The sequence below is a fragment of the Cygnus olor genome, chromosome 2 (assembly GCF_009769625.2).
Source record: "Cygnus olor isolate bCygOlo1 chromosome 2, bCygOlo1.pri.v2, whole genome shotgun sequence".
Lineage (NCBI taxonomy): Eukaryota > Metazoa > Chordata > Aves > Anseriformes > Anatidae > Cygnus > Cygnus olor.
In genome coordinates, this window is record NC_049170.1 from 51,200,677 (window position 1) to 52,354,109 (window position 1,153,433).

At 39.9% G+C, this 1,153,433-nt stretch overlaps 4 protein-coding genes and 5 long non-coding RNA genes across 17 annotated transcripts; 5 read left to right on the forward strand and 4 right to left on the reverse strand.

Moving 5' to 3' along the window:
* Positions 1 to 52,979: 52,979 nt before the first annotated feature.
* On the reverse strand, positions 52,980 to 487,235 carry CDKAL1 (CDK5 regulatory subunit associated protein 1 like 1). Of its 2 annotated transcripts, XM_040546176.1 has the most exons (16): positions 487,173 to 487,235; positions 485,259 to 485,296; positions 482,531 to 482,697; positions 480,176 to 480,288; positions 414,103 to 414,187; positions 354,036 to 354,132; positions 343,433 to 343,481; positions 328,584 to 328,704; positions 294,261 to 294,364; positions 219,547 to 219,713; positions 196,671 to 196,816; positions 162,484 to 162,664; positions 145,422 to 145,484; positions 82,506 to 82,589; positions 78,241 to 78,405; positions 52,980 to 53,691 (listed from the first exon to the last, which is right to left on the reverse strand). In XM_040546176.1, the coding sequence occupies exons 3-16, from the start codon at positions 482,695 to 482,697 to the stop codon at positions 53,485 to 53,487; spliced, it is 1,749 nt and encodes a 582-aa protein (XP_040402110.1). In that variant the 5' UTR covers positions 485,259 to 485,296; positions 487,173 to 487,235; the 3' UTR covers positions 52,980 to 53,484. The 2 variants fall into 2 exon arrangements, with proteins under 2 accessions (XP_040402110.1, XP_040402111.1); XM_040546177.1 differs by lacking the exons at positions 485,259 to 485,296; positions 487,173 to 487,235 and adding an exon at positions 484,927 to 485,027.
* A 4,237-nt stretch (positions 487,236 to 491,472) lies between these two features.
* On the reverse strand, positions 491,473 to 535,695 carry E2F3 (E2F transcription factor 3). Of its 3 annotated transcripts, none has more exons than XM_040548894.1 (7): positions 535,090 to 535,695; positions 503,073 to 503,184; positions 500,869 to 501,088; positions 500,142 to 500,300; positions 497,366 to 497,480; positions 494,439 to 494,574; positions 491,473 to 493,741 (listed from the first exon to the last, which is right to left on the reverse strand). In XM_040548894.1, the coding sequence occupies exons 1-7, from the start codon at positions 535,411 to 535,413 to the stop codon at positions 493,476 to 493,478; spliced, it is 1,332 nt and encodes a 443-aa protein (XP_040404828.1). In that variant the 5' UTR covers positions 535,414 to 535,695; the 3' UTR covers positions 491,473 to 493,475. The 3 variants fall into 3 exon arrangements, with proteins under 3 accessions (XP_040404828.1, XP_040404827.1, XP_040404829.1); XM_040548893.1 differs by having other exon boundaries at positions 494,439 to 494,577; positions 535,090 to 535,694; XM_040548895.1 differs by lacking the exon at positions 535,090 to 535,695 and adding an exon at positions 534,407 to 534,493 and having other exon boundaries at positions 494,439 to 494,577.
* A 370-nt stretch (positions 535,696 to 536,065) lies between these two features.
* On the forward strand, positions 536,066 to 546,538 carry LOC121066297. 3 transcript variants are annotated; one of them, XR_005817645.1, is made up of 4 exons: positions 536,066 to 536,385; positions 537,021 to 537,118; positions 537,209 to 537,299; positions 545,588 to 546,538. It is a non-coding gene; the product is annotated as an uncharacterized LOC121066297 (long non-coding RNA). The 3 variants fall into 3 exon arrangements; XR_005817646.1 differs by having other exon boundaries at positions 545,630 to 546,538; XR_005817644.1 differs by lacking the exon at positions 545,588 to 546,538 and adding an exon at positions 539,195 to 539,416.
* A 14,789-nt stretch (positions 546,539 to 561,327) lies between these two features.
* Positions 561,328 to 618,236, forward strand: MBOAT1 (membrane bound O-acyltransferase domain containing 1). 3 transcript variants are annotated; one of them, XM_040548104.1, is made up of 14 exons: positions 561,331 to 561,555; positions 576,806 to 576,919; positions 582,763 to 582,908; positions 583,447 to 583,524; positions 587,241 to 587,336; positions 597,089 to 597,144; positions 600,389 to 600,443; positions 603,177 to 603,360; positions 605,038 to 605,230; positions 608,208 to 608,311; positions 611,264 to 611,328; positions 612,704 to 612,836; positions 614,046 to 614,197; positions 616,259 to 618,236. In XM_040548104.1, the coding sequence occupies exons 4-14, from the start codon at positions 583,475 to 583,477 to the stop codon at positions 616,389 to 616,391; spliced, it is 1,221 nt and encodes a 406-aa protein (XP_040404038.1). In that variant the 5' UTR covers positions 561,331 to 561,555; positions 576,806 to 576,919; positions 582,763 to 582,908; positions 583,447 to 583,474; the 3' UTR covers positions 616,392 to 618,236. The 3 variants fall into 3 exon arrangements, with proteins under 3 accessions (XP_040404037.1, XP_040404036.1, XP_040404038.1); XM_040548102.1 differs by lacking the exon at positions 576,806 to 576,919 and having other exon boundaries at positions 561,329 to 561,555; XM_040548103.1 differs by lacking the exons at positions 576,806 to 576,919; positions 587,241 to 587,336 and having other exon boundaries at positions 561,328 to 561,555.
* LOC121065333 lies at positions 563,638 to 574,039 on the forward strand. 2 transcript variants are annotated; one of them, XR_005816996.1, is made up of 2 exons: positions 563,638 to 564,277; positions 573,229 to 574,039. It is a non-coding gene; the product is annotated as an uncharacterized LOC121065333 (long non-coding RNA). The 2 variants fall into 2 exon arrangements; XR_005816997.1 differs by lacking the exon at positions 563,638 to 564,277 and adding an exon at positions 571,669 to 572,371.
* Positions 618,237 to 723,851: 105,615 nt separating the features above from the next.
* ID4 (inhibitor of DNA binding 4, HLH protein) lies at positions 723,852 to 726,723 on the reverse strand. The gene is made up of 3 exons (XM_040548920.1): positions 726,182 to 726,723; positions 725,651 to 725,709; positions 723,852 to 725,263 (listed from the first exon to the last, which is right to left on the reverse strand). The coding sequence occupies exons 1-2, from the start codon at positions 726,560 to 726,562 to the stop codon at positions 725,665 to 725,667; spliced, it is 426 nt and encodes a 141-aa protein (XP_040404854.1). The 5' UTR covers positions 726,563 to 726,723; the 3' UTR covers positions 723,852 to 725,263; positions 725,651 to 725,664.
* A 14,464-nt stretch (positions 726,724 to 741,187) lies between these two features.
* LOC121065870 lies at positions 741,188 to 745,631 on the forward strand. Its single transcript, XR_005817366.1, has 3 exons — positions 741,188 to 741,220; positions 741,339 to 741,481; positions 745,350 to 745,631. It is a non-coding gene; the product is annotated as an uncharacterized LOC121065870 (long non-coding RNA).
* A 283,454-nt stretch (positions 745,632 to 1,029,085) lies between these two features.
* Positions 1,029,086 to 1,032,385, forward strand: LOC121066234. Its single transcript, XR_005817607.1, has 4 exons — positions 1,029,086 to 1,029,212; positions 1,029,295 to 1,029,345; positions 1,031,070 to 1,031,128; positions 1,032,248 to 1,032,385. It is a non-coding gene; the product is annotated as an uncharacterized LOC121066234 (long non-coding RNA).
* A 68,342-nt stretch (positions 1,032,386 to 1,100,727) lies between these two features.
* On the reverse strand, positions 1,100,728 to 1,148,845 carry LOC121066175. The gene is made up of 3 exons (XR_005817558.1): positions 1,148,637 to 1,148,845; positions 1,132,429 to 1,132,568; positions 1,100,728 to 1,101,903 (listed from the first exon to the last, which is right to left on the reverse strand). It is a non-coding gene; the product is annotated as an uncharacterized LOC121066175 (long non-coding RNA).
* Positions 1,148,846 to 1,153,433: the final 4,588 nt, after the last annotated feature.

A 1,153,433-nucleotide genomic window follows, 5' to 3' on the forward strand; every position in this document is an offset into this window, starting at 1 on the left:
AAACAAATCAGTCCAACCTGCACTGCTGCATAGGCTCATTGTACTTTATATGACCTTCAGGTGACTGATTGCCTGTTCCTTTCCCCATAGGGTATTACCAGCTTTTTACTTTCTTGTTCAGCCTTTTCATAACCATGGACTGCAGAGAGTCAGCTGGAACAGTAACACCCAAAAAGAAAAAAAAATAGCACACAGATGGCTTTTAGCTCATGCATCAGGGTCCAGCCTTCACACATTCACTAAAATAAATAAATAAAAATAAAAATCTTCCTGAAGGAAAAGTTCTGAATGTCAAAGAAGAAAATAATATATCCTCCACTATAAGATGCATAGTGGGAGGCAACACAGCAGTGACAACACGTTTGTCCTCCTGAAGCCTTCAAACTCTCTGATTATCTTCTCTGATCATATTTCTGCTTTAGCTAGGGGAGTCTGTGCTTCACGTCTGTTAAATTCATCAACATTTTCCTCACAGAGTTTATACTGCACAAATAGGCCTTGCTGCTAAAGTGCCTGTAGCTATAGTCTGAGGTAGCTGGCTGCATCCTGGCAACATTTGCAGCATTACCCTACTGAGTAGGAAGGAGAACAGCTATAGTTTCGCAGAGGCTACCAGGAGACTATAGCACTATGCTACAGATATTGTATGTATATTAGATATATGCACATCAGATGTAAAAGAGATGTTTTTACTGGGGACATTAGTATTTTTCATATCAAGTTCTCATTGATGCAATGTCAAACAGAGGTAGAAGAGGTTTTTAATTTCATTTCTTTAATAAAGACAAAGAGAAAAAATAATAATAATAAAAAGTCTAAAAGCCTTGAAAGACAGATTAGCTTCTTCCACCAAATATTCATATCTAATTTGGAGAAATTAAGGTTACCTGTATGACAACGTTTACTCAGCACTAAATTTTTAAGCAAGCCAAGTGCCATACCACCCATCTGCTAATCACAGGGTATGACTTGTTATATGAGACATGGGGCTGATAGGATTACCAGGCACTTTTCAAAGTGTACATGTAACCTTACTGAACATTTTCATGTTTCATATAACTGAATATATTTGCATGGTCCAGCCAAAACAGCTTCACAGAAAAGTGCAAAGGAAAAATACCCCCAGCCTTGCTACTTTCCTGTTTGTCTTCAAGAAGCGGGAAGAACACTCGTGCTGGTACTACACGGCCATTGCACTGCCTGACAAATTTGATTCAGCAATACAAATGTAATTCAGTTCAGCAATGGGCCCAAATTCACATTTTCACTTGATTGGCCAGAGTACATGGAGTTTATGCTTGCAGCAGGACAAATAACAACTTGATCTGACAGTAAGGCAAACAGTTGAAATAGCAACTGCTCAACGTTTTGGAACAGATTTGAAGTGCTAGTGTGAGCTCATACTGTGTCAGCACTCTGCAGTATGTGGCTAAGGCATTTTTGATGGGAGACCATGAAATCAGACTTAGTGCCAAACAAAGTAACTCATACCGCACCCCTGCTACTATTGCTTTTACCCATCTCCTATCAATTTCTGTCTTGGAGAGCTGGGAAAGAAAGCCTTAGAGATTGCTCCAGACTTTATTGTCCATCAGCACATTCATATTATGGGTGGCCATACATCCAAGCAATTGAGCCAGAGAACTGGGCCGTGCAGTTCCTCTCAACCTCAAGAGCTCCTTGTTCAACTGAAAATATGTTTAATAGTGCCTTAGGGACTTCATTTAGAGGGAAAAACAAATATGCACAATCACAATTCAAGTTGTGAACACAAACTGCCTCTGTTTCCCTCCACAAAATCCCAGACCAAAACAATTTCTAGAGCACACAGAGATCCAAATTCACCTACAAAAAAATCTGGGTGAGTGACACCACAGACAAACATGGTTCGGTCTTTGCTTTTCTATCCTTCCCTCTTCATACTCCAATACAATGCCAGCTGGTCTCAAAATGCAACAGTGATATTTTCTTGGCAAGGTTTCGTATAACATGTTCAAGAAAATCAGTTATTAGAAACACAGCCCACCTGGTGCATATGCTCTTCCTCACTCCAAAATTAGTTGTGGTATCAGACAGAAGGGAAATAACAGAAGGATCAACTTGTGACTTGCAGGTAATAGCAGCCTCATCAAAAACAAGGCATATAACACCAGCATGGGTAATTATATGAACCTAGGATACCCCAGTAAAAATCACAAGAACACAGGAGCTGTAATCTTCCTAAATATTTGCCTCTCATTGAAATAAAAGCATTAGACTTCTAAATGGTAGTTTAAAATAAAGGCAATAATTTGTTTCCAGCTGGTACAATCATTTAATAAAATGCCTGCTGTGTCTCCAGGAATAATGTTCTTCTTTCCCTGGCAACAAACATAATTACCCTGGTTTTGGACCACCAGTTAAGTCCATCCCCAAAGTGTTCTCACTCTAAGTACAAGATATACAAAAAGAATAATTTGCCATATGGAAGATAAGAAATTTTAAAAAGCATCCTGAAATATGCAAGTGAACTGGGAAAAGAAGAAAAATCTAGCAGAAGGCTGAAGCCACTTCACTGTTATAATTACTCATCTAACGTTTTAATAATAAGGAAAACAACAACAACGACAAAAACCCAGCCACTCTCTTCTCAATGAAATTAAAACTCCACACTTTGTAGGTGTTAAACTTAGCACCTTCAAGCTATAAGGAGGTAAGGAGAAGAGAGAGCCTCCAACTGGCAGTAGACTGGATGAAAATACTACCTGGAGCTGTAGTTAACTGTCTGACTGACATTAAATGGCATTGTTTGTCAACAGCCAAAGAAGAATGAGGTGCTAGGTGTTGCTGAAGGGTTAATGTAGCACTGTTTGTAAGGCTGCTTTTTAAAAAGATGTCATTTACATAATGTATAATAGCTATTTCTCTTCTCCAGGCTCCAGAACAAATATTTGAGTAATAAAAATAAAAATGATTATATTGTTTTTCTTTCCTAAAGCACAAATAAGACAAGAGAGAGGAATAAAACTGTCTGTGGCAGAACTGTCCCAGTAGTACAATACATTTTTCAACATTTTGATGAAGCAGCTTGCTTGGACAAAATAGCTGTGTGTTTATGAAACAATGTTATTTAGCACTTTAAGCCTGGAGCTGACATGCATTGTTCCCAAGCAGTGTGATGAAGTTTGAATAGTAAAAAGGACGTACCTTGTTTTCCTTCTCCCCACACAGTTTTAAAAATGAAACACAAGATTAGGAGATATACATTTAATGGCAATTCTTGGAGAATCAGTCAAAAGCAGCTTCATAATAGCTGGAATGCAGCAAGGTGATCATAACTCAAGCACACGTGCCTTACAAAGGGAGCACACAAGGATGAGGAGGACAGGAATAACTATAGGTACTACAACTCAATGAGACGAGAAATTCATAGTCCTCACCAAACAGATTCGTCACTCCTCTAGGAGGAATGTAGCAGCAATGTAAAAGGGGTGGTAAATAAATACTTCAGGAAATTTTGTTGAGCAACAAAGAACTGTATTATAAAGTGTATATTACTACATATATATAACAATGCAAAAGGATATTCAAAACCCAGATATTTATTACAGACTACAGCTTTACTGGAAAAAAAAAATAAAATAATAATTCCGTCTTGCTCACTGTCAACATCCAAACTTTTGATTAAATAACTGGTCTGACTTTTCATGCTTCTAGCAGTCTGAGAACAGCAACAATTAAAAAATTTGCATACATTTCCCAAACTGAGCAACACCCAGGTTTTTTGCTAGCTGCTTTACAGACATATGCTTTTTCCAAAGCAGTGCTAATTCTCAACAGCATGTTGCTGCTGCAGAAAGCAAAGGTCCTCAGGCTGTTCTAGTCCAGACTCCCTGGGGAAAGCTAATGGCACTCCACCCCTTGCAGTGCAGTTGCAGCAGGGCTGTCCTTGCCACCTTCTTAAAGGCTAATTGCAGAAACACAGAAGGGACCTACCTGAGGTGGTCTGCCCTTCCTCTAGCTGGTCTCATGAGCTGCAGTTGGGCACAGTGGTACCTAGGCTGGCTGGGGGCTGTGGCACCCTCGAGTTCCAGGTACGTCTATCCAGGCAAGATGCTGTTCCTTTAGCTACCCCCACTACTTAAGCTTTGGCACTGAAAGCAACTTGGAATGTAGCAATTACCTTGAAACCCTGGACAACGTCGCTGCAATCTCAGCTGAAGAGATATTTCCTATAGTACAAACTTTCCCCTGTAATCTCTCCCTCCCCTTTTTAAAATGAACTTGTTACAGGCCTGTGCTGTTTACTTTCTTGCCTTCAGACAAGGATCCATACACGTACCACCTTTTCCTGTATTACTCAAATTCACTTCTCCTTGAAGGGAATAACATGTACAAACTCCAGCTGATGTAGCATAGAGTAACCTTTAGTTTAAGTTTAAAAGTCAGTAGGAAACATCAGATCCATGGTTCTGCTTATTCCAGTGACTTCTGTTCACCAAGTCTCTTTAGAGTGGAGCTGGCCAAATGTGAAATACTAATTGGGCTTAATTAAAGTATTTCATAAGAATGTATGCACTTTGTCTAAATTCAGTGGAAATTATATAAAAAAGGAATACTCTTATAAAGGTCAAAATGTTTCATTTTGACATTTAAATTCTTTAGTATAAGTGACACGATTGTGGGGGAATCACAGCCTATTGTACTTCATGCATATAAAGAGGATATTCTATTCTAGGGAACTCCAAGTCTAAATGGACTAGAAAATAAACAGGGATATATCATCCAAACATAGGACTAGACTGTAATACCTCCATTCACATTAAAGAATAATTTTTATATAAATAATCCCACTGACATTAGGAATACTGATGAAATAAAGGACTTTATTTGCCCAAAAAAGATGATGGTCTGGCTTAACCCAATCAGGTTTAGGAAATGCAGATATCCCGTGCAACCTGTGAGTTGAATATATTTGGTAGCTTTGCTTCTTTGTTACTTTTAGTTTCATCATAACCCCTAAAGATTCCTCTTTGTATTTACTTTGGCCAACTTCAGCCAAAAGCCTGAGGCTTCATCCCTTCCTAACCTTTCACAAGTGATGAGGTGCAGCTGTTCAGATCTGCTTTCCAGAGATTTGCTAGTCCTCCCTTTACAGTCTATTCTGAATGTGATTGAGGAGGGATAATTGGTATTAAATAACTTTAGGGAAACAAACTATTCTGGATGGCTACAACTCATGATCTTCTTACAGAAGGCATAATAATAATAAAAAAAAAAATTAAAAAATTACTGAGTGAGGGAGAGGGATACTGAAATTTAGTGCTCGCAAGTAACTTTGCAGAGACTCTGGCATCTACCAAATCTCTAATTCATCATAGCTCAGAGCTGCTCTATAGCTTTTCACATCTACAGATTTATATGTTCTGCTTTTGGTAGGGCTTTTCAGTCCAAGCCAGTGGCCCTTCTGGAGAATGACTGATCTCTTCCAGCAGCCTTTTTCTCTCTCACTAGCTAGATCCAGCCTCCTCATCTTCCTGCCCTGGAAGTGAGTGAAGTATGTAACAGCAATAATCTAGCTCCTTAAAGCATTCTTTACACTTTCATATAGTAGGAAGAAATATGAACAAGTGGTGAAGCCAGCATGTCGCAACGACAACTCAAATCCTTGGCTCTGTTGGTCAGTTATCAACCTATTTCTAAATGAGTGATGTTTTGTTAAGGACTTCTCTTTGGTGGGAAGCAGGTATATACATCACCTGCCACTTTCACAGAGGTCAAGCAGCTCTAACACAGAAAACAAACTATTGTAGATGACATCCATCAAATTTTAACCTGTAACATACAGAGACCTTTAAATCTGTTGTCTTTCCTCTCTTTGCCATGACTTTCTGAAATAAGTAACCTTTCAGGGTAAGATTCCAGCTTCAATGACAACAGTGGTGAACTTTCTCATTGGTGTGTATGCAGCAGAGACTTCACTCTCAGTGCTTAAGATTACAGAATTACCAAGCAGTCAGGTTTGGGGTGATCTCCCAAAGTCAGCTGGCTCAGCCCTCTGCTTGAAGAAGGGCCAGCTTTGAAGCCAGAGCTTGCTCAGCATAAAATCTCTGCTGTACAATAAGAAGAAGAATAATGGATTGCTTTGTCTTCCTGGAAGAGGCTTCCAAATGAAAGCAACATTTTAAAGGAAATTCTGGGGAAAAGCCTGAAGTAGCAATCCCTTCCTTTCTCCTTCTAATTTATTTATTAATACAGTCTCTGTTATATACTCTTAAGTATAAAGATTCTACCACTCCAAAACCACTTATTCTTTCACTGCAGCACAGACACCTCCTGCATCAGAAGTTCCGCAATCTGCTTTTTGCACATCCTCCTGCCCTCAGAAGCTGCTTTTTGTCTCCAGTCCTCAGCAACCAAAATCCTGTCTCTCTGCCTGCCCACAGCTGATTTCCTTCTCTCTCCCTCAGGCCCAACACTCAGCTTCTCCCCTTCCTCCCCCAGGGTACAGCAACATCACTGCAGTGCCTGAACTAACAGCAGATTTATTAGGTTGGCCTCTGTTCCACTTCAAATTCCACCTTCAATATTAGCGTGTCTCATTAGCGTGCACACGTGGCCAGCTGAGAAGCAAAGGAAACACAGAAATCATTCAGCACTCCCATTAACATCATGACATTTTAAAATTTTGCCTTAAATGCAGACGTGAGGGGGAGACTAAGGCATTTTATCTGTACCTAAAGAAATCAGTGTCAAAATTTGCCTAGTCTAATCTATGCAGCACACAGGTCTGTTATCTACCGCAAAAAAAAAGCAAGAAAAAACAAATAGCCCCCAGCAGAAATGCTGTGAAGAAACCCTCCGGTCAAATGTGTCATGAGAAATGCAGCATGAAAAAAACAGGTTTTCCCCAGATGAGGGGAAGGACAGAAGTGTAGAAAACAGAGGTTACACTTCCATTTTTGGGAATGGTTTGCTGTGGTTTTAAAGAACAAAAAATGTGGTGTGTCAGCCACTGGCAGAGGAAAATGGTAAGTTATACTATTTTCAGCTATAGATCTAAACGTTTGTTTAGTTTGGCTTCTTCCCCAGTCAGGTTTCTTCTTAACCTCCTGTCCTCAGCAACACTACTCCCTCCTCCTTTACTATTACACAGCAAGGCACTTAAAGCTGAAGACATCCTTGGGAGGGTGGGCCACATGTTATGGCTCAGAAAAAACCAGCTAATTTAAAAGACACCCTACGCTCAGGATGAGTCCCACCTACTGTGTGCACTTGAGGAGTCTCTTCTGATAGTGTCTGTACATGTAATGCGAAATACTGGGGGTTTCTCATAAGGGCCGCAGGGCGATACTACATTTACTCTGACTGAATTTTGAACACTGATTCCACTTACCTATCACTGCACATCCCAGAATTTAGCACCTCTGACTTTTTCTGTGTTCACAAGCAGATTTTTTGGGAAAATATTACTAATTACACTGCACATGTACTGCTTCTCGTGGAAATTACAGGCAATTTCAGCCTCAAGACCAAACAAACAAACCTCTTTGTAGGAAAATAAAAGGGGAAAAATGCAACATAGGAAATATTACAGAAAATCACCATTCTCTTTACATTTACAGAAAATCGCCATTCTTTTGTGTTCTTTTGTCACAAATGTTCTCCTCTGGCTTTAACCATGTGCTTCAATTTTGATGACACAAAAGGGAAGAATTCCTGCTGCTTCTTCTTGCATGTCAATAGCATTAGTAAGCATCACTGTCTCATCACTGTCTATAATCTTGTCTTGATGATGACACCAGATGTCAGCTTCATACAAGCATTCAATTAACTTTTCAAATACCACAAGGGTTTCTTTTTATTTATTTTTTTTAATGTAATGTATATATACATTCTCTATAAATTAATTTATCTGCTTTTACAACTGTTTTGGAGCTATCTATATCTCACAAGTAAAAAACAGCACTATGAGTCAGTCATATGTAAACACAGTGAAACCTACCAAAGGATTTTGACACTAAAAATGTTCCTAATGCCACATTTCACTTCTGGTGTTCAGCCTTCCCATGGAGCCCTTCTCTTTCCAAAGTTACGTGCCCTGCTTCAGCACTTGGCTTTGAAACCAAGCCTCCGACCTTCTGGCAGTAACCCTCCAACTCTCAGAGTAATGGGTACCTACCTTGGTGCACATGTTCCTATGGGACACTGTTTTGAGAGTTTTAGCAATATCAAAGAGATGGTTCAGTTCTACATGACATGTTTAGCTCTTCCTATAATGGACCAACACGTAAAGCAAGAGTCCCACTTTCATGGCCTAATACTCCAACCACCTGTTCCTGGCACTGAGCAAACCTCTGAAGAGATGTAGACCATCAAAGGGTGAGTGCTTTCCTGCTAGTGTAACTCCTTGCACTGCCTCACTGCAGAAGCAAAGGAAGTGGTAACAAGGTAATTGCCTCATTTGGAGGCACTAAGCCTTCATACTGGTTTAACATTATCCATAAAGTGCATCTGTGGCACTTTGTGGATTTATTCCTTTGCTTTTAGGTCTCTGGCAAAAGGACTTCCAACCCAATCCAGCCCTGCAATGGGAAGTTAGATACTTAGAGGTGGTCAGTGCTAGCACAGGAGGGCATTTATGCTTATTTAGACAAACGTTTACCACTTGCAGCACCTGTGACCCTTCCCTCTTTGCTCATTCACTTCATCCACTCATCTCAGTATCTAGACCTCAGTTTGGAGGCTTTGCATATTGACTCCTTGCTCCCACCTCTTAATCCGTTGACTGCTTCTTTTCTTTAGCCTAAACATCTCTCATACCATTCTACTTGCTAGGACTGGTTCCCTCATGCTCTAGACACAGGAGACAAAATACCATTCACCACAGTGACAATAGAGGAGCCTCCACTGCTCTATCAACAGATTAAACCTCAGGAGCATCCTGTCCCCCATGGGACCTCCATGAAGGCTCCACATAACTGGCATTCCAGACAACTTGCAGTTGAGACTGCCTCCCACAGAGAGTGCTGTGAGTCAGCTTTGTGTGGCGAACACTGGAAATAGAGGAACGCCTGTATGAACACAGCCATGCAGTATGCGTGGGACTGCAGTTTCAGGCAGGTCGCTTGCAATGGCCACATCTAGGTATCTGTCTGAAAAATTCCCCACCTTTTCTAGTTTGGCAGTATTTTTCAGACAGAAATAGGTTCTCTTTGTGAGGGAAAAGCTGTCAAAAGAAAACATACAGACTGAAGTGCAATGCTGGATAAAAAAAACAACACTGTGTTCACAAGACCAGGAATGGCAATTCTTCAAACTGGAGGTGACCCTGCCTTCAGTACAACATATCTCATGCTCTCTTTGGGAAGGAAACCATCACACTGATGTATGTGCACCATGCTATCATTAGAAAGCGGGGGAGGGAACCTCACTGCCCCTGGGATGAGGAGAAAGATGTCTTGAATGCCAGAAAGGATGTGGTGAAAAACACCATTAATACTACTCCTGAAAGGGCTTCTACCACCATGGGCCACAAACTTGAGCCACCCAAACTGAGCCTGGCACATCCTTCACCTTTTTTACCTATCCTTTTCCCCTAGCATTCCTTGAATAAACTAAGGACATGGTTGAACTTTCTGATGTCACTAGACTAAGGCTGCAGCCACAATGGGAGGAGCAGGGAATGCATCTGCTGATCAGACAGATCACTACACTTGCCTTGTAAGAGTGAGTATTGCATGGGAAAAAGGATGCCAGATAGAAAATTAGATGTGGAAGGTCTGATGATACAGACCTGGTACAACCAGCACTAGGGTATATAAATAATCCATGACAATCAGCGAGACTTTAGAGTCTGACAGAAAAAATATATATATAATAATGGTTATTAATAATCGAGGCCCTTCTCAAAGTGCCCTGGAGCACTATGTGGAATACTCCCTCAAGGACTGTGGCAAAGTGTGGCAGTGATCCTGTCCTGCACATCTAAGGCAGCGACTAGCCGGTAATCTGCAAGAGACCAGCGTTGGCGCCGGGGTTATCAAATCAAGTCCCAAAGATAAGGTGGCTGACTGGCCCTGCAGTAACTGCTGAGAGGCTGCTTCTTGCTGCAGTGTGTTTGCTTTTCTGCCTCCTGCTTCTTCCCTTCACCTGGAGCTGCCTCAGCATGCTGGGACGGCTGAAGGGTGGCAGGTGGGATGCGGTGCCGGCAAGGTACCAGGGAGCATCGGTTTTGCCGCCGAGTACCAAGGCAACCCGTGCAGTGTACAGCGTGGATGGCCCGGGGGCTGCTTTGGCAGCTCCTCAGACAGACAGACATAGGGCAACAAGCAGGGGGAGCTGAGATTGACCTAATGGGGCAGTGTGAACATGTCCATATGCCTCCCACAGCTATGCCTCTTTGCTCCTCTCGGTATAGGAACAGACCCCCATCTCTTCATTCGCTTAGTTGGTCTCCCCTGTCAGCCAAGCTCTCTAAATACACTTATTCCATAATAGTCACTGGGGTACTGCAGCAGGAAGGGCACAGTACAGCACAGTCTGTCACAGCTAGTAGGAAATATGTTACACAAAATAAGTTCTGAAGTCCACTCTGTTGAAATCTGCAGGGTAAATTTATATTCCACTCAAACTAAGTTTTCCTCTTCTCTGCCGCCCGTTTCTCATTCCCTGATTTTCCCGTTGTACAGTACATTTTAAAGTACATTCTTTCAGAACAGAGACAGTTTTTTTTTTTTTTCACTGCAAAGGGCAATTGTTATTTCAATAATCAGTTTTTCCCCACGTGCCCTAACACCCTCTCACAGCACTGTCATTATCACAACTGCAGCAACATCTCAGAACCTATGTACAGACAATGTATACTAACAGATTTAATGGTCTTAACTACCAAGACGGCAAAGGTTTCCCCACCCACCCACCCTTTTTCTACTGTTTGCTCCATTTGCTGTCCAAATGTCACTGTTCATTGCCTGCAAAATGACTGTTGAACCAATGATTATGGTGTGGCGTATTTCCTTTGAGTGACAGTGCCTGCACAATGACTTTTCTCCAACACACTCAGCAGTCAGCATTAAGTATTCTTGGCATGTAGCCTGATTAACAACACACACACTGAGACCTGCCAGCATTGGAAAGTCCCTAAGTCCCAGGAGCTAAGATTAATTGCCAGCTATTCTTAATATTTTCTCACCACTCCACCCAGTTTCTTGGGTCTTCCCACCCACTACAATCCTACAAGTGCCTTTGTGGAGTTTCAGAAAACTTCCTGAGACAGTTTCGGATGAGTGGAGAGCACTTAAACTCCCCCTTGAATTGACTGACTTCACATGCCAACAGTGCTTTCCTTGACTGTTACAGATGGGGGCTCAACCGGGTACAGTTCTGCCTCTATTACCAATTAAGACTCCACCCAGATAAGTTTGTCTCTGAGGCAGGGGGTGGAGAATACAAGATTTAAAAAAATAGGCAACAGAAAGCACTCCTGTAATCTACCTAACCCCCTCTTTTAAACCAGGGTATGAAGGCAAGTCCTGTGAGATGGTGAACATCACTAACTTTCATGAAGTACAGATGAGATGAGGGCAGTTATACTAAATGCTACAGGCTATGGACATCTCACTAATAAGCCCAAGTTTATACTTCTGGTGGAAAAGCACAGAAGGAATAATAATATCACCTACTTCTTAGCATGGATCGGCCTTTTCCTCATGCAACATTGCTCTCTGAACAAGAAAGAGGTTTCACAATTGTGAACCACAATCCCCTTTTTCACCAAGGACTCTAACTGATGAGAAACGGGGAAAAAACACACGGGAAACAAGAAAGTCTCTTCTGGCATTTCCAGCTCAAAGAAAAGCAGGAGATATGAAAAATCTTCACATACTTTTCACTCTGGCTTTCCACCCACAGTGGTTAGGATCAGCTTTGAAGAACCACCAGAGTTTTTGATCAAAGTTTTCTGGATAAGACAGCTTGGCCCATTAATGTAGAATGGCTTTTTTTTTTTTTTTTTTTTTTTTTTTAATGAAAGGTGTGGGTTTTCCTTAAACAGATGCCTGTGAAGGCATCTAACTCCTCAAGGCTTGAGCATCCTGGTTTAACCAGTTTTAGGCAGTGAGTCAGTTCTGTGATAGAGCTTACTAAGAAAAGAGCAGCTCATTTGCTCTTTCTCTAGCAAGTTTTTCTCCAGTGTTTCCTAGCTCACTTGCTATTATATTTAGGACTGATCTGAGTCAGGAACTTTGACAGAGGCTTTATATTAGTCACCATAAAAGACTGTTATGTTGCCCATTTCTATTTTAGACCTTTGGCTCCAACCCCAGCCTTTCAGCTCTTCCAGTGAGCAATGCCAGACTTTTGTTTTTGTATTAGGCACCTATAGAAAAATAAAACAAAACAAAAAGCTAAGAAGTACTTGCAAAGCATTTCAAGTAGCTGCCCATGCAAAACATATTCCCTAGCTATTCTGGTTGTATCATTTCAACTGCCTAATTACAATACTTATAACTGCAACTGTATCTGTTCAAGTTGAGCACCTATACCTGAAAAAAAAACTCTCAAAATCAAACAAGCAACAAGACATCATCAGGCTAACCTCCAGACAACTTTCCAGTACAGTTTCCATAATAGCTTATGTGCGCATGCAGATGCAGATCTTTATTGTTCAATTATCTGATTAAAATACAATGCTTTTCAAAAATGATTGCTCACAGGTAAAGAGACATAGCCACTTAAACTCTCATTCAGTCTTGGTTTATATTAAGTGGTGTTTTGAGTACACTGTCAAAAGCACCAGATCTACTTTAATCCTCTAACACTTTAAGCTAATGGATTATTAATCATACTTATCTAAAAGGAGTTCCACTCACAAGGTATTATTTCAACATAAATATTGAAGTAACTATCGTGTTAATTAACATACTTTTTGAGATTCAGTTATTAAGGTTAAGTTAAGGAAGCAAATGAGTTCTTGTGATCTTCATAAACATGATGGAAAACTAGTAATTAAAAAAAATAATTTACAAAACAGTGAGGATGTGGAAAGTTATCAGGCTGAATTATAGCTGTAAAAAAAAAATATAAAAATAATTAAAAGCCAACTGTGTAAAATTTGGAAACAAACCACCACAAATATTTGTGAACTGATAAAGAAATTATGGTGCCAGAGTGATTCAAACTGCTGGAAACACTTTGGAAGTGGGACTCGTTTTTGCAGCAACCTGATCAAAATGCTGTTGTATTACCAGGATTGAAAACTAACATTTTGCAGAGAGCAGTCCCTTTAGTTACATGATGGTCAGCATGATGTGTGTTTCAACAGCTGCTGATATTTTGGAAGTGCCACCTTTGCTCACTGCAGCAATTTCAATTGTTAGAGGCCTATTCTCTCTTCCCTGATACCCGCTTTAAGATTTCAAGGAAGAAGTAGCACCTTTTCCAATCACAGGCACCCTCTGGCAGAGGTTAAAAACAGGACACAAGAAGGTTCCCGCACACCCCATCCACATCCTCAAATACACGCTCTACACCAGTAGCCAGTTACAGGCACCATGCACTTAAGTGGGTATTTTGCCCTTCCATAAGCCCAAATTCCCTCTTTGTTGCTGGCAGAAAGAGCAGCCAAGCTCAGCAGCTCACCTGCTGTAGATATGGGTGCTGACTCACAGGCCTCTTGCAAGCAGTGCTCTGAGGGCCAGCAGGTATATCAAGGATCACCCCAATGTACCTGCACACTACTGACACTGCAGCACTGTGCTTACAGGATATCCACAGCTCTCCGTTATCCTGCCAAATGATGGAAGATCATCCAAAGCTATTAATAATGGAAAAAAAACACCTAAAATTTCTCCCAAATATATTTCCATATCTACACAAGCAGTCAATTGTTAAATGTAATATTTTTAAACTAAGACAATTAATAAATCAACACTTCTGTCTTCTACGGTAGCATTTGTCTGGGAGACCTCTCTCTCTGGGGAAGAGCAAGCAGATTTGAGAGAGTGGACTCGTTCTCTATGATCCTTGTGGGTCCCTTCCAACTCGGGATATTCTATCATTTTAAGAAAACTTCCCCATGGACCTCACGGCAGTTCACCCTAGAGACATGGCTATTGACATGGTATTGATGCATTTCAGTTTAGTCTTTGAAAAATCAAATGATGTGCTCTCTCTCTTTTTTAAAATTTTCAGTTTAGTGGCCATTACTGTCCATTTAATAATCACATCACATATGTTTTCAGATCCACAGAGTAAATAAATAATGTCATTTGATGCACATAACACTAACTTCCCTTGAAATAACATTATTATTGCAGCAAGACTTGTGTTCAAGAAAGTTGACCTTTTCTGCAGTGGAAGATGGATACAGTCTTCATAGAATCACAGAATGTCTCAGGTTGGAAGGGACCTTAAAGATCATCTAACTCCAACCCCCCCCTGCCATGGGCAGGGATGCCACCCACTAGATCAGGTTGGACAAGGACCAAAAGTTCTTCAGCCTGGCCTTGAACACCTCCAGGGATGGGGCATCCACAGCTTCTCTGGGCAACCTGTTCCAGTGCCTCACCACTCTCTTAATGTCTAATCTAAATCTATCTTGTTTTAGTTTAAGTTCATTCCCCCTTGTCCTATCATTACCTATGTGAGTAAAGAGTCCTTCTCCATCCTTTGCATAGGACCCCTTTAAATATTGAAAGGCTGCAATGAGATGTCCCTGGAGCCTTCTTTTCTCCAGGCTGAACAGCCCCAGCTCTCTCAGCCTTTCTTCACAGGAGAGGTGCTCTAGCCCTCTGATCATCTTTGTAGCCCTCCTCTGGACTTGTTCTAACACGTCCACATCTTTCTTGTGCTGAGGGTCCCAGACCTGGATACAGCACTCCAGGTGGGGCCTCACAAAGGCAGAGTAGAGGGGGACAATCACCTCCCTCGGCCTGCTGGCCACCCCTCTGTTGATGCAGCCCAGGATGCAGTTGGCCTTCTGGGCTGAAAGCGTGCACTGCTGGCTCATGTCGACCTTCTCATCCACCAGAACCTCCAAGTGTCTCTCCACAGGGTTGCTCTCAATCAGTTCTTCTCCCAGTCTCTACTCATGTCTGGGATTGCCCCAACCCAGGTGCAGCACCTTGCACTTGGGCTGGTTGAACCTCATGCGGTTCGCATGGGCCCAGTTCTCCAGCCTGTCCAGGTCCCTTTGAATGGCATCTCTTGCTTCTTTGGTATCAACTGCACCACTAAGCTTGGTGTCATCTGCAAACTCAAGCCCATTGTCTATGTCATTGTTGAAGATATTGAAAAGCACCAGTCCCAAGACAGACCCCTGAGAGACACTGCTCATCACTGGCCTATACCTGGACATAGAACCATTGACTACTACTCTCAGGGTGCGGCAATCAAACCAATCCCTCATCCACCAGATCGTCCACCCTTCAAATCCATATCTTTCCAATTTAGAGATTAGAATGTCATGTGGGACCATGTCAAAAGCCTTACAGAAGTCCAAGTAGATGACATTAGTCAGTCTTCCCTTGTCGACTGATGCAGTCATTCCATCACAGAAGCTGATGTTCTTCCTTACAGAAGAATACAAACCTAAAGAAACTCACTTAAAAAAAAAAAAACAAAAACACAACCTACACAAAGTATATCAAAGAAAAGGACAGAAGATTTTTGTTCATATTAAATCAAAAATAAGACGTTACAATTACTAGCAAGGTCACCTTCTCCCTGCTCAAGTCCTTTGTCACTAATACAATGTGAAAAGAAAGTATAAGACCTTAGAGTCATTTATCCTCTAGCTCTGTTTTTCACTAATTAATTAAATGAGTGAAAAACAGGAGTTCAGGGCCCATAGATCAACATCAGCACAACGTATTTCATAACTGTACTGTGAGGACAATTCCAAAAGCCAGTTGCCACATACTTATTAAAGAGGCCTTCTGATGTAGCTCCTTATAGTAAAAACCTGCTGGATGCCCAGATTACTCAGTTACACCTCATTAAATTATATCAGTTGTTTATTTCCAGCATATTCTCCATGTAGCCCAATGCCTTTCTAACCAAAGCTGCTGGAAACCTGTTTAATTGCTCAATTGTTTTTTTAAACATCTTAGGCAATGGGTGGAATACTGTAATTTGTTAGCAAAGGCAGAGAGGATATATTAAAACAGTAGAAGAGGGGAAAAAAAATAACAGAAAAACACAAATCAGAAAATCAATGCTGTTGCATTAAGGTTTTTACTAGTTTCCTTTCAGCTACGTTTTCTTTCATGTTCTTGACCAAAGAGCTCTTCGGTAAGGAAATGTTCATAAGTTGCTTCCTGAACAAGTCTCCTCAATTACTTTGCTGCCTCTGCAATACAAACACTTGCAGAATTCTTTCTAAGGGCAGCAGCAGCATTAGTGGAGCAACGGGGGTGGTCTTGTTACTTTAAACCTCTTTGAAAATTCACAGCCTGCAATCATCTCTCATGCCAGTGTCCACTCTGGCTTGGAGGCAGAGAAAAAACAACTTTGGAGAGGCCTATTAAACAAACTCTGCTTTCACAACAGTAAAATCCCTAATAGTTTTGATTCACTGAAGCAGTGTTCCCAAACAACTCCCTTTGTTTTCAATCACTTTTATAATAGTCTGCAACTAATAAGCCAGACCAGAATACCTGTCTGTATGTGCACACATATAAATTACCTTCACAGACTGAACTTTTTTAGGGCTTCTTGTCAGGATGGAGTCATTTTTTATTTTTGTTTCTAGAAAATCTATTTAACTCCAAAAACAGATTTGAAGCTATTTGCTCCTGCACTTTTAACAGCACTCTTTTGTTAGCACTTCCATATTACTGTAAGGACGTACATCACTCAATGAAAAATATAGACAATAAGTGCATTGTAGTACTGTTGCTGCAGATCCATTATCATCCAGAAAACTCTTTCCCTATTTATTCCAGTTGAAAGGGGGAAAATAATCTCCAGTTCTTCTTCACTGGAAAATCCAAAGATATCTTTCATAAGTTTAGGAAGCTTAGGGCCAAAAGGAAAATGATTTAAAATGGATAGGCCCTGAACACAATGCGTTCCATTCAGCTCCTGTTCTTATGCTTACCTATCTCCAGCTGAAACATTAAACACTTAACCCACAAGACGCAAAGGGATTTTGAAGCGTCCCTCTTCAGGGATGGAAATAATTATCTCCCAAGCTGTAGGTTCCAAGGGCTTAGAAGAGGTACTGTATAAAGAACTAATTACATTAGAAATGGCACCAGAGCATGGTGTCCTGAAAAGGTGAACTTGTGGGCAGTAATGCTTTGCTAGGAAAGAACATACATTGCTTGTGCGAAAGTAAGGGAGGTCACTGAAAACTGACAGATTTGTGTTCTCAGCCCTCAAAACCACTACTTTCAGAAACATGCTTGCTGCATACATAAAGGAAAAATGCTGGTATGAGAAAGCTTAATTCTATGGGGTCAGGTAATCCTCAAGGAATATATAGGAAACTCAGGGAGACAGCCCTCCCCAAAGCAGCTGGTCGACAGGGAATCTAGAAAGCCTTGCTGGTTTACATCTCTCTCTTCTGAATTTCTCTTTCCCACTCTCCATTGTCATACTTTGTAGATTAGTGCTCATGAGACATTCAGATTACTGAATACGTTGGGAATACATTGTTAAAAATTTAAAAAGTACTTTTTAAATGAGGGAAAAAACAAACAAACAAAACTGAAGGCACAGACTTTCAATGGAATGCTTTTTACACCCTCTTTCAACATCAGATAGTATTCAGCAGAAATTTCAATGTAAACAAAAAAAAAAAAAAAACAACAGCAACAGCTGCATCTATGCATGCATGTAACGTGTACACTGTAACACCTATGTAATGAAGTCAGAAGTGAATAAATTTAATTCTCTTTCACAAAATGGGACAGATCCTTTGTTGTGACAGCATGGGATCATTCCAAAAGGCTTCAGTATCAATTTTTCTTTGTCACCTTCTTTGGATTTGCTGCTTTTGTTAAGCTTGACAGGCAGGAGGAAAGAAGCTTCCACTTCTCTCATCAGCACAATTAATCACCATGCTGCTACAGTCAATGAAAACTAAAAATGGGTCAGGAACTTTTGGCCATAAACTCACTAAAGTTCAGTCAGCTACCCTTAGTAAATATCTAATAGCAGGAAGCAGGGGAGGAAATGGAAATTGAAAAGTGACTTGAGACTCCTGATATCCTGGACATCCATGATAAATTACAGAGCTTCATTGTGTAACCGACATAAAAAGTGTTCCAACATTTGTATACACTTAGATGCTTAGCTCTAAGCCACATCAAAATTCACAGCATTTAAGTAGAAAGCAACTTCAGAATGTGCTTCAAAACTCTAGGGGAAAAAACACAGGAGATAGCTACACAGGTATGTAGCTAACTATGTGTTCAAGTGATATTTATGTAAGTTTTCTAGTTAAAAATTAAGACAGAATAAGAGAAAGAGCATGTTTGTACTGGAGACTGAAGCATTTCAAGTATAAATCTGCATGGAGCTAGAGGTTAGAAGAAAAGGAGTGTCAGCATCAATAAATTTACTTTCCAGTTAGGTGAAGTCCCAAAGTCAAATTTAACTGGAAGTAAATAAATTTCACTGCCACTGAAACAGTACGGGCCACAGCAGTTGTGTAAAATCACACACTGGGCATACAACTGTAACAGATGCAAATAGCAATTTGCTATCAGCTGGAGAGTAGCCATGACTTACAGCAAAAAACATACAAAACAATTTTATCTTCAAGGTTTCACAGAAAGGCATAGTGTAGCAGGAAAAGCAACTAACAAGAAAAAGGGAGCTAAAGTTAGTCTTGTATATCCTTTTGCATCGTAGTTCCATTTTTTTCCTCTTCACTGAAGCTTTGCTATGGATTGAACAGGAACAACTGTTGAAATAAATGGTGCTCATCACAATAACTTGATTTATCCTCTGTACTGTACCAAAAAAAGCTCACCATCTGAAGAGTAACTGGTGTCTGTCATTCGTCTGTACACACCTGCTTTCTGGCCAATTTACAGTGAATGACATTTATACAGTTATTTACCACACTATTAAAACAGACTTCCAGAACCTCAAGGGTCATCAAAAGTTTGCAGGAAGTGAGTAAGTAAAATTGTTTGACTGAACCAGATTGCCAGCTCTCCACCCAGTCAAGGTCAAACAGCTGTAGGGTTGTGTGTGGTGTGGTGGTTTTGTCTTCTTTTCATCTGCACTTTGGTGAAAACTTTTTGCATTTTTTCTTTGCTGGGGGGGAAGGGGGAAAGAAAAAGTATTCTGAAATCGAAAAAAAAATGAGTAAATAAAAGTATGGTCAAGTGTCCAAGAGATGGGTGCAAGATCCTGGACATGAATGTAACAAGCTTTTGACAAGGTACCGCTAATAGTTCGTGATGACATAAAATTGTAAGTCCAACCTTTTAGCTGAAACAAAAGGTGAAAGAATCTTTAGGGCAGTGCAACCACTGATTCCTCTGAAAATGAGAAGCACTGATTATTATCCTACCCTAGGGGGAAAACTACAATTCAAAAACTGCTTGTTTTTTGTCACAGTAAATCTTGAATGCTTTCCATGAAAGTTTCTTTCCTTAATGAAGTATTTCTTCCTAAAAAACAGGACAGCATGTTAATACAGCACTTTAGATTATAGCACTTTGGATATCCTTAAAGTCAGGTTTAACTGGGGCAATTCCCTCCAGTGAATCAAAAGATGACATTCGTCTCCACTGTCTGGTTGGAATGCAAAACTGAAAGCAAGGCTGAAATGTCAAGGTAAAATAATGCTAATAATTATTCTGAATGCTACATTCCCCTTGACCTTGGAATTTAAGAGGCTGAGATGAAGGCCTTTTGTCAAAAGTCAGGAAGTCACCTGGAGACTTCATTGACATTTATGATTAACACAATCTGGCAGCATTAGAGCAGGAGATACAGAATATGCTATTATTTTCTGGCATGATGGTAATTTCATCTTATATTGTTGTGGGATCTACAGAGAGTACAGAACAACACACCACCTGTAATATTACTGCTAATGTTTTTAGGTAAGAATATGAACAAGCCTAAAGTGATAACGACAATCTCAATAAAATAAATTTCATATTACTGCCATGAAAGAGAAGAAAACCTTCTGCATTTCATGTAAGTAATGATTTCTCGTAAGACACAAAACATAGGGCACAACAAATCCCCCAATCCAATTGCTTCACTGTTATGTCTTGTCATCACAGCAGATTTTCCACTTCATTAGCAACTTAATACTAGAATGATAAGTCTGTGTGGTGAAGATTTTATGTATCAGTGTCCTGAAGCGACTCTTACAGTCTTTATTTGCACCTCACACGTAACACAAGACACCTCCCCCACTGATGGCAAGCACAAAGCAGGGAAAACATTTAAAGTCCTTTATGGTCAGTGTCAGAGGAGACTCAGTACACACAACTCCCATAAAAAACACTGGAAGGAGACAGCTCTCCTTTGCACTCCTCCTTCGATTGGATCATACTCCAGGCAAATCAAACACTGCAACTATCAACAAAAGGAAGAATGAATGCAAATATTTGTTAACATCTTTTCTGGCACTTACAGAGTTAACCTTGGCTACAGAGTTAACCTTGGCCACACGTCCACTTTCCGAAGATTCAGGGAGGTAATTTATTGACACCTCATTGAATTTACAGGCTTGACAAATTTTAAAATCTCTCAAAAATTTGGCCATTTTAATTTCATATACACAGGTACATTTAAAGATAGAAGCACATTGAAGATGCTGGCAAAAAAGGTTCTCAGAAGAATATACACTAAAAATGACATGCAGCAATAAAAGCATGCCTCATTCTCTGTCCTGATTCAATGCTGGGCCTTATCTGTTTGAACTAGAAATAAAATAGCAGAGGAAAAGAAATGTAACATGGGTATTTACAGTAAAGACGCAATTTTCTTAATTTAGTTTGGTACTAAAATAATTAGAAGCAATGAAAATGACACTTCACTTTGGGGCCTGTCTACTGGGCATGTATAAACCAACACATTTTCTCTAGCTATGTTCTTAGCTGTAGTCCGTGCAAATCTTATACAGGTATTTGCATAATGAACTCCTACTGCTCATAGCGCCCATATAGACTAATAAATGGCAGAATTTTTAAAGATGGTCCAATTAATGATTCCAGTCCCTAGATGGATTGTTTATAGACTTTAGCTTATTAAATGCTCTGTGTAAGTATCCTAAGCCACATCTGAAATATCCCATTAATAAATTTTATTAAATTGAGCCTGGAATTATTCCAGAATATTGAAGACTTTTCCATCCAATGTATTCTCTGTGTTAGTCATATGTATGAACTTCTTTCACTGAATGCATTTCTCTCTCAAAATTTAAGATTAAACTTGTGAATTTTCTATTAAATGTAAGTAAGTTGAAACCACAGAAATGTAACTGTGCTTTAATTGGTGAAAACCGAATTCATATTTTGACTTATGAATTCCATAAATCCTATATAGGCATTCCAAAAAGAACAGTAACACATTGCCTAAATAAAACAGGCCAAATTTTTTAAAATGAGGGAAAATATACAGAGCGCTACATGGCTGTTTGGTTTTAATGTTCAGTTACTGTTACACATATGCACATGAAGTGGCTGTCTATATATGCTAATACAGCAGCAGACACTAGAAACAGCCATCTGTATATTCTATATTCTAATTACATAAGTTAATGCAGTAATTGCCCATTTATTTTCCAGGAATATTTGCATAGTTTTCCACATTCTTTTCTGAATAAATTCAGCACATAACTGGATGAGCTTTTTCATATACACAGGCCAGGGTTTATATTTTTAACATTTGCATTGAAATACCAATGCTATCGGGATTTCTCCAGCGGAGAACTGGGCTCACTTCTCCAGCCATGGAGCCTCTCATAATTTAGGTGAAAGCTGTAGCACTACAATGTGCTCACCTTCCCAGCATTGGCAGCCTGAGGGTTTGGAGTACAGAAGAGGGCAACTGCACCTTCACACTTCGTTCTCCAGTAAACCGAGCAAGATCACAGGAGGATGAAAGGATGAAATTAACTTGAGCCCAGAATGTGCTGCAAAAGTCATTAAGCATAGAAAGTTGGCTGGCAAAACACAGGAACTTCTGAGAGAAATGGTCCACCTGGCCCAGTCTGTTGGACATGAAAGAATCCTGAAAGCTGCTGCCAGGATGTTTTCTAACCTTTCCCAGCTGGAAAATGGCCAAAGCAAGGCTTTACAAGAGATTGCTCTGCCCACAAGAGACCATTGACTAAAGGCACAGACCTGCACATTTTTCCCTGTGACAATTCCTGCATTCAAGCAGTAGCAGCAGCCAGGACCACGACTGAGTAGGGGACATCAATCTCTTCTCCAGCCAGGTAGCATTTTGAACACACTTGTTTGCTGTGAGCAGCCAGCATACCATAGCTTGGAAACACTTAAGTTTCAACCTAAGACTACAAAGCAGATATTTGACTCAATAACTGGTGTACTAATTCAGTCATTGCTCAGACCAGAACTGCTCTCAGCAGCTGAGCAGGAAGCTGGCTAAGGAAGCACAGGCTTAGTGACAAGTGCTTAGCCAGGACTCCCAAGCCTGCTTTCCTCAGTTACTGCCAGAAGCAGTTCCTAACAATCCCCATGATCTCCAATTCAAATGTTTTGAAACATTCACACACAGGCATCTAACATGTAAATAGTTATAATACATAGAATCACAGAATATCCTGAGCTGGAAGGGACCCACGAGGATCCTTGAATCCGACTCCTGGTTCCACACAGGACCACACAAAAATCAGACCATGTGTCGGAGAGCATTGTTCAAGCACTTCTTGAACTCCGGCAGGCTTGGTGCTGTCATCACTGCCCTGGGGAGCCTGTCCCAGGGCCTGACCACCCTCTGGGTGCAGAACCTTTCCCTAACACCCAGCCCGACCCTCCCCTGTCCCAGCTCCATGCCGTTCCCTCGGGTCCTGTCGCTGTCCCCAGAGAGCAGAGCTCAGCACCTGCCTCTCTGCTCCCCTCATGAGGGAGCTGCAGGCCTCTATGAGGCTTCCCCTCAGCCTCCTCTGCTCTGGGCTGAGCAAACCAAGGGACCTCAGCCGGTACTCATATATCTTGCCCTCTCAACCCTTCACCATCTTCATAGCCCTCCTTTAGAGGCTCTAACAGTAATACAGAAAGAACAATTATGGCTACAGACTTTTATCAAGCATCTGCAAATATATTTTGATACAAACTGAATGTGGGCTTAATCTGTGTTTTTGCACACACACACACAAGACGTTAGTGAAGGGATGTGAGTGTAACAGTTTGCAGGGATGGGATGGGTAGAGGGGAGTATGAGGTTAAGATCCCCTCATTTATATGGGGCAAACACATTGGCTGGGATCTAATTTTGAGAGGGCGAGGTAATGGGACAGAAAAGGATGAGGGACACGTAACTGTGAAGATGCAATAAAAGCAGGAGTCCCTTGGCTGGTCACCTCAAATTGCACCTATGATTGCTGCAATCTATGGTTGCTGTGGGTATATTTGGCTACTGCTGGTGGCACTATTCGAGATTGGGGACCGTGGCTTGAATTTCCAAAGGCAGATGTTTCAACAACTCCCTGAGTAATTCCTTTGTAGGGCTCAAATGGGAGACAGTGGGGATGGGGGGAAAAAAGCATTGGTACAGCACTTCAGAGCACAGCAAAAACTGGGCAAAACCTGCTCCACAGGTGATGATGACAATGATGACTACTCCACAGCAGTAATCTTTTGCTGTGTGTGAAGAAGTAGTTCTTGGCTTTAGCTGAGTTCCTTTGGTTGGGAGATGGAAAAAAATGAGAACTGTAACAACAATTGGTGTAGTAACTCTATTGAGAAATATCCATACACCGATTTTAGCACTGAAGGTGTCATTTAGATTTTTTTTTTTATTTATTCAACTTACTGAGTTTCCAAACAGCACCAGGGCCATGCTGCTGTGAGAAACTAATATGCTTGTTTTGTAGAGGATAAAAATACCTCATATCCTCAGTACAAGAACACTAAGCAAGTTAATGAGGCACCCTGGTAGAGGAGCTGGAATTTTCTGCTCACAATCCTGTGATAGATACAGGACATTTCTACGGCCAGTAACACAGCCTTTGGGACCAATGTGCAAACATGATACTGACACCAGTCTGAAGATTAGTTAGGAGACACTAGTGTTGAAAAGTGCCTGCAGATAGTCAACCACATTTTGCCTCAACATTTCTGGATAAAACAGAAAACAGCATTTATACACACACACACAAAAAGGCAGGATTATGGAAACAGAACTTTACACAGCGCAACCAGTTCTGGAGCATGTAGACAAGTTTTAAAAAAAAAAAAAAGAAAAGAAGAAAAAAAGAGCAAAATCTTATTTAATAAAAAATAAAGTAAAAAGTAAAGTAAAGTAAAGTAAAGTAAAGTAAAGAAATAAAGAAAACATGCCAACAAAGTTGGCATTAAAGTCTGAAGAATTATAGGCTAGGTTTTCTGAAATATGTTACATGCTTCTACGAGTTCCCTAAACCCTATCTATCCTAGAGGCAAAAACCTGGAACCATTAAAAATATACAAAAATGAAAACAATGCCTGGAGGGCTTCCCAAACACCCATGCCCTCTGTAGTGTCCTCATTGCATCTTCTCAACTGACAAAACCTGAATCTTCACCAGTTCTCCTGGGAACTTCCAAGTTCTTCTCTGCTTAGGCTCTGGTATCAGTTACAGTGTCCTAGATGTCAACAGAGTTTGCCCATGTATGTCTGACAGGGTTCAGTATTTCTGTTTCTTCCCTCTATTCTTCTAATAAAGAGGGAGTACCACAGTATTCAGACAGATAGTCTGAATTGTAACAAGACAAAACTTCAAAGAAGAGGGGTTTTAGACTGTTAAATGGTCTCTATGCACAACTCTGCTACCTATGCCCTATGAAACAAGTTTAGAAGGCCAAAGATCCTCGGACCTTTCAATGAGGTTTCTCCATGAGGAAATAGCTTCTTAGCAACTCCTTTGCCCTGATATAATAGACGTTTTAAATTCTTTATAGTCCTTCTGCTTTCCAGTAAAAACAAAACAAGCTGTTTAACTTCATTGCAGCCTGACAGTTAATAGCTCCTGCATTGTCTCTTAACCACACTGAAAGGTCTGTTGAAGGATGTATCATTGTTTTAACTTCCTGATAGCTTTTTTCTTACACAGCCTTCCATCAAACTAAATTAACAGTATTCACATTGGAACCATAATTTACAGCTTTTTAAAGAGACATGATACAAATCTTTAAAATCATGAGGGGACCACAAAGAAAGTGAATGAAAGCAGGGTTATCCAATATCTTTCAAATCAAGGACTAGGAGACTGTCAATGGAAAAGGCAGATGGGAATTTCAAAGCAAAGAAAAGGAGGTGCTTCTTCACACATTTTGCTGAGGAGGTTGCTGTACCTTCCTAGCTGCAGAATATTAAAATTTACCTGCCTCAGAAAAACAAAAACAGGAGAATTCACAGAAAAAAAAAATATGTTTCACTGAACCACACGTCAGTGGAGCCTGGGAAAATATTGTGGTGAAATACTGCTACATACTTGCCTTGCTTACACTTTTCTGATAATGCCCAATCCTCCTGTCCCCCAGCCCCTTCCGTGGGGATGCTGCATTGCCAGATCAAGGCACAGAGCAAGCTCCAAGTCCATCCCCCACTCCTCACATCTAACATAAAATCGTGAAATTGAATATATGCCTGCTATTAAATTGTTAGGAATTAATACTACACTTGATTTTAGCTAAGTGGCTGAGAAGAGATTCGGAGACAAGACGGTAAGGTAGTCTGACCCAGCATGGCAGTTCCTACAGTCTCATTATGGAGCTATTCCATGCCCTTTGCAACAGTGCCTGCGTGTCTGTGGAGTAAAGGAAGGACAAGACAAACAAGCCACTGTTCTATACTAACATCATTACTGGTGTGAGATATGAATGAGTGGAAGAAATATGTGCCGTCATTTTAAAGAGTATAAATCTATCTATCTATCTATGTAGATAATTCCTTTCTTGACTGGCTGAATTTATTTCTGTCCCAACTACTATTTTGCTTCTTTTCTTTGTTTCTCCTTTGCTCTATGACATGCCAGCACACCTTCCAATTCCTCCAGAATCTCTCAGTTTTTTTAAACGCAACTCCTCTATAGTTACTTCAATCTTGGCATCCCTTCAGGTTAAAATATGAATACATTTGGCCCTTTGACATCCCCATGTGATTTATGTTGTATCAATCCAGTTTTTTAAGTTTTCATCAGAGAAAAATAAGTGCCTTATTCAAAGGCACATCACATTCTGTGATATTTGCAGAGAAAACAAAAAGTGGGCTCCAAACTTCTTGTCCATGTTCCATCTATAACATACTGCTGCATCTTTCAAACTGGAAACTAGAAAAATCCTTTTGTTGCTTTTAATCTGAAGGCAGTTTCCCTCATCCCTCTTCCTTTCTGAATGATGGTAAATCCAGCAATTCTAGTCCCCTGAATAAAGTGAAGAGGCATTTGCTCAACCAGCACATCACATCCTGTTTGGAAAAAAAGGACTAAACCCCGCTATAACTGTGAACAACTACTTAGTGAAATATTATACATATTCTAACACTGTGCGTCAAAGCAATAAAATCCAGAAACTCTTTCATTCAGATACTCACAAACTCTCCTGTATTCTAGTCTGTCTTTGCTAGTCTTGCTGTCTTTGCATCACCAATGGTGATGTGAGCCACAGTTAACTGTCCCTGTGTCCTCCAGACACTGCAACCCACCTTTTGGAAATTATATTATTTACCTCCATGGCCCAGTGAAATTTATGATGCAAAAAATGTTCCAATATTCATCTTTTTTGTACCAGACAGTACACATGACACCAATCAAATTTGCCAATCATCATCTTGACATTCCCTTTTTCAGATTCTTCACTACCAGACTAAGTTGGAACTATGTGCAAATGGTGGTTACCTTTAGATAAATCCTGCTAGGTACTAGCTATCTCCAGTCACTGTGCCATTTTAATTAAATGAGTAAAGACAAACATCCCATTTGAAAGAAAACTAATAACTTTTGAGAAAAAGGGAAGGGCTTGATGAGATGATACCATATTATAAAGCTTTTGTTGTGGGCAAACAGAATCCTATAGTTCAAAGTAATTATCTCATCAAGTTCCACCTCATTAGTATTGAAACGAGACATCATAATGAACAGTGGACTAATAATTCATCGATGAGAATTTGGTTTTAGTCCAGCTTTCTACGTTTTCAGTAATATATTTGCTGGTTTCAGCTCATCAGCCCCAACTTCACTGGACAAGATGACACACCTCTTCATTCTCTACTCATCAAAAGCCTATGGGGGAATTAGTAAATTAGATTAAATTTCCTTTCCCATTGCCAGAGGGGCACTGGGAAATTTGCATGAACTCCCTTCCCAGGACACGGCGCGTGGAGAAAAGGGAGAAGCAGGAATTGTCAGAGCAAGTTCAGTTTTGCCCCCTGGACCTTCTGCATTTTTGTGGAGGAGTGCAGAATGTATCAAAACACCCTCTCTTCCACTCCAAAAAGATAGCACTATGATGATAAGTGGGAGATCACTTCACAAATTAAAGTTGGCTACAAAATATTTTGGGACTATCTGCAGCGAGACAACCCTCTTGTAGATGGAAAATGGCACAGTAGAGACTGTAGAGTCACTGGTCATGCTGTCACTCAGACAGAAGATTAAACTTTAATACTTTTCTTTCCTTTCTATCCTTCCCACTGTGATCCCAGCCCCCCATCCCACCTGCCCTCTAGATATTAGATAACCCAAACAAGAAAGAGAAGAACCTTTTTCACAGTAATGCTGAAATCCTCCTGTTTTGTAATGCATTCAAATGGGAATCAGACCAACTGGATCCTGACCTATTTATCAGGCTGAAACTCCTGCTGGGAAGTATCAATAAGAAGGCCCACTGGGATGTAATTCAAACTGGTCCTGGTTATTAAGGGTATTGTGATGTTGAGGATAGTTATCTAAAGAAAAACAAAAAACCAAACCAAAACAAAACAAAAAGAACACATTTTGATATAGTCTTATTTCTTGAGTATTTATCTATCCAAGGTGTGATAAATTTTTACTGCAGTTTTCCTTTAAAATAAGCTAGCAGGTCAACTTCCAGTGACAAGAAAGAAGCCTGCTTCATTAATCTAACCAGAACACTTAATGGACCACTTAACAGAAGTTGCTTCTCGGAGGTGGCCAAGGGTCTTCACTGGCAGTATGGTTCACAATGGTTGAAGGTCTGCACAGAACCCTGTCATGTTTCCCAGATTCCCTAGAGTAAGCAAAGTAACCTGTGCGGTGCCAGGAGTTGGACTTGATGACCCTTATGGGTCCCTTCCAACTTGGGATATTCTATGATTCTATGATTGCAGACTTTTTTTTTTTTTTTTTAATAACAAAATTCAGGAAAGGTAAAGTAAAATAATCTCAATGGAGCTTTAAAAACTTTCCAAAGCAAAACATTTTCAAACCTGACAGCTTCAATCCAGCACAGATGCAATGTGTGGCAAATTAGGCAGCCCCACACTTGTTCCTTAGCATGCGTGTTTCTACCCAGCCTTTTCCCACAGTAGGAAAAGTAAGGAAGCTTTCAACCTCCCTGCAAAATGCTGGGTGCTTGGCTTGTTTCCGCCTTTTTAAAATGAGCCCCGACTGAGAAGTCTCTGTCCTATGTTACATTTTTGGCAATTTCTTTAGGGTGAGGCACGTTGTTTCTCTCTGCAGGCCTCTAATCCCTCCCTATGCTGACTTAATATGAAGTATAAACACTTTACCAGAGAAGGCCACAATATGAAGGTCATGTTACCTTCTGCCATCCTTTCCATCTCCCAATTTTTCCTACACGTCTATATATCCTTTTAAATCTTAGGTCATCTTTATGGTGGTGCCAACTATTATTACAAATGCAAACTATTTTAAATGTGTCTGCACACACCTATATACTTATATATATATGCATATTCTCAAAACAAAACAAATTAAAATTACAGTTTCTTCACTGCAACAGATTGAACACACTCAGGGAGATGAACACATTATGGGATCAAAACATAAACAACAACAACAACAAATGAATAAACTTATTTTCACTTTGAAATCCAGCCCAGTGAGCAGGAATCATTGAGTTAAATTCTCTGCTCTGTGTTACATCGAAGGTCAAACTACACTACACTGTCCCTCTTGGCCTTAAATGCCTATGAAAAAATGTCACAACTCCCTTTGCAGTGGAAAGTAGGACATTTGCTTTACCCCTCATGTTGGGAACCTGTTCATGAAATCTGCCAGAGCAACAGATATTTTTATTAGTAACTTCAGATTAAAAATATTAAGCACAGCAGGCAAGAAATTCACAGAACCGTTCAATGTTATTCTTAAAGCCCATGTCTATGATCTCATCGTTGCTGCTAAAGCTGGTGTTGTTTCCATGGCATTCCTGATGAACCAGTGACCTAGCTTCTAAACCATTTAATTTTTTTATTAATATATTGTTAATTTACACATTTTTCACCCATTTATGCTAACTAGAGCTCATTTAGAAGAAAGATCCTTCAGTTTATTAGCTGAGAGCACTGAACATGCTTCAGGCTCGAAAGCATGAAGTCAGTTCATACAACACAGGCAACCTATACCTTTTAACTTCTCTCAGGAAAGATATGTCTCAAGTATCTTATGTGCCTGCAACACAGACTTAGCTGAAAATGTCTCAATGACATCCAGTAATATTTATTTTACCTTACAATTAAAATGGTTATTTTAGGTTGTGTTCACAGGGCCGTGGGATCTAGAACATGTAAGGTTTTGATAGAAAATCCAAATCATATGTATTTTCTTCCCACAGGGCTCTGATGGTTTGTGACTTGTGAATGTTTCTTGATTTTGAGTGATCTTAAATACACATTACTTAAAGATTTATCACGATTTTATTAAAGATTCATAATTTCGCACCTAATTTTAAACATCCTCCTCCTCTGTGCTCTGCCCCTGAGGCATGAGCTTACCACATAAAGGTAGAACTAGTCAAATAGACAGAGAAAATACCACAAGACCATACATAAACCACAAATATAAAAGGTTTTTGTGCTTGGGGGAGGGGATAGAAGGGGAAGTGATAAGACCTGCACAGGGGGCAATGTTTATTTTAAAATGTTTCTGCCTTTCCTTTGGATTTTTAGAAGTGGGAAACAATATCCAAAGCAGGTGGGCATGGGCTGTGTTATTTGAGCAACAAAATTTAAATACTATCACTCTTTTAAGTAATATTCCACAGTACAGAGTAAAGGAAGACATTTCACTAGTATATCATCATCCTGAAAGAGATGCTCTATCATATTTTTGCCTGGATCTTGGAAGGTGACCTATGAGTGGCTATTATCATATTTACTCTCAGGTCAAAATAGTTTCAGGGAGAGGATACATTGCTTTGAGCATCTAGTAATAACACCTGTGCACGAGCTTTACTTCATAGTTATGTATATTGTCCGCTCACTGTTTTTTGCAAGATAAAGCTGATGACCAGGGGAGATCCTTATACCATTTACAGTTCATCTAAAAGTACTGCCAACTTCTGGGATTCAAATATCATGAGTGAGTCTCTCTAAAATCATAAGATTTCATTAAATGTTAAAGGTAATTACATTTGTTGCTGTTGTTAATTCAATTTAAAAGAAAGGATTAGGTAGAGTTTCCAAGTATTTATTGGCAACCACAAGGCAAAGAAATCTGCTTCATGAAAATGCAAGCTAAGATCCTCATACGTTTAGGTGATAGGTAATGTGACTGTGAAAACAGACTGAAGTCACACAAGCTTGCAAGAAAATATGATGCAGTTACAGACATGAATAACCACACCACTCAGCTCCTCTAACACTCTTTGCTGAGCGAGGAATTAAGACTTCCTCTTTTCTTATCCAGGCTAGGAAAACCCCCAGACTTATCCCACATGTTGTGGCACTTCTATGCTCCTACAAACATCCCCAGTGAAGAGATTCGAGCAAATGCAGAAATCACTGATCTGCTGTTCAAAAAGCTCATTCACCATTTAAAACTAATTTTTGTAATGACTTCTGGGAACTAGGAAGAAAAACATGAGTGTACAAACCCACAACCCACTAGAACTGCAATGGCACTGCCAGCCCACACTTCTCCAATCACCATGAAACAGTACCTTTTTATTGAGCAAAATCACTTCAACTGCAAACGTAGATAGACTTGCAGCTGATGGGACCACCTCAAAACTGCTTATTCAGGATGCCGTAGCAGGCTTCCCATATGTAAAGTGCAACACAGAGAGAATCTCCTTAAGCTTTTATTTTGCTTTTTGTTTTCAAAAATACTTACTGCATTTTCTAAAGAGCCCTTCCTTGCTAAAATACTTTTGGATTTTTCTACTTCTACTTATTTTAAACAAGTTTCAATATTTGATAAGACAGGTTAGAAAGAAAAGTTAACTCCTAATAGATTGGAGCAATTACAGACTACAGGTTGGGATTGATTGATTGATTGATTTATTGATTGATTTTTGTAGGTTACTTTAACTGTGAGCCTGACTTATTTAGAGGTCAGCAAACAGCCTGTTCTTAGGTTGATGGTGCTTTTTATTTTATATTAGAAAACCTCACAGTGCAGGTGGAATTTCCCCCTTCATGGATTTGTTCCACGGCGTACCAACAGTACTTGGTTATTTGTGTAGAATTTGAGTATGTATCTGGCAAACACCATGCCTACAAGAAGGACTTACTTGCTAGTCCTCCTGGGCATGAGGAGGCAGGGTGTGCAAATTCATTTTGAAGAGTTAATTGCATTCTAATAGGTTCAGTCTGTTAAGAATCATTTTTTATTTCTCTCTGATTTATTAGCTAAGGAAGTAGGGGAGGAAGTAACGCTACTCATTTTTCCCTAGCTAATGGAAGGGTTTGGATAACACCATGCTGGGATTTGGAGGAACAACTTATCATCTATTCTGTTGTCTTAAGAACAGGATTGCAACACTGAGTCACTCTTCTTAAAAGATGAAGTCATACCTTTTGGATGACAGAAACAAAGAGAAACTCTGGAGGATCAAATATGCTTTAACCAAGTCTACTGTATGTGGACTTCTCCTGGGGAAACATGAGCAGGGCTTCAGCCATAACTGCTTCTTCAGTGACCTAACACTGAAGTAAATTGGTGAAAAAAGTGCTTTGTAGGAAATCACAGCATCACCAGCACAAGGCCTCTATTTCAGAACGGAGCTGAGTGAAATGAAGAGATGGTGATCAGAAAGTCTATTATACTGTGGGGAAGTCACTATCATAATGTTATTCATTGTTTTAGTGACTACAGTATAAGAATTTTTATAAAAAAAATATGAAAGTAAATCTTAAGGGAAAAAAAAAAAAGAAAGCAGCTTTTTTAAACCATTATTTTCAGAAATATGGTTTACAGTATTGAACCACAAACCGCTGTTTCAGGCCAGCTAATGGACTGGAGAGATGGATGGGGAAAGCAGGAAATACTTACCCCGTTTTCACAGTTGGAGAAAGCCTCAGCTTTCACTAAAAAGAAAAGAAACATATATCAAACATACTGCCAGAAATGAGGAGAAAGAAATTGGAAGCACAAATCTTAAATACTTCAAACCAAAATAATGGGAAATCAACAGGAAAAATGTTTATTTTTGATGTTATTTTCTTGCGATTAGATTAAGAAAGATACTATCATATCCAAGCAACATTTTTTTTTTGAGGGGGGGAATAACTTAGAGCATTGGCTGCAGTGTTGATTCAAAAAATAAAGAGAAAGGAACAAAAGCAATGTTTTCATAAAACATCAAGTTGTGTTTCCCACATATTTAAGACTGCATCTGTTTTGTAGATCAAAATGACCATTTGATCCTTACACTAGGTGAATCCCTGATCTGTAAAGCACAAAGGAGACCTTGGTGAGGGCACCTTCTGGCACCTATCTGAACAACATCCAAAACCCTCCACTGCCGAATCCTCATGTCCTCAATGCGGTGGTGCCCAGCGTAAGAGAACCATGTGTACCTCTCACTTGCCAGGGACAGGATCTGTGGTCATATAAGCTCTATGGCATATGAGCTCTTACATATCAGTCCATGAAGTGTTCCTGTTAGACACTAGTGTTTAATGCCCTTCTATTTGTTGCTTTGATTTGACCCTGCTTTCAGAGTGTTAATGAAGGGCTTTTGCTTTAGAAAGCCGAGTTTTTTTGCCAAGCCTGCTTCTGTACCCCTCCCCCCTTTTTTGATATTTATAACTGCAACACTCATTTACAGTTGCATAAGTGTAAAGCAGGGTGTCTTTCTGGATTTTCACACATCTGCCCACATAAAATTACCACATTAGTAATTGCCTCATTGTCTAAGTCAAACTGTAGTGAACAGAGATTGCTTTTGCAATCTTGTTACTTCAGAATGCCTTAAGATAGTATAAAAGGATGCATACCAGTAAAACGTTTTCCAGATAAAGAAACAGTTTTCCTTGCATATTCCTTGCAAGAGCTTTATCTTCTCCTCCTCTGTTTAGCAAAACTTAATACAGGGTAAACATTTTTTGTCACTTACAGTTCTAACTTAGATTGAAATATTGCACGGCTCTCACTGAGAAAAAAAATAATTTTGTCAGGTTAAACAACAACAACAAAAAAGTTTATGCTCATCTGTTCTCTTTTTCAGAGGCTTTTTAGGATACTAAGAAGCCTAACCTTTTACTATCACATTTCTGCCCAGTATGACTGCAGAGGATATGAAAGCTCTGATTTTTAACTTGTTTACACATATTTCACAGAGAAGAAAATGGAGGAGACAGAAGTAAAAAAAATTATTTTCCATGGTCACAAAAGCTGGTCCTAGAAGCACAGCTGGGTGTCAGATCAGGATCTCTTGGCAGCCAGCCACAAAAGATGTGCAACAGAGAAAAAGCATTTCCTGTAAGGAAGCATTTGATTTTCAAAGTTGCGTGAAATGTTCTCAAGAAAACCATGTAAATGCATGCTGGACTTGGAGGGGAAGAGGGGTGGTGTTCATTAGAAACTGGAAACCCTCATGTTTCACCAAAAGATTTGCTCGTCACAAGCATTGCCAGCTAGCCTGAGGTGATTTTTATGTTTTGTATCAAAACTAAGTGAAAATTAAGTCTTTAGCAGTTTCAATATAAATGTGCTTTGAAGTTCATTTCAATGTGACACCAGTCAAACTCCATGGATGATGAAGGATTTCAGTTCACACAGAAAGGCAGTATTTTCCTGAATCTCTGCAAAAGGACTAGCGTGTACAGTGGTGCTGTGGATGCTCACTCCTGCTACCAGCATGTGTGAAAGCTGCAGACATCACAGCTGCCCCTCCTCTTCCAGCCCACAAGCTGTTTGCCATCACTCCGTTGCCAGGACTTGCTGCCCCAAAGGCACCCCACAGGGTGCAGAGCCCTCTGCTCTGCATCAGTGCAAACCCTGCACAGACATTTGAAGTCAACAGTAAAGTAGCTTGAGGTAATCTGATGAATCTGTGCTGAAATAGATGAAGGAGAGCTCGCACCACCTTTTCCATCAGCATTAGTGTGGGCCCAGCTGCTGAGTCCTTAACTGTGCTAGTTACATCTGGAAATGCTGTGTGCTCACTGACATCTCTCCCAAATACAGCCTGATTAGAGGTGTCCCTCCGGTGATCTTACTAAAACTATTAAAGCTATGTTACGTAGGGACAGAAAAAGGTGTGATTTCTTTTGAGTGTGGATGAACTGAGTGTGGGTATAAAGATACCAGCCACTCTGCTTTTCTTCTGTGTTGATTATTTCACCATGGGTAGGGTGACATTTTTACTTTTATTTAGTGCCTCCACAGATACACTCATGCTTTGTAAGCATTTATTACTGATATGTGTGGAAGCCCTTTTCATGGACCTCATTTGCCTTGTGCTATGTGCAGAACATTATGGGAGACTCATTCTCAAAGCAATCATGACCTGAGTGGGTTGGATCGGTAGCAGGTACCACGGCCAGGGAAGGGAATAAAATGAGATGATGCCAGCCAGCACATCAGCCCTACGCAAGTCTTTTAATAGGCAACGTGGAAAACAAGAGTCTTATGAAGGGATGCTAGGTGCCAAAAGAAGCTGCTTTACAGACATTTGCAAAACGATCCTTCCAATTACAAAAACATCTAAAAATGGAACAAATGTTCAATGCACTGTGCATTATTGGAGGTGCAAAACAATGCTTTAACACTGAGGCAGTGGTGACAGGTAAGGAGAAGACAGGGTTATAAATGGAAAGGGATGTCAAAAAGAGACTAAAAGAGGAAGAGAGAATTCAGATTCACATCTTTCCTAATGATGAAGGTGCACGGTACTCTTCATGTAAGAATTGTAATGTGTTTTGGTAGTGAAGGGGTTGGTGTTGCTGGCCACTGGAATACAGAAGAGCCAGTGCCAAAGCAGCACTGGCTTCTGTGTGCTTGAGGATAAAACTATCCTCTGAGATGGGACTAGGAACAACAGATTAAATGAAAATGATGTACTGAACTTTGTCTAGAATGAGAGCAGAGAGGAGGAAATCCATGTAGAAATTGCAAGAGACATATTCAATTAGTTTACATTTGAATTTAAAACTAAAATATAAGTGAAGAGAAAGGAAACTAGATAATAAGCTTGGAACAGAAATTTATCCAGAAATACTTATTTTTAAAGGGTGAGAGACTTCTGTTTTTTCTTGTGACTACAAAGAACTAAATGGAAGTGAGTGCTAAGAAGGATAAAAGCAGCAAATATTGTGAAATACAAGAGTAGAGGCACAGTGACACATGGAGGGGCCATGAAGGACAGCAGGTCAATAACCTTGCTATGGACAGTACGAGCTGTGGAAGAGACCTGTGGAAGATAAGCAAACAGAGGGAGGAAGACAGCTCCGCATCTGCTCACTTCCCTTCATTAGAAATTTGTATAATCACATAAAAAAAAGAAAAAGGAGCTGGCCAAGGCGGAAAGAGTCTGAAAGACTGTCAATGGTGGTGCAAAAGTTTCGTTTGTGCAATGCAATTGTAGTCCTACACCTGTAGAGCACAATGTAAGATTACCTTAAATTCTCTGTTTAAGGCTGTCATGTCAATATTAAGCTGAGTTCTGGGGTTTTCTGATTTAAGAAACAGGGCTTCCAGCAATTTCTCCTCCTCTGCTCCAAAGTTCTTCACCCTATGCTTATTTCAGTGTGATCCCAGCTAGAGAAAACATAAAAGGGAAAACAACAACAACTTCAGTGATTAAATAGCTTGGATGCAAAATAAAGAGGCTGCACAATATTTTACTTACCTCTTGGTTCAAAACAACAACAACAAAAAGAACAGGAGAAAGAAAGTCTGAAAATGTTAAGTTTTTACCTCTTAACAGTGTTCTCTCTCAATTAACCTGAATCCACACTAATCTTGGACAGAATACAGGAATAGCTGGCTTATCTGTACCTTGGCTCATGTTTTTTCAGCAGCCAGGACCCCATTCCCCCAAATTCTCCTGGTGCCTCCTCCAGCATCATGGCACCAGATGACACCTGGTTATGCCCAAACTGCAACTTCTGCCATGAGGCTGAGGAACAGAGTGCAGTGCCAAAGGCATCGTGCTTATGTAGGACAAGAGATCTTTCTTTTGATTGCCTTGTGTTTTTGCTGGGGTGTGAAACAGAAATCTGCCCATGCCTGTTCTGCTTCCTGCTGTTAGGAGGCTGCTCAATAATTCGGTTCTCTCTCCCTCAAGGAAGCTCTGCTGGCCTGCTGCTTGCTCCAGCCAGTTACTGCTGCTCAGCAATGAAGTCTGAAGTGCCACAGACTTCCAGGGGCCCCTTGGCACTGGCTCTTTTGTGTTCCAGTGGCCAGCAGCAGCTCCTTAACTCTTCAGCAGCCAACACTCATTATCATTTTTCTATAATTAAACAGTGCTGCTTGTTCTCCTCATTAGATTATCACAGCAAATTGATGGTTATTTGAAGGAACTGCCACGATAGGAGACAAAACACTGGCAACAGATAAAACAAAAGGATGCACACAAAGCTCTTTAATTAAACTCCATGAAGGGATATGAATTCTAGCAGAGATTTTAGTTACCCTGCTGAGCCTCTGTCTGATTAGCTACAATGCATCTGCTAGCTTTCCTAGTATCCATCTGTACTGCTAAAGAGAAATTTATTCTGGCTACACAAGATGACCTCAAAGATGTCAGTTATGGATAGCGTAATAGTTTATGTATGTTGACAAAGTGCTTCGGAGCTCTTCTTGCTGTGTTGACATGAAGAACCATCCTTTTCACATATAACAATGTGCTTAGTATGCACACACATATATGTATGTACACACACAAATAATAATGAGGAGTTAACATGAAAGCCAAAAAGTGGTTGGAAATTTGTGAAGGAAAATTCTTTCTCCAGGTTTCTGAAAATCCTTATCACCACAACTATTTATTCTTTTGGCATTCATTGGTCTGCCCAGCCTCCCTTCCCTTCAGCATCCAGGTGCAGAAGTTAAAGTGAAGGCCAATGGATGGGACAAAAAAAAAAGTCATGGAGTATATACTGTAAGGTATATCCATTGTAAGTCAGGTTGTTACTTTGAAGTTTGATTAGTCTTTTTATTTAAGAAAAAAGAGAAAGAGAATAAGACTCAAAATCAAATCTGTCATGTAGCATTTGCAAGAGGCACTGACACAAAACCCTTTGGGGCTTTCCATTCAGGTCACAAGGGATCTGGTTAAAATCATATCAGTCCTTAATCCACAGGTAACTGACAGCACAGCTCTCAATGACTCAGTGTGGTACAGTGCAGCAGTGCTTATTACTATGGGAGGCCTTCTTTAATCAGTATATTTTTAGTCACATGCACCCTGTTGGATCTACACAGCCTATTGGGACAATACAAAATTTACATGTTTGTCATAATTAATTACTTGCTGACATATTGAAAGCTGTTACCATCGAGTGTCCAGTTTTGAGGAATGTATTTGATGGAATGATGGAATGAGGCCAGACTATATGATGCACACATACAGCCTCAAAACACTTATGAGAAACAGTTGTTCCCTCTGCTAAATGCTATGCAGTGCTTTTTTTTTTTCCTTTTTCTTTTTTTTTTTTTCCAGAGCCCCAGGAACTTGGGTGGATGAAAGATCTCTTCCTCATCCCTCACAGAGTCCTGAAAATGTCCCAAGTTCTGCCTAATTTATACAACCCAATCCTCAGGGTCCTCCTTGGTTGCCAATGTCCTACTGTGAAGGCTCCATTATAACTTTTATTTATTTGTCCATAGAGGCCACTGAAGAATGTCACAAGGTATTTCCTTTTCCAAAGTAGATTTTGCTAAGCATGAATGAGGCCCTAACATTATTCTGGGTAAGGGCGTGCTCTCATATTTTGCCAGACTATTGGCAGTCTGCAGGGAGTAAGTATTCCAGGGTCTAATCCCCGACCACCTTACTGGCAAGTAACTGCAGTTTTGTTAAACTCATGGCTTGGCAGTATTTTACATTTGTGCTTTGTAATGTCAGGTGCAAATGAACATGAAGTTCAAAACATTGTGGAAAAAATATCATACTGATTTTCCCTGTATATATCTCAGCCTCTGCTATCCCACTGAGCAAACTGAGCAAGCAGGCCAGATTTAATAAATAAATAAATAAAGCAATTAAATTGTAACTAAAAATGGAGAATTCCAGCACAGTGCTGGCAGTATGATTTCTTTTTAACATCAAACAGTTGTTTTACTGGTAACTCAGAAAACTGTCCACCTAGAAAAACTCTCTTCAGCTTGGTCATCTCCAAGGATGTCTGTCCTGAACTGTGTACAAAACAAAGCAAAACAAAACAAAGAACAACAACAACAAAACCAAACAGCTGAACAAGAGATTCTGACCAATAAAAACTACCACAAGACCAGACCAATATTTTCCCCTTATGAAAATACAACTGAACAGGATCTTCATTTTTTAATAATCACATACAATTCTTATTACAAAACTAAAATTGTTTTTGCAGTTGACTAAGTCTGGGTAGAAAATGCAGTCCTCAGCTGTAAACCTGGTAATACTCTGGCAACTCAAAAACTGGCAATTCAGTTTGGGTGTTCTACACAGCCAGCAACTATACCTCATTCCCAAATGCCTGAAGTGCACTCAAAGTATTTTAATGGCATGATTTTAAACCTTATCTCCCTTGCAGTTTCTGCCTCCAGTTTCTCATCCTCTAAGTTGCTCAATTATTGCACCTGCTGTCTTATTTGGTATAAGAGTTCAGTGTTTGAAGGAGGGACTTAGGCACAAACACTGTAAATACCTAGCAGCCAGTTGGATGACTTGCTACTTGTACTTGCTGAAATGTGCTGCTGTGCAGCATCTCATCTGTTGACAGGGATCAGCACAGCACTCTGCAAAATGCTATGAAGGCAAGCAGAAGAAAAGTTTGTGCTGCTGATAGCTAATTCTTTTAATCTCAGAATGTTATAAGCTAAGTGGTACTTCTCCAGGTCACAGCAACCTTCTCTTCAGCATGAACTATGAGCATAATTTTCTCACATCAGGCAGTTTGAGGAAAATGAATCTGCCTCTTTATCTATTTTCAGTGTTCCAAAACCATCACATAGAAATAAACCACTACATGTACATAGCCCACAAACATGCTTGTAAACTGGAACAGCTGAAGCACTTGATAAAAGCATCTGATGACTTATGCATAAGTAATGTAAGTAACACACTTTCCATTATAAGCTTTAAAATCGAGCCATATGGTTGAAACAGATAATGGTGCAGACGACGTATAGAACCAGGTCAGACTGGTGGCCCAGGCCTTCCTCTCAGACAAATCTCTTAGTGCTGCTGAATTTTATGAAATCCCGTGAGCTGTGAAGGACATGAATTGTCCCTGGGACCTGAGATTCTGTGGGATGCTGTGAACAAGCTAAATACATTAGATTTTGCAAATTCTGAAAAGTGGCATTGCAGTGTATTAGCCCGAGAGGATTTTCCAAAAGGAGGTTTGAGTGTTGCAGTGCAATGGGGTCAGAAGGAAGGGGTGACCCCGTTGTCCTGTTACATTACATATCTTTGCAAGAAGGCAAAATCAGTTCTGAAATTATATGATACGGTTAGTTTCTTCCAGTTAAAGCACTTCAGGTCTGAGTACTTTAGCTAGGTGAAAGACTGTCTGAAAAAGCACTTTTGGGACGCTTGTTCAGTAAAGTGTTTTTCCATGTCTTTCTGAAGAAGAGTTCCTAGTATTTCTCAAAAGTTGGCATGGAAGTCCCCAGGTACATTGATACATTCAGTATGTACAGCTACAAGAGCTATGGAAGGTTTTTGCTATAGAAATTTGAGTACCTGAGGCAACAACAGCTCTCTAGTTTGGAAACTAAGCAGACACTTTTGTCTGTGTTTACTCCTAAGGGAAAGTAATGGGACCATCATAAGCCTGGGAGTTACATCAATTTTAAAAGATATTGCTTTGAATTAACAGAAAACTAGGTAGGAAAATTCTTCCTTCTGGAAATCTAGTTCTCAGCTGCTTATTTATGTGTTGATATTCATTCTTTCCAAGTAAACAAGGCAATAAGCTCTTCTTATGAGCCAAGTGAATCAACATTAGTGGAATGAAAATCATTTTCTTACATAATTGTTTTTTCCCTACCTCCAAACCCTTATAACAGGCCAAAAAACCCACCTTTGAAAAAAAAAAGAACAAAAAAAAGAAAAAAAACTGGCTGCAGTGACCTTATGTATTAAAACAAAAGGATTGTTTAAATAATAGGGAGAGAACGATTTCTTCTTAAAAAAAAAAAAAGTATGGTTGTGTATGTCTTAGAAATAATCCTTTATTGCATTGGATACAAGCAAAGAAAAAAATATGAAAGCATGCTCTGATTGTCTGGTGGGCAAAATAAATATGAAATTAGCAGATGTATCAAAAATACATATTCATAAATTAACCTTTCCAAAAAATTTACATTGCTTGTAGTCCTGGTTCTGCCTCAGCACTACAGGACAGCAGTCAATGTAGGATCCCTTGTGTCAAATAAATCCAACTTCAGAATAAGAGGGAAGCAGGTCCTTAAGTCACTTTGCTACATCAGAATTAAATAAGTCCACTCTACCTTGCCTTCAGGAGAGTGTCATTCCTATGCTGACCTCCAGCAGCAACTGCTGTCTATAGAATCTCACGTTAAATGCAGACACTGACAATTTACAAAAACTTATCCAACTGTATTTTAAGTAGATGCCAAGCAACCGACACAAGGAAGTCAGTAAGTGGTTTTTCATTGTCTGCAATATAAAAGTCAATAATGACCCTAGGTATTTGTAAAGTGCTATTCATAGTGGACACAGCTGAAGGGGGACCTCACACTACACAAGATGAAGGAAAATAAAGAGAGGTCCTCCTCCTTCTAAGGAGGGTGAAACAGTCCTTCCAAAACTTCATGAGATTAGTTGGTATCTTAAGATGCCAAATGTTTAGCACCTTTCTGCTCCAATTCCATGACAGCTAACTATGAAGAATACCACACAGTGGAAGCTGTGTGTATAATTCAAGAACAGCACAAGGCACTTTATTTTCTATGTGTGGTCAGAACAGCAGGCAGTGGTATAACATATATCAGGAAGAGTTTTTCTTTTTCTTTGTTTTATTAGGAACATGACTAATTTGGGAGTTTGCCAGAACTCCATAGTCACTGATCCTCTACGAAGCACAGTTTGAGTCTAATGCATTACCAATGCCAGTGACAGTCAAAGCAAAGATCACAAGCTTGCTGGCCCTGTTGTGCTTATATCTAAGGCAACTCTTGTTTTTAAAAGGGAAATAAAAATCACCACCTTTATAGCACTGAGAGTTAAAGATTTATACGCCACTCCACGTGCTACCTTCAGCCCCACGTTAGGCCCAAAACCTCCCAGACTCTTGAAGAGCTGTGAAGTCTGCTGTGAAGCCTCCATGGCCCAGCTTCACATGGTCCCACCCAGTCTCACTTGCAACACACATGCGTGGTGTCAGGCACGAGTACACAACCACGTTTCTGTACAAATTGCTGAAGTAAATGATAGAAAGCTTATGGCAGCATTAGGCTTTTAGGCCGGCCATGGAGGGAAAAATGATACCTTGTCTGGCACGAAGCCTACTGGTAGAAAGTTAACTCCTCGACATATTTTAAACTAGCAGAGTGAGTAAGTTTACACAAACTCAGTGCTTTGTGTTTTTACTGCACCACCAAAACATGGCCAGAGAGTAGGCAAATCTTACCATTACTGACTCCTTATCTTCAAAATCTTCTACATGTATTTGATCCAAGATCTTTAAGCACCTACCTCACCACGTGCAACCCTGGCTTCCCAGGACGGGTGGTATTTACACACCACAGAAACAATGGAGCCATTTGTCTTTCGAGCAGGCCTGGGCACAGGGCAGATGGCACTCTTGCTCACTGGCCCCAGCGGTGCCATTTATTTCAAGACGACTGGATTTCAGAGCTTTAGAACAAGATACAGTATCAGTTCTTAAACCTCATTTTCCTTTCCCTAAACTCATGCAAGCCTTCTCAAGCCACCGACTACAGAATGAAAAGGAGAAAGACAAAAATATACCAGAACACACACACAGGCATTGTATATACTCACACAGACAAACTCTTAAATAATTGCAAGATAATCCATGGGAAAGACTTACAAAAATGTGGAATTAGAAAGAGCAAGATGCCCAGAATGCTTCGTCAAGAACACTTAATGATAAACTTATTTTTTTTCAGGTCTTTCACATTTTAGATATATAGTCACTTGCTTTCTACATACTCTGGGAACAGTGAACAGAAGGCCAAGCTAAGGCCATTTCTATTCTCACACATTTCCATTAGCTCTCACTAAATGTCATTGTTTTCCTAAATTGCTCCCAGAAACCTAATTTGCATTTAATATCAATCCAACGCAAGTACAGTGCTTCCTCCTTTATAGTAATTGCTTTTTTAAAGATGTTTTCATCAAATGCGTGATAGAAACTTTTGGAATGTACCCCTTGAAATGTCCTGCTGAGTTTTTGCTAACATTTGGTAACAAATCTCACGAGAGCCTTTAATGGAAGTTAACATTTTTTGCATGTGTCATCCTGCAAGTCTTCAAAGCAGAAGTTTATAACAAAGTCTTACTGTGACTTTAAAGCTCCAAGTCCTTTTCTAGATATCTGCTTTATGTTTGCTGACATTGCTGAGTGCCCAGAATTTGGCTGGCTCTGACCAGATCTAAGCACAAAGGCAAACTGAAATGACGCAGAACTTACTTTTTCCTCCTTTGTACTTCCTTAACAAATAGAAATTTAGCAGCATGTGCATAAGGAAAGTAATGAACAAAAGAAAAGAATCCCCAAAACCACAACCAACCAGAACCACCCACTCACATGTCAGTTGTTTTCTAAAGTGATTTCTACAGCTAACAAAAGAGACAAACTGGGAGTCCTGAAACATGAAGTCTGTTCTACCCACATAAACAACGCTTCCTGGGAGGCAGCAGCACATTGTACTTCAAGCCTGTTTCTAGAAAAAAAAAAAAAAAAAGTCATTATGTATGTACCCCTAGGGATCAAACAGGAGTTTCTAGCCTAGGAGAGAGGACAGGGTGACAGTAACTTTACATGGCCCTTTATGATACGCCAATCCCGAGCTGATCAGAGCAGATCACTGAAGTACTGTGAAACCCAAAACCCAGTATTTCAGCAACACGTTGACTGCACTGTAGGCTGTGACCTTAGCCCTGCAGTTCCTGAGCATACCTTATCTCTGAAGTTGTGTCGAGGTCTCTGAACAACTTTAAGGCTCTACCCCGGAGTGCTTGCACAACAGTACTCTGTTTCCAGTCACATATTTGTGTGGCCACAGCATGCTACTACAACTCTGTAATTGAAGTCAAGTGGTAGAGCAAGGACCTTTCCAAAGTCATACCAGCAAGAGGCAGTTCATGCAATCTTAGTCTTTGGCCCCAAATGCGGTTCTCCTGCAGCTCAAGCCAATGCAAGTCAGCCCTTTCCTTGCAACAGCACACACGCAACAGCACAGCAAGCCAGTTCAGCAACCTGAACCAGCTCAAAATGAATCCCATCAAAACACTGTTTCACTCAGATGAGCTACCTGAACTTCTCTCCAGGCAGTTGCCCAGCATTACATCGCTGGTGCAAGCAAGAACTGTAGATAAAAGGAGGCAGAACAGAAAGGCAGCAGCCTCAGTTTAAAGCAGTTTGATTCTAGTTTCTGGCAAATTAGCTTCAGCCTATAGAAACTATTGTGACTGAAAACTTTTTTTCCTAAGAGGACTAGGTGAGCTGCAGCTATGGTATTTTGAAATGAAAATGTCTAGTCTGCCAAGAACTGAGGGGAAAAAATAAGAATTAAAAATAATAAAAGAAAGAAAAGTGAGCAAAAGGCTAATTGGCATTTATATGCATATAGCTCTTATTTTAAGATCATACTGCATGATAGGATGAGGTTGTTTATTTAAAACTTAACTTTTGCTCAGGTCTTTGTCTTATTTAAAGCTTAACCCATATTGACAACTACCAGATAAGGAAAGAACCACCTATAGCATTCCTTTTCCATAAGGACAAAACTTTTGCTTTACAACTAACTCTGAAATGCCTAAGAAAAGAGGAGAAAAGTTTTACGCTCATCTGTTGCCATCACACCAGCTTGCTTTTACTGCCTGAAACATGAATAGCATGTCTAGATAACTGAACTCTGACAATTAGAAAATCAATTTAGTTAGTACACTGTCATTTTTTATTTTTTTTTCTTTAAGCAAGGAGACCTTGTCAATTCTACCTGTCAATTGAGTTTGGACCAGATTGCTGAACATATCAAGGAAACAAAGTAAAATATGTTCCCTCTGTGGATATTTTCTCCCAAAGGAGCAGACTTTCATCTCCTCCTCTCCTTGCTCACAAGCACACCATGCAGGACCACAGTGCAAGCCTGTCCACAGGACCAGACTTTACTACTGAAACTATTCCAGGGCTTTTGCTCAAGTTACTGCTGTGAACGGAAATCACTAGAATTGCAGTTTCATGGATTTCCTGGCAGATAAGATAGTATTTATGAGTATCCTCAGCTTTCCTACATTTGTACCAATATGAAGTATAACTGGCAGTTACCCAATTTCATTATTCTTAGTTAGATGAGTCAGTAAGTGTGGAAAAAGGAATGAAATGGGCAGCTACTCAACACACAAAAAAAATCAGATATTCAGAGGCCAAGAAAGTATTTATATGCTGATGACTTAATTTTTACAGCAGTGCATGCAACAAGAACAGGAAATATACTATTGAACACTTATGACAACAACTTTGATGTGAAAGGCTGAAATACTGTTCTCACTGCTGCACCTTAGAAAGCTGTAACTTTAGTCCTGGATTTCTGCAGAATACAATCACAAGAGGTTCTAAATTTATTAAAGCATACAAGGAGCATGCAAGGCTTCTGTAGGATACAGAGCAAGTAAATGTCTTTCAAAGACCGTGATAAGAAATGTAGCTGACAGAAGGCTGACATTGGAAGCTCTGTTGCTCTTTGACATACTATGCATCTAAGGTTCATTCAGCTCTACAATGGTGGACTGCTCCTAGAGAGGGCAAGATAGGAGCTCCTCCATCCTCCTATAATGGCATGAAAACTTAAGTTTGATAGTGATTTTAATTCTCATTTTAAACCTGATAATCCAAATGAACATTTTTGTTGTTGTTGTTGGAATAGCTATCCTGGAATAAACTTTCTGAACTCAAAAATACAATTTATTACATCCTTTCCTTTCTGAACTGAAAAATACAATCCATTACATCCTTTCACAAATATTTGTACAAGGGCACAAGATACCCACTTCTTCACAAAGATTAGGAACTTCCTCTTACCTGCTGCTTGATGTTTTTCTTCTTGCCTAGCAGACGTTCCATGGAGGAGGCTCCTTGATGGGGAGAGCAATGTATAATTCTATTGTCCCACAGTGGCAATTCTTACATCGATTCTGGTTTTACCACAGAAGTATGCTGTGGCAAGGCTATATGAAATTATTTATGTCTGATTTTAACATGTCACAATAAATCAGTAGAAACTGAAAATTTATCAGTGAATTTAGATTATTTCATTTCCACAATTTTCCATATGCAATCCTGGTAAATCTGTAGAGACAGTAAATACTGCAAATGGACTGCCAGTTAGGCTTCATTTTCTTGTAGGATGACACTTAACAGTGGTCCACTAAACGCTTCTGGTTTAGGTTCAAATCAATATAAAAATGAATCCCTTCTGCCTACAAGTAAGGTATCAGTTGATTCAGGATCACAGGGCATGCAATAAAACAGACACAAGCTTGATCTTAAAAACAAAAGCATAAGTGAATGATTTAGTTCAGTACTATTTCAGAATCAGTTAAAGTTGAAAGGTTGTGGGAACGCAAACATGCTTAGAGGGAAAAAAGCAACAACAAATGAACCAGACAAGGAGGTGTCTCTTTTTAGAGCTGGATGGGGAGGAGATAGGGAAGTGCAGGGGGCTCAAATCTGTACCAAGTAATTTATTTCTCACAGACCCAAAGCTGCTAACTGCTGTTAGGCTCTGTTTTATTCTTCTGCATCATTCAGATCACCCTTTCTGCTTACTAGACAATCCAAGTAAGACAGAAACAAACTAAGGCTGCTGCAGCATAACCAAACTGCTATCTGCTTTTTTATTTCCTTAATACTACTGTAATACTTGGAGATTAAGATGTCCTTTGAGTTGGAACATCCTTCTCTATGTTATTGATTATCTGTGTGGTTGATTCAGTAACTTGCTCACTTGTTTCATTCTGCTGTTTCCTACTTAAACTCTGCAGACCATGTCACACATAGCCCTTTATAATCTCTTGTATAGAGATCTTGTAGTTAATGATTATTAGATGTTGACTTTTATGGCTCATAAAGCCACTAGTGGATATCAAATTTAATACATTCAACTGACATCAATGATGTATTTTATCTCTTGCTTTGAATTACTAAATTTCTGGAGTTTGCTACATGAAAAATAACATAGCACAACAGAAGAGGCCTTTTAATTCTGCTTATTAGCAAATGGGAGTTTCTAACATTGCCCAAAGGCTATGGGAACCTGGCACTATGTAGCTAAAGGAGAGACACTGCAGCACAATAACTTCTAAGCACTGAGCAAATCCGCTCTACAGGAGAAGCAGCATTTTTGTTTTCAGGGAAGCAGACACCTTGCTTAGACTAGTACTTTCTTTCTGAAGACTCATCTTCTTCCATAAAACAAAATGAGGTGCTGGTAGCTTGGGTGAGGCAGCTTCTGCTGGAAGAAAGGATAAGAAAGAATGCAAGCTCACAGGGAAGGAATGGAATGGAGGTACTCGAAGAAACAAATCGTCTAAGTTTGCGTCATTAAATAGTATGTATTATTTACTGAATGCCATCGGATTGAGCAAGTTTCTTTGCAGGTCACAGTTTACTCATTTTCCCTAACCTGGAATAAGAAATGCTATAAGAATAGCAGATGTTTGACAAAACAGGGCAATATGTGGCAACCAAAGTACCCTCCTCTAAAATTGTGCACACCTGATCACTCCTAGAGTCCAGATGAAGTGGACTACTTTTCTCCAACTGTGATATTGGTGTGAAGTAGCTAGTGTGGTGAAATGAACTGCTCTAATGCACCCCAGTAACTCCAGGAGTTATGAGCAGTTGGGAAGGGTGTCTGTGCAGCAAAGCATTCCAAGCACCATAAAACAGTTTTCCCGTTTACAGTATACTGTAATGAGATCTTAACTATGCAAAGTTAAATTTCCCATGATGTCAGGATTTCATCACATTAATTTCTTTCAGACCCCCAACTCACACTACGTGCCAAACAATTATGGTCCCTTTTGTTGTGTGTTTTATCGTCCCCAAGCTTCTCCTGTAATCTGTAACCCATTGCCAACTAACCATTTGTACACTCGTCCCCACAAACACCACCCAGGAAGGGAGTAGACACAGCATTTTATGCTCAGTTGAGCACAACTAGCCTGTTCTCACACTCAACAACAGATGGGACATTTAAAGCACACGAGTTGTAGGCATCAGTCTGAATCACACACTGGTCACCAGCATGGAATTTCATTCCATTACCTACAACCAGCATTGAGCAAACCATCCAAAGCAGATTGTACTCCATAAAATGTCACATTAACACTGCTTTTCAAGAATGCTATCTGCTATCATTACTAAATAGTTCACACACAAAAAAAGTTTGCCAAGAAGATGCTAAAATATTAGCCTTTCTCAATTTGTGGGAACTAATTCACATACCCCGCCTCTCCCTACTCAGTGAAATAAATGCTAAATCACTACCAACAGAAAGCAGATTTTTCCCCTTGATCTGGTTAGGTCTTGCCAGAGGAATCTTCATCTCAGAACCTTGGAATGGAGAGTAAGTATTCAGAAAACAGAAGAAAAAGGTGCAAAGAAGAGCATTAGCAAGACTGTATGCAATATTTAGTTCCATTCTGCACTGCTAATGCATTTTTCTGGTGATGCTACTACTAAATAATACCCTCTTGATCTTAAACATAACAAGTCCAGAGCCTTTTTTTTTTTTAATATTTAATTCTCCCTCTCTCTCTCTTCGCCCTCCCCCCCCCCCCGTCTCCTTTCCTATTCAATGTTAGCTCTCTGCACATGGGGGGATTCTGATACCCCTAATTAGCATGTTAATAATGAAGACTCCATGAAAAAGTTCAGCTGCAAATACAAGATGAAGCCATATGACAAAAAGAGGTGTATGATGCTGCACTGGCTCCTTGTTTTGGGGGACTGCATGTACCTGCACATCTCTGTCTACATTCCTGCTGTACTTCAGTCTGCCCTCAATCATGTATTTTAGTCACTCTGGATTTTTCTAGCGTTACATACAAAATGCAGTTTACTCTGAGGTAATGCAAGAGAGACCAGCTAATCATTACAGGTACAGAAGGAGAAGGATGCACAAGACAGATACTATGATCAGTTTTAGGTGATGATGATTGTCTTACACAAGAATACCTCATGCTCTTTGATCATCACAACACCTTCACCACTGGACCACGTATCCTCACCTTCCTACTTCTTACCTTCCTTTCCTAACAGGACCACATGGAAAGTTAAGCACATTATCTAATTGTTCTTTTAGCATCTGACATTGATAAAGGAAATTTGAATGAGCAGAGTGTTTAAGGGAACGGAGAGAAGTCTGTGCACAGATGGTAAAAAGGCCTACAAGAGGGTGTGGAACAGAGGAACAAAGAGATCTGAGGAGCTTTTCTGCCATCAGCTTGATTAGCTTTTTGACTGGAACACAGGCATGTTCATGACTTTTCAAACACCCAGCTTGTCACAACACGGCACAATGAAATAGACCTACAACATAAATGATCCAAACCCAAAACAGCTTCCTAAGTGGGAGTTAACAGATAGTATACCAGCAGGTGCAGGGACATGATTATTTGTTATGACTTTTTTCTGGTATTATTCTTCTTTAAATAGGACTATTCATAGTTCTTCTCCCCTCCAACAGCTACTGAAGCATATTTATTTATTTTAAACAACAAAAAAAAAGATTCACTTTAATACTAAGTATAAGCCTGCATGAATGAAATATGCAACTAAAAGACATTTAATGATACTTGCACAAGTGTTTTCCAGCAATCATTTTAACATTAATTATCTAGTTATTATCTAGTGGATGAACCCTGCCTCTGAGCAAGTCAAATGGTGTTTTGCAGCCAGTCCTCAACTCTGTGGGCTGTCTCCTGGTTCAAACCTGCTTTGCAGCTTTCGCACTAATATTCTTCATTTTGCATCCTAGCTTTACAAAGGCGTTACAGCTTTTCATTTTTTCCCCTCTGTTTGTGATTTCTAAATGCTCTTTGTTTCTATCTTTACAATAAAACAAAGTTCATTCAAAATAAAACATGGAATATAAGTAATATGTGAAAATAAAACTCAGAAATGTTGCAAGCCATTTTTCCAGCAAAAGTACTGCACGTTCAATATATAAATAAAGAATTTAATAAACCTCACACAGACAGGCACACGCCTATTTGCTCCATCAGATTTTCAGATCTCTTCTTTTATATTTGTCTTAGTCCCTGAAGTTACTCACATCTTGCAGTTATAAAAGATAGACTTGTTATTAACACACAAATGTTCATAGACATAACATCTTTACAGATATCCTCTGCAAGCAGATCAAGCCACTCTCCATATGTATTTAAACATAGAGGGAGGCTGGAGTTTTTAAGTTGTCAGATCTGTGCCTGGGTAAGAGGGGCCCTATTTTCACTCTTTGAGCAGTAAGAGATTAGCAGCTTGAAATCACTTTGACAGTTTCAGTTACTCTCTTGCATACCGCAGGGAGTTTTAATTCCAACCTGTGAAATTGTAATTGCTTCTCAAGAAGAGCGGGTGGATTCTGGGTAATGGCCGCAGCCAAGCTCCATGTCAGAGTTGCCAGTTGCTGCCACCTCAAATATTACTTGCTGTTATTCAAAAATCACTCCAGCTTTCCATATGGGAAGTTGAACTGGGGAGCGAAACTAAATTAACAGAAGCTGTCAGATGTTCAGAGATGTGCAGGCAATGATGTGACAGGGGTGGATGAACTCTCCTCAAAAGGTACCTTCTCTTTTCTCTTTCTTGCTTTATAGAACAAGCTTTACGTAAAACACATTTTATTTCACACTCATTTACTAAGCAAGTATACTATCAACTGAAAACTACAATGCAAAGATTAAATGACAAATCTTAATGCACTTAATGTTGTTCAGAAGAGATTCAAGATGTCTTTGCTGCCCAAGTCTTGTGGTTTGCAAGATTCCTCACTGAAAACAGCCAAAGGGAACTCAGTGCTATGAGACAGAAAGAGAAACAGTCGAGGCTTCCTTAGTACCAAAAGGAAACCTTTTCTGCTAAAAAACAACAAACAAAAAAAACAAACGACAACAAAAAAGGGCATTGAATGTAGATTGCTTACTAGCCAGACACACTCTCTAGTGACAAACATGTTTATGCATCTGGTAGAGCGACATCAATCGACTGTCAGGAAAACTCTCCTGCAATGTCCTCACTAATTTGGAGTGCAGTAGGTTTCTCACCCACCCTTATGGCTTGTAAGGAGAGAATACATGGTAGAAGTAGGTCTCAAACATAACGCTGATGTAAAAATTAAAAATGCCACCTGGCATGGCACTTAGAAGCATTCAGGGAGCCAAATGGGAGCAAAAATCACAGATCAAATGGGTTCAGGTCAACGTGTTCCATAAAGGAGATACAGCCACTTCGTTTTACGCTCACTAAGGTTTCCCGGTGCCCTTCAATGGTAGCTTCAACCAGAGCACAATTTGGGTTTTGCCTGAAGGTTCAGATGAGCTGTCTGATCAGAACCAACTTGTTCAGCTCAGTGGCTTTGAAAGTTTCAGTTGTAAACAAATACAAACAAATGAAAAACACTCTATTGCTCTACAATACAGTGTGTCAACAGGCCCTCTCAAAATTAAAAGGAAGGTAATAAAACACTTGATAAACAACACTTCCTACTTATCACAGGAAAGCTCAGTTTAAGAATATATTGCATCTGTGGACAATGTCATTTACAAAGTCTTCTGCACCCTCTTCCACATGTTGCATTATTTCTAAGAAAATACACCACTTCCATTAAAGCCAGTTATGCACAGAATCTAAATCACAAGCTTTGTAAATCTCTGTAACAGCTGATGCAATGAATCTGTAATTGCTACAATTAGATAAGCTAGAGTGGCTGACAGCAAGAGTGCTAGAGGCATAGCACATATCTGCATACTTTATTCCCATCAAATGCAAAAAATTGGCTCAGTTATAATGATTTTGTCAACTCATTATTTTCCTGAGAATCTTGTGATACTTGGCACTTTCCTGCAAATTTCAGCACCTGGAGTCAAGTGGTTTTTTGCTTTGCTTTTTTTTTTGTTTTTTTGATAGAATTTCAGATTTGTTAAAAATGTAAATTATTGATCGTTACATATTCGTGGTTGTAGAGAAAAATCTGGAAAGACAAAAGCAAAACAAGAGCACAGTTTTTGTTATTGCTGTTGTTGTTTGCTTTTTCTTAAATCTCAAAATTTTTGAGTTTTGGCTCATGACCTTCAGTGGTTGCAATAAGAAATATAATATTCAAGTCAATACACACCTAATTTCCTGAAGACGATCATTATTTGTTGATATAATTTACAGACTGTACTGGGAGCATCATGGTGGAACTTCTTGATTAATTTGCCTGTAACTGTGATAAATCCTCAACTTAAAAAGTACAAAGCATTCTTCCTAGGGGATTATTCATCTGCACTGTAGAGCCATGTTTGGAGCGCAGCTCAGTCTGTGCTGGATACTACATAAACATACTAAAAAAAAAAAAAAGACAGTTCCCATTTTTAAGATTTAAAACAGACTTTGCAAATGGAAGTTTGGAGGAAGATCCACAAAGGTGACAAGACATGAACAAACGAACGATGTCATGGATTAATGTCATTAATTAGAAATTTGGAGTGTGCAAAGCGTAGCCTCCCCACCATCAGAGCTGTATTGTCTTACAGTATGATCCAATATACAGCTAATATGAGATTCACATTTGGTGAATCTGAGCATTATACTAAATCTGTGGAGACTACTAAATCCATCCTTTAGAACTCTACTACTAGAATCCCATCTTCCCATTCAATGATAATAAAAATAACTTTAAAACTATTTGTATGTAAAAAAATAATTCTTGTTGTATTAACAAAGCTTAGTAACTCATTCTGAAGTTGACAGAGGCAAGATGGCAGGCCAAAAATTCTTTCAGACATGACAGCAAAATCAATAGCAACAAATGACAAACTTTAATGGCCCGGCAGTGTTTGATTCTAATGTAAAAAGACACACATCAAACCATCACACTGCATTAAGCAAAATCTTTAAGAAAGTTATAAATGTTCTGCCCATAAAAGATTACCAACAATATTCAATGAAAAGATTTCTTATAAGCTTCAGGAGTTTCCTGTATAAAATTTTACCTGCCAGAGCAGTAATAAATAGAGTAAGCAATGCAAACATTGCATTGTTTTAGAAAAAAAATAGAAAAGGAGGACAGATGCAACAAACTGTTTCACCAAACAAAGTTCTCAAACTTCGGCAGGTACATCTTCCTAGAGCTTACTAGCATTCTCTCCTATGAATAACAGGAAAGGCATAGCATGAGTACAAGTTATTGCCCAATTTATATCTTTTTTTTTTTTTTAAGAGAGAGAGATATGTTGGTAAAAGTGTTTCTTTTGAAGATTTTAAACAGCAATTTCATGTTTTCCTAAAAGCTTCATTCAGTTCACAGTTCTGTTTTCATCCCTCCGTAGTACACCATGACAAGAACTGCCAGTAAAGCCAGGCTGACAGACAGTATCTTCAGTCCACTTCCTTCTTGTTGCCATGGGAGCTGCGAAGGCATCCAGGGGCTGAAAGACGTTTTCACTGGGATCTCAGCAGAAGGATGTGCTTTCCAGTTTGTGCCATTCCGTGGTGTATGCCTGAACTCCTGTGAAGAAATGCATGTATTAAGATGAAACCGTGCTGTGTATTTCTGATTGTACATATCAGATACAAATAAAATCTCCCCTTTGCACTGAGGTTCAAAATGCCACCCCCTTTCAAGGCAAACAATTCAACTTGCACTGCGTCAGCATCAGGTCATCTGTTTTTTATACAGACTTCTTACCAATGCCATACAAAGTCAATCTTTCTAACAAAATTAACTGCCAAATCAATGAAGCCATTAGCAACAGAAACAAATATCCAGTACTCAATGTCATCAAAGAGAGCTGTTCAAGGATTATTTTTTTTGTTTGTTTTGCTGCTAACTCACTACTCTCCTACGTTTGGTCTCTTCAAAAGAAATTTCTAACTAGTGATAAAGGGGACCACAACACAACAATCCTTTGCACAGCAGGGCTCTTCTGAAGTCAATCATCATCTCCTGGTGTGCCAGCTCAGTGGTGCTTGAAAATCCTCCCACAGGGCTTTTCCTTTCCCCTGACCCTCAGGAGGCAGCTGTGCTAAAACACTCACCTTCTCATTCAGCACATTGCATCCGAGTTCCCTGCTGTGCCTGCCATTACCATTCTCAACCTGACTGCAAGTACTAAGATCCTCCAGAACAGGAGGACTTTTAACTGCAGCACAAGTTAGAGCCACTCTTTCAGTTTAAAATCCAAATGGAAAGAATAAACTCTTCTCTCTTGCAACCTTGTTCAGTTCAGCACACTAGCCATGTAGATACTCAAAAATGAAAGCATTTCTTAAAAATGTAATCTGATGACATTTACAAGAAATGTAAGTAGAAAAGAAAGTAAAAGATGTAATTAAAGAAAGGTTGGATGATCTTGCAACATTTCTTTCTTCCTCCCTCTATTTCAATAATCTCCTAGGAATTCAACTGAACTCAGCCTGTTTTTTAATTGTTTTTTTTTTTTTTTTTTCCAGGTAGAAAAGGATTTTGAAGAATTCATTTATTTTTCCTTCACATTTGGTAGAAAATAAGCCAGGCACACAAAAAGTACCTATCTGGATAATCTTGTATTTCCAAGCAGCTGAAAAAGAGTCACATGAAAGCATACAACAGATGCTTGACTCCCTTTTTGACCGAACATATTTCTGGACAAACTCAAAGAAATATCACAGCTCCACGACATGTGGTTGCCCATGAAAGTGGGAGAGCACCAGTCAAGCTGTATGTAACTGTCTCCCATTCTCCATTTCAGGAATTATAATAGTAATTACAGAAGAAAACGAATTATTACTATTGGTTAGGTAAGCAAGCATCAAAGGGGCAAATGACAGGCTGATGTAAGTGCTGTTCTAACATCTGAGGTACTGTTGGTTTAGATCACAACTCATACAGGTGGAAGGTTCCTGAATAAATGACCTGTGGAAGGAGGATGGCTTCTTATATGTACTGCACCCAGAAGATTATCAAATATGACGAAGAATGGCTTAGCAATTACATCCTCTAATTCCCTCAGGACCCACAGATGCATTTCACCAGGTCCCATGGACTTGTGCACCTTCAGGTTCCTCAGATGGTCTCAAACCTGATCTTCTCCTACAGTGGGTGGCTCTTCATTCTCCCAGTCCCTGCCTTTGCCTTCTGGGGTTTGGGTCAATTTGGCTGATTACAGTCAGACTCCAAACTCCCGATTGAATATTTCTAAACAGTTTGATAATTAGTAAGGTCTTGAACATTTATTTGTACAAAACTAGATACTGTCTGTCACAAAACAGATAAAATGGCCAGTATCTCGGTACTTTGAAACTTTCTCCTCCATGCTCCCCTTCATGCTCAGCCTGATTTCCTACATACCCATCTCTGTAAGACCGGGGATAGGCAGGAAAACATCCCAAACACAAGCTACAACTTGTAACAAGTTTTGAAGGACTTGACTTTTCTTCTTCTTATATTTATTTGTTTTACTAACAGTTAAAAATATTTGTGTTTCATGCATATGTTCATATCCTTGTGCAGTAGTGATTTCATGGGCACTTCATTTTTGTTTTGCAGTTTTTCTGGTTTCCAATATAAAATGAAATAATTTCATCTTGTTAGAATTATTTTGATGAGGAATAGCTCATACTGCTCTTGTTTTCTGTTATATTGTTCTTATAAACCTCTATTGCATTATGCAATGTATATGTATTACATAGTACTGCATTGTGGTACTAGGACAGAATGATAAAAGAGATTTTAGCAAAGTTTACAAAGTTCCAGTGGTGGTGAACCCTACTATCCTCACTGCCCATTGTCCCCAGTGCTACTTCATGAGAGTAACGCAGTGTGTAAATTTGTGAGCACTGTTTTCTTCCTTACTTTACCATATTTGTCATAAATTGGATGATCATACTGGCACACTAAACCTATTTCTTTTTTAAAAAAAGTTTTCTTTCTGTATATGAGAGTTTCTCTTACAGTATTTTACCTATATTGAAACTTAACTGGGCTGGAAGTACGATTCTCACAGTTTTACTGTGCCTTTGTTTTCCTTCCTTCTACCTTGCATTTTGAACTCTGGTGCACTTATTTCTACTGGCAGTCACATTTTCTAAAATGTTTGCACAAAATTCTTGGATTTGCACAGTATCTCGGATCCTGTAAGAGACTGACACACAGTTTAAACCAGAAGTTCTTATTTCAATAGATGCATATTAAGGTTTTTACATGAAATGTTACTCCTATTACATCACTAACCTGAATTCTTTACTAATTTTATAATGGATTAAGATATTTTACATGGACAAAAAGATCACAATTTGCAAACTAAAGTGACCCTTTTCTTTAAGATGTACTTCACAGTTTATCACTTAAAACACTACTGCATTTCTATTTGATATTGTGCATCTCTTTAGACGATCCTATCAAATATGTTTGTTTTGTTTTGTTTTTCAATGGAAGTAACAAATATTTTCATCTAATCCTTATGTCCCAAGAACTAATTTCTAGTTTGCCCCAATACTCTGTCTTGCAAAACTGACAATACCACTCCCTTCCTTGAAAATTTCTGTCATTATCATCACAGAAGATGCACTGTGAAAAGGTTACATCTGGTTCCCTATAGCTGAAAGGCTCCTTTAGAAAATGTCAGTCTTTTGTCCACCCTGCAATTTGTACAACAGCTTTTAAAACCGTGATAATCTCTCAGAGATGCCTGCAGGTAGATTCCTTTTCCCAAGAGTCTGCTCTGCAGCTCCATAAGACACGGCACAGAACTCTCAACGGGAAGAAAAAGAGCTGGGCTAAACTGAACTGAGAGTGCAATTCTTGTACTCTCTCAAGCCTGAGCAAAGGGCTGGAGTGGCCCTCACTGCAGTCTGTAAAACACTGAACTGCCTGTCTAGAATACAATCTGTTCTTACTAGCATATAACTATCACATTATCAGGTGTGCTAGTGGAAAACATTGCATATACATTTTTATTTGGGCAAAAAGTCCTGTTATAGGCTCCATTTGAGGAAGTGGTTTTCAGGTAGAGAATACAGTACATGTTGTAGTATATGTTGCGTGCATAGAGAAGGAGGTGAGAGTATGGTGTTATGTAAACCAAAACTAAAACCCTGCATTCTAGGATAGACAAGACAAATTACAGTAGCTTCTCTGGACTGTTATATCACCTTCAGTGTTTGCACTACTGAAGCACTATATTCTGAGATCGTCCCATAATTTTTTTTCCCCTAAAATTCTCCATCTACTGTGCCTTGAAGAATTATTCAAGACACCTGCAGAACATCTTTCATAAAACCAACTTCATGAGAGCTCTTTTATGCATCGTTGATGTAAAAAAGTTTGGGTGGAGGCACAGATCTCATTTGTTGAACTGGCGGTTACTCTGGTCCACTCCCTCTGTGCTCTGACTTTATCAAAGCATTAATTCTGTAAGGCCCTTATTTGTATCTCTAGATGAAATGTTTGTATTGTATTTGCTTTTCAAAGAATCTTCAAGATATTTCTGCAATATTCTGAACTGATAATGCTGGTAATATTTATCATACAGAAGCAGTAGTAAGAGTGCAACAGTTTCATTACCTGAGCTCACAAACACTTTTGTAGCTGCAAGACGGGAAGATTAGCATAATGATTCAGTTCAGTGGAATTTAGAACTAAATCCAAAGACTCTTTTTTATCTGAAAAATACTTGGAGGAAATATTAAAGAAGCTTTCAGAAATATTTATTCATACTAATTTAATCCTTGCTCAGCCATAAACTATTGGGTAGACTTGTTATTAATAAAGAACACTTCTCTCACTAGAAAGGACCACAATGAAGGAAAAGGTACTCTAAGATTTAAACCTCCATACTGTTAATCAAAATGGGGGGAAGAGAAGTAATTATCAAACTGAAATGCAAAGGTGACACTTTGAGCTAAGCATCTTGTATTTCCATGGAGGGAGCCTTTCATCTTGTTTTGGCAGCCACTAAGTAAACACAAGACTTTGCTAATAAAGTATAATATAAATTATTAAACCATCTAGTGTATGATCAAATGCATTTCAGATTATTTTTTGAATAATTCTGCCTTGACAACTGCCAGGAGTTATATATTTTGTGTAGTCTTGCAGAGACCCATTGATTGCTGTCTTTCTGAAGCTCCTGTCCCAGACTTAAACTGCTATGCATGAAAGAAATATATAATCACATCAAAACCTAAGATTTGGCATCTGTCGATCACAGCCTAGCTTTTTGTAGGATCTCTCTTCATGTTAGTCAACAAAGACATGATAGCAACTCTTTAGCTCTGAGCTGTTTTAATAGATTCAAAACATTTCTTACATGCAAATTTGTTTTATGGCTCAGGGGCACTGTTAGAGCTTGAAGTGTTAGCTAACTGCTATGAAGAACTACTTGACTAAGCATATCTCCAGATAAATTAGACTTTTGAATCTTTTAGCCCAACCAAATACATCTTACACACTTACACCACTGGGTTTAAAAATATGGACTTTTATATAATCATGCACAACAAGCATGTGCGACAAATTAGAAGAAAACATTAAAATATGCATTACATATCCCACTGTGCCATTTGAAACTCTGGGCTATTACACTTGGGAGACATTTTTCATATTGAAAAAACAAACAGATACTGCAGGTCACACAGATTACACATTGGAAAAATATCTAAGTTAAATTTTATTGAATAGGTCCGGAAGACACAGTTAGTTCATTAGGTACTAAGAGTTCCTTTGATTTATTACTTACTAAATTCTAGCAGCCTCTTTTTGCAAATGTGGAGCGTTGATCTCAAAGCAGAAAATAAATGGCAGACAAAATATTTTTTTCTAATGGAATTACACAGTAATTCCGATAAGAAACATCCCTGCCACCATGTATCCCAATAAATGCACAGCACTAAGTTGTTAAGAGAAAATGCCATCTAAAAGCACACTTGCATTTGATGTTATCATCTGTTATACCATTCCTAGGAACTCACTGATTCCAAAGTACACATGGAATTTACTTATTCATTCTAAGAAATAGGAAATCTTGAAAAAATAATTAAAGAAACCAGTCACTTTTGCAAATGTAATATTGTTTCTTATTTTTGTGTGCATATATATGTGTGTGTGAGTGCGTGCATGGCAAATGATCATGTACTTTAATATATTATGGAGAGAATAGACCTGAACTAAAGGATAAATACACATTTAATATCAATTTCTCAGTAAACAGTTGGAGTTTTAGTGATAATTAGGATTCTTCATCTGATATCCCCAAATCATTATCACCAAAGTCACAGCAGGATAATAAATTGATCACAGCATTAAATAGATGTTACTAGTCACTAAAACTGTTTTACAGTCTGTCATAGGATGCTAGAATAATTCTGACTGCATCTAGTCCAGCCTCCTGCTCAAAGAAGGGTCAGGCATGGCCCAGTCAGCTCAGGGCTTTAACCAGTTGGGCCTTGAAAACCTTCAAGGACAGAGACTAAATTACATCTCTGGGCTGTTGTTTTTCCCATTAAGACAGTCTAGCAGTTGAACATTTCTCCTTATATCCAGTCTGAAACTCTTATTTCAACTTATGCCCAGTATCTCTCATCCTCCCACATTCACCACTGTGAAGCACGCGGTTCTGTCCTCTCAGTAATCTTCCCATAGGCACTGGGAGGCTTCTGCTAAGTTCTCCTGAAGACACCCCTTCTCCAGTCTTGAACAAGTCTTGTCCATCAGCCTCTACTCACAAGCCAAGTACTCCAGCCCCTGACCATCCTGATGACCTCATGCTGAACTCATTCCAGTTATCAATACAATATTTACATCAAGATCATTACACATGGCCCTATCAAGTCAGGTCAACAATGCTCCTTAGCAGATGAACCATGGTCAAATACAAACTTAAAATACCCACCTGGACGCGTTCCTGTACGATGTGATCTAGGTATTCCTGCTCTGGCAAGGGGACTGGACTAGATGATCTTTCAAGGTCCCTTCCAATCCCTAACATTCTGTGATTCTGTGTAATACATTTAATAATGGGAGGATATGCAGAGACTGACTTGAAGCTCATCTTCATTACATCTGACAGTTTGTTCCAGGTTTGTCATTCCCTATGGTGACCAACTTTAACTATGGCCCTTCCCTGGCCTGCATAGCAAGTCATCAAAATCTTGTTTCTTTCCCAGTAACACTTCCACGATCTGTCTGGTTCCTTTGGTCAGCACAGCAGAAATACCTTTCCCATTTCTCAGCTTGATTACCACTACAATCTCCTATCTGCCCTGTTTTCTTTTTACTTTTCCCCACTTCCTTCCTGCATCATCTGACCATATAGGCCCTCCTAATAATAAAAACAAAACAAAACAAACAAACAAACAGAAACATCAATAGGAATACAAATTTGGAATGATATCTTGTATCATGATTTTCTGTCCAAGTCACACAGACACACCTCTAGAACATCTTCCTCCTACATTAACAATTAATTCAAACTTTAACATTCCCACATTCCCATGTAAGAGTCTAAAAGGAATCAACTCTTCCTCTATAAGTTACTGCACTTGAACTCACCGTTACTGTAAGGCTGCGCTGGTACTTTCCCATGGCAGACATCTCTTTGCTCTTTTCCATGTTCTTACCTAAGGGTAAGGTTCTTACCCTTAGAATCACGGAATCATAGAATATCCTGAGTGGGAAGGGACCCACAAGGATCACTGAGTCCAATTCCTACTTCTTTTTCATCAGCAGTCTTTAAGAATTAGTATTCCCTCAATGAACCCTCAAAACTCAAAATGTAGTTAAAAGCTAGAGAGAAGGCTATGTAGCTGGGGTTTATTAAATGATTTCCTTTGTGATGTGCACTCTGAGGAAGAAGGAAACAACCAAAAAATCAACTAACAAAAGAAACAAAAAGAGTAATAACAAACAACTAAGGAGAGACAAGCCAAAAACACCTCTAAAACATTTAAAACACACTCTTGTGCTGCTTTGCATTATACTCACTTGTTTTAGCTTGTTTCTTTATAGGTATCTATAAATCCTCCAAGCCAGGAGTTGACTCTTTTTTACTTATTAATATTTTGTGCTACTATTAAACTTAGCGACACAGTATCCTCCTACTATACAAAGCATGCATTTTCAAAATAACCTGTCATTCGCAATCAGAAGCAACATTTTGAAGAATAGTCAGTGTGACGTCTGGATTCTGAGCTTTTTTCTTAACAAGGTGTGTGGAGTGTCAATCACTACACCAAGGACCTCACATCACAGGAAAAAAGTGACATGCAAGCTGGCATTCCAGTTAGGATTTGCAACCAGAAGAGAACTGAGGGAGCTTTTAAGCGTAAGACTTCTGTGATTCAAAAATCACAGTCATCCAACTAATGAAATGAAGAATGAATCTAGGAGCACAATGTGGACAAATTTAGGAAGGGGATCTGTCACTATTTATTTCCCTGTGCATAGCACAGTTTTATAAAGGAGATGGCAGGTGCTTGCTCTGGGCACTTACCTGGTAATTAGTTGGCTAACAGACAAATCTGCTTCCTAGAGATCACCAGCAAAGGATTCATGGCTTTGACAATACATTACAGTGAATTACAGAATGTACGTTTTCTTGTAATAACAGTGGATACCATTTTTCCAAAGTCAGTGAGCGTACCATGGCCTGTCTTGGTGCATGTTGTTCTTTAAAGGATCATACAGATATAAATATATATATATTTTAATATTTTAAGGTTATGTCTACAATGCAACGATTTTGTTGGTATATTTTGTTTGACGACAATAGAATGACAACAAATTAGCAGTATGTGAATGTTATATATAGATTCCACTACAAATGAGATTATTAAATGAAGTATGATATACTTCTTATAGCATACGCCTTTAGAGACCATCACCTTTTTGCTTTCCTTTTAAGCCTTGAAATAACAATGACAATTATATGGAGGTCAACAATAGCTACAGGCAAAGAAAAAAGGTTTCCATCAGAAAGAATATCCTGGTAAAATGAACAGCTGGATCTGAAAATATATATTAATGCCACAACAACAACCAATATAACTGAATGATATTCACATATCAACAGCAAAATGAGTAATACTGCTTTTTCTTGGAAGTGAACTCTATGATCATATATTAAAACACCAATTTTAAGAGGAATTCTATACTCCTAAATAGTAGAAGGTGTAAAATACTGGAAGTCATTCCAACAACTGTTATTTGCAAAGAGCACTGTGATAAATATTCAAGAAATATCTCAAGGGACATGCTCTCAAAATCAGGAAGAGTTTACAAAAGATCTTTCATATGGCACAGAGTAGAATAAACTGATATATGTACATGTTCTTGACTAAAGCCTTCCTCTTAATCCTAGAGTATGTCAGAATCCTGAATTTATGGTGTTTTTACCTATTCCTGTAGGACCAAGTATTACAAACAGAGCATTCCAAGGAGGCTTCAACATTGTATTAAAAGACAATCCTTCTTACACATCCCTTCTTACATTCCAGCCTCATGGATAATAAACATGGTAGGAGATGAGCAATAATAATATTTAGGAATTATATTAGTTTCCAGAGTTTCAAATTCTATACCAGGATGTAGCTGTGGGTTCTATATGCCTCCCTCATTTTACAAGTAGAGAAACAAAGATTAAAATGTGTCTAGAGCTGTAATGGAAGTCAGCTATATGGGTCTCTACAACTCCTGTCTTAGATTCCAGTTGTCAACAGAAGCCAGTGTAGCCTCTAAATCCTTTTATCTCTGTGAAGCCTAAGATTTAAATCCATTTTCTTATATGCCCTAATATTTAGTCTCCTGACAAATTCTCCTGCATTAATTTTCATGGACTTTTCTGCCCAGTATTAAATACTTCCAGTTGCTGAGACTGTAGATGTACAGCAAGCACAGCTGGAATCAGTCCTCTGTGAAAAGGAGCATTTCATGCAAGTCTGACATCTAACAGCTAGTAAAGCACGGCTGATCTTGACCAACTTTGTGGGTTCAGTGACAATATAAGGGTTTGCTTTTCATATTATCATGGCCTCTTTCCTTTAAATATCCTTAGTTGTGTTAGGAGGTCTCCCACAGTGCCAGTTAGCATACTTTTGAGCACCTGAGGGAGCGTCTTGAAATTTGAGTCTCCTTTTTTCATTTTCCACTCAGCCAAGTTCAGCTGCAGTTAATGGAGGACTCTCTCATGGAAACATGAAACACCGGTTACTGTGATTAGGCAAACCTAACTGCTCTAACACAATCTCTGTATCCCAAGTCTCTACAAATGATTCATCAGCCATTCTCCGCAATGAAGATTACATGAGAAAAAACTTCCTTGGCTTGCTGTGTATTTTATGCTAGATAATCATGATAGCACCTTGGCACTCTGTCTAAGACATCAAAGAACAGTAAGCATCCAGTCTACAGGCCGTAACGAATATCTACCCTCAGGAGAGCATTTCTGTCTTTCAGAGGGTGGTCTGACTAGAAAACCAACTTTTCTATCTGTAAAGGATTGAAGAGCATAAGCATGAACTTGCACCTTACCATGCTTAAATACCAGCAATTTGTACCTCAGCTGAGAGCCTCCAATGAGTCCACGGGACCTCAATCTTCTTCCACACGGGTTTTGCACAGTGTGCTCTATTGGTTTTTATCTTATAACTCCTAGAGTTAGTTCATGAGGAGAAAAATCAGTTCCTCTGGCTTTAACTATGAGGAAACAAGTAATAATTTCCTTTTTTTTCCTCAAGACTTAATACTTTGGAGTTAATTTCTCTTAAATGCTGAAGAGTCATTGCTGCAATATGCTTGAACACATGCTACAGAATGTTTAATAATTCGTAAATATCTGGTTCCAAGCACTTTAAACTGACTACCATCGCATTTCTTCACTATACTCACCTTTTAGTGGACACTTTGAACATCTTTCTCTGCCTCATCTCCATGTGTGAAATGGGAAGATGAAAGCTGCATTTCAGGAGGATAATGTAAATGCAAGCTTAATATTGTTTCTGAAGTACTCAAAAGTAAGTAATGGGAGTCATAGGAAAGGTTAGAAAGAAATTAGTAACTCCCTTGAGAGTGAGGTTTGAACTGTACATAGTAAATAACAGTACTATTACACAATGGACAATGAAGAGGAAAAAATATCTAACAATTGCTTATTAAATGAATAGTCTCAGCTCTTTGCAAAGAAGGAAACAAATCTCTGTGTGTAAAAATAGTGCATAAACACATAATTAGAGGCTGAAACATAATATGGTTGGCATCTACATGGAAAAGAAGAACTAAAATTCTAGAATTTCCTTACTTCAGAGTACTTCACTTTACACTCCAAATAATTTGTGCACATACGTACATGAGAAATGTCATTCTTAATTTCTTCTTGTTATCACGTATCATAGGTCTTCAGTGTCCTTGCAGTGTTATACTTTTCTCTATACCTAAAAGGATACTGGTCTGTAGAACACAACCCATGATATTTTAGTACTGTTTTCTTTTCCCTTTTGGTGTTTGGTTGTTGGTCTCTAGGTGAATATAAGCAGTAACTGGAATTGAGTCCCAAGGAAGTCAACTTAGTTAGTTGTATACTATTAACTTTTGATCCTACTCGCCTATTTCATCAATGGAAGAGTAATCCATTGAGTTTCATAAATGTCAAAGGCTCATAGAAGAAAGAGATCTAAATCAGTGCTCCCATTGAGGAAAAGGTCAAAGCATAGTCTCAACAATCTTTTTTTGCTGTCATCCTCCTGACCAGTCTGCACTCTATCTCTAAATCACCTATGATAGTTACACAAACCAGCTACAATACATTTTTATCCACAGATCAGTCAGAGAAGATAGGAAGGATGTGAAGAGGAAGCTGTGTTTTTTGTTGCAGAAACATGGAAAGAACCATAGGACTCAAACCATGGGAAACCAGGCTTCATTTCAACTACTCAGTTGTTCATTCTCTAGCTCTGTGAACACAGCTTTCTTGCACAAAGACTGTCTTTTTGTCATAGCGCTTCAAAGCTAAATGCAAGACCAGATGAAAACTGGATAAAGAATAAATACGAAAGGGAAGAAAGGAGGGAGGGAGGGAGGGAAGTAGTACTGCTCAACACAGGGAACGGTGTTTTGACAAACTAGTTTGCTCATAAATATCAACAGTCTGCACTTCACATTTCTCCTCAGCTTTCCACAGCTGAAGGATCTATCTGACTAGATACTACCATTATACAGAAATGTATGATAGGAGAATGATTTTACATAAGAAATTGTTGCAAATGTATTTCTTCTACTTTCGAGATTTGCCATGTTAGGCTTAAATTAAAATGGTCACGAGTTTCTATCAAACACGGTATCAATAGCTGCAGGCTATTTCCTTATAAATGAGGAAAAGATAAGGTTCTTATGACAGATTGATGAGTTTTGAAAGGAATTTCACTCACTTATAAATCCTTTATCCTGCTTCTCTGAAACCCGTACAATCTTTCCTGAAGTTAGGCAATAGTAAGATGCACACTGCTTTCAGGGAAATAAATAAAGAAAATCTAGGATGAACACAAATAGAAGATGACCTGAAAATGACAAATAAGTACAAGATGCCTACAGAGGTGGTGACCACAAGCCCACAGAATGGTAATTGTACGACTTAATTTAGTCTTTAACAAACTGACGGTTTTGAATTTTAAAATGCTTTATGTCTCTCTCCATACTAAAGCTTAACAGCACTACAACAGGATTTTTATGATACAAGATACTCTCACAAGCATAAATCTATAATTCATTCCTTTCCAGCTATTAAGGGCTACACATCTGGCTTTTCCCTCTGGTCCTGTGGCAGAATCTGATTATGCTGCAGAATGTTAAGCACCCCTCACTGAAAAAAACTAATGAACTAATGTTTCTTTGAACAGAAATACTTGTTGAATAGTTCAAAGAGGAATAGAATTTCTGTCATTCTAAGCACTATTTCGATTACTTTACTAACTCTATGTCAGAAACATCTTTTTTTTTTTTTTTGTATGATAATGATGCTATCTGCACTTATCAGAGATTTTGTATGTGAGAATTGCAAAATAGTTTCCATACGGATATGATAAAGCACAGACAGACGGACTGCAATGACTTACAATCACATAAGAACTTATGTCAAAATAAGGATAAGATTTAAAAGAAAAAAAAAAGGAAAAAAAAAGCCTCTAATCCTCATAAGAAGACCCCTTCTTGAGGACCAGAAATCCATCTGGTCAGTATTATGCATATAGGTACTTCTCAGTTATTTAATTATGATTTTTTTTGACAAAAGGAAGTGATGAAATGTACTACCTACACACCTTTGTTCCATCAAAAGTGTATTCACAAAAATTTTCAAGCAACCCCAATTCAAAATGGAGCACTTGTTCAAGCTCTTCCTGAGCATACACACATACATATATACATATATACATATATGTGTATATATATATATATATATATATATATATATATAAAGAAGAACCTATCAATTTAAAAGCTATGGAATTTAGTTATTTTTTATATATAGTATTATTGCAAGAAACACACTGAATCTAAAGAAAAGAATAATAATTTCCATGGGGCCTTTTGCTTTTTATTTTGCCTTTAAGATCTGGATATCCAGACAGTCATGTTTCATTTCTTTCACTATTTATCAAACCCATATTCATCTCATTTTGTAATACAGGGTAGTCAATCTTTTTTGATAGGCCATGAATCTACTTACGAGTCTTCCACTGCTACGCCTTGCCAATTACAAAACCTGGCATAAATTCATCATGTGATTAATAGCTACTAGTTCTTCTTCTTCACACATTACATATGCTCCAACATGTATGACTCTGTCCTGGTGTCCATTGGAAAGGAGGGTGTATGTAGTACCACGCTGGAGGCTGGCCATTTCTGCACTAGAATAGTGACATGCATTTGTAGAGATGGCTTTTTTACAGGCCAAGTCCCACAGAAAAGTTTTTCTACTGGTAAGGCCAGGTAAAAAAGGCAAAATGAAAAGTGTTATAGAGAAGAAGTTGACAGTACAAGAATATCAGCATTCATTATAGCACTTGGTGACTTATGCTGAACTGGAAGATGGAAAATAACTATTTTCTTACAGAATGATGAGTTATGTAGGTCAAATATGGTCTGCCTTCAGGCCCTTAATCATTCTGTGTGATTATCATCACCCAGAACAGCTACAAATGTGAATTTATTTTTAAGGAATGTTTATCACTGAAATCTTCTCAACTTTATGTTTTTTATTTTACAAACAATTTGTCAGCCCTTCTCTCCAACAAACTACTTAAGAAAAATATGTAATATTTCTTGCTCACATTGTTCGCTCAGATAGCCATATAGTTCAACTTTGTTTTTTGGCTTTACATAAATGTATCTTAATTAAAACTGACTTCATGCCAGTGCTTGTGACTTCAACAATTAAATGGTGAAGCACCACTGAGTACATACATCTCCCTCACCATAATTCCAAAGTTTCAGTTTTTGATAGTAGCTGGGATGAAAGAAATATGTCCTAGTTTTTCAAAGATCATAATTTTATTATTGCTCCAAACCTGGGTTATCAACCTGACTCAGGTAAACAAAATGAATGCAAATACTCTGAAATTTTAACATGCTGTGGGCTTAACTTTCAAACACATGAGAACTGTGATTGAAGCTCTCCGACTCTTTTGGAACCTCAAAATATGAAGTGTTTCTGATGCACACCCGCAAAACTGCTTAGAGCAAACTCCCAGTGAAAACATATAATAACTGATGAACAAGCTTGGGAGTCCATTTTAATGTAAAAGAAAGGCATAACACCTAAAGGGCCATGCAAACAGATGGAGCACTAATTTTACTTCAGTGGAAATGTTTATGAGATTTGGGTTACATACACAAACCATCACATCACACCACCACCACAACCTCTCATGCTATACTGAGTAGAGTTTTCAGTGCAAGCTTCTGCCCTCCCAAAGTTGGATTAGGAAATTATATCAAACCTCATTGTACTTTCTGGATTTTAACTAGTATAAGTTACTCTGCCTGGCATTGGAGTAAGTCAGTAAAAAAAATCTTTCTACAACTTTAATCAGAGTTCTAACATCTGAGATAATAAATTAGAGGTACTGGGGAATCCTTCAAGACATTTAAATACACAATAAGAAGTAGTCAGAGGATGGTTATCAAGATTAGTGTACTGTACAATAACCACAAGTAAAGCTGTTCTCTCTAATAGATGCTTAAATAATTAGTTACTTTTCTAAATGTTTCTTTTACTTAATGGTCTTCAATAAAACCCACGGGAGCAGCTTGCTTTGGAACTTGCTACAAATAAGAACTGAACCTGAAATCAAATAAATATAAGTGTCAGGTCTCATGAAAACCTTCAATGTAATAGGCAAGGAGCCAAATTTCTTAGAGGTAGAACACAAACTTTTAAAGCAATTATCCCTCTTGTAGTTTGGGAGAACTCCTTAAAAAAAAAATAAAAATCTTAGACTGTCAGAGAGATTGTGGCAGGAGGGCAAGGGTTTATTTCTGTTGTTGTTTGGTCCAGTAAATTTGCAACAATGTGCTTTATTGCATAATGGCATGATCGAGTCTTTGCTCTCATTACATGACAAAGAATCTAGTGTGAATGTTTTGATATGGAATACAGCATCAATAAACACAAAGTTACTGGATGCTACCTCTGAAGAAGATCTGGTTTAGTAAATTTGCTTAGATACTACAACTATCTGTTGCCTGTCTTTAAGGATGCAGTCAGTGATTGTAGTATATTCATCTGAGTCACATTAAATTATAAGATGCTAGCATAACTAGGACTATATTCTTGATAGACTAAATTTAAAACTCTGGAACTTCACATCTATGCCACTAAGGTATGGCATTTTGATGACCTGATATTTTAAGATAATGTTTTCTCCAGTGTACTGACCAAATAAAATCTCATCTTTACAACTCAACTGTAATGTAATCTCAATTAAAGATGTAGGCACCGTAAATTTACCTTTGAATTTTTATATGCAGATATTCCAATACACAAAGTGTCAAGGATTAATGCATTCAAATGTTTATAAAATTTAATCAAATACTAATAAAAAAATGTTTGTCCTATTGAAAAGGCTTTCTTACCTTTTCCTTTATCTTCTTCTTGCCCTTGACGCCACAAAAAAATCTCTTAGTGTTACTGGGAACAATACTCAAAACACAACCATAAATCACTATACCCAAGTACTATCAAAGTTTGAGTGGGAATCTATGATTATGAATGGATGGAAGTATTCTATTATAACTTAAAATATTGCTGGATCAGATCAATAATACTTTAAAAGATTTGTCACAGTAAAAAAGTTATTTGAATAACACATTCATATGTATCTTGATAAATGCTCATTATCATTAAAAAAGTCAACAGGAGCAGAAGGGATGATTTTTAAAGGCTAAAATACCAGTCATCTACCGAGAATGTAATAAAACCTTTTGAAGGTGTAATATTAAAGAACAGAGAACACCCTAATTTCCTTCTAACATGCTTTGCTGACTTCTTTGAAATTAGATACACTTTTTCAACATTTTGAAGTTAAAAACAAGCTTAATCTCATGACAGTAATTTTCCAAACAATCTCAAAGTTAATGTTCCCTTTCACTCCAATGATTTTGGCAATATATTTCTAAGATGCAGAAGTTCAACATTTCAATACCTTGCATGAGTAAAATCAAATCTACTGATCTTTCATTTGGTAATGGGGAAAGCTATATAATGCTTCTAAACCTCTATTTCCTCTCAAGGGCTCCCTGTGCCTTTTTCATGTTGTCCTAGTTTTTCATGCTGTATTCTTGTAGAAAGACTGTGAAGATTACAGCATTGATAGATAAGAAAGGTAGAAAAATCATCCATCTCATAGTTCCCATTCATAAGTCAACAGAGGAGTAATAAGAAGAAAAGGGAAGACTAAAGAATACAAGAAAAACAACAATATGCACACAGGCTGAATATCATTCATTTACCTTTGTCTACACTGGTATTAAACTCCACTGCAGAGGAATTATAGTCAAACCTATAATGACTTTCGTTGGCACAACCAGTTGGAATTAGATAACCTCCAAAGCAATTATTAACACTTAGAGAATTTATGAACTGGTATATTAAGTAATAAAGCATTACTAAAAACAAAGAGCTTTTGATTCTTTCCAAAGAGTCTGTTGGTTAAAACTCAAATTGAAAAGAAAAAAAGATTCTAAAAAGAACTCCTTTCTAAAGGAGGAGTGTCAAGTAGTTAAAATTACCATGGCTACACATTTGCAATTTGTCTCTAAGTCAAGGGAGTGCAGATCCCACTCTCTCATCTTACAGTGCAGCGTGAGGTCAAGTACTAGAAATAATACACAAAAATGACAAAACTATTTTAGCACTTGATGGTTCTACTTCTAGAAGCAGGAGGGCCAGAACATTGCTGTTTAATCTTCTCTCATTCTCCAGAAAATGACTTACAGTTGAATCATCCCAGTCATTACTATTTCCATTTATTGCATGCACTGCAGAGGATTAACATAATTATGTAATTTAAAGTGATTAGACAGTGACATTCAGCCAAATAACACTGTCCGTTGAGGAAATGGAAAGTAAATAAAGTTCTTATCTTTTCACCTGAAAAGGTCTTGAGAAAGCATTTGTTTGAAAAAGAGCTATGCAAAATGTGTTTTTTCAGCTGAGCTTTGATCACTGTAGTTGAAATTCAGCCCTGCCAGCGAGATGGGCAGAAAGAAAACATGCCCATTAAATTAAAGACTTGAGTATAAAACTACCTGGTGAAGGAGTCTTATGCTGGCTCTTGGATTTGCTTTCTTTAATCATCTGAAAGTTTTTTAACCCTCTATGCAGCACAGGGAAGTATTCTGGACCAATGAGTTGCCTTCTATTCCAGCTTGCTAGCCATCATGTAAATGCTGGCTAAATTAAAATATTCATAGAATTACAGAAAATAAGGCTGGAAACAAACTTAAGAGGTCACCTAGCCCATACCCATGACTCAAGACAGGTGACCTGTATCTCTAATGTTTCTCAGATATTTGTGAAACGTATTCTTAAAGAATAACATTGAAAAAAAATCCCCAACCCAATGCAGGCAATCCAATCTAGCACTTATCTAAACTCAGGAAGAAAAATCTGTTCCGATCGTAAGAAAGATTCCATCTTGAATTTACGAGTGTAAGCTCAGAAATGTTGGGCTTTGAAGTACAAGAAAAAATCCAATCAACTCAAATCCCCAAATGAATGAACCCAACGTGGAACATGGATAATGTGTAAATCACAAAAATCAGCATGTAAGCAATGGAATGCTAGAATTTTTGTCTTTTTTTTCCCCCAGAAAAATAAGACTTCTGAAGCTTCTTTCCAAAACCATCCATAGATGTCTTCGAGCTCCACTCTTAGAAAGGAAATTTCTCTTTTCTTACACTAACTTTATAGAGACACTAACTTTTTTAGCAACCTCAGTGAAATAACTGAATAAAACATGCGAAAAAGAGAGAAATTAAGAAGGATTTAACAACATCTTATAGGACTTCTATTTACAACCAGAAGAAAGCAAGAGTAACACATAAAACTGATTAATATATATAAAAGCACTAACCAGTTGCATGCCTCTTACTAAAATCAGTTGTTTTAGAGAAAGTGTGAGATAACAAAAGGTATGTTCCTTTTGAGTATGAGATAACAAAAGGCACCTGAGATAATAAAAGGTATGTTCCTACAACCAATAATGCAAGAGCACAAAACATTGCTTTTTTGAAATGCAGAACTACCTGAGAACCATTTCACACAAAGTTCTGTTTCATCTTTTGTCAGTATACTTATGTTAAATAGAAAATTCCCCATATATTTCTCAAACTGACCCTTCACAGAATCACAGAATCGAATGGGTTGGAAGGGACCTCGAAAGATCATCGGGTCCAACCCCCCTGCCAAAGCAGGTTCCTTAGAGCAGGCTGCCCAGGTAGGCATCCAGACGGGCCTTGAATATCTCCAGAGAAGGAGACTCCACAGCCTCCCTGGGCAGCCTGTTCCAGTGCTCCGTCACCCTCAATGCGAAGAAGGTCTTTTGCATGTTGGTGCGGAACTACCTGGGTTCTATCTTGTGGCCATTACCCCTTGTCTTATCCCCACAAACCACTGAAAAGAGGTTGGCCAAATCCCTCTGTCTGCCACACCTCAGGTATTTATATACATTGATGAGATCCTCTCTCAGTCTTCTTTTCTCCAGGCTGAAAGGGTCTCCAGGCCCTTCTTGGACTTGATGATGTAAAAGCTTTGCAAAGTAGCTTTTTAACAGAGGTAAAAGGTGTATTCTATTTTATTTTTTCTTATTTGGAAATTCTGATCTTTCATTAGCATTTCTCATACTTCCTCTAATTTGTTTCTGGAATTCTATGACTGATCCTTCTCTTTGCACTTGCATGACGTTTTTTCATCCAAAATTTGCTTTTTTTATTGGCTTTTTCACTGACTATTTTTCCTAAATCACTAATCTCTAGTCCCTGTGCAGGATCCAAGTCTTTACCCACTTTGAAACTCCAATGTACATAAAAACTGTATAAATATAAATATATATATATAAATATATAAATATATATATATATATATATAAAAATATAACTGTATAAAATTAATAATTACTGCACTTTTATGTACATCTTCCACATTTCTTTCCAAGTCCTATAAGGAAGTGTCCAATACTGAGATCTCAATTCTGCCATGATTTCTTTCATTTGGGTTCCAGAAGAAGATACATACTTCTTCCTTCTCCATTTTGTTTTGCTTGCAAGTGAAGCACCCTTTCTTCCTAAGATCAGAGAGCTTCCTTTAAGCTACGCTTTGTTGATTCTTCTTTGTGGCAGCTTATACAGAAATGTTTGATATATATATGCATCTTTCTTGTTTCATAACATCAAAAAAAAAAAGGCATTTAGAAGCATTTAGATAGCATTTAGAAGTCATCTTTTGCTAATATAACTAGAATATACTTGTGGCTATGAGTCTGTGAACATAAAGCTTCTTCAGTATCATCCAGAAGTACAATGCTATCTCCTGCAAAAAAAATGAAGGGAGGACAGAGAGAAAAAGAAAAAGCAAACTGACCAAACAACTGCTTGCTACCTGTATATCAGTGGCTTATTCCTCGTTTCCTCTGAAGTTCCCAAAGACTTGAATAACTGTTAGCCTAACTGTGGATATTACTATGGCCTGGAGAGCCACAGAGATGTGGGCCAACATCCCAGAATCACAAAAGACAAATGGGGACTGCCAGAAGGATTTGTTCACATGGGAAATGTTAGACATGGAGTGTGTTATCACATAAAACAATTGAAAACAGATAATTGAGAGAAAGATGTGCCTATATTTGTTTCACAAGAAAGTCAGTCACAGATGCATTATAGAAACAGAAGTTACAAACATAAAATAAGCACGACTATATAATTAAACACCCAGTTAAAATATATTTTTTTTTCCTTAATTTTCCATCTGATTAAAATTTCCCACCTAGGGTTTCCAGACTTACAGGACCTTGATTTTGGCAATACATTACAATTCTGTCAGGCAGCCAGACTTTTATTTTTATCCTTTAGTTCTTTGGTCTCTTCTTTATGTATCTCCCATTTTGCAATATTTTTTTCCTTCAGTCACAGAACAAATGTAAACAGCTAAAATTATTTCTGGAGTACAGAAGCATAAAATACTCTATTTCAGTTTCTAACAACAAATTAGAATTCTTGCAGATTCTTACTTTCTTCAAATGATTAGATTTGGGTAAACATTTGTCTGTAAGCAGGATATACTTATGTATTGTATTTTGTCCTACTGTGAAACTACTGAGATCCCTAAACACATCCAAACAAAATTAATAAAAATAAACATATAAAAATGTCATTTTAAAGTTAAATGACATTTAGACCATTGACACGTACTGCTGACATTTTCTAAAATATTTACTAACCAGTGATAATGAACTCAGTACTCTGTGCATTCCAAACCCATCTCCAAAACCTCAAAGACTGTATTAACAGAGCAGTTAAGGACATAGCAGACATGCTAAAATACTTTACTGAATCTTTAAATGGTGAGATATATCCTTAAAGCTTTGTCAGCTCCTAGCCTACCTTAATAAAAGGTTATCACATCTGCAGCATTTATATCTTTTTCTTTTCCTGAGAAACTTAGTAGAACTAATAATTGATCAATTTGAAATTGAAATACTTATTACATAATACTTATTACTATACTTATCTACTGTTACTTATAATTACAAGTAGTAACTCACGACATGCTTCTTGTCTGAACAATCTTTTTAATGTCTACTGTCAATACTCAGTCTTATATCTCACATAGATTCACCTTATCTTACATTACATATCTTGCATTAGATTCACCAGAACCAAATTCAGAAGTGCCTTCTCCATGTCCTCACACTTTGATTGATTTCATCTTTCCCTATATAACCGCTAAACATTGTTTTACTCCTGAATTGGCAGCTGCACATTTTAAACCCAAAGAAATCTATAATAGATTTAAATTTCAGTGTTAACTGAAATTCCTAAATGTATTTGCCCCCCCACAAATAACCCTCCTGTAAAACTGTGCAACTTAGAGACGTGATTCACTTTTGAGCAACTTCTATCAAAAATTCATGTTGAAGTAAAAAATTAATCCTGGTAAACAGATGTGCATTTTAATATATAATATGTCCACTACAGTCAGTAAGTCTAATCATTTTTGACAGATTTTTAACCTGAGCCACTACTTTCAACATTCCTCCACCCTTCCTGTCCCGACTTCTGCCACAAAGCCTATCACTACTGAATGCCAAGGCCTTATTCTAAGCCATCTACTTACACTTTTTTTCTCAGAGAATACAACTGCTAAGAAATTCTACATCATTAATAAATATACAGCAATGGATGTACATATTAGGTGTGTTTTTCATATATTGAAAAAAGCATCATAAAAATATATGCTAGAAATAGTCTGGAAATAATTTTATCAGCGTTTGCCTGCTTCTGATTTGGCACAGATATACAATGTGTGAATGTTTTATAGAGACTTTAAACAGTTCAGTGTGTGACATTCTCCATTCCCTCTTTTTCAATCAAATCTGTTGATTCCTTTTGGTGACCTAGTTATTATACTTCTTTGGACCAATATGTTACCACAGTCAAGCAGTCAAAAGGTGAAAAAAAAAAGGACAAAAAAAAAACATAAACACATGCAAAACAAACAAACAAACAACAGCAAACACACAAAAGCTACAACTGTCTCTTCAGACTCATGTTGTGCTTTAGGTGCTTACTTCAAACTAATCAGAAAAAATTATTGAGAGTAATGTAGCAGGTCAGAAAGAGACCACATAACTACAGAAAGTCAGATAAGCTCTGATCCTGTGTAGGTATTCCTCATCACAGCATTTATATAAGTTTTTTCCTGCTAAAGATGGTTTTGCAGCTTGTTTTGACATCTACATGTCACGGTGCTTTCAATTTTTCTAACTAATTTTTTAGTCGTCTGATTAGTTTCCTTAAAAGTTGTACAGTTTTGAAAGCTTTCCCTCTTTCAGTGAACATTTCTCATTAGACAGTAGTATTGCTGTGATGTATTTTGAAACACCTTTCATAGTGTCCTATGCAAGCTAATTAAAATATTGATAATAATAGCAAGTGATGCCTAAAATACACTACAAACACAGCATCGTTTGAGCTGCTGCAGACTGTCTACATCCATGCTAGATTCCTGACTCAGCACTAACCCTCTTTTGCGTAATACTTACACGACATGCTGAACTGTAAGCTGTGCACTACAGCCCCAGTAATTTCATGGTCATTAGGAAAGAGTGCTAAGTGCTTTGCTGAATGGGAATGGACTGAAGCAGATAGATGTTTTAGTGCAATACAGCCCATTTTCACATTATTTTGCTTTAGATTACCTTGATCCACATGTAAATTCACATGCCTCTCTGTATTAGCTGTCATCATGGACCAGCAAACACAAAGTAGATGAGAGGAAGCTGTACCACTGCTCGGGTGACACCAGAGGTCCACTTGAAACTTCCTAGGAACTTCAGATAGCATGCCAGCTACAGGATGCTGGTTGGTGCTTAAAGAGTTTCTGCCCAGAGGGACAGCCATGCTGAGTGATAGAAACATGCCTGGTCTCAAGAGCCATGTGGCAGCTGGCTACCCATCCTTCCAATCCCCTAAGTAAAAAGCAGGCCCTAATTCTTCCTCATTTGTGTGTAAAGTGAGAAGAACTGTAAAGTGAGAAGAAGAAAGTGAAAGGGCCACGTTTTCTTTCTTTTTTTTTTTTTTCTTTTTAAATATAACTCTTACTTCTCTCTGCCATATACTTTGATAAATTGACTGAACAGAAAAGTTATCCAAGGTTTTAGTTCTGCATGCTGCCCCTTTGAAAACTTGGTGGAAAGCCTTGGCTTCTTATTAAAGATCCAGGACCTTTGGCTACTTTTCATGGAGTATCTGAATACATGTATTCCAAGTTGTCTTGTTCTTTCCCCAATCTGCCATATAGTGTCAGATGACATATGTTGCCCCTGTTATCGTTACATTAAATGGAGTCATCCATCATGGTTAGGACATGAGACTTCCTCACAAGCACTTTTAAGTTAAAATTAGATTTCACAAGCATGTCTAAGAAGGAAATTTGCTGTACCCTTTCACTTGGGCATTCCAGGTACTTGTTCATATCTACTCAAAGGACAAGAGCACATTTGTACCTCTTGAATGCATCTCTGTGATATCTTATGGAAATTATCAGTCCCCTTGACTTTAATCATTTTGTTTCCCATTCTCAACATAAAATTTCAGTAAACATTCTGCTTGCTTACTCCCATGCCAATATCTTCTGGCAGCATGTACTCAGTTTAACGACAGGCTTGGTTCTGTTCCATTGGATTATTTTAAAAAATGTCCTGATGAAAAAAGCAGCTGTGTTTAAATAGCTATGACGTCCAATCAGACAATTTAAGGGTTTTGGCTGTTTTTTTCCTCTTACAATCCCTTATCAGGCAAATATACACATACACATGGACAGTATTCAAAGGGAAGTTAGCAATGCGTTGGTGCTTAAAGTTCCATGCTCTGCCAAACACATTACTGTACGTGCATTATTGTTGCTATATATTTCCAACCAGCCTTATTCAAGGTACCAAATAGTTCAACTTAACACTAGTCACATAAGATATGCATTGATTATTTCTTTTAAATATGACCACTTAGAACCTTTACAAAGATATATATATATAATAGTAGTTGTCAACAATTTACTGTAAAAGCAGCCAGGTGGCTGATAAACTGCCAGCTATCTTTCTTCCATGTGCTAAATTATTGCTACATATTTTTGGAGATCCTAACAACAGTGCTGGAGAAAGGACATCAAATGATGCTTAGAAATGTGATACACATTTTCATTTCACACTCCATCAGCTTTTACAACTTGAGCTCCATGAAATGTATGAGAATACTTGGCTAACAGCCACATCTACTGAGGTGTAAAATAAGGATCAGATATCTTTTAAAACGAGTTTCATTTTCTTTACATGACTAGATCAAATGTTGACCTTTTTCCAAAATATACTGTAAATATTCAGTACCTATCAAAGAATTTTGAATCTCTGGACACAGTTTTGAACTATTTTAACAGACACGTAATCAATACAAATTTTTTAGAAACAGCTTTGTAACAGAAAACAAACAGATTCATCCTTCCACTGAACTAGAACTGAAACACATTGAATTATATAATCACTGGTGTTAAATCTTTTCTATTCTAATAGTTCTTTCTCATCTTGCACTGTGGAACAAGAAACAAGCATATTATTGCCTTTGCAGTCAGCAAAGTAAAGCTACGGGCATCAGCAAAAGCATCTTTTAAATTCAGATTTCAATCTGTCAGAAAAGATTAAAGCTTCATACATACACAAAAGAGGGACTATAAAACAATAACAGATACATAGCCTGAAATCATTATGCTTGAACAGCTGCTGTTTTACCAGTGTAGTAAAGCAGAAAATGTCTTTTACTCACCTCTGTTAAACCAGAAACTTCTCCTTTTGCTAATGGTCTTGTGATGGATGCAGTGTAAACTCTGGCATCTGACACTGGTTGCCCCTTCATAAAATGTTTCCCAGCTTCATAAATATTCACTTCTACCATCTTACCCATTAACACAGGATCCTTTGGCACGAGAACCTTTCAAATAAAGATGAAGATATAGTTACTAAATATCATAAAGGACATCAGCGTCTCCAGCTTCCACTCGGAAAACAGATTTTTTGGTAGGTATCTCTATCTGGCCTTCTTCAAGAGCTTTGCAGTGTTACCTCAGATTTTTTCAACTCCAATTCACTTTTGTTGCTGTTTTTGTTTGATTGAGAAGAAAGTTGAGCCTGATTCGCAACATCTGAACCCAGACCCAGCCATGGTTTGGAACCCAGACATGGTTTCCAAGGGCACTTGTACTACAGAACTCTAGTAGACTGCTATAAAGGTTTTTACTTTTTCTTTTACTACCCCACAGTATTTTTTTTTTGTTTTAATTTTCCAGTCTGTAAGTGCCTCAGGACAGAAATTATGCCCTTGCTTCTGTTTGCTCAAGTCCTTGTTTTGATTGTGCAGGTCCTTTGCAGCTGAGATGCATGACTGGCAATGAACGTCTCTAAAAATGGAAGGGTATGTTTGTTGTGTCAGCAACTAATGGCACTCTACCCTGAATTTGCACAACCATGGTATCAGACAGTTCCATGAGAATTTCACAAAAAAGACACTACATTACAGATTTCCATTGGTCACACATGCTATAAATGAAAGAGCCCCAAGTACAGAAGCAATATTCCTTGCTGGAAGAACAAATCACATAAAAAGACTCTAAAAATAGAAAAGCAATTGAAAAGGAAAAGTTGTGTTTCCCATTTAAACATCAATAAAAGATTGAATTACAGACTTATTTAATCACGTTTATTTAAAGCTCATCTACAAACAAATCTACAAGCTTTTCAGAGGTAATAAGCATATACATATTCCTTGATTTTTGTAGATCAAAATTGAAAATGAATCAGCATAGCCTGATGTTAAAGGACATGGAGAGAAAAACTCTGTGCCAACCACATTTGGAGAGCAGTTTGTTGCCAAACAGTGCCTCTCCAGTTTCAGCTATCGCAAGTGCTAGTTGTCCTACCCAGCGGTAATCATTACCAGTAATTCCCCTTATTCCCCAAAGGCTCAAGGTGTTCATGACTGCTGGAGTTTCCAGATTCTATTAATTCTGCTGAAATTCCAAAGCACCTTCCAAGAAAAGCAGACAGCTTTGCCTTTCAGAGATGAGAAAGCTGGGGCTAACTAGATAACAGTGGCAAACATAAAGCCAGGATCCTAGTGCTGAGACAGCATTACAACACAACTAGATCACAGTTCTTCCCATATATATTTTTTGGGGGCAGATTTAAATCAAAGCAAAACTAGGTAAATAAGTATCACTGAGTCTGGAACCTCTGTAAATTTTGGTATTCCCATACATGAAACACCAAAAACTAAACATAAATCCTCAGGGACAGATGTGGATAAGTGACTAGTACTTCAGAAAAAGAATGACTTAAATGAAAATATCTGGGAGGTATTGCAAACAACCAAGAAGCCAGGCTTGGCATACATTCATACAAAAAAAAAACAACATAGTTCTAAGAAACAAAGTTATACCAACAGAAACTGTCATCTTGACTGTTGTTTTGGCAAAGTATATTTTGGTCAGCTTTGACTACTCTGTTTAATGAACTAATTTAAACTATGTCACCAAAGCTACAGACAAAGTTACCAGGAGGTCTGTTAGTGTACCTCTATCAATGTGGCTTTAATAGCAAACTCTTTTAATACAGACAAGTTTAGTGAAGAGATAATAATAGGTTTAATAACTATTTGAATTATCAGAACATTACACCACAACTACAGACTTCAGCTTCCAAACGTGATATTAAACCCCAGGGGTCAGTGTTGAGGCCCATCCTCTTTAATATCTTTATTGACGATTTGGATGAGGGAATTGAGTGTGCCCTCGGTACATTTGCACACAACACCAAGTTGGGGGGAAGTGTCAATCTTCCGTAGGAAGGCCCTGCAGAGGGACCTGGACAGGATGGGTCAATGGGTAGAGGCCAATGGTATGAGGTTCAACATGGCTAAGTGCCAGGTCCTGCACTTTAACCAAAATAACCCTACAGGCCTGGGGGAGAGTGGCTGGAAAGCTGTGCAGAGGAAAAGGATCTGGTGGTGTTGGTTGATGCTTGCCTGAACATGAGTTGGCAGTGTGCCCAGGTGGCCAAGAAGGCCAATGGCATCCTGGCTTGTATCAAGAACAGTGTAGCCAGCAGGACCAGGGAGGTGATCGTCACCATGTATTCTGCTCTGGTGAGGCCACACCTTGAGTACTGTATTCAGTTTTGGGCCCCTCACTACAAGAAGGACGTCGAGGCCCTGGAGCATGTCCAGAGAAGGGCTACGAAGCTGGTGAAGGGTCTGGAACAGAAGTCCTGTGAGGAGCGGCTGAGGGAACTGGGGTTTTTTAGTCTGGGGAAGAGGAGGCTCAGGGGAGACCTTATTGCTCTCTGCAAGTACCTGAAAGGAAGTTGTGGGGAGCTGGGGGTCGGTCTCTTCTCGCAGATAACTAGCGATAAGACTAGAGGGAACGGCCTCAAGTTGCACCAGGGGAGGTTTAGGTTGGAAATTAGGAGAAACTCCTTCTCAGAAAGAGTGGTTAGTCATTGGAACGCTTTACTCAGGGAGGTGGTGGAGTCACCATCCCTGGGGTGTTCAAGGAAAGATTGGAGCTGGTGCTTAGGGTCATGGTTTAGTGGGTGATAGTGGTGGTAGGGGAACGGATGGACCAGATGATCTTGGAGGTCTTTTCCAACCTTAATAATTCTATGATTCTATAATTCTATGATACTATATTTTGTGACTCAAGAGTGGCTGGTTTCGTATCTACTGTCATTCAGTTTAGTACTATTAGAGTCAGCCACTACCACCAAGTCTTGTGCTTACCTTGGTGAACAATGTATTGCCCTTGTCAAATATATAAGATTTTAGGGAAAAGATACACAAATAAATAATGGAAAGTATTTTTTTTTCATAATCAAATTTACAATTACTAAGCATGGTATTATTTGTATTTACTTTATTCTTTACCAGTCCCAATCAGGACCTGTATTAGGTAGGGGCTGTACAAACACACCATAAAACATCAACAATTTTTCACATACTGCTTTCCCTTTAATTAATGGAATTTCCACGAAACAAACATTAAATTCTGAAAAGCCCCAAGCAATTTATTTTCAATCTCTCTGTATAGAACCATGTTCCTCAAATCTGACTGATAAGGTATAAAAGCAAAGAACAGTGGTGTACAAGACTTAGATAGAGGTTAGAGGTGCAAGAAAAGAAAAATAATTTCAAAAGCTGTAATATTACTTAACACTAACCAAAACCAAATAACTAAATGCTCTAATGCAATATGGAACCAGAACAAAGCACTAATGCTGACTATATAACCACAAACATCATTGATAGCCTCTCCAGACAGGACAACTGAATAACTAAAAGTAGCAAAAACAAACTCAGTGCAAGAAAATCGAGAAGAAGCCAACTGTAAAAACAGAATGAAATACAGATGATTCAGAAAAGCCAATTTTACTGTTTTTCATCTGCTTTTGAGTAAAAATAATAAATTTGTGAAACAGATACCATACTTCCTTCCTAACTCATAAAGATTACATTTCTGGGTGGAAAGAATTCATTTACAGAAAGTACACAGAAAAAAATAAAACATATCAGGCTGAAGTGTTAATTTAAACATGAGTTTCTCATCTTTCCTATTGTTTGAAATTATTTTTTTAAATTGCATTGCATGAAATAATTTTCTGAAAGATGTATGGAAATTATAAAGATTAAACTATTGAGAAAACAATGCTTCTGAGACTCAGAAATTAAAATTACTGTAATAATTAACAGCTTCTTCAACCATTTAGATAATGTTCTTTGGATATATAGCATATATCCTCCTCATTCTGTATAGCCAAAGACCTACTGTGCACTGCTAACATAAATTTCAAGTAAATTGTATTTAGAACACACAAAGAAACAAAATATCTCATAAACATGTCTTGATGGTCACACCTTTCTTAGAAAAGGTTTATTTCTTTTATTTCTTTTTTTTTTCCACTGTGTTGTGCCGTGTTGCTGAGATTATCAGAAAGCAAAGATACTGCAAAAAGATGTTATTTTGTTTATTTTTGTTTATTTACCTGTTCATAGAATGGATTGTGAGCAACATAGTAATTGGAATCAAAGGATTCTTCTGTTACCAGAACCCTCTGCCTCTCACCAACCTGGAAAATAAAAGACAAGAGTGATGACTCAGAAAACAAAAACAGTGAATTGCATTCAGAAGAGAGCTTTAACCATAAACAAACACACTTAGCAGAAATAATCAAATTATCTCAGGAAATTTTGTGTCAGCAAGAAACCACGGCAGAGAAAGCCCTTGCTCACACTATCCACAGGGGTAAAGGTCAGAACTGAGAGCTAGAACTGCAGTACTGTAATGGCTTAAACATGAATATCCAGTTCAGAAATGTAAATTTATTTTTACATGTTAACGCAATAACAAATCAAAATGTCAGATCTGCACAGGGTCCAATTACTGCTTCATCCAACTAATGAGAAAACTTCTCAGAATAAAATTTTGCTATCAACTGCAAAAAGTTAACACCCCCTAGCTCCCCAATAACATTACGACAAATAAACCATTTAGAAGGATCTGAGAGAAACAGGGAACTGTAACACGTAGCTTGATGTTATCTAGAAGCTCAGCAAAGCTATTTGCTTTTTTTTAAAGCCACCCTTGTTATTTACGATGATTGAGCATCTCTCTAGCCCTTCTTGGTGATATCACTATGCTACACTCAAGACATAACACTGTAGACAACACTGCATGTTACAAAGACTCAATGAAGGAAAAAGTTCTTAACTACTCACAGAGTAATATTAAAGGCAAAATAATCTCTGGGCCAAAAAACTACAGTATTTCAATTATATGTCCAGCTTCCAAATACATTAGCACAGTTTAAAGAAAGCACCAATTCCATTTTACAATTAGTTAAATGGAAGACCACATGACAAGTCAGTTGTATTTAGTTGCCACCTAAGTATTAATCAAAACCTGGCCTTGCCCAAACTTCAAAATCATCTGCACAACTCCTTTTGATTTTGTCCCTTATTAAGTTATATAATGATGTTTGTATCTGAATTTCTGCAAACCCTGGAGGGACATTCAGCTCACATTGTTAGTCTGAGACAATCTCTAGTTTTCTTCATCTAAATATACCCTGGATTCTTTCCAACCTACTTGACAAATGTATTCTACAAATTACAACTGTCTAGCAAGCTAAATTTACTTACTGCTTTTACTACTGTTGCTATTGTGAGAACCAAAAATGATTTCACATTTTACTCCCAACTTTTTACTCCAATCTGTGAGCAAAGCCGCATTCAAATTTTTTATAACTTTCTCTAACAATCAATCACAGAAAAAAGAACAGGTGAAAACAAGAACAGCAAGGACACATATGCATTGCAGTGTTTATAGTATTTATACTATACATAGTCCGGATTCCTCATTAGCCAAGCAGGACATCATGTTCCCCCTTCCCTATGCAGGTACCTGGGATATTCCCAAGATAAACCCTGGAAAGCAGGGGAGACTGCACCCAGGTCACTTCCCAGATGTAAATTCCCTGGGGACCACAAGTGTGGGGTACACAGCAAAAGGGGCACAAGTCCCAAGTTACACACCCAGCATAAAAATCCGAATAGTAGAAAAGATGCATATTTCTGAGTACTTTTAAAAGTTGTTTAAGAGTTGTTTATAGCACACTTAAAATTTCTATCTACATTCCTCTGAGAAGTCTGTAGTTACAAGTAACAACAGATACCACATATTCAAATTTTAGTAACCTAAATCATCTGTAACCATTTACCATTCCCCTGAACACTAAGGTGTTCTTTTCTTCCAAGAAAACAGTTATTTAATTCAGATCCTCAAAGGAGTTTTTCAAATACATGTCAAGAAGGCACTGGAGATAACCGTGTCAGTAAGATTACAGGGAACATTTTCCCTGAATGGAGAGGTTTTGTTGTTTCTACAGCATTTCAGACCATAGCCTTTAAAATCACAATGCAGTATGGCATTGTAGTGCTACAGCAGGAAGTCTCAGATGTCATGCAATGTTATGAAAAAGAGGAGGAGGAAACGTTAGATAAGTGATACTAACCCTTGAGGAAACACGTTACCACTGGAAAACACCAAAACCAATCAAGTAGTCATGTCCTTGAGTTGCATTTAGTATTTACCGGTATCATAACTTAACAAAACCAGCTCAAAGCAATACTGGGTCTGTAACTCATTTCACAATTGTCTTGTGGTTCCCTGGCTTTCTCTGGACATAATGTTCTACCTTTATCGTCCCTATGAATCCTGCCTGTGAGGAACTCTAAGCTACATGTGTTATCTTCATACTCTCAGATGACAGTGTCAAGTATAATATTAAAAAAAAAAAAATCAAAGGGAAGAAGAAAAGAACACCTGTGTTTGATCATTTGCTATAGGCAGTGATTTCTTCAAAGACACATTGCCAGTTTTTCTTTGCTTCCATGAGCAAATGGAGCACAGGTCCCTGTGTCTCAGCAGGCTAAACAGAGAACTTCTGTGCTCAGAATTTCTTGGGAATGGAAAGAAAACAGGAAGACTGAATTCATCACATAGCATCAAAATTGTGGCACTAAAATTGAGTACAAGAGGTGCAGAGGAGCAGAACAGCCTACACCAAATTATAGTACATACACTCACACATATAGTCACACATACAAGACAAAGAGGCTGTATTGTGAGGAGTACAAGGCAAACCCAATATTGTTCACTTTCTCATGTTACTGGATTTGTAGCCCTGGCCAAGGCTGATCTCAGAAAGAAAGACAATATTCAGATATTTGTGCAGACTCTCTTGCCGTAACAACAGAAAAGAACAATTTTATTTAATGAGTTAGGCTATTGGGCATTTATGATCTACAACACTAATTGGCTACACACTCTGTAAGACAGAAAATGACTATCTCTCCTGCATCCAAATATACTTAAGAAAGAAATATAAGTAGGCAGAATGCAGCTTTGGTATTGAAATTTGTTCAAGAAGTGAAATATATGTCATCATTTCTGCAATTATTCCCCTGGGATCTCTAAATGCTTAAGTTTCACCTCTCTCAGAAAGAATTTACATATGCAGAAACCAGACATGATATCTAATAACAGTCATAATTATAATAACCTTTGATGATTTTTTTCAGGCATGTACCAGCAAAAGTAGTTCAGTATCTTGTTTTTATTCCTATTCTTTCATCTGCTTCCACAGGTATGCATGAGTTCCAGCTCTCAGGGATCTACAATTCTGACAAAGCATTTGCAACAGAGTGAAGTTATCGCTGGCATCTCAGTTGGGAAAGATTCCTACAGAACTGGGATTTTTTTTTCTTTGTGGAGGATAGCATGAAAAAATAATGAGTGTCAGCAAAAAACTTACCTGTCAGTTTCCCCCATCCCAACACAAACTGGTCATATTATTTATACAAGGTAAATTTGTTTTCACTGAAAACAACACAGTGAGCATTACTAATCCTATCGCTTCCTACACTGCAACAGCTGCCAGGTAGTTTGCAAATCTTGTAATTAGTAATAAAATCATTTATGAACTTAAATTCTGTTTTTATTTATCCTACAGGAAATTCTGACATGATAGTTCTGTAACTCAGTTTTTCTTTACTGAATATCATAAAAAGCAACTTTTTCCAGCTCGCTGATTTTCTAAAGTGAATGAATGCTAAAAAATGTCAAGCATCTTTCTCAGCTGCAGTCAAATTGGATTTGTTTTTCAGCTCCCCCTTTCCTCCTCCACCCTTTTTTTTTAAACCAAAACTGACTCAATCACATAAAACCCAAGACTAATTTCTAAATTCTGCAGCAGTACAGGTGCAAAAGACTGGCACTGTTTACATGCTTTGATAGAATCCTGCTAAGCAATGTCAACAATAGCCTACTGTAATTATACTCAGATAACGTATGTTCCTGATCTTTTTTTAGTTAATGAAAATTGTAACTGTTCCAGCTGTAGTCATTATTTATCACAGCCAGAGCATGTTCTTTCTCACTGTTTACTTATTCTTTTCTTTGCATTTTGCTGATTATGTTTTTAAAAGTTTCTATTCAGCTAAAATAAACAATAAAAAAATTAATAACCACTGTGTTTTTATACTTCTCCCATAGACGAAGGCATACAGTGTACACAGCCAACTCCATTGATTCAGAGAACAGACAAAAGTCTTCTTTCAGGTTGAGCTCAATTCATGGAGGAATTGATGAGCATCTCTCCATTAATGTTGACTATGGCTGGCTTGGATTCTGACCCCAAACATTATGGAGTATAGCTAGTACAAGCCTTGGAAGCCACACAAAAAGCTACTTTATTTATTATAGGCAATAAAGAATTCACAGCGTCACAATTTCTGTGTATGTTTCAGCAGATTATTCTGAGGTACAGAGTATTTCTCATAAACATGCATATTTTAGCCTTTACTATGTATAAGGAAGTTTAAACACAAATAATTTGGAAAGCATTAATTCTACAGAAATTAGTACACCTTTATCCTGATTTTTTCATTTGTAATTATTTAACATAAATGTAATTAATTATGCAGATGATGTGTCCTTCCCTACAAAACTGAAGAAGAATTGAGAATTGTTCGACCTACTTTTTATGAATCACATCAATCCTTTTGTAATTAGAGACCAAATTTCTCAAACATCATAATTAATAAGCATCCTATAAGCCCTCTATTTACACGTCCTAGGTGTTTTCTCCTTCTGACAGAGAAGCCTAGGTGTGCCACAACCTCCCTGTAAAAATGTAAGGTTTGTGGAAGCTTAAGACATGGCCTCATTTTGATGACGCCAAAACATGTTAATTACCATCTCTTTCCAAGTTCCCTTTGTGTTGTTTTTTTCTGATATTAAAAACTGTTCCTCCTACTTTTAGGGTGTATAACATTAATATTTAGAGTCCTGTATCTTTTATATCATATAGGCCTCAATCAGATTAATATTTACAATGTGTCTGACCCACTTCATGCCTGTGGAAAGCAAGCAGAGAACCTGAGAACCTGATCAGTGCAGGGTAAGTGGCAGAACTCACCACGCAGACTTCTAATACTCCTGCTCCAACTCCCAAACCGAGACAAAGCTGCCTCAGTGCTACAGTGCCATTAGTTAGCTAAAAGACAGCGGAAGATACTGGTCTCACCACCAATATCAGATTGTTTTGTGTTTATGTCCGGCATGGCTAAATTTTACCATTTCACACTTGCTATGAGTCAGTGGTTTTCCCTTACTTAGATTGCTCAGTTTTTTTGCAGCCTTGGAAACAGCACTGGACAGTCTTCATTGCAAGCAGGAGTACTTAGCTCTTACTGGAGAACTCCAGAAACCCAAGCAAAAGGCAGCCAACATTCATCCAGGTGTCTCATTTCACTGTCAGCCGACACAGCTGTCCTTGTCAAACCACCATTAGTAAAATGCCCACCTTTAAACAAAGCTGAAGGAATTTTATTTTGAAAAGATTACATAAAACATATGATATACTAAAAAAAAACTAAACTTTTTTTTTTTTTTTTTAACACACATGCTTCACATGTGTGCATCATTCAAAAATTCAGAATGGACACAACAGAGGTCCACAGGACAAATTCTTTCGATGATTTTCCAGGCTCACTTGAGGCTGTGCAAGCAGCAAGGATGGACTAGGTATGTTTAAGACAGTAAGCTCTGATAGTACACAACCAGTGTAACAAAAAAGTCCTTCAGCATCAGGCAATGCAGCTCATTAAAACCATCTGAACGCCTCTTCTTCAGTCCCCTTATGAATCAGTTGGCACAGCTACAGGGGAGGGAAAAGGTAGGGGGAGAAGCAGGCAAGGGGTAGAAGAAGTAGACTGCTTCTGCTTTCTTGGCCCACTGCTCATGCTTCAGGGTAAATAGCTCCTTTCTATTACTGTGCACCTGCATCTGACTGCTTCATTTTAATTTGTTCTCCTGCTGTGAAAATGTAGCTTCTTCCAGCACACACAAGCTATGTCATGCAGCCCAGATGAAAATTATATTCAGAGATGTGAGCAGTGACCTAAAAATGACAACTGGTCCTCAAAATATGATTCCTTTTAAATTCTGTAAGTTTGCATTTTGCTTGTTTCTTCTTCTCCTCTTGTCTAGGTAAGTGGTAATAAAAGTAGCACGTTGACAACTCTGTCATATTACCTTTCTGAATTTTATTAACCACGTACAATATTATAAGAGGAAAATAAGTTCTCAGAAACGGAAGATATATATTGCCTCTGAAAAGCAGTTCCTCTCATTTGCATCTTTGTTGTAAATTGGTACTTAAGTAGTGAAAGCCCATCATGAGGTTGTAGAATGGAGATTTATTCTGGATCTGGCACAGCACTGCTAAGGGACTCTGGCTGTTACTCAAACTGTTTCCACATGTGCAAAATGTAATTCTAATAGTTGCACAACTCACAGAGTAGTGACCATAAAACTGTGGAAGTTGCTATAGCAATAAAAAAATACTATATGCAGAACTGGTATTTGGAACTGTCAGGCTGGATGAGCACTCAGGCAATGGCCTTAATGTAATACTGGCAAAAGCCTCTTCCCCTTTTTTTTCCATGTGATCGAACAAACCCCATAAAACCACGCAAATACCTACAGAAAAAGTCTAAATGAAACATACAGGTCAAAATAGGAACAAGAGTAAATAAAATGTTTGAGTTTTTCCTTAAATACCCATAATAATTCACAAACAAAATAAAAAAACTAAACAAGCAGTCTGCCCTTAAGGAAACTTGACATTCAAAACATAAGTACAGGAAATTATTATTGCTGATCTTTTAGAAAGAATGATGGAGTTTAAAGGAACGTTTTAAAATATTTGCAACTTCCAGTCAATTTGCCAATCACATGCATTCTGGTGGCATGACGTAAACCAATTCTTGGGCTTAATTTTTTTTTGTTTGTTGTTTTAAATAAGCTAAGCCTGTGGCTAAATGAGGGCATTAAGCTTAAAAATGATGTGGTCTTTTTTAGTAAATGCTATCCTTTTCAATTTCTGCGAAATTATTTGAAATTACTTAAGATTGGCTGCTGTTGTTGGAAGCAGTTCCTTAAGATACACTGCATATTTCAAAGTGATTTAAGCACAATATTAAGTGGCAGTTGCTAAGGCAACAATATGCAATTCCTGTTTCAGTGATCTCTTTTAACAGCTGCATAATCCCAGACAAGTATCAGCTATATGAGAATTTACAATCGATCTTGTTAAATACCCTATCAAATAACTTCTCCAGAAATTACTTCAGCAAGTCGCAATACAAATCTGTTTTCTCAGACAGAAGTCTTGTCTACACTCCATAACGAAAAGTGTTCACCAGTGGCTCTTTCAGAATGGTGCTGATACAGCACAGACCAACATAATGCTGTTTTCAGCACAGATTCAGCATCGCCAGCCATTGGAAAGAATTGCCAGTAATAATAAAAGGTCTTAACATAGGTCTAACTTCAGTAAATCACAGGCAGAAATGCATGTTTCTTCACAGACAGGAGAAAGCAGGAAAATGTTGGAAGTAGGTGAAAATACTGGCTACAAGAAAACAGAGGTCAAAGTGAAGATAGCGTTGATTTACATCAACTGTCAGTACTGCCTTCCCTGACACAATACCAGAATCCCCATGGAAGGGTGGATGCTCTTAGAAGAAGTCATCTTTACCCTGATATTTTAAAATTAAAGAGCCTCAAAACACTGCTCAGAAAAGTTGGGCTTCTCTCCAAAATATCAGTATAATTTTTCTGCTCATCCCACAGCTGAAGCCAATATTCCCTGTTCATCTCATCTAAGAACAAAGGAAGAGCAGATGGGATAAAACAGAACAAATAAAAGTCCAAAATGACCCCATACACAAACACAAACCATCCAAAACCAAGTCTTGCCAAAGATCCACTATAAACTGTATCAACGTGTGTAACAACACACAAAACATGTAACATGGCATTGATGGACAGTAATTAGGTAACTTAGAATACAAAGTGGTTGCACTACCTGAAAAAGTTAACAATAATAAAAAAAAGGTAAATATGTATCAGTTATCTTTTCAAAATAATAAGAAAACTTCTTTTCCATACATGACTCATGGTTTACTAACACTGAACATCGTCAGAAGCTGATAGTGTTAATGAGGACAGGATAATGATATTATTTCTTTTATTCTGAAGACAGTCAATAGATGATCAAAAATTAAATACTTCAAGGCTTCTCTTCAATCTAAGGCAAGGTAAGACCCTAGAACTGCTGACATTTCTAGATGCATAGTGGTGAATGACAAATGTCATCAAGAGTTTATAGAGGGACCAAAGTAAATGATTCATTAAAGACTGATACATGTAGTATGACTTCATGATGTTCAGAATTTAATAGTCACTACTTTTAAACTGGTTGTAATGCATTTTAATATTTTTAAACAGTATGCCATTTATTTCCATATAAAATAGGTAATGCAGAGAAGAAATACTTTAATAACATAGTAAAATAATAATTATGACCTTTTTTTATTATCATTAAAGGAGGTTAATTGATATCAGTTCAAGAAAATCATACCTATGTATATCAGTATCAAGAAAATCATATCAGTTCAAAAAATCACTTCTTTTCTAGAAGAAAAAAAATTTGAACTAAATTTTTCTAACATCTTTATACTTTATTCAACTCTCAAGGATACACATACAGTTATCTAAAATTTCAGTTATGCCTTTTTGCCTCAGCACACTACCTTTTGCAACTGTCAAAAAAAGAAAAATCAGGAATGTTTGTGACATTAGAAACAAGTCAAATTCAAGGCCTCTCTACTTCATAAATAAGTTCTCTTCCAAAACTATTTGACTGCATGCAAGTTTTTCCTCTTTAATTAAGAAGTGTCCTTAGTTAGCACAGATTTACTTAAAAATTAGAAGATACTTGGGGTTTATATAATCTTTCAAACTAGAGAAGCAATACCCTATGTTTTAGTCTGAATTTCAACAAGACCAAAAGTGAAACAAGCTGCACATTTTTAACTGCAAGTGCAATTTATTATTGAGATGATCACCAAGAAACATGCTGTAATCTAGGTATTAAAAAGTGGTTTAAAAAAAAACTTAGATGGATGTCAATATTTTGGCTGGGGTTCTATGACTATTCATGTCACCAATTGGAGTGTTACATTTTCACCTCACAGGTTTCCAGTTCCAAACCAAGCATACTGGCTACACTACCAATAAAACCAATACAATGGTTTGAACATATACAACAGACAACACATTAGATAAACAGACTTGCAACTTCTTATGTGCAAAGTCTTTACTAACAGAGAACTAACTGAAAAAAATGAGTCTTCGGCAATTTTGTGACAGATTTTTTTAGCCTTCTGTGTGGGTATGATAAGAGGAACCAAGAGATATTAGATTTAAGTGTTTTCAGCGTACGTGAAAACTGGGGGTCAGAGGGAGTTCCTCACATTGCTCAGCAGTGTTGAATAGTCAAGTAAGGAGTGTCTTTTGCCTGTCTTTGAGGTCTTTTCCCACCATCCTCAAGGAGGTTGCTGACTGTGATTGGGCCTCAAGAATAAAAGATTTTCTTATGTCTCTGTGACAAAAGCATACACATATAAACATAATGTGCCATATAAGCAAAACTTTCCAAAGGAAAAAAATATTTCAAATTTCTACATATGGTCATTCCCCTTTGTAAGTAATCTCCAAATAATCAGAGTTAAAGTGCAATATAAAATCAGAGGCATTGGAAACAAATCCATCCATTAAAAGAAATTTATTAATGGCTGGGGCATGCTAGGCAGAAATCACTTTTGTATTTCCATAACTGCTGTCATTGTTGTATTCTGATGTTCTCAAAACTAGATGCACATATGTACCAAAATTATGTAGAGATACACACATGCATTTGTTTCTGCTGCTCATTCTTGGATCATATCAGAAGGCCAGCAGTATGCAATATTTTGTTTTCCAATTCTTCCCCTTTTTTCTCTTCTGCATTTCTTCCTTTCAGAGTAATACTTTCCCCATAGCTGACTGGAATAAAAAAAAATGAGCAATACTAAACAAGACATCCTTCACTTCTGAGAAAAAGCTCTTTAGCAAGTTTAGACTAAAAGCTCAACAGGTGAACTTTTCTCCTCCTTTCTTTTCTCCTGCCTACATCTTAATGAATTGCCCAACTCCTAATCTCACTCTTCTACCACACCTGGCTTGAGAAAATTGTTCTCTTTATTTTCCCTGAACTCTGCTCCTGAAGGGTCTCTGTGAATATGCCTCATATGTGCAAGAAGCAAACCACTGCTTTAGTTAGACATAGTGATGTTCTCATGAAAAACATACAGCTTACCATTCATTTTCCATTCTAACTTTCAAAACACCTATGCCCCTTTTTCCTATGGCACCTCTCTACTGTATGCCAGTTAAGGTGGCAAAATAAGCATCCTGTTTTCAAAGGCAAATGCTAGTAATTAACCCTATATTGCCTCCTTGAAAAGTAGAGATGGGGCCCAGAACAAGTCACTCCTAGGTCTTCTTAGTAACCTGTTAGCAACCAACACTGAATTCTTCAAAGTGAGTTCTGGATCGGATACAGATTCTCATTTGCATTTTATCCCTTGCTGTGAGAAGCATCAAAAAGTACATAAACTAATTTCTGTAAGGTGATCACACAAAACAGGCATGTAAGACTGAAGAAAAGCATGATGCTTTGATTTTACACAGTTTCATGCAATTATAAAGACAAAGCTGCTTGGTGTAATAGCTATAGCTGCTTTCATCAGCAGTACTGATAAACAGGTTCGGGCTGATGTATTGGTTCATATAGCGTAATCAAAAAAAGATTGCCAAGGAATCCAGCATAGGGTCTGGAGATATATTAGAGGTCACTGAAAAAGAGGAATGTAGCCTACTGTCTGAAAATAAGAAGTCTCCTGGTTTAACAATTTCAGAACTGTTTCTTTCTCCTAAACAATTTGGTAGATATGGTACTACAATTTACCACGTTAAAAGATGTTGTATCTTCACATAAACTAATTATTTGGATCAGTTTTAGCTAATTTAGCTGCATGTAAAAGACTCTCTATGTATTAGTACTGTATTCCTTTTGTCTTTCCTAGCTATCATGGTAAAAATGATACAAACACCTCTGGGTCACTCAAGCTTCTCAAGCTCTAGCAACATGACAGGGATTAAAGAAAGGCATCGGCAATGGAAAACTGCACAGAATTCACATCAAGAATTACTGGGAACCTTGTTTAAATATTCACAGCTGAAGAACTTTGAAACAAAAAGCAACAGGCCAATATAATTGCTTCTCACTACTTTTTTATTTTAAAGAGACTCCATTTCTATTAAAACTTACAAAAGCTTGATATAAATAATTTCTTTTTATTCGTGCTTGGGCAAAGTTGATATTGTCAGAGCTGAATTTCAAGATTTTAGGACATGACTCAATTATAACTATCATGCACTAGGGACCTGATTAGTAGTTGGAACCAGAAAATGACAGTAACAGGATTCAGCAGTACAAAGGCTCCGCATCAGCTTCGTGTAATGAAAGGGCAAACGTCACCACCCTCATCAGCTGGTTCTAGATCAGCAAATCATGTAAGACTCCTAGCTTCCATGTTGCTAGGCTTATAGCTTCAGATATCAAAGATCAGTTCTTAAATTTCAGTATTTGAAGCAGTGCAGTCGACCTCAGTGACATCTCCCATCAGATGGGAGGGGAAAGGGGACACTGCTGATTCCAGATCGTTTTCAGTCAGCCAGGCTGGGATCTGTCATAGCAGGAGACAGGTTTTCTGAGGAAAGGTAGTGTGAAGAAACCAACCATGCCATGCTTCAGAAGCCATTGTAACAACCCCTTGAACTCAGCAGATGTTGGTTACTACCATAAGCTACAGGAAAAGCTTTTGCAACTTGGATCCATTTTATGCAATTAGGACAGAGTTACCTTTCTCCCTAAGTTTCCTGTTTGTTGCACTGTTATTTAAATTACATAGGCACATTACACAAATATTTACTACTCATGTATTTTATCATCAATATGTGTACCTACCATAAGCATTAGAGGCAGTATCTGTATGAAAATAGATGATAGCTTGGAAAGCGTATGCTTCTAGCACAGCTATAGAATTCTAGCTGAGTAGAAATAATACAACAGATACCTTCCAACTCCTAATATTCTTGGCTGAAATCCTGTTACTAAATTAAGTTTGTCCAAACAAACAGAAACTCCACACAACCTTCAAACCAATAATTTAACTGTGACTACTAGCAGCTTCACCATTAATTCAACATGAAGTTATGCATATCCTTATAGTCATTTTTTTTCTTGAAGGTCATGGATTAAAACCAATTACAGACAAGTTTGCCAAAAACCCCTGTTAGCATTTCAGTGGCTTTTGCTATATTCCATTATGATTGAATGTCACCAGAGGAAGAACATTTAGCTTTTGCCATATTTTTCAAGCAACGTTGTTAAACTTAATCTCTGAAGAATGCTTCTAATAAAGGAACTATCTGCCCTTTCACTTTTTATATAAAACCAAGGGCAGAATTTCTTTAGGTATTATGAGACACCTGGTGCATGAAAAAAGGACAGATTTGTATTTGAAGCACTTCAAAAATATATTTTTAAACTCTTCTCATAAAAATTCTGATCATTTCATAAATTTGTCAAACATTTTTCAAAATTTTTTTAAGCTACAATGCAGTGAAGTAAGCCAGGATGTAGGTCACGGGCAACATGAAGCTCCTTCTAAAGGCAGAGAAATAGCTCCCCAACAAAGAACTTCATCTAGGTTTGTCCAAGGACCATTTCCCTTTATAAAGTGCAGATGGCATGGCAAGAGATACAAAGGGTCATGACTGCTAGTACATAGCAATGGTCACACAACAGCAGCATGTCACTGGTTGGTGAAGTCCGGTATTTAGAAATGGCACTAACAAATGGGACTGATTAAAAGAAAATAAGGACTTAGTACAGAGGCAAGGAAGGTGAGGGCACTGCTAAGTCATGTACCAATTTCTCTGTCATATCAACAGAAGCAGAAGCTGCATGGCCCATTGCTAAGAAGGGGCCTTTAGGTCTCATAGGTTTACCTTTTTGGATGGTTAGGAGTGGTAATAACTGCTCACAGTTGATAATCCCTCTGCTGTAGGGCTGAAGAAGAGGTAATGCCTCCATTTCTAGGAAATTATTCATGACCCAGCTTAATTGAAGAAGAGGTTAGCCTCACAGAGAGGTTGAGATGAGTTATGTGATCCAAAGTTGAGAGAGCATGAAATAAATGCAGAACGTGGGTGAGAGAGTATGCCATTTAATTTACACCAAGAGAAACAAGATTGAACAAGGAAAGAAGGTGGCAACACAAAATCTGTTTATAAAAGAAGTGGATCGAGTAGAACAGAATATCTGGAAGGGTTTTGTTGCGAAATACAGATGAAATAGCATTATCTACTCGTACTTCAGGCTTCTCACTGCATCAGCTATAAATTATTGCATGGAAAAGAACACGCTTTCAGAATCTGTTTATTGAAGAGACTCAGGCAAACGGTTAGCTGCACAGCTCTCAGAGAGAATCAGCTCTAGGCCTTGTCACATCAATGATTTATACAGTGGCACTAGGGAAATCAATTAAGTTCTCCACGCACCCCAGTTTTCCCATCTGTAATATAGGGGCAATCTGTTATTCAAGCAGAGTGCTTTTCCATTTTACAACCTTTCTCGTGTTTAGGTGTTTATTATTTTCTAGTGTCTACACTAGCAAAACTAATGTACTCTTATAGGGATATATTTTTTGCTTTAGCATTAGAATACATCTTTTCTTGACTCATTTTAATTCTTTTGTTTTTACCTAACTCGAAAAGTACTGCTCATTTTTTAGCAGACAATATCAAAAATATGACATACAATGTTAAGGGAACATACATTTTTCCTAAAACACAGATCCTTGAAAAAGCTATAAAGGAAATTTCATGGTAGGTGAAGACAAAAAATCCAAAGACGATGGAGTTAGGAAACCATGGAAAACTGCTATTTATTTTCAGTTTAAATTTTTTAACAGTTTCACTGTATTCTAGCACTTCAACTTCTAATGACACTTTGAAAAAATTGCATAGAAAAAAAAAAAGCCAGAATACAGTCTAATCCTCCAAGGCTTCAGAGAAAAAACACATAGTTGTCCGTGGACTATGTTTCATGGATTTTCTTTATTTTCTGGTGTCCACTGAGTAAGAAAGCTATTTGTCAGCAGGAACATGTAAATTAACACCTTACTTAAGTTTTGGCATGAAAAGGAGAATAATTCTGGGGCAGTGGTACTCTTCCTCTTAATACAGACAGGCTCAAAATGCACAGCCCATTTGGAAATATGCACCCCGTAGTTGCCATTGCCTTCCTCTTTATATTATAACATACTGCTTCAAATAGGGTAGAAAATGAAAATCTGTGAAGTAGTTTGGAAGCATAAAGATTTAATAGCTTAGGAGTGTCTGTCAGGAGGGCTTATATTCATACAATGCCTGTAAGTACAAAATTTACCCTCTGCCTGTAGAGGTAATCATACATTCAACTTGTAAAGTGGGAAGAAAACAACTAAGGCAATGTTTTAAAATACAGTTTCTGTTTCAGTATCAAATGCTGTACTGTCTTCTTAAGAAAAGGCCAGTAAGACTGAGCCGGGCAAATACAGTAATAAGGATTTTTTCTGTCCCCGCCACCTGAGCCCTGTCTTACACCGTGACTAGTGTGAAGGACAATGATATAACTGCTAGGCCATCTAAAGACTAACTCCCGTCCTTCCATGTTTTTGAAATTCCCCAGCAGGTAGCAAAATTTCAACAACCAGATTCTTCAGTTGTGGGAGGACTGGGAGATGAATTTAATGTGTTTAGATACTTGTCTTGCCATTGCAAGAGTAATCTTCTTACTCAAGACACATCAGCTGCCTTGGGCATTAGAAAGAAAATGATTATTGTGCTATGCATGGAATGGTGCACAGGATATTGGCTGAAAATAAAGAGAAATGATGGTAAGGCAAACATCAGTTTCTGGTTGTGATGACTCCTCAGCAAATGGCAGATGACTCTGAACTAGCAAATCCTTTCATCGTTGTGGGTTTTATAGTAATCTCAAATCTCTCCTTTATCTGCTTGTTTTTGGCTTGTTTAACACAGAGACTGATGATCAGTGAAGCAAAAGATTTAGTTTGTAGGTGTCAGCTAACATCTACAACAGAGCTGCCATTGCTCTTCAAACTGGCTTTACAGATAAGAGTTGGCTGCTCACCAGGTGGCCACAACAATATTATTTGGGTAAATATCTTTAAGTGCTCATAAGGATAATTGGGCTAAAATACACCATACACGTATCCAGAAATGTTATCTAAAGTCACTGAGAGGTTAACAGTAAGCATGCACATTCTGTATACAAGATATAATTGCAGAAGGACACTGCAGTTGGGTGGTCTGATTTAAGAAAACCAAATCCAGTCATGTATCATGAAGCCTTCTTTCTTTTTTGTCCTTACACAGATAATCCTTTTAGCTTTGTTGAATATAAGGCACTTTCTGTTTTTAATCCCATAGCATGATATTTTAGAAGAGAAGTAGAGGCTTCTAAATTCTGCAGACTTCAATTTAGTTGATTTAGTCTCCTAGACTCTAGCCCTTCTTCCTCGAGTTGCTCTTTTCATGAACTGCTGTCTCTCCACCTTGGGCAAAGGGCTCTGAAATGTTGCTGCAGCTCATCTCTCCAGAGCAGTTTTATATATAGAAGCAGCAGTGTAAGTTACGGACAAACAAAGCCAGCCTCGAATGCAATCTGGAGGTTGCAGGAATGTAGCTGGCCAGGTGATGCTAAGCGGCCCTCAACAGCTCCTGGTTCCAGTGAGACCATTTCGTATTTCTGGCTGCTCCATCTGAGCACTCTCTGCTCTATGGCCCACATTAGAAGTCACTAATTATCTATGAGTTTACTGCTAAATGAAATCCTTAAGGTACTGTAGTATTGTTCATGTGTGTATTAATGAAATAACAGAAGAGTAAAACTGAGTTCACATTAGCCATTTAAGTTTCAATAACAGTTTTGTCTTTTAGGATAAGATGGGAGAAGGTATCTCAAGTAACAACAGCCAATGTTTTCACAAAAGCAGTCTGAATCAAGATCAAAGCAGCACCTACTTGTTTTCACTTCACTCACTGAAACTGATTTCAATTTCTCATGCATTTGCTTGAGGCACTTAAAAATAAATGATCAGTTTAAATAAACAGTTTGAAAAGAAAAATAGATAGAAAGATGGACTCCATATTCAGAACTTTAAGAAAATTTCAGTATAGATTAAAAAATAATTTTAATTTTATGAAAAAAAATCACCAATCTTCTTCAGAATTATTTTCATATTTGTTGCTAAGAAGGTATATGATACACAAAGGAAAGTGGATAGCATGTATATATTTCTCACTAGGAAATACTAATCACGGAGTACAAAGACTATTGTGTCTTTCAATATTTTACATTGCAACACCTGCCATTCCAATTTTATGACAAATATTCATGATCTACCTTCAGCTTTTACGAATTTACTCAAAAGGAACCTATTTAAAGGCAGAAGGACATTCTAGACAATTACTTGATTTTAGGAATGTAGGGTTTCTCTATACAAATGTCCCAAAATTACACATAAGCTGTACATATGGATGTAGTGGCAATAAATCAGACAAAAAAATGTGACACACTGAAGCAGACAGACTGCTTTTTTACAATATGTAATGCCACATATTTCCCTGCTTTCCTAGAATTCCACTGACAACTTAAAGCTTTTAAAATAATGGGTTTCACACCTTGAACACATGCCACACAAGGCTGAGGAAGGCACTGCATACAATTTATTATATAGACTGGAAACCTAAACATTTTGTTGCATCATATGAAAGAAACACGTGTTCAGCAGATCCATCTGACATTTTCACACATATTTCAAAAGATCTCTTCAACTTGCTCATGATTTCAGTCTATATCTAGTTCATTACAAAGTCCTGCAATTGCAGAACTAAAATTATTCAGAATCCCATTTACTTTCTGAAGAGCACTCAAAAGTCTAGGGTTTTAAATTAATTTATGCAAAGAGAAAAGCTCTTGCCTTTATAAGTATAATTCCAAGCCATATAAATCGAAAGTAAAGCTTTAAACCCGTAATGACCCCCCTTTCCCATCCAGTCTTAAATGGAATAATTAAGCAATAACTTCCATTCCATCTACGTACATGCAGCAGTGATGGGTGTCTGCTTGCTGACTAAACCTTGAAGCATTTAATTGACCTGTGGGAGCTGATTATTGCAAGTACAGTCATATGGCATAGAAGCTATCTGTGTTTTGTTCGAAGAAATCTTCCAAAGTAATTAATAATTTTGGTAATTGAAAAAGATTATGCATAACTATCACAATGAAGAGACTTAAGCTGTAGTCAGCAAGCCTGTTACAGATTTTTAAAGATTATAAAATCTGTAGGTGTACTCATTTGGGATGTAAATTTGACTCTTCATAGTAATAGAACAAAAATAAGTCAATGGCCAAGGGCCCGGTTTAGAACTCCTGAATTATGCCTGGATTTTCTTGGAGAGAGCAGGCAGCCCTGGAGAGTAAGGCATCTCTTACTGACTTTGCTATAATCTAGTATTTGCTATTTATATCCAAGTAGTAGTGTTAAGACACTTACCAAGTAAATTTGGAATGTAAACAGATACATGCTGTTTTGGATGCCCTTCACAACTGCATACGATTAACATTACTTTACCTGATACATCACAGGGGGTGTTAAAAATGTACTGGGATATTAGAAAAAGTGGTCTTTTTGAAGCATGTGCATGCAAGTAATGAGACAGCTGAAGCTACAGAGAGATTACACTCTCTATAGATAATGTAATATAAACATAATTGCCTTGACCAATGTCTGCTTCAAATTCTATGTGAAATTGCTGAAAAAAAAAAAGAAGAAACCTTTTCTACTAAGGCATGGCATGTGACAAGAATGGATTTAGGAGACAATTGCTTGGAAGTTCTCTTCCAAGGACAGCAAAGTAAATTCATCAGTACTGTATTCATCATTTCATGTGACTAGATACTGCCTGTGGAGTACAGGGATCAGAAGCAGCCAAAGATTTTGTTAGCATCTCAATGCTCAGGTGATACAAAAATCCTCCTCAGTTAGATATTTAGAATTAACTATGAAAAATATAAAAAAGTTTGGTCTGCTAGAAACAATAGGTACTTTATATTGATAATTGTCCTGTAAGAATTACTTGAAAAATGACAACATGTAAAAAAATCCACAATTAAATATCCACTCATAACCACAGAGTGCTTAGCATATTAGAAAATTAATTCAATTTGGTTTTCTACCTAACAAGCCCCTAAAAAAAATACTAGATCCTAAAACATCTTGGAAGAGAGGAGAAAACTTGGTAGTCATTTTCAAAAGAAAAGAAAGCTTCTCCTTCCAACCATCTTCCTCTAAACCAAACTCTTGTCTTAAAACAGCCGAAAAAAATCCAGAAGTCATTGAAACCTCATTTTAAATGTCCTCAAGGGATTATCTATCCTTTGTCACTAATGCAGACCTTCAGATGGAAGTAGGTCATCACACTTGGCTACTTAAGAGTTAACACTAACCATATGGACTTGGTGGAATTTAAGATTATCAGAACTCATGCCTAACAATAATTAGCATGTTCAATCAGAAAATGAAAGCTTATCAGCCTTTTTTTTTTTTTGACTAGGGAGAGGGATGTGGGAGGGGAGGGTATGATGTCTTCTTGTATTTTTTTTAACGAATTTCAAAAATGAGGAGGTAAGAGAAAAGTCATGAAGACAATAAAAATACAATACTGCATGAATTATCCTTGAATAAGATTTTGTACATGTCTTTTTGAGACAAGAATATTGGCATGTACTGATAATGGAAGGAGAATTGTTTATAAGAGACAAGCTGCAGTATCTCAGGTTTGTTGGAAGTGTCAGATGGAAAACTTCAGCTATCAGTTACTAGTCCATCTTTATTTAATATATTCATACATGATCTGGAAAAGGGAATGATATAGTATTGAAATTCATGGAGGAAATTAAAATGGGAGGACATGCAAACACTGGTAAAAGAAAACAAACTGAACTATGTGAAGAAAATAATAAAAACAAGAACACCATTCTCAAAACGTCAACTAATCTATTTGGAAAAATGTAATCTGAAACACAGATGCTCTCTGGGAAACTTGGAAAGCAACAATGCTGAAAAAGATTGTTGGGAGAACAGAATACTGGACTTGAATTTGTAACATGATACAGTAGTGGAAAAAAACCACAGGCCTACATTCTGAAATGAATAAATATGCATAGCATTTATATCACGAGTATGGCATTGAGCCCTTGAGCCTAAACATTCCTTCTGGGCCATGGAAAAAATAGGTGTAGTTTCTTATTCTCAAAACCAAAATTACTGACACTATCTCAGCCTCCCTTTTGAAAGTTTTATTAAATTAGGCCTACACTGGACTAGACAGGTCTGCAATTTTCAAAGGCTTATTTTGCCTATATGGAAAAAAACAAAATGCACAGAAAAATGAACAATGGGATGTGTGCAACGTTCTGTTTTGTTGTCTCTATGCTTTCACAGAATCACAGAATCGTCTAGGTTGGAAGAGACCTACAAGATCACCGAGTCCAACCTCGGACCTAACACTAACAAGTCCTCCACTAAACCATATCACTTCCCTTCTAGACACAAAATTAAAGAACAATTTTGGAATTCTGAGACTAACAACTAACACTGGAAACCTGGAGATGACATCTAAAGAGAAAAGACCACAACGCTGGCAAAGACGAGGAGGGAAAAAGCATAACAAAAAGTAATTAGGCTGCACAGTATCTTAGAGAGATATAGTAGGGCGAAACCACCTGTCGAGGAATCTCAGTGTATGGGGTCGGTTAAAAACATAACAATCAAAGTATTAGAAGAAAAGTCTGTGCCACGTGAGCTTTCATTATTGCAAGATGCACCACATAAAAAAAAATAATAATAATTTCCATCTGCAGTTTCATTTTAGGATTGTTTAGTTTGAATTAGACGTTGCTTAGTACCTGAAGCCTGCCTACCATTCTTTCCACTTGTATTAGTACTCTGCTTGTCTTTTTTTTTTTTTAATCAAAGTAACTTTTCTTTCTTGCACTTAAAAATGCTAGGTTCAATAGCTTTCATCCACATCTGAGTTTGTGTAATAACAAACTGAATTTGCAGAAAGTATCAGTATGTTATCTAATCTGTATGGTGTCTGACACCCCTGAAGTACCAGCGATCGTTTGGAATTCTATCCAAAAGAAAATTGGCCCAAACCTACATTACATAGCACTTATTTTTATTAGGCTGACTTTGACTTCAAGAGTCTACGTTAAAAAAAGAATAAAATGCACTTAGCACATTTCTTAGAAGTTCATTTACGTGAGAAAGCACCCCCAGCACACTTTGACACATATTGCTTAGCTTCACAATTTGTGTGGAGTGGAAAATAGCAAAAAATATGCTATTATGTAAAAATAATAAGCAATATCTTTTCCAGCTCAAATAGATGAGGAAGTTCAGCAAACGTAAAATACTAGTGAGACAGAAAGTCAAAGTGGCATGCACTCTTCCTTAATGACTAATCCTTTCATATCAACACTTCTCTTTTATGCAGATCTTTCAAAGAAACAATCATAAACGAGGCTTGTTCTGAGTCTGCATTACACACAGTTTTTCCAGCAGTACTGGTTCATATTCTCTGATGTGCTATGAATATACTGTTGGATGACTGGAGCTTTTTAAGATGTCAATCAGTCAAACTGTTCCAACTTTTAGATCATATATTCATTCAGTTGCTTAGATTATACTAAGAGAATAAAAGCTTAGTACTGGAATAGATATTCAGGCATTTCTAATTCTAATTTGCTCATTTGCAGCTGCAAAACTTTATGAATTTTTGAGGTAAAGGAAAGATCCAGCCTAATATTTTCCTCTCTGACATTAGCCAGCACTCAGACAACCAAATACTCAAGTTCTCTAGCAGCTAGAATTGCACTTTGAATCCATTAAAATTGTTGGAAAAAATTGCAAGAGTCACCTTTAGCACAAAGTATTCTGTCCCAGTTGACAACCTTGCTATATCCCCAAGCCCCAACTCTACATTCACAAATTGTCCACTAGTCCAGATTACAAACAAACAAATTAGTATTTTGGAACTTCTACCTGCTTGCAATTCAAATATCTAAACCCAGGTGTTAGCACTAGCAAACACCAATACTATGTTGCCGTTTTTCTTGTTTTACAGATGGAAAACCTGAGACAGACAGGTTGGCAACAAATCTCTAAGATTTGAGAAAGAAAGCCCAGATATGGACTCCCAAGTTTGTGGCTCCATGGATGTTAAAAGCACAGGCAATTTTTGCATCCAAGCACATTTACTCTGTGGTAAATATACCTCTAACAGAATCATATAGCTGTTTGCCACCCTGAAATACTGAACTATTTCTGAGCCTACCTACATAAAACCTGTGTCTCAACAAACATTTTAAACAAGGAAGTCATTTGCAATCTTTTTATATTAGTCATTTTAGCCTATTTAATCCCAAACTACAAAAAAAAAAAAAACAAAGTCTGTGAAGAACATATCTCCTCTAAAGGAAACACAAAAACAGGATTTGTTAATTAGAAAACCAGGCCAAGCATATTCAGAATGCTAGAGAAGGTACTTTTAATTAAAACAAAGATAGTTCCAGTGAAGACACACAGTCATCCTCACAACACTTTAACTGGTCAGGGTCTGCAAGGCTTCTGGGTTTTTCACACAATATTGACAGAAACTGCTTATTACGAATAGTTTACATACACAGCATCTGGCTTTGCTGAGTAACTTGATATTCTGGATTAGATTCAGATTGTATGTATATATGTGAATTGTTCTTTCCCTGTCTAAATTATCACTCAGCGTGTGGAAAACTGACATACTGGCATAAACCACATGCAATAATTTGAGGTTTCTCTTGTCAGCCAGATGCGATTTATCATGCTACCTTTCAGCAGTGCTCAATATACCGCATGGTTTTCTTAATAATCACCAGGTTGCCCTCCATCATTCAATAGAAAAGACCTACCACCTATTTTGACTGTAACAAAACTAGCCAAAAGGCATGACTGCCGGGACCTGAAACACTCTTAAAACAGAGTGAAGCAACTCCCCAACAAGAGTACTTCAACAACAAAAAAAACCAAACCAACACTCCATAAATTACTCTGTGCAAACAATTCCTGTCTCACTTATTGGAAGCTTTGCGGGCAGGATGGACATTTGTGTGTTCAACCAACCAAAAAGGGGTTTCACAACTGCTTTTGTTTTTAAATGAAAATATTCTTTCCTTTAACCCTAAAAATAGGTATTTTTGTCCTTCTGAATGCACCTTTTGCTAAATGATGACAGTGAAGGCAGTCCTCTGAGCTTTATTAAAGCCCAATACATTTTTCTAGGTGATATATTACACGATCTAACTGAGAAACATAAAAGACAATTTCAGATTTTTTTTTTAAATGCTAGATTTATACATCAGTGTTTTTACCTATGTAAAATCTTTTTGTTTTCCGTTACCTTTTTCTCTGAGTTAAAACACATGTATGTGTGTACATAACCAATCAGTCATAATTCGAATTTGCTCTGCCTTGTATATAGGAAGAAACATGCCGCCCCCCACATGCACTCTAAATCCCACCCTGATAATTCTTTGTCTCTACTTCTTTACGATATGTCCTGGATGACCAATCTCTCTTTCATAGGATCCACGCACCATATACAATCTCTAGAAAGCAGCAAGGAACTTAATAACAGAAAAAAAAAAAAGCCACAAAAACCACATTATCCTTTAAGGATCACCTTGTAGTAGAATACTGCAAAAGAGAAAAACAGGTGCATTAGGCTTTTGTGTGCTGAAAATTACCTGCGGCCCTGCACCCTCTCCTGCACCCTGTGATGATTCTGTCGTCACCATAACACAAGGCTGTAGTTGATTCATCAAGACTGAACTGGTTATGCAAAAACACCAGATCCCTCTTCCAACAGAGTGGATTTCTACAGAAGAAACCTACATACATAGGTTAGTGGACTTCTCCTCTCTAAATATTTCTCCTCCGTGCAACAATTCTAAGAGAACTAATGAGTTAGACATAGCAAATTGAGCATTTACAAGAACGTGAGTCATTCGTAAACACAGCGCACGATGTGTTGGCTGCACTTTACACACATCAGGCAGCAATCACTGATGGCGTCGATTTTAGGTGGAATTTCTACTCTTTGTATGAATTTCTTCAGTCCAAGGAGGAGAGCATGTGCTATGGGACACCTAAGCTCCTGGTGTACTTTGCATGATATGTAACGAATCTCATTGTTTATTCTTACTTGCTTATATGCTTGAATGTGATTTTCTGGCTTCCTTGCTAAGGATGCTTAGTAGATAAAAAGCAGCAAGAGCAAATTGTAACATATAAACCTTGGCAAGAAATAATTTATATCTCAGCATTCTCTACTCAGGGAGATGCAAACAGTGTAATCTTTATTCAAAATATCAAATATTTCAAAATATCAAAAGTGAACATCCTAATCAGTTACACTTTTTTTGCCTGGTGTTATTTGATACTCCCAAAAATTTCATGTTATAGGAAGATAAAGTTTAATTTTAATGAATGTAGAAATAAAAAGGAGTTAGTATTATATGCCAAATTTACTTTGCTATTTTTTAGAGTGTCAAATCATACTTAGCTGTGAAATCTAATCTTCCTCTGTGTTTTCACACCCAGTTATTTAATTTTATGGAGCCCCAGAATTAATAAACAAAACATTGCATTTCTTGAATTATTTTCTATAATGCATTTCCCATATTGATGATGTCTAAAAAGTTGTACAAACTAAGAACACAGAAAGAAAGGTATCTGTCATCTCTGTAGCTACTATACTAATGGAATAAATTCTTACAATTTCCTAAGAAAGCCTCTACTCTCAAACTCTGAGCTTGGATCTCCAAAACAACTTGCAGTTATGCAGCAAATCAAGACCCAGAATGAAACAGAAACTTTAAGTGCTGAGCATATAAAAGCTCAGTATCTTTAAAATCAGGCCCTGCAGTCATACTGTATACTGTCAAAGCAATTTTAAGGTAATCCTTTAGATTCTTGTTTCCACATATAATTTTACTTTACTATTCTGAATAGATAACTACAGTACAGTAGGGTGTCTTTTAGACTCTTAGAAAGAATCCTTTTAACAATATTAATAAGAACCACATGACACTTTTCTAAGTCAAAGCTGAAGAATAAGCTAGTATTATTATCACTTATTTTTCTGCAAAGGAATTTTCTGGAATACTTGCTAACAAGCGCAGCATCCATTCAAATTATTTTTGTACTTATCTGCATACACTGTGGTCCATATTATTCTAAGTAATATACGGAAACTTCAAATTCAGCCATGTTGTCCCTTTGGACAGGGATGCAAAGCAGTTTAACACTTAATTTAGGTGCAAGATAAGAGCACTGCTTTGGAGTGCCAATATTCAGGATGTAAGCTCCCTATATGGCCAGTGGAGGGAGGCTGAGTCAGGGGATCCAAGCTGACTGTCTAAAGTAGATGATTTAGTGACAAATCCATGACTTTAGAAAACGTTCGAAGGCATTTATGTGTTTATATTTCAGAACATTTTTATAACAGAAGAGCTATACATGGAGAGGGATGTACTGGTAAAACTGGACAAGTGCTTTTATATAAATACTGTACATATGTAAACTAAAGCATTTTTTTAAAAATACATACACCCATAATACTTTCCATTAGGTGAAAAGCTACAACAATAGAGAAACTGCAGCACTATGGATTCCCACAGCTGAGGCTCAGCCTGAAGTAGAAGACTGGATATACATTACAATTAATGTCACTGAAAAAAATGAAAAAAAGCAGAACAGGGCAACAGAGCAGAAGTAACTAAACACTTCAGAACTGTGGCAGGATTTTTTCCCCTTTGTACCCAGAGCTTCTGTACAGCTTTGTTAACACCTACAAAAAAAAAAGTTCATGTTATCTAGGTGAAACCACTTACTTTCAGGTAAACTGTAAGTAAAGAGAGGAAGTGATATTGGTGCATACCTAGCAAAACCAGAAAAGTTTCATGCCATCACGTTTTGGAACATTGTAGTAAAAGAGAAAAGAGGGGCAAAAAGAGTCCATCACATGGCAAGTCAGAAGGTTTAGGAAACCCACCAAAATGGCTGAGAATGGTGAAATCTGATCTTTCACGGGAGGCATGACTGCAATGCAGCACCATAAGTTACCAATGCCTGCAGTCGGCTGGCTTGCTGCCTTAATCATGACCGCTTGACGGTTTTCCCCTGTGTAATGCAGAGGTAGCATATCAGATCCCTGCAGATGCTGGAAGCTGAAGGCAACAGAAAGAACAGCTTTGACATTCTGTCACAGAGATGACAGGACAAAATGGCCTGCAATAAACAACAGTTTGAGCTGGATAATTTGATGCATTGCGTTCTTAAGCTTCTCCAGATGCTGAACTCAGCTTGGGATGTGAGATAAGGGGATGGCAATTACTTCATGGAATAGAGTCTGGTTCTGTGAAACCAGGAAAAAGGAACCTCTCTGTGAATGCAGAAGAAATAATCCACCTGCTCTTTTTTTTTTTTTTCCCCCTTAAACCTTTTCCCAGTCGTCAGCTTTTAAGGTGATTCATGTTCAGGTCATATACTCTGCAGACTGAAAAAAAATCAATGTTTCTAATCAATTTTTAATCATTTTGTGTTACTTTGTTGCAGTGACAATGCAAAACAAAAAAAAAACTTCGAACCAAATCAAAACCAACAAACTTACATGAAAACATGTCTTCTCCTTTTACTGTCTACCAGTAACCAGATTTACAAAAGTAGCTTCTTAGCTGCTGTGTGCATGTTTAAATCTGCACAAAGCTCCATCTGCATACATCATTGTGGCTGTTTAGCATCTCTGCACTCACAAATATATGAGCAGAGTTAGGTTGGTCTGAAAATTGGCCTTTTTTATTGGCACACTGTCAGATTCGCAAGACGACTGTTCTACTGGATTACTTGCCATAAATAACGATTTGCTAACCAATGCCTGTTGGGTCCAGTCCATCCTTTCTAAGTAGTTAGTTAATGATATTCCACATGCAGGGAAGCTGACCCTTTGTGATCCCAATGACAGAAAAACCGTGAGCCCTAGGTTTTACAGCACGCATAAAAATAATGAGCATCGTGGTAAATTTTAGAGGTGATAAAGCTATTTTTGTAAGTCTAAGAGGATTGTCTATGCTCCTGCAAATAAATACCCAAATGGCAAGGACTTGTCTTATTGAATACCTGGAGTATGTTTTTTTGTATACAGCAAAAGGTATCTAAAATATTTGCTGATCTTAGTTTGAATTTTCTCTTGTGATACATAATTTTTAAAATGGTTTCCTTCTGGTGTAACATGCTCATTTTAATAACAATATTTATTTCATGTTGTGTTTCATCCCAAACACTCTTCAAATATTTTAAGAGACAATGAAAAACATGCAGTGCAAAACAGCTATACCCCTCCCTAAAAATACAGCTATCCTTTTAAGATGAATATCAAACATTTAACCCTATATTGTCATACTGCATAAGAATTTTAGAACAAGAAGCAAACCAGACCACATTCACTTTAATGAATTCAAGGAAATACAAATGATGTCAAATTGTTGCCTAAATGGTGAAACCTGGAACACATCAAATCCTCGTAGAAAATACCAGAGGGCTAGGTAAATATATTGACTAAAATTTCTCTTCCACATTACAAACACCTAGCAGCACAACCACAAGAAACAGCTCTGCCTGTAGAACATCATCATTAATGTGTTGGCTTCCATTAGAGATCACACCAGATAAATACCCGACTATATCTAGAGAGCTAGGAATCAGTAAAATCAAAACACAAGATTTCCATCTTGAATTGGGTCAAAAGGGGCAGACTGCTGTTTTTCTGACTGAGAAGTATGTTAGCAATAAACATTAAACTACTTAACTGGCACTAGAACAATATTATAAATTAACAAAATGTTTTCCAAAATTTATTAATGACATTCTCCACAACTGCTAGTCCCAGTTCTCCCCCAAAAACCTGGTTATCCACACTAGGCTGAAGAAGCTTGCCAGATTTTTCAAATTTCAGCACTCGATTTAAGGTCAAAGACAATAACACCAGAGAGATAAAAAATTTCAGAGCATTCTGTGCTCTGTAAAATAGTATTTGAATATAATTTTTATACTTGAGTTGTCAGGAAAATCTTGAGATTTTGTCAACACAAGAGGAATAATTTTCTAGAGGTCTTCATTTCATCACTTCAGTTCAAATTTTCCATGGATGAAGAAATTACTCATAAAATTAATATTCTAGCTAAGGCTATCTCCTTGTATACAAATTACTGAAGAAGACGAACAGGGTCACCTTTCTATATGGGACATACACATTCCCACTTCTCCCTCCCAGTAAGTGATCTCCCTCTCATTAGCTGATAGCAAATGCAAAGTTGTAGTGTTCTTTTGCAGAATGGTCAACCATTTTTAATGTTTCTCTTGTACATTTTTAAATAGTAAAACAACACAAACAAGCAAAGTAGAATCTCAAAAAACACTTCAGGCAGTATAAATATACTGTATCATGATAAAAGCAGAATGGCTACATTAATCCCTCAGAGATCAATGGTCCAATGCCAACCTGCAAGATTTATATAGTGTATTCAAACTTAAGATGTGAGAAACATTATAGAGATTTCTTAAGTTGCAAAGATTCTTAATAAATGCCTAAAGTTTCTTTGATATATATATATATTTTTATATACAAAGAGTGGCTGGATATAAACAAGCTCAAGGAAATGACATTCCTATCACCCTACTTCTCAAAACACACGACGATCACCTCATACAACTCCCTCCCACCCTCCCTCAAAAAATATAAAAAATTGAAAGAGCCTGCTTAGTTACCTAACATCTTTTAATTACACTAGGGAGACAAAATCAAATATTCAGAAGTTACCTAGTCCACACCATGAACAATACTTTGGGATTATATCAAAATGACAGAGTGATTTAGGATTTTCTGCTGAACTTTCCCTTCCATAGGTAAAGATAGTACCAAAAGAATGAAAGCAAGCAGCAGAGGGAAATGATGCTGAGTGCTATTCTCAGCACAAGTTCTCAGGCAACCATGAACTTGGTCTTGCTGATTCAGGGAATCCGATTTTGTACAACATCTACAATCCAACAGAAGAGATGATCTTGCAGCATCACTGAACAACTGAGTCAGGCACGTGCCCTCAGGACTGTTTTAGAGATCTCACATAACACGGAGACTCACTAAACCCTGAAGGCTACCATTCAAGTGGAAGCTTGGTGAAATGGTGGGAAATTGGAAAAGTTAGCCAGCTAAGCTTGCCTGAAGAGGAGGAAGTCTGTGGTATTGGACTACACTTAAAAACAAAAAAAGCCTACGTGTTACAGCTGGACCATATACCTCAAGGGGCCCAAGAGACTTAGAGAAAACGCATGAGAACTAAAAGAAAGAAATGAAGCTTGGGCAGGGCAGAGGAAGAGAGGGTCATACTTTCTTGGCAAAGGTGTTTAATCTAACTGCAAGATCAAATAAAGAAGAAAGCAACTGGCTAAAATTGGGGGAGATAATGATATACTTCATGAAAGGAAGAAAAATGAGTATACAGGAGAAGAAACACTGAGTTCAATAATGATTTTCCACCCTAGTGTGATGAAGAAAAAAAAAGCTGCGAAATGCATGCAGCCATTCATTACTTTGTCTAGGCTTGCATACTACTTACATAAAGTGCCTGGCATTTGGAGCCTTGGTAATGTCCATGTGCTTGCTAGATTCAAATGTTGTTCAGCCCTGAAGAAATAAATTTTAATAAAAAGCAGGCACAGAGTTTTGCAACCTGAGAATTTCTGAGCAATTAATTTATGGCATGACAAAAGATTGCTGACATATTTTTAGTAACACATGTATGTTTGTATTATATATCATGTTTATATAGATGTATTAAGGGACAGGAAGAGAAAAGGCATGTTTCTCTTGGCCAAATTCACTGTACATATGAGAAGATCCTTTATTTGGTATTTTTCCTACAAGCTGTCTTGGTACCATTCCCAGGCCTCCATGTTAGGAGCTTATTTCTATTACTCCCGTTTACCAGACATCACATGTAATCTGCTTGTACAGATTGTCTCTTTTCTGTAATGTACCTGCTTGTACATGCTGATCTCTTTCCTGCCAAAAACTCTGTCGTTCTAGGAGCTTTTTGTACACTCCTATCCACATTGCTTTGTTTTCTTCTTCCTTTCAAAGTCAGTCCTCTGCTTCTTCTATTCCAGGTAACCAACATTACAAAAACATTGAAATAAGAGCAGAACTGAGCTGTGGGAGTTACTCTACTAGAAGATGTAAACAAGGCATAGTCTGGGTGAAAGCAGACCAAATGACACACTGGGAAAAAGACAAGCTTTCTAAACACACATCTTCAAGTCATGAAGGTGTTAATAGCTGCTATCAATCAGGTTTTTCCTCTGTAGACAACTACAGAGGTGAGATGTTTATCTGCTAATTAGGTATCAGCACTTCAGTATGTTCTACCTTTTCCCTTCCAATTTTAATTGAAATAAAAAGGTTCTGTCTTCCAAAGCCTAAGAAATACCTTTAAATCTAGGACACGATCAGATACCTTATTCAAATTAGTTTGTTATATCCAAGGGTCTGAACAGAGAAATGTCATCACATTACACGTACAGGATACGAATGCTTGGCCAGTTATGACCTCTATCAAATACCACATGCATGCTGGCATGACCTTTACTTCAGCCATTTCTCTTCCACTAGATTTCGAACTACTTCTATTGTAATTACTTGTTGCCCTCCTTTGATTATCCTGCCAGCTTCACACAAACCATTTTTCCTGGGATCATTATGCATTTTTTTCACATCCAGTGAGACATTAGCTATGCTGGCACCTAAAGTGTCCTGCAATAGCCTTAGATGGGAATGGAAGATATATCTTGCTAAGAGGTTTACGCTGCTCTTTGATCACTCTGAATAAATCTAGAATGTCCGTAATTTCATGATAAATACAGTTTCTGAGCAATTAGGATTTCACTTTAATTAATTTCATTTTCACTCAGAGGGAACATTCGCCTAATTTTGTAATATAAGCACCTGGTACAGCTGCATGATAAGAAAGAAGAGCTAACAATAGCAAAGCAAACAAAAATACTCTCCCACAGTTACCCGCTAGATCTAACATTAGCCACTGTAACAGAAATAACTTTTGTCTACTTATCCTGCTTGATGCTTCTGGTATCTTTTGCTTGAATATTGTGTTCAGGAATGCTATCAAGAGAAGAGCACAAATCTGCTAGGGAGTAAGTAAGCTTTGAGGAGACTGGGTGATATATTAGCTGGTGAATAGACAGAAGTGATTATACTGTGAGCTATCTAAGAGTTACACATAGAGAATGACTTCTCATGGGATTTTCACATTATCTGCTCTCTTTATTGCTAGCAAACTTCTGCAAAACTGCAACTGCCAAGAGAAGCTTTAGCTGCCTTTGTCTCACCAGCCCACACACTTTTTGGAAAGGGAACAGGTTTCACATGAGCCTGCCCACAACAGTTTTTGGGATCTTAATACTACTGTAAAATTTGGAGGAAGAAACTACTGCTCAATTACTTCAATATCAATACTTGGATCAAGGAGAATGAAAAAAAAATATCTTCACAAGATGTCTATCTCCATGTGTTACAAACAGTTAAGGTTAAATTCCACCATACTTTAACTGATTCTTTGTATCAGATTTCTGTTTCAAATCTTTATTTTTTTAATATAAACTTGTAAGTACAGAAAACTGTATTTTTTATGTACAAAACTGTGCTTTCTTTTTTTTTTTTTTTTTTTTTTTAAGTATACTCTACTGTATTTTGCTAGAACATCTGCTTATGCTTCCTTTCCCCAAAAATGTCATCATAGTTTTGAAAGCACCAGCAGAGATTTTTATATCATCTCTGTTAGCACGGACGTCACATCCAGCCTGCTACCAGGTTAAAAGTCACTGATTAGTGCTGTTGCAATTGATGTATCATTGTTGCAAATGATAATATTTATTTTAATTTTAGTTCTTGCTACTCAGAAAATATTTGCCACTGAAAAAGCATTGCAATTTGTACCAATTTTATAATTTCAATTTAGCAAATAAACAAACAACAACAAAACCCAACACAAACGGTCTCTTAAACACTTTATTTCTTTAAAAGGATAGCTTTTCTTGCCCACACTCTTTAATGTTATCTGAATGCAGTTGCACATTTTTCCCCACTTACAGTAAGGTGATTCACCATGAACTGCTTATGATTTAATTGCTTATGTATGTCTTAAATTTAAATTATCACCATTTACTTCCTTGCTGAAAGCATGCAAGTCTTTCAAAGCTGTAGGTACCTAATGACAATCTCATTTTTGCCTTGCTGTCAGAAAACTGCTCTAAAACCTAGAGTGCTTCAGAGGTGCAATTACATAGCATCTACAGTAAAGAACTGACATACACCTCTGAACTGAGGCCTTTGGCTGGCGTAACCAAAAGTGCCAAGGCCTGCTCATATCTGCCCTCACTCAACAGAAACAAGGGAGTTTTTACCATCTGCAGCAATGCCAAGCCTTCATACACAGCTTTCTTTACACGCTGGGAGGAAATCTACTTATCTGGTCATAATGCATTACAGTAAGAAGTCATGAATTTTATGATCATTCCTAGTTTAATTAACAGATTCTGAAAACCGTTCAATGAGTGAGTGGCACACAACAGCCAAGTTGTCGGTTCGCCAGAGGAACCAACACTGCAAACTTCTGGCAGCTGGGCCTTTGAACTTTTCACACAAAGGGTCCCTTACAGAAGTAGGGAAGGGAATCAGAGTCAGGAACCACTGAAAGGCACACCAGTGCTTTGGTTCTTAGACATGCAAGAATGAGAACTACTGCATGGCCACGACAAACAAAGCTATTAAGAGTGAAGCAACAGAGTATTCAAGCACAATGGACTGCCTCCAATTATTTACATTAAAACCTTGATATTCCATTAAATTGCTGCCAAGGTTAAAAAAACAGACAAAAAAACTGAGAACTCCTATCTATCTCCTATTGTCATTATTAATAAGATAGCTCTAGTTATGAAATAACAACAATGGCCAGAATGGGCAATTTGGTATCAAGATTCTTAAAATTTTGCTTCAGGTCTTTCTGAGTATTTCAGATGAATGTATTACAAGCCCTACAAAATCACTTTGCTTGAAACAATGATCCAAGCTGCTCTATCAGATTTTGTATTTAAAGAGTTTAAAGATAACAGCCATAGTGTCTTAATAGATACAATGGCATAATTTCAAGGCTGTCCTATCAACTTCATCCTGACAGCTTTTCTATTTCCCACAGCTGCCTTGCTCACTTATTCTTCAGCACACAGAAATAAAAGTATAAATCCAAGTAATGAAAACAGTCAAGCTGCTCATAAAATGTCATATTAATCTGAGACTGCACATCACTCTCCAAATAGTATCCTGTCACTCACATGCTTATTCTTTAAGCAACAGAAGCACTGGCCTGAAACATGATCGGAAAAAAAAATCCACTCCAAAACAAACAAACAAAAAGCCATCAGCAGTAAAATTTGTGATTTTCCCCTTAATCCTGTACCACTCAAGACATTAAATATTGCATAAAAATTACTTTTAAAACCATATGCAAAATGGAAGGGAGAAAAGGTGAGAAGACATCACTGTGCTTACTGTGTCACTGACAAATTAATAACTGAGACATGAGGATATGGAGATGCATAATTTTTTATAGGACTATGGAGGATGGAGAACATGACACCTCTAACAAATGTAACTGCATTCCTTCAACACACATTTTTGGTGTCAACTGCAGAGTTTTAAAGTTTCTTTTTCAAAAAATCTTCAGGAAAGCAGAGTTAACACGTATGGAACTGCTGTGACTGATTGGTAAGCTTGTGATTAACATCCCAATTAGTATCTATGGAATTCCTGAAAAGACAACTTCCTTGTACATATTCAAAACCTGCAAACCTGACTTCGAAATTTGGCCTGTAAAAACATATTTGAAAAGATTAACCTATATTTCTCAAAATGACATAAATCTGGTGGCACAGAAATGCACTCTGAAATCTTTAAAGATTTATCAACTGCCTCTAAATGTACTACCTGGCCAGGATAACCCACTTCATTTTTTTCATTACAAAAGCACACTTTTAAGTAGGTTCGCCTTGCTGGTTTACTTTATGAGCTAAACATGTTAATAAAAGTAAATGCACGTCAAAATGAGGGCTAGTTTTCAAGCCAACTTCACACAAATGAAATTCAGTTTTGCAATTTGCACAACATCTGAAAGGAAAAAAAATATAAATAAATTGAAAGACTAACGAGAATCCAAATCATTATCTGTTAACACTGGGAAGCTTCAGAGAGAAAGCTGGAATGATAGGCCCTTATTTGTATGGCTTGGAAGTCTGGCAACTATATTTCTTTGGTCACTGTTCTCACTGACATTCTGATGCTCACAGGGTACATACACAGATCTATCACAGGAAAAATTACTATTGTCCTTCTTAACATCAAATCTTTCTTAATGTGATTTATGTAACACGTACCAGAAGATACACAATATAGTCTCAATATGACAACAAAATAAATACCTCTGGAATTTCTTCTTTTGCAGAGTTGATTTCTCACCATTAACACTGCATTAATTAATGTATTTTATATTTATTAAATGCAAATGAATGCTGTTGAGTCACCAGACTCTTGCAATGCAATAGCCATGCTGGCCATTCTGAAATTCATCAACAAATACTCTGGAGTCCACCCTCAGTGCTCTGACATTACACCATTTCACTACAGGACAGTAAGAAATGGTCCATAAAAGCATGCTTATAAGCAGAAGAAATGAAACGTAATTGCTATTATGGAGTAAGAAAAAAAAAAAAAGCCAAAAATCACTTAATGGAAATGTATTAATTGTGATTTTAATAGAAACAAGAAAATCAAGGCTGCAGATGTAGTCACAGCAGAGATGCTGCACTCTTGGAACCAACTGTTTTTTCAGGACAGAGCTAGGGAGCTCGACCATGAGTTGAAAAAAGTATCGAGCTGAAAAAAGCATCTATACGACTGCTTAGAACCTTAAAAAAAACACCTTATCAGTTCTGCTCCAAATAGTGCAGTTTGTCTTCGAAGCAAGAGTAAAACATATACAAATGCATATTACGAATGTAATAGGTATCTCTGATAATGTTAAAAATTATATATATTTTAAGATAACTACTGTCACATTAAAGAGTCCTTTGACCAGCAATGTTCAAACAAACAAACAAACAAAAAACCACAGTTAAAATTCACCATAAACACAACTTCTTGCGATTTTTGTTTCCTCTCTTATCTTTTTAAGGTCTACAGACCTTATCTATACTACTAAATTCCACTTGGAGATGCTGCAAAATGATTTTTACTTTGCTTCATTCTCATTTGCTATTTTAACATTACCAGATTCACTGCTTTCTCAGATGTCAGTAAAGGTCCAGCAAGGTATTGGGGTAATTGCTGTTATTCCCTAGCTAACTTGCTTGTATATTGTGAACATTGTTGTTCAAGTTGGACAAGACAAGTTGGACAGAACTAAAAAAAAAATAAAAATAATTCTCGTGGAAGTGTGGTGGAAGTGTGAACCTCTTACTGAACAAAGAAACCTCACTGTCTCCACTGCAAGATATTTCAGACATCACAGGAAAAATCTCAGTTCTTCATAAAACACTAGGACTCCACTGAAGCACAATACTTCCCACTAAATTGTGGAGAAAATAGAAATGTTAAACTCATATAAGCAAATAAAATGAGATGTATAAGCATAAAATAGTGACTATATAATGAAAACTGAAGTTTATTAACAACATTCTATGAATGAGTAAATTAGGATAGCAAAATATTAATATGCTTAAATGATCTTTAATACTACCTATCTGTTGGGAATCCACATTCCCCATTTCTGTCACAGAAACTAAATCAAACTCCCCTGAAGAACTCTTGGCCATAATGCACATGCTACTTATAGTACTGGTTATACATATGCATATAACATTTAAACACTGTACATACTTGGCAATGGACTGTACTTGTGTTTTGCTCTAGCCCATTCATTTGTACAGGAAAAGAATTCCTCACTGAAAGCAGTATCTGAATAGTGGGTTTTGCAGTTACCAGTTAGCTGTAACACAATTTACTGTATTTTTTTCGGTCCCTACCCCACTGATGTAGAAAACTACGAGACAGTAGTCAACACTAATCTCTTAGCACATCAGTGCATAATGTGGCTGCGCAAGTCTTTGATCCTTCTTGAATCTAAGCTCTAATAGATGGTACAAATTGCTAAATATCTAGTAAATAGAGTGACAGAGCAAGGATGCACTGCCAGTGGTTTCAGTGCTGGAAGAAAGAAGATAGCGATAGGAGTGAACCATTCTCACCTGCACTCTCCCTCTAACTACTGTAAATTAACCCAATTAGTTTAAGAATATTTTCCCTCTCAATTCCTACACCTCCCTAGATCAAAACAGACAACATTTATTAACTGCTGCTTCAACAGTGACAGAAATTACAGTCATTTTTGTAGTGCAGATGGTGTAAAAATGCAATCTAAAAATATGATTAAGAGCTCAAAAAGCTGAGTAACCCAGTTCATCTTAGAAATGGCTGTTGGAGGCTGCTAAAGAAGCATTTGGAGTTAATTAGCTTGCTTTTATCTGTTCCTCAATTAGAACTTCTTACTCCGCCTTAATCCATGAAACAGCCATTAAATTCAACAGATCTGTCTGGGATGACCTTACATATGAACAATAAATTAGCTGAACATTTTTTCTGAGAAGTTTGAGAATGATTTTAATGAAAATAATAGTACTAGTAATGTCCTGGTCTGTGTAGACTTGGATCATAGCAAACCTATTCCATATATGACATTTTCAAATTCTTCATATAAAATGGTTTTACTCTCAGAAAATGGGTGTTTGGAAGATAATGTTCATTCCCACACCTCCGGAGAGTATATTAATTCTTTTCACCCTTTATAAAAAGTATGAACACAGGTTCCAGTTCTAGTGAGAGAGCACATGGGGGTTAAAAGACATAAATAAATAAATAGCATTTCAGTTATTAATATCAAATCACAAACACTTATCATAACAGGAAAAAAATGTGGAAGATGCCCTTAGAACATTCCCATATACAATATTAGGACTCATCCCATTAGTGTAGTTTCTTTGAATCCTGCTGTGTTGGAATGTCAGCTGTCAGTTAGCGACATCTACTCTAATTAGCATTTTAAGATTTGCTCAGAATAAAGCTCTGTTCTGTCACACAGCAGTAGAAAGGCTAGGTAAACTGGTTTAATTCAGCAACAAAATTAACCTTCATGCACACAGCTTAATAAAGCGATACTTAGCACTGAAAAGAAATAGCTCTCTCCGGAGCATTTGCCTTGCACTGATCTGATCATAAAACCAAATGATTGTGTCTCTACGGTAAGATTATTTTTACATTCTCCCCAAAAGAAATAAGGTACACTCGAAATACAGATGACAAATGAAGGCCCTTTTATGACATGGGTGAAATGAAAAAGGAATGTGTCAAGAGAAGGTTGGACTAGATGATCTTAGAGGTCTTTTCCAACCTGAACGATTCTAGTATTCTCTGAAGATTTTCATTTCGTATACTTGGCCTCAAGGCTGATTTAGAGTACCTTCCTCCTGTATTGTCAGCCTCAAATTAACAATGAAAAGACAACAACAAAAGGCAGGTTATGCAAACTTATGAACTTTAATATTAAACAAAAATCCCTGCCGACGGTGCAAATTTAAAATAGCCTTAATCTCAGAAAAAAATAGCATTAATCTCAGAAAACCAAAAATATAATGTAGCTCGTAAATGCAACTGTGCTAGGCATTATATCTATTACCGCACCTGAAGAAGGTTAACAGTTTCAACAGTTCTTGACTACTTTACAGCAGTCCAGCAATACTGACTCTTAAATAATTCCTGAAAGTAAATGATAAAAATGAAGTGAGATCTGATTGCTTTACTAAAATCACTTTCTTTTTATGAATATAAGCACAGGGTTGGAAGCCTGACTGGCAGCCATCTCTCTATTATTTAGAAAAGAAAAAAAATTGATTGTTCCAGTCTCTTGCATTGACACATCTAACCAGGATAATGTTCTGCATGTTGACTAGTATTCACAAAGAACATGGCTGAACTGAGTTAGATCCTTAGGATGATAACTTCCTGTAGTCCGGGCAAGATCTTAGGATATAAAATGTGGAAATCTGGCTCAGCTCTTACAGTTCACGTCATCTTGGGTGGCAGAACCGTAATGGGTAACCAATGGTAATCTGTGCTGTAAATCAATATACATAATTTCTAAGAAACATGATTTTAAGAAGGTTAATAATCTTCTATATCATCCCACCACTACACCATTAATACCACTTTGTTCCAAGTTGAACCATTAGGGGTGTTACAGATGTTATTTTAAACAAATAACACCCATAAACGTCTGAATAACTGGTACTTGTAAATCCCACCATTTTTGTGGAATTTACTTCGTTTTTACTGTTAGTAGAAATAACTGACCAAGTTAATAGTGATCAGTGGCTGAGGTCACATTTGCTTCCCTCTCGTGCACTGCAAGAACTGGCTGGATAGAAAGTAAAGCCTCCTTTTTAGACAGAGAAAAACAAAGATAGACTATTAATATGGGAAGTTACGGAACAAGAATGCCAAGAGATTCACTCAAGTCTCTCAAGAGACAGTGCTGGGGACACAAGTATTGATTGCCATCTCTTGAGTTTCATTCCAAAGAGGATTTGCTAACATGATGCTCTGAAGTTTTATACTTGAAGTTGAATACCTAAAATAAAGTATTTTAAGCAAACTTCTGATTGATGAGGATTTTGCTTAGGATTCTGACTTTTTCTTTTCACTTTCCAAATGTGTCCATCCTACTTCTTTTTTCCTCCTCTTCACTCTGAGAGGATAAGAAGTTTTTGAGGAGAAATAGATGAAAGAGATGGGAATCTTAAGGGAAGGATCTCAGCCACCAGCAGGCAGAATCACGGGACTCTCGTTCACGTTGCTCTCCTGCCAGGAGCGCAGGACACAAAAAAGTGAGCTACATTAGTAGGACGCACAGAAGAAATGAGATAATTTGTGGAAACAAGGAGGAAAGGAGATATATCTATTTATTACACACATTCAAGGAAAAGTCCCTCCTCCACCCCTTTTTAACATTTTTAATCTGTTCTGCTTAAAGACTTTTTGAATACAAACTAAAGTGATGAATGTTCTACATATTCAAACTATATGTTCACCTTCACAGCTTCAGAAGTTGGCAAGTATGAGAGAACACACTGAAGATAAAATGTATGGTTTCTACTCCAAGAAAAAGAAAAGGTAAATCAAGCCAAGTCTTTTTCATATTTTTTAATATGATTTAAATAACAGTCCTATTTCCTAGCTCTGGACATATCCTCAAACATACATGGCAGTAGCAGTTCCAAACTATGAGGGGGGGAAGAGAAGACTGTTTAAAAACTGCATTCCCTACCACCCACCCCCCTTCTCAGAGTTTCTATCTTCTTTGACCTAAAGCCAACATGATAATTTCACATAAAACAGGAGTGTAGGAGGGTATTACTGGCACTAAAGCATGGGAATAACCTGGGGGAGGAAAAGCATTTTTCTTATTCCTTCCTTATGTGCAACTTCTGAAAATAAAATAGGGGGCTCTGGACAGAAGATATGTCTTTTTTTAGCAAAAAGGGCAGAAGATAGAGGTCAGATGAGAAATAATAAAGTACAGAAGGAGTAAAAAGTTTACAAACAAACACTTTGAAAGTGAATTAAAGGTGGGAATTTTATGCTAAATTTAAATAAATGAGACTAATTTTTCATTTCCTACCTGTAACACACGAATTACATGGCCTGCAGAGATTTACAAAATGTGTGCCTTACATGCATGGTGAAGGGGAGAGAGGTGGATGGCTGTAGTAAGCCTATGGGTGTCACAAAAACAAAGCATGAACAGAAGTGGCTAGAGCAAAGACCAGTCCTGCAGGGTGCTAACTCTGCCTGGAAAATACATGTCTTTCCAGACCCTCCGGTCACCAACATGTGAGCCTGATGACAAGAGCTCAGTGAGGAGGCAATTCTCCAGCTTCCTTTGGCTGGTAAAAGATGGTGAGATACAAGAGGTTTTAATTTCGCTTCCTTGCTCTTACATACTTCCTTCCAATAATGCCCCCAAATGAAACAAGCAGGACAGGATACAGTGATAAAAAGAACAAGGAAGCATGGAAGCAGACTGCTGACTTGGTCCCCACGTAGCCCTCTCTGAGTCCTGTGCTTCACAACCTGTGTATCTCCCATCACCTCACATTCCAGCTACCTGCACATATTTCTTCAACAGACACTAACAAGAGGCCACTGCCAGCACAGCAGTCAGGATTTTTCCTTGGCACAGTAAAACTCTCTCCACAGGGGAAGCGGACATTTTTACAGAAGTCTGGAAGGAGGTTGCTAAAGCCAAAGCAAGCTTTTTTAGGTACCTCTTAGCTTTTAGAATACCACCTGTGTACTTATACCACCCCTTTCATTTCATGTATTTTCCTGGGAGGAAAATTCCCTACACAGAAACATGGGGAGGCTTCTTTGCCCATATTATGAGCTTTTCCATTTAAAGGAGCATCTGGCCTAATGTGGGTTTTAATTAAATGCAATCATTTGTAGTTCTGAAAAACATATACAAAAGGCCATACTGAATCAACATAACTGCAGTCAGTGACATCTATATTCCACAATAAAACAGTAAATATTCCACAACAGTATAGTTCTAAGATTAAAAAGAGGGGGAAGTCTTTCAATGAGTTATGATCTGTAGTTCCTGCTGCTATTTTAAAAAAAAAAATTATGTATCCTTTGATCTTTGCTATAAAGAACAAACAATACTTGTGCTGCAGTGCAAAGAAAACCTGGATTTCTACTGAGTTAAGGCTGTAATCATTTATTAAAGAAGGAAAAGGTGACTGCATGGAAACCAGTGCCATGAATCATTCCAATAATTTAGAACTATGCCACCAGCTGCACATATCTCTTCGAACCATATGCAAAACATTAATGTACTCACGAGGCATATTAGCTGAAATAACACTCTAGTCTAGCAAGAGAGACCTCTTGTTGGCTTGAATAAGCTAACACAACTTCATCATATGCAAATCTGAGGCCAGTTTAATTGTACTTGATTGTAAGAGATGCTAGTATGATGAGACTGAAGGTTGCCTCTATTCAGGAAAAAAACAGTTACATCTATACACATAATACTAATTGAATAAACACAATCCAAATATTAATCTGATAAAATACCGAATCAACAACTTTCGTTTTGTTAGTGTTGTGTTTCCTGTGATTGTCACCTTTTTCTGAACTATCTGATCCTCTGTCTACCTCAGCCCTCCACAGTTCACACTATTCTCTTCCTCCTTGTCAGCCACAAACTAAGCAGTTCACCCTTTTGCTGTTGAAAGAAAAAGAAAGAGAGAAAGAGAGAGAGAGAGAGAGAGAAAGAAGAAAGAAAGAGAGAAAGGAAGAAAGAAGAGAGAAAAAGAAAGGGAGGGAAGGAAGAAGAAGGAAAGAGAGAGAGAGAAGAAAGAAAGGAAGGAAGAAAAGAAAGAAAGAAAAAGGAAAAGAAAGAAGAAAAGAAAGAAAAGAAGAAGAGAGAAAGAAGAAAAGAAGAAGAAAGAAAAGAAAAGAAAAAGAAAGAAAGAAAGAAAGAGAAAGAAAAGAGAAAGAAAGAAAGAAAGAAAGCTACAAAATCATTCTGAAGTTGACTGTATGAGCAGTACTTTCATACTTCACATGAAAAAAGTGAGGTACAAATCCAAGAATTCTCCTCTTTGTTCCTCTAAAATTCAGTTTTGCCTTCTTCAGATATAGCATAGCTCAGGAAATCCAAGAGGTTCAGAAAATTAAAGCAAATGAAGAGACTAGTAATATCCTATCCTGTTGATTTCAATATAGTGGCAGTGGTGTAGTGGTATAGCTACAGAAGTCTAAGGAAATAAGAAAAGCAAAATTAGTAGGGTAAACATCCTTTGTTGTTTTTAGTAAGATTACACAGAATATTTTGAAAAAACAGATGAGTTCAACAGCCTGAGTTTGCCTGTTTTTCCTAAGAGTAGCAATTTTTCTAATAAACAATGTAACCTCTGCATACAGACAGACTCTGTGGACATGTCTATGTCCAGAACAGTACAAAGCACGTGTTCTGACCAGAATGGGGATAATTTAACACCAGTTCTACAGGCATGGACTTCACTGGCTCTAATGGACTTTCACACATTCTTGCAGTGGGTTTACATGGTAAGGTTTTGGTAGCAGGGGGCCTGCAGGGTTGGCCTTTGTGAGCAGAGCCCAGCAGCTGTCCCTTGTAAGATAAGAGCCAGCTCCAGACAGCTCCAGAAGGGACCTGTCGCTGGCCAGAGCTGATCCAGTGAGCAACGCTGGGTGGGCCACTGGGAGAACAAACTGAAGGAAGGGAAAGAACAGCAGCTGGGAAAGCGAGAACCAGTCCTGCAGCCCCCAAGGTCAGTGCAGGAGGAGGGCAGGAGGTGCTCCAGGCACGGAGCAGAAGTTCCCCTGCGGCTTGTGGAGAGGCCCCTGGTGGAGCAGGCTGTCCCCCTGCAGCCCATGGGTCCCACATGGAGCAGATCTCCACGCTGCAGCCCGTGGGTGGAGGAGCCCCCGGTGGAGCAGGTGGATGTGGCCTGGAGGAGGCTGCGGCCCATGGAGAGCCCCGCAGGAGCAGGCCCCGGGCCGGAGCTGCAGCCCGTGGAGAGAAGCCCACGCAGGAGCAGGGGGTCTCGGGGGAGCTGCCGCCCGTAGGGGACCCGTGCTGGAGCAGTTTGCTCCTGGGGGATGGATGGACCCCGTGGTACGGAGCCATGTGGGAACAGCTCTTGGAGAGCTGCTGCCTGTGGGCAGCCCCGCAGGCTCAGTTTGGGAAGGACGGCATCCTGTGGAGGGACCCCACGTGGAGCAGGGGCAGAGAGGGACTGTGAAGGAGTGTCAGAGACAATGCGTTACAGACTGACTGCAGCCCCATTCCCCATTCCCTTGTGCCACTCAAGGGGGAGGACATAGAATAGGGTGGTTGGGGGGGGGGGGGGGGAGATGGTTTTAGTTGTCTTTAATTTCTTACTGTTCTAGTCTGCTAGTGATAGCCAATAAATTACATCAATCTCCCTACATTGAGTCAGTTTTGCCCATGATGATAATTGGTAGATGATCTCCCTATCCTCATCTCAACCCTTGAGCCCTTTCCATCGTATTTTCTCCCCCTTTTCCTTTGAGGAGGGGGAGTGAGAGCAGTTGTAGTGGTGTTCAGCTGTGTAGCAGGGTAAAACCACCACAACTCTCCATCTAAAATTTTCTTCCTACGATGTGTGCCTCAAGCCTACTGTGCCCAGGAAATTTTGCGACTACTGCATGTGCCCTTTACAGTTATCTGCAACTCAACAGGGACATTTAGCTGAGGTTTTCAGGCAACTGAGACATAACTCAGAAGGATTGCTTTGACCCACATATTTGACATTTGATACATGGCTTCAGCAAACCTACTCTTCCATGACACTGCATTTGTGAAAACAATCACAATCATACTGTGTTGTTTTCATACGTTCCTGTATGAGCTTCATGGAAGGCCAGTGAACTACGCTGGCCATTTCTGATGCTTTAGAGGTCTGACTACTCATTCAAATAAAGAACAGTTAAAGTGGGACAAGATAATGCAGATGAGGTGAAATTTTCATATAGAAGACAAAAAATATCAAGTAATGTCTTTAAAGTTTTTCTCATTGAAGAGTCTTTCAGTTTTAATAAGGTTTTGTCCTAATGTAATCTTTCTCTCACTGACACACCAAAATAAAATCAATAATTTACTGTGGAGCCTCAAAAAAAGTTCACCTTGCAAATATAAAAATAAAACAAATTTACCTTGTGCACTGGAGTTAGCTGGAAGTGAATTTTACTTCAGAAGATAAAAATTACAATGGATTAACTGTCTGATCAAGCAGAAATAAAATACAAAATAAATCATGGAAATTCATCTGTAAAACCATATATACAAAGACAAAGTCTGTTGTCATACTTTTGGCTAGGATCAAGTTAATTGTCTTCACAGAGGCTTGCACAATGCTGTGTTATGGATTTTGATGAAAATAGTGGTGATAACACACTGAGATTTTTAGTTGTAGAGAAGTGTTTACACAGAGCCAAAGACTATTTTTTTTTTTTTTTTGCTTCTTATGGGCTGCCCTGCCAGTGAGGAGGCTGGGGGTGCCCAAGAAGCAGGGAGGGGACACAGCCAGGACAGCTGACCCAGACTGGCCAAGGGGATATTCCATGCTACATGGCATCATGCTCAGCTATAACAGCTGGGGTGAAGAAGGAGGAAGGGGGGGACGTTCAGAGTGATGGCGTTTGTCTTCCAAAGGAACTATCACGCATGATGAGCCCTGCTTTCCTGGAAGTGGCTGAACACCTGCCTGCCGATGGGAAGCAGTGAATGAATTCCTTGCTTTGCTTTGCTTGCACCCAGTAAATTATCTTTGTCTCAACCCATGAGTTCTCGCATTTTTACCTTACTGATTCTCTTCCCCCATCCCACCTGAGCGTGGCTGTGTGGTGCTGAGCTGCCTGCTGGGCTAAACCACAACAGCTTTGAGAAAAATATAAAACATCTGGAAAGATGGTATGGCTTTTGGTCAATGAAATACAATCACAGAAGGAAGTTCCCTAAAACTATGTAAATGTAGCATGCCAGCCAGAGTTAACTGTTTTCCATTCTTTTGCAGAAGTTTGGTGCATACCAATATGGGAGGATACAATTTGGATGAACTGGAACATGCTTGTGTGAGTATGTGAACCGAAAAACAGGTAGAGAGGCAACAATTCAATGGGTATGTAATCTTTTTTGGATTTAAGGTCACGCAGAAGCAGCCAACTAATTCCACATTCTGTTTACTTCAAATGAAGTAACAATGAATGCTTTACAGTTGCTACATTCTTCACAAATTTTTCAGTGTTATGCGGCAAGCAATATTTATGTCTTTCCTCCAAATGAAGCAAACATTGTGTCTGGTAGAACTGCTTTGTCCTTTTTTTGTCTTTAAGCATTTTTTTCTTCACTTGCTGCTTTTTCATATAAGTAAGTTTCTTGAGCTATCTCTGAAGGCATATCACCTTGGTATTCATAAAAATGTTTATGTAAGTCATATCACTTACTTACGAGGGCATTAAACCTCCTATCTTTCCTCATTCACACTTTTTGAGGAGAGGAGCCAGATATCAAAAATAATCATGGAGCCATAGAAATGCTTATTAAAATCACAACTTTTGTCTGTTCATTTTTGTCTGATTGGTTGTGTAAACCTGACTGCATTTGCAACACTCCCTCCTTCATCACTAGCACTTTTTCTACCTGAAAATGCACAGAGTAGAGACAGCATTTAACTGTATAGCACAAGCTGTGCGCGACTTTGCAGAATGCTTTGATCAGGCCTTTTTATGGAGATCAAGAAGGAACCCTGCACCATCTCTCCTTCTCCATCACCCCCATGCCTGCTCTGGAGGAAAACCTGTCTCTTGCTCTGCACTAAGAGTGCAAACCACAATGAGGACGTATTTTCTGTCCTCTGAAAGCCTGCTTCCCCAGCAATACCTGTATGAATTCTTAAAAATTATTTCAAATTTTTCAGAAATAATAAAGGTCTTGTTCCATTAAGAAAATACTTAATGATAGTAAACAGACACTTCAATGTGAAAATGTATTCACAAAAATTTTGCAGCAACAATTCTAAGCAACTTGGAAAAGGTAACGAAGATAATAATCTTGTATAAATGTTGTGAATCATGTAAATCTTCTATATTTGGGCATTAAAAAGCTTTCTTTGCTTAATATAAGGGACCTAATCTAATGTAATAGCTTGTGTTCACAATTCTTAGTTACAGCTTGCAGTCAATTTGGTATATAGAACCAAGCACCACATAATTGGGATTCACGGCTTCACACACTGTACTTTCATTATGCATGCCCACTGCAAACAGTTTCAGTGTGGATATCACTTTCTTAAAATAAGTGTTAAAAATAAAGAAGACTTTCATGTGAGGTCACCTTCTCTCAAGATACAATGTGATCTTTAATTAATGCAGGAGATCCTGCAGCTCTGACACAAAGACTATGAATGGGTAGATTTTATAAAACTGCTAAAATAAAAATGAAGCAGGTGCTTCAAGGTTCTGCAGAGACACGTGCTTTTGGTTACATCTTTTAAGTGCCTATTTATTAGACTCTTCATAAGACAAAACACTGAACAGAGCCAGCTGGCTTTCAGGTACTTCTGCTGCTGTCCAATGTATTAAAATGTGAAAGTGGTGCATATAATTTCAGGGGTTGAGATCATGAGTACAGCTGAACGGCTAACAAACTGAAGATGAGGAAAAGGTTTGAAAGTGAAAAAGGAGTACTAAGACAGCCAGAAAGAAACTACTCACTGTGCACTCTGGAGAAAAGAAATCCACCCTAATGAATTTTGTTTACATGGAAGAAAACAGGAAGGCTGCATTTGAAAAATTAGCTACTAATTTCAAATACGGTCAAACTGAAATTAAATAAACAAACCTGAAATCCACAATATACCACCACCAAAGAGGAGTTCAAATACTGAAGTAAATAAAGTACACGTTGATCCCCCCTCAGCCCCAAGCATTAGAATACCTCTAAAGTCTTCAACTCAAGATATGTAAGATAAAAATAATTACTTTATTTTGGATACAAATTACTGTGACTGTTAATAAGATTTGTTATATAGCATATTTGTATACAGACTTTGTATTTGTGGCACATCACAACATACATAGATCTGTGATATCTGTATACACGTGCTTAGGTGTAAGCCCCAATTTACACCCCCAGAGACAAGGGATATCACTACCAACAGAGCCTCACTTGGAATGTATCCAGTTTTTGGACTGTAGCTTAAATACTATTTTTATTTTCTTAGAGAAATAAGGTAAAATTTATCATGTTCAGGCTAGAACAGAATGGCAGGGTTCACAAGACAGATGGTGCCTGAGTACCACAGTAGTTGTCACTTTGTTGTTCACTGCTGAGAAAATACGGCAACACAATGACTTCTGACTGATACTTGACTTACACAGAAACATGCATCAGCCAAATCTTACCCATACCTTCCTACATATACACATGCCTCATATGCTTCCTATGCTGTGCGAAATTCATTTTTTCCCATAATAGGCTGCTAGTGATCTTCCTTTCTGGATAATTTGGAGGCTTCAGCTTAGAAGTCAAAAGCTATCCTACGTTCAAGAAAAAAAAAAGGGTGATATCTTATTTGAAATATTTCAGTGGAACTGGGATTTAGGCAAGACTCTGAAAGGGGAGACTGCTCCTCAAGAAACACCAACACACACACACACAGACATAATTAACTATCTCTTCTCATTGGCTCTAGGTTTTTCTTCCAGTGGACGTATGTTCTCAGAACTACCATAAGCTGTAGTGAAGGAAAAACTATGCCAAAGCAGAGCAAATCTCTTCTATAAGATAATTTTGAGAGTATTCTTATGAGAAATGACATATAAGTATGTGCTACAACAGCATATTATCTGCCATTATAGAGAACATAGTTTTCTTGGCAATACCATATTCTATTTCAAATCTGAATAATTATATTGTTTTAATTAGATATGAAGAATACAAAGGTTTCACCATAAGGACTTTCTCTACTTCCACAAAACATTTTGATATACAGGCCTAATTTCTCACCAATCCTGCAGATCTTGCATGTGTACAAATTTGCCAACCAGTAAGAGAAATGTTCCATATCCACACAATGACAAAAGTTCCACATACAATAAATCATAGCATTGTTTAGTGCTCCTCCTTCTACCCTTAAAACTACACCCATTGCAAGACAAGAAATTACTAAAAGACAGTATTTATAATGGAATTTAAAAGCACCAAAACCTTGTATATACTCTCACTGAAGTAAAAATTCTTCTGAAAAATTTTTTTATACATAGCTTCGCACATATACTCTTCTAGATTATTGGGGCATATCAAATTCTGTGTATTTTAAAATACAAATGAGTGGAGTTTTTGAAAAATAACTACCAATAGTATCTGTTTTCAAACCCCCCAAATCCTGCAAGAAATCAACGTTATCCTTTGACACAATGTTACTACTAATCAGCATAACAGTAAGAACAGATACCAGTATATTAAATTGTACTGGAATGAGTCTATTAAAAGTTTTATTCAGCCCATTAGAAGGTTTTGCTTTGTATTGGAAAGCTTCATAAGAATGGAATACACATATAGGAACAGGAAAACTGTAAGAAATTTAAAAGTATTTACTACCTATGTTTATTTCAACATAAAGAGTGAGAGTAAGGTCAAAAAAAGAAAGTAACAAAAATACAACCCCAAATTCAACACCCTTTCTTCTCCAAATCAAGTCTGTATCACGAAGTGGTGGTTGATAAGACACCATGCAGCATCACTACTACAATGCAAGGTGTATTTCTACAGAAGTAATTGATTGACATTGATTTCAAGAAGCTAAGTCATTAAACCTGCATGGACTAAGATACGATTGACTGGAGTCCTCACTTGAAAAGCATAGGCAGGCCTTGCATTTCAGAAAATACAGTAATAAGTTTTTTCATATGGAATCACTTATTGAAAGTCATCAGATGAAAACACCAACAGTCAGTATCTGTGGATGACAAGTTGTTGTTAGTAATTTTCTAAGCTGACACATATAACCTTTTGCTCCATGTTTTTAAGTGTAACACAGAAGTGAATATGTCCTGATCACATCTTACAAAGTTCAGATTCAACTTTCATTTTCACTGCAGAGCTCTACTAACAACAAGGCATTGGACTGCTCCAGCTTCTACAAGTCTGTATGGTGATGCTGATACTCAAAGTTGGAAGCTTGCTAATGAGAACAGGGAGCAGTATGCTTACTGACGGCTTCTTCCGAGCTTGATGAACCAGGCTTTTATGAAGAGCCAACGGGGAGCTTAGTGGATGCTACTGATATGCCTGTTGACAAGAGTTTAACTTTTAAACTTCCCTAACATCTCTGAGGTAAAATGTTATTACAATGATCCAGGCACAACAGAGTGGGAGTTCTGTATCTGGAAGGTGCAAAGCATAATTACTCAAGATCAGTTGTTAATTTTTCAGAGAAATGACTTCAACACTGAGGACAGACTGATTGGTAGTGTGGCTATGACTATTTTCTTTTAAAACCTCCATGGCACACAAATTAAGATGGTAATAATGTAATAATGATTAAGCAGGTTTTGTTTACCCTAATTGTTAGCATCTATACTAAATTTAATTCAAATTATTGGTGAATTATGATTCTCTCAACCACAGATGTCTATTTTAGAAAGCTGTGAAACTGTAAACAAACAAACAAGCCTTCTCTTTAAAATGTACGTACAAGAAACATGAATGTGTCAACAGGAAAACAATAGAAAAAGGACAGTTTTGCAGAAGAAAACGTGGAAACAAACAAATGCGAGATAAAGAAAGGCACTGAAGCACCAGCACAGTGCTAGACCTTAAGGAGCTTTATATCTTTGTTAAATATAGTGATTGAATTTTCTAAATTTTTCCTCCAAAATTGTTTCTGTAGTATGTCAAACAACTTTCTAACATGCCATTAGTTTTTAACCATAAATACAGTTTTAACTTTTAAAGAACTCACGCTAGATGTCTCAAAATAAACCTCACCTGCTCTAAAATGACACCATCAAGCTTGTCAGAAATAAAATCAGTACAGGAAGTTTTGTTTTAGTCGGTGGGGTTATAGGTAAATATGGTCATCCTTCTGCCCATCTTCCTGCTAAGTCTTAGAAAGCGCTGTTCTGCACCTCAATCTTCAGGTATTTGCACAGGCAAAGCAGAGGGAATAATAACACTTAAAAAAAGATTTCAAAATCACTGTAAGCTCTACTCATGAGAGCACTGACGAAAATGGGGCAAAAAAAGTAAAAACAACAACAAAAAACAACAACAAAGAAACAACAAGAAAACCTCAACAATAGCCGTTTCTAGCTGTCAATGAAAATCAGTGGCTGTGATGCTTTCACACCGTTTGATTGGTGAGGGAAATCTAAAAAAAAAGTGGACCCAGTGTGACCAGTAAGTGTGGAACTTGGGGGTATAGAAAATGAGCTTAATTGATTTTTCATTAAGAGTATAAAGCATCACTGTCCACTGAGCATTTCACGGAGCACTACGTCCATAGCAGGGGAAGGGGAAGGGAATCCAGGGCACCGCTGTAATTCCTAACAGAAAAGATTCCCTTGGTCTTTGAAAATCTAAAAGGTGAAGATTAAATAGTTTCTTAAACCTAACATGTAACATATGGTTTCCATGTGACAGGGTATCCTACAGGACAAATTTTCCCCTCAAGTCATATTGTAAAAGACCACAGAAAGAAAGCAACCTAATATGGAGGAGGATAGCTGCTTACCTGTAAATTTGAAATCCAAATAAAAATTTGAACACTTAACAATTGCATATTGCCTGATTAATTGCTGCGTATGTATTGGGAGACTATATTGTATTAATATTGCTAGTCCAACAAGTAGTATACCTTAAGTACACTGCTGTCAGATTCAGTCAGAAGTCTTCCATATAGCAGATCACTGACTTTTGTATATTGTACATAAAATTAAGATTCTTTTGTTTTCCCAAGATGTAAATTTAAATACAACAATTTAAAAAATGTTCTACACCTACAAAATTTTAAACCTGATGACATTCTGTTTCAGAAACTATTATGTCAATCTATGTTTACACAAGAAGTGAGGAACTATAGTTTAGCACCAAAGCAGTGGAAAGAGAAATTTTAAGATTAACTTAAAAAAAATGAGATGCAAGCATACTTTAGCCAAGTCCATTGTTCCTAACAGAAAGCAATGTCAATATAAGGAAGCAACTATAAACAGCTGATAGAAAGCAAAATAGTTAAAAGTGTAGGAGTAAAACTGAAATATGTATATTCAAAATAGAGATCTAATTATCTGAGCACAAACTGTATGGCAGCACTGTTGCTCCTGTTTGTATGACTGGAACCTATAGGAATTAAATACATAAATACACACTTTTCCATGTACATGTACTTACTAAAGAAATCCTGTCTAAATTTTCTTAGCACAGGATATGATTAATGCAGCCTATCAGAAGCCAGATGGTGCAAAACCAGAGGCATCAATCAAAATGAAAAGACCACTGAGTGCCATCCACAACGATGTGCTAGCAAATGGAATTTCTGGTCACAGACCCTAACACGCAGCGTGCAGAGGAAGCCATAAACATGGTGGCACTGCCCCCAAGGAATGGACAGACACAGATCGGGTTTGGTAGGCAGAAAACTGGAGAAGTAGTACTCACTGCTGTAGGCTCTGAAAAAGACTCTGCCAAGTAAATGCATGAACTTTAAATAAAAAAATAAAAGCAAGCTCTTTAATGAGTTTAATAATGTTTGCACTGATGACAGTATCTGTCAAACTGTCCACTTGCCATTTGATTTAATATGGGATTGTGCCATACATTAACAAAGCAGCTGCCACCGTCTGTCTGACACGTGAATTGGTATTTAATGGCTGTAGCAGCACAGGGCTTATAAATGGTTCATATGTTTAGCTTTATACTAGACATTTTCTGCAAATGTTCTATGGAAAACAAGGTTTACACTGCAATGTAAAACAGTGATGGCTTCTGTCTTGTAAGGTTTGTAGCAAGCAGTTCTTTTATATAAAAAAATAAGCTTGTAAAAATAAAAGGCATGAGAGAGCATAATTTGCCATGCACACGCCTCATAAATGATTATTAAAGGATATATGAAAATGAACAGCAGTAAGAACACATGTATTTTTTCCTGGAAAAAATGACAATATGAAATAAAGACTTAAAGAATTTGTCAGCATGACTGCTTGTATTTGCAACCTACAGGGTTTTATCACAACAACCCTCCTATGTGTGCTACATGTATCAAATTTCATAGAAATACAGTTTAGAAAAAAAAATCTGTTTTTTAAAGACCTTTGGCAACTACTTGCACATCCTTTTTTTTTATCTTTTTTAAAATAACCAGATGACAAGGTATGACTATCATGATTGAATGAAGAAAGGGTGAAAGAAAAATTAAGCCTAATGCATTTAAACACTTCAAAAGCCAACCTAAAGCAGCATTTCTATGAATTGAAACACCATCTTTAAAAATCAACATTTTAGTTTCTTCAATTGATATTAGCAAATGTCACATTTAATATGAAGAAACTGTAAAAGTCCTGTTCCTTTTTTAATCCTGATGGATCATAAGATACCAAACCTTAAACTTGACATTGGCCCCACATCTTTTAGACTTCAGACACCTTAGAGGCAATCTCTTCAGAATTACAGGAAGAAGCTACAACTTCTTGGAAAGATAATTTTTGAAGTTGGAACCTCTCCAAAATTAGAAATAAATTATAAAGAAGGTGGTAGCCATATACACCTCTCAAGCTGGAGCCTTTCTTTCAAAATGAATGGAAAGTTGGATAGTTTATTTTATCCATATTTGGATGGATACAATTTTTGGATGAAGAGTATCTTATGTTCATAAAATAACAAAATACAGAGGAAAAATAATATGAAGAGCATGTCAAATTTAAGAAACAATATATGCTTTGTTAATTTGCATTTATAGTAAAATACAGGTTTGTACCTCTCTTCTTTACTTAATACTTAAATATTAATTATTAATACTAAATACTTATTCAATACATAACAAGGTCTTATAAAAAGGATGGAGAAGGACTCTTTATTCAGGTCGATAATGATAAGACAAGGGGAATAGTCTTAAACTAAAAGAGGATAGATTTAGAGTAGACATTAAGAGGAAATTCTTCACTCAGAGGGTGGTGAGGCACTGGAACAGGTTGCCAAGAGAAGTTGTGGATGCCCCATCCCTGGAGGTGTTCAAGGCCAGGCTGGATGAGGCTCTGAGCAACCTGATCTAGTGGGTGGCATCCCTGCCCATAGCAGGGGGGTTGGAGTTAGACAATCTTTAAGGTCCCTTCCAACCCAAGCCATTCTATGATTCCTCCTGACACCTATCACTCCTGATACACAAAAGCTCAGTACAGCTAGAATTGAACCATGTGTTTTAGATGTTTCTGCCCTTAACTGGGACCTAAACCTCCATGGCATATTAACACTAAAGATTTAACTCAAAGTCTACCGACTGAGTATCAACCCTTGCACTAGGTTTAGAGGTCTTATAACTCTGCCCTAATTTACACAGCTAGAGTATATGTTAGCATCTGGGTAATTTAACTGAAACTTACCAGTTTTACTCACAGTATGCGTACTAAATCACTAGAGGACTGACATCCTTCAACACTCATCCTCCAATTCTCAAAAAAGATTAGCAACTGGTTAAAAAAATGTAGGATGTTTTTCTAGTTACACCTGAACACAAAACGCCATCTCTCTCCTAAGACCATGAGCCCTACCCTGAGACACAGGTAGACTTGAGTGCAAGACTACTGAAAGCATGTTTGTAAGTAGCCTAAATTTCACTGCAGCTAATACAGATGCTTTGATTCAAGTGTCAGTCACCTGGATTTACTACACAAAATCCACATGGTTTGTTAGCATATTCTGCAAACTCCTCCTTCATCTGTCTTTGAATGGAAAGCACTTGAGCTCATGTTGAAAGTGTGCTAGCTGGGCTGTGCTGACGGACAGCAGTAGTACAAGTTTCCTGTGTAGAAAAAGTCCAAATTCAATCTATAGTTTAACATGGACACTTTACCTGAATTTTGCTTTTACATTGTATGGTAAGTAACCTTTCTTTACTCCCTTTTTTTTTTTTTTTTAAGTGGAATATAATACAGACGGTATTTCTGGTTCCAAGAATTTAAACAACAGCAATAGAGGATGGACTCATAGGCAGTGATGACTGTATGAATTAGGAAAAGTGTGATCCCATCCTTCCCTGACTTACTTGAAGTAACAGCAAATTGTTTCTGGATGATACTTGAAATGAATCTCAATTCAAAGTTCTTGGTCTGTGTGTGTATGTGTGCAACACAGAAGAACACTGTGTTGTGTCTATTCTCTCCACACAAGAGAGGATAAGGAGTTCAACATTTCCATATTTTTTAGTCATACACAAAGACAGAAAATATACACCTGCCTTACAGCTTTATATCAGTGATTAAAACAAGCTTTTAAACAGGAACAAGGAAGAAGAAAAGTAAATGGAATACGTTCACTCCATGTAAGAAAGTCCAATTATCCCAAATCTTCTGGTAATAAAAGCATTGATGCCAACCTGGGTAACATTTAGAACTTTATATAACACGTCAAGTACACAGGAAGTCTACAATAATTTTAAAAACAAAACCAAACGTTGGCCTCTAGTAAGAAGATGGTGTGCAGAAGGTACGTCTGTGGACATATGGGGCTCCATAACATATTTAGGAAAAGAAAAACAAACAACAATGGAAGGGCAGATGAAATCAAGTAAATGGAGAGAGAATAAAACATTAAAATCTCAAGAAGATAATAAACCAAAATAGGTAGGAAAAAAGAGAATAAAGAATGTAGACAACATGGAGGAAAAATAGTGAGCAGAGAAGTGGCAATAGAACAAAGAAAGAAGGAGGGGAAAAAGTGCGAACAGTGCCATGGTTTTGGCTAGGATCCAGTTAATTTTCTTCACAGAGGCTTGCACAATGCTGTGTTATGGATTTTTGATGAAAATAGTGGTGATAATACACTGAGATTTTTAGTTGTAGAGAAGTGTTTACATAGAGCCAAGGACTTTTTTTTTGCTTCTTATGGGCTGCCCTGCCAGTGAGGAGGCTGGGGGTGCCCAAGAAGCAGGGAGGGGACACAGCCAGGACAGCTGACCCAGACTGGCCAAGGGGATATTCCATGCTACATGGCATCATGCTCAGCTATAACAGCTGGGGTGAAGAAGGAGGAAGGGGGGGACGTTCAGAGTGATGGCGTTTGTCTTCCAAAGGAACTATCACGCATGATGAGCCCTGCTTTCCTGGAAGTGGCTGAACACCTGCCTGCCAATGGGAAGCAGTGAATGAATTCCTTGCTTTGCTTTGCTCGCACCTGTGGCTTTTGCCTTACTCAGTAAATTCTCCTTGTCTCAACCCATGAGTTCTCGCTCTTTTATCTTTCTAATTCTCTCCCCCATCCCACCTGAGGAGAGTGAGCAAGTGGCTGTGTGGTGCTGCCTGCTGGGCTGAAGCACCACAAAAAGGTAAAAGATAATTGGGAAATACAATCTGCTACACACAGCACAGCCAAAAAGAAATACATCAAATAAGATGTTAGGAAGTGGGGGAAGACACTCGAACTTGACCTAAACTTGAACCGGCCGTAGAACATTAGTTATATACTCCATTATGCTGCCAAAGGAAGATTAAAGGGAGCTTAAACAAAATTTTAAGATGGTCAACATTTACTTCTTATGATTTCAAGGTTTTCCAGCAACTAATTTTAGAAAATCTGAAATACCTTTCTTTGTCATACTTCTGTGCATCACTTTTATAATGCACAAGGAACAGAGGTGAAACAAGACATGCAGAGAAAGGTAACGCCTTCCTTTGCAAAGCAACAAGAGGATTAATCTGCCCCAAATCATTTGTTTTGTGTGAGTTGATAGGATGGATATTTACTGTCCCCATAAATCTTGTCTCTCATTTTATATTTCAGTATTTTTAGAGGAAGAAAATGCTTATTTGATGCAATCTGCTATACCAGCATTTGCATGTTTTACCACAAAGAAAATTTGTGAAGTAAATTACCAATGTTTTCATGATTATTGAATTGAAAAAATGTATAGGTGTTGTGTATCTCATGCAACTGCCACAGATGAAAGCTGTATTTTTTTTCCTCGCAGGATAACAAACTGCCGTAATTATTTCTACTTCTATTCACACTCTCTCATACTTGTCAATGTCGTTTTGATCTAGCCAATTGTCCAAAAAGAAAGACTGTATTTTGGAAGTAACCACAGCCATATGGAGAAAAACTGTTATTTCTATGCTGTGCAAAGTGATGTGTGCAGAACTTGTTTTCACCTATTTAGCTGCCCTAATGAAACTGCAGTTCACATCTAATAATCAGCTTTTCATTATCATCACAGAAACTTCTCAAACATTATTTTACTTTTGCCACATTTTTCATCACATTTTTTTTTCTTTCTGTGATCATTTTTACCTTTATATCTTGCTCTTTTCCTAATTTTCCAGAACAGTTGTACATTGGGGGTATATGGGAGAGTATGTGTGGATTTCATCAGTGTATTTCTTAAACTTTTCTGACGGTCACTAATGAAGACATTTCAATAATACCTGATACCTTGTTAAACAGCTAAGTCTATGCTTCATTATAAAGCATTACCTTTGCTTACAGATGAAAATGTGCTTTTACAGGCTACTGTTAATCAGCTTTTAGAAAGATTTCTTTAGAAAGACATAGAAGCACCTGTTTAACCTAAAAAAGTAAATCTTCCCTTCTGAGTGATAACTGAGGTAACAATCCCAAACAATTCAGTTTGCATCAGATAGGTTTGATGCTTTAAACATTGAATTACAGCAAAAGTTACTGGTACTGAATACAGTTTTAACCACAGCATTAAGCATACACTACCTGATTTTTATATATTTTTGTTTTTGTTCAAATATATTCTTTGTTCAAATATGTTCAAATATATATTTTGTTCAAATATAAATTTTGTTCTATATATTAGTTTCCTTTGTGTTACAGATGGCATAAACTTCATCGTAGCTAAGAGTTAAGTCAAGAAAAAGCAGCAGCTTTTCAGGCCATTAGATTTTCTTCACTGTCATCAAGTAATGTTCAAGTATGCCATTAGCACAAGGCCACTGCACTGCTTTTCCAAATAGAAATTGCTTTTCTCTTTCAGTAGTTTTCTTTGAAGCCTTACATCATATCAAGAGCACAAAACAGCTTTATGCAGCCTCCTCCAAAAAGCAGTTCTGAGCACAAGGGAAAGGAAGAGAGAAGAATGGATGTAGGTTACAATAAGAATATTTCCATAAAACGTGGTCGTACCTGACATCTGAGCTATTAAATTAAAACTGAAATCTATCTTGAAGCAGGAGACAGCAAAAGGCTCAGTCTCTTCAGCAATAACCTAGAAATCTTTTTCATCTTACAGAAGAACAATTCAAAGCACCTGCTTTAGGAAATTCAGACTATGGCTTATGTCACAGGCGTTGCAACCTCACAGTTGCCTTATGATTTAGTACAATGCAGTTCCTTGAATAAATGGAAAGTGGGTTAAAAGGATTTTTGTTGTTTTTCAGAATCATATGCCCAAGTCATTACCTGAAAAATCTCAAAATGACTTTTCTTTTTCTCTTGCTCAAAGGTAAAACCTACATGTTCGTGGTACTTCCACCATTCCTCCTCCCCCATCTTTCAAAACACCCAGTTGGTATCTGAGAAACATCACCGTCTTTATGAAAAATCACAAAAATTTCTTGTTTTCTAGCAGTTCTGAAATAGCTTGTCCCCAGACTCAGAAAAACACCCAAACGTGGTTTCCTTAAACATGCTAGCCTGTATGCCTGATACATGAAAAAACCCGTTCTAATACCCCTGGCTGTGAAATGTCATCTATGGCCAGCAACAAAGAAAGAAGCAGAATACAGCAAAGTCTGGGAAATTAAGAACTACTAAAGAGATATGAGCAAAGATTACTGAAAGATGTAAGTCTCATCTGCCAGATACATTTAATACTGCAACTGTTTTAATCTTTCGCTAGCTTCTTTCAAGAAACCATTCTTATAGCAACACTTCCAACTCTATAAGCTGTCCAACATTTCAATTTACATGTTCTCTCATGTAATCAAGTCATACCACACTGCAGACATCTTCAGTTTTCAGGATCTAGTTGACAAAGCAGCTTGAGCAGACAGTGATGCCTGCCATTAGAAAGTTAGCCAACAATCAGGAATTTTAGATTTGTTTATTTCATTAGATATCAGAAATTCTTTTGTTAATTTTACTTCATTGTGAAGAATGCACATGGGGTCCAGCTTCCCTGAACACAGGATAAAAACAAAAGGAAGCAATTCACTGGTAGGGAAACTGGTCCCAGCTGAAGCTCTTAATTTTCCACCTCCCTCTGTTTCTGCACCCCATGGTGCAGCCAGTTTCACCGGTTCCCACTGCCATCACCCCATCACCGTGCCACAACTCACTGTCCCCAGAGGCCACCAGCCATGGATCAGTGGCCAGAAGGAGTGAAGAACTTCACAGGTTTTGCTACCAGAAGCCAAGTGCCTTAATTCCCTCACCCTCCATCTGGGACTTTCCTCTTGCTGTTGCACATTTCACGTTTCACGTGGGTGTCTATGACGATTTCTAGACAATACCACAGCTTTGGGCATCGTATCATTAATGTGTTTTGTTACTGTCTATGGATACCACTAAGACCACACTAGCCTTCATATGCAGCGCCAGATGAGATCCTGGCTGTTTGGTACTGGCTTATGTTTCATTATGAAAATACAGTTTCATCCTCATGCTTCCTTACACGCTCTTGCATCATTTTTGAATTTTCCTGACTTCCAAATGCCTCAAGTTCTTCAGAGGAGTCACAGAATCCTGCAGAAGAAAAGAATGCCCTGCAACCACAGATTTATGGCTGCTGACATTAGATTACTTATTTTCTGTTAGAAACTGGAGCTAGAGTCTGTGCACTATTGAAACAATTGGTTGAAAACAATTCTTATGGTAAGTCTGTAAGCAACAGCAGACATTAGCACCTTAACTTTAAGGATAGCCATGCATAATCTTGCTATTTTCCTTGAGCCAGTTACATACATCTCTACCTTTGTCAAAGACAAAGGAATACAGGATTCAACTTTTTGCCCATCCCAAATGACTTAACAGGCTTAGAGGTAGAAAAAAAAAAAGAAAGAAGCTTTGTGCCAATTAATTGTGTGCCACAATACCAGTCCTTATAACTTGCCAATCACACAGGTATTGTCTGTGAAGTTTAAGCTGAGGTTTTTTAACATTTCTATAACACATTAATATGGAACACTTTAAAGCATGAGGCTTAAAGCTTTTACAATTATTTGATTAGTATTGCATCAATTAGAGCACATTTCCTGATTTTTTTTTTAAATCCTGAGCAATTTCAGCTATGAAAAAAATCTCTCAAAAAACTCTTTTCAAAAACCATGAACATTGACTGTTTCTTGGTTGGATACAGCATATGCTAAAATAAACCACTGAAAGGACATATAATATGCGACCTTATTTTTTTCATAGCTCATGCCCTATTCTTGAGCAACAGATTCAGGTTGCAAAAGGAAGAATCAAATCCAGAGCTGAGTTTTTAGCACAGAGGATTTCTCTCTGTAACAGCACAACTCAATGTATGGACGTGCCCTAAGTCTCTCTTCCTGGCTATCCTCTGAAGAGGCAGAGCACCAAAATAAATAGCACTTCTGCTATATTCTCTTCTGTAAGTAAAAACAGGTTTTTGCACTGCAGAAATAAAGATTATCATTCTAAACAACTGCTCCAGGGATAGACAGAATCCTTACTCATCCAACAGATAGAAGAAAAAAAGAACTAGGCCTCTGTGCTGGTGGATCTGAACGTTTTCCACATATGGGATCCCGATGCTCCCCAAATCCGTTGTTTTTGACCAAGGAACCTGCTATTACAACTGGTCAAGTTTTAAAGGGCAAACATCATTTGGTAGAAAGACACTATGGAAGTTAAACATCCATTGCAAACAGAATAAAATTCTTGAGGCGTGCAGCGTGAAAGCTCTCAGTATACATACAGAAAAGGTTCAGCAGAAATGGCTTGTGTGCAAACAAGTTTTCATTGAATGAGCTATTAGAAAATTGGTCAGATAATAGCTAAAGGTAAACAACAACAACAACAATAAATAAAAGCATTCCTCAAGTATATCCTTTTTAATTTTAATACACTAAAATCATGGTTGGTAGAGCTTCGTGAGGATCTCATTTCAACTTATTTTTCTGATGGTGCTAGGAAAAGATAAACATGTAAGCAGAAGAGCTGTTCTACTACTAACTAGGAAACATTAGACAGCAGTCAGAACTTGACTCTTTAAGACAGTCAGGCTACAGATATTCCTACTCTACATAAACACAGGAAAAAGCAAGTATTTCAGAATAAGGAACAGCTTCATCTACAAAGAGAATTCTGTGTGTTCTTACACATACTCACTGAAATAAGATTGAACAAACGGCAAGCAAACAGCCGCTTGGAATAGCTTTTAATAATCAAGATGCATACCAACATTTTCAAAATAATTACAAGCTTAGAAAGTATGCATTTTAGAATATATTTATTTATTTTGACAATAACAAAAATCTGGGAAAAGCGAGCTTTTCCTATATGTCTGAAGTCAATACATTTCCCAGGCATTCGGGACTGATGCTACAATGAGCCCTGTTGGTGGCACAGTATTTGAAAGACCCCCAGGTTCTGTAGCTGGAGGCTCTGTAACACCATGGTGACACCAGGTGGAACAAAACAGGATCAAATCCCCCTGGACACATATACAATGGAAAGGCAGTATTCAAGTTTTGCTGTTATATGGTTTCATCTGATCAATGACACGGGCAGCTACATGGTAAACTACATATATTTTGGTAATAAATAATGCAGGAGCTTAACTACCCTTCATCTGCTATTAGCAGAGGCAGATTTTCTCCCTCTTTTGCATGCCTTTGTCATGGAAGAACTTAAAGGCTATTTCCCCTCTGCTGCTTAATTAAGGCCTCAACTAGATACAAGACTCCACACCTGGAAGTGGAAGGAAAAAGAAATCCTGCTTTCCCTCTCAATAAAAGACCTGGCTTTTCACTTGGGAATGCACAACCACAGACATTTAAAATGTCTTTTATGATGCAGTAATTTGCACCAGATAGGCAATAAACTGCGGGAGAACTTCAAGGAACAGCTATCTATCAGTCTCCTCACTGAGCATAAACTACGATAAAGTTAGTAAGGCTAGTGCAGTCACTCCCTCAGAACATCATTTTCTATTTTAGTAAGTGAAGCACAAATCTGGAAGAATGAACTTTTTCTGATCAGTTTTTCTCTTTTCTATGTGGTACTCCACAAAAAGGTGAAACACTATCAATGCTAGGTGGATAGTCCTATTCCAGCCACTGTAGTTTATCTGTTTTAACTACTACCAAGCTCTAACTTATCCTTTATAGTTATGTCTTCTCCACTTCTGAAAGGTTCTCAGAGAAAAACCTTTTAACTGACCAAGAATCCTGGAAGCCAGTAATTTAAGTTATTCGCACCATGATCCTGTATCACCAACACTTGAACAAAGCATAAAATCTCTTTTTATATTTACTGAAATTAATCTACGAAATAACAAACAATCCCCCCAAACCAGAACCTTTCTGACATTTAATCAGACAAAACAGAACTACAGTACAACTAGCATAGACCTCCACTTGAAATAACTGTATTTTCAATTAATGTTGATCACTGTTAGATTTAATATAAAAATTAAAAGCCCTTTTCTGGACTGTAACAATTGTGAAATTGGGAGCTAAGATAGAAATAAACAGCATAAAGCAAGAAGCCTGATTCATTCTGACCACCACAAATAGGAAGTAGTTAGCAGAAAGAAAACCCTCACCGTCAAATGGAAAATTAGGGAAGATCGTCCTTTTTTTGCATACTTTCATTTGCCCTTTTTTTCCTTTTGCTCTCAGATATATATGTGGAATGTGCTTGGAAACAGCAGAAGAGCAAAGCATCAAAAACCACTCATCAAACAATTGTGCTACTTTTAATATCTTATTATAGGTCCTAAAACAAAGATCAAAAGGGAATATATCTAAGCATTTATATTCAATTTCACGTCACCTGATGACTAATTTGTAAAGAGTGCACAAGTCTTCACAACTGAAGCCAAAATCAATTGAGGATACTTTGATATAATGCCACAAAGGATATGAGCAGGAAGGCAGCAGGAGTTACAAATGGCCAAGGTCCACTAAAAGTGCTAATAAAAGAATAATGGAATTTCCTTGTACTATGAATAAAAAGTGTTTGGCAAAGAAGAATTTAGACATGGAGAAGAATATCAAAGCTTCTGGTTCATCAGTTGCTTCTACTTATTAGAAATGAATTAACTTACTATTACATTTCACTTAAAAAGCTTCAACTCAGAAGAACAATGATCTAATTCAAAATCTTGTTACACTGATTTCCTTTATTCTTCGTGTTTGTCAATTTTCACAGGCCCTTAACATCTGCTTTACCAGGTCTTGCCGACAATGAAAGCCTATCTATAAAAAAATAGTTCAAACTGATGGATTTAACTTGAAATGATATATAATTATTAAAATTATAGAAAACCTACTGTTTGACATTTTTTTTAATGTAAATGTTTAAGTAGATCGTAACTGTAGAAACAACTTGCCTGATATATTTAATCCATTAATATTTACAGAATGTATTTCTTTCTCACAGATGTACATATAGTTACACACACGCACACTTTTCATGTGTTCATACATATAGATAGGTGCACATACATATGCACTTCTGCCACCTTCTTTCCCCAATTATAAAACTCAGCTCTTTTTACAAATGTGTATCTATGTATGCATACTTGCAAAATCACACACATTTTGCAAAACAGAAGCAGAAAGAGTGATCTCATACTTCTTATAAATTGTTGAAGGATCTAGTGTACTTGCTTAAAAAAACCAAGCCCACAGATTGATCCAAGATTGGAGAAACTCCCTGAAAATATTTACAAGCTTTCTTAACTCTCTCTTCAAAATCTGCTTAAGGCATTCTTTTGCATAATGTCTGCAAAAAAAAAGCATGACGAATAGTTACAGCACAGAATGCTGTAATCGCTGCCTTTTGACCCAATTTTATTGTCTCTGTCTCCTGGTACTCCAAAATCTTCTTGTAACTGCTTTAACTCTTTATTTTACAATCGCAAGGTTCTTTGGGAATTGATCTTGTTTTCTCTCCCCTATGGTATGGGGTATAGTAACAATGTTTCCCTGATTTTACAAATCAGGATCAAGTAATAATGGCAATGTGTATTTTTTCCTCTTCCCCAAAACAACCAACAGGCTGTTAGCAAAGCAGCACCTTCCAGTGACAGCTTCCAAATCAATAGATAATTCATTAGTTTCATGTATCTCAGGGCCTAATTGACACAACAAGCTAACCAACATACTCAAGGGTAACAGTTTCTGAATAGAGAGAAAAAAGAGGGGCATCAGATACCACATACGATCACTTTACACAATTTAGTGATAATCTATAAATTATGCTTCTAGGAGGTTAATGAAAGTCATTGATTTCAAAAAACAGAAAATGCAACTTTTCAAGCTTGGCTTCAAGAAACAAAAAAATTTTATATGATAGAAGAATTTAAATAACATGAATGCCTTAACGCTTTCAATTTTATAATTTCCTCTAACTTTTGAATAAAAATAATATCAAATATAGCTATCATGAATGTTTGGAATTATTCTTAACAAGAAATGTAGGTAGCATATTTTTTCTTACCTTATGATCATATGGATTGTATGAATGAAACAGCTGAGACAGATCCTTTGTTCTTTGTTTTTTCTGAAAAGTAATATTAATAAACTGTATTAGAAAAGTTAAAGGAAAAAGAAAGAGACTAGAGATTTAAAAAGCTGTGTGCAGGTACAAACACATTCTATCCGCACTTTGTTAATGGAATTGAAGAGCAGTGTATGCAGATTAAATATATTAAATATCACAGGAAATAATTAACATATATATTAACAATGCTAAGAACATATCCTTCATAAAAAAATAAATACTAATCTATGGAACATCAGTGGAATGTGTAAACAATTCAGATTTGTTTTAATTTCTGAACAATAAATCATAAATAATGTTTTAGAATATAGATAACAAAGCTTGAAGATTAGGCTCGAATCATGCAAAGACTTGTCTGCTATTCTAGTGTTTACTTCCAGTCTTGCTTTATAGCAGATTAGGTTTAAAAGGAAGGCGGTTTAAAGAAGAAGCATATATTATTTTTCTATTTCTTTTGATGCTAATACTCTCTTTGCCTTGATTGTGGAAAATTAATAGGTGGTATGCCATTTAATGCTAAGGCAAAGGGTAGAAGCTCTTTCTCTTAGGAACAAAGTTCAAAGACAAACCCTGCTTAATCCAGCTTCTACTGAAATCAATGAAAGACCTTTCAGTGATTTCAGCAGATGTTAAATAGAACTCTCTCAGCTGCATCCTATGGAGTGGCGGCAAAGGAAAAAACATTCATCATCTTTAATACAGGGATGAGTCACAAATAAGTTCAGAGTTTTGTTATGTCAAAAACTATGTTGACTTAATTCATAGTTCAGAAAGGCAGAGCGCTCTACGTCGGAAACCGTAAAGAGGAGACAACAACAAGAACTCCTTGTTTGCAGTCTGTACTGTTGTCTTGCTTTAGCCATCACTTCCACAAAAGCAGTTTTCCAACTAACTGGTAGGATCTAGTCATGTTTCTAGCATTCCGTGAACTAAATATACAGCTGCATGATTACACTTCTGGAAACCATAGGACAATTTAGTAATTGTTCATCATGTATTTCCTTTCCTTACACTGTTTTTACTTTAAGTGAAATGTTCAGATACATACATTTAGTCACAGAGGCAATAACTTTAGTTACTTGTACAAATTTATGACAGCTGGATATTTCTGAGTCATTAAAGGCATCAGGCTAGTGACCTACTTCTGTGAGGTCACTAACTCAGTTATGGCTGTTAAGTAGTCAGACAATCTCTTGCCCCTGTTCAAAGAATGGTGAATTTTCTTTTCAGTATGAGAGGGTTATTTCTCTTGTACACAATTCTATTAAATTACAGTAAGTAATACCTAACAGGCCTTGTTTCTGTGAGTTTACTAAGCAACAAAACTTTAAAACCAACAAAACTGATATTAATAAACATGTTTTTGTTAGTATAGAATTTCTCAGCAATCCAACATGCCTTTGCCAAAGAAAAGATCTCCCTTAGTAGAGGAATCTTGGCTATCTAGCCCCCATTAATACCTGTTTTATTTCCAAAGGAAAAACAAAAAACAAAAAACATTCAAATGAACGCTTCATGTAGCACAACCCAAACTCCATCTCCACCCTACAACTTCATTCCTTGTACAGTTATGCACAGCAAAAATGCTTAAAATCCAATAAAAGCCCTGTAAAAGAGATTTGGAGAAATGCCATAATAAATTGAATAGAGATACCACAATGATTATTTTAAAGTTTCTTAAAATTAATTTAATGTATAATCATGCAAGAAGTAGACAAAAGCATTTTAGTTTGGAATCTAGAGACCTCCACTAAACTTTCTAGGAAAAACAAACAAAATCAAGAAAAAAAAAAGTATAATTCTTGCTTTTTCTTACTGAAGACTATTTCCCTCATTTTGAGTGCAAACAAAGTGATTTTGAGTATTTTTATTGAAATAGCTTCAGTAAAAATCAGTGAAATTTTATGGCCCCATCCTTCACCCTCACACTATGTCCAAACTGCCAGTTACACACTCACATAGACAAGATGAAGAATGAAGGTGCCATCCCTTATACATCTTCCACTTTTTTTTTTACAGGAAATCACAGTTTCTTTCCTCACTCACAAAAGGTAGAAGTTTTGCTTTATTTTGTTTGTTCCTTTACAAAAGGAAAATGCTCCTGACTGAGAAAATGCTGGAAATTCATGAAACAGAGAACATGGAATGGAGCTTCCAGAGACACACATGAATAAATGTTCCCAGAAAACTCCCACGATGTCCTGCCTGCTTAGTTAATCTAAATCTAAACAGTATTTGACTGTTTTTTAGGAACTTTGAATATGATGAGACAAAAATGTTTTAAACACAGAGTTAAGGTTGACTAGCGGTAATTTATGCCTTTCTAGAACACCAAATTCACATCTATAAAAAACAGATATAAACCGTTTTAAAACAGAGAGATTAAGAAACAGGCATGGAATTCACACTGCTATAATGGCAAACCCTTCAACTCCTACCATAGGCATTAAACATAAAGTATTAACAGTAAGTTTTTTGAAGGGAGAAAAGGCATGGTTCCCATCTCACCTGCAAGCAGAGCAAAGCACAAGAGTTGCAGCAAAGCAGGCCTCTCCACAGCTAGACATGACAGGAGAATAAGGAGACCAGAAGCCTCTTCTCCTTTCACTGCCTCCAGTGGACTGTTGGAAGCACTAAACGTTTGTCTTCCTTGTAGCTCGAGCCCTGTGTTACTGCCTAGTTAAGTGCATCTCCCCAAAATTTCTTTCCCTGATGCAGCTTGACTCCTGCGCATCCTTCCTGAGCTACTTGGCCAACAAACCGTTCATGTTTCCTTTTGGCCAATATCAAAATGTTTTTTTTCCCTCTGTCTTCTTGCTCTTTCCCTTTGGTGTTCTGATTGCCCATTCCTTTGTTCTGTACCAGTACTGCTGTCACAGTCTCCTGGTTAAAAACAAACAAACAAACCAACAACACTCCAAAAAACCTTCAGAATTTAGGCAAATGTACTTTCCCACCATTATGCTCTGTGTACAGCAGCACTACTGTTTTCAAACACCCTCTTGGAACTGCACAAGATATCTCTAAATTTATTATATTTCTGAAAAAAAAAATATATATATTTTGAAATTCAGCATACAGATAGGCACGTGGTATTTCCAAAAATGAAAAGACCAGAGCCTGATAGCAGCAATAGGTTGTAGTTCACTTCTGTATTTCTGCCAGGTTTGCCATATGTTGATAGTGTGTATTCAGTGTATCAGACCACAGAACATTTCCTTAAACCAAGGTCCTCTTGGCACTGAGTAACTAGCAATACGCTTAGCCAGTCTGGCTGTGCATAATTTTGGTGCAGGAGCATTTGACATGTAGCACTCCAGAAAGAGACACTATTCCTCCGAAAACTTTTCCAGTAGTGGTTTCCCAGGGGGACAGTAAGTCACGTATCACTTGAGCGAAATATCACTGGTCTGATGAAGCCAGTAAGGGCTCAGCCTGAGAGCTGGGCACAATTTACTACTTGTAAACTGATGCACACAGAGGTGCATGACGGTGGGATTTTTTGAAGCAGAGCAGTACCTTACTAACACACGAAGAAGTGCTTTCCCCCAGTGGACAAGGCTGCCTGTATCTCTGCTCTGTAAAGCAGCTCACATGCCGGAGTCAGTGGCAGCCCAGCAACATCCTCCTAAATACACAGCAAACAAAAGCCTGGACAGAAGGTTCCTTGATGCATGGATGTGATACAGGGGTAGGGGTTTTGATGGGCTGCAAAATTCTGATGATTCAATCCTGTGCTGACTTAAATTTTAAATGTATAGTCCTTACTTTGTAGCATTTAAATTTAGGGAGATGAGGCAAATTAAGCTTCTTTTTTTTTCAACATGAGATACAGACAGGCATTCAGATACTATGTTAATACGGGTCATTTAAAAAAAATATGCATGTGAGCATGCAAACAACTTTTCACTTTCTGTTTCAATACATTTTTAAAATGTTATACTGTACAGGAGATACTTTTTACTGCTGCCTTTAAGTTGAAGTATGGAAAAGCTTGATGAAGAATAGATGAAAGTGCAGTTGCAGGACTGAGTTTAATACTGTAAAATCATATATTTTACACATAAGTATCCCCAGACAGAAGGGCTTCCCCAAGTGAAACAAAGCTGTTGCATATGAATTACTTCAATCTTTCTACTAAAATACAAGTAAGTAATCAAGCACTTCTCAAAAGATAGTGTCCAATATGCAGTTATAATATAAAAAGCCAACGTCAACTAATGATTTTTCTTACAACATACATAGATAATGTCAGTATCAAGAAAACAACGCATCATAATTTCATGATTATTTTTTTCTTGTAAGCATACAAGCATATAACACATTTTATTCTAAATATTTTATTTCTTTGACTGATTTTCTGAGCCTGAGATAGTTTCTGAGATCTTATTCATAACATTTGAGGTTTTAAAGGGGCATTGGCCATCTGAGATGCACATTATATGTTTAAAATATAGCATCGGTAAAGGATCCTTTTAGTCCCATTTGGAATTATAAACCAATAAAAGCCAAGAATAATGAGATTCTTGTGGTTTTACTTTTTTCCCTGTGCACTGATTTATGATAATAATGAAACATTTTCTAATGCTTGAAGACTACAATGTAGATCTTATCACTTAAAGAACAAACAGAATGAAATAAATAAAGAAATAAAATATAGGTTTAGTCTCTAAAACCACAAAACATTTTCGACACAATAGCTAACCAGCATGGAATTTTGTATTGTCTACTTTAGAAAAATAAAGCTAAACTTAATTTTTTTTTCTATATAATTGTGTGAAAATAGGGTAAAGGTAGGAGTAACCTAACAACACATTTTTGTGAAGAGAAAATACTTCATAAAAATAAGCTTAGAAATGAAATAACTATATTGAATACTAAACACCATGGACTCACACAGGTATATTACACTTTTCTGGTAATCCTCTTTTCTTGCACAGGTGATAACTATGTGTCTTTCTGATGATATCATTGTAGCCTGTAACTTGTTTGCTTTCCTGTAGGCATGGTCTATGATGTTCAGTATGAATGAGAATTCCAATATCGCTGAGATGTTTTTATTATAGATTACTTAGAAGCAGCTAACTTATATGGAATATTCTTAGTTTTTCACCTAGTAATAAAGGATTTTAAGATTACTCTCTGATATGAAACCAGTGATGTACTGTTTTCCTTTACATTCAACGTTCTGTTTTAATATGTCTGTTTTCACCTTCAAGGTCCTTAATAATTCCAGTCAAATACCACTGCAGATCTGCAGATTCTACCAATTTCTTTGAAGGTGGCAGCCTTGATATAACATCAGCAAAATTCTCCTTTTGTTTTTCTGCTTCCAACTTACAGTCCCTTACAGTCCTTACAGTCCCTCCACTATGTGGGGCATTACTTGTATCTTGTTCCATTCAAACATCCTTCTTTTCCCTAATGGTGACAGCGAACAGCAATGTGTCAAGGCAACCAGATAAATGTTTCAGATCTCATCTCTCACCTATCTTCTCCCCCATTTCTCTCTTTTGCATACTACTGGATCAAAATTAAAACAAAATTCAGTTTTGCCTCAGGAATCTTATTTGATTTAGAGCTTATGAAGCATCTCACGCACTTGAACACGCTAACAAGCAATAGTAACATTTCTTTTCTCTCAAACAAGACTGAAAACCACACTGTTTGCTTGTGTAGTAGGTATGTATAGTAGGTGTATATTTAGTTGTACAATGGATCAGCTAATTTAGAGATGAAACCCCATTAAACTTTGTGGGCCATGGCAGAATTTAACTATAACATGAAATAAATACCTATGAAAAATTATGTATAAATATTTCTTTTAATTTATTATTTGTAGAGTACTAATTTATGGTCCAAGACTCAACAGTCAGCAACAGACTAATAACAAAAAAAGTGGGAGCCAGGTTACAGAACACTATTGGAAAAAATATAATAAAATACGTAATATTACAGTATAAAATATCGTATGTACACTAGCAGTGTTCTTGTATACGCATAATCCACATAGTCCTATATCTTATGTGTACCAAGGAAAAAAGACCTTTGACAGATTTCGGGAGAAGTAGGAAGTTGCTTTGCAAGTATTTTCCGTTTTCTTCACTAGTATCACAGGACATTCAAAGGTTCCAGCATAACTTGCCCTCTTGCAAGAGCAAGCAAGGTGATAGAAACTTTCTTTTCTTAGACAGTATGTCCAATGCACTTTGTGTTATGGCATTCTCTAACTTCACTAACATGCTTTTTCAGAGCAGTAGAAAAGCTGCATATCCATGCCCACCCCCTAGTAATTCAGTGATCTCAAAATAACAAAGGCCTTGGGTAGCTCCAAACCCCAAACTTTTATAAGAGAATGGAGTTAAGAAGCACCCTACCAAAATACACAGACTGGCCTAATTTGTATCTCCAAAGAGTTAATTGACAAAATAACATAGGAAGATGTAGCATCTACTGTAACCAAGGAACATTTAAAACCCTTGCTTGGAGATTCGCTCCATAAAGTCTTAAATTTCTATACCTGTAACCACAACACAGATATAAGCCAAGTCACCGAAACTGCCAAGTTATCAAAGGTTACAGATTACCTTTTGTTCTGCAAAACAGTTTCTAAGAGGAGATCAGAAAGCAGTGAACCGTTCTCTTTGACCTTGAGTTATTCAGTGCATCACCTTCAGGTAAACCTGAAAAAAATGTTGTACCCCAGCCAGATTTCGTGATAAAACTGGTGTTCATTATGGTCTTGTGTCTGTACCCTGGAAGGTCTGAACAGGCAGAAGTGACAATACAGGCTTGACAAGTTCCCTGCTTCTTATTGTTAATTCACTTCTACTGATACCATTCCTGTCTTTCTGATCACATCTAAAATGAAGCAGACAAAAAAAAAAACAAAAAAAGGCAAACAAAACACTTTGGGATTAGCTAGTCCTGACCTAACCTACCTACATTACCGTGTTAAAATCAACACACTGTTCTGCTTTAACTATTGATACATATAAATTTCATTATTTAGCTTCGTTTAAGAAATTACTCCAATAAATTTTGGTGTATCCACGCAATCGGTCACTTAGCACACAGTATGTCATACTCAGCAGTTTATCTTGATGTCCCAGTATGGTAGACATATTTTCCAGATCCAATTAACAACAGAATTATACATCGATATTTTAGATTTTGTATACTCTTTAGTCTTTGTATACTTTACATAGTCAGTGAATCTTTATTAAAATAATTTTAAAACAGTTTTATATGAGCCCATGCAATGTGTTTTTTTTTCCCCTGAAGAGGAAAATATATAAAACTTTGCATATCTTTACTAAAAATATTAATATAGAAAATGATCACAAACATTGAAGTGTATTCAGGATTATGGCAACACAAATAATCATGGTTTAGTCTGTTTCATATTTTAAGCAGAGATTCTTATTTATGAAAAATACAAATGTATTCAAAAAACAGCATAGAATCGTCACAGAAGTATCTGTCAACCTATTTGAAACAATTTCTTGAAGAATATAGCTTCAATTAAACTATGGGCATTGCAATTTTCTCTTTCTTACCTCTCATAATTTCAGCTATGTAATACAGACTGTGAACTCACATATTTCGCAAATCTTAATGAATCCGTATTGCTTCTGGTACATTTGAGTTCTTTAATTTAGTTTAGGATTAACATTTGTTATTTATACTTCTACTTCCTATACCTTCTTCATAACAAAATCTCCCCCTTACCAGAGCATAAACTACATAAAAGTTACTATGAAAACTTTCACAAAGAAATATTTTATTTAGAAAAGGACCTTCAATGCTTGTTCTTCCTGAGGGACCTTACATTTTAGTTGTCTTCATTGGATGTCATTTCTAAATGCCCTTTTTCATTTATGGCAGATTTTTATGTCTGGAATTCATACTCAAATTTTGATTATCTACCTTTATCAATATGAAGTGGATATTTTCTAAGGATGCCACTGTAATTGATTTAGGAATTCTTCTTAGCCTAAGAAGATATCATAGAACAAAGGTGTCTGACAGAAACTTGGCTTGATGCATCCGACAGATTTTGAATTAGATTGACATTGAATCAGAAATAAAGTGACTGGTCACAAGGGATAGGCTGATTTGGAATTACACCCACTTCTGCAATAAAATAAAACAAAGAATTGCAAGCTATATTTTAGTAACAAAACACGTAAGTCCAGGACAGAGCTGTTTACAGTGCATTCTTTTCCTTTTTATAATGTGGTGAGAAATCCATGGCCTCTATTGCACAACAGCTGCCTCAAAAGCATCCAGCTTTCCAGCATCCCAGAAACAACAAAAAGAGCAGAAAGGAAGTGCTCCAGAAGGTACGGTGGGGTATGAAAGAGAAAGCAGTATGCAGTGCTCAAATGCTTGCTGTGTGGGAGAGACCACTTGTGTGCCCACGAAGACACAAATTCATCAGACACGCAAGAATTGCCCTGTGTCTGCTCTGTTTCATCTCAGTTTATAATGAAGTCCTCCAATCTACTTCCACTTGTTCGGCAGTTCCAAATCCCACGCAGATTTTCAGCACAGTGACCGGGGTGCAGGCACAGCAACCACAGCAGCAGAAGATACGAGTTCTAAAGCACACCGTGACCTGATTGACTGTGATGGTTTTGAAGGAATGTGTATGGGTTATCAAAGACAGATGAAGTTCAGGAAAGGATCAACAAGGACCCACCTCGGGATATTTCAGTGTCGTCAAAAGCAGAATTTATGGAACATCATAAAGGTCACATGATTTGCAAATGATGGACAAGCTTATTCAACTCCATTATATAAAAAAATATCAAATTTATATTGAAAAACAGTAAAGGGAAACTGCAGGTTTAAAAAGTTAGAATTATATTTATGTCTGCAACATTTAAAAAATATATATATTTTAAACTGGGTTTATGGCACTGGCAAATTCTGTTCCTGGAGTCTAAAATAACAGCTACAGGTAGACACAAAAATAGTACACTCAACCAGAACCCATTTATGCTAGACAACAAAGGTAATAAAGTAGTAAAGCTTAGACCATTTAAGTGACATAATTAATACCAGACCTAGATAGATTATACATTTGCTATCTGTGTTAAGTCACAAACTATTAAATCTAAATTATGCTCTCATTTGAGGAAGTCCAGAACTGCCAAAGCCAAGAGCTTATTATTATTATTATTATTATTACTATATTTTGGATAGATATTGCTGTCCTGAAGCATACATCTAATTTTATGGATTAAGTTATGAGCAGTCCTCCCTTATGTCTACAGCCACTTGCACTGTTTCCAGCTCTGGGAAGCCTGGTTCCTGAAGGGTATTAAAATTCTGAATTAAAAAAGAGAAAAGATTTCTCATATCTCCTAACTATAATTCACGTACAAGTGACAGAAAGACACAGTTAAAACTTCCATGTTTTTTCCACTTAATTAGGAGCCATTGGAGAGGAAAGGATACAGAATACACAAACACAACATCCACTTGTCATAAAGGCCCCCCTGCGTGCATGAGTTCTACAGATATCTATGGGTATGTATGGAGATGGAACGAAAACAGCAGGCCAAAGACAGGAATATTACATGCTGAAAGGATAGTATATGAAAGTTTTCCAAGGACTGATAATCTCTGGAGCCTAGTAGTCATGCTGAATCTGCAGTAGGTAACAAACTCAGGACACCGAGAGACTGCTCAGTCTGCCCAAGGCCATTAAGATAAACAGCAGATTAAGAGACATCCAGGAAGGCAGAAGAATGATATATACTTCTCTCTTTTTTTATAAGCAAATGCAATATGTGCTAAACCATAAAAATCAATAAGAAAAAACCTTCACGACACTGAAAAACTTGTTTCACTGAATTACGTTCCTATTTTTGACTTTTGAATTCTTGTTGGAAAATTTTATACTGAAATAAGAAATTTACCTGCAATGCTAATCATATATATATTTGTATGGGAGGTAAAAAAATGTTCTCTCTCAATATCAAACACTATTGACGTAGAGACTACTGTCTCTATACAGACATTGTCTGTATAGAGTACCTTCTCTCCCTTCTATTCAGTGCAGAAGTATGTGGTATACAAAACTTCTATACTATTTTAGCTTCCTTACAACTAATATCCTAGAATCTGTCAGAGTTTCAGGATGCACTCAAAGAGGAAGGAGGATGGTAAATCAAATGTCCATGGGCACTGCAAATCTTACAGGACTACAACTTCATAGAAGTAGTTCTTTATATTGGACATTCAACATGTGAGCTGTACATGACTTCAATATGTTATATACTATGTTAGTGGTGATTTCAGCCTCTTTACAGAATCTGTTTCTACTTCTGTCTTGAAAGCGAAGTTTAGAAAGAACTCTGTCCTCTCCTCCCTGTACATATTCTTCACATTTTATTTTCCAATGTCCTTTAATTCTTTTTCTTAATAACATGGTCTAGTTTGAACCTATAGCTGTATATTTACTTTGAAATGCTCAAATTTTGAAACTATTAGTAAAAAGCTTATAAGGAAGCTGTTGGTAATCTTTGTTCCCATCACTTCTGCTGTAAATAACAGCATAATTCAAAAAAGCAGAACACCAACTGGGTTTCCCAAGTGTATTTCCAGACTAGCTGTGAATTTTGACTTGCTTTTTCAAGCAACACAGTTGTGCTCGTTGAAGGCGTACGACATTCTAACAGGTGCCTGAACCACACCAGTGCAAGACTTAAGAGACATGGCTCCAGGCTAGAGTCAAAATATTCTTGTCCTTTCCCAGGGGTCTGACTCTGCAAGGTCCAGCTGTGACTGTGGAATTTCACTCATTCCCCAGATTCAGTTATGAACTGATTTTTCAGCAGCTCCAGAGGCAGATCGCTTACAGCTTCACAAAAGGGTACAACCTGTTTTAAAACATACCAGCTCAACTGTCTCACACAACAACAAAAACAGATTTTCATTTCAGCACCTGGCCAAATAAATTAAAGTGGTTTGAACTTAAGCTGAATCTAGCTTGGAAAAAAAAGATTGTCTTTAAATATCTGTAAAATTCTATTTAGTAGCATTTTTGACCACAAAAGATATTTACAAGTAATTACCTTCCTTTGACTTCATCACGCAAACCCGCAGTTCTGGCTGCATAGTGAATTTTGAGCACTGGGGTAGATCAGAAGATACAGTATTCTAAAAGAAGCTAGATACTTCAACCATGTTTAAATCAGGGAAAAAGGAAAGAACCAGGCTATCATAGGTCAGTCAGCTTATATAACTCTTGGAGAAACAGAGAAAAATATGCAAAACTATCTATAAGCATCCAGAAAGGAATACAAAGAGCAAACATTGATTTGCCCTCAGTAACCAGCAGCTATATCAATTAAAACAAGTTGCATCAGAGCACAACTGCCTTTGCATGTATAAGAAAGCATAGCTATCTTGATGAGTAAGGCTTTCCGCAGTACTCATATCAAACTTATAAAAACATAAGGAAACATGGTGTAAATAAAACTACTAGAGGAAGTGCAAAACTTGCAGGAAAATGTTAACTTGCAATACTTCAATAGTTCACTGACAAATATGAAGGATTATATATTGATTTTTCCTTCATGGTCCGCTTCCCCCTCCAGCCTTCACATTTTTAACTCTGTTCCTGAACTTGCTGTAAAAGTCTTTGCTCAGGCAAAGTAGCAAACCATAAATAAAACTGTACTGCTGAGGAAACAAAGTGTAGTACAGAGGTTCAGCAGTCAAGCACAGACGTTGATCAGTGTTGATTTCTCCTACACAAAGTACATTCTGCATGCTACATAATGCATTATTGCATGTGTTGGAGAGGGGTGTCAGGGGGCAAGCATCTTTGATACTCCAGAAGAAATTATCACAGCTGCATATAGCTCCTGGGGCACATGATGCCATTTAGCCACAGAACTTACTGAGGGAGCTCAAAAGAACAAAAAGAGTCCCTTGCACAAGCAACGCTATTCCAGTTGGTGTCCTGCTGCTTAGAATAAAAAGGTGCTGAGGGAGAGGACAACTGATACCGCCTGATTGAGGGATGTGGTTATTTCTTAATCAGACAGGTGCACTGTGGGGACACATGGGCAATCATTTATTCTGAATAATGAGCACATGAGCTGTCACAGGAGATCGAGCTGTTTGTCCATGGATATTCAGAACTACAAAACCTGTATCTATCCAGCAAAGGTAAAATTAAACATCATGCCGTACCTGCTGGTACTCAAGAATGCCTATTTCCAGTGTCTTGCACTATGGGGAATCTGTAGCCATTCACTCATAAAAGGGTGCTAGGGAACTTATTGCAGAACCCTTAGAAGGAAGTAAAAGCAAGGCAGTCTTAGAAAAAAAAAAAAGTGGCTATCATAGAATTAAGGCATAAATTACCAACTTGTTGGGTTGCTCACACAGGAATCATAGAATGGGTTGGGTTGGAAGGGTCCTTGAAAAATCATCTAATCCAACCCTGAATGGCCAAAAACAACTTGTGTGGAACGCAACATTGAGAAGGTGCATGTGGCATTATACTACCCAGATAGAAAATAATGGCTCAGTGCATTAAGCACTGCTTCTAGAATTGGTAAAATAAATAAAATAAAATAAAATAAAATAATAAAATAAAATTAATAGTAACAGAACTAAGAGAAGGAGTGATTACACGGAGGAAGATGCAATATCTCATCATAGATTTTTCCTAGTAACGACAGGCATATTTAACAGAAAAAAATGTCCAGTATCTAGATGGATGAGGATTTAGACTCAGGAGGCATTTTTTCTGGACACAGCATTTGGGGGTGGATGGATGTCGGGGGGCAAACCACCTACAGCATGGTTGGATGAACATAGAAATATCCTGTACCTACCTCTCTTTCTGAAGTAAATGATTTTTGAGATCATATGGCAGTTCAGGTATGAATTTTGTAACTTAACTATTCCTCACAATACAGTAAGCAGCATGCTTAACATAACTAAATACAGAGATAAAAGTCAAGTAGACACTCTTCAGACGAATTAAAGGAAAGGTCCAGCAGTTGATTGACATTAAATTTTCTAGCTGGGAACGAGGTAATTATTTTATGATATATATATATATATATGAAGAGAGAGAGATTGTGAGAGAAATTGAATACAGTCTTTTATCTAGATCTCATAAAGCTTTTTTGGAAAAAAATATCTAATATTTACACTAATAACTCAAAGCTTTAGCATATTGCGAATACATATAGAAAGGTTGGAATCCAGCCACGCTGCAGCTGAGGGCAGTGTAATCATGAAGCTAGAGTCACACTACTGCTCTCAAAACAGCTGCCATCTCCAGTTCTCAATAAGGATGAACCTAGCTGTACCTTACTACGACACTTATTTGCAAAATGGCTCTCTCTTCAGTTTGTTTCCACGTGACAGAAACCAAGGTGAATGTAAGACAACATCCCCTAATGCTTTCAGAAATTGTGACAGACCAAATCTCAGGGACAGAGATAACTCTTCCCTCACCAAATCTCCAGACAATTAACAGCTGCCTTGAAAAATAAAGTACAGTGAATTTAAAAGTATCAAGAGCATAAAAAAGTTACAGATGCTTGATTTTAGAAACAGAAATTTTTACATTTAGAACTAACATAGTTGGATCCTTTGCAATGCAGCTAAATAAAAAGCACCCTACCATACACCACTAAATCTTGTTCTCTTACATTGCTCACTAAAATATATACCTGATTAGAACCTGTATGTTGAAGTATGCAACCATCAGCAATATCACTTTTACGATTACATGCAATAGGGAAATGGAGGAATCCAGATCCAAAATAATAATAATTACAACCTATAAAATAGCACATTACAGTTGACACATTTCAGAGTAAGAATTTTGTACAGAGATCCCGCTGGAGATTATGAGCATCCAGACTCATACCTGAGATAATGTACTCATAATAATGTAAGTGTATGAGATGGGGGTAAAAGTCAGAAAAACAAATGAACAAACAGAATTTTGGGGTATCATAACATTACAAACAACATCTTGACTCATTTTTCATATACATCACTCAGCAAATCACTGTAATTGCTTACAAATAGAAATCATGCCTAGCTTTGCTTAATTGTGCTCTAACTTTTCTCTACACTGGAGACAGAATTTATAGTAAGCATAACCTAACTGATTGTTATGAAATGATGAGACCATTTAGACAGATGTCTGATTCTCCACAGACATTTTTTCTCCAGGAGAAACAAGAAGGGCCTGCAGCCTTAACTATCTTTTCTGAATTTATGGTGGCAGATCTGTCCATCTGGATTAGTGTCATCTGCCCTTTTCGAAAAAGATCGGTGCCTGTAAGGCTTTCAAAGATAAATCATCTATGCAAAGGAAAGATTCCATGTGGACCTACTGATTTTTTTTTCTATTACGGTAAGCTCAAATGAGATTTTTCTCCAGAAAAGCAATTGTATTTAAGACTTTTATAAAAACTATCCACTAAAAATTTAAAAGCACTGAATTATTCTATGCTTAGTACTCCACCAACTGTCCCTGAAAGTCATAGGGTCTTCCTAGAAAGAGCAAACTTAAAAGGAACTGACAAGGCAAATAAATTATTATTACAGCTGTGATACTTTGGCAGGATCACTGAAGCCATCTTGAATCAGAGTTGGAGTACTGGAACACACTGAAGTGGAGCAGTTTGCAAAGAGCAGTAGATTCCCCACTGCCTAAGTATTGCAAAGCTGAAATAACAGCAAATACAGCCAGCATTCAGGAAAAAATACAGGATTAACAATGGTAAAATAATTTTTTCACTGGTTCAGCATTGGTAGTTAAATAATACCAGCAAAATTGTTTTCATAGAAAGAGATCCTACCAGCAGATTTACTACGGAGAATACTGTTAAGAACTTTCTGTGGTACAGTCTACCCACATGTATGCCTAGACACTCATGCAAAACATTTTGGTGTCACTTTATGTGCTATTTCTTTCCCTATGCAAATACAATAAAATAAATTAATTCACAGTAAGATGACATGAATAATATTTTGTTAAAGGATGAAGTGTGCATAGAATGCATGGTAACTTCCTTATCCTAGCAGAGAAAGGCAGGTGGTAAACTACTCTGATGAGGAATGATGAATGAAATCCCAGTACATTCTTGGTAATGCAGGAGAGACCATTAGCTTCTATCTGAAGGTAATGTGAATACAAAAGTAAAACATTAGCACAATCTCTTCCTGCTTTGTTTGACTGGTTACCCTCCATTTGTAGAAGATAAAGAACAAAGGACATAGAAGATAAAGAACAAAGGGTCTCAGGATTTTTTTTAAAGGACTACAAAAAAAATGAGAAAGAAACAAAAAATCTATTCATTACATATTTCTATCAACCCTAGATTAGGGGCTGCATCTTCTTTGAAAGTTCTTCAATTCTAACCCTAAACAATAAGTGCTAGCGCTAGAAATAAGAAGAAACAATGTAAAATTGTGTTAAAATGACATTACCATTTTCCAAGTAACCACCCCAACCACAGAACAGCTAAAGCTCTTTAAATAATTTAGCTCCTCATATAACATCTTCCCATGGCACACAGTTAAAGAGAAGACAAATCGACCTAAGATCTTTGCAGCTCCTGTGAAAATAGTGTGCTTACAAAATAGTGGATAGAAAAAACACAAAACAAACATAAATCAATGTTTTGATTTTTAAGCTTCCCAACTTCCCAAAATTACACATCTGCATATTTTTCATTTACAAAAGTTTGTAAAAAGCATTCTAAACCAATAAAAATAATTCAGTAGCGTCAGTTGGTTACACTAAGTATACTATTTCAACAGCGGCTATTTATATTTGAAAACTCCATCTTTTCTACAATGAGGTGAATCACTACTCAAGACGTAATTCTCTGAACAATAAACCGAAGAAGCCAAATATAGTCTCATTTTATGTCTTCTGCAGCTGATACATCCTATAGAGTTCATGGCATATACTACGAGTAAGCAGAAACTCTTTACTTAGCTTCCAGACATACAAGTGAAGGGATACAAGTACCGAATGTAGTTTTGACGTTGTATTAGTGTATCAGAATATGCAAATTGAAAGAAAGTCTTTTATTCTAACTGACTTATATTGCTGGCCAACTTTCATTCTTATAGCATTAGGAAATACAAATGTTATTTATGCCCATAACAATGAGATAATAGTGAATTAAATTATTGTGCTGGCAGCCTTGTATACTTTTTGTTTTGAGATTCAGATTAGAAAAACTTGTGCAGTTACAAATTCAACTTAAAAATAAAATAAAATCAAACCATACCTTCATAAGTGATTGCTAATAGTACTACTTACAAAAAAAATATTTAAATCAATGAAATAGCCACCTGCTTTCTATATTAAAACTTTTTTTCCCCCCTCATGTGAATCTGAGATGAGATTGTTGGTAATCAGGTATGGTTATGCTTCCCAGCCAAAAACAGAAAGAAGGAAAACACCTGAAAACTGAAAGATCAAATGTAAATTTCATCAATGGCCTTTAATGAAGGCTGAGGGAAGACTAAATTTATAAGAAGAGTGTGAAGAGGTCTTGTGGAAGTATGTGCAAATTTGATGTTTAACAAATAAATCAAAGATTACCATTTCTCTGTTATTAATAATTTGCACAATTATTCACAATAGGCTTAAGATTGCTGGAGTCACGGAAGTCTTAAAATGGAGAAAAAAATGTGTAATCAATCAGCTACCATTCTTGGTTCTCATTCAGCCAAAAATTGATAGAAAAGACATGACTTCAGTATAACCATTATTTTACCCTTCCTAGCAATCTAAACAACAATTAATATATGACAAGGCACCTAGTGATCTAGTAAACCTCTAAAGACATTTCAACAGGAGTTACATAAAACTGTAAATGAATTGTAGCATAGTTCTGCAGAAAATCTACTTTTTCATGCACATGCTTTATGTATTTAAAAACATCTCAGTGCACTGTGTACAGTGGCAGAAGAAAATGTATCTTACCACTGCAGCTGGAACTTGATGCATTTTTGCAGCAGGGGTTCCTGGGCGTGGGTAAAATTGATTAATAAATAAGCTCGGAAACCTGTACTGTTCCACAAGTTTCATTGTTTCTTGAAAATCTTCATCTGTCTCTCCTGGAAAACCACAGATGATGTCTGTAGCGATTGTTATTCCAGGCACTCTGTAAAGAAAGTATAAAGAAACATTGAACTTAGGACATGTAACTCTTATTCCCTTATGTAGACTTGTAACTCTTCAACTTTATCTACAGAAATTTAGACCTAAAATTATATTTGGGAAAAAAAAAAAAGAGATTTTAATATTATTGCTTGGTAATCAAAAATGCATTTGGTACTCAGCCGAGAGCACAAGCAATAGAAGACATTGCACCAAATATTGGATCAGTATTATGACACGAGTGAAAACATCTGGAGTACTTCCTCCTTCATCAGAAATTATAGGTGATCAGCAGAGCTTGCAATTTTCTTTAATTCTGATTACTTAATGCACAACATTTATAACTTCTCAGACTTCGCCACTAGAACTTAAAACACTGCTCTCAAAGGAAAAGAGTCTCCCCCTAAAGAAGGGATTGGCATCCCCAATCATGGAGCCTAGTAATTTTGAACAAAAATGGCTTTGGAGCCAATAAGGCAACTTTTAGTCATGATTTAATTTTTAACTCAGTACTCCATAAAAGCAGGCGATTCCTTACTTTAAAAGGAAAACAAAATACTTAAGTTTACAAATGCACAGGCACTGAACTGTCCCTATTTAGCAAGGTCAACATTTTCTAACTGTTCCCCTTGGTCTGAATATACAGAACCCTTAAGCACATGGCCCAGAAAAATGACTCCTTCAACCAAGAGATTACTGCATGGTATTTACAGAGCACTGTATGGGACCCAGGAGATATCAACTCAGTTTTCCAAGTCTGACACTAGCCAGCTGGATGACCACTGCCTTACGAGAAGCTGGGAAACCACAGCATCACTCTGTATCTCAGCCTGCTTGTTTGCAAAGTGGGAATAAGGACTAACCTCTTCTGCTGAGAGGCAGAAGTGTATAGTGCTTGAAAGTGCTCACAGTGCTCCCTACTGACATACACATGGCCTTGTCTACAACAGAGTTGATTTCTGGACAGTAACAATGATAAACTGGAGAAAATATGATTTATTAGGAAAGGCAAGAACCCTATAAAGATACTGGTGGTATCTGACTAAAAGTTGGTCCTGTTTCAAGTGGCAGGAATAGATGAGATGACTTCTAGAGGTCCCTTTAAATGTGAATAGCTCTACAGTTTTAAGTAGGCTATAGCAAGGGAACATCTGAGATTAATTTTCTTAGGGGTGAAGGGCATAAAGACTGCTGCCACAGGAAGCAAAGCTCATGCCTGAGCTTAAGAAGGGGTTTCAAAGCCTTTTTCCAACCTAAAGAAAGGGATGGAAGGCTTCTCTTTCCTTCATCAGGGCAAGTGACAGCAGAATTGTAAATACAAAAGTATCTAGTCTAAATGACATTTATAAAGCACCTGAATGGCCAAAGAGAACTACCTTTTCTTATTAGACAGTATATCAACATAGAAAAGATCATGCAGTGGTTACAGTGGGCTGATTGGCAATAGCCAAAAAAAACACCTTCCTGCAACAATGAAGTCTACTGGAACAGGAGAATTTATTGACAAAAGACACAAGAAAGGGGAAGAGGAGAATATTTTTCTTAGTAATTTGATTATGTGAAATCTTAGAGTGTGCACAGCTTAGATTCACTACAGTGGCCTTAGTACAAACAGTGTATGGGGGTAAATATCGTCTGAGACTACTTTTTAACTTAAAAGAACACAATTTTTTATGTAAGTACTGGCAATAAGCTTATATTGAAACAAAAGTCTCCTTTTTACGTGTCTGTATATATAGTTAGCCACACAGGAATTTATTAGGCACTGTATTGTTAAAATCTTCTTTTACCTTTTCCTAATGAAAAATCCTCACAAAAGAAACCAACCAAATTATTTCAATTCTATTTGAGTTCATAAATTCAGACTCAAGCATTTGAGATTTAAGTTGAAATATGCAATTTGCATGCCAAATCAAAAATGTATAATAGTGGACATTTTCAAGGAGTAAGTCCAATAATTGTAAGTGGGAAACAAGATAAATATTACACAGAACAGCAAAAATCCCCAAACTGTTGGTTAAACCACCTCAATTGCCATTGGATTCTTAAGACTGAAACACTGCAAGATATAAGGTTCTGCTTGATATCAAGTGACAACAAAATTCATTGGATTTATGGACTGAAGGAACAGAGGTTGCATTCTGCAACATGATTTTCTTCACATCATGAATGTTTTGTGCAGTAATGGTAAGCTTGTAGAAGAAAAAATACATTACTTCATAAATCAGTATCATGTAACATCAGCTGCCATTTCTCAGAATATGAACAGAACATTCATTACATTTGACAAAACCATTATAATGAAGTTATTTTAACCATTTTAATGACACTATCGGCAACAGTCAAAGCATTTATTACCAATGGTAGTAGTAATACCATCCTTTATAAAGGTTTGGTTGTTTCTATAGCAACATGAATTATAAGGTCCAATCAAGCTAGATACAATAAAATATGCTCTTTTTCTCCATAACACCAGTTGTCACTCAGTTAAAAGGAAATTACATATTTTAAAAATTCATAAACTGTACAAATGTCTGAACTCCATTTGGTGATAAGGTGTTAATTATCTTAGTAATTAGATTTCTCTCTGGATGGAATTATTACACACAAAGAAAAGCTAGGGTATGAAAAGAGAGTAAGGACCATGGTGTATTCAGCAACAGCAATTAATTACAGTTCAATCCTGTATGCCTGCCCAAAATATGACATTGCATTGTACATTTTAATACCACTGTTGATTATACCATTGAAAAAGTTTTCAAAGGGGGAAAAAAAGCATATGAGATTTCACTCAGAATAAAAAAACAGTTACTGACAAAAATCAAGCTCTTACCCATTCTCTAAGCACTCATGAACAAAAAATAAGTGGAATTAGTTCCACACACACAAAGCATCATTCCTTAATGAAAGGAATGATTAAGACAGACAGACATAATTGTGGAAAAATATAAAACATATCCATTTGAAAATTAAGTCTACCTTTGCTCTGACAGTCTGAAACAAAGCAGAACTAAGTTCTTTACTGAGTAGACTCAGATGATCTTCAAAGAATTGTCCCAGCTATGAACTATGACGCAAAATTACACAAGAACCAATCTGTTGTGCAACAGTCAATATTAAATTGTGTTTTTTTTTTTCAAATTAAATGCAGTTTATCTATTCTGAAGTAAACAAAAAAAAATGCTGAACACCCTCTGTAAGCATTTTGTAACATTTACTACATAAATGCGTTTAGAGTAAGTCTCAAAAAATTCACTTGCAGCAAATTTTTTCCAGGGTCAGTAAAGAACAGTACCACATTGTTTAGTGAATCAAGAATACAGTGATCCTTATGAAACATAAACTGTTTTTTTTTAAAAGCAGAAAGTTGCTTCAAGCATACAGAAGGCTGGATGCTCCTTACAGCCTAGCTAATGGAGTTGGTCAGTCTGTTTCAATGCTTCTGAGCATAGAACAACTTAAACTTTGCCTTTAAAACTCTCATAATCCTGACAAATGCCTAGAAAGATTACATGTAATCATTTTATCTGGCAATCACAAGCCTTGCAAGATTTTTTAGTTGACTCTCAATTGGAACATTTTACAATAAAATAGTGGAATTTCAGAAAAATGTGAATTTGAGGAATAATCAATGCCACCTATAAGAAAACGCCGTCCTAATAGTCAGGGTTCTTCATCATGTTCTGTTCTTTCTGTCCCTCCACATAGATAAGTCCTTTCCACCTACTCAAGCAAATTTATGATCTATCATAAATCACCATCACTTTTGGCAGTTCTGACTATCCAAAAGGGAGCAAGTACTTCATCTTACTGGAGAATACATTTTAGTGTGGTGTTGTAAAGGACCATCAGAATGATCTGTCTGAAATAGAAGTGATCATAAACAAGTGCTGAGATGTCATATACCCAAAACCTCACAGAAAGTAGGAGCAAACGTGTCAGAAAGGACAAAGAAATACAATGTCTTAACCTCTATCTGAAGCCAATCCCTCATGGGTCAGAAAAAAATACCTGTTCTACCTCCCAGAGGAGTGGCTGATGCCTGGGAGTAAAGTCTATGGACATGATAGAGGTTGCTGCTGCCATGAGCATTGCCTCCTCACAGCTCACAGGTATCTTAGTTAGCTCCAACCAACTCCAGAAGAATAAATGAGACTCAGACAACCTGTGTGCTACTACAGCTACGTAGTTCCTGAAGCTCTGCTATCTCAGGTACCTCTCTCTGTTGCATATTGCTAAGAAGCAGGCAGCGTAGACATACCCTCATAGTGACAAGTTTCCTGCTCTTTTCTGCCTGGGGGACTTGTTTGCTGATGTTAGAGAAAACAGAAACCAGACTAGAAGTAACAGAAAAGTATAGCAGCTATAACAGTGACAGTTACCACAGAGCAGTTCACCAAAAGAGGAAAGTTAGAGAATTCTTGATGGAATTTAAGTTGGGAATAAAATGTGAAACAAAATCCCTGATGGATTGATATAGGAAAGAGAAAAGTGTCAAGCTGACTAAAATCAAACAGTAAAAAAAAAAGCTGTTTTCACAGAGCAAGATGTCTAAGAAAGCAAGCAGCAAAAGTGTGAAACTTGCTTGACTCAGGTATTACATGAATCATTTTATGTCATGCTAGCTACAGAAAACGTTTCCTTTAGTAATAACCATTGCAAACCAAATGCATGCTCAGGTAAGAAATTATGTAAGGAAAAAGGAGCTAAAAGGCAATTCATCACCTTCACCTTCTCAAGTGACCACCTGAAATTCTATAGCGTGATTACAGTTTCTTCTCTCTTCCCTTTCAGCAATTAACATTGAAATCCAGCAATGACCTAAAGGCACCAACTGGTTCTTAACCAAGATCCCTCACTCCTTCCAGTATAACAAAATACTGGATTAGAATAAATAGCTGTATGAATTAATTTAAAACACTGTATGTTCTTAGAGAAAGATAAAGAACTATCTAGGAAACCTAGAGTAACTGATGTCAAAAAAAAAAAAAAAGTGATGGCCTAGCAACTTCTCAATTCATAAATTAGAAATTCAAACTGAAAAAAATGTTGGAAGGAAAAAGATGAATCCTTTTGACATCAACCCAGTCTTCTCTGAAGAAGAACCTTTATGCAATATGTGCCCCTTTAGGGAACCTGCAAATGAAATTTAGGTAATGTATTAAATAATTCGAAGGTGTCTGGGAGTTAGTCTTTGAAACATATTTTCAGAATTCAACATACATCTAAATGTGCCATTTTGTGTCGGAGCTGAAGGAGATGGTTGCGTCTTCTCCATGACCCCACAATCCTCTGGAAGCCCTTTTCTTCCTTTCTTTTTTCTCTAAAGGACTAGTCTTGCAGAATCTCTGACAAACTTGTACTGCTCCCTGAGCAGTCCTACAAGCTTGAAATAGCAGAAGGGAAACAGACTGTTCAGCTGGAACTGCTGCTTCTCTCAAATACTTGTAATAACAAGACACCTCACCCTGCATCACTCTAGACTCTACGGAGATTAACCTGCGAATTAAGCCATGGAAAGCTCCCCACACCTTCAGAAAGGTATTCAGCCTACCTCTGATCTGAAACCTTCCTGCACCTCTCTCTCTCTTTCTCTTTCTCTCTCTCCAGAGACTGTGAGTTCTGCACAGCACAGTGTACTCCTAATTTAAGCATCTGGAGCTCACAGAGTAAACCTGAACACAATTTCTGATGGAGGGGGCTTTCCATCTTTTTATGATTTACCCCAAATTATGCAGTGGATATACAGACTTCTAATGGATATCCAACAGCAATGTTTTTCTTAGTAATCTTTTCCATGTGCTTTTCAAACTAGTCTAGGATGTACAAGTCCAAAGCCTTCAAGGGAGAAAAAAAAGAGACCTTTAAAATCCTCGTATCAGTTGCTCAACTGATTACACATGCAGTGAAAATGGAAAGCCCCTCAGTTCAATGGCAATAGACATTTCATTAATGTTTCTGTGTGAAGCCTTTTGAATGATAAGAGACTGTGCCTTATGGCTAGATATAAACCATAATCTGGTAATTTTTGTAATTATCCAAATTCAGCTATATATATATAGCATGAACATTAAGACTTGAAAAACTGATGTAAGAAAACAAGCAATACTATCAAGTTCATCATACAACTCAGATTATTCATTCCCTTATAAATTCTATTTAATGCTGCCATTTCTTTTTCCAGTGTTACTCTAGACACTTAATGACATCACAGAAAACATCAAGACAAAGTAAGGGAGATCAGAACACCACTTCTCAATAAAGATTTTTAAAGTAATTCTATAAAGCTTAGCAATAGAAGTAAAAATGGCAAGATGGGACAGATGTTTCAGACAGCAAATACAATTGTAGTACAGTATAAAAGAATACAGAGGTAGCAAGATAGTGCACTGAACATGGCCAAGGAGTAAGATCTCAATAAAATAAACATGAATAGTATAAAAGTAGCATCCACCTCTGCTCTTCAGTGTTTAGTATTAGTATCTTTGACTTCAAGCGTTGTTTAATTTTGAGGGACCTTATGTTTGCTTCTATAAAACTGTTCTAGACCTAGCAAATTGAAAAGATAGATTTACCACATTTTGATTGAATTTTTACAAAATGTGCAATAACCTGTACTTAAAAAAAGGTATACTACATCCAGTAGTGTCAAATACAATCACATACCAAAAGAAATGGGTGAAAGCTTTGGACTCATTCTCTAAAAAAGAAAGCTGCTAATATTCAGTGCAAGAAAAATTAGAAATCTATTTAATAAACTAGCATGCTTAAACTTCATTATTTTAAAACTGTGTTGCTTACTAGTTATTCAGACCTTCTATTTTGATTCCTTTTAGCAAATTTAGACCTGTTTATGGTGTGCATATTTCTATTAAATACAAGAGCATGAGATTCCACCCAGGTGGGACACCTGCTAGCATCTTTCATTCATGATAGTGTTCCTGCTGCAAAGCAATTATAGCAATTCAAATAGTTTAAAATGTTGTCTGTTATAGCCTAACACAACTCCAGGTTGCCTCACAAATCAGTTTTCCTTCATCTCACAGTTTGCCTGCACCAAAGTGAAGATATCATGCCCCTACCCTTCAACAATTAAAACAAAGAATTGAACAAAGAGCACTACTCTTCAACAATTAAAACAATTAGAAGACATTTCTTCTCAGAAAGAGCAGTCAGGCATTGGAATGGGTTGCTCACTGAAGTGGTGAAGTCACCGTCCCCAGCGGTGTTCAAGGAAAGGTTGGATCTGGTGCACAGGGACATGGTTTAGTGGGTGACATTGGTAGTAGGGGGATGGTTGGACCAGATGATCTTGAAGGTCTTTTCCAACCTTAATTTTTCTATGATTCTATGATTCTGTATCTTTCTGTTACTGTTTTTAAGTCTACAGTGGGTTAATTTACAAGTAGACTCACTAGTTTACTTTCACTCAACTATTAAAACACTGCATATTAGCCAACATTTCAGTAAGTTATATTTTGTATATGTGTGTAAAATGCATAATCTTAATACTTTTTTAAAAAACTGTTTTCACAGCTTGGATCCTATCTCTATGAAACTGATTCCTCAGACACAACAAATCAAAGAAACTGTAATGCCATGTTGTATTTACGTTATTTTTCTATTAAAACAAACAAGCAAACAAAACAAAAAAAAACACTAAACAGCAAACAAACAAACAAAAAACAAACAAAAAAAAAACAGACAAAACCCAGTCATGACCATAGAGCAATGCATTTCTTAGGAGCATGCTTGCAGATTTCCCTGAAGAAGGGTATATATGCATATACACACATGGGAGAATAATTGGCAGGACTGTAAATACTACCACTTAATTCAGAGGTGATTCATAGTGAAACACTTCAGATTTCAAGGGTAGCAGACACTGCATATTAAGGCCAGCCTTACAGCTAGAGAATCACTGTATAAATTCCAGTTTTTGCATTCTACGTTTCACAGAGCACTGAAGGCAGCTCTCAGTGGCAATTCCCCCAGGGAGCACATTGCACCTGAGCTTTGTGATCTGCAGCAACTCCAAAGTGATTTGCAAATGCAGCTTAAGGGGTTGTTTTTAAACTTCGGAGTCATTAATAGTTTTGACGCAACTCACATTGGAAAGGCTGCAGAACAGGACATGTGATCAAGACATACTGAGAGCAATAATATGTATTTTCTATGACTGTTCTTCACCAAGCCCACCTCCTGCCCCGAGAAGAGCTCATTCAGAAGCTGGGCTGAAGGACACCATGAGACCAGAACTGAACCTGAGAAGGTACAGGCAGGGAGGACCCATGCAAGCAGGGCCTTGGTTTCTCCTTGTTGCTGGTGAATAGTGACCTAGATAAAAAGTGTATTTCATAACCACCATGGTTCACTGCCTGAAAAAGTGTACACAATTTTACTCTCTTTAAACAATTATAGTGAGCATTGCTAGAATTCCTATCAGATGCAGTCAAAATGTTTCATAAGAAACTTCCCATTATCAATTTTGTACAAAAGCAAACCAAACGAAACCCTCCAAGTTAAGGCTTGGACTAACTTTATTCAGCTATAAGGTGTTCTACTCTTCCCATACAAATGAAACATTTTACAGAACTTCATTACAGATTTATAACTTCAGATCATTATTGTTTTATGATTAAAAAACGAGCGACTTAAGACAAAAAGCTCAACATCCTTAAACTTCATTTCCATTCAATCTCTAATAAATACCATCTGCTGTGTACTTTAGGGATATAATACCCGTCAAAAACTCAGCCGTATTATGAGAACCGGCACCAAGTTGATCTGAAATGCATATTTGAACAGATGTGTTTAAATTACATCTCTCCATCTATCCACATGCATAAATTCAGAACAAGCATGTGTTGATTCAAAATGCATAAAAAAGGGATTTGGGGATGCATCAAAAGTGAACAGCATCTCAATGGATCAAGGCTCACATTACTAAAGGTCATTACTAAAAATAAAGTTTGAATTTATTAAGGGTTGCACCAGGGAACTGTTCTTGGGAACTGACTTAATGTTTTCTGCACTAAAGCAGCCATTGAAATTACACTAACTTTCTATGACCCTTCACTGTTTAACGTTAGAGCTGTCAGGCATGGTCAGAAATAATAGGATCTCGGTCACGAGTAGCTGAGAACTTTTTCTCAGCCTGACACAATGCTTATCACCAACACCAAATGTCTTGGGCTCTGAGGACAATCCATGTCTGCTTCAGTGACAGACATTTAGCTTTTCACTCTGACACAGAAATCAGGCATACAAAACAAAATGATTAACATGCCTTTTTGGCATGATGAAATCAAATGAAAAAACTGCAAGCTGTGCTCCATTAACAAATGCTAATAAAAGAAGAAAAATCTTTCTGAACTTTTCCCCCTCCCTCTATCCTATAAATGGTTCGGGGACTTTGAAGATAAGCCAGATCAGATCAAAGGTCCATCTAAGCCCAATACTCTGCTACTAGCAATGGCCAGCAGCAGAAGCCTGGGGGAAGCGTGCAGGATGTATGGATCCCCAGAATCCCTTCCTCCTCCCAGCAACTGCATTTTGTCAATGAGGTGGTCTTATAACCTGTAGCCGGTGATGGACTTCTTTTCCATTAACTTGTCCAGCCTGTCCTTGAATCCCAAACCTTCCATACCGTAAATGCTTGCTGCAAGAAAAACCAACTGTTTGTTCTGAGCCTGCCACTTGCTAAATCTATTTGATGCCCCCTAATTCTTACACTGGAAGAAACAAGTAACAACTCTATTCACTTTCTCAGCACTTATTCACAATTTTATTGACCTCTGTTCTAGTCCCTGTCAGTTACTGCTTTCCCAGACTGAAGAGTCCTTAATTTCCTTTGTGTGATAGACCTTATACCTCTGATAACCTCCATTAGTCTTCACAGTAACATTTCCTATTGTAACATGCCCTTTTTGAGAGCGGTGTTGACAACGTTCAGCAATACAGGAACAACAACATAAAAATCTCTGAAAGTATTTCTAGAATTAAGATAAATTATCTACTTTTTTCATTTTTTCTTTCAGGTGTTTCATTCAGGTGTTTCATTTGTTTTCTAGTAAGCAGGTGGCAGAAGGTAAAAACCTTACACAAGGCAAGGGACAAGAGAGAAAGGCCAATGAGAGTGGTTTATTTGCAAGTAAAATGCAAGTATGGAATTGATAAACATTCCATACCTAGAGAAAAATTACACCTCAAACTTCATTGAAATACAATACCTTTAAGACAGACAGGTTCCAAAACATGCTTTGAGAGCAGAGTCTACAACAGAGAGAGCACACTAAAAATTCCTTGCCAGTATGATCCGTGTTAAAATTCAGGAAAAGAGGACTCACTCTACAGCTAGGTACCATGGAAAAACTGCCAAAAAGAATATGAAGAAAATAAACTATTTCCTCCACTGTGATACAAACACCATGCTGAGTCCCATTCTGGTTGCTTCATGGGAGAAGCCCAGGATTACCAGCCTATCTAAATCTTCTTCAAATCAATATCAGCCTTTGCCTCTTTCTGAGCTATTACTGAAGAGAAATTCAAAAAACTGTAACTGTCATTAAAAGAGACTGACTGATGAACATACCACAAAAATAAAGCTGAGCACAGTCTCTGAAAAAGGGCTGTGCAGCTGACTTCAGCTGGATATTAAACAACTGGGGAGCAACAGCCCTCTCCTTAATTAAATTACTTCCCCCTAAGGCATGAATCCGATGGAAGTGAGTAGCTTTTTGCAGAAGTGCATTGGCTAGGTGTAGTTTTACAAAATAATTAACTGAGAATTGGCAACAGAAAGGTCAAGCAGGTTTCAAAGACAGGCCAAAGTCAGCAACATGGGGTGGGGAGAACAGAATTCAGCAATGGAGTAGTAGTATAACAACTTGGAAGACTTTAACAGGGAATTTAAGATCTTCATTTGAATCAGAATCACCAATGGCCAAAGGAAGAAAATTAAGAATTAAAATTGCCATTGGGCCAGATGTTTTATTTCAAGATTTTGGTTCAAGCTCATTTATATTAAGAACTACTGCAGCACAGGGAAAGACAGAAGAATGGCTTCTGGCAAGACAAACATTGAAGCAAAGCAGATTTTGAGGAAAACATACTCAGCTCAAAAGAGTTACCCAAAACAGCTGACAGATTTAGTGAGACAATTCTCTCACATCACAAGCTACAAAAACAATTTGGCTGTATTTTTTTCCCCTATTACTTTGTGAGAAATCATCACATGAAATGTTTTCCACTTGCAAACATCTACATGGGAAGGATCAAGGTTGTGAAGGGAAGAGCAGTTAACAACACACACGCAATATTTGCTAAATTTAATACAATCTTCACTCCATTTTTAAAGTACCCAATGAATATAACTTATACCACACCAGGCCATCACTGAAAACACAGCTGCTTATATGCTACATACTTACTAAGAAAGTACTTAGAAAATGTGTTGTTAAAATTAAATATCAGAACCACAGATTTAAGAGAGATAGACAGACCGGATGGCTGGCCTGGGCAAGGTTTTAACAGCTGTTAGCAGTTTTCCTGAATGCTAGCCAGAGAAATTTAAAACACAATTTATGCACTCTTACTGTAACTAAAAAACACAGCAGTTTTACACCAGGCAGTTGCTGCTGTGCATTGTTATCTATTAAATTTTCAGAGTCAGCATCACAGAATCATAGAATCGCCTGGGTTGAAAAGGACCTTAAAGATCATCTAGTTTCAACCCCCCTGCTCTGGGCAGGGTTGCCAACCACAGGAGCAGGCTGCCCAGAGCCACATCCAGCCTGGCCTTGAATGCCTCCAGGGATGGGGCATCCACAAATGCTAGTGGTCTGATTTTCAGAGCTGCTATCATCCACTTACAAGTGTAGGACATTACTACCTCTGAAGACGACAGGCTTCAAGTGTCTAAATGTGGGAACAAATGCTAGTGGTGTATAAAGTTTATATGATATTTGAGAGGAAAGCTTTTGAAATTAAGGAAAGAATATAAAAGTATCAGAACAGAACTTTGGATAAACTATTTTGAATAGCAATGTTTGTAGCTGCAAAGTTAATACCAGTGCCCCAGTTAGCTTTCAGGACTAACATCTACATAGAGAATGTAGGGGGGCAATGTTTCTGGATAGACTTGAGATTTATGGCTATATAAAAACGAAGATCTGGTAGCTCGACTTTTTTTTTTTTTTTTTTAAACTATCACTGCTCTAACACTTTTTCTTCCTTAAAAAGCAGTATTTGCATATGACCATATGGAAAACGGTTGTATAGGGAATTACTACTTCTGTGAGCAGCATAAAATACTAATTTGTATAATAAAAAATACATTTCTCAGTACTATGTGTCAGTGTAGCATTTGGTTCAAAATCCCACATATATACCCCCTCCACCCTTCTTCTGTAACGTAAACTCAACATTTTCCAGTTTTTCTCCATGCTACTTTGGCAAAGGCAACAATTTGGTCTTAAAATTTCAGAACCAAGTGTGACATGAGTATCACAATGTGCTCGAAACAGAACTGCACATAGCTTTGGAATTAAATTTTCTGAGATAACATTTCAGACTCAGATACAATGCTATTTCCTCATTAAGTCAAAACCCATGAGTTTAACTTCAAAGAAATCCAGTGTGCTTTACTAATGAAAGTGTGATAAGATAATGTAAATTATGTTTCCAATCAACAAAATACAATATAACTTGAATCAGAGAATTTACCTTGTAACAAGTAGTTTAAAGAAGCTATGAAGCAAATTGTCCAAAGTAAGCCTGTGCAAAGAATTATTCATTCATGCAAAAAATAACTGGAATGATATACTGAAAAATTAAGTTAATGGGTATCACTGGAGTGATAGTACACAATAAACACTGTCCACAGACCACTATCTTATCTCATTCATGGTATGCTCTGATAGCATGCTGTGATTTTTTTGAAATTCGATAATATCAAACTTTATTAGCAAGCACAGTTCAATAAACCAGTTGGAAGAATAAGAAAAGAACATGTAAGAAATAAAAAGAATTTTCACTAACATAAGATATAGCGGAAATTGTTTTAAATTTTCACTTATGGCTGTTAAGAGGGAGAAAGGTAAAACTGTAGCAATTTCTTAAAATTGCACTTAAGGTGGATGAACATAACAGCAATTAAGTAAAAATATTTTCTTTTTGTTAGAGCTTGTTTGCTGGGTCACACTCTAAATCAGCAAGATAATCTAAGATAATAACAATAAAAATGTTTTTATATGCAAGTTCTAGAGAGTTCAACACATTGATATACCTTAGAATTAGATCTTTTTTCAAAAAAATTATTTTACAATAGAAGTAGAAATAGAAAATTTCCTCAAAACAGTTGTTGTAATTTAGTAAAAGATCAAAACAGATCTTGAAGCTAGGTGATATTACAGTTTTCCTGATGCACCTGCGTGCTTGAAACAAGGCCATCTGATCAGTTTCAGAAACACTGGTGCAGTATCTGCAGGAAACAGCATAAAACTTCTCCAAGACGGCAGGGAGGCATGAGAGGAAGCAGTAAAGTAATCCTTCCCTTCCTGAGAACTGTCTTCCGCAACGTAGATGAGAGACCTTTATTTCCATGCTATGTATGCTATGGTGGCTACAATGAAGAAAGACAGCGTGTCCTACATCAAGACTGGCTAATGCAAATGAACTTGGATTTTACCTCAAACTAGCAGCTTGAGTTTCAAGCTTCTGAGTAGCCTGGAGGGTTAGACTCTAGCTGCTAGACAAAGAAGAAAAAAACCTCCTCTTCACCATCCGTCAAGGCAGTTGACTAACCTGGGTTTGCCAACTGCATGAATAAGATTATTAGTCTTGATCAATATGTCATTAAGCTCAGAAGACCTTTGTTTAATTCTTTCCTAAGAAGAAAGGTGCTTTCACCTTCCAAAAGGTCTCCTGCTACTTGTTCCTGTTTTTGTTGCTGGCATACAGCATCAATCAATGGGATATAACATATCTTGATGTCAGCTGTCTTCAAACACGTGAGCTGAATAGTTTGGTATCACCACATCTTCTACAACCTCCAAACTAGAAATACAAAATGTTATTAAACTTTCCAAGCTGAGCAAATGTCACCAAAGGTTGTTCCTCACTTAGATAGTTTAACAGAAACCAGGGTATTCTATTTGTTGACACCTTGGGTGAAAACAATTGATATCAAGATGAAACTAGTGTTAAATCGGTTTTATTTTTGTAAGCAGTTTCTAAATAACATATTTGTTTCAACACAAGAACAGATTACGTTTACAAGCATTTGAGATCCATTTACTTTATATTTTTGTGCAGTATTTAGGAGCCCTGCAAACAGAATATTTAGGTAAAATGATGTTGCCAGTCATCCAAAGTAGCTGCTCATTTGAACAAAAGAGAAAACGGAGAAAGGGATACAAAGGAAGGTGCGAAGAAATGGAAAAGAATAACGGAGATAAACTACAAAAGTGGTAGTTAGAATTCTAAGTCCAGACCAGAGACAATATTTTTGGTATTGCTTTATGTATCTGTTCACAATAAAATACCATGAAATCACATTAATGGTTATAAATTAATGAATTTTTGAAAGCAGCAAGTACAAAGATAAGTATAGGAAATGAAGCATGCATAATTGAAGACTCCAATTAAGTTTTTTCAAATGTAAAAAAAAAAAAGGTAAAAATTAATTAATTAATTAATTAAAATAGATACCACAGCATGTGGTATTTTCCAGTGTTTGCTGTTGAAGCTAGAGTATATAGCTTCAAACCAAATAAAATAGGAAGTTCTTACAATTGATGGCTCTCAACAGGTCTGCAGTAAAAGGGGTCAACTGGGTGGCTGAACACTCATCCAAGTTCTTTTGAAATGGATGGAGTCTTTTTTTGTGTGAATAGAACACGGAAAACACACTTGAAAAACTGAAAAATAGGCTACTGGGATCTAGGAAATAAAGTCTACTGAGAATAGAAAAGGTAGCAGAATGACTATGAGAAGTATCTTTTTTTGTTATCAGGTACACTCAAACAGCAGGGAAGTTCAGACTCTAGAAGACTTCCTTAATTACATACGGATGGCACATGTCAATAAACTATTAACATTCTCCTCAAGAAACTGGCTGCTCTTGGCTTGGACTGGTGTACGCTTCGTTGGGTTAAAAACTGGCTGGATGGCCGGGACCAAAGAGTTGTGGTGAATGGAGCCAAATCCAGTTGGAGGCCAGTTACTAGTGGAGTCCCCCAGGGCTCAGTGCTGGGGCCGGTCCTCTTTAATATCTTTATCGATGACCTGGACGAGGGGATCGAGTGCACCCTCAGTAAGTTTCCAGATGACACCAAGTTAGGTGTGTGTGTCGATCTGCCCGAGGGAAGGAAGGCTCTGCAGGAGGATCTGGATAGGCTGGACCGATGGGCTGAGGTCAACTGTATGAAGTTCAACAAGGCCAAGTGCCGGGTCCTGCACCTGGGGCACAACAACCCCAAGCAGCGCTACAGGCTGTGAGATGAGTGGTTGGAAAGCTGCCTGGCCGAGAAGGATCTGGTTGTACCAGGAGTACTGGTTGATAGGCAGCTGAATATGAGCCAGCAGTGTGCTCAGGTGGCCAAGAAGGCCAACAGCATCCTGGCTTGTATAAGAAGCAGTGTGGCCAGCAGGTCTAGGGAGGTGATTGTCCCCCTGTACTTGGCTCTGGTGAGGCCGCACCTCAAGTACTGTGTTCAGTTTTGGGCCCCTCGCTACAAGAAGGACGTCGAGGTGCTCGAGAGAGTCCAGAGAAGGGCAACGAAGCTGGTGTGGGGTCTGGAGAACAAGTCTTACGAGGAGCGGCTGAGGGAGCTGGGGTTGTTTAGCCTGGAGAAGAGGAGGCTCAGGGGAGACCTCATCGCTCTCTATAGGTACCTTAAAGGAGGCTGTAGAGAGGTGGGGGTTGGTCTATTCTCCCACGTGCCTGGTGACAGGATGAGGGGGAATGGGCTCAAGTTGCGCCAGGGGAGGTTTAGGTTGGATATTAGGAAGAACTTCTTTACTGAAAGGGTTGTTAGGCATTGGAATGGGCTGCCCAGGGAAGTGGTTGAGTCGCCATCCCTGGAGGTCTTTAAAAGACGTTTAGATGTAGTCCTTAGTGATATGGTTTAGTGGAGGTTTTGTTAGTGTTAGGACAGAGGTTGGACTAGATGATCTTGGAGGTCTCTTCCAACCTAGACAATTCTGTGATTCTGTGATTCTGTGATTAACTTATTTATCAGTTAATAAAACATAATTTTGAGCAAAATATTGTGGCTTCATTGTCCAAATGGTGTGATGGGCTTAATATGCTATGAAGGTGAGGACAATTGGGTAGAAAAAGCAAAATCACCAGGAAAACAGATTCAAAATATCCTGGTTCGCATTTTAGAAAGATGGCCTCAGATAACCAAGTTCTCAAGCACTTTTTCTTCTTAATGCTTTCCAAACAGTTTCTTTGTCTAGAATTGTAAGTCTTCGGTGTAAGTTATTGATACATTCATTCCCTGAATGGTTTTGAAGAACACTTCTAAGTAAACACTCAAAAATGCACATACAGGACATCATAAGGAGTGATTACTAAAGACTTCTTAGCAAATTCAGGAAGAGAAAAAGATGGTACTGGAAATGTAGATGGTTAATTTGTCAGTGATATGTACTAAATGAATTAAAGTTAAAACAATACAAATTTAATAGACACTGTTGCCGCAGGGATGCTTTGACCAATTTCTCTCTGTTCAGTTGAGTGAACTACCTCACTTTCAATGCTTCAGTGAGTTGAAGATGCCTTAGAATTACAGATAGCATGGTTTACATTGTAGTTACCAGGACAACAATATATTTTGTTATGTTTAAATCTTTAAATAAAATAAACGACTTGTAACTTTTTATAGGTTCAGGGGTCTTTTTTTGAGACACTCTTACTCAGATAGGTTGTTCATAGCCAAACTCTCAAAGTTATTTAAGCAGTAATCTTGCTGCCTAAAAGCAGGCTCAGAAATTGGACAACCCAAAACATTTCAGACAAATTTAAGAGGAATAGTGCATGTCAACATCAGGGCAGATAAGAGTTTACTAGCTTTTGTCCCATGAAAAGCAAAGTTATTCATAAACTCAAATAAATAAATAAAAATCAGAAGCATGGAAAAGACAAATCAAGCCATCTCAGCTATTCAAACAGAAAACTGGAAGGTGAGCAAGTGAAATATTTTGGGCTTATGTGTGCTAGATGTCTACTATTCTGCAGAGAAACAGACACAATTTAAACACATTACCACATTTTAAAGAAATAGGATAGCTGGAAAATAAATCGTTTAAAGTTAGCAAACTCACACTGTGGAGAAATGATTATTACGGAAATCTGATGTTAGCAGTTACCTGCTTTGACCTACCAATGGACAAATCTACAATCAAATGTAAAAAGAATTGCTACAGAATCAACAATATATTGTTAACACTGAAGAAAAATCAAAGACAAAAATATGATTTATAAAGTACTCAAAGATATGACAACACTCCAATTACGACACTAAAGCTCTTTGGTATGACTAAAACATTAAAATTAGAAGAGATGATGTGTGGAAATTGTATTTAGGGAATAAGTTTCAAGGTAAATTTAATAGCAGTGGAAAGAGATGAATTTCATCACATCTAAGGACATATGTATTTTCTGATATATGAGTATGTTGCAATCCGTTAAGAGAGAGGGTAACTATCTGTGGGGTATAGCACCTTGATTCAAAGCACAACAGTAATATCTGAAGATTAAGAGAAAGAGATTTTCTTGTGTCTTGAAAAGTGATGGTAAGAAAGGAAGTCCTGATTCATGAAATCATAAAACCCAAACAGAGTCTTTGGAACTCCCACAGTTAGAACATTAGGCAGGATGAATACTGTTGAAAAGGAAATGAGAATCATCATGGAGCAATGCATCTGCTCAAGAACTGGCTTCAGTCTTATACTGAGGAAAATAATATAATAAATATAATAAAAATAATATTAGGAAATCCCCAAAGAGTTGATAAGAGTCAAGAAAAAAGCAATTAAAAAAAATAATGAAATTTTGTACAATAGATAGAACAGAATAGAAAACCTTGAGAAACAATTATAAGAGGATGTAAGTGATGTTCTCAGACAAGAATATAGTCTAATAGTTCCGATAAAGAAAAAAATGGGAAATTCTATTACTAAAAAGACAATGATAGACACAGGGAGAAAGTGCGTAGTTAGTGAGACTGATGGAGATGAAGCAAATCCCATTTTTGAGGTTCCCAACATTTTAATCTGAGAATCATATTAGGAGTGACCAAATCCTCCCCAGAAGAGGTGCCGACAACACTTTCACTTACTTGTTACTTTTGGAGCAGGCTTAAGCTGCAAAATTAAACTAAACCAACACCAAAAGACCCCCAAAATATTTCAAAAGAATGGAATGAGGTTGTTACATACACTTAATTTTATGAGCCAGACCAGTTGGAATGTAATTGTTACTATGATGTCTACTCATTACAGTCTGCTAAAATGTAACAAATAATTTCATAAAATATGCATACTATGATGAAAAGAGAGCAGAATACAAACATGGAATTGAGCCAATTCAGTGGAAACAGGAGTGTATGCATTCGGACCACATCACTGAAATCAATTTTATCAAATCACGCAAATAAGATGGCCTTTGGGAATCAGTTAAAGAACCTGGAAAGTCTGTCGTGTGCCTGTCAAGCACAACTGCATCTTTTTGGCTATGCATGAGACATGAAGAATCCCTAGGCAGGAAGATGGACTACTCACAACATTGGTGCAAACACTTAAATTCTCAAGCTGAAATCAAGTGCCTGAATTTAACCTGGCAGGACTAGCATGGACACAGCCTTCCTACTTTAAGAAAAACAGAAAATATGGTGTAAAAGGGGATCTAAGGGAAGCAGAAAATTAGGATCATTGAGGAGGAAGCAAGTTGTATCTTGGAGAAATTTTCTCTCACCATATAATCATAGACATCAATCCCTGGGCAGTGATCAGAAAAAAATAATTACTGATTAAAAATCTGGCAAAAGAGAAAATTAAGGATTAAGTGAAAAGCAGAAATGAGCATTCATCTGTTATCCAGAGAATATCCATCAACTAATGTAAAGCCACAGCTATGTAACAGCATTATAAGAACACATTTTATGTGGGTGAGAGGTACAGACACTTTTTAAGTAGAAAAAAAAAAAAGCTGAATATCTTCAGAAATTATTTACTGATGTAACCGGAATCATGACTAATAATTGCAGAACAAACTTCCTTAGGTGAAAGACTCACTTTTGCATTACCCATGGCAGCCTATAGTGTCTAATAACGGGATCTCAGTATCATGGGCCATGAGTATCTATCAAACTTGCAAAGATATCATTTCCCATAGATAAAACAGTTTTTTGTTATTTGGGCCTTTTTCAAGTCTCAGTAACTTGGTAGAGACTGCATAAGGAGAAGAGAAACTCCTACAACTGGGGGTTGTTCCTTACCAAAGACCTCAAATTTGGCTTTCTGCGGAGCAAATGTCACTGGAGTACTTGAGAGCGTGGACTGTAAGTGATTTCTTTGACAAAAACCACCATCACCACCAACAAAAATCACACTAAATTCAGGATGTAAATACTCCTGAAGATGTCATTGTGAGTTTCTGACCTAGTGTTCAATCATCAGAAAGATAGGATACTTATATACAGTGTGTTATTCTCTCAGAAAATAAAGGCAGTTTCTTTAGTTACAAAGGAATGTCCACCAGAAAATGGAAATCTATGCTGCATCAGAAATTACATTCTTGTTTAGAAGAAAAAAAAACTCCAGCATGTTAGAGGACAAACCTCATACAAGATCTTGAAAAATAAAGAGTTTATCAAAGTATTAGAAGAGGGTTTGAAGTGAATGTGAAACAAGCTTTTGTGAGAGAGTTAACAAGCAGGTTGCACTAACTTAACTACAAGCCAAGAGAAAGTGATAGAACATTAATTTCTGTGCAAACTTTATGCAAAAGATGGGAGGTTTGTAGCAGCCCCTACAGATGCCACAATAAAAAAACTATAACAAAAAATCTCCAGCCAGTATTTTTGCATAAACATAGTCAGAGCTCGGATGTATATTTAGTTAAATCAATGAACCAATGTTTTGTTCTACCGAATTAGCTGAACATTTTCCAGGGGAAAAAAATGTTTATTTGCATTATTAATGAAAACATGAAAAGATTATCTCACTTAATGTGATAATTACTGTACTTCACTTTAATACTGTCACGTAAAGGCTGTATTTTGGGAAAATGTGTTAAAAGGCAGACTTCAGCTTCTGCTATTCTCAAAATGATGAAAGCCTTCAAAAAAAAAAATCAAATAATCTTGCATTCTGTAAAAATGTATGACTAAGTAATCTTAGGAAGCCAATAGGACAAAATCATTTTATGATTTATTAAACCATGTAAATCCATTGAATATTTGAGACATGAACCAGTCAGGAATGCAAGTCTTAACACAACCATCAGTCCAACCTTATATCAGATTTGATAACATAAAAACCAGACACTCATACATTCTCTTTGTACAGCACTCTGAAATACTCTGGAAAGTCACTAGCTGTCCTGTTCACCAAAGTGCAAAGCAGGTTGTGATAAATGGCAATAAGGACTTTTTTTTTTTTTTTTTTTTTCTGCAGAAAGGACATGTGCTATGTCATAAATCTATAGTGATCTGGAAAGACAAATGCACGAAAATCCAGTTACAATAAAATTACATGATCCGTGAAAGCTTTTGTTTACGGTGTCCACTGGATTTTGAATTAAGCCACATGTGTAAAGTTCTCTCAACATTTTCCATACATCTGTATTTCTTATTTTTATTATGAACATGTAGTGTTGGAACTGCTTCAACTTTTATGAATTGTTTTTATGCCCATAACCCCATTTTTTTCTGTCATTATTGATACATAGTCACCCTGCAGAAAGTTACAAACTAAACCTAATATACAGAAATTTGTTAGAACACTAATTAGCTGGTAAGTACAACCTCTTCCCATTTTTAGAGCAGATTCAGATAGATAATGAATGGAACAACAATTTTGTTTCTAAATCTGCTTGTATTCAGATTTAGGATTGTCCTGCTTATTAGGACAGAGAAAACATGGAAAATTAAACAGTAAAGTTTAATCTATATTCTGTTTGGATAGCGTGTGCTGAGAGTGGCTAACAATTATTTATAAAAGATTCAAAACCAGTTAAATTTCTCAAAATGCTTGAAAGTTAACATTCAAAAAATACCACCAAATCTCATACTAGTTTTGTTCAGGAGTTTAACAAGGATTTGTTGATCATTTACTATCATAAGGAGATAAAAGACATAATCCAAACAAGTGGCAGTAACACAGCTTGTCATTTGCTTTCATCTTTTGTGCTAAAAATGATTCTCCAGGGGAAGCACAATTGCTACCTCTTAATTGCTAAATTAATGTTAACCGTCCAGAGGTCATAGGCATACACCTGTGGCATACAAGGTTAACATTATCTTCTGCAGCACTGAGACAAAAGCCTTGGCTCTCAACACTCTCCCAGGTATATGCACATACTTACGTAGGCCCTCACATAAAAGCTAAAGGAAAATGCTATCCCAGCATGCATGGGGGCACTTTAAAATGTATAAAGAAAACAAACAAGTAAAATTATAATAAAATAAAATAATTAAATTAAAATTCGATATTTTAAGCTTTATTTCCCTGTTCCATGGCATGTGTGACCAATACTGATTAGGAAAGGCAATTACTCACAGACACTTGCCTTTGCTTACACTAGATGTATGCTGAAATAGTTTTCTGCACTATGAAACACTGCTCTGCAAATTAGGGCTAGAAAACGATTGAATTATATAGGTAATAGCTAAAAAAAAAAAAAAAAAAAAAAGTTTAGTTCACTACCCTACAGGGCTTCTTCTACAAATGATTTTAAATGTATTTCTGCCGGTATGTATACCGGTTACAGAGAACTTCTCTCCCACAGCACTTAAGTTAGAGCTCACTGCTGCACCCACTCTGTCCATGTGATAGGCTGACATAAAATTAAGCCAAATCTATTGTACTTGCTAAACTCAGCCACAAAAAAAATAAAAATTAAAAAAATCTGTGTTTTACACTTTGATTTGGTGTATTTAAATTCCAATCTTCCTTCAGATTTAAATTCTACTTATCACGTATATACATAATAATAAACTGCTGTGAAACTAAGCTTCAAACTCAAATTCGTATGCAGAATCCAGTGGCTAATACTGTGTTACTAACATGGTAGTGATGCCAAGCCATCATTCTTAGCTGACTGTAAAATACAACACACTGCAGTGGGTACAGCCTAGTAGTACACGAAACATTTAAATGAAGACATCAAATAGGTAAGGAAACAGCAAGGAAGCAAAGATTAAAAGGATATTTAGCAGAAACTCTATCTGCTTGCTCTGGTTTTGAAATAACAAATATTTTAAAGCATCATACCATTAAAAAAACAGGAATCTCCACCGCTATATTTTCTTCAGCTGTTAAAATGTTATGATCAATGCCAACAATCACTCAAATAACTAACCTAAGCAAAGTAAACATTTTATTTCCCTTGGAAGTTTTATGCATTCCCTCTACCAGAAAGTACGTGGGTACCTAATAAGTGACTGACACAAGTGAAATGAAACAGAAGCCTGGTTCTATAAGCACTCCATGTCATAATCCAGTGTTTCCAGGTACATGGAGGTGGGGGAGGTCCAAGAGGATATGCTACATGGAAAAACAGTTTGCTGGCCACAATTCAGAGTTCAACTGGCTGCCATAGCAACTTTCAGGATTGCGTATGTGAGTCAAATGCTCCCAAAAACTTAAGTCAACAGTGTGGGAGCAGCCATCCCAGCCCTGCAGAGAAACCCGGCCAGTCCGTTGTTCAAACCTGAGCTGATGGGCTCGCTTGCCCTCTGCAGACTCTCAGGAACCGGCAGTCACCAACACACAGTCATTCTCTACCTTCTCACCGAGCAGTAGGGCTAAAGACCAACAGTGACTAGCTGCTGTGGGACACACATGTGTACACAGTCAGCTGTAGAGCTACAAATGACCGCATAACACATTTCTTAGATGTGGTGTTTACTCCTTTCTTTCTGTAAAGGAGTTGAAGGTTGTCAAATGCTTTTGCTGAAATTTTACTCAGCGAAATTCCTGCAGTGGAGATTAAATATTTCAGAGAAATCAGTATTTTCTGCTACATGAAGCTTTTCACAGGACACTGATTCAAATCTGCTGGGGTTAGTAATGTCCAACAGTTCTCACCCCAGAGCTGGCTGCAAGTCTGAACGGACAGGCTGTCTCACCTCAGGAGCACAGTCTCTCCTGCTAAGCCTCATGGCTCTTTTGAAGGCCAAGCAGCGAGGTATCTGGCACAGCAAGCCAGAAGACAATTAATTTCTATGACCCCTGGGTTTTGCCAATAAATATTTTCTCCAGATTTAAGAAGAAATGTAGATGCTCTGTTTTTGTATTCTCTTATGCATAAAGTATTTGGAAACAAAACCTATTTTCCAGCTTAAACTTGCATCTGAATCACTATTTTCTAGTAAGTGGATTAAGATGAACTTACACTGTTCCTTGTACATTTACATACTGCCACATTTGTAGCATTGTCTTCCTGCTGTATAGTCATTTAATAGCTGTATTGTGGCTATCTCTCCTACTAAACAAAATGAGAGCTCTACATTACAATGAAAAGCAAAATATAGGGATGAAAAAAAATTAAAGTGCAAGAGATAAGCAATTCAGTTGCGGAAAATAAATCTTCATCTGCTCCAGCCACTACTCTAATGCACCAACCTCTTAAAATGTAGGGTTTGTGATTACTTTGCCATGCAATAAGAAGTTTATAACTACAAATTTATCATCTTCATAAAGAGGTGAATCATAAACTCACGAATGGTAGATACAATTTATAGACCAATAAGATACATGTGAATACAAAATTGAGCTTCCCCTAGGTAGTCTGTATCACAGTCCACAGTCTCCATAAAGAGAATTTCCCTGTAGCAGAATTGTGTCTCTTGCACACAACGTTTCAGTTGTAGAACTATACTTCTAAAGAGGTTTAATGGCTTTTACGTGTTTACACTTAATAATTTTCTTCATTTAAGCATTTTAGAGGCAAAGAAAATAACCATCAAAGGTGCTGACCAAATACAGAAGTATTGTATTCTTTATTTCTTCCATCATTCTTTCAAATGCTGAAAGAAGCTTGCCATGTGTAACTTCAGTCAGTATTTATCAGCTTGCCAACTACCACCTTCATCAAAAATCCTTTTGTGTGGTATCGCTCTATATGATCAAAATAACATGGCTTACAAAATTCATTTATTACTTAGTACTACATGAAAATCAAAAAGGTACACATGCAAATTAATAAACACATATTTTTAATGTATCAAATGTATTTTATATCATCATCAGAATTTGCACATCTGAACAGTCCAAGCTGTAAACATGATGCATCCTGGACTTGTATATGTACAAACAGGGTAACAAAACAAACACTAAAGTATCTTAACAAACATTTGGATATGCTTAAAAACTCAAGAGCAAATTAAAACTAAGAATTATATGTTAATCTGTTATTAACCAAAAATGAATTAAAATCATTGTTTTAAAAAACGAGTAGACCACCCCAATTCCATTCTAACTTCTGACCCTGAGGTTGAAACACAATGACAATATTTATACAGAAAAAACAAGAAATGGTTTCAGTTTGTTTTTGTTTGTTTGTTTGTTTGTTTTTCAATACTAGAGTAATACAGTACCACAATAACCATTAAAAAAAAAACACACAATTATTAAATAGATGTTTTAAGAATACTCATTTCTAATATTGAGTGATGATTGCAATTCCTTCCTTTTAACCTTGCTACTGATGTTATACCATTGCTTTCAAAAACCCACATTCATGTGCTCTCAAGGGAAGGAAGAAAAAGAAAAGATACCATCTTGCTACACTTAAGAAACTGGGAATTTGATGCACATTACTTATTCCTACTGTATCATCTATGCAGATAAGACAGCTCAGAAAAAGGAAAGCTTAGCCATTAGAACATAAAGAAAGTAGCATTCCCAACAACTTTGTTGATTATGCTTAGTAAAAATGTAAGCCAGCTTCTATGACAAGTCTTATCATAGTAAGACTAAGTATTTTTTTACATTTAAAAAGAGGGCATATCTTCTTTCTTCAGAAACCATTCCAAAAATTATTCTTCCAAACTTCGGCCAAAGCAGAACATTACAGTGTCGTGACATAAAAGCATGTGGAGTGTGAATGCACTGTGTGCCCATTATGCCTGCACTTTTATTTCCCAGGCTTCACACCACAGTTTCTGTGTGTATGTATCAGAGCGGAATGGTAACAAGAGAGGCAGAAAAAAAACACTCTCATTGTGTTTCTCTACCTCCAGAAAAAAACAGAAATTGTATTACTAAGATGAAAATTCTGTAAAACACAAGTGTTATGCACATTCTGCTTAAATAGGAGAGCATGAAGAACTGAATTGCTACAGATGCTGAATAGACTTCATATCAAAAGTTATGGAGCATATAGAAATCTTGAAATCAGTTTTCTAGACTGTGCCCTTTGAAAAAATAAATAGGTTCAAGTTATGTTTAGTGCCATCTGATCATCAAAGTAGTCTGTAACTTAGAATTATTTTATGTTAACCTCACATTGCACGACTCAATTCGAACTTCAGTATTTGCGTGAGGATGTCTGCAGGCTAAGCACAATCAGGACATGAACAACAGTCTGGCAGATGTAACAGTAACAAAGCAAGACACAGGAAAATGGGGATTGCAGCCAACACTCTTACTGTGAATTTGGGTACTATACTGTAGCTGTAGCATATGCGTACACAGAAAACAAATAATGTTTTATTACAAAGAGGACAGTTATCATGACATGCATAAGAACTCCAAGTCTCCATCTCAAAAAAGCTATATAATCCGCTTTAAGAAAGACAGCTTCTGAAAAACGAGCATTGCGAGCTGTCAAAGAGATACCCTTACAGGCTTTTATCATTATTTTACCATACATCTCAAAGAGATTTTTAACCCCAGTTCCGTATTTCTCACTTTTGTACTACCCCTAGCTAGTTATGCCCATACTATATGTATGGCCTAAACTGCTCCACGTTGACTGTTAATCCGATTCTTTATAGAACAGTCCTAGTTCCATGCATTTTTACAATCTCATTTAAAATAGAATTCATTTAGTTCTGAGAAACAATTGGAAGGAAGAAATAAGCACAAGGATGAGCATAACAGTGTATCATCAATTATTTATGAGAAAAAGAATAATTTATGGCAATGAAAAACTTGTCTTTTACATTAATTAAAATCTAGTGTAAAAACACTAAACAGACTTTTCTCCCAATTACTCTTCTCATGGGTACATAACTAAGAAAAAAGTAAGTAACGGTTTTATGAGAACACCCTTTAGACTTCAGAGAAACATTACACCATTATTTCTATATCCTTTAGAGTATTATTTCTATACTCTTTAGAGTAAATAGCATCTTGTGTAATAAGACAGAAAATAGTGCCTGCAGAAGGGAGTCACTTTATAGTCACACTATTTCAAGGTAAATAGCTTTTGTTATTGTTCACGATTCTCAGAAAAGAAAAACTTATTTTCTAGTGATCACTGTCATAAAAACTTTTGCTATGCCTTGTATGTTTTCAGGGCTTCTCTCAAGCTAGAATTAATGTAGATGAGGTTATATTTTTTTCCAGTCATACAGCCAGGGAATTTAATAATTTTCTTATTTATACACCCATGTAAGAAAGTGAAGGCTGTAAAGTGAATTCAACAAACATTTGTATTGTTCAATAAAGATGAGCTACAACTAACTTGTTTTCAGCATTTTTTTTCTGATGTGCCTATAATAAAGTTCTACACATAATAAACAGAATAAGTCTAAAGCAATTTCCACTTTACCACAGCTTCAGCGGAAACTTATAGTTCACATTCTAGCAAACGATGCTTTCCCTCAGTAGTATTACAGAAAGGGTTCAATAGTCACAAGTTACAAGGCGTAAGAACGCCAAAAGTAGAACAAAACCCATGCACTTCTGGCCATTGCCATCCTGGCATACGGACAGCAGAATAATTAAAAGCCTACAGCCCAAACTCCATTATCCTCCAATATCCAATATTTGGCATGAAAGATGATGCTATAAAATGGTAACTAGCAATTTCTAGAGAGGCAACAGATCTAAGCAAACTGTGGCAGCAAGAGCTCTTGCTTACCTATTTTCATTCTCTCTTCATGAGCTAGCTGAAATCTCATTAAACAATCTGAAGAACAGTGAAGATAAGAGATTCAGAAGATACTGATATCTGTAAGCAATCTTTCTTCCCTCCTCCCATTCCCCCTTCAGAAAACATCCTCAGTATATTTCCTTGCTAGAAAATAAAGATGCAGTAGCATTAGATAAGAAAAAAAGCAAAGAAGTGCTGTGCAAACCCAGATTGAAAGACTGCCCTCCTGAAATGACATTCAGTTTAGCTGGAGTAATGTTATAATACAAGAATATCCTAGAATGCCTTATGTTTGTCTCTCCCCCAGTCACTATCTATGAGATACATAGTTTTTCAGTCTAGGTAGTTAAGCACTAAATATTCAAAATATCTTCATGAAATTAATGGATCTGCAGGTGTTCAACATCTTTGAAATCTTTCATCAACTTATATCTCTTTATGTGACCTTCGGAATCAAATGCAAGGAAAGAAGGCTTACAAATTTAGCAACTTGCTTTGTAGAAGCACAAACAACTTTCAAGAGACCTAAAGATTCTGTGGTGAAAGGAACTTGTAGTCCCTCAAACTTGTAGTCCCTTGTAGACCCACTGATCACTAGGTTCCAGTCTAGACACAAAGATAAATCTACTTCTGTGTGCATCTGGTAGAAAAAAAAAAAAAAGGTTCTACTTTTTAGTGCTAACTTAATAGTTTTATAAACACAATTCATTTGAAATAAGAAGAGAGACATTGGATGAAATCGTGAGTTCAGACTTCAACTGTAGACAAAAGAGAGTGAAGAGTCTAGAAAATGAGGTGTAAATATACAGATAAGTACAAAATACATTCAGCATTTTCTTAGCAGAAAATGTTATAAGGATTTTAAACAGATAACATCTGCATTTGCAGTAGGTAGACTGACAGAACAAATGTACTAAAACTCATTAAAAAGGCCTATATCTGAAAGACTTCTCATGGTTTGTTAGGTCCACGATTAGCACATCTGCAAAATGAGCTCTACGAATTCTCTCTCTGAGCATCAAGAGTTAATTTTCAAGAAGAAAACAAAATACATTCATGCTGCTAAAGTAAGGGATGTTGTAGTATGTTTTATAATTGTCTGCATTTTTTAAGTGAGTGGAAAAATGTACCTAAGAATGGTATTTGGTTATTTATGTATTTTTAAATGACCCTAGTGGTCGTTTTCAAATTATTTCAAGTTATTTCAATAACTGTCAGGATAATGTGCTAAAGACACTACTACCACTGCCACAAGGCCTGGGATAGCTTCTAAGCAGCAGGATGTCTGGAATAGTTGCAAATTTGATGACAGCTCATTTAGCTGTTTATCTTTCAATATGGACTTAATAATATTTAGGAGCTTACTGTAAGGCCATCTTTCAGAAGAAAATTATGTTCAGTTACAAATTATTCACGGTGTTCAGAATTTTCTTGATCATTGAAGTAATAGTATTTAGAAACAAGCTTTTGGGAAGATTTTTCTTCCTCTTTTGTTGTATCAGTCAAAAATGAGCTATTGGAAAATACAAAAGTTTTCATGCAGAAGACTTCCAGACAGTAAGATACGCATTTACATAAAAAATACACAGTTACATAAGAAATACAAAAAGAGACCATGATAAATGTCCAGATTGCCCACATAAACTTTTCTGGCATCTGTCGCTATGACCAGAATGAGAACAAGGTCACATCAGAATATTATTGCATTTGAAATTGCTTGGAAAGAAAAAAAAATTGAAAGAAAAAAAAAAAAAAAAGGAAGCCATACCTAAACATACTGGATTTAAATTATATTCGAGAAAATTAGATTTAAAAGTTTATCATATTAGTCAAGAAAGCCGACTGAAAAGTTTGATGCAGACATACAGATACTGCTGGAAAACCTACAACGAGCAGACATTCAGCACGACTGGGAAGAGACGGTAGCTGAGACCTCTCCTAGCCACACTATTCTCCCCTTGAGCAGACTGTCGTGTCTGTGCAATAGGAAGTGCCACCTCACCTGGCTGCCACTGCAACAAAACAGACGAAGCTCAGGGCAGACCAAGAGAGACATGAGACAGTCACTGCTGAATCCCTTAAAATCCTTTAAAAAAAGGATTAAGAGGTGGCCTAGAAAGCTGCTGAAGCTGCCTTTAGTTGGCTTAACTCCTTGTAAAGGAACAGGGAAGCAGGGAGCATCCCTGAAGCCAGTTGTCTCTAAGGTCTAGGTAACATCTTCTCTCATTTTGGATATTAAGTTTCTTCAGACACCTCCAGCAATAATCCATTATTTGCCGGGCAACTAAGATTCTAGTTTACATTGAAGTGATTAATCACCTTCCAAAATTTCAATTTATTTTCCACTGCACTCATTTACTATTGGTCCTTTACTTTCTTTCTCCAACTGCATGTAATTGTTCGCCTGCATATGCTGAAAAAATCAATTCTTCATTACCATTGAAAGTTACTGAGGCTAGAACAGGTTTGCTAGTAGTCCTCTGATTTTAACAGAGTAGAAGGTGCAAAAAAGAAGAGAACTTTTAGCCTGACAGGGCCTTGATTCTCCCTTCTGGCAGCCCAAGTTTGCTGATTATATTGGAAAGCGCACATATTTCCAGCATGAATTATGAGACAATCCCAAGTGAACAGCAGCAGCCACCCACAATTCATGTTATGCTTCCATCTCATAAGACGCGCACAGACAACACTAAAAACTTGTGAGGCAAAAAGCTTTTCCTCAGCTTCACGCTACTTACAAAAATACAGACAGAGCATTTCAGCCTGACTCTAAATTTCCCTATCCCATTCTCCACTCTCCCCCTCTCATTTGTCTAGATGTTGGGTTTACTATCCTATTGTCTTACGAAAGGGTAGTAATAGGGAAAGATTAATAAAGGCTTTGATCAACATCACAATTGCTTTACAAACCAGAAAGGTAAAAGAATGCAGTATGGTCAACTGCAAACAAGAAATTTGAATACACGTTACCAGTCTAAGGATTTTTTAATGTGTATATATTCACATTGTCTCTGAATATTTGAGTAATTACAGAATATGACACACAGGTTCTTTAACTGAAATATACTCCAATTGTTTGCCTTTATGAGCAAAAGTAAATTTCAGGGGATTAAGTTTCAAAATTTTGAGATAATTAAATCAGTCTTGCTCTTTTTGTAACTAAAACCACCATCTTTCTGAAATATAATTTATGCAGAATCTCGAAAGTTCAGACCACTTGAAAAAGAAAGACAACTCACGTTTTGAAAAAATGAACCTGCAATTAAAAGAATTTCTGATATAAGACTAAATTGGGCTCTGGATTAAATTTATTAAGCAGCAGCTTCTAATGTTCCTTTTTATGCAAACATATTGAAATTAATATCTCATCCAAATGAATATCTCCTCCTCCGTATCAGTCAGTTTTGAGAGTAGTCCCTCCACATCCACAGGTAGTGACCAAAAAATATATAAGAATAACTGCAAGGACCCTCATCAAAGTACAAGTTGTACAGGACTACCTTCTAAATTTATCAGCAAATCCTCATTTCTTTAATGCTGTTCCTCTCTAGAACAGTTTACAAATGACTCTTTCATTAATAAAATGTATATATGGATATTAAATCTTTAGGTCAGCTACCGACCTATCAACTAGACAACAGCATTTTCCTGAACGTTAGAATTTGCAGAAATTTAAGTGCAAAAAGGAAAGCAAAATATCAAAGAACTCATTTCTGAGTACAAAACAAGGCTTCTCTAGTACAGCTTTTCAGTCTGATGGGTTTGAATTTCAAGCTAGAATTTGTTATCCATCTGGATACTAAACCAAAAATGTTGTCACCTGGCTGGGCAGAGGGTCTCTAAATACAAAGTACTGCATATCAAATGACTGCAATGGAGTATCAGTTTTTGTTTTTAAAGTACACTTCTAGAGTTTCTGCCTGAGGAAAGAGTTCTCAAAGGGAGGAAAAAAAGTGATGCCTAGTATCACAATTTCAGAGGGTCTAGAATGCTCCATTCTTTTAAAAAGTGAGTTTTAATGCAAAAAAAATAGTTTTTGAGAACTCTAGCTTCTCTATAAAGCATTCTGTACTCAGTGGGATATGAACAAATCCCCATCTTCAGAAGGAGATACCTCTGCAATCAATTCTTGGCTCTCCAGAGGAAGGAAAACATTTTACTATTTTTCTGGGAGAAAAAAACCTCCCAGAGTATTTCATTGGTCTGATGGGGAAAAGAAAGATTCAGGAGTCCCTAATATCTTTGGTATTCAAAAACCAAAGAGATCATATGGTTCATTTTTTTCTTTCTTCCCCTCATTTTTACTTTGTGTATTTCATGCTTATTTGCTCAGACGTCTGAAATCGTTATTAAGCATTTAACTGATAACCATATTATTCTTTGGTGTGCGACTTTACTTCTTCAGCAGGTCAGCCTGTGGGATTATTGGTTTAATATAAATTTAAGTGAAGATACTATCACGGTAGATGTCACATTTTAGAGATGAAGGTGCCATTTGGAATATACTGATAAGACCCTGCATATTTCCTGTAGGAAATTTCTAAGATGACTTTATGACCCTAGGAATATGAAAAGGAGATATAGGGTGTTCTACTTTTGTTTTATTTTTCCTATTTGATAAATGGAAGATGGAAATAATCCCTTTTGGCTATTAAAGTAGTTCAAACACATATTTAATTTTAGCTATTTTGGCTCTAGGCTCTGGAGTTGTCTGCAGCAGTGTTAAGTCCTGGCAATCTTTGCTCTCAGACCTTTATGGGAATATCTACATGGAATGCAATAGCTGGCTGCTGCCATAGGAGGAGAGACTACTAATGAAGACACTAAGCTCTTAAGTGCAAAAGAAAAAAAAAATTAGTTTTACAGATGCACACATGTCCAAATATCCAAAACGTTTTCTCTGTCCTGCATAGCTTCTTCATCCTGCTGCCATATGGTATAAAGAATTTTCCATTTTAGCATTCAGAGACTGTTTTCTGACAGGAACTACTAGATAATATGGTAGTTTCTTAGTAAGCAGGATAAAAAAAGTTTATTATTATTCAAAAACAAGACATCAAGACAATTATCTTTTCCTTGCAAAATTTACTATGAAAAGCCTGTGGAAAAGATGTATGTCGTAGATTACTTTATATTCAGTTACCAGCTGTTTTAAATTTGGATATTAACTAATTCATGCTTTTCTCTGTGCAAGAGCTGAATGATATAATAAATTCCCATATGCCCCAACATGTGCCAGCTATAATAGGTTATCGAAAATCCAGCTGCTGTTATGATAATAGCTGCCAATGTTAGAACTACTGAAGAGAATAATGAATCAGCTTCAAGTCAACTAAGACATAAACTGACCGAGTTCTAAGATACGTGGGAATACAATATAGCTGTTAATTAAAAAGTAAAATTGACCCAAAGCCACATGAAAATATCAAGAATTCACGTGCATTGTTTAGGGTGGAAAATTAATGTCAGATCAACATATAATGACAACAAAGACAATAAATAGTGAACCTGTATTTTCATAATCAGCTCCATTTCAACCCACTGCTGTAAATGAACATACTATACACGACATGAACATGAACATACTATAAACGACAAAAAAAATTGCAAATAGACTCTATTCTGTTGTAGTTTGCTTTTCTTTCTTACATTTCACAATTCTCATGCAACTCTTGCATGACATTTTACATGCCTAGACTGCTGGATTTTTGAATAATCATGAAAAATCGACTATAAAAATGATTATGAGAAACTGTTTGCTTTTGTTTTAATATCCAATATTTTAATGTAATTTCAGAGTCAAAGGTATCCCTTTGAATTAAATTCCCCCTCTTAATTCATTAAAAGAAACATAAAAAAAATAAGATTGAGAGAAAGTAGCCAAACAAGATAACTGAATTCATTCTTCAGACAGATGTTTTTATGACAATTGGCACAGTAATACACACAGAAATATGTCAATATTTAATTTTAAAAGCTAAGAAGACTTCATTGGATATTAAACTAGTACTTGTGGCTACACCTTTGCATGTAAATGCAACTGTTGTGTTCAGGTCAGCATAAGTACAACATTATGATATATACTTTTACTTCTCACAGTTAACTGTTCTTAAGGAAAACAATTTTTAAATTATCCTATAAATCATCCATTCCATAAGCAGGATGACAGTATTGCTTTATCAGTGTAAATGTACACCAGCCAAAGGACGTAAAATATCGTTTATTTAAAAAAAAAATACCCATTTACATTAGCTAGAGCTGGATCATCTCCGTAACACAAAGCATACAATGTTCAAAAGCCACATTAAAGAAGACTTCAATTTTAAGTTCAAGCAGTCTATATATAGTGTTTAAGTACAAAAAATAATCTAGGAATGTATTATTTGAAAAAGATTAAGAATATATCGACAAATTAAAGGCATGTCATGCAGAGATTTAAGACGCTTATAAAATCTCAAGCAAAGGGTCAAACCACATCAAGGATCATACAAAAAAGTCAGACTTTGAAAGCTTAAAGAAGTTCATTCTTTTTTAATACCTTAATGAAGAAGTTGCAAGTTTTTGTGTTTTCAGCCACATGTTCTTGACATTGAAAAAAAAACACATAAACGAACAAAAAACAACCAACAAAGCCCAAACCACTATTATTTTCCTCAAATATTAATAGACTTACTTTTCTTTAAGGAAATCCACTACTCGTTTGAAGTCTGCCACACAGTATTCTCTTTTCATGTCCATGAGCACACTGTCAGAGGCTGACTGGACCGGTATGTGCAGAAAAGCATACACTCTTGGATGATTGAGAATCTTTGCCATTTCCTATGAGTTATTCAAAAAGGGAAAAAAAAAAGGATTATGAAACCAATACACAAATCTCCTTTAAATTCGTATGTGATACATATCATTAGTAAGACTTCTGAAACCCAAATAACACTGAGTTACAGCAGCCCAGTTGAGAGAGTAGGGACATATGAAAATATATGGAAACAATTTTGTTTTTAAAGAAAGAAGAAAGCTATGGGATTTCATTTCCTTTGAGATAGGCCTGACATTCCCTAAGTAGTACTAGTTATCCGTTTAAAAGAAAACTTTAGAAGTTTAGAAATTATTGTGAAAATCAGTGCTTTCAGACAGTGGCTGTTTTCAATTTCATCAGATGGCAAGGGTTAGCTGCTTTCCTGTCAGAGTCAAAAGAGTTCTCAGATGCCAATATATGAATGTCTCTAATTGGAATATCCTTAGAGTCGGCAATTTGCTAATTAGAGTACATCTGATCATTTGCAAAACTGCTCCAATACTAGTCTGAAATCTCTTAACTGTGTTATTACAGACTCCAGGGATTAAAGGCATTTGGTTATAAAATGGATAGAACTAAGCAGTGGACTGCTAAAAGCACAGTAATGGCTTGAAAAGAGGCAGGGGATGTTATACATTATGTACAGGTACAAAAGGACAGAAAGAAAACAAAGTAAGGGTAACAGAGAATGCCAAAAAAGCTCATAATCAAAGCCAGACCAAACCCCAGACTGCCACTTGGCATGGTGATGGAACATAAGATGGGGAACAGAATGCGGTGCTAATGTTTCTTTCATTTTTACTATCTCCATAACTAAAGACATAAAGACTAGTAAGAAGGCTTAAGTATTTTAAAAATGGAGACAAAACAGCATCTAGACAGTAAGCAATATGGTAAAATATAGCCTGTTAATCTTTCCCCTGGAAAAACAAAACAAAACAAAACAAACAAAAAAGTAAACTTGGACAAAAAACATATTACACACACAACAAGCAGGTTTTCACCGAAGGCTTTCACTTTTTTCCTGCACGGTTAAATATATAGGACATGGCCTGGGGTTGAGCGCTGCACTGCCCACTCTTCTGCCATATGCATTGTGCATGCTCCAGCCAGGCTCACTCAGACCACTTCACCTTTCTTTGACAGCATACATATTCTGTTTGACAACAAATACTGCTGTCAGGTTTAGTTGTTAAATTGCAACTATTTACAAATTCTTTCCAGGCCATTAATCAGCCATAGTAGTCATGCGTCTAGATTTTCTCTCAGTATTTATACATGGTTGGCCTAGCTCGTTCGAAGAAGTTAGCACTCTCGTGCCTTTTCACTTTCAGTTATCTGCCTCTTAAAAGCACCGATTTGCTAACAGGAAGGCCAACCTGCTAAAGAGGGCTTTAAACTAGGAAAGACAGGGGAAATGGAGAGTTACAGGGATGGGGTAGGCAGAAAAAAGGGTCTCAAGTCAGGATGCCTCCAGCAGGTGCATGCAGCCAGGGAAGTGACTGCAGGACACAGCTATGGAGGATCCCCTTGCACCCCTTCTGGGAAACCTGTAGGCTCAGTGACCTCCCTGAAATGCTTGTATAACAATGCATGTAGCATGGGAAATCAACAGGAAGAATTGGAGATCTGTATGCGGTCGCAAGGTTATGATCTCATTGCAATTACAGAAACATGGTGGGATAGCTTGTGTGACGGCAATGCTGTCATGGAGGGCTACACACTTTTTAGGTAAGACAGGCCTGGAAGGCGAGGTGGAGTTGCTCTTTATGTGAAAGAGCAACTGGAATGAATGGAGCTCTGCCTTGGGGTGGATGAAGTTGAATGCTTATGGGTAAGGATTAAAGGGCAGGCTGATACCGTTGTGGGTAACTGCTACAGATCACATGAAGAGTAAGTAGATGAAGCCTTCTATAGACCACTGGAAGTAGCCTCACAATCAGAAGCCCAGGTTCTCACGGGGGACTTCAACCCCCCCGATATATGCTGGGAGGACCACGCAGCTAGGCACAAACAGCCCAGGAGGTTCCTGCAGAGCACTAACGATAATTTTTTGACACAGGTAGTGGAGGATCCAATGAGGAGAGGTGTGCTGCTGGACCCTGTGTTAACAAACCAAGAAGGGCTGGTTGGAGATGTGAAGGTTGTGGGCAGCCTTGGCTGCAGTGACCATGAGATGGGGGGCGTTCAGGACTTTGTGAGGAAGAAGCAAGGCAAAATGTAGAATTGCAACCCTGGACTTTAGGAGAGCAAACTTTGGCCTCTTCAGGGACCTACTTGGAAGAATCCCATGGGTTAGAACCCTAGAAGTAAGGGGGATCCAGCAGAGCTGGTCAATATTCAAGCATCACTTTGCCCAAACTCAGGATCAATGTATCCGTATGAGCAAGAAGGCAAGCAAAGGGGGCAGGAGATCTGCACGGATGAGCAAGGAGCTCCTGGCAAAACTCAAATAGGAGAAGGAAGTATACAACATGTGGAAAAAGGGACAGGCCAATTGGGAGGAATATACGAACACTGTCAGAATATGCAGGGATGTGATGAGGAATGCCAAGGTCCATTTGGAATTAAATCTGGCAAGGTATGTCAAGGTGTACGGAGTCTGGCTGGGATGGAGTTAACTTCCCCTGCAGCAGCCCATACAGTGCTGTGCTCTGCACGTGTAGCTAGAACAGCACTGGTATCACACCAGTGTTGTGTCTGCTGCTGAGCAGTGCTGGCACAGCATCAGGACCCTCTCCAACACCCCCCCGGCAAAGAGCCAGCAGGCTGGGGGTTGGCAAGAGGTGGGGAGGGGACATCACCAGGGCAGCTGACCTACAACCAATGGGATATTCTCCACCACATGGTGTCACACAGCAGTAAAAGGTGGGGAAGGGAATGAAAGGGAGACTCTTGTTATGAAGATGTCTGTTCTCCCAAACAACTCCATCACTTGCTGATGGGAAGCAGAGAATACATTTTTTATCTCTCCATGCTTCCGCACAGCCTTTGCTTTTTTGTTTGTTTGTGTTTTGTTTTGTTTTGTTTGTGTGTGTGTGTGTTTTTCCCTCTTCCTTTTCCCTTTAGTTAAATTATCTTTATCTCGACCCATGAAACTTTTTTTTTCTTTCCATCATACTTTCTTCTCCCCTATTCTTCTGAGGAGGGGAAGTGAGAGAGCAGTTTTGGTGGAGTTCAGCTGCCCAGCAGGGTAAAACACCACACGAGGACAACAAGAAGGGCTTCTTCAAATTTATCAATAGCAAAAAGATGATTAGGGAAAACATGTGCCTGCTATTGAATGTGGTAGATGTCCTCATAAAAAAGGATACGGAGAAGGCAGTGATACTAAATGCCTTCTTTGCCTCAGTCTTCGCTGCTAAGACAAGCCCTCAGGAATCTTGAACCCTAGAGACAAGACAGGAAGTCTGGAGAAAAGATGACTTTCCCTTGGTGAAGGAGTATCAAGTTAGAGATCATTTAGGCAAACTTCATACCCACAAGTCCCTGGCCCCCAGTGGAATGCACCCACAAGTGCTGAGGGAGCCAGTGGATGTTATTGCTAGGCCACCCTCCATCATCTTTGAAAGGTTGTGGAGAACAGGGGAGGTGCCTGAGGACTGGAAGAAAGCCTATGTCACTCCAGTCTTTAAAAAGTGCAAGGAGGAAGACCCAGGAAACTGCAGGCCAGTCAGCCTCACCCTCCATCCCTAGACATGGAGCTACTGGAGCGAGTCCAGAGGAGGGCTACGAAGATGATTAGGGGACTGGAGCATCTCTCTTATGAGGAGAGGGTGAGGCCTGTTTAGCTTGGAGAAGAGAAGACTGAGAGGGGATCTTATCAATGTATATAACTACGTGAAAGGAGGGTGTAAAGAGGATGGAGCCAGACTCTTCAGTTGTGCCCAGCACACTGGGCCATGGGCACAAACTGAAATACAGAAAGTTCCAGCTGCATATTAGAAAACACTTCTTTACTGTGAGGGTGACAGAGCACTGGAACAGGTTGCCCAGAGAGACTGTGGAGTCTCCTTCGCCAGAAATATTCAAATTCTGCCTGGATGTGATCCTGTGCAATGTGCTCTAGGTGATCCTGCTTGCCAGGGGGGTTCGGCAAGATTTGATCTGCAGAGGTCCCTTCTAACCCCAACCGTTCTGTGACTGTGTGATTTTAGAACAACTACTCTTGTATACTCTTGTGCATACCTTTCATGTATGTATGTACAAAACCTGAAAACTCTCAAATCACTTTAGAAAGCAGCTTTGAAGGTTTATGTCTAAACTTCTATTACATGTTTATGATAAGCAATTACATTACTCCGTGGAATACCTACCCTATCCCAGATATGTAAACTAAATAATACAGTAATAATTATGTTGATAATTGAGGGTGTACAATTTGATGCACAGCAAGGGTGTGTGCAGCTGGCTCTCAGTGGAAGCCAGGGTTAATTAGCTTTGAGACTTAAAGAGTAAAGAACATGCCACCACACATCCATACAAAGCCATTTTAAATGGAACCACTTCCCTACGTCCTTAATTTTAGACATTCAGCTAGAATACATTGTTCAAATGAAACAGAACAAAACAAGTTCTGTAAAATAATGTCACAAAATGGGGAAAACTTTAATTTTTCCTCATTTAAGCTTTAGAAAATACTATAAATTAAGTTTATACAAAGCATCCTAGTAGTCATGTAATTTATTTTTTTTTGCATCAGTAGCATGTTTCTAAAATATCACAAATGGCAGAAGGGCTGGAACCAAGCTGTATACCACAACCCTACTGCTTAACTTTTAGTTCAAAATACTCCACTCAATCTTCAAAAACAGACTTATGATACAAGAAACCAATGAAAGCCAAGTTTCATAATATGCTTCTGAATCTGCCAAGTTCATAAAAATAACTCTACAACATAGAAAGAATTAATTCTCTCTCACTCCTCTCAAAGTTGGCAACTTCTGAAAAACAGCCTCTTCACTAAGTGATCACTTTGTGAATTCTTTTTGAAGATAATCAACTACTACTTAGAATTTCTAGCTACAAAAGCCTATTTTTATCCCATCTTTTGCAAGGCTAAGGACCATTTGATAGAAAGCCATAGATTCCTATTGCAACCAAGATCTGGGAATATTATGTTTAAAAAGTTATGATTTTGTTCCTTTCCCTCTGCACTCATACTAAACAACACTTATATTTTGAAGTTTTCTCTTTTTTAACCTTAAAACACAGATTGATTCCATTATAGTAGCGGCTTTTGAATTTTGTACAAAACTAGCCACGTATTGCTGGACAGCATGAAATAAAAACATAAATAACTTGTATTTACCTGTGTTAAAGACACCATATATAGTAAAGAATGAGAAACTTACTTTGTCTTACCACAGTTTCATATCGTTTTTTTAAAGCCACAACTGAGGAACTTCTCTAAGCATTTTTTAAAAATTTGGTTTCATTTCTCTTCCTCTTTTCTTTGCTGTTAGAAAATTAACACGTTGCTGCAAAATATTAAACATAGAAAACAAATGCTAAAAACTAAAATGTGCTCTCCTATCCAGAGAATAGCTGGGTGAAAAAAAACACACCTCCCAGACCCAGTAGTTTTTTTAATCTTACAATAACTTGCACAAACCTGATGGTCTCACATTTGATCTACTTCAGGGGCATGTGCCAATAGTGAACTTTCAACAACACTTCCTGTAAGAACTAAACTGATATGTATTCAATGGTCATACTTAAATAAGACTCTAGTCAAAACTGCTTCTTCTAGCTATCTCCCATTAAAAAATAATCATGACTTCTGCAAGTCTTGCAGTTACTATTGTGGATATCTTGCAGGATTAAGAATATAACCATTTTCATTTGAAGTCATTTCGCTTGGCTCTGTACTAAACGAGCACAAAAAGCTTTTCAGCTGTCACTACAAGTCTCTATATGCATCAAAAACGTAAAAATCCTAAATGGAATAAATCCAGAATGTTCAGTTAAGAATGTTCAGTTATGCACTAAGTAATATTACTGACAATTCCACTGCATTGTACTGTTTTAGAAAGATGCACATCAGTCTCTCAGAATCAAAGAAAATGAATTCTTCAAAAAGTAAATTGCTTGTCTTATGTATCAGAAATGCATGCACAATACACATTACATATCCAGGAACCCTCATACAGTCTAGTTATTGAGGTCACAGGCTTCAAGCATGCTCTGGACCCTCAAAGCTCCTATGGAATAGAATATTGCAAATGAATTTCTACTGTGAATTTCTTTCTTTGTGTACTTTCTATATCTCAAGATACACAAAAGATGCTACAAGTACTTCAAGCACTGAATTTCTATTGAGTATATTCATGTGTTTTCAGGCATAAACCTGAATCAAATGCAGCACTGATGATCTGGTTTCCCACCACGTATTTCAGGACCACAACTATTAACTTGGTGGATTTAACAGAACAGAAATTATTAACACCAAATAATCAGTCACAAGACAGAAATGAAGAGGCACTGTGTCCTTGTCATTTGTTCTCTAAGTACCACTAGTGCTTTGCTTTTTTTTTTTAACTTACATGTCACAACCAGAAACTCAGAATGAACAGCTCAAAATGAAACAGAATAACGAATTAAAGGAAATTTTTCCATCATTGTTTCAGATATCTGCATAAACCAATCTTCCAAACTTTCTAAGTGCTCAATTATAAATAAAACATTCTACCCCAAAACCATAATGTAAGATCATTCCAGTCTTACCATTTATCCTCCCTACACCTAACACTACACTGAAGTACTTTACCACATAGGTGTGATTTAATACAGCCATGTGCTGGATTGTCATACTTAGTTAATCCTGACAGATTTTCCCACACCACAGACTACACATAGAATACTAGTTTTTATCACTTAATAAAACTATTAGTTAATATCCCAGAGAGAGCTTGAAGGACATCAGAGGCTCATGTATAATTGCATTTTAAAGTGTCTCAACATTCTAAGCTTAACATCTGTTTCCTGTTGTTATATATGTGAATTTTTCCAACAAAGTGTTTTGCATTAGTACATATAATTGCATATTTCAGCCAGTGGGAAAAAATGCAATATATATTTTATGTATTTTATGTATTTTTTCCATCTGGAAATAATAAAGGAACAACTTCTTCAAATCTTAAGATGGCGAAAGAAAACTTCTGTCTTTAATCATGACTGAAACAGCTGATTGCCTTTTCCCCCTGTCCTGTGGAATCTACTAATACCTACATGAATCAGGAGAAGACATTTTATGTAGGAACAAAAAGTCGAAGAGTAGCACAATATGTTTCAAGCTGACTTCACAAAAAGCAAAAGTCGTTTGTGTCAGAATCTAACAGTTTATGTGAGAGACCCTTTAGGAAAATGATCACATAGGAACTAATTTTTTCCAGTTCTTAGCAGCTGGAGTACATCAGAACGCAAGGCACATTGCCTAGTCAGTATATTTTATCCCAACAATTACAATATACAAATTTAACCACCTAACCAGAAAATCAATCCTTCTGTTTGTAATGACACGATGCACAACCATGGAGAATCACAAAGACAATAAACCTCAATATCCACACATCTCTGTCAGTATCAGCAAGCTTTTCAGACAGTGATTCTTTCTCCTAAAGTAGGCAGAGGTCCAGTATTTGAATTCTCCCTCATGTTTGAGTCACAGTGATCTGAATAACTTGTTTCCTAGCGAAAGAATTTTGTCCTCTGCCAAAAGCGAAGCCCAAATAAATGCTCATGCATATGGAAACATGACAAAATGGCACTCCCTCAAAACTTCTTTCCCTTGTGGCAGATATTAGTTTGAGATACGTAACGAGGGGTCTCCACTTATAGTTGCCATCTAGAAGCCCAGTGGTGCCACCACCAGCACAGCCTGGATAAAAATCAAGTGGCTGTGGTCCATTTTTAAATTCCTCTGCTACAGTGAAATTCAAAAACAGATGTGATCTAGTGATGGATGCATGGCAATGATGACAGCGTGATTGTGGCTGGAAAGCCCGTAACAGTTTTGTTAAAATTTGAACAGGGAACCCCTCGTGCCTCCCCTGAGTAATGGGGTTGTAAAAACCCAAGAACATGTACGATGCATAATCACAAAGCTCCCTAAGCATACTGCTTGGAAGGCAATGCCTCTCCCTCATCTTGACCAGAATTAGGGGAGCTGTAATAAAGCCACATGCTGGACAAGGTGAGTGGCAACCCCTGTCCTAGGTAATGATACAACACACACACACAGGACTAAGCAGCCCATTAGGATAGAGAATTCACTTGGGAGCAGCTAGATGCACACGCAACTCTGATCAATGTAACCTGAACCTTAAGATCAAATCTTTGGGTTGCCAGATGGAGAGCAAAAGTTTGTTTTGCCACATAGGAAAAATGCCTCCTACATTATCAAACAAAGAACTGGTATTAGCCCAGGCAGTCGTTAGAAATGGCTACAAACCAGGCTGAAAGCCATGATTTGCCAACAGGAAAGTTAGCCATAAGAGCCATAGGCTCGGCCCTACCTGTTCCGAGCTGTTCTCCTCTGTGTTGGATCTCTCTACTGCTTCCAACCTCATAAAATAGCCTACCCTAGCTAGTTAAGCAATTATCTCCCCCACATGATTACGGATTAAGCTGAATCTCTGAAAAAAAAAAAAAATCAAGCCAATCCAAAACCATCTATATGCCTTCAAAATTTTCTCACAACTTCTTTTATTAAAAATGAGGACAGGCTAAGAGGAGTTCTTGTTAAAAAAAAAAAGTGACATATAATATTCATAATATTCCAGATAATACTGCAATACAATACTTTCATAGCCCAACTGAGGTTTATTCCATCTCTTACCATGAATCAGTATACAAAGAAACACAGAGCACCAAATACTAGCCATCTGATTTATTTTTTTTAAACTGTTAAACACAGAAATATCAAGAACTTTCCTACTAAGTTAACAACTGTGCTTCTCTCCAAGATATTACTCTTAACCTGGATATAACTGGTATACCTAAGAAGAGAAAGAACCTCTTTGCAGAGTACTATTTTTGCATTTATCTGATAAAAACAGTAATTCTTAGTACAGATACCTGAACCTGGGTTCCTGAAATACTTCATGATTAGAAAATTGGTATCCCTATCCCAACCTGCCTACCTGTATTAACATAGGCCTGACTTTACATTTCGTAAAATGTAAAGCATTTTTTTGCTTTCCACAAGGCTGCTTATTACTCACCTTGTTTGGAATTGTGAACGCAAGTAAGACAGTGGAGTCTCCACAAGTGTGTCACCAAAATTTAGCAGATTCAGTGAGACATTTGGCATTAATAGCATAACATTGATTTCCTGAAGGCATTGAGGACCTTCAGTTCCCATGTGAACCTATGCAAGTTGTATGGTTGGAAACACGCAGTAAATAAATGTCTCAGTCCTTCAAAAGATGGCAACTGTTAATGTTGCTATTGCAGCCATCACTGACAATCATAAAGAGACTCTGCACAGTTGACTTGTCCGGTTTCAATAAATGGATTCACTTTAAGGGAAAATGTACATTTAATTAACTGCTGGAGTGATGGCTTAATGACTTATAGCCAGCCAACCAAACAGTTAATGTTAATTCCTTGTGAAATGACTAATTCTGATCAACAAGAAAACACACACCTTTTTCATTTTCTCCAAGGTGCTCTCTAATTTTTCATCATTAAGCACTACTCTACTGAAATATTTTCTTCCAGAGGTAAACTGATACTCCTCTTTGCAATATGCATTAGAAACACACAGAGAAGTCCACTAAAAAAGGTGATTTCAACAGCACAGAGCTGCTTTAAATAATTTGCTGTCTCAGTTATATGTTATGCTATCCAATAAACCCTTGAAAAACAGGCAAAATGTAAGAGAGGTACACATTTACGATAGGCAAATACAACTGTTTCACTAATTTTTTATCTTCAGAAACCTGGATTGGTGACCTGGAGCGCTAGTTTTATCCACATCATGCATAAACTTATGCCAAAGCCTAATGAAGCAAGCAGAGCAGTTTTACTGAAGATTATGCAGATGATGCTGCAAAGCACAGTGAATGTGACAGTTCATCCCTCGAAGAAAACAAAGGGTTTTATGCATCTAAACTAAACAGAAGTTTTGGAACAGCACAGAAAGAAGTTGGTAGAACCTCGCTATAACCTACTTATAAATAACTAGGAAAGTGAGATCTTATTTGGTTTTCAACATAAGCACAAATATTAAAAGAAGATGGTAAAATTTGCTACCAAAGCTCTATTTTTGACATTAACTTCCAGCCCAATGCCCTGAAGTGCATAGTAACAGCCAAAATTCCCATTTTACCTAGCAAAAATGCAATTTTCCATACAGGTAATACCTGGTCTTTGAATAAACAGCTCCATTAATGGTGATTTTTATTTTCTGCTAGTAATCCATCTGAAATAAAATTCAGCTCCAAAGGTCTGCTGTGAAGTGACATTACATGTAATTGACAGACAACCTGACACTCAACATAAAACCTAGTGGATCTATCTGCATTTGAACACTCTTTGTCCCTATGATATCTAACAAGCAAGAGAAACATTCATATGAGCAAATCATAATTAAGGTACGGGTAACATCAACAGCTTTAACCGGTCAAGCAAAGTGCTACTTAATGTTAACTCCTTTCTCCCACATGAATTTTTATGCACAGATTATTAAATCCAGCAGAGCACTAGGAGCACGCATAAAATATCCTGTTCTGATGGAGAAATCAATCTTGCATAAATAAAGCAGTTCTTTCTCTGCTGTGTTTCGCCAAGCATTTTTTCTAGTAGAGTTGTGAAGAAGAACAAGAGCTTCATTCCCACCACCACAAATACTCCTTTTTCCATTATCTGGAAGCAAACCATTACTGTTTATCAAAGTTCCCAATACAACAACATTTCATGAGTTTTTTTTAAAGAATATTCAAGATTTACAAATACATTAAAACTTCATTAACACTAAAATGGGTTTTATTTTACATTTAATAAGTCAAATCATTCCACCAGCTTACAGAAAACATGTCACCAATCATTTATGGACATTAAGACCTGTGAGTCTGAGATCTAAAACTTTAATTAGACAAAACAGTGTGACCTATCTCTAAGTACAGCAGAGATTTATTCATCCCTTTTCTAATCACATAACATCCAAATATACATTAATTCTGTGGTGAATTCACCACTGAAAAAGTTCTGCTATACTCTGTTTTAAGAAGTAATTTCAAGGAGATTATACTTGGAAACCCCAAAGATAAAGAATGCTTTAAGATGAAGGGTAGGAGAAACAAAGTATTTTAGTATCAAAGACAAAATGAACAAAAAAAGCTGGAATACACAGACTACACAAAGATGTACACATGGCCTCCGTAGGACAAACGAGCGTTTAACAATATAGCAAAGGAAACTATAATCAAGCTTTTTTCCTCCTCCTATTCTACAAGCCCAGATGCAACCACTCTGCTCCCCCTCCTCTTAATAGCTGAGATTTCTTTCAATTTTACTGAGAGCAAGACAAACACAGTTTGCATATAGACAACTATGTAATTGCAGCAAGGGACAGTTGCATGGTCCACCAACTATAAAACACTAGAAAACTCATGGCAGTAAGAGGTCACAGACTTAACTATTCATTTATTTAAATATATACCACAGTTTTCATTTCTTCTGGTCAAATCAATATATTTTAATTGGTGCTTTCAAATGCAGTGGTCTATGAAAATGACAAAAATAATACTAGAAACGAGGCAAATACATGCCCTAGAGGCCTTTTAATTCCTGAAATCATGCTGCCCTTTTACTTGCTGTTGAAGAATGTTTGTATATTGTTTCCTTTCAAAATGCATTTCAAATCAGCTTACACTCCAGCTTATTGAAAACTTCAGTTTACGCACAAAGCTCAAAAGTGTTTAGTGCGTTCTTGGAGGAAAAAAGCACAATACAGAAAAAAGAAAAGGGAACAGTAATTTTAGTGTAATACGTATCTGTGTGCTGTGTCAGGCATATTTGAGGAAGCCATCTGTATGGCATTAGCTTCAATGAGGTTAAGGAACATAAACACTGAGCTGACATGAAAAATCAAAGCAAAAGAGCAAAGCAATACTGTTGCAACTCATGGCACACTTGGCATTCCTTACACATTTGAAGACACTGCCACCATGCAGATTCCATCTCAATGGTTGGTGTATCACTAAAATGTCATGAATTAATAACAGAGATATAGCCCACAGATGGCATATGATATGGTTTGAGATAGACTCATTTTGACAGGTGACAAAGACAACTACTCATCTCGTTATGTGAAATTAAGCACTTACGGGAATGGCAGGTGTGAACTGCCTCCTTTATACAGATTTGGAAGCATCCCATCACTCACAGAAAGTGCTGTACTAAAATCCTAGACAAATCTGGAAGCAGAGCTACTGTTAAATCTGGAAGGGAAGTAAGCGAAGGCTGAGATGCAAGCACAGTCCTCTCACAGTCTGGATGATCCACATTCCCTCCTGATTTGGCCAGAACCCCAGACACTGAATCAGAAAATGGAGTTAAAAAAATAAAGAAAAATGGAAGTATATTCAGGACAAAAATCAGTCTCTAACACTGCTCCATTAACATTAATTCATTTCAACCGGCTATACAGATGGACCCATTTTTGACTTTTTGGACTCCTATTTACCTTTTACCTACTACTACTGCTTTCATGGATTTTTTTCCAATCTTCCTTGTCCATCAGTCACTTCAAGTGGGCATAGAACTGTCTCGCTAGAGCATTAGCCAGTAACCCCATAATACAATTGTGGAGTAAGTGCCTGGAGGTTACTTTTAAAGCAGGATATACAACTTACCCACAGTTTTGTATGCATTGATTGTACTAGAGGATGATGACATTATTCGATCTAGCAGTGTGTGTACTTTTAACAGTAACTCCGTGCAAATACATATGGTTAACAGTATACAAGGTGTCTCTACTGGTGTGCACTCATTACAGGCTTTGCTAGGACTATAAAATGTTTCCTAATATTACCCTTTACTTCATCCTTAAAGTTTTCTACTATCAAAACACCTCTGAGATAAAACATTTTTCCCTGACCAACATTCATGTCCATTTACTAAAATTTTCAGCTACAAAGGTAAGATCCCAAGTTTTCCTCAATGTCAAGCATCATCAACACGTTAAGGGAGAGCAGAAACTGGAACAGGGGACAAATCTCAAAACCTTGGATTGAGACCAAAATTAACATAAGAATGCTATATATTTCATGCAGCACACAAGCAAACAGACTGCTAAGGTTGTGAAAGAGCACTCTGAAAAATACAGTACTGTCTCCTTTGGCTGGCCAGATTTTTCTTTGAAAGGAAAACTGAGTAAACCTTCTGCAACTAGACTGCAAACTCCACTAACTTCTTTCAATGTCTTAGAACCACAGACAAGAGAAACAATGTTGGGATCTCAGCTCCTTCCAGTAGTTTTAAACACAACAAATAATCCTCTATGATATCAACAGACCTCACACAGGAGACGTCCTGGTGTTGTTGCTTGTGTTCACATTGTTCTGATTCAAAGCAGCAGTGAAATACTGAAGTGAAATATCCAATAGTTCCTTCCCAGTCATGGATTTGTTCAGTCTGCAGAAGCGATTCTGGGGTGTACAAACTAGAGTAGAGTAGAGTAGAGTAGAGTAGAGTAGAGTAGAACAGAACAGAATCGAATACAATATCCCGAGTTGAAAGGAACCCACAAGAATCATCGAGTCCAACCCCTGGCACCATACAGGTCTACCCAAAAATTCAGACCATATGACTGAGAGCACAGTCCAAATACTTCTTAAACTCTGACAGGCTTGGTGCTGTGACTACGTCCCTGGGGAGCCTGTTCAGTGCGCGAAAACCCTCTCAGTGAAGAACCTCTTCCTGATATCCAGCCTGAACCTCCCCTGTCGCAGCTTGACACCATTCCCTCGGGTCCTATCGCTGGTCACTAAAGAGAACAGGTCAGCGCCTGCCGCTCCACTCCCCCTCAAGAGGAAGCTGTAGACCATGGCGAGGTCTCCCCTCAGTCTCCTCTTTTCCAGGCTGAACAGGCCAAGTGACCTCAGCCTCTCATCATACGTCTTCCCCTCGAGGCCCTTCATCATCTTAGTAGCCCTTCTTTGAACACTCTCCAATAGTTTCACATCCTTTTTGTATGGTGGTGCCCAAAACTGCACACAGTACTCGAGGTAAGACCATGCCAGCACAGAGTAGAGCAGGATAATCCCTTCCCTTGACGGACTAGCAGTGTCGTGCTTGACTCACCCTAGGAAACAGTTGGCCCTCCTGGCTGCCAGGGCACACTGCTGGCTCATATTCAGCTTGCTATCAACCAGAAACCCCAGGTCTCTCTCTGTGGGGCTTCTCTCCAGCGTCTGGTCCTCCAAATGTATATAAATATCTGAGGGGAGAGTGTAGAGAGGATGGAGCTGTCTCTTTTCAGTTGTGCCCAGTGACAGGACAAGAGGCAACAGACACAAACTGAAGCAGAAGAGATACCAGCTGAATATAAGGGGGCACTTCTTTACTGTGATGGTAAGAGACCACTGGCACAGATTGCTCAGAGAGGTTGTGGAGTCTCCTTCTCTGGAGATATTCAAAACCCACCTGGATGCCATCCTGAGCAATGTGCTCTAGGTGATCCTGCTCGGCAAGAGGTTAGAATGTATATCTTCAGATATCCCTTCCAACCTGGGCCATTCTGTGATTCTGTAATTCTGTGTTTTTAAGATGATTCTATGATGACACCACCACTTCAGGTAACCAAGAGATTCTGTTCATTTCTACCATCCTCCGCGGATAGCCAATAGTACTTGAGACGTCGATGTCCTTCTGGTGGCATGGGAGATGTTGAGATCCCTCTGCTTGCAGGGAAGGCGTTGAGGTCTTCCTGGTGGAGCGCAAGGCATCAAGGCGCTGCTGGTGGGCCGCAAGTCTTTGAGATTCTGCCAGTGACCCCCGAGAGAGGTGCTGAGGACCAGAGGCACTTGATACCCACTTGACATCAGAGCAGCATCCCACAGAAGACAAGCATCTCCACACCAGGACAGAGGTGGGCACCATGAGCCAGCCATGCCAGGAGCTGCCAGTGGAGGCCCCCAGACAAGAGACCTGCACCATTTGCCTGGGCCTGCTGGCTGACGCAGCTCGTGTGGACCCCTGCGGGCACTCCTTCTGCAGGGAGTGCATCCAGCCCTGGGCAGCCCACAGAGCCACCTGCCCGCTCTGCCGGCGGCCCATCATAGCCATCGTGAGGCTGGTGTCGCGCCCCATGTGGGATGCCTCAGCCTGCTGGCCCCGGGGAAGGTCCCAATGCAACGTGGGGTCGGGGCAGCAGCGGCAGCAGCAGCGGCTGAGCCCCTCCAGCTACAGGTCCCGCAGCGTCTCGCCCAGGCGCAGGCAGCGCAGCCCCTCCACACCACGACAGCTCGTCCACAGTTTCTCGTGGCACTGGGAGCAGGACGGGCGCAGACAGCCATGGTCTCCACTGAATGCCAAAGCTGGGGACATGTCGTGGCTGCGCAAGACCATGCAGGAGGAGCACACAACCATGCAGGACACCAGGCCAGGCCCCACAACTGAGCGGGCAGCTGGGCCTCGTCTGGGGCTGGGCTAGTGGCAGCAGCCACAATTACCGTTTCATTAAATTATTATATTATTTTTCAAAGACTCTGCCTGCAGTCACTAGTGCGGCATTACGTGGAGGGAGCTGAACACAGCCTGCCCCCACCCCACAGATTGTTTGGGGATGTTGGCTGCAGGTGGGAGAGGACAGATGGACGGAGAATGGCTGCAGGTGGTGTGCACCTGTGGGAGACTTGGGGATGGGAAGTCATTTGGGGGATGGGAAATCATCATGGGAATGGGAAAGTGTGGGTGACGGGAGCAGCCATAAAGGTGACCATGCCCTAATGGGATAAAGGCTGACAGAAAAAGTCTCCTGAACCTGAGGCACAAGAAAATGCCTGCCGGGCTGAGAACTGCTAGCCCGGGAGCCATACCACAGGGTTCAGTCCTTCAGGAACGGACTGCTCCAGCATGGGCTGCTCTCCACAGAGCAGTACAGGAAGCTTCTCAGACGAAAGAACCTTCCTTTGGGGTAAAAATCAGGCCCATTTTATACCATTTATAACTCTTACACCTAAGAAGGCATAGGACACCACCACTTCAGGTAACCAGCAGATTCTGTTCATTTCTGCCATCCTCCGTGGACAGCCAATAGCTGACGATGTTCCTGATATTCTTTAAACAACTCTTGATTTCTCATGCACGTTCCCACTTGCTTGGGCCATTTTCCTCATGCCCAGACTTTTTCACTTTCCCAGGTGATAAGTTGTTCCTCAGTTTCTTGTTGTGTCCTCCTCAATGGTCTCTTCAGGATGTCTCCAGTGCTCAGGTGTCCAGCTGCATGTCAAGGACGTCCCTGGCTCCCGGGCACAGTTCTCAGGCCAAAGGCCGAGCTCCCAGCCTGGACCCCAGCCTGGCAGACATTGCTCCTGTCAGTGTGGAGCAGTCATTTCACGTCAGCATCTTCTCACAACAGTCAGGTTATTTCTGTAAGTGCTGTCATCAGGGGCACCCCAAGAGCCTTGTGATGTCACCCCAGAGTCACTGTCACCCTATGGCCTCACAAAAGGCAGCTGGCCATAAGTGCCCCGAGCATCCAGCCTGCATCGAGTCTGGCTGGTGGCACTCGACAGGTCGAGACCCCACTGCTAGAGCGGGAGATTTGGATGTGTTTCTAGTGGAAGGCGTGACGTCGAGGTCATTCAGGTGGCACGTGAGACGTCACGGTCCTTCCTGTGGCACGAGAGACGCGAGGTCCTTCTGGGTGGCAGGTGAGGCACCCCGGTCCTTCTGGTGGGACTTGAGATGTCAAGGTCCTTCTGGTGGAACGCGAGACTTCGATGTCCTTCTGGGGGCATGTGAGATGCTGAGGTCCCTCTCGTTGTAGGGAAGGCATCCAGGTCCTTCTGGTGGGGCGCAAGACGTTGAGGTGCTCCTGGTGGGATGTGAGTCCTTGAGGTTCTGCTATTGACCTGCTAGGGAGGTGCTGAAGACCAGAGGCGCTTGATACCCACTTGACATCAGAGCAGCGTCCCACAGAAGACAAGCATCTCCACACCAGGACAGAGGTGGGCACCATGAGCCAGCCATGCCAGGAGCTGCCAGCGGAGGCCCCCAGACAAGAGACCTGCACCATTTGCCTGGGCCCGCTGGCTGACGCAGCTCGTGTGGACCCCTGCGGGCACTCCTTCTGCAGGGAGTGCATCCAGCCCTGGGCAGCCCACAGAGCCACCTGCCCGCTCTGCTGGCGGCCCATCGTAGCCATCGTGAGGCTGGTGCCACCCGCCCGATGCGACGCCTCGGCCCGCCGGCCCCGGGGAAGGGCCCAACACAATGCGGGGCCAGGGCGGCGGCAGCAGCAGTGGCGGCGGAGCCCTTCCAGCTACAGGTCCCGCAGCGTCTCGCCCAGGCGCAGGCAGCGCAGCCCCTCCACACCACGACAGCTCGTCCACAGCTTCTCGTGGCACTGGGAGCAGGACGGGCGCAGACGGTCCTGGTCCCCACTGAACACCAACGCCGGGGACACATCGTGGCTGGGCAGGGTCACGCAGGAGGAGCCAGGGAGTGGCGACTACGCTGGCCGCCAGGCTGGGCCCCGAAACTGAGCGGGCGGCTGGGCCTCGCCTGGGGCCGGGCTGGTGGCAACAGCCACAATTACTGTTTCATTAAATTATTATTTTTCAAAGACTCTGCCTGAAGTCACTGGTGCAGTGTCATATGGAGGGGGCTGAACGCAGCCTTCCCCCACCCCACAGATTGGTTTGGGGATGTCAGCTGCAGCTGGGGGAGGACGGATGGACGGGGAATGGCTGTGGGTTGTGTGCACCTGTGGGAGACTTGAGGATGGGTAACTAAAATCACTTTGGAGGAAATCAGAGAAGTACAATGACCATGTTCCGTACCCCTATTAGGAGCAGAGGGATTCAAACGACACATCCTTTAAGGATGTCTGTCCCATGTGTAGTGGGAAAGTTTAGTTGAGGGGATTAGATTTTGAAGTACAAATTTCAAAATGTATATAATGTAGATATAACAGCTTCTCTACCAAATTCTTCAATTTCCTGTTTTGTTCCTATTGCCCCATATGAATTCTTAATGTAAACCCATACATCACTTACAGCTGAACAAAACAGCAGAGAAAAACGTTTAGTGTAGTTTAAAGGCTCTTCTCCTAATGACTTAGCGCAGGATGCAGTCTGTCAAATATTTTGGAACATTTTAAAACATTGCATGGTTCTCAGTAATTCTTTCTTTACAAACAACTTCCAAGTGAATGCTGAATTTATCATTTGGAAACATGTGGTTACTTCTCATCCCAAAACAGTTCATGCTACATACATGCCTAAATACACATGGCACTGTTACAACCGTACTTACTGAATCAAAACCTCAAAGTGCTAAGTTACATCAGAACATACCATACAAGTATATTAATGATCTTCATGGAATAACAGCCTCTCTTGAAACAACTAACCTCTTTAAGGACAGATGTGCATTTACCTGACAGCAATATCTGAAGCCACTGGGTATGCTCAGTATTTTAGATCACGTATAAACTGAAACTGACTCCCTATCTTTAACAAACCTGAGTTTGAATGACCACAGGCTCAGGCCCCCAGATCTACCAAGCCTTGCAGCATAAAAGCCTGAAGGCCAGTTACAGATACACACCAATTTCCTTTGTCCCTCCTCTGCTCCAGTCCCACCACTCGTGGCCCAGGAGAAGCTGTCCTCCTCCTCCTTTTCCTCCTCCCCAGCCTCTCATGCTGGCCTCCAGCATCAGCTGGAACATCAGCAAAGCTGTTGGCTGGCAGTTCTTGGCAGATAGTAAGAGACTGTCTCCCAGATTCAGAGGCAGATGAAACACTCCCAGGATGAGTGGCATTTCTGCTCCTCTGGTTTTATTTCCAGGGAACTCCTGAGTGAGTGTGGGCACTACACTAATGAGTCAAAAGACTCACAGGGCCAAAGTCTAGCTGCAGACCTGGTCTTATAGTCAGTACAGTAGAAATATTGTTCAGCTTACACAGATCCCTGATCACAGCCCCATCAACCGTACAGTTTCAAAGCAGACAGTATCTCAGAATATACTTATGAAATAATTTTATTTTTTTAGTGCAGTGGTGGGAAATCAAGAACCTGTAAGCACTTTTTGGAACTTACAAATAAATTTCTATCTATAAGAAGCTTAATAACCAGCTTATCAAAAAGTGGGTTAAATATCTTTCAGTGAAAGAATTTGCTATTCCAACTATCCACATAAAATATATATAGAATGAAAAAGTCATATTATTTTAGTCAGAGGATACAATCTATTTTCCTGACAGCCAGGAAAGATACTCCTTAACGTGTAGCTGAAGTCCCCCATGCCTCGCTTCACAACACAAAGAATATAAGCCAGGCATTTTTCAAAGGAACAAGGTGTGTGGCAAGGGCAGCAAAAAAACCCCTCATGATATCTCCCCACCCCTCTATTTTTAAGGTGCTAGAACAGTATGTGCAACTTACACTTCAATTGTGTATGATGTGATACATTTTTAATTTTTAGTCTTTTACTCAGTCATCAGTCTTTTTAATCACAGGCACAACTTCACGCTCATTCACTGAAGAGATTAGCGTTGTCAGTGTGGCCTAAGGAATTCTTTGCTTCTAATGCAGCTGCACCATCTACAACTCACAGTATTAATCTACACATCCCTGTTCTTTTTATTTCCCATCTCCTCCCATCCAGAGAAGTGACAGGCACAGAAACTCCAGCAAAGAGGAGAAGAAACCTATAAATTCCACACACACAATTAAGCCAGTGACCAGAGACTGAAATCCATGTTTACTTAAAGGAAAATAGATATTTGTGAAATGTTTTTTGATACTAATGGAGTTCATGCAATACTACAAATCAGTATTTAAAAAATATACATAAAGTCTTTGGAAACTGGTAGTTTTAAAACACTTAAAACTCGGAGTGTTGTTGGACAAAACAAATGTATTCATACCAACTTTGTTATTAGTTTTGGCGTTTATAAGAGTAATACAGTCACAAAGCTAGCAAAACATTTTATCTGCAGGTAAGCTCGAATGAATCTGGCAAAAACTGCAAATGAAGCAAAACTGTTGCTGTTAGGATATGTCACTAGGGAAGAAAGTCCAGTTCTTAGAATCAATTTATGCTTTTAATGACTGCTGCTTCTTTATGCCATTTATCAGATGTGTTCATTAGTAAAGTGATATAAATCCTTGACTAGCAGCTGCATACATACAGTTGCATGTAATTGCTACAAAGTTCTGATTTCTCAAGAAGATACACAAGACTGGAACAATTTTTTCCTCCTCATTGGACACCAGAAAAATGACACACAATGCATACATTTTTCCCACACTTTTTTTTTTTCTCAGAAAGCCAAACATTGTTCCAGTTAGCAACACGCCATCTAACAAAATAAATTAATCAAATGCAGCTCGCTTTTATAACCATTATTGAAAGATATTTACAACCCATAAAATAGCTTCATAGCTTTCTTAGGAGATAACAGAACTACATCTGGATTTTATCCTAATCAACTGACATGAAGGTTAATCAACTTCTCATTTAATTTCTTTTGTTTTTGTTTTTTTAATTTTTAAACAAATTGCAGTTTTACCTTTTCTTCAACCGGAAAGTTAAAAGCACATTCCCCATAAAAAGTTTTTTTTATTCTGGTAAAAATGAATACAGGAGATTGCCAACGTTCCCTAGTGATCTTTCATAGATACAAACTTGGAAGAAGGGGGGTAGACAGAAAAACAGAAGGTAAAAAAAGCTGTACTTATTTAGTTTGACAGATGATCAGAATTATTTCACCAAATTACAAGGCTCAAGAATTCTTGGACATACATGAAACATATAAATGTGATTAAATCATCCTTCAAAATCTATGAAACTGAAGAGGACAAGCAACAGCAGATGTTGCTATTGTACAAAAAAAGCTGGTGTACACATAATGCATGTTTTGCATGGCAATATTCAAGACGTACATTTTCAATAGGCCTTCATGAATTCCTTTTGCTCTGCCATCACACTTAAAGATTCATTTTTAAAGAAATTAGAGTCCTTTCCATAATATGAGTCAGGTCAGGGAGAGTCCTAACTACTTTGTAGAAAAGTGAGAAACAGGAAGATTAGAGATCACAAATCATTCACAGTTTGTGACATCCTCAGTGTAAGATTACAACTGATTGAAGGAATGCAATCTACCTTTTGTCTTGCTCAAATTATATGAAATTAAAACAACTACAGTACCCCTTAGCTGGGCAGAGCATTTTTTTTTAAGCAGCTGCTGGAAATAAGAAAATCACTCTGAAACTACTCATTAGGTAAGCAGCAGTGATAAAAGAAGCAGTCTATACCAAAACATATTTTATACTAGGTGTTAAAATGAAAGCAAAGACAATGACAGTGAAAACTGCTAGAAGCCTTACTTGCATTTGTATAAGATGCTGAAAATGTTAAAATTAAAAAAAGAGCAAAAACTTATGATGAATATGAGAGCACAAGACAGAATGCAACGGTCTAAGAAACACAACGAATCCACTTCTAATCAGCATGTTTTTAAAGGTTCTGTCTTAGTGAAGTGTATGACAAAGCAAAGAATGAAAGAAGAGCCTGAGAAGTTTCTTGAGACTTTTCTCCAGCTTGCATTCTTTAGCTGGTGAAGTGAAAAACTGCTTATTCCTATCAAGATAAGATTCCTTGCTTTAACGGGGAAAGGTGCAGCATCATTATCATTGTGGAAGAGGAAGCAGTGGTGGTGTTCAGGTGAAAAAATACCATCCTTTGCATCTTAAGAAAATCTAAGTGCAACTTTTAATTCTATAATATCTTAGGAAAAGCAGCATGGAACCAACTATTTATTGGGATATTGCTGAAAAAGATGGCTACAAAACTTACCTTAATCTATAACCTTCCCTGATTTTTCCCTGTCTTCAAAGTTAGATTCTCTCTTTGAATGTTTCTTATGCATTTCAATAAATTTATTTAGTGACAGAATCCAACTAAACCAACCCAAGTTTGAGACAAAGCTCTTGTTTCATGCTTCACATACATACAACATTCTTTCAAATTCACATTGTTGTGCACGTTGTTGTTTATAATCTCATTGAACTACGTCGTTACAAAATTTTCTTATGCAGGTATACATTTAATTTTCCATGTCTTCTTATGGACGCTCTGCACACACTCAGAATAGCATTGACATAGGATTATGAATACGTTGTTGAGCAAGGCCAGCATATGGCTTTTCTGGAAGTGTTCATCTGAGAAGTAGCAGGAAGACAACTTTAATCCCATAGTCCATTGCCTCCTAATGACATTTCTTTTAGTTCTTGAAAACACTAAACATGTACATAAGCCCAAAATCACTATAATGAAGGTCCACAGGTCAGAGACCTCAGTAATATTATCATTCCAAAAAGATTTGAATATCTTATTATCTGGATAACTTGCTGTGTCAGGCAAATGGCTTAACACCATTAGTGTAATTCTATAAATTTACCTGCAGTAATTTTTTAAGCTACCACTTAAAATGAAAATGTACTTTGTGCAGGGTTCCACACTGACTTGATCAACGAATGTCTAATGTATAAATAATTTTCTGTTCTTTCTTACCTCCAGATGCTCTAAAATATAGGGAGGATTTGTCATGCCAAGCCTTAGCATAGCTCCCTCAGGAATAGCTTCAACCAGCTTCCACAGAAGCGTCGGGAGGTCTGTGCCAATGTCTCTGCCATAAGCCCCTGTGTCTTCACTGGTCAGCCATATCTCGCAAACACCCTCTGTGAATAAAAGAAAGAGATAATTAACAAATCTGTTTTAGAGCTGTTTATTTTATCATACAGCTGCTCACTCTGCTTAATGCAGTATTTCACAAGGCTATTATGCAGCCAGACTGGGTATTCAATTGCAAGGGGGAGGGAAGGAGGAGGAAGGCTTATCCCATGGGTACCAGTGGGTTATTAAGTTCATTTTATGAGCACAAGAGTGCTACAACAATGCTGTAAATTATCATTGCTGTGGAGTGATTAACATTCACAGCCAATGACTAATTCTGTGCTGCTTCTACAGCAAGTCAGTCAAGTCTAGTACTCTGCTCTATTTTTTGAGCCTAATTCATTCAACACCACAAGCGACTTTACCCAGGCAAAGAGTCTGCATTAATGGTTGTTACTAGCAGTCAACTTATTAAGTGGTAAACTTCCAATAAGCAAAAATAGCTCTAAAGCACAGTAACTAACAGTACACTCCTGGCATAACTACTAAAATCTTGTATTCTTTAAATGATACAATTATCAATATAATATTAAGATTGTATTAAAAAGGGTTAGTTGCCACCTCATGACTAAGTGATAGTGTTGGAAAAGTGTTAACAGCCAGGAAACAGGTTTATTTTCCACCAGTCAGGGCCTTAGGAAGCAGTATATTTGATTTGTATTGTAAAGAGTATTGACCTTGAACACTGAAATTTGGTAATATCCTCTTGCTCAAAGAGGGGAAAGATTGCACCACCCTTTAATAATAGCTGAAAGCAACAAGGTTTCATGCAGCCACTTCTATCAGTCTGCCCAGCTTTCATCCTTTTTGTAATGCAACCCAACTCCACCCCCTCACTACCCCAAAGCAAAAAAATAAGCAAATGAAAATAGGGTGGCTGAGAGGAAGACTCCTGTGATTCCCAGTGAGATAAGATACCACTAACTTGATGAAGGGCTAGATTTCTAATACAGATGATGAGCCAGTAAAAAAACAAACAACAACAACAAAAAAACACATCCAAACACAAGAAGGTGCATAATTTGTCAAAGCAGTCTTCATGAAACTTCATCAAAGCACCCTCTGGACTAGTAGAGAACATATCACAAAATATGAATGTTTATAATATAAAATATATATTTAAGGTGAGGAAAATGCAAACAACTACGTGGAATTAAATCACGTAAGTGATAAAACCAGAAAAACAATTTTTACAAAACTGTAAACTCAAGACTGCCATTCAAACTCACCCTGTAACAATAAAGGTGGACAGAAGGCTATGTTGAGCAAAGATAATTCTGTTTGTTTCAAAAGGTTTTCAGGGTCATTTATTTAGAGCAACAACAACAGCAACAAAAAAGTAAAGGTAAACCAAGAAACTCATTGCTTAAGATTTGCTTTAACAATAATTTAGTGAGACAGATGTGCAGCTCTGTTGTTTTAAGAGGCCTAGAGGAACATATTTTTGAAGCGGTGTTCTTGATTATCCAACTTCCCATCACAACCTTGCAGTTACATTCAGGCAGAGCTCCCCAGTGCCCAATCAGCTAAGCAGAACTTGCCAGCGTATACAATCACACCTTGGATTCCACTGCTGTTGCTGATGTTTTTCAGAACTGCTTTTCACAACAGCCAGTGCTATGCTATGAAATGTATTCTGAGGTTCACCACCTGGTCTACGTTTTCCCGAGTTACGGAAAAAGCCAATGAATTATGTATCGACTACATTTTAAAAACAAGAGAAACATAAATGATATAAATGATGGCTAATGTCCTGCTGTGCTTTTTATATCAGTTTCCAACAGCCATCATAACACTGAAAAACAATAATTCAGTTGCTGTTTTTCTACTGTAACAGAGTAACTCTCATTTTTAAACTTTCAATCTAAATGGTTGCATGGGGCATTTTTTGCATGAGCATGGCTGATGGAATACTGCCTCTCGGTCACCAGCTGAACGTTGAGGAAAAAGAATAAATCACTGGCTAGGAATGGAAATAACATTCACAGGGAAAACAACAGCAAGCTTTTAAAGCTGCATAGGTGGGGACCATTAGCCCCCTGGTGGGCTGAAACTTCAAATTAAATCACATGAAGAGGAAGCAGCTGTAAGAGTAAATCAGCAACAACACGAATAACTGTCTCATCTGCTCTCCGATCAGGGTGTTGAACAACAAGCAATGGGAATAATTCATGCTGAGAAAGCCAAGGATGTAGTCTTACTATGTGGAGGAGGGGGGAGAAAACCCGTATTTTAGAAGAACGTTCACTTCCCAATTTCAGGCTGACAAAATGGACCTTCACATCCTGAAAGCTGCTATCGGTGCTAAGTATTCACAAACAGGGGAAATGAACTAAGTGCATAACTGTGGTGATACAGGCTTCGTGTCAGCTGTTGGTAGGCTGGTTATTCAAGCCCTCTGCATCCTGAGTTTAGGAGACTCTACTTAAACTGAGCAAGAAAACAGCAGATCTCCCAAACACTCTTCTTAATAAAGTGAACCAACGCTTAATTTTTTCACTCAACCTTTGCCCCTCCGCACTCCAGACCTATGTAGGAAGCTATTCAAATCCACTGTCTAACCATGTGTTTGTTGTTGTTGTTTTTTCCTTTCTTTTGCACTGAACCTCACTAGCTCATTCACTATTCTGTTATTTGATAATTTTGGTGCTAATAAAAGCAAGCTGATTTTGTAAACAAGAAAATTGATCCAAACTACAGAGTTCAGATGTGCAAATTTGGAGCATTCGCTGCAGTATTAAGGTCAACTATCGTTATATTCAAGTAATTACAAGTCTGTCTTTGGTCACAGAGCATAGTTTATTCCTCACTCTGCCATTACCACCCAGCACAAGAGTAGCTTCAACAGCTGGATTCCAATCTGTGCTCTCTTATAATTGGAGATGACTGAGAATGAAAAATGTTGGAAAACAAAAAGTTTCCAAGTAAATGAAGGAGATTCTGAGACTATTCCTTCTCCAACATCTCATAAAGAATACTCATTCCTGATTATCCGAATTGCATTTTCTTTTCTGGGGGTAGTCTAAACAATTCTTGTGGTAAAGAGAAGGAGAAATCCTGAAATTGTCACTTTTATGAGATATGTCATTTCTGTTTTAAAGACCACTTGAAATGATTCATTTCTTTAATAGCAATAAAAAAAAATCTAGAGCTTTATATTTCACTTTATTTTCATGCCACTGTAGTAAACACTTTTCAGCAGGAGCACATAGCTTTGAAATTGAAGCAAAATCTACTCCATCTGAAAAATAAATTTACTTCAATCTACAGAACCATCTGAAGATGTTAAAATATCAGATACTAATCCTTCTGAAATTCTATTTGTTAGCCTGCTGTACTTTTGTACAAATCAAACTCAATTGCAAAAACCCCTTCTTTTTTCTTCTCCTTCCCTTCTTCTCATTTTTCTCTGTCCTGACAGATTTTGTAATGTGAACAGGAGTGCCTTCTCCAGCAGCACAATTCTCTGCAGGCTGCCACGGCAGGAGACCCCCAGCTCTGACCTCCTCACTATTCCACATATGTTTATCAATAACTGCCTGACCTCCTTGCTATTCCTTCTCCAACAGCGAATTCTTACGGCAGCCTGCCGTGCTGTACAGACCACAGAAATACCTCTCCCACTGTACCACAGAAATCTGTAAGACCATCTGCCAAGGGGAGGTCTGTCTGAAATGTTTGTCAGAAACTGCCTGCAGACTTGAGGACAATCCATTCAAAGCTGCCATTCCTGATCACACCCTTAGAATTAAAAAAATCATAGCCAAAGAAAGAGAAAGGCTTGGAAAAATCAAATTCATTTTACATGTGCTTGTTTTTCAGAATGAGCTTACCCTACATAAATTCATTTTCTTTTCCATTATTTGAATTTCCCCTCAGTTACTTCTCTCCATTTATATATATTTTTTTAATTTACTTTTTTTCAGCATGGATTTTACAAGGACTATTTACACACGACACCAGGACATGTGCCCAACTACTTTGCTGCATCAGTGCCCTAACTGAACAACTATGAAGACATTTATGTACATACCATATAACTGTATCAACCTGAATATAATGCATGTTTAAACAGAAACTGAGCTCTGTAGGAATCAAATTCCTTCTATACTTCTGAAATACTCTGCAAGCATTGATTCAGCTTCAAGAGTTCAAGTCCTCTTAGACAGGCAGCCCAATCTCATGGATCACACCACTGAAAGATCCCACATCAGAGACTTCCAGGAAGATTAGATCAACCTCAGAGCAACTCACTGGTACCAACGGACATTTGGAAGGGCTAATAACTTCCATTTCACCAAGAAAGTGATATTTGACCTGTATATGAAGAAATTCCATAGCAGAGAGAGAATGCAGTTCCACACAAAAAATCCTGTACAAACATACCCTATCCCAGACCCCAAAAGCTATTTGCAGCTAATTGCTGCAATTAGAAATTGCAGGATATCTGCCATCAGATGATGAAAAAAGTAGACCAATAAAAAATACAGGTGTAGGTACAGAGCTGGTGAAAGAAGCAAGATGTCAGGCTACGACGTAAAGCAGCAATATTTTTTTCCATCCTTTGGAAAACGTAGGTTGGCACTGCAGCTCTGCTCCTGACACACACACACGTCCCATCACAATCTCACTTTCACCTGGACGGACAAAGCTCTAGGTAAGTGTATCACAGCCTAACTTTCTACGGGATCCTTATTAGGCCCAAGCATATTTCCTCTTCTCAAAGATCTGTTCTTTACACTCTTCTGGGCAGTCCTAAGGAAGTGAAAGATGATTTTCCACTTTTGTTTTCTTAATGCCAGCCACATTCACTGGGGAACATGATTAGTAACTGCCAGCGAGACCTTGTACCATGGATGATTGCCCTGTGAGCCCGGCAGTCCAGCAAATTCTATCAGCCACCTTATCATCGCCTTATCCAGTCCATATCTCACCCATATGTAGGAATATTACAGGAAACTACGCTGAAGTCTTTGCTAAATTCACAGTAAAACAACAAAACAAAACAAACAAAAGACCTCCACAGCTTTCCCCTCCTCCGCACAGCCAGACATCTTATCAGAGAAGGCAGTCACGCATCGTTTGCCGCTGGTAAATCTACGCGAGGTGATCCCAGTCACCTCCTTGTCCTTCACGTGCCTAGAAGTGGCTTCCAGAAGGGTTTGCCCTGTGTGCTTCCCAGAGACTGAGGATCAGCTGCCCCATAGTTCTTTACGTTCTCCTTCCTGCCCTTCTTGAAGTGCAGCGTGACATTTCCTTTTTTCCAGTCATCTTTTCCCCTGATTGTTGTGACCTTTGGATGATGAGAGAGAACAGCCTCGTAATGACACCAGCCAGCACTCTCAGCACACTCGGATGCCTCTCATTGCAGGATTATTTCTATTACTTCTGGATGTCGGTCTGCAGTTGCAGAAACTGCTGTTATGTTTCATAAGTGCTTAGTTCAGTACAAGCCTTAAAGCAGTTGTGGTTTCTGCTGCCCACAGGATGATATATATATTAGAAATGAAAACGCTAACTTTTATGGCCTACATATTTTTGAGAATGAATGTGTTCGAGAACTAAGATGAAGTGAAACTCACTAAAATACTACAAAAGGAAATACAGAAGGAAGGGTATCATTCATTCTACTACATCTAGACTAAGTGACACTGACTCAGATTATTCCACCTACGCAGGATAACGCATTACTTTAAAAGTACAATATTCAACAACATCACTTGAGAAGATTCTGTTTGGCAGTGTTGTCTGATAACCTGGAAGAACGCGGCCTACTACATTTAGTACAAAATTCAAGATGATTTTTTTTTTCCTCCTTTTCACAATGCTTACTTTAAGTAAAGGTTTGGACACACATACAATTTAGGATGTTATGAATTTATGGCTACACATTAGTACATATTCATGGCATGAAATTGTCGGACTATATAAACATGAACTTGATTTTAAAGTTTGTCTACCATAGACTTGACTTCAGTAATTAGAACAAATTCCTGATGCTACAAATTTCTGGAATGAAGATTGGGCTATATTTGCAAATTCCATAGCAGATGAATTAATCACACCTTGGACCTGCTTAACTCTTCTGGCAACTGTTTTTTCAAAAGTATGAAATGTGTCTTGACTTTCAGTTACATTTTATTTTTACAAAAAGTAAAATGTGCTATCTCGTTTACTTATGTAGTAAATTGAAATTGGAGCTTAAATGCAGTTCAATGCAAAGCAGTTCAAGATATAATACAAAGCTATTTCAATGAAAATGTGTTAATCTTTTTTAAAAACTACAATTCATATATTTTTCTGCCTCAAAGTGCACTTAGATTTGTTGTGTGATTTTACGTAACATATGAAGTCTAGTCAGGGCTAGACCAAAGTAAAAAACAAAACAAAACAAAACAAAAAACCAACCAACCAAAAACCAAATGACAAAAAACCCAACCACCACCACTACCAACCACCACCAAGAATGAGGACTGCAAAACATTTTGGCTTTGTACACAATTGAAAAAAAAAAAAAAAAAAAAAAAGAAACAAAACCAAAACTACCCCCCTGCCCTCACACAAAACAAGCATATGCACAGGCTTCTACTACCACCTTTTGCATTAATTTTTAGGATTACTTTGGGGATTTTAGTGAAACAACCACACAGTGAAAGAAAGAGTTCTGGCCCAGCTACCTATTTATTCTTTAATATTCAGCAGTCTAACTTTAAAGTAAGGACACTCTACCATCCACTTTATATTTAAATAGATGTGAAGTGTAGTAGAAGAATCGAATGACCATTTGCTTAATGGTGGCTTTCTATTTTATCTCGTGTGGTTATGGAAGTGGAAGCTACAAAGAGATTTATTTAAAGATTTCCTTTTCAAAAGCCATGCATCTGAAAGATGAAACTGTTTAGAACATTAATTCAGTGAATTTGCCTATTTATCTAAAAACATTAAATGAAAGTTTCATTTGCAACAGCTAAAATTTTCTTTTCAAACAAGTGTTAGAGCTGGGAGAGGGTAGCAAGAATTTGAGGACTAATAGCAAAACCACAACCGTTTCTTTTGCTAATGTTTCGCCATCAAGGCATTTACAATGGAAGTTTACTACCTGTGGTTGTTGTAGGGTTTAGCAGTTTGACAATTCATATCAAATACTGTTTGTTTTGCTCATCTCTTTAGTAACGAGCAAAATAAAGTATTTTGATAAAACAAGCCTAGTATCTGAAATTGTTGCCCTTTAATAAAACGATAATTCAAGTTCAACTGAAGAAGAAATAAGAATGCCTCTGAAAGTAACAAAGCATGGTTAAAATCATTTCTTCTTCCTATGCTATTAATAGCAAAAAAATATTTAGTAATAGAGTGTTCCCAATCAAAAGCATGCAGCAGATAGGGCCAACTGATCATTAAATACCAAAGAAACCATAATAGGTTTCTCTGTTCCACAAAGCAAACCCTTGTCCTTGCTAATAAAAGAGGTCATTCAACCCCTATAGGGCCCTCTGTTCCTAATAGCCTAATGCTTGAGCATAAACCAGCAGCCCTGTCTTGCCCGATTTGGAGCTATAGTACTTTTAGCAAAGGGGAGAGGAAGGCGGGGAGGAAAAGAAACAGTATAATAGGTCACTTGCTGCTGCAAACAGCATGATAGCTAAATTATGAGTCCAGTTTCATTCTGCTAGAACAAGAGAGACTCCAAAGGGCATCAAGACAGACAGTCCGCAGAAGTTAGCTCAGCGCCAGCACTGCAGCATTATGCATCTTGCTTTCAAGGAGGATTAATGATACCATACATCATGATCATAAATTGGGTTTTGTAGTCAATTTGAAGAGAAAGGGGAAGAAAACATTTAAAGAAAATTGGAGGGGAAAAAAACGTAGTTGAATTTCATGAGTTGATCCTAGTTCTCAGGCTGAGGGAAGAGGAAGCTGTTCCTTAAGAGAAGTCTGTGCTGCTTCTGTGGGACACCTGCCTATGATTTTCCTATTTCCAGGCACATGGGTTGCATACACAATGGATTTTGTAGGTTAACTCTTGCACACGTGGAAAAAAAAAAAAAAATCCATTCTATCTTTAAATTTGCCAGTTGAAAAAAAGCTCAAACTTGCAATTTCATATATAGTTATCCTACAACAACTTGGTTTTTGGAGACAGAGGACATCTACTGCCTAAGTCAACAGAATGAAAGTCTTGTGTGTATTAATGATGAGAGAATTAGCTGACAGTAATTAGTTCTTCACTGAATCAAGAACATTATTCAAGAAGTAAATTCAATGATACACAATGGTACACACATCAAGAAAATAAAAGCATAAAGGGATCTGGGGATGCTGGCTGATCAGGCTCCACGTGAGTCAGCAGTGTGCCCTGGCAGTTGAGACAGCAAACCACATTTTGGGGTGCATTAAACAGCACAGCCAGCCAGCCAGCCAAAAGAGGTGATTCTCCCTCTGTATTTAGCATTGGTGAGACCTCACCTTGAATATTGTGTGAAGTTCTGGGCTCCACAATATAAAAAGGGTGTTAAAGTCCTTGAAAGCCATTCAGAAGAAGGTAACAAAGCTGGTAAAATGGCTGGAAGGCATGTCCTATGAGGAGAGGCTGAAGACACTTGGGTTGTCTGGTCCGGAGAAATGAAGGTTGAGAGGTGACCTCATTGCTCTCTACTCCTTCCTGAGAAGGGGAATTGGAGAGGAAGGTGCTGGACTCTTCTCAGTAGTAACTGATGACAGGACACATGGGAACAGCAGAAAGCTGCACTAGGGGAGGTTCAGACTGGATGTTAGGAAAACCACAGGGGAGTCAAACACTGGAACAGGCTTCCAAGAGAGGTGGTTGGTGCCCCATGCCAGTCAGTGTTCAGGAGACATTTGGACAATGCCCTATGAATATGCTTTAAGTTTTGGTTAGCCCTGAAGGAAGTGGTCAGACAGTTGGTCTAGGTGATCTTTGAAGGTCCCTTCCAACCAAACTATTCTATGCTTCTGACTGGGTGACCACAGATAATGAATTTTGCAAAAAGGGACTTAAACACAACAGAAAGCTATTTCAGAAAATACAGACAGACACCAGTTTAGAGCTGTTGTTCTGTAGTTTTGTATAAAGCATACAGATATACAGGTCCTTGAAGCATGAAATTACTGTTCTCAGCTCTATGCTTCACATAAGCACTTTGTAAACTATTGATATGCTCATGTTGGTCTTGTACTATAAGCAAAGAGAGAGGAGACTCAACCCTCAACCAGAAAGGCCAGTCTTGCACCCTGCAGAAATACTCTTTAGCTCTTGAAAAGAGAAAAATCAATATTTCTGCAAACTTAAAAATTAAAGAACTAAAAGGTATAATTTCTATGCCTATTTTCAAAACTCAGATGAGATATCTACTTCAAAGGCTGTATTGAAAATGACAGATATGAGAAATCTTGTTTATGACTTAGAAATTCACTGGGAAAAAAAGGGTAAGGTGTCGCTCATTATAACATACGCTCTCTGTTTTAAAACCAAAACATGGGCTATCGGTCTGTTGTAGATGAAGAATTAGATGCAAAGGGTCACACGCTGCACAAATTCAAGGAAATGGTCATGAGCTGTAGGCATGTTCTGTGATATTACAGGATGCAGTGCTAATTAATGGAGGCTTTTACTGAATATCCATTGCTGTACTGCTAATGAGTCTGGATTAATTTAAACAATGTTTTTATGGAAACTGATTAATTCTTTGGAAGTAACATGGCATAGTTTAAATCATTTAAAGTATTTGTAGCCAAGCTAAATAACAATTGGATTGAGTTTAGAAAGAGAATAGCTTACATATTCTAAAACAGCAGCTTGCACACAAGCTACCAGGGCATGGTAGAGATATCAGACATGGAAATTCATACACCAGAAAGCTCAAATTCCTTGTATTTTAGAGAGCTGGAGACTATACTACTATTTCATTCAAAGTTTCTGACATTTTTCTTTAAATAGATGAATAGCAACAGTAGAAAGAAACTACACTTTGGACATTTACACATGACATATTTAAAGTCACCTGAAAATTAGTTTGAAATAATTTGCATTAAAGTAAAATCTTGAAATTTGAAAATATGATCAAAGAAAGAAGATAGCTTATGTCTAACTTTGACTGAAAAGGTAACAAGAATGAATAATCTCAGACCCAAAATACATCCCAGGATTAGGGCAGAAGTCTTAAAATCTCTCACGTGTTCTAATCACACAAAAACATAATTAAGAAGAAAGTACTATCATAAGTGGCAAATATAAGTGCCAAATGCTGGTTATCACACTGAATTATGATCAAAGATATAATAGTGTAAACCTCAAGCAATAATACAAAAATACTTTGGTAAAAAGAGAGTTGTACGTTTTAAGCAATCCTATATATTAGTCTTCTTATTTTCCTTAGAGTACTGAATTCCAGTGTAATTTTTAATTAGGATTATTTTTGTATAAAGTGAGAAGAGTTCAAAAAATCCGGCAAACTGCTATATAATAGAATAAAAGCAAGCAGGAAAAACAGTCAGCATGTGCAAGGCAGTTGGCTAGACACAGAACGCACTTAGAGGACCACAATCCCATAAGCCAACGATACAGAGGGGCAACGTGTAAATACAGTTTCTGAGGATGATAATCCTTATCTAAATTTACCTCCTCGCAGTACAGTAGATAACACCATTAAACTCATTAAGAATAACCTGGCTTGTATTTGCAAGTATGCCAACTTGATGATAAGCTCAAATGGCTTAGTAGCAAGACAGTAAGGAAAATATTCATTAGACAGTCTACAGACAGAAATCACACATCACAAATAATTCCCTTGATTTCTGTCAGATGTCTCCTCTAATATTCAGTATTACTTAAAATATTTTCTAAAATGGCCAATAGAACCTTGGAAACTCTAAATGGGTCAACTTGACGAAAAAGGAAAACACTTGCATGATATCAGTAATGGAGTTTCTCTAATTCTAAATGATGAAATTGTTTAAGTATAGCTACTGATTTCTCACTGAGTACACAGTGGGTCTTTGGTGTGTATCCACCTTAAGCTAAATTTATATAGTATCCAGTGATACACCACCAAAATACATCATAATCAAAATGCAATTAAAATCTGTTGGAGATATCCACAGGGAGGTCAAAATGAAATCATTTAAGGGTTCTGAAGGATATTAATGTTTCTTTTTTCTCATACAGATTAATGCCCATTAAGGTCTCATTCTAAATAGTAATTTACCTTTTGATGAACTGATTATATGTCAATACAGGACCATGAATTAAATCGAAACTAAGAGAGATGAGCTTCTGTTTAGGATTCTTTATGAAAAAAAAAAAATATATATATATATCCAAAGAGCAATTACTTGATTCTTTCAAGACTAGAATCCAAACAACAGTCTAGTTGCTCAGAAGAAAAAGGGTTCATCATTTCATCTATAAAGAATCATGCAGAAGATGACACATGGAAAATAATAATAAAAAACACTTTTAAACATTTGTTGAAATAATCTAGATATATCCCTATTTTTTTAAACACTCAGCAAAAGTCTGCAAGCGTTGTACAAGCTTGCCTGCCTTCATATACAAAAAAGAAATCTGTAATGTGTTCCTTGTACTCATGCCAACACCTTTACATGCTGTATTTAGCTCTGTAAAATACAACTCAGCAATGTAATTTGAGGAAAAAAATTACAAAGGTATTGAATTGTAAAAATCTTGTAACAGCTGCTCATTTGCATTAACTGCTAGAAAGCCATCATTAGGGAAGACATTATAAAAAAAAAAACACAATAGACTTGCACTAAAGACTTCTTTAACGAGTTATCCTTAACTCTGAGAGATCACAATTCCCTTCAAAACAGGTAACTGCATTCTCAAACACTAATTCTCTGCACAGAAGTTTTAACGTTTGAAGAATAGTGTTGTTATTGCTTGCTCTTTTGTTTCCTGAGATGGCTTTCCAATTAGGAGTACCTTTCATCATTTCACAAAACGTTCAGTTTTAGGACACTCATCCAATCTGCCATGGGCATGTCTAAGTACTGGTTTATATAGGTGCCTAAGGAGAGAATGTTTATTTCATTTTAGAAAGCAGAGGAACACGGAGGAAAGGCTGGATTCCAGATTCTGACAGTGGTATACACATGTGCTACAGGAACACAGAACTGAGATGGGAACACACAAAATACCACAGCCGTTAGGGTGAATGATGCAATTTGTCTGGTACGGTGCTCTTGCCAAATGACTGTTGTTTACCAGATGTTTCAAGGGACACAGGAAAATCAGCTTGGGGAAAGATCCTTCCAGGCAGCAGCAGTTCAGTCTTACAGAAAATCCTCACAAGTCAAGAGTAAAAAGAAAGTTCTTTGAATAACACACCAACCAGATATGTCTGCTCTGAATGAGCACAAAAATCTTGTGAATTCTCTTCCTGGTAATTGTTACTCATATTAATTGATTTTATTCAACATGACTATAGAAGCTGCAACCACAGGTGGTACTAGAAAAACAATTAGCTGTAAATAAAATTCAGGGTGAAGAGTCAGAAGTACTAGGTGAGGTTTTTCTTCTGTTGTCACTACTATGCCTAAGAAGCTGTATTAAAATTTAAAATGTTCAGTTTTTCAAAACTTAAGAAAACACTAGCACAGCATTTCAATAACTAATCCACCCAATAGCAGCAATGCAATTAAGTTATAAAACTCTACAACTGCTATGTGGCTGCAGAATTGCACACATAAATTATCTTCAGAGGAACTTAAACAATTATTTTCTTTCAGGACACTATGAACTCTGAAAATAAATTATAACCTAAACTTTATAGAGCAATCACAAATCAAATACAAATGCCATTCAAGAATGTTCCTCATTTTTCTGAGGGAAACGTGATCCAATAGTAAAGGAGTATTATTTTGCATATGTTTATATTTTCTGATAATGATAGATGGAAAATTTTGTAGAACAGTTTTAATAAAAATGCCAAAAGTGGTTCACTAATTTGGATGAAGAAAGCAAATGCATACAATGTACTGTGAAGTCAGTAAATACGCACTCCAAAGCACAACTAACGAAAAAATATATATATACTATCACATACTCTGGACTGTTGCAGAGGAAATATGCTCCGTATACATATGCCACTTGTAACTAGATATGAAAACAAGCTTTAACAATGTTAGAAATGATAAAAAACCTAATGGAAGGTCTCTTCCTCCCTTCTTTTAGAGGTGGGAGAAGCGTCATTTCTTACACAGCATGTTTTGACTGACAATATGAACTTTAGACCAGGGGCATGTATTTGAATTTCCAAATAATTTAATAAAGATTTGCAGTGAAAGTCATAGTATAACACATCTTTTTGTCCCTACACAACAAGTTCATAGAGATGGGAATAAAGTGGCTTTAGGAGGTTACCATAATTTTCAGGAAGCTCCTATCTCTGCTCTCTAGTAAAATGCAAAAAACAATTACCTATTTTAGCGTTTTGCCTCAAAGCAATATTAAAAGCATGTAGCACTTTCTAAATAAAGATCACAGCACTGAAAAATGTAAGCATAAAAACAAAAACAAGAGAGGTTGAGAACACTTCGCTGAAACCTGCAGTGAACCTCTAGACTTACTTGAAATATCTCAGTTTATATACTGGATGATTGAGGCCCAGCCATGGGAAAGAAGCATTTTAAGAAAGAACTTGAACACGTGAATACAAACAAAAATCATAAAAATGAGCAGAACTGACTGTGTTAAGTAACACCACACAGTATTAACTATGGATTGGCATAGAAAAATAAACTGAAACCTCTTAGAAGAAATCTTTCAAGAGAAACTCCTTTCTTCCTGTTGAACAAAATATCAGAAGTTATCTTGGGATTACAATAACATTTCCCCTCATTTATTTAGACTCAGAGGTATTACTCCAATAAGGGTTTTGATGCCACTATTACTTACAGGGCATTAGTTTCAATCATTGTTTTGTAGGCATACAGAAGAACAGACAAATTGTGAGCTGATATTTTTAAAACAACTTTTGCTTTTCATTTAGTAAGAATTGAGTTACCAGACCCCAATACCGTAACTGAATCCTCCTATTCAAACCTCCAACGTGGACTCAGATCCCTTAAGCTTGTATTTATTTAAGAAATAAATCTTTAATCAGGATACCTAAGAAAATAAGTCTTGCATGATCATGCTGTGCACGTATCCTTCTATCCCATCAACTTTTAAACTCATTTTCAATACAATTTGACAGAAAACTAGAATCTCAAGAGCAGTAAGTTCCCACACTTTTCATGCACATGAGTTGGAGAAGCGTGGCCTAAGTTGCACCCCTCTTCAAGCCCCAAGAGCAAGGAAATGGGGGCCATTTGGGTGGAGGAGAATATCAGCCTCACATGGTACCGAGTGTTAAGAAAGCAAGCTTCTATCACATCATGGAAGAGCAGCTCTTAAAATAAGTATTGCAAACACTGCCTAGGTAAAAGGACAGACTGACAAGGAGTTGCAATTTGTAATTACAGTTGCTTGTCTAACTATTTTAGTCTACTTCTTCTAATAGTTAAAGAATAGTATGTGACAGTAATCGATAGTACGGGGCAGTTAGATAATTTTCTTTCTTCAGGTTGTTAATATGCCTTATCACTAGGCTTCCAAGCAATTCATCACACCACATGCTTGAATGCATGCCACTGGAGCAATGTTTTTTTCTGCATATTCTCTCTGTGTACGTTACTATGCATGAGAGAACAAATATTGAGACTATCTGACAGTCTCCATTTTATTTTGCAGGTCTGTTCCAACACATTTAACCACAATGCATATCTCCTCTCTTTCCTCCCCTTCAACCTGCCCTGTCAATGACCTTAAACCCAATTTAAATGAACCACCCTCTGCTAGTAATGAGAAATAATTCAGCCTCAGTGATGGTTTGTTAAAGCCTCTCTTATGAAACAAATCACACACATCTTTTCAATCATCTTGAATCATATGAGGCTTCAAAAATCCTTCACTAGTGATGTTAGGGAGGCTGGACGTAAGTCGAAGTTCAAAGCAAAATCATTTATTTGCCCCAGCCCTTAATTATAAAGTTAACATAAGGGATCCATAGCCTGAGCAATTTCTGTGCTGCAGTTTGAGAATGACTAAATTCTGTGGCTTCGCCAGACTGAGAGAAAGGATTTAATAATTCTCCTCACTGCATATTAATGCCTTTTTTCCTCTCATGCTCTACAGAAAAGCGTGCCAAATATATGAAATCAACAGCACAAATTGCACAAAAGACAGCTTTAAATTCACCTGTAAATAACTCCAATAAGGATATTTAGGATCAAGCTTTTCTCAAGTACTCTGAAATGATTAGGGTTGGATCTCCAGATGGATTCAGGCTCCCAGCTCCCATTGATTTCCTACAGCACTAATCCTCACAAAGGTATTTAAACACCTCATAGCTTATTTTCAGGATGTATGAGAACAGGGAACCTGGTTAGTACATTTTGCATGGACTCTGTAATTCTTCTTTAACTTCACATGAGAGTTCCTGGCACCTTTTGTGTTTATTCTAATCACTGAAACAGAATGATACTATAGACTGAAATTCTGGATGAGAAGCAAAAACATGCAAAAATGGACTCCACTTCAGCCTGGATAAACAATTTAACATATAACTATCACAATGTAAAAGTGTTATCAATTTAGAGGAGAATTCATATGAAATAGTCTGCCTCATTAAAAACAGGATCATAAAACAAAAAGCTCTGTGCTGCTAGACACAAACTGTATTGTGTCTTGCAGGAGTGTCAAGTCTTGGCAATCATCCAGTTGCTGAATCATTGCCAGGCGCATCAGATATATATTAATGCAGGATAATCTGTAAGAAAAGCATTCTTTCATAAACATTTTTTTCTTTGTAAAACCATCAATCAACTTCTTAGCAGAGCACCATGTGGCTCAGCTTAAGAGATCCTCAGAAATGCTTCAGTGTCTATAAACCACCGACTTATTTCAGAGACTTGGTGCCTTTCAGTGTCCATTGTCCTAAGTATTTGCTGAAGTTATTTGGCTGGCTGTCAGCAGCTAATTCTGATTTGTAACTTGGGAAACCATCAGTGGGAGGTTGCTCAGACCTAACTACTGCCATCCTCAGCACCAATTAGCCAAGGTGCACTCTGCCAGGAAAGGATTTTTTGCACTTCAAATTATTTTATAGGAACAATGGGAACATATAGGATCACCTAAACATCTGCCAGAAAAAGACCTAATTGCAGGCATCTTGTTATTTAGCCCACATTAAACTGCATAGAAAAGCAAAACGATACATGTTTTGTTCAAAAGTTTGATTTCCTAATCCAGGTAAATTTCTAACAAATACAAGTTGATTGGCATTACAAAGGTATTGCAGAAATAAAATGAATTACAAAGTTTACAGAAGAAACTTACTACAAAACAGTAATTTTACATGAGTTATAAGGACTGGACTTGACTCTCTAGTAAAAAACACATTTAAAGAATGTGTAAAGCTATTTCTAGACATAAAAGAAGCTCTGCTGATGTTCTGGGGAGCTTGAGGAGTCCACCTTAAAGTGTAAATCCACCAGGGATTCCTTTGTATGCAATAGGAAAATGGTGTTTTACTTAAGCATCTGATCTTCTGATATGCCAAGGCTAATGGTTTCTAATCCAAAGCATTTCAATGTCATTACTTAAAACGCATGTTATAATTTTATAACACATATTAAAGCACTGTTACTTCTACATAATTTCACAAGAGTCAGGATGAAGAAATTAGCATAAAGTCGATGGGATAAAATATAAACCATTTCACTACAATCTAACTGCTGGATGAATTTCTTGCATTCAAATTGATAAAGGATGAGAGATTGGATGACTCCATGTGATGGCAATAACACATTTCATTTCAGACGCAATAATCTGAATTCAATCCGATTTAGAGGTGACTAAAAACATGAAAGATTTTCGATGGCTTACATTTAATTAGTTTACTGTCTTTATCAAGTTCTTTAAGAAGTGCTCCATTAAAGAAACGATACAAACTCAGTGCACATGTAATGCATTACAGCTTTAGCTGGGACACATCCACATAAGCTGGCTTGAAGCAGGTATCCCAGGCATTTATTGGAGGATAATATTAACAGCACAGAACTCAGCGGAAGCCTGGTTAGAGAACCTTGACAAATATTTTGGTGACCTGAAGTTACAGTATTGTTAATTAAAAAAAAGGCTTATTTCAAGCTAGATAGTGTGTACGTCCATAAGCCACAAGCATAGCTGCGGTTGTAGTGTGGTCATACTTCAAAAATGCTTCTTAAAGAATTGCATCACACTGTGTAATATTAACATTATTAGTTGATGCCTGAATGATCTCAGTAAATAAATAATATTTATCTGTGCTACCAAGAGCACTTAACTCTCTTCTAAATTGCAAACACTCCATGGCTATGCCATCCATTGGAAATACACCTTTTATTTAATATAATGAATACATTTTAGAAACAAGAAAATAAAGTGTTTTTTGAAAGAGTGCACTTCACTACTTGTTTCTGTTTCTACAACTAAAAAGTCAGTAGATAGGTTTTTTTCTCACCAATGAGATAAATCATTTTGGGCGTACACACAGTGTCAGGTACCTTATAAACATCCATCTCATTTCTAAAAATCTCACTCTTAAGCCAACATTTTGGCTATTGAAAATGAAAAGCTTATAGATGATAGCTGTGAATGGACGTATTCCTCATGAGACATTTCTCCCCTTCACCCTTTCCCTCAAAGCCATCTTTATAGATCAAGATGTTGAAACACTCTCAGTACTGCTTCACCCTCAAGGCAGGACTCAGCAGACAACTCTTTGTCAACCAACGCTCCTTCACACTCAAAGCCTGAAAACTCAGCCTACGTTCATTGCTGAGTCTGTTCTGCTTCTTTCAAACCCTTGTTTTTTTGCTTTAAAGGGGCCTGCCTCGCAGCAGCTTAAGAGGGCATCATTTGGATCTGCATGGTCCTCCTCTCCTGTCTGCTGCATGGTTCTGCTCCCCATCTCCATTTGCACAGCAAGCCGAGGCAGTCAAACAGTGCTCAGAGGTGGCCTTCTGGCTGGCTGCTCAACGAGCACGTCATCGGGATGGCAGCTGGAAGGAAGGGGGCTTGGTGGTGGGCAGCACTGACCCTGATCTACCTGAAGGGCTGTAGATATGCACCCGTAGAAAGAACTAACAGGAGTATTCAGGGGAAAAAATACGTGGCAAAAAACAAAACAAACAAAAAGCAAACAAAAAACAACAACAACAAAAAGTTTTGTATCTTGAACAGTCATAAGGTTTCTCCAGCCAACTATTTCCCCTCCACACTACAGTGAAAAGGATAAAGAAATTCAGTGATTATCCCCAGCTAAGCCTAACCTCTCCCCAACCTCCTAACAAAGGCTGCTCTTACCCTGTGCTGGCTCCCCAGATGCTCAGTGCAGCTGCGCAGTGCGCTGTCCCAGGGGAGAGGGCACCAGAGGAGACAGCACAGCCAACCAGGGGTGGGAGAAGATGGAAGGTGCCTCTTTGAGCACGCTGCTAGCTTCTGTCAGCTTTGAAAGTAAAGCTTAACATTTTGCCTGTTCATTTTAAGGTTTCTTTTCCCTGTAACCTCAACCGCAAATTGTCCTAGACCAGGTCAGTAGCTGTTCCACAACGAAAGCAGCTGCAGCGTCCCATTTACAGCCTCAAACATTTCAGCTGTCATGCTTTCAAAGTGTTTTGTTTTTTTTGTTATACGTACGAAGTTGAAAAAGAGGATCTGAGCTGGAAAAAGTTCCGTAATAGGTACAGTTCCAAGTTCAAACCTAGGATGGTGCAAATCAAATCATATCTGTGCTGTATATGAGGATGTGAATGATACTTCTCCACTTCTGATGTAAGAGCACAAGACCTGCCAAGTTTCAGTAAGGTTTAATAATTGATGTGCTGCAAAAACATTCTGTATAAAGAATGTGTCTATTAATTTTAAATTCTTAGCGTAAGCACTTATGTATTAAAAATACTCTGAAGAACTTTAAACATAAGAGATTAAATACCTTTGAGCCTAAACTGCATGCGATACGTGGGCGAGTCTTAGATCTTATTCTGGAACCATAATATCTACATTCTTAATGAAACTCCTTTGCACATTTAGGGAAACTTGTATTTATGCCAATGTTAATTACATCTCCGTATGTCTATGTGAATTCACACATTAGTTACACTTTTTTTTTGAAAAAACTCAGCATACTGATAATGGCAATTTAGGCAAAAAAAAAAAAAAAAAAAGCACACATGGATTTCCAAGCACTTTTCAAATGTCCATCACCAATAACATTTACAGAAAGTAGTATCTCATAGAATAGGTGGACTGACACCTATTCTGAAGTGTCTTGCTACAGATAGAAGGCAAATGTTAGGAATAATTTGTCAGTGAAAAACAGTATAGAGAAATTACCAGGTTTATATATACTAAGACTGGTGCATTCAACAGACAAATGATCCAAAAAAAAGCATGGAATAGGAGCACAATGAATTTTTTTGATGATACAGAATTATCCACAGTAAGTAAAAGCTAAATTCACTGTAAAAACTTGTAGAAACTATACTGAGCTGAGAGGTGATAATACAGCCAATGAAATGCTATGCAAATAAACCCAAAATAACACACCAAGAAAAACAGCCCTGAAAAGGATGGGCTCCAAATGATGTACTACAGCTTGGATTAGGGAGATACATTTTTCTCTAGATATTTTTGTTCCCAAAGCACCTAGTGCTGACCATCACTGAAGAAAGGTACAAGAGGCTTGCTGCAGTTTTTGGCAGTTGCCTGACCTGACAGAGCTATAGTTACTCGTGTTACCTAATTCAGTCGTTTGTCAAGATGTAAACGAGGCAGGAGAAAATGCCAAGCTAACTGTTTTCAGACGAATCCATGATCTTGTAATAAAAGACAGTGTACTGAATAGCATTTCCAAACATAGCTACAATATTCATATCCTAATTCTTCCATGCTTTTGTCTTGATTCAAGAAATTCTGGGCTTAAATTAAGACATGCCAGGGAATCCTGTATTCTAATGTAAACTGAACTATAGGTATAGAGTTAGATTTATTTCAAACACTTGTCAACCTGAAAACATAAAGCAACTTATAGTCAAACTGAAGTGTCACATTAAGAAAAAAACTAAGTTGAGTAGATGAACTTTATCCAAGCACAAATTGACTAAACCTTATTTAAACTATACCACTTTTCCTAAAAAAAATAAAAAATAAAAAAATAATCAGGTATTAAAATATTTGCACTTGAAAAGCTGAGGCATACAATGACATGCAATTAGGATGCTCAAATGTTGGTGTTTGATTCAGTCTAGTAACACGTATCAGAATGCAGCTTGGCATCTAAGTGGAGTACAAACATGCAGGACCAATGAGGATAACATGCCATGGAGCATGACGTGAGGAAAGCTTTTAAGAGAGCATCAACAGTAAGTGCAGACAGCTGTGCCACCTGCATTCATACAAGATGACCACTGCTTTATTTTTATTCTAAGGAAAAAGAATTGCCAAAAACTAAGAAAAAAATGCTTGCTTAAAAAATACTCATCCAACTGAGATGATTTTAGATGAAAGAAAATAGGAACTGTGTAATTATATACATTTACCTTGACAAATAGAAAGCAATCTGTGATTAGAACATAGTAATTAGTTACAAAATGCTTCCCATGGATTTAATTACCCATCAGTCTACACGTTTCTTAATTACTTTTATCTCATTGCATCAGTAAAAATTTCTGCCTGAGGCAACTGCCACTCACTTATTTACACAGCTTCTAGTTTTTACAGTGAATATATTATAGCCACATGGCCAAACAATTCTAGAATACAGTTGAAATTTCATGTATAAGGAACACCTCTCAATTTTCTATGGAAATTATTTTCTTAGGTTTGAACTCAGCCCAAACTTTATCATCTGTGTGTTCAGGGAGTTTCAAAACACCCAATATGTCATTTTAAAGAAATTCAAAGCAAAACCACAAGTTCTTAAGTAATAAAATAAAAAATAAAGTAAAATGAAATAAATCTATATTCAGATAACTGAACAATGTTTGACAGGCCATACTGTAAATCTAATGCATACATAACTTCTTCAGAGAAATGTATGAGATTTCTAAATCTGAATCAAATCTTAAGAAATAACCTCTGAGTAAAATAGACTCCAAAATACTTTTATCTTCATCATTTACATACAAACCAAGTTTCAAGCCATCTTCCTACTATAAATAAATAAATAAATAAAGCTGAGTAAATGGAATTAGGGTGACTAAGTTATTGGTAATAATTTTCTGCCCCTGTTACCAATAACATCCTCCATCATAAGCATGTCATTTTTGGTACCAGCATTAGTTAAGGTCAAAAGACATGATTAAACCACTCAACCAGCACAGAGTACACTGCTGTTATGACAATTCACACAGAGAATGACAGAATAACTTCTAAAAAAAAATGAAACCAAATATGTCGTTGCAGAAGTAGTAAGTATATTTCATTTGTTTATCTGAAGTCTAGAAGTGTTGATCCACTTGCTTTCGTTTTGAGGTTTTTTTTTGGGGTATAGATATTTTTGCTGAGGTTGCTTGCTTTTTGTTCTGACAACAGACTGTGCAAAAAGAAATTTATCTTTTAATCTACATGAAATGGTGGGTACAATACTCCCAATAGATAATAAATAACTATTACACCGTGCATAAATTTTAAAAAGAAATGCTTAGGGACAAAACTCAGCTTTTCAGACTTGAACCTTTCAGAATTTATGAACAGCAAAAGCATAAATATGGTTTAAGTGGAAAATGTCAAGAAGTCCAAATGACAAAAATAAATTTACTTTGCAATGGGAAAACACTAGGGTTATTCTAGCACGGAAAAGCAAAACACAGGTTCCTCTAGATGGTAACACATTAGTTGCCGTATTTCTCCCAAAGAAACTTTTCTAAATGGCATGCCACAGTCATGAAAACCGACTAAAACAGTAACATCTTCTCTAATGAAATTTTTGTGTGCACGATGATTACCATACTCAAGTGGACTTTGTCTGTCCCTCAGTATATCAGTACTTCTGTTATTTCTCTTCCACCTTATTATTTCAGGTACTAAAAATTTCATATTATCTTTAGATATGTTTATGAATAAATGAACAGAACAGAAATATTAAATATTGGTCTACAGATACTATCTTACTGTATAATTTCCTACATGTTTCTTTACCATTTTAACAGTTCAAGTGTTTTTTGAAAATGTTTAAAATTGTTGTCAAAAAAAGGAGAATGCCAAATATGCCTTTAGTCATATGAATTCAAGTTTGTGTAAAAGACTATCATTTCATTCCTAAACAGACAGATCAGCTTAGATTCAATTTCTTGTGAATATAGGTAATGAAAATGTTTCCATGAGAGCAGTGGAAAAGGAGTTACAGTACAAGCTTCTAGCAAGAAAAAAAACTAGGTTCTGGTTTTGCAGTCATCACTGAAAGCAGCTCATGATCAAAGACAATACAAAACAAGGAAAAAAGTATATGAACTTTATTTTGATACTGAGTCACATGAATTGAAATCACAAGCTACTGTACTTGATAAACTAGAGAAATTCATGACAAGTATTAAAAATAAAATGTGTTTGCCGATCAGTCTTGGCACATTGGCAGAGATGCTCATGACATGTCTTGACAAAGCAGCATTGGGAAGCACAAAGGTCAGGTAGCAGAGGCAAGGCTGTAGCCATCGTCTGCCCTCTCCTTTGAGGACCTGGGCCCCCTTCCCTGTCTGACATAGCAATGTCCTTCTGCCTGGCTCCTTTTACACCTCACTATCAAAAATCTCAGGTTACTGATGCGAGTCTGAACGTACCCATCTCAACTGGACTGTCATCAAAAGCCAGATTTTCCACTTAGTGTTAGTAGTTAAAAATCAATCAGTAAAGTAATCATAATGCGCAAAAGTTGCAGGTCTGTTGAATTATTAATAAGCAATACAACTGTAAATGTTTTTGTTCACCATTCTTCAGTGCACTTGCAAATGATTTCAAAATGAAAGGTGCTGAAGCATGAAGATTGCAGGCAGCCATTGCTTTTTGAAATCACAGTGCAGGGAATTGGTGGAATTCTTGCCTGCCTGGGTTATAATCAGACATTGTGAACTTTCCTTGAAAGCAGACTTCAAATTCACAGGGGTCCCCAGCCTTCAATCACGAAAATGCTTGAAATGACCTCCATCTGCCATTTTAATGTATTCTTCCCAAAGACTTCCATAAATATTTAATATAAGAAACGCACTGTTTAAACACAATGAATGGCTTGTGAAATTAAAGTTGGCTGACGGATTACACAATATAATACACAGTACACAATGGTAGAGAAACCATAGGCAGAGCCACACACTTTTCTTCTGCTCTTCAGATAAACGAATCAGAAAGGAATGTGAAGGCAAATTTCATGATCCTCTTATTAAAGATAGAGCAAGCTTGTACAACAACCTTAATACAGAGCATGTTCCTAATCCTCTATGTGCAAGGACACACAACAGACACTTGTCTGTCAGCAGTGGAGAGGACATATACAGAATCTTTTCTTTTTTTTTTCTGAATTGCTTTCTTACAAGACAGTACAGCCTTCCTCCCACATTCTTCAAAGAGCTACGATGAGAAAGCTGAGAAGACAAAGCTCTGCCCAAGATTTTAAGTTGAGGCTTAAAGGGTACGTGATTAGACGTCAATTTTGAAAAACACTAGACCATCATATAACAATAAAGCCACAGCAAATGCTTTGTAGGCTGCCCAGCATACAACCTGAACCAATACACACTGACTCAACAGTATTAACAAATCTGTCAGTGTAGCACATCCTAGAGTTGTTTTTTGTTGTTGTTTTTTTCCACACTATATACAGCTATGGCTTTCCATAAAAGCAGTTGGATGTATCATACGAAATTCCAAAATTTCAGCGCTCACAATGAACTTAGTAATATATTCTGCCTGCTCTGTGTCCCTGTGTTCAATACTAAAACACAGATACATATATACACACACATACAGGCAAATATGTATGTCTATATTTACACTACCACATTCACTACTTCAACCACTTACATATCTAAAACACCTACGTATAAAAGCACAAATATTACAAATACTCTATTTTTTCCCCAAAAGCACACCTCAAAGTCTTTTGAAATACATCTGTGGTACATAATATCATAATGTACTTTCCCGCTTCTATATGAAATAGTGTTGGTTTATCAGTACAAACCAAGTGAATATTCACTTCCATAAAAATGGTCCATTTGCAGAAAACACTCATGCCCTTAGTAGAAGACAAAAAAAGGGCCAACAATATCTAAGAAAATAATTCTTAATCCTAAATGGAAATTTAAATCTAGATAAGGCATAACTACAATGACAAAAATACTGGAATCCACAGAAGAAAACAACACTAACATTACTTTTATGCATCTTCATTTGTCACATATCTACATAAAATGTTTTGAATTGCTCAAATACAGCACCTCACAGTTCTGTGAAGACATCGTTAAAACACATATACAGTAGCAAAGCAGTTTTAAATTGCAGTCTGAATGCTTACAGCAACCATATATACTTGCTTCTGGAATGGTCCAAAAATTAATTTTAAAGCATCTGAAATTTAGGATAATATTATTTTTTTCAGATGCCAAATTGTTCTTATTACTATTTTTATTACTATTTTAATTCCTACTTGACTACAATATGCTATACAAATAGGTAAACAAATTTTATAACAAAGTTACAGATCAAAGCTGATACCAAAGGACTGACAAACTGGTATTTCAAACACAGATGTCAAAATCTAAAACCTTTAAAATATGATTTATTATGAAATTTTGATACATGTCTAAATTGCAGTACATTTCATTTTCTCAAAAATTCAGACATTTACTTCACTCTTCTCCAGTCTTCCTGTGGACACACTATGCACACCTGTTTCTAAACAAGATCAGTTACTGATATTATTACTCCCAATTTCTGTACAGTATGCAAAATCAGTCTTGGAAACTAGGTGGATCTTGTATACAAGGTTTATAATCCCTCTTGGTTCAAGGACCAAAGAGCAATAAAAAATCATAATAATCAGACTTCGAGTATGATTCCCGGTTGTCTTAATGCATACGTCTGTATACACAACATGTATATACGTACACAGATGTATGACAACATGTATCTCCAATAGACAGCAGTAGGTGAGCCAGAGATGAATGTGTTATGGGACCCAAGGTGGCAGCCAAGATGGCACTTCAGATACTCTTCCAGATCGCAGTCCAACCAGAAGCAGCAGGAGCTTCTAACACAATACAGATCAATATGGAATAATTGGAAAAGCCTGTTCTTCACAATTTTAACAAGAGCATATTGACAATTATTGGTCAAAAAAAGGGAGCAGGGAGCAAGGAAGGAAATCAGATTCATCTTTGGAAGAAGGAGAATAAAAAAGAACAGGCAAAAAATCTGAGAGGAAACAGAGCAGCAGGAATGCAAAAGTCACAGAATAGTAAGGGTTATGATTCTGGTGTTTCAGAGTGACTCAGAGCACTAAATCTGAATTTAGTGTTGACCCTGGACAGTAAAAAGGTTTTCCAGTTGTTCAGACCCATCAAGCAGATCATAAAAATAAAGATCTATAGAGATGCTCCTACTTATAGGGGGCAACTGCTCTTTATCATCTTTTACTGCAATTAATTCGAAATATTTAAAGAAGTCCATGACCTAGGAAATTACTGCTTTCAAGAACAGATTACAATATTAGATAGCAGTGGCTTAATTTGCATGGCTGACAAGAAAATCCAGAAAACTCATTAATTTTACAACAGATACAACTCCTTATTTCATTACCTTGTTAACATTTTTTCTGCTTAATGTCTTCTTTTTGGAAAAAGAGCCTTGCTTTTCTTTTATCTAAACCAAATGATCTGGTCCTACAAAACTATCTAGCTACTTTCGTTTGGCATGAGTTTCTTGCAAGCTGACAATAAGTGAGTATGAAGCTACAATTGCCGATATAATGGTACTCAAAAAAAGTTTTTACTTTTTATTAAAAACATAAGTTTTTAGTATCAAAGAATATCACTTTTACGTTATTTCCTTTTCAAGATATTTGTAAAACAGCTAATGGTTAAGTGCCAGAAAGATCAAATTATGTTTTTCAAAAGAAGTTACATTGCCTAAATATTTATTTTTCCTTCCTTGCAAGTGACATATTTAAACATCATCTTGGAGAATTAAACGATTTAATTATTTGCAAAAATTAACAGACAACCCAAACAAAGCTCCCAAGTGACTGACTTGTTTTAAACTGGAAAATAAATTTGTTCTCTTGCTGGTAGAAGTCTTCCACTTTCAAAGAAATTAAGATTGACAGTGGAACCACAAAGTTTAGCATCCTCACAGCTGACAGCATAGGCCCAATAAAGAAGTGGTGCTCACTAATCACTGCTTTAAGAAAGTGGTGCTTGTAGACAACGACTTACAGAAAAAGTAATGCTTTAAACTCTAAGCCACAGCTTTTTGTTTTTCCTGAATTATAGGAAAATAACTGGACACTATTTCTGGACACTATAGGACATAGCCATCGTAACTGAGTATATCATGACTGCGCACTTACACAGACTGGCCAGTCCAGACAAATTACAAAGATTGTGTTCTAGATCAGAAAATGTGAATTCTTCCTTTTACCACAAGTTGGAAAAAAACAGATTCAGTAGTGAATCTGGGGACAGAAAGCATCCAAATATTTTGTGCTATGTTGAAGATGGTACTTTTGTGACTTCCAAAAAGTCAAAAACCATGTTAACAAATCTCAAATAAATGCTAATTTATGAAAATCATTAATATTGGTAAAATTAAAAATGGTACTGAAGAACAAAACAATCACACTTGACAAATATCACACCTAAAGACATCTGTTGGTATTCTCAACATTCTAAACGTGTTATATGCACCTCAGAAAAACTAGAAAAAACACATATATTCTGAAACAATTTCTGGCCTGAATAATATAAGATGTCTATTAATTTTTACTGACTTATGAATCAAAGTCTATCTTTTCCCCTTAGAGCAATATCCAGTATAGAAATCTTTTATCTGATTTGTTGGAGTAGTGGAGCTCCTCAGCAGACCTATAAATTCACAGTACTTAGTAGTATAAAATGATATATTCTGTACATGAAAGGGATGCTAATAAAATAAATTTCCCAAGACACTTTGGAATAATCATCAATAAATGCAACTGAAACACACTAACTTCAGAAAAATAAGAAAATACTTTATTAATAAAGTTGCCACTGAATAACTTGTTGGCTTCTCCCTGGTAAATTTTAAACTAGTCTGAGCAAAGAATCTCCCCCTCCCCTTTCCTTTTTAATTAATGTTTTCAATTCATCACCCCTGGAAAAGTGACCTTACTTTTACCCTGCATCTCCCTCTGGTGGCTTCCTTCTCTGTTTATTTAGAAGCAATTCTGGTAAGCAAATTCTTCTTCCCTCGTTTTAAAGCAAAACAGTCTCAAGTTTCAACTATTTTTATCTCCTCCTCCTCTCACTTGGCTTCTCATAACTAAAGCTGCCTACCACCTCCCCACACCTCCCCAACCCACTTTTGTTGTTTCTCTGCCTCTTTTGTCTGGACATCTCACCCTTTGCCATATCCATCAAAATCCATCAGCTTACTGAGATAGGGAATTAGCAGAACCAAACCACAGAAACCTTCTTCAGATTTATATATTGCAAGCATTAGTGCTCTCACACACTGTAGGTTAAATATGAATGTTACTATAGTTGCCTTCTCAGGAATCACACGATCATTGAACCATTTAGGTTGGAAAAGACCTCCAAGATCATCAATTCCAAACGTTAACCTAGCACTGCCAACTCTACCACTAAACCATGTCCCTAAGCACCACATCTACACATCTTTTGAATACTTTCAGGGATGGTGACTCAACCACTTCCCTGGGCAGCTTGTTCCAATGCTTCACAACCCTTTCAGTGAAGAAATTTCTCCTAACATCCATCCTAAACCTCCCCTGGTGCAACTTGAGGCAATTCCCTCCTGTCCTATTGCTTATTGCTTGGGAGAAGAGACCAGCCCCCAGCCCACTACAACCTCCTTTGAGGCAGTTGTAGCAAGCAATAAGGTCTCCCCTGAGCTTCCTTTCTCTATCCTAAACAACCCCAGCTCCCTCAGCCTCTCCTCATGAGACTTGTTCTCTCGACCCTTCACCAGCTTTACTGCCCTTCTTTGGGCACACTCCAGCACCTCAATGTCCTTCTTGTAGTGAGGGGCCCAAAACTGAGCACAGTATGTGCACAGAATGTGCATCAATGAGAAGTGAAGCCTGATCTGCTGGTACTCCCATAGCTGGGGAAGATGGGCGCTTATATAAAAGAGAAAAATGCAAAGATCTACAACAAAACACAAAGTTTTTCCCACTGCTGGTAGGAAGGAAAGATGTTGGAAGAAACAGCTCACAGAAGACTGATGAGCCACTATCAACTCCCATTTCCAAAAGATGTCAACAAGCTTGCTGAACTAATATACTTGCTATACACATTCCTGTAACATTGAAACCTAAACTAGTAGTGAAAGCCGGTTCCTACAACAAATAAAATCTCTGAATCATGCATATGACTATCACATTTACCACGTTACATTGTCTATCTTAACTGTTTATATGTTTTGCCCTTCAGGTGATCATTTTTCTGACACTGTTTTTAATACATAATACATAGAGAGTTCCAACAACTTCTAATGCTTTTCGCACTTTAGAGGAATAATGTCAAAGTTTCAAAGGGCACAGGACAACGTTCTGAGAGTCCCTCTATTACTTATGTACTCCTTAATAATTAATAGTGTAAGTTAGTAAGCCATATGAGATGGTTTGGAAAATTTTAGCCTGTAATTCACTTCCCTTAACTTTATTACAGTAAAATTACTTGCTATTCTTAACACACACAAATAGCTTCTAGCACTGAAGATTCACTTTATGTATGTGGAATGATCCCACAAGAGACAGTAGGGAGCAGAAACTGCTGCTGTAGAAAAAAAAAATATTAAAAAATTTAGAACAATAGATAAGGAACTATCAAGTTATTTGAACTCAACCAGAAACACACAGGTAAAATAAAACTCATTGAAATGACTACACAGTGTCCTTTCAAATGATACATAATATCCCCTCACTTTTTTGCTCCCCAGACACATGCCTGTGTGCCAGAGAAGCATCAATCATCAAGCAGCAGAAAAACATACAACCTATCAAATTGTAGGGTGGTCTTTTCTCAGGAAAAATGTCAGGGCATTTTACTTTGATCTTTTTTTGTTGTTGTTGTTTTCTCAGAAATGGTCCAGGAAAACTTCTCCACCCTATAAAAATAATAAAGCACAAAGCCATACAACTTTCCAGTTCAATAAATAATCTCTAATGAAAAATGTTCCTTTCCAGTAGCACTGAGTGACAAATTAACATGAAAAATGCTGGATCACAAAAGTTACAATCATAATTACATTTGAAAGCAGAAATTTCTGCATTTAGCATTGATCAGTAAGGAAAAGGAAATATTCTTTTAATAATGACACTAACAGCATAATTATTTGCCTCATTTTCAGTGTCTAAAAAACCTACAGACTTCATTTTGTCATGTCCAGAAGCCTGTAAATTGAATTTAGCCAACACTATAATTAAGATTTCAAAATAGCTTCTATTGTAATAGATTGTCTTTGGTAATTAATTAGTTTCCAGGCAATAATCATCATCTGGGACTAAATATTCATTTCACTCCCAAAAAGACACATATATGTATACATACACGTGTGTGTGTGTATGTGTGTGTATATACAAAATCACCCATATATTCTACAGAGAAAACAGATTTCAGTTATTTTTCTAAGCTGAAAAGCAGAAGTAATTTCTTAAGAGCATGTGAATACAAGTTTTTGATAAGACACTGGTCGCAGTTTTCTAAAAAGACAACAATACGCTGAGCAGAAACCTGGAATTTTCTAAGTCATTCCGGAAAGCACGACTAAAAGTAAAATATAAATGATCAGAAATATAAATCAGAATGCACCATATTTTTGTATTCAACAAAGCGCATAGACTTGGCTGTGATATGCAGAGTTTCCGTCCTTTAACAAAAGTCAAGAGCTTCCCTGAAAGATTTTACTCAAATTTGGTGATCATCTTAAAACAAAGGTCCTGAATCCTTATGATGCCTCCAGTGAAAAGAGAGTAAAGGTCAGATTGTAAAAGTCTATGTAACAACTACATCCTAAGAAATAACTAGAAATACATTTCCTGTTTCTATATTTTTATTTTAATGAAGGTATCAAAGTAAATGGGTAATAGATTAGGAGAATAAAAATGACAGAAGCCCTTCTCAAAAATTTGTATGTTAGCTCTACTGTTGAATGTAAAGTATTTCAGCACCTCACAAAATGCCTTTCCCTTCAGAAAAAAAAAAATAGAGAAATTAACACTTAAATTTACAAAAATTTGTTTTTCTAACACTACAATTCAGCTAGAAATGCAAAGGTACACATTTCATGTTATAAATAAAGGCAAATGAAAATTATCACAACTTTTTTTTTCCCTGTTCTAAGCTTACACAAGTAAACCTGGGCACCATTAATCACTTGATATCGAATGAAATTTCACTATTCGAAAGATACAGTCAATAGAAGTCCCAATGCTATGCTAGTATTAAATGTATTTGGAAACTGTATTTTTACAATGATTAATCTTACAATGATATTTTCTTCTACATGGCAAAGATTTTGATTGTGTCAATCCTGCAGAACAACTGACCTATGAAGGTATTCGATCACCTGATCCGCAATGAAAATAAAAAAACATTTGCACATAAGCAGCCTCAGGACATACGCTTATGTTCAGCAGGGAGATGGGAACCCCCTATATAACCAATATGTTGGCCTCTTCAGCATTTCTTACACTGTCCTTTGAAACTGCTGAACTAACACGGCAAGAGCAGATCAGGTTTAATAGCTAAACTTTGCAGGAATTCTTACATTCCTGTGCAACAAAAGCAATAGAAACAATATGAAAAGCTGTATGTCAACATCCACAGTCCTCTTACTGAATGAAATTGAATTATGACATACTCTATGTAGGAAACAGTTCCAGAATTAAGGAAATACTTATTTCAGAAAATCTAACAGCTCGGAATATCTGTTTTTTTCTCATTCCTCAAACATTTTTAATTCTAGCAAGGTGAATAAGTATCAGTTAAATTCCTAAGAAGATTCAGATAAGACATTTTAAATCAGTGTAAACAGACAAATCAAGAAAAGGCATGACCTCTCAGGAAGGCCTTTACATTTGAAGGAAAAGCCCACATAAGTGCTCAGAGAGCTGCGCAGCTGGCAGAGCATTCATGAGAGCTCTTGATTCTTCTCTTGAAACTATCAAAAAAAATCTAGAATTGAGAAGGGGCAGGAAATACACTCCTAAACCTGGAAATCCTCAGCAGACTCACAGCGCTCCAGTAGAAACTCTCCTTCTGCTACTCAGAGAAGAAAATTTGCCTGAAAAGGGAAATCTGTAATGGAAAATGAAAATTCCCATTTGAAGTGCAAAAACAGTGAACTGGAGAGCAGTACAACTACCATACCTCGTGCACAGCTGCACAAAGTCTTGGAAGACTACACATAAAGGAGGAAACAAAGAGGTGGGCTTCTGAAATTGCTGCCTACCAAGCAGAATCTGGGACACATGGAAATAAAGACTCCTGCAAAAAGCAGTCATAGACCCCTGTTTGAGCAGTTTTTGCCATAAAAGATATAACGCTTCAGTCACCAGTTTTGTATATTCTCATCATAACTGTAGTTAATTCCAGAGATCAAGATATAACTACTTTGAACCAGTAGGGAAAGCTATACCATATAAAATTTTTTGGAAAATTCTTGCTGTTAATTAGAAAAAATACTAAATATCACCAACACTGGTACCTGAGACTTTAAGACCTTACAGGTTATCAATACATGTTTTCTACAGAAATGATACTAACAGAAATGCACAAGGAGCAAAACAAGCAAAGATACTCGTATATTCATGCAGTTCGTATGTAAATACAATTGAAAGTATATGGGCTCTGTCAGGACTCAGACAAACATCAGAGTTACCACATCAGCTGTAATTTTCATTAGTGAGAAGTCATTCCAAGGCAAATGCAAGATAATTCAATTTACCTTCATCTGCAACAGGACAGTCTGAATCCTGTATCTGCCTATGCCCCAGTGAAGTTCCCATCTATTCACCGCTGTAAAGTTAAAATACTTATGAAGAACCATCAAGAAAACTGCTACTTTTATATGTATATATACATGTATACACATGTATATTAACAGCTTAGTTTTACCTGTAAAAAATCGTCCTTATGGAAAGAGAAATGTTAAACCAATATTTTTAATATTAAGCCTAACACATGAATTATAATAAGTTTTTAATATGGGAAAATGGAAACAGCTACATATTAAATACACTGTGCTTTTCTTATGCTTATGGGGTATTACATTAACTGCAATTAAACATTTGAAGGTCACGATCAAATTAGGATTTACTAATAACTACAGTGGTGTCAGACATACACCTAAGAAGGTCATCCAGCACCGAGGTCTTCAACAATAATTAGTGGTTTATACTGAAATTTCTTACCGCTACCCACCAAAATTAGATTTGTATGTTTTACAACAAACATTTAATAATTAAACACCAAAACCATCAGAATTTAATAAGTCCATTAACGTCTCCTAAAATTCTAAATGTCTGTCTATAAACATACCATTTTTCTTTTACATTTGGTGCACCCAAAGATGTGGGGTAACTTTTTAAAATTTTATTTTAAAACAGGATAATCACAGGACTAACAAGAACTATATCATCAATCCAAAGGAAACACACAAAAGACCTTTAAAAAGGCAGTAACAAAATACCATCTCTGGAGATTCAAAATAGTACACTGAAAAACTATTAGCCATTACAAGGTCTACTCTGTGATGGAAAACAGATGATGAACGTAAGCCCTATACATTATTTTCTACTACAGTTTCTATATTCTCTTTTCCAAAAGCATCAGATGCAAGTAAACAGTTTTAATAACTACCTTCTAATATGAAAACTGGGGAAAAGAAGTAGTTGGATAGCAATTATTTTAGACCTAAATGTTTCTAAAACTTCTAAGATGAAGCTCACCATATGAGATACAAATACCTTAATTTAGTTGCTAAGACTTTTTAAGCAAGGTAAGCAGTGTCATCTTTTGGTAAAGAAGCGCTAACAAAAATGTTTATGCAAATTACAACTGCTTTCACTACATTCATCAGTCTCTATGAAATAATACAGCAAAGAAGCTTCCCATTGGGATATATACGCCACTAAAATAAAAAGGTCTTTATTGTACTTTCTGCAATGATAGCAAGCAATATATAGTCAAAGAGAGCCCACCAACACTTGGTAAAAAACAAACAACAACAAAAAAAGCACCCACAGAGCTTCAACAAAAACATTCTTAAGCCCAACATTCAAGTATAACAAAAGAAACCAGTGACTGGATAAAAAATAAAAATAAACCAGCCAAATAACTGGTTAGTAACTTTGCAGCCCCCTGAAGCACAGCAATTTAACTATTATCACAGTAGAAACCAAGCTAGTACATTTTTTGCCACCTGACCTACACCAATACTTTATTCACAACTTACCTATCAGCCCTAAAACCTATTTACATGGCTGCTAAGATGAAAAGGAAAAGAGTTCATTTCACATATATTTTTCAGTAGTTGCAGAATTCAACTATAGATAATTTCACTTTCTTCCTGCTGGGGGCTTGCTTATTTCTTCAGTTTTAGGGCATATTTGCTCTTCAATACAATGGCAAATTCAACAGTCCCCTGTGTTCATGTTAGATAGTGTGCATGATCCTTGGGTAGCTCAGTACATTTCAAAGTTTGGATAAAATAATTTGCACCTACAAATGGATTGTTTTAGATGCTAAGCCCTGCAGCTACCCCCAACAAACACCTCACAATGAGTTTTAGCATTTGCACACGCAGATTATCGCAGTATGCTCCTTGACACAGAAGAGCTCACAGCAATAAAAAAAAACAAAACGTGCCTTCCCCTTCTCCCTAGGGGTGTGCTGGATCCTGAAACATTAGCAAATACAACTCCATTATACGGGAAGGAAGTGGGAAATGGTTGTGCTCTGCAGGTGTTCAAAAATACATTTTCAGTAAGGGAGCAGATGCTTGAAAAGAAACAATTCAAGTAAGCACATGGCACCATAATCAGTCTTACTACTGTATTTGAAAGACACTGTCTTCCTCTCAAATATACAAGTTACTTGGTTTTGGCATCACATGTATTTATTGCACCTGCAAGTGCTTGAATATATTACATTTTCACAGCATTTCAATGTACTGTTTTTTAAAGCAACAGGACACAACAGATCACAAACAATGATGAACAAATTACTCTCCTGGTCAAAATAAACCTCGACTCTTCACTTGGCACAGGGAGGTGCCTAAAATTTATTTTAATCCTTCAGGCTATTGTACATATAAAATGCAATAAAATGTGATTAGCTTCATTTTAGATGGTTATAGACCTTAAATTGGCAATATAGACCTTATATTGCCAAACAATGGTTTCTTGTGAACATAGTCTGAGTATGTGAAATATCCAGCATTACAGAACACGTTTCATCTTGAGAAAGCAACAAACCTAGACAGAGCCAAAGTGCACTCCTTCATAAACAACTCTAAGAAAAATGAGGTCTTTCACTGAAAATGGAAACTCAGCAAAAACAGTATCACTCAAAAGGTGCTCAATAAAACATCCATCTCAAGCAGAAAATCTGAAACAAAATTGTAAATTAAGTGGCTTCATTTTCTCACCAGCTAAACATATCAGTGTGTTTTTCTTTTACACATCGGCAGGACTGAAGGTTTTATAAGAGAGCACTATGCATGACCACTACCTTTAATAGAGTTTCATCTTCTACTGAGTACCAGAATTCAAGGACTTCTCAGTAAGGCACTAACTGCAAAGCCATGACCAAATCCCCAGTTAGTGTTAAAGGCTTTTAAAATCTGTCAATTAAAAACTAAGGATCTAATACTGGGTCAGCAGTTCCAGCAGGTGCACCAAGAACTGAACAGGTCAGGAGACTGAGCTATCCCCTCTCTATTCCAAGGTGGCCTTTGCAGTACAAGAAAGAAAGGTACAACCAGACCAGAAGTCTGCCCCTTGTCACTGCATCTGAATCCATGTTGAAGGAGAGATTACAGTCTCCAACTGCCGATACCTCTCATCAATATTGGATCTTTGTTTTTTTTGGTTCTGTTGTTGTGTTTGTTTGTTGTTTTTGTGTTGTTTTTTTTTTTAATCTGCTTAATGAATTGCATAAGAAGCAATTATTAAAATCTGCTTAATATTTTACTCTTTGTAAACAAAACATTTCGTGTGCCTGTATATACAGCTTCTTTACATTAAAAAAAAAAAAAAAAAAAACTTTTTCTCTTTTTCCCTCAGACAATACATACTATCTGGGCATGTACTATACACACTTGCCTTTACGCTCATAAAAATAAATTTTAACCTTCATCAGTTCCTCCTTCCTTTTTCACTTGGACTAAATAACCCCAAATAGAAAAACGGAAAGTTCAACTTCCTTATTCTTCCCTTTTTCTTTTCTTCTTTCAAGAATCCTCTGGGGACTCTGACACTCTCTCCATCACGGCTGTTTCCTAGAGTAAAAATCAATTGAAGAGCAGCTGCTTCTTTCATCTGTTTGAATCTCCCAAACATCCTAAACCATTTTTACTATACACTGATTGTTCGGCTCTATTTCCAATAAGCTTACAGACAAGACTATCAACTTTGAGAGCAACTACCGCACTCTTTTCCAATGTGTTAGGCTATTAAAGGGATGTTGTGAGACCTAATCCAATTTTCAGCAAGTTCCAACCACACTTCAGCAATGGCAACATTTTGCTAGATCCATACTCCATTTCAAGAACTTCTGTTTCAAAAGTCAGGACAGCAGTTTGATTTTCCAGATGACTGTTCTGATCTGTCTAGGTTCTTACTTGCATCTGCCACTCGCACTTACTCTACCCAGGCTTACAACCTCCCTCAGATTTTATTTGCATCCTGAAGAAGATCCTAACAAAGACACTATGCAGGTTTAATAATCCAAGCTGCTTGCTGCTGGATGCTTTAAAATTATCCATTTACAGTGCTCGTAGAAGTTCAAGGAAGCTCAAGAAAGAGAAAGTTTATTTTCACTTTCATTTATTCTTGTTAATTACAGTTATAGCTCTTTTACCACATTAATTATGTGCAAAAAATACAGAGTCACAACGATAATGAAAATTAGAAGGCTGAAGCACAATGAGTTCTCCTGTGGTTTATCTGCTCTCTTCTCTTGACTCTTCCCTAAACAGTACCATTTATATATAAACACTTTGTACACAACTATGCCTTCAAAAAAAAGTTGTAGAAGGAGGGTGCCCTTTAAAAGTAAACATTTACTATGCCATGGTACTGACCTACAGTGGTATTTCCTATGCTTAGTACACATACTGCAGCAATATATTTGTATCTTAAATTTTCCACTGTAAATGTTTATCATTAATGTACTTCTGTTTCATAAAGGGAGGTAACAGCAAGGAAGTCTCTTTCCATAATCCAGTATCGATAACACAGCGATCACCGTCCTTTATTAAAACAATAAAGCACTATTACTTTCTATTCTATTCTCTTTACCCTTCAACTTATTGCTACACTGCCGCACGCTACACAAAGAAGTTAATGTTTTCTAAGTTAAACAACGGGCTGTCTGCTTATCTCAAAACTTAAATGTGGTGCAACTTCCAGCTACCTTAGAGCAGGCACAGTGCCTAGCAACCCTTCGAAATGCGAGGGCTCTGGGTCCAAGTAGTGTTGCATGCATTAGTTTGAACGTTTCCAGTCTGAGTAGGCGCCGCCAGCACCCTTCCCCCTGCTGCCTGCTCGCACTGTGAACTGTGGCTCAAAACAGCGATTAGAGCCAAGCTGCAGAAGGAGAAGAGAAAAAAAAAAAGAAAACAACAACAAAAAAAGCACATATTTGGGCCCAGTCCAGGAGGCCCACCTACCAGATAATCCCAGTTTACGTCCGACAGCTGTTTATACTTACCTGAGGTGCAGCAGGTGCAGGACAAAAGGCTCGTGCAGCCCTGCACCTGCCGCCTCCACCCCTGCCCGGGCAGCACCCGGCTCGGCGGCAGATGCTCGGCGGCAGATGCTCGGCGGCAGGCCCCAGGGAGCAGAGGGGCCGCGTGGGGAGCACCCACTGCCCTGGGCTCCTCCGGGGCGGCTGGGGAAGCAGCTGGTGCTCAGCAGGCTTTGCTGGCTCCTGCCGCCGCGTTTGGGATGGGGCACGAGTCGCCTGCACCTGCGGCTTCTGCCCCTGGCCCTCACAGCCAGGGGTCACACTACTGGCCCTGCCGCCCCCGACACACGCTCACCTTTGCTCCCTTTCGGGAGGAAAAGCAGAAAAAGCCAAGCACTGGTTGGTGTTCGCGCACCTCCTATGACTCTGTTTTAAAAAGAACATAAGGCTTTGGGCCTTACTGTGCCCAAGAAGCGCAGGGAGCACAACTTTGTGAACAAGTCCTCTAGGAAAAAAACAGTGCAACACTCAGAGGCCTGGAGATCCTGCCATTCCTCATTCCGAGCCAGCCATTTCATCATCGCCATCACGATGGCATTCTGCTTGCTTTGGTGGCCTCTTACTGCACCGTCTGCCCAAACATTTATTTTTACATCAAGTATTACCGGTAGTACTACTTTAGAGCCAATAATACTTTCAAACATTTTCTGGAGAGCCATGATAGAGCCCTTGATGCACACAGCTCTCAGTCTTTGTCCTTTTACAGGTAAAACAAATGGACAGGAAGGAAGGAGCTAGGAGGAAGAAAGAAAACAGTGAAGTGAATGACCAGGCCTAAACACAACACGGTGCAGAACTGTCTAAGGCAAATACACAGGTCTAGGAAGCAAAAAATTAAAAAATAATAGTGACATTATGGCCACTTCTATGTAGCTCCATTGGATGATGTTTTCATCTACATTACTTAATGAACTAAACTGATTTCACACATGGATCTAAATGCTGTTTAGGCTTTCTTTTTTACTTTTTTTCCTGAAAGTACACACGCTTATATCTTGTGCAGGTCACCGAACAAAGCCCTCTGGTTTTCTACAGCAGAACCATGTAGCAAGCTTCTCCAAATTAAGAAACAGAACCCAAGATCCTTTGATCCAGCATCACACACTTCTATCTGCTGAGCTTTAAAAAAACAGGAGATATATATATATATATATACACACACACACACACACACATACCTATTGGCTTTAAAGTTTAAAAAAAAAAAAAAAAGACACACAACCAGTAAAAAATGAAGCTCATAAAAATCCCTTCCACCCTCTGAACCATGTATAAGTTTTACGATGGGGAGCAGTAATTGTTTACATCCGCAGTTCATGCAGTACAGCAGTACATGTCTGAAAGGCAGTCAGGCAAAGTGGTAAAGGCAGAGATCCTTAACCCTAGCCCAGCCTGAAGTGCATTTGGTCAACTTGGAAGGTATGTTACTTATAAACTGTTATAAATCATTTTGGTTAGTCTTCTGACCCAAAATACGCAAGAGTATCATTACATAATTGATACACTGGGGGAAAAAATACACCTACAAAAAGAAATAAGACAAAAGAATATGAAAGAATAAGATCACTGTGGAAAAAAATGAAAAAGAAAAGCCTCTCAAAAGCACCCAGAAAGACTTCTGCTGTTATAAGAATCCTCTTAATCAAACCCTATACAAACACACTGAACACAAGGAGAGAGAGCTTTTATAATGTGGTGTTAGAAATATGACAACTACCTAGTTCAAGAAGACACCTTAGTCCAAAGCAGGGTAATCAGTAATAATGCAAAATTAGCAACCCAACTCTTTTAATATCGCATATAAGACTCAGCATTCGTGTAATATATTAGATGCAGCATGGCAATAACAATTACATTAACCATTGTTAATGACTAAGTAACCAAAATCAGCTGATAGGATGCATTCTAATCAAACTAAAACCAAATTACATTTGACACAGAGCACTTCAAATAATAAACCGACATTTATCCATGACTGCAGTGAGAACAGGAAAAGATGGTAAAAATGTCCAGCAATATTTGATATAGGAACTACAAAATGCAAAAGAGCACAAGACATAATATTTGAAAAGAAATCCAGAAGTCATTTTCCAATTAAACCTGAATATTACATTCAGTTATTCATTACATTTGGTTTACATTTATGCATTTCACATATTAGTAATGTATACTCTTTGCTTAACACTATCATAATGCAATACAGAGAAACATAATCCCTCCTCCCTCTTAATAATATTAAATTAACTGTAATTTATACACTTCTAGAAATAAGTTGGCCAGGGTTGGGTGGCTGTATCCTACCAGGTGCCTCTTAATGACTGAAAAATTTGGCATGCTCTGCAGTCTGAACTGAAGGTAAAAAAAAAAAAAAAAAAAAAAAAAAAAACAGGACACCTGTTAGATTAGACCAACAAACAATAAAAAAATCTCTTCACAGAAAGACCTTCACAAATCTTGCCCTGCTTGAGCAGCAGGGTTGGACAAGGTGACCTCGAGAGGTCCCTTCCAACTTCACTCAGTCTGTGAAATAAAATTCTTCCAGTTTCCAGATAAGAAAACATCAACTCAGGTGTTATTTGCAATTTGGCAGGATGCTACAAAGGGAGCATTATATACTTTAAACTATGCTAGAGAATTTTCCGACTACTTTGGGGAAAACAGATGTATTGATTTTAAGTATCTCATTTAGGTATCCAAACAACGAGATTATATCCCCGTATAGTCAACAGAGACCAGACTTTTAACTCTTAATTCCTGTACATCTTGGGTAGGTGACCCAAGCGCATAGCATGCAAAGTGAAGCTAGGAAGTAATTCCTTTCTTGGAACAAACCATCTCTTTAAAAATAAAAATAAATAATAATAATAAAAAAAAACAAAACTAAAGAAAACATCTTGCAATGTGTTTGAAATCCTGTTTTCATGTGCCATTTTGTGTCAGTTTGCCTAAAAGCTTTAAAAACTCTGCAATATACAGACGTGCATATCAAGACAAAGCTGCTGACTTACACATAAATGTATCTTTAAAACAGAAGTCCACAGAATTAGATGCTGCCTACTTATGTTATCTTGCATTCCCAGATTCTTTTAATGGCAAGAATTCTAACTAAGAAACATTTATTTGAGTCTTGCTGGGATTTAATTAAAAACTGTAAGATACATATGGATACGTCTTCTAAAAAGAATTCATGCCTTTGGCATGTAGTAATATATGAGATTTCAGCCACTCAACAGTTCCTTGTATTAGTGCCCAGTTTGTCTTACTGTGCATACATTATGGTTAATACTAAATGATTTCATCTTTAATATTGTGTTGGGTCAGAGGCGGCAGGAGGCTTGCCCACTGGAAGGAGCTTTTGTGCCATCCTAGTGCACATTTCTGCCTTGTTCACACTGGAAATCCAGAATGAGAAATTCCCTTTAAGTTACCACAAGAATGGCTGTAATGTAAGTAGCACAGCTCATGCACTCTTAAACAATGTCGTCATCTTGATATCTTCAAAGATTTCTAAACTTCCCCTTAGTCATGTCTTAGTCAAGGTTGACACATGGCTTTAGGACACATCTAACCAGGAACAAGCACTGATATTTATACATACCCAGACAATACTAGGCTGAGTTTTCACTTGTTTCTAGTGGGCATACCCAACAGCAACCTGGATGTATGGTGATACTTAACAATGACATGTTAATATGCATTGTATACCACAATCAGGAAACTATCAAGCATGCTAATCAGTACACAGACTAGTTTAAAATTAACATCTTAGGAGAAGCCCTCCAGTGTGTTCAGACAGTGAGTCAGCTTCCAAAACCAGAACAGAAGCAGCTAATACAAATGAAATGCTAATTCTTTCCCAGATGGTGAAGCAACACCCTCTGTGTACTCCAATTCTTTTGTAGCATGTGAACATTTGGGTTTATTCTCTCAGACTACTGAACAGTGAGGACCCTTGAACAGTTTTTGGCCATTTCTTTCCTGTCTAAGTCAGCACTGTGAAAAAAGAAGGTTCAAACCTTACATTTCCACAAGACGTAATGGTACACAAGATGTACGTTTCCACAACTCTTATTATCCACACATTGCCGATGCCATAAAAATAGCTCCAGTTATTCTTCAGATATTGTCTCAGTACCAAAATAAGCAATGCAGACTTGTTTGTCTATCTCCTCTTCCCCCTCACTTACAGAATATATCAGCACTTTTGAGTGCCAAGGAACAGCTCTGTTCTATAATAAGAATATGTGGGACATCACCTTCCTTAGCAGACCTACTTTCCTATACTTATGGAGAATACAAGAGAAACCTTTCTCCTCTTGTGCTGCCTGTTAGAACATACACCAAAGAGAAGACACCACTTGTTTCCTACAACTGGTGTGTCCTAAAGAACCAACTAAATGTCAGTCCTTCCTATTTAGGGACTAAATATGGTCCCCACTACAGTTTACATGCAAGTATTTAATACTGCATTTAATATGCTCTGGTGTATTTGTGCAACGTGCTAGTGTTTCTGAAGTCACATACCAATGACAGTACAATTGTTAAAATACAACACAATATACTTGGCCAGCACAATTGACTGCTTACAACATGCAAATCAAGAAGTACCCAGCTCGATATTCAATTCCCTAATATAAATATGGTAGTGACAGCTAGGAAACAAGAGACTTTCTCAAGAATTGTACATGGACAGACACAGTAAAAAACTGAAATCACCATAACATCATAAAATTAATTTTCATACTGGAAATATACCTTAAAGAAAAAATAATAATAACAATAAATCTGCAGACGCACTATATGTGATGTTTCAAGTTAATACCTTTTGGCAGGAAGAAGCCATTCAAAGAAATACTACTGAAATAATAATGAGTGCAATGGACAGAGTGAGTCTGTAACAACAGACTTCTTTTTATGCTACTTATCTTAAAGTCTGTCCAAGAAATTAGCAGAGCACACACATGTGACTTACTGGCAAAACAAAAAAAAAGGAAGATAATCAAGCCAAAACTATTTTTTATAGCATTGCTGCCCTCTTCTGGTTTAAAGTTTCTCATCCTCCATACTTCATATATTAACTATTTCATCTCAAGTAATTATATTACATTCACATAGAACATGCTCAGAATTAATAAATTTAGTCTAATCCACAAGCAATTCTTGTATGCTAAAAGTCTAATATATAATTGTTTTAATTTGAGAGCTGTGGATTAAAATATATTATTGAAATTGATTGCTAGTAACATTTAAAAAAACAACTGATTATCTAAAGTACAGGAGGCAGCTTTGATGTCATGACAATTGCCAAGTTAAGGATACTAAGAAAACTGAAAAAGAACAGAAAAATTTGAAAGTGATTATTCAGAAAACGTACGGGGAGAAGATGAAACCACATCCTCTAATTATTCTGCCATACTGTTTTCAGTTCTGTTTCAAAAACATATTCAACAAAAGCAGTCAACATGCACACTGCAATCCACAATTAAAAGACCACTATTTTATTGTGACCTCAGTGCTTTTCATATTGCCAAGATCCAGGCAGACATAAATAAGATCTATCCCTTTTCCCTGCCAAAATACTAAACATCTCAGTACAAAATTGCAAAATAAAAACAGTGAGTAGAAGTTCATGTACCGTTCAAGGGCTCAAGCAATTCAGCATGTCTTCTCTTCATGATGCACTTAGTATCGACCATTCCTTCCGCTGCTCGCACATCCATCTTGCTTCCCCCTAACTTGGCAAACACTCTGTAATCTCTCAGCCTGCACTGATGAAGACTATGCTCCAACAGCTGGCTTCAGGATGGTCATATCACAACAGTTCATCTTAATTTCATGTCTTGGTCCAAACTCAAGAGATCCTTACGTGCCATCTTTGTAAGTACTTCTCTTTCTCCTCTAAAATGGATGACAAAGGTTTCACTTGGTATTATCAGATCATTTCATGACCTTTGTCTGTACTGTTCATGTAACTGAAGACCACAAAATGTAAATATATTATCAGACTACTGTAAATCGTAACTTTTGTTGCTAACACCACCAAGTATTTATAGCAATCAGCTGCTACCACTCACACAGGGAAACTGCACAGTAACGTCTGTTTCACCTGTGATGACCTACAGGTTTGAGGCAAAAATAAATCTCCTTTCCATGGCTGTATGCAAGTTAGATTTCTCATGTTGAAAGCTTTCAACTTAACAGCTGTTTTTGTGCTAAGAATAAAAAATGATACAAGTGGAACCCACTACAGTTTAAACTAAAATTTTGCCTATGATCGACTGTCTTTTGAAGCTATGCTATTGTTTCTGTTTGTTTTTGTTGGCTCTTTCATCAGCTGTTGTAGAATTAAAGGATTCATCTTGATCTTGGAGAACGTAGTGTGAATATTTTGGAGGATGGAGAAGGGGAAGACAGTTCCCTGGAGTTTGAGAGCTGCTGCTTGTGTTTAACTTGGAAACACCATTGCTACTGACAGTTGCCACCTCGTATCACAAGCAAAGAAAAGGCCAACAGAAACAGTACCAAAGGTTTATGCCTGCAAGGACAAAACAAGCTCTTTTTGCAAGAGTGAGACGTATCTATCTAGGCAAGTATGTCAGAGAGGACTTAGAGGCACAAACTGTGTTTAACAGATAAACAAAGCAAATACTAAGATCTTGCAAACTAACTTTTTGCCCAAGATGAATTAACGTGCTTTTATTTATTTTCCTGTCCAATCAAAATTGATTGAATAAAAGTGAATTCCCCATAATTTGGGTCAGAAACACTTAGGATATTTCCTGCCTACTTGCAAGTGTTTCACTAGTAAAGCTTTCTTAAAAAAAAAAAAAAAAAAAGTGAATCATTTTACATTTTAATTTCTGGTTAAAACTATGCCAAGCATACTAACACCCTTCCCCAGTCTAACTCTCAAATTATACTTGATGGACAGGTTAGGCCTCCATCATAGGAACGTGGGCTGGAGGACCACAGAAGGCTCTCAGAAATGCAAACTGCACATATGACAGCTTCATTTTAGCTACAGGATTTGGGGCATTTGTTAACAGGATTGACCTAGATGATGTAGCATACTTACCTCAGATCAGGACGAGCACAGAGATGTTGATACGTGCTCTGTAAATGTCATACTATGGAATAATTTTGGAACATATGTGATCAGAGGAATGTCTGACAGAAGGTACATGACCTCTGTAAGTGTTAATATCTGCCATCTTTTAGTCTTTCCTGATAACAAAATATATCAAAGGCAATAAATACACAGGAGGAAGACCCTTTTATTGTGTTCCGCAACACACAAGAAGAGGACAAGACCTACTGCTCCTGGGTGCATTCCTAAACACAATGTACTTGGCCTTTCTCACTGTGTATAAAAAGTCAGAAAGGAGAAAGAAAAGCTAACTGAACACTAAGTCCACATTGGGCATTAAAATTTATTACTTCAGGGGTAGCTTATGGGAACAGCTAAAATGTCACCGTCGTTCTAAGTCACTGAAGTCATGATCATTAACACTATAACAACGCAGGTAAGCTAAGTTGGTAAATGGACTCCAGTTTTCCTAAAAACATGGGGTACACACTTGTACATTAAGTAACATCAGCTCTAGTGCCTATGTAAAAGATAAATTCATAGAAGCAGGGTATCCATCTTTTAGTTGCTGTCTGAGAAAGAAACATGAACATGAGAATCATCTTGGACCCCACATGCTGAACACTGAGAAAAGGGAATATATGTGATAGAAAGACAAAACAACATTGAAAGTTCAACGCTTTCCTTGAGAGTTAAGAAATGTTCCACCTTAGTAAGATCAAGGGGATAATCACCATACACCAGTATTCTAATCAGAAGAACTATTTCAAGCATATCAAGAGCAGTATGTTCAAGAGCTGTACAGCTTCCCAGGCCACAGGCTGCCGAGTTAATTTATCCACCAGGCCAGGAGGTGTTGATGCATTCCTCTGATAAAGGACTGTCACCAATTTCATTCTGAAAAAATGGATCATTCATGCTTTCATTCTGCAGGGTTTCCCAGAAGTGACATAAAGGTCTTAATAATGTCCTGAATTGACTGTCTTTTGTCAAGGTGACAAAATTGAATGGCTTTGCCATCCATAAATAATTTTTTCATTCAAAGTTTACAGCGATTAAGCTTTAATGCTCTCAGTACACGCAGCACAGGTTATCATCTCAGTTGCGTGCACATCCATTTTTAAAGTTTCCATTATTTCTCTTACTAAAGTAATCCTTTTAAAATTAAATCTTTTTGTTTGTTTGTTTTGTTTATCTCTGTAAATCAGTATTAACTTTCAAAATCTGAGTTTCTGTGGTAACTGATGCTAAATAGCTAACAGGATCCACAGACATATATAATTGTTTTTATACCAACACTGATCTTGCTTTTTTTTTCTCATTTTTTTTTTAAATTCTGTAGCATGACAGGTTTCAGACAAAACTTGGCTGCCTTAATAAAACTTGGGTGAAATTTATCCTGCATATTATTTCACTGACTTCCCTGCAGTTACATCAAGTATGAGCCTGACCCTGACACACACTATTAAAAAAAAAAAAAAAGGAAAAAAGTCAGTTTCAGCAATGTTCTTTTTTTTATTAGGGAACAAACAGTGCAAATTATGTAATGAATTACATTCAGTGGGGAAAAGCTGAGATTAATAAAAATGTCAAAGATATACAAAAGATGCACTATAACAGAAAAAATATATAAATTACAAAATATTTCACAGCAATATAATCTGTGGCCATTGTTCTAGAAACTGCTTTGAAAATACTATTTTTTGTAGCAAATTCCCAGACAAGAAGTAAATGCACATGCACAGATTAGCTATCACCAAGTGCAGATGAATACAAGACATCAGAGATTGATGATGATTGAGCCTACTCTACATGAGATGTCGGCCAAGCTGCACGTGTACAGTACCTACCACATTTGGGGCATTTAGTGTGCTAGCATGAATAGTGTGCCTGGAGGCACCATGTTCCTTTTCCTTTTTTAAAATTGAAAATATACATTCTGATTTCCCATAATAATTACCACGAATGATGCAACATGCAGGTTTTTTGTTTGTTTTTTTGTTTGTTTTCGTTTCTTCATTTGTTTTTAACTTTCACAGTAATTTCTAGGAGCAATGGGTATCTGTAGTGTTTTCAACTACCAACCGTTTATTCCTACTACTTACATAGGATAAATGCAAGATTTACAGATTTCCGCTGAAGTAAACAGGAGATGCAGATGCTCCAGATTGGGCCTGTCTGGAGGGACTACTTATTATTTTTCATTACACATTTAAGACATATACATATAAGTACACACAACCAATACATGCAGAAAACTTTAAAATACTGGTTCGTGCCTTCAGATATCACTGGAGCAGATTTTACTACAAGCCACTTTGAGAGAAGATTAAACAGGAGAAATATGCAACATATGTCCCAGAGAGCTCCAAAAGAAGGGGGTACTGGTACGTTCACCTTCCAAGAGCTGCTGTATTGTGTTACATCCACTCCACTGTCTGGGGTTGTACCCAACAGGAAGGAGAGGAGTTCCCGAACAAAGTGCTGTTCAAAACCAGCGCAGTCCAGGCTCGGGGCACAGAAGAATTAATGAGAAAATGAGAAAGTAGCAGATGGTGCTGCAGTACTTCTTCCTGCATTATCCGCCACCTCAAGCGGTTTCTATACATGCAAAGCCCCAGGGCCCCACCTGGTAGCAATATAATTACCCTAAATGCGCACTTATGTTTCATTACACCTTAACCATTACTATGCGCACTGATTACAAGTATCAATCCCTTTCATTTTCATACACCTCCGCAGTCGTACAGCATTCAACTGTGAAAATTCAGCACTCTCGTCACTTCTAAAACAAGGCCCATGCTGATAAACAGCAGTGGGCAAATTATTTGTCACCCTGCAGGGTGCCAGGAGGGTTTGATAAGGATGACATCACTCCCATTTTACCAATAACAATGACACTAACAAGAACATGTAATCAGCAAGCCTCAGTGCTTGGTCTAGCTGTGGCAGGTGCAACTCTTTTTATGCTAGAAGTAAGCCAGCATTAGCTTCCAGCACAAGTACAAAACTATTTCTTTTATCACACTGTTAAGCAGAAGTTGGCTTCCATAAGGCACTGCAGCTGCTGTTGCTACTTCTACAGATGCTTTCATTAATTTTATCAAGGACATACTGAAGTAAGTGCTTGATCAGCACAATGGCTATTTAGGAACAGCTGGAGAAATGAAACAATTAACCTAAGAAGACTATACAGACCCAACATGCAAATTAAAATAATTAAAAAAAATAGATTAAAATACATTTAAGAATTGAGAAAAAAATCCTTATAAAGCAAGAGTTGCTGATCTCTGTAAGGGGGGGGGGGGGCTGAGAAATAAATGATAGCTTCATAGCTCTAATTTTGTCTAATAAATACTTGTAACCTGTAAAATTACTTATGTCACAGATATTTTAACACCGAAATACATATTCTACGCTCAGATACTTTCAAAATCAAGTTACAATGAAGGACATTGCCATTTATAATAACTAAGCATGAAAGAGACTTTAAAAGCCTACAGAACTTGCATTTTATTATTTGTTGTGGAGATGGTTTTTGCCACAGAATACTAGAAATGTAAAAACATTTTCTTATATGACAGCATTACTGCTTGGAATATTTAAAGGATTGAGCACTGTACTTTCTATACATAAGATATAAATTAAGTTTCATCCATCTTCAAAAAAGAACTTAGTATTGTGCTCTAACAAAGCATTAAAAAAATCCATTTGCTTGCTCCTCCTTATTCAAACTCTCATGGATAAGCAAACACTGATACCTGGTTGACTAAACCTCGAAGGAAATTTCTATCCCCACGTTTGCAAAGAACTTTCTACCTAACTGGAAGTTGAGTAGCTGAGGAAGTTTCATCTCCCTCTGTCTTTGGGTTCATCCACCTCTCTCTCCTCACAGAGTTTTGAAAGAGTGGCAATGGATAAATTAATGCTAGTTTTATTAGTTTCTCTGCTTCTTTTCAGAATCCTAAGGGTTTTCTGCAACATTATTCACTCTCATTGCTGCAGCCTGGAAGAAATATGAGCAGATGCAGGTACTAGCATATGTACGAAGCAGGAAAAAGAAACAGCCCTGGGGAGCAGCAAAACAATGGAGGGTATCCGTCCCCTTTTCACAGTTAGTAGAAGATCTGGGGCAGAACAGCATAATTGCCTTTACAGAAATGCCCTGGGTAATTTTACAGAGGCAATTTAGAAGGAGATGCAGCCTGCCCACTGCAGATGTGGTAGAGTAGCCTATATACTGTGTGCTGCCTTCAGTCTGGGGTACGTGGTGGGATGCTGCAGTAGATGTGTTGAAAGAAATCACTCCTGTAATGTTTTGAGTATTTTTTTTCTAGATATACCATCTGAGTCTCTCTGCTTACTACACCAAAGAATGGTAAAAAGTTTTCCCTAGTACAAAAGGCAGAAAAATCTATTCTACTTGCAGAAAATAGAAAGCAGTGAAGGAAGAATAAAAGGTAAGTCTGCCATACCTTTCTGGTAGTTGAGTGCCCTTGACATTTACAGAGTTTAGCAGAAAATGTATTTCTTTCCAGTAATTAACTAAAGAAGTCCAGAAGTACATGTGTTTCCTTCATAGCTTAACCAGAAGCTTTACTGAACACCCAGAGGTTCTGAGCAAATTTTGTTTTCCAGGTACAATGAGAGCCCGAACTGCTCTGCTGATACTGCACAGTGAACTTTCCTGAACTCTCCACTAGCCCTTTCTCTTTCATATCCTGCAGCTAGAAGCTCTACTTATTAAGGTTGGCTATAATCAAATGTGTTATATACAGAATTCCCCCCCTGTCACCAGTGTTTAAATAGTGGTGCTCAGAACAGCTAATGAAGAATCGCATCATTACCTAACATTAACTTGTATGAATAATCCCTCCCACGCAAATTTTGGTCTGAATACATGCAGAAAGGCTTTATTTATAAGAAGCACTGTTTGAAGAGTATTACATTATACTTGCATTATATAGATCCCTGATAAATCAATGCTACAAGCATCATATTTCTTCCAGGGAGACTCTGCAGGTTAAAAGCCACAGTTTTACCTAAGTGTTATTACTAACTTCAATTCTTGGTTGGAAAGTATGTCATCTTATTGCTCGCCCCCCCCAAAATGAAAAGGCCTGCACTGCAACAAGTAGGATTCCTACTGTGCAACCAAAAGAGTTTTTTTAAAAAAATGAAGGCTGGAAAAACTGGATTTTCCTGCTCTGCAGAGATTAAAAATCATGTCTGCTTTGCCCACATACAGCACATTTTATTTTGAAGCTACTGAACTAACTGAAATTTAAGCCCTCAAAAAAGACCACTACCTAGGAATGTACAAATCAAACTCCACATAAGCCTGTAAAATAACTGAAAGAAAAGTCCCCCAAACAAACACCACCACCCCCAATGTAAAAATTAAAAAAAAAAAAAAATAGTAGCAGCGATAGCATTAGTATCGATCTACCTATCCTCTTCTTCCCCATGGAAAAAAAAAAAAAAAAAAAACATTTGGAAAGCTTGAGTGCTGGAACTACAAGATATTCCTGCCTTGATACAAGAACCATGCATGGTTATGTGATCTGAGAAACTTGCTTTCTACCCACAGCTGTTGATGAATCTCTTTGACTGATAGTTACCCTCAAAAACACAAATGCGGGCACACACTCAGAGAAGTGACACTATAGGAAAAGATGACCTCATGGTGCAATAAAAAATCTGCAGGGCTTAGCGCATCCTCACTCAGCTGCTTTCCACATTAGCCCCAAACTGGACATAGACATCATCTTGTCACTGTGCAGAAAAGCTAAAGCCAAATAAAATGGCTTACACCAACAAGACTTAAGACAACCTGATACTTTGGTGTCCTGAGTGATTCGCTAAGGCTTACTGAAACAGCTGAAGAAGCACCAAGAAACATGTTAAACTTCATGATGCTAACAGAAGTCAACTGAACTAATCTGACCCATGTAAAACTCTACAAATATACATGAATTAAAATATGTAAGTTGTAATATCAAGTCCTACTGACAGTGTAGTTTTACCAAAAAAAGTCAGTAAGCACATAAAGAGAACATAACGTAGTTGGATTTTCAAAAAGTTTTGGACAAGATTCCATATAAAAGATTAATAAACAAACTAATCTGCCACAGCGTTGGAAGAAAGGGTTGAAAGCTAGCTAAAGGATGGGAGACTTAATGGTTGCTTTCAAAAATAACATCAGGCACCAGTGTTAGAGCAGTTTTATTCACTATTTTCATCAGTGATATAGCAGTGGGAGTGTGCACCGCAATCACCAAGTTTGGTGATGATACCAGTTTCTCAGACAGCCACCAAATGCCACACTGACAACAAGAAAGATCTCCCCAAACTTGGTGAATGTGGGGAAAAAAAAACACAAGATAATGTAGATAAAGGCAAAATACTGTACTTAGTCATGCCAACATGATGCTCAATTACAAAACGACCTCAAAGACTTGTCACTGACAATTCTCTGAATTCCCAGATAATATGTCACAGCAAGCAAAAAAGCCAACAAAATGGTGGGCATCATCGGGAAGGCTACCAAGAAAATGACAGAAGCTATCATTTTGCCACCACAAAGTTCTGTTGAACTCGCATCTTGACTCCTGTGTGCATTTATAAACTAATGTCTGAAGAAGAACATTCAATTTAAGAATGTGCAGAGAAGGATAACTAAAATGATCAAGGGGATGGCGCAGCTACCCTACAAGGGGAAATGAAAAAAGCCATGGCTATTTAGTTTGGAAAGGTGAAGTCCAAGGGGAAAGTGCACCTGAGTTTTATAAACTTGAGTTGTTAGTTAAGCTGAATGTGAAACAATTGCTCATCACATCTGACAACAAAGAACCAAAGGCACCAGGTGCAGCTGGCAGAACAGTTTTTGAAAAAGACTTAAAAAAAGCCAACACAGTTTGTATGGAGGTAATTAACTGCTTGAACTTACTGTTGGAGAAGTCATGGAAACAGCAGGTTCAAAAGGCCTTAATTTGCAGGCAACTGGTCTATAAATGGATATTAAAATGATCTGGCAGGGATGTAGTCTCTTGCTTTTCTACCTAGTACAAGGGGTTTCAGGTTGTAGAAGGAAAAAGAGGTAAATAATCCCTGAAATAAGCCAAGACTGTGTGACCTCCATGTAAAGTGTCCATCCTTTACTACAGTCAAGAGATAGTACCACTAGCTGTACTGGTCAGACTCAGCAGAGAATTTTATTTTTTCTTAAACAAAAGTTTATATAGATACACCTATCGAGCTTTCCAAGCAGCTTCTTTTCTTTCTTCATTACTTATTCCTTTCCTTAAATAATTCAGCAATTTTTTTTTTAATTATTTTTGTTTGTTTGTTTGTTTTATTGATTGATTGATTACCACATAAGTAAAGTTAAGCAGTCTGGATTCTGGTGAGCTAGCTAAATGCAGACCAAGCCTTCAAAAAATTCTAGTTTTCCAGTTAAGAAGAACATCTTGTTCCACCATTGGATGTAGGAAAATCCAGACCAAAAAAATTATTCCTTTGCTCCTAGCTGAGCAGTATTAGTTAAGCAGAGAAGAAGAAATGAAGAAAGGCTGAGAGAGCAGGGGACATTCAGCCTGGAGAAGAGAAGTTTCCAGGGTGACCTCGTTGCAGCTTCTCAGTACTTAAAGGGCGCTTATAAAAAAGATGGAGAGTGACTCTTTGCTCGGTTAAAGACAGGACAATGGGGAATGGTTTTAAACTAAGAGAAGGTAGATTTAGATTAGGTATAAGGAAGAAATTCTTTACTCAGGGGGTGGTGAGGCACTGGCACAGGCTGCCCAGCGAAGCTGTGGATGCCCCATCCCTGGAGGCGTTCAAGGCCAGGCTTGATGGGGCTTTGGGCAGCCTGGTTTGGAGGGAGGTGTCCCTGCCCATGGCAGGGGGGATGGAACTGGGTGGGCTTTAAGACCCCTTCCAACCTGAGCCATTCCATAAGTGCTTACTCCGAAGTCTAGGTCCCCAATCACACAGACCTTTTTCAAGGGTGACACAGACACCACAGACATCACCTTTAAAATTTACAAAAATGCCCTGCAGATCTCTGAGTTCTGGTTTACATAGCACAACTATAAAACTCCATTTACAAAAGATACAAAAGTGCACATTAGTTTCCTAAAGTAATTCAAGTGGCACCTTTTGCAGCACAGTATTACAGTCGTGAAACGATAAAAGTGGTCTATCAATAGATCCATTACGAAATCAGACAAGCATGCTTAACTAAAAATGAAAGAAAACATGCTGGGCAATGGCAGCTACAATCATTTCACTATCTAACATCTTGTTAACTTTCAAATCAACGTCCAGTGACGTACAAAGACTCCATAAAAAAAAAAAATAAAAAAATAGAACTTGCTGACTCTTTTGATCATTTTGGGAAACCATACTCTTATACAATGGTATATTGAAAGGTAACATCTGTCATTACATGAAAAGATGTAATGGAAAAAAAAAGAACCAAATTTTCAGGCTTGGACTGTCTTTTGGCTGGAGGAGGTCCCATCTTTTCCCTTTTATCCATCATCTTACTTCACCACAATTTGATAGGAAGTAGACCTGGCAGATTTTACTGAAACTTACTTTCTGAGGAAATCACTAAACCATTTCCTTAAAATATGTGTACAGGTTAAGCAAAGACATGCTTTCAAATTTCTTCCTCTTCACTGCGACATCAGCATATACTTCATTTAAGAATTGCTTTAAAGGCTCAAGACAACAGATATAAAACTGACATATTATTTAGGCTGTTCTTCAAGACAGATTCAGACAGATGAGCGAATATCCATTTCACAGTGAATTCCATCGCTAAAGCACATGAGTTTCTGCACAAGCAAGACAGCAACCCGTATAATTGTAACACATTGGATTCCTGGGATGTTTCAGTGAAAATGTGCTTGTTACACACATTATACATTTCCTTACCCCTTGAACACAAGAATTGAATTGATTTTTAAGCCTAGCTAGATTAGTATTTTTAGCATAATTCTTTCTAATTATGTTTCGAAAGAGAAAAGCAATACTGGGAGACAGAAGAACGCAATGTCCATGCACCAAAACACGATTTCAGCTATAACATCCTAGAATTAAGGGCATTTTCCTTGTCCTTTGCACTTGTGTACACCTCATTATTAAGGCATCAATTTTTTTTTATTATTTTTTACGAGACTCACCAGCATGACAACTTCAGAGAAACCAGACTCACAGTGAAGTACAAAAATAAAATGTCTCTGCCAAAAAGTCTGCAGTCAACTGACATACATTGAACTCAGAACTGAAAGTGAATATGAAAAATACTTTCCAGACAATACGAAAAATCTATGTGTACAGAAGCACAGGAAGTTGATAGCTTACTATGTTGTACACAATTTTTCAAAATTCCTACAAAATCAAAGCAACAATCCACCTGCACCTTCATCACCATCATACATCAATACAGAAGACTGAAAGAGCCATAACAAAATCCATTACTTATTTTTATGACATAAAGTGCCATGTAGTTTTATTAAGAGTCAAGACTAAAAAAACAGTTCAGTGTGGAAATAATTGAATGAAATGAGTTTCACCTACAAGAGGTTTTTTTTTTTTTTTTTTTTTTTTTTTAATGCAGCATAAAGTCCAAAAAAGTTCAAGGTTCTTGAATGTCCTACATTCATTAGATCCTCTCTCCCCTTTTGATTTGCCAAATCTTAGGTTTCTGAAAAAACAGAAAAAAATATTCCTATCCAGAATGCCTAGCTGCATGGCCGTAGAGTGTAAACACTTTCCACTTTTGAGTACCTCTGATATTTGACAGTTATACGAGCACTTGAACATCATTTATCATGTTTATTTTTAATAGATCTCCCTGGGCACAGCTGCCTTGGATGCCAATCTTCTTTTCTTTTGCCTCCTGTAAATATTTGAAATAGCTATTCATTAACAGTTGCACATTTATCCAGCACTGTTGTACTGCTTCTGAACTGGAAATAGCTTTTATTTTTCTCTCCCTATCTCTTGGCTGATCTGAAAAAAAAAAAAAAAAAAAACACACTCCTGTTTAGGTTCAGTCTGTCAAGATTTAAATTATGCTTCAGCTGAGACCTAATCAAGGGTATCTGACCTGGTTTACAAATAAGCTAGGTACAAGAGTGTTAACACACACACCCCCCCCTCCTTTTTTTTTCCTCCTTTGGGGCACCGGGCCCACAAATGAAAGCAAACCATGAACAGGGTCTCGGGCAACATGCTCAAGGTGTCCCTGCCTGAGCAGGGGTGTTGGACCACAGGACCTCCAGCAGTCCCTTCCAACCTCAACCCTTCTGAGATTCTGTGAACTGCTCACAAATACAATTACCCTAAATTAAAGCAGACACAACTGGTCTTCACAGGTAAACCAAGCATCTTCCTTAAAGGTTCTGAACCCTCACTGACACCTCTCAGACCTACCTTACGTGCAATGTTTCAATTTCAAATTGCAGTACCTTTAACACAATGTCCATGACAATAAAAAGGCGTAAATGTAATAAGCTATCAAGACACCCTGGCATGCACATCATGAGTCCCATGTATCTGTGCAGGTCATAGCTCTTATTTTCATGAGCCAATAAAGCAGACCAACTTGATCTGTGAGATTCGACATGATTACTACTAATCTGTTTCCAGACACAACCAAACTGAGTATAAAAACCATCTCTATTTAAAGTCAGAACTAAGCAAGTTGTACAAAACACTTAGAACATTTGTTTTAAAGACTATTTATTTGGGATTTAGAACAAAGAGGCCACAGAGCTCTGTAATGTGCACGTGCAAATTATGCCTACATTAGCACTTCTCTAACACTCATAGCAAGATGAAATTTATGAGTGGGTTCCAAGACAAGGAAAAATACAGCCATGCCTTGTCCAATGTAAAGAGCCAGTAATGGGTTCATACAATATTACTAGTTTCCCTCGGAAGACTGTTAAAAGCTACCTAGTGCCTTTTTTTTTTCTTAAAAAACATGCTGACTGACCAGTTAGCTTTGCATTAAATGCTATCAATAATGCCAGAGCAGCACGAAAGCAATGTTTTCTTTTACCCAGCCTCAAACTGTTATTTCATGAGCAATTGCTACCACTATAGTTATTATGTCTAAAATTGACTACAGAAAACTCTAACTCATGTTGACTTTTGTCTTACCATAGCAGCAAATGCCTGAGCAAAGGTAAAATAAGAAGGGACAACAGCTAAGCTTGAGAGGGATCAATCAGGTCTGTGGGACCACACATGCAGACTTAGTTTTTCGTAAGATACATTCAGTATTCTTTCAGCATCTTCTCACTGTCACAACTGGGCTTGTCACCGCACAGAGTTTAGCTCTCACTATGACTTCAGTGAATATGGCATGAAAGATTAGACAATTTCTTTTTATAACTTACAGATTGTTTACACTTGACATTTGCTGTGAGTTGTTTGATGTTGAAGTGCCTGCTTCTGTAAATTGCAGCTTTTTCACTTAATCACCGAGCACTTTAAAGCACTTTGGGAGAAAGTTAACTCAGACCTGATCAGATGAGCTCTTAGTTTCCTATTAAAAGAACTTTTAAAATTTCCATCTTATGGTAGCATTAGATATGGAGATGGCATGTACTTGACTCACAAGGATATTGCACAACATAACAGGAGTACCTGCACTGCAAAAAACAGTCTATGCACAGCAGGTAAGCCTTCATTATAAAAACTGGCAAAGAACAACATTAATAAGCTAATGCACACTTTATCTAAAGTAAAACAGGGGCAAATCAGATATTTGCTGAAATACAACTTCAGAATAGTCATAATGACAAAGACCACAAGTTATTTCAACCTAGTGTCCTCTCTCCAAAGGCTGTCTGCAGTGGATGCTTAATGAAATATAAATATAGGCAGCATAAAGTATTTGCTGAGTATTCAGCAAATTCCAACACTCCCCAAGGAGCCTTGATTGTATTTAAAGAAAATGGATTCTTCTTCCATGAATCTGTCCTATCTCTTCCAAACATGTGTAAACTTTCACCATGTCCCATGCTAGGGAGTTTCTCAGGTTTAACCATATTATAAGATTAAGTTTTATTTTGTTCTGAACCTCATATATATATCATTTAATGCTTTGAATCTCTGTATGGGATGAGGTATCTAACATTACTCTTCATTTTAAGAAGTAGTTGGCACACCGGTCACCTTGCAATGGAAGGGGTAGTGGGACATGAATCGTTTTGTCCCCAAAGAGAAATGCAGGTCACGTGCAAATTTGACGATGAGAGATTCTAGTTCTGCTAAAACTCATTCTCCAAGAAATTAGTGCTCCCCTTCACATTTCTGCAGCAAAGAAAGAAAAGTTAGCAGAAGTTACCATCTAGAGTCGTCTTTTGAACAGAATGTTTCACTGGCATAGAATGACTGATACTTGTTTCTCCAGAAGGCTAAACCATCCAAGAGAAGACCACTTAGCAGGAGATAAAATCAACCACTGTTGTATTCTGATAAATTACCTTTGGACATAATAATGATGACCTATACTGTGCTTGCAATGTGACTGGTGCAACACAGTGCATCTCCTTTGTTAACAATACGGATTCTGGTCGCCATATCTGTTTCACAGAAGGAATTGCTTGTCTCATTTTCACAGGAGCAATGGAAAGTGCTAAGTAGTTGCATGCTGCATAATAGGCAAGGTTGGCTGTGATAACAGTATTATAAAGTTTTGAAAGTATTTATGGCCAAGATTTTACAAAATCAGCAGTAAATACAGGAGCAAAACAAATATTGCCAATAAATAAGTACAAGTTCCAATACCTGAACAAATATTTACAAGTAGCTAGTAGAAAAACTCCAATACCCCTGTGGCTAAGAAACAACATAAAATCAAACAGTAATTTTCAAACAAAATTAAAGATTTTTTTTTCCTGAAAGTAAGATTAATTAGAAGGTACACTATGCCTTAATTTGAATTGCTTTTAAATTCAACACTAAATACACACAAGACCAGTTTAATCTGTCCCGTAAAAACTTCAACTGCTGGCTGTGGCATTACTAAATCTTATGTTTTACACTCCGTTTCAAATAATGCAAACTTAGCAAAAAGATATTTATAAATAAAATTAACAAAAAAGGAATGTTATCCAGCTTTCCTTTCCTACTGTTCCACTGAATAAGCATAGAAAAAATATAACATACACTGCTTTGGTATAAAATAAACAAAAAAAATTAAAGCAAACATCAGATGGGATAGCTTTTACTGAGGAAGCTCTAAGCCAGCCAAACATTCTACCAAAAAGCATGAAGAATCTTCATCTCCTTCATTGCCAAATTTACATAGCATCAAGCTTTTTCTTCCTTTTCTCAGCAGGTCGACTGAACAGCGAGTATTTACAAGGCATTGCAATTCATAGCAAAATTCAAAGTGACACAAAACTGGCTGCCAACACTTTAAAGAAATAAAACTCTTCCATGTATAAGCTAAGTGCAAGCTCAAAGTGAAAAACTTCAAGGGAAATACTCACACTGACAATAGGGAGAGTTCAAATAAAACCACGGTTACTACCTACCAATTTGCCTTTATGAGATTTTTAACAACACCAACCTTAGTGGGTGTCTTTTGTTCTGAAAAGACACGGCTATGGACAGTAGTATATGCCTTTCCTCTAAGAATTTACATTCAAAAAACAGTATTTATTAATGTGGTTCAGAAGTAACTTCAAAAGTACTATTTATAATTGTAAAATTACTAACAGAATTAAACAGCAAGAAGACAACCACAGCTACCATGCATGTTTCTACCTCTGCCAGAGTAAGATGGTGACTACTTTCTTGTTACTGTATACATGGAGTACAAGAGTTTTCCTTTGCAGAGAATTTGGAGAAGATGCCTTTCTCTTTCAAGTAAGTTTTTTCAGAAAGACACAAGTAAACTTGCATTTGAACTTCAATTTTGATTTCAGTATTCTGCTACAACAGCTTCTCAAGAGAAACGTGGCCAGCAGGGTGAGGGGGGTGATTCTTCTCCTCTACCTGTTTTTTAAGAACTGTAGATTAGTTTTTTTTAAAACTTGATGATTATATGGCAGAATGAACATTGGTCTTACCAATGTTTACAAATATCTTAAGTGTGGGAGACAGGGGGATTTGGCCAACCTCTTTTCGGTGGTTTGTGTGGACAAGACAAGGGGCAATGGCCACAAAATGAAGCACAGGAAGTTCTGCACCAACATGCAAAAGAACTTCACGGTGAGGGTGACGGAGCACTGGGACAGGCTGCCCAGGGAGGTTGTGGAGTCTCCTTCTCTGGAGATATTCAGGGCCCGTCTGGATGCCTACCTGGGCAGCCTGCTCTAACGAACCTGCTTTGGCAGGGGGGTTGGACCTGATGATCTCCTGAGGTCCCTTCCAACCCCTACAATTCTGTGATTCTGTGATTCTGCTCTTGTGAGACCCCACCTGGAGCTCTGTGTTCAGCTCTGGGGCCCCCACCATAAGAAGGACATGGACCCATTAGAGCAAGCCCAGAGGACGGCCCTGAGGATGATCAACGGCTGGAGCACCATGCCTAAGAAGACAGGCTAAGGGAGTTGGGGTTATTCAGCCTGGAGAAGAGAAGGCTCTGGGGAGACCTTATCGCAGCCTTCCAGTACCTAAAGGGGGCCTACAGGAAAGCTGGGGAGGGACTCTTTATCACAGAATGGAGTGATAGGACAAGGGGAAATGGTTTTAAACTACGAGAAGGCAGATTTAGTTTAGGTATAAGGAAGAAATTCTTTACTCAGGGGGTGGTGAGGCACTGGCACAGGCTGCCCAGAGAAGCTGTGGATGCCCCATCCCTGGAGGTGCTCAAGGCCAGGCTGGATGGGGCTTTGGGCAGCCTGGTCTGGAGGGAGGTGTCCCTGCCCATGGCAGGGGGTTGGAACTGGGTGGTCTTTAAGGTCCCTTCCAACCCAAGCCATTCTGTGATTCTATGACTAACAGGCACCAGCCAAGAACTAGCAGTTCATTTTATGAAACTTTTTTTTTTTTTAAATGAGAGATCAGAAGTCCTTTCCCTTATAAATTTAGCAGCAATTTTAATAATTTCTTGTTGGAAGAAAATGCTAAAACAGTGTGATTTTAGAAAGCCTTCCTCAACTTAGTGAAAATACGGGCTAGAAGAAGAAACCTTACATTTCTGAAGAAGTCTGTTTCAATAAGGACAAACAAAATGCGTACACATGCAAAGTATTTTGCTATTTGAAAAGCATTTAATAAAATTTTCTAAGGCTGCAAGGTCATGTTGCCTTAGTATACTGACATCTAATTCAATACCTGATGAAGACAACATCAAATTGTTTCCTATAAATTCCTTTGGCTTTTAAGAGATACATATTTTTATATGTATTTTATATGTATTTATATCTATATACATATTTATCTTTTTTAAAGAGATATGTTAAGCAAGCACAGTGAAAATGTGGTAGTTTTAGATCCATGATTATTACAGCTCAAGTAGAATACAGAGCTCAAAGCCACCAGGAAATTAGTTTCCTATGACGGAGGTGCTTTCAGAACAGCAGCTTCGCAAAGTCCCACTGCCAGAGCCCGCTGTGCGGAGCTGCAGTCAGGCTGTACACGCAGCTCAGCTCTTTCTACAAGCTCTCTGAAACACCAAGTCTTCTGTGCTATGCAGTTCTTCAGGTTATCCGACTTCTGCTACCGTGCGAAGGCACCTTCCTCAAGAACATCTCACGTTTAAGACCAGCTTAGGGAACTTTGAAACAGTACCACTCGGCAACCTGGAGGCTCCTAAACTCACAGTCTGGGACCATCCCAGCACTCCATCTTTAGCAGACATTTCAAGATTGCAGTAAGAATCATGTTGATTTTCAACAGAGCCACCCACCCAGCGGTTACCAATAATGAATTGCTCTCATGGTATCACTAACTCTAATATTTGCAATATCAAATAACACCCAAATTATTAAATCAGAGGTGAGCTCTGCTTCTCCCTCCTTGGTGAGCATCCCTTCTCCTTTTGCTGAAGTGCCAGAGGACACTAGCATTGCAGTGTACATGGGCTCCCTGAAATCGGTGGATTCTCAAGGTAAGTAAGTGTTGTGCTGGGACAGGTATCTCATGCCTTTGGAAAATACGAGAAGGCAGCCCAGCTTCTTCAATATTAGGTGAAGCCTTGCAGGGACGGTTCACCTCAGCTAGGTAAGTCTGCATAGAAAACAGCAGCTCAGTGATGGGAGAGGAGAGTTTGGGCAGATCGCCACATCTAGATTTCCTGATATCCTTCCAAATCCCTTCGTTTAATAGAACTAGGACATTGCAGAATTGCAGTATTTCTATAACATCAGTATCTTAAAAGATTCAAATTGTATCACTTATTGCTGTCACACTTTGAAATTTCTGAATATATGACTAAAAAAAACAAGCCTAAGTCTCCTTCCAGCTTTCTATTCTCTTACAATACAACAAAATTATATTCTGAAAAACTGAAATTTCACTGAAACTCAAATGAGATGCTACCATCCCTAATCACAAAGGTATGTGCAAGATTATAAAACTTCCAAGGGGATACACAGACAAATCTGTACCCCATTCCAGAAAGCAAGATCTGATCACTCTTATCCAGTTTCACTTACACTTTTGAAGCAGCATAAACCAGCTCTGCTGAGCCTGTCTTCCTGTCTCCTCAGCTGCTTATAGTAGCTTATTTCCTACCTTACATATACACTAGTCTGTTTATTTTTTCCATTGGGATAATCCAAGTGTTTACATGGTCCTTAAGTAAGCCAGACTGGAGAACTAAGCCAAGTTAAAATGGAGGCATGGACTGGTTTGTTATTGGTTTGTTTACATTACATCTGAAACTATTGTGTAAGGCTAAAAATGAGGCAGTATTTTTAATTGTATTCATTTCTGCTTTGGCTCTTTTATACTAAACCTTTATTTAAAAAAACAAAAGCATCTTTTTCCACATAAAAAAATTGAAACTGAAATGATTTCTTGTCATTAAAAGAGTTAAACAGCATAAATGCAAACATTTGCATAAGGTTTAAAAAAATAAAAAAGAATGAGAAGTCTGAGTTATAGAGCAAATATGACCAAAACTTGTGCTTTTTCCACTAAAAAAAAATAAAAATAAAATTACAACCTTTGCTAAACAGCCTTCTCTGTTTCTTTAAACTGCCAAAGCTAAGAGATTAGAGGAGTCCTCTTGTCTGTACAAGTCTTAGTTGGGCATGCGAAATAAGCATTTGCATACATTTTATATTTTTCTTCCCAACACTGTAAGCTACCACAGCCCGTGCACACTTGGAGAGACTATTGAAAAAGCAGCATTACTAGGCAGGTTTGACAGAGACAAAAAAGGTAATCTGGTCATGCTACAAGAAATGCTGGCAACACTGTCAATACATCTGGCAAGCTCTCCTCTGAACAATGTCTATTTGCCTTTGACAACAACTTACAGATAAGAGAGCATCCTAAACCAACAAATAGTCCAGATTTTCAGAAAATATGCATTTTATTTCATATTACATTATTAAGGGGATTTATATTTTGGAACAGACAACCATGACATGAACAACATTCCGAAGCATCTAAGGAATCCATTTAAAGCTATTCAGACTTCTATAATAATCCCCATAGAGAAGAAATTACTACTTTAAGAAACACAGCCTAGCACACACAGACTGACTCCTGCTGAAAATCTTTAAGGTAACATGAATTTTGCGACTTTTAGGGGCATAGCTCCTCCCAAAATGAACGACCACTCTTTGTTCTACATTATCTTTCCTAATCTTTCCTAAATAACAACCTTTCCTCTATCATCCCACACAAGACCTTAGTCTCAGCAGTAAATACTGTGAACAACTGATTATTATCTTGAATGTAATTACATAATATTATTCTACTGTATTTCTCCTCTGTTGTTTATATTATAACATTATAAGCTCTTTGGGGCCACCTCCAGCTGTTTTTTTTTCTTTCTTTTTTTTTTTTTTTAAAGGTACACAGCACTTAGGCATTCTAATTATACAAACAGTAAACAGTGCCTAAGTGTTTTTCCTTGCAAGGGAAGGGCCTCTAGTTACAGTTTTGCACGTTACACTGCATACTTGCAAAATCTAGTCTGATTCATGTTCTAAATGTGGTGTGGACAAGATTTTTTGGCAAATTAACTAACTGTTACAGCACATGTGTTATATGAGGCTGCTACATGGATGATTAAACAGATTGTCTGGACTAAAACCTTTATCAAGGCCAGAGGAAGACATTAACACATGGAGCAAAAGTGAAAAGAGGTTCCCCTTCCTCATTTCTGATGCCTGGTATCACAGCAGACCTGGCAATAAGGAACAAAAAATGCATGAAATCAGCCTAAATTGTGGAGCATGCCTACAAAATCTAACAGCCAAAATCTCCTGAATCTCAATAAAAAACATCTGAACTAAGTGCTATATATATATAGTATATTTTATGTAGTATAGTATATAGAGTATATATACACACTACATACTATACTATAGAATAAATATATTTTATATATTTATTTATAAGTGACCCAAAAGCAAAAGAACGATCATACTAAGGCATGAAGGCTTCCTGAACTTGTCAATAAAAAAGTTTTCTCATTTCTAAACCTGCATAAAATAACATCTTCTACCTAATTCTTCCAAATAGTTAAATGATTATAAATGGGAGTATCAATTAAAGTTTGACACAGTTATAAGCAAATGGAAGCAATATTATATTAGTGAAAGTTCTTGGTAACGATAAAATTAGAAGATGATATGATCTACACGATCTATACCCATAATGAAATATTAACATTTTTAACAAACTAAATTTGAGTCTTGTGCTGATTCTTGGCTGATTCTCAAAAACAGTGGCAAGTTGTGAATCCCAGAGAAGTCCTTGGTGGCTACAGAGCACACAATCAGCATGTTTAGTATTGTGATGGCAGCATCAGACATACCACGAGTGCACTGCAGAGTCGTCAGTCTTTGGAAAGCATCAAATTTATTCTGCATGAGTCGATCACCTATACAGCACGTGCAATATGTTTGAGGCTTTCTAAAAGGAGGGGACTGACTACATATGTATTATACTACAAATGCATCAGATCTGGGACACCATGGACAGAAACATTATAGTACTATTTAACAGACCTGAAATATATTCTGAAAGACATTAATTGTAGAGGTACTTAATTTTTTCCTGGAAGTGATTCATAAACAGTTCTGTAAAAACATGACAAACAAAAAGCAGTATGAGTGTATCCCAAGATAATTATCAGCTTGAACGGCACAAAGTGAAGAACTAGCAAAGAGCTAGAAAAGTATATTTTACAAAGTGCTAAAAAAAATCAAAAATGAAAAAGAAAACATGAATTAATTTTACATACAACTCAAAATCAGCAAGAGTGAATAAAAATAGAACAAAGCTAATATCTAGTTTGGGTTTTTCCAGATTTAAATCAATATAGTTTCAAGTCTTCCCCTGAAGCATTAAAAGCAAGTACCATAACTCTAATTTAAACAAAGGTCACATTATCTCCAAAGTACCAAGAATAATTTCAAAGAGAATGTTTTTATGTTAGTACCATTGCCATCAATTTCAGATCATCTTCCCCCAGGAAAAATAAAATTGCAGTTTAGCCAGCAGCTAAATAAATGTTCAGTGCTTTCAGCGCATTTCTCCTTGCATGACATTTGCCTGTTAAGCAGAACATGCACCGTTACATCAATGCCTGGACGTTTGAAGGGCAACATGGAATATATGAAGTAACTGGAAGCTTCTCCTGACAGCTCAGCCAGTGGACTGCAGGTCCATCTCAGGCAGTAAATTTCATAATGGACTGATCTGGGAAATTTCCGTAATGGGTTTGAACTTCTGTCTCAGCTCTGCTGATGCAAACATTCGCTTGGTTGCACCATAAAGCATATCACTAGACTGATCTGTGCAACCCTGAAAAGCATTCCATTGTCAAAATCAAAAAGCATAAAATCTTAGGCATGAAGAGGGCTGGAGTCATTTCATGAAAGCTCCTGGCACACTACTGAAGGTTTGTTTCTACAAATCCTTACCTGTAATTCCCTATATACATAACATCAGAAAACACTTTGGCTTGTGAGAATGACAAACTAATACATATATTTTTCTTTAGCTTAATATTTCATTCTTGCTGGTATGCTGTTATGTACCAAAGAGCATACAGCTTTCATTCCAATCTAATCTCCATCTTTAGGGTATGATCATTTTTACCTATACCTCAAGACAGTGGCAGTTCTCTTCTCCCAGGACTTAGTTACCAAACATAACCCCATTCTAAAGCCACGTTAAATGATGTTTGACAGCACTGTGCATGAGCTGATATGATAGTCCGAAGGAAAGCTGAATTCAGTCAAAGAACAGCAGTACAATGGAATGGCTACATGGTTTATACATTGAAGTCAGCTCACACCTGGGCATCTCAGAGCGAGACTTCAACTCTAACTGCAAAATAGTAATATTTTCTTATATGTAATTATTTTTAATAAAATATATATGTTATATATACTATCATATAGACCATTACATAGATTATTATATACATATATGACATATAAATTATTATATACGTCAGATATATTTAAACAATAATCAAAGGACATTAATGAAATTAATGGAAGAAATCACCCCTTTACTAAAGCTAGGTGCTCCTGCATATATCTCAATGGAAACTCAGTCCTTGTATAGCAAACACAAATGTAAATAGTGTCATCTTTCAGGACTAATGAGCAAATACAAAAGAAAGATTTACACGTTTTTAAAACGTGTAAATGAAAAGCGTTACTGTGAAAATAATGTCTTAAACTGGAGGAAGCTCACTGCTGTAATGCAGTTTTGAGGAGGGGACAGGAGGAGAAAGACCTTCGGTCAGACCAGAAAAAAACCATTCAGCTCAATTATCCAATACAACAGATATGAGTTTCTGTCTTGAATCAGTCACCTAAGATTCCTATAAATAGGCAGCAAGATGATTGTTTTCCCACATGTAAAATGAACTGCCTCACATATTCCAATGCATAATTTCAGAATGCAGCAAATTAAACAACCTCGAAACCAATAATCTAATGCAATGGACACTGCGTTTATTGAATACGATTGAAAATAACTCAGAGGAACCTTTTATGCAGACACAGTGAAGATGACAGAAACAACCATAGCATTTCAGCAAAGCCGACCATATAAAAGAAACACATACCAAAAACTTAAGTGGGAATTTCTTTTTGAGTCAAGAGGAAAGCTCATTAACCTTGTAATTTTGTTTCTCAAATGAAGCTTGAAAATAACTGCAATATTTTAATATGCTACTGAAAAGACATCTTTTTATTCTCTTAAAAATCTTTATGTTACAAGATGTTGCCAATGTTGTGTGATGTTGTGTGTGTTTAAATTTCTGTAACATAGCAGTTTGTACTTACCTGAAGTCACTGCTTCTAATCATTACTGATGGAATGTAAATACACCTATTTCTTTCAGGATCATTAGAAAAGATTACATGCAGCCATGAAAAACTAATTCATTATGTTATCCCATGCAACTCTAAGAAATGATACGCTGGTACCAAAATATTTACCTTGGCCTACGTATTCTGTGCATTAGCAAAGTCAGCAGGCAAAACTTAAACATTCACAAAACACAAAAGACAATACAGAAAGAATTTTAATAAACTTAACAACAACAAAAAAGCCTAGCTCTTTAGCCAGAGCCAAGAAGCACAGAAGAACAAAGAAAAGCTGTTTATCAAAGTGTCTCAAATACAGCAACCCAAGATCCCTGGAATGCAACTTCAAATTATACTTCAGGAACAATATTAGAAGGCCTTCCCTGCCCAGAAGTCAGTAAAAAGGCTGACAGAAGAGGTTTATCTTAGAAAAACACTGCAACCAACTCCCTTCCCCGTCCCTTAACACCCCCCACAATCTCCCCCCCCAAAAAAAATAAAAACTAAAATCAACCAACAAGCAAAAAAAAATTAAAATTACACTATGCCTAACAAAGCTGTGTATGTACCAGATTATTTGTGATAGGAAAACTGTCCTCTCAAAAAATATGATTGGAAAGGAAATGAGAAATTAGATGGGGTTTGGGTTTGTTCGTATGCTTTTACGGGGAAAGAGCATTTTTAAGAAAAGATTTTCATATGTAATTTTGCTTTCTTATACATCTTATATTCTATGTATCAGAACATTCTGATTCAATAAATTGGAGAGCACAGAGGCAAAACAAAATCATTTTGTAAAAGACGATTCAAGCATTTCATTATACAACGCTACATGGAACTTACTCAGCTCCTTCTACAATATCTCTAATGGTAGAATTCAATATATTCCAGTCAAAAATTCAGCATTTTGAGAATTTGTCTACTCTGATAGAAAAGTATTCCATAAGACAGTTAACAACCAATTATAATGGACACAGACTTCATACTCTCATAACATCACTCTTGCTGCTAAAAGAGAGCAAGTAGAAGTCAATATACGCTATGCCTTCAACATATTATTTTGTATCAAATGTTACATTGTCGGTTGTGCTGTTTGTTTGTTTGTTTTTGTTTGTTTTTGTTTTTTTCCTGCTTAAGTTTTTAATGGGGTAAATGCATAACGTGACTTAAGTATGGGAGAACTGCAGGAACAGCCAACCAGCAATGAATATTCATGTTTCCTCCTTAGAGTTACCTTACAAGAAAACGTTGTTTGGCTTTTGCAGACACTTTTGGAGGTGTTTAAAGGGTACTAATGTTTGCTTTTTCACTCTAATGCTTCCTTCAGTATGGATAAAGAAGCAAAGAAAGAATAAAATATGGTCTGCATGTACAGGTAAAGCCTGCCTTTAGCTTTGCTTCCTTTTTGCTGTAAAGGACACAGCATGAAGAAGTGCTCTGAGCTTAACTTTCTTAATTTTATATTCAGCTTTTTGCTGTGCTACCCTAGGCAATTACTGGTAAACAGTACTAAAAAATTTCCTTTTCTAATGCTGTTTTTGCTAAACAGAAACAGACACTTGCCTAAGTACAGCTTATAGCTTTTGGGGAACAAGCATAATTTCCGTATTGAAATCAGCAAGCTTCCAACAGGAAAGAAAATTTAAAATTTAATGAAATTTCAAAATGGTGAATTATTTTACATGGAGGGAAACTGTAATGTTTTAGTGTAAACACCTTCCATGGTAAACCATTCCCATTTTTCAAAATACATAAATAAAAACACACCCTACTCACAAATTTTGTTTTGTTTCTGAGTTGACCTGTATTTTTAAAGTCTGTGGGTATTCATAGAACCAAACAAAACATTCATTTCAAGTTGACCTAAACACCTAATCCAATCCAAAATTAAACAAAACTCTAAACGTAATTAATTTCTGTACAAAGTACATTTCCCAATCTTTCCAAATGACAACCGAATTTAAAAAAATTCCCCAAACTATGTCCATCTAATTCAACCAATAGATTAGCTATATGTCATTAACATGATATTGTTTAGTTGTTTTGGGTATATAACAATCATAGAACCATTAAGGTTGGGAAAGACCTCCAATATCATCTGGTCCAACCATCACCCTACCAACACTATCACCCACTAAAACCATGTCCCTAAGCACTACGTCCAACCTTTCCTTGAACACCCCCAGAGACAGTGACTCCACCACCTGCCTGGGAAACCCATTCCAATGCCTGACTGCTCTTTCTGAGAAGAAATTTCTAATTTCTAACCTGAACTTCCTCTGGTAGAACTTGAGGCCATTCCCTCTTGTTCTATCACTACCTATCTGCTGGAAGAGGCTGATCCCCAGCTCCTCACAACTTCCTTTCAGGTAGTTGTAGAGAGCAAAATATACATATGATCAAGAGTTTTTCCTTTCCACAAAACGCACACCCCATTCTATCCAAACAATAGAGTCAAAGCCTTTGACCGATTGAACTATACAGCACAGGCTCAGTAACAGGGAATTTCCAAATGTTTTCAACTCTGTCAGAAATTATTTGACAGCCACAAAATCAACGTTAAGTATCATTGTACACTTCATCAACATCTGAGTTTATATGAACAATGGAAACTCAGTTTTTGAATATAGATGGATAACACCAGTGCCTTTTTTCATATTCAATTTGATATCGAACAGATTCTCAACCAAGTCTCTTCATCACATGGTTAACATGGAGGAGGAGTTATCTTTCTTTTGAGAGCGTTGCAGAAATGGTTGGAAAAAAAAATTAGTACAAAGAAGTGCAAGAAAATGCTTGACTTCAGCTAATCCTGTTAAGCCACGGAAGACAAGCACCAGTATGAGTACCTATATCACCTATTTGACGGAACATTGACACTAGAAGGGCAAAAATATTAGTGAGGAAGGAATTCAGACTAGCTCCTTAAGAAAGTTTTGTTGGGGCATGTTTAGAATAAATAGCAAAGGACGTGTTTAAACTGCTAAGACCACTTCCTCATTCGTGGGTCTGTGTCCAGCCTCTGATGAAGCCTTCATCGCACATCAAGGTGAGACCTCAATACGCAACACCTACCCTCTCTGCAGCCTTGGTTTATTCCCCCACCCTGAAGAAACCAGAGTCCACAGCCCAGGTCTCCATCTGTGTGACCAAGCACCCAGTCCTTCAAAGCACATTCAAAGACCAAATCTACCACTCAGAAAGCATAGCCTAAAACATCAAAATTTGGTACCACTTTGACTAATTAACAAGAAATCAAAACCACTGTCGATATTAAATATTTCTCCTTTCAAGAATGTCAGCTGCTCTGAAAACATACACAGAGAGAGCTCAGTGGTAGTGCTGCAGGAAGAAAACCAGTCTCCAACTAAGAAAGCAGAATGTCCTGACAGCACCTCATCAGAACTACTAAAACCAGAGATCCTTAGCTAGGCTCACATCGATCTGAAAAGCTTTGGAAACTAATCACTTTATATAAAAAGAATCCTTATCGCTATGTGCAAACATCTGTTTATAATGATACTTGTAGAGAGAGAAATATTTAACATTAATCTCCTTCAAACTCTCAACACTTGAAAACCTACAAGATAAGGGATAATTATGAAAGACTACCAATGAAAGAAAGTTGAGACTCAGCATCATCCTTTAGGTAGCTCCTTTGCTTTGCAATACTACATTTTGTCCAAATTTTCCTGAACAGAAGTATTATTCAGCATTCAACACCATGCATGCCAGACAACCATCATGTAAATAATGGAATAAAAATAAATTATATTTTGCCACTGCAATTATTCATCTAGAAGCTATTGTTCAATGTAGCTTGAGGATATGAGTATGCTATTTCCCAACATAACTTGACCTTCCTTTGAGCTCACTGGTTGCTACCATAAAATAAGTTAATATTGTAGTAATTATACAGTGTATATTTTAATAGCAGCATATTCCCTGTCATTTTTGACAGACATGCAATGCTAAAGAAAAGTAATTTCCTACTGGTACATGCAAGAGATTTTCATTCTAAAGTAGAACGAAGTAACAACTAATTCATAAAACTATTTATATTTTTAAGTCAGTTTGCTGAGCCAGCTAAAATTGTTGGCAATATAAAGTGCTTGCTCTGCCCAGAAATTCTCTCTTATAATTGGTTGCATTTACAAACCACCAGGTAGCAATATCAGTTAAGCACCTTTTTATGGTCACTAAAATCCATTAAAGAAAATTCTGAAATCAATTAAAAGTCTTGCAATTTAGCCAAAGGTATCCCAGGACATCACTCCACACAACATTGTTTTAACTTTTGTGTCTCCTTGAGGCACTCTTCACCAATGGCAGCAACTCCTGTCTTCCATTTAATGAACTAAGCAAAAGCACATTGTCATACATAGAGTCATTTTTGGAAGGAAGAAAGAGCTCTCTCATGACTGCAAATACAATCTCCTAAAATACAGCATTGAACGTGATATAGTAAATTTTGAAAAAACATACCACTGAACTGATGACACAAAGAAAGTGCTGTACTATCAGCTGTGGAAAAACTCTTCGCATAAACATCCCTACAGAACACATTTGTTCCCAACTTAAAGACCACTTTACTACATTTAGCAATATTTTTGCTTTAACTAACTGTCTTATAGAAATCTGTTATATAATGTGATTTGACATGGCTGTCCATGTTTAAAAAAAATAATAAAAAAAAATAGAACTGCCTACTGAAAGTTGAAATTCAGAGACAAAACATCCAAGTTAAAATAGCTAAAACCTCAATAATCTACTTTTACCTTCTGATGGATCAGTTGATTAAAAAAGAATTTTTGTAATTATCAAGTCAATGTCAATTATAACTTCTAAAGCGCTATGGAGGTCAGACAGGAGATGTAAATCCATACACAGTATGCAAACAAACTCAACTTTGGGATACCTTATATAAAAGAATTGTCAGAAATTTAATTCAGTGCATTATGAAACTACGCAGAATATACCAGGAACTTGCAACACACAGTTTTTGACTTTACTGAATTTAAGATATATAAATAAAATATAGAAATAAAGAAGTATAAAGAACAGTTTATTTCAAAGGTTGGAAAAGTACAATATAAAGGTTGATATCTGTTCGACTGTGATGATTTCAGTCATCTCTTTTTAATTAGTTGATTTAAATCAAGTTCACATTTGTAAAAATAATTTGAACACATGTAAATTTTAACAATTTTGTCATCTGTTGTCATCTAGTTACTAATCTCCACAGTGTTAAATTCTGTTTTTACAAAACTGTAATATAGACAAAAAATAAAGGTCTGGACTCTAAATTGAAACAAAAACACCTACACAAAGTAGGGAAAACTTTCAAAAATGAAATAAACTCACAGGGCTGAATTTTGACTAAAAAGCTTGAGAAAATCAAAATTAAAAATCTTTAGAAGTCACATTGGAGACAAGTATCAAAAATAATTACCACTGTAAGGTACCTTACATCTGCTGTCACACAGATTAAGTTACAGGTAACAGTACACTGACAAAGTATTATTAGTAGTCCCAGACTAGATCACTGACTACTTGAAATGACTGGCAGACAAGTAGTAATGCATATACTATGGCTCAGAAACACTTCCAACCCAGAGGCTGCAGTATGGAAATGACTGAAGAAAAATTGGGAGCATCTGATCACAACACTAAAGCTCCATTTGACAACTGCTGTTAGAAATAGTGACAAGATGGCAATTAGCATCTAGAAACAAAGAATGATTACCTGAAAAAAAGCATTTTAGAGAGCTGTTTTAGTTCTGAGATTTAAGGACCTGTATCAAAATATCCTTAAATACAGCTCTTCTAAGCATTTTTGGTGTTAACTACAACTTCCCACCTTTGGGCCTTATCAAGTTGCATACTGTAAGGCTACCTACAAAGCATTGCAACTAACATCAGTCTCCCTTTTCTTACATGACTTGATCATGTAGTTGCACAAAATCATCAGATACTGTTTTTTGCTGCTGTTCTTCTAGGACACTTCAATTCTCCCATGAATAATTCCAAAGTGGAAAAACTTTCCATCACATAGTTGTACCTCTCCATATTTTTCACTAGAGCTTCACCAACACATCTTCTGAGAAAACAGAAAATTGTTGAAGAGAGTGCAGTTCAATAACCGAGCAATGACTTTAATGAATATGAATTGCTCAAGTCTTTCACTGGATTGATGAAGAGTTTCTGCAGCCCAGCTGCAGCAAGCTGGCAGTAATAAATTCTCCATACACTGCAAACTAAGTATCTAACTATTTCATGACTGTTTCTAAACATATGGAAGCTAGAGGTAAAGAATCACAGAATTGTAGGGGTTGGAAGGGACCTCAAGAGATCGTTGGGTCCAACCCCCAAGAAGCCTCTCATTTTACAACTTGGTACTTGCTTCTTTTCTTATTTCCTCTAACAAAGGTACTAGTGTAAGGCCAAATAAGAATAGAACTCCCTGGAGATGCCTGCTGTGAGAAGTGTCATAGCATTTCTCCATCAAATTTCAAAACAACAGCTTAAGGGCAACTTTTTCCATTAGAAATCAAGTTATTTTGAGGGAGTCAATAGTTATAATAAAGGCCGCAGTACAACAGATGAATTGAATTACTTAATTTTCAATCTGAATGTACAATCCTCGAAGTTCAAAATACTTTCCAAAATTTCACATTTATTGTCTGCAAAGACAAACTAACGTGGACTTTAGTGCATGTATATACAACTATAACAAGACAGACAAGTCTGAAGTTTTTTTCTTTCCACACAATAATTCTGAATAAAATTAAATGCTAGCCTATTTAAGGCCATAATCCTGACTATATTGCCCATATTTTCTCTTTGCTTTCTTTGTCATATTTCCTTGCTGAAATGTTCAGTTTCTTTAGAACATTTAAATGGGTATTTAGTGCTTACAAAATAACGCTATTCTTACACTACTACTAATAAAAATGTACTGCAGAGATATACCTGGATGAAAGGAAAAGAATGTAGTGTTTCTTTTCTACCTACATATCATGCTATTACCAGGAATGATTACTGCTCAATAACCGTAACCATCAAATGGCAGCTTTTAACCTGCACAGTGACTACTTAACAATTTAAAAAATCACCTGTCTTATACTACTGAAAACTTGTAACCTTCTGAAATGGATTGCCCGAACTGCTTCTCCAACAAAGTAGGAAGTGCATTTATACATCTTGTATTTCAATTACTGAAGATATCATCAAATTCATACAGGTTTAAGAAACTTCTTTTAAAACAAGAATTCTGACACATGGCAGGATTCCTGTCTATCATAACAGACAATCTAATTCACAGCAACAACTGCATTAATCATACAAACCTAGGCAGTAGGAGAAAATGTATGGCAATTATAGATAAACTTCATGAAAGAAAAAGAGGAGTTTGGCTTGCAGGACAACAAGGTTTTAACAAAAGCAAAAGATATTTACATTGCTAAGTGGGTAAAGTAGAATTCAGAATTTGTAAACGTGGACTTTGATTAGGAAAAGGACTTTTCTTTTACATACTGCTGATAGGAATAGCCAAAAGTCCATCACAAACTTGAATAAAGTTCATTGTGGGTCCCTAAATAAGGATGGATTTTTAAATGTGCTGAAGCATTGCAGACCGACTTTTTACTAGAACAGTTATAACAGTGAGCTGTAAGTGAAACCCAATGATTGCAACGTGTGCACGTGCCACAAAGTATGACATCACATACTGTATTTATTGTTATAATTTTGATTCAAAGAATTTGATTCAAAGATGGAAGGAGAAGCTGTACAGGAATTACCTCAGTGTTTTTTTAGTAAATGTATAAAGTATTTTTTTTAGTAAGTGTATAAACCTTCAACATGGCACACAAACACAGAAAACAATACCTATGCCTTCACAGAGATCGCATCAGAAATGAACACAGAAAATATTTGAAAATGTTTATTTTTGAAAGAAAGGCAAAATTCAGATACAAATAACAAATACCAGTTCAGTAAAACTAACATAACTATGAAACACAAGAGTTTTAGGCAAATATTATCACAAAGTCCTGTACTGTATGAAAAACTGATGTGTGGTTGAATCCATGTAAGATCAGTACAAATATTCTATTGAAGTTGAAAGTAGAAGTCCGTCAGTACCTGTTCTATTGGAAGCTGTTAATCTCATTTGTTTCAAATTAATCCTCAAAACTTTGTATTGCTCACAGAAACATCCTAGACATCCTCAAGGAAACCCATTATGATAAAAACCAATATATCTTAAAAGTGTTTTCAGAATCCTATGAAAGTTTATGAAATTTACTGTTATTGCTGAGTGAAAAACATTACTGTCTTCCCTTGTAAGAAAGTAGCAACAAAGCAAAATGAATAAATCTTATAGAAATCATCTTCATCATGACAAAATGCTTGCATGGAACTTTATCTGTGCAAGCCTAAATTCAAAATGCAATAATCCTTCTGGTGGGACTACATTTTGTAAACAATGGCACACCAACATAATGACAGCATGGCTTTCTACCACAACGGCAACACTAGACACAGCCACAACATATTAAGAACACCAATTCTGTAACAGAGCCATATTGTATCGTGATCATTACATGTGAAAATAAGACCTGGTACGATTCAAAGGCTGACTTTTATTGTAGGGATAAAGCCTCTTACCTTGAAAAGACTGTTTGGCTCTGTCCACTAGTTCTTCAATGGGATAGCTTGCTAGGTCTCCTCTGGCATGCTTAGTTTTGCAGTAAGTACATGCATTAAGACACCTGTTTGGAAGATGAAAATAATCAGTTTCTTCCCAAGAAAGCCTTTACATGCACAACTATCTTAAGAACACCTGAAAGAAAGAGCTTTTATATGTACAACCAAACAAATAATAGTATTCTGTTTTAAAATCAACAAACTAAACTGATTTGAAGAGTGTTTTGGTCTCATACTTCCTTAAAATATCATTCACATCTACAGAGAGGATGAGAAAAATGATCAGTGGAAAACACATATTCCAATTCAAAGAGTGGGAATTTACATCTTTTTAGAAAGCTATAACAGAATTAACAGTTGTTCACTACTAAATCATTACTAAAGACAAATATCCAGACTTTCAGTCCCACTATTACACAAAAATTCTAACCTAAACAAGGAGAGGAAAATAAAAATTAATAAATTATGAAAACTATGCATAGATTTTAAGTAGTCTGTATCCTTGAAAACACATTTGAGTTGGATTTTCCTTATTTCGTTTAGCTTTTATAAGCAAAATAAATAATATAATGAAGACCGAATCATCAACAGGCAAGACAGGTTGGTACAAAAGATCTCGGAGCTTATACAAGTCCCCCATAAGAAACTAGAGGAACAAAGTAAATGCTTTTAGTTTACTTGAAATGGCAGTAAAGGCAGATTCATTCAAAGTAAGAGCAGGAAAGGATAAAAAACAAAACAAACACACAAAAAAACCAACATATCACTCACTGCAGGTTTTACTTGGATTAGCCTTTGGATCCTGGTCGTACCATGAATGTAATAAACACAACGTTAAGAGGAGTTCATTGTACTTCTTTCCCCCTTCTCCCTTTTTAAAGCTGACATGGGCCTACACTTTTAATAGGTTAAATTGTTTCAAACTTAAAAAAAAACAAACAACTCTTATTCACGGCTATTGGACCTTAAATTCTTACAGCTTCAACATAGTAAAGGACTTGGGTGCTGAAAAAAGCTAATGCTGGAAATACAGGAGTATTATTATATAACTTTTGAAAGAGTAATGAAGAGGCATATATAGAACCAGGTGGTTTCTGAAGGAAAAGGCACCAGCTATAAGGCTGGTTACCACTTGGATATACTATCTTGTCTTCTATTAGTGTCTAATAATTCCATGACTAGGTAATTGCTGCTTTGCAAACTGTGAAGGTTTTCCTTACCAAAGATTCCACCTCAAACATTGGTTATACCTTGTTTGCACAATCAGTGGATTGGGAAGTGGAGAAAATTGCTCAGGTATTCTCAGGTGCCCTTCTGCCCCTCAGCTTGACCCTGAGACCTTCCTCCACTGATCCAATCCTACGTTCTGCCATAGGACATTTAGAGAATTCTGGATTCTCTCTGCTAGACTGGATGTTGAAAATTATGTATTAACTTATTTACATATAATATTTATTCTTTCTTATCAGATCACGACGTCAGATTTTAGTGTCCATTTTACAGAAGAAATCTTTAAAGAGACTTGACCATAGTGATGAGCATGTGCTACTAAGAACTAAAACTGTATATGAAGTAACCTGCCATTCAGTAAAATATACAATGGTTGATTAAAAATTGGGGGAAAAAAAAAGAATTCTAAATCTGAACCTTTACAACCTGCTCCAGGTGCTTCATTCCCACCCAACGACAATTTATCACCTGTCAGACCTTTTTTTGTTTCTTGCTTTTCTTTTGCAAATCAAGAGCCTTTCACTGTGCAGGATTTAAAGCTTGTTTAATAGAGTAGCATTTGAAATCAAGCGTATGAGCAGATAATTATTTTATGCTTGACCTGTGTCCCCTATTTAGCAAATGAAAACATCTTCTACTATGTACTAAAAGAGGGGAGATTTAGATTAGAGGTTAGGAGGAAATTCTTCACTCAGAGGGTGGTGAGGCACTGGCACAGGCTGCCCAGCAAAGCTGTGGATGCCCCATCCCTGGAGGTGTTCAAGGCCAGGTTGGATGGGGCTTTGGGCAACCTGGTCTGGTGGGAGGTGTCCCTGCCCATGGCAGGGGGATGGAACTGGGTGGTCTTCAAGGTCCCTTCCAACCTGAGCCACTCTATGATTCTATTCTATGTCACTGGCCATCTGCAATATGTCACACAGGGCTTTCTTTCCCTTATAGCCCCAGAGGGCACTCATTTCTCCATTTCCCATCCATGATTCATGTTCTTTCAAACACCTTCAAATTCTTCCGGGCTTGCAAAGAACGTCTCCTCCCTCTTCTTCCCCCTCTTCCTCCCTTCACTTTTTTTGATGACAACTCTCCATTCAACCCAACACTTCATTTCTAAGATGGCTGCCCTCCAGTCATCCCACTGCCACACTCCTTCCTCTCCACATCATTCACTTTCTTTCTAAGCCAGCTTTCTTCCACAAAGCTTTCTTAGCCAGCTTTCTTCCCCAAAAGCAGCATTATAGATTGGCGACGCACGTGGCCACATCCTCACCATACTGTTACCCTTGCCTTCAGCAGCCTGGTGCGGTGGTTGGCACTGGCTAACAGACAGCTTCCACCCACCACTTGCTCACTCCTTCCCTCAGGGGGGTAAAACAAGGAAGAATGGCAACCAGAAAGCTCGTGGGTCGAGAAAAAGGTGGAGAGATCACCCATCAATTGCTGTCATGGGAAAACCATGGGGAAAATTAATTTATTGCCAAGTAAATATAAACTTAATCCCAAACCTTTCCTCTATCTCTCCCAAGCCTTGCTTCACTCCTTCACTCCAGTCTTCAAGACACATCCTGCCCTGAGCAGCAAGGACTAGCACGGGGCAGCCCTGCTACCACCTGGGCACCCAAACGCAGTATGCTGGGCTGAAAAGAGTACTGAAAGAAAATGCTGACATGGGAGAATACTGCAGGCGAAGCGCTATCTATATCTTTACAAGGACACCTTATAAGCAGTCCCATCAAACACCGTGTTGTATTTGTTAGCCCACTGATGGAAGATGTTTGTTACTGCATCATTACAGGTGAAGCATGCAGCAGGAGCTTGAAAGCCTGTATTCATTACAGCTCCAGCAGGGTAGAAAGACCTCTTCTGCCATTTAAAGAAAAATAATACTGAGTGAATAAACAAATAAATAAAAACAAAACATTTACCTGTTACTTATAGGCTGACCTACAGGTGTTTTGTTTGGTTGGTTGTTTTGGTTTTGCTTGTTTGTTTGTTTCTTTTAGTTCTCAGTTTATTTTTTTCAGATCTACTTTCATTTCAAGGAAATTCAAAATCTGTTTCATAGTGGAAGCATCTGCTCTTTTGCAACAATACACAATGGTTTGGCTTACACTGGTGATATTTGCACTAATCTTTGTTTTTTCCAAAGCAAGTCAAATTGCCAGTTATTTTGACAATTTTCTCAGGTCATCAAGAACAGATTTAATTTGAAACAATCCTGCCCCATGAGCCAGCTGTGCTCTCCACTTTTGATTTCTGATCAGTGTCCTAGGAATGTCTGAAAAATCCTAGGTCAGACATCACAACATGGGTACGTACACTAACCAGACTTTCCTTCACCTTTCTCTAGTGTCTAGAAGAAATTTTATGTTCCCCAAAGCTCACCATTTCCCCCACAGGTACCATAAAACAAAAGATTACTTAAACACTGTCCCTTCTGTCCACAAAGGAGAATTTTTTTCACCCATCAGTAAAGGGATGTACGAATATTTTATTTCTTGGGGTGAAGTAAATTATTAAACTCAAATTTAATTTTAAACTTTTCTTCCTTAAGCTAGGATTTGGAAAGAAAAAAATAATACCAATAACTTTTACTATTTACTTCGATTTACAAACTCTAAATACAAATTTCTTGGAAAAGTTTGTGTTTCAATGGAAAGATTACTACCAATTCTTTGTCACCTTTAACTGTAACCCTGCATGAAAAGGAAACTTTTATGGACCTTCTTCAAGATGGGTTACTTCATCATAAGCTTGATAACAATCTATAATTTCTGCAGCACTGACATTTAAAATAAACTTCTAACTTTATTCCTTGGTGATAGATAAAAATAGCACAGCAAGTGAAATCCTAATATTCTAAAATGTTCCAAAGTCTTTGTCATAATATCTGGTCCACAGCCTGATTTCGGAAAGGACAAATCAAATACTGGACATACGGAATTCAAGTTGATAAGTCACACCATCACAAATGACACTGCAACATAATTTAGTGATAGGTTTTAATAGTATATCATTAAATGCAAGAAGTCTCCATGAATAGTATTTTTAAGTAATAAAATTATCATTTTATTATTCATTATATTCATTATTTTCGTTATTAGGTCCCCCTACTTAAGAACATTTTGTGTCTTTTGTTTTTTTAAACTTCTTTACAAATTGTGTTTGTCTATGTACATTTTTTTCTCTAAATAAAGTATTAAAAAGGATATGATCACCTTTATCCTGAAAAAAGATATGAGCAAGGCACCAGACAGAAAAGAAACAAGTCATCAAGGTTATTTAATTTGATTGCAAAGGCCAGAAAATGAATAGCATTATCCACTAATCTAATATGAATGGATGAGCCAAAATCTAAACTAGCATCAACATACAGTAAAAATGATTGTTTATGCTATTTACATAGAATTTGTTTTGTTGTCATATCGTTCCATTTAGAACTTAAAGAAAGTAGTATATTACCTCTTGCTCTTTTTCTTATGATTTATGCATAAATCATATATGTATTATTCATTGTATGTATTTTGCTCGGCATTTGGATAATAGTATTTATTACACAGCAAGAGTACTAAGTACCAAGAGAACTAAGTACTAAGCAACAGTACTAAATAGTGAAGTTATAAATCTCTGAACCTTGAGGATAAGTTTCATATCTTCGATATTCCTTTTCTAAAAGACCTAACAATTTTTGACTCATGTCTCACTGCCTCTTCTCTTTACAACTTGGTATCTAGAAACGTATGAAAAAACACACCTAGTATCCAACCATATTTATAGTAAAGAACATACACTAGTTTCTCATGCATCCTTATAGTTGCTTTATAGGCAAATATTTTTTTAATATAAGTCCTGGGCTTGGTCACAGAGAGAGATTGGAAAAGTGTAGCAATAAGTGGGGAAGAAGAAGGGGAAGTTATTCTCCAAATGTTTACGATTGTTTCTAAAAGCTTTATTATTATAGTCTTTAAGTACACTTCAGGGGGGTCGCTGATTTAATTTTGGGTAGGGACTGAAAGTTGGGATTTGGAAGCAGACTTTCTACCAAGTCTACACCAATTAATTAAATCCTGTTATAAAAATATTGTCTAATGTGTAACTAATTTGGTCCATCTTTTTTTGTTAATCAAAGAGGATAATGAAAACAAAATGAAATAATGAAAACAAAATGAGAGACTGCTGTAATATAGAAGAGGATGAATTTTAGAAAACAAACAGAAAAGAATACTTCTAAATCCTATTTGTATCATACTTGTTAATTCCAATTTGGAAAATAATTAATCTTTTGGACTGCAGCTGACCAAAAATGCAGATTTTAAACACTATTTGTAGGAATGCTGAACTAACCACTTTTCATAGGTCTTAGAATTATCTTCTCCTAAAAGTATAAATTTATAACTCAACCACAAGTATAAGTATACGTAGGGTGTTTGTTTTTTCTCCCAGTAAGCCAACCTCTATTCCAAGTTTCTAGCATAACAAGTTATTCATAAATCCATGCTCCCACATCTTCAGACCACAGTCTACCAGCTGGAAAAGGGTTTTTGGGAACTCTGGACAACCTGTTTCAGTGCCTCACCGCCCTCTAAGTAAAGAATTTCTTCCTTAATCTGAGTGTTGCGTCACACTAAGCATCATTCACCAGCAAGTGGATCTTATAAAACAAGCCCAGTAAGTAAAATTTCCTTAAAAATCAGACTTTATCACAGCTGAAAATCAAATATACAGGACTAAAAAACCAGCAGGCTAGTAGTTGCAAATATATATTTGTGTATGTGTTAAAATGGAAACCTTCTTCAAACATTTATAGTTGGTTTATAAATATTGCTTTCTATTAATACAGATCAAAACTTATTGCATAGAGATACCATAGACATTTATGGAGAAAAAATCTTAATGGTCATCATGTTTGCAATCACCAACTTGTTTTGGATAAAGATTTTAGGGTTTTGTTTTCTGGAATCACTAAATCCTGTTTTTCCAACACCTTAAGTTTAATAAAGTAGTTTTGCATTATTAAACTTTTGCTTTGAATTATTAATATTTATTCATCCATGTGCCCAATACACAGAAATATTTCACAACATAAATATTATCCACAGATAGATTAATACCATGGGGATAGTTAAAAAGTTTTTGCACGTTACGGAACTGAACATCATTGACATTTTGGTCAAGTGCCTGAAATTTTGTTGTAGAGACAGGAAACAGTGGTCTTCACATTGTTCAGTTAGTATGTGCTCAAGCAGTGCATTAGATTAAGCAGGCTCTTCATTTTCAAAACAGTAATATTCCTCATAAAACACACACTTCACATTAAAGGCTAGCCCTTACAGATGGAACTAATTAGAAGTAAGAATACTCATGACATGGCAGACAAATAAGGACTTCCCTTCAGTGAAACTAATCAGTGGATTTCAGCAGCAGATGAGAACAAGCGCATAGACAAGGAGCAAAATCTTGGTTCCTCTTAAATTACTAAGAGCTGTGCCACTATGTTTAGTGAAGACAGGATTCCACCCTCAGATACTGGAAGTATAAAACATCTTTCATTGAAGGATGAGAAAACAGCTCAATTACAGACAGTGGTGTGCAATTAGTGTGCTATTCACTCACATTTAACGTGATTGACCAAGACCAAACATCTGTGAGCAAGATGGGAGAGCTGCATAGCCGTGACAGTGTCATATGACAGAAGATCCCTGCTGCTCTGTGGGTGGTTAATATGGGGCAAGGAGAGCAGTACGGCCCTCTTCATTTCCTGAATAATCCAGTAAATTCTTGCTTGGTATGAACCTAATGAGCTTGTTAAAAAAAAAAAAAGGCAAAAAAAAAAAAAAAACAACAAAAAACCACCAGTCCTCAGCTGATGATCTCCCAAATTAGAAATTCAAGGAAGTAAAATATCATTAGCCACAACTGACTCAAAACATTTACTAATATCTGCTTTTATGAGATATGACTAGTTGTATAAATCCAGGGTTTTATGAAGCTTGCTCTAAAAATAAATAAATCTGCCAGTAGCACACCACCCCTAACAGTATGCTGGAACACACATCAGTACAAATACAGAAAGACTGCTCGTAACAGTCACCCTCACCAGCTCTCTGCACCTACCACCAGACTTCCTTAGGCAGCCTCAATAATTCCAGCACAAGAGTATTTTGCATTAACATACAGCAGCTGTCCTGAAAGGGAAGCATGACTTGCTTGTTTCAAAGTACAGTTCACAGAGAAGGTTTAGGCTTTTGTAAAATACTTTTAGTTTGTATTAAATGTAGTTTTGATAAAAATGCTCTGTAATGTGAGCAAAGGGAAAACTCCCTTTGCAGGCTTGATTGAGCAAAAGAAACAATGGAATATATACTCTCAAGAGATGAAAGGGAGATGGATACTACCCAAAACTTACTTAGCAAGAGCTAGTAGAATTCTACAAATGGTTTTCTTATTAGGTTACAAAGATTTGTAAAATCGTAACAACAGCCTTAACTCTATTTATAGAGTTAAATATTGTGAATATTTGTTATTATTTTATCTCCATAAATGCTACTTTACACTTCCAAATTTTTTAAATCTTATCAAGCCTAACTGCAATTGATCAGGACCACAAAAAAAAAAAAAAGTTTATGAAAGAGAAAATATGCCTACTACACCTGACTTGTTTTCAGGAAACTGTTATTGCACTTGAAGTTCAGACATTTTACAATAAAGCTTTTCAATCCACTATGGCATGGAAGATATTTGCCTTTAAAAATCTGGGGCATGGGAAGTTGTTTTCACTTTAAAAAAGATTTGGGATTTAAAGTGTTTGGAAACAGTGGCAAGCTATTTCTCATCAAGGCTAATCTGTCAAAGCAGCAAACCACATTATTACAGAAATACTGTTTCCACTGGTTTGTTCAAAGTGAGCTTGGACATGAGCCATAATGGCTACGCCACATAGATACACTCAACATTACAACAAAAGTTCTGTGATAAAAACAGGACTTCTCTGAATCTATGTTTGTAGCCAACCATTTTAGAAACTGCAATGCCTACTTAGAAAGAAAATGCCTCTCAACAAAACTTTAGCAGAAAATAGGATGGCCCTTCAAGACATTGTGCAGTGTGTGGGACTGTACCTTATTTTCTCAAGCTGTGATGCAACTATCAGATGCTATTTTTTAATTCTACAATCTATTGCAAGCACAGAAAGATCCTAAGAAGAAAACATTTGTAGAATTCTACTAGCTTTTGTTTACTAAGTTTTGAGTAGTAGGATCAAGGTGCATTACAATTTTATTCTTCCAAAGACCTTTGAAGCCAGTGTTTTATTTCGTAACGTCTCACCAGTTCCTAATCAAAAGGAATTTGGAAACAAGGCAGCCCAGTTAGTTTGATAAGCTATAATATGATTTAATTCTGTACTTTAAATATTTGCATTTTGTGAAACTGAATTCCATCAGTCAAGTGCAGGTAATTCAAAGGGCACAGCTAAGTAGTTATACCATCACACATTGAATTTGTTCACTTTTAAGGCCAACAATTTAACATTAGCAAAATCGAGTGCATCGATGTCACAGTGTTTATCTAAAGAACTGTTTGATCAATTATTCTGCCTCCAAAGTTCTGCAATTATTTGAATTAATTCAGCATTCTAGATTGACATTAAAGGGTAAAGCAATCTACCACAAAGCTGCATACATTGGTGTTCCCCCTCCCTGATCTACAATCGTGCATTGCTAGGTGTTTACTGGAAACTGCAATGACTCTCTGCAATTCAAACTACAGCTCTGTGATTCACAGAGTCATAAGTTATTTTAGAAGCATTTCCAAATAGCTGCTGGGCTACACAGACCACAACTTTGAGGGCAGATCGTGACAGTCACTGATGTAAGAAAGCAACGCAGCTGAAATAGCACAGGTAGATAAATGAGATTCTGTGATTGCACAGAGCAGAATATGCCACAGAACTGTAACTGCCAGTAATTGATTCTTTCAACACTTCATACAGAGCAACAACATTTGGAAGTCCATGACTCCTGATCTCAGTCAAATAGAAGTAATTAAGGCAGTAGAAATAAAGAGTTAGGACAGAAACACTCTAGACAGAAAAGATAGTTTCTTAGAAATCTGGTCACAGCTAATCCTCAAGATGCAGTGGCGGAATACCCCAACAATTCAGCATGCATAAGCAACTGCTATTCTCAGCTCCCTCCTAATAAACAGCAGTAATTGGAAAATAACCTCTGAGGAAAGGATTTTTGGAGGCTTGCTTTAATTTATAAAGTTTGAGAGCTGTGAATTCACAGTTGCCTTAGTATTTAAAGCATCAAACAGTACAATTTCATTAAAGAAAAACTCTACTGGGGACAGATAACTTAGTGTAACACATACGGAATGCGCTGAAAAACCTAATTGGCTTAGTAATGAACAATTTCATAAGCTTTCAAAAATTCAGCTTTCAAAGTTTTCTAGCAGAATAGCAACTATGAAAAGAACAACTTTGACCAAGTAGCAGGGGGAGATGATAAGCAAATTTAGAGTTCTGTTTCAGGAATAAAGCATCTCAGCTGATCTCCACAAGGGGAAGGAGAAAAATGAGAGGGGGAGATTAGGGGAGTCAAGTGTCTTTCTACAAGCAATCTACTTTATTTACCATGCATCTTCACAATGTTAGCAGCTCCTGAATCACCCTTGCAGAAAGCAAGGTTGAAAAGTAGACCACTGCCTGTGATAAGACCTATTGTTTTTACTTCCTGAATGGCTTTTGGGACAGACCCTTTTAGAGTGGTGAAATCTCAGAGGAAACATTAGGCTGCAGTTAATTCTGCACCATGCAGCAGGTATCACATGGATTCTTGGGAAAAAAAGGTATTGTTTTTGTACTGGTCAAAACATCCTGGAGGGAAAAAGTTGTATTTCAACAGCGTTGAGACTACCAGGCTTAATTTAGAATTTATCTGAGATTGCCATCGGACCATTTTCCAAAAAAGTACTTGTACAATGTCTGTGGGAAAGTGGATCTGAATTGTCTGCGTAAAATAATGGCAGAAATAAGTACTTAATAAAAACAAACTCACCATTTATAACCTAGAAAGAATTGCTCCCAATGACTGCGTCTACACAAACCTTTCTGCCCCCAAATGGCCTACCAGTTGTAGCAGTAGAAATGCTGTAAACTCTGATGTGGACAAGAATCTAAGTATTATCTAAAATTAATACTATGCTGCTGCTCTTAAATGTCATCTCTGTGCCCTGTGATAAACCAGTTAGTATTAGTGGGAAAAAAAAAAGGTACGTGCAGCAGTAAAAAGAGATACATGCTTCAAGTATATAGTCTTTGCTATGTATCACTTTGTCTACTTAAAATGAGAGAAGACCACACATACCAACATAATTGCCCAATCTGAAATCTGTTTGAGATTTTCTAAGCAGTTTAATGGACTGATTTACACAGTTATATAAATCCAATGACTGATTTATTCTAAAACTAGAAATTTAAACCGGGGTCTTATATCTGCATTTAACAGTCTCCAAGGAGATTTTCAAAAGCAAATGAATCCCTGATACAGCTATCCCTGATATAGCTAAGTCAGTCTGATTATCTTCATGGACATACTGCCCTAGCACCTTTTAAGGATCTCAAAGAAAATACTAGTTAAGGTACTGACTATTGAAAAATTAGACAGTCTCACTTGAATTACTAGGCAACCTAACATTTAAGTGATTTTCTCATTATTTTATAGTGTTACAGTTTGAAGTATATTAAAATGTATTTTACTGTAAAAATACAAGTAAAAGCATACTGACAGTGCAGAAAAACAGGAAGCAGTAACCTTTAGTTACCAAATAACTAATCATCCTCAACTGCTCCATCTGCTTTAACTTCTCTAAATTTCTTCCCTTCCAAGGATTCCTCAGTTTTTGTTTGTTTGTTTTTAACTTTTCTTCTTCCATTTTCTTCCTAACTTTTTCCTGTTGTCTTGTGTTCAGTGACCATGGTGCCGGCAACTCTCCTGTGGTGTCCTCATGTCCCAGTGACTGGAACAGTCTGACTTTCTTCCAAACTAGTTGGCTAGTGTTTGTGTGCTTTGATTTCCTCTTTAACCACTCAAGTCTGTGGTGAGTCTGAAACTTTTCCAGTTCAACTGCTGCCAGCTTTGACAGAAACCATAACTTGCAAGCCTGCTTTTATTTTTTATGTTTTTTAAAAGCACAAAGACATCTAGTTTTTATCTGTTTAGACTTAACTTGAAGAAAATTCTCTTGATTTTTTTTTTCTTTTCCTTTTTGTAACCTCCATTGCAACTCAGATAGTTATGGTCAGTCATTTAAAAGAAAATCAGAAGTGTCATGAATTAAGCCTCTAATGCATAAATCAGAGCATTCAAAAAAGGCCACAGAGCCCCTTGGGGAGTCAGGATCTAAACAGCCTCTAGACATTACAGACTGAAAAATACACAAGAGGCAGCCCTAGCCATCAAAAGCAAAACTAAAAAAAAAAAAATGGAGTGGACAGACAAAACACAAATTAGCTAAGCAATTCAGTTGTTTACAGACCCTAGTCAACACTTAAATAAATGGAAGTTTCTTCATATACCCACAGAAGCATTTGGCTACAAGAACATTATCCTTGCAATGGCTGACTTGAAACGATTTTGCAATCTTAACAGCACTCTTAAAAAAGACCCAGTCTTTAGGATGACAGGAGTTTTGCGCTGGCTGCCTTTGAAACAGAATTTCACAGGCTGATTAACAGACCCTATAAGCCAACGTTGCTACAAACAGTACTGTTTTGTTCAGTGAGCACTGCAGACCAACTTCCCAGAGCTGCAGCAATCCTTTCACAAATAAATAGGGTTGATGATGTCATACTGTAAGACATTTGTTTGCCTGTATTAGCCTGGGTCAAAATGACATTTTCCTTGTGAGGCAGAATAGGCTGAAGCAGAAGAGGTGACGTGACCTTGCCTTGTACAAGGTGACTGAGCCTAGGGGAGGGCGGGAGACGTCACGTACCTTGATTTCAGGCAGGCATCCACCACAGGCTGCCCATAGATCCCTTAAAACCTAATTTATTTCATAGGAAGTGAAGAAGTAGTCAACAAAGTGGATGAAAAACTGGCCATGCTGCTGGGCTCAAATGGTTGTGGTCAGCAGTACAAAGTCTAACTGGTGGCTGGTTAGGATGGGTGCTCCTCAGGGACTGATGCTGAGGCCAGCGTTATTTCATGTCTCACTAACAAGGTGGCTGAAGGGATGGTAACGCATCCATAGCAAATCCCATGCTGGAGGTGGGGGAAACAGTTCATGTAGTGGAGGCCAAGCCTGCTCTTCCGCGGGATCACAGCACCCCGCAGAGATGTGCCAACAGGAACTTTATAAAATTCAACAACTGCAGGTAAAAAGCTCCATGTCTGGGACCGAATAATCCCACACAGACTTGCAGGAGGGGAAGGAGGCTGACTGTCTAGAAAGCACCTTTACAGATAAGGACTTAGGCAAAGGATCCAGGCAGGCGATAAACTGAACATGAGTCAGCAGCATGCCCTTACATAGAAGAAGGTCATTGCTCTGTGCAACTGGACTACACACACAAGAATGAAACCAACAGGCTGAAATGATTAGTGCCTTCTGCTCCGCACTTGTGAGACTGCATCTGTAATGCAGCATCCAGCTCCAATTGCCCTGGACCAAGACAGACAGAGATATGAGAGCAAGCAAGTAGATAGGAGGGCCGCCAGGACAATTTGGGGAATTTTCGTGCATGACACATGAGGAGAAGCTGAGAAAACTGTGTTTGTTCAGTGTTAAGAAGATGAGATCTTACTGCAGTCTACAAAGAGCTAATGGGAGGGTAAAAAAAAGATAGAGCCAGGCTGGTTTTGGAGTTCAAGGTCTGAGGATGAAAAGCGAGTGACAGATGTACAGAGTGAACTGCAATCAGAAGAAGTACTTTACTACGACAGTGGCCAAGTACTGGAACAGGCTGTGCCACAGCTGATCTCACCTCTTTGAGAGACTGGAACCCAACACCAGCACTATCCGTTTTTTAGAGCCCAACAACTTGCTCTGCTCCAGCACCAAGTCTGCATGGACAAGTGCATGCCCACATGTGTGTGTGTGTGAGGCAAACATCTATGAGAAGCACATGCTCCAAACACCGTGTGAAGCCTTGCTTCAGCTAGCGGGGTAAGAAAAGCAAGATGAGAAACCCATTCAGAGAAGGACCAAGTCTGGCCTACACGAGGAGAAATAAAGAAGAGCATTAAATGAAAGATACTATGAATGGTAACAACAATCAATAACTCTGGTTCCATTTGTTATCACATTCTTCTAGAATGTGAGACTAACTCAATACTCACAAGATATTCATGATACTTATGCAAGCATGCTATAGCACTTTCAGGTCTAACATTATAGAGAAACAGGAATGGACTTCCTCTGACAGGTCTGTTGGAGCAGATAGCCAATAGCCACTCATGAACTAAACATTCCCAAGCATGCTATTGAAGCTATGGTCAGCCAAGAGTTCACAGAAAAAAATACGAGAACTCACTGAATGCAGAGATAACAACAAAGATACCAATTCTGCACAAATTAGTTTCCAGCTTTCATCCACAAGAGCAAAGGATATGTGGAAGGTGTACTTTATCCATACACTGAACATTAAGAAGGTGCATATGTGGGCATTCCTTAATGCCTATTCAGTTATGGAGTGCTATATTAATTGCTTTTTTGTTGTTGTTTTTTTTGGCTATCCATCATCTTTGAGCAACATTAGTCAGTATGCCTCTAAATTTAATATGGAGTCATACGAATAGTAACTGTGCAAAGCCCATAACTTACTGTCCTGAGGGAATTGTATTTGCACTTATCCATATTCCTCTGAAATGTTCTAATCAAACCAAATTGTAAACATGACCTACCAAAAAACAAAAAGGGCAAAAATCTGACAGTTTTGTTATATCTGGCCACATTTAAACATGTGAATTCACTTAACTGAAATTCACTTAAGAATCCTAAACTCTCTTCTGCTAACACACCTGCATCATAAGTGTAAAAGAAATTGATGTGGCGGGAAGGAAAACCTGAATGTATCGTATGAACAGCAACACACACAACAGCATATTGAGCATCTGTTCACGTCTAAGGCAGCTTATACAAACTACAGATTCTGAGTTTCTTGTCTCAGTAGACTTAATAGAGATCGTTCTCTTTCTTTACACTTTGCTTTCCAGAAGAGCATTATTCCTTTTGGAAAACAAAGCCATTTCAGCTGATCTAGACTAACACAAAAAAGCCACTGTTTCTATCAAATACTTATGGTATTACTTTCACAATTACACTTCAAATGGGGCCATTACTTTTATCCACACATTAATTGCATAAGAATACAATTCAACATATAATATTAAACAATATTCATAAAATATTCAAGATATAACTAAGATAAACCCTAGATACTCCTAAAGAAAGTATGGATGACAGCAGATACCAGAGTTCTAACAGGAGATAGGTATAGCAATATTACTTTCATGAGGCATCGATTAACTATAAGTGCTATCTAAAAGAATATACATAAATCAGGTACCCATCACTTTGCCAAAAGTATTTTCCCAAATTCTTGCACCTTTATGTATTGAAATCACATTATTAAAATCATAAAAGAATACCATGTGGTTTTTTCTGCTTTTGCAGAAAGAATCATAAACTAGACCAACATATGCAGCTGAATAGCCTACAAGGAAAATGGCACTGTAACACAAATACCAGGAAGTCTCAAGTACAGCTAAAGAAACAAAATCGATTCACACTGAAAATCTCCTTCACAGTATTTTAACAGTTGTCAGACAGAGCAAGTCTTATTCTTTCAAAAAGATGTATTTCTCCCCACACACAAGAATAGGGCAAACACGCAGATCTACTTTGGTTGTCGTGTTTCATCACTGTTTTCATACAATGTACCAGAGAGCTGCAGCCTACACACCATTTCTCAGCAACAATATCCTTATTTTTGTACAATTTGAAATTCAGTTGGCAGATTGAGGGCATTTTTCCAACCACAAACATTTTTGGAACATTTTTTTGAACAATGTATGTTCAAACAAATGTTTGCAGCTACAGATCCTAAAAAATCCTAGTTAAAATGTGCTTATTTTAACCTGCATTAATTGTATACTCACATGCTCATCTCATCCAGCCATCCTGCCGCCCTCCCCTCCACCCTCAAATAGACGGAATTTTTGATATTAAAGACAGTTTAGATACAAAAAAACGAGGTTAAACTGTATTTAGAGAACAAGGGAAAAGAAGATGAACTCTAATACACAGCTGTCATGTTCACAAGAGGTGATACTGTGAAAGAAGAATGAGGAAGCCATAATAAAACAATCCTTCAGACTGCTCCCATTGCTGTTAAAGTAACATGGCATCTAAAAAACATACAGCAAGTACCATCACTTCACACCTACATCTGTTTTTCAAGATCATTTTACAGTACATGTTTTCTGTTCTTTTACTTTAGTTAACTGTTACCATTTTATTGAAAGGTATGGCTTCGTTCCCATGTTTGACTACAGACTACACTTTCTCACTGTCTCTCTTCTCAGAGAAACAACGGTTGTTAAGTACATAAGGGTAGAAGGAATCGGTAATCTAGATGGAGGGCCTAGCTTAAGTTTAATGATCGAAATTCCCATTACAGTCCCTGAAATAAGTTCTGCAGCCGTCTGAATTGCAAAAGAATGCTTATGTTAGATGTTAGTTGGTTATAAAGTGTCTGGAGAATGGAATTTGCACTAGCTTGGCTTTCAGTATGGACGCAAGAGATGTATGATTAGCACGTGAGGGGCTACAACATCTTTAGGAAAAGGGAACCTCTATAAACAAGAAAGAACTAAACAGCACTGCAATAAATGGTACATGTTCTTTGTTACTTTGGTTCTTTTACATACAGATATTTCTAACTGACTTGGAGTATATGGTCTGTTTCCTCAAAAAAAATAAAAAAAAAAATAAAAATAAGCTAGATTATGATTTTAACAAGTCCAAGAAACACTTCTGAAGATCAGCTACAGTTACAGTAAGATTCCCTTGTAAATCTAGCATTTCCCTACAAACTGCAGATACAAACCACTAAGTGAAACGCTAGTTTATGCCTTCAATTCAAGCAAAATGTCTAAGCCTAGAGGAGACATAACTACTGACCCTTTAGTCTGAATTCAAATGTTATTAAAATGTTTACAGCATGCATGGTGAATAGATGTCACTATATTATCTTGAATTACAGCACTGTAAGTTAATTCATTAAAAAGTGCTGAACTATATAGCTGAACTTTCGTAAAGATGCTGATGCTTACATAGTTTAAGCTGTAATAGTGTTTTCCCTCTATTACTTAAATGAGGAATAGTTTAAGTGAGGAAGAAAGTTTTAAGTGGTAAAATTAAAAACAAAAGTTAATGCATTTTACTTTACTAAAGAATTATTCCTAAAGCAAAAAAGTTCTAGTATGTGTGAGTAATTCTATTAAAGCACTATACTATTTTACTTTTTTAAGTAGGAGGTATGGGTGCATGGCCTACACTTTTGGAAAGGAAAAGCTTACCAAGAAAATGTAATTTGCAGAAAAACACTCTACACCACTAGTAAAGGGAGTTCTTTAAACTCTTTACCAAATGATGTAAAACAAACTGATGGAAACCAGGAATGTGGATGACTAAAGAAACCCTTCAGTAAACATGCCCCCAGCTGTAGTGTGCAGTGTAATACCAACTTAAACTGTGGAGACTCAATCTACCTTCTGCAAAATGATTAAACTTCAGAAGCTAAGCAACATTATACGATGTACATGACTAACAGCATACTCACTAAAAACAAAAACCACTAGACATTTATCTCTTAAAAACAGAAAAGATACCAAGTCTGGCACCAGTCTGCGATGCAAGAAAGACCATGTGATACTTAGACACTTGTGTATTAGTTTAAAAATAAGTTAGATAAGCATGTGATGAGTGACAATTTTGTACTTGACCTTTGCTTAAATAGCTGCTTTTCACGAAGTCCACACAAATATCAACAAAATTCCTTTTTAAAAAAAGCTAAAAACTCTACTTCTCTTCTACAGTCTTGAAAATAAACTCTAAAAACAAAATTCTGCATGATTACTTTAGGAAAAATAGAAAACATGTTTTGCAGCAGGAATTCAGAAAAAGAGAAGAAAAAAAAGCATTGAAGTCTTCTTGTAAATCAGACTGATGAAATTCAACATCTTAAGCTACAGAGACAGAAGCTTGGGGTGGATATTTCCAGTGGGAATATTTCACTCTGCCTAGCAGGCAAGGAATTTGGAAATAGAGTTCCTCTTTCCGGAGACTGAACAGGCATACAGTATTGCAGAGGAAATGCTTGGAAATGGGGATGCATTCTGCATGGAACGAGGAACCCAAAGTTAAAAAGAAATACCATAAACTATAAGTGCCAAAACACAACAACTACCTCTGAGTGGAGGTCTCTACTAGTATTAAACTACTGTATTAACATCCACCATGTTTGTCTTTGAATCCTTCTGGGCTTTTCCATTACTATGGGCTTTTATTTACGTATCACAGAATGGGTGATGTGGGAAGGGACCTCTGGAGCTCATCTGGTCCAGCTCAGAGCAGGGACAACTCAAGCAGATTACTCAGGGCTGTGTCAAGTTGGGTTCTGAAGGTCTCCAAGGAGGGAGACTCCACCACCTCTCCGAGAAACCTGTGCCGGTGCTCTGTCGCCCGCACAATACAGAAGTGCTTCCTGATGTTCAGAGGAATCCTCCTCTTTCCAGTTTGTGCCCATCGCCTCTTGTCCTGGCACTGGGCCCCACTGGAAAGAGCCTGGCTCCGTTGTCCTTACACACACGCACAAAATACACACATGAATTCTAGTGTGCCAATGTCTCTCGCACTGGCGAGCCCAAAACTGGACACAGCACTCCAGGTGTGCATCACCAAGGCTGAGCAGAGGGGAAGGATCACCTCCGTGACCTGCTGGAGATGCTCTACCTAATGCAGCCCGGGAGGCTGTTGGTGTTTGTCACAAGTGCATGGTGCTGGCTTACACTTACAATGTATGTTTATTTGCGAAAACAAGCCTAGAAAAATGTGTTTTGCACACTTTAAACAGAAGGTAATGGGACTTATATAATAGGTTCATATTTTCAGGCTAATCCCACAGTAAATTTTGTGCTTTACCAACACAAGTATTATCATGGAAGTATGTGGGTGATACTATTAGGTTTCAGAGGCCTAATAATAACCAGTTAATGATATTTCTTGTAGCACAAAGCATTCATTTAGGCATCTTCCTCCATTCAGTGTACTCAATATAGAGAGTAAAGACCTAAATCTGCCAATATTTTACCAGGAATTAGAAGTCTGACTTAAAGTCCCCAATCACTCCTAAAAGAAAAAGAAAAAAAAAATCTCCACAAAAAGGGGCAACCAACAATAATTCTGAAAACAACAACAACCATAACTACAGGAATAATGTAGCTAGTCATGAATAAAAAAAATAAAATGTTAAAATGAAAAATTAAATTGTCACTTCTTAACAAAGAAGTGGCACCTCTCCCCTCATGAGTAACCTTTCTTTTTCCTGAAATCAAAGCCAAATATAGCTATGGCAGAAACGTTTACCTAAAAAAATCAGACAAGTAGATTCCATCTATAAGAATAGATCCTGTTTTAAGCAATACTGCCACAATCCCACCAACAGGATAACCTGATTTCTAGACTCCCTGGCAACAATATGCAATGCAAACAGGAAAGCTTTCGGACTTGCAGTTGTGTCTGCAAGAAGGGAAATTAACAGGAATCATCCCCCGTCCACACACAGTGAGTTCCAATTTTCATAAAAGAAGCACATGCTTCTGGGGGCATTTCATCTGGATTCATATTCTTCTTAAGCAATGCAACAGGAGTCCATGAAGAAGGAAATAAAAGGAAACAGATTCAGAGGTCTAAGGACCTACCTCCTTGGCATGATGTTATACAGGAGCTAATACTACCCTGTCAAACATATTTAGGCAAAATACATAAAGACCTTTCATGGTTGTAAGGATGTTTTGTGTAATGATGAGTCAGGAGCCCTTTATCAGACTTATGAAAAAAGCTTCGGGGACTGTACTTGAGATACTGACATAGGCAGCTCTTACTTTCACAAGTTTTATAGACTATAGTCAAACTACATAGGCATACCTAGAAATACTTAATTTTCTAGACCCAGTAGTCAGTGCATTTGACTGAAGCCTCCTGTACATCTTACACTATTACTGTGTAAGATGTAACTCTTCCTTAGCAGAAGAGAATACAGAATATTTGTACAAGTCTCGCTGTTCAAAGGAACATAACAGGTCCTAGCACTCTAAAGAAACATTTTTTTTTATTATAGGCTATATATGGATATGTGGTCTTGTTTTACCATGATTTCCTCTCTATTGAGAATAGATTTAAGAAAAAAAAGAATAGCAATTTGAATAATAGAATAATAGAATTAACAAGTAATCTCTGCAAAGAGAGTGGAAATTCATTAAAGATTTTCACTGGGTGCAGTGCATTAATTTGGGTCACTTAGGGATCCCAAATACAACTATGAATCAGTCAGAGGGGAACTGTCTCTAGACACTTCTCAAATCTTCACTTTTTTGAAAATAAATCATCCCCTAGATAAAACCACACAGATAGACATGGCTCTCCATGTCATCCCACAATCGGTATACAGTTGTGGAAGGAAGAAATTACCTCTTCTTTCAGCCTGTCCAGACCTTTTTTTCCCCCCTCCATTTGGTGAAGATCTATTGCAAGGTGCTCTACAGTATAAGAGTATAGACACACCTCAGCATTTTGGGGGATCTTCTGAGTCCTCATGTCCTAAAGCAGCAACTTTCAGGTAAATATCTTAACCCTGAAGGGACCAGAAACTTATTTCTGCTAGCAGATAATTTAGTAAAGCATATATTTGGTTTATTGAATAAGATTAGTCTTGGTGCAAGAAAAAAAAAAAAGTTAAAGCAGCTACTCAAGAAGTTAAAGCAAGTATTTCAACAGCTTTTTATTAAGCCCCCCTGCTGGAGAAAAAGTTATGTTCCCACAAAAATTTAAAATTTTATTGCCTAAATTCCATGACTGGGGGCAGGGAGCCCCTAAAGTGCCTCTTTCAATCTTATTTATTCTTGGTTTAAATACTATCTCTTCTCAAATGCATCTTGGAGTAAAAACAAAAGGAGCACAGAAATCTGCTGTTTTACATTTTATTAAACTATGTGAAGCACAAATTCAGCATAACCTGTTTTTACAATTAGGAATCTGATTTTTTTTTAAATAGATTGCATTTCAAGAGTGACAGTCAAGAATAGTAATGCAGAAAATATGCAAATCATGAGACCTCATTAACACTAGCAGTAAGAATTTTCAGAATTAAAATACAAAGAGTAGTTTTACATTTCTTGTTTTGAGTCATGTCCATCCCCCCACCATCCGTCTGTGTACCCCCCCTACACACAATTAGGAAACCATATGGAAATGATACAAAACACTTGAACTAATGTTAGAATTAATAATTGACAACATGTTACATTGGATTTTGTGCCACCTATTCTACCTGCCAATCACAATTTTAATATTCAATGTTTCAGTTTCTTTTTTTTGTTTGTTCTGTTTAAAAATCCATTTAATTCAGCAATTTTTCACTTTTATCACATAATGATGTTTACAGATAAATCACCTTTTTCCTGCCTGTTTTTCGAATCTTAAGAATTCAAACAAGTCAATGAGATTACAACAAGAAACTGCCTTCATGTACTTTGGCATTTAGCAAATAATGTAACATCATCCTTGGAGCCCACCCGCCTTATTCAGGGAAAACTTTTCTAATTAAAATTATCTCTAACCCAAGCCTAAGAACAAATCTAAGCACAAGGTGTGTCCACTACCAAATCACCCAATTCTGATTCCTCTTTTTACACATCCCTTAAGGCATTTCCCTGACAGCTCTCAAAAAAAAAAAAAAATCCACCTTGACCTATAAGGACACACGAGATACTTCAATCATACTTCAGTCAGACCCTTTGACATGTTTTCATTTTTGTTCACATTTAAGAGTCATACCAACACAAGCAAAAGAGCTTATTAATATTAGGCAACTCAAAGTTATCCAATTCTGCTGTTGAGCAGTAAAGACACAGACACTTAAGTTCAAACACTTAAGTTGTGTAACACTTTAAAACAGGCCATTAAAAACCCAGAATTATGAGTATGTAAAAGCATAGGCATTTCTTAAACTAACATTCTGAAAGATGGTATTTTTTCAAAACAATTTCTTCTCTTGTGCTTGCCTTGTTTTTCCAATTTTGATTTTTCTATGTGAAAAGCTGGGACTGAAGGCAACACAATATCAATTACAAGTATGACATACGAGGTTATTTTTCAATATTTATTGTAATCTGAGAAACGAATAAAATGTTTCTCAGGATTCTGGCCAGATTTCCCCTAGGAAATACATGTGAGCGTTAAGAGAAGGGATGCAAATGAATGCCTTTCTCAACAAGGAGAAATTTATTTCCAACCTCAGAAAGAATACTGATATCAGAAATAAGGCTGTATGAAATTGCATGCAACTTCAAAACCATCTTTTCTCATCCAAGCAGACTAGGATATGTAGCTCACTGTTTTATCCAAAAATACTTCTTTGCTTCTGTTTGTAAGCACCCACCAAAATGGCAGGCAGGAAGCCCCCTTACAATATTCTGTGCTAACCTGTTATCAGGTTCCTGTACATTAAAGCTGTCTCATTTTCTGGATCATTGTTCAAGATAATCAGGAATGTAGTATTGAAAAGAATCGTCTGAAACTGCAGGAAACTATACATCATGTCTACACAAAAGGAGATCAAGCTTGTTTCCCTGCACACACATCTCTTCCCCTCACGGTTTTACTCAAAATTTGGGGATTGAGTTAAATTCTGGTGACCTTCCTTTTGGGTTAAGAGAAATACAGCTGCGCAGTGTGGGAAGCCACCTAGTGACGAAGGAACACAAATATGCCTGAAGCTGCCCAAAGCTTTAATAAGATGACGCAGTTGGAGCATGTGATTACTGCTGTTTTTCTCACTGACTTGCAAGTTGTGTGGTGTACTGTAGTTCAGAGAATTCCTTAGCAATTTCTGGCAACTTTTATGAGTCTTCCTGAATCTTCTAAATGAACTGTGAAATAGCATATTTACTAAAGATGAGATGCACAAGAGCAAAAGGAAATCTACCAAAATGTGTAAGGAAAAGGTTTGATGCCAATTTTAAACTCATTATGGTACTACATGCAGAAAAAGTTAAGATCTGTGAGGCTGAAAGGAAATAACATAAGGGAGGTGAATATGCAAAAATGGAAACAATCAAAACTGCCTTCTTCTAACTCAAGTCAGAAAACACTCAGTAGACTTAGAAGAGGAAGTTATCATGAAGCAGAAAATCTAGTTTTGGAATTCAAGAAATCTTGTTCACATGCACACATTTCTCAAAAACTGAGTGCTCAAGAAGTAGTACGAGCACAAAACATTGCACAGCAAGAAATCAAGGCCAGAAATTCTTGCTGTGTACGAACAGTGTGTCATAATGGTTTTTGCCTACGGCAAAGAACTTCACTTTACCAACATGTACGTCCTGCCTTCACTGAAAAACCTCACTGCATGAGAACAGCATATGACTGGACTACGTAAGGAGCCAAACAGATAACGCAGGGTAGAGGCCAATGCACTTTGACATATCATCAAATAGCACCATCGAAGAAACAGGAAAAAAATTAATCATCATCAAGACAGGGAAATGGTAGTATTAGCAAATAGGATGAAATTGGTAGTACATATCATCTTGAGTACTACAATAATGCCACACAAACAACAATTTACTGGAATAAGTCTTAGGTGTCACATATCAATAAACTTAATGAAGGGTTGGCTGAATGAGTGAACATTTCTTAGAATAGGAAACAATGTATGCTGTTCATTAAAATAAAAATAATTAAAAAAAACAACTTGTCTTAGATCCATTCAAACAGTATTTAATCCCATCATTGAAAAACACAATCAGAGAAAGGACTACTAGTCTTGAAGTGCTATACCATGAATGATGGCACAGCTTCAGGCATTTGATGTGCTGGCAAAAAAAAAATAAAAAATCTTTGAAGACCTTTGAATTATTAAAAAACAAAACAAGGCAAACAACAACAACAACAAAAACACAATCTCAAAATGGCTCTTGGCAGGGATCATGTTCTAGCCCTAAAGGGAAAGTAAAGAAACCCTATTCAGGATTACTTTGCCATTGAGTTAAGACAGCATGTGATCAAACTTAGGCGATGTAGCTAAACAGTTTCACAAGTCCTGTACTTAAAACCCCATGGACAGAACTGAAGTTCAAAGAGTTGTTTTCATACAGTGAAGACGCTAAAAATGAGAATGAAGAGGTGTGCAAAGCAGACAGATAAATCACATGAAAAAAAAAATATGTTAATTCAGTCAAATAGTAAGAAATATATACCCTTATTACGTACTGAACACAGGTATATAATAAACTTATTGTGTATAAACATTTTTCTTGTTGTGAGGGATCATCTGCAAAACATCTACATTGTATTCACTGTTCAAAGCAATCTTGTATAATACAGACCAGTACAAATGGCAAAACTACCACATAACAACTGTAAGAGAAATTAAAGGCATCAATAGCTTCCACGTTCCCAGCAGCAGAAGGGGAGTTAGCATACTGACTGCAGGTAGTCCAACAAAGTTGACCAGGATTGATACTAAAGAGAAACACAGAGGACTGCAGCTGCCTCCACCAATACAACCAAAGGGGCAACTCCTCAGCTGTTGATTTCAACATATGAGCAACGCCCCTAAACAAACACTAGAGACCGTTTTTGTTATTTTTTCTTTCATACTAAAGGAAGTACAAGCCTGCCCTACAGAACCAGCTGTGACTGCCTTCGATGTCTGGGGCAACACAGAAGGCAAGCTACAAACCAGGACAGAGGGAACAATTATTTCCTGGCCCCAGTCTGACTGATTTCATATCTGTTTTCTTAAATTGCTCCTTTACAAAATCAGCTCAAGGAAACTAATGATAAAAATGGTATTTTTCACTTATTCTGAATCAGGAAGCACAGGTGAGCAGGCATATCCTCAGCAATGGGGATACACAGACACACAGAGAACTGAAAGTTAACCTGGTCTGAGATGCTGAAATGACTACAGGCATGACAGTTGGTAAAATGAGAATGTAATCCACACCAATCATCCTCCTGATAAACAATACAGAGTTTCCATGCCCTCAGTGAAATTGTTACCACATAGCATCTACAGATATTGTAGCTGACTCGTATTTTATATCCCATTCTTTAAACATGAAATATTGTAATTACAAAATATTAGTAATAATTTTAAAAGAACAATCTTTTAAAGGCTGTAATCAATACTCTATTTAAATACCTAATTAGGAAATAATAAGCTTGGATGCAAGTTACAGTAAGTTGCAGTGGAAAGAGACCTTAGGCAATAAAGTAGACTGTTAAAATTTTCTGTTGTAAACAACTCTTTTTCCTTTTCTCTCTGTTACAGCAGTGTGGTTTCTGCAAGGTTTGAAATACTTGCTTTTTCAGATGTTACGACTAAAATTAAAATGCCTTCCCATATAGATACACACAATCATGCCACCTATCATTCTCATTATGAAAGTTATTTTGTGAATTGTTCCAGAGTAAAACAGATTGATACATCATACATGCACAGTTGAAATACATGGCTAGTGTACAGCACATCTGGTATCTAAATATATGTACATGCAAATATCAACTAAAATAAAACCAGAAAAGCTCTAGTGGAGAGGTTACCTTTCAAAAGTATATACACCATCTTTTCAAGATTTCTACTTCCTATGTTTTCTGAGGGTAACTGACATGATAGACTCTGTCATGTCACTGATGGTAAGCTAAACAGTTATGAAAAGTGTCCATTCAAATATTCTAGACTAAGATAGGGCCAAAGTAATCACATCACTATATTCTCTTGGGAGTTTGCTCCTAGCATTTATCCTGAAGTAAATATGTGGTATTATGTGACACATAAGTATCTTGAAGGGTTAAACATTAAAATACATAAAATCTATATGTTATTCATGAACAAACTAAATCAATTACATTGAAGACATGGAATTCATCCTGTAAGCAAGTATCCAGTCAATGATTTTAAAAAATATGTAGTTCAGGCTCTCTATTTATTCACGATGGATGCAGCAGTATTTTAGGAGAATATGGAAATGTTGAAAACATTGTGGGACTCTTGAGTAGACAAAAGTACTTCAGCAGTTGACAAAAAACAAGTATCATGGTCAAATATTAGGTAATTCAAATTTTCACATACCAGAAAGATGTCTGTTTTCCATGTCTCTTTGTATTTTTATCTAGGGAAAATACTGTACTGAGGAAAAGATCTGAGTTCACATCAGTAAACACAGAAAGCCAAAGAAATAGTAGTAGTTCTGCCGAACTGAATTTCAGATTATTACTCAAATATCCCACTAACTTCAGCACAAGAGGGCAAAGGCTTCACAAGCTCTAAGACTTAAGCAACAATATCCTTTCCTGAGCAATCAAAGATATTTTGGTATGGCTTCCAGATAGTGCCTTTAGGAAACTCATCCCAACTATAGAGAAGCCAAAATGCATTCACATCACGTCTAAGAGGTGGACCCACGGATATCAATAATGTTTGATGAATGCAATAAAAAGGTAAAAATTTAGCTCCACTGTTCAATTAGCCAAAAATCTGGACAGGCAGAACAGGCCACTGCAAGAAGTCAGGAATCTAACAGTCACAACTAGGGCCCCTCTTTAAGGCCATTACCAAATAGTAATTTGCTACCCTAATCAGAAAAATTCTTCTGCGTACTAGTTGATCTGTAAACTACTTTGTCAAACAGCCTTTTTAAATATGAGATGATTGGTCTTCAGCCAGACTGGACCATGGCAATACGTAGTTAATCAGCACAGAGTGACTTTTTTTTTTTTTTTTAATAACTCACTTCCACCTGGTGGTTTATGACCGCATTCCATTTCTTATAGGGGGCTGTACAGCGCCAAATAACCGTGTAGATCTGCAGTCACTGTGATCATAGAATCATCAAGGTTGGGAAAGACCTCCAAGATCATCAAGTACAACCATCCCCCTACCACCAGCATCACCCACTAAACCATGTGCCTGGGTAAGACTGGTCTCATAAAAGTAATGTTGTAACAGGAGGGGAAAAGCACACAACTTCTGGAGAAGACAGACACACTTGAGCAGAAGAGCAGAATATTGTGGGGTCATTACTCCAAGCCCAAGCCACTGTAAGGCAGCTGCTCAGCATCCCAGTCATAAAACTGGACAAGAACAACTCGTATGGAACAAACATGAAGGAAAAAAACATCTCAACAAAGCCAGTCACTTACTCTAGCTGCCAAAAAAATGAAAGAGTCTAAACTTTGAAGAAAGGTAGATTCATCTGAGCAGTCTCCCAGCTCTGTGCTCACTACAGTTCAGTCCTGTGTCACTTGTCCCTGAGGCTCTGATCCTGCATCTGAGCCTGGTTAACACTTAACTCGTTTCAGCACTCTCAGATTAATAACTAGATGCATTTTTCACTGATTAATTTCTTTTTCTTCAAGCATGCCCAAGAACCTCAGTTTCCGTCAGTGGGGAACCTTAGGCTGACGAATGAATAAATACTGTTCTAACCGGGATCTACACATCTGCCAGTGTTACTGGCATCAAATGACTCCAAAGCAGTAATTACTCCTCCATCAGAGGAGGCAAACAGAGACACACAATTCATTCCCTATCTTTTTGTTTGTAAGCCCCTTATTTCTGAGATGATGCCACTGCCTCCCTACCTACTGCCTTATGTGGAAAGTTGCTGATATTTCTTGTCTGTGAGATATCAACCACCAACAGTAATTAAAGAGAAGGAATCTGATCCGCTTTTAATAATGAGAACAGTCTGAAATGTGCTGATTCAACGACGACCTACAACAAAATCAATCTACACATACCACCAAAGACTTTCATCTCTTACCAGATTTTTTTTATTTTTTTTTTTTTTTTACATTTTTTGTTATCTAATGGCATCACAGATACCTAGATAATAACCATCAATAGCAAGGAGAAAAACATGCAGCACTATGAATTTTTAGAATGTGGGAAAAGTTAACTAAATCAAATATATTTCTTTCAGATATCCACATTAAAAATATAAAGTGAAATACTTTCAGCTCTAAGTTTGTCATTTTGGGGCAGAATTAAAAAAAAAAAAAAAAAAAAAAAAAAAAAAAGGCAGGATTACCTGATCCTAAACAAATGCTGAAATGCAATATTATAGAGAGAATATTATGTGACCTCATGCAAAATTAAAATGCAACTCTTGAAGAAAATTCAATCCTCATATTCCCTAACTCATCATACAACTGAAAAACTGCTTATGACAGAAAATGATGAAAGCACGGAATTTTAACCTTTCATAATTCATAACCAGTGAAATATTCTTGCCTGTGAATGTCAGGATTGATGACAGTAACTCTACAGCTTATCTGTTTAATGATGAATTTTAGATCACCTGAGTCACAAAATTAACCGTACTGTAAGCAGAACTACGTATAGATATGTATATAAATTCTTCTGCTATATTTGGATCCATCATCAGCTTACAAACATTCTGAATGACCCCCAACACAGAACTTCAAAGCACAGCATAGAAAAATACTAGAAAACTAACAAGAAGCATCAGGGACTTCTAAAGAAGCTTCTAAGAACGTTACTACACATGTTCACTCTCAAATTTGCAAAAAAGGACAGTCTTGAAAAGAAAGTCTGCATTTCTTCAACATTCAGAGTATCCAGTGAATAACACAGTACTGTTGGCATCAATGTGGATCTTCTCCTTTTGAGTTACATCAGCCCAGCAATCTACATTTGGAATGTTAAACAGCTCCCTGCCCTATGAGTAGCTTAGTAATTCAGCACAAAAAAAAAAAAAAAAGTGACAAGACCATGAGACTACAAGGGATTCACAGTCTTTTCAGGTGACTGAGAAAATTGGGAAACTTGGACAGAGACCTGACTTTTTGGTTATGTCCCCAGTGCAACTTATCATGGACTGTAAAATTTCTTAGCTCTCAAGTTAGACTAAAACACACTTTGCTATATTCTTTTTGTTTCTGAACATCCTGTATATGTGCTCGGACTTCTTTTCTAGACAGCTACATCAGCAGCACAATAGTTTACCTGCTCTAAAAGAAAAAAAAAAAAAAGGCAGAAAATTCAGAGTACAGAAAGCACTTCAGTGGATGCATGTGCAACCCACCCAACAGTAGCTTCTAGTGTGGGCTCATGTTCAGCTCACACAACTCATACTGGACTCCCTTCATGCTTCCCAAGGCATAGAATCATAGAACCACTGAATGATTTGGGTTGGAAAAGGACCTTAAAGACCACCCAGTTCCATCCCCCCTGCCATGGGCAGGGACACCTCCCACCAGACCAGGCTGCCCAAAGCCCCATCCAGCCTGGCCTTGAACACCTCCAGGGATGGGGCATCCACAGCTTCTCTGGGAAACCTGTTTCAGGGCCACACCATCCTCTGAGTAAAGAATTTCTTCCAAATATCTAATCTAAGTCTACTTTCTCTTAGTTTAAAGCCATTACCCCTTGTCCTATCACTCCACTCCATGATAAAGAGTCCCTCCCCAGCTTTCCTGTAGGCCCCCTTTAGGTACTGGAAGGCCGCAATAAGGTCTCACCGGAGCCTTCTCTTCTCCAGGCTGAACAGCCCCAACTCCCTCAGCGTGTCTTCCTAGGACAGGTGCTCCAGTCTTTTGATCATCTTTATGGCCATCCTCATGGCTTGCTCTATTATGCCCATGTCCTTCTTATGGTGGGGGCCCCAGAGCTGAACACACCAGGTCTCCAGGTGGGGTCTCACCTCCTTCAACCTGCTAAGTATACTTCTTTTCAGTGTAGCCCAGGATATGGTTGGCTTTGGGGGCTGCAAGTGCACATTGCCAGCTCACGTTGAGCTTCTCATCAACACCCCAAGGTTCTTCTCCTCAGGGCTGCTCTCAATCCATTCTCCACCCAGCTTGTATTTGTGCTTGGGATTGCCCAGGCCCAGGCACAGGACGTGCACCTGGCTTTCTTGAACTTCATGAGATTCACACAGGTCCACCTCTCAAGCCTGTCCAGGTTCCTCTGGATGGCATCCCTGCAGTCAACATGCTTCCCTCCAGCATGTTGACCGCACCACACAGCTTGGTGTCATCAGCAAACTTGCTGAGGGTGCACTCAATCCCACTGTCCATGTCACCGACAAAGTTGTTAAGCATGCGAAGCACAAATAAAATCATACTTGAAGTGTACATGGGTGGCAGCAGCAGGATAAAGGGGAGCTAAGGCCATGGTACATCAACACAGGTACATCAATAACTAACAGTCCAGGCTATGAAATAGAGAATTCAGGATACAGAACTACTCTATTAAAAGGTGGAAGACCAGGTTTTCATCCCACTGAAGAGTTGCCTGAGTGGGTAGATAGGTTATGAGACTGGCACTAATTAAGGTTAGATCATGAAGAGAAAGATATTTCCATAGACCAAAATGAAGCTGTAAGGCAAAATGGATTTCAGAACATTTATATTTCTTATTTCAAACTGGCAGAGGGAATAAGAACATTAGGAAATTAGTAAATAGCTTTATGCCTTATCTCTAAATAGCATTTAACATGCTGTTCTACTATTACCTTGCTTGTTTCAGCAATATGACCTGCAAAATACATGCTTAGGACATGAACAAAAAAGCGATGGAGATGGAACCAGGTTTCCTTAATTCAAAGCAGAAAATGATTTGGGGAGATGGGGACAAATCACTGTTTCTAGGCTCCAATCTATTAATATCATTGTAGAACTGGCTAGATATCAATACAACTATCCAAGCTCCGCCAGAATTGTGGATTTTTATTAACTGCCCTTTACATAGAAAAAAATTAAATGATTGATTGATATGGAAAATATTGAAGTAATTTTTCTAAGCGATAATGGGTAAAAGCAAACAATATAGGAAGAAATGGACACTTTTCATTAGGGGAAGACTATGGAGGTCAACCTAAAGCATATACAGGATACTGGGATAGTAGAGCGTCCTTATGGTATTTGACACATTGAAAAATTAAGATTCATTAATGTATATTAGTGTGTCAGAGAAGTCTGGCAAGTCCTTTGTGCCCCTACTGTGGTACTCACCACAGAGTCTTTGGGAACGTACTCAAGAACTCGGAAACATTGCTCCTGGGATGCAAGGTTTTCTCTGGAGTCACAGTTTATTGACAGAATCACAAACTGCCATGGTAAATTAAACAGATAATGATAGCTTGGATTTCTAAATGAGAAAACAGAGCAACCACACTTAAAAGAAAAATTTTAGAAAAAAAAATCAAATATTGGACCAGATCCTTTTAAAGATGTAGCAACACCATTTTAAGGATAAATATGCTACTGTGTGAAAACCCTGAGCTGCCTCACAATGGGTGGTTCAGCACTTACCTCCACAGACATTCCATATCTAGTTTGTGTGCGTTTTCTGTGTTGTTTTTTTATTATTATTATTTATTATTATTATTATTACTGACTGCATACTCTAGAGGAGACAATGTCTTTATCCCTTGGCAGGACAGACGATTCATTAGACATAACAGCTGAGCAGGCTCATGTACAACAGCAGTCCAGGGAAAACTAACATTGAAAGGGATGCATGCATGTGTGTGTGCATGCATTCATGTATGGGCAAGAAAAAAGTTTATGGTTATACAAGGACAGAATCTTTCGGGACAGGAATTTTTTTCTCCTGCATGCTTGAGGGAAGAAACAATCAACAAGCAGAAGCCCCAAGTCAGAATTACAGGGGAGAATTTGACACCATCTTGAGTTAAGAATCAAATCTTATTTGATTTTTTTTTTGCATTTCAACTGTGCCCATGTTCTCAGACACAGCTTTATTATGATATATCTGATTCTTGTAGCCAGCAAGCTTACAGACTCCCAGAAATAAACTGGCCCTCCTGCACTCTCAGAAGAACAGTTCCAGCTGGCAGGTGTCCACATACATAAAGTTATTTGTATTACTGAAGAGGGAAAGGGGTTAGCATGAGCCATCAATGACTCCAGTGTTTTGGGGCTGAGGGATACACATGTCCCAACAAGCTTCCCAGAAAAGGCCGAGAGCCAGTTAAGACCCAGACTAAATGGTAACACACCGCCATCTGTCACAGCCCTGAGGGCACCAACAGGCCTTAACTGCCCCGACCAGCCCCAGCTGCCATCTCTACCAGACCCCTCTGGGTGAGGAGCCCCAGTTAGGTGCATGCCTGTGTCCCCAGCCCTTCCCTGCATTTAGTGCGCCTGTTTCCAGCCCTGTGCCTGTCTCCTGTACCCTGTCTCTGGTTAATTGTTTGCCATGTCTGGGACTGCTGATGGCTTCTGCCACCGGTGCCAGCACTGCCCGCAGGGCTGAGGTCACCTGGCGCGGTGTCCTGGTGGTGAGGGCACTGCCTGGGCTGGTGGCACCCTCCAGCTCCTTCTCATCCTCCTTCACCGAGCAGCCCTGCTCATGCTGATCCTGGACACTATCAATCAATGGCCCCAGACAAATATATTTCCCAAATGGAAATCACCATTTTTTAACTAGGTATCTCTTATTATTTTAAGACCTTCCAGTCTGATCCAAATTCATTTCTCAGAAAAGAGCACTGTACTAAAAATCATCAAAGGCAGACTATTAAGGCAAAGCTGATAGAATGAACAGAGTCAGATCACAACAAATAACATATACTGTGCCTTGTTCTTCACTGGTTGTATTTTTCCAATTTGAGAAAAGTGAATGCTGTTGCCTTTGTACAGCTACAGTTTAATTTTCAAACCCCGTGCTAGTAACCAAAAAAGTCACCGGCAATACACAGGAGAAGAGAGTGGGGAAATAAGGAAGTGATAACATGCATTTCAACAGAGAAAGGATTCCCTGAGCATACTTTGTAATAAAGAATAGGATGCAAGGTAATTCAGCTGCCTCATACAACTGACCTGTGTGTTCACCGTTTTCAAAACTCTGGTCCATATTTGACTTCATTCTCCATGAAATAAATCTATTTTGTGGCTTCTACTATTTTTTAGGTTATTCTACAGTATGAAATACATATCGTATTGACCTAAGAACAGCAATAACAGCAATAATGAAAGTAATAAGGGTTTGTAAACTGTCATGTCCTAAATAAAAGGTCTTCCCAAGGTAACATCTTTGGGAGATGTTAATGGCCTGCAGTTTGATCATTTTTAAAATAGCTTTTTTGTTTGTTTGTAGGGTTTTTGTTTGTTTATTTTAACCAATATGAAAACATGTTCAAGATAAGAACAAATTTTAAAAAATCTGTAAAAAAAAAAAAAAAGGGTTGGTATTCATCAGCTGCCTAGTGGTAAGTATATACACCCTACGGTAGCCTGTTTCTGTTAACTTCTATAATTTGGCTAGCAATAACCCTGTAAAACCTATTATTTCCAGTACCATCTTCAATGTACTATTTGAAATCAAAAGACATGTAAGCAAGACCATGGATAAATTAGTTTACAACCTTGACATTTACAACTAGAAATTTATTACTACATTAGATTGTTATAAATATCAATAGAAAAGTGGATACCATCTGAAACTTAGACATAACCAAATATAAAAGAATAATTTGCTTATTTTTAATCATGAAAAGGATTTTGATCACACAGGCACAGAAAAGTCATTTACAGGAAAGACCACAGGGAAAGAAAAATTTAGAACACTACAAATAACTGTACTAGAAGAGCTCATACGTAGACTTCAAAAACAATCAATGCATGACTCTGCAGTTTAAAAAAGTATTACAATACAAAAATATGAAAAAGTCACCCATACATTTACGGTCAGAGGAAGAAAAAAAAAACACATTACGTCTTGAACTGATATTCTGTTCTAAATAGAGCACTAGATTTTACATCAAATTATGAAGGAAGAATTATGTAAAGAAAAGGAAGAGAAAAGGGATAGTAGCTAAACTGGTTTATGAGACATTTATGAAAGTGCTAGACTAAATTCAAAACAAGAGCTAAGGTCTACCACTGTGTTGGTTTTTTTTGTCCTCCAGACAATAAGTTCTCACCTACCTGAGATGCCTAGAGTAGCACACTTTATATTTGCCAGCTGGGAAATTACTGGGTAAATTGAAAAAGATGGGAAAAATAGGAAGAGGACTGGTGTGGGGGACTTTTGTTTGTGTTTTTAGAAAACTGACCAACTGGTAGATAACTGAGTGGAGTGGAGAAAAGGAAAGCATCAAGGGAAAGGAGATTACAGATGGAATTCCTAAAAGCAGAAATAAAGAGCAGAAAAATTCTCATAATCTTATAGATAAATAAGCATCTACAGTTGCTTGATAGGCAAAGACTAGTTTATTCAAACAAAGCAAAGGCTTAAAGATGAGCATGAAAACTCTTAGAAACATATTAGAGGGGCAAAAAACAAATACATCTAATTTAGCCATTTATACATTTGGGTTGACAATTAAGTGTTTACGTATCTTAGTAAATTACAAGTGATATTCCAGAAGAATAAGACAAAAGAGGTAAGGGAAGATAAAGAAAGAGGAAAAAAAAGGAAAAAAAAAAAGAAAAAAATAAATAAATGCTTTTTCGATTTTTTCTTTTGAGACACAGTTAGATGAACAAAGAGGACTGCGTGACTAAATGCAGCCCTGAACAGCAGAAGTCTTGCACCGAAATAAGCAGAGATTTATTTTCCAGAAAGAATGCCATTTGAAATCATTTACTATTTACAAGTGGTCATCCTACCTCTTCCTGTGTAACTCAGAAGTTATACACCAGTTCTACAGAAAGAGATAAACAGAATTCCTCAGCAGTCCTGAATATTTTATAAATTTAGAAGATTCTTACCCTGTATTGATGGAAATGATTTCTATCAGTGGATTCTTCCTGATCTTTGGCAAATCCAATCGTGCTCCACCCAAACGTTTTCCATTATCCTTTTTCTGACCCAGCAGTCTCACAGAATGACCTTCAGAAGAAGCACAAAAATGCAGTGAGTACAAAGAACAATATTTGTTTTGATTTGCTCTTCTTCACAAGCAGTGTTTATACTTCAAAAGTTGAAAATGAGAATAAGATGTAATAATTTATTTCCACCAGCTAGAGCATTCAAGAAGAGTTAATGACAGGTAAAATAAATCATATTAAAATGAACAAATTATTTCATCCAATTATCTTTTCACACTTGCATTTTCTTGTTTATTCAATTAAAATGATCCAAGCAGTTTTGTTTTAAGATTCTCAATCAAATATCAACATCTTAATATTTAAATAAATAGTATGGCAGGATTAAAATAATTTTTCCACAAAAACTAAATTAGTAGGAAACAAATGACTCCTAAACATTTTTTTAAACTTATTTTATGGAGAATGAACATATTTGAGTCTAAGTTGCCTGACTACACAAGTCTGACAGGAAGTACTCTGAAGTATATCCTGATAACATGTTCATGGCTAAACCGACAAGCAAGATTTACAGTCAGCATTGGCTTCCCCAGTTAAATTCTAGCAAGTCAGATGGGCTAGAGCCAAAAAGGGGTTTTAAGCAGTAGAGAGCTTTGGGAGGAGGCACATACTGTTTATTTTACCTCTGTTCTATAATTATCAGGGATTTTAGTTTGCAAATTCTTTGCTAACCAGAGACAACTTTCCCCTCAACCTCTGTTCTCTTCCTGTGGCATATTACCCTGACAGCTTTGCTCTTTTCCTACAAATCTTGTTTCCTGAAGGACATTGAGAGAGTTGTGTTACCAGCTGAGTACGCAGACACATGCAGAGCAGCTGCACTAAGACCCTGCTAAATAACAAATCTACTGCATTAGTGACCCTAAGTGAAAGAGGCTAAAACCAAGGAACTGAAGCAGGGAGGAAGGGATCATCCCACTCTTACTGCCCTAGACTTACAGAGGTAATCATATGCACAGCCCCATAGCACAGTCCTCCCACCCCAAGGAGACTGCAGGTCCAAAAACCATCCCACAACTCCTCTCCTGAAAACAGTAATATCCAGAGAGCAAAATATACATACTATCACCAGCTGCCTGCACATCAACGATACCACTTACTTTAAGATACATTCTAAGAGCACAGATGACGGTCTTCACTAAAAAATCTGAAGCAAAATCTAACAATGAAGAAGAATAGTAATTGAGTGTATATTATTGCAAGACTTAGGGTAAAATATCCTCAACCGAAAAAAAACAGAAAGCTTGCATCAGTTACTTCAAGAAGCCCAAACAGAAAAGACCATAACAGACAGCAAGGGAAATCAATGCTTGATAACTAACAAGACATGGAAAATGACCACTACTTGGAGTGAAGGAAAGGGAAAAAGCATATATCCCTTGAAGCTGAAAAACTCTTTAATAATATATGTAACTACAGCTAGAATACGTGGGATATTCCTGACACAGAATTTAAGAAAAAAACTATCTTAAAAAGGTCAGGCGGTGAGGATGGATGGAACAGAAAGCATGTATGAAGTACTAGCTGAACTACATTTAGCACTGCAATCTAGATATCAAACTCAGACCAACTGAAAACCATGCTCAACCAAATCTGCTAGCTGGCATTACCAACAGCTATTTACAAAACTAACTCATCCATCAGTCATAGTCTTTCTACATTACCTATTTCAAAGAGATTTTAGTTAATTTATTAATAATATGGCATTCATACTCTGAATTTATTTCTGTGCTATCGCAACAGCAGTAACAACAGATAAGCAACTGCTTTTGGTATACTGTCTTTCTCAGACTTTTTAAGATGCATACAAAATTTTCGATCAAAAGTTTGATCTACTGAAGAAGCTAGCAGAACTGGCTTGAGATCATAATGGTTAATACTAAAAGGAGATGTCAGTAACAGTAAATGGAAGTTTATTTTTTTGCAGTTGCATTTGGGAAAAAATTCATTACATCCTGCTGTGAACTTAGGAATACGCTACTTGTGTTATTAACATTTGCTAAATTATTCATTTCTATCTTTTCATGACAATACCAGCAATATCATTGTCTCACAATACAATCATTTTCAAATCTAATGCTTCATTAAGGAGTCACAAGCATGACACCATTTTATTTACTTGTATAACAAAAAGTGATTGCATTATCATAGGCATACAAATTGAACTAGAAGCAGAGAACATTCCTTTTTGTATTTCTTAACAATGCAGTTTATTTGGAATAAGGCAGTTTATCCAGTTTTTAAATATTCAATTGTCTTACCATATTAAAACTGTACTTATTGTCTTACCATATTAAAAATGTATTTAGATTTATGGTTGAAAATATCGTTGAACAATTTACAGTATTCTTAAATAATCAGGCTTAAAAATAACAACCACACAAAATTCAAGTTTCTTACATTTAGAACTACAGTCAGACCACCATGATGAAGTATAAAAAAAAAAAAAAAAAAAACCTGCCCTCCCCAACAATTAGTATCTTAGCAGAATCAATGGAGCTTGATCTCCTCTGAATTTGTTCCCTCACAAAACCCAGTGAATTATTGTTGTCTAGTTAGAATTTAGCTCATGCTCTGCCTTTCCCATGCTGGGAAAATTAAACAAGGAAACTTTTTCACAGAACGTCTGGAAAAAGAATATCCTTTAGGCTATGCAACTTGTCTTAAAACTGTTTGAAATTTATTGAAGGACTAAAAACTGGCAAGGAGAGAGGGAAATGGATATAATGACAAACCTGTTTGGGAAGCACAACTTTATAATCCCCATTTTCTTAGGAAAACAGGCCAAAAAAACACTAAAGTAGTCTAGAAAATCTTGTTAAATCTTTCTTTTAGATGTTCAGAAGGTTACCAGAAATGTTAGAAAAAAAATCCTCTGACATTTTCAAGTAAAATGCAATGCACTAGGATCCGTAAGACTCAGACTCTCTTTCCTTCAGAGGCTTTCTTAATTGATGAAAGAAATTCCACCTCAGCTACCACCTGCCATTTGATCCACTCAATGCTTCACAGCTCCGGACTGCACGATGCACTCAGGGACTTGGCGATGGGACTCAGTAGGTCAAGTGGATGGTTGGACTTCATGACCTTGAAGGTCTTTTCCAACCTTGATTATTCTGTGCTTCTACGAACATCACTTGATGCCCCCTAGCTGCATTAAAACTGGCAAAATCCCAACCCAGCGCAGTGCACCAGCTCAGGGTGTCTCCAGCCTGGGAACAAAACACAGCAGCTTATTTTCACAGCATGTATGGCTACAGTTTTTCTCATATTCCTTCTGAATGACACTACATTTCAAGTTAATATGAGGCTGCAAAACCTGTGTGTCACTCAAGTATGGTACTATCCCAGTACTTTTCACTCCAGACACCATAGGATTAAAAACAAAACAAAACAAACAAACAAAAAGTAACAGCAGTACTAGGAGATGAGCTTTAGCAGAAAGTTTAGTGCTTCCAGAAAGCAAACAGCACATCCATAACCAACTACAGTAATTTGTATTGCAGACACACTTAACAATAATAATAAAAAAAAAAAAAACAAAGAGAGAGAAATCCTGTTACAGTATGTGACCTTAAATCCTTTTTCTTTATTCCATACAAGGACTATTTTGTTTCATTCTAAGTAATCACTAAAGCATCTGTTTACAGCATTGTTGCTATTAATAAAGCATAACTTGATAAACATTGAATCATACTTTTTCACATGCTGTAAATCTTTTTTTCCTCCATACTTATTTCAAGAAAACTTAAAAATAATATTTTGTCATCTTCAATATGGAAAAGGCTAAATAACTTTTTTTTTTAATTGCGTGACCAGCCTTAATCTCACATCAACATCAAGCATCACAGCAAGAGCAGTAATTTCAAATCTCATTTAGGCTCTCCTTTCAAAACTAAGAATGGGGCAAAACATCGCAATCAAGGTTTCCTTCTAAAGCACTGTATCTGATTAAGCTTCCTTCTCTCTGACCTAACAGGTTGGATAACAACAAAGCAGGTGTCCCAAACCTGAGTAATCTTTTTTTTTTTTTCCTTTTTAACGTTTGGTAGAAAACCATTTCTGATTAATCATAGTTCAACTCCAATAACAATGAATGCTCTATCTCAGATATCAAACAAACCATCCTTTTTTGATGTCTCCCTGAAAGCTTTGAAATACAGCTTAATGACAAACAGTTCTCGTCAGGTCATCTAGTCTGCATCTGTTTATAGACCAGAGTCTAAACATTTGAGTACCATAAACCTCTTCTGACATAAAGATAACTTCTCTATTTCCACATAGCGTACCAGCAAATAAAATTATATTAGAAATGGATAAAGGTTAATTAAAGGTTTAGGTCATGCTAGAGAGCAGGTATTCACTAACTAATGGATAATTAATGCAGATTACAATTTAAGAATAGTACTAACTACGCCCAGTGAAGAAGCTTATAGAGCAAAATCACTCACAGGCAGTGTAAATGAAATCAAGCTAGAAAGAATTTAAAATGAATCAGAGCTCTCTAATTTTCAGAGCTCACTTAAAAATGAAACATCTTTACGTAAAAGCCAGTGGACACAATTCACATTGCTTGGCAATGCCACAGAAGATGAGGTTGGAATGAATTAAGTCAGGATATTAAATCCTATTGTTAGACTAAATAAAGGCTTTTGAATGTGTCAAGATTGATAAACCACTGTGCAGAATGCAAGTATTTTCAAGGCATTCATTTTCACTTGTTAAAAAGGATACAAAGAAAGTACCATAATATTAACGTTGTGTACACATACCTTCCTCTGTGGGTGGCGTGTGCTTCAGGAGCACGATAAAAGAATGCCTGAACTTGAAATATGAGCATGTGAAGGGAACTGGTAATGAAATTTCTTTGCCTTAAGTCTATAACATTAAATGTGCTCTGAACCTTAGACTACTGTCAGACCCCCATGACCTAGACCTGCAGAAGCTACTGCAATTCCAACAGACAGATTCAAACTGAACTGGTATTTTGCCAGCTTTGCCAGTCAGATGGAAGTGGCCTGGCTCAGTCACCTTTAGTTAACTTTAAGAACTGTCTATCAGTGCTGCAAGTATCTGTCAGATATTAATAGACCCGCTGTATTTCAAAAATAGCCAGCTTCATTCAATGCACAGGCTGGCCCCCCTCAGTAGCTGCTGAGAAATATCTGCCTGAAAGATGGAACAAGGCATCCAGAGGCAGTCCCTCCTCCTTCCCTGCTCACCCTGCTGGAAACACAGTGTGCCATTTAAACAGCTCCTGGCCCAATGCAGAGCACTATTTCTTAGCTGTTACCTTCAAAGTTCAGTGCAGATATCTGAAGGAATTCAAAAACATAAGTTTAAAGAAAATCCTCAAAGATGCAGGAAACCCCAGCCTTGGCAGCGACAATTTCTATTGTTTTCAGCTTCTTCTGTTACTCGTTCTTTCCCTTTCCCAGTTACATCATTATATTTAGAGGTTGTTCACCATTTCCTGAAAGACACTTTTTTCCCTCACAACAAGGCTGCCAACGTACAATTCTATACCTCCCAGCTGTCTCTCCCCTGCCTGTTTGATCTTCTCCAGAATCTTGAGGGAAAAGGACTAAGTACTATATCATGTACTCTTGCACACATTTCCTTCCACCTTTATTCACTTCTTGATGAATAAAGAGCTTCCTTTCCTTAATACCAGCACTGGAAAAATGGCACACAGGAGCAGTGTAGCTAAGGAAGGCAAAGCAATTTGAAGGGAAAACAAAGGTGTAAATTTGCCCAAATAAAAACTAAAGGAAGAAGTGTAAAGAAGAACCAAAAGCAGTGATAAAAACTGAAAGATCAAGTAAATATGAGAGTTAAAAAGAAACAGAAAATTTTAGTGAAAGTAACAGAAACATGCAAAAGTATGTTAAAGAGAAGGGAGCCTAAGAAAATCAAATAAAAAAAATAAAGGAAGAAGAGGCAAATTAGGAGCTGTTACAAAACTTTTAATACCAGATTCAATTAAGTTTTTATTTAGATTGATGTTGTTCTAACCCCGCAGCTACTGGATAGAAACGACCTTCTAAATGAGTTATTTTGGATCTCTGGGCAGGACTAGCAAAAATAGCACCTGAGATGCAAGGATGCACCACAAATTGCCTAAAACACTGTACAGCTAGCTTAGACCCCAAGCCCTGGTATACCTTTGTGGAATCAGCCCCCTTGTGCCCATCTTTTCTGCCTGCCTTGAAGCACAAATAAGCTGTCCCACAGCAGACATGACTGGCTGCAAAGGAATCCTCGAGCTCCCCAGAACAATCACATGCTGCCAGACAAGTGCAGAAACAACAACCACACTAACCTACTTCAGGGCTTTGTTGTGTGAATGTTCCCCCCAAACGCGTCCAAGCTAGCCAACAGCACATCAGCTACGTAGTGGTGACACTGCTGAACGTCATTCATGGGATTTCCTGCCTCTTGTAAACGCAGGGAACAGACTCAAAGGAAAAACAAACCCAACTGGAAGACATATGCTCTGCTCCTGGCCACCAATTAATATATTTTTTCCTCCCCTAGATCAGCAGAAGTGGGAATGTTGTGCAAGTCAAACTCCTCCTTCAACTGGTGTAGGCAGGAACTGGGTAGCTTTACAAGTCAGAGAATAATTCAGACTAATGATGTCAGGATTGCTGATATTTTCCCCCATCTGCATGTCCCAGCACCATAGGAAAAAGAATGCTCTTGGCAAAATGACTGGTCCCATCAGGTTGCTGGTAGCAGGTGGTATGTTTGGCCCTGTCTCCACAATTCAGAGCTCTTTCATAAAAGGATTACTTTCCACACTATGTGGACTTGAAAAGGCTTCAGAGAAAGCTGCAGATATTATTAAGCATGTGGCACACATGATATTAGACTGAAGTATGTGTATTTACTAAGCGTTGCACTTGAAATTAGCATCCAAGAACAATTCTGTTTCAGAAAACTCCAGGATACGAGCACTATGCAGGTGACGATGGGCTTTTCAAAATTCATTTAATTTCAAAAACAAGATATTAAATAGAGTAAGACAGTTCACAAACTTCTGAAAAAGCTGTGCAGGTAGCCCACATTATTGGAATCCACAGATAATTTTCTCTCCATGAAATAGAACAGAACTATTCTTTCTTGGCATTTCAACAATGTATCATTATATCAGCAATATTTGTAAGCACTAAAACAGTAGAGTGTAACAAGTGAAACTGCAAAGGAGGTCACTATTAACAAGGAATTAATGCTTGTCTAAAACTTTCACAGAATGAAATTAAGAAAATATAATCTTGTATGTATAATTATTCAAGAAAACCATTTTCATCATATCCACTTTACTTTCCGTTCTCACAGCAAAAGAGCTTGAAAAACACTATTAAGGCACTATATTTTTCAGGATTCAATAGCTTCACTCTATTCTGACATCATGTGATATTTTTGTCTTTCTAAAAAAGTGGCTAAATGTTAAATCTGCTGTAAACTCAAAACACTGGCTCCAGGCTTCAATAGCTCAGAGAGACAATGCCAAGAATCAACTGTAGGAAGAGTTTCCCTGACCTTCTGTCCTCACCCCTCTGAAGAAATGCATTTGGTTAGGATCAAGGATGCTGTTCAAAACCTCAGGAGACTGTGGACAGAAGCTCAAAAAGAAAAAAATAATCAGATGAAACAGGCTGTGTTCTAAGGAAAGACAATATTGAAGGGCAGATTGTCAGAGCCACTTGCAGCAGTACAAGTAACTTACCTAATGTTTTTTGGGTGTGCAGGTTGAACAGAACAAAATAAGCCTTAGAGTGAAATGCTGAGATGAACCTATCACTGTATGCAAGAGCAAGCTTTTAGTTTCGTCTCTACTCTTCTGCTATCTATTTATATCCTTCTTATGGCTAATTAAATTGCACTGTTTTGAACATGCTATGCCTTACATTTACCAGCCAAAGGATTCTCTAATGGAGCTATACAGAGCTAACCACAAGCTGAGCTGAGTCAGCTAACAGAGCTCAATCTATCCAATGTAAATAGCATAGAAAAATAGGGATGTTGTAAGAAGATCATTCATTAGAATTGCAGAAAAGAGCACATATGAGTCTGGAAGAAAAGGTATCTTTTCCATGCATATCACAGACTCATTTAACAACAAACAATCAAAATTTTGCTATTAGGGTTTTCAGTTTGTTCCCTGCCATTGCTTGTTTTCCTGCCCCACTATTCGTCTCCCATTCAGTTTCTGTGAAAAATTCACAAAACAAAGTCATATTCATAACAAGGATAGTCAGTTGCTCTAGCTTTCTATACCAAGTAATTGAAAATAATTACAAAATCCACCTAAAATTCTGGATCCTCTCACATAGCTAATAGTTACTGTATGCCCAAAAGCATTTGAGCAGGCACAGCAAAAAGGGCAATAAACTTTAGTTTAAGAATAAAAACCAATTGCTGGGAATGGAAACCTCTTGCCCCTGCAAATAAAATTTTACGTTGAGCTCCACAATTATTGATGTTTTACAAAAGCAATTCAAGTGTGCTTGCAGAAGTTTCTCCATAATTTCTGTATATTCCACACTGTGCTCTACTGTTTCTTTAAATCATGCTCTGCAAAACTAAACTCTCTAAATTGATACTGGTGCAAATAATCATATTATTCCAAACTCGCCTCCTGAAAGGTAGAACCTATCATCACTCAATATGCCATACTTCTCCTAAGCTGTCAGAAACATGAAATCAAAATTCAAGCCAGTGCTCCTGTTGAAGTGTTCAGGTGAATGAAAAGACCTTAATTTAAAAATTGTATGGCAAGATGCATTCAAGTCAGGTCCTTCCTAAGTCAATGTTCATTGTCAAAGTAGTTCTCAAATTAACAGAAGACAAAAATGCTACTGCTTTAGGTAATGACATTCTACCTGCACATAAAGCTGATTTCTTAGATAACAACAAAAAAAATCTCTGATTAATTTTCTTTATACAGGAAAAGCCCCAAAATTACTAATTCATGGACAACGAGAAGGGGAGGATGACATTTACGTTATTATGCTGCTAACCTCCACTATTAATACATATAAAAATTGGTGATTCTGAATCTTTTAACCAGTCTTTTCAACAATGTATCTTCAAGCTATGATTCTGTGTATTGCCTACTGAAAACCTGATTTAAATCCCCACCCACCTTTTTTTTTTAGTCTATCAAACATCGATAACCCCTCGCAAAATTTCTGCAGCTAGTACCATGACTTTTCAATAATCTCAGTTTAAAAGGCAATTCTACTATCTAGAGTGTTAGAGACGTAACAGTGTGTACTGGGTGCAGATGCCCACACATTGGCAGGGGGGCCATCTTCTCTGTGAGAAGAGACCACAGGGTGACCCTGGTTGGCCACAGGCAGCTCCTCTCAGCCCCAGCAGACCCACCTCAGGGCACTGCTGAGCCTGTCAGCCAAGACTGAGGCACCTCTGGGAAAACATTGTTCAGAATGGGCAAAAGCCACCGCGTAGCAGTTGAGACTGAGCAATGAGGGAAAAAGTGAGAGAAACAGGCCTGCAGACACCATGGCTGGTGAGGAAGGAGGTGCTCCAGGCAGCCCATGGAGAGGACCATGGTGAAGCAGGCTGTCCCCATGCAGCCTGTGGAGGACACTGGGGCCTTGAAGAAAGCTGCAGCCCATGGAGCAGAGCCCATGCAGGAGCAGGTTTGCTGGCAAGAGCTCTTGGTCCACAGGGGACCCACGCTGGAGCAGTCTGTTCCCAAAGGCCTGTCCCCCGTGGAGGAGACCCACACGGGAGCAGTTCTTGAAGATAAGCAGCCCGTGGGAGGGCCACCACTAGGGAGGAGTGTGAGGAGCCAGTGGCAGAGAGGAACTGTTTGGTTACAGACCGACTGCAGCCCCCATTCCCCTTCCCTTGTGCCACCGTGAGGGAGGAAGTAAAGGAGCTGGGAACGAAGGAGTGCAGTTGAGCCTGGATGGGGGTCTGTCAGCCTGCCAAGGTCAGGCCACCTCACAGTGAAATAAATAAAACAACCCCGCCAAAACCACCACCCCTTTCTATGTCCTTTCAAAGGATACAGAACCAGAAACTGGGGCTCAGTGAGGCCACTACCCTCCCTCTGACCCCTCTCAAGCTGCAACTAGGCACAAACAGCCAGTTTCCTGACTGGGAGCCAAATTATACTTTTCCTCAGAAAGGAACTCCTGATGCCTATAGTTTTTATTCCTCTTTTGGCTCATCACCAGCTTCTTAAGTCAAGGCCACCCTTCCTACAATCATTGAAATTCAGTAGACAGTATTTCATCTACTGTTATTTTATCTGTTATCAGCAGATTATAATGGAAACAAACAGGACATACATATACTATTTAATATGCTAGCATTCATATACATACCTACCTACACGTACCCAAACATACATATAAATACAATCTCTCTAAATTATGCAATCTGGTATAAATTCTGTACTCTGTATAAAACAGCTACTATTCATCTGCTTGTTTTCATAGACTGACACAACTATCAGCAATCCATAATTAACAATTCAACGGTTAGTAAATGCTAGTTAATGTTTAAACTGGGAATGGATGGGCAACTTCACCAGACAGGTCAACGTGACTGAAATCAAGAAAGGTTATGTGAAGTATAAAAGGCTCAACCCTGAAGTAATTTCCTTTGGCTGTTTTTAACAATCAAGTCTAATGACCCATTGTAAAACTATGTTTTGTGAAAACGTTTGACAGACACAATACAGACTAAACTCAATTCAACCTGTGCCCCTCATCTCCCTAAGGCCTAACCTAAAAGCAAATTGTATACAAATGCTCCACTTCCATGTTCCCCACCCCCAAAAAGCTTCAACATGAGACAGCTAGCGTGTCTGGAAGGGGAGGTGGAAAAAGCCCCAACTCCACATAGACCTGAATTCAAAACCAAGCAGAATTTCCACATTAAGCCATTAAAATCTGTCCTTTAAATTACAGACTAAATATATTTTCTTGACCATTTTTACACAAACCATTTCTATCCCAGCTTGTGCATACACACACACTGTGCTATTTTTAAAAACAGCTTTTAGAATGGTTCAAAAATGCTGACTTGAGCAATCACCAGTGACATCCTGTGGTTCCCATCAGGAAAAAAAAAAGCTTCATCTTACCGGAACAGGCTATAGAGACTGATTAACCTAAACAGCTTTGAAATTTTGTACAGAAATCTTACTTAGTGAAGGAGCATATGTCAAGTATAACCAAGTTTTCTTCTAGTTCAAACAATTCAATTGCTAACTTACTATGTCATTACCAGGAAACTAAGCACATGAGTGGAAATAGGGTGCCCCAATGATGTAAAAATAGCTGTGAATCAGTTGTAAGATTTGGGTAATGTGCAGAAGGAGAAAGTTTCGCTAAACTGTTCAATCAGAGACTTGCATGATGAAACTGTTCTGTAAGTCTGTAAGACTGAAACACTCCAGCTACATTTTTGTGGCTGTCACTTTAAGAAATGTAATTCTAAAGCTGAGATCAAATTCATTTGTCCAGCTCCTTGAAATCCATGATTTTCCTTAGTTGGAAGTATAGAGGTTTCAGATTTTAGCAATATAAGCTATAGAAAGAGTACTTGAAGATGCCTCTAGCTAAAATACCTCTTTGGACACAGTTTAAACGAGACATGACCTGCATACAAATATTGCACACTTTTAAAGATCCCTTTTGGAAATTACAGTTTCAGAATTTACCTGATAATCACAGGGAATCTGAAAGTTCCATGAGACTTGTGATAAAGCTCAGGGTGATCTCAAAATGAGGCATCATGGGGTCTCTTAAAAATTCCGTCCCTTATCACACTAGCAGCCAAAAGAAACATGAGCATCCTTCTTTTCCATTTTCTGATGAAGAAGGATAAAAAGGTAAAGTCACATAAAAAGTGTTTATGAGTAAGCGGAGAGTTGGGAACTGCAATTACGCTGTTTTCAGAAAGGTGAAGTAAAGACCACCATAAACATCTACTTCTTGAAACCATCAGTTGAATCAGTACAATGACACTGCTCTGAATAGGGTATCCTAAACTTGACTGTAAGATTGAGAAATAAAACTAGAAAAAAACACAGTCATATTTCATAGAAAGAGCTTTGAATAATTCCAAAAGAGTGGTTTTTGAGGAGGAGTACAGTAAGCTTTCAAACAAATCTAACAGGGTAGACATTTTCTTCGTAAATGAGAGAGAAAACCATTAGGGAAAAAAAAAGGGGGGGATATTATTTTTTTTTTTTAAACAATGTTTCCCTTTTGGTAAATTGTGCGCAGCAAAATTCAAGTATCCACCAAAAAATATTTGGTAGTCCTCAAGAAATGGGAACCTAAGGAAAACCAGTCTCTGAACTTAAAACTGGCAACTATGGTAATAACCATGTAATCTCGACAGAATACCCTGACAACTCAGGCAGACTGATCTACAGAGACAGCTGCCCTGCAGGGTACAGATGCTATGCAGTTTAAACTTCGTTTAAATATTTAGTCAGAACATTTTTTTAAACTTTCAGTATAGACATAGCCACACTACAAGAGTAAACCACCCATATAACCTATTGATTTTAAAAGACAGGTGAAGGACATTGCATTGTATAACAATGACAAAAAAACAACAAAAAACTGAATGTAAACTGGCTCTCAATTCAAAATCTGTATTTAATCCCCTGTCCCACACCATCTTTGCCTCCTCAAGATATTTGGGGCTTCAGAAATTGTTACTAATGTCACAGACTTATGAAGACAGTGCAAACACATTTAATTTGGTTTTAAATACAAGAATTTAAGCTTCTACCATGGATCTGTCTTACGGCATAAAGCATTCTTAACCAATGGTCCTGTTACCTAAAGTATTTTTTCTTTACTTAGATAATGAAAGTTAGAATCACTTAAAAAGCACAGGAACAAAGAGTTTCATATTATTCTCTATTCGTGGAAGGTGATTACCAAATCCATAAATCAACGCATTATTTTCAAAGAAATTTAAATGGAAAAACAAATTATAAGTAAAAGCTAATTTTAATGGTTGTCCTTTGCAAAAGCAAGGCTTTATCATACCCTGTGACCCCTGTCAATTTGCCAATTCTCTCCCAAAGAGAAATTCTGGTTCTGTTCATTTTTTCCAATAGAACTTATGAAATACTGTGTTCCATTACCTTCTGAGAAATCCCTGAAGGAATTGTCACCATATACAGAATTCAACAGACCACTTATTTCTTTTTATTCAGATCACTTATAGTAAGCTAGAAAGGAAGCTAAATTTTTCCCCAAATTGATGCTTTTCAAAGCGTAAGTGTACATTGTATTTTTGTACTACATTTTCCAGAGTTACATCCATATGTAAAATGCAATCTTAAAATTAATTCAATGAAAAACATGATTTTAACAATTGCTTCTAGATTGTTTGCCTTCTTTCTAAGCATATAATATTCAGTCACAATAACCTGAGTAACTATGTTATCAAAAAAGCAGTAATGTTCTGAGTCAGTATAAATATTACAAAGCACAATTTTGTAAAGGGAGGGCATGCTGACCCAGGTTATCATTTTACTCCATTAAGAATAAATACACTTCAGGAAAATTAGATAGGGATCTGAAATACTGTGCTGTTGTGAAAATCATGAAGTATCCCCATCTTCAACATGTTGTGATAAACACCATGATGTTTCTGGGAAAATAGTTATGCACATTCAGTAACAAATATGAATACACTGAATATGTTTCTTCTCTGTTAGCTTAATACAATAGGTTGTACCAAAAGAGTAGAAACCATAAAATAAGGACAAACTGCAGTAAGTTTGGTTTAGGAGTACAGAAGAGTACAGGTTTCATTTCTGAAAGTACTCAAAGCAATACACGCCTTAAGGCCTTCAAACTGCAAACTCTAAAAGCTTTACAACACTACATGGTTTCTTAACAGAAACTTTTTTCCCCTCTTCTTTTAAGCTTTATTGCGCCATTTCTATATTTTCATGTTCTATTTCAAAACGATCAAACTCCAGCATTAAAAGTACAGGCAACATCTTGTGGACCAGACACTTGTTTATATTGAAAGTACAGCCAATTGAGCTAAAGCTTGTAATTTAAAGCTTCACGGAACAGTAATTTTTATTGCCTGATAAGTAATGGAGACAAACTTAGGTAACCCAGAAAGATCCAGACAAATATATTTATTTAATAGCAAATGTTTACTAGTGAGACTGGAGAAACAATACTGTCTTTGCCCCCCTTCACTGCAAAGTACTGCGTGTACACACACATGAACGCAGCCAGAGAGAACAAGGAACACAATTACAAAAGAACATTAAACCAGTAGATAATTCATCTGTCCTGCTGAGAAAAGCTCAGGGAAGTGAGCCAAAATAGCTGAAAAGAAGAAAACATGAGAGTACTAAACATAAGAAGGTGGAGATAGAGCAGTGAAGTAAGATAGAGCAGAAACTTTAAACAGCACTCTACATCTACCTACATTGATGCAACTTAAATGGGTTCTTGAAGTCTCCTCAGGATCATTTACCTATGAATCCAACAGGCCACGGAGCTCCTGCCAGAAAAGATCTCTGAAATTACTACTTACACTAAACACACATGGCAAAGTATATCACTGCCCAAACATTTAGCTAGAGGGGAAAGCAAGAATTAGGTTGGTAAAGAACGTAACAGCATTTCTGCTAGCTAATGCTTACATCTCAGAAACCAGCTGCATAACAGCATAATTTCAAGTGTATTGCTTACCTTTAATAGTTTCCTCTACAACTTCTACTACACGATCTATCTGCTGAACCTAAAAAAAATGTCAGAAGGTCAGTATTTAAGCAGTAAACGCCTGGACATACTTTATATAACTCTTCTTTCAAAAGTCTGTTCTTCTGGATTAAGGGGAAGCAAACAGCTTGGAGGTACATTTTTATAGCCATTTTTTTTCTGTGCATCTTCATTCTTCCATCATAGTCCCAAAAGTAACTCTAAATTGATTTAAAACAATTTTTGTCCTCAAAAATAGCAGGTTCCCATAAGTTCAGGAAAAGTCACCAAAGAGATAGGAGAGAGGGATCCTATGGGCTCTTGGTTATAGAAAGACTGACAGACTTCAGGCCTTAATTGCTGTCTGTGGTCCATTTGGTCACTGAAAGGCAGTGGTCACCCAGGCAGTCAGCACCTGGGTAGCTCTACCAGCCGCTGGGGTGCTCCCCTCTTCCCAGCCTAGAGACAAAAATAGCAGATGAGAGAGAACGTAACAAGAAGCTGAGGATATTGTGAGGAAGACTACAGGAGAGAAAAATTATGAGAAGTAAGTATAGCAGGGGAAAGACACTGGAACATGGGAAGAAACTAAAAATACCATGGTCAAGGTTAAGAGAACAAGACATTGTTCTGGACTTAATGCAGGGAGTGTTTGGAAATGGAAGGAAAAGCTCTAATATTTAATGATCATGACATAACACCTCTAGCAAAGATGACAAGTTTATGTTCTGGTGTTACACTCGCCTAAATTCACATAATGTTATAAATAGTTCAGACGTTTCTTTAAATATTCTTTATATAAAGTTAATGACAAATAATATACCAAAGGGTATATAGTGTAAGTAGAAAGAATCAGCATTAACACTGCAAAATTAAACACTCAAATTCTAAAAGTTGACATTCTTCCTACAACTTTCATGCAAAGTGCATATTCTATGTAATGTTTAGTAGGAATGCACATATAAATTTATATATAATGCATAAAACCAACACTCAGAAAGCCCTACTTTGTACATTTAAATTAGTTCAGAATCTTTTCCACAATACTGATTTTTAAACACTGCTTCGGTCAGATGTACATGATAGGCACTAGATTTAGTATGATTTTTGCATTCATCTGCTTGGAGGTTTTTGTTTGTTTGTTTTGTTTGATTTGTTTTTTGTTGTTTGTTTGTTTGTTTCAGAAACAAGCACAAAAGCACATGACGCACAGGCATCAAGAGCTGAACCTGGTCTGCAACAAAGGAGCTTGGAACTTGGATCACTTGCATCAAAGCTACTGAATCTATGTGCCCTTAAGCCACTGGTTTTGTCATTTCCTGTAAACAAATGTCTGCACAATCATCTCTATTTCATTTTTCAATTGGTCTAATAACAGCTAAAAAAAAGATCATCTGTAGTTTGGTGTTTGACCTAGAGTTCCCCGCCGAAGTCAGTGGGAATCTGTTCTTTTCCCGGCCTGGATTTTGGATCAAGTCCATGTTAAACTTTAAAAAAAAAAAAAAAAAAAAAAAACTTTTGAAATAGAGCCTCTTCCAAACACAAATCTCTGCCACTTCTGATTTCTTAATAAAGCATATTAGTTACGAACTCTAGAAATTCAGTTATTCAAAGTATCACTAATATTGACGTTTTATTAGTCTTATAAAAGACATATTTAAGTCCTTTTCTGGATTCCAAGCATCTATATTATGGACATATACCTATATTTATAGCAATCTACTCATAAATAAAGCACACATAAGCACTTATGTGGAATACATGCATATTTTCATGCTTGTAAACATATCCATTTCATATAGAGATAAGTTTAAAAAAATATGACCTAAGACACTTACACATGGATTTTCTATTTAGATTTTAAAAAGCAACTTCGAATGTGTATGAATTCAAAATTATAAGCACAGACACAGAACAGTCTCTGCCAAATACATTGCCCAAAATATTATTGCTACATATCTCAATACTAAACTGTTTAAGTTCGTAATAATTATAAAAAAAAAAACAATGGTTCACAACCTGAACCACCTCTATAATTACTTTCTGTATACCTGGGGAATTTTTGCATAGCCCTGAACCCCCTGTTAAATAAAAACAGGGGGGGAAAAAGTGTATTTTCATTTTATCGGATAAATTAAATTAATCTGGATATGTCTGTCAAGAAGAAGGTTCGTGAAAGTAATTAAAATTATTCATCTTGGAAGTAATGAGAACTGCAACCAGGAATGGATGTGTACTCGGCTTTATATGTTAGTTCCCACACTAAGCATTTTTCATTTGCAATTATTGGAAATTGTTTGGCTAAAGCCCCAAGCCCTGAAAAAGAAAATACTGAATGCTTCCAATCTTCATTTCAAATATCTCAGTAAAACTGAGCTGAATCTGGTGTAAGAGAAGAGAAGTGTTTTGGGGATTTGTATTTAAAAAAAAAAAAAGAATAAAAATAAGAAAAAGAAAAAAATCACAAACTCATGGCAATGAAGTTGCCTTGGCCGTATGGAGGCCTGCAGGATTCCTTTCAGCATATCTCACTGACCTTTTGGACAATTCTGTTCAAGAGTGGTATCAAGAGCATCCATAAACCTTCTTGACCCAATGATGTCTCCAACAGGCATTGAGAAGCCCCTAAAGCAAGAAGACTTAAAGTTCTTATTGGTACATGAAGGGCAAAAACACCACTCCTCAACATTTCTTTGCAGCAAGCCTGAAAAATCAGAACCTTCAGGACTGACAACAGGTACACTGCTGCTGGATATAGCACTATACTTAGCTCCACAGATTGTGTGATCTTGTTTCTAGTGTAAGCGTCCACACAGTGGACTTTTTATCCATTATAGACGGTTCTCCATTAGGATTTGGGTGGAACAAAAACTAAGGACAGACTGGAGCAGACAGCTGAGCAGGAATACAAGGGAAAAAAGGAAGGCTGATGCACAAATCTGGGCTGAGATGGCTATAGAACAGGAGCAGAGGCAGGGCCCAAGGGATGAAGGGGTAGCTAAAGCAGAAAACCAGCTGAAGAAAAAGCAAAGAAAAAGACAGTTACATCAAAGCATGAAGACCAAGTTGAAATGAAAACCAGGAAAAATCTTTGAGCTTTCCTGGTGTGATCAAAGCTAGGCATTTAGTACAGCTAAGAAATGACATGCATCCAGCACCTAGATGAGGAAGACATCAGATATCCATGCTGAGGCTGAAGCTACACTACAGATCGCACCTGAACACACGTCAGTCACTTTTCAAACCACTCCCTCCCAGGACAGCCTGGCACTCCCTGGGAGAAAAGCCCTGAGCTCTCTATCAGAGCCCTAGTAATTAGCTAGAAGACTATACAAATGCACACATGGTCCATTTGTCATCAGAGAAAGTCCCCCAGCTCCCTTTGTACTGTCATTATCACATTCAACAGATGACTGCTGGATGTAAACAGCCCAAAGACATGCTTGCAATGTGCTATGTCTGCAATCTCGCACTAGGTGATTTGTGACTACAGACAGACATGCACGTTTGAGGATGGTCACGCAAATGCTTCCAAGTGCTCAGCCATGATCTGAGTTGTCTCAGAAGCAGTATTAAAATCCTGAAACTGTTTTGCAAGGCAAACTGGAAAAAATATAACCTCTAAGAGAGCCCCAATAATCTCCGAGTACACTTAAGGGGTAGTTAAAAGTGAGAGGTTGCACATTTACCTGGAAATTTTCTACCAGGCAGAACTCAGTAATCTCAGGACAAAGAACACCATCTAGAAAAGTGCACCCATAAATCTCAGAACAAATAACGCTATCTAGAAAAGTGCACCCATGTACCTAACACGCACGAGAAACTCTTTCCAACTTTCTCTTCAGGCCAAGACCAAGGAAAGCGCCAAGACCCTGCAAAGATCCCGCACTGCCATGAATGAAGATGAAACAGTAGGACGTCATCCAAAATTTAGTGAAATAAAGACTTTTTTTTTTTTTCAGTTTAATGTGCCGATTCAGTTAAGGACGGAAGTATTTTGTGGGTCAAGAGATTTGAACCAAACTCCCTTTGAAGTGATGGGACCAGCACAAAACAGGAGAGATGGTCTTCAGATGTCCCTTATCAACCGAAGCTAGATAATAAGGGCTAAACTTCAGAAACGCAAAGATAGCCGATGTATTAAGGGTCTTTTCTGAGTGCCTCAGCGTGCTTTCTCAGTGGCTGTAGCTACAGTATGAAAACAGAGGCTGATTGTGAAAACAAGCAATTCACAAATGTCGAGTATTTTCTGAAGGACTGTCTTTTAATGGAGTCTGTGACAAGGGCATCTAAGGCACCGCAGAAACACTGTTTGGTTCAAGCTGCAGCGCAAAAGAAGCTGAGGAACGATCTGGCCAAACGATGTATTGCAGAAGAGCTGGGAATGCTTAGGGCCTCCTGGCAGGCTACAGAATGAAAGAAAAAGTATTCATTTTCTCTCCTCTTAATACAGCCCAGAGATAATTTTAGACAGAGTCAGCTACAGCAGGCATGTTTACACCAGAGGCACATTGCCCCTTGCCAACTGTTGCGGTGCTCGTGATTTCTGGATAACTCACGCCACTGCCCGTTACATGGCGACTGTTCTGGTCCCATTTGAAGAGGATTAAATCCTACGAGATGAGCATTTAAATTCCTTCAGAAAATATCAACGAGCCAGAGACAAAGCGTGAGACCTCTGACACTTTTGGCTGAGAAGCTGGTGGTTTCCCCCTCGGATGAGTCCCAGCTCTCACAGTGACTGCCAAAGTTACCACCATTTAAAAATGGTGGGGAGACTCCCTTTAAAAATAACCTTCTCAAGGATCTTCCTCTGAAGTAAATGAAGGTTCTCCCCTGAATCTCCCCGGTTCCTTTCAGGGCAATTTTCCTTCTATCACAGGAGGTCTGAAGGCAGAACTCTGGCATCGACAGGGCAGTGACAACCCCCTTGAGAAAATACTCCTGGAGTTTCTCTTGACTGTCCTTCCTCTGCCACAGCTGGTGTTTCCCAGAGAGAGAAATTTATCTGAGGTAACAAGCAATGAGAAAGTACATCAAATATCAGAAAGAGACTATCAAAAAAAAAAAAAAAAGTTCCTGAAGCCAGTAAAGGAGGGACAAAAGACCAGAAATGCTGTAGACTACAAATTTTTGTTGAATGAAAAAAAGAAAGCCATCTCAGCAAACCAAAAAAATAAACCCCAAAATTGTTAAAGCTGAGGACAGGGCACCAGGGACATGGGGAGGGGGCAGTATCTTGCCTGCACAGTATGAGGCTACTGCTGATGCAGCCGCCATCTGGACTTAGCTGCTTGTGCACGCCCCAAGACAGAACATACACAACACAATGGCCTGAAGTAAAACAAGCTTTTATCTTCATCTAAGAAAAACCCTACTCATCTTTGATTTTCACTCCCGTATATAAGAAACAAATCAGTTACTAAATAGATATAATAATCTTAGGTTAATATAGGTTGGTCTTCATTTAAAATAATCTTAAACCCACTCTTCATATTCCTTCAGACTTCTACTCCAGTTCCACCAACTCTGTTTCACCTCACCTTCTTTAGGCAGCTCAGTCAGATGTTGCAGGCTAAAAGCCTGCTCAGCCTATGCCCTCTCTAAAGCCGGTAAAAGGGAAATACCCAGCTTCAAAAGTAACTTCAGATCTTCTAAAATCTATATTATCTTAGAGATAATTATCTTCACTGACCATAAAGGCAGCTGAGCAAAACAGACTCTCAAATTACAGGACCTCAGTTAGGCAGCATAAATCCAGGCCTTAATACGTAACTTCAAAAGGCATGTGACTGGACACTTTGACTTCAGAGGGATAACATCTGTGTTTAAAACCTTTGCTGAATCAGAAAAACTCTGGCCACACTCATGGGCAAAATTCTGATTTAAGAAGGTATCCTGAGAACAGACTCTAGACCGACTTTAAAGGGAAGCAGACTACCTCGGAAAAGCATGTCAACAATTGATGATCATTGCTAAACCCTGACACAGCTTAGGTGTCATTTTCATCTAAACTAATTCTTATGCCTTTTAATTCATAGAGCAGTACGTAACTGCTGTGGAAAGGAAAAGTACCTATTTCCACGTCAATTTTCAGTTTAAAATCATGTGCTTCAATGCAATTCCTTCCTGACTCTCCAGGCTCATACCTGAATGTCAGCACGGTGAGCCAGAGCCAACCAGCTGAGTGCTTCTGACTGAGCTTGAACTTTGGCCACAAGTTAGAGCAGAACAGCACGCACCTGTTCCTTGGGCTTGCAGCATACTTTCCAAGAAGTTCTCCTAATGCAAATCACTCAAAATAAAATTCCATCTAATTTACCTTTCATGAAGTACACACTGGATCTTTGAATTTATACATATTTACATATTTATAATAGGCCTGCAGCTAAAGGGCAGCAAACAGAGAGGCTTGCAATCTTTAATGCAGTCAGGTCTTACAAACTCTGCAAGGTATGGAGAGGCATTGTGGCTGCTTGGCAGATGTCACAAACTGAACTGTACATCAGAAATATAGTACAATTATATATATGGTCCTCATTTAGGACGCCAAAGCAGTAGTGCTATACAGACATTTGGCATCTTATTGAGATTATGCTGATCTTTTTTCACAATGGCACTTAAAACTGCTCACTGAAGGTTTTTTGTTTGGTTGGTTTGGTTTGGTTTCGGTTTTGGTTTTTACAAACAGAGAACTAAGGCACATTAAATTTAAAAGTGTACACCAATTACAGATGCACAGCTTAAGAAGTCAAGTGCCTTTTTAAAAAATGTATTTCTCAATTTTTACACCAAACTATTTCATAACAGTGCCACTTTTATATGTGCTGCTATTAGAATTGCCCAGCATTTGAGTTTTAAACTCTAGTTTTAAAATTACCTAAAGCTTGTCTTATAGAGTAGAACAACAACAGAAAAAGGTAATTAGGAGGCCACAGGAATTAAGAGAATCCCTACACAGAGATTTGATGGCTTCTGTGCTTCAGGCTCAACTCTGACCAAAAACCCTGTAGTAAATCTACTGTGCACAGGACCTGCACATTCTGCCTGAAAAGTGTAGCAGCAGAGACGGGATTACCATGTTGGTGACATTGATTTTATCTTGCAGAGATAAGAGAATGGGCTGAAATTCTTCTTCCCCTGGAAAATGGGTATACAGCAGCAGAAGAAAGACAGTTTGTCTGTGATGCTAGGTCTTACATTGGGAAAGATAGGGAAGGAAGCAGAATTTGGTATTGACATTCTTATTCAGCAATCAAGGAGATTCATACATCTGCAGAGCTATGGTGCGCCTTTAATGGGATACATATGTGCATTAGGCTCCATGCTTGCAGTATGCATGCTGATACAGTACACTCATATCCAGTAGGTCTGATGATTTAAAAGTACAGGTGGCACAGTGATTTTGAAGCATCTCAGATATGCGGTGGGCCCTTAGCAAACTAATCAGAGCTCCAGCATGATAGCATTATTTCAACATCAAACACCTTAACTCTAGAAAATTGTCAAAGAAACAAAACATCTCACTCCATTCCAATAGTTCAAATTATCACTGGAAACAAGGGGTTTGTATGCCTTCTGCATTCAACTCAGGAAAGCAGGAAACACTACCGCTACTTAGATCCATCATAAATACCAGAACATAGCCGACCTGCTAAACCTTTCAGTCTCCTCTGTCCCTCCCTTCCCTTCCTCTATAATCCCCACAAAATAGTCAGTATAGACTAAGTCACATATCCTTTTTTCGGGAACTTACAATGAAAAGTGAGGGACAACTTTGTCTATGAAAGTTACTGTTTCTCTTTGCAATACTTACGTGTGCACTTGAGTTTGAAGTGGGTACAGTACTCAAAACATAAGCGAGTAGTTTCTGGAAACCACCAGGGTGTAAATGCTTGTGAACCTATTATGTATTTTGTGTACACTGCACATTTGGTGTGTTAATTACTACCTAGAGCTTCCTCCTTCCTGAAAACAGCTCCTTTATCTTAGTCACATTATGTTATGGCTTACCTTATATACAGCCTATGACAATGCCACAACCCACATTATTTTTAAAAAGTGATAATGGTTTTAAAGAAACACAAAAGTACAGGAACATCAGAAATTATAACGCAGATATGAAGTTGCCCTTCCTTCCCTCTTGCCCAACTTGAACAATAAATAAAAAATAGTAGAAGTTATGTACTGTATTTCTAAGGCACAGCTCAAAACAAGCCTTCAGTTACCAGAATTTCACTGGTAATTACATCACAACTCCTTCATCATACCAAGATGAGCAAAAAAGACCTCTGACACACATTGCCTTTCAAAGCCACCCCGAAGGAGTTATAATTGCTGGTAAATAACCACTTCCTCAGACAACACAAAAAAATAAAAATAAAAAAATAGCAGATCTTACATAAGCAACAATTAATCAACTGTATCTCTCAGCCAAGATGAAGATGAGACCAACCTGGTGGCAAAGACTGCCACAACTACACTCGTAAGCTTACAATTTTAAACTCAGATAAGTGTCCAGCTGCCAACAGAACATTGTCTATTTTTCAATTCTGCCAAAACTGCCTTTCAAGAAATATTTTGCAGTAGTAACATAATTCTTATCCTTTAAATATAGCTATCCCACACACTCTTTGTAAAATGAGAAGAAAGCCTTAAATATACAAACTGAAAACAAAGATAATATCTGTTGTTGGCTCTGCTTCTGTTAATAGCTATGCCTAAATTTTAAGACCTTTGAGCTTAAGCATCTAAGTAAATTTTATCACATCAATGACAGTTAGAAGACAGTGTCCTTATTGCATAGATCACATTTCAGTATTTTCAGGTCTAACTCAGTATTTTGGAAAGCTACAGTAACAGCATAATACAACTCCTAACAGAAGTCTGTCTGTAATAAATACTAAATTGCAAATATTTTCATTAACCACTGGCTCTAGGCATCAAGATTAAAATGAAGAGGCTAATTTTCAGAAATCGCATACTACTTCAAAAGGAAAGTGAAAAAATAAAGGAAAAAATATAAAATAAAATCAAACTTTGGGTCCCCCAAACTTCCCAACGCATCAGAACTGAAATATCAGATAACAGCCTTGGCCAAAGGATTGTGACACATTCATTTTATAGCCATGTAATATACTTTTTATCTGTCTTCATACGTGTAGATATCTTCATATTCATTATATGAACAATCACAGGTCATACAAATCCATGAAATCCATTCACCTTTTTTTCCCTATCCTGCTGCACAGAGTGATCTACACTTAATTAGTTGGAGTCATAGAGATGACAGAGCACCACAGTTCCCTTGCATGTAATTTTGTAAAATAAGACTGCACAGTGCACTGGAAAATTTGTTTATTCATTTGAACTGTAACTATCAGTGCATTGTCATCTATACAGATAAGTGTGGCGTTTTACAGCCCCTGAGTATCATTTCTGAGCAATGAGTTAATTTATAGGCATTAGCATGTCACTGAGAATGCATCTGGAAAAAAAAAAAGGAAGATAAAACATTTTGAGTGACAGTAGTAATTAAAAAAGTCAATCAAACAGCACAAAGTCTATCTTTACAAAGAATTCCAATAAATCATTTAATGAATTCATCTTTTTCCTAATCGCAAACTACGATTTTACTTCTAAATTACTTTGAACAATTGCATCTTATATGCTCTTCTAATGAAATCTTTGCAATATTTTGTTGTTCTTCCTTTATCTTAGTTTCAATCTGAATTCATCAAACTGAAGTGGAAACACATTGACCTCTCTACATTTTTAATGCAGGAAAGATGCTGTGCAATCATCTGCTCTGACTTAACATAATAAAGGACAACTTCACTCTGTAATTCACACACTGAATCCAATGACGGTGTTTCAATTCATACATGCCGTTTCATCCAGTTTTAACCTAAAGCCTTAAACAATGACAAATCTTTTCTAGCTTGTGCTTTGACTCCCAGATTTTCAGGAGGATTTTACAAAGGTGAATCAATTAGACAGTATTGCTTCATCCCAAAGGATAGTGAAAGCACTTCACTAGCTGAATTATGCCAAAAGCTCTCAGGTAAAGCTTTTCAAGGTAAAGCTTGGTAACTGTTTAACAACTCAGTCACTGGTGGATTAACTCTTCAGACTGCCTCAGGTTTAACCAAAATGATCATTGCCTTTTGTCTTAATAGTACAGGGGGGAAAAAACAATACCTAACATCAAACCCTCAGCTGTGTCTGTGTAACATTTTTGCTCTAGTCTTCTATACATCTTTCACTGATTTTAATAAAGGGTGTATTTGTTCATCTTAATGCAAATAAACTGTCGTATTTTAAACAATATGGTAATGGCTATCTTCATCCCATTAAGGCTACAAATGGCACTTAAAATCATTTCTGCCAACAGTATCCATGTATCCTTGTCCCCTCGACCCACAACCAAAGCAGATCACTGTGGATGCAAGAAAGCTTAAGTACTGTATAATGCAAGCAGACTAACAGAAGTACCAAGTTTCTCCACTGCTTTTCCCAGGAGGAAGTCAATTATGCCTATATAATGACATTGGCCTATTGAAAACTTTGGTTTCTGATTGATAAAGATACATACCCCTATAATACTTAAGCCTTTCAGGTAGTCCTGACGAGGTTGGGCTTGAGGAACACAGCCTGCTAAAACCACTTTCTTGTTCCCTTCTTGGGCTTTCCTAAAGAAGACAGACAGACAGCATTAACATTTTCTAATCTGATCATTTTCAATTTTAAAGTAGTCATACTATGCATGCAACGCGAGAGCAACCACAGTGAAGACATTCCCAAGTCAGAATCAACTTGTACATGTTTGAAACAAAACCAACCCCAATACAACAGAAGAACCCTGTACCAGAGTTCAGGCTACAGCACATGTGGCTCAGTTTGTGAAACATCTACAGAGAGCATTACCATTGTACATCTTGGATGTAAATACAACTTTGAAAGCCCTAATCAAATGTAGTTAATCTTTATTGTCCACAATGACAGCAATTCACAAAGAATCTCATCAAGAAAGATGGGACAGGGAAATTAAGTGTGAGTCAAGAAAAATTATACAGAATGCAAGGGACATCCTATGCAGATAGGACCCACTAGTTCAGAATGTAAGCAGCTACTTAATACCAGTCAGAAATGACCAATTAAATCACTTTTCTAAATTTCTATTGGGAAAAAAAAATCAGACAGAGCATTTTCAAGCTTTAATTGCTTGTCTTTGGCAGATAAATGTTTGTGTGAATATTGACTTACATAATTCCTCAACTTTGGTACTACCTTAGCACCAAGTGGGAAACCAAAACATTAAGTTCAAATGGATAACACCATTAATTTCTTCAGTAATATTTTGACTCGCTTTAAATTCAATACTGTGTATTAAGCCATCACTGAATCGTGGAACTATAGGAAGCCCTGAACACAAAACAGTGGGATATAAAACCTTCGTATGTTCATTAAACTTTGAAAATCATTCATTAACCTATGAACCCTTTTAACAATTACTGCATCTTTGCCAACAACCTGGCGAGAATTATATGGAGGGTTTTAAATTAGGTTCAATGTGAGTAGGGGATGGAGATCTGAGCAGCAGCAAGACCCAGATATTGTTGATGCATTAGAAACCAGAGAAACACCTGAGAAACACCACATAGGAATTAGAACTTCTTCCCTCAAAAAGGTGGCAGGATCAACATCCTGGCTGAAGTACTTCTATACCAATGCACACAGCATGGGCAACAAACAGTGGGAGCTGGAAGCCATCATGTACCTAGAAAACTCTAATATAATTGCTATCCCAAAAACATGGTGGGATGACTTACACAACTGGAGTGCTGTGATGGATGGCTAAAAGGGACTAGGTATATAGCTATATATATATGGCTACATATATACATATATATGGATATATATGGCTATAATGGCTGGGGAGGGACTCTTTGTCAGGGAGTGGAGTGATAGGACAAGGGAAAATGGCTTTAAACCAAAAGAGTTCAGATTTAGATTAGATATAAGGAAGAAATTCTTCACTCTGAGGGTGGTGAGGCACTGGAGCAGGTTGCCCAGAGCAGCTGTGGATGCCCCATCCCTGGAGGTGCTCAAGGCCAGGTTGGATGGGGCCTTGGGCAGCCTGGTCTGGTGGGAGGTATCCCTGACTATGGCAGGGGGGTTGGCACTGGGTGGTCTTTAAGGTCTATGATTCCATGATAATCTGCAAAACAGTAGAGAAGAGAATCACTGAATAATTTTAGCAGACTTGCTAGGTCTTTCATACGAGTTGCTCTAAAAACTGTCATTCACAACCTCCTGTTTTATCACAACCTCCTGCCAGACTTCTGTCAAACTGTAACCTTCTAAATGCACATTTTTCTCCAGTAATATATAAATTAATGAAGTGTTTACTGTTATGTTGAAATAGACTAAGTCATATCATAACATTTTTGGTAGAAATTCTCTTATCCAAAATACTCAATTGTTTGTATGACTTTACACTCTTTGGCTTGCTTGAGCTACCTCCCAAACTGAATGCACTAGAGAAAGTAATGTTTGACAAGCACAACAAGGATGCTAAACTACCTGGAAATCTAGATAAAAAACTCCAGATACAAATTTAATGAAGAAAAACTTACAAAACCAGACTGATACTACAACCAGCTCTGCTACTGAGTCACAATTTTCACTTTGTAATTATAATGTGGACAAATGTATTTGCAAATTATACCTCAAATGAAACTATAATCTCATAAGAACACAGGAATTGTAAAATTACAGAACACAGCCTATCTTGCCAAATATCTTGTGTAGGCAGCTGCATTAGAAATGAGGTATTTTGAAGGAACAAATTAAATATCCTATATACAGACAAGTGTGAATTAACATAAAAATGTATTACACCTATTATCTCATGTCTAATATAAATGCAGTAAATATATCCATAAAGTTTTCCATTTTCTCTTAGTGGAAATTTCAGGAAATCTTCAGAGATTCATCATACAGATGGTCCTCTATTGGTCCTCTACTTGCATGCTACAATATTCAATATAAATGTAAATCCTTTCATCTATCCACAGAAATTTTATCAAGGAAGAAAGAACTATGATGAAATGCTAATTTAGTACATTTCTTAGGCTGGGAACCTAGCAACTTGTCTCTAAAATTGGCAATCCTTTTCTTTCAGTGGTAAATATTTAAGGTTTCTGCAAAACTTCTGTAGAGGTCACCTACTCCTACTTATCCAAGTTTAAAAAAAGAAAAAAAGAAAAAAAGAAAAAAGAAATATATATCTACTTCATGCATTACCTAAAAATGTCACATACCGCCATGTGACACTCCACTAGCTCAAAGGATAAAAATCACTACTTACATGGTCTAACAGACTCAACCTAACGCCTCAAGGCAAGACAATAAGACCTGTCTCCAGCAAACAAAGCACCCATCCCTAGGCAACTGTGCATCTGGTATAATCTGCTGCTAGCAACAGCCTTCTCCATCTACTTGAAAACCTGCAAGCACTACAGAGGAAAAAGCTTTTATTCAGGTCTTTTTATCTGAAGAGAAAAATAAACAAAGTTTCCCTTGACACATTAAATGGCATTTTAATGTTATTTCATAGCTTTAACGTTTTGCCATATCTTCTGGGACTACAACTGGAGCTAGGGGGAAGAAAGTTAAACTGAATATTCCTCCTAATAAGCACTGCCTTCATTTAAATGTTTTTTAAAGTTGTGCAGGTCTCTAAAGAATAAAGAATTTTGTACAATGAAATTTTTTGCTTTAAAATGCAATTAAACAGAAATGTTGGAACTAAATTTTCAATCATAGTCGATTTTCATTGCATCCATGTTACACTGTACAGTCCATGAAATCCAGCATAAAGGAAAAACTGTAGTAAGGAAATCATGAAAATTTTTGCCTCATTTATCAAGAAAGCACTTCTGAAAATATGCACTCCAGCACTATATTGTTATCTCCTTTTAATATTGTTTAATGAGCCCTGCTCATACTAACAAAAGCCTACAAAAATTATTCTTTAGAAGTCTAGTTAGCACGGCAACTATATTAGAAAAGCCTTTATCCTTCAGAAAACATGAATAGTAATGAGAATAATACTTCATGGAATCTAGTAGTGGCATGAACAAATACATCTTCCCTTTCAGACATCTTTTGTATTTTTCAATTACATGATCCTTACCTTGAACTTTCAATTTATTCGTATCAGGATACATTTTCTAGAAATGCACTGTTTTCTAAAAATTGCAAGATATATAATCTGAAAAGAAATTTAATTACACTAATTCTGTTTCAAAGAAAAGAATTATTCTAGCTACTTTCTAAGTAATGGAAACGTGTGTGGAACGAGAACAAGTGAGAAAAACAGGGGTACAAAAAAGATCACTATGTAGTAGAGGACTTTTAAAAGATTAGTAGTGAGTTCACCGATTGTCCTCTGTATCCTCTGCAGATATAGCCATTGCAACTGTACTTGTACTATTACATTTAATGAAATGTTTTCAGTGTTTTCTGCCTTTTTTTTTCCTTTTTTTTTTTTTTTTTTTGTAATACAAGCTCCAAGATGTAACTAGGATGTGAAGAAATTTCTTCCCTGTTTATGTGGATGTCAATTTGCATTGTCAGGAACCTGCCTAACTGGAATATTCTGCTCACAGTTTTATGCAACTGAAGGAACAAGGGTTCCTTTTCCATCACTTTTTTTTGAGCTCCAAGAAAATTTGTTCGATATGACATGGATAAAGAAATGACTCCCACTCTTCAAAAAGGGTTACGTCACCCATAACAGCTTGCTTCATCAGCACTGTGTGTATGGCAACACTGCTGGATACCACGGTAGCTGCTGCTGTAAGCTGTATGACTTTTTCCTAACTTATACAGCTATTCAGGTAGAATCACCACAGGAAAAATAGTTAGGACCCTTTCCTCGATGATCAAATGTAGGGAAAGCAATTTTAAAAATAAAAAAATAATAATAAAAAAAAAAACAACCACAAAGATGTGGCATCAGAAGTAATTGCTACCTTGCTCTTTGTGAGACAAGAGAAGCCAAATCCTTACAGCCTACCTGCTCTCTTTCCCTTCCATAAGAACGTCAAACCAGGATTATGCTGTCTTAATGTGTTTCTGCAGCACTGAAGTAACAGCACTTACCAACCACTACAGAGAATCACAGAATCATTTAGGTTGGAAAAGACCTCTAAGATCAAGTCCAACCATCACCTAACAGTACAATTCCACTGCTAAACCACGTCCCTGAGCCTTACATCCACACGGCTCTTAAATACCTCCAGAGATGCCGATTCCACCACTTCCCTGGGCAGCCTGTTCCAATGCCCGAGCACTCTTTCCATGAATAAATTCTTCCCAATGTCCAACCTAAATTTCCCCTGCACAACTTGAGGCCATTCCCTCTAGTCCTATCACTAGTTATCTGCGAGAAAAGGCCAACCTCCAGCCCCCCACAGCTTCCTTTCAGGTACCTGTAGAGAGCAATAAGGTCTCCCCTAAGCCTCCTCTTCACCAGACTAAACAATCCCAGTGCCCTCAGCTGCTCCTCATAGGACTTGTGTTCCAGGCCCTTCATCATCTCTTCTCTGAATGCATTCTAGCATTTCGATGTCCTTCTTGTACTGAGGGGACCAAAACTGAACACAGTACTCGAGGACAATCACCTCCCTGGCCCTGCTGGCCACACTATTTCTGACATGAGCCAGGATGCCGTTGGCCTTCTTGGCCACTGAGCACATTGTTGGCTGTTGACACCCCAAGGTCCTTTTCTGCTGGCCTACTTTCCAGCCACTCTTCTCCAAGCCTGTGTCGCTGCTTGGGGTAGCTCTGACCCAAGTGCAGGACTTGGCACTTGGCCTTGTTGAACCTCATGCAGATGGCCTCAGCCCATCAGTCCAGCCTATCCAGATCCCTCTGTAGGGCCTTCCTACTCTGAGTCAGGTGAACACTCCCACCCAACTTGGTGTCATCTGCAAACTTACTGAGAGTGCACTCAATCCCCTCAACAATATCACCGACAACACCACAAACTACATGAATGCAAAAATCAAATAAATACTAACAAACTCCAGTTCTTCTCCTCCAAAATCCATTGTTGGTGACATTAAATAGTGAAGAACTGTTTTAACAATGAATAGAAGGCTGCTTGCAGCCTTACTTGTACTAAGTAACACCCAAATAAATACAAGTCAGAGAAGAAGAGAGCAATTTTTCAGCAAAAGCAATAAATTAGGGGAAAAATGTGCTTTACAGTGAGCTTATTAAGCTTTGCACTTCATGAACAACTAATTCGTAAAATAATAATACAAACTATTTCTATGATAAAATACAATGGAAAGTATCATTGTTCTCTGAAATGAAACTGAAAAGGAAGTAATTCAACCTGAATCCTACTATGCAGATGACAACTGTCTACCATCAAGTAAGTTTTTATGTCAATGAGTTGTTACTACCAACCAAAGTAGCCCCCTCTCTCTCCCCCCCACCCCCAACCCACCATAGTTATTGTACCAGCACAAACCTTGTGACTTTCTGTTTAGGATGCGTATAGGTAAATCAAATTGCGCAGTACACTTATGTAGTCTCCTCAGGTCATTTCCATGACTTTCTACTACACAAAATCCACAGCACCTCTTATCAGGTATTTCAGAAAGGTGCGAGACTACAAATCAGCAGGAGGTTTGTGTCTACAAACACCCGAAGAAATGCATAAAAAAAAACCATGAAAGTTTTGCTAACACAGCTCCGTCTACAGTATGATCAGGGTATATTGTGAGATAAATCTGCCAAAGGTTATAGAAAGTAAAACTGGGCGATACTACTTCCCAGGTTGCAGAAATGATGATGTGGGTCTATGGGGAAAGAGAAATGCTATTTTGCTAAAGATTCATTTATGTGAAAGATATTCCAACTGTCTTATCTGCTTAATTTATCAGTAGGAAGCCATAAGTTTTTAAGAGAGTGCAACATCACTGGAATGAAAATATGGTGCCTGTATAGTATCTGGGATGAATTCCTGAAAATCCTTAAAATCACACTGCTATTCTCTGTTTGAAAAATTATATACTGTATCTGTGATGCTTCAGGCTTTGAACCAATCTAATGTCTCATTACTAAAGGCTTGATTCCTATCCTTCCTGCCTGCTACCACTGCTCCTACCTTTCTCCAGCTCCAGTCCCTCCTCTTTCTCATTTCTGACCATTTGGTATCACTCCTGCTTTGCTCCAAGTTCTGCAGTTCACTGGATTCTTCCATGGACCCATTTAACTCACTAATATAGGAGAAAATTATAGAGCTGTTGTGTTGTTATTTTATTCACTTACATCAGCTCACACAAGAGGGGCAGCATTACAGCTAAAACAATCATGAAGTGAAAGATGTTCAAAAGGAAGCAGAAAGAGAACATAGGAACTCCTCATTTCATCTACAGCGAGCTTAACGTGTTTGATGAAATGTTCAAGTTGGGTTCCAATATCCTGAATGGCATAGGTGAATAAAAAACAAGAAGGATGTAATAAACTCTCATACGCGTGGTTCTTTCTACATTAAGGGCAACCCCATAATGAAAGACATTTGGAAAATATGATGAAAACTTGTCAACATTATGAATTAGACATTAGAATTATCTTCTCAGAACTGCTCAAGTCTACTTAGGTCTGTCAGCTTCCTTGTACACCTCCACAGCCCCAAAAGAATTACCATTCTTTGTGAAGCATGTGAAGATGTCAAGTTCACTTGAGCTCATTGATGCTAATTATTGAAGTTTCCTAAATTGGTTTTGAGGACCCGTCTCTAGCAAAGCAACCACCTAATTACTGTGCTGCATCCCCTGAACTTGTCTCCTTTGGCAAAAACTATCAGGTAACATGCAAATACTCCAGAGAAAAGGTAAGCTGCATGTTATCCTCCTGACAAATGGGAGCACATCTTTTCTCAAACTATTTCAAAGACAAATGTTTGCTCCATCAGACTCAAAACTGAGGTTCTTTAAAATATCCATCTACAATGGACATAAAATATCAGCTCTGAGAAGAATGCCAAGTATGACTCACATGCTACATACCACATTATTCCCTAAGTTTCTGAGAGGACATACTTGTGAAAGAAAAAGTGTATTCTGTCTCCATTTGGATAATCACAGTACCTGCATGAATAGGCTTTACACTTCTCGCATCTTTCCCATTCTCAGGAAAATAAAAAATAAAAAACTGTCTGAATGCACTAGTCAGACTACTTCTTTTCACAAGAACAACAGATCCATCCAGCCTTTTATGGCAGACACTTGCTTCCACCACACTCCAAAATTACAAGCTAGCAGCTGCTTCCAACCTACAGTGCGTTTTCTCAACTCAGCTTATTGTATTAGCTCTAATACCTTGGTTTGAATAGAAACTTGTTTTCATCCATCTACTTAGCATGCAGGGGAAGTGACTGCAGGTTTGTCTGCAGAAGGCTGGGAAGCAATCTCATTTTAAACTCCAGACCAAGTCAGACTCATGCCCGAGTTTTACTCAAATTTTCTATAAATGTAACTTTATGGGCAGCAATCAAAGGTGCAACAATTATTCTTGTGCAAGCCTTATTCATGCAAATACTGCGTTTTAGTGGCAATAATGGCCTTTTCTGGGTGTTTTCTTCTTGCATGGGCTTAAAAGGTAACAGTATGCAAATTTTATCAAATTGAAAAGTCAGACCACCATGTATAAAGGAGCACAGTGGGATCAAGGAAAAAATCCTACATCCCATCTTGCCCCTGTTGGTAGTTTTTGTAGCCCCACGCAAGACTGAACTAACCAAAATCACAGTGGAAGTTTATTTCCCCAAAACAGAGAGCTATCAGAATGCCTTTCTGACAGTCAAGAACAGGTGCAAGCCAACTGCTGCCCCTTCACATGATTGACTAAGAAAAGCAATTTAACATTATGACTTTAAAGCAACTTTGCAAAACCACAACTGAAATTTTTCTGACAACAACAAAATTCATTGTTTTTAGAAGGAAAGCATAATTATTGATAATCTATTCAAAAAACTTGCCTTGGCTGGTGGTGAACAGGTATTTACTTGCTTGCTAGAAAGCATATTACTTTTTTTCCTTATTTTCCTTATTGCTAGGTAGTCAAGATTTTTTTCCCTATTTAAGAGACTGACAGACCCTTCTACACAACACAAAATACTAAAAAAGCCATAAAAAATGCCATAAAAAATTTCAAACCAGGAGTAAGCTTTGCTCCACATTGTATTCTTAACCAGAACATAAAATCCTGATCAGATGTCGCAGCTTTTGGGCTACCATTATTCAAATTAAAACCCTTCTATCCAAACTATAAGCACTCTTGGGCAAGCTTTTCTCACAGCTCGGCTCTAAACCTGCTTGCTGACCTGTGGAAAAGTAGCTTTTAATGTTTTAAGCAAGAATGTGTTGGAGCGTTTGGGCTTTGTATTTTGACCATAATCTCACTTGAATCAAACTTTCTTATTTTGTTTGGGGTAAGCAGGCCAGTGCTTTAAGACAACATCAAGTTCAGGAAATTTCATCTGGAAAGCTCTGTGTTTTAGGTGCTGGCTCCAAAACTTCTTCCTTCTTTCATCATTTCTCCCTTCATCCCCACTATAAATCTGTAGTGGAAGTAGTGCGCTAACCATATAGGAAGTTATCTCTAAGAATAGTAGTTAAATTAAAGATATACAGAGAAAGAAAAGTAATTACCTCTCTAGACAAAAGAAACATTGCTCTGAAGAATAGTTCTGAGTGGAAGGATAACTAAGGCGCTTCAGGTCACACTGCAGGTTTCCCTCTTCCAAGTCTGGATTCAAACACACCCACTTGCTGGTTAAAACAAACCTCCACCTCTACTCAAGTGAACAACATAGTCTGCCAAGACTTGCTTTACACAATCAGACCTTCGCAAGTTAAAACATTTTATTCACAGGTGATATGCACAGTCTGTACAAGCTATTTGCTAAAAATATAAGAAATAATGTATTTCAACTGTATTTCACAACCATTTGGGCTTTTAACGTTCTTCTTCAGATAAATCAGTAATGTATTTGCCTCTGTTGTTCTGCAAATCTGAGCTTTTATGAGCTTTGTCTTTAAGCATATTTGCTTAAGATGCTCTATTATGTTTCTAAGCCTTTTCACTATTTTCTTACAACGAAATAAAAAATGGCACTGCTAACTGAAATTTTTCTAGGATATCTTGATCTATGCACGTAGACAACTATTAAAAGTTAACATATTCCATTCTTCAAATAAAGTACTCATAACTTTTTAGATCCCTACCTACTCCATGAAGTAAAATTACTTAAGACCATAATTAGGCATTTGCCTAACAACTTGGCAACTAATAACTAGGCAAATGTCTAATTATGGTCTTAAAGTTGTCTTCCTGTAGCAGGCCATTCTTTACCAATTCTCCGTTCAAAATTCATGTATTTCAGTAAAATCTAAAAACAACAGCAACAAAAATAAGCAGATATAATTGAGTTTAGCGTGTTGACTGGTCTTCTGGTAGTACCTGCAAATTTAAATGTGTCACAAAAATAGTATCTGGGAAGGTAATGCTTTCCATAATTTATATTTTATCTATTTTGGGATTGGAGAAGGAGAAAGTATTAACTATGTTTCTATTATTATTACCTTACAGTATAGAGATCAGGCTCTAAAAGTCTGTAACGACAAATCTTGCAAATCTTCAGACATCCTCAGCACTGCATGCCTTTTCTTCCTCCCTACCTTTCACTTCCGATTATTAGTTCTCTGCTAACAGCACAAGCAACTAACTTTGAATTTCTTGCTTTGAATTTCTAAGCATGGAGTACTAGATATATTGAAGTTCTGCTGATTCAGCCTGACCAAAAAAGAGGCACACCACCAGAGAAGTGCTGCAGGTGGCAAAAGCTGGAAGTACCTCAAAAGAAAAATTACCAGCTTCTGCATAGCCTTGAAGCTTTATGTCCTTCAGTACATCTATGACGGGCATTAAGGTTCTAAAAATGTTTCACCATCTCTCTACATCTCCAGTTTCATTTTATCCTTTCTTCAGCAAGGATTGATAGAAATCAGTATTGAGATCGTTTTCAAAAGCAGCAGAAATATTCCCAAACCTACAGCAACAAGTTTGTCATTTCTTTCTAGGACTACTTTCCTCTTTTGAGTATAATATTCTTTCTACTACTTTGAAATAGCAAGACTTCATTCTCCCCACTTTGAATTTATTTGTGCATATATAGATTGTCTGTTTAATCAGATATACTTGTCTCAAAACTGGTGAAAGAAAGTCTCCTGTGAAGTTGCTTGGAAAGGGACAGTAAAACTTTTGACTCACAGATTAAAGAAGTGGAAATCAAAATCATTACAGTGTACTCTTACATAACCCATTTGAATCTTGCTCAACTTCTCTGTTCTTTCTACAGATATTCCTGTAATACCTATAATGCTCTATTTTGGTATTGGTGCTGTATCTCTCCTTTATGTTTTGTTAAGTGTCTGTTTATTCTGCTTTATCTTCCAATCCTCCCACTCTTAGTTTTATTCATCTCTTTCCACATAAGAGAAATGCAGTTTAGGGCCTATCATTATTTTAGCCAATGTAGTTATGAAACACTACGTTGCCCATCAGGTTCAAAGTCTATGCAGGCTTCAAGTTACGTGCATGCATGCCCAAGGGTTGTAATATAAAACCTCATTGATGTAATGGCTAAAAAATGAAATTAGTGATAAATGAAAATTAAATAATGTGTCTTTTTTTTCCCCCTCAGAGGTACAATATGCTTCTCAGAAACAGACTACCTACAAAATAAATAAAAGAAAGATTAAAGAGAAAAGTTTGAGTATATTTACTTTAGTTGCAACTAAACAATTTGCTGTTCAATAACCTGAGTAATTTTATTCCCCTCTCCTCCCTAAGTAGAACACAGCAAGGAATTTTTCCCAACAGGTACGAAAGGTAAAGATCCAAAACAATAAAATATAATAAAATATAATAAAATAACACTGAAGGTTTCTATGCTGTCTGACATCGGATGTTCTGACATCAGAAATGCTGGGTGTAACAGATGACCTTAAGAATCCTTTCCTTCTCTCCTGGATACTGCCTTGGCTTCAGCTGCAACAGAGTTAATTTTCTGTCTAGTAGCTACTATGGTACTGTGGTTTGGATTTAGGATGAGAAAATGCTGATGACACTCTGATGTTTTAGTTGTTGCAGGGTAGTGCTTACACAGAGCCAAGGACTTTTCTGCTTCTCATGCTGCCCTGCCAACGAGGAGGCTGGGGGTGCACGAGGACCTGGGAGAGGGGACACGGCCCAAACGGCTGACCCAGACTGACCGAAGGGATATTCCTTAATACCTGATGTCATGCAGAGCAATAAAACTGGGGGAGTTGGCTGGGGCAAGGTGCCGCTGCCTGGGGACTGGCTGGGCATCGGGCGGTGAGCAAGTGCGCTGTGCATCACTTGTTTTGTGTACATATTATTAATATTTTCCCTTCCTTTTTTGTTCTATTAAACTGTCTTTATATCAACTCATAGTTCTACTTTTTTTTGTCCTGATTCTTTCCCCCGTTCCAGTGCAGGGAGAGGGGGGAGTGAGTGAAGGGCTGTGTGGTGCTCAGCTGCCTGCCAGGCTAAACCACACTAGACACCTTAAGGGCAGATGAGGAAGGAAATCAACAGACCCGAAAGGTAGCCAAAATTCCAGCCATCAAGGCTTTCTATTACTCAACAACTGGTAACTATGACCACTATACAGAAGAAAAAAGAAAAAAGGAAAAAAAAGTTCTTGAGACCAACGTTTTCATAATATGTGCATAGAAGAACTGTCAGAAGCAATCCATAAAATAGAAAGTAACAAAATTCAGTGAGGTAATTTTTCAAAACCAAATGTTGAACATACTTTTCACTTTATGGAAACTCTACTTGAACAGCAACACTGTGCCTAGTTTTTGTCAGGAGTTCTGCAAAACACGAGGAATATATATGCACTATGAAACATGAACATATGACAGAGAATAGAGCAGAAATGACAAAATAGTTTTAGTTCCTAGGTGTTGGAACCTTCGCTCAGTCTCATAACAATGCAATACAGTGCAATTTAGACTTATTTTTTTTTAATTATAATTCATTAAACTCTTTCTAGTAAAGCCAGTAAAGTCTATAAAGCTCCTTCTGATCTGAAGAGATGAGTACTGTTTTATTAATTCCTATTCATGATCATAGTACCTGAACAGCAATAGAAATGACAAACTAAGTATACCATCTCTTACCATCGGTGTTTAATCTTGTTTTTATAGAATCAGGGATATGTAGTTTGGAATGAACTTCTAGAGGTCATCTAGAACCTCTACTCAAAAATGTTGACTACTGACAACATCAGGTGATATCAGCCATAGCTTTACCCAGCCAAAGCTATGAAACTTGCTGTCATTTGTTACGTTTTCTGGTCCCATAGGGAAAAGCTTGGTTTCATATTCTTTGCAGTTGCTGTTCAAGTACTAACAGAGTATAATTACATTATCCACTAACCTCTTATTTGCCAGACTGACCATCTTAGTTGCCCTCCCATGGACCTGTTCCAGTCTCCTTGTGTTTCTTTCAACTTCGGCCAAACCACGGTAACCCAGGTGAAGAGGAATAAATGCCTTCCCTCAATCTCCTGGTCACATTCCTCCTAATACACAGATGAATAGATGGTTTGCCTTACTCACAGAGAATGGCTCATGAGAGTTGGCTTATATTTCATGGTCCCCCCCATATGTCTCATGTTCTTTGCAACAGGAGCCCTCTTTGTGAACAGGCTTATTTGCAGTAGATTATGAAGCACAACTCTTCATTCATATCTTTACTTTCTAGTTTTTGTGTGTGTGTGTGTGTGTGTTTTTTAAACCACACCCAAAGTAATGGCAAAGATCCTAACAATTCTTCACAGGCTACATTTTGAAATATACATATGTGGGATAGAAAATGTAGGTGTTCTACCAATACAGAAACTAAGGGCTTTTAAACTCCCACAAACTCATCATATTTCCTGAAAGCAACATATTTCTACACCACTTTAACTTGCTACTTTAGTAAGGCCTTGCATCATCACATCAATATGCACAAATACAAACTGAAGAGATACTACCATATGTTTTCTCTAGGAGACTGAAGATTTGAGCCTATGGTTAGATGTACAGATTTGAAAGAAAAAGAAAAGCAATATATTATGTCTTTTTCTACTCAAGCATTTTTAATTGTATTAAAAAAAAGGGGGGGGGGGGATAGAATTCTCAGTGAGTTGCATGAAGACTGCACTTTGCTTCTGCCTGTACACTGCTTGACAAATTCTCAACCCAGTTGCTGTCATTGATGCTTAGGCATGGAATGGGAGAAGATGCCATTAGAAAGCAGGATGCTCAAAAGTGCGTAAAGTAGTGCAAGATGGCTTTAGTGCACTCCCACTGTGAAATGGGACTGATCAGATTAGCTACATCTCCTAAAGTCACTAAAGATTTATGCAGCACTCTTACAACCAACCTATTTTAGGCTTTTTGATGTATATGATTGGGGAAAACATTGGGAGGAGTGAGGGGGTGGGAAGAGGGGGAGGGAGAGAAGCCCTCACCATTCTGAGAAATTAATACCAGTTTAGTCATCTAAATCTAGTTCAAAATGTATTATTTAAAGAACTAAAAATTGGAACTTTTAGTAGAGCTGAAGGAGTCATTTCTATGAATGCATTAGCTTTCCCAAGAATATCTCCTATATTAACCAAGATATCATTTTAGTAGTTTTGGCAACAGATAATGTTCTACAAGTTTAATGCATTCCCAGGCATTTCACAGAGATGATAATAATGCATAGGCTCATGAAAGTTTTAGGTCATGTGCACATCCGAAATGCCAGAACAATTTGAAGGACTCATACTATAAACAGTTGCTCCTAAATATTCTTAATGAACAGCAATCCAATGAGGCTTTAATATAAATAAATGAATATGGTAGTTTCCTGTTTAATCCAAATGCGTTTGTTTTCTTTCAGATTTCCCATAAACTTTAATTCTCACAGAATAATACCAGCATCTTTCTAGAACCTCTTTACCTGTACACATACAGATGTGACCTAAGGACCATTCTGTTTTTGAAGAATAAGCAGACTCTAGTACTAAACAGGACGAAGTACAAAAGTTTGCAGCACAATTAGCAGCAGTAACTATGTGAGCACAGTAAACCACACAAGACTCCATTGGGATTTCACAATTTCATGTCCCATCCCATCATGAGGAACACCAGGAGAAAGGCCTCATTGCTGAGGGCCATTGAGCAGCAACTTGTTTAATAATATAGCATAACATGAGAGTAATGAATATTTTTTAAAGGTTATTTTGTGAGTACTATGCAAAATCAGCTAGGTGCTTTACAGATGAAGTTTCTGTGACAAATAATCTCTAATCTTAAGGAAGAAAAAAAATGATTTTCTGCAGTTCTGCTTCTGCCTTCATTTCTAAAAGCTCACAGGTAAATGTCTACCTTTCCAGACAAGTCTTGCACCAGAAATCCTCTACATTTTAGGACTGATTTCTCAAATGGTCCCTAAACTACCATCAGTCCAGCAGTAGTGTGTGCTTACTCTACACTCATCCTATTGGATCAACAGAAGACATCCAGAGAACAGAGGTGCTATTGCTCCAAATTTGACTTCCCTAAAGATCCTGACAGTCATTTCTGTCTGTAGCTAGTCCTTGGTTACATGTATAATGCACATTCAGTCTCAATCCAGTTTCTGATGAATGATTACACGCAGGTCTGTGTAGGAAATGAAGACAGACTCTGGCTGTAAATTCCAAGGGATCCCAAATATTCCTTGTAAGACAGATTGGTGCCCTTATTCATTCTCTAGTGAAAAAGGTTTTTGGTGTTGAAGCTCCCTCTCTGAATTTCAGACATATTAAATTTATGCAAAAGTTACAACATTCAAGCTTCTCTGTGACATAGAGAGTCCAAATAATAATGGAAATAGTAATAATGATAAATAATAAGTAAATATCGACCTTTAAATACCCCTAAGCAATATTAATTGCTGAAGCAACATTTCCTATGCAGCTACTTTGTGTTTTTAATTATTTTCTGGTTTTAATACAACACACATCTCTGCAGACACCTTAGAGCAGTACATTAAATAATACAATACTCTCAACCAAGTCCACTTAGTGCACCTCAGAATTCTACTGAATATCATTGGAAATTATCATCCTGTTTTGAAACTTCAGAAAAGAAATCCATTTGCTCCTATTGGAGTTTTCAAAGAAACTATGTTTTACAGTTCATACCTTGTGGCCCTAAAATTTGCTTTAAAATATTCTGTTTCATATTCTCAAAATACACTACAGAAGTACCGAAGAATAACTTTGAGAAGTTCTGCATTGTTACTACCAGACCCTCAATCCAAGGTGTCTTAGATTTAACAGTATAAAACACTTTAATGTTATAAAACACTTTGGAGAAACTTTAGTTCGTTTATCTGGTGTTAATAATCCGTCTCCATAGAACTTAGTGGTGCTGCACTGTTCAAAGGCTTTTTTTTTTTTTTTAATAAATTAAAGTGCTTACCCCATTCTGTGCCCTGATCATGGGTCAACTGAAGGCCAGTTGCACTCTGATGATCTTCTGAATACTCAAGAGCCTTCACTCCCAATGCACTCACCTTAAAATGCTGTTAGTTATATTGTCCCTTCCTACTCCCATGATTGTACCAAAAATTACTTTCCACCTCTGTTCACACTATATATCAATTTACTGAATACTTGGTTACTGTACAATTCCTGCCACTATTTACCACTTTCTGAAAAAGCTATCAGATGCTGTATGTAAGTGACTTTCCTCTGACAGGCATTAGGCGGGCTCAGACAAGATCTTGCATGTAAAGCAAGGTTAGCTTAAAGAGATTTTGTGCCATTATACTTATTTTCTAAATGATTTCCCTCTCTATGAAAATAGATGCATCTAAAATAACACCGAGACAGATAAATTGTGTTTCCACCCTGCCTGAAATGTCTTCAGCATCAGAAAATTACTATGTCAATAATACAGATAACAAATTAGGAAATACAAAAGTAAAATAGAACTGTGTTACTTGTTACAGCAAACTTATCTCAAACTTTGCCTCAAATAACTTTTCCTTTAAAAAGTAACTCAGAAAAAAGTAGGAAGATGCATTTTTACTAGTCATATATTAGCTTTATGAGTTTTAAAGTACAAAAACAGAGCAGGTGGAGCATGTGTCGTATTCTCCATGAATTATAATATTCAGTAAGACTACTCAGCTTAATAAAAGTATATTGCCCAGAGAGGCTGTGGATGCCCCATCCCTGGAGGTGTCCAAGGCCAGACTGGACGAGCCCCTGGGCAACCTGATCTAGTGGGTGGCATCCCTGCCCATGGCAGGAGGATTGGAACTAGATGATCTTTAAGGTCCCTTCCAACCCAAGCCATTCTATGATTTGATCATAAGAATAATTTCAGAGTTTGCAGGTAACTCAGAAGTTATAGATTTAAAAAAGCCAACTCCTTCAATTTCATTTTCTGCATTCTAGACAGTGTGAACTTGACTCTCCATGCTTTCAACTTTAAAAAAACATTACCTTAATATACTATTCCAACTAATCCATGACAAACTCTATTCACATTCTTTTTTGTATTCCACATACACATTCCCTGTATTATGAGTTTGCAACTCATTAATTATATTTAATATTGGACAATACAACCCAAAACATCATAATTTTATTATGAATTTTCCTTTTGCAAAGCTGGACAAAATACAAAGTATGCATAACATGGGAAGAAAGTGTACAAAATGCCAACAAGTTTTCCAGACCAGTATTTGAAATATGTTACTACAACAAAAAGTCAGATCATGGTAATTTAGAGAGACCTAACACTGAGGGTTTGAACTACAGCCAGTATCTAACCAGCCACCATCTTCCAGAATGTATCCAATCCATACAACACAAACTTCAATTTCCTAATCATACCACAGGATGTATTTTGGAGTTGTCTGAATGTATATATGCTCTTTCACTGTGCTTTCAGATTCCACAGCTATACATAAACTTCTTGTATAAATGCAGAACTTCATCTGCCACATGACCACTGGCCAAAAATTCAGAAAGAGCCTAAATACTGGACTGGTAATTATACATAAGCCCAACATTTATACAAAAACACTGGATGTTTTTGCCATGACTGTCAACTTTCTGCCGTAGACCATAAATCGTGATCTCATATCTCTTGTCTTGCATAAGTTCTCTCTAGGACAAAGAAAGCCTCTTATTAGATCAACAGACTGAAACAACAGCTCAATATCAGCATTCTCCTAATCTGATGGAATTTTCTCAGTATTTCAAAATTTGTTAAATTTAACATCAGTCTGTTATCACAAACTATGCAGCTTTAAAAAGGCAGCACATTTATACACTATCTTCTGTGCAACTGAAAAATTTGTAGAATCTACCTTTTTAATTCTAACGTTCATAATGTTCCTTTTATTCTTAGAGCTGCACACCACAGATATCCCCTTAGGAACATTAGTTTCTCTTTGCCAAATATTTGAATTATATAATACTCATTTTGCATCCTTTTTTTACTTTTTTTTTCCTCCATTTGTCACACAGATCTAACAAAAACCTGCCTTAACATCATCTGATTAGACCTTTATTCCTATATTTCCCACCCTTCCCAATTGCAGAATTGCAGACTAACCAAAGAAGTTCTCACGCAAGTCCCAACCCCACGTCTACTTTTTTCTTCCCAGATAATTAACTTTTTCTTTAGTTCTTTTGAAATGTTAAACACATTACTCGCTGAGATAATCCACACTGCAGAAGATCAGCTTCATGTAGTCACTAATCCTTATCAAATGATCAGTCTGAAATCCAGGTATGAATTACCCAACACAGTCAGTTCAAAAATAAGTATCTCATTTTGGGTGGAACATTTGTGGTAGAAATATAGAGGCATTTAAATGTGATGTTTAAAGTTTTCTGAAAGCACTGTTCAGTTAGGAAAGCAGCCAAACAGTCCAAGTGGGTCGCAGGGACACCTAGTTGTGTAGGAAGGCACCTTGTTACACTGAACTTCAATTTGTCAAGCCAGACTCCCTACAGCAGAAGTTGCCCATCTGTTATGTATAAAAATAGCGAAACCAGTTTGTTTGCATTCCCAGTAAAAGCTAATCAGTCTGGGGGGGAGATGGGACATGACAATAGATCTCTGTTTCCAAGCATATTTCCTTGAAGAGAGAAGGAGAAGTTAGCATCAACAAGGATTCCTCACCACTGAGGGTGGGAGCAAAGCAGGAATAAGAGTTTCCCAACTTTACTGACAATCACCAGTTTGTTACAAGAGCAGCAGGAAAATACAGGGTCTTTCAAAATTCAGTGAAAATTTTCAGTATCATAACAAGATCGTACAGTCATATGGTACAAATGTAACAAATTCTCATAAAATCATCAGAGATCATGGTTTCACTTGAAGGCAGAAGAAAACCTCTCTCTTTCCCAGATGTATCATTAACACAGAGCAATTTAGAAAGCTAAGGAAACTACTGTTTGTCCACAGGGGAGAAAAAGTATTCTTGCTAAACAAAACTAATGGAATTACAGACTGATAGTTCGGTTACTGCTTTCCAGCTATTTAACAACAGATTTGTTTTGCAGGAAATTAAAAAAAAAAAAAAAAAAAAAAAAAGGGAAAAAAAATGTTTTAACTTACAAATTACTTATCTGAAGCTAAATATTCCCAGCTCCTGCACGTCTGACAAACAGCATCACTGTTTAGAAAGTATTGCAAATACACTACACCATTTAAACACAAATGCAAACAGCACTTTATGGTAACACAGATTCCTACACACCACCTGAAGCAACTAAGAAAAACAAAGCAAAGTTGTTGATTATATACTTACAAAAATAATAATTAAAAACTAAAAACAAAACCAAGCAAAAAATCCCACAGAACTTCACATTGTCACAGGTAGAAAGCCTCAACTGAAGAAGTTCACCTTTTTGTCGCTTCTGTTATCCCAAAGTACAGCATAGATCAATCATTTGACATACTCAAATAGCCAACAAAACAGTTTTTACTCAGTATCCTGAAGAATCAACAACCTCTTCAAGATGAGGGCAGTTACAATGCAGAACCTATCCAGCTAAACATTAGTTTACTCTGCTCCTGATTACACCTGTGGGATTTTGGGCATCATTACTTCCACAAAAAGTTCTATTAGAAGGAACTTATCTCAAGTCTGAGTAGTAAAAGCCTGACAGCCATTCCACATAACACACAGAACTGTGGCTCTGTACATATGAGCCTCTGGAAACTTTGGACTCATTTCTGCTAAAGCAGTATTTACCACAAATTGAATATGCTGAATTGGCTGGAGACTAATGACAGACATAAGATGATTTTGAACTGTTTATAAAATATAAACTCTGCTATTAGAAGACATCGCTATCAAAACAAAAGCTCTTAAGTACCAAAACAGAGATTCACTAATGGCTATTGCTCGCTAAGTAAGAACTCACTCTTAGGAATCTGGGGTGCTGTGCTTAACTGCCAGGTTAAACACCGATTCATAGCATATGTCAAGTTTTAGTTCTAAATGCTATCAGATACTGCAATACCTTCCTTTTGCAGTATCTGATATGTGCACAGGTATGTTTGCTAGCGTAAACAGTGAAAACGTGAGGGGAAATAAAGTGACTTCTTTATACAAAGACATGATCTAGTTTTGAAAAAAACACAGTATGCTGTGTACCTGGTTAGTACTGCAGGAAATGCAGCAGAAACTGAAATAGTGACTTCTAGTTTGCCAGAAAAATATCTTAGACAGCCAATCAATTATCCTGTTACGCACACCTTCAGCATTTGCGTTCCTTGTCCCCCAGACTTACAATACATGAACATTGCACTGCTGTAGAAGCTACCAGATGTCAATTTGCTTGAGAATCAAGACCTCAAAGATGAAACTTTATGTGGGGTCTGGCTGATGGGGTCTCAGCTGAATAATTCACATACACCAGTTCAGAAATCCTTACTTCATAGCTAGAACGGTCTGTGTTAAGCAGTTTTCCAGTTAACAGTAGTACTATAGGGGTGGGACACAACACCGTACCTTAGCCGCAGGGTGGGCAGCTGAGGAAAGCTGCTCACGAGCTCAGTCCTGGAAGTGCTCACATGAAAAACACGTTGTGAACTGGGAATCCTTTTATCAGACTGCAGATAAACCAAGAATAAACTTACTACTTGGAGTAGAAGAGTACTTTGTAAAATATCACATGAAAACGGAACTAACAGCGTAACACTCGTTAGCCTCAGGAAAAAATTCTGAGATCAACTTCAACTGGTAAAACCAAAGTAGGAGGCCATGGCAGCATACATTTGCGCCTTCAGCATGTTATGTTGAACACAGCACAATCTGATCTATTACCTTAAATTCATTAGACAAATTGAAGAGACCTTGAACACTTCTTGTACTAAATGGTCAGGCAGTTGGACTTGAACTTTGCAGGTCCCTTCCAGCTGAACTATCTATTTTTTCCTAATTAAGGGCATCTACTTTACTTGAATTGTGTTTCTTCTCGTGTGTTCTCCTTCCCCTTAAAGTAGGGTCTTCAGTGCTCAGTTGCAGCTTCAGAAGGGACTGACAAATCAAGAACTGGCACTCTGGGAACAAAATGTATCTATAGGAATATAGCTAGTGTACCTACTAAATCCCTTGTGTAACAGTGTATTCATTTATTTGTACCACCAACATCCTAAAACTTGGAGGTGGATAAAAACCATGCAAACACCATTAAAATATTCTTTTTCCAGCAGCAATGGTGTATGTTTAAGTAATATAAAACATCTTTCACTTAAAGTTTCAAGTACTTTTTTAAATGTAAAATCTGTTCATACATCTGGTTAGTTATTATCCACACTTTACAACGGCATATATCTAGACAGAGACTGAAGTGAAAGTACAGTAAATGAAAAATTATAGCATTGAAGTCTTTAATATGGATCTTTTTATCATTATCATCACAGAATGGCTTGGGTTGGAAGGGACCTTAAAGACCATCCAGTTCCACCCCCCTGCCATGGGCAGGGACACCTCCCTCCAGACCAGGCTGCCCAAAGCCCCATCCAGCCTGGCCTTGAGCACCTCCAGGGATGGGGCATCCACAGCTTCTCTGGGAAACCCTCTGAGTGAAGAATTTCTTCCTTATACCTAACCTAAATCTACCCTCATTTAGTTTAAAACTGTTCCCTCTTGTCCCATCACTTTCTGTCCATGCAAAAAGTCACTCTCCATCTCTTTTTTAAGCCCCTTGAAGTATTGAAAGGCTACAATGAGGTCTCCCTCACTGACAGCTAGATGAAAGATCATCTCAAGCACATCTCATTTATACCAATAAAAATATTTGTTACACTGAATTCAATAAAGATGATGCATCTATTAAGCAAAAAGTAGAAGTCTATTTAATTTATTAAATGAAAGCTTAAACTCGGAGGGTACCTCTCATTCAACCATTCTTCATGAAAAATCCATTTTTTAAAAGACTTCTACATAGTCTTTCTTCTTTGTTCCCCATTTCCAGTGGCAGAAATTGTTAAGAACATTTTCCAACAACACTAAATAATAGTTCATGCACTTTCGCTGCAAGTTCAGCATTCTAGTGTTTTACTTCTAACAGTTCACTAGGTGTTAGCATACCCGGCACAAGCAGGAAGATGCTTAACAAGGAAATCTCCATGTTACAAGAGCTGTCCACTTAGAACAAGCTTGTCGTGCCATGTAATTTCCTGAGTGGATTTTTTTTTTTTTTTGAGAAAGATGACTGCAGGGAGGAGGGGAACATCATCAAAAAACATAAAGAACAAAGAATATGTAAGACAGGAGGTTGGCCTGCCAGCCACTACCAGCACTGAGGTATACCAAGCCAAGAAAGGGGAAACAGAGGGCACTAGGCTGAACCCATGTAAGAAGGAAACAGTGGGTGATTTGGGAACAAGTAGAGCATAAAGGATTCATGGAAGGATAGGCAAGAAGGCAAGGGATGGTGGGTTAAATGGATTACAGGAAATGTTTAGTGATTTGTCAGTGTATATGAGGTCTGCCATCCTGCCCTGAAGTTTCACAACTGCTCCTGGAACCCATTCTCCCCTGGTTGACAAATATGAGCTGACTCAAGATGAATGTGAATTACTATGCTGTATACGCAGACTGCCTAAATGCCTTCCCAAAAGAACCTGGGGCTGTTTTTCCCCCTTACATATTACCACAAGCTTTCAGCTTAGTGCCAAAAGGCAGAAGACTAAGCAGTCGCTGACTGTTTTAAAAATACACAGGCAGAAAGATCACAAGCCTTTTCTACCTGAAGTAAAATATTTGATGAAACAACATATTTCAATAGGTTGTACATAAAATCATTTACAGACATATATTAAGAATACTACAGAAGTCAGCAGAGGTATGTGTTGCATTACTATTGATTATCACTGTGGCATTTAGTAATGTAAAATACGTTAAAAATGAAAGTAGTTCTTCACACTATTTCCTGGACAGCTGCGGGGTCATCCTCAGTACAAAGCAACAATATCAGGCAGCATCGCATGCATTCATTTAGACTGCTGTCTGACTGATAATTGTATGTAAATAAGCCCCCAAACTTGACAGTTCTCAGAACACACAGGTGCAACTCATAGAATAACAAGTGCTCCAAATTTCACAGTTGAACAGATATAAAGAACTTGACCTTTATTAATATTACAGTATGCAGAATTAAAATCACCAAATATTTTTAAGACCACAAAAATATTAATTCAGAATTGTATGTTATATGTTCTCAGATTAATTTAAAACATTTTCATTTAGGATGTTTGAGCTGTGACTAAGTGATTATCTGGTCTGGATCTGTCTGCTGTAACTTATCACGGTTTTAATACTGCAATTAACTTCAATCACTAGACAGTGTTCTTCCAAGTTACATATCAAATTAAGAAAAAGAATGAAACAAACCAATTCTCAAGAATTAAGTTAAAAAAGAGGACTTCTCCTGTATGCACTAAGGCACTGATACTTCATAGGAACTGTTTACTACATAATAGTGCTGTTAGACAATGAACGTTGATCTCTAAGAATTGCAAAACTGTCTTAAAAGGATATTAAATTACTATACATAGATTTATCTCTAAGTATAAGGATGCTGTGCAAGTCATCCATTTCTCAAAATGCATTTTTCCTGTTACTGTTGAATAAAGGGATTGCCCAATGGCATTCCTATTCCAATGTTGGACATAAAGCAAGACAACCAAAAGCAGTGCACGCTCCATTCCTGTAATTCGTTACTGTTTCCTGGGGAACACATTGCCTAAATGTGCAGTTGTTTCTGCCTTATTATTTCCATTCCTTCACTCCAGCTTTTTGACTTTCCCTACCTGTGCTTTATTTTGCCAGCTAGAAGAACAGTGCAGTCTAAGTGCTTTCTGCTGTTGAACAGAAACATATTTACTCCTTTGATCACTGATAGACAAAATCTGTGAATGCATTCTGTGATGGAGGTTGCCTTTCTGTACACGAGCCTGCTCAGCCCAGCCCCGGAGCTATAGCTGTCGTCGCACTCCACTCCATCAAGAAAATGATTCAGCTCAGAGCAAAACACAAACAAGCAGAGACTGCTATCAGATGCCTAATGAGGAATTCTACTGAAGGGGGAACAGTGAGCTGTTAAAACTCAGAGAAAAAGTGACCAGAGTTATTTCCTTCCAATCCAATGGGCAGACAGATTTTTTGTTCGATTTTAACATACTTACAGAGAATACACACACATAATCTTGACGCAAAAATCACTTAGTCTTGCCTTTCTCTATCCAGTTTGACAGGTCAACATTAGAGAATACAAGCATGCTAGTGGAAGTTACAGACTTATTTTGGAGGAGTTAAATTCAAATTGAAGTGGTCTGTCAGACAGGCAAACTGCTATGCTAACACAAAATTGCATTGTTCAAAGGTTGCTTTCTGGCATGATAATAAGAAGATAAATCCGCTGGAAACCATGCTAGAGGCAAGTGGAAATATAATCAAGTCAGTGCCTGAAAAGCCCACCTTCTGAAGGTTGTTTTCTCTGTCCCCAAACAGACTATAATTATCTCAACTACCTACAGCATGCAGTTACATCTAATGAATTTCAACGCCTGTAAGAGTTAACTGCTGTACAATAAGTAAAAGTTAATATGCTCCTTGTTAAAAATAAAATAAAGACAAATCAAGTGTCTTGAAACATCCCTTGGTATGTCACAATATCTGAGAATAACCCAACACCCTTCTGGCTCATTAGGACCCCCACTGGAAGGCTCTACTTCAGTATCAATATGCATGCATGGAATTTAGTTTTGTAAGCATGCACAACAGACAGATGTTTTAGCATGTCACGATATGCTACAGATGACTATCCCATTGTCTAATAGAATAATCTAATAGATTAGATTATTGTCTAATAGAATAATTGTCTCATAGAATAATAGAATAATCTTGTTATTTAAAAAAAAAACTCAGAATAATGTTGCTTTGCATTTTACGTATCACTTTTCATTCACAATTTTTTTCTATTATCCAAGGAAAATTTTTCTAACCTCATACCCACAAGGTGCATAGCCCTCCCTATCTCAATTTTACAACCCAAAAAGTGAAGATTGACTTGTTTGAAGTTACTCAAGTTGAAAACCAAAACCATGTTCCAAAATCCAGACCATCATCCTGTTGTCAAAATTCAGCCAGCCTTGCATGGTGGGAGACAAGAGACAGACTGGCTACAGCTTTTTTCCAGTTCAGTGGATAAAGCTTTCCCTTTAACTATGTTACAACACTGGAGCCACTGGAGCCAAATGACTGCCTAACGTAAAATGAACCACATTCAGACTTTCACTGTTTGAGTGTTGCACAAACCCTCAATCTCAGAAAGACTGGCAAACATTCAAAGTGATGAGTAAACCAAGCAGCCTTAATGTGTAGTTTCTGATACAGCGTGAAGAGCAAACGAAACTCCCCATGTTTCGGGGGGAGGGTATCGGCTTTCAGTTTACCTGCCTGACGTGACTGATTTAACTTTACAAGGCCAAATCAAAGAGATCTTTTAGGAAATGACAGTGTAAGAGACACTTTCTTTTCCAGAGAAAATACCAGAAATCCAGAAAGGAGGGGCTGCTAACTGTTTGGGCCCAGTCAGAGGGCCAACCCCTATGCCTGAGGCCAGGCCTCAGCGTAAATACTCCTGAAAGGTGCTGAGCATGTATCATATATGCTGTCTTCATATATACACTGCTCCCATGGAAGTGTGGATTTAAGTACAGTGTAGATTTAGGATGAATCATAGAATCACAGAATGGTTTGGGTTAGAAGGGACCTTCAAGACCACCTAATTCTGACCCCCCTGCCATGGGCAGGGACATCTCCCACTACACCAGGCTGCCCAAAGCCCAAATGCTTGAGTGACTTTAAAAGGTGACAGTATTCAAAAGTAAGAATTTTCATCATTAATTCTTCCTCAAAATAATCAGGTAGACTTTTTAAACTACAGTCACAGTTTTTCATTAGAGAACAGATGCATCTCTGGCCTGTCACCACATTTTTTAAGAATTTGTGTTATCACTTATTTCTAGTGAAAGTGAAGTACATTTCTCTGTCACTACCTCAGTACACTTCAAATGCCTTTGATAGATTTCTCTAACTTATATAACCCTCAGCATACAACTAATTTAAGAAAATTATCAAATTTTCTAACAGAAGTGTTAGCTGCCTAGATCTTAAAATTTCATTCATTTTCCCACACTGTGTTCTACTGCACCTAACTAAACCCATGGTGTAGGAAACAAAACAACTAGCACATTTTTTTATTTTTATTTTTTTTTCTTGCTTGAATATATTCTCAGTTCTCATTTTAAGGAAAACTGATGAGTTCAAGCTGTGAGAAACAGAGTCCAGTTTGGATTTATTTTCACCACAACATTTAGCTGCATTTAGTACACTCGAGTTCCTAGCATGAAACTCATCGCTCTTCAAAACACTGGAGCTGCAGAGGCCATGCTCTCATGACAGTTCTATAAAGAGAAGCAAGCTAGCTTTAAGGAAGCTACAGCAGGCACTGAAAGCAGTCCAACCATACCATCAATAAGCTCCACATATGCTAAATTATCTTGAGAAGCAGTGCAGGCTTTTGTTGCAGCTGACTGCTTGTAGTTCATCAGTCAACTCCTTCTGAAACAAGCTGAGGTCGTACCTTTGCTGCCTTGTCTAACACAAGACAGCCCTACGAAGTTATTTAGTTAGTAGCTGATGAGATGCTATAATTCAAGGTACAGCATTTCTACTGCAAAAACAGCTGTAACACCACAAGCACGGATATGTTAAAAGCTTAGTTTCACAGGCACTTATTTTACCCACTGCTTTCACAAAAACATTAGGCTGGTTAACCCCCAGGAAAACAGGCAAGGGACAAAATCTGATCTGTAATTTCAACAGACTTGGTACTTCAAACTTTTAATTGTCAGTTTATAAAATGCCTTGACATCATATGCAAACCTAAAACATTATCTGTTTCTAGAATCCCTATCCACACCAGAGCTGAAAGCTACTGAAATGTCTACCAGCCCAGTGCAGACAGAACCAACTCAAATTAAGCAGATTGCAGTATGTGTCAAATAACATTGGAAACAAGAACACAACAGGCCAACATTTGTCATTTAACAAGCTGACACAGGAATGCATTTTTGATAGTTGCTCAACACATGATTTTTCTTAAGTATCTAATTTTGGTCCCTGTAAGCAACAACTCCTACAAAAAAGTAACACTAGTTTTGCTGATGATTTTAAAATTAGAGTCAGTCAATAGCATGCATTTTAAAGTCACAAGAAACAAGTGCAAATAAATTTCCAAATTGCAATAGGAGTTGCAATTATACTATCTTCCTCATTGTTTCTGACTGCAATTCCTAGGAAAAGAACATGAGCCTCTGTAGTCAAAAATCATTTTGTTTCCATATCCTAAAAGATGTCTAAATGAAGTAGATGCATTTCAAGTTATCACGATCTGAATACAGGCTACAAAATACAGCTAGCATATTTCAAAACTAAAAAGATGGCTTAAAACCAGTTGTTGTTTATTGAAATGGAATGATTTCAGGTGTGTATACTTTTCCTTCAGTGCCTATTTTGCAATAAATATTTTCCATATATGAATTGAAACAAAACACGCTACAAAATACTATTCTACACCTAGTGGTTCATGATAAAGTTTGCAGCAAATCACCCAATCAATTTCTTCTTCCCACCCATCCTTTGGCTTTCTAACAAGTCCTTATCCCAAAACATTCCAGACTAATTACTTAAAAAAAAAAAAAAGAAACAACAACAACAACAACAACAGAATGTAGTGGTAAGTGAAATACAAGCCTATCATCTTTGAATTAATCCCCACGTTTATTTCCCACATTCCTGGGGGCACCAAAACTGTGAAAGAACAAAGTGAGAGGAACCTGAGGGATATACCAGCAGAGTGCAGCTGCCGTCTGACAGAACACAAAAACCAGACCTAGGCAGATTTTTCTAGTACACATTTTGCAAGGAAAAAAAGAAAAAAGAAAGAAAAAAAAGAAAAAAAAAACTTCATGGAGAACACAACATTCCTTGCTTTCTCTGAAGAACGTATCATGAATACTCTGAGAAAAAGAACAGAAACCAAACTCTTGTGTCAAGGAGCCATGTCTTGTCCTCAGCTCAGCCCACTCCTAACATCCAGCAACAGAAGCCAACTACTTCTGTACCTCCCTATGACTCAGACAACACAGTTACAGAAGGACTAGGAGACAGGTGCTGGCACAGCATGAGGAATTACATTACCTAAGAGTAGTGTGGCCCTTTTTATTTTAAAGCTTGGCAAAAGGAAATAAGTTAGTGATGAAGTTATAATTCAGCTATATGTGGTGGCAGCACAGTTAAGCACATTGTGATTTAAATAAAGATCCAAACACCTCCAACTTTAAGTAGTTTGGGGTTTTTGCATTCAAGCAGCTAGCAGCCAAGCACTCCACCAGCCTGTGTGAGATGAGACAGTCTGCAGCTTTCTCTAACTGCTCCAAATAGAGCAGACAAACACAGGCACCAGAACAGCACAGCCACTTGCCAGATTGCCACAAGAACAAGAGTACAGCAGGTGGCCATCCACAGCTCCAAATTAAAGCATACACTGCTCCGAACTTTATACCAATCCCTGTATAATGGTGTATTTGTTTAATGTTACTCTTCGTTTTCAATTTTCAAAATGAAAAGAAAATTGTTTTTAATGACACACAAACCACAGAAAGTGACAATGATCCAAATGGTATTATTCACCACTGAATAAAACTGAGGAAAACCCTTGCTTCTCCCCTCCCCACCTTCTTCTTTTCAATATTTATTAAGCAAACCAGTGCTTATCTGGAATAAATCCCTAGGCTCAATGAAACACCAGGTGGTAGACTGGGGCAGCTCTCAAGCAGCAGATGGCTCAGCCATTTCATGACTAAGAGCCACAGGACTGCAGCTAGCACCACCACCATCCCCTTGCTTCTGTACACGGCCACCAAGCTGCTCCCAAGGCCCCGAGGTGGCCGTCGGGAGGTGAGTGGCCGCAGGAGGCCAGGCCAAGCCTCATGGCCCCTTCTCCTGCAGGCCTCAGAGCGGAGCCGATAACAGGGCCTGGGAGAAAATCCAGCGCCTGCTGTCTCAGGCAGGCTCCAGCAACCAGCAAGTTGCTTGGGGTCACGCTTAAGCTACAAAGGGCATCCCTATGCCTCATATGCTAAAATCTGGTTTTTCTTTTTTAACTCCTTTTACCTGCGGATTGCCTTATTTTTCTGAATTGAAAGCAACCGTGATCAGCTACTTTTAATGTTAAAGAGGAAAATAGGTTTTTGGCTTACACATTTTACTATGAACCACAGAGGAAGATTATTTGCTTTAACCTCAAGTGATGAAAAAACACTCCGTTGTTACAATTCTGCTAGTCTTAACAAACAGTAAGAGGGAAATAAATGAAGAAAAAAAAAGTCCTAATGCACCATTATTTTAATGCATTTCTCATTGGTAAACTATTTCCAATAGCCTTGCACCTGAAATGCATGCAGTAATACTCACACCTGCTTGATAAAGGAGGTAGCAGCAGCACTGAACTAACACCAGCTCACACTTCCACACACCCCACCTCTCCTGGGGTTCTCAAACAGTGACTCAGGAAAAAGTCTCATCCTGATATCATTATTTTCATATCTGAAAAAGCATTTTGAATCATCTTTGCAAAGGTTAACGCTACGTTTGTAATATTTTTAGGGATATCACATTGCTGAACTGATGTGAAAAAAATCAGATACACAAACACTAATGTCTAAAATAATCTTAATCCATAGTTACAAGGTACTGTCTGATCTGTGGTTTTGTTTACTTGGTGGGCTTTTTTGCTTCTGTTTTTATCTTTGTTACTTAAATAAAAGGCAGCACCACCTACAGAAGCAAAAAGGCCATGAACTAAAAAGCTTACTACCTAGTAGAAAGTGATAAAGAATGGAAAAAACAACCTGACATTTGGGGTTTTTTACATGCTTAAAAAGACTTCTAAAAGAAACTTTAGTAATCTCAGAGCAGAGAAGACCAGCTTCACATGCAGTGATGCAAACAATACATAAAATTACATGGTATCAGAAAAAAAACATTGTTACCATTATTTTGTGTTGGTTTTGATGTCTTCAATCCATTTATTTATTGTTGCAATACTTTGAATTTCCATACCACTTACTGTAGTAGCTACTTATCTCACTAGAAGAGGCCTCAGCTCAGAAAGATAATTAAAAACAGTTACGTAATCTACTTTATATTTACTAAATAGAAATGCATAATACATGAGTACTATTGAAATAACGAATCACTGTACTGTGCCAGATTATATTCTTCAATTCTTCACCTGCTCGAGATAAAATATTTATATGCATTTCCATTGTTATTTTACTCAGTAAGAAATGTGTATCCCAGCTTTGGTATCCACACAACAGCACTTTTAGCAGTGCAGTGTAATAAAAGTCAACTTTATAAGTTGTTTGTCACATTAAGACACTACCATGATCCTCTGATTGGATACACAAGTCAAGTCCAAATGAGATCCTACTTATTTCAACTCAAATCAAACTTGAGAAAAAAACAGAAACCTACTGGATGTCCATCTGTTTTTTCTCATCAAGAAATTAGGTATTAATGCCTCCATATCATACAGTGCATCTGTGATTGTTACTTATGCAATAGCTTCTGGCAGTTGGCAGAAATTGTATAGGAGTTTATAAAACAAGGACTGCACGTGGGAGAAAAAAGGCTGTGTTTCTGCAGTCCTAACTAGCGTTTCCTCCACACCATTCAGGCTGGGAGTCAGATGAGGAGGACCTATGATGTAGGAAAGGAAGAACCTTTGAAGGCCGACATTGTGAACTTTTAGGGCTCGCTCTTGTAATAATGGGGAAGGAGTAGGAGGGGACAGCCTCACGCCTTCCTGCAGGAACTAGCATTTGTGTGCCCAAGGTGTTCTTACACTCATCCCAGTTTCACTGTTTTAACAACGGAAAAGTGAATGATTCAACCCCTGTGAAGCTGACAGGAACACTTAACAGCAACGCACTTACACATTGACCGTGACCAGCCATAGCAGTTAACAAGCATTAGCTGCAGGGATGAACGACACAATTTTTGTTTTTCTTAACCCACAGCAAGGTTACCCTTATTTCTTCTCCAAGACCACTAACCGACATTACAATCGCAAGACAAAATTCCTGGCAGGATGACATATGTATTAGTGCTTATTCAACGCAGGTTTTGTCAATGCTTGTACTGAGGAGAGTGGTCTTGCAGGTTGTTAGCTACAGTTAGGTCTTCCTGGCAAGAGGAAACAAAAAAATCATTCCCCTTTTTCTCACAGTGACCAGACAGCCTACCGGCTACATAATATTTAATGTGGTGTCACACATGCTACACTGAAATGCAGTTTTCCAGTGAAAACGAATACCTCAGGGAGTGAGGGATTCAGATTGCAGCAAACAGAGTAAGCAAACATTGTGTTTGCACACCTGGGCAGATGCAGCCAACTGGTACCTTTTATCATTTGCAGCTGTAAGGACAGACATACACTAGTTTCACAAAAGCAGGGGGACTCTTGCTTGCAAGATAGAGGGTTTTAAACTGCTTGCCTGAACTGTGGCTTGAGATACATATAAATATCATCTTTATTTGATTCTGAAGTTTTTGTTGTTTTTTTTTTAACTGTATTCTGTAGATATGCTGCAAGAAGTTGTACAAATGCTCAGAAATATTATAGCAAGGCATATCCATGCCAAGACACAGGTGAGAAATTTGATAGTATCCTTAACAATATTTAGCCCAGACATAAGAAAAGCAAGGGCCTGGATAGCGAGTTGTCTACCGTTGTCACCCTTTCCCCTGACTCACTGACTTGTACGGCTGCTTCTCTTTGAGGGGAGCATGCACAGCTAATTCCATACGTGCTCACTGCACAGTGCAGTATGGGGCACAGCTGCAGGCTGACGGTGTTTACAAGGAAGCTGAGGTAGGAGGCCAGCTTTCATTTCTCAGCCTTAGGTCAAGCTTGTCAGTCACTCACCACATTTAAATCATTAAGTGCATGCCAGATCAGATCAGCCACCTGTCCTTGGGGGTTGAACATACAAACACACGCCAATGTTTTTCCTTTCAAGCCTTATTATTAATACCAAAAATTGAGGAGGAACAGACAAGAAAATCTAAGTTGTTCTCAGGTAATCCCTTCTTTAACATCACTCTATAGCAGTGGATTCAATACCAGTAGTTGATTTTATTCCAGACCCCTGGGAGCTTAATTTGAGACAACACTGAAATACAAAACATCACAAACCTTGACTCAGAAAAGAGAAGGGAAGGGGGATCATAAAACCCCCTGACTTCACGGACTAAGGGCTTTCTTAGCTGTTACAATTTCAGGAAACAAACTTGCTGCATTATAGAGAGAAATAAGCTTAAAAAAAAGTTAGATGTGTTGAGTATCTTATCTAGTCATCGTCCCCTATTCCCCCCTTACAGCTTGTACTGCCTCTTCATGAAATTGGGATGGAAGGCACATAAACATTCAAGATACAAAAATCTCAAAGCAGTAAATTGACAAACTAATGCTTTAAATATTAATTCCATAAATTAAGGATTAAATAGTGCTATTTTAGAAATTGTACTTTAGGAAGAAAGTGTCTGTAAACAGTTAATAATTACCCTGTTTACTTATCCTGCTCTTGGTTTTGCTTAACTTTTTTCAATTTTACTATACTGCCTCCTGGCCAGCATTATAAACACTGGCCTTACTCTACAATTACACCATTTGTAATTGTATATACTTCTACCCTGCTGCCCTCTCTTCCTAAAAGAGGAAAGAATGATTACGAATATCTGGACCTTTGAACAAAAATAAACAAGAGAACAGCAGTATTTTGGACTAGATGTGTGAGCAAACCAGTTTGCCATTGAGAGCATTTCTGTTTGTAAGTGCATTGTTTTCCAAACCAGTTCTTGTTGGCTCAGCTTTTTGACATCAGAAAAGCCAAAAGAAAACAAAAACAATGTTCTCCTATTCAGGCAATTATGCTCTCCCAAAAAATAGCTTGAAATGACATACACAACACTCCACGGCTACATGGGCACAATCTCTCCTGGCCTCAAAAAAACAAGTTTCTCTTTTAAGTTCTTTGGCATAAGACAGGTTCATATAGTCATATAAAAAGATGTCTCCAAAAATCCTTTATTCACAAGTAAATTCTACAGAACCACAGAACTCCAGTTGGAAGGCACCTGTACGGTCCCCCTTAACTTCGTTCAAATACCTACTTAAAGCCATGCTAACTTCTAAGTTCAATAATCAAACCCGAAATTGCCCGGTTAAGTTTTGTTCACATCCAAGGACGGAGACCCTCCACAGCTAGACACCAGCATCGCTGGGCCGGTGCTCTGTTTCTGATACTTTTCTACTCTCACCATGAACATTTTTTCTTTATAACCAGCTAGAATTTCCCTCATTGCAATGAAATCATTGTTCCCATTCCTGCAACAAGATCTTTCTGCGAGATTACTATCTCCTTTCCTATCACTGGACTCCTCTGAGAAAACGTGGGTTCCATTTTCTCTATAGCTACTAAGTAGACAGTTGCAGACAGCAAGATGATCTCCCCTTAGTAAAGGAGAGATCAAACAGAACAGAACAAAACAAGCATTCTCCTTCTCTCACTGTGTATCATCATCTCCAGCCTTCCCGCCACCCTGGTGGCTCTTTGATAGACACCCTCCCGCTCACTGATCATCCATTTTGTCTTTGGGAATCCAAAACTGCATACGGTTTTCCAGCACCAGTCTTCCAAATGGTAATAAGTAAATGGTAATAATGGTAATTCCCAATGGGAATAAGTGCCTCCATCAGTTTTCTGGCTACACTTTGCTCACGCACCCTAGCATGCCAGTGGCCTTTCTTGATTTTGTTTTTTTGTTTGTTTTGTTGCTGTTGTGTTGCTGTTGTTTAAACCAAAGCTGCTGCCTAGATAATCAGTTCCCACCCCATGCTGTTATCTGGGGCTGTTCCGCCCCAGGTCCTTGCTAAACCTTGATGCACTTTACTACTGCCTTGTTTAGTATGAGCAATTACAACAGATCTAATCAGACAAGTTGACTTTTATTTTTCTGTTTGTTTAAATAATCAACACTATAGGCATCCTAAAATTGCCTGTATTTATCAGTGAAATATAAAATGAGATACACAAGAAGCTTAATACCAAAATGAATTATCAGAATAAAGCTCAAGTTGCTGCAACCACATGCCTTAAACTCAGCTTTCAGCCCCACCACACGAATTACTATTAGTCCTGTCATTTTAAGCTTCAGATTTTCCTTCAGAACTAACATGGAGAACCAAAAATTGTAGTAACAACTGAGGCAGAAACTTCCGGAAATCGCTAAAAATTTCTATCTTTAAAATATGCATTAATTAGGACTGAATTAAATTATGAGAAGCATTCAAATTCCCTTTTCCAAAAGTGCCCACAATTTTCTGCTTCATTTTATACCACTCAACAACAGATTTGTTATATGTAGTAATACGATGTGCCACACGGCTAATTAATTTCAGCAAAAACGAGGGTGCCAATTGAAGTCTACAAAAATGTTAGCAAGTCGTTCACTCATTCCTGTTATATGAAAGTCTAGAAAACGTATGATCTTCATAACTCGGCTCATGCCTTTGTCCGGAGGCTACACCTTTGACCTGAAGACATAAGCAAGGGAGGGGTCTGTGAGGAGACAAGTGCCTTTTATAAGCCCAGCTGAGACTGATGGAAAAACGCTTAGAGCGATATTCAACTCAAATTACGGCGAGGGCTGAATCTCTTTCACTGCCACACATTTGAGTGCAAATCCCTAGCATAACTTGTTTGGCTGTTCCCCGAAGTGCAAACAACACGCCTGTAGCCCACAGTTTTCATAGTACAGGAGGAATCTAAACTTTGCATACAAAAAGCTCCGTGCACCTCACACTGCTCAGCCCAGGTACCTCCGTAGTACACCCAATGCACCAAGGTGGGCAGCTGCTGTACAGCTCAGGGCTTGGTAGTTGGGGTGGGGTTTTTTGTTTTTCTTTGGGCTTTAGAAAATCAACTATTTGCAGCTTTGACAGGTGCAAAGCTATGAAAATCCCCTTTGCTTCTCCCAGTCTGTAAATAGTTAACCCTCTCTGATTAAACTTTAACTTCTGAAAGATGAGATAGGTTTTCTTTCATTGTTCAGGCTCGGTGAGCCTTCTACGCGGACATGCAAATGAAGTAGAAAAAGACCAAAACACATAAAGTGTTGTACTTAGTAGTAAGGAGGTAAGTGTATAAAGTAGCAGATAATTTTTCTGATTGAAACTGAGCTGTAAGTGGAACAGACGATTAAGAAGTGGCAGAAATGTCAATGTGGAGTATTTCTCAGCTTCATTCTTAAAACAATCATATAAACATAAAACTGTTTTGGTTGGAATGGACCTTAAAGATCATCTGGTTCCAACCCCCCTGCCATGATGTGATGGTTTAAAAAGTTCAGGGTAAAACCAGAATCCATCAAGGTTTCTTGACCCATTTCATAAACCACGAGGACCACAACAATTTGCTTTGCATGCCTACTTCAAGCTGTAGTTTCTCCTGAGCACTGTGAATTAGCCAGTTGGTCATAACTGAGACTTCAACAATGCAATTTGTTGAACTTTACCTATTCCACAGAATTACCAAACTCCATTCCAAAAGGCACAGGACTATTTCTTTAGGAAACCATTAACATTCGGTAAATAAAGTGTATCTGGTAACCGTATCTCCATCTGCAGGAAAACATATAACCCTCATTATCTTCCTGCACCACCTGTCAAGCGGTTTGGTTCAAAATTCACTTGGGGTGGAGGTAGGAGGCAAGAAAGGAGCCTGGAGGGAAAGCATTACGTCTCTGCACTGCTCGGTGTTACAGCTGCTGAGCACAGGTACCGGGCAGAATGACACCCTTCTCAGATCCAGCCGCTTCTCGCTCGCGGGCACGCCTTCTGCAATTTGCCTGAATACACTTGGAGCTCGCAACATTAGATAAGCATAAGCCAACCGTTAGCAGACGGGTCACAAGATTTATTCATTTCTGTAATTCACCCTTTGAATCACTTTACTGAACCCGAATCATTTAAGAGCAGTTTTGTTCAGTTTTCCTTTGTCAAAATCACCGAACATGCAGTACTACGTACCCCAATATTTTCCTTGTACAAATATAATTGTTTCATTAGTTGTCACTTAAAAATAACTTTAGGATTGCCAAACTAAAGTCAGGCACTATAAAACAGCTGAATTTCTTAGACTGCTTGCAAAAAGTTTATTCTAACATTTGGCCAGTACCTTATTTTTCTGCCCCCACCATGGGCCGAAGCTTCCAAGTGACTAATTAAATCTGAAAATTTCAACCTGAAATAACAGCTCTCTAGAAACCGTAACTCTCCTCCAAGAGTTAGAATGAAGACCTAGTACAATGATACACAGTGTTTGGCAAAGATTTTTAAAAAGTCATTAAGACCTCGTTTCAGTAGCCAAATTTCAAGACCAGCAACAGAACAGATTTCCATGAGAGAAATGCATTCTTCCCAATGCAGTGAAAAAAGGCTCAAGTTCAGCCAATGTAAAAATGGTTTCTTAAAAACTGCAGGTGCTTTAGCTCAGCAGAAGGCACTGACTTAATTGCGTTCTTCGGGTATCCTGACTGCTCTGGGCACATCTAGAGAGGAGAGGTTTTGCCGCAAACACAGCTGGGGATGTGCAACAGGCTGCACCTGAGGTACCCAGAGAACCTCTGCCTCTTCTGTATTCAGTGGATCAGCATTGTTCAAGCAACAGATTTCAAGCAATAGATGAATTAGGACATGAATGCAGCACAGAGGTGAACCAGAGAAGAGGGGAAAAGTAACAACCGGCTTCTCAACAGCCTGGAAAAGGGTTCCAGGGATGCACAGCACTGCTAGGGCAGCATCATGTAACAAATTGCTGTTGGGTAATTTTCTAACCTAGAAAATGATGCACACAAAACTGTGGTCAAAACATCACGTAGGCTGCAAAGTCAAACACCTAAAATGCAAAAATGCCAAAGGTGAGCTTAATACTTTCTCCTTAAAGTCTACTCACAATGCATTTCTAACACAACTATATAGGGTCACACATTTTCCCTAGGACTCCAGTCTCACTCAGGGCTTGGGATGGATTTCCCATATTTCTAAAATAAAATATAAAAACCACTGAAACCCACAACTCACACTGAAGGATGTTTTTATTCCAGAATGCATTTATACATCTAAATTTTCTTACTTTGGGAAAAGCCTACCCTCACGGTGTCTGAGTTGTAGAAGCAGTTGTCACCAAAAAGCACTGGATATGGAAGCTCAGAGCTACAGCAGTTCAGACACATCAAACCTTTGAGAATTGCACACTGAATGCATAAATTCACGGATCCCACTCTCCAAGTCTTAAGCACACTAAGAAAAAAAGGAATACCATGAAGTTCTGACCACAAAGAAAACTGTGAAAATAAATCAATCCCTATGTGTGAAGCACTTCTGGATTATAGTGACAGGAAGCACAGAAACACCATAAAGTAATTAAAAATCCAACACTGAGAGAAGGGCTTGCATGTTTTTAAAGCCATCAATTAGCAGTAAATAGCACCTCAAAACATGCATTGAAAATGGCATCACAGCACTCAATACGGCAGTAACCTTCTTTGAAAAACAGCAAGTAATCATTTAATAAGAACTGTCCTAAGGTTAAAAAAAAGATAATGCATTCTTCATTTTGATATTTCATTTTGGAGTATTGATTTTCCAAATTCAGTAATGCGCTTTATAGCTATACACACAAACACACATAAGGGAAAGTAACTGTTCCTGATTGTAAGCCAAGGCTGTGCAGAGATGGTTGCTGACCAAAGCTTTAGGTTTGAAATTTTAAGACAAGAACTTGAGATACAAAAACTAGCAAATTAACTTAGTCGTTCACTCCTCAAACATAAATTCCCCTTAATTTATTTTGCTGTTTTGTATGAGAGACTAAATAACTAATCGAAAGAATAGAAGAAAACTAAGAAACTTTAATATGGACCTCGGTTCTACAAATTCTGCTTTAGGTAAAATGACATCCAGTACAGAAGCAGTGACTTCTTAAACCAGAGATGTTTTTGACACCCTAGGAGCTAACGTAATTCGACTGAAGCCATTAGTTTAACAGACTCCAGGCTAAAATGGCTGTTACAACAGAACACTTCAAGAATTAGCAAAATCACTTTGGTTTGTTTCTTCTTTCCCCTCAGTCATTCTGTATGTAACAAAGCAGACATTAACACGCCTATTTCAAATTCACTATCCCATTTTTACATAATGTTTTTAAATGCTGGCTTTCATATTGCTTAAGTAACTCTCCTATGACATAATAGTAGGCATGGAATACAAGTACAAAAGAAACATTAAAATGTTTGTCCACTTTCTTTTTTTTTTTAATAAATCTGTTATATATTTAGCTAGGAAGCATTTACTGGTAAACCTTGCCTCTGAACATATTTTATGGGAACAGTTACAAGAAAAATCACCTGCTTCCAATTAGAAGCATTTTTGATCCTCAGCACACTTACATAATATCTTTTATCAACACACCAAGGATCAGAATGGGTTCCCATTCTAATATCCAACATCTGTTTAAATAAAGAAACGGATCCTCAAAGAATGGTATAGAAGTTCACTAATTTACCGTATTTTATATGCAGCAGAAGCCTATCTTTCTTTAAGACTATCACATATGAAAAAAAATATTAGAAATTGCACCTTTTTTTTTTTTTTTTTTTGGGGGGGGGGGGGAAGTAATGGATATGGGCTTTGAAATACAATTTGATACTTTCCAAAATAAATAGTGCCATGGAAGATACTATCAGAAGTTGCTTAGTATTTATTTTAGAATACCTAACAATATAAAAATAAAAAGCTTTGCTAGCAATACAGATTTGATATTTTTCACGTAGAAAAAAACACAGACTTGTTCCCTGTGATCACCTGACATTAATAGGTTGGCACAAGCTAAACACTGATAAACTAGGATGCTTATGTCAACTTCTGCAAACCAGAAATAATTTCTGCTTCTAATCTGATGAGATGGTTTAGACTATTTTGCCAATGTTTCTGAATTAGTAACAGTCACAGGAACTTAAGAACTCAGGAACTACGGAACAGTTTGCTATGTTTGCTACGTTGTGGAAATTTTACCTTGAGATCAGAGGTAAGTTCAAAACTCTGGAGATAAGGTTGTTGAATACTTCAGAGTTTTATGCCTTGAGATCACATTACATCAGCAAGTAAGCTTATATCAGACTTAACAGACCTCTTTATAAATGACTGAATTAGAATTTTGAAAATATTTCTTCACGACCTTTTATGAAAAATCTGTATATTATTTGGGAATTCCTTCTCATAAGTAAGCAAGCAGGATGGAGGCAGTTAAATGCTAAAAAATGTCATTAGTGGTTTTCAAACATTAATAATATCAAATACTAGATCAACACACAGTAACAACTTTGATTTAACAGTAGGACACAGTTGCAGTACTTTCCAGCAGATTTAATGTACACCTTATCAGTATTCCCTCCTCTTTCAATTTTGAACATATTTTCAATTTTGAGAGCCAAGCCAGGATATAAATTTTACAATGTCTCCCAGTGTGGTAACTCCTAACATGAGAAATTGTGCATGTGTTTCTGGGAAAATATTTTGAGAATTAAATTAACCTGTAATTTATGACTTATGCATGACTTCCCCTGGAAATTGCCATAACAAAATGATAATCATAACCACTGACACAGCTGCCTATGCTTTTTACTGCAATGATTCCTATCACCCTAATATATAGTTTTGTACAGAAGTTGGCTAAGTCCAGAAGGTACAATGGGAAGTTACTTTAATTCTCTATCCTCAATGATTTGCTACTGAAGACCACATTCAAGATAATATGTGACATTTCATACTGGCTACAGCCAGAGTTACATTGCTATAATTCCCGCTGAATAAAGCATGTGGAATACAGCAGGGGGTGGGCACTTGATACAACAACATTGTATAAAAATTCCTTAATTCTTTACAATTATAACACTTCCGATAGTCACATTTTGTTCTCAAAGAGACACCTCACAACATCCTCTGGTCTCATAAAGCTAGCATGTGTATATACTGAGGTTCCTACTATATGTATTGATATATCTATGTATGTATAATCTATGTATGTATATGTCTATGTATGTATGTGTATATATAGATATGTACATATCTATGTTCTCTAAACCAAAAAAGTTTGTTATAACACACAAAGCTGCAGCACTTCACCTACCGGTAGTTGTTTTGATTGCCATATAACAGGTCCAGAAGAAGGGTTATATTTTTTCCCAACTGCTAAATATCATACATCTCTGTAGAGAATTACTGACATCTCAAATGCACAGATCACCAAGACCAATCTGTGTACATGCAGAGTAAAGCAATGAATAAACAAGGCTACTCAGCCATCTTCATGAAGAATTAGTATTTTTTGCACGTGCAAACTGTTGATTGTTATTGAATGTAGACACAGGCATTGTGGACTATCCAAAACTGGGATAATATCCAAGTATTAATCTTATAAAACCTTGGGAATGCTAGGAAACAATATATTAAAAATGATGTTGCAATATTTAACAATGCCTATCACCTACACATGGTTGTCTTTGAAATTCATATCTTCTCAGCTCTCCTTTGAACCTTAAGCACAGGTTATATCAGGCTGAAAGAGAGCATGTCCTTGAAAAATATCTCAGCAACAGGTCCAGAAGCAGAAGTGGAACTGTTCATCTGCTGACATAGAGAGCTGTTTTAAATGAAAATAGCTGCTTAATTTCAAAAGCTGTACCCTACAATGCTTGAATGGTTATTGCAATGTAGACACACAAACATGATGTTCTTCACTGACACTGTACTCAAGTCCACCAACCCCAATTAATACCTTTTCTTCCCCACCTGCAGAGACATCCTGGAATATAGCCACACTGATGTTGATTTGAACAAGAGTCGAGGAAAATAAATAGAAGCTTAAAACTATGCCTAAGCAGGAGAGGAGATAGCACCTAATGACCCCAGATCAGGATGGTGTATCATGAAAATCCCAGAGGATCCGTAGGCACACCTTTAATGTTGAAACTATGACAGTCTTCAGCAGATGCAATATTTCAAGTAAAAATGGGAACCCAAAGTCCATAATTGTGACAAAAAGTACAGCTAAAATTTACTTTTCTTTGGTTTTTTAATTGTTAAAAGGAGAAAATGGAAAGTGAAGTTTAATAACACATGCCTCAGAGGCAAACCCGATGGGATTTGATTGAAGGCATTACTCATTATTCCAAAACAGAAATAACAAGTTTTGCTTGTTGACATTTTTGAAAAGAATGAAAAAATACCAGACTGTTATTCTGAAATTCATCTCATGGCAGTAGCAGTAGTCTGTCATTAAATATAAGCAGGATGACAGGGAAGACAGAATGTAAGCTTCCACTGACTTACTGATGCTTCAAAAGTTACAAGGGATGTACAGAGCTTTGATGTGAAGTCTGACTTGCAAGATATATGTCTTCAGTCAGTCAATACCAACTCAGCTGAAAGAATATACATTACAAAGGAGGTCTACTACAAACCACCTGACCAGGATGAGCTAGCAGATGCTATACAGATAGAAGCAGCCTCACATTCGCAAGCCCTGGTTCTCATGGGGAACTTCAACCACCCTGTTACCTGTTGGAGGGACAGCACAGCAGGACATAGGCAATCCAGGAGGTTCCTGGAATGCATGGATGACAAATTCCTCCTCCAAATGACAGAGGAGCCAGTGAGGAGAGGTGCTATGCTGGACCTCATTCTCACCAACAATTCTCAGGGGTCAGTATTGGGATAGGCACTATTTAACATCTTGCTATTAACATGGAATCAACATGGGATGAAGTGCACCCTCAGCAAGTTTGCCAATGACACCAAGCTGTGTGGTGCATCCCTTCACTGGAGGAAGGGGTGCCATCCAGAGGAACCTTGAGAGGTGGGCCCATGTGAACCACATGAAGTTCAACAAGGCCAAGTGCAAGGTCCTGCACCTGGGCCGGGGCAATCCCAAGCACAAATACAGGCTGGGAGGAGAAGGGATTGAGAGTAGCCCTGAAGAGAAGGACCTGGGGGTGTTGCCTGGTGAGAAGCTCAACACAAGCCAGTAATGTGGTGCCTGCAGCCCAGAAAGCCAACCATATCCTGGGCTGCATCAAAAGAAGCGTGGTCGGCAGGTCAAGGGAGGTGACTCTTCCCCTCTACTCTGCTCTCTTAAGAACCCACCTGGAGCCCTGTGTTCAGCTCTGGGGCCCCCAGGACATGCACACAGAACCATTAGAACAAGTTCAGAGGAGAGCCATGAGGATAATCAGAGGGCTGGAGCACCTCTCCTAGGAAGAGAGGCTGAGGTTGTTCAGCCTGGAGAAGAGAAGTCTCTGGTGAGACATTATAGCGGCCTGCCAGTACCTAAAGGGGGCCTACAGGAAAGCTGGGGACTGACCCTTTGTCAGGGGGTGCAGTGATAGGACAAGGGGAAATGGCTTTAAACTAAAAGAGGGGAGATTTAGATTAGGTATAAGGAAGAAATTCTTTACTCGGAGGGTGGTGAGGCACAGGAACAGGTTTCCCAGAGAAGCTGTGGATGCCCCATCCCTGGAGGTGTTCAAGGCCAGGCTGGATGGGGCTTTGGTCAGCCTGGTCTGGTGGGAGGTGTCCCTGCCCATGGCAGGGGGTTGGAACTATATTATGCTTAAAGGTCCCTTCCAACCCAAACCATTCTATAACTCTTTGAAAGCTTCCTTATTTCACCTCAATTCTAGGAGCTTGTTGTATCCATCACAGTAAATTTCAAAATAAATAAATAAATATATAAAAAGTTATACTGAACAAATAACAAGGTTCCTGACTAGATAACTGCAGCGAATTAATTGATTTCCATGCAGTGACTTTTTTTTTTCTACTTCAGAAGTAGTTCTGTATTACAGGAAATGTCTATTTTACTCACAGAACATGTATTTAAAATAATTAAACCCACAGGTTTCCAATGTGATAATGTAAAACTCAAAGTATTATTAAAAATACATCCATTCTTAGCCAAATATCTTTTTATTCCGGTCTATTGTTGAAATTTGTAATAAAAGTGTTAAGACAGTACATTTACTGAATCAAGGGTTGTACAGGTGTGGAACCTTCAGACAGGACAGTAGAAGGGCCATAGAAGGCATGTGTTGACAGCACACAAATCAGCAGGTGATCCGGATCACAGCACACCTATATGCGGCTTCTCAGGACACTGTGGCAGGAAAACAAGTGGCAGCCTAGAATATGGTGCAGTTTACTCGACACTCAAAACAAAAACTCTAGCCACTAACAGATGAGAGCAGGAAGACAAAGAGAATCTGCAGCTTTAAGACACCCCAGGTAAGCAAACAAAAGTAGATTGAGTAAACCCTAACTCATGGTCCAGGAAAGAAAATACGAAAGATCTGATCTGTGAGGTACTCTGCAAAACACAACACAAAACACAGGCACAACAAAAGCCAGCCTAGGAATGAAGGAGATGTTCCTCATCATCCCATAAATACTTTCGCTGCAAAACATACACTGTTGTTGAATGCTGGACACAACACTTGGACGCATCTTATTGCATGAGAGTATATAGGTATGGGGCTTTGAGTGAGGTTTTTGGTGGTTTTTGTTTTGTTTTGTTTTGTTTCCCAAATATAATCACTTTTCCCAACAAGGTCTTTCATTAATTTTTGATGAACATTTACAGCAGTACTGCAGACTTAGAGTGTCCAGTGTATTACTGAAAGATAAAGTGGAGATGCTTACCTAATGAGAGGTTCTGCAAATAACTTCAACTTCAATCTCAGGTTCATTCAATTCAGAAACAAGCCCTTCCTATCTTTTCAAAGCAAGCACTGAGAAAAATGTACTATAAATCTAAATGATCAGCTTGTAATATTGACTTGTCATGCCTCTATTCCACAGGCATTTATGTATCAATATACATTTTTCCTTCTATAAACATAAATCTCATGTTTATAGATCAATAGTGATTTGATCAGCTGTGATCAATAGATCAAATCACAAGCCTTATACTTACAAGCTCTAGTCCACAGATAAATGAAGAGTTTCAAGATCTAAAGACACTAAACTTGTTCCAAGCTCTGCAGTTTCAAGTACATGAGGTGAATTACAGAAGATACATACAAATCTACTGCAAACCCATTTACCTATTCATTGGTATCAACCTGGGTGAACAGAGTACTGGACATTTCAATTTCAAAAGAGTTTCAAAAAACAGTCAAAGGCAGTACTAATCACAAAACTACTATTTCTTTGTGTCTGATAATGTACCTTCCAGCTCTTACTTGTTTATACCTGGATGTGCTCACTGAAAGGAGTATTGAAACTTCAGTATTAGATTAAGGGAACAGGATACAAATTCAGTTTCCAGATACACTCATCACTAATACACCTAATTCCTTTCACCTTTCAGTTCGCCCACTCCTGGCCTCATGGCTATTATTTAAAAAATAATAATAATAAAAAGAAGAAAGAAAAAAATCGAGCTACACTAGTAAAACAAGCCTGGCCTGTCCAAAGTAGGATACCACGGGACAGTGGCCTAAGGAAAAATGAAACTACTTGTCTACATAGCACCTTGGGCTTGGGGAAATATATTGTTCATACACAGATTGTCTTGTACGTGTAGGCAAAGAGTCAGCAGAGTCAAAGTGGAGAATCTTGGATATCTCCTGGGAAGAAGAGGTCCAGTGCTCACAGGCATGAAACAAAGGGGCATGCAACTGCTCTTCACTCCCATTCACATCCTTCCTCCTTGTGTAGAAATAACAATGACTTCCAAATGCTGGAAACAGTAAGAAAGTTCAGCATAATTATACCACATTAAGTACACAATTGTCACTGAAAATGGAAAATGAAAAATGTAAACATTTTGGTAACATTATGGTAAGCATGATGACACAGAACAAATTGCCTGTCCTAAAAGGAGTACTCTTAAAAGCACTCAATGTCAGGGCAGGCAGCACATAATACTACTTAAGTCAATGTCTCCATGTGTCCACATGATTGCTAGAGGTAGGATTCCTTACAAACAGCAAAAGCAAGCAACACCACCACCAGACTTACTGTGGGTCATTAAGAGAAGATCCTATTGTGCAACTTCAAACCTCAATACTGAGAAAAAAGGTAACCTTATTAAAGCATACTATTAAGTTCTTGTTATCATTCAAGTTAGGCAAAGCAGGAAACAAATTGTCACATTGAGAAGGTTTTGTCTCTCCCTGTTGTAAACATATCAAAATTAGAAACCAGGGCAAAATAGAGAAAAAAGCATTTCAAATCAGTGCTGAAGAAGTAAACAAAAGCCACACATACTGCCATCATGATTTCCTAACTCTCTTTCAAACATCTGGCCCAGATACCCCAGATCCTCATGACAGTCAGCAAAGGTTAACAAAAGAGCACAAATGCTGTGTTACTTCAACAGCTTGTCCCTACTGGGGAGGATGAGGGCAGGAAAGGAGTATGTTACATCACCCACAACTACAGCTACTCAAAACGTATTTTGAGAAGATAAAATAAAGCTGCACTCTATCCTGCCACCTGCCATTTGCTCCCGAAGTCACAAAGCAGTGCAATATCTTTGGCAGATGGTGAAGCTGGTAACAGCTGCACAATCAGGACATTTCCAGTAGAGCTGGGGAAAGAGAAGAGAAATGGGGCAACTTGATCTGTTTTCCTCTCCTCACATGGAAATATTGCACCAAGCAATGGACTCCAGCTGGAAACCTCATTATGTAAGCAACACAAGTCAGGATATTATAGGAAGTTGGTGACAGCCCATCTACTCAATAAAAACTTATTTTAAGAAAATTGTCAGTGAATATTGACCATGTCATCTTAGCACGTGGTTTCTTAGCAATAGTCACAAGAAATTCAGTCAATGCACACTGCATCATAACCACAGCATCAAAAAAGGATGGACAAGAGCAGAGTGTGCAATACCTGTCTTATTCTAATTAAATGTTCTTCCTCCAATAATTGTAAAATGTTGAGTAACATTTCAGAACAGCCTAACTTAAAAATTTTGCAACAAACATACTTAACTGGTATCTTCTGTGAGACAGAAATGGAAACCACAAGCTGAAGAACATGCACTGATTGCTGTAAAACTATAAACTGTTGACTTAAAAAACATGTTGCTCAAGAGGTATTTTAACACAGTATTTAATTCGTATTATGCCATAAACACTAAAAACCAATATATTTCAAGTATGAAGCAAATAATTCCCTTCCTCATGAGTACATCAGTTAATGGAGCAAAGAAATATAACCAGTAAGAATTTAGCTGCTATTTCAATTTCTACATTATAAAGAAAATGAGACGTTAACAACATTAGATGAGACTGACAAATTGGTGGTTTTCTTTCTTAAATGTCTAACAAAGCCCAGTGCCACTAACTGCATCATCTCGTCCCCTGGATCCTTACAGATCAGTATCTACGTTACATCACTGAGCTGCTATCTTTATGACTCCACAGCATTCCCATAGCAAATGCTAGGAATCTTTTCCCATTCCCACAGCAATAACATTCCAAAACGATGTTGGTTTTTCCCCTCAGTCTCTCATCCAAGCTCTGATGCAAGCAACTGATGTTTGTGAATTATCAGAACACGACAAAAAGACCAAACACTTCACACAGCCACCTGCAATGGGAATTGGGCTTTTCCTGAGTAGCTGACTGTATTTGTGCATGAGCAACAAGAACCCCAGTCCCACACTGCCCAAACTGAGACTGCTTTTATCCATATTTAAAACGATCGATTTCAGCATGTCAGTAAATGGTGAATCCTACAGAGTTACAGCATTTTTAAGCTCCAGGTTTGCCACATGTTGGATTTACATTAGTTTAGGACTAAATCTGAAGCAATTCTCCTGAAACATAGAAGGAAGTTCAAAATATTGCCCATGGAAAAGTACTTATTTAACTTGTTTTCTACAATGTTTCAGTACAGGTATATTAGATTCATGCACGCTTATACAACCAAATTCACAGGCCACAAAAGCAATTACATGCAAGCAGCCATATGACCACCACTTGTAAGGAAATAAAATATCCATAGCTTCTATTTCCCAGGCAGCAATTATCATTTGCATTTCACTAATCCTTACATTTTATGGTCTTTGTCTTGAAAGACCTTCCTGGTTAAGTCATACTGTTCATGAAAATATGTCCAATACCAGCTATATAAGAGACCTTCCACTAACAGCAAGAAATAAAATACAAAAAAAGGAAATCTCAGTAAGAATAATTTAAAGCTCAGATATTACAGCTCAAAATGGCAGCATCTGAAATGAATGACAACCTAAAGTAAAGAATTCAATTTTCTGCTGCCTTCCTTGTATAAAAAAGTTACACATAGAAACATGGATTCAGGTTTCAAGTTAAACATAGTATTTGTATTCTGAAATGACCTAAAAGAAAAGTATTAATTGTAGATAGGATATAAACATGGATGCATCTTTTCTGACTCTGAATAACATTTCTGACTCTCAGCCTTTTTGAGTTACTTTTTGTTTGTTTGTTTGAGTTAAAGGTATCCTAGTCAATAGCTCCACAGACATATTTCTCATTTGAGGCCTGGTAAATGCATATAAACTAGAAGTCTGTTACAGAAAGGGGCTATTTTAATGCTATTGTTTTCATGTGAAAGACATAAAAAAAAATGGACTGGAAACCCATTCAGTTTTTATGAGAAAAGCCATGCTACCCATTATGAGAAGATGTATTCACGGATTGCTTCTACAATTCATTTTGCTATATTTTAGACTATTTAATTGAGCACTGATAGTAAAAAAAAAAAAAAAAAAAAAAAAAAAAAAAGAGCCTCTGCATCTTCACTACTAAATTTCCCTTGACATCACACTAATAGACTACAATACACCCAAGAAAAACAATATGATTTTCTATATTGAGAAAATGTTTGTTGTTCGGTATTTGTACTATGTTAGTAGCTCGTGGCACTAACAAGGGTCAGTTTCCACTGTTCTGTGGGCTGTAAAAACAATATATGAAAAAAGTTTATTATTCATTCTGCTAAAAGTACTTATCAGACAATATCTCTTAAGAAATTTTCAAATTCAAATATATACTACATATACTTTGAGTGAAACAGTGCCATGGTCAATTATTTCTTACTGCTGGACTGTGCTTATTTTGTTTCTTTAGGAAAGTTAATGAAACTCTACAAGTGAAATGCTGGGTGAGAAGTTAAATGTGAAAGAAATAGCTGAATAGAATATCTGAAATAAATAGCTGAAATAGCTGACCATCAGAACCCCTATCACCATTAGAGGATGTTAATGTACCTTACAGATGGGTGTGCACCAAGGGCCAAGGTAGCAGCTGAGGGACTCAATGACAAACGTGAACTTCTGCTTTTCATTGGCAATATCAGAACTTGCTCTTCAAAAAAGCAAGAGTTTTGTTGAACAAAGACAAAAAAATCCCCAACATTATTCCTGCCCTTTCTAAGTTAGCTTCTACCATAATCATGTGACATAGTTTCGGAAGTATGAGAAAGAATGCTTTTTCCACTTAAGCACACCCAGACAAGCAAGCATTTTCTGTTTTAGGACAAACACTCAGTAGGTATAAGTAGATGGTCTTCTGAACCAAAAACAAACAAAAAAACACACTTGTCAGTGAGGACAAGTTCAGATCATGTTGACTTTTGCATTAATCCTGCTACAGCAAGTTTCTGCATGCTTTTCTGTGTTCCCTCCCTAACAAAAGTCAGGCCTGCTAGGACAACAGCCAACATGCATTTAATTGGATAAATATTCAAAGCTATCAACCACCTGTTTCCAGCACTCCAGACATTAACCTTTTCTGCTTAGTGCAGCTGGCATGAAATGATAAAAACAAAACACCTATTAACATAGTGTCATATAATATGTAAAACACTGGTTTTTGTAAAGTTTATATAACCCATCTTGAAACTAGCTAGCAAGAGCTTTATTTTATTGAGCTATACCCTCTTAATACTCTAATATTCATCATATATATATATAATACATAATTAAATAGATGCATGCAAAAGATGTTTGTGGGTTTATGGTCTTTTTGGTTGGTTGCTTGCTTTTTTGGTCCATTTCTTAATGATGCTCTCAACTGTGTATTCTCTCTTCTTATTATTTTGATAATGGAGTGTTTAAAACAGCAATGTTCACTTGATGTAGAAAGTTTTATTTCAAACTTAGCCCAGCACCTGTCCCACGGGAAAGTAAAACATCAGCCTTGCTGGAATGCAAAATCCGTTTTCAAAGGGAAACAATGAACTTGCTCTTCTTCAGCAGCTTGTTGAAAACATCCTATCTACTAGATACACACCCAAAAAAGCAAGAAAGAAAACAATGACAAAGGCTTTTTAACCTCTCATAACTGTATTTCTGTATGCAAGCAAACTAAACCAGTGTGAGCTCTATCCTGATTCTGTCCCACACCACTTCCATGGACCTCAGCTAATATCATGGCCCCTTCCAAGGATGCTTTGATATTCGGCACAACTCTGAACTGCCTTAGTCTCTCAGCTAGTTTTTAGTGATGGGGCAATTGATTTGGTAAGCCCTCATGAGAAAGAAAACAGAAATCCCATAACAGAACAGGGAGACATGTCCAGGAGAAGAGGCTGTAAGAATCCCAACTGTACATCCTGAAATAAATTTCAGTTTAAAACGTTCAGGTGAAGTAGCCTATTACTAGCCATAGTCCATTTTGATAAATCACGGATATTTCTCAGAAGAAACGAAATTACACTTAGCCTACTCTTTGAAACAATATGAAACTAGCTGCAATGTCTCACACTGCTTCAGTTTCCCATAGCCCTCCATTACCTCCCCACTACACAAACCACAAACTCTTAAAGGATCATCAACGGCTCTATGCTTACACAAATTGAGTGGGAGCATTTGCCACCTGCAGCTACACTGAATTACAAATTGTTAATATTCTAATTATATTCCACCACTTACTTTCCTGGCATTCATATGTGCAGAGGTGGATTTTACTTATTTCCACTCCATAACCCAAATAAGTTTGTTAAAGCTTTTATTCAGTAGCCTATTTTCTGAACCACAAACAGAACGCATTTTGATCAGTAAAGACAAATCAGAGGTCAAGCTGCTAATCTAAAGCATGAGTTTAACTGAGAGAGGAACTTTAATGTATTACAAATCTAGCATCAGTGTATTTAGAATAAGGCCATCATTGGTAAAGAGAAATCATTGGTTTCACACTACTAAAACAGCAAAATATTTTCAAAAACATTTTAACATGTTTTGTGTAAATGCCAGTTTTGTCAGGATAGCCACAGCTTTGCCCAAACTCCTCCTGTCCCTCAAAAAGCCACTTCTTGAAAGCCTTTGATGCAGTACCAAAACATAAACCTGAAATTTCTAGCCCCAAATGGTACCTCTATCTTCTTGATCATTGAAATTATATACCTGGTCTATGAAAACAGGCGTCAGCTAGCACTACAAGATCAACAAGGAACTTCATGTCCCAGAAACAAGCGCATGGCAGAACAACAAGAAACACGGACAATACCCGATACCTACTTCTGCTATTTATATTTTTTTTAATCATTTTGATTGGGACGGATTCTTGAAATTATGCAATTCTATCAGCTTTGGGAGAAGGGGGAGGAAAAAATGTTTTGTCTTCAAACTCAAGATAACAGCAGTTCAGTCTAAAGAGAATTTGATCCCTTTTACAGTGTTGTTCATTTTCCTAAAACAGCTTTCAGACAGTTACACGCGCATGCAAGTTCTTGTTCTGAAATGCTGAAAAAAGAGAGTACAGCTGTGTCCCCATTTTGCCTGAGGAGGAAAAAACTGCAAGTGTTACTCCATAAACTACCCAGAGACCTGTACTTTCCAAATCAGAAGGCTGCCATGTTTACCAATATCACTGAAATTTAATAGCTTTGCATCTGTTTTCAAATAAAAGTGTATATCTTATGCATAACAAATTTAACTGATATTCAATGTCTGTAAGCAGTGCTTGTAACACACTAGTGCTCCAGGAGCTGCATAGCTAAGAACCTGTAACTACAGCTCAGTCCAAAAGTTCAAATGCAGATATACGAAGTCACGTAACAGGGCTGTATTCTCTTGTCCTGGTAATATTTTCTTCTTTAAAACAGCCATCAAATATCCATCAACCCCTCTAAGCCTCAAGGCTTAAAGAATATTAAAAGCTAATTAACTTCCTAAAGCATCCAATGCTTAAGATGTAATGTCAAACGGAGGCCACAGCACTATCTAGACTCAAAAAGCTCTTTACCTCACCAATAACATGGAGTAATTAAAATAGCCCCAAATGTGTTCACGTGAAAGTCAAAGAGATTTCCGAAAGAGTGTTTGTTTTTTTACCTTGATAAACATTAAACAGAAGTGCACACAAGTTTATAACCCAGGTTTTTGCAAAGTTCCTCTGCAAAATGCTGTCATGTAACATTCAATCACAAAGAGTCCACAATCCTTTTTTTACCTTCTACACATTATACAATGGGAAAACACTCAGTTCTATATGCTCTGCTTTTTCTCTATGGCTTTCTAACATCACGTCAAGCAGTTTATTTCAGCTCTTTTATGGCAGAGATGGGTGCAAGAACATGCACTCAAATGTAGCAAAAGGCCTTCCACTAACAAACATTAGTAACATCACTGAATCCTTCACCTGTGGCTATGTCTTCCATCAGCCTAAGACAATAAAAGCATGAATGACAATATTCCATGTGTTTGGGGAAAATAAAGGAGAAAAAAAAAAGTTCACGCACAAGTAGCTTTCCAAATACATTGTAACATATGGCTCCAGTCTCCTGTTGGTGCTGGTCATTTCTCATTTACTTGTTAACACCATTCCCGGTGTTATTCCCAGCATTGTGAGGGGGCTTCATTTTAAATCAGTTAGCATTTGAATGATGACAACCCATTTGGAAAACCTTAAATATACAATAGTTGCTCCGACTGTAACTATACACGTTTCATAGAATTTATCCCCTGTCAAGAAACACCCTGCTTTGCCCATACAGTTGTACCTTCTTCTCATCTTTCACATACAAACTCCAATAAACACTTTCAGCGTATGTTTTCCTTATGTTTTAAAGATTCCAGATCATGATGTTTTAAATGAAAACTTCCAGTTCAACAAAAGGTTTGTTCTAAGCATGTAAAACCCTCTGCTACTAAGCAGGTGACCTTTTTATAGAAGGACATCAAATTATTAAGACACAACTTTCTTTTAATGAGCCCATGTTGACTACACGTGATGATAGCTTTGCTCTTTTGGCACTTTCAACAGCATCCAGGATAATCTCCACAGAGCAGCACTCCTAACTACAGTCCTTACAGCCGTCCTGTTAACTCCAGCACTCACACACAACCACTCAAAGTCATGGCAACACACTATTTCTAAAAAATGTAATAAACAGCAAGGCAGTGGAAGTGAACACCTTACGTTAACAGGTTCTATAAAATAACTAGCACTGAACTACTTGTGTTCCCTCTTCCAGAGGTACTTCACAGCTTAAATTTTACTGTATAAACAGTAATAACAAGTATAAATCACAGTCTACCTTTATGCTGGAAATTTATTAGTAGGCTTAAAGCTTCTTTAAAGAAAGTGGTAACACTATTTTAATTTGGTGAGGAATTCTACAGGTTTTGTTTGTTTTTTTGTTGTTGTTGTTGTTCACAGAAGCAATAGTTTGATTTGCAGAAATGCATCATATAAACTACATACTCAAATGTTAACTAAAGGACAAAAAGCCTTCCTCCAGGGTTATTTTCACCTGCAAGGATGACAAGCAGCAGAAAATTCTTCTTCTACCTAAAGACCCTCCGAGCCCAGTCACCACCCACTTTTCTACTTATCTGAACATCTATCTGCCAGACCATTATGTCCCAACTCGGACACAAGACTACTGCAGGAGATGGTGTTAATATCCTTCCTATAATTCAAATAATGACATCCACTGCTCTCCACTCATTCACAGATCTAGTCATTTTATCATACAAGGCAACCACATTGGTCAGGCATGCTTTACCCTGGGTTGATCCAGGTAAGATCCTTATCCTCCATGTGACAGAAAAAAATGTTTCTAGAGGATTTGCTCCATGATTTCTGTCCAGAAACAAAGGAAGGCTGACCGTCCTGTACTCCCCTGGATTGTCCTTTTGGCGTTTTCTGAAGATGAGCAACATTCACTTTCCTCTGTCAGAGATCTCCCTTGATCTCCATGACTGACAGGCATCTAGCAAGAACATCAACCAGTCATCTCAGAACCCTCAGCTGCAACCACTCCCGTCCAAGTTAGGAAAAGAGATTAAATTGCATTCATGTAGAGGAATGGAAAAGCTGTTAAATCTCTTTTGTGTGATACATATCTTATAAGACAAACAACATATAGTCTGTTTATTAACAAGCTTGTTTTCACTTCAAAATTCCTTGGTTGTAAATTGGTCCCTGTTCAATTGCAAGGTACCACTGTTTCTGGAAGAAAGAAAACTGCAGGTGTTCATTGAAACCTGCTGAAGTAATCATAGCTGGCAATGACACCGCAGCCCAGAAGATTAAGAAAGACCACTTAAAAAAATACAAAAACAAAATAGACTCCCCAAAAACAAAATACACTGTTTCTGAGAAACGCACATCTGTTAAAACACAATGGTAAACAGTTGTCTATCAATTTGAACTTCAGCTGTACTCGAACTGTTTCTTCTCCTACAAAGTACTCAGCTACTTTAAAATGCAAACAACAAACTCAAAAAGAAAATATGTATATGCTCTGAAACCTGCTATAACCCAAGAACTTTTCTCCAGTCCTGTATTTCTGTGAAAAACTGAAAAACATAAAAACTAACCAGAATCACTTTCCTAATCTTTTAACCCTGCTTTCCTCAAGTACAGTTAAGAATACCTACGTGGCTTAAGAACACATAAGCCATTAGTGAAAATGTATGTTCCTAAATGAAAATGCGTATTAAGCAATAGCTATGAAAAAGACGATCTACAGATAACTGCACATTTAAGGTCAAAGTCCTGTTAAATGAGTACTGCAGCATATAATGCTCCTTAGAGCAGAAAAGTGAATTCCTACACAGTGTTTATTCATAAATTTGAGAAAAGTAAAGCAAGAACAGAAGTGGAAGCAACACAATGCTATTTCAGTGCTAACAACCCTTACATTTCTGTCACAACTCAGAATAGGCTTGAATACACACTGTAGCGTGCCTTAAAGTGAATGCAGTAACATTTATGTATAACATTCTCCAGTGCATATTTATTAATCAGATATATTATATATAGTAACGAAGAAGGTTACAGTGGCCAAGCATACTGCCATAACATGAGACAAGCCATGAACGCCTCAACCGCATAACCAGAACGTAATTCTCGAGTGGTGTGATTTCACCTCTTTCATTTAGACATGCCTCACATTCCTGTCCACGATGAAAACTCCGTAGGAAGAGTCCCTGAATGCACAGGTACTTATAGCAGTATTCAGAAAAGGATCCAACAAGGGGGAAGACGGCTAGTTAGAAACATACAATTGTTTCTCCAAATTTTCCGAGGCCATTAGGAGAGGTCATTTTGCATAGCAGTTGTGTCCCGGGAGGACGCCCCTTCGAAGGAGGGCCATGCCACTGGCCGAGCAGGAGGCTCCAAGTACATTTTAACCCAGCAACCAGGCACCATTCCACGACCATCTGCACAGGTCAAGGGCACTCATCCTACCTGACCCTCAAGGCACTCGTCTGAGAGCAAACACTGCAGCTCTGCCTCCTGCCCCAGCGGTGGCTGATGCATCCACCCAGACAGATCTGCTGAAGGTCAAGGCTGCAGCGCGGACCTCAGGCTGCAGGAAGTGCCCAGACCTTCCTCCTGGGGTCCAGACCTGCCTGCAAAAGGTGTGCCCAGCTGGAGGACCTCCTGCACCAGGTGACCGACCTGCAGTATTCTCTACAAGTCAAACTATTCTGTGAAAGCCCAAGGTTAGATACCTACGGTGTAGGTATTCACTTTAAAAATAGCTCAATGCAAAAATGCAATCTCAAATTGCCAGGCAGTACATATCAGATTGGTTCACATGAATCACTAAATTCAGGGGGGGGAAAATGTGCATGGCTATTATTGAAAATAGCATTTACCCAAAGCTGATACGGAAACCACCAGACATTCGTTATGCTTGGGACTTCCAGAAAATCTAATTTCTGCCCGAACTTGTTGTACGGATGCCAGCTGAAAAACACAAGACCAAACACCAATAATCACACATCCTATCTGGGATTGCAGCCATTCACAGATACTTAAGATTGCCACAAAGGACAAGGGTAGAGAGGTATTTTTTTGTGGAAATGAACCACTTTAGCAAGAGTTTAATAGCACTAGAAAAAAAGCTGAGCAGAGGGATTCAACTCACCATGATCTTTCCAAATGCTGCTAATATCCAGCTGCTACTTTGCTAGGGCACAATAGGTATATCCATCACCAACAAAACAGAAGCCCTTGGCACAACAAGAGCTTCTTTTTATTTTAGAACAGAAAGGTATTTCTAAAAGCCTACACAACATATCCAAGAATAGTTACATCTTTACAAGGACAGGTAGAACACACCTACAGTAAGCACTAAATTAATCCAAATGAATTATTTTCTTTATAGAGTTTACTTTAATATCAATTTTAATGAAAATAAGATTTTCTTAAACTAATTTAACGTGTAAGCCTCACGAAGTTCACCAAATGGAACTGCAAACTCCTGGCCCTGGTGAGGAACAATGCCATACACCATGAGTGGTGGGTGCAACATTCTGGAAAGAGCTTTGCTGAAATGGATCTGGGGCTCCTGGTAAACACCAAGGTGACCGTGGCCAGCAATGTGTCCTTGCAGCTAATTAGGCTAACAGCCTCCTGGGCTGCATCAGGCAGAGCATCTCCAGCAGGCTGAGGAGAGGGAGGTGACCCTTGCTCTTTGCTCTGTGAGACACAGCTGGCGCGCTGGGTCCAGTTCTGGGCTGAGTACAGGTGAGACGAGGACACACTGCAATGGGTACAGCGGAGGGCCACAGAGGTGATCAAAGCTTTGCAGCATGCGACACGTCCCCATACTTGCCGATACTCAAAGCTTGGCTGCACACAGTTCTCAGCCACCTGCTTTGAGCAGGGATCTCCAGAGGCCCCTGGTAACCTCAACCAGTCTGTGATTCTATGCTACACGGAGAGAGGGAACAAGAGAAAGGATGTTGATTTTGTAGGTCTTAGCTAACACAATTGTATGTTAACCACAAGGACAGGACAACCCCAAAGATAAGAGAGTAAAAGACTGTATGCATAGATAACGGAACCTATAAGAACTGGCTTGACTGCTGAAGTCTGTCAAAGACAGGAAAGGTCAGGAGTTTAGCAGCGAGGAAGACTTCTGGCCTTCATCAAAAGACCACCAGAGTATGCCGGATGACCACCCAAGGACTCCAGTACACATGCGAATAGGGGTGGGAACCTACGTTAATGATACTTCTGAGACCTGATGAATATGCAAGAGACTTATGGGAAATTAGATGAATATGTATTTATCCCACTAATATAAGCACACTGTCAGTAATCCTTGGTGGGCATGTTAGGCAGAGCAATCCCCCACACACCCGGCACCCTAATAAAGAATACCTGCTTCATAACTTTGGTTATTGAGTTTTCACTGCCTCAACACTATGTATACCACTCTGTTACACTACAGGCATATACTAAGGAACATAATTTTATTTCTGTGTATACCACATGATAAGTAATTGCTTATAAACCACACAGGTAACACCTTATATTCGTACTAGCTCACCTGCCCTTCTGTCACTCTGCTCCGTGCTCTCACCTTTCCCTTCCAAGAAGCTTAGGTTCATAACAACTAAAAAGGAGTCATCTAAACAACAGATGAACTCCTCCTACCAAGGTAAAATCCTGCCTAAAACAGCTACTAGCAAGCTTTCCATCATAGGTGCTTTCATCCTGAGCCACACGGTTGTACACGTTTGTAGATTCACTGAAGGCAGGGCTGGGAATAAGGGACATTCGATGATACTACAGAGTTCCTACAACAGAACTGAGCGCTACCACACTGAATGCGGACTGTTTCCCTGGGGTGTTCCTCACGTCACCTCCCCCTTTCACTGATGTTAGTCTCTTCCTGTAGTCTTGCTTCTTTTAACTTATTCCAGAGATTCTATTTCTTTGTCTAGCCATTTGCTTTACGCAGTCATCTTAGTCTTCACAAATTGTGTGATAGAAATTACTTGCTTTAGTTTGTTCTCTTTATTTTCTTCTTTTCATTGACTTAATCTTCATTTTTTGGAAGGATAGGTTTTTTAGTTTGTTTTTTTTTTTAAACTCCACCAACTGAACTTAACTACTTAATTATATGGGCAATTCTTTATAACTATTGACTTCCTTTGCCTTTAATCTTATTTTAAGATTAACCAACTGAGAATAAAATCTATAGAAGAAAAGCTCACAATTCCTATCCATAAACTAATGATCTTTAGACAACTCTTTGTCTTCCATATCGCTACCCCAGCTCAGCAGCTTTAACTTCATTGATGCTGAAGAGATGAGGACCAGAACTATGCAAAAAGCCCCAAAATTATGCTGGCTTGGCTTGTATCAGCTCTATACACATCTGCACACCCAATGCACAGGTTTGGGAAGGCTGGGAGTGGTTTTGTTTGAAGAGAACCTCAGATCAAAAAAGGCTGAATCCACAGGGCTCCTTGGGCTGTAAGGCATCCTTTGATATGCAGCATTAGTGAGGGATCATGATCGGAGATGGTGTGAGCATACTACCACTTGTTTGAATTTGTAGGTTTAAGGTTATATATTCAAAGAAAATTACATAGGAAAAACAGTTGCAGAGGGACAGAGAATAAACCAAACTGGAATATTTTTCTCACATGTTACAATGACATTCATAATGCTATGCCACACTTTCAGGCTGAAAATTTTTTTTCATTTGAAAGAAAAATCTTACTATGCTGAATACTAAGTTTTCTAATAAAAAAGATCTCCATAGCTACAAACACATATTATGATAGGACACAATGTCAATTAGCTTTGTATCATCCAAACTTCATACATTCAGTTTGCTGCCATTCCAAATTAAGGTGTATTTGGGAAACATCATATTGGTTAGAGATATAAGCTTTCCTCATGTCATTGTAAAACCCAAATATAGTAAAAGTTGTCATGTTCTGAGATGGAACAGAAAAATTAAACATTGTCCAAACATGAAAGAGCACCCACATATGATTCTTATACCCGCATTTAATGAGAATTGTGAAGAATGGCCTGAAACAAAAGAGCGAAGTTGTCATTCCCCACCATTAGGAAATGCTAGGATCTAAGAGTAGAAAATAAACAATGCATGCTGCAGGAAAGGAATGAATCTCAGCAAAGAGAAGAAATGAAGAATGACCACAGTATCAGTGTGTCGGAAAATAAAAGGAGTATATGGAGAGAAGCAAGGTAAAAGAGGAATAAACCCAGGCTACAAATTATATCACAAGCATTAATAGAGTGACAACAGAAACATGAAGTTCAAAAAAATATTTTTGGTCATTTGCTTTTAGTTAGACCCTCTTTCTTAACCAACTCTATTCTGCTGGTTAAAGGACACACACCATACCACATCAATTCAGTTCTGGCATATGATTAGTAAAATAGAAAGATGGCCACAAGAAAAGAAAATATCTTGTCATCAGTTCTGTTGGCCAACACACTAACTGGAAGCGTTCTGGGAAGAGGGTTTTTGGTTGTTTTTTTTCTTTTTTTTCAACAGATTGGAAAAAAAATGCTAGTCTTATTACAGAGTGCAATACTAGCAGTCAGGCAAAGAAGCCCCCTGAAGGGTGGAGGGAACTTTAACTGTGCCACCTACTGTGGGCACACTGTTCCAGGTTACAGCTCTAGGATGCTGTTAGTAATGTAAGCACTGCAAGCAGCTTCTCTCTCCTCTCTAACCTCCTGAGCATGCCGACTGTTGAGCAAGAACTATGTTCTTCTAACCAAAATGGATTTCAAGAAACAGTCTATCACACTAAACAAACGACTGCATAAATATCCACACTTGCTTACTAAAGGTAAAAATTTACAAGTAACATACCATGACATTTATTTATACTGGACAACCACAGCTGTAAGCATACAGGTTGTCCAGTTACTTCCACCACACCTACACTAATGCAGAGGTCAGAGGCAGAAGGCACTACCATGTCATATTTTTCAACATCACTGAAATGCTAGGGAGAAATAAAACATAAAACACATCCATCAGAAGACAACTGTTAATTATAAGCAACTCAGTTCACCTTTTAAGAAAACGTATAATAAAACAGATTTAAGTATGTACCAGATAGCCTTTTAGTTAGAAGAGCCTGATTATGTAAAATTAGAGGAAGAAGAAAGCCTAGCAATTCGCTTTAAAAAAAAGAACTCTTCAAAAAAATATAATAACTCTACCTTGAAAATCAGTACAGAAGCCTTTAATAGATCAGCAGTTCTAAATAAGTGTGTTGATAATCATTTACAAGTTATCAAAGCTAATAAAAATTACACTGCACCTTACAAATCCATTCTAGAGAATCCACTAATTTAACATTCAAATTCAGTACACTTTTCTTTGCTCTAAAACACAAAACTACATCTCTATCGGAAACAGGAAGCCTTTAAAATTAAAATATACTATGATTTATTTATTTTTTTAGCAAGCAGATGTTTCAACTTACTTGATTGAGTTTCTGAAATGGTCTTCAGCTGGATTTTTTACTGTACAACTGTTCAGCAACCATAAATCTGCTTCAGCAGAGTCATCTAGAAGAAAGGATACAAATCTGTATCAAGAAATATCAAACTGTCAACTCCTACTTTATAGCATATAAAAAAGATCAAACTTAGCAGTTATCAATAAATTGACTATTCATAAAATGACTCTAACAATTATGTTCTTAGAAAGGCTTTTTGCTTTGTTGGTTTTGCCTGTTTCTTTTTGTTCGTTTGTTTTTAAATCAGAGCACTTCCATTAGCACTTACTTTTTTGCAAAGAATGAACAGTTATCCCATTCATCAGCTGAGATGTCAGTAGGTTGCACATCATGGGAAACAAACTAAGGAAAAGGGGTTGCTGCCAAAAAATGAATAATCCCTGGCCTATAAAAAGGCAGAGAGATTATAAAACTGCAAAGGTGCTTTCTGAAAATCAAGTAAGTGGTTAACAAAAGCAGTAACAAAACAGAATAACTGCTTCCATTTATTGTGAATTATTAACAGACAAACCAGAATAAAGCATGAATCTCTACTAAAGCGAGAAGCCAAAGCAGTTATTCTGGAAAGAAATATGCCTATTTCTAGTTTAGATTATATCTTAATTATGGTATAATTACAGTTCAGCTATTTCCAGATAGAAGATATTCATGCATTGAACATCTGCCTTCACTCAGATAAGCATATAAATTCCTTCTAGAAGCAAGCCTTTCTGTATGTTCACAACTTACTGATATCTGAATACATTCACACAACTGAATCCCACAATTACCTGCAGAAGCACATACATGAACTCTAATCCTGTAAAAATATCCCTATCATACAGATTTACTAACATAGCTGTCTTTCTTGTAAAGTCAGAATTTCTCTTTTCAAAGAAAGGAACGAAGATAATTCATCTCAAAGACTCGAATGCTCTAGCATTGATCAAAACAGTTTACATCAGTGTGGATAGGAAAACTTGTGCCACTCTTGCTACTGTTCTGCACATCGTAAGTATTGAAGTATTTTCAAGTAACATAAGCCAATGAATAAAGACATCATCACTTTCAGGTTGCTGTAGTTGAACTGACATCCTGCTAGAGCAGAAGAAAGCCTGTAATGATTTAAGCACGTTTACATATGCCCTCGTCACAGACATATTGACATATGCATGAATACCCTTTCCCCACACACACACAAATACTTATTAAATGATAAAAGAGAAAAATCCTTCCCTCTGTCTCCACCAGCATTGTCTCCAAAGAAACTACGCTTTTCAATTAACTATCAGTCACTTAACCTAGGAAGCAGTAAAATGAAATTAACCCATAAAATAGCAACTGAAAGGAATTCTTATGCTAGATGACAGAAACCATTAACTTGCATCAAACACTGGTCTCTTCTTAGACAGGCAAAGGCTACAAAGGAGTCAAATATAACATTCAGACCTCCAGCTATTTTAAGTGTAAAGCCAACGTACCAGTATCTGACCCTATCTTTTGACAGGCTGGCAAAAGAACAAGTTCAATTTCAGTCTATACCAAGTCAAAAAAAAAAAAAAAAAGGAACAAACCAAAAAATCTCTCCCCCAACTCAGACAGCATGAAAACAATTCAATGTTTCTAGACTTATGAACTTACTATCACTGTTAGAAAGACAAATATCAGTTTAAAAATTTTGATTAGAAGTGATGTACAAAAAACAAGGAAAAGTACAGTTTCAAAATCAGAAAGAGGATGAACTGTTGACCAACTCAATTTCACCAAGTATGAAAACGAGCACTTTTAACACAAGGTTTTCTAGTAACACTGTCAAACCTTTGTATTTCTTACTATTTCCAGCAAGAAATATTTATAAATTCAGCTACACATCCATGATGCACTTACCTGACAATCACAGGTGGTACCATAGACCAAATGACCATGGATACCTTTAGCAGGCTACAAAACAGTTCCAGCATTGTAAAACCATGCGATTTCAAGCTACAGAGCTGCCATTATTCAGAGGAGAGATGGTGTAACGCATGGAACACTAGTCCTGCACCTGCTTTCAGTTCTTCCCTGTACAATGGTCTTCATGTGTGGAGCCTATGTGGAATAGGAGGTGACAGCCTCACTACCACAACACCTTTTCCCTAAAGCGAGAATAAACAACCTTTCTTTGAAATGGTATTGGAAGAATACATTAAAGTTTAGGAAGACTTAACACACTAACCCAATAGGAACCATTTTACATGATGCTTTGCACTCCAGGCCACTGATATATTAACTGCTGGGTCAGCATTCTAAGGGACAGCAACAGCAATGCCTGCACACATTTTACACAAAGTCTCCCAAATTCATTCCAACCCATTCCTTCATGGGTTTTACCCTCTGCAGAATAGGGGTTGAAGAATAAAGTCTTCTGCGGAAAGGAATCTTCTGTGCAGTTTATGTAAAATGAAGTCTCAAACATCTACATACCTAAAAATCGTTTAAGAGAAACAGAAATGTAGCAGAGGCTTGCCCTCTCCTTAAACTAGTATTATTTAATCACATTTGGCTGTTCTGTTCCTGTCTTTATTTTTTAATCTTATTAATTCATTCTATTATACTGTTTTGTTTGTTTTGATTTATATACACACACGTGTACAATATTAAGTTACAAGATCTATCTACTAATCAAAGTTTGCATCAGTCCTTTAAAATGATAGCTAAATTTTCTTAGTTCTCTGCTGCACTGTTTGTGCACAAAAGAATTACATGCATTGGTGTAGATTTAACAGAATCTTTTGTATTTTCTCAAATATCTATTTCAATGCTTTATTTACAAACAGTATTTTTGCATCAGGTCATAGGAAAATATGCTAGTTTACATTGCAGGGGCAACTTGTCAGTGATCACCTCTTGCTTTCAGAACTTTTGATGCACTTATGCTAAATGCAAGCAAGACTTTGATGGATATTCTGAACAAACAGAGCAAAACATCAGATCAGACATGGATGTATAAACAAGACATCCTGAGGCTTCATAAGCACTAAATATTAAACAACAGTGGGGTGAAGGGTCTTTAGGAGCAGTGTTCTGACATGACTCACCACTAGGGTGCAGGTGATCGTGACAAATAGCTCAGGCCTCTAACAACATACATACACAGGCAGAGTCAGAAAGACCTGAGGTTTCCCTGTACACTCAAAAAAAAGGCAAATGATGTGAACTATTTTAGGTCTGGATGGTAAACACCGCATGAATGTAGTGCTGTGCCATCTAAAGCAGCCCGTGCAACATTCCTTGGAGGGCCTCCACCTGCCAACCCTTCCAACTCCGCCACCCACCTCGTCAGATCACAGTGGAGCTGGGACTGATTCACTTGGCATCCTCCACTAGACAAACTGCAGTGCAGGAGAGGTTTGTGTTTGGGAATTCTCATAGCTCTTACTGAGGAGGACAACCTCAATTCCAGAAGGTTTCACTAGCAAGCCATACATACTGTGACAGAAAAAAACGAAGTAAGGACCATAAGAGGCACAGCGAACATTGGTTGTGGTAGTGAATATGTGATACAGGTGCACTTCTCTAGACTCTGCAACAAACTTCTTTTCACTGACAGGATTTTCCTTCTTCACCTTGTTTTTTCTATATATTCAGTCTAATGATCCTGTTTAAATGACCATATTTTGCGGCTCACCATTTTTTGATGAACTACCAAAACAGAATTTCTTGTATGTTAAGACACCTAAAATCAAGTTACACCACAAGTCAGCATTATCTTAAATGCTCAGAAACACGACTCAAAACCATGGCCTTTTTGCTCTGTGACATCTTTTCCGTGAAAGAAAAGCTACACTGGAAATAAGCCACAGAGTCTATCATACTCTCTGCAAAACAACATAGACTACAAAGAAACCTAAAGGTCATGGAAACTTTTGAACACTCAGCTTAATTGGGAAGCTCTGGAAAACATGAATTGACTGCATTATGCAACACCAAGAGGGTAAAATGGCAAGAGTCTGAAACATCATTATACCTACAGAGGAAAACAGTATTTACAATTTTTTTTAAATAGCACTTTTGGGTTTGTTATCACTGTAGAAATTGTAAATCAGAAGAACTGAAGACAACAGTAGTAATATTATCAGTTAAAAGTAACTTGGCTTGGTTTTGCCTTGGCGTTCTAACTTCTTCAGTTTTGTTTTGTTTTGTTTTTTTTCCAAAACTTTGTTTCCTTCCCATCCACCCACCCCCTCCCACCCCAAACCACATCTATTTAAAAATCAAAACACACGCAGAGTGCTGAAGTAGAAGGAACATGGGCAGAGAAGCCCTAACAGAACAGCCCTTCCTTACTTACTTTCTTCAGCACATCATTCCTTTCTACATTGAAACCACTACTAAATCTGCTCAGTACTGCTCGCTCAAAAAATGTGACAAAAAAAGTTTGCATGACATCCTTTTAAAACCTGTATATCAATCTGCGTAACCTCAATCTGACAAAAGGTATTTCTCTATAATTACAGAAAATTCTCCTGTGGCATTTTCTTCCACTTCTCCTTATCCTGGTCTTAATAAGTTCTTTGTGAGTCTAGCTCCCCACCTTCTTGAGTTTTCCCTTATTTCCAGTTCTCTTGCACAACAAACATACCCCAAGCTTCTCTGTATTCATGTGCTATATTCTAGCCTCTGTTCCCACTCCTGAACCTGCCCACTAATGCTGTATCCTGCGTGTTCTCAATTCCCAAACAGCTTTGCCCCCTTCCTTTGATCTCCTGCTGGGAATTTTACATCCTGGAGCAAGACCTAGTAATGCCCAAGTTTCATATTTGGAGCATGTACTCACAGTTGGACTCCATGTCAATCATCCCCCACCCAGATTAGGCACTGGTTAATTAATCATCTCTTGGGTCACCAGGCGTCAAGGGACCTCAGAAAGTATTGGGAAAGAAGCTTTCTCATAAATATTAGCTCAGAATTGCTGTGAGTCATCAGAAGGTACATCTTCCTCTAGGGACATGAAGTTTGGTTATTTGTTTCTAGACAATAGGCTTTGTCTGACACTGGAAAAACAGACAAGGTTGAGAAGAACATGAGAAAATATTTTTTCTTTCCAGACCTTTCCTAAGCACACAAAATATTTAGTTACCATGTTAGCTTTTAATATTTCTTAGCATTTATATAATCAACTATCAACTTTTATGTGTTCTACAGAAGAGGTTTTAAACTGGCCTCTTCCCTTTGTCTGTTCCCTCAATAGCAAGTAAAAAAAATAAAATAAAAAATTATATGAAAGGCAAAGTTACCATGAACTTCCAGGTGGTGTGTTTGAAATTTCAGTAACATCACCAGTTCCTACCTGTGAAGGAACATTTACCTACATTTACCAATCCTACATAATACTCCATAATACTCAGGCAAACACATGCTGAAAGTACCAGCTTTGCCGGTTGCAAACGTCTTCCAAAACAGTCCCAGCAGTCCCTTACCAGCAGTATTATGATGTAAACTGTAAAAGGGTCGTCCTGATTGCATTACAACTTCTGTTTTCTCATGAACAGAGTACCTCAGAAGTTCAGTTAGAAATTACTTCATCTACATTTAATGAGGAATACTACAACCTGGGTCACCCTACAAATACTTTATTTAGAGCTCCACATAGAAAGGCTTGCTGCTTATCAAATAAGGTAATACTGACACACGTCTATTAAAAAATAATTCTGCCATCATGGCTTACTTTAATTTAATCTGAAAATAGGGAAAGTTGCTATTTTTATTCTCCACTAACATTTTGATTATTGAACAAATTGTGCAAGTAATCTCTGTTTTCTTTCAGCTAGGACTTGAAAAATACACTAGCTGAACATTTGAACTAACGTTTTAATGTACATTAACAGCACAGACAATCTGTATTCCAGGATGTGCAAGTCAGCAGAACCCTTCAGGTCTGGCAGGTGTATTGAACACCCAGGACACAGCACAAAAGAAAATGCAGGTGAAAGAACAAATTTTTACTCCAAACATCAACTAAAATAAACCTTACAGTCCTGTGGCTATCAGCAGATCATCCTCTTTACACTGGCATTTTAAAGCGAGTAATCCATTCTCAAAACACCTTTCTTCCCTGTTCTAGGCACAGCGTAGGCTACAGCCTGGGTCCTAGATGTTCTTTAGGGTAAACCACCTTTTTCTCCCACTTTACTACTCAGTTATGCCAAACTTCCAGGCTAACCCTGCTACACCCCTGCTTGGAGCAAGCCAGGGTCTGCACTGCCCCACCTCACTCAGAGGGGCTTCAGCCCCTCCATCCCTAGCAACACTCGAGCTGCAAAAGTCACACTTGCCAATGAGGTCATGAATGGAAGAATTAAGCATACTTTAAAGATTTACCCTGTAGTTGGATTCTGAGCATTGTTACATTAAACTTCCATTTCAAGTCCTCCTCCAATTTTCAACTGATTTTTCTGTCCATTTACCCAGCATAGACAACGGGATTTGATACATACTTCGTTTTTTTATCTTCTCCCACGTATTAAATTCTCCATGCATTTTTCCACATTCTAAAACTAAGCTTTTTCCAACATGATACGAGCTTCAGGCTACCTTCTTCTCACGGCCCTTCAGTGAAAATCAAAAAGTCAGAGGTGTGTCTACAAATGGTGTTATATGCCAAATGCAGAAGAGAATGCCTGAATTTTAGCTAAATCCTTCAAAACAAAGACTTCACTGCTTTTCTCAAGATGGATCGCCCACTCCTTGAATAAAACAAGACCTTAAAACAAGAAGGAAGAAATCCCACAGCTAGTTAAGAGGTGAGTTGGCAGAGAGTCTAAACATATCCAGAGTCTGTTCAGTACAGTACAACACACCACAACACGAAGGCATCCAAATCACCCTGGGAGGCAGCAGGCATAGGTGCCGCAGTAGCACAGCACTCTGGGCACCTTGGCTCTTGAGCACCCGTGTAATCTCCACACATTGCAAGAGCCAACAGCTTTCATTTCACTGAAGACTCATATTCAGTGTTAATATTTTAAATGTGGAAAGTACTAATGAGTGATTTATCAATCTCTCAGGGAAAGCCCCACTACATTAGAACAAGTTCAAGTAGACCGCTTTCGCCAGGCTACGTTGCAGTGACATACAAATAACTCCAACAACTCATTCTGATGATTAATAAGGGCAGAAGTTGTTTTGTAGACAGAATTTGGAAAAATCCCAGCAACTCCTACTCCTCTAACTCTTAAGCGTACTTGATCTTCCAAAAATAGTACATGGAGTGTGCCCTTTTTTTTTTTTTCTCTTTGTACTCCCTACATACAACTTCATAAGTAAAACAAAGTTATTCAAATCAGCAAATACAGACTGATTGCTTCTGTCTTAGTCACTGACAGTCTAACCATCAACAACAACAAAAAACGCAGATCTTGCACAATGCCGTGCAACTAAAGTTTCAAAACACACTGCAAACATTAACTGATTTACCTTCAACACCCGTATAGTTAACATGCACCCACCTCTACACCATTTGCTCTTTATCTTACAAATGCAAAAAAGATGTCTGAGAGTTTCAGTAATTTCATCAAGCCTCACAGGATGTCTAGGCAACCAAACCACGATTTTAGCCTGATTGTCCCTAATGTCAGGCCTGCTCCTTAAACACAAACCACATACGCACAACCTAGTTCTGTCTGTGTTACTTACAAGATCAGCGATATCCCATAGCTTTTTGATAAGCCTTAAAGCATCCATGAAAACCAGCCCTTCAGAAATTCGGGTGGCATAGCAAATCAAAAGACAACACTGAACAGCAGATTAAATTTAGTTTTTTCTGTGGGTCAAGGAAGGCTTAAAAAAACACAATAGTTCTACTAACTCCCTGTGAGTGTTCAGACACAGCTCTTGCAGGTGTGTTTCCAACCGTCTCAGGGTATATTAAAGCCCAAATGTGTTAAACACTTGTCATCCTTAGCAGAAGGATGGGTGATGCACGATCTCCAGAAGAATCTCTAGCTTTAACAGGGCAAATGTTTTCTTATTGCGAGTGCAATACTTCAGAATAATACTTCAGAATTCTCTACTTGCTCATCTATTCTCAGAAGAAAGCTTGCTTAGTAAAACCAGTTAAGACAATTTTACTATATTTTACAGACGAGACTTTCTAAACAACTGGTAAAATGTAAGCAATCTGCAAGACAAAGTGTAAATCAGGAATGTTCTCTAAAATATTTACTTTGAGATACCACATACTTTGATGTATTTTAACGTACAAAAAAACACTACAGTCAAGCATAAGCTGCTAATTTTGTATTCTGACAGTAAAGCCACTAGTGAACAAAAAATGAAAATTTTATGGTTTTTTTTGTACATGCCATATTATCCCATACGCATTTGCTGCAAACACTAATAAATATTTCAGAATCGAGAAAGATTGACTGGAATCTGCTCCAGGAAGATCATTTTAACCTCCCTTAGGTGTAACACATTGACAAGCCTCACTTAAACAAATGCTTCTATCTGCAGACAATGAAATGTTAACTGCTCTCCCCCATTATGTCTGTTCTGCCCAGAAGAAAACATAAATTGAGGATTGCCTCAGTCTTATCATGTACCCAGGTGCACCACAACCTGCTAGCCTAGGCGTGGCAGATAGAAACGAAAGGCCTTTATGAAAAGCAGTGGCATCACTTGGGAACCACAGAACAGTTTGGGTTGGAAGGGACCTTGAAGACTAGCCAACCCCCCTGCCACGGGCAGGGACACCTCCCACCAGACCAGACTGCCCAAAGCCCCATCCAACCTGGCCTTGAATGCCTCCAGGGATGGGGCATCCACAGCTTCTCTGGGAAACCTGTGCCAGTGCCTCACCACCCTCTGAGTGAAGAATTTCTTCCTTATACCTAATTCCATGTCCTTCTTTAATTATGGGACTGTTCAGCCTAGAGAAGAGGAGACTCAGGGGATCTCAGTGTATACAAATACCTGATGGGGGGGGCGTTCAGCGGTGCCCAGCACCAGGACAAGAGGCAATGGGCACAAACTGGAACACGGGAGGTTCTGTCTAACCATCAAGACTTCTCTGTGCGGGTGATGGAGCACTGGCATAGAGAGGCTGTGGAGCCTACCTCCTTGGGGATCTTCAAAAGACATGGGCCTGGGCAACCTGCTTTAGGCCCAACCAAATGAGCTGCAGAGGTCCCTGCCAACCTCAACCATCCAGTGAGTCTATGTGCATGCACTTGGTGAAGCCTTACTTCTAGCCCATGCAAGCAGTAAGCATTTCCAAGAGAAGGAAGCCCAAGGCGTTGAAGCAGTAGATTCTGAAGTGCAGCAAAATTCCCAAATTAGAATCTTTGCTCTCCAGATAAATTAGACGGCACATGCATCATTTTAAAGACATTTAATTAGCTAAGATTTAGGTTATATTATACTTGAAATGATGCAGCTCCTCTCCAAAGACTTAATGCTTTTTCAGTACAACTCTTCCATACAAATTGGCCCATGGCACTTAACTTCCTCATCTCCCTAACTTCCTAATCTCCATTCATCTCAACGAATGCATATTCATTTTCACAACCATCAGGATTAGAGTTTTGCTGTAGTCTGCAAATTAAAGCTACATTTTACTCCTGTATCTTTTTCACAATCTTTTTTCTCTAAATTCTGTCTGCATTAAGTTGTACCTAGAAGCAATTTATTGATTTCAAATGCCTTCCTTCCACTTATTTCTCCTGATACCTAATACCACAGGGAATATGGACTTAAATTCCATCTATCACTTTTAAGAGAGTTAAAATATATAAGGTATTTGAGCCAGATATGTCCAAACACTTATTAAACTGTAGCTTCCAGCTATTTATTGACTTTCTCAGAACTACCTTCACACCTCATCTATTTGTTACTTTATCAGTTTTCTGAAAAGCTGGAGATATGGGCTTAAGGTACCATACCCAGCAGCCAGATAAGCTTTTGCTGTGGTTAATTCCCACCCATCATCCCCAGTCCAGATTATCAACAGAATTTAGTGCTTGTGAAGGCTCCAGACTGAGCACACCGGAAATTAAAGTTTACTGTTTATACACAACAGAGCAGGAACCAGCAGTGCAATCCCACAAGCAGGCTTTGATTATGTTTTTGCCTACAAACCTCTAGGACAAAATAACAGTTCTAAGTCTCTGCACATTTGTCCAGGATGTGAAGGAAGCCTACTTACTGGAGAAGAGCAAAGATGCAGTGGGAACGGAAAACAAAGACTGGCAGGCAGACGTGGAAACCTGCATTGCAGCCCCATGTGCCCCTCCTGCCCTTTATGCATTATTCGTACTGAACAGACACACCAACCTGTGCAGCTGCTGCAGTACTTACGAGTCCGTCTGCAGTCCCTCTACCCAGTCACTCCATTTCTCCATCATTTTACTTGCCTATGCAACTGAAGAGTCTAACAGTATCTAACTAAACAAATATGCATGGACAGAAGAAAAACAAGGCACTTGTCACTCAAAGCAGTCCCTCAGAGGTTCAGCATTTCTAAACTAACACAGACATATCCACCACAGCCTCACACTCGTGATTTATGTCTTGTCGCTTCCCGATTTTGATTGCAAGTTTAATTAATGCTCTTGTGAGAGAACCAGTTTTGCTAGGTTCTGCCATCACTTGTACAAACAAAAAAACCAGAAGATATTACTCCAGTACTAGTAAGGCTGCATCCAACATGACAAGCCTATTTTGAAACTTTCAGCAGCATTTACAGTTGCCAAATGTTTGAGCATGCCAGTTCTGCACAGAGAATTGTGGCTTTATGGCCCCAGAGTGGTCCAATTTCATCAAGCAGAAACCAGTCGAATACTAGTTCGAGGCATCGTGCACGGATTATTTGATAGAAGAGCAGCTCCCAAAAATAAAAAGGAGGTCATCAGACAAACAACAGACCATGTGTGTGAGGATCCACTTTCATCTTATCTGGGAGCAACAACTCACGATTTCAGGCACTGTCACTACACAGAAGCGATGTCCACACATTATGGCAGAGTGAGCAGCACCTTCAGGGTGCATAGCGCTGTGGGGCTGTTCTTCATGTGCTTTGACAAAAAGGCACGAGATCCCATGGACCTGTCCCATAGCCCAGGGACATAAGTCAAAAATTTTAGGTTGTCTTCTTCCCTTGCCAGGCTCCACACGGGGAGTGTCTTTCTTATGGCAGGGTTTACCTCTGTCTTTTTTTACTCTTGAATGTGGGCTGAAGAATAGCAACAGAAAACCTGTTTTAGTACACAACTCAAATTTATTTGGTTGATCTGTTGTTCTCTACTGTATGTTACAATTGCAACCAACATTAATACCGCATTTTCTGAGTAGACAGAAGCTGTTTTCACCTTTCCACTTCCACTAGCTTGAAGATACTTCACTTTCTTACTTTTAACACTTCAGAAGGCCTGTAGTAATCCAAAATTTCCTATTGAGATTCCTCTTTTCCATGTTGATAGTTGAAGTTTAATCCAGTACTTCCCATGATCAGTATCACAGTTTGTGTATTTTTAACTTATGACTTCACTGTCCTTACAGATGCCTTCACTGAGCACACATTCTACCATTTACCTTTTCTTTTGCTTTCAAACACAACTTTTAAAAATAGAATATCAAGTCCATGCAAGTTGCACACCCACCCCAGCAGCTCTGACACATTACCCACTGAACTGCTCAGTAGTGACATTATTTGTTTGAAAGCTTTTGGTGAACCCTAGTGGTAAACCTTAAATAACAGTAATAATAATAAGCCAACATAGTTTTATAATTCTAATATACAACAATAAAAACAATTTTGGTCATCTACCAGCCTTTGGTAAAAGGTAGTGATTGCTTCCAGAGAAGATATAAGCTGTTTCTGTTACCTTACCTTTGGTCTTTTCAACATTTCAGAAGCAAAAGGCTTAGTGAATGAATTCAACACTGTTAGGTATAAAAGCTAAGTGGCACAGTAACAACAGAGGACACTGGGAGGTCCATAACTACCTGGAAAGCATAGACTACCTACCTTCAAATCATGAAGTTACATAGTGTTGGGTTTGTAAATAGCTATTTATCCTTTTGACTGGCCTTAAAACAACCCAAAGAAAGCTATACAACGAACAAGTGCATTAACAGATCTCTGCAGGTCAGGAGAAGGATGCCTGGAAGTGACACCTTGTCAGGATACCTCCAACAGGATACAGAAACACAGATATCAACCCAACTTCAGGGTCATCATCCAAGCTAAGCAATCAGGATGTTTGTAAATTCAAATACAGCTCATAATTCAGCCTACAACATGAAAACACAGATCACGCATCATGCACGGGTCTCCTAAACACAAAAAACATGGAGCCACCTGGTTCTTCTGCAAGCGTAGACAGAGCAGACAGCTTCCTGTCTTTAAAAGCACCTCATCTACCATTTTAGGTTCATCCACAAATTCAGCCTCTGTAAAGCACAAAAGCTAACTTCAAACACAGCAAAGTGTTTAACCCCTTGCATTTAACTCAAGATCCCACTCTAAGCTCTTCCAACTAAAATTAAACTCAAATGAAAGTATTTAATGCTGTTCTACTAATAAAAACAGGAAAACAAAGGCACTATTTGTAATGTCAAGTTCACATTTTCAGCTTGCCTTCCTCCTCGTTCAAACCAGTCTTCCACTAGCATCCCTGTAAAGCTCTGTCAACACAGATACCTAGTCAACAAGGATGCGATTTGGATTGAAGTTAAGCTCTATATGTAAGCTCCATACAACCAAGATCCTTTTTAATGTTTAGAATGCATGGCGATATAATCATACTGAATTAGCTAATCTGCTTTTCCCTCCAGTAGGAAAGCAGTGGAGCCTGTTTTTAGTATAAGCATTCCACAGAAGGCACCCTGCCTACTGCTCCAATGGTCCTTCTCTTACAGAAAATAAGTGATTACTCTAAAGTTAAAAACACATCAGAAGTCTAGCAACTGCTCTAACTGTAAAAACAATGGCTGTGGCATTACTTTCTTTTAAAGGTAAGCACTTTTATTTTACCTCAGATTCTTAAAAATACTGTAATGTGAAAACCCTAAAGACTATCACGGCATTTCACTTGACAGCAAGCAAGCTGGGAAACATTATTATATTATATAACATATATAATATAACATTATAATAAACTTTCAGATAGATACAGCTGAGATAATTCTCCCCCTCTCCTGGCTGAGGAATCTCGGAGGTGTACAGTGTAAGGACAATTCACTCATACCAACACAGAAAGAAGTGATGGATGGTACTTTAAACACAGTGAAGAGTCACTGATAAATATTTCAAGTCACTTTTGATAATGTATTGCACAAAGCAAATAAACAGTACAAGCACTGAACTCCACAGTTAAAACTCGTATCACAACGGAGAGAAAGTGTTTATGTATATAATGGTTGTAGGGAAGAGACAGCTGTGATGAAGAGGGGAAAAAAAGCAATATGCCAGTGGACAGACTCAGAATAAAATTCAGAAAATAAAAAACACTAACAAAGTCCTACCACCCCAGGCCAATTTCCAACAGTACTGTGGTTTTTAAACAGGAAAAAGTACTTGATATATCCTGGATATAATCTGTCAGCGTTTACTGTTAGAGTCAAGAGACCTTTCATCACACACAAAAGAATTCAGTTGGTTTGAAATTCCTTAGTTTGCATCAAGCATGGATTTACAAAAAATGGGATCTGCATTCCAACTTAAATTAACAGTATATTCAAAAAATACACACCGTAGTATTTCATTTGTGCAGGCTTTTAGTAGCTATTAATCATCACTGAGTCTTGCAAACACATGCAAAGTATTTTCTGTTAATCATCTGGCACTTAACTCTGATTGTTGGAAGTGGCTATAAGCAGATATATTTTGTCAAAACTATTATTAGCTGTAAATTGGAAAGGCATTTATTCCTCTACAGAGGTTCCCATAATTAGCATATCTAAAGCCACTTTATCAGGTGGCACTACCAGGAGCTTCAGGGTCCACCACCCCATACCAACTCAACCACGCCAGAGCTCCCAGACACGAAAACCCACTTCCAGCCCTGAAAGTGTGTGCAGACTTAGAGAACTTCTAGCCCAAGCTCTGGGCCCGAGACTCAGATCTCAGGAGCTCTACAACAAGCCCCTCACAGTCTGCAGCTCTCGTCTGCAGCTCTCAACCACCCCAGACGTGGCAGGCTCAGGTCTTCCAGATGCTGCAGCCCCCCCGCCCCCTGCCCCGCCTATATCCCCAGCAGCAGGTGAGAGCACCAGCTGGCCTCAAACCCAGAAGCCCCGCACAGCCTGGCACCATCCATGCAGCCAGAGGGAGTCTTGGGAGCTCTGTCCAAAGAAAGCAAATCCTGATGCAAGTCCCACATAAGCCTTTATTTCAGATTCACCCCATAGTGCTGTTATCTAAGACAGCACTATTGTTTAAACTTCTGCTTTTACTTCCAGGAAAAAAAAAATGAGAGTACAGATTTCGTCCCCATTGGATTCAAACCAAGCATAGTTTTTCTTTTACCTTTCTTACAAGCAAGAAATGATCTACAGCAAGCCCGTTTTCAAGTTAGCACAGTACTACAAATGCTCATTTCAGAGAACTGCTACATTTTTTGATTAAAATGAATAGAATTTGATTTTCATTCCTCATGCTGACCCACAGATCTTTGTCACTTTCTGTATCAACCTTAAATTCTGAACAGGTACAGCATCAATAAAGTAATTACCAGAGTTGCTGTATTTGATTTTAAACTGCACACACAGTCCAAACTCCCCAACAAATGTTATTACTTACACACATCAAATACAATTAAAGATTTGGACCAAAGCTAACACTCAAGATGATAGGCATCATTCCCTGAAAAATGTCCTGCCCGAAAGCACATAAATTATTCACAGGTTTATCCCATGCTTTGAAGTAGAAATAAGATCATTCTACAGCAGATAGACACAGAAAACGGTAGTTGTTTTTTTTCAACACTGCCAAAAAATCAACTTAAAGTGAAATGTTTGCAGCTCCTAACAGTTAAGATTCTCATGTCTGAATGGAATACGCTGTTGCATCTCAGTTTTTGCTGAGCAATTTGAGATTGGGATTTATACTTTCTTTCAAAAGAACTATTCATTACTTCAGGTTATGAACAGTGTTTAATAATTTACTGGTTGCAACTTCCTCTCTTTCTGTTCCCCACTCTCTTTTTAATGTGTATTTTACTTCCATTTTAAAAAGAATATTAAGGGTAGAGCTTTACTAATTGTGTCATTAAATAAAGGGTTAGTTCACTTTTCCCTCATTTTCTGATGTACAGCATTTCTTGCAGTCCTATACAGTAACTATTACAGATCTGCCTCTTCTGAATTTTTAAACATTATTTCTAGATGCTTAATGGCTAACTAAAAGATGTAGCTGTTTTTATAAAGTTTATTGAAAGCTTCTTGGAACCAGTTCTGTTTAATATATTTATCAATGACATAGTGGGATTGAGTAGGAAAACTTTATTATACCTCTTTCAAGCAGCTGTACATTTAATAATGCCTTTGAAAAAAAATGTGTATTGTTCCTTTAAAAAAAGTCCCTATCCTTGAATTTTACTGTTTCATTCTAATGATAATACTGCAAATAATTATGCTAGCGTATTCTTCCAGTTGCTCGTTTCCCTGTTTATTTGGTAATTACATGTCCAATGTCATTTTGCTATGCATGAAAATATTAAAGGCAATTTTATTAGCAGAAGGAGTCCTGATCAGCAATTATTTGATATTTGTTGCCCAGATACCGAAGAAATGAAATGATTTGAATACAAATAATTAACACATGTCAGTCTAGAGCTGAACTCCAACATGAGCTGTAAGACTTCTTTTTTCTTAATCACCTCAAAGAAACTGACACTCTGACACTGCATTTAAAGAAAAATTCTAGAAGTTCTTTAATCCTCCATTATTTTTATGCATGTATTGCCTCAACAGAAAGGGTCATTAGCCAGAGTCTTGTCTTCAGTTTGTTTTATATTCTTTCCTGGTGCATTAAATATTCCTGTACAAAAAAAAAATAAAAAAAATAAAAAAAACTTCCATCTTACATTTTATGGTACACTGTTTTTGCTCAAAGTGTATCCAAATATGCAGTGTTAGCTTTACTGTTCCCAGCCTTAGAACACAAAGCACTAGCATAAATACTTACATAAATCTATAAAAGGCTACATGACAAATATACAGGCAACTTGAGTCTTCCTGGAGAAATGCATTTTCTCTGTGGTTAAGAACTATAGATGCAAAACTGAAAGTGGTAGTGTTTAAACTACAGAAGACCAGCAGTAAATCTGACTTCAGGAATAATGTGTATTTGCAAAAATGGTACTGCTGTTGAGGACATGTGAAGTAGAGCATGAATCACAGAATCACAGAATATCCTGAATTGCCAGGGAACCACAAGGATCATCAAGTCCAACTCCTGGGTCCCCAAAGGACCACCCAAAAATCAAACCATGTGTCTGAGAGCGTTGCCCAAATGCTTTTTGAACTCCAGCAGGCTCGGAGCTGTGACCACTTCCCTGGGGAGCCTGTCCCAGTGCCCGACCACCCTCTGGGTACAGAACCTTTCCCTAACCCACAGCCTGACCCTCCCCTGTCCCAGCTCCATGCCGTTCCCTCGGGTCCTGTCGCTGTCCCCAGAGAGCAGAGCTCAGCGCCTGCCCCTCCGCTCCCCTCGTGAGGGAGCTGCAGGCCGCCATGAGGCCTCCCCTCAGCCTCCTCTGCTCTGGGCTGAACAAACCAAGGGACCTCAGCTGCTCCTCATACGTCTTACTCTCTAGACCCTTCACCATGTTTGTAGCCCTCCTTTGGTCACCCTCTGATAGTTTTATGTCCTTATACTGTGGCATCCAAAACTGTGCACAGTGCTCAAAGTGAGGCCACACCAGTGCAGAGCAGGGCAGGACAATCCCTTCCCTTGACTACCTAGCCATGCCATGATTGATGCACCCCAGGATACAGTTGAGCATTTTGTCTGCCAGGGCACGCTACTGACACACATTCAACTTGCTGTCAACCAGAACCCCCAGATCCCTTTCTGCGGGGCTGCTCTCCAGCCTCTCATCCCACAGTCTGTACGTATAGCCAGGGTTGCCCTGTCCCTGGTGCAGAATCCGTCCGTCGTTCTTGTTGAACTTCATGCAGTTGGTGATTGCTCAGCCCTCTAATTTGTCAAGACGTCACTGCAAGGCCTCTCTACCCTCAAGGGAGTCAACAGCTTCTCCCAGTTTAGTGTCATCTGCAAATAATCTGTAAGTAAATGGTAAACTTAATGCTTTGCCCAAATATATGAAGTACTTTATTAGGGGGAATATTACATGGAGGAGTGGCAAAATATAACAGATTACTAAAAACATACTCTGCAGAATTTGCAAGAATTCCCTTAGGAAGCAAGCGCATTTCCAACAAATCTTTAAGAAAGCAAGCAGCTCTACAGACTAGCACACTCTTCCAAAAGCCCTAGAACTTTACTCTGTCAGCACATCAAGCTTCTTAGTGTCCATCAGTTTTTCCAGACATTTAAAAACAACAATGACCAGCAATGCCTACCTAACAATGTATCCTTGCACACATAAGAAAAGTCAAACCAGCCACCCCACTAAACCTCATAATTTCCCATGTGAGACAGCTCATCATCTTTAGAAGCCAGACCAGACACCATGCCACACCACAGAGAAGTGAGCCACCATGCCACCACAGCTTTCACTCCATAATTCAAATCATCATCTAGGAGGAAACAGCTACAGTTTCTCTCTGTCCCCCGAAGATAATCATTTTATCATCCTTATCACCATCCCACTATGAGTACCAGCTCTCTTTTTTCCCCCTCAGAGTCAGTTGATGGATACACACCTATTAAAACTGAGCAGCAGTTCTCAACTTGTATTTACCTTTGAAGTCAGCTGTTTCTATTTTAGGGCTTAAGTCTGTGCATCCATCTACTTCAATTACACTTGATGATCTAATAAAACAGTATTAGACCTACCTATAAATGTTGTGCAGATTATAAATACTGTTATGGGCTGTATTTTCCAAATCCATTCTTAGCACTTCAAAGGTGACTAACCAGCTTGGAGCCAAAATAAAAATAGGAACAGCCACCAAGACTCCTCAGAGAAGAATTAGTTTAACCTGGTGTGGCTGAACACATAAATGAATTCATTGTCTAAGACATAGAGCATCCTAAATAGATAAAACAACCTTTGGACATGTACAGAATATGATTAGATTAAAACTAGTGTTTAGTTACTGTTACTTGAAAACTGTGATCTGTCCTAACAGACATGATGTTAAAACCTTACTCTTACTCTTATTGCTATTTTGTTATTTGAAATAAATATTTAAGATGCTTCTGTCCCTGGCCTCCCGAATATCTGACATTACATCACGTTATAATACATACTGTAATATTATGTCACAGAGTCAAGAACCTACAGGCTGCCTGACACTTCACTATTCAGCTGAATATTGCTTCTGAAAACATAACTAGGTTCTTGAATCTTAAAACAAATGTTTGTCTTTCACCCACAACAAATAGGAGGGGTGATGGGCATGAGGCAAGAAACATATCCATGGGTTTAAATAAAAAGATTTCTAAATCTCATATACTGAGCTTGTGTCACATAAATGCATATCAACTCTAAAGCAAGCTGCAAAATGGTAAAGTCTTACATTCAGAGCAAAATGACACTGAATACTAAAATTCAAGTTGTGTTTTGCTAGGTAAAGATTCTTCACTGTTCTTGTTTCTTTATTTCCCATAGCAATCATATACTACTACTGCATTCCTGTTTTACAGGATTATCAAAGATCCTAGGATAGACCTACCACACTAACAAGGAAGGGAAAAAAAAAAAAACAAAAAAAAACAGGTAGTTAGTTAAAAGCCTCCCTACTGATAAAGATATTTGTGGGAAAAGATGAAAATGTTTCCACGTGCATCCCATTAGAAACATTGCCATTTTACTCAGCATTCCACAACAGTGGATACATCTAGAGTCATTAAGGAAAAAACAACCTTATGTCAGAGAAAACTGATTAACATAGGAAACAAAGATTGTCACTGTCTGGTAAGTGCTGCTCTGCCACAAACTACTCCAAAGTAGCATAGAGGCTGCAAAATGCACGCTTCAATTGAGTTGCAAACAAGTAGGTGTTTAAGACATATTTAAAACATCACTACAGAACAGAATTAAAAATGCGAAAGTCTGCAGTACTGTCAGAACCTAATAAAAATTACTTATTAGTGCTAAGACTTGAAAGGAAAAGGCAAATTGTGAAATTTTGCTGAAATAAATATTTACTTTTCCCTGTAGAATATAACAGCTGTAGGATTTTTTTTGATGTTTTGCAGAACTATTTTCCATTTTACTATAAACATAGCTAAAAGAGTCACATAATTTTTTTCATGATAAGCATGAGCAAGGTCATCATGAACCTGACCAGATCCCACATTCTTCTAGGTAAGATTATATACACAAGATGGTACAGACCTCTGAACTACCACTAAACCAACCACCACAGAACTCAATTAGAGCTCATTTACCACATAGTACGTGGACTAGTTTAAGATCGTTACTTTGACACAGCCTAAACACATCCTCTAATTTGAATTCTACGTTACAAAGCAATACGAAACTACGAAGCAATACGAAGCAGTGAAAGAACTTCTCACACAGCTAACCTCATGACAAAAATCACCAAAGGTTTGAGGTTGGAAGGGACCTCTGGAAGTCATCTATTCCAACCTCCTCACTCATGGTTTCCAGGATTAGCTGCTCCGTAACCTTCCCAGGGATCAAGTTGAGGCTGATCAGAAGCACATAGTTCCCTGGATCCACCTTCTTGTCCCTTTCTCCGTCTTGCCCTTCTGAAGATAGGAGTGACATTTCCCTTCCTCCAGTCCTCAGGTTCCTCTCCCAGTCACTATGATCGTTCAAAGGTGGTTGAGAATGACCTCTCAATGTCATCTGGAAGCTCCATCTGTATCCTATCAGGGCACATAGACTTACGTATGTCCAGTCTGTATAAATACTCCCTAACCCAATCCTCTTCCATGAAAGTTAAGTCTTCCTTCCTACCAACAAAAAGCATTCCTGCTGCAGGTGATCATAGTCTTGCCAGACGTCACCATGCCACAGATCTAAGTTAGAAAGCAACTTCAGAAAGAGATGAGGTGGCCCAACCAAGGAGACAATAAACCCCTCAGCAAAAATGGATGGAGAGGCACAAGTCCATAAGCCTGTCACCATCAGAACATCAATGTGTAGCTACAGCATTAACAAACCTTAAAACTCTGAAGTTGCAGAAACCTATTTGATCGTAGATGAAATTGTGCTAACTTAAGCCATAAGTTAAAATCCGCATAAGAAGCTATTTTAAAATGAAGATCGCTACTGATAAATTAGAGGGTTATAAGAGTGACTGGTTAAAGTAATATTTAAATAATGCTTTCAGTTCATCTCCATAATGAAAAACAAGCCTTAAAACTTATAGCGCTGATTAAAAGATAGTTGCAATCCTATACCTATAATAGAAAAAAAAATGGAACAGCTACATAGTCTCAAGGAACAGATGCTAAACACCACAGAAAAACGTAATCTCAGTCACAGGACTCTGACTCATACAGATAACTTATACTGAGACAGCTTCAAGGGTACTGTTACCCTGTTCCCACAGTCTGAACATCCAAGTTATTTGTAAAATGGATCCCAGTCAGCTCAATATTTTACATCAAAAAATAACTACAAGTGCAACTTAAGTTGTCCTTGCTCTTGCACCAGAGCTGTCGGCAAAAAACAGATGCTATTAAGTAGACTGTATGTAACACTCACAAAGTTGTTTTGCAGCCATAACAAGAAACAGAAGATTCACTCTGCAAGAGAAATGAGCTGGAACACTGAAATACGCAATAGACGTTTGGTCTATGCAGTGAAGATGAAGTCACTTACACGATTAACTTAAAATCCCTCCTCAGCTTCTCTTCCAGCAGATTTAAAATTTTACACAGTGAAAGAGGATAAAAGCCTTCCACATTTGCTAAAAGGTCAGACAATTTTTAATTCCTAGGACAGTAATATTTCAGGTAAGTATATGGGGAAGATTGGAACAGGTCCTTCTCCATCTTCTGTGGATACTTTGTGCCACTGTAGAACGAGTTTAAGATTCATGCCAGCATATGCAGGGAAGCACTGAACCACCTCCCCAAAGACCGCTTAATTCCAGATGTTGTATCCAAAGACTTTAAAAACAGAAGATGTACAGGCATCTGAGGAGCAGAAATTTAAACAAAGGACGATCTGAAAGAACACCCTCACTGCAACTGACAGAAAGGTTTATGTTTATAATAACCCTACTGCTCTCCAATATTGCCTTCAGTGACATCATTCAAACTGTCTCTACTTAAAGGTATTGTGCAAACGTAACTATCCCAAACTAAGCAAATAAATCTACCAAACACACTTAATCCGACTCTTTGGGGTATGATGGTTCTCTCATGCTAACAGAATGGAAAGCAAAGCAGCTTAGCAAATAAAAACACAAAAGTAGCAGATCTTTCCTTGATCCTCCTTCCCATTCTTCTCTCCCCTCCAAACACAACAGAAAGGTGATGGAATATGCTTGTCTCACAGTTCACCCTCTCACTGGAGAGAAAAAAAAATCTGCTGTACTCAGAAAACAGAAATGTTTGTTTGCTTTTTATCTAAATGTTACTAACAGGAGTCAGTTTAGAAAAACAGGAGAAAGAACACAAAAGTTTGGATGATTTTTAGTCAGCTTTCTCATTCCCTGTTGCAATTACTTTTAGTAAAATCAAGACAATCAAAACATTTTTAAACACCTTCCTCAAGTAATGTCTCTTATACACACAAGTGACCAGAAATACTGCTACCCAAATACTAAAACCAGTTCTTAATCAGTACAAACATACATCCTAAATCTCAGTAGTTAAATTTCAGACTTATTCTCAAGGCATTTTATTACATATATAAAATCTAATTTTGACATCATTAACACATTAAATTTGTATCTAAAAATATTTATTGGAGAAAATGCGTATTTATCTGTTTTGTGATAAGTTTCAAAACACCTCTTCCCTCCAAGGTACACCAAAAGACTACCTAATACACTTTCTTGTTCTACCTGCATAATCAGATCAACTTTGAATTTCTGACATTCATACAGTGTTAACATCAATGAATGTGATGAAAACGTCACTATTCTTGTCTGTTAATCACCAAAAAAGTAATAGAAATACATAATATTTAAAAATTAATCTGTACAAAAACAATTTTTGTTCCTTTCTCTGAACTCAAGTTTTATGAACTGCAGGTATGCTTTTAAAGCCAAAATGTGCAAACCATAGGCAGAACTCAGGCTTACAAACACTGCTGCTTGTTCCGCCTAGTGCAGTCTGTTAAATTAAAGAAGTATTAAGCCACCACCAATAGCAGTAAATAATTAAAAAAAAAACAGCAATTTTATTAATTACAGAAGTTCTTCAGTCCCATTCTAGTGGCACTGTGGAAGGTCACTGGTGGCAAATAAGTCACAGACAATTACCACAGGTAACTGCTCTATGCCACAGCCTTACAAGACTCCCCTTTTGTAGCAGCCCGAGCTTTGGCAGCTTTCCTCTCTTTCTTGCATGATGCTCTCACTGAAATGATATAATTGGTTGTATTTGCACAATCAGTCAGAGAAGGAAACGGACCCGGGATTAAAAAGAAATCCAGCAGACAGTTTTGGTGCTGATCTGCAGCAGTAAAAGAAAAGCAGCACATCTGTACTGGCAGCTGAGGCGTGCTGGTGGAGCACGACAAGCTGCTCAGACTGGTGCTGTGGCCTACACTGTGCAGTACTCAGTGACTCACGTGTAACATCAACAAGCCATAGAGCTTGAGCTGTCTTGAAACTTCCAGGACAAAGGAGAAAGACCTGCAGAGCTGGCTTTGTTTTGTTTTGTTTTTTTCCCTTGGCACAGGTCTGCTTCTATTGATATTCAAACATCTCCAGATGAAGAAAACTATTAGGCAGTGTTGAAGAGTGGCACAAAGCTAGCTAATTTTATTTCATTAATAATCAACAGGGGGAGGTATTGTAATTCCTAGTCCCAGAAACTGCAAGCAATTTTATCTTTGCATGGCACTGTTGGGTTCTGATCATGGTAAAAAAGAAGCAGCCAAAACAGCAGAAATCCCTTTCCACTGCCCGAAGATCTCAACATGCAGGTAAAGGGCATTAGGACTTATGAGAATGGTTAAAAGAAAAAAAAAAAATCAACTGTCATATATGAATATGCTAATATGTAAATGAGTTAATGTTTAGCAAGTGTACTTGGAATTACCAAATAAAAAGCTACCACAGCTTACAATTTACTGAAAGCACTTCCAATTTAAAAACATAACTAGTCATACACATGCTCCCACTACTTTTACACGTAGACTTGAGATCTTTCCATGCATCCTGTGGAACTACAGAGCACCTCGCAGTAAATTTTCTTAGTGGCTACTGACAGTCAGGCGTAGACCACAATTATTCTCCTCTAGTTGTTGAAAAAGTCTAGGACTTGATTAACTTTTCAAGGATTTGAGCAATCTCGATTCAAGCCTGTATATCTGAAAGAACAATGAATATTGATTATGCTTTAGAAGGAAAGCAGACGTAATATACTAGGAGATACACTGAACACAAATGGCAATTTTCTGTCAGTAACACAGCAAATTGACAGCTCATGCTATCAGTCATGAACGCTGCAACAAATCAGAGCACCAAAAATACACAGAAGAAGCTTCTGCAACAGACGAGTAAAAGAACTAAGCCGGAAAAAACAATTTATCTGCTATACCTCCTTTTCTGCATCTGCTATGAAGAATAAGCTTCAAATTTAATTTTTTTTTAAGGTATAGATGTCATGTAACATTTGAAAACATGCCACCAGCACATACACGTGTCACTGAAAGGTCCTATGGACAGAAACACTCAGTATTCCCCTCCTAAATTTTCTGTTTGTTACAAGATACTGAGTAATAGATATTTTTTTCCATGTGCCTTCCAGCCAGTAATAGGTCATGCATAAAAGGAGTTAACACACTGAACTCTGCGTAAAGCTTATTTCACTGAACAGAAAGCAAACCGCATGCAAATTTCTTAACTGCAAGTATAGTGTGGGGCTAATAAGCACATGAACGCTCCATTATGCAAAATCCATGCAAATACCTATGAAAGACTAACTGGGGAACATTCAATATGCAAAATGCATGCAAATATCTATGAAAGATTTTAACCTGGGCACATTGCCTGTCACACCACCTTTCTGTTTTGTGTACACTGTAATACTTTTCATATCCATAGCATCTGCACTCCTGACAATACAAAACACTAGGCGACTCAATCAATTAGGCAAATTACAAAAAAATATTTTGAAAAAAAATCAAACAACAATAAGAGGTCACATCTGTATAATACACTGACTGTTTGCAGATGAATCTAAGTTTGCATGGGCTGGGTCAAATGGAAACAATCAGAAAAGATGGTTACTCCATGAAAATGCACTAATACTGAAAACCGAGACAGGTTTGTTAGACTTTTTAATGAACAGATCTTTTTTCCTAAAATGAAGCACATGTAATATCACCTCCTCCTGTCCTTATAAATAATGCAACTTGAGTACATAGTGCAATGAGAAGCAACAGTGTAGGAAAAATACATATATTCCTAAAATTCTGCCAGCCTCAAATTAGGAGGCTTACTGTGGCACCAGATTGCATACCTGAGTTACTGAAATATCAGAGCACTTATTCCATTCTTCATTTTTGATAGCCAGTAGGCCCAAGGATTGATACCCTACTGACTTTCACACCATTCACATAAAAACAAACTGGTCATGTCTCCATAACGAGGCCTCAATAGTGCTATCAAAGACAAAGAAAATTTTCAATATACCCATAGAGCCACCTACACTCCACCTCTATCTAATACTTCTCTGATCTGAGAAAAGGCATGAAATGTACAAAGGAAGACATTCCTGTAGAGCATCTACATCTCTGCCTGCCAGTCACATCACCGGAAGTCATCTACATCATCACTGGAAGTCATCTACATCTCTACCAGCCACTGCTACATCACCTACTGAGGCAACAACATTCCCACAAAAGTCCCGGTGTGCTAAGCGAGCCTAGTTTAGCCCTCGGAGGGCTTTCTGCTGACAAACAAAAACAGTGGTACAGAATTAAAAACAATTGTTGTCAATAAAGTTGACTTGCTGCTCTTAGTATTCTAGGCAATCTGGACTCAATGCACAAACTGAGCTGCCTAGAAGTCCTAAATCACTCCCAAGAACTGCCATCCCGTAGCTGTCCTTGTTAGCCAAGTGCAGCAGGTGATGCTGCAAGATTAGGTTTATATTCCTGCTTAAAGGACAAATGACTCACCAAATCCACTAACAGATTTCTGTTCACTTCAGCTTCTTCCACTTTTCAAGAAGGTATCATTCAAGCCTCAAAGGAGGCTTTATCACTATTATATAAATCTGCCTATACTTCCTAAGACCTCTGAAACTGCAACAAATCAGCCCAACTATGCATAACCAGGAGACTGAAATCTGCGAATATGAGAAGATATTTTTATCCTCTAAATGAGGTAAATTTGTGGAAGACTAAGGTAAGAGAATAGTTTCCATTACAGCAGCATGAATAGAAGCCTTTCTCTTTAGGCTGGTAACTTGCCAAGTGGAAACTATAACCCCCTATCTCTTAATAAGGAATTGGAGTAAATCCAATGTCTGTTGTAACTCAACCCTGCACTTCTAAACTTTTCCAAATTACTGTGCCCCTCTCTCATAATTACTGATTTACTGAAGGTGCCACCTCACCTTCAGCACCACCTACAACAAGTAACTGGTGTACAGAACTAGATAATTGGCAATAAAGCCACATGTCAACAGTCAGGAGGGACACGTTGGCTAGCTGGTGCACCATTACAGTTCAGGGCATTGTTTTAAAGTTATTTGCTGCAGGCTAACGTGCAGGCACATTACTGCAGCTCAGCTTGCGATAGTAAGCCATTAAACCGCAGCGATTCCAGAAGACCTCTGAGTACAAGAACCACCTAGTCGAGCCGACGGCAGAATAAGCAACCCAAATTCATTTTTACCAAGTTTGCAACGTTGCTGTTTACCTCATGTACTGTTAGTTTAATTCCTCTTTACTTCAAATACACACACAGGCACACTTAATTTTCAAATTGTTTCATTTCCTAACTCAGTGCTAAGATATTTCAAGTATTTCAATCAATACTGAAGCTCAACATAAAAGCTACCTTCCATTTGAAAAAAAATACAGCTATTGAACACATTTGAAATTTCACTTCACAAAAAGTGAAAAGTATCCGTATAGCATTAGAAACAATACTTTTGTACTAGTTTCTACACGGAACATTTTTCCCTTCTATGATACAGTCAATATAAAATGTTAAAAAAAATCCTCTAAATGTCAGTGGAAATGTTTCTACTTACTATTTGATTTTGAAAATAAGTATAGGTTTTTTTGTTCGTTTTACATCATTCCCAACTGGAACTATGAATGTGGCTATCTCCCATTCCAATCTTAAAGTTATATTAATTTGGCACTAGATGCTTGATGAAGCTGAAAAATGGCCCAAAACACATTAAAAACCTAAAACAACGCTTCTCTGAAGACAACGGGATATTTTCCATCTGTGATCAAAGCCTTCATTCTTCCACCAAGATGTAACACTTGATGAAGGCTGCAGTCAGAAGAAAAAAATGCTAAAAATGAAATCAATTTTCCTTTAAACAATTTTAATTGTGAACAGTTGCTTCTGTCAAAATAGAATAATGTAACATGCTGAATTTCATGCCACCATGGAAATAGCAGCAAAATCTTAATTAACCATTACCGTCTTTAAACAACACTAGCTGCAAAATGTTACCACTTCAACACTTGCAAACATTTAATGCTATCTTTAGGACGACTCTGATGGTTTGAAACAGCTTGGAACATCATCCTGATTTAAAATGTAAGACAACAAGGATTCAAGGTTAAGCACAGTTATGTAAAGCTACTTGCTTTGTGTTTTACTGTAGTGGAGAAGCACAGCTTAACAAAGCTTTTAACTCATGAAATAGCAGGCTGCTTTAAAACCTAAAACTCAAAAGAAGTTAGAACCTCTATAGCGAAATCTTTCTTTGCTAATCATAAAATATACTTCTTTATGTTTAAATAATTGTGCAATTTTTAAACAGACTTCCTCCAATTTTTAATTTTCACATTTTCATACATTAAAACCATGGTTAACCGCTTTTATCTACCAAGTAACTAATTGTTAACTTTTCACTGGTCATCTATGTAAATCTGTATTTTGGACAAAAAACAAAAATGTCACTTAGAAGCAAGCATGAAAATGCCACTACCACCTCCTTTCACCTGGGCAGTTCTAGAAACAGGACCTAGCAGTGTGCTGTTGGCATCTTTCACTCCTTCAGCTGGCTCACTTTCTCCAAAAAGTATCAACAGATGCTTGTTTGGCATTAACAACTTATTTTAAGACAGTTTAGAAACTGTCTTAAATACATGACATTATTTTTTTGTGCTAGTTTGCGTAGTCCAATTTTCTACCCTAGACTATGCGTCAGTTTGAAATAACATCTATACCAAAGAAAAATATACACTCAGCAAATTTGCTACCTTGAATTTTCCTTAATAGCATTTTAATTCAAACAGGTATAGGTATTGGTACAAAGAACACAATGAAAAAGTACTGTGTATCTCTTTCTCGTGTGTGCTTTGGGATCAGGCCAGCAGCAATACAAGTCTACAGTATTTCATACACAGTTCTATGTTTTAGGAATACAAAAGCCAAAATAAGGTTTCTTTTTAGTCTAACAGTGAACAAAGCACGAAAAAGCCAGTATGGTACAGAACAGAGATTTGTATACAGCTTTTAACCTTTAAACATTATGAAGAGCTTTAACTTCTTACTAGCCATGCAGCCATGTGTTGTATTTAAGGAAGTTACAGAAATTACTCTGAAACTGTCCAACAAGGACTTAATTCTCTGTGAAGAAAATACTGTAATTTTCTTAGGAATTTTCACACAGGAAACTATGATATTTTGTTATCTAATATTATTTCTGCTTATTAAAACCCAGTGATTCTATGATTTTATGGTACAGCAGACATTTCTTTGTTCTCCAACAAAGCTACAAAAATTATAGTATTATCTTGTGCCTACAACTTCCACATATTCCTTGGACGCTTGGCTGAATCAAAAATGGTAGTAGTAGGCTAAGCTTTTTTGCTCAGTAATTTCTTTATCACTGACATGCTGGTCACAGCTAGCCTTTTTTGTCTAGTGGTATGGCAGACTGGCACCTAGACTTTTTTGGAAAAGGTACCAGAAATATAATAGCAAGGGAGTTACAAACCAAGCTGCTTCCAGAGCCACAAGTAATGCCTCATCTAATTTATTTGGTGGGAAGACAATCTCTCTACAGAGCTTTTTAGTGCCTAACACGCCACATGTTTTTGTTATTTACAAACACAGAATTTATTCCTGAATCTTCAGTCTCCAAGATACTTGCAGCAGTGAATTTCATGAGCTAAGCTTACAGGGCATACAAAAGCAGCGTATATTATGTGCTAGTTTTTTGTCTTAGTTGCATGCCTCAGCACTAATAATAAGCAATTGTATAAAATTGATATTTCTTCCAATGCTTCTGCTGTAGTATGAGAAGAAACCTCACTTTTGAGCATTTTCTACAACCACTTCATTTTCACAGCTCCCCTAATTAACTGTATTTGTCCAATAACTCTGAAAAACACTGCTCATACCAGCACTTTAATAATAGGGGCCAGTAAATTAAAAAGGAGAGCGTTCGTAGGACGCACAAAAAGACATCATCATCTCTAGGAGCGAACCACATGCACTAAACTGAAACAGAAAATAACGAGCTACAATCAAATTGGAAATGACTAGATGAATCACTAGACTGATAATACTGATTATTTTTATTATTGTTATTTTACAGAGAAGGAAAAATTAGCATTTTAGCTTCTGTAATCCTGTCCCTTGTGATACTATAAGGCAAAAAAATAAAAAAGCAACTTTCAAGCAGCTTTGCTCTTTTTCTTTCACCTTCTTTCAAACAAAAACATGCATTTCACAGGAAAAAAAAAAAAAGTTTTCAAAACTCTTGATCAATGCAAAGTGAACTCTGCTTTTCAGCATGCTCCTCCTGTCTCTCCTCCCTCTACACCCCCTCCAAACAACCACGTAACCTTCTTTGAAACGAGCCCTGACATGTTGCCTATGGAACTGCTGTCTGCACATCCTATCCATCCATCAGCAATAGCATTTGTTTAGAAAAAAAAAACACACAGAGCTTCACTCTCTTGAGAATTTAGCTAGAGCAAACTGAGATGTTACTGCCTCCAGCTATTCATTACTGCACCTCAGCTGGAGACTCCTGTACTCACAGCAAGTCGGTGAGTGGCCCATGGGGAATTTTTGTCCTCCCATTGACTCCCCACCAGTGGGAGGTGAGACCATGACACCTAGGCCACCCTTGCCAATGACCACTCCAGTGCTCTTACCCCCAGTCACATGCAGACACAGCAGAAAGAGCTGGCGCAGGAGCAGAGCAGCCCTGTTGAAGCAAAGTGCCAGATCAGGCAGACGGTCCCAAAGGCCACCCGTTGGACTGACTTGCCCAAAGATGCAAGAGCTCAGACCTTGGTCTCAGCATGCCATCCAACTTCTACCCACACGCACCTGGAGAAGCCTTTACACGTGCACAAGTGCAGCCATTTACTTCTGATCGCTAGAACTAAGTGGATGTAGATGAAAAGTGTTATTTCCTTACAGTGTCCCTCCCCAGGGCAGTCTACCCCCTCTCTGAAGGTCAATGTAAACACCACGTATTTAAATTCTTCACATTCTGTATGTTAAACCAGCAGACACCTGCCCCAGAGAGAGACGCCAGAGCACGCTGTGTGTTACTGGAGATCGGGGTTCCAAATGCCAGCTTTTCATATCAAAACAAATCAGAGGCATGTCTTTCCTACAACACAAAGCAATGCAATCAAGCAGCTGGCTATCACAGATGGCAAGCAGGGGGGCCAAGAACTCTCTGCTGTTATTACTACTTTGTATTTGGATGCCTTAACTATGAAGAGAAGACATTTTACCCTGTTACCTCAGGGCTCATTAACCCCAAAGAAAATAAATCAAGTAAACCTTCCTCGTGCTTAGGATACCTTGCAAGAGAAATCCTACAGATAAATGACAGAATTTGGTGAAAAACAGCAAACAAACATCACCCATTTATGATAAACAGTGGCAAATTATTTTTAAGGTACACAAAATGAATTATTTTAGAATTCAAGTGCTCTAATATAGCAGTATAACTGTTTTGTGCCAAATCTTGTCAGACAGCATCTCACAGTAAAATTTGTAACATAAACAGTAAATGCTCAAAATTACAGAGGAGATTTGCTATTTAACAATGAAAGCCTTTGTCCGCTTATTCGACATCAACAGAGGAAAGACATCTAGCCATGAAAAAAAACAAAACAACAAAAAAAAAACACAAGATGTGTGTATCTCCAAAAAACACTATATGCTTTCTTCAAAAATTCATAGGATAGGCAGAATTGCATCAGGCACAAACGACCTTGGTAGTTTAACACAACTGAAAACTAGAAATATTCTTTTAATTGTTAGTACATTCGCAAACCAGCTGTTCAGTAGTCTATTAAGCTTTATTTGACTGATCCTCAGAAAACGCATTCAAAATTCACACAAGTCAAATAGCAAATGCTTTCAGAACTGTACACTACAAGACTGACTTTTTCATAAATACAATTGTCATCTGATTTTAGAAGCATTCATTCTTTAGCTATTCAAAAACAAAAGTTCAGACAACATGCACTAAAAATGAACTCTCCAAAACAAGTGAGTTTACCCCAAGCTGCTTTTTTATGTAAGTGTGGTATTTTTCAAATAAGGAAATTAATTTATTATACATTTATAAAAAACACATTTAATCCTTTGCATTGCATTGCTAAAAAGACTCCCCACTAAGCTGCCTAAGGCATTAACTGGAAAGAAGCAAATCCTATGGCATAATCTAAGGTTTGGTGCATAATTTAAAAAAAAAAAAAAGTGCAATTTCAATAGAAACTCATCATATATTATGCATAAAGACACAAGTACAAGCTCCAGAACTGGAATCTTCCCTCTTAAATAACAGTCTTCAGCTCCTGAAAAAACTGCCCATCTCAGGAAGATCTCAGATCCCAACCACAGGTACCAGTGAAGAGTGAAGTAATGGTAGGTTTGAGTGGGTCTTCTGCTTGGTTGGGTGGTGGTGTTTTGTTTGGTTTTGTTGTTGTTTCTGTAGATGTTGTTTCTTCTGTGGTTTTAGTTGTTGTTTTTTGGGGGGGGAGGTAGGTTTTTTTCTTTTTAAATCCAAGCTAATGCTATGTAAGAGAAAACCCTGAGGCACATGTCTCCAAGATTTAGAAATAGAAGGATGCAAGAGGTTTGTATACCTTATCTCTAGAAATAATAATAAAAAAGCTTAAATAGGTCTCTGCAAGCTTACTTCTATCCAATTGATAGCTTTATGATCAAACAAAGTCTCACTATTACATCACCAAAAGTTCTTTTTCCCTGTCTTTTAGTTCACATTCTGGGAGACGAAGAAAGGAAGACCGCACTGAATGACAGTTGTCACAATTTTTGCCCTCCTAAGCATGACCAGTAGGCTTAAAAGTGTCTAAGTCAACGTCCGAAAAAATACATTCGGCTTTTTATGCCCTGGCCTTAGGAGCTCAGATGAGACTACGGGGGCTATACTTTGTAAGACTGTTTGATGAATATTAAACATGGAATTGTGACATTGTGAAGGCCCTGTGGCAAGGTAAGCTGGAGGTGCAAGATTTTTTCACGTGGTGTCATGCATGACAGCATTCAGTCTGGCATTATTGTTAATACCTGGGTACTACTTTCTAATTGCAAGTCATAAAGTTGAATTTCAAAAGACTGTCATGTCATCTGTCTTTAAAACAAGGTGCTGAATAATCTAGTCAGAAGAGCTAGATGATGTGGAGTAAAACACTTAAAGCACTTCTAAATCATTATGCAAGCACTTTTCAGAATTAAATTACAAGTGTGACATATGGCATGAAATGAAGGATCTAGACCACAATGCTGTCAGTACTGTTAAAACCCTGTATCATTCAAAATATGAACAAATTAGTTATGCTGCACTTTAAAGAGTGGTACGTTCTGAAATAACAGTATACAAAGCTATGGCTTTGGCATCACAGAGCTCACAGTATAAGTGAGGTGCTTGCACACTAGCAGAACTGTGCTGGTGAGGCTGGCAACATCAGGTTACCTACAACAGGCACCAGATCCTGTTCCTCGACAGTACAGTTACCCAAACTCTGTATTCCAGCGCAAGCTCTCTCCACAGAGTTGACAAACCTATAGTTGTTCAGTATGCCACCAACTCCACCATAGCAGATAACACGTTTAACAGTCTACAAACCAGGAAAGTACTTTCTTTTGGCTTCAAAGGCAGAAGTACATTAATTTAACAATATTTATTTATTTTTTCTGTAGAATCATATGTACCTAAAACAAAGCAGTCCAACTGTGGCAGCAAAAAGGACAAGATCCATGTTGTGCAATTCTCTCTGAGACCTCCCTCCTATTCCCAGTGTGCTATGCCTACTTTCTCCCCTCCAGGAACCTCTGCCCCATGAAAACAACCTGTACTAATTCCCTTACAGAAAAAGCTCTTCCATTCCCTATTCACAGCTACCTTCTTCCCCCTGCTTCTCCCTGCTCCCCAATTCAGATATACACCGCTGCCCATGTATAGGGTCTGCCTCCCTTTCCTCCACATAGTGGTAGCTATCACCCTCCCAAGGCCCCCACAAACAACCAGTATAGAGCTGCTCTCTGGTTTTGACTGCAAACAGCAGTCACCCACCTATTCCTGCAGTAACGGAAAGCATTTTTAAAAATAAACTTTCTTCCTTTTTACTTTTTTTTTTTTCTGAAACTCGTGTGTGTGTGTGGTGGTGGTGGTGGTGGTTTGTTTCACAGGTATGAAATTTCCAGTCAAATATCACTAAATTTGGTTTTAGGGAACTGGCTACTGTGGTAGACAGTGAATAAAGGATTGATCACGCTCTTTATACTGCTATTTTCCAGCAATGTGTTCAGAACCTCTTCTGAATTTTTTAAGTTAAACACAAGCGAAAGGGAAAGAGCTCCACTGAGCCTTAAAATGGCAAAGCTGCTTCCATGTGTTTTAATCAAGGCGATGGGACCTCATTTGCCCTGTTGATCCTTCCACCTCAGACAACACAGAAGGGACACCTATATTCTAGAATATGACTCCAAGATACTTTCTTTGTATTCTAAGAAAGCTGAAGATACAGGCTCCGTGTTTAAAACCGTGCACCACTTCCTAGCTTTCTGGATGCTGACACAGCCAAAGGGGCTGCCCATAAGGCTGGGGAGATGTGAAGCACAGCACCAGCTAACACCAAAGCAGCCTCCTCATACGTGGCTGGTGCACAGCCCCAGCACTGACCAGAACTCAGCGGTGGCTGCGAGCCAGCCTGCCCCCACCTACGCTACCAATTCCTACACTCTCACTCCCACAGTCCACAAAATTCTGAAATTAATAATAAAAAACTGAAATTGAGGGCCATTATGTGGAACCTCAGTGAAGGAAAGACTATGACCGTGCATTTTCACTACATGATAATTTTGTTCCTCTATTGCCAAAGCTCGCAATATGCTACTTACGTCAGGATACTGTAACCAAGTAACCTAAAATAATTTGGAACTGACTGAAATTCAGTTTGAACTGACTTTTCAGTCTGATAATCATTACTACTATAAAAGTGTTCTACCTGTAAAAGTTTACTCATGCTATTTCATTAAAAAACTACAAATATCATTTTGTGCTATCTTTCAGATTACAGTTTTGGAAGTCAGCACAAATAAAAGATGACTTACAAGGGGAAAGAATGTTAAAAAAAAAAAAAAGCAGTCCTGAAAATTATTTCCCCATTGGTCCACATTCCCATTTACTTCTACACCTCTGCACTGGTCGTCAGATAAGAATGTGGTCTCCCCACCCACATACCCTTTTGTCTTTAAGACAACCTATCCCATCCAAACATGGCAGGTAAACAGAATATGACAGACACCATTTATTCAGAGCTTACTTTCAATGGAAACTACTTTAATCAGATGTAAAAACAACAAAAACATTCTTCAAATTTTAATTAGCTTTATTAGTTGGAGCAGCAAATCTCTGAACTGAAACATTTTCTGTACTATGGAAAAGAGCAAAGAGAAAGCTGAACTAAATGCTGAGACTATTTAAAGGTCTCCAACACATTAAATAATGCCTGGAAAGGTTAACTTCACTGTTTCAAGTGAGAAAAGGACAGAAGCTTGAATGCAGGTTTTGGCTAATACATTAACTTCCAATATTTTGTTCCAAAACATTAGAAGAATACAAAAATTAAGACAGATGTTTTTAGGAAGAAACAGGCATCTAGCAGACACTATTGTAGGTAAATAGACTTTTAAGCTCACCATGAAAGCTTAAGAGAGCACAGCAGATCAGACAAAAAAAAAGAAAAAAGACCATTACATCTGACCCACAATATTTTCCTCTGACACAGAATGCTTTAATACAGAAGGCCAGGGTGATTTAAAATATTTTTTCTTGATATCCACATAAAACAGAATCCACTGTTTCATAATGTATGAAGTAAATACAGAAATCTTAAGTGAAAATGAAGTTGTAGCAAAAGAAAGTTTTATGGAATACATAGATTAAACAGGCACAATTTGTAAAATAAATCCATAGTTAATTCACCTTGCAAATACTTCACGTCATTCAACCTGATAGTATCAGAATGATTAAAACATCATCATTAAATCAATAAAATCAAATAAAACCAATTTATTCATACATATTTACACAAAGTTCAACAGAATCTCAAGAATTTTCAACAGAATCTGAAGAATTTAAAAAAAAATTTTTTTTTTTTAATATCCTAAGGGGGTGTGAAGGAGTCATACCATACCACATCTTTGCTGACAATAAAAAAAATATACTAAATCAGTATTTTAAGCAAAATGTAGCAATACATCCACATAATTCACCTTGTTCTTATCACAATCACAGAATGACCGAGGTTGCCAAGGTTGGAAAGAACTTCTGAAGATCATCTAGTCCAACCCCCCTGCCAAGCAGGATCACCTAGAGCACACTGTGCAGAATGGCATCCAGGTGCAGGACCCTGCACTTGCCCTTGCTGAACTTCATGAGGTTCCTCTTGGTCCTACCCTCCAGCCTGCCAAGGTCCCACTGAATGGCAGCACAGCCCTCTGGGGTATCAGCCACTCCTCCGAGATTTGTGTTGTCAGCAAACTTGCTGAGGGTGCACTCAGTTCCATCATCCAGAGGAGTAAGTTGAACAAGACTGGACCCACTACTGTCACCTGGGGGACACCGCTAGCTGCAGGTCTCCAAGAACGTCTCAGGTTGGAAGGGACCTTAAAGATCATCTAACTTCAATCCCCCTGCCATAGGCAGGGATGCCACCCACCAGATCAAGTGGACCAAGGCCACATCCAGCCTGGCTTTGAACACCTCCAGGGATGGGGCATCCACAACTTCCCTGGGCAACCTGTTCCAGTGCCTCACCACCCTTCCACAGCGCAGAATTTCCTCCTCATGCCTAGTCCATCCTCTTTTAGTTTAAGACCATTTCCCCTTGTCCTATGCCTTCTTATGGGTAAGGGGTATAAATGGCATAAAACGGGCCTGATTTTTACCCAAAACAGAGCTCCTTTCGGCTCAGAAGCTTCCTGTGCTGCTCCGTGGAGAGCAGCCCATGCTGGAGCAGTCTGTTCCTGAAGGACTGAACCCTGTGGTACGGCTCCTGGGCTGGCAGTTCTCAGCCGGCCGGCATTTTCTTCTGCCTCAGGTTCAGGAGACTTTTTCTGTCCGCCTTCTTCCCGCTAGGGCATGGTCACCTGTATGGCTGCTCCCATCACCCACACTTTCCCATACCCATGATGATTTCCCATCCCCCAAACAACTTCCAACTGGGTTGCTTTTTAGGATTAATTTTATTTTTTTTCTTTAAATGTGGGGCCCAGTCTGGCGGCCCGCATGGTCGCCAGGCCCCGGCTCCTCCTGCGTGACCCTGCCCAGCCACGATGTGTTCCCAGCGTTGGTGTTCAGTGGGGACCAGGACCGTCTGCGCCCATCCTGCTCCCAGTGCCATGAGAAGCTGCGGACGAGCTGTCGTGGTGTGGAGGGGCTGCGCTGCCTGCGCCTGGGCGAGACGCTGCGGGACCTGTAGCTGGAAGGGCTCTGCCACCGCTGCTGCTGCCGCCGCCGCCCTGGCCCCGCATTGTGTTGGGCTCTTCCCCGGGGCCGGCGGGCCGAGGCGTCGCATCGGGCGCGTGGCACCAGCCTCACGATGGCTATGATGGGCCGCTGGCAGAGCGGGCAGGTGGCTCTGTGGGCTGCCCAGGGCTGGATGCACTCCCTGCAGAAGGAGTGCCCGCAGGGGTCCACACGAGCTGCGTCAGCCAGCGGGCCCAGGCAAATGGTGCAGGTCTCTTGTCTGGGGGCCTCCACTGGCAGCTCCTGGCATGGCTGGCTCATGGTGCCCACCTCTGTCCTGGTGTGGAGATGCTTGTCTTCTGCGGGACGCTGCTCTGATGTCAAGTGGGTATCAAGCACCTCCGGTCCTCAGCACCTCCCTTGCGGGTCGCTGGCAGAATCTCACACTCGCATCCCACCAGCAGCACCTTGACGCCTTGCGCTCCACCAGGAAGACCTCGACGCCTTGCCTAACCAGAGGGATCTCAACATCTCACGTGCCACCAGAAGAACATCGACATCTCAAGTTCCACCAGAAGGACCTTGACTTCTCAAGTCCTGCCAGAAGGACCGGGGTGCCTCACCTGCCACCCAGAAGGACCTTGCGTCTCTCGTGCCACAGGAAGGACTGTGATGTCACGCCTTCCAGTAGAAACACCGCCAACTCTCACGCTCCAGCAGTAGGATCTCAACCTCTGGAGTGCCACCAGCTGGACTCAATGCAGGCTGGACACTCAGGTCACTTATGGCCAGCTGCCTTTTGCGAGGCCATAGGGTGACAGTGACTCTCTGGTGACATCGCAAGGCTCTTGGGGTGCCCCTGATGGCAGCACTTAAGGAATTAATGTCACTGTTGTGAGAAGATGCTGACGTGAAATGGCTGCTCCACACTGACAGGAGCAATTGTCTGCCAGGCTGGGGTCCAGGCCGGGAGCTCAGCCTTCAGCCTGGAAACACCGCCTGGGAGCCAGGGACATCCTTGACATGCAGCTGGACACCTGAGCACCGGAGACATCCTGAAGAGGCCATTGAGAAGGACACAACAAGAAACTGAGGAACAACTTATCACCTGGGAACGTGAAAAAGAGCCTGGGCACAAGGAAATTGGCCCAAGAGAATGGGAACATGCATGAGAAATCAAGAGTTGTTAAAAGAATATCAGGAACATCGTCAGTCCAAGGAAGATGGTAGAAACAAACAGCATCTGTTGGTTAACTGAAGTGGTGGTGTCATCATAGAATCATCACAGAACCACAAAATCACAGAATGGGCAGGGTTGGAAGGGGCCTCTGAAGACCGTCTAGTCCAATGCCCCTGCCGAGCAGGATCACCCACCGCACATTGCGCAGGATGGCATCCAGGTGGGTTTTGAATATCTTCAGAGAAGAAGACTCCACAACCTCTCTGGTCAACCTGTTCCAGTACTCTGTCACCCTCACACTAAAGAAGTGCCTCCTCATATTCAGCCGGAGCCTCCCGTGCTTCAGTTTGTGCCCTTTGGCTTTTATCCTGTTGCTGGGCACAACTGAAAAGAGACTGGCTCCATCCTCTCAACACCCTCCCCTCAGATATTTATACACATTGATGAGGTCTCCTCTCAGTCTTCTCTTTTCCAGGCTAAACAGGCCCAGTTCTCTCAGCCTGTCCTCGTACAACAGGTGCTCCAGTCCTCTCACCATCTTCGCAGCCCACCTTTGGACTCGCTCCAGTAGCTCCATGTCCCTCTTGTACTGAGGAGCCCAAATGATGAACAAGAGTTAAATTTAGTCACGTTTTCTGCACCCAATCTAATCTTCCTCTTTTTACAGGGATAAGACCAGCAGTGACCTATTTCCTACACATCCCCTACAACAAAGGCGTGCTGTTTATATCTACTACTTGCAACATCCAAGAAAAGATAGTAACTTCTACCACCTAGTAAGTATCTCATTAATTTTAGTCAACGTCCTGTGTGGAGGACCTTACATACGAAGCTCTTTCTGGAAAGGATAATATTTCACCAAGCTGAGAATCAATAAAGGTATAACTAAGTTCTGACAATAAAAAATGAAGGTTCCTATACCATGAAGGAAAAAATGCTTTCAGGAAGAGAGGAAAATTGTCACAGAACAATATAAAAGAAACATCAATTGGTTTCATAAAGAGTCTTGGAAGTTTATTTTTAAGAAGTACTTTATGATCACTTTGAGTTCCCTTCTCGTCCCTCAATAATACAATAACACATGATCAATATCTGAGCATGAATCAAAAGAGTGAAAAAATTGAAGCAACTCTTCCAACCAGTATCTCATTTCTAAGTTTTGATCAGTTTCCATTATAGGAAACATTAACAGAATTACATTTCACCTTACTATTACTACAACTTTATCACCCTTTTTTTTTTTTTTTTTTTTAAATTGTTTGAGATGGTAGCACTAAATAAAGAATTCATCTCTGTAAGAACTACCTAAAAAGGAGTTAGAAAACACTTTTCCTTGGACAGAAGAAAGCAATATTACATTCTCTGCTGTATTCCCCCCCCCCCCCGACAACAGAACTCTTCCCCACCCTCTACAATATGTGAGGATAACTTCTCATACCCTACTAACTTAACTGCAGATCTACAGACAGAAAAACAAGAGGCAGAAACACCAATGAATACTTTGACAAGAAGCTAACCAGAAGAAAAACTCAGCTGACCATCCTCCTCTTTCTAAGTATAACCTCTGAAGCTTAGAGTGTTGTGTAAAATCACTTCAATTGAATCAAAGAATGGCTGAGGCAGGAAGGGACCTCTGTAGATCACCTGGTCCAAACCCTTGCTCAAAGCAGGGCAACTTGAGCAACTTGTTCAGGGCTGTGTCCAGTCTGGTTTTGAATATCTCCAAGGATGGAGACTCTACAGCCTCTCTGAACATCTTGTTTTAGTGTTTGATCATCCTTATAATTAAGTTTTTCTTCTGTTTAAATGTAATTTATTGTATTTCCATTCGTGCATTTTGCCTCTTGGCCTGCCACTGGACACCACTGAGAAGAGCTGCACATAAATCTTACCATACACTGACAATATTTACTGGCATGTGCAACAGGAACATCAGTCAAGCCAAGCACAGAAGGTCTACGAGCATTCATGAGAGAAAGCTGCATATGTATTTTAAACGGCATTATTTTAGATTTGTTGCCAGATCCCAAAGTTCTGAGAATGTTACATATATACTGATAGGGGGTTGTTAATAACCTATATAAGCATTCACATCTTACACAGTCACCAGAAAGCAAACTGTCATATAGGTAGGTCAGCCACGCTCAGGGTTTTTTCTGGATTTGACATTTCCCTTCTTTTCCACAACGGTTTGACAACCCCTGCCTCCACTTTTTCTTCCCACATACAGAACTCCTTCTTCCAGTCTGTTCCAAACTTTGGCACCTCAGGCTCCAGACTCCAAGCCTCCTCATCAAGGGTACAGTTCATCACAACTATTCCTCCCAAAAGGAGCAAATACCACGTACCTGTTGGCCAGCATCCACTCAGGCTAAGTCTCCCCAAATGTAGCATATCATATTCCAGCAGTTAGCAAGGAGAAGGTATTGGCACCTCTTCAGTTTCCTCACATCATCACTGACTGAAAGAAACCATTACCTTCTCTCTATAGCTACCAGAGGGGATAGTTAATGTGATGGAAAGGGAGTCGCTCCTGGGCGAGTAGCAGGAGACTTAGATGCAGTTTTCGGGCAGCTTGTCACACCCTTTCTCACTCAGAACATTATTCTATTGCTATCTTCCCAAAGAGCCCCTAGTAGTTGTTATAGACGGCTCCAGGAATCTTAGCAGCAAAAGCCTCATAACAGGAACCAAAAAATTCCAAGGTGTATACTGATTTCCCCCAAACCACTACCACAGGTAGCCAGAAAGTGAAAATTTCCCTTTCTTTGTAAATGTAAACCTCCTCCCCATTTTCCAGTACTTCAGTCACCACAAAACCAGATACATCAGTGACCACGATACAGTAATCTCAGCTGGAAATGGCTACTCAGAGGGGCTGTAGTAGCAGATGTCTGTCTCAGTCCAAAGAGATCTAGGGTCAGTTCATACATACTGTAACATACTGCGCAGTAGCAATACTGCAGTTAGACCGGCAGCCAAAGAGACTCCTGCACCCCACAGTGCTGCAATTTACAGCCCATGTGTGACTATCACAAGATGCTCAGGTATCCCCCTTCCTACCTGAGGCAATCTGTTCCTACAGCACATTTTTCCAAAGGTCCAGGACGTGTCCAATTAAGATCTGCTCCAGCCACCTGTGGTCAGGTGAATAGCCAAAAACTTTATATCAGTTCTTGTTCATATGGGCCCATTTATTCTAGCAACGACTACCTGTTTTCTCCCTCAAAACAAAAACATTTAATACCTACACCATTTATTCTTAAAGTCTTTGTCTATCTTTGTTGATTAACCACTTATTAAAACAGCCGGTCAATGTTTCTACAATATGAAAAAAGCATCAGTATTTTATAAATCCTTTGCAACTCATGCATATCTTCTGTTTGTACGAGTTCCAACAAATCAGAAGAAAGCTATGGAAGTCAGTCCAACAGCAAACTCGGACTAATAAACTACATCTGGAGTTTCAGATTAAATACATTACTCCTTTGCCTGACAGACTTTTGCTCTAAGTCCCCTGACTTTCCAAGGCCGTTATCAGCCCAAATCCAAGTTGTGCATATGGCCCTTTCTGAACGGGGCCTGCCTTTTTTTGTGGTACCTCTGTTTACACAGCTTATCCCTTATCTCACTGACAACACTGGGAACTACAGCAGATGGTCCCCTCAGACACAACTCTAACAGGTTTTCTCCACTCCCCTCTTTCTTTTTGTGTGTGTGTGTGTGCAAACAACTGATAATGAAGGTTACTGCAATGATTTACTGATATCCAAAGTTTAAAATTGACAAAATGCAAACTGTTTTTGTTCCCCTCTCATCTCCTACTGTGAACTGCTTAACCTTTTAACTACTAAGCAACATAAACAAAGAGCATTAATAATAACTGTACAGCAAACCATACAGACTGATGGAGCTGCTTTCAAATACAAGCAGTATTGGTTAATTTAAAGATCATTATTACCTTTAAAAGTTATACCTATTACAGCAACCAACCTGCTACTAATGAAGAAGAAAATATAAGGCAGTCTTCCTTTACTACTAAAAATACACCACAACTGGTTTGGGAAATGCCTTTAAATTACATTTAAAACCACTTCCAACAGTTGAGTGAAAACAGATTCTTAAACAGAATTCAGAACACAGATTGGACCTTTCACATGTAAAAATACATTTACATTTGCTTTCATCTAACAACCCAGAGCAACAAGAAGTTTGGTGACAAAAATCAAAATGATGCCAATATAACTATTCAAAATACAAAAGGATGTTTAGAACTATGTTCTGGATATATTCTGTTCATTAAGCAGGCTCTATAGTTCTGGAGATCGTGAATTTGCAAACCACTATACCAAAATATTGCAAAAAACCCTAGAGGTTAGCAAAAAGCATCTCAACTAAACATCTATGAAGAAGCATCTGCAAGTAGACAGTAATGAACCAGACAGACCCAGAGGGCTTTCTTAAATGTAGGTCATGCCTGTCAGACCATAGCAATAGACACACTAACATTTGCGGAAAAGAACCTTGAGATATTACTGCACACACAAATTTACTCTGTACGCAGACAGCAAAAATTACGTATTTGTGATTATCATTATCTGATGCTCAGAAGGGACAAGAAAAGCTGCAGAAAAATAGCTATACTGAACTTAATAAGTCATAACATGTTACGTGAGATGAGAAAGTTAAAAACCTGAATATTATTATTTCAGAAATCTGCAGTTCTCTTTCCTTGATTCGCATTTTCAGTCTGTAATTTTTTTTTTTTATTAGAACAAAAATCCTAAAGAAAAATATTGCATAATAACTGAAGGCTTGGATACAGACAGACAGAACAACATTAGATAGCATAATGGAAACACTCATATCAGTAGCCAAATCCCTGGTTATTTTTTTGTTTTACTTGCACAAGTAACATCACAAAAATGACAGAATTTAACAAAAACTCCTAGCAACCAGAAGGGTCAGCAGATAAGAAGTGCAGCTGGCTTTTTACCCAAAGACCTTAAAATTATGTATTTAAAAAAATAAGTATTTCAAAAAATGAAAAGGACATTACTCAAAAAATCTTTGGCTCTGTAATCACACATATGCATCTCCTGCTGTAAAATCCTATTGGAGCCAAAGCAGTATTTCTTTCTTTCTAGAGGCTGGTAAGACAAGAGAAAATGAGAAACGAGGAACCCCTTTTTGCCCCACAGTGTTTAAAAACAGACTGCCAGTCAACACAACATGACAAAAGCGCTTTAAGATTCTCCATGGCTGAATCTTTCTGGAATGAAGGTATCAGATGAACCCACAAACACTATAAATAGGACGTAATATAAGACTAGGAGAGATCACTTAATAATAAGCCTCCATATTTAAGATATTCTACTACTAGACAGTAAAACTCTAATTCAAGCTAGAAAGTTACTTAATGGAAAATTATTAATAAAAAATTATTAATAAAGTATGAGAATTCTATTTGCCCATTCTCTATTTAGCCAGCAGTCATCAATTACTAGTTCAGAAGCAGCAAAAAAGATTCTTCATTGGTCCACAGCAAAATTCCCCACTCGAAGCTCAGTTATTGCAGACTGTCAGTGTTCACATTTCTTTCTGTGATTTCTTTCTAAGAAGACACTGAAAAAACAGTTACAGGATAAGATGACAACTCTTTCAGACTCAAATACAAACCACACAGCAGATACAGTTACACCAACAGAAACTTTTATATTCATTTATAATTCTACAGAAACTTCCCCCCCCCTCAAAATTATGTTCTGAATAAGTCTAAGGTTTAAAAAGTGTGCACTTACCTGAACTACTTAGAGCTGAACACAGTTCTACAGCTAACAGCTTTGAGCCTAGGTTCATTTTGGTTTCAACACAAGAAATAAGATAAATAACGCATCGTTAGACTTTTCAGTCTTATAATCAGTAAATACATGGCAGAGGTTTGTGATAGGATCCCACACAACGTCTCTAAATTGGAGAGAGATGGATTAGATGGATGACTATTATGGATAAGGAATTGGCAGGATGGCCGCGTCCAGAGAGTTGCAATCAACAGCTCAACATCTAGGTGGAGACCAGTGACAAGAGGTATCCCTAGGGGTCCATTACTGGGACCAGTACTATTTAATATCACCACTGATGACATGGACAGTGGGACTGAGTGTGCCTTCTTCAAGTCTGCAGGTAACATCAAGCTGAGTGGCGCAGCTGACACACTAGAGCAAAGGGATGCCATCCAGCAGGACCCTGACAGGCTTGAGAGGTGGGCCTACACAGCCCTTGTTGAACTTCATGAGGTTAGGTGCAAGGCCTGGATCAACGCAGTCCCAAACATCAGTACAGACTGGGTGAGGAACGCATTGAGAGCAGCCGTGCAGAGAAGGACTTGGGGGGATACTGGTGGATGAAAAGTTCAACATGAACTGTCAGCGTGCACTTGCAGCTCAGAAAGCCAACTGTATCCTGAGTGGCATCAAAAGAAGCTTGACCAATAGGTCAAGGGAGGCGATTCTCCTCCTCTGCTCCACCCTCATGAGACCCCACCTGCATTCAGCTCTGAGGCTCCCAGGACATGGACATGCAAGGGTGGGTCCACAGGAGTGCCACAAAGATGATCAGAGGGCTGGAACACCTCTCCTATGAGGACAGGCTGAGAAAGTTCATAGAATCAAAGAATGGGTTGGGTTGGAAGGGACCTTAAAGACCACCCAGTTCCAACCCCCCCCGCCAGAGGCAGGGACACCTCCCACCAGACCAGGCTGCCCAAAGCCCCATCCAGCCTGGCCTTGAACACCTCCAGGGATGGGACATCCACAGCTTCTCTGAGCAACTTGCTCCAGTGCTTCACCACACTCTGAGTAAAGAATTTCTTCCAGGTATCTAATCTAATCTAATCTTATCTAACCTAAATCTACCCTTTTCTCACTTAAAACCATTTCCCCTTGTCCTATCCCTACACTCCCTGACAAAGAATCCTTCCCCAGCTTTCCTTTAGGCCCCCTTTAGGTACTGGAAGGCCACAATAAGGTCTCCCCAGAGCCTTCTCTTCTCCAGGCTGAACAACCCCAACTACCTCAGCCTGTCTTCATAGGAGAGGTGCTCCAGCCCTCTGATCATCCTCAGGGCTCTCCTCTGGACTTGCTCTAATGAGTACATATTCTTCTTGTGCTGGGGGCCCCAGAGCTGAACACAGCGCTCCAAGTGGGGTCTCATGAGAGCAGAGTAGAGGGGGAGAATCACCTCCCTTGACCTGCTGTCCAGGTTTCTTTTGATGCAGCCCACAATAGGGTTGGCTTTCTGGGTTGCAAGCACACATTGCTAGGTCATGTTCAGCTTCTCATCCACCACCACCTTAAGGTCCTTCTCCTCAGGGCTGCTCTCAATCCACTCTACACCCAGCCTGTATTTGTGCTTGGGATTGCCCTCACCCAGATGCGGGAGTTGGGGTTGCTTAGCCTGGAGAAGAGAAGGCTCCAGGCAGACCTTATAGCAGCCTTCAGCTAAAGGCCTTCCACATGCCTACAGGAAAGATGGGAAGAGACTTTTCCCAGTGCGTGTAGTGATAGGACAAGTAGTAATGGTTTAAAACTAAAAAAGGGGACATTTAGATCAGATATTAGGCAGACATTCTTTACTCAGAAAGTGGTGAGTTGCTGGAACAGGTTGTCCAGATAATTTATGGATTACCCCTCCCTGGAAGTGTTCAAGGCTAGGCTGGATGGGGCTTTGAGCAACCTGGTCTAGTGGGAGGTGTCCCAGTCTATAGCAGCAGGTTGGAACTAGATGATCTTTAAGGTTGCCTCTAACCCAAACCATTCTAGGATTCTATAAAGCATCAAGTTTATTTACTGATTTTTTTTTAACAAGTAGAATAACAGGGAATATTTTCTGTTATGTTATTGCAAAAAAGTAGTTGACACAGCAGTATATCAAAAAAATTATCACTTAGCTTTCTTGACAATTATTATTACTGAATATACATTTATAAACCTCAGTATTACAGAATTTTAGAGTTATTTGTCCTAAGCAGCCCTCCAATACTTGAACTTCACTTCTCACAGTTTACATCAGTTTGTTGTTTGTTTTTTTTTTTTTTTTTCAAATTTGTAGTCAATATTTACTAAGCTAAAGCCCAGAAATAACTAGAGGTTTTTCTATGTAAAAAATGCTTCAGTTTAAAAAAAAAAATGTACTTCTTACTAAGCTATGTTCAGAAGTAGCTCTCTGTAATGCTGCACAACACATACAGTCTATTTACCAGCCTTGCTCCTAGCACCTCATTCCTACCGCTGAGTGAGATTGCGTTACAGAAAGCAGGCTGGCTGAGCACAGAAACTTCAACTTCACGGCAACTGAAACAAAAGCAATTGAACACAGAAATGCTTGATTCAAATATCCTAAACAACAGTAAATAACACCTGAGTTTATAGAATCATAGAATATCCTGAGGTTGTAGGGAACCACAATGATCAAGTCCAACTCCTGGCTTCACACAGAAGCCCCCCAAAATCAAACCATGTGCCTGAGAGCAGTCCAAACATGTTTGGACTCTGGCAGGCTTGGTGCCATGACCGCTGCCCTGAGAAGCCTGTTCCAGTGCCCAACCACCTTCTCAGTGAAGAACCTTTTCTTAACAACCAGCCTGAACCTCCCCGTCACAGATCCATGCTGTTCCCTCAGGTCTTGTTATTCCATGTGGAATTATACCATTATACTTCCTTTTTACCAAACCGGCGCATATACTTAGGACATCGGTTTGTCTACTGCAAAGCTGAAAACATATCTGAATATTGGATTTGCATCTTTCTCCTAACTTATAGTCCTATCACCAACTTCTATTTTAAATCATTGTTTCCTGTTGAGAAATAACCATTGCAAAATAGCAAGAAAATCTAAATATAATGGTTATCATCATGTTGCATTGATTTTTTTGTTACAAAACTGCACATTTATCTTTGCTTATTCACATACAGCACTAAAACATCCTCCTGTTAATAAGTCTCCTAAAATACAGGAACATCATTAAGAATATTTGAGATTCTTAATGTGGAAAAAACAGATTCTTATTGTGGAAAAAATAATAGAAACATTCTTTTTACACAACAAAAAAATAGTGGATTGTATTTTATTGAAGTCAGGGGTAAACAGCGTACCTATTTCTCAAACATGTTCAGAACTCCCTTGCATAGCATCACACAACACAAGCTCAGTGTCACCCCACTGTTTCTTGCATTTTTTGCTTTGTTTTATAGAAAAGGATACTACCCAGTCTACAGATATTACTGCAGAAAGGGACTGAATCTGCCTCTTTCCAGACAAAGACAGTATTTCAAAGAGCAGCTGGCAAAAGAGCCCAATAAGTAGTTACCACCTATCATCAGATGCATGGACAGCTTTCCAGCAACGAAGTTCAGAGGAAATGTCAAAGAACAGCATACCTGCTTATCTGTTTTAATGGTGATCCATAGATACAAAGATAAAATTATCATGAGGTATGTCAGAAAAGCAAAGATAGCAATTATACCTGCTACAGCAGAACTGAAACAAGGACCATTTTATCAACCAATTCATGGTTAGCTAAGTACATAGGACAAACAATGATGTCAAAACTAAATCCTGAGCCCTCCCAAATACAATCTCAACTAACAAAAAATATAAAATTTTAAAGCTCATCTGAACTTAAAATTACATCATTAGTCCCACCGTGTGATTTCCATTGTAACTTATTAATACGTTTCACATGCTTACCTATACACACAAAAAGCCTTCAGAACTGTTATGCTGACCAAACCTTCAAAGGATTTATGCACTTTGCAGAGAGATAAGGTTAAAAAAATGAAAGAGGTCTTATTGCATTAAGAACTCTGGTGGAAGGGAAGAAGGTGTTCATACCGATGACTACACTTGTCTCTTGGGTGTCTGAGTTAGGAGCAAAACTCCCTGCATAATCAAACGAAAAAAAGAGCCAACACTACTGAAATCCTTAGCTCCAGGGGGTGCTTCAGGAAAGAAAGTATCATTTCACTTAGCTAATTCAACTTAACTTAGGAACATAAACTATATGGTGAAAACAGTTTCTAAACATCTATTTTGACAGTTAAGTTCAGCATTCCTTTGGTAGACCTTTGCTTACCTTTCTAAGTGGCAGCTAAAATGTATGTTTAAGTATGGAAAGTCCAATTTTAACAGGTTTTTTATTTGCCAAAGAAATCTCTTCATTGTTTATTCTGGAATCTCACTTTAAGGACAATATTTTCAAACTGTAACTATGAAAACATTTGTGAAACAATGCTAGAGAAAGTGATGCCAAAAATCATTAGACTCTGTAGAGATTACAAAATTACATTTTAATATATAGAAATAAATATAATTAGTACTATTTAAAAACAGATCTGAAATCTACCTCACTCAGGCTTCACATCTTTCCTTTTAGGAATCAGCTTATTGAGAAATGGTTTGCAACATAGATGGCACGTGTTTTAAATTCTGAAGCTTCTCTACAGTAACTGGATACAACTTGGTATCAAATGCCACACAATTTGTTTCCTAAGTCACACATTTAAGGTTGGCAAGACATTAACTAGCCCCAGACTTTCTCAATTTAGATCCTGGTATCTGAAGTTGGTGGTAACAGGAATGGAATTGCTTTTACAAAATGTTAAGACTATGTTCGTGAAAAGAAAAGTCAGCTACAAAAGTTTGAACAGTCTTATTGGGGGCAACCTGCTAATTAGCAGGTATTTCTCAGCATCTTGGATCTCACAAAAACAACAAACCCAACTGTAGTTTACATAAACTGAGTTTAATGTTTTTGTTTGTTTAAACTGAAGGTTAGAAAAATGTTTCCAAAAATGTTAGAAAAAGGTTAGAAAAATTGTCCTACTTTGAGTGTCCATTAACAAGAAATGGCAGGCCTTTAAGTTACAAACACTTTGTTGAATCACATTTTAAATACCATTATCTATTTAAAAAGTCCTACTGGTTTTTCTACTGATGGAATAAGAACCAATAAATCAGTTCCTATAAAAAATTATTTTCAATATTAAACCATTTTCTTGCAGAACCAAATTAAAGCAGACACAGGAAAAAAATCAACTTGAACCAAGTATAAGTTACTAAATTACTCTAGAAGCTACCTTACTGCTTCTAACCAAAGGCTGTGAAAACCTGCAAAATAAGAAGAAAAGCTATATTAAACTAATTCTTTCACTGAAGCATAATTACTTCAGAGTCATTGTACACATTCAGGGATCAGCAGCTACAGGTATTTACACTGCAGTTATGTATTTTTTTCCTAAACTGAGTAAACTTCACCTATAATGACAAATCTTAGCTTCTCCACTGTTCAGACTCCAGAAATCTTGCTTTTGCTATCTAGATTCATACAATGATTTCAGCTGACTGAAATTTCAGTGTCTTGAAAATTATATATGGCTATAAACCATTTTCTGTTTCCTACTGGTGTACAATCTTTCTAAGAACAGTTCTTCGATGTAAATGAGGTTTCCCCCCAAAAATGAGTGGAAAATGTTTAATAAAGTTCTGCAGCTACAGGAAGGAAAAGTAACTGCCCAATATTTCCTCAGAATCTTCCTACAAGAGCCCTTGTGCCAATATCAGCTCATAGGTTTTGTTTTGTTTTTTGAAAATAATCAAGTGGTACACCGAATGTCTTACTTTGCTCTTTATTGTGTGCTAGGTAGCACACCTGGAACTCCAGGTACAAATTTGTCAAGTCATTTCAATCAGTGCCAGGAAGGTGAGTCCAATTAAAGACACTGCGTATATACAATGCAAATAATCACTGGCACACTAGTACAGGTGTGAACAAAGACAGTAACAAGCAAGATATCAGGAAGTAAATGAGGAACATACTGTAATTAAATAAATTCAGATAATCATTACAGTAAGAGAAAACTACAGCATTTGGCAACTGCATATATGTCCCCTCTTCCCAAAAGGCAGTAAAATACACTTAATGATGAAAAAAAAAAAAGTCATACATGCACACAGAAACCATGCAGCCGGTAACATAAATGCCAATTTTGCACTGCACAGACCCTTTGGAGTTTTTTGTTTTGTTTTTAACGATATGTAGCACAAACTGTAGCTGAGGCAATCTTTTTCCTCTGGTTGGAAGAACCTACATCTCTAAGAGATGCAAGCTTCCCCTATGTACATACCTGAGAACCATGCAAATCTGCCTTGCCAACATTTCTAAAATGGTTTTAATGACTACAGTAAGTGAAACAGACTGCTTAGTATACCGTACTTCCAACACAGTGAAAACCTCTTGCTAACGCTGATCATTTCGAAAAAAACTTACACCCTTCTGATTGGACACGGAAAACCCTAGCTGCATCACATTGCAAGCGCCTTAGTACCACACCCGTAAGCTTTATTTGGATATGATCTTTTTCATGAATGAACAACTACTGTGCTAACAGTAACATGGCACAGCCACTCGAAGTCAAAAATCTCATTTTACTCGAAGAAGTTACAACAATTTTAAGCTTTTCTAGCTAAAATTTTGAAAATCAAGTGTTCAAGTAACTAGCACTCAAATACATGAATGACACTCAATAAAGAGAAATCATACAAGTCACTCCAATCTTAAAAGATATTTATACTAATGACTAGTTCATTTCCTTTGTGACCATATTTGAACTGACAATGGATCTAATTTTTTCTAAATAATCTGCTAGGATATTTACACAAGCCTAATGTATGCAGTGCTTCTGCATTCACAATCATGTGGGAAGCTCAGGAAAATTTCATTTCACTTGCTAGGGCTGCCTGAACTTTTGAATCCTTTCAAACAACGCAAAATAAGTTCCCAAGCCAAGCGATCATTTGTAGTGGGATCAATTAAGTGACTAAATTGAAAATAGAATTCAATAAAATGCCATTTTTAACCTAAACGTTAAACAGTTCTCAAAAATAGGTTCCAGTAACAGTTTTGGTGAAAGCACAGTTACACAGTGCCATCTAGCAATGACTAACAGTACAGCAGTTACTAGGACACTAAGTTGGGTACATTAAACAGTTTGTAAAGCCCTTACTCATTTAAGTACATCCAAAGAAATCAGCAAAATAAGACATATAATTGCTGCAAGCAAGCCTAAAGCTAAAACTTTAGAGACCAAATCTACACCAGCTGCTACAGCTCTCGACCCACTGGCCTGAACTCTGGCCTCACAAAAGAGAGGGAGAAGGTGTTTAAAACCCCTTTCTTGACAGGTTACTACCTCTGCCAAAAAGCTTCTTCGAATGTCCCGGAGAAGGGTTTTGTTTGTTTGTTTTTAAAAAGTTAACCTTATTATTATGAGCCTTGTAGAGCTTTTATGTCAAGTCTGATACCAAAATTGAATTTTGATCTAATATTTCTCTTTTCTGTTCATTACATTTAGGCACCTAAGATTTGTTTCTCTGCTTGTCGTAACTCTTAACGTTGTTGAAATTTGTGAAGTTACACACACCAATAAACCCAAGTTTCCTAGCATACTGATGAAGAAAGAAAGATTCCCTAGGCCCAAAGGACTGGCACTAAGATGGAGGCCTTACCAGCTCTAGTTAAACAGAATACCTACAAAAATCAATCACTGCACAAAATGCTAAAATAAAAAGTATTCCAAGCCTAAAGCTCTAGTTTCACAAGCACATACTTCAAATACTTCCACTCAGCATAAGCAAGCCCCAGTGCTAAAAAGAAAGATAAGCCATCTCTTGCCCACTCGAGACCTATGTTCATGCTCTCCCCTCTTCCTTTCTCAGTGCCTTAGTGCATATAAGTATCGATACAGATTTGAACACCTTTCCAGCAAATCAAACCAAGGAACGAATCTGGCTTTAGACTAAAATAGCCAAAAGTTAAAAGATACGGTGCCAATAGACTATTTGTGAAACTACAGCAGAGAAAATAAAGGCAAACAATAGAACTGTGATGACAATCTTTTGCTTACCAATTTAGACGTTATATTCTTCAATAAAAAACTACAATATTGCCATTATGAACAACAGCACTGTCTCTACATGAGCCATGAAATCAAACCTTTAATAAGCCTTTGAAGCTCTATAAACAATTAGCATTCAGTTCAGATACATTTAAAAAATGCAAAAAAGCAAGATATTTGTTCAAAATAGTATATAAGCTAGCAAAAAGACTTTGATTTTCCCATCTTGAGCATTTCTTTCCCCTAAACCATTTCCCAGAAAGTTGGGGGGGTTGTTTTTTTACTTGTTTTGTTTTTGTTTTAACATAAGCATGCCTCAGTATTTCCCATTTGACTTTAAAAATGTCAATTATGAAAGTTATTCTCTATTAGACTTTGATCTAGATTTCAGCTGCCCTGGGACCTAAATTTGAGGGTTTCATAAACCATATTTTGAGTAAGGCATCAAAAATCCACCCACTACCCATTTAACAGAATTGCACACACTAGATGAACAGACTAATGCACTTGAAGATTGATGTAAATCAACTGGAGAATGTCCAGATGAGAGCAACAAAAAGGGTCAGAGATCTAGCGAACGTGACCTATGAGAGAGGCTTTTAGGAATTAGGTCTATTTAGCCTAGACACAAGAAGCCTATAGGGAGAAGTGAAAACAGCATTCAAGTATGTGAAAGGTTGCTATGAATAAGAAAAGAATCAGATGTTCTCTATACCCTCTGAAGAAAACACAGGCAGCTATGGGCTTGAACTATGCTAAAAGATTAAGGTTACACATTCGGAAACACTTTGCAGCCAGAAAGGTAGTTAATCATCCAAAGTAGGTTATTGGAGGTTTTCGACAACCTACTACAAACAAATGTCAAGTCAACGGCCCTACCCTTGGAAAGAAAAGCTTAGCCACGCAGGTGCCTTTTGGCCTGTGACCTGTGAAAGACTGCAGAAGTCCAAGAGGAGTCTCTGCCAGTCATGAACACAAGCTTCCAACCTACTCCCTACAGGTGGCCAGGGAAACCGTCACTCAAAATTCCTCTCCCAAACCTCCTCTGCATCGGTTTTCACCCCAGAAATAAACTCCACTTCCTGCACCTGCTGTCTCGACTGTCTGCCTGCAGATGAGCAGCATCAAGCTGCGATACTTCTAACCGATGAGAATTTCTCCCCAGCTCACTGCACAGCCCAAATGAAGCTTACAATCACTTATATTTAAAAGTATTTTTGCCTCAATACAGTAAGGAACCGCCACCACCAATAAACAGCCACAGCTCAAAGTGAACTGCAGCCACCTACAGAAGACCACTCCGTCTGCATTTGAGAAATCACGGAGAGAACCAAAGACCATGTGGAAAACATACTAGTTTTCCAAGAAGCCGTTTTTTTGGCAAGAATACATAAATGTCTCAGCAAAAATGGGTTGTGGAGAAACTCCCCCTTCCTCCCAAATCTATCTATTTTTAAAACGTTTGTCAACATTTTTCTCCTTTAATGAAAAATTCTACTAGGGTTTTTCATGTTTTACTGTAATGTTACAAAGAGTATTTGGATTATTTGGACATATTCGTCAAAGTGACTGTCTTAGACAAATTTCCTCATTTTCTATTTTCCAGTTAGTAGATTTGTAAAGCACAGTCAGCTGATGTTCTTCTTTCATCACTACAAGTTATAAGAGTTAAACTTCTAGTTAAGTAAATAGTGGATGCTCAAATTTGCCACCACCTGATGGTCTGCATCTTTACATTCTCAAAGGCAGATTAACATTTACCAATGGTTAACTGATTTTTTCTGAAGTGTGATAATGGCAAACAGAAAAATGCCAACCCATAAACAAGCAACAGAATTTCAAAAGTCAACTATCACTTGGGGAATCAATTACAAACAAGCACACTTTTACCCTTAAAGTCTGGCCAACAAAAGCTGAGGGTCCAAGATGCCTAATAAAATCAGCAGCCAAGTGATCTGTCTTCTATTAAATTGCATGCCAAAAAACTCACTTCTCTATACACCAGTGTCTTGTACCAATCAACAGCAATTCAATTCTGGCACGATTAACTCGAAGCCTATTTATAGCCATCCAAGACAAAGTTTCTGCTTAGTTCATTTCTGTAAGCAAATTCCAAAGCCAGGGATTTGACACACAAGACAAATGCTAGTGTCTTCTGCTTAGATGAAGCCCATTTCTCAGCTCCAACACCCAAAGTGTTAATTCCAACTGGTAGCACACAAATGCTTACAAGATGCACAGATATGTGTTTCTGCAGACACATCGTATCACAGCTAAGCATGACTATTCTAAAGACCCTACCAGAGAAACCAGCCTAGAACCCACGTGGAGCTTAAGTCGTCTGGTCACAGCATCTATCCCACTGTCCTCAAAGACTTGAAATGAGCACACAAAAAAAAAAAAAAAAAAAAACACAGAAGCTGGATGAGAAGCAAATTTCCTAAGAACTGCAGACATTTGTTATGACACTACGTAATATTCTAAAACACAGCTTTATGATGCAATGCGACAAAGATGCAGAGATGCTTATTACCCCTCTTAGGGTGAAAGGTATCTGATATCTGTAGTGTTCCAGATAACGAGTAATTACTGAGTTTCTGCGAAAGATTAAGAGCCTATGCATAACTTGTTTCATTTCAAAATAAGCTTCTGAGCAATGCCACAGGGAAGAAGAGAAGGACTGAAGATGCAATGGTTATTCTGTATCCTCCACAAGGAGGATACGAACAGTACAAGAATATGCTCCAGCTTTGCGCTGGACTGCGGCACAATGCGATTCCACTAGCACAGATCACCCTCCCTGCAAACCTGCGCACTTTCCAGTACACATCTGGAAAAGCTCCCAACCTGTAAAAGCAAAAGGTTGCTCTTGGCCAGCTTGCTATTCTCCACTATTTTAAACATCATTCACAATAAGAGATTATATATAAAAAAAAAAAAAACCTCAGTGGGGGAAAAAAAGAAAATCTATACAATCCGGAAATTCCTGAAGAGAAGTAAGAGAAATTGTATGCTCACCCATGGCAAATAAAATGTATTTGCACTTACCCCAACTGAATTATGACAAAACTCACAAGCTAAATATTTAGCTAGGCCTCAGACACATTTGACTTTGGATGTTAATTCACAACAAGCAACACTTTTTTTTTTTAAAAAAAAAAAAGTTAAATCATATCCTATACATTGTTTAGAATTTGCCTTATCAAATGCAACATGTTTTTGAAACAGAGGACAGCACTGCACTAATGACAATAGTTACCACCTACCTCAAATGCCATTGTTAATAAGCTGTAACATATTTACTAATCTCCAACCTGAATACCATCTGCTTTTGCTCTGTTAGCTAAACTCATGGTTTTACTTAAGCTGTAGCTATACATTTCAACAGATAGCATTTGTTTAGCAGTCCCTACCGTTTTCAGTGTCTTATTGTGATGCCCTACGACAGCTGACATAATACTATTAAAATAAAACAAAAATTAAAATCATCCCTTAATGAAAATAAGTAGAGGGTTAAATTGATCATTATAAGCAAAATCTTTAATTAATGTTTCAAATAGGAGCCTTTATATAAATTAAACCAATCTCCCTAAATCAAACATAAAGCAGAAAGGAGCTTCCAAATGAAAGAGCTCCTCAAAAAGGTGAATTTCGCCGTTATAATACTTCATATATCTCAAACCCATAATATAGACACCTTGGAAAAGGAACTGACACCAAGTCTAAGCCTAACTTAAACTAGCAAACAGTAACTCTCAGATAAACTAGAGGTACGAAAACTAGACAGACCTTCCTAACATTCAATAGCGAAGTTACCACATAAAGGTCAGAATATTGATAGCAAATAAATTAGAGAAGATTTAAGTAAATGCACAAAACTGCACTTTAAATTTGAATAATCCAATACCCTTAATTTAAATCAGTAATACAGATCAACAGTAATTAAAAGGCTAACTGTCCAACTTAACTCATAAAAAACATCAAGTGCTATCAAAATACAGAAATAAATAGCAGTGACCCAGTTCTGTACTTTATCCAATGCTGCCACCTCTTGGCTCCTAGTGATATAGCACCAAGCCATATCTCAAAAGGTTTAGAGCTTTCGTACTTGAATATACACAAATGCCAAATTTGTAGTTTGTAAACTATTTCATGCATTATCATATCCTAATTATTTTTGACTACTGTACAACAGTAGAGCATTTAGATAAAAATTATATGCCTGAACTTCACAGAACCATATAATGGCTTGGGTTGGAAGGGGCCTTAAAGATCATCCAGTTCCAATGCCCTGCCATGGGCAGGGACACCTCCCACCAGACCAGGATGCCCAAGGCCCCATCCAGCCTGGCCTTGAACGCCTCCAGGGACAGGGCATCCACAGCTTCTCTGGGAAACCTGTGCCAGTGCCTCACCACCCTCTGAAGAAATAATTTCCACCTAAAATCTGATTTAAATCTCCCCTCTTTTAGTTTAAAACCATTCCCCCTTGTCCTGTCATTATCTGACTGAGCAAAGAGTCGCTCACCATCCTTTTTTAAAAGTCTCCTTCAAGCACTGAAAGGCCGCAATGAGGTCACCCTGGAGCCTTCTCTTCTCCAGGCAGAACATCCCCAGCTCTCTCAGCCTTTCTTCACAGGAGGGGTGCTCCAGCCCTCTGAGCACCTTCAGGGCCCTCCTCAGGACCCACTCTAACAGCCCCACATCCTTCTTGTGCTGGGGGCCCCAGACCTGGATGCAGCACTCCAGGTGGGGCCTCACAAGGGCAGAGCAGAGGGGCACAGTCACCTCCCTCCCCTGCTGGCCAGTTTAGCAAGAATGCCTCATCCACAGGCTCCCCTTGATCGGGCGGCCTGTAGTACACCCCAACCACAAGCTGTCTTTTATTGGTGCAGTCTTGAACTCTCACCCACAAGCTCTCAACCTGTCCATGGCTGTTTCTCAGAGGCACCTCTTCACAGCCAAACCCTTCCATAACATAGAGGGAAACACGCACTCCCTTCCTTCCCTGCCCATCTCTTCTGAAGCATTTGTAGCCCTCTATTCCAGTGTTCCAGTTATGTGATCTATTCCACCACATTTCCATGATAGCAATGAGGTCATATTTGTCGAATTGTGCAATGGTTTCCAACTCTTGCTTGTTTCCCATGCTGCGTGCATTGGCGTAGAGGCACTTCAGCTGGGCAATCAGTCATTCACATTTCCAGAACCCTTCCTGATTGCATTGGGACAGTTCACAAGTACCTCCCTATTGTTACTTTGAGTGATAGTGTTTTCAGGTATGCTTTCTTCACTCAGAGGTGCAACTTATGCCAATCAGACCTGTGGAGACATGCTGTATCATAGAAAAATGTATATGCGAATAGCACAGATGAACTAAGACAGCAACAGATGCGCCCCAAGGACGGGACTTTGAGAGAAGAAACATCTATATGTGGGTTTACTTGTTTCCTTGGTCACTGGACTCATTTGGTACACCTGGGAACTTTAGAAACACCCATCCAGGCTTACACAAATGTTACCCTACTTTGCAATGAACAGCCAATAGGGAAATATAAAGTTCCATTAGATAGAAAAAAATAAAGAGAAAGAAGGACTTTATTTGCTCCTATCAGTGAGGGGGGATGGGGGGGAAAGAAAATTCGATTCTCAAATCTGTTTACACAATTTCCACTTGTCTCCAGCCCATCTTCCAACCCGCAAGTCTCCATCAGTTTTGGGCTCCTCACTACAAGAAGGATATTGAATTGCCCAAGCATGTTCAGAGAACAGCACTGAAGCTGGTGAAGGGGCTAGAAGACAAGATTATTGAGGAGTCTGAGGGAACTGGAGCTGTTTAGTCTGGAGAAGAGGAGGCCGAGGGGAGACCTCATCGTTCTCTACCACTGCCTGAAAGGAGGCTGCAGCAAGGAGCATGCTGGTCTCCTTTCTCAGGTTACAAGCAATAGGACGGGAGGAAACAGTCAGTCTCGAGTTGCGCCTGGGGTGGAGGGTTAGATTGCACATTCGCAGGAAGGGTGGTCAATACTGGAATGGGCTGCCCAGGGACACGGTACAGTCCCCATCCCCAGTGGAACCGAAGAGGAATGTGGATGTGGCACTAAGGGACGTACATAGTTTGGTGATGGCAGTCAGTAGGTCAGGCTGATGGTTGGACTTGGTGATCTTGAAGGTCCTTATCAACCTAGGTGATTCTACGAGCACAGGGCAGTCTGTTCTGTTAATACACCCTCGGGACTGACAGAAAGAACAATATAGGTTAATGTTCTGTACTTGGAGATACAGCACTGTTCAAAATCAGTTCAGCTACATTTGAAATTGTTATCAGCAACAAGCCAGAAATCAACTCACTAGGCTTACCTTGCCTCCATTGAGGAACAAAAAAACAACAGCAACTCACATGTGCACAGATGGTAGCACTACAATTGTCAGGAAAGCATTCCAAAATATGTTAAAACCATCTTAATGCAGAAGTTGTACAGCAATGACTGACCATAGCAAATTTATAGAACTTTGTCCTAAGCAGTTTCTCAAAAATAATGAGCTCACAGCTAAGCTTCATCTTTACTAGCAAAGGGAACAGTAGCCAAATTATATAGTAAGAACCTACAATAACCATTAGCTGGCCACTATTCCCAAGTCACCTAGAATAACAAATATTTTACAGGTGCCCCTACAAACGCTATGATTAAAATATGATCTTGCTCATACCTCTGAGAGTACACTGTCAAAAATCTCTCCAATTTATTAAAAAAGTCTGGTTTGCTCTCCTGCTAGCTTTTGTAAGTCTTCTATAAATAACTACCCATAGCACAAAGAACTGTGAGACACTTGAAACCATCTGAGTAGAATGCTCTACAGACGTCTACATCATTTACATGACTACATTGAACTCACTTCATCACTGCTATTTGTGCTTCGTTTACTGATTCCAACTGCTACAGGGACACATTTCAGCGAAGAGGATGCAAGTTACCAGAAGTTCCAATTTACCTTCCATGGTTCAATCCTTTTCAAACTTGGTCTTCTGTACTACAAGAAGTTTAGCACTGCCAGAACTAAACCCTACTGCACAACCACTACAGCGTGCAGCCAATTTCTTTGCCATTAGAATTAACCCTAAACATGTATGTGTTCTTAAATTTACCTATGTAAGTTCTATACAAGTGTTACTGAACACATTGTACACATAGGATTTATTTAGGCCTGCTGGCACTTTCAGTTGCCAGCACTGTGAAAGAAAAAAATTGAGACAGACTGTAAAAACAGGTGAATCATTTCAGTTTTAAGTGGGATAAGGAAAACAGCACACAGTTGTCAGATCAAGTGATATAGGAAGTCATAATGGCAGTGATGCATGAAGCCACTACAAGATGAAATGCTCCCCTTGAACAGAGGTACATTTCCCAGTTTGAGAATCAGAGTTGTATCCTGTAACAGAAACAACAGCCTCAAAGCTAGATACCCAACGTAACAGAAACTTGCCTAATGGGAATAAGGAGTTGATACTGAGGAAGCTGAGGTAGGAAAAACTCACCACAAAGAGGTCATACATATTGCATTTTGCTACAAGTCAGAAGTGATCGCTAACAGAACTCTGGCCACACACAGGCTAAGCAGTTTTACTGAGAGCACAGGACCAGAATACACAGCTGCCAAAACCACAATTAGAGATTAGTTTACAGAGTCTTGGGGAACACAGACTGCTGCAGATAAGAACGACTGAACGATGTTGTATTAACTCTGCACTGCAAGAAAGCACCCTAACAACTCCAGACCCATTATCCCACTCACTGCCTCATAAGGCACTTTCCACTGCACCAGAAAATACACGTATTCTTCCCAAGGAAATTGGGCATCTACATTCTTGTAGTCTTGTCTGTTCCAGCCCATGACTGTCACCTTTTATTTTTCTGTTTCATTTCATCTTTCCTCATCCTCTTAACCAACGCAGCACAAAAGTTTCACATTTTAAGCAGATTACAGGAGTTCTTATTTCTCCATGGAAGATGGTGCTTGGTATTTCCAACTCTATCAATTATTTCAACAGCACTGAAAAATTGGACTGAACAAAACAAAGAAACACATCCACATCCCAAGTGTTCACATGCTACCTGTGCATGACAGAGCAGGATTTTCAAGCCCAAGACCCACAGCCCAAAGCAAACTTGTGACCATCACCAGCTTAGACCTTCTGAAAGCAGGAGAACATATTGCCAGAATCACAGGGGTTGGAAGCGACCTTAAAGATCATCCAGTTCCAAACCCCCTGCCACAGGCAGGGACACCTCCCACCAGACCAGGCTGCCCAAAGCCCCATCCAGCCTGGCCTTGAGCACCTCCAGGGATGGGACATCCACAGCTTCTCTGGGAAACCTGTGCCAGTGCCTCACCACCCTCTGAGTGAAGATTTTTTTCCAAACATCTAATCTAAATCTACTCTTTTCTCACTTAGAACAATTTCCCCTTGTCCTATCCCTACACTCCCTGACAAAGAGTCCCTCTCCAGCTTTCCTGTAGGCCCCCTTTAGGTACTGGAAGGTCTCATCGGAGCCTTGTTTTCTCCAGGCTGAACAACCCCGACTCCCTCAGCCTGTCTTCCTAGGAGAGGTGCTCCAGCCCTCTGACCATCCTTAGGGCTCTCCTCTGGACTTGTTCTAATGAGTACATGTACTTCTTGTGCTGGGGATCCCAGGGATGAACACAGCATTCTAGATGGGATCTCACAAGAGCAGAGTAGAGAGAGAGGATCACCTCCCTCAACCTGCTGGCCACACTCCTCTGTTGATGCAGCCCAGGATACAATTGGCTTTCTGGCTGCAAGTGCACACTGCTATCACATGTTGAGCTTCTCATCCACCACCACCCTGAGGTCCTTCTCCTCCTAGGCTGCCCTCAATTCATCCTCCTCCCAGGCTGTACTTGTGCTAGTGATTGCCCCGGCCCAGGTGCAGGACCTTGGGCTTGGCATTGCTGAACTTCATGAGGTTCGCATGGGCCCATCTCTCAAGGTCCCCTCTGGATGGCATCCCTTCCCTCCAGCATGTCGATTGCACCACACAGCTTGGTGTCATCAGCAAACTTGCTGAGGATGCTCTCAATCTCACTGTCCATGTTACCTCACTTCAACAAGTACCAAAGCAACTTTACTGCCTCTTTCATTATCACCAACCAAAAGCTTTTACTTCCAGATTATACCAGTCAGTTTGAATCTGAAAAAGAAATAGGTTACATGGGGAGTTAAGCAGGTGTATAAGGTTATCAAGTAATGCAAAAACCAAGCAGGATTTGTGACCCTACGTCTATATGGTAGAATTCTTCAGCTTGAGTATAGAACAACAAAGGATTTACACCTCGGTTCACTTTTCCACATTGCTCAGCTGCTTCTGAGAATGACAGTTTAATAAATGCAGTGTTGTCTGAGAAAACTGAAGTGCCTGTCATCTCCAGAAAGGTAGTTTGGGTTATTTTGTGTATTCCCTCCACCCACGCAAAAAAGGTTGCAAAGAGACTTTTTTTTCCCTGAATTGGCACTACAGTCACAACTACTTGAGAAGTGCAAATCTAAAAGCAAAGACTAAACTTGAATTCTATGGTTAATAAAGCTACAGACTGAGCACTTAATGAGCAGCTAATAAGGATTTGTCTCCTAGCTTCTACAAAAAAAAAATCTCATAACAAGGATGGCTCATACCACACCAAATCTACCCAGTAATGTAAAACAAACTACAGCAATTACACTTGTAAGGGAGCAGAGAAGTGTTAATAACAGGGTGAAGAGAGAAAAATGGAAAGACCAACTGCTGATTCTGAGCAACTGAAATCATATACCAGAAGCCAGTAGAAATCTTAGTCAAAATACTTCAATCACCTCGCAGGCCACAGAGAGCTTATTTTAAGTTAACAAATGTAAAGAATACAGTAAGCTATTCAAGAGGAGATTATACATCTATTGTATATCTATGAAATAAATCAAAATCTAAAATGATTAAAATGTGCAATAGGAAAGTACTTTTAAAACAACACTTAAAAATAAAACAAGGCATCAAGTTATGAACTGTGCTTCATGAATTGAGAGTCAATACCTGAACAGTCGTAGTCATTTTCTTTATTTTCCACTTGGATGAATAAAATGGATGGTGCAGCATGCTTTGCTGTGTCTATACGTGGATGACCAAAGTCCAAGAAAGTATGGTTTATGCAACACAATTAATACGAGCAATGCCTCAGTGCCCAGTTCTGAAAGAGCATCCTTCCATCCAATAAACTCACAAATTGTTCAAGATAACGAAAAGGATACCTTAAAGACTAGTCTGAAAGTGCACAAATAAAGCTGAGAGTCTGTAATAGTCTAGTTCCTATGTGCTAAATGAAATCCAACCCCACTGAATTAGCAACAAAACTCCACCTGCTTTTTCCTTCTGAAATCCCACTCTACAGGACGGAAAACGAGTTCCATGCTAGCATGGATTTCTAAAAAACAATGTAGTGTGGATAACCAGTTACTGGTTCAGTTTTGCTGAATGTTTATTAACAACACTTTTTGCTTCCTCTTCACAAGAGAAGTTACTGCGCATTCTTCTGGTATTTGTAATGCATTCTTAATTTCTCCCTCCATCTCTCCCCAGCATATTTTACAATGACTGAGAACGGAATGCTTTGGACCTAGGCTGCCTTGAACCAAAAGCAATTATCACAAAGTAACAAGCATGCCTAACTGCTTGATCCATCAAAATGCATACAAGAATGTCAGGCTAAAAACCATTCATCCCACAAAGAGAGAAACCTACAGATGCCAACTAAATGCTAATACAACCTTCTGCTTCAGAAATCAACTGCTTCTATGTCTGACTACATATGCTCAACAGCAGTTTTCAGAGAGAAAGTACTGCTGCGTGGCACACATACTACTGAATTACCTTCCCTAACAATCATCTGGCTCCAAGTAAGGGAGAGCTCCCAGCTCACCCTGATCCCTTATCCCACAATAGGCATTACTTGTCTGTACCATGAGTTTCTTCCTCCAGGGACTACCTCAAAGGGAGCACTAGTAGGTACACAGGCATATCTAAACTATACAGTGAGTCATGCTACCAAGAAACCAAAACCAGTTTTAGAACCAGTAAAGCCACCACAAGCTATAATATTTCCAGAACAGAACACAAGCAAATACCATGGCACAGCCCTTTGCCAATACCAGCTGGTCCTCACACTTCTTTTTGCTCAGACCAACACAGAGGAGCTTTGTGTTCTCACAAGATGGTATGCAAGATTTGTTCAGAACACTGCCCACCTTCACACTGTAAAAACAGACAAAAAATAGGTTCAGCTCTTCTTCTGGCTTCCCTTTGCCTTTTGCAAAGCTAATACAGTTCCTGATTTTCCATCAGTGCTGCCGTTATTGCAATGCCTATATATTGCCGACTCACACCACTCTCTCCCCCCTAACAGAGGTTGTCTTTGCTACAAACAAAGATTGCAAATTGCAATCCAAACTGCAGCACAGCCCTCATTTTTCACCTTTGGATATAGCCACTACCAAAAGCAATGAGTGCTTGTACAAACAAGAACATTTTCAAAACAGATGGAAGACAAGAAAAACAACTTTGGCATCTCCTGAACAGAGTTTAAATCAAGAACAGGGTGAAATCCACACAATAAACAGGGATGAGAAATAGTATTGGAAGATTTTCACAAGTCAAAAATATACTTCTAAAATCAGAAGACATCATTAAATCAATGCTCAGTTTTGACTAAGTCAATTTCTAAAGCAAATAGCATTATATATTATATAGTTAATATAATAACAGCATTATATATTATATAGTTAATATAACAGCATTATATATTATATAGTTAATATAATATATATATAGTTATAGTTACTAACTTCTAGTTAGTAACAGAAGTCTGTCTGCTGTTGCTTTTCTTCTTCCTAATACTATATAATTGCAAGAATGAAAGAAGACACCAGGAACAGTGTTTGACCATTTCCCTTTCCTTACAAACAAAAAAACAAGAACTGCAAATAAAGATCACATTTTATTTCCTAGAACCAGAACATTAATCCAGTATCTCTTCAGCTCCTGAAGTGTTGACTCAAAAGCTCAGGAACATTCAGGAAACAGGCTAATGAAGACACTTTTTATTTACAGAGTCATAGAATGTTTTGGGTTAGAAGGGACCTTAAAGATCATCTAATGCCTCCTACATATCATTGTATACAACTAGGACCTTCTATTAGCCATCACATCTTAAGGCTGAAGAAATCCAATCCCTCAAAGTGTGTCTCCTCATACACTGCGTGCTCCAGCTCCCTAAACATCTTGGTGACCCTTCACTGGATACACAGCGCTATCCTGGGGAGCCCAAAACTGGGCCCAAACTGGAGTACTGCACACAGCACTCCAAATGCTGTCTCAAGCACCAAATGGAGCTGAGCAATAACTTTTCTGGACCTGCTGGCTACACTCTTGCTAACAGGTCAGGATGCAGTTAGTCCTTTTTTGCTGCAAGGGCACACTGATGACTTATGTTCACCTTCTTGTCTACCTCAATGCCAAACTCTTCCTCCACAAAGCTGCTTTCCAGTCACTCCGCCCACCCCCACCTTTACCACCAGCTAGGGTTACTCCGACCCTAGGATTTTGTATTTGCCTCTGCTGAATCTCATATGCCTCCTTTTAGCCTTTTCTTCCTCCAGCCTATCAAGGTCCATCTGAACAGCAGCACGAGCTTTGAGCCTATCAAGCACTTCCTCCAGTTTGACAGTCTGAGAGCCTGCTGAAGGTACGCTGCATCCTGTCTTCCATGCCTGTTTAAGACATCAAATCAGATCAGTCCTGATGTGAAACCCTGATAAGTGATCTGCAACCCAAGCAGACGCAGAGCAAACCCCTTCATACGCACTTGTTGCTAGAAGCATCACTACATTGAGCAGAAAGGCAGGTGCCCTCTTCACCACCTCATTCTCACATAGAGCTACCATACTCGCAATACTTGCACTCGGCTCCAGCTTCATTACCAGTCTATGAAGGAGAACATTCAACAGATATAGTTGTAAAAATTTACTTTCACCAGAATTTGTAACCAATATTTTCATTCTGTTGAACAAAAACGTGATTTCCAGAGCTCCTTAAATATACATTTAAAAAGAAGTTACCTAATTTTACAAAAGAACTACACTGAATAATTTTTGCCTACCACTTCAGCAGGATTTTTTAAAACATTTATGCACACACAAACTAAATTAAGATGTTCAATAATGACCAGAAACTCATATGCAATTAACAAGATTACGGAAGGTATTCCTGGCCCAGCTACTGCAGTTCCTATTAAATTTTTAGTTCTCAACTTCAGATTCCAAATGTAAAGTTATTTCTATTTCAAAGTTATAAACAGTTCATTTTTTAAAAAGAGAAACTTTTTTTTTTTTTTTTTTTTTACAAATTTTCTTCCTTCACTTTTCTTATATTGTTTCCAGTAAAATTCCAATAGCACAAGACAGCTAGCCAAATATTAAAAAGCCTAAGAAAACAGAAGTAGTTTCTGGAACACGATGCACTAGAAAAATTAAGGTAAAGAGAAGCTAAGATTAAGCAAGTCACAAGTTCAAACTGATACCTCATTTGTAATTTACAAAAATAGCTGCCACAAATAAGGATTTCTGGACCAGCACTCCACTTGTCTGTGAGAAGAGCACACCTACTTCAGAGCTGCACTACTAATTAAAGAATCACACTGTTTCCCTAAAATAGTTCACCATTTGAATAATTCAGGTTCCAGTTTCTACTTCGACAAATACAGAAAGACCAACCACAAAAAAAGAAAAAGATGTAACCGTTCAAGGATGCCATGAGTTGATCAGAAGAAATAGGCATTTTGTAAAACCAGAAATAAAACACTTCTGGCAAAATGTCAGGAAAGACAACTTTGCAGTTTTTTCAGTAAAAGCAGGCAGCAAGTTTAAATGCAAGACAAAAAAAAAATTGAATTAATAAGATTTACATTTATATTTCAATTTTAACTAGTTATAACCTATACAAAGGTACTCAGGTAATAATTCGCCATTAAAACACGAATGTCTGTTTTCAGCTTCACACAGCTTTTCATTCGACACTTTTTGTATTAAGGAGATGAAACGTGGCCAGTGCAACCACAAGTTTGGTTGTTTTTTTGTTTTGCTTTGTTTTTCAATTCTAGGTTGGCATGAAAATGCTTCCTCTTGTCTCATTTCAAAATATTCAAAGGAAAAGGAGAAATAACTCAACAGCTCTTCCAACTCTACAGGATTCAATCCTGTAACATTCTACCTCCATTATACCGACTGTTCGTACAGAAACAAAGATCATTCACATAGAATGGTTCAACTCTCCTCCAGCAGCAAACACAAATAATGCTAAATATCTAAAGACATTTGACAACAGCTTGACACTTCCCAAATTCACCCACAAATCCTGAATTATGCAACTTTTCTGACATTCTTACCTGTAATTTTGTATCCATATGCAGCTAGCTGTCCAGCCATATATTCACCATCTGAATTATTGTGAGAACATCCCCATGTACGTATCCAGATTTTCTGAACACCGGGAATAATGCTGTTAAGTAGAAATGAATCAAAAAGGCAAGTTAAAAGACAAATGAGCTTCCCCTTTAAGCCCACTGAACAGACTCAACTGTAATTCTCCAAAAACATAGTAAGCAATATCAGCTCCAGAACAACTGCATAAGGACATCGTGATCACGCAACTTTCGTGTAGCAGAGTATCGTGTCTGGCTGGGATGGAGTTAGCTTTCTTCATGGCCACCCATATGGTGCTGTGCTTTGGACTGGCGACTAGAACGGTGATGATAACACACCCATGTTTTAGCTACTGCTGAACAGCGCTTGCACAAAGTCAAAGCCTTCTTTTCACACTGCGCATTCCCTGCAAGCAGGCTGGGGTTATTCCATACCATGTGACATCACTATCAACAATAAAAACTGGGAATTTGATCTTTCCAAAATAGCCCCCGTTCTGAGACTGGCTGGGCACTGGTCTGCTGCAGGAGGTGGCGATTCCACACCCTTCCTTCAATTATTAAACGAGCTTCATCTCAAACCCCAAGTTTGCTAGCTTTTGCTCTTCTGATTCTCTCCCACAGCACACTGGGGAAGAATGAGGAAGCATCTGGGTGGGTATTTAGTTGTGGGCCAGGACCAGCTCACAAGAGTACCAGATAACATTTTCAGTGCTTCTTTACATTTGAGCTTGAATAAATAGTATATCTCAGGGCGCAAAGCTCTTTTTAAGCAAGACAAGCATTTTTGCTGAACACACTTAAGTTCTGAATGCAATAAAGTTTCAATATTGTTTTGATACCAGGAGTCTTCAGTCCTTCCACAATTTCCACGCACCTCCCCCCAGCTTCCCAAAGAAACACCTAGACTTCTAAAGGGAAAAATGAGTTAAATCCTGGGACAAGCATTTTTTTAAGCAGAAAGTTAGAAACAAAAAAGTAAAGACATCTCAAAAAAAAAGACATACAAAATTATCTAACAATCTTAAAACAGTGGTGGAATTTGTAGACACGTTAGAGTTATATTCTTGCCTGTCTCACTGAAATAATAGTGAAAGCTCTTTAATAATTTATGGCTGTCTTCTTCAGAACAGAAAAAAAACGGGTTAGGACTCTTTAAGCCAGCTCTAGAGCCATTCCAAGCAACAGTTCTTGGTGCCAATTCAATGACCACAGTAATTTTGATTTGTTTTCGGGTTTTGATTTTTTTTTTATTTTTTAAGAGAGTAACATGCAGGAAAGGTTTTCTTGTGTTGTAACAGTTTGCGTGACAGGTTGCCTTCATTACCTCCATTTGCATTTTACAATTTCCACAATGGATCAGATAAAGAAAGACAAAGATAAAACACAATTTGCAACACGGACTTGAACATCTCACTGTTTTAAATGTACGTCTTCTTATACAAGTGAGTTCTCAAGCAGGCTCCTTCATTGCATGTCCTATGTAAGTTTTCAACTATTCTGGATAACACTTTTACCCAATGCAAATAAGAATCATGGGAAATTTCACACACACAGCACATGGTTAGATTGTTTGCAACTAACACAGGCTTCCAAGCAAACTGTAATCCCATATTACATAATTCCAAACAGGAATTCCATGTTCCACAAAAGCCACCTAAAAGGCAGAAGGACAGAAAAAGCATTCAAAGATTTCTCTGGTTTGGTGTTGTTTTGGTTTTTGTTTTAATTTAACACAGACCCACTTTTAATATGCCCTTCCCCTTGAAAAATTGCAAATTCAAGGATTACAAATGCATCAGCTGTAAAGAACAACTATCTTCTCTCAGCAATGGCCAATACGTTTGGGTACATCTCCGTTGCAGTTAGTAGCTAATAAACTTAATCTCATTCTGACCTATTAAGCATCAGTTTCTCATCACCCTCACAATTTTGTTTATATTTCCTAGTCCAGATGTCAAAAGACTACTCCAGGACTGCATTCTGAAGAGCTCAGCTTCTACTGAAGTAATTAAAAAGAAGCAATTTTTCAGAAATGCTTAAGCAACAGGAACTGTTTTTTCTAGCCCCATTACTTCATTAATCGATATCTCAATCATAAGTGATCTCTACAAAGAGTTGTCTAGGAGAAACGTGCTTAGGGGATTATTATTCATTATCATTACATTTTATAAACACTATTCATTTTTATACTGTATTCAGATTTTATATTATAAGATAATGGGAACTTCCACCTTATTTTTAGAATTTGACAGTGCACATGAGATATGAAGAAGAAAGAAAGAAAGGGTTTTCCCTGTTACCCCAGGAAGAATTTACCTGTCACTTGGGGGATCATCATCTATCTGAGTACTTTGTTGTGAGCTGCGTTTTCGAACTTTTGGAAAAACATTCTTTCTTACAAACTGCCGATCATGGGGTTTCAGATCTTGTGCTGACACAATATCTTCAATATCTTCAAGCACTGAATCACAGGCAGCAGGCATCTTTGAGAAGCATTAGAGAAGAATGGTATTAGCAAGCACTTGAGTACAAAGTCAGGTTCTAACACCTACTGCATATGTCCTCACAATGAGAAGTCAGATATACATACACCTGCAATATAGCATACATGAGGGACCTTCAGCACACAGACAATTACCCCAAGGTATTTCCTGATCCTGTCTTCTCCTGAGATCCCTCTGACAGGCAGGGAGAGAGACACAGAAGATATGGGGTTTTTGTTTGTTTGTTTTTTGAATAACCTGTACCTTACCTTCTATTTCAAAAACCCTGCAGCTCCTTTGATATCACATATCCAAGATACGAGTGTTCTTAATCATGTCAAGCATCATAATGAAATAATGAGTTCACGTTATGTGATAGATATAATTCTGCTCATACAACATGAGAAGAATTGTGGAGACAGCATTCAAATGCCTGCACAGGAGCCTGTTGTGGACCTTTTATGTATGTGCTGAAAATATGTGCACAGTAGTTCAACTTGTCTTCATAGTCTATTAGAATACAAAACAACTGAAAAATTCCTAGAATTCCTGACCCCCCAGGCTTTTCATCTGAATTAATTCATTCAGCATGACAGCAAAATCAAGACTCCTGTCCTCAGGTACAAGATGTTAAACAAGCACACCCAGCTAATATAAAATATTATGATCTGACTAGTACAATTTTAGTGATCTTTTAGCATATTAAGTTCTATTTTCCATAAGAAAATAAACACTTTTGAATTTTTGCATGCTTCTCATCAGTAAAGGTATAATGTATGCACACATATATAATATGTATATATACATATCTCCTAGTAAATCTCAAGATCCAGATCAGAAAAGGTGCTTTGCTAAAGTAGCCTATAAAAAAAGTTACTGCCTTAGTTACATACCTCACTTAATCCTTAACCAGAATTAAGTCTCATTTACCACTGCAAACCTGGTTTGGCATGTGTCTCAAGAAAAAACAGTTTACTACAGAAAATGCACAAAGACACTTCACAAAGTTCACAGAAAAAATACAACACTGTCCTAACAGAGAGTGAAGAATGAAACAAACAAAGCTCTAATTTCTTTAAAACAGATTTGGGGATCAGAAAATTCAGGCTACTGGTCTGCAATATTCTTTCAGATTTTTCTCATGAATAATTTAAGAACACAATAAGTAAAACACCTGTACATTTTTCCAATACGAGTGTTTTTGTCAGTCTTGCAAAATATATTTCTAAGGAAAACTTCACACAACTTGAACCATTACACTTCTGTGTAACTTAAGCAGGAGCATAACGACATCACAAAGAGGATGCACCTGACATTAAGGCATCTAATTATTCAGCATTCTTTGAGAAGAAAAATGCCAGGATCTTTAAAAAAGAAACGTAAAGGATAGAAAAGTTGTGAGAAGTCTTGCAATAAAGACTCTTGGAATAAGTATCTACTCTAAGAGTTTATCGGAATTCCCACTCAGAAGCACCGCAACAGTGCAGACATTTACTGGCTTAATATTACTGAGTCAGCATTACCATTAAGCTACAGACATCTAGCTCAATAAGTGAGTTATTGTTTTGATCTACATAGACTTTCCACGACAGAAGTTTAAACAACAAAAGCTAATGGAGGTGGGGCAAGTAATGCAGAAGCCTGAGTTTACACAAAACCTAACTTCAGAGATGAACTGGCTTCCAAATTTAGTCCTCTGTCTTCTCATCTAGATGCACGCTAACTACATCTCTGAGTAAACATTTAATGACAGTAACATTTGTAAAGAACATTGTTTTTAAAATAAGAAAGCTGAAGTTTTCTGCTTCAATGTCAAATACTAAATTGAACACAAATAGGATTTGACCTTACTAGAGGTCATATCACTACCTTGTCCTGCAAAGCGTGCACGTATACGGAAAATAAGATTTTATCCACCAAACTAAGCATACTTTAAACAGCTATACAGAAACACAGACACCAGATAAAGATGTCAGTTAAATGCTTTTTAAATGATCTTACACGAACTGAGAAAGGGATGGCAGGTAGTTTTTTGGTTTCTCAGAAAATAACAGGACTAGAAAGAACCACTCCTACGTCTTCACTACAAATCTGTTCTGGTGCAAGCAACAAGTGAGGGTAGATTTTCAGTTACCAGCAGGGCTTTATATGGAAATTTATATGGAAATGCAAACCAAAAGACAAAATGAGGCAAGTTTATACAGTACATAACAAACAGCATGGCTTAACTGTTCAGGTGCTGGCTCATCCCAACATATAAATGCTTCCTCCATGCAAACTCCTTTCGTGTGCCTACACCTGCTCTAACTCACGAAGCTCCACATTGCTCACACTGCAGAGGAAAAAAAAGTGACATCCCTTACACTGCTTTATACAGCTAACAGAACATAGGAATATGTAATCAACTCAACACAGGGAAGGAAAAAAAGTGTTTTGGTTTGGGGTCCCCCAGTCTCTTCTAGAAACATTTTTGATATAACACAACAGCTTGCAAAACAAATAAGCTTAATTTATTTCCATGGCCCAGAAAAGCAAGAACACAGCCAAACTAAAATTCATACCTTTTTAAGCAAGATTGAAATTCCTTTGGACAATAAACCTGGAGAAGGAAAAAAAAAAAAAAAAGATATGGCATTAACTACCAGAACTATCAGACAGAAAACCACAAGTGGAAGTTACCGCCCATTAAGTACTCGTCCTCCTATTGCAGAAATCTGCTTTCTACTTCGACAATCTTAAAGCCTCCAGAGGATAATATGAGGTACACCTGCTGACTGGCTGACAAGCTGCAACAGTTGCCAAATTTTCCCCATTCTTCCCCCAGACTGTAATCTTCTTGTCCTTATTTTACAGAATCATATTTTTGTGAGAGTCTGATGTATCCTTTCAGACTTCTCCTCCTCCAGATTTTTTAAATCTTCAAACAGGAGTTTAGAATTTGGATCAAAAGAAGGGAAAGGGACAGACTGACAAGGAGAACGCACTTTCATAAGCTTAATTTCTTTCAAGAATTTGATTAACAGTAAAGTTTAGCTAAAGGCATTCACAACTTTTTATTATTATGGACTTCCAGAGGGCAGACTTGGAATTGTTTGAGACACTGGTAGGGAGGGTCCCTGGGGAGTCAGTCCTGAAGGGCAGAGGGGTCCAGGAAGGCTGGACGCTCCATGAGTAGGAAGTCTTCAAGGAGCAGGAGCAGGCTGCCCCCGCGTGCTGTAAGATGAGCCAGCGGGGAAGAAGACTGGCATGGCTGAACAGGGAACTTTTGCTGTGTATTTGGGAGAAAAAGAAAGTTTATGTCCTGCAAAATAAGGGACAGGCAATTTGGGGAGAGTACAAGGAAGCTGCTAGCATATGCAGAGAAAAAATCAGGAAGGCCAAAGCCCAGCATGAGCTCAACCTGGCCGCTATGGTCAAGGATAACAAAAAACGTTTTTATAAATATATTAACGGCAAGAGGAGGGCCAAGAAGAATCTCCATTCTTTACTGGACACAGGGGGGACGATGACTACTGAAGCTAAGGAAAAGGCTGAGGTTCTTAATGCCTCCTTTACATCTGTCTTTACTAGCCAGTCCAATTATCCTTGGGGTACTCAGCCTCCAGACCTGGAAGTCTGGGACAAGGAGCAGAAGAACCGCCCCCACAGTTCAGGTGGAAACAGTTATAGAGACCTGCTGCTCCACCTGGACTGTCACAAGTCCATGGGGCCAGATGGGATCCACCTGAGGGTGCTGAGGGAGTTGGTGGATGTGATTGCTGGGCCACCTTCCACCATCGACCAGCGGTCATGGTCATCTGGAGAGGTGCCGGATGACTGGAGACTTGCTAATGTGACACCCATCTACAAGAAGGGTGGTAAGGAGGACCTGGGGAACTTCAGGCCTGTCAGCCTGACCTCGGTGCCAGGAAAGGTGATGGAACAGGTCATCCTGAATGCAATCATGGGCCCAAAGAGTGGTGCTGAACGGAGTGAAATCCAGCTGGTGACCTGTCACCAGCGGTGTTCCCCAGGGATAGGTGTTGGGGCCCATCCTCTTTTAATATCTTTATTGATGATTTGGATAAGGGAATTGAGTGCACACTCAGTAAGTTTGCAGACGACACCAAGATGGGGGGAAGCGTCGATGTGCCAGAGGGTAGGAAGGCCCTGCAGAGGGACCTGGACAGGTTGGGTCGACGGGCAGAGGCCAACGGGATGAGGTTCAACATGGCTGAGCGCCGGGTCCTGCACTTTGGCCACAACAACCCCATGCAGTGCTACAGGCTTGGGGGCAGAGCGGCTGGAAAGTTGTGCAGAGGAAACGGATCTGGGGGTGCTGATTGATGGTGGCCTGAACCGAGCCGGCAGCGTGCCAGGCGGCCACGGAGACCAGCGGCACCCCGGCCCGTGCCAGGAACCACGCCGACCTCCCCCTCCCCAGGGGCTCCCGGCGCCCGCCAACGGCCGCCAACCGCCCGCCGCGCGCCGCTCACCTCAGCCAGGCTCCGCCATCACGGCCCGGCCGCCCCGCCCACACCGCCCCGCCGCGCGCGGGGCTGGGCGGGGCCGCGACGGCGGCCGGCGGCGGGCAAAAGAGTGCGGCGGGGCGCGGCCGCCGTAAAGGCCCCGGGTTTCCATCACCCCTCAAAGCCTAACGCTATTTGGGCACGTACTTTATTTCCACTGTGCCTCAACGTCCAACACTACTTGGACTTTTCCATTTAAATCAGTTCGGAAGACGTTGGTTAACGTACTTGACTCTGGATGGCTGAGGTTCCTCACGCTGTTTTTCCCCAGTCTAGCTCTAGGAGCAACCTTTCCCGTCAGTATTTTAGAATATACACATCAGCGTGTGTCCACACTTACCACTAAATGTAGGACTCCAAGCAGCCAGATTAAGTTTGAGATTAAGTTTCTTTGCAGATCAAAGTATTACAATACCATTCCTCTGTTTTTAATGTGCACAGTTAGCCTAAAAAGTTTATTTATATGGCACCTTTATTTTTTGGGGTGGCCTGCTTTGGATTATAAAGCCCGCCATCCTTGTAATCGTGTGAAACATTAAGCTGCTCTCTTTACAACAAGCCCCTGGAATTATTATTTCACTGCAGACAGCAGCCTATAGTCTCCCTCAAACTGGAGGTGAAGGGAATGAAAGCCCCAAGAGTATTCCATAATAGGCCCATTGGTCTGCTAGTAGATAACATTTGGCAACTTCTTGCTATGAATATCACTCCCCCCCCCCCCTCCTTTTTTCTTTAAAATGGTGTTTAGTTCATGTCACTCTTTCCTGGCAACAGTCACAGGCAAGCAAACAATAACAACAACAACAAAGATAACAATAACAACAAAGTAATGGAAGACATTTGAAAAGGAAAACTGGGACAGAAAGAAAGAAGCACTTAACTAGAGTCAATGTTTAAGAACAAATCATTATAGGCAGGACTAAAGCACTCTTAATATCACCTGGTCTTATGATAAAGTCATGGTTACAGTTTAACATACACTTGCCTTCATGATTGATCTTTGTTTAAACACGTATGTAATTTTCAGAGAGACCGTCCGTGAGACACAAAGTGATGTGTAACTCATCATTTTTGCAGCGTTTTTAGCCCAGAAGATAATTATCTTAAAATCAGTAGATGTGTTAATCTATTTTAGACATCCTCCTTCACAGTACGGTGTAAGTAGTCCTTGGTATGTCAGTAAGTAGCAATATATGTATTACCAATCTTTGTATTTTAACTGCTTTCCTAGTGGGTAAAGGATTCTCTTCCCTTTCCAGTTTCCTGTGTTTATTTTATTTTTTTTAGTTATTTCATTTGCAGTCCTTGAATTAAACTTGTCTATTCTGGGATCACTGCCCTACCCCACAGTTATCTCGACTAGCCAAGTGTTAGTTAGCCCTGTGGTTAAACAAAACTGGGCAGACATCAGCGCTGTTTTGTGGTTGACTAAAAGAGCAGAGCATAGATAGCCTGCAAGACCTATCCAAAATCTCCAGATGGCCAAGATTCACAAAACGGTATTTATTAAGGGGAGGCAGTGAGCTCCCAGAGCAGCTCCCGGGCAGGAATAACAGCAGCTCTCTGCGAGTCCCATACCTAGTGACAGAAATAGGCCATGCTGATCAGTTTCAGCATGATCCAGCAGAGCCCTTGCTTTGTCCCACTGCCAAGAATTCATAATATCAAGCAGCCCTTGTGCCAGCACAGTCCTATTCAGTCCTAGGATGTAGCCACAACATGGAAGGCACCCTGTAAGTGCTTTTGAAGCTCGCAAGTCTAAATTGCTTTTGTAGCATATTCATGAAAAGAAATCAAGCTGCACAGAGGCTGCTGGTAATGCCCCAGCAGGTGGCAAGGGAAGCAGACGAGTGTGGTAGGAAAGCTTAGCTGTGCCCACCTGGGAAAGTTGTTTTTTAAGAGACAGCAGCTGGAAGTCCCGACACTGACCTTGAGAAGACTGGCAATATAGTTTCAGTCCCTGAGTTCCCCAAAAAGAGCTTTAGGAGATGTCCTTCCCAGACGACCTGAGTAGCTTACTTCCTGCTCCCCAGGGGTGATGGACTCAGACTACAGCCTCAGCCTGGCTTACCATCTAAAGTCATTCTGGGTTTTGCAGAAATAGGTACACATTTTGGAAATACAAAAACTGCTAGGGAAATAAAATATAAAACTCAGGTTTAGCTCAGGGTTAGAAGAAGATACAGCCTTAGTTGTTCTAGAGTATCTCAACTAATGGCCTTCTGGAAGGGAAGCATCCAGGGAAGTGAGGGCCCAAAGCTTTTTGGTAACCTTTTTCTCTTGTCGCTAAGATGCAGCTCTGGGTGGGGGAGTAAGCAGGAAATCATGCAGGAAAGAAATGGTGAATCCTAAAGTTAGATACAATAAATTAGATTTCTTCCTCCATTCCTTCAATTTAGGAGAATCTATCTACTCTCGTGTCAGCAACACTCAGCCTTGACAGCTACTCCATTTTTTTTTCTGTTAGACATTGCACTTTCTCCCTGACAAATTTTAGAAAGAAAAAGGTTTAAAGAAACTCCCAGTCTTCACAAAGGCAAAGCATTCTACTAATCTTTGCTTAGATGTCGAGTAATATGCAGGCAGATCATGTTTTGCCAAGAAAAGCAAAATAGGAAGATGAATTCTACTTGTTTTTGTTAATATCCCTCTACTGACAGGTAAAGGTTTCTAAGCTGATTAATCTTGAGAAATGTTGACTCCAAGAACACCAACGCCAATGCACATTGACAAGATCAGAAGAAAAAAAGGTTATTAGGCTTTCTATATACAACTAGATTTGGTGCTTCTAAACACATAGTAAAGTCTCTAACTACAAAAAGCACCTTACTAACTTTCATACTTTTTCTACAACAAAAACATCTATGCCTGCATCAAGACAACAGCATAATTTACTTGTTCAAGTGTAAGTCAAAAAGAATAGAAAGTGTTAAAGTCTGTCATTTGCAGGGGGACAGTTCTCTCTAGGGGTTCAAGGGAAAGACCCTTCTCCTTTTTCCTTTTTCCTTTTTTTTTTTGAGAAGTGACCTCCCCAGGAGTGAACTCCTCTGTGTGAAGGAATGTATAGCTGCCCATCAGTCAGTCCAGTTCTGACAGATTTCTCAGAATCCTTTTTCCATCTGCTGGCAGCTAAGAAGTGCAGCATATGTAGGCCACAACAGTGCCTACCTGAAACTAATATTTGTATGCTGAGTAATGTTGAAGCACACTGTGCTAGCTCAAAGGAGCAGAAGGGAGTATTTTAACTGTTTGTTTACCTGCAGCTCAACACGTCTTAAACTATGTAGAAAGCAGAAGCAAGAGAAGAGAGAAAAGAAAAACAGCAATCAGAAGCAGATTCTAGGGGCAAATTAAAAAGTGCTTATGGCAGCTGCAGATCAGAGAAACAGAATGGGTCAGGGAGCTATGACAGGAAGGACAAAAAGAAGACATTTATTGTCATCAGTGCTATAAACAGCTGAGAAAGCAGTCCTTTAACCCTCTTATTATTTATTGGGGATACAGAATAACTCAGGATCTTCTCTGTAGTCTTCCCTTCAGTATTACTATGTGCAGAAGTTAGAGTACAGACAAGGGTATAAAGTGATAAAATTGTTGCTTTCTCCTTGTGTGCAGGAAAGATGAAAAAACACACTTGACTTGCTCAGAAGTATAACACTTAATCAAGCAAACCATGTTACTGTGATTTTTATGATCCTGATCCTTTTTTTTTTTTTTTCCCTTCTCGGAATTTATTGGCCATGCATCACCAAGACCAGAAAGGGAGAACAAGTTCGTAAATGTGCACCTGGTGCAGTACTATTGGAGATGACTCAGAAGTAAGCAGAACTCTTTTGTTAAAGCTACTAGTAAGAGACACTTCTGGACAACTATCTGGAGGAACGCTAACATTCTCAACAATTTCTGTCATGTTACTTAATTTAGAAAAATTAAGTTTCTATGAAATTTCCAAGAAGTCTGTTCATAATTTATTGGGAGGGGGGAGGGAAATCAATAAAAATAAACCTATACTACCTCAACTTCTGGATCTCCTACTGTTTTTCTTTACACATATCCTTTTTTGTTCTTGTTTCAGTATGGCTTAATAACCACAGAACTCATTGTTAGCATAATTTCAAAAAAAAAAAAAAAAAAGGATTTGAAACATAGCTGGTGTCAAATGTGTGAGCAGCACTAATAATAAAAATATTAACAGCCAGGTTCCAAGAAAAAGCATGATAGGCACCAAGAATAAGAATAATTTTAAAAAGCAGTATACAATTCTAAACTCTTTAAAAAATCCTTTTTATTGATTCATTACCATACAAAATTTATTCAAATTACATCCATTTGAAGTGGTAAGATCACAGCTAGAGAACAGGTCATCCTTTAATAAATCTATTTACAAAACTCACCATAAAAGCTTTTTTTGTTCTTTTTTTTTTTTTTTTACAGTATGTTACAGTTTTTTTAAACTAGCATACAATGCAAAGCTAAATTAGATTAGTATTTTGCCCACGCACATTGGGACAAGTGTTTAATTTGTACAAAAAAAAGATGGTCTGCATTAGTCTTCATTTGCTTTTCCCCCTCAAAAAGTGCCCCTTTGTCTCACAAATCTTCATGCTCACACAACTTTTACTTTCCTCTTCCACAAGACGAAAACTTTAAATACTACAATTTTATTTACAGATCCACATCTAAAAAAAACTCTTAAAAAATTACAAACCAGCTAGAAAATATTCTGGCAGTGTTTACAAATTAATTCTATTATACAAAACTGCTAGATAACTAAAGTGTGAGTTGAAACATATATCAACTTAAATACAACTGCTGAATGATCTATGCACACATTTGTACATATAAACACACACTTAACACTGTTTAACAGTTCTTTATGTGTTGCTCTTTATACATTTGTTATATTCCAAAACTCACACAGTCATACAGTTTTCTTATTAGTACTGTGACTTCTTGCCTTTTCATGTGTGAGCTTTCATAGCAGCAACTCAAATGGTACCAGAAAACCTGCATACATAATATTCTACTACAGTACAAATAGTACTAATTTTCTGAATATGTCAGATAAGCACAACGGTAATGCAAACAAAGAGGATTATATGGGCATCATCTAATCAACATTACATTAATTTAGCCCAAAACATGGCAACATATTTTACACTCAAAAAAAAATTTATTTAAGACTTCTTAGAATTCCTCTCACTTTCAAAAAAATAAATATTGGTATTATACTATACTACCAAAGATCTTCAAAAAATAAATGCAATTCAGTTGATGTGGTACTTACAGTTATGTACTTTGGAAAAAAAAATTAGTTCCATTTTGCTGGCGAAGAGAATTATAAAAAGCTGTAAGCAGAGGAAGCTAACCCACTGAGATAAATATGATATATTGAACAAACAAAGCTTGGCATAAGTGTTTTCCATAGAGGGAAAAACCCACAGTGCATCTCTAGTAGGCACTTAACACAAAGCCCCACTTAGTACCACAAAAATTTATGTACCAGTTCTAATGCACACTGGGGGCAGTAAAATTGAACTGTGCATCTTCGTTCTAGTTTAAAAAAACAACCAACAAAAACTACTTTCACACACACACACAAGCATTTTTAAAAATCTGTGATTACTACGAGAAGTGGCAGAACTTTATACTTTTCAATATTTGCAATATACACTACATTTACAGTGTATTTTTTATTAAAAGCTTTTAAGGACATAAGTATTTGACCTCATAATGAGACATATACACTGCTCAAAATGAGCATTATGACAGCAATTTAAACATTCCCACAAGTAGCTGAAGAATCCCATTTCACACTTTTGCATTACTTCATATTTATGTTTACTGCAGGTACAATCCATGTTGTGATGCTCAAAAGACATGCATTCTCTGCAGAAGGCACGACCTGAAATACTATTATAAAATTGTTATTTATGACTAAGCCAGTTCATTGAGCCCTTCTCCACAAGCCCACTTGTCACGGTAAGCAGAGACTGGGGGAGTGTGAAAACAAAAACATTTACAGTCACCTGCTTGCCCTTGCTGACTCACAAGGCGCTGGAGCTTAGGGTCAAGAAGAAGACCTTGTAAAAGCCTTCAGTTGTTGTTTGTAGTATTTTAGGGAATATTAAATTAAAATATCAGAAGTGTTCAAGAGCCTAGTTTCTGTAATAATGCTATTTTATGGTAAGTTGGGGACAACTCTGAATGATGGTATGTGTTTTGATTCCATTAAAAACATGATTTAGACACAGGCATCTTTTAAGAGAATCAGCTGTATATAAATTCATCCACCAATGAAGGAAGCTTCTCTAAATCATAAGCATCAAAGAGATCACTGATGCCTTCTTCATCCCCAAGGCTCAGCAAATAATCTTCCTGAAGCAGAGGAGGCAGCAAATTCACAAATGGTCCTTCAAAGTTTGAGGGAATTTGGTCCTCGGTCTGCTGTAGAAGGTTGGCTGGAGAAGCCAGTGGAGAGATTGTTGCCATATTTACTGAGCAGTCACCTTGTCCTGAGTTAGCAGAAGCCACTTCTGTAAGAGAGGGGAGAAGGGGCGGGGAGGGGGGAAGATGATACATTTAATCCTATTAGAACTGATAGACATGGATGACACAAAGTCTAAAGGGCCTTTCATAAAGCACCATTTAAACAAAAAAATGCCCTTCAGTTCAGATCATTTGTAGCCTGTTTTTATGTGTTACAAAGGTCTTCTCAAAAATATTCATGGTGCTATCACCACTGACATCTCTAGTAAAAATCTTAGTTTACAAGATCTAAACAACTACTGAATAAAATGAAGTGAAAGATGACAATTTTTTCAGTGGAATTCATACACCTGAAGTACTTCAAAGTACAAACTTTCTAAGCAGCAGATGATATCAGCGACACTGTGCAGCTGTATATACCAATACACCAAGATTTCTGCCTGGTGTTGAGACAAATCTTTCTGCTACTGTCCTATTTGAACATGTCGCAGGAACAAAATTGTTTTTCTTCAATACTGCATAAGCTTTAGTTACATATGAGACTTATTTTAAATACCTGATGCAGAGGAAAAGATTTGTTCCCCCAGTATGCACCAGAAAGACATAGTGGAAAATGGTTACCTTACGTTTTTACTTCTAGAAAAATAAAGCCAAAAAATAAGAGCCAGATATATAAAGTTCAATATGAAATCTTGTACAAAAGCACAGAGGAAGGCTTTTAGTATTAGAAATAAATCATTTTACCTTTGGAAATAGTTTTCGAAATATTTCCGTTGTGGTCCTGACTATAGGTTTTCATTGGACTGAGGGCATCGTTTTCCTCTGGGCACAGATAAACTTCAATAGGTCCTTGAGTACTAGATAAATGTATCAATGCACTCTGCTAATAAAACAAATGTCAGTAAGGTGTTAGTTATAGTAATGAACTTGACAAAACATTGACAATTCACAGTAAGTTCTAAATGGGGTGTGAATATTTAAACTTTTTTTTTTTTTTTTTACTGACCAAAAAATATTTGAAAATCCCCATACATCTTCTGAAGATGACTTGGCTAATGCATCTTGTAAACTGGAAGAGAATGTAAAAGCTTCTCCTCCTATTTGCAGCCCACAAATCTCAGAAGCCCACCATTTTATGTATTTCTTCACAACCAGAGAGAGGTAAAGGATTGAACTCCTGACATTTTCTAACAATCATAAGAACCTGGACTATTCTGATGGAACAGAACAACGGTATCCAAGACTTAGGTTTTATTGTTTTTCATTAACAATAACATCGAATGTATTTGTGTAAATGTGCCAGAACCTTCCCACTCCCCCAAAAAACTTTCAGCACTGATTCACATTGAATTCAAAGTGCTTTAAGTTCACCTGTTTATCAGGGAAGTTTTTCCAAATAACAACAACAACAAAAGCCATTTTCATCAACAAAGCTTATTTTATAAATAAGCCTGAGGTCCTTCTGCCCCCTCAAGGAAGCAACTCTAATTTGAAAAGTATTCCTGAATATCAGGAACTTTTAATCCATTTCAAAAAGTTAAGTTTTCTTAGCTTTCACACTGATGCAATAAAATGAGATGGTATACTACAGACAGATAAAAAAAAATTTCTGAAGTTGTTCATAGTGTTATGATGGAAAATCATAAATGGTTCTGGTTAAATATAAACCTACTACAGCTGTACTACATTAATAAAGTTAAAAAAGCACGAATACAGACATTATATACCTCCTGGCAGACTTCTTCCAAACACATATTATTGTGCCCTTTCACAAAAAGTTCCTCATGCTATTTGTGCTTTGGCAGTTATATAGCATTGCAGACAGCATTTACAGATATAGAGAACAAAAGAACAGGAGTACCCCAGAACATGGAAAATAGCAAGGAGTACTTAGAGCAATGCTATAGGTAATTAGAAAAAAAGAAGATGGGGAGAGCAGGAGTTGGAGACAGTATTGAAATATAACTGCAAATGAGAGAAAGAAATAAGACTTCTTACTGCCTGAAGCCGAAAATCAAATGAGTGAGTTGGGTATATAGGATAAGGGAGGTCTAGGCACTAGTTTTAATGATGGCATGCATCTCTCTCTCTCTACCTGTCTGATTTCACTGAATTAAAAATCAAAAAGTGTAATGCCTAGGGGAAAGAATCAGGGAAGAAAGCAATGATAATGGTGTGTGTATGTGTGTGTGTATATATATATATATATATATATGGACACTGATAAAAAAAAAAAATTCCTTCCTCAAGGCAGCAAAATGATTTTTTCTTCCCAAACCTACACCTAGGATCAAAGTGGGGGAAAAACAAAAAAGGATGGAAACCATAACGGACCTATGCAAGTGAAGAATCTTGGTAAGAGAAGTCACAGAGCATGAATATCTGCAGTCTGTGACTGCAGGTAGCTCTGGGCTCAGGGAAACCAGCTAGACATTAAAGACAACAAAATAAAGTAGAGGCATGAACACAGCATGAAGGATTTTGAGTTTTAGCTTTATCTCTGATTGCACTTTGAGTGAAAAAATAAGGTACACTATATGCCTCTCTAAAGCTCTGGCTCATGCAAAGCATTTACATTTGTCCAGCATACTTGGGTCTCCATTTTAACCAGGAATTGTAAAACAGCACACTTTTGACATCAAGAGCTAAAATTCCAGGCGCAGATGAACCATGTAGTTCATAAACTAGGAGAGAAATGATATAAAACTACTCCCTGAGGGTATATTCAAAGAAAAATCACCTGAAGCATTTTCTCCATAATTGTGAAATCAGGTAAAGGAAGTGAAAAGCGACTAATTTACCCTAGCCATCTACCTGAAATAAGGAAAAGAAACCAAATGAGGACAAAGGAACTAGAGCCAGACATCTCACAGACAAAAGCTGGCAGTGAGAGACTGTGGCTTGAGCAACAAGGAGCAACAGAAGAAGGACAAAATGCACCCAGGCAGCTTCAGAAACAGAAGTGATTGTAATAAAGAAGAAAAAGAAATCCCCATCCCTACACATTTCACAATAGGAAACAAAAAGTGTGCTAGCAAAATGTAAGAAGTTTAATGCAGATGTGTTAAAATCAGTTTCAATGAAGCAGAGATGATGACAGAAGAAGGAAGGGTTAGAACAGATTCTAGGAGTAAAATAAGTTTCTACAATAACTTTAATACTTCAAAAAAGAGAATCCTACATAAAAACATATGTCTCTTCTAATTAGGATATCAGTAATATGAGTCATCCAGATGTTTAAGTCTTTGAGTTATCCATGAACTTTTTGACTAAAACTACATAAAGCTAGAAAAATAAGAGCTGAATCTCTTAAGAGAAAGATTTTAGAGGCTTATGAACAGGGAATTTTCAACTGTCAAGGAAGAGCTCTTTTTTATATGAAGTATAAGAAAAGAGAATAATCCGTATATAGCACAGATTACCCTGAATGGAAAGCTGGAATTGAGAGAAAAGGAACAAATAATGGTTGCCTTGTGTAAAATGATTTTTTAAGATTCTCCTTCCTTTTTAAAAAAATAAATATCTATCTAAAGCTTTTAAGACAGATGAATGTGGTACTGTATGCCAATATAATCCAGCTTGGGCATCAGTTTCCACAGTAAAACTCACAGCACGCTTGCTCCATGTATAGGAAAATGATAACCTGGCAGGATAAGTCAGGTTCTCCTTACCTCCACTGGGTCAGGCACTTCAAGTCTTGTTTCTGGAGGAGCTTTCACAACTATAACAGTTTGGTCTTTAAGGCCACTAATTTTTCGAATATCTTGGTATGTTACATAAGCTAATGTAATCACTGTTAAGGAATTTTCCAACCCAGGTTACAATATATTTAGACCACTAGAAAAGGCAAAATTCTGCAAATTATTTTTCCACTTTCTCACAGCTACATTACTCTTAGCCCAAAGTTTCCTATTCTCTACACTGGCTGCAATTGTAATCAAAGTGAGAACTTCCCTTTGATCTAACAGCTGGACCCACTATTGAGAGACAAAAGGAGATGTCTGTTCTGAGTGCTCTCTCTTTTCCTTCATACATGTACAAGTAAAGCTCAACAATCTGCAATTACTCATAGACTGCAGGAAGAAAAATTTTTACATGCAATCAAAACAGAATGAACTGGAAATCACAGAAAAGTGTAAAGGAATTCACAGATGCATGTAATAGATGCACATGTACAATATATTTTTGAAGTCATCAATATCAATTTTCACTTGAGGGTTTTGGTTTTTTTTTTTTTGTTTGTTTGTTTTGTTTTTTGTTTTTCCTTAGGTAAACATTTATCTAGGTAGCCCAACTATTTTAAAGAACTGTTTAAACAGCTACTTCAAACAACTTCACAGTGTAGGAAGTCGATTTCGAGTTCTGCATAAGCATGGAATGAACATGAATGTTTGGCTGTTCAGCATGGACTTGCTCAATTCAGTATGAGTGTTTTGGTGTGTTACTGCACAATGGTGCCTCAGTTACTGACCTGTGTAACTGAGTGCTTGGAACGGCAAACAGCCAGCATCATATGCAAGCGCTTCCAGCTCTTTATTTTTGTCATCTGAGAGTTATCTAACTTAATGTTTACCCTGTAGAAACAGGATCTCATTTATCATTACATTTTCTGGGGCATAAATGTGGAAGATTTTGTTGAACGTGTACTGTTACTGCGCAGTACAGCAACACAACCTGCCCAAGATCAACAACCCATACCTCTCACATCTAACTTGGACCAAATGCAAAGCATCAGGTCAGGAGGCAAAATGGCAGGTCAGCTTTCATGCAAATGGCTTTTACCATGACTTATACCACTCCTTCAGGAAGGTACAGCAAGGTTTGCAAATCCGAAGTACAAATTACAGCAACAGTGTCTGACACAATATGAACAAAGGAAAGGATTGCCTGTTTTTCAAATAAAACAACCTTCCATGCCATAGCCAAAAGCTCCCCCAAGATAATGTTGGTCACATATCAAAACATTTAAGGTTGCAATCAGTTATTTTTTGACTGTTTTTAAAGAGAGACTAGAAAGTACACAGGCTGGGCACAATGTTTAGGTCCCACATAATCATGAGGAAAAAGAAAAATCTTCAAAAGCAGAAATTTTGCCTTCAGAGATTAAGCAAAGGAAGAGGCTTCTCAGCTCCTTGAGCATTCAGTGAGCCATCCAATGTGAGACTTCAGTGAGATAAGCTAAAGACAGTGCTGGGATACAGTCAGATTCATCCCCAGGTTTAACACTTCAGCTTTACTTCCTTAATAATCTCTAGTATTATCAGTAAACTTGGAGTCACAAAAGGATTTTGGGACTATGCTCTCCTAAATCCAAGAGCATGAGGCCAACACCTCTACATGTGCCTGACCATGTAGCATACTGCGAACGGTGATCCCTCCTCACCCATCCCCTAGGGAGCCAGCAACCACAGGGCAGGGATCTCTACCACACCAATAGGTGGTAATACAAATAGGGAATCATAATACTCAGCTTTGTCTCCCTTCAATCTCTTCATGGACCAAACTCTTATTTGAGGACAGTGCTAACCTTACTTTCTACGCCACTCAGTGATCTTGCTTTCATATGCATTTTGAGATGTAAGCAGTCAAAAGACAGTATTTACATTATTCACTTTACTTTTTACTGACACTCCCATAGTTATTTTCTATCCTTCAAAAACAGAAAATAGGTTTATTAGATGCTTTTCAAGAACTACTGACTATTTAAAGTAATAAAAGTTTTCACATCGGTATTTAATAAAATGCTCTCCCCCTGTTGCTAACAGGTGGGAAACCTACTGAAAATGAGAACTAGTTAATTATGAGAGGTTTTAGCAGCCAAAATACCAAAAGTCACACGAACTTTATGCAATCGAGCATTGCTATTACACTAAGTTAGACTAAAATAGACTTTTTGAGGAGCTCATAAAACTATTTAAATATTTATCCATATTTTATTATAGATTCTCTAACCAGGGAAGTTTGAAAATTTGTTGCAAGCTTCAAACTAAACTGACTCCCAACTTTATTTTCCTCTCTGTACCTGTAATTTATGTACAAAGTTTAATATAAAAAAAAAAGTATTGTATAATGAGTACACACACACACCTGTTACCTTGCAAAGTCCTTGTCTCCGTGCCTTCTGCACAAAATGGGGTTTGCTATAGCCTCAAAATAGTCTAAATAGCACAGGACTTTGGATGTCATCACTCATTAATCAGCTAAATTCTTGGTTCTACTCTATGTGAACATTGTTGTTATGGGCTAATTCAGGTACCACTTTTTTATTTTGTGTGCATTCCAGGTGCAAGTGGTTTAGGTAACTTTCAGATAAAAATACATCAAAACCAGCTGGCCAATCTCTGGAAGTGTCTGCTGCTGTGTATCACATTCCTTGGAAGAATTTTCCTGGTATTACAGGAACAGCAAGGAGACTGACCATCTTTGAGGCTTTGGCAAAAAGGATATCTCTGATTCTCTGAGTCCTCTGTTAGCAACTTGAGGTCCAGGGTGCAGCTTTGGATTAGCTCATCCAGTTTCTTCTCTTCCTGAGTCAGTTCAGTCACCTCCTTTGTGAGGCCTTGACGCTGTGCCATCATGCCACCATCCTCTGACAGACTGCAGCCCCTACGAACCCAATGAGCAAAGACACCTTTTGAACATTTGTACAGCTGGACACTACGCTACAGGAAAGCAAAAAGGCAGGGTTTTACACTGCACATCAATTTCCTAGGCCTTTCCTCCTAAACCCGTCCATGGTGTGTCAACATAAACTACACATTCCAGAAAAAAAATCATTTTATCATGACAACACATTTCAAGATGGAAAAGTAGAATATTACTAAGCATTTACAAAATCTTGCGTCTAACTCCCCTCTACTTTAACTACACCCTGAAAAAGACTGAGGAAGACAGTAGGTAAAGATGCGCACACAAAAACGTCCTCCACCTGCAGAAACAAATTAGTTAATCCAGTATTCAGACAAAATGTGGGATTAATTTCCTTGAGAAACACTATTTATACACTGAAAATATGTCTTAATTAACTGAAAAAGAAAGCTTTGTCCTGATAGAAGGCATTTTGGACGATTGCTTGGAACAAAATGTTAGAATGGAAAGTGGGAGAAGAATAATATTGCTACCCTGTAAGAGTGAAATCAGCCAGGAAGAATGGAAAAGGATAATGAATACTCACATCCACTGAATGTTGTTTTTGGATTTTTTCTTAATGAGATGGATGCCTTCCAGTACATTGGTGATATCGTAAATCCTCCTTTTTTGCACCTTGAGGACCTCTGCCGCTCTGTTCAAATCTAGGACCCCATCAGGAGATTGGCTCAGCAACTGAATGAACTTCTTTGTAAGAAGTCCAAGTGATGTATCATACCGAGTCTTTTCTGAAGGAGATTTTGGAGCTTGGAGAGAAAAGAAGAAAAACAAAAAACGCAAATCAATTTTCTCATATTGGTTCCGAAAGCAGTATCCAGAAATGAAAGGATACATATTACAGACATTTCTTTCATATTTACTAAAGAAATCTCTCAAACTTCTGCACTGACACAACTTACCACTGGGTATTTATTTGTATTTCAAGATGTACTTTTCCAAAAATCACAGGTACATGAGCAAATACGTGTATTTTTTTAAATGCAAATATTTCCATTAGTCTGACGGTTACATATAGCAATATTCTACTTCAGCTTTCACTATGTGAATTCTTAATAGTATTTTTAGTATCTATTTATCCTGGCAGCAATACCAAAAATCCCCCTATGACTCTCCTTCATCAGGCTGATAGCCAGCTTTCATCAGGGTTTGATTTTCCCCTCTTGTAAGATAAGTGTTTCACATGCAATTGAGCAGGACTTAGGTGTACTTCAGTGGGTGAACAAAATGACAGATTCCATCAGTGCCAGACTCCGTGATTTACAAAAAGCTCAAGTGAATTAGATGAGATTGACATGAGATGCAATTTATAATCATAATTTCTCCATAACCAAACAATGCTCAAACAGGGCAAGAGCATCCATTTCTTTTAAATGAGAAGTCAGCAAATGGCTTCAATCTTATAATTCACTGCTTTCACACACAAATGTAGCATCAACATGTTTAATAGATGAGTTTTTAAGAGTTTAAATATATGGATCAGAATAATTTCTAATTCTGAATGTTCAAGGCCTTTGTGTCAAGGGAAATAAGCCAGACATTATTAGAAGCCTGCTGGGTTGAAAGTTTCCCTGTGGTATGATCATCACTGTTAGTAAAACCTTTATTGTACTTCTCAAACCTTTCATTGCTTTAGGTTAAGTGAAATACTGCACAGGATGGGTCTTAGGCTGATCTGGTGGTCATTTCCATATTTTCAAGGTTCAGGTCTCACACTTAATTGAGAAAGTCAGTCTAAACTGAAATACCACCAGAAAGTAAAATTTTAGACTGCCATGAAATATTTTTAAGAATATGATAGCTTTTCAGTGAAAACCAATTCATTGCCTGCTTGCAAAGAAAGCCACCTGTACTGCTTCTTTGGTGGATTCAGGGCTTGTTTGTACTGGGAAATGGAGGAAGTCATCTCAGTTAAGTGGCATCGTGTATTTAGAGCAGGGTGTGGGTTTTCTTGTTGTTGGTTTTGGTTGGTTGGTTTTTAAATTTGGGGGTTAGGGAAGAGTAAGAGGATCAGCATAAGAATGGCAAGAGGCTACTTGACCTCCCACCTCAAATGGCATGCATTCCTGCCCATGCAGCAGCAAAGTCCTCTATACGGCCTTATCAACACTGCAGCAGTATCCTATGCTCTAAATGGTATATTGAGCTTCTGTGAGAATGCACTTCAATTTAAAACAGACGCTAAACAGTGGCAGCAATAATCTGGCTGTATTGCAGAGAGAGAAGACAGATCAGAGGCCACAGACAGCACTGAACATTTAACATCGCTGAAGCACAGCTACCGCTCTTTGCAAATCCCTGCCTGGGGAAATGAGCCCTGCCAATCACCTGCCATAACTTTAGTAGAAGAAGAGACTTCCCTGATTAGCCTTGCATCATAACTGTGCATTTGATCCCATCAAAATACTCTGATTCCTCAGCATCTACCTCTCCTAAGTGTACCCAGCTACATGCCCTTGGCTGAATATGGTTCCTGGACCAGAGAAGCTGCAGGCTGCCCAGCCCGCAGCAGGACAGATCCAGCAGCCAGGAGCCTCTGCAGCCTCTCTGCAGCTCTCCACCAACCACGCAGCACGTTGCCTGGCTGCGTGGTTGAGCTTGCTGCACGTGCATCCAGGTGAGGACAGCAACACACACTCTTTTAGTTGGATGATACAGCACATTGTACTGGTTTGCTTTGATCTCAAGCTAGTAAAATTGAGAACTCTGTGCCATGTAGAGTAGTTCCCTTACTTTTTGGACTATCTGGACTTCTTGTTGCAGCTCTTCCTTTCCCCTTTGGAGTCTTTAGTCCTTCAGCAAGGTACTGGTGGCCACTTTCTCCTAGCTCCAGCCTTCGTTTTGCCTGTTGAAGAAACAAGAAGTGTTAAGCAGTGTATTTCACGTTATCTAACAGCATACTGGGGCAATGGGAAAGGCAGACAGCAGTGACCTTTTCAGAGCAAGGTACTATCTCCACACAGGTTCTTAGCCCTCATTTGTCATGAGGGAATCTGACTATTTACTGCAATCCTAAAGTGGACTAAACATTTCACTGACAAAGGCTAGACCAGACTGATGGATTTGTTTGGAAAATTCAGCAGATTTTTAAATTTTAAAAGCTAGGTGATAGTCCAGTGCAGACTTTCTTAAGTACATATGAGACATTTCTACCTTCACATGAAAATGTTTCAGTATGAAAACCAAAGACGATCTCTCAGGCACACATATATACTCATGCGTGCTTCTACTGAAAAATTCGTATCCATATAAGTTTGAGCACAGGTAGTATTGCAAGCTAAGTTCTTTCGCCATTTGAAAGGATGACTTTGAGTGGACCAGTTCCAGTAAGTCCCAATATTATCAACCTTCCATCTATTGAATTCTACACATCATATCAAGAGCAGCATTGGACAACTGTTCTCCTGTGCATGTCAGCAATTTTTGTCTTTGTCAAAAGCACAACTGCTACATTTATTTCACATTAATTAGCATGTTTGCATTAAAGCTACCTACAGAAAAGCCAGGTGAAGCATAAGCAGTATCAGAAAGACGATGCCTGAAGATCAGCTGAATGTTCCATACAGCTCAAAGGAAAGCTGTATACAACACTTTGAATTAAACAACAACAACAAAAAGAAACTGCTAAACTATGTAACACAGAGACAAACTGCAATGAAAACCACTACCAATATGAATTTTGTTCCTAGACAGAAATCCAGTCTACTATCTTTGGAAACAATTCAGTATTCTGCCATACGCCTCAAGTTACTGAAATTTAATCTGCGGATGTTTGTTATCCTAACAATAGAAAGAACATTACCTGGGAAGATACAGAAGAAAAGAAGAAAAAGAAGTTCTACATCTGATGAAGCTTAAACAAATAACTGTTTCTAAAGACTGTTGTTTATCCGATTAGGTTGAATAATTCAGAGCATTTTATTTGCTTACTTTTTAGACTTGTCCCATAGTTGCATCATATTCCTCAGTGAAACAAAAATAATACATTTTGTTATGGATTTGTAGCCAGATATTTCCGTACTGGACAGTTAGTTTCCGCATTTTCCTTTGGGCCTGTGACCTACAGAAGGCTCTAAATACTTTACATGCATTTGGTTTTGGATAGCTGGCATCTTTTTGCTGGACTCTATTTGCAAACCTCAAACTTATTAAAAGGCGAGTTAAAGCAGATGAAACTCTTATAAACCCACAGGATAACAGCATGTACAGAGTGCTCAAGCCACTCTTCTCTGTTTTGTGCAAAGGGGTGAGGGACCAAATCATCAATGACAGGGCTAAACTGAGCTACCTACACCCTTCTAGCCAGCACAGGCAACACGATCCTGCCCTCGGGTGGCCCATCAGTGGCCAGCTTCTAAAGGCATGAAATAGAAAGTTCATCTCCATAAGGCATCAGCTCTGTAATCCAAGGACACAGATTTTAAAAAGGTCAACTGCTAACAAACGCATCCAGCTAATATATTAGATGACGTAATTGGATTAAATTAAGATTACAGCTATTCCACAGGGAAAAATACTTTTCACGCTTTTTTTTTTTTTTTAAATAAGTGTTTTTCCAGTTGGAGAACTCAGAGAAAAGAAAGGAGGGGTGAAAATGGAACAATTCAGGGCGTGGGAATACCAGGCCAAAGGGATACAATTAAAGATAAAAGAGAATCTCAAAACCAGGTGTGAGAAGGAGGGGAAATGCTAAAGACTAAAAATTCAGAGATTTGCAGCAACTCTACCCATCAGAATTAAAACTCAGGTTTGGACTACACATCAAAACTTTCTGTCTGAACTTGTTTTGCAACACATTAGCAGTATTTTGCCCCTGCTTTTGTGGTTAAGCACAACTTTCTTCTGTGAACTTCAAATAATCAGGTTTAGTAGTCAGAGAACATAAACAGCATCCTTTGGGCTTTTGCTGCTGTGCACAACCATCTGTGTATGTTTGGGGGTGTTGCAAACAACATGATCCTGATGGTCTCACTATATAGAGATACACAGAGCAAAACATTTTAGAAGAATTTAAAATAGCATAGTGAAGTTACCAAGAAGCAATTTTAGGAAACATTTTGGAATGTTTAATTTCTGGCCAGATGTTGCACGTCACTCAGCAAGTACTTTCTTCCCCTTCCTGTTTTACAAACTTGATAAGATCCAGGACTGAAGTGGTACAGTCTCTCGCTTTCTTTTTCCCCAACTTACAGACCAAAGATTTTCTAGTGCCTTTTTGTTGCCCTAGAGTTTCTGGGTGACTCACATTTTTTCTCTCCCATCTCAAAAATTATTCATAGTGCTTTCTGATACCAGATTTCCCCCCTGAGAAATCTATCTGAGGAATCAAGATCTACATTCAGCAAGAAGAATCAATAACCCTTTTAAAAATCTCAACTAGCATAACTTATTTCTGCTAGAGCACTATATTCATTATTTGCATTATTTGTACAAATTTGCATTATTTGTATTCATTTGTGTTGTTTGATCAATTATAGCGCGCAAAATCTTCTGACATAGTATGTGGGACCTGATCAGAAGTACCAAGCCAAGGAACACCAGCACAAAGCATCCCAATGAGAGAGAAAGATAGGAAGCATAGACACCAAGAACTTTTCAGTGACCAGGAAACTTGAATGCAATAAATGGAAGTCAAATTACTCAGGAGGACTGTAAAAGGATCATAAAGTACAGAGGGCAATGAGCCAGGTAAAGCCACAAATTGAAACATCCAGCAAGAGACATAAAAGTAACAAGAAAGCATGCTATTCCTCTGAACCAAACACCTACCTAACCCCTTGGTAGGGATACAGAAAGTTTGCGTCAACTGCTTTGACTCCATTTCTTCTTCCAATACTACAAGCAACTGCTGCTATGGGTACAACTATGGATCCACTGTTCAGTGCAGACCACTAGAAGCAGGTGGCACCTCAAGTCTACCTGTCATGCCCTTTTAGCTTCAATCCTTAAAACAAACAAACAAACAAAAAAAAACCAGATAACTACCACAATTAACCTCTGAGACAAAACTGAAAGGTCTTCAAAGGAATGCTTGTCCTTATAGGAAAATAGAAACTATTCAGATAAGTTGAGTATTTTCAAGTAGGCAGTCCCTGATGCAATTCACCTCACGATACTGAGACAGTCTGAGAGATTAACTCATAGGAACAGGCTGGAGGCAGGTATGCTTACAAAGACCAGAAAAAGAGAAAACGTAACGTAGCGTAAATTGAAAAAAGGGGTGGAGAAAAGGTGCGATCAGGTGCAATCCATACCCCATCCCCTTCACGGGCTACTCTGACTCAGAGCTAGCTGGCTGTAATGGGCCACTGCCGGCAGACCACCTCTTCGTCTGCACCCTCCCTCCACCCCTGCAGTCCCCTGGTGCCAGCAGTACCCAACTGCAGGGCCCTCCTCAGCCTCCACGGGGAGCTGGCTCAAGGGGGTCACAACCAGCAGAACAGTAACGCTCCTCCAAAACAGAGCAAGGAGTTTTCACTTGGCCCTGGCGGGTGACTTGTTGCAGGGCTGAGCCAGCACAGAGCGCGGCTGAGCAGGAGCAATGGGCACCTCTTGTCTCTCTTGGCATTTCAGTGGCTTCGCTTTCACGTCACACAGCAACCTACTCCAGTTCTTGGGGAAAGAAACTGGCACCAATTTTAAGAAGTCAGAGTGCTAGTTACCTTGTAAGAGCAGAACAGAGAGCAAAGTGCTAAGCGTTAGGTAACAGCCAGCACGGGGTTTTGTAAAGACAGCAGAGAGGGAAGCGCGGTGGTGGGTAACAGCTAGCATTGGCTTTTGGAGGCTGAGCTGTGTGAAACCAAAGCCTCATTTTCTTTGAGAGGGTTTGTGGGGAGAAGCAGTAAAATGTCATCTTATTCTTTCCAGTGATAAAACCATGAAGCGTTAACTTTGCCAAACTATGCAAGTTGAAATTTTTCCTGCTAGATGTCTCCCTCAGCTTTATTACTGGACACCGAATAGTTGCACAGTCTACAGGAGACAGACCTACGGAAAATTACATTAGTTGCATTACCCTCTGGAAACCCTTTGTCTGAAATATTCCTACACCCATTATGCTTTTGAGTGGGTGCATGAAATTTCATAGCAGGATGATCTCAGTCAGATATATGCCTTTCTATTCCCTGAAAATCCCAAATTTACAAACACTCGGAAAAGTGCAGTCAGTACACTTTCAAAATAAACATGAATGGTCAAGTTTCATTTCAGACTACAAGTGCCACAGCTCTTGGTCCTGATCAGGACATCTCCCAGGAGGTCCCATCCCGGGCAGGATGCATCTAATTCCCCTTCTTTAATATATCCTAGCAGGCCATCAGGATATATTAAAGAAGCAGCAGTCTCATTTCAATACGAAAGGACAAAAGTTGAACTCAGAACGAGAGCGAAATTAAACTGGGACAAAGTCTGCTGAGATGGGGGCAGAAGATAAAATAACTTATTCCAGGAAACCAGGATTAGGAGCTGCAAAGCAATGCCAGTTTGGGGTTGTCTGGATAGGGTAAAGAGGAAGATTAGGAATGACCAAGCATGGTGAGGAGTAAGCTGTGTGCAGTAAGCGATTGCTGCTGGTGAGCTTGGAAGCAAGTCAGAGAAATGTGTCTGAGTGCTCAGCTGGGTCTCTGCTGGTGTCTCAGAGCGAGGACTAAAATGAGCAGGTTAAGTTAGGGCAGACGACTAAGCCTCATGTCATTTCTAGCAGATATTACAATTGCTAGGGGCAGATAAAATGGCAGCTTTTCTGGATGTTACCACAATGCTGATATTACCGGGGAGGGGATCCAAGCCTATCCAGAGAGCACAGATAAATTTTGGCTGCAGTGAGAAAGCCTTAGCACAGCCACTTTAACAATCCTCATGCACTTTCCATAGGCATTCTTTCACAATTTCAGAATTAAGCAATCACTTAAAACACATTTTAAAAGCAGAGGTTCTGAGAAACCTCTGAGAAACCTTGAGAAATTCAAGAAAGTTGTTCCAGAGGTTAGGAGCTGCAAAGAAGAAAGCAAGCATCTTACATGAGAGGGTAAATTAAGCAGGAGCTTGAAGAGGAAGGAATATAAGAGAAGAAGCGAAGAAAAAAGACACCTCAGGGTAAATGCACAGAAATATTCATAAGCTAAGAAAATTTCTCCCCCACTGAACGAAGAGATGCAGGGTATGCTTTTTGAACATGTTCAAATGAACCTACCGTGGTATGCAGAGAGCCCTGAGTGCCTGCCAGAGGCTGTACCAAGCTAAGGGCATAGCAAACAGTATGCTTTAATACCAGGAGAGACCGAAAAAATGAGAAAAGGGGCAAAGAGGGAAGCAGAAGAGCTCTCAGCAGGGAAAGGGCTGAGCTCTACAGAGCAGCTCACAAGTGAGGTCAGCAAAAAGATGCAAGAGGACTATCAGAGTGCTCTTCAGGCACTAGTGACAACTCCTTGGTTTGGACCTATTTTTGTTGAGCAACGATCAGCTAAGTTTGCAATCCAAGCTCCTGGAAAGGACAGGGATTTCAGTTATCCATGAAGAAATATTTACCCCAATAGTCTACACACAGTTACCAGTAATTTGTACCATGCTACCCTCAGTTTCCAGAGTTAATTCTGATAGTATAAAACCATAAAAGGTCATTTAAGAAAAGAACTAGGAAGAAAAATGAATAGATTGGAATTAAACTAACTGAATGTAAAAAGCAAACAAACAAGAAAACCCACAACCCTTAAACTATGCTCTTAAAAAGGAGATTCTGAAAGTCCTCTCAAATCCCTGCCAAAATATTCCTTCTCTGTCAAAAGTACGCATTCCCATACTACCCTACACAGAAGGGCAAGACCAAGAATGGCACTTTAATGAAAACATTACCTTAAAATTACGTTTTATGCATAGCCCATTCACTGGGCTGAGGTAAAAGCGTATAGAAAGATACATAAAAACAGTGCCTTTAAAATTGAATACATTATGAAACCAACGTAAGGAAGAACAGTAATCTGTAATATTGCTACTTATTTATCTGTATTACTAGTTGAGTGACAAGCAGCTGGTATTTAAAGTAACATTAAAAAAAACATCTTAAATCAAGTGAAAGTAGTTTTAAAAATTGCCCTAATAGACCTATTCTAACACAAAAGCCCCAAATTTTCTTCTCAGAAAATTGCAACTGGAGTAAAAAAGAAAAAAATCCCTTCCACAACACCACTTTATGTTTCCTAAACTATCATCTTATTAGGTATCACTTTCTATAGTTTTGACTGAGATAAATACTAAGGGCACTTTCTCCTAATATTCATCTACATTAAAAACCAAAAATAAAAAAGACTGTGAAGTTGAATAAATGTTTGCTTTTAATATAGATGAGTATTAGGAGAAAGTCACCTATGTATGTCTTAATTAGGTTTACAATTCAGTAAGAGGCACCTCACGTAATTATCAAACTACATTCATCTGCAGCCCATCCTCACTATGCATTTGACCCTTAGAGGTGAAGGCTGATAGTGTTACACAGTAGTGAAGCTTCTTCCAAAGGCCTTAATAAGCCATCCTATTTCCATTGATTTTCAATTTTCATGATTCCCAGAGAAGTATCAGGGGTATCAAGGAAGCCATGAACTGTAAGCACTTAAATACCAAACCATAAGATTTATATTTAGCTCAAAAAATTCAAATGTGGGTGGCTAAGTTTCAGCTGCAGATCCTTGTTTGAAAGTAGGATACAAGCCAGGGGAACCTAGCAATGGCTTTCAGTTCTCAGGTTGAATTATGCAGAGGTTGCTGCCAGAGAAAAAGTATGCAAGTATCATGACTGCCTCCCAGTTATTACTGCAGAACATCATACAATGCCATTTTAACACCCACTGAAACGAATACATTAGCTCTCAGCTATGCTCAACAGTTGCAGCGCAGACAGCTCGTTCCTGCAGTAGCTGCAGTGTGCAGTGACACCCTGCACCTCGCCCTGATGTGGTAGCTCACATTGCTCACCTCTCAGTCTTGTCTGAACAGAAGAACATTTTCAACCACTTGTAAATGAAACAAAATGACTTTAACCAAACCAAGAAAGTAGTGAAACATAGCAATGAAAAGTAGCATTTTTCCCCTAGACCTACAGCTGATCATTTTTCCTGAAGGAGGATTATAATCTTGGGGTACTACTGAGCTTTGATTCTCACCCTGATGCCTTGTAGGTAGCTGACCTACCATAAGGTCAAGGTATCTCGCATTCACCACTGTTAATAAAACGGAGTTAAGTGCACAATCCATCTGAAGTTGTTCCATTTTCTGCTTGCCCATCAGTCTGCTTCAGTGCCATGGGATCAGCCTACGCAGTGTCAGGCTTGCGCTCAGTATGCTAGCCACTGCTAAAAGGTTCATCACCTTCCCCCACAGTGGTGCAGCACTTTGTATTTTCTTTGCATGAAATTGGGAAGGACAATACAATGATTAAGCAAGAAATAAACCAAAGTGTAAACCATGTTTCATGCCTCAGACCAACAGAATTACACCTATGCTGCATAGGAAATGAATCATCTGAAATCTTTCTATTACAATTTTTTCCGCCAAATATGAAACAATTACTTGTGACTGGAAGCAATGGCTTTGCACTGCACTGAGCTTGAAGACTTCAGTTACGAACTCATGTTGAAATACGAAAAGTTATTTTCAGGAAACTGCACCCAGTTTTCATCTCAACTGCTTAACTGCCCAAGGTGAGGAGCTCACAAGTCTCTGAGTAATCCTGAAAACGGCCCGATGTAAAAGCTACTCCTTCATCCCAACAGCTGCTGGAGACTAAGCTATACTTGCTTGGTTAATGTGGAAGCTCTAGAGACAAAACTTCCAGAAAATGTACAGACAGACAGACATGACTTATACACAGATGCAGAGACAGACCAACCCGGGTCTTGTGGATGAATCCTGACTGCAGGCTTTGGAGGGGTGGGTGCAGCCGGACACCCACCGCTGCTCCCATGGCTAGGCCGTGGTGGCAAGGCCAGCCCTTGGCCTCTAGCAGGCTTTAACGTCAACCCGGCCCTACAAACTGGTGTCAAAGCTGCCAGCCACTTGTGGGTCTTCCTTCCCAGAAACACACCTTCAGCAAGACTGCTGCCTCCAGGCCTCAACCCGGCCCTACAAACTGGTGTCAAAGCTGCCAGCCGCTTGTGGGCCCTGTTCCCAGAAACACACCTTCAGCAAGACTACTGCTTCCAGACCAGAGCTGAGGGGTTTTCAGTTGCAGATCATGTCAGTAATTTCTCACCACAGACATCCTTTGAAGAAAAACAAGTCTGTCATAAAACAGGCCTGCCACTAAACTTTAAAACTGACAGCAAGCAGGCGGGGGGGGCAGGACATGACTGACGACAGAGCAGCAGCAAGAGACTTGCCGGTGTAATTTCTTTTGATTACGTATCTCTGCAACAATTACACTGACATACTCTTATGGTTTCCACGTTAGCCAGCAAAGTAAAAGTAAACCAAGTAAGAAACTGTTAGTTCAGATTCACATAGTGTGTGGATGGGGCACCAGCTCTCCAGTTGGCTGAAGAGCTGCTTGCAGTATTTCGGCCCTTCACATTACTTTAAACTTTGACTGGTGAGACCAGAACTGAAGTGGAACAAGGGAAATACATCTTCAGTATCATTCTAAAGCTGGCCCAAAGAAAAATAACTGCAAACAACTGGCATCAAAATATATTCTATAGAGATTATGATCTCTTTTGTATTTAAGGACATTTTAAAGTATTTTTTCTCTGTTAAAAGTCATTAACTTCAAAGTAAGACTGTGATTGTATTAGTTCTATCAAGTGGATACAACTCTACTTGCAGAAATTAGCACAGCTACTTCGAAAAGAAAACTTTTCAAACACTATCAGTTGTCTATCAGATTGTCTCCTGAACAAACAAGCCCTGGGAGTGGTGAGAAAGGACATTAAGAGAGTTAGATAATAGGGTAGGATGAACTTCCTTGGAGGAAATTCCAGGAAATGCTATAAAGTATCAGGTATATAAGTAAAAACTAATGTAGTTCTGAAATACTGGGCATATATATTAACATAGTAATCAGGAGAAGACTTAGCCCTTACTTACAGAACACTGATCTAGAATACAGTCATAAAAGTCTCTAGGATGACAGAATTAATAAGATTTAACATTTACAAAGTAAAGAGGCTCACTACACTCCACAGGAAAGAGGAAGGAGCATTCGCGTAGCCACAGCAGTGGTAACTCTGTGTAGATGCACTGTAATGATGCAAGATTGGGCTTGCATCACAAAGTTTGCTTGCTAAATTGCCAGCCTAAGCCACAGCATCTCAAGCTTTGTTTTCCTTGGATACAAGATGCATAAAGGAAAGGACTGTGTCTGTGGAATTGTACCAATGAAGTTTTCAAAGTGCAGGTTTCCTTGCCCACACAGGTCTGCGGCTCAAGAGTTCCCCGCTCCAACACCCCAAACCTTCCTGCACTCCATACCAAACACCCTGAGCTCTACCAGCACCAAAGGACAGCACTGCTTTAGTTACTGACAGGTGACTCACAGGGACCCAACTAATTTTGTCATTCATTTCCGAAAGAACACCCGATAGGAGCCATATGTAAATGCTTCAGAAACTATAGCAGAAGCCTACAAACTAGAAGGCAGTAAGTTTTAAATACTCAGATGCATATCAAGTTTAGTATTGGGAATTCACATCCCCAAAGGAGAAGCCTTTCTAAAAAATTTTATTTTATTTTTTTTTTTAAATCGACACCAACCCACCAACCTTGACTCTATATTTTTAACCCACTGCCTAAGGGATGACAGGTCTTACATTTAACTACTTGTTCAGTTAATATAATTAGTTATGTGAGGTCAGATCTAAAGCAGTAAAATCTTTTATTTTGAAGTACTTCCTTAACCTAGTTCTATACAAGTGTAAAACCATACAGCTAGATTTCTCAAAAGTAATAAATGTACTTTGAAACAATTTAGGGTGATAAAAGTATTATATAAATTCCAAAGGACATTGGGAAAGTTGACATAACTTTCAGGATACAACCAGACCTAGATGAAATGCAATTATTTGCACTGTATAGTCAGACGTTGAGAAGTGACAGAGTCCTAAGCATGGGCTGTAATACAGGATAGCTGTGCAAATTTTGTAAACTGTGGGGGTATTTTTTCAGCTCACTTCAAGTCCCAACATTGTCCCAACAAACAGTGAGAAGTTATATTTTCACCTATAAGTAACTATAATGCAGAGTTTGCATGGAGAGATTGATAAGCCGTTCTCAAAGATTTTATTAGGTACAGTTTTGAAAATGAAGTGACTAGTATCACATCAAAAAAAAAACAACCTTAAGTAACCTTGAAGAAGTTAGCACAATAAGCTCCTCCACATACCAAACATCAGAGTAACAAAAATAAATAACAAGTGCCATGAAACACAGTTTACATATCCAAAAAGAAACCATGCCTAGAAGCAATCACAAAGAAGGGTCCAAATCGGCAGAAAGTCACCAAAATGGTCAATAGCATACAAAGAGAAAAGGTAAGAATCACAGATAGCAGAACCTGCAGACACCAGTTGTGGTTGACATCTTAAATCAGAAGCAAATAATGCCATCAGAAGGTTTCTTCACAGTACATTTCTTTGCCTACACACTTAATTGATTTCCACACAGCCTGGGTGGCTAAACTCTAAGAACTGATGATCTTCCCCAACACCACGTCAAAGTAGGCAGCTGTTCTATATATTCCTATTACACCAGTCAGTTTGGCAGTAGACAGCTTACATGGCACAAAGACAGCAGAATTCTTCATGTTTTAAATTCTGTGTAATGTCACAAAGAACAGCTAATCCACATCCTACCTCAGCGGTATTTTATACCTATCAGCCACAGCAAGGAACAGAACAACTTAAGAGTGCTGGCAAAATGAAGATAAATTATGTGGTTCAAATGATAAGATTTACTTATTCCCAGTGACAGAGAGGAAAAAAAAAAAAAAGACAAGACGACAAACAACAGTTCATGAGAAAAGACAACAAGTGTTGGTAGACTAAACGATTTTCTTTTTCACATCTGGACAAATTCTCTCATGCCATGGACAGGGCAACCTAAAAAGCTGATGTGATAACCTAATTTGTAAGACGACATTCAAAACAGATGTGCTAACACAGGGAATAAATTTATTGTGGGAAAGAAGTGAACATTGCTGTTCTTTTGCATATTATGAAGTGTATTTCATAAAGTAATCCCTTTTGGTTCTGGTAAAGGAGAACATATCAGGTCATAGAGTCAAGTCAAGCAAGGACATATAAAAAATTGAACCAGACATGATCTATCCACTCCATTTTGTCTTCTTTACTATGTATTTCCTAAGGTAAACACCTTGAGATGACTTCTCCAGAAAAAAATACTCCCTTTAAGTCTGAACTTTTAAAATGGAAAAAAAAAAAAAGGCATTTTCTCTCTAACACAGCCTTTGATCAAAGAAAATAATCTGACTTTCTAACATGACTTCCTACATACCACAGACCACTAGATTTCCCCTAGCTGCTATGCAGTTAGTAACATTAAACTACCTTCTAACCAAGGACAGGAAGAGACAGGAAGATATTACCAGGCAATGTCAGAATTTGCTCTAGGAGAAAGCTAAACAAACAAGCACCTGTCAGGAAGGACTATGCACGCAGTTGCTCTCACCAAAGAGTGGACAGATTTGCTGACCTCAAGTCTATTTAGCACTGAAATTATAGAGTGCAACTCTTAGCAAGACATTCATTCTGTCACAGGTTGATGGTATCAACTCATGATTATTTACCACTCATTTAAAAAAAGTTTGATTTCCACTTCAGTTTTGCACTGTTTCAGTTTCCAGTAGTAAGTTTTTGATATGCTCAAATTCGAAAATTCTTGTAAAAAAAAAACAGTGCTTTTTACACTACAGCCATCTGACAGAACAGCTGAGGCAGGAAGGGACCTGTGGAGTCCACCTAGTTTACCTCCACTGCTCAAAGCAGGGGCAACTACAGCAGGTTGCTCTGGGCTGCGTCCAGTTGGGTTTTGAGTATCTCCAAGGATGGAGATGAACAGTCCCAGCTCTCCTTGTGTGTCAGATGCTTCAGAGCCCTAATCACTTTTGCAGTCCTTCGTTGGACTCACCCCAGTATGTCCATGTCTCTCTTGCACTGATAAGCCCAGAACTGGACCCAGCATGCCAGGTGTGTCTCACCAGGGCCAAGCAGAAGGGAAGGATCCTCTCCCTCAATCTGCTGGTGATACAATGTCTAGTTCAGCCTGAGAGGTTGTTGGTTTTCTTTGTTGCAAGGGCTTATCTCTGGCTCTTGGTGAACCTGGTATCCACCATCCTCCAGGGCTTTTTCTGCAAAGCTTTTTTTCAGCAGGTCCTGGTGCATGGGGTTATTCCTCCCCAGGGGCTGGACTTTGCATGTCCCTTTGCCGAACTTCTCAGGTTCCTGTCAGCCCCTTTCTTGGCCTGTCAAGGTCCTTCTGAAAGGCAGCACAATCATCACCTGTATCAACCACTCCTCACAATTCCATATCCTGTATATCAGTCAAGTTATCACTTAATATTTAATAAGCAAAGTACTGCTCAAGTTGCACAGTAAGGCATTTCTTTCAGAACTCAAATAATTTTTGCTGCACTATTTAATATTTAACATCATCTTCTATTTTCAACATTTTCCTTTATGAACGGTAGCACTGAATTGTGTATGTTATTCTAGTACCAGCTCCACTGTTCACAGAGGCAAAAATACCCCCTTTCACGTCCCTTTTCTTGTGCATCCCAGGACGCAAGCCTCAGAGCCACCATCCCTCAGCATTGCACTGGAAGCTTGTGCAGTTGCTTGTCAACTCCTGACTCTTCAGAAGTGCTGCTTTCCAGGATACAGGCCCTCTTTCATAAAGCATAGCTTGCATTCCCTGTTCTCTGGCATACAACTTCGCCTTTGGCTGTATTAAAGACACAGTGTGTTTGAATGAGCCTACAGAGCAAGTTGTAAGAGTCCCATTATCATTTACTATTCTACAAGCAATTACTATCAGTAACAGTTTTTTGTTTACTTTTGGGACAGAGATGAAAGCCTACCATAGCGTTGAGATTAGTGCAAATACTCACTGGAATCAACCAAAAGGACCCTTTTCCTCATTTGACTTGTAGCCAGTTTTTAAGCCAATACCATACTGACAGTGCTATATTTTTAAAATCAAAATGATTTATAAAAATCAAACATCCTTCCTATCAATCTCATCAGATATCTATGTCTTCATTATCTTTTAACTTTTGGTTGGTGATGAAGAATATTAGGAAAATAAGAAGGGTGAGCTGGAAAGAACTGGCTGTTGAATATTTCTGGTAAACATTTTAAGAAATAGAACAAGCACTTTTTGCAGTTCTGTGTACAGAAGAACTCCAGTCTTCTAATTGCATGCTACTTAAACCCTACAGAAAGGCTTATTTCAAGACTGTTGGGTATCCCCGGGTTTTAGGGATGAGTTAGGGATGCCAGAACAAATCTCAAAGAGCAGAACACGAGCAGAGAGGTAAAAGAGACAATGCTTAGGAAGAAAGCAGAAACTCTGGTATCTATTCATAAGCTTTAACTTCTATTCATTGCAACCTAAAGTTCAGAGAAAGCCCATTTGGCTTCTTGCACTGCTGCCTTCCTCCTCCTTCCCTTTCTACTACCCGCTTTGCTGTATAATCGTGCAGTTATTAGAACCATCCATAGGCAATGGACAGCTAAATGGGATTTTCCAGAAGCCTGCAGAAGTCTTCCAGTGGAATCTAGCACATAAATATCACCTATTACAGACTGCACTAAAATTCCTTTCTTTAAATAGATTTCCTTCTTCAAAATTATCTATTCAATTCAGGCTTATAGGTTCTTCTACAAATGTACCTTAATGTATTCAGAAGATAAATGACCACATGATTTAATTGTGCCTTCTTCACAAGAAAAAAAAAAAAAGAACTTTCTTTCTTATGATCAGTACACCTTGATCCTTTTCATTTTCAAATGCAGTTTCATTTATGAGTCATCATTCCCTTCTCACACGTACACTTTTCAGTCTCTCTTCTTCATTTCATCTTTCTCCTCTTGTTTTAGTAAAAGCTGTAGGTAGGGCAAACTAAAATAGCAAGTTTCACAACTGGACATGAGACATCCTTAAATTTAGATCAAATGAGCCCTCCCAAAGTATACAGGCTCTTTCCAACCAGACAGATTTATAAAAGTTATGTATAATTATAGAAAGGAATAGGATCAAAAATAGCCTGTATATGATGGCTTTTCTCAACAGTATGTGCAGAGGGAGATGGACAGCCTTATTCTCTTAGCAGCAGGAGGAGGGGGTAAGACAACTCTGGACAGCCATTGGAAGCCCCCATAGGCTTCTGCAGGCTTCCTAGGTTATTAAAAAGCCTGGAGTTTGGTAGATTCTCAAAACAAACAGGCAAACAAACACACCTCAATTTCTACACTAATTATTATCCCAAACATAATTCCAAACGATATCAAACTATAAAACTAAGATTACTCAAGAAAACTTGACATTTCACTATCTGAGGTTGCAAATTCCTATTTAAGGTTAAACAAAAGAACTTTCAAGACAGCCTTGGAAGAATCCTGCGTTGCCAGCCATCAGTCTGTCTGGGAAGCATAAAACAATAAACAGAAAAAAAAAGAAAAAAAAAGCCACTACTGTCTTGCCCTAACATCCGTAACTTCTACCCGTTCAACGAGCGCCTGTTGACAATAGCAGTAAGAGTCTTCTTACTCATGACTTCCCTCCTACACTTTGCACTGGCAAGCCCTCACACACTCTGTGCTAACTTGGAACAAGTTCTGCAGCACAGCCCTATGCTTTCCACAGCAAACTGGAAACTTTGTGTCCACTTGAGGTAAATATATTTTATTGAATTGAATATAAAAAGTAAATATGGCAGAGTTACAGTGTTCCTTGTGTAAAAAAACGAATTCCAAAATAAATAAAATGTGAAAGCTATGTAGCAATCTTACTATCCTGCAAATGTTTAAATACACAATGGCGCTAAAGAAAGTATCGGGAGAAAGATGGAAAATTTGGCAGCTGCTCTGGAGAGAGCTGAGGCTCTTGGCTGTGGGCAACGTGCAGAAGGATTGTGAGATAAACATATCTGAATGTTTTTGCTGAGGTAATCAATAACAAAATAGTTATGTTTGAAATTAGGCTACAGATTAAAGGGATAACTCCTATTTTGCAGCCCTGTCGTTTCCGGCTGTCTCTAGAGTTGGTTAGTTTGTTAACACTACACTAGTTGACTTGGAAGGTGGAGATTTCCTTACAGCCACAAAGACATACGTCCTCTTACTGCTAAGCTGAAGGTGAAATTCTGCAGCGCATTTTGGTTATAGGGGCTGAACTCTGCAGTGGCTTGCAATAAACCAGGTCATGGGTGCTCTCCGTTCCGTGCAGGCCAGCTTCATCTCTCCACTTGAGGGAAGAGGAGAGACTTTGCCACGAGGGCAGCAACAAAACTCAACCTTCTTGATGAACTTTCCCTATGACTGGCATTTGTTACAACTAATCTGACCAGAAGCTCTTGGAGCCTTCCCATGTTTATAATCCATGTGAGATAAGCCCCTCAGCTGCAGCTGGGGCTATGGGCAGTAAAAGCCATCCTAATTGATATCTCCAGGGATTCTGTAACCTCTCGTGCAAGACCACAATGCATTTTCTTTCCTCTGTTAAAAATCAGTCTCTTAAAGCCCTGCTTGAGGTGACTGTACCTGTCAAAGCAGCACAGCCAGTCCTTCAACAGAAGGTACTTCCTGAGAGCAATGATGTCAGAAAAGGTCTCCAGTATTATAATTTCACCCTACATACATAACTTCTAGGCACCAATTACATTTATATCTTCACCGATTTCAATGCCAGCCATCAGACTGTAATTAAATTAAATGTAGCCTCGGAGCCTCAGTCAAGGACTGGAAGCTGAGTGTACAAGATGCAGTACAAACACATGGCTAAAGAAACAGATTCTCACTTTAAGCAGCTATGGCTTTCCTCTGTGAATTAAGGTTGTAAGCAACATTTTCTCCATGTGCTCACAAGCTCCTAAACTGCTCCCAAACCTGTAAAAGCTGAAAAGTGGAGATGGGGAATATGTGTGAGACAGCTTCAGTCCTTGGGCATTGCTGGCAAGGCACCGGCAGCTGCACATGCTCAGGAACCTAAGCAGTAAGGGCACAAATAACTTTATGCCTATTTTTTTGGAGAATCAGCTGTTGGGTTGTCATTACACACAACTCCACACGCTTCTAGGAGGTGCTAGGGTCACACACAAGGCGAAGCTCTTGGTCTGCTGCAGCAAGCAAGGCATCGCAACCACAGGAGTGCCGGGCTCAGACACGTCCCAGCACTCGCAACTGAGGGTGCAGCTGGGCACCAGCTCCCCAGCCAGCCCACCTGGGGAGCTTGGTGGGCTGAAAACCAAGGGCTCATCCTCTGTTAGCTTTCAGCTGGAGGAGGTCCCCAGTCTGGCTGCATTTGGGGCAGAATGAGCCCAGCAATGTGGCAGGAAGGAGGTGGGAACCCCCCAACAGAGAGGGAGGGCAGGACGACCCCTTTGGTGGCGGCTGTGTGCTTCACCTTACGGTGTGAAACCACATCCCTGGATTGTCTCTTCATAGAATCGTAATGGTTGGAAGAGGCCTTCAAGATCATCTGGTCCAACCATCACCCTACTGCCAATGTCACCCACTAAATCATGTCCCTAAGCGCCATGTCCAACCTTTCCTTGAACACCCCCAGGGACGGTGACTTCACCACCTCCCTGGGCAACCCGTTCCAATGCCTGACTGCTCCTTCTGAGAAGAAGTGTCTCCTAATTTCTAACCTAAATCTCCTCTGGCACAACTTGAGGCCATTCCCTCTAGTCCTATCACTAGTTATGTGTGAGAAGAGGCCAACCCCCAGCTCCCCACCACTTCCTTTCAGGTAGTTGGAGAGAGCAATAAGGTCTCCCCTGAGCCTCCTCTTCTCCAGACTAAAGGTTCTCCAGCTCCCTCAGCCGCTCCTCACAGGACTTGTGTTCCAGACCCTTCACCAGCTTCGCAGCCCTTCTCTGGACACACTCCAGGTCCTCCATGTCCTTCTTGTAGTGAGGGGCCCAAAGCTGAACAGAGCACTCGAGGTGCGGCCTCACCAGAGCAGAATACATGGTGACGATCACCTCCCTGGTCCTGCTGGCTACACTACTCCTGATACAAGCCAGGATGCCGCTGGCCTTCTTGGCCACCTGGGAACACTGCCGGCTCGTGTTCAGGTGAGCGTTGACCAACACCCCCAGATCCAGGAAACCCTTTCCGTCATGAGGCAACTTCCAGTGGCACTGGTCCCATCCTCATTTCGTCTTTTCCTTCCTACCCCAGCAAGCAATTAAACTTACCCCATCTATGAGAGGATTATATTTCACTTCCTAGAACATGGAGATAGGAAGCAGAAGGATATTTTAGTTTCCAAGACAAACAGCCATGTCCCTGCTGCTGAACTGAATGGAACGAATATTTTGGTCTGTGGTGAGATGGTGAGGAACAACACGAAGACCTTTGTCACCCACTCACATACTGCAGATCCCTGTCACAACTGGATGACTGTGTCTCAGTCCCAGCATGAAACTAGATCACCTGAAGGATCTTGACATGGTAATTAATCCTTGCCTGTATGTTATTTCGTTCACTAACACTGAACAGTTTACCAAGCAGCACAACTGTTTAATCATATCACCGAACTATTGAATTTAGTATGCTGAAAACAAGCCTTGCTATTTCTACCTTACATTCAAAGTGTAACAATGAAGAAACGGGAAACATTTGTCAATAATATTACTCTGTTCTCATAGACAGAGTTTCATCTGTCAAATATACTACAGAAAACAAGGAGAACAAGGCTAATCAAATGCTACCACCTTTCTTCCTCTCTCTTATTGCCTCTCCTAAGATTGACCACATTTGTGGTTAAATGCAGGGAGTCAAACTTCCTATAAGCAGTGTCGTTAAGGTTCCAGATTTCCACTGTGGTTCAGCCATATCACAGCTCTGGAAATGCATACTGGTTCATGTTCAAACCACCACGTTAGGTCTTAAAGGTTAAAAAAATAAATAAATAAAAAGATTTCACACTGCAACTGTGAAAGGTTCTTACCAGGACAACCTTGCTGACATAACTTCTTAAAGGAAAAGGATCTTAATATAAAGCTTTAAAATGTATAAATATGTATCTACTTATTGAGATATATGCATCTCAATATATATATATTGATATATAATTATACAAACACACCCACATATATATAATCAATAAATCAATAAATATCTGTATCTAAATATCAATCACTTTGTTGAAATTGCTAGTCTGCGTGAAAATGCTTAGTGAAAAGACTGACATGAATTCATCCTGCCAGGGGAGCTACAAACAGCTAACTGAACAGAAGAAGCAATACTAGCACTTCAGGATCCCCAGCAGGGACTAGAAGGACTCCAATTTGTCCCCTCAGAGGCTCTCAGCAAGTGAGTCTTGAGAAGATGCAAACTCCACAAACTCCAAGCATCTGCATGATGTGCAGGTCCCTCATGAGAAGAGAAGCACCTAAGTTTATCTTTACCAAGGGATCTGCTCATTACAAAATGGACATTGAAGCATGCTGATTGTTGGACCATTTTTCTGAAGAGAAAAAAATCAGATCAGGATACCACAACCACGTGATGGTAGTCAACGTAGATCTAAGAAATTCAGTTTCAACTCTGCCTCTGAAGCAAGAGCAAACTAAGCGAAGGCTGAAGTTTCTCCACTCTATGCACAAGAAGAAGGAAGTGACTACTCATGCCTCTGATTGATATTACTATCAAAAAGAATCCAGTCATGCATGGTGTGCACATGCATTAACAGAGAGACCTAGTGACACGTGCACAAAGATCTCCCCCACACAAAGTGCTGCTGCATCAGTCCTGACCTGCACTACTCCTTCAGTTCAGACTAATACATTGACTAAGTTACACTCCACTTTTTTACTCAGAGAAGAGCAGACCATGGAGCTTCACTCTTCATTCATTCACTCTTAATTCCAGATTCTAACTCAGAAGAATACTGCATTTGTTCTGTGCTGGGGCTCATGCCCTGCAAGCCCATGCAACCATGGAGGGCACTCGAATGTAAGACATAGTCATAAAGACAGAAAACAGCATCTCCGACATTCAGGGAGAGGTGAAATACTTGTAGAAGATGTTTAGTGCTACTTTGCAGGAAAAAGAAAAAAAAATACATTTGCATACTATTTTTTGCATCATTCAAAGAGTTTGGGGCTGAATCTGGACAATGTATCTCACAGCAGCTCTTCAAGAGGAAAACAAGCCTTCCAGCTGTTGGCATTCAGGTTGTGCCTGATCTTCTAAGCATGCCACAACTGCAAGACCAGTGGGAAAGCCTTGGACCCACTGGTGGGCAAGAACATTCATTTGGATCTTTATGTCAAAATTCCTGTGATAATGTACTTTCATGAGAAGTTCAAGAAGTTTAAAACAATTCAAGATCTGTTCACGTCTACCATTTCAACAAGGCACCACTATTGAACAGTTCAATAACCAAGCTCAAGTATCTGATATTTTTAGCTAGATATACTATAACATCTCACAGATGCCTGGAGTTTTCTCCCTGCAAGGTCTGAAGGAGATTCCTTCCTTCTCAACTGCCAGTTAAGCAGAATTTGGGGGCTGCTTTTCACACGCTGAGACAACCAAACTCTTAAAATGGCTGGGAAAGCCACATTTCTCCACTTCAAATGAAGTGCTAGCAACAGATATAATGCTTGCCTGGTACAATTGGTGATGCTCCCCCCCCAAGAAGAACTAGGGAAATGTGTTCAAAATGTCATTGAGGCCATCAAAAGAGCTAAAGGGTAGTCAAGAAAACAAAAACTGGACAAATCTGAGAGGGGGGGGGGGAGGCTGAAATTTTAATCCCTTCTTACTATACACTGAATGATTCAGTAACTCCCAATTCACTTTGAGGCAAAAATACCTGATTTGGGCCTTAAAGAAAGAGTGTGTCTTAGTCTCTGCATTGCAGATGAAAACAATCACATTTTGCTTGCTCTGACTTATTGCTAAATTGATTATTCTCCAGGACTGGGAAAGAGGGAGAAAGGAAGGAGATGGTAATTGTCCCTATAAAATTCTTTAAGAAGATGAAAGAATTGAATGCATCTTACTTTTCCTAGCAACCCTCTTTCCTAATTCAGAAGCAAATAAATCACACTCAGGATAGTATCCTGAACATATGGCTTTCTCTGGATAAGGGGAATTTGCCTGCCTACAAGCTTGCTTTTCTTCTCTCTCTCTCTCTTTTTTAAATATGTCAGTCTCTGGAATCCCTATTCACACATTCCCCTTCACAGCACAGTGGGTTTCTGCCTAGGAAAAAAAAAAAAACTTTATAAATATTAACTTATTTCTGTCTACAGAAAGCTGTACCTGAGCTTAACATCTAGACAACTGCATGCAACCTGTTCACTACTGTTGCATTTACTTCCCACATACTCAGCTAAAGCATGATGTAAGTAAGATAATAAAAGGTAAGGACTTCAGTGCCCCAAGGCATACGACAACACGAAAAGCTTCCTTAGAGAACAGATCTCAAGCAAACAATGCTGGAGGTCTCCAAATGATCTTGCACCTTTCTTTACCACATTTCCTGCAAACACCTCTGAAGCACACGGCTCCAAGAGTGGCAACTTACGGAACATGTTTTTACTTCTTCTTTTCCTTCTCCATGCACAAGACACCTTATTTTGCATGGTCCGTGCTTTGAATGCTCCCCCATCGTGATGTAAAGCAGCAAAAAGGGAGGACCATTGGAGGGACAGTACTAACCCCTTGATCTGAAAGATGCTTCCTATGGAGGCCTTGCAGGCTCATGGTTGCAAAATGGTGGTTGTGAGGGCCCTGAGAAGGGGGAAGATACCCGCTGAAGCTTCTCACCCTTCTGTCTGCAATCTCAGAGGGAACTGGTTGCAAAGTGCAGAAGATGACCACAGAGAAAGCTGCCAACAGGAATAAAAGGACAGTGAGGATGCTGAAATGCAATGGTCTGCATTTTTTTAAATTAACAAATAAAAAGACAAGCAAGAAAAATGTGACTAGAAACTGAAATCAGAAATGAAATTGAAACAATTTTATACAAAGCATGAACCAAAGTCATACCAAAACCCACCTGATTTTTTCTATGAACATCATTCGCAATTCCCCCTGCTCATTTATGTCATCTTCATGGTGTCAGTTTTCGAGAGAACAATTCTCAGCTCAGCACGACAGAACAGTGATACTGACGGGCATGTAGAACATTGGCATGTTATAAATAAGCTGCTAATTTGAGGTGGGAAAAATCATCTAGGCGGCTCTTATGATTAAGAACCAGAGGAAGAAAATGAGCAACTTGCTTATGCTTCCAGGACACTGCTTTTTACAAAAAGAACTTTTTCTAACCCTCAATTCCTATGGAAAAAAAAAAAAAGAATCCTAGCACCAGTGAAACACCCACTGGTTAGACAAAGCAGCCAGCGAAAATGCTATTATAATTTTAAAGCCCTTGCTGCCCCTGCCTTGAGTAGTAAGCTGTCTTTTCTACTGGTTCAAGAGGTTTGTTCTTAAAAAGAGTACTACAGAGTTGTGAAGTTTCAGCTTCCTCTCATCTGACTTGCAGTTTTACATAACTTGTAAGAGACGTTTTTAGGCTATAGATACTGCGTATCCGAGAAAAGAAGGATGTGCAGAACTATTATACAGCAATTTGTATCTGGGTTACTTGCAGCTGCTTGATAAAAGCCTTACTATGAAAAGCAAAACTTTATTCTGCTGAACTGACACCCAGGATTATTCGTGTTTCTGATAGGCCTGATCACCACCCTCCTTCTGTCCTGAGCTAGGTTCCCTTCCCACCCTTCCCCAGTGTGCAATTGCAGATAACGCCCTGCTGCTGCATGGCTGCCATCGCTGGTATTATTTCTGTATCACGTGGGCATTGTCGCTCTTTACCAGAATGCCGCTTACTAAGCAATATTATAAAAATTCCTGTGAATATCTATGTTCACCATAAGTGAGGATAATGGCCTCATTGCAAAAGTCTCGATAAAAGCGGCATGTTCCAGCAAGACAGCTTTCAGATATCGCTAAACAAAAGCCTACTGTGAGAGCCGTAACCAACATCAATTCCCACTATGTGAAGACATTAGACAAAGTGTGAACTAGCTTACTGTATGGGGACAAAAAACTGACTGTCAATGTGTGGGACCAACACTGCCTAAAACACTACACTGGCAAGTCAAAATACAACCAGCATATATGCATGGTAATTGCCATTTAATTCCAGAGTTAGCAGTAGAAGAAAACAAGTACCGAAGGCAATATTAGGTTACTAGCATCACTCAAGACATTATAATTCCATATCTTTCCATTTCTAGTGTCTTTGATTAGGAAAAAATGACTTTAAAACCAGCAGACGTTAAAAGAAACACTATATAAATCCCAGGTTCCATCACAGAAGTAGAGAGCACATCAAAAGCTTAAGATTTGCTCCTAAAAATATGTATTTTCCACTATAAAGTAGACAACCTCATACATGGGAACCACCATTCCACATAAGAAACAATACAAGACCCTTTCTGCCTGGGCATCATTTTACATTTTTACATATTTATCTATTTACACTGTGGTAGCACCCAAAAAGCCAAAAGCCTACAGTCAGAATAAGCATACTATACCAATACAAATGCCAGGCCAAGAGGTTACTTCTTAACTTCCAGACCTGAAATTCCCCTGATTACATACCTCAAATGAAAGTCCAGGAAGGAGGGACGTAGGAAAGCCTACTTGCCAGTTTCTTGCTGAACAACGTGAAAGGCAAATTTGAAAGCTTTAAAATTTGTAGAGAGCAGTACGGTTGCTCTACTGAGAGGTATTTCACGTAAAAGTTATATCTGCACTTTAAGATGTGTAAAAATCACAATATCCTACTGTGTAGATTCAGTGATTTGCAGAAAAAAAGGTGATATCCATTACTTAACTCCAATTTTAGTTTAGATTTTGTAACTAACTGGTAGAACCAAAATTAAGAAAGTCACACTGAGGAAGAACTAATAGAGTACATTGATGAGGCTGACATGTTATGTAAGAACTCAACTCTTGCACTGCATGGTGACAGCCACCATTGAGTCCTAAACCAGAGACTTTAATGTCACCTTAATTAACAAGGAAGGAAGTTTGCCAATGAGTTTACTTCCACCCCTTTCCTAGCAGCAAGTTATGCAATATGCAAGAACCTTTGAACCAACAGCTCTACAACAATACCCCCCCGCCCCAAAAACCACACACATACCCATCCCACCACCCCCCTCCAAAAAAATTAATGACATTGTAATGAGGACAAAGTCTTTCAAGGAGTTCGTTGATGAAAATTACTTCTAGAATCTATACATACATTAACCACCACACACATACCACAACTTTGGTGTAGAAATGTTGAAGCTGAAGCAGCCAAGGCTAAGCAGAAACCTCTTGTTATCTAGTTTCTCAATACAATATACTTTCACCAAAAATAGTTGTTTAGCTATTTTCTGTGAGTTTTCACAGATCTTTCCAAAATATTTAGTGGCTTGCAATCTATATATAACATGACTATAAAATCCCATTTTAAAGTTATAAATGCGAAAGCCAAAATAATAGCAGCCTCTGCTGTTAATTAGCAGCTTGTTCATATACAGAGATACCAAGGATATACTTACTACACACTGCAGTAATGTAACTGAATGTCACAGGAAGCACCCAATATCTTCCTAAAAATCAGGTTCTAGACCTTTGAAATGGGGCACCTGAAAATGCATTCTTAGCTAGTGGATACTTCTGAGCTTAGATGCAGACATATACAAGTTGAACAAAATCTTGAAAGCAGATGCAGGTAGTCAAATCAAGTCTCCTACCAAATAATATGAACAAACAGGGTTTTATTTCTAGAGGTAGGTTACTGACATCCTCATGGAATAAACAAAAGCCACACTTACCCACCTAGCTTAACACTGCAGAAAAAAGAAAGATACCTGGCTGATTGTAAAAAGGCGATCTTCAATGCTGCAATTTCTTTCCCAATTTGGTTCTAAGCAAAAGACCTTCAGCACACAAGTTTGAAAGACACAGGGCATGCATGTGCAGTGGTGACAGCCACTGCTTTAGCAGACACACTACAACAGGTCACATCAACAACTGCTCATGTTCATAAGTAGGACACAAGACACAAAATACATGCTATTTAACCTTAAGTGAGTTCTGTTTGTAAACAATTACCAACACAATTGAGATGTAATTATAAATGTACAAAAGGAAGGCTAAAATGCCTGAAGTAGTATGCTCCTACCACACAGCAGAGGCCATTTTTAGTACATGCTTTATCAACATCTAGTTAAACTCTTTGTCTTCTCTCTTTATGGGACTTGCAGATGGAAATATTTCCCACAGTTCACGATGAACCCAAAAGGCATTAAGAACTCCATGCATGCCATGAGATCCAGCAAATAATAGCACCATCCAAGTAGAAAGCATAGTACTTCAGAAGACACCCATGCCAGGTATAGCACTTCCAAGTGTGGTTTTGGACCAGCTTACTTGAGGGAAACAGAAGTGAAATAGTTCCCTTTTAAAGATGTGATAAACTGGGCAACTTTGCCAAGTCTGCCTTCAAACAGAAGACAGAACTGAAATTAAAACCAAGTCCAAATACTTCATCAGCAGCACCTCGTGCACTGGGACAGCCCAGTCCTGGAAGAACAGGCAGTCTCCCCCCTATCACACACCACTGCCCCCAACACATGAAGGGGGTTTTTTTCTCCCCAAGGGAGCAAACAGTTTTGCTCTTGAAAAATAATGCAGGAAGTGAATAACTCTGCCAGCCAAAACAAAGCCTGAAGTCAAACTTAGTCATTTGTAAGTATGATAGTTGCCATCACATATACATGCTCAGTGCTGCCAGCTGTAAATGAGATTATTTGCAGAGACTGTAAAAACCCAAAGATTTAGTTACGCTCAGAAGAGCTTTCCATCTGCTGAAACCTCACTCTGGGCAGGGCTGGGCATAAGTTACCACCATCGCCACAAGAAGCCTATCTGACCCAAAGTCATGGTCTGTGATCCATCCTTAGTGGGCATCTTCTCCAAGTCCCCTGGCAGAGCCCATATAGGATCAAAGTCCAAGCCACCCTCCCACCCCTCCACGCTGGCACCAAGATGGACCGGCAGAAGGAAGCCAGCACTGCTCCTTCTCTTCAGGGCTACCTGGCTGTTTGTGACAGGAAATTAAGATCATCCACAGAGCCCGCTACATTAACTTATTACTCAGTTTGTTCTGTCCTGCCAGTATCCACACTAGTGGATGGCGGGCTTTTTGCATCTACACAGTAACTGAGGACTCCTTTACGTGGTCAAACTGACCAGCACAGCAAAATAACCCTGCCACCAGAGCTACAGCAATCAGCCCAGCACACTTCTTCAGAAGTGAAATCTGAAGGCTTGAAAGGTGTCATGTTTGAAGCCTGCTGCTACCAGAAGAACCTCACATCTTCATTTCTTACCCAATTCCTCGCTTTGTGCTCTGGATAGGAGGGGAGGGTCAAATTCCACCCCACCCCTCCGGCCTATTGAGAACACAAATCTGGGGCTACAAAGAGGAAAGGTGCTACTTCATTTTCCTTTTTCCAGCCTTTCTAATGAGCCAATTACCATAGTAGTTAGGCCCAGCGAGGCCCCTCTGCTCCACACCTCACATTCCTCCCCTAGGGAGAGGTTAAGGCCTTGTGAGGCAAGCTGGCTCTGAAAGGGTCTCTAGCTCCTGCTAGGCCTGCAAGTCGGTCTGTCACGTCTTCAAAACTTCTTTCAAAGCCACCAATCCATAAAAATATTACAAGTAGAAACCCATAATTAACGGACATGTTTGTTTTTACAGCCATGTGATTCTTTTATAAATGGACACCTCTATTTTAGCACGTATGGCTTTCACTTCAGGAGAGATTAAACAGTATAGAACTCTTCAGCTTGGCGAAGGTGACTGTGGACAAAAAAACAGTGCATTATCATAAGCTGTGTAGAGAAATATATACAAGGAAATCATTTTCCCCTACCACAACATCTAGGATCATCCACTAGTACTATAGGCAGCAAGATCAAAACGAAAAAAATGTTCAAAGCAATAAAAATTACTTTTTTTCCATATAAGACAACTGAATCATATAACTTGTTGCTACGTAAGGTTAGAACCAACGAGTATAAAACCCACTGTAACCTCTAACTAAGGAGATACTCTCTAGAAGAAAGCAGAAGGGCTGTTCAGCGCATTCATGTGCTCTTGTCTTAAAGATTTGCCACAGTTGTAGTCAGAGAAGTAGTAGGAGAACCTTTGATCTTGCAAAATGCAGCAATTCCTAAGTTTAAGATTTTTTTTTTAATGCTAACATACAAACAAGCATGCTGTAAAAATTAACAGAGCAGCGCCAAAGTACCTGGGATAAAATGAAGGAAAAGAAAATGCCTTTAATTGCTCAATCAGTGGGCCCTAACGTCCCATATCGAGTCCAAAGACTGCAAACAGGCTGGTGACACAAGGAAAAGATCCTTCATGGTGAGAACAGGAAAGACCAATTCCTGAAAAGTGATGTCCAGTGAGCAGATTTAAAACCCTAACACCACTGAAAGGAAAAGCTCTCATCTCCTTCCCTCTTCTCATTCGTCCCATCTTGGGTCACGTATTCCCAGTACGTACCTCGTGCCAGAACTAAAGCTCATCAGACCCAGCTACTTTACCTCGTTAAAGCAGCAGACCACAAACCCACAGGCACAACCAGATGTTCCCCAAGCGCAGAGGGAAGGGAAAAAGTGCTGCCTGGCCAGGGGCCCGACAAGACTAAGCTACAGTGACAATGGTGACAGAGAAGCGAGACTATTTTTTCAGCAACAGTAAGGCTTTTTGAGTGGCTCGGCTGCTCATGGAAACCTGCCAGAAGTCCTTATCATAGCAGGGAAATAAACCTGCTGTACTTCAGCAGTTCTGGTGCAGACAGAGCCACACCAACATAGATGGACTCTGCATGAGGAGAGCACATCCACCACCAGCAAGTGCAAGCTACAAGCTATTCCTGTACAGATTTATTTGGATGCCTGCTTTGCGCTAGGTGCTTGTTGGCATGGTTAGGGCAATCAGGATTTATACCTCTCTGAGCTCCCCTCACACGTTTATGCCAAAGGACCATGCGGTACCTCCTTGGGCTCAGAAGCAGTCTGTCCCTGGAGAAGATGCATTTACACCTGACAGAGTCCCATACATTTTATTCCAAAACCAAAGGCCTCGGGCTCATGCTAGCATTCATTAACAGAAACTATGAGGCAAAGAAATATGAGAATGGGTCTGAATATGAGAATACCCATGTCTTCTACACAGACAAAGCTTTTTATTCCCACAAAACAATGATAAGCTACTAATTATTTAACTGCCCACTTCCTTTATGCCACTTCCAGGTTTTTCTCCCATACCTTAAGTCGCTGTTCAGTATTTATGTCCTATTTAGCCTGCTCCTATACCCAACATCTAGAAGATTATGTATTGCCCCCTTGTTCTCCTATTCCAGCTGTGACTTGCTGAGAAGGAGGCAGGAAGAGGTACTTTCTAAACCACCAGAAAAGGAGAGAGGTGCTAAGTATTCAGTTTGGAAATGTAAATCCTCCCGCCCCCTTCTGAAGTATGCCGAACCAGCCTCTCCAGAGCTCATGTCATCTAAAGGCCACAGGAGTTCTCTAAAGATATTCTTGTTAAGAGGATTTAGCCCCTTTTAAAAAGGACTTAACATGTGGGTGGTGTCTCCATTTAAGCATTTTCTCATGGCTAAGAAAATGGCCCTCTTCTTAAAGGCTTATCTTTATAACCCAAAGACAGTAAGAAATTCTCCACTATTTGAATTAGAAACATTTTGAGCAGCTTTCATTTAGAGTAGCTCCATTTTTAAATACCGCAATTTGCAAATGGTAGTGACTTTCTCATACAAAGCGGGAAGCCAACAGCAGCGAGAATGTTGCGGGGCACCTCGTCAAACAATAATTTCTCCTACATAGGCCATGCTTTCATGATTTGATTGACAAATCCAATCATGAGCTGAGTTGATTGACAAATTTGCTGCCATCAAAATGGCATGGTGTCAGTTCCCCTGTTTCCTTTCCTTCCACCCTGTGCCCTCTTCCCAGCCATCTCCTTCCCATTACGGTCCCTGGCATTTACCAGACCATCCATTAGCTGGTTCAACCTGCTTGCCCAGCAGAAAACTTTTATTTACGTATTTTGGTTGGGGTTAGTTTTTCTACCAGGGCTGGCACGTTGAACTGCCCTGGGAAGCCGGAGGAGCCCTGGGGCTGGCAGAAGGGAAGTGGCACCAGCTCCTGGCAAGGAAGGGAGCAGGACCCATGCCCCTAACTGCAGCACTGACCTGTTGCTTGGGCCCACCTGGTCTCCACTGGCAGGGACTCAGACTTGCCCCAGGACCCGAGCAGCATGAGCTGACGGCTACTTTGCAAGGGTTAGTTCATCATTACTGCTCGCGTTGAAGCCGTGGCAGCGGCTCAGTCCTGCCAAGTAACAATTTCCATTAAATCTGCAGGAATCGTGAAAAAGTCCCTTGTGTCGAAGGGCCGGGCAGCCTGGGCTCGCTGGGGTGCAGAAGCCTGGTTAATGACCCTCAGTGCCAGGAGCCACCACGACAGGCAGCGGTGCAGCCAGAAGCAGGTTTGGGACAGTATCGAGATGTCTGCTTGGGAGATGGAGGAGTGTGTGAGTTCTCACCTCTCCTGGGCTGAAGGCGCCTGCTGTTAGGGGCTGGGCTACCTTTCCAGGCTTTTCCAGCAGTTACACTTACACAAGCAGAGATAAAGTAACTAACATATTCCCACAGGGGAAGCAGCTTACTTTGGCAAAAAAAACTTTTTCTTTTGCTGATATAAACGCCTCCCTGAGCGGCCTAAACTACACACTGCCATACTAACTCTTTTCCACTTATACCATAGTTTATATTTGGAAGCGATGGGTGAGTTGCCAGTGCAGTTACATCTGCAAAGACAGCGTATTTTCATAACCCTAACTAGCACAGGTGTGCTGGCCAAATTTCAGACTTACCCTCTCAGTCTTTTGCATAGCAGGGCCGTAATTTCAGCTGGGGGGTCTCCGTGTACTATTTGTAACTCAACTAATCAAGAGCTAAATTTATATTGATGCTGCTTGCCTGGGCTCGCTGCCTCAACTACCCAGCAGTTTCTCACTCCTCTCACCAGTCTTTGCTATCAGTTTCTCAAATCAGATCAGCTAGGAACTACCAGGAAAATACCCTCGCCTCCCAGTCCCAGAAAATCTTTTGCAAGATTTGGTGAAAAATGGATGGGAGACAGAGAATTGCTAAATGGCTGTGTCGTCTTCCTGCCAAGACGATGAAAGCGCTTTGGCCATTCCTCGCGGAGCAGCAAGAAGAGGCAGAGCACTGGGATGCTTCAGCCTTGCTTCCTGACAGGCAGGTGTGCAGCAAACCAGTGCGGTTCCAAGAGGGGCACTCACGTGAGCACAGCTGTCAGGGCGGGGAGGGATGCACAGCCTGCTTCCTGGCGTGTGCTAGGGATTGCTTTATCGCCCTGGGAGGGTGCCAACCCCACACTAAGGATACCGCCAGCCTGACCAGTCTCTTCCTCCCCCATCCCACATCTCCCCCCTGAGTAAACATGGGCTCTGAGGATATGCAGCATAGACTGCCAGGGACTTCTGGCAGGCAGAGCTTAAAATCACCTTCTTGTGTCCAAACCTTCAAGCAGGGCAGAAACCTTCCTAGGTTTCATGGCAGGGAGTTCTTCCCATTAAAGAGGTGAACGCTATAACACAAAATAATAATAATAGTAATAATAATAATAATAATACCCTAAGCTTGTGTTTACAGTCTTGTAGCACCCATTGAGGAGAAATGTCAAAAGTCCCGTCCGACACCAACATCCCTCCCACAAAGCAGAAAAGCCCGTACAATCGCTCCCCCAGAATCACCCTGTTACATTCGCTCCTCTTTGTACCGGCTTAACACCATCTTCTAGGAATCAAGCTGTTGCACAGGACGGACAAATATTTACAAAGCAGCCTGAACCGGCCCGTTTGACACCACGCACCCTCCCGACACACCGAGCACCAGCAGACCGATCGCCCTGCCCAGCGAGGACGCTTCTTTCTCGCTCCGGCTAGGACTTGTCAACCGGCCCGAAACTCCCATCCCGACCTCGGCAGCCAACACCTGCGAAAGCCCCCGCGAGAAGAGCCTCGTGGCACCCCCGTGGGCTGCGGGACGGGCGAGTCGCGCCGGGACCGAGCTCCCAAAGGGGCGTTTGGGGACCGCTGGCACCGGCTGCGGCGCGCACCGGGACCCCTCCCGGGGCCGGGCGGCTGGGGGGGAGCCAACAGGTGAGCGCCCCGCGCCGCCTCCGCCACGGAAAACGCCTCGGCCCGGCCCTAGCGGGCACCGGCCCGCATGGCAGCCCTCCGGCCGCGCCCGCCGGGACCCCCGGGCCGGGCGGCCCCCTCCCCGGGGCCGGGCAGGTGAGCCGGGATCCCGGGCACGGCCCCCGCCGTGACAGCCCGGCGAGGTGGGGGGGTAAATGGGGGGTCGGGGGGGTCCGTGGGGGGGGGTCAGGGGGTTCACGGGGGGGGATCGGGGCGCACCGTGGGAAGGGGACGGGAGGCACCCACCAGGGGGATTGGGGTGACCCCGGTCCTGGCACCCCCCCCCCCCCCCCGTAACTTGGCGGAGCCCACGAGGGCCAGGCGCGCCCCCCGAAAAGGGCGAGGACAAAGGAAGCCCCCGAGCGGGGGGCGGCGGACACCGGGGGATGGGGGGGATCCGGGGGACAGGGGGGTGGGGGGTGGTCACGGCACCGGACTGGGGGGGCGCCGTGGGGGGGGCTGCGGGGGTCGCCGCCGCCCCGCGAGGCACTGACCTGCTGCAGGGGCATTTCCGAGGGCGGCGGCGGCGGCGGGCGGCGGCGGGCCGGGGGCGGCCGGGGCCGGGGCCGGGGCTCGGGCTGTCCCAGGCCGGCGGCAGGAGGAGGAAGCGGCGTCCCCCTCCCCCCGCTCGGCTCGGCTCGGCTCGGCTCGGCCCCCCCCGCCCGCCCGGCTCCCAGTCACAGCCGCGGCCTCGGCGCACGTGTGCGAGACGTCACCGGCGGCTCCGGGGGCGAAGCGGAGACACCGGCGGGGCACGGCGCGGCCCGGCCCCCGGCCCCCCGCCCGCCGCCCCCCGGCCCGGCCCCGGCGGGGGAAGGGGGCTCCGGCCCCGGGCAGCGGGGTCCCCCCCGCGCCGGCTGCTCGCTCGCTGTGCCGGGGGCTGCGGGACGTGGCTGCGGGGGTGGGGGTTCTTTTCTTTTCTCTTCTTTTTTTTTCTTTTCCTTTTTTTTTTTTTTTCTCCTCTTTTTTGCAATAAGACCCGGCGGCCCGGGCCGGAGCGGGGCGGGGGGGTAGGAAGGAGCCAGGAAAGTTTATTGCAACAAAGCGCCGTCTCCGCCTTTCCTGCCCCCCGCCCCGGGCCCGGACGGCGGCGGGGAGCCGTGGGCAGGAAGAGGGCCTGCCTGGCGCCGATCCCCACCGTCCCCTTCACCCTCCCGCGGGGCCGGGGGAAAATTACCGGGGGGCGGCCTCCGCCTCCGCCGAGAGCGGGCTGCAGCAGCGCCGTCCTGCCGGCGGGTCCGTGGGGGGTGCAGTACAGCGAGCTGCCAGCGGGCTGGCCCCCATCCGCCGCCGGGGCAAAGGCACCGGGAGCCTGGGCAGCGGCGGCGGCGGAGGAGGAGGAGACAACACAGGGCGCCCCCGCCGCCGCGCCGGTGCTGCGGATCTGGATGAAGGTGCCGGCGGCAAAGCGGGCTGGGAAGCCGGCGGGGGCCACTCTGCAGTCCGAGGGCGGTGCGGGCGGCTGCGCTGCCGGGGCCGGCGGCTGGAGTCCCCTTCTCATCCTTCCCTCCGGCTCTGTCCCCGCAGCCGCGTCGCCTCCTCCCCCCGTCCCTCCCCCCCCGGCCTTCCCAGCCGCTTTCCTCTTCGATGCCGAGGCCCCGCGCAAAATACTGGGGGGCGCGGGTGCCGGGGGGGCCCCGGCTGCAGGATGCGGGGCGCCGGGGGGGGACGGAGGCGGCGGGGCGGGCAGATGCGGCGGATGGAGCGGGGCCGCTCCCGCTGTGTGGGGCCGGCTGGAAAATGGCTCCAGGAAGCGGCGGCTGCTGACAATGAATGAAGGGAAAGGAGACGGGTTACGCGCCAAGGGCCTCCCGCGAAACTCGGATTTCCCGCCCTCTTTTCAAACCAAATTTGCATAGCCACGCCCCCGGGGCGCGCCCCGCCCGCTCCGCCGCCCCATTGGCCGCCGCCGCCGCCCCCGCCGGCCAACGGGCCGCCGCCGCCACGCCACGCCCGCTCCCCACTGGCCCGGCCGCCGCCGCGATTTGCATGCGGCCCGCGGATTGGCCGCGGGGGCGAGGCTGGGGATTCCCCCTCGGACGGGCCGGGATCCCGGTTCGCCGCCCGCCTGACACTGACAGCTGCGGCGGCGCCCGCCGCAACGTGCCCGGGGGCGGGGCCTGGCGGGGCCACGCCCCCCCCGCCACGCCCCCGCCGCGCCACGCCGGGCTTGGCGCGCCCGCGCTGGACCCGGTCTCGATCCGGGTCCTGGTCCCGATCCCGGTCCCGGTGCCGGGTTCCCAGGCGGTACCCCTGCAACGTGGGTGCCTAGGTAGGAAAAGGGCATCCCTCGTTCTGGGCGTGTTTGTCGTCAGAGGGGGATATTCTCCTCCATTTGGCTCGGGAGAGGCCCTGATGGTGCTCCTGCATGCGATTGCTGGCACTGCACGTGAGGAAAGGTACAGGCTGGGCGGAATCCAGAGGGAAAGAAGAGGAATGAAACACGGTCAGAAAAACGTGCGCTACCACAAGGGTTGGTTTTTGTTTTTCCGGGGTGAAAAGCAGGGGAAGAGGACATGGCAATGGTGACCTGGTACAAAAAAAAAAAGGTCACAAAGAGATTGCTTTTCCTCCAAAGACAAAGTAATGGACTTTCTTAGCAATCCTAAATTCAGCCTAGATAACTGGGGGGCAATTGATATTAAACTGGGGAAGCCCGGCATCAGGCTACCCGGGGATACTGGAGGTTTTCAAACAGACAAGGGAGACTTCTTTTAGGGATAATACAAGCTTGGTCTGTTCACTCAGGACCTTCCCAAGTCTTCACATGGTCCTTCCAGCTCAGGCAGGAGCTGGGCTTGGCTGAAACACATCACATTATTCTGCAGAACTGTAGCATTGCTTAAAATTTTAGCTGAATCTGCGGTTCTGCTATTGTGGGTCACTCTTTAGGTGCCAGCCAGCAATGCCTAGCTTTGTGCCCGTGCAGCTGAGAGATGTGCTCAGCGTGCCTTGGCCATGGCGGGCATAGCAGCACCTTGCTGGCTCGGGGATGTGCATCCCTGAGCCTCAGCAGGAGGGGAGAGCAGCACAAATCTCTCTGTGCTGCAGAGTTCTTTCATTCCAGTCACATTACTTCATTTTCTCACCTTCATTCATCAACTCCAGAACCATTAGACCCAAACCTATGGAAAAAAGAAAAGTCTTTTGGAGCAGCAAGACAAAGCCGAAAAATGTTGCTTCCTTCATATTCTCTCCACATTGAGGTATGCCGCCACCTGGAAAAAAGGATTACTTCTCACCCTGGGCATTTTACATCTGTAATCCCTTTCACAGTCTTGTTTTCCGTACCGCAGGAGGCACAGGCTTCAACCACAAACACATCTTCAGTCTTCTTCTGGGTTGCCTTTTATTGTCTTCCTCTGTCGTGCTGTCTTGCATCTTCAGGTAACCATCCATCATGTGGCAGAGTCCTGTGCCAGGACTGGCTGCCTTTTAGCAGGAGTTTACAGGGGCACATCCAAGGGTCAAAGCAGGGCAGATGCAGAGGAGTGAGGGCAGCGGGTGAGTGGGGATCTAAAAGTCCAGATATAGAGAACTATGAATGCATTCAGGCAGTAAGCTTGCTTATAGTTAAAAATAAAGTTGGTTTCCTTTGTTGTTGTTGTTTTGTTTTATTTCCCCATGTTTGGAAATGGTAACACTGCATAGCTTTTGCATATCCTAGAGGAAAGGGAATGGTGATAACAGGAAAAACCATTCACCATAGTCAGCAATTAAAAGAGTAATGGGGACCGCTCAGGAAGGAAAGGTGTGAAAAAAGACATTTAGGAAACAATGTGGATAGAGACAACAGTCAGAGAGAGGGAGAGAGAGAGAGGGAGGGTGGGACGGAGGGATGGATGAAGAGAGAGAGAGAAGGGAGGGAGGAAGGAAGGAAGGAGGGAAGGAAGGGGGGAAGGGGGGAAAAAAGGAAATAACCAAAGATCCTTCAAGATGAAGAGAAGAAATATGGGCTGTGCCATTACATGATAATGAAAGAAAAGCAGTAAGGAAGAAAGTAACAGGGCACAAACATAGCAAAGTGACAACAGCAAAAAAGAGAGTCCTTGAAACAGATTTTTAAAGAGAAAGAACAGAGAAAGACTAAAGTGTACAAATAGCCATGTAGACATAGTAGAAGTAGCTAGAATCCCTGAAGCAGAAGCTAAACATAGTTAAACAGGGACCAAAAGAGGCAGTGAATAGACCGAGGCAGAGTACAATTCAGAAGTCAGTGTCATGTATCGGTTCTGCCATTATCAAAGTTTCTCGTAGCTTATTACTCTGTAAGCTGAGAGACTGAAATAAAAGTAGAGCTAAACTATTAACAGTTAAATCCTATGTTGTTTATTTGAATGCTGTTTTTCAGTTGAAATTGTGAAGGAAAAGGGTCTGGCTTAGTGCATAAGAAAGGTTAAATGCTTTCAAGAACGAAGCAAAGCCCTGCTATACTCAGAAGGACAGATTAGGGCACTTTAACTGAGCTGCAATAAACCCAGGAACATTTAATCTATTTTCACATAAGAAAAATAATAGGAAATAAATCCTTACCCCAGCAGGAAGAAATTCTGCTAGGTAGCAAGGCTGTGTAACCAGACTTAAGAGTCACATCCCAGAAATATGCACCCACCAAAGGGGGTGGCCAGGAGATGGGGCCTGTAAGATGTGAATGGGGAGGTAGTTTGTTCCTGTCTTTTAGAGAATTAGAGTTGCGCTGAGATTGTGCTGGGTCTGGTGGAGAAACTTGAAGAAAAACATGGGGTTCATCTGAAAAGTAACTTTGCTGTCAGTGAACTGACTTGTGCAGAAAACACTCCAGGAGAAGAGGTGCATTTTTGTTTTCTTTTTAAAACAGAATCCTGTGGCAAATATTTCATTTTGCAGTGGGACCTATTAAATGTATAATTTGTCTATTAATGGACAGAACCTAAAGAAAGGGGAAGGTAGAACAAACATAAGAAGTGTAAAGAGATCTACATCAAGCAAGCTACTTGCAGGGCCACAAACCTCTGTTGGTCTATAAAAAATAGATTGCTCTCTCCTGGGATGTTATCATACAGGTACATAGTGCAGAGAAAATACCCTGCAGACCTCAAGGGATTAGGAGATACTATAACTGAGACTGATGTGCAGCTGTGATTTATCTTTTCTTGTATTTACTGTAATCCTATCTTTACCTTTATGATGCTATACAATTTTCCCTACACAGTGTAATTTAGGTAAAAGGCTGTATTTGTCCTAAAATGGATGGACCTGTGTAATGAAGATTGCTTCCTTTGGGATTCTGACTGTTGTTACAGGTAGTGAAAGCAACAGCAGAGATTAAAATTTGCCTCAATGTTAAAATGTTTAGAAGCTGCCCTTGAGACCTGGATTCTCATGTGACTTCTCCCATGAAGAAGATTCTGCACAACGTAGAAATGAAGACTGAAAAAAAAAGTCCTGATTAAAAAACTGTCTTTAAGAAAGGTTTATATAATAAGAAGCAAATAAATGTATAGTCTTGCATATGGAAGAATTACAAAGACACAAAATATTGAACAGCTACTTACTATGAGACCTTCCCATCCTACAAATCAAATGGAGTATTGTGTAGCAACAATGCATATTGTGTAGCAATAACATACATTCAAGTGGCAGAGCAGAGATTGTACAAAACAAACAAACAAGCAAACAAAAACTTATGCCATTTCTTAAACTTTGGAGGTCAGCATCACAGCCAGGCAAGGAAGAGTTGAGAAAGGAGGGAAGGGATTATGTGCTCAGGAACACAATTTGCATGACAGCAAGTGCACATCCAGGGGGAGTGTAAGAGTGGTAGGATATGTGGTTCCTGCTATCGCTGAAAGTCTGACATCCCATCATCCAGGTTATTAATAAAAGCGTTAAACACTGTGGGCCCCAGTATTGACCCCTACCAGTCACCACCGCAGATTGACCTCCAGCTGGACGTTGTGCTGTTGATGACAACCCTCTTGGCCTCACAGTTCAGACAGTTCTCAGTCCACCTCACTGTCTACTTACATTGCCCATACTTTATCCATTTTTCTATGAGGATGTTACGGAGCCTTACTGAAGTCAAAATAAGCAACATTCACTGTTCTCCTCTCATTCACTGAACCAGTGATCTCCCTGTAGAAGGCTACCAGTTTGGTCAAGCATGACTCCCTCTTCATAAATCCATGCTGACTACACCCAATTACCTTTCCGTCCTTCATATGTCTGGAAATGGTCTCCAGGATAATTTGATCCATCAACTTCTTGGGTATTAGGATGAGGCTGTCAGGTCTGCAATTCCCTGATCTTTCTTCTTGAAGAAAGTATTGACATTTCTTCCAGTTGTGAGGAACCTCTCCCAGTCACCATGACCTTTCACAGATTATCAAGAGTGTCCTCACAGTGATTTTGGCCAGCTCCCTGACCACTCGTGGGTGCATACTCTCAGGTTTCATGAACATGTGTATATCCAGTTAGATATGAGTTTGGCTGAGGCAAGGAAGGTACTCTTCCTCAGCCTCTTGCATGTCCTTTGTCACCAAATCCCTTGCCCCAATCAGCAGTAGGCCCACATTTTCCCTTATCTTCCTTTTGCTGTTGATGTACCTAAGGAAGCTCTTCTTGTTGCCCTTTACATCCCCCTCTAGATTCAACTCCAGATAGGCCTTGGCTTTCCTAACCCCATCCCTGTATGCTTGGACAGCATCTCCATATTGTTGCTCAGTCATCTGTCCCTGCTTCCACTTTTTATATGCTTCCTTCCCACATTTGTCAGGAGCTCTTTGTTCATCCGTGCCAGCCTCTTGCTGCCTTTCCTTGATTTCCTGCTTGTTGGGATGGACCAATCTTGAGCTTGGAGGAGCTCATCCCAAAAATGTTGGAAAGTGATCCCAAAAGTTGGAAAGCAACAACTCCTTTGGACCCCTCTTCTCTTCAGGACAGTTTCCCATGGGATTCTTCCAAGAAGATTCTTGAACAGGCCAAAGTCTGCTCTCCTCCAGTCCAAGTTGTGATTCAACCTTTGGCTTTGTTCTGTCCACTCACAATTGCCAAGTTAGGATGACATCTTCCGAAGCTGCAGATACCAAGTGTCGGTGAATCTCTGCTAAGAAACTGCAAGCTGTGATGTATTAGACCTATCCTTGACGCAATTACAAGTCTTTGCTCCAAAGAAAAGCCTGCCAGAATTTTTAAAGATAGCTTATGTTTCCTTGCTTTGTTTCTCAAGTAGTTCAATAGTTCTGTCCAAAATAGTCAGGCTAAGGACACCACCTCATTGAAATTTCAGACCAAATGATTTAGCTTTTAGAAGGCTACTGATGACTGAAAAATTGGGTTTCAGAATGACAAATGTTGGACAGCCTTAAGTATAGGCATACCTACCCGCCCATATTTGTAATTGAGACATTATTGGATATAATCTAATATGATTCCGCAACCTTTGAACGCAGTTTGTGTCATTAGACCCTTGTTTCCTCTTAGTGGGATTACCATTTACTCACTTAAAAACAAACATCCAACTAGTCAACTAAAAAAAATAATGAACCCTTGGAGAGTAAATGCCTAATTACTGGACAAACTCCTTTTTTACACTTACAAAAATTATAGGGACTATAATGATATTTGCTAGGATAGAGACCAAATTAAAAAATAGAGGGAGAGAAAAGAGAGAAACAAAACTAAACAAAAAATAAACTGACTTTTTTATTCTGTAATTTCTACTAGGAATTTGATCTAAGAATTTACGAGTGGAATGTCTCCTATGAGAAGCATGTGGTCTAGTTTCTGGATGTATTTACTTAATGATTTCTGGAAACATTTACAGGACCATCGTCCCTTATTTTTTAAAAGGCATTGACTTTGAAATGTCACTTTGACATAAAAAAAAAAAAAGTATAGGTACAGCCTTTTTTACCAGTGAGCCATCCCTCCCATTTCAATGGTTTCAAGAAAAGCAGCAGAAAACCTTACTAGAGAGGGGGCATATTGTAAATCTCTATCATTTAAAGATGTCTTATTCCAGAGATGAGAGAAGTATAGTTCTAAGTGTAGAAGTGAATAGCAGGGGAAAATTGTCAGAGCTTCCTTTGGTGGCATCTTCTCAGCAGAAATGATTTTCTGGTTCACGAGAGTTTATTTTTTAGGATTAATGATTATTAGTATTCTTTTTTAACTGTGGGGAGGTTCATAAAAGTCTGCTGATAATAGTCTTCTTCAGTAAGAATCTCAGTTCTTTGCATGTAGTCATGCATTTATGTTAAAAAACTATTCTGTATATATCTATAAACTTGTTAATGCCTTCCATTTCTATACTTCATCACCTAGATCTAGTGGTAAAGATATAATTTTTATTTGCGGCACAAAATTTAAGAAAATACAATAAAAATAATACCTGCATTATAAATTCTCTGTGTCAGACATTTCTGCATTATGGAGGATTTTAGTGAGGAACATTGACTCTGACTATCTGTTTGAAGAGATGGAAGGGAACTATGCCCCTATCATGGAAAGACAGAAACATATGCTTGACTTTTTATGCAGACTAGTTATCACAAGGTGACTTTATGCATCTGGGTACTACAGGATTAGTGGATAGCCTTCTCGCTGGACTGTTCATCTTTCTGTTGCAACTTTCTGCTTTTTTTTTTTGTTATGGGATTAGTGCAAATGTTGCAGTTCTCAGTCATCGGGAATATGACTCAGTGCAGGGGGTTTCACTAGGAGGGAAAACAGACATGGGGCCTACTCCTGCGTTGTGGGTTCCAATCCTTTTGGTCAATTCAAGTTATTTAAGGACTTTTTAGGTGGAAGCCAGTTACAGTTCTAGTGGCACTGGCGCTAGTGAATGAGAACGGACAGAAACCCCCTGAGAGCACTACACGATGCTTGGCAGTCCCAGCAAGCAGGTCATCCATAGAGTAGCCATTGGCTGTTCCTACATGCAGAGTTAGCTTACAAAGTATTTCACTGCTCTATCCTAGCCACCTGATCCTTTGCTTTTTCACATTGAAACACCCAGGCACAAATCCTTCTAAACTTCTGCAGATGCCTGAGCTTGCTCTGAGAACATGTTACTGGAAAGAAGGCAAAAGAAAAGGGTTTTTCATCTGCCTTACACTCTAGTGCTCAAAGCATGCAGCTGGCATGAACTACCCAGGGTAACACCACTTTACTGCTTTAAACATAACAAAAATGTGCATGTGCACAGAAGACCCTCATGGGTTGTTCTGGTAGCAACCTGTGTCAATTCCATCTTTGCGAGTTTTCTGCATTTTCTTCACTGGATTGAGGGCTGGAATCCAGGTCTTTTAATCAGATTGATAAGTTTAAATCACTTGCTGAGGAGCCACTGTCACAGTGGTTTGGTGGGCAGTGGAACAGCTCTGTGGGAGAGTACCCACAGTCTGGGCACTCTCCTAGGACAGAGATGTATGTTTGGGCCAAAGCAGGCAGAAGACAAAATCGAACCCAGCTCTCCATTAGCCTCGCAAATGTTCTTGCTGTTGTGGGAAAACAAAGAGAGAAAATTCCAATTTCTTCTCTGTGAGTAATTTGCTGTGAAGATCCAGATGAAGACCCCACCTCTGTCCTCACCATCCCTCACTGACAAGCTCCCTGCTCATTTTTGCCTTTTTGGAGGGAGGATAGAGGCAGTTCTCAATCCTGGGTGCTTGTTTCTCTCCATGCATTGGGTAAGAAGATCTTGGGTGTTTGGTTCAGATACACAGATTTCTCTAAGCAGCACAGGAACAGCTCCTAAGTGTGCAGTTACTTTGCAGGAGCCTGGGCTGGCAATGAGGTTATGCAGGTGGCAGAAAGTGAGGAAGAGAATTAATGGCTGAGTGGCTGGCAGAAATCTTTCCTTCTTTGGGACAGAGCCTACAAGATGGGCACCACAGTGCTGATCTTATGTTCCCTCCATGAATCCAGTTTGAAATTACCTCTTATTACAGGAGGCAGGAGCAAGACTATTTCATTAGGGCTCTGTCTCGTCTGTAACTCAAAGATTTTCATCTCTGTGTACACAAGGTCTCCTTTATCCTTCTTTAACTAGTGGGCTTGTTGTAGAAAAGTTATACTAGTGGAATTTCTTAATTCAATCCAGGTTTGTTACGTTACTTTTCTACATTCATCCAGATCAGATAAACCTCATGCTGTATTTACTTTTTTGAATGCTTGCCTAAAGAGTCTATGCACTGAGGCTGTTTCTCATAATGTGCTGACTTTTGGAACTGACTCTTTATTTACAGGCTTTGGCAAAATGGTTAGATTTATTATTAATTAACCAGAAAACCAACAGCCCTTTGTTTTAGAACGGTACAGAGTTGCACATAGGAATACTGTGTTACTGAAATTACAAATTTCCTTCTGATTTTTTTAATAATTCCTATTGTCTGTGGTTTCATAGTATAGCCATTACCATTTTTGGAGGGATAAATCCTTTTCTTGCTTCTCTTTTACTTCTGAACCTCCCTAATATTTCATGAACCCTCGTTGCCTCAAGATTTTTTGTAAGGTTTTTTGAGACAATAGTTAAAATGTTCAGTGCCTTGTGAAGAGGCATTTCATTATTGTGCTTTTCTTTCTTTCTTTCTTTCTTTCTTTCTTTCTTTCTTTCTTTCTTTCTTTCTTTCTTTTTCTTTCTTTTTCTCACTTTCCTTTTTTTTAATTTTATTAAATAAATCCATGTTTGCAAACTTTCACTTCCCAGCATGTAAATGTAACATCAGTTATCATTTTTCTTTACTTTGAATTGTTTTATTGCAGAAGTATGGTCTTACTTCTCTAATACCTAGCAGCTTGTCCAAAATTTCATATTTCATCATCACAGGAGAGTTACTGTGAGACATGAATTTTGGAGGCATCAAAAATATTTAAAGCAAATAATAATGCTCTCAGATAATGCTTGAATGTTATTTCCATATAGAAAGGCTTCAGAACCCCATTACTTTTAGATTGTAGGGGAAATCAGGTTAGCAAAATCCCATGGTTTTCACACTGGGTCAGAACTATTCCTGTGGGACTATCTTCTGCCTACCATATTGAAAGTGGGGTGTTAATGGAGCATGATGCTAATGAAGACATTTAGGGAATTCCTTTTTTTCTGACTTCCAGCTTTCTGTTTTGTCCAGAGCTGTTCAAATTAGGCACCTCCTGGAGTCACACGACCATGGGGTACAGGAAGAGTGATCCAAAATCATCCATAGCTGATTGAGACTTAAGCATTGACCCTAATAGCCTCTGCCCTTAGGTTGCAGCTTTCAGCTGACAAGTTGACAACTTGGGCAGAAGCTGTCATTGCCACCAGAAGCAGCAGACCTGTCTTTCACTTATCATTTGTTGCTGTCCCTGTGCTACCCCTCCCTTTGCTGGTGGCTGGGGAACTGATCTGAGTTAAAGCCAACTACTGTTTGGGCTGGGTTAGTCCTAACTTGTACCACTTTCCTGTTGTTGTACCTGTTTTGCGGCAGGGCCACACATAATTTTTTTAGTGCCAATAAAAGGAAGGGGGCAGAGTGGAGAGAGGGATGGTCGGGTAGGTGCCTAGGGAAAAGGGAACTGAGACATCACCAGCTCAAAGTATCCATGAAACTCCGGCCTTTGTCTTGGCTGTGTCTTGGAGAAGCGCAGTTAATGCTGTCATTTGAATTCTTGGTATGCTTTACCATGCTTTGACTGTTTCTTATTCGTTTCAGCATGATAACACACTGCTTCCTGCTTCTCTGGGTTTTTCTTAGCACTCATGCTTTCCGAGCTGTGATCCTAGGAGCATGGAGTTCAATGAAGATGTGGCTGTCTCAGCTGCCTACAACACAGGCAGGACAGTGGAGTCTGGTGGCCAAAGAGAAAATTGCATCCACCATGACCACCCCTTCCACCGGTGAGATCTTCAGCAAGCGGCTCTGGCCTTACAGCTTCTGTTCCATGTGCACAACAGCCCCACACATGTTTCTTCGTGGCTGAACCCCAGCTGGACATAGTGCTTGCAAGCTCCGGACAGCAGTCCCTGTATTGTATTGACTCTAGAAGCGATGTTAACAGTATCAATGTTTTCTCTTGTTGCTCTGGCTCTGGGCTGTGCTTGGTTTGTTGGGGTGCAGATGCAGAGCCAAGTTTCCTCAGATGTAGAGCTAAGGGTTGGTATGAGTAAGGTAAAGGTTGAGAAACTGGGACAGTGCCAGTTGTCCACTCTCCAGGACCCCTCTATACAAAATGCATGCAGGGGTGATACCATCTGTCCCCCAAATCAGCGAAAGAACCAGCTGCAGATGCAGCTGGAGCAGACAGCTACAGGAACAGCTGCTGATCAGTCTCTTGATCTCAGTTTTAATATACACCAAGGTCCCTTTTGTCTGTTTTTCTTATTATTTACTTAGGTTGGCCTTTCTCAGAACCTCCTCCCACCAAACCATGACATTTCCTGCAATGACTTCATAGCACTTGGTTTTGCTTTGGTATCACCAGTCTTTATCTCTTTAAAATAAAAAACATTCTCTTTGCAACTCCATGGGCATCATCACAATGACAGGGATTGCAAACACTAGAATAGTTGGTTGTTGAGGTTGTGAGAGGTGGTAGTGAGATGGGAGGGACTCTGAGTAATATTACAAAGATGAGCAAATCTTTCTCCCTTTTTCTGGAGAACTTTTATATGCAAAAGCTGAGATGTTATGGTATGGCTGTCAAAGTTTTAGAAAATGATCAAATTTGTGGAAGGGATAGGTGCAAAATAAGACACTAATGTAAATTGATCTGTACTTCTATCAGAGAATAGTGTCTGTTGTGATGCAATCCTTGCTTGCAAGGAAAATCTCTTGTCAAGTTTTCTGGTCCCGTTCTGTCTCCAGGCTTGGGCACAACACATGCGTAAAGATTTTAGGATTTGATTCTCAAAATGATCAGTCTGGTTAGGCAACTTTTACAAAAACAGAGATTCAAGCCCATGAAAATCCTCAGTAGCTAAATATCAACATTTAGAAACTAACGAGAGTAGCTGCTGAAAGAAGCATATACTTTCAAAGTGTAATATTATTTATCAAAGTTAACAGAACAGAACTTCTTTTTTATTATTATTATTATTATTATTATTTTATTTTGTGTAAAATATCTGTCTTACAATCAGAACAATGATAATTCATATTTCAGATTTGAATTCTAAACATAGCAGACAACAAAATAGAGTGTTGTACCCTGTTTTCCATAAACAATTTAGCATTTCAATTTCAAAAAGTGTATGATGCAAGTAGGGTTAGCTGTGCGGGGGTACAAATGAGTTCTTGTTTTAGTCCTCAATTCATTTTTAAGCGTGACTCATCTGGGAAGATCTTGTCATTCTGGGAAAAAGGCAGCCATAAATTGGTTGGGAAACAGCAGATTTCTTTGGATCTAACATGTATATGAATTTGCAGTATGCCATTTCTAAGCTTGTGAAACGGATGGATAACTTTAGGACCATGGAAACTTTGGAGACTGCTGTACTGAGATTAGTGAGGTGTTCATGAACTAGTCAACTACTTCATCAATGTTGTATCAAATGTTATGTCTCTCTGCATTCCAGGAAAGATTGTGGGTAAGTATTCAATCTCTCAGAAACACAAGAAATCTCATTTTTTGAGCTAAAGGACACCAAAGACAATAGGATAGTTGCATACTTCTGATTTACCCAGTGGAGCAGCACTACTGACATACAGACAAGGTCCAAGGAGAGGGAGAGGTATAAAGTGAGCTGCCTGACGATTTCTTTCTAGATCTAAAGGAGGCAAGAAGCCTCTGAAAGGGTGCCATGCTGCAGAACAAAGAGCCAAACATTGTGTACATGTACTTGGCACGCGCACACGTTGCTGATGGAAGATACTGGAGTTAACTTAGCAGAGAGCTATAGAAGCAGAAAATAGTTGGCTGCCAAGACCTCTGGTGGGTGTACAGGTCAGGATCCCACTTGAAGCAGAATTATTGCTTGACTAGATCACATCAGATGTGACTTTGAGATGGAAGCATCGTGATAGACAGCATGAACAATCTTCTGATTATAAGCTCAGTGATAACAAATTATAGATTTTTTTTCCATATGCAATGGTCATAACCTTATCCACACACACTTCTTCAGTTCACTGTCACTTCTCTGTTCTCTTTCAAGTCACAAAAGCATTAGTCACCTACCAGAACAACTGTGCCAAACAACAACAAGCAAATGAAAAGATACATATCCAATTCTTCTCAGCTGTGCCTTAGAAACCCTCTACACCCACTGTCAGTTTCCAATCATTTTAAATTGTTGTGTACTTAAAGCACGTATTGCTACTGAGAAAATACTAACAAATGGAATAACTAAGTGCAGTCAAGCTTTTTGAATAGCTAGCTTTCCTTGCTGTTGCCTACTTATGCTGTTTGTACTTTAGGTTTTTAAAAAAATTGTTTGTGCTAGCACAAGTACAAGGTCAGTGAGTAATTCAGTGAGTACTGATTTCATAGGAATGCTAGCAGAGTATGTTAAAAAAGTTGATGCTGAGCAATATAGCTTGCTACAACCTGCCAGCAAAATCTCAGGTAAAGTTATCTGTCCACAGATGTATGTGTTACAGCAAAAGTAACAGTATCTAGAAACACTTCTGGACATGTTCACCATTCTCCCTAAACATTTCTGGCCATGGTTCAGGAATCACTCTGGGCACAGGCCCCTTCCTGGTAAAGCATCTGAATCATAACCACTGTTTTACAGAATATTATGGACTCCTAATTTCACTGACATGTCCACCCAATGGCTTGTGCTTTAATAGAATGCAAAACTGCAGTTCCTGGAAAGGAATTTAAACTTGATTTTAAAATCAAAAGAGATGGAACATTCCCCATACAGGTGAGGGGGGGAAGTGAGAGGGTGCGAAGGGGGGAGTTGGGACTGAATTCATTTATTTGGGAGGGAACCATTTGAGTTTACTGTTTTGGAGTACATGGCTGCAAGTTCCAGTCACCGATGTGTTTTTTTTTTCCTTTTTTTTTTTTCCCTTTTTTTTTTCCTGCTAGTCAATGGTGATTCAGTTCTTTCTGCTTCAGAAGATACTTATACACTGTAATCAAGCTTAATTTTTATAACATTGTGTTTTCCAGTTCTCTGTTCATAAGGCATAATAATGCTGTTCTTTTCTGCATCAACACCCATTTTCAACATCCTTTGAAATAAGGATAGCTTAATGCAGTTATGTGGACTTCTACTGTAGTCCTGGCTCTCAGTTCCCTCCCTCTTACCTTTTCTCTCTGCACTAATTTCCAAGTCATACCAATTCTCAGCATCACACTTGAAGACTTTGTTCACCTTTGTCCAGCCTACAGTCTCTCATGTTGTAGGCAGAGCCTGTGTTTCTTGTTTCAGTAGTATGTTTTGCTATTGTTTGTTTGAAAAGGTCCAGGTCACCCGAGAATGACTAAGATCACTCTGTACAAGTGCCCTGTCCTTGCAAGTAACTCTAATCAGGCAAATCTGTGTTGTCCACAAATATTACAAGAAGTGACTTCATATTTACAAACTTGTAACAATTCTACTATCTTCATTTAATAATAACCCAAAATATAATAATGTCAGAATGTCAAACTAACAAAGGTCTGCATAAATATCTTCCTTTTTGTAAATAGCAACACAGTAACCTTAATTTCCTAATATTTCTGTATTTTTTAAAATTTTTTTATTCTACATTGTATTGCTATCCCTTTATCAATTTTCCATTTATTAAACATTTTTTTCTCCAAGTAGTCTCCATTTTGTAGTTAATATATCTTTTTTTTTTTCTTGAACATATATATGTTTTTCAGCATATATTTACAGAGCTGCTACAGGTCAGACACTTAATGGTGACATTCAGGCTTCAGGATCATATTCTTTGGGGCAGGTTTCTTTGAGTTTGGAGGGTTTCTGAAGATCAAAAAAGCCTTACTAAGGAATATCCTGAGCCAGTTTCACTGTAAACTACAAAGGGGCTATGTCAAGATGGAGCTATCAGGCAGTGAAAACAGTATTTGAAAATGCAGATAGTATTATGCAGAAGCTTTGCCCAGTCAATTCTGTATTCTCACCAAAGTCTTTCATGAAGTATCTATCTAATTCTAAAAACAATTTATGAGAGAGAAATAGAACAATTTAACCTAAGTAGCAGTATACATACGTATATATATATATATATATATATACTGTATATATATGAGTAGCAGAATACGATGACTAGTTTGGAGTAAAGCAGAAGTAAAACTTTTGTCCTCATCTGTTCTATTAAACACACATCAGAGCCCTTCCTGAAGCTCAAGTATCTCATGTTTCCATAGGCCAAAGGCATGTACATAGTTTATACAGTCAACATGAACAATCAGTGCAGCTTTTAAAAAACAGCTAATCCATTTCTATTTGTTAGTACCCCAGCTCTGGTCAATCATTTGCTTCTCAGGAAGCCTGCTAACCATCTAGAAGTTTCTACTCTTCTACTTGTGACCATGTATAACGTACAACATTCAATTATAACAATTTAAAATTTACTTTCTTCTTTACACTCTAGCTGTTAAATGGCTCTTGAAATATTTGCTTGGAGCAACAAGTATTTCCAAGTATGTAGTTCCCTGCTTTTCCCATTTGCAGTCTTGAATTCAGAAACAAACTTCAGGCACTAAAAGGTCTCCAGCTTTACTTTTCAGCAGAAATAACTCAGTTCTCCCCCCTTTATCACATTAGAAGAAACAGAGGACAAAAGCAGTCTACCAAATTATTGATATTTTGAGACGAAGCAATGTGGGGAGAATGACTATCTTTTTTAGATCTAACCAAATAGAGAAAGTTAAAATTGAGATTTCCTATTTTGACTCTCGATCTTTCCTGTATGTCTCCCTTTTTCTGGAGAGCATCGTTTACTGCAGTGTTGTATGTAGTAGGCTCTGAGAAGAAACACTGTACTCAAGGTAGGTGAAGCAGTTTTGAAATGAAAGCAGCATAGGCATTCTTTGCAAGAAGAGACTGTCAGTTAAAAATTCTCATTGTTTTAGACTATCTGTCTCCTTTGTTACAGAATTTCACACCGTATAAAATGTAAGTCAAACACAATCGTTAACTATAGTCACACACTTGGGAAAAAATTGCTGGCCTTTCCTTAGAATTATGAAGTAGTAGTTGGGATTTTGTTATGCATAGCTCTCTCAGGCTTGGAAACCACAAAAACTGTGCAGAAAACTTGAAATCTCTTCATTGATGAATGGGAGAGGCTCTGGTACATCCAGCAGAGGTAAAGGATGGTTTGTCTACAAGGAATATTTCTGACAATAAAATAATTGCCTCTTGCAGATGGCAATAAATATATCAGACAACAGAGAGCAAAAACTAACTGAAAGGACCTTGCTCGTAGGAACAGTGTGATTTTTGGACCCATGGCTTGTTCAGAATGCTGAACTTCATGTCACAACAAACCTTTTCATCATTTATAGGTTTTTGTTTCTTTTTTTTCTTTCCATTGTGTCCTTCGGAAATATAAAGGTTATCTCTGTATTTTGTGCTCTTCACCATACACAAAGATGGATATTATATCTGCAGGGATCTTAAAGCAACAAATGTGGACTTTGGAAAATAATTTTTAATCTCAAGATTCCAGCACGTGTGAGGAACCAAAGGAACAGTTTGAGCAAGGAGTCAGGTCATAATCTATCTGCACACCCAACATGAGTTGAATTGAACAAGCTAGAATAGGCGTTGCAGCATTAGGTTGTGCTTTACCATCCCGTACAGCACAGGATAGTTTTGGTGTTCCAAAAGCCTGATGTAAAACTCTGGGATTCTGTTACCAAACTGCCCTTCCACTCCCATGCCCAGAAATACTTTGCAGGAGGAAAAATCACTGTACAAAGCCATGGCTTGCCAACGTGGAAAGGATAAAAAGCCTTGCTCTCCTTTACCTCCCTCACTGTTAAATCTACAGTTTAGGGGCACGTAGAAAATATTGGCAAATCCAATAAAAAGGGGAAGTAGGGACTATTGAGCAGGAATACTCAGAGCAACATAGTTTCAGCAATATTAATTCTGCGTGGCACACTATTGTATTCTCTGCACATCACAGGAGTCAAAGTGCTTTGTGGGGACAGCCAGGGAATGACAGCACAGTCACTGAATAAGCTCCTCTGCAGTGGCTGAGGGAAGGGCTTTGCCTGTGTACATGGGGATTTGGGACTGGATTACGGAGTATTGCTCTTTTTCAGATACTATCCCACTGCCTTTTCATTTTTCTGGTCCCACAGCCTTGTTGGGAAGAAGATGCTTCATGTTAGTAAATACAGCGGAGCAGTGGAGCTGGAATCACTCTGTATTTTTCAAGGCAAGCAGCACTTGGATACATCCCTGTTTTATAGGGCAGACATAAACTGCAATCCTCTAAGGTATGCATTTAAACCAAAATCATTACACTGCTTGGTTTTGAGACATCAGAGAAAACAATACTTAGCTCTCTCTAAAAATCTTTCAGGCCAGGCCCCTGACATCAGTAGCTGCATTTGAAAAAATCCACATAGCTAGAATATATGTCACCCATAGTGGCTGTCAGCAATGAGCTAGAGCAGCAATGCATAAGATGTATCTGCAACATAGCTAGATAAGATAAATTCAGATTAGATCGGGAGCCTTTAAGTCTTTCTTACAGGGAGAACTCAGGCAAGCTGCAGACTGCAACGGAAACTCCAGGAGTTCAATAGCTATGTAATGGTGATCACCAGTATTGCCAACCTTGGCTATGCGTGGTTTGAAAAAGGAGATTTTTTCATTAAGTGTACAGGATGCTGTCACTATGGCAGATCTGTATCATACCCTGTCAGGTAGAATGTAATTTGTCAGTTCCTGTGTACCAAATTATGATATCCGTTTAAAACCATATTTGCAAGCAGTCAGCTGGCAAGTGCATTGCACACTCGCCCATCTGCCTCTGCAGTAATTGGGTCATCCACAGGAGAAGCTGGTTTGCCCCTGTAGTGACCTCATATGACGAAACCCTGTATCTGGCCAGGGATTTTATATTGCTATTGAGGAAAGGAAACATTTCTATGGAACCAACTGGAACTGACAGGCTCCTCTTACCCATGCGTTCAACTCAGACTTTGGAGCAGGTCTAATTGTACCTCAGAAATTATGGTGAAGGAGAACAAGGAAAGATGTTCTGAAAGTTGTCATTACAAAGAGGACTGCAGTCTGTCTAAAGAGATGATTGCCAGGACTAGCTGTCTTCCTGTACAGCTCAGAAGATCACCAGCCTTAGCATCCTTCTGCTAAAACCAGTTACTGTTCACGTGAAAAATGATAACGGTAAGGCAATGTATTTTAATTTCTTAGGGTGGCGGCTTTAACCTGGAGCTTCCTTTGTAAGAAGAGTTAACAATAGAGTTGGATTCTGACTTCAAGATAATCAGGTTTTTCATTACAAAATTACAAAGTTGTCACTCCTGTTTTTCCTGTTTATGACAGAAGATTCAGGCTTTCTTGTAAACTAAGTATTCATGTTCTCCTCTCTGTCTCTCAGGGCAATTATCCATTAGGATAACTTTTCTAGGAGTAGAACTTCATAGAGTCATAGAATCACAGAATGGTTCGGGTTGGAAGGGACCTGAAAGATCATCTAGCTCCAACTGCCCCCCCCTCCCCCCAGCCCCCCTGCCATGGGCAGGGACACCTCCCTCCAGACCAGGCTGCCCAAAGCCCCATCCAGCCTGGCCTTGAACACCTCCAGGGATGGGGCATCCACAGCTGCTCTGGGCAGCATGTTCCCACTGGAAACTTTCTTAAAGTTAGGCTCTAGTCTGAACAAGAAATAAGTATTACAAAAACCTGATGTTACCTTATCAGAGTGAACATTATTTTTTAACTCTTTTACCCCTGAACCTTTTATTTTCTCTTCTGAGACAAGTACCATTACTGTGTGTATAGAATAAGTTTCTGAGATGTCGATGATGTCTTGGCCATCTCTGCAGTACGAAATCAGGTGGATTTTGTGGTGAAACTCAACAGCTTCTCATTGACATAGAGATATGGTTAGTATGTAAAACAGGCTAAGAAACTAAGCAATGCTTCCCCTCAAATGTAAGAGAACCACCTTATAGCTTAGCTAGGGATTGAGCACTAAACATGTATGCATATTCTCTGAATGAAGTCCAAAGCAGATTTAGTAGGAAGTAAGTTAAAGTAGGAAGACAAAAATAAAGTTGAATACTTCTAAAATAATACTTCATACATTGTACTATCCCACTAGTTCAGACTTAGTGACCACCATGGCTGTTTCTGGCCTCGTAGCCAGTGAATCTCCAGTGCCAGCAATGTGTGAGCAGAATTTCAGATACATCAGCCATTTCCATCAGTTCCTCTTTCACACTGGACTTTTACATTCCCTGAAGTACTTAACAGTCATCACTTGAACAAGACAACAGTTGCCAAAACTTGTTATATGTTTGACTTAGTCTAGAACACTGCATCACTGCTGATCATCATATGTCTATGAAATATGCATTGAACAACATTCAGCAAAGACAAGCTCCTAACATTTCTGCCAGCCTGGGCAAAGGGAAGGTCCTTTGTTGCTAGAGGTGAGGGAGTTGACTTTTGAAAGAGCAGCTAAGTGGTAGGATTGAGGCAGACAGAGTAATATTCAAACATCTTTTCAATATGTGGCTTATCTATATAGCATCAAGCCACTCAGTGTAAACAATCTTTGTGTACTCTTCTGTCACATTGTCCTGATTGCACTGGGAGGCCTGGTTTTCTAGGCATCCACCACTGACTTAGCCTTATGGGAAGGAAATACATGCTGTGTGCTATGAGATTGGTGTAGTTGGACCACTGATAAAACTAAATATATGGATGTTCACATTTATAGTAGGGCAGACTTTTTTTTCTTTTTTTTTTCTCTGCATTGTTAATAAACCTGGAATTTGCTTAGATACAGCCACTTATTACTATAGGCATAGTACTCTTAAGCATAGTACTGCTTAAGAAGGCTGCTCAACGTCATCTAAATTATTTTCCTGAACCAGGTATCCTTTTCCTACAGAAGTAACCTCATGTTTAGGCGACAGCCAAAAGGTGTGCCAACATCCATGGTAAGTCTATCAGATGGATTCTGATGCATATGATTGACAGTAGACTTTGAAGTCGAAGGTCTCGGTTTTTCTTTCTTGTAGTATTCACAACGTTTCTTTGATGATACTGGCTTGAGGCAGCGACGTGAATTGATCCACACGGGAGGGTCGGTTAAGCGACTCCTGTTAAAACAAACATCATCAATGTTTTACAGATCAGCCAGCAGGGGTCCTGCCTTTGCCAATGATGAGAATACACTTAAAGGTCTCTCTGTTAATTGGGTCGTGTTCTTTCTGGTGGACCTTTTTGGGCATTGAATTCATTCCTTTCCCCCATGCATATAAACATTACAGTCATAATAATACTCACAGCAGTCAAACATTTATTATAGTTATTATCATTGGGCCTACGGCCTTGATTCATGGAGGAAGACCCCATTTTGCTGGATGTTACACAAGCAAAGAATAATGCAGGCATCCTTGTCTGAAAGGGCTAATGATCTAAGTAGGAGGCAGGATTCAAAGCTGGATACAGACCAGCTGGCATAAGAGGCCAAGGAAACAATAAGACAGCACTAATCAGTGAATACGCTGTGATCCCAGCGTAACAACTCTGTTGACAAGCTTCCAGTAGAAAATCTTATTTCCCCCCTTGAAACAATGAGAAAAAATAAGTTTTAAGAACTAATTAAAAAGAAGATAATATATTAATCTTGAATGCTTATTAGGGTCAACTCCTCATTATCAAAGGGCAAGTTCAGAAGAAACCCCAGGAGTGCTTGTTTGAAAATCTAATATAAGAGCCAATGCTTATCTTAGGATAGATGGATAGACAATGCAGAACCTAGAAAAAGAAGAATGAAACAAGATAGAGCAAAAGAAAATACACAAAAATGGGAATGAAGTTCAAAGTGGTGAGTGCAGGAAATATTTGTCGTGGGAGCATTCTGATCAGACAAAGGTAAATTTACCAAAGCTGCAGAAAAAAAAAAATATTTCAGCAATCAAAATGGGATAATGAGAGCCTGTATAAGATTTTATCTGAGCATGTGTTGATTTAGACCGCTACAGGTATTCACTCAAATAGAATTATGAAGAAACAATTTTAAACAGAAAAAGGCAATTTCTATCAAACAGATTAGAAAATTTTTACAATCCAGAAATTCTTGTAGTTGCATAATTAATATATTGCTCAACTTAAATTACACTCATCAGCTTCAAATCATACTTATCTTTTTTTATTTTCCCCCTTTGGACTTTATTTGAAAAGGTTATGACTATCCACAACTAGAACAGTAACACAAACAATTACAGATCTTTAACAGTGTACTGTAGGACAAAGCCTTCACTTAACACTCGTGTTGCTAGCTCTCTAATTCAGGCAATACACGTTGTGGAGCAATTGTTTTAGCTAACAGTGTTATTTGACAGCATTACTGGACAAAAAAACTTTGTAGATTTTGGCTCTCTAAATCCACACACCAGTACTGAATGTTTTCTTCAATGTTATTTAATCTTTTCCATAAGATTTGTAACTATAAGTGAAAGGGCTTGATTGCTTATAGAAGTTTAATTTCTCTTTAAAAGAAATTATAGAGTAATGCCTACAGATTTAAAAACACCATAATAACTTTCTGCCAACAGTGAGTCCTGACTGGTTTCAACATTTTTTATTTTTATTTTTTCACCTATTAGTTCTGGTGCAGAAAAGACCCAGGGAAAACAATATTAAAAACAAAAACAAACAGATATTGATTGACACTGTAAATTGCCTAACCCTTACGGAAACACTATCAGCAATTCTCTCTCTCTCTCTTTCTCTCTCTCTCTTTTTTTTTTTTTTTTTCCTAAATAAAAATAGTATAAGGAATTGGAACTATTTCTCTCTCTAACTTTTTGGCAAAGCTAAAATAATTTTTCTACATGTTGTACAGTTTCCCCTCTAGATGGTAGAAGAGAACAAGCTCCGCTACTTCTGCTGTGAATGATCATCTCTACTGAGATGATTACTAGAGAAAAAAAAGTTATCTGTGAAAGTACAAGGCAAAGAAGCTGAAAAGTCAGGCTATATTAAATTAACTTTGTGTTCTGTTTTCATTTGATATAGGTAAAAAGAGTTCTGCTGGATATGCTGATGGTTCCTTATAAATTTACAACTGGAATTTTGAAGGACTGCTAATATCAAAAACTTTCATGCACTAAGATTTGCCTTTGTGTGAGTGTATTGAAGCACTTTCTTAAGAATACTACCATAATTTTTTTAGGAGAAAAAATATTTTTTTAAAGAAAACATTATTTCAGTAGCTCTAAACATCATCTATTTTCATTATAAAATTCTTCTCTTGATTTCCCTAAATGTATTTGAACAGAAATCAGCATTTTTCCAATAGTTATTGCCTGGAACCTGAAGTATTTCCATGAACCCTTTCCTTTTTCATATTAGTCATAAGTAATTCTTACTTAACTTTTGCAGCTTCTTATTCTGCAAATCACAAAATGTCCTTCCAGGTTTTTAGTTTCAAGCTGTATTACGAATAGACTCTGTTACATCTCAAATAATTGCTCCTGAATAAACTGTAGTAGAGTTCACAAAAAAATGTGATATAAACTAATAAAAACCATCTCCTTTTCAAGTAAGTAGTAAATGGAAAAAAAGAATCTTTCTAGATTTATGTCTGCTTGCCTTGTGACCACTGGCTTTATTAAAGGTCAAAGTATCCCTTTCAGCAGCAGGAAAAGAAATGAGCCTGCAAAATTATCTCGAGTGTAGACACAGGGGGCCTCATGTTGGTAGAGTCAGTCACAAATTACTAAGTAAGTGTAAATCTCTGTTCATTGCTTTCTTTAATTTTGTATCAGTAGATCCTGATTCCAATTCATTATTATCTGAAAATAATAAAAGTAATCATTCCACCATCTCTGAAGGAGGATAAATGCACAGATAACATTCTCTTTTGGTAATGCCAAAAGCCATCAGTGCTATGACTTCACGGCCATGTGCATGTATTGACGTTACCAAGAAAAACAAACAACAATCCCTTCCTCTCTCAGGTGCTCAGCTTTGTTTCATGCAGCATCGCTTATCATCTAGACCTGTGGTTCATCCACTGGCCACCACAGCCCCTTTGCCTGAGATTCCAACTTGTCAAAAGGAATCAGGATTTGAAAACAAAACAATTTCCCTTCGTGCTGATGCAAAAGGATCACAGGAGTAATTTCTGGATGAGTTTAATTTCCAGAAGATACCTTATGGGCACTTTCACATTACAACTTCCTTAACTGTGGAATCAAACTCTTGGTTTCTCCCCACCACCACACACTTCCGAATTTGTCCATATTGTCCCAACTTACTGTTTGCAAGGCTAAAGTTTAAAACGGCTGTGAGAAGACAGAAGGGATTTTAGCGGCGGACTAACATTTCTACTGATGAGGTTGTTCTAGGTGTCTCACAGTGTCACTACTCTGTGCTTGCCTGCTATGCTGGCAACCTTCATCCCGCCTTCCCTGTTAAATGGCTGTCCTTGCAACTTCTCTACATTCTCCAGCGAATTGTCTTTTCCTGTTAAGGCATAAGAGAAAATCTTCCACTGAAAAGTCAAATTCACTGTATCAGTCAGGCAGGGTCAGAGAATCACAGAGCGGCACTCCTCACTCCCCCATGCAAACTGTAGAACAAAGGATGAAATGAGTAGGCACCCAGGTAAATATGATGTAATGGGGAAAATACAGCCACTGTAAAGAAGTTACACATCACAAACCTCTTAGTGTTCTCCGAAGAATATGTGAAGGGTGATCCTGTCAGGAAAGTATATTTGTACTTTCAGAGCTTTGGGGTAAGGTTTTTCACCCACAACAATTAAATAATCACAGAATAGTAGGAACTATCCCTTCGTGGATTTCCAGCTGTTTGACAGGTAATAAACAAAGGGTGAGAAATTAAATGTCAAGTTGGGAATTAATACAAAGGAATCTGTCCTGTTGAACACATTAATAAGGTTTTGGAAAAGGAGATGAGATGACAGACTTAGCAAGGATATGAAATAATTCAGGATAATCAAAGCTTGATTATAGAGTTGCAACAGATTTCACAATGTTGTATTGCGGGACAATTTAAGGACTGTTAAAATTTAATATTGATAAATCTAAATAGGAAAAAAACAACTCTTGATTATACATGCACATGTTGGGCTTTAAACTACTTTTAAGAAAATAGACTTTGAAGTCATTGGGGATGATGTTGGGAATTCTTAGTAAAGGAATATAGAACAAAATACTATGTTACTACATACAGCTGTAGTCTCTCCATTTCAAAAATAGATGCAGAAAAGCTTGGAAAGGAAGAACAAAGAGATCAGTAAGGTCCATATAATGAGAGATTAAATAGACAACTGATGATACATAAAGATATGAATAGCACAGGGGAGGTGATTAAGCAGTGATTATTCACTTACTTCTCACAGCACAAGGACACTACAGCACCCAATGAAATTACAAGGCAGCTGTTTTAAAACAAACACAAGGAAGTACTTTTTCATGCAGCACATAATTAAATAGCAGAACTCACAGGATACTGTGGAGGCCACAGATATGACTGAATTCAAAAAAAATATTAGGCATGTAACGTAGGCCCACCAGCGGCTATTAAACATGATACACCAGATGAAATTTCCAACTTGGGCATCTGATGGCGAGGAGCTGTGAGAGTACAATGCGAGAGGATTGCTCTGTGTTTGGCATGTTTCTTGTACGCCTTGCCCAAGCACCCACAGTTGTCCCCGTCAGCGACAAGAGACCTAACCAACCTTCTGGGCTGACCGGTCACGGCTATTTCACATCTGGTGGTCCTGCCAGCAGAGAGGGGGTGACAGACAGTGACATACAATTCCCATGTGCAAATTAGTTTATAACAAATATATGGCAGTGGTGCAAAGATACTTCGGCTGGACCCATTCAAGCTTCTTTGGGTGTAGGAGAGCTTTCTAGTCTAAGCACAGTGTATCATAAATGTGTCTTTGCTGAGACAGGAGCGTGCTCTCACTTGGACTTAGCTGGAACTGCCACCTTTCTAATTCTGGTGCTTTCGCTTCTGGCTTTCTCTACCTATCCATTTCTCCTTCCAGCTGCTTCTGTCTCCGCTCCACACCCCCCGAGGTGGCCGAGTACTGCCCGTGAGAGGCAGGCACACACTCCTCAGTTCCTGCGCTTGGAGCCCTGCAGTATCCTGCTCTGCTCCTCTAGGGGCAGGGAACCTGCTCACACGGAGGAACTGAAGAATGCTTACGGCCTTCAGAGAAGCTATACACTGATCTCCCAGTTCTCCACATACATGATGTGTGTATTTTTCCCCAGAACTCTCTCAGCTGGTCACTGCTGAGTAGTCTCACAAGGCCAGAGAAAGGCACTTCCTTGCTTCCAGGACAACTACCATACCTAAACTTGAAGTCATTGCCCCAGAGTAGTGTGTGTAATAAATCACTTTTATTCTGTTCCCAAAATCAGGTTAACGATTTTAGCCAAAGTTCAACAAGCGATCCCTTTGTGGCAGACACGGCCCATGGAAAGTTCCATCCAGACATTTTCAGGCTGGCAAATTTTACGCTGGAAAGAGGGACTTCTACTGGAAAATGTTAGGCAGTCTTACACATGGCTACCCAGTCCTTCCAAATGGCTCTCTTGTCCTGCTTTGAGCATGTGTGTGCAGGTATGTACATATGTATGTTTATATGCATGTGCACAAACTGGCACCACTTGAGCAATAGGGAATGTCACTCCTGTAAAACTTCCCTACAGAATAGTTTTTGCCTGGATTTTCCAGCCCAGCACTCACTTGCACAGTACAAGCAGGGCACTTTTAGTAGGGCTTGCCGACAATTATTTGGAGAAAACGATGGCCTCTGAAAGAGCCTGGTGCTGAGCCTGCAAAGGACTCTTGGGGCACTTCAGGCCCTAAACACGTCAGCAGCACAGCTGAACAGAAAGCTCTCCCTGCGACACAATATTGCATTGTCAGTGGAAGGTGCACCAACACTCCTGCAGATAGGCGATTGGGGCAGAAAAAAGGGCACCTTTATAACCATATCTCACTCGCAAGCTAATCGCACCAGTTAAAACCCCCACTCCTTTCTCATTTTTCCCCTATCGGGAAAAAAGTCACTGCATCTGGGTTTCCAAAAACGCTGGGCGCTCGGTAATCCTCCCTTACAACCTCCGGCGGCACCGGCGTGGGGCAAGGGACGCCCGGCTGGGGATGCTCGGCTGGCAGAGCCAGGATGCAGTGGAGCTGAGCCCAGGGCACGGGCACGGGCACGAGCACGGACACGGGCACGAGCACGGCCGGGAGCCCCTCCCCGGCCCGCTGTCCCCGCCCTGCCGTGCGCCCCCCCGCGGCCCGGCGGCAGCGCTGAGCGTTGGGTGCCGGGTGCCGGGCGTTGGGTGCTGGGTCCTGGGTGCTGGGTGCCGGGTGCGGAGCGGAGCGGAGGTGTCCCGGCGGGGATGCAGCATGGCCGAGGTGCCCGCAGCCCCGCACCGCACCACCGGCTCCACGCTGCTGCACCCGCTGAGCGCGCTGCTGGGCATCCCGCTGGACCAGGTGAGCTGCAGCCCCCCGGGGGGACCGGGTCGGGAGCCGGGATGAGCCGAGCTGGGCTCGGCTGGACTGGGCTAAATTCAGGGCTGTGCAGCCCCCCGGGGCGAGCTGGTGGCGCTGGTGGCTCTCTTTGCCGGCTGCCTGGGTGGGAAGCCGTTGTTTTTCCGGCAGCGCCCTGACAGAAGCCCCTGGTGCTGAGGATGCTGCAGGTCGCAGCAGCGGGGGATTTGTAGCGCCTCCGGTTGCTCAGCCTGCACGGTTCCGGGCCGTGCCGTGCCGGGTGGCGCACCGGGGAGAGAGCACGGGCACGGGCACAGCTCCTCCAGCACCCTGCCAGCGCAATGCAAAGCGCCCGTCCGGAGAAACGTGGAAAGCAGCCTCCCAGCAGAGCGAGCTGCACAAAGCCCTTCCCGGCGTAATGCACTCCGGGCAGCGGCGTTGCCTGGTTGCTTACAGCCTCCCGGTTACGCTGACCTCCAGCAGAAAATGCTGATTCTCCACACCCTGCACACACACACACACACGCACACCTCCTTTTGTTGTTTCAAGCCTGCATGCACCTGCTGCCTTTTTCCTGCATTCTTCCAGCGACGAGGAAGTTCGCTCTGGAAGTTTGTGCTGGCCAGGACAAGTCTCCACCAAGCTGCGAGGAGACAGAGCTGTGCTCCGAGAAACCCAGGCAGCAGGAACAGCTTGCTAGAAGTCAGCAGAAGATTGGGACTTAGTTGCTTTCTCTTCTGTTCAGAGCGGCTGGTGCTACGTGCCATTTTTTGCTACTATTTGTTTTTCAAGTTGGGCAAGAAATACAGCATTTCATAGATTAAAGCCCCAAACACGCTAATTTTTCATTTTATTTTTTTAATAGCAGTTTTTGCTGTGAGAAAGAGATCTGTGGCTCAACACTAAAATTTTTAAGTGATAAAGGCTTATAATTATCTATCAGCTAATACTGATGTTCAGGAGAAGGGGCAGGAAAGGTGATCACCTCCCGTTCGAGGTGCTGTGCGCCATGACTGGTGAGTAGGAAAAGGGGGAAGGGGCCCTGAGCAGTGTGCATTTGCTGCTCCAGCTTGTTTGCAGCAGCGTGGAGCACACACAGATTGGGCTGGCTGGGTCACCGAGCCGTGCCACTGGATGGCCTGCAGCTTTTCCTTCGAAGCTTTCAGCACCCTGGTAGGAAGATGATGCTGGCGGTGGGAAAACCCTCCCCACGCTTCTCCCGGCTGGAGGATGCACTGCTGCATCTGGTTGTGCACCCTGCCTGTCCCAGGCCCCCGGGACTGTTTGAGCCAGTTGCTGATGGCAGGCAGTGGGTGCGTGCCTGCTGGGTTTTCTTGTCCCTGCTCCCCCAAAAACGGGAGAGCACGGTGCGAGGTGTGCAGGCGGAGGGAGCATGGAGTTGTGGGAAAGCTGGACGTGGCCGCCTCGACACAGAGGGCTTGTCACTTCTGCACAGGCCTCTTCCCGTGAGGTCTGTGCTCTGAGAGAGGTTCCAGCCTAAGAGAAAAATCAGAAAAAGTGTTGAGCTGAAGGTCGGGCAAATGAAAGTAGTGATTGTTAGCCTTTCATTGCCGAGGTCAGAAAAGCTACAGCCGGCGTAGGTGGAAAATGTTTTGTCATCAAGTAAGCAGCCAGTGTGTCACTAACCATACGAAGCAGGGGTGAACCTGAGAACATCATTTTTCACATTGTTTTTTTAATTTATTTTACCAACTGTGACATAGGTTTAAAAGCCAGAGGGTGTAATTCCTAGCTGCACGATGTACCTGGCAGACTGTTCATGTTTTATTTACTAGATAGTGTATCGCATGAGAACATAGCAATGTTTTCTGCTTTAGATGCTAAAATAGCCCCAAAGTCGCAGAGTGTATTTACATGGTTCTTTAATGGATGATTTATCTTTGAATTTAACATTGAAATATCATTTTTTTTAAGGAAGAGCTATATTCGGTAACAAGATTAATGAGCTTGAAAGAGGATGAAAAGACTCGTTGTGTTCAATTCATCCTCATATCCCAGGAAAGCAGACTTTGAAGTTTAGCTGACTTGTGTTCTAAAAATATCTGGCTAGGTCAACGACACACCTCTGGCAGCATTTGGAAAAAGAGGGGGGGTGTTTTGATTGTTTGTTTTTCTTGTCACACATGCTCCAAATCACTAATTCTGGAGCACCATCCCCTCCAGTAGGCTTATACGGTAACATTTGGCAAAATATATTTTTTTTCTTTTTTTTGGTCATATGTACCCTAAATCACTGACTTTTAGGACATCTTCCTCTAGCACAAATCAGTGAGATGTGGTAACTTTAGGATTAAACTTTTAATAGTGTAATTTCTGTAAGCAAAATGCATTTGTATATAAATACGGCGAAGAAATAAGTACACAATCTAGAGGTATATTAAAAGTATGTTTAATGGCATCATTTATCCGTACGGCATTTCTACCATGCCTTCTTCAGCTCTGGGCATCTCTAGAAGTAGGATGGTCAGGTTCGAGGGGTTAAAACATTTGATTGAAAGAAGTTTCACTTGGCAGGGTCATTTTGCAGTACAGCTCCCTTGGTGCCCTGGGTTGCTTTGGAAGCTGCCCAGGTGCCATACAGCAGCTGCCCCACAACAAACCGTGTTGTTTAGCAGGCCTGACCCTGGCCTGCCTCCGACAGTACCACGTTTGTTGACTTTCAAGGACATGCGTCGTGTTCAAGGAGCATCCCTCAAAAAACGGTGTATGAGCCTCTTCTCGTGTTTATATTGGATGGTTTTTAACTGGAGGGTTTTCATTGATGAGCCCTGCCGCATTGCCCCTGAGGGGAAAAATATGTATTTAAACCTAACACGGGATGCTTTGGCTGCTAGCTGTGCACCTTATCTTTTAATCCTTTCACTGCAGCTGACCTGCATATTCATGTTTTGGCAACAGTTTGAATCAACCACCAACTCTGTGAGGGACTGAAGGGCATGCATCTGAGCCCTGTAGTAGCTGAAGTATTAGAGAAGAGTTCCTGCCCTCCCTTCAGTTCAAATAGCTCAAAGCATGCTCGTGAACTGTGGTGGTGGTGTTGTTGTTGATAAATATGCGCTGTTTTTTTTCTTTATCAAACATCAACACAAATTCTGATCTCAAAATTGGGGGGTTGTTAAATGTAACAGTTTTTCAACTTACTGTTTTGCTCTCACTCCAATGTTGCTTCCCCATTTCCTGGTGTTAGCTCGTCAGAAGACTTATTAGTCCTCAGCTGATTTGCATAAATTTTCTAATTTATTTTTTGGGGTCAAAAAAGAGAAATAAAGATTTAGCTGTCTAGGAACTCGACAGACTTAGGCAGGAACCTGATAGTTTCTTTACCTGTCTTCAACATAAGCTTTAGAAGATGTAGTGCTGATGGGGAAAAAAAAGCAATTTGTTACAGATCGAGGCAAGATAACTGAAGATAGAAGTTCACTGAAAAGAAAAGTAGAGTTAATGCCTAATTTTTATCTGAAAAAAGCTACTTGAAGGTGACAGCAGTAACCGGTCAGGTTTGGTATGAACTCGGCTTTATTTTAATTCCCTAATGCCAGTCACTCTGCAATTGAAAATTCAATGTTTTCGTTTTGAATTGCGGCAGCACTGTCAGATTTACTGCCTCCCTGCCTGACATGCCCTCAGCTGGAAAAAATAAAGCTGTGCAACCCTCAGTTATTTGAGAAACAGTAAGGAAAAATGGAATATGAAATCAACGTATTAATACATATTTACAAAGAGATGTTATGCTGCCAAAAGCAGCTTTAATTTTTATATTTTTTTGGCTTTTTGGTACCCAGATTCTGAAAAACTGTAGCCTGTAAAGGAAATCATTAGCTTTTTATTATAATGGCCTGAAGGACACAGCAATCTGTTAAAGAATGGGGCCACTGTGTTGCTGACCCTGTTTTGGGTCCCCGGCAGGGCACAGTTCGTAGTGCTCGTGGTTCTGCACAGCTTTTCTGTGCACGTAGAGCAAAGCCATTCTTCTGCTTGTGCAGGGTCTGGGATGCTGTATGTTACTGAGACAGCCCTGAGGTGGAGGCATAGCTCTTCCCAAGGATTAAGGCTGTCTCCAAAGTGTTTCTTTTTGTTCAGGTCAGTTATTATTAACAATTGCAACGATACACATTTTCCTCTGCCTTGGAAACATGCATTGCCTTTTTCAACATGTTCTCCCTCAGTTTGGCATCAGAGTCTTTGACCTCATGGCTGATGTCTTGGTACTATGCGTGTAAATATTTCCACATCCCTTCATTCCTTGAAAAAAAAGTCTGTCCTAGTAAGTTTTTCATTTGGCAAGGGACAAGAGTGCAATGGGAATCAGTCGCTTGCAATTTTCCCCCTTTTAAGCACTTTCGTTCTCATTTGTGTTAAACGGGACCTGGAAAAATAAGCATTAGAGTGCTGCATAAAGTTTCCTGTAACCTTCCCCGTGCATTAATCACACTGGGAATGATTTAGCAGTGCCCTGCAGCTATTCTGAGATAGTTTAAAGTAGTGATGAAGCTTGGGCACCAGCATTGGGGTCTAAGCACTGAGCACAGAGCTGGCTCTGTGCTTTCAGGGGAGCCCCTGATACTTAGGATTTATTGCATGTTGGCTGGCCTGGCATGGTGCTTAGTGCCCTGGATGCTCCTTGGCTGCTGTTACAGGTGAGAACGGACAGCTCTTGAGGCTTGCCAAGCTGCAAATGGTGCTGGTACTCCTTGGGCAGGGGAGGCTGCGGCACCGGGCTTGGCATCGGTGCAGAGGTGAATTTGACCTCCTGTACTTGTCTAAAACCAAATAAAGGGTCTGAGGTCAGTAGGCTTAGTTTCTCTCAGAGTAAAAAAATCCCATATGTCACCTAGTAGTTGCGGGTGTCCTTGAGAGTACGAAACTTAGAGTCTTCTGGATCCTCAGGTAGTCTAGTGAGAGTATCTGCAGAGGGATTCCAGAAAGTCAGGCTTGCTCTTAGAGTTACAGTCTGGTGCACAGATTTCCGCCATCCTCCACTAATAGTGGGAGCATTTATGTTAATGTGCAGTTAATATAACAATTTGGGAATGAATCTCCTGACTGTCCCCACTTGGCACACTGAGTAAACCTGAGCGTGGGGTCCTCGGCATTACCTGCTTTGCTCTCCAGATCTGCTCTTTCTGGGCCACGCTACTTGCTAACGTAGGCACAGCCAACAACTCTGACATGAATTTGGTGGTTTCTTCAGAGTACAGCACTGGTCAGGCTCGTTTGGTTACTTTGATAAGGTGGAATCCAGCCCGTTCTGTACCGGGTTCAGCTTGGTCACCCTGTCGCAGCTCTGCAGGCAGGGAGAACTGCACTTGGAGAGAAAGGGCCGAGGCAAAACCCTTTGGCTCGTCCCTCCCCAGAGCAAGATGGGATTTGATCATTCTCCTCGATTGGAAAAGTTCATTTTCACCAGTTCTTTTTTTTTTTTTTCTTTCCTGACTTAAAGTGTTTTAAACAGCTTTGCAAAACTATCGGTGAGTACAAAGCAAAAAGAAAAACACAAACCATAGTTTCAGCTGTATTTTTTTTTTAAACTTCCTTTGCCTGCTTACAGTATATTGCATCCTAAATGGAGTTGGGTGGGAAACAATTTTTAGTGTTTCACACTTGCCTCGTGATAAGAAATTTTCAGGTAAAAAAACTATAATCTTAATATGAGTACACAAAACTTCTAAGTGTATTTCTGAACCAGATAAATTTATTTTGAAACATTTAAAAATTCCTGAATAGTTTGTTCCCATCATTCCTCTATTAACAAAATATCCAAAAGAAAAATAATTTTTAAAGCCAAACTCAAACCGTTAACTATTAACCAGACAGCTTTACCAGCTTGAAGCATTCTGTCATCTGTATTTTCTGAACAGCAGGAATAATGCTCCCAACAACCAGAAGGAAAGGTAGTCGATCCGCTGATAGCAGTACTGCCTGGTCCTAGACAAAACAAATACTAAATGTTAGAACAATTCTTCCTCCATGGTTTCTAGTACATAACCTCATAACCTGCCTCTTTCTGGATTTTTTTTTTTTTTAAAAGGTATCTGGGGACTCTAAACACTTGCTGGGTGTTTCTGGGTGATGGGGTTGCTGGATGACAGGGATTTTGCCTATGGCTGCTGTGTGTGAACGAACTGTACACCACAGTGAATCAGATGCCTCCTGGAAGCATTTGAGCTACCTATCTAGATGACTTGTCCAAAGGGCAGATACACTTGAGTGCATGTGTCTGACTAATAAATCCTAGACAAAAATCTGGCAATCCTGTGGACTCGCAACTTCAAAATTTGTGGTTCAGTATCAGATTAAATTCCGCAGCCTTCCAGTTCAGCAAGTGAGTCAGGCTGGAGACCTCTGGGAGGGAAAAAAGGGAAAGGAAATGAGTCCAAAGGACTGATCCTTTAGATCAGTCTTTTGGATCACATGCAGAACAATGAATAAATAAATAAATACCTATCTCAAGCCAAGAAAGCATCTTCAGCTGCTGGCTTTCATGCACAGGGTGATTGCTTGCTCCTTTGACAGGCCTTGGTCTTGTGACAACAGTTCTAGGTCAGCTTGAGCAATTTCTTCATCTGTGTGGTTTCTTGTTCAAGTGGCTTTCAGCACTGTTGTGCAGATAGGGCAGGAATGGGGAAGGCAGGATGACAAGGCAAAAAAACAAGGCATTTGAGGACCCCCCACTCCCAACATTTCTCAGATAACTTCAATGCTTGTTTTCATGCTCATACATACCAGTTTTATTTTGAACTTTTTTTTCCAAGTACTGTTGAGATGAAGAGATTTAATTATTAACTCTTACACCCAGCTTAAATGGCATTATCAACTAGTGAAAGTAGGTTTTTTTCTTCCTGTTATCAGAGTATGGGAGTGTTAAAGAATGGTATGGTGTTGACTTTGTTTATCTCATGAGTGCAGGGAGAAGGTAGTTTCAATCACTGGCTCTTTAGCTTTGCAGCTTTTTCACCAACAAATTCCAGCTGATCAATGATTTATCTGGTTGCGGGACAGACATTTTTAGAATTACTTCACTCACTCACAAATACTGCAGTTTCTTAGGTTAAGTTACCTTGCATTTATACCTCTTCTGCTGCAGCGTTCCTGGGAAAGTTTTTCAAAGTATGCTGTTTTGAAGACAAGGAAAAACCAGTGCAGACAAATGATTCGAATACGGTGACTGGGAAGTTAAAGGACTTGTTCTTTGAATTGCATCATTTTTGATGGCATGGTGTTTTACATCCACAGTGAGTTATAGGCACTGCTAGCACCCACAGCTGTTTGTACCTTTGTGTGTGTGTTTGTGTTCATGCATATTCTCTTGAGGCAAGAATTTGTGGTCTCTGGTTGCCACAGCAACAATAACACTACACTCTTGTAGTGTTTTTTTTCTGGTCTGTTTTATACCACTAAGTTGAAAGCGTAGGCATAATACTGTGGTACGTTGAGGGATATGATAGAGTCCTATGAGAGTGATCTTATTTGTTTTTCATTCAGAGAATGTAACTTTAACGTAGTGTTACCTGTACTGCAGCTTCTCTGCTAGGGTACTACTCCCTGATTGCAAACCTGCAATTGCAGAGAAGAAAATGGACTCAGCAGTTGGGAAAAAGAAAGTTTTAGAGAGGGTCTGCTCGTGCTAAACAGCAAATAAAATTGGAACAAAGAAAGGTCCAGAGTAGAAGGAGAATGGTGACATATACGTGTTCTTGTCTGGTTGCAGTTGCAGCAGTCAGTTGAAGGATAACTATGGGTATTCTTTGCCATGAAACCAGAATGAAAACATGAACAAGGTAAAAGAGAAAAAATTACAAGCTAGACTTCTTTTCTTAAACGTGCAAAAACGAAGTGGGCTCTTTGCTTTAGAAAACTGACTTTTAAGAGGGATCATGGTAAAAGTATACGTGAGCGGTATAAAGGAAGTATAGGGCTTCTTCCCTTCAGTCTCCCAGCTTGTCCACATGAAGAGGAAGATGGGATAATGCTGAAGGCTGCAGATTCAACAGTGATTCAAATGATTTTTCATACAGTCTAGAACTGGGCTGTGAAACTCATTTCAACAGGATGCTGCTAAGGCCAAGAACTTGCCCAAAGCCAGTGAGGACTTGTATGTTTATAGAAAAAACACGAGTATCCAGAGTGAAATACTTAACAGCTTAAAAGGGAAAGCTTTTGGAAGTACATATTATTTTGCTGGCTCCTTTCAGGGCTTGTCCCCTCTGCAGTAACCAGCTTCTGGCAGCTCTGCCTCTGGTGTTGCTGATGCTTTTGGGATCCCGAGCCACTGCTGGCAGCCCAGAGCACGGCTGCTCTCATTACAGGCGAGTGGCTCTGGCAGTCATCTTCCCCTCCCAGGGCTCGACTCGACACTGAGTTTATCGCTTGAGTTTCTTCATGCTGTTAAAACAGGGAGCAGATCTCTGTAGGGAAGGTAGTTGACACTCAGGAAGGTTCACCTGCCCATTGCCCTGTGTTCAGGGAGCCCAGCCTACAGCTATCTTGTCATCTTATATATTAAGTCACTGTCCACTTACATACTTTGCAATGTTTTCTCCTCTTGTGTATCCCTTCACATGTCTCTTCTGATTTTAATAGGTTATTTTATCCGCATGGTGAGCATTTCCTGTCTGCTCAGTTCATGCTGCAGATCTCTTACACTGTATTTGGGAGTTTTGTGATCTGCACATTCATTCTCTCTGATGTGGTGCAGCAGGTGTCTGGTGTAGTCTTCCTTCATCCTTTGATAGGGTTCTGACATGCTGATCTTTAGTCTGTCATCTAACAGTTAATCAACCATACATTTTACATGTGCCATTACCTGAATTGCCTAGCTATCTCAGTTGGACTCCCTGATTTTCTGGCTTGGATAGAGTTGAGTCAGGCTTTAAATTAGATGAATTTCAGGGCTCAAATAGTTATTGGGAGGAAATTGATTCCATTTCTGCCTCCTCTTTTTTCTTTTTCTTTGACGCTTCAGTATTTAAGCACAACTGCTAATAAGGGCAATGTACCAGGCAGGTTTGGAAGACCCTAAATGGCAGGTGTGACTCTGCTTCCCACGTCTGGGATCAGCTATTTGCAATCTCCTTGGCTATTTCTGTGTGCTGGCTGGGGGAGCCAATGGCCTTGTTTATTTGCTGGCAGGTGGAACTACTAACTGTGTCCTTGAGAGGTGTCAAGCAGTCAGTGGGGACCCCTGTCCCTGGTCATCCCCCTCTGAGACCCCTTTCCCTTGTCTGGTACAAAGTATGTACTACCTGTTGCTCAGGTGCCTTCCAGCATCAGGGAAAGTGATACAGCAGTGGGAAAAATTTTGTCTGTATTTTAAGACAGCTTAAGTTTGCTTAAATAAATAAATAATTAAAACCTGAAATACTTTCTCAAAGTGCTTCTGAAGTATCTAGATGTTACTAGTAAAAATGCTGTAATAGAAAGAGGTTAAAATAAAGTTTGCAAGCTAGCTGTGCAGGTCATGCACTGTACTAGTTCTTTCAAAGCATTTTTTTTTAGGCTTTATGTGTAAAGGGCTTGTTTGAAGGGGAATTTATAATTATTTATGCAACTTAAATGATTGTTGAATTTCTTTCCCCCACCTATTTTCATGTTCATAGTGTAGATCGAGAAGAGCTGGTTTGGAGTTTTTGGACATTTGTTGCTGTGCTTTTTGTTTTTTCTTTTTTTTTTTTCCCTCTTGTTTGACATTATGTTGCTTGTCACTGCATAGTAGGAGCCTCACTTTAATAATATTAAAATATAAGGGCATTCTTTTCTTTCTTCCAAAGTGCTAAAGGGAAAAAAATTGAGACATACTCCTGTTGCCTAATGGTTGGTCTCCTTTGCAGGGGAAACCAAGTTAGATTTCTGCTATTGCTGACTCATAAGCATGGCAAAAGTACTTCTGGGGAAAAGTGTTAATACTGTGACTAACTAATGCAAAAGTGGGTGTGTTTTCTTTTCTCCTTCCTGATATAGCAGTTATCTTTGGAAAATTTCAGTGTTAGAGCCCAAAGATCTGCTGAATGATATACAAATAGAAGTATGGACCTCTTGGGGGGGGGGGGGGGGGGGGGGGGGGTATATAAAAAAGGTGGCATGTTTATAATGAGGCAAGGAAATAAAATATTTTTTTTCCTTAAATGTAGTATATTGTAAGTGAAGCCTAATCTGTAGCAAAATCCAAGTTTCTCTTTTTTTTTTTTTTTTTTTTTTAACTGTTTACATTTCTTATTGAGCAATTGACACTTGCTCATGCTGTGTTTTTTTTCCTGTAGTTTTTGTTTTGTTTTGTTTTGGTTGCTAAGTTTGAAAACTAGGAAACTTTTTTTTTTTTTTTGTGGGAGAGAGGGAGAAGCCCCTGGAATTCATTCAGGGCACAACTTTTCAGCAAAGTACTAATGATTTCCAGATATTTTAGTTTAGTGACAGTGAGATGTTCGACTTGCAGGAAGTCCTGAGTGGTTGTCACTTTTAAGTTACTTTTTTTCAGTTAGTGTCTGAAGTTAGGCACCTAAAATTAGACATGTTCCAAACTCCAGCTTCCAGAGATATTTGCTGTAGATGTAAGGTGCTTGTAACACAGGCATAACTCAACAGCTGGCTACATTCTTTTCTTCTTGCATGGTTCAAGATCCAAAATAAATGAGTGTAATGCTGGAGTATACTGCAAATTCTGAGAAGAGAAAAAAAAAAAAAAGGGGAAAGGAAGAACAGCCACAACAGGATATTGTAGCTGTACACGTTTTATTGGTGGCTTCTCTTCCTGCCAAGGTTCTGAAGGGATAAAAAAATAAGTCTGCAGCCCACATAAATGAAGGTTAGATAAACACATTTTATGTTAAATACCACAGAGCAATAATTTTACCTTTTAAACTGTAGAATAATAGGGAAGAGTAGTATTTTATGACTGAAACCTCATGGTTGTGAAAACAAATATCAGCTGTTGGCAGTTTACTGAGGCTTGCTGATTCCACACAGTCACCAGTATAGCAAAGGAATAGGAGAAATATGATTGTCCCTTTGAATAATAATAATAAAGAAAACATGCAGTCTTCTGGAAAAAGACTAAAAAAGTGAAGAAAAAGGTTATCTGGAAAAATGTATTTGCCAGTAGAAGCAAAGTATGGGGTGGCAATGGGACACTCTGCATGCAACTCCAGAAAATAAAAGTTTTCATGGTTTATGGAAACAAAGAAAGCGAGTTACTAGTTGTTATGTTTGCAAAGATAATTGCCTAAATGTAAATTGAAAATGTGATTTCCCAATCAAATAAATGGTTATGACTAGAGGTTACTACAAAAAAGGTGGCTCTGCATATACACCCTCCCCTGGTGTCGTGTTCCTTTTTCCTCTCTCGTGGAAAAACCTGTCAGTTGCCTTTACTGATGGCTTCCGAGAATCTTTGTGTATCCTCCTTTGCCAGTGGGAGATCCATGCTGGAAGGTAGCTGGGGATATTTTCAGTACCTTTCAGTAAATGCTGTGGCTCTGCAGTGTCAGAGAGGGTTTGGTGGCACCCTGAGGTCTGTGCCCCACATTTTGCTACGCTGGACTGTGGGCAGAAGAACATAGGTGTTCACCTGTCTGAGTTGGTGTGCCCTGAAGGGATTGCTTTTAAACTCAGCTTAAAACGTTTTCTTCAGTGCTCGCCAGTTTTCCTTCCCTTCTTCTGCAGGCGTTGTTACTGGGCATTTCGGAGATGCACAGCTACTTAGGGAAGAGCACAAGAAGAGTTGAGGTTTGCAACACCTGCCTGCAGAAGCAGGAAGCTGGTGGTGTTTGACAGCACCCGGGACAGAGAAGCATTGTTACCTGCGTCTCTTCCACACGTACCGGGCAGTAAATACACAGGCACATTGTTTTCTTTTTTTTTTTTTTTTTTTTCCCCCCGACTCTATTTCAAGCACTTGAAGTGGGCTTAGTTTATTGCAGAACACCTGCTTCTGAAATATACCATTTTAAGCTGGCTTTAAGTGGTAAACCAAAGAGTGGAGCACCAGGAATTGTGGGTCATTTTTGGCAATCCTGCCTCTTACAGTGAAGTGGAAGTCCTGTATCATGGTCCTGAGACTCCTTTCTCCTTCTGTTAATGCATGGAGCATTGCTACTGTTCATCTTCCTAAGTCTACAGTGTGCATTTCTGTGGCTAAGTTTATTCATCTCCATTACTTTTGTAGGCAGTAGAAGGACCTGGTTCAGACTTGTATTTTAGGACTCTATGAATTGCAACCTAAAATTCCCTTTATTCCCCATTAACAATAAAGGAATTTTGATGGGCTGGCTCCAATACTGACATCGGTGTTTGGAAAGATAAATTCTACACCTTCCTTTAGCAAAGTCCTTTCATACAGTTTTAAATCATATCCTAATACGCTATTTTTTTACAGTGCCTTTGTTTTAAGTTACTAAGAGAATGATTTAAAGTTTAATACATGATGTTCCAGATTTTAGATGTGTAAGGGCCTAATAAATTCTTACATAATACCACTGATATGTCTGAAAGTCTTAATCTTTGATCAAGACACTTTATTCCAAGAACAACGGGTTTAAACTTATCATAGTGCTGACAGTTTCTTCAGCGTTTTGGGGGGACAGGACAACAACTTTCTTTTGGTGTAGAATAACTCATGAAGTCGGCACTTTTTTTCCCTTGCGGATATTTGTTTCTTTCATTGCATTCACTCACTGGGATATCATTGCGAATAAAATTGCTCAGTTTGTTGGTGTGCACTTTTATGGTGTGACATATTTTTCTATAGAAAAGGAACTGAAAATAGAATTGCACAGACATTGCAACAACGATAATGGGGCAAACCATTTTAGATTTGCCAGTTCCCATTCTAGTGCAGGATTGCACTTGAAGCCTTCTGCTTTGTTTTTAAACTGGTGGACATGTATGGGCACTAGGTTTTCATCTGGCTTGAAAGTTAAGCATGCTTCTGAACTGGGACTTGAGAAACATTGCTCTAAGTGTTGTGCCATTCCTACATTCATGCAACTTCCATTGGTAGTTGGGGAATATAATTTACATTGAAGCCACAGACAGACATGCCAGCAGGATGGCTGGGTATACATATATGCATATGTATCGTCTTCCTCCTCTGTATTGAATAAATTGTGTCTATTACACAGACAAGGCAACAAGGTACTTGACTTGCTGTGCTGTGTTCCAAGATTTTAACAATGAAACCTCTGAATCTGGGAAAAAATGCAGATCTGTATTGATGATACTCTTAGCACTGTTGCTTTGAAGTTGTTTACTATAGAATACAAAAACTCAAATTAGATGCCTGAACCCTGCAACTGGCAGAGAAAGGAGGGAAGCAGTGCTGTGGTGTCTCTACCATGGGTGATTCCCAGTGCTTCGGGGACTTTCAGAAGAAGCTTCGCAGGCACCAACGTCTCTGCTTTGTTGTGTTTTACTCTTCTGGAGTTGTTCTTTTCCTTGTTTCCGTTCATTTTCACTTCTCTCTCCTAACTTCAAGTATGCTTAAATTGGGTCTTCTGAGTGGATCCTCTGAGAAGAGCTGGAGTGATGGAACAATGTGATGCCAAGGCAGATCTGTTCCCTCTGCTTTAGTATGAATCTGGTGCTTAAGCAAGGAAGGTAGAAAATAGAAGATGCCATTTTCCCTATGGGAAGTATAAGGTCCCAGTGACTTACTACTTCCTCTGGAAGCTTTTGTAAAAAAAAAAAAAAACAAGGCTGGTGGTCCTAGTTTTTTTTTGCTGTTAAAATTATTGTTTGGATAACTACATTTAACTCTTCTTTCTTTTTTTATTTTCTGATTAAAATATCCTCCATACTTTGACCTGCTGGCTGTAGTTTTGCTTTTAGACATCTGCCATAATATATCATGCAATGCAGTAGCTGCACAGAGGTGTGTCAAATTGTTCTGTTTAAAGTACACTTTTTGGGTAAAAGGTGCTGTAATTACAGTGTTGCCTCACTGCTGAGTAGCCTGAAGAAATGAAGCAGCTCTCCTAACAGCCTAAAGGTGTTCTGAGTTGTTTTTATTTTATTTTTTTTATTTTATTTTTAATCCTGAATGACTAAAAGTTCCAGCTTGCTTGATTTTACTGCTGCTTCTATTATAAGTAGAATTTAGTGCTGGCTATCTCAGGTACGAAGGAATTTCATCACACTATGTTTTGGCATTAGTTACTGAGAGAACAGTAATTACTGACTTGCAGGTAGTGGCAGAACATCACTGCACATAAATGATCACTACTTAAACATCTGTTCAACATACAGAGTCAATACAGTTCAGTGCAAGAGTTGTTGACAGCAAGCTAAAGCTGCGTTTGGATCTGGTCCACGTGTTAAATGTATCAGCCATCAAAACCGTATGTATGAATGTATAACTCAGCACTGTGATGTAGGTTTGACTTACCAGACTTTTTACTTAAATGTTTTTCTTTTTAAATTTCTGATGTCTCAGGATTTAATCTGTTCTGTAGCTCTATTTGTGTGTCCTGCTAGTGATTATTCTGCTGGTGGCTTCGTAGAGGTAATCCAGAAAGAACATCTGTTTCAAGTTTATAGTCTAAATCATGGAAGGATATTTGACTGTGCAAGTAGGGAAACAGCAGAATTCATCCATGAAAACAGCACAACAGGCCAAAATGCAGTCAATTTGGCATATTCTACTTTACCAACTCCATATTCAGCATACAACAGCATCAAAAAAGCCAGGGCTATAAGAATTTAGTGCTACTGCTGAAGAGGCCGATAATCTGAAATGAATCATGCATGTACTCTTCCCTCCCTCAGGAGAGGTATTTCTCAGATTACTGTTTGCTTTGCTTCTGCTCCTTCAAAATCTTCCACAGGGCTCCTACAACACAAATTCAGAGAAATGAGAAACCTGACATGATTTCTGTGATACTGCCCTTCTTTTTGGGGTGTTTGTCACTTCCCTGCAGAGTTAAGTGATCTCTGCAGAGAATATTTGTCCTTAGGGTTCATAAAAATAGTCTGGAAGATCAAAATATTTTGAAAAAAAATCACGAAGTATCAGATATCTTTGAGAAGATCTTGACACACCCATTTCAAATATCACAGTTTGGATGTTACAAAATGCTGTCAGAACAGCAGGTCTATTTTTCAACATCAAAGTAGAAACGTCTCCAACAAAATGAACTTAAACATGTTGTTTGCCAGGTGTCCTTGGTTATATGTGAAAAATAATTTTTTAAAAGGGGAAAACCAAGTTATTGCATTTCTATAATGCTCACTTTTTCTTTGCAAGTGTGATACCTTCCTGGAAGATGGGGCTGATCTCCAGTGAAGAGGAATGTTTTATTACAGCATTCCCTGTTCAAAATACTACCCAAGCACTATTGGACTCCACAGACAGTGAGTGGTATGACTTGAGAAGAAGTTGCTATTGCTGTCAGTAGTTTCTATTAATATGCTTTCTTATGCTTTTCCAGGTACTGAAAACAGCTGTTTGGTGTTCTGTTAAGTTGGTTAATGAGTAGAGAAAAGATGCTAATTTACAAGATAAAAAACCTTGTAGCAGCCTCCTATACTATTGCTCAGTACCTCACTAGTAGACAGCAGCAAATGCTTAGTATCTTGACCGTGCTATGATGTCATTTTAAACCGATTGCACGCTTTCTTTGTGCAATGGATTTAAAGCCTTATTCTCTAGTTTTGCTGGTGAATGGTAGACTTAAAGCCTTGTTCTTCAGTTTGCTGGTAAGCTCAAGGCCTGGGATAAGAGTAGAGGTACCTTCTGTGCAATCTATAATCTGAGGACAGTCTGCGTCATCTGTTGCCTGATGAAGCTGGCATGGACCTGAATGACAGCTGGGAATATTTTGGCAGCCTGTCTGTGCAGAACTCACTTGCACCTCTGTCTGTGAGCATATATGAACGTGCATCAAGCCTGCTTTTGCCCAAGGGCTGTATGTTGCAGGGGATGCATCTGCACCGTGTCATCAAACAAGTGACAAGTTAGCAGGGTGACTTATTGTATTGATTTTCACAGTGAATGAGAAGTAACTCAAATTAATCACATTAATAAGATTTTTGCATACAGAGGACTGTCCGTTTTGAGTAATGAACTTAATTGCCATTTGGAGTTTGGAGGGAACTCTGTGGTCAATTTGTTACATCCTCCTAGATTTCTGGAAAGTGAGATCAGATTTTCTGCTGGTATAACGGAGGAAGAAAGTAGTAAAGGAAAAGCAAAGTATTTTTGTGGTCAGAACAGAATGTAGGATGTTTCTTCCTGATACTTAACTATAAGGAAAATGTTAAAAGCATTAAAATAAGACTACTTGTTTAAGCTTATTGTCTCTTCCTGAAGTATGATCTAGCAATCCTCAAATGTCTATTACCACTTTGTTAAATAGGGAGATTTGCAGATGCAAGGATTGTGGGATGGGTGGAATGAAGCTTCCCAAAGTGGATGATTAGTAGCCCACCCTGATCTGTGGTGAGCAGTAGCCAAGACTATTTGTCATGATTTGGTGAAAGGGTGCAAAGCCAAGTTTTGCCTCCTGCCATGTTTTCTGTTTTCCATCCCAAGAACTTCAACTGAAGAAAAGCACTTTCCATTTTATCCTTGTAAGATTTCTGGTTTTCATTGTTAGGGGTGTGGGTTTTTTTTCCACATTTTCCAGTACACCAAACTACATATTTACATGTCTTTTTCTGGAAGTGAAGTGTGGCAACTTGCTATTCCCCAAAGCCAGTTTTCCTCCAGAACAAAAGGTGATCTTTGTTTCCATTCAATGTTGCTGGCAGGGGGATCATTTCTTCCAGATGCTGACATTTTTAGAGACAGGTATCTAATGCCAGGTATTTGGAACTTTGATGTTGTGACTTGCCAACTGGCCCATAAAAGTGTCCCACTGCAGATGGTTAATGAGACCCAGTAAAAGATAAGACAAGAATTTTCTGTTTTATTTCATTTCTTTCTGAGAAAGGTTAGGAAGTTGGAGGTGACTTCCCCATGTAGTACACCCTGCATGTTGATAGAGACAACTGAGAAGGTGACTGAAGGAGTTAGTGTTTCCCCTTTCTACAGTACCAATCCAATATTTGCCAAGTTGGTTTTACCCTATTAAAAATGGGAGAAGCTCCAAATGTTTGAATTTTGAACAAACCTTTTATGTCCTTCAAGGGATTTGATTTTGGTGTGAAGAACTGTATGGGGATTTTGAAACCATTATGTTTAGTTATTCTTATATCAGCATCATCCATGCTTATTCTGTTGTTTTGATCAGAGTGCTAGCTTTGTGTAAAATTCAGATTTGCAGACTGAACATCATTTTGTGTTATTGCTATTAGAGAATTTGAATGGATAAAAGGATGGAACAAAGATTTATTTTTCTTCCTTGTTCATACCTGGTGTTTACATGCTCTGGAGCCATCTGAATTTTTTAAATCAAGACTATTAGATATTAAAGAATTCCTTAACCGGACGACAATAACCATCAATTCAGTTGGGCTGGATCTGTTCCAGATTTTCTCTCTCTTCAAAATTACAGATATCTTGTTTCTGCATTGTAAGGCTGCCTTCAGCTGGCTGTGACTTGGATGCAAGTCTTCCAGATGTCAGTGCAGGATACTGTGATGAGACAGGCTTTACATCCTCCAAAGTTTAATCATGGAAAATGAAGATAGTATCTTGTTTTGGCAACGTATCATGGGCTCTGATTCCTGATTTTGTTACATCTTACTTGCTGGACCATGGAAGAAAATGACTGTGTAAAAAAATAAAGGTGTTTCTTTTTTGCTAGAAAAGTTGATGTGGAAAAAAAAATTAATGACAACACAGAATATATGTGACTAGCCAAAAACAAGGGTTAAATGACTTATAATGATGGGTCACAATGGGAGATAATTGCAGGGATAATTCCCATATAATTTCTTTTCTGTTTCCGTGTTATTTTTATGTGGACACCATCCATCCAAGTTCAGAAGCCCTCAATTTACAGTTAACAAATTGTTTTTAGCAACAGTGGAAATAACCAAAAAGGAGTAATATGGACTCTTTCCCCTTTAGGAAGGAGAGGAAAGTGTGACTCTTACTTTGCCTGTGATCCAGTACAACATTTCTTAAACTCTCAGGGATATGTTCACTTAACCACCTTAAATACCTATATAGTGAAGAATAAGATGCATGTTAAATGGAATGCACTAAAGTCACTGTCAAATGAATTGGCAGTGTTTGTGTGTGAGTGCATGTGTTTAAAAGTGTTAGGTATAAATAATTAAATAGAGGTGGCAGTCATATGAAAAGCTATCACATCACTCTGTTATTCTGTAGAGTAGTAGGCCAGGTCTGGTGGCAGAGTTAGTGCTCAGTTTTAAATAAGGAATTCTGCCTTCCAGGCAGATTGAATTTTCACAGCACTTGGAATGGAGTTCCCCAGTTTTGCTGGTACTTTCACATTTGTTTTACATTCCCCAAATCCAAGAAACAAACAACACCCCCCCACACCCCCCCTCCCCTTGTGACAGGCTGGAGTTAAGAAAAGTTTTGGTTTGGTTTATCTGTGCTTTCAGCTTGGCTCAAGTACACTCATTAGGGACTGATCAGTAGAAGTATCCTGCAGTTACTCAGCATCTTTAAAAGTCAATCTTGCAGTAAATTGTGTTCTAGACCTTTCAGGGAACTCTGTTCAGCTAAATTTGATCTTCAGGCTGAACCCCACAGAAATCAGATGCCATGTTTGAATTCTAAGTGCAAGTGTCCAGTGGGAAAGGTACAAGAAATATTCCTCAATACTCAAGTTTATTCTTTTTTTTTTTTTTCCCTCAACAAGTACCAGATAGCTGATGGATGACAGAAAGGTTTTATCAGTAATTGTTATATTTACCTGGATTTCTTATTCATCAGTGTTTTGTTCCCTCTGTTGATGAATCCTTTATAACCAATCATGTTGTTTGTAATGTGTATGTGTTACTATAAACACATATCTTGTGCACAGCGTTCATGTTGTTTTCTCCAGAAGCATTATAACCTACCAGCACACCCTGAGTTTGATTCTGTGCTTCTACCACAGATGTTTGAAGAGCTGGAGCTGGCATCCTTATGTTAGGCATCCTGTTGCATGCTGTACAAGGTGAAGGTGCTACAAACCAAACTGTGGATGATAGTTATTTTGTGGGAGAGAATCCAAGACTATAGTTTAAAAACCAAAACAAAGCATAAGGGGCATACTTTTGCTTTTATCCTGGTACAAGTATTTACCCCAACTTCTGCAAAAGCAGCATAAGGAAGAAATTGTCTTGGTGAATCTGTGCAACAAAGTGTAGATGTAATAAGGACATGGCTGGTGTACCCCTGCTACCTTTAATCCCAGTAGCACAGTTAATGCATGCTCTGAAGAAGCAATGGTATGGGCTAGCGACAGGGTATGTACACAAGGCTGCTGTGCTGTTATATACTGTGTGTTAGCTTGTGATGAAGTCGCTGCTGCTTGCTTTCTGGTGCTGCTATGGTTACCTGTCTTAGCCATATAAATGCTGTTATGAGTGTGTCTGTCATGGGATCTTGCACTTTAATTTTGCTGTGTGTATGAACCTCTGATGTCCCATCATTAACATCTTGGACTGAACATACAATGACTAGATGAAAGTAAAATAAAAAAAAAAAAAAAGATTGCTTACTTTGACATTCTTTAGTGGTGTAAAGCATCCATGAATAATGCTGCACAGAAGGGGATATTGTCTTTTAAACTGGTCACATCAGGTCTCTTGGACTGTTTGCTCTTTCCTTCTTTCTGTACACTGAATGAGAGGGGCTCTGCATACCACAAAATTGAGCTTCCCTGGATGTACAAATAAGACTGCAAGTGAGAACAGGTTGAGGTGGCCTTAAGGTTCACTGAATAGTCATTTCCGTGCATCCGTTGGTTGTGAAAGCTTGTGTAGAAAGCATGCAGTCAGAGCAGCCCTGTAGGGGATGCGCTCTCTTCAGCCTTTATGCTGTGGAAGGGAGAGAGGGAGGATGTGGATGTAGTGTTTTGGGTGTAACTGTATTGCAACAGGCCAGATGAGTGTTTGTAATTTATGCTGCAGCATTTTGGTTTTGTGAGACCGGTGCCATTGTGTTCCTTTATTTTCCGTGTAAGATTTAAAAAGTAAGAACTGTTATATTCAAAGAAAGCATAAAGTACTGTCATGATAAGACATGCCCAACTCCTTGCTTTTAGGTATAGTTCTGTAATATCTTCTGTTTGCAAATGCTGGTAATTTACAGGAACAGTAAATAAGTAGATAATATTTGTAGATGTTCCTGCTCCAAAGAACTAAGATTAAGTGAATCCAAGTATTTACATAATTGCATTATTGTATTGCATTGCTGCAGTTCCTTGATTTCAGTGATGTAGGCAGTAATATAGCCAACTAGGCTTTAATAAAAGTGTTTGATTGAACAGCACCATGTTGGATGTAGTCCACCAGAATAAAAGCAATATGGGTCTCTACCATCCCATTAAACACATTGTAAATGTTTTTTGACAAGAATGGTTGAAGCCAACAACCTCTGGACAGCCAGCATGTCCAAGTGTGATATATTATCCTGTCCTGCATTGATAGTTTCAGATAATCCTCTAATCCAAGTGACTGCTAATATGTTGTAGACTATTTAGCTTTGCGTGTTCTAGGATGACATGCTGCTGGAGAGCTCAGAGTGAATTAAAAATAATAACAAAGGACTGCGGATGAATAAATTAATTTAACTCCATCTGTCTAGGGCCCAGGCTGGTCTTATGGATGTGGTACCCTAGTGCTCTACTGCTCTGTTAGAGATGGCTCCTGAGTTCTGTTGTTTCTCTGGCTCCTGTGATTTCTGCTGAGGCTGTCAAAGAGAAGCTGACTGGAGAAAGGCAGCTTGGTGTCAGTTTTGCTCTGAGGACATTGCAGCTTTTGCTTGTCCTGGTGCCTGATAGCAGCCTCCAGCCAGGGACTGATTGTCCTCCACGTATACCTGATTGAATCATATAATAATTCAAAGTCCTAGTCTGCTTCCTGGCCTCTGCCTTGCACCAGGAGGGCAGAGAGGGGTGGCGAGTCACCACTTGGGCTCACAAGTGAGAGTTCAGAGAAACAAAGAAAAAATCAGTTTCTCTCACTTTTTTTCCCCTTTCCTACCTCTGCTCTTTATTGTTCTGAGAATGGAGAGACTTCTCCTCCTCCACCTCCAAGAATTAAAATATTTTTCTTTGTTTTGCTCTTCTCTTACAGATCAATTTTGTAGCCTGTCAACTGTTTGCCCTTTTGGCTGCCTTTTGGTTTCGTATTTACTTGGGTCCCAGTCACGCCAGCTCTGCTGTTCGCCATGCATTTGCCACCCTCTTTGGAATATACTTTGCTGTCTTCTGCTTTGGGTGGTGAGTATTAATCGCCAAGTAGACAAGGCTTGGGCAAGAATATTTTTAAACTCCATATCAGCTTTTCTGGATATTTTTTTTTTGTCTTAAGGCACTTTCTATTTCATGATCCTTTAAAATTAAAAAAAAAAAAAAGAGGGGGGGATTCCTACCAGCATAACCACCCCAAGCCCTCAGATTAAAATGAGCCATGAAAACATTTGTGAGTGAGGTATTTAATCTGTGATGTATTTGTTCTGGCAGTTAAAGCCATAGTAGTATGCTGTGAAGATAGCTTGTTTGGAAAAGATGCATCCAGTTTGAAAGTACACTTTGAGCTAGGCAGCTTTTTCTCTGAATCAAACACGCTGACATCTTGTCAATAAGTGTTAATTTTTATTGGATATTCAGGCTATAAAAATGCCATTGTGATAATCCATGTTTACTGGATCAACACACATTTATGTCATTCACATGAGAAAATATTCCCTCACTCAGAACTGCCAGCCCCTGCAAGTCACATAGAAATCACTTAAATATTTACTTTGTTGTCTTCAAGGTATTCCATTCATCTTTTTGTCCTGGTGATGATGAACTATGGGATTATGAATACGGCGAGTATTCCCAACATCCACAGGTGAGCATATGTGGCCACAAGACTGGAGCTGCTCCTCTGGGCTTCTTTCCTTTCATTGAGAAGCATGTGTTTTTTTTCCAGTACCACTTTATCTTCTTTCCTTATTTTCTTTCCCAGTTACTTGTAGGGGCTTTGTCCTTTCAGTTACAGAAGCAGCTGTAATTCCATTTTGTGGTTTTTGCCTTGATATATTGCATTTCCCTATGAAATTGCTGGTCCCAAAAGTAGTCTTTTGCAGGCTTAGCATTTTATGCCCAATCCCGTGGTTTCTTGAACATGATGAAGTCATTTTCTCCTTGGTATTGCGTCCTTGAGGATTGCTTTAAATAATCATTTTTAATGGGTTTTCCCCCTCGCTGCTTGGCCTTTAAGTATTTTCCACTTATTCTTGAGTTAGGTAGTTCAGTTAAGGTCACTGTGGCAGCTTAACTTAGTGATCTGTGAAATAAGTCTTGTATTAGGTGCTGGGCTTGGAGCTTGAAAAAGTAGAAAGTTCCACATGCTTTATTACTTTGAAGCAGAAGCTTACAGCAGCATCATGAGAAGTTCTCGACCATGGGATCTTTCCTTTCCCTATAGAGATGTCTTAGAGGAAGACACCTAAGCCACATAAAGGGCTTTATCAAGTGAGTGCCAGCTGAAAGACGGAAAGCACTCTAATGAAAATGAAAACTATGTGGAAGTTACGTGTGCTTCTTTCACTGAATAAGGGGAAATTCCTGTGAAGGAACTCCTCTGCTCAGTCATTTAGCCTTCTCATGTGGGTGCCATACTCTTGTAGGAAGCAGGATTTTTTAAAATTGTGTAGGCAGAGTTATTTGCTTCCCATCAATTTGCATAACTGGGAAATTTTATTTGTAAAACTGCTACTTTATAGCAGGCTAGAGGGATGAGCTGGCAGTTCTTCCCACTACTTTACTTTTGTGTTGGCATCCCTCAGAGTACGTGGTTCATCCTGTGGTTTGGTTTGGGTGTGTTACAGGTGGTTTCTCTCTCAGTGTGGCTCTTTCTGCAGCTGCTGATGAATTCAGCATGCTGAATTCACATCAGTCTGAACTGGGGATCTGAAACACTTTCTTCACTTGTCTTCAGGGTCATGGCTGTCTGAGGATCTAATGCTCAGATCTCCCCTTCTTCTTTACCACTTGTTGAGGCAACCCCTCTCCAATATCCAAACGGGAACCATAATTTATGATTTGTTGAGGAGTGCTTAGAAGTGTGAATGATAAACAACAGGCCTGTGTTACAGCAGTCACTAGCATTTTGCACCAGCACAATAATGTTAATGAAGAAGGTTTATTTATTTATTTTTTATTTTTTTCCCAGCCCATCACAGAGTATGATGGCAAAGCCCAGAAGTCCAGAGATAATTAATACATTTTTTAAAAGTAATTGGACAATGTTTGTGACAGAAATGCCATCCAGAGGCCAGAAGGAAAAGTTGCTAAAGATGTGTATTATTTGTTTTCCAGTCATTATCCCTGCCCATCCCTTGAAGAAATGCAGGAGTAACTCATAACTGTGAGAGAGATGAACTGTAGGAACCAAGACTACAGAGGGAGTCATCCAATGCTTACATCTTCTTAGACAAGTTGGAGTGGTGGTAGGGAAATAGGCATGGTTTCATCAGGAAACCCCCCTCACTCTTACTGTTTAGCCACTTAGTCACAATGGAAAAAACACCTGTGCATTGGAACAGAAACGAAGCCAGTTTGCATAATGTCACCTACTACAGCGAGATAGTCATGTGTGTACTTGAGTCAACGTGAAATAGCAATTCAACATGCTGAAAAACCTTAGGAGGGCTGGGAAGATTGGGTTAGGTCTTTTCTACTGTATTCCACTATACTTGAAGTACATACACATAATTAATTTTAACAAAATAACTGTATTCAAGCTGCTTGAGAAACTCTAAAAAATCAAGTGTAACAGCTGGACCTGTGCATGCAGAAGGCCCCTGAGAACACTGGGACCTTTGTAGTGGGAGTCCAAGAGTTGTTCTCACCCCCTCCCCACCCCCCCCAAATACAAGTGGGAGTGAACAAAGAAAATAAAGCAACAACATAGTTTAACCTGCATGCACCTTTCCCTGGTTATTTTCAGCTAGCATGCTCTCTCATGAGGCTGCCAGCTTTCAAGACTTATAAATTGACAAATTAATCTAGCATCGGAAATGCTCCCAGCCGCAGCAGCAACTCTATATGCCTCTCTCTGCTCACCCCCATTTCAATCTAGGTGCTTTACACTTAAGCACTGAGGCTTAGTTTAGACACTTCATCCCATCTATCATGGTTACATATCTCGGCTGGGTGACTTGCCATTCTCAGTTGATGAGAGGGAGCCTGAGGACCTCACTGGACTGGATGTCTGACTGAGATAAAGTAAGATAGATTCTGCTCTGAATCGCCTGAAGAAGCTGTCATGTCCCCTCAGCCTGCCTTTCATCTTGCTGTTTGCCGTGGCCACGTGCACTGCAGGTTGTCTTATGATCCTTGGCTTCAAACACATCACTGTCACTCGCACTACAGTTTATTAGTCCCCAGGGAGAAAAAAAACAACTCATTTCTTTTAAAGCCAGCCATAATTTGAGAAAGGCCTGGCTCATTTTCAGTCATCTGCTGACTGTGGTTCTTGTTTGATTTCATCTTTAGTTCGCTGCTCTGCCCCATCCTATTCTGTGTCTGGTGGGGGAGGATCCTGCCTGTGGCTCGGCTCTGCTGCGTGTGCAGGGTGGGCAGTCTCTTTCCTCTGTAGGTCTTTGTATCTTCTTCTTTGGCTAGTCTCTCCTGATGTAGGGAACACCAGCAGGCCTGGTCCTGGCCCATCTCAAGTCCATGGGACATAAGCCTTTCATTCTGGTGTCCCAGCTCACCATTGCGCTGTCTGGTTTGCTTCATTTGTCAGTCTTGTTTCCAAATGTCCACCTGCTTCTCACTTTCCCGGTGTCCTCTTTCTTGCTTGGGTAAACACAGGGAGAAGTTAGTTGTGGGAAGTGCTGCATCTGGCCCACTGGGATGCTGCAACGCTTCCAGACCTCAGACTGTGCAAGTTGTAGGGTAGAAAGTGTCACGCTGCTCACCTGCCTAACAATGTTGGGGTCATCTTGGAAAATGGAGAGTGAATTTGTCAAGCTCCACCTAAGGAATGCTTCTTCTGGAAGGTGGCATAATTTGGCATTCAGAACTGAAAAGATTAGGCTATGCGTCATTAACTGCCTTTATACAGAATGATTAGAGAGAAAATATTTTAAACTTGAAATAATTTAGTTTTTGGTAGGTCAGTAAGAGTTGTATGTGTAAATAAAGGGCATATACAGATAAAAAAGGCAATGGATAACTTCAACACACGTGCAACATCATCTGGTTTCAATACATCAAATACATGAGTGAGACAAATTTCAAAATAGCATGCTAGAGGGGGAGCTCTGAAATTGGGATGCCCAACTTGAAGTGATCCTATATTTTCTTTTCCTTTTTTTTTTTTCTACCCACAGTGTGAGGAGACATCTCCGTAATTTTTCAGCTGGGTTGAAATCCGTAGAAATCCTCTTCCAAATCCTCTTTGTGAGATCTTGAAACGTAGATTCGGACTTGTAAACAACATAATTTGCAAAAATCAAGCCACACTCCTAAACAAGCCCAAACCCAGTCTGAGTGATTCCTTTTCTTGTTGGTACTTGTGTTGGTAACTATGTGTTCTGTATGTTATGTTTTTAGGTACTCCTTTGTCGTAGCTATGGGATACCTCACGTTGTGCCACATAAGCCGAATATACATATTTCACTATGGTATTCTCACTACAGATTTTTCCGGGTGAGTGAGTCTGCAGGCTGGGTCCTGCATCAATTAATATTAGTTGAATTTAGTACATTTTAAGAATAGTATTGATGTTATCTGGGGAGCGCCCTCAATTCTGTTTGCCTTAAGCTTTCTCTAAGACCTTTTTAAAGAAAGAGGGAACAAACACTGTTTTTTTTAGTGACTCATTGCTTCTGCTGTTTCCCTGCTAGGTGCTACCTGGTTAGTAGGTGGTGGTTCCCCCTCGAGCAGCCTGCGAGGACAGCTCTGCACAGTCTCTCGCAGGTGCTGGAGGGGTGAGCCAGCAAGGCTGGTGCTCTGGGTCCCTGGTGCTCAGCCCTGAGAGGTGGCATGGGCTGGGGTGGGCTTCCCTTCTCCCACTTTCCTGGGCGTGGCCATCGGCTCGGAGCTGTCCTTTACCCTGTTCCCATTTATCTACATCTGGGAAGGAGGCCAGGGGTGGTGCTGGGAAGGTGTTTCCCACCCCAGGGGATCCAGCTGCTGGCAGGAGAGGCTTGGGGGGTGACTGGCTGGAGGAGCTGGGTAAGCAGAGGAGAGATCAGCTGTCCATCTTTGTGCCCGTGGTATGGATTCTGTCCTTGGAGCAGGTTGTGGCTGCTGTTAAACAGCACAGCTTCTCAATATGCCATGCATTTCTGTGGAACGGTGGTGTTTATATGAACTGTTGGCTCTCTGTTTGATTTCACTGAAGCCGTAGAGGATGCTTTGCAAAAATATAGACAGCTAATATTGTATATTTTTATGAGAGAAAGGCATATTTTTTGCATGAATTAAAAAGTGTGCTAATCCATATTCCACTTGTTTAATTGAATGTCTGAATACAGAGTAATTATTAACATACCATGAAAAATCTCTGTAAACTGTCACAGTAAGTTACAGATGACTTCCAAGTTTCTGTCGTCTTACAGGCATAGAGTAGGAAACTACTCTACTGTGTGTGCATGTGTCTCTGTGTGAGGTGGTGGTGGGTTTAACCATTTAATTAAATTTCTGGAAAAAAAAATGTCATTTTGGTACTCTTGAACTTTTTTTTTAGAGGATGGGGTAGGAAACAGAACTCACACATTTAGAGAAATTTAGTTCTCTAATTTTTCTGTGGTTCTCATAATACACAAAAGCATGTCCTGAATGAGCGTGGCATACCAAGAAGCCTATAAATGGGACTGGAATGTTATAGCTCTGTGTGTGTATGAGACAGAGAAAGCAATGTGAGAGAGCATGCTTTTCTGAATAGCGTGTTCAGAAATGCACTGTGAGGCATGTTAGCTGTCTCTTTCTGAAGACATTTAGTAAGGATCCAGCTGAGACTGGGGATGGAAGAAGAGGAATGGTAGTTGGTTTTATAAACTAGATAGCATTTTCTTCCCTCATGGTGAGAAGGGAGCTACTCATCTAATGATGAGCTTGCGGATAATAGTAGTGAAAGAATAATACCCAAACTTTTATTATTATTTTGTATCCTGATCCTTAAGATACAAACCAATTCTTAAACTTGAATCAAACATAAAACTGTCAAATAGGAAACAACTAGAAACTATAATACAGATGGCAACTACATCTTCATGACACATTTTAAAAATTAAGAATAAATGAAAATATTGTAGTGGTATTAATAAAAACTTGCCATCTAAAGTGCTCAAACTGAGGTCATCCTCATAAATCTCTTCCAACCTGTTTTCCTGAGCTGTGAACAATACATGCCCTCTGAAGCTTTGTGCACATACCTAAAGAGATGTTATGACTGAAAAAGAGAAAATACTCTCCTTGACCACAGTTTTGCCATATATAAGCAGGATCTGAACCTCTTCTTCCCCATTCTCCCATGTTTGATGGTTCCACATATATTGTGTGCAACAATTGGGAAGCATTCAAACAGGCTTCTGGCTAGAATGATCTCCTTAAAAATCTCTGTCAGAACTTGAGAAACTACTAAAACAGAATCCATGTAGCGATGCCAATCTCCCTTCAGCCTCCCAGCCTTTTGTTTGAACACAGTGGGGGAAACAATCAAAAAGCACACCCCTGGATTTAGGGGAATTGTTAAGAGTGAACAAAAAGCCTGACATCTGCTAATTTGTATTTGAGCTCTCAGTATCCCTTAAGTCTCTGGTGATACCTGATTACAAGGAGGAAGTTTTAATCCACATCAGATAGGCACGTAACCTGTTCTGGTGTCATCAGCTTTCTAATGTTGGTTCCTTGAGGTGACAAGCCAGATGTTAAGTGGATGTTTCTCAATGTCAGTGCTGCAAGTTGGTATACCTCGTTTGCTCTTGTGACCTGCTTTGTGCACTTAACAGTTTGCATGCATAACCCTTTCTATGTGTGTTTCAAAACGTATTTTTTTGGTCCCTTAGTAATAGATGGTTGTGCTATTTGTTTGGTCTTCCCCTTTCCTTTCTGAGAGCACAGCTTGTAAAACATGAGTAGAGATGGACAGAGAACAAGGTAACTTTTGAGTCATGCCTTAAGTAAAGGAAAACAAAAGATCAAGCTGTGACTCATCACTTCAAGTTTAAGGAGTAAGAGAACTTGTTCTCTACTGGTGACTAGTTAATTCTTCTAAGTCCTGCAAAGGGTAGGTCTGTTCACTGACTCCCACAATCAAAAAGATGCTCAAGCTGCTCACAGCAACTTCTTAAATTAAGAGTTTTCATGTATTGCATAGGACTTAGGGGAAAAGTCCTCTTTTATAAACTACGTGACAGGTTTTATTGAAGACAAAATCCAGCTTGCTATACTTTAATTTTGATTATATTTAAATACATAGTTAAATTTAATCAAAGTTCTTTCATTTATCTTAATTTGCAAAAATGTGGTGACACAACTTAGGAAATTTCTCCTGACATCTTTCTCAAAGAAAACCGGATTTCTTTTTTTCAGCACTAATTGTAAGATACATGAATGCTGTGCTTCCCCCTTAACTCATATCAGTCTTTGAGAGAAACATGCATATTTTATTTTGCTTGGTTTGCATGGCATTTATACATTGTACCGAGGAAAACTAAATCCTAACTCCTTCTCTCTTTTTCTTATTTCTTCTTTATGCTAAGAGGATTATGCTGGTAAGTTGCCTGGTTTGTATACAATGTTATAAAAATGGTAATACTAACATACATTTTTGTTCTTTGCCTCAGGCTTAGACTTGCGTATAGTAACATTGTGGCTGTAGGGAGAAATAAGTTTAAAATAAAATCAAGGGATTTTGGATGTGATTTTTGAGAACTAGTAATAGATATGGCTTCAGTCTAGCAAGCTACATGAGCAAATACCATATGCATATGATCATCTGGACAGAATTCAGGGGAACTCCTCATCCATGTGAAGTTTTGTGTCTGCTTTAATCCTTTGCTTGATTAAGACCATAAAGGTTTTTCCTCTCCGAATTCATGTAGTGCCTGAGCAAAATTTTATAATATTGCAGCTCCTTCTGTCAGGAAATGGTCAGCCATGCATATGTGAGCTTCTTGGTGCCATTCCTTACAGAAAAAAGCTCAGTTTGTGAAAATCACCATATACACTGGCATTGGTTTCAGTCTTCTGACAGTCTTGGGGACACCAGAGCCTGGATCACCACGGAGATGCAAGCGGTTTTCCTTCCTACAGAAACCTCTTAGGTTGGTGTTATTGTGGACATCGCTCCCAAGAACTAGTGGATATCTTAACCTGTTAGCGATATTTGACATGCCGAACAACAGCATTGTTAGCAAACCATTTTGAAAAGGATGGTCATTGAAAGAGCTCTCCAGAAAAGCCCTATAACCAGATACTTCAGTAATGAGTGTCACTTCAGGCAAGTGAATTCTTGTGAAGGTTAATGCTTTGCTACTGTTTTTTCCCCTCAGTGGCTTAGTGTCAACCACAAAAGAAAAGAACAAAGGTACAACAGCCAGCTTTTATAAAAGGAAATACATTTGCTGATGGAAACAGACATAGAGCTACTCTGTTCCCCTAATGCTGTGTTGAACCACAGTGCAGAAATACTATCTGGTCCTGTGAGTTTAGTTGGTTATTTTTACTTTCTTCTCCTTAAAATATATAAAGTGCAGTGTGTTGTTTGCAGTGTTCGTTCCAGAAGCTCTGGATGGCTCTGGTGCACAGCAAGTCTCTAGAGGCAGTATTAGCAGAGCAGGTGCAGGGCGAGCAGCGCAAGCTTGGGGCTGGTTTCTGCTGTTAAAACTGCCCTGTAAAGGGCAGCTGTTCTGTTTTCCATGCCTGCTCACTGCTTGCCTATTCTGCCAGGCCTTTGTGTCCTTGACACTGCACTGAGATCGCTTACCATGGTTGCACAGAAGCCCTGAAGGAGCTGCAACATGGGAACTACCAAGTAGCCAAGATTCAAGCAGTCAGTCGATACCAGAAAGCTCCACATATCTACTGTGCCCTGGGATGCTTCTCTAGAAGTAAATGCTATATCAAGTGAAATGTTTCTGTCATGAAGGTGTAAGATACTGTTTGGGATCTTTTGCCAAAAAACGACAAGAAGCAAATTGGAAATTGCTTTGGAGGCATAAGCATGTTCAGTGAAATGTTCTTCCTCTGTGTGCGCTTCAGCAGTTCTTCATTTTTGTGTTGAAAGGGGAAGTCTGAGCCTGTTGCCAGTGAAGCTGTTGTGGTGTCCCTGGCTTAGTGATCACCTTGCCAGCACAGTTAATGTCATAGCGGAGTGTGTCTATGTGAACTCCTCATACTTGTTTCCAGGTTAAAGAGACAAACCTGAAATAAATGTTTGCTGTTTTTTTTTTTTTTTTTTTTTTTTTCTTTTTTTCCTGCAATGAGCCCTTTGACTCCACCTACTCTCTTAGTGAAATCAGGTCAGTGGAAACTATTTCTAGCTAGTGTGTGCCAGACTTCTCCATGGGATTACCTAAGGTCAAGCAGAGTCTGCTTGGTAAACGTCTTCTCTCATAAGCACTGAAGGTTGCTTGGTGCAGAAGCCTGTCTGTGATATGGGGAGGATCCCCGCAGCAGGCCATGAACTTATGCAGACATCCTGAGTTCCCCTGGCCTGTGCTGCTGGGCAAATTTTGATGGGACAAGTCATGTTTGAAAATGACATTAACTGGCATGTTTCTGTTTGGAAGGTTTACTCAGGGGAGCAAAACCTTCTGTCTTTATTCAGCATTCTCTGTAACAAACTGTTGCATCTTTGTTTTATTTTGTTATTTTTCAATGCATTTTAATTTAGGTGGAACCAGGCATTTTTTACTTATTGAAATAAATTATTTCATATTAATAAATGTTTTCATGCTAATAATTTATTTAAAGAAATTCACTAAAACTTATTTCATGAAGTAAATTGTCTTTACTATTTCATATTAAATGCTTGGGACAGTTTAAAAAAAATAATTAAAAGTTGTCCAATATGTTTTGTGTGTAGGTGGCACAATGCAGCTACAACTTGTCATGGAAGGGGGGTTGTAACTAAATGGTCTCGAAGGTCCCTTCCAACTCAAACCGTTTTGTGATTCTATGAGATGTTCTGTCCTGGGAGTACATCTTTGTGCTTCATCTGTAAACACAAGTCTAGATTTTCTTTTTTAATTCAATCTAATAGTTTGTCCCACTCTCAATAATCTGCCCATCTCTCTCAGAATTTGGGAGAAAGAAAAGATTATTCGAAGTTTTGTAGTTCTGCAAACTCCCTTTCTTATCTGTAGCACTTCTAACTTTTTTTCCAGTTGAGTCTAAGGTTTAAAATATTATCGTGTTAGAAACACTTGACTATATGTGATATAATATTAGGGCTACTAAGAGGATGAGAGGGCTGGAGCACCTCTCATACGAGGACAGGCTGAGTGAGCTGGGCCTGTTTAGCCTGGAAAAGAGAAGACTGAGGGGAGACCTCGTCAATGTGTATAAATATCTGAGGGGAAGGTGTTGAGAGGATGGAGCCAGTCTCTTTTCAGTTGTGCCCAGCAACAGGACGAGGCAACGAGCACAAACTGAAGCACAGGAGGTTCCGGCTGAATATGAGGGGGCACTTCTTTACTGTGAGGGTGACAGAGCACTGGAACAGGTTGACCAGAGAGGTTGTGGAGTCTCCTTCTCTGGAGATATTCAAAACCTGCCTGGAACCCAGCCATCCTGCGCAATGTGCTCTAGGTGATCCTGCTCAGCAGGGATGTTGGACCAGACGGTCTTCAGAGGTCCCTTCCAACACTGCCCATTCTGTGATTTTGTGGTTCTATGATTCTGTATTTTACATATTAACTTATTCAGTACTTTATTACTATTTAAAATTAGAGGTTACCATAAAGGCTGAACAGAAATGACAATTCATTATGCTGGTATAGCCAAATTTTAATAATCAAAGTTCATGTGCATATTTAGGAAATGATGTTACTTTTTTTTTTTCCCTAGAATAAATTTTTCTTGTCTGATTTTTAATATTGATTCAAGACTTGTACTGCCATACATTACTGTGTAAATATATAGCAGGGTGTATTTTTTCTTTTATTTTGAAGAAACAAAAGCAAGTTTAGACTTGCTCTGTGTGTGTGTGTGTGTGTGACAAAAGATGCATGAGTCTGCTGGGAGGAATAGAACAGGGTGTGGGTGTGCAGAAGCGGTGGCCCCACACCCCAAGAGGGTGCCAGGAGAAGGGAGAGCTCCAATGCTGCTATTGCCTTGTTGTGCTGTGACCTCTCCTGCAGCCAAGGCTTGGGCTACCAGTGACATCAAGTTGATGGGGGAATGGTAGACAGGTGAGGGGGGGAGGAAAGATGGTCCCTGTTCACCTGAAACCTTGCTCACCTGTTGTGCGAAACATTTGATGATATCTGATGCTGACCTTGTGAAAGATTTAGTGGGTGTCATCCATTGCTCCCATACAGCAGGTTTCCACCTTCCCAAGCAGGGTATAGAATAGATAGGTAGATCTGTAATACGAAGGTGGCAGGAAAGAGAACTAAAGATGCTTCAGATGCATTTTGTGGGTTACCCTCCTACCCGTGGGTCAGTGGTGTCACATATGATGATGTGTCTTCTCTGGCGTTCGGGCTTGTGGGAAGCAGACCGTATGTCCTTTCTGATAAAAGTGCACGTAAGACTCGTCTGTTCTGCCGGGATACAATGTGCTATGAATTAGACTATGAATTCCTAATATAGATAAAAACGACCTCTCTCTTCTCTGTGTTTAGATGTTGTACGGTGGGGGGCCCAATCTGCTAAGACAAGTGTCTAAATTTAGGCACTTAAAGGCATACAGTTTTGGCTCTGAGCCTGAGGTTTAAAGTTATCCACTTCGATGTTAGCATAAAGTGCTTGCGGTAAGACACACGCTACGAATTGAAGTAATTTTAAACAAGTGTTAGTGTTCACCCATAAAGCTAAAGGGTCAAGCACTGACAAAATAAAAAGCTGTTTATTGCATTAGAACTGGTGGTTCACTGAAAGACTCTGTCTCTCCTAAGGATTAAAAAAAAATCAGCTTTTTATAGGCTTAAAGGAGTAGGATTTCTGTATCTTTGAAAGCAAAGCTATAGACTGTCTGAATGGGAAAACCTACCTTGAGAAACAGGATGTGTAAGGTAATGCTGAAAACAGCTTATAAGAAACTTTTCATAAAATGGAAGGATTAATTGGAATAAAAATTAGAATGACTATTTCACGTTATTGGAGCTGTCTGAAAGATGAAGAAAAGTCATTATTGGATTTGGCCATTCTTTAGCTGTAATCAGTGATCTAGGTGACCCAATGAGAGATGCTGCACATACCCTTGTGTTACAGTTGTATTCCAGATCTTTGTATACCAAAGCTTGTTCTGGATTTTATGTGCAAGTGTTTTTACCAACATTTCAAGTGGAGACTATTGAAACCATAAAAATAGTTTCTGATTAAGAAATTGACTGATTTTGCATGTTCTGTGTCTTTGGGCAGAAAATGCAAGTTACCCACATGGAATTACATGTGGACTCTTGAAACAGATTAGCCATATTTAATATTAAAAAAGAGACCATTTCTGAATAAAAAATGTTTTCTTCCAGTATTCTTGTTTACCATGCTCAGCATATTAATTACCTTGAAAATCAATTTGATTTATCGCAGCAGGATAACCAGATTGCAAGCAGTTTATCTTAGCTATTGGGTTTACATTTGATTATAGCGAGTGGGTCAGTTTAGAGAAGAATGATTTAAAATCTCTTGAAAACCTCTGCAGAACATTAATATTTTAGATAGAGATATCATTGAACGTAACTTTTTTTTTTCCTTACCTTGAGAAATTGATGTGGAAAATCCAGTAGTTGAACTAAGAAAAAGCCTTCAACTTTTTTTCCTTCATTGGATCCCAGAAAATACATTATGGTGTTTAAAATAATTAGCTATACAATTTGGAGTGATCATCTACCTCTCTTTAAAAAATTCCCCATAGCAGTGAAAGTCTATAAATAGCAGGCACACAAACTCCTGTTCTAACTTCAGTGTTGAAGACATCATTAGTGTTCAAAGCCGAAACCTCTATATGACTTAGGCTGATAATTTAGGACCAAACTGAGAAACAATCCGTTGTATTAATCCTCAGAGAAAACAAATCTCCTCTGTGGAACTGGTTTTACATGTAATCATCATAAATTACGCTTTTAAAGTAAATATATATCCTTATCACCCTTTACAACTTCAGGGCTGTAGACAGCAGCATCTCTGGGCACCCTGTGCTGGTGTCTACAGCTGCAGAGGGATGGGGAGAGGCAAGGTCAGCAGGTACTTGTCACTCACTTTTCCTGGCATGGGCTCTTCCAAATTACAGGTGCTCAGTGCCGGGTTTGGTGTTTAGGCCTCCAAAAGCTCTATATGGACAGCAATTAGCCGTGGAGGCTTTCCCTGTGAAGGACTGATTAGTTTTCCCCACAGTTTCCCCCTTCTTTCTACTTAGGTACCTCTGAATGCTCCTAGCTGGTCTCTCCTGGGCACTGGCTCCTGCTGCCTTTTTTTCTATTTCTCAGCTGTGGTGGCTCACATTTACCTACAGAGCTAAGAAGCTCTGTAAAGCCAGATACTGGAAATATAAGCAACACAACAGCATATAATAGCTGTTCCTCACTGTGTGTTTGTCCCCAAAGCTGCTGGTGCTGTAGCCTGTAAGCCCAGATAGAGCTAGCTAGTTTTTGGGAAACTCCAGATCCCATGTGCCAAACACTCCCAGTTGGATGGTACATCATGGGCAGGCTGTCCACACAGCAGTCACACAGCCAAAAAGTGGGGGGAAACTGTGCTGTGCTGACAGCTGTTCTGGTATTTGCACTTTATCAACAGGACTATTCACATGTGGAAATACGCAAGTGTATTTGCAGAGTCAACATTTGTTTAGGGCCCTGAGGAGACAGCTGACAGGAGAGTAACAGCAAGGAAAGGCAGTTACATTACAGCGGCATTGCTCTATTCTATTCTAGTGTTGCATCCTACAGATCTTTGCATGGAATGGAGCACAGTGGACTACAGAAGCCTCTATTCCTTAGCAGTGTGATTTCTTCTGAATTACAATTTGCAGTGATGCAGAGTGGTGAGAAATAAAATAAGGCTTTGTGTGTACTTAACAATTAAAAATTCCAGCGCAAGTAACTGTGAGGTTGTTTTGAACCCAGGCAATTGTCTTATGCCTGAGTTCCTCCTTCAGTTTTAATTGGATATTTTCCACTTGTTGCTAACACAGTTACGCCTTTTAAAGGGATAAAGACATTCAGAAAGAAAGTTGAGAATAATTTGTATTACAAGATGTGTAACTGTTGTTTCTGTCTTTGTTACAGTCCACTGATGATAATTACACAGAAGATCACAACACTTGCATGCCAACTACATGACGGTAAGGAAGAGAATTTTTTCGCATGTCCTGAAGACAGCATTTTTATTCCAGAGCATTTTGTGGTTGATTTATACAGAGGATGAGTGTAGTACAGTGAGTTGCTCCAAGTGAAGAGGAAAAAACAAGAAATTCCAAGTTTTGATCAGTTTTCTAGGGTCAAACTGCCCTTGCAGTAGTGAAAATAACTGTTCTCCCCTCTGGGAGCTCTGCTTCCTTGGTGCCCAGTTGGGATTTTATCTAGTACCTGTATTCACTGTTTAGACGTTAAAGTGCAACTCTATTAAGCTTTCTGAATCGGTTCTTGACTCTCAAAAATCAAGAGTTGTATTTGATACATAGGTTCAGCCATTAACGTTAATGTAACAAATCTGTGCTATCATGGTTATATTCAGTTATATGATGCTGCATAAATTGTGAAAGGTGGAATTCAATAGCATTTTCCCAGTGCTGGGAAAAGCACAGTTGCAGACAAAATAATGTTGTCTTCATTCTTGCATTGTGCTGTGACAAAGAGTGTTGTTATTTTCTAGTAAAATGCTTGTGTCTAGTACAGTGCAAAGACTAGAAATGCCAGTTGTCATCAGTACTGTTATTGCTTGTCTGCTGATGGTGCATTGTGAACTTCCAATGCCCAGTGAATTATAAGCTGTGGGTGACTAAATAAGTCACCTGATCTAGAATTGCTGTGATCGAGGATGTAGGTGATGGCCTCATACAAACTGCAGGGTTTGGCATTGTTTTCAAGCCAAGTTTACACGAATGGGTCTGTGTGTTTGTTTCACACTGATGGGCAGCTCAACTCCACCACAACTGCTCTCTCACTCCCCCTCCTCAAAGAAAAAAGGGGAGAAAATACAATGGAAAGGGCTCGAGGACAAGGGCACAGAGATCACTCAACAATTACCATCCCAGGCAAAACACACTCAGCATAGAGAGGTTAATATTTATTGCTTATTACTAACAGACTAAAGCAGTGAGAACTAAAAGCAAACTAAGAATACTTTCCCTCCCATGCACCCTCTTCTACCTCCTGCCCCAGAGCAGTGCAGTGGTATGGAGGCTGCGGTCAGTTCCTGATGCTTTGTCATCTGCTGCTCCTTCGTGGTCACTCTCTGCCCCTGCTCCCTGTGGGGTCCCTCCCCCAGGATACCATCCTTCCTGCACTGAGCCTGCGGTGGCTGCCCACAGGCAGCAGCTCTTCAAGAACTGCTCCCATATGGCTCCATACCATGGGGTCCATCCCCCAGGAGCAAACTGCTCCAGCACGGGTCCCCCACGGGTGGGCGACAGCTGCCCCCAGACCCCTGCTCCTGCGTGGACTCCTCTCCATGGGCTGCAGCTCCGGCCCGGGGCCTGCTCCTGCGGGGGCTCTCCATGGGCCGCAGCCTCCTCCAGGCCAGATCCACCTGCTCCACCGGGGGCTCCTCCACGGGCTGCAGCGTGGAGATCTGCTCCATGTGGGACCCATGGGCTGCAGGGGGACAGCCTGCTCCACCAGGGGCCTCTCCCTGCACAGGCCACAGGGGAACTGCTGCTGCATGCCTGGAGCACCTCTTGCTCTCCTGCTGCACTGACCTTGGGGGCTGCAGGGCTGCTTCTCACTCCTACATCTCCCAGTTGCTTGTTGCCCAGCCATTTTTTTCCCTTTCTTAAATATGTTCTCACAGAGTCCCAACCAGCGTTGCTCCCTGGCTCAGCTCTGGCCAGCAACAGGTCCCTTCTGGAGCTGGCTAGAGCTGGCTCTGATCTGACAAGGGGCAGCTGCTGGGCTCTGCCCTACAGCTTCCCTGCTACCAAACCCTTGTCACATACACCCAATACAGTCTGTTACTTCTAGCTGGCTATAAGCAAGTGCAGCTTGAAGCTCTGCATGGGCTAATTGACCTTGTTAACCTTCACAACAAAATCTCTGGGGCTTCTCTGCCCTTATTATTCAAGCCAGCTAGCTCTGGTATCACTGTGTGCCACAGTGGTGTGCAGCCTACATGTACCCCTAGAATACTGAAGGTAAACGAACAGTCAGAAGGGAAGAGATAGCAGCAGCGGCAGGTGTGTCTTAAAACAGAAATCCTACAGATTAATTATAGTGGAAAAGGCTCATTACATTGTGAATGTCCATACATGGAGCAGTTGTTCAAATGGAGGCAGCTTGCAGTTCAAGCATGGGTGACAAATCTCCATTTGTAAAAATTTAATGCAGCTGCCTTAAATGGAAACAGACAAACAAAATAACCAGCCCTTTAAGTAACTAAGTGCTTAATAGTTTCCCTGGAGCTCATGCCCTTCCCAGTGTTTAGGAACTGAAACAGTGAAGAGAGAATGCATATGAGCAGCTTATAAGCAGTCTTTTCAGAAAATGGGCCATGTGGATGTGCCTTGGTAATTATGGCCAGTGCATCAAGAACAGTAATGTTAAGTGATGCCAAGCCCCTGATCTTGTGAAGATGTATATATATGCATGCTCAGCATCAAGTGATGTGACTCATCCTGTGGTGAGTTTTGCTGAAACCAGTGGGATTTCTCACAGTAAGCACAGCTAAGGCTTCAGAGTGAAGGTTTTAAGATATTTGCTATAAGTGACATCTGTTTACACACTGGCCATCATACAAGACTTTTATATAGTTTTCTTGGGCAGTGACTCTGTGCTCTGCCTCTGGCCCCAAAAGTCACATGAACTCAACAGGAGGTTGCCCTTCCAGACTGGACCTTGTAAAATTGCAGATTATTACTGATATGTGTGTTTTGGTTTGCTCCAGCAGCAGGCAGCCAGGCTGCTAGTTCACACTAGTGAAGCTTCTGTTTCTTGAGAGCCCGTTTCTCTTCCACTGATCCTCCTGCTGTGAAATGCTCCATTTCTCACCAAGGAGCCAGCAGGAGGCTGGAGCTTAAATGAGGCAGCAGCTTCTGGGAACAGAGGTTTTTCCAGCACCAGACCGTTAGCAGAGGCTGCTGGGGGTTGCCAGTTGGTGCCATTGCGAGTTGCATTGTGTGTGTGGGAATACTACGACTACTCCTCCTGAAAGCCTAGCAAGGGGGAGATGAGGTAAGGAACCAGGGTAGAGGGAACGTGAATATACTTGACCTAAAAGTTGGGAATTGAGCTATCTGAAAATTGCCTGTGGCAAAGAGATATTGAAGCCTATGGCTTTAGGAACTTCCTATCTATGGGATGCAAACATAAGGCTTTGGGGGTGGCTTTCAGTGTTCAGCTTTTGAAAAGATCTAATGTGACTTTTCTGTACAGGAATAGGGAGACAAGCTGAGGAACTTACTGCTGAGCAAAATCGGCTTGCTGTAAAGTAAGAATTTAATTCACCCATTGATATATGTTTAATTTCATCTGAAGAAGTTTAGTTTTTGTTGTTTTGTTTGTTTGTTAGTTTGTTGTGTTTATTTTTCCTTTTGCAATGTCAGAGGTAACAGGTGGTCCAACCATGAAAATGTTCCCTGCTTCTTCCCAGTTCATAAAAGGATAAAAGTGTTTCCTGATTTTTCTATTTGCTTGAGGAATTTTGTTTTTGTAATGGTACTGTTAGTGCCCTCCTTGCACAAACTTCTCTGCTCTATTCTCTATTTCTTTGGCCTAGGGCTTCTGCCTCTATCGCCCTGTGCTAGTCAATACCACACTTAAGGTTATGGCAACATCTCACTGACTTAAATGTATCCTCCATGTGCAACAAAAGTGGTCTTTGGTGAAATCAAATTCTTTATATTCTGGCTAAGGTTGTATTGTGCAGACTTTTTGTCTGTTGTCTTCATTTTACCTCTGATATTCTATTTTTCCGCAATAGAATACTCTTCCTCTGCTGGCAAACCACTGCATACCAGAAGTCCATTTTTGTTTGACACATTAAGTACTGCTTTTCTTCACCAAAATTCTCAGTGAAATTTTATTTTTCCTATCTCCCTCCATAACATTAGTACTCCTAGTCCTTCAAGTTATGTGACTAATCTTCTCCTTTTTCAGGGGGAGACAGCATATTAATCACGTGTTCAGGCATCTTTTTTCCTTTCTTGTCTCTTGATACAGATGAATTATTTTTTTCAGAAGAACTAGGACTACTCTCATAACTACTTTTCACCATGAAGTGAATGTTTAGGGCCAAGGAAATTGTTTCTAAGGCAGAAGATAGAGCCCTCAGAAAATCTGCCTATGAGCTTCTAAAAGCAAGCAGAGAACAGTTTCTTGAAAAGCAAAAATCCTGTAGGGAGACTTATATAATTTTTGCTGTGGCCCATATGTTTTTGCCTGTTTTTAAAGCACACAGCAATAATGTTCAACTGCAGTGGGCCCTTGTAGCCATATGATTAATTCTAGTCAAATTCTCACCAAACAGGCTGTTTGTGTTGTTTTTCTTTTTTTTTTTCTTTTACAGTAGATGAGCTCACAATATAGAAGTGTATGCCAATAGCTCAAGTGTTGGTGGCAGACAAATCATAACTGAGGAGTTTTAAATCCCCTTTGGTAATACAGCCTTTTGTCTTCCCTCTGTTCTTGGTCTGTTTTTGTTTCTTACTCATCCTCTGTACATTCCTTCGTGCATTGCTCATGTCTCCCCACCCACCCACGTGCACAATCTAAGCTGAAACTAATGACTTTATTTTTACTCTTATTTTTATCTTACTCTCAAAAGCCCAAATCACCATCACAATTTTACAGAACAGAAAGATGAGCCTTACCCCAAACTGTTTGCTGCATCTTTCTGTGAAACGTTTTCACCAGACAATGTATCATTCAGACGCTAGCATCTACAATGACCAGTGGAGTGAATGCAGAAAATCCTGGCTAAGCTAACTGTTTATTCAAACTAATTCCGCTTCAGAATAAAAGTAGGCAACAGCAGTTGCTTAACTGTTGCTTAATTTTTCTGCTAGAAAACATAGAAATTTATGTTTTAGTCTGAAAGAATTTTAAGTAGGTTTTGGTTTATGCATGTCCATCTGTATCTTGGACAGGAGTGTCCTAAAGCACTGTGCCTCAGTTCCTGTTCTCATCTGGGGGGAGTCCTTATTTACTTTGGTGACTATTAGTACATTAACGGAGAGCACTGTGTATCTCAGTGCTGTGTATAGATACGGCTGTTTTTCTGTCACGTAAATAAAGCAAGCTCAGCACTTTAGAAACTACACTAGCAGTGAGAGGCCTGCACATCTTTCTTTTCTGTCCTACTAATCTGTTGCAATGACAGTGAATCCTCATTTTACATCTAATGGTAAAACTCCCACGGGAACTTGTGGGTTATGCACTTGCAAAATGGAAATAGCAACCAAGATGGACTTTGACTTTCTTCAGATGTCTTTTGATTTATGCATTTTTTTCCCCATACTTCCTTTTCCTGTCCATGATGCAATACACATGATTACTTCCTTTATTTGCACAGAAGGACAGAGTGCCTCTTCATTCTGTTGCTGTGTGTCTCACATCGCACTTCCCATTTTTCAGAAGGCTGAACTGTGCCGGCAGCTGCTTTGAGAAGGGTGGCTGAGAGCTCCTCTCAGGCCTGGCAGTCGGTGTCTCAAAAGCTCCCTGCCCTATAGTTTGCATAACAACACAAAGTATTGCATTGAACAGCTTGGTGAGGCTGGTATTGCTCAGCCTGTGGTCTGCCAGCCGTTACTGGTCCATGACTTAGCAGGCAGGTGTCCAAAACAGCTACCAGCTTCTTGCTGTTGTTACTGCTGGCCTGGCCAAAATGTGCAAGTCAATTTGCTTGAGAGCAGATACTTAGATTTATGACTATTTTTAAACTACAATGCTTTTAGCAATCAGATTTGTTCACCTGTAGTTTGTGCACTTCCACATTGCCCTTGTTCAGACTGCCATCTGCCAGACATCACTGGGATATGTGAGAGGCTGTGATTCATCTTTACCCCCAAAAAAGATATAGTAAGCTCTCATCTGGGGGGGAGGTGGTAGGAGAGAGCTGAGGACTGAAGCAGGCAGTACAACAAAAAGTGTTCACTGAAGCCTTTGCTGTGTTTAACTTTTGTTTGTTTTGTTTTGTTTTGTTGTGTGTGGATGATTTCCCTAGGACAAGACCGTCTTTACTGGAGTATTTAAGCTATCTCCTCAATTTTATGAGCATCATAGCTGGGCCTTGCAGCAATTACAAGGATTATGTAGCCTTCATTGAAGGGAGGCATGTGCACATGAAACTATTAGAAGTGAACTGGAAGCAGAAGGGTTATGACAGACTTCCTGATCCTTCTCCAACTGTAAGTTTTAAACTGACAAAGATTGATTGCAAAGGGCAGGAGAGTACAGCTTTGTACAGGATTCTCATAATTAAAAATGAAGAGGAAAAACCATTTTTGGATTATCTTGCCAGTAAATGTTAGTAGTGGTGGTGGTGGTTTTTTTTTTTTTCCTCTGTGAAGTGGCTGCTGTTTTTATCACAGGGTCAGAGGTGAAGGGGCTGGTGTCTTCCCTTGAATTTCCCAAATGTGTTTGGCTTGCAGAATGGGTCACTGGTCAATGGGTGTCCTTTGTGCAGCAGTGGGAACATTCTGCAGGTTCTAATAACTATCAATTGCAGTTCAGCCCCAGACAGAAGAAGAAAACAGCACATCTGTCAGAAAGAAAAGTCAAATCCTGCCTGCAATGCAGAATACATTGGGAGTACAGGAATCATGACCCATCAGAAACTGTAGTGTGTCCAGGTGCTTTGCCAGAGAATTTCACTCTTTAAAATTACTTGGAGGTCACTTTTCACATACAAGGTTAAGAAGGATAAGTGCAACACCTTTGTTTTATTTTTCAATACTACGTAAGACCTTCTTATAAATTACCTTATTGTAAGACAGGATAACAGTGTGAGAACCAGATTCTTCTCTCTTGTCTTAAAGTGACACTGAATGCATAGCTTTGTGAGTGGGTGCAGTATGTCTTTTCTGAGGTTGAGTATCTGCTGCTACATATCTGATTCCTGTTTGCATACAGTTGCATTTCTACTGACTTCAGTGGTGTTACTTCTGATTTACGTTAGTATTACTGAGGTCAGAATAAGGCCCATCTTGTGTTAGATGCAAGTCTGCAGAGAATATTAAAATTTGCATTGTACCCATTCAAAAATAATCGCACATTAGTTTATTATTGAACATGGAAAAGGTATAAAAAGAGTACTTGGGATCCAGAAGTTCATTGTTGTTTCAATAACGTATTGCACTTTTACTGATCTTCTGAGAATGCATGAGTCAATTTTTACATGGTACCCAAGTGTCAGATTTACCTTTTTAATTATGCCTGTATCAAGGAATGTTTACTCTGGATGCTTATTTGAAATGAAGCTTTTAACTACTGACATGACTGGCAATAATTTTATTATATAAAAAACTAGAGAGCAGTAATAGAAGCAAGCATGGTGTTGCAGATACCCTATATCATGGAAAGGTACACGTGTGTATGCTTTTTTGACAAGTGTTTTTTAGCAAGGCACCTGGATGGCAGCTGAACAATTGTACTGCTGCTGTACCGAATAGCGGAGCTTTTGGCTTCTAGGAGGAGCTCAGTCTTTAGTTCCAGGAGACAACAGTACATATAGGAAAGTTTTCTCCTTTCTATTTTGCTTTTGTTTGTTTGTTTCCTTTGTTTGTTTCCTTTCTCAATTTAGGACCTCCACTAACTGCTGTAGGAGTCTGGTGAAGATCATGGCCAATTTTGACTATAAATTCTCACTTGTACTCAACTATAGTTAGTTCAGTAAACTACATTAGACATAAGGTTGGACTGTGGCCTTTTCTTCGTCACCCCTTCTAAATTATTGTCAACTTTGTCACTGCTAACTTTATTGGTTCTTGAATCACACTATTTTTGTATGCCACGAGCACTGGTATTTTTTGTTCCCTTAAACAAATGCTTCTAATGAATGTTTCACTGTCATTTGTCTTTTTTAGGGAGCAGTGATGTACAAGCTGTGTATCACACTAGTATCTCTTGTTTTATTCTTGACACTTACCAAGAACTTTCCCATGGCATATATTATTGATAATGAATTTCTTGATAAAACACCCTTCTTATCAAGACTTGGTTACCTGTACGTTGTTACACAGGCAGCAAAACCAAAGTATTACTTTGCGTGGACGTTAGGTAAGTCTGGCTGCATCAGTTATTTTTGTGAGTAACAAATCGGTTCATAAGTGGGGAGGGGGTTTGGGAGGGCTGAACTAGTGGGAAATAAATGAAATAAAATAGTCCCTAGACCTGTAGTTAATCCAGAAGATATACACGTTCCTGTAGGCGGTGTATGTAGACAAGTATGTTATGATGTACAGACCTCTCTCTTGTTATGAGACATCTTTAGCACATGCATCTGTATTAGAAAGCTGTGGTTCTTGTGGAGAGCTAAAATTAGGCTTTGCCTCAGAGGCACTCTGTGGTCCTGTGCATGGGCTAGCCTTGAGCGACCAAGAGAGAGGACTGGAGAACCACAGGGCACGTGGGCAATGAAGAAGGCTATGGTCAGGACCCAAGAACCTCTGCAAGGAAAAGGAGAAGAGACAGAAGGGAGTTCATTAGAAAGAGAAGAAAAAAAAAATTTGGCTTCGATATTGGAATCCAGCTAGACTGGTGGTCAGAATAATCTTTTTCTATTTTGCCTACTTCATTTTAGAAGTCACCATTCCTGTCTATGTGTGAGGAGTTAAATCCTTCTAGCCTAGGTTGAAAATTGAGTGACTGATTTTTTTTTTTTTTTTGTGGGTAGTACAAGACTTTGCATGTAGGGAGATCCTACAGTGATATATACACCCAAAACTGAGAAGGGTGTCATTGGGATGGGATGGAAAGAACCAGGAAAATTTGTTGTGAGGCTGTAATTGAACTGCTGGGAGTAAATCAAGATGGATCAAGAAAAGAACATTAAGGACTGGCATCTGTAGGATGGGAAAGGCTTTGGGATAAAGAATTGTTTGCTCAGAAAGTTTTTTTTTTTTTTGTTTGTTTGTTTTTTTTGAGGGATCCAATATTAATTTGTCACTTACAAGTTTACCAGTGTCATAGTTAACTAAAAGACCATTATCAAAGAGATTATCTGTTTGGATTTGTGACAGGAGTGAGCGAGCCTTAGGGGTTGTAAAAATATCTTACAGATGAGGGGTTTCAGGAAAAGCATGCATTGCATGCTGGTGGGTGAGGTCTCTGTTATTCGTGTTACAAATCTGGCCAACAAAACAGCAGATGTTTTATCCTTTTGCTGTTTAGCTCCCTGTGGCATAGCACAAGGCACTGTAAAAGTGCCTGCTGAAACTGCTGATAAACACTTCCTGCTCTCAGAAGAGGACAGTCATGCCATTGTGCGAGAGCCGTGCTGCTGAATTCCTCCAGATCCATGGAAAGACAGAAAATTCAGCTTCTCCCTGCAGTAGCAATAGTCACGGGAGCATAGCTGCAAGCTTGACTCAGAGCTACTGATGAAAGCAATTTGGAATTGAGCACCTGCATCCAAGGGTTTGTGCAGAGCAAAAGCAATATGCCAGAGCTGTCCAAGTCAGCAGGGCAACCTCTGGTGGACTTTGTGGAGGTTGGGATTTTGCAACTAATTTGAGGGCTGGGCAGCTGAAATGCTTTTGTGCCCTAACCATGCTGTTCTGTAGATGTCCTTGTGTGAAGCAAAAGGCCAACAGGTCTGTGGTTTTGCTGTGCCCCTGGATTTCTGATTTCTTGCATTTGTCAAAGAAACATTAAGCAGTCCCTGCTACCCTTCGAGCAACGAGGAGCAAACCTAGGAGTCCTCTGCTCTGGTGTGGCAGTCTTTTTCCAGGCACAGTCCTATGGGTCTTGCAGCTTGCTGCTGCTCTCATAGCAAGGCACTGGCGGGCCATACAGTAAATTTTAGACAAGGTTCTTTTTTTAAATAAAAAAATACATGGAGAGATCTGAAAAATGGGAGACCTTTCTTTCCATCAGTAAAATCTAGCTCATTTAGTAAAGTGGAAGTAAATGGGAAGTTTCAGATTAGAGAAGGCTGCTTATTAATTTATTTATTTATTGCTATTGTTGTTGTTAATTAGGTTCTCTCTGTGGTGTTGTGCTTTGGGGTTTCTCCATGAAGTTGTGCCTAAATCTGTAGCACTTACAAAGCAAAATCAGTTTTCAGTCTCCGGAAATAAATTCTGACCTTTTTAGAGCTTGGCTTATTCCAGGCTTGTATTATGTAATCAATTTAGAAGGATAAGCTTTACTGTATTTTGGCTTTCCTTTTTCTTCCCATCTCCTCAGTGGTGGCTGCATCTAGAGGTAATGATCCCCTCCTGTTTTCTTGGTACACAGAGAAAGGATTTCTGGCAGAGGCACATTAAAAGCATTATTTAAGACCTGGTGACTAGATGGCTCCCAAGCAAGGCTGAGAGGGGAAATAGTTGCCCACGTACCCTGAGGAAGAGCAAGAAATTCATTCAGCCTGTGGAGTTTTGCTGTGCTTCATTGCAACAGCAAGTGGGAGCACAGCATGTGAAATGCCTACTGTTACCCAGGCTTTTATTTGCACATGTAGTAGTTAAATCTGTAATTGAAGTTGCTCAATATTTGATTTGTAGAGATGGTTGGGTACTTTAGTGAGGCACTGAACAATGGGTTTAAGATAAAGGCTTTGTCTACCAAAGTATGAATAAAGTCCTGATTAAAACAACCATGATGTAACTCTTAGTCAAAATGGTGATCATGTCTTGGAGACATTACAGCTTTTCTGAATTCTGGAAAGTGCTGGGACATCCAGATATCCTTTCGAGGAAAATACTAATTACATATTAATAAATATGGCAACTCTTTTACATCTATCTCCAATGCATGATAAGAGGAGAATAATAGGAAAAAATATTCTTATTCTTTTTTTTAATTATTATTATTTCTTCTGTCAAAGGAGTAGCTCATCTTTCCTCTTCAGGAAATGATTCTCCTGTGTTGCCGTATAGCAATGCCCCCTTACTAAGAGGAAGCTTCTTTTTGAAAGAGAAGTTGCTAATTACTACAAAGATGGCTTGAATGTGTGTTCAGTGACATACAGACTTGTAAGAGAACACGGCTCTTCCAGCAGTCTGATTTGATCCATTTTGCTTTGATATCGCAGCAGATGCAGTCAACAATGCAGCTGGTTATGGATTCAGTGGAGTTGATGAGAGAGGTGCTTTCCGCTGGGACCTGTTGTCCAATTTAAATATCTGGAACATTGAGGTGAGCTAAAGGAGTGGCCACATTAGCATAATGGGCACAGAGAAATTGCCACGATAATGGGGAGATTGTTTGCTAGAAGGAAAGTAAGTCCATGCCACCAGGCTGCCTCTCTTTAATTTGAGAGGTTTTGTCTTTTATCTATTGGGCAGATAAATAGCATCTGTCACACCACCTTTGTCATGCTCTGTATTCAGGTTGCATTTGTAAATAGTTTATAGAGGGCTAATAAATGATTAATCAGATGTTTAATAAATGAGCAGTCAATTACTGTGGATTGTGGCTGAGTTCAGCAGGTCAATAAATTGCTCGCAGCTATGATTCTTCACCATCTGTGGTGTATTGCATCTATCTGCTTCTTGCAGTGTTCCCCTTTCATAACCCAGCTGAAATATGTGGTGGTAGTGAAAGAGGCCATCACATCGATAGGCATTGCACAAACACGTGAAAGAGTTTGGGTCTCTGCGTATGGCTGGAGTGCCTCTTGTAAATGGAAACAAGCTGGGGTGCAAGAGGTAACAGGTACAAACAGAGTAACCTGAACAGGATTGGCAGGGCCATGTAGAGCTTATGTGGTGGCTGATCTGGAGCTCCGTTCAGCAAACCACATGATTTCTCAAACCTTTGTCACACATATTTCTCGTGACTGCAGCATGCTTTTAACATCCATTAGTCTTTTGTAAACTGTTTTTTGTGTGTGTGTGTGTGTGTGTTTTGATGCAAGAAATGGCCAGTATAGTTATTTGTTTGCTCTGAAGAATATTCTCTGAGTGCAAGGGGGTTGTAAAAATGTTTACATGTCTAAAACTGCTTTCTAAAGGCTTCTTTCCTTTAGAAATAGGAGGAACTTCCCCCTGTAATTCTGTAGCTGTGCTTTTAAAAGGAAAAGCAGATGAAAACAACAAGTTAACTGCTTTATTGCTGAATGACCTGTGATTAAGCAAGTGTGCTTCAATAGCTCTTCTCAAAAATGAAACGGTCCCTGTAATTATTAGTTGAAAAACGTTTAAAAATGCCAAAGCTGAAAGTATATACATTCTCACTTTCTCAACATCCTTTCTGTGTTTTTTTTTACCCTAATCCTTATTATACATCTCTCCTTGAGTAGTACAGAATACACATCCCAAAAATGCTTTATACTCCTGGATAGCAATAGCATGCAAGGTACTACTCAGAGATCTTGAATAAATACCTAATTCAGTTTCAGGGTGGGAAACAATTCCTGCCAAGATGGGCTAGGGCAATTCCTGTTTGAATGAGGATAGTAAAGTGTAGGCAGTGCTCTTCAGTAAAGCCAAACAAAGGAAACAGGAGCCTTTGCTCTCCTCTACCTGGTGAACTGTGGGCTCTGCAGAATTTTTTTCCTTCAGATGAGCAACAGAGATCAGGGTGGAGAAATTATTTCCAGGAGCATAAAGCAGAAGGGTCATACTGGCCTCAGAAGTCCTGCCAGGAGGGATGATGTACTGTGGCTTTCCAAATTTCCCAGTCTTATCTGAAAGAGCATCTGAGTCAGCAGGGAAAAAAACAAAACAAAATACCAGGCCTCCATTGATTTGGTCATGTGTGCGATGAGGAGAGGCTAGAGAGGGTACAGCTTCATGTAAGCCTTGAACTGTTCCTGTATGCACCAACAACAATTCTGGGAGTTAAAGGATAAGTGTGATTGTGCAGTGCATTTTGAGCAGGATAGCCACTTCCATGTGTAAAACTGCTAAGGGTTGGGAACTTGAGTGCTAAATGTGGTTACAGTCTAACCTGGACTGTAGGGGTTGGATGAAGACAAGCATGTGTCAGGAGTTGTGAGGACATTAAAAGGACATGGGTGGCTAAATGTGTGGGGGAGGGCTTGAAGAAAACGTTGGCAGCATGCATATTCTGGCAGCTGGTGACCACTTTCTCTCTTGGTAGAGTAACGGGAACTTAAAGGAGACTGAAAAAGAGTGACAATATTAGTTGGAAGAGAAATTATATTTTTCTTGGCTTCTCTTGGTACAGTCATGCAGTAATGCAATTAAAATGTGGCAGTGCTGCATTGGGAATTGCTAATCGTTTTTAACTTTTTAAACAGAGGATGCAATGCCGATCGTCAGGATTCTGTGTGAAAAGGCAAAAGTATCTGAATATTCCCCTTGGAAACTGTTGTCTTTATTCCTTCTGGTTGGTGTGCCCATGCCTTCAGCTGATAGCACAAAATAATGTAGTTTCACTGAATCAGTGGAGACCAGTTGTTTATTCCTACTTGATGAGAACACCCTGGGAAGTTTCTGTCAGCAAGCAAGGAGCAAGGGGGAGTGGGAACAGGGAACTGCCAGAGAAGGAGTTGGCCAGGATTAGGGGAACTGATGCTGGACAGGATCGAGCAGTCCCCTCAAGCCAGGGGAACTGATGCTGTGAGGAGGTACAGGTAGTTTCCCCAGGGCCCTGGAGTCCACTCTAGTTTCTCAAGCTGGATAGCGAACTGAAAGTTAGTTCTAAATTTAGTCCTGAATTTATTTTTGTCCGTGTTTTTGCAATTTTCCTCCTTCCTTCTCCAAATAATAATGCACATCTTTTAGTTTTTATAACGCTTTGTTTTAATAGCATTCTAGGGAATTCCAGACCGTGTAGTGGGTGGCAAGATTTCTCTTCCAGAAATGAAGCTGTTTATGAGCTGTGGGAAGGCCAAACGTTTAAAACAAGAAAGCTCTTCAGATTTCCTGTAATTTGAAAAATAACCAAACATCGTGTTTAATTTTACAAAACAAAGCAAGTGCCGAGCGCTGGCAGTGAGCAATCAACCTAGTTAATGTCCCTCCCAAAATATATTAGTGTAATGATGGACTGTGGCACAATCTTCACAATAGTTAGCTACGAGAATAAATATTTCCCGTGTATTATCACTTCTCTAACTTAAAATACAAGTATTATTTTAAATGTTTCAGTGCTAACGTTTCATGTGAACTTCTTTCTTAGACTGCGACAAGTTTTAAAATGTACATTGAAAACTGGAACATTCAGACAGCTGCCTGGTTAAAACGGTAAGTGGGATGAAACAGCAATTTGCTTGTGAGACCCAAAAGCTTTAGATGGCCTGAAAAAATGCTGATGGTGAGTCTTATCAATGTATAGTGTTTTGTTCTTTGTTCCCTCTCTTTAACAGTTGGTGGAACACAGTGGGTTTTGATGCTATGAAGTTTTGTTGTTGCAAGTGCTAAAATGTCCACATTTTATATATGAGCAGCAAAGCCAGAAATGAACTGTTCAGATCTTCCAAAATGAAAAATAATAGCATTTTGATGGCATTTTTTAGGCTGGTGTCTGCCTCCACTGTTTTTGCTGTAATGTTTCACGGTGCTATATGATGTTTCCCATGCGTATTACGACCGGAGGCAAGCCTCATTGTGTCACTGGGATCCATTTCAGTTAGAACTGGGGAGAAGTCTGAATCTTCAGAGCCTTGGTGTAGTCCAGTTTGGCGTTATCATAAGAAGCTTTCTACTGAGTCCTTGTTTAGGATATGGAGAAGAGACTTATTATAGCACTGAGATGATCTGATTTTAATCTCTGTCTGATAAGGCTTATGTAAATATTAGCTTAAGTCCATTTTTTTTTGATGGAACTGTCTTCTGCTACTTGTTACACTTTTAGGCACGATTAAAGCTCAGTGTACAGTCAGTTAATGCAGTGTCTGAAGTGTAGGCACAAATTTATCATGGTTATTGTGACTATTTTTGTTGTTAAATGTTATCTTACCATCTCCTATTTTTCATAATTCAAATGATGTTCCTGGTAAGAAATACATTATCTTTACTATTTTCTTTGGAACACAGCATCTCTGTTTAAACTCAGGTAGCCAAATAGACCTGATAATATATTCTTGAACTGGTATCATTCATTTCCATCTTTGGAGTAAGATTTTGGGCGGCAAAAATTAGCAGGAATCCCCTGCTTTGCAATAGCTAAAGGCACTCCCTGTTGTTCCCACCATCTCTCAGATAACAGTGCCTAAAAATACTTCTGTTCACCCATGAGGGGTGTGGTGGTGTCTGTTTGTCCTTCTACTTGCTCTTGATTTACCATCAGGGTTTTGAAGAGTAGTGTGCAATTCTGGATTAGAAGTATAAACTTGAATGGGAAGTCTTCCCTGCTCTCTGCTATTCTATTTATTTGATTGCTGAGAGCAGTGGGAGTATTTGTACAGGCACTCTTTGGATACTCAGTGCATAAAAGCTTGCTAACTCTTTCCATCTAACCTTCCATTTTATCAAAGGGAGAACACCTTATGCCCTGGACTGTAACCGAGGCAAGATGAGACCTGTAAGAAAACAGAATAAGATGTTAAAAACTGAGAGGGATTTGCAGTTTCCATTGTTCTGCTGTATTCAGCCTCTTGTTTTGTTTTCCTCTTCACAGTGTTTGCTATGACAGAGCTCCTTGGTACCCTACAGCCTTAACATTTATCCTGTCGGCCCTGTGGCATGGTATCTATCCTGGATATTATTTTACATTTCTCACTGGAATCCTTATCACACTCGCAGCCAGAGCAGTATGTACCTTTCATTGTTCTCTTCCAAGGCCCTTTCTAGACGTTATCCAGCTATCAGCTGCAGGGACCACCCTGGCACAGTCAAGCAGGTTGTCCCTGCTGCGAGCTCTCTTTCATGCCTTTGCAGGGTTGATGTTCACTGAAATTTTGTTCTGCATTAATGCTAATTACAAAGAACCCCCAACAGTTAAAGCCAGCACTAGTTCTCTGCGTGCTGCAATACTGCCCCTGGCTGTCAGAGAAAACATTGCTTTTGAGTGTATAGTTAGATGGGAGTTTGGTAGTACTACCGGCTATGTCTGTGCAGTCAAATTAGCATGGTGTTCAAGGTTAAGCTTGAGATCAGACTTCTGCTAGTTCATGTTGCATGGATGCTGACTTGTAATTAGCTTTGGGTCTGCTCTTTCACAACTGTTATAGGCTGAGCGTTAGCCCAAGCTGGAATGCTGTCATGTGGATGCAACTGATGGGGTGAACTGGGCTCTGTGTCTATGGGCCTGGTCTTGGGTAGAGCCACCAAAGGCAGAACAGCTTTCATGTCTCACTGAGGCTGCATTTATCACTGGTGCAATTTATCCTTCAGGCTGAACCAGCCAGTTGGACAGGGCTGGGAAGCCCCTCTGTTCTCTTTCAGCATTTGAATGTGGATTAATAACCAGGTCTATTTGAAAGGTGAATTAAGCTAATGGTCAGTATTAGCCCCTATGGCTATAGCAAGTTGCTGAGCATACTGTTTTAACATGTGCTTTGCCTCTCATTTATGAGGATCCATTTCACGGATGTGAAGTTAAACTCAAATCTGTAGAGAACTGAGCAGGTATAAACACATACTTGTTCATATAAAGTAACTTTGTTTCACAGTTGAAAAGCAGTAATAAAAAAAAAATTGGAGGGAGGAAGATCAGATCATAACAACTTCCCTCCTCGAGGATATTGTCCAAGATTCCTGCATGAGAATCTGCTCTGCTGATTATGGCAGAGGAAATTGGGACACTTCTCTGTTTACCACTGATTAACTGTGGGATCTTAGATATGACAGTTAATGCACTTCTGCCTGCCTTCCTACTCTCAGTGCTTTCAAAAGGGTATGTAAACTTTTTGGTGATAACGCTGATAATAAGTGTAATACATATGCTGCAGTACGCTTGCGTGACTTTGCCTAAGAAATGAATTTATGTAACTTTCTGTTTACTTTTCCTTGACACGCAGATAAGAAGCAATTGCAGACATTACTTCCTCTCATCGGTGCCTCTCAAGATAGCCTATGACGTTGCTACCTGGGTTGTCACTCAACTAGCAGTTTGCTATACGGTTGCACCCTTTGTGATGCTGGCTGTTGAGCCCACAGTTAAGTTTTACAAGTAAGTTCTCTCCTCCTGACTATGGCACCTCAGACCAGCGTGGCTTTGTTAAATAATGCAAGCCACGCTGAAAGGCAGTTGGCATTTCGTCAGATCTGAAAGGAATTCAAACAGGATATTTGATAACGTAAGGAGTGATTTCTGTACTCCTGTAACTTAATTAGCTAGTAGTGCCAAGGTAGAGCCCTTCTCTCTTGCTTCTCAGTCTTTTTGTGTTATTTAATCTGACTTTTCACATACTCGGCTTCCTTTTTCAAAGCAGTCAAGTCTCAGCCGTTAGCAGTGGTCAAGGCTGGAGAGGTTAAGAACAATGTGAGTTGACAGTAGGAAGGACTCAATGAGACAAGAACAGATTTCCAGCTGCTGACTGCACAGAGCAGACGAGGTGACTGATCAGCAGGAGATAGGAGGGTACCAGACAGTTTATTACTTCTTGAAATCATTATGTTTTTCTTTTTGTGTGTGAATACTTCCGTAGGTCACTCAAAAATAAGTGCAAATAAGCACTGGGTTTGCAGAGTATATTGAATATACTCTAGTAAACATAACTTGAAATAGAGAAATTCAGAAATAATTTAAAAAGGGAGACTATTCTATATGGCTTTACTTTTCTTCGATTCTACAGTGAACTGTCAGAATAACAGGTTTTGGTTAAGAAGAAAGATGATTCATTCCTCTAGAATAAAAACATTAATCTGATAGTCAAGACAGCTGCTGTCAGTAAGTCTGTTTGAAAGGTTTTTAATTTTGACCTTTTCTTTCCTTTTTCTTAAAACATTGGACTTCAACACGGAAAACTTACCATATAGAAATGACTCCAAATCTTTCCTAGTTCTAGTAAAATGCTTTCCCAGTTACCACATTGATATCTATTTTTTCTTCTTTCAAGGCAAAAGTAGTAAAGAGCAATCAGAACAAAAAGGGAAAGAAAAGACTAAAATACTAAACTCATTTATAAATTTGCCATGTGTGTAAATTTGTTCCCTTTGTGCTACAAGAGGCCATTCCACGTAGTAAATATAAATGTGAGATTACACTGCTAACTTTAAAACAAAGGAAACAAATATGTGTAAAGAACTTGGTATTACTATGGCAGTGTCTAAGAAGGGAGAAATGTTACTTTTACCCAAATTTTGAGCAGAGAAAATGATTTTCCACCCTTGCCCAAAGCTGGATCATCACCTTAGTATTTTTTTGCCCTAATGAATTTGAACTTAATTAACACCTAAATGCAGAGAATTTTAAGCAAGGAAATTGTAGGCCTCTGGACCAGGGCATGAACTTTCAGAGCACCACACACCTAACAGCGGTAGTAAGCACCTTGCAAAGAAATTAAGAGCTATGGTAAAAAGCATAAGTGAGACCATACAAAAGTGCATTTCCATGGTTAAGAGCTGGACCTTACTGCTCCCAAACTGGCTCCTCACCAAGTTGCCTTATGTGGCTAGTTTAAGTATTTTTGGTTTCTGTTCAGTCCTGTGTATACCAAATTATTTGAAATAAAAATATTTGATATCTAATATGATATCAAATTAAAGTGTCCCTGAGTAGTAGCCTTCAAAAACAAGATCCTTCTGTAGTTGCCATTATCTAACCTTCCTCAGATAAGAGGTGAACTTTTGGTTTATTTCAGATTTCAGCATTTGAAATGATTTTTTTCTTTTCCATTCAGTTGCTTATTATTTATTGTTTTTAACTGATACAATTTTATGTCCTAAGCTTGAAGAATTTTTCTTCAGAATGCAGCCTTGTATACTCTAACATTAAAAGAGAGATGAACTGTATTAAGTCTAGAGTTAAATTACGTGAGTTTATCCGAGCTGTCAGACTTCGGATTCTAGTGTTTGCTGATTGATTCCTTGCCTCATTAACATCCATGGCAACATTTTCATTGACGCATAGGCTGCGTGAGAATCAAGGGTTTATTTTGGTCCTTACTAGGTCATGTTCATACTTTCTGCATTCATCCCTTAGCACTAAATTCTGCATGGGCTTATTGAGGCTGTACAATTCATCTTACTACCAATAAAAATGTAATATTCTCTTTCTGCTTTTTCCCAGGTCCATGTATTTTCACATGCACATTCTAAGCATCCTGGTGTTGCTCGTGTTACCAATCAGACCTCAAGCCCGGTCCGTAAGAAAGCCTCAAAATGAGGCCATACAGAACTCTGTTAAAAGCAAAGACAAATGATATCTCCAAAATTGCCGACACTGGGAAACAAACTGTCATATTGGAAACAAGGAAGAAAAAAGGGAGCAATGGGAGTAGAAGTACAAGACAAGTGGCATTTCTATCAGTTATCTTAAAATCTTATTGGATAGGGCAGTTAAGAGCCTGAAAGACTGCATTTCAAACGACTCCAGTTAACAGAGATTTACAGGCTATGTTTACAGGCTCATGGGGCATTTTGATTTTTTTTTAATAAATATTTTTATGAAGTGTTTTTATATATTTAAACTTTTTCACACGGAGAGGCATTTTTGCCCTTTTACAGAAATATACAATTATTAGTCAAAGAATCTGGTGATTAAAGGGACAGGAAGCAGCTAGCAAAGAGCTAGATCAGCTGCTTGATAGTTTGGTGCTGTGGGTGGCTGGCAGGAGGGTTTTTTGTATCTTGGCTGAGGAGAGAGATGGTATGAGTAGAAAGCCATAGAAAAGAGGTTGTTCAACATGCTGGTGCTGCCTTCTGCCTGCTTTCTGCGCAGGGTTTTCCCCAGCAAACCCCAGAGCAGGGACTGCAGCCTGAGCTTGGCAGCAAAGGTATTTCACATTCCTCAGAGTCGCATCTGCTGGTATGAGGGCAAGACAAGTCCCTTGGGAATAGGTGTCTGGGAACACTGTCAACTGCCTTGGCCAAAAGCTAAAGCCAAGTAAAAGCAAAACAAAAGTTTTTTAAGAAAAAACTAGTAAAAGAAGGGACGTGCACCCTGTGGTCTGTAGAGTTGTGCTTCTTTAATGACACAGTGCTCATTGCTACATCAGCCTTACTTTGCAGTTTTAGAGTGATGCAGCACTTCCATCTCAGTATGAAAATAACTGAGAAGCAATGCAGATCTAGAGCGTTAAAGATCATGGTTATGAGTTAAATCTGAAAAAGGTTTGTAATGGATCAGACTTTTTGTTACTCCAAAGCATCCTGTCTTGTGAAGGTGTTACTTTCCACCAGGATAACACTAAAATGAAACCTGAACAGTAATTATCAGTCATAATAAATAATTCCGTACAAAATAAAGATTGTGATGGGCTATGAACACAAGAGTCAAAAATGAGTCCTTGTGCAATCTTGACAAGTGATTTAGCCTTTCAGTGCAATTTTCTCTGCTTGTAAAGTCCCTAGCTTACAGGGATTTTGTGAGGTTTAATTTCTAAGGACTTGTAGTGCTTTGAGATAACTTGCTGCAAAGTGCTCTGTCATTAAAAAAAATTTGTTTGTTTTAATCCACTTACCCCAGGAAAACAGACTGACGGGACACATCAACACAACTAAATAATTAAAAACAAAAAAACCTCACCCTTCTCCAGGAATGTTTTTCTCAGGATTTTGTAGCAGCAATTCTCTTGTTAAAGTATTGGTATTTTTTGATTCTGTAATTGGTGTGTGATTGAGCAAAGAATGTGCTGTTTACTGCACTCTGATTTTCATGTCAGATTAAAATTTTGCAGAATCCTAATGTTTTGGGAGGAAATAAATCAGCTAAACCAAAACAAGTTTTAAAAATGTTTGATTTTATTTTCTGTGGTGGGAAGATTTTGTCCTGTGACCACTTCATGATTTAGAGTATTGCTCATGGAAGAGTTTATTTGGTAATTTATTTTGAAGGCAAGATGGGATTAAAAGATTGATCTGAATAAACAAACTGTTCTGCGTCACTGCCTGGCATTATAAATGAAAGTCAAATGTGAAAATGGGTGAATGAATCTGTGCCTCACAGAAAGGGAGCTGTTTAGGTCTGCTAGATTTTACGGGATAGATGTGCTTTAGATTGTGCTCCTGTTGAAATAAAGACAAGAAAACACCCATGTATGTCTGTGGAAGAAGGACCTGTCCCTAACTTGGCCTGTCTTTGTTTGTCCCTGTGTGTTTTTTTCCTCCTTGATGTACCTGAGTTGCTTCTTAGGCACCTAACAATTCATTCGGAGAGCGGCTGTGAGAGCTGTGTTGCCCACTGGAGCTGTTCCCATCCCACTGGGCTAGATCAAACCTTGGCTGCTCCTTGGGTGAGAAAGGAGATTAAAAGCATTAGCAAAACTCCCTCGGATGCTGGCATATTCATATACTCCAGTCTTCAGCAAGTCTGCAGAAGGCAAACGTTTCCATCAGGTCAGCTTTTCAGCACCTGCATTGGAAAATAAATGCACTTTAAGGGGTTGCTGGTTTGTATCTGGTGCTCTGTGCCCTGTGATCTGTATGTATGGTGCTCGTGCCCTGGCCTGCAATCTCTCCTGAACTGAGTGTGTAGGGGAGGCCAGGCATTGCCAGTGGAGCATCTTCTGCAGGGTTTCATGAGAGATGAAATGGCTAACTTGAATGCCATCTACTTCTGCTGCAGGTTTCAGCTTCTACAGTGTGATGAAGTCAGGGTTAGGGAGCAAACTCTTATTCTCCCATGAGTTTGTGTTCTCAGTCTGCAACTGCCTGAAAACAGGAGCCCTGGGCTTCAAGGAGAACTGTTAGTGTGGGTTTTATGCAATATGCTAAATGAATTAAAATTGAGTCTTTTTTTTTTTTTTTTTGAAACATTACATCTCAAGGAAACTTGCTAGTTGGGCTAATCTTAAAGCTGAAAGAAAAGAAATCTAAAATCTTTGCTGTACTTTGTTACTGTAGATTAGGCAGCTTATGTAGACAAGTCTGTCTTGCAATAGTAATACTGGATTTAAATTACTATGAAATATTCATTTGAAAAAAAAAATGTCTATTAGCTTTGGAACTGTCTTTCTAAATCCATTGCACTGAGTCTCCCTGTCCTTGTCATCTCTCAGGGGGAGAAACTCCTGCCTTATAGAAAGACTGTGAACAGACACTGCTAGTTAGAGGAGACTCCTCCTTTGCTAACAGTAACTTACTCTAAGAACCAAAGTAGAAATTCAGGTTATGGATGCGTGTTGTTGGGATCTCACATACCGGCCTGGCATTACTGGTCTCTTCTTGGAATACTATGACTTGAAGGTGTGCTTCAGCAACTGAACAACAAGATTGTGATTACCAATATGATGTTAGTTTCTAATCACTCTCTGGGTTTCTGGTGCTGCAAAAAGCTGGGGAGCTGTGATCACAGAGAGACAAAAACAATCCTTATGTTTTATAAAAGAGAAATACGGGACCATCAGACAGAACTGAAAAATGCAGATTGTACTACATTTCTTTTAACAAAGATTCTATTTTAGATACATGAATATAAAAATTAGACAACCTCCACACTCTTTGGACTGAAGACGAGTTCTAGCTGTTATTTTTCAACATATTTGGCAGCATTAAAATTGAACTAGAAATTGAGGTCCACTTGGGAGAGAGGCCTGAATGAAGAGTAAAACTTTTCAGCTTAGCTCTGGGGCTGGTATTTAAAGAAGCAAAAACTCAGCAATTTCCTTGGTGGGCTGGAAGCACAAAGCCCTTTCCGTTACTGTCCTGTAAGCTGTACCCCTCCCTGAGTACATTCCTGCATGTCCCCTTGGAGCATGCCAAGCAAAGGAGGCAGTACAAACGTGGGATACGAGGTAGGCAGATATTTTTCCTCCCTTTCTGGCTGCTCTGCATGTATACGTAGCACATAGTTGGGATTTTTGCATTGCTTAAAATGAGGTAGGTGGGTAAGAAGGCCACGGATTTTTACCCCATTGGTAGGGATATTGGTAGGATCTGTGAACCTGCACTTACCTCTCTGTATATGCAAAAGCAGGCTTAGCAAACTAGATCTAGATCTAGTCTTTCGCACATCACCAGCCTGTTGCTCCCTTTCTTCTTAGAGACGACAGTGATGATGTGCATGAAGCATCTGCATTTGCTCCTGGGTTGAAGCCGCAGCCTGCCGACAGAGTGCTGGTGTGACACGAAGTGGAAATGCATTTGCTCGGTTACGTTTACAGCTAGTGCCCTCTGTGGGTGAGCAGGCTTTAAGTGCAGATTCAAGCGTGCTGGCTGGGTGGTTTTGCAGCAGTACAGCCAGGCTAGCTGCAGGGAGCTGCTGATTTTCAGCTGTGCCATAACAAATGGGCTCTGCTTTGGACCCAGAAAGAAAAGATCTAGTTAGAAGGGAAAAAAAAAAAGAAAAAAAAAAAACTACAGGAGGAAATGCTGCTGTATTGGGAGCAAAGATGCTTAAAAACTTGGGTTACTCTCTTTCACCTGACTTAATTATTGCCTGTGGAAGTGAACCACAGGATGGGGGAAAAGCAGTGCTGAGAAGTGCCCCGAGGCTGCCCTGAAGACCTCATTTACTATCCATTCACAGAGCAGCTCTGAAAGTGAGACCCAAGGCTTGCCCGGAGGCTTTTCTGCTGTAGCATGGTTCCCTGCACATCTGGATTAGGAGCGCTGCAGCTTGCCTGGGAGGGCCTGGCATGAATGGTGGCAACAGGTCTGGGAGCATTTCTGAATCATTGTTGGATACAGCACGAGACCATCGTGCCCTGCAGTAATGGCAAAAGAATTTGGGGCACACTGAGGCTAAACCAGTCACCGTGAGGCAGGGTGAAGGGAAACACGGCCAGCACCCCGACACGCTGAGCATCCCTTGTCTTGTCCAGTAGTGGAAGCTGGTGCCCCTCTTCTTCAGGAATGTTTTAAGTTGGTGACGTTGTCACTGCTTTGACACGTGGCTTTCTCTTTGTTCATAATGGTGCCTATTTATTCTTGCCTTGGTGGCTTCAGTATTAGTGTGCTTTGTTTGTTTACTTTCATTTTTTGTTTTTGTTTCAGAAGGATGGCTGGTTTATATTTGATCAGGGAGCTAGACAATTTAAGGCAAACTCAAAAGACCTGGTGAATAGCTTGAATACTTTTAAGTGTACTAATTGGTTTACCTTTCTGTGGCTCTGAAGCGTTCTGTTTTCATTCTTTTACTCTTAAATGACACCTCCCAATGCACAGCAGGTGGCACAGTTTTTGCTTAGAGATGATATTTTTATAGACTGGGTCACAGAAACACTAAGCTCTCTTCTTGGGGCTGAGTGCACACTGGCACAAGGAAGCGGACACAAGGCAAGGAGATGCATCCACCGTGAATCTGGAGCACCGGTGTCTCTCTGCTCCCGCCACGTGCACCTCTGTACTGTGGGGTTGGCAGGAGCTGAGTCACCTCGATGCTTCCCCCGTGCCCTCCCAAGGTTTGGGTCAATCCCACTCCTCCAAGACTCTACCTCTACCTGCTCTTTCTTCGGAAAGTGACCCCCATGAGTTTATTTAAATGCAGCAAGTAGCTCACAGCTACCCACATCCTTGCTGTGCAGTGCCAAGCCCCTTGGGTGTGTGGAATGAGGGACAATCCTCAGTAAGGATAATGGGGAGCAGAAAGGCAGATGGCTTTGGGCAGCAGACAGCAGAAATAACAGTGGAGGTGGGAACTAGAAGCACAGAGAGGTTGTGACAAGGGATAGTGAGCAGGGAGCTTCTCCCCTGACACGTTTTTTCACAATGATGTGAAGCCACGATGGGAAAGGGAGTGCCCTGCTTCCCTCTCCCCTTCCTGCCTGGCGTTAGGTGGGCACGGAGGATGGTCCTGGGAACTGCCTGCAGGAGAGCGAGTGGCATTATCTGAGGCTTTCCCAGCTGCCTTGTGTGGAGCGGTTTTGTTTGCAGACAGCCACATGGTCCCGGTGGCGTGCTATTGGCCTGCTTCAATTAGACGTCTTGACTGATGGCCAGTTTAATGAGCCTGTGTACAGAGGGTCATTCAACATGGCAATTATACCTATAAATCTATTTGCAGCAGGGCTCAAATAACCTTTTGCGCACAGTTCTTCATAAAATGACTGTCTGATTAATTAGCATTAATTTATCCACTGTATGGAACCAGATGCAGTCTGTATGAAAGCCTCTGCTCTGATGTACAGGCACTGTGTGAACTGGGAGGATTTGGGGATGGGAATGGCTCTGATGTTGTTTCAAGCCTCTCTTTTAGAATTTTTTTCTTCTCTTTCTTCCTCTCTCTCTCTCTCTCTTTGGTCCCAGTTGATTAACATTCCAGGGCAGCATCATATAACAGGGGGCAAAATTCAATTAATTGAATATGAAATATTTATAACCCTACTCTATGTGTCTATCAGAGAAAGGTCCTTAATAGATCTTCTCATTAGCATGGACTGGTGACTCACTTCTCTGCTTTCACAGTCATTTGGAATTAAAATCCAATTAATCTAATGTCCCTGTGAATATTATTAAACTATTTGAAAAACTGCATTGAAGAGATATGAGGCGGGGGGTGAGGGGCTAAGAGAAGAAGAGGGAATATGTCTTGAGCTCATGAAGATTCATTTCTTCTCTGCTAAACACATAGTCTGGAAAGACTAATTCCCTGTTTTCTGGAAAGTGAATAGCTAATTCTTAATACCAAAAGTCTGAGAATGGAGAAATAACTTGTTTCCTACTGTCACTGTGAAGAGCCCCGTCATTTCCGACCAGGCCAAAAAATGTCCTTCCCTCCTCCTGCCTTTCAGGTTGCTCCTAGCTCTTACCCTGAAGTGATGGACAGGACCTTACAAAAGGTATTCAGGCACTGTGAGGTAATTCTGGGGGCTTGTTCCCAGCTCTTCAGCAGTGTTCAGCTGCCCTAGGGCTGGCTCTGTGGCCAAAGACCCCCGCTGTCCATGCGGGGGACCAGCAGCGTGCCTCCCCGTGGGGCGAGACCACCCCTGCCTGGAGTGAAAGCAGCCAGGGCACGTGGATCCCAGGGCTGGGGAGTGCTCCAGGCTCCGTGGTATAGGCAGAGCCTAGCAGACTGTTTAATTGTTAAGTGTCTGTCTCTTGAGCGGGTAGGGCACTGACCTGAATCGTGGTGAGGAGGGATATGAAGCATGAATTTCACATGCGAACTTTGAGCAGGAGGCAAATTTCTAAATTGAATATTCCCCTAATGGGAATGGCTTGAGGACAAAATCCCTTAATGACTCTAAGGAATTCAGGGACAGTGCCGCAAGAGCATGTAAGTAAGGAGATAAATATTTCTGAGCTGGATGAATATTCTGGATATTCAGATACAAAATGTTCCTCTTCTACTTTAAAAACAATCAACTAAAAGATCTATCTATAACATTTTGTTCTGCCTTTGTTTGTCTGCTCTTGGATATAGGTGGAAGTAGCCTATTGCTTTATATGTTGCCCCTTTCTTTATTCTTTCTGTCAGAAGCCTCGTCCAAACGTTATCACAGAACATAAACACGCATTGAGATACGTCACTACACATTTCAATGTCTTTGTGAAGCCTTATAAAGCCAGATTTCAGAGAGACAGAGCATACTACTTCTGTCACAGAGGCACAACCCATGGGAGAAACCTAGCCGCATGGTGATGTACAGACTGTAAATCAGAAATGAGGAGCGCTTGTGTGTAACTGAGGTTATGTGGGGAAAAGCTGTGTGGTTACAGCATACCAGGAGAGCAAAAGGCACCGGGACTCTGTGCTTGGTGGCTTATGTAGCTTATAGAAGGGGTCTGTGTTCCAGCTTTTAAAAATAGAACGGTGCAGGATGCTGAGGCATCAGTGGGAGGAGGTCAGGTGCAGTCAATCCTTTCCTTCACCACATGTCCAGAGATTTTGTCATCCCTGTATAGGCCAGTTCTGATTTATTTATTGTAAATAGTGAAACTGCAGGCTGCAGTTGTGTGGTATGGTGAAGTGCAACATGCAAACCTCAGCTGCTCCGGGCATCATGCAGCAAATAAATCACTGGCAAACCTATGTGTTTTTAACTTACTGAGGGAATTATATGCCTAATGAGCCCCCTTTCCCATCATTTTAACCCCTTTTAAAAGTTACTTAATTCAGTATTAATGAAAGCTCCTTCAGCAGTCTGGTTTGATGATCATCTGAACTGAGGCTCTGTGGTCAGACCTGGCAAGAACATTATCCCACTCACAGTAAATCTGAGTGAGAAGCCTCTTAATTCACACCATGGCTTTTCAGAGCACAAAACAGGAGCTGAAGTCATAGCCCTCTTCGTTCTGAAAAAGCCCCATTACCAGAACCTTGGTGGCCTCTCATGGGACAAACCCACAACTCCCTGGTGATGTGCTGTTCGTCAGCTGAAATCTGGCTCCGTTGCAAACAGTTGATGTTTGGGATTGGTAGTGTTTTATACCTGTTTTGTCTGTCTATTTGTATTTATTTATTGCTGGTGACCTGCTGTGAGGGATATAGGAAGGTGGCAGAATCTAAACGGCAGCCTGAAAACCTTATTATCTAAAGGTCTAATTGGGTTTGCTTTTGACATTTAGAAAAGATTGACTGATCACAGTAAAACTCTTGACTCCAATCAAATTAAGAGAAGAAATGAGTTTCTATCTTCTACAACTGTGCTTTTCCTGCAGCTGGTCAATGGATGTTGCCCCCAGTTTTTTCTTATTCCAAGCCTTCTCCCATCTTACCCAAAGACAGACGTGGCAGCTGCTCTCAGTGCCTTCCCTCTCCCCTGATGCCTATGTCTGTTGTTTATGGTCTATGTCCTAGCACGGACCCTGATCCCCAGTGGTCAGGGACAAGCAGTCTCGATTGCTCCTTTCCCTGGGATCCATGCAGCAGGAAAATTGAGAGAAAAGCAACGTAAAATGCACTTGTTCTGTGCTGGTAAGATTACTCTCCCACTTTACACTGGTACAAAATGACTGCTGATGATGAAGAGCAGTGGAAAATCAAATCCGGGACCTTTTTTTCAATCTTCTGCAGTCCCCTGCACACTTCAGGCACCGTATTAATCATTATAATTTCTTCCACATTGCCACTCTGTCTGCGAGCTTCCTTTGAGCAGTGTTTTCTGTTTTGTGCTTTCCTCCAGCAGGCTCCAGCTTTTCTGGAAACGGCTGCCTGAGCTCTTTCCCAGGGCGCGGGTATGCCAGCCAGTGCATCAATCCACTTTTGTTTCCATTATGCCAGCTTCCTGTGAAGTTTCAAATTAATTTTAATGCTTCCCTCCATTTCAAGGCCTATAAAAAGACCTCGGTTCTGCCTACCTTGGTGAGCTGGGATCTGTTCAGGAATCCAGAGGATGGAGTTGTGGCGGTGCTGGGGGTATCCATTTCCTCCGCCTGCATCCAGCTGGTTTCTGGCAGAGGACGGGGGCACGCACCCTGCCCCACGCTCTGCTGGGTTGGGTGATCCCAGCAGGGCTGGTCCTGAGCCTCATGCCCACTGCTGGCCCTGAATTAGCCGTCTCTGCAGCAGCACAGACCTCGGGGCTGGCAGAGGTGAGGGGGGTGAGGACAACCTCGTGCCCCTGAAAGCTGTTCCTGTGGCCTGCTAAGGTGGGGTTATCCCCGTGGATACTCATGGGTCTGCTGACAAGTGCTAAGAACTCTGAAAGAAAAAGGCAAAGCTGATGGCAGGAGATTTACAATTGCATTTTTTGCATCTCCACTGCCAGTAGAAAAATATTTACTGGCCCACAGATTTAAAAAAATAAAATAATAATAATAAAATGCTAACCACGGGGTGAAATGCCAGATTGCACTGGGTAATCCCTTTTCCACTTTTCACCATTGACACCTCTAATCTTTCTGCTAAGCATCTTCAATATCTCCTGTTTCTGATGAAAGAACAGTCTGGAAAGAGACTGGAGGAGAGACTCCCAGCTTTCCACTGCTCCCAGGTACCTTTCTAAGTTCAGGTGTTTTAAACAAAAGAAAGGGAAGACACTTCCCCAAACTTCCTGTTCACAACAAAGAAGGAGCAGCCAGTTTTCCTGCTGGCTAAAGTCTCGTGGCCTTGATGCAGACGCTACCTAGTGCCTCGGGAGGCTTTCCCCAGCCTGATGGTGGAGGAGCTCCTCGGCCAGCACCCACCTGCTCACCCATTGCTCCAGAGCCTCCAAACAGGCTGAGCCCTGCGTGGCTGACTTTTTGCTTTGTTTCGCTTTTCTTCCCAGCATCAGGGCTGCAAATGAAAACACCTTTTCAGTCCCACTGTCATTACCCATAGGGATGGCACCTTTAGCGCGTACTGTTCATTGCCGTAATAGCTGCACCTGTGTGCAGCATGCAGCTGTGGGCTGTAATTGCAAAGCATTATTTTCCGTATCTCCCTGAAAGCTTTTTTTTTCTTCTTTTTTTTCTTAATCCTGTTTTTCTTGCCATGAAGGTCCATCTATAATGACTGCTGACCTCTTTCTTTCTGCAGGTCTCCCTCCTCCTGTTACACCCCTCTCTAAGCACCACATTTCTTGGAGCATGTGTGCTGGCTCACGCGTGTCCCGCGGACAGGTGGGCAGCAGAGGGGCTGTGCTGCTCCCTGTATTGCTGCTGGGCTGGCACCGAGGCCCTGGGGTGATGAATTCATTTGTTCCTTGAATCTTCTGCCCCTGGGTGCCCGCCTTACGGTGAATCAATTTGGTGCTTTCGGGCCTGGATTAATGCAAGTGCCAATGGAGCATGCATAGGAGGAAGGCGAGAGAAGGAGTTGGGGGAGCAGGGGGATACCCAGAACACAGCAGGCAACTCTTAAAAATTATTAAAACAACAACAACAACAACAGAAAAACAGAGTGCTTTAAAAAAAAAAAAAAAAAGTGTTCATTTGTTTTTCAGTCCTCTCAGCTCTCCTGCTATGTGCAGTTAGTTTCCTGAAAGGCAAGCAGCTCGTCAGTGTTTCAGGTTGTGCCATATAAATCAAGGACGTAGCAAGGAATTTGAAATGTATATTGACGCTGGCTGTTCTCCTACCTCCTGCTGTAATGAATTCATGTCTGCAGACAACAGACACAATTATTATGTAAATTACACACACACAAACACGCAGAGGAAAACATTTTTATTTTTTTTCCAGGGCTCTTGCTTTCCTGCTCCTAGTCTAGGCCTCCAGCACCCGATGGGGTGGAGGTGGGCTGGGGGCAGGAGCAGGGCCCTGCTCACCACCCTGGGAGGGACAACCCTGCTGTCCCCCCGTGCTTCCCAAAGGCAGAAACATGAAAGTTGGTTGTTCAGCTCAGGGTTGAAGAGCAGGGGAGCAGCATAGAAGGCGGTGTAGAAAAATTGGCCGGTCACTCTGAGAAGATTGCTGTAATTAAATTTAAAAAAAATCCTGCTAAGCGCTCAGTCACAACATGTGACAATGTGGTATGCAGCAGTGAGGAGGACCAGTGAGTGACCACGACTGATTTGCTGAAAACTTGAGCAACCCATCCACCCCTCCACCGCGTTTTCTTTAGGACTGCAGTCTCGCAGCAAAATCCTACTTGTTCAGTCAATAAATAAATAAATAAAATCAAAAGCAAGCCTGAAGTCACAGACATAGTGACCCCCCCCCCGCCAGCAGTGATGGGTGGCGCAGAGGCTGGTGCTGCTGGTTTGTGTCCCCCACTAGTTAGTAGGTCACCCAAGGATGTCCAAGTGCTGCACCACCAGCCCACCCGTGCTGCCACCCATCCCAGGGGGGTGACCCTCTTTGGGAAGTACCGGCACCCTATTCGGGTCAGAGGGCTCCTTCTGAGGCTCTCGCCATTTGCCGTTGGAATAAGAGCCCCCAGTTAACACCCCGGGATGTCAGGGGGCCGGGGTTCCCCCGCGGGCGGGGGTGGCCACCGAGCCCCCCGGCAGCCCCGGGCACGGCCCGGTAGGTGGCAGTGCTCGCCCAGGAATTGCAGAGAGTTCCCTTAATAAATAAATAAGTAAACAAATAAATAAATAGATAGGTAGATAAATAAATAAACAAAGCATCCCAGGAAAACAGCAATTTCTTTGCAGATGCAGTTGCAAAAACAAATAAAAATGAGGGCAGAGTGCAGGAACCCTCTTTTTTTTTTTTTTTTTCCTTTCTTTTTTCCTTTTTTCCTTTTTTTTTTTTTTTAAATTTAAGGTAAATGGTATTCATCTGTTCTTTTACTGTGTGTTTAAAAAAGACTTCCTTTCTGTGACTAAAAGTAAAAATGAACAGACCTGCAGCTTACTGGTAGGTTAGATTCAAGAAGGTACGTACATAATTCCAGCATTGCCAACAGCTAACGCTGTGCAATAGCCACAATATTTTACAGGGAACAGTGAAAGGGCACTGATGGCAAAAATACTGCAGCTTACACATAGGTGGATTTAATTCTCACTAATCCAAGCCAAATGCATTTGTTTCTCCTCCAGCCCTGAAGACAGGTTATGCAGCTTCTTGCAAAACCTCAGGTTGTGTTTTGTTTATTTTTTTTTTCCTCCTTTTCCATAACTGATTTTTTATCTCTTATTTCCACAACATTATGGGCTCTTCATAGCTTGTTCTTTGTTAGCGCCCCAAAGGTTAAGGCAGAGGAAAGAGTACAGTGGAGGTGTTTGAATGGGCTGAAAAAAAAACACACACAAGAAGAATTGTCCAGATCACGATGCATCAGAGTGCTGCATACAAACCCTGCCTGAATGCCACAGCTACATGAGAGTCACTGTACTGGGAGCTAGAAAGTGTTAGTGTATTAAAGTTTTTTTTTTCTTTCTTTCTTTTTTTTTTTCTTCTGCGTAGTTTCTGTGAAGTTTCTTGAATTCAAACTTTTTCTGAGCTGTGTGTGTACGTGAAGGCTGTTCTGCCTGGTGGTGGCATTGAATAGTGGCACAGTGCAATGAGTGCTTTGTCACGTTATGTATCTCTTGTAAGTACCTGCACTCCTGACTATTTCCCAGGTCCCTTGTGAGTGGCACCTGAAGCCCAATCTAGAAATTCTCCTGAAGGGGACAAACACCTGTGAGGGAAAAGGCTGGGCATGCAATGCAGCCAGCTAACCTCCCTTTAGCCTATTTTCTTTTTTCTCTCTGGTGATTTTGGTGTGTATGAAGGAGGAAGGAGTGGGAGCCCCAGGAGGGCAGCATCTCTGCACAAAGCCAGGGCAGCAGCAGAGGTAGCTTCCCCACGCACATCAGTTTGCCAGGCTGAAACCAGAACGTGGGGTGCAGAGATGACGGGTTCCCACATTGTCTTGTTCCTCACCACTCCCCTCAGCCTTCCTGGCTTGCTTGCTTTGAAATAAATGCTTTTATAAACTGTCAGGACAAAGCTAAAAAATCTTCTTTGTGGTGAGGAACAGCTTCATCTGGATTTCAGAAACTATACCAAGTCTTTCAACTCTCTCTTATTTCTTCTCATCTTTTTCTGTGTGCCAGGTTAGGTGGGAGACATGAACAGAGAATTCAATTTCCCTTGAAATTTTTTTTAAAGGTTTCCTAATTAAGAAGTTAATTAGGAGACAGAGCAAAGCATTGGGTGCAAGCTTATTTTACAGTGACCATTTTGCTCAGCAGTTTTTATACACAGAGAAGTGGGGACTGCTGCTATGGAGGAGAGACAGGCAGCTACCAGTTGAACAACAACAGTTTGCTAAGTTGAAAGGATTTTGTTAGGTGACAGCACAATGGGACACTGTTTTATTTGTCTCTCAGATACTTCCTGATTTTTCTGCTGAGCCTGGATTAAAGGCCAGAGCGATGCTATCAGCCCGTGACACAGCATCACGCTGGAGGAAAACACTGCAATGAGCTCACCCTGCTGCACTGAGATGGGGACGAGCCCTGTGCCACCTGCAGCCTGCCCCCAGGGCCCACCTTCTCTTGGTGGACAGGGGAAGTAGCAACAAGATTTGGTTGGTTTACATGTGCTGATTCGAAGTTTCAAGTGGCATGATAAAATGTTAAAGAGGCACTCCATATTTAACGTCCCCATCTGCAGAAAGATGTGTCACGAATGGGAGCTGACCTCGGTCCCTGCTTACAGAGAAGGATGCTCTCTGCATCTGAAGGATGCCCTGCTCTGGCATCTTGCTTCAAAATCGGGCCACAGAAATTTCGGAGAGGAAATCTTAAAAAGATGGATGTAGCATACAGAATTTGATCGTGATACAGCAATTTTTACCTCCACGTTGCTGGCTAAAACCAGCTGAGGGCTGCTTATATAGCTGTTACCATCTGTTGGTTGTGAAATGATTTGATGGTTTCAAGTTCTGTTTCTATGGGACGGGTTTCCATTTAACAAGAAAACACCAGCGAAACAGCACTTTTGTTAATCGTTAGAGAGGCCAGAGACTGAATAGATGATGGAAACTGAATTTTGTTCTCATCTAGCTCTTGTCAACACTACATGAAAAATAGAACAGGCCTCAAATCGGGAAAACAGTTTCATCAAATTTTGAACTTTTAAAGTTATTTTCATTGTGCAGGGACCAGAATGGGCTTTTTTGTTTCTTGTGAAACAGGCCACAGCATCCTTTAATGCAATTTGTTAACAAAATAATTCTTCAAATATTTAATGCCCTGAAAGTACTTTTTTTTTTGGGGGGGAGTAAAAGTACTCAGTAGTAACTTCAATGCTTATTTTGTTATAAATGATGACTATTTTTTGGAAAAAGGAAGGAAAATCCTGAAAAGTGTATTTTTTCATCTAAAACATAATTAATGCAAAAATTCTATATTTTTCTATTTTTACTGAATGAAAAATTTATCCCAGCCATTCTGAGTGATCATTCAAAGCCAGGTTTGGATCTTCTAAACTATTTTTTTCATACTTAATAATTAGTAGCAACACTGGAAATGAGATCTTCAGCTGACATTCATTTGAACTCCCTTCAGTTGCCTGTCTTTGAGTATTTTTCCAGATTTCAAAGTGATTACACCTTTCTTATTTATTATTATTATAGTTCTTTTGCATTGCAGCAACACTGGCATGCCTGAGTCAAGCTGAGGATCCTGTTGTGAGTGGTGCTGCACAAGCACATTGCAAGAGCCAGTTACTGCCTCGAAGAGCTTTCTAATCTACATAATGAAGGCAGACAGCATTTGGGAGTGGAAGCAGGCTAATGGAGACACAGGAGCTTGTCCAAGGTCAAGGCTGGGATGAAATCCAGGTTTCCAGCATCCTTGTCCAGGGCCTGACTCATGGCTAGCTCAGACTTTCCCGCTCTGACCCCTTGCCTCACCTTCCTTGTTCAGCATTTTGCTGCTCCATGGATCTCTCCTTTGTCCCTCCCTTGCATGTCACAGCATCTTTTGGGGAGCCACCTCCTCCACTGCCATCCCTGAGCCTTCAGAGGAAAAGCCCCAGTGGCTTGGTTGCCGCCGTGCTGAGCCTTGAGCCCCATTGTGAGCAGTTGCTGGAGCCAGCTGCTTCGGGGGGATAGGGAAGGAGCCCTCAGCAGGCAGTTATGAAATGCCTTACCCCTGGGAAAGTTTCCTTTGAACTGCTGTCAATTAAAGGATGACTTGTGGCCTCAAGCACTACTTTTTAATTTTATTTATTTATTTTTTTAATATTTACTATTTAAATTCTAGATGTTCTTGTTACACAGACTTGTTTATGCTTGGTCTGCCTAATTTAAGCTAAAACAGCTCCTCAGGGCAGAACTCTGGTCTTGTTACGTTTGTAAATTACCATGTACCCCCTAGAATTGTGAAGATCATAATAAATAAAATAGCAGTGCTGTGTCCTTCTGGATTTAACCAGCCATTTCCAACCTTTCTTTCTCTTATCAGTGTTGGTCAGGGTCTGCTTGGGTTGAGAACATCTTTGTCCCACATTTTAAAGCAAACAAAAATCATATTCAAAGAGAACCTGTGAGGACCATATCTGGGCTGTCCATATCCTTGCTTCTGCAGCCTTTTTAGTTTGAGCTCTTGAGGCACCAAAAATTCCTTGCCAGTGAAATTCAGTATCATTTGTATTCTTTATCAAGCTGGTATCTTGGAAGACTTTGAGCTGTGGAGGGCACCTGACACCAGATATGCTGGAACCTGCAGGGCTTTTCCCTACATTCTGTTAACAGCTCCAGAAAATGCTGGTACATGCGATTTGTGCAAGTACTTACAGCAAACTGCATGAGAAACGCAGTCCATTACACTTCGCTCAAACACTAAGGAGGTGTGAGTGCTGAGAGCTAGAGCAGCCTAGCCTGCTCTAGCAGGTGATGCCACTTCAGGTGGTAATGCCACTGCATCCAGGAAACCTGTGGTCCTGATGCAAGGTGTACTCTGCACCAACAAGGTTTTGTCACCTTTATCACAGCCCCTTTGGGATCGTGTGGATGGTATTTGCTTAGAATAGGTAAAAGAAGATTTTGCAGGACAAAATTAGTCTATCTGTGAGTAAAAATTCACAATGCACACAAAATCTTATGCAAACTTTGTCTCAACATTTGTACCCAGGTCTGGCTGAGATTGAAGATGAGCTATTTACTGTGGCATAATGGTATACATGAGCATCTGGACTGGTTTTCTAGCACACAAAAAGCAACACTATGGTCCTGCACACCGATGTAGGAAGAAATGCTGGTCTTTAACAGGTGGATTTCTGGGGCTTTTATCCATCTTCCTGCAGCCCTTCCCTCCTCCTACAGCCACATGGACCAAACTGGGAGAGGTGAGGCAGGGGACCTACTGCCCCAGCATGTGCAAGTCTGCGTCGTCAGAGAGAAGTGAGCACACTGCCAGCCTGGCTGGGAGCAGTGCTCAGATGCACGCCTTCACCACAGATGGCTGAAACTTGAATTTTCATTTCATTGGGTGTATTATTTCTACCCTGTTTGAACCAGAAATATGTTTGTTTAAATATTTTCTCTGGAATTTCACTTTTGGAAATTTGCCCTGTAGCATTTAAGAACCAGTTCATTTGGTGATTTATTTAATTTGGGAGTTAATTATTACAATTTTATGATATTCCTTCATGTCAGTTATCAGAACTATCCTGATGTAATCAGTAAGTAGTACAAACAATACAAAAACTGAAAAGAACCACCTAAAAACATTTTGACATTACATTCTCAAATTTAATTCGAAAACTCCAAAAATCTGACCTCAAAATGCTAACATGTTCTGAGATGAAAAAGTCTAACCCAGTTTTATTTCATTTCAATGTCTTTTTTAATGGGGCTCCTACTGAGATACTTACCAAAAGTATCAAATTGGGTAGGACCTTTGGTTTTTCATCAGAAATTCACTCTAAATTTCTGTCTCTGCTAACCTGTACCTGCAGCAGAGCCACTTATGTGAGTTATGTGTCTCCAGCAAGTCTAGATGAGAGGCTTTGGTCTGGGTGTTTGAGAAATGTTAAAGAGGGCATCCTCTTAAGAATTAGGTTGTGAAAATACTACAGTGAATTTATCTTATCATGTCTTTATTTCCTCAGGCATATCTAGGCTCCAGCTTTTCTCATTAGGGGTAAATGCTCAGAAACTCTCTAATTTGCCGCCTACTTAAATGTTATACCTGTCTGAGCCAAACCAAAAGAGGTTTATGATTTTGATATTAAAATTATATGAAATATTAACAGGTAGATATGGTGATGGAGTGGACCAAAAGAGGGCTCTGTCCATGTTACCACATCCCTTCCATCACTCCTTCTGAGAATTGTACAGAAAGAGCTGAAGGAGGGGACAGAAGAAGACAAGGTTAGGAGATAGAGCTGCAAGATTTTACAATTGAACATGTGAATTGAGGTCACTTTCTTGTGGTGACAAGCTCCACAACACAAAAATCGTAAGTCTGTGGGGGCAAAGCTGGCTGCTGCTGTGGGAAGGAGATGGTTAGCCGGTGGGGAGAGGTGGTCTCCCAGGCTGAGACTGGTGTAAGTGCAACAGACAGCTTAAACTGCTGAGCAGAGGTGCTGCTGTGCTTTGAACAATTGCATGGCTTCCTTTTACATGTAACAGCAGGAAGCATCAACAGTGTGCCCACCTGGCTGGGTGAGCAATAAGCCATCCCTGGCACAGAAGCAGTCTGTGTGGCAGCTGGTGTATTTGACTTACCAGTGCTGGATCCGGTCTCCAGAGCTACAAAGACTGACCCCAAGATCCTGAGCAGGCACTTCCATGGAGAAGAAGATGAAAGAAGGCCAAATAAGCCTCCCTAGTGAAATGACAACACAAAACCACTTGCAACCCATCCCTCTGGAGATCTGACATTTCTCCTGCCAGCCCAGCATCCACCCTTTTCCTGATCAAGCCAAGAGCTGGGACAAACCCTGGAACAGATGGGACAAATCCTAGGAAAAACCCTGAGGTTTCCAGATGGCCCATGTGGCTTGCATGGTTAGCAGAGAGCTCTGTTGCTAGCCCTTTGCATGAGTCTCCTTGTCACGGGACAGCAGCAGGGTGACAGGGCTGTACTTCACAGTGTCACACCCCAGGTTGTCTCCTCCTATCTCTGTGCTCCGTGCCCTGTGCTGAGCAGAATTGCAGAGTGAAGATAATGATCCTCATTTATAACAGTTACGGTCTCAGCCCACTCTGGAATTTACTTCATTAGGACTGTAGGCTGAATTTATTTTCATTTCTCCTACACTAGTGCCTCACTGCAGTGTAACTGAGGCCTCTCTTCTTACTGTGCTGAAGCACCGGAGTTGTCTCTTCTCATTTCTTTCACCTTTCTTCAGCTTCCCCTTCCTCCCCTTCCTGCTTCCCCTCCTTGCTCTCCCTCCTTGCAGGCTGTCCACCCACCATAGCAAGCCAGAAGACACAGGTCAGCCTACCCAGAGTAAGAGGTGCTGTAGGAAGGACACAGGCAAGAACACCTGGAGCAGATGTCACAGCCCGTTGCCTGTCACTGGGAGAAGCATAGCCCATTGTGGTGTGATGTGGCTGTGCACGTCCCACTCTTGCAGTGTCAAAAGCAGTAGGCCATATCCAGCCAGGGTTCCCTTTCTGATGAAGGTCTGGGCTGCGACTGCCCTTTGAGATGTCCCATCTTAAGGAGATTGGGTCCTCTCCTTCCCTCTTACAGAATCACAGAAAGGTTGGGGCTGGAAGGACCTCTGGAGGTCGTGTGGTCCAACGCCCTGCTCAAGAAGGGACACCTCGAACAAGCTGCCCAGGACCATGTCCAGGCAGCTTCTGAAGATCTCCAAGGAGGCTCCACAACCTCTCTGGGCAGCCCGTGCCAGTGCTGTCACCTGCTTTCTGATGCTTCCTGATGTTTAGGCAGAAGTTATCTTATTCCCATTTGTGCCTTTGAAGCAAGAAAAGGAAGAAAAGGAAATCTTGTAAGAGGCCCGCTGAGGGACCCTGGCTCCCAGAGCTTTGACCTCTCTGCAGGGGAGTAAAGGCAGACGTGAGGCTGTGTTTCTTCAGCGACACTGCAGAGCCCCTCTGCACCACTGGCAGCACAGGGATGAGTGCCCTGGCCGTGGGACCTGTTTTCAGGGGAGGGACACCCTGCACAGCTTAAGGCCAATCCCGGTGTTTTTTCTTACTTCTGCCATGAGGGAGGAATCTCCTCCCCTTCTTTTCATCTAAACCCAGGTGCTCCCTCGGGTGGGAAAATAGGCAGAAATAGCCTGAAAGTTGCTAACGTAATATTTGACTTCCCACTCCCTGGCACAGTTGTGTGGCTGTAGCTTGCGGTAAGGTCACGACCACTGTCTGCCTGTGGACATACACTGCCAGTGTTTTATAGGTTTTCCTCTGAGTCTGTGCTTTGAAAGAGGTGTAAGATCTCCCTTAATGACAACCTGGCTTCTGCAGCACTGGCCGGCCCCTCTGTTTGCCCTTAACATGGGGTTTCTTTCCAAAGCCTTCCCCTAAACTCTGTTGGGGATGTATGGCTTAGTACCTCCATTACTTCTTGCTTTTACACCCAATGTAAGACCCTCAGAAACTTCCTGGAGGAGAAAGATTCCTTTGCTGGGGTTTACCCCAGAGTACAGATTGCCCTTTTCACATAGCATTACGTTATAACTGCATTATAACACTGGAAATACCTTTACTGAAAAAGGGAAATGACAGGGTTTAAGTGTGTGTGCTGGTGTGGTACACAAGTGTGTGTCTGCATGTGTGCTACCGATGGATGTGGAGAAAATGCCCACCAAGCTTTTCATCCGTTTTGGAGGTGGTAGCAACACATTTGCTTCTATAGAGAGGTTTATAGACTTGTTTCCTATCAATGGGCAGCCCTGACTGCATTAATTCTTTCCATTGAAACAAATGAGTCTGTGGCTGGAACTGACTGCATGGCTTTCAAGGGAATTCATTCGGTATCTTTCATGTTAGCGATATCTGTGAAAAACAGGAAACTGTTTTCCCATCTCATTCACATAATAGATAAGATGAGAAATTAGCTGTTGGATGAGCATCCTGGGGGCTGTTCATTTTGTCACAATAAATAAGGCTCTGCTGCTGCCTCGTGTGTGCGTGCGCCACGCACATGCACAAACACACATGTGCACACACACACGCACACACACTGTCTCAGGACCACCTTCCCCCCAGAGAGCAGCTCGGCATCATTTCTACAGACCCTCTGGTTTGGACAGGTTTTCCTCCCTTAAACTTTTTCTCCCTTGCTTCTTCCCACAGCTGCTGCCTATGCAATGCCTGGGCTCTCCAGGTCTGGCTGTGTGCACCCCGAGACAAGGAAGGTTTGGGCAGGCACTGGGGATTCACCAGCCCCTCAGGGAGGACGTCCAATGGGCTTTCCTGAAGGTGATGCTCTGATTGCTCCAGAGGCTCAGGAGAAACCTCTACTGGGTCCTTGCCTTGCTAGGTTGTCCAAGGCTGCCTGTTGTCTGCGTCTGTCCCAAGAGCATCAAGCACCTCCCTGCTCCTCAGCTTGCGTATGGCCTGGGTATGACCTGCCGGAACATGGCACAGTGAATAACCCCTCCTGGTCTCCACTCCCCACTTCCATGTCCATATGAAGGAAACGAGGGCAGGGACCAGGCGGACATCTGCAGTGAGCTGATAGTCAGCCTCAGCTACCACCTCTTTAGATGGCTCCCACGGCTTGCATTTTCTCCAGGACAATGAGAACTGCAGCCCTCCTGCACCGCTCCCACTGGGTCTGGTACCATAATAACACGCAGACGTTGTGCAGCATGGGGTTCCTTTTGAAGTTTTCCACCACCTCACGTTTTACCCATTTTTGGACAGAAAAGTGAAGCCCATGCCAGGCAGAATTAATCATGCTCAAGAGTTGCAGCTACTGCTGAGGATGAAACAAAAGTATTCCCAGGGGGATTCTGGAGAAAGAGTGTGTGCTTTTGCCCTCGGAGTTATCTCTCTGCAGACCTGGCTTGGAGGGAAGCTCACAGCCTTGGAGCAAATTTGAAAAAAGGGAAGTGTAGTCAAAGCAGAGGGTTTTTTTGTTTTGTTTAATGTTTAGAAAACTAAAGAAAAGGAAATCAATTATGAGGCCTACCTGAATTTTATTTCCTCACCAAAAACCAAATTACTCAGCAAACTTATCGCTTGCTATTGCAGGCCTTGGTATTAAAGAAAACAATCAGGCCAGCAGGATTAATCTCTGACAGCTGCCTTATCTTTAACTTGCACCTTTGTTATTTTCTGATGAGCTTCTCTTTTTTTGCTGCCACGTTGTACCATACCTCACTGGTTCCTTTCATTTTATCATCAGGCAGGAGCGGAGGACCTTTCAGTTTATTAAAAAACCTTTATTTGTGAAGAACAAAGAGGGGGGAAAAAAGGCAAACAATGAGGTCAGACAATCTCCTTCTTGCCAGGAGTCACTCACCTGTTATTTAGAGTGTTATCAGTTAGAGGAGACTTGCATCATTGAAAATCGGTCCCTGACAGAATGCTCTGCTAATGCGCACACACGCACACATACGTGCACGCACACAAAAGCCCCTTATGATTGACTCATACCAACCTACAGACAAGGTCCTCTCCTGCCAAGGCTATAATATTTTCACCAGGGGAAGTTCATTTTTGTCCTCGCTCCGGTGCGGCAGCCAGGGTCTGTCAGGCAGGAGCACAGCTTTGACGAGTTCAGATACACAAGGCTACTTGCACTGCAGATAGCATCCTCTGCCCCCGGGAAGGCCTCCTGTCCTAATCGGCTTGGTGCTTTCTTGGCAGCTGGTGACACACACCGTGACTTTGAGATTTGCTCTTAAACAATAGCCTTTCTCTTCTGCTGGGTGCATGTGCCACCACAATTAAGCTTTGCTAATGAGGTTGACTCAGGTAGCATCCGAAATGACTTTCTCAGGTAGGAATATGTCTTTCCTCACCTGCCGTCCTCAGTGTTATGCAGATACTGAACCCCTTGTGCAGGAAATGCCTCCTGCCTGTGCACTGGTGGTGGGTTTTGCTGTGGAAGTCTTCACAGAAGCTTGTAGGGCCAAGATGAGGTCTGGCTGCAAAATTCAGAGCTAGTAGCTCTTGAGAGAACAAGTATTTGCTTCCCTTTCTTCACATATTCAATTGCAAAACCACAGAACTGTCAACCTGAAGTTCCCAAGACACTCTCATTCCTTCTCCTTCCCAACTGCATCCCTTGGGCAGAAATTTGGCTCCCAACTTCTTTGACTAAACCGACCCCACTGACTGCTGGACTTGCAGGACTTCTGCTCTGTAATGCCAACTCATTTCTGAGTGAATTTGAGTTAGTGGCATTGCATCGGTCCCACAGGTCTGAGAGCTGTTCCTATAAAAACAGTTATGAAAATAGACATCTCTTTTGGGAGTTTAAAGAGCAAAACAGCACTGAAGCTGTCTTTAAAGAGTAATTTGTTTAAGACATTGGGATAATTGGTGATGACTTTATGACATTGGTAATGGAATAAGTGAAAAGTAAGTTTGTTGTACTCGTAGCTCATCTTGATGTCTGCTTTACAGATATATATCAGTTCGCTTTATGCAGTGTAGTTAGCTTGGGGTCCTTGCTAAATGGATGCATTTCCTATAGGCTTATGTCCATGGTGCAGAAAGTCTCTCATGGATGAAGGAACAGATCTATTTTGGGACAGGCAGACATAATGAACCGTCAACAGGTAGAAGAAATGGGGACTCAGTTACAGATGTGTCATGATACAGAGTTTTAACAAGACTCAGAGCCAGACAGGTGGTTTTTAAAGTCTTTTTAAACCTCCTCTGTATGGCTGAAGGCCATCCAAAGACTATGTGCGTGTTGCAAGAGCTATGAAGATGAAGCCACTGAGAAAGTTTTTGGTATTTAAAAAAAGCTAACAAGAATCACGGGAAAAGCTAACAAATGAAAACAGGGAAGAAAAAATAACAACAGCAACAACAACAACAACAACAACTGAAATGTAGGTAATCATACTAAAATGGAGTTATTCAACCCCAACAAAGATTAAGAATGCCTGGAATGCAAACACACGGACCTACCGGATGCACGTCTTTACCTTGCTGCATCCATGTGATCCCACACTTAGTCATGTACATGGTGATAGAAGACATGATGATCTAGCAGTATAAATGCTTTACTGGCAGGAGTTTAAATTGGCCTGCTGTAAATCATGCTGCCAAGTCTGGTGCATGGCATTCTTGTCCTTTGCCTCTCCTCTGAACCAGAGGGGGAAGCAGATGGTATAAAACTGTTTCTTCCAGCTCTATGCCAATGCCCATCCTAGGGAAAAAAAAAAAAAAAAGGGGGAAAAAAACCCTTCTGCTGTCTGTTTGAGGCAGCTTTCAGTCCCCTTCACACCACTGGAGAGAGCAAAAATCCATCAGCAAAGCTTTCCTACAGATAAAGAAAGCACAGTTTCAAAGGTCTGCTGTCTCCTGTCCTTTCCTGGTTTGATGCTTTGGGGAACTGGGTGTCTCTCTTTTATTGGGTCTTGGGGTGAGTTCTGTGGTGTGTTTTGCCCACAGCTTTGCCCTATGAGCTCTAGGCAAGAAGTCTTTTTGGCCACACACAGCTACAGAAATTAAAGGTCTACATTTAACATTGCATACCCAAAAGCAACCATGAATTGTGGCTGTCTTGTTCAGTAGAAATATGCACATCTCTGGTTAGGAGGGATATAACTCTCCATCAAAGGAGTATGTGTGTTTCCAAACTATGGATATACACAAAGAAATGCTTTTTGTGTGCATTATATATATTTATACGTGTACATATGTACATATGTGTGCTTTTGAGCGAGAATCAGCTGAGACCCTTGGTTATTTTCAACAGTCTACCTCTCTTCTTTCTAGGTGTTTTCATTTCTTCTCCAGAAGGATTATTCAGTTTGACGGCTCAGTTCAAACCCATAATGTACTAACCCAGCTGAAAAGAACCTGAAAAAATGAGCAGAGACAGCCACACAAAGGGATCATGGCAGAGACTAAAATCAGAAGAAAAAGAAAGGTAGGATAATTCTTCGACAAAGGGGTCTTTGGGATCTACTGCTGTTGTGACTTGTATTGTACTCCATGCTTGGTTTTGTTTGTTTGCTGTTTGTTTGGTTTTATTTCTGTTTGGTTGTTTGGTTGGTTGTGTATTTATTTATATATATATATACATTTTTATTTTTTCTGGACAGTGTATATTGGTCAGCATCTCTGTCCATGCTTCTCTAGACCAACAGCAGTCACATATTGCAGTGAGCTGTCGATAGGAGCTTGAAGGAAATTTCAGTCCCCAGGAATCCGCTAGCAAAGAAACAAGTCAGTGGCATCCTGTAGCATGAGCACATAGAAGTAACCTGGCTAACTCCCTTTAGTTTGACCATGTCTACTTAATTCTTTCCAGTGCAGCTATACCCTACTTGTCTTTCCTTCCCAGGCTCTCCAGTAAACAACATTGGCCTCAAGCAATTGTAATTATTTATTTGATTTCACTTATGCTGTGCACAATCTCAGATTGCATTAGCTACAGTTAAAATAAAAACAAATCAAAACTCATATCCCCTACTGAATTATACTGCCATGACAACAATGGAAGTAAAAGTATCCTCATCAAAACCTCCCTTCTTAGCCCACCCGAATATATTAAACTAAAGCTTAACAAAAAAAGACAAGTTTTGCAATGTGCCCTGAAGGTTCACCACACAAGGAAGCAAATTCAAGAGCTGCAGGCCTTCTGCTGAGAAAAAAGCCCTTCCCAAATGTTCTTCTCCAGGGACTGTCAGTTCAAATGCCTCAGCTCATCTCAGTGGTGGACCTAACGTTCACAAACAGAGGTAATCTCTGGGGGACGGCAGGTTGAAATCACAAGGAGATTTAGAAACTAAGGCCTGAATTGCACCTGGAAATGAACTGAAAATTGGCGCAGCCTGTGTACCATCTGCGCTCTATGGTTTGTGTCTGAAATGTGGATATGTAAGCAGGCAGCTGCATGCTGCAATTAGCTGAAGTTTCTGAGTGGTCCTCAGACGTAGTGCTGAGCAGACCACATGGCAGCGATCCAGTCTGGAGATGAGAAAAGCACAGACAATGGCAACACAGTCCAACAGGACAAGAGGTTGAAATCTCCTCACCAAGCGGACAGGAGAATGGGAAATAAACACTCATAGCTCCTGCTGCCACTGGAGCATTCAGAAGCATCTGGAAATCTAGGAGGCCTTCTCCAGCCTGGTAAAAAGGGGCAAGGTTTTCCTCCATCCAGACGGTAAGCATCACTTTTGCCATCTCCCCAGTTATTTCCTGCCACCATTATCACTTTGATTTCATGTGCAGTCAGCTCTTGTCTTCCAAGCCCTGGGTTTGGATTGAGCCTGAGAAAGCCAAATGTCTGTAAAACCTGAAGTCCCATGAAATAGGAGTCACAGAGCTGAACGTCATGAGGATTTTGATGGCATTGTTTTCCAGCACTGTGATGGTTCCTCTGTGAGTATCACAGGCCATCTATGTAAAAAGCAATGACATAATTCTCTAATAAACCAAAATACATGCCATTTTTTATTCACATGTCAGAAATACTTGACGATAAACTGTGTGGGTGCAGAATAAATGTACTCCAATGCGCAAACCTTGTTATGGAAGACTCTCTCTAAAGTTTGCTTCCAAGGCCCTGATCTCCTTGCTGCAGAGAACGAAACCTATTTGTGTCCTACTAGGGTAATTGCATCTAGGAATCGGAAGTGTTGTGAATTTTAGCCCTAGTTTTAGAAACAGGAAAGTTTGCAGAGACTTTTCTAAGGGATTTTGGGGGGGGAGGAAGTGTTGACTTGAAGTGGGAAGCTGAAGTTGGAGCTTTACTGTTGGCCAAGAGTTGTACAGGTATGAGAAGCCAAAAACATGGTAACATGCATGCGTAAGGAAAGGTAAGGAACTGATTGAATTACGAGATGACAACTGCAGTATCACAGACCCAAGGGGTCTGATTTGCCCTTGTGCTGCTCTGGTTTCAGGCTGCTGTAACTCTCCTGAAATGACTTCTCTTGGCTGAGGGGTTCTGGAGTAGTGCCTTGTCATGGAGGTGTGTGTGTGCAGCCCGTGATGTTTCTCCAGGGACAGAGAGCCACAAGTGTAAGTAGCACCAGACAACAGTGGAATCTAATGACAGTCATTCATTAGCCAAAGGGGCTATTTTTTATCAGTAAAACAACAGACATGGGGAAACTCAGAGAGAAAAATTCACATGGGGAAACAGATTCCATTTTTTGGAGAATTAATATGTATCAAGAATGATGATGTAGAAATTCACCTTTTTATACCACCCACGTGTGAAAGATTCTGTTTAAAGTTATATTTGCTCCCTGTGCTAACAGAAATGGAAGGTCTACTTCTTTCTGTCCAGCAAGCCCTGAATAACCAGCCCAGCATTGGACCCCCTGCTTGATTTTGTTCCGACACACCCAGCATCCCGAGGACTGGCAGCTCATTTCAAATTGGATGGCTTTGCTTGTTAATGGTGAGTAAGACAGAAGGGCAGCACAGGCTGAGGCTGTTGCTGACAGATAAAATAATGGTCTTTTTACTAGTGAACTGTATGCAGTTGATTCTGACTCACTGAGAGAAAAGAGCATGGAGAGAGCTCCAGAAGGAAGCTTGCATAGTACTCTCTGTAGTACTATGGGGGAGATGTGCATTTTAGACTTCTGCTCACTTGATGCCAGCTTTAATTTTGTTCCTGACACAAGCTGCCCCTTGGTTCAGATCTGCTGGTTCATTTTGATAACTGGGAGATGCAATGCAATTGTGTGAGTGCAATCGTCTGCACCACAAATCTGGTAGTCTTGATTGGAAAATACTGTTTGGAAGCTGCATGACCTTCTGAAATTCTGGGCCATGCTGTCTATCAGATCATCTACATACCCAGATATCCCAGCACATCAAATCACTCGATCATCACTATCCATGCTTTGTATAGCTTGTTGCATCAACCATGCCATTCTGTCTTGAGGGATTCCCTCTACTTGCTCATCTTCCTGCACAGCGACAAGCATAAGTTGCATGTCTTCATTTTTGAAGTCACTACTGATTCACCAGTTAGCCTATCACTGGGTCACTACCATCTCTCGTGTACTCATAAAATATCTGCTTCCACCTCCAGTCAGACACTTTTCTGGTCTCTATTGCTCATTTGTTAAATTTTTGAACAAGTGCCTCTGTGTTTTCTTCCCTGTCGCCTTGTTAAAGTTACAAACAATGTCTCTCTGTTTTCTTTCCTGCTGCCTCTTGTGCTCAAGATGCATCCCCTGCAGCCATACCAAACTTGGCTTATTATCTCTATCCAACCCGCCTTGAAACTATCTTTTATAAGGGTATCTATAAAAGGCTGGACAAGTGTTTGTGGGCATGCTGGAAAGATGTCCTGCTTGTCCAGCTCACTGCTATTTTCCTGTTATTTGCTTGTATTTCCTTCCTCTCCACATTTGCCTGGGGTCTTTTGTCTCCCACTTAGCCTCATTTCTTTGGAGTTGGGACTATTTTTTTGCACTGTGCTTTTACAGTGCTCGCCACAGTGTGATCCATCGCAGTGTGATGTCTTTAATTTTTATTTATGCTCAGAAAGAGTGGTTAGGCATTGGAACGGGTTGCCCGGGGAGGTAGTAGAGTCACCGTCCCTGGGGGTATTCAAGGAAAGGCTGGACGTGGTGCTTAGGGACATGGTTTAGTGGGTGACATTGCTGGTAGGGGGATGGTTGGACCAGATGATCTTGGTGGTCTTTTCCAACCTGTATGATTCTATGATTACATAATTCTATGCTTGCCTGTGAGTAGGTGCCTCTGCTTCGGGTCTGAACCAGCCCCTGGGGGGCTCATGGCTGTGGTGGAGAATTTGGGTGAGTCAAGCCAGGTTAGCAATAGGGAGAGGAGAGGAGAGGAGAGGAGAGGAGAGGAGAGGAGAGGAGAGGAGAGGAGAGGAGAGGAGAGGAGAGGAGAGGAGAGGAGAGGAGAGGAGAGGAGAGGAGAAGAAAAAACAAAAGGCATTGTTTGGAGCTATTGGCCAAATAAGTTTTAAAAATATAATTGCATTTTTTCACCTCAATGGAATATGGAAATTCTGTAAAAGTATTTTAAAGATAAGTACTGGTTAAGTAGCCCCCAAATAATCATATTTTTCTTTGAGCTTTATATTTCTCTTAAGTTAAATCCATTAGTAGATTAGGTTTTGCCAGTTCTATTCATGGATATTTGATCCTCGAATCCTTTCAAGAAAAAAAAAAAAAAAAAAAAAAAGAAAAATCAATGCGTGGCTTTCCAGCTAATTAGCATACCGCTAACAAACCGCGCAGGGCCGGTAGATTACCGACAGCCCCACTCCGCCTCGGGAGCGCTGGGGGGCGCGGGCGGGGGCGCACCGGGTTTTGGGGAGGGCGAGGGCAGCCGCCCCCTCCCCACCACCCTCGCCCCCCCTCTTCCCCGTTTTTTTTTTCTCCCCCCCCCCCCCCATCGCTTTCTTCTGCAAATCAAAGCCGCCATCTGCTGTGACAAGTGTTCCCATTCACCTTTTCCCTCTTATCTGCCCCCGCGCAGGGATGCGCAGTGCAGGGGGGGCAGCGATCCGGGCCCCCTCCTGCAGCTCTCAGCACTCCCCCTCGGGTGTCTGCCCCCTGCCAAACAGCTGCATTTTGCCGGACGGGTGCTGAGGGGTTAGGGGTGCATGGAGGGGAAGCATCCTTGCTTGTTTTCCCCTTCGCCCTCTTTCCTGCGAACTTGCACAGGGTGCTGATATTTCTCGTTTGCTGAGAGGGCATCATCTGGGTGACTGAGAGACTGGAGCTAAAATATGTAACGGGCCCTGATAAATCACAGCTGCAATGGCAGTGCAGCAGATCGCAGAAATGCTGGGGGTAAATATTTTTTTTTTTTCTTTTCCACCCAGTCAGCTCATGCTGACATGTCTGTGGCTGCAGAGGTGTCAACAGAAAGAGAATTATTCCCCTGCACGAAAGAAACCTGAGAGGGGAAAAAAATGATGGAGGAAGAGATAAGAAGCTCCTGTGAGTACTTTCTTCCTGCTGTAAGGAAAAAAAAAATCCCCTTCGTTTTGTTCTTTTGTCTGGATGTGACATTTTATACCATCTCCCTTCTATTCTTCCATACCCAATTTTAAATGCTACGGCATCTCACACCAGCATTTCCATGGCAGGCGGTTAGCTGTGCCGAGGGTGCCCATGTGCGCAGGCACCAGCAGCTCCGTCCTCGGGGCTTTGCCCTTGCAGTCCCACAGCACTCTCAGGAGGGTACTGAGTGGCTGCTGCCTGTTTCTTGGGAGTTTACGCTGATTTTATGAGTTAATTCCGCAGTGCCAGGAGGCTGCATGTCCTGGTCAGGGACCCTTTCTTTTTCTTTCCTTTTTTTTTTTTTTTTTTTTTGGTAGATAATTCATCAGGTGAGTGGAGCTGATCCTGGTCCTAGTGAATCCCTACAGAGCAGAGCCTTTTAGTTCATATAAATCATTGGAAGGTAAAAGAACTTTACAAGTTCAGTAAATGGGAACAGCAAAATAACTCTAATTAGAGGCAAAGTTACTAGTTACAGGTATCTGATACAGCGATATCACTGGACTGGTTTGCAGGCCCTGTAGATACTGGAAGGTAAATGAAAGTCGGTGGGAAGCCTTCCTTTGCCATTGGTAAACTTGCCTTGAGACTGAATATAAGTTTTGCTGCCTTTCAGTTTTCATAGTTGCTTCATCCCTGGGAATGATGAGCTCTGTTGAGGGACTTGTTGGTTTTGTGCATTTTTTCTTGAGAGCTGATATTTAACATTTTCATCAACCATCTAACAATATATGAGCTGATACAAGGACGTGGGGGTTCTCTTCAATGTTCTCTCCTCCTGAAGGCTGTGGGGAACTTCAGAGCAGCCTTATAAGTTCAGCCTGGAGAAATGAAGGCTCCAGGGAGACCTTGTAGCAGCCTTCCAGTACTTAAAGGGGGCCTACAGGAAAGCTGGGAAGGGACCCTTTGTCAGGGAGTGCAGTGATAGGACAAGGGGGAATGGTTTTAAAATAAGAGAGGATAGGTTTAGATTAGATATAAAGAAGAAATTCTTCACTCAGAGGGTGGTGAGGCACTGGCACAGGTTGCCAGAGAAGCTGTGGATGCCCCATCCCTGGAGGTGTTCAAAGTCAGGCTGGATGGGGCTTTGGGCAACCTGGTCTGGTGGCAGGGGATGTGGGATTAAATAAATCAACCCCTCTTGTGTAATTTTGGTAATTTTGGTGTCCTAAGACAAAGAAGGAAAAAGTTGTCCTTGCAGAACTTTTCAGTTCATCTAATTCAAAAAAAAAAAAAAAAAAAAAAAGCTAAGGACGAAAAATGAAAGGATCTGGAATATGAAAAGACTGAAGTTGGCTATTGAAGTTGTTAGAGATATGGGAAGATAACCTTGGAGAGAGCGGGGAAAATGAGTGAAATCTAATATAGACCAGAGACTTGAGGTATGTGACCTGGAGAGAGGATGCCCAAAGGGGAAGGGGAGCTGCACTCCACACTGTATTAGAGATGATTTAATCTGCCAGTGACATAAACCCTAATGCTCCATGACATAACTCAGAGACCCACTGTCTAGCTTCAGAAGTCATTTTTCAAATGGGTAAGTTATTCTATAACTGCCTACTATAAATTGCTTTTGCAACTATAAATTTGTGACTGCTCATATCAGCCACTTGTGGAGGCCCAATGCTTGCCTCCACTGCTAATCTGCTATGGGAAATAATACATTTTCTGTCCTAGACCCTTATTGGTTGCCAGTGAATAAATCCCTTAAAAAAGTTTTCTAATGTCCTGTCAAGTAAATGTCCTTGAAAATTGTATCAAGAACTTATGGCCACAAACTTGGCACTTTCTCCCAGTGCACCGTGTTGATGTGGCCATAGCTATGAGCCCCATTGGAATGAAATGGGCATCCTGTGTGGGAGTCAAGTACAGGGGACATGGATCTGGATCTACCGAGTGATTTTAAATTAAAGAACTTTTTCCCATAAAATAAAATGTGTCTAGTGCAGTGTCAAAGCGCTGAGCAGTACAGTTTCTGAGCATGAAACATATTGACAAAAATTTCCCATCTTGCTAGATGGAATTATGATAAAGTGCCACGGCTTCATCACTATTACTGCTGCTCTGGGTTTCGGTTTGTTAGTTTGTTTAGGTTAACATTTGTAACATTACTAAAAAGCAATTCTCCGCTTGTTCCTGATCCAGCTGTTCTTGTTGTGTGTGCTGGAAAATGCAAAACTGGAAGGAAGCAGGGTGGGAATTCAGTGCGCTCTGGCTCGCGTGGCTCAGCCAAAGGGTACGGCATGGGACTGAAATGTCTCCGTGCTGCACTGCAAAACGTGTGTGTGCCTCGCAGCATACTGGGGACGTTGCCAGCAACACAGAGCTTTGGCTTTTGGTTTTCCTGTGTGACAGGCGCAGGCTGCTGTTCAGCTGGGCTTGGTGGGTACCAGCGTGTGGTGGCGGCTTTGCAGGGACAGCCTGCTGATCTGGCACAGCAGCAACGATGGTGTGGTGCAGGAAGGTCTGACCTAGCCCTCTGGCTAGAGCAGGGGTAGCTGCTTGGGTTCGGCAAGAACCGCCAGAGGCATTTCTGTGGTCTTTCAGGAAGCTCCCCTGCCTTGAACCAACTGACAAAGGTCAGACTGAGCTTTTTGTTCTGATTAATAAAACCTCTGTGGACAACATTCAAGCCGAACCCCTGAGCAGTCCCTATCTCTGTATTTCAGTTTGTTGCAGCATTTACATTATCTTGTAGGTAATGTGCTCATAAAGTATTAATTTAATACTCTGAATTATGAAGCAGTTGCAGTTGAATTAATGTCTTTTTGTAATCAAGTCTTATTTTGATACCCGTTATGTTCAATTTCCTGAAAAAGCCTTTCTACCTAAAATTTGCATATGTGTTTTTTAACAAATCTAGTAGAACTGCTTGACAGAAAGTATGAGGTAGATTAGTGAAGGTATTTCACAGGCTTAGGCATGTAAAATGAACTGCAGTACGTATTTTGCAATAGCTTCCTCCATTTTTAACCCCTGTCTTGAAGTTGTGTTTTGGGAAACACAAGCCTGAAGTTAGATGCAGATTGCAGAAGAAGCATCCCATAGACTTTGAATTTTAATCAGTTAGACATGCAGTAGCTCACCTTGTGAATTTAACAATAAGTCAGTTCAAGGCTGGAATTAAGTTTGGCACCCATTTGCAATGATGAAACTCTAAGACCCATCAGCCAAACACCTTATTAGAAAGACAAGTTAAACTCTGCTGGAAACTCCTAAACTGTGGTGGCAATGGAGTCAGCATCCAATACTGAATGTATTTGGGCTCACTTCTGCTTCTTGTGTCATCAAAGCAGACCAGGATCTCCACCTTTCTCTGTTGAACCTCACTCCACTCACTTTTCCCATGTGCAGAAAATGCCTAGTATTTATTCACGAGAATGAACTAAACCTCAGAAAACGTAAGTTAAAATCTTTGTAGACAGGGAATAGACTGCCTGGCCATGCTTTCAGGTAACCCAGATGAGACAGAACATCAGGGTCATTTGAGCCTTGGCCATCTTTCAGAGGGCCCAAATAGTACTTTGTAACAAATAGAGCAAATCTATGGTAAGATGTAGCTTGAGATGTCTGTTAAATGATCATAATGTAAATATACTACAAAAAAGTAAAACATCTTTTCATGAAAGAAAAAAAAAAAAGCCAAGTAATGCAGTTTTTTGTTTTGTTTTGCTTTGTTTTTATTGTACCAAGGGATTGTGAGAACAAAGTTTAGAGTAGAAAAACAATAGAGTATTTGTCAACCAATTATTTTCTCAGTCTGTCTTGTTTGTCATCTGATTATTTTATTCATATGGTCAGCAAGGTGGACTTATAAGACATCAAATGTTTTATGATTGTGATTTTTCAGTGATTTTCAGTGAGTCCTTTTAAATCTTCAGTCTGAATATAACAAAGTATTACTGGAATATTCAACAGTGTTGTTGGTTGAGTTCACTGACTGCAGGAAAAAAACCTACAGCTTGGTGGGTTAGTTTTGTAATGGCACATATTCTTAATATCCAGATAAACTCCTAATCGTACTGTTGTTTTTTGTTTTTTTTTCTTCAGTCATATCAGTTAGCTCCAAAAGTTATTTGCCTGTTGTATACAAATAAATAAATCCTTTTATCATTTTCAACTGAATGCCTTTTTTTTTTTTTTTTTGCTATCTCTTGTTCTTTCATTATGAGAAACAGTAGATAGCACAAAAGTAGATTTATTCCTTTTTGTGTGTGTGTCACATAGGCTAGTGAGGCCCTGTTTTTGTTACTTCTCTAAGCTAGAAGCCCTGCTCTTTTCAATTTCTCTTCCTATGGAAACTTTCCTCATATCTCTAATAATATAGCATTGAATTACACAATGATGAACTGAAACAGGATGTTTCCTGTTGTGCAATTAGCTTCAATGAGTGGGTCAGCCAATACTATCGCCTATCAATTGTCACTTTATATCATGTATTTAGGGTTCAGGGTTCATGGATGCGGTAGACTGACACTCTTCCTGGTGGGACAAGGCCAGGAGGGATTTGCTTATCTAATTTTGGAGCAGATTGTAAGAGGCACTGTTGCAGGGGCGAGGTGCCAGCTTTCTTCAAAGGAGTAATTGTTGGACACTTTCTCAATAAATCATCTCTTGTTTCTGATAAACTCACCAGTGTTTGTTCTGCCTCTTCTTTCCCTGGCAGGAGGATCTGGGTAAGCAGCACCAGCATTATCTTAGTCTTTTGCCATTCTTAACCCTAATGAGCTTGGTGTGTGTTGTGGGAACCATATGGGAACAGTGCAGGCTAAGTGCTTTGATAATACCACAGAATGTCACTTATGTTCTGCTTAGTCCCCAGGGTCTGGTGGGCACACCAGTTTCGTCCAGTGCAGAATTGGACACACCTGCCAAGAGAGCACAAACTTGGTGAGCGTGGTGTTACTATGAACTCCACGCTAGCGTGTAGTTGCCCGTGATGTTCCCCAGGATCGCCTGCCACTTTGGTGGGCCTGGCTTCTGTTTCTGTCGTCTTTGGAAACACAGCACTTGTGAACCACCCCTGCCTCAAACCAGATCCCAGCAGAGGCTCTCCCAGGTGTTTCCTCCTGCATCCATCTTTCCCCCTCGGCCTGTTCCAGTGGACCAGCTTGCCTACAACTCCTGTCCCTTGTCCAAGCACTATCCTCATGGTGATGTCCTTCCCCAATGCTTGTGACTCCCTGTGGCACCTTGCTTCTCCACTGAGTCCCTCAGCAACTCTTTATGTGCCTTGAACAGAGGCATTCAGATATGCAGAACCAGCACGGAGAAAATGTGCTTCTCAAGAGTGTGTAGATGTTGTCTGTTTTTTTTTTTTTTTTTAATAAGACAGCCCCGGCTGTTGCTCTGCCTGTTGAAAATCCTCCTATGTGCAGCTGTGAACAAACTATGAATACCTGTTTCCCCCAAACCCTTCGTGCTTGTAAAGTTGATGACGAGACTGTTCCTGTTGCCCATTTACTGCTCTGCTGCTCTGAGAAATGTCATAAGCAGTCTTGTCCAGAAATTAACAGAGCCAGATCTATGGCAGGGTAGTATTAATGAAATGAGATTTCATCTGGTGTAACTTCCAAAGCCTCAGTTTTCATGCAGAACCTTAGCTCTGGATGTGTTTAATTTGTACGGAACAGGATGCTTGGGAGATACAGTTTGCTTTGTGATAAACTGATTTTAGGCCTAATACGGTCATTGACTTGTATCATAACAACAATAAATTTCCATTACCCAGATCCAGTTTCTCAAACTTTTGATGTGACATGACTAAAATAGTGCTACTTAATTGATTTAAAACCATGGTTTCTGGTTGCTATGTTGTATGTGTGAAAAAATATTTCAAAATGTATTTTTTTCCTATAGACACAGAGAAATTTGTGTTTTCTAGATTTCCCTCTGAGTATACGGCCTTAAATGCAGCAGACAGAAAAGTATAAGGGCCAGAAAGAAACATAAAAATGTCACTGTCAACCCCTGTACAATCCTGGTAGAAGTAGCTACAGGAGTGCCCTTCAATGTATAGTCACAGCTTGGAAAGCTGTGAGAATATGTTCTTCTAATCATCACTGGGAAGTTATTGGACAGAAAATAAGTGTGTGAGAAAGTGAGAGAGAGAGGCAGGGAGGCAGGGAAAGTTTTTTGTGTTTTTTTTTTTTTTTAAATTAGTGTTTTAAGTGTTCTATAATTTGCAGCACATCAAAACATTGTACGAATAACATGTAAAGAGAAAATAGTATAAATGCATACTACACTCAGAGAAAGAAAATTTGATTCACTCCTGTAGTTTCCTCATCCTATTGTTTTAAAAATCTCTCTTCTCTCACACCTGTCATTATAGTATCTAAATATGAATATATATCCAGAGAGTAATATCTGGGTAGACCTCAGAGAGGTTTCTGCTCTTCCCTGGCCTGTGGCAAAAATAGGTCTTCGACAAAATTGGAAAAAAATCACCACTGCTTTTACTTTCACAGTTTTCCATTGTTACTTTACTGGAAAGTGCTTTGATAGTTTTATTTTTTTGTTGTTGTTGTTTCTTTTTTCACCTCAACTTGTTATTCCTGTAAAGAATGGAGAAAAACTGGGGAGGAGTAAAAGCAAGCATAGAAAAATGCAGGTTTCACTCACCCGTAATTTTTGCATAAATTTTCAGAGAGAACTGAATGAATGAAAAAGCTTGTCTCAGAGCTGTCAGAGAAAAATATTACTGGAAGTTGTTAACATTTTTGAGGACTTTTAGTTGTCACTACGGACATGGGAGCAATCAGCTGTGATCACTTATCAGTACAGTGAACCGAGATTTTTTTTCCCTGACTGTTGATGTTGAAACATTGGCTTAGATCAATTACTTTCTGAAATACTCCGTTCCTCAGGCATGACATTTTGTGGGATCCTAAATGTAGTGATGGTTTTCTTAGAATAGATTTTTTTCGAATCCTCTGGTGGGGCTCAGTGCGTTGGTGTGGAGGTCTCATCCAGTGGCTGGTTTCAGCATGCACATTCCACAGCTGAGAAGCCCATTGTTCTGACCTAAACCAGTGAGGACACAGATCAAACCATCCAAAACAAAACACTAGAAAGGGAGTATCCTTCAAAACATGCATACATGTGTTTGTATTTGTGGAGGTGTCTGTATTTTGTGCAAACCAAATCATTATTTTATAGTGAAGAGAAGGGGTGAGAATCATTATTTCTGAAAAGAGAGGATGAAGGGGATTGTGATATTACATTGTTCCCTTTGCACCACAGGCAGCACTGCTGCTTATAAGGATCTTTGTAAAAGTACATGACCCAGGGATTTCATTGTCCTCAGTGTCACCAATATGTGGATGCTACAGACAGATGTGTATGTCTGCAAGTGGATTTTTAATGTTCGGTTATTTCTGTTTAAGGGCGTGTGATTTTATAGACAGCATACATTTAAAATGTTTTTGCATATTTTTGCTTGGTGAATAAAAATGTCAGAATCAGAAGTGTCCATTGCAAGACACAATAGGGAACATCAAAATGAAGACTAAAAACTGTCATTATCAAGTACATTTACTGCTTAAAGTGCAATGCCAGACAACAAATTTTCTTTATGCCTCCCCACGTCCTGTGGTGTCCCATTTATAGCAAGACACATCCTGCTTATAGATGTCCCATTTATAGCAGTCCTTACCTTCCCTAATTCTGGAGTTACCTTTGACATCGAATAGTTCCATCCTCAGGTGGATTCTTGATGGTATTTAATATGGCAACATGATTTGGGCTTCCTGTCATCCAGTTCAAATCACTTTTCTGCCACACATAAAAAAAAAAGAAATTTGGAGCACAGCTCCATCACAATCCTTGATGGCCACAAGCAAAACACCGCCAGTCCCAGTTTAAGCCTCAGCTTCACTGCACTGCATTGTCATCATAATTTGACGTGATAGATTTTCACCCTGCTTTACTAAAATTTTGCTTGTGATTAAATGAATGTGCCACTACCAGTTGAAAATAAATGCTGTTAAAAATTAGCTCTGAGCAACAGCAGCATGACTGTTTTTAAAAAAGTGTGTGCTTTATATACGTATATGTGTATCTTTAGCTGTATAGGCACATACACATATATAAAATGGCAAGGGTGTATGAACAGGTCAAGTGCTTAGCTAAGATTGGAAGAAAATACCCTTCATTGCTAAATGGCACCCTGCACTCCATTTTATAGAAGAGTGCTCTACATCCCCCCCGCCAGAGAGGGTAAAAACATTAAAGCAGTACTGCAGATTGCAATGGGGGAGGGCTTTCTTCCTAACATTTTCTACTTCTGTCAAGCCACCTGAGAAGTTGATATGAGAAGAGCATTTTAGAATAAAGACATTGCTCTGACAGCAAATACAAATGAAATAAAATTGGCCTAAGGCTTTGATGCCAGAACCTGAACGGAGAGCTGAGACTTGGCAATGCACTAGTTTAATACACCAGAGAAATAGAACTAGAATAATTTGCAATGCAGTATGATGAAAGAAGAAAATATAACAAACCCAGAGATTAAAATAGACTTTCTAGGCTGTGTATATTCTCTTTTTGCGCTGAATTTGACCCATAAACATAGCAAAAGAAGTAAATGTATGCTTCTCCTCTCTTTTGGAGCCAAACCATTGAATATGGGGTGATCACACATTAGGAGATTGACCCTAGGACTCGAGAGGGAAGGACTTGAGACTCTCACAATTCATGGATGAAGTCTTCTTCATGGGCATCTTCTGACTCTGGAGGTAGCAACCATCAGCCTCACTAAGCCATCACTCTGGTCACTGAGCAGAAATGTAGGCCTTGTGGTGGAAGATACGGAACAAGGGAAGGAAGGATCTGTTATTAGAACATCTTGTGCACTCCACTATTTTTTTTTCCTTTTCTTGTGCATGTGCACACACATTCCCAACTTCCTCCTGCTCCAAATACATTACTTAATGTAAACACATTTGAGGTAAGAATTATTTGGGGTTTCATGCTTGTACAGCATTTATACCCAGAAGTATCCAAGTCCATAAAGGGGAATCCTAACTGTTACCACAATGCAAAGAGGAGGGAAAAAAAAAAAAAACACAACACAGATGGATTAAAGATTGAGATGGTTCACATGAAATGCAGGTCTGTTTATTTTCATATCCTCCAGAAGACATCATTTATTGATCTCTAATGTTTTTCGGGTTTGCATGACCCAAATATGAATTGTTTGACTTTTTTTTTTTTTTTTTGTAACAGGCATTTTGGCAAGTATTGAATCCATTTTATGGTATTAAGTCAGCTGTAGAGAAAAATAAATAAATTGTTGAAGTATCAGAGCCAATTATGGGCACTGGTTCATGTGTTGGATTCTGCATTTCTCCTTTAGATATTTAAATCATTTCAGTGCACAGACCCAGTCATTCCAAGTCTTTGACTATTTAAAGCAGTTGAAAATCCCTTTTCAATGCAAAAGTCAAATATTGTTGCAGTCCCTTTAACAAATACTAATAGTTACCTTAAGACTGTAGTAGGATATAAACTTTAGTATGAAATTCCACTTGCTGATAAGGTAGTATTCAAGCTACATATGAAAAGTGCCACGAACTAAAAGTATTAATAATAATTACTATTTTTATTTTTAAAAGCTGGTTCAAAGACTGCACCATGCTCACTGCCCAATCTAAATCACTTCAATTTCTTCAGGTGCAGAGTACAATTGAACTAAGAGCAATTTGCAGCATGTGAATGTAAGACATAATTGTATATCATTCCCCTAAAAGGAAGACTTTGCTATCAGCTCCGTTGTACAAACTGTCCTTAGGAAGAAAATCAACAGTTCAAACACACCAGTTCCTAGCTTGTATCTAACTTGTAAGTTTGAATACTCCAAATCATTTGTTTTGGGTGGGAAGAACAGGAATGTAGTTATTGTCTGATTCTGTCTGTAGAGTAAGAAAAAGGAGACACATGGTGCTCTCTAACTCATTGGGATTTATGTGTGTTAGAAAAGCTGTATCTTTGTTACAAGGATACCAACTATCACCAGTAAAAAGCTTCTTCTGCCCTAGTGGAAAAAAGCTCCAGCACATTGCAACAGATGTACATTTGTGTATTATCATATCTAGTTTAACCTATTATTTCACTGACTGGCTGGTTTTCTGCTTTTCTCCCAGACACAAAGTTCCTAGGTTAGGGTGTAAAGGAAGGCAAAGCTTGTAAGGAAGAGCTGGCCAGCTGGTGATGGAGGTTATTAACTAAGGACAAAGCAGACATTTACAACAGTGGGACAGAAAAGGGAAAATGAAACAGAGATCTTTGGTTATATTTTTCTCCTTCAGAAATATCACTTTGTCTATGGCAGTTCAAACGCTTGGGGAAAAAAAAAAAAAAGTAATAACATGAATGTTTAGGCCTCCCCTAGGCATTTTCCATGCTCTAGATATCCCCAGAATGCAACGGAGTATCCGAGCTCACCACTGAATAATGTTTCAAATACGCCGTTTCCCTCTCTGGCTGGAGGGACTAATTTATGAAGAGAGATTAAAAGAATTAAATATAGATAGCTTAGCTAAGTGAAGACTACAGTGGGACAAAAGAATGGCCTACAAATAATTGGAGGGGGTAAATTCCTGAGGGAGGTGAATTATTTAGGACAATGGGAGTGGGTTTAACTAAGAGCAATGGGATGAAATTAAGAATAGGAAAAATTAGGCTGAATAGAAAAAGAAATCTTCTTGACAGTGAGATCTATTTGGTTGTGGATGACTGTCCCTTGGGAAATGATGGAAGACCCATCATTCAGTTCATTTAGAGGCAGGCTTGGCAAAACCTCAGTTAATGCACTGGGGGAAACAACTTCCAGGGAAGTATGTGAAAGGAGTTGATAGGTATTTCCTGTCTGCTTCGTCTTTCTGCAATACATCTCATCAAATCAACCCACCAGCTCAGCGCACCACCTTTGCTACCACCACACTTGTACCACATGGATCCAGCAGTCGCTGTGCAAGAACCACACAATTGTCATCCCCTTGTGCCATTGGAGGCTGGTAAACCTGGCAGTGTCTTCTCTTGGCTAGCTTGGGAGGTCAGGGTGCAAAAGGTGGCTACTTCTAGCACATGGCTCCTTCCTTACTCTCAGAAGCTGAATTATCCTTTCCCTCCCACTTATTTTACACCACTCTATGGAGGTACTGCAACAATTTCTTCATCTTTAAAATCCTCCAGCACAGTTTTACATTGCAAGCTCCCTGAACTTGCAAATGCTTGAAATGCCTCCCTCTCTTTCAGATGTGTGTTGGCAAGATAGTTCCTGCTACTACCAGCGACAGCAGCAAGCACTGCAGCTTAAGAATCACACTGTATTTGTTGTTTGTTATAACAAGGTGGTGATGGCTTCATCCTCATTTAAGCAACAGCAGAGGCTTGGTTTATGTAGCCAGCCACAGGATTCTCTGCCCTTTCCTATGCCTGTGCACAAGAAAAAGCTGCAGTACAATAATATTTGCACACGCATTTATTCTGATTAAAACTGCATTAAATAAAGAGATGTGAACTCCATTGCTTTTCAAGAGGAGATGCACAGAACTGCACTCAACATGGCTCTACCCGTTATTCAGACCCTTAAACCAGGAATAACATTTTGTGACAAAAAGGTGTGACTTTCTAGACACATCTGACTCCCATTACATGAAGAGCTCTATTTTGACACTTTTAAATCATTAAAGCTTCCTGGGTGAGACTTGGGATGTTTCTGCACATTTCTTACCCAAAGTCAGTGTGACCCAGTCCATTCTGAGGACTGCACCACCACCGAGGGACAAACACCCCATGAAAAGGAGGCTGGAGAAGGAGCAGTATCACACCAGATGAATTCAACAACTCCAGTTTGTCATTTTGCCCTTCTTTTGATGGGGAAAAAAACACACACCACCACCACCACCACCACCACCAGAAAAAAAAAAAAAAAAAAGAAGAAAGAAAGGAAAAGAAAAAAAACAACCCAACACGCTAGTGATTTCTTTTGACTTAAACTGGGCATTCAAAAAGCTGTTTTTATTAATGAATCATATTAAGCCATCAGTGAAAGGCTCCCTGACTCTGTTTAAATAACAGGCTATGATTCCTCCCTCCCGCACCCCCCTTCCCTTTGGCTCCACTGCTATTAATTGAGGAGTTTCTTTGTTTCTTTTCTAATGAAGCTAACAGAACACATCTGTCAGGTGCTTGTATTCTTCACCCGTCTATAGTATGTAATAGCCCAGCTGGAGGCTATAATGCTACACAATACCCCTGGCCGTTACAGCAACTATTTATTCCTGGGCTTTTCCTCAGATAGGGATTTGAAAAAAGTCTGAAATTTGGGCCTAATTGCTATTTACACAGCGATAGACACCTGTTCTAGCTGAGACACTGGCTCATGAATCCCACACCTGAGACCTTAGGGAAAGCGAAGGGGAAAATTTCAGCAGCTGCCAGTCCAGTTCAGAAACGAAGAGCTTTTCTGTGTGATATGTACATACAGTACATAAATTCATGCCTGCGTATTGCCATAGCTACTGTTCCCGTGGCCAAATGTTCATTTAAAGGCTTAACGTATGCCGGTTGTGTGGACACACGCACGCGAGCGCGAGGAGGGAGCTTTCTGCATTTACGTCTGCATTTTTATCGGGCTCTTCTAAATCCCTCATGCCAGGATTTCTTTCTCCAAAGGCCGGTGGCTGCGGGTTGCTGCCAGCTGCTGAACTTCCCCCTCGCCTCACGCCGTGCAGCACAATCGCTCCATTTTCCCCGTGTTTATGCACAGGATCCTGCTCTTCCTCTTTGTTTTTGTTCTGCTGAGGTCTCCTTGCCTGCCCGCTCCTCAGGAGCAATAGCCCTCGTTGATGGTAGCAGCGGAAGATTTGTTATAATAAAGCTGCTGTTGGTGAGGATTCAGTGTAAAACCGGGCATGAATCTAATATAAGTTAGCAGCCTCTCCAATGCAGTTAAGAGCTCAAATTGATTAAAATGCAATTAGCTCATAAAAATCCCTGTTTATTACCTCAGATGTTTGTCAAAGACACAGAGCTGAAGAAAAGGTTTCCTTCCCTTTCTCTCCTCCCTCAGTCCCCCCGCACAGCCCCATTTATTTCTGTTCAGTGCCAAACAGCCCCATTAGTTAGGTACGGGACAGAAATAAAATGTTATTGCCCTGCCGTGCTGTTGGATGACAACACCCTCTACCGCTGCCAGGGGAGGGAGGTGGGCTGTCTGCTTTTTAAAAAACTTTTCCTGCAGCTGGTGGGGCCTCTGCACTTTTTGGTGGAATCCTTTCTTTTGTGGGAAGAGCTTTAACATGCTCTGTTTCTTTAATCTGGTAATGCTCCGCCATCCCGAGCACACCTTTGTAACACTCTTGTTTTGTGGGAGGGGGAACATGCGAAGAACTTGAAAGATTAACTGGAAAAATTCGCTCTTGTGTCATACAAAAGACATCTGAGCACTACCAAATGTCAAATGAAGGAAGGGAAGGTGGGGAAAAGGAAGGTTACTAGATGGAATTTAAAAAAAAAAAATGAGTAAAGCTCATACAAGGGATGAATCAAGACTATTGAGCCAAGTCCAATATTCTAGAGGTTTTTGAAAACATATATAGCAGAAACAGAAAGATGAGTCAAGAAGCCAACAGAGCTTTTAAGACAGAGTGGGGCACCCAGACTGGTGAGAGATGAAGGGGACACTGCTGATATTAATTATTTGCCGCTGGGCTCAGAAAAGCAGTTCAGTAGCTGAGGACAGAAACAGAAATTCATTTCCCAGAGGAGAAAGAAAGCAGTAGTGAGTGATCTCAGGGTCACTCCAGGACAGGTGATAATGAAATTAGAGTTAATGAAGATTAGGAAGACACCAGCCCCAGATGAGCCTCCATCCTAAGATTATGAAGATGATGCTGGTAATAAAAGTTCCCTTCACATGAAGGGGGCCTTAAAGGTGAAGGAAAACCATGACTGCATCTAATTTAACAGAAGCTCTGGGGTAATCATAGACCTTACCCTTATTCTTCTTAAGATCGCAGTTTTAATAGCCTCTGAGTACCTAGGATCACAGGCTCACCCTGTTTGCTGGTAATGCACCTTCTCCATCTCTAGAATAACCTCCAGATTAAAGGGAGCTGATAACAAGCACGATAGATTAGATGTCATTTCCTTGCTAGTTGGCCCTATATGGCACTGGGACAACTTTCTTTCTGGTGAAACCAATTCTTGATTTCCAGCAGAAAACAAACAACTCTCTCTCTCTTCTTCACTGCAGGACCTGTACTTTACATGCTTTTGTATGTTAAACACAGGAAACAAAGTGAAAGCAAACACAGCTTGAAGTGGAGCCCCCCTTGCAAAGTTAAGAAGGTGACCAGGTGGCTGCTTTGCCCTACCACTGGCTCATGCCGGGGTGATTTAGTAGGGCGCTGTCTCAAGCTATATCTTAACCAGTGGGCAAGGCTCCAGTGGCTGGGTGTCTGCTACAGTGATGTTGACTTCCATTGCCCCTGATATAATTTAATATTCAACAAAGGGTAGATCTAGTGACGTACTGTCTGTTCTCTCACTTGTAGAGTTCCCCTGGCAATGGGTGTGTGGGTACATAATATCCAGGAAGAGGACACTATGGAACTGTGGTTCTTGCTGAGCAAAACTGATTCACATCCCATGTCTTGCAGGATACAGAGTTTTTCACCGTTTTTAAGCTCTGTGATGGGAAGTTACTGTTCTACCTGCCTTGCCTGTGGCTGGCGTGGTGCTTTGAAGGGTCTGTTTTAGCCGTGTGGTTTTGCTCTCAGTATCATGCTCATTCACTACACCCCTCCATTAAAATCTATATATTCCTTATTTGACCTGCTTTCATACATATGAACCGTTTCTTAAAATTTGGTTCTTAAACACCCCTTCTGCATGTTGAGGATCCAATCACCTTCCTCCCCAGTTATGTTATTGCAGATGTCTTCACGTGAGCTACACTAAACTGGACTCAGCAGAAATCCCAATGACAATCCCTCGAAATGTCTTTCTACTTGGAAAGTTTTGCAGGAGAAAACCTCTATGTCACTTTATAATCAATAAATTACTTCCCAATTGAGAATGAAAGCATCATGCTTTAGAGCAAATTGTAGTAATCCTCTCATATGAATCAGCCTTTTGTATGATGCTGTCTCAAAAACTTCCTTGTTGTCTAGGTAAATAAGACTCAGCTTACTCCCGTTGATTCTGGTTGTTACTCCTGTGACAATTTCTTCCAGCTCCGTTGACCATAGTGTTTCTTGACAAAGATGCACCATCTACCTCTGGTAGGATGAGACTGGACTAGGCCCCACCAAATATTGCATCACTTCTGCTCTGTGTGGCTGATGTCTTCTCTGTTATGGAAATCAAACTTACACTGTGAAGGTTCTTTTTAATCATTAGTTCTGCATCCGAGTTTCTGCTGCTCACCTTGCTTTGCTTTGTTCTCTCTCAAAACAAAACACCTGTCTTAGAACAACTCGGTTGTCAGGATGAGATTCCCAGCTCAGTTTTCTTCATCACAGGCTAAGCCCTTCTGTGTCATATATTCAAGGTGTAGGGTGAGTAACACTGGCCTCAGCAAATGTCAAGAATTTTTGAAAGGCATTAGGTAAGTACTACAAGTTCAGGGTGACAAGACAGTCTATGCCGTAGCATAAATAACTGTTTTGTTTTGACTCTTTACGAATGGGTGAAGTTCTAGGAACAAGGAAAAGAAGTAGTTCATAGATTCTTAACAGTTAGCTTTATATGAAGGCTCTCAGTTTCTTTTTGTCAGTGGTCAGAAAAATCAGAAATACTGGTATATTTCCAGCTTCATCTGGTTTTCAGATTTCTGTATACATGGTTAAATCTGAATCGCAGGTTAGTTCCAACCTTTCCACCATATTCTTTTTATGAAAAAGTGTAAAAAGGGTCATTTTTTCATTTAGAAAATTTTAAGTTAAGTGAAACAGCTTGTAAGGCTTAATCATAGTTCAAAAACCGGCCCATTTTGGTCATCCTTGAAGTATTATCCTGCTACCTTTGTTCACATTGACAAACACAGCCTTTGAGAAGTCCTGCTTATTTTCAGCAGCACTACACACAAGATAAAGCATGGTTAATTTTGGAGAGAGAGAATTTAATACTGTTTGCTCTGATCCTCCTCTGGGAAGTAGTCTCCAGAGCAACATATTTATGTCTGTATATAATCTGAAATACAGGGTATACATGTGTACTCAAGCGTATGTATACATGTGCCTAAAAAAGCATATAAATCTAAAAAACAGGTTTAAATCTATAAATCTATAAACTAAAAAAAAAAAAGGCGTTGTTCAATACACAGATTTCACAGCTTTTAAACCCAGCTCTAGAAGTCAACTGAAAGAATTAAATATAGATGGTAAGGCAGTGACACGGACTTCTTGGGCTGCAAACTCTTTGGAGCGATGGCCTCACACAAATGTATGTTAGTGTAGTGCCTTGCACTACAGGGTTTCATTTTTGGCTGACTCTTAGGGACAGTGGTAATGAAAATGATTAAGAGTGACAACACGCTTTAGCAAGGCTCATGGGGTCGTTCCTTCCCATGTGCGAACGTCTGGCCACACAGACCAGTTCCTTCTTACCAGGAACTGCAAAACATCCTTGCGGCCAGCACAGTAATTGCTTACAGAGGAAATTAATGTTGGGAGAGCATTTAATGTCTTTTAAGCTGCCTTTTAATGCTATTTAGCAGGTGGAAACAAGGAAGAGATTTAGCAGCATGTGAGCAGCTCGTTCTCAGCAGACCACAAAAAGGCTGGAGCAGCTGAGATGGGCTATCAGGGACATGCACAGATGTTGGCCGATAGCATCCGTTTGACCGATTATGTCAAGTAATAGTGGAGTCCAGATGTGATCGAGCTACATCTGAGTTCTCAGGGAAGGAATCATGCCCGTCCATGATACAGATATTATACGGCTGTTTGGCATAGTCTAGGAGTTTATTTTACATCCAGTGTTTAACCTCCTTTCCCCTCAAGGTACAAATGTCAATATTGGATTTTCTCTGGTTGAATGAATGCGTTGCAGTGGAGATTAACCACTGGCAGCAGTAAAGGACTTCCACTTGCCAAAACTCAATTTCTCACAAATGGATCAAAACAGTCTGAGGTACAGAAAAGAAGCAAGGCAGGAAATCTTGCCAAATTTAGTCATGATGGTTCATTACACCTATCTTAAGACCTTGGCATAGGTACTTTGTCCAGGAACTTTCAGCTGGGGAAAAAGTGACAAGGAAATAGCTAACGAGACGGACAAATCCAGTGCTTATTACAGCAGAGGTCTGAATCCCACCTACTGTTCTTGCAGTGATGTTACTGTCGCTGCACCTTTTATCTCTGTGTTTTGTTCATCTCAGAGTAGCTTTGGGAGGACCTGCTCTCTGTTGGCTGTGGTTTTCTGGGGTATCCAAGCTCCTGAAAAAATACAGCTCCCACTCCCACCTGTAAACCTGAGCAGCATCTGTTATCCCTGTGTAAGGAACTTTTCAGTTCGTTTACATCATAACATAGGTTGTTTAAGTTAGCTCACCTCTGATTTAGATCTTGCTGGAAAGCTGACCTGCCCTTGTTATTTATTATCCTTTCAATTTTTGTGCTCTCTGCAAAGCTTAACAGCAATAACTTTATATGTTCTTCTGGTTCACTGAATCTTTATTTTATTATTTTTTTTTCTTGGTATCATTTTAGAAGCCTTTATCAGTTTTCCACTTCTGTGATTTTTAAGTTTTACGTGTTTATTGCCTTGTTAATTATCCTGAGAAGGGGAGAGGAGGAGAGAGGAGGGGAGGGGAGTGGAAGGGAGGAGAGAGAGAGGGGAAAAAATAGGATACTCATGCATGTGTTATTAATATATAATGGATACAGTAATGTTGTCCCAATTGTTCACCACCAAATGTTAGCATTCACAACAGTGACTTGCAAGGCAATGTGTTACTGAAGTGTGGTGAGTGAAAGATTCAAAGATCTGCTTTCTGTTTCCTTTGACTTTACTTGACTCTGCTCACTCAGAGATAATTGCAAACACAGACATTCAGTGAATGGAAAAGGATGTACAAGAGAGATGTGCATCTAATTTTTCTGGGCTGTTGGGTTACAAAAGTGAGGTCAGAAGTAGTGTTACTCCATGTTAAAAAGCACCAAAAATGATTAAATATTTTAAAACTAGCAGTTTTATATAACCTGAACTGAAGAGTTTTTAAGGGATTGGCTGAGCCTCTCATGTCTAAACAACAGGGAGGCTGCAGTCAAGTGGGAGCAGTTCAGTATTAAAAGAGACTCCTCACCCCATCTGAGTAACTAAAATCACCTTTAGCTTGAAGAAATTTCTGGGCTGATAACAACAGGATTGTTACTAACATCAATACAGATTAAAATGACTATCTGTGAAACATGTAATGGCTGATTATCAGTTTTTGAGGAAACCTGGTATCTTTTAGAGGTGGGATTTCAAGAGTGATGAACAAAAGTACCCTCAGCACCATAGTAGGCATCTATAAAGTGTTTGACTTAATGCTTGATCCATTTTGATCGACTTGGAGGACTGCCACCCTGCAGATGCCCATGGCTATCCAGCTGGATGTGCAGCAGAGCGGGAGCCATGCACCTTGCACAGCTCCTTGCTGGAACCAGAGCATGATTTGGAGGGTATCGTCCTGTCTTACCTGAAGAATATGCACTGACCTAAAATCAGCATGGTACAAGTAAAATGGATTCAGTTTTTCTGTTCTAAATAACTTAAAAACAACCATATTATTAATGTGTTAGATAGTAGTTAGTATGAATTATTGGTATGAATAATACATTGTAATGATATTTTTATTACAATAATAAAAACTGTAGTAAAAGAATAGTAACAGAAGAAAGTAAAATGGCCTGACAGATCCAAGAGCTTCATGGAGAATCAACATTGAACTGATCCTAAAAGGTTGCAGTGAGGACATCCCTGCGCTTGAAGGGACAGAAAGTAGTAAAAAATGCAGTCTGACCTTGGTGGGTTGGGGCTGGGTCAAAAGCTGCCTGCAGCCTCACGTTGGGTACTGAGGAGCGCAAGGTAAATGTTGGAGCACCACCACTTCCAGTTAGGTTCATTTTTTTTTATCTGTTGTGTTTACAGATCACTTTCCCTGTCTGCGTCAGGCTGACAGCAAGCAGACAACTGTGGCGCTGATACGTTGTATGAGTTGCATCCATTTCTCAGGATCTGTGATTTACAAAGTTTTACCAAAGTCCTGAGAACAGTATAAGCAGGAAATACCACCCTGAAAGGTAGGAGCAGTGTATTTATTAGTGAATGTAAATGAACGTGTAAATAAAGGAGAAGGAGAGAAAGCCAGTAGCCAGGAGCTCTGAGCTGTCCCAGGAGAGAGCATGGGAGGACGGGTAGCCATCACACACGAGGCAAGGGGGAACCTGGTGTCACTCGACACAAGCTGTATGGCTCTAGGCAGTGGTGATGTGCTCTCCAGTGGGCTGCCAAAACAGTGTGGGGGAGCCACTCCTTGCAGACATGAGGCAGCACCTCTTCAGCAATGCCTCTGTTTTTAGGGTTGAGCTATGGTTTGGAGAATACCTTGGGCTTGCTGGCACAGGTCACGCTTATAGGAGCAGTCGAGAGGGTTTGGCTTTGGTCAGCAGTGGCTGCCAGCGAGGGAGGTGTGATGGTCAAAAAGCTGCTGGACAAGAAGTTCTGGTCTGGCAGTGCAGTGAGCCAGCCCTGGAGAAGAGTTCGGTCCCCCTCTTACAAGCAAACAAGTGCCATGCACCATTCCCCTGAGAGGAGCTCCCTGCTGGGGCACGTGGGGAGGTTTGCTCTGGTTGCTGAGCCTGGTCTGCAGGAGAGACCCTCCCTCTCTTCAGGACATTGCCTGAGCTCTTCCACCAGCACTGAGCTTGCATGCAAAAAATGTATACTGATAACTTAAAAAGACAACATCAATGATTGGAGTCACAGCAATAAAAGTGAAGTGCATGGCTGCTGCCAGGCTTCTTTCTCGCTCCTTGGTGTTCTGGCTCCAGCATTCAAGCAATAGATTTAAATATAAAACAGATCATTAACGGCTGGCTCAACATCTGCTAATATTATTTTCCTTGCATTGTCTGCGTGTCTTTGTTTATCTCAGTGTGCTACTTTGTTTTTCCCCTTTTATAATAAGGATCATTCCTTTATTTTAAAGCACCACATCAATTTTCAATTGCTTGGGCTCTTGGAGCCTCCCACGCTTTGCCCACATGCTTGCACCGCACGAAGAGGTGGAGAAACAAAGCAAATGCGAAGCGTGGGATGATTGTTGCTTCAAAAAACAGTAATTAAGAATCTGTTAGAAAAATAACAACTGAGTTTAATAAGAGCTTAACTTAGCTGCGTGAGCTGGACGGAGAGAGACTCCTGGGCTGTTTCATAGAAACCAAACAGCTCGACTCTTCAGGAGACTTTCAAGTGACATTGAAGTGGATTCATAAAACTCCAGTAAGAGGCATTGTTCTTATTTCTATTGCAGAGATGATTTGCTTTTTTTTTTTTTAAGAAAAAAAAAGAAGGAGAAATTATAATAATCAGCTTTGTAATGAAAATTCAAATGCAAAAAAGTGAAAATTTTAGTGTAAGATCCTCCCTTACACTAAGATAGCTGATTTATATCAACAAAATCCTGGGCAATTCTCACTTAAGCCCCAAAGCCTGTTGTTATTATACATATCCCTCTATCTCCATACCATTGTGCAGATGATACAATATGCAAAATCACCAGCTGTTCAGATATTCATGGAGTACTTAAGCTAAGTGAATTGAGGATGGAGTGTACGTTTTTACCTTGAAATTCATCTATATTTCTTTTGTCCCTACTCTCCCAACTTCATACTTAAAGTTCATCACATTTATCCTGATGAAAAACAACTAAAGCAAGAAATTAGATTTGTAAATACCTACTGAGCATAACTTTCTGTGAAGCAGATGGACTTATAATATGGTATCGTATGACTACAACTGTCTTCTGCTTAAGGCTGCTCAAGAGGATCTCACTCTTTACTTTCCAAAGACAAGCAAAAGGTCCCTTTTAAGTAGTCTTTCCTTTTCTCTTCTCACAAGCAGAATCAAAAATCCCATTTCCTCTTGCTAGACCTCAAGAGATCTTTAACCACACAAAAGAGCTTCTGGTTGTCTATTGTCCACATGAGTCCTCACCTCTAAATGAGCAGAGACAGGTCTTGCGGTGCTAACGTGCTTGCTCCCCCCATCTCGGAGATAAATGCCAGAAGACAACTGTAAAACATGTCTAAATTCCCTCGCTGTATCCTCTGTTTCTTCAAAGGTCTCCCTCTCCCATGCCTGTTTTCATCTCTGATGCTTGCACGGATTTCACTGGGACTGGTAGCAATTACTGCACATCTGCCCTAGGAGAATGCTCCCACCAGTGCAATTTAGACATGGGCTGCTTAGTATCACCCAGAGAGATCTGAACAGTGTTTCTCTATGGTAACATCTTAGTTGCCACTACTTTTAGGGGCCTTATGTTTGCAATATAGGTGAGAGGTGACCATAGTAAGTTCATGGTGACCGTAAGTAAAAAAAGAAACTGCTCCACCCTGGCAGAGCTATTTCTTCTCTGTCAACTCTGTCGTGCTGAGGTTTTGCTTGGGAATATCACATTTCCAGAAGGTTTGATCAATAAATGTTGTCCCATGTTTTATGACAGCTGGTAGCCAGTTTATACCAGAGAAAAATGTAAGTTATATCACCCAGTATCTCAGGACACGGACCCGAGGAGAAACAGACCACTTGCAAAATCCATCCCCGGAGTGACAAAATCTGGAACCATCTCTGGTGCTCACCCACACTTCGGCTTAAGGATGTATTGCAAGATTCTCCTTGGTGGTAACTTAAATATTACTTCATTAGGGTGAAATGTTAACACAGATTTAATGATAGTAGTTGCAGTAGTTCAGCAATGATAACTCAGTAGTCTGAAAATTTCCTTTGGGTATCTCACATGAAACACTGTAAAAGCTGAGGCACGTCATTCACAGTACGAAGCAATAATTTGAAATACTGCAGATCCAGATGCTGACTTCCCACTGAATTTGTTGTAAATCACATGCATTTGTACTGTCTAAGTCTGGGCAAACAGCTCTCACCCGAGGAAATGAGTTATGCTTAAATCTGCATAAACAAACCCACACACCACGCTTATTTCACTACATAGACGTCCACTCCTAAATGCAGGTGAGGAGATCAGATTGCCAGTTTCCCCACACGAAGACTAGAAAAAGACACCTTGCATCATTGCGGAAAGGCAGGACGTCTCCACTGTGGTCCTTCAGCTGTCACCCATCTGTTCGGTGTTTTATCATTTGCATTCACACAGAAAATTCTTATGTGTCAGGAACACTGGCTTTCTGCAGGCAACTTACAAAGCACCTAGCATGCATTTGGACAATGAATAGAAATGTAGGATGAGATTCATTCCTCCATGAAGGGGGTGTTGGAGAAGGGTCTTTGGAGATCAGGTGGATCTCAAGCTGTTGGAGCCCATTACTCACATGAGCAGACCCCATGAAATAACATCAGAAGCTGGGGTCTACCACACTCTCCCCTCTGCTCCAGGGCTGGCAGATGCTTCAACACATGACAAAACCAAGGACAAGACACCATTTTGCTTCTGCACATCTTCAGTGCTTCTCTCATGTTTTAAATCAACTTTTGACTTCTGTCCAAATGCAGCTAACTGGGAGGAAAAGGAAACCTTGAACTGCTTTACAAACACGTGAATATAGGTTATTAATAAACGCAGTCTGTGTGATGTTATATGGTAACTGAACTTATATAATGCACAAATTTTCAATCTTTTTTTAAACTAATGGGATTGAGTTTTGAGGTAAACATTTATTATTATTATTATTATCTGAAAACTAATAATAATTTAGCTACATCATCCACACCAAATTCATTCTGGCTCAGCACGGTCCGACTTCTCATGTACCAGCTGTTGATAATTTTTCAGCAACCAACTTGGAATACTATCTGAACTTCAAAAAAATAATCTGTTTCAAAAACATGTGAAAGGCTTCAGCATTCAAATAATTGAGGGCTCCTGAAAGAAGAAATTCAAAGGTCCTAGTTCTTTCTACTGCTTTGAACTGAGGTTGTATGTTCCAGACTGCTGGATCTGTGGGTCTTCCTGAATGAACTCCCATGAAGCAGATGACTGTCTGTCAAGCTCTTCTGGCTTTTCATAAATGTATCATTTGTCATTGTAGCAAAGAACTTTAGAAAAAAATATTGTTGTATGGAAATAAACTTCATTACTTTTGCCACCAGCCAGGTAGATGGAGAAGTTTAAGTCTAAAACCCCACAGAAGTTTCCTGAAAACCTGAGCCTGCTATGTCTACAGGCCACTTTTGCAGGGAGGCACAGACTTGCTCTGATGTATCACTGTTCTCACATACATTTATTTTCTCATTTGGGTTGATTCTCTGGGGTTTGGCACACGCTAGTGTGACCACATGGTTCCTGACTGGCTTGGAGTGCAGTCAGATCAAGCTCCAGTCTGCCTGCAAAATGCTGTGTAGACATAGCCTTTGATGTGTTCCTGAGCCAGATGTAGCACTTTCTAGCATAAGGAATGTGGAATAACAAGTTTTATGACATCTGGCAGTGCAAATGTTACCCCAGATTGAATATTGGTTCCTATCCAAAATGATAATCTCTCTCTTCGTGGGCTGCACATATTTAGGGTCTATATCTCAAATCCCCAAGTGTTTTCCTCACAGCTTGTGCTTGCCCATGAAAAATAGATGGTGTCTTGCATGTATGTGCATGCAAAAGTTTGATTTGCAGGTGGAAATGAACTATCCCTAATAGATGTAAAAAATGAGAAAAATGAAGAACCACAGAGAATCTGCTATTCTCATGTTAAAGGTCTTATAAATAAAACAAAGGAAAGAAGTGGCAGCATATGCAGTAGGGCTGTTTATTGTCCCTGAGTTAAGGAATGTTTTCTTGACTGAACAATGTCTCTGCCAAATGACTCATGAAGAGCTTTGTTGTGGCAGAAGTTGAAGTCAAGGAAAATCTGTATTGTTACAGGCATTTTGATCTGTCATGGACTATTTCTGCGGAGTGACTGGACTTTGTGCTCTACAGTGAAGTACATATGTCAACGCTTGCTAGTTGATGCAGGCTAGGGAAGCAGAAAGATAATAGCAGAGCTGTGAAAGCTTTGGGGAAAGAAGTTGAGTGGGGAGAATCTGTACGTGATGTCTGTGGGACTTGTGGGCACACAGCAGCTCCAAAAAACAGACACTGATGGTGGTACTTCTACATTGAGTCAGCTGCTGAGCTGCAGGCACAGAAAAAAAAAAAAAAAAAAAAAAAAAAAAGAGTTTTGGAGGGATCTGGCAGTCTGTTCTCATTTGTCCTCCTCGAATGTGTGACAGAAGACATCTAAGCACATGCCTATCGTACAGTAAGAGTGGTCAGAAGGCAAAGCCGAGGCATGCAGAATTTGCTAATATCTCCAGTGTAACTTTTCTGTTCTCAGACATTAGTGCATGATCCCACCAACTTTCAGCAGGAAGCCATGCAGGATGCTGGGGTGCTGACATGAAAGTGGTGATGCCAAAAATCAAGTCAGTCAGGAAATTCTACTCTTGCTGTCTTGGATTTTCCTGGAAAGCTGCAATCATCCAGATGCAGAAATGACAGTGTAGACACCACTGGGATAGGTACCCAGGAAAATCTGGGAATCGATCAGATGTAGCATCTTGTCCTGAAAGTGCTGTGTCATGTGAGCACTGATAACTCTCATCCTGCTGATTAAGTGCACAGGCACAAAGGGTACCCCACTGCCCCTCCCAAACTCAACAGCTGCTACTTGGAAGAGGCTTTTTTTCCTCCATAATTGGTATTAGATGATGATGGTGCCACGGGCTTTGAAATATTGGAAGCCAGCACTGATCACGCTTACAGATAGCTGAACAATGCAATGCAATGTAAACTAGGCAAACAAATCCATCAGGGTTGCCAGAGAAGGCAGAGAAAAGCTCTAATCTTCTAGAAGCAGCTGTTGGCCAAGCTGACATTGAAAGGCATTATTTTTAAAATGAAAGCTTCTGTGCGGGTGATGAAAGCTGCTGGATTTCTTGCTTTGGACTGGAAGCACTTGTCAGTAGCCCAGACAGAGATCAAAATCATTGAATGCTGCAGAGCAAGAGTGATAAGCAGGACCCTCCCCAGTGGGTAATGGATTCCTGTCCATGCTAGGACATGGCGGGGTTTGCCAGGAATAACTGCTTTCTGACAGCAGCAGAGTGCCCACCCAGGTGAACAGCCGCTGACAGCTCTTTACTTCAGAAGTGCTTGGTGAGCCTCAGCCCTCTTTTTCTTGACATGCCCTTTGGTGTTGAGAGGGGTGCAGGAGGCAGTGAATCCTAGTGGGTCAGAGGTGATGGCTCAGTGGCACTGAGGGGACAGCCTGGAGCAGGGAGCAGCATCCCAGAGCTGGGGCAGGACAGCTGAGAGTCCTGTGCTCAGTGCTGGTGTAGATCTTGTCAAGATGCAAGCAAAACCTGCCTGGGGGAGATGTGAGCAAAACCTTCCTGGGGGAGATACAGCCTGTGGCATCAAACAAGTGGTGCATGTTCTGCTCATGTAAACCAAGCTACGTCAGTCAAGGCAGCTTTATTCTAGGACAAGTGAGTCAAACCTAAGACTTTTGCCAGTATAATAAAGTTCCAGGAAAAAGCCCACACCCTTAAATTACAAGATCATGCTGGCAAGTGTTTTTAGAGTCCTAATCTTAGTGTTTGAAAAGTTCAGGAGAGAGAGAGAAAGAGAATGATTTCATTTATGAGAATAACATTATAACACTGTTAACATCAATAACCACGTGGTTTTCATCCAGGACAAGGTGATACAGTTCAAAAGTGAAAGCGTAAAAACAAGATTTCCCATGTGTACGATGCTCTCAGGAGGTCGGTGGTAGGTTACCAAACAGCAGTAGCAGCAGGTAAAATGGTTGTGATTTGTATTGGTTTTAACAGTCTGTGGTGCCTGAGGGAAGCTACAAGGATCCCTATTTCTCTTTCGTGCACTGTGACTGCCAGAAAAATAAAGGCCACCCCTACCAGGATAAGTAGCATTATTACCCATTCTTCAGATGGGGACGCTGAACCACAGAGGGGTTTGCTCGTAGTCACGGCAGGGTCACCAGGTGTTAGCAGAGGCAGGGCCAGAAGCAGCAAGCAGACATGATGCTGGAGGATGTCGGGTCTGTCGTGAGCAGCTAGCAGTCCCTTGGGCACATTGCAACTGATGGAACAGCAAACTTGGCTTAAGGCTTCCAGGCTGGGAGGCTGGAAGAAGAAGAATATCCAGGGCTAGGGCTAAGCCTACTCTCTGAAAGCAAACTGTCCATTGGGCACTGGTGTTGGTGGGTTGCCTGGTAGAGCAAACAAGAGCAGAGGAGTGAGGAAAAAGTTTCATTATCCTCATTGCCAGAAAGTTGAAGGAATCAGACAGGAGACTTGTTTAGCTGCAAAGCTGTATAGACTGTATTGCCTAAATAAATTTTGTTTTCCTGTTAAACTCCATTCGTAAGAGTGACAAGGAAACTAATAAAATCTACTGAGAACCATGATGATAATTTAGCACTCAGAGAACACGAGAGAGAGGAGCTATACCTGAGGATTTTGTGTACTGCTGTAACTTCTTCAAGGCTTGCCTGAAGTAGAGATACTTCTGATGAGCTATAAGCCTGCACTGAAGGGTGTTTTTTCTACCACCTTTTGCTTCTGGACAACATCTACTGCTTGTCTTCTGAGGCTTTCCATACAAAGCTGCTGCCAACCAGCTTTAAGGAGAGAAGTTAAAAGGCTCAGCAGGTAATGTAATGTTCTGTGAGATAAAATGAACCAACCCAGACTCTGTCACAGGTTACTTTTAAATGAGGTCTTTCCTTGATTTGCACTGGGGTGTTGTGACTTCCATCACAACCTTGTCAGTCAAATAAGATGTGTCAAGTTTTTTAAAATTGCATCTCTCAACAGACTTGTGTGGGTCTAACGTGTCAGTCAATGCACTACACTTCCGGATGAACCTGAACGGAGTGCCAAAGCATTAACATAACAAAACTTTCAACGGCTTTGTTCTTTCCTACTTGCTTTGGCCTCTTAAATTTTCCACAATTTTTTTGAAAAAGAGTGCATTTTTAATGAACATTTGTAAAACAAATCCAATATTCTAATAGGAACATGTTAGTGTAAATGGTGAAAAACAGAAAGAAAAAAAAATAACGAAAGAAATGAAAACCAAAAACCAATCTAGTGTTGTGGAATGACTGTGTCCAGAATTGAGATTTATATAGTTATATTTTGTTTTTCAGTGTTCACCCTTTATCCTAATAGTCCCTGCCCAATGCTGCTGCGAGGTCAGGTTATACGTGGTTAAACAGCTGCTGTACTCCGACCAGAGGTGGAAGCATTTCCATGAAGGTCTGAAAAGAACTGGTGTACAGCATTTGTACAGCTCTTTGGGGATCTTCCTGGATGAAAGGCACTATTATGCGGGTAAGATCATTATCATTATCATGAAAAACCTTCTCAAGGAAGCAATTCCACCTTCTGCTTCTGACACCTCATTTCTCTGTTGTCTCAGGAGCCTCTTTTGTATCTCCTAGGAGTGTCAGTTCACATCTTAATCTCTTTGTATGTAATCTCATTACAGATAATCCCATTTGCTGGAGATGTCAGTACTTCTCCACTATGTGAGGAAGGATTTCCACTTGGCTCATTTTGTAACTGATCCTGGCTACGTTCACTGTACAAAATAGATTGGCTGTAGCTGGAATCTCCCTTATGTTAAGTTTGCTGTGGGCAGAGAAATTCAAGGGGACAGAGAAAGAAAGAAAAGAAAAAAGAAAAAAGAAAAAAGAAAAAAGAAAAAAAAGAAAAAAGAAAAAAGAAAAGGAAGGAAGGAAGGAAGGAAGGAAAGAAGAAAGAGAAAAAAATTTAAAGGAAAGAAGAAAGAGAGTCCTTTCTGCCAATAAAGCCTAGTGAATTTTTCCCTCCATCTCATTGTTTACACGAGACAGGATTTTTCCCTTCAACAAAAAAGAGCAGAAAGGTTTATAAAACATAATTATTAATATGATAAATTTGGAAATGACTTTCACAGCCATTCGCTTTCAGTCATGTCTGCTTGGTAAAGGCAGATGCACTGTGATCTTTCCTCACTTAGGTTTCTTGCCTTTTAGTAACTCTTGTCAATTAGGGAGGATATAGTCTACTCTCAATTCATTAAGTGCACCACAATTGTCAGTTAGTGACAGGCTCGGGGGAGGCCAGGACTAAGCAAACATGGAAGATAAATTATACTAGAAGAGCACTGTTTGAAGAATAATGGGACCTTCTTTGTGTAACACATTTACCCTTAAAATCTTGAGTAAGGTACTCTTGTTGATAAAAGTCCAAAACCTCATATTCTTAAAGAGAAGAGTGGAGGGAAAAAAAAAAAAAAAAAAAGCAGTCACTCTCCTTTGACGGTTTGAAAAAAGAAAAGATGTTTGTACCACTCACTGACTGGCTAATGAATAATCAGATTTCACAGCTTGAGTGCTGGGGTGGTAATTTGGTTGCACGCCATGCTCCAAATCCATGGAATAGTGCTTCATTAATGTGAAGACCTGTATAATCAAACAATTAGCAGTCTCTCTGCTGCTAAAGCAGCTTTTCATCAGCATATATACTTCGTTGTAAGATGAGTCTCAAATTATTGGATCTGACAGCAACTAGTTTTTTACTAAATCACAGCAGTAGTAAAGTAGGGTGGACAGACATTCATTTTCAATCCATTTCTACATCTGCAAGAGGTTCATTCTGTTCATGCCACATGACATATCTTACTGTTATGGACAAGGTGAGGGCATTATAGGTGAACTGAAATTTCATTTAAATAAGTAAATCACAGATTAGATTTTTTTTTTTAACAGAATGTGCAAGTGTTGTAAATTACCAGTGATATGTTGCTACTTCTCACTTCACTTATCTTTCAGAAAGTAGGAAAAGACTTCTATCTGTATTCCACTGCCTGAATGTCACCCTCTTCCCTTCCATGTACAGGATTTAGCCATACAGGCAGAAAGAAGTGCCACAGATTTCAACTCTTTTTCTACACATTGATATTTGATACTGCTGAAGTCCAAGGGCAGCTACCGTCTGCTCTCCATTTCATTTGAAAACAGCAGAGCTGGGGCAGAGGAGACAGAAAAAGATGAGTCCATACTGCAACAATCATCTTCATACACAGGTATGAGTCTCCCACTTGCGTCAAGCTCAGAGAGCCCTGGTGCACAGTGTGTCTTATGGCACTCACCATCACACCAGCTTGGATCTGGTTGGCACCTTCCAGGGAACAAGAGCATCGGTATGGGCCTGAGCCAAATTCTCCCATGCCTGCTACCACCAGACTGGTGGGCAATGGTGGCGTTCACTGGGTGGACGGGTAATGCATAGGATCATACTAATCTGGCAAAGTATAGAAAAGGGTGAAATTTTTTGTCTGTTCTGTGGGAAAATATCCATTCCCATGCTTTAATTATAGACACTTTCCCTCATATTAGCAAATAAGGCTTAGCATTATTTATCTATTTACATGCTACATGGCTTTTTTGTTTCCTTGCATTATTGCCTTCATTGTTCTGGAAATCAGCTGAACGTCAGTGGTATTTTTCCTTCCATGGATCAGCAGAAGATTGATGCTGAGTGTACTGGAAACATCTAGTGGGAGCTATAGAGCTTGGTAGCTCAAAGTGCCTGTTAGTCTGCCCTGCCTGAATATGTGTTTTCTAAATATCAGAGGTAGAAGTGATGGGGAGTTGAGGTTCAACCAAGAGAAGGTTTTCTCCAAGAGCAATCCTAAAAGCTGTCCATTTCAGACAAGGTGAAAGAAGAGGTCTCCTGGATTTAATAGCACTATAAGTCTAATAATATCAACTTGAGAAGAATGTGTTGCAGAAGTCATCTTGTTTGCTATATCACAAACAGAGAGATGAAAACTGGAGAAGACCAAAATATCCTTCAAAGTGACTACCCAGTTTTCAGCAAGAGCTATGACATACTAGCATGTCATCACCTTTAATACAGATGGTGTCCGCCAGCATTTTCACTGAGGCTGTGCCCTCCTTTTGAGTACCCAAAGACTCTGCAGTCACTGAATGGTCCTGCACTGAAGGTCTGTAGTGCTTTAGTGAGTATTTGTTGACTGGGGACTTACTGTCAAGTGCCCAGGCAAACAAAGGTCAGGATCCAGCAAAGGCTCCAGTCCCTACTCCTTGCCTGTACGTGCTGTCACAGAGTCAGCCCTAGGGTCAAAATAGGCACAGTTTCTACAGAAATGAAACTTGAATCAAACAGGCAAGTTATATATATATATATATATATATATTTTAACAGTATGATGTATCTTAATGCCTTTCTCCTTTCCAGTGCCCACCAAAGATATCTTCAACACAGGTTGTGCCTCTGCCATTGTATGCACCCAAACACATACAGCATCTGTAAAGAACTGCACAAGTAAAGAAACATTTCATGTCACTGGGCTGGCTGATGTGAGAGACCTAAAGTCTAGATTTCAAAATAAAATATAAAAAGCTTTCTCCACCTGTATGGCACTGCGGAGCCCACCTAGTCACCTCCCTTTCAGAACTGCCATCCTCTCTGTGCCTACAGCTCTCCAATGCTTTTGTAATCTTACTCTTAAGCCATTTACTTGCTGTCAGGTTCCCCCTACCTCCCTGTAAACCCTCAGGGAAAAAAAAATTGAAAAAAAATCCAAACCCACAGAAAGAAATAGGTAGGAATTTACTAAGTAGCGAGGCACTAACTCTACCTTCTCCTAGCTTTTGGAAATAGCAGGTGGCCCGATGTAACAGGAGACACAACCCCTGCTAGCATATCCCAGGACTTCTGGAGGAAAGCAAAACCAGTACGATGCACACACTGTCATCATTTCTATTTCAGGCTTTGCCTTTCCTTCAGATATCAACATACACTGCAAGTGTGAGACCCTGTGTATATTCAAGTAATACATCTATGAATTTATAGTGTAATATTACACACACAGAGCTACCCTTTTTAACTACACATTTCTACCATAATGGGTATTTTTCAGCTATGAATTCTTTAGCTGTAAAACTCCTTTTCTTGCATGATAACCCTGCCTCTGTCATATCTCACGACCCAGTCCCTCAGACTCTGTTGTGTGCATTCAAGTACAAGTGCCTGTGCTGGTGGGACTGTTGGAATAAGAAAAACAAAATTCAATAGCAGTATAGAGGCAAATAGGATTAAATAAAAAATGTAGGCATTGCAGAAATAGGGCCAAAAGAGATGGAAATATTAGTACAGTGATACAAAAGATACGGCTACATGAAACTTGGATTGTAAATACGTAAATGTATATAAGAAAAATCAGTCACAGTCTATTGTAGACTAATCACAATAAGCACAGCAGCTCTAAATAAATGTGGTCCAATACTCATACTAAATGAATTTCATTTGCTTTTTATTTATAAACAATGTTGTTAGTTTCAGGACTAATTATTTAAACTCTTCCAATTCAAACTAAAAAAAAAAAAGATAGTATAAAGATATTTATTTTACCCTATTTTTGAAAACAGTTTAGTTTTCCTTCTTTTTTTTTTTTTTCTGTAGCATAAAACTTGTGTTTTAACGAACCTCTGCCATGAGCTAACCCAGATCTGAATCCAGAAAATGCTCTCAACATTATCCTTCTCTGTTCACATATATTTGAAGTAAATTACATCAAATTGTATTTGAAATACCAAACTGGCATTAATGGAAGCTTTTTTTGCTCCAGGCACCATTTTAAAATAGATGAGCATAAAAATGCAGTCTGCATCATTAAGTTTATATGAAACTAGTGAGAATAAAAATCACCATGTAAGTTCTAATAAGATGTGTTTTTCATTCCAGTTTAATAACCCAAGACTATATTCATCTTCCAGTATAATAAATACACTGAAAGGAATTCATTCTTTTGTGGTTTTTAACATGTTGAGGGTTTCAGAAGATGGAGTTTTCTGGGAAGCTGGGTGAAGAAAATTCTTTAATATGGCAGTGCAGAGTATTATTATCATAAATAATTAATGTGCACAGCAGAAGAAAGCCTAGCTTCATTAATAATTCTTATTTTTAGTTGGCATAAGCTAGAGGTGCTGTATCTTCTTTCATCCGATCTATGTCAATTTCCCTGATTTTAACTTACTAAATGTTAAAATTTTAAAGGTATGCTACATTTTGCAATGGATTTTTGTTTGTGACTTTGCATTAATATCCTACTGCTAATTCTTACCCGTTGAGATATTTTTAGTAAAAAGTGAAAAAGGAAGAAAAAAAAATACTAGTAACCAGGCGAGGTAGAGTGGGCATCAGTGTCAGCTCCTTTCATCTTTCATTTCCCTTTGGGACCAGTTAAGATGCTTCTTTGATTAGGACCTCAGGAAATATTAAAAAGCTCTTCTGTGAATTTAAACTCATCAAACTTGTCTCGGTTTATTTTTTTGAATGCAGAGATAATTCACCTCCCACATTTCAAGAACACAGGTTCCCTCCAACCCCACCACACTCCTCTGATCAGCTAAGTCACTTGTCAACATCGCTGAATATCTCCTAACAAATGTTAGTGCTTCATTAATGCAGCATCTGAGCAGGAGCAGCTCCTAAACACTCCTTATTAGCACAAATGAGGAAATAAAGATGACACTATAGATGGCACCCAGGATGCATGCCACAAGACAAGTGCAGGTAGTGCTGGATTAAGACAAAGGAGAGTGATGTGACACCTGAAGAGAAAACACAGAGCAGAGGAAACCATTTTGTCTTGTTGCAAAATGCACGAGGGAGAGAGACTGGGACTCTGATTTAAACTTTGGAAACATCAAAACCAGGGAAATGCAATGTTAACCTCTGTTATGCCTTTTAAATGCATTTGCAAATATTCTTGTTAATCAAATATGAAAGCTGCTTGAGAAGTTGTGTTTTTTCCCCCTCTTAAGCATTTTGGAGAAATGTGTGGGGTTTTTTGTTTGTTTTCTGAACTGTATTGAGCTTCTTGGGAAAAAGTAAGTAACAAGCACTGTTCTCCTGATTTTTGTACTCTTTCCTCCTTTGTAACTGTTTACTTTATTTTATTTTTCTTGAGACCAAAAGAAAAAATATAAATGGGGAGGTGAGGAAAACTAAGAAAGTAGACACTGCAGAAAACATGGGAGAAAGGAGCGCCCTATGAAAGCTATAACCTTGAGGTGGGGGGAGAAGGAAGCTGACAAAATGCAAAATACATCAACTTGCTCTAGGGGAAAAGGTCATTTTAACCTTGTTTATTTTTGGATGAAAGTTTTCAGCTAGTAGCAATACTTCTAGCATCTAAAGTAGCCCAGGTCATCATATCAGCTCTGTATCATGGCATCTTCCATCAGGCATTGATATTCCTTAGACAATCAACGTCTCTTTAAGAGTTCCACAGCTTTTTCCTATGTTGGTTCATCTTATTTATCTTCAAGTTGTGCTGTTGCTCACCCACCTGTGTCCCATTGTGCCTTGGAGAGCCAGTCTGGGTGAACCTGAGGAGTTATGTTACCATAAGGGAAGTGCTGATGCCACTGTGCATATGTACACATACACACGTGTACACACAGCCAGCAAAAACTCATGATGTTACCAAACCCGTATACATGAATTTTGAAGATGGTAGAAAGATTAATTTAGGCAGGGCCTGAAAACCTCTTCCCTGTGTTGCTTGGGCATGACCTCCTAAGTGACCTTCAGGAGAGCCATGCCAAGGTCTGCAGCATCTGGACACCATGAGCTGGGGCCCGGGCAGTCCTGGTGTGCCAGGAGGGGATGCAGAGTCACCAAAAAGCCCCTGGGAAGACCCGCTTAGAAAAGGTCATTCATGTCTATTGTGAATAAGGTCAAAGACCTACTACCCATAAGGGTGCTGCTTTTGTTAGACTTCAAGTCTATCTTTAAGTCACTTAGTTAAAAATTGTTTATTTATTTATATTTATATTTATTTATATTTATATTATTATTTTTATGTATTTATTTTTCCCCAATTCTCTCTCCTTTCAGGCAAATAGTCTGGTTGCACCATTTCATAATGGCATTGCATTGTGTATGTGGCAACTTTCTTTCTTAGATTTCAGGGTCCTTTAGAAAGCTGATGGGCTGTGATTTTGCTGCAATTTTGTTTTTGTGGGAAGGACTGTTAAGAGGTGACATTCCTACATTTTCTTTGTGCATTTGCTGTGAAAAGGGAGGAAAGTGGCAAAACTTGGTGTTCCAAGAACTGCATACTTACAAATCAGCAAATGCAGACCAATTGTACAGTAGGTGAAAAACATGGACTTGCATGCTAAAATCTGCACTAAAAGAGGCGTTTTCTTGATTTCTCTATTTCCTATTAATCCTCTGTGATGATGGTTTGTTTTGCAGGAAAATATGCAAATACCTTAATCTGGTAAACCAGTACGACTGCCTAAGTGTGCCTCTCTTTGCTGTATGTTGACAAACAGTTGTTTAGGAGGAACAGTACTAGCAAGATAAATTTCTGAGTGCAAAATCAAAATCTCTACAGAAACGTGTTGTAGCCCTTTGAAATAAACAGAAGTATGGACAGTGAGGACTAGTTTCTCATAATAATACATCTTCATCTCCTCTGAAATGTCATTTATTAGTAGATGAGTAGGTGAAGGAATTGGGGATCTTTTCCTGCTTTTTTCTGTACCCACATCATGAAAAAAAGACCTAATTTCAGATGTCTGTTGTCACTTCGCTTTATTTTACACATTAATTATATAGCATAAGCTGTTGGAACAATACTTCTGAAATACTCCTGTGAATGTTGAAACTGTATCTGCAGAGACTCTTTTGATTCTTTGTAACATCCTAATTTGAAGAGTGATTTAAGAACTGATTGGCAGTTGGCAAAAAATGAATGATAATGAACTCATTTTGATAGAGATGGACCAGATACGATGCCGGCTGTCGAAACTTTTCAAAGCTGGTTTCTCTCCAGCAAATGTGATCCTGCAGGCTCTGTCCATCTGCCTGCAAGAAACGAGACATTCACATTCTGTGGGAAATGTTTTTGAGAAAAGAGTACTGAGAATTATTGATTTTGCCTTTGCTCGTCACCCTCAGAGAGGAAACTGGACATTGTTAAACACAACTGCACAGCAACAGTGCTGAACAAGTTTGCTCCTTTTCTCTTTTCTTTTCTTTTTTCTTTTCTTTTCTTTTCTTTTCTTTTCTTTTCTTTTCTTTTCTTTTCTTTTCTTTTCTTTTCTTTTCTTTTCTTTTCTTTTCTTTTTTTTTTCCTTTTCCTTTTCTTTTTTTCTTTCCTTCTTTCCTTTCCTTTCCTTTTCCTTTCCTTTCCTTTTCCTTTCCTTTCCTTTTCCTTTCCTTTTCCTTTTCCTTTTCCTTTCTTTCTTTCTTTTTTTTTCTTTCTTTTTTTCTTTTTCTTTTCTTTTTCTTTTCTTTTCTTTTCTTTTCTTTTCTTTTCTTTTCTTTTCTTTTCTTTTCTTTTCTTTTCTTTTCTTTTCTTTTCTCTCTTCTTTTCCTTTTCCTTCTTTTCTTTTCTCTTCTCTTCTTTTCTTTTCTCTTCTTTCTTCTCTTCTCTTTTTTTCTCTTCTCTTCTCTTTTCTTAACAGAATTTTTTCAGAGCAATGAGGAGTACATGTTTGTCAGGCAGAGCAGCTGCTTGAGCAGGGAGAAGCTTTCCCTGTTGCAGAGCTTCTTGTGGTGACCTGGAGATACTGCTTACAAGGACAGTTTAATTCTGGCCTCACCTGAATTTTCGACAGTGCAAACTGAGCCACAGCCACCGCATGAAACAGCTGAAGTGAAAAACTACGCCAGCTGTTCAGCCTCTCCAGTTGCTCTCCTGTTGTAGGAAATTAAAATAGTTCTGAGACTTGATGAAAACAATGTGAATTCACCCAAGATGCAACTTCTGGGGATAGGCTCTTCCTCACCCAAAGCACTCTGGCCACCCTCAGTAAAGTCCAACCTCAGTCTTGAAGGATGTTCTCAGATGAATTGCCCACCTTTGCACCGCCTTGCTGATAAATTTTTGATCAGTGGCATTGAAACAAAGGCAATAAGGCGACTCTCTCAGTATTTACCAAACAGTGTGTGGCTAACCCCCCTGCCTTATTCCAGCTCACAGACATGATGAGAGTCACAAATATCTACTGTAGAAGCATTAAACTCCCTGGCAGGTTTTGCTCTGGTGTGTATTACTGTGGTCATGCCACCCTCATTAGTAATACATGGCGTTACAGTTGCACGTGTACAAAACAAAGCAGAGGGGAAGTACCTCTTCATATAATGCTGAATTCAGGGCTACTTCAGGCATTAATTAAAAAACTTGGCTCATTTCTGTCCCTTTACATGATCAGAATGATGTAAATAAGAATCTTATAGAAAAGCTCTTAAAATTAACTTTAAAAAAAGGCTATATTTTCACAGTATAACAAAGCAGGGAATACCTAAATCTTCAGCTTCACATTTCAACATGCAGCCACCGAGATCACCTGAGATCTTCCCATTGCAGTGAAGGACCAAGCATGTTTCTCGTGTGTTTGTGAAGCAGGAGGCCAGCAGAAGACTCAGACCTGCCTTTATGCAGAGTGATAACAGCCCTGCAAGAGGCAGCAGTCTGTGTGGAGGGTTGTGGGATGATTCTTCTGAGCGTATTCAGCAGGCTAAATTCTCTCAATTAGACCCATGTAAGAAATAGAGAAAGGATGTTTCTGTGAGTGGACTAACAGTCTACACCTTAGCATGCCTGGCTTGCAGTCCTGCTCCAGCCTTTGTGGCCTTGGGGCGCGTCTTGAATAGGAGATCCTTAATGGGATTCAGTTCATAGCACTGAGGGCAGAGCTCTGCTACTAGCTAGTTCCCAAGACCATGAAAATGAGACCCTACCTCCTCAATCTCTATATTTTGTTCCAAACACTTTATTGCCTGTGAAACTCTCTGAGTTGTGCCACAGATACAGATAAAGGAGTTTAAGTCAACCAGCAGCTTTTGAAGCAGAGGCTGTGAAGCTAAAACCACCCAATTACAGCCATAAAGCTAGGGTATAATATCATGATTTATTACTCATATTTGTAGTAGCTCCTCAAGGACTCAGCAAAGAGTTGGGCCTTTTTGTGTTTTTAGTCACATGTGGGTGTCCTAAAAGCTATCGGAAGACACATTGCTTGTCCCAAGGAATTAACTAGGCTGTTGCTAACACTTTCATTCCTGTGTTCCTGCTGCTCACGTGTGCATGGAAAAAGCACTCAGGCTTTATTTAGCCATGCCTTTGAGGGGCAATACCTGCTCAGGTGTTTTCCAGGGTGTCAGTTTAATGTGAGCAAAAACATAGCATAGTCCCACAAAATATATACACTCCTCATCACTGCAAAGTGCCAGCCCTCAGCACAGAAGGCACCATGCTGTGCAGGGGCAAGTGTGCTCCCATCTCAGCGGCTGCCTCTTCAAAAGTATTTCCACCACCCCATCACCTCCCACTTCTTCAGCACCTGCTGTAGCACAGGATATGCACTAGTCACTAACTGGGCTGCAGATCAGAAGCCTGCTAAGATTTTTTATTATTATTATAGTTTATACAAGAGGGGGTATAGTATCAATGTTTTCCAGGGAAAACCTTTTTTCCTCACCTCTTTTCCAACCAATTGTAAACTGGTATTTTTTTTACCATCATCAGAGAGAGCCAGGGCCAGCACTGGAGACAGAGAGGGGAATCACTGTAGTGTGGATTCGTTAAAGCCATCTCAGCCCATCTCTTTTATATTTTTGGTGTTAAAGGAATATGGAGTAAAGCAGGGCAGAACGAAGTGTTCTGGGAAACTGATAATCAAATGGCCTAAAGCTAATGTTTACTTTTTTGAATGTTTTACAGCAGCATTACTTGGAGATGTATTAAAACCAGGGAGCGAGAGGGAGGGAGGAAGAGAGCCTAATAATAGCCTTCCAGTTACAGAAATAGAGAAGCAGCATAGATATGATAATTGAATTTGGTTTGGATGGGTGATAATCCGCCTTTATGCTACAGCTGTAGTTCTCAGATTTGAGTCTCGCTGGTGGCAGGTGTTGGGCAGCCTCCATAGCTACGGGAAGGCTCCAGCACCTCACGCTGCTCACTGCCTCTGTCTCTTGCCCCTGCTTGTGCAGGCTGGAGGCTTTGGGGTTGGCTTTTTTCCTTTGTTTTCTTTTCCCACTCCTGTATTTGCAGGGGTTGTCCTGAAGGTGACCTGGAGCCTTCCTGTCCAGGAAAACAGGAAAAGTCACCAGTGAAGCCAGAGGGAAACTCTTCTCCTCCCCAGCAAGCTCTGTGCTCAGCCCCTCTCCATTCCTCCTCTGTCCTAAATTATTCAGCTCCACACTTGGGGAGCTGACACTACTAGTAAACCAAGGAGTTATATATTTTTGGTTGCACTTGGAGATTAAGTAACACTTGAGTTACAGTGTCTAGATTCCCAAATATTTGTGTAATTTTAGATCATGAATTCTCATTCCTGACTATGTTTAGTATAAATATTTATTCACAAAGCTCTCTGTTAGATCCCAGGGCAGAAGCTGGGGGGTGGGGAGGTGTCTCTGTGCTGGCTCCATCACATGTATGATTCCTGTTTTTGTCTCATTTCCCGAGGCAAACACTGATTTACCTTTGCCCGCTCCCAGTCCCTCAGTCATGCAAGATGTCCCGGAAAATGTGGAGTGGGAAGCAGTAGGTGGGATAACTGGGCTGCAGTGGGTGGGTAACAGGGCCACTCACTTTCACAAGGTAACCCTAAAATTTGGTGCAAGAGACCTGGGGCTGGCTCATGCTGGTGTCCTGCTAGCAAGAGGAGTGGAAGAAGGATGGAAAGACTGTGGCAGAAGGAAATGAGTGTCCTTCCTGGGTGGTGAGAAGACTCCCTGTGACCCCTGCTGCCTTCTGGCCTCCTAGCAAAATCCTCCAAGTAACTTTATCCATCTCTTTTCTTCTCCTGGTTTATTTTAGAAAAGTACTTCTGAAGGAAAAGCATTAATTAATTTCCTCTTCCTAAAAAGATGTGAGAAGACTCTGGCTTATCGAGGCACTGAATTAAATCCTGACTACACTGGAGTCTGCATTTTTAATGGAGCTGTTTTGCAGGTCACCAAAATTGTTCCCCATTCAGCCACTCTCATCATCTGGGTCATTACCACCGATAGCCACAGCTGATGCCTGGATCAGACTCCCGCAGCACTCAGCTGGCACTCAAATGCCACCTCTAAAGATAACGAAGAGCATGATGGCCAATATAGCACCTTTCCTCCAAATATCTCAGAAGAGCTTTATAGCTGTGGTTAAATTACCCTCGTAATGTCATTGTGAGGCAGACAGGTAATACGCAAGCTTTACAGGTGGATAAACAGAGGAAGGAAGCACTTCCTTGCTTAAGCCTTGCAGCCAGAGAACCTGGGTGATGAATGGGGACATGGGCTCTGCCTATGGGGCTCGGCAACCCAGCTCAACTGTAAGCTGGTACTGTGGCTGGCACAGAAATTAGTCAAGCTTATTTCAGTTTCCAAGATTTTTTTAGATGAGGCTGGCTTGCCACACAAGCATTTTTTTGACTGAGCTGTTCGTGCTGCCTCCTCAGGGAGCATTCTCATCGTTGTTAGTGCAACAGTGTTGGCCAAACCCTCTGTTTTTCTTCTCTTTTTTTTTTTTTTTCCTTCCACACACATAAAAATTACATATTGTCCAAAGTGCATAGTTTGGATGTGGGAGGGCAAACTTTTGGAGACATAAATGTCAGAGCATAGCGTCTGTTCTACACTGTTTGCTTGTACTGTTCGTTAATAGCTAGCCAGTCAGGAAATACCTGCTATATCCTAACAGCAGATATCTGTGACTATGCCACAGTCAAAGATGGAACGGAAAATACAAAGCACATCTACAGGCCCTTCTTCCAGTACTCAGAAAGTGTCAGACTCTTTCTTGTCCAAATTCCAACTTTGCTTTCCTAGGAGAGAAAAAAACAAATGTGTTTTCTCCAAAACAGTGCCTAGCAATATAAACTGCAAACCATCCATTTCAGTCTCTTGCTTTGATGGATGTCTTTGGATTCTGAAAAGGACCATGGTAGATGCCTTATTAGAATAATATTCCAGAGTCTTGACAAGCAGCTTCAGATTTATATGGCAGCTTTCATTTTTATGCCAACAGCTATGTAATACCAAAGGACTGCAAAAGGCACCATACACTGTTTGGATTTTTATTTTTATTTCTAATAGAAAGGCTGTTTCAATCCAAGAATCCTTGTTTTGTCTTTCCTGTTGTTTTCTGGCACCCTTGCCACTTTGCGTTCTTCCATCTGCAGTTGTTCCCCACAGTACACACACTATCTTTTCAAAAAGAAGAGGAAAAATGACATAAGAATAGTCCCTGTGTGGGCCTATGATTAGGGTGCCCCTCCTTAGCCATTGCCTTGGCCAAGTCCCCTATGTTCTCTGAAGAAATACTTTAAGAACTGTTAATAACCAGCTTTTATGGTAGCAGAAAACACATAAATACTTCAGGTAAGGTAAAATTTCTGGAGTTCCTGCTAACCCTTCCATTTCTGTTTGTGTAGCCCAGTATGTCTCAAATTATGTATCATTCTTGACTGTTGGTGGGAAACACCACGTAGCATTGCAGTTAGCATTTTCACTCTTCACTCAGAGGAATGAGGGAGCCTCCTAAATAAATACCACCTTCAAGTGATTTGGAGTGGAAGTTCTGTTTCAGCTAACCTGTCCCTCTCCTCTCTGCTTTCCTTGCTCCTCTGGGCAAATCACAAACCTCTTTCTGTAGACTGTAAGAGACCAGAAGATTCTGTGGATCTACAGTTTTGGCAGACAGAAGATAAAAACGCTGAGCTGTGCCTGGAAGGAAGTGCCATTTCACCAGAAGCAAAGAGTAACTCTGAGAGAGACCACACCGAAACCTCTCCTGCCTGTGTAGAAGAAGCCAAAGAGCAGAAGGTTCCTACTCCTGGTCCTGGAAGACCACCCAGACGTCCTGTCCTAATGAGAGAGCTTTTCCATTGGTTTTAATGAGCTTTCAAACAGTCTCTTCTCAGTTTCTGGGTCCACCCAGTCTCTGGCATGCTAAATGCCAGTCTCACTTATCTGTAAGAGGGACGTGTTTTCCCAAAGAGCTGAACTAAAGTCTTCAGCTATTTCATGTAGGGAAATGAACTGGCCATCAAGAGGAAATGTCAGAATTACTGTTACCAGAGACTTAAATTAAAACTTTTATGCCATAGAAAATCCCAAGGTGTTGTTGGGTCCCTGCAAATGAACAAATAGTTACCAGAAGCTGCAAGAAAACATGAGTTACAGACAGGGGAGAAAACACCACGGGAATGAATGGGTCCCACTCTCCACCTCTCTTGTCTCAGGACACCCCATACTGACCTACAAGGAGACTTCTTCCCCTCTAGTTTATTGGAACAACCACCAAAAAAGTATTCCTAACACTCACCCTCAAAACCCTGCTTTTGTTTATTGCGTAGAAAGAGACCGTGTTATTGGTTTTTAATCTTTATTGGAATAATTATTTTTTGAAAGGGAATCCAATGTTCAAGTACAGAAACAAATTAAGGTCAGAGAGAAGCACCTAGCTTTGTGTAAGTGTTTAGTCTCTTCTTGTGAAGTGGCTGGTTCTGCATGAATTACCATTAATAATAAAATGTATGTAAGATAGCGACATTCAGTCTTAGTTCCACATTAAGCTGTGTTCCCTAAAAAGGTTTCCAGGTTTATTTAAACATGCAAAAAAGAATTTAATATTAAACAGAAATAAGATGTAATAGAATTATGTCAAAACACCTGAGGGAATTTTGGGTACCTTTACGGAATGAGCTCTGAAGTGATTCATAGCTAGGGCAAGTGATAATTTAGCTACTATACTGAGAAAAGGAAAAAAAAAGAAAAAAAGAAAAATGAGTTAATTCTTCCACAGCTATGAAATCTACTGCTATGAAATGTTGTAGTCCACAGACTCATCAAGAGTCTTGCCTCAGTACAGGTATTATTTTACTTTCTGATGTTGAAAATTAGTGTAGTGATCTTGCTAGCACTTTTGTAAGCGCTTAACATAAGTGGGTGACTATCTGCCTGGGGACTGGTGCAACTGCCTGTGTGAGTGGAACTAACACTTAATGGAGGTGTTCAGAGGCTTGGATCCTATCCTACAGACTCTGGACTCAAAGGTGAGATTCAGATGTAACCTAAATTAGAGATTTCATTGTGTCATCCTTCAGCGTTTAAGACAGCAGAATTGCATCAGATCCTGTAATGGGATAAAAACTTTAACCCATATCATTCTGGGGGTTTGGACACAGAACAGACCTTCTTGTTAGTACCAAAAAGACCAAAGTGTAGCTCACAGAAGCTAGACTTTTTTTTTTTTTTTCATTGTAACACAGCTATAGACTTAATCTAGGATATTTCTATTTAACTTAATAATTTCAGTGTCAGTTCAGCAATATCAGCACACTGCTAATGATCTCCATATCCATTAAGAACAGTTCAAATGCACCTCAGCGTAGCTTTCTCACTCTGTACTCCTGATGGCATTTTTTTAATCTGATATGTAGCTTATTATTTTTATTATTCACAAATGTCACAGGCCTTTTCTCTCCCTTTTGGGATTGTTCTTCTCCTGTTTTAGGTCTTTTCCTTTCTTCTAATGTTGCTTTGGGAAAGCTCAGGGGATATATAAAACAAAATAGACAGATGCCTTCACCTACCAGATTGTTGTGAATAATAATAATCACCTCTTATACATCCCTTTTCATTTTCAAAGCACTTTGCAGCAATTAACTAATTTGTCTTTACAACAATCTCTGGTAGATAGGTAGAGGCATTTGCATAGTGGCTATATATTTATTTATTCCATCCTGCATAAAATTGTAGTTTTCATTTTCTTTTCCTTTCTTTCTTTTTGTTCTTTTGCTGGATATTTTTGCCACCATTCTTTTTTAAGGAAAGGTTATATTTCCATGGATTGTTATACCCACTAGCACTCCTAATCACTGAAACTAATTAGATTCTTGCAGAAATGAAAACGCATACCAACAAAAAGTGAACAACAAATTCCTTCAAGAATACAAGTCCTGTCTCTAAGACAGTCAGGTGTGGTTGGGGAACTGGTAGCCACCCTGTACCTGAGCCACCCTTAAGACAGCTACAAGAGAGATGATGGTGGTACAGCTGCTCCTGTGCAAACCACTCATGTGTCCAACTGGTTGAACACATAGACCTACGGAATAGGGGAAGTCAGAAGAGTAAAAAACATGCTTTTTTGGATTAAAAGAAAATACAGAGATGTCAGAAAATCTCCTGTTCAAACTGCAAATCTATCTTCGAACTACACCCCTCTTTGGATCAACAGAAAAATGCATCCAAGCAAGGATCTTGGTCATTTGTACAGCCCAGCTCACCAAAGACAAGACACTGAATAAGCAGGGTAGGCTGGAAATCACTTCCTCTTGCCCTACATTTTCAACCTAGCACACACTAGTCTATAGTTAACAACACTACCTTGGCCCTTTGCTGGGGTGAAGCAAAGGGCCTGACCTTCCATATTTTAGTCTAAAATATGAACTACCGCAACATAACCTATCAGGCTGCCATGACGTGATGCTGACTGCAGCCTCCTGTGGCCTCCACAGCCCAGGCAATGGGAAGCAGGGCTCTGCCAACACATTGTGTCCCATATGCTGCTCTGGGAAGTGAGCACTTGTCAGGATAACCTGGACAGCCACCTGCTAACATCTCACCGGGGTCACTCTGTGCATCCCACCAGCAACCAACTGCTGCTTCACTGTTTGTACCACTGCCTGCCTTGGCTTGAAACCCTGGCACTGCTTCCTGCCCATTCCTCTGCCTCTTCTCCATCCCTAAATTACTTCAGGCTCTTTCTCCCCGTACCTTCTGTGCATAAGAACAGGCAATTAATGACTTATGTCCAGAAAAAGGCAGGGTATTGGTACAAACACTAACACCAGACACAGTCTCTGGGGACAATATCTTTAATGTGTATTTTGCAACTAACAGTGCTAATGGCTTTTGTAGTAACAAAGCTGAAGGCTTTACAGAGAAATCCAGCTCACTTGCACAGAAAAGAGCAAGGCAGCCCCCCCATACGGTCTTTGTGAAGTGTTAATGCAACAGGGATCCCCTGTACTTTGGAATAATTGAACCATAAAATAGTTCAGCTTTATCTATAAACTCTCGAGCACAATACTTCAAGTGTGTAACCACTTACATTATTCCCAGAAAATTAGGTCAGCTTTTCACAGAGAAAATGTCAAAAAAAAAAAAAAAAAAAAAAAGGCTTCCTCCAGAAGAACTTTTCCACCCAAGACAGGAAAATGTCACCATATTCTCTGCACAGCAGCACGCTGCACAGTCCCACTGCCGAGCCAAGGAGTGAAGAGGGATGGAGGAACACTGGGCAACATTTGCTCTCGCTCCTTTGAGCTGGAGCACAGCTGTGTTATGGCTGTGTCATCATTGCTAACGAATTAAAAGAAATGGAAACATTAACACTGTGGAATCTTTTCAGAAGCTGCTGGTGACTAAACTGGGAGACTCTGACAAAGGAAAGCTTTCAGCAAGTGTTTGGCATTTAGAGTGCAGCACGCTCTTTCCATTAGGCTGTTGTGAGGGTTAAAATTAATCCGCATTGTACAGGGAGAAGGCCATACAATGGATGTTTATTGTGGAGTGAGGCACCTGGAGATGTGCTATGTTGTCAGAACATTTAAATAGTTTGATTCCAAAATTTCACAGCCTATTAAAAGAACTGCTAGAGTCTGGCAGGGAATATCCCTGAGATCTTGAACATCTTTACAAATCAGCAGAAAACACTTGGAAAGCAGCGGTGTCCCTGCCAGCAGACTTGCAGATTCAATCACGGGTCCAGTCCGGTTTGCGGAAATGAAGCTCCTCAACCCACAGTTTCTTTTGCAAGGAAATTGTGCCTGCAAACCAGAAGGTGGGCACTGAGCCCATCAGGAAGCAGAGCAGCTATCTGCTCCTTGCTGCACAAGAACGCTGCCCCGTTTGCCCTCAAACCTCTCCAGTACCTTCCCTTTGGAGGGAGAAAGCACAGTCCTGGAGGAAAGAGGTCAGGGGAGCAGGATACTGCAGCACCCAGCAAATGGCCACACCACCTGAGCTTTCCAGCAGCAACCACATTGCATTTACAATTTCCAAAATTTTCAGGTTGCACGTGGTCTGGTGTGCAAGAGCTCAGGGATGCTGACAAGGGAGATGGATAAACAGGAGGTGGTGCACATTACACACTATCTATACAGGGGGTGGATGGTTCCCATGCACTTCAAGGCTCTGAAGGACTCTCCCAGCCACAAGCTGGGGCTGCCCTACAAGCATTACTACCGATGCAGCTCTTGCAGGAAGCATGCAGGTTGCTGAGGCTGAGTTGAGGCTTGCCATCCAGCAAATCCCCTACAGCCCCGTCTTGCTGTTTGGTGTTTTGGGCAGAACTGGGTATGGTAGCCACATGCTCACCAACGGCTTTTTTTTTTGTGCTGGATAGGAGCTGGTTGTGGCAGAGGCATCTCATTCAGGTGCCTACCACGGTGTGTTGCTATGGGCACTGATGCAGAGGCAAAATACAGGCTAAGCCATCGCTTGATTTTCTATTCAAGCAACTGTTGAGTACTAAAGGAATGGCCATCTGCCAGTGTTTGTAATAGAAGGTCAGTATACACTGACATTCAGCAAATTGGTATTATATGCATTAGATCTGTGCTTTATGAGGTTTTGCTCCATTTCTGAAATATGAAAATTGACTGATCACGACTAAAATTTTAGAGGTGCCAATCTGCATCTGCAGGCTTGCTTACAGTGGCCCAATACCCAGACAAGCAGCAGGTCCAGTTATTGAAAAAGGTGCAGAAATATCCCAGAAGAAGGCTGTCTGCTGTGAAGTTGCCACCAGCAGCAAAGCAGGCAGGTGGAGGGGCTGACACGCATCCGGGCTCGGGCTGTGCATAGGAGGCTATTGAGGTAGAGGAGGAGGATGCAAGAACTCAGCATCCTCACTTCTGGGACTCTGCCTGGTGTTCCAGCTTGCTGCTGGCCCAGGTGGGACCCCTAGGGTGGGGGCCACGCCATGGGAGTGGATGTTGCCCCCAGCTCAGCTGGTTGCAACTGCTGCCTGGTGGCAGGGAAAGTAAGGCTGGGACAGCAAAGGCTGCTCCCTTGGGACCTCTGTGCACAACACAGAGACAGTGCCAGCCACAGCGTGAGTTGCATTCCCTCCAGTGTCCAGAAAAACATTTTTCTGGGAGAAGGAAGCAAGCCAGGCTGGACTGAGTGCTACCCCAGTCCAGCAGTGCCCCAGCGTGCATTACTCCTCACCAGGCACAGCACACAGCTCATGGTCTGCACTGCCGCCAGCATGTGGAAGAGTGGCTTAGCTATTTGCCTCCAATATTATGCCCCATTAACTTAAAGTCAGGCCTGATTGCTGATCGTCTTTGCTTATTTTGCGTGCATTTGTAAGGAGAGTTCTCAGAAGCACAAAGGGCTTCCTGTTGGCTGTTGGAGCAGGGTTTGGGGATGCCATTCCTCCACAGGATGAAAGCAAGCTGGGAAGTGGAACAGAGACTGTGGTCCTTTTCTGAAAGCTGCTGTAAAGAGAAGGTTGAAAGGCACTGACGTGACATGAGTCAAGAGTTATGTTTGTCTGTCTTTCTCTCTATATACCATGATGAATTGCATATTATTTCCTTCATTAGCTTTAGGCTTCAACCACTTTGCAGTGCAGACATGAATAAAAAAACAAGCAGTTTCAGTCTGGTGATGATTTTATTCATTGGTGGTACGTCAGATAATAGTTGTATTCCACTGCTTTGCTCTGTGAGCTTTTCATGTGTTTTACAGGCTGAGTGTTTCATTAGGTATCCTCATACAAAGTCCTGAGCCTCGTCTTCTGAAAGGCAATTGTTTAAGTGGATTAGTAGCTTTTCCTTCAGATGGGAAGGGAGTGTCATAAAAGAGCAATACAACTGCAACACTCTCATTTTGACCTTAGGAATATACCCAGAGGGTTGCTAAGATCATAGGCTGCTCCAATTATTGTCAAGGGAAATTAATATCGCATTTTATTCCAGCTAATACTCATTGGTCAGGCTGGGGGAAATGCTGTGGTACAAAATTTTCTTCTAAAACAGCCCAAAAAAAGAAAAAAAAAACTATTGAAAATTTTACATCTTACTGTGTTTACTCTTCTGTTCTTTACAGAAATATTTTTCATGTGATGTTTCACATCATCATAACTCCAGGTTAATTAGCCTCACCTCACACTGGGTCCCCAGAAGAAATGTATAATAGGAGGACGTACGCTCCCCATCTCAAGGAACTTGCAGCTTTAATGGGGCAAATCCATTTAATAGATAAACCGAAAGTTAATATAGGGGCATTCACAGGCTAGAGAAGCTAGATATGGGGTTTGGCTCTCTTCATCTTCTGTCCGTACTGCTTGTAGTGATGATGGTAACATTTTAAAACATCCTCTTTACTACTTCCTTCTGTTCCAAGACAAAAGAGGAACTAAAGGCTGAGGCTGCTGGTAACTAGAAGGTGAAGAGCAGCTGTTACTCCTAAATTGGGTGTTACACTCTGTGGTCATTCCGAAGATTGAATGATATTTTTTAAACCACACTGAGTTTTTTAACCCTGCTTCCCCTCACCTCTAGTGAGATGTCATCCAGGGAAGGGCAGTGCAAACCTGAATACCTCTGCAGTGCTTGGTGTTTGGAGCTTGGGCTGGATGGCAATAACATCACTGCAGGGCAAACAGCTGCAGGGAAGAGGTGTGCCAGGGTTGAGCAGTCAGAATGTGAGCAGGGAGTGCAACGACTAAGCAAAGGTGTGCACAGGTTGGTGTGGTGGGTATGGCAATGAGCGCCCTTAATAAATATTTGCAAAGATTTCATCTGTCTCAAAAATGTTTGATATTGACGATGGTTTTTAATTTAGGAATTTAATTTAAGAGGTCATCAGTGTTTATCAAAAATTGATAGGGTGGCTATTTCTCCTGCTAACGTTGAACATTTAACATCTAGTATTAAAACAGTCTTTCCATTTGGATTTTGAACATAAAGCATGTGTTCACTTCCATCTCTTTTGCTGCATTGATTTATTCCTGGTATTGTCCAGCCCTCACCCCATGCACATGCTCTTTAACCCACTGCCCATATGTGCTTCAGCAGGTCCTTCAGAGATCAGCATATTGCATTTCATTTTCTCATTTTTTTCCCCTATCCTGCTCTTCTTTCTGCTTCTGTTTGTCCCTGTTTGCTTTCCTGCTGTTCTCCCTGCTTAGTCCTCTTTTCTGTAGCTTAAAGATAGGAGCACAGCAGTTCTGCCTGTGCCAGGTCCTAGGGCACAGGGTAACATTTGCAAGGAACCTAGTTCATACGGAGTGTCAATCTGCTTTTTGTCTCTGTGTAGACACAATTTCAAAAAAAAAAAAAAAAAAAAAAAAAAGCACGTGTTTTCAGGCAGAAATATAATCTCTTTCTTCTGAGGGTTGAGGGGAAGAAAAAAATGCTTCATGGTCAACCTCAACAGATGCTCACGTCCTACAGATAAAACCACAACATTTCACAACCAGCAACAAGGGACAATCTGAGCATCTTCAGCTTCTTCAGGAAAGAGGGTGCTTTGAGTCAAACAGCTCATTTTCCCAGACTCGTAGCTGAGTTTTACACCTGGGATGATGAAGAAGAGGTGCTCCCTCATCTGTGGACCCTGCTGGGCTAAGTGCACAGAAGTGCTGGTGGGTCTTCTGTCACGCCAGTCTCCCCTTTGGGATGTTTGCTCTGCTAATGTTACACCTGACACTGTAGCAGCAGTGGGGCCACTGCCCAACACGCTGCATTTAAGCAGCGTTGTGGGGGAGAAGCAGAACTGTGAAAATAATCGGAAATTGCTCTGTTTGCTGAAAGTAGTGATGCCTCCTTTGTTCCCCTGGTAACTTAGCCCAGTAGGCACTTCTATGTGGTGTGACCCATGATATCCCTGGGGATCCATGGGCCACTTTGCCTTGGTTGTCACCTTGCTGCTGTGCTGAGGCTCCCCAGCTATCTGCTGAGCTCTTTCTGATGGTTTTGAGTATGTCTCTTGCAGACTGTTGTGGTGCTTTTGGAGTAGGGCAAGCTATGCTGGAGTTTCAGTCATACAAGAAAAGAGACACAGTTTCCCCATGCACCTCAGGATGGATTCAAGCACATGTTGATGTTTGGAGCTGGTGTTCTCTCTCTTATACTGTAATTTATTGCATTTACAATGCCAGACTCTGAATCCCAGGGGACTACAATGGCATTAATACTGTGGGGGCTTCATTGTGTCTTTGGTGCTTAAGCAGAACTCCCCATGTGTTGCAATAGGGACTTTCACGGGTGGCAGGCTCTGGCCCATGGAAATTAATCTTTTATTCTTTTAAGTTTCCCGGACTGCAAGGGGAGGACGAAGTGTCACCTTTCCCGATTGTTTGTGACACATTAATGTGTCCCTCACATGGGCATTGGCAGGTTATGTGGTACCAAAGGCAGGAAAACCTAGCAGCATCTGCATAGCTCACTGCTTATCAGGAGTACACACTGGCAGCCATACTGTAGGGCAGCAGAAAAAAAACAAAGCAACAATCAAGGGAGCCCTTTGTGATGGATTAAAAGGGTTTAGAAATGTCTGAGCCATGCAGTTTTCAAGCACTGATGCTGCCAATGACTTCTTGACTGAAAACGAGAAAATGTGCTTACTGAGTGCACAGCCTGAGTTTTGCTTGTTTTCCCAAAGCCTGCCTTTTGTTAGTGGCCCTTTATCTGGATCAAGTTTAGGCACAGTCTCTTCATAAAATGACCCTTCCCTTGAAATAAATCAGGTTAATAATATGAGAGCGTCGCAGCCTGTGAACCGAGGGAAAGGCCTGTGTGCTTCTCTATTATCAGAGCATAATTTTCTTTTACAGCCTACTCTGTAGCTCTCTCATTCTCCACGCGGACCTCCTCTGCATGTCCCGCGCTGATTCTGCTCCCCAACACAGGAGCAGGGTGGGGGAGACACGGGACCTGGAGCAGGGACAGGCACCAAGGGGGAGACCCCTCTTCCCACTGCTTCTTCTCTTACCTGTTTACAAAAAAAAAAAAAAAAAAAAAAAAAAAAAAAAAAAAAAAAAAGTGCCCTCAGCCATTTCTGAAGGCTTAAAACTAACCTTGTCATCACCCTAAAATTTTACTGAGTCTAAGTTGATGTTGCTGAGGTATCTTTAGCCACTCAGGAAGGGAAGATAATCTGAGCAGGATGATTCACCCGTGATATCATCCTCCCCTCTCCTGCCCTGAGGGGATGTCAGTAGAGATGCTCTTCCCACAGTCTCTGGAAGTCCTAGCTGATACAGAGGAGGGGCAGTGGGGCTGAGGGACTACAGTCAGTGCTTGGACCTGGACAAAACAGGTCTTGTAGTTGTGGGGCACTGCCCCAGCACCCAGTGCCCATTTTGATGGCTGTTGCTTGTAGGAATGCAGCTGGAGAGGGTGTCCCCACAAACAGAGAGATCCCCTAGCCCCAGGGACCCTTAACAGGATGAGAGACCATACTCAGAAACCCTTGAAGGTGTCTCTCTGCATTCAGGCTTTGCAGTCCCTGTGGTACTTAATTACAAAAGAGCTATGGGTGACCCACAATATCTGTTGTCCAGGATTTCCTGCACAATCAACAGGCAGAAGTGGTTGCAGTGCTTACGATGAATGGTCTGAATATATGGTCTGTGCCCTTATACTAGACTCAGCATTTAGTCAGGAGCTGGAGGAATGAACAGAGAAACTGTCGGCTTGTGCTTGCAGTCACCCATGCTGCTGAGCTGGTCAGCTGCTGGGCTACAGGCATATTTTTGGCTTTTCCAGGGAAGCTCTTTTGTTATCGCATCAAACTCTTCACTCAACTGGCAGAAGGCATTCAAGCAGCTGTGAGTCTGGAAGAATCCAGCATCCGAGAGATGACTGCAAAGTTTATTTTTTCTATATTTTCTTCCAGTTCCTGAAAGATTTGTACATAGTTTTGTTTTGCTTTTTTTTTTTTTTGAAAGCATATGTTTAATGTGTGTTTCTAAAATAAGTCAGTTAGATAGCATTAATAGGGATACTGGCTACAAACTGGCAAAATCTATTAATTCTCTGAGCAGAGATTATAATTCATATTGCGGAAATTCTTCAAAGGGAGAGACATTTCATTCGGGCAGGAAAAAGCAAAGAGAATATCTGGGGCTCCAGGTGACACACTGAAAAGCAGAAATAGATGAAATGAATTTTCTCCTTTTACTGCAAGCCTCACAATATGGAGCTTGCATTCAGAACAAGCTGGTTAGGCAGTCTGTATTCTACTTGGCTGGACAGGCAAAATGCAGTTCATACAAACAGATTGCCTAGATTATTTTCAATTTCAATTTCTAACAGAATTGCTATGGTCTTCTTGGATAATGTGGACAGAATAATGGTCCATTTCCTTGGGGACCTAAAACACCAAGAGTGAAGAAGACATGACTTCAATTACCTCTGAGATGGGCAGAGCTGGCTTTCTCAACTTACTGCCTTGGGAGCAATAGCAAGATGGAATGGAAAGAAATGGGTCTGTCACTGGAAATTAATGTAGGGGTGATAAGTTCATATTAATCCCTATATGTTTTCTTCCAGGTTTTGACCAAGAACATTTTCAAAATAAAAAGGATCCTTCAATTATGCTTGTGTAAATCTTCTGTAATGCCACTTAAATGAGTGGGAGTTTCTGCAGCAATGCTTGTGCACTTGGAATCAGATGCCAGGCATCAGAGGAAGCCCCCTGGCATATCTTGAGGGCACACAGGAGTAAGTTAGACTTAAGTAAACTTTTATCCCCTCTTCCCAAAATCCTTACAACTTCTGAACTGGAGCTTGAAATACCAGCAGAGAAAACTAGAGGCAGTGCCCTTGCTTTGAATGAATGAGTGCTTCCAAGGGCATGCTATAAACTGAGAGTTCAATGCATGAACTAATGATTCTGAATGCCTTGCATCCCAATCCCACTGAACAGCATGGGGACATCGCTGCCCAAACAAAGGCATAGCCATGAAGCTGCAGGAATATGTGTGATGAGGCTGTTAGCCTATAGACTTGCGTCGGCTACCTTTGTCCACTATGTGAGCATATATTTTATGTATGGTAGTGTTACAATCCATGGTTGCCTTAGTGTGCGTTATCCAAAATTATTCTGTGGGAGGATGGATACAGTGGTATAAGTAGAAATAGGAATGTAAGGTAATGCTGTGTATTTAATACAAATGCCTCTTGCCATATTTTAGCTCGAAAGAGATCATCTATTGGAAGTTTCATCTTGTTACTCTGACATCCATGCTCATGTGTTTAGAACAAGGTTTTTTTTTTCCCTGTGTCTGGAAAAGGGACATTATTTTAGAAACCTTTCCCCACAACTTGTCCCTTACTTAACTGCAAAACAGAAATGTGCAAGAGATCCAACATTTGTAACTGGACATACAAGCTCTTCAAGATTCCCAATGGAAATGAAAGGATTTTTAAAATTATTATTCTCTGTCTTTTTATTATTATTCTCTGTCTTACAACAAGCAATGAGGTATAGTATATTGTGAACCTGGAGATATTGTCTGTGCAGTGTATATTGTCAGTGTATCCCTGAAGTCTGGGCTCTAGGCTCGCCCTCTGGTATGCCCCAGATGAGAAATTGCTTTTACCCTTCCCATGGAAACCAGCTGGGGCATCCGTCTTGTCCTGCTAAAGGGAGTGAAAGAAGGTGTTTCAGCAGGGTAAAGTTGATGGAGGCATTAGGAGCAACACTGGGTTATTACCTGGGAGACATGGCTTGTGGGGGTGGTACCAGGGGGTGGAGGAGGTCTGCTGGAGGGGCAGGCTGGGCATCTGCAGGTGGTGCTGGGGAGCCTGTTCTCCCCCTGCATTTAGGTTTCCTTTTCTCTGGAAGCAGGCTTTGCCAGTGGCAGGGAATATCTTGCTCCCAGACCAGAGAACTAGGAAATGTTCCTGGATCCCAGAGTATTGTAGGATTTGACTCGCTTATGGCTGAGGAGACTGAATTCAATGACACAGGTGATGCTTTCTGGTCCTGTGTCCCTGCATGTACCTCACCTGTTTTGACATTTTTTTCTGGTCAAAGAGGATTTTTGTTGTCTTATCTGGATTGAGCCATACCTAGTTTTCTTGCAACTAAATCTTTTTTTCAATTGGGTACCTCTAAGTGAACCAGTGTTTTGTAAGACTCACGCTGTAGACCTTTGTTGCAAAAGGTATAGGGAATGGCTTGTCATCCATACACACAGCAGTGAAGATGTGGGCATCACTACCTTTCTGTTGTCCCTGTTTTCACTCTCAGTTAACATGACTTCCTGTAATTTTCTTTAGTTTAAAAAAGGTCTTCCCTTACCACCACCACCACCTGAACCCCAGGAAAAAGAGCAATACAGAAAAAGAGATTTTTATTCCATAATCCCCTATCTAAATAGAAGAGAGGTGCATTCATGAACAAGTATTTATGTAAACATAGTATCCTTTTCCTCCTGTGCGTGTGAATTTGCAGCACCTACATGGGAGTTAGACACTTATCTTTGCCCAGAGGTAGTTTTGAAAACAAACCGGGCTTACAATTTAAGATCACCATCATCATCAAGTCAAAGGGTGTAATGACACACATTCAGACATGGAAAATTTCCTCATGTAGTTCCCTTGGATTTACCATTCAGTATCTCCTTCTGATGCTACTGAACCCAATGACTTCTAATTATCCAGGATATCACCATATATGTGTTTATGCAAAAGAGCAAATAATTGCACAGTCATGTATAACCTATGTATAGGCCTATCTCTTCCATGCACTGTTGAATAGTAAGAGAGAAGACATCCACAGTTGTTGGGCAAAGGATGAGCTTCAAGACCCTCCACCACCTCCTGAGTTCTTCCAACACATGCTAGAAGAGTTTTTCTATTCTGTGTCCTGCTGGGATTAGGCTTTTCTAAAAGCGAGGTTTTAGAATTGGGTTTAAAAGTTTGAGCACCATGAGCATCTGAAAGTTTGCTTTTAATGTTTAGATAATCCCAATATTTCTGATCACTGTTTCAACCCCCACCCTGGCCCCAAACTCGTAAGACTTTTGCCCTTATACAAGGACATCTGGGGAGTGTCAGCCCAGAGTATGAACGCAGAAGTGATGTGGAAGCAACCAAAAGTACACTGCCTATTGTAGCAAGTGCTTTTACAAGAACCTGGGAAGAAAAAAAAAAGTGTTATGTGGGATTGCTTCCTTAAGCCAGATCAAATCTTAAGTATACCAGAGTAATGTCTGTAATTGCTATAAACTTTTAGGAAACCTTCCAAGGAATCAATTTGGATAAAAATTCTGGAAAGATTTTCCTGAAGTACTTTTTCCAGTTCATTTCCAGTTAGAAAAATCCTAACTATATTTATTTGAATGTCATTAGGTGGGACATTGAAGGAAGTTTCCCTTTTTACTGACTGTGGGCTTCCAGAAAAGTGTACAGCCCCTGGGATCCATAACATTTCCAAGGGGTGGGGATATACTGAAGATGCTAAGACCATATGTGTGCATACCTTTTATTTTTATTTTTTTTATTTTTAATAGCCCTTCAAACTACAATTCCTTTGGCATTATTTCCCACAGGGCCTTCAAAACAAGGTTTCCACCTGCTTTTCATGCTGTCATTGGTCTGTTTGTGTTTCTAGATAACGCAGATTCTGCATTTTTGTTATATGGTCCAGAAAATTCTGCATTACTGAATGCCAAGATAAAGGCAAAATATACATACTTTCTGAAGGATTCCTTTTCTGTCCCATAGCTCAGCATGGATCCTGGAGCACCTGAGTAACCCCTACAAAACCTAGAGGAGAAACAGTGGGGCTGGGAGGATTCAGATCCTGCATGGTGAGTAAAATGGCTTTACTCATTCTGAATGAGGGAGTGAGGCCGTAAAAATGAGTCCACCTACTTTCTGTTTCTGCCTCCTTTTTTATCACCCACCCATGCAAATAAAGAGAGGGAGAACCTATATGCACACAACTACCCAAGCACCCTTTTGGCAGAGAGGTCGCTTTAATGAACGTGATCTCTCACAACATACACATTTGCAGACCTGTCCTGCTTCCATTGACATCCCCTATAGTGTCCTTTCAATGCACAAACTCACCTGATGTAAGTAACTAAAAAGAAATGGGAAATTTTTGAATCTCCAAATTTCTTTCAGGTGATCTCACATGTGAAATCTGACAAGTTAATAGAATAAGTGTTCATTTTTCTTCACTGACGTACACTGATTAGCTTCAGCATAAGTGAGAGCTGTTTAAATGTGTTGTTTCGGTGAGCAAGACACCCCTGAGCCACCAGAAGATGTATGCTCTGCTCAGGTCCTTCACGAGCTTCAGGGAGGATTGTGCATTTTGCTGGACCTCCCCAGACAAATGAATTTTCCTTCTTCAGAGGGAGAAAGCAAACCAGCCCCTTTAAAAGAGCGGAGCTGTGCTGCACTACTGCAGGACCTTCTCTGCTAATGTGTTCTCATCCGAATGCAGCACTCCCCATCTCAGGCTCTCCTTTAGCACTCACATATGCACACAGTCAGCAAAGGCACTGGTGCTGCTCTCCTTTCCTTCACATGGGGGCTGAGGACAACCTGAGTGCAGATTGTGTATACGACGAGCTAATTTTGCTCCTGTCTCAGTGCCTCTCCCTGGTTTGTCTCACCACGCGGCAGCTGCAGCAGTCAGGACGGGTATCTAAAGTGCGGTGGTGCTTAGTGTAAGTTCTCACTCTGATCTGGATTCGCAATCAGCACAGAGAGCCCTGCTCAGTAATCTGCCTGTAAAGGCTGCCTCTCCACCTTCCCATCCCCAGTCCAGGAGCCTATTAAATTAATGAGACAGAAGTCAGTGCAACAGCAGTCAACACGTTATTGGTGCACAGCACTGGTGCTGTTACAATGTGCCTGTTTTTTCTCCTGGGACATTTAATTTCCGCTTCTCAAATGAGCTGCAAAGCTGTGAAGCCTGGCAGTGTTCTTTCTAGACACTCTGTGATGCAGATAATGAGGGTACTGATAGGTGCCTAGGAGACTGTGATGGCTCTAAGCACAGCTATGGTCTGATAATGCTTTATGCCAGTAGTGTCACAGCGGAACCACTATCATCCCTCAAGGAATGGTTCATCTTTATGTGTAATACAGCAGCTGTCACCTAAACGGCTAATGGGGAAGCAAAGTAGAACCTTAGTGCCAGTAATCTTTGTCACTTAATAATTTTAAAGGTATCAGACTTCAGTAGCTCCCACAAGTTCCAATAAAAAGTGTGCTTGCCATTTTTTTTATTTTGTTTGCCATGGATTAAATGTAAATTGAGAAATCCGTGATGCAGCTCCGTGCAGATCTAATTTAGTATAATTTGAATAGCCAAGTAATTAAAATGTATTATAGGTATAAGATGCCGGGATGGTGGAGTGTCTGCATTTAAGAGGAAGATTTATTGGGCTCACTACATCCAGAGTGAACCTTCTACAACCACATTAGCTAACATCTGTCGGAAAATGTTGAGATGCAGGGCATAAGACGTATCCTCGCAGAGTGTATGTTTGCATGTATTTGAACAACAGGCTAAGAATATAGAGCAACATTTGCAAAATAAGCTCCTCGGGAAGACGGCACGTACCTCTGTATGTGCCATATTTGACTAAATTAGGAGGTTGGACAGAACGTGTGTGTGTACATATAAAATATGTGTGTGTCTACATACATTCATGGAAGGCAGCATAGGTGAATGGGTACATTTTGTGTTGTGTGTGTACACAGAGAGAGAGGGGAGACATGCAAATACACAAACGTGCTTCTGTAGTCTTTTTCCCAATTAACGCTGGTTTCCCACAGTGCTAGAACTGCAGTTTCGTTCAATTCCTGAAGGCAGGTAATGATAATAATTAATAGGACAGTTGACACACACGATGTGAGTATTGACATTGCACTATTAGTGTTTCCTGGAAGATTATTTTGTTTGTTTTTGTGTAAGTGCTTCAGATTATAGCTGGTGATTTAGTAGGATAGGGGAGCGGCTCCTCGAGAGGAGCTGAGCTCCTTTCAGTCACACCTCCAGACAGACTGATAATCTTCAGGGAGTTAGCACACTTATGCTGGGGAAGGTTAAGAGGAGAGCAGTGTGGAGACATGGCTGTCCAGTAATTGTCTGGGGGATGAGTTGCAGATCCTGGCAGCCCCCAGTTCAACCTGCCCTGGTGCTACACACTCTGCGTGGATAAATCAAAGAATGCTTTTCTAGAATTTGAGAATCCACTTCAATGGGAAGAACGCTGCCAGAGGAGTTACAGAGCTGCTTTCTCAGCGACTGAGAAGCAGCAGGATTGCTAAAGCAACATCAGGCAAAAACGAGCGGTAGGAGAGGGACCATAACAGCACAGATTACCATGACCCACGCCGAATATTTAAAGGAATGCACAGACTGGAAAATATCAGCCATTTGGAGCACTTTGGCAAGCAGGAAGCTGAATCTCCTGCCTGCCATGCTGCTTGCCTGTATTTGTTATTATCCTTTTGTCTGCTGTGGAGGGCCCACTGTCAGCTCCGAGCAGACACACGTCCACTCTGTGCTGACCCATGGGAGCCAGCACCAGTGGAGGCGCTGAGCCTTTTGCCTGGGAGTTAAACATGGCTGAGGAATGCGAGCATGCAGGGCTGGTGTCGCCTTCCTCTGTCTTTACGCAGCATTTGCAGCAAGGAGGACCTGGACCACAACAGGTCCCTTAGGCATGATCCAGGACATGCAGAAAGACAGAGTAGTGGTGATGGAGAAAGCAGCGAAATACTGGCTACCACCTAGACTAAGGGAAATGTTGAATGACTTCAGAGGGGACACAGCAAGCAGGCAGATCCATAGCACACCAAATCCAGTTTTAATGAGTGCAAAGAAATACACTTTAAAAGAACTGTTTGAACTACTTGTGTGCATTGCTGGGTTGTAAATTAGCCTTGATAACCTAAGAAAGAGATTTTGTTTTGGGGGAGTCTGAGGAATGGAGGCATAGCACGTCCTCACTCACAGTATAAAACGCCAAGGAAAGAACGAGACAATGATGAAGACCCTGGACTCCCTTGGACACTGTCACCTTTCCTCCAGACTAGGAGGTGGGTTACAATACAATTTTATTTTAAGAATTATTGAAAATATTAAACTAATATATTTCCTCTAAAATAAAGGGACCACACATAGAGTTCTCCATAGGAAGATGACTGCCATTGTTAGGATGTTTGCCTTATGGAGAAACTGATGAGGATATGTTCACAGAAAAACAAACGATCTTAAAAAGGTGCTGTTGTTAACACTTCTCCATAAATTACAAACATGAGTATACTTGGTTTTGTAAGAAGACTGTACGATTACAAATGATAGAGGTAAATCTATTTCCTTCTCAGTGCATAGCTAGTACTTGGAGCTCCCTGTCCCAGGATGTCTCTGAAGGAAAGATCTAAGAGATGTGACAGCGCTCTGGTGTTGTGGGTGGAAATCGAGAGCATCTACAGGGCTCCCACCTGAGGTGGGAGTGCATTGCTCTTGGTATGGCTCTCCGCATGTCCATGACATGGGCATTGGGATGACTGTTCACACCTGCACCTTTCTGGTGAATTTCATGTTCTTATGAGGTGTGTGTGGTTTTAATAACACATAACTACAAAAATCAGGATCAGGCAACAACAAAGATGAGAAGGAGTGTGGATTGCAACAGGTTCTTGACAGTGATACACAAGCTGGCAAACAAAGAAACTTGGAGGACAACTGTGTGCCTAGGACAGGGGATGTCTAGGCAGGGCTTGATAAAATGGGAGGACACCTTGACACCAGTGTCATTAACAGATCACATCCTGCTCCAGATGGAAAATTTCACACCTAGTTTCTAAATCCAGCTGAAGATCACTTTGTGTCATCCCCCTTAGCTAGCCCACCTGATCCCTATGCTACAAAGAGCCACCAGTCACACTCCACCTCTCCATGCACCCAGGCTGGGCAGGTCGGGGATTTCTGTGCCACGTCCCTTCTTCTTTATGCCTTCTTTCTTGAAAAGAGTGAGTTTGCAGCCTCTGGGGAGTTGCCAGCTCTATTCCCCATGCTTGGCAGACAGAAGAACACAAATACGATACAACAGCGGGTACTTGTTTTTCCTATTTAATTGGAGGTATGAACTTGTGTTTCCAAAACCTCAGGGTAACTATGTGCCTGGAGCATATCTTCAGAAATGTGAATCTCCACAGTCCCTTCTCTTGGATCTTTCTGGCTTCACCAGCAGGCAGCAGAGCAAACAGGGGAAGGAAGCTGAGCTGCTGTTACCTGGGCAGCCAGCACATCTGGATTTTAGCCCAGTCTCTCTCTGCTTCTCCCTTCCAGCATCTTGAAGCAGGGATGATAATACTTTCCACCCTTCTAAAATATGAAGGGAGAGGTAGTGGTTTTTATTAGTTTGACTGATTTAACTGGAAAAAATTTCAGGCACAGAGTTTTTGTTCAGGTCTCACATGGACTTTTGCATCCTTTGCCTCAAACCTGAGAAAAAGATTGTGCACCCAGAACCTTGTCTGCATTTTCCAGCTGCATTGATTGCTCTCATAAAAGATACTGTCCCTCCCTACAGACCTTGCCTCACTTGTGTCCTTACTTACTCCATCATAGCTACGCCAGCACTTCTGCAACTAGAATTAGTGGATTTCCATCAGACTGAAATGCTATCATTGAGATAGTGAAGAAATGCAGGTGTAAACCTTACACTTAAGAATAGGAAGAAAAAAATATAAGGAATGCATTTCCCCTTCCCCCTGTTTTTCCACATGTAAATCCAGGCTATTCACTGGAACATCATTAATCATGCTGAATTGTTGTGGTATGCATACATATGTAAAACATAAACTCCTGATGAGTACTCCTGCAATTTAGCATTTATTAATGTCCACTTAGTATAAAATGTGACATCATATTTTAGGTTAGCACTTCATTGTTCATGTAAACTATAAACATTGTGCAGTGAAAAAAATGGAGGATATGATTTTCCTGCAGTATCTCTTTGACATATTTACATAAAACATAAAGCTAATATATCATTGGGCATTGGTGGTGTTTTTGTTTTTTTGTTTTTTTTGAACCGTGTGTGTTGTGCAACTCATACAGCTCTGTGATAATATTTTTAGGGCATCTATTTCCACAGCGGAGTAAACTTTGTAAGTAATTGCTACCTGCAATTCAACAAAGTATATTTCAAATGTTTTCACTGAGCCAAATATCAGCTGATGCACCTCTTATTAGTATAAATGGCATAGATTAGTGTCAGGCATTTTCAACAGTGAAGAAATTACAGAAGCCTGCATGGCTCATTAGGCTCTTGTTGCATGTTAAAGAGGGCCAGACCTTATTAATAAGAGGAAAAGGGAAAAAAGACAGTATAATGGGAAAAGTATAAAACAGTTTTTAAGAAAAGAAAGCTTTCTGGTTTGGAGAAAAATAAAAGCATCAATTAACCTTTTCCAGTCTCTGAACACTTTCTAAAGTCATCTTAGCTTTGTTTCCACTGCATATATAGATTATATATAAAAAGATTTCAAGCTGAGAAATACTGCTCACAATCACACTGCACCAGCAAGAACTACTTTTGATGATTGAATGCGTTACACTGTTTACGTGGGTCACAGTTTACTTCCTGCTTCAGGAAAGTATCACTGTTTAAGTTAGGACACGCACCCATGTTTGACTTGAAGCTCTTGCTTATATCCCACTGAAGTGAATATAATTTAAGCACTTATTCCCAGTTAAGCACCTGGTGCAAACAAAAGCTATGGAGGAGAAGGATGGATTTACAATAAATTTCAGAGCTCGCCGTAATTAAGGCCTCAGCCACATAGGTCCTGAACCCGCAAAGACTGACACATCAGCACTGTGCACACAGTCACATCAGCATCTTGTAGGCTACGTGTAAGGAAAAGGCAGGTGTGGGCAGAAACACATCTTTATGAGACGGAGGCTTTCGTAACGTTGTTCACCCCAGCTGGCAGTAGGCATGGGGCAGCTCTTGCTCACCCTTTTGCTTTCTTTGCCTGTGATTTCCTTGGGCGCTGGAAGTGGTCTTGCTGCTAGTGTTATTGCTTAGGAAAGGGGAAAGAGGATGTGGAAGGATAACCACAAACACGGTTGCCAAAAACCTACTCTCATTGGGGCAGTGAAGGAGAGCTTGTCTCCTCTTTGATGCAACAAAATTGAGTCTTGCTGTTGATGCCAAGAAAATTTGAGCCTTGACCCCTTTATATGCACTCAGGGGTTGGCACTGCAGAAGAACATGGCTAAACCCAGTCACCCACTGGTGTTGCACGAGCAGAGAGGGGGTTTCCAGTTTCTTTAGGCTTGTATCTCTGGGTTTAATCTTTTTTCCAAGCCAGCCTGCTATTTACTGTCACAGCTGTTAGATCACACACATGTATGACAGGCACGTCCTAAGGAGGGAACATGTAGTGGACACCATTTTGGCAGAAAATAGATACATATAAAAGAGTTTGAAAGTCACAGTTCTAACCAAATTAAGCTAAACGTAAAAAATTTCTAGTCTTTCTCACTTGGGATTTGCATGCCCCATGATGTGACCACAAATGGGAACACGTGCATTTTGGCCAAAGAGGTCCGGGTTTTCAAGTGCCACATGAGTGGAGTGGAGCTGCTCCCAATTTGAAATATAAATCAGGAGTTAGTGAGCTACTTCCCATGCCAGGCACCACAGATCAGCGTATTGAATTTCTTACATTTTTTTCCCTGTGTGATTAGCATTTTACTTGAGTCTGAGACATTAATCAATAAAAGCAATACCCTGTAAACAGAGTAAAATGAAAAAGCAAGTGCTGCATTTTAATAATATAAATAGAAGACAGGGTGGCATGAGGGGCCAAGGCAGAGCCTGCAATCTGAATACCATCAAAGGTAAAAGAATTGAAGGCAAAGGAAATTTTCAAGGCTGATTGCACACAGATGAAGAAAAAAAAAAAAGGAAAAAGATAAAATATTGAACACTGGTTAGTGTGGGGGATGTGCCTGAAATATTTTATTTCACTGTGTTTTAAAAAATTTGTCCTTGCTACAGCCTATTTTCAGGGCAGAAAAGAAAAGAGAGGGGAGGGGGAATCCAACCCCTGGACTCAATAAATTAAGTAGAACAACATAGAAAAATATTTCAAACATTGCCATTAAAGCAGAGCCAAGTTCTTAATAATAAGTCCACTTCACAGTTTTTGTTCTTCAAAGAACACTGTCGCAGCAGTTACTTAACAAAAAATAATTTAAAATTTATCTCATTGTATGTGGTACAAAATATCATGCTGGAAGCCTGAAAATAATAGCCAGCTGCTGTTTAGTGCTCTCCATCCAGGGAGCTCAAGTGCTCAGGGAAGCTGGCAAGTATTGTCTTGTGGGCAGGAAACACTGAGGACTTGCCCCACCACCACCACCCAGGCAGAGAGGAAGTCCATGGTAGAGGTGACCTTGCCTGCCTGCTTGTTTCACTTGTTACCTAGCAGGTACTTCCTTGGCTTTGCCCTTTTGACTTCCTTTCCTCCCTCTCTCCATCCCAGTATTCTCGGTGGTGTTATCACAACTTGGGTAACAGGTTTTGTTCATGGGTTGCTTTATGAAGTTTCTTATAGAGCCGCAGCAATTAGCAAGGTGAGCTCCCCAAGTTTATCTTCTGCAGACTCTGCACAGACTCACCAGATAGTTCTGCTTTTTCACTGCAGCAAAAGACTGGGTTTTGATTTCAGAAGATATTTAGAATAAAAAAAGGGAGGGAGAGAAAAATCTGAGGTATGGAAACTCCCCAGGAGTGTCCTCTTAACAGGAAAGTGTCAGGGTGCCCAAATTTGTTCCTGCTGCAGCCTCCAGGGGTTTCTGTCCCAACCCCATTGAAGGTTGCTGCTACCTACTTTTCACCTCTTCTCCTGGCATGGAGTCCTGGATCGTAATTCTTCCCATCACAGGCTGAGAGGTGTTTATTCCCATATGAGATACCCTAGGTAGTTTTCAACAGTTTTTAATCTCTAGATTCCTATAAAAATAATGTAGTGGAGATCTGGTCTCTTCTGTAGTAAACAGGTTCTCAAACACCAGGCTTTGTCTTCTTTTGGTGGACCCTTTGGTAGCAACATGCGGACCCCAAGAGGTCTGCAGAAGATGATGTTAAATACTGTCAAAGTAGGGAGGTAGCAATGACAAAGACCGATATCTCAGAAACCCCTGAGTAACTGTATTGCCCACTAATTGGCAAAATGTTGGTGCCTGTTGATCCCTCTCTTAGAAACACAAGGACGCAACCATGGGGCTTGGGCTGACTGCCTGATGGACTGCCTTCCTGCTCCTCTGCATGCTCAAAGCTTTACCTCAAGGCCGCATGTCCTTTAGAAAATGTTTCTGCTGCTCTTTATTTAAGCAGGATCAAAATGTTTGCTACTATACCAAAATGTTAGGGACAGTAGACAATGCCTTGCCTACACAAAGTGGCAAGCTACTTAGTCTGATCTTACAACATTGGCGTAAGGATGCAGCTGCAGTTCAGACTGTAGGACTGAGGTGAAAAACAATAGCAGAGCAGATGTTTCCCTGCACAGCGTGGAATAAAAAGAAACATCTGGCCCTTGGCCCCTAAAGGATATTTCTCATAGCGAACAGTAAATTAAGGGTGCATTGAGGATGCAGGGACTCGGCTAAAACGAACTGCTGCCTCAGTAATCATCTCTAGCCCAGCTTCTATCTTCTGAAGCATAATGCCACTTAAAATATAGGTCAGAAATAACTCCTGTAAGACGCAGGCAATGAAGTACAGACATCAAAGCATCCACAAAATATATTCTACTATTTTATCCAAACAAATAAGTAAACAAACAAAAGAAATATTTTTAAACATACATCAGTTATACTGCTGCAGGATAAAACATGCTTTTTTTTTTTTTAATCTATTGAGTCATAAATCTCTGTATTTCCCTTTGTGTTTGATCTCATATATTACTTGGAGTTTCTAAAATGATAACAAGGCATGCATTAAAAATATTTCTCTTATTGTTACATTTCAAGCACGTTTACTGTTAGCTGCTTAGCTTCATTATGTATCATAGTCTGAATCTACAAATCAAGTATAATTAGACTTAGAGAACTGATTGGATTTCTAATTAAGCTACATTGGAAACAACAATGCACAATCAGTAAATATTCTGACTAGGTACATTTTAAAGAGCAACTCTTGGGCTTTTTGCTGATGACTAGACACCAGTGTCATTAAATTTGTTGGTGGCAAGCAAATTTTAAAGCTAAAATAGAGGCAATTAGTAAAGATCTTGAAATATTTAATCACGTTTGTCCAATTAGTGTGCAATTAGGCAATGGTGTGGCGTGGGACAAACATTCTGCTTCAGTGTTTGGTAGAGAAGGATCCCTTTGAAATTTTGCTATTTAGTTTATTGATATATAAAAAGGAAGTTATGGTTGTAATTTCCAATTTAAAAAAATACTGTGCAGATGGTCTGACTATATATTTAACAATGTTAAACAAAACTAAACAAGGGAAGCATGTTACCTGAAATTACACAGCTGTGATCAGTGAATAAGCTCCAGATCACATTAGATTACAGCTGTGGGCATCTTGATCACAGAAGGTGCCAGGTAGTTATGCTGGTAAAACCCAAGCTATGTGAACTGGCCTGTCACATCTCGAGATGACATGATAATTTTGTCCTTGACTGAAGACACACTTTTTCTTTGAGTTTTGCCTTGTTGTTTTGCATTCCTTTCAAGAAGCCTTATGTTGTCAAGTTCATTGTGCAAGGTACAGTGGTAGCTTCCCGTGAACAAGCCAGTTAATCATTATCCTGACTTGCCTTCATCTTGGGGATCTGACTTCCTTTTGGCAAATTTTAGGCTCTCTTTTAAAAAACAATCCCTATATGCATTGGTTGTTTTACAAAACTTCAGTGAACCATTTTGGCCAGCACATTTAAAGTGCCTGCTGTAATGCATTTTAACACATAACCCTGCATTGAAAATGTCATCATATCGGTATTTTATCAAATCAGTTTCCTCTGTGTGGCTACGTGCAGATAGTAAAGGGAATGGTGCCAGAGAATGTCCCCAGGTGCTGGAGCTCAATTACGTGGATTGTTAAATTGTCGGAGAGGTCCTTGGCATGGTTTTGGCTTGGGTCAAGCACAGCTCTCCCAAGCCATCCCTGGACACAGCCCAGGTGTTAACTCTGGCCAGGGACTGTTCCCAACAGGCATTTTTGGAAGGAAGGAGGATTAGGAGAATGGAGTGGGCCATTTTGTGCCAGCTGGCCTCCACGTCAAAGTACATTTAACCTTCTAATATTGATAGTCCCCGTGGGTTCACAAGGAATTCATTTGAGGAAAGATATCTAACACAACTAACTCAGAATGACGTGGGTACCGGCCCAGATCCCTGACTTGTTCTCCACTACAGAGCTCATCTTATTTCCACCTCTTATTCACCATAGACTAAAAACCATGGGAATACTCTTTTTTTTTTTTTTTCTTTTCCCCTCAGTCATCAAAAAAGAAAGAGATTTGGTTTAGCCATTGTTTGGATTTGTTTGTCAGATTTCTATTTTTTTTTTCTGAGAAGAGAATAATAGATGATCAAATTTTAAAATGTCTTTCTATATATTTCTGATAAATACTCTCACTTCCACAGTGCTGTTTAGTTATTGTGCATTTAAGCATTGTCAACTTTACTTTCACATCTGAAAAAAATGTGTTTGATTTCAGTGTTGAAAAAAATACTGAAATAAAGCAAAGAATGCTTCCTAGCAATGCTGTGCTTTGTTTTTGTTGATAGGTACAGACACAGAAATTTGAAGTAGAGAATTTTGCTTTGCAATCAGGTTGGTGTGGGAGGGAATTTTATGAGCACAGTTGTATTAATTTCTTGAGCAACGTTAACTCAAAACAAAATATAGTTGAACCGAAAACAAAAATGATGCCAAGAGGAGCACTGCGTGGGAGAGGTACGAGACAGGTAACACAGTGGAAAATAGAGAATTAGACATTCATCTATTCCTCGACCACCCTCAAAAGTCACCTGGATCAAAGACTAAATTTTGACCCTTGGATATTCAAAAGTTAAAAGTGAAACCTCTCAGATTTGCTGTTTCCCACATCTGAGGAAGGGTTTACATCATGTTTCCCTGGGTGCTTTCTCTGGACAGAAGAGAGGCCAGTGCTCTCCTATAGGGATCGGACTCCATCAGCTTTCCCTGCCTCACTTTGAATTTCCTGCGAATCAACCCAGGATGATTTGGAGCCCTGTTGGGAGGTGAACCTTGTGGTACATGAACCACTCAATCTTTTAATAATGATTATGTCACAAATAGAAATAACTGATAATAACATTTGCTGCTATTGTTTTAATAGAAACATGCATGATGTCCTTAATCATATTTTCTTGTTGCACTTATGTTTATAGATGTGCCCTGATTCACAGAAGACTCAAGTTTCTATGGATGTAAAAAATATGAGCAGCAGGTCTTCAATATGTTGGCAAATTGACCGCCAAATCCTATATGAAAACAAGACATGAAAGTGGTATTTCGTGGCCTCTGCATCACTATGCCTTTGTTCAAGTAAGAGATCAGGAAACCTAATCAATAGGCTACATGCCAGAAGATTGAATAGCCAGCTGGAGAGGCAGCGCTACGGAGGATGTAAGTCTTACAGTTAATGCCTTGTACAAATCACACAGGGCCTGGGAGGGGTTAATCAAACATGTATTGCTCTGAGTTACAATGGTCTTTAGTGCCTGAAGAACACGCTACCTTTCACAGCTTTTTAACATCTAGAAAAAGAAAGGGACTGCATCTCCAGTTATAGAAAGTTAGTAAGCCATGCAGCTTTAAGCTGCACTTCGATATAAGTACTTGTGTGCTTGTATCCAGGATTATGCACTGAACCTTCATGAACTGGAACCTCAACCCTCAGACATGCATATAAGTTGTATATACATATATATATGTGTGTGTGTATGTATGTACATGAGTATTACTGTATGTGTATAAAGACACTGTGCATGTATATGAATTGTGAACTTCGAAGAGGAAAAGAATGTTTCAGAAACTCAGAAAAGAAAAAACCTGTTTATTTGATAATGGAAACAAACCCAGCACTTGTAGGACTTGCTATTCGTACGCCACTGTCAAAACAGCTCTGGGTGGATGCACAGACCAGCAGGTCCTCTGTAGCTGCTGAATTCCTTGCAGTGTTGTCTTTATCAAAGAGGTAAACGTAGATTTGAAAAATCGCTTTGATGTGCAAGACATCACAGAGCAGCAGCTCCATTCATTGCAGAGAGAGTCCATTATTTAAGTCTGTCAGGCAACTGTACAGACTCCCCATAAAAGGAAAAATACCGGGACTGTGGAAACGAGCCCCCCAGCAGCGTGTGCAATGCTGGCTTTCTGGAGGCTTTCCCTCCAGTTTTGGTACCTCGGTCCTGTGACATGGCATGGTGTGTGACGGAGGGATGGGGCACTGGGGCATTGTGGACTGAGCAGGGGGCAACATCCCCCATGGGGTATTTTTATATGCGAAGGGGAAAGGCAGGCAGTAGCAGGAGCAGAAGGGAAGCCCACCACCCACCTAGTGGCACAGCTGTCCCCAGAGCTGCCAGGTGACGTGACATCCAGGCTCTGCTGTATGGCACTGGGGGACAAGGTCTTCCCACCTCCCCTCCTTATTGTCATGAACTGTGTGAATGTGCAAGAAAGGGTCTGTGAAATTAATTACACTGTGAGTGCTTGGTAACCAAATGAATTGTAAATTGTACATTATTAAAACAGCATCAGAGCACTGACTGATCTATTATTCTTTAGGGAAATGTATGAAGATAAGAGCTTTATGTGCTTTAGGGGTCTTTCCAGCTAGCACTGCTCAGCCAGCTTTGTAAGAAAAAATGTGGCAATATTTTGTTAGTCTGAGTTGCAACTGACACAATACTGTATTGTTTATTTTTATTACATTGTCTCATATTTAATATATTCAAGATAGTGTACACTACCAGTGATATAAGCATGCCCAGTCCCTTTCTGTTTATCCTATTTCAGATGATATTTGGGACTAATCACCCTCACTATTGTGTCAAAAAATCTGTAGGTTCAGAAAAAAAAAAAAAAGAGAGAAATTTTAAGAAGCATGCCCTTTTGCACAGATCATATAACTAACAGGATGTACAGCTATTGTTAGCCTGATCGTTTTGCTTGCATATTGCTCCTTGCTGCCTACCTTTGTCTTTCAGCTTTAGAGAGGCTAGGCAGAGAGATATATGTTCTTACAGCACCCAGAAAAATCCTGTTAAAAAATACCAAGGAAGGAAAAGACGGCGGGTTTATATGGGTGTGCATGTTTTCCTCTCTTTCTTCCCTCTTCACACTCCTATCATGCAATGTCTGACGTCCAGGAGACCTGGTTCCTACGTGTGCCATGGCATCTTCGGGAGCGCTACGGACCGAAAGCCACGCGCCCTGCTGCTGGGGGTGCTCGGTTTCCGTACGGCTCCGTCTAGGCACAGCCCCTGACACATGATGAGATGGCCCCTTTCACCCGATGCCTCCAGCAGACAGACATGTTCAGCAGGGGTGTGTATGGGAGAAAGAAAGGCGTTTTTGTCAATGTCACTATTGAAGAAAAGGAGGCGGTGGCTACTCCGTCATAGCTTTTCCCACAAGATCTCCTTTATATTCCCTCCTTGAAGATGCACAACAGTGTGCCCTATCCTTACAGCTGCTTGACACTGGAGAGGAGAAACAGCTGGAGAAATAATCTCCTGCCTCCAGCTGGAGACACATCTCCCAAACAAGCTGTTCAAGGTGGAGATTCAGTGGTTTCTACAGCCACCATGACAGCGGCCTCAAACCAATGGGTGAACATTTTGGGTTATTATACACTAGAGGAACCCTAAATGTTTCTTTGCTGGTGCAGAGGACCAGCAGCAGCCAGCCTGTCCCTCTTTCCTTCGGATAAATTCTCTCAGAAAAAAAAAAAGTTTCCCTCCAGCCACAAGATCTAGATAGGCATTCAGCAAAACTCATCACTCAAATAGTCAAAGAAATGATTGCAACTTGAGTGAAGACCCATGTAAATTAAAGCACAGAATTTCAGGACTTGTTTCCCCCCCCCCCCCCCCCATTCAGGCACTGGAGACAATGAAATTTCCCTGGCTAAGATATTTCCTAAACAGAGTAGGGCATCTTTGCCTGTTTTCCAATTTATCAAAGAAAAGAGAAGAACTGCTATTTTAGAGAATATGAATTCTTTCTAGCAACTCTCCTAACTCTGTATAATAGTATAAAATACGGTGCTGCCTTTCTCCTCGTTCATCAGCCCCGCAGGAATCACTAGCATCTTTCGGGCGGCCTGTGCCAAGAGGTGCACTGCGTCCTTACACTCAAAAGAGGGCAGCATTTTACTGAGGCTGCCTGAAAGGACGGGGACGGCTCCAAGGATGTAGAAGAATGTCAGCGAAGGAAAATCACCAGTTACAAATGTACACGTCGTGTTCTGAGAGACTAAACTTAATGGACGAACTGCAGTGTTCCTAGGACTTCGTATTGATGAAAAAAAAAAAAAGTTATATTAATTGATCGATGTTATTAATAAGCACACCCTATGTATGTTCAAGGAATTATTTGTACGGTCTGTCGTGCACCTATAAGGCTCCATCTCTGCAGCACACTGCAGTGACTTTGTCTCCAACTTTTGCACTGCGATAGCCAACTAATAAGAGACTGATGCATCACGGATAAACACCTTACACGAACAAAGGGGTAAACTGTGCCTTAGGCAATTAAAGAACTCAGTTCTCTCTCATCAAAGTCCTGATTCGACGAAATTCTTCAAAATGTGCCTAAAATGTTACTAGGCCATTCTTTTCAATTACTTAGGTACCTACTTAAGGACTGGCAAATCCCATCCAAAACTAAGAGTAAGAGCTTTATGATATGACCCTAAAGGATGTGTCTTCTAGTGTGAAATAATCAAGCCTGCAAAGAAAGATAAAATGGAACTGCTCACTTTAAACTATAAACCTGGACCTTTCTGATCATGTGTGCTCCCTCCAGCTGCCCACAGCTTGCCTCCTCTTTGCAAAGAGTCTATCCCATGTTTGCTCTGCCTACACAGCAGCATATTATTAACTTGTACAAGGAAATTCTAAGGAACAACATATATTTAAAGTACACCCTGGATCCTTAGAATATTAGAGATTACCCAAATGTAAGACAACACTTTTTAGTTCCCACACACACTCCACATTTAGTGAAATGTCACTCTCCTGGAAAAAAAAAAAAAATATGTATGCCGTCAGAGCTATCTGATGTACTGAGTGAATTGTGGAAGAGCCCCAGCCAGTGCAAATGCCCACCTTCCTTTTCTGTTTGCATTCAACAAACAACAGCTGTTGCAGCATTGAAGATGTACAGCTGATGTGCCTAACAAGAGATTTCTAAAATATTTGTCCCAAGATGACAGCCACCCTTCTACTAAGCATTTATTTCATGGAATCTGTAAATGGGGAGGTGCTGAAGTTGTGGCAGTTCTGCTTATCAGAGGCAGCAAGATACTTGAAACTTTATTCTATGACTTCAGGCTAAACCTGCATTACCAGAAGGATACAGACCCATGCCTGGGGATAGTTGTTTCCCACCCACCTTAAATATTCACTGAAGGATGCCTGACAGAGCCTGCTGAGCCCAGGTTTTTGTGTTGCTGTCCCACAGCCACTTGCCCTGCTTTCCCCGCGGGGCTGTCCCTCTGGTCCCCAAAACGTGCCAGCTGAACGCCTTTGCATCAGCCCTGGGGAATCTGGCACAGCATCTCCAAGCAAACCTGCCAGGAAGCAGGGTCAGCCCTTTGCAAATAAGCCCTGCCTGATCTGAGTAACACAAACGGACGCCTGGAAGATTAATTCATCCCTATAATAATACAACCACTGTTTGCACAAACCAGTGGCATGCAAGAGTTTCTTATTAAAATACTCAGGGTATGCATTAAGATCTCACTCAACAAAATAGGTCTTAAGGAGAGAAGAGGGAGAGAGAATGAGTGCAAAATTTCCTTGCTTACAGTTTCCCACTCTTTCATCAGATTTGATATAAAACTATGAGCGGCGTTGTAAATGGACCGACGAGTTGTCTAATTGTCTAGAACAGCCTCACGTAATTTATAGTGTCTCCTGATTTCTCTTTTGTAACCTCCATAGCTGTCTGCAGTGAATCATAGCATCTCTTCCTACCCTGAGAGTATACCAGGGTATGATTTTCCCTTTGTTTCCCACTTCCCCAATATGGAAGCATGCAAATTTCCACCAGGTTTGTTCCTACTGTATCAATCCTTTCACAAGTGATTCCAGCCAGCCCTTTAAAAGTGGAATCCAAAAGATTATTTTTACTATTTCCATTCTCCACTGTGGCATATAGTTTTCTTGCAGAAAGGATATCTAACCCTATACACACATATATGAATATACATTTGGATCAGAGATACCTATCGACATAACACACGTCACAGAGTGCAAATATGCTATTAAAACTAACCGTATGAGAGAGAACAGATGTATAGACTAAACCTCCAAGACACTTGACTCGCCCTGCTTCAAGGTGCCCTACCACTAGCCACAGACCTGCCATCCTTTTGCAATGCAGTCCTGAGACACTTAATCTGCTTGCTCTCTTCCCCGACGTAAATCAGCAGCGAAGTTGCCCACGGAGGAGCAGGGGCTGGGGGATGACTGTGGCCTGGTGGGCTGTCTCTTTCTAACTGCATGCACAGTGGGGCTGCTCGCTGAGTTTTTAGTGTGCCTATTTTCTCGGGCTCTTTTCCAGCAGGGAGTAAGAAAGCAAGAAACAACAGAACTGGTGTAATGCACCGGGTAAATCAGACCAGCTCGTTGTGAAACCTATCGCTGTGCATGATTGTTATGATAATAAACGCGGGTGAGCTCTGGTTATTACATGCACAGCCCTGTACTAACTGCTCCCTACCGTTCGCCCGTTCTCTCACTTCAGCAACACCCCACACACCTGTTCAAATAATATTACTATTACCTTGTGTTGACACCACATCCACCCTTTCCTTTCATATAATAAGAGCTCCTGGTGAACTGTAAATGGAAAGCTTGTGGTAGCAGAAGCCGATTGTTTACCTGTCTCCAGTTTGTTGCCACAGATACTTGGTAGGGAGAAGTGAACAAAGATCAGTTTGACATCCTTGTTAAGCAGGATTTGCCCCCCACCTCACCCACAAAAGGTTACTAGTTGCTATTCAAGCCTGAGCTCCGCAGGTGTGCCATCACACCTGTCTGAAAGAAAACAAAATACAGTTTGTTTCATTATGGCTATTGCTCTAGCAAAAGAGAGAAGACCTTGTCCTGCAACACAAGCACAAGGATTTGTTTTAATATTTCAGTGAATCCGAACAAACACGGGCGGATATCTCTGTTTATATTTAGCGTTCAAGCCGAACGCAATGAAAGCACTCCCAGCAATTGATGGCAGCGAGCATCCAGCCCCGCTGCTCCCATGAAGCTCGAGGCCAAGTGCAAAGCTCAGCTCCAAACCCGTCATGTGGTGTGAAAGGGGGTTTTGTAACTCCCCAAGCTTTTCTGCCAGCCATGTGTTGCAGTGGGCACTGTGGACAGCAAGCACCAGGGCAGGAGCAGGGGTGGGTTTGCCATTCACCATTTTCCAATGGCATCAAGACATTGCTGAAGGTGATGGAAAGACTTCGGTGGGTATATGATCAAGAGCTGAGTCATTGGAGTTTCCAATGTTTCAGTAGAAACACCCCCCCCCAAAAAAAATAAAAAAAAAAAAGGCTAACAGCAACAATTTGCCCATTTTCCACTTAGAGTAGTGCCCTACATTGCTTTACATCCTTATTAAACTGCTCCCATGTTCTGGTTTAAAGGGTGGTGTTTGCACTCAGCTGTAAGGTGTTTCTGCCTTTAGAATAGGAAGTATGGTGGATGCATAGCACCAGCTGGTTTGGAAAGGGTTTATATATTGGGCTACAACCTGTGTAGAGAAATGTCCTTGAGGCAGGAAGCATATTTTATTTATTGTTTTATTTATTGCATACGTCAAGTAAATGGAATCCCAAATTATGAAGATGCAAAACACAGTGTAGGTATTTATCAGCACTGAATGTTTTTATGTGCTCCAAGACAACTTGGGGTTTCCCTGCTGACTGTGAGCAGCTTGCTGGTTTTGAAGATCTAGCACCTTTGGAACTGAAGGGATATGCTGAATTTTAAGCACTTGAAAAGAGAATTAATTGCATGGACAGCAACATTTTCCTTTTTTGTTGTTGTTGTATGCTCATCAATAGCAAATGATGAAGCCTCTGGGGGATATTAACACGAGTAAACTAAACACAGGAGTGGGACTGTTTAAACAAGGTGAGACAAAAGCCTTCATACTACTAGCAAATGACTTTGATAGCTTTTTTTTTTTTTTGCCTTTTTTTTTTCTTTTAATGTTTCCACCTCTATTGTTGCAGATGTCTGCATTTAAATAGGAACTTTATCTTTCTCATCCCAGGTTCTCCTCCTTCATTAGCCTGCATGGAGTTCGCAGGCCCTCTTATCTCTTGGGCTATTTCTACTAGGGCCTGGGAGCTCTGCTGGGTTCCCCGTGTAGCTGCCTATTGAGGTGGAGCTATAACTCCTGTCTTCTCCCCCACTGTCCATGATTAGGAAAGGATTTGCCCTGGCTAATAGTTGCAGAGGCATAAAGTCATCTGCGTGCATGCCTCCATGCCCATGTGCCCTGCACCTTCACACCTGCCCCTGACTGTGCTCACTGCCTGGCAAGGAGCCCCCTGAGCTGCACCCCAAAAAAAAAACCCAACCCCAACAAAAAATCTTGCTGGCACTTGAAGTCCTGGGGCATCTCCCAAACTAGGGAGGCAAAGCGAATACTGGAACATCAGCTCCTGCTTATGTGGTGAGCCTGTCCTGCACATGGAGCGATGCACCGCTTCCTCACTCATGCTGGAGAAGGCAACGCCTTTCTGCACCATTATTTTCCCAGCACAGCACAGCTCCTGTAGGGGTTCCCTAATTTCTGGGCAGTCAAAAGGAGATTCTTGGCATGTGGCACCCTCTCCTCCCATCCCTCTAGGACCAGGCACTGCTGCCCTCCCAAGTCTTCCTGCCTGTTCCCAGGCTGTTGGAGAAGACAGGGGAGCAGTGGAAGGAGGTTTAAATGTCTGGTCCTAAATGTGTGTAAGCCAGTCTCATTCATCTGAACAATTCTTTTTCTGTTTCCACATTTTCATGGGGACCTTTCCAACCTGCTGAAAAGGCTGAGCAATATTAATTTTGAACTGTTCCGAACTGCATACGTAGATGCTAGGCTGCTACAAATAGAGACGCCAGCATCTCTGAATGAAGAGATGAATAAATAATAATACATATTAAAAAATGTCTGAATAGGAACTTACAGGATAAACAGTAACAGCTTCAAAGGAGCCATTGATCTATGGAGTACATAATGTGCGTGTTAAAATGGTTGGAATATTTATTTACATGACACAGCTCAGAAGAAGCCATTAGGGTCCTTAAGTAAATTATACATGTTGTGAAAATTGTCGAAGTGTTTCTTTTACCAGAGACAAGTGTATCCTGTCAGTTGATAAACACATTATTTTTGGGAGAAAACAAAACAAAAAAAAAAAAGAAAAAAAAACGAGCAAACCCAAGGCTAAAAGAAGGTTAAAGCAGGAAAAAAAAAAAGGGGGGGGGGGGAATAAAAACCAACCCTCATACCATGTCAAAGCGTGCTCCATGTCCATCAAAGGAAGAAAAGTCGGAGCTGCTCTGCCCCGTGGCTCTTGCGGAGGGACTGCAAGCATCTGCATGCGAAAGTCCTGGGCACCAGCTCTTCTCCCTACAGGCCAAGCAGTGACAAATGGGGACTAACTCGTTCCAGCCACCTCCACTCCATCCTATGTGGGGAAACGAGCTGCCCACAGAAGGCTCCGCTCTCCCCGCAGCACGGGACGCGCAGAGTACCGCCGGCTGTAGGGGAGATACTGTCTGCAGCGCTTGCAGACCTGGAGAGGGGCAAAACAGGGGAAAGGCTGCTGGGTGACACCCCATGAGGCTGGCACTCAGGCCCAGCACTCACCCAACACCTTTCTGATGGAGAAGGGCATTTGAGGAGGCATGGCCAGCACAAGGCACCCACCCTGCCCCTCAGGCTGCATCCCCAGGGCACCTGGTGCCCAGCTCTGCAGGGTGCTCCTCCGAGGGCTGGTCCCTGCATGCCTGTTTGCCGCATTTGGGAAAGCAGCCTCGCCTGGTAGGCACGGCGTGCGAGTTTTCTCTGACACGGGAGTAAGAGTAAAGGGTGGATGGATTTTCTAATGCAAGCAGTTGCAAAGGGGGGAATATATTTAGCCTGTGTTTTCAGATCACGTGTTCTGGGACTAGAGAGCAAAACGCTTTCAATAGTGTTTGGGAAGCATGCTATTTAGCACTGCAAGCCTTACTGTTTGAGAAGCCAGCAAATTGCACTGCATCTAAGACAATTACTTGAATTGCTTGTACTGTGGTTTCTTCTTTCCGACTGCAAAGGTTTTAAAAGAATGTGACTTGTACAGCTAGAAAGTGTTAAAAATACAAATAATAGTAAAGTGCTGCTCTGCATTTGCATAAACCTGTTTATCCTATACATGGCTTATTTATTAACTCAGAACAACCTGCAGGACAGCTATAGCATTCCTCATGACCGCTTCTTGTGGAGCTGAAAATGCAGCAACTGCTTAAAAGCAATACGACATGGTTGAGAAAGTGAAAATAAATACCATCCCCATGCGAAACCGTGGGGAAAACGGGTCTCCCACTGTAAGATCTCAAATTTGGTTTTCATATGGAATCTACACCTCCAATCATTTGGAAATTTAAGAGGGGTCTCAGCATCAGCAAGGACTGGAAGCTCAGCACTGCAGCTCACTGAAACGCAGTATTAATCGCTGCTCTCTGCGGACAGCATACAGGTTTGGGATGGTAAAGACCTCAGTCCCTCTTCTACTCCCTTTTGAGAATGTTTTCTACTCCTTTACAATTCCAGTGTCCCAAGCAACAGAGTTCTCACTGCCACTGCTAGGAATGTGCTCCTGAAAAAGCTTCCCCTTCTGAAGGTTTCCTAATAACCCCAGCTCTTCTTACACTACCTTTATCTAAAGCATAATCCCCCTAGCAAAAACGAAGTAAAAAACATGACTACATTTTGTCTGTTTCATCTCTTTGCTTCTACAAACCAGAGCGTATGTCATCATTGCAAACAGAAAGTGGGATGTTAGTTTGACAGCTGGTGACTTGCTCAAGGTCACAACAGAGACTCAGTAGCAGAGCCGGGAACAGAATTTGGTATCCTAATTCCTAATCTGGCAGCCTCACCACAACTCTCATCACGCAATCAAATAGCTCCTTTTAAGGAATGCTTTTGTGACTAAGAGAAAATCCAAGGCATTAGAAGAAAGAGTCCTTTTAATTCGCCTTTGTTCAAACATTTACATCTTCTGCTGTATGGAAAACATGACTTAAAATATGGGATTAAAGTATTTTGAAAGATTCTAGAACCTTTGAAAAACAAAAATAAATATGGCTGTATTTAGGTCTGTACCGATTCCAGCCATTAGTGAGCGATTAGACACTCCTTGCTTACAGTTTCACACATAGCATAAGGAATAAATCAAGACCAGCCTCTCCTATGCTTTAATAGAGCTTTTTCTTTTTGTGTGCTTGTCAGGCATCCTATATAATGTGAAAATTTTCACAGCTTTTAGAAAGATTTCAGTTTTCTAAAGGCTCTAACTTGTTGCATCACAGTTGCTTTTTTAAACGAAAAAAAAACAACGAAATCCTCAAGCCGCTAAACTCTATGGGAAATTGCCCTGATTTGAAACAATCCATGAATTGGTCTGTTCTCCATGGAAGGGCAGTCCAGTGATTTATCAGCTCTCCCAGGATACACCAGCTTTGATATCTGGAAACTCGACGAGGTAGTTTCATATTTTAAGACAGCACATTTTACTCTCTTCCTCTTCTGTGTAACAGAATACTGTAATTTGGCAACAGTGGAGAGAAACAAACAAGGGCATTGAGAACTGATGTTACTGAAAAACCTGTATACAAAATAAGCTGAGCTATAAATTCAGCTAAGCAGGGGACTACAAATATTAACAGCATAAACAAGGAAAATGAATGGAAACGTAAACCATTCCTGAGGAAAAAGTTGGTTTTTAAATAAACAATGCTAAAATTCCCTAACTGCAGTAAAGAAAAAAAAATCCCATTAATAGCATTCTTACTGTCATTGAATTAGCTGGAGACACAAAACAATAGGTTCATGACTTAATTCTACAAGAACATGTATTTTGCTCATTAAACTACTATAACATCTGAGTTGGGGGGAGAAAAAGTGGGGACCCACTCCCTGCCCCTTAAGCCAGGGCTAAGCCTGTGAAATGCCACTGTCCTCAAAGCATTTGAAGTGACAGGAGGCCTCATGTTTGCAGACATGCGAGCCAGTTTTTGATTTGATCTTTATGCAATTATTTTGATTAAGAAAGTGTTCATCTTGTTGACATTATCACTGTAGTCAATAGCTAATGACCCCAGCAGTTCATTACCTTATACATATTTAAGGTAATAGAAGAAGTCCCTTGGGTTATGGTACTTTTGACACTCGTATAATCTGAAACAAATCCTCTCTTTTTTAGTCAAACAGACCATGTTACACACAGTTGGCTAGCTATTTACAAAGCACCCAATTAAATCCTACTTAATTCTCCCACTCTGAAAATCCCATCTCACAAGCGCGCAGGCTACTGATCACACAAAATGAGCATCTTGCACCAAGCCTGGGCATTAGTTTACAGGCTGTAGAACTCGGAGCTTACAAAAGCCTGCCATAAAATGTACTTGCCCATCAAACAGTACGAACAAAAAGAAAAGCAAGGAGAACATGCAAATTCAGAGAATTGAAGAAATAAGCTGAAGAATCACAGTTAAAGACAGGTAAATCTAGTTTAATGTTCACATGTAGTAGTTACACATCACAGAGATTAAACAGGATTTTAACTGTAACATAGCTGCAGTGAAATGAAAGTCATCTTGTACTAGAAAAATAATCTTGATGCAGTTATCTGATTTTTGGTCTACTTAAGTTCATTTTAAGATGAGTTTACACCACTGATCATAATGACTTTGCCCATATGCCTTCCCACAGTCCCCTATTAATACTCTTTGGACGAAGGAAACAGTAACTGTTTTTGTTAATGGTTTGCCCTTTGGTTGCAAGCAGAGAACTGTTTTCGCTTTTTCAGCAATTAATAAGACTGTAGGAATGCAGGTTTGCAATAAAACCTTTTGGTACTAAATGAAGTTCCAGAACAAATTTCTTGATCTGATGCAACAGCAGATTTTTAAAAAGCTGATTAAAGATCTAAAGCATCACCCCATAATGCAAAAAGTAGATAGAATTCGTCTATTTTCAGTAAAAAAAGCACTACATCTTACCGCTACTTTTATAGAATGCACTAAAAACCCCTGTGCCTAAATGACAAAAGTGTAGTCTCAAAATGTATAATACACTTACAAACATTTTTAGTCTAGATTGAGGAAAAACACGTTTGTATGGACTCCAAACAAGTTCATTTGCAATTAGACATATCATGCAATCATGCAGGACCACTAGGTATAGCTGTAGCTTCCGAGTCTAAAGGATATTTGGGGACAAAAAAGCCCTACACATTCAAGGTATTTCCATATAAGCAGCTCCGTACTTGAGCTGCAGTTTCCTAAAGAGATTCCCACAGATTTAAAAAAAACATACACACCTTTATAATATTTACAAAAAATATTTAATTAAAAATATTTTATAATTACAGTAGTCTATTAAAGCATATACTTTTCTCACACTCATAGAACATCTCTATATATACACAGTATGAAATGCCACGCGTTTTTATCTATACAATATGTAACACTCCTGCAGGGAGAAGAAAGTTCCCTGGGCCCCAATAAAACCATCTATTTGAAACAATAGATGTCAAATATATCTACAAATGCTCTGGTAGATTAGTAAAGCTTCAAGGATCGGCTGCTGGCTCCCTCAGTTACGCTCCTAGGGGCTTGGCTGGAGCTCGCTCCTCTGTCCCGGGGCAGGGGCGCAACTTTTGCCGCTGGGGGGTCCGGCACCCCGCTGCCCCCGCCGCTCGCATCCTGCTGCCAGGCGGAGAGAAGAGGCGGCGGGTGGGGGGCTAGGGAGGGGAAAAACCGCTCCGGGGGGCGGCTGGCTCTGCCGGGCGGACCACGGGGGGGGGAGGTCGGCTCGCTCTTTTTTTTTTTTTTCCGCCGGGCCCCCCCCCTTCCCCGCCGCCCGCCCCCCGCGGTGCCTCTGCGCGGCGCCGCCGCACACCTGTGGGAGAGGAATGAATAGAGGGGGTGTGTGAACCGCTCCGCTCCAGACCGACTGGCGCCACCGACAAAACACAAGACATGCTTGATCAACAACCCAAAACAAACCAGGTCAAACAACAAGCGCGGCTCCCAGGCTGGGCCAGGCGGAGGGATGCGCAGCTGCACGCCGCAGCCAGAAGCGCTTCGGGCAGGGGGGGGGAGGTGGAAAAGGGGTGGGGGGGGAAGATGAGGGGGTGTTGGAAAAACGGTAATTAAAAGGAATAAAATAACCGCCCGGTAATTAAAGCTAACCCCCCGGAGTCCGCTGCGAATGCTTGCGGCCGCGCTCAGCCCCCCCTTCGCGACCACCGGGCTGGGGGGGCGCTCCCGGCGGCCCGGCACTCACCTGGGGAGCGGCGGTCAGCGGCAGAGGATGCTGTCCCCCGGCTTGTTAACAGAGCCAGCCTGCACAGCAACGAGACGGCGCCGAGTTACGGGGGGGAATAGGACGGGGAGAACCCCCCCAAACACCGCCACCCAGTCCCCGGGACACGCCGCTCCCCGTACCACCGGCGGAGATGCTCCCCGTCCCCGCTGCCCCCCAAAAAAACGCCGCACCGGGGCGGTACGGGTGCCGGAGCCCCCAAACCCGCCGACATCCGCCGTGCTCGGCGGAGGGCCGGGAAGCTCTAGGAGCAGCGCCGGGAGCCGTGTGTGCAAACACGCTGATTGCGGCGGCTCCCTCGAGAGGCTGCAATTACACTGGGAGCACCGGGCGGCTGCCGGGGGGATGGAGGCGGCCACCGCGCCCCGACGGGGGGCTCCGCGCCCACCCCGGGGGCGGCAGCCGGGCCCGGTGGGGTGCTCAGACGGCGGCGACCACCGCGTCCCCGTGGTGGCCCCCTCCCCGCGGCCCGGCGTGGCACGCACCTCTTACCGGGTCGGTGTTGAGGGCCGTCAGCGGGGTCCGGGGGGTGGCCGCGGGGCAGCCGGCCGGGTGCTGCTGCTGCTGCTGCCGGAGCAGCGCCGGGTGCGTCTCCAGAGCCAGCTGCAGGTCGAGGATGTAGTCGATGACATGCTGCAGGATCTCCACTTTGCTAACCCGCTTGTTGGGCGGGATGGTGGGCACCAGCTTCCTGAGGCGGCTGTAGCAGTCGTTCATATCGCACTGCAGGCACAGCGCCGCCGGCTCCTCGCCCCCCTTGCAGCCGCTGTGCTCGGCCAGGCACCGCAGGGCCGGGGGGCCGCCACCGCCGCCCGCCCCCCCGGGCTGCGCCTTGCGGCTGCTGGGGGGCCGGCCGGGACTCACGGCTTTCATGGTGCCGCGGGGAACGGAACGACGGAGGGGGGACACCGGGACGCCCCCCTCCTGCTGCGACCACCGCCCGCCCCTCTCCGCGCACCGGGCTCCTCCCGTCCCGCTGCTGCCCTGCCCGGCCGCTCTCAGCACGGCCCCCGCCGCCTGTGCCGCCGCCGCCGGCCGCGCCGCCCGCTATATGGGACCGGCGGGCGGGGGGGGCGCCGCGGCGGCGCGTCGCAGCCAATCAGGGCGCCGAGACCCCCCGTGGAACGCGGCGCTGGCCAATGGCGGCGGGTCCGGGTGGGCGGGGGCGCTGCTGGAGGGGGCCGGGCCCCGAGGAGGAGGAGGAGGAGGAGGAGGAGAAGGGGGGGGCGGTCCCGGGGAGGAAGGTCCGGGGAATGCGGGAGGCCCCCGCCTCGCAGCGGCCCCCGGCGCCGTGCCCCGCCGTGGGGAGCAGGGGGCAGCGCTGCCCTGCCTCCCGGGGGGCGTTTTTTGTCGTGTGTCCCCCCCCCCCCCCACACGCTGTCCCGGTCCGTCCTACCGCGGGTTTTGGGGGATGCCAGCAGGGAAAATCCCAAGGAAAACTTGAGGGGGGGTTAGGGAGCCGAGCAAAGCAGCGCCTGGGAACGTTAAATTAGAGCGCATAACTATTAAAAATGCATGGGGATGGGGTATTTAAAATTCCTCCATGGCATATAATATTAATCCGTTTTATGTAAAATTCATACCTGTAACTTAATTTGCTCCATTAACGCGCGGGATCACGTATTAGTAGATGTACCATGTTTTAAATATGATGCTGCGAATGTCCGGAGTTCTGCACTTTGAGACAGCATTAAAATTAACAGGCGCGTACTCCAGAGCCCGGCTTAAGTCGTCCCGTGGCAGATCGCAACCTTTTAATTCAATAACGTGGTGCTCAAACTTTCTGTTAATTCCTTAATAACCAGAGCATATTTCTATGGGACGCCGGTATGAGAGACACCGTGCCCGGCCCTACCGCCGCTGCAATGCTTCACTCGATGAGTGAAGTAGGTCTGCCTGCTGGGGAAAGGGCTGCAGGAAGGAGTAAAGGCTGCAGGATCTGCCCCTGGGCTTTTAAGTCAAACCCAGCAGAAGGGGGGAAATTCATAATGGTGATTAATGATTGCACGTCCCCTCAATGCTTAGTCACAACGGGTGATATAGGAAGGGTACGGTGGGAAGCTGTCAAACCCAGAACGTGAATGAGCAGTGAGGCTGGATCATCTGAAGAGTATAATGAAGCACACTTTCATTCTCTCTCACCCTTTAAAAACATATGTTTTGAGGCTGTGCTTACAAATACTCACACTCTTGTTTTGCTTATTTTGTCCCACTTTACCAGTGCCATTGATGGCAGTTGGGCTCCTCTAGGCGCGAAAACTAGGTGCGTGGTGTAAATCTTTGTCTGACTGAAGCGTAGATTTGCATGCTAACTGATGACAATATGATGGGAAGACTTATTTCCATTAGCTACAGGCTGGATGATCCCAATTATGCTGCCGTCATTGCTTTTATTCTGTGAAACTCCACTCTGCTGTCGCTGGCTCTCATACGGTGGAAATATAAATGGGCCCTAAAGCATGCAGTATGGTTACAGTTTGTCTCTTTCTCAGAGTCTTTATAATATGGACAGACTCAACGTGCTGTCTAAAAAAACCACCCCGATCTTTAAGTCATGGTGAGCACGCGGATTCAAACCTTGCTGATCCTATTTAATTAAAATCTTCATGAAAGTAGACACACTGTAACTTTGCGCTGTGCTGTTTGCACAGAAACCCTTCCTAGAAGCTTGTGTGATCTCACTGGAAATCTCTGGGAAACCCCAGTATGTAACTGGTTCCCCTTTAGCACTCGCAAAGCCAGTTTGGACAGATGATACATGCAGGCTGTAGTGTCACAGTGAGAATCCACTGACACTACACTGGCTCTTGAAAATGACTCGGTATTTCTGGAAACGCGTGAAGAACCGTGATATGCCGCCGAGCTCTTTTTCCATCGGGCTATTTCCACAGCACAGGCTCTGCAGGGAAATCCGGGGCTCTGTATGCATTGCTCAAGTTGCGAGAAGATCGTGTGTGTTCCCAGAGCTAACGTATCTCGGTAGAGATACGTGGGAAAGGGAAAAACAGCCCTCCCCTCTGACTATCGCATAAATATTCAGGGGATTTCCTCTAGTAACTCCCTTTGATACTCGTGAAGTTGATACATGCTAGTCCGACATGCTCCGGTGAACAATAGGCACCAATTCCCTGTTAACAACCCGTCTGCTTGTGCTCTCCTTGAAGTCAATGGGAGTTTTGTCATTGACTTAAGTGGGAGCAGGTTGGGTCGGCTGCTCTTTCAAAATTTAGATTGGATGTGCACCAGATGCTAAGGAAATTGCTCTAGAAATGGGTTGGAAAGCCCAGTATGCTAGCAGTGGAGGTAGATATAGTGAAACTCTTCATCCCTGAAGACATATACAAAAGAGAGGGACAGTGGCTGCTGCTTATGCTTTTGTCCTATTAATGGCAATATTTTTCATGATGTGAGCATATAGGGATTAATGCTCCTGTTTTTCACCAGGCCAAGTCTGGATTTTCTAAATAAATTCTGTGCATCTTTAGGCATGTGGTCCCTTGCTGGCTGGCTGGAGGAGCTCCTCTGTCTTGGCTCTGTTTTTCTGTGCTCTCTTTCCACATCCAGAGTAGAAATTCATTTCCTTTGTAACCAATTCTTGCAATATTATCAACAATATTCGACAGTATTATCAACCAGATCCTCGATAGTGGACTAGTTTAGCTGAGACTTGATGGGCTGCAACAACATCACAGATGCTCTCTGGAACTTTAAAAAGTTGCTTTTCATACAAAATCAAAGTAAAACAAGTGAAAATGAAAACATAATTACTGGCCTTACATCTCCTTCATCATGGGGTTAATCCCACTTAACTTGATGAGAGTACTCTCAAGAGTAAAGTAGGCTGGATTTGTCAGCACAGGTCTGAGTAGATGAGTATGTCATTGACTCCAACTGAAAAAATAAACCTGAGACATTCACACTGCCCCTGGGTCACAGCACCTTAGGACCCGATAGAGAGTCAGGGAGGGAGAGCAGCCCTCCCAAGTGCTCAGCACAGGGGACACCTCCTCTGGCAGCACTCCGGATCCACGGGTGTTTGTGCATGATACGATGCCACCCAACCAACTGGTGCATTGGATAGCACCACATTAGTTAAAATGGTCTCAGGACAGATGAAATACAAAGGCAACGCATTTAGGTATGCAGAGGGAAGCAAGCAGTCGACATGGTTTCTTCCACAAGGTTACTTGCCATACCTACCTTAAGAGGGCATGAAATGCACACAAATGCACAATGCATTTTTATTCTTAAACAGGTTATGAAACAGTGGTTGAGTCGAGCATCCCCATTTTGGGGTTTGGGGCACACCGGCAGAGCAGCATGGTAAAATCCCAAGCTTTCCTTTGCTTGCCGCTGATAACTGGTGTTTTATCCTGGGGCACAAAAATGTGACACTGAGACACCCCCCATTCCTGTTGACTTCAGCAGGCATCCAGAAGACTCAGGAGCTGCTCAACACCTAGAAGGCCTGGTCATTAAAAAAGCATTATAAATCTCTGAATGGTTTATGGTTTATGAGGGAAATAGCAATTGATTCCTCAGTAGTGCCATTGCTCTCTACTATTGCTATCATTCAAATGGCAATAATGTTGGTTATTTACCTTCAATTAAAATATCTAGTTAGTTGTGATGTCATTTAAAATAGCACTATAATGTGTTTAGTACTCCCTTACCAAACACCATAGATAAACTCCTCTTGGCAACAGGGGACAGCAATATGAAATGAAAAATGGGGCGGGGGAGGGAGGTAGAGGAAAGAATATGTAAATCCTTTTACTGGTTTATTATTCCTACATGCCTGTATCCGCCTGGATGTGGCCGTGCTGGAGGTGAGACTGTGGGCTCCTTCGCAGTCTAATCGGAATGGGTCAGGGAAGATCCGGAGCACAGAGAAGTCATCTCACTCTATAGACTACCAATGGACCAAAATCCATCTGTCTTCTGCTACCTCTCCTCACCAGAGATGGTTCATTGGCAGAACTCCCTAAAACTCTTTTTAACACAAGACTTTTCCACAAAGAGTGTGAACCATCTTCAGTACTGTTCTATTTTCTGAAATCCAAAATCTAAATACAACTCACAACCCTAGCTTAATTTTTTTCCGTCATTTTTCTGAGAATTTTCAGGTGAATGAGAAAGACGGAGATTCTCAAGAACTTCACCTGTGTTCTTTGCAGCTGCCTCCCCGTTGCTCCTCTGCATGAAGTTTATTAGAAAATAAAGAGAAAAATGTTTGTTGATGGGCCACAAGAGCTCTTCACAGACAAAGGAGATTTTTTTTTTTTTTCACGTTCATGTAGTTGTCCAGTTTAGAGCATTCTCCTCATGACAGGAGCATACTTCTACTTAACTCAATGCTTCAAAAATCAATGCTTTCCTTTAGCTTCAAAAAATCATGAGAACAAAAAATTTGGAGAGATGAGAAACAGATTAACAAACAAACAAACAAGCAAAACTTCTTATGCTGATGTAAACTCTTTTTTTATGCAGACATGGAAATCAACACCTAAAGAAATATATTTTATCTTCATAAGTGGAGAGGAGAACTGAAAAAGTCTGTAACAGGGGTTTGTGTCGAAGAGCTATTCTTGCTGTGCAGCCTCCAGCATGGCTATGTTATAGAAATTTGTGCAAACCCACCGACTGCTTTCAAGAGGCTGCGGCAGCAGACAACACTGGTATGTCACTGACAGATGCCCTGGCATTTTGCTGCTGGTTGTAAGTTGGCTGAAGGCTAATGTCATTTAAGAATGTTGCTTTGTTCAGGTGACTAAAAACACTGGGTTTGTTGGGTAATGTCAGATTTCTGTGTTGACTGAAGCAAGCTTGTGGCAAGAAAGATAACTCACGTTGACGGCCTTCTGTAGTGTGGTCCAAATATAAGCAGCCAAGATGCTTATTCTGGGGAAGGGGAAAATAATTTAGGAGCATTTGGAGCAGCTTCCTGAAGAGCACTATATTAAACTGAGTTACATAGTAACAGATTGAATTTGGAGTCTTAACTTTAACTTTAATTTTATTTTGTGTAGATTTAGATCAGATTTATGTGCAATGTCATGCCCTTTGTTTATAGACAGAAATCCTCAGCTAATCCGCCTGAAACTGATGGTATGATATGGCCTCATATTATTTTCATGCTTGTTATGGGTTTGCATTAAGAGCTCTATAATCACACAAATAATACAGCCTACAGGGACAACGAGCAAATCGACCTAAATTAAATAAGTATCTGGATGTGTACATGCTCATCTGCATATGTTATCATTACACCAATGATACTGGTATTTATTTGCAGGGGATCTGAACAGCTTCATCAGCAAAAACAGTCTAAGTTCAGGCCACAAAAAAACCCTGCAGAAAAAACAGTAATCCTTTGCACTGATACAACATTTTACGTTTTGAAAGCTAATGCTAACACGCTTGTTACTTGATCTCTGTGAGTGTTTTAAGGAATTCTTCAAAATCTTTGTGGCTTTTCTTTGGTTTGGTTTTGTTGTGGAATTAAAATGAGAATCACTTCTCTTTCTTTGAGTGAGAAGACTGACTTTCTCACAGCAGAGGGACATCCAAGGTAGGCGGAGAGACCTTTGATTTCTCTGCTCTGATGCAAATGCTCTGATGTTTCTTGTGAGTGGTCAGTTGGCTGTCAAAGTACTTTTATGGGTCAGCGTCACTTTCAGATATCACCTGCTTGCCAAATATTAATTTACAATTCTGCATTTTGCTGTTGTGACAGCCCGACCAGTATTTAAAGCACTTTAGAAAACGTTGTTTGCAGCTTGGATTCAAGTCGGATTGGTGTCATCATTGGGAACAGAAGCTAGAAAGAACTAGGAGTTCAGGTCTGGCGGTGGTGGTGGGGTGGTGAAGCTTTTCAAGCTCTCTTCAAATCCCCTTACCACAGTTGTTTATGGGCCACCCCCATGCACTTCTGAGACAAGCAGAACTCTGTGTAACCTTATTTTCTATTTACCTGCTGTGGTGTTCCTGTTGCCATAACATGTGAGGATCTAACAAGCGCGTAGTAACAGAAGAGAAAAGCTCTTCCTCATTCTTCTCTTCCATCCAGCAGAAGAAATTGTAGAATAGTAGGAAATTATTTCAAAGGTTGTAGCTGAGTTTTTCTTTGCTTATGTACTTGTGTTTGAAAAAGTGCTCTGCTAAAAAATGAGGTTTGTATTAATTTGTGATAGGATGCTTTCTGTGATCATTCTTTATAGCCTACACTGCTTCTGAAAAAAATTGTCACTTAAGAAAACAAGAGCCCTCATCTTTTATTGACAGAATACAGCTCTTGCTGGATGTCACATGTAGAGTGGAAGAAAGAAAGTGAGAGTGACATTGTCTGCTTTTGGTAGTTAGGGTCACACACTTAGGTCTTAATTCCAATAACATGTTGTACTAAAATGACCTCAGGTGTTAATTAGGACCACAGGACTGTGTAATGAAAACCACTGCATACCACAGTGAATTAAAATCAAGATACACATTGCAGAGTGCAAATGGCTGGAGATGCAGACAAAATGAAACATGGATGTAAGGAGAATATCGGACAATGATCCATGAACTGCAATTCTTCACAGTTAAGTATATTCTGTGACTTACTAATTTTCCCGTATAAGAAATGGGAATGAATGTTATTTTCCATTCGAGAGTAATTGTATAGCAATTCTTCATGTTTTTCCTTCTTGTGCAGAGGGCAAACTGTGTGAAAGTCAAGACACGTTCAAAATTTGCTTTTAAAAATGCTTCAACGTGCACATTTTCTTACAGTTTTTACTTTGTTTTCTTAAAGTTAAATGAGGTAAATTAAATATAAGAATATTTTTGGTAATCACACAGCTTATGCTAAGTAACTATTTCAAGTTGTCTTCAATACCAGTATGTTTCCACATACTTACCTTGAAGTGTTAATAACATTTATTTTGGTAATTTTAACTCCACTAGCATGCTCTTTCAACACTTTAAAGCACTGATATATGTTATTCAAGCAAATCTCTTAACTTACCTCAGTGGGGAAATTGACTTGAAAAGCAGCACAAATCCTTGCTCATATAGGAAGTTTGTCTTGAAGTTAATGAGCTTATTTGCCTGAGTAAGGATGTGGTATAAGGCCTGCTCAAGTGAGCAGAAGTTTCACAACTGGATGCAAAGTCATTAGCTTATTTCAGACTGACCTCTTGAAACAGTTACTCTGATTCAATCTCTGGAAAAGTGTTTCTCAAAACTCTATTTTTTTAAAATGTGGAAATGCAAATGCAAAAGAATTTAATATATATATAAATTAAATACAGAACTCTAATTAAAAGAGATTGTGTTTAGTGGTGATGATTATTCAAAGCAAATTCTGTAAAGAAACAGGTAAAACCAAATGTTTGGTCCCCACTGGATTGCATCCAGTGTCCATTGCAGTCTTTTTCCACTGGGAATAAGAGACTCAGTATAGACAGAAAGAGCTTTCTTTTGCCTCCAGAAACTCCTTTCCACACACAATGCATCAATCTTCTTTGCAGTATGACATAGATTATGATCAGCAATACATTAATAGAATATTACATACTTATAACCTTAACACGAAGTATGATTTACAACCTTGCATCTCAGCTGCTCCTTTTTTTTCTTCCTGACTTCTCTGTATCTCCTTTCTTCTGAATGGTTTTACACTTGCTGAACTGGGATTGTCCATGGTGTTTAATGTTTTAGTGAGGTGCGCAGTCTCTCCTTTCACTCCTTAGGGTATTGTTTCATCCTGATGCACTGAGAGATGCATGTCTTCCTCCAATGCTGGAAGACCTTGTTGCTCCCGACAAGAACTAAGATGGTTACAGCCTGTTAAAAACTATGCCAGATGAAACTTAAACTGGCATTGCATAAACAGGACACACAATGGGCAGGCACTGGACACAACATTTATTTTCAGTTGTTATTGATGACCTTTCATAAGTTGCTCGTGTCTCTACTTTGGCCTGTCACTTGGGAGTTAAAGGGTCATCAATAACCTATGGAAATGACTGTCATTGATAGTCTGGCCACTGCATACCCAGTATTTTGTCTCATATATAGACACACACAGACACAAAATACAAATCACAGAAAAAAAACACTTTTGATGTTAGCCCTTGTCCTTTTATCTTAAAAAAAAAAAGTGGCTTTCTGGATTTTTTTTTCTTCTTTCCTTCTCTTTTTCTCTCTTCTTTCCCTCCTTACATTCTTTCTCCCATTCTTTTTCTTCCTTCCTTTCTTTCTTCCTCTCTTACTTTCTTTTCTTTCTCTCTCTCTCTACTGGTATTTCATAAAGATATGGCCCTAATTTATTTATAAGGGTAAGCCTCCAGGATAAGGTAGTATTACCGAGCTGGCTTACCAGTTCCTCTATACACATGAGTACATTTATAATTGATGAAATGGTCTATAGTGTTGTGGCTAGAATAAACTTAAGGTCAAATCTCTGGGAGAGCAAATCTTGCCATTATTCCTGATGAGAAATAAATACGTGCAGGAACTAAAAAGTGCGGAGCTGAAAGGGAATAAAACTCAATGTATAAGGGCATTTTGAACAATTCATTCCAAAGTGAAAGTGCTTTTTCTTAGTTTTTCTTCATTGCCTTGATCTTCCTAAAACTGTTGTCGGGGCAGGTTAATGACTGACCTTTGGGGGAACCACATACCAGCCTTTGTTCCCTAGCAGTCAGGATCTTGCAGAGGCTTGAAACCTTTGAGGGAGAGAATAGGATTAAACTGCTGTGTGAAGTCCAGCGCAGGTGATGATCAATGGGAGCGGAGGAGCGAGTTTCTCAGGACGCTCGCTACCTTCCCCCACCAGAAGGAATTTATTTCGTTTCCTTCGAAGCTACCTGACGGAGGCGGCTGTCGTCAGTGATTGTTCTCGGATTCATTTCGCTTAAGCAGTCACCAAACGCACGCGGTGTTAAAATCCCGCTAGATCTTAAAGATTACAGGTCATTTAAACACCATGTCGAGCAGGTAAAAAAATAAAATAAAAAATAAAAATCAGACAACCTGAACCTCGCACCGCAATCATATTTACATAAACTTAGCTTACTTGCCATCCTCACATTTCCCAAACGAGAGAAAGACGGGTGTTTGAGCCTGCAGCACTCTGGCCAAAGCAGTGTTTGCCAGGTGAGCCCTCCACACGCCCTGTCCCGAGGCATAGCTGTACACCTGCGAGGGGTCCCGCTGCGTGTCCCTGAGCACAAGGTGCTTCAGCAGGCAGGCTTCAGCAGGGGCGAGCTTTCACCTTGCCCACAGACCGCATCTGCGCTGCCTTGAATCAATTTGAAAGGCAGAAAACAGAAAAATCTGTCCGTCTCAGCAACGCTTTCTGCTGCCTTTGAGGGCGAGTGGTTGTGAACATTCCTAAAGGTTCCTGAATATTCCTAAAGGTTCGCTCTCAGACTCCTGTTCTTCCCCGAGAACTTATGCTCCGAACTCCTTTATTAACAGAAGAATTACAATAATGGGACACCAGGGCGAGAATTTGGCTGCCTTTCGGAGAGATAAATTGGCGTTGCTGCTTCACCCGCACCTCCTGCCGGGTCACAAAACACCCGGGCAGCTTGTGCCGGGCGGACTTTGCCCTAAACCCGCTGAAAACACCCCAAAAAGCAGACCCGGGCGCGCAGCGAGCGTGATGGGACCGCCTCCTGCCCCCCCCAACCCTCACCCCCGCCCCGCGCCTCAGCCGCGGGCGGCCCAGACCGGCCGGCGCCGGGCGCGTGACATCACCCGCTCGCGCTGCGGCCCGGCTGGCGCCGCCGGGGCGGTCGCCGTGGCAACGCGGACGCCAATCGGCGGGCAACGACTTCCAGCTGCCCGCGCGCCGCCAACCGCCCCAACGGCCCCAACGGCCCGCCGCGTGAGGGGGGCGTGTGTGCGTGTGCGCGTGCGGGGCCGCTCCTTGTGCCCCCCCCAGCACCTGGAAGCCCTCAGCAGAACTTTCTGGAAGCGTAAAGGCCCGCGCACTGAGCGTGTGGCGTGTTTCTGTGGGAGGCTTGGGTCTGGTGGCGGACCTCGACACTGCTGTCTTGGTGCTGGTCACGCAGGTGCGGTGCCGTCTTTAGGCGCTGAGATGGAAGCTTTGGGGGTTGAGTTGGCTGAGACTTGAAGTAGAAGCGCCAGGACGCAAATAAAACCAACCTACAGTATAACATTAAAACATGGCTTTCAAACCATAGCCTGCGATTCTTTATTTTCCCATTTCCCCCCACAACTATGTGATTCAGAAACCTCTCCTGTTCGATACTTCTGCAGCCTGGTCCCACATAACACCCTGAAGTCCCAACCCAAATGAAGGATTAGAAGTGAGGGGACCTCCTGGCCTTTTGTACGGTCCTCCGGCAGGTAGCTCACACCATTTCCTTTGGGAATGAGTACTTCCTACCTGTTGTCTTGTAGTTTGCTGATTCACAGTTCAGACATGAAACCATCTGTAAATATTAGCCTATATAATTTGTAGTGATATTAAACAAAGTGGTGAGAATCCTGCTTAAGGAAAAAAAAATTAATGGCTTTCCATATGGTTCAGAAAAGCTTAACACATACTAGTTAGCATAGTGTAGGAACAACACAATTCTGACTCAATTTAGCTGTAAAAATGAAGACTTAGTGAAACATTAATTTTCCAAAATTACGGAGTGTTTTAATGTGATTGTAATTGCCCCTTTGTGCTTTTAATTTATTAACATTGTTATAACAAATTATAACTCATTGTAACCAAATGCTTTAGACATTAAAGAACCAGGCTGGTATGCTGGCATCTCGATATAAAGGCGGTCCCTGTATAATGCAATCACAGAGTATCCGTTCTGATTTACTTGGAGTAACTTACGCTAATTCTAATATTACTTCTGCATAGGTATTGTTACACTTCTGTGTCTCAGGCTGTATTTTATGTGTTCACATACAAGCTTTGTGTGATGTGTTTCCGTGGGGAGCTGCACCTAGGCTCAGGACAGCCAGAAGATCTGGATCGTGTACAAACCAGGCACAGCAAACTAGTGTAAGTGATGCTGGGGAGGGGAGCCCTGTGGAAACTCTGACGATGAGAGCTAAAGAGTGTGTTGCAACGATGTCTGATTAGTTCATCAGGAGCCAGCATGAGTCTGGAACATCTAGCACTGAGTATGAGCCTGGATGCAGTCCAGCTGCTTCCTTGCCCTATAGAGCTGAAGCACTAAGTCTTGCTGAACCAGACCTGTGCCTGCTTGGGTGTGCCTATTGCATGTTCCTGTTATCAGGAGTGCTGAGGAGCCCAGCACAGCCAGTGTTCACACAGGAACATAACCCTGAATCAGCGTGGATGGTGCTCAACTGGAGTACTGAGCTAGCCTGAATTCTGCAGCACCATTTGGAGCCTGTGTGCCGTGCCCATAGTGAAATAAACTCAGCTGCAGTCCTAGGTCCAGGCTGGATTTGTGCTGTGCCCAACCAAGGGCTTAGACTGAGTTCAGCCTGGGGTTAGTGGCATCAACTCAGTCCCAGAGCCATTCAGATCAGTCTGGACTTTGCTGTCCTGGGAGCACGGCATCAGGATAACTGGGCAAGCTCTACAAGATGTATTCATAGTCCATGTTGAACCAAAGTACTTGCATGGATGTGAACTTGCAGTGCCCTGGGATGCGGGCTGACCTAATGAACTAAATCAGACCCAAACTGGCTCTGCACGGAGCTCCCCCTGGTGCCTCTGTCCCTTCAGCTTTCTTGGTTTGCTGCTCATCACCTAATGATGTACCTGCAGGTTGACTTTATCTAGTGTCGTCCTTGTAAGCTAAAATGTGGTGATTGGGCAGAAAATCGCTAAAAGCACTAGGAGCAAAGTTTATAGAGAGAGTCAGTAGCACAAGGAGATGTTGTTTAAGACTAGGTCTGTACCCTGACACTTTGCCATTAATTTTTCTGAAGGGTAAGAAAAATTACCAGGGCAGATCCATGGGAATGTGGAATTGACTATTGTAAAAAATGAGTATAGTACTAAACTTCAACCGTGCTTATCTGTTCCCTTTTTCAGTATTTGTAATAGTCAGATATTTGTGTTCTTTCATAGCACATTACATTTCTGATGTAGCAAAGTGTTTAAATTATGTTCTTTAGAGCTTTACTGGATCAGGGCCACTGTCAGTACTTCCAAAGACTAAAGCCTAAAACATTCTCTGAAATCTTTGGCTAGAGATTGTCTAGCTTTATTCTTCGCCCAGAAGGATCTTATCTGGACCCTCCCATAGGAACTGAAATAGCAAATGTCATGTATGCAGCCTTGGCAGTCAGTTTTGAACTTGGAGGACTTCTCTTTGTGAAATAGCATGGGCCAACATGCCTATGAGACATGTTCAAAGCTTTTTATGATTTTCTTATCCATTTGAAACACAAACAATTCCCATTTTCCAAATCAGGCCTAGCTGTATATTACGATGGTGGTGGCAACTTGATAAAGAAATATGGGAAGCATAGTCTTCAGTTGCGTACAGAATGTGCTTTGTCCAAGACGGAAAGAACCTCTCATTCTAAAATTAAAGTAAATCATTATATTAAAAGCTTATAATGTGCAAGAAACTGTTTACTGATTTGTAAACAGTCTTCAATACGCTTTCATTGTTAGTAGTGCAAAACACATACCTGGATACACCAATGACAGCTGTCTAAGTTAGACAGCTCAGAGATTTCAGCTAAATTAGACTCAGAGATTTCTTTTCATCTTTGAAGTTTGTTTGCGTTATTGGGGATTTGTGGCTTATGCTTCTGATAAATGGAATTCAAACATATGGCCTTATTCTGAACTTTTTTCATTTTTGCTTAGGTGCCAAGGGATGCTGGGTTCCAGTAAGTCAAAATTTTTGGTCTTTTTATGTGGGATTATATTATCATGAGCCCACTATGCCCATTCAAGAAGGCAGAGGGCTAAAGGATATATTTTCAGGCAGCCTATGCTATGAGCTAGAACGTGGGGGAAGAAGGTTGAGTGGAGCATTCACAGAGAAAATGCAACTCTACAGGGTGTGTGTTGAGGACTTCGCTGTACTTCCCAGAGAGAGAAGGTAGTGCTGGAGAGAATCAGTGTAATAGGTAGGATTTTAGATGTCTCTCTACTGTTGACTGGGAATAAGGAGATGAAAGGAGGCCTATGACTGGTGATTATTTTCCAAGCTTTAGAATAGAATAAGTGTCAAATAGCACATTTTTATTATGACATTGCATCCTTAGAACTGACCAATGGCTTGGTCCTGAGAGAGTTCATACTAAATTTATGAACTATGGTAACTGTATGAGAAATTGTTTTGTGTTTGGTGTGTGCATGCATGTATGCATAACACTTTTTTAATTGGTTTCTAACAGTGTAATTAAAGCAAACTAATTTATGGAAAAATCCTGCTATAATAATGTACATTTTCTTGGAATGAACAGAAAAAAGAAAATTAAGCATGAAAGCCTTGAAATTCCAGTTTACCATAGCAGTGTTAACAGTAGTTGGACTGCAGTGCTCTATTTATGTAAACCTATTTCCATGTGAATTGAAAAAGAAGGGAAGGAGGGGAGGAAGCTTTGTTGGTTTAGGGCAAAAGAACAAGTAAGTTGTTGACCAAATTTGACCTGACAGTTGCCCTTTATATTTTCATAATTAATAAAGTAAAGAAAGTATTTGCATTGATTGTAACATGTTTTGTTAATTACAGCTATTCATCTTATTCATATTGTCAAATGGAAGGTTCATGTTTTTGATCAGCCAGGCTCTTAGCTGTGGTAAATTCAACTGTACTTCTGGCTGCCTCATGGCATCTGCTGTGTGCTTGTGCTGCAAAGTCTGTTCATTTATGCTGCCAGTGCTCTCTGTTTTTCTTGTGGAAGAGTAAGGGTGGCTTTTATGCCTAGGTTAAAGAGGGTATTTGTACTGCAATTAAAATGTAGTGCCTTTGAGTTAGATTCGTCCACTCAAAATGCAGTATTTCAGTGTTCAGTAATGCAGCCCGACATGCTAGACAGTTGAAATCTGCAGAGGTTATATCTAGAATTATGTGGCTCTGAATCCGGGGCATGAGGTAAGAGCGTGTCCTAACTCTCTGATGTAATTTGGGCTTATTATTCCCACCAGGGTATACTTACAAAAAAGATCATGGTATTGTGAAGGAGACCTACTGCTCTTGACTGAATCTCTTATATGCAGGCAACTCCTCACGGCTCTTCCTTGTGTGAGCTTTAAATGTGATTCTACCAGATACCTGAAATGTTATTTGAAACCTAATCAGATTTTAATCTGTAACTCTACAGTGCTTCTGAAACCTAAGCAGATGTGGAGATCTGAGTACAGAATGTGCTGAGGTGGGACTTCACTGTGGCACATTTACTCATGTAGTATTTGCTTTGTATGGATTTACGGGGTGGAGCTCCTGACTGCCCCACTAAGAGCTGTGTGGTACCCTGAGTGCTCCTTTGTGACGTGCCAGATTCATGGCTATTTGTCCCCTGTTTGGAGGTGGGAGGTGTATTTGTTCCAGGTACTGGGAAGATAAGTCATTGGTAATCTTGTTCAGAGAATAAAGATGTGTCATCTTGTTTGTATCTGTTTGTATTGGGATATATTGTGTATCTGAGAAGTTTTATTGTAGCCATTCTTGAAGATTTTAATTATCCACAGAAAATGGACAGCCTGGGCAGCAACGTCATTCACTTTCTCGTACCAGAGCACCCATTTTGGACACAGAATGAAAGAAGCAAATTCAGCCTTTATGACGCTGAGACCATTAGCAGTGTTGCTATTTGAGGGAGGAAGGACAATAGGTAAATTTTTCAGAATAGAGCTGTCGCACTATATTTTATTCAGTAGGATTTTGTTTGTTTGTTTTTGTAAACATTTTTGTTCTCCCTTCAGGGGAGAAAAGATGTGCACTTTTCTTTAGTCCCTCAGGGATCTAGTAGCATATATTTGGAATATTTTTGTTGTTTCTCCTTTCCTGCGGGGAACTCCTTCGTAACGGTGGTTAGGGTAGATGGTTTGAAATCAGTAACAGTTGAGAAAGTAGATATACCCATAGTGCTTAATTTTAAATGGATTTATCCTTAAATATGGGCACAAGTCAACTTATAGGATTGGATCCTTCATGTGGAACTTGCTTTTGATTTTCAGAAAGTTTCTAACAATCTGAAGTCAAGCTGATTTTATTTTTCTAGCTGTTAGGCTAAAAACTGTATTTAACATTTTAAAGTAGCTTGTTTGACTTGCCCACACTTTCTATAGAAAATCAGCAGTGCTGTCTTTCTCTGTCTTCCTTTCACATGTGGCAGCTGTGATTTCAGTCTGACACAAGTCTAGACAATATAGTGGGTCACTTGATCCTAGCTATAACTCTCAGAAAAAGACAAGACTTTAGCTAAGCATGGTATGTTCCAGGAGGCATTTCAGACTTTACTCTGGCTCTTGTGCAGACTTCTCCAAGCTAGTTTGCTCCCAAGACTGCAGCAAGAACAGAGGACTCATCGCTTTACTAGGAGCTGTAATGAGACACAGTCTGTTAAAGACTTTCCATCTGGCCAGGCTGCCATCTTCAAATACTTATTTGACAAAGGAGAAGTTGTTCTCTGCTGCAATGACTTTGTATTCCCTAAGAACTTGACAACATTCTTACTTATGTTGATGGTAAAATTTTGGTAAGGTCATTGGGATAGGGCAAGCCTGGAACTATGCTTTTGTTTAGAAACTCTTCCTCCTATAGCCTAGCCTTCTTAGTAGCTAATTAACTGCAATCTGAAGTTGCAAAGATAGAACTCAGAATTAGCGTGTGTCTATACATGCATAAATATCTTTCTGAATACCAATTTATGATCTTTTTCACTAATTTCCTGAAAAGACTTTTCCCCTGTTTGGTTATATTGTATCGATCTCTGTTCCAAAGATCATATTCTGCCGTGCTCATCCTTATATTCTAGATCAGCTAACCTTTTCTTGTAATTATGAATCGTTTGAATACCAGTTCCTACTCTGTTTGATTATGATTTATTAGATCTTAATCTAAGGTAGAAATTTGTAATCTTCAATGACTTCTTTCTAAAGCTTGTGGGAAAATAGCTTCTCTTAAGTACTTGTAGAAAGTAATTCAGAAGTTAGATTTACTCAGAAGATGGTATTTACAGATTAATCGGCTATGTGCTCTTGGCACAAGTTCAGTGGAAAACTCCTGAGAACCTACACACTGGGGTCACTTGGGGGTTGTTTTAAAAGTAGAGTATGCAGTTGTGATCTGTGGTCACTGTTCAATTCAGTGCTATCAAGTCTGTCTTAATAACAGAATATCAATTTTCTTTAACAGTGGGAGGAGTGGTGAAGATATCAGAGATAAAGTCTGCATTTAGTACTCTATTTGCACTCTTTCAGACTTCAGAATTTAAACATAAATAGTGTATTTGTATGAGTTATACACATGTACGTGCACTGTACGTATGTGCATATAGTATAGTAAAGGTACAGTAGCATACTGAAAGTATTTATTTTCATATGTTTGATCCTTTTTAGCATCATATAGCTTTTGTGCACAGGTCCAACAAGCCCAAATCACTTGATCTAAATTCTTAATAACTTCAAGCAGATGGATGTCTGCTAAGTAAGTGCTATTTGGATAACTATAATGAAAGAACTCCTTTGTTTATTTGTTAATCACATGCAAATATCTGCCAGAAGCTCTTCCAGCGTCCTCAGGAATCACAGCTTTTTACTAGAGTAACCATTCATAAAGTATTCATTTGAATAGTAAAACGTTTTCCCCTCTCCCACGTCCAGTTTTAACATAGCCACATCATATTTCTAATTGTTCCTTTTTACTGTCTTCCTTTCCCACAATTTTGGTTTGTACTAATTTGGACTGTAAGTGACCCTGGCCTAAGATCTGTGATGGACAGCCTGACAATTTGCAGTTTTAATTGTCGTTCTCTTTGACCTCTAAGAAGATGGAAGAAGGACTATGAAATGCTATAAATATTGGAAGGGGAAATGGTAAATCAGCTCTAATCCTGCTGCTGAACTGAAAGCAACTATAACAGTAACTATAACAGCAACTACATCAGTAAATGTGAAATGCGTGACTTCATTACATGAGATACACTATTTCACATCAGGATTTACCGACTGTGTGTTGGGTTCCATTTCTTTTATTCCGAGAACTGGAAACTTTAGCTGCTAGTAACCACAACGTCTAGCTTCACAAGTGGTGAGGTATGAGAAGCACTCTGAATCCAAAGCTGAAAAGCTCTGGAAGTTTTAGATCCGTTTTACCCCTATAATGTTTATAATACAGGAGTAGTACCTGATGATATGCTGTTCGTAAGGTACTTACTTGGAATAAAACTGAATGGCTTGTTCACATTTGTTTTCTTCTTTGTATAAAATATCTGTTTCAAATTTAACCTCTTTCCCCAACCATCTCACACCACACTATTACAGACTGAGGTGCATACCTAGATGTCTACAAATATGGTTAACCTGTATTCCTACATATGTAGTCACACGGGAAAAATGGGTGAGTGTTAATCAAGAATACAGGTGTCATTTAGTGGCATTGTGTATGAATGGCCAATCTCTAAGGACTGTATTGATGACCTTTAAATATAGGGAGAATTCATTATGGTTAGCAACTATGATTTTCAGGAAAAACAAAACGTGGTGTTGCTGTTGAGTTTGTTAACTCCTTTAGAGGCTTGACAGAGTGCATAAACCAAAAAAAACTCTTGTCATTTGGCATACTACTAAATGTCAGTGACTGTACTTTCTTAAAGCAAGCTCAAGAAGGTATCCCCAAATCTTATGATTACCTTGCATGCCTCTTTATTCTGTTCTGTGATGGTAGAGGGTTTTCTTTAAATCCTTGCATGTAAGACTGTAAATTCAGACAAAGGATTTGTATGCTAAATATAAGATATAAATATTTATAATTGCATGTAATACTTTAAATAGTGCATGGATCAAACTACTGACAGGTTCCAGAACTCATGATTGACAGTGCAGATCTTAATTGTCTCAGGGCATTAATCAATAATAGCAATATGGGAAATACCTACCAGCCTGAACTCAGGAATGATTTTTCATTGGGAGAATTAGTTCAGCACGCTGTAGTGGTTATAAATTGACTGGGTGGGTGTGGTGTGGTGCAGTGCTATAGCTTCTGATTTTTATACAGATGTGTTACTGATTTTAGACTCTGAGTTGTTTTTGCATCACTCACTTTAGGGAATTGTTGCTTACATATATGCACAAATTGAAGGGAAGTTGTCCTAGGTGCTCAACAGTTATGAGGATAGAGCATAAAGTGAATCACACTGGAGTTTGACTGTTATTTATATTAACTTGTCAAAACATTGGATTGTAATACAAAGCTTGCAAGAATACTTTCTACACATGTAGAATGTACTTTGCTTTTTGTTAATTTTCAAAGAAGTGGAAGAAAAAGATGGACAGTCATCTTATTTTTTTCTTTAGATCAGACAATGTAATATTTTGTTTAAGCATTTTAATAGAACAAGTATTCTTTTGTTTTTAAATATAATTTTCAAGTGAATTAACTGCTTGTGACAGTTGCTGTTTTGACAGTTGTGGAGAATTAAGTCCTCTTTTCCAATCATAAAAGTGTCAGTCAAAGATTTCTTTATCTGTCGCCCTTAGCCATTCCAGCTTTCTCTTGGAGTGACCATTCCCAAAAACAACAGGACAGAAGTGATTCCAGACCACTTTTTCTGCTGACGTCAGTTACTGTCTGCTAGGATGATTGATGTTTCTTTGCTTTGAACTAAGCTGAGATTTCTGGGTCATTTATCATCTCCGAAGAGCATGAAGGTAAGAACTTTCAACCTGGATGAGGTCTTGAAGTGATGATCTTTAAGTGGAGGACCAATGTCAAGATGCCATTCCTCAGTTCTTTTATTGCAACTGGAACCTAAAATATTAAATAAACAGTATTCTCCAATTCTTTTCCTCCTGTGTCTGTCATTACTGTGTACAACAGTTTAGTGCAATCTTGTTTAATAACAGGAGTAGAAAAAGGAAGGAATAGCTACACACTCATTAGAAACAAAATCAATTATTACTTTTAAAAACTACCTGCTTTCAATTAAGCAGGAAATTATCTAACCGGTTACTTAATTTGCTCTGGCTGGCAGTCTCTCAACTGCTTTATGCTGAGTGGAGCATGAAATTAAATATGTAACAACTATCCTAATGGTTATGTTTTTAGAAAAACAGCATTTAGAAATGGAGGTATTTTGCATAGTATCAAAAGAAATAATGACATAAAAATAAATGACTGCTGCTTCAATGCATTTGGTATTTAAAAGAAAGAACTCTACTTCATTTTATATTCTTTTACTCTATGATTAATAATGAAACAATCTTTGGTTTGACTGATATAGATCTCTACATGGGAATTGGGTTATTTGTTTAGGTGGTTGTTTCCCCTCCCCCTTGCCTCAGATGATGTATAATGTGTGAAAGTGTTGGTGCTAATCTCTTGCTGCTTCAAGCGTTATGCTCCACTCCATGAGCATGTGTTTTATATACACTATGCATTTTGGTGAAAATACTGTAGGAATCTTTAAAGGATTTTTTTAATTATTATTTTTTTTATTTTTTATTTTTTATTGCGTGCTATTTGCTGGATGTATATCTTCTTCTTTCTCAGAGTACATTTTCTGTATCCCATCTGGTCCCCTTGCTTTTCTTATTGCTTAAGAGAGACTATCAGAGTCACATGGCAGGTCATTGTCTGATTTTCAGAGGTATCCCACTGGAATTCAGTACTGGCTTAGAAACATATAAATAATAATAAAAAAAATGATACAGAGTACTTCTGATTGTGCATTTGGAGAGAAGTCAAGACTTTGCTCAAGCTTAGGTTTGTAAATGTGCTTGAATCATCCTGTTCCTTTTATGTATTACCATCTAACCTCTCCCAGCCTTCTCCCTGCCCTGAAAATCTACAAGCATTTACAATGGCAGAATAATCCACAAAATTGCACCATGTGAACTTGGCTATGCTGCCATCCAGAAGAATATATTTTGACCTAAATGTAACACCTTTGATTTAATTAACTTGGTGACACAAATCCATAGACTTCATTGTATTTATCTCTTTCAGTTTTATTTATATTTATTTAAAAACAGAGAAATAATTTGCACTGAGATGTGAAGTTAGTGAGTCTCTTTGAAATACGCAAACATATCAAACAGCTGTATGGATCACTACAGTTTTCCGTATTTTAATAACAGTTATTGAAAAGGTTTCCAATGTCATAATTATAATTTGAGATGCAGTAACTCACCACAGTCCCTAATACCCAGATATAGGCTATTTTGTTCTTCAGTTGAATTTTAAATGCTACCTGGCATACAAAGAAGATAAGTGTCATTTTGTATATTCTTTAATGAATACACTTCTGTTCTCTATAAACTTGTGAATTTGTGCAACTGAAGCAGTAAATGCATCCATCTTTGCCTTGGGTCTTGACTCAGACATTCATCTTCTGCCACAACTTTTGAAAATGCTTTGAAATGATGGAGCCAGTCTCTTTTCAGTTGTGCCCAGTGACAGGATGAGAGGCAACAGGCACAGACTGAAGCACAGGAGGTTCCGGCTGAATTTGAGGTGGTGCTTCTTTCCTGCGAGGGTGACAGAGCACTGGAACAGGTTGCCCAGAGAGGCTGCGGAGTCTCCTCTGGGTATTTTCAAAACCCGCCTGGATGCCATCCTGCGCAATGTGCGCTGGGTGATCCTGCTTGGCAGAGGGATTGGACTAGGTGGTCTTCAGAGATCCCTGCCAACCTTGACCATTCTGTGATTTTGTGAAATTTGGTAGAAAGTGTCAGTTCTTCCACAAAGGTAGTCCCACCCTTATATTGCAGAAGTAATATTTGTGGTAGCAGCTATCTGCATCTTAAGAAAAAGATTTGGTATTGTTACCTGGCCATTAGTCTTTGCAAGGCTATTCCATTTTGCTTCTTGAATGGGACCAATGATCCAAATATTAAAAAATAATAAAAGCAAGCTACACTTAACTTTGATCAGAACTGAAAATGAACGTCTGACTTTTCATTTATGTTTAGGCCCCTTTGCCCCCCTCTCTGATATGTAATTTAGAAGCAGGCTCCAAATCTTCAAGAATGTAAACTGACTTCTATGTTTCAGTGACACTGTTAATGAAGAAAGTGGTAGTAAGGAAAACCATTTGGGGACATGAGCTCAGATATTCAGAATATGTAGAAGAGCATCCCTGTGTGAGTCACCCCAATTTTCTCAAACTTCTCTGGTCACAGTCCTGGAGAAAGTCACCTTTCCTTATTCCAACCATTGGCATCAAATTTCTTTCTCCATAGCCTGCAATCAGAGCCACTGAGCTGAAAAAATGCTGTCTCTCTCTCAGTGATGCCTTCCATCGAAGCTGATGGTGTCCTGTCAGCAGCTTATCCAGACAGAACCACCGGCGCCATCTTCATTAGGGTAGAAGCTAATATAAACAAATAAAGGCATTAGTGTAGATAGCAGAGTGAGAGTATTACTGAAAAATGTTTTGCTGCGTCAGTACTATGCCTTTAGTTTTAAAAATATATAAATGTTATATGAATCTCAAATCCGCTTTTATTTACATAAAATATTTATACATCAAGCAAGACAATTTCACAACTTTAAAACGTATTTTCCTGTTAGATTAATCTTTTCATATGCTAACCACATTACAAGTAAACATTTTCATAGTCTCCACTACATGAATGTGGCTAAAAGCTTCCTTGTTATTTTATAGTTACAGCATTTCAAATGTATCCCTTTTTGACATGGTTAGGCAGCCTGCCAGTTTTACCACTAAATTATAGCAGAGAAAACACTCAGTAGAATTTGATTAGATTTCTTCCTTATCCCCATGAGTAAGGCAAAGAAAATTTACGTTCAAAATGCAAGCTGGGTTCTAAAGAATTGAATAGAGACCCATACTTGTAGTCTTAAAAATGTATGCAAGTTTTGTAGTTGAAAATACATCTTGTTTATAGTGCTGCTTTGTATTATTGTTGTATTTTGTTCTGTTTTGTCACTATCATCTGTAGAATGATTGAAAAGCATTAGACTATATTGAAGTTAGGGTGTGTATTTCAGAGAATTAGTGATGAAGATGTCTCAATCTCTTCTATTAATAAGCAACTGTATTAATAAATACCTAGTAAGACTGGATTCATCTCAACCAGTTGCAAGCATTTACCTATGGGATCTAATTTAGAAATGTGTTATCTATAGGCTGTTCTTTTAAGGAGAATGGCTGCATCTATCTGACCTCTGAATATATGGTGTCTTAGTGATAAGATTGATTTACCCAAATTAGGGATCTAGTTGGAGCATATTGTGGTGCTTCTCTGGCCAAGAAAGATGGGTCTCCTTTTTGCAGTGATCTGGGCAGAGGGGGAAGAAAATATTGTGCATACCTGATTTTGAGCTGATACAGAGTTGAAACATGGGATAAGACAGCATCTGAAACTGGGACTTAGGAAGCATTCCCAAATATACAGACCCTTGTCCAAAGATCTTCAGTGGTTGGGTTATCCACATGTCCATCTTTTTCCATGAACTAAAAGGAGTCTTGATAATCATCTAAAACTTGTTCTCTCTCAGGTGCTAACTCAAACTCCTAGGTTGGCTGGTTTGTCAATTAGGAGTGCTAGTGACCAAACCCCCTTGAGAGGCTTCTGAAAGACCATACATAATATCATTGTGATCGACATCTATTACATATTTAATAGATATCTGCATGAACAAACACCTGTGTATGATCATTATAATGACAAGAAAACAAACTTGTTTATCTTATAGCTGTTACTAAGTAGCACTCCTCTGATGATGTATTTATGTCCTTTAAGGACAGAAGAAGAGATCACTGTGAGCAGCTATTAAGCAACATAAACCAAGAACTTATGGTCACTGATTTCTGAAGAAGCCCATTCTGATGATCAGTTGAGTAGAAGCATATGTTACAGAAAACATTCTATAAAGGCTTATTTAGTTTCCATTCAAAGAGGCAAACACAGTAGCTGGGTTGGAGTCTTTTTTATTCTGTAAGTCTATTATGTAGGAACAGAAGGATTCAGAATCTGGCATTACACACCCAGCACATTTCACAAGTGATCCTTAAAAATGTACACTTGTTGCTGCTTGCAATATATGCTTTTAGTATTAAACTGAACTGAAACATGTATTCATAGTTCTCTCCTACAGCCAGACAAAGGAATTAAGTGAGTAACTTTAATGAATATAAATATGGTCTAATGGTGGACTTGGCAGTGCCAGGTTAAAGGTTGGACTGGATGATCTTAGAGGTCTTTTCCAACCTAAATGATTCTATGATTGTATGTAATTATCTACTATATATAGATATGACATTAAACAAATCTTTAAAATCTTATGTGCCAGAACGTACCTAATAGTTAACAAAATTTAATAAATATGATTGATGTATATGATTAAATTAATTAGGGAAAAAAACTTCTGCAAAATATGAGTAGTTGACGTAAAGATGTTTCATCAGGTTAAGCTTGGCTCATAGGTTAACAGAAACTAGTGTAGGAGGAAGGAGGTCGCACTTTTTTTTTTTTTTTAAATTAGACCCATGAAATCCAAAGATTTTAGCTTTGGTAAAAAAAAAAAAAAAAAAAAAAAGAAAGAAAAAAAAAATCACCTTAACATCTAGTGCCTGTGCAAATGTTAAAAACAGTGAGTCAATAAGCCACACTAGCCTCATTATTCTGAGTACAGAGATAGTGTATATAGCACAGTGTGGATTACTTATTCTTGTAAGAGCTTTCATAATAATGGGCCAATTCAAAGCCTACTGGCATTAGTCATTGTACTCCTATTATTATCATCAACTTCCATTCCAACTCCGATCCTGATCCAAAACCTATTGAAGTTAATGAAAATGTCGCAGCTGAGGTGGTTTAAGGACTTAAGCTGTTCTGAAATCAAATATACTACCTCTTTTTACAACCCTTTTCTTGATTCTTCTGCTAATTTTGACGGCACCCAGCTCTTGCTGGTTTTACATCTAAACGGGGGTTATTCTACTGAATATTCAAAATGTATCCAGCCTGTATCTAAGAAAAAATATGACATTGTCAGAGGAAGGAGCACAAAAAGTGTTGTGTGTGTTCATAGATAATTACATTTAAGTAGGGCAGCAGAACATCCATTTAACTTGTAATTTGTGTACAAATAAAAGATGTAATTGATTTAATTTATATCACCATGGATCATTGGGAAATGTGACCTGAAAGGATCTATATTTTGATCTGAAGATCAATGTGATTTTATTCCTTTTGAAGGGAATAATAGTAATCAACCTCTGGTAGCCTTTAGAGAGTGAGGAGCTGTGCCCTCAAGACTACAGTTTTTCAAGCATATATTCATACTGATGTTCCCATTGAAATAAATGGGATTGTTCTGGGGCTGGAAGTTAACATTTCTCTTACCTGTAAGTGTTTTCACAAAGACATGAGGGCATTACTTATTGATCCATTAAAAAAATGTCAATGCCCCCCAAACATCATGACATGGGCAGTCCAAATACACTGGAAAGGGAAAGAATGAAATAGAAAAGTAATCCCTTTTTGCTGCTTCTGTGAGACTGGTATAAAATGACACTGCAAGAGGACAGAGTTACTCACTGAAGATGCAGTTGAGATAGATGATCTTCAGATTGTTTATTAGTATATTTGTATGTCATTTTGCAGAGTGGGTGAGCACAGTAGTTATGAGTTAGTGTTGTAGCTAGGTATATCCTGATTGATAGTCATGTTCTTAGAAATTCTGGTTCTAGGGTGGAGATACTCAAGAAAGACGAATTTATTTTTGTCCATAAGATGCTATATCATGCAAATGTCACTTCCTGTCTTCAGCAAAACCAGTTTCCAGAACTATCTTTTTGCTGTAACAAAATTAAACATAAAAGTTGTGTTCTTACTCTTTTGTGAACTCCATGCACAAACTTCGATCATCCTCTACTAATACGGGCTTGAGGCTGGGACTGCACCAGTTGTTTCACTGGGTGGGGGAAAATGCAAGACTAGGGGTTGACACTCTCCCTTGAACTCTGCTCCTACCAATGGCAAGCATGTAGTTCTAGCCTCACGATCCTATGATTCTTGTATACCTCTGAAACTTGGGTGCAGTGTATTAGGTTGACTGTGGTGCTTATCCTTCTCAGGTTACATGTTGTAACATCTGCTTGGTACTTTCCCACTTTAAAAGCAGCAGTAATAAGAATGCTAGCCCCACTGTATGCTCTAGAACTGCAAAGAAAAGAGTCCCCACTAGTTTAACAGCAGTGGAATTGCAAACAGATTTGTATAATTCCATTAAGTATACAAACTATAAATATTATGTGTGTATTATAAGAAGAAATATGAAATGCAGTCACCAGACAAAACATTTATGATTTCTGTTTACATGCATTTCTTCATCCTTTTGTGACCTCAGCGTTATAATTTCTGAATAGTTTGTTCTAAGCCATAAGACGTGCTGTGTGAAGAGGCAGGACCAGGAGTATTCACACCATGCCAGCATCTTGACTGGTTGATCATCTCTTGCTACTTATGATTAAGCAATAAAGAGAGAGGTACAGGGTATTTCCTGGGGATTAATAACTGGTAGGGAGGAGTTAATGACCTGAGGTGCAGCCGAGGGCCATTAACCCCAGCTGGTCATTAATCCTCATTAAAAACCTCTGCAACTCAGTTCACCAAACATAGTGAAGGGCAAACCGATGTTTTAAGCACCTTTGTGATTCCCCTCTCTGTTTGTCTCTTTAAATGAGTTCTATTTTAATTTATATTACTTCCTGGGATGGATTTTGCTTTTCTCACCCCAGCCGAAGATTTATTCCATCAAAGGTTTATCGGAGCAGTAGTTGTGCAAAAACTGTAGAGTTTTGACCTTTATGGTCAGATGGGAGTCCTCAGTACTATAATAGCAGAATAATGGGCATTTTAAAGAGAAAGATACAGCATTTTAGATATTCCAGCATTTAATTAAATAAAAAGGGAGATAAGGAATAAATGTAATAAAATACTGTTTTGCAAAGCGTATTTTTCTTAACACTGTAGCACAGCTTAATCTGTTGCTACGTGGAAAAATTTTTAACTGAAGGGCCCCTGGCTCTTCCAGCGTTAAATCTTTTAAATTTTGTTTTACAGTGTTTCTAAAAATTGTTCCTTTAATTTTGGCAGTATTTGGTGTATGAAACACTGCCTCATTCTGTAATCCATATACTTAAAAAGCCATATATAGAAGATCTTTGTTTCAGTTTAGCTGATAAACATTAGGAATACATGTTTCTTGTAACTGATTTGAGGCTTACTTAAGTTTTGAAATGTGTATCGTTCTGTGTTATACTAGATATTTCGAGAAAGCTAGCCTTCTTACTAGGGAGACATTGTAATTGTCAGCATGATATTTAGCATATAATAACTTTGTAGATATTTTGTTACTCCAGTTTATTCCAAATTTAGATTATGGAAATAAAATATGAAGCTATAAGAATATTTCTGAAGATGTTTTTGCAAAACTCATAAATTTGGTAGAATGCAAAAGTCTCTTTCCCAGGCTGTAGCCCTGCTCCTGGTGGTAACAATACAATACCTCAGCAATGTCAGAGAGCTCAGTTGGCTGAATCCAAGAATAACAGATTGTCTGTGTACATTGTGAAGGTCTATCTGAAAATCAGCAAGAAAGTCTCTGCAGACTTACAACTTCGTAGAGATGCTATCAATTGTGATTGGCAGAGTTCTGGATATTGGAGGCAGATAATAGAATGAAAGGGTGTAATCTGGCATCAACGCAGTGAAATCAGTGAAGATTTTTTCCTTGATTCAAGTGAGAGGAGAATTAGTGTTTAGGACTTTATTTTATTTTTTTTAAATGTGATTTTGCCTTATGCACACTGATTAACTCTGGATCATAAAATTAGACACCCTCTCATTCTGGAGATACACACATGCCTTAGAGATGAGTGATGTGAATGTTTGAACCAAGAAGGGAATGGGACACTCCATCTTAATAAATGCTGTTTATGTTAAACACTTTCCTGCTACTGTAGGAAACAAGAGCAAGACCTGGTTTGGTTTCTTTGCAGAGGAGAGTGAGTGGGGAAGAATGCTACTGTGATCTGCTACCTTGACAAGTTCATCTGAGACTGACGTGTTAAGGGACTGCCCTGTTTCCATGCATCACAAGGACGCATGAGGAACTTGGATATGCAAGAAATAGTGAAGAAGAATATGGGAGAGACTTACAGCAGCAGTTCTTTGAATGTAGTTGTAAAAGCTATGTCTCAGCACAGCTTTGCCTTTTATTCAAAAGACTTGAGGCAAGTAAATATGGTGATTGTAGGAAGTGTACTTGCTGTGTATGGTTCAAAAAAAGAAATAAAAACATATGTTCATGTGTTACAGGACTTCACTGAGACTATTTATTTGAGTGAAGGTAGGTAATTCACAGGCTCATTTGTAGAATCATCCCACTGAAATAGGTAGACTGACAGAGATTCATATTCCATGGAAAGCTCAAAAATGTTACCTGGGCAACATTACCATGTTGCATTATAATGGCTGAAAAGAAAGCATCTGGGACTTGAGGAGGATTCTCAAGCAGTCCAAGAGTCCAAAGAAATTTCAGATGAAAAAGATTTATACTTCTTTTAAGGAAGAAAAAGAGAAGCTCACTTCTTACACAATCAAAAATAGTTCACTGTCTACAATTTTGCTTAGGGGAGTCTTCTGAATGCTGTTTTGCTATATGGCATAACTTGGGCTCCTTTACTAATATTTGAGGTTGCATATTAGATACTTTTATTCTGCTAGAACACCAGCCCCCTCTCCTATATTCTTATGTCTTTAAGTCTCACAGTGTCTTGTATTTTAAGTTCCAGGTTATCAGCAGTAGAATACCATTTATAGGGTCTGCCAATTACTGAAACCAGCAAACTTGCTTTAGACATACATTTTGAGACTAATTTGATCCTGTAGCTCTTTTTGTGCAAGCCTACATACTGTGTAAGGCAAAATATCTGCCTTTCTGTGACTTCCACATAAATTAGAAAATCTGCTATTTTTTGTGTGTGTTTCAGGTACTTTTAAAGACTCTTTTGTTTGCTCCTGTTTTAAGGGACCTTTAATTAAGCTTCAAGAATACAGGTTTTAAGGTATGTATTGATGATTCAGCCATCTTTATAGATATTTCATATTAAAAGCATTTTAATTCATTCTCTAGATTCTGTAGAGAAGTCACTATCTGTTGAAAGGAGTAGAGTGTGGCACTTTATTCCACTGGGAGTCTGGATTGCTCACTTGTGGCACTGCTTCCTGGAAATATGTTTTGGAGTATCAAGTACAGGGAAGTAAGAGTGACATATGAATGTTATATGTGAAGAGCTATGCTTGCGCATAGGGAATAGCTGATGAACATGGAAAACTATAGCATCCTGAAAACTGAGCATGACTACCAAGTGAGGTTATACTGGTTAGCTTAAATTGCTCCGACAACCCAGCTGACAGATTTCAGCATGGGTTAAGGTAAGTATACAAATTGGAGGTGGGAGGTTTCAAGGAGAAAGCAAACAAGACATCAAAGTTGTCAAAGCATATTAGTCTGCAAAGAATTCAATCCTCGTTCATTCTTATATATCCTTTGGCATCTCTCTCCAAGTTTGCAAGCCATCTGAAAGGTTCCAGTTTATGCCTCCATGGCCTTTGCTTCACTAATCATTCATTGGTCTGTATTCTAGGAAACTCATTTTTCTTTTATCCTTATTTTGATGTACCTAGACTATAGCCTTCAGCCTTTTTATATCCTTCAAAAGGCTGATGTCTCAGCAATTTATTTATGACCCTACAGTGTCAAATGTTTTTTTTTCCTTCTGCTGAATGCCAATGATTGTGCTGTAAAGTCTTTTTAAGGCCAAGGCATCTTGATGTTTTGTATTGCCATTCACTTTTAAAATGGCTAGCTACCAAGTTAGATTTTTTCCCCTTTCCCACTAAATCTTTTACTTAAAGAAGAGGGTATTGTACTTGGCTTATGGCTTAACAGCTTCTGTATTTTTCTGATTGAGTGACCTTCTATGTTTATTTTAATAAGTTTTTTCAGCATTTTTATATTCATCCTGTTGCAGGCTGGCCAGGGCTTTGCCGCAAAGTCTTCTTTAAAAGCAGAAATGTTTACTTGTTCTTCACCTTGTCCCCCGAGTGTGAAATAGATTTTCTGAGTTGCCTTATAGCTTATCATCCTCGACTTCTATCTTGTTGATATCTTCCTTTACAGTAATTGTAACTATGTTTTTTCTGCTATTGTGTCCCCACAGTGAGTCATTCTTACTCTTCATGTTCTGACCATAAAACCTTGGCATCATCAAGGATTTCAATCTTGTATTTTTTTTTTTTCAAGTGTAGCTTTCAACTCAGAAAAAGGTAAAGAATTTTCATAGGATCATGATACTCTTTCCCTGTGGTCTCTTGGCACTGCTATGCAGAAGATCTGACTCTATAAATTTAGAGTATTTTCACTGCTTATAATAACAGGAGAAACAGAGCCAATATGACTTTCTCTTGCTAAATATTTCAATATGATATTTCAGTAGCCTAGACAATATCACCACTAGTAGTAGTATAAACATATTTCAAGTTTGGAGTATATGGTTCTGCTATACTTTCTTTTCATACTTGTGAAGCTCTTTATTATTCCATTGAGTCACAGGACTCTTCTGTGGAGGTTAGAATGCTTCCCTCCACTGCTGGTTTCCATAATAGTGTGTTGTATTGGCAGTCTTAACAAGAATATGATTCACTGTCAATTAGTTTAATGGGTGACATACATTGGCTTTATTATAATCCTCAAATAACTTTGAATGTTGTTGTACTTTGTCTCCCAGCTGTATGTAATAATCAGTTTTATACTTGACAGCTTTGTTCAGAACTGAGTTGAACAGGGTGTATGTAGCTCAGCTTACTGAGTGTTTTTTGTATGAAAACTTTTTCTTGTTTGCAAAGATTTATTTCCTTCTCTCATCTGTTCAGCATGGTGGATCAGTGTACAGAAAATCACATACTGGGACTAGATGCTGCTGAGTGTGGCCTAATATTTGGAGAGACAGAACTGGATGTGATAAGAATGTCACCTCATTAAGCATGGAATAATTTAAATTCAGCAAGATTTCAGTTCTGCTGGACCTGAGATAGGGTCAACATGAACTCCTCTGTTGTTAGGGTCAAAATTGTCCATGTCGTAGTTCTACTTTTGAGCAAAAGCCTTGTATCTTCAGTCCTGTTGCACTCTGCTTGCTAGGACTCCAGATCTTGTTGCAGTGTAGTAAACAGACTGCCTTAGGAAAGGTAAACCTTTGCAGAGCTGTGGGATTAGATAGCTATAGTAGTACTTCTGTGCTTTCTGCTTCTGTGCCAGAAACCAAATGAGATTGTCTATCACATAGGCTTGACCTTGTCTCTTTTGAAATAATATTGGAGGTCCAGGGCTCTCAGGGTCAGGATTTGAGGAATGGCAAACCTGAGAAGTGTTCTCAAGTTCAGTGATACTAGGACACTATGCCTAGTGGGGCTGATTTAAAACAGTAGGCCTTGGGAGTGTAAGTAGCTGGTCATGAAAACTGACAATAATATTTAAGATATTAATATAATAGAAGATATTTAAGTAGGAGAAGGAAAAAATAACAAAGCTTAATTTCACTGAGACTGCAGAGTGCAGGGTGTCTTCATTGGGCAGTATGACTGACTTTTTTTTTTGTTTCTGGTTTGCAAAAAGGTTAATACTTTCAGATTTTAATCTCCCTCATGATGAAATCTGGCATTTCCTGTGAATGTGTTGCATGTGAGACAATTTGTTTCCCCCTAAATTTCTGTAGGGATACAGATTTTGTAGAAGTTATTTCTTGTTACATTTACAGAATTCTAGATATAATATTCCTGCATCTTTGAGATGTAAACAGAGAATGCACCTGATCTATATGGTAGAAAATTTCCATAGGTACCTGTGCATTAAGGTAGCTTTGATGTGCTGTATATAGTTATGAATGTTGGTAGTAACAGTATTGAGTACAAAACATTACTTTTCTGGTTTTGAGATGTGCTTTATAGAAGGCAAATAGATATTAGTTTGTGCCTTAAAAACACGTTTGAGCCCTGTAATGTTTCATATAAAATCACAGGCTGTTCTAACCTATCCCAGCATCAGTCAGGAATTTGTGGAAGATGAGCAGTTACTGTTGTATGAAACTAGGATGAGATCAAAACCGGGTCCAAAATACTGGAAATATTTGAAGACACTAATAAATATTGTTGATTATAATTCTGATCACTGGTTATAAACCTCATGATATGAACCACCTAATTTATAATGCATACCATGGGAAAACATCTAATTTGGTGACAAGCACAGAGTCTAGCAAAGATTCAATAGAAATATCTACTTAAATGACTATGTTGTCATCTAATTGCATACGTTTTCCAAACATTTATTATTTAATATACCTTTTATTAAATTGAATTTCATACCTTCAAAATATTCTGGTAAATAAATGCCCTTTTCTCTGTGAGATGCAAGGTTAGTGTTTATTTTAAATTGAGACTGTTTTTCTGAGAAAGATAAGAAAATCAACATATGCTGTTATCATTCCTCACTTATGAAGAAACAAAGTGAGGGCTATCCTTGGAAAGTAATTGATATTCCTGTACAAGTTGAAACTGATATACAAACAGATAAGCAGAATGCTTCTAGTCTATGTTTTAGCTGAAAAAAAAAATGCCAACAATTATTCTATATAGCCTCTTTATATGGCCAGATCTTTGACCTCTTGGACCATTTTACTGGTTTACCCAGGCCATTTTAAACACCTTAGACATATGTAACTTCTAGTCACATAAGCAGAATATAAAACTATTGAAGTGATGCTAAGTTAATGTTTTCTACTAAATGATCATAAGGATAAATGTGTAACTAGGGGTTCAATTGCATGTAATCATTTTGCACTAAAAATGTCATCTATACCTTGGACAACATGCAGCAAAGAAGTGCACTAAAATTGCATTGCTTATCTAGGTAAGCTTGTTAACAGTTCCACAGTCTGATGGAGGAACTTGTAATGAAATCTGGTCTTCGCAGATCACTATTGCTATGACTATCACAGATCACTATGACTAGTCAGAAAGAATATAAAGAACATTTTAATATCATTGGGAGGTAATATAGTGAATATTGAATGAAGTAAAGGCAGTAAAAGTATAGTTCTGTTAAGTTTCATACTGAGACTTTCAGAAATTAGTTCTGGTCTATAATGCGACCAGATTTGGTATAAAATTACAAGATCTGTGTTCTGGTATAAAATGGAAATTTTAAAATCATCTCCTTCTACATACTTTTCATCATGGTTAGTGGTGCAGTGGCAATGTGAGGTATCCATTAGTGTTCTGGCTACAGCTTCAGTGCTAAATGTGACCATGGTGGAGTGAACTGTGGGGTTCACTCCCTGTTTCCATCAGCAGAGTGTTTATTCTGTTCCAGTCTGTTTTACAAGTGGAAATTCATTAGACAAAGTGATTACATTGGTGTTAACTCAAAAATATTTTGAAGATAATGGGGCTGTTGAGGTGTGACACATGATTTTGTCTATATTTTTTATGACTTGTTGCAAGATGGGGAGAATGTTTTTTTCCTAAGTAGGTGTACAAAGCTTGGGACTTGGACAGCAAATGCTAAACTTGTTCATATCAGGGAATCTAATATTACCGATCTTACAGTGTCACTCATCAGGTGAGATTTGTGCATGCTCTTGGAAGCTGTAAACGTTTTGTCTTCTAATTGAGTAAATAATTTCATCCTTTGAGCTCCTCATGCACATATCAAGTCCTTTTTCTTTTATATATATATATAAAAAACAACAAGAACAACAGCAACAAAAAAACTCTAAACTTGTTTTAAGGGAAGTAGTTCTGCAATTTAATTGGTTGCTTATTTTATCGTCTTCACTGTTATGGAATCCTCTCCCAAAGCTCTGCAATTCAGTACCAAATAGCCTCATGCTGTAGTTACAGAGCAGGTGCAGTGCCCTGGAAATAGGGGAGGGATGTGACCTTGCTTCAGGGGAGATGTCAGAGATGGCTGAGCCTCAAACATGTTTTTGCACAAAGGGAAAAAGAAAGGTGACAATTGTTGGAGAATATCTCCTGTGTGGGGCACAGGCACCCATTTACCAAACTGACCTGAAGTTCTAGGGTTTTCAATGCTAACCAGATGCCCAGACCCAGGATGTTGTGGGAAGACAGCTGAGGCTTGTCTGGCCTTTGGACTGTAACCTCCTGCTGCTTTTCCACACGGGCACCTATGATACTGCCAGGAAGATGCTGAGCCTACCAAGAGTTACCACAGGGCTCTGGGGCTCAGGTGGAGTGTGTGGGGCACCAAGTGGTTTTGTCTTTGAAGATGAAAGGCTTGAGGATGAGTGAATGGATCCTGTAAGTCAACACCTACCTGGTTGTGAAGCTGGTGTCTTTGAGAGGGATTTAGCTTTTGCATTCATGGAAACCTCTGAGGATTGGTGACTGCTGGGAAAATGTGTGATACACTCAACTAAATGCAGAAAAAGCACCTCTGCTGATAGGCTGGGCAACCTGGTGAAGAGAACTATAAGCTGGGAATGATAGGGGAAGGGGACTACAACCCACAGTTAACTGAAGAAACAGTGGACAGGGCTGAGAAACAAATGGTGTAAGGTAATGGGTACAAGAGAGATCTCAGGAATTAAGAGCTCAGGACACAGGGTAAAAGGAGGAACTAGAATTCTGCATGTGGTGTGGCAGCTACAACGCTTGGAATAACTTAGACATGGTGGGACAGCTTGTGTTACGGGAGTGCAGGAGTCAACACATGTAGGCTCTTCAGGACAGATGGGAAGGGAAAGTAAGGATTGAGGGAGTTCTTCAAGTGAAGGAGCATTTTAAATATATGGAGCTCTTCTGAAGGACAGATGACAGGAAGGCTAAGAGCTTGTGTGTCATGATAAGGGGAGAGGCCAGTAAGGGAATGCAGACATCATGGTGTGGGATTTTGTTATAGATCATCTGATGAGGAGGAGAAAAAAAAGTCTGTAGACAACTTGAGGAAATGCCTGACTCACAGGCTGCAGTTCTTATGGGTGAATTGAACCTCTGAAATCTGCTGGAAAAATGATTGTCAGGATTAATTTCTTGATACAAGCATTGGAGGGGTCAGATACATGTGACACAGAATTGTATCTGCTGTTCACAAAGAAGGCAGGAGTGGTTGAAAGTGTAATAATTAACAGCAGCCTTGGCTTTAGTGACCTTCACAGTGACTATGAAATAGGGGAGTTCAAGGTCCTTAGGGAGTGAGAAAGGCAACTAGCAGCATAACTGGCCCTGGACTTTAAGCAAGCAGACTTTGACTTATTCAGGCAACTGGTATGTAGGATCACACTGCAGCTCTAATGGGTAAGAGCTTGTGAAAGCTGGCAGGTTTTGAAAGGATAATTCCTTCCAAATGCAGAAGCAGTCCATAGTCAGGAAAGCAAGCAACAGAATCAGGAGGCCAGGCTGGCTAAACAGGAAGCACGTGGTGGAGCTCCAATGCAAAAACAGCGTAAAGCAGGGATAAAAAGAGGAATTTTAAAAAGTTGTCCAAGTATGCAGGACTGAGGCTATGAAAGCCAAAGCTCAAGCAGAGTTGATATGTGCAAATGATGTTGAGAATAAAAGGGAAAGCTTCTACCACTGGACTGGCAGGAGGAGGCTGAACAAGGAAACTGCAGGCTTCTTGCTGAATGAGGTGTGTGATTTAGTGGTAGTGGGCACAGATAAGGCTGAGGTGATCATGCCTGCTGTGCCTTGGTCTTCGCCAATGAGGCCTCACAGGCCTCTATACTTAGTGGAAGTGCTCAAGGAAGAGAAGTCCCAGCAGGGGACAAGGACGGGGTAGGGGGTTACTTGAGAGGATATGACCCATGGAAGGTGATGGGACAAAGTGGGCTGCATCTGAGGCTGTTGAAAGAGTTGACATGTCCATACAAGAATGCTACCTATCTTCTTTGGTCATGGAGACTGGGGAAGAGCTCAGAAGCTGGAGAAAGGCAAGTGTTGCACCGATCTTCAGGAAAGGGCAATATAGGGAACTGCAGACTAATCAGACTCACTTTGCTCTATGGGATAAGCACGGAGGGAGTCCTCTTGGAACACTTCTCAGCACAGATGGAGAAGGACATTGGGAACAGTCAACATGGACTGGCTATAAGGAAAATCATTTCCCTGATAGAACAGCCAGGAAGTGGGACAGGTTGCCTGAAAGGATGTGCGGTCTCTATCCCTGAAAGTTTTCAAGACCCAACTGGAAAAAGCCTTGAGTAAACTGGTCTGATCCTAGCTGACTCTTCTTTGAGCAGGTGGTTGGACTAGAGGCTTCCTGAGGTCCCTTCCCATCTGAATGATTATACAATTCAATGATTCTATAATTTACAAGATGTCGTAGATGGGCAGATTAATCCCATTGCTATGTTATTTGTATGTATGGGTTGGCAGAGTGAATAAGCAGAATGGAGGAATTACCTTAATTGCATAAAGATGTAAGCCTGATGGTCTGCATTCAAACTGCTGTTTGAGTTGGGCAGTTATTCAAGTGCTGTTAGGAAAAGTAAACTGCAGGTGTTGAGAAGCTGAGGAACACAAGTCTTGTTGAAGGGTGTCTCATCTAATACTTTTCTCTGCGTGATATGTATTTTTTCTGGTACTTGAATTTTGTTATTTAAGGAATACACCATGGGTCATAGTAGGAATATAACTGCAGGCAGAAAGACAGCAGATAAATCTATGTGGGATTTTTAAATGGAGCAAGTGACATTAATGAACATATGACATGTCCATTTGTTAGAGTTGGGAAAGAGGAAGACAAATCACAGATTTGTAACTTATAAATTAATGCAGTCATACAAAACTTCTGTTATGTGGACTCTAAGGATCTATCTACATTTGAATTTTTATACTATGATTGGCATTACACAGATGGGAAAAGGGGATAATATGATGAGAGAAGTGTCAGGGCATGAAAGCATTAAAAAGTGTGCTAGTGGGTTTTCTCTTTTTTGTACTTTTCACAAATGGTGCTATTCATAGGTCATCTGCATGGAGGATTGCAGACTGCAGAAAATGTTTTCTGCATTCAGTGTATGAATGTTGTCTAACTGCTAGGTGATAGCAGTTTTGTCCATAATGCAATGTTGATAATTTAATTGTTTACCTAGTACGAGTCTTACATGTGAAATTCAATTGAAGACAGCTTGAACGGAAAATAGTGTCACTAGTTTCTTAGATGAGAGTTGCTTTTTGAGAAGTATAGATGGGACTACAAAGCAGCTTTCAGTTTGCACTCCTCAGTGAAGATTCTGAAAAGGCTATTCATATTAGCCCAGTGCTGAGCAAAAAAAGGATTCCTTTTAAATTAGGATTTATAAATAATCTGGAGTTCAGTCCTTGCACTGACTCTGTGGAATGAAGTTGTTTGCCAAGTTACTTGGGGAGAGAGTGCCTTTTTTTTTTCCTTTTTTTTTTTTTTTCCCTCTCCTGGAAAGATGTGTGTGCTGCAGTTAGGCTCTGCATGTAGGAACTTAAATACCCTATGCAGTGGGTAACAACGTGAATTTGGAATGCATCACACTCACTGCATTTGTCTGTTTGCTCAGTGTTCTCAGAGTAGGTTATTTTCAAAAGAACTATCTCTTACCCAGAAGCCTGTCACTCCAGTAGTCCTTTCAGTTAGTAAAGAGCAGTTAATCACTTCCCTCTACTTGAGAGAAGAAATATGCTTGGACTATTTCATTGATCTATCTTCTGAACCACAATAAAAGTATAGTAGGCTTACAAGGTTGTGCCACAGGACGGAGGGAAGGGGCTTGCATATTGTGTAATTTGGTGGCTGCAGCTCTGAGGAAACTCACTGATCATCTCTTCAAGTGCAAACACCTTTTGTGGAGTGCTGTTGGTGGCATATCTGGAAGAGATCCTACTGTTGCCTAAAAAGGGAACATTTGATAGAAGGCATGTGTTTGCAGGCAGAGGGAATTTTCTGGGGAAAAAAAAAAAAAAAAAAAAAAAAAAAGATCCAGATTGCTTCAAGGTATGGTTAAAGAAAATTAATGCAAGTTCTGATTTTGGTTCTGTATTGACACACAATGTTGAGTTTCTTGGAAGCTCCAATTACTGCTGTTTCTGAGGATCCTTAAGCTCTGTTGCCTGAAGACACCACACTAAGATAACCTGCATTATGCCTTTTAGAGAGCTAGAGCAAGGGCTGTAGAAATGACTAGCTTGTGGTAGTGTGAGGTCCGTGGTGGAAAAGGAAAACAGTCTCCTAGTTACTACCCTAACTGCCTATTTATTTATTTATTTTCCCGAGGAAAAAATCTTTAGCCTCATCTTATTTACTTAATATTCTGTTGTCAGAAATAAATGCTCTTTTGTAGCCACGTGGATATTTTTCTGGTGTTAAATTACACCTAGTGGCATTGTATGTTTGGATTTGTTCAGTATAGCCCTCCACGTCTGAGCTCCACTGAAACGTTTTCCATACTGGAAGGTGAACAAGAACAGGAAATTAGTTGAGATAGTAGTAACATAGTTGCTGCTGTGGTCCATGACTGCACAATCAGCTCTTGCAGTGCCTTATGACAGTGGTCACAAGAGTGGCCTCATGAATGCAGGACCAAAAAGGTATGTCTTTAAGCTGCCTTTAAGTCACACTATCAACTACGTTTATTGTTTCTTAATTGCATAGGTGTTAAATCAGAGGTGGGGGTGTATATACAGATAGCATCTGAATAAGTAACACCTAGCTTTCTGTTTTCTGCTTGTAGTGTTTTTAAAAAATGATCTTTTTAGCTCCAGGGATCTTTCCTTTCTCTCTCTCTGGATCTGCATCTACAGTTTTAGGGGGAGAGAAAGGGAGGGAGGGATTAAAAAAAAAAAAAAAAGGGTAATTATCTCCGTTAATAGTCTGTCTGCTTGTGCTTGATTGAAATGCAGACTGGCTCTTCTGTATCACTGATTTATTCCCAAAGAGAAGTTCCAGTTGTCTACAAAGCCGAAACCTTTGGACAGGCACCATCTGGCCAACTGCTTATTAACTCCCATGGTCCTGCCTGATTCTACCAGTACAGAGCCCAGTTTCAGAGAAAGCAAACGAGAGGGATGCTGCCAAAGCCCCAAGATCTCTCTTCCCTGAAGAAAGATGAATTCCAATGCAGCCTCCCTAGTGGGTGCCATGTAAAAATAATTAAAAGGGTATGGAGGAAAAACAGATAATTAAAAAGACTAAACATGGAGCCCTCTGATTCCTTAGGCTGGGCAGGTTTTTCCTGTAGGGAGGCCAGAAGTCAGTTGTGTCTTTATTCTGTCATTTCAGTTTTTGTTTTGAACCTTCAAAGCTCCTTCGAATCCAAGCACAAGTCAGAGCAGCTTGGGGCTGCCATGGCTCTCTATTCACCTGCATGGGATTTGTTGCCTGGCCATGTTGGCTTTACACTCCCTGGTGGCTTTACTCTCCTGTAAAGCAACAGAGATGGACTCCAGTGAACAGCTTCTCATAGGTTAAATTTTTACTATGAGATCTTCTGAGGACAGAACAGATTATGCAAAGTGTAGTACAGGTCTGAAATCTCTTGTTCCATTGACGCCATGTGTTTGAAAGGAAGCATACAAAACAAACAAAAACAAACAAACAAACAAAAAAACCCACAAAACTTAGAGGTAATATACTATAAGGAACTCTAAAAATGATTGTAGATAGCTGGAAGATGTTCATTGATAGAGGTATTTCATCAGAGATCCATATACAGGGAGCTTTAGTTTCTATTAGAAGTTCTTTTGCATGATATAAAGGAAAAGTCAGCTCAGTATGCTATGCCTGTCACCATAGGGATCTTACTGCATTTTTAAATTGAAGGAATGTGATTGATTGGCTTTAGGAAGGCAGTAGAGGGCACTTGTAAGCTCACAAATGGCAATATATTCTCTGATTTTTTTTTCCTTTCACAGAAACTTCTGAAAATGTGGACTTCAACAAAATACAAGAAATAAAAGATTTTTTTTTTAAAGTAAGCTCTTTAAAACTAATGTGAAAAGTAAAATAGATAAGTTACATGATTATTGCATTACTTTGATTAAAAAATATATTTTTCCGTTATCTGTTGCTAGGTAGTTTCATCACTAGACAATATGGTCCAAATATGTTTTCTTTTATTGAAATTTTTAGCAAAATTAAAAAAAAAATTAACAATTCCAAAACTTTGTCTGATATAAAAACACATTTTGTTTGATTTCTAATCTAATGTTCAAGTATTTTAAAGACTGAGAAAAAACAAAACAAAACAAAACACCAGAAATATTGGCTGTCAGCTTGTTTTAGTTATGCCAAAGCACAGTGTACGGCCAAAGTTAAATCCTCCTGTTCTGTCTTAAAGTTAGGACTACACAGGACTTGTTTTCACCTGCTTGCTTTTGGAAATTTTTCTGGACAAGGACAATGTCACACGATCAGATACCTACTTTTCTTTCCACTTTCTTTCCCTTTTGTTTTTCCAAGGGGATTTCTATTTTCTGTCAAGCAAAACACACAACAGAATTTCTGGCACTGTTTTTCCTGCTGGGGAATGAATGGTACAACTCGTAATCACTAACATTGTGCACAGATGCTCGGAGAGATGATAGAAATGGAAAACTGACCACAAAGCAGCTGCATTTTGGTGTGATTCCCCTAGTGCAGGGTACTCAGAAGTTTTCTATTTTCAGTAATTAAACCAGGGAATAAATCAAGGAGAAGGTGATGGCTGAAATAACTATCAGTAAGTTATCTTCAAAAAGGTGTATGTATATGAAATTTTATTCTGCAGGTGTGATAATTCTCTCTTATCTGTGGAACCACTTTTATCTTTTGAGAAACAAAAAATGTTAACAGATAAAGGCGGATAGAATTTTCTTCCTTTTTAGCTTATGCTCTTTGCAATTTTTACCATGTTGTACCTTGTGCTTTCAAGGACCTTAACATCCTTTTTATATTGCGGAGCCCAGAACTCCACACAATATTCAAGGTGAGGCTGCACCAACGCTAAATGCAGTGGGAGAATGACTTCTTTTGACCATCTGATTGTGCTGTGTTTAATGCACCCCAAAATGCAGTTTGCCCCTTGGCTGCCAGGGCATGCTGCTGGCTTATGTTGAGCCTATTCTACCCCAAGCACAGAACCCACCTTTTTCCTTTGTTGAATTTCGTGTCGTTGCTGATTGTCCAGTACTTCAATCTATCTAGATCCCTCTGGAAGACTTCTAATTCCTCCAGGGAGTCAACAGCAACTCCATGTTTAGTGTCATTGGCGATCTTGCTGAGGATGCATTCCAGTCATGCATCCAGATCATTGATAAAAATGTTGAACAGGACTGGCCCTAGAATTGAGCGCTGGGGAACACTGCTAATGACTGGCTGCCAGCCAGATATAGCCATATTCACTGTGACTCTCTGAGCCAATATTAAGGGCTGATCTTGAAAAAAGAGTCTTTAGTCATACAGCTGAGATTTCAAGCTCCTTGCTCTGTGTTCATTCCCCCATTCATACTAAAGATCAGAATGTCTCTTGATGGGTAAACCTTAAGAGATTTGGCTCGGTTAGAGTCTATCTCTATATTGTAAGGCTTGAAACTTCTTAGTTAATTCATTTAATTGCTGTATTGCTAGTAGACATTGGGACCTCAGTGGCTACATGTGGCCATTCCCCAATCCTGTGTTTTGCTAGATGCTCAAACCCACCTAAAAAAACCTATCATACTCTTTTCCAATTTGACCAGCGAATCAGAAGCATCATGTAATCACCTCTTCAAGCTCATTCCTAATGTTCTCAGCAATGTAATGAGTCTTGGTTAGTTCTGCTCCAGGCTTAAGCTGCAAGACAAGTAACAAATGTTTGAGACCTGAAATGCAACTTTTATCTAGTTTCTTACACAAAGAAAACATTCTCTTAACTTCAGCCAAGTCAAAGACAAACACTGTTAACTGTCCAGTTTTCATAATCTCCATGTTAGTGTCAGGGCCAGGCTTCCAGTGGCTGATCCAAAACATAATTGAAACATACCTGAGATGTATTAGGCCAACAGGTGTTGCAGTTGCTTTTATAACTCAAAGCTGAAAAAAACAATTGTGTATGAAACAATTGTTCTGACATGAAATTCTGCTTCCCATCTTCAAATACCAATGATTGGAAAACATCACAAAACATTGCGGAATGTCTTTGGGTGACAATTATTTAGAGAAGTTACTGCCCTCATAATGCAATTTCCCAGTGTCAGTATATAATTAGGCAAGATGAATAAAGAAGAGTCCCCATTGTGAAATACTGAAAAGCTGCTGTGCCCCTCCCAGCCCTATGCTGCTGAATAAATCAAATTTAACTTCCAGTTGTGCAACTTCTGGCTTTCTGATCTTTGAAGCCTGTACTGAGTGTGCTGTACAACTGGTCCAGCTGACTTCTGCCTTTAATCTTCAAGGATGCCTAAGAAACATTATCTACATGTTTTAAAATTCTTCTTCTTCTCTCTATTTTTTTTTCTACATCTTTTTCCATGTTTTGTTTAATCTGAATGTTGTGCTCATAAAATGTCACCTTCATGGTTCTGGAAGGCAAACTTTTCAACAATATCACCTGCACAAGCTGATCACTTCTGATGTGTCTCAGACTCAATGTCCTCCTCATTGGGGGAATGTCAAAGTCTTTGTTACATCAAGTCTTCTTAGATGATGGAAATTCTTGGTGTTTGTGTTGTTTTTAAGAGGCAGACTATCAAGCAGCTATAATATTTGTCAAAGAGTAATTCAGACTGTATAATCAGTATGCTTCTATGGGTGAAATTAAAAGCTTCAATTTGGCAACACCAATTGCTGTTAAGCTCTGCCAATTTTGAACCATGACCTGTAGCATAAAGCTTCATATTCTATAGCTTTTCTTCTGAGAGGTCAAGTTTACATGATGCTGATGGATTTATTTAAATGTCCTTAAGAACACTCTTTCTGTTTGCTATCTGTTTTTGTGAGTCTGTGTAACGAGTCCCTCAGCAGATACAGGGATTTGCTAATTACAGGCCTTGGTAGAAGTTTTAGTAATAGTGTTTCTGGATGGGAAGAAAGATTATTTGGAGATAATATTTTTTTTGCTAAATGGGTGGGTATATCAAATACTTCTTTGTATGAGACAAAAATGTTCTATAACTGCTGTCTATGATATAAAGAACAGCAATTGTATTTTCTTTGAGATCAGTTCAATGGAGGAAAAAACGTCGGCTCAGGCTCCATGATACTGAATGTGGTGTGGAAAAATGAACAGACCAGAAGGGCGCACCTTAAACAGGAGGACCCTTTGCAACTGGATGGTCAGAAGATACCTGAGGGCTCCTGTGGTTGGTACAGATTCTTAATGCCTCTGAAGACTAGCCTGCAGATGAGAGGCTTGTTTATCAAACAGAAGCAGTCCATTGTATTCATGTTCTTCTGCAAAGGGAAGGCCAAATAACTGAATAACCACAGAACTCTGCTGCTTTACAAAGCTCTGTGAACAAGGTTTTGTAATTTCAGGCTGTGGTAAGCCTGTTAGATGTGGCAGTGACAATGGTGGCCAAGATGTCAATCCCAAACTCTCTCTCTCTCCCTTAAAAAAAAAAAAAAAAAAAAAAAAAAAAAAGCAGTGATACGAGCTCTTAAGACTGGTTTTATAGTGCCAGTATGTGGTGTTCTGTTACAGCAGGACTGTTGTTGGCAGTCCCTCAGCTACTTAATTTTAAGCTCTCTTAGAAGTAAGTGTCTTGAACTGTGATGCCCTGTAGACGTGGCAGTCCTTCTGTCTTCCATTGTTTAAAAGTTTGTAAATGCTCAACAGGATGGCCCCCTTCCTGGTCAGCAGAGAGTGATCATACTCTCCAAGTACCTGTGCAGGTCCCCCTCCCCCTATCTAAAATATGAATTTTAGGGTGAGATGAATCACTGTCTGGAGATGCTTCTCTCTCTGTTGAGGCAGCCTAGATGTCTAGTTTAGATTAGATGCCTGACTTTTAGACAGCAAAAGATATCAAGATGAATGAAATTCTCCGGACTATTTCCTCACTGTCTTTAGAGAGAGTATGCCCATATGCCACAGGGGATCTTGTTCCTACAGGATTGTGATAAATAAGAGGTGAGGGAAGATCTTTCCCTTATGGGTGAGATCCTGAATCAAAGTGGAAAAGATCCTGTATATAACCCTTTCTTCTAGAACATGCTTCAATTTTTAATTCTAAACCTTTGCCTTCGTGTTGAGAGGGGATCATACACTTGCAGCTAGATTGTTACAGAGGTGCTGCAAATAAATTGCATGTTGTCTTCTGTGTAGCGTGCCTGACTGAATTAGTCTTTTGTGGCAAAGTCTCAACATTTTGTCTAATGTTCTGAGAGTTGTTTTTTTTTTCCTACATATTTTTTAAAAATTGTGCAGGGTATTAAGATTTACGAGAAGCCTCTATACACTTGGAACCAGCAGAGATACACCTCTGAGACCTGCCTTGTATAAGCAGAGCTGCACTGTAATCTACAAATAGGTACAATGTATGTAATTTCTGATCCTAAAATCAACTTTACTGAGTTTAAGTAGCTTGCATTGGAAGGATACATGCCCTGCCTGAAGTGCAAGGGTTCTTGTTATCTATCAGCCCTCTTGGCCGAGATACTCTTGGAAAGAACAAACACTTGCTATAGAACTTAAAGGAATGTTTGAGTTCTGCTTAAACTTTTATAAATGTTAGGATTTACCTTATGAGAAATCTCATGTGATAAAAGATCAGATTTAAAGGACTGCATTGACTCCTTGGGCGGGGGAGGGAGGGAGGAGGGGAGGAGGAGGAGGGGGAAGAAACCTTAATTAGAGCAGAATTTAACCCAGCTCAGTGGTTTGAGAACAAATTAGCCATATTATCCAAGCTATCACAGTATCAGAGCTTAAAAATAAAATGCACAAGGATCGAGCATCAACAACTACTAGCAGCCCTGCAAACACAGTCACAAAGTTGCTTTTGCCAAGTGCAGCTTTTGAAGCTCCTTGTTCTCTACAAAAATTCCAGTCTACCATCTTCTCTTCGTATACATAACAGTGTGCAAGCACTCCAAGCCTTGAGTATGTTTTGGTATGTTTGCTATTTGTGTATCTCCACTCAATCATCCTGAATCAAAACAATGTGTTGCATTCAGCGTTTTGAAGTAATACACAACTGTGACATATTGGGGGTACTATATATAGGGAGACCTGTTAACCCATTTTACACTTTAATAACTGAAGTCAACTTTTACCGCTAGAACTAAACATGTAATGAACAGACTTACATATCAAAATATATGCATATGTGTGCTTATGTATGAAATATTTGCATACCTTACTTTTTTCCCCCCACTAGCCTCAGATGAGGAAATTTGAGAAATGAGAATGTAATGTTTTGTTTCATAGGCTGCTAATTCATGACTGGCAATAAGAATGAAGTCTATATACTCCAAAATGCAGTTATGGCAACAACTTTGCTTTAGAAAAACTTGTTTTTCCATACCTGTTGGAATTTCTCTACGGCTTGTTTCTCCATTTTAAGGGAAAAAAAATTTTTTTGATATTGCTTGAATATTTCTTGCTTGATATTGCAGCACGAGAAAACACGATTTAGAAAACAAGAGGATGTTCAAGGCAAGAAAAATGGCCTAGCAGATAGACTTGTGTTATAATTTTCATTACAGAAAACAACTGGGATGCGTTCACTGATATCCTGGTTTGCCTTCATAGGGAGAGGGGTGGTGGAATTCTGAGGTTGTGGAAGGTAGGAGTCCCACTTATCAGAAACAGTGAAATGCTCTGAGTTAGGTATTTTATCTTACAGAATCCCAGAGGGAAGTACCAGGCCTTCTTTGCTCTTGCTGACTTTTTCAGAAACTCAAAGATTGGACTTCCATTCCTTGGATCGTATGGAAGGTGTTTGTATGCACAAAAGAGAAAATAGTTGACTGGGGGACTGAGTGCTGGTGGGAAGTTGAACAGTGGAGAAGAATCTCTATGTTGTTTTTGCAGGTTTCCTCATGTCTCATGGGACCACCCCACGTTTCTTAGAATGCTTAATATAGCAAACAGGTATCTTCTCTCTGTCAGATTCCTTGGGGGTTCTTAGAGGTGTCTTGAAAGTCGAAGTAATGGTTGCAGGGTCTAAATCTAAATGAGGTGAGTAACTTAAAAGCAGCCTTCAAATGGCATTGGTGTCATGAACATCTAAACTGGAAGTGCAATCCTGAATGTGTTTTATGAGGAACTATAAGGGATTCCTGCTGAACTCCTTAGGATTTATGCACAGGTGGCAAAGCCAATCAACAAAAGTGTTTTTTTTTTTGTTATTTTATTGATTGTTATTGTATTGATTTTTATTTTAATTTTCATATAGACCCCTGTGGTTTGAAGAAAACATTCTGCTCTGCCCACAGCCTAACAAGATGTTTTTGGGGAGCCAACTGACATTTGGGGTTTGCCAGAGGAGATGGTTTTGAGCAGGATTTAACATGTAAGAACTTTGCAAAGAAAGATTGCGGACCAACATTATGGTGACCCTTGCAAAACACCAGCTGTGAATTCTTTGGAATTTAAGAATCTGAACCTTCTTGTGCAGCAACAGTGTCTGTGGGCCACCCACTGAAATGAGTGTGTGTGTGTGTCTGTGTGTCTGTGTGTCTGTGTATGACAGAGTTGTGTATAAGAGAGTACTGAAAATCTGTTTTGCCTGGATTTTTGTTATATGTCACACCAGAATAATGCAGTGTTGCGCAGAGAGGCCTGGTCTAACTTCAGAAAAGAAAGCTTGAGCATTGCAAGCAATAGAGTGGCATTAATAACATGTTTTGCTCAGGCTAATTAGCCCATCTAGGAACAGGCTGCTCATAATATCACCGTTGTTCCAGTCCCTTAGTCAGTGACACTTCAAGTCACCTGTTGAGTGAAGGACCATGGCTGCCAAGAGATACCAAGCTGGAAGGCTGCACCAGATCAGAAGTCACAGGAGCTCTTGAAGCCTGAACCACTACTGGATAATGGGTGTTGAGATGTGGAGTGGCTCTGCTGCCTTTATCTTGCTTTCAAACCTGATGTGCCAAAAGAAGCTAGATCAAAGATCAGTTTTATCACCCAGCTGTATGTCTGGGAGGTGAGATCAACAGCAATGCAAGTTGTTGCATATTTCTCGCTTCTGAGAGCATGAACTGGAAGCCCACAGTATGACTTGTTCTATATGGGTTTATCTGTGAGAATCTCTCTTGGTGACAAACTGAGCAAAACAATGGCAGATCCCCTGAGACCATATGCCTGCAAAAACATTGATTTCGAGGCCAGCAGGAGGCAGTGAAAACCTGTAGAAGATCTATTCATTGTTCTTGGTTATTCTTCTACCTTTTCAAGGGCCAGATGTCAATAAATCTTGTCCTTTTAATCAGCTCTTCATGATAGTATGCTATGGAATTTTAGTCAGACTCAGTATGGGAAGAATGGTGAAGTTCACTACAAAAACCCTTAGATTTCCAACGACCCTTTTCAGCACGTTTTTTGACTGAAAATATTCTATGGTTCTGGAACAAAGTAGCCCACACACCTGTTTTCACCATCAGACTGGGTGCACAAGTATGCAACACCTATCAATGTTTCTGTAGACCCCATACATTGTGTATTGAGGGAGTCTTTTGATTTTGTTAAATGTTCATCATGTTCCGAGGTGGAAAAGCCTGGCCTCGTGGCTTCAGTTAGGATATTGTATGCACAAGAAACAGCAAGAACAATGTTATGATTGTAGATACTCTTCTTTTTTTTTTTTTTTTTTTTTTTTTTTTTTTTCACATCTGTGAAAGGAAGAGGCCGATGGGCTGTCAGTAAATGCAGAGAGCTAACTGTCCTTAAGGTGTTCATGGCAGGGATTAGAACAATGGATGAAAGGTGCAAATTCTTTCTTAAGAAATGTAAATCATTTGTTAGGGGTTGATAAATTTCTAATATGCTAGTGTATTGGAAGAAGAGCAAGGTTGTTATCACACAAATTGTATATATGTTAAAGACAGAAGAGACCAATAGAATCCTATTGCTGCTGTATAAAGGAAACTATAGAGTTTCACTCCGAAATTTCTTCTGTGAGTCAGTATCTTTGAGAGAAGCTAGGCATATGGTTTTGGAGACCTAGTCTTCTGTTAACAGAGAATTCTCTACATCTCTAAGTGAGGTGTTGGACTGATTAATTTAGCAGATTAGTGCTATAGCTCTGTGATCTGTTTTATATGGCATAATTTAATGTGGCTGCTGAAAAGGGCATTCCCCCTGTCATCTAGCTGCTTTGCCTATTCTTGCCTCTCCCATGTGCTAGCTCTATTATTTGTGCTTCCTGGGTGAAACTGAGGTAGCTTGTTGCCAGATGAATTTCCTAACCTGCAGAAACCAGAAATAATTTGGTTTTCAGCTTACTCAGGTTTCTGGTTTGATTCTTCACACAAATTATAGTACTGACGCAATGGAGGCAGTGGGAATAAATGGACACAATATGGAGAAGGAAGATGGAACTGGCCCTTTAATCAGCAGCACTGAGCAATGACAGATTAAATGGATTATGGAAGTATGATGTGAAACATAAGCAAGTAGCTAACAGCTGACACTAGACGAATTCAGATGCGCAAAAGGTACTCATATGGCCAATGAAGATAAAGAATCCTTTTCTATCTGACACTTTCAGTTGGAAAAATTTATTGCAGAGGTAGAGGATTTTGTGTACCTGACGAAGCATGTGGCATGTCTTTTCTGGCAGGCTGCACTGAATTTAGAAATCAGAAGGACTCCTAATATTCCTACACAGAGAGTAGGTGCTTAAAAATTCAAGGGTACAACACAGAGAAAACAAAAGACTGCAGGTTCTTGAATCATCATCTGTGCTGCGAAAATCTTACCCTACAGAGAACCAGACTGTTGCTTCAGCAGTTCAGTTTCATGTACCTCCTAATTCTGTTAAGAAGCGTTTTGCTGGGCTTACACCTAAATTTCTTGCTTCTTTAATTTGAACCTTGTCCACATGAAAAGCTTCTGATGGGGTTCTTGGCAAGCAGGTGCAACACAGACTGGGTTGAAGATCTGACAGTGTGAAACAGGCTAAACAGGCAAACAGGCAAAGAGATTCCTCCCTGCAGGTTTTGTTGTATTATTAATTATTATTATTATTATTATTACTATTATTATTATTATTAATTTTGTCCTTGTTAAAATAGGAAACAAGGTGCACAAGTGCTGACAATTGGAAGAGGTCAGACAAGTTCTTCCTTCTTTATTTTAACTGTTCATACCTTTGAAGCAGAATTGGATGAGACTAGCTTCCTTCTGAAGCATTGTTGGCAGATGACCAACACTTTACTGAAGAGCTCTGATGAATCCTACTTTCATCAAACCCATTGTTTTCCAGCAGGGTCAACCTCCTGTTAATATCAAAGTTATTAGGTTAATCCTCACATAATAATATGGTTTATACCTTTTGTACTGCACCTGTATTGGGCTTGAGGCATAATATTAGTGTGACAATGGGCAGATTCTGTTCCAAGTACTTGCTAGTTATACATCTGCGACTCTAATTTAAATGCCCTTCAGTCTTAGGGAACTGTATTTTGCAGCTTTCTCTAAAAATCTAGCTATAACTTTAGCATGAAATTTTGGACTGTGAAGTTACTCTTAAACCATTTGTTGGTTTAAATGAGGCTATGATTTCTCCAAGACTTAACAGGCAAAAGTCGCAAGAGGCTCATGCAATGAGAGCCTTGGTTTAAACTTTCTCTATGATTCTACATCTGTAAGAGTATACCTTCTATCATAAGTAGGTGTTTGGCACCGTTTCATGCAAGTCAAGGGAAGATGTTACTAACTAAATTTAAACTTGTATTGTCTTGGAGGGGATGAAAGATAATGCCTTATTGAAACTTAGGCACTGAGCTCACAGGGCACTTTGCCGGTGTAGCATAGATATTTTTGCAGCTTTCTGTGTTTCTAACATGTTTCAGTACCAACAATGGCAACTCTAGAGTAGAAAGGTTTGCACATGTATACTTTCTGTGGTGTGTTTTCTTTTTTCCCTAGTTCCTGAAGTCAGCTTAGACTTCAACTATATTTTGATCACTAATACTCTGAGTCGAGTCATTGGCTCTAACAGCGCTGTTACATCTACCTTAAGCAGTTGCTTTGAGAAATATGCTTATATATTTTAAATTTTAGTAAAGAGGGCAGGTTTCAACCTTATTTGTTTTTTAAAGAATCAGTAATTTAAAACATACATGCACAGAGAGACAATATCAAAGGTGCTGGAGAATAAGAGCCCCACGGTGTATATGCACAGTGACACAAAATAAAAACAAAATTTACATCTTTAGTTCCCTTGAAAGAAAGTAGCTTAGAAGATAGCACATTCAGGTGTGCTGCTTGCACGATGCTGCTTCTTTGTGAAAGGCAAGACAAAATTTGTTGTTTTCCATCTGGTCAGGACAGACTTAGAGAGACAGAAACAATATTTTGGAGTTCTTACTGCTGCTCTATTTAAGTGGTGGCAGGTTGCAGCATGCTCTGATTTGGCTTTTGGTTTCCTTTTCTCTCTGTCTACCTGGGAGTGGAGTTATTTCTGTGCTGAAGGACTTGCTCAAGTAGTGTGCGAAAACCCCAGCTGCTTTGCAGGGACGCTTTCTGAGAGCTGTGACACTGTATATGACACTGGTAACAGGAGCTAATTTTAAAGTATCAGGTTTTTCAATAGCCTGAGTAAGCACACTTTTAGAATTAAAACAAAACAAAACAAAAAAACCCTCCAAGCCTTCCTTTCTCCCAAAAGTCCTATCCCTTATTCTCATGTAGATATGCATGGTTTGGCATTTGCTGGGGAGTTTTGGAGAACCTCATTATTTGTAGTTTTTTACACTTGCATGTATTCCTGTTCTATACTTTTTATGCCTCTTGAACAGTAAGCCAGTGCTTAAGTTTTCAGAGCTTGCTTGTAGGCCCTTTTAGTGTTGGTCATGCTTTTTAGTCAACAGGTAAACAGGGAGAATTTACTAAGGTTTTCCTAACTGAATCTTAGCTGTGTAGCCTGATATGAAGGACTGTTTTTCCAGTTTCACATCTGTATTTCTGAGAGAGAAAATTAAGCAAGAATTCTGGGTCAGCAGTTCAGCCCCTAACTCTGAAACGGACATATCTGGAATACCTGTGAAAATATTCCTGAACACTGGATGTCCAAGGTTTTAGTTCCATCTTTCCTACAGTTTATGATCTGTGTCTTTCAGCTGGTTCTGGGGAAAAGGTTAAACTGCAAACACCTACATTATGTTTAGAAGTTTAGGAATTCGATTTTTGCTCTTACTTAGTATTTCTCTGCCTCCTCATCTTCTACAGACTGGTTTCAATTGAACAGAACTGCTGAGAGCTGGATATGACTAGTGTTTCTAGACAAGATATTTACATGCTGTTAAAAATGAACAAAAACTTAGAGTGCTTGCAAGTACTTAATGTGAGTGGTATGCAGGCAACAGATCATGCTATTGCCAAGGATTTTGGTGCTGAATGCTTTTATGACTTGATTTATATGTGACTGTTCAAGCTGAATAGTATATTTTGATATGTCCTGGTTAGACTAACTATCTGATCTTGCAAGCTATATTAGACAAAAATAAACAAACACCACCACCACCACCACCACCACCAACAACAACCACAACCTAACCCCAGGTAATGTGAACTTGAGGCATAATGTCATTCTCCCATTTATTTTCTATTTAAAGTTAATGGTAGAAGCAGTAATGAAGTGTTCTTTTGGAAGGACCTGTGTGTAATCTCAGGTCGGTTACTCGAATCAAAGAGTAGATTGGGGCTGGTGTGCTTGCAGCAAAACTTATTTTGCATTTTATCTGTTGTGTCAGGTAGTGTCCAGACCTTCTAAAATAAGTTGAACTGTGAGCAGTTATATTGCGAAGTGGCTGTGTGCCATTTCTTGGTCCTGTGGCATAGCGTTGTGCCCTAATCAGAGCTTAGCTCTTGGCAATGGAGGTGGTTTGTCTCCTGAATCAAGTGCTCAGACACCCTGGAGCTTGCTGAAGGGTCTCCTCATCTACACAAAGAGGTTCTCTGCTTTTGGATTCAAACTGATTCAATTTCCTTGGCTGAAAGTAATCCATATTTCTAACTGTGTATTAGGTATATTCCCATGTAATGGAAAAGTGCTATTACAGATGTGCTAATTAAAAAGAACCTACACATAAACAAAGAACACAAACTCTCCATAAAGGAAAGTCATTTAAAATTTTTGGAGACTATTAATATATATATCAAATATTTATTTTTTTAAGAGATCCAAGATGTACTTTTTTGTTTTCCTAAAAGCAAATAAAAAAGACTCATAAATGGTCAAATTTGGGTTAGTATGAGAACTTCCTGCCTTAACAGTGGCCTGAAATTCAGCATGTGTTGTTGTGGCTTTAAGGGGAGCTCCTACATATGTGCTAAATTTGGAAAGCTGTCCATGTAGGTGCATACTGAACTGGAAAAAATTCCAAACCCTAAAAATCCATCCTTGAATGCGAAGGAATGCAGGCTCCATGGACACACGTGCAATGGGTTTCCCCTGCTAAACCTCTGCTCCAGTGTTATACAGTATAGTTATACTTGTACTGCTAGACCAGCACCATGGGTTTGTAGAATTGTAAGAGATATTCTCAATTCATAGGCCTCTAAAATATGATTTATCTATACTGAATAAATTTGGCTGTGACACGACAGGCAGAGTTACTTCAATTTACTATGTGGGACCTAATGATTTCAGCTGTCTTTGTTGCAAACTGTGATTATAATCTTTGTCGGGAGCAAAACGAGTAGATTTTATTACCTGCATTTTGGGAGGGTTGTGGCAGGGGGGAGGATCAGTGGATTCTCATCTAGAGTGAGTAATTGTTGAACTACTGACTGCGTTTCTTTATCCCATACAAACATTGTGGAATTTGGGGTGCCTTGATGGAGAGGAGATGAGCCAAGGTGTCCTGGGCCTCTGCCCCTCCATTTAATCACTTTCTTGAACTGTGGGAGGATGCTTAGTGGAGCAGGCATGTGTGTAAGCACTGGAGCACTATGACCAGCAAAGAGTCAGTCACACATTGTAAGATCCCAGGTAGCAGATGACATGAGATTTCACATGTCCTCTGATCTATGTGGTTTGGAGGTTGTACCTAAAGGGAAAAAAACTTCTTCCCATACATCTTGCAAAGTCCTCAGTAGAACATATCAGAAAAGATTTACATAATTCATCATCTGATGATGTGCTTTCTGAATTGATCCCAATGACAGGATGAGGTTTTCTGATCTGCTTTCATTTTAGATGTGCATCAAATCAAGCCATGCAACCAGCAATTGATGATCCTTGTGGAATCCTTTCCAACTCAGGATATTCTGTTCTGTTCAGCTTAGAACCAGGTGGATGTACACTTTTGGTAGTGTGCTTCCTTTCCCTCAGATCTTCAAACCAAGAAACAACAACCCTATATGGGAAAGCGTGAATGTTTTCTTTAAGGACAAAACCAAATGATCCTCCTGGACTCATATTCTAATATGACTAATAATTAAAAAAGATATGGCCAAAATTTTATCCAAAACATCAAAGTGTGTGCTACTGAGGAACTGACATGTATACCTATGAGGTGATCAACTAGTGATATAAATTCCTTCTTACTCCCAGAGCTACTGTGTGCCACTCTTCCTCTATACAAAGACAATTTGCTTTTCATGTAGTGATGAAGAACAATGTTTTAACAGACAAAGGCACTTCTAGTGTATTATTGTGCTGTCTTTTGACTAGCACTAGATGCTGGGAAAAATGGTAATTCACAGTGTGAATGCTTCTCGCCAGCACTGTGGGTTAGAACTGAGCATGTACAATCTATGTTGCACAAGGTACAATGGTGAACATTGTGAGAGGGAGAAAAGCCCAAATTATAGCGGTTGCTGATGGCCAAGAAACTAGTCTTTTGTATTTTTTTTTAAAGACAAAGGCAGCCCAAACAAAATCAAAAATATTGTCCTTCAAACTGTGTGTGTGGCTGAATTTAGTAACAATATGTTCACTTTTAGTGTTTGTAAATTCATGTAAAAATACATAGCTATATTTCTGAAACACCTGTGTTCCTGTTTTTCTTGTAAACTGATAAAAGGCACAGGTGGCTTTACATTAACTTATTTCATGCAAATATAAATATGCTGCAGAGTTTCTCTTGCTGTAACTATATAATCCAAGAAACATGATTGCTACTGATTTAATGTAATCAGTGTTGTGAGGGGAACATTCTGAGCCCTTTGTGAATGGCTCTATTCTGAGGGGATTTACACCCCATGTAAATCTGATTTAAATGAGAGTGGTGGAATGTGGCTTTCCTATTTAACCTATGCAAAAATCTATATTCTCCCACCTACATTTCTCACTGTGTGATGGGATACTCAGCTGGTACATAGGGGGAGGGGAGGAGCAGAAGTCCAATAAGGACAGAGAAAGTAGGTAAGGGACTATCTCAAACAGGCAAGTTACACATTTTGATTCAATATTCTGATATTCTTATCAAGACTTTCCAGAATGTGACACTGACTCAAACTGCAAACAATAAGGAGAAAACAGCAAACGTGTATCAATGTCTTGGGTGTTCTGCAATGGTTTCCTTTTCTTTTTTTTTTCTTTTTTTTTTTTTTAGGGACATATGTTACAGCAGAAATAAAAAACAAGAAGGGAAAACAGTGAGCTATCTTAACACGTAAAAGCAAATGTGTTTTTAAAAATTATTTTAGTAGTTTAAAGATATCTTTCTGTTTAAATTTATTGAACTATAGCCAGATTTATTCAATTAAGATAATACACTTCAAGGTTAACTACCATTTGCTGTTCACTTAGGCAAGCTATTGTACAGTTATGTAAATTTCATGAACAGAGACACGACTTGAGTGTCTTAATTACAAGCAAAAAGTGTCATTTAAATATGAATAAGTGAATAGTTGCCTGTATTTCCTGTTCACTTTCTGCTGTCATTTTTAAGACCAAGAACTAACTAGGCACCTATATTGTGCTCTCGGTTTTTCCATCTCTAAAATAGGAGGAAAAAAAAAAAGAAAGAAACCTGTCATATACATACATGTAAAGCAGATGATGCGGGAATGTCCCAGTCTTACAGTTGTTATTAGCACACTGAATTTTAATTCACTCAGATCACAATGAACAGCAGTAAATATGCAGTATTTCTGTGGATTTCTCTGCATTTCAATCTGATATATATACTTAAATTGTACCATCTATTATTTGTGTGTAAAATCCTTTGGTAGCAACTTTCTGACAAGTCTGTTAAGGGCTTATTTTGCATGCTTCTATTTTCAGTGCTAAGAGCTATTATTAATCCCTCTCATTTATTTATATACACATAGCTGTGTTCAAAATAGTCTGTTTCCTTATTAATTTATAGTCAGTTTAAATTTTATGTAACAAAAAGTTTTATAGCAATATTCCCTCATCATCTTTAGGACCGGATTCCCTGTGTTCCTATCCTGTTGATAGTTCAGGATTTTTTTTCCCATTGTTTTGAATTGTTTGTCTCTCCAAAAATGACCTAGAAAGAAATCTGTTGTTAATCACATATCAACGAGGGAGGGATGATTAGTTAATAAAAACCATGTCTTGTTTCTGTGGACCAAATGGCTAACTCTGGTTCTCAGTATGTACAGAGACTCTTGAAAGACTGTTCCCATCCTTCAGTGATGTAGCTGTAGCTCTCCCTGAGGAATGAGAAGTTCACTATTCACTCTGTGCTTGCATCACCCTTTCCAACATGTTCCCACTGATACATTAAAGGAATTAATTGCTCATAATGATCTCACCATCTGTTAACAGAGGTTCATACCTACAGGCTGGTGGCATGTGGTGGTCCTATTCAGAAATCAATAGGCAATGCTGGGGGAACGCTTTCCCACATTGCCTTCCATTGCACTCTGAAAAGGGGAGGAGAGCTCAGTGTTGGCCATCTGCTCCTTGTCTTTCTGTGCGAGAGACCTTGATGCAGTCCAGCCCGGCTCTGATCTGACTCCAGTCTGATTGGAATGTGGCTGATCTGAGAGCCTCTCAAAGCTGTGAAAGTGAGTCAAAAGGAGATCCCCATTGTCCGGCAGGGCTGAAAGAAAATGATCACTTTAAAATTCATAACTCCCAGGTGCCCGCCATCTATTCATGGGAAAAACTCTCTGAACTTCTCTTCATTAAAAAGAGAGGGAGTCCAGCTAAAAAGAGAGAAAAGGAAGTAGTTTGTGGGAAATGTGCAAGGGATTTCAGGCTAAACAAATGAGGAATTTGGAATTTTTACTTGTATTAAAGGAACCATGTAAGGAAAGGGAAGCATTTGTAAAAGCAGGGCCTCTGCATCAGGGGCCCTTCCCTGGGGTCCTTTAGCAAAATAAAAAGGCTTTTTTTTTTTTTTTCTCTCAGGAGTTTTTCCTCCCTTTTCCTCTTTCTTACCTGTGTGAATGAGGATAAGAATAGTACAAGAATGAGTCTGTCCCTGCTTTATGTGATAAATTAGAATGCATTCAGTCTGCCCTCCTCCCCCTCTCCTGCATGTATTTTATTGTTTAGGCTGCATATAAAGCTGACCTGATAACAAATGTAAACTGAAGCTGAGTATCCTCATGGAGAATTAGACTTTTGAGGGGGTAGAAGGGTGTTCTGTCAGCTTGGTGCCTAAACTATTCCCTGCCCCCATGTCTAGTAATCTCAGGATTTGCCATATCACAGGAGGGATTTTGGTTTTCTTCCCCACCCCCACTTTCTCCATCTTTTGCCTCCTGTGAATGTGAGGTAGTGCCAAGTCCTTCCTTGTTCCTCAAGCACATTATGTGTGTTCCCCAGTTCTGTGCTTTTTCACAGGGCCTCAAAACACTGAATGGATTTATGCTTCCTCCTGCAGTGTGAACAGTATATTTCCCCTGATATTGTTTATGTGGCCAGAGGTGAGGACCACCACAGAGAATAACATGTAGTAGACTTTAAGGCAAGAACAGACTATTTTTACTACTTAGTCCAACTAATTCTGCAGCAGTGGCTGTTGAATCCAGTACCTGCTCCTGGTAATTCCTGTTCAAAGCCTTTAACTGTAGGCTAACTACTGAGTGGTTTCAGAAATTCATTTTCAATTTAATGATTTCCAGGGAATTTATCCATTGGTAAACTGTAGAGATAAATATCTGTGACCTGTTTCCAGTCTAGGGGGTATCCATTGTCCATTGTGACTATTGGAGTTAGACACATCCGATGCCTGATGGCACAAAGTAAACCACACAGTGTGTCTGATTATATGTGTATTCGCCATCACGTTGTAGTCACTTATCTCCCACCGAAAGCATGTATGTAGTTTTTGATGCCACACTGACCCATCTCCTCTGTTCCAAGAGTCTTTTACCTTGCAATGCACCCATCTCCTCCATTGTCCCCCTTTATTATTCGGTAAGAAGAGTAGTGGGGTACAGCATCTCTTTTTCTGAGTTATTTTAATTGGAAATGGCTGTGGGCCTTCCCAATGATATGTTGTTCTGTCTACCTCAACTTGCCTTTTAGATACCTTTGAGATGGAACCAGCTGCCTTTGGTCAGCATTTCTTTTCTGTTTATTCAACAGTGTGGGAGGCTGGTAAGCATTGTTCAGTCTCCCCCATTCTCCTAAAATTGCTGAGGATGTAGGCAACCATCACCAAATTACTGAGAAGCAGTGTCCCAGCAGACAAGAATGTTTGTTTTGTAATTTCATGATAACATGTTGCATCTCTATTCTCCACTGTTAATCATTACTCTAGCTCTTATTATATTTGTCAGTTTCAACAATATTGTCTATGTTTCTTCTCTCTACATCTTCAGTCTCCCTGCACGTACCTCCATTAGGTCAAGTGTTCCTCTTACCATAACCAGAGTCAGCATTTGCATAGTAACTTTTAGAACCAACTGAGGAGCACCTGACCCTGGCTTACTTTGTGATGTTGGGAGGTTATGTTGCAATTCACACTTAACAGTCCATTCATTTCAAAAAATATTAAAAAATAAAAAAGGATTAAGAGAAAGATACAAATTGCAAAGTTACGTGCTCCACATTCAGACCTTGTTTGTTAAAACAGAATGCTTATTCTGAATTGTGCTTGCTGTTGTGTGCCTAGGACTACGTTCTTTAATTTTGTGACCTATTTCTGTTCTTGAATAGACTGTCTTGTTTCTGGAAACTTTAGATTTATTTGTGTAATATCTTGTAATATTTCATTCATAAAAAGTATTTCATAGTTTGTAATGAAATATACAATAATTACTATAGTTATCTGAATGATAACCATCTTTTTTTCAGAGATATGTTTATTGGTCTGTTTGTCTGCAGTGAACGTTTTGGTTCCAACTAGTCTCTCTTACCTGAAATTCATGACTAGTAGCAGAGCTAACTGAGAAGAAAACTTTAGTGACCTAAACAAACCAGCAGTTTTTCATTTCAAGTGGAAATCCAAAACTGAACATATTAATAAATCTTCTTATTAATTCTTTACCTTGAGGACCGATGAAAAGTGGGAGCCTCCAGTGCTTTACACACTGTATGAACACTGTGTGTAAATGGTGCCTGACCAACTGAGTTTATGGTCCAAATCAACAAGGCAGATAATCAACATTTGGGAAGAGGTATGATGGCACTTAGGCAGATCATTTAAACCGAGCTCAGAAAACATATGCCAAAACTACAAAAAAAAAAAAAAAAAAGATAATTACTTCTTTAGTTCTCTGATGTTGAGTAGTCTCATTGAGTTACAGTAAAGCTGCATGTGAATAATGTTTGAAAAGTGGAGTGTTAAAGAACTGTATGAGAATTTGCATGTTCAAACAAAATTTAAAGCTAGAAGAAGGGACCAAAGTTCCTACAAGGAGGAGTTTGGCAGAAAGAGTTCATGATGATCACAGATGGAGAGGAAAAAGCAATTTAAAAGGCTATAATATCATGGTTATGGTTTTATGCTAATGTTTTTTTCAGTACCAGATACAGTATAGAGTACTATTGTTCAGTTTTGCTCCCTTACAGCAGTCGCTTTCTTTCTGTTGCTCAATTCAAGTGTTTACTCTGTGATACTTCAAGGAAAATCGGTAATGATCTGTTTAAAAAAACAACAAACAAAAAAAATTATTTTTTTCTTTTTCTTTTTAAATTTGATTTTTATAACATTAACAGGGTCCTAACAAATACACTTCTACATAAGCACTTGAGTCAGCACAACAGAAGAAAAGTAGCCCTCAGTAGGAGTACACACCGCAAAAGTAAAGGATATACAAACTTTGATGGAATAGTAAAGTGCAGTCACACCTAAAGATTGTTTGGCTGTTAAGGAAGGTAGGAAAACATACAGCTAGTTCTGGTAACTTAAGATTGAGTGCATAAGTTTTATTTATTTATTTTATTTTTATTTTTAGCTAATGCATCGGTAAGGAATATGAGGAGGCTTTTGAATGAGGTAGATTTGAGTGTGTGGGGAGGAGGGGCATAATATACCATCTTGCTCTTAACCTTTCATAGTAAATACTTTATTTAAGAGGCAGAATAATCCTTTGTGATGTAAAATTTGAGAATTGAATGTACCATAAAAGTGTTTCAGCGTAAAATCTTATGCAAGGAGTTTTCTAACACTGCTTAAAGTAAATGACTTGTGGAGAGGAGAGGGAGAGAACTCCTAGGAATGCTATTACCAGAATTTGAGGCACCTACCACTTTGAGGAAATGCCATGCTGTAATGCTTTATTGTCAGTGAACACTCTACAGGTGGATTTGGAGAATCTGCTTGCCGTTTGCTCTGCTCTGCTAGAGACAAACTTCTCTGTTTCTCTGGTTTATAGACCTATACAAGGCACTCATACCAGGTTGTCAAGAGTGGAAAGACACATCAGGATAGGCACTCACGGGGATTTTTCAAGGGCACTGAAGTGGTTTAAGTGTTGTTGAATTCTCTTTGACTTCAGACTCAGCTTGTAAAGCCAGTACAACTGCTATCTGAAACTTTAGGTCTCCATCTCACTGATCTGAATATAGCTGACCTTTTGTATTGATTTCTTTCAGCTAGGTAGGATGAAGGGAGCACAATATTGTAGAAGAGTCCTTGGTCAAGAAGCTGATTTAAGATATGGGATTTGTCGTGTTTAGTGCCTCCCATAGTCATAGAAAGTGACCAAACCTACTGCTTTTTTTCTCCCTTTTTGCAGTACGTTGCCTGTTATTAGTACAAGGTGGAACAGCTCCAATGAGTACTTGAAAGGGAAGATACCTTGGTGGTTAGTTCTTGTCATTGCTGTGAAGCAGCTAGCCTGGGGACTTGAATTTGGAAATCTACCCCAGGTAAATTTCCTAATCTTTTGGCTCTTGTGAAACTGTGGAAGGAGGGAAGATCACTGACTAGGAATTGCATCGGGGTACACGATACCTTCCAGATGACTTTTTTTTTTTTTTTTCTGACAGAAAAATATGGCTTTAGTAAGAAAGTTTCACACAAGCTCTGTCCCAAGTCAATTCATGGTAAAACTCTGTACATACTGTGCAACTTAAAAGTATGAACAGCAGTCAGGCTTCGGTTCCATTCTCATTCTTCCTTAGCTATGCACTTTGAATAGCACAGAGAGGGAAAATGATGAAAATGTGTTTCTCAGTATTTGGTATTTCAAAAGTTGCTAACTTGCTCAACTCGAAGCAAATTTCTGTAGGAGTATACAGAGGCCGTTCCTGTACTACTTTTCAGCTTTAAATCTCTGCAATTTTCAGTACTGCTGTTTCTCATTTTATTTTATTATTTATTTTATGATGTACTTGAGAACAACCGGTACCTTTCCTCCTTGTTTCACCTGCTCTTAAAGTGTCCGCACTCACATGATGGAGCCCAAGGGATTTTTTTTGCTCTAAAATAAAAAGGATTTCTTTATTTTTTATTTTTTAAGATAAAAAAACTTAAAATAGTAATGTTAAAATTTTAAGTGTGGGAACACTTGCAGTAATTCATATGTATTATTATTTTTAAAATCTTAGGATACTTTACACTAATTTCCCTTGGATTTTGATGTCTGAAGGTGGTTTTAATTTTTATTTTTTTGTGTGTGTGCTACATGCTGGATGTATATAGCAAGTGACCACTATTGCTTTAATCTGCAACACAACACTTCATTGACAGGTGCCAGTAACTTTGTGAAAAGATTGAGGTGTTTATGATGATTTGATGGATGATCGTAGGAGTATGATAGGTTAGTTCAAAGTCAGAATTATTGCTTAGAGAAAGAGAGGCTGTAGGCTGAGTTTTTCTAAAAGAGAATTCTTGGAGTAAACAAACAGGGCTGCAAAATATTTGGGATTTTTTTGCTCAAACCAAATCTGTGGCAGGGAATGACTTTATACACTTGTGTATTATATTGTTGTGGAAATACAATCTACAACATGTACATATATAAATAAAATGTGTATATATTTACATGATTTTATGTAAGTATATCTATTTCAAGAACATTTTTATTGAGGAAATAATTTATTATTTTGAATTTTTTTTCATATGTAAATATAGCTACCTGCTTCTGTTTGCAGTTGACAGGAAACTTTTTCTCTAGCTACCATCTGTACTGAACCCTAAATTCAGCTGGAAGAGTCAACATTTATTGAGGATAATTGCATTTCCTCAGCTCACATGAGTACAGAAAGTTTGGATGTTGCCATGCTGGGAGATCCATAAGCATTTGAAAGTGATGTTTTCTCTGTTGAAGAATTCTGCCATAAGAGTGGCTGAAGGTTTGTCTGTCATATGGCTTGGTCTTCAGCAGTGACCAGCTGCAGATGTCCAGTATAAGAACAGGGCAGATGTGCAGTGATACTTTCCCAGAATACTCTCTTAGCTCTCAGTGATTTCATGCTCTGGATAGTCCTGTGCGGGGGGTGATATCTTTCTGTTTAGTAGGCCTCACTGAAGTTTTCTTCCAGAGACAACCTGAAGTCATGCACTGTTGTTGATCCTCTTATTTGGGGGAAAAGTGCAATGAAGTGAGCCATTCCAGGTGGTAAATACATAAATGGAAGATTATTAGGCCTCACTGGGTATTTGTGTGTGGAGTTAATAGGTGGGCTGATTCTGCTTGATTGTAATCCAAGTTCATTTTTATTTAATGCCCATGTTTATTTGCAGCCTGTATTGTGATAGTTTTGATATTGTTTAAACATATAGCCATATTTATGGCCTGTTTATGCCACAGGAGGACTCAATCCCATTGAGAGTGATCCTTTTCAGATTGTGCTCCTGTCTGAGTAACAGAGCATGTACAACAGCAGCCTTTGCTGGACTGCTACTGCTTCTGCTTCTGCAGACAGGCAAGAAATACTGAAGGATTATTATTATTATTATTATTATTATTATTATTATTATTATTATTATTATTAAAATTACTATTATTATTAATTTCCATAATTCACTGTTACTGTTTGTCTTAGCACAGCACAGAAAGCAATTCATGCCAAGAGGGAATAATTTTTCTACTTTTTCTACTTCTCTTAAAATTCTAGAGTACAGATAAGGTATCTGAATTCCAGGTTTCCAGTCTTGCAATTTTGTCAGGCCATGGGCAGTTTGTGTAAATGTGGAGAAAGTTGCAACCAGGCGCTCAAAGGTTCTGGAGTCTTTGGGACACAGTTATTTCCAAATAGATGTTCACCAGTGTCTGTCTTTGTCCTCCAAAATGAAAGGGATGAGAGTTCTGCTAACTTACCATCAGCAAATTTTGTTTATGGGCAGGGCAGAAACCACCTGTTTCTGAGAAGACTTTGCATCAGTACAGAATATGGCTGTCCAACCGGCGCATTTTGCCCTGCATGGCGTACCAGTAGATCCTGTTTCTTGTTTTCAGAAGTGGGTACTACTTTTTAGAGGTAACCAGTGCAAAGCAGGAATGTATGAAGATGCTCATAAAGTGTTTAAAAAGGAATGAACTGGACTTTATGCAGTTTACTTGGTTGAATATATTAAAGAAGAGGAAATGTTTTGTGCAGGGACAACACTGCATGCTGAAGAAAGGGGCAGTTTGGGAGAAAGTGAGAGAAAAATTCTGGATGCAATGGACAAGAAGGATGTGGCTGGTAGGACAAGACTGAAATGTGGGAATTAGTGAGTTTCAGGTACATTAAATGCCAAATTTATGCATTACAGTGAAGAATTAAGGCTGATTTTTCAAGTGAAAATTTTAAACTGCCATTCTTTTTTGCTGTTTGGAATTAAGATTAAATGCTTGGGAGGTCCTTTCTCCTGTTTGCCTGCAGATCCTTCCTCTGTCGGGGTGATTTTTATATCAGCCTTGCTAATATAAACTTTCAGATGTGCTTCCTTGCATAGGCCTTTTTTTTTTTTTTTTTGATTGTTACATTAGTGTGATTGTATCCAGTGATTTTTGAGGTATAAGCCCTGATAGAAATCAATACATGGAAATTATAAAAGCCCTATAGTAAGTCTTGGCAGAAAGGTTTTTAGGGTGGAATAGACTGCAAATCAGGAAGGTATGTGTGCTGTGCTCTCTAAGCAAAATGATCAGAACTTCATTTGTAATAATTCTTTACTAAGTAAGCAAGTTACTTCATTAAGATTTGTAATACTAAAATAAAATAAAATAATGATAATCATTAGGCTTGATGTTTCTCGGGGAGAGATGTAAGAGGGAAAACCCATGCTTTAGCCTGTCATAATAAATGCTTTACTCATTTCTAGTAAGATATTTTAGCATAACAAGCATAAAAAATGAGAACTGCAATATCTATCTTGAGTGAACACTATGTTCTCTTGCAAATGCAAGGTTAAATTTATAGTTGGATTCCTTCTTTTTGCATATAGACTTCCTAAATATTATAAAGGTGCTCAAAAACTTCCATACTCTACTCCACTTATTTATACTATATATTTGTGCAATATAGCATAGGGAAAACAAACAAACAAACAAACAAACCACCCTGGCAAATTCGAGTTATTTTCGTTTTTAATTTTCTGAAGGTTTTTAAGGTTTGCTTTTCAAAAATAAAAGTGAGGTACCAAAGTGCAAAGCAGAGAAGTATTTTGACTCCAAGCAACTATAGGTGTAATGCAAAATCAATGTTACGTTTAAGATGCTGGAGATACTATTTAGTCAGACATTTCTTTAAGATCTCATTCCATCTCTGATTATAAAGTCTTAGTGGTTACAGCAATAGCCAGCTAGGCCTGCAGTAATAAAGCTAAAGAATTGTCCTACCGATAGACCATATATTCACCACAGAGAAGGGAGTTTGTGGCAGGTTCTGGGGTTAAACAAGTTTGGTTTATTTTGGCCTGGTAGGAGGAATAAAATCCTAAACCGAGGGATGTCCAGCTTCTAGCTACCTTTCTAATGATCTCTGTTGCTGTGTGTGTGTGAATGTGTGCTAATTAGCTGGTAATGGTGAGAGCAAAATGCGTTGGAATACCTAGGTCTGCTCTATAAAACATAATTTTAAATGGGTTCACTTTGGAGTGATATCTGAGAGGGTACCAGTGGCAAAACAGGATACTTGCTGATTGCTAAATGTATTCCAGTTTTGAGTCTAACTTGTGGATAGATTGTTCTTTAGCCATTTGGAATTTCCTTAAATCATATGTATTGCCTTAAATGAACAAGCAACACCCCTCTCTCCACAAATATTCAGAGACAGAACTTCATCTTACAGGTTTATTATTTTCTTTGCTTGAGAAACCGTATTTTAAAAATGTTTCTCCATGAAATATTATTTTCCTTTGTAAAAATTAATATATAATTTTTAGTTCTAATTTTACCAGCATGTGCTTATTGATATCTTTCTCTACAGAGCAGTGACTGCATTTTAGTACCCAAAACTTTTAGAATAAAGGCTTGTTTTCAATAGTTTTGTTGGAGTCATGCTTCCTGCTTTATAGCATATATAGAAGGTGAGGAATTATCAAAAAACCCATTTCAAATGTGTATTTTTAATTTAAATGCAGTCTGGCATTGCTTGTATTTTCAAAGAAGACAAGGAAATATTCATCAATGCCTTAGCTGGGATGTGAGTTAACATTTGCACCAGCCATAGATTTTTCAATTAGCACTGCCATAGAAAACCCGTTCCCCCAGCTTTTGTCAATGTGGTGTAGGAGAAGAAGAGCAAATAGATTGGAAATGTTCTGCAGCTCGGGCTCCTGGGAAAATGTAACAGGTGTTACAGCTCAGCTGGGTATGAGCTTTATGAAAAAGACCCTCTCAGACTTTGCCCATAGAATTCCCTTTCCTAGCTAGAGCTTCAAGTAGGAAGAAACTAATGACTTCATTACCATCTCAATTCTGGGAAATGCTTGGTCCAGACCTGAATCATTAAAGGAAAGGTATAGCACTCTGTGTGACCTTACAAGATCAAAATGTTATTTAGAGCAATTCCATTAGTCAAGGCTATAAACCTGAAAGAACACACCCTTTTACGTTGGCTTTAAGGCCATAAAATGTATGTCTGTATGTCATGGGAAGGAGGGTGGGAGGTGGAGGGCGGGGGGAGGAGAAAAACATATTCTGCACTCATTGTGCAGCACAATTTCCTCTGCTTTCTTTGAAAAGCCTCCATTTCCAGCACTTCTTCCCTTCACCCTGTGTTGTGACACATTTAATGGCTCTTGTCATTCTCACTCTTCTGGGGGTTTCTAATTGGGGATGATACTGCAGCCAAGAATGATGTCAAAATTTTAAGCCATACAAAATGAAATATATTTTTTTCAAAGCTGCAGTAATAAAAAGCAACTTTTTTTTTTTCTAATTTGTTGCATCTTTTGTCAGCTTAAAAAAAATAAAGAAAGAAAAATGGAAAGAGAACTGTGTGACATGTAGAAGACTGACTCTGGTGTTATTTTGCTTTTCTCCATTACTGCTTATTCAATTGTAAGGGAAAGAAACCTTGCTTGGTGGAAGTATATTCTTGGCAGCCATCTAGAATTTCTTCACATAAAGATAACCCTGGATTTGAAACTCTGACTCAACAATCTTTCAGCAATAAAATGAAATATGTACTTTTTGGATGAACTTGATCAATAAAGAAAACCTAGATACATTTTCTCACACAAGTTGCCATGCAATCTTCTCTCTTCCTGCACGAACATACCTCTACTAGTAAAGGTGGGCATAAACTAATGCTTGCCTGAGGCAAAGATTTGCTGACACGGAAGAGAAGCAAGGTGAAGTGTTTTGTAGAAAGTTCAAAGCCTCTGTGGTAAATAGGCATTTGCAATGCCTGTTGCTGGTGCCCAGATGGAAACTGTATGTCTTGTACTCCGTGCCAGTTATATGAGTCAGTCGATCTGCTACTAATGGGCATGTGAAGAATCCTTGTTTTAGTAGCCCTGCATCTGTGTTGGTATTTCTTGATAGTGAAGAGTCTTTAAAAGGCAAGACTTGACCATGCATGCAGTGCAGGGCAGTTCATTGGTGCTGATTGTATCGTAGATTAACCTCACCCTGATGTGTCCCTTTGAGGTTGTTGCAATGGTTTCCAATGCATTCTGGTCAATTCCTCAACATGTTCTAGCTTTATAGCAGTCTATTTCTATAGTGAAATTTCTACATCTTGTTGCCACGTTTAGTTTATTTTAACTCTCTTTTCTCGAACAGGTAAAATTGGAGATTGAACTTTGGAGTTTGAGATGAGGTGTCACCAATTTTATGTTAAAATCGGAATACCCTGGGATTTCATTTCCTCATATCTGTTCTGTGATATTGGTTGCTTATTTTTGTCTAGTGATTATCAAGTTTTCATAGGTTCTCCTCACTGTCCTTTTCTAGTGATAAACCTGTATTCTCAAGAATGGCATTAGTCTTTACAGGTACAATGTGTCATTTCATACCGTTGAGTTTCGCTTCTTTTTGACCCCTTTAATCCTCAGAGGATCCCATTTAGTCCACCTGAAGAATCATGAACAAATGCAACAGAAACCTTTTGCTTCCCAATGAGAGCAGTGTGTCACATTTCTGCAGCCTCTGGTGTATGTGCTTTTTAGGCTAAAGTTCTTAGGCAGCTAAATTGGAAAATAATGGACACTTATTAATGACAATTTTGATAAAATGAAATATGTCTATGAGCCTGACACTTCCATAGGAGTATCATGTAACATAAGTTAGTTTAGCCTACATATAGGAAAGGAGTAGTTGCATTAACAGGACATTGTTTTCTGTGTTATCTACTATGGCACCGCATTTTGATATTCTGCTCTAACTTTATTGTGTATGTCTGTGTGACTTTGCTTACAGTCCCCTGTCGTTCTGTAAGTATGATTTTTTGCTTTATCTCTTGGGTTGCTGTAGTGGGTGGCTGGCAGTTTTGTTGAGTTCTAAGAGAAGGATGAGAGGGCATACAAACTTACATCTATCACTGCCTTGAAATATGCTGATGTGATTGCTTCTTGGACTGAAAATGCTCACTTCTGTTAGACTGTGTACTCCTGGAAATCTTCTGACAGTCAGGAAAAGCAAGCAATTTAAACAACACAAAACGTGACTTTGTGAATGTTGATGTGAATGATTTATTTAAGAAAAAAAAAAAAAAGTGGATAGGTTATTTTGCACAAATGCTATGGGGTCTGCATGCTGCTGTTTGCAACCCAGAACACAAAATCTGTTTATAGTTTAGCATTTAAAACCCAGAAGTACCCTTAAAATCCACACTTGCAAAGATTTGTTGTTTAAAGTGCTTCTGAAATGAAATATTCAAGGTGCAAGAGAATGAGAAAATTGCAATATACCCATTAAGAAGAAAATATTGGTAGAGCCTCAATTATAGAACATCTATTGACAACTCTGTGCTAGTTTGTACTTCACAGTACCCTTTATCCAGGCACCTGGGACGACTATTCTGATAGGAATTGCTTAACCCTCCTAGTGCCTCTCCTTTGCAGGTTGTGTTTAGAACAGTTCTTTTGGTAGTTCAAACCCAGACACTCATCCAGGCATTTTCCAGTAAATCAGTTTTGTACACCTAAACAAAAGTAATTTACTCCTCTTTATCTTCATCATAGTTGCATGTTTTGAATATATCCACTTTGTGCAGCCTGGATGTGATTAGTCAGTTTTGCAGTTGATGTACCTTACAGGTGAAGGTGAAATTTTAGTTTTTGTGTTGTTCATGTGAGTTTTGTTGTAATGACTGAAGGCCTAGTATGAGAGACATAAAAATAATAATAAATAAATAAATAAATAAACTGGCATTGATAGTTTTTTCTGGATGTGTGATAGCTGAGAGTGATTTAAAATAAAACAAAACAGAAACAAAAAAAAAAACAAAAAAAAACCCCTTCAGTAATTCTTACCTGTATTCTAGAAAATGGATTATTTTCTGAGAACCTTATCAAAATTACATCTTATAATTGAGCAGCATGATGTAATATTTCAGACGTGATTGGGGTTTTCACCACCCTGTCTTTAAATTTATTAACTCTTTCTGGAACTGTTTTCTGATGGATTTCTTATGGATTCCACTCCATGCCCCATGTATGGTATCTTGCAAGGACAGGTAAGTAAGTGTCCTTGCAAGGCATGGGCCAACTGGAACTGTTCAGAAACTGTTCAGCAACCAGTGTGCTTTGTACAGAAGTAATGAACAAAATAGACTGCTCATTCAGTGCCACCCTGGATTTTGGTATTCCTATTGTTGCATGTTAAAATATTGGTGTATCATGTCTCAGACCATATCACTGAAAGGCCTAAAACATCTGCAAAAAAGGCTAGTGTTAGAGTGCTTTGAAGGATTTGTTTCACATTCCAGTTTTGGACTGAAGTTGGGATTTGCCTAATAGCTTCTTCTTCCACTTGTGTAAAGACAACAGCCTTGTCTTTAGCAATATATTGTGATATATATAAAAATATCTGGTAAAAACTAACAACTCAGGTTAAGTGAGTCTAAGTATTGACAGTTTTTTTCTAATCAGGAGAAATTTATGTAGCAGAGTGTTTAGGATCGTTAAAGTAGCCATTTTCCCTTCACCTGATGGTGCTTGCAGTTTGTATTTCCTGACACCAGAAGTTCATTGTATTTAATAAGCAACTTCCTATTGCATTAGCAAATTTCCATCTGGTTGGAAAGCTACCTGATTCTATTACTATATTTGTCTTCACGGTTATGATGCAAAACATAATTTGCTTATAGCTTCGTAAATACAGCTAATGTAATGATATGTACATCATATTACCCACAAAAAGGTTTTGTGTTGTGCAGGGTACTTTGGAATTTATGAATGAACAGGGAACATGGGCAGAGAGGGGAGACAGTTGCTTCTATTATAAGTCTGGTGATGTCCTAGTACTTTAAAAAGGCTTTAGAAGGAAAGTTAGAGGAAAAAGTAAGGAAGAAAAAAGCCCACTATTATTGCCCCAAAATGTCAACACTTTTTGTATGTGTATGTGAGAGAGGGAGAGAGAAGTATCAAATTTTGCATATGAGCAGAATTTTGGAGAGGTATCTGCCCTCTGGAAAATCAGAGAATGCATGGTATGATGGGATGTCTCCCTAAAATCTAACTCCGTTGAAACTTTATAATGTAGTTGAAGAAGCAGAAACCTATAAATCTGTAGCATCATAAAAATCTGATATGAAGCTTTGGAAAGGCCTGGGGAGGATCTATTGAATAAAACACTAATACAAATGGGGTTTTATGACCTGAATTTTACCAGCTTCCAAGGAACCTCAGCAAACAAGTCATCTTTGTGAATTCTGTTAGCAATGGGCAAATATGCACAGCATTACTTTGTGTCCATTTTAGGGGTGTATGAAGGAGGTGTGGATGGCTTTGCTGGCTTGTCTGCTGTCACAAAGAAGTCTGCAGCAGGCAGGGAAATGAAGCCAGGAGTTCAGAGCTGGCATCTTGACAGGCACTTACAGCCAAATCTCTTGTCAGAATTGCTGTATAGAAACATTCTTGCTTCAAAGAATGTACAGACTAAATGTGAGGAGAAGAGGGAAGCATGAGTGAAATGCCTTGCCCAAGGAAATTCAGTCGCGGAGTTTATTTAAAAACAAGACAAACTAAAATGAACAAAAGGATACTTGCATTCACATCCGTATGTACTTAGTTTTCTGATGGTAAACAGCACAGGTATTGCAAGACAGTATTCTGGCAGTAAGAGGCTGCTAAATGTAGGAGGTCTTTCTTGTCATCCATCACCTTTTGCTTCTTTCAGCATTTCCCATAGCTGATGTTGCTCTTGCTGCAGAGCTACAGGCTACCTAATACTAACTGCAGTGGGACCACTCTGTGGGACTCTGGCATATTGATTTCCAAGTGGCATTTCCCCATTTAACACAGCCAGGAGAGGAGTCTCTCTTTTGGTATATTACCTCCAGTTTTGAATGGAACTCAGTGCCATGTTGAAGGGTCTAGAGAACAAGTCTTAAGAGGAATGGCTGAGGGAGCTGGGGTTGTTTAGCTTGGAGAAAGAAAGGCTCAGGGGAGACTTTATTGTATTTTACAATTACCTTAAAGGAGGTTGTAGTGAGGTGGGGATCTGGCCCTTCTCCCAAGCACCAAGTGACAAGACGAGGGAAAATGGCCTCACGTTGTGCCAGGGGAGATTTATGTTGGATATTAGGAGAAAATTCTTTATGGAAGGGGTTGGAGCAGGCATTGGAAGGCATTGGAAGGCTGTCCAGGGAAATGGTTGAGTCACCAGCTCTGGAGGTCTTCAACAAATGTGTAGATGAAGAACTTAGTAGCATGGTTTAGTGGTGGCATTGTTGCTACTAGGTTAAAGGTTGGATTAGATAATCTTGGAGGTCTTTTCCAACCTGAATGATTCTATGGTTCTATGATTTTATGTAGCAAAGTAGTTGCCCCATCACTTATGCTGATACCATATATTTCTGTTCCAAGGGGTACATGGCTGTTTTTAACCATGATGTGCAGGAGACAGTGCAGATTAAGCTATATGATAACATGCCATGTCGGCCCTTGCTATCAACAGGTAATGTAGGGATAGCTCATGGCTTTACCCAGTATATGGAAAGATCACAGAAAATCTGATAAGGGGTCTACTATGTGTTTTGCTACCATGCTCATTAGTGTATTGACAATGTGAAAAAAGCAGTGTTTGTCTTTGTGAAGATGTGCAAGTATGTTTACCAGTGAGTACTAGCAAAGCGTGCTTTTGAGGAAAATGAAGCTTTGAGTGTGTGTAATTTTGTACCTTTTCTTCTATGTTAGCTGCCAAAATCTTGATGACAAGAGTCGGTCACCTATAGCAGTAATAGGGATTTTGTCCATTATCTGCCGTATGCTCTGTATATTAAGAACCCTGTAGGAAGCCTCTCTGTAAGAGATGATGGATGTCAGGCTTAGATTTAGAAGTGCTTCCATGTTGTTTTCAGAAACTGATGTGTAAGTTTAAAGAGACTAAGTCTTCTTGGGTGCATCTGGCATCAACAGTCTCATCTGAAAGCTCCTAAATACTTTCAAAAGACTGTTGCTAACTCCATTCTTAATTAGGATCTATGTGAGATTGACTATTATACTCTGGCTGCTTAAAACTGGTACTACAAAAGAAATATGTGACAGAATCATTTATCTTCTCTGGAAAGTGCATGTCCATTTCAGATGTCAAAATAAAGAGCTTGTAACCTAACTTGAGCTATAAGTATTTGACAGATTTGGCTATTTCATGAACTGTTTTGTGGAATAGCCTAACTCTATACACTGATGAAATTCTGTAAGGTGTTAAGTTGCAACTTTAAAACATAATGAGGAAAAAAAAAAGAGTTATGTGGGAAAGCAAATGATGCTAGATTTTATAATTTGTCCAAATAACTTCATGTGTTGGCTGCACGCTGATGCTCTGGAAGGAAATAAGTCCTAGAAATGGAGTAATGTTCTTTGACTCTTTGTTAGCAAGTAGATATTACAGCAAGGATATAGCCATGCGGTAAAAATCAATGATCTATATGAAAGAACTAAACAGATAGCCTTCCTTTCCTGATGAGGATTTTTTTTTTTCCTGAGGGAAATGACACTTCTGTTGTTCTTGGGAAGAAAAGGACAAGGCGGTTTTGAAAATGAGAAAACTTTAAGCCTCTTGCAAATTCAGGCTTCAACTATACATAGCCCTGTGGGCTCAACTTCAGTGTTTATCTAAGTGTGGGAGTGCAATTGTGTTCAATTACCTTTTTTTAAAAAGAAAAAAATTGGTGTTTTTGTTAAATCACCACTAATTATATCTTTTGGGTTAAAACTAGTCAAATTGAGCATCTGTTACGTTTGTGAGCAGCTGGCTATTGCACAAGGGAAAAACTATCCCTGGGTGTGCAGGGAGGTGGAGGACAGAATAGTTAACTGCCTGAGGAAGAGCTCGCTGCTGCTGGGGAAGCTGGTCTCTGTCCAAACCTGTACTGTGGTGGGTCTGGTAAGAAGGATGGTGGGCACAAAAAGGACAGTATAAAGTTACTATGATGCTCATTGCCAGAGATGCTGCAGAAGCATCTGGTTTTGGAGCCAATGGCCTTGCATTTGAGCCAGTGACCATAGCTTGTGTATATACATAGTGTTGGATTCCTTACAGAACCTCCAATGAAATAGTACTTTTTTGTAACGGGTACAGGAGATGAAGAATTTCCATTTTGTCTAGAGTTAGATACCAACAAATACCAGAAAGGCTTTATTAATAACCAAATGGGCAGTGAACTGCCAGCCCCTCAATATGGAACTAGCAAGAACCATCAGAAACAGGGTCAGGTGAATGGGAATTGAGAACAACTGACAGGAAGTGAATTATTAACCTCCTTCCTCTTGGGCTTGTGGTGGTTTAATAGTTTGAGAGCCAAAACTTCATGCATTCCACTAATAAATTTTTGAATTAATTATATCTGGTTTATAGGCTATTGTCAAAAGTGGATAATATTTGCTAGCTTTTTTGGAATGTTTACATTTTTGGAGATGTTGCTAGGGTTTGTGTCAGTCTGAGAGAAAGGGATCTTCTGTGAAGGAAAAAAAAGAAAGCTCATGTCATCCCCATAAATCTTCAAGCTCAGATGTATCAGAATTAGGTATTGGTGTATGGTGGATCCCAATTGTTATGATATGCATATATTGTCTTGCTCCGTCCCCTACTTCACCTGGTAATAGGTTTGTGAATCGTGAATGAGATAGAGCTGACTTTACATTCCTGCCGTATCTGAGAAAATAGAGGCTCTGCAGAGTACATACAAAGTACAGTTAGAAAAGAAGTAGTTTGGGTGCATTTGTACTGCTCAGTATAGACACTGCTTAATCTATTTAAATGCAAAGAATGTTTCTACATTCTGCTATTACTGTGAGTAAAATAAATATAGAAAATCAGGGATTAAATATAATTTCTGATAAATTGTAAAAATTGCTGCTGGAATATAATGCATGCAGTAAAAATGTTAAAGGTGTTATAATCAATCCCATGGTGAAGAAAAGTTCGGAGTTCATTATCCACCTTCTTTCTTCAATATGCCAGTAGGAAAAACATATATGGCAATTAAATCTAATCTAATGTCTTCATTTCTGTTTCGTTGTTCTTTTTACTGGGAGAGAGTCAAACATATTACTTTTCTTTTTTTTTTTTTCTCTTTCCCTTTCCCAAAAGAGGAATTGCCCCAAAGCCTAGTGAATATGTCTTGTTGTTGTTGTTGTTTTGTTGTTTGTTTGTTTTGTTTTCATTTAGGAAATATGATTCTTAGTTTTCCTTATATCAGTCCACCTTTCTTCTGACCGAAGTTTTGTGGGGGACTTTAGGTAGCAGCCAGTAACTGTCCAGATGACGGCAAGGCCTGGTTTTACCTGTCTTTTGTACCCTATCTGACCGCTCTAATTGGAAGTGAATTGAGTTTAAAGCCATTTCACTTTGTGTACTGAAGTGTGAAGATGATGCTTATGAATGCAGTGCTACTGTTTTGGTGGCTCTTGATTTCCTCTTGGGCTTCACAGGAATTTACAAGGATTCCTGGTATTTTCAGGAAATTTCTGTGGGGTCCTCCTGGTAATTAGATTCCTTGCTTGATACTGCGGGGCTCAGGAATGAAATATGATAGAATTACTGTAACCAGGAGTAAAGTGGGCAAACAATATTCCATAATTATGCTCTCTAGAAACTGAAATATTTACTCAAATTCAATCCTAAATGTTCATGTTAAATGGAAGATATCAAGGGAATTTAGTCTGTTTCTCACCAAGACATGGTGAATCTGACTTGCTGGTTCAACCATCAGTTTATTTATTACATTAACAGAAAATGCAATGAGAATGTTGATCCATTGCTCTGCAGAGAAATGGATGGAGAATAGGCAGAAACCATTAGCACAGCTAACGCAACTGGCTTTTGTTAGCTGATCTGCCAGTTGTGTTAGTTGTTCTGGTTGATGATAATCTGGTAATCCTTGTTCAATTTCCTTCCAGTACAATCAATTATTTGTGTTTGTTTTGGTTATGAGAAAATGTGTTGTGATAACTTCCTTTAGCTGCTCAAAATGTAATACCAAACTCTCTGCTGGCATGACTTCAAAAGCAGACTTGTGCCAGCAGATAATTTGGCCTAGATTATTTTTAAGAAGGTTGTCAGTCTTGTTTTTCTCTATTACATGCTTACTGTGGTTATATTCAACACTTATTCTCCTGATTACAGCTCTAACTCTGAATGAACACAGTGGAGAAATCATTTGACCTGTGCTGAGACAGAGGCAGCCTCCCTCACAGAGCTGGTTGAAAACGAGAATGATTCATTTACCTAGATTGTACTACAAGACATCTCAAAATGGCAAGCTTTCCATGGAAGTTTTGTCCTTTTTGGCCTTGCAGAAATACTTGATGAAATTCCCTCATCACAAACCTTGGACTGAAATCCATGGCTCTTCTCTCTTTTCTGGACTTAATTGTGCTTACTTGCCCATATGCGTACACACAAGTATGCATGTGCATGCACATACTGTCAAATACTCCTTGTAAGCTTCAGAAGAGTGAAAGAGGAAACATTAACATCCTATTAGCTGCAGGGTTCGTGTACAGGGTCTATAAAGAAATCTGGCTTTGGGTTCCAGAACATGTTGAGAGCAAATCATGATAAAACAGGTGCTTCTTACATCACTCACTAGCTCACTGATGTATTTATGTCTGTGTTCCCTCCCCACTGCCTTCAACCTCTTACATCTCCTTGGATTACAGACTCCCCTTCCCTATAGGAAGTCTCATTCAGGTTTTGAAGTAATTTCTTAATTCTCCTTCAGCAAGATTACCACCATCAGTGCCCCTTTTCCTTCTCTCTGCTTTTACCAGAGAGAGAGAGAGGAGCAGGGCCTGCCCAGATGGTTGAGGACCAAAAAGAAGGAACATTTTCTCATGCTTTTAAAAAGACCACTTTCTTTCCTGCCTAATATTTAGCTCCTTCAAATGCAAATGGAGAGGTTTCACTCCAAGGTTAGCATAACAATTATGGGAAAGCTTTAAATCTGAAGCATTTGTTTACACGATGAATGGAGTCCACAGTCCAAAAGCTCTGAGGCCAGGGCTTTTCAGTAGCTATTTTCTGACTAAGTAGTGAACTGCAAGTCAATTTTAGACCACAAAGAAAACCAATTTATATCAGTGTGTAAGCTAATTTTGGAGGGAGTTCTACATTATAAACTTTTTTTTTTTTTTTAAGTGACTGTTACTGAAATAAACTCCTGACTTCCCCCCTCCTCCACTCCTTTGCATCTTGCTGTTTAATGAGCCCCCAGATGTCTTGGATGCTAATGACCGTTCCCTAGTGCTCTGAGAAGAAGGGACAGGCAGGATCTGGGGAATCAGTTTCATTAATACCAGGTGGGTTGTTGTCCAAAAACTGTTGCTGATGCTCAGGAGTGAATTCCAGGTGGGCAAAACTCATATCAAATACGTATATTCCTACCTTCTTTCCTGTTTAACTTGTTTCCCTGGTTTCTCACTTTAAGCTCAAATTCTTTTTGGTGGAATCTTCATTGTGATGAACTTGGTAACATGCTCTGGAGTGACAACTCTTGTGTTACAATCAACCAATGGAAGCTGTAAGACACTTCTATCATGAACAGATTCATATTTCTCCAGTGCTATTCTTCTAGAGTGCTAAGGTCCTGAAATAATACTATTACTGTGCAGTATTTCTTGACAACTAGATGTTTCCATTACTGTTGATTGGAATTTTCCCTAAAAAAAACCTCTTGTCACAGTTCACAATGACTTTCAGTAGTATGAATGTATGTGTAAGTCTCTCGGGCATTTTCTAAATGTCTCTTTTATAAGATGTGTATAGCAGCAATGTGACACTGTTGTTTCTCATACCACACAAAATTGCAGTCAAATAATATGCAGCGGAACTGGTAAGTCTAGAGGTAGTTTTGGCCTGTGATGGTAAGGGAAGAGTGTATTCTTCCCTAAATGCCAAGGCAATATCAGCTAAAAACAAAGCCTCGTTTTTCAAGGTATATTACCAACTGTAACCTCTGTCTGAAGTTCATTCATATGAAGAAGAAGAAGGGGAAGGAGCTTCCAAATATTTGGGGGGTTTAGCCTGTTCACACTGGGAGATGTTTTCCAGTTTCATGCTGGGAGAAATTTTGCCACATGCAGATTTTTTACAATGTGGCTATGTCCTGAGCAAGGTGACTGCTTTCTTTCACAAGAAACTTTGTATAAATGCCACAAAATTCTGCATTGCTGTTCTTAATACCATAAGCTATGTACCAAGAAGCAAGTACTTGTTGGTTCATTCTCCATGATCTTTTGGAATGATAGAAAAAAAAAGAACCCTAGAAAACATAGCTGGAGGGTCCCTCAAGAGTCTATCCTGTCGATCTCCCTACCTTCAGGCAAGATCACCTATAGTGATTTCTTGCCTGACAGATGGTTGTCTAACCTGTCCTCTGAACCCATGAAATATTTGATAATTGTAGACTCTGGCTCCTAAAGGATTGCTGACTTGTCCACTGCTGTGGAAACAGACCACACAAAAATAAGAATCTCCCTTGATTTGACTAGAATTAATGCAACAGTATGCATCTTGTATTTGTTGAGTTCATGAATTGCTTTGAAAACATTGTTTGAAGCTGCAGCAAATACAGCAAGACTGATTAGTAGAAACAAAGAATCATGGAATCATAGAATATCCCAAGTTGAAAGGGACCCATAAGGATCATCAAGCCCAACTCCTGGCACCGCACAGCTCTACCCAAAAGTTTAGACCATGTGACTAATTGCACGGTTCAATCTCTTCTTAAATTCAGACAGGCTTGGTGCAGTGACTACTTCACTGGGGAGCCTGTTCCAGTGTGCGACCACCCTCTTGGTGAAGAACCTCTTCCTGATGTCTAGCCTAAACTTCCCCCGCCTCAGCTTAACACCATTCCCGTGGGTCCTATCACTGGTGATTATGGAGAATAGGTCACCTGCCTCTCCACTCCCCCTCGTGAGGAAGTTGTAGACCGCGATGAGGTCCCCCCTCAGCCTCCCCTTCTCCAGGCTGAACAGGCCAAGTGACCTCAGCCGCTCCTCATACGTCTTCCCCTCTAGGCCCTTCACCATCTTCGTCGCCCTCCTCTGGACACTCTCCAACAGTTTAATGTCCCTCTTGTACTGTGGTGCCCAGAACTGCACACAGTACTTGAGGTGAGGCCGCACCAGCGCAGAGTAGAGCAGGACAATCATTTCCCTCAAGCAACTAGCAATGCCATGCTTGACGCATCCCAGGATACGGTTGGCCCTCCTGGCTGCCAGGGCACACTGCTGGCTCATATTCAACTTGCTGTCAACCACAACCCAGAGATCCCTCTCTGCGGGGCTGCTCTCCAGCATCTCATCGCCCAGTCTGTACATATAGCCAGGGTTGCCCCGTCCCAGGTGCAGGACCCAGCACTTGCTTTTGTTAAACTTCATGTGGTTGGTGATCGCCCAGCTCTCCAATCTGTCCAGATCTCTCTGCAAGGCCTTTCCAACCTCATCTGAGTCCACAACTCCTCCAAGTTTGGTGTCATCGGCAAATTTGCTCAAAACATCTTCTAGTCCTACATCCAAATCATTTATAAAGACATTGAAGAGGACTGGCCCTAAAATGGAGCCTTGAGGGACCCCACTAGTGACCATCCGCCAGCCAGATGTGGCCCCATTTACCACAACCCTTTGAGCCCTGCCCATCAGCCAATTGCTCACCCATCGTATAATGGTTTTGTTAAGTTGGATGCTGGACATTTTGTCCAGTAGGATCCTATGGGAAACCATGTCAAAAGCTTTGGTGAAGTCCAAAAAGATCGCATCAGCTGTTTTCCCTTGATCGACTAGATGGGTGATCTTATCATAAAAGGAAATCAAATTTGTTAGGCAGGACCTACCCCTCATGAACCCATGTTGGCTGGGACCAATGACTGCATTGTCCCCCAGGTGCGCCTCAATAACTTCAAGAATCATCTTCTCCATAATTTTACCAGGCACTGACATGAGACTGACAGGCCTGTAATTGCTAGGGTCTTCTTTGTTACCCTTCAAAGTGAAAGAAGCAAGTGCAAAGCAGCAAACTGGGCTGAGTGAACCTCAGTGAAATCTCCCACTGAAAACCTGCAAAATACGGAATTATCACTGGGGCATGAAAATCCTTAGTTTTGTGAGGCCATGTCTGCATGGTTCAGTGTCTGTACTTAGTCTAATAAATCTGTTAACACACTATGCAGATATGTTGTTTAACAGGAGAGTATGTATTTGTCTTCCAATACCACTTATATTCTGTTGGAAAAAAAGTGTTGGTATTGTATTGTAATGTTGGTGACAGCCGAAGCTTACTATTAGAATGATTGGTACTGATTTAATAACCACAAGACTGTTGTGCATCAAATTATCTAGTTCTGTTTCTTGGGTAGCTGAAAGAGGTATTGTTTGTTGTTTGTTAATAGCTGGTTAATTTCTGTGTGAAGGAATTTTTCTTTTTCTTCTGATTCCCATTAACATAAGATCACTTCAGTATGTGTCAAAGAATACCTTGACTTAGAACTTGTAGGAGCAAGGAATGGGACCACGTTGGCAGCTGGCAGAGGCTGGCACATCTGCCCCAAAGTCTGTAATGCTAACAGGTATTCTTTATATCTGCACCTAAGAGAAGCCACTGATGTACACTCTAAGCACCATGTCAGTTGGTTGTATGCGAGTGAACTAGGATTTGGAAACAATAAATCTTCATTAATGCAGTACCATGCTGAAGCTTCTGTAACGGATTCTCCAAAATACTGGGAAGCAGTAAGGAGAAAAGGAACAGAGAAAGCCAATGTTTTATGGATATGTGTTTAATCTATTTTAAGGTCTTTGCCCCTGAATCCACAAGAGTGCTTAAATGATGTGCCCTTAACTTCAGCAAATATGTTGGTTAACCTACTGAGCAGCTCAAATGTTAAGCATATGCTCAAAGTGGTTTGCTTGGCAGGAATGTTTAATGGTTGATGATATTACACCCAGTAGCACTGTCGTCTTTTCAGTACTGTAGATTTTAAAACAAGTTGTAATACTGCTACATATCATTTTTTTCCCTTGAACATAACTTTGCAGGGAGTCATATTCCAATTGTGTGGGTCTCCCTGCATCTTGGTAGCAGTTATGGAAGAAAGAAAAATGATATGTGACAATAAGCCCCAATCTCAGGGAGGGAAGGTTTTCAAGAGTTCTTAAAGATTGGAAATGTTTAATTCCATGGGCTCAAAAGCCTTGCTGCTTCACATGAATGACTTTGGAAGGAGAACTGCAAGGTATTCATAGCTTTCCAACTGGCATTAGAAAGGGTAGTTTAGCCTGCTGTTCTTGATATATGGTCTTGTTTTTTGTATCCCTTGTACACCACAGGTCTTAGTCAGCAAGGCAGATAACACCTTCTCTTGGTTTTCTGTAATTACACTCTCCAATTTAGTTCATGAATACAGTTTTGTTTTCCATGCAGAAAATTATGGTCCACAGCCCTGATAAGGAAAAAAAAAAACAAACTACTAATTCAATACAAGTGTAAATCTGACTTCTTGAGAAAAATCATACATATTTTAAGATTTTCTTTGAAGTTATTTAAGTCCAATGGACAAAAAGTAGGTAAACTTAAAAAAAAAAAAAAAAGCATCACTACGATGTAAAAAATTCAAAGAAGCTATTTTATGTTAACATAGTACAATACATTACACAAAGCTTACTCTCTCAAAGAATGATTGGATTAACCAAACACTCTCTCATGCAGCTAATAACAACTAATAATATACACTGTCTCATTTGTATTAACATTTCTGTCTTTTCCCTTGCTTTTCTTCCCTTAATTCATTTACTGGACATCTAGCTCCTAATACATGAGATATGCTTTAACTCTGCTGTGGATAGAGTCACTACTTTGGCCCATGACTGGTGTGCTTGTGGTATATCTACAATGTAAACGGCAAAAATTCTGCAAGAACTGAGGTCATATGCTCCTAAACTCTCTAAGACTATTTTTTCCCACTTGTTGCAGTAGGTAAGAGCCTCTTTCTTTTTAGTGTGTTCAGTAGGTCCCTTCTGGATCTTCTCCAAGGTTTGCAGATTGTAATGACCCTGTGGAGCCATTATAACTTGTCATAATGGCAATTTCTGTTGTCAAGTGTTAGTATTTGTGCTAGTTTGTTATGGACCTGAAGGACCATATATAAAGATTCTGTAAGTTTTATTGTGATCTTTTTATTTTTTGCCAAATGACAGCTTAAAAAACAAACAAACAAACAAACAGAAAAAACAAGCAAACAAGAACAATGAAATAGCCTCACACTTCGAAGCCAAGAAGTGCTAACATACTGACCATATTTTAAAGAAATACTTACAAAAGTAAAAAGAGTTTTAGTGTCATTGTAATGCACAAAGTCCAGTCCTCTAATTTTTTCTTTGTAGTAATGGATAGGTTATACCACTATTTTTTAACTTTTTAACCTTTTGACCTTCTGGGTTAAAAAGTAAGACTAATATGAAGGCTTTGACTATGAAAGTGGCTATAAGAGAGCCATTTGCTTTAATGCAGGTTCTGTATGTTAATTCTCTAGCAATGTAATCAAGAAAGTGCTGGCATTCAGAACCAGCAAGTACCTAGTACTCACTTCAACCCCTGACCATAATGAATGTAAAATGCTAGTAGTAATAGATTGAAATGAAAAAACTCCTTCATCTTGGCATGCAAGAGATTTGCAATCACATTTTGATTCTCAGAGTGCCACTTGATTGGAGATTAGTGCGTGGGTAGATTGACCTCTTTTGCAGGAACGGTTGTTTTTGTACTAACTGTGTGAAAAACAAATTTCAAATAGATGGCCTGTTTCACTTTTCTTGCAGTTCCGTATCATCACCCATTTGATTTCTCAATAGTAATACCCGCTCTAAACTCTTCAAGGCTTTTCCTTCTTTTTGTGTCTTGCAGAGAAGAGGGTAAATTTTACTATCAACAGAAAGATCAGCTTCCTTTTGGTTGCTTTACTGTCATCAAATATGACCTCCCTAACTGATTTGGTTAATTTTAAAAATGGTTACTTTTTGTGCTTTTCAAAATAAAATGAAACTGGTGCTGTATTTTCTAACTGTTCCTGCCTGAAACAAACAAACAAACAAACAAACAAAAAACTTATGGTGTATGCATTGTATACAAAAAATGGATTTTTTTCTGCAACATTTTCTTAGTGATATTTTCTCCTTAATTAGACTAGCCTTACCAGTTTTCTGATCTATAAGCACCAGTGTATAGGTGGTCATCTGAATTTATGACACTTCAGGAAAAGCTTTAAACTATTTTAAGTGAAACTAAAACAGTTTAAAAGTCTAAAAACATTTCTGTTCAGATTAGGTTTATATTCATTCTCCTGTTTTTGCAACATTAGCTACATTTAATTTCTGTTAAGGGCTTTGTCGCAAGAATATTGCTTGGGCTGTATTTTTCAGGGTTGTCTAGGCAATAGTAATGTGAGCTTGTATACTGCAGCATTTGTCTGAGAGATAAGAATACGAGCCAAATGCTTAATCTCATCCTGGTTTATTAAATTAAAAAAAATGAATGTGCTTGGTCTGCTCAGGTGATGCTTTTGTCTTCATGCTTAGTACTAGGTAACCAAAAAAAAAACAAAACAAAAACCAACAGCCAAAAACAAACCAAACCAAAATACCAACAAAAAACTAAACAAACAAACAAACAAGGAGTAACAAGCTCAGGCCTATGTTTTGGCTGCATTCATTTAGAAATTCCACAACAGAATTTTGAATTTGCACTTCTACAGTCTTAGGCAAAGTACAGATGTGTTTCAGGAGATAGCATCCCAGCTCATTTTTCACTAGCTGAGGATTACAAATAAATCAGAAAACACAGTGTCCTTTCTCGTCACCTACATTTCTCTGTCAGCTTTGTGTATACCAAGTAGCTTATACTAACCCTTATACTAACTGTCCTGTGTTTTATGTCCTTCCTTTCATTTGTTTTGATTGTACAGTTATTAATTTTGGAAAATTTTATCAATAAAGAGGTGAGTTTGTAATACTTTGAAAACCAGGTTATATATATTTAAAGTTATTTGTGATGGTTCTGGCTTTACAGATACTTTGTGCAGTCCAAAATGATTTTAATGTGCTTGAGACTCTGGGTCTTAAACTGTTAAACTGGAAGATTGGACAAGAGTTTTCAGTATCCTGCTTGTCTTGAGATAGGTGGATTTCATCTGACTGATACTTAAGATATTTTTGTAATGTAAGGAAATACTTTCCAAGAACCTGCTATTATAGACAAATGCTATCTGGAGTCATGAAAAAACTTGGGTTTACTTTGTGATAGTACAAATAGCAAACATAAGCATCTGTTTCTTTTATATCCTTTGCTATGTCAGAATAGTGGGAAATAGCTCTGTGATCCCTAATGGCCACATTAAAATTGTGTAGATCTCTTTGGCGCACTAAGGTGTTTGGATCATGTTTCCTCCTATCCCAGCAAATACTGTTGTGATGACTTTAGCAATTGCCTATCTTATTGGCAGATTAAGTAGTGTTCAGAAGTGTTTAGGAGTTATCTATATTGAAGGCTCTCCAAAACTCCACTTGTTCTGACTGTAGTTGTGGAGTTTTACGTTATGTGTAGTAGTGTTTGAATCTTCTCGGTCTTTAATGTATTCATGTAATTATCTAGGTTTCCTTTAATTATCAGCACCTGAACTTTCTCTGCATTTAGTACCTTTAGTTCTTTTAACCCTGGCCTACCAGTCCTTCCTGTAGCAGTTCTGGTGTAGTCATTAAAAAACATGTTCTACAGTATGCCACATCTCTTTGCACAGGGGTACCAGAAAGCTACCAGGTCTGAGCCTGAGTTGCATAACAGGTTTGTTTTGGTAGGGATAGTGTAAAATCCTGTGTCTGGAGCACTGTGGCTGTACCAGTTCTTCTGCCTATTCTACTGCTCCATGCCAGAGGCTGTTCCCAGGTTAGAAATTAAGGAATGATGCTTCTCACTTTTGAGACTTGTGTGGAGTCCAGCAAGACGTAAAATGAGGTCTCTGAATCCTAAGACGAGCTAGGGTCTGATCTGAAAACTCACTCCTATAAATTTGTTCTCTTTTTCCTATTACAGGAAGTACTGGCAGCAAATTGTCAATTTTTGACGTCTAACCTCCTTCTGGCAGCTGTAGGACAGGCAGTCTTGTTCTGTAGCTTAAAAAGCTTTAAGAGATATCTATTGCAATTCTGATGTTTACCTATCAATGCTGTCCTACGGTAAAGTTTTGGGCTATTTGTCTATGTATTTCAAAACTGAAATGCATTTTTAGAGAGACATGAAGAGTGACTACATGTAACCCCTCTATATCCAGCCATTTATTTAACGCTACAGAAATTTTTCTTACCTTATCAGCTTCCACTTTTTAAGATGCACAAAACACCTTTTAAGATGCACAATTCCCGCAAGTCCTACTTCTGTTTAGATGAAGAAAAGAAAAGAAAAAAAAAAAGCTTAATCACATTATTCAAATTGCAAAATATATTCCATGATTTTCATACTAAGTGAATTCCAATTAGGGAAGACTTGGGTGACAAATTCTGTTAAACATTTTTCAACGATAAGGGAAATGTTGACATACAGAGAAAAAAAAGACAAGAAAAAAGAATCGTAGTATATAGTGTGCAACAGGTCAAAGGGGAAACATCTATCACTGAAGACGATTTCCCTTCACTTACAGTAGCCTTTAATTGCAGATCTGGCCAAATCTACGCTAAAGTGAAACTTGCAGAAGTTTGAGATGTTCATTAACGTTTTAAAATGACATGAGAAGCATTAATGTTGGTGCAGTAAGTATACCTGCTTGCTTCAGAAAGAGATCATCTACTATGGTGTAACTTTGTACAGATTTAACTCCTTGCCCTGTACGTGGTCAATTTGACAAAATGACTGTGGAGACTCAGGACAATGCACTGCCTTGACAAGAGAGGTGAGAGCCTAGTTTCCTTATTTGCATAAGGTGAGGCAGCATTCATCCTCTGTACTGAAGCCACTAATCTTCCACCAAAGATCTGAATGTTTATATTACTGGGCAGTCAACACAGCTAGTTCATGAATTTGTATTGTCTACCTGGAATGAAAGATTAATTTGCTTCCCTAACTATTTTGGTAACTCATGAAAATGGGCAATGACATAATCCTTTATAAAGCCTTCTGCCCACAAAAGGCATGCAATAATATCAGGGACCTGGACACTGCAACTGGCAGTTTATCTCTGTGTTGGGCTCTGATCTGAGATAATTAATGCTTTTAGTCTTGAAGTCTAGGTTTATCTGTGAGTTTTGCCTTGTCCTTCAAAAAATAAGAGAAGTTCTTGGCAAATTAATCATTGTGACAATTTTTAAATATTCTGTAACAACATATTACCATCTACTGTGGCTTATTTGAAGTTAGTAGAGTATGATGCTGGTGCTAAACTGACCCCTAGTCAGAACGATTGTAAAATAAATAGATCAGGGACGCGTGAGTGAAGTAGAACTATCTTAACTTTTGAATAAGTAAGCTATCCAGTATCATTTTCCTTTCATCAGTTCTTCATTTCTTCCAATCATCCATTCAAACGTCTCTTTGTCAAACACTGGACTGTATTATTAATCTTCTTGCCTGCCTGCTCTAATATTCAGTTGTTTATCTAAAATATAATTGTTGCTACTTGTATTTATTTTTTATCTTTTCAGCATCTTACAAACTGATTTTCCCCTTGTAGACTCTTATGTTCTGAGGAATTTCAATATTCTTGTCTCCTATTTTATGCTTGTAGATGAAAGGTAACAGATTGAGGGACTCAGGGTGACAGTGAATTGTCATCAGAGGAAGAATTAATCTTCAAGATTTCAAACAGGAGAGGGTGATGAATTTTTTTCTGGTACTTTGAGTGTAATTTAGCAATATACTGAGGACTATCAGGTGGAAGAAGTAAATTTCAGTATCTTAGAGTACTCTGTTCTTATTTTTGTATTTTAACTTTTTTTTTTTTAGTTCCCATATATGTATGTACAAGAAAAAGAGCCTATCACCCTTTTTTGTTGAAGCTATGCATATTTAGGCTGTTCTGAATATTATTGGATAAGGAAAGAAAGGAAAGCAATCCCAGCATTTGTGCAATGTGGATTCCCACGGTGGTATTCAAAGTAGCATAAGGATCTTCCCCTGTTCTCATTTGGTACTGTTATTGTTTTTTAAAGGTGAATCTGGCAGGTTGTCTGCATTCCAAGTGAAAGAGAGCCCCTGGAGACAAGTGGCTTGTTTTGAGAAAGGAACTCCATGAAAGAGCTAGCTCCTTTCATAGCGCTGCAACTTGTCTACAGCTTATTTCTCTAAATAGGAACTTATGCATTAAAAAAGAAAAGAAAAGAAAACAAAACAAAACAAAAATCTGCTTACAGCAGGGTGGAAAGTTTGTTCTCCGGTTTCCTCCTGGAGAGATATTTTGATGTCTATCTCCTCTCTGCCCTGTTCTCTTCCCCCCACTATTTTTGAAAGCAACCTTTTACTTTCTGCTTGCATAGCAACATCTCTGATTCTTGGCCTTTCTCACTGAATTGGGACTTTGGTTTCATCCTGTCAGCAGGTAAATGGCCTTAAACCCTTCATGGTTTTGTCAGGGTAAAGTGGAGCTGAAAGGCATTACATATGTTCCAAGTTGAGAGGCAGCTCTTTTGCCATGTTCAAGTGGGTCTTTCCCTTTCTCCCTCCTCTCCCCCCTGTATTAAAGGGTTCAGTCACAATGAAGCTTTAATCAGCTTCATTGATTTAAAGCTAATTTGCACTTGGCGTCAAGGCTAAGGTCTGTAGCACAAGCTGAAGACCTTTAACTCAGAAGTTGGAATGAAAAGCCTTAGGTATATCATATTGTCTGCTGTGCAAAAGAGTAGCAGCTTCTGAAGACTGCAAATTAACTGTAAGGAAAAAAGCACAAAGCAGTGTTTTCTTCTCTGTTAATGTAACCTCAGCTTGATGACTTACACAGGCTCTGCTATCAACATTTCTGCCTCATCATATAAACTAATAGAGTTGGCTGAATATGTTTTAGCTCTGTGATGTTTTCAGCACTTCGATTCTGGTTGGTTTCAGTTGGATTTAACGTAATTGCCAAACTGATTCCCATCAGTAATAACTTTTAACATTTATTTTTCCCAAAGGGAAAAAACTGTCTTGTCTGTATTCTGCAATTAAGAAGGTGATGAAATATTCAGTGTATGCCTCCACTCTGACTTAAATTCTTTTGTTAACTTTATCAGATAAACTATAAAATATTAACCAGCCTACTGTCTGAGCATGTGTGAGCTGTATACTGTTTATCAGACATTTTAAGGTACTTATAATTTTTAACATTGACTATATTACAGGAGAGACTGCATTATCTTCCATTTTCAGAATTGATGCTTTTGGTTGGACTTGTCGTACCAGAATATGTTTCCATTCTCTTTACAGTATGATCAGAACACACAGGAAAGTATCACTTCTACAAGCCTTTAGTAACATTTAAACCGGTGGGGCAGAAATAAGGTTTTCCTTAATTTGTCCTTTCACAGTATTTTCTGAGCATGCTGGGCTCTATTATATTATGTTGCTTACTGGAATTTTGGGGCCAGTTGCAAGGCTGGGACAGTCTAAATAAAATATCATGTTGCATGCACCTAATATATGCAGATAGGTGCAAACTGGGCAACTAGATTAAAGCATGGTTATGTAGGTTCTTCTTTGGGAATAATGGCTAAAAATACCTTATTTTCTACATTTACATGTAAATTTTTTTTCAAGTCTGACCTAAATGCAAATAGATAAGCAGGATAAACTTGGATTTGTGTCTGCTTGCGGTTACTGTTTTATTATATCTATTAAGAAACAGAACATAATTTTCTGAAAGGTCCTGGCCTCTCCTGTGTGCGTGGTTTTGAAGCAATTCATGAGCTCATTGCAGTGATGGAAGAATTTCAATGCATTCATTTAAAAAGTGACTCTGCTTTCTCCTCAGGTCTGTGAAATGAGGGCAAGCTTAAGCCAGGACAATAAAGTCAAAGCAGTTTCTCAATAGAAAATAAATATGTTTGCTTGCCTTTTTCTTTCTTTTTTTTTTTTTTTTGAACTCATCTAATAAGTTTTGTTATCCGAATTTGTGTTTTGATATTGGAAGCATGACAAATTAGCAGTATTTAAAAACTGTTGGGCATGGATATAGTAAGAAGAGGAAAAAATGGAACGTGTGGAACCCTGTGGGAGTGTTTCACACTGCCTGCTTAGGTATCTGCAGCAGGGAGGCGCAACATTCCTCACCTACCCTGCACATTTACATGTGCCTGATGGAGCTGTATATAGGTCTCTCAGGACTTTTCTTACCTGACATGTGAAGCTCTGAGTGCTGACTCATGTGACTACAAGAGGTCTTTCTCTGTCCCATCTTTTTCTCCCTTTTCTTGGGCACGAGATTACATGACATGCCAAGTACTGTTAGGAGGCTTGTGTTCCCTGGTACAGCATCTTACTGGAAATGCTGTGCCAGACATTACTGCCCTGAGAGCCACCCAGCTGTGTCCAGCTGCCTGATTTCTGGAGTGAGATATTGTGCTACCAGCCTAGGAGCTGTTGGAGGTAAAGCTGCAACGTGTGCGATGGAGACGATAAGAGTCTCATATGTAAGGAGTGAAACTAGATAGGTCTGTGTCTAGAATACATGATGCTATGGGTGTTTAAAAAGCTTTTCATTGCCAGAAATTTGAGACCTCAGTTGCACAGGGAATAACAGGGGTCTGAGTGACGAGCATTTCTTTCCAGGCAAGTGGTAATAGACACTCCATGTCAGACTAAATTTGTTTAAAATACGGATGCCAGTAACATTTGGCAAGGCATTTTGAGGTTGTCTTCCTCTGTGAATGAAAGGCAGTCCATATGCCCTTGTCTTTGACAGTCTAGCAAATATTATCTTTTTGCCTCAAATTGTATGATAAAAATTAATTTTCTTAATAACAAATGTTTTTCACAAACTATGAATTGTTTTGGGACCAGTCTTATTGGATAGGCTTTTCAAATTACAAAATATTTTGTGTGTATGAGGGGAAGCTTTTGAACTGCCAGAACATCTCATATTGACGTTTTCAAAACAGAAAGTTCCATCTTTAAGTTTAGAAATATAGAATCAAAGAATGGTTTACGTTGGAAGGGACCTTAAAGATCATCTAGTTCCAACCCCCCTGCCATGGGCAGGGACACCTCCCACTAGACCAGGTTGTCCAAAGCCCCATCCAGCCTGACCTTGAACACTTCCAGGGATGGGGCATCCACAGCTTCTCTGGGAAACCTGTTCCAGTGCCTCACCACCCTCTGACTGAAGAATATCTTCCTTACAACTAATCTAAATCTCCCCCCTTTTAGTTTAAAGCCATTACCCCTTGTCCTATCCCTCCACTCCCTGACAAGAAGTCCCTCCCCAGCTTTCCTGTAGGCCACTTTTAGGCACTGGAAGGCCACAATAAGGTCTCCCCGGAGCCTTCTCTTCTCCAGGCTGAATAACCCCAGCTCTCTCAGCCTGTCTTCATAGGAAAGGTGCTCCAGCCCTTTAATCATCCTTATGGCCCTCTCGACATGCTCTAACAGGTCCATGTTTTTCTTATGCTGGTGACCTCAGAGCTGAACACAGTACTCCAGCTGGTGACTTATGATCTTAGTAGAGGTATAAAAAGAGTTAGAATGGTCAAAATGAAAATAAAATTTGTTGCTTTTATGTCAGTCTGTATTTTTTTTCATGATTCAGACTTTTAGTATGACTTTTATCTTTACTGAATTTAGGAGCATGTATTGGTAATTCTCAACTTTCCTAGAGCAGATCCTCTTTTGTTACTTGCTAGAGATATGACTGCTACAAGACAACAAATGTGTTACTGGACAGCCATTAGAAGAGCAGTTTAGAACTGTGAATTCTTTACTTAGACTTAGGACTTTAGCACTGTTGAATACCAATACATTACCAGATTTTTTTTCTTTTCTTTTGGTCTTAAAGAAAATGAACCAAATGCTGAAAACAGACGCATACTCAATGAGCCTCAGTGCCTCCTCTATTATGCCTTCTGGGAGCAGAGTAACTCACACAAGTTAAGTTTTCACATATTGGTCTTAAATATTACAAATTTAACATGGGTTAAACTTCTGTGGAAATTCCTGTAAAATTACGTTTGATGCAAATGATCTGTCTCCTTCTCAAAATTCCTAATACACTTCATGGTATCATTAAAAAAAAAAAATGAGGAGGAGGAGTAATAGCTCCAAGAGTTTAGTTGTAGTTAGCTGATTAGTAGCCTGGGGTACTGTTTTGTTTTTTGATGCTTATGAATATGCGTATGTCCCTTCCTGTGTGTGAATTTTGCCCCAGCTATAATAATATCACACATGAAGGTTGAGAAAGAGAGACAGAAAAAGAGACAGACAGACTGACTTCTAAGCTTGATATTAAAGCTCTTCTTCAAGAAGGTAATGTTAACTTCTGGTTATGTATGGCTGCCACTGTTTGCGAACTTGTAGGGAAGGTCCTAATTTTTCTTTTTTTCTTTTATAACACTGAGAATGACTGCAAAATGCCTTGTTCTGTGGAAGAAGAAGATAATATGCTTTCGAAAAGTCTTTTTTATAACTTGTGAATGTCTATAACTTGTTATGGCTCTTGATTCCAGTGAGCAGTACTCAGTTAGGACAGGAGTGTTTATGAACCTGTGTCATATAGCAGCTACAGCATATTTTTCCAGTAGGATGACGGAGCTGCAACTGACAAAGAACAAATGTTAGGCCACAGTTATCTCTTTTGGCCACATTGTTGGAGTAAATAATTATTTCCTTTATTTTAATACGTATCAAATGCAAATTAGAAAATCAGCTGCTTTAAAGCTATTCTTGGTAGTTAACTTTAGTCTAAGAGACAATTGTATCCTTCTGTAGTTGATGAACTGCTTTCAGGTTAAATCTGGACACCTGGGTTAAGTTTCTGCTCAGCATTTCACCCTAAAGCAAAGGATCAAGTCTCTCCCTTTATTGTCTGTAGATGGACTGCAGGGAAAATACTATCCAAGGGCTGATGATAGTGTTTGTGAATATTTTGGTGTCTGCTCAGATATGATGGACATGGTCTGGCAGGCTGTGGAAGACCTGTTACTGAAAGAACCACGAGGCTTAATCCCTTAATACAAGACTGAGTGCATGACCAGAAGAAAATGAAAATTATGGCACTGTATTTAGTTACATAAAATTTTGAAACTGGTGCTGGTCTAGACTTACCTCACTTTAAGCATTATAGGACTTTGTGACAGAAGTACAACTAAATTATTGACTGTTGTTGTTATTGCTTCTTCATGACCAATTCTAAGTTATTCAAATCACGTGCGCATTGCAATTTACAGAGAAATATCTTGTGGTGGCCTTCTGGATTAGTAAAAAAGATTGCTTCTTGTTGCTGGTGTGAAATGAGTGGGTGAGCTACCACATTTCTAACACATTATTGCTCTTACCATTTAGCCAGAGCACAATGACTGAAATGATGTGTATCTTAGCTGAAGATACAATAAGTCTTCTCATCATTAATGACTTGAAACAAAACCATTGAAATTAATGAGAGAAATTCCAGCTTACTACAGTGTTTGTTGGCAAAAGGGTGGAATCCTTAGCTCTGCTTTGCAAATTCCATTTTGCAGAGAGTGAATGCTTTTGGCACTGATGTAGAACTCGAAGTAAAAAAACCTGGGCAACAGCATGGCATTCCTTGACCCTGAGTACAACAAAAGTTGTTTGTATTAGTCATACATAGGTAGACCAATGTACTTCATGCATATTGATTCACCTCGTTGATAATTGCAGTGTGCTGCCAATAAATGAATCTGCTAAAAACTAATCCACCTATATTGTATCTGCATAGTTACGTTCCATGGTGTCAGTTAAGTTCAAATGGCACAGAAAGTCAGTTTAAATTTTCTTGAATGTTTATGATCCTTAATATGTGCAGAAGGATGATAATCTAAAGACTTGACCTACTTTCTAACGTTCACCTTCTTCAGTATATATTACCCACTTCCTTGTTTTCCACTTCATATGAGAAAACTAAGTGGGAATAGGAGGGGGAGAAGAGTAAAAGACTTTCAATTTTATTAATTTCCCTCTTACTGGACTGTCTTGATTCAGCATGCAGGATGCTGTTGATTACTGTTCTTTTGTATTGGTAATACCATATTAATGCTTTTGAAGCTTTCATGCTATTTGTTGCAATCATAGTGTGACAAGTTTTCTTTGGTTTCATAATTTGCTATTTCATTTCAAAAAAAAAAAAGCCTCTGCACAGTTTTTTTGAAGAATCAGGGGTTGGACTTTTTCAGGTATGTTCAATGCTTAACTAACTGGAAGAGGAGTTTCAAAACCTGAGGTGTTCCACCCACAGCTGCTCAGTCACACCCCCAAACCATATCCTCTTGCTATGTCAGTTGTGCTGATACAACTATCTGTAGGGCCATGCATTGTTAATTTGCTTGGTGAGCTGGTTTAAGTAGTTCTCTGAAAGTGAGTGTTTATTATTAACCCTGATCTGCCTTGCAACACAAGTCTGCAAGTCATTTGTCAGAACAATGGCTGGCCAGTAACTGCTACTTCAGTGGGCCTGTGACTTCCAGAGCTTGAAACATAAAGCAGTTGGGTCTCCAGATGCTTCAAAGATTTCAAAAGTCATCTGTGTGGTGCTGGGAAATACAACACTAGATGTATGGGATACATATGCTATTTGGAAGAGGTAGGTGAAAGACAGGTAAAATATTTTACAACATCTACAATATCACTAGACACCTGTGTTCAGGCAGCTGAATGACACCCTGTGTGACTTGTATTTAGGGTGTGAGAGACCTCTAAATCCCATTAGGTTATCACAAGACAAAGTGATTTCTGTCGTATGTTCTTGGTTTCATACTTCTGATTTGCCTCAGAAGAGGTCTTGGAACATGCTCAGATGAGTCACAGCTCCTTGGTCTTTGTACCAGCAACTGAAAAAAAAGTGTGGAAAGGTGTAAAAAGATGTGTCTAGGGATAACTGGATGGCTCAGTAACCTTAGTAAAATGAGGGTAATTCTTCTGACCCTCTTTATAAAGCATGTGCTCTTTTATTTCTAAAATGTTGAAAGACTGTTTCAGGCCTCATTTGTCTCTCTTTGTAAAATTAGAACGTATTTCTCACTCTTATTGAAATGGAGAAAGGCTTCATTAGCTAGCACTTACAGAGAGGATTTGGGTTCTTAGAGAAAAGGAATACAGTATTCATGAGAGTCTGTCATGAAGTTGTGTGGTCCAAACTCAACTCTAGGGTGATTATCTTGATTCCTGCCAGAACACTGCAAGTAGTGAATTATTACAGGGATGGCCTGCAGTTTATCCACCATTTTCAGTGAACCTTTTTCACAGAGAGCAGATTACATTTACCAATAAGAGGCACAAAACGTCTTAAAGCCATAAAAACAGCAACTGTTCTTCTGAGAGCAAAATATGCCTACGTGTGAAAGCCTATATGCATATGCTGAGTAAATACACAAAAGCTAAAAAGGCAGTGTGTATACTGTAACGTTTGTGTTTTACCTCATTCTGTATGAATACTTTCAGTGCCTGGATATAATGAGATGAGTTCTGGTCAGACTCTGTTACCTGCTTATCAGGCCAGCTACTAAGTAGATTTGATAACTCCTGTTGGGTGTTACCACTAGATTGTTCCTTGCTGCTTCTGACTCTTTCGTTGTTTTCTCTTGTACAACATGTCATGGCTCTAATAACAGGAATTTCTTTGTGAAGTCTCTGTCCCTTATATTGTGAAGATGGGGGAGAGAGGTTATTTGTGCGCAGCTATTCTTATTACTTCTAACTAGTGAGATTAATGTTTCCTGCTGTGGCTGCTGTCTCACTCAGGCCTTGTAAAAGGGAAATGGGAGGAAAGCACAGAATTTGATGAGGAGAGCTAGTTTCTGTACTTTCTGATGGATGCTGATCTGGCTGATTATTGGGAACTACACTGCTGATTACTTGCCCTATCTCTCATGCAGTCTCTCAGCAGATACCACTGAATCATGTGCAATTTGTAGCAGTAAATTAGAGGTGATGAATGGAAACCCTTTGCACCCAGTGCTCTCAGAACTTGGGGAAATGAATTCAAATTTAATGGACCAATGGTCCCTTCCCCTAAACGTTGACCTTGTATTTGTTTTGTTGTTGTTGTTGTTGTCTGTTTTAAGGCTTTACCCCATGGTTAATTTTCCCAAATGGTAAACTGAAAATTTGCTGATGATAGGACAGAACCTTCATGCTGTGCTACAAAAAGAACTTACTTATGTATCAGATGCAACTACTAATATGATTTCAAATATTATATGGATGACTTTCCTATCTAAACAAAGCAAATAAATCAACAGTGGGCTGTCTACATGGTTGTGGTCCAAAGAAGGAGGCAGGCAGCTCAAGAAAAGCAGCTTTCCTATGAGAGAGCATTTGGCTATTCTTAGTTGAGGAATTCCTGCTGGTTTTGGTATGTCAGCATCTGTTTTGATAACAGACATCTTGTACAGCGGAAGCATTGCTGTTTTGTAGGAACCTAAGGCTTGCCAGACCCATAAACGTAGCCTAATGGATATTGCAAACTGCCGGAAACCTGAAGGGTTCAAATTCAGTCTGAAGAGAAGTTTCTGATGATAGTAAATTGCTCACCCTTAAATTGCTTCAGTCATTTCAGCTTTAAAACTGGTGAGGTAAGAAGACCACTCTGAAAAAAGAGCTGCTGTGTATAAGGATGAGAGCTATCTTGCTTAAACAATTTATATAAAGCAATTTGCTCTTTTTATGTTTTGGTTTTATTTTAAGTTTTTTTAGAAGCATTTCTCACATGCAGCAGAAAAAAAAATGACAAAATGTGGGTTTTGAACTAGGAAAGTAATAAAAGAATGAAAAAAAAAAAAAAAAGGTTAGCTCCTGCTGGAAAAAACTTTTCGTAAAACAAGATTTGCCTTGACTTTGGAATGGTGAGGATAAAAGGGAAAGGACAAACTCATGGTGTGGCCTGTGTCTGTGTGCTGTTTTCTGCTCACTTACCCTATGTTGTGCATAAGCAAGTTTAAGGAGACCAGTATGGTTCCATCAGCGCTCTTAACACTTGGGGCATCAGTTACTGCCAAGCAGAATGCCTCAAACTCTTTTGCAGGCTGTGTGTTACAATAACAATAAAAGCAAAGCTGCTATTTTTTTGGATCGAAGCCCTTGATTGAAGCATAGAGGCTCCATATGCCACCAATAGGTTTAGAACTTCTGTAAAGCCACCTGAATTTCTGGCATGGAAAAATCTCTAGAAAAGGGCTCTTTTTGTTTATGGCTTTGAAAAAGCCTTGGAGTTCATCACTGGTTGAGGCTGTGAGAGCTGGGAATTAACTGAGGCCATCTTCATCTGGACTTGTACTTGCAAAGGTGGGAAACCAGGGTACTCCATAGTTTTTGCACTGTTCATTTGAACTGCAGATTTAATCACTAATTCAAAAAGGTTAAATGAATTTTAGTATGAATGTTTGATAACTGGTTCAGTAAAATGTCTCAAATGCTTCAAAATAACTATTTATTGGGGGAGAGGGGCACAAAATAAAAAACAATAGGGCTGTAGTATAAATCAAGCCTTTTCTAGACTCTCTGAGGTGCTTTGAAACTTTCTACTGCTTGTTTTGACAGTATCTTTGACACCTCATTCTTAGCAGTAATTCATTAGGTGAATTGATTTTGTTTTGCAGAATGTGTTTGAGATATTGTGCTTGACTTACCCTGGTGACAGGTTGAGATCACCCACTTATAAACATATATGTTTTTGTGCCTGCAACAAAAGTTTAACAAAGCCCGTAAGTGGTTCTTAGAATATTGGCTAATATGGTAGAAGAGTAGGATTGATTTCTCTGACTTGGTACATACAGTGGACGCAAAATATTCGTAGTCTTCAGCCTGCTGTACAGTAACTTAACAACACACTATTTTGAAGAGAGATAGATGCTGCAAATCTTGTGGTACCGCTAATGGATTTGAAGAGTATGCTAATGCATTGTACCAGGAAGTGAATTGAGCTGTTGTGTGTAAAGGGGGATTAGAGAATATAATTATGAAAAAGCAACAGTCACAGGCTTGAAATTTCATTGATGTGTGGCTGCTACAAACAACGTTTTGTTGATGAGCAAGATGACTTTGATGGGTGTATGCTGCAATAATAATCTTCTTTATGAAGTAACTTGGAATGAATTATAGAAATAGCCATTTTGTGAACTGTGAGGAGAAAATTAAATATAGAGTCTGATATTTACAAAAGTCCATGCAGCTTTTCATTTGAAATAAAAGCTGTGTACAGAAAGCTTAAGCTTTCACATCAAGAACTGCATGAAGGCTTTGAGAGAGAAAAATACAGCATGATATAACTGTCAAACCAAATGAAAACTAGTGCCCCCCCGCCACCTCCCAACACACAAAGGGAACCAAGAAATTAAATAATTCATGGTCTCCAGCTGAGTATGGGAGGAGGATCTGAGCTTTTTTGAATATAATTCTCTAGTTCAGAAGAATGAATGGCACGTTGTTATGAGTTGTGAGTTGGTTTGGATATCATAAATCATTAGTCTCATGCATAAATACTGCTGCTGAGTTCTGATGACCCTAAATATTAGCCTTTTTCACCCTTGCTGCTTCAGGTATGTTTTTTGTTATTCATATTTGGTGCACTCATTCCTGTGTGTGTTAGTTGTGGTTCTGGCCTTCCACAAACAAGTGTTAAAGCATCTTCGTCTGAGCAAGTTCATCTTTTGACTGGGGTGTCCTGGTATAGGAAGTGTACAAATGACTGAACTTTCACATTTCCTGGGAGAGCCCAGAATGCCTGACTCCTCTCAATTTTTAAAGTGAATTTGACTGCAATGTGTTTGAAATCAGAAACCATTAAGACATTGACTACATCCACACCCTTTTTCAGGGGCTTGAGGCAGAAACTGAGAAATCAGTTGATGGTAAGTCCCTTTTTCCTGTTGAGAGGAACTAATGCCCCTACTGGTGCATGGTCCTGTGCTTGGAATCTGAAGCATTTCTGACTCAGCACTGGCTGCATTTAGCAATGTAGACAGAAATGTTGCGGGTCTTGGGCCATGGCGTACTTCCAGTTTTGAAATCTCTCTTTAATGCTGAGAGTAGCTGTGCTACCACATAGTCCCTTTCCATGGCAAAGACATTTTGACTTCTAAAACTGGTTACCTTAGGTGTATATGGCCTCAAATACTTCCTTAAGGACAGGATCATTTGGCTGTCTAAATGCTGAACTTTCTTTGCAATAAGATACAAGACACAGAACCTGTCTGTAGAAAGAAATATGCTTAAACAGAGGCAGAACTGAACAAAATAAAATTAGCTTACTGTCATTACCCTTTTTTCAACATGTAACAATAGATGTGAATTACGCTGAAAGTTGTTTATTCAGAGAAGTGCATTGACATACTAAAATATATATTTTTTTTCTTTTTCCATTGATATAAAACAGTTTGTCTCTTGTAGCTTTGCCAATGTAAGTAGTGTATAAAAACAATATGATCGCACTGTTTATTTTAGAAACCATAGAATATGCATTTATAGTGGGGAAAGAGACAGCAGGAATACTGACTGTTGTTTCAGCCATGGTATTATACCATTTTCCATGTGATACAAGTATCTGGAGACAGTCAGATTCAGAAGCAAAGAAAAATATTGCAAATTCGACCCCTGCGAGGTTTGGGTGCACTGACCTTCATTCAGAATGTTTTGGACTTACACAGAAATATGTGAATAACTGTGTTTCTTTTTGTTTCTTCACTGTTCCAAAATTTTTGGAAAGAGGAAATTATTTTAGGCTAAATTGAACAAGTTTTTTATTTAAGTACAAAAAGACTCATTTCGAATACATTTTTTCAACTAGTGATAGGATGAGGAGTAATGGTTTTAAACTAAAAGATGGCAGATTTAGGTTCAATATTCAGAAGAATTTATTTAGTGAGGGTGATGAGGCACTGAAACAGGTTGCCCAGAGAAGCTGCGGATGCCCCATCCCTGGGAGCATTCAAGGCCAGGTTGGATGGGCTTTTGAGCAACCTGGTCTAATGGAAGGTGTCCCTGCATGTATCAGGGGGTTGGAACTAGATGATCTTTAAGGTCCCTTCCAGCCCAAAGCATTCCATGAATTGACTGAAAATAAAACCTTCAATTTAGTTTTGAGGAAATTTAAAGTGTTTATAAAAGACTAAAACTGATGAAAAATCATTTAGTCACTTACTTTTAGGTCTTATGGCATTTTTAGTATAAAAACAAAAGCATCCATGTGAAATATGAGCAAGCCTTTAAAATTTCTTGTTGTGCAACTCGGACTGATTTTACTGAAAATATGTATACTTACTTGCAATACCACTGGTAAGGTAAAAAAAGTATAAAGGTTATTCCAGCTTCCATCAAAATATGCAGGACAAGATTCCCCATTGCAGTTACCCATACTTTGCTCACAGCATTATTCAGTCTACCTTTCCTGTACTTTTTTCCCACATCTTCCTTTTTCAGACACCAGAAATATGTGTTTACAGGCAGCAGTAGTGCAAGAGGTAACAGTGACCATTTCACATGGAAAAGATTAATTATCTAAAATATAAAAAGCCTATTACGTGCTGCAGCTTCTCTTGTTTATAAACTTGTATGCAACAGTAAAATACATTTATTTGTGCTTTTTAATTTTAAATTACTCCAAAATGTAATCTGAGGTTGGTTACGGGAAGTGAACTACAATTACTGCTCATTACAATATGACTCATTAGTTTCAGAAGGTTGAATTTTTAATATCAGAGTTCAGATATGGTTGCTTGACCAAGCTATTGACTGAAACTCTTAAAGTTCCATATATTCCTCTGAAGAGCATGAATGAAGGACCTCATTCATGAAAGAAATTGGAGCCACTTCTGCTGATTCCTCATGTTGCTTAAACAAAGGGAAAATGAGGCATGGATGGTAAAGATTTTGGGAGTGGGGAGGGGAAGGAAAAAGTTTGAATGAAGAAGCATCTGTCTTCCTTCACCTCCCATTTCTCTGTTAGAAATGGAGAATGTTCAGCATTGAAAAACACACATTTACAAAAATTAAATTGTGGAATTTTTCATAATGGAGGGAACATAAATACATGCAGCCGCGTGCTTTCTTCTTCTAGAGTACTTTTAAAATTAAAACTCTATGACTCAACAAGTAAAAGGTAATGGTAAATTTAGCACATATATAATAAAATGTATTATGCAAGAAAACATAATCTGAAAAACAATCTGCTTGAATTCACCCAAAATATTCAGATGAAAAACACTTTGCTACTCTGTAGTTTTGTCCAACTCATTCCTTTTTCTGTATCTTTCTGCTGGCTCTCCTTTTCCTATAGCTGTTTGTCTTCGTTTCCAAGGCATTTTGGGTTTCTGCCAGTTTAACTACCTCTTATTCACTAGTGAAATATGACTTTTGCTTTTCTATGGCTACAATGTCAACTTCTGCATCTTTCATATTAAAGGTTCAATAAATATCCGTGTTTCCTTCCACACTGTGAGATTTGGGGAGTTCTTCATAAACATATCCACTGTTTGTCATCATACTTTACTTTTTCATAATGCTCACTGAAAAGAAACAAATAATCAAAACAAGCAAAGAAAACCAAAAAATAACAACAACAAAAAACAAAAACGTTGAACAAACCAACTTGTCAGCTGCTAGTCTGCTGGTGTCCTGACCTCTCTATTTCTCATTATTTACTGGAGTTATCTCTTGGTTCCTCAGTTTCCATCTCTTGGTTATTGTCTCGTTTATTTAGAAAGAAAGTTCTTTGAGCCAAAGATCATCTTTTTTTCCCAGTATGTTTGTATATTGTTCCATTTCAGTAGAGCTGCTCTTAGAACTAAAATTCTGAAATCCATGCAGTAGCTTCTGTAAAATTATTACCTTTGCAGTTTGTTATCTAAAATAATCTCTTAACTTTTGTAGTCAGGATGCTCATGCTAGTGTTTCTTCAATTTTAAGAAATGACCACTGATGATTACAGCTCTCACTACCTGATAGCTAAAGAGCTTGTGCATATGCCATTAGGGTTCATCGTAAGCACATAATGGCAAGTGACCTTGGGTTGCAAGGAAAACTAAAAGAGAAGGCAGGATCATCTAATGAGGTATATTCTAGTGTGATTGCTTCTATTCATGCATCTGTTTGTTACCAGATTCAATTTTGTTCTTGCATCTGATTTAGCTGGGTGCTTGAGGATTCTGTGTCCTTTTAGTTTTGTTTTTTTTTTTTTTTTAAAAAAAAAGTCCATTACTCTATGTCTGTTAATTCTTTGAGGATTGTTTCCATGAATTTCTTTGGGAGTTGTGTCTGTTAGGCCATTCTTCAAATTTGTCTGATGCTAGGGGTCAAAGGTATACCTCTCGATTCTTCATGGAATGGATCCATATATAGGATACTCTGTCATGTTTCACGTAGTGAATATAGCGTGTGGATGTAAAGATACTTGTTCTTGCTTTGACGTAGTGCTACTTGTACATACGTAGTTTCATTTGTGTAAAAGAAGGTGCTATGCATGATTCTATAGGATTTTCATTCTTTCGTATGCATCCTATACTGCTCAGGGCTCTGAAGGTCGTATGTTCTTTTGGCAGAATGAAGAGAATGGAAGCAAACTTTTTCAACTTGGTATCATTTCTGCTGGACTACCAAGGGTTGGTCAAGGGAATATACAAAAGGAACGTGTTTTTTTATACTTCCCTCTGATATCTCAAGGCTGTGGAAATAATTTGAAGAGCTGATTCCTAGTTTATTTTAGGGCTTAATCCAATTTTCCATTGGAATTAATGGAGAACATGCCCTTGTTTTCAGTGGGAATTGGATAGCATTCATAAGAAATAGGATACCTCAGAACTGCAACATCTATCTCCCTTTCCTGAGTATTATTTGGTGTTCACCCCAAGGGCTACTTCACTAGCTTGAAAAACTTGTCAGCTTTTAATTCACAAAAAGGAAGTAGGCTTATTGCTTCTCCCTGTCGTATAGGTTCTTCTCTCTAAACCTTCTTCCCCTTTTTTCTTCCCACCTTCATCCCTGCCTTTTTTTTTTCCTTCTTCACAGAAGGTTATAAACTAGTCTAGTGCATAGACATAGTCATTCAGGGCTTGTTCCAGTGATAGCAATGAAAGTATTATTCTGTCTATGCAATGTTTTTCCTCTTGTCTTACATTACCGAGGATTTGGTTCAGTTTAGGTTTTGACGTCCAAGTGTTAATGAGCTCATTACAGTGATATCTGAGCAAAAACGTTGCAGGTAATGGGGTTCTGCTTCAGTTCCTTAGAAAGATTATTTCACCATGAATGGACCTCATTGTCAGGACATTTATTGTTTATTTGGCCTGATTGTACTCTGCTCCCTCTCTATTTCACACCTTTTCTCCTAGCTGTGCTTTTCAAAATGGTTCATTTCCCTACCCTCACTTATTTTCTTCCTCTTTTCTTTCACACTTTCCTAACTTCTTATGGCATTTCCTGTGTTGCTGAGGAGGTAAATCTCTATATTCTGAATATTCTCTGGTCATTCCAATTGAAGTGGTTATTTGTCTCAGGATGGTTTGGCAACTTTTCTTGTCTTTAACACTAGGAGAAAGCCACAACCATTGTTTGTTCTTTTGTGATGATTATTTCTGGAATAAAACTTTTTATAATATACATAATGTGTCTATTATGTGTATTTACTCCTTTCTTTTCCAGGAGGAGATTGATATCTGTAAATGTTTAAGCAGAGTTCACAGAGAACTAAGTCAGGTTGGGACCCCTGCGGTAGAAAGGCATTTTAGAGGTATTCTTATGGCACTGATAGTGTGACAGACAGTATCTCGTTAACTGAAGATTTGAGTCAGTGCCTTTAGTGAACCATCAATACAGAAATTCTCACGAAGCACTCAACTGCAACCCCTACTGAAAAAAGGGGAGTCATCACCTTAAAGTTGTACTGGAGGGGAAAAAGTCTGAGGAATTAAGATCCTTGTCTTTTGTGAGCTGGCTGAATTATCTGTAGTTTACCTTGACTTGGGAGTCCTCCCAGCTGAAGGGAATTATGTGGGAACATCCTTGAGCAAATGACAGGTTAAGGTACAATATTTTACTTCTCTCTGTCTCCAGATTTTTTAATTGATTTCCATCATCTGCATCTCAGTGGAAGTGGTTGTTTCAGTTTAGAGTTTTTTGCCTATTGAAAAGTGGTTTCAAGAGGTTGGAAAATGCCAGCTATTCCTTTCCTATTGTGATGGGGATCTTGAAACTGTGGAATGGGTTTGTTTTCATGGTGTCCCCACCTGCAATGCCTATGAACAGGGCTCATGCACTCTGAGCTGCAAGACTCAATTTTGAATCTTACAAGGGAGAAGCTAGGGAAAGGAACCTGCGGGTGGGTGAAGTCCTAGCCAGGGCATGGGTGTCAAGCAGGATGATAAGGGGAATATATTTTAAATGTGGGAGTCCTCTCAGCCCACTCCTATCCAGTACATATCAAACCTCTCCATTGGGGTGGACACGGTAAGATATCCTGAACATGACAAGGGAACCTCTCTTGGGGAGTATAAGCTACAATTTTGCTAAATCTGGGAACTCATCTGTGATGTGTAACTCCAGAAATCATTCTGAAAACATCATTTGTCTGAAAAATTTGTTTGAGATTTTCCCTCTTTGGTCCCATTTTCTTCTAATCTTGGGTTTCAACAAAAGAAAGGAGAGGAGTCCCCTGAGTATTGGAACCTCAAACTCTGCTACTGAGACTGCACGCCTCTTCATGGCTTTCTAGAAGAGAGGTCTTGTGCTGATGAGGACACACAGGAGATTACTCAGACCAGATGTGTTGCTTAATTACAGTGATGAGGCCAGCAGATTGTGAGGGAGACTAGGTGAGAGCTAGAAAAATTGCTTGTCTGTATTGGTTCTGCAAGAGAGCTTGTTAGATGCAAAGGCAGTGTGTTACTTCCAATGTATGGGTGGCCAGATATATGAATTGGAGTTGTTCTGGATCATTAGTGGAGGCTTAACTGGGATACTTCTTGACTTTTGTGATTTGCATTTTAAGAAACTTACCTGGTTGGCCTTTATTGAAGACTTATTTTCTTTCCTTAGTGTTGAAGAAGATGAAGGAAGGAGAGAGATAATAGGACTGAGATTAAGAACTGTAGTTATTTTCAATTTATTTGTTAATTAAAGATGGATTATAGCACAGTAGCATAACACAGGTTAATTTATAAAGTGTTACAAAATGACACACTATTGCACATAAAATGCTTTACATCCCCAATTGTCACACATAACAATATGAATGGCCAGCAAAACACATTGATGGGCATACAGAACAGGAAAAGAAAAAGAAGCCACATCACTCTATTCATATTTTACAATGAATTCTCCCAGTGACTGAAAACATAAGTCATGATTCTCCTTCATTTGTAGCTATGAGCTGTCTGTCCATGCTTATGTGCTGAAAGGCATTGATGCACTATTGAAAGAGCACTGCAGTGCTCATTTAATCAGAGTTGGCAGTGCATTTTACATAGAGCAGATCAAATCTGACTGATTTATCACAGACTTTGAGGTAAATTTTCCTGTCTGTGCAAGCATATTGCCCATTAATGAGAATGGGACTTAGACCTGCCAGGAAAGAGCGTTCTGTTCTCCGCTTTCTGTAATGCTTCTCCAGATGTGGTTCCACCTAAAAAGTCAGGCTGTAGGTAGGGATTTTGGTTTGGAAGATTAAACTGGTGTAGACCTCTACAGAAATAATCAGTGCAAATGAATCCCTATGCATAATGTTAAGGGGAACTCTTATGCATGAATTTCAATGTGAGTTTATAAATAATTGATGCAAGTGTTTCTTTCCTGTGCCATTTCTTTTATAAAACTTCCATATATTTTAAAATGTAGAGAAAGAACATTAAAGTTATTTTTCACCATTTAGCTTTCATAAAAATGCGCAAGCTTCTCTGAGCCACAATAACACTAAGTACTCTGTCATTTGTCATCACTTTACCACTATGTACAACATGGTCACTGCATTGCCTAAAATATAAGATACACTTATGACTAAAACCTGAAAAATGCTGGATGCCCAGCGTGTAGTTTCCTGGAAAAATTAGAAGTGAATGGTGGTAGTGTGCTTATGTATTCATGAATAATAGTCCATTTGGTCCTCTCATGATCTTTTTTTTTCAGTTTAGTCTAAAGTGTAAAGCCCTGTTAGGGATGTTTTTTTATTGTGTATTCAATTGTATACATCACCCAAGCAATGTTTAGGATGTGTCTGAATACCCTAAGCCAATGATGAAGAAGAGTATGTGTCTGGCTTCATTTGAACATAGGTAGGGATAAGGTTTCTGAATTCAATATAAAATTTTTAAACCTCCTCTATCACAGATTTCTTAATCAGTGCTATCTGCATTGTACTGAAGTATTTAAAATACATCAGGAGAAGCTTTGGGTTCTCTTTGGGGCTTTGTTATTGGTCTGCCAACACCTTTAGATCAGTAGGTTGTGCCTCAGTTTATCTATCTATGAAACTAAAGTAATGTCTGTTACTAGCTTCATTAAAGGTGCTGTGATCAAATCTTTAAAAGAAAACAGTATATGAGAAAGAGTTGTGTGGTAAAGCTGTTAATAATTTATTTTTCCAGCTTTATTTTAGTGTAGAGTATGTCTAAAGTTAGGATGGATTTCCTTTTGAAAGACATTTGCATGAATCCCTTATTGCTTCCAGAACTCCCCATAAACTAAGTATTAGTATCAGACTTTGCATGGGTGATTTGCAGGGAAAACGTTGAAGCTGTAAGTATTGTGGAGTCAGTGAAATACTGCTCTTAATCCAGGTCAGTACTGAATGCATGCTTTAAAAGGCTAGTGGTTAGTCTTTAGCAGAAAAGACTAATGAAAACCAAAGCATCATTAACAGTTATGTAAAACCCAAGCTGTTACTCTTGGTATTCTCTTGCGTTCTCTCCTGAGAGACTAAATTACACCACTGTATACTTTCTACATAAATTAATCAGCTAAAACATAGATCTTCACTTTGTGTTCAGAATGCCAGTGAACTTAGATGTATACATAGTCTACAAAATACTTTAGAAATATTCTGGATGAAAGGTGTCAGAAAACTGCAAGATGATATGATTTACATATACAATATTTCATTACTTAATGTGTTTTAATTACTTAACCATAACTTAAACTGCTGTTGTTATGCAAATTCAGAGTGTCCCAGCAGCTGAGAATTATAAGAAATATTTACTATCACTAGGCAGTAAAGTGATTAGAATTAGGGGTCTGAGTTCAAAGGCTGTTTCAACCACTTTTAGCCAAAGTACACATGTACTTTCTTGAAGAGGTGTATGCTTGTCTGGTGGAACATCCTGTCCTTAGACACAATTGCTTTTAGTGTGTTGAGCAGGGGTGTACATAGGTATGTAATAGTGACATTTAGGTTTATAGCTTTGGGGAGAAACTTGCGTTATCTGCCAAACTGTTTTGTAGACCTTTAGTGTCAAAAGCTGAGTAATGTTGCCTTAAAAAGTTCACCAGTGAAATACCTCTGGCTGTAGGAAGCCCAGGTAAAAACACGTGCAGTAAATGTTACTTTGTTACTTCCCCCCCCCCAGTTTATGAAAAGACAAGGTGTAGTTCCCTCAGCAAAATCTGTGGATATTCTAAAGTGTGTTGACTATTTTTTTTCATAGAAAAAGTTATTTTAAGTGCTTCTGGACTTGCTTGTCAGTAACATTCACCAAGCTGCACTAATTTTGAAAAATTCAGAATAGAGTTTTGCCACTTTAGAGATAATCCATGAAAGCTCTCTTCCTGCAGACTGCAATAAATCATCCCCTCCACTAAAAGCCTGGATGTCATTTGAAATTTATTGCATGGAGCTGGTAGTGGACTTAAAAGCCATTTCACATGTCTTATTACTCCAGTCATCTAATTTATGGGTTTCAGCCACAATTGTAGTTGGAAAAGTATTTTCCTTCAACTGATTAATATGATTTCTGCTTTTGCACTCATTTCCCTTTTTATATTTTTCTATAATCATTGCAAGAGACTTTGGCATCCAGGTTTTAGATACAAAACTGAAAGAAAGGTGCCAAAAGAGACAGATGCAGGTTGACTGAGCTTTACTGGCTCTTAGCAGCACTTGTCAAAAAGTATCTTAGGTATTGTTAGTTGAGCAATCTTGCCCTAGGAGAGAAAAAGCTGTCAGGAGCTTCCTTGTTTAACATGAGAATCTGTAGCTCTGTGGAGGCAGTATGAAAGTAACCTATTAAACGCACATGAGGTAAGCATAAGTAACACACTTAACACCAAGAATGATAAGATATTGGAGCTTTTTTCTTTTCACTTGTTAGCGTGAAAACTAGTATGAATTTACTGCCATAGATAAGGAGTGCCTTTTGATTCTCTTCAGGCTGATCACTGTAAGGAAAGACAGCATGAAAGATGTGTAAAACAAATAAAAAGAAGTACAGATGTTAACCCCAAGATGGACAACGTTATTCATTTCAGGAGTTTAGTCTTATACTAAATTCCACTGATGTGCATTGTAGGTGAATTAGTAGTTCTGCAACACAAATTGTGGGGGAAATGTGCCATGCATGTATGCTTGCATAAATAATTTATGATGCATGTTATGAAAGTATCAAAAATTCTACTGGCACCTTCCAGAAGAAGAAATACTGCATAATCCTTGCCCTGAATATCTTATGCTAATCTTAAATGTGGCCCAGCCTAAATTTGTACTAGTATGTGCATGGTGGTGCATAGCTGGTAAAAGGAACAGCATCAGTAATACCATGTAGTTACTTCTGTAGTATTAGAACATGGTGTGAGGAGTTAATTTCTCCCTGTATTTACCTCATATGTAAGTCAGTGCAACAGTGACAGATCAGGCACAGACCCATCCAGATCTGCTGAAGGATAGTCGTTGAGGCACTGGCTGAAGTTTGTTTGCAGCATGGATATGACTGTCTCCCTATCTGCCTATGGCCTGAATGCCCAAAGATAGGTAGCTGAGGCCAGAGCCAAGTCGTGTGTGATGCTACATTGTCAGCTGGACAGAACTATGATTACTGGCCAGAGTGGTGACTTTGCCCCTGGAGAGAATGCTGACATGCTACAAAAAGAGGTCTGAAAGCCATGTATGGTATACTACATGCCTATACAAATACAGAGCTAATAAGGAGGAGGGAGTCATATAGCTCTGCCTCCCAAATGCCTATTGACTGTGTTTCCTGAGAATTGCAAAAGATTAAAAACAAAAGCAGTGTAAAGAAAATCCTACTGTGGTTTCTACAATGCACATTTTCTGCTAATAACACCTGGGAGGCAGCACGAAATAACAGCTGAGGTGCTTAAGGGCAGCTCTAGTGCCATCTACCTCCTGTGCACATCTGTGGATGTGGGCATGCATCCAAAAAGAGGCTGAGGAGAAAATCAGGCAAGGATGAGACCATTGCGACCAAAGGAGCAGGCAGTCCTCCACTGCTGAATCTGTGGATTTTTGGGTGTGATCTGGGCACTCCAAGGGTCAGGGCAAATGCCAAGTGTTTGAGTAAGAAGCTGAAATTTCTGCTTGTGCTACCAGGAGGAAATACTGTACCTGGGATACCTCTTGTTCCCTGTGAAACACGCAACCACTGGTAGACAGACTCCACAAGCCTCAGTACAGTAGAAATGCTGCCTTCCATATGCCCCCATCTCTGCTGGGTGATGATTTGTGTGGAGCCTCAGCATCCACGTTCAGTACAAATGGATCTGGCAAGTCTAAATGGCAGTTTTGTAGGGAATTTGCTCTCCAGTACCACTGCTGAATAGGAAGCTGATGCTGTAATAGAGAATACAATGCTGGAAGTCCCAAGATGATGAAAGATTAATGAATAAGGGTTAGGCTTGCAACAGCTGTTTCTTTCTTTCTTTCCAGCACATAGACAGTAATGTTATGCAAAGATAAACATATTAGGCAAATATAAACTTTTTTTTTTTTTTTAAACACAGCAAAAGGCAGCATGTGACAGGTTCCTACATCTAAAACAGAACAACACAGGTTGCCAGTTTCAAACGGCTCTCAACTGAGCTGATACTGAAATTTCAAGAGAAGATTGTTTTGTGTAGGGCCATCAGTTTGCATTAGGGTTTAATAATGAAACAAAGACTTGTTTTCCATGCAGAAAAGTTTATCTAGAAACCAAATCTTGAGCAATTAATGCAGCTACTACAGTCGTAAAGAGCTAAGGTGATTTACCCAATTTGAGGCTTGCAAAGTAAGCACTACATATTTTCTCTTGTTAATTTTTCACAGTTTATACTTCAGCATAATGATCTGTCTGTAGATGGACAGTATTTTCAGGAATGTTCAATCTGAAAATTAATTTGCTTCATCTGTAGTGACGTCTTCTTTGTGTTTGCTTCCTGTGAATGTTCCTGCTGTCAACTTTTGCTGGCACAAATATGTAAAGACACCGATTTTTCAAACTACATGCACAATTGTTTGTGCTGGAAGTGCATGTGTGCTCTTTCATTAGGGAAACAGGAAAAAATGTGTAAATGCTCTCAGTTAACCAACAGAGCTTGAAAAGAAAATACTGAACTGTCTGTGCTTGCAGAGAGTTGAAACAGAGATTTGCCCTCAACTCAATTGGACATTTTCAAGTGAATTTTAATCGGGGGGGGGAGGAATAAAAATCTAATAAATTCTATATAGTGAATTATTTGTTTAACTGCTTAATAGTAATTTAACCTGTTACTTGTTAGTTATTTGCTATTTCTGTTCAGCTTTTGTTTTTCAAAGCAACATGGTCTTTTTATGAAATCAATGGTTTTCATTATCTGGTCCCTTTTTCATCTTTTACTGTTAGATGGCAGGTATCAAAGGCAAATCTATAATCACTGTGTTATTTCTTTACCTTGCCATACTGAAGGAGTCTTCCGTACATTACTTTCTATGAGACAGAGACAAAAAAGACCAATTGGGAAGTGAAGCCCCAGAGCAGTGCAGCTCAGCAGACAGCAGATTGCTAATGGAACCTGTATTTCAGTTTACAGTACTGAGTGCTAACGACAGCACACACACGGTGCTCTCTGCTTGATTTCCACCCCCCCACCCCTTTCCCGTTCTTTCCCCCACTCCCACATGCTTAATTAGAAAATCTGATGTAGCCAGAGACTTTATCTGCCATACCGTTTGTGTTAGCGAGGAATGCATTCTTTGATGTTGCTGATAAGGTTTTCTGTGTTGTGGGTAGTTAATTGGTAGTGGAAAGGAAATGTCTGGACTAGTGCAAAAGGAAGCTTCCTAACTGTCTCTCATGCAGCTGGTCTCACTGGTTGATGAGCCAAGGTGTAGCATTGATGTAGCAGTGGCAAGGAGGTCCTGCCAATATTGCCCACCCCCCAGCAGAACCGTGCAGAGCACCTGCACCTTTGGAACCAGTTCTGAATTCTTCTTGTCTTTCATCTTTGTAAGAGAACAAAAATAGGAATAAAACACAGTGCTTCCCAAAACCTGGAGGGCCAAATTTCCTGCTGGTATAAATCAACATGTGCATGTACACTGTAATCTCTCCTCAGGTCATGCTAGTCTATCAGCTTTCAGAGTGCAGGGAAATGTGGATGGAGAAGCTTTGTAAGACTTTGTAAGATTTGTAAGTGAAACTAGCTGGTAGGTTAGATCCTTGCAAAAATGAAATTAAGAATCTTAGTTTTATTTATTTATTTATTTATTTATTTTTACTTCAGCTTTCAACCTTCGTACCTTATCTTGCTTTTGCTGAATAGAATAGTTTTTTACTAAATTCTTGCTCCCCATTTACAGTCTTAAAAACTAGAGTAAAATCTTTATTCTTTTATTTAAACTAGACAGAATAAGGATCATGAACTTTGTTTGGAGGGCGGGACATATTTTGAGATTTTGTTTGTAGTTTGTTTAGTGGTATTAGATCACCTGGCTTTTTCTTTTGTTTGTCTTTTCAAAATTCTTTCTAACAAGACCACTGTCTCCAGCCAATAATAGATTACTGTCACTGCAAAAGGTCCTTTTGTTTCTAATGACCTTTAAAATATTAGTCCTGGTTCTTTGGACCTGTTGGCTATTGATATGTTATGTCATTTGCTTCCCTTCTCTTTTTTCTGCAAGGTCTACTTTGTTTTATACTCATCACTTTCACCTTTCTCATTCTTCCATTTGTTATATACATTTGAAAAATCACAGCCGCTTTCACTTCCATTTTAAGCTCTGATGCATTTTTGTAACCAGTGTGATTCTTTTTCTGAATCATTACGCTGTGGCTTTCTGGGTGCCTAATAGGATATTCTTAAACTCTTGGCAATCATTGTAATCTTTCCATCCTATATATTTTTTTTTCTCATGGCTGAATATGTCTGCTACTTGTTTCCACCTTATAGAAAATGGACATTGAAAAGCATCAAGTAGAAAGGTAAATGGTTAAATGGTTAGAACTTTATGCAGTGTGAAAGTAAACGTGTAATGGAGCCACACCTACTTGTACCAAAGCAACACCAGTTTTTGTGAATCTATTCCTCCACATCTGCCAAAGTGTTATGTAGTATATGTTTAAGGTCCCCAGTGAGACCAAGACACCCACCCTCCACACACACACACTTATTCATCTCAGTTATTATGATTATCATTGATTTTTTTTCCTTCCCAACCACTCCAACATGGAATTGACAAAATCAGCTAATATTTAATGCTTATCTCGCTGGGAGTTCTGCAGTCACTTTGGTTAGTTGAAGGCCACTGGCAGGCCGAGTACTGACCCTCCTTGCTGCTCACTGTGTGTCGGTGGCACATATGGTACATAGAGTGCCTCTTTCTCGGCTACTTCAGTGCAGTGAATGGAGAGGAATCACACGAGAGTCCAGGTATTTAAAAGAGATTCAGAACAGATTTCCTGTGTTAAACAATTAGCTGGGTACTGAGATATTAACCAGATGTTCTACCCCTTGGGCCGATTTTTGTAGTCTGGTTCAAAAACGTGTGGTAAGAGAGGAGATTCAACACATATTCCTTCCTCATACAGTAGCAAGTGAAAATCCTGACACTGAGAATGCCAATGGAGAGAGCCAGATGGTTAGCTATTCCTGGTCATGTGCCTTTCACAGTATTATGCTGCCCTCCTTGCTTTGTTCCCATCCGTATCTGTGCTGCTACGTACTATGTTGAAGAGATGCTGAAACACCTAGAAAGCATGGGAGCACAACAGAAGAGAAAAAAATGGTGTTGTCCAAAATACCAGATTTGGAATCAAGGTTGAAGAGGATTTAACTTCAGTGTTGTCTTGGAGGTTATAGCATCTGGGTGAAGCGCATGATTTTGCTTCCCACTGGCAGTAAGGGCACTTGAGAGGTCACCAAACTCCCAGGCTCTGCCAAAGTATGATAGAACATGCAAAAAAAGGGTTCGTCTCAATTTATCTGAGAAGAGAGTCTGAGGAAGAGCTTCGCAGGGAAGGTCTTGTAAAGGAAAAAGTAGAAGATAACATAGGAACTATCTTATTCTTTCCAAGTCATTTCGCTGCTCTCTAGCTCAGTAGGACCTGGTGGAAGGGTGCTCCAGTACTGATGAGCATGAATGTCCAATGAACTGCATCTGGATCCATTTTCACTCCAGTTTGCTGTGAAACAGGAGACTAGGCAGCTGTTCGTAAGCTGTGAGGGAAATGTATTACAGCCTAACTTGCAATCAAACCCAAACTTTCCCATCATGAGAAAATCTGAGGTCAGTGCCTGCACACACAGTATATCAGGCCACACAACTTGCAGGGGAGCTAGTTACTGTCCACTCCTCGTTGCATTTGTGTGTGGGATGATGAATTTTAGTACTTTATGCAATGCACAACTTAGCAGTTTGAAATACTTTGCATATTGTAGTAGCACACATATACCACAGATTGGTAGTTCCTGTCGCTATTTGAAAAATCCCAACTCTTACAGGTTTTACAGTCGCTTGTGAGGATATTCAGAAGCCTGAGTGGCATTGCAAGCCCTGACTGTGTATCAGGAGGATTTTTGTATTTTATATGTTTTCTTTCCTGCTGCTACTGACTCATCCATTCTTTTTGCTGTTTGTTTATGCTCATTTATATGCACCTACTCAGCTGACTGGTTAAGTTCCACCACCCACTTACAACTGCAATGAATAATGTTTTAGGCCCAGTGTCTTACAAGTGCAGGCCCCTCACACATCAATGTCATTACTGGAATTGCTTTTGCTGATAGCAGCCACGTGGCAGGTGTACAGAGAGCAGCCTGCAGAACGAACAACATGAAGAGCGTCATTCATCAGGCTTGCTCACAAAAAGCCTTTTTGTCTGTAAGCAAGAAAATGTTGTGGTCCCCTTCCTTCCCTATGCCCCCCCCTCATCCTCCTTCCCCTGTCCATGATAGCACCATATTTTTCTGACTATCTTGGTTTTCAGATAATGGTTTCAAGTCAGGACTCCAGATGGGACTTGGAGCCTTGCCAGTGCACTAAGCCTTTAAAGAAGGGTCAGGGGAGCCTCTCGTGCTTTTGGAGGAAGATTCATTAGTGTCACCATGCACTAGTGCCCACACCACTCTGATTCACCTTCAGTCAAAGATGTACTTGTCTGCATACTTGATGCCAGTTGCTTGACGTAAGCCCTTGCTTAAATCTAAGCACATGCTTAAGTTTTGCCTGAGCTGGAGCAAGCTCAGGAAAGGCCCTCACAGGAACAATCAGCAACAGGTTCATAGACCCATTCCTGCATAGCTACTCTCTGAAGGATGCAGTCTACTACTTAAAAGTACAGGGTAGCAGCAGCTTTGCTTTGCAGGAGAGACTCAGAAAAGGTACAATTTCTTCTCAAGTGTATCATTTGTTTTTCTCTGAAGAAGGAGCCTGTACCACATGTGCTATTGTACCCAGAGACTTAACTGGGATGCAACTGCTTGGACCCACTCTGCACTTGCTTTTTCTATATGGCTTTAAGTTCCTTCTTAGTATTTATGATTTATTTGGATTTTTGTTTTATTTTATTTTAACAAAATGCCTCATCCTGCCTGGAATGATCACCACAATGAATCCAGTGAGCTTTTGCGATCTTAAAAAGGGTAACTGAATATTGGCATTAGATTTAAAAGAGATGTGTGTGTGTGTGGGGGGGGAGGCTGATTAAGTTTAAGGTTGATTCTTATTTTGATCTGAAAGACAAAAAAGACTTTAAAGTGTTGGCATATGAAAAAATGCCCTCTTCTTGTTCTAGGTTGCATTGTCTCATTAAAAATGCCCCCTTTCCTGTAATCACTATTTCACAGTTCAGCCATCTCCAGATACTGTGAAACAGCTGTGCAAAGGTCAAGTACAAGAGGGCAATGGGAAAAGAAAATGACACCACAGCTCCCAGGGTTTCCAACCACCCTGTTAACAAATTTACTGACACAGGGCATAATTTTTACTGACGCTGCCCATTTTTTACTGACACTGACTCTTAAGACTCCATAGGGAGCAGATGCTGACATCTCCCTTGACTTTGAAAAGCTCATTGCTGAAACAAAATGGTTTTATGCAAAGATTTACATACAGTGTCTAAACATTAAGCAGGGGATCAATAGTTCTTCAAGTCTGAGTAATGATCCCACATGGCAAAGCTACATTTTAATTAATAAGAATGCATCCATACTTCATCTTTTTAGTTTTTTTTTTTTTTTTCTTCCCTATCCTGGAGGGAGCCAGTGCATCCCGAGAGTTTGCTCAAGCACATCCGTTTCTTATCATCACATACTAGCCTGAGTCTCCTTGGGCTCTGATTCTGCTTTGAGACTTGTACAGACAGATCTGGCACCTTTATGACTTTTCTAGTGAGGCCAGCACAGCTTGGTGCAGGTATCCGTATATCCTTGCAGATAACATTATAAGATCAAGCCCTTGGTTAAGAGATAAGGGTGGCTGGTAGATCTCAAAGAGCTTGTCACCTCCTGGATAGATTTCATTTGAAACAGACTTAGTTTGGAAATAACAGTTGTCTGTTTTAGCACCATGCTTATCTTTTGCTTCCTTAGTCTCTCCATTGTTTGCTGTTAACCTTTCAGTCCTACACAAGCCTGGTTTTGTGTAGTTCATCTTTTAAACCTGACCACTAAGCTGTGCTCTGTGTGATGTTATTACAATTTTTTCCCCTTTGCTGCTTGTGTTTCCTCTCAATTGTTGACTATGACTGGAAAATAGGCGTACAAAGCATTTTGCATTCTCTGAATGTACCACACAGTAATTCTGCTGTCTGAAAACTCTGTAATGTCAATAATTGATGCACTTGAGAAGTGGTAATTAAATTAGTTAATTATGCTGGTAAAATTACATGCAATTATGTGACTGCAGGGTATGTTTAGTAAATTAGGCTTTCCCATACTCACTACATATTGTGGTGCCAATTTTGTTCCTTGATGATTAGGTAGCTTTTGATACTTCTTAATTGATTTAATACCTGGATCTTCATTAGCCCTCGATTGCTATGCAATGTATGTCTGACATTTTTCTCTCTGATATTTCAGAGTATCGTTCATCAAAAAAAATCAATCTATACATATATACATATTCCTGTCAGATGTTAAAGCATCAAGACTTCAGGGAAAATGTTCTCTTCCACAAGTGTCTTGCAGTGACTTGCCCACTACTGTGAGATGCCAATCAACTAACTGTCCCTGGGAACCCTCTGATGTAGAATAACTGATTTCATTTATTTTTCTCTTGAAAGATCCAAATAAATAAGTGTTTCAAGGAAGATTGGCACGGTGACAACTGTTTTAATGACACCTGTTATCTTTGCAGAGAGCAGCGAAAGGTTATTAAAAGGTAACATTAATTCGAATAAAAATTTCTTGGGGATCAGATCTGATTGTGTCTGGTGCATGGGTGGGGTTTGCTGTTCTTCATTCACACTTGCTGAATATTGTACGTGTCAGAATCACCTCCCAACAGATGGTTACCTTCATGCTGGCTGTGTTTACTATCACAAACCTTTACCAGCTCTGCTTGTCTCCACACCTCATGTTCCCCTCCATCAGCACATACTCGGCTGTTAAAAAAAATTATGTTTCCACATGTGACTGTTGGGCTTACTCTGTTTGGGATGTTAGTGACAAACTACCAAAAGCTAAAAGCCAGATCAGGTGGTTTGATCTACAGTCTTTTATTTCTGTTCATGGGGAACAATCTATGTGGGAGAAAGGAAAAGGCAGGATAGAGCAATTGCTTGTTCTTTGACTCTGAAGTCATGAAGTATATAATATCATCTCTCCATGAGCCCGGTTCAGCAATGGGTCAGTATTAAAAGCAGTGGTATCTGAATGACTGAGCAGTTAAGCAACTGAACTGAACCTGAAATAAAAAGGTCCCACTAGTAGGATGACTTAGTACTAGAAAATGATGGATGATTTTATGGCCCATGCTAATGGCATACTAGTAGCGAACTAAGCATACACTGCTTGAAATAACACCTAAGGAAAGACTTTTGGAGGCATGATGGAAGTCCTGACTAATACCCATATACAGTGGCTCTTCAGACTTGTTGGTCTCAAGGACTGAGGCTGTGTAGTTGGTAAGTACAAGGAAACTTCCAAAAACAGAGTTTGCATTTCTCCAGACTTCTCCTAGATAAGTGTTTATAAGAAAGTTCCTGTCTTTATGAATACAAAAATGTCACAGATTTTTGAGCTGGTTCTGTAATTTTCAAGCTCATGGTAAAACTCAAGTTGACTGAGTACTAGTGGATGTGAAGGGTTTCCTGTACACATGCTCTAGCAGGAAGAACTGTAGTTCTGTTTAAGAGGCTAAATACCTATTTAAATAGGTATTTTGAAAAACTATAGTTTTGTTCTATGAGAAAAGCTGTTCTTTAAATATGAAGGAGTAGAGCCAGTTAGAAGGAAAACAGTGAAAAGAAAAACTCTGCATAGAAATGTGCAGACAGATGGGAAACTGGGCACCTAAAAATAATAGGAAGAGAGAGAATCTCCTGCAGACATGAAATGGTCTTACCAGTAAGTTTTTTAAAATACCACCTTCTTTGCCTCGCAGTCTCTGATATTCATTAACTTTGTTCAGATTTCCATGTTTGGGAAGGTGCTTGAATGTTGAAAATGAAGGGGAGATCAAACCTAAAGTAACTGTAGAAAAGCTGAGACTGTGCAAATGTTTCTTGCTCTTTTTTTTTCTTCAGTGGAGATGATTTCTACCTGGCACTTGCAGTCTTCTGAAAGCAATGCATTCAAAACAACCTATCTTTATTTGGCACATTTGTGCTAGCGAAGCTGGCATGCTACCTTGTTAGCTGGCGTAGTGCCATCCCAACAGATGGACAGGAGTATAGACAGCCAGGAGACCATGTACAAGCATCAGTATGTGTGTTGAGGGCACGATCCCTAGCCAGGAGTGTTGAAATGATAGTTTGTCCTGTGCTTCTGTGCTTGTGGATAAGATGGTGTACTGGTCCTGAGTGAAATTAACTGCACTGGCATAAGCTATTCCTTCACCTCCAAGGCAGGGGCTGCTCTGGCCACGTATACTTTGGGTTACAATTCCACCAGGTATTCCTGTGGGAACTCCAGGGATTTCTGAAAAGACACTAGCAAATAGTTTAAAAGGCGGTGGAACAACTTTTAAAGTCTTGCGTGCAAGGTCATAAGTCATAGTCATAACAGTCTCAGAGAACAAACAGCTATATCAATGGTGGCAAAATCTGAGGTGTAGGTGGTTGAGGTCAGTTCCACACAAACCATTGCGACAAGATTTCTGCTCAACTTGGAAAGAAGGCACAGCTTGCCTGCTGAGCTTGCCTGCCACAGAAATTCATTGTTTGACTAATCTGGACTTCTTGCACGCTGTTTGTCTTTACCCAAAGAGGCAGCACTTTCCCTGTGGGACAAACAAAGACACATCTGCTAACATTAGGTGCTTCTGTAAATTCAAGTAACTACTTTACTGCGCTTACAAAATCAAAGACTAAGAGTAAGAAATAATTCTGTAAAGTGTAGTCTAAAGGGCTGAAGGAAAGCCATCCCTCCATTAGAAAATGTCACTTTTTGAATTCTGATCATCTTTAAATTTGGGGTTCAGGTAGTGGTTGTTTGGTTTGAGAATGCCTACTTTTCTTTAGTTCAAATTTTCTTCAGTGTGATATAGGGTAAACTGAAAAAACTCTGCTCATAACTGAAATAAGCACTTGTTTGTAAATATCTTGCTGACTAAATTGGTTTAATTTTACTAGGGTTAAACTGTAATCAAACTCTAAATATAGACTCTTTCCAGACTCCTGCTTGAATTTACTTCAGTGAAAGGACTGGCAACCATTTCAAAAGAGTTGAATGTTATTTTCAAAACCATACTGAAGACGCTGATAGAAAGCAATGAGGCAGCCTGCCAGGAGTTGAGATCTGCAGTTCAGAGGCCTGCACAATTGTGAGTAAAGGCAGACGGTGGAATTAGCAATAGATTTATGAAGCCAGTGCTGTAGAAGTTCATTTTTGGAAACCTATAAAGGCAGTTTGCTTAGATTTTCTCTTTACCAACAAAGTCTTAGATTCAGCTTTTAGTTGAAATGTCACATGGAAAATTCTGTCTTGCCACAGGTAAGACAAACCATGTTTGTCTCAGGTCTGTCAGAGTCAAAGTCTGCTTTTGTACTTAGTCATTGTGTGATATCTTTTCCTCATCATATATTGACAGATATTTTAGGATAACTTTGCATGAAGGTCCTGGAACTACATTCTGCTAATTTTAGCAAGAAGGACAAGTGTTGAACTGGCAATACTCACTTTTACACATAAGCAATCCAAGAGTTGAGTATATTCCCTTTAAATATGTGTAATTATAACACCCAATATCTAAAGTATTTAGTAGCCACTGGCAGTCTGATTTGCAAAGGATCCTGCAGATAAGCCAGTGAAGTCACTGGTCTGGGTCAGGATCATCTCTGTTGGATGAAATATTAAATGAATTGGTCCTAGTTCATTTCCAAATAGGTATGTGTCTCTGTAGCAGAAATGTCTGTTGGCTTACACCCAGTCTTGTTTCTCTTGGAAGAAAGATTGTTGAGACATCTGTTAGGCTGGAGAAGAGAAGGCTCAGGGGAATCTTACTGATGTATATAAATACCCGAAGGGAAGGTGCAAAGAAGACAGGAGGCAGTCTCTTTTTAACTGATGCCCAGTGCCAGGACAAGAGGCAATGGGCACAAATTGAGACACAGGAGGCTTCACGTGAACATCAGGAAACACTTTTCTGCTGTCATGGTAACTGAGTCCTGTTACAGATTTCCCAAAGAGGCTGTGGAGTCGCCCTCCTTGGAGATCTTCAAAATCTGTCTGGACATGGTCCTGGGCAACCTGCTCTAGGTGTCCCTGCTTGAGCAGGAGAGTTGGACCAGATGACCTCCAGATGTCCCCTCCTACCTTGGCTATTCTGTGACATGAAGCTATTTGCTGCTGAGATAGATCAGTCTTCCTCCTTCTCTCCCTCCCTTGTCGCATGACCATTCACAGCGGAGTTACAATGACAGGCTTAACAGTCTCCTAGACAGTTAAGCTAATGGAAAAGCTGGAATGGAAAAGCAGCATGGAAAGCTGCTTGAAGCTTTCCATGGGAGCCTGCAATGTGTGCCTGATTAGATTTATAAAGGCATGGTAGTGGTCATACGGGCTTCAAGATAAGGTCTTCCCATTCTCAATAGCCGCTCTCCTGACATGGCTGCAGTATTGTGTGTAAGAAAGAGTAAGAAGAGAGCAAATGTGTGTGTGTGATACTTCACCATAATATTCCCATGTCACAGTTTGGCTCTGCTTTAGCTAGAAGTGGTGGTTCCTTTGGCCTTGGTGATCCTCAAGGGATTTATCTTCCAGAAACATATCGAGTTTTGCCTCCAGATTTTAGCATATGCAGAATCCTTTGGCAAAGAGTTATGTGTGTTTGCTCCCCATGTTGTGGAAAACTGCATTTTACTGCATTGAACCAGCTTTTATTAACTTTGTGGTATATTTTTCCACCTGTATTTTCTAATGAGACAAAACAAGAGAGAAAATGAGAAAACTAGGGGGAGAGAGAACATCAGTGATTCCTGTTCCTTCTGTAGTGCTTGTGATTTTACAGGCCTGTGTTACTTTATCCTCCCTCAGTTATACTTTTTCTAGATTGAAATAATCTCAATAGCACTTTCCAAATGGTACTGTCAACTCTTTGTCAAGGTTCCTGTGAAGGATGGGTAGAAAAAAGGTTGAAGCTATGTAAGCCTGTGTATTTGTTTGAGCACTACTTCAAGGTTAACATACCCAGGGATCAGGCATGTTGGAAGAGTGTTAGTTATCTCTCCTGATGCAAGTGAACACTCTTCTTGCTCTTCTTGTTTTCCCCACTCCCTCTTCCTCTTCTTCAGGAGATCTTACAATGTCTTGAATAACTTCTCTGTGTGTAACTTCTGACTGAGACTTGGAAAGAGCGTCTTCCCAATTAATGACATAGACACTATTCTCCTAACTGCTTTTGTGTTGTTAACACAAATATCTTACCCCTGGCTGTAATTTGGTTTCCCACTGAGTCTCTCTGACTGGGAGGTTCAACTTTGAATTTCTAGTTCATGTAGCCAGATAGAACAATGTACTGCAAATAAATTTGAGGTGTAAATAGAAAGGCACCACACTTTTTTTTACAGACTTTCCCTTTTCTGGGTACATGATTTGGCATGCTGATGAACTAGGTAGGAATACTCTGTTTACAGTATACTCTACACTGTTACTTGCAGTGAGAATATGATCACTTGCTCATCCTTATACCAAAAAAAGAAACCACTTAATTAAGTATAATCTTCTGTATAGACCAGTGGGATACCAATTCAATTTCTCTGACTTATCGCAAGTTCACTTAGATTCATAAAGGTCCGCATACAGTGCAACTGAATGAAAACTATCTTAACAGTAGGCTTTCCACCAATATATTCTTGTCTTTTACATTTTTCATTTTAAATTATAATTACTAGCAACAGGTGCAGACTAGATTCTCTTTGCAGAAAAAAAAAACAACACAAAACAAAACAAAAAAAACCAACACAACAAACAGTTGGATAGCTAGCAGGGAAAAGGAATGCAAATATCAGAAAGGTAAATGGAGCAGCTACAATACAGTTGCTTGCTGGGTTTGCTGCTTCCTGAGTCATCACAGTGTGTCCATTATTTGTATCAAGTTCAAAGATGGTTCCATTAGGTGGAGTGCACATCCTCCACACCGACCGAAGATGCTTATTTACTCTTATAGCTCTCCTTTCATCTCTGTTACATAATGATTCTTGGCTTTTTCCTCCTTGCTGTCTACACTGTCATGTTAATGTAGCTGATAGCGAATGCTGTCCTTATTCTAACCCCAATCAGTTTAGCTTTTGGTTGTCAAGCACCCAACTCAGAGGGACTCCAGGATCAGACATTTAGCTGTTCGGTAGTGTGTGGGTGTAGTGAAGTAGTTTTGATGCACTGCTTGATTGTTTAGTGATTTAGATAACCTTTCCTCTGCTTGCCACTGCTCTAATATTAGTGTTTAGCCTGCTGGACGCCTGTAAATATGTTTTACTTCACTTTTTTTTTAGTGTGAGATTTGGCACAACTGTCTGTCTGTCATATTCCTTATGTCCTGTCTGCTGATTTCTGATGGGATGTACAGCAAGGAAGTCTAGGCACGCAGTTATGAGTAGATTGAGATTATCCACTTCAGGTTAACTATTACATCTCAGTTTGCCAGTGCAGTGTATCAAACGGCAGAACTGTCAGCATGAAGTTACAGCACCTATGGCATCTATATATTTGAGGCTTAATCTAGTGCTATCCCAAAGGCTTTGGAAACTGGAATTTGAATGATGCCACTGTGCCAATGCATTGTAATGATACCTCTGTAAATTGTTTGGAACAGCTTACAAGCACTTTGGCTTCTTGTTGGCCTTGACAGGGAGAAAGGAGAGATGGAAATGTTGCAGGGCGAGATCTCTAGGTAGTCACTGGGCTGGTATTTAATCTTTTGTTTGGGTACTGATACCACCAGTCCCAGATATTTAAAAGATTTGAAGGTAATTCTCCAAAAGGTGCGTGTTATTGGCTTTGAGTCATGAAATGAAGAAAAAACAAACCAAATTATTAATATTAATTAAGGAGGCTTTATGTTCTCTTTTAAATTCTCTTCTGATTTTTGAGTTTCAACATGCATCTGGGGTCATGATTTTAAGGTTTTGTACATGACTGTTAGTTTTAAAGGAAAGTTTTGGATTTCATGTACCACAAACTTTTGGGAGCTGGGACTTTCACTATACTATCAAATATTTTAACACTTATGATTAGAATTGTGGGAGCTAAAATAACTGAGCTTTGTCTCTGATTTTCAGTTTATTTTATAGGCATGATTGATTGTAGTAGGTCATCTACAATGCTGTAAAAAATAAAATGAAATAATATATCCTGCAGTCAGTTACAAGGTAGTTGAGAAAATGCTGTCAATCAGCTGTACAGATCCAGCATGCACAGCCAAACTCCAAATATTTTGTACATGCTAATCTGTTTGTACTTGTAAAGAGAGTTTATATATACAGACTATTACAGCATGAGCTCTCTGTGCATATTTGAAGAGAAAAGATTTTTGTTTCTTTGCGTAAGGAATACTTTTATTTTACAGTGCATCTAAAGTAACTCTAACTAAGCCATATAAAGGCATATCACATCCTTCGACTTTGTGACTCACTTATTTCTTGATTATACGCCAAACACAAATTCCAGTTCCTTGTGTTTTACTTACAATAACATTAGTGTTTAATACCACAGATTCAATCAAAGCTACACTTAATATAAAGAAAATAAATTCTCCATTTTATAGCTGCATTAAATACTTTCCCCTGAAATGGTTTAAGGGAGTGTGTGTGGGGGGGGGGGGGCGGGGGGTTATTTATTTATTTATTTATTTTATTTATGGATTGTTTTTTTTTTTTTGCACAAAGCTAGAGACTTTATTTTGGTTTTAGCACTCTGTATTTATAGTTGTGGAGTGATCATTTTCTGGTTGATTTCACATTGAGCTCTCTCAAAACTAGTTGTAATAGTTACATTCTCATTAAATCCGTTTCTTTCTATTACTGCTGTTACAATATATTATACTTTATATTCTTAAGCTATTAACTCTGAGCTCAGTTAATGATTTGTTGCTTTTTTTTTTTTTTGAGAGACTATCTGGATTGTTTATGTTGGTGAAAAAAATAGCAAAAGTTTTTTCAACGGGGTTGGATAAGATGGGCTACCTCAATGTAGTTATTTTGACTTATTTTTGGTTTTGTTTTCTAACTTTTTAAACTTTTTTTTTTTTTTTTGGCCAAATGCTCACATAGGTGTTTCGCAGTTGATTATATATATATATTTTTTTCTTTCTGGACCAGATGCAAAGAATACATTTTTATTTTCTTTTTTCTTTCCTGTTATTGGGACTCCAGTGTCTAAGAAAGTTTGCAAATTATTTGCAGGCTGTTTTCATCTCTCTTTCACCCAATTCAATTTTAAGGTGCAAAATCAGAGACTGTGAACATCCCTGCAGGCTGGGGATGTGGGGTCTGCTTTCCTGCAAGTAATATAATACGTTAAGTCCCCAGTCATCACAGGAACAACTGTGCAAGCCAGGCATCCTGCTGCAGAAGCAGAGTGCTTTTATGCTCGTGGCATAAAAATAGGAGGATAGGAGGAAGAAACCTGGCTCCTCTCAATAACTGAAACCCTAACTTAGATTTTGTATCAATCTTTGAAGAGCAGGGGTTAGAAGTTGCATCTTTCCTTCAGCCTTCCTTTCCCAAACATGCACACACACATGCACACTGACTTGTAGGGATGGGGAGCTGACAGAAACTGTGCTGCTGTAACATATCAGGGAGTGTGGGCATGATTGTACTAGAACACCAATTGAATTTGGTCAGTGAGATGATCTCTGTTCATAGCACATGATGGAGAGACAGTAAATAAGGCTGGAATGGGAAAATAGGGAATGTAAAGACTGCTATCCCATCCTCATATTGTGCTTGTTTGTGAAGCTTTGTAAGGAGCAATCTCTTTGTAGAATCCCAACATGACATCATGTATGACAACATCACAATTCAAATCTATGGTTGTTTAACACCAACAGGTAGCTTAATTCCACCGCACTGCTCTCTCATGTCCTCTCCTCAAAAGAACAGGGGGAGAAAATATGATGAAAAAAGGCTCATGGGTTGAGATAAGGAAGGTGAGATCACTCACCGATTAATCTCCCTACTCTGAGTCTGTTTTGCCTGTGACAATAATGTAATTTGTTGTTTATTACTAACATACTAGAGCAGTGAGAGTTAAAAGCAAATTAAGAATACCTTCCCCCATGCCATCCACCCTCTTTTTCCTCCTCTCCCTAAGCCCTCTCTCTAAGTGGTGCAGGGGAATGGGGCTGCAGTCAGTCCCTGACGCTTTGTCTCCACCGCTCCCTCATGGTCCTTCTCTGCCCCTGCTCCATGTGGGGTCCCTCCCACGGGATGCTGTCCTTCCCAAATTGATCAACACCGGGTTAGATGAGGCCATGAGCAACCTGATCTAGCAAGTGGCATCCCTTCCCATGGCAGGGGGGTTGGAACTAGATGATCTTTAAGGTCCCTTCCAACCCAAGCCATTCTATGATCTATGATTCTATGAACTTTTGGAAGAAGAGAAAATTTGGATAGATGAAACTGAGGCCAGAGCTGAAGACCTGTCTTTACTTTCTGCTTGAAGAGTTGGACATGTAGGGTCTTGTTCAGGCTTGTGATAACTGGTATTTGCTGAATATGTGCTTTCATGAAACAAAATAACCCGAATAGTTATATTTACAGGACTTATTATATTTGACCAAATTGGTTTGCACGTGAAATTCCTATAAGAGCATGGGTGATCATATTAAAGAGTTTGTCTCAGACACCTTGTAGTTGAGGATATTATCCTGAGGAGTGTGGTCTGAAGGACAAACTCCTGAGTTATTGCACAAACTGGAGAAGATTTTACAGTGAAAGGTCAGAGGAGCATACCACAAGAAGATGAAGTCAGAGGGTAGAATAGGCTGTTGAAAGGGCTGATTTTTGTCTGATGGATTTACAAGCAGGCAGAACAAGTGAGTAAAACCTCACAAAGCAAGAGAAAGGAGACAGTGTCCTTTGCTGCAGCCTGTGTCTTAGCTCTTTCTCATTACCAGAAACGAAATGAAAGTCTGCATTTCATGCAGGCTTTCTGAAACATGTCTCCAGGATTTGTATCTAAGTACATCTGTGTAGGAATCTTTCCATCTCCTACTATAACCTGTTTCTTTTGAAGACATGCTCTTCCTCTCCACCTGCTATAAGTATCCCATACGTGATAAACATGCATCTGGAATATCTACATGGAATTACTGTCTATTGGCTTCCCACTGTAGGCAACCCAAGGGAAGGTTATAGCTTTTTACCCCTATGGATTATTTTCCATCCTTCAGGTGGATACTGAGGTGATGTTGGCACAGGTCTTCCTTTGAGTCATCACCTGTCAACTCAAATATATTTTTTTGAACTCCATTGTACTCAAGAGCCTTTGCATTGTGTTTTTATCTGGGAAACACTTGAGGTACCTGACCCAGTCTTCCAAAGTTATGAAAGTTACTTTCAGAGTAGAAATATGTAGATATGGATCTAGTCCTTACTGTACTTTTCAAGAGCATTGTTAAACTGCTAAACATAAGTGTGCTGAGGGAGGATTTAGTCCAGTGCTGTATCCAAACAGAGCCAACAAAATTTTACAACTTCTATAGAAGAACATCGCTGTTGATGTTTTGTCAATGGGAAAAAATATTACAGTGATGTTTCCTGGAAGTACTGAAATGTATTTTAGTACTATACTTTCCCCTCTCTAGTTGTTTCTAGTCTTAGTACCATGTCATTTTATGCTATCTTCTCATTACTTCTAGATGATTTCTTATATTTTGTAAAACATCCTTCATGTAGTAACCCCCATCACTCCAGGGTTAAATAGGATAGCATATGTAGTCTGGGATAGGTATTAGAGGTAACTACAATGAGTAGAAAATTGAAGTGTAGTGGAAGTGGAGTACTTCATGCTCCCATGTCTGAGTAGTCTTTTGCAGTCAGAGCATCAGCAGAAGTACCAAAGCAAATAGCAAACAGTTGTAGATGGGGAGAGAAAGCAAGGGCAAACCAAGGTGGAAAATCTTGAGGGTGTAGTTTTTCTTTGTTGCCGTTGTTGAATTCTGTTTGTATGGGTGGAATTGGTGTACTAGTGAATCACAAAATGGATATTAGGGAGTGGAAGGAGAGAAAGAGTTTTTGCACTGTTAGAGGTGAGAATGTGTGAAAGGATGGAAAGAAAGCCAGAACTTGCTGAACACAGAGGCCACAGTCTGCAGGTTGGCATGAGTAAACCCGTGGAGGGTTTTTAAAACAAGAATGACCATTTTGATCCGAATCCTATGATATACTGAAAGCCAGTTGAATCATCCAGCACTGCCAAATGCAGGTGTTCAGAGCTCACGAGCTTTCTCTCCCCATTCTTTTGTGCTATCTTAAAAATTGTCTATATGTCACAAAACTTTCAAAAATAATATTGATTTTTTTTCTTATTTTTATTTTTTACTTCATTCTTTCTTCTCCCCCAGATTTGTCAAATTTCTACTTCCTCTGAGATCTTGCAGAGCACTAGAGCAAGCAGAAATCCTTATGCACACGTAAGGCTATGGTTCTGTGGTGTCTTAATTCAGTTGGGTGAATTCAGCTCAGATATTACTGATGACTTTCTAAATCTGTCATGTCACGAATTATTTGCCAAAAGCATTACTTTTGTTTCTCTCTTCAATTTAGACAGATTTTTTCATCACTTTAGATAAAAGAATATGATTTATTAAATTTATTGAGAGAATCTTCAACAGCACAAATTTGTTCAAGGTCTATTTTTAAAACTCAGTCTCTCCAGTTTCAGAGCAAGACTATTAAAGTGTACGATGGCCCAACAGTTCCTGAGCTATCATCAATAATGTTGATCTATGCTTGGTTTATTTTTTATAATGTTAGCACAAGCAGCATGCTGACAAAGTATAGGCTCTTTCACAGGCTGTCCAGGTAGAGAATCTTTTTATAAATGGTATTGGCATGTGGTTATAGAGTTCTGTAGTGACATGTCTGGAAAGAGGAGCCATTCAAATGCAAAACAATTCTGATATTTTTTTTCAGCAAAGATATCTCTGTGCAGTGCATCAGACTCTCTGCAGCAAGCTTTTAACTAGCACGTCAAAGCAGACTTGCTGCTTTTAACTCTCTGAGACAGTAGTTATAATAAATCAAAATGAGAATAAACCTTTTCCTCTGCATGTGTTACACTACACAGAATCTGTTGTTCCTAGCTTCTTATTGTGACCTGTATTTTGATAGAAAACCTCCTAAAAATCCACATACAACAACGTGGATGTAGTTGCATTTCTTAAGGCAAGCTGTGTATGCCTTTCACTGGTCCTGCATTGACTGCAGTAATGACTGCATGAATTCCAAAAGTATGTTTGGCTTAGATGACTGTGATTTTGAAAAGTTTAAACTGTTGTTCCATTTTAAAATATAAACAAATAAAAATAAAAATGATGAAATTTTATTTGGCCACTTGAAGATTAAATGTTTTGCTCTTGTTTTGCTCTAATTCTGTTTTGAAATAAAGCTTTGGAGCCCGAGCTCTAAGGCTTCTGCTGCAGCAGCAGCTCTTCTTTCTCAAATGCAGGCTGCTTTCCAGTCTTGCAAACCAAGGAGGATTTGGGAACCTAGAAGTCCTGGATCATCTGTGCCAGTTGTAAGGTGTCACAGAGCTTTTGGGTTTCTACTGCACAGCCAAGAATGGGATGGAAATATACTGATATGCAGGGCAGGCAGAAAACTAGCTCTGATTAAGTTAATTTGGGGACTATAAGCCAATCTCTGCCTTGGTTTTTGCACCTTGCTTCCCGGCAGAGCTGGTGAGACTGCATTGCTTCTGCTACTTTGTTGTGCCCTGGAGGCAGAGTCCTAGTGAGTGCTGAGCCTCCTCAGGCCTGCAGAGCTGCTGTCTTACCAGCTCCGTGGCAGGAAGCCTGCAAGCTCTGAAGTCCCTGGCTGTGGATGTGATTTGACTGTGAAAAAGGTTGCCATAAGACATTGTTGAGGCCAGAGAATTTAGCAGGATTAAATAAGGGATTGGACATTTTTATATAAATAACTAGAATACCCAGAATTATAGTTGTTAATGCTAACAAACATTTTAGGTAGACATAAAAGTCTCACACTTCAGAGTTTAACTTTTAGGGATGAGGACAGAAAACCCTTCTAAGGGGTGACATATCCTAAATCTTACCGCTAACAAGTCTGCTCGTGTCTTTTTCTAAAACACCAGATACATGGCTTAGGCCAGAGGCAGGATTTTGGAATAGAGGGGTCACAGGTAAGATTGTGTGTCAGTGTTTATCAGTCTGCAATGTCTTCCTCTGCTCCTACTCAGCATGAAGACTAAGAAACGATTTTGATACACTTAATTATTTGAAAAGCATTATCTAGCATTACTAAGCAGATGTGCATGTGAATAAAGGGTATATTGGCATGAGCCCCTCTTGTTAGATGGACAGCAAAAGTGGGTGCTCACTGGCTGTACTTGTTGTTCTAGTAATTGGGCATCTTCACAGAAACATGTCAAAGGGTGGCAAGGAAAAGAAAAATCTCACCTTTCATTAGGTTTGCTTCTGTGGACTGAAGTTATGACTCAGCTTTCAGGCATGAGAAACACACGTAGTACCACACCTCCCTGGCAAAGCCAGGTGCATGAGCACTCCAGAGGCTTATTCTTGAGGGAAACAGTGGTAAAACACTCATTCTCTATGCCTCAATAACATTTATTGTTGTTACCTCAGGCATTTTTCTGTCCAGCCCTGTCAGTAAAGGAGTGTCTTACAGAACTGTTGCTTTGCTTGCAACAGCATCGCAGCACGTACAGATCAGGAGTTGTGACCTAAAGAGCTTAACAGAACAATGCACAAATTTTGAAAACAAATGGTCTGTAGTTGGAGTAATGCCTGCTTCTTATTTTTTTGGTGTAAGTGAAAACTTTCCTTAATCCCTTTACCAGTTTGTGGGTGGGAAAGTGAGTGCACCCAGGGAAAGGAACTGCTGAATTTTCCTGAGTAGACGGGAAGTGGAGCTGCTTGTAGAGTTGTGCTTGTTATGCCCTGTTGGCCTTAAAAGGAACCATCAGCATAGCTCAGGACATTTTCTTCATTTTTTATTTGTTTCTGATGATCTTCTTTTTGAGCTAGGGTTCGTTGTGGACATACTAAAGCATCATGAAAACATACATTTTATAGGATTGCCAGACAGCTTCTGTGCTTTTAGTCAGTTGAAGTTAACTTGAAAGAGAGAGTTCTAACAGTTCCTGAGCTGTGAGCATGGGCCAAATGTGCTCAAACTACATGGAAAAAGAGTAACAGAAGGCAGAATTAATGGGATCCTGTAGTCTAAGCAACACTCATTGGCTTGCCAGACCCTACATAACTGATGATTTAAACAGCATGAATTACAGAGGGTCTATCAGTGCAAGCTGCAACTATTTTCAGCAGGGCAGAAAAACGTCCGAGCTGAACAGGGAGTTCATTCTGGAACTGAGGCAGCAAAATAAAATATATGACCTCTGGAAGCAAGGTCTGGCTTCACAGGGAGACTACAGAGCTGCATTTTGCATGTGCAGGGTGAAAACAAGAAAAGCCAATGCTCGACTTGAGTTGACACTGGCCACTGTGTGTTAGACAACAACAACAAAAAGGCTTTTTCAAGTATGTCAACAGCAAGAAGAGGAAAAGGAAAGCATTGGACTTTTATTTGAAGTGGGTGGTCACCTAACAAGTCAGGATAAGGAAAGGGCAGAGGCATTTAATGCCTTTTTTTGCTTCAGTATTTAATAGCAATGACAGATCTCAGGCTTCCTGGATGCCAGAGTTGAAGGACCATGACTGGGGCAGCAGTGACTTTCCATCCGTGGTCACTGAAATTGTAAGGGAAAAGCTGTATCAGCTCAACATTGATAAGTCCATGCGGCCTGATGGGATTCATTGAGAGTACTGAGGGAGTTAGTGGACATTATAGCTGAACCCCTCTCAACAATTTGTCAAAGGCTGGGGGATTCTGGGGAGGTCTCTGCTGACTGGAAGCTAGCCAGCATTATACCCATCTACAAAAAGGGCATGAGAGAAGACCCAGGAAACTACAGACCTGTCAGTCTAACGTCAGTCCCTGGAAAAGTTGTGGAGAAGATCGTCCTGGGGAATATCCAAAGGGATGTAAAGAGCAAAGCTATTATCTGGAAGAGTCAACATAGTCTTTCCTTAGTAATTTGATCTCCTTATCATAGAAGGTCACCTGCTTGGTGGATGAAGGGGAGGCAACATCTGTAAACTTTCTGGATTTTAGTAAGGCCTTTGACACTGTCCTTCATAACATCCTTCTGGGCTGAGGACGCTTGTTTTTTCTGGTCTGGAGAAAAGGAGGCTGAGAGGTGACCTCATTGCTCTCTACTCCTTCCTGCAGAGGGGAAGTGGAGTTGCTGGTCTCATCTCCCTAGTAAATGAAGACAGGACATGAGAGAACAGCACAAAGCTGTGCCAGGGGAAGTTCAGACTGAACATAAGGAAAAATTTCTTTAACGTGAGAGTAGTCAAACCCTGGAACACGTTTCCTAGTGAAATGTTTGATACTGCATACCTGTCAGTGTACAAGAGGCATTTGGACAATGCCCTCAATAATATGCTTTAACTTTTGGTTATCCCTGAAGTGGTCAGGTAGTTGGACTAGGTGATGTTTGAAGATCCCTTCCAACTGAACTACTCTGTTCTGTTCTGTTGTATTTTTACTATGCCTGGTTTAAGTTACTGCATTTCTTCTTCCTTCATTTAATGACTGAGCTTTGGGGTTGGAAAGTGCTAAGTGAGTGAAATGCCTTGATTCTTGATAAAATTCTGACTTCAGTTAAAGCTTTGTGTGTAAAAGACAGAAGAATGAATCCAAGCATTTTTTTCTTCTGAACAAGAGAGCAAGGATATTGCAATGGTTCTACCTGCCTGCAAGAGTAGGGAGATGACTCATACTGCTGCTTGTTCTGCTACACCACAACTGCATATGTCATGCTCCTTTCTTTGTCTTTGCCTACTGAGATCTGTGGTTAGGTGTCCATGACAGCTGCATAGTTCAGTGACACTCGGAAAAAAAAAAAAAAGAAACTAACTCCAAAGCAGTCTGCTTTTTATTGTATTTCATTTAGCTGTCCCTGCTCACAGCAAAGGTTTGGGGAAATCATGCAACTATACATTAGAGTATATTTTCAGTGCCAAAAGGGACATTCATTGAGGTCTAAGCGTATTTCCTTTAATGTGGCTCCTTTGTATACATATCTACTTATTCCTGTCAGTTTTATCTGCTCCCTCTGCATGGGAAGGGAATGCCTACTTCCCTCCTTTTGCAGGTCAGGAATTTTAAACCCTCTGGGGTAGCTAATGACTTTGTTCTGTTGCTCACATGAAAAGCTGTTTTGCCTTGATTTCAGCCTTTGTTCTAGGAGATGTTCATTCTAGTAAAAATGGCAAATAATGGAAACATCTTTCTTTTGTGCAGATTCATTAATGGGCCTCTCAGTTAATTGTATTGCTGGAAGTAAAGGGAGTATCCCACTGACTGGGATACTGGGGTCAGCAGCTGAGAGATAACCCCAAGTAGAGAGTTGAACAGACAATTCTTCTGTCCAGTCAAAGTGCCTCTGAAGGACGAAATCAAGTGTTGACTTGCATGTTTCACATGCAAACATGTGTAGGAGGACTCTAGGTAGAGCATATTTTGTATATGTTCTAATAGTCTGTCCATGTAGTTGATGGAGTGATTTTAGCCAATTACAGTGTACAATTATTTTCCTAATCAGGCAGTTGGACTTCAATGCATCAGTCATGTTTTGTCTCTGTTGTTAATATCCAATGCCATTCTCAGTTTCAGGTCCATTTCAGATTTCACAGGATGCAGCTTTCCAACAATCTTTCTTCCTCTTGTTCAGAAGTATCTGTAGGAGCTCTGCAAAGAGTTTGATTTGCTGGGTCCAGGTGATGCAGGTATGACACGTCAGTGTTTATGGACATCCAAGAGAACCCCTGCATCAAGGTGTTGCAGACAGATGAGAGTCTAGGAGGCAGGTCCTTTGACCTATCTCCTGTGTGAACCATCCTGTCTAGCATGGACATGGTTCAGTGTGACCTGGCTACCATTCTTCCAGTTTCAGAACTCATGGAATCATTTAGGTTGGAAAAGACCTTCAAAATCATCAAGTGTAATCACTGACCTGACCTACGGAGTCCCATCAGTAAATCATGTTCCTTAGTGCCACATCCTCACATCTTTTAAATATCTCCAGGGATGGGGACTCCACCACCTCCCCCGGCAGTCCATTACAACTACTTGCACATCTGACTGCATGGTGTCTGTTTAACAACCGTATGTACCTAATAAAGCCATTAGCCTTGTTCTTCCACCTGCAAGGATCTCTGTCCTGGTCTTTGTTGTTCCAGTGTGGATGTAACCTAAGCCACTGAAGTTGGTTAGGTTAGGGCTACAAAAGACCAACAGATCTTTTATTATAGAACATGATAAATCCATTCACCAGTTTTATGCTTTTACAACCATTAGATTCTGTAACAAGTAATAAAATTCCCTGCTCAATTGCATACTTAGGCAGAATACTTAAGCAGATACTTAAGCAAAAAACATAGTTTTTGATGCTAAAATTGCTAACCAATTTCATCTGCTATATCAAATATGAAATATAATGAAATATATAATCAAAGTTCTCTGGGTAGCATCCTGTATTTCAGATATAAAGGTATGTATGGTATTTCAAGGTGCATGAATGGATACCAGGTGTTTTTTTTCTTTCCCGTTCTCTTCTGTACTTTGAAAATATATGTGCAGTTATAACGTCTTTGACTGTTATTGCTAAGTGAAGCAGAATAAGACTGCATCACCCATTTGTGCAGGATACCATCAGCAATAGAACTGGAACTCTAAGGGCTAGATTCTTAATTGTTGTGGTGTATTCCAGTTCAAGATATCTTGATTAATTTAGGTGGGGACTTAAGACAGACATATCAAAACTGAATTTAAGTCTTTGAAGGATTAGAAGAAGTAATTATAATCAGAAAAAAATTTAATCATATGCAACTTAAAAGAACTCTTATGTACTTTAGCTTGCAGTATATTAAATCTTCTGGTATGCTATGCCAGTTCAGATTTTCTGCTTCCCGAAGTTTAACAATATTCACTCTCTTAGGATCTTCTATCTCTTAAAACATTTTGAATGTGAATTTTTGGCTTTGTTGACATCCTGTTTGTGAACTCCAAAACTTGTTTTATCTGCCTTGCATCCACCCTTAAGTAGGTTTCAAAATTGTTTAGAATTTAAATTCCCAAATGAGAGTTGTTATGGGAATACCAGTGTTGAAGATTAACAGACACTAAAAGGATCCAGGACAAAAACTCTGAACAGGGACATCGTCAAATAATTCTGAGTTTACTTAAATGCAAGTAATGAAAATCAAAAATATGGAAGAAAATGATTCTATGAAAGTCCATCCCCCCTACATGTAACTCTGCAACTTTAAAAATAAGCCGTGTTCAACATCTTTTTCTGACATACTATTCTGTAATTTTTCTGGTTCTTTTATGCTTGCCTACCTATAGTTTTACATCTTCTTGCAAATGTTTTCTTCCCTTCTATATATCAAATCCAAATCTAAATTTTCAAAGGTTCAAGGCTTCAAATTCAAACTTCAGAGCTTCCTACAACCTTCTTTTTGTGAATGGTCCTGTGAAGTTTGTGATGACAAATAGTAGTTTGTAGCTAATTCTTCATAAATTGGTATGCAAAACATAAGCCTGACTAGGAAAAACCATGAACTCAGTGCTGTCAAACTTCCTTGAAAGCCTGCTGGAGATATAATGTGCCTTCCAATATCTCTGTGTTACCATGATTGCTAACCTAGAGGCTGAAAAAGGGGTAGAAAGGAAGGATGTGCTTAGTGAGAAAGTCCTCAGAACTGATCACTCGAAGTCATTAAGAAAGCCGACAGCACAATTTGCTGTGGGAACTTTTTTCCAAGTTTCTTGACCAAGGTAGTGTTTGATAGCTGGGCTGAGTATAGTACTGCACATTGCAAGTACGTACAGGAAAAAAAAAAAAAAAAGTCTTTTAGGTGGGTTTAATGTATAATAGGCTTTGTAGAATGGAGGCAAATTTAGCATGCTAAATTTGCAGAGATGACGCTTGAGAAGCATATAGCCACAGAAATTGTAACCTTGCCATCATGATGTCCAACAGAATTGCAGTCTTTTGCCCCAGAAAATGGTGCTTTGGCACAATTTCTTTTCCTTTTGGTCCCAATATTAAAGGAAGAGAACAAGAAGGAAGCATGTAGCTGTCATCTTCCATTTATTGGTGTGTCTAAAGGTTGTAGAGGTGAGTGCCTGGAGGCTGGACAGCTGGAGATTGAAGAAGACAATCTTTTTTTGCTGCTGCCCCTGGGGTATGTCTCATTCTGCATGCCTGTGCCTCACTGGTCTGCCAATACCTTTTCGCTTTATCTACACTACAGAAATCTGCCATGGAGGCATGCCCCTTTCTAGGGCATCTTACATGATAGTTCGGTGGGTGTCAAAAGAGGTTTGAATGTAAATGTCTCCATTTTGGAAGGTGTTTTGGTTTTCTGGGACTGCCATATATCTGATTTAATATTTTCCCTGATTTTCCAGCCTGTCTTCTTTTCCCCTGTGTCAAATGAAGATTTTAATCCATGACATTCCTTATTGGTATCTGTAGTCCAGAGGAGTATATTTGGGATGCTCTGATTTAACTTTGCAAGTAATTTGTAGTTGAGACTTTAAGAAAAATATCTTCCTGTTCAAAAATATGTTTTTTTGGGGGGAGTCTTCTACAATAAGGAATACCTTTTGTTCTTAGGTCTAGCCATATTTACCATAAATTCTCCTCTTGAACATTCCTCTTCACTTCTGATCATTTTCCAAATGTGGCCCTGAAACACTGCTGTCCACGTATAGTGCATTTCTTCATCTCACTGCCTTATTCATGACTTAACAGTTTGTGAAGATATATCTAAATGGGGCATTTACCTCTGGTCCGCTCTATTTATGGAAGGAGAGAGCATTCAGGTGCTTACACTCACCCTGCTTGTAACAGAATCTCAGAGGTTAGTGACTCATCTGATATTATGGAGGAGACTGTATAAAATGTGATGTATAATCTCTTCATCTGACCATTGAGTTTAGACCCTATCTTTTACACTGGCAAGAGAAAACCACTCATCCATTAATCACAATGCTGATAAATATGAGAAGCTTTGCAAGGATGGTGGGTTTAAATGCTAAGGGCCTGCCCTAAATTATTTGCTCTGATAATTAAGTTTTCTCTGCTGTTTGAAGCATGTATCCAGAAGACATTATCATTTGACTCAAGACTGCATATTTGGAGTTTATCTACAAGCCAGATATATTAAAAATGTGGAACTGGTTGAATGCTTCCAACTCGAGTTGGAGGTCTGGTAAGTTGTGGCAGTATTTATATTAAAAGATAGAAATGTTACGGGAACATTAAATTTATATTTACTATGTTTCTAGTGATCACGTTTCAAGTATTTTATCAGATTTTATTAGTATTTTAGAGTCATTATCATGTTGGAAAGTAATTTTTAAGAACTGTGTAGGATGCTTTTAGCCTCATTTGTCTATTCTTAAATGATCTCTGAATAGTGTAGTGTTTTCATGAATTAATTCAGCATTTGAAATTATATCTTGATCTGTAGATTGTTCTCAAGCAGCTTGTTATGACTACACAGGATACAAATTTGAGCTGTATTGGTTACTTTGATTGGATTAAACTAGTGCTTGGAATCAGAATTTGGGTGCAGATACTGAAAATTTCAAGTCTCAAGTCTGATTTCCAGAAACATTTCCTAACACTTAGATTGCTCCTGCCAATGTGTTTGCTTGCTAGACTTCTCACAGAAGCAGCTGAAAATATTTGCTAGTTGTTACTACTGTAGTTATTTTGGACATATTACACAATTTCGGTTAATCATAGTCCTATTTTTTACATGAATAACCAAAATAAATAAATAAATAAATAAATAAATAGACTATACCTGGTCAAATCAGAGAAGTACATTGAGAACCCTCGTTTCGGGAATAGAAAAATATATAGCAAATGGAAGGTAACACTGTTTTAGTGTCATTGCAGCAAACACTCTCATTCACATGAGTATGGATTTCTAGAAAAAATAATCTTATACATAAGGTGATTAAGACAAGTAAACCCAGCATTGCTTCTTTGTTGTTAAACAAAGATGTTATTCTCACACTTGTAAATTTTAGTAAGACATTAAGCATGTGTGCATGATGTCAAGATATTGGCTCTAGCATGTGTTCTTACAGCCTTTATAGTTTGTGATGACATAATTAGGTACATTCTGTGAAAGTAACTTAAAATGTTACTGTCTGTTTCAATGAATTGAATGCGTTTGGTCCAGGATATCTTGCTGGAACATTTGCACAGCCTTTTGTCTGGAGGCTCGCAGAGTTCAGAAGTGAAACCATCTTTCTTTTGTTCAGTGCAGTCACGTGTCTGCAGGTTTCCATATGTTTCCAGCGTCCAGAGATGCTGTCACCACTGAGTGCCTAATTTTTATTATCCAAGATCCCTGGCCAGAATCATCCTTTGGATTTCCTGGCCCAGTGAGCAGCTGTACCTCATTGCAGTTCTCAGGCAAACTGGTGCTCTGCCTGGAACTGAAACCACTGGCTAAATGTTCAGAGGTACAGATCACCCCGCGGCACTTACCTTGCTAAGTCCAACCTCTCTTTGTTTTTCCCATTTGTCCCCTCATACAGATGTCTGTGCAACTCTTCTAATTAGCTAGCCCTCCCATTTCTGGCTCCTGGTTATTAAATACTTTGCACCTGGTACATTACCATTCTTCTCAGGATCTCAAAGTGCTCAGAGGCCTCAACACCTTCTGAAATGGATACTTGGGGCAACTATTTTATGAATAGTTCAGCTGGTGAGCAGCAGCCTAGCTCACCCAAGGTGAGACAAGCCTGTCAGTGCACAGCCCAGAGTAGACTGCAAGTATCCAGGATACAGCTTCTGCTATCATATCATTATTCCTTGGTATTCTAATATTATGTACTACAAATGTATTCTAACTTCCATGAACGAGCTGTTATTAAATTGCTGGTGCTCATTGTCCAGTGCCACCACGAAAAATATGTGAGTCAGGTTTTGTTCTGAAATCCAAGCTGTTTGTGTATGTGTATTACATCATGCTGAGGCATATAGAAAAAGCACCCTTTCCCCAAAAGCTATCTTAGAGCTGCATTTCTGAAAACTAGCAGTTTTTAAGACAGAGTGGACTAAACAGTAGTAATTTGTATCAGAGGTCCTTCATCAGTCTGGAACTATTCTAGCTGTATCAACTCCTTGGTAGCTATAAATCAGTTCTTCCAACTCTTGCTCTGTGGTGGTGCTCAAAATGAGTAAGACTAGTTGTAAATATTTTTTTTTTTTAATTGGGACTCAGCAGGATCTTGACACTGCACTATTTATAAAAAAGTAATTGTGGTTAGATTTCATAATATAAGAGCTTGTGTTGGGAGGGGAACTAAAGTGAGGTATGTGTGTGGTGCTCTCTGGATCCCAGAATAATGACTGGTTCAAGCTGCTTTTTTCAAATGTGTTGCCACTCAGCTGAGATTGGAAGAGAAAAAAAAAAAAAAAAAAGAAAAGAAAAAGCAGAACATGCTCCAGTCTGGACTTGGCCACAGTGTTTCTCCCTGGGGAACTCAACTGGCCTTACGCATGTCTTCAGGGTGGAGACTTAAAGCTTTGCTGGATTCTCTAAAAAGCTACAATGGGATTGTGTTTTTGTGGATTTTTAAAAACACAGTGGTTGTTGTACTGAAACAGCTGGGCCCTGCAAAAAGAAGTTTCCATGTCGAGCACTGGGCTGATCTGTTCAGAGCTGTGCAGATGAATCACTGCCTGCCAGCTCAGGTAGGGGAGGAACTCATAGATCTGAACTTGAGTCATCTAAGGTGGGTGATCACTATTTGGAGGGTGGTCTCTTTCTATGGGTTGTGATGAGAGAGAGAAAGTCAGGCCACCGCTTCAAATCACCTGCTGGAAGAAATGCCCCCTCTTTCTAGATTGAGCCTGAAGTGTATTTGATCACCCAAGTTAGGCCGCTAACATAACTCATGTGGGTATTGCTCCCTGAGCTTGTTTGGAAATTGGCAGCATTCAGTGTAGATGTCCAGTTTTCAGATGCATGGAGCCAGATGAAGAATCAGTCAAAATTCGGGCATGGTCCTGCAAGCTATGGTAATAAACAGATGTACAAAGAGGAACTTAATTGTGTGGGTAGTGAGACCGATGGGTGAGTAGTATCATGTGGCTGCCCCGAGAGACAGACACATACCCTTCCAGTGTGCTGGTGTTCAATTCCCTTCCAAATAACAGCAGTAATTCAGCTCGTAAAAGGCAAGCGAGTAAAAAACTGCTCCAGGAGGGTCATGCCACAAACTCTAACTGGCCACAGTCAGCCTTTCTTCATCTTCTGAAACCTGTTGTGCTGAACTCAAAACAGTTTATTTGCTTCATTGACTGCAGTACAGTTACTGTCTGAGGACCTGGCCTTGGATCCAGAGAGAGGTTCAGAAAATTTACATCTGGATGTCTGTGGCTTGGGGTCATCTCTAATTTTAAGTAATTACTCTTCTTTCTGATCCTCAGCTGCAGTAGCAAACTGATTTAAACTATGTTATGGCAGAAAATAGATTCTAAACTACATCCTTTTCTCTACTACTTACAGTGGGGTCAGCATGTGCCTGACTGCTTGATGAATGTGTGGCTTTTTCCCTTCCTTGACGGCTGTAAAACACAGGTGGGGTTATTGTTGTTGTTCTTCCCCAAGCCACACAGGCGAGAAGAAAAGATCTGAAAAAGAAGATCTGAATAGAAGAAAAGAAGGACCCATAGGTCAGCAGAAATAATCAGAGGATGAGGAGGGAGATTTCTCCATCCTGTGGGAATCTCTGACACGGAGTTCCCTCCTACTGGCAGACCTGTGCCTTAACAACCTGTCTGAGCTCAGTGTGGATTATTTTTTTTCTTGAACAGGTATCTACTCCCTGCTTACTTGAATGATAAATAATGGTTGTGCAAGAAGGAAAGTTCTGGTATCTTAACATAGCATGGCATCAAATTCTATTTTTATAAAAGACAGGTAGAGAGAAGAGGAGGGGCAGCTGTGGCATCTTGGAAGTTAAGAACTTGCATGCAGCTGGTGTGTTTATATTTGTGCAAGGAGCTATTCCCTGAGGTGCCTGCCTTGTCTGACTGTATGTCTAATATAACTCCCTTAAGGCTGACCTCTGCTTTCAGCGCAGAACACAGTGGGATTACTGCTGTAGCTGAAATATTCCATGCATCCAAGTGTCCCACTTGCAGAGAAATTTGCTAAGCATGTTCTCACTGTGGGAATGTTCCCAACTCTTTCAATTGTTAAAAAGATATATTGCTTCCCTCATCCTTAGATCATCCTTTGGCCCACGTAGAACTGCTATTACTTAACTTTCTAAATTTAGCAATTTTAGACACCTCGGTTATGAATTTACTGCCCAACAAAACTGCCACTCAGGAGAAAAAAATATTTTTCTCTCCTTCATAATAGATTCTATTCAAAGTGCTTTCATTTAATGAAAAATATGTTTTCTTTAAACCATTAAAAAGAATGGAGAAGTATGCCAGACAGCCTCAGTAAGACATGTTGGCACGGAACTGGACATGAAGAGAGGAGGGAAAAAAACATGTGGAGAATTACTACTACTGGGCTGAGAAACAGTACCACTTCACACCAAGAAACTAATTGGACCTTGATCAAGGACACAGAAAATTGGCAGTATTTTAAGTCTTAATACAGAGCTGGTGCATTAATGACGGCTGACTGAAACCTGAGCATTGAGGTAGAGATGATATATGAACAGGACCTGTTTGGGTCTACTTTTAAGTTTAAAATAATAAAGCTTTATATCTAAAACCAAGTATGAAACACAGCATAGGCGTTTAAGCTACCATCTTTTCCTTTGTAACTAGAAGATGATGCGAAGAGTGTGTATACTTCAACTTGTGTATTGGTAAGCAAGTTTCATGTCTATCTTGCTAAGAAAATACTTCATGAGTGAGATGCAATGACATTACTTCATGTCTCTTATCTCCATCCTTTGCTTTGAATTTGCAGCACAATAGCCTATAGAACTATGATACATGTTGTTTTTCTGCTTTGGTACCCACCTCTGCTCTGTCTGCTAGGCTCTTGGCATGCCCTGGAAACCTCCTGCCATGCAAAATGTAGTAGGATAAACATGAATCATTTCCTCTGTAGTGGTTTCCTGATACTTTGTGTAAGTCTACAGACTCTGGTCTTGAGATCTTTCTGGTAGACATTGTCTACCATATTATTTTGGAGAGAGTTAGTGTCTGGCTGTACTTAGTGTCCTGAGAGACTGCTCTAGATTTTTATTTTTATTTTTTTCTTAATCCACTGGTTATCCACATTGTGTATGAGTTGGTAGGTGCCATGGCTCCCATTTGGAGCACCTGTTTTCTTCCCTTCACATGAAATGCTGGGCATTGACGGTAGAGACCTACATGTGCTGGCTGTGCTCTTCCCTGGGTTGTGGGTGCAAATGATGTGTACCAGGGGCTGTTGTCCATACAGTATGGATGCAGCGGGGTTGTGCCCTCAGGCTGGGGAACTGATATGTGTTACGTGTGTCCTTGTGCCAGAAATTTCTTCTTTCCTGGAAAGGTACCTCTTTTTCTGAATATGTATATGTTTTTTTTTCCTCTAATTACCCCTCAGCTCTTTCAACTACACTGCTGGAAGCCTTTCCTTGCCTTTGGATCTGCACTTAGCAGTGAAGCAATTTAATCCATCCAAGCATGAGATGCAGCGTAATCATCATCTGCTCTCTCCCATTTTGCCACCTGCAATGTATCTGTGTTAGCCCAAGGGTCTGCGTTCACATAGCCATTCTGTGGTGGGGGAAGACCTCTTCTCCTTTACGTGGTTGTCCACATACATCTCACACATTCTTGTTCCAGTGGCAATGTTCCAGTGTGACCTCCAGCTACCTTCTTCCAGCCCAGCTTCCGGGAATTTATTTGGCTTCTTTTAGTGCTTCCAGTCTTGGAGTTGAGTCTTCAAATTTTGGCACTTCAATTTGCTGTGTGGCCTGGATTTTAATCCCACTTTTCTCACATGTCCTTGCTAGGGTCTTGCATTTAACATGAAAATAATATGTGACTCCTACAGTGCCTTCCATTTTTTAGAGTTCAAACATGTTAGACAAGAAGATAATGTTTAGATAGCACACAGCATGTGAAGTGCTAGGAATTGTTATTAAATAGGGCTATAGTGCTTAGCTATAGTTAAATAATCATTTCCATGTGATTCTTCAGAATCTTCAGAATTCTTCAGAAGATTCCGGTTATGAATGCAAGAGTTTAGGAGGTGCCTGAGATGGTGGAGTTATGAGTGGCTTGGATTTCTTTGTAGCGGATATCTCAGCTTGATGTGGACATGCAAATGGTTAATTCCTCATTGCCAGTAGGTGGCTCCCAAGAGCATTGTCTATAGGTTGTTTTCCAAAGCACGTGAAGCTGAGTTTTGGTGCCCTGATAAGCTCCAGTGCTCCATGATGTACCAAATGAAGCTTGCATGGCATCAGGACTTCTGTTACCAGGCTTGTGGCACTGTTTCGTGGCCAGCAGGTAATACAGATGGTGTGTGCTGTCTGGTAAGGTGTCTCATCTCCCAGGTATGGGGTGATGGTGGCGTGAAAGAGTTGCCCTAAAGCATATGAACGAGGCAACAGGTGGAGATGTTGAAACAGCAGCTATGTTGTGCAATGACTCAGCTGGTTGTACACGGGTAATGCTGACTGGGTGGAGGGGATACGGGTGGGTACGATCCCTTCAGAGTGTTTCTGTGCTGGCAAGCAGAACCTGACTGTTTGTTATGTCTGTTGAATGCCTCCAAGAATGAGGCCCTTGTTTCTCTTCTAGAAATAGAGATGATAAATAATTTTTATAACTGCCTTCTTTTTATAACTGCCTCAAAATGATTTTTTTTTTTCCCAGAGATTCTAATTAAGTTTTACATTAATTATAAGTGTGCAGCATCCTTTTACCAGCAGAAGGGCCTTCTGGGAATTTCCATTGAGTTGTGGTTTTGAAGGCCTGGTTTTAGTCTGTTTGCTGAGACCTGTACTCCTTGGGGCTACTATTCTGTTTGACTCCTTGGTTAAATATTCTGAGAACTCCTTCTCCAGGACTGGAAATCCTTAAAAAGGTTTATATTTTCTAAGGCAAATATTTCTCCCGGGAAAGCTGGGGAGATATTCTCTTTTGGCATTAGGGGAATTGTCCACCAACTGAAATCAATCAGCAATACTGGCAGAAGAGGTTTTATTTGTGTGTGGAAAATCTGCCATTATTAAGAGAGCAGTGAGAGGCTGAGATTCATGAACAAGAGAACAGTTTTGCCAAAGGTGGCTCTCCTTCCATCTGACTCCTGTGTCAAAAACTGCCACAGAAATGCCGTCTCAGAGTGTAGGGCTACTTGGTCAGAACTAACAGAAGGGACAAGGAAATAAGTTGAGGATGAAGCACAGCCAGTTCATGGCAAGAGCACAGTGGCTGCCAGACTTGTAGAGGAGGATTTTTCTATTTGTTCTGAAATTACAGGTAAATTGGCAAGTACAAGCTGCTTGAGGCAGTTTTAGTTCTGCACGAAGTTTGGTTTGCACCACGTTTTGAACAGTAGGGTTCTTCTCTTTGCCTGGGGTTCCTAGACACCATGGTAACATGACGAACATCTGAAAATGGCATGAGGATGAAGAGCAGGCCCAGAAATGAGCTGTTCTTGGAGAAGCCCAGGCTCTTATTATTGTAGTTTTCCCTCAGAAGATGTCATAGCTGTGCTGATGTGCCTGTTCTGCTGCTTTTTTTCTTTTGCATCCTCCTTTTGGAGTGTGTTACCAGCAAGGAGCATCATGAGGCCATGTTGCACTGCACACACATCTTTATTATGGTGTTATAAGACACACGCATCTCTCTTCAGCTTAAGCAATGCTGTATTAGGTGAGAAAACTTCTGGAACATGTTGGTGATGAATAGGCTTATGTGCACAGCAGTACTTTAAAATTAGTGGTACAGTGCATGTGGATGAAGATCAGTGGCCTGTTTTATGGAGACTGTCGGGTTATAAACTCTCAGATGTCCCTCTGGCCTTCTAAGTGGGGAATTTCTCCACTTTTCTGATCTGTGGTTGGGTGGGGGGTATATTTATATTTGTTGTTCTTGTCTGCACATTTGTACATGCATCTATCTTGGGTATTTAAAGAATACAGACAATGCAGCTGATGTGGGGAGGCATTATTTGCCTTTCCAAGCAAGGAGCTGGATGAATAAAAGTCATTGCCTACCTTTGTTCAGTGGTAAGTTTGTGACGGTTTAATTCATTAGTCTTCAGTAGATGTTTGGCTGTTGCTGACTTACAAGACTGCAGTGCAAAATATGCTTTAGGTATATTATTTCTGAAATAAACCAGCCACCTGAGGGCAATTTTCATGTGTGCAGTGTCTTTTTACATAATGGGGTTTTAACCAGGATATGGGCAGTGAAACCGAAGATCGGAGTTAAAGAGAAATAATAGTAAGTGCTAGGTAAACCAGCACCTATGTATTCTTCCTCAAAGTGGTTTACTTGCTTTTCAGTATGCCTGAATAGCCTCCTGGTGGTTGTAGCTCTTCCCTTTGGCAAGTAGTCTGGTCCCAAGGAGTGAAGCAGTCCTCAGGCTTCCTGCCAACTTCTATCACTGCCAAGAGTTGTGGGGTAGACTATGAATGCTGTTGTTTTGGGACCCACAGGAAGGCTAAGAAATTCACTGTAGGTCCAGCAGTTTAACTCTATCTTCCTATTTGGATGCATCTCCAGCATATTTAGCATTCAGTAACAAGTACAGGGTCAAGGGATCTTGCTGAATTGCTCTGGGTGCTTTGCAGTTGTCATTGTCATATTCTCAAGTTCAGTGATGGCACTGCCTGTGATAAAGGAGTCCTATTTGTAAACTGTACTGAAGTGGTGAGGGCATTAGTAAGGGTCTTACTTGTAGTCTTTAGATACCTCCGCTAGAGCATGGTGCATGAAAACCCAGCCTCTCCTATGCTGGAACACCTGCTTGTTTGGTGGCAGTGTAATACTGTAATTGAGAATGTTGCCATAATTGAGTGGAAAGGATATTTTTACATAGAGATACAGCAGTGATACCTCTGCTCATTTAATAAATAAACTCACCACAGGTACATAGAAATACAGCAGTGATACCTCTGCTCATTTAAATAAGTAAACTCACCACAGGTAATACTCACTGGGTTTCAGATTATTAATTCAACATCTCATCTCATCAGAAAAAAATGATCTCCCGCAGCAGGGGTTTATATTAACAAATGAGTTTTGTGGCCATCTTCGAGACAGGTTTGTAAGTAAGCTGGTTTAGTTTGTGGTCATAATGGCTGATTGGTTTGGTAAGCATAGTGTATGCATCTACATTTTTGTCAGGTCTTTTGGCTTTGAGGTAAGCTGTTTTGAAAGTTCTTTGCAGATGTGGAGATGGCACAAGATAAATGAATATTTCAATTATATCTCTGCCACGTGGACAAGCTGTAAATACTACTTATTTCTGACTTAACATATCTGAAATCAACTCTAAACAAAACCAGACCAATCTAGATGTTTGAGAAACTGTTTTGATGAATAGCTCAAGATATAATCATAAAACCATCAGGCTTGATGTACTACTCTTTATTATATAAATCATTTAGTTGCTATAGTGAAAAGGTTGTGGTTGATTGCTAGCTCTTGCAGATCATTGAATTAATGACCTGTATCCAAGTCCACCTGACTGGGTGAGGTCTAAGATTATAAAAATACAGTTCAGTCATATATTCATTGCCACATGTATGAATTTGATGCATTAATGGGAGACCGAGCCTATAAAGTAGAAGTCAGTGCTAATGTTGCCCAGGTGAGGACTTTGGACCTCGTAGTGTTTTTTGCTGAGTTAAAATATGAACACCTAACTTCTAATTTTTTATTTTATTTTTTTGATCAAATTGTTTTGATTAAACCATTTGTTTGAACTCTTGCATGGAAATAGATAGTATGTATGTATAAATGAAACTTCTGTCCTAATGCAGATCTCAAAATGATAATTTCTGTTATCCTGTGATTCTGCAAGTCTGGGATATGTTGCCAAAGGAAATTCTTGCAGGGGAAGGCACTACTCAGTGCAAGACAGGGTCAAGGATAGATCTGGAGAGCAGGCTGAAATGTTACTCTTCATCTCAGATGCAGGGATTTCTGGGGATAACCCTGTTGGGGGAAGAGTAACCTGCTAGTTTAAGCATACATGCACAGCTCCCAGAGAGGAGGGCAACACTAACAGAAGATCTTCTTAGGGGAAAATCAGGATAAGTCTTCTCCATACAGCACTGCTCCAAGTTATCATTGTCATATTAATGAACAAGCACTCTGAATTTGGTTAGAGTCATTATTTTTATGGATTTTTTTTTAAATTATTTTTCCTCACTCTTGTTTGGATGATGTATCCCTTATAGGTGGAGAGAGGAGTTAATGGGTAGAGAAAAAGCAGTTTAGATAAATCACAGCTTTGATGTGAAATCCAGTAATTTCTGAAGATTCCTGTGACAGAACTGGGAGAACTGGGAGAGGGTTGAAATATGGCTGATAAGTATTTTAAAATTTTATGGGCCTGCATTATTTTAACAGAAATGGTCTCTGTAATGCAGGATTAAAAAATTAAGTGATTGTAATTACCCTGATTGACCTTAGGCTGGAATAATCTTCCTAAATCTGATTCTCATTCATTAATACCAGGTCACCAAGCAGCATAAATATGATCTGAATCAAGTGTCAAATTAAGCGGAACACACGGTGTGGAATTTGTGCTGGATTTGTGCCAGCTGTAGGAGTACAGGCAATACCTAATCCAGCATAAAGTATGCTAGAAATGAGATACCCCTTCATTTTTTTTTCTTTTTGAACATGGTTGTGTAGACAAACTGACTTTGCAACAGCTCAGCACTTTGCTGATGGGTTTGATCCAGCACATATGGCCTTAAAACCGAGTTTTCTGTTTTACAAAGGAGTGGCCTGACCAAGTCTTGCTAATCATAGGAATTGAAGCTTGCAGGAAGAGCTGTACTCCCTTCAGTTTTCAAAGGGGTTTTCCACTTCCCTTGCCAGTTATGCAAGTGTAGGAAGTCAGGATTTTTGCAAGAAAGGTGGTACCACCAGTCATCTTTAAACTGGGTTTCTTGCAGTTAGCTATGGCTGGTTCCCTTCCCTACGTAAGGGTGCTACGAAGGCATAGCCATGGCTTCTTTTGTGTATGGTGGTAGTACTAGCCTGTGATCTTGCCAGCACAGTTAAGTGCTTACAGGAACCATGTATGCAGTTCATTTGTCCCTCCCTCAAGCATGGTTTTTACAATGAGAGTACATCTACATTTAATAAATGAAATCAAATGTCAGCCTTGCAAACTTGAACTTGGAGATCAGGGAGTACTGGAAAAGAACTAAATGATGTAACAAGTACTTGGCATCATCATATGCTCCTTGGCTCCTGTGTGAACATAAAACAGAAAGCCACTGCTCTATGCTGCTGGCCTTATCCTCACAAGTTGTAACCCTGGGGTGTAGATCTTGGATTTACTGTTGCTCCTCAAACAGAAAACAAGAGGCTGGGCCTGCCTCTTGCTTAGCTTAGAGACAAAAGTCCTCTCAAATCAATAATCTCTTGAAAATGTGTATTGTGCAACCTTATGAATCTGTGCTGTGCTTGTCATGCCCTGTTTTCTGAAGACTTCAATGTCATTACCAAAAAAATGTATTATTTTTGATGTGGCAAAGGAATGGATCAACTTTTTTTCAAGTCAAAAGCACCCTGAAAACAAGCTGCTCTAATTCTACGATGAGATAAATTTACAAAACAACAGCTTCAGACAGGCAGGAAATGTTGAATTTGCTTTATGTTATGGTAAAAATAAAAACACTTTTTTTTTTTTCCTAAGTTTTTATCTGAGGGATAGCTTCTTCATCCTAGTTTCTGCAAGGTTAAAATTACTACTGTTCTAAGCAGTGAAGACGAACTCTAAATCTAATGATAGAAGGGCATTTTATGTTGCTTTTGTTTCTCACAAGCTTGTCCTTTTCCAAGTTGCAGGAATACACACATTGCTGAAGTTCAGCTTCCAAAATAGGCTCTTGTCTTACATTTGGAGAGATGAAGTTTGGCTGGGAACAAGGAGAGGAGAACTATATGCTGTTTCTATGGGAAGTATTTATAGCTGTTTATGAATGCAACTGCATTCCAATAGCTTAAAAAAGGCATGCTGAACAGGATATACAATGTATCTCCTTATTTGAACTAGCTTTGAAAAAACTACCACCATATTCCTTTTTTTAGCCTGTTTTCCTGAGGAAACTTGGCTTAAAAGATCATGCTGTCTGTATATGTACACACATGTCTCTTTTAGCTCCCAACTTCTCAGTGCTTTGACCAGTTTTAACCAAATTTGACAGAACTTCTAAGGATAATTATTTCCTACACAGCTTACAAAATTGTGTGACGCATGAAAGCAAGTAGAGGAGATATCTTGTTGATGCCCATGCTGACATAAAAGCAGCAACATAAGTGGATTACTGGACAGTGGAGAATCAGCAGAGAAGAATGATGTTTTGAATGTCCCAAATGTGGAGGAAAAACTGTGCCTGGAGCATGAATCTTATTAGACACAAAGAGTCCAGTTGTGGAATCCCGATTGATAGGAAACCAACCAGTTTTCATAAGTTCAGCTTCTCAAGGAACTCTTGTACTGTTGAGAGTTAGTAAAAGAAATATGTCAACAGATCCCATAACCACCTATTCAGCATATTAATGGTTTTATGTCTGCATAGCTCTGGAAAAAAAAAAAAAACCAATTAAAATACATTTTTATTTGTAGTTTTTTTTTTTTTTCTGAAGAAGTTCATTAAGTTTGTCGTCAAAAAAGAGCTAAATAGATCCCTAGGTAAAAGTACAACATATATGACTTTCCAGAATAATCACACATTAGATAAAGTCCATTTATCAAAGAAACAAACAAAACAAAAAAAAAAAGGCAGAAAACTTTTATAAAAAAATACCATTTCAAAGTCTCATTTTTTTCCTCTGGAAAACAGTATAATGAAAAAAAAAATCTGAATTGGCTCTAATTTTCTCAGTACAATTCCATATAGAGCAGACAGATATGTTCAGACAGACTTACGTAGTAAGTTTCTGTGACCCAGTATGTATTTGCTGTGGGTTGATTCTTCCCTTCCCAGGGAAGGGAATAATAACTTCAAATAAAACCAAACGTCACATCTAACCTGTAGATCCAAAGATCTAAGCTTTTAAATAAAAATCAGATACCATGAGACCAAGGATTACATTGTGAGAACTGGAAAGGCTGTATGGCAGACAACTCATTTTCTAGTTTCCTCCTGTGATTTAGCAAAGTCAACACAGAGACCTAAGAATTGGGGATTATTTGCCCAGTCTGTTCTGTTTAGTATCGCAGCTGAAATTATACAGTTACCTTACTGCTAATTTGGGCAACGTGGAATTTAATTGCTTCTCACTGACCAAGAAACCTGGAAATTTTTACCATGTTTTAAGACTTACTACAACATCAGTGAGGTTCTACCATAGTTTGTCCTTTTATAACCAGAAAGATAAAAAACTGTGTACTGAAACATGAATCTGACAGTGTGGAAATCTGCCTCCAACTGAACTCCCCAGCCTTTCCTATTTCCATTTCTGTAGATTCCTTTAATATGAAAGTCTTTCCTTCTTTGCACACACAATGTCATCCCATTTTCATCTCACTGGGTGCTGACCCTGCATTCCTGACTGTCTGCTGAGTTATTGTCTGGATTAATGTTCATTAATTATGTTGGTTCAATGAGGCCATGCTTGGTAAACAGCTTCTCGAGGACATTACACATTTTCCTGTAAGAGGTGTTTAGCATACAGAAGATTAAAGTGTAAAACTAAGGGGGAATAATCCTAATCCAACAAAGGCTGTCCTGTATTTTAGGGCAGAGGAGCTAGATAAGGGGCAGGGGAGTAGAAGAAGAGAGGAAGAAACTATGGAATTGATTTTACATCAATAGCAGGGGCTGCTCTATTGTGTTGAATGGCAAATGCTGACAAGCCCCCAGTATCTGATATTGCTCATCTACTGATAAAGGAAAGCATACTAAGCCAACCTTTTCCTGCTACAATTCAGAACACTAAGATATGTTTCTTAATGCTATTCATCTTAATTTGCATAATCAGTTTTTCTGAAAATGATTCAGACATTAAGATGCATCTGAACAGGCCTCTTTCCTGCCTGCAAAGGTAAATCCCTCTGGTGAGCTAAGCATTATAAATTTAAATCCAGGATGTGGGCATGGTTGATGTACTGTACTTAGCAAGACAGGTACAAATGATTAGGAAGAAAAACTTGCTCTAAATCTCTCTGTGCTCCTATACCCAAAGGGTTCTGCTTTAAAGCAGATTACTAATGTTTTAAGATTATCTTAAGGTAATATGTAAGTAATTAAGGAATGATGAGCAGAGGAAAGTTTTTGGGCACAAACATAGCTCAACAATAATCTTTTCAAAGAATAAAGGGTCATGAGGATGATGAAAGTTCACACAAACTGAATTACTTCCTTCTCAAATAGAAGATAATCCAGCAGCCAGCACTTGTCGGTATGAGTATGACATAAAAGTTAAGGTGACAGTAAAAGTAAACTTTGGAGCAACTGAAATCCATAGATTTAAATATCTACAAATAGTCCAAAGACTGTTAGAGGTACGTTACCTATGCTGTTTTTTTTGAGAAGGATTTGTGCCTATATCTTGCCTGGTTAAATTGACTGTCCACTCAGCAACAAGGCTTTATTTTCTCTTTTGGTTTTAAAACTAGCTCAGTTAGTTCTGAGTTCAATTACACTTTAAAAATCTTTTCCAAATGCATCTATTTTTAAACACAGTTACTGCTAGGAGGCTGCAGCTCTTAATCTTTTACAAAAATTAGTATCTTAGTCTGTGAAAAAAAATGGTTTATTACTTGATCCTGTGCTAGCTAGCCACTTTCCGCAAACCGATAGTCATAACTCTGTAAAATTCATGGATAGTAAACAAACATTTTGAGCTACATTCAGGGATTCTGTATTGTTATTAGTTGTATTTGACTCTTCAAGTGTGGTAAAAGAATGATTATGTCTGGTACAAACCCTTTTCTTATAGGTGGCCTGAGGAAATGTTACCATATGAAAAAGAATCTTCAAAACAGGCCACATTTTTTAATGCACATTTCTTCTGGGTAAGAAAGTTTAGATAGTAAGAAAGTACTCTGCTTCCTCTGAAGAAGAAAGAGCTAATTCAATTATCAATCATCACTTGTATATAGTGTATACTTACAGTATTATGTGCGTACAAAATTTATAAGTAAGCACCATCATATTTGAGCTTTGTCCTATGGAACATTGCATGTTTTACTGTGTAACCTTTCTTTATGTTCTGATTTTAGGAAAAAATACTAATCTCTTTCACCTAAACTATGAAAGAGATGCTCAGCAGAATGCCTGACTTAACAACTAGGAGATTCATGTTTTAATTAGGCTTTAAGGAAATGAGATAAGATAAGTAGGGTCCCAGGTAATGCTTATGCTGGTCAGTAGGCCTTCTGAAAGAGAGGCAGCTTCTGGAGAATGTGAGTCTTCGTAAAAAAACACCTGGCACTGGGGAAAACCCGCCTTTGGTCAATTAGCCTGTATATGCAAGAGATGATTTTTTTTGATAGACACCACTGTACATTTTTCCATAGGTGCTGAAAAAATCTTCACCATTTTGATACCACTGGGATTTTTAAAAGGAAATGGTGTTGTTCCATAGCTTTATTCATTCATCACACTTCCTAGCAGAGAGAGTGGAATGTTACATGTTGTTATATGTGGTTTCCTGGTTTCCCTAAATATTTTTGTTTACTTCATTTTAAACCCCCTTCTCCCATTTCTTTCATATTCCCATATCTCTTGGGAACTTGGTGAATGAAGTAGAGTATCTAGAAAAATAACCTAAAAGCTTCATTTATTTTTTTTAAACCTGGAAGTGAGTCATGCTTTAGATGGAGCTTTGCAGAGGAAAGTTACTGAAGAGGAATTTAATGTGTCCACTTAACAGACTGAAGTCTTTTTGCCTGCGGAACCCTGGCATGGTTATTACTCCTGTTTGTTTTATGTTTCATAGACATTAGAAGGCCTGATAGAAATGGCCAATCTAAGATTTCAGTAAAGAAAAGGTATGCTTATTGTTCTTTTTAGGTGAACAGGTAAATCCCTCATGGAACTGTGAGCTCAATTACTGTTTGCTTGTTTGTTTATTTTTAAGTTCTTTTTATTAGTAACAAATGATTGAACTTTTTGTTAAAGATATTTTTATTTTAGTTTATTTCTTTATATATTTCTATTTATTTTGGTTTGATCAAACAAATAAAAATATGCCATTCTGAGAAGCCCGGTGACAGTTGGGAAATGGCAGAAGGAACCTAAACTACAATTTTGCTGAAAATAATGTTCTTAGTCTTTTTTTTTTTCCTTTCTTATTTAAACTCCATTTGTGAGCTCATCATGACAGGAACTTGTTATCCATGTGTTAATCTTCAGAAGAAGTAGTGTTTACATAGCTAGGATGTTTCATGGTTTAGGCAAACAATGCTAGGGATCTTTTTTCTGCCACAATTTGGCATACAGCAACTCTTCACAGTTTTTTGTTTGAAGTGGCTAAAGCTATTTAGCTTTAGTGGGCAGATCCATTAACCCACACACAGTTCTGCCCAAGTAACAACTTCTGTAATTAAAAGTTTCCTTTGACAATAATTTTTTTTTGTCCTATGCAAGCAAAACAAACCCATTTATAAATAATCTGAATGTAACCAAGCAAAAATATTAAATATTCTGTACAGTAGTCCATACACTTGATCATAAACCATAGAGAAAATTAATGAACACCAGTTGCTAATGATGCTGTTGTATAGTTGCAAATATTATTCTGCTTGTAACTTGTTTCACTGATATTTAGTAAGCCAGATCTCAGTTCAATTAGACTATCAAGATAAGGGTCTATCTGGATGATCTTGTCTTCTCAAAACACTGCAGAGGAAAGGCTTAAGTAATGGTAAGGGTGGAGGTGTGCATCCATAGGGATTCTTTTGAAAATAAAAATTCATTACTTTTTGCCTTTAAATAGAACTTCCGTAATGAGCATTAATCTTCAGTAACAGTGTGAGTGCCTGCGCAGAGTAAGCATTGGAAGATAACTGAGGCCATGGCTGAAGCAGATGGAACCTTTTACAACATCAGCTGAGACAATGTGGGAGCTGAGGGTAACGCTGTTTTCTCAGGCCCTGAAAGAAGGAAAGCACTCTTATTTTGCTTCTGCAGAAGAGGGAGCATTGTACTCCTTACCATGTCCCTCTCAGTCTCCACTCAAACCAGCAAAGGACTGTTCGGCAGTGCAGAAGCTTTGGTTTATTTAATACAGAAGGAGCTTTCTTTTTCTTCACTAATAATGTTTAGATGTTAGCTGGGAATGAGAAGTGCTTCACTTATTAAGACTATTTGGCAGTGACATAAAGGCATCCAGTGTTTAGCAGGTCCTCTGAATGTACATTGCTTGGAAGGAAAGCTGAGCTTCTTCATGTGTAAACATCTGTCTCTTAGTCCTGTAACACATGGAGTACTGCAAAACATGCACTGTATTGTAAGTGTGCTCAAAATTTCATCCCTTAATACATCTCTTCCGAAAACTCAAATCTTTCCACTTTTTGAGAGTGGAATTGCTTTTCTTTAACCCTAACACTTGAAGAACACTTGTTGTGTGTGTTCGATGAGCCTGGCTCCTGTAATGTTTTGTTCTATTTTTTCTGTTTGTGATGGTATCAAATATTGCTAATAGCACTGAGAACAGTGAGGAACACATCTCATTTGGTTCCTAGCTTTAGTGCTGAGCTCAATGGAGCAGGCTATTTTTGGGAATGTCCACTAAGCATTTAGTCTATTTGGGCTGTGGTCTAAAATAACTTAACTTATGGTCTGAGCAGAAAAATAAAAAGCATGATGGGAGGTGTATATGTGTGTGTTTTGTTTTCACATGTAGTGAGACAGCTATATAGTGGCACTGTAGCTTTTGTCAGTCTAGGCAATAGCATGTTTGTACATCTATTACTCTCTGCATTATGCTGTGGGTACTTACAATAACACAGAAGCAGGTATCAAATAGCCCAAATACTACTATCATTAAGGGGACTGAATTTCTGGATACCTTTGTGCATCCTTGTTCAGTGCTTGTTGAAGGTTAAAAGTCATCCCCTCAGCATGGGACATAAATTAGCCATGTCACCTCATGGGGAAGCTGCAGTTATTTGTTGTTGCTGAGTTGTGAATCCTCTCAATGTGCATTGTCTCTCACTTCCAGTTCTACTGATACTGGCAGCTCTCAATCGTGCTAAACATCAAGGACTTGTTTGAGCCTAGTCCCGTAATGGGATTACAAAATAGAGTATTGTGATCGTCTTCCCTGCACTTGCAGGAACATATGTATTGGACTGGCCATTTGTGACTTACAAATGAATGAAAATACTTTATTTGTCATATTTCTTCTAAGGTTGCATTTAATGTGAATGGAATTGTAGGTCTAACCCAGCAGTAAGCATGATACGTTATCTTTTCCAATAGTATGACATGCAATTACTTGGAGGTTGCTTATGCAAGTAGCTGCATGAAGCACTGCTCTCTGCTTCCTGGCAAGGGCATGCACCTTTGGGGTGTGGTGCTCCACCCTGAAAGGTGCCTGATCTTGAGGATACATAGGTGGGTTTTCAGCACACCTGCTGGTTTGGACATCTCAAAGGGCTTGGGTGTCCTTGTGTTTAATTTCTAGACCATACTTGGCAGTTGTGAGTTGTAAGATGGAGAATACTGGCAGCCTAGGTAACTAGACAGTGAAGTACTTGATCAGCTTAGACAGCAGCAGAGTAGTGGTTCTTGGAGCACAGCTTGATTGCGGGTGCTTAAAAAAGGATGTGGGTGTCTTGGGTGCCTGAAGTCTGCTGTCCTTGTTTGGAATTCTAGCTAAATCTTGTCTGCTATTTTCCAGCTTCTTAAGCCATACTCAAGAATACTCTAAGTTTTTTTCTCTTCTTCCTTAGCATCCCTGGTGTAACATTTTATTTTGGAAAAATTAGAGATTAAATGGCATTTCCTTGAATTTGATGGTTCTAAAATAGTAGATATTTCCTTGGAAGGAATGATGCTAGGATGTTTGACAGAAATTGGTAAAACTTATGACCTTTGATTAAAGCCTGCAGCTGCATGATAATGTAGACAGAGACAACTTTGAAGACAGATTCAGAAGCCAGGAATTTAGAAACCGTTTTCAACATTTCAGCCTACACAGATTACTAAATAAAGGATTTCAACAACTGAGGCAATGTTTTTGTTTGTAAAAGTGGGCACTTAGTACAGTCAAATGATGAATTAAGGACAGACGGAATATATCAGAATATACTTTCCCACAAATCCATTGCTATTGAGCATTAATACATTTTCATCCCTTTGTAATTATTTTCTCTTTGCAGCTATTCCAGATTGTTACCATCTGTAATTGTGACACTTTTACAAGAAAATTGATTTAGTCAATCCAGTTTTTGTGACTTTTATTATTGTTGTCATTGTTTCAAATCCAGAACCTTCTAACTTGGCTCGAATTCTTCAGACCTCTTTTATACTGTGCAACCAATAACCAGTTTATTTCTTGTCAGAAACCTGGCTTCTTGTTGTTGTTGTTGTCGTCTGTTTGCTCTTTTAACTTCAGATAGAGTAGAGATTCCCTGACAGACAATGGTCAAGTGCTCTGTTGACATTTCAGAAAAGAGATGAGCAGTTTTGCAAATTAAAGAGATTGTGAACTAAGGAGGCAGCCATTTAATAGCTGTTTTTGAAAGTTGTGCAGGGGACAATGGGAGAAATAGCTTTATTGTAAATATGCATTGTATGAACGAGACAGGCTTTGGGGCTGATTAAATTGAATTCTTTCAGGACAAAGGTAGTTTGAGAAACTGTGTCCTTTGAAAATCTAGTCATGTGGTGCCAGTTACCTCCTGTGAGATGCTGAAGTGTGTTGCTCCCATTACAGTCAAGGGAATTGAAGTCCATTAGCACATTCAGGAGCTCTTGACAGAAATTATCATAGGTTTAATGAAACAATCAAAGTATGGGAAAGATTTTTGTGTGTTTTAAACAACTCAAAATGCATCATTTGAAATGGACCCATCTTCAACCAACTTTTCTGGGCTGTGTTTCACTGAAAGGTAGATTAAAAACAATTTTTGTTTGTTTGTTTTGTTAAAAACAATAATTTTCAAAATAACTTTTGAAGATCCCAACTCACTGAAAACAGCAGGGGTTTCATTCTTGTTTAGCAAAGGCTAAGAAAAGAGTGTTTGCTTCTGGTGAAATAAAAATGTCAGTGATTTTTAAAATTGCTTCAAAGTGGTGTGAACATTTTAAATAAAATAATGGGGAAAGGTTTCTTCTGAAAGATGAAAAAAGAATTAGTGACAATTCTCCAGTAATGCTGGTTCAGTGACAAAAATATTGTGGGGACAATTTAAATGATAAATTTAGTGCATATGTGGGGAGAGAAAATGTACTCTGTGACACAGAGTTGAATTGTGTGATTGTTTGGCTTGCTGATGTTTGTAGCATAATACCTTTAAAGAAATATGCTTGCATGTCTGAGTTGCGTGGATGTAGCTGCCGATTGTCCAGTTGTTTTCCAAGTCTGTCTAAGCCACTGTCCCTGATAAGTAACTCATGTACAAGCTCTGGATTGTAGTAAGCCACAGGCTTTTGTGAATTTCTAGATTTGCTGTGGACCTCATTGTCCAGTGTTAGGACACCTGGCATTGGGATCGTCAATACACAGCAATGACATCAAAGTCAGATTCTCCAACAAATGGAGATCTGCAGTGTGGCAGGCAGCTTGTTCTGTTCTGCCTCATGGCTGAGACTGATCCCTCTGCTGTATGCTGTGCCTTGGATTTCTGCACTGTGCTTCTGGCCGTGATAGCCAACAGCTTCTACTTCTTATGCCATCACCACAGTTTGACTTTTGCAGGCCAGGTCTTAGTGTACATTCCAGCACTGTACACTCTGCATTGATTAACGAGTATTTTAAGATGCTTGTGGATTTGCAGTTTCCCTCCAGAGCTTTCCTGTACAAGCTGGTGCCTGTTGGAGGAGGTAATGGTCGATTGACCCTTATTCCAGCAGCAACGTATAAGCACCAGAAACTTTTCAGCCTCTAAAATCAGCAGTCAGACAGCTAAAGCAATGCAAGATGTTCTCTTGCATAAAGATATGACATAGCAGATGTCATCTGCTATGATGACAGATAGGTGATGTATTTTATGTATTGCCTATTATGTACTATCCTTCTGCTAAGTAGGTTTCCTGGTGGAAGAACGTGTTATTTTACTCTGCTGCACTAACCAAAGTAGTGATTTTACTGGCAGATGAACATAAAATGCATATGTTTAAATCAGACCTTACATATGTAGTGGCTGCACATGTGAAAGTCAAATGTAAGAGCAAAGAATGAGGTGATTTACACAAAAAAACCTTGCAATGTTCTCAGCAGCTTCAGCAATGAAACAATAGCTATATGCTAAAACTCTCCAAAAATGGGGAGCATACAGATATCATGATGAAAAAGCAAATAGGAAAGAGGCCTAAGAGGCAATTTATTTGGAAATAGACTAAATACAACAGGGTAGTTTTTCAGCTGACACAAAGGGGTATATATATGTGGCAAAAAAAAGTAGGGTTTGTGTAAAAGTGGAATTTGTTGTCTGGTTGAATTCAGATGAAAGAAAGATCAGCCCCAAGATCAGGCAATTAACTTTGGTACCAAAAACGGTTTGAATGATGAGTCTTCCTGTAAGTGATGAATGTAGAATAGCTTGCTAATGATTAATGCATATATAATATTAATAAATCATATTAATTGTTCTCTTCCTCTTCCCCCTTGCATTTTATTTCTCCCTGGGTATAAAAAGGGTTTGAAAACAAAAAGATATCGAAGAAGAGATGGTTATTCTTGGGTCCATGCAATGTTAAAGGGTATTTAAACCAAATCTCATATTCCGTGTAAAACTACCAATCTGAATTAGATAGATGTTTGAGAATATTGTTGTTTTACTGAAAGCTGGCTGTTTCCAAGTGCAGTTTTCTAACGTGTTGTTTTCATATCTTCCTCTTGTTACATGACATTGCATTATTCAAAGCCATTAATTGTTATGGGTGTGACTCACATATCCTGAGGGGATATGGCATGGAGGTAAATAAATACAGAAAACTGGACTTCAGAAAAATCTAAAAATGTGTACAACATAAGCATGTTTTCCTTTTTTTTTTTTTTTTCTTTTTTTTTTTTCCCCCCTGAAACTGAGAAAGGATATATCACCAGTGACAGGACCTGCGGGAACGATGTTATGCTGATGCAGGGGAAGTTTAGGCTGGACATCAGGAAGAGGTTCTTCACCGAAAGGGTGGTTGCACACTGGAACAGGCTCCCCAGTGAAGTAGTCATTGCACCAAGCCTGTCTGAATTTAAGAAGAGATTGGACTATGCACTTAGTCACATGGTCTAAACTTTTGGGCAGACCTGTGCGGTGCCAGGAGTTGGACTTGATGATCCTTATGGGTCCCTTCCAACTCAGGATATTCTATGATTCTATGATAGGCTAACAGAAGAAGCTAGGCAAAAGGTAAAATAGGTACTTATGAGCAGATAATGTAAAACATAATGTACATGACATGATTCAAGGCACTGAGTATTTTGGAGTCAGAGCACTGTAGTAAGATTTGAAAAAAGTTTGAAGATTTGTCTATCCATCCAAGCCCTAAGTCAGGGAAATGTTTTAGCATGTCCTTGTCCTCTCACTTTCTAGGTTTGCATGTGAGCACACCCTTGATCTAAGCCTTTATTTGGGAAGTTCTCCACCTGCTGAGTACAGTTCTGAATACGTTTATATGAGAATGAACTTGTAAAGGCACAAAGGACGCTTGAGAAAAAGGAGGTTGAAGTAATTGTAGTGCTAGCCTGCAGTGACCTAAGATTAGTTTTTCAATTTGTCCATAACTTCCTGAAGGAGGTTCTTCCTTGTATATAAGACTGGGTGAATAGCCCTGACGTGGTCCATCAAATATTTTTGGATGATTGTAGAGCACTAGGCATTAACCTGCTATTTCTATCCTTGAAAATGATTCCCCTTTATTAACCAAAATGAAAAAGCCCAGAAGACAATTTTGCTGATTAATTTTCCCTACATTTTCAGAATCCTTACAATGTAAAAGTGAGGAGTGATGTTGATTTTAGTCAGAAAACTTTCCATAGTATTGCAAAATATGAACACAGTCTTGCAAGCTGTTTCTCGTGAAATTTCACATGAAGTTAAGATACATTCTTACGAACTGCTAACCAGAAGAGGATGTCGCAGGATTAAGTCTTCAGTCCCCTCCTAACATTCACCAGCTTGTTTTCAGTTTAGTACACCTCTCTTTAGTGGCCCTCCCTTAACTGTCATTGAGTTGAAGATGCAAAAATTTGTAAAATTTTGTGTTGATATTTTGTTGAAATTGAATTTTGAATTGAGATACTAAGAAAAACAGAGAGAAGTAGATTAGAAATGTCTGATTTGGAACATATTTCTACAATATTTTTTGACTCCTTTTATTAAGAAAATTGTTAGTGCAATCTGAAGTCCAGACCATATTGTAGATCGAGTGTTTTGTCATCTCCTAGGCGGGGTCACCAGCAACTCTGTTAATTTCAACTGTAAAAAATTAAGAAAACATTGTAAAGAGGTAGATAATGGTAAAGCAGATAAAAATAAGCAAACAACAGTCATTTTCTAGGCCACATTAAGGAGATCATTAAGAGCAGACCTAGATTTGGAAGTTCAAATGGAAAAATTTCAAAGGGTTATCAGAATTCTGCTGAGAAATAATGTTTGAATCTTCTATCCTGTGTCCTTCAAGCTCTTATCTCTCAGTAGGAGTCCCCCATTCAAAGACCAATGACACTTAATTCTGATTATTTTTACCTTTTGAGTAAATTATGATTGGAGGTGTCAAAAATACATCCTTAGAAGAGTAAAGCCCTATTATATTCACAATAATGAAGCGTTACTGGATTTTTTTATTGCCTTGTTTTACCTAATACCATCTCCTGACAACATGTTATCTGCTGAAATGCTTACCCAAGGTAGTACTCAAGATGGTTGTTTCCATGTAGCAAAGTGTCAGATGATGTCCTGAGGTCAAGGAGTGAGTTTTTTTCTTTTTTTTTTTTTTTTTTGTCAGCAATGATAATTATGTTCTCAACAAATTGAAGAGTTTATTGACACTTTGATGAAAATGACTTCTCCATCATCCAGAATAAGGGGGAACATAGAATCTATGATTCTATCACCCTTTTTCCATGTTAGCTCTGAAGTAAACCTTCAAATTCTGAGTTAAAATATATTTGATTTATTATATCTATGTGCTTATTTTTTAATGTTCTTGCTGTTATCAAAATAGTTATTATTTTAAATTTGTTTCAGGAAAGAGCTCAACACCCTGAAATTTTTGTTGCAAATAAATTATGCAGTAAATAACCTACTTTTTACTATTTGCAGATCAAGCCTATTTTCTGTGACTGTTGGTTTTAAGCATTAAGTGCATCTATTTTGGTCTATGGGTTATTCATGATAGGTTCATTTTAGCTAGACAATGTTTAAGATACATGATTTTTCAGTTCACGAGTTGTTTTTTTTTGTTGTTTCGTTTTTGCTTTTTTTGTTTGTTTGCTTGTTTTTTGTTTTTGTTTTGTTTTTTTTTTTTCCTCATTGGGTGTCTGAAGAAAGGAATAATAGTTAAAATTTGTGAAATCACCAGGAGCTAAAAGTATTTTGCAAATGGCCTGGCAATTCTCTGCATACAATCAATAATGAAACTCGGTGAATAACAGCAGAGCTAAGTCATTTAATGACTTAATTTTGAATTACTTAGTTCACTGTTTGGCCAGCTCTCCTTCATTTATCCAGATAGCCCAGGATGCAGGCTTGTTCTCTTCCTTTCTTTGGCTATATGTTGGTCTGACCCTACCAATTCTAATTGCCATGCAGAGTTGTAAATGATGAAAGAAGCATGCTCTTTGTATACAGTTGTCAAACTAATATGGCTAGGCTCCATACTGGGTACTGTGTTTATGCTACTCTAGAGCAGTAATTGAGTTGAGACTGGCTCAAATCTTGTCCTAATATCACGATGATATTCCAGATCTCAGTTAAGTAGGATGGCTTATGTGTAATGTTAGTGTAAAAGAACACAAACAAATATCCCAAATGTTTTCGGTCTATTAGGTACTACTTCATACTGACTAGGGTGGTGATGTGGCACAAGGATGACCCGCTAGATTCTGTTTGACCCAACAATTAACACTTGAGATTTGGAAGAATTTGGAGTCTTATACTTTCCTGGCAATTACCCACAAGACTGAGATTTGAGAAAGCTTCTTGACAAGAAAAACGTAAGCAGTGGTTATATGAAAACTGCCTGTCATGAAAAATCTTAGAGATTTTGGCTCGTTGGTCAGAAAACAAACCCATTTCCTGTGAGTTTAGCAACTCTGTCATGAATTATCTCAGTTTGTTTAACACAGTTTTCAAAGGTGTGTTTTTTGTTAAGACTGTGTATGGTAAGCGCTACAATTTTCGTGACAGCTTGGATAACAAGTGATGAACACAGTGAATAAGCTCCACCAAATAGGGCCAGGAATTATATCTGTTCTAGTAATGTCAGTTCATCTTCATACTGCATTACTTGGCACTAAAACTTTATCACATTTTATAGCTTGTATTTTCTCTCCCCCTTCCCTCTCCAATCCCCACCCCGTTCCACCCTCCAAAAAAAGAAAAAGGGTCATATTGTCTTCTGAAGCTTACATTTCTGTTAGTTTCTGTATTCCTCTTGGTACAATCCAAAGGAATAGCAGAATGAATAGCAGAATTCAGGTCTGGGATAGATGATCAAGTTACAGTGTTTCTCAAGTTTGTTCTTTGACAAAGCTTCATCATTTGGCTATTTGCAACGGATTTGCCTTTTTTTTTTTTTTTTTAATTTGTCATTTCTTGGCAAGTTTTTTGTTTTCCAGTGAAAGCTGTTGCTTTTACTGTAAATGACCAATCAGAACTTTGAACACTGCAATAATAATGTGTCTGTTTGGCTCGAAGACGTGAGCTTAGGGATTATCTACCTCTTATTGTACAAAGAGATCTGTCATTGAGCCAGCACATTACTCAGATGCTGGCAGCAGACAGCCTGCATTTTACAATAAGATCTAACTTAAAAAATATCCATCAATTTGATAATACATCAGGTAATTGCACCTTATTGTAAATAAAAGCCCATTTTTCTAGGTCCTAAAGACTTAGTTTTTTAAACATAGATTGTTCTGAAGTTTCAACAACCATAATTTTTTTTCCTAAACACAAAGTAAAATTTCTTCCACTATTTGTATAAAGGAAAAACTGAGTTTTGTTCTAACCTCAGTGAACTAAGATATAACTGTTTTATCCTGCAAATGGATGAAGTCTGGAGGTCTGGATATTAGCAGAATCAGGTATGGTCTTAGCCTAGCTTCACTACTTATTTTTGTGCATGTGTGTGTGTCAGGGGCGGGGAAATGTGACATAAAACTGAAGAAACTTTCCACAGTTTATATGTTTTTCCCCCTCTCCTTTTGTTTGTATGAATAGTAAAACTTCATTGGAAAGTTTCACTTTATCTGTGAGCTAATTTCACAGTCTAGTTTTGTCTGCTCATGCTGAGCTGTTTTGAGGTCCCTGTCAGTGCAGGGAGCTGCTTAAATAAATACAACTGTTTGTTTAGGCAAATCACAGATCACTAGTGGCTTGTACAACTTAGTATATATTTCAGAAGTAGGCTCTTCATTTGATTCATATCCACACATGAAGATAACTCTTCTATGTGGCTGTCCCTGGTGATTGGGAGAATGATGATAAAGAAGTCTGCAGGAATTGTAATGGTTGTCTTTGGGAATTTGGGGAAAAATTGTACCAATTTAAGCAAACTACCTTCATTTTTGCTGTTTTTAATAATGAGTATCATATTCCACATACGCTGCCTAGTTCAGTTGCAGTTATATCTAGAAAGAAGGATACAAGGAGAATTTTCCTTTTGCCAGAAATTATGTTAGATAAAGAAGAGTCATGGAGGGATCCTCACCAAAGGGGATGGTCTTCAACCATCATTCATCTGTTCCAGTTCTGAGTGCACAGGGGTGTAGCTGTTCATGTGATGCACAGCTGAAAATGACCCAGGTAAATTTTCATTTTCAGGTAAGGTACTGAATGTGCTGGTACTCTCATGAAGGTGCTAAGTGAGATGGTAGTCCAGGCAAGGCTGAGAGAAACAGTCCCAGAAATCATGAAAGCACTTAAGTTTTATTGAAAGCACGTTGTGCAGCTTTTCCTTCAGTTTTACCCCATCACTCCTTTTAGGAAGATAAAGATAGCAAGTGCTTTCATAACAAAAGTTCCCCTTCCTCTGCCCCCATGCTGTAGGTAGCATGACCATATAGCAGAGGTCCTGTCACCCCAGGAAGATTTGACATTTGTGTCAGCTGCTGGAGAGAGTGCAGACTTCCACAGACAATTCAAATGGCTCTCCTGGTTGGAGAACCTCCACACAGAGCCAAAAAAGTTGTCTTTTGTCTGAGCTGAAGTCCAATTCTCTTTGAATAGGACTGTTCTCTGACTGCTACAAGGTCATTACAGTTTTGGCATTTTTCCTGATATTTTTATGATATTCATTTAATGTACTGCATATTTTTCATTTTAGGACAGTGCTCAAAAATGTGCCCATAAATGCCACTTCAGCTGGGTGAATGCTGCTTTCTATCAGTGCATTGCTAAAGGCATTTCTGGTGTTTTCCCAGAGCACTGGTTTGGTTCATTGATGTTGAAACCAGTTTCAGCACAGGCACAATGGGTTAACATTTTTCTGCTTGTTTGTGTAGTGATTGCAGCTCAGAGACCAACCTCTAGCAGGCAACAAAATACAAATATTTTACAGCAGCTGCACATAAAGACATGCACATATTTTGAGAGGAAAATTTTGGGGACAGAGGAAAGCAAGATGGGAGGAAGGAAAAACTATGGACAGTATCTGATTAAATACAGTGGCTTTGGGAACACTGAGAACTGTTAATTTTTTCATTTTCACACCTTTTTTTCCCCTGTGCAGCTTCTTATTATGTGGGAAGGGCCTCCTCAATTCAGAGTGCCCTGGTGAGGAGTGGTGCACAACCCCCGGTGGACTCGGATGGAGTACACAACCAGGCAGCTTTGAAAGAAAGGGGTGGTAGGACAGGGGCAGAGCACAACCATGTTGTCACATGAAGGGAGTAGCACTGAGCCATGGCATCTGTTTTTCCAAATGGAATTTAAGTTACCACAGCCTCCTCTTTGGTCCCTCTAATTTTATATCCTTGCTGTATTAGCTGTACGAGGGAAAGGAGACAATACTTTTCTCCTCTGACCCACCTCTGACAGAAATTTATGTGGGTAGCACAGATATTAATTTCCTTGCTTCACTGTGGGAGCCTGTCAGTGAGATTACTCCCGTGAGATTAGGAACAGCAAGACTAGCCCCTGACTATTCTGGTCTTTGTTGAGGTTGTTGAGGTTGAACCAAAGGGCCACTGAGATTTTCTTTACAAGTTTCTGCAAAAAAAACCCTCACCACAAAAATTCCTGTTTGTTTTTCAAACAAGCTTGAGCAGATATTTTAATTAAAAACTACCAGTGGCAGTACATAGCAGGGCATTGGAAATCCTTTCTCTGTGGCAGTTTCTCAGCACAAATACTTGTGTGTGGCTGCGGTCACATGTTTGATTGACTTGGTTCCCAAGCTGATATTCACAGTACTGTATTCATCTTGTTCAGATGACTGTGACATGTAGCCCGAATGCACTGATGCTGACAGTGAATGTGAGGAGAACCAGACAGCTGACAGCATCTCTGTTTTTCAGAGCTGATGTAGGATGATCTGTCACATGATGCTAGGCCACAGCCTGTCATTTATTTATCTACAGCTGTAATGTGGGTGAAATGAGCAGAAATGAGAGAGAAGTGACAAGAGGCAAAATAAAGAAAGAAAGAAAAGAAAGAAGAAGATGGAGGGGAGATACTATACCCACCTTCTCTCACAAAATTGCACGAGCATTGTTTATCTTAATGAATGCAATATTGATCCCATACTTCACCTCTACTTGCTGTTCCTACAGTTTGTAACGACACTGGCAATTCAAGCTCATCCATGCTACTGTTGTTCAGGGTAATGTCTTCTCAGGGCTGCTTTAAGGCAGTGTCTGAGGTACTTTGGGGCTGATCCTATGCCACATCTGTTATGGGTGTTAAGGAAGCCTATCTCATAATGGCTAGGAGTGCATTAGCAACGTCAGCCAGAGTCTCAGGAGATTAAAAGGAAAAAAAAAGTACCACTTTGTCTTGAGGTAAATAGCTAAACTCTCAAGCTGGGTCTAGGAGGTGCAGAGAAAGAAGACCCCACTTAGTGTGTATTCAGTGCTGCTAAGCTACAGCACCTAAACCAGAAGGAACCTTTTCTGGCAGACTAGTAGATGATACAAACCACCCTTTCAGGTCAGCCAGGTTGATCTCTATACAGGGATCAAGCAATTCTCTGTATACTGTACTTTCTCTGAATTATTCCCTGTGAATCAACTCATCCTGTTCCTTGTTTGGCTGGCCTCCCCTGTAACTTGGGAGTAATAGCCTTGGAACACTGCATTGTTCAGAGCTTGGTAAGGGAAGTGCAGCTAATCGTAAGAGCAGTATTCAGAAATGTGTCTTCTACTTGCCTTCTGCTTGTTTCCCCAGCTGTTCCCATATTGACCCCAGTATCAGAGGCTGGATGCAGTGATGGAGGAGTAGAGGGGTGAGGCATGAGCATTACTATCACAGGCTTTGTGCTAGGAGTTGTGGGACTGAGTGATGTCTTGTGATCCCCAGTTGCCTCCATAATTATTTTTTTCTCTAGGACTTTTTAAATAAATTGTTAGTGGCCTAAATGTGCAGAAAACAGTAATATGCACTGGCTGCCACACTGGGGACTTAGAGAAGAAACAGAACAAGACTCTTGCCTATTTCTCTCATTCTCTGTTCATCATCTCAAAGGGAATGGAAAGTCAATGTCTCTCAGCTCACTTCTCTAGTTACAAGGGCCAACCTGCTTGTACAGGGATGTGTATGCAAGGGAAGTTGTTCTTAAAGGATCTGTAAAAGTCTCGCTTGGTTGTAATCAAGCTGCTGTAGGAGGAGATGAATCATTGCCTGGAGTAGATCTCTGTGGAGGATACAGGGAGCCTAAGATGGCCAGCTCAGATGCTAATCTGGATCTACAGTTTGAATTTAGACATGCAGTTTGGAACAATATTTTTTCAGAGTAGAGTTAAATTTCCCAAGCCACGTAGAATCACAAAATCATGCAACCCATGCAATGCTACAGGCCTGGGGCAGAGTGGTTTGAAAGCTGTGCAGAGGAATAGGATCTGGGGGTGTTGGTTGATGCTCACCTGAACATGAGCCGGCAATGTGCCCAGGTGGCCAAGAAGGCCAACAACAGCATCCTGGCTTGTATCAGGAATAGTGTAGCCAGCAGGGCCAGGGAGGTGATCGTCCCCCTGTACTGAGCTGTGGTGAGGCCGCACCTTGAGTGCTGTGTTCAGTTGTCCTCACTACATGAAGGACATCGAGGCCCTGGAACACATCCAGAGAAGGGCTACGAAGCTGGCGAAGGGCCAGGAACACCAGTCCTATGAGGAGCGGCTGAGGGAACTGGGGTTGTTTAGTCTGGAGAAGAGGAGGCTCAGGGGAGACCTTATTGCTCTCCACAGCTACCTGAAAGGAAGGTGTGGGGAGCTGGGGGTCAGCCTCTTCTCACAGGTAACTAGTGATAGGACTAGAGGGAATGGCCTCAAGTTGTGCCAGGGGAGGTTCGGGTTGGAAAATAAGAGAATTTTTTTCTCAGAAAGAGCAGTCAGTCATTGGGACGGGTTATCCAGGAAGGTGCTGGAGACCCTGACCCTGGGGGAGTTCAAGGAAAGGTTGGATATGGTGCTTAGGGACATGGTTTAGTGGGTGATAGTGTTGGTAGGGTGATGGTTGGACCAGATGATCTTGGAGGTATTTTCCAACCTTAATGATTCTATGTTTCTAAATTGTGTTCCTGTGCTTAACTTGGGTTAAAAAGAAAACCCCATAATGTCTGTGGTATTTCTGTGACAAATGTTACATTTTTCTTACTATCATATGCTTCTGCTGAGATGACTGGGGCACCATACTTGACAATGATGAATCATTTACAGTAGATTGACAGCCATTTATCCTGTGGTACCATCTGGCATAAAGATCACATTTTGTTTTTGCAGTTTCCTTCCTTTGTTATTCTCTGAAACAATATTTGAAGATGTGGAAGCAGTGAGGAAGGGACAACAACCTCTGGTCCAGGTTTCAGTGGTATGTTCAGATGTTCCTGGACAACAGTGTTAAAGGTTAAATGCTCTTGGCATTTGATGGGAAAAACTATAACAAAGGTGGAGTGAATGATGCAAACCTAGCATGAGCTTTAACTGTTTAGGATGTTTCCCATGTGCATCCTTTGCTGGTCTCCTTGGTATAAGGGTCATGTTGTGGGCAAGGAGGAGGTGTGATTGGAGCAGAACTGGCAGATGGTCCCTTGAAGGTCGTTTCTTGTTGCTGTCTCCTGTAGTGATGCCATATGCTGTGCAGGGGGATGTTTCCTTTCTCTTCATGGAGTGTAAACTCATCAAAACAGTAAGTACAGCATACTATCAACTCTCAGCTCTTGAAGTTTCTGACTGGGTCTGTGGCTTTAAGACATTTCTTTTTTTAGCACATTGTCAAACAGTATATAGAATAAGTATGTTTGAAAAGAGATTAAAAAAAATCTGTTAATGGTGGTAGATGGAAATTTTTTCTTTAGTGATTTAGCATTTGTCTCCTGAAATTCTGTTTCTGCATGTAAGATTTTTTTTTTCCCAAGATCTTTCTGATCTGTGAACATCCAGAGCATGGACAGTACCCTGTAAGAGATTTGGATGAACTGAATGCCATCACTGCTTCTGGAATCATAGCTACTCCTCTTAGCTGCTGGTAATGGCAAGTATTTCCAACAGAAAATACCTGAAGCACAAGTTAAATTACCCCAGCAACTGGAAGGTGAGCAGTGTATCAGACAGATGTTGTCTGTATCTTGAGTGCAGTTAGTGTTTCTCAACTGCTTGTGGATATTTTACTGTTACAGTCAACTCTTTCTAAAACCGAGTCCCAGTGTAAAAACGCATGAAAAATGTTGTTGCTCTTTATAATACATGAACATTTAGAAAGGTCTGTCCCCCACCCCCCTTTCCTTTTTTTCAAAATTGTGATTAATAACCTCAATAGTGAGAAGATTTTTATCCTTAAAGAGTAAATGGAGGCATAAATGATTTTAGAGAGGTCCAAATCCTGGTATACTTTTTCAGGCATATTTGTCTTCAAAGCCTGAGTAAAGCAGTAGAGCAGAAAGTGTTTGACCATTCAAATGATTTGAGTTTTGGAAAAGGCTCTGACTGTCTATCACCTTATGCCACTGTCGTTGGTGTTTAATACCATTCACTCACTGGTGCTGGCTATGACCTGGTTGGCCCAGACAGTAACTATCACCCTGAGCTTGACAGATCATTAGAGGGAGAAAAAGTTTTTGTGAGATTAGTCAATACATTTTCCCAGGGCTAAGATAAAGATCCAAGAGTTTCTAGTAGAGAGTCTGCCAAGGCTCAAAGTGATACAACTTTCCTTTGTTTTACTTGTCTCTTTTGCTCTTTAGGTTTCATTGACATATCTCTGTCAGCCTGTTTACAATTTGTTATTAAAGTTATTCTTCAAACACAATATTTCATGGACTATGTAGCCAATTTGGAGATTATGATTGCAAGGACTGCATCAATTTAATAAATCGGCTATAAAAAAAGATGTTTGGTATTACTATTTAAATTCTTTAATATTTACCTGTGAGTCAAAAATGAATACTGGCAATGTGTATAATTAGACAAGTTTTCTCAACATTATGTTTATAGTGTTTGTTTTGTTTTGCTTTCAAATTTGATCTGGTGATATATATTGTCTAATTTTGCCTCATTGTTTTGCCGCATTATTAATGGATACTTAGTTAAATATCTAAGTTTTGGGGGGTGGGAGGGATATATTTAACAAAATACACAGATTACATTGCCTAATTGACCTTTTCTCCATCAGCCTTTCCTTGTTGTATTCCAAAAAGCATATCAAATGTTCATGCAGCTTCCTTGGTCGTTTCTGCTTCCGTTTGGAGCAGGCCAATACTTTTGTACCTTGATAAGATCAGATGTGAAAACAGCAAAGATTAATAGAAAACAGTGATCAAATTAAGTTTAGCTTTTTTTTTGCTTTTTTTTTTTTTTCCTTTGGCCTTGAAAGATGATTATCAGGCAGATGCAATGGGACAAAAACATATAAGGTGTGGAAATTCAGATATCCTAGTCTGACTTCTATTTATTCCGTATTCCTACTGTAGAAAGGCAATTTGAAGTATGGATGTGCTGGCATTCCTGACCACTAAAGTACTATTTCAGTCACTAAATAGGTGAAGAATAGGCAGGTAGTAGTGCCAACATTCCTGAACATTGCCTGGTTACTGGCTATCCTGGGCTCCAAAACTGCTTCCATAGACAGAGGCTTTTCAAAGTTTGGACAGGAAGCTGTTCTGAAAGAGAAAGAAAGGGTGAATAGGACATTTTTGCAGGAAGAAAGATGAGATTGGTAAGTTAATGCTGTCATCACAATGGTTAGATTTCAGGAAGGAAAGTTACTAGCTTATACCTGCAGTGGATTCAGCACTGTCATGCTGGGCTTGTATAACATGTCTTGAGAGATGCTTCGTCTTAAATTAGCAACAAACAAGCAATCAAATAATCCAAAACCAACCAAACAAATAATAACAACAAAACAAACACATGCAAAATGAAACAAAACAAAAACGAACAAACAAAAAAAACGAAACCCACCACCGTCAAAAAAATCCCATGCTTTAAAATGCCCTTTTCACATTTCTTCTAACCCAAGTGAGCCTTACTCTTATCTTTTGTGAGTGTGTACAGTGAATGGTTTGTATATTTAACTACTTACATTGGGGATGAGTTCAATTCAGTTTAATTACTATTTTGTATGGGCTGATGCAGAGCTCTAATACTTTGTTGTACTGATTTTCAAGTGATACTGGATATAGAAATGTCAGAGGAAGAATCAGCAAGATTGTGTCTAAATAACAACATAATTAATCTCCTATTATGTAGCACCTTCATCTCATCCTGCAGGATGCAAAAAGCATTTAAAGAGCTGGTATAAAAGCAATGCGAAGTGGGGTGAAACATGCATGGTGACTGTAGGACAGTGTGGCAACTGTATAACATCATATGTTATTAGTGCACAGTAGTAAAAACTGATTTATCCAACAGAATCAGCAGCAAGATTTTTTTTTTCTTTCGTGGCAGAATACCTAAATTGGTATTTTGCTCATATACTGGAGTAGATGTATAAATTCTGGACTGAACGTTATTGTTTGATACCCTGATTCCACTGATCAAACCTTTGATAACTCATCTAAAAAGTGAGGTCTTTGTCAGTACAGCATTTACTCCTGACATAGCTTGCTTTGTAATGTTTCTGCTGAGGGAAAAGTGATCCCCTTCCTATGAAGGAAACATGATATGGACTAGCCTTCCTCTCTTTAGGGAATAGGGAGGGTTATAGCCAATGGTTTAAGACATGTTGCTGAGCTTTTCTTAGGTTTTAGATTTTTTTTTTTACTTGTTGGAAGCAACTCCTGTGTTTAACTTGGCTGGGAATGTAGTAAGTAGTGGAATAGGCATGGAATGATAGGTTGGCAGTGGAGAAAGGTGTTAGAAAGATGCAGAACACCCAGGTGCTAAACCCCATGTGGAAGACAGGTGCTGAGAGGTGGGGAGATGCAATTCATCTGCAGTAGAAACACTGCTTCCCTGAGTATGCATGTTGGTGGCGTGCCTCAATGTGAAAAGGCAACTGACAGCATCTGCTCCCTGTCCCCATCTTCCAGAACAGCTACTTTCTTCATGAAATGAAGGTCTTTGTGTTAGTGGGAATGTATGACAATATAATGTGACTTTTGGAAGGGTTACAGCAAGTTCTGAATGATGTATGAAATGAAAAATCCCTGCCTGGTTCAGAGAAAGCATGTACAGCACTGGATGATACACTGCCAACAGTTCTAACAAGGGGCTCCTTCACAGGTTTTCCACCTCAATCAGCAGCGCAGTTGACATCCCCTGAGCAAAATCTCTCCTCTACTTTTTTTTTTTTTTTCTCTGTACGAGCAAAGAAAAATTCTCCAGTTTTATAGCTTACCCACTGCCTAAAATGCTTGTTCAATAATCTTTCTCTGCTTCCAGTTGTGACAGTCACTATCGGCATGCATCCTCTCCCTGTAATTCATTCAGGCTCTTTCAGGCATTTTTATTGTAAATTTATTCTCAACACACTGGGAGGGGGGAACAGGCAAATCTTAATCGGTGATCTAGTCAGTGATGTGTACTATCTGCTGGTCAAGTCCAATGCAAAAAATAGTGAGGAGATAAACAATAAGACCAGGTAAAGTGCGATCAGCTAGTTTAATCTTTCCATTGCAACAAACAAGCGTGTTTTAATACAGCCATACCCTAGCTGGTATATATTGGAACACAGAATGCTTTAAATTATATTTTGGAAAGCAATGGCTTGCAGAAGGATTTAGGTGGCATCACAGATAATTCCTGTAACTTGAATTTTTGCTGCTGTGCTGTAGAAAAAAATAAGAGCTGACATGATCCATGAAAATAGAAATACTTAGCACTATTTGTAAGTTTCCCCTTGGATGGTGTGTCCTGTTCTGCCCAAGCTGAACTATAAAATAGGTTACAGCATTTTATAAAACAAGCATCAGGAGCTTAAGGAATTCAGAGTATTCAGTTAATTGAGGAGCAGGCTGAGAGGCCATCTGAATAAGATACCTGGTAGCAGAGGCTTATCCACCTGGCTGTCAGAAGCTGAAGTTCATCTAATTCAGTCTTGAAAGGAGAAGCTGTTTTCTGGCTGCAGGATCTATTCAACATCAGAATTGACCCTCTAGGAAAGACACAGAGAGAGCTGTGATCACTTCAAACCTTTAGATGAGCCTGGGCTGAATGGCTCTGGCCCTGTACAGCTATCCTTGCTCGTTCCTTTCCTTTATGGCAGAGCATTGCACTGAAAAGCTTATAGCCAGCAACTCCCCATGAAGACAATTAACAGACCTGAATGTCATGGCTCAGAGTTTCGGTGAGTTGTCTGAAGATCAGGGTAGATTTCTTTTCATCTCCTTCCCTTGCACAAGGAACAAAGAATTCTGGATGTTCTTCTTTTTGTTGTTATTAGCTACTTTCCTCTGCAGAATCAGAGATTGGCTGCAGCAGGAGATCTCTTCGTAGGTGGTATAGCGAGTGATTATATATTGCCTTAGTAGGCCTGGAAGGGAATTTTCCCTGGGTCAGATTGGCAGGCTGTGTGGATCTTTCACCTCATATAGCACGAGGTGTGGTTCATCTGCTAGGATCATTTGTGTACATCTCACATGATTAATTCCTTGCCATTGCAGGGCTTCCGCTGGTCTTGCCAATTCTGTGTCTGTTGCAGATAGTTTCCTAAGCACAGGAGTGCTTTGCCCTCACTAAAATCTTTGGGCATCACCTAGGATATTTCAGTTAAATTTAATGATCTGTGAATACACAGTAGGTACATCTGGTATCCTTTTTGGCCATAATTTTTAGGGAATGATATATATATATATATATATATATATATATATATATATGCATATGCTGTCTCATTGGTTAAGGCTGGGGAGGTTATTTAGGAAAGGGTGCTCTTCTGTTCTGAAAAACGGCCTGACTCCTTCAAAGGGCTTATCTTGGCAGTCTGAGAAAAGCTTGGTCTCTACTGAGCAGAAGTCCAGCTTTCTTCAGTTTAATTGTAGGGACCAACCAATAAATATCCATCAGATTCTATGTTTCCATATGTAAAAACATGCAGTTGTGTGATTTATCTCAACTAGGAGTATGTGCTGTCTGGAAGGACATCCCCTTCAATTAACTTTTTGGCTCTGTACAGAAGCAACCAGTGTGAAAGCAAAGATAACTCATTTAGAGTATTCTTCTTGCAGCTAAAGTAACCAGGTAGCAAATGAATTCCTGTCTTGCTGTGTGTCAGTACTATAGGAGTATCATTTCTACAGTGACTTTTCAATGTCAGTGAAGTCAGGGAGTAGTTCCCAAGTTTAAATCCTGTTTTACAAAAGCATGTAAGTTACCTCTTAAGCCTGTCTACTTCAGCAAAACAACAAAGCCTGTCCTCATGACACAGAACCTAACTTGCTGTATAGGCAGACAAGTATTTGTGAATGTTTGTGAATACGATATTATAGTATAATTTGCATTTTAAGAAAACTGTGGTTTTACTGGAGCTAGGATTTTACAATACAGGTATATGCAGGTGTGCAAAGACAATGTATACATGAAATGCTAAGCTGAAGTTCTGCTATTTATAGAATGCGTAGCAGCAAAATAGAAACAGACATCATATAAGCAGCATTGTCTTTCGATTCCCAATAAAAGAGAGACAGAGATTTGTATTTTTCATGAAATGGCCTTTGCAGGAATGCCGTAAGCAATCAAGATTCACTCTGTGCATATCAGGAAAAACCATGCCATTTGCACATGTTTGGCTTCATCCCATAAAGTAGAAAACAGCAGCAATTGTGTGATTTCATTCAAATGCTATCTGTTGTTCTACATCTTTCTTCTTTGCACCCCAAACTAAAAACTTAAAAAATAATAATTGAAAAACAGAATAAAGTATTTCTAAGCTGAGTTGTCCTTAAAAATTCGAATGAGTCATTTAGATAACATTCACAATACCAGCAGCTTCAGGGCACTTTAGAGAATACGTTTCAGCACAGAGACATTTGAAACAAAATTGTAATGTTCTAAATGGAATTAGATGAGCGAAACCGTGTCATACAGAAATGAAATATAAATAAGTGCTTTAGGCCCACTCCATGAAAAATGTATGTGTTTTTTTAAAAGCATTTTTCTTCTGCGATGGTTTCATTTCTGTAGAAACCAGTGGTTGGTGGTTTTTTTTTGTTTTTTTTTTTTTGTTTTTTTCCCCTCCTCTTAGTGCATTCTCCTAGAATGTGCTTTTGCCACTCAATAAACCCTTATTTCCACTAAATGTCTGTCTCTGTATTAAGCCCCCAAGGAACTGTACAAGCCAAAGGCAGATGGAAACAATAGGCATTCCGTGTTCAAACGTACAACCTACAGAAAGTTCATCTGTCAAAAGTCTGAGGAACATTTCCAAGGAGGCTGCTTCATAAACAACATCCACATGGGGCAAATCTGACTTGTGCTACTGCTTTTCATGCATATATTCCATAAGAATTTAATATACTGTTTACTCCTCAATTAATAGTTAAAGCAACATTTACAGAAACTTGTTCCAAATCCCAGTCCCAGTTCTTCTCTCTTTCCCCTCCTTAAATCTGTTCAGGGTGCCTCCTTTAGGCACCCTGACTACTTCCTTACTTTTTACGGAAATGTTATCCTAGCCTCTCTATTAGACCAAAACACTCAGAGCTTTATGAACTCTTTATTTTTGTACCTGCTGGAGTTCTGCTCCTTCATTGGTAAGCACGCAAACTCTACCATTGTACCAGTCCTTGAGATATCAATCATTAATACCAATGTAGTAGTGCTGAAAGTTAATCTAAGCTTTTGACTCATGTCTGTAAGACAGAAGTCATCCTGGTTGGCACTGTCTGGCAGACAGCATACTTGGTTTTTAAAGCTCTGGTTACTTACGGTCAATGTTTGCCTTCATTCCTTGGCTTTGTATTAATGAAATATTTTAAATGTGATTAAGATGCTGATTCTGTGATGTTGTGAAATCACCTTGGCTCCCATGGACTTCAACACCTTCTCAGATCAGACCCCAGATTAGCAGCAAGGAAAACAGGGAAGATTTTGTCAGTACTTGGATGCAGGAGTGGTTCTGAGCTTGTTCTAGTGTAATCCAGAGCTGAGAACAGCAGAGCTGGAAAGCTATAAGCCACTTACTCATAGGTCATATATGTGTGTAGAACACATGTTCTTACATCAGGTCATGTGTGTGCATGTTCTATCCCCAAATCTTCTGAGCATATGGACTCTCAAAATAGGCAGCTGATTCAGAGTGCTCTCATCATACAAATGGAAGCAGCTAGCTTCTGGATTAGGCCAATCATAATTTACCTAGGCACGCAGATCTCATATCTGCTACTTAAAATCCCAGGTAGAAGTTTCTGGTGCCCAAAAGAGATGATTAAATAGTGTCGTTAGAAAATTAGCTCCTATTTTGCGTGTCTTAGTCACCCACAAACGCAAAATTCATGTTTGATCTGTGGTTATCAAAATTATAAGATGTTGGAGGGTGACTTGAAACCAGAGGTGTATTACATACAAAATCTCCTAGCACTGAAAGTATAAGCAATTCTTAGCCTCTGACTGGACTTCAAAACTCTCATTTGCAAATAATTGATGCAGAAGAGTGAAAAACCACCTAAGAGGAATGAAAACTACAGAATGACATTTTGTCATGTGCCTAAAGAATGTTATAATTTCCTGCTAGGTGGCATCAAATGCATCTAAATGAGCCATTTCTGGGTGGTGGGGTGCTGTCCGAACTCCTTGCCTGAGCTGCATGGAGATGCAGGGCTGGGGATGACGATGGGATCAGCTGCTTGTTGACAGCCTCGGGTAGGGTTTCTCTAGTGGTTCAGGCTCTGAGGTCACCAATAAATTGTTGTCTGTTACAGCTATGGAAGCTGCTAACTTCTCAAGGTTTGACCAATGTAAGGAGAGAAATTGCAGTCTCACCCTCTTCATGTAAGTTTGAGCAGGAGCACAGGCTGGATCTGATCTTAAAACGGATCCAGGCCGCCTCATGGCAGGTGCTAAGTGTGTTTATGGCTAACTAATGACAGCAGTTTTTCCTCTCCCAGACTCGGGGCCAAAAAGCTCCATTAGTAAGATGCTGACATAGTCCGTGTGTTTCGTTGCCCTCTGGCGGCTAGTCCACTGGAGTATAAGGCTATTGCTGTTCCCAGTTGCAGGACTACGTGCTGTTTGTGTAAAAGAAGCAGACACTAGAGGAAGCAGAAAATTGTGCAAATATTGGTCAGGGCCTTTTGTATGAACTGTTGTCTGCCATTGCTTTAGTTTATCATGAAATTAGTAAGACAAAAACAATGGGCCAATGTCTGCTACCAGTTATTCCTGTGTAAATCCAGATTTCTGCTGGAGCCAGACCCATCACTCTGGATTTATTCTTGTGCAAAGAGAGCTGGAAAGTGGCTCAGAGTGAACGGAGAACCTTTAAACTGCCTGACCATTAACCTGTAGTAAAGAAACAAGTTTGTCTTTGTAGCACGTGGGCAGTTTCGTGGAGCACATACAAGAAAAAATTCTCTGTGAAAATCCAGAGCATTTGGTACAATATAGTCAGTAAGGCCAAAATGCCAGGGGGCTAAAATGAGAACCCTTTCCTATAGCAGCCCCTACTTATGAAAGCAACCTGCTCGCTGATGTTGGGCACCTTACCTCCCAAGTGCAGTAGCCTTAAATCACTGACAACCCTTCACGTGTTATATTGGATTTTAGCAGATGAGGTCAGCTTCTGCTTTAAGTTATGCTGGTACTAGTAGAGTAAATGTGGATTTACATCCATGGGCCTGCTGTCTGAGATGTATAAGAATATGAATATTTTAGCATTAGTGAACTACTGTAAAGCATTCTCTTTCGTTCTTGCTAGAAATGGTTCCCAGGAGAAAGATACTGCAAAAGGGAGTTGACAGCCTTGGAATCCAGTCTTTTCATTTTTATTTATGCTAGTTTGTTTACTTCAGTAGCTGTCTACATATATGCTAATGATCATTTGCAAATCTGTGGTATTTTTATAGGTGGGGAAGAAGTCTAATATATTTAACAGTTTGCTACCAGGAGTAGGTCTTTACAAGTCATGACAAAAGCACGGTAGGAAGTAAGCACCAGAAGCAATGCTTTTTCCATTTATGCTGGAACAGTTTGACTTTGCAAGGTTATCTGCTATCACAAAGGAGTCCAAATCAGGAGAGCCAATGGAGAATTTTCTTTGTGGATTGTTTGCATCCCAGCTACTTTGGCTTGCATTGTCATGGAATATATTAAAATAGTCATATTCCACAGTCCACACAGCATGTCAGCTTTGAGACAAGTACTCTGAAATGTGCTCACAGATGATAAATTGCACACTATGTCAACTACATCTTTGTCATGAGATTCTATTTTCTATTTATAGTTAAAATGAAGCACTTGAGAAAAATTCTAAACCAAAGCAATTTCACAGAAATCTCGTAAGTTTTTCCTTATGTGTATATCAGTGAAAAGACCCTCCTGTGCTATTTTTCTGCTCTGTGGGGGCTCCAACAATCAACTTCTGAGATCAAAGTAGGATGATCTCAAGATTGCGAAACTTATATGGGTCCATGTAATCTAGCTAGTGTGCCTTTGGAGTATGTTCCCTTTCAAACATTAAGGGGAAAGAACATTTAATCACAACACAGTGAAAATACATACAAAATTTGATACAGTTTTTGGGAATCAAAACCAATTATCTCCATAACAGATGAGATTATTTAGTTACTTCTTTGGCTTGTCGTACTAGTTTTGTTTGAAGCTGTCATTGATGTCAGTGATGTATTTTGCAGTTCGGTGCATTACTTTTTTTTTCTTCTAAGAAGAATTCCCTTCCATTTATGAATCTTAAACACGTAATCTGCTGCGATGGAACTGTGGGCAGCAGAAACTGGAAAAGGATACGTGTTTGGAGATAGCACTAGTTTGGCTTTGAAGCTAGAAATGCAGCTGTGTTTTTTTCTCAGATTACAGCAGCCTACTTTAGGAAGAGCAAGTCTGGATAACAGCGACGATACGCTATGACTGGAGATCTCCTGATAACACTGGCCTAGACATGACAGGATGTTCTGCAACATGATGAATGATTACTTAAGATAAGTACCCCTTCTGATGGCATCCTCCTGCCACCCTGGTCTTCATGGGATGCACATGGAATGTTTCTTGCCTCAGAGAGAATCATCCAAGCAAGGACCTAAGATTAATGAAGGGTGAAGTACATATAGGAGAGAAGCACTGCTGTAACCTTAGCTATCCACTGAGTTCCACGATCTAGCTTAGAAATGTATATGCAGGGCATTAACAGCAAAAGAAACCATATCAATGTACTGCTGAGCTAAGAGGTTGAGATGGTTAGTAAAACTAGTTGCACTAGCAAGGCCATTGGTCATATTTAGCAGCTGTTTTACAAACAGTGATTTATTAACTTGTTCCCAGTCTTGTAAAATATCTGCATCAACTGCCTTTTATTTATCTGTTTGTTTGTTTATTTTTGTCTATAGATAATCCCATTGATGTTACCAAGATTTTGCATAATAGATAGGCAAAAGGAATATTTTAAGAAAATTGTTTTATGGAAGAAGGGATCTTTAAAAGCTACATATAAGAAAAAATCTGATGTTCTTTCAGTTATCAGGCCACCAAAAAGCACATGAAATCCACTCTCCTTGTTTGGAGACAGCACCATAGAAACGGTTTGCTTTTTTTTCCCTCCTCTCTTCCATCTCTCCTTAGTCATCATCTCCAGCTCTTCCCTTCTGTTCCCATTCAATGAGCTTGTTCTGTGCACCTACCAAATTTTGGATGACCTTAGAAAGCAAACCTCCCTGTGCTGCAAGTTTGGTCTGCTCATACTGCCAGCTTTCTGACAGTATTGTGCTTAATCAGATAGCTTCCTCCTCTGTAACTTGTCTGTCCTGTTGAACCAAATCTTTTCACTCAGAGCAACAATGCTGTTTTGCTTAACTGGTGTGATGGCAGAGATTAGTGAAGATATCTGTCTGGATGCTGATGTGAGATGCGCTTTGGTCAAGTATCTTTTACTGCATTACTTTGTTCTTTGCTTATTTGTTTAAAATGCTCTTCTGTTACATTTGCAGTGATGAAAAGTAAACTAGCTGGCATCCAGCTCTGAAACCATGATGTTGGTGGGGGAGGGCTGCCCACTTGAAAACAAGCAAGAAGTCTTACAAATATTTGGACTGATTAATTCACCAGCTTTTCTTTACAGAACTCTTTTGTGGTATAAAGCCATTCATTGACCAAGAGAGTACATTGTCCATTTAGTTACTGTTTTGTATCTCATGTCAAACAAAAGCCACCGCCTCCTACAACAGTAACAGCTGAGTATTTTCACTGCTTATGCAGTTTCCTCTTCTAGCTGCTGGATCATCAAAAATTCTAATCAACTCTGATCTAACACAAAGTATTATGTGGCATTCATCATCTGTTTTAGCCTTTAATGCACCATGCAGGTTTTAATCAAAGGTATGCAACCATTAGCAAAAAAGAATGACAAGAATTATGATGGCGTCCTAAACAGAGCTCTTAAGCCGACATCACAGGCAGCAGATAAGTTCACCTCCCCCTGCCGAGTACAAATACAGGTAAATAAGATGGGCCTTGTCTGAAATAATTGCAGGAGTGCACCACTGAGGTTTCAGGGCCATGACTTCCATTGTTTTGTTTTAGTACTAAGTGCTAAGGCTATTTGCTTGGCTTTCCTGAATATTGAAAACAAATGTTGGCATTGTTGGCTTGGTTTGTGGGGGCTGCTGGATCATCTTCTTGTTTGGGTGGGTGCCCACATCTTCCACCATTGTCAGAGGGAGCCAAGGCAGTGAGTGGCAAAACTAAGCCCAGCACCTTCCTTATGGCAGACAGGTCTTTTGGTCTCTCATCTCTTCCTAAGTGAACTCCATTAGTCATCCCTTGTGTTTTTCTTCAGGACAGGGCTAAGCTAGGTTGTTGCTGGCTTGTGGGTAAAAGAGAACAGAATAATTAGTTGGGACCTTCAAAGATCACCTTTCCCAACTACCTGACCATTTCAGGGCTAACCAAAAGTTAAAGCATGTTATTGAGGGCATTGTCCAAATTAGTACTGTCAGCTGTTAGGTCCTTGTGCTCTGGCTGCATGTAGGCAGCAAGCTTTTCCTGTGTCTGCTGTGTTTGGCCTCTGCTCCAGCACCTCTTGCTTCTCTGCCTATTTCATCAGAGACATCCATCCCCAACAGGATGGCAGCAGTCACCTCCTGCCTTTCTCTGATTCACTGCTCACAAAGCACCAGGGTTTTCATTTGACTGTAAGATACGCATTCAATACCAGGTCAAGAAGTTCCTCCTTCTGCCTCTCCACTGACCCAGTCCAGTAAATCAAAGAAAAGTAGTGAAAACCTCATAGGTCCTGGTTTACAACATGCCAGGTTTGGACTGAGATTTGCTCTTTGCATACAGTCCTGGGTTTTCCCCTTGCTTATATGCTGGCAGGTTGCAGCTGGTGACTGCCAGTCTGCGGATACTGTGGCCTTTGTTTCTTGCTTTAGGTGACTGAGCATGTTATCAAGCTCCGGATCAGTTTAGCATGGGAAGGAGACACTGTTTTGTGCTGCAGAATTGCTTTCATTTCTGCCTAGTTGAGGGAAGGGTGAAGGTCATCTTTACAGAGAGGGGAGCAGACTGTGAATAAAGTAGTGCAATATTTCTCCTGCCATGTGAATTCACGAGTGTGACTTGCTGGGGGGAGGCTGGCGTGAGGGTGAAGGACCTCACGCTCGCTTGTGTGTCCTTGGGGAAAGCTACCCTTCACTGGGGTAGAGGGCTGGTGATCCCTAAGACATCTGAAGTTCTTCCTTTCCCTTGCTCAGTTCTTGTGTTGGCAGAGCCGTTTCAGCTCCCAACTTAAAAATAGGTGGTTGAGACCTGTTCCAGCTTGCAGCATTTCCTTGAAGCCACGATAGCAGCACGGAATGAAGCCATGTATTGCTCTTTGGCTGTGCCTCACACAGCTGCTACTGGCAGGGTGGGGAGCTGACAGTCACCCAGAGAGCCTGTTGTGAGCGGGGAGTCACTATTTAAATGAGTGATCTAGAGGCCTTTGGGCTTGTGAAGCCATGCAAATGGTTGTGTGGGTGGATTTCCTCCTCAGGCTTGCTCACACAGTGTATGAACTTGGTGAATATGTTTGTTGATTTGGAGGTATTCAGCAGAATTTCCCCATATCATGGTAAATGTAGAGGACAGTGCTGTGGGCTCAATTCCCTCTTATAAATCATTACCACTAGCGGGAGCTGGCCCTGGACAGACATTGGAATTGGTCTTTTTCATGTGTTGTCTGGGGGCTGTGACCTGATTTTGCTCAGGAGCTTTGTTCAGTGATTAACCTCAAGTGGGGGCTGGTGTTCAATAGGACTGCGTGTGTACCTGCCTACATCCAGCTCCTGTGTTCAGCCCTCTGCCGGACCGAAGTCCCAGGCATGCCTGGGCTTTCTCACTGCACTCGTTGCTCTCACAGAAGAAATCCTATAGAATTGCTCTCTTTTATTTTGACGTGGCCTTTAACATGCAACATGTGGCTCTTTTAATGACCATTTCTGGCAAAAGGTTAATTTGGCTGGGGGTGGGGGGATAGATGCTTTAAATCTACCTGTGCTTCCTGTGTCTGGCCTGTGCCCAGCTGTGCATGGAAGTCAGAGAATTCCACAGCACCTATGGCCCAAACAGTGGATTATATTTTCAATTTCCTATTTAAAAAGGCTAAAAAAATAATCAAGTTTCTGTTGTTTTAACCCAGGTAGGTCATTTGCTTTACTCCATTGGTAGGTATTGGTTCATCATTGTGGTGTATTGTTTGGGTTCCAGAGGTGGGTAATCAGCAATACAGTGTTGCAGAGATTTAGTTCCAGGTCACAGACAAGTAATGAAAAACAGCAGTCACTGAGGATTTGATTTACACACTGCAATGACTGTGTGATAGCCCCTTTTGTGAGAAGGAAAGTCTCCCTCTGGAGACCACATTCTAACCAGTAGCAAACATTCAAGCTCCCTGGTGCTTCAGATGTCAATTATACCAAAGCCTCTTATTGTATAATGCAGGTCTGTTATAATAATAATGTCTGGAACAGCAATAATAATGTGAACGAATTTCCAAACAGTGGAGATGGAGGGGGAGACTGATCAATACCACACTAATGATGGCCTTGTCTTTCACTGAAATAATTGTGATAGGGTTTATAGCACTTCCTTCCTACTCCATGCTGTGCAGCAGTGTTGGTTTACTACCTGCTGTTATTGCTTTTGTATAAAAAGGTGTTAAAAGAAACGTTCTTGTCAAGTTTTAAGGCTGCAAGTCTTTTTTAATGCAGTGGGGTTGTTCTAGTCAAGATGGTCTGAGATTATGAGAGATGCAAGGTTTACAGGGAGAAATGAAATCTTTTATTAGACACCGCTGATACAGTTGGGGAAAAAAAAAAGAGAAAAAGAAGCCTTTCGGCTCAGAAATCAGTAGTAGGGTCCCCCATTTTATAGGGAATTACTCATTCTTTATACAAAAGTGCCAGTTAAAGGCCAGATTTTCCAAGTGATCTCATCCTGCTTGTTTGGACGTAGAAAGTTACTGCTTCGAGAGAGAGTGTGAGCACTTGAACACATAAGAGTTCAAAGGAAGAGCTCTCTTGCACGCTAACTGTGTTTTCCATTTATGTGACCCTCTTCCTTGTCTGATAATCACGTGGGGTTTTCTCTGCTATTCCACCAAATGTATAGCATGCACACTGAGACCACATTGGAAGAAATATCCATTGAATCTTTCTGATTCGAAAAGAGATGATTTCTTTGTTTAAGGGAGTCACATTTTTGCCTCAATATTTGTATTTACTCAATGGGAAGCCATATCCTCACAATGTGTTTCTGAATTTTGGCGGAGGAAAAGTAGGAAGGTAACAAAATATTGGAAGTTATTTGTTTGCTATATAATAAGTCCTAACATCTTCTGCAGTGTCTCAGAGTTACTTTATTCTCAATATGCTGGAATGATGGATTCCATACATTTGTTTTGTGAATGTGAGAGAAATTGAAAGAAATCATATGCCTGCGTCTAATGATAGAAAAATCCCCTCTGTTGAAGCTCTTCATTACAGCACTTTTCAGAACAGAAAAGACGAACTGCTTTTGCAGTGGCACAGGTCCAATCTCAAAGTAGAATCAATTGCTTTGCCAATGCTGAACACAAAGGATTTCATTGTTTGCAAACTGAATTTTTCTAGTGCGTGCAAAACTGATGATCGATTTTTTTTTCTTTAGAGAAACCCCTGCAGTGAAAAAACTGCAGCTGATTCTGTACTTCCCATCCTGGTTTGCAGGAAGGCTTCTTGCTTCACAGTATGATTTCTTCATAATAGCTGCATGACAACAGCATGCCAATGTTTTGAAAAAGCAACAGCCAATGTTATAATGCAGTGCTTATGTTAGTGCATCTCTGTTGGTTTTTTATTTTTCCTTGAGAAAATAAATTCGCCTTTGTGATTTTACTCTCCTGAGGCTTACCTTGCTATATATAACAAACCTGTATCTACATCTGTCTCTTTATGTATATAAGGTTTGGCAGGTGTCAAGGGACCTTCCTGGGCTGTCCCCTTCCTGTCACAAGTACTGCATTGTATCATGCTTGGTGTCAACTGATGAAGTTCTATATGAAAAATAAGGAAAGGCTTCCCACCCCCCCCTCCATTTTTTTTCCCATGCAAAACATGCCTCAGAACCATTTCAGATGTGACCTTTTTTCTATTATCTAAACATACTTCTGGCTGACTCCTCCCTGTTCCTGCGCCAACACTGTCTTTACATTCTTCTTTTCTTCCCTCTTATTCTTCCTCCTTGGTATATTTGCTGAGAGTAATCACATCCCTTTTCACATCTTTTGATGCTAAGCCAGAATCCAACATACAAATTCATTATGGGTGGCAAAAATCTCACCCAGGTATTCATGTTTAACCCCTGGGAGATATAAGATAGGGCATCTACCTGGACTCATCCTGACTGTGACTGCAGTATTTTGTGCCTTCAGGACTGGTTCCTAGAAGAAGCTGGTGATGCTAATGTTGTAAAGTTGTATTTATTTATTGACTGTATCAACTGCAGAGGATTCCCTGATGCAGAAAACTCCTCTGTGCCAGAGCTCGGGCTGTTCATGTTCCATGGAAAACAGTCCGCTTGCTGACAAGAAAGTGAAAGTAATCTAGATGCTTCATTAGCAGTATGTATCAAAGCTGAATCAATTGCTTATTTGGGTCTCACTGTATGTCTCTTATGCAACATCTCCCAGTTGGGCTGCAGCTTCCTCCAAGTCTTTGCAGCATAATGACATGTTGTAAATTACTCTGTGGTTTGTGGAGGTGTTCAATATTGGAAATTCAAGTTGTGCTGCCTGTTTGTTATTGGTCACATGTGGCACAGTTTTTCTTCCTTTACTGAGCTTAGTATGTCAGGATTTTCTATTAAATCCTCAAGTTACTTCAAGAAAGTTATTTGAAAACTTTCTGCCAAATATGCAGGGTTAAAGATTTGCTTACTCTTGTGCGTTAGCACTGATTTAACATGACCACAGAGACAGTGGTAGAAAGCTTAAGAAGGCTGTGTATATAGTAGCCATGATTTGGTTTTGAGTCCTGCAGAAACATGTTTGCAGTACTCCTGAGCAATCATGTCAATATATTAGCATAAAATCTCACTAATTTGTCATTTGCTGATATGCATCTCAAAATGACACAGGTCTCATCTGAGAATCTTTGCTAAACATTTAACAAACTGCTGTGGTGGCAATTTTTCCTATATGCTGCATATTCTTATATATTTTCCATTATATAGTAATATAGGATGGATGTTCATTTGTTCTCTCGGTAAGATGCTATATGGCACCAGCTATGACTTTTCTCAGATAAAAGAAATGGTACGCATTTGTGAAGCATTCTTCTTTACTTCTATTTTTTTTTTCCTGCTTGTTCACTAATTGGCAGCACTGAGTAATTTGTAATCTGCCTTCCCACTGAACCAGTGAGTGTTCTGCGTGTGTTTGCATGTGTTTATTAAGTCTTAGGATTCGTCTATGTTGTAACTAAAATGAAAAGAAACGACTACATTTTAATTCATAATATTTTGATTGAGGTCTGTTTGTAGACCCTGGTTTTGATGTAATTTAAGCTGATAAAAGACTTGTCATTAAGTTACACTGAAATGGCTCTGAAATCTGTGTCTCATGCTAACTACTGCTGAAATGCTAAGGGTGTGATTTACAACTGATTTAATTGGATTGGTTCCATTTACCATCTAAACAAGCCCTAAATGTTGGAGTGTTTACCACCTGTTTGTGACTCTTACCTTGCAGAGATCTTTGTTCACAGGCAGGAGGGCATGCACTGTATAAGAGAGGAAAAGGAGTGCTATAAATGTGCATCTCAGTCTGTGCATGCTGTTAAGCTTGCCTCTGGAAAAATGTGAAGTTTTTTCTAAAAATTACAATAAATTTCTTTAGTATATTGATGATGGTGATTTTTGCCAAACTTCTGACAAGTGCTGCATTTTCTGCTCATCAGTTGGGATAGTTAATGTGGGAAAAGTTTTCTTCATCGTAGTTACTCTGGTATATCATGCTAGCTCCTTTTATGCTGCTGCTGTGTAAGTCTAGGTCTTCTAAAAGTTTGTGAACAGCACTCTGATAAAAGAACAGAAAAATATGAATGTCTTTAAAATTTAATTATGATGTTGTTTTTTGGAGCTGAGGCTTTAAAAACAGTCAATAGGAAATATATGTTTAAGACAGAATGGTCTATACTGGAGAAACCCTGTGAGATATTTTGATGTTACCTGGTGGACTGTTGACACAACATGGTCACCCTACTCCCCTCATAGTCTTCTCTGAAAATGTACCAGTCCATTAGGCTCACTGTTTCCTGCTAGCCCAGCAATCACAATTAGAATGTTCCACATCAGAGTCTGATTCAGGCAGAAAGTCCTACTGGGACAATAGCTCAGTGGCAAAATAATAATCTAAAAAAAAAAAATAAATCTAAGTTTCAATAGGATTTTCTCTGAACCTTATTGATTCTTGAGATACTGAGAAATTGAATGCCTTTAGGCACCAAATTTTGGCATCTTATTCATTCAGTTTTCCACTTCTTTCTTTGCTTTTTTTTCTTTTTTTTTCTCAATTTTCCCCACTGTTTAGACCCAAATTCCCGTGATATCCAAGATGCTATAATCTAGAAACCACTTTTTCATGATTTCCCAGAGTTTGTCAGAATTATAGATCTCTCTGCTTACAGATTGTGGGGATCATTAGTGTTCAGCTCTCAGCCACCTCCTCATTTCACCCAGCCTTATGATGTGAAAATAGAACACATTATTTGGGTGGAGGTCTATGTTGCTCCTATGCTGGCATCAATGAACATCTCGAGTTGCTTCATACATTGGCTTTCACAGCATTCTTCTTTATGGCTTCAGCACCTCTATTTCAACCTTTATTGATAGAATCATAGAATATCCCGAGTTGGAAGGGACCCATAAGGATCATCAAGTCCAACTCTTGGCACCGCACAGGTCTGCCCAAAGTTTAGACCATGTGACTAAGTGCACAGTTGTTGTGGTTTAGCCCGGCAGGCAGCCAAACACCACACAGCCGTTCGCTCACCCTCCCCCCTCCCTCTCCGGGATGGGGGAGAGAAACGGGAAAGTGAAGTCTGTGAGTTGAGATAAAGACAGTTTATTAAGACAGGGAAAAGAATAACAACAACAACAACAACAATAATAATAATAATAATAATAATAATAATAATAATAATAATAGTATTAATAGTAATAATGTGTACGAAATAAGTGATGCACAATGCAATTGCTCACCACCCTTGACCGATGCCCAGCCTATCCCCGAGCAGCCGGCCCTCCCCTCCACCCCAGCTAGCCACCCCTATATATTGTTCAGCATGACGTCAGATGGTATGGAATACCCCTTTGGCCAGTTTGGGTCAGCTGTCCTGGGTCTGTCCCCTCCAGCTCCTGCTGCATCCCTAGCCTGCTCGCTAGCAGGACAGAGCGAGAAGCTGAAAAGTCCTTGGCTTGGTGTAAGCACTGCTCTACAACAATTAAAACATCAGCATGTTATCAGCGCTCTTCTCATTCTAATCCAAAACATAGCACCCTGCCAGCTACTAGGAGGAAAATTAACTCTGTCCTACCTGAAACCAGGACAACAGTCCAATCACTTTTTAAATTCAGACAGGCTTGGTGCAGTGACTACGTCCCTGGGGAGCCTGTTCCAGCGTGCGACCACCCTCTTGGTGAAGAACCTCTTCCTGATGTCCAGCCTAAACTTCCCCCGCCTCAGCTTAACACCATTCCCGTGGGTCCTATCACTGGTGATTATGGAGAATAGGTCACCTGCCTCTCCACTCCCCCTCGTGAGGAAGTTGTAGACCGCGATGAGGTCCCCCCCTCAGCCTCCCCTTCTCCAGGCTGAACAGGCCCAGTGCCCTCAGCCGCTCCTCATACGTCTTCCCCTCTAGGCCCTTCACCATCTTCGTCGCCCTCCTCTGGACACTCTCCAACAGTTTAATGTCCCTCTTGTACTGTGGTGCCCAGAACTGCACACAGTACTTGAGGTGAGGCTGCACCAGCGCAGAGTAGAGCAGGACAATCATTTCCCTCGACCGACTAGCGATGCCATGCTTGACGCATCCCAGGATACGGTTGGCCCTCCTGGCTGCCAGGCACACTGCTGGCTCATATTCAACTTGCTGTCAACCACAACCCCCAGATCCCTCTCTGCGGGGCTGCTCTCCAGCATCTCATCGCCCAGTCTGTACGTATAGCCAGGGTTGCCCCGTCCCAGGTGCAGGACCCGGCACTTGCTTTTGTTAAACTTCATGTGGTTGGTGATCGCCCAGCTCTCCAATCTGTCCAGATCTCTCTGCAAGGCTTTCCACCCTCATCTGAGTCCACACTCCTCCAAGTTTGGTGTCGTTGGCAAATTTGCTCAAACATCTTCTAGTCCTACATCCAAATCATTTATAAAGACATTGAAGAGGACTGGCCCTAAAATGGAGCCTTGAGGGACCCCACTAGTGACCATCCGCCAGCCAGATGTGGCCTCATTTACTACAACCCTTTGAGCCCTCCCCATCAGCCAATTGCTCACCCATCGTATAATGGTTTTTGTTAAGTTGGATGCTGGACATTTTGTCCAGTAGGATCCTATGGGAAACCATGTCAAAGCCTTGTTGAAGTCCAAAAAGATCCCATCAGCTGTTTTCCCTTGGTCGACTAGATGGGTGATCTTATCATAAAAGGAATCAAATTTGTTAGGCAGGACCTACCCCTCATGAACCCATGTTGGCTGGGACCAATGACTGCATTGTCCCCCAGGTGCGCCTCAATAACTTCAAGAATCATCTTCTCCATAATTTTACCAGGCACTGACATGAGACTGACAGGCCTGTAATTGCTAGGGTCTTCTTTCTTACCCTTCTTGAAAATTGGGACAACATTGCCAGCTTCCAGTCTACTGGGACCTCTCCAGATTCCCAAGATCATTGAAAAATAATTGAGAGAGGTCCCACGATGACATCAGCCAGCTCTTTAAGCACCCTGGGATGGATCCCATCCAGATCCATGGACTTGTATGGATCCAGGTGGAGCAGCAAATCCCACACACGTTCAGGGTCGGTAGGGAGTTTGTCATTCCCACCGTCATGGTCATACCGCTCAGGGCACCCAGGGTCCCGAAGCCCATCATCAGCATTGAAGACAGAGGTGAAGAAGGCATTAAACGTCTCTGCTTTGCCTATGTCATTGTCTGTGAGGAGACCTTCCCCGTCAAGTAGCGGACCTATGTTTTCTTTGGTTCTCCTTTTTCTGTTCACATATCTAAAAAAAAAACTTTTTTATTGTCTCTCACAGACATGGCCAGCTTCAACTCTAGTTGGGCTTTGGCCCCGCAAATTTTCTCCCTACAAACATGAACAGCATCCCTGTATTCCTTCCTTGTCACCTGACCCTCCTTCCAGTAGCCATACACTTTCTTTTTCTGCCTAAACTCCAGTAGAAGGTCCCTAGTCAGCCAGGCTGACCTTCTGCCCCGCCTGCCTGCCTTCCGATATTTTGGAATCGCCTGATCTTGTGCTTAGGAGGCAGTGCTTAAAGATTGACCAGCACTGATGGATGCCTATGCCTTCAAAAGAAGTTTCCCAGGGGACCTTGCTGACTAGTTCCCTGAGCAGCCTGAAGTCCGCTTTCCCCATATCCAGGGCTGAAGTTTTGGTGACAGTTTTCCTTCTGTCACCATAAATTCTAAACTCAACCACTTCATGGTCACTATGACCGAGACGGCCGCCAATTGCCACATCTCCCACAAGACCCTCTCTGTTTTCCAGCAACAGATCTAGGAGGGCACCTTTTCTAGTTGGCTCTCTTGGCACCTGCACCAAGAAGTTATCATCTAGGTGCTTTATGAACCTCCTGGACTTGCTCGTGTCAGCCGTGTGGTGATCCCAGCTGATGTCTAGCAAGTTGAAATCTCCCATGAGGACAAGGGGAGTTGATCTTGAGGCATCTCTTAGTTCTGCAAAGAATAATTCATCGGCGTTGTCATCCTGGCCAGGTGGTCTGTAATAGACTCCCACGACGACATCCCCTTTATTTGTTCGTCCCTTAATCCTTACCCAGAGGCTCTCAACTTTGCCATCCCCAACTTGAAGTTCCACGCAGTCCAGCCCATTCTTCATACACATCGCCACCCCCGCCACCTCACTTACCCTGCCTGTCCCTCCTGAAGAGCCTGTAGCCATCTATTGCAGCACACCAGCCACAGGACTCATCCCACCAGGTTTCGCTTATGCCGATGATGTCGTAGCTGTGGGACTGGGCCAAGATTTCTAGCTCGTCCATTTTATTCCTCATACTGTGTGCGTTTGTGTAGAAGCATTTCAAATGTGCTTCCCTACACACAGCACCTTGTGGAGCTGACCAAAGGACCTCACTGGCACACAGTCCCTCTGGTTCTAGCGCACCATCACCGGTGTGCCTGGTTTTATCCCCTTCCCCTTCAACTCTAGTTTAAAGCCCTATCTATCAGCCCTGCCAACTCCTGAGCCAAATCCTTACCCCTCTCTGAGAGAGGCGCATTCCGTCTGGTGACAGCAGGCCTGGCGTCATGTAGACCTTCCCATTATCGAAAAAACCCGAAGTTCTGTCGGTTGCACCAGTCCCAAAGCCACGTGTTAATGTGGTGAGCCCGCTTGTCAGCAGCGATCCCCCCTATCAGAAGGACAGAGGATTGGAAAATGCTGGATTAAATTAGTAAACGAGTCTCCAAGACCATGTGTTTATTGACTTTCATGTTCTCCTTCTCATTAAGGCTATTTATTGTCTTCCTTTGCTACTCAGAAATGTTCTAATTCATCTCTAAGGTGAAGAGTACCCTAGAATGTATCTACACAACTTGTACACATTCTCTGTTCTCCCAGTCTAGCTCTTCTCTCCTTTTCCATTTTTTCTAACCCAGGGTGTATATATACACATGACGTATAATACATATGTATATATTTACAATTTATTTACATTTCCGTTTTATTGTTCTATATTGTTAATATCTGACAGCCTCCTTAAAATGGTTCTTTTTTCCCCAGAAATGACCTTAAGCATTTCAAGAAAATCAGGCACAGATTTTAGCATGCCTAATGGAGTTCTTAGCTGGATTCCTAATTTGTGCCTGCAAGTAAGCATGAGATTCTCTGCCTAGGTGGGTACCTCTCTTATACATGGAGCTTGCCAAAGCATTCATAGCATCATTCAGCATTCTCATTTTCTCGCTGGTCAACAACCTTAAGCAACAAACAAATTCAACTTATAAATACATCATTAATTCAACTGAAAGACACCAGGCCCAAATCCTCTTCATTCTTAGTGCACTTACATTTTGTATTGTATACAAATTAATTAATTACTTCCCTAAACTTTTGGGGAGCAAGACCACATTACGTTTGTGATGTAGAAGTGTGTGCGCGCTGCAGGCTTGAAGTATTGTCTAGGGTGCTCAGAGCAGTGTGCTCTTTCTATAAGAGAACGTGTTCATATTTTCATGCTTTTAGAAGTTTTAATAATAGATGGATATTATGCCTGACCATATTGTCTCTATTTGTAGAGACAACATGAATACAGCAAACACCAGAATTCCTGGACCATTCTCATTGTTAGCTTCCTGCTACAGCAAGAGCCCTGTCACAACAGACTTCCTTTACCATGAGTTCTCTACAGCCATCTAGAAATGAACATATACATTTTACAAGGATTTTACTGTCATAGCTCAAGCTCTAGATTTGAGCCAAAAAAGGCACCTCTGCCTATCAAGGTAATAATGTATTAACCTTTTACATACTTGTATACTTTTCACTCCGTGTGCACTTTGGGAAAGTGGAGGCAGGAAAAGTTCTTTCTTTTTCTTTTTTCTTTTTTTTTTTTCTTTTCCTGATATTTCTAGAAACTAAAGGTGTCTCATTTCATGTGGGGGTGGCTAGGACTTCTGCTTCTAAAAGTTATATTGTGGGGGCCACACCCTCTGACTGAATTCAATTTAAATCTGTATCTCTTCCTGGATTACATTTTGATACAGCAAATCATGTAGTTGGAAGTCACAGACAGTCATGTCATCTCAGAGCCTCAGGTATAGAGCATAGGTATTATGACGCTGAAGGTAGGCACTATGAGAAAAGAAATCTTAGTGCTAAAGCTCACTTAAATAAAGGATAATTTATTTATTTTATTTTTTGTAGTAGGCTTCTGATAGCAATTATATTTTGGACACGTACCACATTATAGCAGATTAATCCACTATTTTTCTTTTGGTTGGGAGGTGCAGTGAACAGAATTGAAGTCAAATACTGCAACTCTTAATACTACTGATGACCCTGGAGACAGAAAACCACAATTGTGGTATGGCATAGGTAGTTAAGTAAACTTGTTCTTTCCCCAGGCATCTTACTCAGATCCCTCTTGGCTTTTAGTTCTCCTCTACAGGAGGCTTGTAAACATTTCATCAGAGACTGTGCTGCAGAGAATCTCTTGCAGATTAAGTCTGATTTGTCTAAGCTAAATTCTGCTTCTAATACTCTTTTAGATACAGTACAATTAATTGCAGTAATGATAAAATCAAGGGAAGTTACATACAGAATGGGAATACGATACAAACGGGAATAATGAATGGGAATAAGATATGAACATCACTGCAAATATTGGGGGAAATCATTGCCTGGACTACGTAGTCAGAGCTCTCTTGGACTAGAATCTATCCTGAACAACATACTAAACTTTCCTAAATCTGTTTTAAATCCACACAGTTTGAAATTGCGGGAGGATTTGAATGTTCATGCTATCTTTGTAGCCACTTGATTGTAACTGACACTCCTCAGAAACAAAACAAAACAAAACATGTTGTATCCCTCCAAAAGCTTCTTCCTTTCTCAGAACACTTGTAATTCTATTGTTGTTGAAGCTATTTAATCATTTTTTTACAAAATCAACTTAAATGAATGAGGCCTGTGAACGGAAAAATGACATAGTGGGAACTGATATATAGAGAATGTTTTTAAAGAAGTATTATTTGTCTTCTGCCTTTTTTCCTCTGCTAAAAAAAAAAAAAAAAAAGACATTTAAAATTTATTTCAAAAGCTGAATAGAAATAAGATAACAAAAATAACAAATTCTGTCTGGCATGGTTCTATTTGTTTGTCTCATAATTATAGCATCATCACCTGGATTTTAGTAAACATTCGTCCAGTGCTGAAAATATCTTAAATACACAGAAAAAACACAAATCTAATAAATATACAGGAAAAATTGCATTATCCAAGGTATATCTATAGTTTGTGATTTCAATAGCAGGTTAAAAGGAACGGGTGAAAAGCTGCCTCTTCAGATGTCTGTATGGCTGGTGGTGATTTTTCTGTTGATATCTTCCCCAAAAGCTGTTGTTGCACTGCCAAGTCACACAGAAACAAAGGTACATGAGGTCCTGCACATAAGATGCAAAGAGAAGTTTCTTTTTTTTTTTTTTTTTTTTTTCTTTTTTCTGCAAGCTATCTTCTACCGAGTCTTCTGCTATGGTTGTTGACCTGGGTTGATGGTGTTGAAAACCTCGGAAAAATCTTTCCCATAGCTCCACTTTTTTCCTTTGTTCCTTCTACCTTCAAATCCAGCCAAATCACTCATGCCACTATCTGGAGAGAGGATTTATGGTTAAACAATGTCTCAGACTGGAATTGGCATATTAGACTCCCATCCAGTTGCATATGGACTAAAACGATGAACTGCCTTAATACAAGGTGGTCTTTGGGCTTTCAAAGATCTACAAAACAAACCCAATTGATTGTTGAATCTACTGAAATTTTAGGTGGTAAGGCTCTAGATTTTCTTACTGTTGCTCTTACAGGAGGTAGTTGTGTCCAGGTAAAGAAATACTACTCCTTCAGGAATACTTTTAAATAATCTGCTTCTCTATGAAAGCTGCCAATCGCTTACTCAGTCTTGCACTCCATGTTTTTTTTTTTTAACTTGGGCCAAAAGAAGGAAACTGTCCCACTTGTTTTAATGCATTCCTGATGATTTTGATGGAAGATCTGAATGTATAAAGAACACAAGATCCTGCCCACTAGCAGCCAAAAGGATAAAATTTCACATTCATTACTCCAGGGAATCAGGGAAAAAAAAATAAACACTAAGAGCATGCTCTTGAAGTTAGGAAGAAATAAAAGAAAAGCTGCGGGTAAACTGAGAGCCATGTATTGGAACAGATTTTCCCATCTTCTCATACAGGGAGGCATTCTGTTTCCCCATACGCTGTAACGGGAGAGCCGAGTAGTGCTTCCTAGCTTGCCTCATCAGATTGCCGTGTTGGTGGCTTTCAATCTGATCGTTAATTATTCTTTTTTATTGCATGTTTTTATATTAGACACTTAGCTCTTCTTTGTAATTAGATGTAGTGATTATAGTATCTTTTATATTACACTGGAGTGTTCCTTTAATGCAGACATCAAATGAAACAAAACACATAAAGCACAAAAAAAGGGATCACAACAATAATGCTTGGGTCCGAAGGAGTGAAGAAGCGGGAAAAAGTGAGTTGCAGTTATTGCTTTTGGCTCCAGCAACCCTGTTCATTATTTTTTTTTTAATTCTTCTCCAAATTAGGTTTATTCATTTATTACAATTCACTGAATGAATTAAATATAAAACCAATCCAGATTTTTAAAGACAGACATTCTGTGTTGTATTTAAATGCAACTTTTTTCTTGTTGTTCAGTTGCTGGGAAACATTTTTCTTTTTAGTGTAAATGTTTCCTTGAGGAAAGGTTTATGTGGGGTGAGGAGAGAATACTCAGAGTGGAAGAAGATGAAGTATAGTATCTAACAACACAGAGCAGATCCATGCTGTTCTTTCATGGCAGCCTTTACACAGTGAACAGAAGTCTAACAGCTTCCCTTATCTAAGGAACAACACGTATTCCACAAATACCATTGCACATGGCTTCATCTAGGAGTTTGAGAACAGAATTATCTTCTCCCTGATAAAAATCATTAGCTGAGGAATTATTCTAAAAAAATGCCATCTTCGGGGGTGGTTGGGGGGGGGCGTAGGGTTAGTGTACCATATACTATAAGATTTAATTCCAAGAAATACTGAAGTTTGAATGAAATCTCTTATTTTACATTATTTTAAAAAACTGATTTGATTCCCTCAGTTGCTTATACAAGTGCAAATCACAAGTCATTTTTGGAGTGCCTCCAGAGGAAGGTCAGCAAACGAAATAAATTCTCTACTTTGTTGGAGACCTGGTTGGAGGAAGACAACCATCCTTTGTAAGAGCTGTGTTTGAAAATGCACAGAAGATACACCAGCTGCGTTAAAACAAGACATTTTGATCTCAGGCATACACCCTGCAATTCTACTTCTTAATTCCTGGCTAGTCACACTGCTGGAATCTTTTTCATCCATTGAGCAAAATATATGTTTGTCCTGAAATTATGTAAATAAGGTAAGTGTTTAAGATTTAGACCTGGAATAATAATGTTAACACCATCATCCCTTCAATAAACATCAAGCTTTGAATATAATGTTAGTTTTGCTATATATGTTCTATGCCACAGAAAAGCACAAGCTGACACAGAGATGATGTGGTATTCTTATTGTATTTAAAACAACATTTAGAGAGGGTAACTCCTACTGCCATTACGTGTGTTTGAAAGTAAGCCCCTTTTCATCAGTGGGAATGTGTCAGAATTTTGTAATAAAGCATGCTGTGTTATATATTTAAACACAGTCCAAATTAATTAAAGTGTAGTGGACGTGAAAGATACATGCTCAATGTGACATTTCAAATAGGGAGAAAATATGATAATGAGCTATTTCCATGTGTTGCCATCCTTCTGGTTAAATAATACTTCTGTTTTCAATGAAGCCACTGAGCAATAACATTCATTTTTGGAGTTCCACAGTGGTTAAAGCTGATTGTATACAGGCTGTAATCATTATTCTAATTCTGCCCAGGAAACCCTCTCTCCCCACCATGGAGAAATTTGGAATAAAAAGTCTCGTTCCAGGAAAAAGAATTTCCAAATAATCCTGGGCACCAGATCAAAATATGAGCTCCAAATCCCTTCCTTTTTCTTAATAAGAATCAGCACTTTGAAAAATGCTGCTTTGCAAGGAAATAATTGCATTAGTCAGCCTCTTGGCACTGGTGTGGGCTGGAGCCTTCTCTTAAAATGAGGCCCAACCTCACCCTGCAGTGCATCCAAATCCCCCAAAGATGCAAATAACCCCAAGACCCTTCTTTAACAGGGCTGTTTTTTCACTGCTGGAATTCCCATAGCTCTGCTGCTGCAAACAGCTGCTTTCTCACAGGCAGAAATATATAGTATGGGACAACAGGACAGAGAGGCATCTGGAGAGGTAGCCTCTCCACACTGATGCTTGAGGTAACCTCAGGTAAGTCATTACTTAGGTGCTGAAGAGTAGAGGCCAAAAAAGAAGTGAGAAATAAGGGGCGTGTATTTTCATCCTGTCCTTTGCTTATAACGGATATGATCGTCAGATGTCAAATTCAGCTCTGCCTTTGATGCCTTTGGCAAACCATACAGTCAAAAAGGTTGGTGATAAATGATTACATATTTGCCATTTGCTAGGTATGTTCTTCAGATTTTAGTGCTTAGGATCAGGATGACTTTAATGCTCAGGACATACACCCTGACAAGTGCTAGGAAAATGTCTCTTCAACATTCTATATGACTGCTTTGATTGCTCCAGGCTGGAGAGATCCTCGGTTTACTGAGTATTTTACATTTTTATTTACTTTTTTAAAAAAATTTTATTTATTTATTATATATATTATATATTATATTAAAAATAAAATAAAAAATATTTTATTTATTTACATATGATATATGAGTTTACTGAGTGGAGTAAAGCCACGTGCCTTTCACCTGAGTGATTTTTAGAACCAAGACAAAATTTTTGTTTTTATTAAGTATCCGATTTTCTAATTTTCAACAGTGAAATGGTTGTACATCACTGGTGAAGGACGAAAGGGGAGCAGGGCCCATTATTGGAAATCAGAATGCAATGCTGGAGTTTTGATTTGCAGGAACAGAAACAAGCCTTGACTAGCACCAAGACCTTAAACCATCCAAGGAACCATTCAAGCTGGATGACACCACTGACTTCAGTGCTGAAGTACTTTTCCCGTTTGTGCCTTATGTTGTCCTTATGTTGACCTAGCTCATCCTTTTGAGCTCTCCATCCCATCACCAACATAACCATTTCTTTCACAGCTGCCCTTCAATTAGATAAATAATGAGTACCTGTTTTAAGTAACATAGTAGAGCCCGTACTGGAAACTATTAAGATTAGTGTGGAACAGAATGGGCCACTCATCTCTTTTATTAACAGACTACTAAGAAAGGGATCTATTTCCTAAAGTTTAGGCTGCTGGAAGAGTAATTTATTTTTCTGATAGCTTTATGCACAACTTTGTACACTGGCACTACTGAATCTATTCAATATATAGGAACTGAGTACTACAGTGAGGTTAATGAACAGGGCAGGTAGTGAGGTACCAACCCATCCCTATGGATGCTCTTTGTTAGCAGTATGTTTCAGGTGCTCAGGGTTACTTCCTCCGTGCACCAATATCCTACCAGTTGTTAGTTGTTCCTCTTCAGTTAAATAACCAGTAGCAAGTGCTCTTGCGTTAACTGCCATTAACCTAATGGGAAAACACTATGCAGATGTAGCTTTCAGTCATGAATTTGAATACAACCAAGTGAAGAATGCATCGTTAACCTGTTCATGTGAAAACTAAGCACAGGAATGTGCTTGTGTCAGTAAGAAAAGCATATAAAACCAACTGTGTCAAATCAGAGCTTGCCAGAATCCTCAGCACCTGGTAAAGTGATGGATGGAGCCAGACTGTGTGTGGTAGGTACAGCTTTACCGCTGTATTGCAGGAAGCACTGGGGCACAGGAGAGAGAAGGCTTTCAAAAGCGCCAATGCAGATCAGTTGCAACCCTTTTATAGGCTTTTATGTTACTGTGGGAATGAGAAGTGTAATGGATAGTTTACCTTGTTGCCTTGGTGAGGTTCTACAGAAATGCAAAGGCAACATAGCAATACAGACCATGTACTCTCTGCTGTAAGCAGGAGGTCATGCTGGTGTTTCTTCATTCAGGTTTTGCCCTTCTGTCTCTGGAGTATTTAAGCAATGAGGTCTCAGTGTACCATGAGGTGTCTGAACAAAGAGAAGGAATCTTCCTCTGCCTAGGAGATGGTTGTCTGAAAGAGATAAAGTTCAGAGCTAGAAAATATTTTGTGTGTGTGTGTGTTTGGGAGGAAACGGTGGGAGAATAAAGCAATAACAAAGCCACTGTCTTCAAACGCTGGAGAAACAGTAAGTTGGGAAGAATTTAGAAGCGAACAGTGACATTACACCTGTTGTGTGGGGGATGTTTATAGCTTAGTACTGATCAGATTTTTTTACTGAAATGTTTTTTTCTTAGGGGAGATTGTGCTCTAATCTTAACAGAGATTGGGCTTTGTGCAAAAGAGACCGTCATTCTAATACTCACAGTGTGCAAAATGTGAGAAGGGCATGTGTCTATCCATGTACCTGTCCACCCCAGGCTCTTCCTGCTTCCCAGTACTTGGTGCATAAATCTGAGATTTAAGTGTTACAGCCTTCCCCTTTGCCAGCTTCAGACCAGACATTGGTAATTCAGTCCAGCATCTCCTGGGTTAGTGACCTAGTGAATGGGAGCTTCCTTGTCTTAGCCTGAACAAGGAGAGTTGTTCCTCTGGCTTTGCTAGTCCAGAAATCTCTGTTCTTCACCAAACGGAGAATATGAAAAAATTGCAAAGCTGATAAATCTGTTTTGGGGTATAAGGAAAACCAGACTTGTGTGCGATCAACGCAGTTATCACTGGCAGAGGGATGGTGGGAGTTGATTGTCTGAACAGCAAGGAGAGCAGATAGTGGGCTGGAAGGCAAAAACAAGAAAGCCATTTGATGCAGTGAAGGAGGAAGAGCTGTCAGAACGATGTATGGAGGGACTAGCGTGCAAGAGTAAAAAGAAATAGTTGGGCAGCAACACCGGCGGTAGATTGGTGTGAAGCATGTAAGTGGCAACTTCACAGATCAATAACTTGGACAAATTAGAGAAACTGATCCAAGATAGGTTTAGACAGAAACAACCAAGCTCTTTTGCCTCATGCTCCCAGACTGTGTAAGAATGGTACTGGACTGAATGTGCCCTGTGAGAGCCCAGAGGGCAGTCATTGATTAAAACCTGCACATGACAGAGACAAGGACTGAGGCAAGGCTGCTGGGTTTGGAAAAGGGAGAGCTGAGGAGGGGTGCAAGAGGATCAGTTCATCTAGAGCATTTGGTGCACAGGGTAGGCTATAGAGACCATTGCAAATGCTTAAAATGAGAGAGATTGCAACGAAATTAATGTGGTCTGGAAGGGAATGGAAAGGAATTAGCACATGACCTCTGGTAAATAAGGGAGTAGGAGGACATGATATCCAGAGATCAGGCAGCGAGGAGACAGAAGGAGGGGGATTGCCCTTCTAATTACGGGTATCTGTAACTTTCCTGAGATATAACGGGCAAAGGATGACTAACAAATGGCTGAGTCACGGAAACCGTGTGACTGAAAGTCTAAATTCAGCTGCTGAGGAGCCTGAATACTCACATGAACCTTGGAAATTTTCCTCTAATGCTGATCTGGTGCAGGTGATCCTAATCTGCCTATAGCCAGAAATATTCCAACTGCTGTTTGAAAACATGCAGCTCAGTAAATAGGTCAATATTCATGCTGGCAGGCCAGTTCATTACCCAATTCACCTATTCCTAGTGGAGAAGGACACTTTTGGACAACTAAACGGTTGTTTGTCCATTTTCTACCCAAAGGACATTTGCATGGAAATTTAATCAAATGCTGTTTGAGCCTTCACTTTAGCAATTTGGGGAATGATTTTGCTTAGAACAGGAATAATGGTTTGCCACTCTTTTTAAGTCTATTACTACCACTCACCATCTACTACTTGCAGAGCTTTCAAATACTTGATGCTTCAGGAAGTAAGGGGAACATGTGCCCTCTGTTTCAGTAGGAGGAACGTGTCCTCCCTTTCAAGCTGTCGACTATTGAAAGCCTTTGTTTCATGCATCATTAATGCTGACCTGAAGTGGTACTGCAACCAAAAGAAGTGACCCCTGCCTTCCCCTCCCCTTCTCCTGTGACCTAGTTTGGGGAACTGATGTAGGTTAAAATTCTCTTTTCCTTGACACCAGCTGATTAACCAGGTACCATCACTGCTGTCTGAAGTATTTCAGGCAGTATCTTTATGGAAAAGATATAAAGGTAAAATCTCCCTTGCTCCCCAAGAGTGGGATAGTAAGTTTTCCTGATAGCAATTACTGAAGAACTGCAGGCTGATAGAAACTGGGATTAATGTTCCTCCCCAGCTGAGCTGGAGTTTCCTGTGTGTTCACTGAAAACATTTGGACAGCAGTGGGCTTTTGTGGATAGTGTGGATTAATGGAGTTTGCCTTTTTCTGACTTGGTGATCTGTATCTTATGTGAGGCTGGTGAGTCAACCCACTTCTCCCTTACCTTTTTATCATGGGGAAATGGCAATAAAGTAGACAAGCTGGCTACTGAGGACAAATCTAGAATAGACAGGTTTTTAGCCTCAGGCCTCAGACATTAGTCACATGCAAATCAGTGACAAATCAGTGCCTAGGAAATCGCCAACTGAAACCATTTGTTAAAAATACACAACAAATCCTCCTCTGTATAAAGAAACAGATCTAACGTCCCTGTTCAGCATCACTTTTCAGAGCAGTAATTGGACTTTTTTGCAAAGTTTCATGGAAGTTCTACATTGGGAAAGTAAAGCAAGGTGTTACCTGACTCCTAATTCCTCCTCATTGGTCTTCCATCCCTTCTTTTTTGCCAGAGGGTCTCAGCAGCTGATGCTTTTATGAAACAGCTCAGAGAAGGTGGCCTTGTTGTAGTTTCTTTGTGGAAAGTTTCACTGTCACAATTCCCTGGATCGTACACAGTACTCTGAGCTTCTTTCTGTCTGCACAATAGCTAGTTTTAAACATTTGTGTTTAATCAAGAGTGAAGTAAATGTCACAGATTCAATGTTCTAGATCAGCAGTTTCCAACACTGCTACATCTTAATCAAGCAATTAGGTGCTTTTTTTTTTTAGTGTTATTGTTTGGTGTTTTCCGCATTAGAGAAGGGAACAGATTTGCTGCTTTGCTCTGATGACTGCTAGCAGCAGTGTTTGTTGTTAACAGAGACATTTACACCTAACCACCAGTTGGCAGGTGTTAACACTTTGTTACTTGCTATTCCCACATGCTGAGGATTGTGGGAAAGCTGTCAAGCTCTCTTGTCTTGTGTAACGCTTCTGTTTTACAATAACAACAACAAGAAGCCCCGAACAAGTGCAGAAGCTCTGTAGGAATACAGTGCTAGCAAGGGAAACAACAGGATGGATTCCGATGCCTCCTGGCTTCGAGCAGAGGTAGTATGGGCTTTGTGGAAAGTTTGAGATATTTCCTTATCTTGTTTGGAAGTGCGTAGATAGATGTTGACTTATTTATTCGGTTATATGGTCTGATCTCTAGAAGAAACTCAGTGTCCCATGCATATCCCAACAGTTCTAGTCTGCCTCTGTTTTTGCACTCGTGTATTCAGGAAAAATTTGTGTTTATAAATACAACATACAGTCTGAGAGAATAGCATGAAAAGAGGATAGCAATATTTTGATTTATCAGGGGGTGACTCTGGCAAGTGGGAAAGGAGAATTTCTATCAGTGCAGCCCTTCTGCAGAGTGCAGATGTGTTCAGAACCAAAAAGACCTGATATGAACTATAGCAAATACATACATAAAATACTTCTTTGTCTCTCTTACTTTCTGTCATCCATATACTTGCATATTCTGAGCCTTTGCAACCACAAGGTCATTGTTTGATAGTCAGGTGATCCAAGCAATTGATTTATTACTGATGAAGTGAGGCTTGATTGATTTTCTTTTTTTTTTTTTCATTTACATGAAGACAGAAAATTAAAGGAGGAGTGGGAGATACAAGGCAGCTGCAGTCATGTACAAAGGGATCAGTATCTATGAAACTCGGTAGAGCAACTGAGCCAAAAAGTTACCATGACTTACATCAGTTTATATGGCTGATTTTAATAGGGCTTCACTGGCTAATTGTACCCCTTCAGATTAAGTCATTATTTCCTTAATCTGCAGAATTATGCCCTCAGTGAGGAGGAGCGCTTCAGAAGAAGGGGACGTGAGAAAAGGAGTGATGGGGACTGTGCATGTGGGCCATGGTTGAGCTGCGTTTCGAGCATGGTTCCAAGTTTGGATTCTGTCTCCAATTCAATTCATACCCAAACGAACACTAGCTCTGGACCAGCTATACAATGTGGTAGGAAAAACTTATCTTACACAATGAATAAAATGGATTCAGGATAGGGCATTTCTTGAGATACACCCATGTTGGCTTGAATCCATCAATGCCTATCCTGTCAGCCTGAAGCAATGTGCCCTGACAGATGGATTGGCCAAGGTTTTTCCTGAAAAGGCTCCTACTATATGACGTGAGGGGCATTTGGAGGTAGCTAAGCAGCATGTTGCTAGCAATATGGATGTATGGTCATGCTCTAGTGGCCTGCCCCAGGTCTGTGTTATGCAAGCTAGTGTTGACATAGCCTTGAAGTCCCTGAAGTTAAGTTGATTTTTGTTCTGGAAGACATGCTTAAATTAGCCAAAAGTTAGGGTCTTAATGAAGAAATCACTGGAAGAAATCCCCTGGGCTGTTTTGCAGAGTGCCAGGGTGGAATCTGAATGGTCTTTTCAGACTTCACAGGTCTGTGAACAACTGCAGTAAGCAGTATATTTTATGGAGTTAGCCTTATTTTCTTGACATGAAAATCATCCCTGTACCTGTGCATTGCTTTAAAAAGCCTACATGTTTGCAGAGCCACCTCCTGCAAGCTGGTTCTGAAATATCTGCCTGCTAAACTTGGGTATGTGGGGGAGGTACTGGCTTACATACATCTGCATGATGTACTTCAGACTTCTCTTAAGAAATTATTTGCCCTTGTTTGGCCACAGGAAGCAAGTCAGGGGAGTCAGTAATATTGACAAAATCAATATGTGGAACAAATATTTGCAAACATGTTGTGTGTAGGCATGAAGCTGAATTTGTTCTTGTGCATATTCAGTGATATTTGTGTCTTTTGAAAAGCCTAGGTACAAAAATCATGTAGCTTAGGGAAGCCCAAGTGAAAGTGAGAAGAGAGAAAACCGGTCATTTCATGAATGGGACTCGGAAAGTGGGTTTGACTTCTGCCACACACCCTCCATTGACTTAATTTGTTTGAGCACTGCGAGTTTTTTGTAAGTAGAGGCAGCATGATTTCTAGGTCCTGGAAAACATGCATTTTTTGAGGTGCTCAGGTGAAAAAATAAGTGATTTAATGTTAGCAGGCAATAAAAATGTCCCTTCGTAAGACTGGAAGTCCTTCCTCCCATCTGAAGGCCAGGAATAGCTGTGAACACAGTCTCAACCACTACAGCAATAAGTAAAGTAGGTTAATCTGTGTCCATAATGGCTTATGCCATTTCACTTTGCAGTGCAACAGATTTGGAAAAATCATAGAATCATTAAGGTTGGAAAAGACCTCCAAGATCATCTGGTCCAACCATCACCCTACTACCAATGTCACCCACTAAACCATGTCCCTAAGCACCATGTCCAACCTTTCCTTGAACACCCCAAAGGACAGTGACGCCACCACCTCCCTGGGCAACCTGTTCCAGTGACTGACTGCTCTTTCTGAGAAGAAATGTCTCCTAATTTCCAACCTGAACCTCCCCTGGCACAACTTGAGGCCATTCCCTCTAGTCCTATCACTGGTTATCTGTGAGAAGAGGACAACACCCAGCTTCCCACAACCTCCTTTCGGGTATTTGTAGAGAGCAATAAGGTCTCCCCTGAGCCTCCTCTTCTCCAGACTAAACAACCCCAGCTCCCTCAGCCGCTCCTCATAGGACTTGTGTTCCAGGCCCTTCACCAGCTTCATAGCCCTTCTCTAAATGCTAGCAGTCCTCTGTGTCTTCCTTTGTTGAAGGATGAGATCTCTCTGAACTGTGGCAGCAGCTTTGGTGTGATCATATCTTATCTGCAGCTGTTGTTTTCTACCTGTACTCTGGAGGAGCCTGGAGGTCTACAGTGAGGCCTTGGATATCGCTGCTTTGGCTGTAGGCATGCACACAGGTCGGTTCCTCCTTAAGGGACTGTCTGTATGGAATGCTGATCCTGCAGACACAAGACCTATTAATTAAGCTACTTGCTTATATGGGTATCTGAAGGACTAGAGCTGAGCTTTGTGAGTTTTATTGCCTTCAGTACACTAGTTTAAGTAGATACCTCAGTATTTTGCAAGGGGATTCATGTTTAATTTGGATTGTTTGATCTCCATAAATGAAACAAGGAAGGAAAGATTTCCTGAATTCCTGGCATGATTTCTGTTCCGTTTCTTTTTTTCCTCTTTATAAGCTTCACTTTCTCTCTCTTTTTTTTTTTTCCCCGCCCCACCCAGGCTCAAACAGTGCCGGGAAATTCTGTACTTACCCAGCTGTACTGTCTGAGGAAAGCCAAGTTTTTTTTTTCCATGCATCAAAACATAATAGCTCAAAATGACTTACTAACTTGTCAAGTTTCCCAGAGAGAAGACGTATCAGATGCTTTACTTATATGCCCTTTGTACCTAGCTAGAAGGCCAAATAGAGGTTAGGGCAAGTGGACACACACGACTTCTCTTTCCAGGTCCTTGAGGATTTCCCATCAGTTAAGTCAGCAATTCTTTCTTTCTTTCTTTCTTTCTTTCTTTCTTTCTAATTAACATAGATAAAGTAAAAGAGGTTAATTCATTTTGATTGAAGTCCACCTCCTCCTGCAAACAGTGAATCCTGTGGACTGAAGTGCCATCATTTCTTCCTCACATGGCTCTCCTGCCTGAAAAAAATACAGCGATCACCTTAAATAGCTTGCATCAAAATGGTTCATTATATGGAAATATGTATTATGGAATGGTTTTAGATTAGATCAACTTGTGTATTAGCGAAGGGATCCAGTAAACATTTCCTTGTATATATATATCCACTACTTCTGTGTTGATGAAATTGGGCTAATGCACTTTTCTGTCTTGCTTCAGATCAGTGTGACTTTTTTCTTGCTGCTAATAAATGAAGTCCTAAAACACTGGAGTTCTGTGGGTTAGTACAGTCTTGTAAAAGCAATAGAAAAAATGTTTGTTTGGACTGGCAAGGAACACTTATTTAATTTAGTGCACTTTTTGTTGGGTTCATTATATGTTCTGGGCCATGACAAATGATTACACAGTATATTATCCTTCAGTGTTCCCTTACATGAACATTCGCACCCAAATCAGAAGTGTGGTGAAACACGTATCAGGAAAGCCGCTGTGACTTAGAACTAAATGTTATCTGTGGCTACAGTTCCCAAAGTGTCCCAGGTATTTTCACGCAACAAGAAATGTTGCACCAAAATAGAACCCTGCATGAAAAAGCCTCCAGGCTGCAATAATACTTCCTCAGCCACACTCACTGTTAGGTCCTTCCTGGCAGAGCTAGACTGCATCCACAGGTCATGTTGACTTTGTCTAGATGGATGGGGTTTCAGCAGTTGTCCTCTGCTGCTTTCAGGAAGTCAGGTTGGGAGCTACTAGGTGAAACAGCCCTGTAAGATCAGGAAATTTGTGCCTGAAAGAATAGTACCCAGCAATAAGCATCATGTTCATATCCATGTCTGGGTATGCTAGAGTATTCCATAGGAAGAAACCTGAAATTTGTGTCAAAGTTCCCTTCCTCTCCTGACTCTTACTGGGCACCAGCTGATGTGGTAAGATAGTTCCTTTGTTATTGCCCAAGTGATCATGGGGGTCCCTTGCTGTGGTAAGTTCTATGTCCACCCTTGCTAACTCTGGTGGCACAAAAGCTGTCCTCCTTAAAGCAGTTCACAATACTGTAGGTTTCAGGAAAGCATCAGAGAAGGAGCTGTAGGAAAAGGGTCTGAATATTTCCCAAATAAGTAAATGAGCAATACCTGCTGAACATACAATAAATGACTAAGAATGCTCTCCCTTTTCCATAGGTTTGTTTTCATCTTGCTTGCAATTCACTGCCAGACCTGTGGAGCTTGCAGCAGTTGAGAGGCTTTTCATGGGAAATATTTTCAAGTAGATAGTCTGAACTATAGGATTCAGGGAGTCAACAAATGGTCCTATCTCATCAAAAGGTCACTCCTGCTGTACAAATGTTTCAAGAACAATATGTAAAGCTGTGGTGCTGTTCCTTCAGTTTGATTTGGTGCCAATTAGTTATCTGGATTTTGAATAGTTTGGTCCTGGGGGGCAAATGACAACTAATACAGACAGCAGAAAGTGAACAGCAACTTTTTTTTTTTTTTTTTAACTCAGGAACTTAAAAATTCCAATCTTGCTGCATTAGGCCAGGTCACAAAAAATGATCCAGCTGTTCTTTGCATTCAGCATTTTGATGGGTTTTCTTCCTTTGTTTTTTAGAGACCAGTTGTGAACCTACTTGACTGTTAGGTAACAGCATCTTACTTGTATTCTTGCTCCAGTTATTTGGATTTTCCTTGCTATTTTATTTAAAGTGGATTCTTTCCAGCTCATCGTGTAAAATACCAAGATCACCAGGAGGCAAACTGACCGGCCTTCTTTGGAAATTGGGACGTCTAGTGGTTCTGGTGAACTATTAGCACTTTAGACTCCCTATTCTCTTTCACTGAGTGCTCTGGAAAGTTTGTTTGAAAGCAGCAGAACAAGTCAACAAATCATTGCTGTGGTTTGTTTTCTGTTATTTAACAAGAGCTTTATTTGCTATGATGTGCGGTGAACTTTTCTCAGCTTCCTCCACTTACTTGAAGAGGCAGTCCTCTTAATATTCCTGAGGGAGAATTGATGGAAGACTTGTTTTTGTTTTTCCCTTTTCAAAAGCAAAATTTGTGTTATATTTTTTCCTAGTAATTTTTAGGCATGAGCTCTCTCTGAAATGTAGATTATCTTCATCATGGTGTTTTAATAAAGACCTGTAGTCTATGTGCAGCAGTGAGTTGCCTGTCCTCACTTCACATTCAGTGTGGAAGAACAGGAACGCTGAGTTTGGGAACACTGAATCCACAACATTAATCCCTAGAGCAGTGGGACCCTTGCCCAGTTTGGGATGCTGATAATATATGAGTGATCGTTTCAGAGCCCTACTTGTGACCTTCTGCTTATGCTGTGGTTTCTGGATGCAGAATCAGGAAAACAGTACATGCTACATCCATCAGCTTATGTCTGAGCAGCTCCAGGGGTCTGATCTGGATGCTTACATGCAACATGGTACTGTCCCAGTCCTCAAGGAAGCATGGACCTTCAATGCTCAGATTCTTCTGTTTTAATGGGGATGAAAATAACGTGTGTGTAGGTATTAAATTATACAGAGCCCTTTCCACAGTACTTGTAATTTCAAAGTTGTTCCTTTTGTTGTTGTTTTCAGTGAAGCTGTTTGAGGATTTCCAATGTTACTGATATTTTTAATCTAAGCATTTTTAACTTAAAAAGTAGTCAGCTCTCATAAAGCTAGAGCCAGGTGACTGATGAAGGTCATGGCAAAGTGACAAGTGCTTTGTTAACTAGCCTGTTATCAGTGATTGCACCAGGTACATAGAAATGTACCTGGCCATATGACAGCACGGTAGCTGTTTTGATCTTCATTTTCTCCCTTTAATTGGGTGGCCTTTCTTATGTCTCTCCCTGCCTATAGCCTTGTTAACTTGTGAGCGAGGAATGGACTGGCCAGGAAATCAAAAGACTGTGTACTTTATGTGAACAAAACCATACAACAGTTTATAGTAATTCAAAGAATATGGAAGCATTTGCACTTCTGATATCACCTGCTTTGTGTGCTAAATACTGTTGGGAATAAAAATTTACAGGGTTCAGGAAAAGGAAGCCTTTGTTTGGAAAAAAATAATAAAGAAATGGGCAATAGACATCTTGGTATGTGAGTAAAGCAGAAACATTTGTCAGGAACTGGATGAATGAGGTGGATCTAATTACTGTGTAACAAAACAAAGGAAGATGGTTTAGCAGCCTTTTAAATTTCAGACACTTAGTGCTACAGCAGTGCTACAGATTTGACAGCTGTAGAAAAACATGGAAAATGTCAGTCCAGTCCTTTTTCTGGGCCTTGCCAGAATCGCAGAGGTACTCAATACAGAAATTCATCAAACACTATTACCTCCATATATGTGTTAATAATATTCTTAATCTTTATTACATTTTCTCTTGGGCCTATAAGCTGCATGAATATTTCTTGGCATGCCTACAGATCTCTAATTGTTTGTGTATTTGGCTTGCCTCAGGCCAACTTTAAATGAACGTGTATGGGAATCTTTGCTGTGTATGAGGTTATTTAAGTACCATTACTATACCTTTACAGTATTGTTGATCATGTGTCATCCCATTCAAAAACAAAACAAAGCAAAGCAAAACCAAATAAATAAATAAATAAATAAAATGCAAAAGGGGAATCCTTATGAGTTTTTGATCAAAGTGGTATACTGGTGAATACAGTCAGTGATGTTCCAAGGGCTACCTCTGGACATGTCAAACTTATGTTGGTAAAGTAATTGTTCATACTTTTTCAGGATACGTTAGAGGGGATAAGCCTGTGCTTGCCACTCATCTAGAAATGCCTGAGGTAGCTCTAATCTACCTTGTCTGATAGCACAGAGTTCAGTGCAGGCAGAAGTCTTGCCTCTGACAACAGATAAGTACACAGGGGACATTTCCTCCTCACAGGTGAGCATGCTTCTTAGTCTGAACCAGAACGGAGCTATCATTTTATTTTTTATTTTTTATTTTTGTCTCCCTTAGCAGCGCTTCCTTTGGATCCCAGCATTAGGCGCAGTACATGAAGCCCTCTGTTTTCTGTGTGTTGGAGTGATCTAGGTGCCTCTGGGGATAAGCAGCCAGTGACCTGAATACATCACCAGCAGTAGAGACTGAGAGTTTCTGAGTAAATGCCAATGAATGGGGAGGCAGAGGCAGGGGAGACATCAGGAAGTTGGTCCCACAAGATAACAAAAGAAGCTATGAAATATGGTGCTATAAAAATTCTTCTGTGGGGTCTTCAAACCACTGGCAGGTCTCTGTTGTGGTTTATGACATTTCTGGCACCTCTGGGGAGAATGACAGCCCTGTCATCCAGTGTTCAGGGTTATTTATTGTGTGTCATTGACTTTGAGACAGCTGCTCCAGACAGGTACTCTCACACCCTTTCCCTGTTCCTACACTGTTGCTAAGCTTTGCTGTTTCTGTTCGGTGTTATCAACCACTCGGGGGGGGAAAAAAAAGAGGGTGAGGAAAATGCACTGGTGTATTTGCTTGAATAGCACACTGTAGGGGCTCAATTGCTCAGGGAACTTTCGTGTCTAATAATGGTCTTGACAGTGTTGGGGTTGAGGCTGTGGCAAAAAAAGTACTGGTGTGCATGGATTTGTCCCACAGACCATATGTGGCCCTTGGACCACCAGCCAAACCCCCTGACTCTCTTCTTATTGTACATTCTCTCTGGTGGTCCAATTTGGACAGATTTCCAAACTTTTCCAAGTGATTTGAGTGTCATGATGTGAATTGCCTGGTCTTAGTCATGCTGTAGGTCTTTTGGAGTTCAGTCCTTCTGTAAATAGGACAGAGCGTCCAGCCCTAAAGTGATGAGCAGACTTCCCTAAAGGCAGGGAGGCAAACTAGAAGAGTGGCTGCTCACAACCAAGCCTGAATGAAGTAAAGTTTCTCTTTGGTTCATTCAGGTTCAAAAATCAGCCTTGCATGTGGAGAAAGAGTAGAGGCCTCTGTTGGCTGCCTTACAGGAGACTTGCACCTTCCTTTTCCTAACTTCTGCAGAAGGGAGTTGTGATTTCTTTTCCCTTTTACATATCCTTGCCTGATTACAGACCTACCCTGTCTCTAGAACTATCACAAGGAACATAAGGAACATGTCATGTCTCTCTCTGCCCTGACCCCAGCATCTTCACCCGCCCTCCCTGTGTTCCCTCACTTTCTGTTTTCCTCATGTCTCTCTCCAGTTCACCTCCTGTTAGGCAAAATCTCCCGCATAGAGCTGCGCTGGAACAGAGGCTGCGTCTGGGCTGAGAGAGTAAAAAGGATTTAAACACTTCTGAGCATAGTGCATCTTCTTGACAAATAGCCTGGTTGTTCTGGGTGAGGTAAGAGAAATAGATCTGATCCTCAGTCATCACCACCAAAGCTTGTGCTGCTGCTACACCCCAGGCAGCACTGAGTTCCCGTAAGAGAAGCAGGTCGATGGGAAGTTTTCTGCGGCTGAGCTCCAACACGCTCCCCGAGAGTCGCTGGGAGTGTCGGCAGATTTCTAACCCAAGCCAAGAGAAGGGCCTCAGCGCATCGTCTGGCTGGCTGACAGCACCTCCAAACTATGCATAGGATTAGCCCTTTTCACATGCACAGCCTTCCTGTAAACTTGGGGTGTCAGCACCATCCACTCCCTCCAAACCCTGCAGAAGATGGAGCTGCAGAGGTGCTGGAGGAGGTGCAGGAGGCTGGTGCAGCGTGCTGGGTAACGCCGTGGCTCCCGGTGGTGAAAGAGAAGGGGAGGAGTTGTGAAAGAGGCTTTTAGACTTCATGACTTTCTTCCCTTACTGTGCATCCTGCCTGCAGAGAGCACTTAGCAGATTCATGGACCTGGACTGCCATGTAAAAAAAAAAAAAAAAAAAAAAACAAAACGGAAAAGTGAGGGAGAGTGAGAGAAAACCAAGGGAATCCATTAAAAATTGCCTCTGCTACCTCATTAATCTTTTGCAGCAAATAATACATGCAAAACTTGGGCTAGCAAAGTCTCCAAAGAATAACATTTTTTTTGGTGAGGTTTTAACAAATTAAAGAAATAAATTAAGTCACCAGCACAGCAGGAAAGTGCTTGAGGCCTCTAGGATTTGTATGTTTTACCATTGTTCTAAAAATAAACTGGAAAAAAAAAAAAGTATTTCAGTTGAAAAATAATATTTGCTTTAAGTGGCTGCACTTGGGTTTTGCTCCCTCACGCTGCTACACCACCTTCCCTGGCCCTACAGCTGGCTTTTGGAACCAGAGGGTGGAAAATGGCCGGCGCAGAAGCAGCAAAGCCTGGCGGTGAAGGGAGAGGCACGCTGGGCGTTAGCGGGAAGGCTGTGAGCGAAAATTAGAGCCCCTGTGCCTCACCCCGCTGCGACTGCTGAGACAACGCATGTGTTAGAGATTAGCAGTTGGCTTTCTGGCCTCACTAGGCCCAAACCAGTGGAAAAACGTCTGGCAACTTTGGCAGGTTTCATGAACGGGGTGCCTTATGCCCGAAATAAACAGCCAGGCTCCGTCCCCTCTTTTCTCTATGCTATAGACTATAGACTGATCGTTTTTCTAACGGGTGGAACAAGGCTTCCCGGGTTGCCAGGAGTCAGAGTAACAAGAGCTGCCTTCTGATTTACCTCTTCCATACCCCCTTTTTGCCTGGAGAGAACAGAGTTATCTAGTTTCTCTTCTTCCCCAGCACTGACCGCTTCCCCTCTCACCCCAGCTGCTGCCTCAGTACTTGCTCACACCGCCTCCCCTCCCCAGGCTACCTCCACTTCCCATTCACTGCCTGCCTCATTTCTTGCAGCTCCACCCAGGCCTTGCCTTGGGGAAGAATGACTACACTCACCCTCCTTCTGGCCTGTCCCAGAAACTGGAGAAACTGTTTTTTGTCAAAGTCAACTAAACTGCAGGATCTGCAGGGAAACGGCATTTTGGAGGAGGTTTTTTAAAGGTATAAATGATGGGTAGGTGTCTAGCTTCCCACTGAAGATTATCACTCAAATTTAGGCATCATGAATTCCTCCTACTCCAGCCATTGTTCACACTAAAGCTGAATACGTGCACATTAAAAGAGAAATTATTTAAAGGATGCATTCAGAGTTGCAAAGGCAAGGCTACTGTTTTCCAGCAGGTAACCTGCAATTTGCCTGTACCTCCTCCCTACTCACCTAAGTTCTGCACTAGTGGGAATTATATATATGCATGGGCAATATAAGGAAACATTTACTCTGACTTTCTGCATAGCTTCTTGCTGCTAGAGCTCTGTCACTTGTTCCTCCAGCCTCAGTTCCCTTCCCTGTAGAAGCCTCTCAATGAACTTGGCCACTAATCAGTGTAATTGGTGGGGTAATCGCATGTGCACAGCATGCACACACACACACACTCATACACACACGTGCATGATGCTTTCAGGTCAGGGAATGCCAGAATGGTTACCCATGGTATCTCAGTTAGTCCGCTCATGGCTCTCTTTCTCTCCTGTAGCCTTTAATTACACACACTTCTACTATTTTCCCCCTCTCATCCCTGCCTTATTTTGTGCACAGAATGGGCTGTGATCAATTACTGAGCAGCAACTTAATGTTTAGTTTTCTCCTTACTGCTCAGTGTGTGGCCCCTAGCCATATTTACTGCACAATATTCAAGCCCTTCTCTGTTGACAAAATGGTTGATTTCCTTATGGGCTTCTCTGCATCCTCATCATTTTTGTATCTGTGACTATGCAAGTGATTTATGGTGGAGTTTGTTCTGGTGCTTGTCCCCAGCCTCCTGAGGGTGCCCACTTATTGGTTTCCTTCTTGGGGTGGTTTTAGAGTGGAAAAATATGCCAGGAAAAGCTGTATAATTTGCTCTGAAGGGAGGTAGCTATTTTATTTGTTTGCAGCTTGTGCATATTTTATTTTGTTATAAAAACCATGGGTGAGAAGCAAGGAAGAAGGTTATTTTATTCTGCCTGCTTCAGTTTTGAAGAGAGGGGGAAAATGTCCCTTCTTTAAGGGCTATAAGGGAGGGCAGAAGGTCTTTTTCAGGGTATAGTTTAGGGCATCCTTTTCTCCCCCGACACCCCTACCCAAACACAGATCAGAGCAAAATGGGAAACCCCTGAGCATGGCAGTTGGCTGTGACATCCCTGCATGGCCTTCACAGAGGGTCTCCTGGGAGCCAGCAGGAATGGTGCAAGCCTTGGAGCTGAGCAGAAAGCACTGAAAGCTCTGGGACTGAAAGAAGAATTGGGAGCTCTCTAACGTGTGAGCACACAGCAGGTGTAGAAGGTGCAGTGGGGAAGGGGTGGAGGGACTGTTTTTCATCTTCTGTTCTAAGACGTGTTTTCTCTTTTTTGAGTAGCCCAGCTTCACATTTGTGCAGATCTGCACCCCTTTGGCATGTTTTTGCTGCTAACAATAAAGAAAAGGTGTGGGAAGACCGCCTCAAAGCACTAGTCAGCTTGCGACCAAGTTGCACCCAAAATGCAACTGGCTTGGCAGCGGCTGGATTTTTTTGGTCATGTTTGCATGTGTTTTACACTGTTAAATCCCACTGGCAGTCCTTCCTCTGGGGCTCTGTAAAAAGCTTCTGGGTCTTGGTGACTGCTGTGCTACCTCCTGAGTAATTTGCGAAGATGGACTCCTTTGTGGTGCTTTCATTCTCCTCTGCGGGGAGAGGGAACGCATTTGTTCTCTGTAGGACTGCACCTATAAGGAAGGCCTTAGACATTGTGTGGTGTGATTACCAAGCTTGGTGTTCGCTGGGCTGAGGATGACAAGGAATAACCCCCGCTTTCCCTGCCATTCACAAGCCAACAGGGTGTTTGAAGATATTGATGGTTTGATAGGATTAAGACTAGATCGGTAGTTGGCCTAAGCCTCCAGCAGGCTGAGGGGAAGTTTGCTAAGACTGTTACAAGTTACTAAGATTGTTACAAGTGCTGGGCTCATGTGTGAGGAGGGGTGAACCTAGTGGGGAGGCTGCTGTATGCTTACTGAAGGAGGAGGAGAAATGCTTTTCCGTCTATTTGATGTTTTATTGAGGTTCTTCTTTATATAACCTTAGGAGGACTTTGTTTTGTGTTTTAAAGGCCAGCAGGGGTATCTGAACAAAGAGGTTGCTGGAGGTACATGACTTGAGTTTTCCGGAGCAAGTGGCTGGACAAAGAGGTTCTCTCAAGTATTACATTTTCTGTAAGTGTGTGGGTCATCCTTTAACAGCCATCGTTTAAAACACAGGGAAACATACATACATGAATGATGTCTCGATTCTACTACTGTGGGAAAAAAATAATAATCCTTAGTCATTGCCCCAGTTACTGTAGTGCGAGGCCCCAGCTTGGCAGGAACCATGGTTCAGTCTCCTCTGAACTGGCAGCTTTCTAAACAAACTGTGTGTTATCAAAACGGAAGAATCTGTTTTCCACTGGGACTTCATGTGACTTGTATTGAGCCCTGGGAGTTTCCAGGATACCAAATTTTGAAATTGTCATGGATAAAAATGGTCATGTTTACAACAGGAAAGGCATCCTAGAGCACAGAGATTTTGAGTCAGTGGTCTGTATCTGCATCATGGGAGCAAAGGGGAGATCTGCAACCAGTTTCAGTGTCTGTACAGCCATGTTTATCAAGGCAGGGGCAGTGGTGCTGGTAGCCTCCCCTTAAGGACTTCCCATGTGAGCAAAGAGCAGCTGTGTTGCTGCATGGTGCCTTCACCGCTCTGATTGTCAGCTCCAGCCTTGACCATGAAACATCTGTAAGAACAGGCTTCTGGCCTTACAGGGAGAAAAGGGAAGAGATGGGATGCAAGAAATGTACTCAATATGCTTGTAAGGCATTGTCACGCTAGTAAACAACTGTTTTCTTTTGCTTCCTGAACAGCACATACTAACGCTAAGAGGCAAAAAGTATGGGGCAATAAGACAAGTTCTCTTCAATTGACTATCGGATGACCTACAGGGAGACAGACTAAATTGAAGCAGAGGGATGCTTTATGAGCAGCAGAGTAGCAAGTTTATAAATATATTTTTTATTATTAATAATTAATTAATTTTAAGAGGGCAGCTTGGAAGTTCTGCTGCAGTTCTGAACCAGGGCTTATATGCTGTAATGGGCAGGCATGGGGTTAAAAGGGGTTGACCCAGGTAGAGAATGTTCCAAATCTAGCCTTGGATTTGAGACAGATATCTGTGATAAGATCCATCTTTAATGTAAAGCTGAAAAGATAGTTTGAAGATGAAACAGGTTGAAATAAAGAAAGTATGGCCATTTACATGGGCTATGTAAACCTCACTCTCATGCTGTAGTTACTTATCTATTTTTATTTTCTTTGCTTCCCAGAGGCAAAAGTTAAAACTCCATGTCAAAAAGGCCAATTTTCCCAGCATTTAACAAAAACCAGCCTGAATTCCTGAATGGTCACAGAATTTGTTTTAAAATTGTAAAGAGTTGTGTAAGAATTAACATTATGGACAGAAAGGGGCCAAATAAACCTCAGGCAAGGGGCTTAAGGCCCTGGCTAAGTTTGGATCTTTATCCACACTTGATATCTCATCATTGTGATTGAGGCTCCTCTCTGCTTGATGTCTTTCCAAGATTTCCCTGTGTTTGTTTCATCCTTGACAGGTTAGAGAACATCTACCAGCACTTCTATCAGAAGTTTTGGAAAGGGGAGAGTTGAACATAATCTTCAGATAAATGCATACCATGACCACAGAAAAATGGTTTCATGAACAAAAAATGTCAGGCCTGTAGCTCTGAAAAGCTCTTGATAGACTCCTCTCTAGAGAACAGTAAAGATGTTATCGCAGAGCTGTGATTCTGTAGCATGGTGTGGAAACTCTCTCCATGGCTGTGGTGTGGAAACTCTCAGGTTTATATCTGCAGCTCGGCTACCCAGCTGAATTTTGTGGCTTGGGCCAGGAATGCCCTCTAAGGTGTTATGCTGCAAGGGCTTAGCAGTATGAATCCTCCTCAAATTTGTCAAAGAGAAGAAACAAACTGCATATTCTACCCCTGATGCAGTAGAAATATACAAATAACTGTGTACGTCTCTGCTGGGCCACATTCACGTGCACGTGTTGGTCTCTCATTGCCAGATCCTGCTATGAACTCCAGCTCTGTGTGCTGTTAGAAATGGCAGAAAGAGATAAATGACTTTATCTCTGCACATGCACATACATATTTTTGACCAGTAGCATATGGTGATGTTTGCTTAATCCATGGGAAACTCACATACCCATACATGACGGGACATGTATTTTCTCCACAAAATGCAAACCATACTTTTATACTGGGCTATATTTGTTACTGGATCCTCAAGTCCATTTCTGCTGCATAGCTGGATAGGTATTTTTGGTATTCTTTTATTTTTTTCTGTTTTTTTTTTTGTTCCAGAAAAAAAATAAAAACATAAATAATTCAGAACACGTGCTTTATATCAACTGTTTCCCTGATACTATTTTATCTCTATAAACAGGGCAGAGGCAAACCCTATCCAAACAAGGAAGGGGAGGAAGATGCATTGCAAAATTGTGGATGGGTCACGTGAGTCAAAAATACATGCATAGATATATTTTTGTCTGGAAGGCCCAGCTCAGAAGTGTGATGCCTGCATTTTAGTGCTTTGCACAGTGAGTTGGTGAGTGTACATACAGTAAGTTGAATGCATTTTGGCTGCATCTGACTTTTCGCCTGTATGCACTTGCTGTTTGTCTAGGACTTTGAATGTTCAGGCTTCCAGATGTTCAGAAATCCCCTGCTAATATGCTGTAATAAGAGACTCCATTGGAGGGTGCTAAACTTGTTGATATTCCCTAGGAATTCAGTCCCTTATAAAATACAAAGTTTGTGTCACTTTTTATAAAGACGAAGTCCAAGCTCCCTAAGTCGTATGGAAGTTCTCTGCTGAGTTAAAAAAGGAGTTGGGCTACACCCATGAAAAATCCTTTCTCCCGTGAAGATGTGGCAGTTTCATTTGCCTGTTCGTCTTATAGGTTCAACTGATCAGCTGCTGTAATTTTAGCACACATTACTTGCTACCTATGGTCCATGCCAAAGACCAAATATCTTTGTATGGTGGTGTTCCTTCACACTCTACTTGTTATGGTTAAACATTACTGAGAGAGCCTGTACTCAGTCCTTTTTCATCTGCTTGATTTTTTTCAGTATCATGAGGAGGTATATTATTGTGTATATCTTCTGACACACTAGAATTAGACCCATTCCTACTTCACTATGGTGATAATAAATGTCACCATTACTTGTCTACACTCTAATTCTGATATGCACTGCAAAGCTAATGATGGCATAACATACTACGTAATATCCTACACTGATGTGTCTCCAAGTGTAGAACATAACAGGCCACGTTAATCTTTCAAAAGACCCATTCCTGAGCCCTTAAAAAACAACAACAGCAACAACAAACAGAACAAAACAAAAACAAAACCCCACAACAATATGAAGTCTGTGCCATATCCTTGCCATGAATATCCTGTCCCAGTACCTCATTTCTTTTCATCCCTCAAAGTGATGCTATGAGGGTAAGTTCACTGATGTTTCAGGGGTGTTCAGATACTGTACTGACAGGGGCTGCATAGGTGAACAGAGAGAGAGAGCAGATGTACATTTATTAATCTGGTAAAGGATGGATATTTAACTCAGCAGTGCTCCCAAACAAATGTCAAAGACTGTATTATCAGCATGTCTCTTATCTCTGGAATTTTGTTTTGTACTGTGCTACTTTGCTTCTTGGTTTGTGATTTGTTTTGCAGCTTCCCAGAAAAAGAGAACATTAAAAACACAATCAGCGAAAGCCTGGTAAAAGTTGTAACCAGCTCTGACTGTCCATGGTATGACAGCCAACAAATATCACCTGCTGATGATTTACAGATTCCTGGGAGATGTGGTGTTGAGTCTCAAAGAACTGGAACAAGAACAACTCACTCAAAGTGCTTCTCAGGAAACAATGTAATGTATCCACCCGCTTCATGCTCTCCTAATTTAGGACATGTGTAGTGTGTAATGATGAATGGGCCAACTGGTTATGTTGCTGTAAATGTCATCCTCCACCTTACAAAACACCCTTGATTGACCCCATCTTTTGTGAAAGCTCAGCCCAGGGTTTTCATTTCACCTCTTGGGAAGGAGACATCACACTAACCGTTTGCAAACATGCTTCTGCAGAGAGAAAAATGCAATGTTTTATTGTTTTTATTTCACTGGGCAGCCTTTTTAAGTGCTGTGACCCACTTTTCCCTCCCTTTAAACTGTGACCAGTATTTATTTATCCCTTTTTAAACACAGTAATTTAATTAAGAAACTAATCAGCAGTGTTGAAATGATCTTTGAACTACACCTTTATCACTGAAAGAAATTTATGAATGCATAATACAAGAAAGATTCTATTACCTAAAAAGCTTTCCACTAAAATGATTTGGCATCTGAAAAGTAAGGCTTGAAATTCTGCTCTAAATTTACAATATGGAGATGTGAAAATTATTTATAGACTCTGAAAGATGTTCCAACTGAATCTGACAAGATTGTCTGGATTGCTTATTAAGAATAAAACTGTTTCAAGTTCAAAGTATTTCAGAGGTGAGTTGAGTTTTAAGGAGTCCAAAGGACAGACTGTAAAGGTAGGTACCTGTGTAACAGGTGGAGATCTAACAGCATCTTGCAGTTATGTTCCAATTTTATAGATATTTATCTTTGGTTGGGAATATAATAATAGAACTCTTCTTAGGGCTCTCTTTTTTTAAGAGCACTACAGTTCTTTCCTGTACTGCTTCCTTACTTTCTCAATATTTGTGGAAATTCATCTTTCATTGCTTAGTCGTCTAGCAAGTAGACTTGAAATATGCCAACAGGTTCAAAAGGCTTTGTTATGGAGTGAGACGATAGATAGAGACAGGATGACATCAAGTGCTTTCCTGAGAAAAGTAAAATGAAAAGGGCATAGTGTCTGTCCCAGGAAGCATATTGTATCTCTAAAGGATGGGTAAAAGACAATAATAAGGTCTGAGAGGAGCAAAGTTTATTAAGAACTCATGTCTAAAAGACTGGGGAATTCTTTTAGCAAATTGACAAGGCTCCCGAGTTAAGTTTGCCACTACATTGCTGGGGTTCATTGACGTGAGCTTGCTCAGAGGTATGATGCAGGAATTAATATCCTCACACACTTTCCATTGCCTTATTTTCTTTGTTATGTATTATATACTCCACATGGGCTGTGCAGAGAAAAGAGAAATAATGATGAGAATAAAGATGAGAGAAGAGGATTGCCATTTTTTTCCATAAAGAGCAGATTGCTAGAGTGTGGCATTTTTCCCACACATCTTGAATAGTTTTGAGTTTGGGCTTTTTGAAGAGTTTTTAATTAATTTATTGTTTAAGTATCTGTGATGAGAAGAAGAGCCCCTGCCACACTGATTCTAATGAGGATTGAATGTGCTCTATGTCTTTCTCATTGTGGCCTGTATCATTTAAATATCTCAACCAACATGTGCTGTGGCAGATTTCACTTATAACTGCTTAAATTAAAGCTTGTCAGTTTAGGAGCTAGGAACCATGCAAATATTTGAGAGAGATTTGACATTCACTGCTGAAATCATTGCACTAAATATCTGGCACCAATGAGATTATTTGAGAAGGGTTAGAAATTCTTGCTGTGTTGTACAGGCTGGACATTCTGGATTTAAAGGAAAAAAACTTATTTCAACTTCTGTGCTCATAATTAGGGTCTCCACCAGAATTTCAGCTTGTTTTTCTTCTTTTGTATTTTCTTTGAGCAGTATGTGACTGTTCAAGTTCCTCAAAGTCTCTGCTAGGAGAACAAACAGTACCAGTATCTCAGGAGTAGTTGGAGTAATAGCACGGTTTAGCTGTAAAAGGAATGGCATTTCCTTATGTTCTCATCCTGCAGAAATGCAACGGAAGATGGTGCTGAGCTGGAAGAGTGTAATGGAACTTCGGATATTTTAACAGGAGATGAAGCCTAATTTCCCACGTGTATGTACTTTTCTTCTTGCAGCTCACTGTAGCAGAACATCATACTGTGTGTAGTATGTACAGCAGTATACAGAGGCAAACACTTTTATGCTAGAAACTACTTGCTGCACTGAAGACAAAATTGGGTATTGACACAGAGATTACACATCTGATTTTAATCTCAATTGGCCATTACAAAAGGGACCAGAACCCAAACATTTCAATACCAAGACAGTCTGCTGCCAAATATGGAGTTGCTTTCTTTTCTCATGTAGGGCCAATGAATAGGGAATAGACAAGAAAAATCAATGCTGGTAGGATCATAGGATAATTCAGGTTGGAAGGCACCTTAGGAGATCTCTAGTCCAATGTTTTGCTCCAAGCAGGATCAGCCGTGAGATGAGTTTCAGGGCTTTATCCAGATGGGCCTTGGAAACCTCCAGACTTCCAAGGAAGCCACACAACCTCTAGGTTCCAGTACTTGACTCCTCATATCATTCCTTAAATAAGGAATATAAATGTTCCTTATAGCCAATCTGAACTTCTCTTCTGCTGTCTCTTGTCTTCACGCCATCCACCATTATGTAGACCTTGGCTCTCTATTCTTGGTGACCTCCCCATTCAACAATAGGGTGCTCTGTTGACTCCTGAGTTCTGGTAACTCAAATGCAGAGAGAAGGCCCAGCTGGTGTTCTGATGTCTAAGGTGACATAAAAGCAAGTAAGAGGTGTTAAACACAGCATTTCTTCGTCCGAAGTCTTGTATACTGGCCTACTCCCTGAAGCCATGGCCTACTCCTTCAGCTGCATCTCTCTTTCTAAAGCATTTTTTTGTTTTTTAACTTCAGACCAGTGGCTTCCCTACTGTTCAAAGTTTCTAACAGTTGTGGGAAGGGAACATTTTTTTTGATCTGCATCAATTTCTCTTGTTTGCAATTAATCACAGGAAAAAACATTTTTAAGGTTAGACTCCAAGCCATAATCATCTACAGTTAAAACTTCACTGCTCTAGGCTGTATTCTTTTAATATATCTTATCTATTGTCAAACTTCATGTAAGTGGTGCTACAAGGCCTGAGCACAGTCTGCACAGCATAGTCTCACCAGAGCCATTGGAGAAGAGTCATGAACTCTCGGTACTGTCCCCACTTCCTGTGCATTCTCAGTTGTGTTAGCTTCAGTTATTGTCCCTTGGAACTGATTTACAGCTCACTGTCATGTTCAGGTCACTAGTTTTAGAGTAACAGTAACCTGCTCCTCCTCTAACTAAGCACAGCATATGTGAAGGTTAGCTCTGTTGAGCAGAGCCATTTATAATTTGAGTGAAGCTGTGAAGGAAGTGTTGGGCAGATCAATGATGGGGAAGCTGGAGTTGACAGAGCTGACCCAGGTTTTGTAGCACTTGAGCTTTCTTAACAGGGAATTTTGCTTGGTGTTCAAACTCAGGACAGGTCCAAGTGGATCCAGCAGAAACTATATGGAGAAGTGGGTTCATAGAATCATAGAATCATTTAGGCTGGAAAAGACCTCCAAGATCATCAGGTTCATCTGTTAACCTAGCACTGCCAACTCTGCCCCTAAACCATGTCCCTAAGCACCACATCTACACATCTTTTGAATACCTCCAGGGATGGTGAGTCAACCACTTCCCTGGGCAGCTTGTTCCAACACTTCACAGCCCTTTCACTGAATAAATATTTGCTAATATCCAACTTAAACCTTCCCAGGCACAACTTGAGGCCATTTCCTCTTGTCCTATTGCTTGTTGCTTGGGAGAAGACACCAACCCCCACCTCACTACAACCTCCTTTGAAGCAGCTCTAGAGAGCAATAAGGTCTCCCCTGAGCCTCCTTTTCTCTAGGCTAAGTAACCACAGCTCCCTCAGCCACTCCTCCTAAGACTTGTTCTCTACAGTCTTCACCAGCTTTGTTGCCCTTCTTTGGACATGCTTTAGCACCTTGATGTCCTTCTTGTAGTGAGGGGCCCAAAACTGAACATATACACACAAGACACATGGGGTTTCTTCACCTTGAAACAATGTGCAACTCATGTCAACTTCTGATTACACTCTTCCATGCTGTGGATTCAAGTCCATTATCTCCCTTTCCTACAGCTCACCCCATTTTTAGGCCTGGAATCCTTGCTGTCAACCTCCTACAGCACTGGAGTGCCAAGTGTTTCAGACAGGTAAATCTTTACATTTAGGTTAAGAAAAATGAAATAAGAGAGATGAAAGGACATGATACTGCCCACTGTGCTTTGAAGAACTGCTATTTACTGTTTGCTAGGCCCCTGTTAATAGAAAGCCATTGGAGGGGCTCAGGAAATTCATACACTCAGTGTTCCTCTGCATTTTGTTCTCAGTGACTGTATGCTATTAATTTGTGTCCTCTGGAGTTGAACACGCTTTCTTCAGCTTTGATGCACATTAATTCTTATGCATAACGTGGCTTAAAGAAAAGACAAATTGTTGGGTAGTATGGAAACCTGAGGCATATTGCCCTTTCAAGTAATGATTCTACATATGGAAGGAGGAGGAAAACATTGCTGTTAGGGCCTCTGTGACCTGTTCGAGGGTAAATAATTATTTAGAAAACCATATTTGATTTGGAACGAAAAGTCAGTTCAGAGCCCTGATGGTTGTACAGCAATCCACGGGGTTAGTCTGGGAAGCTTGTGAAGGCAGTCACAAACCAAATTCATCCCTGAACAAAACTGCCTTGATAAAGGTTTTGTTTTGGAAAGCAGAGAGCAAAGCAAAGCCACGTTAATTGTTGTAGGTGGAGAAAAACATCCTCCAGGCTTGTCACATTTTAAAGAAACAAAATCTTTTACATCACATGGATCGCACATGATGCTCTATTTATTCACATGAACAATGTCTTTTTGAGGGATGGGTGTATAAGTTCCACTAGAGTTTCCAGCACATGAAAAACTTCTTAAAATGGACTCATCTAAGGTTTTATGGCATGCTGTGTAAGCCAGCAACATGGGGTTGGAAAGTCAAGAGAGGAACCTGGGAAGGCAGACGCCACCTGGAAATTTTTATTATCTTGGAACCCCCCTTCCTGGGCTTCTGTTTCCCAATTGCAAAATAAGGATAATGCCAAGATGTGATGGACAGTGTCTGCTTTATTCATCCTCAGTTGATAGGTTAGATTTCTTTTTCTTCGACAAGAAGAAGCTCCATAAGGACCAGAAGAGGCTGTGCTTGCTGTTGTAAAAATGTTGCCTGAATTGAATATAAGCAGGGTTGAAGGCAAGGACTTGACCTGTGAGGATGCACTGAACCGGGAAAAAATGATTTATGTTATCAATTTTATGGCGATTGTGCTTGATCTAGTCAGTCCAGTTTACAATGCTTTGGGAAGTGAAGATTTCTAATTTTTATTTTAGTAAAATCCAGTTCTTTGGTGTTCAAGCCCCCTTATCCTCTCTTTTAAGGGGCTGTGGATAAAGGAGGTTTACCTGTAGTATTGGGGTCTCATGACACGGTGGTGCTCTTTATTTCCAAGATAATTTGGGGCTCTTGGAGTGAAAAGGAATGTATTCATGATTACTTAACTGCTGAATCCTTAGTTGGGCCAAGAAGCCCATTTCATGCATTCACGTGCAGTTTCTCCCTGCTGGTGAGAGCCTTGATGAATTCTGCAAAGATTGTAAGTTAGTCCTTGAAAGTATGCTATTCTTCTCTGCTGATACCTCATACAAGCTGAAGTGGAAACATCTCCAGCCAATAAAACACTTAAAATTATCTTTCTTTGTTCCCTTCTTGTTCTAGTATGTTCCTTTGCTATATCCTTTCTGACGTGGAATTGAAAGGTTTTAGAAAAAAAGGCCACCTCTGCTTTTATGTCTCCAGAGTGAGCAGATCCTTGCTCAGTGCTGCTAAGGAACAGTTCCCAGGAGCTCCAGGTTCCAGCAAGGCATATAATTATGTAAACATAAACGGAGAGGTAACTTCCCAGGCTTTACCCAAAAGAAACACACAAAGCAAAATATGTGATATATGCCTTTCTTTTTTTTGATCCTTTTTCTGCAGATAGCATATATTATATTTAACTTAAATAGTCCCAGTTTATTAGCTCTATTAATCTATATGTCTTATAAATGGAAATGTCACTTCTTGCCCATTGTTACAAAAGTGACTCTACTAAGTTCCCAAAATATAGTGGGAGCCTACTCAGACATCAAGATCCCAGTAACTTGAATATGTTGACAAAGGGAATTCTGGAGGCATCTTATCACCCAAAGCCGGCTATTAATTATGAGTAATAATATTCATTTTTATTAATTATGGCTATAGAATTAGGCTGGAAGCTCTCCATGTTTTAATGTTTTAGGCAATGTTCCATGGCACTGTGACCAGCATTTAGAGAAGTGGCCTGTACCTCAGAGCAAATAATTTTTATGGAATGAAAGTGGAGGATAGAACTGAATAAGCTAGTTGCAATGGAAATACAGTCTTTCAAAACATTGGAAAAGTTAGACACTTGCAATAGCATGTGGTCTAATTTCCTGAACCTGTGAGAAAGGACATGAGTTATTATATAGCTTGCTCCTGAACATGTGCTTGCTTCCTCATGTATGTAGAAGGCAAGGGTGGAATATGTGCATGAGTCAGGTTCAGCATGTCTCATCCTGTCTCTTACAAGTTCAAAGCCAAAGCAGACACTGTGAATGACAAGCAGCATGCCAAGAAGTGAGCAAGAGCAACTTAGAATACTCTAGATGTTTTTAAACTGGACTGGTCAAGAGCAAAAGTCAGTTTTGCTAATAGATTACTTTCTAATTGGTCAGTAGCTTTTATTTTGTTAAAATATCCTTGTTGGAAGCTTTGGAGGTTATATTTTTTATACTATGAAACAAAATGATTGATTTTGTGTGAGAACCATATTCATCCACTGCTCCTCTGACACAGCAGTCTTTTTCCAATCTTCCCGCATTCTTTTCACAATATTACCAAATAATTGACGTCTACTGAAGCCTGAAGTAGGCATGGGCACAAGTATTGTTCAGTGTTTTTTATTATTATTATTTAATGTTTTTTTTAAGGAAGAAATATATCCCTAAGTTTAAAACTGGGGATGAATCTTGGCTCATTTAAAGCAACAGCAAAGTGGGATACTGCAAACAGGTTTGTTTGCCACCTAGAAAATGTAGTGCATTCACAATTCATATTCAATTTCCTGCCTTTACATGAAAGGATTCTGGATTTCAGAGACTGATGGTGGGGTGACATTGAATACAAGATTGTGTGGCACTTTATAGAACTTTTCTTTTATTAGCAGCTCTATAATCACATTAAGTTAGACTGAAAATTTGAACTAATTCTTTCCCTTGAGGCCCAGGCTGTAATAATGGTAAAAATCTGTGAAATAGGATAAATACAATTCAATAATTATATTGATAAATAAAATGAAAATCAACTAATTGTGTCATTCGCTCAGTTGCCTGCCTCCGTTGTTGCTGCCTTTCTGCATCAGCGACTGCTAAACTTTTTCTGTCACACTTCAATAAATTTAATTGTGCAGAATAAATGAGCTAATTTTTGAAGTCACAGGCTCTGTTTGCAAGATAAGGTTGGTGATTTATTGACCTCCTCTAACTCTGTAAGAGTGTCACCCTCCTTTTTACTTTGACAACCATAGGAGGGGTTTTTGTCCCCCTTCACCTACAGCCTTGCTAAATACTACTTTGTATATTTACCTTCCAAGCTCATTTTCTTGAAGTCACATGATACACCACAATAGACCAAAGATCCCTGTTTAAGTTGGTGGCTACACAGACTATTCCAAGTAATTAGCGGAGCTGTGAGTTTTTCATCTTTCTTTTTAATGTTATTTTTTTTCTGATGCTTCGGAGATTTCATTTTCTGAGTTTTCAAGTAGGTAGTTGCTAAGGGGAAGTACAAGAAAAGGGGCATAGATTAATACCCGTTTTTTTCTAGAAGGTCTAGTCTAATCTCATTCATGAGTCATGAGCTCAAGAATGCACACAGACCTATATTAGTCATTAGACACATCTTATTAAAATATGGCTTGCTTTTTAAACTTTTGTTTCTGTGTCTTGGATTTTGTTTTTAGGTGCTGGCCATCTCATCTGTTGTGTACTGCTGCAATTGTGGCAGCAATGAGTTCACTAAACTGACATAAAGTTGTAGGAGTGAATAGTCGGCACCCCTTCTCCACCTCTTGTGTTTACTTTGATTGTGAGTTGTTTCTTGTTAGTTTGTTTGCTTTTTAGCAAAATATTTGTATGACAGCCACAACAACCTTTTTCCATAAGTCTGGATCTTTTGCTCTGTACTTTAAATTATAGCCATGAAACAACCTGTATGCATATAAAAGGGGTTGATTAGGTATCGTGGTACAACGCTATCTCTGTTATAGCAGACAAACCGGTTGTCATGCTATAGCAATATGATCCCTGAATAAAAAATCTTGGTATTTTCTTGAGTCAAAAAAACTCTTCAGAGAAAAGTGAAATCAGTGTCAACACATCAGCTATTGAAAAAAAAAAAAAAAGTTCTCAAAGTTATGCCTCTCTGGCTCTGGAAAATAAATACTGTAAATGAGAAGGACAGGGACACCTTTCTGTTATTAAATGACTACCTGTTGAGGTGCATAGGGCCATGCAAACCATTTTTCCATCTCTGGGTACACTATGTCCGTTGTTCAGAGTGTGATTAAACCTACTCTTCTCTCACTATGATGCCAGTAACACAGCAAATCAAATATATATGAAAACTATCTAGACTTTGGCAAGCTTGGCCTCCTAGAAGCACACAGCAGAAGACTTTTTATGGAGCCAGGATTTCAGTCGGGCACCTAGAACACAAACTGTAAAAAGCCTTTTTCTCATGTTTTAGTTGTTATATGTTTCTGCTGTAATTTTCTTCTAAAGAAGACTTATAACCTCTTAAATATTTCCTGTCAGGTGTTGGCTAGGTGAAATGCATCCCAGGGAATTGCAGCTGGAGGAATCACAACATCCCACATACAGAGCAGTCCAAATTTCTGCCAAACTCTTCACTGCGTCTTTAACTCAAACCACTTGTACTCTTTGTGATTGATGCTTGTAGAAAAAGGCAGACCTAACCCAGGAAAGTCTTCTGCAACCTGGCTCTGACATCCTTCAAACAAAAACTTATGTACAGTCATACAGTCGTACAATTTAACAGCCTGCCCTGAGAGTTCCACATGAACCTAACACAGCATTTGATGAGGTGGTAATTGTTACTCCTCCCCATTTTCACTGTGTAGTTGGTGTTTGTGCCTTGTTTGCTGTGGGTCATTTAATTTAGACTGTCTAAGGAACCTGTGAACCTGCACCTGAGCAATTACATTGATTTGGGGGTGGGGGGGTGGGGGAGATGAAATTAAATTAAACCTGAACCAAACTTACTCTCTGGGGAAGAAACCTTTGCTAACTTTAACAGGATAAAATTCCACCAGAATGTAATACTTTATTGGGCTGTAGTGGAGTACTTTGGAGAAAGATTTCCATTTCATACAATACTTTGAAAATATGAATTGACCTTATGTTTTGTGGGCCATTATCAGTTTTCCCCTTGCCAAGCAAGTTCTAATTGCTCTGCGGATTCCTTGCACAAAGAACTAGAAGATAAATTTCATATTGAGAAGTTGGACCATGTGAGAGGTACACAAGACTTCTGAGAATGCTAAGTCTGATTCAGACCAGCGTTTTTTTAATGAGGACTTCCCCTGAAGGACTGTATATTTCCTCTGAAAGAGGAAGTCAGAAAACCCTTACAGTAAAAGTAAAGCTCATTTTCCAATTCAAATTTTTTTCTGATGTGACCTTCACCATATCTTAAATTTTAAATGGAGGAGTAGAGCATACTTTCTAATTAATCCAGATTGTACACATTCATCATGCTCTGTAAATTATAATGCAATTCTGCCTTTCTTTGTCTTTTGTTGCTGGTGGTGGTGCTCTGGTTATGTGGGTATGACTGAAAGTTGGTCTGATCTGGAAGTGACTTGGCAAAATGCCACCTGCCTGTCACTTCAAGTCTGATTTACAGAAAAACGGAAGGGTACAAGCTCTGGTGAAATATGCATTTGGTAGATGAAGCCAACACTGGTCAAATTAGGGCTCTTCATGAAGGAAACCTATTTTCTCCATTGTTGAATGTAAAGCTAAGCTGCCCAGGTGAGGAGATAAATCAGGACAGAGTACAGAGATAGGCCTACACAAAATCTGGTTGAATTTAGGTGTCTTCCCCGAATACCAGGCTTTTGGTTCATTCTGCTGAAGAAGTAGAAGCCAGTCCCATTACTGGGGCAATGCATGGCTAAGGGTTGAGATTTGAGATCTTTCTGTGTTCTTTGATATTTGAAAGCTAAGGTGGCAATAATAAAACCATGAAGCCCAAGTGAAAACAAATGGAAAACCACATCTGGAGAGAGGAGCCATTCTCTGTCCATGTTTCACTTGGGTTCTTGTATTGCCAGACATCTTCCAGTCCCCAGGACAGACCTGGTATGATTAGATCAGAGCATCTCCCAGTTCACAAAATGTGCTTGCAGCAAGGCAGTTGTTTCCTTTTTTGTTGTTGTGGGTGGTGATTTTTTTTTTAGTGTTGTAGTTACTTGGAATATTTTATATAACATCAGCCACTGTGCAGATTTGTGTATTGTACTGTAATTACTTAAATAAGGGATTTTGTATGCTACAGCCAGTGATTCATGAACTGCAGGGTATCTGCAAAAACAGGCTTTCATTGGGATTATGGGATGTAAAATGCCTGAAGGTTTTTGCCTTTGATAGCAGACCTGCCATTGCATCCGCACAGGGTTTGTCTAATAAATTGTATTAGTGCTTTCCAGCATCCTGATAACTTCCCTCCCCCAACTCCTTGTTATTCTGAAGTGTTTTGAAAGGAAACTGGTTCTCTGAATTATTGCTGTGGCAATCACTAAAACGTATGTTCTGCATGCTTGGTGTTGACCATGCAGTATAACAGAGAAGAAAGTTGAAAAAGCTTCTTCAGGAAGGACTTAATTTTGTGATATATGCAGTGAAATAATTTTGAACTAGAAATAAGGAAATTGTGGAGGGCGTAGGGAAAAGACTACAAATGGATGTTCTCAATGTCTTCAAGGCAATATAGTCACTTATCTTTTTTCAGCTTAGGGTTATGTAGCTAAATCCCCTACCTGCTTTTGGAAATAGTCTCAGCCACTGAAAAAAAATAAAATAAAATAAAATAAAAATAAAAATTGAGCTACTGTTTGATTTAAATAATTGTTTAAATTGGCATGTCAAATAATTTCAAGCCTGTGAGAAGGAAGAGCTAAAGACAGGATATTTATACCTCTGTAATCAACGTGTAGGTCTAAAGCTTTTTCATTCTGACATCCAGCAGGAACTAGAAAAGGGGAATCATCAATATCTTGCAGTGTTTTTTTGTTTTGTTTTGTTTTGTTTTTTGCTTGATAGAAACAACAATAACAAATAATCCCCTAATTCATTCAGGGGATAACAGGTTTTTGCTGACTTTTCTGTCAGCCCGTTTAGGAATGTCTGCAAGCTTTGTGCCATGAAGACAGAAACAAAGTTATTTTGTAGTTGCTTGTGAGTTTTAATGTCAACAGGTACAGTGTTTCAGACATGCTGACACTTGTTTGTATGTTGGGATCCACATGGCTGCATTTTATTTCTATAGATTGGGAAAAATCCCAATCCCATCTTTTTCTCAGATCTAGAGCTGTGCAGATAAAAGCAAAAAACAAAAACAACAACAACAAAAACCTACTGCTACCAACTCCCTTCCCTCTGAAGTCATCACAGCTCAGGTTAGGAAGATCAGTAAAAAAAAGTACAAGTCAGGGTAAGTAAAATTACAGTGCATATTTGGTGCCCATCAGATCCTTCACTGACTTTCGTTCCCATGCATTAAGCCATTATGTCAGCCATTATCAGCAAGAAAATCCAAAGCTTTCCAATCCCCACCCTTGTTCACTTTTGGCTGCACCTGTTTTGAGCTGCCTAGCATGCAGTGAGTTGTTTTCTGCTTTAAAAACTTGCTAAAAATCTGAGGGCAGCAAGCAGGGTGCAGCTGTGTATATGGTGTTATCGAATACCTCGGACAGAGCTGTATGTTTCCAGCTGAAATTCTCTGTTCAGCGGAGCTCTTTTGGGGTTAGGTGCTTTGTAAAGGTTTGGTTTGGGTTTTAAAGCCCTGCTTGCTTCCATTCTTGCTGTTCTTGGCTCTCTTTTACAGCACTTGGCCATGCAAAGTGGCATGCCGAAACTGGGCATTGGGGGGGGTGCAGAACTCACTGCCGCTGTTTTCCGTATGTTCCTCCCTGTGGAGGCCTGACTGGGCCTCAACCTGAGGAGGAAACAGAATGGAAACTTATTGGAGAAGTGAGTCCCACCCCCAGGTACATGAATCTGCCAAGCTCTTTTATTCTAGTTCTCCCAGGTTTTATCACATTTCTGTCAGTGGGGAGATACTAAAGGGGGCATGTTCTTCCCTTGCTCTGCCTAAGCCCACAACAGTATCTCCTAGTGCTCAACCTGAATTTGCAGCATTCAAAAGAGCCTTCTCGTATTTCCTCTTTTTTGTTACTTTGTTTTTTTTTTTTTTTTTTTAAAGTCAGTTCACATTGATTAATCATTTTATAAATGTTTAGGGCTGAGATTGTGAAACCTTTGCTGGCAAGAATTTTTCCCCTGGAGTCAAGGAGACTACTCATTAGCATGACTACTTGCCAGCGTGAGGGAGGGATTCACAATCTGGACATTTGTAGTTTTAAAAATCTGTCTCTATTTAGCCGATTTGGGCAGAACAGGGCTGGTTATGGAAATCAGACTAACAGGCTGTCACGCTCTGTCGTACTTTAGAATGTATCTATGGCGAAATAATGTATTTTTACTTAACACACTCATTTAAACAGTACATCAGGTGTCTGATTGGTGTCTTTCTCCTTACGTACAGGCATTACATGAGACCTTTTCAATATAAACCAAACCAAACTCTATTTTCTTAACCCCCCCCTCTAAACTCCCACTTAGCTTACACACAGTATTAAAATGTATATGGGCCAGTTTTGACAAGAAAGATGCTATGGGCCACTTACACAAACATGTCAGAAGCAGCTAGTATTTGCAAGACACTTGTTTTTGAGCCCAGTGGGTGGAGAGGATAGAAGGTGAGGAGCTGTGTAAGTTTGTGTCTGCAGGACATGGAGGTGGCATGGCTACACCTCTTGTTCCTGCTTGCAAGTAACAAAACTCTGAGGAAAGGTCTGGCTCCCTGACAGAAAGCCCTGTGTTTTACATCACACCAGTTCCCTACTGTGAATCGGTCACTCCCTCCCTTTTTTTTCTAAGGACAAGTGAAACAATTCTGCCTCTGCTCTGCATGGCTAACAGCAGCAGTGACCTTCAGGCTCGCCGCTTTAAACTGCCATGGGATCATCCCAGTGAAAAATCAAAACAACGCTATCTTTCCCTTACCCCCACACTCCTCCGCCCCACTGCACGGCATTTATTCCTCTGCATGCATCCTTGCTATCCAACCTGGGTGCTGGGCTGCTGGAGCACAGAAGTTCCCTCCTCTGCCTGTGTCTCTCTCCACCTAGCACAAAGCTGACAGGGGGATTTTTCATCTCCTTACTTTCCTTTTTCCTCTTTGATTAACTTTGGACCAGATGGCCAGTCCCCAATCTCTCAGCATGCATTTGACTGACAGGAGCCTTTGATAAACCTCATAAGAATGAAGTCATCTTCAGGTCACCTCCTCTGCCTGGCCTTTAGCATCCCGCACATACCACCATTATCTGCTGAATAGGAGACAAAGGAAATTAGCTCCAATTCCCTATCATCCCCATTATTTCCACACTGATTTAAACAATGAGGCAATGAGATGCCCTTCACTTTCCTTCGAAAGGTACAAATGTCAGCTGTTAAGAAATGCAAACAAGAGGGTTTCCATGTTAATGGATGGGCTTCTTTGTAAAGCCATGAAGTGGTAAAGTGGATTTATTCACCGCCTGCCTGGAAAATGCTTAACACACTTCTAAACAAATTCTTTAACCACTTTTATTTTATAATTTTTATAATTTTTTATAATAATAATATAATTTTTATATATATTATATATTATATATAATTATAAATATAATATAATATATTTTTTATAATTTTTATATTTTTTATAATTTATAATTATTTTATAATTTTTTATATAAAAATAATAAATTCTCAGTGCATACTGCCTGAGAAGCCTCATTGTTTTGGTCTGGAGATATGTAATGAGATATGTAATGAGATAATGATGAGATATGTAATGAGATATGTAATGAGGTGATATACCCCACCTTTTTTTTTTTATATATATATATATATATATATATATATATATATATATATATATGTAGCTGTCGGAACTTCGTTTGAGATAATCCTGAACTGAAGTCTGAAATACAAAAAGGTTTAGCTGCATATGAATCCAAATACTGAGATGTAGGAAACTATCTCCAGGTTCAAGTGAGAAAACAAATTTGGATACCCTGGACAGAGGAAATGAACATGAATCAGACCAGAATCTCTCCAGAGATTTTTAAGTTGTTACCTCACATTCACTTGACTATTGACTTTTTACCTTTTATCTGAGAAAAGAAACAACAAGATGCCATGAGAAGTGTTTCCCCAGGGGTATGTAAGGCCAGGCATGCTAGAAAGTATCTTTACAAATATTTATTTTGATAAGATTTCTTTCCCAAGATTGCAGTCTTCCACTTGAGTTGATTTGACTGGCAGTTAATTCTGTTCTTTTGGCAACTGAAAGTATCTGAATGTTTGTGAGCTTGCATGAAACCATTCTCCAGATCACTGGCACACCCACATACGTTGCAGGAGATTAAAACAGCAAAGATTTCCAAATTAACTCTTGGGAAAACTGGTCCATAAACCGTGCTTTGCATTAAAATATAAGTTGCTTTTCCTTGCTTACTAGTGTCTTCCTACTAAAGTAGTCAGAATCTTGCCTCCAAAACAATGCTCACAACAAAGTCACCTCCTGATATACAGTTGAAAAGCATTGCACAAGAATGTATCTTTTTATTCTATAGAGCAAGCAATAGGCTGGGAGCTAGGAACTGTGAGCTGTATTCCAGTTGCTTGCTATATAGCATGGGAGAAATGACAACGTATCAGGTCAAGAGACTGATGAGCAATTCTGACCACCTGTTGTGCCACGTTGCTAGACCTTGGCTTCCTGTGTAGTCAGTGGAAAAAAAGTCATCTTGGTACCCAACTCAGGCAAGTAGAGAAGTCAGTCATGCCTACTTGATGTGTTATGACTGCTGCTCAGGAAGGTAGGAGTCTGAATCACTCCTTGCTTTTTGACCTTAGATGCCATTGTGGATGTGATTTCTAAGTTAAGCTCTTATGTTGGGCAGTCTGAACATGGCACTGCAACTCTCAGTCTCTGAAGGCCTTTCTGTTGCTTTAGAGTCACAGGCAGTGTTTGCTATGTACCTCTAACCACTAATAAGCCTGACCTCTTTCTTTACAATTTTATCATACATACCTGTATTTCAGCAGTGTCAGAGAGAATTCTGGTGATGATCTAGGCCAATTTATGCCTCTGGCCACAGCCTGGCTAGACTCCACCATGAACTCTGTGTCTGGATAGTGGTGGCAGAACTGGAGTGTAAGAGGACACCTAAATTTTAGATAAAGATATACTCTGTGAATTCAGACATACTACTGTTGCTGGAGGAGGACATTAATACATGTAGAACCTTTCTTCTTTTGCTGTGGGAAAGTCTTTTTGTGCATGGCTTCCCTTACTAGTACAAGAAGATCCAATTGTGGTCCTGCAGTAAAGGATTCCCATTCAGAGCTGAGCATAAAGACTCAACAAAAGTGCACTAGCTGACAGAGTGCTTAAGCAAGGTAAATTATGCCTAATTAATGGAAGTATTCATTCTTCAACCATTCCTGAAAAAAAAAAAAAAATCAAAATAAATGTTTTGTTTCTTTTTTCTTTCCTGTAGAAAAGCTTCCAGTGCGGCCTGCATCATGAAAGGACTCCAACAGCTTTGCAATTATACCTTGTTCCTCCTTATTCCTCTGTATTCCGTCTTGGAGCAGTGAATCTTCAATCATCACAATTTTGTTGGGGCTGACAAAAAAAAAGGACAGTCTTCTGGCAGCTCTGGAGAACCTGTAACTCATGTTACTTCTTGAAGTATTTCACTAGCTAGCACCAAAGGTCAGATGCTTGCTTTCCTTTACTAAGCCTCTCCTTTGCAAGGCTGGTGTTTCTATCTTGATAATGACCAACTTTGTCACCAAGCTGCCTTTTTTCTGACCCTGACATCAACCTCGCCATCTGACTGAAGATGAGTCCTAGGCTTAGCTACCTAGAACACGGCCTAGTCTTGGGAGCAACAGGAATAGAGGGCTCCTCCCTGCAGTCAGCAGTCTCAGTTGTATTTTTAAGTCATCTGAAACCACCCTTGCACAGGTAAGGGTGGGAAGCTCAACACATTTCCTTGCATCCTGCATGTTTTCTGATTGAAACTTAGAGCTAGAGGAGGAATTGAGCTTCTGGCAGTGGTTATGAGTCTGGCAACCACAAAGCTTCTCTTACAGATTAAGCTGTGTCAGGGCACAGACCAAGGAACAAAAATGTTCCTATGAAGAGCTTGCTTTCCTTAGATAGAGAAGACCGAGTTGTATGGAGTTACTCTGTGACAGGGAATGAAAGCTGTCTGCACTACCAAGTGTGGTGGTTGGTTTGTTTGATTGTTTATTTATTTATTTACTTACTTTAAGCACAGTTCTCTCCCAGAATTTGTTTTTCACATACAGCCTGTCACTACTTGAGGTGTTTGGCTTTCTGTCTGTGGAGATAAATGAACACACCAAAATACTGTCACCAAGACAGTTTGATTTAGGTCACTTTAGAGTAGATACTCAAATCCCTGTGAAGAAGCAAGAGCATGGCAAAAACTGTAATCCCAAGGTTTTGATTCTAATTTTTTTTTTAAAGCAGAAGTATCAGCTATCTACAATTCAAAGTGAGGGTTTGAGGATGGGGGGCTTATGCTTCCCATTTTGCTTTTAAGAAGGTCACAGCGAAAGCATGTGATTGAATATTTTGCATGGAACTGTCTATGACAAAGACAAAGACAAGGGGTTTGTCAGAGTGCTATGAAAAGAAAGTGAGAGAAAGCAAGAGAAAGATCTGTGTTAGATTTTTGAGGTATATTTGAAAGAATGAAATAATAAAAAAAAAAGCTTTCAAATCCTCAGGGACTTTCCAATTTATCAAGAAAGACACATTCTTCCTAATGAAAGGTTACTGACCTTCATGAATGTGACAGTTCAATTACAGCCCATTCATATGCAGAGCAGCCGTTGATAAAGGATTTAGGAAATGTGACTAGCATAGCAAAAAAAAAAAAAAAAGAAAAGGGCGGGGGGAATGTCTACAAAATTATTTTTTACTGTGGTGCAAGAAATATAAATAAGATTCAGTCAGGTAGTAGAACCTTTTCTTCTCTGGCCGAGCAACCCATTAGATTTGCTTCAGTGAATGCATTGACTTTTTTCCTCTTCTTTTTCTACTAATATTTCTGACTTTTTAATCCTCTGAACTACTAAACCTAACAAATCATAAAGCCCTTGGGGTGCTGAGATGCAAGGTTTCAAGCATTTTTTCCCTCTGACTGGCAGAGAAAGCTGGAATGTGTCCTAATGTTATTTTAAGTGCTTGACTAGTATTTAAACTCTTAAATGGATGGAAAGTTAAAGCAGCAGCAAATGCACGCGCACATATATGTACCCCCCTTCCTTTTCCTTCCACCTTCTCCTCCCCCCTACTTCCCCCCACACACTGAGCTTGGCCTCTCCAAGGCTGTTAATAGCCAAAGCAGATATTGGCTAGACTCTCTGGAGCCAGCCTTCAGCCAATGGAGGGTGACACCTGTGAGCTGATGTTTGTTGAACTCCTCCAGGTGTAGGAAAGATGCTTAAATTGACATAAGGCAGGAGCTGTAAAAACAGGCAAGTATGTCACTCATACATAGAGCTCCCTGGAAGATCCCAAGGCCAAGTCATTGCGAAACAGCTAGACAGAAAAATGTCTCAATTGCTTTGAAATAATTCCAGATTATCTGTTTATCTATCTGCAGGCACACACACACTCATAGCCTGTGTGCACTGTGTGCACATGAGGTGTTCCTACAAAATAACATGAGATATATGTCCCTACATACACACATATAAACCCATCCTGTGTTTCAAGGTGATGGCAGGCCAACGATTGTGGAATTAGTTGAGGACAATCCTCTGCTTAGCATAAACTGTCACAGGTGGCCCCAGCTGGTGTGGCAGTGGAGGAAGTTTAGTGCTGACCTGTATTTGTGTTAGGTCATGATTGTGTGGAAGGCATTGTCTTCCACAGAACAGCAAACCCTATTCTTGACTTGAGGCAAGTCCTCAAATCCAAGTGCAATCAAATGGGTGTAAAGAAGTGCTAAAACTGTTTGTGGATGGCAGAGTCAAAAGACATTTCCTTGGCCTCCGCTCAGTATCTGTGAAACGGCATGCAAGTTTCTGAGAAATGAGAAGCTTGGTGCTACCTCCACCCAGACACAGAGCAGAAATTTTCCACACTGTGTTCAAGCATGGTAGAAGTGCAGGGACTGAGACTGTGATCCTTGTTCTCAATAGTGAGGCAACTGTGGGAAGAAGATGCTAGTGCACCATATTTTCTGCTTCTGTTATGGCTGATTATGATTTCTAGGAAACAAGAACCACTCTTGGTACTTCAAGTCAGTGCATTAGATACTCATCTTCCCTGGCTGGTTACCATCTCTGAGTGAATTTCAAGACCTGTCCCTAGTGGATATTTTTAGCACCCTACTGAAAACCGTGTAAGTTCTCAGGAAGGGCTTGAGGGGCTTGTTCATGAGTTCATGGGGCTTTCCATCAATAGTCATCCACTGGTACTCACTGCTTTGCAGACTTTCAGCCTCTGTTGCCTCAGTAAGGTTTAGGTGATCATTGTGGAGGAAAGAACACTTCCTTGCCCTTAGTCTAATTTTAGATTGAGTGCTGGTATGAAATTAGCTTTGACAGCTTAGAGTGACACTGTCTCACAGTGAGGTATACAAATAAAGTAATCAATCTGTCTTTATTGGTTCTTTCAGATGGTGATGAACTGCATAATTGTAAGGTATTGAATTATGGAAATCATGGTAGAAATTACAGGGGGTCCCTTTGGAATGGTCACATTCTTACTTCTTTTTTAAGCAAAAGTTCATCTGATCAAAGAGCTTGTTAAGGCAGCTTCCTTTATCCTCCCTTTTGTTAGCACATTCCTGAGACATTCAGGAGAGTGTTAAGAAGCATCAGGAGAAATGAATACAATGCATTCCAAAAGGTCTGTTTAAAAAAAATATATCTATATATATATGTATAATATATATATATATATATATGTAGATACAACCCAGATGCAAATGTAACAGGCAACCCAGTGTCTGTTTTGGACATCCTGAATTTTTTTATATGCTACTTGCTTCTCCTGGCATTATGCAGCCCAGACTGCTCTAGAAGCTGTGGGCAGGCCATGACAAACAAATGACCATCTTCCCTCTCATAGCCTTTAGCTGCCTCATAGTTCGACAAGATTAGAATCAAGGTCCTTTGACCACTGAAGAGGAGCTTCCTAGTAATATGCTCACCACTTGTTTTTAATCTTGAAAGGAAAAACGAGATAAAGGAATTGAAAATACTGACATTTTAAAGGCCAGAAAACCTATTTGGAGTCTTTCTGTGTAGTTGGATTCTTTGTAGGTAGGGTCCCAATCTAGCAGAGCATTCAAAACACTGGGACATTACATTTTCTGAACTGAGGACTGAATCAATTATATTTAAAATTGAGAGAGTACAAGAACTAATCCAAGTACATTCTATAAAATTCTGTATGTCATCCCTCAAATATGTTTTCTGCAACCTGCTGTAGTATATTTAGACTATGATGTGATACAAAGAGTTTACTGGAATTCATCTGGGATAACCTGTCCACAATGTTTTGTCTTTGCCTCTTGTAGATAATGCATGCCATCTAGACTTTTTTTTTTTTTTTAACCTCATAAGATCCACAAAACAAAACCGTAAAAATTTGGCTCAGAAAATCTTTACTGTCTTTCAGAATTAAGCTTACTTTTCACCACTAGTAAAATATATTTATTTTACTTCCATTGGACAGTGGACAATTTGATCAACTCTAATTTTTAGACAGCTTAATTTTCATGAAGATTTTAATATTCAAATTCAATTAAAAGCCATCTTTACCGAATGCAAAATAATAAAAATAATGCCCGTTACCAGGATCACGAGAACATTTCTGATCACATTTGCCTTGGTTAAAAATGCCGTCTTTGTTTTCTGCTTACATTTAATTGGCAGAGTTCCTTTAAAGTTTACTCTTGGCCCTGAGACTTGAGAGTGCAGTCAGGCATGTGACTGAGAGCAGTCCTAATAGGCAGGCTGCATAACCACACCAGCTAAAGCTCACAGGCTATGAAGGGGGTTGTTCACCAGGGGAAAAACACAGTCCACTGCCACTCAAGCTAGCATGAACTTTATATACTACATGCCTTGCTGATTGATTAAAAATGTAGTCATCCTTAAAGGCAAATCACCTAAGGGCTTACAATAAGTTACAAATATAAAGATGGTTTTATGGAGTGTACTTTTACGTAACAGACTCTTTCAGGATGAGGACTTTGTTTGCAAAGTCAGTGCAAGTTGGTTGGTGACTCCTGTTAGCTTGCTGGTTAAGGCAGGTTCTCATGAATCAGTTCATGTGGAAACCAAACTGCACCTGAGCAAACATAGGAAGGTGGAGAAAGAATTGCTTTCAGTTTGCAGTCACAAAAGTTAGAGTGACTTATGTATGTTCCAGTAGGGAAAACTTTCTCTCATGGCAGATTATTTGATAAGATATGGCAGAAATTAATTTTAGTGGGGCTAGTAAATGTTAGTCATTGTATGGCTGCCCCCCTTCTAGTTAGATTTAAAGATTTATCTGGAGTAGTAAAATGAATTTGACCCTCTGTCTCTGTTGCTCTGATGCCCTCAGTGAACTGGTATGAGATGGCACACAGGAAAGTATGACACATTTGCATATGTATTCTCTAGATACCAAAAAGAATAAGTAAAACGAGGTACCTGACAGTCCATGTGCTTTTTATGGTAGGCTTAACGGTATGTAGCCACAGTTTCAGCTCAGCCTGAAGAGCATCAGGAATAGAAGAGCAGGTCAGTGTGCAAAAGCACATTGTGTCAAGGCCAACAAAATGGCCTCTGAAAGAGTATTCATTCCATTCCATTGACAGGCAGTTACTGCATCAAACTCGTGACAGATTTTTTCTTGCATATTGTAAGAACAAATATATATATATATATATATAAAATTCATTTTCTAAGCAGATGTGATGCACTACCAGTGTGTACTAGTAACCCCCTTTTCATTTAGGCAGCTTTCAATGTGGGCATAAATTCTTTGATGTGCAGCTAATTAAAACTGTGCTGAAGAATATAAAGGCACAGCAAGTGCATGTATTATCTGTCTGGCATAGTGTATACTCAACATGTTAGGGTAGAGACCACTCTGTCTATTGTCTTACAACATATCAATACTAAGAACTGGATCCAGACAGGCAATGCTGGCTCATATCCAGAATATGTTACAACTGTATGTGAATATATCAAGCCTGAAGTATTTAAACAGACCCCAACTCCGGTGTATCAAAGTGTCTAGAAAACACATTTCTTCAAAAGAGCCTTTTCTACTTTGGAATAAGCAAGAAAAATAGTAACAGGCAAGATATATTACAAAATCTGGGCCTCAGTCCAGGAAAAGCACAAGTTTCCAAGATCCTCACATTTTTACATTATGGCCTATATTGAGGTCAAACCTTTTTAAGGTGCAGATTTTTCTGCTGGGTACTTGAGGAGGAAACAATATGGGTTCATTACCATTTTGATTCTTTATGGTGCATAAAGGAATCCTGTGAAATTTGTTATTTAAAAGGTTGTGGCTTCTTTTTTCCTTCTCGGTTCTATTCCTGTCTTGTCTCCTGATTTGCTATGTGTTTTTTGGGGCTGTTAGGGCTGAGAATTGTGGATCCCTCCTTGAAGAGGAAGGATACTGAAACTTCAACAGACTTTCTCCAACAAGCTTGAAACTTCTGAATCTTTGTTCATTTAAAACAAGTTTTGCTTTCATTGTATCTCTTAACTTTACTGGTTTTCCACAGAGTCTCACTATGGCAATGAGATAATGAAAGCATGAATTGCTACTGTCCAGAAAGAAAAAGACACTGAGAAAAAAAATCAATTAAAAATTTTATCAATAATAATAATGACAACAACAACAATAATGATAAAGCTGGAAAACATCCTATCTATTTGTATGCTTTTGGGATAGCCCTTAAAGATTTTTTTTAGGATAATGAAAAATCTCCTCGGTGAGTTCAGCAGTTCATCTCTTCTGGCCAGAGAGAGGGAGGATGTAGCATCAACACAGACTGGTATCAAAGGCTGCTTCCCAGTTCCTCTCTTGGGTTCTCCTGAGGGCCATGCTGGGTGACTCCAGATCAGGACTGTGTTCAGCCTGCCAAGTGGCCAGTCCTGTCCTACTGGTTTGTGACAGGTAAGAATTATTGCAGATGTATTACATATTGCTGTCTGCCCTTGGCCTCACTCTGTAGACACTGATGAAAATCCTTTCCACTCATCCCCTTGTCTGCCACAGTTAATCCTGTGCAGCCATTCTTTTTAATACTGCATGTGGATACATGCAAAATTCATTACTAAGATGCCTTGTTCAGGTTTATCTTACTTTCTATTTGCCTTTGAATATAAGGAGCCCCAGGGATTTCATCTTGTGGCATATACTGACCATTCAGTGGAGCTATTAAGAAAAGAGAGGTAAGATAGGGTGACGTACCATTTCTTAGCTAGTCAGATACATAGTTTAACAATGATGCTATGACTTTTTTCCTTACTTGATTCATGTTTTTTGTGAATCGCTGACAGAATCAGTATCAATCTTCCAAAAGATGGGAACAGTTTCCAGTGGCTGCTTTATTATACACAGGTAGTATGCACATCTATTGTACAGACTTTGCCTGGACAGAGCAAAGTTGAACATTTGCACGTACTGACAGTCTGACAGATGGAGAGCACATTAGACCTACCATGTATGTGCTGTGCAGATGCCCCTAAGTCTGTCCTGAGTTCATCCAACCTGCTGTCTATGTGGGTTGGCTGTTGGCTCAGTGCAGCTGTGTTGGCCAGATTCGTCATGACAAGTGCTGAGCTGTGCTCCTTGGTTTGCTCAGGGTGGTTGGACATCTGCAGCCTAGTGAGAACCATGTCACTGCTCCTGCTTGGACCTGTCTGTAGGGCAGCCAGCAAGCCCAGGCAAACATCCCAATGCTTCTTTTCAGTCAGATTTCAGGACAGATAAAAGAGGACGTGTTTGGTGAAACTGGCATCTAGAGTGACTTTAGTAATCTGTCAGTTCTTGGCCTCCAGTAAACTCTTCAGGGAGTCTTGTCCTATGCAGTTCTGGAGTGCCACTAAACTGTTCTACCTTTGCTCTCTGCACCTCCTCTTCTGCAAGTAAGGCCAACAGAACAGGCAAAGCTAAAAGAAAATGATGCTGTCTGATAAGCCACAGGAATAGCCCTGCAACTTTGCTAGAGACACCATAATTACAGTGAAAGCTTAAGTACTACACAGTCATTAGGTTTGGGCCCTGGGCATTTTCTGGGGTGAATTTTGTGCATTTCCACAGGAGGGGTTTGCAGAACCTTTTTATTTCCACGTTTTCTGTCCTGTTCTTGAGTTAAGTGGTAGCCACTAATCTCAGTGTTTCATATTAAGAAATCTGGGAAGTCCATGCCTTCCACTACTGCCTCATAGAAAAGCTTGCTTCACATACAATGAAAGATAAGGGGTTTATTTTTTCTGCTAGAGACTGTGTGGGTAAGAAGACATCCAATCTGTCAAACTCTTTGTGACTAATAAATATTAACTGCTTCAAGTCTTCTAATTATTTATTTTTTTTTAATAAATATGTGGCCAACTACTTAAATATTTAACCATCTGCCAAAAAAAAAACACACTTGGAGGTTTATTCTACAATATACAGACAATATTGTAGACAATGGAAACTTTTAATATAGTCTCTAGATGAATATAACATTGATTTTTTTTTCCTCAAGTCAATAAAGATAGAATGTACTGTGTTAAATGTTGTCAGGGTCTCCACATAATGACACCCCCAGTCTCCTCTAAACACTTCTCTGTTCCAACATGTTGGAGGATCAAATTGTCACAGAAAGGCTGAAGAACTCCCTGTGTTAAGATATTGAACAGTTAGTTAACCCATGTTGGACACAACGGAGCTATCCACAGGATATGCCCATGCCTCTTCTATGTGATGCAATAAATGAACACAGTAGGATGCATGCAGAACAAGAATAATGATACTCATTTTCAATTCAAGCTTAGCAAAGCAGATGTATACCAGCTGGGCTCCCAACTCCTGGTCTTCTCACTTTCACTTTCTTTTGCATTCTTTGCTTCTCTTGATCTAGCAATGTCTGTAAGACTGATGCCTTGGGGGGAAAAAAAGGAGAGAGAGAGACTTTGAAATGCCAGGCAGCAAGCAGGAACAATCCAGACAGCAGGTGATAGTTCAAAGCTTCAGGTCAAGATGAATCATCAAGCCCTGAGGCCCTATATTACTTCAGATCCCCAGAAGCTGCCTAAATTCCAGAAGCTAACTGACCTCTTTAAAGGTGGTAATGAATAATCAATACTATATTTGATCCCTTGCATGAAGGTATTACAACAAATGGCACTATGGCTTTTGAAAGGAAGAATAACATTTTGATCTTACATGGTAAAATTGCCATGCTCAAGACTACCTCCTGGCTCATATGCTTAATTATGTAATGACATCCAGCTGGACTACAAAGGTGTCTTGCAGAAAGGCAGGCTCCACTAGGAATAAAGGTTCTGATAGGAAATGTTTAGACTCTGAGATACTCTGACACAAAATTATGTTTCTGAGGAGAATCCCCTGTTGTGTGTTTTTATGGTGTTCTGCTCAGGACCAGGCAACCAAAACAAGACCACGCTCAATAAAAAAAAGCTTCTAATTTTAACTGGGGAGACAGAGCAGACTTTGGGTCTAGTTTCACCAACAGATGAAGAAAATGTCATTCAGTGAGATCTTCCAAAAGGCTATAGAAGAGACATAAGTTATTCCTCTCCTTACCCATTGTTCTTCCCCTCCCATCAGTTGTACTTTCCCTGCAATGCAATATTAGAACTGTCTTATGAGATAGAAGAGTGAGGGACATCAGCTCGAGCTGTCTCCTCACTGGTCAGGTAAATAGAAATGTGTTTGGGCTATGGATTAAGCTGTGTTGTGTGTTACAGATGTCTGAGTACACATGGACTTATGAAGCTGCATTTTCTATCCAAGCAAGGCAAGGAGCCCTGCTGAATTCAAGAGGTAGTCCTGGAGAGGTGACTTCCTCCTTTCAAGTTGTTGTAGTAGTATTTATTTATGTATTTGTGAAAGCTCTGAAAGGCTTTTTTTTATAAATTAGGATCCTGGGATGCCTGCCACATTGGCTAATGTTTCAGTCTGAATTACTTGTGGGACTTGTACATCTTTCTTGTCTTCTGGGATGGTATATGTACATCTTTATTGGTTTATATAGTAGTTGTCTCTTGTTCGTAATGAAGTGCTGAAAGAAACAGTGTATACAGCCTTGGGTTTGGAGCTTGAGATTATAACACTGTCACTAACAGTGCACCAAGGGCATACTACAACACAAAACCTCTAGCATTAATCCTGAAATGGACTTCACACCATCCATGCCAGTAGTAACAAAGTCCATTAGTGGAGCCTTGCCTTTGGTTGTATGTTGTATTAATGACTGAAAGCTCTTAATTCAGTGAAGAGACAGATTAGATTCACTTCACCTAATTTTTGGCTGTTGAGGATAAAAGCTCAAATGATGCTTTACAAGTAGGAACTTCACAGGTTCTCCAGATGAAGAGTCTTCTTCTTTTCATCTTGAATGTGACTGACGATACTGTGCTCTGTTTACGAGGTACAACATTTACTTGCAGGTGACTTTCTTTATTTTATATTCATTGTGTTTAGCACTGAATAGGTGAAATAGAAAATGTGTTGTTATTATTGTTGTAGAGATTCCTGAATTTAAATCAAGAGAGAAGAATCTTTGGAGATGACCTGAGCCCTACCATTAAGTTTCAGGGGTAGGAGGGTTGGCGCCAACCCACAATCTGCTGGAGGCCTTTTAAATCCATTTTCAAGCATGCTCTCCTCTCCCAGTCCTACATCTCACTTGAGTGAAATTTGTATCCACATTTGTATTAGAAGCAAGTGTATATGGAGAGAGGTATTTCACAATACTACAGCTCAGCAGAAAGTTCTGATCTTGAACCAACAAGGCTCCTTGGATTTGGTGGGGATGTGTACAATGACTTCAGTGAGTTGCCAGTGTTTAAGCACTGTTAGCTTGAACCTATTTGTCCTTTTCAGCTCCTGTTCCAAGACAAAGACTCTGTAGCTACTACCACTCCTCACTGACTGTGCTATAATCTAACCTTTTCTTTAGCCTGGCTCTTTTCAATCACTTGATTCCAAAGTTACTCTTCCCCTCTATAAAAACTAGTCAGATCATTTTCTGTGAGTATTCCAATTCAATGAGATTTTCCAAAAGCCTATCTTGTCAAGGCACAGGTGTGCAAGAAGAAAACATCACAATTCTAGAAACAGAATTATGGAGGAAGAAGAAAATGTGAAAGATATTAGATATCTAAGATGTAGTACTTCATAACCAAGTGTTAGTTCTCTCCTCTTTATGAATTATGATAGTTTTTCCTTGCTTTTTAGTAAATTCTGCTGTTCACTGTTGGGGTGTGTGTATATGTGCACGTGCGTGTGTGTGTATATGCAAGTGAGAGCGTAGATGTATATATAGAGATGTATGCCACAGTTTGCTTCAAGGTGAATTTATAGCAATTATTCATAGCTGAAGCAACAAAAAGAGGGAAATTAATATATAAAGGAATAGAGTTCCTAATGGTTCTATAAGATAACAGTAAAGGAGTTTGTATTGTCTTTCTATTTCATAGGAAATTCCATGACTGTGCATATAATAAGCCCGTGAAAGGTGGGACACCAAAGTGGTGGAATGCATTGACAATGAATGCAATCTTCTTTCAACTGCTGATGGATTTTCTGTAGATTGTATCAGTAGGCACAGCAGAAATGAGATGCAGTGTATTCCTTCCCTAGAAGAGAGCAGTGCCTGGAATCTTTGACTCTTTTTCACTTGTTTAGCTAGCCTGGTGATGCTATCAACTTCAGGAGAGCTTTTGTTTAGGGTTGATTTTTTTTTTCTTTCTCTGTATTTTACCTTCATCTCCCTACCCAAACCTCAGTATTTCTTTTCATGTTTTCACTGAATGTAAACAAATACTCTGACAGCCAGGAGCAAACCTATAAGTAAACAGAAGCACAACAACACTTAATTTAAATGTTAAACAAAAACAGTTCTAACCCTAACTCAGTCATGCTCTCTGGGGTTGTTAAATAAGTGGCAGCGTGCTACCATTTTCCCACAAGTGGCTACCACAGTGACAGCAGTCTGGTACAAAAACATCCAGAAAGGTTTAAATTACTTGAAATGCTGGTAGCAGTCAAGTTATGGCAACACGGTACTCAGCACAAACTAGTTAACCCTTCCTTTTCATGTAGGTTTACTGAAGTCTATGCTGACACGATGACTGTCAGTTCCCAGAGAGTTTTTAAGTCTAGCCAGGGGTATGCAGTAGCCTGCACTACCTAGCAGCCACCATGTGACTGCAATTCAGATATACACTTCATATCAGCAGTCTTGTACTGAAAGGGCCTTGCTCTTCTTCCATCTCCCAGGGAAGATCAATGAAAAGGAGGTGAGGTCACAAAATGGAAGCATCTTGGGCTGTGACCAGGAAGGACTTATACTGCAGTCCTGTTCAAGCAAGCTTCCTTCTATAAACCCAGGTTCAAGGACTCAGTTATGTTCAAGGCCCCCATCTACTGTCTGTAATGATTTCCATTAACCAAGTGGGCAGATGGAAGATTCTGAAGGGCAAGAGTCTTCAAGCAAATAGTACTTTTCTATGGATGATACCTTTGATTTCAATATTCATATCCTAAATCATTATTCAATGTAACATTTGCAGGCTCTGACCCAGGTGGCTCTGCCTGGTTTGAAGGACTCTTTCCTGTGAGATAACCTTTTTCTTTTCTGTGATTAGCTGTCAAAAAACATATTAGGCTTTATACCCATGTTTTTCTTGCTTAGTCATCTCTCCAAAATCATATTTGGACTTTAAAAAAAAAAAAAAAAAAAAAAAAAAAAAAAACAACCTACTGAAGACAAGGTTTGTTACTAAATAAAAATGTATTTTATAAGAAAAGTCTTGAAAGAGTTAAAAAAAAAAAAAAAGAGAGTCCATTTCAAGCCTTTACATTTTGAAAACATTGATGAAATTAGTTTTTCACTGTTTTACCACCACTACTTTCAAGCTTCCTTCCCACGCTGCTGTGCGAGTTACTTGTAGAATACTCAGGGATACAAATCTTTACCAAGCCTGACTCTTAGTTTCTCTGACAAATGCTCATGCTGTTAAAGAAGAGACATTCAGCTGCCCTGGATTGAGCAGGCTGTCAGACTTCCCCAGAGAAGTTACCATGGAAAGAAGCTTCTTTGAAACCTTGTTTAAAGTGAGGACTGTTAATCAAGGCCTTGGTGCTCTCATTAGAGAGGGAGGGAACCATTTAAAGTCAGGAAGCTGCAGTATATGAAAGTCATGAAATTGAAATGAATGCATCTTTTGCCAGCTGGTTTCACACCCCCAGTTGGCAATCCACAAAGGTTTAGAGGGGGAATTAAATCCATTTTTCAGCAGAAATAACTATTTTTGTGATTATCATATAGATTCCATGAGCTACGCTTTGGTCCTATCAAGACAGGCAGGCAGCTGCATGAGAGGTGGAAAGAGAGAAAATGATTGAGATGAAATCACCACCAACAACTATTGCAGGCAGGAAGGCAGTTTTGGATCCCAGCCACAATACTTCTGCAACCTGGTTTGAATGGGCCTGACGGGATGCCATAATGGAACCTACACCGAACAAGGTACGTGGAAAGCTGTCTGACATGGGCTCTATTTCAAAGAAAAAATACAGTTTCCATCCAGGCTTTAATTGCTTTTATTTTACTTGTTTTGCTCTTGGGGCTAAGCTTGCTTTCAATAAAATGAGATTAAAAAAGTAGAGTGAAATAACACTCTAAAACAGAGTCAAATGAGAAGAGCTTGGAGAAGAAAGGGTTTGTCCTAGTGTCAGTCTTTAAACCAGCTGAAAGGCCCAAACAAAATGCATGACTGAAGTTTATTGTTGCTGTTTGGGGTACAGTTCTGCTCTTACACATTCTTCTGAAAAGCCACTAGCCTTCAAAGTCCAATACGTTTTACTAGAGCAGAAGTGGAGCAGCATCTGATTTTGGTCTGGTTTTTTGGTCTGACTGTTACCTTACTGCAGAACTGATGACACAGCTCCCACCTTTATCAGCTCTGGACACAATCTTACCTTCAAAGTACAAATGCTACAACTGAGTTTCAGTTGCAGAGCAAATCTGTTTTGTGTACCAAAGGTCAGGATCAAGTCCTTAGCTGTGAACTGCAGGATTATAAATACTTTCTGGCAATCAAACTTTCGTTGTCTGGTGTATCTTGAGTCAACAATTGTGGCGCCTGCTGTTTCTGATGGCAATTTCCCCATCCCCTTTTGGATTACTGGAAATTCATCCCTGTGCAAAGAGCACTTGTATCTCTTGAAGTCCCAATTTGTGTCCCCTTGTGATTATTTAAGAAGTGTCTGGGAGCCTTGTAGGAACTGAGCCCTGGGATAAACTAAAGATTAGTTTCTATTTACTGCAAAGTACCAGAAAGCATGCTAGCCAAACATCCCTGGCAGAAAGGCAGAGAACAGCACTCCAGCACCCTTGCCACTGCTGTGACTCGAGTGCTCATAGTGGCTCTGGCTGCACACACAGGTAGAAGGTCAATGTATTTCTGTGTTAAAACAGAGAAAAGGGAGGTTGAGAAGAAGAGAATAAGAATATGTGGCCTTTCTGAGCTCTCGTAAAAATGGCAACAATTTAGATAAGAAAAAATAAGAAACATCCATTATCTCTAGGTATTACTGTAATGGTTACTAAATATTAGAGAGAGAAAAAATGTTTTTCTATCTAGAAGATGGCATATCAGTTCTTGACAGCTCACTAGCAAGACACCCTTGTACCATCCCATTCCCCCAAAGAACCCACCTTTTAATATTTCTTCTGTTGTGAAATAGAAATAAATATGGGCAGGTGATGGTTTTAGAGACTGGTACTTTTTAGCTTTGTCTAGAAGACTCCACTGATTTATCCAGCAAAAGAGAAGGGAAATATCCACAGTCCCCATGTTGCTGGTTTGCCAGTTATTGAATACTGCAGATCAGTAGTACACAACCTTTTCAAAACCCATGTGTCATTCTGACAACTTTCCAGGACCAAGGGGGGCAGACTTAATCTGCATGCATATTAACATAAATTTACATAGGAATTGAATCAGAGATGAATGTGCACAGTTGTTATTATTGTGTATTTACAATAAACTGCACTGTAAGTGTTGACAGCGCTTCACAAAACAGAGAGGAAGACAAAACATTCTTTGAGAGTTGAAGAGTAAGTGAAGCACCATTTTCCTGAAAATGGTTCTTCACGTCTTCCCAAAAATTTGATATGGCCACAGGCATAGAGGAATGCAGCTTTGAGGCTGTTAGGTGGCTACTGTATTTGTACGAATAGCAGATTAAATCTGATCTTCCACAGAGAGAAGCTTGCTGTGGTCTGTGGTTTGGAGGGACCCTGTTTTTTTCAGGGATGGAGATAAGGATTTTGGATTTTGTGTGCCTTCATCCAAACTTGTATCTCAGCTTCTACTTTTTTACTGAATTACACAAGCTCCACCTCTCTGAGACCTGTATAGCAAGAGGAAAAGTTTCACTTATCTTACATTTCTGCCTACTTGCTATTTAACTATTTATGCACTGAAGCAGACATTTCTAAGCTTGTGATGGAAGAGGGGTTGCAACAGTGCTGCGTATTTGAAGGCAAGACATGGAAAATTTGCTGTCTCCTGGTATGGGAAAGTCAGTGGTGCACAGTAGGGTTACAAGTACAACCCTTTCAAGCTATTTCGCTACTAAGGAAAGGATCCCCTCTGAAAAGATCTTTAAATAGATGCGCTTTTCATGTGGTGCAGAAGGAAAAAAATATTCTAATGTTGATTTTTTTTTTCAAAAATTAATCAGCAGTGGGCACTGACATTTAATAAACTGGCCTGTAGCATCCCTGGCCATAGAACACCCTGGGAAAAACTCCAAACTGCCAACACAATTGCTGGATAAGCCAGCCTAAGGGACCTGGAGGGCACTGCCAGAAGAAATATCCCCTTTAACTTTCAGCCATGGTGAAGATGCGCATTCATTACCAAAGAAGTGGAAGAACACCATGATGTGCTCTGACTACATTGTTTAATATACTTGTTTAGATGTTGGAATTAACTCTTATTTTGACCGTTATTTTTGATGTCTTTTCTCTTGAGAAAGTGAAGAATAATAAGGAAAAGGATGTATGTGTTCAGCACATCCCTTTCTGTACTTTGTTTTGGGGAATTGTGTAGTTCAAGATAGGGTGGAAAATGAATGAAACCTTAAAACAGTACACCTGTTAGTTCAAATAAGTCAGACTTAGACCCCGGGTTGAATGTGTCAGCTTGAGAAACATTTCATTTAGAACTATGTGGATCCTAGCAAAGGTTTGAGGGTCAGATGTGGTACAGGTGTAAATCAGAGTAAGCCCTGCAACCTTTGCTGGAAATACACTACAGTAGGGGCAGGGTGTTCAGAATGTCTTTTGACAGATATCTGACCTCCCTTAGGACCTTAAGAATGAGAGGAAAGTGGCAGTGAGTTGGCTCGCAGAGTCCCAGGTGGTTTCCCATGGCAGCTTAACTGGTCCCCCTGCATCAGCTACTGCTCATATATGTGAGCTCTTACCCTTTGGCAAATATGATGTAATGCAATTTATTCTCATCTTTTTTTCACTCCAGGTTATCCCTGTGAGCCTAGGTCTAAAGAGGAAAGAGAAACGATGACTTTTTTGGATACTTTTTCAGAGGGCCCGGTCTCAGGGTATAACTGCATCTATGAGAACAGATTGATATGGTAGCACGTCTCTTTGTCAAATTTTTCTTGTCTCTTTGGTTCAAAACCTTGTCTTTCATACTGTTTGAGTCACTTTTCTATTGGCAGTCTAAAACAGGCGAATGAAGCAATCCTACTGCAAATCTTGGGACAATTGTTGGCCATCCTAAAACGTGTACGTGCCTTTATGTCTGAACAACAACAAAAAAATCCTAAATAATGTTATCCCTGTGAATCAGAGTAACCCAACTCAGGGCTTTTGCTTACAAATCATCTCATAAATTATTCAGCCAGTTCCAATTTTTAGGTGACTTGCTAAACAGAATCTAGGTCATAAAATGACATATCCTAAATTGGGCCAGTGACAGGATGGATTACATAAGGACTTTCACTGCAGAGCCCCAGGTCCTAGCCCCTGCTGCAATAAATAATTAAGTATTTTATGGAGCATGGGATAAATCCAAGAGACTGGGGAAGCTTTGATTTAAAATACACTATAGCCTAGTGGTTAGAAGCATTTCACGGGAGATTCAGGCTCTGTTCCGTGGTCTAAATCAGGCAAAAGAGGAAGCTGAGGCCAGTTCCAGCCTCACAAGGGACAGATCTGGCTGGCAATAGGTGGGAAGGTGGTCATATTCCCTCCAGGTGCTTTTTGTGAGGCATCCACCTGGGAGGCATGTTGTGAGAACCTGAAAGCCAAGCAGAGGAATGTTTAATTTGTGAAAGTGCAGATACAAGCAAGCATCAAGCTCCTTACAGATGGTGTAATGCTTGTCTCCAGCAGCTGAAATGTAAGGTACTTTTGTTATGTAACGTTAAGCATCTGTAAATTTAGTTGACCAAATGGGAGGTGTCTTGGAGATCCAAATTTGAGTTCAGGTGCCTAACATGGCAGCCCATTACTTTAGGCTATTTATGAGTTGGGTATCATGTGCTTTTATGTTTACTATAATATTTTCAATTCTTTCCCCACATTGCTATTTTGAGTTAACCTCAGTACCCACAGAGGGCTCCATGACCCATCCACTGACTGCTGAGTTTGCTATGAGACTAACTGTAACTCTGAGCCTGGTTTTCCCTCCCATCTGGCAGCAAAAATGAACTGCTGCTGACTGAATGACCACTGATTCTCTTGGAAGCAGAGCTCTGCTAACAGCAACAGCCAACTCTGTCACCATTTGTGAGGATTTGTAGCTTGGACTCTGAGACATCTGGCTGAGATATTTACGCAGTCCCGTATTGCACTCACTGAGTCTCTACTTTCACATCTGGAGTCTAGACTGAGTGACTCTATGGGCTGGCCTTCAAGCCTCCAAGCAGCTCATGTCCCCCTTGTTCTCGCACTTTGTCTTTTTATTGCTTTATTGGTTTATTTATTTGCTGTAGGTGCTCCTATCATATCTCCTCAGACATTCCTGTAATGGCCACTTGAGAGCTTCAGTGAGGAACAGCAGCAACTGAAAGAAACCGGGCAAAGGCAGACAGGATGTACAGGGAAAAAGGGCTGTGTTGAGGCAAAGCTTTGATTGCATGGTTGTGGTAATGGGGAATGCCTGGTGCTTGATTACGCTGTTTCTTCTGAGTTGTACAGCTGTGACTGTGGGAAACGACAGTGCTCAGCTGCGCACAGCTTGTATTCAACACATGTGACAGGGAGCGGGGTTTTCTGTAAGCTGCTAGAGTTGGCCATGTGGTTGAGCCAGGCAGGGAAATGTGGTTGAGCCAGGCAGGGAAATGAGTCGCCCACTACCCTGAGTCAGATTCATCAGCAGGATGCAGGTACAACCTGGGTCTTCACAGAGCTGTTCAACTTCAACCTGGTTAGAGTTGTCCTCTGGATGGAGACGATTCATTGTCCCCAGGGATAAGGCAGGGGCCCAAGGCCTAAAACATGGCATGGTGCTTAGAAGTTATAGCCAAAATGTAGAGATCTGAGGTACCTGAGACATTGGTATAGGGCTGGTAAATGCAGCACAGGTCCCGTGGGAGAGACCTAGAGCATCTAAAAGAGACATTTAGGTTTAGGAAAATAATCCCTTCATATGTTCTGCCTTTGTGCTAAGTAGTGTATATGCTACAAGCTGCAGCCCCATGCTGGTGCTGTACTTCTGCAACAGGTGAAATGCTTCTTGATTTGAGTACTGGCCCCAACGATATCAGCTGCTGCTGCTTCCTGCACTGGGAGCAAATCTTCCCAAATGTTGCTGTCCTTATTCTCAACCTCTCTTGATTTCTTTCCTTGGGCCTTTAGTCTATTAGTTCCCCTCGGTCATCTGTCTGTCCCACATTCTCCTTGTAACAGTTTTCCTTTGTTTTAGATTTTCTGGTTGCCTAACAGACCTGTTTGCCGCTGCTAGAGAAATACTGCTAGGGTATCAAAGGCTAAGTATTGTTGACAACAGTGGTGTTATGATCTGGAAATGCAGTGGAGAAACTGAATGGTCTAATAGGGAAAATGTATGTAGTGCTTGAAAAGACAGGTACTGTGAATGTACCTGTTTGTGTAGGTAGGTCTGTATGTATTTGGATATAGATAAGCCAGAATCTAAATTAAGAGAATGTCACAAACTCTAGAAATTCAAGCACTGACATACAGTTCAATTCATCCTTTAAAGAAGGGTAAAAAGGGATTTCAGATATTCTCCGTGCACTTAAAGTAGCCAGCAACAGCATGATGGCAGTTCTAAGTAAAGGGCCTTAATCAGAGTATATAAAAAGTCTGGAATGATGTTTGAACAGCACGTCCAGCTCCCAGGCATTGTCTCTTTCCTGCTATCAATGACACCCATTGTGCAATAACAACATTTGCACAAAGACACGTCCTGTTTTGCGCACGGAGAATATATTGAAGCAACCATAGGGCTGCACTAGCCTTGACTAGAAAAGTCCCCAAGGGCCCGTCTGCCAGCTGCTGACTGATGTAGAGCTGCTGCTACTGATAATAGGGTACATGTGCTGGCTTTGAGCTGAACTAGGCAATCTGGGGCATAGTCAGATGTGCTCAACAAGGATCAAGTTCAAACCTGTTTAAGAAGTTAGTTCCCGTCAGTAGTGATTTAAGCTAAGTAGTTTTGTTGTGGATTGGAAAGGACGAGGAATGCTCACACAGTCAGCTATTTCATTTTGGCTGTCACAGTGGTGATTTCAACACAGCCAGAGTAGTCGGAAAGAAAACAAACAGCTGAGATCTGTAACTTCCTAAATCATAAAGACACGAGTTACTAAAGGTGTATTTCCATTAGATGTTTGCATGCTTGTATGTACCAGAATTATGCTACCAACTTTGCTCTTTGCAAGTAATTGAAATCAAGAGATGCCTAAACTTCTTTGAAGATGTAGCTCATTGTTCAACATTGGAGATGGCTGCCGTTGGTTGAATGCTGCTGATCCTCAACCGCAACAGGAAGAATGTAAGTGTGGATGAGGCTAGAAAACACAGATTTTTGCTGTAGAGATTGAAGTACCATTGCTGGAGAGCAGACATAATTTTCCCCACTTTATGCTGTCACAGGAGAGGAAATTAAAAAATGATCACTGCAAGATTTAAGAATCGTAAATGCACTAATAATTAGGCAACAGAACATTGTACATGACATCGGCATTAATGTCATCCAAATTCATCACTAACGGTGCTCCTTCTAGGGATATCCCACATGTGGTAAGCAGGATATACTTTTGTGTGAATAGTGTTTCACACCATCCCGTATCAGTGAGGTCGGCTATGCCGGCTTCCAGGCTTGGGAGCCAGAGTTGGCCTTGTATCAGAACAGTCATACTGTGAAGCTACTGAGCAGAGCTCCTCTGTATTTCCCCAAATTATGCAGTTCCTTTATCAGAAAAACACATCTTATTCATCAGGAAATGAAGCTAAAGGTCTTCTTAGTGATTATTGCCTCCTGGAAATATTACTGCCGTATACTTGTGGAGTTCTGGAGCAGCTGTAACTGTTCTGGAGTTCAGCTGTAACTATTCAGCTTTTTCCTGAGAGGATTCCCAGTGAGGGCACCTTCAGGCAGATCTAGAAAAGTATCTCCGTGAGTAAATGCCAATGATGAGATTCCTGTTGGTAGTGACAACAGGAGTTTAGATCTCAAAAAAAAAAAAAAAAAAGGCACTGTAAGTAGCTACTAAATAACTACTAAATAACTACTACTCTGGCTTGGATAAACTATGGTGAAACAAAGGTGACTTCTTTCTGGAATAAATTGTTATGTCCGGTAAGTGATCACTATCTTATAATGAAATATAAGGTGAAAATACACACATACACACACTCAGAAAAAAAAAAATTACTTAAATCTTGTTACTCTGGCAAGGATCCCACTGACCACAATAGTATTTTACCTTTGCAAGGATTAAGAGAACAGCAGGATCTGAACAGCTGGTTGCTTAGTTGGGTTGTTGGTGTTTCTAAACATATAATAAGGCAGTGCTGAATGCAAATATCTTATAATCTGAATACAGAGATCTCATACCATCACTCAAGACCTCTTGAAGGCAATGCATACAACATACAAATAAAAGCTGTAATCTATAATGCCACAAATCCTTTAGGAGGATTATCTCTGTTATCTCATCTGGCACCAGAGAATTACATGTAATATAGACACATAAATGGCTTAGTCACAGGAAGATCCTTTAGAAAAGGGTAGTAGAGAGGAAGTTTTGTTTGCTTCTAAGCCAGGCAGAAGAGGGAAAGCTCTTCAAATGACAAATGGATCAGAGCTGAAGTCTTCTTTGGGTTTGCAGCAAATCTTTTTCACTTGGGAGAATTAGCCAAGGGAGCTGGACCCCCACTATCTTGATTTTGTATAGTCATTTACAGCCATGCAAAGGGTGGGTGTCACACATGCTTGTGCCTCCATTTCCCTTTGGCTAGGTTCAGTCAATCTGCATGAGTGCTAAGGGCTATGGAAAGTGAAAGACACTTGGAAAGAGAAGGACAATCAATGATTAAACCGTGCAGCTCCCTGCCAGCCCAACAAAAGCCCTAGATTTGAATAACTTGAGCTCAGGATAGTATTGCTCGACTTGAGGCTTAGTTTCATCGCTAAACTGATGATTTACTGATTGCAGAGCCTGCCTAGATTCATCTTGCATAGTTTTCTCCTACTACCTTCACTTATTTCTCCTTATAGAACCCTGCTGGTTTCTTCAGAAAGTGAAAAACTGATGCAGTATGATAAAATTTCCCCATTGGCTATGGCTTTCCTTATGTCTCCTACCTACCTTGTATCTTTTTCTATCCAGATGAATGGGATTTTAACCTAGTCTTGTCTGCTTGCTCTAGTCACCTTATTTCCTTCTCACTTGTGTATCACACTGTTTTTCCTCTTAAAATCTCGCTCTCTCTCCTTTACTAACAATAAAAGCAGAGTTGTTCTGTCCCTTCTTAAAAATACTTATTTATCAGAATCCCGTCCCTTGGCAGTTACCAACCAATTACCAACTCTTTCATTCCTTTCATCTCTAATTGCATCTCCGACAGCACTGAATGTGTTGTTTATTGCCCATAAACCAGTGTCAGAGGTGCTGTCCCAGATCCTCCCCAGTCCAGCCTCTACACTTCTCATTCATCTCAAACCACCCTCTCCAAGTTCTTTAATGATAGTAGGACAAAAGGAAAAGAAGGGAAAGGACATGTTGGCATACCTTGTAATTTTAAATACCTATTTTATGTTCTCATGTTTTGGGAACTGATAAAAAACCCACTAAATTAAAATTAACTCTAAATTAACTCTTTCTATTGATGTAATGATCTTTAGACGAGGACTAGCAAAATTATAAATCGTGAGAGTCAGGGTTCAAAAAGGAATTTCAGTATTTTTGTTCAAAGATGGGTCATTTCCTGTAGCTTTCACAGTGTCCTTTCCACTCCACTGACCTCTGTCTTATCAAATACAATCTCCTTTATATTCACTTTTACAAGATAAGTAGTTGGATGTGCATAGAAGAATGTGCCATTTTCTGAGAGCATTTCTTGGATTCCCTGAAGAGATTAGTACAAAATTTTAATTAGGGGCATTGGCAGAGTTCCCGCATGTTGGTGTATTAGGCTGTGGTTTTCATTTTCATTCCCCATTTTGGTTCCTATACAATGCATAGGATTTCAGTGGAACCATGAGATTTAAGACTGGTTTACGATGCACACATTGTCCCTTCTGTTTTTGTCCCTGCCATTGATACAGATGAGTCATGATTAGCAGCTGTCTCGTCTTTTTCTTCCAAAGACTGGGGCGGTTGCCTAACATTTTGAGGACATTTGTCCAAAAGATGTCAGAGTCTGAAGTGACCAGTACAATTTCCACTAAAACTCTGGAAGGCGTACAGGATGCAAGTGTCATTAATTAAGTTCTAAGAACCTACAGTGCTGTGGGAACCTGGCAGAAAATACACAAGCTGAATTTTGTTTGCAACTTCCTTCTATTTAGGAATTCACTAAAGGGTTGGAGCATTTGCAGGGATTTCAGGACCCAGTGCTAGAATGGCTAATTGCTGGCTTGGTCTTTTGTATACAGTGTAGCACATAAAAGGACTGTGATCAAAGAATGCAGGTGCTGCTGAGGGCAATGAGAATGCAAGTATGGTGATTGCTTGCCGGATACAATATATAACGTTTCATTTAGCTGCGCTTTGCTTTGGTCCATGATTGGATTTTGCAGGAATTGGTGAATGATTTTGACTGAAGTGATTTAATAAATATATTGTTTAAGCAGAGCGAGAAGTTTATACCTCTTCTTTCATCTTCCTGTTTTTTCCCCTTTTAGCACCCAAGGGAAACATAACCACCACTATAGATCTAACTTTGATGAAGGCATTAGTAAGTTTAAGTTGCTTTCACCTTCCTCAGTATGTTAGAGGTGGCTGTCACAGTTTTAGCTGGATCTGTGGTCGTGTATTGCAGGAGAGCCAAGTTACACAGTACAGTTTAGCTTATGTACCTTCACAGTGAGAGCTTAAGAAATCACAAATAATTTTATGGCTACATTTATCATACATACCTAGATTTTCTTCAGTTGCATTCTCATCTTGCCAATCTTTTCTTATATCGTTCTCATTGAATGGCAAAGAGAAATCTATGATGAAGCTTTCTCCTTTTTTAACAACCATCCGATTTGACCCCCCCCCAAAAAAAAAACAACAAAAAAAAACACAAACCATATGAAACAAGTAAAGCTGTGGCCCCTGTTTTGGAGAACACGCATGAGTAATTAAATAATATGCCCTTCTGTCACCATTTTTGCAGGGAGAGGGATTAAAATCTGTGTTCACAGGCTGAGAGCAGGTGTCTGTGATGAGATCCCATGCTGTGACATGCATGCAGCACATTCTTACATGAAAAGCCCTGGCTGATGAAATGACCACAGGAAGACAACATGGAACCCTCCCGGCAGGATCAGAAGAAGCTTAATTAAGCTCTGTGGTCAATTTTGAAGTGAGTGTGTGCCCATTTTGGAAGAGCATTAAGAAAACTGAAAGCATGGCTATATTTTAATTATGTTCTGGTCTTTCTGACATTCCTTAAGTAAACTGTATTGCCTCTTGCGTGGTCAAATGATACAGTGACTCAGAAGTGAACACACACATCTTTACGTAGATGGGATTTGGTAATTGATCCAATGTGGTTTTAGAGTTTGTTAGTTGTGGACATTTTTTTTTTTCTTTCTGGCAGAAGGCAACACTGAACCCACAGTTTCTGCAGTTATACTAGACACTGTTGTTTCAGTTGTAATTATATTACTGAAATCATGGACTACAAGTTCCCTGTAATCTTGTTAGAACTTTCATTAGAAAAGGTTAAAAAAATAAAATTTAAAAAAAAAAAAAAAGCAAGACTCAGAGAAAAGATGAATGTTTGTGTTAGGATGGTAAATAATAATGATAAAAATGACAGTAGTACTGGTGGCAGCAGTTATTTGCTTTGTATTACTCTGCTTTTCCACTACAGGACTTAATATTCTTTCCTGATTTCCCTGAAGCAACATGAGAAATTCTTTACATGGGCATGACTATGACTATTGCAGTAGTGGTGAAGCAGAGATTTGACAAGTGAAGTGTTCTAACAGCGCAGGAAGTCAGTGATGAAACTGGAAAGGCAAGACTAAAGTACCCATGTCTATCTTAATGCAGAATATGTGGTGAAAAACTGTAGCCTGGCTGTATGTGGATTGATGGAGTGACAAAGAAAAGCTTAAGGCTTCATAAACACCTTTGCTTTTCTCAACATAAAAATGTGTTCTCTCTTCCCTGTGCTTTTTTTTTTTTTTTTTTTTTTTAACAGAATAGTCTAGGTCCTTGTCAAACATGAAAGAAGGCTCTGTCTGAGAAATTCATTAACCAAATTAGACATAAAATAATGAGAGGATAAGAAGAAAGCCACCAGGAATGGGGGGGTGGGGGAGCGGGTAGCATGGACAAGGATAACTAGAGACAGTTTTCTGCAAGGGTAGCTGATTGAAACAATGGTATGGTACCCTGACTAATGTAGAGCTAATTAAAATTGTATAGGACAAAGCACTATCAAACATACTATAGGGAACAATCTTTCTATGGTAAATCCATCCCCGATGAAATTCCACTGACTTCAATAGGTTTTCTTCTGGGATGAATTTGGCCTGATAACCTAATAAGTCTTTTCTGCCTCTAATTTCTAAGGTCCTTTTGTCAGAAGCATGGCAAGAAACTTCAGTCTGGCTTTCAAAAGTGCTGAACACCCAAAACTCCTACAAAGGTCTCTGTGAATCACAGGTACTCAATACCACCGCAAATTAAAACTGAATGAACTGTTTCATGTTTGCTGTGAGTTTTCTCTCTGTACAGTCACATCTGCACAAAGACCCTAAGTTAACCCCCTAAGCCTTTTGAGGCAGAAACTTCCTATGCATAGGTACAACACCTCACACAGTGCAACACAGAGCTTAGCAACGGCCTCCAGGCATTAATGAAAATTAATTAGTATCAACAATAGTAAATTATAATTTCTCAGTATTTGTATTTGCAGGGCAATGGGTAATGTGTATTTGGGCTAGCTATGTATAGATGGACCTACTTTTGTTACCCAGTTTTCAACTAGACTGTCCATGGTCTGACTTTTCAGATAAATCACTTCCAGTGTGTTCATGGTATTTGTGATCTTAGAAAATCTGTCTTTTTATAAGTCTATAAAAGCCATGTTGGGAGACAGTCAAAAGTAAAAACAACTGCATCTTATTATGTCTGCAGCACAGAACAAGTGACTCTTCCCTTCACTCTTCAAGCACCACAAATTCATGTGCTTCTAGTAAAACCTCTATTTGTACATTAACTTTACACTGCATGTTGCAGTAAGCATCTGTGAGGTGACCAGGACTGTCATGTAAAACCATGTCAGACTTGTTTTGAAAGGTCCAGATCAAACACAGAACATGCTCTTTGGAATCATGGAATCATAGAATCACGGAATATCCTGAGTTGGAAGGGACCCACAAGGATCACTGAATCCAAATCCTGTCTCCACACAGGACCAGCCATGTGTCTGAGAGCATTGTCCAAACTCTTCTTCAACTCCAGCAGGCTCAGTGCTGTGACCACTTCCCTGGGGAGCCTGTCCCAGTGCCCAACCACCCTCTGGGTGCAGAACCTTTCCCTAACACCCAGCCTGACCCTCCCCTGTCCCAGCTCCATGCCGTTTCCTCGGGTCCTGTCGCTGTCCCTAGAGAGCAGAGCTCAGCGCCTGCCCCTCCGCTCCCCTCGTGAGGGAGCTGCAGGCCGCCATGAGGCCTCCCCTCAGCCTCCTCTGCTCTGGGCTGAACAAACCAAGGGACCTCAGCTGCTCCTCATACGTCTTACTCTCTAGACCCTTCACCATCTTTGTAGTCCTCCTTTGGACACTCTTTAAAAGTTTTCCCTTTTATTGCTATGCTATTGTAAAGTCTGCTCATCTTTTGTTTCCATTCCCTGGAAGGCATACATTGTATAGACAGAATTTTAATAGCATGCTTCTCTCCGATCTCTCTCAATTTCTAGGTTTTTTTTTTCTAAGAAAAGCAAACAAATAAAAAAGTCCCAAAAACAGAAAACCCCACTGTTGAACAACAAGTTGTGCTCCAATTTTATTCTGAGGGCTGTCTCCAAGAGGAGGATTACTAGTTTAAATCTGGTACTTAAAAAAATAGATCTGTTTGATTATTCAGTGCTTGGTTTTCAAAAGGACAGCTCCTGGGGATCTTAAAAAATATCCATAATGCAACAGGGAAGGAATATAATAGACTAGTTTGGAGAAAAAAAAAAAAAAAAGTACAACGAGGGGAAAACATAACATACAATACATTTGGTGTGAACTTTTCCCAGAAGATTGCTTGAGCCTCATAGTTCACTTACAAGCAGAGTACAGTGATGCTGGGCAGCCTGCCAGTGCTTGTTATTGTAGTACTGTGTGAGCTAGTTCCCAAGTGAAGAAAGAAAAAAAGAGAGAGAGACTTTTTTTGCCTTTCATAGGTGTCCCACACTTTCCTCTCTGCTCTCTCTGAACACCGTCCTGTTCTTCTCTACATCAAGGTGCTTTGGTGTATGCTACACTGTGCAGATGTCACACTAATAGTTTCACATGGGGTGCTTTCACAGTTCAGGAGGACTGACACAGAGCTGTATCACCTCGCTGCACTGGAGGTTTCAGCTAACAGCTCTCACCTGATAGTCTAACGGTAAGGGACCCTCTAATACACATAGTGAGGATGAGCAACACCTTGTCCTCACAACCAAAGTATCTCGGAAGGGAAACATTCCTAGCAGCGAGTGCCAGGCTAAGTTGGATGTCTACACTGAATTTTTCAGTCAGATGTGAGCCAGGATAGCTTCAGCTTAGTACCATGCTACAGATACCGGGAGGTTTCCAGCGGCTTAGAGTACTGGCAGAGCTTCTTCATGTCAGCCTGAAAAACAGTTTACAGGCATGGATGAGTTAAAGGCTGACAGTTTGGCCACAAATGTATAGCAAAACTGAGTATGGATGAAGGAGGCCTCCTACTTTCTTGTATCTATATTCTACCTGGAAATCCATCCAAGAACCTTTCAAAATCAGCAAACATGGCATGGGGTTGTTTTTATTCCCCTCCCCTCCACATCCACACACCTCCTCTTCATGCTGGTATGTTGTCTTGAACTACAACACTCTCTGGGAAGTACTTGCACAGCCTCCATCAGAAGCATGCTGGGCTCCCAAATGTGATAAGAAGCTGATAAAAATGATCTGGGCCTGGGTTAAAACAGCCTTAGTGGAAGAATATTTAGCTAAATAGATACCATCTGTCCCTCAAAGTGAGCATGTCCTTGTTCTGCCCTGGCCTGACCAGTATGAGCTGTTGCTTTTGTGGTGCAGTCCATGTGTGGACTGGCTGTTGTTCCCAGGACCTGGGGCGATTGTTTATGCAATGTGGACTTTATGAGAAACAGTTTCAGTTGCAGAGAGGGCTTTTTTTTTTTTTTTTTTTTTTTTTTTTTTTTAGGATTAAAGATTGGTAATGAAAACAACATTTCAGCTTAATACAGAAAAGTGCTGAAGCTGGAGCTCAGCTGAACAGGCATGTTCGCCTGTACAGCACATTTCTTTAGGGAAGCCAAAGAGGAAAGGAATCCTGAAGAGCTAAAAGCAGTTTACAAATTACCAAGAGAGTTTTCATGTCAATAATGCATGGTGCAAATATTTTCTAAGGGACACAGGCAGTTAGCACACAGCACTGATTTTACAGTTTTTAAATGCATTTTCTTTACCTTCTCACAGACGTAGATAGTGGAACAGAGCTTGGAGAGGGCTGCTGCTACAGACTGTTCATGCAGATACATGGAAAAGGTGTTAAAGACAAGAATCAGAGGTGCAAGGTTGCTCTGAGAATGCCTTAACAAACTTTCAGACTCGCAGTACTAAAGCAAGAGTGTGGTCTGCCTAGAGCAGGGTCCTGCACACCATTAGAAGCCCAAGAGCAGAGGAACTGTCACACTTCCCCAGGGAGGGTCAGGTGGGGACATCTGCAGTGGGACAGTCACGCTGTTTAGCTAACCTGAGCATATTCATGATACCTAGTCAAAGTGAAGCTGAATATCTGAAGGCCTGTACCTTCAGTCTCTGAGCCATGTTATAGGTATGTCTGTCTCAAATGCTGTCCCTGGTTCTGCCTCCTGGCTGGACCTTGAACCTTTGTTGTAGGTGGCTTGTTTTCTGGTTGCTGAGCCCTGGACCTGGATTAGTACTTGCCATGTCTGGGGCTGTTGACCTTATTATCAGCTCCCGGCTCTGTCCACTGTGGTTGGGCCCTATGGGATGGTGCCTTGCTGGTGAGAGTGCTGCTGGTGTGGGGCTACCCTCAGCCCTTAGCTTACCTTCCCTCAGGGAGCAACCCTGCTCTTGATGCTTCCTCAACAGTGTCAAAACCTCTATAGTCATAGGATAATGTCATGAGAACTCTAGCAAGCAGTCACACAATGTAAAGGGGTGTTATCCTATTGTTTATAGGCTGGTTGGCAATGGAAGCTGAAGAGTCTGGAGGTCCTGAAGTGGGCAGCAAGAGTGTCTTTTCCACCATCCATTGTAGCAGCCATAATGTACAACACCTGCTTCTTGTCAGGGCAAAGGCTTCTCACCATCTTGGTGTTGTTCATGCTGATTGTCAGGAGACAATCACAAGGAAGATGAGGGTCAACTGTTTGCCTGTGGAATGAAATAGAGGTTCCTGGTATTTCCTGTGCAGTTACTGTTGCCTGTGATCTAGCTGAGGGAGTGGGAAGGTGCAGTGGCTTCAGTGCTCTGAGACTCTGGACCAGCGGCAAATGACCAAACGTGGCCTTGAGTACATCTGCAGGGGTGATGCTTACACATTTGCATACGGCAGTGATTATAGTTAAAATTTCACATGGCACCTCACCATCACAGCCACTGTGGGAGTCAGCAATAGTATTTCTCAGAGAAAAAAAAAAAAAAAAAAGTTAAAGAGGGTAACATTTAGCAAAGAGGTCCAAGGGAGCTAGTTCTTGTTCATCTCCAGTGAGGTTTGGGCTTTAATTGCCTGAAGACACAGGGGAGGAGGGCAGCTAGTGTAAAAAAATGAAATCTCAGGAAAGGGACAAGTTTTCTTTCATTCCCTGCCTCAACATCACTTGTAGAGGCAAGGAGGTCCCTTGGAATCCCAGGAAGAGATGGCACTGCAGGGAATTCTGAAGGCTTTTAGTGCTTTACTTGAAGACCTGCAACTTTTGTGTGGTTTGAAAGTGAGGTCAATTCATAAATCTGTGTTCCTTTTTCTCCTAATTACTTTTACTTCGAAAGTGAATCCATCACTCTGGAGATGTGTGCTTTTGAATAGGTTATTCAGGCCTGAGCGGTCTCAGCAGTGCGTGCAAGGCCTGGAGCAGCAGCACTGCAGAGGTCTGCATGCAGGTAAGAGAGGCAGGAAAGGGGATATTCACATGCAAGTGCATCCTGTAGTCCCACAGTTAGAAAAACTTCCATGGATGGACCCAGACCTAGCAGGCTTGGAAATATGTGACATCCTCATTTGGGTCAATTATGACAGACAAGAGAAACCTAACAGTATGTGTAAAAGTTGTGGAAGTTATAAGGGTGTACTACAGAGGCATGTGTTCTGGGAATATCTTCCAGGAAGCGAAGGATATTTTTGTATTTCTGAATCAGACATGTTTCTGGTATATGGAACACAACAAGAAAGTTCAGAAGTCAAACTGTTGGGATTTCTTGTTTGTTTGGATTTTTCCCTCACACCTCAATGACAGAAGACAGCATATGCAAATAGCTTACAAATAACTTAAAAGAAAATTACCACTGATTTTTGCACAAAGGACTGCAATGTTAGAAGAGTGGATATCTGAAAGGTGTTTCTGGGTGGCTGCAGAGTAGTACTGAAAGGTTGTGCTTTATAAAGAGCATGTATAGCAGTGATGTTATTCAGAACAGTACTTGCTATAGGACTTGCTGTGATATCTTCTGATTAAAGCTCAGAAGCACAGGTCTTGGGGTAGAGGGTAGAAGCTGAAGCCTATGAGCAGTTGACTGTTCATACAGGAAACTATTAAAATTTTCATACTTATAGTGACAGTCAGATAAGAGGCAAAATTCTATTCTGTTATTTGAAATTTTCAGTATCAGACCCTCTTAAGCACCCTCTTGCTTCTTCTTCTTGTAGTAGAGTGAAATGAAACTTCTTTTTGATGGCTGTTTCAGCTCAGCCTTTATGAGTTAGAAGGGCTGATCCTTGGACCTGGTCTATTTTCATTGCATGTGTTACACAGATTTCCTTAAAAGGAATCTTGTGCCTTAGCCAGAAAGATAAATAATGAGAAAACATCTGCTATTTAAGCTCTGGACTGACCTATAAATCTTAATGACGAATGCAATCCCAGAAGCAGAAATCATCTACAGATTGCAAAATTCTCTCACTCTCTCTTTTTGGTTTCCTTTTATTCTTTGTTGTTGTTGTTCCTCTAATCCCTTTAATTCCTGGTAATTTGGAAGCCCAAATATATTTTTTCTTCTAACTGTTTCATTATAACTGATAGGAGCTGCTGAGAGGAGGGCATGGCAACCATAATAACACAAGAGTAATGGAACAGACAGACCCTATAAGGAACTGACAGGCAGACAATAATGACAAAGTAGAGGTTGGATAACTAATAGTTTGGATGATTTACTCTTGAGGAGCTCTGGAGGGTGGGATGCTTCTTTGCCTGTTTATTTCAAACCCACATGCTGAAGAAAGGGTTTGCTTAGCCACTTTAATCCTTTGCTGCATTTTCTCCTACCAGGGGATGGGAATCTGCTTCTTTCTTCAGTGATTCTTTGCGGCCTGCCTCCCAAAGACAAGATTGTTCATAAGAATAAGAAGAGGTTTCTCTCTCCTTTTGCCTCTAGACCTGCAACAGAAAGGGTCCAGCAAACTTTTAAAACATCTGCACCCGTGAGGACTGAAGAGCTAAGGAGCTAGAATGCAAATTTCTGTGGAGAATCTGAGGTTCAGAATTCAAAGAAGGATTTTGGCATGGGGCATGGCATGCCTGCAGCATGAGCAAAGACAAGGAAACTCTCATCTTGAATTTGCTTGAGGTGCTTAATAGAACTGGAGGGCCTCTCACACAGCAAGTCATTCTGTTATCTGTTTGTTTATTGCAAGGTCAGGCTAATTTTATTCTGCATTTTACGTTGCTTTAATCTAAACATTGGAAGAGTTGATGTTGAGGTAAAAGTCTTAGGAGATTGTGAGCATCATATGGGCATTTCTCTTGATAAATTATAGAACCATCCCCTTGCAAATGCACAATGTTGGAATATTTCTTCTTCTGAATCTGTTAAGTGATCCTTGCATCCAATGAGTCAGTGTCTTTGGTCTGTGATTTCACAGACAGGTCAGTGGGTAAGAATTCTGTGGAAATCAATTCACCTACCTGTCCCAGGCTGGGGCAGGAGGGACACATAAGTTGAGCTGGAAATTCGGCTCTCTTCTCAGATTGGTACTCCCTGGGCAGAAATTACCCCATTCTGAATTGCTTTAGAGAGACACAGCTGTAGTTCCAGGGTGGCTGGGCTGGCACTTTTCAGGCACACAAGCAGACTGAAAATAAGATAGCGTTTGTTGGTTGAAACAGCAATCGAGGGAGCGAGAGCTAAAATTAAACACATGGTGATACTCTGTTTTGTTCTTTCCTGTGCCCTGAATACCATCTGCTTGAAAATCAGGTGAATCCAAGTGTTATTCTGAAAGGCTCTCCTTATTAGATTGAGATTTTCATGAAGTGGAGCAAAGTATTTTATCTAAAAGAGGAAATAAATAGGAGTCTAATAAGTGAATGCAGAAGAGACTGCAAACTGATCAGTGATCAGAAGAGGGTGAATGGGTTTGACTGACATCTGGAGAAAAGCAGTGCTGTGCTCTTTCAATTACAGGTTTAAGACTGCCACAATTGACAGATTAAAGGTGTTCACCCTAATCCAAAATTATACTTTCTCCAGTCAAATTGACCATTGTGTCAGCTTCAATTTGTTCAGATACGTCACCCACAGTCACTGATTGGACTGATTCACTTGCACACTCTTTGACAAGGTCCCTGTTTTGTGTTCACTCCTTACTTTTGCTATTTCCCTTGTCAGACAGATACTCTAGAGGCATTTCCATTATCTCCCATGTAGCTGTACCTCAGAAATGTAGTGGACTGGAAAGAAAAATCCTCGGGCCAATTATTCTGACATAAACTCTATTTATCAGAAAGCACGAGAATATGAAGTGTAAGTTAAAATAGCTCAAAAATAGGATGCATACATGCACATACACATACACCCCAGGCGTACACCTACATAATGCTGTGCTCAGAGCCTTTGCTGTGACTGAGAATGGATGAGCACTTTTAAATAAGAAACGACCTGAACATTGCCTCAAAGTCCAGATTGAAACAGTCTCTCTGAGAATGGAAGTGCTTAAATTTAAAGCAAAACCAACAAATTGTTTACACAGTTCTGCCCTGTAGCATTTCTGTTAGAAGCAAAAGCACCAAACTGCTTGGAGAACAGTTATCCTGTAATCTTTCTGACTCTTTGAAAAAGGAACCGAAGTAAATAATATTTGCACATTTCTGAGAACCATACTGGTGCTGATGCACCAACACCTCCTTGGGCAAGGAGGTGAAGAAGAAGAGACAAGTTGCATTTCCTTTTCCTTCACAAACTGAAAGAAGTGGAGGTAGTTGTCTCATAAGCATAAAAACATAAAGTGGCATTCAGGTTAGTGCTTTTCAGCTTTAGCCAAATGCATCATGTGGGCTCTCCCTTGAGAGCCAGATTGAAAGCATTGGCATCCCACTGAAGAATGTTCCCATGGGGAGTTTTGGAGTCTGGAGAGACCTTGGTGGTGTACCCTAACCTTCCTCAAGGTGCGGGCAGTCCTGCAGGGAACATGTTAATCTCTAACACGTTAGAGAGGGGATGGCAGGGTGCAGCCTTGTAGGCTGTGAAGGTGTGGCAGTTCACTGGAGCAGTCAAACTCAAGGCAGTGCAAAAGAGATGAATTTGTTTGATCTCATCTCCCTAGAGCTTCATTCATGTATATATTTATATATAAGTCACTTGTTAACTCTACATACCATCTTTACATGGTGATGTGGCTGGTGCTCAAGCCCCCAGTATCATCCGTGTTGAAATTTCATTTGAATCTTATTTCAAACTGATGTAGGTGCATGTGTAATTAATTTCATTGTCTTCTCAGACTCTTTTGCATCTCTGCTTATGTTTTTTTTTTTTCCCTGTTTTTTTTTTTTTTTACTCTTCGAAGTTAACCATGAGAATAAAAATGAAATATTTTGATGAGGTTACAAGTACATAAAAATGTCCAGTATTATCTATCTTTGTAATCCATCTGTCACAGTTTCTCACACAGCCATTAGTGGAGTTTCCAGGCACTTCAGTATATAACATTTAAAAGAGATACTACAGCCAGAACAAACATTACTTGCCTATCCACCAAAAAAGGTTCAGGGATGACTTTTCTTCCACTAATGCTGAAGGAAGCTTTTTTCCTCTGCTTGCAGTAGCAGTTTTGAGTGCGGTGCAGGCACAGGTTCTGTGTAGCTAGCAGGACCATGGCATGCTACGGAGGCTTATGAAGCAGGACATTAAGGAGTGAGTAGGGTGCCTCTTGTCAGTGCTAGAAAATCCTTTGCTTTACATTCTGGAGAATCCCGTAGTTAAAATACTTCTATTTTACACAATATTTGCTGAATGTTTATAATTCTGTCAACATTTTACCCAAAATGTTATATATCCCTTGAAAGACACAAACTGAAGCTGATGGATTTTGGTTTGTGTTTAAGTTTTGACCTACAGAGAACAGGGAAAGAATGCACTCTTTTTGTTATGGCTTGTAAGCAACTCTAACACATTGGGTAATTTGTGTAGATGTTTGAACTTTGGCTTGTGTGTTACCCCCAACCACAACTATGCCTTTGGGTTTTCTGAGTAAAGTTACTATGAAAGATAAGCAAAAGGAAGTATAAGAGCAGAGCAGTACTTAGCACTGTCTATTTGGCTAACATCAGTTACCTCTATTAGGTCTAAAGCACATGCCTCATACACACCCTTCAGTAAATACTGAATGTACAGCAGCAGCATTTGTTTTTACTTACTGATTTTCCAGTTTTCCATAGTCGTGGCTCATGTTCCATGAAGGTAGGGTGGGAACCATTCCTTCTGTCTACAGCTCTTTGACTATGCTTGCAAACTTTGTGCAGAAGCAGGCTGGGCACACAATTTTTGTTAAGATATATGTGATGCAGTCTGCAAAGAAAAGTCTTGGAGTAGCTACCTTTTTTGTTTGTTGACTGTAAAATGAAAAGGTACCACTGGGACTGTTTATGTGACTGATGGAGATGAGCTGTAGCTGTCACTCCCACTTTAATCTGGAATTGAACGATTTTTTTGTAAGCTGCTACGCCATGCAAGGCAAAATGGCACAAACAAAGAGGGACCACAGAGGTGAGCTTGTTGAGTCAGTACCACTTAGTAACAGTTAGTAGCAGAGAAGTAGAGGCATCAGAGATTCAGCAGGGAAAGAAAGCAGAAAACCATCATTGACTTGACAAGATCTGAAACCCTAAGAGAAGAGGCAGAGAGGAGGAAGGCAGTGCATCAGCAGGGCTGGGGATCAGCCTGTTCTAAGGAGAAACAGAGGTTGACATGTTTCTTCTTGATTGACAGCACCTTGGCCAGCAGAGACTCACAAGGTGACTGCCCTGTGGATACTGAGCATATGAATGCTTAGCCTAATAATGTTAGTCCTGGCCCACTGCTGCTTGTGTTAGCAATAAATAAGACTACTTTTATGTATCTACAATCCTGCTTTTGGGCCTCTATGCCCAATAAAAGATGGCCAGACCTTGAGGGTTATATTTAGTGTGATCTCCTGTATTGTGCAGACTGCAGTACTGGCCTCAATTAGTTCCTTCTTGAACGAGAGCATATATGTTTGGGGAAAAAAAAATAAATCTGTCTTGTTTGAAAAGTTTTCCAATGATGTATACTCTATTACCCCTTGGGAAATAATTCAACTGGTTAATTATCCTGAATGTTAAAAATCTGTATGTCAGTTTTACTCTGAGTTTGACTGTTTTTAAATTCCAAACACAGAATATTATTATGTATTTGCTAACTGAAAAGCCCACTCACAGTGAGGTTTATGCTGCCGGTTTTGATGGTGAACATGTCTTTTACCATTTCCTTGATGAGCATGGCCTACCTGACCCTCTCACCTTCAGGTCTGTGCCCTAATCATGTGTCTTGGGACTGTCATTCCCCTAACTGGATCTTTTGTGAATGCTCTCCAGTGCTTTGATACCCAGAAACAGACACAGTACTGAAGGTATCCCATTGCTACCAAATACATAGGAGACCTAATAGTGGCAGGAGGAGAAGTATTTCTTGTTAATATAACTGAGCATTGCGATGGCTGGAGCACCACTGTGAGAATTTATGCCACCAGGAAGCCACCTACTTTGTCATTTACAACACTTTTGGCCACGGGCTGTTCGAATAACCTGTGCACCTCTTCAGTGTGAAGAATTCTTTGTTGGTAGATACAAGTCTGTATCCACAGGCATGTCATTTGCTTGTGCCTAATTTAGCAAGTGCTCCAGACTGGTGGTTTGTGATCTTTATCACTCCCACTGACTCTTTTTGCCAGGGTGGACTTAGTCTGTAATGCAGCTGTGTTTCCATCCATGACATTGATAAAAGTGTTTGATAGCAGAGAGGCAAGAAATAATTTGATGGGGAGCTCACTCAAGTCTCACCTCCTTGACTGATGTCACTCTGCTTTAATTCTTCCTCAACTGACTCTTGTAGCAAGCTGTACTCTGCTCACCTGGACACCTGCTCCAGCAAACATGGAGCCATGACAGTGCCCAGATAGGATAGTCCAGGCAATGCAATGCACCAAGTTATAAGCCAAGTGAAGTCCTGCCCACCTATCTACTACTAGACCAAGATGCTTTTACTGGATCTGGTGCTTCACATCTCTGTGATGCTGCTGCTCCAACCCTTATATCGAAACAGGACCAAGAACTGGTCCTTGACGACTGGCACTCATAATTCCCAAGGGACCCCAGCTGTTCTTATGTTTGCTGGTGTCGACTGACTCAATTCAAGGTTGCCTACTTGTGTGCATGGGGCAAATGGCAACTTAAAGTTTAACATTTTCTGATTTCCCACTGTCTCTTCTTGTAACATCTATGTTGTTACAACATCTGATGTAAAACCAGAACGATATATAAATGTGAATATGACTCCTTTAAATGAGCAAGGAATACAGCAGACAATGAAGAAAAGTGCAGAGGATTAAGTGTGTATCATAGAGGGAATACATTGTATTAACTAAATGTAAACATATTTTCTTGGGTTTTGTGTTTTGGAATGAGAATGAATGGGACAGATCAGCAGAACAGAGATACCCCTGGTGAAACTTCGCTTAAGTCAGTAGAGTTACACCAGGGATACATTTGGCTGATTCTTTTGCTAACGGCTGTATGAAAACTTTAATACAGAGTTTCTGCATGTGTGAAGTGTATGCCAAGACAAATGCAACATGCTAAATGGAACCTCCTGATTTATTTAAATTAAAAATGCATTACAAAAAAACAGTGGATAATTGGAGTGGAATGGATTCAGACTAGAATCGTCTGTCTCATGTCTCCAGAGTGTCTGAGGGAGGAGCAGTGAGGAATATCTTACTTGTAAACCTAAGCAATGAAGAATATGCAGATAGCAGATAATTTCTTGAAACTGCTAAGATCCAGCAAGGGACTCAGAGCTCTTTAAAAGACAAAGGTTGTAATCAGATGTAAAATAGCAGTTTTGGCTGGAGCTGATATGGACTAATAGATTACTAAATTCAGCCTGTTCTCAGCTGTTCATCAGTTAACTTTCTCATTGGCATTTGCCTCCATCTTCCCTTCCAGTTCAGTTCTGTCAGTATCGTTGTCAGTCTCCAAGTGGCCAAAATGTTCTAGGTATAAAAATAAACCTATCAAAAATGCTGAACCTGAACAAGCTTGTTTTGCCTTTGCTGTGTTGGAATTTAAGCCCGGAGATGTGACAGAGGCTGGCTAGCTACCAGTAATGCCAAACACCTGGGGTTGGGCTAGGAAAGGCAATATCTTGGTGTGGATCATCAGCAGCCTGAACAGCATCTCTGAGCACGGTCTAACTTCAGTATCTGAACAACATAGACCTTCTTCCTATAACACCAATCGCCCACTAACTGCGGTGTAACCCAAAGCCCTCCAGCAGCCACCTTTCTCTTTGTGCTGACCTGAACAACCATTTAAGCTGTGTAACTGTTGAGCTGCTCAGAAATGTAACTCACACTGAAGGTCTGGAGGGTTTCTCAAGCTCTGGGTTTCCCCTGCCATGCCCAACCAAACAGATACTCCTAGAGCATACCTAACTTGCATTTGAGTGAAAGTGCTGGGAGGAAGAAAAGGGAGACGTGTTTATGTACCCAGTAACTTCAGACGTGAAAGACCCAATTTTGAAGGCACGCTAGAAGCAAAACTAATGCTCCCATGTGCACTCTTAGAAGTGGTGCAAAGAAGTTTCCTTGACAAATGAAGAAGCTGTTCTACTTAGCATGAAATAGTTATGCAAATGCCTCTAGGACAAGGCCAGAGTAATCATGAAAGCCAATGCCCATGTTAACAGTGCATTAGATACATGGAGTGACTACAGCCCCCATGAAGGACCGCGATGGAATAAAAATCCTCAGCAAAGTTCTCAGCCTAGATGGGTCACTCTCAAGAAAAATGGAGCAACTTTGTGTCCACATACATACTCAGAGCCAGTGGCAGACTGTTATAATTTCAAGGGACAGTCTGTGATAAGAAACAACCAGCAAGAGGAGAGAGAGGAACTGGAAAGAAGCTAAAGCACTCCAGGAAATTCTGCCAGGTCCCTGATGCAGGTTGTCTCATATGTTGAGAAGTGTGATGTTGCAGCGTATATTTCAGTGGAGGAGTTATGTGAGTGTCGCAGTTTTCCTATGTGTGGTGGAAGTACCTATTAAAAGAGCAAGACGGAGTGACAGTGCTTGCGTAAATGTATCGGGATGGAAAAATATTGAAGTATTGCCCATAAAAAGAATTAAAAGTGAGATTTTCAAAACTACTTCCAGAAAGTTGACACTCAATTTTCTTTCATTTCTAATGGGAAAAGAGTATCAGAATTGGACACCTTTGAAAATGCCCCCTTTTTTCAAAGGGTCTTAAATTCATTTTAATTGGTTTGAACTCTTTGGATGTTTAAGCACTTTAGAAAATGTTAACATAAATCAACAAAAATGTGCTAATCTATTACTTCAGAAAGTTTAACATTAGCATCCCAATGTTAAGTTAATTCATCAAGGTTTAGTATATGTCTTTAAAAAGAAGCTGTCTCCTATTAGACTGGGTTATAAGAATAGTATATAACCTTAGTACTATCAAATCCAAGCAGTGTAAATAGCCTAACTTTGATATCCTAAAGTTTGAATACTGAAATGTGAAATCAAAATGTTCTTTCACAGCTCCATCCAGTGACCACAGAAGTCAGACTGAAAATTTCTGATGAATCCAACAGGCTTTTAATATTGCTTTTTCCACCCTGTTTAATGTCTGACCTCTTACACCTCTCTTCCTGTAACAAAACTCCTAGGGAATCTCATTCTGGGCAGTACCTGACTTCTGCCTAAGTTCTAAGAAATAACAAGGTCATTTGGTAGCACTGCTGAACTCAAAGCAAAGCCTAAAGGCTAGGGAATATGTACCTTCTGCAAATGTATACACTTCTAGACAATAAGCTTTTATAGAGTACAGTGTTCATTGTTCTCTAATTCTAAGCAACTGTGGTGACAGTTCCACTTACGGTTTGTGAGATACAAGAATTATACACATCTTAAAACACTACATGCATGTCGTGCAGACTCATGCCTGTAATAACCTCCAATGTCAGGAGTCCATCCTGCAACCAGGCTCATCCACTGGAAAGGACAACATTGCACTCCAGCAGTTAACGTGCTGGACCGGGCCCTTGGAGCTGTGTACTTGATTTCACTCCTGGCCTGCAAACTACATTTCATGAATTACTACAACTCCGCCAGCCTGGATTTCCTTCTGTTTAAAGGAAGAGGATGATAATTTCTTCACAAAACTTTTTGGTAAGTGGTTGCTTTGTTTGATTAAGACCAGCTTGCTTATTATTGCCCAGACAGCAAGAAAAAAATTCAGAGAAACAAGATTTTTTTTAGACAGTATCATTAATTTGTTTATGGCATGTCTTGCATTGGTAGTATAACAAACTGAAAACTACAGCTCTCTTTGAACCTCACTTTCTTCCTGCACACTGTTTTTCAGTTTCACAGCACACCACTGATTCCGGGGGGGGGGGGGGGGGGGGGGGGGGGACGACAGAGGAGGGGAAGAGAAGTGATGACTTTGGCAGTGGCACCGTTTTGATTTGCTAAAATAGCATCTCGGCAAATCTGGTTTCTCAAATTTCTCATGTTTTGTTAATTACTGACAGCTTTGTTTTTAACTGAACGTGAAACAATGTGGAGAAACGGGCAAGCGTGGCCCCTGACTCACCACTGCCCGGCTGAGCTCGGCAAGCCGTCTCCAAGAAGGGGCCTGAGCAGCAATCACTGCCTCAGTTCTTCTGTCACAAGGCTGAGCGGATAGATGCAAATGAAGAGGTGCTGGGACCTAGCTATGGTGTGCCCAAAAGGGCCTCTTCCCACCCTGGGCTTGCTGGGCCAGCAGAAGCATGGAAATCTTGCCAAAAAAAGGGGATGCGAAGCGGGGTGGTCAGCCCCTGGGGGTTTCCTGGTGAGGTACCCTTTTCCCCAGCCATGGTTTGTTATGGGCAAAGATGAAGTGTGGGATGGCTTGGGGGAACTGTTGGCCTCAATTCTCTCCCATGAGGAGAAATGGGGAGATCGAGTAGCTCTAGACCACCAGCAACTGGAAGCACCCAGTGCATTTACATGGAAATACATCTTTGGGGGTGGGTGGAGCCAGATCACTCTGACCATGTTTATTTCATACAAGGGACCACATCTCATGCAAAGCAGCCAAGTGTGAGCCAGATTTCTGATGTGAGTGTGGGCAAGTGGAGCCAGAGTAGATGCACTCCTTGCAGTTGGCATTCCCTGGCCACCTGGAAGTTCACATGGAGCAGTATCTCTGCATACTTTGATACCCACGCACTTTGAGTGATGTTCAGCCTACCGGGGTCTATCAACACAGGGCATGCACAAAGCAGGGGCGAGCATGAGAGCTGCATTTTGGGATGGGGTCTCCTGTACAGAAACATGGCAACTTTGTAAGAGCAGGTATCTGTTCTGCAGCTCTTGCCTTCACTGATCCTTTTCTAGTGAATATGATGAGTCCCTGGTACCAGAACAAGAGGAAATTCAAAGACATAGGAAAGTGGAAAATTCAAAGTTAATGAAAGAGAGATGATTTTGTATGCATGCATTCATGTAACTAAGATATTCACTGCTCCAGGAGATGTCAGGAGCCCAGAACATAGTAGATACTTTTTTTAAGGACTTGATACTTAGCCAGATAAAAAAAAATTCCAGCCAGGTTAATAAACTTGACAAAAACAAAAGAAACTCTTCAACTTTGGGTTTTGTACCTATTTTTAGTGAAAGGATACTAGGATTAAAATATTTCTGGGAACCAGGGTTCCTAAGAGTGCTTGTGTGGTGACAAGATACTGGACTAGCAAGACTATTGGCCATGTAAATCAATTCCTTTTGTAAATGTGCTCCTAATGATCCCATGGCAACTTAGTTTTGACCTATGTTTATTGCACTGGGTAAATGTCACGTCCACTTTTTGTCTCTTTATTACCATTAGCTCACCAGGCTCTTTGTGTGTATTTGTATATTCATAACACATAGACATAATTACACGTAAGTCCTTTGGTGTCACTTTTCCCAGAGCAGTGTAACACTTTGCATATGAAATGAATTTTTATAGAAATAACACTACAGAGATTTTTTTTCCAACCATTTTTTCCTTTTTACTAATACGTAAGAGAAATGGAAATAGCGAGTCAGAATATATCTGTAATCACATGGCATGAAAAGAAATGCAATTTGAGAAAAAAACTGTGCTTTGTATCTGAGTGCAGGAGGAAGCCTGAAAACTTGGGCTGCACAGCACACATCACAGACCCAGCATTTATGGCTGATAAACTGTTTTGAGAATCAGCAGCACCTCAGCCCTAATTTGTCAAAGCTATTTTGCAACTGTCCTCTCAGTGAAGTTAACTGGAGCTAAGGACATGCTCTGGGAAATCAAGCCTGTACCATGAAAGCAGAGTGCTGGGAATACAGGCTGCTAACTTTGGCTCTTCTGCTAACTCATTGCTTGACCTTGAGCACATCAGAAGAAGGACAGGAGTCCAAGAGTGATTTTGGGCTGCTTTTCCGTCATCTGGCTGTCCTTTTTTAACTAGCACTTGTCTGTCTTGTTATCCATCAGGATCTCATTTCCGCAGCCTAAAACAAAGGGCAGAGAAAAAAAAAAAAAAAAAGGATCCTGAGTTAAAAATTCCAAGCCACAGTCCAAGAAAACCACCTTGCTGACAGGTTTCTCCTTTCTTACACAGCAAAGAGGAGGAAGAATGACTCTCTGAACTAAGATTTTGCTGGATGAAGCCCTAAATAACGTTTCTATTTCCAGCATCCCCCCTCCACGCCCCACCCACTGCCTCCTGCCCCCCTGCCCTTTTGTAGGGCTGAGAGGCAGCTTTCCTGCCCCACAGGTGGAGAAGCCTCCTTGGCCAGACTGCACGGTGTGCCTCCAGGTCCAGCCTCTGTGCCCATGGTCTCTCCCAGGCACTGCACGCGCAGGCGCTCACCATTGCTTCCTGTGGCAGGTCATTGCCTTGGCCTCTACACAATGAAACTGTATTTGAAGAAGGAAAGGAAAAAAGAAAAAAAAAAAAAAGGAAAGAAAAGAACCAAAATGATGGCTGGGATTAAAGCAAAGAAAAAAAAATACAGGAGTGCAATTACAAAGGGGGTTAAAAAAGGAAAGAGAGAGACATGAATAGCATTGAATATTTGAATTTCTTTTGTTTGAGAGATTTTTTTTAACTCTCTTGGAAATGTAGAGGTTTTTTTTTTATTTTTATTTTTTTAATACAAGTGTTGTGTATACATTTTTCCAATTAGAAGAATCTCCTTTATATATTTAGCACTATTTAGAGAGGAATGGGAAGATAAGGCTGCTGAGGAATGCTTCAGGCTAAAGCTAGGTTCTCCAAACGGGCTTTTGTTGCGCCAATGTGAACCACTTAATAATTCATATTTCAGAATACATTAATGCAAATGGTAATTTTAGCTTGCTATTGAATTTTTAAATATGCAATACAAGCAATTTATGTTTCTGTTCATTTTCCCAGGTAAAACTGTTTAGACATTTTTAACATACGCTTGGTTTCACTCATCATATATCATCCCGTTGTTTTAATTTGGGGTAATTAAAAATTAGGAGCATTGCAAATAATACATAGAGCCCTGTGTTCATGGAAAAATAACATGGAACTGATATTCAGCCTTGCACGTTGAATGGGACAGATTACAGTGATGCCACAGTAACAAATACTGGTGTGCTGTGCTTATGAAGATAATCTATATCTAAATAGTAATTACTGGGATTAATCTGTATCTATCTCTTTCTTTAACTCATTCAGGTTTGTTTTTCTTTTTTTTTTTCTTGATTTTTTTTTTTAGATTTACAAAGAATATTTGGTGTAGGAGGGACAAACACGCAGTCTGTCTCCTGCTGGGCTGTCTAGATAATTAGAAGACTGCAAATCAGAGGTTATTGAGGATTTTCTTTCTTTATTTGCTTCTGGAAAATGAAAGTCAAGTCTTACCCTACTTCTCAGAAACATGATAGGGCAGACAAGCTGCTAGACCCAGAGAACCCAGGCCATGGGCTTTGTCCAGGGAAGGATTAGAAGCTCTGTGGCTCCCAAATTGCCCCTCAGCCCCCCAGGATCCATAAGGGCAGAAGGAAGGGCAGGAACCAGTCCTACCTGGCCAAATGGCAGTGGTCCAGGAGCATGCCACTTGGTGGGGAAGTATTTAAAGAAGTGGGTGGCAACACGGACACAGTATCTTGCTGTGTCTTGCTCTCTAAACAGTATGTCTCGCTCTCCCAACAGTAGTGCGTGCACCATCTGGGATTGTTGATAAGAAATGAAATGTCTGTACAGAGGGCCATGGGGTAAAGAGGACATTCTGAGGCCTATCTATCCCTTTACTCTTCCTCCACCCCCTCTTCCTCATCTTTCTGATAGTGACTGTCTGGTACTGGTGTGCTTGTGGGGATGATAGCTTGGCCCTTGCGGTGTTCAAAGGGTCACGTAACTTCTCTTCCCCTCAGCCAAGAACAGACAAGACCTGACTTCCATTCCCTCTTCTTCCACTCCTGGAAGAGTCACTCCCCCCACCCTTCCTAGTGTTCTCTCCAGTGCAACACAAATTAAAAAACATTGCTTTCCATCTCTTTTCAGGAATGAAAACCCATACTTTACCACTGATAATGTCAGAATGCTTTCCACAAACACCTACTAGCCCCTGGCTTCCACTTGGCCGTGACTGCTAAACTGTGATAAAGTGGTAGCATTTTCCAGATACGAGATGTACAGACAGATACGACCCACCTAACTGCTGGACCTATCCCTGAGCTCCCATATGCAAATCTCATCCTGTACTTAATCAAATATCATCCATCTGGGGTTGGGGGGGGGGGGCAGGGAAGGGAGTTGGGGTGGAGAAAAAAATGAAGGCACTATTAGAAAGGAAATGGTAATGAGAAGAAAAGAGATATCAAGCAACCAAAATAATTTGTTACAAATTAATATTACAACCTGGGGATATAAATATGTCTGGTTATTGGAACACACATTCTCCCCCTTAAACCATTGCTAGAAGCATAAAACTTCCCACGACATGCTGTATTGGTCAATGTATCTCTGTAAGAAGGTGCTTTGTATCTCAGAGGTAGCATAAGAGCCATTAGATGTGGGTGTTGCTATGGTAACTGCTCTTTTTTTTTAATTGAATAGCATAGTAAGTAGTCTTGTAAAACCCACCAACCCGTAACTTGCTGGTGCCCTGAGGCAGCATTAATGCAAGCACCTTTTCTTTGTCTTATTTCCTTCCTAAATAGATGCAGGTATCCGAGCATAAGCTACATCCTTGCAAGGATAATAACTGTGCCAGGAGAATATGTCCAGCTGCCTCTTAAGAAAAAGATGATAAACAGAAGGTCAGGTAAGATATACCAGACTTATTCCAGGCCACTTTAGGTACCAGAGTGTCAGGTAGACAGAATATTCCCCTTCTTTTGCAGCTGAGAGGGCTATCCAAAATCTTTTGCTACTATTCCTTCACTTCTTTCACTAACATAGACTGCCTCTGCTGTGCCACCTGTCCCAAGCAATGGTACTGTGTTGTAGCTAATTAACGAACCATCAAAATGAATCCTTCTAGCACACCAGCCAGGTTGGATGAGCTGACTATTGGTTGACGTAGGATTTATTGATTTTCTCTTAACTTGTGTTGTGTGACCCCCCCTAAATCTCCAAGATTTTCTGCTTATATAGTCCTTATCTTTTCAGAAGAGTAGGGGGCTCTTTGACTGCAGAGCAGGATCTTGGAACCTGCCCATTCTGGTATTCACGTTTTAAGTCAGTAGCAGTGTATTTTTATAAGCACAAGATTACTGGTCTTCCTCTGAGCAGAATGCTATCTCCCTGGTTGAAATAAGATTTGTACAATGTGGTCAAAGACATGAATTTTTGAGCTTCAGCACCTGAACATCCCATGCCACTGCTGGCAGGCATGCCCCGTCACCGCTTTGCTATGGGATGCTTTGTACTGGCTGTATCTCCATTTTCAGCTCCCACCTGCCTGTGCTGAATGAGAGGTAAGCTGGCTTTGATGCTGAAAGAATAACTAACCTTAAAGATTCATTAGCTTGGGAATTTCATTTACGTGTTATCTCACGTGGCATAGTTCACAACTGAGATCTTGGGAATCCCCATTCAGGTGCTGCAATATGAGGATGGTTTTGACAAGATTTTGGAGATATGCATGGTATTTTTTTTACCTTAAAGATTTCCTGGTCATCTAAAAGTTCTGCTTCAAACTTTACAGTTTTAGTTTTGACAGAGCTCAAAGTGATCAGACCCAGAACTGTGGATTCTCCTGCCTAAATCTCCCAAGATGTTCACAAAACACCTTACACATGCTGGCAGGCTTGAGCTGCCCACAATGCTGCCTTCTTCTGAAGTGCTGGTGAGGGAGTGAGCACTCTTCTACCCCCTCAGTCGAGGCAGTGTCCCAGGCCCTGCTGGGCACCCTCCAGTTCTCCCAGCATGGCTGTGGTTCCACTGTGGGGAAAAACAGTTGGTATGTATTAGGCTAGATGTTACTCCCAGACTCCTGTCTAGGTATTTTGTTCAATGACATTTTGATGTCAATTAAAAAGAGGGTAGAGAGAAATGATGCCAAATAGAAATCTCAGCTTCAGACAGCTGTTGACTTTGGGTACAGTAGAGATAGGAGCTGAGCAGTATGGCCAGAGCCCATGGTGTATTAATTAACCAAAACTGTGCAAAGTCACCCTGGTTCAGAGAACTGAAGTGAACTCTGGGTGGCACATAAGCCTGGTGTTGCTCTGCCATTTGGGAAGTTAATTTCCTCCTGGGAGGAAGTTACGGTCTTTTAATCAAAGGCAGATCATTTTCTCTTGAAAAGTGACTCATTTTACCAGGGTGGCAAAGGCATCTAACTTGTTTTGATATTTTTTGTCCTATATAGAAAATGTCCTTTAATGGAAAAGATAGATTTTAAAAGTAGATTAAAAAAAAAAAAAAAAGAGGAGGAAATGCTTGATGTGCAGTTGAGGAGCCTGGATTTGTTCAAGTACAAGCATGGCAAGTCTGAGTGATCTTCACATTCAGATCACAACTTTGCTGCAAAGGAAAGGTCGCTTTTGCTTGTGTTCTGGGTCAGCCTTTTCTCTTTCGTCCCCTTGGTAAGATCTCTCCTTTTGTATTATTATGGATGTACCTTGATTTTGAACTTTTCCTTTTTAGTTTCTTTTGTGTGTTCATGTGTGTCTGTGTGGAGAGAACTGATATTTCACCTTTTAAAAGATTTACAAGAAAAAGAAATAATATATGCACCACTGTGGAAAAGCATGTCTCTGTTCATACCTTTGCATTTTACAGGAAAATATGTCATTCCTTTCAGATCCATGAATTAAGATGCACTATTTTTTGCTGAAGGCTATTTTAAATTAGGCTAATAAATTGCTGCTCTCTGCCTTGCGTGATAATGCATTACATTATCTACTGATGTACACGTATTGTTTGACTCTAATGGTGTGGAAATTAAATGTTAGACATGGGCCAGATGTTCCTATAGATGAATATGAAGTATGACTCTGTCGTAGCCAAGTCTCAATGGGACAGAAGGTAGTCTGTGAGGTTTTCTGAACAACAGCAACAAAATCCTTAAGTGGGTCACTCGCATCCCCACCCAGGATCCAGCCCTAACACTGAGCTGTTGAGAATTATCACCCTCAGCTTTCTAACTACTTTTCAGCAAGAACCAGTACCTTTTTCATTTCATATGCTTCAGTGCTTGTAAAGCCACAAAGACTGGCTTGCAGAGATGGCAAATGTTTGCCATCCCTGCCAGGCTGGCAGAAACAACTCAGGGTGCATCACTGGGACTCTGCCTTAGCTGCAAATGTTTTGAAGCCCTCCCTCTGCCCTCCCCCCTCTCCCTGTGTATTTTCATGCAGTGGCTGAGGGGGCAAACAGATGTACATTGCAGTGAATATTAATGAAGGTCCCCCACTGGCATCTCCTCTCTAGAAAAGGGGGGTGGGAGGGGGCTGGGGGCAGGCTTACAATCTCCCTTGCAGAGCTAAATTACCCAGTGACTCATAATCTAAGTACCGGCCGAATGTTGCTGAACACGGGTATTCCGGATATTTGATAATGATGGACAGGGGTATTTTCAAAACTGGTAATAAAGCTGCTTTGCTTTGGGAATCTTCTGACTCGCTATAGCTCACTAGCACCTGAAGTAATAATAATAAAAAGTCATAACCATGAGCTTAACTAAAGATTTCTATTCGTGTGTGTGTGCATGTATGTACATATTATGTTTTAGATGGAAAGGAAAGACAATTTTTACATCATCAGAAGAGGCCTGTGAGCAAACCAGGACTTTAGAAGCTTGAGTGTGCCGAGTGTGTCTGTTTTTGTGTGGTCAAGTTCACCAAAGGCCAGGCATATAAGGTGGTATGTCATTCCCCCTACTGAATGTGGTAGTCACCACCAAGAGCATCAAGTCCCAGTGGTGAGCTTTGGGCCAGCCACATCAGAGTCTCCCTCCAGCTCTTTGAGAGAGGTGTGGGGTGGTGGAGGGAGGCTGGGCATGTGGTGTGTCCTAGGGCAGCACAGAGAGAGGTTCAGAGGCACTGCTGCCCCTATCATGACTGTGGGAATCACAAAAGGGACCATGGTGTCAGCCAGAGTCCCTACTGGGGATGACGCACCAGCAGCATCAGGTCTTCAGTGTATGACTTTTAGAAAGCCAGGCTCATTCTCCATCTAGCTTCAGTGTTTCTCAGGCTCTTCAGTGGCAGGCACCATCAGAGATGCTGGAGAATGTTTTCATCACAGTTAACAGAGGGCTATCCAGATTGCTCGTAACTGTTTTTAGCACAGTAAACATGTAAACTGAGTGCCTGGGAAAAAAAAAAAAAAAAAAAAAGCTTGTCCTTGCAGTAGCTGATCATTTTTAATTAAATCTCGATCTATCAATCTGGTTATTTTGTGAGGGAGAGAGAACCAGCCCTGAAAGATTTGGGATGTGGGTACTCTGAGATGACTGCTAGCTCCATGCCCCCACACAGCAGCTGAATGCAACCCTGCTGTTGGCATGAGGACACAGGGACAGGACGGTCCCACTTGCCTGGCCTCCATCACAGGGCTCATGGGCTGAGACAGTCCATCGGAGAGGGGTTTTGTCAGGAGATTTGCCCTTTCCATTGGAATAGGGCCCAAATACTTTAAAATGTGAATGTAGAGAGAAGGAAGAGGGTTCCTTTGACAAAACGTGATATTTACTATCTTCTCATCTATTCTCTCCCTGAGTCAATATTAGCCATATTGTTCATGAATGGAGAACAAAAAAGGTGTCATGACAATTGCTAGTTTTGATACCAGTTTTGGGTCTGCGTGGAGGCGGGAGGGGGAGAGAATGGCATGCGTTCATCTGCATTCCAGGAACAAAGAACGTCAAACCTGGAATTGTTCCCTATTTGACAATAATATTTAGATAGATTTTTATTGGCAGAGCCTCTTTAGTTCACAGTATAGTCCCCTGCATCTAAGCTCTGGTAAATCACCTGTAACTTTCTTCTCTTAGAATCACAGAACCACAGAATCATTCAGGTTTGACTCCACCACTTCCCCAGGCTCCCTATTCCAATGCCTCACAACTCTTTTAGTAAAGAAATTTCTCCTAATACCCAGCCTAAACCTCCCATGGTGCAACTTGGGGCCGTTTCCCCTCGTCTTATCACTTGGTGTTTGGGAGAACATCCTGATTCCCACCTTGCTACCAGCTCCTTTAAGGTAATCGTAAAGTACAGTAAGATCTCCCCTAAGCTTTCCTTTCTCCAAGCTAAACAGCCCCAGCTCCCTCAGCTGCTCCTCATAAGAGCACTTGCTCTGCTTCTCCAGCACTTGCTCAATAGTGAATATTGTATTTCAGATTTAACTGAAGCTGGTCACCCAGTAGGCACAGGGACTAAAACTGTGCAGAAAAAGTGGGAGAAAGAAAACCATACAAACCTGAAACCATACAAATCTTTCTTTTTATCTATCATACGTCTATGGATGTGTTGATTTAGATAGCAAAGGCTACATAAATCAACATATTTGTAAACATATGTTCACATGTATTCTCACACATGTATTCACAAAAACAAACAAACAAACAAATAGGGACAACTTGAAGAAGATAGTCATCCTCCCTACCATGGAGGGTGTTAGGAAAGATGTTCCCACCTTTTCAGCTTTACAGTCCCTGGCACTTGGTGATCACCTGGTGGTGATCTCAAAGCTGCTACAAAACATGAGTGAATGAAGCCTCCAATACCCTGTTTTATTAAGAGCTGTGCTGTTACAACAGGGAAACAAGGCATGTAGTTATGTATCCAGGTACACAGTGGGTTGGTTGCTGTGCTGAAAAGCGCAAACAAGATGACTTCATGTGCAGCCTTGTTCCCTTAAACAAACAGCCAGAGCTTGTCATTTAGCTTTTGGTTGGAAGAAGGGTAGTGACAGCCCTATTTGGACCATCTATAAGAGTTCCTGAAGTAGTCTTGATTGCCTGTTGAAGGATCTAAGTTCAAGAAAGCAAGTCTCTTACCCATCCCATAACACCTCCCTTGGCTATAACATGGCATTTGCCATATGTATTAATTAGCAATTTTCTTGCAACTCACATTTCAAAGGGTTGTAGATCTTCAGTGGGAGGAAACCACAGCAAGCCAATAGAAGCTGTTCAGATAATATGTCTGAAGAAACCATCAGGTTTCTTCACACTAGTAGGAATTTTGGCAACAGTACATTCTATTTACTGCAATGGAAAAAATACGATTGATTCTTAATTCAGTGGAAAGTACTAAATTAAAAATCCTTAAAATATCTGGATACAGGGGAATTTAGGGCTTGATTCTGCACTTATCAACTGAATGGGCATATTGCACTTGTGCATCATGGGAGCAAGACTAGCCCCTGGCTAAGGGAACTTCAAGCTAGATATAAAGCTGTTCTTAGTGATAGGAATAAAAGCAAAAACAACAAAACCCAAGCCAAACCTTTTCCTTCTCGTATAAAGATGGGTTGTTATTCTGGAAACCTTCACTTTGTTACAGGTCTTTATACTCAGCTTTCCCTGAGGGAGATGGATGATTTTTTTCCTATATATTTGCCTCCAAATTCTGCATCCTTGCTGGCGACATAAATTAAAGTGATATGATCACTGCCCCTTGTTATAGTGACTTCTTGCAGCACAAAGGGACTCCCGCAGAAGCCAGGCAGTAATAGCATGTGAATGTCAGGCATTTTCTTTCCCTTCACCAGAAGAAGGTGCCTAAAGATCCTGCACAGAAGGATCCCTTGTTTCTCTGACAGGTCTGAGATGGGTTGGGCTGTGATGACAGGGCTTGCTTTGTGAGTGGCAAGTTGTCCACTTCATAGGATTTTCTCCTTTATATCTGTGCTTTCCTGGTCTCTGCAAAGACTTCCAAGGAAACTCTTAAATGAGGGCTTGTCCTTCTTTCTTATGATGTGGACCTGTGGCCAAGGAAAACTGTGCCAAGATTTCCAACTCACACAGGCCACCACCACAACATCTGATTGGAACAACTCCTACCATACAAAGCTGAACCCATCTGAACTGGTGACCCCTCTGACTGATCACTGCTCATGTAAGCCAGCCGCCCCTCTTATTACTAACAGCTTTAGCTGGAACTGTTACTCAATTAAATACGCCTTGACCAGTCCCATCAATGCAGGAAGCCAAGACCAAGTAGATTTTATAAGAAAAGTCATTGTGAATCCAAATGCAAACCCTGCCCTGTCTTCTTTTGCTCTTCAGTTCCCACTGCAGATTCACTTCCTGGTGAGTCATGACATATGCACAGCACATATGTATGACATAAGTTGTATCTTCTGCCCTTCCCCTGCTACAGCTGCTTCCTCACCCCCACACCTCATCCTTGTTTCTCAGAACTTACTCACCAAAACTTTCTAATAATAATAATAATTAAAAAAAAAAGAAATAAAGAACCTCCCCATGTCCACCAGTGCTGTTATAATAGTATGAGCATTTCTTGTGGATTTAACCTACAGCTTCAGCCCAGGACTGTGAGCCTGAGCTCTGACTAGTGATATGAGCAATTTTTCTGCCACAACAAGCTAATCACAACAAACTGACTTGAAGTGTCAGTGCAAGATGGACAAATGCTAAATGGCAAAACAGATGGGAAATAGAAAGTCCTTATTTTATACTGTGAGCCGACCAAGAATTATTTGCTAGTGATGAAATCACCAGCAAACACATTCCTGCAGATAGCTTGAATATGGCCTCATTTCAGATCTGCTAAGTGAAATACTGAACAGTGGCTTCATCTTTGCAAATACTTTTTTGTTAAAAAAAAAAGTTGAGGTTAAACTTTTCAAGAGTACTAAGAAGTGCTTCACATTGTATTCCTGGCCCCAGATACCGGAATTTTGTCCCATTAGAAGTGACTTTGGCAAAATGCTCCCAAGCATCCTTCTCTCAGACCACAGAGAGGGCAGCCATGGGTACACAAAAAAGGAATAGTTGCATCTGAAGGAGAAAGCTCAGTGAGCTGGCATAAAAAATGCTACCAGAGCTTGTTTGTTATGTAAAGCGTGAGGGCCTACTTCTGACCAAGGAAGTAAACAGAATTCGTCTGCAAGCTTGTCCTCCTACAGTGCTAAAATATTTCCTTTCTGGACTCTTTCTTCTCTTTATTTTTCATTAAATGCCTTGCCTCTGCTGTCTTGCTGCTGTCTGCTGCTCCGTTCTCCAATGGTTCTCTTTTATTCCAGCTTCTCTTTCCAATTTTGTCATCACTCATTTGTTTTCCTCTTGGATGCTTTGTGCAACATGCCGTCACGTACCATCATGTTTTATCCTCTCTCAACTCTGTAGACTCCAGATAGTACTTGTAACCTTCCTTGGCAATTGTCCTGGAGCAGTATTTCCATACTAGCACTTCCTTCATCCTTTGCCCCCAGCCAGTTATGGGCATTTGTTTTCATTTGCACAAGGCACAGGCACATTCTTTTTTAAAGATCTTATCCCACAGCTATGTAAAGTTCTTAGCGCCATTTGCATCATCTAAAATGTTGCATTCTTCATGGATGAAATGAAAGCCTGCTGGCTGTTTACAGTGGCTGATAAAATGGCAAACACAAGAACCCTAAAATATAAAATTAATCTCACAAGGCATCTGTCCATGTGATAATTCTTGTCTTCAGTCTACCGGTGATCTAAGCATAAAGAAATTAGTAGATTTTTGTTATCTAATAGCACTTATTTCAGAGAGAGATATAAAGAAACATATGCCCCCTGGGCAGCATACTGTATAGCAGCAGCAAATTGTCACTCCAGCGGTGGGACTCTGCCATGGAAATCTCACTTAACATAGGCAATACTGTAGCTTCTTCTAGCTGGTCCACACTTTCAACTTCTTCTGAAGAGACAATAATTTACGAAGAAATGGTTTCAGTTTGCTTGCATGAAACTCCTACTCGTTGTGAAGAAAGGTTTACTCATTGCCCAGGGCAGGTCTGGACATCAGGATGCCTACTGGGGCTCTGCCAAGGCTCTACTTTTTAGTTCATCTCAGGTTCTTTAGTTCATCTCAGACTCAGAGCAAGCCTATGTTCACTTTTTGCCAGTCTTGTTGCTTATATCCAAACTCAGACATTTGGCTGTTTTTTCTCATACACCACCAGCCAGCACCTTCTTCTGCAGCCTCTGACATCTCTAATATTGGTGTTCCCATTCTTCTGAAGGAGAGAACTGACAGCAGGAGGATTAAGGAAGGAAGAGAGGAGAAGGAAGAGGAATTCCTGCCAGACACTACAGGGATGTATTACTGACCCTTTGGGTCATTGATGTCCATCTGAGGAGCAGGGTCCACAAATAAATTCTTTCTCAGGTACTTTGAGCAACTTCTTTAATTTCAGAAGAAGCCATCCTTGGAGAACCAATGTAAGATGAGGCAACTGATTCATACAGCATGCATCAAGCCACACATGGGAGTGTCAGGTACACCTGTTCAGTATGAGGTATAATTGGTGATGGGAGAGGGATGTATGTTAACATTTGTAGCAGTTTCTCGCAGCCTCTACTGTGACAATAGCAGTGATGACTGTGGGGAGCTTTAGGTGTTGCTATTAAGCCTGCTCAAAGATCATGTCAATGAGATAACCCATCTCCAGTCTCTCTTCTGTCCTTTATGGATGTCTTGGCAGTGTGGGTGTCTTCCCACATGCGACATTCAGCTCCAGGGTGTGATATTTCTCTTCAGCAAGCAGTTTGCAGGCCATACTGAACTGGCCTGCCCAGTGGATAACTGCTTTAGAGGATACACAGGTCTTCATCTACTATCAAGACTTTCCCATTGCAACACCCTGCTTTCATTTGCTCAGAACTTTACCAAAATTTAGTTGTTTCAACTGAATTACTGAAATGAATATTTTTCTTTTCCTCTTACCATCCAAAGCTAAGAATATGGGAGAACTTTGACTACAATATTTCACTTTTTCTTTTTACTTGAGATTGAAATCAAGAAAAAATATCTGTTTATTAAAAAAAAAAAAAAAAGAAAGAAAGAAAAGGAAGAAGAAAGAAATCATAGAACCTTCATTAATATGCTTTAACACTATACTACCTGGAAATTAGTATCTGTTTCCAGGATGTTACTGATATTACTGTGTGGCTTGTCTGCCTTTTTAGTGGACATTTACCCACATGTGGCAAATTACATATATTTAAAATGAAAATCTCTGTATGTTCATAATTCGAGAAGACGCTGAAGTTTAGCCATTGAAGGGTCTGAGGAGTCCAACCTTCATGCCCTTCCAGTGAGGACACTTCATCCGCTCATGCCTGAGACCAAATTATATGGTCTTGCTATCAAGTGACCTGGCATGTTTTAGCCAGCAGTACAACATAGTCCTTCCTTGAAGTTGCTGAAGGATAGTGTGTCATTGTCATTTGAGCACAAAGCTAGGGAATTATCTTTTTCAATTCCCAGTTCTCCATCTGACCATGCGCAGAAGAAAGAGTGAATGGGATGAAGTGGAGATTTGGGAAAAGGTTGAGCAAGGGAGATAATAACACCAACCTTAATTCCAGTATTTTTTCATTTTTTAACCTGTGCCTGGCATGTTCATTTTCTTTTCTTGTGATGTAGTTATATGATAGCCATTAAAAAAACCCTTTATATTTACAGGCAAATGTAAGAGAAGAGTAAAATAAATGCAGCATTTTCTTTGCACTGTAGCTGCTTAAAAGGTTTATGAAATTGTCTGTCACAGTTCCTTGACAGGGAAAAACAGAAATATTACTATAGTAACATTCAAAGGTGGTTGCAAGAAAAATAAAATAATTCAAACTAAGGTAATATTTGCTCACATAACATCAGTCATTTGTATTGTAATTTCTGACACTGGTGGAGAAGGGGAAAGTTGTCAAGGAAGAGTGACAATATGTCCCCACTTCATACTGCAGAATCTGAAGTTTCTCACTGACAGCCAAGGAAAAGACAATAACATGAAAGTGGAATATAATTTTTTGTTTAGCAGACTTCAGAGATGCACTAACAGTGGGCCAAGTTCTGCTTTCACATATGCTTTGGATTGCCTTTTGATTTCTGTACAAGCTCCTGTTTATAGCAGTGATACATCTGCACAGAGAGGAACTCGGCGCCCTTTGGATTAGGCTCTGAATATGAAAGACTCCACAAAGTTCTTCATGATAGATCGGAGATACGCAGAAAGAATCCGAGAGCAGAATTTTGCCCTGCTAAGAGTATGGGGAGAGACTCTTCATCAGGGACAGGAGTGACACAACAAGGGGCAATAGTTTTAAACTAAAAAAGGATAGATTTAGACTAGATATAAGGAGGAAATTCTTCATTCAGAGGGTGGTGAGGCACTGGAAGAGGTTGCCCAGCCAAGCTGTGGATACCCCATCCCTGGAGGTGTTCAAGGCCAGGCTGGTTGGGGCTTTGGGCAACCTGTCCTGTAAAACAAGGAGTGGCACTGACATAAAGTTGATTGTCCTGACTGCCATTCTTAGCCTACCAGAGAGTCTGATTCCAGGTGAGGCAATTCAGTAGGTAGCTAGCTGCTATGGAGGGCAAGGGCATGCATTTGTTAGGAGGGGGAGGAAGGAGAGGAGCAAAGGAAATAGTTTAGCTTTACCCTGTAAAATCCATCTCTCTCCTTTAAGAACAACAATTTTTTAAATCACCTTAGCAGCCAGTATAGCCAGCTGTGAAGTAGGAAAGTTCAAAGATATCGTCCTTCTATTACCTAAATTTTAATTAGTCTGTGGGTAAACAGGGAACTTTGAAGTTGTCTACACAGTGATTTTCGTGTGCCCTGTTGAAGAGACCAAAGACTCCAGCAACTTTCAAAGCTGCCCTTTGCACATGTGTAAATGATTCCATGAAGTGCAAATGTGGTGATTTAGGTCTTACCCTGAAAGATCTTTTTTTTTAAGGACGTGCATGCTAATTCCAAAAAGAGAACTGTAAGTCTTCAAAGAATAGCTATGAAGTCAATACAATTCCCAAAAGTGCTGAGACCTGCCCATCTGCTCTGTGTGCAGACTCGGTACAGACCACAGTGTCTTAGTTTATCCCAAGATGATCTGAGCAATAAAATAGTGTAAGCAATGAAATCACCCAATTTTTAGAAAAGGCTGTGTTCCTTTCCATGAAAATTCCTGCTTTGGTTGAGCTACTTTTGACTTGCAGTGAGAGATGAATTTGACCTGCTCTCTTTGTCTCATCTGTTGGGCTGCAGCTGTGCTCTCTAGCACTGGATATGTATTCCAAGCTCATCTAGATGTCAGAACAAAAGCACAAATGAGATGACAATCTTCCATTCTTTCTGTGTGCTGCCAATACCTGTTTGTCACTATAATGATATTAATCATCTTTTATTTATAGCAGAACACTGGAAGCTTCCATTTTTCCCTTTTGATTTATTTGTAGGACAACAGGTGTACAACTTAAGCAGGTGTATGTGTGTGCATATGTTGTGAGTTTGCTGATAGCCACAAAACATCTTTAGTAAATTATTACTTGTATCAAAGCTGCCGTTATTTTTATTTCATGCATAAACTTAATTCCACAACTGTTAGCTCCCACAGTCTATTATCTGCTTTGTATTGCAACCACAATAATGCAACTCATGGGTGCAAGACCTCTTCTTTCACCCTCCCAAAAACCCCCACAAACAAGACATCCCTAAACCATACACTGCTTCCAGTTTCTGATACTTGGGAAAGGTACCGTTGTTTCCATTGGCAACTGCTGCAGAGTAGCATGATACCGGTTCAACAGCTGACACGAAATGCCTTTCCATATGTAAAGCTGTGCCTTAAACACACAAGGGACACTAAGAATAAACTTTGTACTTTCTTTTTCTTTTGTCTAACAGCAAATGGGTTGTGAAGAAGTGCTGGATGCCTTAAAAAAATGCAGTTATAATTTTGGATCCAAGCTGTGAGAACACTCATTGGAGACAACTGTTCTCTCATGGGCTAGCCTTGAATAAACAATCACAGCTCTGTGTGATATTACTTCTTAACCAGATTCTAGCATTGAGCTGTTGCCTTGCCATGGTTACTTGCCTTTTAAACCAATGTTTCTTTTCCTTCCTTTTTTTGCCAAGATTCTTGCTTGTTTGGCAGTGGTTCGTTCTCCTTTGAACTTTTGCCCTATTTTAATTTCCACCAAATTTTTAGTCTAAAAGAACCTTTTCACTGGTATCTTTTGTTGTCTTGATTTTCTTTTCTGCCTGTGAGAACTTACTTGGGGACATTGCTTACGGGAAAGAGCCCAAGAGACTGTCTTCTCCTGAGTATCCAGCAGCTGGCAGGCATCCGTGAGGAGATTAGAAAACAAAGCCACTACAGCACAAGACAGTGGCCAGTCCTGAAATAAATTTAAATAGGAAAGAAGGGCACACACGTATACACACACAAACCACCAGGTCATTCACGGGGAGATTTACAGCTCCTGAGCTTGCCTCTGTTGAATTCATCTAAGGATAACACCATTAAAACACGTGTCAGAGCATCACTCTGCCACGCGGTGGTCCAAGGCAGAATCCCTTGCTTGTGTTGTGCCCCTGGAGCTGGCAGAGTACCGGGGTCCTGTGGATCATACGAGAGTCCTGAGAAAGGGAAGCATGTCCCTGGTTGCCTTGGGGTAATTCTCCTGGCAACCTGGAAGAAAAGCTGACAGCTTCTATCAAGAAGAAAAAATCCCTCTTATAGCAGGCAAACACGTCTTCTTGACATATCTTGACTATTTTTTGTTATGTGTTTTGTCCTATGTAGAGATTCTGAGGGGAGAAATGCATGCTCTCTCCCAAATATTTTTAGCCACATAATTAACTAATATTATTTGCACTGCTGAAAAACAACAAACAAACAAACAAACAAACAAAGCATTTATTTAATTGCTTATTCAGTTTCTTATTCATCAAAAGACTTCAATGTGTGGTTGCCTAAAATAAAGGCAAGTACATGTGCACAATAAATGTGCATAATATACATGTGCATACATATAAAAACAGGGACAATATTTCATATTAAAATTTGTTATTGGGAAAACTCATTCTCTTACTGGAAAGGTAACTGCAAATTTCTGGTGCTAGTGAAATCCCAGCTATTACTATTTAGAAATATCTGTCTTAAGCTGAATCATTTTTTGGCTGAGTTCTTAATGTAAAGTAAAACCTAGCGTAAGCCTCTAGGACAACAGACCCCTGTGGTGTGCTGTATGTAAAATGAACTGCACTAACATCGTTCTGGTATGTGCATCGTATATTCTGATAGAGAAACCAGGGGCCAATGGTTTAGTCATATTTATTCACGGCCTAATAAGAAGCTGTGTTCGTATACTTACATATGCTTAAGACACCTTTTCACTATTTAAAATCTTCTAACTGAATGTGGGAAGACCAGCAAGTTACCTCTTTCTTTTAAGACATAACCCTACTGATATTTTATATGTTAGATGATTTTAAATTAAATCAGACAATTAAAAGTCTCCTTGCTCACTCTTATTTATTAACTTTTAGAGAGCAATTTTCTTCACGGTAGCAAAATCAATACTCTGAGATAAAGCTTCTAACAAGAGTTTCCTTTCTCATAAAATTCTATTGGCAATTTAATTCTTCATCTGTAATGGAATGGTAAAATGTAAAGAACGATGTCCTTTTTTGCTAGTAAAATGTCCTTATTTACATTGGAACACAAGCAGGAAGTACATTTTCAGCTGAGTTCAATCATTTTCTGTGTCCCTGATGTCTTCATATGCAGACAGTCCTGACTGACGGAAAAATCACTAGCTAATTGATTACAGCATGCTTTATATGCAAGTATTGGTTGCAATCTGCTTCTCAGACTCCCTGTGTCCGGGATGTAAGTAGGCACATCCTACAGAAGACAGAGGTGCCCAGACAAACACAGCACTGCACTTCGCAGACTCAAGCTGTTGCTTTGGGGCAATTTACCCCTTAATGCCTGATAGACAAACTTCCAGTTGACTCTAGCTGGATTACTGTATTTTGCTGTAGTCAATGTACTGCAGCAAATCCTTGTGGTATCTTGGGCATGGAAGGGAAGTAAAAGGGCCTGCTGTGTCACTCAGTCCAAGATGGGAACATAGGTATTTATAAGATAGACAAGAGTCCTTTCCAATAACAAAGGAGGATGAAGGCTATTTGATGCCTTGCACAGGGTTTGACCACACAATGTGTTGCTACATCCTAGGCTCCTCCATCTGCTAATTTCAAAATTATTTGTGGCAGTTGAGTCCTCAGAAGATGTGAAGGTGGTCATAAATATTATGTCTACACCACTGCAGGGAAGTGGACACTCAGCCAAGATAGGTAGCTTCACTCCAAGACTTGGAGCCACAGGCCTAATCCAGCTCCTGCTGCACCCTTGCTCCTCACACTAGAACTGGTCTTCCTAGTGAAGGGAAGCCTCCCTTGGTAGTTGGCTGCTGCCTGCTGAGCAAAACAGGTGCAACGTGGTACGTCTCAGAAGTGTGGATGGAAACACACAGCTACATCTGCCCCCAGCTGTGCAGCACCCACCAGGTAACAATTTGTGCAGAATTTGCCCCACAATATGTGGGCGCAATGACCTTAAAGTGCAGGAAATGCCCCCATTCTTCCTCCTAGCTATTCTAGGAGTAAGTCAGGCTTGCAAAGCCAGTGGAGCTCAGCCTTTGGGAAGGAGGCTTCTCTCCATACAATGCTGACTTGAGTCCCAGTGTCACTTTCCCACACAGAGTAGTCTCTTGATCTGTGAGTAGTGCTTATGACTTCTACAGGGACTCCTTGCAAAGGACAATGCAGCTCAGCAGGCTCTTTGTAAATGAGTGGCCACGACACATTCATCAGCAACAATGACCCCTGTAATCATTTACAATGCCTTTGGGCCTCTGTGTGTAAAAAAAGCAATGCTCTGCCAAGCCAATGGGAGAAAAAACTTGTGTGGTGGCTGCTTTAAAACTGGAATTGTGAAGCATTATTTGTATCGAGAGATGAAATAACAAGAAGTGGGAAGGGTGAGAAAACGTGAAAAGAAATGGGCTTAGGGAAACAGAAGCTGGAAGTAATCAATAAATCATAGAATAAAGTAAAGAGAAAGAACCTTTAAAGTGCCCAAGTTTAAATGTCAAGAGTATTAGAACAAAAGAGCTCAAAGCAGAAGATTGTGTGACAGAGGAATATGCTGAAACTGACAGAAAGCAGGCTCACTCCTGAGCATGGAAAGGAGTACAGACAATGAAGGGCAGCAGAGGAGAGCAGAATAAGAAATTAGGACACCATGTACATTCCTCTTAAATAGTTTGAACACACAGGATTAATGTTATTGTTTTTAGAAGAGTCTGAGGAGCAAAACTGGAAAAACACCATAAGGGTAGTTGAAAAGATCAGTTTTAAACTACGTAATACAGTGAGAATGTGCTATCATATATGCATGAAGGTATGCCATCAATATTGCAGGGTAATAAGATCTTGCTTACATTGTACTACACAAAAAAGAAACTGAGCCAGCCAAGGCAGAGCTGTTGTTACATTTATCCCTAGACAAATTCATACAGTTAAAATTTATTTATTTTTCTAATGACACTCTTTCAGTGATGCACTTAATCAGACACAGCTCTAGGCACATGTGCTTGTCCCACTGAAATCTATGTATATAAACATACACTTAATGTTAAGCTGGTACTCAAAATGTTTTGCTGAGCTGAAGCCTATGTGCTGATGGATTATCTAGTTAGCTATAAACTGCACGGTTATATCTGGTTTGGGCTACTGGCTCAGAAACAAGACACTTATTCTGCTTGAATCAAGTTTATCATGGTTGTTATTCATATAAAATAATAGATGCTTCTGGCACCACACACATATATGCTGTAAAATCAAAATTTTATATTCATAATGGACTTGCAGTCAACTGAGCAAAGGTGGCTTATGTTTTCCTCAGCAGAAACCAGTATGGGAAGAAACTAGTGTGCTTTGATGTACCTTGAAAAATAGAATTTGGGAAGCTGATGGGACACATCTATCCCAGTGAAAGGCAGACAAACCCCAGGCACTATGCTTTGTGTGATGGACTTTGCCAAGCATGGCGGGTATGAAGTGTAAGCTACTGAGACACAGTGACAGGCAGCGGAGCTGTGCCACAGCTCTTCCTAAGAGCCCCGATGGCATTGCTCACTGCACGGGTCTCTGGTCTGGGTCAAGGGCTGAAGAGATACGCTTTGAAAAAGTTTGTGAGAGGTCACAGTATAGCTGTAGTAAAAAGCCATTATGAAGACACACACCCAAGGGTATTTGTTGTTTTGGGAATAAAGCATCACCTAAAATCCATGTGGACCACTCAGTCAGTGACAGAGAAGAAAATATATATTGAATTGGTTGTAAAACACTGTTAGCTTGAATTGTTGTGGTAGTGATACAGAAACACAGAAGCTTAGTCCACTCTGAAGAGCTTTTATTATAACTATCTTGCTATTTTGCTGTGTGCACACAAATGACAGTACTGATATGCCACGCCAGAGTAATGTCAGCAGGTAAATTGACTGATAATGCTTGTGTTAATCTTGCTGAGCATGCCCACAATAAAAGAGACACTTCCAAAAACCTGATACCTGATTGATCTGATGTAAGGAAAGTGCTGAGTCAAGCAGAATAAAACAAAATAAAATAAAAAATGTTACCACAAGTGCTCATTTGACAGCAAAGGGTTTTCTGGTATAGCTCAATGAGACATTTAAAATTTCACTCATAATTTTATGAAATCTCTCTCATTCAAACTGTCAAAGTCTGACAGGCTTGTTAACAACATCAAGGGGTGAATGGTCCTTCATCTGCTTGCTCTTGCTCCACTGAATGATCGATGAACAAACTAAAACTGACAGCTATTGCAAAGATAACAAGAAGTAGATGATAGAGTGGATGTTTCTACCCCTTCCTGTCTAATTGAGCCTCAGGAAATTGATATTCAGTTGCAGAAAAGGTTGGAAAGGTAGAAGGAACAGTAGACTAGATTCTGGCATTCAGGCCCACATCAAGCAGAGCCACTAGAGTGGCACAAGTTATTCAGCTCTCTCCAATCAAGCCAGTAAGATGTAAACTGAAGTTGTCTCATGCTTGACCAATCTGTTAGACTTCAACAATGAGGTGATAGGCTTGGTATATGAGGGGAGAGCAGTGGATGCGATTTACCTTTGGCAAGATTTCCACTGCTGTCTCCCATATCATCACTCAGATAACATCCAACAAATTGATGAATTACAGACTAAGTGGATGGTCAGTGAGATGGACTGTAAACTGGCTGAACTTCCAGGCTCAAAGGCCTGTAATCAATGGAATGAAGCCCAGCAGGAGGCCAGACACTAGTTGTGAACCTCAGGGGAAAATACCGGTGCCAGTACTTTTAAACACCTTCATTAATGACACGGGCAATGCATCAGAGTGAATCTGCAAATTTGCAGATGCTATAAAACTGGGAAAAGTTAACCAGAGTTAACCAGACCAGATGCTTGTGCCTCGAGTCAAAAGGACCTTGACACACTGGAGAACTAGGCCAACAGGAGTCTCGTGAAATTAAATAAAGGGAAATGTCAAGTCTTGCCCCAGGGGAGGAACAATCCTATGCACCAAGGCAGGCTGGGTCTAGCTGGATGGAAAGCAGCACTGTAGGAAATGTCCTGGAGTTCCCAGCGAATGACAAGTTTACCGGGAGCGATGTACCCTTGTGGAAAGGAAGGTCAACAGCCTCCTGGGCTGCTAGACAGTGCATCACCAGCAGGTCGTGGGAGGGTTCCTGCCCCTCTGCTCAGCCCCAGTGAGACACACCTGGAGTGCTGGGCTCACCTCTGGGCTCTCCAGTACAAGAGAGACATGGACATATTGGCGCAGGTCCATTGAAGGGCCAGAAGGATGATTAAGGCTTGGGGCATCTGACATACAAGGAGAGGCTGAGAAAGCTGGGACTGTATGGCTTGGAGAAGAGAAGGCTCCGGAGGACTTTATCAGTGTGTATAAACACCTGGTGGTGGACAGTATGAAAGCTGGAGCCAGACTCTTCTCAGTGGTGCCCACTGAAAGGACAGAAGGCAATGGGCACAAATTGAAATACAGGAAATTCCTTTTAAATATAACAAAAATATTCTTTTACTGTAAGGGTGGTAGAACATTGGAACAAGTTGCCCAGAGAGGGTGTGAAGTCTCCATCCTTGGAGATACTCAAAACCCTGAGCAACCTACGTGGGTTGCCCCTGTTTTTGAGTAGGGTGGTTGGACCTGACGGTCTCCAGAGGTCCCTTTCCACCTCAACAGTTCTGTGATTTTGTGACAGTGACATCCTCCTCTATTCCTTGTAACTATTGATATACTGAATGTCTGTTACTTTTATTCTAGGAATGGCATATATTAGCAGTGATTTTTCCAGAAAGTGAACCAGTTTATTGTAATTTCCTTGACATGCAAGCTGAATTTACAACCCTATTGACATCCTTATTTTTCCTGTTTCTTACTTCAGCTTTGCAGAGTGCTCTCTAATGAATAAAGTCTTTGGTATATCTCACACAATGAGAAAAGGCAAGAACCGATTACCCTTTATTGAGAAAGAGCTATTTTAAAAGCGGCATTTGTTACCTACTTCTGCCGAGTCAGCACAAAACCTTTCTTCATAGAATCATAGAATGGCTCGGGTTGGAAGGAACTTTAAAGACCATCTAGGTTCCAGCTCCCTGCAATGGGCAGGGATGCCACCCACTAGATCAGGTTGCCCAAGGCCCCATCCAGCCTGGCCTTGAACACCTCCAGGGATGGGGCATCCACAGCTTCTCTGGGCAGCCTGTGCCAGTGCCTCACCACCCTCTGAGTGAAGAATTTCCTCCTAACCTCTCATCTAAATCTCCCCTCTTTTGGTTTAAAACCATTCGCCTTTGTTCTATCACTATCTGCCCATGTAAAAAGTCACTCTCCATCCTTTTTTTAAGCCCCTTTTAAGTAATGAAAAGCTGCAGTGATGTCTCCCCAGAGCCTTCTCTTCTCCAGGCTGAACATCCCCATCTCTCTCAGCCTTTCTTCACAGGAGAGGTGCTCCTGCCCCCTGATCATCTTCGTGGCCCTCCTCTGGACCTGCTCTGACAGCCCCACATCCTTCTTCAGCTGGGGGCCTCAGACCTGGACACAGCACTCCAGGTGGGGCCCCACAAGGGCAGAGCAGAGGGGGACAATCACCTCCCTCCCCTGCTGGCCACCCCTCTGGTGATGCAGCCCAGGACGCAGTTGGCCTTCTGGGCTGCAAGCGCACACTGCTGGCTCATGTCGAGCTTTTCATCCACCAGAACCCCCAGGTCCTTCTCTGCTGGGCTGCTCTCAGTGAGTTCTTCTCCCACTCTGTACTCGTGTCTGGGATTGCCCCTACCCAGGTGCAGCACCTGCATTTCTTACTTTGTTGCAGAGTATTTTGTGTGCTATATTTATACCACAGTGTTTTATGTTAGCACGCAATTAATATTTGTCTATTAACAACTTATTAATTATTATTTATGGCTGTTTTTACCATCCTGGAGTTAGTGACTCTGCTTGGTTCCCCTGTCCCAAGACAAAGTCAGAGATGAAAAGATCCTTTGAGGTGATGTGGTTTCTTCCCAGTTCCTCAGGGCAGCTGCCCATCAATACTTGTGTGTTTTTCTTCTTGGCATCTGCCTGCTTCTTCTCTATCTGTATAGACTGCAAAAGATTAATTTCCTACACTCCATTGTGTAGTTTTAATACAGGCAGATGTTATTCCTAAGTGAAGTGGCAGGCCACAAAACAAATATCTATCTCACCTGCTAATTACCCTACAATTTTAGGATTTGGGACAATCCACAGGCTGTACTGTTAGTGCCTCAGTTCTGACCCAGATGTTCCCTACACTGGTATCTTTCTCCATATTACCTCAGTGGAATCACAGTTGTCTAAAACTGACATGTTGCTGCAACTGTTCAATTTGTCTGAAAGTTCATTTCAGTCTGCTGCTAATAGTAAATAGATGGGTTCTGGCTCTGTCCTTCATGTTCAGCCTTGTGTCAATTCCAAAAAACTTGCACAAATGCTTTTCAGAAATCTCAACTCCACCTAGAACAAAAATCTCGCTGAACTTCATAAAGAATTTGAGGTAAAATTGGCACTTACGCTTGGGAATAGAAGGACGACACAGACAGCAGGGGAGAAAGAAGTGCCCATGAAAGACTTCAGAATGGAGGGAATTAATTCTTGCTGATGAGAAGACCTTGAGGAGCTCAACCTACAAAATATTAAATTGTTGAAAGAATGAGAGAAAAATCACTCATAACCAAAAAAGCATCTTAGTGCCATTCAAGCACACTAAAAGCTCTTCTGAACATGTGCCTTCTGTGGAGAAATGGAGCCACACATACTTTTTTTCCAACTTTGTTCCTTTACAATTCAGCTTTCCCTGTTATGTTACCTGTTATTTAATGCGCTTATACATATGCATACGTAAATGTAAATATAAATATAATTATAAATATGTGTGTGTGTGTGTAAGTGTATGCGGGAATATAACCATATGAGCATATGTTTGTTTATTTCTGTTCTGTATGTGTACAATTACTATAGCAAAATCCTTTCGAAGCAGAAATGTTTTACAATCCATTAATTTTTGCCTTATTCTTCCATTTGTAATGCCAGCACCAATTCATTTACGGGGCTTACTTCTAGTACTAGTCAGTGGCAGGAGTCCCCAGCTGAGGTTACAGTGAGCTTTAAAATAATTTCAGGCCATTATTTGGCCTGATCTCTGTGCTAAAATAGACACAAGATGTGTGTATTTGTGTATGAGGCTCATCCTGCCTTTCACTGCTGCTAAGTAAAGAGTCCTCGACCATTTTCCCAGCATGAAGCAGGCTGTTTGGGAGCAGGGAGGCCAGGTGCTCTTCAGCACCTCGTGCAACCCATCTAGAAAAAAGCAACACGTGCTCTGTGCTGGTTACAGCACCTGTGTTGGGAACAGGTTGGGGGCAAGCCCCTCTGGGCAGCGATGACCCCTGGCTCCATTAGCCACCCTGCTCCATGCAGGGCTTCAGGGCAACCTGTGGCTGAAATATGCCCGGGGCATCACTGGTGGGCAGGGAACTGAACAGGGCACTGAGTTGCCTTCATCCTTGCTCCACCTGTGTGCTGGAGTTAGTCACTACCAGTAGCAGCTATATTTATAGTGGTACGTCATAAGTTTGACGTAAGATTTTTTTTTTTTTTAAATCTATACAGCAGGGCAAAGGTGCATTTCTCCTCCCCTTCTTCAGTTTTGGATAAACCCTCACTTGTTTTCACAGGAACATTAGCTCAGATCTGCTGCTACTGTGCACAGCTGATAAAACTTGCTTGGAAAGACCATATGTCACATGGATCTGCTCAAGAGGCATGAAGCCCTGCCTGTTCGCCGATCCTTTACAGATACAATTTTATGCTCAGTTAAAATGGAAAAGAGCATTATGTTTAAAGATAAACCCATTTACTGTGCGAGTGCTTTGCTGAATTCTGTCACCAAATTACTTGTTAGTAAGACATTTGGACTGCCTTTTTTAAAAAAAAGAAAAAGAAAAAAGAAAAAAAAAGTTGTTGCACATTGCTTTCTCCTTGTTTATCAGTTGCTATGACAATGCTAATGACAATATCATCACAGACCAGGATTAAAATCTTTTACTAGAAGCAGGAATAGACAAAATCAGTTCCGAGGAGAAAGTTCCCTATATTAGTATCACCCTCTTTGACCTTGTGGTTAGCCAATATTCAGGGTCCCTACAGGTTATTTCTTTTTGGAGAACAAACGGATGAGAGTGAATTGTGTTTGTTAATATGCTTCTGTTTATTTAGAAAGAATGTACACAATGTCCTGTTACCCTGGGCACAGCAGGAGTCAAAACAAAAGGTGGTGCTTTCCCTTTTCACACTTCCAAGCTTCTTTTGAGCCAGAACCCAAGCTTGCTCACTTTTAGCTTTTTCTCAGGGTCAGACTACAAGGATTTTCCTCGCTGGCTCTGGTGTGTCCTTGTGACTTCCTCTGTCTGCTTCTCTGATGTTTCTGCTGTCGCTTTCTGAACTGCTCATTTTCATCATATGCTACCTTGTCCCTATAGCCAGATCCTGGAGAACTGCCTCAGCCCCCACCTCTCAGAGCTGCCAGGAGTGTGCAGCATGGTAGGTATGTGTGGCTCCTAGGGTTTCAGTGAGCATGTTCCATAAAGAAGGTAATTTTTAGGCTTTTCCTTAGGGAAGGGAGGCTTTCTCACCCACCATCTTCAATGAGATTTCATTGCTGGCTTTCAGCATAACACTGAATTTATTTCCAATAATGTGTTTTAGCAGTCTAAATGCACGATGACTTGTTTTCTTGATTCAGCCTGAGATTTTTGTTCCCTGTCAGATCAGTTTCTGTACAGTAGTGCTATGAGAGGGGGAGCAGAAAATATGTTACTATTTCCTAACAAATCAGCCTCTGATGCAACTATAATAAAGTTGTGAAAAAGTCCTAGAGGAGTTAAACAGATTTGACAGCATTTAATTTCCATAAATTTAGGGCCTGATCCTGCTTTTGTTTTGCTAATGAGTACTAAAGGGAGATAGAGCACAAGCTCTGGAAGAGCTGAAGACCAAAATAATGTCCCAGCTCAGCAATGACAGGCAGGCATGCGATGGAGATGCTGGGGCACTTCCATGCCCAACAGAGGTTAACTCCAGCATTCCTGCCTTGGGTCCAGCTCATGTCTGCTGTGACCAACAGGTCTCCTACCCAGGCCTGACTGAGTTACACAGATACTGCCCTTGGCAGCAGCTCTTAAAGCCTCGGGGCTTTACTCTTTGACTGGAACAAAGGTAGCATATAGCGTAACCTCTGCTCAGGAAAGGCAAAGATCTTGGATTTTCAACAGCAAAAACACACAACAGATGTGTTTTCTTTTGCTTTTAAGGAAACAAACTCAAGGAGTTTTATTTTGTCTTGGGTTTATGCCACAGCCATTGCCATGGCCCACTCAGCACATAAAAAAGCTTCTTCTATTTGTGCTTAGGCAAGACACATCCCTGGTTTCCATATACTTTCTTTTTCTCATTCCTTCCATAAGTCCACCTCCTACCCGCTCCCCCCCATCTTTATGTAGGTGATGGGCTGTGATGGGGTTCAGTGTAGACTCCAAATGGACAGGATCCTCTGACATGACCTCCCACACCTGCAACTTTGAAAACAACTCTTTCACTACCACAGATGAACCAGTTAAAAATTTTTGAAGGCCCCAGCAGAAAAAATGGGCATATTTGGACACATTTGTAGAAGTAATACTTTCACAGCGATGAGACAGTTGAAAGCTATCTTTCTAGTCTGCTTTGCCACCCATTAAACTGGGGGGCATGGACCTGTCAGCACTGGTGAACTCAGTGCCATGAAAAACCTCTGAATTCAATAGAACCTAACTTAAATGGAAGTTCCTGTGACAGAACAGAGGAAGCTTGCACTTCTAATTAAAAGTCTCAGGCCATCCACTCACCCAGCCAGTCATTAATCCCCAGGAAATGCCCTTTTGCTGTGTCCATTATTTCTTAATTAGCATACAGTGAACAGAATATATTTGGTTTAGTCTTTGAGAAAGGGGGCGAGCTTTCTCCAAGCATGGGAGACAGTAAGCAGCTCTTGGCATGGAATATCCAGTTAGGGGCACAAAGTGTGCAAACTAAAGTGCTTGATTCAGCTGAGTCCTCAGCAGAAGATGGAGTTTGGTATATCCAATTTTCTTCTATTTCTGTAGAAAAACACAAGCATTTTGAACAAGACAAAAAGGGATTTGGGGGATAAAATCATCTTCCTTTTAAAATTGTTTTTCAAGGAAACAGTTCAACAAGCTCTAGTACGATTCCCCACAGAAGAGGGAATAGATATTCTCAGGACTGTGTGTTGTAATTTCTTCAATTTTTCAATAAACTGACAGTCACTTGATCAGGGTCAGAAAGAAAAGATCTCCCCCCCCTTGGGCAAGTATCTTCAACAATCCACTCTACAGTAACTGTTCTCTGTCTCAGTCACTTCTAGAGCAAGGATTTGAGAATGCGTCTCCCACACCTGCATCCACTGATCAGCCACAAATTTGTACAAATCTGTACATGTACCACAAGTACCAATCTGATCCAGGTCGGAAAGGAGCAAACAAGCTTATTTCTCTTGAACCTGCCTTGTGACTGGTCTTTATGCTGCCTTTACCCTTGCACTGGCCTTTTGCTGGCTGCAAGACAACAAGCAGTTTCTGTCAGCATAAAGCTGGGTGTTGAAGATAACCCATCAACATTTTTGGAACCAGCGCAAAACCAGTGTCAGCACTTGGAATACAAATCCATCCGGGCTGCATTTGATCCTATAGGAGGAGCACTGTATCACTGAACCACAGCCTCAGAAGTGTGCCCTAAATGCAAGAAGATTGCCTTATGAGGTCATTTTGCCTCAGTCTCTCCTTTTGGATCTGTTCCACTTTGCTTGCAATGCTTGAATATTCACTGAGTCAGACAGCATGAGAATAACTCTTTAGTGAAGGGCTTAGGGCATTTGCCGGAGAGGGGACACACATGGGTGCAGCATGGACCAAAGCATGTCAGCAAAGTGGAAGAGTGTCAGCAGGAGAAGTATGTAGCCTCCAGCCCCACAGTACCCTTTTAGCCACGTTCACACATCATCTGAGGACAGATGCGGCATTTGAGGCAATCACTACCTCCATCCCCTCCCTCTAGCTGTGACCACTGCCCATGTGAGAGACTGGCACAGCCTCTGCAACCTACCCTTGCTTACCCAGCCACTGTGTGTGCACCCAGCTCTTTTCCCGCACCTGCCCTAAGAGCTCCATGGCCCTGGGCTCATGCAGCAGCCCCACAGCGAGGCTCCAGCATGCAGCACTGCTGCCAGGCAGCTCGCAGCACCCTCCTCCCTGCTGTGACCCCTTACCTTAACACATAGGCTGCCTGTTGTCATCAGGCATGGCCTTGGAAGTAAAATATTAACACACCCCTGTGGGAAAGGAAAATTCTGATTTAATGACAGCATTTTGCACTTTCTGAACAAAAGGAAGGTAGAGCAGAAGCAGCTCCCCGTTCTTTTGCTTCGCTATTCCTGACTAAAATGTTTCCACAGAAAGTCACTGCAAAAGTTTTTCTAGTCCCATATGCCTAAAATCAAGTGCTGTTTTTAAAAATTGGCATCAGCTGCTTGTGATCTGATTTATTGTCTGCATCCTTCTGAAGTTCATTAGCAAAAGTCCTAGAAACCTCAGCCCTCTGGTGTACATTTTATCTCCCTTTTCAGAACAGTTCCATTATCCCACTTTTGAAGGTTTTAATATTTTGTTCCTAATCCTGATTTAGAAGCATCTGCTAATAAATTGACAGGTTGTGACACGTCGCAGTAATTTAGAGCTTTTTCACCTTAGATTCAGAGTGATGCTTTTATGGTTTCAGAAGGCTTTTTATTCACAGCTCCATAAAGCTCCCATCTTGAGTAGCTCTTTGAATGGGGTTGTCAAGACAGCTACGTTTGGTGCACATTTTTCCTGGAACTGAATTCAATTTTGCCTGTAAAGTTACAGTTCCTCTGTCCGCAGCAGCTTTTGTTCTGCAATGGCTAACTTTTGATTTATGCCATTTCTCATCTTGCTAGCACTGAATATATTCAAAATACTTACACAAGCAGCTTATTTTTATTGGTTGCACTTGAAATTCATCCACTTCCCCGTTTCATTACATACCTAGCAAGTCTCAGCTCAACTTTTGCTCTGTATTGTGAGGCACTGTCGCATTTGTGCCCAATGTGTTCACTCGGAACAGAAGGTTTGAATATCTGCATCTAGCAAATAGGAAGCCAGTTGTAGTTAGAGCCTTATGATTACCGCTTAACATTTGCATCACGGTGTTACTTGGAGGCCCTAGTGACTGAAGCTCTATTTAGTTCAGATCTGTGCATATCTATACTGAAAAGACAGTATGTACTCTAAATAATTCACGGGACAAGTAATATTTCTGTGCTGAATGTAAATTGCCAGCAATCTAGTTTTGCTTGACCTAAGATGGGAACCCCTGAGTATCCTCTGTCTCCAGTAAGGTCTCATTATGGTGAGGTGTTGTTTTTTACCTTCATTTTGCAGATTCCTGCTCTGTGGCATACTTCTAAGGGAGGTCTGTCAAAGGTAACCACAACAGACAAGCCCACTGTCAGCCTGTAGGTGTTATTTGGCCACACAACGATTTGCACTTCCTTTAGAAATTAAAAATAAATAAAAAAATAAAGTCATAAAAACACTCATTTAAATACTAGATACACCATCTTTACAGAAGTCATCATTTTAAGCATTAAAATATTTTTTTATTTTCAGTGTGAAATAACCAAAGACAACATGTGATTGAGAGCAGCTAACAGCAGTGGTCTGGCACCCAGAGAGGTTTAAAGACAGTCTCCATAGTGCTGTGGTCTTACAGGTGAAACACAAATGGTGGGCACAGGTAGAGTCTGACTTTTGGTTTTGTAAAACCATGTTTGGATCTGGACAAAATGAGTTACGGCAACCCATTTATTCCTTCCTAGGGCTCACTGACACCTGACTGATGCCCAGGAGAAGCCTAAAATCTGTGCTAGGTGCATGCCTTTTCCTCAGCCTTTTTCCATAGGCAAACCTACAAGTTGTAGTGGAAGTCTCTCTGATGAGACAACCAGAGCACTCCTCATGGTCTGTAAGGCAGTAACCAGAGACAGTAACCTTTCATACACAATTCAGCTGGGGCTGCTTGGGGAGGAAGCCTGGAAAATCAGGAAAACTGCCCGCTCCTTTTAAAACACACACAGAGAAAGAACTAGTGGGTTCACTTTTTATTAAAAATTGCTGGTGATAAAGTGCTGGAAAAAAACCAAATTTTCCACAAAACTTCTTATGACTAAGCTATTCCTAAATGCAACTATTAGACACTCTTTAAAATGTGAATGTTATTTTAAAGGCTAATTTAAAATATTATTTTAATGGCTAAGTTTTACACAAACCTTTTTATATGATGTCTTCACATGTTCATAGCTATAGTACATGGTGCATGCACTACTACTACCTATATGATAATATGACAGTTGTAAAATGGTTTAATTTTACTGTCATATCTCTGAAGACTCCTGCTATCTAGTACCAAAACAACTATAATAGTCATGTCTCCTATTTATGTTGTAATGAAATAATATTGACAGTCTGAGCATTGCAACGTAAATGGGAGACACTCTGAACTAAAAGACAGTTATCCTAAATGGATATCATTATCTGTCACTGCTAGTAATCCTTAAATAGAAATTACACTTAATATTTTTTAAAAGAGCATTGGAATTCAAAAAAAAAAATAAAATCTTTCTCAGCTTTGAATCATACTTTCAAGGTTTTTAATCTTCTTTTTCAGAAAATGTCAGAAATATATTTTCCTTGTTTTTAACTACTTCAAGTGAAACAAATTCTGAACCTTCCCCAGCTCTAAAGATAACAAAGACTTTCAGTAGCATGTTGCTGATCTTCCATGATCCACCATATTTTTGGGGGTGTTTTTTCATTTGTTTGTTTGGTTTTATGGTGCTACCTAGAATAATAATTATATTCTTAGAGCTTCCTTTTCAGATAACATATCGTGTTAAATCATGCATTTATTATGCATTATTCACTGATTCTAACTCACAGGAATTTGCGAGATACTGTACATCATAAAACTGGGACACAGTCTCCTATCTCTGTTTCATCCTACCACGCCTTTTTTGCATGGATTACATTAAAAGAATCCCCTGAAAACCACCACAATATGTTGAAATCTCACTTGTTTTTTCACTCTTTCTCACACCTAAACTACTGGGCAAAGACTTCAACAATAAGATGTGTGGCACTATTTGGTGATGGACCTCTAGTGAGCTGCCTCCCAAACCACCAGGACGGATCAGTTCTGCCCCACACTGTGCCAGAGAACTTGCACGTTTTAAAAGAAGCCTAGAAGTTTCTTTCAGTGTCTATTGCACTGTTGTGTGCTGTATAGGGTTTGGTTTTTTTTTTGGCTATTTGTTCTGACATGTTTTTAAATTATTGTATTTTCATGCGTCTTTTTCTATCCTGAAGATCTGTGGAGGATTGTTCAACTTTGTATGATACTCACCAATCATGAGTGGCACATGAGAGGGGACAGCTATACCTTATTCTGCATACAGAGAGGGGGGCTCTCTCCCAGCCCATGTTGCTACTGTTGGCAAACACCAACAGGGGCAAGCCCAGCTAGTTAACCTTCTGTAAAGTTATGCCAAACCAACTGCAAAAGTCTTGTCTGAAGCACTTGTCTTTGTCCTCCCAGATGACAAATAAACGGGAACATATTTCCCTGGGTAGTTTCCTAAACAAGTGCAGCATCAGGTAAGCTGTTTGACATTCCAGGGTGTGGGTGGGAAAACAACATAAAAGGGAGTAAATGAGGGCCACATGCTGTACAGTAAATGCCAGTTTACACACAGCTAGCCCTTAGGAAGAGTGCAAGAGGGAATAAACTGCTTTACCCTACCTCTTGTTTAATGAGGAGATCGAGAGCAGACAGCAATTACCAGGCAGTAAGGGTGTGCTGTAGGTTGTTGCAGAAGTTCTCCCATTAGAAATGAGGCACCCTGTCTATGCAGCAGGATCCACCAGAGGTCCATATTCCCTTCCCCTTCTGTGAACATGATAACTCTCAGACATTTTTTGGCATTTTTTTTTTTTAATATTTTGTTAACTCCATAGTCTTTTGACAGCAAGTAGGATGCAGTGATCTTAAAGACAGTATTGGTCAGGTGCAATGCTTGGAATTTTACCTAATAATAAATGATTTTCTTGGTAACTTCCTGTAATGCTCATGCAATATATTCAGGAACAAGAAATGTGTGCATCTTTATGTTCTACACACCTTTTCTATCAATATTCCCTCTTCTCACCAATAATCGTTTCCCCAACACCAACACATTTTAGATGGGATCTGTGGTTGACAGCTGAATTAAAACATATCCTCCAATTGCTATTTATGATATGATTAGACAGGTCAAGTTTAATTTCCACATTGTGGATGAATCTGTTATCCAATCATTTTAATGATGCACTACTCAAACCTGCAGTGGGCCTGAGGATGGAAAGAAAACCTTGATTGTAACTTGTCTGCTGATGACTGGAGTTTGTTATGAAAGCACTCCAACGTGATCATCATCAGCACACTTGGCCAAAGGTAGGGAACGTTCATACTCTCCTACTGTCACCAGACCTGTAGATGTGTGACAGGTGAGTGGAGGTACATCAGACAGGATGGAGTATTGCAGGAAGGATCACTTCTCCTTGGGGCTAAGGCAAGGGTGTATTTAATCAAATTTGCACCTTTAAGAAAATACCATCTTTCAGGTAGAAGATACTGCTCTTCAGCTGAATATTGCTCTCCAGGCTACATAATCTAGCCTGCTGAACCAAGAAACCACCAGTGCCGGCCTAATCCAGTTTATGTTGCTGTTTCAATAGTAGTCACACATGATTGAGAAGCTACCATGTTTAGTGGAAGGAGCCTCCTTGCAGGGGTGAAGCTTCCCGGTGGACATGTGTGCTCTGCCACGGCCTGAGTACTTCCCTGCAGCAGCCCTTGGATCAGAAATATGGACTTCTTCTTAACGGGGACAGCACTGCCAGATCAAGATAGCTGTGGTGAAATGGGATGGGCTGAATCTGTGGAGCCAGATCAAAATTTGTAACATCCACATACTAAAGTTTCTTGCAAGAAAGTTAAGTAGCTGGAGAAAGGATTTCTTTGCCCCTGCTTGCCAGTGACAGCTGTGTTTTTGTAATGCCAGTCTGGAGCTGCTCTGTATGTGTGCTTTGCCCCTTTGAGGCTCTTCGGGATGCCTGTCTATCAGCCATGGGAAAACTCCCTTCCCCAACACTGACTGTGAGCAGTGAAGCAGGAGGAGTGAAACAGTTGTGTCACAGCAAAACAGCCCTCCGCACGTGTAGCTGTCCTGTGTCTGCATCCCTTCCATCCCCTTTCCATAGTACCTCCATGCCCTTGAATGTGCCAGTGCCAATCCCAACGTGTGGGTCTAGAATTCAGTCCCTGCATAACTTCTGAGAAAACATAAATTGATAGATCAGACAGATCACATTTTTTTTTTTTTTTTGAACTCCACTCATTCTTTTCTGCCCAGAGCAGAAGAGAAGCTGCCTAAGCTTATGGCGGTTCCCTCAAGCCCCAAGGAAGCTGGTGGTAAGGATGGGGCAGCCCCATCTGACAGCACCTGCGCTAGGCATGGCTCTGCTGGAGCTCCTGCTGCAACTCTGGGCCCATGGCTCCCACCTCAGCTTCCCCACTTGTAAAACGGGCCCAGATAAACTAACCCAGCTACCCCAAACACCTCGCAGCACCCATTCAGCTCCAATACCACCAGTATTCCTAGTGCATGCTTCAGCTACTAATACCTGAAAATTTACACATCCTGTTTACCCACCTACCCCACAATGGTGGGGCCAGAACTGACTGAACACATGCAGCGATTCAGCCTGCAAGCTCTTTTTAGGAAAACAAAGCCAACATCCTCACAAAATTGAAATGTTCTCCAGATTCCCCGGTGTCACCCCCACTTCTCCCCCTAGCAATAAGCAGCTCCTCAACGCACAGCACAACCGCATAATCCCCCGGTGAAAACTGTGTGCTGGAAACCGCTGGCGAGGAGCGATATTTGGGTTGGTTTGGTTCGAGGAGGCTGAAGCTGAGCTTTCCCCGCAGACTCCCCGCCCTCCAGTCCCCGCCGCCCCCCTGCCCGCGCTAATGGCACCCGGCCCCCTCACCCCGGCCATCGAGCGGCCAGCGGCCGCCGGGCTCCCCCTAGGGGCGGCGGGGCGCGGGAGGCGGCGTTGCCGGGAGACCGCCGCGGCGCGGCCTCGCCTCAGCGTGGGGAGGCCCGTGGCTCAGTCAGTTAAAGAATAAATTAAAAATAAAAATAACTGCAGGCTCCGGTCCTCCAGGGGGGCTGAAGGCACCGGGTATTGCCCGGGCAGGGGCTTACTGCCCAAGAGGGCCGCAGGTGGGAGTGGGGGGTGAGGGCTGGGGGACACAAAGCCCCCAGGGGTCTGTGAGCTTCAAAGGCCCTCTCACAAGCCAGGGTGGTCAGCCCCTGATGTAGCATCAACAGCAGTATTAATGAAATTACTGAAATTCAGCAGTAATCGTGGCATGCGCATCCTGCCTTGAAAGGCAGAAGACTCTGGAATAATGATAGCTGACACACACTATAGCTACCAGCACACGGGACCCATTAGTTCATACCCAGTATCCTGTGGAAAGTTGATTAATATGATCATCCCACAAGCAGTTTGGTGCTCTGTGAGCTCTGCAGGCCTGGGAGGTGCAGGATTGGGGGGTTCTGCAGCTGTGCGCTGCCAACAGGTAAAAAATGCCATCCTGGTCTGGTTGTTGTCGCAATGACTCCTTGAGCAGTGGACATGAGCTGGTCCACTCAAACTTCACCTCGGCCACTTGCAGTGAAAAGACGATGTGTGACTTAGCTGTAAAAAACCTCAGAGACTGGTCATTTGTGGTTTTTAGAGCCACAGAAAGCTGCAGAACACATGAAATGGTTGCAGTTGTACCTGGGTGCACCGATCTCTGCCTCTCTTCTGGTGGACTGGGCATACGGTTGTGCCCTTGCCTTCTGAAGACTGCTTCCCTGGTCAGTAGGGGGTTTTGCTCAGGCTTTCACAAACTTCCGCAGCTAGCCCTGGTCCCACAAAAGTAGGACCTCAAAGTGTGTCTCAGAGATTTCTGAGAGGTGGATTTCTGGTATTCAGTGAACTCCCATCTACTTAGGCCTTGAAGATAGAGCATTAGGTGTTGAATTAACGTGGGGGGGACTAGGAGCCAGTGAAATATATACATCTGCTGCCTTGCTTTGGAGATGCACTAACACACTGCACAGGACGCTGTCTGTGTTACCTGAGACTTCAAATCCTGTTACACATGAATACGGTAATCAGCAGAGTACAAATTCACGATTCTCTCTACCCAAGTCCTTGTATGAAAGAAAGGGAATCATTTCCGACAGGCTGGATGTGGAAAAATTGATTTCCTGGCATCCAAAAATAAGAACAGCCAGGCTGGTTGAGACAAGTCCATCCAGCCCAACAGCCTGTCTCAAGCATAAAAACCAGATGATGCCTAGGGAACAGCAGAAGAGGGGGGTGAGCATGCAGTAATAGTTCCCTGGCATACTGTCCCAAACTCCAGCAAGCTGTGGCTCACGGACTTCCCTGAGCCAGATGTGGTATCTTTAAATTTAATAGCTCTTGACGGATTTTTGCTTCCATGAATTTGTGTAATTGTTTTCTGAACCCGTATCAATTTTTGACATTACAGCATCCTGTGACAATTAGTGGCACGCTCCAGCAAAGCAGGGTGTAAAGAAGAGCCCTTGTTTTGTTTGTTTTGAACAGGCCACCTAATAATTTCATCCAATGCTCCTAGTTCTTGTGTTATGAGAGTCAATTACAATCATTCCCCATTTGCCTTCTCCAAACCATTCATGATTTTACAAGCTTCTCTCATATCCCACTCACTCTTCCATTTTCCAGGCAGATACTCCCAATCTATTTAGAAATTCGGATACAGAAGCTCTTCTACAGCCTGGACCTTTCTCTAGTTCCCACATACCATGTTCAAGCTAGCGGACTTGAACGACACAGCATTCAGGATGCAGGCATATCAGAGATATTTATACCAATGCATGGCAGTGGTTTTGGTTTTGCTCCTTCCATAATAATTGCTGAAATTTGATTTGCTTTTTGGAACACCAAAAAAGGATCTGACATTTTCTTAAATATATCTAGATTTCACAGACTTCCAGGATATCTTCTCAGAGCGGTTACAGCCAGTCTAGCGCCCTCAGTTTTCTGCTTTTCCCATTGGCACTACAATACACAGATCTATCCTGCATTTTCACCTCCATTTTATCACCCAATTACTCAGTATCATGAGACCATGTTTTTGTCATGTGTCATGTTTTTATTACCATAAATAACATAGCATCACCCACAAAATTTGCCACCTTGCTGTTCATCCCTTTCCTAGTGTATAAGTCCAGCAGATGGATTTGGTAGCTACTTAAGATCTTGGCAAAACTGGAGGGACACGGGGGGAGGAAATAGTGGGTACCTTGACTATTTCTCAGCACAGCTGACATCTCTTCTAGATTTGGATCAAGCCAGCTGCTCCTCAGGGTGGTGCACCCAGACTCACCGTGACCCTGCAGCAGATTTGGAGGGGTGCTGGTGCAGGCTGGCCAGTGTGCGTAAGGCCAGCTGTTCGGCTGACACAACTGATTCACGTGAGCTGAGGATCTGGCCTCAGACACAGAGCCAAGAGCACTGGTCAGCCCGTCACATCACGGGGGTGGGGATGTCCACGAAGGAGGCAGCCTGAGTGGAGTCCATAGGGCAGTGCTAGGCTGAGGGCAAACCTGTCAAGGCAGCGCCCATCCTTGGCCCACCTGGTGGTGATATCACCATCCCTCCCTACAAGCAAGGCCTGACAAGTACATTTGTTATTAATAACGAGCACAGCTTTCCAAGGCAGGCGCTTTCCGAGTGCTTTCTTGCTGCTTACCCACACTGAGCGAGGCTGGGACGAGAGCGTTGTGAGCAGTGCTTGCACAGCCAGAGCTGTCCCCGGTGCGTCCCCATTCCAGCACTCCAGCCAAGCGTTTAAGACACCTGCTTCTTTTCGCTCCTGTGCTGGCCATGGACTAATAGGGACAAACAGGAAGAGGACCTAGCAGAATGCAGAAAATAATTGTTCTGTGCCAAAAGGGAATGTATGATCAAAACTACAATGGGCAGGCAAGCAGTGAGGCAGTGACCCGAGGCAGCGCAATGTGTCAGGAAGAGAGAGCAGCAGCCCAGGGACAGCAACAGCCCAGAGCCTCAATTTGTAATGACTGTGTGGACCACATGCCAAAAAGTCTCTCCCCACCTCCTTGCTCCAGGGAGCTCTCCTAATGTTCTTAGCCACTTGGACATCAGGAGAAAAAGAGCCTGCGTGCGTCCAACGTGCGACCCAAGGCATCTGCTCGAGCAGAGCAGCACTGCAGAACCTGCCTCTAATGCAGAGCGCTCCAAACACCTGTGAGTCAGACGACGGCAAATTCTCCCTGTCTTCACAAGCACAGATGAGTTTGAACCTTCTGGGCATTTTAGCAGTTTACCATCTGCACATATAACCTCTTTTCCTGAGCACATGGAAGTCTTGTAGGAGGATGTTAAATCCAGGAACCAAAATAAGGAAACATGTTTACACCTGCTACATCTGTTCAAGAATTTCTAGCCTCTGTTACACTTTCGACTTTCACATTACCTCTCCTCCTCCCTCCTGTTTGGTCAAATGCCACCATGTTAAAAAACAATTCTGTATTTTCTCCTCGAGTCTCTCAGACTTTCTGTCGAATACTGTGAAAACTTACAGCAAATAAGCTGTGAAATGGTCTAGCGATAGAAGCAACTGCTGGCTGCAGTATCTCTTGCTTATCCAGGATTGTCTGGTTACTGGGATTATTTGTGAAGAAAAATAACATTAACTACATGAAATGTGGTGATTTTAGTTTTTAAAACTAGAATGAAAAAAGTGAACAGTTGAACCATTTCTGATATGAATGAAATCATCCTGTAAGCCAGGTAAAATAAAACAATTTGACAAAAAACAGATTATTAATAGGATTTAATATACACACAAAAAAAAATCACAAAGAAGAACATGTCTGTTAGCAGATGCCCCAGTCAATTATAACCAGTTTATTTAGAGTTAAAAAAAACACCAGTATCTGCTGTCAGAGGTGATCTGTCACTGAAAGTATTACCTGTATAATCACACCTACCACAAAGTCTGACCCATAGATATGAAACATTTATGAAAGGAGGGAAAAGATCCTTGACTTGTTGGGGGGAAACAGCAAAATAATTTTGTCCTGAGCAGAATTCATAAGAGATTTCTTTTCAAATTCTTTCCTAAATTGTATGTTAAGATCATTGTTGAAAACATTATATATGATATACAGTATTTTTCAATGAAGCAAATGCTTTCATTAAGATGATTTCAAGTGATCACAGTAGCATTTTTATAACCATCCAAATTAATATGTTGATAGAGATGCAGCAAAACTGAGAAAGAGATGCAAAAAAAATGGATAAATGTGGACTTTTTTTTCACTGAATAATCTACTTTTGCTAATGGCTTTTCTCTTGGAAGATTTACACTGGCTTTGTGAATACATGAGCTGGATTATTAATAATATGGGCAAGGTGGCAGTACTGGGAAGAATCATCTGCTCCCCATCATTTCCTAATAAAGTCCAGTTAATGGAAGCAAAATGCTTTCACGGGTCAACAGGTAACTATGAAAAGTGCCATTTAGTGATTGTGGCATTCAGTGTTATGATGGAGCCTCTGTTTCTTTGAATTGCTATGTGATGCTTGTGTGAAGCATGCTGTCTGAAATGGCAAGAGCAATTAACGATATTAAGGTCAATATAGGACATCCTTGGGAAGGGTTGAGGCAGGTCCTCTGGTCCTAACACAGGCAAATTCTCACTGACAGGTCTTGGCCAATACAATCTGCAGGTGTCCACTTTCTTTCAGGATTTAGCCCAGTATTCAACCAGAAGAAAACAGTTCAGTAATTCATTAGGATATGATCATGCCGGGCTGGTTAGTAATTGTTCAAAATACCATTGGAGGCACTCCAGGATGCTGCACAGCACTCCACAGCTGGCAGCCATGGTACACAGGCGGGTATGCCACCCAAATAGAGCTGAATAGCACGGGAGCCACAGGAGAAAAGCAAAATCCCTGGCGGCCAAGCCCATAGGAACCTTCCTGTGTTGTAAGGAGGAAGCTGCAGGTGCAGGGGGCTGCGGGCAGGATGAGCGCAATGCGCAACCCCACAGTCTCATGCTGAAGAGAAATGTTAGTGGCAAAATAATTTTACTCCTGGCTGTCAAATGGGAACCGCAGGGTTCCTCTCCTAACAATGAAAGGCAGACTACTGTGCATTAACAGCCTTGCCGGTGCACAAAGTGGCCTAGCCTGTTATTAAACTGTACAGCTAAAGCTGTTGTTCTCCACTTAGCTGAAAGTGAGTTACCATATTGCAGGTCCCCCAAGATGTTCCCTACCCTTGACATATCCTCTCCCTCGCATGAATGGTAATGACTGGGATCAGATCCCTCAGGCTCCTGCCTGGACTGCTTTACTTTGCTTTAGAGCGGCTTCTTTGAATAGCAGAGGGCTGGTCTGCCCCCACACACACATTTACACACACACACGCCGTTCCAGCCTTTATTGCTGAAACTCTTTAGTAGCCATAAGGATCTTTCTCCACAACAAACGCAGCCAGGAAAGCAGGTTGCAGGTGGGGTTCCCATGCACAGCAGAGACTGGATTTTAAATGTATGCAAATAAGCATTTGTGTGCTTGACACCATGACACAGAAACATCAGGATTTACTCGCTGACAGTTTCTTCATGCACTTTTAAATTCACATGTGCAAATTTGGCTCTGGAACTAACAGAACTGCAAAAATAACAAGATCCCAACGTGCTGGGAAATTTCACAGCCATACTGAGTAAGGACTTGAGCCTAAAAAGCAGTACAAAGAAGATGTAGTAGACACATTGCTTTTTTATTATTATTATTTAAGGACAGTATCTGCTTAGTATTAGTCTCACTTCTTCGGGATAGACTGGATGGCCTTCACACACAGTGCCACAACAGATAAAATCAGTCCTTTCCCTAGCAGCCTTTTTGTGTCACCGCTTGGCTTTGCTTATATTGCATGTATCTAGTCTTGATCTGTCGCTTTCTCCAAGGCCAGCAGAGTAAACTCATCCTCCTGACTCATAGCTCCAGATGGATTCAAGCTCCAGCACACTGTCCCCCCGGAATTTGGCATATGTAGGTTTATATGCCCTAATCAATCAGGCTGATTTCAGTTAATCCTAATCGTCCTATTAGGGTTCCCAGATAGCAACAACAGCAGCTAGAAATCCCCAAGCAGCCTAATTGACTTCATCTAATTACATTCCTTCTTGAGATTTCCATTAAACTACACCCTGAATTCATTACAGTCGTTGGCTGTAGGTTTCTATGACTTCTTAAAAAACATATGCAGCTATTAGGATAGCTCAGTTTTAGATACTATATGTAAAATCTTGCCACCTCCACATAGCTATCTGTCAGCTGTTCTGCTCCAGCATATATAAAAAAGTCCCATCTAATCACATAGTGGAGGATACCAGTTTTGACTCCTGGCACTTAGGCACTTTTCTGCTGATTTCTGCTGCCTATGGTTCCTTCCTTGTAGCACTGAGCGAACTGCACGATTCAGAGACTGCCAGCTCCTATTAACCTCTCGCATGAAGGATTTATAGATATGTCTCATTACAAGGTAAGGAGCTGACATTCATCTCAAAAGCAGTTAGCTTGGAAAGGAATGCTCTTTTGTCAGTATTCACTGTCCTCTGTGCTCTTTCTGTGGTAGAAAATTGCAAACTGATCAGTGGAGATGGCATCTGTCACAGTTGGGTTTCTTTGGCTAATTTGATCACTTCTTCCATTAAAATAATGCTTTGGATTCACAAGCGTTGCTAAACTCTTGGTTCCTGCCTTTTGCAGAAAAGTGGTCCCCCCAAAAAAGGAATGGCTATCTTCCACCCTTAGAACTCAAAAAGAGGAAACTTCCCAGGTAAGGATAAAATTGTTGATCCCAGGCTAGTTTCTTCTGAACATGCAAGTGAGACCAGCTCCCATGAAACACAGGAAGGCTGGAAGGAAAGACGCATTTCTGTAGTGGATCTTGTACTCAGCATGCACGTATGTCAATACTTTGACTGAAGTTCATTTAAAAACGAAAACAAAACCCACATAAGACCCTGGAAGATAGGCACTTTGACAACTCCCAGTTTGAGAAGTGCTTTATTTGTAAGACAAGGCGTAGCGTTCAGTCTGTTTGGAAACTGATGCCACTGCTCACTTTTACGGACAGTTCCTCTAGGTGAGAGTGACACTGACATCACTCACATGGACACTGCCAGATTGATGTCAGCCAGACAGCAGAGCGTTCAGGTTCGTTGGAAGGAATACAACGTCTGGGCTAAAATAAGAGCCTTGACCATGTAGAAAGGGAGCAGGTCGGAAAGGTACCTACCCCTGCCAAATGTTTACTCTTGCATCTCTGCCTTGCAGAGGATGTGTTCCCTGTCGAGGCAGAGCCAAGGACAGTTAAGAAGTTCTGTGTGAATAACACCTGATTGTTGCAGGCGAAGAGCTACAAAATTAAGCCATAAACAATGTATGTGGTCATTTTAACTAAGTTTAAGGCTTTGTAAATCACAGAGTCATAAAGTGATGCTGGAGGGAGGTTATATTTTACAAAAATATTGATGTTTACGCTAGATTAATGATTGCTTGCCTGTAGAGAGGAATGGTGGGTACAATATCTATCCAAGGTCAGGCTGTGTCTGAGCTGCAGACACAATAAGTCACTAGAAAGTTTTTAGCAAGAGGATTTGGCCTAAACAGATTTATATTTTTTTCTAAGAGCTGGCTAAGATTGCTAATCATTTCTTTGAATAACTTTGAACTGCTAGCTTCCGAATCACTGTCATTCCAGAGGGATTAGTAAATCTTTTTAGTAAAAGGAACACGCACCAAAACTTTAAAAACACATTTACAAAAATTTCCTATAATAATTGAATGCCAGTTTGGGGCTGGTTTTCTCCCTTTTCTTGTTTCTGTTTCTGTTTTGGCATTAAACATGCAAGAGAAAGCGCAGAAAAAGACAAAAAAAAGGGGTGGGAGAGGGGGGGAGAGAGAAAAAGCAAGAAAGGGGGAAAAGAGGAAAGAATACAAGCTAGGACCAAAGAAACTTTAAGTACCTTCTCAGAACTGGAGACACCGTTGACTTTATCAGAGCTGCAGGCACTTGGAGATGTAAGCATTTGGAGAAGCAAAGGGCTAATTCTTCTACTTACCAGAGGCACTGGTGGAGGCTCTCCCCATTATTTCAGCAAACACAGACGGTATTTTCTACCAGTGCAGTATACTGCTCATTGCAACTCAAGCTTATGTAGACAAGTTGGCTACTTACATTAAATATTATGCTCACCAGATTATTTAAATGACACCAGTAAGGGAAGACCTCAGTAAATGGGGCAGGAGAGCGGATATTTCAGACTCTCTGGGAAAGCAGACCTTTGCTGTGTGACTTACTTCTAAACTTTAAACGTTCTGCCGTCAGTCCAGAAAAGTGAGCTGACATTTCTCCAGATGATACGTTGATTTACATGTCCCAAACTTCTTTGTTTTCATCAGATGATGTCTAACCCATCCTTTTGTTTCTCCTGCTAAAATATATGCCATGCAGGAAGGGGCATGGAAAATGCAAAAGCAAAACAAGCTCTTAAAGTCCTGAGGAGCAGAAATGGACTATGCTCAGTTCACATTTATTTTGAAGCAGTTAGACACTAATTTGTTCATCCAGTCACAACTACCACCTCTGTTTGTGGGCCTGGCCAGATATGGACACAGGCAGAGCGTGCTTCTGCAAAGAGGCAATGGGCTGGCTTGAGTTAATGGGACTGGAGAAACAGGAGGAACTGTAAAGAGAAGCAAGTTTCTACTTGCCTTTTCTTGAGAAGATATCTCTGAAAATGTTACACAATGAATATGCCCAGTAGAGCCGAAAGCTTGTCAGTATTTTTATTTATTTATTTATTTATTTTAAAGGAACACCTTGTTTGTAGAACCCCAGTGGTCAGCTGGGCACAGCTTTGGGGGCCAAAGCCCCATCAGGCAGAAGTGCCTAGGTGCGTTGGGAAGCCTCCAGATTACGTCATCCACACTACCTCCTGCTGGCACTAGGACAAGTTCTCTACCTGTTTCTAGTTCAGCACTCACAGCTGTGCCCACGCTCTCAAACGCAACATAGCTGCAGACCTGCGTGTGGGGAACAGCTGGCTCCCTGGGAAGCCCACAGAAGTCAAGGGGAGGACAACATTAGTGAATGACAGACGATGGGGAGGTCCCCAAAGTGCTCTTTTGTTCATCTAGTCAGCCATCAATTTCACCAGCTCAGCATGTTGGCTGGCAGCTCCTTGAGGTTTACGAAAAACAGGAGGGCAAACCGCTGTTTTCTGCTGCACCGACTGGAACAAGAGCTGGAAATGGTGATGTTCCAGGTTTCATGGACACGCTGCTGCCTTCCCTCCCTTACAAACACAGTGACTGCGCTGTTTGCTCGCGGTAGTGCTGGGCATGCTGCGAGCTGAGGGGGCTAGAGATGGGGAATGGCTTAGTTCGGAGAGAAGCCAGTGCTTTCTGGGAGAGGGGTGGGAAGTTGGGATGCCTCCATCCCTCTGGATGTAGATGCTCAGTGGGACCTTGAGGTCAGGGATGGTTCTGCTGATGGGGCCAGGTCTGGGGCTGAGCTCCTCCTCAGTGCTCTCAGATCATGATGTTTTGACCAGCCGGACAAAACCCTCCTGGTGAAAATTAATGCTAGGATTTGCTTCCCTTCAGTGGGACTGTCTGTGCGACAAATGCCCCTTGTGGGGGATAAAGGTGGGCCCTGCGATACCATGTCCTCTGCCTGTCTGTATTTCCTTTAGTAAGACAAGCAGGATGAGAGAAAATCTCCTGTTCCTGCAACGTGAGCTCAGGCAAAGCTGATCTCACTGTGAGAAAGCATTAGTTTCTTAATTTGTGCTATTGAAACTGTTCTGCGGACTTCCATTTGGTCGGGAAAGGAACTCCGAAGTAAAACAACTGCCATGCAGGGGAGGCTGCAGATGGCTCCGTAGTAACACACATACTGTACACCTGCACATGTTTGGCACAGAAGGGTTTGAGTGCAGATTTGTGAGCTAGCCAAGGGAAGACAGATTTATTTTTTTGAGGAGGCGGGAAGATCAGATCACCTCCAGGTGCTACCCTGATAAACAGTGAGAATAACTCACCAGTCCTCTACAGTTCTTCTCTGATCAACTTCATCCTTGAGATAGGAATTAGAGGGACAGATATGTTATCTGGGAAGTTGTCCAGATTCATTTCCAAGGAAGTTAGATAGTCAGCACAGGCCTGCTATAAGTAAGGTTGCTGTTGTTTTTTTCTGCCTTGGTATGTTTTGAGGTAGTGGGGTATTGGTTCTTTGTAACAACACCATAGCCAGCAGGGACATTAGACATAAGTCAAGCTCTCCCATTTCCTACAAGACTGCAAATTTTGGGGTCCTGGATATAATTTATTCATAGGCATACCAATCCTTATTTTGCTTTTTAGGTCTGCTCTGCATGTTGAAATTCGAAGAGATTTTGTAAAATAGCCAAACACTCGGCAGCCAACCCCCTCTACACCATTCAGAAGAAAGAAACCTCCTCCAGAAGCCCGTCTGCAGTTAGGGAGGAAGCTCTGTGGGGATTTTCCACTTGTTCCAGGAGGCTCTTGAGTTCATTCTGTGCCGTAGGGAATGGTGTCAGGTAGCCTATGGTTCCCACCCAAAGCCCAGCAGTCAGCCACAGAAAATGGGAGGTCAGCAAGAATGGGGTTAAATCCTCAACCACGTTTCCTCATGTCACATATGTCTCAGCTGCCATGCACCCCACAGCCCTACCTAGCTCTACCTTTTAGGTCAGAAATAGAGCCCTTACTTAGGCTGGACATACCACAGTAGAAGGCATCACACTTCATGCAGTCCCTGAGCTACATCACTTGGAGCTAGCATAAGTTACAACACAATGCTGTGTTGTACCATCTAGGTGTGCCTTCCTTGGAAATCTCCTGAGGTCTCTGCACTATAAAATAGAAAGGTCTTGACAGAGATGCGTACCAAAGGAGAAAGCAAAAAGAATCACTCGTTGGTGGTGCTGTTTTTTCAGCTAAAACCCACAGGCAACATGACTGGGGATAAAGCAAAACCCTTTCTTTACAGGGTGGTCACATAATCTTAATGTAAGTTATTTTTAAAAACAGTGATTAAACTACTGTAAACCGCTGTGTGGTCACTTTCAGTTCAATTTAACATTGGCCAGCATGGATGACAACTCATATTGATTCTTGTCTGTCTAATCTAAATTGATATAAGCCTGATTTCAAATGAACTGAGCTGTCTGAAGAGTGTTGTGCACTTGTTTAAGTTCATAAATTTAGAAGAAAATCTTTGAACAAATGGCAGCAGTTTTCTCACAAAGACAAAACTCACAGCTCAGTACTGACTGTCAGTTTTCCCATTAACTTTCACTACAGACAGCTTAGGAAAGTTATTTGGGGATCAGAATGATCAATATTTTGCCTAAGTAGATATATAACACAGACAACCTAGAAAGAGATACTTATTTTGTGTGACAGCAGTAAAACTGAGAAATAATTGGCCAGAGAGTTCAACTAGATGATTTTCTTCATTATAGGTAATCTAAATTCTAAGTTGTCTCTATAGACAAAATGAACTCCAAAATGAACCCTAATGTTACATGAAAAAAAAAAAAAAAAAGAAGGTATGCTATCCCCACTTTTCACTGTCCTTAAACTCCTCAGAGCACACACTTCTGTCTCCTTTCAGAAACAGGGTGCTGAGCAGAACAGGCTATTGATCTCACCCAATGTTGTCACACATCTGGGGCTGAGGGAAACTCCAGCATGCAGTGCTGAATGACACAAACAAAACTGGAGGAGAGAACAATGTAAGCAAAAAGGAAATAGAAACACAGATGACCCAGAGAGTGAGGTTGCAGAGAAAGTCTTCTTGAGGGTACCATCATCAGCTGATGTTTTTGCCTTGAGAGAAAACATATAGGGGAATAACAAGGACCAGATACTGTGGTGCATAGAAGTTCACATCCTGAGCAGTGCTTGTCTGTATGCATTCAGGCAGTGCCTGACAGAGACCTTTCTGAGCATAGGCAGTTGTGTGTCTACCCCTTCCATGTTTTGGGGCAGTCTGAAGCGAGTGCCTCTGGCCCAGAAGCAATGTAGCCAAGTCATCTTGGGTACAGCTCCACGCTATTCATCCAGCTGGGAGAGGGTCAGACTACTACCAGTCTAGCTCTCCACTGCACCTTGCTGTGCGACTGTGCAGTCCTACATGGGCAACAACCTCTAGGGAATGAAACTTTTGCAATTGCAGACATTGACTCACAGCAAAACATTTCACCTGTTTCACTTCCTTCTGAAAAGCAGAGGGCCTGCTACATGCATGTACTGGGGCAGATGGGAAAGCCAGCCAATTCAAAGTCACGTGCATGTTTTTTAGAGGAAAAAAAAATCCCTTCTCTTTACAGTTGTTTTTAATGCTTTTCTTTCCAACTGCTCATCACATGTATTGGCTCAAGATCACATAATGCAAAAACTGTAAATCTTTCACGGTGCTCAGACTTCCATGCACAATTATCATGCACAGCCTGGTAAAATCAAGCACAAGCAGGAAAGAAATTTCAGAAGAAAATAACAAATTTATACCTTCAAATTCCACTGGGGAGAGGAAGGAAAAAAAAAACAAAACAAACAAAAAAACACCTAAAACATGCAAACAGCAAACGTGCCCATTCACCACAGCTGTGTTCCAGCAGGCCAGTGGTTCCCACAGCTTCAAGACCAGCATGTTAACCCGACAGAAAATGGCTGCAATTTTCAGGTGCCAAATTATAACCGTCCTTGTGGTTTGAAAGCCCAAAGCACAGTGCTCAGATAGAGCAGGCAACTCTGCTCCAGCCTGGCAGAGGCAATAAAACACATTAGAACTTCTGTAAGCGAGCTTCGTTCTCTCCTACTCTCCTTTTTTTTTTTGCTATATTTTTTCTCTGGTGGGTTGAGGTATCCAGTTGGAGCTCCCAAAATAGACAAAATCCAGGCAGAAGAGCCTACCCAGCTCTATCAGCCGCCTGCTGAGTCTCACTCCATCAGTGAAGCTTTGCCTCTGGGCTGAGATGCAAAAGTTCTTGGGGTTTTGCTCCCCACTTTTGGCCTCGTTTGTACTTTTGGAATAAATATCGAATAAAGAGCCTGTCCCTTTAATGCAGAGGCAGTGAGAAGGGCAGAACTGTTCCCAAGAAGTCAGTAAAAGTGGTAATGCCTATTAATGATTGCAGCAGAGTGCTTTTCAGTTGCCCTATTAAAGGAGCTCTTTGTCCTAATAAATACCAATGAAAAAGCCTGCTCTCAGAGCACCTTCCCTGTACTTTATTTATAATGAGTCTTCTAATGAGTACATAGTGTTTATGCTTCCTTGAGAGACTCATCACTCCCTCTCTCAGTCTGTTATTTAACATACAGTACTCCATGAAGGTGTCCCATTTCATCCCCCATGCCTCCCCACCTCCTTCCACACACAAACTTCCCCATCCTGCTTTTTTTCAAGGGCATATGCAACTCTGATGGAAAAGGGAACACTGGAAGAGAAGCAGACATGCCAAATGCCAGGGCAGAATAAGGAGCAGGTGCCCCAAATTGTCAATGTGAAAATGCAGGTCAACTGAAGACACATTTCAGCAGTAAAGTAGTCCTGATGTGCACTTCTTCAACCTGTCTGTTATACCTGATAAAATACCTGGTAAACCACAGTAATTTGACTGTGTCAGATGGATGCCACAGCCCAGAGGAACTACCAAGACCAAAAGGCACTCACCACTGAGAGACCTAGGAAAACCCTTCTGGTAACAACATGAAAAGGCAAACCTGTTCCTCTTTGGTGGGTACTGTGGGGGGATTGTCAAACTAAAGAACTCACTTGTCAAGTAGTATTTTTGTCAAAGCTTTTGTCAAATGGCTGTAATTTGGCATGGTATGTTCTGTATCTGGCTGTGTCCATGAGTGACACAACTTGAGTTAATACCTTCGCGAGACTTCACGCAGTTCTCTGTTACCATTCGGAGTGATGCCATGAGATCACGGGATCCTACATGACACATCCCTAATGTGATCTTGTGACAGAACAGAAGTAATTTATGTTACCAGAGTACCTGAGGAAAACAACAACAAAAAAAGCCTATTATGGGGTTGCTCATTGCCTTAGGCCAAAAGATAGACTCTGAAGACTCTTTTATTCCCTGTGTTTTTATTTTAAGCTTTGAAGCTAGTAGTAAAAGGGTTTCCCTTCCTTAAGCAAATCAATTCTCTGTCCTCTTTCTGTGCCTCTGCAATGTCCATTTCCACAAGAGACTAAAATTAGACAGAAGATTACATAAGGAGACTCAGTATCGATGTTAAACATTAAGATGAGCCTTGTATTTGCTGCCCATCACTAACAGAACCCCTTCAACATAAAATCACAACAGCAGCAGTCTTTGTGATATCTAGCACTTTGACATTTATGAAATCAAAATTGTGTTTGGGATTGAGGAAGTTATGGGAATTAAAAGGCTCTTTGATCCAGAAGCATAAAAGAAAGCTGTCCCTCAAAGAACATTGTTTTTGACTGCTTCATGCAAGCAGACAGACTCAAGATTCACTTGATCTTCTCTGGAGGGTGCTCCCCTCAATAGCTGGGCCACAGTGGTAAGGAACGCGGGACTCCCGGTCCTCCCACGCCTCATCTTGGGCTTTGACGTCTGCATTGACCAAGAGAATGATATCTCATAGGTCAAACTGGGGTCTTCCATGTGGCAAATGCTTGAACCTTTGCTCTACTGGAAATGAAGAAACTCTGGAAGCTCTCTGGGAGCCAGCTAGGGAGGGATTTGAGCAAAGGCTTGAGCCCTTAGGAAAGTGCACAGCCAATTTCTGTGCCAGACAGCTCTCATACTGTGTTCACATTCAGCTTCAGACATGACACAACGCAATAACCCAACCTGGAGCTGACTGAAGACATTTGATCTTTGTCTGGACTATGTTTCCAAGCAAGCAGGAGAGAAAAATAAAATACGCTGAGGAACAGATGACACCTTGCTAAAAAAAAAAATAATTATGTCTGTGAAGCATCTGCACTTCCCAGTGTCAGTTCACCCACTCTAGCTCTTTACTTTTCTGTGGATGAGAAATAGGTTTCCAAAGAAACAGAACACCAGAGAGGTCACCTGGAGAGATGGGAAGATACCAAGATTTCTTCCTTACTTATCACAGAATTGGCCAAAATACCACTGAAAATAGCACCCTGAATTTTTGTGAAGAGCTAGTGAAAGACACCCTCCAGATTCATCAAGGTGTGAGGGAGCAGCTTTTCTACAACACTAAAAACCCAGCCGTCCTGGATTTTTTAAACTTACACTGCAATTCCTCTCTCTGTGTGCCTCCTTTTTAGGAACTTGCAATTACTTCTGACTCAGCAATCATGAGGATCAGAATAGAAATAAGATACCTCTTCAGTCTTGATCCAGGACCTTTCTTTCTCACTTTTCAAAAGTTGTCACGGCCAAGGAGGTTTGGATTGAACAGGAGTAAACCTGTGCCCTAAACCAGCTGTAGGGCAGCACTTGAACATAACGCATACACAGTAAATGTGTATATGTTTTAATCATAAAACATACAAACAAGTTCTGAGATTTAAAAAAAAAAAATCTTTTTTTTTTTTCTCAAGAATGAAAAGGGCACTTTCATGGCTAATGCTTTGTTTATCCATTTCAAACAGCATTTTATAGTAGGTGTGTGTGTACACACACGTATGTTTATGTGTGTAATGATACATTCTGAATCACTGAAATCACATGGGCAGATCTCCTACCTCCCAGCTTTTCCCCACAGCATGTTATCTCACATTTCTGTGAAACGTGCCAAGTTTTACAATACTTGTGTACTAGTTATTCTTTCATTACAAATACACTGCTTACAGCTAATGATTAGTTTGTACAATGAGCAAAGACCGTAACCAGCACCTAGACCCCAGAATAGCAAGAAAAATTACTTTGGCAGGATGCTTCAATCTGATGACATTGACAACCTCTGCCCAAGCAAGGTCTGAATTATTAGTAAGGCTAAATTCCTAAAAGAATGGAGCTTGGATTATCTGTGATCATGTGTTCACGACAGCAGAAGGGGGCTGCTTGCTTACAGCAGCATTACCAAATGTCCAGTGAATGTTCTACACAGTAAATACAGTTCTGCTTGTAAAGACGGTGCTGGGAGAAGTTTATTCTCTCATGTCAACTGTTCCAACTTACCAAGATAAAAATCTGTCTTAATTTCTGTACTAGTTTACCCAGGATGAAAACATCCATTTCAGCATCCTTTTTCTGCATAAAATCATCCACAGTGATTCTTCAGGCCAGACTAGACTCTTACCCTACTTATAGTTTTTTCAGCCCCAATTCACATCGATTTCATCACCTACACAAACACTCAGCAGTCACTATCAAATTTTTTTAAGGTATGGGTGGTTTTGGCAGTTCTTTTCATCTTGTACAGTTTGTGTATGAAACAATACTTTCTGTAGTTCCTCTGGAAAGAGGTGAGGGTAGCGTGGAATGGATCAAAGGGACAGGATAACACCAAATTGTTTTTCCTCCAGTAATATGAAGCACTAGAGGTAACTGTCACAGCTCTGTCTCTCTGTTCATTTCTTGCTGCTTGGGTAGTTGACTGATAAGGGAGAATTCTTTTTTTCCCCCTCCTACTCCTATCAGGCTGAAAGGGTTATATTTAAATAATGGATCTCTTAGTCCTGCCTGCTTTGCAAGTTGATGCTCAAGTGGCTGCTTCTTTATTGTAAAGTTGATAACACATTTTTTACATGTAGAGGCTTCACAGCAGGCAGCTGAATGGCTGGCCAGATGGCTGGGTTGTTGTTTGGGAGTCCCTGAGCTAACAATTCCTTAGTCATCAAGGTTCTCCAGTTATTGTCATCTCCCACTTACATGTGTCTCCATTGATTCATATCAGTATCACAAAGGGCCTTTTGTTGGACTTAACCCTAAGAAACAATGATGGCAAAAATGCATGGCAATTCATGATGGCCAGAAGCAGTCTCTACCATTGGAACCAAGGGTTGCTGTTGCTTTTGTTGTAGGTTCAGCAGTTCACAGTAAATGGCATTCTGCATCACTGGGGTCCGAAAAAAAAAAAAAAAAAAAAAAAAAAGATAGCAGCAAGGCATTAGTGCAGACTTCTAAAAGCAAGGTGGTCAGGCAACCACTTCTAAATCTCATTTGAATTCAAATGCAGCTTTACATGTGTTGGATACATATGGTTTTTCACATTAAGATGTAAAGTTTATACAAATCCGAGGTGTGAATGGTTCCCCTGAGTGCTGATGACAAATATTCCAGCATCAACACTTAGCTGCTAAGCTTACCTTAAAAACTTGCTGGGGCGACAAGCTGTTGGTAATTCCTCTGCCGGCATTAGATGGGAAACTGGAGCTTCTGTCCACTTCTCACAGAGACTAACTGCAGTACAGGGCATGTATGAACTTCCCTGCTGTTCTAGCTGGCTGATAATTCATGATGAAAACCCACAATGTGAGAAGTTAGAGCCCAGAATGAATGACAGGAAGTTGAAAACAAAAGGCTTGGAAGTCCTATGAGTAGACTTAATGCAAAGGAACCATACAAGTCAATTAATCTTTGTAATGGGAGTATATATACTTATGTTTTTTTAATTACCTCATACATTTTGTCAGCAAAATGAATTCTGAAAATATTTCTATAGAAGAAATGGCAAAAGAAGCAAGCAAGAAAAAAAAATAACTTCTCTCTACTTGAAAATGTCTCCTATATATCTTGGTATTTCACTGATGAGCATAGCAGAGAAAAGAGAACGGCCACTTTCCACAGATAACTTTAGCTGACATAGTCATCAACAGTGATCTCAGAGCAGGCAGGGAGAATAAACAGTTGAACGTAACGGGTTCTTCCCTCTCAACTTCTTCAACTACTGGTCTTCCAGAACACTTCAGGACTTTTTATTAATGTAAATCTAAGACATTTTTGTGAGTTAAAACCTAGAGAAGTTTAGTGAGAATCACAAAAACCTACATTTATGCACAGATTTCACTACAGGAAAGCTTATGGAATTTCCCACAGTCGAACCTGAAAGAACCAGTCTGAGCAACTATTCAATATCAAAATGTCAGTAGAATAGGTTTCAAAATACATAATCAAAATTAACAGTAAATCCCTACATTCATGTGTTGTTACCCAAAAGTTCTGAAGAAACTCAAGCAGTGAAAACTGGTCTACATCGCAGAGGTACAGAAAGTGGCAGAAGTGATACCACTATTTAAAAAAATAATTCCAAAAGGGAGGTGGTCCAGAGAACTAGAAACAATTTGCATGATTTCCACACCAGGTAAATTACTTTGGAGGAGGGAAGTCACATCACAAAAATTTATAAAGTTTGCCAAAGAGTAAACAGATGCAAAAGGATGATCTTACTAATACAGTTTAGTTGCATATCTAAGACATTTTTCATGAAGTCTTATAGCAAAATATAAGATTATCACGTGAAGTGGTAAATTGGTAAAAGATAGGAAGCAGATAAATATACAAACAATTTTCATAGTGGAGGGATGTCTAGTGGAATCACACAGTGATATGTACTGGGAATATATTTGTAAAATAAGATGAAAAACTGGGTAAGTAAAGAAGTATGATGATGATGCTAAATTATTCAAGGCAGCAAAAATGCAATTTGTCTGCAAAGGATTCAGAAATACCTCATGATATTGAGTGACTGGAAAATAACAGGGCAAAGTAAATTCGATTCTGACAGTTGTGAAATAACATACATTAAGAAAACAACATCTATATGTGTATGCATATACAGCGTGTCCTGGTTGAGCTCTTGTCACTCAGTAGAGAGATTTAGTGTTGTGTGGACAAGGCTCTGTAAACATCAGTTCTGTGCCTATCACCTGCTAAAGTGGCATATAAACTGTTCGGAAGTAAGAGGAAAGAAATTGCAGACAAAAGAAAACACATCATCATGGTGTCGTATAAATGCTTTGTGTTGCTCCCAAGAACAAACGGGAATTACTAGTCTGAGACAGAGTGCAGAGCAGGCAACTGGGATGACTGGAAGTTAGATATACTTTCCACACAGGAAGAACAGGGCCACATCTACATTAGAAAGTAATTGGGTGCTGAAGGGTGGACTGACAGATCAAAATGATGGATGCTGAGAGCTCCTCACCTAACGAGAAATCATTTCAGGCAAAATTTAGTCAAGTTGCCTGGACAGAATGTCCTTACCACATATGGGCTCAAAAGCTGTCTGTGGGACCAGCCATTGGGTTGGACCTTCCTGTTTCTGGTAGGAGTTGGAGCCTGTTTACAGCAATCCTGGAGCAGAGCTTCAGGCTTAGATCTGAAAAGAACCTACTTGGTACAGCAAGAAGCCACCAAGCAAGGAATAGTAAATGAGGGTAAGTGAAAGATTTGCTTCATACCTCACTGTGAACAAGAATGTTCACGTAGACACAAGGGGGTGCGTTTTGTTTTTGTTTTGGTTTTGGTTTGGTTTGGTTTGGTTTGAGTTTTGTTTTTAATTGCATACTGTTTTTTTAGTTCAAAGCAGGAGAAAGACAGTTGGAAAGGGCTATAATAGAGGTCTATGAAATTAAATATTAGTTGGGAAAGGTAAATAGGGAACAACGATTCCCTCTTTCTTCTAATATAAGAAGTAAAGACACCAAATGAAATTATCAGGCAACAGGCTTAAAGCAAAAGGAAGTACTTTTTCACACACTGCATAATGAAATTGTAGAACACATTACACAGGATGCTTGCAAGGCCAAAACCATAAATGAGTTCAAAAAGAAATTATACAAATTAATGGAAGAAAGGCCCTTGATGGGTTAAACCTGATGATGTAGATGCGATTTACAGGTCAGGAAGAGTCTCAGATTTTCTGTAGCTAGAACAACAGTGTACACTTCTTATTCTTTCTCAAAGTATCCACTACAAGCCAGTCAGATACACAATATTGCACTTCATGGGTGTTTTCTGGCCCAGTAGAGCTGGTCTTGCATTCTTCTCAGGGAACTATAACCCAAAGTTTGCTATGAGCCTGGAAAAGCCACTCTGCAAGGCTCAGGCACAAAATAATCATCAGATTTAACTCCTCATACGTTTATAGTCTTTTGACAGCAATTGAGCTCTCATTTTTGATGCTTTCTGATTTTAAACTCTCTCAGACTATCACTGTATTGTCAGCTTGCATGTTCATAGTGACTAACCCAGGCTTCACCTTGGCTGGAATGCCCTTCAGACAGCTCAGTTCAGCTGAACTCTCTGAGTCTGAGCAGCAGTGTCTGAGAGAAGCAAAATCCGGAGAAAAAGTAATAGCAAGCTCCTTAGGAAACTGTGGCTATTCAGTAGCAAGTATTGTGTCCAAAAGAGCATCTTTAGAGCAGAATAAATGGTGCTGAGATTCCCATATCTGTGCTGTATGTGTTTGGATGGGGGTTAGTTTAAAATAGCTTTAGTTTGGTCCCACTTATATGAATACTGATAGCAGCTGGATCACAGTAAGTGCATGGCTGGAGCACATATTGTAATTGAGTTTAATCCAAAAGGAATCCAGTTTGCATGTTCCAAGACCACTCCACAATATGAACCAAAGCATAGTAAGAGGGTGGGGGTAGTCAGAAGATTTATTACAGAAACATAAGCCTGATCCAAACTGAAATGCTAATGTGGTACACCCACTGACTGCTACAAGGAGGCTTTCTAAGAGGCTATTGTCAATGTGCCATAGTGTAAGAATTTAACCTACTGTGAACAATTAAAGTTTTCCAAATTGTTTCCCTTTTTCCTCTTTCCCCTCACTACAATTTACATTCTGATTGTTTCAACCCATTTATTTAGCACTTAATTCATTGCTTGTAAGTCAAGAAATATGGCTCATTGAGCTTATAGACAGCATCATTTATTTTCCTGGTTTTTAAGCAAGAGCTTGAACTGGTTTTGTCTTCTTTTCACATAAAGTTTCCTAAATATCATGAAGATGCCATGTGTGGCAGGGGCACTCCCACCACAGGACACGTGGCATGTGAGATCATGCGATAAAGCCATGATTACAACTTGCAGCTCTCATCAACATTTGTAATAGATCATTAAGACCCTGAGAGCAGAAAGCTTGTATACCTTTGCACTCAAAATGATGTCCCTGTCATGCAAGCTACTGTATCTACACATTACACAGGAATGTGTCTGCTTCCAGGATTTATGGAGGTGGGGTGAGATAGGGGACTGAGCAGCCAGAGCTGAGATTCACCCCATTCACCTTAGGGGCTGCTGTGTATGCACTGAACAGAGCTCAGACTAGGGTTCTGTGGGCAGCACTCACACTAGCAATGCTCATTAGCAACACTAAGCCTCAACAGATGCTTTTAAACCATTCAGTATCAGCTTTAATTTCAGGAGAGGTAAGTTAATGACATCAAGTGTTATACCCTGCACTAGCAGGGCTTTCCTATTTGCACGCACAGGCCAATACACAATCTCTCTGCCCCAACTCTTCTTAGAAACCAACAAGCCATCACCAAGTAGCAAAGCTATATAAATGCTAGACTAGCACAATGTCTACATTTCATTCTAAATGCAACTTAAATCAACCACCTATGTATTTATTTTTCACTAAAAAAGGCATGAGAAAAGCAGATATGTGTGTAAAGAAAGCATAATCCCTTTTGACTCTCTTAGCCTGTAATATTTAATATTTCCTAGAAAGGATAAAATGTGACCAACATCACTACATGACAGCAACAGTGGTGGGAATTATTGTTCCATAATTCAGCACAAGTGAGCCTAATTCAGAGGCAATCAACAGGATGATGGGCTGCAGGTTACTGTGGAGAACTCAGTACAGCCAATGAGAATTTAATAAAATAATTCATAAATGGTGCATAGCCTTGCTATGACACTTTGTCTTCTAAATGAAAATACATTCATACACTGACTTCAACCAATGTGCACTTCTTTATTGGTGATGTATGCCACAAGTCATATTTACCCCTCTGCAGTGCACCACAATATGCGAGTTAAGGGCCAGGAAAGGGAAATTACTAATGATCGTGTTCTACAAGCACGCTAAGAATGCATCTTTCCTACCATTGAATGCAGAATTTTCTTTTAAGCTCTCAGTAAGTGAAGTAAATGACACTGCACTCATGTTCCTATGAAGACAAAAATTATCTCTTTCAGTTTAAAATTCATCAGTTTTACTAAAACTTTCACAACATAAAATCATTTGCTATGTTAGTAATAATTCAAAGTTCTGTCTGAATGTAATTTAAATTTTCCCTTGCAGCTGTACTTCCAAGTGTCTCATGTTCTTAGTAGTTCATAGTATCACATCAACCTACAATCCAGATAAAGATAAAGTGGTGGAACTCACATACAGCTACTCTTCGTTATTTCCAAGAAGAACAAACAAACAATAAACACAACAATCAATAACACCCAAGGAAAAATTGCTGTGCTTTAATAAAAGGATGTTTCTCAAACTGCTTGTGGCCCAGGCAGTGCATTGGGTTGGAACTATGCTCCTAGGTCAACAGGTAACAACGTAACTGCTTCATCCAACAGGATTTCAATGCAAGTAGCAGTATATTCATATTATTCAGGTACAGAGAGGAAGAGCTTTCTCCCAAGATAATGTATGCTGCTGTCATTTCACTTGCAATTGAGGGACAGCTATTTCTTGATGTGGAAGGCAGCAGTAGCTTAACAGCATACAGTATTCACACAACTACATTAATGTTCCCAGTCATATGTATAAGAATTTTGAAGATGAAAATCTGCATAATGTTTTGATAATAAGGTAAGATCCCTAGGAGGTTGTGATACTAGATTTACAACCAGGGAGAAAGTTGCTCTGAGCCCGCATTAAGGCTTTCCTGCTTCCACAATTTGCTTTCTCCTTTTCCATTCCCTCTCTGCCCCCAGCTTTCACATCAATTGAAGGTCAAGCACTGAATCCATGAAGATTATACTGCTCTGTTCCACCTTTTGAAAGCGCTTTCTCTTCTGTATGATGCTTAAGTATTTGATGGTACCATGCTAAATGGCTTTGGCTTCATTAACATTATCTTCCTCCTTTTGTTATGACCTGATCATAAATGTTCACAACAATGCACTACAAAAAAGGTTGTTTTAACTACACTCCAAGGGTATGATATCTGATCACCGATTCCACACCACACTTCTCTCCACAGAAAAAAAGCCTTGCAAATAGCCCCAATGTTAAACATAAACCTTTATATTAGCTCATTTTGTTCAGCAACCCATTGGAAGAAAAAGCCCAAAAAACCTTACACAAGCAAAACTCGTCAATATACAGGATCTGACCTGGAGACAACATCCATTTGTGAGATTCTCTGTATTCTCTACTATAAGAAATAGGAAGGGATGGTGCATACCCTGTCTCCCATTTCTAAATGCAAGTGCCCAGATGGAGACAAGTAAATAAAATGGTGTCTTGCTGAACACCTGCTGCTTCAATGACAGTTATTGATGCTACAGTGGTGCTAGTCTCCTCATGCAGCTAGGTATTTAAATGCTGTCAAAATGCAACATTTTTACTATGGATCATATGGACCTTTTAAAATTTAGAAATGACAAAAAGGTTATTTAAGCTTTTTCTCTTTCCACATCTGACCAGTGAAGCGCTTAACTCAAGCTTTTAAAACTCTGAAGCAAAGTAGCACCTTCGAAAACCAAACAAACAATAAAAAAGACCTCAACAGGATTCACATGGAAGAGTAGGAAGCTGATAGAGGCTGGTTTTCTGAAACCTGAGTTGTATTCATGAAGCTGGCTAGAAGGAAATAGTTCTCTGAATTCTTTAGAAGATCAGCTAATGACAAATCCAAAGAGGAATGAACCTAGTGAGCTTGCTTCCTTTCTCATTTCTTATTTTTCATAATTGACTTCTATTAGATTGGATTACAAAGTAGACTCAAATTACTGACTCACCCATCCCAAGAAGGCAAGTCTTTAAAGTAATGAGATTAACAACTGTTGATCAAAGAAAATCACCATAGATGCAGAGCTCTGCATTTGTTGGTGAAATATATTGTTAGGGAGTAACTGCACTGGCTGGATCGACAGTAGTTTAGACTGGCCACCACAGACAGCTGCACATGGGAGGGTTGCTCCTGAAGCAAGAGAGGCCATTCCACAGGAGCAAACAGTCAATGAATGGTCAACTGTTTCTTCAGATCCTTTCTTCATCCCTTCCTTCAGAGATACTAGAAAATACAGTAAAAACGGAAAAAGGAGCTTCCCACAATGAGTAGATTTTGCTCTATTAAACTAAGGTCATCTCCATGTCCTCTATTATTCCAGCAGTTCAGCAAATATCTCTGGACCCAGCAGGAGTTTTCATGGTAATACGAGGGATTAAATGAAATGGTCATTTTGAGTCTATGATCTTTCCTTGAGTTTCTGTCAAACATGCCACAGTAAGTGTGCCCGAGCATCCTCAGGAAAAAATAGTTCATGGGGTTTGCCAACACCACTTTGGCTATCTCCATAGGGCAGAAGCCATGGAAACCTCCCTACTACCCCAGGGGCCAACATTTCATGGAAGTGTAAAAAAAAGAAGAGGATCAAGGTAGAATGGGTGCTCCTGGGTTTTATGGGAGGAGATAGGGAGCTGGGGAAAGATGGAGTCATTTATCTCCAGATTTCAGACTGAAACTTAACAAAGTGCAAATCAAACCATTAGTGGAGCTCAAAAGTAGTTGATGGTTCTTCTTACTGTCAGTTTCTCATTTTTGTCCTCTTGGTTTCCAGCTGGAAATTAAAAATAAATAAATAAATCGGAATACTTCCAGGAGTGACCTACTTTGGGAACACTGGGAATACAGACATCATGTGACATCCAAACCAGTTTCTCGGACCCAAGTCATTCAGATAATCTGGATTTTCTTTTGAACAAGCATTTAAAAAACAAAGGTTGCTCTCTGTTTGCATTGCTCAAAGGGATATAACTTAGATTAGATTTAGAGTAATATTCACATAAGAAGTTTCTTCAGGAGACAGACTTGACAAACTGAGGTTGTTGGTGTTGGTACAGAGCGGAGGCAGACAATCACAGTAGCGTCACATGACATTACCGAGAAGCAAGGATGATCTTGACCATCTCTGGAAAATGTTATGTCCCAGCCTCTAACTAAAACTTCCTGGCTGTATAAGGCTTTCCAATTGCCTTATTAAGGTAATTCTCTTCATAGTGCAGCCACCCCATCTTATATAGTGCTGCAGTACGGCAGGCACCCATTGCACAGAGCGGGACTTGAACCCGGAGGTGAGAGTGCTGCTGTTATGATGGAGGCACTGAGAGCTCCATTTCCGTCTCCTCTGTAAATCACAGGCACTGAGAATCTTTCACAAAGGAAATCTGTTTTTCTGTCACGTTTGGAGTTATATGCATAGCATAAATCTTCCCTTGACCAAGCTACTCTTTGCTATTAAAAAGAGTTTAAAAGGCTTCAGGCTGTACCATTTCATATGTTTTAGCACAGCATGATCATGAAGGAAGTGACTTGAAGCAGGTGTGATATCAGGATATGTCAGTTGACCTTAAAAGTAACCATGAATTTTAGCACAGTGATAACCACAGGCAATTATGTACATCTATCTATGTTCATGCCAAGAGAAAGATGGGAACTAGAGTCTCCAAATGTCAGGCTCATGAAAGTATTTGAAAAAAGCCCCTCAAGAGCAATAGTAGTCTCCCACTCCTGCTCTGTCCCCATCAAAAGAGTTGAACTCTAACTGGCACTGCAGACAGAGAAAAGGAAATACAATGACAGCACCAATAAAGAAGTTATGTGGCTTCAGTTGCAATGGTGCTAGGTTATCCTTCATATAAACCTGCTCTGATACTTTAAGAATTCACATCTAATGGACTCTCTTGGCTGAGACCTCAAAGAAAATTTTGTGCAATACTTAAAGTGAGATTTGCAGCTATTCACACTTAGGCCTAGACTTGACTTCAGTGCATATAAGCCCTCACCAGAGAGATGAAGAGGTGTGCTTGACAGAGTAGCAAAGCTTGGTTTTCTAGATAAAAAACAACAGCTTCCATTCCTGTCTTTTGTGTGATTCCTGCCATGTCTCTAAACACAATACACTGACCTGGCCATAAGAAAAATTGAAATAAATATATATATTAAAAAAAAAAAAAAAGGAAATCTAAAGGATGAAAAATAGCCACATATATGCAGCTGAAAAAATGGGATGAAAGGAATAAAGTTTTTCCAAAGAGCTGAAAATGAGGTCTGTGCACTGTGAGGAAGGGAAATAAGCCCAGGAATTTTGGGGGTGGACAGGGAAGCACATGCAGAGACCTGCAGGAAGGGAAAGAGATGATTTGGAAGCATCTGCTGCAGTATTAGACAGCTGCAGCATCTGCCCTGTTGTTGGGACTACCTCTGTGTCAGAGCAAGTCTAGGTCCAGTTAGGGGAATGATTAGTAAAAGGCAAGAAAATTCACCTGCAAAGGAAGCATTTCATTCCAGGAAATCAGGATGTGTTTTGTAAATCACAAGCCCATGCTGGAATCAATAAGTGAACTCTCCAGGTGTCTAGTCCTAACTCACAGCTAGGGCAGAGGGCAAGCTGTGGACTAGCAATAAGAAGAATCCAATTCCACCCTCTGTCCAGACAAAACAACCACCTTTTTAGCACTCCAGGAGGCAAACCACATCACAGTAGCTCTGGGGCTGAACCTGCCAGGGCCCTGAACACACCAACAGAGTCCTACAACCTCTCCCTCCAGCCCTCCTCCACAGGGCTTGGGTGGCCTGTGCTGAAAGCCAGCCTTGCCATGGAGCTGGTGTGTCACCTCAGGCCAGGGAAGACCTGTGAAAAGACGAATGAAGGCATGAGGGCTTCCAACCTTTGCTTGGGATCTGCAGTTAAGATTAGGCTATTGCTCTTCATCCTCACCTGAGCTACACTGCAGCTGTGCCAGTGCCTGACCGTGTTCCTTCCTGATCCTGGCCCACTGACTTGACTTCTCAGAGTGACCTCGGAGCTCCCTTGTCACTGTGGGCTTCCCTGGTCATCACTGGGCTGTGGCTGAACATGATTACCATCACTGGAGCTCTACTCAAACTGCAGCCGTGCCATCACCTTGCCGCCAGCCTCTGCTCCCAGCCACCCTTCCCCAGCAGAGCATCCCTCTCAAGCTGCATGCCCTGACAGTGCCTCCAAGTCCAAGGAGAGCAGTGTAGATAAGGAATATTACAGAGCTGGTGTGATCCCTATTAGAAACTTTCTAAATGGAGAAATGAGGGCAAAAGGAACTTGAATTTGATTTCTGTTATCATCTCTTCAGGGTCCCGAAAAGGGCAAAATGGAAATAAAAAAGATTCCAAATACATCTTTAATTTTATATGACTGCCTGTTTCCACCAGGCTTATTTAAGGAATTTAAAATTCCTTAAATTAAGGAAATTAAAAAATGTGATGAGGTTTCTGCTTGATGGTCAGGCTATGACTGTAATAAGGGAACTGTCTCAGTAGTTTCACTTGCTCTGTTAGCCAGTCTGAACACTAAATCCTCCTGATTCAGCCTCCAAACCGAGCCTTATACTGCACCTTGTGTGCCTGCCTGCACCAGTGCCTCTGAGCACTCCTGCTGAAGTATTATAGGGTCAAAGTACAAAAGAGCTCAGCTGAAAAACTGACGTGGAGCTCTATGTGGGAAGTGAAAGCCTCCTGAAGACTGTAATTTCCTGCAGCGATTTTGGTGCTATTATATGCTCAACATTATTTCTGCCAGAAGTTTGTGTTCTGGAAAGTTCCTAACTAACAGTATGGGAATGAAAGAAAACATTTTTTCTAAGGAATCATTTCCTAAATTATGCATCACTGAAGATCCTTATGACAAATTATTTTTCAGAGTATGTTAAATAATACGAAAAAGCGGGTTCTGACACAGCACCACAGGCCATTACGCTAAGAGTGGCTTAACCAGTAACTCTTTATCGGTCTCACTACTGCAATTCCCTGTATATACGCACCTAACCTGCCCACAACAGAGAAACAAAATGTACCATTTAAACTTAAGGCATCTAATAAGTCCTGATTTTTTGAAGAGAGATGGCACTTGTATGGAGAATTAATTCAACAACACATTGAGATAGCATATTTTGGGCCAGCATAATTTCTATCATTAGGTAAGAGAAAGGAAAACAAACAAACAAAAACAATAAAAAAATAAAAACCAACAACAAACAAGCAAACAGAAAAACCACCCCTGACCTGTAATTTTGGTGAACATTAGAGTAACAAATAGGGGGCACATGTTGCTTTATGCACTGAACAGAGGATACAAGAGAGAAACTGGAGCTGCTGGGGAAGCAGACGAGGAAGAGGGAAGGACAAAGGGGTTGCTTTGGCTGTAAGGACACAGGGCACAAATCCATATAAAAAACAGGCTCCACTGATTCCTATACTCATAGAGCAACTTGTTTTTTGAAGGGGAAACCATTTCAGTATTAGGTCCCATTGTGCTATTTTGAACAAGAAGCTGACTTTTCATTACCAGCAACCAACATTAGCCCTCTTCATGTCTGTCAGACTCAATCTCGGATGTCTAGCAATTACTTGAAATTGAACTCAAAACAATACGGAGGTTTTATTGATAGCTTCTCATCAGTTGCTTGCTGTTTCTTGCCTTTCAACCGATAGCCTGGAGAGCGTCCAATTCTCCTACACCATGCCCAACAGGGTCAAATTTCAGTGAGGTTATTGATTTTAACTTGACATTTAGGGAACATATGACCACTGCGACATAAACAGCTTTTTACCAGCTCATAAATATTGCTAGACTGAGGCATCCCCTTTCTCATGCTGAAAATTGAAATATTATTTCCTCATTTTCTGCTGTGGCTCAGCATTTAATATTGTAATTCACCATATCCTAGATTTCCAAACTGCAGAGATAAACGCCACTGTGAGAGTTATTTCAGGTAACCAATCCTGGAACCTCCACTGGCTGGACTAAGCAAAATCAGTCAAATCTTGTCTAGCAAGAATTTCAAAGAGAAGAAGCAATAGATATGTCAATACTTCATGGATTTTTTTAATGAAATCTCTCAGCAACAGAAAAAAATATATATTTTTTTGTTATTGTGGACAGGCTCTGGCTTTTTACTTGCTGGGAGGGTAGAGGGGGTCAGTCAAGAAGGTCAGCATCTCAACGACATGACTTATTTGTTGTGAAACTGGCCTCTGCAAGGGCAAAACAGTGCTATTGCATCCCCCTGATTCCCATTTTTAGGGCTTCATGTCAGATCAAAAGCTAAACTCTGAATCTCCCAATGACTTTGAAATGTTCTGTCTCCTTAAATATTAGGCACTAAAGGAAAAGAAAAAGAACACACTAGAGTTTCACACACTTGCTTTCACTCTAAAATTCAGCGCTAGAAATCTGAGACAACATCCCACATAACCTGAAAGACAAAGTCCCAAAAGAGTGCAGGACAATCACAGACCTCTTGGCCTCAACTCTGAGCAGAAGTTAACATCATTGATACTGTGTGAATTAAAATGACTTTATATAATTGTTTCTAGAGGTTTTATTAATTACTACAATATAAGGCCAATATGAGGTTTATCACCTCTTTTATGTGTATCTCATCAAGTTCATTCTGGAGCAGAGATCACTGGACTTAAATGGCCCCTTGGCTTGATATTTTTACAACATATATTTAAAGAATGTGATTCAGTTACAGTGCAAAAAATAATCAACACTTCATTTTTTTGCCATCTGCTTTACCATAATATTACTGAAACATAGCAACTTGCCAGGATATTTTATAGGAGTTGCTTTCTTTTAAGATAAACTAATAACAGATCTGGTTAGAAAGACATCAGAGACATGCTCTTCCATCAGAGAAATTTTGTTAAAAACTCCACACGAAATCCAAAATAAAAATGTTGAAAAAAACATTTTGGCTTTCTCCTTGTGTGTGTGTGTGTGTGTTTTTTTTTTTTTCCCAGTTACCATAGAACACATTATTCCAAGACTACATAAGCATATAAACATTTCATTTGGTTATTATTTTATTTTGCTATGTGTGTTAGTGTCGTATATTTTACTCTCCTTACTCATTGAAAAATTATGTATATCAAGCATGTGTTCTGTTCTAACCTCTTAACATTGTAAAAGTTAGATGTTTTAGCAGTAGAAAAGAGTCAGTGTCTTAATCAAATTGAAACAAAGTGCTTTGATGTTTCCTATTTGCTATTTTCAAATTGTTCATTCCCTTGGACGCTTCAAAATTTTGACCTGGCATTCAGATTCAGAGCACTGACCAATTTGAAAAGTTTGCAGTTCCCTGAGGAAAAGAAGTTATCTACGGCACGTGTGTGTAGCTTTAACCTCTGCACAGAAAATTTGTATGCAAGGCATAAGTCACAGACGGATAAGAAAACCCTGGTGACAGGAAAGTTGTTTCACAGGAGCTTGAACCTTTAAGTGGAATCTAACCCTAATAGTTGGTGTGTGATCCACACTGCTATTATAAATGAGACGTCACCTTTTATCAACAACAAGACTTCAGAAGTGAGCAAAAAAATGTATATTTACTCGACCATTAAAATAAATAAATAAACACCATGAGAAAAATTCAAGGTTACTGCTAGATGTTTCCTCTTTATTTTAGCAGTGTAGCTACTTGTTAATTAGATATATTGCTAAACATTTAACTGTGTGGCAAAGCGTGTGTATACTTCTACTTAAAAAAATAATACTCAGTAAAAGCAACAGTCTGAACCAGTCTAATTGAACATGAGGTTTGGAGGGACCCTGCAGTGTTGTGACTTGGTGACTTGAGTCATCCAATTTACCTGTCAGCCAGGTGAGAACTAGCAAGACCCAGCTACAGAAAGTCAACTCTGAGATATATGGTTTTATGTAAAGATATAAACATGATTTTCAGATGCTTTTTTTCACTCCTTGACGTCAGCAGGGCAGCAGAAGGTCCCTGTGGGAAACTGGAAAGACAAAAACTGCTCAAAAGCCAGTAAACCAATTTCATTTCCAGCTCTTCCTTTCAGTCAGGAGATGAAGAATGGAATTCCTCAGCCACGTTGCTGAGGGCTGGTGAATTGTTGACTGTAAAAGCAGAAAGAAAAGGAAAGCTGACCAATCCTCAAATCACCCTGACCCTCAAAGCCAGCCTGCTGCTTCATGGGCAATTTCACAACTGAGCCATGAATGATCCAAAAAGCCTTTAAAGATTCTCTCTGACTTGTTTTGCTTGTTCATGAGAATATGTTGCTCCTGGGAAGTGATGTGGCCAGCATGTTGTGAGTCATGAATTGCGCTGATTGCAAGCACAGCTGGGAATCCTCTTCAGCCATTCCCAATTGCTTCCTTTCTCTAGCCTATTTTATCATTTGATTTTTTACTGGCAGAAAAAAAAAAAAAAAAAAAAGGAAAAAAAGTTAAATTAAAAATAGGGCTTTGTTGCTTTTTCTGGCCCCAGCACTCCTTGGCAGCTGATTTCACTCTCTCTTTCCCTTTCTTTTCCTTTTTTTCTTTTTAAATCTTCATTTATTCAGAGAACATCACACCACCCTTCTCTGTCCAGAAGGTCTCTCCGCTCCTCTTCACTGGCCTGGCTGCTCTCTGTGGTGACTTACTGGCGGCAGGGTGCCCCTTATTGCACCCACTTCGCCTTTCTCCTCTGTCTCCTATCCTGTTCTTGTATGTCCCCCCTTTCTGTATGGGGGCTCAGTACTAGAAATATTTTCAGTTAAGCCCTCTTATTGGCTTTCCTGCAGAACTGGTAACTGAAACACTGGCATTGTAACTCAGTAAAACCTTTATGTGTTCTTCTTTGCTCTTTTTTACACAAAACCCCAGAAATTTTCCCTGCAGGCTCGTAATTGTGTTGCCATTATAGGATAGCTCTTTTAGGCCAATCATCCAAAATGCCCATCTTTATGTGCATTATTGTGTGTCAGAAAAAGCGAAGCTTCCTCCCTCCTTGGTGTGCAGACATCCCGATACAGAAATTAGCCTGCGCAAATCCATCTCCTCAAATCCCAAAATAAGAAACGAGTCTCCTGCCAAAGTCAGTGCAAGTTATTCCGCTGGTTTCATGTGGCTTTGAGTCAGACCATGAGGGTGAAGCTCAGGTCTGTGCGCTATTCAAGATCCACCTGAAACAAATTAATTGATGGGACCAGTGATGATGGGGAGGAAAGCAGCAGCTACCTGCAGCATCCAGGTGGATTAGTGCACCCTGCTCCCTGCCCCTCTGCCTGACGTGTCCCTGACAGCTCTCTGACAAAAGGAGCCCTGTGCTAAGCACTGCCTTTCAGCTCAACAGTTATTTTGCCTGCAGCCCAAGCAATATTTGACACATATCGTATCCCTTTTCTGCTGCATCAGCAGTGTTGTGTAAACACGTTAGCTCATTGAGGCTTGAAATTCACAATTGTTTCCCCACTTGCAAAACAAACCACGTCCCGATAGGCCCAGGGGACGAGGCAGTTATTCAGATTTCTACTCAAGCTGGTCAAAGTAAGAGAAGTGGTTAATAAAGTTACTACTATCCTTTCCAATCCATCAGCTGCCTCCAATACTACAAAGTGCTGCTGACGTGGCAGGAATGGATGGCACTGCCTTTCAGCAGCCCTTTCCTCTTCCCTCAGAGGGGACTGAGCAGGTTGAAAAGACTGATGGATTGTCTCTCCTAATGGTAACAGTGCTGGTTTCCTTTCTGATCAGTGCACACTGGAGGAAATAAAGCAAAATAACACAACCTGCAAGGCCTCCTTCGCTGGGAGTGACTGCTGGATCTAAGGCTTGGGTGCTGAAGGGCTAACTTCATCTGGAGCAGACAGAGGTGAAGTTGGGCAGAGATGTGGAAGTAACCAGGGGAAGAAAGAGCAAAAGGTCTCTCAGCTCAGGGAATGTGCACAGAAATAAATCCATCCCTTCACATAGGTTTGTCGTCCAGGAGAGCCCACTCCAGCCAGACGTCCACCAGTTTCTGAATGCTGAGGAATTAGAAGCAGCAAGAGCAGGCAAAAGATGTATTTACTATTCTGCTGTCTTAGATGTACTAAACCAGATACAGCATTTCAAAATGCCTCCTAGCCCTGCTGGCAATGAGAGGATGGTGGCCTGAATTCATCCCAGCTACCTGTAGGCACTGATCGCTTTCACTGTGCTGGGGGGAGGGACCAAAGAGAGACAGACGGATGTCACTAGAAGCCACGCAAACATCAGCCAGGAAGAGGTGCCCTCTGCCAGTACCTACCTGACTGAAGTTAGGTAGGGCATGTGCTAGAGGACACGCATGTATTTTGCCCTCTTCTTGTTTTCATATGTGAGATCTCACGCAGACTTTTCCTGGTCTCACACATCTGAGACCAGCTGTGGTGCTGGCAGCAGCATCCCCTTTGCTCCCCTACAGCACCGTAGAGGTTTACAGTGGTGGCCACTGTCAGTGCAGTGTACTTACTCTACGAGTTATTGCAGCTTCCAGCCCTTCCTGCACACCTTTGAGCTGTTTTATAAAACAGGGCAAAATGAAACCCTTCCTGAAGGGCCTTTTCAGATAAAGAGGTTGGGTCTTAGTGGCAAATACACCTGGGATACATCACTCACTTTCCCAATACCATCCCTTCCTGTTAGTCTGGTGCTTCTGAAAGTGCACAGGGTATATTCATCCTGTGCCTGGTGGAGTTCAGGGTGCATGAACTTGGGCTTTTGCTTTGAGGGAGGAGGAATAGGGAAACTTCTAACTTCTGGACTTTGGTCCCTTGGTTTCATCGTTATTTAATGTCATCGTACATTCTCTTCTATATCTGTCTGCCTACTAGCAACAGACTTACTTTTTTGAAGCAATAAATGTCTTCATGCATGAGCCAAGAATACTGAATCCATCCCTCTATACAGATCTGTCATCCAGCGAAGCTTACTCCAGCCAGGCTCCCACCCATCACCAAATCAATATGAAGTAATATCTTTATAAGATCCATCTGTTTCTTTCCCTTTATAACAGTTTAAGATCCGATACTATGAGGCAATGAGGTTTAAACAGCCTGTCTGTTAATTGGTAGGTAGCTCTTTCACGTAGCCCTGGCCCTGACCCTACTACCTCAACCGTCTCACATGCTACTGCCTAATAATTCCTCAGGGATGGAGACAGAGGCCACGCCTGGTCATTCCTTACTATCAGAAAGTTTCACCACAGAAGAGTCCTGTGAGCCAGCTGGAAGGGGGAATTACACTATTTTATGATAAGACTGTGTATAGGTAAGCCATGTTTTTCAGGACCTTTTGCTATGCCTTCATCCTTCCACAGTAAAATATGTGGTACAGAGTTTACAGACTTTGTGCTCTAAATGTTGTAGAAAAGTATAAAATCAGTTAGGTCCTGGGGAACAGTTGTTTTAAATTCATGTGTTCTTGCTTTTATTAGACATTACTATTTATGTCAGAATCTGAAAAGTATATGATTTCAATAGAGGGTAGGTTTTGTACGTGCCACAAAGAAATTGATGGCAAATGACTGAAACTCACAGTAAAATACACAAGTAAATGGAAATTTTTCCAACATTGAACTTTTCTAACTTAATCTATGAACACAGGTAGGATGGCAATAAAACCGGCAATTCAGAATAGCAGAATTATATCTGAACTGAATTTGACACATTTATCATAAAATTATTAACTCATCTGCTTTCTAAGGCAGCTTTCTTAGTCCATCTGAACTTGTCATCTTCTTCAGCCAAGGACATGAGCCAGTGGGAAAAAATGTGAGTACTCACATTGATTTTAATTAGCTTTGGGGTTTAACACCATGTTTTTTATGTTAACTGAAAGATACATGTTGTACTTAAATGCCGTTACAATAATGAATAATGGTTCTTCCAGTGAATTTGCTAAAAAAAATACCAATATGATTTTAAGGAAATAAATGCTATGTTGCTCTGGCACATACAGTGAGTTGCCTCTTCTCCTGGAAAATGGTCTGAAGTCTGAGAGTCAGAAAGTGACTGAAACGGACCTGAAATGGCTGCTCCAGGGCTCTTTACATAGTCACCATAAAGATGCTGCATCATCACTAAGGATTGGATACCCTACATTTTATAGTCAGAAAATTACTAAGTATTCTGGGCTGCCTTTTCCTTCTAGCCCCTAATTTGGTGACTAAATCCTCCTGGAAAGCCATGGACTAGACTTATCCCACTGTGCAAGGTAATCTGTACTTGGGGATCTCAAAGTATGCTTCAGAAACATCAAGGGGCCAAGCTGCTGAGAAAGAGAAACACATTGCAGTGCAGCGACAAATCCCAAATAAATGTACAAAATGCTCCTCAATTCCAGGCTTATTCTTTCAGCCTCAGGATCAACTTTTGCTTTTAGAAATACTAAAGTTTAAAACCTACTGAATCTTGGATGAACATTTGCAAGGAGAAGGGAGCATTTGTCCTTAAGTACGAAAGGCTTTTGAAAAGCTCTGTCACTTCTTTAGGTTGATGGAAAACAGCATTTGTGGAAGAAACACTATTCTCTAATGAGCTCCTGCTTTAATCCAGAGCACACCAGAGGCTAAATAAACTGCGTGGGTTCAGCCAAATGTGTGCACGGTTCACATAGGTCTTGCTCAAGCTAATGGATCATTGTTATGCCAGGATATAATGGATAAATTGGCAAGGGTCTGTCCCTTGCATGTTTGATGCAGTCTCTGGATGAACCTGTAAGGACACATTTGCTTGCATTCTATAGTATTCTTTCTTACAGTCAAAGCTTGTTTTGTGTTCTCAAAATGGCATAAAAAGTTCCAGAAATAATTCAAAGTAATTAAAAATAAAAGGGCAGGAATCTGATGCCAGGGAGGGGAGCGTTTTCTCTTTTAGCCTCTTTTTGTGGATCCCGTTGTGCCAAGACAGAGAACAGTGAGATGTTGAAATATTAATAAAGTGGTAGCACAGCCAGATTAAAATGCCCCAATTCTCATAAGTAATGTTTCCAGCAGAGCACAAAAGAATAATCAGGCCCCCAAACTAGTGAAGGAGAATTTATGACCCGCCATCTGAGCTGCCAAGAACTCCCTCCACGCTGGCACTGAGGATGGCATGGGAATCACTCTGCCTTTACACTTCACCCAACTCTATGCTACCCTGCACCCCCCCTTTAAAAAAAAAAAAAAAAAAAAGTTAATTCAATAAACTGTATCTTTCTTGAAAGGGCTATTTAGGCACACTATCCCAGGTGGAAGAACTTAGATGTTGACCTGCACGTGTTGTATGTACCTACCCTGTATGTTGCAGACATACCTAGGGCACTGCTCTAGGTCTGGGCTGGTCTTGTCCTATGGTTCAGGGTATACTTCTAGTCTCAGCTATTTGCCTGAGTATCATAAAACACTTTGTGGCTTGAACCACTCTAGGGAGCAGGGTTTTTCTGTTGGCATTTCTGGACTAGCCGTCTCTTATGTGGCTAGCCAAAATAGCAATGAACCTGGTATTGTTGCCAGAGTGGTTTCGCCCTGTCCAATGCTCCTTGGATATCCTCACCACAACAACATCAGGCTTTCATGTATCACCTGTTCTCATTTTTCGTATATTTAAATTGTGAACTTTGTTTTCCTTGTGCAGCAACAATGACAATACAGACTCATGTACGGTGAGCATTAAGAGAGATTTTCCCAACAAATATGCAATTAGTTTTAGGAGGAAAAGAAACCCCAAACACTATCAGTGCGTTTTTAATGAAACTCCTCTGTGCTACTCCGTTCCACCTTTCACTGGTCAGGACACGAAGATAAACTGGGCTAACAGTCAGACTCACCTTATTCTGCATCCCTAATGAATTTGAAACATGACATTTTGCTTTACATTCTCTTCCTCTGTCATGTATTCTGGTTCACCTCAGCTTCCCGTGATGGCATACTGAAGTTTTATTTGAGTGCCTTTTATTATTGTATTTGCTAGTCAGATAAAACATTCTCTTTCTAGACTGTTTTTCCAATCCAAAAACTGTCCCACATACATTTCAGCATTGATTTTGTTCCAATCTCTGGCTGGATATAGAAATGTTATCTAATAACAGGAGTCCTAAATGAAAATTTTGAAAGGCAGCACGTACTGTTTTAACCCTACTCTGTCCCTTGATACACTTCTGTATCATCAATCTGATCTCTGATATCATTCTAACCAAGGTAGTCTGCTTTCTCCCAGAACTTTTCCTAGTGCTCAAGATATGTATTATCTCTCACTTATCACTTTGCATTATTTACACATTGGTAATTTACGGTTCTTTATGCTTTACAATCTTTTCATATAGAAAATGAAAAAAAAAAAAAAAAAAGAAGAAAAAAAAAGGGGTCAGAGGAAAAGGACATGAATCAGCTTCTAGAAATGTAGATTTAGTTTCCAGGGTTTCTTCAATTCACCCTTATCAGTCATGGGTAGTGATCAAAGAACTAAATGCCTTCCCAGTCGAGAAAGGTTTAGAACAGTAAATAATTTGCTCATTCTGGGTTATTCTGATACAACATTCCCAACCACTGATGTATCCCACATCCAAATGGTCACACTTCAGAGACTCCTCAGTGATCTTACACAAATGTACCTACTTTCTCCCTTGAGGACTTCCCAGACCTCTAAGAGTGGGAAAGCTCTACCTCTTGCATGTTTGATCCTGGCCCTCTCCTATTGTGAAACCAAATTTCTGCAAGTGGAGCATGAAGACCAATGTCTTTGAGAGAGCCTCTCTTTAGGTGTTTAAATGTATAGCTCTTAAAAACATGCAATCCTGCCTAGGAAATTGGTAGGAGTCTACTGAACATAGTCACACACAGACTCTCAGCTAACTAAACTGAATGTACCTTTCCAGTCCACAATAGGTATTTTTCCTCTGCTCATTTCTCTGTGCTATAAAACACCAGAGTCTACCACAAGTTTCACCGTTACCTACTCTGGTCTCATTATGCCATATGCCTATATATATAAATATATACATAAGTCTATATATAGTCAGTTTACAAAAGTCATGCACGTCTTGTAACCTCCCTGTGTATATGTTCTCAACACACCTTGTTATAATAGGTACCATGCACTGTGTACAAAAGGAACAGTTTCAGCCCATACTTCTGTCCCTACTGCACTGAAGAGCAATACCCTATTGAAATGATATAAGAGGCTTGTTCTGGTTTGCATTTTCCAATTCAGGCGGACAGCTGTGGCAACTACATGATAGCACAATCAATGCTGACACAGCCATACATGGACAACATTTACAGAAATGTAAAAAGAAAGGTTCCTGGCCTAAGATTCCAGCCTAATTGAGCCAAACACAATAAATGTGATAATCATTCCTTCTCACAGTGAAGTGAACAATTCAATTTGGAAGGAAAGATGTGCCATTGCTATTCCCCAGTCCTGCTGTTATTTTATTTTATATGCACTGTTACTGCTCATCATAGAGATTTTCCGCATTCAGTTTGGGAGTACCTTTGCCAGAGAGTTCAAATTATGGTCTAAACTTGGGTTAGTGGGGCTTCTGAGGGTTTGCCTACACGGGGAAGTTAGAGTGCTATAATGGAAGCTGTTAATTTCCATCACTAAGCCTTTCTGGACACCCTCGGCCAGGCACAAACCAGCACATGTTCACACGCTAGAGCCTGAGCTGGCCAGGCAGGAGGGAGCTTTGGTCTGACAAAGCTGTAGAGCTGCAAAAGCACAGTGCTTCTCCCAAGCTCTGCTAAAAATCTGGCTGTGTCACCCCTGACTTGGCTCTTCCAGGCAAGAGGCTGTCACCTTCAGGGGAGAGCTGGTGGGCCAGCCCCGGCGCGTGGACGACAGTCCCTGCCACCCCTCCAGCGGCTTTGTGGCCGCTGACTCCAGCATGGAGAGCATACCCACCCTGCTGCATCCACAATCCCAGGCAGACAAGCCCACCACGCACCAGACTTGCTGCAGAGCTCTCTGGGGAGGTCCTCTGAAAGTCTGCCATCCAACACCCTTTCCAGATGCTGCTGCTTTTGAATGATGTTAGAACTATTGCAAAATCACTGCTGCTGTTGCAAAAGCAAAAAGGAGCCAGTCCAGTGCACACTTTTTAAGTGGGTGATGTTAGCTACAATAAATAAATAAATAAATAAACAAACTCCAAACTCTGGGGGCTGTGCTGCTGCACTGTATTTCTTGACACTACAACATGGAAGTGCTGCTATCTAATAAAGCTGTGCAGCAGCTTAGCTACTTCCTCTCACCTCCACTTAGCACCAAACAGTACCACTTCTGACTTTCTTGCAACATTGCACATCAGCCATTAGGTTAGAAGGGAAAGGTGATAAAAGGCTTCTTTTCCCCACAAAAGACATGATCTTATTTGTTAAAAATTTTGCAGTGCTTGCTTACTCTGCATCCTTGCCTTTACTTCTTGCTTTGAAGAAACAGCTTGGTTTACATAGGACTGAAAAAGGAGCATATTAGGTAGTTGCTATCAAGGAAGATGCCATTGCTTACCTGTTGTCCTCCAACCTCCCATGCACAGGGCAGACTTGCACATGCTGCTGCTGGGCCACACTCAACAGGCAACACACATTTGGAGTTGCTCTCTGGAGAAAATAAATAAATAAATAAATAGAATGAGGCAGACACATAGAAAGTGTTTATCCTACCACCTAAGCACAGAGGGGACCTGTTGCAAATGCATGGTTCTTTCTCAAGCACAAAGATGGGCTCAGCTCTGGAGCCTCTCATGGTGGGAGAGAGCACTCGTAGGGCTTTAGCATCGACCTAATATCCTGATGCAGCACAGACAAATCAGGCATAGTTGAGGACAGGCTAGCCCATCAGCAGATGACCTGAACTTAATCTCTTCCAAGCACAGCACAAGCCTCAAATGGAATAGGTGCAATCAACACTGGTGGAAAGGTGTTTGAGTGCATGGCTCATTTCAATCTGTGCAGAAATACCCCCAGACACCATCTTTTTTTGCCCCATTATATTTATTAACTACAATTAGGTAGTAATTTATATATCAAAGAGAAGCTATTTCAGAGCTGACAATGCTACTCACATAGAAAACACAAAGTAACCATTTTTGTTATACTAAAGCTGAAAGGAAAAAAAAAACTCCCATTTTTTTCAGGAAGACTGATATCTGCTGTGGAAGGAAATGACTGAATGAACTGCAGGTGTAGCAAGGTAGTTAAATCAATTGGGCCCAACAAATTGCAGTTTCTCTAAAGGTAGGTTAATAATTGGCCTGGAAACCAGACACTAGAGGATAACAAGTGTATGTACGTGTGTGACAAAGAGAAAAAAAAGACAGCATTACAGATCTTATTTTGTATCTCCACACCAAAGTATGTATGCTGTCTCTGATTCAACTGGCACAGAAAGTTCTACAAAAAGCACAGTGATGCTAACAGATACACATCCATGAAACCTTAGTCTTTTGTTTTATAAAGACAAAGGACATGACAAAGCTTCACTTTAAATAGAATCATAGAATTATTTAGGTTGGCAAAGACCTCCAAGACCCTGAAGTTCAGCCATGGCTAAGTCTACCACTAAACCATGGCAGGACCTCACTTAGCCTCAGTGAACCTCATACGGTTGGCCTCAGCTCATCGATCCAATCTATACAGATCCCTACCCTCAGGAACCTTCCTACCCTCAAGCAGATCAATGCTCCCACCTAACTTGGTGTCGTCTGCAAACTTACTGAGGGTGCACTCGATCCCCTCATTCAGATCATCGATAAAGATATTAAAGAGAACTGGCCCTAGTACCGAGCCCTGGGGGACACCGATAGTGACTGGCCTCCAACTGGATTTAACTCCATTCACCACAACTCTTTGGGCCTGGCTACCCACCTGAGTGGGTCACCTTGTCACAGAAGGCAATCAGGCTAGTCAAGCAGGACTCACCTTTCATAAACCCATGCTGACTGGGCCTGATCACCTGGTTATCCTGTATGTGCTGCATGATGGCACTCAAGATATCTGTTCCACAGCCTTCCCCAGCCCCAAGGTCAAACCAACAGGCCTGTAGTTGCCCAGGTCATCCTCCATTGAAAAATGACCCGTGATCAAAATAAACCCACCAAAGTTCTGCCAGTGACACCAGGCTTAGACCTGGGTATTGATCTGCTGGCTCGTCCTGTTTCTCCCCTCATCATTCCCTGCAACTGGAGGCATAGAGGAAAACACTACCTGTCATCCTGATCCCTTAACCAACTGTCCCAAGGCCCTGAAGTCTCTCATTTGCCCATGAATTTCTTGTTCGAACTTCAACACAGCCTATGTGAATCAATAATGAGTAATAATCTGAGGGCCACACCAGGGCAGAAGCTTTCTCTTCACATCTCTAACCTGGGCCCCAGGGAGGCAGCAGACTTCCCTATGAAGTGGCACCATTCAGCATATTGGGCCTTCTGTTCCCTTCAGAAGGGCATCTAAAAACAGTTGCAGTCTTTGAGTAAAAGTGGAGAACCCATGTTAAAAACTGAATTTAGGTTAAGGATATGAAGAGTGGTTACAATAAGAAAAAAAATCTACCAAAAAGAAGATGGCACAAATCCTTGTGTTTTCTCACTAGGGGACTTCGAGTGCATACTTGCACACACATACCAACATCCTCCTTCTGGGTCAGGGTGAAGCCTTTTCTGCCTCTTCCCAGAGTCCCCCTTGACTGTAGTGGAACATGGGTCCCTCTGCCCCAAAAACCTACAGCAAAACTTCCCCCATCATTGTCACAGACCTCACTAACAGAAAGACATAAGGAAATAAAGTTTGACTATATTCCTCCCCAAACCAGACTTAACAGAGTATGAATGCCTCCTGCACACATGAACAGGCTTCAGTCGTGGAACTAAACCAGAGCGTCCCAGGTTGCTGGGTCCCCCACACTAAAATGATTTGGAAATCAGGATATTCCTGCCTCCGCAAAGGTGGAAACAATCTTGGCTTTGCTAAACTGAGTTAATCTTTCTCATTCCCATTTATTTCATGCAAATTTTCAGAGAGGAGATTTGGATTTTAGGCGTGTATTGATAACATAGCTTTTATGTACTTTTTGTACCTTTGCCATTTAGACAAATTGAGAAGAAATACAGCATTTAGCATCACAAACACTTTCTGCTTTACCTTCCCATTCTCATTGCTCAGGTGTCCAAAGGTTTTAAGGAATATGCATTTCATGTGTCACAAGGAAAGATAGGATGTGAACTCAACTTCATCAGCTCCTTTGTGTTTCGAGCTGATACTATGCTCACAGAAAAAGTCTCTCCATACAGCTGAGCTTTTGTCAAATCCTGCACAGGTTTTTTGTTGATGTTCGCAGCCCAAACAAATCATACCACAATCCATCACAATTCACTGAATGCTTAGCATACTTGCTAGGTTGCTTCGTAGTTTTGCCATGCTTAGAGATGCTGATGAAAACTTGTTTTCATTCTATCTGCTACCACAGGAATTGTATTTGTTAGGCTACACCTCTTTCACAGTTTGTATGGAGAAGGCAAAGAGAAAATCCTTTCTTCAGTCACTGACATTTCAGCTGTTTTGACTGCAGCAATTGAATCCGACAGACTTTCGTTCTAAAATGCAAGTCAAAGTTTTGTTTGGCAGAGAAGGACACAGCCATTTTGAGACATGTGAGACCCGCTCTTTTTTAGTCACAATTTCACAAGCTGTGGATGCTCCAGTTTTCAAACATGCTTATTACGGTTAGCTCAGATCCCAAGTGCTCCGGCGTATATAATTCCTGAGAAAGCAGTTCTTCTGGCAGATTAAGGGAACAGTTTGCTTTTGCCTCAGGCCATTAACATTTTAATAAAATGGTCGTCAACTGTGATAACAATTTATCTTTAGGGGACTTTATCTATTATTAACCTTATTAAGTAACAAGTTTATTTTTGCTGACATGTAGATTTTCCAATCCTCATCAAGACAGATTCCATTTTTTCTTTTAATTTCATGTTCCATTATGTTGCGCTCCTTTGCTAAAAGTGTGTTTTGCAAGTTTGTTTGGTTTGTTTTTGCACTGAATTTCAATGCTTTCCATCTCCTCAGAGTTAGGAAAAATACATGATCTCATCAGAAGTCATTAGAAAAAGTCATTTACTCCTGTATATCAGTCATTTTAGCTCAGGTAAACTTGCAGTTATTCACATCCTGGTTTCTCAGGCACTGGGTTATCTGAAAATTATTTCTGTCCCCTAAACTCAAAATCCAGAGAAGAACTAAAATTTGTTTAACAAAAACTATAATTATCCAAGGTTTCAGATGTCTGCCAAGATACCAGGGTTACCATTATTCAGTGTAATTAATGCTTTCACCAATTTAGAAGACTGTACAAACATCATGGCCTTGTGCTACTAGACAATGAGCACTTTCTATGAGATGATGAATGCCTTTGCTTCTGATAGATTTATCAGTATCTTGCAGGTTCTGGATCCATGCTGGTCACGTAAAGGAGAGGCTGAACCAGTTAAGAAAAACATAGCTTTCAGTCCCAACTCTCTCATAAACCAGCTGACTGAAAACCGCAGTCTATTACTGGAAGTAAACACAACCTGATTTTTTTTTTCTAATTTTTAATTTATTTATTTTTTAACTTTTCAGAGAGTCTTAGTAAAGGTTCACTACATCATTTCTTTCTGTATGCCTTCACAAATCCATGTTATTTCTAAGCTTGTAACAAGATGCTCTGCAAGTTTTGCAAGAAAGAAAAGTCTAAATGTATTCATAGAATCATAGAATGGCTTGGGTTGGAAAGGACTTTAAAGACCGTATGGTGCCAACCCCCCTGCCATGGGCAGGGACACCTCCCACCAGACCAGGCTGCCCAAAGCCCCATCCAGCCTGGCCTTGAACACCTCCAGGGACGGGGCATCCACAGCTTCTCTGGGCAATCTGTGCCAGTGCCTCACCACTCTATGAGTAAAAAATCTCCTCCTAACATATAATCTAAATCTCCCCCTTTTTTTAAAACCATTCCCCTTTGTCCTATCACTATCTGTCCACGTAAAAAAGTTGTTCTCCATCCTTTTTATAAGACCCCTTTAGGTACTGAAAGGCTGCAATGAGGTCACCCCGGGGCCTTCTCTTCTGCAGGCTGAACATCCAAAGCTCTGTCAACCTTTCTTCACAGGAGAGGTGCTCCAGCCCCCTGATTAATTTCGTGGCCCTCCTCTGGACCCACTCTAACAGCTCCACATCCTTCTTGTGCTGGGGGCCACAGACCTGGATGCAGCACTCCAAGTGAGGCCTCACAATAGCAAAGCAGAGGGGGACAATTACCTCCCTCCACCTGCTGGCCACCCCTCTGGTGATGCAGCCCAGGCTGCAGATGTCTTTTTAGGCTGCAAGCACACACTGCTGGCTCATGCCGAGCTTTTCATCCACCTGAACCCCTAAGTCCTTCTCTGCTGGGCTGCTCTCAGTGAGTTCTTCTCCCAGTCCGTCTTCATGCCTGGGATTGCCCCAACCCAGGTGCAGCACCTTGCACTTGGCCTTGTTGAACCTCATTAGGTTCACGTGGGCCCAGTTCTCAAGCTTGTCCTGGATACCATCCCTTCCTTCTGATGTATCAGCTGCACCACTCCACCTCTCCCAAGGTGGACCCCTGAGGGACACCATTCATCAGCAGCCTCCACCTGTATGTAGAGCCATTGACAGCAGCTCTCTGGCTGGGGCCATCCAGCCTATTCCTTATCCACCAAATAGTCCACCCTTTGAATCTGTATTTCTCCAATTTAGAGATCAGGATGTCATGTGGGACTGTGTCAAAGGCCTTACAGAAGTCCTAGTGGTCTTGATCAGTCTTCCCTTGTCAACTGATGCAGTCACTCTGTCACAGAAGGCCACCAGATTGGTCAGGCATGATTTGCCCTTGCTGAAGCCATGTTGGCTGTTCAGGATGTTTTTCTGCATAGATGTCACATTATTTCTAGCTCCTTGACAGCTATTGCTTCTAATTGCAGCAAATGGGAAAAAAATGGATCTAGTCTGTGTCTCTACCGTAATGTCAGGTGTGACTTTGAGGTAGTATGGAGATAATTGATCTAATTTTAAGTTAGTTTGTGCTGCTGGCAGGCTGGCTGCAAGTGTGCCGGACTTCATCAGCGAGATTATCCCCTTCCTGGGCTGGGTTACAACTAGCTGGATGCACCACGCTGGAGTCACGTCTGCTGCTTGGCAGATGCCTTGCTCTCCTGGGTGCAAGTTTACACCATCAGTAGTAAGTCTCCACACCACATAAAGGAGCCTGCAGCATAAACCATGAAGGCCCTCTGTCACAGGAAAAAATAATAATAATTAAAAAAAGAGGTTAAAAAGCCGTGAGTTTGCAAACAAAACCCTCTCTCTGACACCATTTTAATTTTTTAAAAGCTATCTAATAATAATCCATGAATTAACAACAATGGAATGAACAAAAACAGCAAACAGGTTCCTCCCCAGGATATAAATAGAGATTGGTTTGGAAAGATTTATGGGGAATTCTGGCTTAATAATTCAGAGTAATCATGATTTGTTATTAAAAAGCCATAAACTGTGACAAATAGACAGGAAGCTCATTCAAACACATTCCTATCAAGCCACTCTGTGTGAATCACTCAGTTTGCTGAAGATGGCCTCTTAAGTCAGTAGAAAAAGTCTGAAGACTGGGATGGCATTCCTAAATCTACCACAAAATATCTTTCTAGCATTGGTTAAAAATTACTCTGTAGACTTCTCTATCTAACAGTGTAAGGAGAACAGTCTCTGGCAACACTCTTATAAGAACATAAGTCCATTCATGTCACCAAGACTCTTAATTCCATGATGCAAAAGGTGATCTCTGAATGCAAAGCATTCATGGTAGTCCTAGAAACCTAAATTAAAACCTAATTTTTTTTTTCTTTCCTTCAAGAAGATTCCTGGAATTGTTTAGATCTGAATGTATGCTTTCTACCCCCTCACCCTAGCAAGGCAATCCATCAGTCAGATCTATGTCAACCATGCATTAGGAGGAAATGCAGGTCTACATGCAAGCTCCCTGAGTGACCCAAACTGTTTGTTTCAGTTCTAGTACAAAATTACCAAAAATTAGGAGTCTTCAGGGTCCTCTGCATGAGGACAGTTTAGCAGACAGCCCTTCTCTTGGCAGCACTGTTTCCTACAAATGGCCTTGAATGGAAGCTGTGGAGGCTGTTGAGGCTCGAGTGCTTGGCCTGCCTCGAGAGAGCAATGAGCAGAAGCCCTTCCTGCCAATACGCTTCTAGCCACAAGTGCTAATTGTATTATTTGCTTTTTAAAATGCAATACAAGTGAAGCTGTCCTCACCACCATGAGCAGGCAGAATCACCCACATCTAATTCATCTCCTACTTTATTGCCCATTGAAAAGAAATGCAGGTTGCCCTAGAAGCATACAACAGGTGGCTGTGAGACAGCAACCATCCATTTCTACGCAGCGTACGAATTTGATCTCGTTTGGCTAATTATCCCATTAACCTGTACCTAAAGATCCAATTACTGTAGCTGTGGGTGACTGAGTAAAGGGCAGCAGCAGTAAGCCTGGAGTGTCAGGTCTGTGCTAACCTTCTCTGGAGCATTTGTACCTGTCTGAGCCAAGCCTTCCCTGAAGAGATCCAGCAGGATTTATGTTTTTATGATGACCATGAACAAATAGCATTCTCTCTCTCTCTCTTTCTTAAGTGAAAATTGGATTAGAGTTGAAGTGTTCAAATACCAAATGCCTGAGTTCAAAACCAGTCACAACTGACACATGAGCATGACCGGAATGGCTGCATGGCAAGGTCTATTTGTCCATGCAGCTGGAAAGACTCCTATAGGAACAGAGCTCAAACTGCATAAAACCTGTCACTGCTGGCACTGGGGGCATTTGAACCGGTCTTGTGCAAGGGCATGAGAGTGTCTAGTGTCCTTCCTTCAGCCACAAAAACCTAGATTTCATTCCTTCTTGTGTGAGGAAGGGTGGACATACAGCTTTCAGAAGAGCATTGATGCCACTTGTATGGCAGAAATTGCTCCAATCACTCATATACAGCAACTGGAGGTAACATACAATAAAACCACCGCACCTTCATTCTCATGCAAAGTACTAAAGAAAAGATGGAAGATGGCACAGCTGAAAAATGCATGTGTTAAAAAGCCCAGTAAAAAGATTCATAGGCCATGCTCAAATCTGACCAGTACAAAAAGTTAAGATGAGGAGACAAAGGGACTGTTTGTGAAATTTAGAGAGATACCATGAAAAGCAGTGGCATTGATGATAATGAGTAATTATTTTGAATGTCACTAGAAATTATATAAATGGAAAGGAGGAGAGGAGAGGAGAGGAGAGGAGAGGAGAGGAGAGGAGAGGAGAGGAGAGGAGAGGAGAGGAGAGGAGAGGAGAGGAGAGGAGAGGAGAGGAGAGGAGAGGAGAGGAGAGGAGAGGAGAGAGAGGAGAGGAGAGGAGAGGAGAGGAGAGATCATACTAATTAGAACCCTTAAGATCCTTTGGGAGAGAAACATTGAACATTACCTATGAAGACTGTCAACAAGAAAAGAACAGTGATGGTAAAAATGTACAGCTGGGACATGCTTGAAGAAAAGGTTTGTGATCTTTCAGAAAGTATCTTCAACAGCTGATTAAAGAACCTTTTGAGGCAAGGAATCCTGTTTCTCCTGACAGTGTTCTCCGTTGTAAGGGATATTTATGTAATCCATTGAATCAGACATGGAGATTATCACTAACAAAAATTTCAACAGCTGTTCTGGGAAGTACTGCTTGGGCATTTGGAATTTTGTGGAGGTTTTTTTTTTTTTAACTGGCAGTCAGCCTACAAAGATCAAATCATTTACCCTGCCCTGTTCTCAAAAGCAGAGAATGAAATCCAGACAAAAAGCAGCCTTCTCCATGAGAAATATTTTCCCTCCTTACTTTGGGAAATGTTTTATTTTCTGCCCAAATAGGGAACAGCAAATACCCAGAAAGCTACACACCAGCAAGCAGCTCTTCTAATTAGACTTCACTTCTGAATATCCTTTTGCACTAGTTTCCATAAAACTTAGCAGGCAGTGTTTTTCATTACTGGTACTTTGCCCATCTGTCTTCATGTATCAACTGTCTCGAGATATCTGTGCACCAAAAGAACCAGCAAGGCTGAAGCCAGAATGGAGCCCACTTGGAGATCATTATATTGGTGACTGTGGACAACAGAGCAGTATAATTCCCTTCTATATGACAAGTTATCTGCTGGTTGCCCAGCAACAGTTTGATTGACTGCTTTTATTTTTCTTTTGGTAATGTTTGGTGTAATTTGTGGGCAGTGTTTCTAATCTCACACAGTCACAGGTTGTTGATTTTCATTCCTGAGTTTAATTTCTCATGCCTAGAAGCCACTATGCTAGCCATGTTTCATATTACAAAATAGGATTTACAAACTAATCCGTACCCATTATACCTTTAACCTTGTTATTTTGTTACATGTGGTTGGGATACATGCAGAAATTTCACATCAGCAGCAGTGATATGGCAACTACATACCACCTCCGTCCCTGCATGCCAGGGGTACCTGCACGCCCAGGTATTCTGCCCTTCCACTCCCACGCTTGCTTGCTTTCCTCTTCTGTGCACATGCTCACGATGCTGGTGATGTCCTTGAATTTTTCAGAGCCTGCTGCACAAAGGACACCACCTTTGTCTATACATCTGTGACTTTCCCCCTCCAGCTTGCCTAGAATAACACAGCTGAGCAGCTCTGGCTGTCAGTCCCTGGAGCTAGCGGGCTCGGAGGCCATGGTTTCCTATGCAAGGACTCTTGTCTGGAATCCCTCCCCTTCAGATATCTATTGGAGCACATCTTCCACCAGCTTCAGAGGGTGACTTCAGAGGAGTTTATTTGGCTTAGCTTTTGGTGATTCTGAAGGGACTTCAGTGGTTTGATTTTTAATTGATCTGAATGTAAAGCTAACAACAGGGTGACAATTTTAACTATACCCACTGTGGATACTGAGTTTTTGCACTTTATTGTTGTTATATGAAGTCTTAATATGTGACTAACTGCTATGTCAACAGGCACTCCAAATCTTTAAACAACAATGCAGCAAAATATCCAGGTTTCAAGAGTACTTGTCGCTTTCTATTTAGAAGCTGAAGAGCACATTACATTGCACAGTGTACCAGGGAATATCACATTCTGCAATAGGACATCGTTTGACTTAATGTGATAGAAGCTGAGTAACATCATGCATAAGGCAGCACCAAAAGAAGGAAAAAAAAAAATCTAAGCAGTTCAGAAGTCCCTAGCCCTGGAAATATTTAAATATATATATATAATAGGCAATACAGTAGCAAATTTCACAGGTTACTGGGCTATTGCTTTTAAATGTAACTACTAGAGATTTCTGTGGAATTCCTCCCTTATCACCGATGAAATAAAACAAGGTATAATTTGTAACACAGGTTATTTCTAGGTAGGACGAAAGCAAGGTCTTGTTACTAGAAGTCTCATGCACTTAAAACTGGCACTACTTTGAGCTTTGTTGGTCTGTGTAAACCAGAGGTGGGAATGATCTTTGGTTTTATTTCCATTAAAATGTAACCCCTAATTGATAAGAGTTTTGCTGAACTGCAGTTTAGGCCTAGTCATTATTACCTATTTTTGCCCTGGGCCCAAATGCATGTTTTTAGTAGTTTGTTGGGTGTAGTGTGGTTTTTTTTGTTTGTTTGTTTGTTTTTTCCTCAAATTTGACGTTGATCGCTAGTATTAAGTACACAATAGCATTTCCGTGAAACAGCTCATACAGTGGTTATGAAAATGATTAAAAAGCCCAGAAATATCAAATACACAGAAATGAGTCCTGCTGATGCTAAAGCCACTGGAAATGTTGATGTCAGCTAAAGGAAGGCTGCCACCATAACTCATTAAACTCCTGTAGGCAATTAACAGTCCCACTGCAGCCAGTTGCTCACATTGCTCACTTTTGTATCCAGCCCCCCTCTGTTTGCTGCTGGGCTAAGGGAAAAGGCATTGGGAAGTAGCTGGTAGGAACAGGGCACCACACCTTCTCTTCCCAAGGTGCTCCCCAAACACCTTCATAGATCTTCAAATCTTCTTCAGCTGTTAATGGCATGGTACAATCACATGGACAAAGAAACTCATTCTCATTCACGTGGAGACTCTTTGGGGACTGTTGGGCCCAAAGACAAACAATTGCCTATTTCAAACAATCAAAATTAACATTCTGCTTGTTGAAATATGGTTTTTGCTTCAAATCGTGAGGCATCTTGGGTAAATGTTTGTATTTCCATATCTGCCGTGTAAAACACCTTCCCCCAGTTCACTAACGGAATAATACTTACAGTGTTTGGGGAGCTGACAACAGACATGCTATTATGCTGGGGGTTGGTACTGGATCATGTAAGCAGACACCAACATGTGCAGCGTCAGGCAATTTTCTACTTAATAGTGTAAGCAACTGGTCTGTTGGACATCTTCGAGTTTTCATCTCCTTGGACTTGGTCCATTGGGTTCAGGTAGCCTTGTTAAAAAGGGATTTGCAGGTCTTTGCAGTGTTACAGCCCTGCCAAGCTGGAAGCTATAGACAAGGTCAGTGTCTAGGACTCTCTTGTATTAAATGAGCAAGTAAGCTTATATGCATTGCAGATTCCCTGCCCATGAGATCTCTTGTCTAAAGCAATCTGCTGAAAGGTGATAGGGTTGAAGTGTAGGCTAGACAACATGCATATGGCAGAGGGTTTGTAATATTCTAAATAGCATCCGCTATGTTTTCTTGGGTCAACATACAAAGAGTGTTGGTAAATCAATAGTCTAATCCACGTGTGACAAGACAATTTATCAAGCTTCTTACAGAAGTGCTTCTCTGCTAAACAAAGCAGATTTGCAGCGTTGCTAGCAGAAGCCATTTTGCATCATGTGGCATCGCACAGCCATAGCAAGAGGTGCCTACAGTCTCACCTGTCTGTGCTGAGAGAAGACGAGCTAGGCAATCCTAGTCCTGATGCTGTGGAAACAGTATTAAGCACACACTGCTGTCTTGCATTACAGTATTATAACACAGAAGGGGTGGAAATAATGACCGGGTATTCAATCTTAATTACAAGGAGGTATTTGTTTTACTTTTACTTGAAGAACAGAAAGCTTCTGCTCCCTGGGCATTATAAAGTCACAACTCGCTGGTCTAAAAGACTTCAGTTCTTTCAAAGACATGATTAGGATGCTGTTACACAAAAAGGGAGGTGTATAACTGTGTTACAGTGACACCTATGACAGAGTGAAAGAACAGGGCACTTGCATTTCGCCATTTGATAACATCGTGTGAACCAAGGGCAGCATTCACAAAACCTGGGTTCCTCCAGTTAAATCCTGAACAGCATATTCAGACATTAAATTCCCTCAGCTGCTGAGATTGAAGGGAACCATAGGCATATGCACAAATTAACAAAAGCATGTGATCATAAGTGTAAGGCCTGCAGGTCCGAATGGTTCAGGTTGAGGCTTTTCAGACATACAACTCCACACATCAGAGGAATCCTTCTAAATTCCCAGATTCAAAAACGTGCTTAGAACACCCATCAGGATACATATATTAAATCTAAAAATTCTTTGACCTCAGGTCTGAATGAAGCAAATGAAATTAAAGCCAAAGGAAAAGAGTGGGGTGGGCGGAGCATGGGATACCACTTAACTCTTATAAAATACATACAGTCAGCTAAAATACAGAGATTTTATTCTGATACAAACCTATGTAATTTTATATAACAAGAATTCTTGAAAACAGATTTGTATGTACAGAAATCGAGTTACACCTTCTGCACATATATAATTATTGTGTTATAGAATAGCTGCTGGAGTATAGAATACTGAGCAAAAATGTTTCATAAGGCCATTACAACCCAACATTACTTTAAACCCACAGAAAATGCTCACAGGATAGAAGCCTCTACTCATATTACTCACTTTCCTTGCCTCAGCAGGAGAGAGCTGCGAGGAGTGCTGCATACAAGACAGAGTGAATGAGCTCTAACATTTCTTCACCAAAGCAGGTACCAAAATATAGTGGGTTTGTTTCATTCTGTGGATGATGAACATGGTTCAGTCTCTCATTCACTTATCCTCCTCAGTCCGTAGCTAGGTAAGCACCCTGGACAATAACTGATGTTTTTATTCTCCTAGTTCTTTATTCACGTTGTCACACAGAGGTACTTATGGCAGTAAGGAGGGAGCTCCACCAAGGGGGATGCCTTATTCAGGGTTCCTCCTGGTTCAGCTCTCTAGCTGGCACAAAGATGCACAGCTACTTCAGCATCCTTTACTGGTATCAGCTGGCATCAGCTTGCCTACTCTGATGCCAGCTACCTAAGCATCTGTCTCTGCACTGTGGGACAGATATGACCCATCAGCTTACCCACAGACTTGGCTTCTGATCTCCCGTGACATGACAAGTAGAATTGTACGTACAGGCTGAAGACACAAGCAACCCCTAAGAACATTTCTGGAACATGATTCTTCATAGCCTCCACACCACTGCAGTCACCTGTAAATGTGGGCAGCAGAGGTGTCCCTACTTGCCATTTTCATTTAGTATTTTTCAAACTCGTTTTGTGCACAGCTGCACCAAAGACCAAAATTGAGTGCAAAGTTTTCCTGAGGCTATGCAAAGGTCGTAAATGTGGAAGGGCAGCTAGGACTTCTAAAGAACTTAATTCATTTTATTTACTTCATCTATATTTTTGGCACACATTGGATAAGGTTTTGAAAGAAGTTGGAAAGTGTACCAAATGGCTGATACTTCATAGCTAACAGAAACAGCACTGGACACCTAAACAGGTCTTATTCTTGACTAAGAGGTGGGTGGAGAGGAAATCGCATGAAGGCAAAACATTATGTCATGTAACTCAAGAGAAAAAGCACTGTACCTATAGAATGGGAAAACAAGAGAAATGCTCCATCAGTAATGACAGTAAAACACTTTCAAGAGTGTGTGAAGCAGTGGAGAACAGTAGAGGAGACAAAACAAAAGCTGGCCTGTGTCCCTCCAGTAACTATGGAGGGTCTTTTATAAGGAATAAAATCACTTCCAAAAGTATTTTTCCCACGAGGTTGAACTAATCATAAGCAGAAAACCACCAGTTTTTCACTAAGTTTGTTAAGCACGGCAGACATTTTCCTTTCCCTGAGCCCTAAATGTGATGCAGGAGTTCAGCTACCATGCCTTCCAGCTCTAGAAGCAGTTCCACTGATGGTAGGATGTGAGCAATGAAAGGCTGTGACTTTGAACTCCCTCACGTGTGTCCCTCCAGCTCCTGCAGTTCCCTTTCCTGGCAGAAATTGCTTCTGCTCTTCATCAACTGCTTTTGAAGACAGGGTTCAATGAGGAATGGGAAAGTGAGGGCAACCCTGAGTGAACAGCAATAGCATAATCTTGCAAATGAACCATCACACAACCACAGCTATCATGTTTTGTGTAGCTCTCTGATATTTCACAGCTAACAAGCTGGCAAATACCTAGAAACGTCTATGTCAAATTTGCTTGAAAACTGCAAAGTTATTGGAGACAGAAATGCACAGACAGATACATGGAAGCAACATAGTCCTATGTACTTACAGAAAAATAAATCAAACCAGCATTAATGTAGTGCTGTTGAGAGGCATTACCTTGATTAAAGAAATCCAGCCAGCCAGCCCAAAGTCCAACTTCCTAGAAACATCAGTGCGACAGCTTGATTAATGCCAACATTTCCTTCAGAGGCAGTTCACTACCCCATGCAGGTCTTGTCTTTCTAGCTCACTGAAAGAAAGCATGAGACAACTTTCCCCACCCCCCAAATTAACCTTGTCTCAGCCTCTTCAAGGTTTTGTGAGATAGGAGCAGCCTCCTGAACTGGGCTGACCCAAAATCCACAGCATGTACCTGTCTGACCCATCAGCAACGATGCACCCCAGCAATGATGCACCTCAGTGTGCTGGTTACAGCTCAGGCTTCACATCCAAGAAGAAGGTGTTCAAAACGAGGCTGCAGGGTTAGACAGGATCCAGCACTGAATATTTTTTTAGCCTAAATAATGCAGTCCACCTTATAATCTGTGTAACACTCAGGGTGTCTACACATACTCCTCAAGTCTTCCAAACAAGTGTTCCTCTAGAGATCCAGCTTTCCTTAGGCTGTGTAATGCATGCTACACGCAGGAGAATAGGTGGGGAAAAAAAAAGAAAAATAAAAAGACCATCTTCATGAGTGTTAAAACTTCCAGGTTCCTTGGAGTTATGGGCTACTACCCTGAAGACTGTCCAGGCAGCAGCTTGGTAATCCTTCTTCAGACTGACTTTCACATCTTTCACATTAAAAATGCAGTTTCCACAGTGCTGATTTTTTTTCCAGATGTTCTTCTTTCTTTCTTTCTTTTTTGACAATATTTTCTTTGTTTTTTGTTTGTTTGTTTGTGGTTTTTGGTTTGTTTGTTTTTTTTGATTGATTTCCTGTCACAGATAGCATTAAAGACTTTCTCTGTTGCTTGGGCTTGTGCCAAATGAGAATTCCTCAGATTGCTGGACTGGCCTAAAACACTCATGCTGAGGCAGTTCCAGCTTAAACCAAGTTGCCTCTTAGTGTTGCATTACCTCCCATGGGCCTGTGCCTCCCATGATACCCCACAACCTCCTCCTTCAGGGAGAGGATTTGTGATGGGCAACATGTCCATGTCACTATAGGGGATGTAGTACAAAGAGGGAATCCAGACACTGAAAAAATGGGAACATACTGTTCCCAGTCTTCAACATCAGTGTACCATGATGGGGAAACATGCTTTTCTGTTGAGCCAGTGTGTTTTAGATAGTTTAATTTATCTCTCATAATGTTTCATGATGTTATAAAAATGTCCTAAAATGTATATTTACAAGATAATTCTTCTGGACTTTTGATTCCCAAAAGAGTCAATATCCTTTTTTTTTTGGTCTGAATTTTCAACAATCACAACTATTAGCATCAGATTTTCTTGCATGTTATGAATTCCTTTCCTTATTTTCCTGCAGCTCTAATTACCTGTAGCACTTTCATGCTATCTTCCTGTACATTTGCCTTTTTGTAATGATATGTTATAACATTTTTCCCACGTGAATTATCTCTAGGGCATAATCCCAGATCCTCAGATCCCATAGTAAAGATTTGTTCTCTCTAAGCTGACACAACAACAGGCAATTCATTGAGCACAGACAGACAGACAGACACATTTTTTCCATGAATGCATTTAGCATTATTACCAAAACTGGCTCACTAGCAATTTCAGCTAATAAGAAAATGAAGTTAGCGCAAAGCTTCTGAAAATAAATTCTGCAGAAGACGTTTCTCTGTTTTAACAGGGATTGAATGCAGTCCATTTCTCTTTCCCCATGTCCTGAACAACACATCAAAACAATGTTTAGCAAGTGAGCTACATTTCACAACGCACTCACATCATACATGGACGTAAAATAAGTTGCTTGGCAGTGTAAATGCCCTGGAGAGAGCAAAGCTGGTGGGTTTTTTTTGGTTTGTTTTTTGGTTTTTTGTTTGTTTTTTTGTCCAGTCTGGTTTCTCCCAGTACTTTAGGATTGCCCAAGGATTTTCCATTATCTCACTGGTGTCTCTGTTAACCCCTTGCACTACTGAAGCAGTGCAGTGACAGGAAATCTCCCTCCAAGGCCCCTTGAATTCGAGGTCACAGAGGTGCTGGGACGCACTGGTGTTAATTCCCAGCATATCCCATGTGGTTAAACAAAACCAGCATGGAATCACAGGTAGGATAGAGGGAGAGAGATGCTTTAAGAGGCAGGTATTCCAAGTTCTCTTTAGCCAGGTGATGGGGAGAGAGAGACGAGGACATAATTGTTCTCGTGGGGGACTTCAACTTCCCAGACATATCCTGGAAGCACAACACAGCCCAGAGAAAGCAGTCAAAGAGGTTTCTGGAGAGCGTGGAAGATAGCTTCCTGACGCAGCTGGTTAGTGAGCCTACCAGGGGAGGTGCCCCGCTAGACCTTCTGTTCACAAACAGTGACGGACTGGTGGGAGATGTGGGGGTCGGGAGCTGTCTTGGGCAGAGTGACCACGAAATGGTTCAGTTCTCTATTCTTGGCGAAGTCAGGAAGGGGACCAGTAAAACCGCTGTCTTGGACTTCCGGAGGGCTGACTTTGAGCCGTTCAGGACACTGGTTGGCAGAGTCCCTTGGGAGGAGGTTCTGAAGGGCAAAGGAGTCCAGGAAGGCTGGGCACTCTTCAAGAAGGAAATCTTAATGGCTCAGGAGCGGTCTGTTCCCACGTGCCCAAAGACGAGCCGGCGCGGAACTATACTGGCCTGGCTGAACAGAGAGTTGTGGCTCGAGCTTAGGAGAAAAAGGAGGGTTTATAATCTTTGGAAAAGAGGGCGGGCTACTCAAGAGGACTATAAGGATGTTGCGAGGCTGTGCAGGGACAAAATTAGAAAGGCCAAAGCTCATCTGGAGCTCAATCTGGCTACTGCCATTAAAGATAACAAAAAACGTTTTTACAAATACATCAACACAAAAAGGAGGACTAAGGAGAATCTCCATCCTTTACTGGATGCGGGGGGAAACTTAGTTACAAAAGATGAGGAAAAGGCTGAGGTACTCAATGCCTTCTTTGCCTCAGTCTTTAGCGGCAAGACCAGTTGTTCTCTGGATACCCGGTACCCTGAGCTGGTGGAAGGAGATGGGGAGCAGGATGTGGCCCTCACTATCCACGAGGAAATGGTTGGCGACCTGCTACAGCACTTGGATGTACGCAAGTCGATGGGGCCGGATGGGATCCACCTGAGGGTACTGAGAGAACTGGCGGAGGAGCTGGCCAAGCCGCTTTCCATCATTTATTGGCAGTCTTGGCTATCAGGAGAGGTCCCAGTCGACTGGCGGCTAGCAAATGTGACGCCCATCTACAAGAAGGGCCGGAGGGTAGACCCAGGGAACTATAGGCCTGTTAGTTTGACCTCAGTGCCAGGGAAGCTCATGGAGCAGATTATCTTGAGTGTCATCACGCGGCACTTGAAGGGCAACCAGGCGATCAGGCCCAGTCAGCATGGGTTTATGAAAGGTAGGTCCTGCTTGACGAACCTGATCTCCTTCTATGACCAAGTGACGCGCCTGGTGGATGAGGGGAAGGCTGTGGATGTGATCTACCTTGACTTCAGTAAGGTTTTTGACACCGTTTCCCACAACATTCTCCTCAAGAAACTGGCTGCTCTTGGCTTGGACTGGCATATGCTTTGTTGTGTTAAAAATCTGGCTGGATGGCCGGGCCCAAAGAGTTGTGGTGAATGGAGCCAAATCCAGTTGGAGGCCGGTTACTAGTGGAGTCCCCCAGGGCTCAGTACTGGGGCCAGTCCTCTTTAATATCTTTATCGATGACCTGGATGAGGGGATTGAGTGCACCCTCAGTAAGTTTGCAGATGACACCAAGTTAGGTGCGTGTGTCGATCTGCTCGAGGGAAGGAAGGCTCTGCAGGAGGGTCTGGACAGGCTGGACCGATGGGCTGAGGTCAACTGTATGAAGTTCAACAAGGCCAAGTGCCGGGTCCTGCATCTGGGGCGCAACAACCCCAAGCAGCGCTACAGGCTGGGAGATGAGTGGTTGGAAAGCTGCCTGGCCGAGAAGGACCTGGGGGTACTGGTTGATAGGCAGCTGAATATGAGCCAGCAGTGTGCTCAGGTGGCCAAGAAGGCCAACAGCATCCTGGCTTGTATAAGAAGCAGTGTGGCCAGCAGGTCTAGGGAGGTGACTGTCCCCCTGTACTTGGCTCTGGTAAGGCCGCACCTCGAGTACTGTGTTCAGTTTTGGGCCCCTCGCTACAAGAAGGACGTCGAGGTGCTCAAGAGAGTCCAGAGAAGGGCAACGAAGCTGGTGTGGAGTCTGGAGAACAAGTCTTACGAGGAGCGGCTGAGGGAGCTGGGGTTGTTTAGCCTGGAGAAGAGGAGGCTCAGGGGAGACCTCATCGCTCTCTATAGGCACCTTAAAGGAGGCTGTAGCGAGGTGGGGGTTGGTCTATTCTCCCATGTGCCTGGTGACAGGACAAGGGGGAATGGGCTAAAGTTGTGCCAGGGGAGGTGTAGGTTGGATATTAGGATGAACTTCTTTACTGAAAGGGTTGTTAGGCATTGGAATGGACTGCCCAGGGAAGTGGTTGAGTCACCATCCCTGGAGGTCTTTAAAAGACGTTTAGATGTAGTCCTTAGTGATATGGTTTAGTGGAGATCCTGTTAGTGTTAGGACAGAGGTTGGACTAGATGATCTTGGAGGTCTCTTCCAACCTAGACGATTCTGTGATTCTGTGATTCTGTGATAATGCAGAGCAGGGTATCAATTCAGTGGTTTTCCCCAGTTTTTCAAGTTTGGTTAATGGTCTCAAAGATATTTTCTCAAGTGCCCCAGTAACTAAATGGCATGTGGAAAATGTTATTTACCTCAAGAGTTTTTCAAGTGCCACAGTCTCAAAAAAGAGGCTCTTGCTAAGCTCACTGTGCTCCTTGCCAGTAGCGACCACAGGCCAGATCCCAGCTATTTCAGAGTGGCCCATGGGGCTTAATCACAGAAAATCTGGCCCTTAATACTCCTCCTCAGATTACCTGACTTCTCTTCCCAAGAATATTAGAAACCTGGCACTTGAAGGTCCATTTTCATGAAATACTCAGTCTAGTAAACCTCCTTCATACTATGTATGTGGCAAGCACATGCAGTGGGTCACAAACGCTGCTGAAATTAATGCTTGGTGATTCAGCAGAAGATGTGTGCATTTTTTTGTTGTTGCCTGCTACTAGACTGGTAATTACTGTATCTGCTTTTTATTTATTTATTTATTTATTTATTTATTTTCTTTGCTTATGCCTTACCCAGTAGCTTTGTTTGTTGCAATAAAAACATTGAGAACAGCTTGGAAAACTTCCTTTGCTCTGACTTGAAAAGGCTGAATTCAATTCCCAGGGAACTCAGTGGGAGATGGATTAAGCTCAGTGGCGAAATCCTGTACTTCTTACCATGCTGCCCTTGCAGCAGGTGCTGAATTTCCTTTTATCGGTTGGTTAATTTACCTTTTTGTGGTAGTGATGTACCAACCCCCCCCCCGAACTTCTTGTATTTATATGTGGGGTTTTTCTGGGTTCCTGTGACAGAAGAGACCTAGAGCTTCTGCTTCTTATCCAGTCTCCAGCCAGTTCAGACCCCCATAACTTTCCCCTTCTCAAGATCTGTTCTTGGATTACTCCAAGTCTATCAAGGTGGTTTGCAATAATTCTTATTCCTTTTCCATACTTTAACTCTGGAGTATGCTTATGCTCTTGTTCTTCCTCCAGAGTATCTTGCTGATGAGAATTACTGTTGTGTGTGAAGTTATGAGGACAGGCATGTCTTCTTCCAGCCCAAGTTGTCTTACTTCAGTTTCCCATATTTCTTTTGTGCCTTTCAAGTCCATATGTTTGGTATCTTTGAAGGCCTGAAGGCTTTGGCGCCTTCCATTTTGAAAAGTCATCCAGTTGAGAAGGACATAAAGTAACAGAGCTCTCCAGAAGGAGAACACTGTACCTACAGAAATATCCCTGATGAAATCTAAGTAAATCGCCAGATAAAAATCCTGGAGGAAATAAGGATGCCATTAATAAATGCCAAGGAACAGTAGCTTCTCTGCCGAATTTTCAAATCAGCCAAAGCAATTTAAGAATCACATCCTCTCTGTCGATCCCTAACATTTTATGAAAGATAATTCTCACATGCCACTTTGTAGAGTTCAGTAAGACATCCTTATTAGATTTGCTTGTTGTGCTTATTTTTTTCAGAACATGTTGGCTAATTTAAGTCTTGCTTGATATGTGCAGAAGTACCTACATTCAGGCACACAAACAATTCCTACACTGTGATAGTAAAATGTGAAGAAAAACAAAACAAAACAAAAAAAAAACCACCACATGATATTACATACAAATTGTAAAGGCACGGGTTTTTAATCATTCCCAGAAGTTGTTACTGAGCTGGTTTTGATATGTGTACTCTTGATTTTTGCCTGTGTGTTTTAGAAAAGAAAAACATAACTTTCAGACAAACTTACTATTAAAATGACAACATTACTTTAGACAGAGCAGTTTGTATCTGTGTTTTCAGCTTTTTTTGCTTTAGAGTACTTCTAGTAAGTAGCATCTACAGGCAGCTGTAGATCTAGTCCTATAAATTACACCAAAACAATTACAAGAAAAAAGAAAATTGCACATATTCCAAAGTTTTCCATTTTCCCACCACTGGAGATAGGATTTTCAAAACAAGTCTTCCATAATCTTGTGAAATACTCCAGGGCTGAAACAGAAGCTGTGCCTCACAGTAAATTGAAAATGTTGCATTCAAACTGGAAGGAAAAGCAAGGGCACTTTCCTTTTGTGTTACTGTAAATTAATTTTAGAGATGGGCATAAACCATAAAATTCAGATTCAGCCATAAACCTGGGAACATAAAGCTCAAAATATATCTGGATCACTGTACCAGACCACCATGGTTGCTGGCAAACAGGTAATAGCTGATTAGTCAGAAAAGTCCACAGCACATCTATTCCATATGTCCCACATCTCACAGGATGTCTCCCAGTATGCAGCATTGCCATAAATCCTGTACTGATGCACCACAGACATTTCCAATGTCTTTGGTCTCTGTGATTGGCATTGCAAGCTTTTTAAAACTAAAGGTGTTCTGAAACAGCATAGCTTGGATACAAATTTTCACCCAGAAATGTGAACCTCATTTGTGGAATTTTCCCCAAATCCATCTCATTTAGTGAAAAACAGATTCTAGGTAAAAATCCAGCAAGAAAAGATATTCAAGTAATATAACTCACCTAAAACACGACCCAAAGCTGAATCTTTATGTTCTTTAATTCCTGACAATTCGATTTTAGTCTGGGACTAGAAACAGAAGCAGACAAATACATAAATATAGGGACTTTTTCTGAATGCATGTGTAGTAGATAAAACTGGTAAGATAAGGGTATACTTTTCATTTGAAGAAGCAGGTTATTACAGTATGATTGAAAAGATTATCCCTCAGCTAATCTATTGTGTTGCCAATATCTGTTATTTGATACCAAAGAAATAAAAAAGACTCAGTACCACAAGGCAGATGATGGCAAGTAACAGGGAGATAGGTCCTAGACGCTGATATTGCCTCCTAAATCATAACAGTTCCTACATTGTTTAAAATGTAAATCATACGAAGTGGTCAAAATACAGCTTTAATTCTCAGTCTAATGATTACATTGGTCAATTTCCAAGACCACAGTTAAAGGTCATGAGAATTTTAAAATATTTTCCCACCCATATACATATTGTCCCAAGTTGGTTGTTTTTTTGTTTTGTTTTTTGTTTAAAAAAAAAGAAAAAAAAGAAAAAAAAGAAAAAAAAGAAAAAAAGAAAAAAAAGAAAAAAAAGAAAAAAAAAGAAAAAAAAGAAAAAAAAAGAAAAAAAAAGGCAAAAAAAGGCAAGCAACCGAGAAAGAAAAAGAACAACAATCATACAGAAATCACAGTGGTGAAATAAACCATGGAGTTACTGATCTGCAAGTGAGCTTTGAAATTACTAGGAGAATTATGATTTTGGTTTAGCAGCCGCTGAAGTCTCAGAACAGTTTTGGAATGTGGATGGGGCCATGTATGGTGTCTTAGACTTTTCAGAAGTCTTTATGATGGGTTTGAGGAGTTTCAGGTTTTCTTTCTTTTTTTTTTTCTTTTTTTCCTGAGTGAAATATTGATTGTTGAAAATTATTTCAAGAGTTTTACCCTCACTTTCCTTTGCAGAGCCACAACAGAGTACTGTTGGCATCTGGCTCTGCATATGCCTAGAAAACCATTTATTTCGAGACATTTTCGAAACCAGGACCATGACTTGTAATAATTTACTAAAAATTCTGATACGTGCATTTTTTCTTAACTTGTACTTGAAATTTCGCAATACCCCCAAATCTCTGCAAGCCTCCTCTCAGGAGAGTAACTTTCTGGGGAATCACAGTGTTCTGATAAAGAAGCAGCACGACAAATACTTAGTATGATGAAAAAGCTGAATAATATTGAAATAAAAGTATGAATACGAATTTACGAGCTGTATCAGTCATAATTAACCAGTCAGGAGAAATGTCAGTGTATACAGATCTGCTACGTGAAAAGTACTGAATATTTTAGCAATTCTTTAGGAAGGTACTGAACTTTTCTTGCAATTAATTATTCATCCATAAAACTTTCCTTTCCTTATTTCCTCCTCAAATTATTGCAGAACTTCCCTCTCCTTGGTGAGATGAGGACTGTAATCACATGCATGTATACAGCACACAGACAAAAACACATACACATAAAAAAAGCTGCAACAGATACCACCCCCAACTTTCCCCAGTTGTACATTTGATGCTTGCTGGTGCCATTAAGCAAACACAAAACAACAGCAAGCGCATTCTGTTGAAATGTTTAGCTAAATGGAACCAAAACAGTCACAGTTCACAATTTCATAAATACATTAATTAGAAGTGTCTCCAAATAGCATGTGATTTTGAATTATTAACATAAAACACTGCATTATAAATGACTGCAAATTGCATTCCTTAGTGCTCTCCATGCTTAATTTATTATGCCGTAGGAAAATTTGCAAATTACTTCACTGTTTTATATTTAATGGATAGTTTTATATGTATATTGTTTCATTAAGATAAAATTAAATCTCAGTGTACATATTATATGCCTTTCCAGTGACATAAATGTCACTAGAGACCCTCAGACTTTGTCAGGAGGGGAGCGTGCTTCTGTCACTTCCTAGATTTAATAAAGAAGTAAAGAGCAGGTTCAAGTTTCTGCCCTTTTCGTGCCCGTCCATAGCTGCTCCTTCTGGCCAGCCCATTTTGGAGGCTTGTGATGGGCGTGCCAGGAAAGTTTCCTGATGCTTGAAAGTATGGAGACAGGAAGCAGCAGAGCAGCCTTCCCTTCAGCTCCCATGCTGCTGTGGCTGAAAGACAAGGACATTTTCCAGATATTTTTCTGCTCCTAGGACAGTGCTGTCACCGTGCCACCTGTGTTCTTGGGGACAGAAGGAAGGGAGCAAAGCAGGCAAGCCTCCTGCCCCCAGCCCCATGAGCAAAGGAAGCTTGAAAGCCACTTCAGCATCCCAGGAAGAGGAAAAAAAGGCTGGCATGAGCTGGTGTACTGCACTGCCAAGGTTCTTGCTGTTGCATCTTCCTGCAGTGGGGAAAGGATGGAAATAAAGCATATTAGAAAATCCTGACAAAGACAGGTGGGGCAGATGTCTGGAGAAACAAGGGGTGAAGGAGGGCAGAGGATGTTGTATGTGTGAGGAAAATCCATTAAAAATGTAACCATAAAGACATTCTTCTTTGACAACTTCTTTGCATGTTGTCTGCTCTTAGCCATTTGTCTTCTCTATTTGTAAATTCCTCGGAAGAGGAATTGCCTCTAGCCATGTGCTTGTAGAACGTGTGTTACAGTGGGGACTCAACTTCCCTGAAAACCTGGAATGCAAATAGAGCGTAAATAATAGATATTATTTATGATACATAAATAAATAACATTGGGCCATGAAGAGGCATTCTAGACGTGTTTAAATAGGCTGTCCAATCCCCTATTTTTAAGAATTAATAATATGTCTTTGGTGGATGAGACAGACGAAATGTTCCTTCCAACTGACTTTCAGAACTTTGTATACGATAGGAAAGGTACTGGTTACCTTCTGCACAAATTCCACGTAGTTTTCAGATATGTTTCCTTTTAATAAAAATATAGCACTGTAAAATGTTGCAGGAAGGGTAGGAGGTGGAGAGATGGCATATTGGGAAAAGCTGTAAATTCTGCTTTAAGTTAAAAGTGTATTAATGAAATTGAAGTTACAAGAAAATGCATGCAGGAGAGAGAGAGACAGCCCTCTGAGCTATTCTTTTCAAGTAATAAAGATGAGACTCTGTCAGAAATTGAGGTGTCAAAACTGGAAGTGCTGGAACAAATTCACAAATTAAAGAGCAACAAGTCACCATGACCAGATGGCATACATCTGAGAGCTCTGAAGGAACTTAAGAATTAAGTGGTTGAGCTGCTAACAGAAAAATATGCAGCCTTTCATTAAACTGCTACCATGCCAGAGGACAGGAGGTAACAAATACCTCGTCTCCAAAAATCTGGAAGGTGTGTTCCTGTGAGCTTGATTAGGACTGTAGATTGCTTTTCTCTTCTAATCATCCTGGCTTCAGAGAGAAGTTCAGCACATCCAGCAAAAAGAGCTAGCCTCAGCCCATCAGGAGCCCCTGGCGAAGCTGAGCGTGAGGATTTTGCTGACTCAGCATACACTGATGACCATTAACCTGGAGATGACTGGGGGGCCTTGCAAGGGCTGATTTCAGTGATAATTAAAAACCACCTGCCCTAATTACCCCCTGCCTTCTTAAACTTGGGTTACATTACACAGGTACCTATCCCTTGCAATGTTTCCAGGATAGGTTAATTGACATGCTTGTAAATGGCATGACAGGACAAAACTATTGTCTTAATAACTGAGGAATTTCCTCCTGGTCCTATTTGGATTTCCTTATCATCCAGATAAGAGGATCTTTGTTGTAGCATACAGTGGAGAAGGTGTGGGGAGGAGAGAATTATTTCAACATCTACCTGTGCAGCACAAACATGTACTTGTATCATCGCATAGATTTTAAGGTGAGCATTTGGTTGTCTGGTCCTGCAGTGCACAGCTGCTCCGCCGTCACTTAGTGTGCGTGGAAGCACACAGTCCAGCTGATGCATGTGGAGCAGTATAGGCGTGTGCCCACAGCCTCAGATACACCCCGCATTCACTGATAACAGTGCAGTGTATGAAGAACTCCCCAGAAGCAAGGTTGAGGGATGTAGAGATTTCTGATCCTATCTTCTGGCTATTACAAAGCAGAGTTTTGCATTATTATGCTCATATCAGGTTCACTAATGTATATACTCCTGCTAGATACTCAGACTAGGACACATGATATCAAGATTTGGGAAAGTCATCTCTACCTGTGAAGATTTCTGCCAGTCACTGGCGCTATTAAAAATACATGCCTTGCTTCTAAATTGAATACATGGGGCTTTCACGCTCAGCCACTGGTTCTTGTGACATTACTGTGGTTAATGAAAGCCCTCAGGAAGCAAGTTATCGCTTTGAAGATTACAAATAGATTTCAAACTATCAAAACAAGAGCTGTGGGAGAACAGTTTAGCCATCCCACCAAACATCCTGAGATGTTTTTAAAACAACAAAAAAAAGGGGGTCCTTCCTTCTTCCACAGCAGAATCATCCCACGCCTCGTGAAAGCTTTCATTTGTGAGGACTAGAGACTGTCCTGCCATTTCAAAATATCCAGAAATGTACTGGAGAACTGTTATCTGGGACACAACAGGAGAGGCTGTGAAACATCCACTTGAGAATAACCACCCACCTGGAGCTTCAGACACATATTTACAACATAAAAGATTGAGACTCAAGTCACTGAATCAAGTGACTAACACCTCAAGCTCTCATTCAGGGTGAAAGAGACTCTAATCCTAGTTTGGATGAGAAGTTTTATCCATGTTGAAAATAAAACATAAACACCTGCAGGAGGTTTGGGGTTTGAAAAATTATTTTCTTCCACCAATTAAATAATTTGTAGGAGAAAACTCCCGGGCATAATACTCTTGCTTTCGTAGGGGCTTCACAGCATCCTGAAGTGATTTTCTTGCAGCATAGGATAGCAGCAAAGCAGATGCTGAGAACACCTGATCTAGACACATGGTCTGGGGCCAGCTCCTACTTTGCCAGTATTGTTCAGTCTAGCAGTCAGACTGGAGATACAGTGCCTTCAGACACCTTGCTGAATGCAAGAGCATGCCGGGTATTTTTTTCTGTGAAGTGGGTGGTCTAGAGAGTGAACCCTTTTCTTCTACAGATGCATCAGAGAAGTGATGGTTATATCAATCATAGTAACAACTTTGGGACTGTGAATGCTTTTCAACCCTGGATCATCTTTCTAGCTAGAGCTGACAGACTGGAGCAAAGCAGGAGGGGACTGCCACTGCCTTCTGAGAACTGCTGATAAACCCGTTTTCTCCATTCCATGTCTATACACTCATGTTTCAAAGGAAAATATGAGTTTCCTCGGGAAAATTAAGAGAAAGGGAGAGAGAGTTACAGAGAGTGTTCTAAACTTTCGCTTCTTTTCCTGATGTTCTTAATGCACACGTATGTAGGCAAGCATCAGAGGCATGAGCAGAAGTCAGGATCCAAGCAGGATTGCTACGCCAGTAACAGGATGGGTGGGATGGAGCAGACCATCATCTTTCCTGTTTGCTTACTCTGATGGATCTGCTGGAAAAGGCAGCCTAGTTTTGCTGAGGTCTCAACGATCCTCATTTTAGCAATGGGTCATTTCTACCTTATCCTGCTTCAGTTTCCACCTTTAGAACCATAAGTTGCAGTAGATGTATCCAGGTTCTCTGGGTGACGAAAGTCATTGGTCCTCTTCTGGATTGGGCAGTCTTAGGTTTGGGTCACGATGGAAAACCCCGTCGTGAGTGACTTTCATATTTTCAAAATCTGCTGGAGGAACCACAAACAGATGTTCTCACAGAAATGTGGAAAACAGGATATGTGTGGGAGTCCTCACTGGGAAGAATGGTGGCAGTCTTGCAGATTAAGTAATGGACATAGGATTCACACTCAGCAGAAATCAACAACTTAAAAATAGCTAATCTTCTCAATGTATTCTCTACGCATTCTTTTCATGGCAGTCACTTCCTTATCCTAAATCAGACTGTAAATATGGACAAATTAACAACTTACTCTAGTGACTTTTAACCTAGAAATACAAGCTGCATTTATGTTTTATCACAATGAATTCCACCCATAATTATGAAAGCACAAGTTTTCCCATACTTGACTCAAATTAAGGCCTATGTTGTTTAGAGACAGCCAACATTTTTGCAGTCTCTAGGCTACAGTAGTGCAGCCTGTTCCTCATGAAGCTATCAATGGAAAATAAATAGAAAAGAATGAGAAAATAGATGTCCAATAGATGTCCACACTTTGCAGTGATCCCTGGCTGCTTTCAAATGGAGTTGTGCTTCCAAAGACTGCTTGCTTCCTCCGTGGTCTGGCATGACTTAGCAGAAGCACCTGTTTTCTTTATGTTCCATTGTAAATATTGCATTCTGCAGGGTTCTTGCAGACTTTGAGGCTCTCTCCTGGCTACCAAGCTGAAGTAGCTTCAGGGCTTTTCAGCTACACGCCTACTGAACCGAGACCACATCCTTTGCAAGGCCTGGTAGAGCCAGGAAGCCCCCTGATATCTCTTTCCCTAACACCTACAACCAGCATTTGGACACGGAGACCTGGACACAGGCTGTGGGCCCAGGGCTCTAAACCAGGCTTACTCCACACTCACCTCCTTTCTGGATCCAGATGAAATAATTCAACCAGAAATTTAGAGGTATGCCGGGGTCAGCCTGAAGCACTGGTCTAGCCAACACTGGAGACTTCCATAGCAGGTGGACCAGCTTGCTTCTGGTTGTTGTTTTGCAGCACTTAAGGGTAAGGTCATTAACTTTTTCTGGATGTGATTTTTTTTCATTTTGTTGAAGTCTCAAGTCCTGGAGCTCTGCTCAAGACCTGGAATCTGATGTCTTTGTCCATTTTCTCCCTGACAAGTCTCAGAGATATTAAAAATCAAAAGAAGACTCTAAGGAGCAAATAAAGCCTCTTTAATGTACTGTTTCACTTCTGTGTTAACTCACAGAAGCTCTTTGCTCTCTCTGCCTGGTCCCAGTCAGATCTTGCATAAAAGGAAAAAAAATGCACTTAGAAGTGCTGTTTTCCTTCCACTTCCCCCTGCGCTTCAAATCATTAGTCTTTCTGCATTTCTCTTTTATTCCCAGCCTGGCTTGTGCTGAATCAGATTATAATATATTAAACCTCCAAGAAACACAAAGCTCTCCAAAGTGTTCTTTGGGGTCTCGGTACATGTGCTCTCCAGCTCTCTCCTGTAGTAATTACTGCCGTCTCAGGGTCAGCTCCTGTGTGCAGGTCCCGCTCAGACATGCTCAGCTTCACCTCCAGATCACTGCAAAATGAATTCAGGATGGGCTTGGCCTGTGCATCACTGCTGCTCCTGTGTGCAAGGGCCAGGGAATTGCTTTGCCTGAAAGAAAAGTTCACATGTACTTGTGAGTTCACAAAGAAACTCTGCCATTAGCCTGGACTTTACCATGAAGAGGAAGAAGGTTGTACAGGGCAATTACCACTGGAAAGAACAGCTTCATCCTAAGGCAATGTAAAGCACTGAAGACAAGGCTACTGCCAATGACATTAATATCAGTTCGAAAGCATACAGAAGTAATTCACAGTGAGGGGCTACTCTGAGTGTGGTTTGACTCTACTCAGAGGTTATTGAAGAGCAGCAATGCTGTTCTCCCCTAGTAGTGCTTCCAGCTCTCTTTGGGAGGGACATGAGGGGCTTCAAGAGGGACTCAAGAGTGCAAAGAGCCCTGATCTGCAGTGGCCAGGGCTGCTAAAGCTCCCAGGGGATCTGCAGGTGTCAAGGAGGTCAAGTGGAAGAGGCATGGTCCACAGCCCTAGGTGAGCCCTGCAGCTGGAAGCAGCAGGGGAACTCTTCTGACCACTGACCACCATACATCTTGGGATACAAGAGTGGTTATGAACTTACAGGTTATAAGTCACTATGAGTTCTGCAGAGAAATTAATAAAAAAAAAAAAAAAAAAAAAGAAACAAGGAGAGGGATGGGGAAGTGTAGAACAACCTGAACACTTGACATTCAAAGAAACAGCAATGTGCATGAAGCCGTGCTAACAGCTATTTTTTGGCTTCTGCAGTGGCAGAACCCACCAAAATCCTTGGTATCAGTATTGGCAGTGTGGTTGTTAGTCAGGCCCTACTCTCAGAATGAGTAAGTGAGGAAAGACAAATGCTGGTCTCTAAACTACTGCCACTGTCCTTTTCTTTCTTTTGGAGAAACTGGATCCATGTTTCTTCTGAGGGCACAGTGCAGAACTAGGAGGACAATGCTTCTACTACAGCTTTGTTAACAAACCTGAATTCCTTCCTGAAGTGCTAGTCTCCTTCTGGTCCTGGTCTCTTCTGAAATGAAGCCTGCTCTCGCATTTTTATGGTGGTTTAATAACGTAGAAAAATGGGTCTATGATGGAAAGAGGGAAGGTTAAAGTTCCTTCCGACTCTCGCCCCAAGCAGGAAATGAAGAGATACCTCCCAAACTGAAAGCCTGGTTATCTAGTCTGCTGCCATGAATACCATGCCAATAAAGAAGCTTTTTTTTTTCTATTTAAAGAAGTAATATAATAAAATGTTGGTTCATTTCATTATAATAGCTAAGAAGGATTTGCTGGTTTCACAGCATAAATTTAGATTAATTTTTTAGATTTGACAATGTTATAAAAATTATATTGATTCTGAAATTATAATTTTAGATTGGTTCTGTCATTTTAGCCTATTAGCAGTCTTTAAATGAAGTGATCCTACGCTACAATCAATCTTATCTTCCATTATGCACTTCCTGGTGCTAAAATGCGAGATCGATTCTAATTAACTACATGGGTTCAGTCATTTGGGTGGTTTGTTAGGGAAAAAAAAGTTACTACCCTAGTATCACTAAACAATTTGTTATACATTTATGTACAGAAATGATATCTAAAACGAATGTCATTCCTTTGGTAAAAACAATACAGTTGCAGATGTCTAAAATATTAGGATGGCAACATTAATGCTATTGCTTTAACCAGTAAAGAACGTGAAATGTTTCCAGGGTCCACCTGAGCTTTAAGAAGCAAAGTGAGGTCAGCAAAAAATACTACCTCTGCAGCACAGGCTATAAATCTGTGTGTCCATTGAAAGTGACTAGGAGCCATTCTGAAAATGTCATTTTCAACGTGCAGCTGTGGGCTACGAGAAGGGGTTGAAAACTGCTTAAGAAGCTATCATGGTGAAAATAATGTTATAAGTGGGTGATGTGATCTAAATATGAATCAGCTCAAGCATCTATTCATTCCTGCACTTTCCAGCTTTATCTTGCACTGATGTACTGCTGGCAGACACCTTGATACAAACCTTGCCCTGCATCAATGTCAAACTCTGTAGACCACTGGCCTTTGAATGAGCTACAGAAAGTGGCGTAGGTGCAAGCAGTGGGGGACCAACATGCTGTGCTCCTGAGTGAGCCTGGAAGTCTGGTGAGCAGACTGCGACAAAAGAGGAAGCTGGAAATGTCTGCACCCTGATTTTAAAACAGAGACAGCAAAGCCTGATATCAGATAAAACCTGGAGGAAAATGTACGTTGCTTGTGATTTTATTCCTTAGTATCCTTAAATCATTCAAGTCAAACAAACACTGTTACCTCGAGTACCAATCTGTTACTTTTCTCATTGATTATGTTTGGGCCCGAATTCTTTTCTAATTTATCTGTTGATTTTCCCTGCAACAGCTTTAAAGAAATAGAGCATTATACACTATACACTCTCACTGTTAAATCAACTCATCTACCTATTATAGTCAGTGCAACGTAGAAATGATCTGCAGTTCAAGGGATGCTATGCTTGCTTTTCCAGTCACTGCTAATGCATTCTTCCATGTGGAGTAACATGTAGCAGAATGAGTCAAGAGTAAGAAATGCCAGCCTGGCATCCTGCTGCAGAGACTTTCTTGACCTCCCCCCATTCATATACCCTCACAGATGCTTTGTTCCTATCCTCTTAATGACATCGCCTCATTAAGAAGCCAAATTGTTGGGGGGGGGGGAGGGGGAAGAGAGAAGAAAAAGAAAGAAAGAAAGAAAGAAAGAAAGAAAGAAAGAAAGAAAGAAAGAAAGAAAGAAAGAAAGAAAGAAAGAAAGAAGGAAAGAAAAGGTAGCAGTAGTTTTAAAATCCTTTGCTTACTCTTATTTCTTTATTGCTTTTCTGTAAGATTGAATCCTTGAGCATTCAATGAAAAAAAAAAGACCAGAAAGCAACTGTGAGCCCCTGTGCCTGTCCTACCGAGCTACTCGTACTGAACAATGAAGTTAGCCTCTGTCTATAGCTGGCCACCCAAAACCCCTTGAGGAAAAAGGAGGTTGCCAAAGGGGAGAGAAGTCCTGCAGAGATAGGTAGGGAAGAATGGATGATAGGTAAACTGATGAGGGCTGCACTTCCCTGTAGGCCTTCAAGTATTGTTGCTAGTCATCATGAGGCACGGCAATAATTCTTAGGAAGGGGAAAGCTGAGAACCACAGCTCTTGATGGGCCCCTTTTATTTCTCACCTGAAAGTGTGTTGGTACGGAAGATGTTCTGGCCCAAAAGCATGACTTCTGATTCTCTGCAATGCCACTCCAGAAAATACCCTGTGTGCTGGTAGGAACTTTTATATGGGAATCTCCTTTTCAAACTGCTGGTTTGTTAGTTCAGTGACTGAACAACTCTTTTGAATAGGGAAGTCTTGATTTCACTGTTACTGCTGTTGCACTCACGTTGCACAGTCATTAATGATTTGCCCTCGTGAACCTGATTCTCCACTGCCTCACACCTCATGCAATCATTTACATCAGTGCAGAGTGAGTGCAAAACACTATCACACCACCGCAAGCAGAGACCTCTGACTCAGGTCGCATTTCACTGCCCTCTTCCACCAGATCGACCAGTGGAGAATTAGACTGAAAAGCTTCAGAGAAGGGCTGAGGGTATGTTCACACTCCACTCTTGTTTGCACAGGAACAGCTTTGGTTCACCTTCTTTCCTTTGACTCAAGGATGCTTTCTGACCGCCCAGCTGGTAAGGAAATCTCATTGTGAGCTGCCACAGGTGGGTGGAAGAGGCACCCTCCATTTGCAGGGTGGCAGGAGGCTCCTGGGGATCCACCAGGTGTGCCAGGTCCCTTCCATGCCAAATTTCCTCCCAGCAGAGCAAGGCCCAGCCCAAGGGCACCCCTTGCCCCGCCAGTTGGATTTCTAGGCACAAGGATGGCGTATTAAGGTGGGCATCACTAGCAAGACTGTGGAAGGGCAAAGGCCAGGTTGTAGGGCACCTGGAAGAGGACATGGCTGAGGATGACATAGAAGGAGACCACGCTGTGTGGCCAATGTCACCTGGGAAACAAAGGGTGTGGGAGCAGGGTGAGGCAAGGGATAGTGCAAAAGAGAGGAGATGACATTTGTGTGGAAAACTGCTTTTGTCTTTCCCATTTCACAGGCAGTGTGTCTATTAAATGTGGCTTTTGTTGCCAAAGGACTTGTCATATTACATTAGGTTTAGCAACTTCTGCTGTGGCAAAGTGTGCAGTGTCTCCCTTCACATAAAGAAAATATTTTCACAAGTCTGTTCAACCTGCTAACTGTGATTACAGACAGTTGGCCCCTGACATGACATTTATTGCTCCAGCTTCCAAATAAGAGCCTCACAGCACTGCCCAGCCAGCTACCTGAAGAGCACATATGTGTGTGGAGACCTTAAACAAGTTTCTGCTAATGACTCCATTTTATACCCTTTTAGTAGGTCTTTAGCAGCTTGATGGAAAAGATGTTACAGTGAAGTACTGAAAAAAAAATAAAGAGTATGTACAAGCTAAGACTTAACGTTGCCAAATCTCTCCTTTTCCTGCTTACCTTGAAATGTATATTTTAATGTATCTGATCTCCTCTACAAGTACTTTTTGCACACATATTTCTACACTGCTCAGCAATATGAATCATAACTGTGAATGACCAGAGAAAAAAAAAAGAGATAAAAATGCCGCTGTACAAGTCCACTCACGCCCTGAAGGAAAAGACCAGAGGGTGAGAAATCACATCAAAATTAGGACTGTGCAATGGGGAAAAGAGTGCCTATGATAGACACAAGAAAGAGGTTGATCTGCTTGGGTCCCTACATCAAGGAGTCCAAAAGAAGTTTGCCCAGAAAAAACTTTGTCATGAAATATAAATAAATAAATAAATAAATAAATAAAAATGAACAAAGCACAAAATTCCCTCTTTTCTGTAAGATGCGCTGATCATGGTCACGGCATTTTCTGGAAACATCTGCCAAATGACCAACTTCTCCATCGTTGCATCCAGTAGATGTTCGAGCCGCTGCAAGGCCTGCGCACCCATTTTCCTGACATTTGGGAAGAATGGAAGGATAATAAAGGCTTTGTCAGGACAAGAGAATATCATCTGGCAAGCATTTGGTTATTAATGGTGTTATGTGTGTGAGTGTGTGTGGAGGGGGGAGTTGTTTTAAACTGGATTTATTTTAAATATTTTTTATGAGTTGCAATCATTTTAAAATGTGTTAAATTGCCTGGCTCTTGGCCTTCAAGTTCCTTTCCTGCACAAGACAGTTGTAGGGCCTGAATTCTTACATGACTTGGCCTATGCCACTCTACTTTTTGGCAGGTCACTTTGCTCTATTCTTTTCCAAACAGAAATTAAGCTTTGGCCGAGGGAGAAGCAGAGCAGAATGCAGCCTGCTGCAACAGCTTGCAGTGAGTTGGAAAGAACTCCATGTTATAGATGAGAGCTGAGCAAATACCCTTTTATTATTTTTTTTTTGTTAATTTCACTATCTTATTTTTAAACTTGTGTGTGCATCTGCCAGTAGCACTGTATTTTATTACAATATTACTATTAAGCAGGTGGATATGTATCATGAGCAGAGAGCATTTAGCTCCATTTTGGTTAAGGGTATGCTCTTCAGTGATTAAGTTTCTTTTGTTGGTTTAGGAACTTAACTGATTCTGTGGTGTCAGTCTAACAGTCTCTCTCACAATTTTGTTTTCTATCATGTCAGAAAACTACTTACAAAAAGGCCAAGGGTTTTACAAAAAGGCCTTATAACATTTAACAGTGGGCTCTCATAATTTTGTTTGTTGGAGTTGTACCCACTGGATAATAAAATAACCTGTCCGCAGGAAGGATGCATGAGAGCTTCTGCTTTCCTGATTTTTACCTTCTTATTTAAAAATGATTAAAAAAAATAAAATAAAATAATAAAACAAAGCAAAACAAAACAAAAATTCTTCTCTGCTTGTATTGAGTGAGATCAGCTGAAGTTAAGCAACTAATGCTGATGGTTAAGCAGCAAGAGGTGGGTGTCAGTATCCAGTGATGGGCAACTAGCACTCCTAAATGAAACCATTTTCCTTCCCTCATCTCTACCCACAGTTCAACCTAAAGAAATCATCTCGGACTATCCTCCTCTGATGCCAAGATCCTTTTCTGGAGATTTCTAATGTGCTGCAGTAAGAACCATTTCCCAAGACCCTCCTTAAGTCTCCAGGGATTTTTCATGGTCCAGTCCCGGTTAAATTAAAAGCATATTCAGGGGGGATGACTAATCCCCTGCCTGAATGTGACATGCCTTTTAGAAAGTTTGTGATCTGGTACACTAACTCTCTGATTTTTTTGGCCATGTGAAAACCTTTTAAGCTGGCTCTAGAAATTCACCCCTGAAGCCTCTTCTGGGGCTTGTATTTTTTATTTTTCTCCCATTTCCTCAAATCTTTCCCTTGTTTCTAAAAAGTGCCATAGTCCATTCCTGAGCCCTCAAATCCAATTACCAAACAATGTACAAATATATGGCTGAGCGTGGTCTATGGGAACAGCTGCAAAATTGCTAATATTAGGTCTAATTTAGCTACAATAAATTAGCAAGTGTGTGGAAGCAAAATGATGACAGCATAATTATAACAAAAGTCGATGTGTTGAAGTATATGGATGACATACATACTAATTTTAGCGAAAAAACGCACCAAATGAAATGCATGCAATGAACAGACGGGACTAATAGCTCAGACACATATACTTAATGTGACCAGTCAGTGTAAAAACAAAAAGATAGATGAAGCTGTTCAGAATCTAGTGCTAACAAGCAGTGTAGTCTGAAACCATTAACTGTCAGGGGTAATAACACTCAAAGTACTGAAGTGCAGTAAACAGCAGCACTTTTCTCGGGATGATGTGCTGATGTACAAGCACACACCTGTGAAGAGGGTACTAAATCTATCCTTGCGTTTATTACTATGGAGGGAGGAAAAACAACACTAATAATGTAAAGTATAAACGAAAATAGCAGACAGCAGAGTGACATTTGCATGGTCCCAGTCAGCTTGTTAGCTGAAGTGGGTTTTAATTAGCTATTTTCCAGCAAGCAAACGAGCAAATTAGTGGCAGCCATAAACAAGCAGAGACAATCAGGCCCAAAGAAAAAAAAAGATCGGACCTTTTTCTGTGTGTTTTCCTTTTGGAAAGACAATGCCTTCATGTTTCAGCTAAATATTTCTATTAACCAGAAGAATGCAGCAAAGTGAAGACCTTGGCAATGGTGCAAGTTCCCAAAGTGGCTCCAAACATGATGTTAACAGCACCGCAAGAGCAGCAGGGACAAAAAGCCCTGCTCTGACCAAACCTGCATCCTGCCTTGAGGGCTAACCAGAGCCCCAGTGCACCTAGCATCTACTATGTGCCACCCTATGGACAGTCTTCCTGCCCATCCTCTGGTCTTGGGATCACGTGGATTCAGCACCCTCCCTCACCCCCACTCAGCATGCAGGATGGCAGGAGCTTTGATTACCAAAGTACTAATGGCTGCAAAACAAAACCTGCCCTGCCATTACAGTAACAGGAACACGGGATGAGGATCCATCAGAGTCTTGTCAAGCAAGGACCAAGGCTAAACCTTGGGCTTAATCCATGTTGGGCTTAAAAAACTGTAGTACTTCTGCTACTGAACTGATTATATTAATAATCAGCTGTAGTGAAAAACATGGCAAGTTCATCCCTTAAGTCAGTCATGTTTCCCTTCCTTTTCCCTCTGATTGTAAGAAACGTTGGTGTTGCAAGGATAAGAAACCTAATACAGAGGACAGATCATTGCTACCATTAGGTTTTATACCTGAAGTATTTATGTAAGTTCAGCATAAGACATAGGTGTGTAGAACCAGGGAGCACCAAACACCAAAATGTAGTTGGTAAGCAGGACGGTTCAGTGGTTAGAGCACAAACATAGACCTTGAGGAAGAGAAACTTGAGTTCATGTTTCTCTCCATCAGAGACTTCTCCCATCACCATGGGCAACACACCCAGCCTGTCTGGGAATAATAGTAATTCTGCCTCTGAAGTCTGCTATGAAACGTTCATTAAATACTGTGTAGGGCTCAGATATTGTGGAGAAGGGGCTAATTAGTTGGAAGGAAGGGAAAATGCCTAATAAAAATTAATCTTATTTATGCATCACTATTGGTACACGTGGCACTAAGAAAGACATTGCAGCCGACTTTCAGTTGGTATAAATTATCAGAGAGCTGCAGGAGAGACTCTCTTGCGTCCCTGTCCTTGTCTTGTGCCAAGGGTATTACAGTCTAATTAATACAGATAACGTAAGTGCAGATGCCTACCTGTTGGGCGCAGTTGGAATACTAACACAAGCAAAAGGCTTGGGGAAGGCTCTTGAAGAAGGCTTGCTTTTTATTTTGTTCATTTATTTAGTGTTGTTGTGACGGTCACAGGAAACCCTGGCAATGAGTAGAGCCCAAGAGGCAATTAGTAATGGGGCAGAAAATGCAATGAGCCAAAAAATGAATTAACTTGAGCAGGCCAGGCACAGGCACAAGGGGCTGATGCTGTTCACAAGTTTATAACCCCCACCCCTCTACTGAATTTGGGAAAGGAGAAGGAGGTGTGATTGAACTCGGGAACCTTTCCTGCAGCACCCAGGGAGCTCCCTGCCTCACGAAGCACCAGCACATTCAGCTGCAGGCAGGTAGCCTGGGTCAGCTCTTGCCTGAAGCTAGTGCCTACACTTCGAGTTTCCTGCCATTGCTACTACTGCCATGGAGGAGGAAACAGCCCTGAGACAGCCAGCGGGGAGCAAACCCCAGCCGTGCCCAGGAAGCGGCACAAGCAGCCAGCGGTCGCCCGTCAGGCAAGAGTTCCCAGCCAGGAAAGCCGGGCCAGCGACAGCAGGATTGGGCTTTGTGCAGCAAAATGAGTCTTCTCTGGCTGATCCTCTGCTCCCCTCGCCTCTTCCGAGTTTCTTTTGGGCCTCTGTTTTTTGTTTTTTTTTCCTTTGACAGCTTTCAGTTTTTCCTATTAGCAAACATACATGCTTTGAATTAGGATTCGTATTTTTGTTCTGAGTCATGGGTTGATATTGTTTTCAGCTTATACAAAGCCATAAGTACTTTCACCAGATTCGAACTGTTTACACATTTTTTTACAATGAAGTTGTTTCCCTGTCTCTGACAGCTGTACGCGAACACCAGAGAGAAAAAATAGGCAATTGCTCTTGCAGGCACACATGTATGGTAACTATCTAGCATTCACACGAGGCAGCAAGAGGTAACTATCACCCAAATTGTCACGTTAGCCATCATGTTAGCCATTAGAATTGAAGATAATGATTCCTAGTTCAGAGAGCTGTTTGACTGAATCGCAGAAAAACACAACTGCCCCCAAGTGTGTGCTAGGATGATTTTCAACGCATGCTGCAGTACCGCAACATTCAATCCTGTACGACCCATAGGCTTTGTCCTCAGGGAGACAACTCCAGAACATAAATAAATAAATAAAGTTGTTTAGTGGAGTTCAGGATGGGAAACTTTGAGGAGAAAAAAATAAATCTAATTCCATGTCATTTTAATTCTCTTCTTGCGTGGAGAGCTCAATGCCAAATAAAAGCACAGGAAAGTCACAAAGCACACACACACTTCAGCACTGCTTCTTTCTCCCTGGGTTGTGCCCAATGTTATTTCATCATGGCCAGGGGACTTTGAGGGAAGTGGAAGCAGAAGGGAAAGAAAAAAGGTGATCTTTAAAAAAAACAGAACTGTTCAAAATTCAGAGCAAAGGAGGCAATTCATAGCTTTATCAGCATACAGCAAATGGAAAAGCGAGATATTCCTCTTCAAAGAATAAAGTTCCCAAATGGATAAAGGTTAGATAAAGGGGCAGAGTTTCTGCCTGGCCGCATCCAGCTCACAGCAGCTCTGACATCAGCTGCATTTTTGTTGTATTTTTTTTTTTCTGGTGAAGTATCGCTGAGCATAAGAAAGTCATGACCAACTGCCTGAGCATCCCAATGGAAAAGAGGAAGAGGTCTAATCCAAACTCTGACACTTTATATCCACAACTGTATATCTTTGGCTCAGCTCCTGCCAGCCTCAAAAGTTAAATGGACAGCACTGTCCATTTCTTATGCCAACGCTGCTCTGTTGCTTTTAGTGAAGTTGCATGGTTGTAATTGAGAGTCCGGTAAGGATCCCTTTTTGCTGAATGATGTTACCATCTTCCTTGCTGGAATTCTTTTAGCCTTGTAATAGCTCTTTTTAAAGGATGGTCATTGATCTACTTTCCAAAATCTTCAGCAGAAAACAAATTGCATTCATAACACAGGAGTGAAGTTGAAATCTGAGCAATATCTCACTCACCTCAGGACACATACTGATGATTCCTCCATGCAGGAGAATGGGGAACAGCTTTCAGCAAAGACCTCAACTGATCAGAGACAAGAAGCCTGCAGCAGCCCAGGGAGATGGGGCCAAGAAGATTCAAAGAGCTGGGCATCCAGCCCCACACAAGTCCAATTTGTCTGAAGGCAGGGGCTGGATTACCCCCTGCCTGGGCACTGAAGCAATATTATACCTAAAACCTGTCCTCTCCGGCTTTTGTGCCTAAACCATCCCATACACAGAATAAATGGAAAGCGACGCTCTGCTCACAGTTAACCCGCCTAAAAAAAAGTTATTGTTGGTCTCTGGGGTCTTGTCTAAACACAGGAATGAGACCCTTGAGTTTTCATGACAGCAACAGTCACTGCACCACACCTGCATCGATGCCCACAGCAAAACTATTCCTTCCCTCTCTCTCCCTGTCTCTCGTAATCCTTCATGTGCAGTCCTCCTTCGTACCTTAAGGTTAGTGCATTGTCATTCGCGATGAATGTGTATTAGACAACAGGCTCTCGGGAATTAATGAGAGGGCCTAGCAAAGGCAGAGATATCAAGATATCATAGCAGTCATGGCAGAAGTGGAAGCTACATAGTGCCTTCTCTATGACTGGTTCTTGGAGACACAGATCTACTTTCCATCCTCGCTGATTCAGAAAGAGCTTCAAGAAGGTAACTCCTGTGACATGACTTCCTTTCTCCAGATTGCTATAAGAGAACACTGGTGGACAGCAACAAATTAAACCATGCTCACACTAAAATCCACAGAGGGAAAGACACACCATAGCTGTGATGGCTCTTTGCTGGACCACCATTGTCCAAAATGTCAAGCCATCATCTCTCTGGTGTCTGCCACAACAGCAAAGAAATTGCTACACCATTTTGGAATATATAGTCCCCTTACTAAGGGCTGTTCTGTACTCTATCTATACTATTTTAAACACAGTCAATATTTTGTTGTTAATTTCCCCTACAACAAGATGTATTTCTGTTGGAACTGAACTATGGCCAGGCTGACTGGCTGGAAATGAAAGCAGCTGGCTTTTTACTTTGCTTATAGTTGGGAAGACTTAACCCAGTCACACATTTCCATAGGACACAGACCAGACTGAACAAGTAACTCTCCTTTCCCTTCCTGGTAGTTCCCCTTCCCTTGGAAAGGAGCTAAAGGGAAAAGAGCCAAACTTCTGAACACAAATGTTTGCCACTGGGTAATGGAGAGAAACCAAGCATCTCTTCCTTTACTTCTTCTGTCTGCCTGTTTTCCCTCTTGAACAGAAAAAGGGGAGTCATTTCAGGCACCTTTCAGGAAAGTGGGGAACATGCCACAGGCTGCTATGTTGCAAATGAATGATGAAGCCCAGATATGAACTTCAGATCAGACTGTCCTTAGAATAGAACTACTCTTTCCATATGTGATTATTGGTAGCAGTGGGAATATGAGAAATTCATAGGCTGAGACACAATGAGCTCCCTCAAAGACTCAGCATTCTTCTGTAATTTAAATAGATTAAGGGTGTAAAGCCCCCAGGATATAATCTCACAAGTATATTTCCCTGGCACTTCATAGTTAGCCAAGAAGTGCTTCCCAGAGGTGTCTTTTTTCCTCCCAGTATATCCATCCTTCTACATCTAGTTCCAGCAGCAAGCAAGAAGCACTGCAAGAACCAGGCAAAAAGAGGAAACGTCTCATTTTGAAACTGAATGGTCCTCTTCAAATCTCAAACATTGTGTCTATGCTGGAGAGAATTCTTACGCTTCCTTTAATTATTTAGTCCAGTCAGTTCACTTTTAATGCTTAATTCTATTTCCTTTAAATATTTATCACAGAAAAATACATTCACAGTTTTCTTGGCATTCAGGTATAGCAGTGGTTTTCTTATGAAAGATAGACTAAGCCAAAAGGAAGATAGCTTCTTTTCTAAAGAAACTAATAAAACTAGAAGAATTAATGAAGTATAAAGGGGACTTAGATACTTTTTTTGCATTGCAAATACAGATCAGACTCCAAAACACTGAATGGTATACAAACATCCTCTTTTACAGATTACAATTAACAGAAACAACTTCTGTTGACTTCATCTGTCTTTGGACTACCCAAATGGATTACTAGACATATATATCCAAAGCGAAGGAGATTTTGACATAAGCAGAGTCCAGCCACAAGAACCAGAAATCTGAAATCTGGAAAACAAATAAGACATCCCTATAAAAAATTCAGTGACTTTTCATGGTGCAAATATCTGTAGTCATTCAGGATTTTGAACCATTTAAAAATGAATTTTCTTACAGGTTTTTCAGATGATTTATGTATTCCTTAGGTCTCATCTGCTTTTCTGCCATGACCTTACTTTTATTCAAATGCAGCATACAGAAAATAAGCATTACCTTTTTCTTTGATTTGATTGTGCCATTATATAATAGACTAAAACTCTTGAAAATAAGAAATGCAGAAGAAAATCCGGACTACAAAAAGGTGTACATGAAGGAATTATTAAAATATATACATATATCAATTGCTAAAATTGCTTTCTTGGTATTAGCTTCTAAGCAGCAATGGGCAAATAGAAAAAATATATATTTTTAAAAATTCTTATCTGAAGATAAGAATGCCTAAATGTGTTGGACTTGCAAAGCTGTGTTGGCATCTTGTGAATTCAGGTTTGCATGGAGTCAGGCAAGTCCATTCTCTGAACTTCTAAATTAATATTTCCCCTCCCTTTGGTTAAGTCTAAGGGGTGATGAGAGGGAAAAAAAAGAAGAAAAAAAGAAAAAAGAAAAAAAAGAAAAAAAAAGAGAGAGAGAGAGAAAACTTCAGTGTTATTTCTGCGTGTGGAATTCTCAGAAAGGTACTTCCTTACTCCTTCTCCTACTGCACCCTAGCCTTCATCATGGCTGTGCCTGCTATCTTGACTTGTTACACTGCTGTAGACCACCAGCAGCAATGCTCCTGGAGCTGAGCACAGGTCAAAACAGGGTAAACACCACTGAAGCACAATGCAGGTTGCTTTATCTGTCTCCTTTCATTTATTTTTTTCCTTACACATTCCTTGTCTTTACTATGACATAGCTATTGCTGTGTATATCAGACAAAAATTTCAGAATAAAGCAAGGCATAATATTTTAGAAAAAATATTTTTGCTAAATTCATACAGTCTTCTGCAGTAGTAAACATTAGTAGTAAACATAAAGCTAAGAAGCGGTGAAGGCAATTAACACAGAACCCAAAACTAAAACAGACAAGCTGTAAGAATGGTGCTCATAGTCCTTCTCTCAGCATATTTTTCTCTAAGCTCTTTCCAGATTAGAAAATAAATTGTTTTTCATGACTTACTGATTTCCAGTTGGAATCAGAAATGATATGAACAGAGTTAGTGAGAAACATTGACAATTATCTCTGAAGATAAGGGAATTTTCAAGCTATGTCTAAAAGGCAAGGGATGGTTCCTTGCCTAGCAGGAGAGTGTAAGAACACAGTCACTTGTCTTGAAGGACAGTGTGAAAATTCAGACAAACATCCATGCTGCTCCAAGTTGGTGCAAAACAGATGGACGACATATTCAAGATTTTCTAGTGAAGGGTACAGGACAGAGAAGCTGGAAAAAGAATCATCATTCTAGAGTGGTGCTACCTGGATTTCCAAGCAGTCTAAAGGACAGAGGTTGATTCACCTCCCAGGGCAACGCACCTGGACAAATGTAATTTCCTGGATGTTCACAGTCAATAACTCCATAACTAGCATGATAGTAGCAGACCACATCTGCCCATACCAGCATAGCTGTGAGATGGAAGTGACAGGCTTTCAGAGTAAAACCTTTCATTGATACTATATGAACTGGAGCTAAGAGATCCTGTAAAGCAAAGGCCCTTAACTGCTGAAAGAAAAGCCGATGAAAGTGAGAGCACTGTTTGAACCAAAACCTCAAGACACCTGGCCTCCTCCAGGAGTCCTGAGACCCACAAAGAGTTGTGATGCCAATTTATTTCCTTTCATATTGTTTTGATGCCTCCTCTTTTTTTTTCTTTTTTTTTTTTTTTTCACTGAACCTGGTTTTGAGACACTCTTCCTGTCTTAGCCTGCATCTGGAATAATTCTCCACAATTTACACTCAGAAACACGGAAACAAATTTCTTGCCTCTAGTAGGAGACAAATGTTATGCAAAAGCTGTGTGACCCAGAGCACTCAGCCAAAGGCAACACCCAAAGGGGTAACCACAAGAGGGAAAACATCAGGATCACTAAGGGAGATGGGAACACAGGGGCAAAGGTTACACCAACCTATTTCCCTGTTTAAACAGCTGAAGGAACAACAATTAACATACTTAAGCCAGAAGGGACCTTGATGCTCGTGTGGTCTGACTTTCCATATAACACAGGCTAAAGAGAAGCATCCACCAGTTCCTGCGCCAAGAGCCTGCTCTGGAGCAAGAGAAACTTCTAGCACAGGAATGGCCAATCCTCCCTCTCCCAACCCAGAAGAGTCATTTTCCCAGAGAGCTGCAAGCCAGAAAGAAGGAGAAAAGATTTTTTTTCACCTTCTCCAAGCCTCTCCTCTTTGTCCACTGTGCCATGTTTCTTGGGAGCTTATGTAGGAATCAAAAGGCTTCTCCCTGCTCAAGTCTCAGTGGCATTAATGCAACACACTAGCTGGACATCAAGAAAAAAATGCACTCCGTTTCCAAATTCTGTGTCCTCAGCAAGTCATCCTTTCCTCTGCAACCTCCTACTGCCCTCTCCCTCTTCCCAAGTCCTGACTGACAAAGCAAAACCTCCTTCCTTTCAATCAACTCCCAGTCTTTTCCAGACTCTCTTCCCACCTCAGGTTCCTGCAAAGGAGCACACGGGGCTGTATAAACAACACCCACTGCTGGTCATCCCCATCCTGCCTCACATCAACTCCCTGGTTCATCTTCAGAGCAGCTGAAGGTAGCTAAGGGGGCCCCAGTATAGCTTTGAACTCAGTTTCATCTAAGCCTTAAAATCAGCTTCTGCTTGAAATGTGTACCTGATTCAGTGGGAGAGCTGCTGCAGTTGTGTTTTACAGAGCTCTGGCTCCTTTTGCACAAGTTGCTTTACTGTTCATGGGTCTTGTTCCTCTCTCCTCAGTGAAGACGAACTGGCACCAGATCTCTGAGGACACCTCAACCGATACCCTTCAGGAAAACTGTCCTGTCAGAGCCACTTTGCTTTTCGATCCCGACTTCCCTGCCTGCACATGCACACACAAGAAGGACAGGAACAAACCACATAAGATCTCAAATGACTTGTGAGACACAGTTATTCCCAGGTGACTTCATTTTAAATCAAATATGTTCATCCTTAGAAACTTCTAGAGCATTAATTATGTAATACTGCAAAGTGCCATCCCCATAGTATGGAGGGTTTGGGACTTAGCTGATCACCCCCACCAAAGACAACAAGAAGGCACCTAGGTTACTTGTGTGGTGCTTCTCCCCTTACTCATTCTTCACATTTTTCTGTAAGAAAAGAGATAACCTGGAGTTAATGGGAACTGAGGTTGATCCAGCAGGCTAATACAACCATGTCTTTTCCATAGTTGTCATGTTATATTTTCTGTTGGTAGGAATTTCCTTCCTAAAACTAAAAACAAGAAACTCTTGTCCCACTGTGCTATTGGCTTCAGCAGTAGTAAGCTGAGCATTTCATTTCAAGAAGAAATAATCCATGAATCTATCTCATTTGCCTTCAGATTGGATGGGAGCATCCCTCTTCCCCCAGCAAGAGGGAAATGGTCATTCTGCATTTTTCACCACCTTTATTATTGATTATCTTCTTGCTGGGGGGAAAAAATGGGATACATCCTCTTCTGAAAATAAATAAATAAATAAATAAATGCACTGGAAGGAGCTTATCCAGGCATAAAACCTTAATTCCTAGAGTTTCCTTTGTCATGACTTTTCTCACGTAATGCTTCTTCAGCCCGGTACCTCTCGAGAGTCCCTTCACAGCTGGAACCTGAACCTGTGACCGCTGGGTACAAATGCATGAGCACTACCTGTTGCATTAATGTAGGATTCCTACCAGCTGCCACTTAGCATAGTCCTGACATGCTCTTCCCAGCCTCCCAGCTTGAGGTTAAAGGCTGCTGCAGCTCTGAACAGCAGGAGCCCGTCCTTGCATGCTTTATTGATCTCAGGATGCACTTAGGAAACACTTTTTTTTTTTCTTTTTTCTTTTTTAGCATTTACTTTGCAATTGCTTTCACAACCCAACACAAAGGTGGAGGCTTGCTCCTCTGCCCCTAAAGAAGACAGCAACCTAAAGGACGCAGTGCTGAGGGCAGAGGGCAAACAGCCCCTTTGTGTGCCAGGGATGGTGGCAAGCCCAGGGGTTTCTGCAGCACCAGTGCAGATACTGGGAGGATGAGAGACCAGGAGCAGCCCAAACACTTTGTGATCACCTCAGAAGCAGCTGAGAAAGTTTGTCAGACTGGGAAGCCTCAATAACAATTTTTTTTTTTCCCCATTTAAAGAACAATCCTATCAGTCACCTCAGGCTTGCCCTGGTACATAGCTTTCTCTCTTCTACCTTTGTAGCTGGACTGCAACCATCACAGATGCATTTTGCCCCAGATATTTTTTTTCTCCAAACATCCTTAAAAAAGAGCTACTATAAATCGTTTGCAAGTTACAGAGTTAGTTTGTTCCCCAGACAATACTTTAGTTTAGATAAGTGAAGAAATATTCTGGTAATTATGCCAGCAAAGAGTGGTTGCTTTCAGAGAGGGATATTATAAAAAGATCCTGTGAAGCAGCAGGTGGAGGAAGGAGAAGCTGTGCTTGGTTTGTTCTCCTCTCCCCAGCTCTGGAGAGGGTTGCTGCCACCCCACATTCCTCAGGAAAGGCAGCACAGGCTGGGGATCAGCATCTCCCTTTGCCCTTGGCAGAGCCAGAGGTGGTCCAGAGCCTCCCACACTGCCACAAGGAGCAGGAGCTCCTGCCTCTTTGAAGGAGCCCCCCCTGCAGGTGCCGCTTTGCATGTCTGGGCTCCCACTGTTTCTGCTTGAACGTTTCCCTCCCTAATTTTACCAAGACAAACAGTGTCTAGCTTTTCAGAAATGAGAGCTTCTCAGAACCCACCAGGCTTTCCCTGCGGCTCTTCAGCAATGAGATCTTTTCTGTCTGTGCTACCAGGAAATATGGACCCCTCCAGCTCCGGGTCCTGATTTACCCCATTTTGTGCCCACAAAGAAGCTGCCAAATGTCACCATGTGTATTTGTACACACCTTGCATGGGTGTATATAGGAGTGGAGAGGAGACGCAAGCCCAGGCTCCAGCAAGCTTCACTTCCCACCAGAGGACTCTCAGGTTTTTTTCTCTTGGAAAAGCCACAGCATTCGTTAAAAATGCTCTGAAATGCTGGGTTGGCAGATCGGAATGGTGGGATGGCTGACGTATTTCTGTCAGTCTCCACTGTCTTTGCTGAGACCATCTGTACCAGAGGAGTGAAAAAGGAGGACACATGAGCTGCAGCCCAGCGCAGTGTGCAATCATGATCATCTCCCAGAGACTGCGTCGCCTTTGGACGAGATGTTTCCCTAAGAAGGCTGTCACTTGTGGCTTGCTGCAGGTGTCAGGTGCCCCAACCACTGCTATTATTGCTATTAGACATTTGCTGAGTGCCAGCGGTGCACCTGGTGTTCATAATCAGCTCAAACAAGCTGCCGATTTTTAACGGTGGGCCGACTGCATTTCCGCTCATGAAAATTTGCCTGTTTGCTTCTTCAGGCACCATCTTCTCCAAGGGGAAATGTGCAATATAGTTCTGTTTCCTTCCTCCAGGACTTTCAGTACCTGTTATTTTTTCAGATGCACAACAGCCCAGCTCCTCACCACGGCGAGCCAGTCTTTTTCATCCATCATCTCTTCAGGATCAGACCACTAATTCACGTACAGGATAAGACAACTGCCAAATTATTATACTACAAAGAGAAGATCTTCAGACACCTGTCATCCTGATGAAAGCAGCACCATCAACTGACCTTTGCCGGTTCAAGGTCGATAATGAGACAAGTCAGGCAGGAAGAGCAGCGTGTGCTGACTCCATTAACGCTGGCTGTGTGCACACTCAGTAGCGCTGCGTCTCCTGTCAATTAGTGTGGGTAAACTAGGGACTGCTGATTGCCAGAGACATGGCATAGCGAGCTGATGCTACCTTTACTTCTACACCCTGCTGCATTTTAATTAGCTCCGGTCCCCTGACTATTTCTTCAGAGCTTCATTACTGCCATCTTCAAGAAACTCAAGGCAAGCCTTTTACATCGCACATCGCTAATGAGAAGAAATGCGAGCATCCGCACAATGGAGCCTGATAATGCTGGACTGTCTGCACGCCTGCCTGAGAGCGTGTGAAGATTTAAGGGCTTCTTACTGTAACATGGTGTAAACATCCCTCAGAGATGGCAAAAATTAGAAAGAGTTGGAGCCCACAAGGGAAGGTAATCCCAAAATGACCCAAACACCGGATGGAAAAACAATGATCCGTGATGTGCACAGGTGAACATGCACGCCTGCTGAAGGTGTCATTTCAGTAATGACTACTGCAGACCACCCACACAGGCTACAGTTTGATAGCATGAGGTGCCACCCACGGGACACTGCTCTGCCCCACGCAGCCCATGTAGAAGCTGCACCTAGGGCAGCCATGCGAGTTGGCAGATGAAGAAACCTGAGCATCACTCAAGTCTTTCCCAAGGTTTCAAGTGGCGCACCACAGCTTTCCAACAGAAAGCCAGTTTATTTGGGTTTTGCTGTCTTTTTAGCCTTTTTTTTTTTTTCAGTCATGTTGATAGTATCAGCATAGTCACACTCATTTGCCTTGAGTTTCAATTATATTTGAAGGAAATTGTGATAGACAATTGCTGTCTTTATAGCAGAGCACTGACCAGACCAGCTCCCGAATAGCTCCAGGTTAAAATATCTCAGTCTGTACAGCTTTCCCCTCACAATGCACAGATGTGCTTGGCGCAGGTCAGCTCGGCTGAGAGCACCAGTGAGGGATTCACGTCCATGTTTTGAGTCCAGTTCTCGGTCCTGTTCTGTTCTTCCAGCTTCACCAGCTGACAACTCCCTCAACATATGGGAGGGCCTGTTGCTAATGCTTGGCTCAGGCATCTATAGATCCCAGTTATAGCTCAATATTAATATTGCCTGAGTCCCACTCCCACCCTGTGTGACCACCAGTACTCATTCACTCCTCACAGCAATAGCTGTTCTAATTAACTTCTCTCATATGTCACTCGTGCCCTTACAGACATGCAGCTAATGAGCCAGCAAACCTATGTTAGGATTGTTTTCCTCATTTAACACTGGCATGAATCTTGTAGATGTAACAAAAAGTTGTCATGAGAGTGCACTTTGCTGGAGATGTGATGATGGAGTTGTGGGCTGTTCTGAAGAAATTCTGTTTTTTTACATGGCTTCAGCATTGTTTGGACCAGAGGCATAGTGGGAAAGAAATTAAGAGTGTATGAGTGGTTTTGATAGACCAGATTTTTTGCTGACAGTCCTTTTATTCACAGAAGCTGTCCACAAATGAAAGACAGGTCTCCCTCAGCTCGATGGCTACCTTTACTCCTTTAGAAGAAAAGGTTCCTCAGAACAATTTTTCTCCGGGAAAAGATCCTTTTGAGTTAGTGATCCACCTTTGTGTGGTGGTTATCGCTTTCTGTGCTTAGACCTAGAGAAGGCTGTGTTTTGAAGTGGCTTCAAAAACCTTTCAGCAAAGCTGCTTCTGAGCATGCACCAGCATCATCTACCATCCTCTTGGTGACTGTCCTTACAACGAGCCCGTCCTCCTGGAGGGGATGTTCCTGTGACTGTGAAGCAGAGGGAGGAAATCAAACCCAGAGGAGCTGGCTGGCTGCAGGGGAAAACTCACATCATCCTGTTATCCCATAAGGAAGTGGTATGGGACCGCGCCTCTCTGGGGAGCCCGTGGCCTTTGCAAACTGACCGCATGACCTCCGGGGCTGCGCAATTTCATCCTGCTGCTTGTCACAGAGTTGTTCTGTAACGGCATGCTCTGGCCCCAAAATATATTTCCATTACCCAGAAAAATACACAAAACAATCCCTTGCCCCCATGCCTTCTGCCCTCTTTATACTTCCTTTTAACGACTAAGAAAATAACGCTTTGCACCCAAGCATAAAATATGGCTTGTACAAAAACACACGACCAAAACAGGGGTTGTTCTTCTAAAGTGGCTCTATCTGACAAGGCTTTTCTTTTCCCTAAAACAAGAGCCTGCCGTCAGCAGCCACACAGCCATGTGTGCTGCCCCGAAGCTAACTAGAAAAAATTAGCTGTTTCTTAAGGCAAATAGGCACTATCCAGAAAAGAAGGGACACCCAGCACTCCTTCTCCTTCTATTCCTCACCCACGAGCGGTCAAATTGCTTCAGTGTTCACGCTGTGCCATCTAACAAATGCTTGTTGGCCACCTGTGTGGTTATCTTTAAAACAGTCACTTTAAAAAACACCCACCCGCATCCAAACATATGGATATGTGCCTGAGGGCTGAATACATTCTGTACATACAGCTATTCCCATGCCTGATGCAGTCTGATACTCTATACTATTGCAGGGGCATCTCCCTATGTACTCCTCCAGGCTTTTACACAGGGGTTTGGGAGCAGTTGTTGGTATCACCTTGTAGCCACAAACTAAATTCACCTTATTGTTTCATTGCAGGTGCTTAATTGTGCTGCCCTGACTGATAAAAATACATTTAACACAAAGGATGTGCATTTCAAAGGAAATGCAGAAAAATCATACCAATGACAGCAAGAATTGGATGCGTTGCAGTTACCACATGAGAGCACCACTTCACAAATCTCTCAGGAGAGCACGTGAAGCCACTTTTACCAACTCAGGCTGTTCTATTAGAAATCTCTTTATATTTATTTTTCATAATGCTCTAGCTGTGTATGCCATGAGGAGTTTGCAAACATAAGCTGTAAGGCTCAAAACCAGAAGGAAACTACCCCGGATCCCAAAATGCTGCTGTGGTTTTTTTGTACAGACTCACAGTTTGGGGGAGTGTATCCAGTTGCCCACAGCAGAGGACAATAGATTATTTTTTAAATGACCATGTTAGCATAAGGCCTCTTAGACTTGAAAACAATGCAGTACGTGTAGAATTCAGACCTTCCTTCACCCTCTCCTCTCTACAGGTGACAGGATCACTGCCCAGAAAAGTACCTTTTTTCCATGCTCATTGACATTTTTTCCATGAAGAGGAACTGGTTTCTTGACAGAAAATTATGTCACCAACAACACTAAGCCTATTTCTTCCTCCACAGAACTGATATATCTTCAAGGGGGGAAAATTCTCAAAACCAAAATATTTTTGCAACATACTTTATAGAAAGTCAAAAAGACAGTATTTCTGACATATATGTCATTAAAAATGAAAAGGGTTGGATTGGAAATATTGCTGAAGTGTCTCAAGAGAGATGCTAATTTGCTGACCCACTTTCCCCCAAGGGGTAGGCAAGATTTGCCATGGCCTGGCAAGGCAGAAGACCTGTATTTTGCAGCACCTCAGCTCTTCAAGGGAGGATGTTTCCTAGAGGAAGATCTAGGACAAGACAATTCGGGTTGTAGGAAGCACACAGACTCCTCAGGCACCTGCACTGAAGTGCAGTGGTAGCCTTTCAGAGTTGAAATAATTTCCCTTTTGGCTCAACTGCTTCATCTGATCACAGGCATTATTCAAAATTCCATTTTTCCCATTATTTTAAACAAAAAAGTGTGGGGGGAAAAAAAAAACACATTTGCACAGACTGTATTTTTTACTTTTCCCATACTTCCTCAGACCAGAGTTACTGGCAAGCCAGGTAGCTGGCAAAGGACTCCCCTTCTCTTTCCTGAAGCAAACTGCAATGATGCACATCATGAATCACAGGATAGCCCAATGACCTTACTATGAAAGGCCGAGAAGTATTTAAAGCAAATTTTCCAATATCTCTCTCCAGACTGGACTGTATTGTCTACAGACATACAGCAACATCCCCTTCCTTGCAGCACCAGCCAGCAGGACCCCCAGAACCTGGGCTGCCCCTCTTTTCCCAAAGAGAGGCATCCTGCAGCATTTTAAGCTCCATATGCAGGTAACAATGTTGGATATCTGTCACACATCATGACTCACTTTGGGGCTCTGGCACATCCCGAAGTCTGCTCAGAAATGCCTGTCACTCTGTCTCTCCTCTGTTCGGCTGACAGCTTGGTAAGGGTCTGGACTGATAAATGGAAGATAGCACAGAGACGGCAGCATCCAACCATAGGTACCTACCGTGCCTATAAAGACAAACATGCATAGAGGGCTTTCTTCTCCATCATAATTAAAGTCTATTTTTGTTCTCAAAGTACGTAGCAACTGAGGTAAAAAATTTTGCTGTGGTATGCAGGTGTCTAGAAAAGCAAAATAACAAGATTTTTGAAAGCATGTTGGTACCTACTGCCCTTTAGAAATAAGCTGACAAGAAAAGCAGAAGAAAAACAAAGTAATGCTGATCAAAATAAAGGAAGAGAAGGATTTAGGGATTTATGTTTGCCCAGTAGTCAGCTACATAAATTGCCTGTGAATGAGGGTTTAAAATGTTCTAAAATGTTTTTGAGGCATATCTAGGCTTGCTTATTTGTCAGGGAATAATATTTATGCCTTTCTATCTGTCCTGTACTAAATCACCCAAAACAGACTGTAATGCTGCTAGTAAAGCCATATGAATCCAAAAAAGAATAGGAGCAGAAGAAAACAACCCCAGTAAGAAAGGAAAATAAAAGGCATTGATGGGTTCTGAAGCTGAGAATAGTTCCTGCAAACCAACAAATCACAAAATGCACGCCAAAGAAGCAGGAGGAAGAAAACATGTATTGTGGTAACTGCTGTGTGTCCATAAGAGATTTATACCAGGAGTCTTTCAAGCACCAGCGTTATCTGCCTGCTAGGAGCACAGGGATGTTTATGAAACACAAACTGTTAGCAACATCTCTCCATACATAGACCCAAAGATGAGAGAGACCAAATGGAAACCCATATGACCTTCTGTTTCTCCCAAGGTTTACCAAATTTCCCTGGGGACAGAGCCAGGAAATAAGCAAATGCAGCACTTTTGAAAAAATAAAATAAATTAAATTAAAATAAATTAAAATAAAATAAAATAAAATAAAATAAAAATACAATAAAATAAAATAAAATAAAATAAAATAAAATAAAATAAAATAAAAACATAAGAAGAGAAAAGCTGATAAAAGCTGGCCTAAACTCAAGAGATTCAGGGCCAGGTTGTGACCATCACCTTGCAGCTTGGTACTGCGCTATGCAGGCTTGCCCCTGGGCTCACACCTCTGCGTGTGCCTTTTCCTCAGCAGTTCTTTCCCTGCACCCCAAACTAGGAATGGCTCAGAGGATGAGCCATGACTGAGCAGACTTTCACAGGCCAGGCTGTAAGCAAACCAGTACATTGCTGACCATCAGATTTGCTCCATCTGCCCCCGGCAGTAGTGAAGGTAAGAGGCAGCCCAAAAAATACAAATGTGTTAAAAATATAATATGTGTTAAAAATACAAGGGGTAATTCAGGGTACTAATTTCCCTACCTCAGCCACTGAAATGAAAATAATTTCTGCTGGGTGTACACTGCAAATATCACTTCCTTGCTGTCAGGTTAAAAGCAGCTTCAAAATTTTTGTTCAAGACATATTCTAGCAATGAGAATTTTGCGAGATGAAAGACTAGGTACAGATCATATTCTGCTTTTTCTAAACTCACATAAATTACTATGGAGGATTTCCATTGGCTTCAATCTCTGCCTGTGCTGGTGTGCTACAGAGAAGGATTTGGCTTTATGGCTTTAAAGTTGCTGTGGGAACCAACATGCTAAATCAACCCTAAGTGCAATGTGTGTGAAAGAAATCTCCTTGGTGCCTCTCTTCCCTTGAGACAAGGTAGTAACATCCACAGATTGTAGTCTCCCCAAAAATAAAATAATGAAAAAAAAATGCTGAAAGCTATCAAAAATGGATAAATCAGCAGGAAATGAGAGAAAAAAGAAAAAAAAAAAAATAAAAGAGAGAGACCTCTACACCTAGCAGCACTCACTAGGCAAAGTGAGAATGGAATAAGTCTCCATTCTTTTACTCCCCATTAAAATGTGCTTGTTCCCCCCTACTGACCATCTTATTTGATTTATATCTTTTGCTGGATAGGTTTCTGTTATAATCTCTGGGAAATCAAGAATAAAAGTCCACTTGGTCTCCTGGGCCTTGGCAGAATTATTTTAAATTCAGCAGAGCAAGGAAGAAGGAGAAAGGTTTTCATTTTCTGTTTCAGTCTTGGATATTCCTTTAGTATACAGTAACCCTGCATGGTTTCAAACATGCTCATTAGGTGCAGAGCTAAAGGTAGCTATAATTAAATGCAATTTCCCATCTACTGCCAAGGTGCATAGGTTTCCAGGGAGCCAGCTCCTTGTCACCTTTTCTGCATACTTGTGGCTAAATATGAATATTAATGAACTCTCAGTTCTCCTCACCCTCCCTTTCCCAATTTATTCACAACTATTCTGTCTTTCTGCAATGAAAGAAGAAACAAAACAAAAAAAAAAAAAAAAAAAAAGCAAGATATAATTAGCTTCTCCATGAGCCATCAGTCTGCTCTGGCATATCAGTGGCTGAGCTTCCCACTTTGCCAGTGGACAACATACTGACAAAGAAAAGGATCTTTAATAAGATGGGGTTTTGATTATCTTCAGCAGCCCTGACAAGCCTCAGAGAGCCCTGGAATGAAAACAAGATTTCTTGTTCATGTTTCTAGCCATGCCATTCAGAGAAGATGTCCCCATGTCCAAAAATAAACATTTTACCCAACTTGAGTCACAGCATTTCTTAATTGAAAATCAGCAAACTCTCAGGGGGAGTGAAGACAGAGAATGTGGTCTAAAACTACCGGTGCTAATAAGAATAACGATGTCTCCCCTCTACCAGCCATCACTCCTCTAGAGCTTGCAAATTAGCTTTAAAACTGGGTGTGAATCTGTAATAATCAAGCCCTGTTCTTAGTACAGCCTGCCAACATTGCACACACCAGCTCTCACTCGCCTCTTGCCATCCCAGGCAAGGCAAAGCCGCCATGCTAGGCCGCAATGATCCTGCGCAGCCCACCATGAGCTGATCCCTGCTCGAGGGACAGCGTCGGGGAACAGACACCACCGCAGCATGTCGACTCCTCCCCACATTAAACCATCTCCATTGCCTGCAATGTAAAAATGTTTGTGGGATCAGGTGCACCAGCACTATATAGGAGGAATTCAAGATGGTGGGGAAAGGACACAAGGAGGCAGCCTGAAACAGTTGCACTCACTGGCCTGGCCAGGGGCTGCCACCACACCAGGAACATCGGGCCTCCCCTTCCTCAGTCTGCTCACCTCTCCTGGGCTATGTCACCGCAGAAATAGGTCAAGTCCTACTGACTCCTCGGTGCCCAACCTGCTGAGCACCAGGGCTTGGCACAGCAATAGATTCCATTTCCTATCTCTGGCCTCCCCAGAAAGACTTGCCACAACAACAGCTGTGTGGACCCCCACAATATGACAATTTATCACTCATGCCCAGCTGAGTTACATGGGCTGGTTGATACCATGCACAGGTACACTGCCAGCACGCTCCAAGCATGGGCAAACATCACTGCACCTTGTACTGCAAAAGCACACTCCTTTTTTCACACATACCCCCTCCCCCAAAAAGGCACAGGCTTGCATGGAGGCTGTCCGGGTTTGAATTGAAGTGCATTCCCTGAAATGCAAGACAAAAAGCTGATTCCAGCCTTCTCCAAATTATTTTATTTCACAAATTATTTCAGTTTGACTGTGTTCACACCTCTGTGGTGTTTACTGACTTAAAACATGCTGGCAAATGTGTTTACTGAAGAAACATTCCCTACACCGGAAAATTTCAGGCAAATATTTGTGGTAAGCAATTTTCGAAACTGCAAACCCAAATATTTATCCCAGAAGAAGGATGCTACAAATCCAGTCAAAGAACAGAAACATACCATGTAACCTCTGTCTCCAGTCAGCTGGAAGGGCGTCCAGCAGATCTGTGGACAAAGAATCCTTCAGAGAGATGCTGGGAGCACTTGATAAAATCCTGATGTGTTTACGGGCAAATCAAGACCCAAAGGGGAGGAAGGACAAAGTTTATGAAGCAAGCGACTCATTGCAATCATTTGATCAGCGTACCCATCACGTTTGGTGGGCAGGGGAGCACACTCTTGGCTTGACACAACTCCAGCAAGGTCTGGGTAAAATGCAGTGTATTCCTCTCTGTTTATTTGGCAAATGAACAGCAGTGGTACTCACTCCGGACTGCATTTTGCAGGCTATACCCTTAGAAGCGGAGGCAGCTGGTGGTGGCCACCAGGCCTCAATTATATATGAAAATATCACCTAGATGGAAAGTCGTACATATCTGCAAAAACAGCCTTACGCCTGCATAAACCAAAGGAGAAAAAGGTAGCTTAGGAGGCAAATCTTATACTATACCCAAGCCAAGCATCTATAATATATGTTTTGTTTGGTTTTTACACAGAATCTATCTGAAAATGAAGGTGCCTTTAGTTGCCAAGGGTAGCAGATGTGTTTTCTGGAAACTACTGCCAAAAAGCAAGTTAAGAAAGGGGGAGAAGTGGAGAGGGAAGTTCAGCTTCTTCAGCATGGAGAGTTTGGTGTCTGAATATGCTATGTCAACCCACTCACAATAAAATTTAAAACATTTAACCCAAACTGCTGAGACTGCAGCTGACTGTTTTGAATCTCACTGACAGCACAGCAATCAAACTTCAGCCACAGGGTTCAGCCTTCCTGACGGGTACATTTGCGCGCCACCTGCAAGTGGTATGTGGGACATGCCAGAAGACCGACTGCAGGCCAAGCCTGAGCATCTGCAAGGGCAGAGTTGGTTCAAGGACCATGCCACAAAGAAACTGGGCAGCTCAGGACACCCAATGAGCCCATCTTGGCCCAACTGGCCCTCCCCAGTGCTGTTTCTCCAACACCCACCATGGGTGTGAGGGCTTGACCAAGCTGTGGCACGCTGCCCTCCAAGCAATGCACGACTCCTTCAAATTCAGCACCTTGATGAAGCCACAAGAGGAAGATTGTGTGGCCCCTGGCCTGGTGGTACAAGAGCTATGCTGTTCTCTTAAAAACAAAGGGTTTTATCTTTATCTCAGCTTTTCCATCTTTCAAGACCTAAAATTTCATTCTCTAAGCACTTCCTTGAAGATGTTTTAGGCAGAACTACACATAAAGAAGCCCAAATGGCTGACAAAAGATCAATAGCATTTTTCCCAATGAGACCTATGGATACTGTATTTTTGATGTGTACTTTTAACCTCTTTCTGACTCCTCATCTCAGTGACTCCACACAACATATGGTTCTAGCAGTCAAAAGAATTAAGCAAATATCTAAGAAGATAATGAAGCAGTAAAACCTATGCTAGAGATTAAATTCTCTAGAAACCTGTAAATAAGGGGAAAAGATTTAGAATGGTGCTTCACTGCAAATAGGAAAAGAAATGGAAGACAGTTTTATTTTAAAGCGGCTGCATACCTGAAGAGACTGAAATTGTAGAAGAATTTGTCATTTATGTAAGGCACAGGTGTCAATCTTTAAAAACTGAGAGGGCTCACTGATCCTTGGCAAGGGAACAGGAGATGATGGGTACCAGCAGCAAAACACTCAGCCAGAGTCTGCTGGGGAAACGAGCTTTTGGGGTGCAGTGAGAGTTTGCTAAACAAACTCCCCATGGGGAGGAGGCAGAGCCTGGCCTGAAACAACCTTGAATGAGAGACAGCAATCTGAGCCCTGCAGTCAGCCATGGTGCTGCATCCCCTGCGGAGAAACCACCTGGACCAATGCACAGCAGAAAGCATCACAGAGTCTCCCTGGGCAACATGTGGCTGCATACTGCCTATGTGCTGTGGCCCCTTGGGAGGCAGAAGCACACACACATCTTTCTGAAGATTTTCCAGTTACACATTTGCACAGTTGTTGTGTTGCACAGAAATTCATGTGACACAGCACTGACCTAACTTTGTCAAGATGGAGAAGGGAAAACCTCAGCATCTGACTGATCTAAGAGCAACACAAACTTCCCTACTGGAATGTCACAGAAACAAGATTTAAGCCCCTGAATAAGGCTCCCAACACTGTAAAGCCTTCCATATATTAATAAGCTTAATTATTTGTGAGTCTCTCTGGAGCCTAATCATTAATGCACTGTAATTAATGCAAATGCCAGTCACTATGGCTGCATCTACATTACCTGCTGAGATATATATCACAGAATCTGGAGGACATGGGGAATGGTGGTATAGACCACGGCTCTCACTGAGCCTGCGTTTCCCTTGCAGAGGTCAGTACGCACTTGGGCATCACCCTAAAAAAAAGTGCTCGCAGGCTCAGGAACCGAGAAGGGCTGCTGCATCCAGTAGTGTACTGTGAGTAAGGACAGAAAACCTCATCAACCGCCTTACAAGCCAGTGCAGAAAGGTGGACTCTCAAAGCACTTTCTGTTGGTGGCTGGTTATGAGAATAAAAAGGAGATCATTCATATTCTTTACTGCTCCGCAAGGGGTGAAGAGTATTTTAAAAGGAGCAGCCTATAATGGCAGTAGCAGTAGACAGTACTTTCTGAGATTAAACTGCAAAGCAGTATTTGCAGAAAACTGCAGTGGTTCAGCCTCTGCGAATTGCAGAGCCCTTTCCTTTGCATGGCTCTAAACTTTCCCCTCAGCCCCACCAAAGCTAATTGAAATGGACGGCACGAGCTATTCAAGAAGCTCTTATTTTCAGAGAAAGAAAAATGTCAGCAGAGACATTTATATCAGCACAATCATTTCTTCGGGTCTTTCGCCCTCTTTCTCCCACCCCTGGTTATTAAATAGATCACTCTAGCTAGGAAGTTCTTCATATAAATTCCTTACCTATACACCGCTGCTGACTGGTTGATGATGCTGTCAACTTCCCAATGCCACAGTGTTCTTTCAGAAAAAATGTGAGTATTTTTTTCAGATGACATACTATTTAACAAAAGACAACAAACAACAAACCTCCAACTTCAGATACTGCAGAAAACCATCATCCTGTGACCAAGAACTGCAGAATGCCTGAGGTAAGAAAATACTATTTATTCTTGTAATGGATTTTATGAACAAATCAAATGAGGTGAGATGTTTCTGAAAATTTGATCATTCATCACCAAAGCCTTTTCTCATCTTGTACTCATCAGTTCTACTACCTGCCGCTGCTGGAAATATGCCCTGTACATAGAAAAAGACATAACGTGCATGCACACATACACACACACACACTTACTAAGAGGCACACACTCCAAGCAAATGCCTGGCCTTCTTTGGAGAACAGCAGATTTATAAAAATGCAAGGAACATTTAATCAGTCATTTTTATTTGCTTTTCTTTTAATAAAAAAACCTACTCCAAATACGGAATGTGAACTATTACCTACTTTCTAAATGTTGGACTTAACTACTCTCCTCTCTTCTTTTTCCTCCGTCTCGGAAATAGGCTTAATATAGCTGTACAGGATATGCACAGTATTTTTAAGGTTAGAGTTTGATTTTGTCTTTCAAAATGGTAATGACTTTACAGTTACAGAGATATAAAAAAATCCCAACCATTGGAGGAAACTAATACTTCAGTTATCAGTTAACTTATAACTTAACCTTCAGGCATTTTCTGAGGTTTTGGGAAAGATGTGGCCGCAAAAAGGCGGTTTTATTCCTGGCAAAGTTTTGCATGTGTATATGCATGTTTTGTATGTGAGTTTTAATGTCATGAAATACCAGAAAGAAGTTTTGGGGTTTGTGGGAATAAATTTTCTGTGTTTATGTTCATTTAAGGGAGGGTGGCCAAAAACGTCTATTCACAGAAGCTTGGCAGCAATCCCTCATAGAGACAAATAAGTACATTACAAGATAACACTGTTCCCTTTCCACTGTGTAGCAATGTAGGATTTCACACCCTGTTCACACTGCAGAAGACTGAATGAAATTTATCAGTGCTTGAAGGGATCATTAAAAAAGAGCAAAACCCAATCCTTGCCCTGCAGACACTTGCAGTTAGTATCTGCTTGTATTGGGAGGTACTGTGATGGGTTCAAAGGATGGAAGATACATCTGCTGAGGCCATACCTACCCTAGATTTCATTGCAGGCTGGTGTGTCTCTACTGCTCATTGGCAGTGTGGTCAGTCCTGAAGTCAATCCATGGCTTGCCCTTGGAAGATTTCCCTCAATTTTTAAATCTGGAGGCAGATGGTTTTTCTGGTTGTGGTTCCTGCAAGAAGAAAAAAAAAAAAAAAAAAAAAAAAAAAGGAGTCCCAAACTATTCTCATTTTCTTTTCACCTACCTTGGTGGCTCATAAGCAAGTAAGCAGTTGATAGAAATGGTCTTTGGCAACCTATCATCCATCATTTTCAGGCTGAATGGCACCTCGCTCTGAGGAAGCAACACTGTGACTATAAATATATTCAAAACAATGTATTTAAAATATCTTGAGGCTCTCACTCCAAAATTATCTCCCCAAAATAAAACCACAGAGGTTATTTTTCTTATCTCTTACCATATCACCCTCTCTTTTTCCTCCTGCTCTAGAAGAAATTTGTGTTCTTCCCACAAATTTCATTCTTCCTCTCCTCTTGCCAGCTGTTTTCCATCCCTGGCACATGTGAACTTCTTCTTGACATAATTGTACAATGTTTCTTTTCTCTCCACCTCACAGCAGTCTTAAAAGACACTCTGTCAGATATCAGTTTCCCTTCCTGGACCATTTTCAGCTATCCTGCCCCTCCAGAGCTCTCCAGAATTTGTGGCACTTAGAGGATGCAATGAAAAGCATTGCATCTTTCTGACCCCCAAGGGAAGCCCTACAACCTCAGAGGTAATGAGAAAGCTGCAAAATCTGAGAGTGAGGGCAACCTGGAGGGACATCAGAATAGATATCTTCAACATTATTCTTCATATGTAATAAAACAGGCTTTGCTGGAAGCCTCATGAAGTCTTTGCCATCTTTGTGACCTAATTTTTCATATAATCGAGACACACAAAGATCTAAACTAAGGAAGTGTTTGGGTCTGACTCCAAAATTGGTCAGATATTTGCAGTGATATGGCACCACGAAATAACACAAGTGTGAAAGTCATTTCAATGAATGAGGTAGATTTAAAAAAAAATAATAATAATAAATAGAACAAAACTCTGGGGTGACCATTATAATTTCCTTTAAAATCTCAAAGACTTTTACATTAATGGCTGACTTGTTTCTAATGCATTGGGAAATAAATACATATATATATGTCTTATCACATTAGAGCAGTTTTAAGAAAATGGACCATAACACTTTTCTGGCAAGTGATTTGGCTGTGAAAATATTTCTGTTGCTGTTCTCATACTGTAACAGTACCAAGCCAGCTGATCTGTTCAGAGATAATTGAAGTAGGATTTTTTTTTCTTTTGTTTAAATGTAGTTCTGAAGTGGTTTCACAAACACACTTGAATATTACCACAGTAAATGAAAGGCAATTTCTAAAATGCACATCTTCCTTCCTTCCAGTGTTGGTACAAGAGCAGGAGACGGGTTTGCAAAGGCCCTTCACATCCTTCCTTTGCCATGCTGAGATGGAGACTTGATCTCACAACTTTACATTATATTCAGAGCTTACACCAAATGGGTTTAAATTTTATTTGTTTTCAGCTTCATCTCAGTTAAACAGTCTGGAAATGGCCCTGTAGGTTAAAAATTCTGAATTTCAGTCTGAACCAAGTTTCCAAAGGCTTCAGCAGTGTTTCAGGTCAGACAAATCAGTGACTGTTGTATCAGCATTACTACATCATCAGGTGTAGTAGGTTATTCAGATGGTTATTCAGACCAGTTACATTAGGCATATGGTTCAGCCAGAAATCAGACTAGTAAGTTATAATTGCTTATTACCAAAATAAATAAATAAATAAAAGTTGTCCCTTCCTGCATCCAGTGGAGAGAGAGGAAGCTGCTTCCAGAGCAGGTAACTTGGACTACCAAAGTTAAGTGCAATAGTTCTCTGCTGTTTGACGAAAACCTTGTAGCTCAGAACCAGGCCTTGGATGTACACTATCTGCTGAGAATTTGTCAAAGCAGCTGGAGGTAATGCACCCAGAACACCCTGCATTGCTCAGAAGATGAGATACTCTTTTGGGAACAAGAGGGAGTTTTCTCAGGACTGCCATTTTTTAGCTGAAGCCATGTTGGCTGTTGCATGGAGCTTGGAGAGTCACCCCCGTCATGGCAAGTCTCCCCACAGCAGCAGCTATTGCTGTAGAGGAATCTTCTGGCAACAGAGGTTGTATCTGTAGCAGTAAATTCAGGATGGCCAGGACCACTCCGGGGCAGCGAGGCCAGCTGGCAGAGAACAGCCTGTTTCCATGCAGTCAAACTCTCCTACCTTTCAAAATGCATCCAGGTTGAATGTTTCCACAGAAGCTTCATTTGTGGTTACTTAAAACGTTTGTTCCTACTGGCACCACAGCGCTACCAAAAGACAGATGGGCTGGTGGCAGGTAGCTTGGCTGACAGGCACCCAGGGATGCTTGAAGGCAGATCCCTCCTTTTGGATCTCCCGAGGCTACCTAGTGGGAGTGTGGGGAGGAGCAGCAGCAGCATTTCACTGTGCTACAGCTAGGTCTAAAGGCAACATGTTCCTGAACCCAAACTTTATGAGCCCATCATGCAGATAAAGCTGAGAGTATTAGGCACATCATAAATATTCATACAATTTACCTGCTTAGGGGAGCTAGGGAAAAAGCAGCTCTAGGAATAAGGCTCCTCAGGACAGTGTAGGAGTACCACACATGCAAGAAAGCGCTGGAAAATCTCATCAGACTGGAGGGCATCCCTTTGATTACAGGATTGGTTTATTTATTTAAGTCATCACAAAACCACACCAACCATGGGACAGGACTCCAAGTAACAAGCAGCCAAGACAGTACAACTAACACTTCACAACAAAAGGTTGGTGCTCAGAGTGTAGGAAACTTTCTAATCTATTTTCTTCTGCAAAAGACACCAACATGTTACATCCTGGTGTTTCTAAGAAGTTATTTTTCTTTGTTAAAGGTTTCCACCAGTGGGCCTTGCTATTTATTCCATGAAGTAAGAACAGATTATTTAACAGCAGAAGTTTATTCCTTTGTGCTGCTCCCATCACGAAAGCTCCTGAACACTAACTTCCTGCACTTCTAAGATAGAAGTTGAGGAGCTGTGCCTGGTGGTGGTTGGTGGGAAAACTTGTGCTGGCATAAATGCAGACACAGAGTCACACAACCTGTTTACCATCCAACTGTCCCCTACTATCTGTAGGCACAGCATTGCTCCTGCAGGCTTCATTGGCACAGAAGTCACAGGAGACAGAGCAGGAAAACACCTCGAGATGTCCCATGATAGGAAAAGCTGTATCTCAATACTTTTCCCATTGGGCACTTGTTTCCCTTGCTCTGGAAGGCAGTTCTTCAAAGGAGGCTCCCCAGCTCCAGATATTCTTGTCGAGTTCCTCTCTATCCTAATGGTTTTTTTTCTTGCTTTCTAATTTTCTCTGCAGTTTATGACCATCACTTCTTGTTTTTTCCACCACAAATAGAGATCATTCCCTCCTCTTTCTACTTGAAAACTGTTATCCTGTCCCATTTCCCCCACCAGTCTACACACCCTCAGAATAAATAACCCAAATCTTTGCCTTTTTTCTCCTTAGACTGTGTCATCAGTTCACATTTTCTAGATATCTTAATCTTGCTGTACTCCATCCTCTCCAAGCGATCTACATCTTTCTTGAAGTGCAATGCCTGCTACTGAATATGGAATAGCTTTATAAGCAGAAGGATTACTTTGTGTCTTTTTTGCTTACACATCTCAGGATAGGCTTTCTCTTTTTCACAACTAGCTTACATTGCTCACACATGCTTAGCTAGTGACCCAACATAGTTCCTCAATCCTTTCTGAAAGAAACCATCCTATTTCTCATAGAAACCATCCTGTTTCTCATCCTATGTTTAATTAATGTTTTTTTGCCCACTCACTTTTATGAGGCTCTGTGGAATTCCATCCTTTTTATTTATTTTTTTAAGGAATTTTCTCCAATTTGTAAAAAATCACTTTTAATTCTCTTTCCCCCATTGTGCTTGCAGTCTTTCTCAGACTTGCTTTATCTTCAGATTTACTAAGCCTCCCATGATCTGGTTCATTAAAGAGAGCATTGGATGAAACTGCATGGGGAACAGGCATTCATGCACTATTCACAGGGGGAGATTTCCAAAGAGCTGGAACCTCATCACAATTTAATGATACATATTTTGAAATTCCAGTCCCCCTTTTGACATCCACTACCGCTCTTCTAGGCTGTGAGTTTCAAATTCACTCCTACACAAAGGCTGTAATAAGATCCGAGAAAGCATTTTCTAATTGATAACGCTGAACTTCAGCCAGGCATGTGAGTCTGAGATCTTAAATTATCCTAATTCATATCTGTGTGGCTTCACACTTCATGTGTTTACTACTAGAGAATTTACATCCCTTCCAGCTAACAAAAAGGTTTGAAAAGCCAGTGGCCTTCTTTCTGGTGCTCTGCATCTTCTTGCTGAATTTAAGTATTGCACTCATTGTGCATTAACTGTATATTATTTATATACAGTTTATATACAGCTGTAGAATCATATCTCACTTATTTGACTGGTACAGGCTTGGTTTTTCTCTGCTGAACTCCTTGAAAACTGAATCCCTTTGGTCGATGCAGCAGAGCTGTATATCAGGGGTCTGCAACACAGAGGCAGCATGCTCCAGTGGGCTGAGAGCCAGGATCTCCCTAATTTCAACTCTAATTTTGCAATATAGAAAGTTGCACAGGTCTAGGCAGGTACTTTAGCTCGCTCCTTTGTCTTACTGCCAGCCAGCACTAAACCAACACAACAGACAATGCTGTTTCCCTTGTTTTCCATCAAAGTCCAAAATTAATACCCGCAGTGAGTTTCGCCCAGCTAAAAGCTCTTAACTACAATTATTCTTTCACATTTTCAGTGCATATTTACCAACAGCATCTTGGAAATAGGCTACCAGAACTTCTGCTGGTGTAACCACGAGGCTCCACAGATAGCCAGGAGAACAGTTTGTGAAGGCATTACATTATTGAACTATCTGGTTCTGTAAATCCAATTTGATGAGATCTGCTATAAAACCAGTTTCTGCACCCTTGAGCTTTACTGCAAAACACCTGCATTTAGCCTTATTTTTTCTACTGAGGGCACAAATATTTTAGAATCTCTTAATGGAATTGATGTATCAGGGAAGAGCAGGTGGATTTCTTAAAAAAAAATAAAAAGCAAACATATGGAAGGGAAGCAGAGGAAGGAAAGAATAGTTTCACTAAAGAGAGTCTTTCTGTGCAATACAATACTAAAGAAATACCATGAGAAATCAACTGCAGGAAAATTAGGAGCTACAAAACTGGAGATAAAACAGAATTAGAAGTAAAAGAAGCAGAGCAGGAATACAGTCTACAAGGTCAATTGATAAAATATGTAGCAAGCACTGAACCAACACCAATCAATACCGCTCAGTATGAACAGAATCACAGCCTAATAACCACATCACATCCACTTTATGGTACTATCTATCACAGCAGCAGCGGGAGGCCGTGGCAATTCCACTTTCTGCACACTCGGATGGACTGGCCTCACTCGGAGCTCCTGGTGCCGTTTCATGCCAATACAAAGGCGGCAGGGCTGCTCCACAGACAGCAACACCACCCTTTGGTTGAGTCCACCAGAGACTTGGGACAGCAAATCTGGGGTAGGGGATAGGCAGGATGGTGAGAAGCTGAGCATGCAAACAGGAGGATTTGGGCCCAAAATGTTTCATTACAGTTTGCAAGGAGTGCAACACACAGACGAACATACAGGGCATGGGGGAAAAGCAGAGAGGGAAGATGCATGTAGTGCAGGGGAACATACACCACTGCATGGCTCAAGACTCATTAGAGAGGGTTTGAAAATGGGCTGGAGGACATGTCAATCTGAGACTTCATCCCACATTTTGATCTCATGTTTATAAAGATTGACTCATATCATAATCCACTGTATCTTTAAAAAAATGCTGGTGGTTCTCCTTCAAGATTTTCATAAGGAAAGACAATCAGCAGCAGTTATGCCCCAGGAAAATACTGCTCAAATACTGGAATACATACAATACAGGCTGTGGTTACTACTTATGCCTAAAAAGGATTGCTGAAGGTAAAACAATAAAAATAAAAATAAATAATAATTTAAAAAATCCACTCTTTCTCCAGTTACCCTTATTCCAGAGAAGAATGGGATAAATATTGCTTTATTTATGCAAAGCCACAGAATTTCATCTACTCAGTCTAAACCCTGCTGTGAGACTGGAGGCTCTTTAGGCTACCGTCACTGCATGCCAGCACCAGGAGCAACCAGTCTGGCACAGAGTTGCCTCTGCCCACCACAGCGCTCACAGCATGGCCAGGCAAGACACAAGGACACTTTTCAAGGTTTCTCCTTGATTTTCTCCACACCTTTTTCCTGTCTTTCAGCTGGTTCAAAAAAAAAATATTTTTATAAAGTTTGAGTTTCAGGTTCTTTTTGTTTGTTTGTTTTCTTCGTTTGTTTAGATTTTGGAATATAAGTTCATCATTGTCTGACAGAATTCACAAATTCACAATTTTACAAATTGTGCAGGTTAACTTGTTAAAAAGAAAAACAAATGAATTTGACAAAGACTTAATGAGATGAAGAAGCCTCATATTTCAAAACGTTTAATCTCACCAAAAAGGTCTTACACAACCTTAACCTGCTTGAAGCAAAACCCGCCAGTAAAGCAGGCTTACAGCACTCGTGAACTAGCACAGTTTGTCTTCATTTCATAACTAAATTTTCAAGAAAGATGCTGTACCATATTTTTTCACTTTCAGTAAAAATGGTACTATACAACTTATGGGACACATTTTGAAAATACCATGTGTTGCTTGTACTGCTATCTCAGAAATGTAAAGAAATAAACCTTCCTGCATATATTTACAAAGCTGTTTGCAAGATTTTAGAGTCTAATTAATTGTAAGTTCTCCCCAAATGAGAAAATAAAGAAATCACAGGGAGATTGAGAAGCAGCACAAGAGTGGAATTATCTCAGGAAATTAATCAAAATGTGCATAACCAATTATTTGACAGATATTATTTCTCCTAATTATAGCCAGATACTACAGCTGACAGAGAGGTAAGGTGGCTTTTTACATAATAGCAAGGCACAGGACATCTGTCACCAAGATCTATTCTACAGTTAGTTCTCTTAATACCTCAATTAAGACAGTCTCAGATCAAACTCAGAGATAAATAACTCCGCACATTTCCTATTCTGTGGCTGTGTAAGCAAATGAAGCCCACAGGCTGCTAGGTCTGGAAACTACTGTCCTGTGTGTTCACCCCCTTGTCCAGATGCAGGAAGAAGTCCAGCTGAGACTGTTATCCTGACCCATGCCCAGCTTATGCTTGCAATATGCTTTTGTGCTCACATTATCCCATGCTTTTTGCAAACACAAAACACTGTTGAGTTTCTAATGTCCACTATTTCACCACCCCACGTGCTGTTCTGACAACTAAGAAGTGACTTCAAAATGCTTCATTGCTGGGGGTGGCTTTGTTTTGTTTCAGTCATCAAACTCAGCACAGTCCGTCGAGGTTAATTCATCACCACCACCCCCGGCAACACTTTTATGCTGCTCCAAATACTGCCAAGGCATAGTTCAAACACGCACATATTTATGTTTATGCATGACCACACACATTTATATGCATGTGTATACAAATACATGCATACAAGCACAGAGACACAATTCAAATGCAGTTCCATCATGTTTTTCCTTTAAAATAATTTTAGCCAGTGGCATTGCAAAATCAGCCTGGCCTATAACCAGGAGCCTGCACCTGCACAGCTCCCAGTTGCAGAACCCCTCCTGTAATTGTTAAGCAATTTGCCTGTTAAGCACCACTGGCAAGAGTCTGGTAGCTCTTACGCTCAAAAAAGCATTTGTTTGGCTCATATGTTACTAAGACACTGCATTATTCTTCGGGCCGTCTAGAAAGCTGCCTGTTGCCATACTGGCAAAAGGTTTTGCTCTCTACATGAAACACTACTTTAGCTCCAAGGAGCACAGCCCAAAAGAACCAAATCCTTCCTAAAACAATGTTCCTATCCTACGTGTTCCCACTATATTTGGAGATGAAGGAAGGAGCAGAGCTCATTGTTCCCTGCTCCCACTCCTAATCCTGTACAGAGTAGCCAATTCTGGTAAGGAGATAAGGAATAGTTCAGGCTTTTTTTCTTGAACAGAACAATTACTTTCTGTTTCTCTTCACTCTCTTACCAGACTGTTTTAGCTAGTCTTTCGCTAGCATCATTATATACATTCTGGGCAGTGCAGCTGACATTGGCAATAGCAGTGAAAACGCACTGCTGCCCATGCTGCAGTGACAGAACCAGACTAAAGGTGACCCAGGGACTGTGGGGCCACACTTGGCTTCCTACAGCTCTCTGAACAGATCAAAAATAAGCAAGTACACAGATCTCTGGTGAATTATTTTTTTTCAATTTCTGGTGATAAGTGTAGTTACTTATCGTAAAATCACTAATTCCACCCATCTAGAAACACATCTGCTAAGCTGAACCAGCTGCCCTCTGTAGCCAGTGGGAGGCAATAGGTTGACAGAATCACCCCCTCAAGATGCCTATCTCAGACACATACCTTGGACAAGACAAAACAAATTTTGGAGATGCCCATCTTGAAAAATTAACTGCACAAGGATCCTGGAAAAGTTTGGCTTATGTGCATTTATAATGGTAATAAAATATGAATGATTGGCACTGAAAGAGATGGAGCTGAGTGAGAGGGATCCTGCCTTTAATATCTTGTGGCCAGCACAAAGAACACACAGAAAGGCACTTTGTAAAGTGCTGATTGCTATAGAAACCATAGCACCATTTCTGTGTCTTTTATCTTTATTCTAATATCCCCTCTAAGCTTGGGTTAAGCAAAATTCCGGGCCATAGTCCTTTACTTGGAGAATTTCTAACACAGGACAAAATTTGAGGCCGTTTCTTGCCTTTCTTTGCAATTTTTACGTGCACACACTGGATGAAAAGCTTTTTAGCCATGCCATTAATCTGCAGGTGCTTTAGTGAGGAGATGATGTGCAGATTTAACAAACTACTGAGGATCAGTACTTGAAAAATGGGAACTATTGTTATTTCATGCCTTGCAGATTATGAACTGATATCTGTAGCCTCCATCCTTTGCTTGCATTTCCTAACTTGGAAATCTCTGCACATTTAGAGGAGCATTCAGTTAAAAAGGAAATGGATTTCTCTGTCTAATTAGTCTAAGTGCTCTCTCCTAGCCTTTGTCCTTGTCTTTCTGGGATCTCATTTATGGTGCTATTTAAAAGGAGCCACATCTGTTACAATGAGCTGTCTGTCAACTAAACATCCCATATCAGGCACAATTTTCTCTCACCTTTTACTTATACTTTTCAATAACAAGATGATAGATGCAGATTTTAGTCAGCAGTTCTTTCAAACCGCTGAAAGGAAAGTTTGCCCTCCTCCCCATCCTCTTCCAGCTTGCAATATACTCTTGATTTAGAGGCACCACAAACACAGAACAGAAAACCGGGATGAGTTTGGCCTCCAAGTTTGCTTTTCTTTAGACCGTTAAAAAAATCAACTCAGTCTTTGCATGTTTTAATTGAAAAGAGTGTTAATCGCTCAGTAGCAATAGACATATGCCTCACTGTAAATTTTACATTCACCCCTAGCTGTTGCAGCTGGTGTTGATTTAGTGTTACCCTGATAACCCTGCTGGGTGGCTTTTTACTTGATTTACATTCTCTGTGACGGGTGGAGGTAACATTTCCAAGAGCGTGAAAACAAAGTGACCTTACAGCTAGAATCTTGCTCGGACCAGCAGCAAAGCAGTGTTTTCACCACCTAACCTTTAAAAGCAAAGCTCCACAGGTCACCCCGAGCAACACTGTTGCCACAAGCTTTGTTTTCATCTACCAGCCACAAACATTCAGGGCCAACTTTGAACGTTATGGGACGTGTTGGAAAGAGGCGTTAACCCTGGTCCTGCAGCCTCAGCACAGGCTAGCTAAGGGAGCACCAAAGCTGCTTGGGCAGGGGCTGCCACCAGGACCTCTTTTACAGCTCCCAGCTGGATGTTCATAGCACCTTGCTGTAGTGCTTTTATGAGATGGCTCTTTCTCCTGCCTTTGTGAGGCATTTAGCCATGAATCCTTAAGATATTGTTTCTACTGTGCCCTGCTTTTAGCAGACCTTCAGTAGCTTGGTCACAACACAAGTAATGATTAATAGTAAATTATTAACGCTATTAACACTATTGCTAACTTTGTCTGAAATGCTCGTGCCCTTCTTGTAATGGATAGCTGGTTGGTACTTTCTGCAAATTTAGTATCATACAGTGGAAAGAACAATGTATATATATATATATATATTTAATTAGATTTTCTATTAGTGAGTGATGAGTTACTTTCCGCTTTCTTTTTTTACGAATTCTGGTAGGTATGAAGTTGAAGTCTTGGTCTACCATCTTTGTCTCATTTTAAGTACAGACAATAGCCTTTGCTGCACAATCAGCATATATAAAACCAGACTTAAAATTCCTTATGAATCTGTAAGAAGAAAGAGCAGAAGCAAGGCTCAGTCTTTACAAAGACCAAAGTGTGCACCTGGCTGAGCAAAATAGTTGTTATCAGAGGAGAGACCAATATGCAGCATTGCTGACTGCCTCTTTATGCTGTTTTCCACCATTTCTGTTTCAGATGACAAAACTCCACCGACACCAACTGATATTTAACAGCTAATGATTCGAAAGTTTGTTCTTAAATGTAAACTAAGTCCTGACACATCATCTAAGCATACCCCTTAAAGCTCTAGTTCACGCTGCTGGTGGGGATGCTGGATGCAGCCCTTATCTGATCTCACTGAGCCATAGGGTAGGCTCTTTGCCGCATTCTATCTTACAGTATAGATACCTTCTCCTAGATTGTATTTTTTTTTTTTTGGTATTGCCAAGTTTATCGTGAAGCACAGCATACAGCCAGAGGGAACAAAATCTCTGTTTTTAAACAGTGTTCCTTAATGAGCCTGCCCCAAATTAAAACAGCCTCCATTATAACTTCAAAAACCTTCCCACTTCTCAGAGATACACTGTGTATATCTCAGAAGCAAAGTTCATGCCAAAGGGCATCTTTTTAGCTTAGCTGCCAAATGCTGCATTAACTCACTGCCTGCAATGCTGATTCATCAGACCGTACTCATCAGAAATGCCTGTGTGCTCTCAAATAGAGATTGCTTTCTTTTCTGGGAGTTTAGATGCCTCTTCTGTGACAAGTTTCAAGCTTTATGGCCTCAGTAGATACCTTATTTGATTCTGGATTGCCACCATAGGTTCAGAACTACCAGTTACCCTTTCAAAACCTCTCATGGTGTTGGGGCTGTGGGAGGGGGTATGATTAAATACGATTGAATTTAATTAATTTCTCTTTTTGTTACAAAAGCTGGACTCTCTTTGGAAACTGGACCACAGGTACTGTTATCTGTCCATCTTGTGGAGGATATTTCTGTTTTCAAGGGACCCTAGCTCAACAGGCACTTGTTCTTTCACTGAAACTGATGTGATGTACAGTGCTCCCAGCTCCCTGGTATTTCCAATTTCACTGAAATCACGGGATTTTAGCAGGAAGCTGGAAGTTAAGAGAAGGAAAAAATAACACAAGAGCAGAAATAATGAGTAGAAACTGGGGGAAACAATATTGATTTGGCACTTCAGGACAAAATTAATTGCTGGTCAGAGGCAGATGATGTAACAGAGCATCTGATGAAGGGCAAAATCACCTTGTTCAGTAAATTTAAGAGAGTAGACAATACTGATTCTTTCTCTCATGCTCATGTGTGTTAAATGTAGTTTAGAGAGGGAAGTGACTGATTTAGTTATTTACTTATTAATCTCAAAAAATGTTACAAAATCTATGTTCTGACTTATGAATCTTAAGGGCTGAATCTCTTTGGGTTACCACTATTGTCAATGAATCCAGAACACACAGTTTCTGTGAAATTCACTGGGAAGCAGACAACACATTGGGCAAAGAATATGACAAATTTTATAACATTAAACACCCCCTATCTGGACGTGAAGAGATTCCAGCAAAATTTCACTTTGGGATTCAAAGATACTTGGTTTTGGTCTGAATCTCCCGTTGCTATTTACAATGTTATTAAATGATAGTGCATTTTAAAACATTGTAATTCCCCTTGCACTGGTATTTTATGGGCTGAAGTCCCATGGTCTCTTATGCAGCTGTCAAAACCTCCAACTTTCCCAGGACAACTGTTACAGTTTATTTAAGTGCTGTCACTGCCAAAATCCTGGGCATTCTGAAAATCTGAGGGTAGCACAAAATAAACTAAAGCTGAGCATCAAAAAAAAAAGAAGAAACAGGGAATATATTGCTCACTGACTGAGTCAATCTGAAAATGCATTAGATAAAGAAAACCTTCTTTGAAAAGAAGCGCCCATCAGAATTTTGTTTTTTTTTACTGCAAAACTCAGTCCTGACATGCTGCAAAAAGCAGGCACTTTACCCCAGAACCGAGGGCTGCCTTTGCACTGCTGCACAAATACAGCTTTTACCATAGGACAGGCATGTTCTTTCACAGCTTGGTAAATATGACAGTCTCCCAGCCACATCCCAGGGATGCCAAACCATTGCTCTCCCACATAGCTCTCACTGTCAAATACTTCTACATGGCCATTTACAAGGACAGGGGAGTTACCAGCTTCTGGACCTGGAGAACCCAGCCAGGACAAGCACAGAGAAGGAGGATCCAATAAAGATAAGAGCAGGACAGAGATCATAACAAACTACTGCAGGTGCCTCTTGCCTCCTTATGTGCTTGCAGGTGCCATGGCTGAGAAGAAGCTGGTCCAGCCTGGAGGCAGCAGGGGCACTGCAGAGTTTAGGGCTGGAAGGCAGTGAAGGAATCGGCCAGGCTCTGGCTTTTCCTCTGCACCTCTTTGTAAGAGGCTGGTTGGCCTGCTGGGCAGCTTGGCCTTTCTGATACAAAACATAGCACCCAAGGAAAACACACTGATCAGTCTTAAGGTAAAGGCAGGGTTACAGATTTAGTTTTCAAAGTTTCCTTTCAATTTATTTAAAAAAAAAATTAAATTGGCACTACCGAATTTAATGACAAGGCTACCCTGCTGAGTTTGGAGCCCAGAAAGCTATTGTCTCCCTGGTCTATGTATCCTAGATTGTGCTAATGTTTCCTATAATGCAGCTAATAACCAACCATCAGCAATAAATGCCTTGTCATCTCATTGTCGCACACAGCAATAGCTGGAGCAGTGATACTGACAAATGAACCTGCATAATCACTTTAGATTTCTTTGTTACATTTCACAGTGTGAAGACTGCTTCTGCTCAGCACGTCACAAAAAAACAAACAAGAGCTATAGCTGTCTCTTCCATCAATCTTGGCTTATTTTTGTCAGCCCTGTGCCTGTACAACCACAACCCCACCGCCACTTGGCAGCGGATGGAGAAGCTGATGGTTTGGTGAAGAGGACATGGATGGTGGTCAGAGCAAGACGGATGGATCTCCAGGCTTTCCCTTCCCTTCTGTAAACAGTTTTTGTCTTGAGAGTGTGACCGGGCAGGGGTAAAGTGAACTTTTTTTGTACTTTCCAAGGCTGCTTCACATGGAAAAAGAGAAAAGTGGGGAGGGGGAGTCCTCATTAAAATCCAGTTGAGTCTGACATTTTCCCTTTTACCTTTTCAATCTTTTTATAGTTTCAAATCATTAACTATCAGCATGAAGCTCAAAGGTAGCGCTAGCCATCTATGAAACAGTGACACATTTGACAATAATGCTTTTGAAGAGCTTGTCACATCCTCTTCCCAAATCAGTCTCATTAATGCTCAGACTGTCTCTCTTTTCTCCCTGCTTCTTTTCTCCTGATTTCTCTCTAATTAGCTTGTTTTTTTATGCTCCCTCGTTCCACGGTTTGAGCTTAAAAAAAAAAAAAAAAAAAAAAAAAAAAAGGAAGGAAAGGAAAGGAAAAAAAAAAGGAAAAAGAAAAAAAGAAAGGAGGTGGATGTCATTTCCATGAACCCCAAGGCCAAGTTAATCAGCAGAATTAATGAATCTATTACCCATTAGACTTGGGGCTATAGCGCTTATATGGCAGCACCCAGTGTTCTCCAATCCCATGCTTCCACGCTTTGCTCTGACAGACGTAAACTTTTGCTCCCTCCTGCAAGCCAGCTCCCCAGTCTGGTCCTCAGTGGCTGTGATAACCCAGGAGGGCAGCCTAGACGTGCCCTCCGTGACAAGGAAAGTGGCAAAAGTCACCTTTTGAAACAAAGGTGGGAAAAACAAGGTAGTATTGATTTTTGTTCTTACTCTCGCCCATCTCCTGGCAGCGCCCCAGCCGTGGCAGTACTGCTGCTGCAGTTCCTCAAGCAGATGTTTGTGGGTATGACCTGTAGAGGTGGCAGGCTTCACATCAAGATGAGGCCCTGCAAAGCAAGATGCCCACAGGATTTCTCTCTCCCAAGGTGCTTTACTTTCCCGTCTTTGGAACCTACCTACCTGTGCAATCTGCAGAACATCACTTGCCTTTTTGCAGAATAGAAATGAGAGCAGGAAGGCAGGCTCTAATGCCAGGAGCCACCAAAAGCAGTCGAGCTTGGGAGGGGGCTCATCCTGATGTCCCTGCTCCTGGAGGACACATAGCTGCCCAGAAGGATGGCAGGGAAGGGCTGGCACAGGCTGGGAGCCCCCAGGGACAGGTAGAGGTTCTCCCTCTTTGTGCCAGTGCAGCCCTGGGAAGTGGGGAGCTGGGCAGGCAGCAAGAGTTCATCTGCACCTCTCCTTCCTCTGACGACACCCTAGCCCTTCTTGGATGCAAATACATAGAGTACATGCAAACTGGCACCTCAGAAAAAGCACCAGTTAGGGGAAAGTTGGGTCGTTTGGGCAAAAGGGGCGGGCAGAGCCCATCTGAACACACTGGAGTGGCATGGAAGTTTTTTTCCTTCCATGTTTTTGGACCGTCACTGGAGGAGGACAAATCCAAGCATAACCCCTAGGAATTACTTGCACACCTGCTCTAGTTTGCAGTCATGCAGCCTTAAAGTCAGTGGCAGCTCTGCCTTGACCTCTCTAGGAGCAACCTGACCATCAGCAAGTGCCTTGTTGGAGGAGGGCAGCAAGACATCACACATGGGGCTTGCACCTCCCAGAATGCAGTGGAACTGCATAGAAAACACTCGTTTGTTTTTGAAAACATTTAGATCCTTCTAGCCCAAACAAAAGGAAACAGAAATTGAGCTTTCCTTCATGGATTTCATCATGCCCCTTACATGGTGAAGCAGCCCCTGTGCCAAGAACAGTGCAGGACACCAAGCCCAAGCCATAGGAGATACAAGCTTCTTACACAGCTACAAGTAGGGACATTTTTAACTACCAGAGATGGAAATAGAAGGTAAAAGACCAGTGCTGCATTGCCAGTGTAGCCGAGGGTATCCAGGAAAGACTGAAACCATTTCTTGCATGCCCTCCTATCAACTCCATACACACCTCTCAGCTCTCACACACAGGCCTTACTACAGTATGGATGTGAACCAAGGTCAGCCAAGCCTGAGCTCTGCCTCTTTCCTGCTTTGCAGCACTTAAATAAAGGGGACAAAAATAGCAGGAAGCCGCAAAATGGCTGGGCGAGGCTCCCTGCTCCTCCAGGGAGCAAAAAGGCTTGGGAGCACAACATTTCCAAACTCTGCCACATGCCATGGCTTAGTTCAGCCTTGTGCTGGAGTTTTTACATTATAACATCACTACCCTTGTTACAGTTGCAAAAATACATAGAATGCATCTCGACATTACGAAGCCCCCACCTGAGTGGCTCAGCGAGCTCTCCCTCAGCCCATCACTGAGGAATAACAACAAGCAAGGGCACAAGCAAGCAAGTGCATATTTGACATCCCACTGCCCGTAGCTTTTCGCTTTCTGGTGGTGGTATTTCACATGGCTCCTTTTTTCTTCTCCCAAATGCCACCCAAAGGCCTGAGCCTTAAAGTCATGCAGGTGCTTACTGAAAGGCCGAATGCTCCGAAGTAAATGGGAGACAACAGGAAGAAATCATAGATCCATCCCGTTTGGCGCTGCACCACCGCCCTCGTTACCAAAACGTCACCCGAGCCAGCTGTGGTGGTGACAGGGGCAGAACATACCTGCTGCTGTGCAGGCACAGGAGGGGCCTCTCAGGCTGCAGATCCACAAGAGGCACCCAGGTCCTGGTGTCATCCTCCAAAGCTCAGTTCCATCTCCTTTTTCATCAGCATGAAGATTTTTGGCTGCCATTGTAGGCTGCTGCACAAAAGCCAAATGAATTTTTTTTTTTTACATGACCTCAGTAATCCAGCAAAAATGTTGGCCTCAAATTTCCCTGCAAAACAGGTAGAAAAGTTACTTTAGCAGTCACTAGGGGAAAATAATAATCAATGAAAAAATTAGGATAAAACCTATGAGTAAAAACCAAGCAGCAGCCTAGCCAGTGATTAGCATTAGTGCTTCTCCCATGTGGAGACATTATTTTGCTACCATATTTTTCACACAACGTTGTTTCAAATTCACTGGACCAATGTGATGGAGCAATTGCTCCCCTCGCTCAAAACTAAACTGACCTGAGAGAACATCCTTGATTTTATTGCCTTGCTATGAGTGCCTGTTCAGAATTCAGTGCTTCTTTAGATGTAGCTTTAATATGCACTTCTCCAAAGTGCTTTCAACAGTAGATATAGGAGACCAGGGATAAATTTGGCCCAGTGCACTTAACCACATGAAATAGCCATAAGGCACAGGGGACATCCTCCAGTTCCAACTCATCTGCCCCCCAAAATCCATAATAATAATATTTTTATTTCAGCAGTCATACCTGAAGGCCTCTAGGTACTTTAAAAAAACGTATAGAGTAATAAAAGCAATTTAGTCCCCGATACTTGAATATTCTAATTCATGGTAGATTATTATTCCTTTGCACACATATTGCTTTAGTCATATACATTCTTATACCTTTCTTTTCACTGTACAACTGCATTCTTAACTATATTTACAGACTGCTGTCTTTTCCCTCATTATTTATTCATCATCTCCTATTTTTATGTAAGTTATTGTTTTCAATATATTTTATAAATCAATAACAAAATTTAAACTCCAGCTTTTGTTTGTTCAGATGGAAGAAGAGACAATACAGAGCTATGCATTCTTTGTTGGGCCACTTAACACATAGGAGGACAGAGAGGATTTGGCCTCACTCCCAGCAGGAGAGGAACCATTAACACTCACACCACCTCTTGCCTCCGCTGCATGCAACTGTGAGCAGGCACAGGTACCAGCCAACTCTGTGCTTGTTGTTGGGAGGATGCATTTTGCTAGCAGACACATTTCAGGAACAATCGATATTCCTTCAACCGTCAAGTTAGCTGAAGCTGTGCCATCTCCCAGAGTATCTTCCATCTGGAAGTAGGGGTGGCCTTGGCCAGTCCTCCCCAGAACCACTGCCCCTCCAACAGCACTGACACGGGCAGGTCCACACGCATCCATTTGGCGTGGGAGTGCCATGGCAATAATTATCTGCCTTATGACTGACAGCGCTGGATGTTTAAAAACATTGCACTTCCGAGCCCGCTGTTTTTCCATGTCTTGTTCCTTGAAGGGCTTTCCTGGAGAAGAACACCAAGTATGGTTAATCTGAATTAGCTGCTAAAATGGATTAGCTAAAATGTATTAAAGCTCTATGTACATGTTCTCCTTCAGAACTAAGTCAGCCTTTATAAGCCTTATCTCACTTCATTTTAATTCTGAATGAGAACATCTACACAGGGATTTAACGCAATTTAATCAAATCCACTCTAAATTCAGATCGTTTAGCTAGTTTGGATGTGTTTCCTTCTGTGTCACTGTGTAGACAAACCCTTAACAAAATGTGTCTGAGAAATGGCTGGCAGAGAGTAGGAATCTGTGCAGTGTTGTACCTCTTTTCCTGAGGAACGCTGCCTGCTTCCTATTTTCACACAAGTATATGCCACTCATAGAGCCTGGCAAAACATCCATGCTCCCTTGTAATTTTGACACAGAAATCGTCTTGAACGAAACTTGCTTCTGAAAAAAGCCAGGACCCTTTCCATCATAACTGTTCAAAAGTGCCCTTCAGGAAGTCCATCTGGTTCTAGCAGGCCTGACACAAATGCAAAATTCAGATGTCTGAAAAGAAAGAGGCAGCTCTGTCATAAATTCCCTCCTAAAGCATTGAGCCACAATGAGACACAAACACTGTTTTTTACAAAACCTTTTATTCACTGAGCTGTTATTACCAACAGGATCTGCTACAGGGTTGTTGCTGTTTACCAGCTACTCCAACAGACCAAAGTGAGGTCTCCCTGGAGTTACAGGAGACCGGTTAGTCCCCCTTGATTGTCTGTATTTGACAATGCTGAAATGCAGATCATTTAAGCTGCTTAAGAGGAACTACCATGTCTCCCTAACTTTCCTGTCTCAGAAAGTAGAAGGAATGAGCTGCTAATACAAAACCTTACTGCCTGTCTTACAGCTTTCTCTCTTTCCCCATTTATCCATACTGATATTTTAAGCCTTCTTCCTCTCTGTTAGGTAGGTTTCTGTTCAGAAGTTACATATTTCACTGTTCATCTCCTAAGGGCACACAGAATATCATATGGAAGGGAGTTGTCATTTCTCTGCCATTCCTTTGAGGTTTGTATCATAATTCAGAAAGGCCTGGTCAAGCCTGTAACTTGCAGGATTTTGCAAGTTTTCATGCACGTTTTTTTTTCTGAAGACATTGAAAATAAAAATCCTCAACAACAGTAGACACAACATGTACAAGAAAAATATTTTTTTTGTTGCTGGATTTCAGATGGAGTAGGACAGGCCAGTGAGAATCATGATGATGCGTCATTGTTTGAGGCATAGGCCTGTGTCACTGCCTTCTGACAACAAGCTCTTAGACGGCACGGGGAGAGGAAAGACAGCGGTTCTTACATTGCACACATCCAGTCACTGGCATCTGAAAAAGACTAGCTTGTCACAATCAGCTCCACAAGTGTCACCAGACTCTCCATCAGAGGTGAAAGCAGAAGGGCTTGTTCTGGGTTTGATGCCATTCCCAAGCTACCAGCTCATTGCCTTTCCTTCGTCTGTCTCCCCATACAAAGTCAAGCACCAGATCCTCAGTGTCCTAATAGAGCTCCTGCATCCCTCTGCCCATGCCTATCCTTGTCTCTTTGGCTCCACCATCAAGCTATCATCAAGCTCTTGTACCTCAGAGGGCATCTGCAGTGGATTATCTTCCTTCTACTTTATATACAGATCATTTAAAACATTTCCATTGCTGTAGCATCTCTTCTGATGAAGTAGCATCACTCCTTTTCCTTCTAAGCATATTGTAATGCTGGTCTCCCGCTTTGTATGCATCACACCTTTGCCTATCTGCTGTAGCTTCTTGTCTTGTTACCCACCAACCCCACCCCCTTGTGGTCACCAACGCCAGCTTTGCTGCTTGTTCTTCCCCTTCTTGTGCTGATGTTGTCCCATGCTCACTAGTACAGACCCTTACACAAAGCCCCTCTCTACACCTGTCCACCAGCTTTACCCACTGGTCCTTCATGTGTCTGCTCTCCTCGGCAGGCAGGCCCACATAAAACCAGCCCCTCAATGTTGCCTAGGGCAGCTGAGAGTCAGCTGCCACGCAGTTTTACAGGATTTTCATTGCAATTGCTTAGAACTATATTGCTCCTCTTTGCCATTCTCCCCTTCTCTTAGACTATGTGACTTCACATGAGGGCTTGTATAGCACTAACCAAGCACCACTGCTCCTCAGCCCCAGTTTTTCTTCCTGACATGAAGACATTAAATGATAGTGTCTGCTTAGCCTGGAAGCACCCTGGACATTAAGATCGGTGTTGCCTTTTCTCTCACACACATGCACAAACATTAGGTGGTCATGTAGAGCATAACTGAAAGGAACTACTGAAGATATAGTTAGTGAATTGCCCTTTTGCTTATAGCTTGTTGCAGTAAGAATATCTGTCATTCTCTTAGTGGTTTGCTGCTTGGAGGGTGATTTTAATTAAAACGTAAAATGTCAAACATTAGTAAGAAGGAGGATAACCCTGTGGGGAGTGAGGATGAATCAAATTTATTAGTCACTGAGCAGCAGGCTGGTAGCCCTTCACTTGGAGAAATTTTAAAAGGCAGTTAATGCGAAATATAGAAGCAGGCTAATCCCCACCCCACCCCCCCATTCTAATGAACCGTCTGAAAAACAATATCACAGGTTTCCACCAACTGCAGAAATTAAAGGTAAATCTGCTACAGAGATTAAAACAGCCCCATCAATATCATTCTGCAGGATACAGCAAAGAGGAAGTCTCATTTACAGACTGTAAAGAAAAATCTCTCTCTTAGGGGTATTTCTCCCTGTTATCACGAAATGGCTGTGCTTTGCAATGTGCACAGTGTGTAACAGGACTGGGAGAGCAACTTGAATTCAGTAGCAAGCAAGAAAACCAGCCCTTGGGACTATTTCTTAGGGAACCATTTCCAAGAGAAGAATTTGCCCATCCAGACTTCTCAGGAGCAGGGAAGACTAGCAGAGAAGGTCAGGATTACAGCACATACAAACTCCACCTGTCCTCCTTACCAGACCAATATGCTCTGAATCCACGGGATTGTTCCGTCAGTCTTCCGAAACAGACATCGTCCACAGGCAGACAGCACCCTCATTATTTTGTAATGTTCCCTTTTAAAAAACTGTTTCTGGTGTATTATCTACAGCATTCAAGCTAACAAACACTCACTTTTTCTTTAATTCTCAAGTTTCAAGCTTAATAGGCTAAAGGCAAGAGTAGAACAACATCCCATCTCTCCCATATACATACCCATATATATCCTGGATGATAACCTTGTCTCTGAATTGGAGAGGCATGGATTAGATGGATGGACCACTCTGT

Coding starts and splice junctions, on each gene's coding strand:
- E2F3 (XM_040548893.1), bottom strand. CDS start 535,413: ATGAGAAGGGGACTCCAGCCGCCGGCCCCGGCAGCGCAGCCGCCCGCA. Junction 500,301..500,868: donor AAAAACAACATTCAGTGGAT/GTGAGTATTCAT, acceptor TTGGGTTCGTAG/GGGCTGCAGTCTGTCAGAGG. Junction 493,742..494,438: donor TTCGAAAACTATTTCCAAAG/GTAAAATGATTT, acceptor CCTCTCTTACAG/AAGTGGCTTCTGCTAACTCA.
- ID4 (XM_040548920.1), bottom strand. CDS start 726,562: ATGAAAGCCGTGAGTCCCGGCCGGCCCCCCAGCAGCCGCAAGGCGCAG. Junction 725,710..726,181: donor CGGCCCTCAACACCGACCCG/GTAAGAGGTGCG, acceptor GTTGCTGTGCAG/GCTGGCTCTGTTAACAAGCC.
- CDKAL1 (XM_040546176.1), bottom strand. CDS start 482,697: ATGCCTGCTGCCTGTGATTCAGTGCTTGAAGATATTGAAGATATTGTG. Junction 328,705..343,432: donor TGTAGAGGAAACTATTAAAG/GTAAGCAATACA, acceptor CTTCTTCTGAAG/GTCATTCTGTGAGACTGCTG. Junction 78,406..82,505: donor ACAATCCATTCTATGAACAG/GTAAATAAACAA, acceptor TTTATTTGAAAG/GTTCTCGTGCCAAAGGATCC.
- MBOAT1 (XM_040548102.1), top strand. CDS start 561,466: ATGGCCGAGGTGCCCGCAGCCCCGCACCGCACCACCGGCTCCACGCTG. Junction 582,909..583,446: donor GCTGTCTTCTGCTTTGGGTG/GTGAGTATTAAT, acceptor GTTGTCTTCAAG/GTATTCCATTCATCTTTTTG. Junction 603,361..605,037: donor TTCCTGATCCTTCTCCAACT/GTAAGTTTTAAA, acceptor TGTCTTTTTTAG/GGAGCAGTGATGTACAAGCT.